The sequence below is a fragment of the Carettochelys insculpta genome, chromosome 19, assembly GCF_033958435.1.
Source record: "Carettochelys insculpta isolate YL-2023 chromosome 19, ASM3395843v1, whole genome shotgun sequence".
NCBI classification, from domain to species: domain Eukaryota; kingdom Metazoa; phylum Chordata; order Testudines; family Carettochelyidae; genus Carettochelys; species Carettochelys insculpta.
In genome coordinates, this window is record NC_134155.1 from 19,343,180 (window position 1) to 20,407,672 (window position 1,064,493).

Sequence of the window (1,064,493 nt, forward strand, 5' to 3'; positions counted from 1 at the left end):
GAGGGTTCCAGATTAGAGAGGTTCAACCGGTACATAAAGTATAGGTGCTGGATTTTGCAACAGGAATACCTGGATGCTCCCAGTGATGTTCGATCCACGTTTGCTGGACAGTGTCCCTACATGTAGTAAGAGACAGGCATCACACTAAAAAGCTTAGAATCTAAATAGACAAGAGAGCTGAAAACTGGAAGACATATTTATAGCACCGTTTGACATCGGAGGAACTGAGACAAAGAGGGATTAAGTGATTTGTCCAGGGCTGCACAAGGAATCTGTGGCAGAGCCAGTGATTGATAGACTCTCAATTTCTGTTCAGGATCAGGCCTTCTCTATTAACTAGGACCTGATCCCTAAAATCCTCTTTCAATGGATGATATGTAATTATGTGGATAATATAGCAGAAGTCACACCTGTGAATAAGGAGTACTAACAGGCAGCTTGGAGCTTTTCAATGTGTTAGATAGAAGAGATGCAATCTGGTGAGGTGCTGAGAATGCAGCACCCCTCAGAGAATGTAGGCCATTATTACTGCTTTATTATTTCTTGATATTAATCAGTTGCAAGCTTGGTAGTTACGATGATCCTAAATAATATTTGTTTGACAGATCAGACATTTCCTCCGTTGGTTTTCCCCCTTTTTCTGTCCTTCCCTTCCCTTTGCTTTTTTTTTTTTTCTTTCTTCTTTTTTAAGCAGTGGGCATTCCCCACAGAAAGTGAGAGCTGAATGAACTGATTGCTTAACCTCTCCTGACTCTACCCTGGTGGTAGATCATTAATGGTGTAGAAAATGAAGGCTAGTGCTGGCAGCACAGGGTGGGGTGTGTGTGCATCTTTAAGAGATTTATGTGGAGGTCTGAGATGAGGAGACAGCACTGTGGTACATCATCATGCAGGAGACATCAGAGACGTTCTTCTTCGCTTCGGCGCATTATCATAAAAAGTGATTTAGACTGGAGCTGATTGATGCAAATGGTCCTCTGTTCTTTCCTATCATTAGCGGCCTCTTCCAGTGGCCAGAGGCAGTGATTAAAGCTGTCATTTGGAGCTGCTCATTAAAGACAAGCGCCCAAGTAGCAGGAGGAAAAAAGGGTTGAAGAGCCATGGATTTCACCCACTCCCGCCCCCCCTTAAAACAATGCATTATCCCTTTTTCAGGTCTGGCTCCACAGAGAAAGTCTATTTTTGCAATGCAGTGCACAGACTGTTTAAAAAATAATATTAAAGCTGCATTATTGTCGCTATATAGTTAGTACAATTTTAAAAGATGCTCAACCAATGTATTGTGGGGCAAATTTTCTGGGAAATAATTTGTTGTAATTAGGGATGTTAAAAGTTAACTGGTAAGGCTCACCCTAAATGGATGATCTTACTGGTTACAGTCAACTGGTGGGGGGGGTGGGGGGGAAGGCTGGATTAGCCACCTACCTACTGTGGGCCAGGAGCTACTCCAGCCCCACAGAGCCTGCCACAGGCAGGGGGCTTCTATCCCAAATGGAACAGCCCCCATCTGCAGTGAGATAGCTGCTCCAGCCCAGTCAGGTGAACTAGTTAAACTTAATGTTTAACCGGTTAGCTAATTAAATGATTTTTTACATCCCTAGTTGGAATACCAAGCAGCCTCTGTTTACATAGGCCGTGGTTTGTGGCTTGTGTCAGAACCTCGTCAGGATGTAATGACTCATCTCTTTCAGGAAACGTGTCTGGATTCTGGTTAGAGATGAGCTTTGAGAAGCTTCATCATGCCGATTACCTGCTGCCTGTTCTTAAATTGTCAGCTCTTCTAAGCAAGGACTGTTTATTTGCTCACTGTATGTGTACAGCACCTCACAAAATGGGCCCTGGATGTTGGTGGGAGATTCTAAGTGCGGTCATAATACGATGAGAAGTAATAGCAAATGATGGTTAATGCTCCTTTCACAGTTGTATATTAGCTTAATATTAAGAGGAGTATTGCGAGCAAGACATGAAAAGTAGTTCTTCCTCTCCACTCTGCACTGATTAGGCCTCAAATGGAGTACTGTGTCCAGTTCTGGACACCGCATTTCAAGAAATATGTGGAGAAATTGGCGAAGGTCCAGGGAGGAGGAACAAGAAGGATGAAGGGTCTAGAAAGCATGATCTATGAGGGACAATTAAAAGAATTAAGTTTGTTTAGTGTGAAAAAGAGAAGGCTGAGAAGGGACACAACAGCTTTCAAGTATCTAAAACAGGGGTGAAGAACCCCTGGCCTGCGGTCTGGATTCAGACCCCAGCTTCTCTGGATCCAGACCGCAAGGCTTGGGGCTCCCCTCATAGCATTCGGCCTGTGTTGGGATGAGGGTTTGGAGCCCTGAGCCACATGGTCCAGATCAGACTGTGGAAGAAAAGCAGCACTGTTATCAGCAGAACTGCCAAGAGGCTTTGTTCTACTGCTCTGATTGGCTGGAAATGGGCAGGCGGTGCCTGGGAGCAGCGAGGAGGCGCAGAGCTATGTGTATCTGGGGGCGAGCAGGTAAGTGCACCCCCATTGCCCAGACTCTGAAATCCTCAGCTGCTCCTGAGTCCCCCTCCTATCCAGACCCCCCATTCCTACCTTCACCCTGACCCCTTCCCCACAGACCCTGAACCCCAGACACTACACCCTTCTCCTGCACCCTGCCTCCCTCCTGCACCCTGCTCCTGCCCCTTCCCTCCCAGACTGCCAAACCCCCACTATCACCCAGACCCCACACACTAAACCCTCTTGCACCTTTCCTGTCACCTAGACCCATAACCCCAGCCTGCTCCTGCACCCCCTCCTGCCCACTCCCATACCCCTCTCCTACACTTCTCTTCTGTCTAGATCCCCCAACCACAGCCTGCTCCTGCACCCCACTCCAGCCCATTTAATCCACCCCCAGCCTGCTCCTGCACTCACCCTCCATGCCGTGGAGAGGATCCACGAGCCTCGGGGTTTGGATCCTGTCAAACTGCGGTCCAGATCCGGACCATGGGCTGTGGGATCCCCACCCCTGTTAGAGGGGTATTGAAAAGCTAAGTATATTAAAGCTTGCAAGTGGCTCAGTACCACAGGACTGGAGCACATATAACTAACTAAAGAAGAAAGATGAGAAATACTGAACCCTTGTTTTAATCTAACGGCTTGCCCCCAGAAATACCTGTGGCAGTGAGTACCAGAGGTTCACTATGTGTGGCGGGTGTCATTGCTCTGGCAGGCCTGTACGCACACAGGCTGTTGCAAAAAATGAACACATTTATAAAGCGGTCACAGCCTGAAAGACTCAATAAGTGGCTATCCTGAGTCACACAGACAATCTGATCCAACTTAAAAGAGGATTCCGAAAGATGATTGAGGGGAAGTTCTGCAGCTGATGAAAGTGTAATTTAACATATTTGTGGGAAATATGTCAAACAAAGCTGATTGCTCTAAACACAATCTTTTTATTTAATAGTCTGGCTGTGACTCAAGGAATGTCCTGATGTTTCCATTGAATTATTGAGACACACAGATTACTTCTTGGTAATTTTCTCTCATACTGTAGTGCCTTCATGTTTGATCATGTGGGTCTGGTGTATAATTTGTATCTCTCTTTACATTATCTATTTTCCTTTTCCCATTAGGGACCCCATGTGAGAGAATGAGTTACTGTTGTGATTGTAAGGAATAGATGACTTTTGTAAAGAGCAAATAGTACTTCATGGAAACCACTGTTGCTCATTTAGGGCCCGTTTTTAATCCTACAGCAATCCGTTATACTTCGTTATATACTGCCCATCATAGATGATACCCAGCCATGAATTCCCTGTCATTTCAAATGCCAGGATAAAGAGGCACTTTGTGCACTTCTTGTGATTTTGGCTGCAGTGGAGTTGAACTGAGATCAAATTCCAAAGACAAAAGGTTCTGCTCTGGTAAATGCCTTCCTGTCTATGTCCTGGAGTGCAACTCAAGGGACAGACAGACATTCTAGATGCCTGGGCAAAGAAGAAGTGGTTCTTTGTAGAGCTGATAAAAGACAGCGGCAGGGTGGGTTGGGCCTATAGTAGAATTACTATGGTATTTAGCATATTTTTCTCCTCCTCCTCCTCCTCCTGCCAAGATTTTAAAATTTCTGTATATTTGGGGGGAAAAAAAGTACCAAATTCCTCTCTCTCACGTTACATGTTCACTGCATTCATCTCTTTTTGGTTGGTTGGTTGGTTCATTCCTTTTTGTGGAAGTAGCATCATTGCCAGGTAGGAGTTTAGGGGAAATGGGGTAGAAAAGAAACCCTTAAAGAATGTTGCTGTGTCATCAGAATAATCTCAAAGGAGACATTGTGAGGCATCAGTGCACTTTTTAACAGGGACACAATGAGAGCTACCTCTGTATTAGCTGCTAAACTAACAAGTGGACCATGAGGGCCCTTGAAATTGACTCAGTGAATCGTAAAAGTTAGAGGTGGAAAGGAACTATTAGATCATCCAGTCCATTTCCCTGCCATTGCAGGATATTCCCTACAGTACATTGTCTAATGCTTTGTCCAGTCTATTATTAAAGGTCCCAAGTGATGTGGCTTCCACTGGTTCCCTAGGGGAGACTGTTCCACAGGCTAACACATCTCACTGACAGAATTTTTTCTTGATAATAAGCCTAAATTGTATCACTTTTTCAGTACTTTAGAAATGCCACTAATAACAGGTTAAAATATGCATGTTTATTTGATTTTGAAAGATATGGGAATACAGGTGGATTTAATTCTTGCTTTAAATTTTGCTTCAGATTCACTGAATGTTGTATCTTGCAACATGGCATTGTAAGATACCATGAAGAGTGAAACCACTTCCGGGATGAGGTGGCTGCTCGCAATATCTTTTGTATATTTGCATGTAGCACAAGAAATGTACAGAGTGATGCCTAGAAAGTGACTGGGATTCACTGAGTCCAGTCTGCTAGGTTGGAAGAGGTAATGAAGGGGATAGGGATCCAAGGATCCCCTCCATTCCAGGTCTTGCACTCTGTGTGTCGGGTGGAGGTGAAGTAAAGGGGTGTGCCCTCATGTACAGTTTCAACAGGAGCTTACTGAGTGGTGGCAAAAGCCAGCAGGGAGCTACTTAAAGAGCTGGCAGGGATCCAGGTTGCACTAGGACAGTACCTGTAAGAAATTTGGAATCTGCTATCAGCAGCCCTATGAATGATCAGTTAACTACCTTTGGAATGGTTTCCTTGTTGCAGATCTGCCATTCAACAGCCAGAACTTGACCTGCCACACAACCTTTAGACTCTGATGAACAGGTTGTGAAATGGCCAAGAAATATGTGTAGCCAGTCTCTACATATAGGATCTGCGCAATGACCCATTTTATCAGTCTGGTCTCTGGTAATCAACAATGTATGTTGTCAAAAGGGTTACAAGACAACCAGTGTGAAAATTCAGTGTTGTTTAAAGACAAAGCATTAAAAATATCAGGACTATTGCTATAAAATCAGGACATCTGTTCAGCCTAGTTGTCAGTTGGTGTCAACCAACCAGACTTCATGGTGGACTCAGGGCCCTTGATTCTTCTGCCAAAGCAGCTGTTGGATGGCTTTGGAGACACTTCAAATGCTAAAAGAAAAATGTACATCCCACTTTGTACAAAGCATGGTCTCTGTGCTGAGGAGTTTACAATCAGCATTTAAATATAGCCACAGGTGAGCTCCACTACATTTTTTCAGTCCCCCATAGAGTTTTTCATACTGTATAAGAATTAAACGCTGCTTGCAATTTAGTATTCTCTTTCACTACTATTTTTCACCTGATCCTGCATTTGACATAGGGCAGCAAGATGGTTGCATCTGTGTGGAGCCCCTTTGAGTTGAGCAAGGGTCTGCCCACACCCTCCCGGTTGCAGGATTGCTATCTCACTTTGGATTTAGGAATAAACCATCTAAAATAGATGTTGGATTGATCATTGCTTATTAAATGCCAAGATGTTGTAAAATTTCATCTTCGTGTACAGGAGCATTGTTATCAGAAAACAGCAAACAGAATACAACTGCCATATGTGCTTGTTCACACAATTCACTACAAGTTGAATCTCTCTCATCCAGCACCCTTGGGACCTGACCACTTCTGAAAGAGAGAATTTGCTAACTGTGGGAGATCAATATTGTCTAGCAGCATTACCAACACATCCAATTCTTATTAGGCTCTTAAAAGACATTTAGGGATAAATTAGAGCTAAATAATGGTGCAGAACACAGAGCCAGAACTGGTGGCAGTAAACAAATTTTATGGGACCATGGGAAAGTTGGCCACACCCACAAATGGACATCTGGCTAGCCAAAATAATGCCAGACCATGAAGGCTGCCAGACCAGAGAGTGCTAAATCAGAGAGGTTCAACCCATAGTAACATTATTATAAAACTAGGACTATCAACCATATTCAAATGGGCCAAGTTAACACATTATGCACTTGTATCATACAGGGTGGTGTTAATACAAATATTATGTGTGTGTACATATTTTTCTACTTATATGTAATCCTGATTTCCTGTATCTAGTTATCTCTGAGTATCCATCTAGAAAATATACATATTCAAAAAACTTGGATTTCTCTAGGTCTCAGGCAATGAAATGATGATGTGTTGCTTTCAAAACATGAATTACAAATTTGATTTTCGATCATGATGTAGGGGTGTTGTAGTAATTTTTGGATACATTAAAATTACAATCCAGTAATTTTCTTGAGAAATCTGGTTCTGGCATTAGCCTTTAGTTAGGTTGCAATTCCAATTATCTCCATGGCAACTCATTGTGATGTGACAGCTGCAGTGACTATAGGTTCACAAGCTCTTGAGCTGGAGCTGAGAAAAATGTAGGTTTCTGATGCGAGACAATCCAAAGACCTTCTCTCTTCTCCCTCACACTAGTTTTGCCCTGATGCAGCTCCAGTAACTTAGTCAAGTTATTCTTTATTTACGCTGCTCCAAGTAAGAGAAGAATCAGACCCCATGCATTTAAATGATTCTTTCCAGTATATTAAGTGGCAATTGTTTCCATGATTAGTTTCTTGACTAAATAACTTTGAAAAATACTCATACATGAGAATAGGCCTTTTAGGCCTTTAGTCAAAAGAATATATGTTCAGCATAGAGTGCGCCCCTGTTAAAAGCAGAGCCAGTTCTTCAATTCAAGAGATTTTATATCTCCATGAAGCATAGGCTAACACCAACAGAGGGAGTGTTAAAGAAAAAAGAGAGGGGATCAAACAAAAACCTAGAAGTCTAAAAGAGGTGAAGAACAGAATCCATGGTGACATTCCTTTGAACCATGATTTACAGTTCTTAAATGCTGTTCAACCCTTGGATTTCATGGTGATTGTTGCTACAGAAAAATGTAAGATAGATAAAGTAGCCCTGCTCTCAAGTCAGTAACCATTTATTCAGGTTCTGATAAATCAGTGCCCATCTGAAGTAAGATTGGTTTCTGTCTTCCAGGAACGCAGCTGTGTAACTAAACTGAATCGGTAATCTGTTCTTACATCTCCACCCCCAGGGAAACAGCAAGTCCAGCTGGCCTATCAAAGTTGAACAAACTCTCCTCCACGAGCATGTTTACAGTTCTCACTTGAACCACCCATGGCCGGAGTCAAACCTGTAGCCTGTTCAATGCAGCAGTTATCTTCAGAGATGAGCTCAAGCCAGTTCATGGAATTAATACATTGCAATCCTTTGTTGGGTAAACTCTTAAATTATCCCTGGTCCCTTGCTGAAATCACAGGCTGAGTGGCAATGAAGCACATTTTGTAGATGCCGCTGCCAGCTGTAATGCTTGAGTTACGGTAGACGTAATCGTAAGCATTCAGTTAGACCAACAAGTTGAAAATACTACAGGTTTTTATAATGGCTTGGTAAACTTATCTGATATCTATAAATCAGTCTCTGCTACCACCTTTTGAAAGAAGAGCCCACTTTCTGTAGCTATCATAATGAAGATGTATATGGCCAACCTGACGTATGGGGAGTAGGGTGAATAATTCTGGCATAGGGAGATAGGGATATACGCCACAGTGTGTATTCTCATAAAGCCTTTGTAGGGGATGTGTTTGATAAGTCTTTGGTTACCCTGATGAACAGAGCAAGAGCTTTCTTGCACTATTTTTGTGCTTTATAGCCCTCCTTGTTGAAAGCTTGAAATGAGCCTCTTCAATGAACTGGCTAAAATAAAGCAGCTAAACGTAGGACTGTGTACTCCATCCATGTGTGCCAGTAGAGGTTACAAGGGTTCAAATGGACCGCAAATGTAAGTGGTTATCCAGTTAGTATTACACATGCAATCATAAAGAGGAGGAGTATGAGTGGGGCTCTCACAGAAGATTAGCACCCAATGCCTCTTCTTGGGTGGCCCACATTGATTTCCTCTATCTTCTTGGGCAACTGAAATGATCTGCCTTGCTTGGAACATACCTTGCTTGGGGATATTGTGAAAAACTACTATCTGCTTGTATAGTGGTAGATAAAGTGCAAAGTATTGTTCTATTATATTAAAATAGACTCTCCAAACAGCATCCCATTTCTATTAATAAACTATGGACTAAGGTTTGGCTTTATTTTCAGTTCCCTCTGAAAAGAATTGGAAACCTTTACTTACTGTGGCTTATTAAAAAAAAATCCAAACGCTTATGAGCTTGTGCACTGTGGGGACACTGTGATTGTAGATTTGTTGGGTCTGGATCTATCTGTGGAGATGCAAAGGTCAACACAAAGGATGGCAAGGGCGCAGTTTGTATCTCCTCTGTCCAAGGATTATAGAGGTTTCTTCAGGCGCTGGCACAGGTTAGAATGGTTCTCAGGATGCCCTAAGTTTCACCCTTGCTGGAATGGCTACAACAGGGTCACGAAATGCAGACATGTAGGTCTGCTGTGGCAAATCCCCCAATCTCTTCCTCCCTCTCTGTGCAATTCTTCTGCCCCATAGCCAGTTTGCCCTGGAATGGCCTGTGCCCACAACTCTGGTGCAAATGCTGAAGATGAGGATCAATGCCTGGTATAGGGACTCTCTATGCCAAAGTGGATTGTGACTAGACAGGGCAGAGGGACCTCCTATTAGGGCTCACAGGGGCATTATTTTCTGAATAAAAATGTTTTGCTTTATGTAGTAAGAGCTTGATCCTGTTTTGGTTGATGCTAATGACAAAGCTCCCTTTGATATGAGTGGGGATTCATGAAATGAGGCCCTCAGATTAAGTGTGCTGGGAAGTCAGCAGACCAGCTCCTGACAAGTTGCATGTGGGAAATGCACAAAAATAAGATCACATTCAGCTTGCTGGGGGTAGGGGAACGACACTAGAGAAGCTATTAAATGTTTGGAACTGATTCTGAGCTGCGTAACTCTCCAGGAGCCAATAGGGCAGATTCTGATATTCCATGGACCTTGTGTAGTCATTTACAACCACGTAAAGGATTTATAAATGCTATAATGGCAGTTTAACATTGCCACTGAGGTAAAGCTTATACGAGGTCCAGGTAACAGAGAAACAGGCCCGATGGGTCTAATAGTTGTTCCTTGAAACATTTATCAGGGTTAGGTTCTTAAGGAGTTCAACCCAAAGCTTTTGTTCTTGCACATTACAACATTTGACTCCTTTACAGTTGTTTTTCTGTGGTTTATCTTGTGGTCTCTATCTTCTGTCTTTCATCTGCACTATTGTTTTCTTCTTCTCATCCTTAAAGAAAAATAGACTTTTCTCAGCACCAATGTTTGTTTGCAAAATAACGTAATTGACTTTCCACGTAGGGCCACCAGGATGTCTATCTGCTGCAGTGAGGAGACCTAAGAAAATATGGAAAGGAATTAAAATCTCCCTATTAACAGGAAGGAGGCATCCTTTTAACCTACGTATTTAGCATCATTTTTCCAGCTGTGGGGAAAGTTTGTGGTTGTTTCCCACTTCTCATGTATTTGCACATGTGGGTCTTATGAGAAACAGCTTACGGGATTGATCCTACCACCATTTACTATCTAGAGATAGTTGTTTTGTTGGGACTGTTCACCATAATAACTACTGTGCATGGTGATATATGCTTGATCCATTGCTGCTGAAATCAATGAAAAGGCATTAATCAGACTCTCAGTGTCTGCAGGATCAGGCCTTGTAGTATCGGCAGGGCAGAAGAATGAATACAGCCATCCAGTAAGCAAGCATCTCCCCTGGTCTTTACTCATGTTAACCCTGATACAAAGAGAGCTGTTTAGGTTTGCTTAATGTTTTAGTTTCTACATGAAATCTCTCCTGACCCTCGTTAGCCAAACAGAAAAAACAATTCTGAAAGGGCTTGATTTCCTAATATCGTATCTTCCAGATCTGTAATGCCTGCTGTGGCCTATTAAGAATTAAACTGAGATCACTAAACTCATTTCATTTATGCCCTGGGCCTCGTTCAAACCCAGGTTTCCCAGCAAAGTAAGGCCAATGGATTAACATTTCACCTAGCTCCGTGGAGTGGATTTCATTTCTTTTAATGCCTTTGGCATTAAAAAAAATGCTTTGACTGCAACCCAGGATTTTGTTAGTGCATTGGCAGTGCATTTACTAGGATTATTATGTGGTGTGCCTGGTATTATCCTGTTTCCTAGGGGAGGGGCCGAGTGGAGGAAAAGCTTATTGCATCTTTAAATTGTTAAGCAGTGTGTCTGACCACAAAATATTTAAAGGGATTTGGGCCTTCCCTTTTAAAAGACCAAACAGTCTTCCCTGGTCACAACCAACAACATTAGCTGCTGTCAAACAAATTACAGTATGGATGAAGCTGTGATATTGACATGTGCTACTTGTTCTTTTTTAATGGGGGCACCACAGGGGTTTCTGACTGCCCCACTGAGCTTAATGTTCTGTAAGAAAAAACAGATACGGAACTAAAGGACGTTTCTAATGGGCTGTTAACTCTTTGCTGTCAGTGGGTTGTCTCCTGCAATGAGCCACAGTCCCCCACTCCTTGCCTTCCTTTTAGCCTTTTCATTCTTTTAGCAGTTATTTAAAGGAGCCCGTAGGGGATGACATTCTCTTCATACTTGTTATCTTGAATAAGAGGCAGCTTGCAGTTCATCAGGAAGCTCCATTTTGAAGTAGCATGAACTTCAGATGGTTCCTTCTCTTGTCCCTCCCCCACATCATCTTCTTCTTCGTACATAATTAAACCAAATGGTTGCAAACTCTCTGGGAAAAGAAGGTGCATAATTATAATCACAAAATATCATGTAAATTAGAGATTTTTAAAAAAAAAAAGAGAAACAATTTTGTGTGTGCATGTAGCCATTCCTTTTGACCTTTAAATAATAATTAGCTTCAGAAGGATGAGAATGAGACAGCCGTGAAACCAGCAATGCAGACCCATCTGGAGTGTGGGGAATTTGACAGATTCAGCTGCCTTGTGTGTGTATGTCTAGCTATCCTTTTTTTGCCTTGTTATCTAACGTTTAAATCTAAACGTGTTGTAGCAAGAACTGCTGCCATGTTTTGGTAGGACTAACTCTTGTGATATATCTTTATCATCCCCCCCCCATTGCTCCAAAATAATCTTGGGCATGGTGGATAAAAATCAATGACTTTTTAAAAAATTGATTTTTCAAATCATTAATAAAATGTTAAATTTCTCATTTAAAAATAACAGCCAAAATTAAATCTCATGCCAAACATGCTATACATGCACTTGCGGTCTCATAAAAAATGAATTAATGACTCTACTCTCTCCAACCTATCTACTAGCTCTTGCTTCTTGAAAGTTCTGGGATTTCAATTTCTGTTTCTTAGCACGCTTAAGAGTAACGTGCAAAGAAAGGCACACGCTGGATAGGATTGTTTTTGTTCTGTACTTATGTGGTGGCAGACTTTGGCAAAGCCCATCAGAAGAGTTAGCTAAGACATTGTCTTAAAGACATAATGGCGATATACAGGAAAGGGCGGAGGCAGCATAAAAAGGAACAGTGGAGTAGACCAGAATGAAGAAAGAAAGACATTATTCTTAATACACACAGCTTCTCGTATTCCCTCACACTTTTGTCACAGAAAAAGGCTACGTCTACACTAGCCAAAAACTTTGAAATGCCCATGCAAATGGCCATTTCGAAGTTTACTAACGAAGTGCTGAAATACATATTCAGCGCCTCATTAGCATGCGGGCGGCCGCGGCACTTCGAAATTGATGCGGCTCACTGCCGCGCAGCTTGTCCAGACGGGGCTCCTTTTCAAAAGGACCCCGCCTACTTCGAAGTCCCCTTATTCCTATGAGCAGATAGGAATAAGGGGACTTAGAAGTAACCGGGGTCCTTTCGAAAAGGAGCCCCGTCTGGACGAGCCACGCAGTGGCGAGCCGTGTCAATTTCGAAGTGCCACGGCCACCCGCATGCTAATGAGATGCTGAATATGTATTTCAGCGCTTCATTAGTGAACTTCGAAATGGCCATTTGCATGGCCATTTCGAAGTTTTTGGCTCGTGTAGACACGGCCAAACTGTCATGGCTTCTGGGTGTAAGAGAGACCCTGTCTGGGAATATTCTGAACAAATGCGTTCCCTCGATGAAAAAGGAAAATGCATCAGGTGTAAGCAGTGCCAGATGATGCAGGACCTAGCTGCAAGAATGAAACATCATAGCTGCGTCTACACGTGCATGCTACTTCGAAGTAGCGCCCATCGCATCTACACACGTCGGGCGCTATTTTGAAGTTAACTTCGACGTTAGGCGGCGAGACGTCAAAGTCGCTAACCTCATGAGGAGATAGGAATAGTGCCCTACTTCGACGTTCAACGTCGAAGTAGGGACCGTGTAGACGATCCGCGTCCCGCAACGTCGAAATTGCTGAGTCCTCCATGGCGGCCATCAGCTGGGGGGTTGAGAGATGCTCTCTCTCCAGCCCCTGCGGGGCTCTATGGTCACCGTGGGCAGCAGCCCTTAGCCCAGGGCTTCTGGCTGCTTCTGCGGCAGCTGGGGATCTATGCTGCAGGCACAGGGTCTGCAACCAGTTGTCAGCTCTGTGGATCTTGTGTTGTTTAGTGCAACTGTGTCTGGGAGGGGCCCTTTAAGGGAGCGGCTGGCTGTTGAGTCCGCCCTGTGACCCTGTCTGCAGCTGTGCCTGGCATCCCTATTTCGATGTGTGCTACTTTGACGTGTAGACGTTCCCTCGCTGCGCCTATTTCGATGTTGGGCTGAGCAACGTCGAAGTTGAACATCGACGTTGCCGGCCCTGGAGGACGTGTAGACGTTATTCATCGAAATAGACTATTTCGATGTTGGTTGCACGTGTAGACGTAGCCCATAAGGAAAACTACTTATCGGGAGAAAATAATGTGGATGAAGATGTGGATATGGCTGAGTGGACCAGCTGATTAGTAAATTAAGTAATTCAGTTTGCAATGCATCATTCTTCAAGATTCTCTCTCTCTCTCTCTCTCTCTCTCTGCCTTTTAGTAGAAGTGTGATTTGACAAGAAAATTCCCAAGCTGTTCTATGTGTTGGATGTTGCTAGAAAAAAAAAAAAAGGTTTAGCTGAGCTAATCCTTATGGCTCGTTTAATAAGTAGGTTTAGAATCTATCACTCAAGTATACAATACAGAAAGCTGCAGTAAGAGAAATCTAGAATTGCCAGTTGCCACTGGATATCATTTTCTTTTCTTTTTCTTTTTTATAATCTATTAAACATTCCCTTTATTTTGGAACATCGTGGCCACAAACCATAATGGTGATGCCATAAGTCTCTTCCCTATTTGACTTTAGCATACCTCCAGGTTTTCCAGGGGAACCCCTTTCTACACTTGTTTTCTCAAAAAACAGAACTGCCAGTGAGTTCCATGGGGCTTACTCCAAAATTAAACAGACTCTAAGCATAGTTGGTCTTAGCTTTTTTGGTACCTTGATTTAAATCAGTGATGCGGGGGACTGGGGGGGAGAAGGGGACTTAAATCACCTTGATTTAAATGAATCGACCTTGGAACAGGGGCACAGACAACATCCGTTTTGTGCAAACAGCACCCGTCTCCATTGCAGGAGTCGCTGATTGCCGTCTTGCCTTATTTAAGTAAGTTGAAAATGCAGCTCGAGTATTTGTTATCGCAGAAAGTCATTCATCCAGTTTCAATGGGTGGGGGCTGGGGGCAGGCTATGGTATGTCTGCAGAACTCATTCTAACCATAGTTGCACTGGTTTTACATTGGTTCAACTCCACTGACTTCAGTGAAGTTACTTCTGATTTAGACTAAGTCTACGGTAATAACATTTGCACCAGTGGAGCCGCAACTGTTTCGTTACCCCAGTGCAAATCCTGTATCTAGACAGGTGGGACAGGTGCAATGCAAGGAGTCCACTGGCTCAGTCCAACCAGTAATATATTGCACTGCAAGCCCTTCTTGATCATGGTGCAGCATATCTACCTTAAATATTTACCCCAGTATGAGTTACCTCCCTCATTGAAGACAATGTGATTCTTTGATTCTGTGAGGACTGTCATCCATTGAGTTCCTTTTCAGAATATCAGCAACACAGCTGACAGTTCTTGCTGTTACTACACTGTGCTTCTGTTTTTTTCCAGTGGTGTTGACCTAGCTCTTCTAGTGACTTAATTCTGGGAGCAGAAGTATTGCCAAATGGTTACAGCAGGACAGTGGGTCAGGAGCTTTGGGTTATATTCCAAGTTCTGCTGTTGGTAACTTTGCTCATTTAGCTCTCACAGGCTGTGTCTACACTAGCCCCACCCCCCTTTCGAAAGGGAGAGGCTAATGAGACACTTTGGGATAAGCTAAAGAGGCACTGCAATGAATATGCAATGAATATGCAGCACCTCATTAGTATAAGGGCAGCTACAGCACTTCGAAAGTGCTGCTTTCGATCGCAAACAGCTTGTCTATACAGGGTCACTTTCAAAAGTACCCCTCACCCTTCGAAATCCCCTTATTCCTATTTGGTCATAGGAATAAGGGGATTTCAAAGTGTGCGGGGTCCTTTTGAAAAGGACCCTGTGTAGACGAGCCACACACACTCGAAAGCAGCACTTCCGAAGTGCTGGGGCTGCCATTATGCTAATGAGGCTCTGCATATTCATTACCATATCCCAAAGTGTCTCATTAGCCTTCCCCTTTCAAAAGGGGTGGGGGACTGGTGTAGACACAGCCACAGTGTTGCCATTTCCCAGTCTGTAAAGCCTTCATAATAATAGTTGCCTACCTAAGAGGGTTGTAGTGAGTCTGTATTAGTGTGCAAGAAGCACTTTGCATTCCTGTGCTGTTTGTCTTTCGCTGGAGTATCTCAAACTATTAGAATTGCTATTTATTATTAATTGTTATGAGCAACAGCAGTTGAATTTCCTGAAAGCTCTTAGCATCTTGTTTATTTCATGGAACTCATATTGAGGTTGCCTTTAAGTCTTGAGATAATGGTGGCATTAGTAGTTTATTTTTAATTTCTAACTTGCAATGTTTGGCAAAGGTTCTGTTGGTGGCTGCTTGATCTCATGTGCCATTTATCTTTAGCAGTGACAGAGGTGGGAGGTTTTTTTCAGGTGGTGCATCAGTGCTACTGACTAATGCTTTCAGTTTGAGCATTGGCCTGCTAAACCCAGGGTTTTGAGCTCAATCCTTGAGGAGGCCATTTAGGGATCTGGGGCAGATAGATTTAAAAAAAAATTGTCAGGGATGGTGCTTGGTCCTGCCAAGTGGGCAGGGAAGTGGACTTGATGACCTCTCAAGGTCCCTTCCAGTTCTATGAGATGTGATATGTATCTCCAGATTGCATCTGACAGCAGAACCTGGAGCCAGAGTGCCTTTACCATGTGGAGCAATGCATGGAAGTGGGCCAGGAGAATACGTTGGGATTTCCAGTAAAGAATGCCTTCAATGGGGAAAGGAGTTGGCTGAGCTCTGTGGCCGTGGTGTGGCAATGCCACCCTGGAAAGGTTGCTTAGTCCCAGAGAAGGTTGGGACTCTCAGTGCACATAAAGGTCACACTGGAATGGTCATTCCATACCTGCCACCTAAAAGAGCTGTTGTTTCATGCCAGTTGAGACCTTTCAGTGTCTGCTATTGGTGAAAATTCTGTATGCCACAGTCTAAGCTTGATAAAGGGATTTGATTGCCAGTAGTGCTTTAGTGTTGAATTGACTGGGAGCAGAGTTGGGTTAGCACTGAGTGCTTTTGGAAATCCCAACCATTGAGAACTCTCAGAAGAGAAACAGAAGTTATTAGGAGGCTTAAGAGTGATTGGAGACCTGATCCTACCAATGCAGGTGCCAAGTGTAGGATGTATAAATACAAGGTGGTAAGTAATGAGCAGGATCTGGCGCTTAGCAAGAACCTCATTCAATATTAATGAGGGTGGTGCTGAATTGCCTTGAAATTTCTTATGAGGGGGTAGGACGAAGCTTAAAGCAATAACTGAGGAAGCCTTGTTGCCTTGCTAAAGAGCACACATATGCCTAAGACTCTTCATACCCACCTATCCATTCTTGCTCTCATTTTTTCTACCCCATGGTTTATTGAGAGCACATTTTTGGGTATGCACTGTAATTGTGTAACTGCAGAAGACTATAGCTAGGATTTCCACATTACTTGCCCCCTGTACGTGTGCCCTGTGCACACTTGTGCTGCAGTACAATACAGCAGTTCTGCACTCCCTGCTGGCTGTTTTACAAGGCATACGTTTGGATAGGATCACTCCTGGGCTACATGCACACAGCAGCATTATTCCTAAATAAACTCATCTGGAAGAAGTATCCTGGAATAGCTTGTTCTGGAATAGCACAGCTACACACACAACTACGCATTTGAAATAGCACCCAGCTATTTTGAAATAGACTCTATTGTGGGAAGATTCTCTATTTCAAACTAGAGCTTTGGGCTGCAATATGGCTTATTTTGAATTAGGCTCCATTCCCTGTCTACACACCCCATATTTTGAAACAGGCATATGACGAGGTTTACCAGTTTTGAAATAAAGCAGCCGCTATTTCGAAGTAGAGTGGCATTGTTTAGATTCTTGAACAGTTATTTCAAAATAGCAGCTGCTATTTTGAAATAATTTTGCTGTGTAGACGTACCCATGGAAAGAGGACATGAGCTACTCACATGAAGAGTATATAAACACCAAGGCAGAGAAGGTTTGTTTCTAGCGCTGAAAGGAGGACAGGGAGAAAAGGCAGAATTTTTAAACAAAGGGAAACTTGAAGCAGAGTATCAGGCGCAGCCCCTGTCTGGTGAAATCTGGGAAGACTGTGAAAAGTCTTCTGAGGGAAGGTCTCAGTGCACCAATGTATGGGACATTTAAAAACAGACCAAGAGAAAACTTCAGAATGTGCATCTCAGGACATATATCCCATGCTGGAGGGATCAGGACTAACTGACCTAAAGCTAAATAGACCTTTTATTGAGTCTCCCAGTCATTGTGAGTGTTCGCAAACAGCAGCAGTGCTCATTGCTCTCCAGAGCTCTTGCTTAGTCGCCGTTGTTCTGTAATCCTGGAACATTAGCACCCAGTGGGTGATACTGATGTAACTGTGTCAGGTTCAGACAACTGCAGCGTGGTGATTTCTTGGTTATGTAGAAGGTGATTAAGGCAATTAAGTGTGTGATTAATGCTGCTCAGTCAGAGGTGTTGACTGATGTTGCTACCTAAAAAAGTCAGCAGCGTACAGTAGCTTGTGATCTGAGGTAGCAGTATAAATAAAGATAATTACAGCCTGGGTGCCCTGGATTTATCTCCAGTTGGATTGTACACCTATATCCCGCCTTGCCTGCAAGCTGTGATTTAATAAGGAATGGTCAAAGTGAAATGAGCACATATGGCGTAAAATGCATAGTTAAATAAAATGTTTCAGTGTTCCCTTTGAAATGAGCCTTATTGGCTTTATTTAATTAAATATGGATTTACACTATAAATACAGGAGTTCATGAAGCCCATGTTTCAATTAATGGATCATTTATATGTCATGTTCACTTTGTAATTACTGGAATGTGGTAATACAGTGAATTGAAATTATTTACCTCCCCACCTCACACACACACACTCCCCTTCAAATAAATCTGAGCAAGTTGGGTCAGATCGAAACTGTTTATTACATGTTTGGGAATGCGTGTGTGCTCAGGAAAGCCAGAGAAGATATTGCCTGCATACTTCACTAGCCTGAGAGGATTTTGGATGAGATGCTCAAGTTATCATTTATTCTTGCTTTGGTCAGTTTTCCTTTTAAAGGGCATGTCAGTGTTGGGGAGCAGAGAGCAGGCCCTCAGGACAGTTTAACAAGGTGGGCTGTATATGTGCATAAACTCCAAATTTTAATCTTTGGGTGTGCCAGCCATTGCACACTGATGAAGAAACACAGTCATTGTACAGATTGAATCTCTCTTCTCCCGCACCCTCGGGACCTGACTGGTGCCAGATGACAGAATTTGCTGGACTGTGAGTGGTCAATAATTTCTAGCAGCATTACCAACACTTCCACTGCTTACTGGGCTCTTAGAAGACGTTTAGGGCTAAATTTCAGATAAATAACAGCAGAGAACACTGACAGCCAGGACTGGGGGCTGGAAAAAACATTCTGGGACCACAGAAAACTTGACTACCCTCATGATAAGTGGTCATCTTGCTAACTAAAATCTGCAGATTATGGATGTTGCCAAATGAGAGGGTTCTGGATTAGAGAGGTTCAACCTGTACTGTTTTTCATGTCATAATTGGTTGTGATTAGAATACTGATTATAACAGCCTTATTTTGAACACCAACTGCATCTACACACAGATAAAAGGCCTGCAAGCCCAGTCTCAGCTGACATGGGGCTTGGGCTGTGGGGCTAAAAATAGTTGTGTAGGCCTTTGCACTCAGGCAGAAGCCTGTGCTCTGGGATCCTCCACCCTTTCAGGGTCCCCAGAGCTCAGGCTCCATGAGCTCAGAGGTGGACATGGCAATTTTTCAGCCCCACAACCCAAACCCTGGGAGCTCGTCAGATTACCTGCACCAGCTGTTGGTTTTTCAGACATAGCCACAGTGTCCTTCACAGTGGGTTTGTATTGGTTTGCCCGGGTTGACTTTTGTTTTGCTCAGAGACCTTGGCAAAAAAATAAAGCTTTGCCTACGTCTACGCTAGCTTGGGAGATCAACTTTCTCAGGGTCAGTCGTACAGGGTTCAGTAGTGTGTCTAGTGGGGATGCACAAAATCAACCTCTCAGGGATTGCAGTTGACCCCTGTACTCCTGTCAAGACACAAAGAGTAAGGGAAGTTGATGGGAGAAATTGACCTTGCTCAGTAAGGACAGCCAAGTAACCTGAGTGCGGATAGGTCGATTCTGGCTACCCAATTCCCTTAGCTAGAATTGCATATCTGTGGTTGATTGACTTTGCCTAGTTGTAGACATAGCCTTAGAAATAGCCTCAGTTCTGGTTTCTCTAAGGAGCACCATTCTCCAAGGCCTCTCTAGCCTCATTGCACCTTCATGTCTGCATGGACCTGATGTCCATTTGCTAGACTCTATAATGTCAACTGCATTGTCGATAAATATAAAAAATATGTATCCTGGGCCAATGCAGCCCAATCATGAGTCTAATTAGCAAGGAGATGATGTCAGGAAATCAGGCCTCATTATTTTTTGCTTGAGGAACGAACCACTCCCCTAGCGAGCTGGCCCCAGGACCTACCTATTCTTCCTGGCCGCTCTCCATATGCCTCTGCATTACTGTCTCTTTTAAACGATTGATGGCAGCCAGCAGACCAGCTGCTGGAGTCTCCCTTTGCCACTGCTTCCTGACCAGAAAAAACTGGATTGAAAAGCCCGGCAATGAGCTAACATTGCATACATAATTCTATCAGAAAATATCCAAGGGTGGAAATCATTGTTCTTCGAACTAGCTGAACTGGAGCCAGAGCAGAAATGCTAAAGTCAGTTGTGCCTTTGAGCTGCCTATAACAGTGCCCTTTGGAGACCCATTTCATACAAAATTTGAAGCCTGTGTTTATTGCCCATTAAAGCAACCTTTATTTTATGGCAAATGTTGCAGTAATTGGCTTTTACGAAGAGCACTTTGTAACACACATGCACTGTTGAAAGAAAACCACTCCGGTATTGTCTATCGGGACTTAATGGCGCAATTAATTTTACTCCATCTGTTCCTGAGACTTTAAAGGAAAATGGATTTTTTTTTTGAGCGCACTTTAATGAAGAAGATAAAGCGGCCCGGCTGGTGTCCCACAGGCTCAGCGCAGTAAGTTCAGATTATTGCTCAGTCTGTCAGAATGGGCTGCTTCCCTCGGCAGCCGCCACAGCTAGCAGCCCGCTCTGGCCCCTCGCCGCGCCATTCCTGATGACAAACTGCCAGCCAGCTCCCACAAAAGCGCGATTAAAATGTCAGCACAGGATGACGAAGGGGCCAAGAGGGTCCTCGGAGACAAACTGTGTTCAGTATGAGTTAATACTTCACTGCAGTGTAGACCTGGGCTGCTATTGCTTCAGAGAAATGCAAGGCAAAGGCTTACAGGGACCCAGCTGACAAAATACATACAGCCAGGCCCAGATCGACAGCTGATGTAAACTGGCAGTGCTCCCTTGAAGTCAATGGACCTACTCCATTTTACAGCAGCTGAGAATCTGTCTATGCCACAGTACGCCAGCAGTAAGATCAGGCCCACAGAGAAATATGGATACAGTGTTTATTCATGCTCTCCTGTACTGAGACACCAAAATTGGTGGTGTTGCTGAAACAGGGTGTGATTTGTCTGTAGAAAGAATAGTTATTATTAGTGATGTATTTATCACCTGTTTAGCACAAGCAGTATGCTGTGGGGGAAGGGGTTGCAGACAAGTACTACTAAGGTTGCTTTGGAGAACAGCTGAATTTCAGGAGATATGACACAGAGGGCTAGAATCTCCATTACAATGCACTGTGTGCTAGAGGTACTGTGGGAATGACATCTTTATTTAAGCAGCTTCAATGCCACCAAAGAATTTATATTCAGGTGCTTTTTGAATGTGCCATGTGGAGATCATTCCATGGTCTTACGTTGAAGCCTTGTCTACAGTAGCATTTTCCTTAAAACCTCTCCCTGTTGTTAAAGCCCTGCATGGATATAAAATTCGTATCTGCATCTGCAAAAATGATCCATGGATATTTGAATCCACATCTACAGATGTAGGATACCTGTGGGTTCTAGATACAAAATTTGTATCCGCTTCCATGTTCACAAAAAAGAGCTGTGGATATTCACATCCGTATCTGTAGATGCAGACACCTGCAGATATAAAGCAGATATGTGCTGTTTTGCAGGTCTCTCTCCATTCAGCTCCACTCAGGCTTGATGTACACTAGGCAGGAGAGTCAACTGGAGATACACAATTCTAGCTATGGCAATTGAGTAGCTAGAATAGACTTATCTGCAATCGATTTACCTGACCATCCATACTGAAGGAGATTGACGGAAACTGTCAACCTCCCTTACTCCTCACGATACTGGGGGGGTACCGGGGGTCCACTGATGACCCCAGACAGTTTGATTTCATGTGCCTCTACCAGGCGCACAAAACTGAACTCCAGAAGATTGACCCTGACCAGGCTGATCTTTCCGGAAGTGTAGACATTGTCTCCATGGTAGAAACAGCCAATCTACATCAGCTCCAGCCCCAGTGGGAAGCTGTAAGAGAAATGTTTGTACAGATGGAATCTCAGGTGACCTCCAAGAATGCCGCAGACCCAGATCTCAGGAACAGTCTCTGGGGCTCCTGGTAGATCACACCCTATACAAGCATATATATATATTTAAGATGTGGTGTGTCAGATAACCTTGTTGGTGATACCTTGTGTATTTTAGCTTTCACATACCTTTGGGGGGTGGGGGAAAGGGATATAAATGCCTTTTAATCAGTACTGATGCTTGACAACATTGTGTAAACCCTTGCCAGTGTTTGCTAACTTGCTAGGGGGTAGGGCACACTTTGTCACTTATACTTAATTCTCTGAGAATCCCCCTGAGTAGCTTTGTGTGCCTGCATGAGTGACAAAAGCTCAGAATGAAAAGGGGAGGAGATTGTCAGCTTTTGCCTCCTGCTGGGATGTATCTGCACTCATCCTGGGCAGCAGGTGTGAGCGCTTGCCATTGTCCCTAATGGTTATTAGCCAAAGATAAGCAGGACAAATGTGAGGTCATCTCTCCTGCTGGCAGGTCAGCAGTTGCAGGATTTAAAGCCCCTAGGAGAGTAGGGAATTATATGGTTAGTGCCACAACTCCGGATGGGACCTGCACTGGTTTTTAAATGATCTGTCCTACTTTGCGTGGGGGAGCTCAGAACAGCTAGGGTAAACTGAATGCAAAATGTATTATGTCCTTGAATTAAATGCATAACAGCCCCTGAATAATCAGTGGAAGAGATATCATTGGGCTGTTGACTATTTAGAGGGAGGATCAAAGCAAGGTGGGGATTGCACTTTGGTAAGCTCTGTGTGTGTGTGTGTTTTCTCAATGCTGTGTACTGTTTCTCAACTAAGATTTAAAACAAAGGGTAAGCAAGGGCAAGGAGAAGCTCCGCTGTTTCTAATTATGTCCACTTTCCATTTACTTTTCAGCTTCAAATAAAAATACCACTTGCCCTCTGGGTTTCTAGCTCTCCTCATGGATTCGCTCCACCCCACCTCTGTGACCTCCCCACCCGCTGGTGCCCCTGCCTGCTCAAGCTGCTCCTCCAGTCTTGGCCTCCTCTTTGTCCTCTCCTCAGAACTCTCCCCAGCTGGGGGTTCCTTTTTCACTTGTGCTGGCCCATTTAAGTGGAACTCTCTCCTTCACCCCCTCCTGAGTCGCATCCTTTCTTCAGATCTTCCCTCAAAGCCTTTGGGTTTGCCATTCCCTGCAAAGCTACAAAGCTACCTGCCCTTCCCCCACGGCTCCAGCCTGCCTTCGGTTTCATGACTCGCCTGCATGAACTGGGATCTTTACTGGTGGTGGTTTAGTTGAGTGAATTTTGTTTCAATGCATTATTTACCCTGCCTGGAAGCCACCAACCCTAGCTTTGTGAGGTAAAGTGTTCTCTCTTTGTTTTAATGGCACACAGCAGCCTTTATCCAGGTATCTCAAAGCGCTTTACAAACAGGAATCTCACAACAGCTGGGGTGCAGTCTTATGTTCCAGTTGGACAAGCTGAGCTGAGGGACTTCGCATAAGTGAATTGCCCACATTATCAGAGGCAGGGTCAGAAACAGGCCAGGTTAGGTCACTGACAGGGTTAGGACAAGAACCTGGGAGTCCAAACTGCCTAATGCATCAGGCAGTGAGTAGGACAGCCACTCCATATTGCTGTAAAACATTCTGTGATATTTTCTCTGAAGGATTTAGTAGGAAACTAAATTGCGTTGTATCGGATTAGGGCTCCATAAGTTTACTGTTTGCAGCATAGCATACATCTGCTGCCATAGTAATCTCTCTTTGGATGGGAGGCATGTTTATTCTGCGAGCCGCTTCAGCAGGAATATACATGTGCTCATATCAATATGGTATTGAGGGAGTAAAGAGATGCAGCTGCTCACAGGCTGCTTCTGCCAACCTGCACAGCACAGTGACTTACAAATCTGTTCTCAGCAGCCTGTGCTGCTGTCTCTTCACGCTGCTATTAATGGAATAGTTTGGAATTGACTGTCAGAGCCAGGCCCCTGTCTAGCCCCTGGATCTTTCCAAGCCTCCTACTGAATGGAGCACTGTCAGGGATGAAAGTCACTTAAAATTTCTTACAGGTACTGTCCTATTGCAACCCATGTCCCTGCCAGCTCTTGAAATAGTTCCCTGCTGGCTTTTGCCATGACTCAGCCAGCTCTTGCAGGAGCTGCGCCGCAGGGCGCACCCGCTTGCTTTCACCTCTGAACACAGTATTTGCTTTTCAAGACAAGTGCAGGACAGAACTGAAGGGTCTGCTTTCGTAGTCTCTAGGCTTCTTCTGTTGCAGACATACAAACCACAGGAGGCTAGAGCTCATGATTTCCTAAAGCCTGACAAGTAAATACTCAAGAGCTTTGGGTGGTACTTCTACCTGGAATGTGGTTGGGTGGAGTGAAAGAAACTACCTCACTCTTATATGTGGCAGCTCTCTCTCTCTCTCTCTCTCTCTCTCTCTCTGTGTGTTTAAAGTGTAGTTTACGTGGAAATGAGATTGACTGTCCCTCAGGCACCTTAAGAACATAAGAATGGCTATACTGGGTCAGACCAAAGGTCCATCCAGCCCAGTAGCCTGTTTGCCGACAGTGGCCAGTGTCAGGTGCCCCGAGGGGTGGACCGAAGGCAATGATCAAGCGATTTGTCTCCTGCCATCCTTCTCCAGCCTCTGACAATCAGAGGCCCGGGACACCATTCCTACCCTTGGCTAATAGCCTTCTATGGACCTAACCTCCATGAATTTATCTAGCTCTTTCTTAAATTCTGTTATAGTCGTAGCCTTCACAGTCTCCTCTGCTACCCATTAATTTAATTTGGTGTCCTCTGGTACTTGTATTATGGGCACAGGTAAATAACTTCTCCTTATTCACCTTCTCCACACCTGTCATAATTTTATATACCTCTATTATGTCCCTCCTCAGTCTCCTCTTTTCTAAACGGAAAAGTCCCAATCTTTTTTGCCTCTCCTCATACAGGACCTGTTCCAAGCCCCTAATCATTTTAGTTGCCCTTTTCTGAACCTTTTCCAGTGCCAGAATATCTTTCATTAGGTGAGGAGACCACATCTGTACACAGTATTCTTCTTGGGACTTGGAGAATGTCTCCCTGACACAGTGCGCTGGGTTACGGGAATCTATAGGAGATGGTTTTTAAAGCTGCCAACAATGGAAGGATCATAATCTCCATAGTAAAACCGGTCTTGATCAACTTCACATGCAACCTGCTCCATTTCCTACCTCTCCACTTTCATCAGAAATAAAAGCAAGGAGGTTCTTTGTGGCAACTGCTCTTCAAAACAGGCTTCTTCTCCTGACATGGGTTCTGGCGAGGATGGTCAAAGATAAATCACACGGAGGAGGTTTAAGACAGCTTTCAGTAACAGAAGAAATTAGTTGAGTATTGCTAACCCATAGGAAGTCAAAAATCATGAGTCTTTATAAATAATTCCTCTTTTTGTTTCTACCTGAGTTTTGAATCTTTAGGGTGTATGTTTCAGGTTTTCCTCCTAAGGGCAGAAAATTTTGTTTACAAATTTTTTAATAGAATTTGAGATTTTCACTTAACTTTGTGAATCCAGGAGCCTGGAGATTTTAGCTGAAGAAACAAAGAAACAAACAGCAAATAATACCACGGTAAGTGGAAATGCTACACTGGTTCTACCCTGTATTCTGTTTTTCGAGTCCATTTCCACCTGATGAAGTGAGTTTTGCCGATGAAAGCTCATGATCTAGTAAATTTTTTAGTCTCTAAGGTGCCAAAGGTACAGATTGACCCTCTCTAGTCTGGCACCCTCAAGTCCTGATTGGTACTGAATGAGAGAACTTACTGAATTACAGGAGGCCGATATTGTCTAGCAGCATTACCAACAGTTCAATTTCTTACTGGGTTCTAAAAAGACATTTGAGGATAAACAGAACTAAATAACAGCACAGAACACTGAGAGCCAGGACTGGTGACTATAGACAAACTTTATGGGACCACAGAAACTTGGCCACATCCATGACAAGTGGCCATCCAGCAATCTAAAATAATGGTGGATTACGGATGTTGCCAGACTAGAGAGGTTCAGCCTGTACTCCACAGTGACATAGGCCTGGTCTACACTAGGGAAAAAGTCCATCCCAGATACACAGTTCTAGCTATTCTATTAGCATAGCTAAAATCAATGTATCAGAATCAGATCGGGGCTCTTTGGGCTCATGCTGACATCCCTTACTCCATCGCATGGAGTACCAGGGTCGACGGCCTAGCCCAGAGAGATTGATTTTGCCACATCTTCACACATGTGGCAGAACTGAACTCTGAAAGATTGATCATGGCACATCAAACACCAGGTAAGTATAGACTAGCGGCATTAGTCTAAACTTATCAGTTGGTCTGTTTTATACGCACTTGCCAAAGCATACAGGACTACATCCTGGGCAAGACAGGCCTAAAGACTCAGGACTCTTGTTAGCATCAGTTATTTGTTCAGTGCTTCCTTTGTGTTCAGTGCTATAAAACATCATTATAAAGAAATTCCTTACTCTGAAATAGGCCCTATTTACTTTTCCCTTACACCACTGCAGTGGTACAATGAGTCCACTGAAGCCAGTAGCAGGCATGACACTGGCAGCAAATGGTTGTACAATAATCTCTTTCAAATCCGGCATTCTATCATCCGGAACTCTCAATTAACTGGCATTTTAACCAGAAATAAATTTTAGTTACGTTTTCCATAAGTTCAGTACAGAGAAAATAAATAAAAATAAATACAGCAAATACAGTATAAGTTTACAATGTACAATACTACTGGTGTTGGTAAATAAAATACTCTGCATACATTTTTGTTTGCTTCTTCATATCTATTCTTGTGTTATTTTTTTTTAAATGTTATGCATTGCTAGGTATACCTCCCTATTATCCAGAATATTTGAATATCTGGCAATTCCCAGTCCTGGAGCTGCCACATCTGAAAGAGTTTACTATACATGGGAGATGAAGCAAGACCATGTGCAGTGGGAGACACAGGAGGAGAAGTTAAATTAGACTCATTCATTTTTCCCCAAGATAATGAGATAAATACAGAATCAGAACCCAATGCTGGTAATGATACACACCATGAAATCAAAAAGGAAAGTATTCAGGATTCTCTGAGCAAATGAGAGTCGGTATGCTGCAAGAAATACAGGAGATTCTGGAAAGCATTATCTTCTTTTGACTACAGTCAAAATACCACCTGGACTCTCAGAAAATACACAACAGCATTATATGGCAATTCTTTGAGAGCAAACATAGCAGCTGCCATCTTGTATTAGATCATAGAGCTAAAACCTGATGCTTCAGAAGAAGGTAGATATGTGGGAGGTGGCGGGGTGGATTTGTACTGTAGCATAGGTCTATAGGGCATGATTTCTTTCTGTCCCTGCACCAGTCATCTTATGCCCTGAAGCCTGGCACTTTTTGTTTTTTTTTTTTGCCTTTTTCATGATCTCACAATGCGTAACTACAGTACAACTGTCTGGTAATTAAAATTGTCCTAAAATTATGGAATATTTTTAAAATCCTCCCAGACTATTTGAACCTGCAAAAAAATTCTAGGTCCAAATATGATTAATGTTTGGGGGTATTCCTACACAAACCAAGATTTGGATAGGTATTTTTTTTCCAAATGGCCTCTGGAAAAAAACACTGAATCCTGAGGTGTTCAGAATCCAGATCTAATTTCGTAGCAGCACTTTACGATGACCCAACAGTTCTCATGAGTGGATTCTGCAGGTTGACTTAGCTATGCAGTGTGCAAATCAGCATTTCCATTTTTAAAATATACTTGCCATATGTCCTATTTTTTTCGGTGACCCCATTCCAACACAGATTGTAGTAACAGTGGTGCTTATCACTTACATTGCATCTTTCATCTCTAGATTCCAAAGTGTTAAATAAAGATAGACAAACAGACAGGTGATGCGACTTGCCCAGGGTTATATGGAGGATCATTAACACAGCCTGGAATAACATCCATGCTTTCTAGCACCCAGTCCTGCACTCTGACAGTGGCTCACCAGCACAGCAAGTTGTGATGGACCCAATAGCTACTTTTCAGTTGCCTGTTCTGTTTTTCTTCTGTGCATTTGACATACTAAAATAGCCTCTGAATAACATGATGAGAAGCAGGCAGACCACCTGCAAGCTATGGCATGTTGAGCCCAACTGTTGAGAGGATAATAAGGCAGAGCAGACTTACAGACTTTTAAGTACCGTACTGGCAGAACCGTCTGGTGGGGGTGGAACGTAGTTCAATAAATTCCACCATTCATACCATCTTAAAAACTTCCAGTCTTTTCAGGCTTTTGTTACAAATTCCACATCTTGATCTTCAAAAACCAAATCATGATGAAAAAGAAAAATTTGAAACCACAGACCTCTACAGAGTTTTATATGTTCTACAGTAAAATAACTTTTCGATGACTTCCAGAATTAAAAAAAAAAAGGCCTCATTTTTGAAACTGTAGTTTAGCTTTTGGCTTTAATGGGCCACAGCTGAAGGTGAGTTCAAAAGGACAGGGATTTGTAAACTTGGAGATGATGTCTCCATGCTGCCATGGAATGATTGGAGCTGTAGCAACTCTGCCTCATCAAATGGGGAGAAATTCTGTAAATGAACTTTGCAGAGAATTATGCATGGGTTGGCTTTACAGTCTTGCACCCATGTCTGTTTCCAATCACTCACTGGAACTTATTTTGTAGTTAACCTCCATAAAGGACTGTACCGCTGAGCAAAGGCCTGTCACACACACATTATTTAGAAGCCCTTATTATTATTTTATTGCCAGTCCTTGACAGCTGAGGAAAAGCCAAGCACTTTAATCTTTCTTTCCCTTTAGTTTATAGTGTAAGAGCTACATGTGAGATGGATTTGATTAATATGTAACAGAGATGCAATTCTCTGTAAAATGTGCTGTACTTTAGAACCCTGGAAAACAAACTGCATCACAATGGCTTAAATCTCAGTCCATTGTATTATATAGACATCATAAATAATAGAGAGCAGGCAGATATTGCTGCAGGCTTCATCTACATAACACATCTGAGCTCTCTGTAATGTGTTCAACTTGTCACTTTTAGTACAGAAGAGAGGCAATAAAGCTAACAGCTGACTAAACTACATCAGCCGTGTTTCCACTGCCAGGGTGGTGGATGCTCATTAAGCAATCTTAGCTGTGACTTTTAAAATCCATAACTCTTACAAATGTAAAAAAGTTGCCACAAAAGATTAAGCACATTATGTATGTCACAGCATTAATTTTCCATGCATACCCCAATCGCTGCAACCCTCCAGTATTTCTCTTTTATTTTGTGTGCTTCTGGTTGAAACAAGTCTGAATGAAAAAAAATTTGCTTTCATCTGGAGGGAAAAACAGTTGAATTTTAGTTGATGAAGAAACTTAGTAAGTTTCATACAGCTAGCACAGAAACACCCTTGCTGGGACCTGAAGACATTTTCATGTGACATGCACAAAGGAGTTCCAGTGACATCATGAGTGAAGTCTACCCTATGCCTAGAGCTGGCATAAGATCTGTGCATCCCTTGAGTACCACTTCAGACCTCAAAATATGGCTTACATGAGACTTAAGCATTAGATTTTTTATTGGCTTTCTGCACAGGGGTGAGTTTCATCCTGTGAGTGAAAAACTGTTCTGAGTTATGGCAGAGATTTTTCAGAGGCTGGTTAGACACCCACCTCCCTGTAACTTTAGGTTGGAATCCTAGCTCCCCTTTATGCAAGATTTCCTTCTTATATTTGTATCTTTCAACACAAGGCAAGATAAAGATCCAAAAGGAATAAAATGAACAACTTATTCCTATTTAAAATGCTATGGGAATTTTTTGTTTAATATGAATAACTCTAACTTCAGCTTCCTAATTTTTCATTCTATATGTGAATAATGTTCCCCAATAAATTGCTGAAGGGATAGGCAATTGGTTTGGAACTTAAGTAACTGGAACTAAAGTGAGGGCTCAATGAAAGGGAATGTTGCAATGGTATTGATCTGTGCTAATTCCACTGATATCAGGCTTGGTGTTGATTGCAGTTATGCAATTCTAGCTATGGCAGTTATGTAGCTAGAATTGACTTATCTGCAGTCAACTTATCTGGCCATCTACAGAGAGGGAGATGTATGGAAGAAACTCTCCCATCCACCTCCCTTACTCCTCGCGACATCAAGGAGTACAGGGGTTGACTGTCAACCCCAGATAGTTCAATTTGGCACATCTCTACCAGGCACATGAAATTGAACTCTGGAAGATGGACCCTGACCGGGTTGATCTTCCAAGTAGTGTAGACATACCCTCAGAAGAAATATTTGAGATTCACACCAGTAAACCTGAGAGCAAAATAGAATTTATCTAGCATGGCATGATGTGTGGATTGCAGTTTCACTTCATGTCTCTCTTTTAACACTAGCTTTTATGATTACTCAGAATCATGCAATTTGGATGACTTATCACTTAGCTCTTATGGCAAAACAGTAATACACGAGGCTAATTATTCTTGATTACTTAAAGTGCATTACAGTCCTCCTCCTCCTCTTCCTTATAATGGCACCTGAGACTTTCAATGGGAGTGATACTGTCATCCAAAATGTCTTTAAGAATCTTTTACTCAAGGCTGATTTATCCCCAAAGGATGCATTTTAGTGGTTACAGAAGCATTTTTGTCCCTCAGGGGTTATTAAGTATATATCTAGCATATGGGCCTTTATACATTCAAGTCAGATTTAAATCTGTCTGTTAAAAGTTCTTGTTAGGATGTAAGGAAAATAGGGTAGTCATGGGAGCAAAACTGGAAGTGATATGATCACTTGGAGCAGTAGGAAGAGACAGATTAAAGAGGGGAAATATTGTACTAAAGGAATTGGTAGAAAAGCCATCCTATGCGTTATGTACATTTGGCCAGAGCACTGGAGACCATGTTAAAGGGCAGGGGTCAGCAACCTTTCCAAGGTGGAGTGCCAAAATTTCACCTTTTGACCTCTCTGTATGGTCCGAGTGACGGAGATACTTTTTTAAAGTCACTAATAGTCCTACTTACAACAGCTTCATTAATAAATACATAAATGAAGATGCAAAGCTTTATCATTTAGGTGGTGGGTGGTAGTTTTGTTAACCCACAGGTGGCCTGGCTTTGAGTAAGCTCCTGGCTGCATGGAGGAGGAGAGGTGGGGTTGACCTACCCCCTCATGTGCCAATGAAAATCAGCTCTTGTGCCTCTTGGCACCTGTGCCAGTGGTTACTGACCACTGCTATAGGGAATAATCCGGTACTGGTTTTGAAGGTAGTGAAGGTATATGACCAAATAAGCCATGTTTTTCGTTCATACCTACAATTCTGTGAAATATAAAAACTGGTTTTTTTCTTTACTGGTACCATTTTCGGTAGCTCTGCTATTAAGACCAAAAAAAAAAGTTGTTATTCTTTCCTTCCATTGTACACAGATTCAATGTTAGTGCATTTAGAAGAAATTAGCTCCTGTGGTTTAAAACACCATGTAGGACTTGGAGCAATAATGTCTTTTGTGAGGGGTACATGGGTCAGTTGTGACCCCGAGAGGTCAATTTTGTGTGTTCCTACTTGACGCATGAAATCAGAAACTGGAAGATCAACCCCAGGCGGGTCAATCTTCCAGCCTAGTATTAGTGTGTTAGCATTCCCATTCCAGGGTAATTGAGGTGTTTGGTTTTCTTTGCTATCTTTTGCATCTGAAAAAAGTTTGAGGAGAAGCAGGTCAAAAGTCTGTTAGGGCTGGTCAGAAACTCTGCATTAATAATTTTCTCTCCTGGCACCTGTCTTACATTCTTCTTTAGTGCCTATTGATCTCAAAGACAAAATGTTTTAGCAATCTCCAGACAGCAAATCTGTGTCACCTGATAACAGCCTAGCCACACTGGCAGGGGCAACATGAGTAAGTTTGTCTGTGCTCTATCTTCTGGATGGGTAAATATAGTCCTTCAGCATCCACAGCTGTCAATTCAGCAGCTTTGGCTAAGTGCTGCCTTTCAGTCTGAGAGTTGGTCTACACTAGGGAGTAAATTCGGATGCGGATACACAATTCTAGCTTTGGCAATTGCATATCTAGAATCGATTTATCTGCAATCGACTTACCTGGCCATCCACAGAGTTTCTCCCATTGACCTCCCTTACTCCTTGTGATATTGAGGAGTACAGGGGTTGACTGCAGACCCCAAATAGTTTGATTTCTTGTGTTGACACTAGGTGCACGAAATCGAACTCCAGATGATTGACCCCGACTGGATCCATCTTCTTTGTAGGGTAGACATACCCTCATGTACGGCCTTGCTATTGGGAGTCACAGTAAGGTTAGCTTCCTGGCATCACATACAAGAGACTGCTGTGTCCAGACCTCCAGCAGAATTGGGTTTTGCTTGCAGGGACGAGCACAACAAACATAACACAAAATACAACCAGTGCTGAAAAAGAAATTTCAAACAACTGCATTAACATTTGCAAGTGAATAGTGTCGCTGGGGCAATTGGGATCCAAGAGGAATCTCTGCTCAGCAGCAGCTACTGTACTCTTTACAGCCCAGCCAGATGGCCTGGTGCAACAACAGCCTTTCAGAATTAATAACTGCTTCTCTGGGGGAGAGGTTCATTCAGGAACTGTTTCACATTTCAACAGAAGTACTTTTTCCTCGTGTTTTTTGGCTACTTTGCTCTGGGTGAGATGTGAACCGTGCTCCAAGAAGGTTACCGAAAAAAAACCCACCCTGCCCCCTCTTTTTTTCTCCCTGCCTGTGGCTTCTAACAGTGCAGCTTTTAATCTAGAAATTATGGTAACTTGTATGTGCATTTTGAGAGTATATCATTGCTGCAGTTAATTAACAGTTATTAGCGTTAGCGTACTGTGCTGTATTATATGTCACAAATCATCGAGTCTCCCTGTGCAGTTACAGCAATTAAGAACTCCATCACACCTTCTGTATAGTCATTTGGTTCTCTTCCAGGTCTTTTCAAAACTGGAAATTGCTAATCAAATCATTTCTGCTCTGTGCCTCGGTATCGTTTATTCCATTCCTAATGATGTGCGACTTTTTTTTCTTTGGCCGTTAACAGAGGCATCCGTGCGTCTAACCCATTTCACACCACCGTCATGCTTTAGAGAGGCGATAATGAACTTGCAGGAGGAAGTGTTGGCTTTGGTGGGTCCCTACCCACCCCCTGCTTGGAGCAGTGTCTTTCCTCGCCTGCTGTTGGGTGATAGAATTTTGAAACTGTAAAATGCATTGAGAGACTTACAAACCTGACATGCCAGAGTCATAGTCACCATAGTTTAGCTTCAATTCGGAGCTCAGTGAGATTTGTACCTGATCAATTTGTCATCTCTCTAAATGGAAACTACTTGCCAGGGAAAGATTACAAGCAAATATCACCCTTTCCATCGGCAGCCATCTGCAGTGAGGTTAAGCCAAAGTCCAAAGGGTTTTAACTAAAGTGGGACAACACAGCACCACTTGACTTGCCCGTCCTCTCTGCAGGCCTGTCGGTTAGAGTTTATTTTATTTACACTGGTTATAACATTGCCTTCACATTTGCTCAGGTCATATGTCGAAGGCAAATCTCGCTTTTCAAGTCTGCTGGATACGAATATCATAATCCTGACAAAGATGTCAGGTGTCATGCAAAGAGAAAGCGTCTCTGTTCCTCAGAAGGCTTTATGGATCTGTACAAACCAAAGCCCTGACTCCAGAAACAACAATTCAACAAAAAAACAAAGCAAAACCAACCAAACAAAAAACAGTGCCGGTTATGTCTACACTAGAAGCATCTGTTGACAGAATTTACTGCTGGAAGAGATGTTTCAACAAAATTTCTCTTGACAGATCACATCTACATGCAAAAGCAAATCCATCTTTTGATCCACTCTGTCAACAAAAGGCCCCCCACCCCACTCTGAGCTTTTACGTGGCTTTTTTGTTGACAGTTTCTGTTGACAAAACACCTTTTGTGTGTAGTTGCTCTGAATTTTGTTGACAAAAACCCCAGTGTTGTTTACAAAACTCTCTAGTGTAGATGTAGCCCTCATGTTTCCCTGATTCCGTTATCTCTCCTCACAGAATAGTCCACTAATATCCATAACTGAACTCAATGGGCTGCCCAGGTTTGCAAAGCACCAAGTGGACTCAGGAGGTGTTTCTCTAGCGATGGTGCTGGGCAGAAATAATTTTAAGGGTTATGTCCAAGAGAGAAACCCAGATTTTCTGAAACTGGAAAGTCAGGTGGCTGGTTTCGGTTCTTAGCTTTACCTTGTGATCACTTTCTCTGCTTTAACTTGCTCTTCCGTAAAATGTCTGTTATACCATTCACCTCACATCATGAGTCTTTTCTGAGACTTGAGTAACGTTTTCAAAGTGTATTGAAATGCTAGTGTGAAAGGTGCTATTATGGGATTGCAAAGTAACTTTTCATTTCCAGTGGAAAGAGACAAATGCAAATGTGAAATGCATCCTTTACAATACATTTCTGATTATTAGCCCATGAACCTGCTCTCTGCTCCTCTCCCCTCATCTTGCATTGGCCTTTTCTGATCTTTTGTGCAGTTGCACCAATAGAAGTTGTAATAGCTTCTTCTTCTGCAGCCTTTAAGTTTATCTGTCTTTCAGTTCTCCAGATATTTTTATAACTACATCAAGCAGGTCTTTCCTTCCTTGCCTAAATGTCTTAGGCCTGGTCTACGTGAGGGATCAAAGTTGATTCCAGATACACAATTCTAGCCGTGCCATTAACATAGCTACAATCGAGATATCAGGATCAACTTTGTTCCCTGATATAGATAGGGGCTCTTCAAGCTGGCGCCAATGTGCCTTACTCTACATGACAGCATGGGCCACGTGGAGTACCAGGTTTGACTGCCAAGCCCAGAGAGAATGATTTTGCTGCATCTTCACTGATGCGGCAAAATCGAACTCTGGCGGATCGATCGTGGCACTTTGAACCCGCAGTGAGTGTAGACATACCCTTAATTTCTCTCCTTCTGCTCATCTTATTTTTATTTGTAAGTGTGTGTTTGTATTGCTTAACAGTGTAAAGGATTTGGGGCAATAGTTTGTATGAGAAAATCTACTTGAAAGAAGTCTGTTAGGAGACTGTAAACATCTTAAGGGAGAGACCCACCTGTTCTGTGTTTGTATTGTGCCTGTCATGCTGGTCCATAACTGGTCCCTTAGGTACTACTATAATGCACATAAATAGTAATGTATTAATGTACCACCTCACTGGCAGAACATTCTGTCTACTGAATGTCACTTGTTGTGTAGTGTTGAGCATGTATAGCTTCACACTCAAATTCTAGGTGAAAAATCAGAGATTATGTCTGAAATTTAAGTGTGACACTACTGTTGGGACTAGGAACATGAACCTCTAAGGCAGGGGCCTGCAACCTGTGGCTCCGGAGCTGCATGTGGCTCTTTAAAGGCTTCTTTATGGCTCCCGGTGCTACAATTGCAATGTAGAAGAAAAACCCTCCTTGTAGTTTTCGATAAATGGTGAATGTCTAAAAGCCCCATAGCTCATATCTAAACAGCAAACAATATGTGATTTCAAAACGTTGGAAATCTCCCCCTTTAATATATGCCATGCATTGTAGGATATGATACTATATCTGTGTTTTGATCATGTTGCTAATAAAGTCTTGATTTTGAAAAGGAAGCTTGTGGCATTCCTGCTGTGAAGGGCAACACACATTTTAGGAAAGAAAACTTAAATTAAGCATGAAGTAAAACAGTCATAATTAAAGTGGGGTTGGGATGGCTTCAAAAAAGAGGACAATTGAAGTTGAAAACAGAATTTCAAACTGAACTGAATTCCAAACCCAAGCCTTTGCGTTTACATTGTGTTTGGCTGGGCTCCCTTTATGTCTCATTTGTAATGAGAAATTCACGAACAGCAAATAGTGCAACCTTGAGGGGCATTTCCTCAAAAAACACAGTACTTTTGCTGAATGGTGTCCTGCTGGAGTTGCCAGAAAAAAGGCTGCGGAGAAGCTGTTATGCAAAACAGAGCAAAGTAAGAACACGTTCACTAAATGGGTGAAATCACCAAGTAGCATAACTGTGGCTACTTTTGTGGCAACTCAAGAGATCGTGAAACAAGGAAAGCCATGAATGGATGACAAATGTGTAAAAGAGTGCTTTATCAAAGTATTAGAACAGCTGTGCAGTGATAGGACTATAACAGGGTTTAAAAAGAAGCTAGATGAATTCATGGAGGTCAGGTCCATTAATAGTTATTAGCCAGGATGGGTAAGGTATGGTGTCCCTAACCTCTGTTTGCCAGAAGCTGAAGATGGATGGCAGGAGAGAGATCGCTTGATTGTTTCCTATTTGGTCCACTCCCTCTGTGGCACCTGGCATTGGCCACTGTTGGCAGACAGGATACTGGACTGGATGGACTTTTATCTGAGCCAGTATGGCCGTTCTTATATTCTTATGTTCAAAAACAAAACCAAAATTGTTCAGCATCTAGTGTCCTCCAGAGAGAGGGAAGGTTCAGGAGTGAAGTCAGGAAGATCACAGTACAAACACACACATAAAGTGTGAGGAAATAGAATATGTAGAAAGTTTGTGAATGTCCTGCTATAAATATGTATCACATTACAAATCAATTTGGCTGTGTCTACACTTGCATTCCACTTTCAAAAGAGGCATTTTTCATGGGAAAGTGGCAGAACAAATTTTCTATGGGAAGAAGGGTGGTTTCGAAGATGGGGCTTACTTTTGAAAGAGCTGCGTCTACACTGCTTTTCTTCTGGCAAAAGAGATGCCAGATATGTAAATCTGCATCTTGTTTGCATTTTAATTTACCTCATTTGTATGCCTCTTTTGAAAGAAGAATGCAAATGCAGACACAGCCTGTGTGTGAGCTGTTCTTAAAATAGGGGTTACAAAAAGTATAGTTTGATGTTATTTATTAAGGACCATCTTATATTCACCTGCACTGCAGCTCTTGCATTGTTGAGTTTTTTACCAAATTCAAAAAATGGCTCTTCTCTGAACCCTCTCCACCTTGTCAACATCTTTCTTAAACTGTGGACACCAAAACTAGACTGTGATGTATGTGGCAGAGTGGGAATTTAAACCAGTTTTTGGAGTTCTGGTGCAGTGCTTTAGCCTCAAAAGACCATCTTTTCTAATGTCATTCAGCTCACTGAGGTCATTTTAATAAGCCCTGACTCACTGGAGCCTCTGTCTAAGTGGAGGACTACATTCTATAATTGAGCTGGCTTTTGCAGTGCTCAATTTTATAGTTGCTTGGAGTATTGCTCTGCTTTCTGCCCTTCAGATGTGTGTGAGGGTCTACAGAGTAGAGATTTTTCTCTTCTGTCAGTGAATGTCAGACAATGTCTGGAATTTTGAGAACTGCACCATTGTGAGCGGGAGAAGGAAACAGTTCCTTTGCCCACAGTATCATTGCTATCTGTTTTGACATCATTAACTTTTCCTTTGAAGTTAGCAGGCAAAGTTGCCAAACCCCCCCCCTTTTTTTTTTTTAACAGGGTTAGGTTTCTCTGGCCCTCCAGTCAGGAAACGAGATTAAGTTCGTTTGCTGAAAGGCCACAATGTTTATTATTTGAATACAGCAGAGCATGGCTGCTCTGACCACCTCATTAAAGGAGGTTATTATGAGCAGGCAAGTATCGTGTTTCATTTGATAAAATGTGTTGTCTGACAGCAAGCTCAGTGTACCTCTCAGGCTATCTGCTCTGGCACATATTTTCTGCCTCAGTGGCTCCTCTCAGTAGGATAGGCAGTGTCTGCCTTTTTGTTTGACATTTTTGCTAATAATTACTTGAAAAATCATCCACTTGTATTTAAAAAATTGCTACATGAAGTAGTAGTCCATCTTTGCATCCTGACAGCGAGAGGCCAACAAAGTAACGGGTGCTCAACCACATGAAGCTAACTTCGTAAAGCATTGCCCAGGGTGCACTGCAGGATGACTTGAAATAATTAGCCTCTAGAGGTTGGAAACCTATGCTGTAAATCCCAGAGCAGAGAGTAAGGATGGTTTTTATCACTGTCCTTGATGGAAAAATAGTAACATCATGGCTCTTTCTTTGGCATTATAAGCTTGTAGCAGAGCCTTTCAGGATTCTGTACTTACATCTCCACTGACATTTCCTCTATACAGACCTATTGTTCCAGAGGTTAATCACTCAGCTGTAAGTTACCCCCCCACCCCAGGCCTAAACCACAGCATAGATGTGATTTTATTTATCATAGCGTTAAGAATCAGGCTACTTTGTGTTAGGAAAATTTGCACTGATAGACAGCACTACATAGTGACATACTCCTATCATAGTTACATTGCACTCATGTAAAGATTGTCCATGCCAGCTGTGGCTTATGTGAGTAATTTACCATTACAGTGCATCTACACTGCGGCCTTGCAGTGGTGTAACTACATTTGTGTAGCTACACTGATGTAAATTTATGTAATGTTGAAAATGTCTTACTAAGAAACTATATGCTAAGATTCACAAATCCAGTTACCTGTATGTGTATACACTTATGTACCTGTGTGAAATGCCAAGCATACTAGTACAGGTTGAACCTCTCTAATCTGGAACTGTCTTGTCCGGCAATATCTATAATCCAGCATGATTTTAGTTAACCAGCCGACCACTTTCCCTTGGTCCCATAAAGTTTGTATATAGCCGCCAGTCCTGGCTCTTGGTGTGTGTTCTGTGCTGTTATTTGGATGTAATTTCCCCCTAAATGTCTTCTCAGAGCCCAGTAAGCAGTGACAGTCTTGCTAATGTGCTAGACAATGTCGACCTCCCATGGTATGGCAAATTCTCTCATTTGGCACTGGTCGAGTTCCAAGGGTGCTGGATGAGAGAGGTTCGACATGTAGTGCTGATCAGTAATAATAATGGATACATACTGCACATAAAGACTCTTTACAATCTCACCTAAGTTTTATAAACAAGTTACACAACATATTTTCTATTTTGTTATATTGCATTAGGGTCCAGTCCTTCAACCATTTATTATGAAAAACAGCCACTGTCATTTGAACCGCTCATGATCCTAAGTATTAAGGGCCTAATCCAGCGTCTATTTCAAACAGTGGGAAGTCCCCCACTGACTTCACTGGACAAGAGGGTGTGCCTAAGTCCTTTAGCCAGTGTTTACAGTTGTGGCTATCATTGCTGTGGCACCAGTTGCACCCTCAGTGCACAAATCTCATAGGTAGAGGAGATAGATTTTGTCCTTTATTATGAAAGGAGGCTTTTTTCCAAGCTGAAAGAATATTTTAGTCCATGTCTATTTTGTGCTGATTCCTGTTTAATCCAGATTTGTTTACGTGTTTCAAGTCCAAATGGCGTCGACCCTCTGGCATAAATCGACAGTATATGCAAGCAACACAGATCACCAAACCTATCTTCAGAGCTCAATTAATCACCACAAACACCACAGCAAATTTGTTATGTAAAGTCAGGCTCTCGGATACCACAGAATCTGAGCAGGAAGTCCAGAACATACATGGTATACGTAGCCTAGGGTTACCATATTTGAACTTTCCAAAAAGAGACACTCCAAAGAGGGATTGTATCTGTATCTGTATCAGTATCAGAGAATCATGGAACTGGAAGGGACTTTGAGAGGTCATCGAATCCAGTCCACTGCCCTCACAGCCAGACCAAACACCATCCAGATTATCCCCAACAGATCTGTCTAACCTGCTCTTAAATGCCTCCAGTGATGGAGATTCCACAATCTTCCTTGGCAATTTATTCTAGTGTTTAACCACCCTGACAGTCAGGAAGTTTTTCCTATCTACCAACTCACATTGTATTAATGTGTTATAGTATGTTTAGTCCATTAGTACAACGTAGATTCGTAGATACTGATACAGACATGCTCCCTCTCAGGGGTGTCCTCTTTTCTGAAAGTTCAAATATGGTAACCCTAGACCTTAACTTTCTAAACCATCATCACCAAACAAGGGCACTCCACCAGAGAACTAGATTGCATCATCCGGCAGGTCAGCCAAATAACCCAAAATAACCTTCAGTACACAAACACCCCTACAGCACACCCCTGCTTGTCACCTACAAATACACAATGGAAGCCAAATAAGTTGTCATCAAGTAGTTACAACCCAGACTCAATGAAGATCTAATTTTGAAAGCAAGCTTTCCTGAACCCCCTCTTCTAGCCTTCAGATATCCCCCCAGTCTCATCATCAGAAGCAAGCTCCTTACAGAGCAGGGCACACCAACTCAAAGCAGCACCACACCCTGTCAGAACAATAGATGCAAAACCTACAGACGTCTTTCCACTGCTGAGGTGACCAACGCAACACACCTTTCAAGATACACAGGCCCTATACATGCTTCATATGGTGGACCTGATCCAGTGCACTATATGCCCCAAGAATGACTATGTGGGTTGAGCCAGACAAACATGGTCTCCTGTGGAAGTTCTCACAAAATAACCACTCTACATCTGACTTACCAGTCTTCCTTTTCAAAAGAAGCCTGCACAACACTTGCAAAAGATGAGCCTGGGAGCTTAATTTTATAACTTTTCTAGACACTAAAAATTGTGGTCTTAATAAAGACACTGGATTTATGGCACATTACAAGTTGTAACCTACTAAATGCCCCTTTTGTCATATGATTACAGGAATGTTAACAGACCACTTCAGCTTGAATGGTCCCTCATAATATGTGCTAACTACTTACCCTTAAACTATTGGTTCCATTTGACAAAGTGGGTCTTTGCCCACAAAAGCTTATGCTCCAAAATGTCTATTAGTCTATAAGGTGCCACAGGACTTCTTGTTGTTTTTGGAAATACAGACTATCACGGCTACCTCTCTGATACTTGTTCCATCTTTGTTTTGCTGTGACACTCTTGGTAACTTTCCCAGACCTGAAGAAGAGCTCTGTGTAATGTGAAAGTTTATTTTTCTCACCAAGAAGATATTACCTCACTCACATTGTCTCATAAATCCACAAAAGCAGGGAAATTGGGAGGTAAAGTCAAAAGGTGAGATTTTCAAAAGCTCTAAGCCCTGGTCTAGCTCTGTTCTTATTGAAGTTAATGGTATAGCTCCTACCAACTTAAATGGTAGTAGATTTAGGCTATGTCTATGCTAGACATAGCAGTCGACCACTGAGACACCATTTTAGCTATTCCAATTGCATAGCTAAAGTTGACTTGTAAGCGGTTGACTGCTATGGCTGTCTACATGAAGAAGGTCGACAGGAGTGTTTCTCCCATCAACCTTCCTTAATCCTCAGTACTCGTGAGGAGTTATGGGGTCAGCTTGGACCTCAGAAAGCGCCATTTTGTACATGTGTGAAAGTAAACCATGGAAGATCGACCCTGAGCTGGTAGATCTTATGTGGTGGTGTGGCTGTAGGCTTAAGCCCGCATGGATCTCTTCTGAAAATCCACCAAAATGTGCTGTTCACTCACCTGTACCCTTAGAAGAGTTCTCCAGTCATCAGCTGAGGTTGCATCACTGCTGGAAGAAGACTAGAAGAACAGTACCAATAATCTGACTTGTTATGGTATTCTGTCAGAGGTGTAGCTGTGTTAGTCTGTATACACAAAAATAATGAGAAGTCCTGTGGCACCTTAGCTTTCATGGGCAAAGACCCACGTCATCAGGTACATGTAGATGCACACATCTGATGAAGTGGGTCTTTGCCCATGAAAGCTTATGGTCCAAAAAATCTGTTGGTCTATAAGGTACCCCAGGTCTTCTCATTGTTTTTATGGTCTTCTAGTGTTTACACCACATACTGCAAGACTAAAGTGTAACACACAGATGTCCTTTTAGATTTAACTCTCTCTTCAGGATTTGGCTGGTTTGATATAAAATACTGTATAAGAACCTGAGTTTGGGTGTTCTAACACAGGGAATGGGTACAACAATCAGCGTTTTTGCCAAGAAGCAAGGGAAGCTTTTTTCTCGACTTCCAAAATAATGGAAGTTCCACAGGGGGCAATGTACAAACTTGTATTATAAGTGAAATATTCACCTAGGAATAATTAAAGAGCCCTTTTACAACAACCTTGCTAGAAAGAGCAGAGAAAGGAAACACAAAGGAGGTAATATTACCTGATTAACCTAACGTCTGGGTGACTGATGGGGAATTGAGAAACTTGTCAAGACACCACGGTGTTCTATGTGAGTGACATTCCTCTGCAGGAATTGGCTACTGACTGCAGAATTGCTCCTGAATATTACCCTACGGATTTGTGCTTTATTAATAACCTGGCAATATCCTTGGCTATAGAGCCATGTCTACACGTGCACGCTACTTCGAAGTAGCGGCACTAACTTTGAAATAGCGCCCGTCACGGCTACACGTGTTGGGCGCTATTTTGATGTTAACATCAACGTTAGGCGGCAAGACGTCAAAGCCGCTGACCCCATGAGGGGATGGGAATAGCGCCCTACTTCGAAGTTGAACGTCGAAGTAGGGCACGCGTAGACGATCCGCGTCCCGCAACATCGAAATAGTGGGGTCCGCCATGGTGGCCATCAGCTGAGGGGTTGAGAGACGCTCTCTCTCCAGCCCCTGCGGGGCTCTATGGTCACCGTGTGCAGCAGCCCTTAGCCCAGGGCTTCTGGCTGCTGCTTCTGCAGCTGGGGATCCATGCTGCATGCACAGGGTCTGCAACCAGTTGTTGGCTCTGTGGATCTTGTGTTGTTTAGTGCAACTGTGTCTGGGAGGGGCCCTTTAAGGGAGCGGCTTGCTGTTGAGTCCGCCCTATGACCCTGTCTGCAGCTGTGCCTGGCACCCTTATTTCGATGTGTGCTACTTTGGTGTGTAGACGTTCCCTCGCAGCGCCTATTTTGATGTGGTGCTGCGCAACATTGATGTTGAACGTCGACGTTGCCAGCCCTGGAGGACGTGTAGACATTATTCATCGAAATAGCCTATTTCGATGTCGCTACATCGAAATAAGCTACTTCGATGTAGGCTTCACGTGTAGACGTAGCTTAGGTGACTAGACTTACCTGACAGCTATCATCACAGCCCTGCCAGCCAAATTCACCCAGGGAAGTTGGAGGAGTTACATGACAGATCAGTATGGCTCTCTATACGCTGTCATTCTCTAATCTTTCCCAAGGCCAAGTCCAATACGATCATGTGTATGCCACATGGTATTTTAGCACTTGGTGGATTATTCTGCATTGAGTCTTTGAAATGGAAGTCCTGGTTTTGAATAGTAGGTGAGGTGCCTTGCAGGCCTCACACTCCTGCCAGTGTAATGCCCTTGATTTCTACAGCATTGAAGGGGAGGGGTAGCTCAGTGGTTTGACCATTGGCTTGCTAAACCCAGGGTTGTGAGTTCAAGCCTTAAGGGAGACATGAGGTAAATAGACTTCTTTAAAAAAAAAAAAAAGAAGAAAGAGCTGGTGCATGCCTTTGCCAGAAGGGCAGGCAACTTGACTCTGTGGGCCCCACCAGGGTCCCTTCCAGTTCTATGAGATGTATATCTCCGTATATTTATGGAGTTGCTCCCAAATTACACTGTTTAACTGAAGGAAGAATCAGGTCTCCAATGCTTTTACTATTTTTTTTCAAGTTGTACATGAATTTAAAGTCTTCTCTTACACGGTATTGTTAGGATCTGTTAGCTGGGTGTATGTGTGCATGGGGGCAGGTCTTGGGGAGAGGTTACCATTGTGAAGCTGGACCAGTCCCTGGTGGCATAGTCTGTTGTAATGAAGTAAAAGCTGTGGCTGGAGAATAATATGTAAGGATGTCTTATTAGTTCCATTTATTACACAGCCAGATCATCATCTTTTGTAACTCTAGCTCCATTCAAGTCAACAGAGTTACACCAATGAGAAGTCCAAGGAGGTGTCTCATAAGGCATAACTGGAGTTACCATATAAAAAAAGAGGACACCCCTGAGAGGGAGTGTATCTGTATTAGTATATACCAACTCACATTGTTGTGTTAGACGCAGCGTCTACACAGGCATGTTCGGCCAGCAGAACCTGGCTTTTATCAACAAAAGTCGCAGAGCATCTACACGGTTAAAGCGCTCTGTCAAGAGTTTGTTGATAAAAACAGCTGTTCAACTAGTAGCTTTATAACTCTGCATGAGCAGATATAGTAATTCTGTTGACAGTATTCTGTCAACAAAACTACTGGGAAGATGCTGGGGGCCTATTCTGTCGACAGAACAAGTCTGCCATGGTGCCGGCACCAGGAGGCACCATCCCCCCGAGGCAGAACTCTTTAAAGGGGCTATCAGCCACAGCAGCCCCAGGCAGGAAGCTGGAGGCATGCTTCTAGCTCTGCAGCATGTGGCTGGAGGCACACCTTGCCGGCCACTCCCTGGACCCATAAAACAGGTCCCAGGCAGCTGTGGAACATCCTGGGCTCTCCCACGGCTCAGGGGAGGGATCAAAGACCTCTGGAAGGGGCTGCAGGAAGTGGGCCACCTCATGGTCTGGCCTTGAAATCAAGGATTTGCTGGCCCTCTGGGCAGAGGAGGAGGTAGTGCTGGACCTGACCACCAAGCACAGAAGTGTCCTGGACTACACTCGGATGGTCAAAGCCCTGGCAGAGCATTGGCTCTCCACCCACACCCTTGAGCAGGTGTGGGCAAAGGTTAAAGAACTCTACCAGGGCTACATGTGGGCCTGGGATGCAGGGCAGAGGTCGGGGGCAGGGGTGGCCACCTGTTCCTACAACGCAGAGCTAGACCGCCTCCTTGGGGCAAGTACAGAGCTCCAAGCACTGCTACAGTGGACACTGGGGAGGGGTCTCTGGAGGTGGCCCCCCAGGAGCCCACCAGCTCACTGCAGCTAAGCCAGGACCCACTGTCTGACCCCAAGTCAAGCCAGGCCACACTTGTCATCACCCTGGACTTGACAAGCCCAAGCACTGCCAGCTCCACCCGTGTATGCCCAGACCTTTTCACAGGACTGTCCGGTGAGTACCCTGGCAGGTGCATCCCCCTGGGCTTGAGGGTTCAGAGGTAGGCAGGGAGTGCCATGGGGCCTGCTACGATGGCTCGGTGGGCAAGCACCTGAGGGCCTGCCCCCTATGCCCACAGCCATGGCAGTGCATTTCTCCTGCACCCAGTGGGCAGCTGCCAGGCTGCTGCTAGCCTCATGAGGCCCTCCGACATCCTGGGTCCCGGGGAGGGGGCCAGGCTGTCCCTGCCAAGGCCAAATGTGGGACAGCTTGTTGGCTGAGTGCCCAACCCGAAGCCCATACCCCTGCATGGTGGGGTGAGCTGTACGTGTGTGGCAGAGTCCCAGGCAGGGCATAACAACACTGGGCCCCCAGCCACTCCCCCCAGGAACTCCACGTGCCACCCAGTGGTTGGCAGTGATCAGGCCAGTCCCCCCCCACCTTACAACATAGGCTCGCTGTGTGTCAGGGCTCACCATGAGGGGCACAGACGTGTGCACCTGCGTCAGCTACATCCCACAGCACCAGGGTGGGGGACTGTGTCTTCAGAGTGGGCTGGGGCAGGGGCCGGGGGTAGTGCTTCGAGAAGCACAAACCCTCTCCGCATCCCTCCCCACAGTTGCACTGTCTGAGGGCCAGGCCAGCCCCATCGCACACCCATGCAGCCCTGGGGAGGAAGCAGAGGTGCTGGAACAGCGAGCGGCGCCCCTGAGGGCTGGCAGTCCAGCACCACCTGAGCTTGTCCACGTCCAGAGGACATGCTGCTGGCCCAACAACAACACCCTGCAAGGCTATACAGCCTCCCTCCATCGCCAGAATGACCTGACGGAGGAGTGGATGCGCCGGGAGGATGAACGACACCAGGACCAGGCGCGGGTGTGCAAGCAGTGGCTGACCCAGGTGGACCAGCTCCTGGACATTGTGGAGGTCTGGGTAGCCTGGAACTCCTGACCCGCAAAGCCCACTGCTCCTGTCCTGTCACAGCTGTCATTCCTCTTCCAGTCCTGCTCCCCCAGACCCCACGTCCCACATGGTCCTCCATGCCCTGCGGTGGGTGGTGAACGTGGCTGGGGTCCACCTCTCCTCTGCCCCTGCTGCCCTGCCATCCCTCCCAGTCCCCTCACCCCTCTTACCCCTCCGCTGAGCCGGAGGTAGCAGCAGCTGCCTTCCTGGCCCCCTACCTTTCTGTGGCCCTGGCCCTGGCCCAGCCCCAGCCCCAGCCCCAGCCCCACTGGGGGGCTGTCCTCAGGGTGCAAGCAGCTCCCACAGCCACTGTGGGTCACAGCCCTCAATCTCTGAGTGACAAGCCTGACTGATCCCCCCACTCCCCCAGTTTGGGAAGCCCCCCTCTATCAGTTCAGTAACCCCCACCGTCTTTAAATAGAATGGCCCATTATATATACATGTTGATGTTTGTTTATTTTTCAAAATAGTTCCATAGCTATACAAAGATTTTATTTTTCAGTCTGACCCCTGCATCCCTTCTTGCAGGAAGGTGGTGTGGGGTGGGGGTTGGGGTAGGGGAAGAGTGTAACAGGACTGTAGCCTCCCAGGGGCCTCCCTGGGGTGCCCTTGGGTGAATCACAGGGGGCTGCGGCAAAGGACTCTCGCAGGACCTCCCAAATGCACACCCCATCCACATGCATCTGCCAGTTGTGGGCTGCCCCAGGCTGTTCGTAGTGGCCCCCTTCCTCTGGCACCCAGCCCTGCAAGAGCTCCTCCTCCTTTCTCTCCACAAAGTTGTGGAGGGCACAACAGGTGGCCATGACTGTGGGGATGGTCTCCTCCCACACGTCTAGGGAGGCACAGGGGGGAGGGCCTTTAAGAGTGGGCAGAGCCTGGGCTGCTGTAAGGGCTTGCCCTCCATGCAAGCTGCTCTTCTGGCATTAAGGGGCTCACTCTGTCGACAGATCTTGCCTGCCATGTAGACGGTCTCTCTAGACAGAGTGGTTCAGTATACTGAGCCACTTATACATGTGTATGCTGTCTGTCGACAGATGCTTTGCCAGCGTTATTCTGCCAACAGCGCCATCTGCCAGGAGATGCTGCCAATGTAGACATCAACATCATTTATATACCGTTCATTAATACAATGTGAGTTGGTAGATACTGATACAGATACACTCCTCACGAGTGTCCTCTTTTTTGAAAGGTCAGATATGATAACCCTACATAAGCTGTTCCCAGCCCAAACCAGAGGCAGATCTCCTGTTGATTCAAATGGGAACAGGGTGACCCATTGCTTTGTGAAAGCAGTGGACCCAATAAAACATTGCTCATGTAAAACAAAAATAGTGTTGCTCCATTTTGTTGTGTGCTCAAATACAGCTCTCCTTTGCACTCCGAGAGCCTGGTATTGGGACGTACTTTGCACAAACTCCAGTTAAAGTCAGTGGCATCATTGGTTGCTTAATAGCGCTACAAAACAAAGCAGCAGTGCTCTAGTACCTTAAAGACCAACAGTATTATTTCACTTCACTTCTTCAGATCTGGAAAATATTGCTCAGAATTCTCCAGATCTGAAGAAGTGGGTCTGTCCCATGAAAGCTCATCACTTGATAAATAATATTGTATGTGTCTAAGATGCTACATGACTACGGTTTTTGTTTTGTGAGGCTACAGACCAACCTGGCTACCTCTCTGTTAATATCTCTAGAAATCAGAATCTTCCTGTAAGATTAAGAACCCAGAACCCAATGACCTGTTTTTGCCTGAGTCAGATCATAGTCTTGCCCAATTATGTATTTTCAATTTCCAAAATCTGTTAGAAGTTTTATATGCAGGCTCCTGGGAGTTTTATACTTGCAGAAAAAGACCACCCAAGGATTTAGTTTAAAGCAGGATACAAAGTACATGAACTGTAACAAATAGGTCTCCTAACCCCAAGAGCTGGAGAAACTAGCTATAGTAGCCTACTTGTCCACCTCCCACCGAGAGAAAGTCAGAAGGAATGAAAAGTGTATGCGAAGTGTCATGTTTTTAGTTATTTTAAAAAATCGTCTTAGATAACATTGGACTTTAATGACATACTCAGAGCATAAGGCTGAGAAGTATTCCATGGCTAATGCATTGTTTAGTTTTTGTTTATTCTGCACATATGGAGGAATTCCATTTTTAGCAGAATTACTTGCACTCTTTATTATTCACAGGTTTTAAAATGCATGACAGGATGAGCTACTAAGTCCTTAGTGATTTTAATACTAGAATCTTTGTGAAGCTAAACTGGTTTTCCAGTCCACTACTTGTTGGGCCACAGAGGTTTTTACTCTCACGTTATACATATTTAAAGCTTCTTATGATTGGCTATATCTGCAAATAAGAATCAAAGGCTGAAGAGGAAATACGCTCTTATCTGGGGTTGCATGGAGTGGGAATTGTCAGAGGAGGAAACCTATATAAGAAGTGTAACAGACTAAAAGGTGCTGAATGGGCAGCATGGCAGAGGCAATTTTAAAAGGATCATGGAGGGAAGAATCCAGCTTTCACTTGTCATTACAAGCAAAAGGGCTTCCTGCTACCAGCTCACTTCCTTTTTTAAAAAAGTCATGGTAGGAAATCTGGATAGTTAAATCATTACATGTGCGTAATTCAAATGTAATGTTAGGCTATGTCTACACCACATGATAATATCGGTTTTAAGGCATTTAGCCTGATTTTACCAAGTGCCTGTCTTCCCTGTAAATTCCATTAGCTCGATTTATGGAGCACTAAAACCTACATAATATTGATATCATAATATCATCATAACCTGACAGCTGTAGCGTTCAGTTTGAATTTAAAATTCTGAATAAAGTGTAGTGAGGAAGCACCATGTCTTTAAATCAAATCCATTAGCCTCCAGACATGTCCCTTATATGTCCCACAAAACCCCACGGTTCTCTGCTCTGGTCTCTTCCATATCTACCACTCTGAGGTGTGGAGGAATTAGGCAACAGGAATACCATTTCATTTTGGCACCAGGAAGCCTGTGTCTTTAGGGTCATGCTTGTATGAGAGGCTGAAAAACCCTTCTTTCTTTCTTTGCTGTTAGCGTGGCTGTGGGGTCTGTGGTTCTGTGTCTACCTCTGCTAGCTGCCTCTTTTTTCTGCGCTGCTTGATGTTAGCCACCATCCCCCTCCCCCACCACACCATGTGGCAGCTAGGCTCTGGGTGGGGGTCATGCTTTTATGATAGGACAAGAAACTTCTTTTCAGCCATTTACATTTTGTCCTGCCCCCCACATCCCCTCCCTTCCTTCCATCAGAGGTGCCACGCAGTCTGGAACTTTCCCGTGCCCAGCTGCATCAAGTGGCTTCACCCTGAACCAATAAAAGGATATGCTGAACATGCTGCCAGTCAGCTTGCACACAGTGAGGGTCTTGGAGTTGGCAGGGGGAAGTCTCCCTCAGCGACTAAAGATACTCAGGAACTGGAAGCTATTTGGAGGCCTTGCAGCAGACCAGGGGAAGTCTACCTCAGCCACTAAGAGTACTCGAGGGCCGGCAGCTATTGGGGGAAATCTCTTTTGGCGCCTAATATTCAGGTGCTAGTTTAAGACCATGAAGTGCCCAGAAGCAGGGGCTGGGACCAGACTTACCCTCCAATGGATCCTCATTAAAGTGTACACAGTTCAATATGGCAGCCGTTTCTCAGGCTCCCTCTCTGTAATAAACTCCTGGCTCCCCGTTACCCATAGTCACATTGAAGAGCCGTTGAAAGTTGATGGGGCAGACATTCAGTGGGTACTTCTATGTACATTTCTAGATTATGGATTGGGGACAAGATTGCAAATTATTGCTCTGAGGATCTTCTTTGCCAGGAGGTCTAAATACAGAGCCAAGACTTTCCTCTGGCGTGCTGGGGCATAGGGGCAGGTGGCGGGTCCTGCCAGAGGGTTTCCTGGGCTCCCAGTGGCTTTAAGAGGGGCCAGAGGCAGGCACCATAGAGCATTGCTTACTGTGGACAGGGAGTCCCCTGGGGCACCTGAAGGTCTTTTTGGTCAACAGAAGAAAAAACTTTGTCGCTAGAGAGACTGTTCTTTGAGACCAGATTTTTGAATGGGCTTGGTCTAAAGGCCATTGAAGGCAATGTAGTAGCTCTACAATTACCACAGTTCTCCAGATAAGTCTGGGAGTGACCAACCGAACCGTAAGTGATTCAACGATAATGCACATGTCTAATTACACATACATTTCCAGATTTTAGAGCAGGTGCAAGGATGAAGATTCTTGTTCTGAGGATCTCCTTTGCCAGGAGGTCTAAACCCAGTTCCAAGCTTGGGCCCACTGGTAATAGGGGCAGGGGGTGGGTCCTGCCCTGGAGTATCAGTGAGCAACCAAAGCAGTTGTAACTGATTCAATGATCCATTGCATTTTCAGTGTAATGCACATGTCTACTTGCACATACATTTCAGGTGCAAATTTTTGTTCTGAGGATCTTCTTTGCCAGGTCTAAACCCAGATTCAGGTATTGAGTCCTGCCCCAGAGTGTTGGCCAACATCCTGGGCCCAGGTGTAGCCCTGCTGGAGCTCCTTCACCTTTGCCTGTACTTCCTCCATGCAAGTGGCCTCGTTCCTCCAGGGTGGAGGCTTGGGCATTACAGTGCTTTAGCTTGGAATCTTCAGTAGCTACTCCTCACCCCACAGGTCCAGGAGGGTCTGCACCTTGGGCTCAGTCCAGGAGGGACCCACCTTGTGGTGCCCAGTGCTGACTTCTGGAGCCCCTCCAGCTGATTCCTTGAGGGCCCAGGGAGTTGCGGGCTGCCTCCTGCTGTGCCATGTAGAATGCTGGTTGGAAAGGACTGGGTTCAAGGGTGTTTGCACAGCAGCTTGTAGCTCTGTTGTTCACGCACACTCAGAAATTTGTCACTAGAGTGGCTGGCCTTTGAGTCAGAATTCTTGATCTGAGGATCTTCTTTGCCACAAGGTCTAAATCCAGATCCAAGCCTTTCCCCTGCGCCCGCAGTGGCTTTTGGGCCTGCTGATGGTAGGAGTCCCCTCAGTTTATGTGACCCTTCCTTCCTACTTAACGTCGAGCATGCGCCTCAGTGCTTTTGCATCCTGTTTTGAAACCCTGTCAACTGGGAAGCCCGAATTCTTTTTTCTAACCTTTCCTAACTGCTTTACTACCCCTCCACTCCCCTCACTTATAAAAAGCACATCTTTTATACAGGCAAACCAGATTCCACCTTGAAAAAGGGATGTTTGGTCAATACAGCAGGGGGATGAGGGAAATGAAATGTAGGAAGATGTTGTCAGAGACTCACAGCCACTTGTGGGCATTTTTTCCCCATGCTGCACCAGAGAAAATACCCAGAATACTATGGGGCTCAGGCAACTGTGGGATAGGTTCCCATAATGTATTGCTGTAACAGTCAATTTTGGCAACTTGCGTGGCAGCAATAAGTTGATTTTGTGGGGAGCATGTGGGAAGCTGAGGATGCTCAAAATTGAATTTATAAAACCAAGCATTAAAAATCGATTTTAATAAAGTCAATTTTAGCTTGTAGTGTAGACACAGCGTTAGGGTAGATTTTGAAGGGGGTTCTGGATGCTCTTTCAGGAAATAAATATAAATCTGAGTAAAATCAGGCACTATACACCTGAGTCTGCTCTGGAGTTCTGGAAACAATTATTCTGGGGTCATCTTTAGACTTATAGACTGAGCACAGGTCTGGGAGTCAGGAGAAGAGGATTTTATTCCAGGCTTTCTTTCTCGTTCTTGTGGGGCACTTAACATTTTGGGGGTAAAGAGATGTGTTTACACTGGAATAATGAAGATCAGAATCTGACACTTGACAACATTGGTTAGGTCTACACTAGGCAGGTAAGTCGATTGCAGATACACAATTCTAGCTATGGCAGTTGCATAGCTAGAATTGACTTATCTGCAATCAACTTACCCGCCATCTTTACACAGGGAGGTCAATAGGAGAAACTCTCCCAATGACCTCTCTTACTCATGATTTTGAGGAGAACAGGGGTCAACTGCTGACCCCAAATAGTTTGATTTCATGCATCTCTGCTGGGTCGATCTTCTGCATAGTCTAGACATACCCTTACTTTTCCTATCCTGCTCATCTTTGTAAAACAATTTGGAAGATCAGAAGTCTTCTAGAAGTATTGTTATAGTTGTTGGCCCTGCACACATGCAGTGCATATTATGAGATGAGCTTCATATTTCTTATGTGCAGCGTTTATATTTCGGTCAGCTAGGATACTAAAAATGATTTACTGAAATCCTCAGCTTTGGAAAGATATTATTACCACACTAGAGTGTGTGCTTGAAACTTCCTAGGAATATTTACAAATACATTTAAATAAACACAGACTGGTAACATATGGTCTTTGCTGCTGGGTGATGTTAACACCCAGGTCTTGTTTCATTGAATGATTCAATGACTACAGCACTGGAATGTGAACACTATGAAGTTGAATTAAAGCATTGAACTTTTCACCAGTGCAGCTGAGGATTTTCAACCCTGGTTAGTACTATGAAAAGAAAGATGCGGTGAGGTTACATTGGCACTTTCTGTTTTCAGTACATAGAGTAGTCATACAGCCTGTGCTCCTTCAAAAGGCCCCTTGTTCTTGGCAGGTGAAATGCACTGAGTATGTGAGATTGTGTTTGTTCTGAAAGTTGATATGTCGATTTAAAGCTCTTAAACAATTGTTGGTACTGCCCAATGTTAAAATCTGCCATCGTATTGAATTATTATTGAAATCTTAGGCCAGTGCTAATAGTAAGGCAATATGGCTGGAGGCTGGAATAAAAACATTGTGTGAAACATCCTAGTGATTTGTTTCTCATACAAGTCTATCAATGTGCAGTGCTGGTGTGTGGGTGAGTGGTATGAGGACTCAAGACCATAGAATGACACTAGACATTTAAAAGGTGGGATGAGGGGGAAGCTGTGCCAGTTGTTAGCAACATGATATGTCAAAGCAACTTCCTGCAGACATCCTTCTTTCTGCAATCCTGGCTTAGGGAGAGATTCTGCAATTAGCTAGCTCCATGTACAAATCCCACAGGGAGAATGTTTCTTTTAATTCCACATCTGACAGGGCATTTTGCAGCCGAGAATGTGTGGCCAGCGACAGTTTCATTAACACAGTTGCAGAGTCCAGGAAAATATGGCACTATGACTAACGTAACCTTGCTGTGGGTTTGATTCCCCAGTGTCTCAGACATGTAGGGGAAGATCCTTACAGCTACTGAAACATGCTCAGTGTGATACCCAGCAGGAGGTTTGGGTAGATATTGGATGGGTGATTACTAATTAGAAAGCGCTAATGTCACACTCTCTATTGCTTCATTAAAACCCTGAGATGGAATAGAGCTTCATTATCACCGTTTATCCATGTGAAGAGGCATAGGATTGTACTTTGTTTTATCTGTTTTGCTTGGCAGTTGCTTTTGTGTTTTTAAGCATCTAAGGCCTGCTACAACAAGGGGTCTCAGTATGTCCTGTGGGGTGCTGAACAACCTGTTTTCCCACCGCTTTCGTTAGGAGTTGGAGATCAGTCAGGATCTTCCAGAATTCAGGTTGCTGATGTGCTACAAGAAGTTGCAGCTTGTGGTTTAGAACTATGTGATGTGTCCGGTTCTGTAGCCCATTTAGATGCAAGGGGCATTGAGAAACTGCAGGTTGAACCTCTCCAGTCCAGCACCCTTAAGACCTGACCAGTGCCAAGCCAGAGAGTTTGCTGAACCATAGAACTCTCTCATCCGGCAACATCTGTAGTCCAGCATGCATTTAGTTAGCTGAACGACCACTTATCATGGGTGTGGCCAAGTCTCCCTCAGTCCTATGAAGTTTGTTCGCAGCCGCCAGTCCTGGCTCTCAGTGTTCTGTGCTGTTATTTAGTTGTAATGTACCCCTAAATGTCTTTCAAGAGCCCTGTCAGCAGTGGAAGTGTTGGTAACGTGCACTGCCTCCTGAGCTCTTAGAAGACATTTAAGGGTAGATTAGAGCTAAATAACAGCAAAGAACGCTGTGATTGAGGACTGGTGGCTGGAAACAGATTTCATGGGACTGCAGGTAACTTGGCCAAACCCAAGATAAGTAAATATCTGGGTAACTAAAATCATACTGGACCATGGATGTGGCTAGACTAGAGAGGTTCTATCTGTAGTCTTTTAGATGCTTCTTATGCACTAGAACCACAGAGCTCATCGCAAATACTTATTCTTCCAAGATCTCCAAAGAGATCTGTTATAGAGGCAGGCAACTTGTACAATCATCTAGACATTCTGGTGCTTATCCACTCCCTATTACTGGATTGCTATGACATTACAGGATATCGTAGTCTAATATTATAATCTCTCTTTGCTGAAGTACTGTTGTCCTTCCATCATAGAATAGTTTTACCAGGACACTGTAGTGTTGCTATTTGCCAATATATGATGTGGCTGACCGTATATATTACTTTTTTAAGATGAAACCCCTTTTTAGCCAGCTTAAATGTTATACTTTCATTAGAGTCAGTCACAGCGCTGTAATTTCACACTGTATTATTTTGTTTTACATGTATAAGGGAAATTACTAAACCTTGTAATTTATATCTAAAAAGCTTTAGATAACATAAAGATACTGAAATAATAGAAAATGAGATGCCAAGATACATTAATGAACAGGATCTAGCCTGTAATGTACAGTGTGTCACAAAAAGACAGAAAGAGGAGTACAAATGGGTTATTTAGTTAACAGAATCCAAAAGTTAAGAACTAAATCCATCCTGTCATGCTTGAGAGAAGAACATTTCCTGAATGCAGAAGGCTTCATCCTGGCCTAACGTCAATCTCATGAAAAGTCCTATTAAAGTCAATAGGTAACTGGCATGTTTAATGTTAAGCATATGGGTAAGTGTCTTTACAAGACTGGCATCTAAGTCAAGAAGATGGAAGACATCGTACTTGCCTTTACCTAATTCTTGACTCCCCCCACCCTTTCTGCCCCTCTGCTCTCTGATTTGCTCACCTTGATAATATTTTTCTGATTTGTCAACCTTAATTACTATTTTTGGTTCTCTGTGCCTTAAATATTGAGTCTATTCTGGTATGGCTATGATCTGAAGCAGTGGGTCTTTCCCACAAAAGCTCATCACCTGATAAATTACTTTGTTAGTCTTAAAGTGGTACTGGACTGCGTTTTTGTTTTGATAGTATATAGGCTTGCATGGCTATCTCTCTGTATCTATTGACATGTTTGTCAGCATAGTGTCTGAGTGCCCTGTATCTCAGCAAATGAATCCAAACTCTTTATTGTATTGTTAACTGTATTTCCATTGCTGACAGAGGATTTATTTTTAAATCTCATATTACTGGTGCACATTGAATCTGTCTGGTCTGTAACCCTCAGGACCTGACAAGTCCCAAAGCAGTGAATTTGCTGGACCAAGGGTAGTCAATGATGGCTGCTCTGCTGCCACTGTCTGTGGGGCTCCGGGCTGGTTGGAAGAAGAGGGGCCGGCATTGCCAGGAGTGGGGCCTTGCAGCTGTTAGGCTGTGGTTCCAGGGAGGAAATGGGAAAGTAGCTGCTTGTAAGAGGACTGACGTCACGAAGTTCAACCTATGAAGTCTCTGAAAGAGTGTGTGAGTGCTGTGTGCATATATCATAATCCACAAGGCAGAGGTTGGGTGAGACTAGAGAGACACATGATATACTCGTCACGATCACTTTTACCACATGTCATATTGTTCATAGTAAAATCATAAGAACGTGGGTATCACGGGCTGATCTCTGGCACTGGGGTGATTAGTTCAGATTGTGAAAAAGGCTACGAAGCACAAATCTGAGATGAAAAAGTTCTGTGTGTGTGTGTGTGTGTGTGTGTGAGACAGATTTTAATTACACATTCCATATCATAAAAAAATTGGGGTGACAAGTTGAAAGCCAATTAGATCTATTAGCAAAAGCTGTCATTTTTCAGTGAGAAAAAAAAGCACTGTATCCAATTCTGCTGTACCTCCCTCTGCTCGTCCCCGGGAACAATACATGTTAAAACATTTTTTTCTATTTTGTCAAATGAGAAAGTTGCTTTTCTCTAAGTGTGTCTGTTTAGCTATTTTTGTCATGGCCATTATCGTATTTTCCCTTAATTGTATTTTTCCTGACATTTTCTTTATTGGCGTGCTATTTATCGGGCTATGATACAATTTTTGCATGGAGCATCTCCAGTCACACTGGTGTTTGTGTCTGAAGCTGTTTCAGTAAAGTGGCCAATTCAACAATAGAATTTTGCTACTATTCCCAAGAATTGTCCAGTGATGTCCTTATAGGGAATTGTTTCCCCTTGGTATGTTCTCACAGCTTTGTAAAAAACCAACCATAAACCCTCACCACCCAGTCTTTGTACCTCCTTGCCCCTTCACACACGCCTGCCCCGTGTACTAAATACATTTGTCAGTTATGACTTTGTGCAAACACAATGTTGTGCTGTAAGCATTAAAAGGCAATTTAGTACTCAAAGGATTAAAAGCTCATGTTAAATTGAAGACTACGCTTGGCATAAACATTAAAAATTGACAGAACACCCTGCACATTGACTGCACCAGGGCTCCATAATTAGCATTTAAAAGTAGAACATCATTTCCTTACGATTTCCCACTTACTCATTTAGAATGCATTTATTATAATATAGATGCGAGCATGAGGCTTTCTACTGCCGTCCGTGAGTGAAAAATATACTCACGTTCACTATATGGGCCTGTTTGGTGCACAGGGTGAAATGGGGGTTGGGATTTGTTAATCCAAATTACAAAATCATGATGAATCAGCAGCAATTAACTGATCTCGTTTTGGGATCGAACGCTGCTGTGGGAAATGATCCGGAGTACTGGCCTTTCATTCACTTGTGCTTGCCTGGCCACTGTGATGTAGTTGCCAGTACTTTTACTATCGTAGGCCACAGCTGGTGTGCAGCATGGGAAAATAGGTATATGTGTGTGGATCACATATCCACCTCATCCGCAAATGTAAAAAATTATGTCTGTACTCATATTTGAATGTTTGTATAGTACCACGCACAAAGGGCTGCTGGTCCATGATTAAGTTCCATAGGTACTACAGTGAAACTAATAAAAATAAAAGAAAATGTAAGCAAAGAAATCACAAAAAAAAGTTTCCTCCTGACTTTATCCTCCAATAACTCTAAATTTGCTGTGATGACAGTTCACCCATTTATATTAATATAGGCCTTTTTGTTGTTTAAAAATGAAAATGGCCAGATTAAAGCCCTCAGTCATGAGGAATATCTGTATCAGTGTTCCTTGTAAGCTGCGCACTTGGCCGGCTGCCCACGAGCAATTCAGGTGCCACCCAGCTGAGTAGCAGGGTGCCACAGCCAGCAGCATGTGTTTCTGTTGGTGGTGCGCATCCACATGTGCCTTGGTGTGCATAAAATTTATTCCATGGATGTATGGAAAAATTAGAGACCACTGATCTGTACTACCGTGGAGAGAGTCCATGTTCCATGTCACAATACTTGTACCATGGCTTGATAATTTCTGATTACCTTCTATTCCTCATCTCTTAAAGCCACTTGGCCTTTACTCCTGGTTTCTAAACAAAAATGAGCAAACACAATACCAGCAAATATTCTGATGGGCTTTAGCCAGACTTCTCCCCACCTACGCAGTTGGTGAGTTGTGTTTGGGCTACCTATATCTTGCTGGGTGTGCTTCGATTAAAGTTTGCAGTTTGCTGAGAAGAAAGCTTCAGCAGCAAAACCTGGGTCAGCGAGTAAAAGTTCCCTTTTCAAGCACAATAAACTATGTTTACTCCACCTGCCAGTGCAACTGTCTTCAGTTGCAAATACCTTTCTACTTATGCTGCAGATTGGATCAATCTCAGGTCCTCTTGTAATGAGTGGGAGATCCTATTGGGATTTTCAGAGAAATGCAGAGGATTTAGCCACTCTACTTCCATTCAAATGAACCACTGTGTACTCATACAAATCCAGAGCCACAGCCTGATTTGAGCTGCAAGAAAAACTCCACTGAAGTCAATGCAAAGGGAAAGAATCAAAGTGAGCAAGGAATTCGACCTACACACACAGAGTTCATAGAACTCTAGCAAATTCAGAGTCCAGTTTTGTCAATTTCACATTCATAGGATTTTTAAAAATTACAAATTCAATTATTTCAGTTATTTATATCTAAAATTTTTCTGTGCTGCTGCCTGCGGAGCAGAGCCCTCAACCACCCGGCTGTGAAGCCAGCAGCGTAGAAGTAAGGCTGTCATGATATGGGGCAATGCCTTCAGACCTGGGCATCTAGCCAGCAGCTGCCACGCTCCAGCTTCCCAGCTCAGAAGGCACCACAGAAGTAAGGGTGGCAATACCGTAACCCTGTGCCCCCAAAATAACCTTGCAACTGCCTTTTGGATCAGGACCACGACCCCCTTTTGAGACACAGGGATCTCCTCCATGAAATCAGTATTGATGAAAGCACAACAAAAGACCAGGTTTCATGGGCATGGATTTGGTAGGGCCCTGTGCATCTCACAGAACCGCGAGGTGTGCGCTGCAGAAATAAACATCGGTACAGACAACTTTTCTTGAGAAACATCAGGCACACATACCTATAGACACAGACTGTGAGGGCCGTGTCTACACTAGCCAAAAACTTCGAAATGGCCATGCAAATGGCCATATTCAGCACCTCATTAGCATGTGGGCGGCTGCGGCACTTCACAGTTGATGTGGCTTGCCGCCGCACGGCTCGTCCAGACGGGGCTCCTTTTTGAAAGGACCCCGCCGACTTTGATGTCCCCTTATTCCTCTTCTTATTCCCACCCCTCCACCAGGCCAGGCATCCCCAGCCTCTCCACCACTCTAACTCAATGCCGGTGACTCACTGGAGCCACCTCTGAGGCCACACACTTTTTCCACCAGGCACTGGGACGCATGTGTAGAGCAGTGGAATGTGCTCCCAGCATGCGGCTCCAAGCAGGAATGGCATTTAATTGCTCAAAGACCCTCACACAGCTCAAGAGCTGCAGGTTGGCCACCACTATAGTAGACACTACAGTGATCCAAATAAATAATAACAATACTAGTATGATCCAGAGATTCCAATCAGGGGTGAGAAGCAGTAAAAAATGCTCTCTGCCCCACAGGTTTTACATTCGGAGATTGAAATCTGCCGGCATGCAGCCAGAGAGAAGGGATAAGGAACCTCCTGATACCCTGTGTTGCCTGCATATTGTCTGGGCAAAGGGACATCAGCATGCTATGGAATGCTCCTGCTTTACTCTCCCCTAAGTATGCTGCACCATGAAGTGGGTAGAATTTTGCCTCTCTCCAGGCTATCCACAGAGCCTGACTATCTGAGGAAGTGGTGGGGAACAAGAAGAGTTGAAAATGCTTCCCCTCTTAAATGCCAGGGGGCTCTGGGAGGCTGATTTTTTTCATAAAGGTCTTCCTGAACTTAAATACATTGCCCTGTGCCTAAAGTAAAACAGTTTGTACCATTTTGAGTGTGAACACTCCTGTGGGATTTTTGGTGTAATCGTTTCTGTTTCTTGGCAGCTCTGTTGTTTTTTGAAGGTGGTGGGGAAGTTACTTAAAATGGGAAATTGGAACCGGATCCCAGTCAAGTTGATATTAAAGGAACTGCTTGTAAGAGGAAAGCTTACTTAGGTGAATAAAGGGACTAAGACTGGTGCCCATACTCTGAGTGTAGTTTACATACCTTATCTAAAGATGGATTAAAAAAAAAGCTGTGTTTAAACCAGAGCAAGCTTCCATGTCACAATACATAGGTGTCTGATACTTCTCATGCCAGGCCTCACCTAATCTCCAGAACACCTCACAACTTCCTGTGTGCGGCAGGGATTTCAGGTTTGGTCCCTCATAATTTTTAAATCCACCTTGATTTTTCAGTACTCCGTATTTTCTCTCCCCATCCCTCCCTTTTCTTGACTAGGGAGGTTTCCTGGGAACTTGAACATATAAAGGTCAATTTTACTTACCCCAGCAGAAGGTTTAACAACACTCGAAGCTTCCTTTAGTTTTTTGTTTTCTTTTGCCCAGTTGGCACCATTCTTGCATGACCCAAGAGGCTTCCTCCTTATTTTTGCATGACTTGTTGACATGATAAACTCTTTTTGTTCCCATTCTGAAGTCTCAAATCATGTCCCGTTTCCAGTAGGGTGGCTGCTGTGTAGAAGACAAGACTGCATTCTGTTCATTCTCTCTGAAATGCAAATAGAAGCCCTTCCAGAGCCAGCAGGAGCTTCAGTTCAAAGAAGAAGAAAGGACCTCCCTGCTGTCCACTAGTCTGTTGATTTTGAAGTCCCAGGCCATTTTCTTCCCTCCTAGAGGTCTGTTAATCAGGACCTTTGTCTTTGCCATTTGAAAAAAAAAAATCTGACACAACCGGTGGAGTTGTCCGTGTGTGTGCCTAGCACAAATCTTTGTCGCACATTTCCAGTGGCCTGGGTGCTTTGTTTGTCTCTACCAGACAAATTGTTTGAGTGAAAAAGGAGGAGAAGCTGGAAGACTTCTTGTGAGGCTTCCTGCCAGGCCCAAGATAGAGATAAGGTTTTTAGTTTGAAGTCTTCTTTAAAACCAACAAACAAGCATACCCTCAACAGACTTTTTCGAGCATTTAAATCTGTGCACATCTGGGGTGATATACAGAGGCTCACTGTAATACTCTTTTCAGTGAAAAGATTTCATTATATTACTATGTGGTATTTCTGTAAACAAAAAGGGACTGAACTTTCTAATTGTTAATATTTTATTTCTGTTGTTTACATGGCAGTAATCTGGAAACTTGTTAAAACTTCCTAAAAGAGTAAATAGTCATGAAAATACATTCTAAGATGTTAAATAGTATTGCAAAAAAGAGGCACAGAGGTCAGGATGACTGAGCATGGACTGAGTGCTGTGAACTGGATTTTAATACTGGCTTTGCCACTGGTGGCCTTAGTCAAGTCACTTGACTTCTCTGGTCTCGGGTTCTTCATCTGTAAACTGGGGAGGATAATGTCAGGCATGAACTGTGAAGGTTTGTGAGTTAATATTTATATGCTTACATCTTGATTTATGTTTGGAATATCTCCTGAAGTAATTTTACTGCAGAAATTTTAGAAAGGTATTTTGTTACGGGTTTTCTCTCCTTCTGAACTACATACAGTTCGACTATCTCTTCTATCCTTCATGTGGAGGAATAAAAACAGTCTCTAACTTCTTAAACACTCCCTAAAATATCCCTCCCCCCAAAATATTTGATGGGTTGATGCAGTCTAAAGGTTTTGTTGGTAAATGTTAGAAATGACCCATATAACTTAGTCATGACTTTGTCACTTATAGGTAACATGGCGAAATCAAACTCATTTAGTAAAATCCATATACCAAACATCACCATCATGTATTCTTTCTCTGGTTTAATCCAAAGCCCATGGAAGTTAGTGGACATGTTTTAGCTGATTGTTGTGAGTTTTGAATTAGACTTTGAATGCGATATGGGCTTGATCTTCCATTATTGGAGTGGAGTCCACTGACTTGAAAGGGAACAGGATCAACCCATGTAGAGAGACGTATTTTGCAGCAAAATATTATTTTAAAAACATCATCCAGCTTCCCATTTCTTGGCATGTATGTTTTGATCTGTTGTAGATCTTCCTGTCATTGGATCAGCACCCTGCTCAGAAAAGCAATTTGTTCAATCAATCAATCAATCAAAATATTGTTTTTATAAGAATAAACATAATAAAGTAACTATGGTCTGTTTTGACAATCTTTCTCAGAAGCGTATGTGGAGTAAACCACGCAGCAATGTTGTCAAAGGAGGTTACATTTTTATCATCACTCTAATATGGCATGTTAGAAACTCTATGCATACCTCCCTCAGTAGTGACCCGAATAATCCTTTATGGATATAGATTCACTGATTAACCAAATGTCAGGAACAGTAGTAGCTCATCTCTAGTGTCAGGTTTACCCTTCGTGTTTGCCCACCTTCATGGTCTTATCCTTTCAGTTTTATTTGTCTGTTTTCTCTCTCTCCCTTTCCTATTTTCCAGTGGCTATGAAGCTTTTATTGTTACAGATATTTAATGTGCTCCATTCTATTTATGAAACACTACATGAAAAAGAAAACAAATCTGCTCATTTTAAAGCATATGTTTTTGAACAGAATAGCAAAAAATATACACAAGAATGTGGTAATATTCCTGGCATATTCATTAATAATAGAAGGGACCAGCCATAGATTATCTAAAAGCTCTTCTGTGCTTTTCCTAGCTTTTCATTTGACTGTACAACATACCTTTATGCACTTCTTGCTTATTTGCTTTGTACATAACTATAAACTCAATCCTGCAAGAGGACGGGCCTCGACCTAGCAAAGCACTTAAGTACATGCTTTATTCAGGCCGTGTAAGTAGTCCCATTTAACATCAAAGAGGCAGCTTTTTGCTGAAAGGTAAGAAAATACTTAAGTGCTTTGTCTGCTTGGGGTGAGAATGCTCAACACCTCGTAACCTGTATATCTCCAGAGTGATGAGCAGTTCTAGAATGCCTTTGTGAAGCACAGGGGTGCAGCCAAATGACTTCTTACAATAGCTAAAAGCAAAAGAGATTGAGGATGCTTGAGAGACAAAGAACTAGGATTTTGTTAGAATCTGAAATGAAAGAAAAATAGACGTGAAAGCCAGCAAATATATTTCTGTTAGGGGGACTTCGTTTTCCAGAGGATGTTAGAAAGGTCCATTCATGTAAAGATTTAGACACAAGGACGAGGGTTAAAAGGGAAGATACCTGTCTTTCTGATTTCTTGTTATGACCGACCTGTATCTTTTTGACTTTCCAGTGCACCTCATAGAATCATAGAATTCACAGAATAGTAGAATACAAGGGCAGCAAGGGACCTCAGGAGGTCATTGAGTCCAGCCCCCAGCCTAAAGCAGGATCAACCCCAACTAAATCATCCCAGCCAGGATTTTGTCAAGCCGTGACTTAAATACCTCTAGGGAGGGAGATTCCACCACCTCTCTCAGTAACGCATTCCAGTGCTTCACCATTCTCCTGGTGAAGTAGTTTTTCCTAATATCCAGCCTACACCTCTCCCTCTGTAACTTCAGACCATTGCTCCTTGTTCTGAGATCTGTCACTACTGAGAACAGTCTCCATCCTCTTTAGAGCCCCCTTTCAGGAAGTTGAAGGCTGCTATCATCTCGCCCCTCGTGCTTTTCTTCTGCAAACTAAATAAGCCCAGATCCCTCAGCCTCTCTTTATAGGTCATGTGCTCCAGCTCCCTTATCATTTTTATTGCCTTCTGCTGGATCTACTCCAATGCATCCACATCCTTTCTATACTAGGGGGCCCAGAACTGGATGCAATGCTCCAGATGTGGCCTCCTCAGTGCTGAATAAAGGGGAATAATAACTTATCTAGATCGTCTGGAAATGCTTCTCCTAATGCACTCCAATATGCCATTAGCCTTCTTGGCTACAAGGGCACACTGTTGACCTATATCCAGCCTCTCGTCCACTGTAATCCCCAGGTCCTTTTCCGCTGTACTGCTGCTAACCAGTCAGTCCCCAGCCTATGACAATACACTCTGCATTTTCCCTTGTTGAACTTCATCACATTACTTTTGTCCTAATCCTCCCATTTATCTAGGGCACTCTGGACCCTATCTGTACCCTCCAGTGTATCTACCTTTCCCCCTAGCTTACTGTCATCCACAAATTTGCTCAGGGTGCAATCCATCCCCCCATCCAGGTTATAAATACAGAAGTTGAACAATACCATACCATACCATACCAGAAGTGATCCTTGGGGCACTCCACTTGAAACTGACTGCCAGCCAGACTTTGAGCCATTGATCACTACCTGTTGGGCCTGACCATCTAGCCAGCTTTCTGTCCACCTTGCAGTCTATTTATCCAATCTATACTTCCTTAAAGTATGGATTGGATAAATGACAAAATGTACTGTTTATCAGTGGAAGCAGAGGCTCTTCCATCTGACAAATAGAAGCCTAGAAGAAGGAGGCCTTAGCAAGGCTATAATTTTAACAGGTGCCTTAGAAAAATGGAGATGATTGACAGACTTAATCCTAGAGGAATTTTAAAATATCCCATTCATAGATGAAGAGGTAGACCTGAACTAACACTCCATTGAGACACTGGCCAACCTCCATGGCCTCCAAGGTCCTGATGCAGGCCAGTGTTTTGCCTCTGGAACGTTTCTGGGACAACGCTTTTTCCTGTCCGGATGCTTTAGGAATAAACCTGAATGCAACAGCAAACTATGCATGTGAGTTTTTTTGGGGTGAAAAAGAGGAATGTCACAATTGGGAGAAGATGGAACTGGAGTGCTCATCTCCTTAATAGGATGCTCCTTTCCTAAACTGGTGGTTTTCGTTCTTCCCCAAGAAGTACTGAATCCTCCTCCTTTTTATGCCTTCCAACCTGTTTGAATGGATGTGGAGTTCTGGCATGTTGCCAAGAAAGAAAATAGTCATAAGCTTGAGGAATTTCATAGGAGAGGAAGGGAGTTCTTGTTGAGGCTGGAAATTAGATCTGGGTTGAGTTCCTGACTCACAATAGGTTCCCTGTTGATGCTGGACAAGTCACTTCATCTCTGTGCCTCAGATACGTGAAAAGGGAAGTGCAACACTTTTCTCCATCTCTCCATCCTCTGTCTTGTTGATTTGACTGTAAAACATACAACAGGCCAGGCACAGTCTCTTCTTGTGTGTTTGCACAGCACCTAGCACCATGGAGCCACTAAAAACATGCCAGTAAATAACAGTAAATAATAATAGCTGTGCTGCTGAGGAAAAAGGTGCCGAGTACAAGCTACTCAGATGACATTAGGTCGCTGAAAAAATACAGCCTGGCTTTCCCCTGGAATCCTTCAGCTTGATGAGGATACAACTCCTGCATTGTGAGCTCAAACCGTCGCCCACCCCCATCCTTTGGAGAGCACTCAGGGAGGGCAGGCCTAGATTACCTTTGCTGACTTTTTACCCACAGGCAGAGACTTTCACAGATTAGATTGTTTCTCTCTGGTTTCACTCCCATCACTTAGATACAGCTAGAAAATCCCTCTTTAATAACAGGGAAGGCAAAGATATAAACTAGGTGAGTGGCAGGTTTGCATTTTTCCTTATAAGGCACATCAACAGTAAATGTGGGTTCCTGGTAGGCTTATTTATTAAAGCATTATACACTGCAAAGGAAATATAGGCAGTGTTATTTTCAAGCTCAGTGAACTCAAGAATGTATTTGTGAGCCTTGCAGTTATGATGACATCATTGTATAAATGCAAGAACAGGGACTTTGCTGTGCCAAGCAGCTTTCCTGTCAACATCAATTTATTGTCTCTCTGAGAACCAGATCCTAAACACTTGAAGTATTAACACGATTCTAGCTCTTAAGTAAAACTAAAGCAGTCTTTTCATCTTTCCATTGACTGGTGGCTACTTAAGTAGATCACAAGCTTTATGCTTCTTTGTCTGGGCTAGGAGAGAAACTTTAATTGTTCCTGTCTCCCTAGTGCAGGTATTGATTAATAAAATGTATTAGAAAAGATCTTGGCCTACTTTTTGCACCATCAAACAAGTACTTAATGACTGTATTACTCTGCAAATGGCATCACTTTAAAGCACTGGATAGAGCCCCTTTGTGCTTTCATTGAATTTTTTTTCATCCTGTTATGAACATTGAAGTTTCACCTGCACTTCAGGATTCTAGAAAGTGTGGGAAGGAAGGAACCAAATGGCTCTGGGTTTAGGAGTGCCAAATTCAGCCTGCAGTTGGCAGCAGTCATGTACAGATAGCCCTGGGCAACACTGCATGTTACAGGTTGGGTATAAATGGAGAAGCGTTAAGTGGTAAAAACTGCAGAGAGATAGCTATGTTAGTCTATATACTATCAAAACTGGACTGCTTTTTTGTTTTGGTGGTAAAAGCTGTGCAACTGGTGTTGCATTAGCATTTAGAGGTTATGCAAATGGGACTTACATGCCAAAGGGGAAAAGGAGGAAATATTAGAAAAAGTAACTAACAGGAGTGTGTATGGTAAAACATGCTTCCCTGTCACCTCATTTTATTATCTTTCCTCCTTTGAACCTCATGGCCAGAATCCTCTACTTTATTTTACATCCTTTCTTGCTACATTCTCCCTCCTCTCCCCTCTGCCATGTTCTCACACCTCACAAATAAGGTACTTTTTTTTACACACTTACAGAGTGGCAGATCAATGCTAGTTACAGTAATTTACCACTTCCTTTCAGGGCGATATGCCCTCAGTTTTTGCAGTTGGGAGTTCTGTTGAAGATCTATAGCACGCACTGTATAGTCCCAATGTGAAATTTGTACCACTCTGGCGGGGTCTACACATGCCCCTCCCTTTTGGAAGGGTCTTGTTAATGAAGCACTTTGGAACAGGTTAATGAGGCGCTGACATGCATCTTCCACGCCTCTTTAGCATAATGGCAGCCAGTTGCGCTTTGAAAGTGCTGCTTTCGAAATGCGGACTGGCTGTATAGACATGGGCGTTTCAAAATTACCCCCACACTTCAAAATTCCCTTATTCCTAGTTCATTTTGGGAATATGGGAATTTCGAAGTGTGGGATTTATTTTGAGGCACCCACGTCTATTCAGCCAGTGCGCATTTCAAAAGCAGCACTTTTGAAGTGTGACTGGCTGCCATTATGCTAATGAGGTGCTGAATATGCATGTCAGCACCTCAATAACCTGTTCCAAAGTGCCTCATTAACATGCCCCTTCTGAAAGGGAGGGGCATGTGTATACACAGCCTGTGTGTCATTGCTGAATTTGGCATGTGGGAGCATGTACATTTTGGTTATTTTTGCTTTTATGGAGACCAGCGTGGGTGTTGACCCACAGATGTTAGGGTTTGTTGATAGTTTGGTGCTTTTGTTCTAATGCCAATTCAAAAAGCATCTGCATCATTTAACTCCTCCAACTAGTCTCCATTCCCTTAGTCAGTGCTTCGCAACCTGGGGTTTGTGAGTGCCCTCGGGGTCCATGAGAGTACTGCAGGGGACCCATGAAAAAAAAAAAAGATAAATATAAGTAATCATAGAAAACTAGTTTTAAATAATGGCAAAGTTATAATCAATTATTATTTTTAAATTAAATCTCTTCCTATGATGTTATTGGGCCGTGAAAATCTCTGTTGTGGTTTCCTTTTTCATTTAATGAAGTGTACATAGTGGCAAGAACTGGTTTTGATGGGGGTCTTCAAATGGCTTGGGGGGGTGTGATTTAGGAGTCCAGGAATGGTTTGGGAGGTGATTGGGGATCCACACAAGTGAAAGGGTTGGGAACCACTGCCCTGAGCCAACATGGGCTCATCTGGCTTGAGTTTACTTCTCTGGGACAAAACACTTGCAATCTTGTAAATTTTGAATTAAGACTTTCCCTGTTTTATAATGTTAGTAATGGGACTGCCCGGTTCACAACAGAAGTGTGCGTGTCAATAAAAATAATGCTTCGCTCTCATCTAATGCATTTATCCACAGATCTCAATGAGTGGGAAACTGAGGCACAGAGCAGAAACAGGACCTGCCCAATGTCACTCCTATGGGAAAGTGATAGAGCAAGGAATGGACCTTGACTCCCATTTTAGAGCTATACCACACTGCCTCCCTGCATGGATGCATCTTTGCCAAACCCATCCCAGAGTAAATTTCAGGTGTAAAGGGTGTAAAGCATCTCGGAATAGTAAACACAGCCTTCTGCACCAAAGAAGATGCTTGAGTGAGGCTAGGGGGAGAGGAGTTGAGAAATGCATATGCAGCAGTTAAAATATCGTATTCCTAATCTCTTTCTTGTTTTATTCTCTCCACATTCACAGATGTTCATATCTCTCTCTCTCGCTCTCTCTCTCTCTCTCTCTCACTTTCTCTCTCTCTCTTTTTTCATCTTTCCTAAGGGCAATGACTGACAGACTAATATATGTCTAGCTCCGTGTCTTAGAAATCAAGAGGAAGGTGCTGTCAGAATCGCTTGTCAGAAAATGAGATTAGGCGCACTTGTCGTTTGCTGAGGATTGCAGTGTTTCAGAGATAAGGTTGCATTTAATGAGTGTAAAAAGCCTTCTTGTGAAAAAGTGGGTGGTGTAGGGGAGAGAGAATGATTACTTTTCTGGTGTCAGCTGAGTGCTTTATCATATAACTTGATACTGCGGCACCCTGGTAGGCCCTGATAATGGCTGCCGGGGCTATTGCACCTCTTCAGTTCCTCTGCAGCTTCAAAAGTGATGACTAGTTACCTGCTTTGAAACTCGTGGATGTTGAAACCCACTATCCTAAGGGAAAGGAGCAAAAACATGTACGGTATGTTTTAAAGACAGACCTGCGAAAATGCACAGCATCAAAGAAATGTGCTAAATATATAGCCACTTTCCCCAGCTCACAGTAAAGAATACTCTGTGGGTTTCAGTGAAATATGGAACTTGTCTGGCAAGTGAAGGATAACTAATGAGAAACAGAGCTGTATCCCCGTGAAACCAGTTGTGTTTTGTTATGGAAAATATTTATCACGCCTTTCTTTTTTTCATTTGTTGGTTCTTCTAACAGCGCCATAATAACTCCTCTTACATGTGGCATAATGCGACTTTGCTGAGGTGCATCTCAGTTATTTGAATTCTGCCGAAGTTAGTATGTTACCAATTGGATATGATTGCACTGTACATGAATATTTTAGATGGGTGTTTTGTTCATCAGTATAACGGTAATTCGTTTGCCAAGATGGCCGGTTTCTACACATCTGAAGAAGTGAGTTAACTCACGAAAGCTCATGCTCTAAACTTTTCTGTTAGTCTATAAGGTGCCACAGGACCCTTTGTTGCTGCTACAAATCCAGACTAACACGGCTACCCCTCTGACACTTGGTTTCTACACAGTGCCTTATGGCCTATAATGTTGGGTCAAAAGATGAAGAAAGACTCAAAGTTGACATTTATGTGATCAGTCAAAGAGATCAAACAACTGCCACATTTTTTTGGAATACTACTGCTTTATCAAGTACACCACTTTTAAAATAATCCATGCCATCTGGGATATATGGTTGATAGTCTCCTCTACAAATTAGGTATGATTTTCACTATTTTGCTCAAATATTAGAAAATGGAAGAAATGAATCAATTGGTTCTCCATGCTGATTCAGTATTCTCTTGACTAAATGATCTGATTAAAAAGCATGGGAATACAGTGTACAGTGATAGTTGCTTTATTCTCTCTTGAGAGATACTGTTACTTTGGCTATGGAGCAGACAGTGACAAACTGAATACATGAACTAAGATGTTAGCAAACATTTTTAATTGTTCTTTAACTGTTCATTTGTAACTGTTCTAAATGATAGCTGGAAAATAAGTGACAGATGATGCTCAAAGAGTAATTTTTTCTGAATGGTGCATTAATAAAACCTGCACAGATCAGCATTGGTGAGGGGAAAGATTTTAGTGGTATCTTCTTACTACAAGAGAGGATTTTACAGGTGTGTATCAGTTAAACTACACCATATATCTAGAGATTAAACATCCACTACAAATTCTCATAGCTGTGGACCTAAGTAACATAGTATTTTGTGATATATTTAGCAAATCATAATGGAAACCACAGGAAGATATGTAGAAGAGATGTGGGACTGTGTATATTCCCTTCCTGGAAAGTTGTAGCCAGGAAGGAGTTTGGCAATTTTTATTTTTCGTATTTGGAGGAAAAGGAGAAGGAGAATATGTCTGCCTTTGCTCTAGCCTAAATATATGACTATATTTGGAGATGTTTGGGAGGGAAGTGAGAAAGTGAAATGTCTCATCAATCATAGGGCAGTGAAGCTTCCTTTCCCAGACTGTTGATATTCTGGGGGAGAGAATCCGTCATCCCCAAAATCAGTGGAAAGTACTCAGTATTATAGAAAAAGGAGTTGGAGATGAGAGCTGTACTGTTCACCCGGACTTCTCTTTTATTCTTTGTTTCCATTTGAAACCCATATCATAAAACTGCCTGCAGAGTGGCTGCCTTGCTGATGCTGTTCCGATAAATGAGAATTCCAGCTTTTATGCTAATTCAGTTTCAGGTTTCTTTGAACCTGCAGTTTATGGGCCTCTGCTTAAAAGTGCAATCTGTTCTGCATAAAAGAAGGAATTACAAAGTGATTTTCCTTCTGCAAATACAGCAGAAAAATAATAAATAAATAAAAGTTGCACTGTCATTAATACTCCCCTGTGAAAGTTTTCTGCTTTGCCCAATTGAAGACTTTTCTTGAATTTAGATCTTATTCTGCAGCACTGTTGCTTTCCAGTTGCAGCTGTCAAGAGTGTGCATTTTGCATGGTGCATTCCTCCCTCTTCTCTGAGGTTACATCTACACTACAGCAATCTGTCAACAGACATTACTGTCAGAACAGATCTTCTAGCAAAACTTCTGTCAACAGATCACATCTACACGCAAAAGCAGATTGAAAGAGAGATCCACTCTGTTGATAGAGAGCAGCCAGACTGGCCGGCCACTCTCTCGACAGAACGACCAACCGGAAGCTCAGCAAACAGGGCTGCCCAGTGAACCACAAGCCCTATCTATCGACAGAGGGCCCCCTCAGAGCATTTACACAGCTTCTGTCAAAAAAGCCGTTATTCCTCATTGCAGCGAGGCAGAACGTTGTCAGCAGAAGTGCCAAGTTTTGTCAACAGACTGTCGACAAAACGCATTTTGTGTTGAGACTCTCCAACAAATGTCACAAAAATGTCTACAAATCTCTCTAATGTAGATGTAGCCCTGGTCTAAAGACCATTTTCCTCCAACTTGTGCCCTGAAGGGCAGCAAGCTTCCCTTTCCCACCTAGGGGAGGACAGTCACTTTCGTTCTAGCCTGCAAGTGTAACCATGCACAGCTGAGCAGACTCAATCCCCATGGTACAATCCAGCCTATTTTTATTGACATCTGTTGCCACCTTTTAATGGATAAAATAGCTGTAATTTTTTCCGTGATTGCATTCATCTAGATTGTTACTAGGGACAGGCTTATTTTGTAAAACATCACATTATCTCTGGGTTCTTACTCTTTGGGACATTATGCCACCAGGCTAGCTGTGTGAAGCCGTTTCTTTAAAAACACTGATAGCTCCATAAATTCTTTCCTCATAACTCCCCTCCCCCCCAGCTCATATTCTCTAACAGATAAAATTATGTATATTTTCAAAGCATTATTAAGGATTGTATAGGGTATCATCACATTCAACAGTCACTGCAATGCTTTTGAAAAGATAAGCCACTGAGAGGAACCATAAATGTTTCCAGTTTCCAATAAAATACCTACGTATTGGAATATCCAATTTTCACGTGGCCAGGAAAAAAAGCTACACTGCTTTCCAGGTGAGAGAATGCTTGCCATGAATGATTTAATAAAATATAATCAGCCATAAATTCAAAACTTATTTGCACATTGCTACAGAGACAGGTAATTCTGCTTTGGAATTACTGCACTGTTTGAAAGCAAAGTTTTCCATGTACTGCTCATCATTTAGACTGTTTCAAATCTTTTGAGCTAAGTTGCATTGGACCTAGATACCTCTAGGCATCTTTGAAACCGACCAAAATTTCTAGGGTCAGTTCTGACACAAGTTCCTTGGGTCTCATCAGATCATGGTAAGCCGCTGCTGCTGCAGAAAGAGTGATAACATTGCTAGTGGTCACAGATAGATGAAAATAGAATTTGGGCAAGGTTCTTCCTGGGCAAGGGACAAAAAGGTCTTAAAACCTAGTGAATCCAGATCTGTATTCAATGCAAAGGAATGGTATAATAAAAAAAACATATTTTTTTACATGGTAAGCCTGATTCAAAGCCCACTGAAGTCAACGGAGTTTGTTGTTTTTGTTGTTGCCTTCAGTGAACTTCTAAGATCTGACCCTTTCATTCTGAAGATTAAAGTGCATGTGCAGGGTGCAAAAGGGAAAACTAAAGCCCACTACTGATCCCTACAAAACATTCATAATGAGCACAGGCATGCCCACTGCCTTGCCAATCTGCCTCTGGGAAAGAAGAGGGCAATTCAGTCTTAGATTTTGACACATGCTAACTAACACATTTGAAAAGTTTTATGTACACAAGGCACATTGGTTAAAACAAATAAATGAATAAACAAATAAACAAAAGGATACACTGCCTTGTGCACAGTAGAACTTTCAAACGTGGTCAGATCTGTTAGCTAACTTGCTCTAATTTTCCCTTTATAATCCTAGGCCAGCTTTTATGGTCCAGCCAGTCCTCGGACACTTTGCTTATATTGCTAAAAAAAGGTCTATTTATAATATATTTGTAATGGGGACACTTGTCTACTAAAAATTAAACTCAGGCCACCAACTTCCTTCATTAGACCCACAGTGTCCAATATGCCTCCCATTCGCCACACGTGATGAACAGGACACCGTGGTGTGGCGAAATGGAATGCCCTGTGCCCGCTCCGCACATGTGCCCCACCACTTGGCGGGACAAGTGTGTGGCAGCAGCGGCAGTGGTGGCTGTGGCTTGATGGACGCATTTCCAGATGCGGGGCCTGGTGTGGCCTCAGCTGCGGGGCCCAGGGGACCTAGCATGACTTGCGTGGCCCAGAGGTTTAAGAGTGGCCGTGGCAGTTCTGGTGAGTCACCTGCAGTTGGCATGGGGGGTGCCTGGCTCTGCGGTGGGGAGGTGTGCTTGGCTGTGTGTGAGGGTGCCTGGCTGGGGGGTGGGGGACTGGCTCTGTGAGATGGAGGGGGCTGTGGCAATCCTGAAATTCCTATTGGACACCACTGATTTAGGGAATGAAAGAGCCATAAGATCGTAATGATTCTGGTTACTGTCCCGCTCAGCTGGACTTAACCAAGTAGATAGAAGTTAAATATTCTGCATCCTACTGCCAGTGCAAGATAGTTATTTACAATACATATGTATCAAGAGCCTCAGAAAGCTGTAAAATATCAAAGGCCGGCTTCTGTTCACATCTGTGGTAGAGTGACTCCCATAATACTGATCAGAATTTGACCCTGGAACACACTAATCCTATTTTGAAGAATTTCTCTCAGATTGACTAAAGAATACCCTTTGTTTAATAGCCATATAATAATCACCCCACCATATTGATTACTACTGTGTTTATATGGGGCTATTGTGGTAAAGATATTATTGTTAGCACTATCTGAATTGTTGTTGTGCACATTCCCATTTAGTTGTCCCAGCAGAAGCCACTGTAGTGGATGCAACTGTACCTGAAATACATCATCTTGGGAAATACTCAAAATGTTGCAGGGGAAACATTGTCTTTAATAGATCATACGATGGAACCCTCAGGAATTGAGTGAGATTTGCCTAAACCCCTATAATTATGGATCAGAAACTGGTAGGAGGGCTTTATCTGAGTGGTAACAGAGAGGAAGCCGTGCTAGTCTAGATACTTTTTAAATTATATATACTTTATAAATATTGAGTCTGTTCTGGTATGGCTGTGGTCTGAAGAAGTGGGTCTGTCCCATGAAAGCTCACCTAATAAATTATTTTTAGTCTTTAAAGTGCTACTTGACTGCTTTTTTGTTTTTATCTGAGTAGTTGAAGTAGCACTGATAACTTGTATGGCCTAGCCCAGGGGTGGGCAATAAGCAGCCTGTGGGCCAGATGCAGTGTGTCAGAGTTAGCCTGTGGTGGGCCCTTCGTGCTTTACTTACCAGCATGTCTTCAGGTATGGCTGCATGCAGCTCTCATTAGCCACAGACTGCAGGTCCCGACCAATGGGAGCTGCAGTCCCAGTCCACACCGGACTGCATGGGTGTACGGGGAAGGTGCAAATGTGTAACCCTCGTCCCATCCTCTTCAAGATAATTTACTTCCCAGCATCACTCGGGCTGTTTTCACTGCTGACCATCCTTAGATGGTGAAGGCATAGCCAGCGATGATAGCCGAGCAACGATTCTCAGACAGGAGTATTCATATCCTTGGGGGTACACCGAGGTCTTCCACGAGGTTCCTCAACTCCTCTTGATATTTGCTGAGTTTTATAGCAGGCTACATAAACAGTACTAGTGAAGTCAGTACAAAGTAAAATTTCATGCAATGACGTGGTTTTACTGTTCTATATTACATGCTGAAATGGAAGTACAATATTTATATTCCAATGGATTTATTTTATAAGTGTGGGGTAAAAATGAGAACATAAGTAATTTTTCATTAATGTTCTGGTTTCTTGTCTGATTTTGTAAGCAAGTTGTTTGATAAATGAGGTGAAACTTGGGGGGTATGCAAGACAAATCAGACTCCTACCGGGGGTTACAGTAGTCTGGAAAGGTTGAGAACCACTGAGTTACAGAACTCCCAAAAGTACCCATGAAACATTATGATATATTCCTCTCAGCATCTCCTCTGCTCCCTATCTTAGCTAACTTTATAGGAGGCTGAACCACACTGTGTAGTTTGAGTGAATAATTGCAGATGTAACAGTAATAATGTATTTGTTTTTATTTTTGCTGTGCATCTTCCCACGTCTCTGGGGGGGGTGTACAGTGGCTAGATTAATAAATATAGTGCCTGATGGTGCTAACAGTTGGTGTTGGAACTAAAGTAGCAGCAATCTATGCAAAACCAAAAGAATCACTGCAGTGTCTCCATTTACTCACCCAAAAATCGAGGCACTCAAAATTTATCAGGCTTTGAAAACTGAGTTTAATTTTTAAAGCCAAACGCCATAGTTTTCCCAGGGGATAAAAAAAATTTCCAGTTCTTTACACAATCATGTCTTCAGTATGTCAGTGCATGTATAACATTAGGTAATACACAGTACAATTTCTAGCATCTTGTGTGCAGATGGTCAAAAGCTTTACCGATTGACGTTTACCATCATCTGCAATCTTAGCTGTAGTGGGCATAGCCCACAAATGGGCTCACTTCACGTCCCACTAAAATGGAGCCAGCTGTGGAGTGGAATGTGGCTGCTGTTTAACAGCTGGTGGCAGCAGTACTGCACAACAGTTTAGGACTGGAAGTGTCAAATACCTTTTCCTAGTTGAAATTTATGGAGTGCTGTAGATAGTGGCAAATCTGGGATGAAGAGGTACAGGGTAGGACAGACTGGAGGCAGAGTGCAGTACAGGGTAGGACAAGCTGGAGCTGTGGGGGAGAGGTACAGGGTAGAACAAATTAGAGGGGGAAGAAGCATGGGGTAGGACAACCTGGATGGGGGGGGGGAATGGCGGAGGGTAGGCCAAGCTTGGGGTAGGGTAGGGTAGGGGAGGGGCCTGGGCTAGGACCCGTGAAAAAGGCATGGGGCAGGATGGGCTAGAGGCAGGAGTGGGAGGAGGCCTAGGGAAGGGGAGAGTGGATACAGGATTGACTGGCGGCTGGCCGAAGCAGGGTCCAGCACAGACTGGAGGGGTGATGGGAGGAGATGCTGGGGCGAGGCCGGGCTGCAGAGGGCAGGACAGATGGAGGGGGAAGAGGCTTGGGGCAGGACGGGACTGGCCGGAGGAGCGTGAGGCCGGGGGCAGGACTAGCTGCGCGGGAGGAGAGAGAGGCCCGGGCCGCGACTGGCCGGAGGCGCTGCGGGGTCAGGGGGCGCAGCGCGGGCAGGTGGAGGCGCCGCGGGCGAGCTGGGCTGTCCAGCTGGCGGCGGCGGCGGCGGCACTGTAGGGGGCGTGCCGGGACGGCGGGCGGGCGTGGCGAGGAGGCGGAGCGGCGGCCAGGCGGGGGCGGGGAAGTCCCCCTCGGAATGCGGGCGAGTCTCGGAGCGTGGAGCGCTCCGGGCTAGACGCGGCGCGGGGCGGCCGCTGCAGCGGGCTGGGGCGGCTCCTGCAGAGGCGCCTATGCGGCCAGGCGCCGGGAGCCCTTCGGAAGCAGCTCGGGCGCCTCCTTCGTTGCAGCGCAGCCGCCCCCGCCCGGGGCTCGCCGCCGCCTCGGGATTACAGGCTGCGGAGCGGTTCGGCTGGGACCCCCCCGGGCGCCGCCGGCTCCGATGGAATTCACTTGAGCCCGGCCGGCGGGGAGCGAGAGGCCGGCGCAGCGCAGGGGCAGCCGGCGGGGGAGCGAGCGATCGACTCGTGAGACACTCCGGCCAGCCGCCAGCCTTCCCGCCAGCCCCGGCGCTGCCCCCGGCCGAGGCAGCGGCGCGAGTCCGGGGGGACGCGGCGCAGCGGGGGTGAGGGCGCGGGGCGGAGAGGCGCTGCCCCGGCTGCTGCGGCCGCACATGGCGTTCTTTGTCCTGCCGCCGCTGGGTGATTAGCTCCCTGCGGCCGCCTCGCTCCCCGCCCGCCCGCTTGCCCCAGCCGCCGCTCTCCCCAGCCGGGATGGCTGCGCCGCCGGCCCGGACCCGGCCTGGGAAGGATTAGTTCGGGCGCCGCTCGGAGACTTGGCGAAGCCCCGCGGAAGCGGAGGGGGCTGGAGACCGCTACACGCGCCTTCCACGCACCCGCCATGCGCTCGGGGCTGTCGGTAGCGCCGTCCCCTGGGCCCGCAGGTAAACGCCGCTGGAGGCTGTGACCGGCCCGGGCGCGGGCAGCCCGCGGGGGGCGCCTCTGCCGGGGGAGAGTTCGGCTGGCGCCCGGCGGTGCCGAGCCGCGGGGTTGGGGAGATGCGGGACTGGCTGGGGGACAGCACTGGGCAGTCTGAGGCGGAGCAGGCGGCCTTGGCGGTCCCACTCCCAGGCCCTCTCGCGGGGCTGGGGGTCCCTCCAGCGAGCTCCGCGCGGCTCGGTGTGCTGCGCGCGGGCGCCCGCACGTGGGGGGCGGCTTGGGGGCTTGCACTTCGGGGATGGCTGCTGTCTAGGGCCGGGCCGGGCCGGGCCGGGCGGGAGAGCCGGGGACAGGTCTCGGCTCCCTGGGGGTTTCCCCAGCGTTTTCATAAAGCCTCGGGCTCTGTGTGTGTGTGAGGGAGGGAGACCGAGAACAGGGAAAGGGGATGCAAGAGCGGGCAGGAAGTGCCCCATGTCCTGGGGACCACCCCTGGAAACAGGTCGCACGGCAGGGAGGTGGAATGCGGATGCTCCCTCTGCACAGAAGAGTGAGGGTCCTCCCTGCCAAAGTTGTGCCCGCAGTTCAGTTTACCTGAACCTTGCTAATAAGGGGTGTGCAGGGACAGGGGAGAAGGGGGACGGTCTTGAAGTTACCTGATGCACAGCCTTCTATGGTGGCTCAAGGTATGGGGGCGAGAGGCACAGGTGTGCCTGATGCGAGGTTCCCAAAGTAATTTCATGCACAAGAGGGGGATTTTGCAAGTGCTTGAGCAGCCTGTGTGTGATGCTCTCTTAAATCGTTTTTTAGCCCAGAGATTGCTGATTTCTGTCGTTTCTTTTGTGAGGAATTCAGCTGCGCTTGCTAAACAAAAGTACAAAGAGAGAGAGAGAGGGAGAGCTGTTTATAATCTACTTCAGCATCCTTTCTCACCCTATCCAAGGCAGAGAGATTGATGTTCAAGGCAGGGGTAGGGGTGAAGATATTTTCTGAGGCTAGAATATATATAGAACATGCACTAATACGGTTTTCCAGAAATGCAGTGATCTCTGTACAGTGTCTTTCCATGAGCTACTCAAATAGGTCTCCAGCAGTGGATATTATTTACATGGTAGTGAACCAGCACACATTTTGTCTTATCTCAGGGATTGGAAAGGAAATCTCAAATATCCAAATCCGTTTCCATTAACTTACACAATCAAGATCTGAAAACACATTTCCTCAAATTATTAATCACTGAAATAAAAACTTTCCATTGTTGATTGATAGTAAATTTAAGCTGTAGATATTCAAGAAATTTTAAGTCAAGAATGCTTCCTGACAAACATATTTTAGTGAATTTTCTGTGTTTGTATTAAATGGGTTTTTTGAAAATGTTTTGGTTTTGTTAGATACAGGTGTGATTTGAGTGAGCTAATTAATAATTGAATAAAAATATCAAGTGTGTAGGAATAAAGTATTGCACCACGTTTGGCAGCTATGATTGTTTTTTCTTTCTTTTTTTTAAACTATTAGTTGTGTACTGTGCTGTTTTAAATATGAAGACTTCATTCAGTTTAAAAATAATTCAAGTTCAATCTAGCTGTTGGAGCAAATCAGGTGGTTGCTGATTATTTGCATCATAACTTATGTAGCATTCTTGGGTTTTTGTTCTTTTGTTTTCCTTTTATTTTTGTGTCTTGAACAATACAGTTAAAGCAAAAGAGACATTCGCTCTCCAGCATCCTCTGTCTTTGTGAAATTATTTTCTTTAATTTATTGTGTAATTGTGCTAACAATCACATTCGTGATTTGGGTTGAGGTGCAAAGGTTGTTCATGTAGAATTTATTATGGACCACATTAGGTCCAACTAACCTCACAGGCAGGCTTTGCAGTGGTGTTTCTTAGTGTTTTGCAATGGACGGGGAAAAATAACTGTCACCTGGAAATTCTGAGCTTAGGGAAAAGTACCTTCTTCCCCCACCCCCCATTAACACACCAAGCTTTTAAGAATAACCTCTTTCCCCTTTTTATCCATTTTATGTAGGGGGAAAAAAGTGTTTAGGAAACACACGTTTTCTAGGCTTTTCATGTTTAAATGCTGAATAAATGATTTCTAAAGCTATAAAAATCATTTACAATAAAATAGTTTAATTTTATTCAAAAGCAAAATGATTTGGGAAGAACTTGACTTTTAAGGAGAAGCTGAATTTAGAAAGGCATTAGCAAATGAGATCCAGCCTGAAAGGCTATTATTTTAATCAAAGAACAGGATGATTGGCACAGTTATGAAAGCATGGAGAAATCTCCTGATTTGTCAGAATAATGTCCAACTGCTTTCTAAAACACATGGCTTCCATGATGTGTTCAATTTATACTTCAGTCCCATATTTTCATTAATTTAAAGAAGGGCATCACTAAATAATAAATCCATCACTGGATAATATATTCAAAATTCACAAGGTATTTAATCAGAAAGAAGTATCCTACCTTAGCTTTTAAATAATACATACAACAGTAATCTGGCAAAATCCATTTATAATTTGAGAGGAAATAGAGCAATTTTTAGTAAATAAGAGTATAAAGAGATACTTTGATGTTCAGTTCAATGTATATATGTAGGTGTTACCACATTTTAATGCATTGCATATAAACTCATGTGGAGGTATGCATATATCAGTTTATATATGCTGTATAATATGTGTGTAATACATTTATTTTGCTAGACATAAATTCAGAAATAACTTTCTTAAAAGAGAGAGGGAAACAGACTGTGTGTGTGAGAGAGAGAGAGAGAGACACTAATTTGCTTTCCAAGTACAGGATGTTTTAAAGCTATGTTCACTGAATCCAAATAAACAATACTATATCAGAGCCAAAGACCAAGAAACTATAAAAAATATTTTACAGATTTTGCAATCCTTGTTTTATGCCCTTAATAGAATGTTTTGTTGTGTAAAATATCAAAAGCTTGATTATTACCCAAAACATTGTATCTGAACTATGGTTACACTTTAATAGCTTGTTAGGTGTATTTTTTAAATTCACATGTTATGAATTTAGGGTGTGTGTGTGTGTGTGTGTGTGTACACGTACGGGTACCCATGCATGTACACACATGCACAATAGACATGTAGACTTGAACTTTTCAGTTTTAGGGAAATAAGTTGTTGGTAAGGATAAGCAGTTTCCAGGGATATTTTCCCTTAGCTGACCAGTTAATATTTAGTCATTAGAACAGAGGCATACAGTCATTTTATATGAAACACATATGGTGTTATCAGCCTACTGCTGTGAAATTTATAGCAATAATTTAGAATGGGTATTTTAAAGGAAAAACAAAGACAAAGGTAGCATGATGGGAAAAAATACAAAATAGTGATCCGTTTGTTCAGAGAAAGTCACGTCTTGATTGTTTTGACCAAGGTGAAGTCAGAGCTGTTTCTGTTAAACATTAATAGTGCTTGTTTTAAGAAACAGCACATGAGAGCAGTTCATAGAACCATTGGCCTAAGACTGAAATGCTAAAAATGAAAAAGTGAAATACTCTGGGTCTTAACAGAAAAAATTAATAAAAACAAAGCCCATAGAACTGCAAACCATGAGATTAGAAAGGGTTATTCAAAATACTTGTTTGTCCTAGGCTGCAAAAGGATTATCGGAACAAGTTAGATTGTGTATCATTGTACAAAAATATATTTATGTATAGCTAATATATTGAATAAAGGGTCTTTGTATTTTTTTTAAATTTTTCAGTGGTTAAATAGAATATTTCAAATAAATATCTGCACTGCAGGCCAGTGAAACACAGCCAAATAGCACCATCTTATGGATGCTTTTTTTTTTTTCCTCCTGAAGCTGCAGCTGTCATCAGCTTTCTTGTTTTGTCAACCTGTTTTTTTTTCCTAAGGCATATAAATATACATATACCTCTTTTAATAATATGTGTAATATGTACCTTCTTTTTTCATTGGTGTTTCAGGCTTCTGATGCCAGCTCTGAAAAACTATTCAACACTGTTACAAATAAAGGTAAGACTGCATCTCCATCACAAGTATTTTTTTTTTTTCCTACATGCATTTCTTTTCTTGGCAATTTCAATGGGAGATAAATGTAACTTGTCTTGCAGGAATATAGCAATCAGCTTGTTAGAGCTTTTTATATTTCCCCTGGTTTCAGACGTGTTCTATATGCTTCATAATTGCTTTGCTAAAGCAGTAAAAAAATAAAGACTTTAAATAATGCATTGCCTGCCTGGTCAGAATTAATTTAAATAACAATATTAGGAAATAGTTTATTTTACAAATGGCTTTAATTTAAGCTCATTTAAATAACTGTAACAATTTTCAAAATGTTTTAGCATGATTGTTACTCATCAGCTCCATGATAGACGTGGAATTATGAATAGCCAATTTGTACTGCTGACAGTAATAACCAGCCGGCATTTACTATTCACAGGATAATAGTAATAAACCATGGCTTGCTGTGCAGTATGATTTCTGTAAAGTTAATAAACAATATAGAGGGCCACATTTAAATATGCAATATCCCATTCATTTCTCCCAAACAACAATACAAAGAGAGTGGCTAATGATTTAACAGTACATTAAAGAAATACTTGCCTTAAACCTTTGTCAGTGGGCTTCCATGCAGTGCTTATTTGAAGCAGCATTGCTGAAAATAATGTGGGGGCGCATTTCTTCTCAAGGGCAGGGTGGAGAAAAAGTCTTTAATCACTAGCTGTGCCAGCGTGTATAATTCAAAGACTTATTTGATCTTCTCCTGCCTCCATAACACCCGTTTAGTGGCAGTGCATAACCATTGCTTAGTAAGAAAGTGTGTTTTCAGGTCTAATCTCATGCTGTCATAAATTATAATTTATTGGAGCACTGGAGCAAGGTTTCAGTAGAAAATACAGGCTTGATTAATTTGAAATTTAATCCTTTTTTGTTGTCTAGGTGAATAGTTTGGATGATGACTTATACTGTGTGTTTCTCACATAGTGCTCTTTTTTTGCGGGGGAGCGGGTTGATTGGTTGTTTTGGTTTGTCTTGTTGGATCATTTTTAAATTTGAAAAATGCCACATTCTGCCAATTTCTGTCCCTTTTTGAATCCGTGGAGCTGTGGGGGTGGGGAAGGGAGAGTGGCCTACCTGAGGGCATTAAGTACTCCATTGTATTTGGGATTCCCATGATGATACACTATTTCTGAAATTACTTTGATGCACATTGAATTATATCTATTTTTAATTGCCTTATGGATCAGTATTCCTGTTTTATGTATTACTTCAAAAAGAAGTTATCTTTAAGGGTTTATTTTATTTTGAGGGGTTGAAATAAGGTACCCAACTTGGCAAACTTATATTATCTATTCTGTTTAAATTTGAATTTATAGAAATCCTTCCTGGTTCTTCCCCATGACTAGAAAAAAATGGGTCATCCACCCTCCCCCTTCCACATAAATAAATAAATAAATAAAAGGAAGGCTTGTGTGTTCGGGGACCCAAAGCCGCCAAAGTACAAGTGACTGCATCTTTATTTTGCTAATTTGCTGTAAAAAGCTTTGGAATTTGAGTAGCCCTTTCTTGGTATTGAGCTAGCATAGAATAGAAGCCAATCCGGTGAATCAACATTCCTGACTGATAGCCTGTAACTACGCTGAAGGGATCTCTTCAATTGAAGGCTGAAAAGCGATTGATGAAGACTAGGCCCCTGTTCCTCTTCCTTTCGTTTTTTCCTTCTTAGAATCAAACACATTGCCCACATTCTTATTTTTGTTTACTTACCCGGCTTGATTTGTGGCATCTATTTGGTTGTGAATAACTGTGCTTGACAGGGATCCTTTTCTGCAGAGGTACTTTTCTTTGCTGATTTAGTTCCCTTGAAAGGATTAGGGTTTCTTTGTGTAGCCTAAAATCAACATAGGCTTTTCTAAGCTTTTCTTGGGAAACCATACACAAATAAGCTTTTTAGTTGACGGGTAGATTATTCCTTTGCCCCTGATTTCCATCAAAATGGCATCTTTCTTTTCTCATCCTGAGTTTCCCCTTCAAGCCATATGCTAATTCCTGTTGGCCACATGAATGACAAGGGGGAGAATCCATACAGATACAGGTGCTGAAAAACGAAGCAAACTGGTTTTGTTTTGTTTTGTTTTTTATCCTCCCATGGGGAGAAAGAGATTAAGGAGAAGAGGGTGGAAAAAAACACGGGACAGTTTTTGTAAAAGAATTAACGTTCAAATGGCTAAATATGAGGAAAACCATCCCAGAAAGAGCCAGTATTTAAAGATAATGTCAATAATTGCTTCCAGACAGGTGCAGGGATTCTCATTATGGGCTGAAGTTTGTTGTTAGTCTGCCCTCTTGAGTGTCTGCTGGATGGATGGTTGACTAGGTTGTCAAAGAACTGTCAGTTTGATGCATTTCAAGTTCAAGTTCTCTCTGTCTAGCTCTTGCTCTCTCTTTTCTTCCCCCCACCCATCTGTTTGCAAAAGGGGCCATTTGCTTTAAAGCCAGCTCTTCCCCTGTGTTGCCCAGAGTTCCTTATGCCATAAGCAATGAAAACCAGTCTAAGAAAAGTTAAATTTGCATTCGGTAAACCACATAAAAATATTCAAAGCCCCTGGCTGACTGAGTGGTCTGACAAGGTATGGCAAACTGACAAGCATACATCCCTGGCCTGCCTCTCAAATATCCCTCATCGTTAGTGACCTGCCACATAAATGCACACCTTCGTTCGTTTAAAATGATTTGCATCAGAAACAAAAGATTGTGACAGCATAACTACAGAAGAAGTTATTTGCACAAAAGAAATGACTTTCACTGAAATTTAATTCTTCTTTTGTTGTGTCCTTCAATTTGGGTCTTTGTCTCGTATGCTATAGTCCCCTTTATTCCCATGTGATCAGTTATTGTATTACAGTTGAACCTATAGGCCCAATATACTATCAGAACCCTCTTGTGCTAGAGTCTGTGCAGCCACGAAGCAAGACACAGTTCCTGCTACAGTAAGCATAGGACAAAATTTCCAAGCCACTCAGGAGGCTAAGTTCTAAGTTCCATTGAAAAGAGACTGGGGCATAGAATAAGTGCCTTTGAAGATAGGACCTAAGCATCTAAGGTCCAGATCCTCAAAAGGTGTTTAGATACTTCATTTCCTGTGGGGAAGTTAGATGCCTAATACCTACTAAGTAGCAGGTGCTTTAGAAAATGTTACTTGCAGTCTAAATAAACAGGACTGCCAGAGGTTTCAAGAAAGGAAGTACCATTTTAGGAATAGGAAATAGGAGTACAGAAAGATTAATTGTTTTGCTCAAAGGCGTACAAGAACTCTGTGGTTGAGCTATTATTTAAACACAGATTTCCCGAGTCTCAATCCAGTGCATTAACCATGGGACCTCCTTTCTCCTTTGGGATTTGCCAGATTGAGAGAGAGATCCATGATTAGATTGTACTAGTGGTCTCTGGTAGATCTCCTACTTGTCCTTCAGCAGGCCTGAGAGTAAAAGTCAGTTCCAGGTTATGACTGTAGAGCTGTGTCTAGACTAGCCCCCAGCTTCGAAGGAGGCATGTTAATTATGGTGTTGGGAGATATGCAGCACTTCATTAGGCTAAGTCTCCCCCGCGGCAACTTCAAAGTGTGAAACTTTGCAGCGCTGGCTTGCATGTAGCCGCAGGTCAGCTGCGGGTACTTCGATGTGCCCTTGCTACTTCAGAGTCACTTTCCAGGCTGACCTGCGGCAACATGCAAGCCAGCACTTCGAAGTTGCCATGGGGGGTGGTGGAGATTTAGCCTAATGAAGTGCTGCATATGCAGCACAGCACTTGATTAGTAATCTCCCAACACCCTAATTACCATGCCCCCTTTGAAGTTGGGGGCTAGTCGAGACACAGCCTAGGTGCTTTAAAAGGATGTCAACTTTCCTTTGAGGTTTGAAAGCATCGACACAAAACTGTTTGTCTGGCCAAGCAAAACAAAAGAGCAGTCCTGTAGTACTTTAAAGACTAAGAAAATAATTTATTGTTAACCAAATTTTGTAGTTTAGTTTTCCAGAGTTATGAAGATCCATTGTATTTTGATAACAAATACTGCTCGTAGTCACAGTTTGGCAGCAGGCAAATTCCCCTACTGCCTCTGTGTTCAATGTATGTTAACCTCTTTCCACAGAGAATTGATTCCCCTGAAGGGGAAAGTATTTGTCAGCCTATTGAGGTTTTATTCTGTACACTATATTCTGAAGGCTCCTTTGATCATGAGCCCAGTTAGGCTGTTACAGTTTTTCATGTTCAAATTGTTTACAGGATGTTCATGTAAACTTTATGAATCCATCTGCCTTAGTGCCAAAGCCAGCTGTCTGGGAATTATGTAGCTTCTCAGCATGAAGTAGATAGATGAGTGTGGGTTGCCAGTTGTCCGTGATGCCTGAAATGCTCGTGGCAAGCCTTTGCTTTTTAGGTTGCTCTTGAGAGAGATTGTCCTCCAGAAAAACAGGCATATGTTCTTGATTCCTGCGTGCCTGTTGGGGCCATCATTTCCTTAAGATCCCCTGCTCCATCTGTCTTTGCAAATAGGAAGTGCAGTGAAAAAGATATATTTCTCTTCCCTAGCCCAGTTCACAAGAATTCCTTTGATGGAACAGAGGTGCTTCTCTCTCCAGGTGATCCAGCATCACCCCATATCCTGTATTGAGTGTAAGTGGCTTCACCGCTACATAAAAAACACACACACAATCTCAACATACCTAAGTTCTGCAATAAACTATCCCCAGGTCCATCCATACTCGGCAGGCAGATAACCCCCATCTTTGCCTTTTACCATCTTTGGAACCTAGAGTAACCCGTCTCAACCTACTCACTCCACTACTATCTTCTCTTTTTTCTGGCTGCCGCATTCACATTTTAGTGCTTCTCTCTCTGCATATCTAACAGTGGATGGAGTGTGCATTCCCAGTCCACTCCTACTGAGCTACTTATGTGGGGGCTCTGCTGCCCTTGGAAACTTAACCAGCTGGCTGACGAAGCCAAGAAATTATTGAACTCCGAAAGTGGCTCTGTGCTTGCAATTGATTTCTTTGTGCTTCTGAAGTCTAAATGGGACTGTGACCCAGGTATGGCCATGTCTACATTACCTGGAAGATTGACCCGCTTGGAGTCAATCTTTGGGAGTTTGATTTCACACGCCAGGTGGAGACATGTGAGATCGAGCTCTCAGGTTGGCATTCGACCCTTCTACTCCTTACTGTCACGAGGAGTAAGAAGGGTTGACAGTGAGGACGGCCAGGTAAATCAATTGCAGTCGGTCGATTCTAGCCACGCAGTTGTGGTAGCTCGAAGTGCGTATTTCCAGTCGACTTACGTGCCTAGCGTAGACCAAGCCTGTGTCTCCAAAGGAGAGATTTTAAGTTGGGTCCACGGCCTTTGGGTCACAAAGGGTCCCGATGTAGAATTAAAAGACAAATTCATCTGACAGGCAGGCCATATCCACGATATTCTGTGTTGCCATCCAGTCAATGAGAGGCTAGGCTGAAAAATCTCAAACCGTTTGGTGAGGTTGGCTTTTTTGAAGACCTCACATTTCGTACAATGAGACAGTTGGACTAGGAGAAGCACTAAAGCAAAGCCTATCTTTGGAGATTTAAAAAAGTGTGCATGGGTAGGGAGGGATTCTTGTTTTGGGGATTGCCTTTTGCTCTTTCTAGAAGAGAAAGCTTATGACATAAATTTGTCAGCCTTTAAGGTGCTACAGGACTTCTTATTTGTGAAGCTACAGACTAACACAGCTACTCCTCTAAACAAAGCAGACAGTTCTGTAGCACTTTAAAGACCAACAGTGTTATTTATTAGGTAATTAGCTGTCCTGGAAAGGACCTACTTCTTCAGATTCTGGAGCAGAACTGAGAAATCAGCTAAATATAAAAATTAAACTAATGGTAGAGTGGGAGAGGAAGAGGAATATTTAGCTAATTCTTCAGTTCTCTCTGTTCTGCTCCAGAATCTGAAGTGTCGTTCCCAGAAAAGGTCATTACCTAATAAATAATATTGTTAGTCTTTAAGGTGCTACCAGACTGCTTACTTTGTTTTGCAAAGGCACAGAGTGGCAGGGGCTACCCCTCTGACACAGCTGCTTCTCAGACTTCTGGAAGAGAGTTATTTTTATGTTCTGAAGGTTTTATCTGAACAAAAATCTAATTGTATAGGGTCACATACAGATGTTCCATATCCCTCAGCACCAATACATTTTGCACTACTGAATGCAAAATGCATTGGCACTGCCAGTTGTTTACGTGGTGGATTGTTCTGCTGCCCTTAGTGAGGGAGCATAGTTTTTCACTATACACATCTGCATGCCGTCTTCCCTCCAGTGCTCAGGTCACAGTCTCCTCCTCAGCACACTTGCACTCTATCCTTGCCTCATACACAGTTACATTGTGCCCTTTCTCCACAGCTAAAGTTGCTAGACCTGTAGTGTCCCAACATGCTAGTCACATGTGTATTTAGCCAGTTGAGTGTGGTGAATTGGCTTGTACAGTAAACATATTTTCAGAATAATGTGGGTAGTTCGCTATAGCCACACAACTGGTAGGACACCATGGCGAAGGAATGCTCAACAGCGAAGGAAAGTGAGATCAGGCTGCCAACTGTGAAAGAGAGTGTACAGGCTGAACCTCTCTAATCTGGAACTCTCATATCCAGCAACATCCATAATGTGGCATGATTTTAGTTAGCTGGATGACTGCTTATCATGAGTATGACCAAGTTTCCTGTGTTTCCAGCCACCAGTCCTGGCTCTCAGTGTTCAGTGCTATTATTTAGTTTAGTTCTAAGAGTCCAAGATACAGTGGAAGTGTTGGTAATGCAGCTAGACAATATTGACCTCCTGTGGTCTGGCAATTTCTCTCATCTAGCAGTGGTCAGGTTCCAAGTTCAACCTGTATCTATAAATAACTCTCATTTCTCGATTCAAGTATTAAAAATACAGCACAAATAGTTCTAAGCGATTATGGTTTATTGGTGTGCCTAAAATTATCATTTGGAAATATAATTTTAAGAGGCTGTGCCCATTTTCACTTACAGTTTAATATAGCTATCAGATACTCCTGTTTTCTGAATGTCTGATCTTGTCCTTTAAGAATTCATTTGAAATAGTTGATTTTAGAAAAGTCAAACTAATCCACAGTTTGCGAGCAAAAACAGCAATATTTACTAAAGCATAATTTTCTCTCTTCTGGCTCCAGTATTTATTTTGTAGATTAAGCTCTATTTGAGTTTCTCAGAGAGACTTATCAGCACTGCCCCATAAAATGCCAGTAACCACAAAAATCAAGTCAAAATAAGATTAAAAATTCTTTACAATAGACTGTTTTGATTACTAAGATTGTGACATGAACTACTTGTAGGTTAGCGGAGTCCAGCTTAGACTCTGGCATGAAATTTCATAAATGAAAAGGCCTGCCGACCTCGTCTATGTAGACTATTATTAGTCCCTCCACTGTAATAAACCGTTGTTTTCTCTGAAAATGTATGTTTATTTAACTAGGTCTCTCTTTGCTTCACAATCTGGATTCTATTCAGTCAGTTACCACTCCAATTAACTAACAATTATTTAACATTAACAGTAATTACAGACGCCAGTTAAGCGCCTACAGATGTCAACTGTTAGCTTTGTACCTAATCACTCAATGAAATGGAGAAAGTTCAACAAACATCAATTAGCCAAGCAATTAGTATGAGTTAGGAAAGAGCATGTTATCATGTGTGAGCTGATTCAATTTATTTTATTTTGTCAGTAAAACACACACACACACAGACAAGCAGCAATAAATTATCAAGATTAGATAAAGCTGTATTGTTTTGTTGCTTACACAAGCTTTTTCCTCCTCTTTTTTCCTAGTATAAGTTAAACATACCTTACCATGCATTTCTTATCTTTACAAATATATATCATTTCAGTTGGAAAAGTACAATAATGGCTCTTTTAAAACTACAGATTAGAGATTGTTGGCTCCTAACTGGTATTAAATCAGTAGAAGTTAGGCTCCTGAAGACCTGGGCATATGGACGCCTTCTCGCTTTCACCAGTTTTACACCCACATATGAAGTTATTCTCTTACTAGAGGAGAATTAGTGAACGTACACAGCTGCAATGCATATGTGATTTAAGAGAAGACTGAATACTGTTCAGTGATTCCCCCCCCATACTGCTTTTACATTTCTTTATATTTAAAAGCCTAGTGTGTGATTAAATCAGTTCATTTAGGTAAATAACTTGGGCCTAAAGTGCAGTCTTCTGTGTACATGTGATTTGTGCTTCTTTTGCCAGCTCTTGAGACCAGTCCCCCTTCACACCAGCAAAACATAGCTCTCTTTGGCAGCCCAGTCTCCTCCTGCAGATATGCAGTTGATCAGCTATTTATCTGAGGCAAGGTGGGTGAGGTAATATCATTTATTAGACCAGCTTCTGTGGCTGAAAGACAGTGACAACGAGCTCCTCATCTGCTGTATCTTTCTCGTATCCTGGGGCCAACACAGCTACAAACAGTACTGCAAAAAGCTACTGGTTACTGATTAAGGAATAACATCCCCCTTAACTGTGCCAGACCTCCATACTGCAGATTTTATAGAGCCCTATGCAAATATTTGCATCCATGTCTGTATCCACAAAAATGACTAAGTATACCATAAACCCAACTATACAAATGAATATAACCTTCTTCGTCAGTGGACTCTATGGTTTTTAATATGCCTCGTAACTATGATTTTAAGCTGATGAGTCTTTTATATTAAATGACCACCAGTTGAACAGAAAATAGATCCTTCATCATGCTGGCCTACAGCTGTGTAGCAAAGTCTCACAACTGAGAGACTTTCAGCAGATTTAGTAAGCAGATGTAAATACCTTCAGTTGTTCCAAAAACCAAACCAAATTGGCTTTTCATTTCAGTTGTCAGCTGTACACCTGAACGGAGTTGCTTTTAGCCTTGTCACAACCCCAGCATATCTGTAACATGATACAACGTGATATTACATGTAAAACAATCCTGTAGAACGTGACAGTACTTGTTCATTCAGGGTGCCCCAGGGAAGTCAGTGGAGTCATGCACGTGAGTCTTTCTCAAAGTGTGGGAAAGGAGTTAAGAGTAGTAAACACATACCCTCTGATTGTTCTCCGAGATGTATGCCTACACTAGGAATGCTATATGACTGGCATAATGCTCCCTGTATTGGTGGAATCCTTACTCCCCATTCCCATGAGCCAAACAAGCTATACCAATAAAAGCATAGTTTTGTGAGTATGACTGCATCTGCATAATGTCTGCTACTGCCAGAGCTATACTGGGCGAGGATCCAAACCCCTTCTAGGTCCTGATCAACAGAGCTGTGCTGGTAGAAGTTTGTAGGGTAGAGTAAACCTGAGATGGAGCTTGTTTGAGGTGTGGATTATGCTGCGTAAATGGTAGAAATTCTAGTGCTCACTAACTGGTCCATGTGGATCCTGCTAGCATCCCCTGAAAGTGCCTAGTGCACTTGAATATAGTACTGTTCGAAGCAGGACCAGGTTAATATTCAGTAGTGAACTTCTCGTGCATATTGGCAGGATCCTCACAGGTGAGAACTCTATAATGCACATTGAAATTCACACCTGTCTAGTGTGGGCTCATGTACGTTGTAGATAAGCCCTCAGCTTTCCTTTAAAGAGAGAGAAGAAAAAGGAGTGAGTCTCTAGATAGGAGGGGCAGAAACCCTCAAGTGTGACCCAGTGTAACCAATGTAGTAGTATTTGCTTGAATGTGTGAATAGCCTGAAACAAGGCTCTGAGGTGTGAACAGGTATTTGTTTCAGTGTGAGCTAATTCCGTTACCAGTGATGGTATCTGAAATGTTAAAGTTGTTAACTATGTCACTGCTCATCAAGGCATCTGAGAAATGAGATGTTCATATTGTGGATCTACACTTGCACGTCCTAAGTATGGAATGGATTGAAGGCTCGCATCCTTATTCAGTGTAGTTCAAGAGTGGTCCCTTGCTTTGTCCATATTTAGGCCCCAGTTCAGCGACTTCAGTACATGCGTAATTTAAGCGCTTCTTAACATTAAGACTCTACATAAGTACTTTAATGGATTAGAGCATAGTGGCAAATCTTGAGAGGTTCTAAGCACTTTCAGCATCTTGTGAATGCCTCATTATTTAGTCCATCTACTTCACTTGAGATTGCACCTATGTAACTGAAGGCAGAACTTGACCCAGGTCTTGACTACACACAAAAATTATAGCTACCTAGCAACATCACTCAACATCCCCACAGAAGCAATCAAGGCAGTTAGTGAGACATCAGTCCACATGATGTATAATCTGTTTGGGAAAATTCGGGACATTGAAGAGATCGCACAAGACTGGAAACATGGCTACCTTATCAAGCTTCCAAAGAAAAACAACCTGAAGGAATGCAAGACCTGGAGGGTCATCACGTTACTGTCTATTCCAGGAAAAGTGGTGAATAGGATTTTCTTGGAGAGAATGAAGACAGAAATCGATAACAGCTTAGGAAGAACAGGCTGGCTTCCGAAGCGAGAGTTCTTGTTTGAACAAAATAGCAACTCTGAGTGATCGTAACAGTCACTCAACTGGAACTCACCCCGTACATAACCTCCATAGACTTTGAAAAAGCCTTTGACAGGCACTGATAGAGACGCTTTGTGGAAACTGCTGCAACACCATGGCATCCTACCCAAAATTAACTTGATCCATTCAACATATGAACCCTCGACATACCAAGTTGTTCACAATGGTGTCTTGACGGAATCCTTCAGCATACTGTCAGGAGTGTGACAAAGGTGCCTATTGTCACTTTTCCTGTTCTTGATCACAGTGGATTGGATTATGAACAGGACAGCAGATGGCCATCAACGAGGCATTCAGTGGATGCTTTTCAAACAGCTAGAGGATGTTGATTTTGCTGATGTTGCCCTCCATTCACATCAACATGAAAGAAACGGTCACAACACTAGACAAAACTGCGTCAATGACTAGACTCAACATTAACAAGACCAAGACAACGCGGATCAACTAGTCCACCACCATCACACTGCAAGGGGATGACCTGGAAGATGTGGAGCAGTTTACCCGCTTGGGGTGTATTATGGGCATAGATGGAAGAACGGATAAGGGTATCACTGCAAGGACAGGGAAAGCAACAGCTGCATTCACAACTCTCCGTCCCATATGGAGTTCACAAATAATATCTGTGAAGACAGAACTGCAGATCTTCAACATAAATGTGAAGAGTGTGCTTGTATGGATGCGAGACCTGGTGTATTAAAAAGTCTTCAAATTCCAAGCTATAGACATTCATAAACAGATGCCTATGATACATAATTCACATCAAATGACAAGACTTTGTCACAAAGGAGGAGCTTTGGAACAGAGAGAGACAAAAACCAAATGACATTTGAAATCAAGAGAAGAAAATGGTGATGGCTAGGTCACGCTCACAGAAAACTGTCATCCAGCATAGTCCGTCAAGCTCTCACATGGAACCCTCAAGGAAAACGCAAAAGAGGAAGACCTCAGACAACGTGGAGAAAGTCTGCTGAGATTGAAGGACAACAACTGGGATAATCATGGAGCCAGCTAGAAGTTTTGTCCCACGATGGGGTGAAGTGGAGGAGACTTGTAGATGACCTATGCTCCATGCAGAATACAAGGATTAAATAGTAGTAGTAGTAGTAGTATCACTGAGGGCTTTGAGAAATTTCATGCTGCATGTGATATAGGCAGATCAATATAGATGTCACTATAGACATTGCTATGGTAATAGAAGACCTAGGCTGCGTGTACACTGAGAGAAATTCACATTTAAGGCAGTTAGCTCCATATTGCAACATGACTATCTTCGTTGTAAACACCATTAGTTTGATTTAGGGAGCACTAATATCAATATCATAACATCATTGAAATCGGCTGGTTGTAGCATTGTTTGAATTTAAAAGTGTGGTTAAAGGCCAGTGTGGAAGCACTGTTTCTTAAAATCAAATTTATTAACCGCCAGAGGTGTCCCATATGTACCCCATAATGCCCCACAGTGCTCTGCTCTGGCCTCTTGCATCTCCGCTGCTCTCCAGGTGGACAGGAATTAAATAACAGGATGACCATGAATTTCATTTCAGGACTAGGAAGCCCATGGCTGTGAGGTCATGTTTGTATGAAGGGCTGAGAAATCTGTTTGCCTTTGCCATTAGCACTGTGAGCTTATCTACCCGTTACAAATGGCCCCAACACAGAGTTTGTAGTTCTCTCTCTACATCTGCTAGCTGAACACTTGGTGTTTTTTTATGTGCTGCCTCATGCGAGCCGCTGTCCCACCACACCACACAGCAGCCAGGCTGTTGTGGGGGTCGTGCTTGTGTGAGAAGCCAAGAAACTTCTTACAGTTTACATTTGTGCAGCCCCCCCCCCACCCCCCCGTTGCTATGCTGTTGGGGTCTTTCCCACGCCTAGACACATCACATGGCTAGCCCCCGACCCAGTAAAAAGATGTGCCTGCCGTTTGGTTCTGACCATGCTGCCAGGCAACACCATGTCCTGACTTGCACATGGTGAGGACTCCAAGGGTGGAAAAGATTTCTGGGGGCTTCTTGCTGCCCAGGGGGAAGTTTTCCCTATAGCTAAGATTTCTGAGGGCTTGTTGCTGCCCAGGGGAACTCCTCCACTGGTGGCTAAGAGTTTTGTGGCCTTGCTGCCACCGGGGGAATGTCTTCCCCGGTGGCTAAATTTTCAGGGGCTTGCTGCCATCAGGGGAACTGCTTCACCTCACCCCCCCACCCCCAAGTCAAACTTCCGCATGCCCCACCACCACCACAAGGGCACTGGAGACTAGTTGTTGCTGGGGGGGTAGTCTCAAGCCACAGCCCCCACAGCCAAAAGTGTTTCACTGACCATGTCAACTGGCCATTCAACCTCCCAAATGTTTAACACCCCTCCCCACACAATGCCAGTGAAATTTGGCAAGTCCCAATCCCCCATGTTGGCAATGTTTGAGTAGTGAAGAGGGAAGGCAAAAATCTTTTTTCCTAGCCTTTTCTATCCTCTTTCTTCTAACTTTTGATCCCTTCACGCAGGGAAGACTGGGTGGAGGGCCAGTTGAGTAACTAGACTGTGCACAGAAACTTTATAATGAGCTGGGAAGCCAAAAACCCTCTCCTACCAAAGTCCCCCCCCCACCCCCCAAAAAAAACCTTTACAGTGTACTCTTTCTTCAAGCTTTACATTTTTTCTGTATTATTTTTCAGGGATCAGATGTAATGAGGGGAGGGGGGACAGTTGGTGGAAGACCAACTGAGAAGGCACGCACCTGCTTTTTATAAAATCTTTGATCATTCAGTTACAGCTACAATTTTAAAAAGTAATTTAGTTACAGAGGAAGGAGATTTCTGTTAAATTGGCAATCTGTGTTGATGCTCTAGTTTTTCATCCCTCCACCTGGAAAAATAGACCTTGGCTTACCACGGGAGGGCAATGCAGTGTGGGAAGATGTCAAATACCACCAACTACTTGCGGCACATTTTTTCCCATGCTGCACTAGCGAAAATACCCACAATGTTATGGGGACGAGGGAACTATGGGATAGGTTCCCACAATGCACTGCTGCAACAGTGTGTTTGCCAATGGAGCGTGGCATCAATAAGTTGACTTTGTGAGGCACATGTGGCGAGATGAGGATAGTCAAATTTGAGTTTATAAAATCCATTGTTACAAAACTGATATTAATTAATTTGACTTTCTCATAGGATAGATGTAGCCTTAGTGTCGTTTCTTGGAAAGGTAGATTACCTGTGTTGATAGACAAATGCCTTCCATCCATGTGGGAATATCTGTGAGACAGTGTGACAGCTGCAATGCTGTTTCTCTGTTGCTGTAGCCACTGTCACTTAGACATGCGCTCAGTATCAGCCTGTATGTGAAATTTATTTGCTGTAAAACTGTTTTCTAAACTTGATTTGATTAGTAACATTCTCCTTGTTTGTCTGGAGCACACTGAGGAATGCATCAAGTGGTGAGTGATTGTGTTTGGGAAAGGGTGTTTTACGGTGCTCAACAAACTGTTTAAATGGTCAATGTAAACTTATACTGAAGAGAGAACCAATAAATTGGTTTGAGGGCCCTTTGGAACAGCGTCTGACCTTGAATTGCGTGTGCTAATAGACCGATGCAAGAGGTAGATTTATTTTTTTCTTCTACGGTCACCTGAAAAAAATGTTTTCCCCAGTCATTTCTCTTTCTTAAAGATTCAGAGCTAGAATTTCAAGTGTCAGCTAGCTTTCTGGATGGCTCACTTTTTGCATTACCAACTTCAAGCTGCAAAAGGCCTCATTTCCACTAGGGCTGAGCACCCAGGACTCCCACTTGATGGCTACCAATGCATCTGATAAAGTAGGTTTTATCCCCAAACCTTATGCTTAAATAAATCTGCTAGTCTTTAAGTTGCCACAGGACTCCTTGTTGTCTTTGAAGATATAGAGTAACATGGCTACACCTCTGAGACTGATTTTTTGCAGAATTCCCATTGCAGAACTGTGGGAGGTTAGTACCTCTGCAGATGAGGCTAGATGAAAGTAATAGAGGCAATTAACATAACTGAACACCAGCATGACCTCTGTTTTTATCCATGAGGAATAAATTTTATGTGCACTAAGGCATGCGCAGATGTTCACCACCAGTAGAAAAATGTGCTACCAGCTGTGGGTGCTCCACTAATGAACTGGGTGGCATTTAACTCTCTCCTGGGTGGTCACCCAAGCATTCAGTTTATAGGGAATATTGGTAGAGGCTTCTGAAAATTTGAGTGTTATTGCTTTGTGGTGAGTGGTTCAGAATAGCAAATGCGTGTTGCAAATGTAGTTGCATTCTAATAAACACATTTGCAGAAGGCTATCTCAGATTAGTAATAGTGCAATCTTTAGTTGATTTATTACGTCAGTTATGCAAACATTTAAACGTCATGGCTTAAATTGTTATTTTTTAAAAATTATTTGGTGATTCAAAATAGTAGTTTTCCTTGCTATTTTATAATTCGCTTGTTCACACAATCAGCTTGTCCCCAGATTTCACTGGGTTTTCTACCACAAGGATGTTGTAACTGCTGGGTTTGATTTGCTCTTATTTGTAGTAAGACATCCAAGGAGTGGGCATTATTAAACAACACTATAGTGCCCTTGTATATGATCATACTTCAATAACACTGTTTTTCTTTGGGCAGTAGTCTCAGAGGGGAATGTCACCTATCTGAATTAACTTAATTTCCTTTTTCCACAGGTCCCTAATAGCAGGTGACTTTCAGTGCCAACCATCTCCTTTCTTACCCATGAAAGCTAATTACCTAATAAATAAAATTGTTAGTTTTTAAGGTGCTACAGGACTTGTTTTCTTTGGATAGCCCGCTATGGGGCAATATCAATCTTAGGTCAAGTTACTTCATGGTCTCCGTTGTTGGGAGGAATTTCCTTACACATTGCATTCTGATGGTGTATGGTCGTTGATTAGAGAGCAATTGGTGGTGAATTTATCAGATCTTTACTAGACCTGCTAAATTGACCCCTGGGGGTTTGATCACCACAGCACCTTGCGGTAAGTACAGACCTACCCTTTCTTCCTGATCTGTCATTTCATAGTTTTTGAGATGGATGATTGTGGAGCACTTCATGTTTTTGGGATTTGATAATGCGTTCTGAGGGACTGGGAGAGATACTACATTAGGAGCACAATGTGTTAATTGAAATCTTGTTTCACTCATTTGGGTCTAGCTTGACCCCTGAGAAGCAGAGCTGTCCCTCCCCAGAGGGAGCCTGTGAAAAGGGGTGTGATACGGAGAGTTGCTCTTGGGAGATAGAGCTGAAATACAGCAGTATAAATGCTGAGGCAGATGAGGGGCGACGAAGAAGAATAAGTTCCTGCAGCCTTGGAGAGCATGATGCTAACTCATCCCCATCACACCTGTTCATTGAGTAATGGAGCGTGTAGCCAGAGCCCTGCCTGCTTGTCGTCATTTCCATGTCCAGTGACTTAGGTGAGGAAATTCTACACATCTGTGTTCTATACCATACCCAAAATCTGGGCACGTGTCTCTGGCAAATTGGCTGATTGCGGGGCAGGAACCATTGTGTCTTGTGATAGTTTACAAAACACCCAGGACTGAGAGTCATCTTTATACACCCTGGCCTCCTGTGTAAGCAAGTCATCCTTGTGCTTCACTGGGTGTCAGTTCCATGACACCATCAATTTGTTAGCCACCCCAAGCTTCTTCTTTGGGTCATGTTAACCCTTACATTGCCTTGCGGGGTAACAAGTTCCGGTGAGGTGTCCTCCTGTAGTGTTAACGCTGGATCCCCTGTACATTCATAGAAATAGCAAGTCTGTTGTCCACCATGGAATAGGGTATGCACCAGTTTGTGTAACTCAACACAGGATCGGTACTTTGCTTAATACAATAGCACTGAAATTCATTTGTTGTGAAAGCAGTATGTTAATTTTCAAAGATACAAGAGTCAAGTGATAGTGAATAAGAATATTGGAAACAAATGGCTCCGTATAAAACAAATCATAGCACACTTTATAGAGACCAAACATACATAACAGGTTAACTTCTTATCTAAAGAAGTTTATTTCACCACCAAAGTCCTCTGAGGCCTTTACAACCAAAGTTGGCTGAAGTCCCATTTTCATGACTGTAAACTTCCTGTTTACTTTCTGGGGGCAGGATGGTGGGATGACTTCGTTTGCCTCCCTGGTACATTTCCCCAAAGTTTATTGCCTTTATTCAAATTCGGCACATTAACACATGGTTTAAATCGTGATGGGAACTTTCTGAGTCGCTATAGGGGCTCGTCTGCATACTTGGCTCAGTCTAATTCTTGACCTTCCCCCCCACCCCTCCACTCTCTGATTTGCTCACCTTGATTATCTTTTTCTGATTTGTCCTCCTTGCTTACTGTTTTTGGTCCTCTGTGCCTTAAATATTGAGTCTCTTCTGGTCTGGCTATGGTCTGAAGAAGTGGGTCTGTCTCACAAAAGCTCACCTAATAAACTATTTTGCTAGTCTTTAAAGTGCTACTTGACTGCTTTTTGTTTTTAAAGTCACTATTAGTCCCACTTAACGCTAAACCCTATTAGTCCGACTTAACAGAAATAAACAGAGGCAGAGCTTTACCATTTAGGTGGTGGTTGGTAGCATTAGCTGATTTTTTACTACTCCACAGGCAGCATGCTTTGAGCAAGCTCCTGGCTGCAAGTGAGGCGGGCAGAAAGCTGAGCTCCTGGCTTGCATGCCAATGAAAATTGGCTTGCGTGCTACTCTTGACACACATGCTGGGGTTTGTTGACCCGTGGCCTAGCACAGTGGGATCCTAGTCTATACTGTTAAATATGCCTGTAAAAACTCTTACAGTAGCCTGAAAAGGCTGGTGCTTGCTAGCATGGCCTTTGCCTCAGATCTCATCTGCTGCATGTACTTTTGGTGTAAATTCAAGTTTGTCCTGCATGTTATACATGAGGAGTTCGGTTTGAATACGTAGCCGCCTACTTCAGGATTTAGGCATTTTAAAAGTTAGGATGGTTTTCTTCACCTTTCCGTATTCTACCAGGTATCTTATTCTGATAACTGGACTGCTGTCCAGTCTTTAAACAGCACATAATCTTAGTTATCTGGCTGACAAGATGGGTATTCACCCAAAGGCCTCATTATGCTCTGCCAGCCCATTGGGGGCCAAAAATAACTTGACAATATCTGCTTGACACCAAGGGCTTAAAATGACAAACAAATAATTGGGTGAAACAAACCCTAAGCACAGTGCAGCTGACACAGACTGCTGTGTGCAGAGACCTCGACAGCACCAGTCACAGCTCTGACTGGTTCATGTCAGAGCAAATCTTTGAGTAGCAGATAGGGATGATTCAAGAGAGTGACAGCTTTGGAAATTGCGTGCTAGTTATTGCAGCAGGTCAGTAGGCCTCTTATGTCGACTATGACAAGTTGCTGTCATTTTCCTACAGGTGAGTGGCTGATATCCTGGGACAGAGGTGAAACAATAGCATTTAATAAATAAAATTCAGAAATATGTTGTCCTCTGGGAAGGCTTATGTCCAGCACACACAATGTCTTTCCTGCTTTTCTTTTTCATCTGGTGCTTTAATCTAAAGTTGACTGATGTAATAAGGGTTATTTTGGCTGTGGTATTTAAAGCAAAAGCAAGGAAATGTTTTGTTTCCAAGAGTGAGAGTATATGCTTGACCATGCATTTTGCCACGGAGAAAACTAAATGGCTGAAAGAAGCATTCGTGCAGTGTTAAGGTTGTGGGAATCAAACATTGTGGGAATCAAACATTTTGAAACCTCAGGAAATCCTCCAAATTAAAACTTTCTGCAGCTTAGCATTAACTCAGGCGTACAGTTGCTGTTCTTCAGGGGCCACTGAAGTCAATAGAAATACTTCTATTGACTTCGGTGGTCTATGGCTCAGGCTCCATGTTGTGCCTACATAGTTTCAGTTCCTGTTTTCTTTGTTAAAGGTCAGCCTCTGCATATCTGCGCAGGGAACCACATTGATCCCTGCTGCCTGAACCTAACAACAAAGGGTGTGTGAGTGCTACTAACAGTGTCAGGCAATCTGAATGGTCCCATATCCCCATTTGCCCCCACATGGGGAGGAAATCCACTGCAGGAGAAAGTCAGTGTGTCTGTCTGAAAGGAAGATGACGATGCCACTTAGCAGCATAGCCATGGAATCATCGCCTGGTCAGCCTTCCCTGGAGGCAGAATGCTTTTAGAAGCTGGCAGGAGTGCAAAAGCATGTCCTCGCCTATGGCAACACACCTGCGCCTAGTAAAGGCATGGTAGAAACCTTTATATCTTGCTGTTTATGGGATCAGTTTTGCCAGTCTTACTCAATAGGATTTTTTTCTGAATTTACAGGGAATTTTGATAGAGCAAAGAGTGCAAGATCTGACTCTTTGCAATTTTCTCAATGCAGTAAAGTATAATGGATGTGTAATCAGGGGTGATAACAGTAACTGATGGAATTTCCTGACCTTTGAGTGCTTGATTTCTCAACGTTAATGTTAGGTTTTGCATTTATTTGTGTGTATATAGATAGTCAAATTTTTAAACTAGAAACATACTGTTTGTACATGCATATAGACGTATCAAAGAAATGGGCTCTCAGTATTTTTGGTCCTTTTAATAGTTATCAGCGTCAAATACTGAGCATTTGGAGAGAGGCACAATGCAGTGTAGCAAATAGTTCTGAAAGATGCTAGCACAGACAGAAGTTGTTTATCCACACAAGTGTACAACAATGCATCCATGACTTCTTTTTCTGCACCATTTTGTGGTTCTCAGTAAAAGCAAGGATGTGCAAAGAGCAGTTCAAGACAGTAATTAAATGAATTTCTGGGACTAGATTAGGTGACTTTATTGAGGTCCCTTCCAGTCCTACACAAGAGCTACATGTACACTTGCCCTCTTCTTCGAAGGGGGCATGGTAGTCAGCCTGATCTGAGAATACTGAAGAAATGCTGTGATGAATATGCAGCACTTCATTGGGCTAATTCTCCCTGCAGCAACTTCAAAGTGTCGGCATGCCATGTAGCCGTGGGCACTGTGAAGTACCCATGCTGCTCGGAAGTGCCTTTACTCCCCAAACATTTTAGGAGTAAAGGCACTTCAAAGTGCCCTCAGCTACACACATGCTGGCACTTTGAAGTTGCCACGGGGAGAATTAGCCTAATGAAGTCCTGCATATTTATTGCAGCACTTCATTAGTATTCTACAATCAGTCTGATTACCATGCCCCTTTTTGAAGAAGGGGCTAGTGTAGAAATAGCCGAAGAGTCCTATGAGTCTGTGAAAGTTCAGAGAAACTTGCAGTCTAATTTTCAAGTAAAGTTTAGATTGGCAGTTAACTTGTATTCATATTAGTTTACTTTCTAATACACATGTAGAGATGAAGCATCATTAGCGCATGTCAAAAATATCTGCAGCATATTCTTGTATTAACTTATTGAGAGGAAATAGAAGTTGACAGATTTTGCCTCTCCTCTGCATGCATAGGGTTGCCAATTTTGTTTGGACTTATTCCTGGAGTTTTAATCTTATGGCATAATCTTTAATTGAATATTAATCTTTAATTCCTGAAGAATCCAGGACAATGCTAAAGGATTGGCAACCCTATGCATGCATGTACCTTTACAAAATATAAACTGTTTGGTAGAATCATGGACTAAAATCAGTTTCAATATATGTTCATTTTTCCTCTGCAACTTAAACTCTGTCTCTTGTAGACAGTGTGAGAATATATTGTGTAAGACAATTATTTTGTTGTATAATAAACATTGCTTTTCTTTGTGCCAGTACTGAGTACTGCAGCTGTGGGATTGGCTGAGGTGAGGAGCAGGGTGGTTAGCCAGCTGAGTCACAGCTCCTCTAATTTTTTACAAAAAAAAAAAAAAAGGGTAAATGATTCCACCAGATTAGACAGTTTATACTTAAAAAAGATGGAAATTGCTTAAGAATGTTTACACTTTTCTGAAAGGAATACACAAAACATGTAAGCATATAGATGTATTTTTGGCCTGTTGTGTTGGTGGGGTGTTTTTGTTTTTGTTTTAATTCATTGCAGGAACACTTGCCCAACAGGCAAATGTATCAAAAGCTACTTGAAGGTGTAACATGCCACTCCTTACCCTTTAAACAAGAACAGGACTCATTTAAGTCCTTTTACTCAGTAATGACTTTGTGCTACATTTTAGATCTTCATAACAAGCTCCATGGGGTCCTGATTCATTATTGACATACCATCAAGTCAAACTCTGCTTAGCTTTTGTTAGAAACAGCGACCATCAGCTCCTAGCTGTTTAAGCTTAGGCTTTGTCTACATTGCCAATTGACCAACAAAGCTTTTTTCAGAAGTATAGCCATGTTTCAAGCCCCTCCAGCACATTATTGACAATCTACAACCTATATAGGAACATGATGCTGCACTCTCACAGGCTCTGGGTGACAGACCTGTTCTTTTCTACAGATGGCCACCCAAACTCAGGAAAATTCTCACCAACAACCATACGCTGCCCCACAGAAATACTAATCCTAGAACCTTTCCTTGCAACAAAAGCTGTTGCTAGTTTTGTCCACGTGTTTACACTAGAGACGCCATCATTGGACCTAACCATGTCAATTACATGATTGGGGGCTAGTATTCCTGCACTTCCACCCATGTGAGATTTGCCATCATGTGCCAGCAATGCCCCTCTGCCATGAATATTGGACAAACTAGGCAATTGCTTTGCCAAAGAATGGACACAAATCAGACATTAGAAATCTGAATACACACAAACTGGTAAGGTGCACATTTTAAAACCGAGACTTAACACCAGGTTACGAAGGGAGGCATCTTAATTGGAATTTATTTTCAAGTTTGATACCTATAACCTCAGACTCAAAAGTATATCAGTTACCTTACACATTACAAGGACAGTTTCCCAACTTTGATATTCCAGTGACCATAGGCATCCCACTTAGCTTAATAAACACTTTCAGAGGCTTCCCCCTCCTTCCCCTGCCCCCTTCCTTCTGCCCTATCTAGCTGATTCGTCAGTTTTTATTCATTTTTTTTCTATCTTTCTTTTAAATTCTCTTTGTCTCAGTTATCAGGATTCTCCAGATCTGAAGAAGTGGGTCTGTCCCATGAAAGCTCATCACCTAATAAATAATATTGTTAGTCTTTAAGGTGCTACCGGATTGCTTTTTTTGTTTTGTTTTGTTAAGATAGACCAGCAGAGCTACCTCTGAGACTATTCACCATGTTAGTCTGTAACACATGACCTAATAAATTGGTTAGTCTCTAAGGTGCGACAAGACTACTTATTGCTACCCAAACTTTTGTCATTCACAGGTATTTTAAAAAAAAAAAAAAGCCCCTCCACACACACCACTGTTCTCCTCTCCTGCCCTCTCTCCCAGCAGGTGGCAGAGAATGACTCATTGTCTGCAGACCTGCTCTTCCTTTGAAAAGGAGAACTCTGCTTTTAGTGCAGGGGTCGGCAACCAAAATAACAAGAAGTCATTCTTTCCAATTTGGTAATAAACTCAAGAGCTGCGATGCATATGAGTACAAGATGGTCCTTAATAAATAACATTCAACCGTACTTTTTGTAACCCCTTGTTTTTAAGAACAGTGCACACAGTGATTTTAAATGGTGATGTGTTTACTGCAGAATTTTCACAAACTTCTCACATGCTCTGTTTCCTCACACTGTGTGTGTGTGTTTGTACCACTGTCCTCCTGACTTTAACTCCAACTCCCAAACCTTCTCTCTCTCTTTAGAGGACGCTAGGGGGAGTTATCCAGCGTTTTGAGATCACATATGATTTGCTATTTAAATGAGTTGAGCTGGAGATCAGCACTCTGCAAATTGATCTCCCTGGGTTTTGTTTAGTGGGTCTAGTTAAGACCCACTAAATCGGTTGCTGATGGTTCCCCCATGCTCAACCTGGTTACGAGGAGTGAGGAAAGTCAGCAGGAGAGTTCCTGCAGTGAGGGTGCCACAGAATTAACCTAAAGTACGTCAGCTCCAGCTGTGCTGTTCTCGTTGTTGGAGTTGCATGTCTTAAGTCGACCTCCTGCAATAGTGTAGCTCTGGCCTTAGAAGCAGACCACCGTTGGAACTGAAAGTTTGTACAAAGTTAATTTATATTAAAAAATAAATCCCATAGGCCTATTGATATGAGAGAGCTCTGTAAAATAAGATGAGACTTACGTACTAAAGCCATAATTTGGGAACACTCTAATGCTTATACCAATTATGATTTATACACAAACTTCCTCAGACCTTGCCCAAGAGAAGCTGCTACTGATTTCTGTAGGAGTTTTGCCCAAGTTACAGACTTCTTGATATGATCCTTAGAATTCCAGGGAAGCTTCATTTAATATCCAGGATTTGTCCATGCACAAACTAGTCCTTGGTCAATTAAGCTATTAGTTAAACCAAAGCAGAGCATGTGTAGACATTCTGGCATTTTATTTCCAAACTGTTCCTGATTGACTTAAATTAAACAGGCCAACTTCAATGTGATGCAAGGCTATTCATACAGCATCTCTCACCCCTTTAAAATTACTCCTTAAATTCAGTTGATTGAGCTTTTTGTAGACAAGACCCAGTGTCTGCACCAGTTGTAAAACAGATTGAAATCTTGATGAACTCTGTGTCTCTACCATTATCCAGAATAATTTGATATGAGTTCATTTGCACTGTATTTTTATTAGTGTACCTGAAATTAGAATGGGATGCATTATAGCATTACAGATCCTATTTTTTCAGGTTGAATGGAATTTAAGGCCTATTATAAGAAGTTATAACCTGGATGATGTAAATAGGTGTTCAGGACAACATGTTAGGTAATTACCTTCTGGCATGACTCCAGTTTACCTACAAAATATGCATCACTTATAGGAGTTGAGATTTTTATTCCCTTTATTACTTTTAATAAAATCTAGGTTAAGTACTATATTGGTGAGCTTGTTTGTGTGTCTTCAGTAAAACTCAGTAGTTTGACACACTGTCTTGTCAGAAAATGAACAAACTCCTTAAGGTATTTCTGTGGGTCCAACCTTGTCATTTATTGAAACCTGTAGTGCAGAATGTGTAATTTTGTTTGCTAACACAGGCAAAGCGCAGAAGATGAAGATCCTGGTCCAAAGCCCTTTGAAGTCAATGGAAGTAATGAGATCATTACCTATAATGTTCTATGCAGTGCCTTAGAGAAGTGTGTTCCCTATCTAGTCCTCATCTCCCATTTTGATGTTCTTCATACACATACGTTTTCCAGAGGCTAAAGATTTGGCCCCCTTTAATATCCACACTGACATGGAATTTAAGGAGATGCCTAAAAAATACCTCATAATTATTCCTGTTGGTTCTCTAGCTGGCACGATGTGAGAATGACACTTAGAGAATGGCAGCTGTTTCCAGATCTGAAGAAATGGGCATGCCCTACAAAAGCTCACCACCTAATAAATTATTTTGTTAGTCTTTAAAGTGCTACAAGACTGCTTTTTTGTTTTGAGTTGGTCATTAGCAGTGGAATGTTCATACGGTACTTTGAATGATATATATTGAATACTAGAAGATTTACCCACTGTTGCTCGGGTCCTTAACGCTAATAAGTTTTGTTTTTTATTTAAATCATTGTTCAGAGGTGAGCTTCTCCAGGGAGAGAGGACAAACCCAGCCCCCTCTCACTGTATAGCAGCTTCTCTGTATAGGAGCTTGGGGCCAGGTGAGAAGCACCACTCCATGGCTGCAGTGGGCACAACCAGGGGAGGAGTGCATGTCTCTGGGCTGGGGACAGATTTAAAAAAAAGGCAAATTCTCAAACATGTAGTAGATAGCTGTCCCTTTCTTCAGCTCTGCTCCCAGCTGACCTAATGGGATTATAGCAGTCCCCTCTCCATTTCTGGCCCCTTGCTTCCCCACATGATCATTCTATCGTATAACTGTCCCTCTTACCAGACTCTTTCCTTTCCATTTTATGAGAGACAATCAAATTCCAGGGATATCCCATTGTCCTACTGTAACCCATATACATGTGGTTAACTGTCCCATGTAGTGGTACCGAGACAACTTGACACAGAGAGAGAGAATGTGTCCTCTGTGGCCTAAACTGAGAGCCAGCTGGCCTTTGGCTCAAGCTGTAGAGGAGCCTGTGCTAATCTTCAGAGGTCCCAGGTTTGAGTCTGCCTGTGGGCAGTTACACTACCACAACCAAACCCTTACCTTGTTTTCAATTATGATTAGAGGCTGTTCTAGCACTGACCATTTAGGAGGAGTTCTTGAACAAACAGACCTGCAGATGGAGGAGTAGACAGACACAAAGTTTCTAAAATATGTACAGGTTGAAACCACTCTAATCCAGATCAATCTTATCTGGCAGCTTCCATAATCTAGCATGATTTTAATTAGCCTGATGACAATTTATCATGTTTGTGGCCATGTTTCCTGCAGTCCCATTAAGTTTGTTTCCAGCCACCAGTCCTGACTCTCAGTGTTCTGTGCTGTTATTTAGCTGGAATTTACCCTTACGTGTCTTCTAAGAGTCTAGTAAGCCGTGGAGTTGTTAGTAAAGCAGGTAGACAATATTGACCTCCTGTAGTCTGGCAAATTATCTTGTCCAGCACCGGTCAGGTCCTGAGGGTGCTGTACTAGCAAGGTTCAACCTGTGGTAGATTTCCACGGCCATCTTGCTGGGTATGTCCCAAAAAAAAAGACATTTTGGGGGTCTACAGATCCAATATTTTGGTTTGTGAACAGTTTTAATGAATAAGATTGTGCACATCATTATTATAGATTTGCAAACATACCCTTCTAAAGAAATTAAAAGAATCACTGGTGCCAAATGCAGCTCTTTTCCTACAGTAAGATGGCAATAGGCCCCATGTTGCAATGGGATACAAATATTAAAAAATCTGGTTAATTTTCTTGCTGAAGCAAGAGAGAAGATTTCGAGCGTGCTACTGATGTTTAGTTCTCCACAGGTATTTAATGATTTTTTGCAGTGACATGCTCCTGATTGTTAAATGGTTCTGGAACAGGCAAATTCCGCTGAAGGCGGCTTCTTTTAATTAAAAAAGGATTTAACTAATTAGACTTGGCTGTCAATTGACAGGTTAATTGATAAGGGAAGTGGGGCCCACGAACCCGGAGGTGAAATTATATTATGACTTTAAATCTTTATAGTCCCTGATAAAACTTAGCCTTTCATTGGTATATTAAACAGTCATTCTGGCTCTTTTACAAGACTTAGTCACTGGAACGATTTGCAACAAGTCCTTCATGTTTGAAAGCTGCAGTTATTTTTAGTTATTTTAAAAACCAAGGGTCATAGGATTGGACTCCAAAATACTTTAGTTTGAGCTGCCAAGTACTGTAATGCAAATATATATTATTTTAATTGTAATTTATTTTTAACTGTTTGATTAATCGAGTAGTTCAGTGGCTATAGCTGATAAAAACGCCCCTTACACACACGTACTTCTTAAAATAATAAGGTTGAAATTGGAGAAACATTTTTTTATTTGTTAGAATGAAGTCCTAGATGCAGTGATATGCAGTGCAAAGCCAGATGTGGATTTAGGCTTACAGATAGGCTTGCTCTTAGATGGACTGCACTTTCAGAATATGTATCTAGTGAACACGAATGACTTGCAGGATAGAGTGTGAACACTGCATTGCATTCAAGTGGAAACCATGATTCTTATAAGGTGGCAAGGAACTAGTGAGAAGACACAGCAAATCATATCAACACATAGCATCAGAGATTTATAGGTATCAAATAAAGTGCAAAACTGCCTTAAAAGCTTGACAAAGTGATTAAAAACAGATGAAATTGAACATTAATGTTGCTAGGCTGTCTTTAACTCACACTTCTATGGTCAAGGTTTAGGAGCAATGTTCCTGCTAATCTTTTCCATCCATGTTCAGATTTTTTCTATCCATGTGTGGAATAATTTTGTGTACTGAGGCATATGTGAATGTGCACCACCAGTAGGAAAAAAGAACTGAGCTGTGGGCACTCTGCTAATAATTTGAATCTCTTGCAAATGGCTGCACAAGCCCACAGCTTGCAGAGAACGCTGATTAGAAATGGGAATTTCATGTGTCCTGTGACCGCTAGGCACAACAAGATGAATAAAAGTATAATTTGCAGTAGGGACAGTGTTAGCTGTAGGCTAAAGAGGTGCGCAGAGAGAGTCTGTGCAGCTTTCATTGCTCTAAGATTATGAATGTTTTAATCTAACTTCATTTATAGTCTCAAAGGAAAAAAAAAACTAATGGAAAGTGATGCATTTTTCTCTCATGTACACATGCATAGCCAAGAACAGAACGTAGCACATAACATTTCAAGGATAGATGTGGCTCAGAGTGGTTTATTTAAAAAAAAAAAAACACCTATTATGGTAACAGAGAGGAAGCTGTGCTAGTCTATACACTATCAAAACAAAAAGCAGTCAAGTAGCACTTTCAAGACTAGCAAAATAGTTTATTAGGTGAGCTGTCGTGGGACAGACCCACTTCTTCAGACCAGTCTGAAATAAACTATTTTGTTTTGATAGTGTATATTAACACTGTCCCTACTGCAAGTTATACTTAAGACCAGTCTGAAGAAGTGGGTCTGTCCCACGAAAACTCACCTAATAAACTATTTTGCTAGTCTTTAAAGTGCTACTTGACTGCTTTTTGTTTCACCTGCTATGGGTTATTTTGATTGTTATCCACCTAAGGCGTCTATGTAAGTTGATGAGATGTCAGTTACAATCCCCTAGGCTTTGATAGAATTAAGTCCATGTGCCTTGGTGCATTGAGTGTGGGATTAACATCAACAATGTAACAGGGGGTGTTAAAAGATACTAGATCACATCCCACCATGAGGTCTGGAACGTCTTTCTTTTCTTTCTCTTTTCCTTTTTCTTTCACGAAATGACTGAATATCCGTTTTTCAAAAAGGGGGAAAAAAGGCCTTTAGAGTTCTGCTGTGTATGCCACGTTGGATCCTGATGTGAATTACAATGGGTGAATTACAATCTTTTGAGACAGGAAGGGGATTATGGAAACTACACCTGACCCTTCCTAGCAGGGATGGCCAAAATTAAACTGAACTTGGCAAATGATTTTCGCTTGTATCAGGCAACAGTTATTCCTCCAGGCCATCTTTGAGATACATTGAGTTAGGAATATGAGGAAGGCTTGCAGTGTGGGCTGATGGCATAAATGTTGAACAAAGGTCTGTCTCACATACTGTCAGTCTAGCATGCAGCACAAGCTATAATCATCCTCCCACATGATGATAAGAGAGAGAAATCCAAGAGTTTCCTTTTTTTTCATCCCAGTGTTATATGTGTCAGTGCTCTAAACAGCCTAGTGGGTTTAAATCAGGGGTATAACCAAAATGCTAGGATTTGCAAATTCACTTATGAAAATGTTGGTAACACTTGTATTTTTTCCCTCTTCCCTGGCATGGGAATAGCATTTTAGTGTACTCTTCTGATTTCTGAGTTAATGTAGATTTATTTCATGCCAATTCCACTTATTTAAATATGATGGGTAAGAGAGCACTGCGGTTGTACTAGAATAGTGACAGAGAGAGAGCCGTGTTAGTGTGTATTCTTGTATTCTGTCAAAACAAAAAAGCAGTCATGTAGCACTTTAAAGACTAGCTAAATAATTTATTAGATGATGAGCTCTTGTGGGGCAGACCCACTTCGTCAGTTCATAGGCTTACCAGAACAGACTAAATACATAAGCACAGACGTCCAGAAATTATCAAGTTTGGCAAATCAGAAGAGCAGAGGAAGGGTGGTTGGTGGGTGGGAGGATGGGGAAGTTAAGAGTTAGATAAAACATCAGAGTATGTAAAAGAGCCCTTATCATGGGTCAGGTAATTGCTGTCCCTGTTCAAACCACAGGTTAATATGTCAAATTTGAATATGAATGTTAGTTCTGAGCATTCCCTCTGTAGACGGTTGTAAAAGTCCCTTTTCAGTATTACACAAACTCTCAGGTCTTTAACAGAATGTCCCACTCCACTAAAGTGCTGGCTGACAGGTTTGTGTAGTTGAAGTTTTTTGATGTCTGTTCTATGTCCATTCATTCTTTGTCAAAGACTGTTTGCAGTCTGTCTTATATACATGGTGTGTGGGCATTGTTGGCACATGATGGCACATATGATGTTAGTTGAGGAACAGGAGAACGTTCCTGTGATTCTGTGATTAATGTGGTTAGGTCCAATGATGGTATCTCCAGAATAGGTATGTGGACAAAGTTGGCAATGGGACTTCTTGCAAGGAAAAGTTCCAGGATTAAGTAGTATTGTGGTATAGCTTGTGGTTGCTGGTGAGAATCCTCATCAGGTTGGGAGATTGTCTATAGGAAAGAACAGGCGTATCACCTAAAGACCTGAAAGTTTCTACTGAAAAAGGACTTTAACAACCATCTACAGAGGGAATGCTCAGAACTAACATTCATATTCAAATTTGACACATTAACCATGGTTTGAACAGGGACAGCAATTTTCTGACCCAAGATAAGGACTCTTTTTTGCATACTTTGATGTTTTATCTAACTCTTAACTTCCCCACTCCACACACACTCCCCCCACCCGCTGTCCCTTTGCTCTTCTGATTTGCCAACCTTGATAACAATTTTTGGATCTCTGTGCTTTATATATTGTCTGTTCTGGTAAGCCTATGATCTGAAGAAGTGGGTCTGTCCCACAAAAGCTCATCACCTAATACATTATTTTGTTAGTCTTTAAAGTGCTACATGACTGCTTTTTTGTTTTGTGCTAGAATAAAGTGCAGTGTTTGGGGTCCGTAGCCTTTTGCTTAAATTTACAGCAATTTTTAAGTAAATGTTTTTGACACCTGCTTAGGTATTTAACAGGTGTGTGTGTTTACGGACTTCGGTGATTATACTGGCTTTTGCTAATGCAGAGGGATATCACTAATTAGAGGCTGTTTGAGATGGCGTCTGTATTTAGGCTGCCTTCAGGGATGCTCAGTAAACTAGAGACTACGGCTGCACTGCAGAGTAATCGGGTGTTGAACCCTGGGTCATGGCTTGACTTGGGCTCTGACACTTGGTCCCGTAAGGGCTCCAAAGACTTTAGGGAGCAACTGCAGTGCCTCATGGGAGATACAGGATGTCTGGGAAACAGGGTTCATAGGGGAGAATGGAAGGTGGGGTGGACCTGAATTAAAATCCCACAAGGCACTGCTCGGGGGGTGGGGGGTGCAGCGATGAATGTCAACCTTTTCATTTTGACTTTCCCGTGTAAAACCCCTTTGAATTTAATTTTTCCTGTGGAAAATGTGACTCTCCAGGAAACCTTATTTTCTGCAAGGAAAATGTTCTGTTGAAAAATTCTCAACAAGTCCCAGATAGAGCTCTTTGGCAGTCCCAGAGTAAACACAAGATGGTCTTTGCGTTTTCCTCCTCCTCTCTCGTTATCCCTGTTGTTTGTGTATTATATCCACTGGTTACATCTTGTCTTAATTAGATAATCCCTGCCCAAAATAGCATACAGTCTTGGGTTCTGTGTTTGGAAGCTGATTTTTTTTTTTTAAAGTGGCAAATGTGTTTTGTGAAAAATGTCACCCACGTATGGCTGTTTTTGTGAAAACAGCCAACTTCTCAGAATTTTCTGTCCAGCTGTATGGTGCCTAACACAATAATGTCTTGTTCCTTTTTCCGGGGCTCTAGGCCCTACTTTAATAAATAACACCAATGTTTTTGTCGAAAAGTCAATATGTTACCCAGGGGATAGAACAGGCAGGATCTTATTTTGGTTCTATAAAGCAAACAAGTACTAAAGAGCAGTCCTAGAAAATCTAAAGTTCATATTTCTCTATTTAGTTGAAGTCAGTTGTTTTTGTGTAGATACTCCATTTGTCTTAAATTTGCATGAATTAATCGTCCAAATTTTGGACAAATGTTAAATTTGCAGGGAAATAATCCACTGACATGGGAAGAATCTTCCTCTGTAAACTCAAGTGCTGCAAAAATCCAGTCAAGAGCAGATAAAAACAGCATCGCAAAAAGCAGTGAGCTAGAGTACCTGCTCAACTCACTGCTGTTTGAGCAATCCCAAAATGCTTTAATCTCCCTGCTTAAGCATCAGCTGTCAAGTCAGAAGGATTTACTGAATACAGTAACATCAACTAGCTCTTAGCGACCTATAGACCATGGGACTTTTCTTTTGAGAGAGAGAGAGGTGCGAAGGGTAGCAGCCTGGATTACCTCTCTCGTTTTCAAACACGTAAATGCCAACATCCATCTCTTAGCTCTTATGGTTTGGCTAGGTCTAATAGTTTTTGTAATGTGGCTCAATTGACTTTTTTCTCCCTCATCCTGAACAATAATCATGATATAGGTACAACAGACTCTGAAAGAAGTGTGTTGTTACTACTTTTTATTTTATCTCAGTACATGGGATTCTGCCAAGCTCAGTACTATGTAGGTAAATTAATATTGGGCAAAAAAGATGTTGAAATTTTCAAAGCTGCTGTAGGGATATTGAGAGCCAGCTGAGAATGCTGGAAGAAAGTGGAAATAGTTTTCCCTGGGAATGCACATGCACTGGCCTTGAGAAGGATAAAGCCAATAACTGCAATTGTTTTCAGAGCAGCTTTTGTACAGTTTGTTTTTAAGCAGGGCAAGATGTGTAATTTTTTAATGTTAGCTTAGGGAGATGGTGTAGGAATGTAAACCAATTACTTGTTTGTGTATCTCCCTCCCTCCCTTCCCGCCATCCTCTCTTTTTTTTTTTTTTTTTTTTTTTAAATGTTTTGTAAACAATACAAGATATCCTTCCCAGCAGAATTTCTGAGGCACTTAGTGCCAGATTGTTATCAGGTTTGACAGTGATTATTTTCCAACCACATTTTTGTTTTTCCCTTGTAAAAGGGACAGTTTGCAGAAACTTGAGAAAAAGAAAAACAAATGGTCCAACAAGCAAGAATCTCTTATTGTTTTCCTGCCTCATTTGGAGGGAGATTTTCTAAAGGTGTCTCTGTACTTACCACGGGTTCGATGCACTGCGATCAATCCACCCAAGTTTGATTTTGCTGTGTCAGTGCCACATGGAGTAAGGGATGTCAGTGCGAGCAGAAGAGCCGCAAGCTACACCTCAGTACAAAGATAATCATGATAAGTCAATTCTAGCTACATAAATGGTGTTGCTAGAATTGTGTGTCTGGGATCAACTTTGATCCCTAAGGTAGACCAGGCTTAAGCATAGATGAGAAGTAAATGCTGAATTCCTGATGGCTTTCAGTGTCTAACATACTTCCTTGCTGGTGAAGTTGGTAGTAGTAGTAGGCATCCTTCAGTCCTTCATCCTGCATAGACTATGGATCGCGCCCTTTAAAGTTTCAATTGAGGACTTCATTTACAGCGTGTCTTGTGACTATGAAGACCCACACGAGAGTGACAGTCCTTGCGGCATCTCTTGCAGATGTGGTGGGTGTCTGGCAAGTCCTTATTGTGCTTTTTGTGCACTCGCTTCTCCTCTGCTAGCTGTCTGATCTTCATCTCGCCCTTCTGAAGGCCCTTGTGTAACCCCTGCCTCCATCTGCTGTGGTCATCTGCTAGTTCTTCCCAGTTGTCTAGCTCGATGTCTACCTCTTTGAGGTCTCTCTTGCAGACATCTTTGTAGTGCAGCTGGGGGCGTCCGGGAGGTCTTTTGCCAGAGGCTAGCTCACCATACAGGATGTCTTTTGGAATCCTTCCATCATTCATCCTGTGGATGTGGCCAAGCCAGCGGAGCCGATGCTGCTTGAGGAGGGTGTGCATGGTTGGGATTCTAGCTTGCTCGAGGACGGCGGTGTTGGTCACTCTGTCCTTCCATGATATTCCAAGGATGCGCCTGAGGCAGCGCAAGTGGAAGACGTGAAGTTGGTGTTGCCCAAGAAAACTCGTTACGTGATAGCCTTTAAGGTGCTCCAGGACTGCTTGTGTTTTGTGAAGCTACAGACTAACGCAGCTACTCTTCTGAGCCTATTTTCCTGCAGGAGAAAGTCTCTTCATGTAGGCACCCGGGTGCTATGGCTGCGCCCCTCTGGGAGGCGCAGGCCCCTACCACTTGCCCTGGGTCTAGCCGTCCCAGGGCTTTGTTCCCTTTAAGAGTAGGCGATCGGCCAGCCCACTGCTGGAGGGCCCCGCCTTAAAGGCTGGGGCAGGGCCTCGGCCAGTCCAACAGTCTGGGGTTGGCCCTTAGCTCCGGGCGGGACCATGGTCACAGCCGCTGTCCTGGGAAGCCCAGCCCTCAGTTCAGGGCGGGGCAGCAGCACAAGGGTTGAGGAACAATCCCAGCCCTCAGTTCAAGGCGGGGCAGCAGCACAAGGGTTGAGGAACAAGCCCAGCAAGGGCTTACCCCGTCAGGGAGGGGGTCTCAGGCCCTCCCACACCACTGCGACCCAACCCGGGGCCCTGTGGGTCACTTACACACGACCCCGGCGGTGGGGATCCAGGCCGCAACACACCGCCATGGGTTCTGGTGCAGCATTCCCCGGGCCACTTCCTACCTCCACCTCCGCTGGGGGAAGGTCCCAGTCTACCTGGTGCGGGGGTCCCGAGGGGTCAGCCCCCTCCAAATCATCTACTTTGGGGGCTCCGGCCAATCGGTCATCTCCACATCATTGGGGTAGTTCGGTGGCAGTAGCACGGTGGGTCCGAGGCGATCCTGGGTCTGGGGGCTGCAGGGGTCCGCTGGAACTCCTGGGGCCTTGTGGTTGTTAGCCCCCACCTGTCTGGCTGGGCCTGGGGTTTCCTCCCAGGAGGGGGTCCTCCACTGGCGCGAGGGTCCTGGCAGATCTGGGAAGTCCGGGTAGGTCCCCTGGGGCACCCGGATCCATAGCTGTCCTGGCTGGTCTGGGCCGCTGGGGGCTTGCTCCTCCCGGCCGGCCGGGCAGCGGCGGGCTCTCTGCCCTTGGCGTCCGGGAGCCCGTGAAGGCGCTCCCTCCCAGCCTGGAGGCCCAGGCTTTAATGGGTCCCGAGCTCTGCCCTTGGCCCTTCTGGATCTAGGCCCCGCCCTCTGAGGGGCGGGCTACTGGTGTTCTGGGTCCGGGCCCGCCCACCAGGGCCTCTGCGCAGCCTCTTCTGCCTCTGAGTCAGCGGGAGGCCACAGCGGCTCACTACACTTCCCTAGAGTACTGTAATTAATTAAGCTTCACTACAATCCAGCAAGTTAAATTTCGCTGTTCTACTGAGGGGAAAACAAACAGCAATACGGAGAGGGGCTGTGGCTTGTGCAAGTTCACTGGGTGTTGGGTTCTGATGCCCTTAATCACGTTAGGTAGTACCATGTTTCAACTGCTGTTGGAGTAAACCGTTACTCAGGCTGCTGACAGTATCGTAATACACAAGAAGCCTGTGGCAGAGTTGGGACTGATATCTTGATCTCCTGGCTCCCAGTCTTGTGATTAGCTACAAATCCTTAATTCCTGACTGCTTTAATCAGGGTTTATATGTATTTTCCGCTTGCAGTCATAGTCCCTCACCTGCTCAGGCTGTGTAGAGAGTGAAGAGCTGATTACCATCATCTTCAGCCATGTGTCTCTGAAAGTACAGCAGCTGTCAGATCGCTAAACCAAACCGTCAGGGTTTTTATTGTTTTTGTTTTGTTTTCCCAGACCAGCCTGTTTTCATAGCAAACGTCTCTGAATACAGACAATTTTACATTTCCCCGAGGAATGATGGCTACTCCTGTAGCTGCCATTTCCCTCTAAAAATGAACATGAAAGATAAACTAAATCTGACCCTGAGGCAGGATTAACAACCTTTGGTGTTTCATATCAGAGTGGAAGGGGCAGCTTTTAGAACCTCTATCATCTGTTGTGGCAGCAAAATGAGAAGTTGTTAAATTCCAAAATTCAATGCCTCAGAAAGGGATTAAGTGGCTGAATGCACTGTTTTGATTGAAAGCAAGGGATTAAGTGGCTGAATGCACTTTTTTGACTGAAAGCAAGAGCGTTAAATATGGCCCTTCCTGAATTACTTCTTAGTGGGGGCTGTGTTGGCATATCAGTGTCATCCATGATCAATAAGTATTCCATGATGTGAGCTCTATTAACTGTAAACAAGAAACAAACAATATAAGATGTCATGTTGTTGCTTTTATCGATCTTCATCTGAAGGTCATTGGCAAAACGACATTACAATATTCTGAAGTAGATCTTACCCATTAAAGATCATTATGTAATAAATGTTAGTCTTTAAAGTGCAACAGGGCTGCTTGTTGTTTGTAAACTCTTTTTGTGTATGCGGAGGATAATTTTTGCAGGAAGATCATTTACTGTAAGTTTTTTTTGTGCTGTGATCTGAGTCTACTAATGAAAAATAGGAAGTGGGCATTGCATTTTAATCTGGTGGACTCTATTCTGGTTTAAAATATAAAAGTCAAATTATATCCTTCAAAGACAAGAGAGATGGGGTTGCCAAATGAATTTCTTATTCAGAACTGTGTGGGTTTAGCAGAAAAAGATCATGTGTGTTACGGAAAAAGATAAACATCTTTCTGAAGCCTTAATTGTGTGTGACAGGAAGTTAATATATTGAAAGGTTGATGTCATTTTAAAGATTAATTGGTTGCATATTCAATTCCAAAATATATGAAATAATGGGGGAAATGTTAATTGACACGTGATACTTTCTCTTTCCTATAGGTGATGTGTTTTGTTGTGATTAAATCGTGGCATTTGATGACTGATAACAGATTGGTAAACTAAATTCAATTAAATTAAACAATTTCACTTGGCAGGGTTGTTTAGTCTCCCTGTAGCAGAAGGATGGGGACATGAACTTCATTGAATTGTTAGGTAGAGCTTTTCTGCTGTTCTTGTGGTTAACCAAAGGAGTGATGCTGATATAGATTTCCAAACTAAGCGTTAGGGTTGCCTCCTGGAAAGGAATGTTATAATCCTGACCTGTGATTTCCTCAAGATCATGTGTCTCCCAGGTTGTAAGCAGGTGCTTTTTGCCTTTCTGTTTCTCGTATAAAGTTTTCGTCATACTTTCAGAAAATAACCACCATTAGAAATCACTTGTATGCAAGAATACCTTTTTATAGTCAGTGTTGGTGCAGAGGACAAGGAATTTATTCCACCCTATGGAAGCATCCCTAACCAGAACAGCTTTAAGCCTCAATGTTACGGTTTTTAATTTTTTAGCACCTGCTTAGTCTTGTTGTAGCCTATTAGGGAAAGGTTTAAACTAGGGATTCCCAATCTATGGGTCAGGATCAGATTTTATAAGGGTTGCTGGCAGGGTTCTTAAAGAGTCATTTGCAGCCACTTGACTCCTCCTCTTGGGTACCCAGTCCCTGTCCTGCAGTGCTGAAATGGAACTCAGTTTAATTGGTTTAGCAACTGGGAGGAGGGATCCCACCCTGAAACCAACTAAACTGAGAGCCATTTAAGCTTGCAGTTCAGGGAACTGCCCCACTGCAGGTGTGGGAAGGGAGTGGTAGGGCTGTGGGGAGCTGGGCAGAGAAGGAGTTGGCCCAGCGAAGGAGCAGCAGGGGTCAGCAGTGGCAGCTTGGAACTCCCCTTTGAGCTGGCTGGGGGGGTTAAGACAGGTTTAAGCCTGTGGACGGGTGGGGGCAGAGGGAGCTGAGAGCTGCTCAGGGCTCTGCACCTTAGCTGGCTCCCTCTGTGCTGCTGCGGGGTCCCCTTTCCCCTGCCTGGGATTGCACGGCTGGCACTGCCAGCCAGGCCTCAGAGCCCCAGCCAGCTTCAGGCTGTGGAAGTTCCCCCCGGCCACCCCAGTCAGGGTCCCAGGCTTCAAGCTGCAGGGCTGCCAGCCCCTCTGCCCTGGTTTTTGGAAATCTTATGAGGGACAGGCAGTTTTCCAAAACTCTGGCCACCCTGGCTGAGAGGAGTTTAAGCCTGAGGGTGGTGGAGGGGGAAGGCCGAGAGGGGTTTAAGCTGGCTGGTGTGGGGGAGGGCATTTTTCTCAGGGGAGAACCTCCTCCTCCCCTCTCCCTTGATTTTTGAATTGCCTTGAGTCACAAGGTCTTTCTGAATGTCCAAATGGGTCCCCATCTCGAAAAGGTTGGGAACCGCTGGTTTAAACAAAGAATGGGCAGTAATTTCTCAGAGGGGCCACTCCATACGGTTTGGTACTGCTCCTGGGCTGGCTCTTGCACCCCCCACCCCCCAGAAGGTAGGGGTGGGGGCTGTAGGGAGCGACAAAGTGTGTGAGTGTGAAAGATAAACACTTTGTGAGGTGACTTTGTGGCACAGATTGTGCTCTGCAGTGTATAGGTGACAGTGACTAGGTGTGTGAGGCACAGATGAGATATGTGTGACAGTGACCCAGAGCGTGTGTGCTGGCTGCTGCTGGGTAAGTTTGAGAGAAACCACCCTCTGCATCTGATGAAGCAGGTCTTTGCCCACGAAAGCTTATACTCCAGAATATCTGTTAGTCTGTAAGGTGCCACAAGACTTCTTGTTGTCCCTTTAAAGGAACTCTGTCCCACTCTGTCGTCTACCCCCTCACCTGCTCTGTACTCCTGAGTGAGCCACTTACTACATGGTAGAGATTGGAGCAGCTTGGCTGTCTCTCTCCCTCTCCCTGATCCCTGCTTTGCAGAGATCAGGTTCGGGGCAGGGGAACACCCTCACTCAAGCACTATCATTTCTCTTCCACCTGCTTCACTTCTGCTCGGCTAGGAGGAGACTCCTAGGAGCAGCTCCGCTGCAGTTGGAACATGATGAGGCAGCTGAGCACACGCTGCCGGCTCTCCCTATGCATGTTCTGCTAATCAGCTGGGCAGGCTGGAGAGAAATGCTAAGTGGGCTGAATGGGGTCCCCAGGCCGATTTTGCTGAACCCTAATGTAAGCAGATACTTAAGCACTTTTCTAAATTAGACACTTATACAGTACAACAGCAATCTGACATTACTGATTTTATGTCTGTAAAAATCTCAGCTACAATTTGTTATTGTTTGCTTTCAGTTTAGTTTTCTTCTTTTTTTCTTTGTTCATAGATATATTTTTCAGTCTGTAGTGCTCCTGCTTATTTTCCCCCACTCCCAAGCGGAACAAATTTTCTTATGTGCACCAGTGTGGAGGTGATGTGCAACACAGAAGTGATGTGTGACACAACAAAATTTATGTGAGGGAAGTGAGGCCGAGGGGTTCTGAGAGTGGCAGGGGGCTCAGGGCTGGGCAGAGGGTGGTGGTATAGGAGTGTGAGGATTCTGACTGCGGGTTCGGGCACTTGGGTGGGTGCAGGGTTGAGGAGCAAAGTTCCAATCAGTTATTTTAAATGAAGTATCTTCCACTAATATTTAATTGCTGTATAAAAATCTGTGTGATTTTTCTTTTTCACTGAATGATGTATACATAGCAACTAGAATTGTCTCTGATGGGAGTCTGCTAGCAGTGTGGAGTGGTGAGTGGGGGTCAGCACTAGTGAAAAGATTGGGAGCCATGGTTGAAGATAATTATTTTAATATTAAGATTAATAACATTCTTATCTGCTATAATAAAAGTATTGCCAAGGTTGAAAACAAAACTAAAAAACCCCAAGTTATGGGTTGAACCTCTCTAATCTGGTGCACTCTTGTCTGGCAACATCTGTAATATGGTATGATTTTTAGTCTTCTGGATGACTGCTTACCATGGGTGTGACCAAGTTTCCCATGGCCACCAGTCCTGGCTCTCAGTTTTCTGTGCCGTTATTTAGCTGTAATTTACCCCTAAATGTCTTCTAAGTAAGCAGTGGAAGTATTGGTAGTGCTGCTCAACAATATTGACCCTCTTGTGGTCTGACAAATTCTCTCATCCAGCCATCAGTCACGTCGCCAGAGTGCTGGATTAGAGAGGTGCAACCTGTACAATGAAGTATCATGACCTCTTCTAAGACCGACAAAAGACTCAGTAATACCGTCTCCCATCATTTTAATGCTGGACTCATGATATTTGGTGGTTTTCTTAAAACCCTGCTCTTGAAGTCCCATGAATATTTGAAAATTGTGACTTGGGTTTTGTTTTTGTTTGTTTGTTTTAAATACAAATTTCTAGCCTTCCTGATTTTGGAGAGAAACTTGAAAATGTGAAACCTAAAGGATCAAAAACCAGAAGATACATGAAAAAGACCCCATTTTTATTTTGGCCATTTATTTATTTAGAATGCTGGAGGTTTTGGTGGGCCTGCCTCAAAATATTTCAATGCTTGAGATTGGTCTTGTATGCTGGACTAAACTTTTCCAATATTTCCAAACAAAGCATGTTATGTAGTTATATTGTAGTAACTGGGGCATACTTGTCGGGGGTTACACACAGTCCCTAGTGTACCAGGTTGCAGCGAAAAAGTCTCAAGCTGCTGGGAGTGAGCAGTGTGGGTTGGCTGAAGTTCTTCCATGCTGTTGCAACAGTTGACTGTTGTGGCTGCAGCTAGATTGCAGAGGCTGTTTCTTCTGCTCCAGTCTACCTGCTCTTAAGAGCTTCACTTGCTGATCTTCTGGTGCAGTTTTCAGTGCAATTCTGTGGGGATCAGATAACCCTGGGACAGGATATAGCTGATTCTCTCTCCCCAAACATGTCAGAGAAGAAACAGTTCTGCCCTCACCTACACTGGTGGGAAACCTGTGACCCGTGGGCCACATGTAGTCCATCAGGATTCTTTGTGTGGCCCACAAGACGTTTTATCTACTGTTGCTCACGCACAGGGTTGCTGTTGACTTTCTGTCCTCATAGTCTCTTTCCTACCACTATTACTAAAGTGACACACATGTAAAACAAGGGCACAAGAAATGAGGTGTGTGCTGATTTCATGCAGCTTCGACTAGGAGAGCTGTGAACTCCCTCTGCATCCACTCGAAAATCAAGGTACACAAGCATAGTTAGCAAAAGTATCCTATCCCAGGAGACTGTCTTGTTTATGACAATGATGTGGTCAACTGAGATGGAAGTGTCACTCATGACCACCACTCATTGGGTTGGCTTGCCTATTGCTGCTCTACTGTCATAAGAGCAATGTTCCCTCTGTTTTCTGTGCAAGTACAAATTTTTCATCCAGGTGCAGAATAATATTTTATGTGCACCTAGGCAAGTGCACCACCAGTAGGAAAAAAAATTAACTCTGAGCGCTCTGTTAATCAGGTGAGTGGCACTTGAATCTCTACTGAGCAGCCATACAAGTGCACAGTTTACAGGGAACACTGTCATCTTGTCTTGTCTTCTCACAACTTTCCCTTCTGCAAGAGAGACCCATAGCTAAGAGTGAGTAGGCAAAGCCTTTTGCAAGGGAGGGGAATGGTAGTGCATTCCTTGGCTCTGGGATAGGCATCCTTTATTTTAATTGGTTGGCACCCACTGCATTTGGAATGCCAGTACTGAGGTTATGTATATACTGATGTTCTCCCCTCCCTTTGAGTTAGGGGAGGGATAGCTCAGGGGTTAGAGCATTGACCTTGTAAAGCTAGGGTTTGGGAGCTCAGTCTTTTGGGGGTGAGGGGGAGAGGGTCTTTTCACAGGTCTGGGGAATGCTTTAAAAAAAAAAATCCATCAGGGATGGTGATAGGTCCTGCTGTGACTCCAGAGGACTGGAGTAGATGATCTTTGGAGGTCCTTTCCAGTTCTATGGCCCTCTTTATAGGGGGAGAGGGCTAACTCAGTGGTTTGTGCATTGGCCATGTAAACCCAGGGTTGTGAACTTAATCCTGGAGTAGGCCATTTAGGGGTCTGGGGCAAATAGATTTAAAAAAAAAATTCTGTCGGGGATAGTGCTTGGTCCTTGAAGAAAGTAGGGGACTGGACTCAATGACCTCTTGACTTTCTTTGCAGTTCTTTGAGATACGCATATCACCAACTTCTAACAGGTGATGCCTGATATTATTTTCCTGGATTTCCTGACAGAAGTAAAATGGTAGAAGCCAGATATTCAGCGTTATATTGTTTTTACTAACTCCATCTGGAACTGCGGAAACTCAAGATCTCTGAAAATTCTGCCCTAAATGTTTTATTTCACACTGGCAGCCGAATTAGCTAAATACGAAGATTGATTAAAACACCTCTCAGCAGCACCTACACATTAGTCAAGCCCTCTCTGTGAAATATATCCCTTTACTTAAGTAAACTTGGCTTTGAACCATAGAAGTTTTTCCATGGCATATTTAGGTGTAATTTGCAGTGCAGATGCAAACTCTGGAATGTAGTGCTAATTCATAGTGTTTTCACCAAAATGGTGACACATGATAACAGCAAAAGAGAGAGAGGCTTTCACTCCAGTGCTTTGCACAGCCTGTATACATGGTTTGTTTTTAATCTGCTGTGTGATTAAAAATAGATTAATGTTCAGCAACAAAAACATTCTGTTGTGAAGTATTCTCTAAGGTGGTTCTCTTGTCTTATAAACCTTTCCATAGGGAGATGATTTAAGGGGACTTCGGAGAAGATGGATGCAATGAGAACTGCTCATGTGAATTTCACTTTTTAGTAGCTCTTATTAAATTCACGGTAGCTAAATGCTGTTTTGTGTAAAGAGTAGAATAGTCTAGTGATGTGAGAGCAACAAGCCTTTCATTCTGTGTTCGTTCCATCTTTGGAAAAAAATTATAGAGGCTATTGATTGAAGTGGGTTGTTGAGATTACACTTAATCTTGAAAACTGGTCTTTGAATTTTCTTCAGTTTTATGTATACACCTTCACTGTGCGGAGGAGTGGATTTGACTCCGGGTTAAAGTAAATTCTTTTATATCCGACAACCCTGGGACTGGGAGGTTGCTGGATATTCAAATATTCTGGGTAAGAAGGAGGTCTACCTAGCAATGCATAACTCTAGAGAAAAACAAGATTAGGTATTAAACAAACAAAAATGTACACAGAGTACTTTATTTACCTACACCACTAGTATTGTACCCTGTAAACATATATTGCATTTGTTGTATTTATTTGTATTTACTTTCACTATTCTGTGTTTATGGAAAATGTAACTAAAATTGTCTTGCTCTTTAACTTATGCAATACTGTATATATTTTAACTTTCACTATTCATGTACTGTACTTATATGAAACTTAACTAACATTTACTTTATCTTCAGTTTAAACTCTGTTTTGATGCCGGTGAATGAAGTTGAGTGGTTCCCACCAATGGCAGGGTGGCCTAGTGGCTAAGCCTCCTTGCTGGGCCCTGGGGCTCAGGTATGAGTCTTCAGCCCACACCCAAGAAGCTTATGGATAAGTTTGGGGCATGGCCCTGAGAATCTAGTTTCCCCTCTGGCAGGTGAGGGGTTCCCTGGGAGGGGATTCTGCCTTTTGTGCCTGGGGGAGGGTCCTGAGGCTCTGCCCTCCAGAAGCCAACTGAGTGGCAGCTCTGGCTTGGGCCCTGCTTGCCTCAGAGCCAGCTCCTGCCTCTTGGCTGGTCAGCCCTGAACTGGGCTGGCTTCCCTCCATTTATGGTGCTCCAGGCCTGACACTGGCTGCAGGTGAACTGTGGTGGGGCTGATTGGGCAAATAGGCCCTGTTTACCCCCTGCCCTGCCTGGCCTTCATCTCACACTCTTACAGAAGTAATGAAATGGGATGTGTCTTATGGTTAAAATGTCAATTGCTTGGGAGTTCCAGATGATAGAATGCCAGATATGAAAGTGTTTAATGTACCTAGAAAATCCTTGTCCTTCACTGACTGTCAGCATTGTGTTTTGGAGGAGTTTGCGGAATACACAAAATCATAATAGTAATTAAATCACAAAAAATCCTGTTTAATGGAGGAATTAGGAGGAAGTGCTGAGTCAACAGTGAATTCCATTCAAGTCCTAGCCCTCTTACTGTGGTTTACCTTTGTCTCAGGTTGCAAATGGGGAGACTTGTTTTCCCATAAATTTGTTGTAGTTGCTCTTTGTGCTTTATAATTTCTGTTCTTTTTCGATTCTGAAGGTTTTTTACTCTTATTTTGTTGTTTGCCTAAGGCAAGTTCTAAACCTTGAAATGTTAGCTGTTATGAAGGATGGTTAGTCTATGCATATTATAGCCATACAAGTCCCCATGCATGCTTCATGTATATAGAATAGTGAATGACTTACTTGGTGAGGGAAATTTTAAAACCTCAAGACTTGAGATATCTATTCCCTCCGTATCTACCACTTTTAAGAATGAATTTTGGTTTGCAGCCCTCCCTGTGCAACATCCCCAGGACAGAATTGGGATTCTGAGCCAAACAAGCAATCTGGTACAGCATGTCCTAGAGGTGCAGTCACCAAAATTTTATAAGGCTGTATTTAACGTGCCATGTGCCAGCAAGTTGGAATTTAATTCATGGCTAGGATGCTCAAATTGATGGGCTGATTTGAGTATTTTGCAACTTTGTGTACACTTGTATTTGAGTGACAAAATGTTTGTCATTCGCAGGTGTTTAAGCCCTCACCCCAACCATAAATGTTTTGCACTGGTAAGTGCAAACATAAACACTGCTTTTTTGGTGCAAAGGGAAAGCTGTTCATGGGGGCTAGAAGTGTTTTGGTGGCAAAAGTGCCAACAAACCTAATTTGCACGCTAACTTTTAGAGGCAGGGCTGTGTGGTTAAAAGCTGCGTCGTGTGGACATAGCCTGAGAATATACAGTAAAGGACGTGTTTTGATGATGAATCAGTGCGTTGGTCTGATGGATTCCAAGCCTGTGACTGCTGAGATTTGGTTTTTGAGGACAATGGCCCTTGTTTGCCCCACCCCCCAGCAGCTACAGAGGTCAACAGCAGTGATTCCCTGCTGCATATATATGCCCAAATTTGTGAGATTATCTCACTCCCTCAGCCTTATCAGGGCAGTCTGGGCTGCCTTCTGTCTTCATGTGGAAGCATCGGAATGTCCTTGGGCTATTTTGTAAGATTAACAGCTTCCCTGGGCATTCTGACAAGGAGGAAATTTGAGGAACAAGAGTATTTAACAGAAAGCTAATCTGTTTTTTGTGAGAATGTGAAGATTAGACCATTAAATTCTATATGCCTGGCAGGTTTATGCCGTTAACGGGACTGATGTGCAAAACATGCTGCAGAGACAGCAAGCTGAAGATTGAGGGTGTGTTAGAGCTGGACAGATGGAACAAGAGCTTTCCTAATGCTTGGCCTTTAGGCTGATGTCAGGCAGTGTCAGGCAGTCAGTCTATGTGATTTTGAGGTAATCCTGGCCCTAAGCAAGGTTAAATATATATTACATGAGCCTGTGTTTTATAGTAACAGAGAGGTAGCTGTAGTAGCCTGTACTCCAACAAAACAAAGCAGCAGAAATGTAGCACTTGACCAAAATGATTTATTCGGTGATGAGCTTTCGTGGGACAGACCCACTTCATCAGATCTGACGAAGTGGGTCTGTCCCACAAAAGCTCATCACCGAATAAATCATTTAGTTAGTCTTTAAAATGCTACATTTCTGTATTTTATAGAACAGTGAGGGGCGGCCTAGGCTACTGAGTGGCATGAATGGCCCTCCTCCATCTCAGTTTGCTGCAAGATTGTCGTAACCAAGATGGTCTCCTGGGATAGGGTAGTGCTGGTAACTGCTGTTGTGTACCTGGAATTGGCAGGGTGTGCTGACTGAATTGTAGCAGCACTGTGATTAAATGTTGATGGCTCTCAATGTGTGCAATCACAAGCATGTCACTTTTGTAATACCAGTGGGGGGGAAAAAACTATGCCAGTGAAAACCAGTGGAATCTGCCAAACCTGTGTGTGGGCAATGGTAAACAATAATGTCTCATGGGCCCCACACAGAACTCTGTATCAGAGAGGTAGCCAAGTTAGTTTGTATCTTTAAAAGCAACAAGTGTCCTGTGGCACCTTAGAGACTAACAGATATATTAGAGCATAAGCTTCCAAGGGCAAAAAGACCCTCTTCATCAGATGCATCACAGAACTGAGACGTGTGGTCCTCAGGATGCAGGTTGTTCACTGTTGTTTTAGCGTAAGGATGTAATGCAGGGAGTAGGTTGCACCCAGCTTTGCATGGAAGAGAAGACAGGTGTGAAGTTCACCACTTGCTACACTCCGTGTCATTGGAGTGATCTCATCTATTTGAAGTTACTGTTGCAATATCAATCTACCCAGTGCAGCATCTAAACTTACAGCTAACAACTATTTACAACCTAATAAGAAATGTTTGCTTTTCATGGTTTCTTTTTGTTAAACCTGATAGCTTCATGGCAGTTGTATAGCTTAAATAGCAGGGTTTTCCTGTGTCAGAGCACATCGCTCTTGTGCTAAAATGGATGCAAATGTTCTCTTATGAGTTTTAATGGGCTCCTGCTGTTTTGCAGTGGTTCGGGCACGGTTATTTATCATTACTGTTGTGCAGTACAGCATTGTATTCTGGAAATTGACTCATAAAAAGGAGAGAAGAAAAAGTGGAAGCTGATCATAACAAACTCTGTTTACATATGAAAAATTTGTGGTGCTGATCCAGGCTTTACTCAAATTTAATGTTTGCTTGTGGTGTGTCAGTTATTCATAGATGTTCATCTTTCTTACCATGTTTAAACACAGCTGGAAATGAGAGCTGTTTGTGTTACTTTGGGGATCTGAACTGAAAATGAGCCAGCTTCTGAGCTCTTATAGGATAGGGACATTAAGGAGAAGTACCCAGCAGTCAAGCTCTACACATGGCTATTATGGGTATGCAGCATTTGTGCTTTGTGTTGGAAGTGTTGGTTTGTATTGGTTAATCCCCTCTGTGTTGAACAGACGCACAGAGGGTAGTACGTGGAACAAAAGGAGTTAAAGTCCACTTTGATATTTCAGGAGCTTCCTTTGAACATGCCTTTGTTCCATCATAAAAAAAAAAAAGTGCTGTTTAAAATGTCTGAACTCTAGCAAATTGGACAACGTGCTGGTTCTTATGCTTTCATGTAAAGTTTTATGCCTGCAGGTATGTGACAAAAGTCAATAATATGAATTGGAAGATATTGATTGTTTTGGCGCTGCTGTTGAAACATCGCATACGCTTGATTCAGTCTCCCATCATCCAGTAAACATGTGGTTTCAGTTTGGTTTCTCTCGTGGAAGGAATTTAAAACAGCGTCACATTTATAGTAATGTCTCATTTTAAAGTAGCCCTTTAGAAAATGTAGGAAATGTTATTTTTGAGATGTATTTTTCTTACTTTAGAAACTTAACTCTACATATGCATCTGTTTTTAATTGCTATGCTCCTGCATGGACCCCCATTGCCTTCAGTGTGGCTCTGCATAAGCATAGGAGGGTGTCTGCATCAAATAGTTTGCAGAATTGAGCCTTGATATAGTTTACAGCTTCTAGAAGATCATGAACGTGTGGTGTTCTCTGGTGTCTTTCTAATGCACCATTCTGCCTAGTTTACCATGCCTAAATTCTCAAGGAAATTAAAACCTCGCCTGGGGGGAAACCGTGGATCCAAACTTTTTGGATGAGGTGTGGTTGTAATCTTCCTTTTTAAAGCTCCTGATCCTGTGCCGAGGCCAGCTGTTGTGGAATCTCAGTGCAGTCTAATGCAGGATCCGGGCCTTTCACTCCTGATGAGTGTTTTTGCTTTCAATGGTGCCATTTTGGGAGGCCAGGGGGTTGGCAGACGGGCCTACCAGGACACTGCCTGTTTTAATTCCCATTCTGTTGGGAGCGAAGGGGAAAGCACACGGCTTATGCATATGCCTTTCACCTTTGGCTGGTGAGGGGCGAGGGCAGAGGAGTGAGTCATTCAACCTGTGTATTTTCTCCTTGCTTCCTGATAGGGGAACAGGAAGAAGAGCAAGCAGCATCCTGGTACACATAGCTGTTGCCCCTGTCCCCAAAAATGGTGTTCTTGTTTGCTTTCCACTGTTAAGGAGTTGCCACGTTCCATCTCAGAACCCTAGAGTTATAGAATCCTAGGGCTGGAAGAGACCTCAGGAGGTCATTGAGTCCAACCCCTGCCCAAAGCAGGATCAACCGCAACTAAATCATCCCAGCCAGGACTTTGTCAAGCTGGGACTTAAAAAGCTCTAGGGATGGAGAGTCCACTAATTCTCTAGATAAAGCAGTCCAGTGCTTTACCACCCTCCTGGTGAAATAGTTTTTCCTAATATCTGATCTAGACTTCTCCCTGTGTAACTTCAGGCCATTGTTCCTTGTTCTGCCATCCCTCACTACTGAATGCTACTTTCCATTCTCTTTAGAGCTCCATTTCAGGAAGCTGAAGGCTGCTATCAAATTGCCCTTCATTCTTCTCTCCTGCAAACTGAATATGCCCAAGTTCCTCAGCCTCTCCTCATAGGTCATATGTTCCAGTCCCCTTATCATTTTTGTTCCCTTCCACTGAACCTGCTTCAATGCATCCACATCCTTTCTGTACTGGGGGGTCCCAGAACTGGACACAATACTCCAGATGTATCCTTATCAGTACCGAATAGAAGGGAATAATAGCTTCTCTAGATCTGCTGGAAATGTTCCTCCTACTGCACTCCAAAATGCCATTAGCCTTCTTGGTCATAGGAAAATTAAGTGAGTCTTAAATAGCTGTCAAACGCTTTGGCATTGAAGGCAGTATAAGTATAAGATACAAATAAGAAGCATTGCTAATATTCAAACTGAGTATGGTCAAAAAGGCCTAAATTCCCAGTCCTACAAGTCTATTTACATAATTAACTTCATACTGTTCTATGGCTCCTTCTTCTGGAGATATAATACATCATATTCGTTTTCTTTTTTAAAGTAAAGGGACAATATGTCATCTTTGACTCATTTCATAGAGTTACCTCTTCTGATTCTTTATCTGTTACTTTTGTGTTGTCACGACTGGGGCTTGGGCTGTGGGTGGGGCAGGTAAATAAGAGTTCAGTTTATATTTTCAGGGAAAAATAAATGTATTGGAGGGAATCTAGTAGTCACGCAATATGCTGTCAGATCCTAGCTTGTTGCCCAAATTGCAGACTATTTGATGCAGGCACACTCCTATGCTCATCCAGATCCACACTGAAGTCCATGGGTTTCCACGCTGGAGCAGAGATCTCGGTGCTCAGAGTAGCTTACACATGTTTTCTTGTGTAGTATAAGAGAAGCAAGCTTAACTCCTTTCAAAATGTTAGAGCTTGGATTTGTTTTATAGTAGGGTGGCTTATTGCTGTCAGATTTCAGATGGAATTAAAACAGTATTCAGGCCTACCTGAGGATATCCCTTGGCAGTCAGTGGGACTTAAGGACATGCTTGATGTTGAGCACATGCTGAAGAGCTGCTCTGAATGAGGGTGAGCGCCAGAACTGAGGCCTTAGAGAGGAGTGATAGAAAGAATGGGCAAATAAAACCAAACGGTTTCACAACTACTGAGATGCGAGTGAAAACTGAGCTAGACAAAAATTTGTCAGTGGTTCACTGCCTTTAAATGCAACACATCCCAGTGTTAAAATCCAGATGTGTATGGCAGAAGATTGAGCTGAATAATTATCCGTGACCAGGGGGTTGGGGACGATAAGGTCAGTTGCCCCAGGTCCTGGTGATAAAAAAGGGCATGGAGCTCTCAGCACCACCACTGCTGCAGCAGCATCAGTGGCCAGAGCCCTCCAGGGCCTTTAAATCTGTGCTGGAATCCTGCGTCCTTCAAGAAGCATTGGAGGCTGTCCTCATGCCCTCCAGGTGGTGCTGAGGGCTGCCTTGCCCATGACCCTGCCCCTTCTGGGGAGCATGGACACCCGCCTCCCACCTTGCCTAGGGACCAAGCCAGGCGGTCAAACATTCTGTCTGTGACTAGACTTCTTAGTGTTCATTTCTGATGAATTCCAAAGCCAGAATTATTCAGGATTACTGGGAGAATAGTAAGCATGGCATTGCACAATTCTTTCTTCCCCACTCACCACTGGTAAATTATTATTTTGCTTGTCTATATGTGTGTACACACACACATTTCATTATTTCTATCATTGTAATACAGGGTGGGCAAGCAGATGTTCTGCATGGCCCGATTAGTTTTGCTGTGTCATGTAACCACTATGTATAATATATAAAACTGTAATTTGTTGTAGATTTTAATCCCATTGCTACACATATGTGTGTGTGTGTGTGTGTGTGTGTGTGTGTGTGTGCTAGAAAGATGTAAATGTACAGATGCACATAGGACCCATGAAATCCTCCAAATATATTTAATTGATTTCTTTCTTTTAACTGAAAATTACTAAGAAGAAATCTAAAATGTTAAAAATGGTGAGTGATGTATTTGAAATGTTGGCACAGCAGGTTAGCAATTAGTATTAAATGTTGCAAGCAAATTTCCAGTATAGAACATGCGAAAATATCCCTATTCAGCTTGAAAGCAGCAGTAAATTCCCTGGAAGTCCCATTCAGACTGCTACTGACATCTACGGTATCAGTCCCTTCATAAGATTGCCACCTCTCCCTCATTACTAGGAAGTCTGTGAAAAGACTTGTGTATGTGAGTAATTTTAGGCATATGACTAGTGCTTTTGATTTCAATAGGACTAATCATGTGAATGAAGTTAAAGGCATGCATAAGCCTTTGCAGGATTAGGGCCTATAAAGGTAGTAGGCTGTTGCGACTGTGATTATCATAAGAGAGGAAAATATGTAAGATGGGGTCAGCAGTGATGTTTCATTACCTGGCATTCTTTGTCCTTAGCAAACCACCTAGAGCAGCAGTTCTCAAACTGTGGATTGGGACCCCAGAATGGATGGTGACTGCTTTTTAATGGGTACTCCAAGACCACATCAGACTTGCTTGAGTCTGCGGGGGTCAAATCCCCACTGCCCTGGGCCAAAGATGAACCCAAGGTTTTTACCTCTGCGGGGGTGGGACTCAGGTTACCTCTGCCCAGAACAGTAGGTGCAGGCTTTGGCCCTCCCACTTGGGGCTGCAGGACTCGGGTGAGCTCAGCAGCTTTGGTGTGTGTCTCCTCCCCCCCCCCCCCCCCCGGTCTCATGTAGTAATTTTTGTTGTCAGAAGAGGGTCGTGGTACGATGACATTTGAGAACGCCCGCCTAGATTAAATATAACTGGACAAAACATTATTTCTGCATCAGCTCTGTAGGACTGAAAAACCCATAGATGGAAGTCTGGCAAACCTACTTTACAAGAACCAAGGGTACAGCCAATGAAATTTAAAGGTCACAAACTTAGAACTGACAAAAGGAAATACTTAATTACACAGTGTGTGATTGACTCATGGACCATATGACCACAAGCTATTGTTAAGGTGATGAGCTGGAGGTTTTAAAAATATTAGGCATTTGTATTAATTAAAAAGTTATCCACCGTTTCCTAAGACAGATCAGTCTCGCAGTTCATAATCTAAACCAACCACTAGTTTACAAATATAGTAAGAAACTTGTCTCATGTGCATGTTATTGCCTAATTTGTTTTGTGACTGGGATGTTTACGTCTTTATTGTTAACAGCCCTGTGTTGGAAGCAGTATACTGACTGTACTCAGTGGCACATTGGTGTGATAAATTAATGACCAATTACTACATCAGACCCTGGAATAGTTTTGTCATTCTTGTTTTCTCATCTGGCAGCTGATATATTTTATTGAGTTGACACACCTGGAATATGATGCTTTTTGAGACAGAAGCTACATTTGATACTCTGAGTTAATTCATTTAAAGAAAGGACTTGCGATTAATGGTGTGGCTTGTTTATTCATATGTTCAGCCCTGTCTGCAGTGTCAGTGAAACCAGCTGCTCCCCGCACAGAACTGCCCAGGATTAACATTAAATTTTTTCCAGTAATAGCATCATCAGGAATTAGAAACCCATTTTGCAATATATTCTCAATGACAGTTGTAGCACAAATTCATTACCACATACTGTATATCCCACATGACAGCCAAGCAAAGTTATGAAATAACCATTGAGGATGATTATATTGGTTGTGAGGATTAGCACAGCAGGCAGCCATGTTGGCACAGGGCAGGGTTTGGGCCAAAGGATAAACATACATTCTTTGATTTCTGTTATTAATGGGAGGCTGCTAGATACTGAAGCACAGAAAAAGCTCACTGGCCAGTGGCCACCTGTGAGCTAATCACATGGATTTGTCTCATTCTGTATTTCAGCTCACTTGGAACCTGTAATCTAATTTCTAAACAGAGAAGAGAAGAGTGAGCAATTCATTTTCTGCTTTACAGGGATGTGCTTTGTAAACTCTTAATCCTTTAAAAATTACAGTTCTGTGCAAAACGGAGACTGCAATGGAAAGCATAATAAGTAAGTCTCATTTTTAAGTCTGCCATTGACTGGTTACTAATTAGTTCCAATCTAGGGCTACAAAAGCTGCATCAGAGTGAGGAGCAAATGACATGTCAAATGGTGTACTAGAGCCTCTAGAGGGTAAGGATTTAAGCTAGTAAGGAAAACTGTACCCTTTCAGACTGGAGAATGGAACTACGGTAGGCAGTGTTGTCTCTGTGTTCAGGCATTCCAGTGTGTCCTTTCCAAACACTCAGGGTAATTGCTTTCCATATAAACATCAAATCCACCTTCTTGGTCCACCTCACTAAGTTTACAGTGTAAGTAAAAATCATAATTGAAGTTGGTGAGGATTACATGTCATTTACCTTGGAAGCGTACATAGGGTTTGTTTGTTTATTCTAAGCCATTAATGAGAAGATGATTGTTTCCTAAAGTAATGCATGCTGTTGGCCATTATATTTTATGAAGTCTTTGTATTTCTACTGGAATAAGGTTACTCTACCAGACATCTAAAGGCTGTCATTACAGTACTTCTCTGCTGCTTGAATTACCATCAAGCCCCTGGTTGATTAGAAACAAGCTGTGCAGTGTAGGGGTGGTTCTCTGTCATGTTATAGCCACTTTGCATAATGCTGGTACTATGCTTTAGCTGGTCTCTTCTTCCTCTGTATGGAGGCTTGGGAAGAGGAGTTTGTTAGAGCGTACCTTGGAACTACATCTCCAGTTTAAAAGTGTTATTAATCTCCACTGACCCTCCTGTCAGATCCCTCCCAAAAAATCAGATCTGTAAACTGACCCCTGACATGGTGAGTGCAGAGTTAACCTTCTTCCTCTAACAGAGGATGGGCAATAATGTTTAAGATTGTTTGTTTGTTTGTTTGGCTAGGCCCTGAGGGTTTTTTTTTATTCTTGTGTCACAAGCATTAGGTGCCTGGCCATCACTGGACTAGATGAAACAAACGTCTTTTCCCGTGTGCTAGATCACGTTCTATAATAACTGTATGCGTTTCTCCCCATCCCACCCCCCTGACGTTTCATAAGGCTAATTCAGCTGGTTCTGCTAACACTTGCTTTGTTACATAAATCTTGTTATGCGACAGTGCAGTCTTCACTATACTAGAGGGTGCTGTAATAGCAGCCTTAGTCACCTCTGAGGTCTGTGAAACGAGAGATGGTCTACAGTGTAACCTCCCTGGTTGTGATTAATGTTTATACAAATTGACAGGCACAAAATGGAATCTCTCTATGCCCTGCCAAGCTCCTGTCATCTCCCTGCCTCAATGTTTGAAAATTAATTTGGCTCAAACAAATAGTCAGTTTTCCCTCAATTTGTTTGTATGGCTCCAATGATAGCCGCAAGCCTGAATACTGCCTGTCAGTTCCAGTAATTAGAACAAACCGGTCAATGCTCAGTCGATTTACAGAACCAGGGAGGGCAAGGAAAGGAGAAGTCTAGGCAGAGCAAGTCTTTGTGTTATGATACAGGGGGCTCACTTGAGTTCGAGAATGACAATTGAAAAATCATAAAACAATACACAGCCCTCACACACAAATGCACCTCCCGTTGCTTTAGATGGAAGTGGTTTGTGTAGCGTCATGAAAAATCTTGTTGGGTTTTATAAAAAATGAGATGCTTTCAGTAAATGGTTTTGAATGGTTCTACAGAATTTCCTAGGCTCGTGGTGTCCAATGTCTTCACCACTCGCTACATGTGGCATATAGGACACTGTGTCGTGGCAAATAAGGGGATGGCCAACCCATGGTTCTCGAGCTGTGTGTGGCTCTTGGAGCCTTTAAATGTGTCTCCTGAGAGACGCACGTGGGGAGTGCCATCCTCCACTCTGCACGTGGGGAGTGCCATTTGTCGGGAGAAGTGCTTGGCGGCAGTGGTGGTGGCTCCAGTAGAGAGTCCGGTGGCTCTTGTGAGTTGCCAGTGTTGAATTAGAATGGGGGCTGGGGTGATTTCCTCTGGGGAGGGCATTTATTTAGTGAGAGGAGAGGGGAATGTGGTGAATAAGGAAGGATGACAAACACAAGTGTGGGGATCTTTGAATTCCTGTTGGACACGGCTCTGCTAGACCATTATGTCCCTGTTGTATATTCCTACTAGAAGATTGATCTGCCATTGATCAGGCCCTAGGGAGCAGGGGGCTGGGAGTGGTGGTGGGGTTTCAGGACCCAGGGCATGGGCTTGGGGATGTGGGGAAGCTCAGGGCAGGAGACTGGGGGTGTGCAGAAATCAGGATTGGGAGCTTGGGAAGGGCTCCTGGCAGGACATGTCTGGCACATATGATCTAATCAATCTGTTAGTCTTTAAGATGCCACAGGACTGCTTGTTGTTGTTCATCAGTGTAGTTTCAATGAGCAACTTAGTGTAGCTTCTTGTTTTTTTAAAAAAAAAGACTGAATTTGTGATAATTCACATTTGATATTTTACAGTTAATTTCACTACAGTGTTGGCAAGAGAAGCTAAGTAGTTTTAAAACTGTGCCTTTAAACGGTGGTCTGGAACCCTTCGCTCTAAGGCCTGGGGCGGGGGGGGGGGGGGATTCTTAGCTGTACGGAACAAATTCACAAAGGAAACAGTGTTATGTGGCTAACCAGTTGCGTATATGACACCCCTCTAGAGGAATAAATGTGTTATTCTTCTGTATAAATATATCATATAGCTCTTCTTGTCCTTCATATATTAAACTGCTCTGTATTGCTAACTTCAGTCAGATAAGTTGCCAACTCCAGATGGGCCACCAATGAATTCTGAAGTCGCTCAAGTAAAGTGTGGCTGAGGTGCTAAGAACATATGTCCACTCTTCTAAAGGAGAGGAGGTCAGGAAATATTGAACCTCCATTTAAAAAGGTGTTAAGGGTGGTCCAGGAACTTGTAGACTGATAAGCCTTCCATCAGAATGCAACAAATGGTAAAACCATATTTAAAAAGAGAATATAAAAATCTGGAAGATCATGATATGAAAGGGTCTAACCAGCCTGGTTTCTTCAAAGTAAAATTATATCTCACTGTTCTCTTGGGTGTCTGTGAACATGTCAGTACAATGGTGGATGAAGGAGAACCAGCTGATTATAATTTTCAAAAGGCCTTTGACAAGCCCCCACATAAGAGGCTTTTAAAGAAACTAATTCGACATGAGGTGTATCACAAAGTATTATCATTGATCAAAAACAGGGTAGGAGGCAGAAAACAAAGAGTAACATTAAAAGGTCAGTTTTGACCCATGTAAAAAGTTGCTGGGGTGGGGGGAGGGGAGTGCTACCAGTTTGGACTGTCCTATGTGATTGAATGTCTTTTAATTATATGGAAAGGGTCAAGTCAGTAGTGAGGCAGAAAAATTTATGGATGGTACAAATTTATGTAGGTTGGTTAGAACCATAGAGACATATGAGGAACTTCAGAGAAACCTAAAAAGATAGTATCAGAGAGGTAGCCATGTTAGTCTGTAGCTTCAAGAACAGCAAGAAGTCTTGTGGCACCTTATAGACTAACAGGTATTTTGGAGCAGATGAAGCAGGTCTTTGCCCACAAAAGCTTATGCTTCAAAATATCTGTTAGTCTATAAGGTGCCACAAGACTACTTGCTGTTCTAAAGAGATAGATGAATAAGCAACAAGATGGCAGGTTTCAGAGAAGTGCTGGTAGTCTGTAAGGTGCCACAGGACTCCTTGTTTTTGCTGAAACAGATTCACATTTATTTGGGCATAAGCTTTCATGGGCTGCAGCTCACTTCGTCAGATGCATCTGACGAAGGGAGCTGTGGCACAAGATGGCAAATAGCATTCAAGTTGATCAATGCAAAAATGTACATTTTGAAACAGAAAAATTGCTTATGGCTCTTACAGGGTTCTAAATTATAGGTATGGAGAAAAGGATCTGGATATTATAATAGATAGTTAATGAAGGCCTGTACTCAGTATGAAGCTGAAGTTTAAAAAAAAAATAGAAGTTAGGATACATAATAAATGGGATAGTGAACAATCAATATAATATTATAATACCTTTTTATAAATCGGTGCTGTAGCCTCATGTGGATAATGTGAGTAGGACTGGTCATCCCATCGCTAAAGGGTTACAGTGTTAAAGGAGAGGGAGAAGAGGTCTAGGAGAGGAACAAGAATGATCAAGGGCCTAGAAAAATCTTCATGTGAAGAGGGATTGAAAAGTTTTGGATTGCTCACCTTAAGAAAGAGATGAGTGAGTTATGGTGTAAGTATATAAAAGTTACTGGCCTAGATGTGGGAGACAGAGCCACATCTCTTTCCCCTGTCTCAAATCATAAGAAGCAGTGGACATTTAATTCAATTAAAAGGTGGAAAAATTCAACCCATGTAAAAGGAATTATCTTTTTTACACAAGGCAACAGAAAGCCAGTGAGGCTTAGAACTTACCAAGAGTGGAAGGAGGATTGGATGTTTCTATAGTTATCAAGACTATACAGTGTTTTAACTCTGACCAAAACTTTGTTGATGGATATTAAACTTTATGCTTCAGTATTTAAAACAATCTATAATGTGTGTTGGGAGGGGGGCACAGATTACCCCACATCTGTTTAGTATATTCGTGTTCTTCTGGTACTGGCTGCTTCTGAGATATGGGATACTGAACTAGATGGACATTGTGTTTGCTCCAATTTGGCAGTTCCTGACTTTCTATTTTCCTAATTTGGCTGCAAAGGGACACGTGTTTTTAACTTATATGTGAAATGAAATAAGGGGAGAAAGGAGACCTTTAGTATTCCAAACAATGAATGTTAATTGCCTTCCTTTTGATAAGAACAGCCTTACTGGGTCAGACCAAAGGCCCATCTAGCCCCAGTATCCTGTCTTCCCACAGTAGCCAATGCCAGATGTCCCAGAGGAATGAACAGAACAGGTAATCATTTAAATGATCTCTCCCTTGTCACCCATTCCCAGCTTCTGACAAACAAGAGGCTAGGGACACTATTCCTACCCATCCTCACTGATAGCCCTTGATGAACCTATACTTCGTGACAAAAAAGCAGTAAAGTAGCACTTCAAAGACTAACAAAATAATTTATTAGGTGAGCTTTGGTGGGACAGACCCACTTCTTCAGACCATAGTCATACCAGAACAAACTCAATATTTAAGGCATAGAGAACCAAAATAGTAATCAAAGTTGACAAATCAGAAGAAAAATTATCAAGGTGAGCAAATCAGAGTAGAGGGGCGGGGTGGGGGTAGTCAAGAATTAGATTAAACCAAGTTTGCAAAAGAGCCCCTGTAATGACCCCAGAAAACTCGCATCCTGGTTCAAACCACGTATTAATGTGTCGAATTTGAACATAAAAGAGGTCAGCAGCCTCTCTTTCCAAAGTAGTGTGAAAATTCCTCTTCAGTAACCTGCAAACTTAAGTCATTAACAGAATGGCCCACTCCATTAAAATGTCGGCTGACCGGTTTATGGATCAGGAGTGTTTTTATGTCTGTTTTATTCCCATTAACTCTTTGTCTAAGAGAGTTTGAAGTCTGTCCAATATACAAAGCATCTGGGTATTGTTGGCACATGATGGCATAAATGATGTTAGTTGAAGAACATGAGAATGTGCCCGTGATTCTGTGACTAACGTGGTTAGCTCCGGTGATGGTATCCCCAGAATAGATATCGGAACAAGAAAGCAGTCAAGTATTACTTTAAAGACCAACAAAATAATTTATTAGGTGAGCTTTTGTTGGACAGACCCACTTCTTCAGACCATAGCCATACCAGAACAGACTCGTGGTATGGCTATGGTCTGAAGAAGTGGGTCTGTACCACGAAAGCTCACCTAATAAATTATTTTGTTGGTCTTTAAAGTGTTACTTTACTGTTTTTTTGTTTTGATAGTATATAGACTAGCACAGCTTTCTCTCTGTTACTATACTTCATGAATTTATATTACTCTCTTTGATCCTTGCTATAGCCCTGGTCTTCACAACATCCTCTGGAAAGGAGTTCCACAGGTTGACTCTGCGTTGCATGAAGAAATAACTTCCTTTTGTTTGTTTTAAACCTGTTACCCATTAATTTCATTTGGTGACCCTCTAGTTCTTATGTCCTGGGAACAAGTGAATAACTTTTCCTCATTTATTTTCTCAACACCAATCATGATTTTGTAGACCTCTATCATATCTCCATCCCCCTTGTCTTCTCTTTTCTAAGCTGAAAGGTTCCGTTTTTCTTCCCCCGTAGCAAGTTTACCATTCCATTTGAGAAAAGTTCCTTTTAACAAATACACTCTGGCTCTTAGCTAGCTATTGTATGCTTTAGAGTTTCAAAGTTAATGACCTCATTTATAGCTTCTAAAATGGATTGGGTAGAAAGTCAAGAGGTGTGTCTGGAAACAACCTTTTTGCTGTAGTTATTTGTTTTAATAGATGGGATGGGGGGGAGCAGGACAAAGAGTTCACAGTGTAGTTCTCTTCAGACATTGCATGTATTTATTTTCCATTTAACCGGCTTTTTGAGATAGAAAACATGGATGTTATGACCGTAAGCTGAAAGAAGAGGCTCTTTAAAAGAAAAAAACATCTAAGGGCTGTCAGTATTATATTCCTAGTATATAGAGTTTAGGGGGCACATTTATGAGGTGTGTTCTGTTTCGCAGCTGAATTAAATAAATTGTTTCATGTGAAACGCTGGAGTATTCTGCATTGTGAAATCAAAGCTGGATACAGCTCCCTGACTGAAGAAGTTGCAGTATGTTGTGCAGTTCCACTGAGTGGTTCTTTTCATTGATCTTCAGCTCTGTTGTTTACAATTAAATCCATTTCACTGCAGCAAATAAAAATTTTAACAGGCGATAGCAAGGTCTTTTGTACCAAATGACATTCTACTCTGTTTTAGAATTAAGTAAAATTGTTTCCCAAGGCTTGCTATTCACTTGTGCCAAGTACACACTTAATTGGTGTCAGCAGAGGACAGAGCAGCAAATAATCATATTCTCATTCTCTAATATACAGTAAACTCTTTAATATCCAGCAGCTCTGGACCCAGGAGGCTGCCAGATATTCAAATATTCTGGATATTATAGAAGTATACCTAGCAAAGATGAGAACGAGATTAGATATTAAGAAACAACCGATCATGTATGCAGAGTACTATATTTACCAGCAACAGTACTGTAAACTTATACTATATTTATCTCTATTTACTTTCACTATACTGCACTTATGGAAAATGTAACTAAAATTGACTTATGGTTAAAATGCTGGTTTATTTGGGAGTTCCAGATGATGGACAGTGGGGTATGAAAGAGTTTACTGTATATATTTTAATTTGCGTAATCAAGAATTTTATTGCGGGCCTTGGGATTCAGAATGAAAGATCCTTATGTGCTGAAAATAGAAAAATTCTGGTTAATGTCCAGTGCACTATGAGTGACTCTGAGACTGTTACCCAAATGTTTGATTGAGCAGTGTGTAATCAGATTTTCAGTTAGAATAATTATTACAACTTACACTCACGAAACTCAAGGCTGATCCCCACAGCTAGACATAAGACCAATTTACACCAGATGTGGCGTAGTAGAGCAGCTTACATCAGATATGATAGTTTATAACAGCTGAGGATCTATCTTCAACTAGACAAGGGTGAATAAATTATTTTTTGCTTTGCTGGCAGTTCTGGGGGAGAAAAAAAACAGATCAATCTGACACCAAGCATTTTTGGCAAATCAAGGAATTATGCAAAAAATGTTAGGGGTGAAACAAAATGATTTGTTTTCTGCCCAGGGTGTTTAGAAGTAAAAAGCAGAGGAAGCTGCCAAAGAAATAACAGTTGCTGCGTCTCTTAAGACCTGTAGCCCAATGATTGAGGGACTTACCTGGGGAGGTAGGAAACCTAGTTTCAGTTCCCCCACTCTCTGATGCAAATCAGGGATTTCAACATGATGAGTGTCTCATCTTGCAAGTGAATGTCCTATCCACCAGGTTATGGGATATTCTGATGGCACTACAGGTTGAACTTCTCTAGTCTGATGCCCTAGGGACCTGACCAGTGCTGAACAAGAGAATTTGCTAGACCACGGGAGGTCAATTTTGTCTAGCGGCATTACCAAACACTGCCACTGCTTACTGGGCTCTTAAAAGACATTTGGGGTAAATTGCAGCTAAGTATCAGCACAGAACAAACACCAAGAGCCAGGACTGCTAGCTGCAAATAACTCTATGGGACCATGGGAAACTTGGTCACACCGATAAGTGGTCATTTGGCTACATGAAATCATGCCAGATTATGGCTGTTGCTGGGTGAGAGAATGCCAGATTAGAAAGTTCAATACTGCATAATTTTGTTCTTCTGAATCTGTTTCATTCTGATTAACAAATTAAATTGTCAGTGGAGTCTGGGCTTGAACTTGGGTCTCCAATCTACCCGGTGAGTCCCCACTGACAACCAAGTTATACAGTCATTCTTGCTCTTTTCCAAATGACTATTTGAGCATTTTCTACAAAATGGAACAGCCTCAACAGGAGAAATGGAGATACATCCAAACAAAACCATCCACTGGCCACCAGGCCATAGCACTCTCCTGTAGGTGAGAGATTCAAGATGAAATTTCTTCTCCACATCAGACAGAGGGGAACGGAACCCAGTTCTCTCTCAGCCCAAATCAGTGCCCTCGTTACTGTGTGAAAGGCTATATGGGAGGCAGCCTGCTCCCTCTCATCTGGCTGTTTCATGACTGGCATCTAAGGCCTTTGCAAATAAAGCCAGAAACTTGCATTGTTTTTGTCTGAACATTACGTCCATTTTGTCCATTGTTTTGAGTCAGGCAAAAACTGAAGGAGAATAGAACAATAAACACAATAGAATGAGCTTTATATTTTTGAGCATCTAGCTCTTTATCTTGTATGAGAAGATTTTACGGCGCCAAAGAAAATAGCGTATAATATCAGAGAGATAAAAGAAAATGAATACCAATTCAAAGGGGAAGAATGCTATGGAAATGCGAGTGAGGTTGCCTTGGAAGGTTTTGTGTTTGGTTCCGAAAATGGGTATTATAGTTTTACTTTCTCTGTTGCTGTGCTGTAGGATATTATTGATTTTAAGGTGTGGACCAAAGCTCTGGAATAAATGGAAAGACATTTATTTACTTTGAATCAGTCGCATAAGGAATTCTTAGCATGAAACTCAAGAGTGTAATGCAGGCAGTTGTGGATCCCTGTTTCTCAAGTGGCAGCTCTTCCAGAGCTAGCCCTTTTACAAGTTAGAGTAACCAAGGACCTGCTCCAAGTCATGCCTGCTGAGAAATGGTGGATCTTTGTCTCCTCAATGACATACACTTCACACTCTCAACATACTCCCTATGCTACCAGAGAGGTTCAGTTACCACAAATCTTACTCACAAAGAGCTTCCCACTGCACACTCCGAGCTGTCCAGATTCCAACTTCCTTGTCCTGAGTGGCACAAAGGAGCCAGATGACGGAAGAGTACCTGGTTCAGTACTTCCATGTTTTCTTCTATGGAGATTAGGAAGACTGACCAAAGTGATTTCAGGAAGATGCCACACACATATTGTATTTGTTATACAAACCCCAGTAGTTTAGTTAACGTGTTTGGGTGCACTGTGCATTTTTCCATACACATACAGTTATGTGTATTATGGATACTGACAGATATGAAAAAGTATAAATACATATGCACACACATTACTGATGCATGCATGAAAACACAAGTGTGTATATTTGGGTGTATATATAAAATCATAAATTCAGAAATACAGTGTGTTAAGTATTTCACATGCAGTCCTGTGGTTGTACTACGTCATTTGTCTAGAACAGTTCAGCGGCTTGAGTAGTAATGGTTTTCTGATAGCTGTGCCCATATCTCTAGTGTTATTAAGCCAATAGAGCAGTGGTTGGCAAACAGCAGCCCATTGGGGTTACATGTGTGGCCCCAAGGCATTTTGCTTACTGTTGTCTAAGCAGAGGCTCATTGAGATGGAAGGCCATTCGTACAGTACGGTCTCTAGCCTAGGTTGCTCATTGCTGTGACAGAATAATAATCTTGTCGACCAGTGAATCTCAGCCTAGGCTGTGCACCCCACGTACCAGACCCAACATGTGTTATATGGGCTTCATCTAATACTTTGTGTGGCCTTGAGGATTCCATGTGGGCCTCAGCTGTGTGCTGACTGGGCTGTAGGTTGAGAACCACTCGTGTAGATACAGCAAACTATTTGGTAACTTCATTTGGATGAATTTGAGATCTGTGTCCTTCCTGCATCTTGAGAAATCACAATGTTCTCTGCTTCAAGTAAAAAATGGAAAAATTAGAGAAACGAAAAGACAGCTTAAGAGGTAATAGAAGGTAGATTCCTTATGCTCACCATTTGTCGGCTGCCTTAGCAAATGATATTTTTCCAGTACTTTAAAAAAAAAAAACAAACAACTTATTTTAATAAAAATGTCATAGCTAATTGGCACAAAATCACTATAGTAGTGAAAGGAAACATAATCATGTTTCAAACTGACTTTTCCTAGACCTGCATTTTGAGGCAGCTTTAAAAAATAAGGTTCAGGGCACACCTGTTTTTTTTGCCTTTGTTTGGATTGAAAGGAACTCGTGTGTGGTCTGAAAAGAAAAGAAAAGACAGTAGTGGGTGGCTACTGTATTAAAAAAATAAATACATAAATAAAATAAAGTTCTTCCCTTCTAGTTTCCAGTGGCCAGTGAATTATATTCTCAGATATAATGGTACAAGTAAAATTTCATAGAAGATTAAGGGAAAACTTGCATCTGTGACCTTGAAATACTATTGCAGAAGATTTAAAACCTTCCACGACTCATAAAATAGTGTTCATCATTGTTCTGGGATATTAACTCCCTGAATAGGATACCGTGAACTATAGTATTCTTGCTGGACTGTATACGTTAATTATTGGTTGTGCAAAGATACATTCAGTAGGAACGTTAGGCTTTTGATACCATTGTGTGATCCTGTATAGTTATTTGAGAGAAGTAGCAGGTTCAGTGTTTGACATATCTCAAATAAAATACATTAGGAACAACTAAGCATTGCAACTTCTAAGCTGTGAACTAATGCACATGGGAATGGTATTTAAAGGGCTGCACAGTGAAGATATAAATAACAATGTGGAAAAACTGCACAGGGGACACCACAACTTATAATGTCTTTTCTCCAAGGGAGAAATAGGTGTTGTGTAAGGAATATCACTTCACGGAAGAGGGCTGTGCTGAATAAACTTTGTGAAGCTAACAGACACTTAAAAATATCAGCTAAGAAGGTTGAATGAAGGGCTCTAAGAGCGAGGTATTTCCCCTGGATTTAAAGGTGTCCCCTCTGCTGTGTTTGCAGACCACCACTATATTATCTTATAGGCAGTTTCTGATGATAACACAAACCTCTCAAAGCCATCATTAGTGTGCTGTCTCACCCAAACACAAACTAACATAAGTTAGCCTGTTGGGGATGGAGGACATGTGCCCGTGTCCTTCTGAGCAATGTGTAATTTCTTCCCCACTTTCCATGCTTGGGACATAGTGTAACAAATTGGATGATCTTGTTCTGTTGAGCTTCTAACAGCGGCTGATCAAATAAAACTGATCCAAAGAACTAATTGTTTGTTCTTCTTCGAGTGTCCCCGTGGGTGCTCCACCATAGGTGACGGCTTGGCCGGCGCCGCAGATCGGATCTTCCAAGCAGTTTCTGCCGGACCGCGCATGCGCCGGTGCGCGCCGCTCCCTGGCGCGCTCCTGGCCATGTGCGCGATCCGGTCCCCGCCAGTTCCTCTCAACCGCCGTCGGCTGCAGACGGAATCCGACTAGGCTAAAGCCACATAGCGTATTCAATGACTTTATTTGTTTTCTCTTTAAAGTTTTTCAGTTCTTTAGGATACCATAAGTAACCGGTTGTTATTTTGTATAAAAAAAAAAAACAAACAACATACAAGCTACGGAGGGACAGCTCAAGCCAGTCCCAGTAACAAGCGCCGGAGGCCGGGAGCTAGGGCCATCAGCCCTCCTGCGGAGGCAGGTCATCGGACGGGGAAACAGCACAAAGAAGTGCTAAGTACCCACAAACAAACTCAAAGACTCACCAACAATGTCCTCCTCAGGCTTTAAAAAATGTGAGTCCTGCCGAGAGGCGATGCCAGTGTCCGATGGGCACAGTCTATGCATAAGGTGCCTGGGGGAGTCCCATGTGGCACAAAAATGCGCCTTCTGTGCAAAGTTAACGACCAGAGCACGGAGAGACAGGGAGATGAGAATTAAACTGCTGCTTCTTGACAAGGCCCTCCAGCCAGACGTGCCGGAGCGCCCGCAGCAGGAGGGACCCTCCGGGGCCCTTAGAAGGAAAGCTGCCTCCCTCACTCCATCAGCGCAAAAACGGAGGAAAGTTTCTCCAACCCGATCCCTGCCGGCAGCAACAGTGAGCGGGACGGGAGGAGCGAGCAGCCCCCAGCCGCAGCAACAGCTGATCGGCGGCGGCACGGAGAGCCACGTGGAAGCGGCTCAGCCTCCGATGATCAGCCAGCCGCCCCGCACCGCAGGCAGGGCGGCGGCTAAGCAAGCGCCGGTACCAGCGGCACCGCAGGCAGCGGCACCGACCCCCGGGGAACCGGCGGTGCAGAGCGCGCAGGCACGTAGCCTGCAGGCGCAGAAGGACTCCGCACGTGCGGCACCGCCCTCGAGCGTGCCTAGCACGGTGCCGACGGGGCCGGGATCCCCCGCCCATCAGGGGGCGGAGTTACCTCCTCAAGGGAGGGGGAAGGCTGCACACAAGAGGAGGCACTGCAGCCCCTCTCCAGACAGGGCTGTGGAGCTCTTTTCTCACAGCCCTCCGCTCATGTTGCAGACTCCAACCAGAAGGCAGGGGCCCCCCCTAGCCTACCCGGAGCCCCCTTCTCCTTTCCTGCAATCAGCCTCCCCATGGCTGGCACCACCCTCGCCCTTCCTGGGATTTGAATCGCTGGACTATTATGCAAAATCGCTCTCTCCAGTGTCTCGACGATCCCCCTCTCCCAGACACACAGGGTACGTGCAAAGGGAATGGTCAAGGTCACCTTCCCAGGAACAGTGCCTATACTGCCATGGTCGTCCCTACCACGCGGGGCATGGACACCGTCGGCAATCTACCAGGGAGAGATCCCCACATATTACCTCATACCCCCGAGGGCAATCGCGATCGGGGACGGAGACTCAAGCATCCCAGGGGGGACTGGCCGTGGACCCACGAGATTTTTCCCTCGCAAACCTCCAGCGAGAGGGCGCACCATCACCATCAAGAACCGGAAGGGTCCAAAGAAATGTACCCCAGCGGTTCCTCGTTTTCCTCCCCGGATGAGGCCACGGCCTTAGGGGACGTCCATCCCAAGGACGATCTCAAACAGTTTCAGGAGCTGTTTAAGAGGGTAGCTTTCACGCAAGGCATCCAGACAGCACAAGTGCAAGAGAAACATCATAAGCTCCTTAAAAATTTGAGCTCCCCGGCCTCCTCCAGAGTAGCAATCCCGCTTGATGAAGCGATCTTGGAGTCCGCCACTACCATATGGCAGACCCCGGCAACTATTCCGCCTGTCCAAAAGAGAGCGGATAAGAAATACTTCGTGCCGGCGAAGGGCATGGAGTTCTTGTTTAGCCACCCCCAGCCAAACTCCTTGGTGGTGGAGTCCTCGCAGCAAAGATTAAAAACATCTCAATTTAAAACAGGAGGAACGGACAAAGATGCCAAGAAGCTAGAGCTGTTCGGCAGAAAGGTCTACTCCTCCTCCACTTTAACCTTGCGAATGGCAAATTATGCAGCGCACTTGGCGAACCATAATTTCGACAACTATGCCAGATTAACTTCCCTCATGGACTCGCTTCCAGAGGACAAAAAGCCGGTCCTCAAGGCCATAGTGCAAGAGGGCTACGCGGCTGCGAGGATGGAAGTTCAGATTGCTTTGGACGTTGCGGACACGGCAGCACGTTCCACAGCAACTGCAGTGGTGATGCGACGGGAGTCCTGGCTCCAGACCTCGGGCATACCGAGAGATCTGCAGGCGAAGATAATCGACCTTCCCTTCGACTTGCAGAAGCTGTTTGCTGAATCAACTGACTCGGTCCTTCATTCCAGTAAAGATTCAAGAGCCACACTCAGGACCCTGGGGATTTACACCCCTCCATACTCAAAGAAAAGGTACTACCCACAGCAAAGGTGGTACCAATACCAGCAACAGCGCCCCCAGTATCACAGGGGTTACGAGCAAGGGCGGCATCAGCAGCACCAGCAGTACAGAACCCCCAGGCGACGCTCACAACAGGGCCGTCCGTCCTCGGGGCGGGGCCAAAGGCCACAAGTTTGACATACAAATCCAGGGCTGCGCCATCACCACCATTGCACAAGATCATCCGAAACGACTTTTTCACCATCGCCTCCGACCATTCTACGACCAGTGGCAAAGGATCACCACAGACAAATGGGTGCTGGAGATCATAGCCACGGGGTACGCCATCCCCTTCCAGTCGCTCCCGCCGCCGCGACCCCCGCCCAAGCCCCACCCCCAGGAGGCCTCCCATGTAGCCAGGTTCAGGCAGGAGGTGGCCCACCTAGAGTTCATAGGGGCGGTGGAAAAGGTGCCGGAGCAACTGCAAGGGAAAGGGTTCTACTCTCGGTATTTCCTGACGGAGAAAAAGACAGGAGGCTGGAGGCCCATCTTAGACCTTCGTGGCCTCAACAGGTATCTGCGCAAGCAACGTTTTCAGATGATCACTATTGCCTCCATCCTTACAGCACTGGACGATGGAGACTGGTTCGCAGCCCTCGATCTACAAGACGCGTACTTCCACATAACCATTCATCCGGCTCACCGACGTTTTCTCCGGTTCATGGTGGGCAACGAACACTTCCAATACAAGGTCCTACCGTTTGGCCTTTCCTCGGCCCCCAGAGTCTTCACCAAGACCTTGGCAGTGGTGTCAGCCTACCTGCACAGACAGGGGGTGTTTATTTTCCCGTATCTGGACGACTGCCTGCTCAAAGGGACCTCGAAAAGGGAGGTTCTCCGCATGATACGCGTCACAGCAAACACGTTCTCCGCACTTGGCCTGGTTATCAATCTGGCAAAATCAAAGATAGACCCCTCACAGGACATAGAGTTCATAGGGGCTCGCATAAACTCGGTCTCGGCGAGAGTATACCTACCAGAGGCTCGCTTTCGAGCCATCGGTTCCCTCGTGCAGGTCATCACCTTCAGCCCTACGGTGCCGGTCTTGACGTGCTTGCAGCTGCTGGGCCACATGGCAGCGGCTACGTTTGTGGTACAGAACGCCAGGTTGCACATGCGCAGCATGCAACATTGGCTGGCAAGTGTATACAAGCCGGCAGTACACACCGTTCACAGGGTGGTGTCGCCCCCACCTGGGGTGCGCGAATCCCTGCAATGGTGGGTAAACCCCGGGAACTTGCTAACAGGGGTACCCTTCCATCAGCCGCAAATATCGGTTTTCCTCACTACGGATGCCTCCCTCATAGGGTGGGGAGCGCACATGGGCGAAGAGGTGGCTCAAGGACTGTGGTCACCCACGGAACAGTCTCTGCATATCAATGCTTTAGAGCTCAGAGCAGTGTTCAACGCCTGCAAACACTTTCGAGACCGTATACAAGGCAAAGTCGTCGGGATCAGTACAGACAATACCTCCACCATGTTTTACATAAACAGGCAAGGAGGAGCTCGATCCCGTACCTTATGCGCGGAAGCAATCCGCCTATGGAACTGGTGCATCGCCCACGATATAATCCTGAGAGCCTCCTACTTGCCGGGCACGCACAACGTGAAGGCAGACCAGTTGAGCAGACGTTTTGCGCTCACCCACGAGTGGCAGATCCGTCCCGATCTACTACGGCCGATTTTCCACGCATGGGGGTTTCCCCAAATAGATCTGTTTGCCACTCAGCACAACAAACAGTGCCCACGATTCTCCTCCAGAGCAGGGCTGGGCCGGGGGTCCCTGGGGGACGCGTTCGTGATCCCGTGGGGAGGCCCCCTGCTTTACGCGTTTCCCCCCGCAGTGCTGATCCACAAGGTTCTGCAAAAAGCCAGGAGAGACAAGGCTCGGATGATCCTGATAGTCCCAACATGGGATCACCAACCATGGTTCCCCCTACTCCTGCGCCTGTCGGACCGCCCACCGATGCCTCTTCCGGTGGCGCCGGATCTGCTCACGCAAGCCCAGGGGTCCATAGTGCATCCGCACCCCCAAAGCCTGCGACTGCAAGCGTGGCTAATCCATGGCTCAGCTCCCTAGAGAGCACATGCACAGTGGAAGTACAGCAAGTCCTAGAAAGTAGCAGGAGGACTTCCACTAGGAAAACCTACAAACAAAAATGGACTCGCTTCATGGCTTGGTGTTCTACCAAGCAGCTGGCCCCCCTTTCGGTGCCTATACCTACAATTCTAGAGTATTTACTGGACCTCAAGAGAGCAGGACTCTCGCTATCCTCGTTAAAGGTCCACCTTGCCGCCATCTCGGCGTTCAGACATGAGGAGGGAGGGCACACGGTGTTCGCCCACCCTATGGTTACCAGGTTCCTCAAAGGGTTGGTAAACCTATACCCCCCTCGGAAACCGATTCCACCTTCGTGGAGCTTGGACCTGGTGCTTACCACACTCATGGGACCACCGTTCGAGCCCTTGGCCACGGTTCCCCTTCGCCTCCTTACAGTAAAGACGACCTTTCTTCTTGCAATTACGTCAGCCCGTCGCGTGAGCGAGCTTGCGGCAGTCATGGCAACGCCACCCTGCACTGTCTTTTCCAAGGAGGCGGTAACCATACGGCTGCATCCAGCCTTTGTTCCCAAAGTTTCTTCCGAGTTTCACATCAATGAACCTATTGTTCTACCCTCGTTCTATCCAAAGCCTCATAACTCCAGCGAAGAGGCGCGCCTACACCTCCTGGATGTGAGGAGGGCGCTAGCCTTCTACGTAGACAGGACCAAGTCCTTCCGAAAAACGGATAGACTCCTGGTCTCCCTCGCTCCCAAATCTAAAGGAGAAGGTCTCTCATCGCAGAGAATCTCAAAGCACATTGTATCCTGCATAAAAATGTGCTACGAGCTCAGAAAGACTCCTTTGTCGGCCACTCCCAGGGCTCATTCCACCAGGACGGTGGCAGCATCAACAGCCTTTTTCAAGGGCATTGCATTGAAAGACATTTGCAGAGCGGCGACCTGGTCATCCTACGACACGTTCGCCAAACATTACGCCCTTCACAGGGTATTCCAAGAGGATACCCGTCTCTCTGCAGCGGTCCTCTCGGGGACCAGCTGCACATAATCCGATTACCCACCACCTATCTGGGTTACTGCTGGGTAGTCACCTATGGTGGAGCACCCACGGGGACACTTGAAGAAGAAAGAGAAGTTACTCACCGTAGTAACGGTGGTTCTTCGAGATGTGTCCCCGTGGGTGCTCCACTTCCCGCCCATCCTCCCCGCTTCGGATCTCTGTTAGTGTTTTGCAGGGGCAACCGAGGCGGTTGGTCAAGGAACTGGCGGGGACCGGATCGCGCACATGGCCAGGAGCGCGCCAGGGAGCGGCGCGCGCCGGCGCATGCGCGGTCCGGCAGAAACTGCTTGGAAGATCCGATCTGTGGCGCCGGCCAAGCCGTCACCTATGGTGGAGCACCCACGGGGACACATCTCGAAGAACCACCGTTACTACGGTGAGTAACTTCTCTTTATTGATGATTTGCAGTGTAACTACATGGAGCCTTACCATGCGCACATCTCAGCATCCCAGTACTGTTGTGTTTTTTCTCATCCAGATTCCGTAGATCTCTCATTGCAAAGTGTCCCGTTGGTCACCTCCAGGAGCAAAACTAGTTAAAATGCATCAGTTTCAACTAGAGCATCTCACAATTCCCTCTGAGACAGCTGCTTTCTCCATTTCCTCTCTCTACAGTTTCCAGTGCTTCCTGGACTCGTCTAGTGTACTCCATCAAAGTGCTTGTGACTCTGGTGAGCTAAGAAGCAGCTCAGTACCACTGAAGTACAGATTTCTTCCTGGGCCACGTTTGTCTGTGACAGTGGTTGTCCAACAGGCATTGAAAGATCGCCACACTTGTGGTGGTGGTTCTTCTCTATTCTGAGGAGAGAGGAGGACTCCAGCCCTCTCTTACCACAGTAGCTTGGGCCAGGAGAGAATTGCCTCCCATGGCTGCTGCAGCTCCAGTGGGCACGGCCAGGGGAGAGGTGTATTGTCTCTGTGTTCCCCAGCTAGAGTGAGCAAACTGTTCACTTTCTTCCTGCTCCCTGATGAAGGGGAACAGCCGGCACCCCTCTAAATGGCGTCTGCTGGGGTGGAAGACTGGGGGTGTGGGAGTGCATCCCCTAGCCAGCCCCTTTCACCTGCCTGGGGAGTCTGTCTCTTTTCTGTATGGCACACAATCTGTGTCTGTCTGTCTCAAAGTGTTGCTCTTTCATTCTCACACACTCTTTTTCTGGAGCCCCAGGCCCAACCCTTCTGCCCAAGGCTCCACCCCTTCCACGGGGCCCAGAGCCTGCCGCAACCAGTACCAAAATTCGTACGAAAATTAGTGCCCACCCCAAATTAGAAATGTAGGTGGGAACAACTTGTTCTTTAATCCATAACATTTTCTCTTTTATTATATCATTTTATTTATTGCGAAAACGTCGGTAAAAGGGCAAGAAATCATTTCCTCATTAGAGCGTATCGTGAACCTCTAGTACACTTGGAACTATATCTTCACCCTAAACTCTATGGGCTTTTCAGTATGTTTCCTAAATTTCTTTTTCACAGCATTGGTGGTTGTGGAAAACATTGAAGGTCAATTTTTTTCACAAGCTAAGCCCCAAATTCCCGCTAGGAGAGTTGTAGGGTACCCAGTGCTTCTAAACATCACACATGTGATGTGCAAGTCCAGTCATTTTCCTTTAGAATATGCCTTCAGTAATACTTCCTCCTTCCTTTTTATAATGGTTGAATTAAATGTACCTCCTTAAAACATAGCCTGATTGCTTGAGAATCGATGAGCATTGTTTCAACTCCAGTAAATGCGTAATGTGAGCACTGGTATTAACAAGAAATGACGGTGTAAAAAAATGACATTGTTGCCGCTAGTCTTCTGTCCATATTATTGTGACAGATGATATCTAAAATAACTGCAGTGGAATGGGCTGTTCTGTTAAAGACCTGAGAATTTGTGTCCTAGTGCAAAAAGAATTTAAAAACCGATCAGAGTGAGAAATTTGTTAATTGGAATTCATATTCAAATTTCACACATTACCACGTGGTATGAACAGAGGCATCAATTACCTCACGCATTACAAAAGCTGCTTCCCTTCTTTTTGATGTTTGTAATTATCTCAGGCAGGACAATTAACATGTCCTCCACCCCCACCCCACCCCTCATCTCCCTCCTCCGGTCCTGTGTATTTGATTTGTCAGATTTATTGCAATTTTAGTCCTCTGTACTTATGTCAGTCTCTATTGGAAATTAGATTGGTCTGACCAAGCGGATGTGTCGCACGAAAGCTCATCACTGCATAAATAATTCTGTTAGTCTTTAAGGTGCTACAATTCTGCTATTTTGTTTTCTTGCAATTAAAAGAGGTCACAAGCAAAAATGTTTTTCATTCCTCCACTGAGTTTACTTTGTACATTTGATGGCACACTGAAAATTCAGTTTCATTGTTTTTTTCTTCTGTGTAATCAGCTGTGATCTTGCAAACACTTCTGCACATGCTTGATTTTGTGCATAAGCCTTGTTGCCAACTTTCACATATGTATCATGACCTTTTCATAAATTGCAGTTCCTGGAGTCATGGGATGGTATGACTTTCTCGGCTTAATTTAAAAAAAAATTAGTTTCCAGTCCTTGTAACTGCAGAGAAACATTTGGAAATAGTAACAGAGAGAGAGCTGTGTTAGTCTATATACTATCAAAACAAAAAAGCAGTCCAGTAGCACTTTAAAGACTAACAAAATAATTTATTAGGTGGTGAGCTTTCCTGGGATAGAAGAAGTGGGTCTATCCCACAAAAGCTCACCACCTAAGAAATTATTTTGTTAGTCTTTAAAGTGCTTCTGGAGTGCTCTTTTTTTGACTTGGAAATAGGAATGTGAAAGATCTGAAAATAGGGCATATTTTAAAAAATTCCAAAATATACAGTTAAAAATAATGATTTTCTTTAAGATAGTTTGATTTTGGGGAGGCCGGACTCATGATTTTTGAACACTTGGTCTTAGCAGTACTACATTTGAATAGTCCTGTTCAGTTCAATGAGTCTACTTACGTGTATAGATCTAAGCCTGTGCATATGCTTCTGCTAGATCAAGGATGTGGTCTGCTTCTGCTGTTTTGTTGTTTGTATTTTCATAGCACTAGGGAGCCCTACTCTTAGTCCAGCATCCCACTGTGCAGATGTTTTCTGAAATGATGACGGCAAGGAAGGGTATATACAGCATTTTTAATGGTAAAAACAGCAGGTCTACTATGGGAAACAACTATTAAAGTGTGTTTTGGAATTGGCTAGATTTCAGTTTGACGCTATCTTTATCAAAGCCTGCTGCTACAAGGAACCTGGCAAATAGCATGAAAAGGATTCACTTGGCTTTCCTCACTTCTTTGCTCACATAGCCATTTTGTGTTTCTTCCTCTCACCATTGCAGGTCAAGACTTAGGGGTCAGTACGCTACCAGAAAATGACAACCAAGGTGCTAGGAGGCCGGCTGTCCCGAAAATATCAGGCTTAGAAAGGAGCCAAGAGAAGAGCCAGGACAGCAGTAAAGAACAAATACTCGAGCCCGTGGTGCTAAAAGACACTTGTCCTCAGGTTTCTCAGCCTTTGGCCCAACATCTTTTGGAGCCACAGTCTGAAGCGCCTTCCCCAAGCCCTGTACTGGGTCAGCGTTCGGAGGTTCCTGTTCCGCCGCCACAGTCTCAAGCCTCACAGCTGCCGCAAGGCCCAGAAGAAGCCCAGCATCCACCTGTTCCTCAGCCTCAAGTACAACGGCCGCCCAGGCCACAGTCCCCTCTGCAGGCTGTCCATCAAAACCTGCCACTGGTACAGCCTCACCCTTCCTCACAGAGTCTCTCTCAGCCTTTGTCAGCATATAACAGCAGCAGCTTAAGCCTCAACAGTTTAAGGTAGGTACACTCTTATACTATGGCACACAATAAAGGAAAGCCTATTAAAATATGGTGAATAGGCCTAAATCATTAGCTGAATATGTCCATGAAGGGACATGCCTTTTCTGCCAGGGACACACGAGACAGATCAGAGGAGTTCATAAAAGGTGCATGGTTAAGGCATATTAAGCCCTGGCTGGATACTCATTCAGAAATAAAGTGGCTTTAGTTTGCTTTGACTCAGTGGTTCTCCGAATTCACTGCACTGCAACCCCCTTCTCACAATAAAAGTTACTATGCAGTCCTGCAAGAGGGGAGTGTTGGCTTCAGTCCAGGACAATGTGGTTCGGGCAAAGGCTTCAAACCAGGGCACAGCAAGTCTAATGCCAGCTCTGCAAGCCCATTAAAATGGTGTCTCCACCCACTTTGGTTTGAGAACTACTGTTCGCTTCGTCCCTTTTGCTGCATTGGGGTGAAGACCTAATGACAAAGACAGAGTTGCTACACTGGCCCTGTATATTGATCTTACATACTATAAGACCCCAGTTTCTGTAGTAGATGATATATTTATCCTCAAAACATCCCAGTGATAAATTATTTCGTTTCTGCAGCAGATGAACTGAAGCACTGAGGGGCTAAGTGATTTGCCCTGGTCACACAGGGGCTAGGTCTACACTGCAGCGCTATTTCGAAGTAAGCTATTCTGAGATAGCAATTTTGAAGAAGTTCTGCTAAACACATGAATGTATTTTGAAATAGCTCTTATTTCAGAAGACATTGTCTGCACAGATAACGCTTATTTCAAAGTAGGTGCTGTTCCTCTTGCAATGAGGTTTACCAGTTTTGAAATAACGCACCCACTATTTTGAATTTATTTCAAAATAGCACATGCATGGTGCTGAGGACTGCAAAGTTATTTCGAAATAGCAGCTGTTATCTCGAAATAATTTGGATGTGTGGCCACAGCCAGAAAGTCCATAGTGTAGCAGTTACTTGTCCCTAGTTCTGTCCAATCCCAGATTAGTGCCCTAACTGCGGAACCTGCCTTCATCTATCCCAGCTGCAATTTCCTTGTGAAGGAGCCAGTTAAATCAGCTTTCTGGCTTTTGTTTAAGGGGACAGAATCTGACCCACAGCTGCTCAAGATCTTGATTTACTTTGGATCAAAATCAAGCTGTTTTCTTTTAGAGTCCCGTGCAGCAGACGTGTGAATGATTATTACATGAACTTCTGAAAAGTAAAATGTGACCACTATTTTTAAAACTTGAAAAAAGTCATGTAGTACAGGTTGCACCACCCGGGTCTGGCACTCTTGAGACCTGAGCAGTCCCAGAGGAGGGATTTTGTTGGACCAGGGGTGGCTAATGCCCTTGGGGCTCCCCAGCTACTTCCCCGACACCACCTGCAGCTCCCCTGTCCAGGTCCCAGCATAGCCGCACATACTGGCTCCCCAGCCCCAACTGCAGTTTCCTTGTCTTGGCGGCTGCAGCCCCCACCGCCTCCCCAGTTGTCTTCCTGGCCGTCTCCCTAGCTCCACTTATCTGCTCAGCTGACTCAAACCAGCTTCCTGCTGGCTACTGGCTCCCCAGCTCCACGATTCCCTGGATGGATTCCCACCAGCGCCCAGGTCCTGCAGCTTTCCAGCCTCGCAGCTCCCATGCTGGGTCCCCAGCCCTATGGTTCCTTGACCGGCTTCCCAGCCCCACTGCTCCCTGGCTGGCTCTCCAGCCAGAGTCCCTGCCACTACTGCTGGCTCCCCAGCCACCAGGGTACCGTCACTCAACCCTGGCTTTCCGGCCACTGGCTTCTGCTCCCTAGTGTCCCTCTTCTTCCTTCTTCAGGGGCTGAGTGAGGGGTCCAGCAGGAGTTCTAGCAGGGGGCTCTACCTCCCCACCCCCTTTGGTGCAGCAGGATCAGTGGGGGTTCCAATTCTGGCCCAGGCCAGGCTACCAGCCACTCCTCTGGCCCCAGTCCCTGCCCCACTGATGCAGGTCTGGCCCCCGACCCTGGGACTGTCTGGTCCTGCAACATCTGTGGTCATGCCAGATGAGAGCACACTGGATTTAAGAGGATTATGTAGTAGTATGTTAAACCCAGCACATATAGTAGGAGAAAAGAGGGAGACGTTAATGATATGATTGGAATGTAGACATCACCATTTTATCCAGTCCATCTCTCATCTTCTACAGTCTTTCATTTTTTTAGTGATAAAAGAAAATAAAACTGATTTATTACAGTAAAGATCACTAATTTCAGTTCCATAACCTGAAACAACAGTTCAGAAGCATTCGTGCAGAAAGGAATTGACAAGTAATAAATGTACACATTTGATTGTTCCTTTGTGTGTCATTCAGATTTTGCTTCAAGGCTGATACCATTCAGCTTTGTAGCTCAGCCTCTTGCAACCTCAATTTCTCAGACTGGAGAGTAGATTGGAAATAAAAGATGCTGCAAACAGGAAGGGGGAAGGTGTCAGTTGGGAATTTCAAAGTTACAGTTTGTTTAGTATATACCAGACGGTTGAACCTCTCTAATCCGTCATCCTTGGGACCTGACTGGTGCCAGACAAGAGAATTTGTTGGACCATGGGAGGTCAATATTGTCTAGCGCATTACCAATACTTCCACTCCTTATGGAGCTCTTAGAAGACATAGAGGGGTAGATTCCAGCTGCATGGCAGCACAGAATACTGAGACCCAGCATTGGTGGATGGAAACAAACTTTATAGGATCACAGGAAACTTGGCCACCCAACATAAGTAATTGTCCGGCTAAGTAAAATCATGCTGGATTACGGATGTTGCTAGATGAGAGAGTTCTGGATTAGAGAGGTTCACCCTGTTGTAGCATGTGTGTGGGGGGAGGATGCAGAGCATCAGGAGATGTTTCTTCTTTTAATGCATTGCTTAATTTCCCCCCCCCCACCTCTTTCATTAACAGCAGCAGCAGGAGCAGTACTCCAGCCAAGACTCAGGCCCCACCTCCACACATATCCCACCATCCTTCCGCTTCACCATTTCCCCTCTCTTTGCCAAGTCACAGTCCATTGCACACCTTTACACCCAACATCCAACCACCTGCACACCCGCATCACCCCAATATGTTTGCCCCGCCTACGGCTTTGCCTCCTCCACCCCCACTGACTTCAGGGACACTGCAAGTTCCAGGACATCCGGCTGGTAGTACTTACTCAGGTAAGAGTTGGATGGGCTACAGAAGAAAAATGTTTCCCTGGCACGGCATACACAACTAACTCCTGATTTCAAGTTCGATTATTTTGCTTGGCCAATAGAACAAGGGCTGGCTTTTTGACTGAGGATGTACCCATCACTGATGTGTTAAAAATAGAAGCCATTAGTTCAACATTTCCCAGTGATATTTTTTTCCACCCTGGAAAGAATATTTCTGGAAAGATAAATGTTGCTGCTTTGTTTTTTTCTGCATGGTAAAGTGCTTGTGTCCAGCACCTTTTGACATAAATCCTTTGGCCATCTGTCTTCACTGCAAAGTTAACTTCAGTTCCAGATATCATTCAAGTTAGCCTAGAGTGAGAGCAGCCACATTGTGATAGGGTACTTGAGCCATCCTTTCCACATCAGTGATGTATTCTACTGTGGCACTAAGACTTCCGGGGATGGATTCCTTGGTGCTGAGGGCTGTGGTAAGCTGAGTTGCTCCATCTGTCCCTTCTCTGTGAAATAATGGGAGAACTTCTCTCCTTCCTGGAACTGCAGGAGGAATTGTTGGGAGGCATTGGAGGACTAGCTGCACTCAGTGGATGTTAGCCTGGATCCATATTAGAGTGGTCGTGTTAGGCACTGACAAGCTCGGTTCAGTCAAGTCTTAGTTGGTTTAATCACGAGTCCATTGATGCAAGTTAAAAGCATCACATCTCTTGAAAGAAAGGCTTTTGTGTAGAGACCAGTGTTCCCTGTAAGCCAAGTGCTTGGGTGTCTGCCCAGGAGGGATTTGGGTACCACAATGCTGATTAATAGATCACCCACAGCCAGCAGCATGTGTTTCTTCTGGTGATGCACATCTGCACATACATGCACCATAACAAAATATATTCTGCCCATGGATGGAAAATATTAGAGGGGACATTAGTGTAAACATGTCCTGATTTAGAATCAACGCTCACATTATAACTCACATTAACTTTGCAGTGAAGACAAACCCTGGGAGAAAGGGAAAATTGAATGGTTCTCATGCCTCCAGTGCATTTTGGGAAGATCCAAGGAAGACACTCATGTTTTGTTATGTGGTGTCTGGAAGAAGGTTGATTTGTCCTAATAAGGAGACGCCTAAATTTAGTGGTGGCAGCCAAACTCAGCTGCCAACAGTAGTGACTGCCTGAGAATGCCTGAACTCACAGCTTCGTTCTTTGTTTCAGAACAAGATCTTCTTCGTCAGGAACTCAACACACGATTCTTGGCCTCCCAGAGTGCAGATCGTGGGGCCTCCCTGGGGCCACCACCCTACCTGAGGACTGAGTTCCACCAGCATCAGCACCAACACCAGCACACGCACCAACACACACACCAGCATACCTTCACACCTTTCCCCCACGCCATTCCGCCTGCGGCCATCATGCCAACGCCAGCACCGCCCATGGTGCGTACCCCCGGCAGAAATGTGAGGATAAGTAGAGCACAACTCTATTCTTTATAACCAATACAAAATTGTCAGCTTTAATGGAAAGAAAAGGCTGTTGAAGCAAAGACCCTTTGCCAGAGACAGAATGGTCTCCTTTCACGGGTAAGACTTGGTCCACACTAGACTTTACAGTCAACTGTAGATACGCAATTCTAGCTACGGCATTTCTGTACCTAGAATTGGTGAATGTGTAGTTGACCGTAAGGTCTGTCGTCGTTGAGGGAGGTTGATGGGACTGTTTCTCCCATCAACCTTCCTTACTCCTCGTGAGAGCAGGATTACAGGTGGTTGATTGCCGACCCCAGAGAGATCAATTTCGCACATCTTTACCAGGCGTGTGAAATCGAACTCTGGAAGGTCAACCCTGAATGGGTCAATCTCCCGGTAAGTATAAACATACCTTAACTACCAGTAAGTACCAAATGGCAACATTTAGGCTAATGAATAAAGCTGGTGGATCCAGCATACTATAATGCTTGGATTGTGTAATGCTTTCTGGTGCCTGTTCCTTTCTTCTGTTGTATAAAGACATTGTATTGCTCAGATAAATGCCAAATCCAAAGCACAGTCTTACACAGATTGTGCTTATTATGTATTTACCACTGTTGGTTGCTAAATATTAGAAAGTCAGTCTTTTGATATTCCCGACTGAAGCGAAGGTATGAACAAGGGAATACAAGGTAACTAGCTTGTGCTTTGATCCCTTTGCAGTTTGACAAATACCCTACAAAAGTTGACCCCTTCTACCGTCACAGTGTGAGTTTTATTACTGTGTTTAAAAACTGATTTTAATTGCTTTTTTCCATACTGGGCTAGGAATGCCACTCAGTAACTAGAAGAATGTTCAGTCTGTCCTTCATCATCACTGCAGGGATTCTCATTATCTTTCTTGGTCACTTCAGCTTTGGCTTTTAAAGACTTGCATTTGTGGTGCTTATTTCTGATAAAGATGCAGTATCATCTTTTTTTAATCAAAAGATCTTGTGCTTACAAACCATTTAAAGATTAATTTGATGGGAAGGTAAGGCCGAGAAGCTGAGTGCCAGTGATGCACTGGTAATTTCCTCCCTGCTTTCAGCTGTCATGAGCCATTAGAATGAATTTCTTCCTAAGAAATTTATAATGAAATGCCAAACTGCCGCACTTACTCTTCAGGGCTAGATAATCCAATAGTTTTACTAATATATTATATTTCACTATATAAAAACTGAAGCCTTATCTTTCGTGAGCTTCAGATTTCAACAATCATACTGTTCCACTGGGCTTGTTACATTTTGAAAGATTTGTTGCATGGCAGCAGTGAGAATCTAGCCCTGTAATTAAGAGCTACGAGATAAAAACACGGTAATCTGATAACTGGTGTTTTATAGATTAAAATGTATTGTAAATGAATAGATTGCACTTTAATTGTCAAGCTTTTTGTTTGTAGACTTCCTATCCTTGCTTTATTTGCTGTAGAAATGTAAGTTGCTTTTCCCCATTGCCAGAAGCAGCATTCTATTGGAGAAAGACAAGTACTTGATTGGCTATGGAGAGACGTACTCACTCTCTGATGATGATATTTTGGTTAGAGAAGGGGGTACTGCATTGAGTACTCAGAAATTTGCAGAGCACTTGACTTTTATGCGTTAGTGTTGTTTAGAAGTGGAACTGGGCATGAAAAATGAGATGATGGTTTACTTTTTTGTTAGTTTTGCTCACTCTGGAAGCTGTTTAGGCCCAGATGCTGAAAAAAAATTTACTCACATGCTTAACTTCGAGACTGTGAATACTCCCACTAACTTTCTGTAAGACTCTCGTCTGTAATTTTAAGCCCATCTGTAAGTGTTTCACAGGATCGAGGCTTCTGAAATGTTAGGCTCAGTCATGCAAACATGCATGAGAGCAGTTTTGCTCACATGAGATAAACATTTAAGCATAGAGTTAAAGCAGGACTTCCACCTTCAACACAGGGTTTTACGTTACCAATGTGGCATGTTGATTCATGGAAGGATGCAGAACTGAAGAAAGATATTAAGCAAAAAAAGCACAAAAACCAGTAGTGAATACAAGAAATCATTGAGTGAGTTGTCATCCGTAGAAACTTTTTCAAATTCACATTGGAAAGTTCACTTTTGAAAACTGCTGTTACGAGAAATCCTTGCAAGTAGAACATGAGATTTGCCTTCTGAATATAGTGGAGAGTGTCATGCTCTGATTTGCTAGCCTGGGGAGCAAGTTCCTTAGCAGATGTAAATTGGTGGGTCTCTGTTGAAGTTAGTGGAGCTGTATCAAATAAGAGACACTGGAGAATCTGACCCATCATGTTCAACAATGTGTCAGTGATAAAATGCAATGTTACAGAAAGGTGTAGAATATGATCATTTATTACAGGTTGCACCTTTCTAGTCTGGCATGTGAACCTTTCTAGTCTCATCCAACAACATCCATGATCTGGCATGATTTTAGTTAGCTGGACAGCGGCTTATCAGGACTGTGGCCAAATTTCCCATGGTCCTCCCATAAGGTTTGTTTCCAGCCACCAGTCCTGGCTCTCAGCTTTCTCTGCTGTTACTTGGCTGTACTTAGTGGCAGTGTTGGTAATGTGCTAGATCATGTTGACCTCTGATGGTTTGGCAAATTCTCACTAGTGAGGCCCCAAGGATACCGAACTAGAGAGATTCAAGTTTTATGTATATTATCATAGAGCCTCTGAGCCTCAGTCTTTGACCAGGATTCCATTGTTTTAGGTGCTGTACAAACACAGAATACAACAGATGGTCCCAGGTTGTGTCTCTATCAATGTTCCCACTAGTATTGTCCATCTGTGCGTGGAATAAATTTTATGTGTACCCAGGAATGTGTGAAAGTACACTACCAGTAGGAACCAAAACACCCAGTTGTGGGTGCTCTGCGAATTAGCTGAGCTGCATTTGATTCTCTACTGAGTGGCCTCCATGAGTGCCCAGTTCACAAGGAACACTGGTCATTACCACGGATCTTACAGTAACAGAGCTGTGCCATGCAGTGGTGCTGCCGTAAGCTGTGAAATGCAGTCACTTTCTTTCATCAGGAGAGAGCTCTCCTGATGGCTTAACAAAATCACCTCCAGCAAGCATCTCCCACCACTATAATGCTGCCCATGCTGCAGCTTTTGTCTGTGAAACTTACTTGGGTCAAGAGGCGATTTTTAACACCCTGACCAAAACTTTATTTTAAAGCCAAAAGTGATGATATAGACATAACTGATGTAATCTTTACCCTTTCTGATAGACTTCACAAAGCATCAGTTACATTTTGTTGTAGGGGGAGTCACGCATTTTGTCATATTGCCACTAGATTCATGTCCTTTTTTAAAATAATGCCTCATCTAGAGTAGAAAAGGTGCTTGCTAGGGCATGCTGGGCAACTCCACTGGCACAGATGTGGTTTATACTAGCAAAAAAGATATAGCATATACTTGTTCCCCAAGCAAAATAAGCTATACCACAAAAGCACTTTTATGCTTGTATAACTACATCTACACTGTGGCTTTTCGCACCACCAAAATGTCTTTTAAAAAAAAAAATCACACTTTGGTTGTACCAGCAGAAGTTTCCAGTCATTCTTCCCTGAGAATTAGATTTAGCTTGAGAGAATTTGGCAGTTGTCTAAAGCCAAATAAGATTGATTCCCATATAAATGACAGGTTGAACCTCTCTAATCTGGCATCCTTGGGACCTGACCAATGCTAGATGAGAGAATTTGCCAGACCAGAGGAGGTCAATATATTCTCACACATTACCAACACTTCCACTGTTGACTGAGCTCTTAGAAGTCATTTAGAGGTAAATTGCAGCTAAATAACTGCGTGGAACACTGGGAGCCAGGGCTGGCGGCTGGAAACAAATTTTTATGGGGCTGTGAGAAACTTGGCCACACCCATGATAAGTAGTTGTCCAGCTAACTAAAATCATTCCGGGTTATGAATAGTGTGGGACAGGAAAGTTCTGGATTAGAGAGGTTCATCCTGTATCACTGAAGGAGAACATACGTAAGGCCCTTTTTGGAATTGACTCCAATCTATAATAGAATTGAAAATACATGGGGAAGAGAGGTATGCGTGGTCTAGTGCAGAGGTTCAAATAATTGGTTGCTCTTTTCTTGACCTCTTTGGTTATATCACTCTCTGATTCAAGTTCTTAAAGCAATACAGTAAGAAATTATCTTTATGAATGGTTAATGCTGGGTCAAGAGTAGAGAAACAGCTGCTACTATTTGCATTATCATGAGGGTGCATTTTAGGAGAACTATAGTCTAACTGCACGAGTGGCCGTTACATTTTCTAATGAGGAAAACTGAAGATGAAAAGTGTGCAAATGGAGGCTATTCAGGGGCAAAAGATAACACTGAAGATGAAAAATTACTTACAAAAGCTGACCTAGTTTGACTGATGTGGAGATAATTAAAGATCATCTACATTTTATAACAACTCTGACCTTGAAGAAAGGTCACATATATTTAATTACTAAACTGTAAGGACGCCATTCCTTCTTAGTCATATTCAATAATATATTAAATAATATGTCTCTCTCGCTCCATCTTTTGGAATTAATGCATTATATAGGGAATTAAAGGCAGTAGATACTAGTGTATTTAAAATACATTTTAGGCATTAAAGGTATTGTAAAGGCACACACTTGCCTAATGAAGACTTCTCAGATGCCTTCTGTTCAGTATTAGCTAATCAGGAAATATTTTCTGCATCTTCAAAAAAAGCAGGTTCAGATAAAACAGAATTAAAAAATCACCCCCTGACTGGGAGTGTGCTGTGAAAAAGGCAACTTCATACCATATGTTTAGATAATAAACCTGTGGGACAGATACAATATTGAAATAATTTTTCAGCTCTCGTTCACTATAATATGATTAACTGGCCATGTGAGAAGAGATAATGGAGAGAAAGGGACTCAAAAAAATTTCTTTATGTACATAGGTAAAATAGATAAAATGTATCAGTCAATATGTGAAATATTTGGTTTGTATGGGAATGTGGCTAACTCAGCATATGCCCATTTTGTATGTGCAGTCTTTTACTTTGCCCAGTCCCACTTCTGTTCAATGAGCCATTAACTCATGAAACACAGCATTTATTTTGATCTTAAAAGTAGCATGTATAGAAGGGATTTGTCTTACAACACCTCTGTTTGGAGGTGGATATCTAATGCTTACAAATGGCATATATGCCCATTAGCTTGAGTTTAAAGCACCACCAGATTTGGGTGAGAGTTTTTTGGATGTGGACAGGAAAGTGTTCAGGAGCAATACCCAGGTAAGATCCCAGCTTAACTCTTCAGTGAAGATGCGTCATTAGATCACACTGTCAACCCCTGACTCACCTGGTAGTCCCGTTAACGTTAGTGAAACTGAATATGCAAGGAACTGCTTCTTGCTGTGAGTAAGGGATTCACAGTCTGGCCACAAGGGCAAGATGAAATATGGATGATGTGGTTGACTTGATTTGTTTTCCCGTTTGTGCTTATGCACTACAAAAAAAAAAAAGCTTTTGTGGCTGAGCTCATTTAAAACAAGATGTTACCTTGAGGCCATCTGGGTACACTTCAGGCATATATTCCCTAGGGATTTGTGTGCTTTAAGACTCCATAGATAGTCTAAATTTAGAATTTTTGCTGACACAACGGTTTGTTCAAATTATTGTCTCTGGTAAATCAGATTATCTCTTGTGTTCTCTAATGAAATAAGAAATGTGTATATTTTCTCATTTCTTACAGATACTGTTAAAATCTAAATTATTAATTGAGATTTAATGCTGTAAAATCCTAAAACTCCTGACTATTTTTTTTCAATTGACTATTAATTTCCTAGCAGTCTTATTTGGTTTAGTCATCTTCCTTTTTGATACAGTTTAAAATCTGTGACTTTTATCCAATTTAAAAATAAACAATTGCAAGAGATCCTTCCATATTATGATGTCCTAATCCAGCAAATAGCTTGCCTTCTGTTTGATTTCCAAACTACTTTTAAGTTTCAAAGTAAACATTCATGACATTTGTGGACATTTCATTGACTGCTTTAACTAACATGGTTGTACTGAAATCACACCTTCATTGCTTTTCCATTTTCTCCATGTTTCATTTCCTTGCCATTATACAGGAGTTCTTTCTTTTGTCTTTTTCTTTGTCTTTCTTATACAGAAAGCATCTAAACCCACTTATGTTTTTTACGTTTTGATTACAGCTGTTTCACTCCTATCCTCCAGCTGTATCAGGTATTCCTCCAATGATTCCTCCCACTGGTCCTTTTGGCTCACTCCAAGGAGCATTTCAACCGAAGGTAAAAATAAGAATTACCTATGTATTCGTTCACATTAGGATTAATGTTTAGATAAGATTGAAATATTAGTTGTACTAATATCAGATTGGTAGTTGCGTTAGTCTGTATCTTTGAGAACAACGAAAAGTCCTGTGGCAACGTATAGACTAGCATGTTTTGGAGCATAAGCTTTCGTGGGCAAAGACCCGCTTCATCAGAGGCATGCCTCTGACACAGTTGCACTAATGTAATTCAGGAGTAATTCCACTCACAGAGAGTTGGGTAACTGCAGTTCGACATGGATGTAACTGCAATGAGAAAGTAATGTAATGGAGTTGAGCTTTATACAGTGGCCTGTACTGTTCCGAATGTAGCCAAAACTAAGTGATTTGAAAAAATCAAGCAGGTTCATTTAAGAAAGTGGGTTTTTTTTTCCAATTAATTTCTTGAATTTGTTATCTGATAGTGTCATCATCACTGAAAACCGCGAGCCTGGGTCTCTCGTTATATCAGTCACAAACCAATGTAATTAATTGAACTTTAATGAAGTATTCTTGAGTAAGCAGAGAAAGAGGCTCTATAGCCCTATGGCCTAATGCTGGATCAGGGCCTAAATCTCCACAGAGAAGAGTCTTTCTCTTTCTTAAATAGGCCCATCCAGCTTATTGATTGACTATGTAGATTGCAGTTCATTAGTGGCGTTCTTCATATGTATGGTAATCAGGCTGTTAACAACACTGCTGCTTAATTGTTAGTTGTACTGCAGTTGATTTTTATTCTCTCTGTTCTTCTAATGTGGGAAGATACAATGCCTAGAGGGGTTCTTTTTCCAAAGTGATGCATTTGGCTGAATATTTAATCTAAACTTTGGGCAAGTATTTCCGTTTATTTAACGAGGTGTTGCCATTTTCTGTTAACTGTGTGTTAGCTAATCCATGTAATGGTGTTTCAATCACTCGTAACAGCTAAAAAATAATTACAGCTAAATTGTGTATTGACAATAAAGTTAGAATCCTTAGTTTGTTTCAGTGTCTTGATGCCGCTGACAGGTGTCAGTGGCTTATTTCCAGGTGATAAAATTGAAGAGCAAAACAGTAGAAGCTTGATGCTCCAAATACCACTGTGGATGTTGTATAAGTCTGCCTATTTGAGTTTGGGACTACGGACAGAATTTTCAGTTTAACTATTGCTCTAGTATAGTATGTTTCTGTGTATTCTGTTTTGAATAACCAGATGACCTCAAATAATGAAGTTTGGAAAGTTGAGGGTTTGTGATACATTTTACCAAACCATGAGGCAAACCTTCCCTTCCCCTTTGAAATGCCACCTTTATTCTTTAGAGAATACGAATGCTAAATGGAGTACTTTTACCCACAAATTTTGTCACAACTAATGACATTTTCTTGTGACATTTATAGACTTCCAATCCTATTGATGTCGCAGCCCGACCTGGAACTGTCCCACATACCCTTCTGCAGAAAGACCCAAGGGTATGTTGGAAATATTATGCCATCTGAGACCAGAATGCCACCAAAACTAAGAATCCAGATAATCATTAAGAATATAAGCGCCTCTGTCATAGAATGATAGAATTGTAGGGCAGAAAAGGACATTACAGGTCATCCGGTACTGAGGTGCCACCCATTCTTGATACTTAGATGAGTATCTTGAATTAGATCTATAGTTATAGTAGCTTATAGAGTACAGACACTGCACACCTATCTGGGACAGATTTAAATAGCAGTGTAGACAATGATGCATGACTTAAGCAAGTAGAATAGAGTGCACTACATGTTTGAACACTAGAGTATATACCAAACCTGCTCTTTACATACCCAGGCAGTGTCTCCCACTTCAACACTGTTATCTTTAGCAGCATAGTGTCCCCTGGTTTTAACTCCTGTTGGGCCTTTCCCTGTTGCAGCAAAAGGCTCTGGAAGTGGGGAGGCAGCTAGTAAAAGGATCAAGTGGCCTTCTGCTGCTTCTTCCCCTTCCTTTCATGGCTAAACACTGCAGTGACAAGCAGTTTACCTTCCCAGCAGCATGTAGTGCTGAGGCTCTGCATGCATTGTGCTGGTAGTCTGCACCTATCGTAAGTGTAGACAAGGCATTAGAAATGCTTAATCCCACACAATTAAAGTCAATGGGAATTTTACCATAAACATCATCTGTGCATGGCTGGCTCCTAACAGTTTAAAGGAATGGCCTTTAATTATTACCACAAAGTATAGCCAATGCAATAAAAGTCCCTTCCTGTGACATCCTCCAGTCTTCTGAAGTAAAAAGATAAAGTCAGTTCTGTTGTAAGGTTTATAAACATCTCCAAGATTTATGCTAATAGGCTGTAACTTTTTTCAGTGCTGGATATTGACATGTATTGCCATAGTTACTATATTATCGATTATACTGATGAAATTCTGATGCACTTGGTTGATTGTTTGGCACTCGTTGATTTAAATTCAAATTGTATAAATTATTTGTTTACTCTAGCTTTGACTGTTCACCTGTTGGCATTTTTCCATTTTACAGAACCCTAATGCTGAATATTCATAGGCAGGCTAGGATTTTATACCTATGTTTTAATTGTTGTTTACAATGAGTGATGTCATCCTGTCAATGTTTAAGCAGAACTCTCAATATGAAAGCTATGAAAAAATCCATGCTGCTGTAGATGGCCCAGCTTTACACATAGTAAAGCTATTTGCAGCTATTGATTTATGAGTTATGCTGGATCCCAGCTGAATTACGAGTTATACTGGGTCCCAACCGAGCTGTCGCTGCACTTAGGCTTTGTACCAAAAGAAATTGTGCATTTTTGTCTCTATGTAGTTGAAAATATAATGAGAGCATCTTCCATTAAGTCATTTAACTGTATACGTCCTTTCAGCTTGTAGCATAGTTTTGATTGTTCCGAGATAATATATTATATCTGTAAACCTCTCTTCCCTTTTATCGCTGCATTTCAAGAGGGACATCCAAACCTATCAGAAATAACTAATGAATTGATTTTACATTTTCATTGCTACTTATTGAAGCTAGTCAAAACATAAAACAGCTGCAGCATGCACAAAGGAGAACAGAAAATATCTGGCCAAAGCAAACAACAAAAACAACAAAAAATCCAACAAAATGGCATACTGTGTAAATATTCTTTGTCCACATTTGTTCCAGTGTGAAAATCCCTCTTATAAGTCAATGCTGATCCGTTGCAGAGATGCCATCAACAACCGGTCAATGCCAGTCTGTATTGTCTTCTTGAATTATATAAACAGAGTACCAGATGCCCTTTTTTAAAAACCATAATCACTGAATGGACACAGCTGCTGGTTTGTGGTGGCACTTTCAAAGTGTCATTCCAGCCAGTTCCAACCCAATCCTTTCCAGCAGAAAGGTGGCCAAATCCCCTCCCCAGTCAGCCCCTTTGGAAACAGATGAACAGAAATTTGCCCAAAGGCCATAGCAATGTTTGCTCCAGATTAGCAAAATTTCCATTTTTATAGTGTTAAATCAACAAATTAAATAATAGTGCCAGAGGGCAGAAGGCTCTTTGTGAGACTTGTTTGGTTACTTGTCAACACTTACCTTCAACAGTCACGGGGGAGGGGGTAGAAGATTAGCTTTAATACTGAGGAAAAGGGCTAATTATTCTCCAAAAGAACTTCATTTGAAAGTAAAATTATAACATTTTAATTTCATCTCCTAATGAAGCAATACAAATTTGTTAATTAGAGCAATTGTCTGAGTGACAGGCATGTAACCAAGTTGTCATTTTTTCTTCACAGTTGACAGATCCTTTCAGGCCCATGTTGAGGGTAAGAAACCTTCTTCCAATACGCTCTTCCCAGTGGATTAAAAATGCAGACTAATTATGAAGGAGTGCCCTGTTATAGCTGGAACATTTTGTGTCATGTTTGTTAAATAGCGTGGTAGGTCCCTCTGTACCTGTATCTTGTAGTCGCTCAAGTGAAATCTGCATGGTTTTAAAGTTGTTGTTTGTGCTTCTTACACAACCCACTAATGCAGTGAATTCTGGAGCTTAAATATGATAATCTTTCTGGCTCACAAAGTTTACTGAATGAAATCCCGCAGTACCAGCCAGAGGAAATGCTGTTGCTGATTTGCCTGGGAAAAAACTGCTGGAATTACCTTGTTATTTTGTCTTTTGCAACTGAGACTAGGGTCCTACCCCAACAAACTTAGAGTTAAATTTAGGCAGACAGACAGTCAGTCCAGTTCGGACCTGGAAATTCGGGAATTAAAAGATCATTCCAAAGCAGTACCAATGGTTTTTTATACATAGAAGGTCGGGAGGTTTTTGTTTTGTTTTTTAATAGTTACACTAGGAAAGCTCAAAAATCTCACAACAGAATATAGAGCTATTTGCCAGGATATACTGCCTGTGAAGTACAGCCTTGGAAGAATGCTACCAAATTGTACAGTCTTTTAAACCACACATCTTGAAGAATTCCCCTCATTGCTATGACCATTTCTATATGAGAACAGATATTAGATGTGGCATATATGTGCATAATAAACGGTGTTTGGGAGGTAATATCCTTGATGTCCCCTTTTAAGGGATGACGTCCTGAACTCTTAGAAGACAAGTAGCACTATTAACAGGTATTTTAGAGACTGTGTTTTTGTAAAAATCTGAAATACACTTGAGGACAGATTCAGAAGATGAGGTTAAGCAGGATTTCACCCACACAACTCTGGTGAGATGATTGGCCTGCCAACACGTCCCGCAGCTGAAAGTAAATTATGAAAGGACACAAAGGCAAAGTTGACTAAGCCTACGTTTTGACTGCATCATTGTTTCAAAATAATTTATACAACTTGCACAACACAAATCATGTAAATTATTTCAAAATACTTTATTCTGAACTTGGTGCCAAAGTTTGGAATAAGAGGCTGTTTCAAAAGTTCTGTTATCCCTCTCACAACGAGGGGTTGTTGAACCAGAATAGCGCACCAGCAATCGCACTATTTCAGGCTCTGTGAAAAGCCACAACCAAAACATTGGTATTTTGGGATACCTTTATATCCTGTATCAGAGGGGTAGCCATGTTAGTCTGGATCTGTAACAGCAACGAAGGGTCCTGTGGCACCTTATAGACTAACAGAAAAGTTTTGAGCTTGAGCTTTCGTGAGCAAAGACTCACTTCATCAGATGCTGGTCATGGAAATCTGCAGGGCCAGGTATAAATAAGCCAGAGCAAGGCTGGGGATAACAAGGTTAGCTCAGTCAGGAAGGATGAGGCTTACTACCAGCAGTTGATCTGGAGATATGAACACCAAGGGAGGGGAAGCTGCTTTTGTATTTAGCCAGCCAGTCACAGTCTTTGTTTAATCCTGAGCTGAGGGTGTCGAATTTGCAGATGAATTGTAGCTCAGCAATTTCTCTTTGGAGTCTGGTCTTGAACTTTTTTTGCTGTAGGATAAACACAGAGCTACAGCAGTGGTACCACTGACTCAGCCAGCAATATCGTCAATCTGTCCAGCTACACACTCAGCTCAGCAGAAGAGTCTTCTCTTTCTCAGGGACTCTCTCTTTGCCCTACCACCCACACAAACATAATACAGTTCTGCAGTGATCTGGAAGCCTACTTGTGCCGTCTCAGACTCAAAGAATACTTTCAACACAACAGTGACCAGCACACCTTTACACAGACACCCTCCCAGCAGCACAAGAAGAATAACTCCACGTGGACTCCTCCTGAGGGTAGAAATAACAGTCTGGACCTACACATAGAATGCTTCCGCCGACGTGCACAGGCAGAAATTGTGGAGAAACAGCATCATTTGCCTCACAACCTCAGTCGTGTGGAACGCAATGCCATCCACAGCCTCAGAAACAACTCTGACATTATAATCAAAAAGGCAGATAAATGAGGAGCTACTGTCGTCATGAACAGGTCTGACTACCAGAAGGAGGCTTCCAGACAACTCTCCAATACCAGATTTTACAGGCTACTTTCCTCAGATCCCACCGAGGAATACACTAAGAAACTACACCATCTGTTCAGGACACTCCCTACACAAACACAAGAACAGATTTATACCAACACACCTTTAGAGCCCTGTCCAGGGCTATTCTGCCTACTACCCAAGATCTACAAACCTGGAAATCCAGGACGCACCATCATCTTGGGCATTGGCACTCTCACTGAAGGACTGTCTGGTTATGTGGACTCTCTCCTCAGACCCTATGCCACCAGCACTCACAACTATCTCCAAGACACCACTGACTTCCTGAGAAAACTGCAATACATTGATGACCTACCAGAAAACACTATCCTCGCCACCATGGATGTAGAGGCTCTCTATACCAGCATCTCACACACAGATGGAATAAATGCTGTCCAGAACAGTATCCCTGATGATGCTACAGCACATCTGATGGCTGAGCTCTGTAACTTTATCCTCACACACAACTATTTCAGATTTGGCGATGATATATACCTTCAAATCAGCAGCACAGGTATGGGTACCTGCATGGCTCCTCCAATATGCCAATATTTTCATGTCTGACCTGGAACAGTGCTTCCTTAGCTCTCGTCCACTAACACCCCATCTCTACTTATGCTACGTTGATGACATCTTCATCATCTGGACCCTTGGGAAGGAGACTCTGGAGGAATTCCACCAGGACTTCAACAGCTTTCACCCCAACATCAACCTCAGCCTGGAACAGTCTACACAGGAGGTCCACTTCCTGGACACCACGGTGCTAATACACAATGGCCACATCAATACCACCCTGTACTGTAAACCCACTGACCACTATGCCTACCTTCATGCCTCCAGCTTCCATCCCAGACACACCACACAGTCCATTGTCTACAGCCAAGCACTAAGATATAACCGCATTTGCTCCAACTCTTCCGACAGAGACAAACACCTACAGGATCTCTACCAAGCATTCTTGAAACTGCAATACCCATCTGAGGAAGTGAAAAAACAGATCAACAGAGCCAGACGTGTGCCACGAAGCCTCCTACTACAGGACAAGTCCAAGAGAGAAACCAACAGAACACCACTAGCCATCACCTACAGTCCTCAGCTAAAACCTCTACAGTGCATCATCAGGGATTTACAACCCATCCTGGACAGGCCTTCGGAGGCAGACCAGTCATTGCCCACAGACAACCTGCCAACCTGAAGCAAATCCTAACCAGCAACTATACACTGCACCACAGTCACTCTAACTCAGGGACCCATCCATGCAACAAACCTTGTTGCCAGCTCTGCCCATGTACCTACACCAGCAACACCATTACAGGACTTAAGCAGATCAGCCACACCATTGTGGGTTCATTCAGCTGCACATCTAGCAAAATAATTTATGCCATCATGTGCCAGCAATGCCCCTCTGCTATATACATCGGACAAACTGGACAGTCTCTACATAAAAGAATAAACACATGCAAATCAGATATCAGAAATGGCAATATACAAAAACCCGTAGGAGAGCACTTCAGTCTCCCGGACCACACAGTAGCAGACTTAAAAGTAGCTATCCTACAGCAAAGAAATTTCAGGACCAGACTCCAAAGAGAAACTTCTGAGCTACAATTCATCTGCAAATTCGATACCCTCAGCTCAGGATTAAACAAAGACTGTGACTGGCTGGCTAAATACAAAAGCAGCTTCCCCTCCCTTGGTGTCCACATCTCCAGATCAACTGCTGATAGTAAGCCTCATCCTTCCTGGCTGAGCTAACCTTGTTATCCCCAGCCTTGCTCTGGCTTATTTATACCTGGCCCTGCAGATTTCCATGACCAGCATCTGATGAAGTGAGTCTTTGCTCACGAAAGTTCATGCTCAAAACTTTTCTGTTAGTCTATAACGTGCCACAGGACCCTTTGTTGCTTTATATCCTGAAATAGCACCCACAGCCTAAACATAGTCTAAGGGTGGAGTCAGTCATTTTAAGCACCGGGCTGATTTTAAAAAACATGGTTTCTTTTCACCTCTTTGCTGTTAAAGCTGGGAGTTTTAGAATCTTTACGCTTGAAGTATTGTGAAAGGCTCTACTTGGGCGAAACCGCGGATGTGGATTAGTATACCGCATCACTGGTTTCAGCAGAAGTAAGCTGCATTCTCCGCCACCTGAGTAGCACTAGTTAACATGAGAAGGTTGTTTGAGCTGATAAAACCAAGGATAGATTTATTTTTTTTTTTTGGAGACGTGATAACCCCTAATATTTTTGGAAGGCCAGGTGAAGCTCTAATCCAGGGGCAGAATGTCTTCTTGGCTTGGCAAAGGAAGCAGAGACTACCTGCAGCCTTTTTTTATCTTCTGTAGTCCTGTTGAGAGGGATTCCCCAATGGGCCAGACACTGGCAAGCGTACAGGGGACAGGAGTCGGGAGGGAATGCCTGGCTATCTTCAGTAGGAGATAGTCCCCTAACCGAAGTGTGTGTCCCAGCAGAGAACCTGGAAACCACAAGCAGCTCCTTATCAGCCACTCAACTTTGCATGCAGCAGAAGAGGGGTCTCCTCAATGTTTGTCCTCATTCATGACCAACATGTGGGTAGTCCTTATTATAAGCTTAAGCAAGAGGTTTCATAAGTGAAGCTTGTAGCCGATAACCATGAAAAAGTGTCACATGTTCCTGACGGTTCTTGAGTTAACATCACTGCTTTGTTTCTCCAGAAACCAGGAAAGTGGTGCGCTATGCACGTTCACATCGCCTGGCAGATATACCATCATCAACAAAAAGTCAAGGTCAGTCCTTCGAGCGATAGTAACTCTGAGAGGAGCTGCTCCGTGCAAATCTATGCTTGAAAGGATTTACCACTCTTTGGCTATGTCTACACTTGTCTACACTACGCAAATGGCCATTTTGAAGTTTACTAATGAAGAACTGAAATATATATTCAGCGCTTCATTAGCATGCGGGTGGCCGCAGCACTTCGAAATTGACGTGGCTCGCCGCTACGCGGCTTCTCCAGACGGGGCTCCTTTTTGAAAGGACCCCACCTACTTCGAAGTCCCCTTATTCCTATGAGCAGATGGGAATAAGGGGGCTTCGAAGTAGGCGGGGTCCTTTCGAAAAGGAGCCCTGTCTGGGCGAGCCATGCGGCAGCAAGCCGCATCAATTTTGAAGTGCCACAGCCGCCTGCATGCTAATGAAGTGCTGAATATGTATTTCAGCGCTTCATTAGTAAACTTCGAAATGGCCATTTGCATGGCCATTTTGAAGTTTGGGGCTAGTGTAGACACGGCCTTTGTGAGCTGTTTGGAGCCCCAAAACATTTTAGTCTTGGTTGTTTAACTGACCTGTAAGATCCTAGAAACAATCACTTGGGGAATGCCTGGGTCATTAGTGCCCAGGGACATTAGAACATGAACTTTCAGGACCAACTGGTGACTGGAAAGAGCTCAGTGTGGGACATGTATGAACTGGGAGATTTGGTCTATTTATAGGCCAGCAAGTGAAAATACAGTGGTTGAGATTTGTTTAAAAGCAATCCAGAGGCATTCAGTACATGTCTTCAGGGGATATTAATGATGTTTGAGGGTATAAGAAGGCACAAAGAACTCTCCCCTTCTCTCTTCCACATGCTTTAATTAGTGTGCATCTGTGGCACTGAAAGAGCACAGCTAGCTTGGGGCTCCATTTTGCTAGGTGTTGTACTAACATAAAATCACTCATTAATTTAATAGGATTCATTGTCTTTTGCAATATAATGGCATTTTGATTGTCAAGTGACCTGTGTGTGTGTGTGATTTTTGATACGGTTTTTTAAAAGATATTTCCATTATATGTTTCAGTTAAAAATTATAAACCTCTGAAGTTAATAGTAATTAAGCTGTAGAAATTCTCTACTTCAGTTGAGAGAGTGAGGTGCACTGATTCTGTTAGAAACTTACTCTGCAACATGTTCTGTGCTATGAGCATGATGTTCCTATTATTTTACAGACCCTGAGTATAACAAGTCAGATCTATACGATATATGGAGATGTTGAAGAGTCAGTAAAGCCTGGAGCTAATTGAGTTTAAAAACAACCCTTTTAAGTAATGTTGACAGGTTGATTTGCTTCAATAGACAGATCTTTCCTCTTAGCTTCCTTCTGTTTCCCCTGCCGGTGACTTCACTCATCTTCCCATTACCAAAAAAGATTATAGACCTAAAGAAATATGTGGGTTTTTTTTAATTTTATTGAAAGGATTTTTTTTTCTAGAAATGAAATTACCATTTCCATTTTATTCACATCCTTTGAATCCTCTGTGATTTGATGCTCCAAGAAAGGTCACGTTGGCAAATTTATATATCATACCAGGTGTTTGTTCTGCATCGGTTTATATTTTATCTAATACTTCAGTTATGCTCACATGCTTACCTATGCAGAATAGAACTATGGCAGCTTTGGCTTGTCTGCGTGAAGATGACTCTGAACTTTTCCAAGCATAGCCAGAAAATAGGTTCAATTATTTCCATTCAGTCAGAGTTATTTTTCAAACTTGTCCTCCTCCTTATACAAAAACCTTCTTGGGTGTGTCTCTTACTGATCACTCCTATAAAGCACAGTTCTCTTCCTTCACCCCGAAAAGTAAATGGAACTGTGCTTTGCAACCTCGCAACTTAATATCGAATACACCACTTGTGCTGGGATGGCTGCATAGGACTAAGCTAGACTGGACCTTGCCCATGTGTGGCTGTCAGACTGGGGCAGGATCCAAGGACTCTTTCCCCTATGCGCCGACTTGTATAAGGACTAGTTACTGTTGCGGTCCTCGGGCCATGCCTACACTATGAGATAAAATTGAATTTAAAGGAGTTAGCACAATATTAAAACGTCATTGTCTTCACTGTAAATATCATTACCTGGAATTTTGAGCCCTAATACTGATAACAAAATCTTGATAATACTGGTTGGGTGTGGTGTCAATTTCAAATTTAAAATTTCAAATAAAGGCTAATGTCGAAGCGCCATCTCTCTAATTTGAATATATTAGCCTCCAGAAGTATCCTGTATGTAGCCCACAAACTATGCGGTGACCCTCCATGTATGGCCGCTTCCTTCTCTGCTGCTCGTCATCTAGGTGTGCAGGAAGAAGGTCACAGGAAGCCTGCAAAATTTTGATTGAATTAGAATTAGAATTTGTATACTGCATGGCCCAGGCCTGCAAATGTAAAGGCCTGGCTGCGTGGCTCATGGAACCAAGCGGGGGTGGACAGGGCTGATAGCACAGCTGCCCGCCACCACGCCAACATTCGCAGAGGATGCACAGCATAGGAAACCCGAATGGTTTCAGGAGGTCTGAATTCTGGGTTGGTGCTTTGCATTCTGGGATTCTACCATGAAGAACATCCACAAGCAACCAGGGCTAAGACTGTGGGACAGGTACCCACAATGCACTGCTCATGCTGTTGAACTTGCATAGGGCAATGGAAACGTGGAAACTCAACACAGAAAAATGGTGGGTCGAATGTCAAAAAGGCTTTTGGACACTAAATTCGAATTCATAAGAACAAGGTTAAAAAATCAAATATATTAAAAAATCAAATTTATCTCATAGTATAGATATAACCTCAGTGGCTGGAGGACCATAGACATTTTTTTTTCCCCCCAATCCTTTGGGCTCCTAATCCTTTTTTCAGTCCTTAGGACCTCCACAGTCATTCTCCATAGAGCATAGAGATTGCTCCCTCCTAATGCCCCAGGTTTGAGAAGGAGGCAGCTTTCCTCTGCTTGCTAGAGGGCAGCAAACTAAATCATTCTAAAATCTTGCACACCCTCTGCATTCTTCCTGCACACCAGGGATGACCTCAGACCTAGTGAGGGCTGGTTACAAGTCTTCCTAAAGCTCCCACTGTGGTTTGCAGAGACTCTTACCCTGGTCAGTGTGTAGATGCCATAATCTGACTTGTAATTTACTACTACTACTACTACTACTAGAGAAGGTTGGACCTCTGTAGTCCAGACTTCTAATATCAGGCAGCATCTGTGGTCCAGCATCCCCATGGGTGCCCCCAGGCCCGGCTCGGCAATTCCTCCCCCAGCCACCCAGTACTTCTGTAGCATTACCAATAGCTTATCTACCATGCTCGAGATCAAGGAGACTGGGGAAGGAGTGGGAATGGGGGGGATGCTTCAGGGAAGGGGTGGGTGACTGCGGAGCCCTGCGGCTGGGGGCCAGGAGCACTGAAGGCAGAGCCCTGTATCCAGCATCAGGGGCCAGGGGATGTAGGTCCCCAGCCAGGGGCTAGAAGCGACAGCCTGCTAGCCACAGGGGGGCAGCGTGCACTCCTTGGCTGTACTCCTAGCCCCCTGCCATGGGGCTCTGAAGCTACCTCTGCTTCTTCCCCCGAGTGTCCCCACTCTCACAATGCCAGTCCCTCTGCTGCTGGTGGTGTGGAGTTCTGCATCGGTGTGGAGAGGAGCCGACATTGACTTCCTCTGGTCTCCCTGCTTCTGGGATAGTCAGGTCCCAAGGGTGCTGGACCAGGGAGCTGTACCCTGTACTATTTATTTTATTGACTTTGTTTTTTCCCGTAGCATATTGGAGCCCCAGTCAAGGACTGGGATTCCCATTGTGCTGGGTCCTCTAGGAATACAGAATGGAAAAACAATCCCATTATGGCCTAGATTCGGAGAAGCACGTGATTGTAGTGCATCTCTATTCAGAAATGCATGCACAGCTTGGCCTGACACTCACTGAAATCAATAAGAAGCTTTCCAGTGATTTCAGTGACCTTTTACCAGGCCCTGAAGTGTTAAGTTGAAATACATGCTGAAGGGCATTGCCCCACAGGAGTATTTTCCTGAATCAAGGCCTGTGTTTGGGGCACAATACAAAGTGGTATTCCCCTTATCAGTACAATTCAAGGGGTGTTATTTTTGTTGATGATTGTAGCAGTGCTGTTCATGCTGCTGCAACTGATGTACCTGCCAGCTTTTGCTATGATCAGCAGCTATCTTCAGGGGTCTGTATATTAGTAGTTGTTTTAAAAAAAATATATAGACTAAATATGTGACATGCAGGGACCTCAGCTGACAAGTGTGTAGTTCTATGACAATTTTTTAAGAATTTGAGCACTAAAATAGTACATCTTGGAGTGGAGTGCCCTTAAATTAGATATCATTTGCATTTTAATAGTTTTGACCCCATTACACCCCAGCATGTGAAGAGCTTTTATTCTTAACACATGAAAAACAGCTACTAGGCATGCACATTAACTTGGTCGTAACTTTTTAATATGCATATTTATATCATTGTAAAATCCATTTTCTCAGCTGGCGCAGTATTAGATATTGATTTATAATGTGCAACATGCTACAGTATTACTAGTAAGAGTATTGGTTCAATATTTTGTATTTTCAGGGCTGCCAGTGGTGGGGGTGGGGTAAAAAGGTCTTCTGTCCCAGGGCCTATGATTTAAAATGGCTTGGGGCTCCTGGCTGTTGCTACCTCATTAGTGGCAGCACCTGGAGCTCTGAGCCATTTAAATTGCCACCTCAGTCCTGGGTGTTGCTGAAGGGAAGGCTGGAGGAGGCTAGCCCCAGCCCTGCCCCGTTCTGCCAAGGCCTTGCCCCTTCCTTCAATGTGGAGCTGGGCCCCAGTGGACCCAGCAAAGTCTGTTCTCAGCCCTGTATATTTTAAAATTCACTCACCTGCATGTACACAATTAGTCAGCTGTCTGTGTTTAGGGACGTCTCCCAGATGTTTAGTATGTGGTGATCTGGTTGACGTTTTCCCCCCTTCTGTAAAAGTATGATCACCAAAACGATCACTAGAGCCCTGTATCTGCATCCATAGCCACAGAAATGAGCCGTGGATATCTGCATGCATAGCTGCCGATGTGGATACCTGGGGATACAAAGTGGATATTTGTGGATGTGCAGGGCTCTCATGATCACATTTTTGATTGAATTATGATTTTGAATCTTTTTGCAGAATTCACTGCTTCCAGCACTGCGATTTAGATAAAATTTCTCATTTAAAAAATATTCTACAACCATGTAAATAGAGTGGAATACAAATCCTTGCTTTGAATTCATGGTAGAGTAAAACATAAGACAAGCTTTAGGTTTTCAAACCCAGTCCACTCCTAACTGGCTTCCTTTCAGGCTAGGGCTTGGCCTACACTAGACCTCGAAGTCGATTGCAGATACGCTATTGCTGTAGCTAGTATTGTGTATCTGTAATCGACTCATCTGTCTTTCCTCACTGAGGGAGGTTGACGGGAGAGTTTCCTTTACTCCTTGTGATAGCGAGGAGTACAGGGGTTGATTGCCGACCCCAGACAGATCGACTTCCCGCGTCTCTACCAGACACACGAAATTGAACTCCGACATATGGACTGGGTTGGTCTTCCCAGAAATGTAAACATGGCCTAAGTCTATGGTACAACCTAAGGAGGTGATTTCCTGCTCACGTACACAGGCACCTCTTAGCTCATCTTGTGCTCACACAAGTATAAATAAGCTCAACTGCAGCAGCACAGAGAGTGGTAGCTCATGTGCAGCTTCACTGTGTGAAATATGTATCCGGCAGTTTGGGGGTCTTGGGGAGGAGATAGTTGGCACAGCTAAGCTGTGTGCTTCTGCTTTCCTACCATATCGACCCTCACTCTCATGAGCACTCATCAAGCCAGTGAGTGTGTGTGTACACATTTGGGAATCACACCTTTGGAAATAGCCTCAATCCCTAACTTGGCTAGTTCTGCCTGTGTTTTCAGTCTGAGGTAAAAGACTCATGTTAATCTACATAGTGACAGGGAATAGCCACCTGCGGGCTGGCCACAGCTGCTGGCAGTGAATCTGGCAAATGGGGTTGAGGGGAGTTTCAGCATTAAATGTGTAGGTTTAAGTTAAAAATTAACATTACGGCTGTGCGTTTCCTGTCGTCATGAACTCATGAGTTGACATGATGCGCTTGTGAGCTGGTGATATTTCCACTCTGCTCAGAATGCAGCACAGACGTGTAAAACACACACACAGAATATGGTCCCGACTAGGCCTTTTCCTGGGTTTTGCTTTTATTATTTAGAGAGGCCTAGTTTATTCACCAGTGAAGCAAATGCTGCTTAGTTCTTGTTGCTTTCAGTGGCTTCCAAACACTTGCTTAAGTGCCTCACTGAAGTGGAGCCTTTGAAGGCATGTCTATATTTAAAAAAAAAAAACCAAAAAAAAAAACCCTCAAACAGCAAATCTCAGAGCCTGGGTCAGCTGATATGGACGGATGCCACAGGACTAAAAATAGCAGTCAGCCATTCCAGCTGGAGCGCACATTATAGACTCCAGCCCGAGCCAGAAAACCTACAGGTCTATTTTTAGTCCTTGAGCACAAGCCCCTCAAGATCTTAAGTCAGCTGACCTGAGCTTTGAGACTTGCAGCCATGGTGATTTTTTTTTATTTGGCTGTGCAGAGGTACCCTAAGAAAACATCAACCTGAGCCTCAGATTTACGCTCTCTGCCCACTCTGCTATAGTTCTGCCTGTTGACACTATGCAGAAGAATCAAAAGCATCTCTCTGTGTTTCTGTTCAGGATCACTGTATCCGATATCCTGTTACAATACTATTCCCTAGCACGGCAGCATTCCATTTTTAGTGTAACCATGTGATTCCAAAGGCGCCTTGGCTCCTTCTTAGGAAGGTCTCTTTTTGAATCCCACTTTCCATTTCAGAAACAAATGCAGTCTGATCCACACAAGCTGGACTTCGGCCTGAAACCTGAGTTCCTGAGCCGGCCACCTGGTCCCAGCCTCTTCGGAGCCATTCACCATCCCCATGACTTGGCCCGCCCCTCAACTCTCTTCTCTGCAGCTGGTGAGTACTCAGAAAGCTCAGATGTTTCTTCTTATTGAGCATTAATTGGATGGCTGATCCTATTGGTGCTAACAGGAAACATCCAGTCAGCTTTGCTTTCAGGAGCTCAGTGCAAAATATTTTAAAGACTATTGATCAGGTGAATCTTGTACACGTTGAACCTCTCTAGTCAGGCAGTCTCTGTTCAGGCAACATCCATGGTCCAGCATGATTTTGGTTCGATGGATGTCTACTTTTCATGGGTTGTTGCCATGTTTCCTACGGCCCCATAAATTTTGTTCGAGCCACCAGTCCTGGCTCTCTGTGTTTGGTGCTGTTGTTTATCTGTAATTTACCCCTAAATATCTTCTAAGAGCTCCATAAGCAGTGGAAGAGTTGGTAATGCTGCTAAACAACATTGACCTCCTGTGGTCTGGCAAATTCTCTTGTCGGGCACTGGTTGGGTCCCAAAGGTGCTGGATGAGAGAGGTTCAATTGGTAGTTATTTTCCAAAGTTAAAACCAGGATCCTGGGGAGAAGCCAGACCTTCTCTGAATGGCGGAAAACTTCCCTGCCCCTGTAGCCTAAGTGCTGTGGAGATAGAGCATGAGAAGCATGGGAGATCAGGGTCCCTCAATGTTTTCCATGCTTCACCTTTTTGCATGGCCCTTCAGTCCAACTAGGACTCTATATTTAGCAATATGGGAATGACAATAGAGCTGCAGTCCCAGGCATCTGCTTGTGTCCTCTTCTGGAGGATCAGAACCTCCAGGTTGAGAGAACCTGCAAAACAGTGGCTCAGGCAGTCTGCGAGGATTGGGATAACCCCTTCTGTGTGGATGTGCTGATGTTTCACAACAGACAGTGTTGAATAGAGCCGAGAGCACTGTGGTTGATCTAGTGATTGGGGAAATGGTTCCCTTTGTCTTTGCTTGGTAGGTGCTGCTCATCCAGCTGGCACCCCATTTGGTCCTCCGCCCCATCATAGCAACTTTCTCAGCCCAGCTGCTCACTTAGGTAAGTGCAAGAGCTAGCTACAGATTATCAGTAAAGAACTAACCATGAAGAGAACTGGGAAATAATGTATAAGTATATTTGATGTCCTCACCAAATTCCAGCCTGGGCTGTTACGTTGCGCCTTCCTACATAATCACTGAAATGACAACTGTCTACGGGTATGTCTTCGCTAGACCTGGTCAAGGTCGTTCTTCCAAGGTTTGATTTTGAACACCTTGTAGAACCATGCAAAATCAAAGTATCTCGGGTCTGTAGTTGATCCCTGTCATCCTCAATATTACAAGGAGTAAGGGAGATCAACAGGAGAGTTTCTCCCGTCGACCTCCCTCTGTGAGGACGGCCAGGTAAGTCGATTGTAGAAAAGTTGATTCTAGGTACACAGTTTCTGTAGCTCATATTGCATATCTACAATCAACTGTAATGTCTAATGTAGACCAGGTCTTAGTTGCAGTTTACTCCCTATTCTAAACTGTTCTGTAGTGGTCACAGAGTATTGCTAAACAGCTGCCATGCTTTACTCCACTCCAGAATAAAGCCTTATTTGTTTGTTTGTTTGTTTAATGTCCTTTGGATTAAGAAGACAATAAACTACCCAAAGACTCTTTCATGCCTGCGGGTTATTCAAAAGTTACAAAACTAAATAAAAATATCAGTCAGTTCACTCATTTCTACCAAGCAGCAGCCCTAGGTACCAGTAACAGCAACCCGGAAATAACACTGGGAAATCATGCTGAAAATGAGCCCCCTGGAATTTTGAGTGAAGGCAAACAAGATTGATTAAGTTTCACTGTAGTCATGACTACAGTACACTTAAACTTCCCTGCTAAAAATATGGTAAAAGGTAGAATTGCCTGCATTGGTGAAAAACAGCAGCCATGCTTTTAAAAAAAGGGGAATAATTTAAGTCATGAAATGAAAAGCCACGTTCCATGTCGATAGAGCAGTGTTTGCAATAATGCAGCATGCCACTGCCTGGGAATTAGAGTTTGAGACTCTAAATTAGTCTTTTGTTTTTAAACAGGCAGGGTTTTGGTAGGTCATGGAGATGGTACACTGAATGCATAGAAAATGTATGTCAGTCTGCTCCAGGAGTCCTTTAACTTTCCCATTAGAAAACAGTATATCTGGTTCTCCTCTCGTTTGCACCAGTGTAAATCAGAAGTAACTTCCCTGAAGTCACAAGGTTTCTCCCACTGTAAAGTGAGAAGAGAGTCAGACCCACAAAGATAACCTTTGTTGTATGTGAGTTAGATACTTAAAAAAATAAAATAAAATAAAAAAGACCGATAACAATACTTTCCAAAGGGTCCAAACCAGAGGTCAGCAACCCCTAACATGCGTGCCAACAGTGGTGTGCAAGCCAATTTTCATCAGCACGTGAGGTGGGAGCTCAGCCTTGCCCATGTAGCTGGGGAGCTTGCTCAAAGCCATGCTGCCTGTGCGTTAATGAAAGATCAGATAAAGCTACCAAACACCACCTAAACAGTAATGCTCTGCATCTTAGTTTATTTATTAATGAAGCTGTTGTAAGTAGAATGATTAGTGACTTTAAAAAATATCACTGGCACTCACAGTGCATAGAGGTCAAGAGATCGTATTTTGGCATTCCACCTTGGAAAGGATGCTGACCCCTGGTCAAAACTACCTTTTCAGATATAATATTAACAATAAACTTTGCAGCATGGTAGAATGCTGAAGTCAATCTTGTGATTCAATAGCTTAGTAAATGTGGACCCTTCTGTTCGTTGGGCTGTTTTACTATGCCAAGTGTGGTTTAGGTGACATGACAAGCACATAGCCTAAAGATGTTCTGTAGGATCAATAGTGCCAACAATTCTTTGTTGACAAGGAAAAGATTTCACAAGTGAGCACATGGAATAGATATGGGCTCAGAGTGGAATAAAAATGGATTTTTTTTTTTTTGCCAGCCGTTAACACATTGGCAACCACTCCCTATAGTGCAAGGGCCACAAAATGGTGTGTTCTTTGAGGTCTTGCTTTGCTTATGAAGGTGGTCCCATGTGAGACACTGAAAGAAATTGTTTTTTTCCTCCGAACACTGTAGGGATGTTAATCAGTTAACCAATAACCAGTTAACTCTAGTAGAGGCCAGCAGCACCCAAACAGAGCAGCCTGAGTCACAGTGGGAGCCAGGTGGTGGGACACCACAGTATTGGTTGGGTTAGAAATCAGGACCTAGGTTAAAATGGTTTACTGGTTACTTGCTATTGTTTAACAGGTTAACCTTTGTAACATTCCTAAAACATGGCCATATTTTGGATTATGTTCAGTTAATGATAGGTGTGGTCTTTGCATTCGTGCAAACATAGTACAGTTGCATAGTTCACTAATGCTTTATCACAGTTACCAACATGTCATTGTGTTTCACCTGTTCCCATCTGATTTCAGAGCCTTTTAATAGACCAACTACGTTCACCGGTCTCACTGCAGTGGGTGGTAATGCCTTCGGGGGACTTGGGAACCCGACAGTTAGTGAGTAACCTCTGTCTCTAGAAATTAGCCTTTTGATTATTTTTGTTCATCTTTGAACTCAGGATTTGAGTGAAGGTGACTTCTACTTTGTCAACACCAATTACATAGACCACACCTTCAGAAGGGGCCTGATTTTCAGAAATGGACTGTATTTTTAAAGGGTGCATTTTTGGACTTAGAATCAAATTACTGTTCTTGATGCATTTCATAATTTGGGTTAAACATACCGCCAACTGGTGCCATTACCTTATGTACTTTAAAGCAAAGTAATGTAGAACCCAGAAATTTACGTAACTTGAGAAATTCTCAAGAGTTTCATTGTAATGGCCAAAAATAGTTAAGATGTATTTTCTTACCTAGCATTGATGGAATTTTTTTTTTTCCTTTCTGACCCCTTATCCAGAACCTGAACTTGAAAATGGTCATTGGTCCTGCGCTCATTTGCATTGAATCATCTAACTCTTTCATAGTTTTGTCCTATCGCAACAGATTCCCTAAAGATCTTTTTTTTTTCCTTTCTCATGCTTTCCCTCCCCCTGCTTCAAATCCAACATTATTTTCATCATTCCCATCTTGAATACCTGGAGCTAGAAGGGAATGAATTTATGTATGTAGGAAACTGGAGCTTTCAAACAGTAATAGTGTTAAAATACAGCTACTCACTGCCAAGATGATGTTGGAATTTAAGTAGAGAAAATGAAATCTGCAGGTTGGTAACCAGAAGGACGTGATTTTAAGATATGCTTTTGAATGACCAGAGAAGGCTAGAAGTGAATGCTTTGTATACTTTTGAAAAGTTAAGATGCCAGTTTTCCAAATTCAGTGGTATACGGCATGTGTTTTGAATCTGAAAGTTCTGCAAGATATAGGATGTTAAATATACATTTTGCACAGATCTTGGAGTGACTATAGCAAATTGTACGTCACGAATAGGTGTAATTTTCAGTCCCTCAAACCACCAATATGTTTGGAATACAAAACAGGTCAATTTTGCCTGATATGTTCTCCCCTTATACACAGGTTAAAAACAGCTGTCAGTTGCCTGTCCAGTATCAGGAATGAGACCCTCTAATGAATCTCTGTTAATCTCCTTTCCTTTTCCAGCCTCCAATAATATGTATTCATTTTAACTCTGAGTGCTGTAAAAGTTTTTTTGGTAAGTACCTTCACTAAAGCATACCTTCTTCTTAAACCTTTTTGTTTTCCACTTCACCATTTCAGCACCCAACTCAATGTTCGGCCACAAGGATGGCCCCAGTATGCAGAGCTTTAGCAACCCTCACGAACCCTGGAACCGACTGCACCGAACTCCTCCTTCGTTCCCGACCCCTCCGCCCTGGCTGAAGCCAGGAGAGCTGGAGCGCAGTTCATCTGCTGCAGCTCATGACAGAGATAGAGATGTAGATAAACGAGACTCATCTGTTAGTAAAGATGACAAAGAAAGGTACGCAAGAACGCTTCCAAGAATTGTCTAGTTCAAAGCGTGGGGCTCTGTTCAACTTTTAACCCTTCCCAGCCTGGCCCCTGGTTAAAATATAGCTTCTGTGGACTGAATCATGCAGTTAATACCTGCAGAACTAACACACAATGTGGCCAGTACTAGGCTAGGAATGTAGAACACATGCTTGGTTTTTAGGTGTTCTAGAAGGCCTAGACCCGGGGTGTCCAACATGTTAGCCATATGTGTCTGTGTGGCTGGTTGAGCATAGCTAGTTGGCTTGAACAGTACGTTTTCAGAATAACATGACCAGTTTGCTATAACAAAAATCATGGTAGTGGTTACTGCTTCAGAACTGGCTGGACGCCAAGGGTCTTGTCAGTCTGACCCCGCCCCTCTCTTTTGCACTAGTGTTAATCAAACGTAACTTCACTGAAGTCAGGAGAGTTCTGACAGCGTAAAGGGAAGATAGAATCAGACCCATAGAGTTTACCTGTGTTTCAGAGCAGATTTACAAAGGTGTTTAGTGGGCTAAATGTATACATAGCTGTCCAGTGCCAATGTGATTTACCTACTTGTTTGAAACACGTGGCAGCTATCTGCATCTTTAAGCACACATATACCTGTGTAAATCTGGGCTTACATACATTAGCAACGTTTTTCAAAGGGATTCATCTTTCTTCTATAACAGTTAAAATAAATAATTGTAACACTGGAAAATGCTCAAGTATGTCATGGTTCAATGACATAGTCTTAATTTTCATGCAGTACATTTCATTATTCGTGAGTCTTTTAAAAATACCCACATTTGACTGTTTTTTAATACATTGCAAAGCATTGTTTTAATTCAGTGCCTTATGTGACCTCAGACACTATTATACCTGTCCAAGCTGGAAAGGGTTAATGGAAATTAAAACCTGGTCAGTTATTTTCTTCAGAAATGTTCCATTATAGTGACTTCAATAACAATTCTTATTAACTGCTAAGAACCAAATTATAATATTTTGTTGGCCACCATCATGTCCTGCTTGAAAAACATGAACAACTGATTTCACCTTTTTCAACAATGAAGCTTAGCAGCTTTCCTGTTACAATGGCGTATTAGGTTTTTGGTTTTTTTTTTAAACTAAGTAATAGCTAGATATTTCTTTTTCTTTCTAGATGTCCTTTTTGGCTTTTCTATCTAATATAATGATTACATGAGCATGTTAATATTCTAAAAATAAATTCTAAGAGCTTTTTAACTAAGATAAGCTACAGAGCTTTTCAACCATATTTCCAATTTTGAATATTTTCTGGTGATAGCATAGCTCATTTTGTTCACCTCTAGTTTTAGTGCTTCGGAGGAGATTGGGGAGTCTCTCCTGCAGACACTGAGGGCTTGTCTATGATTACCGGAAGATCAACACACTGTCAGTCGATCTTTCGGAGTTCGATTTTGCACGTCTGGTGAAGATGCAGCAAAATCGACCTCTCTGGGCTCAGCTTTCGATCCCACCATGCTCTTGCGTGGAACAAGGAACCTTGATGTGAGACTATAAAGGCTCAGTCCTCACTAGGGAAGTAAGTTGATTCTGGTACATTGATTCTAGCTATGTAAATGCAGTAGCTAGAATTGCATATCTGAAATTAACTTATTTCCCTAGTATATACAAGCCCTTAACTATGTGAATAACTTTGTTTACTGTGGATTTGGGTAGTTTTAAGAATTATGTTAATATTTCATTTGGTATTTGTTGTTTTGTTACAATGTCTGTTGAAGACAAATCCTTTCAGAAATATATTCCTTGCCTGCTGCTTTTGCATCATTCTGTACTCCATGTTGTAGTTCCACGCATATTTATTTTAAATGATCTGCCTAATTTGAGAATCTGAAAAAGATTAAGCTTCATTCATGCATCATACTTTTGCACAGTTATAAGTTTTATAGAAACAGAATACTGATTTCTTTAGTTGAGTATGATAAGGTGATTCTATGATTCTATAAGGTATCAAAGACAAAAAAAAGGTGATTTTTTTTCAAGAGTTTTATTTTGGAATATAGTAACACTACTTTTTGTACTTGAAAATTCTGAAATATACTAGCTACTTAGATACTTCTGGGTCCACCAGCCACCATACTCTCTGCTCATCTCATCTACATAATTTATCCTCACAGCATCTCTCTGGGGTATTAGCTTTGTTTATGGTTGAGAACTTGAGGTCCAGAGAAATAAACCAGTTTACACACATCTCACAGGTAGTCTATGACAGAGCTGGGACTTATCTCCTGAGTTGCAGTCCAGTGCCATTAACACAAGATGAGCCTTAGTTTTATGCAGGGTTTAGATGTGCATGTGTAACTACGAAACAACGTACAATGGTTATGTTAGCCTGATTAGGCAATAGGGACTGATTCGGATGTCGCTTGCACCAGGGTAAATTACAAGTAACTCCACTAAAATTTGTTGGAGTTGCATTCATATGAAATCAGCACAGGTAAATCATAGTCAGGCCCAAAATTTGCTCTAACAATGTTATATTCTGATATAGTATGTTCTTTGTCCTTTAGTATCAGTGTCATTTTTTGAAGAAATCTACCACTGCACTACAGCATTTAGGAAGAAGACACTTGCTAGTGAGTACAAGATGGGAATCCTTGTGCTCAGCAACAATAGGTAATCTAAAAGGCATCAGAGAGCAATTTGCATTCATGCAGATGACATTCAAGTGGATGTAATCCCAGAATAGAAAACATAACAGGTCTTATTGACTCCTCGAGCAATATAATTGCAGTAAAATAATCATAGTGAGATGTCTCAGTAGGTACCTGTCAATATAGAGTTTGGCAACAGTCATTATGTGTTGTATGTAGTAATAAGAGTACTTCATGTTTTCACTTGAGGATCCCAAAGTAAGTGTTGCCAAGTCATTGTATGAGAAACTGTGTCATGTTAACAGGAGCCTGTGATAGACCTGAAAGTAGATCTGAGATCAAATGATTCCCAGTCTCCAGCTCTATCCACTAGACTGCATTTTAAGATGTTATTGTGTAACAATAGGTTCTTGATGCTTCTTGAGATAACTTCCTCATTTTTTATGCAGGTTGTTAATTGAACAGGACAGAATTGGTAGAGAAAAATGGTTATTTCAGTCATCCAAAAGCATGATAATTGGAGAAATTTATTCATTTTGGTTACAGAAAGCATTTATTTCAAACACTATTGAAAACATATAAATTACAAAACAAACTGATTTAGTATCAGCAGAGGAAGTCAATAGGTGCCCCTTAAAATAAAAATACCAAGAAGTACCTAAATCGCTTCCCCAGCCAAAAGCTGATATTAATCCATAGTCATTGCAGAGTGCAATGAAAGTCCACACACCTAGGCTCTTTTGGAGAAATGAAGGAATCATGACTCCAGTTGGAGAGGCGTTCATAAAAATGCCTTGCCTCCAGATGTTCAAGTCCACCTTGAATGCCTCAACTAATCTCAAATGTTGATACGGATCATAAGAAGAGAAACTGTCTCTAAAGTGTCCGGGTTCCCAGTATATGCATGCTGTTAGCAACACTTTGTTGAGCAGTTCCATTTTGCTGTAACCAAGGTTTCTGAGCAGCCTTCTAGTATGTTTCTGTGAAGTTAACAGTTGCACTAAACTAGCCTGGAGGTATGCAGGCATGGATGCCTTCGGGGAGATCCATATTCAAGAGGTTACCCATAGATGAAAGGATGTCATCGTCTTGGCTGATGCTGCTAAGTGACCTTCTGAAAGCAGCTGTATTCTGTAAGCAGGAGGCCTAGACAGTGTGACTTATTAACAAAAGCTAAACTAAAATGATCAGCCAATAGGACAGAGCCTCTGAAACAGCTCCTCAGGATGTGTCCTTCAACCTCCAAGGCAATAATTTCTCTTCTGTGGATTGAGCTTTAACCAATCGTCCTCAAAGTCCGAGGCATGGCTAGACACTTATGACTTAGGTATGGATGGTGATGCTGCTCAGGCAACCTTGTTTTCCTTCCTAACAGAATTTTTCAGTGCCCTATGCAAGAGAATGTTCTCAATACTACCATTTATACAGTGCAAATAATGAAGCTACTGCAGTTATCAGTGCATCAGTGTTACCTATATCATGTGTTGTAGTTCAAAGGACAGTGGATTGTGTAGATCTGTAAGGATCAGTGCAAACGTTTGGTCTTTGCCTGTCAATAGGTGGAGATCATTGTCTTATGCTGTTTCTGTACCATATATCGATCTAGTATAAAATGGGTCCAGGGAATATGGAAACCATCTGGCAATGTTGGAGGTGCATGATTGCAACCTTCTCTATAGTCTTCCCCAAAGAGACAGGCTATAAATAGGGCTTTCATTACCAAAACTATCAGGGACCAGGAAGATGGCTTCTGGAGCAGGGGCATAGCTATTCATAGAGTCAAATCTACCCATATGCAGAGAGCCTGCTCAAGACCTATGCACTGCTGATGTCCCACTTAAGCCTTGGCTTGAGGGTGTCGGTGATAGGTCCTTGTGATCTGCTGGACTGGGATTGGTTTCACCCCTAGAATGATGCTGGCACAGTTAGGAAGCTGCTAGGAGTCTCCATCAAGGAGTAATATATAGGAGGGTATACGTCATTATGTTTTCAAATTCTTCAATGAAAATGGAAAGCAAATTGTAAACCAAGAAGGATGCAGACTATACACCTAAAGAAATGAAATATGTAGGGTGTAGAGATTTTAAACAAGTCATCAATTCAGAACAAATCCCTCTTCTTGATTTTTACCTGACATTTATTAGACTATATTTGGACGGAGTCAGGTAGAAGCTATATGACTCCTGCAACTTAAATTTAATTTCTGTGCTCATTTATGGGGCTGGAGTTAGGATGTTTTTATTCATCTCTTACGTCTTTCAAATTGTTGAAATTGTTCTCTAAAACTTTTACAGCTAAAAGGGGCCAGTTTCTTTGTTGGTCTAACTCTGTGGATATGAGTGCTGAAAATTTGGTCTGATGGTTTGCACTGCTAAGGGTATTCTTTCTCCTGGGTCTAGATAAATAGAACAAACACAGTGTAGAGAAGCGTGTTGGAGCAATGAGACACATGACTCTGCCAAAGGAAATAGTACATTAAAATAGCATGTTTCTAGCTTTCGACACAATACCAAACAGGGAGTCAGGACCCTGGCACTTTGTTTTATTTTCAGAAGTTCTCAACCTCTTAAATTTTATACTTTGCTCTCTCTAGGGAGAGTATTGAGAAAAGACACTCCAGTCATCCTTCGCCAGCACCTGTCCATCCAGTGAACTCCCTCGGACATAACCGCAGCTCAGCTGAGCAGATCAGGAGCCATCTCAATCCTGAGATTCGAGAGAAAGAGAAACCCAAAGAACGAGACAGGGATCACTCTGAATCTCGTAAGGACATGAATGTTGAAGAACACAAGGTGAAGGACAACTATGCTTCAGAGAAAGAAGGTTTGAGCCATGAAAGCAGGGTGGTGGAAGAGTCTAAACAAATGTCTAGGGTGCCTTCACCCTACGTTAGGCCCCCAGTTGTGGAGAGCACCAGGCCGAATAGTACTTCCAACCGTGAGCCTGAGAGAAAGAGTGAGCCTGCATATGAGAATCAAAAGAAAAGCAGTGAAGTCAAAGTGAAGGAGGAACGGAAGGAAGACCACGATGTTACACCTGAGGGACCTCAGACTCATAGGTCATCTGACCAACCGCCACCAATATCTACATCCAACGTCCATCCAGGTCCCCTAGTGTCTATGCCCATGACTGTAGGTGTAACTGGCATACACCCCATGAACAGCATCAGTGGCCTGGACAGGACACGCATGATGACACCTTTTATGGGAATAAGCCCAATCCCAGGCGGAGAACGTTTTCCCTACCCATCTTTCCATTGGGATCCAATGAGGGATCCCTTGAGAGATCCTTATAGAGAGCTTGATATTCATCGGAGAGATCCTCTGGCCAGAGACTTTTTGCTAAGAAATGATCCTCTTCATCGTCTTTCCACACCAAGATTATATGAAGCAGATAGGTCATTCAGGGACAGGGAACCTCACGACTACAATCACCACCACCACCACCACCACCATTCTCTGTCCGTGGATCCTCGACGTGAACATGAGAGGGGCAACCACTTGGATGACAGAGAACGGTTGCATATGCTAAGAGAGGACTATGAACATGCACGCCTGCACTCGGTTCATCCTGCTGCTTTGGATGGTCATCTGCCTCACCCGAGTTTAATCACACCTGGACTCCCCAATATGCATTATCCCAGAGTCAGTCCCCCAACAGGACACCAGAATGGCATTCTCAATAAAACTCCTCCCACAGCAGCTCTCAGCGCCCCTCCTCCTCTTATTTCCACTCTGGGACCTCGGCCTGGGTCTCCCAGAAGGACTACTCCTCTGTCGACAGAGATGAGAGAGAGGCCTCCTTCTCACACTCTTAAGGACATTGAAGCTCGATAAACAGAGTAAGAAAGAGAGAGACTGACCGTGATATAAAGACCTTCTTGCTAGTCATTGATGCAGACTGTGGATGACACCTCTTTGTAAAAAATGTATAGACCCAAGCTCAAAGATTTTGAAGTGGGTTTTTTTGTATATTATATGTTGAAATTTTCCAGATCTTTTAGCCAATTCCATATGTTCCTTGTGTCTCCTACTCTTATTTTATTTCTAGTTTAAATTTTTCAATATTTGAACTGAAGAAGACATCTATCATCATAATTTGGTTAAAAACAGACCACCAACAACAACCACATGACAAAAGTTCTTTCAGACCAGAAGTGAAGACAACTGTAGATATCTCTGTAAAAAAAAATTGCTTCATGGGTTAGTGGTTCATATATGCAAAAAGGGTAAGATGAAAGCTTTACTTTGTACAAATGTAAATAGATAAAATTAAGTAACATAAAACATTAATACTTCTTAAACTGTGCTATTTGCAAACTTAATATTGATCAACACAGTTTGCTTATACTGTGTTACATATAGTTATAGACAGCTAAACCCCTTCAACTATGCAATGAATTTTAAGGCTTTTCACAAAAGCCTGTATAATTGAAAGGAGCCTTCTCAACCTACAACCTATTTAAGTCATATTTTCCCTGAAAAACCTCGTCTGTCATATAAATCTGGTTCCTTGCTTGTTTTGGTGAAGAAACAAGTGTAGTTTTCCATGGGAACCCTGGCATCAAAATTCTAATATTGCAGTAACTCGTGTTCTCAGATCTTGCACAGGTTAGCAAATTATAATAACGAACACTCTAGTGTCTAACATGATATATGGTTTTTCAGTCTTACTAACCTAGGCTAAACAGAATAACAAACCAATGAGAGATACTTCCCAAAACTTTTGTGACTTAACATGTCAAGTTTATTTTTTGAAAAGATCTGGTTATAGCTCTTTGAGTCTTGTCACTGTGTCATTTTTATCTATATGCACTTTTGGTTTAAGTGAATTTAACTACACTGAAACAAATCCCTCAAGAAAGTTAATACTTTCCTAAAGTGATGGATATGTTTTCAGTGTGGATCCATAGTTTAGTCTGAACTCCAATGCAGATTCCATAATGCAATTTATTTTGTTTCAGCTGGTAATAAAGTGTGTGAACGTCTAATAGGTCAGCTTTGTTTTTCCCTGATCACAAGAGTAATTGCCCGTTTGGGAGGGGGAAAAAAAAAGCTTCAATCTTCTGAAATTTCTGTCTTTTCATAACACATTATTTTATAATACATTGCATTTCTTGTCTAAATATTTGGAGAGAATATGACTTTATCAGAAAGAATACATCTTGTCTTCTGGACTGTAAAATATATGTATGAAATAAAATTAGTTCCATTGGTCTTCTAGTGTATTAAAGTGCTATCTGAAATTGTTATCCCATTTTGCCAAAAAAGAAAGAGAAAAAAAAGAAAAAAAAAGAAAAAGAAAAAAGAAAAGAAAAAAGTCTAACTACAGACCGTTGTTTCTAATGATCAGAGATCTATTTTAGTAGTAAACTGAAGGTTTAGTTGTGAGCTTCAGATTTTGTGAACTCCAGATGTTGTGCAGTGGTTTTTTTAAAGAACAAAAGGAAAAAATTTAAAAAATTAACAAAAAACAACAAAAATACCCAACCCAGAAGAATATGTACACTGGAACCGTAGTGGTAGCTTTCAGTATTGTAAAGAGATTGTTATATACAAACCTTTTTGCTGTTTATCCTGTATGTAATAAAAGTCCTTTCTAGATCCTATGTGAAAAGAAAAGTGAAGCGGCTCTGAATCTTCAGCATGTTTCCTCATCAGCGAAGACTTGTGTAATGTAAATTGTGCCATGTTATTAAAAAATGTGAACTAAACTGCCAGGTGCTTCTTTGTGTGGAGTGCCCCATCATTCCTCTGGGGAAGAAATCATATTTCTTCCTGGGACTGGACTTTTGTTCCTAAGAAGTAAACAGCCATGAGAAAAAAATAAAAGAAACCCTCTGTGGGCTATGGTGTAGAAATAACTTTGGCCTTATAATGATGGAGAAAGGAAGAGGAGGACAGGTCGTTGGTTCAGTCCCAGTTGTGCGAGTTATTTGAATGCCTGCCTTACCAAAGTGAAGTCAGTGCGATTAATCAAAGTTAGACATATGCTTAGGGACCTTGCTGAATGGAAGGCTTAATGCAAATTGGCACCGTTCCACTCAAGTCAGTGAAGTGGTGCCGATTTACACTACTTGAAGATAATGGCCTTAAATGTTTTCCCTCCATTAAAATCAACATTTTGTGCATGCTTGCATGAGAACCGTCAGATCGTAGGAGATTGGTTTTTTTAAATCTGTATATGAATATTTTTACAGCTTAAAGATTACTCAGCCCTACTTATCCTTGTCTTTCCTGTGGCCATTCTGCGTAGAAATATCAGCACCTATTGATGTCTGACTTCCAGTTTTTCAGTCTGCATTTGTTCCAAGCCCAGTGGAAGCTGTTAACTTTCACCAAGAGCAGTTACAATGCTGAAATTTGTCATCTTGAACAAGACCTAAGACATCTGTCCTCTGCCTCTCTAGTGTACACAGTACATTTCTCTCTGTTAGCGTAATCGCTGTATACAGTGTATACAAGCATCCATGCAAGTTGTTTTGCTTGTCAAATAATACTGTTATACCTTTACTCCCAGGAAACATTATTCTCCAAATTCTTCCGTTACACTCATGTAAATCTCATGTTTAACACACATAGCTCTGTTATCGCCTGTGTAACACAGAACAAAAAATGACGTTATCACTTATCTAAAATTCAACTTTGTATGAACTCTGCATATTCTCAGCAGCCTGTGCAGTCGTTGCAGAATGATGCAAAATTGCTTCCTTTTCTTTTTGTAAGGGAACTGTCTCAGTGTTTTGGATTCACATCATTAAATATTGTTCTGACTTTCTGAAGGAAGGCAGAGTCAGAGATAGATCTGGAAGAAGGGAAATAGTAGAGGAAGCTCGTGGAAACTAAAGTGTCTTCATTAGCAACATCTAATGACTTTACATTTATGTAGACAGAAATATCCCAGAGCACTCTTCTGGGAGTCATGGGTGCTTTCTCAAAGATTTCAATGGAATGAAGGTTGATCCCTAATTGGCTGTATAAATAATGGTCCCAGTCATGTGTGGGGCAAAATATATTCCTGCTGTTGGCCATCACTTTTCACTGAAGCCAGAATACAGGCCTTTTCAGGTATGGTACACACGTAAGAATGTGCCCTTACCTATAAACAATGAAACAAGGTTTGAATGTGTTTTTAAAATAAAAGTCTGAAATGGAGAGGTTAGCAGCTGCTGTAGATAATCATTTTAGCAGAGTTTCTCTGCTCAAGGGCTCTCTCAGTCAAATCCTATTTTTGGAATAGCTACCATTACAGCCATAAGACGCATGCAGAAACCAGTAGAAGTTACTAATACAGCAGGGGACGGACTGTCCAATAAATTCTTGGGTTGCATTGCGGACAACCTTTTATTCCAAAAGGTTGAAAAAGCTACCGGGGGGAAGCTGTTCTAGATTTAATTTTAACAAATAGGGAGGAAATTATTGAGAATTTGAAAGTGGAAGGATGCTTGGGTGAAAGTGTTCATGAAATCATAGAGTTCACAATTCTAAGGAAGGGTAGAAGGGAAAACAGTACAATAGAGATAATGGATTTCAGGAAGGCAGATTTTGGTAAACTCAGACAGCTGGTAGGTAAGGTCCCATGGGAAGCTAAACTGAGGGGAAAAACGGCTGAGGAGAGTTGGCAGTTTTTCAAAGGGACATTATTAAGGGCCCAAAAGCAAGCTATCCCGCTGCGCAGGAAAGATAGAAAACATGGCAAAAGACTGCCTTGGCTTAACCAGGAGATCTTGCATGATCTCAAACTAAAAAAGAAATGGAAACGAGGACAAATTACAAAGGATGAATATAGGCAAACAACACGAGCATGCAGGAGCAAGATTAGAAAGGCTAAGGCACAAAATGAGCTCAAACTAGCTACAAGCAGAAAGGAAAACAAGAAGGCTTTTTACAAATACATTGGTAACAAGAGGAAGACCAAGGAGAGGGTAGGACCATTGGTCAGTGAGGAGGGAGAGACAGTAACAGGGAATTTGGAAATGGCAGAGATGTTTAATGATTTCTTTGTTTTGGTCTTCACTGAGAAATCTGAAGGAATGCCTGACATAGAGAATGCTAGTGAAAAGGGGGTAGGTTTAGAAGTTGAAATATGAAAAGAACAAATTAAAATTTACTTAGAAAAATTAGATGTCTGCAAATCACCAGGGCCTGATGAAATGCATCCTAGAATCCTCAAGGAGCTGATAGAAGAGGTATCTGAGCCTTTAGCAATCATTTTTGGAAAATCATGGGAGACGGGAGAGATTCCAGAAGACTGGAAAAGGGCAAATGTAGTACCCATTTATAAAAAGGGGAACAAGAATAACCCGGGAAACTACAGGCCAGTCAGCTTAACTTCTGTGCTAGGAGAGATAATGGAGCAGGTAATTAAAGAAATCATCTGCAAGCAATTGGAAGGTGGTAAGTTGATAGGGAACAGCCAGCATGGTTTTGTTAAAAACAGATCATGTCAAACCAATCTAATAGCATTCTTTGATAGAATAATGAGCCTTGTGGATACGGGAGATATACCTAGACTTCAGTAAAGCATTTGACACGGTCTTACATAATATACTTATCAATAAACTACTCAACTACAACTTAGATGGGGCTACTATAAGGTGGGTGAACAACTGGCTGGATAACCGTACCCAGAGAGTAGTTATTAATGGTTTTCAATCCTGCTGGAAAAGTATAACTAGTGGGGTTCCGCAGGGGTCTGTTTTAGGACCGGTTCTGTTTAATATCTTCATTAAAGATTTAGATATTGGCATAGAAAGTACACTTATTAAGTTTGCAGATGATACCGAGCTGGGAAGGGTTGCAACTTCTTTGGAGGATAGGGTCATAATTCAAAAGGATCTGGATAAACTGGAGAAATGGGCTGAGGTAAACAGGATGAAGTTTAATAAGGACAAATGCAAAGTGCTCCACTTAGGAAGGAACAATCAGTGTCAGACATACAGAATGGGAAACGACTGCCTAGGAATGAGTACAGCAGAAAGGGATCTAGGGGTTATAGTGGACCACAAGCTAAATATGAGTCAGCAGTGTGATGCTGTTGCAAAAAAAAAAAAAAAGCAAACATGATTCTGGGACGCATTAACAGGTGTGTTGTGAACAAGACACGAGAAGTCATTCTCCCGCTCTACTCTGCGCTGGTTAGGCCTCAGCTGGAGTATTGTGTCCAGTTCTGGGCACCGCAGTTCAGAAAGGATGTGGAGAAACTGGAGAGGGTCCAGAGGAGAGCAACGAGAATGATCAAAGGTCTAGAGAACATGACCTATGAAGAGAGGCTGAAGGAATTGGGCTTTTTTAGTTTGGAAAAGAGAAGATTGAGGGGGGACATGATAGCAGTTTTCAGGTATCTAAAAGGGTGTCATAAGGCAGAGGGAGGGACCTTGTTCTTCCTTGCCTCTGAGGATAGAACAAGAGGCAGTGGACTTAAATTGCAGCAGGGGAGGTTCAGGTTGGACATTAGGAAAAAGTTGCTAACTGTCAGGGTGATCAAACACTGGAATGAATTACCGAGGGAGGTGGTAGAATCTCCATCACTGGAGATATTTAAGAAGAGGTTAGATAGATGGCTTTCAGGGATGGTCTAGAAAGTGGTTGGTCCTGCCATGAGCGCAGGGGGCTGGATTCGATGGCCTCTCAAGGTCCCTTCCAGTCCTACTCTTCTATGAGTCTATGAACTGTGACGATCAAATGGGTATCATGTATCATAGATCGTGAATCAGTAAGTATAGAACAGCCTTGTTTCTTTGGTTGACTAATGCCCCCAAGACAAACTGTCATGGATCCAACAAACCTCCAATTAGTGCAATATATGTAGGAAACAATTCTTTGAGAGTGGTCATCACATTTGGTCCCTGATGAAATGTTTATCTTTTTTCTCACTTAATTTTGTTTAACCTGCTAATCCTCTTCATTGTCTTTGCTTATCAGGTATCTAGTTCCAGTCTGGTTTACTGGTCTCTAAACCTTATCAATACACCAATTTCTTCTTGGCCTTTTAGTTGATGATGGTTCCTTTAATAGATCACCACAGTTAAAGCCATTCAAATACAATTAAAACTTGTGATTTTCCCCCTCCTCTCAAAAGACCATAACTCTTTGCAGTAGGTTTGTATTGTTTATTGCCTCTATCTAGATGGGACAGTGAAAACTGGACTCATGGAAAGACAAGGTTTGGTAAGATTTTTTTTGCTAGTGTTTTCATGCTCTACAAATGTGACATGTTATTTAAATATGTATTTGGATGTTGCATGGAAGCAAGCCTGTGTACTCTAACCAACTCTCTATACATGCAGGTTATCACTGTTGAATGCTGCTTGAGGTGCTGGAACAAGGTAACAGATTTTTAGTAGTGTTCCATTTAAAAATAGTTGACTTGCTTAATCACTTTATGCCCCAATTCTCCTTCTGTAATATACAGATAAGACTTATTTACTCCATGCTTTGGCTTCTCTGCTTAGCGAATTAACCCTTTAGGATAGATGCTCTCTCTTACTATGTATCTAATATTATGGAGTAATAATTTTGAATGTGTTACTGTGATATTGTTATGCTGGTAAGAAGCACACAGGATCTTCATAGTGGAAAAAGGCAGTACTCCCAATTTATTGAGAATACAGTCAAATAGCAATTAGCATATGCTTACATACCCACAGAGAGAGAGAGAGCGCGAGAGCCTGACAGTTACAGTTACCTGTCTTTTTCGCATTAGCCTGGCTGCCAAGCATGCTATAATTGTGAAGGGAGCAGTGGGTTCTCTCTGTCGAGACCGAAGCGCTCGTCTTCAGTGTCAGGATGAAACCCAACCCGTATGGGAGAGCGGTCCTCCTTTTGTAACGGTTCTTCGTCAGGATTGGTGAGTTTATAAATAATGTTAATTAGGCAGTATCAGGACTGCAGTGAAGATGGGGCGCCCCATTGTTGTAGGCATTACACAAACAGAGAGAGAGTATTGTATAATCAATCATATTCCATCTTCAGCGTGATTCGCATATAAACTGCTCTGGTTTCTTGTTCTATTGAGCCTAGCCCAATCCCTTGATACATATGGTACATTCATCAGGGCCAACAGCCACTGCAGACACCAAGACAAGGTGGGAGGGGAGCCTGGCTCTGTGCGCTGCAAGGGGCAGGTCCAAGGGTAGTCAATCCTTAGCGCTTCTGGATTGCAACGCTGTCCCTGCGCCCAGTCCCTCCGAGCTGCATGGAGTGGTGCAGTAGCATTGTCATAGCACTTCTAAAGGGTCCAGAGTGGCCACTATAGCAGCACCAGTTGGAGCTCTAGGCTCATTTGAAACACTGGGCCTAGGGCAACTGCACCCACCCCGCTTTCTCTCCCCCCAAGCTGATGGTCCTGGGTGCATTAAAATTACTACTGCACTATGTAAGACAGTTGCTTGCCAAACAGAATAAACCCTTCTGCATAGTGCAGTATGTCAGGCACCTGTATGAAAAGCATGCATATGAGTACCATAGTGGTGGACACTTAAGGAACAAACTGCAGAACATGGGACTATATAACCCCCTTATTCTCCACTCTCTGCCTTCTAACACATGCATCTGACTTCTGTCTCGTGCATCTGATGAAGTGAGTCTTTGCCCACAAAAGCTTATGCTCCAAAATGTCTGTTAGTCTGTAAGGTGCCACAGGACTTCTTGTTGGTTTTGAAGACACAGACTAACACGGCTACCTCTCTGATACCTTCTAACTGTCTGCTAGGGCTGCTCTATGCACTGTTAATTCCTGATTATCTGACAGCTGTATTTGGTGTCACTTAAACTCGTCAAGTAATGGGGATTCTACTGTCTCACCCAACTTTACAGATGGGCAAACTCAGGAAGGTATTAGCCAAGTGATTAGCCACAGAGGGGAGTTAGTGTTAGAGCCCAGTGTCAGAAATCAGGACTTCTATGTTTCTACTCCAAACTTACTGCTCCACCCTACTCTGTCTCTCCTCTGTTACCTGATCTTCAGATTGTGCATTAATTATATAAATTACTTTTGAATTTCCAGTTATCACTTTGAGGGTTGACAGGCTCTTTTCTGAGGATAAGGGCCAATATTGAAATTATTCTAGAGTTGGGAACTCTTGTATGCATAGTTAATGCTTCCTACAGTGGGAGCACTGTGTCTATGTACAAATGCTGTGGAGCCTACATCTGGCAGCTACGTGTCCAGCAGAAGGAAGGCTGTCATGGAGGTGTTTCACTGGCAGGGGTGGCTACCTGCCCTGCTGCCGCTGAAATAATTCAGTTGGTTTAATGGCCGGATCCCTCCCACCTTCTTACCAGCCATTAAGCGGATTGAATTTAGTTCTGCTGTTTCAGTGGTGGCAGGGCAGGGAGCCACAGAGAGGTCAGCTACTGTAGTGGAATTTTCTCATGGAACCCTTATTTTCACGATTCTGTGCAATACCATTTGGGAAACACTGATTTAGAGAGGTGGTAGAATCTCCATCCCTAGAGGTTTTTTAGTCTCAGCTTGACAAAGTTCTGTTGGGGATGATTTAGTTAGGCTTGATCCTGCTTTGGGCAACGGGCTGAGATCCCTTCCAGCCCTAGGATTCCATGATTGTATGATGTGCTTCTGGAAATAGTGTGATGGAGATAAAGGCAGACCGGTGATTTTTTTTTTTTTTTTTTTTTTTAAAGAGGTTAGTACAGTAGCTGGCAAGCTTAGCGTAGCATCTGTGGGAGTGGTAGAAAGGATTTACTTGTTTAACAGAAAGTTGTAATCCTGTCAGTAATTTATACAGGGCAATACAGTGTATTACAGTTCCCAGCATGGATTTGTAAGTTATTGACATGTCTGAGTGTTCAAATCCAGTCACAAATATGCGGTCTGACTCTTTAGATTTATTTTTCAAAGGGCCTACCTTAGGCTGTAGGCACTTTGGCCATAAATTTCACATACAATTTTGAGCAAGATGGCAACAATCATGTGGGCAGATGCTTTTCACTCTAGGACCAGAAAATAATTAAGCAACAGCTAAGCAGAAATTCAGAGAGAGATCAAATAGTTGCATCACAAACAAGAGCCCCCGGCTTGCTTAGTTCCTCCTTGAAGCCCTGATCCAGCTCCCATTGAAGTCCATGGGAGATTTTCTTTTCCTTCAGTGAGAGTCAAATCAAGCTCTAAAATCCTAGGATGCAGATTTCTAAAGGCATTTAGGTGGCTGAAGATATAGATGGGCATCTAATGGGATGGCCCTGGGTATGTGGAATGGCAAATCTATGGGATGTTTGAGCCTGAATTTTCAGCTGGAGTGAGTGATTGTGGGCACATCCAACCTGAGATGCCTTGAAGGGCCCTAGTTTGCAGAATGTGGGTGCTGAACGTTTTCTGCTTATTAGGTCCTTTCACAGTCTCTCACATGGAAGACCCAAAATTGAGCCATGCAAATCACTAAAGAACAGTGTGGTGGTGGCAGTGGTTTCTAAAGCTTAGGTCATTTACTGCAAACACCAGGACAGCCATACCAGTTCCTTGATGCCAGTCAGCCTCTCTCCTGCCAGTCATTCTGGTAGGGGGAGAATGCTTATTGCTGCAGGAAGGCAGTTCTAAAGTCATTCAGAGCTTTGGGGAGTGTAAGTGTTTGCTAACTTTGCCCAGGGGTAAGATAAAAGTGGCAGGGCAGCCCTGGCAGACACAGTCACTTATTGGTCCCTCAAAAGTGCTTTGTGTGTCCTGGGTGAAAGATACTATACAAATGGAAAGGATATTCGTGGTTGTGTTGAAGGACATCAGTGTACCTGAGGCAGATGCCCAGAGCTAAGGGGCTGGTCTCCCTTGGAAGGCAACGTTTTATTGGAATTTGCTACAGCAGATGGCCCAAATATGGCTGGATTTAATTTCTCCTCTTAGATTAAGGTACCTTATAGACTAACAGAAAAGTTTAGAGCATGAGCTTTCGTGAGTTAACTCACTTCTTCAGATGCTCAAAGATTGATAGATTTCCATTCCATACGGCTAAATTTCCATTCCGTACGGCTAAATGCATAAGTGAGTTAACTCACGAAAGCTCATGCTCAAAACTTTTCTGTTAGTCTATAAAGTGCCACAGGACCCTTCGTTGCTGCTACAGATCCAGACTAACACGGCTACCCCTCTGACACTTAGATTAAGGTGTCATTCTTCAGCAACACCACAAGAGGGTAGCTTGAGCGGAGATTTAATAGTCTGGATGAGGGCTGCACTGTCTACATTTAATGCAAATCCAGGTTGGGGCAGATGGGGCATGTGTGTGGCTATAAGTTACCGTTATAGTTCCCATGCTCCTGAGGGAGCCATCCCATCCCATGGCATGAAGCAGAGCAGTGGCAAGGCTGTTGTGACAGCCAGTGATTGTGCAGACTCAGGAGCAACTCACCCTATCACCTTTTATGGCAGGGACCAGGAAGGCATGAGGTAGGAGCCAACAGGAAGAGAATTCCCCTAAATGAAGGGGTTCTTCTCCTGGCCAGTCAAACCATCTTGAAAGCTGCTTTGCACCACCCCAGGGATAGGTTGTTGCAATCTACCCATAGCCTGTGGCCTTATTTTCAACAGAAAGGCTTCTCTTTCCATTCACATAGTGAATACAGTGTGATCCAGTACACTGTTGCTCCTCAAAGCCCCATCAGCATCAGTGACTTGCGAAAGAGGGAGGCCCACAGGAGCATCCACTACCTGGCTTTGGTGAGGACTGGCGGCCCAGCATGCTGAGTGGTTTAATTTGCTATGTGGATAAAGAGAAAAGGGGGATCGTAATGTCTATTTGCTTGTGCCATGCTTCCACTGACAGCAGTGGAGCTGCCTGTTGTACACCAGCAGAGGATTTGTTTCTTCGACATCAGTCCTTCACGTGTTCCACCCTGTGTCTTGTTGGCTCACCTCAGGAAAGCAGGCTCGCTGTCCTGAGCTTGTGAAGTTCCCTCTGCCTCACTGAGGAGGAGGGAGAGGACTGAGGGTCTTGGGAGAAGAATGTGTTGGAATGGGATTGAGTTCCCTCTGTAAGGCACTAAAAAAGGAGCAATCTTCAAAGGCCAAGACTGGAGAAGGTGAGATGGCACTAGGCCAAACTTTGCTAACTGTGGATTGTGTTCAGGGTGCTAGCTCTGTAGGGCATGAGGGAGGAGACAGGTGGTTTTGACCATGGGGACAAAGTGGTCCCCTGAAACATCTCTAGCTGTTTCTCTTTCTTCCCTGAGCATCTCAACAGCATTTCTAATGTGGGAGGCAGGCCAAAGGGCCAGGTGTGCCCTGGACTCTGCACCAGCAGCAGCCGCCCTTGGCTCTCCTCACAGTTGTATGGCCTGAGTGCAAATGGCTGAGTGGGGAATAAAATGAGCAGACGCCTGCATGGTGTGTGAGGGGGGGAAAAAAGCAAGGAGACAGCAGCAGGTAAGAGTGTCAGTCAGCTTCCTTGGAGACTGGAGGGTGTTTTCAGGTCTTAGAGAAGGTTGAGCCCAACAGCCCTCCATGGAGAGAGGCATTTTGTGTGTCATGTAGCTCCTCCACTGCCTCACCTGCCCACACACCAGTGGCAGACCCACAAGAGTACTGAAAAACCCCAAAGCAAGTGCTGCCTCTTCCTAGCCAGCAGCTGCAGCAGTGAATTCCATGGAGAACAGGCCCCTGGTTCTCTCTCATGCCTTGTCTACATTTACGTGGTGATTGAGCCACTGGCTGTTGCTTTATTGTGTCTGCTGTACGTGGGGTCAGTCGATCTCTAAGCTCGCTCCTGTCGATGCCAGTACTCCACCAAAACAAGAAGAGTAGCCGTCGTTAATGGGAGAGCAGCTCCCGCCAGTCTTTCTACATACAAGACGTCGTGGTAAGTACATCATCTTCAGCAACACTCAGAGGTAGCTGTTAGTCTGAGTCTTCACAAAACAAAACAAAAATGCAGTCCTGTAGCACTTTAAAAACTAATTATAATTTATTAGGTGATGAGCTTTCATGGGACAGACCCTCTTCAGCTACACTATTTACATAGCTGCAATAGGTTAACAGCACTTGTAAGTATAGGCAGGACCTCAGTTCCCTGTCACAGGAATGTGAGGATGACTTGACTTCCTTTGAGGTATGGTACAAGGAGAGCTACAGTGATGGCAGGTAGCCTGTGCTAGGAGCCTCGTTCCCTTCCAAAGTAGCTCCCTTGGGATACGTGACCAGGTACTTTGCCCTCTTCCTAATCAATCACACACAAGCCTTTTAGATAGGCCTGTGCAAATTGGCTGGCTGGATTCATGCCCTTCAAAAGCAGCATGGATGTTAACAGTTGGAAACCTCACATTCTTCCGAGTGTCCCCGTGGGTGCTCCACGATAGGTGTCAGGCTCACCCCGGCACCGCAGATCGGATCTTTCCAGCAGTTTTTGCCGGCGCGCACATGCACCAGCGTGTGCCGCTCCCCTGTGCGCTCCCGGCCACGTGCCCGATCTGGTCCCCGCCAGTTCCTCCTTAACCGCCATCGGCTGCAGACGGAATCTGCTCAGGCTGCGGCCAGAGTCAGCGTATTAGAGGTTTTTTTTTCAGAGTTCTTAGTTAAATTGTTTGTGTCTTTATTGCAAAAAAAAATATATATATATATATAAATAAAGTAGAAAGTCTTAGAAACGAGAGGAGGAGCGGAGGCACCCCGGGGACGTGAAGGCCAGTAGGCCTCCTGCTGTGGCAGGCTGGAGTCTGTGAGAGGGGAACAGGCACAGAGAAGGTGCTAAGTACCCTATTAACAGCTCAAAGACTCACCGCAATGTCCCCTTCAGGATTTAAGAAGTGAGAGTCCTGCCGCGAAGCTATGCCGGCCTCTGATGGGCACAGGCAATGTATCAGATGCCTGGGGGAATCACACATCACCCAGAAATGCTCCTTCTGTGCAAAGCTCACGGCCAGAGCCAGAAAGGACAGAGAAATGCAGCTGAAAATGCTGCTGTTTGATAAGGCCCTCCAGCCAGACGTGCCAGAGAGGCCTCAACCGGAGGGACCCACAGGGCTCCATAAAAGGAAGGCGGTGTCCCTCACCCCCTCAGTGCAAAAACGGAGGAAGCTCTCTCCAGCCCAATCCCTGCCGGCGGTCACAGCGAGCGGGACGGGCGTAGATCATAGCCCCCAGCCGCAGTCACAAGCGAGCGGCAGCGCAGCAGCGCACGTGGCAGAGGCTGAGCGTCCGATTACTAAACAGCCGGCCCGCGCATTCAGAGTGGCGGCCAGGCAAGCGCCGGAACCGGTGGCACCACCGCAAGTGGCACAGACCCCCGCGGCACCTACGGTGCAGGGCCAACAGGCACCCTGAGAGTTCAAGGGTGGTCTACCCTAGTGGTTCAAGGGAGGTCTACCCTAGTGTCCTCCCGCGACGAGGCTATGGCCCCCAGGGATGTTGCCCCCCCGGACGACCTCAAACAGTTTCAGGAACTGTTTAAAAGGATGGCTTTCACGCAAGGCATCCAAACAGCAGAGGTGCAGGAGAAGCACCACAAGCTCCTCAAAAACCTGAGGCCTCCGGCCTCATCCAAAATCGCTATCCCGCTCGACGAAGCAATCATGGAGTCTGCTACCACCATATGACAGACCCCGGCTTCCGCTCCACCTATAAACAAGAGGGCAGATAAGAAATACTTCATCCCAGTGAAGGGCATGGAGTTTCTGTTTAGTCACCCACAACCAAATTCTCCGGTGGTAGAATCGTCTCAGCAGAGATCGAAGACTTCCCAGTACAAAGCGGGGGGAACGGACAGAGATGCCAAGAAGCTAGAGCTATTTGGCAAAAAGGTATACTCCTCCTCCACCCTGCTGCTGAGAATGGCTAATTATGCAGCACATCTAGCGAACCACAGTTTCGACAATTACTCCAGGCTTACTTCTCTCATGGATTCGCTTCCAGAAGATAAGAAGCCGGTGCTGAAGGCCATCATGCAAGAGGGCTATGCAGCCTCAAGGACGGGAGTCCAGATCACCCTGGACATAGCGGACACGGCGGCACGCTCAACGGCTACGGCAGTGGTCATGCTCAGGGAATCCTGGCTCCAGACATCGGGTATCCCGAGGGATCTGCAGGCAAAAATTGTCGATCTCCCTTTCGACACGCAGAAGTTGTTTGCAGAGTCAACTGATTCGGTCCTTCATTCCAGTAAAGACTCAAGAGCCACACTCAGAACACTGGGTATTTATATCCCTCCATACAGAAAGAAAAAGTATTACCCTCAACAACGGCGATACCCGTACCAGCTTCAGTGTGCTCAGTACCAACTGGGCTACGACCAAGGGCGGCATCAACAGCAACAACAGTATAGAACTCCCAGGCGACGTTCCCAACAAGGCCGTGCATCCTCGGGGCAGGCCCAAAGGCAACAAGTTTGACGGACAGGTCGAGGGCTGCACTATTACTACCATCGTGCAAGGTCATCCACAATTAATGTTCCATCATCGCCTCCGACCGTTCCACTCACAATGGCAAAAGATCACCACAGACAAGTGGGTACTAGAGATCATAGCCACAGGTTACGTGATTCCCTTTCAGTCACTCCCACTGCCAAGACCTCCTCCCAGGCCTCATCTCAGGGATGCCTCCCACGAGGCGAAACTCAAGCACGAGGTGGACCACCTGATGCTTATAGGGGCGGTCGAAAGAGTGCCAGAGCGACTTCAAGGGAAAGGGTTTTATTCACGATACTTCCTCACAGAGAAGAAAACAAGAGACTGGAGGCCCATCTTAGATCTTCGAGGCCTCAACCGGTACTTGCGCAAACAACGCTTTCAGATGATCACAGTCGCCTCTATACTCACGGCACTGGACGATGGAGATTGGTTTGCAGCCCTCGACTTACAAGATGCGTATTTTCATATAACGATCCACCCGGCTCACAGGCGTTTTCTCTGGTTTATGGTCGGCAAAGAACATTTCCAATACAAGGTTCTGCCGTTTGGCCTCTCCTTGGCCCCCAGAGTCTTTACCAAGACCCTGGCAGTGGTGTCAGCCTACCTGCACAGACAGGGGGTATTTATATTCCCATATCTGGACGACTGCCTACTGAAAGGGGCCTCGAAAGAGGAGGTACTACGCATGATACGCGTAACAGCAAACACATTTTCTTCGCTGGGCCTGGTCATCAACCTTGCGAAATCAAAGATCGACCCCACACAGGACATAGAGTTCATAGGGGCACGCATAAATTCTATCACAGCAAGAGTTTATCTACCCGATGCTCACTTTCGCGCTATCGGTTCCCTGGTACAAGTCATTACATACAGCCCCACGGTGCCGGTTTTAACGTGCTTGCAGCTGCTCGGCCACATGGCAGTGGCAACGTTTGTGGTACAGAACGCCAGATTGCATATGCGCAACCTACAACATTGGTTGGCGAGCGTTTACAAGCCAGCATCCCATACCGTCCGCAGGGTGGTGTCGCCCATGAGAGAGGTGCGCAGATCCCTGCAATGGTGGGTAAACCCCAAGAACATGCTAACAGGGGTACCCTTTCACCAACCACAAATCTCTATTTTTCTCACCACCGACGCCTCCCACATAGGGTGGGGAGCACATATTGGCGAAAAGGTGATGCAAGGACTGTGGTCCCCTACGGAACAGTCACTGCATATAAATATTCTGGAGCTCAGAGCGGTGTTCAACACCTGCAAACACTTTCAAGACCACATACAAGGCAAGGTAGTCGGGATCAATACAGACAATATCTCCGTCATGTTTTATATAAACCGACAAGGTGGAGCTTGATCCCGTGCCTTATGTGCGGAAGCAGTCCGGCTGTGGAACTGGTGCATTGCCAACAATATAATGTTGAAAGCCTTGTACTTACTAGGCGCTCACAACGTGAAGGCAGACCAGCTGAGCAGGCACTTCGCGCACACACACGAGTGGCAGATCCGCTCCGATCTGCTACGACCGATTTTTCAGGCATGGGGATTTCCCCAGATAGACCTGTTTTCCACTCAGCACAACAAGAAGTGCCCCCAATACTGCTCCAGGGCAGGACTGGGGCGGGGGTCCCTGGGGGACGCGTTCGCAATTTCATGGAAAGGCCCACTGCTTTATGCGTTCCCCCCCCTCACAGTGCTCATCCACAAGGTCCTGCAGAAAGCCAGGAGGGAGAGAGCCCGCGTGATCCTAGTGGTCCGCACATGGGATCGACAGCAATGTTTCCCCTTGCTTCTCCGCATGTCGGATCGTCCACCACTTCCCCTTCTGGTAGCGCCGGACCTGCTCACGCAGGCCCAGGGGTCCATAGTGCATCCTTACCCCCGAGGCCTGCGCCTACAAGCATGGTTAATCCATGGCTCAGCTCCCTAGAAAGTACATGTACGGAGGGAGTGCAACAAGTCCTGGAAAGTAGCCGAAGGATCTCCACCAGGAAGACCTACAAACAGAAATGGACTCGATTCACTGCATGGTGTTCCACCAAGCAGTTAGATCCTCTTGAAGTGCCTATACCTGTCATACTAGAATACTTACTGGACCTCAAGAGAGGCGGGCTCTCCCTCTCCTCGTTGAAGGTCCATCTCGCCGCTATATCGGCTTTTCGGCATGAAGACAAAGGGCCCACGGTGTTTGCCCATCCTATTGTTACCAGGTTCCTGAAGGGGCTGGTAAACCTGTACCCCCCTCAGAAACCGCTTCCACCATTGTGGAGCTTGGACCTGGTGCTCAGCACGCTAACGGGACCACCCTTTGAACCCTTAGCCACGGTTTCCCTCCGTCTCCTTATGATAAAGACAACCTTCCTTCTTGCAATCAAGTCAGCTCGTAGGGTCAGTGAGCTCACAGCAGTTATGGCAGCGCCACCCTGCACGGTATTCTCAAAGGAGGCGGTAACCTTACGGCTGCATCCAGCCTTTGTTCCGAAAGTTTCTTCAGAGTTCCATCTTAACGAACCTATAGTTTTACCCTCGTTTTACCCGAAGCCTCATAGCTCCAACAAGGAGGCACGCCTGCACCTCCTGGACGTGAGGAGGGCGTTGGCCTTCTACATAGACAGAACTAAGTCCTTCCAGAAAACGGACAGGCTCTTTAGTCTCTCTCGCTCCCAGATCAAAAGGAGAGGGTCTCTCTTCACAGAGAATCTCGAAGCACATTGTGTCCTGCATAAAGATGTGCTACGAACTTCGAAAGACTCCTTTACTGGCCCCGCCTAGGGCTCATTCCACCTGGGCGGTGGCGGCATCAACAGCCTTTTTCAAGGGCATTGCGCTAAAAGACATTTGCAGAGCGGCGACCTGGTCATCCTATGACACCTTCGCCCAGCATTATGCCCTACACCGGGTATTCCAAGAGGATACCCGCCTCTCGACAGCTGTCCTTTCGGGGGAAGCTGCACATAACCTGATTACCCACCTCCTTTCTTGGGTTACTGCTGGGTAGTCACCTATCGTGGAGCACCCACGGGGACACTCAAGGAAGAAAGAGAAGTTACTCACCGTAGTAACGATGGTTCTTCGAGATGTGTCCCCGTGGGTGCTCCACCACCCGCCCATCCTCCCTGCTTCGGATCTCTGTTTGGTGTTTTTCAGGAGCATCCGAGGCGGTTGGTCAAGGAACTGGCGGGGACCGGATCGCGCACGTGGCTGGGAGCGCGCAGGGGAGCGGCGCGCGCTGGCGCATGCGCGGTCCGGCAGAAACTGCTGGAAAGATCCGATCTGCGGCGCCGGGGCGAGCCCGACACCTATCATGGAGCACCCACGGGGACACATCTCGAAGAACCATTGTTACTACGGTGAGTAACTTCTCTTTTTGCAGCTGAGAAGACAGATGAGGTAAAATTGCTGCCCTCTAATGCTGGGCTATAAAACTAGTAAGTGTAGGGTGAACATATCTCCCTGTCCCAAATACGGGGGAGGGGTGGCTCCTCCAAGCCCTGGGGAAGCCACAGCCGTCCATGCTCTATCTGCTTCCCCAAGGCTCAGAGAAGTAAGTGGAGCTGGGGGTGGGGAGCGGAGAATGGGCCAAATATGGGACAATTAGTCCCTTTTAAAACATAAGTAGGAACGACTTATTGGTGTCCCAAATACGGGACTGTCCCACCTAATACGGGATGAATGGTCACCTTAAGTAAGTGCATAAATGAAGGTTGTCTGATCCCCTTCCCCTTAACTCCCCTCCTAGTCAGCAGATGAAGATTCTGGAAAGTGTGTGGCATTATCAGGTGCGGGGATATACTACTACTTCTAGCTGGCTCCAGGAGTACCCCAGTTGTTGTCCTTCAATCTCAATAGACCTTCTCCACGTTGTCCAAGATCTTCCCCTTTTGTGTTTCCCTTGCGGGTTCCATGTGAAAGCTTTATGGACTCTGCTGGATGATGGTTTTCTGAGAGTGTGACCTAGCCATCCCCACTTTCTTCTCTTGATTTCAGTATCAGTTGGTTCTTGTCCTGCTCTGTTCCAAAGCTCCTCATTTGATGTGACAGATGTACCTCAGGCATCTCTTTATCAATATCTGTAGCTTGTGATTTGAAGACTTTTTAGTACATCAGGTCTCATATCCATACAAGAGCACAGTCCTCCCACTTGTGTTGAAGATCTGCAGTTTCTTCTTCGCAGATGATATTTGTGAACTTGGTGCATTTTGTTAGTCCTTCAAGTGCTACATTTCTGCTGTTTTTAGTTTTGTTGGTGCTGTATGGTAGTGTCACCATGAGATGGCGCCAAAAGAATAAAAATAAGTGGTCACTCTAGAAATCTGGCTAGAGAAAGTAAACCAGCTGGTCTCTGTCTTGAACTGTGTTGTCCACCTCCAACATGCCAGACCATTAAGGAATGTGTAGTTGGACCTTGCAGTGCCTTTAAACCAGAGGGTCTCAGAGGTTTTTGTATAAAACTTAGATCCTCACAAGAAACACCCCTGCTTCATAGCTAGGTTAACAGAGTCCCAGAAATGGGGAGTGATGCACCAAAGGTAACATCAGCTCAATAGCCGAGCTGAGAACAGAACCCAAAGTGCTGATCTGGTATTCGTTGATAGAGCCCACAGTTCAGACCGCTGGACTCTGTATAACTTATGCAGCTATTATTACTGCATCACCATATGCCACCATTACTACAAAGTAGGTAGCTGGAAACCTTCCATGGCAGCTGTCACGTCATCGTGGTATGTTCATGTACTTGTTGTCAGAGCAACATTCTGAGGGTAGTGATTTTTTTAAAATGACTCACATTCCACTTAACTATATTTTCACGGCTTATAAAGCACTGAGAGCTTTACAGTGCTGTCTGCTGAATAGGGTAGGAACATTTACTTGTATTTCTTTGGAGATTATCTTCGGTAAAACTACTGGGGAAGCAGAAATTTATGTGAGTTCATATGTAATATATACACATACACTTTTTCCATGGTGTTTCCATGTTTCCTGTAAGACTCCTTGGCTGTATCTGAGCTGAACCTCTCAAGTCTGGTACACTTGGGACTTAACCGGTGCCAAACCAGAGAATTTACCAGACCACAGGAGGTCAATATTGTCTAGCAGCATACCGACACTTCCACTGTTTACTGGGCTCTTAGAAGTCATGTAGAGGATAAATTAGAGCTAAATAACGGCACAGAACACTGAGAGCCAGGACTGGTTGCTGGAAACAAACTTTATGGGACCAGGCAAAACACGGTCACACCCATGGTAAGTGAACATCCAATTAACTAAAATCATGCCAAACCACAGATGTTGCCAGACCAGAGAATGCCAGACAGAGAGGCTCAACCTGTATTGTATCAAATAATCATCACTATTTGAGTTACAGCAGCATCCCATTTGGGATCCAGATCTCTTTGTATTGTCTGAGATGTGTACAAAAACTTCTTATGAAGTTATTTGGTTGCTCCCAGATTTTATGGGGGACCCAGGCCATCTCCTTTTTGTTGGCTATGTGTTCCATGCTCATGTTTGTTTTTTCCACGGATGTGAGAACAACAAGAAGCAGCAGGCTCCCTATTTATGACAAACCTGGAGCTGGGTTAAGGTGGCTTTAGTGCAACTACATCAGGCATTAATTTGGGCTTTTGTGACCGAAAACCTTCGCTGGAGAGAGACTCGTGTGCTTTAAGGTATAGCAGAAATTCTAGATGCCACTGGTGTTCCTGTTCTTTAACTTGGGCACTCTTAAACTCATTGCCGTTATTGTTGTACTTGCCCTTTGCCCCTGAGGATCAAAGTTTCATGGGACTGGGCCCCATATAGGGTCCAAGCCAGAGAAAATGTGTTTGCAGGATTCAGAAGGAGGACTGTTTCTTTCCATTTCAGATAGTTGCTATCCCAGATGTGTGAGGATTTCTGAGCTGTAAGAGACTGTGGTTGTGTCTACATTACAGAGCCAATGCTAGTATGCACCAACACAGGGAGGGTTTCTGCCTGTGTAGGAACTCCCTGAATGACATTAGCTGTATTGACTGCAACACGCTATTGTTGGGATAGCTAAATATATGCTGGCATAGACAAGGTCAAGGCTGTTTTTGTTTGTTTGTGTTTTGTTTTGTTTTGTTTTTTTCCCCAGACCTCGAATAACTGAACTATACTGGTAAAAAAAGAAATCTCAGAGGGGTAGTAGTTAGTCTATAGCTTCAAACGCAACTTGCAGTCCTGTGACATCTTAGAGACTAACAAATTGGGTTACTAGTAGAACTAGTTGTTAATTAAGCAAATTAAGTCAGGCTGGATGTGTCTCATTCATAGCAAGTCATGTAAAAATGTCATGTAGAAATGTGCATATCAAAGCCTGGGAGATTGCCTTTATTAATAATAGAAACTGGCCCTACTAATGATAGGTAACTCATTTTGTATTTGCTGCTACAGAAACCCTGGATTCTGTAATTTCCATTCCAACTCATCTGATGAAGTGGATTTCATCCATTAAATCTCAGGACCTAACAAATTCATTAGTCTCTAAGATGCTACAGGACTTTTTGAACTGTGCTGAGATGTATTAAGTATGAACCGAGCCTGCAACTCAGAGAAGGTCCATGTGCCATGCTAACACTACATTGAAGTGATTTTTGTTTTTTTCCTGTGAAAACTCCAAGAGAAATGGTTTGTTTTTTCCAGCGAGCCTGCAGTGAAGAATAGGCATTTTATAGTTCAAAAGGGAACATTATTTTTGCTTGGAGACCCAGAAGTTTGGAAGCCCATGTTTTTATTGAATTTATTGGCCATGCAGTACTTGATATTGTGCTGTAGAGGGCAACGTGGATGAGTTAGTGTCTATGCAGAGTATATACCAATCTCTGGGGCCCTGCAGGAAATGTTCAGACAGTAGAGGGAGTTTGCTTCCCAAACTTGTAGGCAAAGGTGCTAATTCTAGCACTGCACATAACACAGCCTGCTCAAACTGATTAGATACGATAAATGAAAAGTACAAAGTTTGAGCAGGCTGTGTTATATGTCTGAACGTTTCCTTCAGGGTCTCCGAGGCTGGGGCATGCTGTACACTTGTGATGTTGCCCTCTGCAGCACATCATCAAGTATTGCATGGCCAATAATTTCAGTAAAAACATGGGCCTCCAACCTACTGGGTCTCCAAACAAAAAATAGCACAGCCTGCTCAAAGTTTGTGCTTTTCATTTATCATATCTAATCATTTCTCCCATCTACGTAAATGGTTTTGGAGTGGAATATCTGCAACCTTTAACATGTATATGCCTTCCCCCCGCCCCAAATTTATTTTTAACCCAGGCATCTGTGCTCCTTCACGCACCTTTTTGGAACACTCCCCATCCTCAGAATCTGGGGCACATTCCATGATTGCTCCTCTGATGCTCTGTACCTGTTGTACTCTCTTAGGGTGTGAAATCATAGAACTGGAAGAAGCCTTGAAAGGTCATCATAGAATCATAAAACTGGAAAGAACCTTGAGAGGTCATTATGTCCAGTTCCTTGCTCTCATGGCAGGACTAAATGCCATCTTCACTGTCCCTGGCAGGTGTTTGTCTAACCTGCATTTGTGCTACCAGTCTGGCCCAGTAATGAATATTGAGGGTTATCTGTGCCCTGTTTAGGCAAGTCTGAGATATTCCATTCTTCTGGTCTTCATGGAATTTGAGCAGAACAGACCCTCACCAAAGTGCAGCCACTTGTTTAGGATTGGGCTCATTTGTTCCTGTATGAACAACTATCTTGGAAACATTTAATGCAGTAAATTCAGCTGCTAAAATCTTAAATTAGCCATCTCCTTGGAGGAGATAAAGCAAGAGAAGACAAGCAAGTGCCATTGGTTTTGTCAGTAAAAGAGGAACAGACAACCCCCCCTGCCCCATGATATTTTATTAAGACTTTCCCAAATGGCATGAATTGCATTTCTGGGGAGGTAAAGGCTAGTGATAAAAGCAGAGGACTGGGAGTCAGATCTCTGTTCAGTCTTGCCGTAGGCTCGTTGCGTGACTCTGTGCATATAACTCAAGAGTCACTATCTGCCCATCCCTGCCCTGTATGTTCTGGGCCAAACAGAACCTTGGCAGGGTGGGTGTGGCTCCATTAACTTCAAATTATGCCTCAGTATGCAAAGGCTGAATTTTCCTGTCGTATGGCAAGATGGAGTGTCTTTGTGCTCCATCTTACATGTGAACACCTACCTTCCCATAATTCTGTACATGCATGCATGCGGGGGGGAGGGGTGCAACTTACCAACTTGTATTGGACTGAGAAGTTTTAAATGCAAAATGAAACAAAGATCCTACATTATTGTTTAACTTGTCCTCTGCCTTCCCAATGCAGTGGTCTTGATGTTAATTGGGGTGGGGGTCAAGGAATCACAGTATTGTACTCTTGTTTTGTTCCATACATGATAGAATTACTGTGGCATCTGGCCTCGAATTAAAAGCATCTCGTTACTGAGATTGCGGTCCCAAGCCAAGCTCAACTCATCATACAAGAGCTCAGCCTGAGCAAGAAAGTTGTCATTTGTAAGCAGGCAGAGGGGGTAGCTTGAAAGGGACCATGATGGCTGTTGGTGGCAGTGATTCTCTGTGCCCCTGCTCAGGGGTGGTTTGTTTGGGGGTTTTAAGGGGAAAGCTGCCTCCTTCCCCTGGCCTCTCAGCAAATTTTCTTTCTCTTTTGAGGCACCTGGGTTTGGAGGGAGTTTTGTGACTGTAGGTGCACTGGCTTAGCTGCGAAGCAAAAAGCTGTTAACCTGGGAGTATAATAGGCAATATCGTATGCTGAGGGGAAGGGTAGCTTAGTTGTTTGTACATTGACCTGCTAAACCCAGGCTTGGGAGCTCAACCCTTGAGTGGGCCATCTAGGGCAAATAGATTAAAAAAAATCCATAAGGATGGTGAGAGGTCCTGTTGTGAGTGCAGGGGATGGGACTCCATGACTGGTGGAGGTCCCTTCCAGTCCTATGAGATAGGTATCTCTCCATATTAGTATGTTCCCTTCTGAGCTGTACTGTAATAGAAGGTAGAGGGTCAGAGGCTTCTGTTGCACTGGTTGCTAGCATTTGTTTTGGAAAATGGCAGGCATGGTAGGTGTTAGGCGGTTGGCTTTTCAGCACTAAAGCTAGTGCTTCCAGGCTTGGTCTACAGATGCACCACCCCTGCTAATCTAAGACATAAAATTTCAGCTAAGTGAATAGTGTAGCTGAAGTTCATGTACTTAGACCTATTTACCGCAGTGTCTTCCATGCATTAAGATTGGTGGCTGATTCTCTCATGTTGACTCTACTTACCCTTCTTGTCCTGGTGGAGTCAATAGGAGAGAATTCAGAGGTTGATTTATCAGGTCTAAGCAGACATGGTAAATTGGCTGACAATGGATTGATTGCTGCAGCATTGATACACTTGGTGTAGTGGAGACAAGCCCTAAGTCCTCCAGGTCTGGTAGTGTAGGATAGCAAAACCAGCTCTATTCAGAGTACTAAATCATTGAGATTCCTTAAAAGTCAACCTACAAGCAGAAGATTTTGTAACATTAACAGAGGAGGCTTCATTTCATAAGTCCATCATGGCTGCTAATTTCATGGCCAGTCTGCTTTAGCACTTGTTTAAAGGAATCGGATGCAATTTACAATTAACAGATTTAGGTAGGTGGGTGTAAATGAAAATGAGCAGCTCTGTGGGAGAAACCATTATGTGTCAAATAAGTTTTTTCTTTGCAACATGCACTTCTGAGCTGGAAGCCCCGCATGAAAGCCTGGGTTAAAAAAAAAATAGCCCTTGAGTACAAAAGTGTTCCCAACGAAGCTTGCTAAGAAATTTCCCTGTAGGCTGCGGGAGACCTGTCAAAAATAATAATAATACCTTTTGGCTATTGAATATCAGAGAAAACCGTGGAGTTTCTGATTCTGCTAAAGCTACAAAAGATCTATTGGAAAAATGTTGTTGGAAAAGTTAGGGCAAAACTGTCCTCTCTGATCCATGCTACACAGCTGCAATTTTATAGACCCCATGCAGGGAACAAAAGGAAGATGGGTGATCTGGAGGCCAACATACTGGAAAGGGAGCCAGGAGAGCTGGATTAATTTCCCCAATTGACCACAGAATTTGTGTGACCTTGGACAAGTCATTTAATTTCCCCAGGGCACAGTTTGAAGCCTTCTGTTTGTATACTCTATTCCTTTATTGGTCTTGTCTATTTAGCTCTTCAGGCCAGAACTGTCTTTGTTATGTACATGCTCAGCACCTAGTGCAATGAGAGCTCTAGATACAATTCTAATACAAATGATAATTAGGAAACGCCCCCGCTCAAGTATCTGATGAAGCGGGTCTTTGCCCATGAAAACTTGTGCTCCAAAATATTTTAGTCTAGAAGGTGCCACAGGACTTGTTGGTTTTTAATGGCAATTATGTAAAACTACTATATGTTCAAGAGAGTCTGTACATCCATCTGTCTGTTCAAGAACTCCTCCTTTGGTAAGAGCTAGGACCACTAAATTTGATATACAGCTTCCTCCTATTATAATGTAAAGTAAAGGTTTCATCGTGGCAGGAAAATATTATGTACCTGCAATGGGATTCTGTTTCCTGAGAGGCAAAGGGGGGGCTCTGCTATATGAAGACCACTTGGGGGTTGCAGGGGATATGGAATGGAAAGCACAGACAGTAATGCTGTATAAAGACCACCTTGGGGCAGAAGGGGAAGCAAGGTTAGGGTTTGATTGTGCCAGGAAAATGGGATGTGCCTGGAATAGGAGTGGAATGGGATGTGCTCCAAAATATCGGTTAGTCTATAAGGTGCCACAGGACTTCTTGTTGTTTTTGGAATAGGATTGCTTCTCATAAAACTGTACAGAAGAGAGACAGAATCATCAGCCAGGGAAAAGGAGCTGGTTAGGGGCATGAACTTCTCCAGCTGTGCCCACTGGAGCTACAATAGCTAAGGAGCGGCACTTCTTACCTGGCCCAAGCTACTGCAGTGAGAGAGGTCAACCTGCCTTTTGAACCTCCATCCCCCACCCCACTGCAGAGTAATGACTTAAATGGATTAAAAAAACCAAAAACCTTAATTAATCAAGTTAAGACCTTAGCAATGCTGGGTAAATTTCTTAGTTCCATTTAAGAAAAGACTGCTTCTTGGTGGTCACCGAATAATGGGTAGGATGTCTTCATGTCAGCATCCTATTTGCAAGTCCATTGATGGCTTATCATCCCAATTCTGTTGCTGCAGATCTTATCACAAAAGAGGAAGGTGTTAGTAACTGTTGGAGGGACATGGGGCAGTTTTTGATGCACTTTTCTTCTTCTCCACCTCTCCTCCGCGGTGGAACCTTTCAAATTGCACCACCCCCTCACGGATTACCGTTCTCCCACAGGGTTTGGTCTTAGGCAATGCTCTCATGAGTATCAAGACTAATGCTGCACTTTTTCACATGTGCCTTCAGCATGGCCTTATATCTCTTCTCCTGGCCCTCATTGCTCCTTTGTCCTTCCTCCAACATGGAAACCAAATTCTGTTTTGGGGGGAGGTGTTCAGACATCTGGCCCACCTGACTAGTCCAACAAAATTATTGATGAATGATCATGGCTTCAATCCTGGCCATGTTCGCTTCTTCCAGGACACTAGTGTTCTTGCGCCTCTCCTCCCAAGAGGTATTTAGGATTCTCTTGAGGCAGTGTTGATGATATTGTTCAAGTGCCTTCAAATGACGCTTGTATGTTGTCCAGGTGTCACATGCATATAGTAACATTGGAACAATCGCTGCACTGTACACAAGGAGCTTTGTCTGGGGATAGATGTCCTGGTTCTTGAAGACCCTTTGTCTCAGGTGGGCGAAAGCAGAGCTTGCATGGCTCAGATGATGCTAAATGTTGACTTTGGAAATATAACTTCTAAGGTATAGGAAGTGCTCCACATTTTCCAGAAGTTCTACGTTGACTTCAATAAAAAGTACATGAGACTATCCTGTCAGTAAAGGTTGGTGGAGCACTTTGGTCTTTTTGATGATCAGTGGGAGACTGAGATTCTTGTATGCTTCAGTGAAGACACTTAAGGTGGTCTAAAGGGCTCCAGGAGAAAGAGCAGCAGCCATGTTGTCATCTGCATACTGGAACTCCATGATCAAGGTCATGGAGGTATTGCTTTTATCTCTCAGTTTCCTGAGATGGAAGAGCTTTCATTGTGTAAAGAATCTTCAAGCCATCTGGAAGCTTGCCATCAATGAGATGGGGGGTCATGATGATGAAGATGTAGAACAGTGATGGGGTGATGACGCAGCCTTTTTTGGCCAACTTTTTGACCTCAAAGGGGTCGCTTTGGAATACTATAATGAACATCAATACAGATGAGAGAACCCATGGCGTAGATCATGATTTATTTTCCAGCCACTGGATGATTCATCACCCTCTTGCTCAATTGACTGTAAATATCGGGGCACCCTTGACGTGGCTGAGGCTGAACCTAGCTCAGGCATGCAGGTGAGCCTTTGGTGAGCCATGAACATTTTTCCCTGTAAGCTGAGCGCTTGGGTGGCCTCCCAGAAGAGATTCATGTGCTGTCCAGCTGATTAATAGAGCACCCAAAGTCAGCAGCATGTGTTTCTAATGGAGGTGCACCTCTGCACATGCCTTTGTGCACATAACAAAATTTATTCTGCACCTGGATGGAAAAATTAGAGGGAACATAGGCTATGACCGGGAGCTCATGTCTGTGACATGCCACTTTTGGCATTTGTAACATGAGGATGTTCAGCTGTGTGAAGGCCATAGGAGTGGGGAGGTATAAGCAAAATAGAAGAGTCTCTGACGATGCCTATCATCACTGTCCAATCAGGACTAAGTGTGCGTGAACTCATTCACGTACAGTGGATACTGTGCCTGCTCTGTGGTTAAATGAAGGAATTCATTCTCCAAGGTTAGCAGGCTGGCACTTTTCACCAACCCTAAATTCATTTAATTTTTGCTTAATTGCTCCATATTTTTAATATAGCCAACCTCTTGCTGTTTCAGCACTAATGATCAGAAGTTTAGAAGAGTTAATCTAACTGAGGAACCCCATGGCCTTATTTGGTAGTAATAAACCATAAGGCAAATGCTCTGTTGTGTTATCTCAAATGCGCAGTTAACTTAATTCCTAATCCTGTAAAGAGATGCTGCTGCTCTTAAAAACATCCTTTGGCATCTGCTTTGCTTTCAAATAGCAGGAGAAACATAAAACTAAAATGCTCAGTGTGAGGGATATATAATATATATATAAGTTAATTTTTGGTTGATTCTGCATCAACACACAAGGCGAGGAAGTTTTGCCTAATATCAGAGAGTCACATGGTAATAAAATCGGTACCGGCTGCTGCATGGAGGACTACCTATCTAGCATCGGCCAATGTAAGTAGACATTACAGGGGAGAGATGGAATAGTAATCCAGCCTTCTGTCCTAAGCATTGGAACATTGGCGAGATGTCTGGTTCCAGTCCAGCTGGTTGTATTTCTGAGCCCAGCCTCGTTGGCCAGATTTTTTTTTTTTTTTACATTTGCTTGCTAAAGCTGAGGGGATGTATTTGAGTAATTGTCAAGGATTGGTAGGCTGTGGCCCAGCAGAGCAACAGGGTGGGGGGCAACGGAGACAGTTGCACGAGGCCCTGGTGTTTCAAAGGGGCCCAGACCTGTGGTGGTGCAGCGGTTGCTGCTGCTGCTGCTTTGACAGCAGCTGGAGCGCTGGGCCCTTTTGAAGTGCAGGGGCAGTGATGCTCCACCACTCTGCGCTGCTGTGAGGGAGGGCGGGAGGTAGCGCCGTTGTCCAGGCAATGCCAAGAGCTGACTGCCCTTGACCCCGCCACTTCCACCCTTGTCCCTCCCCCTTTCGGGGGGCACAGAGTTGGCCCCACTTTTCCCCAGGGCGGCCATCAGCTCCACTGGCTGTGGTGCAACTTAGTAAAACAGGCTACCCTGGTGCCGGCGGTGTTCTTTCTTTTCAATGGATTTCAGTGCAAATCAACAGATGCGCTGCAGCCGTGAGCAGGATCTATTCAGGAGGCTTGTGAGGACAGTGTAAGGGGTCTGCTTGACAGTACTCAGAGCTGGTGTTAGGGCACATATGGATAGAGTACTTGCAGTTAGATGGGGGAAATGAGGCACGATGAGGTGACATGAATTTGGGCTGGAAGCCAGGATTCTCTCCAGTGCCAAGTAAATGTGGGTGCCTCAGCTTTAGCTCTGTAGCAGATTCCTGATTTCTTTTTGCTGTCTAATATTGGGCACTCAAAACTTTGAAATACCCACAGTCGAGAAGACTGATGAGGAGTGTTATGATGGGGAGGGCAGTGGCCGTGTGATCCCTGCAGCCCAGGGAAGGTCTGGGACAGCCCTCTCTGCTCACAGTACTGACACCACCAAGCACCAACAATGCCTGTCTCCCATGGCTGGATTGAGCTGCCATTCCTTATTCTGCTTTGTGAGCGGCCCCAGGCCAGTCTCCTGTTTCAGGGCCTGATGCAGCCTTTTAGCTGTATGGAGGCCTCTCTTCATCCCAACTCTTTGTCTCCAGACAGGCTTGCTCTGTTCAGGAGAGGAGGTCTCAGCTGAGCTGCCCACTGTGTGAGGGACCAACTCCCCGAACCCCAGCAGAGGGGCAAGTATATGGAAGTTGATGATTAGCGCCTTGAGGTGATACCACACTCCCTGTGGCACATGGGGAGTTCGCCCTGATCCTCCAAAGCCTCACTCTGTGATGTCACTCACTATTTTGATTTTTGAGTGTGGGGGGACGGGGAGCAGGGTAACATTTTCTTTCTCACAAGTTTCAGGGGGTAGCTGTGTTAACCTGTATCTGCAAAAACAGTGAGAAGTCCTGTGGCACCGTATAGACAAACAGATTTTTTGGAGCACAAGCTTTCACGGGCCACTTTGTCACATGAATGTCAACCTCATGAAGAAACTTGCATAGATACAGACAGGTGCTACAGGACTTCTCGTTATTTTCTGTCTGCAGTCTAACGGTCAGCCCAAAATATTTTGAAAGCAGAGTTTGTCCTGTGTTTTCCCTTCAGACTGCCTGTGTCTGTACAGCTGTATGGCCTGGCAGAGGTTAATGATTTCTTTATCAGGATCCACCTGAATAATAATCAATTCTGTCAGCGTAGGCCATTTCATGTTCTGCCTCATCCTGCAGTTGTCATGGAATTTTAAAGACGTATTTTTCTCTGTGTGACCAATATAAGACATTTCATCCATTTGACAGTTTTTACATAAGCATAAGGTTTTCATCACCCACATAAGTTTCTCTTTCTTTTCCAATACCAACATTTCACCTTTCTTTTTAAATCTGATGTTGCATTGCAAGATGGTAGTGGGGAGATAGACGAGAAGGAATAGGCTGTCAATAAGAGACTTTTGGGAAAGCTGAGAGAGTGAGGTAACAAAGGAAAATGAAGTGTGAGGGGAGCAGAAATGTTGTTTACTGGATATAACCATTCATCAGTTTCATGTTTATCTTATAAATTGAGTGAAAAAATATTTTATGCTAACACTTGAGGACTGTGGGATTTTTTTTTTCCACTTTACTTGGATTAGAATTGGGTCAGAACCTCAAACATTCCTTGAAACTGCCTGGAGTTTTACAATATGAATACACAGATATCACCTCAGGTCTTGGTCATCCTCTCCTGCATTTCGGGTAATTAGGAGTGTTCTGAAATTGTAGGTGTTTATATGGCCCCAATTTCAATAGTAACTAAGTTCCTTGCAATCTTTTACTATGTTATCCTCACAACACACCTGTGAGATAGGACAGGGCTATTATGCCCATTTTACAGATGGAGAACTGAGACAGTAGCTAGACACCAGATTCACAAAGAGGATTTAGACTCAGTGTTGCAACACCCTCGTATTTAAGTACCTTTGTCACTTAGTGAAATCCAAAGCCTGACTTAGGTGCCCATACAATGTACAGTGATAGGAGCTGGACAAGCTTGGTGGTTATAGGGAAAGTCTAAAAGTTAAGCACCCTTTAGAACAAAAATCTATGTGGGTCCACCCACGTACTGAAACTAAGTGGGTGAAGGGCTTTGTCCAGGGTGAACTTTGGATAAGGATAAAGGTAGGGTGGTGGGGTGGGACCAGAGGGGTCAAAGCAGAAAGCATGCCAAGAAGTCCCACTGTGGGAGCATAGTTTATGGCCCTGGAAGAGAGGTTTTGGTTGGTGATTCTGGCTGAAAGATGTCCATTTTAAGCAAGGGCATGGTTGTCAAAGCCGCACTGAATTCCCCCTCCGTGGTCCCCCCCAGGGGCACCTCTGCTCTGCTACCAGCTTCTACCTGTCCTCACCTTTATTGTGCAGAGACAGTGCTTTTTTTTGTGCCGTTACTTTCCAGTACTGAGTACCAGCACCTCAACTGCCCCCAACCGCAGGATTGGCTAGGGTTGAGAGGTGGGGAGCTGGCTGAATACCTGCTCCTCTCTTTTTTTAAATACCAAAAGGCACTGGGCAGAGATTTGGATTTCCCTCCCTCCTAGCTGGGCTTTTTCCATGCTGCCCAATTCCCTGTTAACCGTGTGTTGTTCTCAGCAAGCCAGATGGCCTAGGGAGGCCAGAATCCATGATTTGCTTTCTCCTCAGATGCTATGAACCACACAGTACTGCCCTTAGTAATCAAAACAAAAAGCACTCAAGTAGCACTTTAAAGACTAGCAAAATAGTTGATTGGGTGAGCTTTCGTGGGACAGACCCACTTCTTCAGACCACGAAAGCTCACCTAATAAACTATTTTGCTAGTCTTTAAAGTGCTACTTGACTGCTTTTTGTTTTGATAGTGTCTAGACTAGCTAGGCTTCCTCTCTGTTACTATTCAACATGCAAGGCACTACATTTAGCCTTAGTAATCAGTTACTAGACAGCTCTTTGTAAGCACAAAGTTTTTGTTCAGACCAAGCATTACGAAAAACAGCTATTGGAAAACAATACAAAGACCCTATGCACATGCTAAGAAGCTTACCATAGGTCATCCCAACAGTCTCATGGGGCCTCCATTGGGCAAAGTACTGCCTAACCTTCCCATCCAGGAATGCCAGCTTCCCCTTGGACAGGAGGTCCAGTCCAATTGATGGACCAGAAAGAAAACCCTGAGTCAGTCGATACTCAGGCTGCTTATCAAAGGGTCCTTTCTTTGACAGCAGCAAAGCATTCTGGTGACACACCCCTCACTGTTATATCTGTTAGTCTGTAAGGTGCCACAGGACTTGTTGTACCCTTCACTGGTCTGATTTGCAGTCCTGACCCCATAACACCCAGCCCCTGACATTTTTCCCCCTTGTTGCCACTATTGGGACAAGGGACTTCTCTTCACTATCTCCTTCTACTTGGAACAGCTTACCTGTTACCTCTCCATTTTTGCCTAGAAAACAAAACTTTTTTTCATCTTCTTTTCATAATTGTTCTTCCCTTAAACCATTGGCTGCTTCATTTTGTGTGAAGTGTTGTGGGATGGATTCACCTTTTACCACATACCTTGTATCATCACTTAGAGCAATGCAGCCATTCTGCTTTGGTAGCATTGTTAGGTCCAACCTGCAATTTACTGTGGAATAAATAAGCCTACCCAGTGCAGGGCCATGCCGTACTGATGTTGCCCTTCTTCTTACCAAGATCACAGCTCTAGTGTTCTTGAACTTCCCGTCATGCAATCATCATGCCCACTTCCTACAGTCCTTTTGTTGGAATCTCTTGTTGCAGATCACCATCTTGTGCTCCATAGAAAACTCTAGTAGTTTCTCACCTCGTTCATTTCTTTCTCTATGTCCAAACCTTCCCATGACTCTCTCCCAACCTTCGCTAGCTGTTCTGACCTTCGTGTTCCAATCTGCTTTGATGATCAACACATCTCTCTTCGGTATCTTCTCCAGTGTCTTTGTCAAGTCTTTATAGAATCACTCGATCTCTTCTGTGCTGTCCAACATGGGTGCATACACCTGAATGACTGAGATGTTGAATGGTTTTGCTTTGAATCTTGCTACTATAGTACCCAGAGGCACTGAGACCTCATCTGGGGTGAGTGAAGTCACTGCTCTACAGCCTCAACTGAGGACCAGCTGGCCTTTAGCTCATGTGGTAGAGTGCAGGGCTTTAGACACTATGCTCGCAGGTTCTATCCCTGAGGCCAGCAACCTGGGTCTGTCGGTGTTACACAACCATCATTCTTGTGCTCACCGGTTTGTATCCTAACAATGCTCCTGTACCCCTTTTACTAAGAAGGAATCTGATTCCTGCCTCATGCTTCATTTCGTTCCTTGACCAAGTAAACACATGACCAAGAGTAAATAATAGGCAAAGAAGAGTAAGGTGTAATTTGGTTTGAGATACTTAGGAGGCTAACAAATTCTCTGCACACACAGAAAAACCTGTGGCAGGCCCATGCGAGTCAACTCAGGTTGTTAAGTTATCTCATTGCTGGGTAGACTTTCAGGCTTGGGCTGTAACCCTAAACTTGGACCCTCACCCTGCCACTGGTTTCTAGAGCTTAGAGTCCAGCCCACGTCCAGAAGTCTACACGGCAATAGAACAGCACTGCAGCTGGTGTCAGCTTTGCAGTGTAGAGATACTCTCTAAGATCTCAATACAGGATTGTGCTTTGTAAGAGGTAGAACTAAATTTAATTAATTGAGGCCAGGTATGGATATAGAGTTCCACTGATGTGGAGTTTATTGTAGAATCGTGGCCAAAATCACGAATATAACTTACTTTAAGTTGCAATAAACAATTAATTTACACAGTAAATGAAACTCTCTTTTTAAAACTGTCTTAAGTTTCCATCCTTACATTTAACTTCATCTGAGACCTGAAATGGTTGCTCCAAATGGCAGCTGAAGAGGAACTGTCTGAACACATCCAACAGTAGAAAGTGCTACTGAAATGTTTTTGACGCTGTGTATAGAGATGTCAAGATTGTTTCTAATTCATTTCTGGTGAATTTACTTGTGACTCAGGGTTACTGTTCTACCAGCTAGTGCACCTGTTTCAAAGAACACACCAGTTCTGAATACATTCTAGAGGAGGTATGAGTTGTTTGTTTTTTTTCCGAAGCAGAGAAAAGCTAAACTGGGTGTTGGAGTAGGTACCTATCTGCGTATCTTCTGTCACTGGGTAAACTCATGTTCTTAGTAAGCAACCCAAGTAAAACTATTCCTTCAACCGTAAATATTAATGGCACAGTCTCTGGATGTGAGAGAAAACATTTGGAATAAGAATTGTATTCCTTTCAATTTTTAAAAGGCCCTGTTAAAAACTTCAAATAGTTAAAAACTTCGAATAGTTGTTTAGGAATGAAGTTGGATATGGGGCTGAATAATTATTACTATGAGTAATTGGGATGCAATTATATGATATATCAAGGAAGAGGGAATACTCTGAACCTGAACTTGTGAAGAAGACTTCAGCCTCACAATTAAATTTTTCTCCCTCAGAAGCCTCATTTGGCGGTTAGAGAGACACATTTTAGTAAAATGGAGGCCTTTAACTTACCATATTTGGGGGAGCAAAGTAAGCAAAGTGTTAAGCGTTTATATTGGGCATAAGCTAAAATCACTAAAATTGAATCTTGCATATCAAAATGTTCTCCTTTTCTCAGTGTTAATTCAGTACTTGTCCAATTCTATTTAACTTGCCCTCAGGCTGCAGTGTAAATTTCTTCTGAAATGTAATGCTATAATTGCCTTGCCAGTTTAACCACATTTTAAATAAATAAAAATGACCCATTGATAGGTAATAAACAGAGATGCCATGTAATATTTTAATTCATTATTTCAATTATTTCTGTTTGGGACTCAGCTGGATATATACATTTAAAAAAAAAAAGCAGGATTCAAAGAGCTGTCATTTCACCCACTTATTCTCAGTTAGTGTTCCACTTGATATCAACTGCTTGTGACTACTTACCTTTAGTTGAAATCAATAAGATTGCCATGGATTTTTACTTCATGCTGTAGCCTAAAAGTAATAAAATCCCTGTTTAGTCCAGAAGCTATCATTTCTTGTGGCAGGCTTCCATACATTCTTATGAGAGCATTGGAGGGCCACAGTTTTAACAATCAACATTTTTTAAAAATTACTGTACAGGGTGCAGACATAAACATCAGTAGTTTAACTCAATAGACAGCTAATGCAAATGAATAGATAACTGTGTGAGGCTTTGGTAGGTTACATTCCCCAGTGGTAATATATCTGATTCTGTTATAAATAATCAGACTCTGGCACATACAATATATACCATTTTTAATCCAAGGCTTGGGAAATTCAAAGCTGTGCAAGATAGGTATAGAAAATTATTGGCATGTTACAGCTGAATAAATTGAGTCACAGAGTTGAAGTTACTTGTACCCGAGGTCATCCCATGAGTTCAGCAGCAGCATTGAGATCACAGAACACAATGAAAGAGAAGTTCTCTGTAGTGCTGTGTTGACTTAAGGTTTTATTGGTTTTTCCATCATCAGCCTTTTGGGGTTTCATAGGTCTGCAATAAAATATCTGCCCTTCTGTGAAACTCAGCTCCTACCATTTCAAACCAGAAGATGAGCTTTGAAGTGCTGCATGACTGCTTTTTTGTTTTCCTAAAGACTGTCTGCTCCAGAACTCTGCCTGCCACAAAATGTGTAGCATTTGCTGTCCTGTGAAATGAAAGGGAATTTCCCCAGTCTGCAATGCAGAAACAAGAGTAGGATAGGTGAGGGGAGGAGAGTTATGAAGGATAATGGCATGTAGCCCAACAGCATGGACAAAGTGTCCCTTGCTGGGAAAACCTAACATAATATTTGTTTCTCAAATGTAACCTGCATATGAGGTGGCTGGCTGCTGATCAGCCGCTAGAAGATAATAGACCAAACTAGAGAACTGATCTGAGGTGAATAGGATGGAATTCAATAAAGACAAATGCCAAGTACTGCACTTAGGAAAGAGCAATCAGTTTCACACATACCAAATGGGAAATGACCACTGTCCAGGAAGGAATCTAAGGACTATGGGGGACCACAAGCCAAATATGAGTCAACACTGTGACACAGGTAAATTGTTCTGGGATGTATTAACAGGAGTGTTGTAAGCCAGACATGAGAAGTAATTCTTTTGCTCTACTCTGCACTGATTAGGCCTCAGCTGGAGTATTGTATCTGCCAGGTTTCAGGAAAGATGTGGAGAAATTGGGGAATAAAGGAATTTTGAAGCATGGGGTTTATTTAGAACCACCCACATCTCTACAGCCAGTCTGTGTTCGAAAGCAGCACTTTCGAAGCATGACTGGCCACCATCGTCCTACTGAGGCACTGAATATTCATATTAGCACCTCATTAACGTATTCCAAAGTGCCTCATTAACATGCCCCTTCCGAAAGGGGGGCATGTGAACACATGGCCCAGCTGTGTTATTTCGAAAAAAAACTATTTCCGAACAGCTATTCCAAAATGGATTATTTTGAAATAATGCTGCTGTGTAGCCGTAGCTGTGGTGATAACAAACAGGGCCTCAATTTATATAAATGCCTGTTGTATGGATAGTGATGAAGATCAGTACTTTTCACTAACTGGTCAGTGGTCACTTTGTCATTTAACAGGCTGTGCTTTGCTTAATGGGCATTATATTTCCTTGTGCTAACTGGCCACTTTCCCATTCTGCTTTCTTGCGTGGTTGGTTTACTTAGCAAATCGCTGGTAATTATGGAAGGGTTATAGCACAGAAGTAATAGGAGATAGTGATGGGGAGGAAAATGCAATGGTGTGTAGTGTGTTAAGAATGTTATGTGTCTACAATAGGCTTGGTAACAAATTCCACCTGTGTACGGTTACTCCTACTCCACCAGTTGAAGTGCACTGGGCTGTGTATTATTTTGTTCAGTTGTCTGCTCCTTCCTGCTTCCACAGAGAGTTGTTTAATAGATTAACCTACAACCTGCCTGTGTGTGTTTGCTTCCGCATGCTGCTCTGCAACAGCCTGTTATTTGTCTCGCAACATGAGGAATTATTTTGTATCTGGATTAGTTGAACACTCTAATTTGTGAAGCAGTTTCTGTGAATCCAGTCTTCACCTTCTCCTCATCCATCCTAAAATTATGAGAGGTGTAGGTGGGGGTTGTGTATTTTTATGCTTTAACTCAATTTAGCTGAGGCAGTGAGCACTGTGTCGTTCAGAGCGTGTGTGGGTACTTATGGACTGCAGAGAGTCCTCCATGGCAATATGTGACTTCACGATATTCTCCCTTGTAGCTCATTCACAAGCTCCTAGATCTTGGACATCAACCCAATGGAGATAAGAGTCCAGCATGGTCCCTGTTAACTGGATCTCTTCTTTTAAAAAATGTAGTGTTCTGTGGTAATGCTCCAAATCACTATACAGATGTCTGCATGGTGACAAGCATCAGAGAGGTAGCCAAGTTAGTCTGTGTCTTCAAAAATGACAAGAATTCCTGTGACACGTTAACTGCTGATAATGGGCCATAACCACCCTGACTGAATAGACCTTGTTAGCTCTGGTCCTTCCCTTTACTGAGACCCCCTCTTTAAATCCTACTCTGAACCCGCCCCCACTCATGCATCTGACAAACCGGGTCTTTGCTCACGAAAGCTGGTGCTCCAAAATATCTGTTAGTCTATCAGGTGCCATGGGACTTCTTGTTTATTTTACGCAGATGCTGTGTGATATTGGCCGCGTCTACACGTGCACGCTACTTCGAAGTAGCGGCGCCAATTTCGAAATAGCGCCCGTCACGGCTACACGTGTTGGGCGCTATTTCGAAGTTGAAATTGATGTTAGGCGGCGAGACATCGAAGCCACTAACCCCATGAGGGGATGGGAATTGTGCCCTACTTCGAAGTTGAACATCGAAGTAGGGCACGTGTAGCCAATCCGCGTCCCGCAACATCGAAATAGCGGGGTCCGCCATGGCGGCCATCAGCTGAGGGGTTGAGACACGCTCTCTCTCCAGCCCTTGCGGGGCTCTATGGTCACTGTGTGCAGCAGCCCTTAGCCCAGGGCTTCTGGCTGCTGCTGCTGCTGCAGCTGGGGATCCATGCTGCATGCACAGGGTCTGCAACCAGTTGTCGGCTCTGTGGATCTTGTGTTGTTTAGTGCAACTGTGTCTGGGAGGGGCCCTTTAAGGGAGCAGCTTGCTGTTGAGTCCGCCCTGTGACCCTGTCTGCAGCTGTTCCTGGCATCCTTATTTTGATGTGTGCTACTCTGGCGTGTAGACGTTCCCTCGCAGCGCCTATTTCGATGTGGTGCTGCCCAACGTCAAAGTTGAACGTCGACGTTGCCAGCCCTGGAGGACGTGTAGATGTTATTCATCGAAATAGACTATTTCGATGTTGCTACATCGAAATAAGCTATTTCGATGTAGCATGCACGTGTAGACGTAGCCATTGTCTGAAAGACTCTGCTCTGGGAGACCTGAGCATCCCTTGATGATTCCTCTGTTACAAAAACTCCAACCTACCCATTTAAAAGCCTTATCCGAGGCTTTTCCCTCACCCAAAAAGGGAAGTTCCTGTTGGTGTGGGCCAATGAGGGACCACTTTGAACTTAGCATCTGGCACAAGGGTGAGCAACATGCTATATTGGTCAAGTATGGCCCTTCAGGGTTCTGTGTGTGGCCCACAAGACACATTGTTTACTGTTGCCCCTGTGTAGGGTTGACGGATTCTGCTGGCACTCCACATGGTAATAAAAGTGACCGACAGGAAGCCCTCTTAGCTTACCTGAAGTCATCATAATCGATTGCACATAAAATTTTACCTATTGCTTAGGTCAGGAGTGGTCAAGCTGCGGCTCCTTGAACAATTAAATGCGGCTCCTGCTCCGAGCTTCACACAGGAGTGTCATCCACCACGCTGCATACGCGCCCCAGTGCTTGGTGGGAAGTGCACGATGGCAGTGGTGGCATCTCAGGTGGATCACCAGCATCACGTTTGAGCAGGGGACTGGAGGTGCCTAACTTTGGGAAAGAGGAGGGGCATCTAGGTTAGAGCAGGGAGGCTGGGGGTGCCTGGCTCTGGTGGAGGGGCGGGAGATTGGGTTAAAGTGGGGGCTGGGAGTGCCTGGCTCTGGGGGAGGGCATTGAGCCACATATTATCTATTTGTTTATCTAGAAAGATAAAAATAGATATCTGGCTCTTTGCACTCTGCCCACATTGGCTCTTAGTCCCTAACTGCTTGGCCACCCCTGACTTAGGTGACTAACAATGTGCAGTTAAATAACCTCTGTATGTACCAAATTCAAAACAGAGCTGTTCAAAAGGGCTATTTCTGATGAATATTCATGGGGCATTTGGCCTCCTCCCTTGCTTATTTTCTGCTCAGAAACCATTTGCAGTCCGCTCACAGCTCGCCATGACATTTCCTGTGCCTTCTAGCAGCGCGCTGACTGAGCAGATGTGCTTGAGCAGCACACAATGGTGGGTTTTGTAAAAGCCTATTAGCAAAAACCTTCCCATAGCCTCCCACACTCCTGCTGGGGCATCGAGCTGACCAATTTCCTGCTCGCTGGGGGGAGAATGGTGCTGAGACAGGCAGCTGCCGTGAATCCTGAGCATCTGAACAAGGCTGCAGTCAGAAGGGCCATGATGAAGAAAATGATCCAAGGACCCTCCCTGAAAGCTGCTACCAACCACAGGAATGTGGAGGAAAAGAGGAGCTGGTTCTCAACATTCCCTGTTAACCTCCCCAGAAAAGGGGAACAGAAGGAGCACAGAGCACTGGGTTTTCCATGACTGGGGCAAAGGACTTCTATACTCTTTACGGATAGTGCAATGTCCTTCCAGAGGCATAGCTAGCTAGTACGTGGGTCAGCAACCCGCCTCACAGCGCAGGTGGCAAGTGAGCCCATTTTCATTGGCTTGCGAGGCAGTAGCACAGGACTGCTCTTTCTCTCCCCATGTTGCTGGGAGCTTGCTCAAAGCCAGGCCGCCTGTGGATTAACAAAAGACCAGCTAATGCTACCAACCGCCACCTCAATAGTAAAGCTGTGCATCTTCATGTATTTATCAATGAAGCTGTTGTAAGCAGGACTATTAGCGACTTTCAAAAGTATCACCGGCACTCAGACTGTACAGAGAGGTCAAAGGGTCATATTTCAGCACTCTGCCTCTGAAAGGTTGCTGACCCCTGAGCTAGTACATTCGTACACCATTTCCAAATTGCCTTTCATCTGCAGGGAGTCATTGCAAATCTCTGTTTTCCAGCTGTTGCAGCATTGCCGGTCTCCTAGCACCATCTCAACTGCTGCAGAGTCCTGAAACTTTCTGGGGCATGCAACCAGGCAGCCATTGACTTGGGGCTTTACCTTGTCTTAGTCCTAGATCCACTTACTGCCTAAAGCCCCTTTGAAAGCCCCCTGTACTGCAGTGTGGGAAGTGAGCAGCTAAGCCGCTTCTCCTGCGATTGCTTTGGAGCACCCTGCTGGCAGAAGCTCTTGCACATCCTACAGTAACGGAAACATTCGTATAAACCCTTCATCTCAAACAGGGGAGGAGAACCTTTTCTGGGTCAAGGGCCGAACATGAGTGAAGGGGAAAAAAACCCACCTCCCTTATCTGGCCCCCATGTGAAAAGGACGGGAAACCCCCCCCGCCCATAAAGGTGGCTTCCAACTGAGAAGCAGGTAGAAAGGACATGTCCCTCAAGCTCCAGCCCCATGGAGGGGCAGGGTGAAATGATGAGGCTCAGGACCTGCTCTCATGGCTGGATTAACTCTTCTGAGGACCTAGGGCAACGAGATTTTGTGGGGACCCCCCCCCCAGCACCCTCATGTGGGGCTAAAATAAACAGTTCTGTGTGCAAGGGTGCTACTGAGGACTGAGCTGGTGGTGGGGTGGGGTCTGGGAATGAGAGAGGGTGCAGGAGTGGACTTGGCATGCGGGTGTGGGTTCTGGGCTGGAGGTAAGGCCTGGAAGCAGGGGTCTTGGTCTCGAAGGGAGGGAGGGTACAGGAGGAGAGTTGGGGATAGGGTGAGGGAGGGAGTCAGCCTGTGGCTTACCTTGATCAAACCCACGAGGCTTAGGGATCCCCTGCCCCTGCTGCAGGAGGGCTTTGTCCCAAGCCTCATAGGCTTGATCAACGCAAGCCACGGTCTGGATCCAGCCTGAGCTGTAGGTTCTCAACCCCAATCTAAAGGAACTGCTTTGTAAGAAATTAACAGCTGTGATTGATGCATAGAATTTGAGTGCAGGTAAATTTACATTGCTCTGTCTCTGATATTCTTTCTCTGTGAATGGGGCAATATTTCAGTCACCCTAATGGTAGAATCTCTGCTGGCTGCTTTTTTCCCCCATATTGAATAACAAGTGAAGAGGGAATATTTGAAGAGCGTGAAGAGACAAAACTGCAGAAATGACCTCATCACACAGTTCACTAACTCAAACTTACTGCAACTGCCGTTTCTATTTTTAATTCCCTGGCTATCACAGGGAAATGGATGGATGTAGGAAACTCTTTTCACACCTTTCTCTACTACTATTTGTCTCCTGAACAATGCAAGGCATTATATTATGTTCAGAAAATGCCTGGTATGCTGGCAAAAAAAACCCAGTGATATAACTAAAATTTATTCACACCCTTGAACAATTGTTTGATTTTTATAATATATTTGCATTTGTGCAGAGGTGTTTACATTCCTTCTGAAAGAAAATGCTGTATAAATGTGCCAAGTATTATCACAGCTTGAAGGCTAAAGGACTGTATTAGAAACCCAGGTCATCCGCTCCACTGAAGGTACATCCTAACTCTACAATCAGTAATCTTGACTTTCAAGCACCCTTCTCAGTACAGGGTTGAGAAGTGAGTTTTTCCCTTTCCCTGCAGCCTATCACTGTACTGAATTTCTAATGTAAGCACAGACTTGCATAGCTGATAACTTGGCATGTGCCTGTTCCATAAAATTCTGCGTAGAATCATAGAAATTACAACTAGAAGGAACCTTGAGAGGTCGTCAAGTCCAGTCCCTGGCTCTCATGACAGGACCAAGGACCATCTAGGCCATCCCTAACAGGTATTTGGGGATTTTTAAGAGCAGGTTTGACAATAGAAATTCCACAATATCCATAGACAGTTTATTTCAGTGCTTACCTATCCTGACAGGAAGTTTTTCCTATTGTCCAATCTAAACCTCCCTTGCTGCAATTTAAGTCCATTGCTTCATGAAGATTTCCCTCCTTTATCCAATTTGCCCATACATATAAAATGGATGATCTGTAATGCCCTCATTGTAGACTTGCAGGAGAAAAGGTGCAGATGGTGTGGGATGGGCCTGTGGTGACTTCTGTTGTTCCTGTACTCTGGTTGATGATTGGATTTCTTTCTCTCGGCTCTGTGATCAACATCAGCAATAGGTCTGTGTTGTTTGTTCTCTGCCTCTGACTCATCTGCACCAGATCTCAGTCCAAGTGGATCTTGGCTGTATCCTGACACCGGTGTCCTCCAAGATGGCTTGCAGATGACAGCCCATGTGACTTAATCGGAGTCATCAGGTACTGATTAGATCAACTTAAGCCTAGAAGGATGCCCAGCTACCATTTGTCATGATAAGTGGTTTAGCTGGAGAACATAAAAAGGCTGGGATGAACTGATAGTAATTTATTGCACCTTGCCAATATGCTTCCTTCAGGGATGTATTTCTAATGCTTTCTCTGGGCAGGTCTACACTATACTTGAAAGTCAATCTTAAATACACACTTTCAAGTGTGACAATTGCATAGCTGGAATCGACGTATCTACAGCAGATATTGGCACTAAGATTGATAGCGGAGAAAACCCGACAAAAGTATAAGAACATCTACACTTGCTTTGCTGATTTTCAGAAGGCATCTGACAGTATAAATCAGAAAGTGACTTGGGCAGTGTTGGAGTCATATGGAGTGGATAGCAGCCTGATATGGTGGTTGAAGGATATCAGTGATAATCCAGAGACAGCGCTGAGACTATGTGGAGAGTTGGGAAGTTGGTTTAGAACAAGTAGAGGTACAAGACAAGGAGATCCGATATCACTAAGTATCTTCATCACACATCCAGACAGAGTGATGGACAAGATCTAGTAAGAGGTAGAAGGGATATCTGTGCATGGGATAAGAATTAACAGCTTGAACTTTATGGATGGTATAGTTATCATTGAGGAAGATGAGGAGAAGCTAGCGAAAACAGGTGCTAAAAAGGAAGGGAAGTGGTACAGCTTGATTATGAACATTGATAAAATGAAAACAATGGTATTTGGAGATAAAGAAATAGGAAGGAAAATCAGTGTAGATGGGGTCAAACTAGAGAAAGCAGAGAAGCTCATGTATCTGGGAGCAACATAATGTATGATCTAGACTGTAAGAAGGAAATTGCGACTAGAATAGTGACAGCAAGAGTGAGTTTGAAGGCAATGGATATGATCTGGAAAAGCAAAGCTATCATCTTAGAACAAAGCTGAGCATCTTGAAAATGTGTATTCAACAGCATGTTGTACGTATGTGAGACATGGGTGATAATGAAGATTCGAAGAGAAGAATATTGGCGTTCGAGAGGAGCTGTTATAGAAAGATCCTGAGAATGGATGCAGGGGGTCACCAACGAGGAATTATATAGGAAGATACAGATGAAAGAGAACGTACTGCAGAAGGTTATACAAAGCAAGTTACAGCTATTCGGGCATATTTGCAGAATGAATGACGAACGAAAAATTCAGCGTAATTGACGGTTCAAATAGGAGAGGCAGATCCCACAGGGAATGGATAGATGATAGAGTAGATTGGTGTGGAGCTAGTCTGTGGAAATTAAGCCACTCTGCACTGGACAGGGAAAGATGGAAGGAAATAATGAGAGAGGCATCAGACACCCAATAGGCACTGAGCCCATGGTTGATGATGATGAATCAACGTATCAAAGATCGACTTATCAGGCCATCCTCACAGAAGGAGGTCGATGGGAGAAATTCTCCCATTGACTTTCCTTTCTCCTCATGAGAATGAGTACCAGAGTTGACCATCAAGCCCTGATGGTTCAGTTTGGTGTATCTCCACTAGGCAAGCGAAATTGACCCTCAGAAGATCAACCCTAACCAACTTCAATCTTCCTGTAAATATAGATGTATCTGCTAGTCCAGTATTAAATGACCCTCTTCCATGATTGTTTCCCCTGACAGCGTGGTGTTCCTGTGGGCTTTCTAGTTCCCTGAGCTCACTGCAGCATGATGCTTTTAGTATAGAAAAGTTGTATTTATCTTGTTTATTCTTCCTTTTGTTTGAGTGACAGCTGAATTAGACTGGCTGTAATGAAATGTTTTGAGCCCTCTGTCTAGTCCTGCATGAAAACTTGCTTTTTAAAAAGAATTATACATAGAAAAGTCATTATTACCTTTCACATATTACCTTTTCTACTTCTTTTGAAGCCATCATTTCTGTCCTTTGGTGGGTCAGTTGAAGCAAAAGGCTCTTATAAATGGTTTCCTGCGCTTTTGGTGGAGAAGTTACAGGACCTCAAATAATTGGAAAAAACAATGAAAAATATCGCTAATCATTTAAGAGCTCTTAATGTCTACTAATTGCATCAATGTCCAGCAAGCCTTGTAAAACAAGGAATGTCAAAACATGAATTCTGTGGAACAATATTTTCCTGGTGATTATACTTTCCGGTTACAAAAGTAGGCTCTAGAAACTGATGAAATCCAGTATTAATGTGGTTTGCAGAGTTGCTTCTGTTACAGTGTAGAGGAAGAATTCATCAATAATACTGCTACCTGTCAAGCATATTACAGCCATACCCACTCAGATGCTCTTTATCCAAGTACAGTAAGCCTCTTCTATGGGTGTATTAGCCAAACACCCTCAGCAACTGATTATGTGCAGGTTGTGATAAAGATTAAGGTTGTGGTTGCATGGAGAGGGACTCGTTAGACAAGTAATATAGGAGTTCAGGTTACACACAGAAGCTTAACTCTACCTCATTTTGTCTATGCTTTCAGAAAATATTTGTGAAACAAAATGTTATACTAATTGACAACTGTACAGTATGTCAGACAATGTAACTAATTTATATGGTACAAGCCTCTTTTAGAAAATGGTCTGATGTAGAAGAGAGAGAGCGTGATGTAAACTCTGAGAGACTTCAGGTTGCGGGCTACTGATTTGAATAAGAGCTGTGGAATTAGAAGCTTAACCTCAAATGGGAGCTGTGTTGCTTTTAAAAGTTTGCAGGATTAATCAATGAACCATAAAAATTAAGCATGGTCTAGAACAGTGTTTCTTAAAGTTGTTGAGACCATGGAACACCAACCAATAATATTTCTTCTGAAGAACAGATATGAACATTTTCTTAAAAAAAATTCAGACCAAAAAAAGAAGAAAAAAAAGCAAACAGCAACTTATAGATACAGAAAAAACAAAATGAAGTGATTTAATCATGTCTCATAGCAATGAAAAAGAAACACTGCATCTGGTTTTAATAACAGAAAATCTATATCAGTGTATTTTTCCAAATGCTCACAGCACTCCTGCAAGTTGTTCATGAAACAAACAGTATTCCATGGAACATCCAGTGTTCTGCAGAACATAGTTTAAGAAACACTGGTCTAGACACTTTGGTCACAATTCTTGAGATGATTGTGGAGTATGAGGTTAAGAGACAAAAGAAGGGCGAAATTTTACTTTCCTAACTCATGGAAGTAGTCCATTAAACATTTTTGGCTTTCTAGGTGAGATGATCAACTACTACAAAAATATTGTAGGGTGACATGTTTAGTCCCCTTAATAGTAAAAGCACATACTAATTATATTATTACATTTTTCAAGTCTCCTGAAGCCAATGACCATTTGAAATGTTGGGAGCATAGAATCCTAAAATAGTAGAACTGGAAGGGACTTTGAGAGGGTCCCTATGCACTGGTGGCTGGACCAATCACCATGTAGACCAGTGTCTTTTTAAGCTTTTTGACACCACAAAACATCAAACAATATTTTTTATGTGGAACACCTATGAAAAATTTCTTCAAAAACTGTCAGACAAAAGAAAAAAAAACAAACAGCAACACATACAACAACAACAAAAAACATGAAGTCATTTAATCAAGATTCATAGCAATGAAGAAATAACATTATATATGGTTGTAATACCAGAAAATATATACATGTGTTGCAAGTCGTTGCTAGTTGCTCTACCGCCTCATAGATAGGATAAGAAGATTAGAGGGGAAGGCAGGCTAGCATAAAGTTAATCAACCTTGCTGTGTTACCAGACTACTGCCGCGCTCACGTAACGTAGAAATAATTTTTTTTCCATCTTTGCCATTACTGTTGTCATTGTAAAATGGTTATTTATTGTACAACTGCAAATTATTTTTCCAAATGCTTGCAGCATGCCTGAGAGTTGTTCACAGAACACTAGTGCTTTGCAGAGCATAGTTTTAAGAAACCCTGATCTAGACTGTCCCCTAATGCATGCTACGGGAACACGGCCTCTGTTCACCAAAAATGTGTTAGAGCATCAACAACGCTAAGTAGGTGGCATTCTTCATCTTTGGTGCTGAAAAGAGATACCTAATGTGTATCTCTAATAAATCCATTAATAGCAGGGAAACAAGTTTTTTTGATAGCTCCTTTGTTCTAGATATAACAGTGTCCCAAGTCAGCTCTGCAAACAATGTTAAGTCACAATCCCTCCCCACTTGCTGAGAAGACCCTGCGATGAGGTCCATGCCCCACACTGGCCTTGCGAGTGCTGAATTAGGCCAAGCGGGCCCAGTCAGCTAATCAGGCGGCAAAAAGCTTTCGGCTGAAGATAGCTAATTAGAGAGAAGTTCACCTGCAGGCATGGCCTATATCAGTGGTTCTCAACTTACCCCTTTCAGGATTGTCTTGCATAACCCCAAGTTTCACCTTGTCTGCAAAATCCGACATGAAAATACAAAACCCTGGACTGAGTAGAACAACCTATCACAGGGTCCACTTCATTTGATATGTAAAAGAGTAAGTAAGTAGAAAATAAATTAATGGAAGTCTTGCAAAGCCTCTTCGTACTACAAAAAAATAGATGACAGTTAGCAAGGGGGAGAAGATGGAAAGAAATTGAAAATTATGTTCACCTTGACCTCAGAAATGTATTTTTCTTTATTCTGTTTTGCAAATAACAGTAAATAGTATTTTGCGGGAGGAGCTGACAGCCAAAATTTCTTCTTATATCCTTGAGTTTTTGTTTTCAATTTAATTTTATTTTGCGATGACAACCTGCCCTCTCCAAAACTGCCAGCTTCTGGTATTGAAAGAATAAAAGAACCCCAGAAATGAATCTTGACCATTTGACCACCCTGTATTTTTTCCTATCCCATTTTGGAATGTGATGTCAGATGTTTTACATTTGCATAACACTTTAACAGCTCCTTCATTAGTCACTGAACCCATTTCTAGTGACTACACCTATGGAGCGTAGCAGTGCTATCACTCAGTGGTACTCTCCAACCATATCAGAGATCAGAACATGAAGTGAAGAAAATTGTATCACACTGATGCTACCCATGGTGATATTAGGTATGCAGAACGCCTTTATTCATACAGGATTAGAAATTGCACCAACAGTCTTCCTTTGAAAATGTTCCCAATCATGAGAGTACACACAAGCACCTGTGGTTCTCAATGTGTTTCTTTTGTAGGACAAAAGAAATCAGTCTCTAAGCTGGAAACTAGAATAAATGGGTTGTATTGTATTTTAAGGTGTTGCTTTTAATACTGTCAACCTTGGCTTGCCGCTGACGTAAAGTTTTGTGACTTGAGCAGGTGGTGAACAAAGACAAAACCTGGTCGGGTCAGAGATAAATTTACAAAGCTCTTCATAAACCATAGAAATGAGAGAGGAATTGTTTTTTTTAACTTGAAGGGACATTGGTGTTGTCTCAAACAAATTACCATATTTAATTGACTTGAAGCAAAATGCTCTTTCTCTGTGGTTCTCTGCAGTGGTGTTGCTAGGAAATGTTGCTAGGCAACTGTTCATTGACTGAACTGACTTAAGAAAATATATTTTCCTTTGATGCAGTAAAGCATTACTCTAAGGTTTCAGTCTTACACTGGTGGTCACTGGGCAGAGGAGAATATGGGGCACTGGGTGCTAGGAAGCAATGGTCTCCTTAAAATATTTGGCAAAGCTGTTGTGCAGACATCAGCCTTTTTTGTGACACTGTCTTAATTCCTGCTAACGCCAGCTCCTCTTTGCAATACCAACAACTAATGCTAGTCAGATAATATATATTGAATAAGTCAATTAATTTTGTGATCTTTATTAAATAAATCACTGAATGAACATTTGCTATTATTCACTTGGCTGCCCTGGTGGCACTAGCAGTGCCTCTTGACAAATATGATTTTAAACAACCAAATGCTGAGTAGGCTGTCTGCTAATAGGACTGCACTGTTGGTGGAACAAGCTGTGTATAGCAGCTGTGTCATAGCACATCTAGGGATATTTCATTACACAAAAGGACTTTAAACTCTCCCTTTAAGCATGTAAGTCTCTTCGTTGTAACATTGTTCACCTGAATCACTTTTTATATTTGCTCATTCCAAGACTAGTAATCAAATACAGGTTGGACCTTCCCGGTCTGGCACCCTTGGGACTTGACTAGTCCTGAGCAAGAGAATTTACCAGACCAGGAGAATTCCCTTGCCATCAGTCCCCCATCCTGCCTCTGGCTCCACTTCCAGCCCCAGCCCTGGCTTCATCTCCGGCTCCTCTGATGGGCTGCTACAGCTTTGGCTCCTACCCCTGCTGCAGGCTGCAGCAGCCCTGGCTCCCAGCCCTGCCACGTGCTGTGGCTCCCATGGCTCTGGCATCCAGCCCAGCTGGGCTCTGAGCTGCCAGCCCCCTGCCGCCTGATTCCCAGCCACTGGGGCTCTCTGGCCTGGAAACATCTGTGGGCTTCCAGACCACGGATGTTGCCAGAGCAGAGTCCTAGTTTAGGGAATTGCAACCTGTATTTAGTTTCCCCCCAAAGGAGCATTTAAAGATTTCACTAACTGCATAATTCTAAAGTACTACTAGTACTTTCTATAGCAGAGGAACAAGAGCTTCTGCATGTGAGCAGAGCTAAGGTGTGAAAAGGACTTATGTCTGCACTCCAGATTTTTGTGCAGTCAGTTGCCTATGCTAGTGATATAATTTTACATGGACGCTTTGAACAGTTAACTGGTAAGAATACAGTAGGCATGAGGCTTAACAGTTAACCAACTATTGGCAGTGAACTCAGGTGGTGGCCAGCCATGCCAGACCAGCGCAGCCCTTGGTGCAGAGGCTAGCAGGCTGGACAGGAGACCTCATGCTCATGGCTGGGCTGGGTGGTAGGAGCTGAGTCAAAACTGGGGACACTCTCTTGTTTAACCAGTTAATCATTTTGACATCCCTAATGGATACAAAAGTGATGTGTGAATTAGGTAAGGAAACGTCTAGGCAGGTTCTGTGCCTTCAGTGATGTAACTCTGTAAAAGTGGGGTCTTTAAAGCCATGTCTTGGTCCTGTTGTTTCAGTGAGGGTTTTTTTTCATAGAATCATAATGCTGGAAGAGACCTCAGGAGAGTCCACCCCCCTGCCCAAAGTAGGATGAGCTCTAACTAAATCATCCCAACCAGGACTTAAAAACCTCTAGGGATGGAGATGCCTCCACCTCTCCAGGTAACACATTCCAGTGCTTCACCACCCACCTTGTGAAACAGTTTTTCTTAATATCCAAGCTAGATCTCCCCGTCAGTAACGTGAGATCATTGCTCCTTGTTCTGCCATCTGTCAGTGAGGAGAACAGCCTCTCTCTATCCTCTTTAGAACCCCCCTTCAGGAAGTTGAAGGCTGCTATCAAATCACCTCACTCTCAACTCATAGGTCACATGCTCCAGCCTCCTAATCATATTTTTTCCCTCTGCTGGACCCTCTCCAATGCATCCACATCCTTTCTATAATGGGGTGCTGAGAAACGGACACAATACTCCTGATGTGTCTTCACCAGTGCTGAATAAAGGGAAATAACTTCTCTAGATCTGCTGGAAATGCTCTTTCTGATGCACCTCAATAAGTCATTAGCCTCCTTGGCTACAAGGGCGCACTGTTGACTCATATCCAGCCTCTCATCCACTGTAATCCTTAGGTCCTTTTCTGCTGCACTGCTACTTAATATGTAAAAATGCTTGGTATCTTTCATCCCAAGTGCAGGACTCTTCACTTGTCGTTGTTGAACCTCATCAGAGTTCTTTTGGCCCATCCTTCTGTTTTCATCTACTTTTCTCCATGCTCCACATTTAGAATGCCTGGTATATGAAAGCAGAGCAGCAGACACATGCCTGTGAATGGATGTCAGGTAGTGTTCATGGAGATCCAATACTATATTAGTAAGGTAATTCAAAATTATGCTGAGAGCCAAGACTTGTGATTGTGTATACAGACTTCCTGGGGCCACGGGAAACTTGGCCACGCCCATGGTTAGCGATTGTCCAGATAACTAAAATCGTGCTGGATGACAGATGTTGCCAGATGAGAGGATGCCGGATTAGAGAGGTTCAACCTGTATTACAGACTGAGCTAGGCACAGTCCTGCCTAAGGATGTGGGTTTGGAGGCTGGCCTAGTGTTTGGATTGAAGGTGACTATGCCTAGTGACCAGAGCCCAAATCAGGGGCTGAGTTATCAATTGCTGGGAGTGCACTTGAGCTGAGAGCCAGAAATCAGGAACCTGAGGGTCAGAGCTGTTGTCAGAAGCAGAGAACCAAGAGCCAGGAGTGACTCTGAGCTAAGTGCCAGGAATTGATCATCAGCAGGAGCCAGGAACAAGGTGTAGGACAAGGGTCAGCAACCCCCTGCACCGGTTCCAAAAGTGGCACATGAACCAATTTTCATTGGCATGAGAGGCAGGAACTCAGCCCTGCGCCTTCTTCCCCATCTAGCCGGGAGCTTGCTCAAAGCTATGCCACCTGTGGATTAACAAAAGACCAGCTAATATTACCAACCACCACCTACGTGGTAAAGCTCTGCATCATCTTTGATTTATTAATTAAGCTGTTCTAAGTAGGACTATTAATGACTTTTAAAAGTATCACTGACACTCGGAACATATGTAGAGGTCAACAGGTCAAATTTCAGAACTTCGCCTCGACAGGCTGCTGACCCCTGGTGTAGGAGATGCAGGGATGAGGCAGGCCAGGTGCTGGGAACAGGAAGCAGGGCCAGAGAAACGGCTGAGCGAGTGGAAGACTACTGAGGAGACTGGGACCTGTAGGGCCTCAGAATGTGCCTGGTGGAGTCTTCAGCCCATCAGGCGCCCAGGCTCGTTAATCAGCTGAGGGCAGTGACCTGGGTCTGACTGAGGGCTCTGGGTCCCTGACCCCTACCATGGAATGTAACTGTCCCTATACAGCTTGAGGCAAGGGGAGTGCAGAATAAACTGGCTGTATTATTTTTTGTCTTTTTAATAATAGTAAAGCAATGCCATGTGAATTCGAAGGGGAGCTCATAAAAGCTTGGCTGTCTAGAGCCATGATTGGCTGGGGTAATGCAAATTAGCAAACAAGTTCAAATTATATACATTAGATGGAACCTGGTCTCAAAAACAAGAGACTGAGGCATGACTGCAGTCACCTGAAGAAGTGGGTCTTACAAAAGCTCGTGACCTACTTAAAAGTGTTAATCTCTAAGGTGCTATGTGACTGCTTCTTATTTGTGAGCCATACATGTGATTCAAAACTCCCTCTCATTTTTTTTTATCTCTATTGATTCCTCTGTACTACTCATGCACAAGAATTGGTATCATTTCTAAGGCTATGTTTACACTACCCCAGAGAATTGACCCCCCTCTAAGCAGGGTGAGCGTCCAGAGTGCGATTTTACATGTCTAGTATCAATGCATGCAACCCACCTCTTGGCGGTTGTGATTGACCCCTGTGATCCCTATGAGATGCAAGACGTAAGGGAGGTCGATGGGAGAAACTCACCCATCAACCTTCCCCAGTATGGACATCCAAATTAGCTGAGCACATAGCTAGAATTGGCTATCTGTGGTCGACTTACTTTGCCTAGTGTAGACAAAGCCTCAGTCTAGCTCACATGTGGAGCACCAGAATAGCCAACAAGCAGGTTTTGGAGACATTTTCAAGTCCAACTTTGCAAACGTAAATAGTTCTGTTAGCTTTGATAGAGGGCTTTCTAAATCTGAATTTGAATACTTATGTGAATTTTCATTATTCTTCATTTCTGTATAACCCCATAGGCATGAATAACACTTTACAAAGAAAAGAGACCAAAGATGCAGTAAATTCCTTTGGGTAGGGAATATTTGTGGCTCAGATCCTGCATACCTTTGTATACATGCTTAACTGAAAGCGCACGAGCAATTATATTGATGTTAAGGGGACGGTTTTTACAGATCCATGTAAACAACTGCAGGATTTGGGGCTTTGCTTACCCCTTGGACTTAGATCCTCTGCTAAGAAATAATGAAATACTGGGAGTAGTTTCTGCATTTTGGTAAAAGGAATGGAAACATCCCTATTGTCTTCCAAAATTCCTGGGTGATCGGATAGGGCTTGGACCAATTGCTAATAGATATTGTCAGGAGCAATAAAAAAATGCAATTCATCAAGGGAAAGCGTTGCAGCCAAAGTTACGTAAATTCACTTGTGCTTGAACTTATGCATTCCACAGCCTCTGGTCTGCAAAATAGTATTTGTCCTTGGGTGAGAATTTGTGGTTGATGTAAGAGAGAGGGTAAATTTCATACTTATCAAAAAAGTGTTGTGAAATAAGAATAAGAGTGAAACAGTGTATCACAAAGCCTGAGGTAGCTTTAAGAGAATAATGCACTAAGTTGGTAGCTTTCACCAATATATGCCATGGCCTAAATTGAGAATATTTCAGGATGAATAATTTACCACCTAGAGAGAATGAACCTGTCATTTTCAGCTGCAAGAATATTAGCAAAACCAGCGTTGCAGACTAGGCTTCTTTGTCATCCAAGCTGAGAATTTTCTTACACGTTGAACAACATGATCTTGGAAAAACCACTGGAGGCTGAGAAGTGAGAAATTCTACACATCAGGCAAGAAGAAAAGTGCCTTCCCCCCACCCCACAAATATGAAAGATGAGAAGGTGGTTTTTGGTTTTTCTTCATCAAAATTGGGGCCTGTGTTTCTTGGATTGGGGTTTAAATTCATACTCTACCCACTTTGTGGTGTTTTATGTCGGGGTCAGCAACTTTTTCAAGGCGGAGTGCTGAATTTTGACCTTTTGACCTCTATGTTCAGTCTGAGTGCCGGTGATGCTTTTTAAAGTCACTAGTAGTCTGTCTTACAACAGCTCCGTTAATAAATAAATGAAGATGCAGAGCTTTACCTTTGCAGTGGTGGTTGGTAGCATCAGCTGGTCTTTTGTTAATCCACAGGCAGCTTGGTTTTGAGCATGCTCCAGGCTGTATGGGGGAGGAGACGTCGGGCTGAGCCTGTGCCTTGTGTGCTGATGAAAACTGGCTCGCATGTCACTCCTGACACCTGGGCTCGAGGTTACTGACCCCTGTTCTGTTTGCTTAGGAACAGGAGAGCTATCCAGGAGAGGCAAATCACCTACATGGGAAAAGAAAACAGAATTTCCTAAAAGCACTGTGTAAATTCTATAGTTTTTGCATAAGGGTGTGTTGCTATGGTGAGGCAGCTACAGTTATGGTATCTGTGCATACTTTCAGTAGTTCAGATTAAGGACTAAACACACCCATCGCATTGAACTGGCTATTTGAGCAAGTCAAAAATGGAATTCCCATACCATGTGAAATTCTGATATTTTGAAAGTTGATGGTGTCTCAGATAGGGACGATAAGACAAGACAAAACCTCAAATTTTTAATCAAATGAATAATCTGAAATATTTTATTCTCACCTTTGAGAAATGTAACCTTTTGATAACTGCTGGCAAATTTAAATGACATTGAATGCATTCCCATGAAACATTCAAGTTTGGTGAATCAGCATTTTCTGTCTGAAAAGTTTCAACCAGCTCTGTTATCCAAATGAGCGAGTAAGTGTGTCAGCTTTTTAGTTTATTTAAAATAAGGCCTCTTTCCTCACCTCTGCCCACCCACCTTCTAGCTAAAATTTCCCCTTTCTTCTATTACGATAGAGAACAAATTGGATAGAATCAAATACAAAGCAGTAATAAGAGGTGGGATACAAATAAATACCAAATAATCCATTGTCTTTTCTGGGACTGCAGTAAGGCTACATCTACTCTGCCCCACAAGATCAACCTACTCAGGGTTGATTTGCTGGGGTTTAATATTTGCATGTCTAGTATGAAAACACAGAATCAACTTCTCAGGGGTCGCAGTTGACCCCTGTACTCCTTGCAAGGTGTCAGGAAGTCAGCGGGATAAACTCTCCCATCAGCCTTCCACAGTATAGACAGCTAAGTTAGCTGAGCACAGATATGTCAGTTTTAGGTACGCAATTACCATAGCTAGAATTGCATATCTGTGGTCGACTTATTTGCCTAGTTTAGATGTAACCCAAGTAAATACAGAAAGTCAAGGTTGGTAAATATACAGTAGCAGAATGAGTGTCACAAGGTGGCTGGTCAATGTCAGTAAAGTAGATTCTAGGACAGGTGCTCCCAGCTGGTTAATTAAGAGGGTGGGCTATAAAAGGTCATGGACAGATCTGGTGAGGACAGAGTCCAAGGGAGTCATAGCAGACTGGCTCAGTCAAGAAAGTAGATGAGAGCTCCTGGAGATGAGGGGACTGGAGGAGGTCTTAGAAGGAAGCCGCAAATGTTTCCCATGAAAAGATTGAAGAGTAGCAAGATGGGTTTGTTGAATGGCATCCCCAAACCAAGGACACAGCACTTAAAAGGACTGAAGGCAAGAACAGCAGCAACAGGAGCTGCCTGTTAGCCCTAAGCTGGAGAGCCAGGGCTAAGGGTCAGAGCGGTGTGGAGGTAGTTGGGCAGCAGAGGAACTCACCTGCTGTCATCTCCAGGGCAGCAGAGCTGGACCCACAGCAACCCTGGCGGGCTGGTGAGTGAGGGATGCTCTCCAGAAAACAGGTCGTGGAGGGGTTCCTACTGAGTTGTACTACAATTGAAAGGGCTGCTGCAGGGTGGCTGTGCTGGCTCGAAAGCAAGAGAAGACCCATGAGAGTCTAGGGCTGGGCTGGGGAGCTGGTTGCAGTGAGAGAGGCAGGGCTGCATGTTGCATGTACTGTTTGCACAGTGCTGGTTGGAGTCTGATCTGTGGCTCAAGACGTTACGATTTGCGCGTGCGGGATTTTTGTAGTAAATTAACCCCACAAGGGTTACTGGCCTGCCAAAAGACTGTGGGCTATACTGGAGGAGTCCACAGGAGGGAAGCCAGGCATGCCCTGGCCTGCAGCAGGACAGTGCTCCAGTAGAGGAGCATGACAGTCCTATTAAAACCATGACTTTTGTCATCCAAGTGCCTGTGGCTACGAGAAGCAGTGTGACCCAGGCAATAGGATGTCATGCTGAGAGTCAGAAGACCTGGGTTCTTTCCCTTGTTCTGTTGACCCTGGGCAAGTCTTTTTACTTCTCCAAGCGTCAGTGTTCCCATCTGCAAAATGGAGTAACCCACCCATCTTTATAAAATGCTTTAAGATATGGATATGCAAGACTATTTCTTAACTTTGACGTTATTTGCCAAGTGCCAAGAACTCTGAACTTATGGGCACTTAACATGTGCTTTGAAACTGCCTAATCAAAAATATGCATGAAGATTTCTGCATGCATCCCTTTGGAAAATCAGCTCACCTAGTTATAAGGACACACACAAAATGTGGATCCTGGGTTCTAAAGCTGCACTGATGCCTTGGACTGATGGAAGTTGCTGATGGAGCGAAGTCTGTGTAGTTTGGTAGCACTTTGGATCTTTGAGTGTGTGTGATTCTTTCGTTTTTTGGGCAGTCCAGTTGCCTGCTTTTCTGATAGATCCCGCAGAATAAATCCTGCCTGCCTTTATTATGTGCATGGCTTTGTCCCAAAGATAGGAGTGTGGACACAGATAACCTTTTCCATAGTCCTAATTAGCAGCATAAAAACAATTAATTAGAGGTACTCTGTCTCCCTTCAAACGGTACAGGACCGAAGAAAGGCCGCTAGGAAGATTTTTGTCTGTTACTACATCTTCTCCTTCCTGAATAACTTTTAGTGGCAGCTCAGAGGGCAGTAGCATGTGTGGTGGGGCATGCTGCTTGCTAGACAGGCCTTTTCAATTCTTTTCTATAACCGAATATTTCAGATATCTGGAGTCTGTCATTTCTAAAGTTGGACTTTTTGCCCATTTGTTTCCCAAATTCTTGCCTCCCTCTTCTTGCACCAAGACTTGTCTTGCATACAAGTCCCTCCCTTCCTCCTGGCCAAAACTCCAGCATCCTTCTTCCCTCTCCAGCAGCCCCCTCACTTAGACTCTATCAGCAGTGATTGTTGAGAAGAAAAGGGACGAGGTCATGGGGGCTTGGTGTCAGCTGCCCACCATTGTTACCCATGCAAAATAATTCTTTCACTCCTATGCTCTAGTGACATGCACCTTTACCCAGTTCCTAGGGCTCAAGGCAAAACCCTGTTAAATACCCATTCTTACCCAATTCCTATGGCTCAGGGTATAACTTCCTGCAAGTTTGCAGGACCTTTTATCTGTGAAAGAGCCTCACACAATATTATTCCTACTCTATTGATTGAAAAGTTACCAAGCAAGCAGAATACACGTGCTAAGCACACAGTGCCAAGCTCTCCAATCCTAATCAAGGCAGGCGGACTTCCCCTGTTGGCCAGGCAAGGTCAGTTCCATCTGGATTCTAACTGCTGCACATCATGGTTGGGTGGAGGATTCTTGGCAGCTCTAGTCTTAGGCTGTGTCTTGGAGGTGAATTCTTCCAGGTCTTCCTTCCTTTCCTTTCCTGCCTTTTCCCTGCCAGTCTCCTTCTTGGACCTGTTTGTATACTGAAACTTGAGTCCTGCATAGCTCCACCTTAACAAATTATTTCACTAAAATTTCACTGACCTGTCCCAATGTACTGTAACAGAACTACCTAACCCAGGGGTCTGCAACTGACACAGTGAGAAGAGCCCATTTGTTTCAAATTCAGTTACAAATCAATACTTCAAGAGCCACAATGCATGTGGATACGAGACAGTCCTTAATAAATAACGTCAAATCGTACTTTTGTCACCCTATTTTAAGAACACGCACACACAATGATTTGTACCAGTTAGAAAGTTGTTACTCCCCATCTCCAGGTTTTATCCACCTCAACCCCCAACATCTCCAGGTTTAACCCCTTCAGCCCCAAACTGCCATCCCACCCCCAGTATTTACCTGCCTCAGGCGACCAGCTCAGAGCCCTGTCGCTGCTTCCCCCGTCTCCTACTTCTCAGCGTGGCTGTGCAGCTCAGGCAGGGGCAGGCTCAGATGTCCTCCCCACAGGTCTCTTGCAGGCTGACTTCCCCCACATGAAGCACATGAGCAACTCCCTGCCCTGCCAGCTTCCCCCTTGTCGTCTCTGACTGGTCAGCAGCACCAGAGGCTGCCCCCACTTAAACAAAAACCCCTAAATTCTGTTTTAACGGCAGGTGTTGTTTAAGCAGCAGCAGCACTCAGAGCCACAAGTGGAGTCAGTGGGCCTCAGCGCTTTGAGCTGCAAATGGCTTCTTAAAGTGTCACATGTGGCTCCAGACCCTCATGTTGCCAACCTGTGACCCAACCAATCATACCCCACCACCTTAATTGATTTCTCCCTCACAAAATTAATTATACAGCAGACCGAAACAACTAAAAACCAGACGGAGATTGTACAAATAGACAATAGGAAAGTCGAGACTGTAATCAGAGAATGAGGATTACACAAGCCCAACTATTGATAAAGAAATGCTTCTGGATGAAATGCTGTCAAACTAAGTTTTTATGAACCATCGTGAGATCTCTCTCTTTAGCTGGTGATAGTGGGGGCTATTAGGGCAGGGCCTCCTTCTTTAATAGCCTGGTATTACACTACTTTAATGGAATGTGGGGATGAGACTCCCTGCTTTACAGCTAGTGGTTGCTACTCTTTCAGTCTGGCTATAGATGAAGGCCCATAAGCTTTAGGCCTTCCAGTATAGCTACAGGTTTTCCAATATGGATACAGAAGAGGCCATATCCTGTCACTATACAGCACTGTATCAGGAAATGGTTTGACTCCTCCACTTCCTTAAATTTGGATTGACCTAACCATAAAAATCTCTTCCCTAGAAGGCTGGAATAATAACAGTGCTTATACGACTATGTAGCTTTTTGCTCTGACTTAACAAAAGCAGAAGAGGATGTCTCCAAATTAAAATACGGAATGAAATGGGAATTTGATATCTGCTCATCCGGCTAATACCCATGCAACATACCAACTATGGCATGACAATAAAATAGAGAAGTTGCTATAGAATTGTAATTGGTGCAATTAGTGAGGCTTGTTAGAATTGGCTGGTCTCAGTGCAGGGGACAGTGGTACCATACTCCAGGAAAGGGCAGGGTATTGGGTGAAAGGGGCAGAGCTAAGGCTAACCTTCCCTGTTCCACATTTCTTGCCAGCCCTTCAGCTTCACCTGGAGTGTGCCACCTGGGGCTCTGACTGCTGCTGCCACCACAATAACTGCAGTGGTTGCTGGGAGTCCCAGGCCCTTTCGAATCAGTAGGGCCTGGAGCCACTGCTTCCTTGCTCAGGGTTTAGAGCACTGATCTTGTGAACCAGGGCTTGTGAATACAAATTTTGCTGGGGCATTGTGTTCTTATGTTCTGTCCCCACCCCCACTTCCCTTCATCCCCACTTAATGACCCTGGGTCCAGTTACTCAGTGGTGCTGGAACAGTTTTTTTTTAATGGGAGTGCTGAGGGAGGAAATCACATATGTGGGTTCAGGAAGAAGTCCTGTGGCACCTTATAGACTAACAGATATTAAATCTCTGTTAGTCTATAAGGTGCCACTGGTCGTCTTGTTGATCTTAAAGCTATTGAGTAATATGGCTACCTCTCTGATACATATGTGGGTTGTTATTACTACTTCAAACCTAAAGGGTGCAGTAACCGCAGCACCAGGATCCCTAGTTCCAGCATCTAGGCTGTGTTTAGTGTATGCATGAGGGTTGTAGCCATGTTGGTCTCAGGGTATTAGCGAGATGAGTTGAATGAGGTAACATCTGTTATTGGATCCACATCTGTTGGGGGGAGCGGGAGAGAGAGAGAAGTTTTTGTGCTTACACAGAATTAGTTTTCCAGACCGGGGGGGAAAAAACCCTCTGCGTCAGCTCAAAGTCTTGTCTCCTTCACTGGGAGAAAATGGTTCAATACAAGAGATTACCTCACCCAATTTGTCCCTCTAGTGTATTCAGTGATTATTTGATTGAAACAAATTACACTTCAACTCGACCCAATATTTTAAGACTAGACAATGAAAAGTATTTCCTGCCCAATTTTTTCTAAATATGGAAAAGTGGAAGATATCTGAAAGCCTAAGGATGCGTACATAGTAATTTAATGTATTCCTAAAAGTATATTGAATTGAGATGCAGTCTAGCCGCTGTTAATTTTACATTTTATTTCTTCTGTTAACGAAGTCTGTTTCTTTAGGAGACCGAGCGTAACACTTTCTAGCAACACAATTGGGCGCTTTTTTTTCCAGTCTGACTAGAGATTTTGGTTGCCTCCATTTTTAGATGTCCTTTTTTGAGACTTATTAGAAAGGGTTTGATTTCAAGTAATCAACGCCCTCTGATAATCCAAATCCTTCAAGACGGGTATCTAAAATCACTGGTCACTTTTGAAGTGGAGGCCAACATATACCAGCAACAGTATGTAAAGTAAAATCTGATGTTGGGCAAAGAAATCCATTCAGATCACTTGCAGATGGTGTCATTCACTCATGCTGCCATTTCCTAATAGGAATAATTTCTTCTTGAATAAAGAAACCACTTTTGTTTTGGGGTGACCATTGTTTCATTGTCAATGTGGCTGTATTTCAGCACTCACCACTTTCTTCTTAGTGAAGAAATGTTGTGGCAAAGCAAATGTGTATTTGGAATGCACACATACTCTGTTTTTCTTCTTTCTAGGAAGCTTCTTCACATCAGCATATTTGTGTCACTTCTGCATATGCATTTACTGTAGCCAGTAATGCATGCACGCTGTACTATCATAAAAAAGTGCTAGTTGCTAAAAGAAAAAATAGTATTAAAATTGTAAATGCCAATGACTCAGTTTTACATTCTTATGAGCATTGGTTCAGAAGTCTGTGTAAAACAAAGGAGGTCAAATGGCCATGAATAACATGATGGAAATACTGTTCTTTGTATTCCATCTTCTTATACAGTGCTCCATCAGGGTGTAATCTGAACACCTTCCAGTAGTGCATTAAGCAAAGTAACTAACATCTGTCACATGCTTGTTCTTTCATCCTATCCCTTTGGGATTTTTAGTAAACATATAGCAGAGTCTGTGTGTAGTCTGTAAATATGATCAGAAGGCAAGATTAAAGAATTGTGCATGGGAGAGGAAGGCAGAAAGGCTGGTAATGGTCTTTCGTTTCTTTGGAAGTTTCTTCCATAATCTCAGGCTGGCCAATGAGACAGTTCAGTCCTCTGCAGACTTTACTGTAGAAAGTTTTGTTGTAGAAGAGGAGCAAAGTTGATGCATACAGTGTTCAGCTCAGAGCTTTCACTGGTCTTTTATGGTGTCCTCAAAATGAGGGCTAAGACCTTGAAGTAGATTAGATGTTCTGTGGAAAGCCAGCCTCAGTGTTAACGGTGGGCAGGGTTTGATAGATTTGTGGTATCCAATGTGGCTGAAGAGACACGCTGCAGCATTCTGTACCAGATGGAATTTGCTATAGGTATGTCTACGTTACTCCAGAAGATTGACCACTGAGGGTCTGGTAGGGATGTGCAAAATTGACCTATAGTGGTTGGCATCGACCCCAGTACTCCTCTTGAGACACGAGGAGTGAGGGAGGTTGACAGGAGAATCTCTCCCATCAGCTTTCTTCAATGAGGATAGCCAGGTAATTCAATTGCCAGATATGTTGCTTATAGCTATGCAATTGCTGTAGCTAGAATTGCATATCGGCAATTGAGTTATTTTCCCTAGTGTAGATATAGCCTATGTGCTGAAGGCTTCATACACATGTATACACAGCTGCATAGCTTTAAAAATAGCCAGAGATGATGTGCTCTTACCTAGTGATTTTAGTTCTCAAAGGATCATAGAACCATGGAATCCTAGGGCTGGAAGGGACTTCAGGAGGTCATTGAGTCCAGCCCCCTGCCTAAAGGAGGATCAACCCCAACTAAATCATTCCAGCCAAGATTTTGTCAAGCTGGAACTTAAATCCTCTAGGTATGGAGATTCCACCACCTATGTGACACATTCCAGTGATTAACAACTCTCCTGGTGTGAAATAGTTTTTCCTAATATCCATCCTATACCTCTCCCTCTGTAACTTCAGACTATTGCTCCTTTTTCTGCCATCAGTCATTACCAAGAACAGATTCTCTCCATCTCTTTAGAGCCCCCCTTCAGGAAGTTGAAGGCTGCTATCAAATTGCCCCTCAGTCTTCTCATCTGCAAACTAAATAAGCCCAAATCCCTCAGTCTCTCCTCATAGGTCATGTGCTCAAGCCCCCTAATCATTTTCATTTCCCTCCACTGGACTCACTCTAATGCATCCACAGCCTTTCTATCCTGGGGGACCCAGAACTGGATGCAGTACTCCAGATATAGCCTCACCAGTGCCGAATAGAGGGGAATAATCACTTCTCTAGATCTGCTGGAAATGCTTCTCCTAAGGCACCCAATATGCCATTAGCCTTCTTGGCTACAAGGGCATGCTGCTGACTCGTATCCAACCTCTCATCCACTGTAATACCCAGGCCCTTTTCTGCTGTTCTACTACTTACCCAGTTAGTTCCCAGCCTGTAACAATGCTTGGGATTCTTCCACTGCAAGTGTAGGACCTGTCCTTGTTGAACCTCATCAGATTACTTTTGGCCCAATCCTCCAATTAATCTAGGTCACTCTGGACCCCATCCCTACCCTCCAACATATCTATCTCTCCCTGTAATTTAGTGTCATCTGTAAATTTGCTGAAGGTGGACTCCATCCCCTCATCCAAGTCATCCAGGCTGGATATACACAGTGCAGTTATTTTGGAATAACTAACCTAGTGTCTACACGACGCAACTACTATTTCAAAATAAATTCAAAATAGCAGGTGTCTTATTTTGAAATTGGTAACCCTCATTCTATGAGGATTAGCACCTATTTCAAAATAGCTATTTCCAGTGGCATTCCACCCCCCTTTTTTTTAAAAAAAAAAAAAGAAGAAGAGATGGTACTCAGACAGTTCCCTGCCACCCCCGCCCTCCGCTCCCAACCGATAAGGCAGCTGGGACTGCTGAGTTGCTGGCAAGTACGGGCACCAAAAAAAAGCTCTGGCTAGTTCAAAATAAGTGCTGTTAAGACAGGCCACGTCCACACGAGCATGTTCTTTTGAAATAGCTTTTGAAAGGAGGGCCCCCTTGGGAAGATCTCACGGAGTGTCTATACACACAATGGCTACGTCTACACGTGCAGCCAACATCAAAATAGCTTATTTCGATGTTGCGACATCGAAATAGGCTATTTCGATGAATAACGTCTACACGTCCTCCAGGGCCGGCAACGTCGATGTTCAACTTCGACGTTGCTCAGCCCAACATCGAAATAGGCGCAGTGAGGGAACGTCTACACGTCAAAGTAGCACACATCGAAATAGGGATGCCAGGCACAGCTGCAGACAGGGTCACAGGGCGGACTCAACAGCAAGCCGCTCCCTTAAAGGGCCCCTCCCAGACACAGTTGCACTAAACAACACAAGATACACAGAGCTGACAACTGGTTGCAGACCCTGTGCCTGCAGCATAGATCCCCAGCTGCCGCAGAAGGAGCCAGAAGCCCTGGGCTAAGGGCTGCTGCTGCCCACGGTGACCATAGAGCCCCGCAGGGGCTGGAGAGAGAGCATCTCTCAACCCCCCAGCTGATGGCCGCCATGGAGGACCCAGCAATTTCGACGTTGCGGGACGCGGATCGTCTACACGGTCCCTACTTCGACGTTGAACGTCGAAGTAGGGCGCTATTCCTATCTCCTCATGAGGTTAGCGACTTCGACGTCTCGCCGCCTAACGTCAAAGTTAACTTCGAAATAGCGCCCGACGCGTGTAGATGCGACGGGCGCTATTTCGAAGTTGGTGCCGCTACTTCGAAGTAGCGTGCACGTGTAGACGCAGCTAATATGTGCTTTTGAAAATAATTTAAAAAATGCGGCACTCCTTTTGAAATCTCACTTCTGTTCCTGTTTCAGGAAGAGTGCCTTCTTCTGAAATCCATTAAGGACTTTGTATGGTTGCAGTAGAAACAACAATTATTTAAAATTCATACCTTGGAAAATGAGGTATGCAACCTCAACCTATGCTGTCATTTCTTGTTGCGTTCCTGAAAATGCTAAGATATTTGCATCTAACTTCTACACACAGATGGTTTAATCACCAGTCATATGTAGCCTACACCATGGCACGTCTGCCCTACAGTAATCTGTCCACAGAGGTTACTATTGGAAGTGATCTTCCGGCAAAACTTCTGTCAACAGATCATGTCCACCCATAAGAGTGGCTCAAAAGAGCAATCCACTCTGTCAATAGAGAGTGGCCAGACTGCCCAGCTGCTCTCTTGACAGAATGGCCAACTAGAAGCTCAGCAAACAGGGCTGCCCAGTGAACTGGAAGCTTTGTCTGTTGACAGAGGCCCCAGGAGTATCTACACAGCTTTTTTTTCCTGCAGAAACTGTCAATAAAGGCATTATTCCTCATCATGGAGGGGCAGAACACTGTTGGCAGAAGTGCTGAGTTTTGTTGACAGACTGTTAACAAAACTCATTTTGCATGTAGATGCTCTGCAAGTTTTGTTGACAAAAACCTCAGTTTTGCCAACAAAACTGTCCAGTGTAGATGTAACCAAAGAGTTTTGTTAATGCAGCGGGAGCTTCTGAAAAGGTCCTGCTCTACCATATTGATGATGATGTTCGTGTTTTTTAAATATAGACTCTTGGGACCCATGGCCTTAGTACAGTATCAACACCTACGAAGCGAGGGAAACAGAATGACGCACATGCGTGCATACGTATATGTTGAACAGAGTCCTAGTAGAGTTCAGAGATGCTGACATATGTTTTTTGTTCTTTGTCTGTATGACACCTAACCCAGTGGTGTGCTTGTCCATGACTAGGGCTTCTAGGCAGCACGGTAATACTAATAATGAGAAAGAGAGTAAGTATCCCACATGAATGAGAGCTATTCTGTCTATTAATCTCAAGCGTTCATTTTTCCATTACCTTCTCTTTTGCCTCCTTGCTGTGAGGAGGGAGTTGTAGTTTAGATAATTGCTTTTAGAAATCTAGTGCAATATATAAGATTAAAAATGTACATAAATACAGCCAATCTAGTTTACTGTTTCATGTGCGCAGAACAAGCAACAGTTTTAAAATCCATCTGTTTTTGTTTTTGTTTGTGGTGGTGTTGTTTTTAGGCCACAGGGAGAAACATAAATTCTTAATTATCTGTATGCAGGATGTGTGTAATAATTTATTATAATATGTGACGTGCATATTCATCTGACTATAAAGGATAAATATTTTAGGAGCTCTAATGAAGAAAGTTATCTAAATGTCTTTCTGGCCCATAAGGGGTTCTTCTGTCTCTGCAGAGAAGGTTTCATGTGTTTAGAACATCAGGTTTCTTTTTAAAATATTTGGAAAAACATTTGTTTCATGGTGCCCTAGTGAATTTGCTTATGAATAGGCAAGAAGCTGTTAATCTATAGATCCTCTTAAATCAGCAACTAAGAAAAGCCCACAAGAGTATTGTATCCTGTTTGAGAAGGGATCAAGTGAATAGTGAATATATAACTATAGAAGCTTTAAAAATCTATTTATCATCGCTTAAAAGAATCATTATATTTAGGTTACTCTAACAGTTGGGATCACCATTTTCTGCCGTGTATAAGATAAATTATGTCAGGGGTGTTCTTAATTAGGTATGTAGCTGTGGCTTTGCTAGTTGCATTTCTGTATGAAGGTGTAGGTAATAGAGCTTGAAGAAACAGCTTGTTAATTGTGAAGCAGTTTGTGAGAAGTTGAGTGTTTTACCAATCAAGTTTGTTCTGCTAAGCTAGAACAGTTTCATGTCCTCGCTGACTCATTCTTAGGTATTACTCCTGCCTACATGCTATAACCACACAAGCAAACAATAGAGGCAATCTATTACTGGATCCATGCCCTCAGTGCTTGTATCTCTTTCCTTACTGCCAGTAAAGGGAGCATGTTGGTAGACACTGGGATTCTCTTGGCTTCACAAACCTGTCCTTTAATCTGCCCTGGGATACATATTTTCAGTTTAAAATCTGTTTATGAGCACTGAAATCATAGAAGCATGTTTTCTTTCTCTTCTTGTTTTTTGTACCATTTCTGACATAACAACAAGACAGCCAAATGAGCACATTGAGTTAAGAATGGGTAAAAATGCAAAGAATAAAAATTGGGTACTTTTTTATTTCGTTTTCTTTTTTCTTCTTCTTCTGTACCTACATATATATATTTATATGTATATAAATTAAGATCTGCAATTTTAACTGGCAATTAAAATGTTGTGTTCATAGTAATCAGATTTTGGGAAAACAACTTTTAGAATCTTCTAGGACTGGCTTTGGTTTTGAACGGAAAAAACAACTTTGATTTTTGACCTACTTAGATTCTGATTTATTTTTTTGTTACCTAAATTGTTACAGAGGCTACTAATTATAGTGTACTTAAAAATAAATTAGTAACCTATAGGTAAGAATTACACTAAAGGGCAGCCATAATTCCTGAAACACTAATAGCATTTGCTTATGATTTATTTCTGCAACAATTACTCTGAGGTTTCCTGGAAGCTGTATTTCTGTCTTATTCATATCACATACATATACACAATTTTCAGTTTTGCTGCCTATTCATAGCATCATTTTTCATCTGTACAGGGCTCTTTGTATAATTTCTTCTTGGTTTCCAGAAGAGGTAGGTATCAAAGGAAAACTGTAATGGCCCATCCTATGGGAAATACACAAAAAACAAAACAAACCAGCTCACCCAAAAACCAAATACAGGTTGGAACTTACTGGTCTGGCACCCTTGGGACCAGACTGGTCCTGAATGAGGGATTTTGCTCGACTGCGGTGGTCCCCAACTGCCAGCCCCCCACCAATGCTGCTCACCCCACTTCCAGCCCCAGGCAGCCATCCTGCCACTGGCTCCAGACTCTGTCCCTGCTGTGGCCCTGGCTCCAAGCCCTGCCACTGTGGCCCCAGCTACCAGCCTTGACAGAGCTGCCACTGCAGCAGGGCTCAGAGCCAGGGATGTGGTAGCAGCTGCAGTGGGACTGGGACCCGGGCCTTTAGCAAGGCTCAGGGCTCGGGCCACAGCAGAGCTGGGAGCCCTAAGCTGCCAGACTTCCTGCTTGCTGAGTCCCAGACAATGGGGCTTTCTGGCCTGGGAACATCCATGTACCTGCCAGACCATGGATGTTGCTGGATGAGAGAGACCCAGTTTAGGGAGTTGTAACTTGGAGGACAGAATCTAAGAAAAAAGACTAAGTTCAAGTGAACTTGCATCTTGTGTTTTTAATGGACTTCCAACACTTAAGATCTGCAGCTGTTGTTTTGTGGAAATAACTTTGCTTGTACAAGTATCAGAGGGGTAACAGAGTTAGTTTATATCTTCAAAAACAACAGGAAGTCCTGTGGCACTTTATAGACTACCTTTGCATACAAAAGTTCATGCTCCAAAATATCTGTTTGTCTATAAGGTGCCACAGGATGACTTCTTGGTTTTGCCTTTACAGTATGTGTATCTCGGAGAGAGCAGAATTCTAATTGTGAATCAGGTCCAGAAAAGAAAAGAAGTCAATTTTCTTCTGTTTATGAGACTGAGTTCAAAAGTAACGATGAGTGTTTCTAGGCATAGACTGAATTTATTTGAAACCTTAGATTTCAAGCACTCAGCCCAAGGAAGAAGTAGTTTTACAGCTTGCATCATGTGCCTGAGGCAGAGCAGTTAGATTGCTGTTGAAAACAGTTCTTTGGGAGAATGAACAAGATGACCCCATAGATTTCTTCCGTCTTTACTTGATTCTGAGCTGACTGGTGCTGTTGAAAGTCTCGTTTAAATTAAGGCTTTTGAGGTTTTGTTTTGTTTTGTTTTGATTTGATTTTGGTTTTGTTTTTTTTAAGATTGACTGACTGCTTCCCATTTTTCCTGCTTTTCTCTGTAACAACCTGATGGCTGCCGTAAACCTATGCATATCAATAATCATAGAATCATAGGGCTGGAAGGGACCTTAGGAGGTCATCTTATCTAGCCCCCTGTCTAAAGCATGATCAACCCCAACTAAATCATCCCAGACAGGACTTTGTCAAGCCAGGACTTAAAAATCTCTGGGGTGGACATTCCACCACCTCTCTCAGTAACACATTCAAGTGCTTCACCACCCTCCTGTGAAATAGTTTTTCTAATATCTGATCTAGACTTCTCCCTCTGTAGCTTCAGACCATTGCTCCTTTTTCTGCCATCTGTCACTCATGAGAACATCCTGGCTCCATCCCCTTCACAGCCCCCCTTCAGGAAGTTGCAGACTGCTATCAACTTGGCCCTCACTCTTCTCTTCTGCAAACTAAATAAGCCTGATCTCTTAGCTTTTCCTCATACTTCATGTGCTCCAGCCCCCTAATCATTTTTGTTATCCTCCACTGAACCCACTCCAATGCATCCACATTCTTTCTGTACTGGGGGCCCCAGAACTGAACACAGTACTCCAGATGTGGCCTCACCAGTGCCAAATAGAGAGGAATAGTTACTTATCTAAATCTGCTGGAAATGCTTCTCCTACTATACCCCAATAAGCCGTTAGCCTTCTTAGCTACAGGGGCGCGCTGTTGACTCATATCCAACCTCTCATCCACTGTAATCCTCAGGTCCTTTTCTGCTGCACTGCTACTTAGCCAGTTGGCACCCAGCCTGTAACAATGCTTGCAATTCTTCTGTCCAAAGTGCAGGACTGTTCACTTGTTCTTGTTGAACCTCATCAGATTTCTTTTGGCCCAGTCCTCCAATTTGTCTAGGTCATTCTGGACCCTATCCCCACCCTCCAATGTATCTACCTCTCCCCATAGCTTAGTGTCATCTCTAAATTTTATGAGGGTGCGCTCCATCCGCCCATCCAGGTCATTAATAAAGATGTTGGAAAATACTGGCCCTAGAACCAGTCCTTGGGGTACCACACTTGAAACTGACTGCCAACCAGACATTAAGCCATTGGGCCTGACCATCTAGCCAGCTTTCTGTCCATCTTATAGTCCATGTATCCAGTCCCTACTTTCTTAACTTATAGTCAAGAATGTTGTGGGAGACTGTATCAAAAACTTTACTAAAGTCAAGGTATATCCCATTCATTGACTTCTTCATGTCCACAGAGCCAGTTTCCTCATCACAGAAGCTAATCAAATTGGTCAGGCACGACTTGCCTTTGGTGAATGCATGTTGACTACTCTTGATAACTTTCCCCTCTTCCAAGTGCTCCAAAATGTATTCATTGAGAATCCCCTCCATGATTTTTCCAGGGACTGAGGTAAGCCTGACCAGTCTATAATTCCCTGGATTGTCCTATCTTCCTTTTTTAAAGATGAACTCTACTTTTGCCTTTTTCCAATCATCCGGGACCTCTCCCAATCTCCACAAGATTTCAAAGGTAATGGCCAAAGGCTCTGCAATGACATCTGCCAATTCCCTCAGTACCCCTGTATGCATTAAATCCAGACCCATGGATTTGTGCATGGGTAGCTTTTCTAAATAGCTCTTAACCTGTTCTTTTCCCACTAAGAGCTGCCCACCTCCTTCCCATGCTCCATTGCCTGATGCCATAGTCTGGGAGCTGACCTTGTCTGTGAAGACTGAGACAAAAAAAGCATTGAGTACTTTAGGCTCTCCCACTGAAGGGGAGCAAGACTAGCAACAATATGGTGCCATGTTAACAGGCCATAATGGTTTCTGTCTGCACATTCAGTAATGCTCTGACAGGGCCAGGTTCTGTTTTCACTTACAGTTAGATAAATCGCAAGTGACAGAAGAAGACTGTAACGATCTTCACAGCTCTTTGAGGTAGGTTAAATATAGTTATTAACATTAAAATGTCATCACTGGCTCAAAGTTAGCATCCTCCTCCTATACTTAGACTGGAATAACTACAGCGTCGTAGTTGCCAAGGAGTGGTAGCTGCTGGTAAATGCTACCTGAAATACAGTGATTAATTCATAGTACAAAGATAAGGGGAAATTATGGTAACCTTTTCTCCCATTTCAATGGGGGGAAACTGTAATACCTGTATTACCAGTAGTTCATGGTAGCCACTATGATGTTGTCCCCACTTTGACAGATGAGAGAACTCAGACAAAGGACTTAGGCCACATCTACATTGCCTGGTGTATTGACCCACTCAGGGTTGATCTAATGGGATTTGATTTTGCGAGCCTGATGGAGACACATGAAATTGACCTATCAGGGGTCGGCAGTCAACCCCTGTAGTCCTTGCTATTGTGAGGAGTAAGGTAGGTCAGTGGGAGAAACTCTCTCACTAGCCTTCCTTAGTGAGGATGGCCAGATAAGTTGATTTCAGATAAATTAATTTCTAGTTATGCAATTGCCATAGCTAGAATTGTCTCTGCAGTCAACTTACCTGCCTAGTGTAGACCAAGCCTTAGTCTGGGTCACCTGTGTGTGTGGGTGTGTTTGTGGGCCGGCCTGCCGATGGGGGGAGGTGGACGAAGTTGTCAGCTTCCTCTGGGCGCAGCAATTCAGATTGTCAGCAGTGGAGAAAGAAATATTTTTTTCACAAATGAGTAGCACAGACACCTAGGGGGTTTTCATTTCCACTTTTTCTGCTCTACCCAACACTCCTAGTAGAATGGTGAGGAGGAACTCAGATGTTTCATTAGACTGGAGACCCCAGATACTGATATCTCTTATGCTTCCTGTTTTCAGGTAGAATCCTTATAGAACACAGCTCTTGATTTCTGTTATCAGCTGAGCTCTGACCTTCTCCTGTGTATACTCACATCTCAGAGAGCAGGAAGGGACCTTAAGAGGTCAGCGGATCCAGTCCCCTCCACCACAGCTGGACCTATCACCATCCCTGACAGGAAATCTAACCTGCCCTTGCCCTAGATCCTTGGAAGGCGACCCCCAAGGATTAAACTCACAACACTAGGTTTATGAGGCCAGTGGTCTAACCACTGAGCTATACCTTTTTCTGTCAGGGAAGCTTAGTGTTCCCTTGCAAAGATGGCAGTTTTTTGTTGTTGTTACCCAGTCTCCCTCCTTTATGAAGTCTGCTGTAGGAAACGATAGCTATGGTCCCTCCCAGGTACAATAGTTGCATTGACTTCTGCTGGCCATGGGGTTCCCAGGGCTTTGGAGTCAATGGAAGATATTCTATGGATTTAACTTGACCTTAGGCGTGCCCTCAGGGTCATCCTGATGGGGGGAGCCTAGGGCAGCCCACTGTGCTGCTCAAGTGCAGGGCCCAGGCCAACCTTTCAACTGCATCTCAGGCCCTGCCACTCCACCTCCACCCTGTTTCCTTACCCCATCCCCAACCAACCTAGGGCAGGGTATGGCCACAGCTGCCAGGTGTTGCCTCCCCTTGTCCACCCCGCACTCATCACCCATGTGGCGTGAGCTGCAGCCTGCTCCACTTCGCCTCGTCCCCACCCCAGGCTGCTGAGTAGTGCTTCCCACTGCTGCAAACGAATGGGACGCAGTGGGCTGAGAGGGCGCAGCATGACAGAGTAGAGCAGGCTGCTGCCAGCATCATGAGTGCAGGGGGAGAGGTGAGGTGAGGTGACCCCCTGTTGCTGCTGCCACCTGTCACCGCCTCTGTTCCATGCCCCAGGTAATCCTTCCCACTCCCCGCCATAGGACTGCTGGGCCAGCCACCCCAGGGCTCCCAAAGCTCGATCCTGGGACAGCTGCCCCACCTCATCCTGTGGATGCCCTGCATGCCCTGACCAGTTCTCACTTAGGCTACGTCTACACGTGCACGCTACATCGAAATAGCTTATTTCAATGTAGCGACATCGAAATAGTCTATTTCGATGAACAACGTCTACACGTCCTCCAGGGCTGGCAACGTCGACGTTCAACTTCGACGTTGGGCAGCACCACATCGAAATAGGCGCTGCGAGGGAACGTCTACACGCCAAAGTAGCACACATCGAAATAAGGGCGCCAGGAACAGCTGCAGACAGGGTCACAGGGCGGACTCAACAGCAAGCCGGTCCCTTAAAGGGCCCCTCCCAGACACAGTTGTACTAAACAACACAAGATCCACAGAGCCGACAACTGGTTGCAGACCCTGTGCATGCAGCATGGATCCCCAGCTGCAGCAGCAGCAGCCAGAAGCCCTGGGCTAAGGGCTGCTACACACAGTGACCATAGAGCCCGGCAGGGGCTGGAGAGAGAGCGTCTCTCAACCCCTCAGCTGATGGCCGCCATGGCGGACCCCGCTATTTCGATGTTGTGGGACGCGGATTGTCTACACATGCCCTACTTCGACGTTCAACTTCAAAGTAGGGCGCTATTCCCATCCCCTCATGGGGTTAGCGACTTCAACGTCTCACCGCCTAACGTCGATTTCAATTTCGAAATAGTGCCCAACACGTGTAGCCATGACGGGCGCTATTTCAAAGTTGGCACCGCTACTTTGAAGTAGCGTGCACGTGTAGATGCGGCCTTAGAGAAGAAATGCCATGCAAAAACTGAGAGTGAGTGTAATGGGGCACCTGCCCCACTCTGGTTAGAAAGGGGTTAAAATTCAGCTGGAGGGAGCCAATGCAAATACAGCCATTCAGGGAGAAGCTCACAGGGAGCCAATCAAAGGGCGGCTTGCTTGACCAGCCCTATTATATAATGAGCTGTTCAGCTCAGCAGAGAGCAGTTGTGTCCTAACCAGTGTAGTGTCTGTAGGAGACGCACCTTGGACTGGAGCAGTGCATGGCTAGCTTGGGCAGCTGGAGAGGTGCTTCCCACTGCCACCTGCCAGGCTGATGACTTTGGTAGAATGTCCAGGAAGGTGCAAGAGTCATGGGAAAGTGGCTCAGGGAATGCTGAGGGCAGTTAAGGGAAGTGAAAGAGGGCAGGACAAGTCTGCCATCGTGGGCACCTTGTTCTGGGACCCAGAGTAGTGGGCAGGTCTGTTCCAACCCCCTTCCCTCTTGTGTCAGACTTTGCCATGCTGGAGAATGGCCTGTACAGACCATTGCTTGCCCCTGAGGCAAGTGGCTAGACTTTGGGGTTGCCATTGGCCACAGCAGCAGGTGAAGGACTGAGGACAGCTGACACCCTGGAAGGGGACAAGAACAGAGTGGTGGGCACTGCCTGACAGAGGGCAGTGTCCGGAAGAGGCTGCAGTGGGCCAGGGAGTGACCCAGGCCCTAAAACAAAGGGCGGTGACAGTGGAGCGGCAAGCAGGAGATGCCACGGCAGTGAGTGTTTCTGGCTACGGTGAGCCTTTCTTTGGTAAGTAGTTCATCGTCTTTCCTCTGCCTCCCTGATTCTTGGGGCTGGCCAAAGGCTGGTGGGGCTGGTCTTGCAGGTTTTCCTGGCCTGAATGGAAGTGGGAAACACAGGAATGGCTGTGGAAAAAGTGTCCTTACCCAGTTTTGCAAATGACAGAATGTCAGCCAATGGTGTGGTAACCTCTGCACCTTTTCCCGGCTGCCCACTGTGACAGGGTCAGGCCAGGGGGCTAGCTTACAAAGGGAGAGAGGCAGCTTTAGAAAGGAGAAACAGCCCTGGCTGATCAAGTCCATCACAGGCAGGGTCGGAGCAGCAGTGAGGAGGCTGCTAGAAATCAGTTAGGCCAGCTGGTCCCACTTGTGGCTCCCACGGGCCTTTTAAAAGCCTTCCCCCAGTAGGGAGGGGAGAGAGTAGAAGAGGAGGCTGGAGAGAAGTGAGGAGTTCAGAGCAGGTGAAGAGAGAGTCAGAGAGTAATGAAGGAGACCAACAGCCTCAGAAACAGCAGGGAAAGTGAGGAGCTCCCAGAGGGAGTGTTTGTGATTCCCTGCCCCTCATAACCTCAGGGCTCAGCTGGAGTCTGGGAGGGACTGGTTACTCAGTCCAGTCAGACCAGGGGCCGAAGCACCAAACCTCAGCAAGGGCGAAATTACTCATACTGTGGGACTGTGGAATGAACAGAGGTTTGGGGCCCAGGAGTGGTACTGACCCTGCCACACCATCAGTTGCTAAGGAGTTTGTTTGCAATTAGATTCCTCTGAAACACAGAAATGGTCACTTTTGTTGACAGTCTGGTCATTTGTCCCCCCTGCCCCTTTTGTCCCCCTACCTTTTCATATAGTCTGTTTTTACTATTTCGGTCTCTTACCTTGTGTGAGCCGCTTCCCTTAAACCTTCATTCACATCTTGCAGAGAGAAAAACCAACTACTGTAGCGAGGGGGCTGGACTGAAGTGAGTCCTGGGTAGAACGGAGTTCATATAATTCACCTCACCTCATGTATGAGGTTCATCTTTGCTGAACAGTGAGTCCGCTCATCTCATAATTTTCTTGTTTCCTTCAAGGGAGAAAGCACCGTGAAGAGAAACTCAGTTTTTGTTTCTCATCATCCCCCTTTTTATTTTCATCTAGCAAAAGGGTGTGGGGAGGTACTGTTTAGTGGCCTCACAAGGTTAAGGCCTTCCTGATTAAAAGGCTATTTGAACATAAATTATTGTCTTTTATAGCTTGCAAGGTAGGGGAAAAAAGCAACAGAGCTTTTTACATGACTGATTTGCATTGGAACATACTGTATCAAAGGGCATTCTTTATGGGCATGGGCCTTTCTGTATACATGCTCTTTGGTAAGGTTGTCATAAATATAATGAAAGCACTAAATGTCCCTGGAAGTACTGCCATTTCTAATCTAAATTAGAGAGAGAGAGAGAGAGAGAGAGAGAGTGTGTGTGTGTGAAGGAGGACGATGTGTCTCCTAGCTCTCAGGCCTGACTCAGTCCAACATTACTAGCTGCTCCTCTGCTCAGTGACTTGTGAAAGTGAGTTGTTCAGGGGTAAGTGCTTAGGTCAGAGCTGGCACACATGGAGGCTTTCTCAGTAGCAAGTCTAAGGGCAGGTCTACGCTAGACTGGAAAGTTGATCTTAGATACATATTTCCAGCTCAGACAATTGCGTAGCTGGAATCAACTTGTCTAAGATCGATTTATCAGGCTGTCCACACAGAGGGTTTGATGGGAGAAATGCCTATCGACCTCCCTTACTCCTTGTGAGAATGAAGAGTACCAGGGTTGACTGTTGAACCCCAGAAGATTGATTGGTGACCAGGTCAATCTTTTGTGTAGTGTATAGATGTACAAGCACGGATGTTGTCAGGTCCCTAGGGATCGTTCTGTGTGCTGGTATAATTGGCTGGGAGTGGGGAGTTTTCATTGCCACTGCCTGGGATGTACCTGATCTGTGGCTAGGCAGAAGGCTTTACTGTAAAGGGCAGAGTGACTGTTTTTACCAGCACTTAATTCCCTGAGAGCCATTTGATTCACAACACTAACAAACCACAAAGTTCTGGAAGTAGATTCAACTGCATGTCACCCCCGCCCCTTGAGAATTCCTTCCAAGCAATTGCATTTTTGGGACGTATATGGAGATTGAATTACTTTCGGAACAAAGCTTTTTAAGCTCTAGCCGAAGATTTAAAATGCACAGCTTTGGGCAGAGCAGTGCGCTGCAACATTGGCGGGCATCCTATGTCCCACAGGGCACATGCGTCCACAAGGGCCCCACCTGTGGTCCATGGACCCACTGGCTGTCCCCTCCCTCCTGTGCCTCTCATGCACCAGGGCACTGGAGCACCTTCCCCTTCCAAACAGCTCTTTCGAAGCAAGTAAATTACATGTTTCATACTCTGTGCCTGCTCCTCCCCATCTCTCCCAGAACTAGAACACTGCAAATCAGCTGTTCCAGGAGGGGGAAGAGTGGGGACAAAGCACAGATCAGATGAGTCACGTGCTCCAGAAGTTCTGGGAAGGTGGGAGAAGAACAGGAAGGCATAGGACTCCATAGCCTCAGTGCACAAAAGACATGATGGGGTGGCAGTCCATGGGACTACAGGTAGAACCCATTGGGCGCCGTATTGCTGGCCACGACTGCGGGTCACTAAGCATTCACAGTTGCCCATTGCTGTGTGATGGCAATTCATGGTCAGTACAGTGTGATGTTCTAAATCATTGAAAGAAATCAGATGGATTAGCTCTGTTCTTCTGTGGCGACATCAGTATTTCACATTCATAAATGTCTGCAGGACGAACCTGTTGACATGACATGCAATAGGCTGCCGTGGAGAGGAGATGGCTAGCCTGAAATGTTCGATTAGTCTGGTTTCCAGTGGACCAGTCAGATACGATATTCTTGAGAGGCTGACCTACCTGGGTTGTACCAATAGATGCAAATGTTCATTTCAGCCCACTGTCGCTTGATAGTCTCCTCAATGCTGCTCCAGTTGCCAAATCTGTCAGCCAAAGCTCCTACCAAGAGTGTTCAGTCTGTGCTGCTTCTTACCAGATCTCATCAGATTTCTCTCTTTCTTATCACTGAGTACCACTAAGCGTGCAGCAGTATTCTTCTGTTCCGCATCAGTCGCGAGCAGCGAGTATTTCTTTTAAAAATACCGCACGCCCACAGGTTCCTCCTCTCGGGAGTTAAATTACTCAAGTTTCTCCTTACTCTGGAATGCAAAGAGGTCGATTTGCTTAGAAAGCTTTCAGAGTCGGGAGGGATAGCTCAGAGTCGGGAGGGATAGCTTAGTGGTTTGAGCATTGGCCTGCTAACCCAGGGCTGTAAATTCAGTCCTCGAGGGGGTGCCATTTAGGGATATGTGGGAAATAGATTTAAAAAAATCTGTCGGAGATGGTGATAGATCCTCCTGTGAGTGTAAGGGGACTGGACTTTATGATCTATGAAGGTCCCTTCTGGTTCTATGTGATAAAAGAAAAAGTGATAGTCTTATGCTGAAAACTCTCTAAGAAAATTAACCTTGTTGCATTCTGGAGTAAGGAGAAACTTGAGTAATTTTATTCCTCAGAGGACAAACCTGTAGGCATGTGGTATTTTTAAAAGAAGGGGAAATGGTTAGGAACTACTGTACAAATTTTCAATACCTGAAAAAGCAGTAATCCCTATACTGTCTGGAATTTTTGAGTCTACAAATGTGCAAAGTGATAGATGCTTTCTCAGTACTAAATTATACTTTCCCTTATCTTGAAATGGAAACTGCACATGAGGTAAGGGGAGCAAGGATATCTATAAATAGATCAAGTGGAGAAAAAAACTCGTGAGAAAGAAGACTTAACAATAATTGAGGGATTATTGCTGTGGATTTTTTTGCTGGCTCTTAGAATTTTGAGGTATAGGTTGAACCTCTCTAATCCAGCACCCATGGGACTTGACCAGTGCTTAGTCATGGGAGTTCAGTATTGTCTAGCAGCATTACCAATGCTTCCAGTGCTTACCAGGCTCTCCGAAGGCATTTAGGGGTAAATTGCATCTAAAAAACAGCACAAAACATCACAGGAGTGGTGGCTGTAAACAAACTTTATGGGACCACTGGAAACTTAGCCCCATCCTGATAAGTGGACATCTGGCGAAGTAAAATCATGTTGAATCATGGATGTTGCCATATTAGATGGGTTTAACCTGTTTTAACAACTTGGCAAATATGACACACATTTGTTAAATGTTCTGGTTGACCTGCATATTTTGTTGTGGGGGAGGGCACAGTTTCCATCAACTTTTTATACAGCGCTAGTAAGGATGAAAATAAATAAGACTTATCTTTGAGATGATGAGCTCCCTGCAAATGATAATAAGGGGAAAAAGCAAGTTTTTAGCTCAGGCTTGAAACTTATAAAAATTAACCATTGATGCAAGCAAGTGCTTGGGGAAATGCAATAATTTGCCTTCATTGATATCCATGCTAGGGAATTAGCGAAACAAATGAAACCCTTTTAGCCATAACTTTCATCCTGATTTAGCAAGGTACTTAAAAGTTGTCTACCTTAAATGCAGATGTTATTTTCCTGTCCCTGCTCCTGACTGGACTAAACTGTTTGATGTAGAGTTGGGAGGAATTTAAAAGGTTAAATTATTTATTTATTTTTAATAATCCAAACAAAAACCCAAAGAAGTTGTTTTGTTTTAGGAAAATTGTGTTTTGTCAAGGAGAGCGTGTCTCAATTTCACTGTGTTTGTTCTATCCTTGGGTATGTGAAATTGACTTCAATGGGCGTACAGACTTCTGCAAGGTACAAGCATTCAAATATGGAGATGTTTGGTTTACTTCCCTTCATGTACACCCATCTTATTGAACAGGTTTGAATACTGTAATGTGCCCTTCCATGTCGTATGGTTGTTGGTGTTCTTTTGCAAGACTGTAGGTTCCATTGTTGATCCTTGACCAGCAGCTAGGGGTGTGTGTGACGTTACTTTGGGCGCGCACCGTTCCAGGCTGTTCGTTTTCAGAGAAGCCCTCGCTAGACAGATGAGATGTGAGTGAGACAAAGAAGTGGGACAAAAACACCTTCAAGGTGAAATCTATTTTTAATTTCTTATTTGCTGGATATTGGATCTGCCCAACTCCCTCACTGTGCATGGTACAACATCCTTGAGCTCCTCACAAGCCTGAAGCCAACCCTCCCTTCTGTTGGTCTTAAGGGTCTACCTGGAGCACGATAATGATAGTGAATTGAGTGGATTTGCTTGTAAATAGCCTGCTGTTTCCCCATCCCCTTGTCGGTTAGCTCCTAGAATCAGGAACTACCCTCCTTTGACAACACCATATAGTCTCTACAATAGATAGATCGTCATTCAGATCAGAACTGTACATTATTTCTCTGTTTACTAGATGTGTCTGGCAACGGAGCTGGCAGAATCATTTTAGCTAATTAGCTCTGTGGCCACACAGTAGCTTGAGTGCCAGACTGAGGGTTGTGTTTTAGGTTTGGTAAATTTCAGTGATGAATGGTGGACTAAGAATCATGTGGAAGAAGTGGCGGAAGAAACGATGTGCATAACCCACTCTATGGTGAGCGCCTGGAGTCCAAAGTACACGTGTAATCACTTTTACGCATCCTTCTGCACTTCATCCAATGTTACCACAGCACTTATGTTTCACATGATATTTAAAGTAAACCACGCTGTTGATTCAGCCACTGTATCATGGTTTGACCCTGCAATTTGATGAGCAATTGTGGGTGGTGGGTGACTCCTTGGCTTGGGAAGGCATGCCCCTGGCCATGCCCCCTCTGCCCAAGGCCACGCCTCCACTGTGGGCCCTGGCCTTTGCCCAACCCTGCTTCCCCACAAACACACACAGTCCAGGAGACTGTGGCTCCGGATTTCCAGGGAGCCAGCAGGCAGCGTGGCTGCAACCCCCCGCCTGCCTTCCTTAGCCTCTGCCACGCACAAGAGCAGGCTGGGGGAGGAAGCCTGGGGGCCTCCAGTACAGCCAGGGCTGTGCCAGGTGAGGCAATCTGGGAGGACATTGCTTCCCCCACCTATGATACTGCCCACATGAGCAATCTGGTCCCAGTCCCACAGAGCACCTAATGCAAGTGTTTGAGTAGTCCCATGGTCCAGGCGTAAAAGCCCCTTATTGCTTTTATCCTTTGCTCAATATGCTGTATGTACCCATTGGGTGAAGACCTTTATGCTCTGTTTTAAAGAAATTGTTTATCTTATTTTAATCAGCAACTGTCACAGGTTTCCAGAGGAAAAGGTCATAAACCTCTGGATGACTAGGGGGCTGCAGGTCAGAGATCAAATCTAAGGCTGTGTCTACGCTACATCATAAAGTCAATTTTCAGGCAGTTAGCTTGATTTTACAATGTCACTGTCTTCACTGTGAACGCCATTAGGTCAATTTTTAGGGAGCGCTAAGGTTGATATTATTACACCCTCAAAGCGAGTTGGCGTAGCACCAAGTTTGAATTTAAAAGGTTGGATTAATGCTAGTGTGGAAACGGCAATTTACATTGACTTTATTGGCCTCCAGAGGTGTCCAGTATGTATCCCACAGTGCCCGATGGTTGTCCGCTCTGGCCACTTCCATCTCTGCTGCTCTCCAGGTGTGCAGGAAGTAGGTAACAGCATGGAAGTGGGCACCTGCTGGAGAAAGCCCCTGAAGGGACTGTGTGAGCTGGTCCCTCAGCTTCCACCCCCACCCTGTTGTGTGAACCATTGTACCAAAGCAAGCTTTGGAAATTTGGCTCAGTTTCAAGGAAGCACTTTTTGTTTTCAGTGAAATGAATTGTTTCCATTATTATTTGCAAGCTGTCATACCATACACACTGTGCTTTAAAAGTGGCGGGGGAGCGGGCAGGGGGAGTAGCTGGGGACCTGGTGTGCTAGTTGGCTTATGGCATAAAAACATACCATTCTGGCCAAGCAGAGGTTGTTTCAAGGTGGGGCACAGTTGACATGACATAGTCACCTGGGTGATCCCAGGGCACAGAGTCATTCTGGCATGTGATTGCGACAGTCCCCTGCCTGGCACAGTAGTTGTCTGATCAGGCAAAAGTTGCACCTAAAGGAAATAATAATAATGCAAAGGTGTTCTTTCAATGGGGGAAAACCAGCTGAGCAACCAGTTTACATGGTTCAGTCACCTTCTGAGGCCAGCTTGTTTTCTTTCACCTGGGATTCCCAACTTTCTTTCTTTCTTTTGCATTGCCCTCATTCCCCTCCCATGGAAAGCGATGTGGGTAGATGACATCACGTACCCACAACCACTTGCTAGGGGGCTCAGGGAACTGTGGGATAGGTTCCCATAATGCACTGCTGCAACAGTCGCTGTTTGGTGATTGGGTGTGGCAGCAGTAACTCGAGTTTGTGCAGAGGTGAGGATACTCAAATTTGAATTTATAAAACCCAGCCTTATACAATCAAATCTCAGAAAACTGAATTTATATTGTTGTATGCACAGAGCCTAAGACTGGCAGAACCATATGGTTCCAGTCAGAAAGGGGTGAAGATTGCGTATTCTGTCCCTAAAGAGGTGTACTCAAGAAGGACTAAAAGGGGTCTAATATGCTGCCTCAGATTGCTACCTCTGAGATGCCAAAAAATTTAGATCATCATGATCTCCTAGTCCCTGAGGGACAACAGCACACTTTATGCTGAAAGTATCTTAGGCTGGTCTCTGGTAGAAACCCCTTCCACATTTCCTTAGACCAGGGATACTGAGACCTCAGGAATCTAATTAGCAATCAATATTACACAAGAGTCACAGTTACGTTTATTCATTGTTTGATTTACCCCATATTTTATCATCACAGCAAAATGACTGGCCCAAGTATTATTATTTTATCAATTACAATTGGTGAATGTGTTATTAACCATCATGAGGATTTTACTTAGGCTGGTTAGCAGTTAAGTCACAGTGTTTTAATATCATGTGCTGCAAAGAGTTGCAGGAGATATGTTGAAAGAGCCATTTGCAGTCTGAGAGCTTTGTACTGAGTATCGCTGCTTTAGCTGTTCGTATGATTGCTTTAGACGCTCTTCTCTAGAATTCAGATAATTTTTCTTGCCAGCACAAGGAAAGAGAGAGGTGATCTTTCAGAGAGCCACCTCAGACCAGTCATGGCTGTAGAAGTCCTAGTGGAAACCCTTGAATTACCCGGCCAAATGCATAAGCAGTGAGTGGGGACCAACCACACTACTGATGGGTTGACTCACACACTCCATTATGAATGCCTAAAAAGGAGTGATTTGTAATCTCGCCTGGAAACATATGTTGTTTTATCAGCTTGAGTCAATGAGATAATAGTCCTGATGCCCCATTCTGTCCACACTGTGAAGTGTGTGTGCCAATAACACATGATTGCCAGCCATAGCTAGTAGGTAGTTACACTTATAATTGTTAGAAGCATTCAGAATCTTGGCTTGTGCACTACACTCCTGGGGTAACTTTCAGATCTTGTGGCTCCCTTTCTCCCAGTTTACAGTGCAAAAATAGGTTTGCTAGTAATTGATGCATCGGGTGAAATAAGTTTACATCTGTATATTGCAGCCAATTACCCAATCACCCACAGTTGTGTTTTTAATCATCTGTAGTTGAAGGTGGAACACAGCTCAGGAAGTTGGTAAATAGACCACTGGCATGTTCAGACATGGGCCCAGCTTGGCAGTAAAATGTACTTGGTTTTATTAGGCCAACAGATTTGAGTAGTTAAGGCTTAAAGCTGCATGGGAGACAAAATGGCAATCAAAAATGGCACATGCAGCAGACCTGAATCCTTACACTAGAGATCAGTGTTGCCTGCAAGCTGGGTACTTATATGACCGCTCAGAGGAGATTCAAATGCTTCCCAGCTGACTAGTAGAGCATCCACAGCTAGGTTTTTGTTTCTACTGGTGGTGCACATTCAGACATGCTTTGATGCTCCTGACAAAATTTATTCTGCACACAGATGGAAAAAGTCCACCTGTGGCTAGAAAAGGTTAGCGGGAATATTGATGGAGATGATGCTTATGGTAGGTTTCCAAAAGTGAGGCTACAGCTATGCCTAATGGAAGCAGCAATGATTGTGCTGGGAGCGAGGGCAGTATGTAAAGTCTCCTCCTCTCCCCTCGAGGGCATGGTGCAGAGAGGCACATGGGGCAGCTGCAGCAGGCAGGAAGCTCCTGAGAGAGCTGACAGGGCAGGCCACAAGGTGGATCTAAAGACTTGGTGGGCTGAATGAGGCCTGTGGGCCTTATCTTGCCATTTCCTAATCCAGATACTCTGTAAGCCCCTGCCCACCCCTGGTCACAACTCCCTCACAGACCCTACACCCACTCCTAAACCCCTCCCCTGGTCAGAGTCCTCTCCTGCACCCATTCCCCTTCCAGGACCTTGCACCCCAATATCCCTCCGTAGTCACAAGCCCCTCCTTCATCCAAACTCCCTCTGACTCCACACCTGCTTCTGCACCCCAAACTACTACCTTGAGCTCTTTCAACACCCCCACCTCCATCCCACTCCCCTTCCACAGAAAAGCATGGCCCTGGGCCACTTTCCAAAATCTTGGAGTTGCCCCCCATTAGAAATTATTGCCCACCCTGTAGGAGAGGATCCACTAGTGGTGACAGCTTCTTTCTGCCTCCCTCTTCTGCAGCTGAAAGGGGGTAGACTCTGCTAAGACTGTGTTCCTTCAGTGGGGGTAAGGACAAAGGCTTACTTTTTCTTCACAGTTACACTTTATGGCCTGATCCAAAGCCCACTGAAATCCAGAGGAGACTGTCGTGGGCTTTGGATCAGGTCGTTCTTCCATTTTCCTATTAGGGCAGTCCAAAGCTTCAATCCCTTTTGCCAAGTAGTGTGCGTGCAGGTCAGCAGAACATAGCCCTGAGTTGGCAATCAACACTTCTACTAGGAAAAGCAGCATCCCATGGCTCCGCACCACATGCAGGTCAGGTCCCTATGCAGGAATTTCTGGAGGGTGTGTGCCTTTTTGTAAATGTGGACCTCAATGATTGTAAATATAAAGGAGTTCAAAATAGTTGTGGAATGAGTGTGCATAAGAAAGGTCAATGAAAAATTGGAATGGAAACAGTTGATTGCTAAAATGACTTTGTTGTGACACTAAAAATTTATATAGTAATAGAGGTTTTATAGTAATTACTTCTGGGATCTTGCCGTAATATCGTAAGTGAAAAATAATATTCCTGCATCCTCCTCCCTTTCCAGTTGCTAGCAGCCAAGGGCATGCCAGGGAATGTAGTCTCTTCCCTACTCCAGGGCCTGCTGTCTAGGCAGAAAGATGGCCAAGGAACTACAGCTCCCACGGTGCTTTGTGTTCCCCCGTCATGCCTTGCAGGGTCTCCCTGCACAATGCAGCAGGGAGGATGTGAGAGAAGCAAGACTGGGGCCGGAGGGGGGGATGTGCATCTTTTGCATACACGCTCCTTGTATGGACCTGCAGTTAAATCCTATAGTTTCTTATCTGAGCTAATCTTTAGTACATCTGTCACGTGAGGATGAGAGCTGGGCTTGCACCAAATTTAGGAAATAACTTCTTCTCCAAAGCTCCATTGGTGGTGTACAAAAGAGTACCGCTCAGATGTTTGCATGGCCCTTATTCAATAGCTGAATCACACTTGATGCTAAGAGTAGGTACTAAATTCTATGCAGGAAAGAATTTGTATTACAAGGTTGTATAACGGATTTCAAATACAGATATATAGTCAAAGGTCATCTTATTCAGAGAAGGGGTAATGTACTACTGTAAACCAGACAAAGTCTTCAAAGGTTGTGTAGACTTGGACAAAGGAGTCCTATTTTGAAGACTCTCTGCTTTAAGCACCCCCTCCTGTTTTGTGAGACCACTGACGTTATTACACGTGTAACTATGTGACTTCCACAAGGGATCATTTTAGAGATATTTTGTTGTTGGCCTTGACATTCTTCATAACAATTAACTGGTAGTGGTTTAAAAACAAAAGTGATTTCATTTCATGTCATGTGAGGAAACTTTTATAAACTGAACCTAGAAAGAGTTATTGCGGCTTGAGCTTATTTGAGGCTCCCGTTGGAGAGAATATTGCATTTATTCTGGTAAACCTCCCAAAAAACTGTCCTCCTGGTAAGGTGGAAAAAGTGATTTTGGTAAATTTAACACTCGAATGCATCTCTGATCATTAGCTGCAGCCTCAGGTGCACTAACCTTTCAAGGAGAATAAATTGAAAAATTGTGGATATACTGGCGGTGATGCCCACCCTCTGCAAAGGAAAAACATTGAAACGGAAAAGAGAGATTGGTGGTAATGAAATTTAGGAAAATGAGAAATTTGGGAGGTCATGTGGGGTCCCGTTGGCCCTCACGCAAAGCTGTTTCAAGATAGCTTAGTTCTTTAACCTTCCTTGCACATATTTGCAAGTCACAGATTTTTTTAGAACCTAAAGCAGTCTGAGGAAGATTAACCAGCTTTCTAACATCTGCTATGTTGATGGTATATGAAGAGAACTACCACTTTTGCTTGCTGTTAAGATGAATGGCAGCTACTCAAGTTACAAAAGGTATTTAAACATACTTTTTTCCTACGTTTGTGCATTCTGTCACCAGTAGCACATGCAATAACAGCAATAAAGTCAGCTTGCTTTAATACGGTTAAAGCAGAATTGTACAGGGGTCAAGTGCAGGGGTTGGGATGAATTGCTGGTATCTGTTTAACAGCAGGCAGCCACCTCTCAGAACCATATACTATATAACACACCAGCTCCAACTGAAATTTCTAAGGGAATTTACAGAATAAAAATGTAAATTAATTTTTTGAACTGGCAGGACTCTATAATTAACTTGTGTGTGCTAAGAGCGAACTCCCCTACTCAGAGCAAGTGCCGTTGCATGTTTACTAGTATTATGGAAAATGAGAGAGTTTTGTGTTTTTCACGTGTCTCCATGGACGTGTTTTGATACTATCCCGTCTGAATGCACGGAGTTAAATAGCAAAGGTGGTAGTTGGCCTGCAGTGAGGAAGAGAAAACAGGAGTCAAAACAATGCAGAGATGAGGCTCATCAAGGGATTGCGGGGTGGGGGAGGGGTTGGGGGGTAGATATTAACTGGGGAGTGCCCTGCCTGAGTTAGCAAGACTTATTCTTCCTAGAACTGATCATAGGATTAAAAGGGATATTAAAACCTTCAATTACTGACGTGAGGGAAAGACAGGGGTAGTGTAGATGTGGCCACTGGGAATAGCGCCTATTTTGAAATCGCTATTTGTAAATGACTGTGTTTACTCTACCACCCTCCTTCGAAGGGAGGATGGTAAGTTGGGTGTTGCTTCACTTCATTAGTAAACTCCCAACACCCAACTTACCATCCTCCCTTCGAAGGGAGGATGGTTAGTGTAGACAAGCCCCATTCCACATCTTAAGAGCTTGTCTTTCGAAAGAGTTGGTTTGAAATAAGCTCTCTTCTTCCTCCAATGAAGGTTATCGATTTTGAAACAATGCACCTACTATTTTGAATTTATTTCTAAATAGCAGATGCATTGCGTCGACAACAGCAAAGTTATTTCAGAATAACGGCTGTTTTCTCAAAATAACTTGGCTGTTTGGCTGTAGCCGGTTTGAACACTGATGGACACTCATAGAAGAAGGGAGAAAATGCAAGAAAGCTGTCTGCTCTCAATTCAGGGATGGAGATAACTGAGCTGAATGGGACTTACCAAAGCCCTCCAGAGAGGAGTAAGGTTTAGTTAGGGGGAAGTGTGCACTGAGGCCTTTGTTTTTAGCCTGTAGCTCTGCATGCTACATATCCTTGGGATAAATACCTAGTGGGTGGTTCTGATGTTGCTGTTTTTCCAATGACTTCAGTCAGCTGCTGCCACATCACTCTGCAGGAGGAATGCACGTCTGCCTAAAACGCAAGGGCTTTTGAAATTAACATGGCTGATTAGACAGGAGAGATCCAGTCTCAAAGTGACCAATTGATCCTTGAGAGACATGCAAAAATTCATGCCTGTCACCTATGGGGTGCACTTGAAAAGAACTAAATGGATTCTGAAATGTAGCTCACCCAGTAAACTTGACAAATCTCAAAGGGTCAGTATAATATTTATGCCACCATGAAATGTTCTGTTTCCCTGCATGTGTATAGCCCGCAGAAGGCCACTGTGCAAAAGGAAAGATTTGGGCAGAGAACCAGTGTACCTGATCCAAAGGCCTAGGACATCAGCTGGCGTCTGTGGGCTTTGGATCAAGCTGTAAGGCAGGAATAGGCTTAAAATGAATTGCAATTAAACTAACAGTGAGCGCTGGTCATAGCAATGGGCTTGTCTATAAGGGAAAAGTGCTGCATTGCAACTTTCTCTGAGACCGGCAAGGTAGGGCACTGTGAAGTGCCATTGTAAACAGGATCCCAGCACTGGCAGCTACTCCTCTTGTGCAGGTGGTTTCCGTGTTAAGGTGCTGTCACGGCAGTGCTTTGATCTTAAAAGCTGACACAAAGCCTAAGTCTATACATAACCACCCAGAGGCAGCCTCAAACCTGGGACCTCAGTGCAGGAGCCTCTACAGCAAACGAGCTGCTTCTCGTTTAAGGCTGTAGAGGAGACACCTCCTTTCTCTCTGTAAGTGGTCTAAGTGTCACTGGCTATGTCTACACAAGCCTCCCCCTTTTGAAAGGGGAATGCCAATGAGACACTTCGGGATATGCTAATGAGGTGCTGCAGTGAATATGCAGCGCCTCATTAGCATAATGGCAGCCACACCACTTTGAAAGTGCCACTTTCGATCACATGCAGCTCGTCTACCGGGGGTCCTTTTCAAAAGGACCTTGCACACTTCAGGAATAAGTTCTCTTCCTCATGGAAACAGTCTTGTGAGACCTTGAACATTGGCCTGATGGCTCACAGCAAAGGGGTAATGGTATCTTCTAGTGACTTTCTCTGTTTCATGTCTTACCTGAAACAACACTTGCAGTAGCACAGCATAGGTTGGCATTAGGAGGTGGCATTAGTTTGGCACTGATTCAAAGAGAGACACTCCACTGACTTCACTGCTATTACAGCCTTTTGCAACATTGCTTTTTCTTGGAGATCCAAATGCTATCCCAAATATGGAGCAGAACTTTGGTTAGCTTGTGAGCACTCCAGGGATTGCAGCCAAAAACAGGGTGGCTCTAGACGTTGAAAAAGAAACAGTATTATTTGTAGAATATTCAAGGAGTGCTCATTAGCACCAGTATTGTGAATGTCTAAGTCTTTGACTTTGTAAATAAATGAGAAGATAGATTTGCCCAGAATTGCTCAGGTCCATATTCAATTCATTTTTTGCATTTTTGGAAAATAAAACAAAAATGTACCTATAGGAAACCCTCAATTTTAATGGACTAATAGCGGGGAAAGGGGTGTACATTAATGCTGAAAAGTCTGTTAAATCCGAATGGTTATGCTGTATGACACAGCATTGACCTTCCCAGCACATCCCTCGTTCCTGTCCTCTTCTCCCCCTCTTCCCTTCCCCCCTCCTGCCCCATTCTTCCACTCACACCTCCCTCTCCTAGTTACCGGGAGAGGAGCTGCATGCTGGCCTGGCTCCTTTCACCTCTCACATTTCTCAGCGTGCTCAGCCTGCCAGTGGTTAGCAGCCTCTGATGCCGTGGCTCCTGCTCAGCTCCATTGCAGGCAGCAGCAGCTGGGGGCCAACACTCTCTATGCACATGGGGCTCGGGGAGCTCCTGCATCAGCTCCTCCAGACCCAGTGGCTCCAGCAGTGGCGGCAGCTCCAGCAGCTCTGAGTTGCCGGCATTCATTGGAGCAGGGCAGGGCTGGTAGACAGTGTTTCTTTCCAAAGGCTGTTAAATCAGGGTCTGTTAAATTGAGGGTTTGCTGTACATCGTTTGAATCATTGCTCTGGGGTGGCCATGAGGGGGTGTTCCGTGTGCAGGCTGCCCTGGGAGAGAGGACTATCCTAGTCCTTTCTCACCAAAGCAGCTTGGGGCCAGGTGAGAAGCATCTCTCCATGCCTGCAGCAGCTCCAGTGAACATAGCTGGGGGAGAGGTGCATGTCCCCCAGCTGGGGCAGGTCCAGGTTTGTCTGCCACATGCACGTCCCAGCTAGAGTGAGGAATGCAGCAAACTGTTCACTTTTCCCTCACTTCTTGACAAAGGGAAACAGCCAGCAATGTGCTTGTATGAATTGGCAGGGGGAAATTCAGCACTCTGCCCTCCCTAAAGGTTGCCTGAGGGGAGGGCGGTTTGGGTCTGGGGCAGTCCTGGACTAGGTTGGGGGCGAGGAGTGCACCCCCAGCCAGCCCCCTTCACCTACCTGGTGATTCCATCTCTTTTCTGTCTGGTTTTATGAGAAGTCAGCCCATTCCAGGCACAGCCCATTTTCCTGGCACAACCAAACTCTGACCTTGCTCTAAGTTACAGTAAGTGACAGCTATTTACTGAATTTGAAAACAAGAATTCCGTGGCACCTTATAGATTAACAGATATTTTGGAGCATAAGCTTTCGTGGGCAAAGACCCCCTTCATGAGACGCAGTATCTATCCGACATAGACGTTCTGATAATGGACCACATTTCTCCTCTCTTGATTTTCACAACTCCACATTAACTGCTGATAATGGGCCACATCCTCCATGACTGAACAGACCTTGTCAATTTTGGCCCACCCCTTGAGTGAGACTCCCTCTTTAAACCCTCCTTTGAAACTCCCCCACTCATGCAGCTGACAAAGCAGGTCTTTGCGCATGAAAGCTTATGCTCCAAAATATGTTAGTCTATAAAGTGCCACAGGACTTCTCGTTGTTTTTGAAGATAGAGACTAACATGGCTACCTCTCTGATATTTACTGAATTTGGTGATCCTATCTCCTACTGCTTGGGAGGAATTCTTGAACAGACAGACAAAGACTCTTTCAGATATATAGTAAATCCCTATTTGAGATTTCTGACTCCTGAGGACAAAAAGCTCCTGCCTGAAATATGTCTCACAACTTAGTGCGAATTTTTTTTGTGTGTAGAACTTGAAGAAATGATTATGGATTTCTGAATTACACACAGAATGGACCAGTCTCTTAACTCAGCAAAAACTCCCTTGGACTTAATAAGAGATTTAACCGAGTTCAGGCTTGAGGGATTTGGCCTGAGGTTTGTGAAATTCTAATTTGCTGTTGTCTGATACCCGTTGAGTTAATTAGTCTGTACTGAGGCAGAATTGTTCTTCCTGTTCACTACACACATCCCTTGCATTGAGGTTGCTTTTGCTGGGATTAAAAAATGACCCTTTGTGAGCCAGTGATAATAGGATATAAAACTGTGAAGCGGAGCAGGACTAGCTGTAAAGGAGGCAGCCTGTAAGTTTAATGAGAATTGTCCTGTGAGCTGGGATTTTACTTTATACAGTGCTCCAGTGGGGGCATGACGTAGCTGTATATTGATGCTTTTAAAGCAAATCTGTGGTCCTTAAGATGGTAGATTTTTCCATTTAGATAGAAGTGGGGTTTGGTTTGTTCTTCCTTGATTCTTGTTCTCTGGACCCAACTCCCATAGGGTTGGTTTAGCGCTCTCATTCTTCCCAGTTAGAGCAGTGAAATATGTTGGGTGTCACAGATGAGCGCCTTAAACCTGACATCCTGACTGATCTGCATGTATGTGAAGGACCTAGTGACTCTTCTTGTACAGAGATAGGGGATCACCCTGATGTCTGAAGTTAATATTTCCTCCCTTTACAGAATTCTTTGAACACACTGTGGTCACCATGTAAAATGCAATCATCTTACCATGCTGTGGTGTCTGAAATACTGGCTTTACTTCATATGCTGAGTACCCCATATATCGATAGCAAAGGCCTTGATCCTGAAAAAAACTTATGCAGGTGCTTTCCCCCGCACCCCCTCCCCAGGACTGAGACCACAGATATAACTGTAGAATTTTAGGGTACATCTCATGGCAATGAAGTACATGCAGTTGGCCCATGTCAGCTGACGTGAGCTGTGGAGTCATAAAACTGCAGTGTAGACCTTTGGGCCGAGGGTGGAGAATATGGGATGCTCCCCATTCGTGGGGTCCCAGTGCCTAGGGTCTAGCCTAAGCCCAAACTAGAATTTGACAGCCCCGCAACCTGAGTTCTGGGAGCCTGTCACACTGGCCAGCTTGTAGGTATTTCACTGCAGTGCTGACATACGCTGAATGGCGCCTACTATCCACTTGCTTAGAGACAATGAAACGTGACTATGTATCTTTTTTTAATCTTCTTAAAATTACAGTTCCTGTGATTCAAATAATTTGGGGAGTAGGAACTTCATAGACCCAAGTAGTAACTGCACAGCTTTTACCACCTTTGTCTCTTGCTTTAGTTGTTTGCTAGCATGTGTCAGCAGGCTTGTGCTGTTATGGTGACTTGGAGGGGACAGCTGGGATGCCAGATAGCTGAGTACAGCGTAGCATCATATTTGTCACACACACACTTTGAATGATGGATTCTGACTCCTCAGGTGTTGTCCTCCACAAAATAGAAAATCCTGTAGCACTGGATAGAGCCACTAAAATGATCAGGTTATTTTATGTATGGCTTTTCTTACAGGTCAAGATACAATAGCTCCCTCCAAACCGCTGTTTGCACACTGATAATGGAATAGGTCACTGGATTAGAGCTGGGTGAATAGCTGACTTCTTGGTTCACTGGCACTTCTGAAAAATATAGTTTAAAAAAAAAACAAACCCAAATCAGATCCAAACTTCTTCAGAATTTTCAGCTAATAAAAAAAAAATCCATTTGGGGATGAACTCAATGTTTCACTCCAGCTGAAGTGTTTTCTTTCTGGGCATTTTTGAAGGGTTAGATTCACAAACTGACCAGAGGAGGAAGTGTCAGGGGGCACAATAAAATACTTCTACTGTTCCTGGCCCTTTTGTGACTCTGTCCTGATTTTACTAAAACTCTTCAGCAAATTTGCAAATAGCTTCAAGTTGACTGAAACTGTGTTTTTGGGCACAGGAACCGTTTCACTGTGTCCTACACTATATACTCTTGTGTAGGATGGCATTTCACCCACCCTTTCATTCAGGGTCATATCCCACGATGTTTTCATTCTCTTCTAGCATACAACTAACCATTATTCAACAGCATCTCATACGATAGTGGCAGCTCACCTGATATTTTCCTTGAACCATGGTAGCTCCTGTGACAGTTCAAAGCTCTGTGAACCTCAAAAAATGAGGTTAAACCACCATTGGCAACTGAACCAGCTGGGATTTTGGGTCTTGTCCTATTCCACTTAAATTCAAAGGTCCGGGATCAGACCTCAATTGAAAAACTACCAGTTGGAATTATAGTAACTGTAGCGTAACATCTCTTGCATGTATCTATGTACCTCTGCTAATACAAGGCACATTCTTCACACTTAGTAGTGCCAGGATTCCATAGAGTGAGCAATTGGAGTGAAGTTTAAATGTGATTGGAATGGTCTGTAGGTCTTATGCTGGCCCTTTCATCATCATCATCATCATCATCATCATCATCAACCATGGGCTCAGCGCCCGTTGATGTCTGATGCCTCTCTTACTATTTCCTTCCATCTTTTCTTGTCCAATGCAAAGTGGCTTGGTTTCTGTAGACTGCCTCCACACCAACCTACTATATTATCTACCCATTTTCTGTGAGGTCTGCCTGTCTGATTTGAACCATTCATTATGCCAAATATCAGGGTCTTGATTTTTTGTTCGTCGTTCATTCTGCAGATATGTTGAGTAGCTGTATCTTCCATTGTATAAACTTCTGCAGCAGGTTCTCTTTTGGCTGTATCTTCCTCTATAATTCTTTCTTGAGGACCTTCTGCATCTATCCTATTCTCAGGATCTTTCTATAACAACTCCTCTCGATTGTTATAGAATCCCAATATTCTTCTCTTCGAATCTTTTGTTAACTTACATGTCTCACATCCATACATCATGCTGCTGAATACACACATTTTCAAGATGCTCAGCTTTGTTCCTAAGCCAATTGCTTTGCTTTTTCAGATCTTATCCATCACCTTTAAACTTGCTCTCGCTTTCACTATTCTAGTCACTATTTCCTTCTTACAGTCAAGATCAAACGTTATGTTGCTCTCCAGATACGTGAACTTTTCTACATTCTCTAGTTCAAGCCCATCTACACTGATCTTCCTTCCTATTTACTTATCTCCAAATACCATTGTTTTTGCTTTATCAATGTTCATAATCTGTTCGTACTGCTTCCCTTCCTCATTTAGCACCTGCACCATTTTTCGCTAGCTTCTCCTCATCTTCCTCATTGATGACTATATCATCCATGAACCTCAAGTTGTTAATTCTAATTCCATGCACAGATATCTCTTCTACCTCTTCCTTCATCTTGTCCATCACTCTGGGAAGCAAATTTCACCTTTTTTGAGCAATCCAGGGTTCAAATTGTGCCCTCAAATACCCACTGAATTATAGAGAACATTAAATCATCAATTAAAATCAGCTTGTTCACAGGCAATTCATGAACAGAAAGAGGGCTAAATCCATTCAATATTTTTTTCTTTTTGAATGATTTTCCTGTTTCCGGTAAAAGACTTAAATGGCATAGGAGATAAAAATCACAAAACTGTACTCTGCCAAACGTGCACATAATGTGAATAGAGCCATTGACTTCCCTGAGACCATTCATATGCTTCAGTTTAGGCACATGCCAAAAGGTTTGCAGGATCAGGGTCTAAATCCCCAGTTCTGCAAGTTCTCAACCACCTGACCAGGACTGTGATAGTGACATTGAAATATTAAGGGAGATTAGAGAGGCTAGCAAAATAAAAAAAACTCAGTAACAAAAAACTCAGGACAAGATACAGAGAGAAAATTTCTCAATGCCTTAAATGACTGCTTCTTGGAGCAGCTAGTAAAGGAATCCACCAGGGGAGAGGCAATTCTCAATTTAGCGTTGAGTGGAGCACAGGATCTGGTCCAGGAGGTGACTATTACAGGACCACTTGGGAATAGTGATCATAATAGAATAACATTTAACATTCCTGTAGCGGGAAGAACACCTCAGCAGTCCAACATTCTGGCATTTAATTTCAAAAAGGGGAATTACGTAAAAATGAGGAGGTTAGTTAAACAGAAATTAAAATATACAGTGACTAGAGTAAAATCTCTGCAAGCTGCTTGTAAAATTTTGTAGTACACCATAACAGAGGCCCAACTTAAATGTATACTCCAAATCAAAATAACATAGTAAGAGACCTGAAAAAGAGCCACCATAGCTTAACAACCATGTAAAAGAATCAATGAGAGATAAAAAGGCACCTTTTAAAAAGTTGAAGTCCAATCCTAGTCAGGTAAATAAGAAGGAACATAAACACTGCCAAATTAAGTGTAAAAATGGAATGAGAAAAACCAAAAAGATTTTGAGGAACAGCTAGCCAAAAACTCAAAGTAATAGCAAAATGTTTTTTTAAGTACAGTAGAAGCAAGAAGCCTGCTAAACAACCTGTGGGGCCCCTAGACGATTGAGATACAAAAGGAGCAATCGAGGATGATAAAGCCATTGCAGAGAGGCTAAATGATTTCCTTTGCTTCAGTCTTCATGGCTAAGGATGTTCCCAAACCTGCACCATCCTTCGTGGGTGAGGAATCTGAGGAACTGTTCTGGATTGAAGAGTCATTAGAGGAGGTTTTGGAAGAAATATTAAAACTTAACAGTAACAAATCACTGGGATCGGATGGCATTCACCCAAGGCTTCTGAAAGAATTCAAATGTGACATTGTGGAATTGTTAACTGTGATTTCTAACCTGTCCTTTAAATCAGAGATCTTGGGGTTATTGTGGATAGTTCTCTGAAAACATCCATGCAGTGTGCAGTGGCAGTCAAAAAAGTAAATAGGATGTTAGGAATTATTAAAAAAGGGATAGAAAATAAGACAAAATATTTCACTGCCCCTTTATAAAACTATGGTACGCCCACATCTTGAATACTGCATACAGATGTGGTCTCCTCACCTCAAAAAACATATTTTGGCATCAGAAAAGGTTCAGAAAAGGGCAACTAAAATGATTAGGAGTTTGAAACAGGCCTTATATGAGGAGGGGTTTAAGAGACTGGGACTTTTCAGTTTAGAAAAAAGGAGACTCAAGGGATATGATAGAGGTATATAAAATCATGAGTGGTGTAGAAAGGGTGAATAAAGAGAACTTGTTCCCATCATATAAGAACTAGAGGACACCAAATGAAATTAATGGGTAGCAGGTTTAAACTATTGCCCTTTTCTGAACCTTTTCTGATGCCAAAATATCTATTTGTGCACAGTCATCTTATGGAACTCCTTGCCAGAGGCTGTGAAGGCCAGAACTATGAGAGAACTCAGAGAAGAGCAAGATAAATTCACGGAGGTTAGGTCCATAAAAGGCTGTTAGCCAGGGGGTAGGAATGATTTCCCTGGCCATTGTTTGTCAGAGGCTGGAGATGGATGGCAGGAGACAAGTTGTTTGATCATTGTCTTCAGTCCACCCCCTCTGGGGAACCTGGCCGCTGTTGGCAGGTGGATTGCTGGGCTAGATGGAACTTTGGTCTGACCCAGTAATGGCCATTATGTTCTTATGTTCTTTCCCCAAATTAATGGAACGCTGTGTCCCTATATAGATTCATCCACAGGCTCTCAGAACCAAGGCATAAGAGTTCCATCGAGTAGCTGCAAACTGTAAAAGAAAATCCATGCTTGATAATTTTGCTTAAAAAAGTTTGCCAGAATTCAGAATATCTAGATTTATATAAATCCTATTAATTCCTGTGGTCCAGAATGCAACAGCTAGTGTATATCTGCGTTCTTAATAATTTGCATTCACTGAGTATTCCCCTCCTGTCTGTGGTTCGTCCTTTGTTTAATGCAATGCCCTTACAGACAGCTTAGTAGAAAAACTGAGTCAACAGAAGCTTTTATGCTTTAATTTATACACAACACAATTTCTAAAATGACTTAGTCAGTGCTTTGCTTTATCTAAATTTGACCAGCCAGAAAGAAATCAACCCACGCCATTTTTTCTTTTGGAAATTGCTAATGCACATTTTGAAACCTTATGTCTACCCATTTGTGTGTGCAAGCAGGATGTCTTAGGCATATATGCCTGCTCAGCTCTATACCCATTTTAAATCTATTGCAGGTACCTAATTCTCTGTGCTTCCATGTGAGCATGCCTTTCTCCATGGTTATATGCAGATGTTGCAAAAAGGGGTTTAAAGACTTAATCCAAAGAATTGGAGACAGAGAAGGCCACTTAGCAAAGAATCTCCCTTCTGCCTTTAAGTTGATTGTTCCACATTTGACCACTAGAAAGTAGAACTATACATCTGTTAAATTTGAAATACAGGTTGAACCTCTCTAATCCAGAATACTCTTGTTCAGCAACATCCGTAGTCTGGCGTGAGTTTAGTTAGTCGGATGACCCTTTATAATGGGTGTGACCAAGTTTCCTGTGGTCACAAGAAGTTTGTTTACAGCCACCAGTCCTGGCTCTTAGTATTGTGGGCTGTTATTTAGCTCTAATTTGCCCCGAATGTCTTCTAAGAGCCCAGTAAGTAGTGAAAGTGTTGTTATTGCTAGACAATATTGACCTCTGGGGTTCAGCAAATTGTCTCGTTTGGCACCAGTCAGGTCCCAGGGGTGCCAAACTAGAGGGGTTCAACCTGTATCAATACCAGCTTTTGGAGAACAGCAACTAACCATGCAGCATTCTGTTTTCCACAAGCACATTGGTGTATAATACAAAGAAAGCTTTAAAAAGCTTAACCTTCCAGTGTGTACGATGGAGATAGTAGAATATGTTCCAGAGATGGCAACGTGGCTGGCAAAGTTACTGTTAAGACTCTTTTTAGTCTTGCAGGCGGCTGATGTTTGGATGCTTATTTACTAGATAGCCATGGGTTGAATTAAAATTTTCTTAGAAGTTGTCTTCTCCGTAATTCAAATATCTCCTGTTCTGAAATATATATCATGCCAGGACCATTAGAATGACAGCTGTATAGCTGGACTATGTAGCCAGGTGTATATTGCTTAGGCACTGCTGAACGAAGGGCTGCTGAGGCGTAGCTTCTGTGTCACTGTAGCCTATTTCTGACTAGATCTAAATTTCCTCGGGAAACTATTGTAGTCCTTTTCCCATAGTGTACACAGGTGGTCCCCAAGTTACGAACATCTGCACATACACACAAAAGCTCCCCTGCAGATTTAGGGAAGCAAGCAAGAGGCACAGGTGGCCATGAGCGGCACAAGGAGCAGCCAACAGCTGAAGTGATGCATTAAAGTAAAAATTCCCCTTCTCTCCAGCTGCCAGCTACATATCTGCCCCTTACTCCTCCACAGTCCTCTGGTCCACGCTCACTGTCTCTTGGTGAGCAGAGGCTGGGCGCAGCCCCCAAGGGCGGGAGGGACTGGGCGCTCCCACAGCTGGTGCTGAGCCTGCAGAGAGGAGGTAGCCATTGGGGGATGCCCAGAAGTCCCCTTCAGGCTCTCTGCCTACCTCCTCATGCAATTAAACTTGCCTCTCTTCAAGCACCAGCATTCACGGTTAAATAAAAAGCTTTCTATTATTTTTTCATTGTAAATAGGCAGTATTTCCGCTACATTACAGATGTAAATGGGCTTTCGTGGGCTACCCTGGGAACCTAACTACCATTCATAACATAGTTTCTATGGAAAAATGCGTTCTGAGTTACAAACAGCTTGCTTAGGAACTTTTGGAACATAACCAGTTTGTAAGTTGGGGACTTCCTGTGCTCCCTCTAGTTCTGGTATTCTGTATTGCCTAAGCTGGTACACATACAGCAGAGCAACGCTGCACAGGGATGTGCAAAGTCTTTTGTTTGCACCAAAGGAAATCTGGAGCCACTCTAGTGAAATCAATACAGTTACTCCAGGCATACACTGGTGGGAAAGATAGCAAAATCATCCCACCATGTTCCAGGAACCTTTCTTTTGCAAATCCTGCTGCAACGTATCCTTGTTGGTCTATTTCCCATATCCCTTTATCGTTCTTCCAGCTGCAGCTCCAAGTCTCTCTCAGCCTGGATGTTGTGACGTTTCCTGGTTCATTCACTCCACACCTGCCAACTTTTGCAACAAAGAATAATAATGATAACCATACCTGGCTCTTGTATAGTGGTTTTCCTCAGATGAACTCACAATGCCATATGAAGATGATCAGGATCAAGTGAGGCCGGGGGCCTGCAGGCAGCACACAATATCACGGGCAATATATGTGGAGGGTGTTCGGGGGTCACATGCATCCCCCATGAGTGTCTTCTCCCCCCCAAACTTACCATCAGAGATACACCTCTTCAGGTGAATGTTGCCTCCTCTGTCTCAGTCTTCCTGTGTGACCTTGGGCAAATCACTTAGTCTGTGTCTTGATTTCTCCTCTGTAAAATGGGCTTGGTACCATTTCCTCCATCTCACCTGGGTGCTGTCAAGACACTTCCACTAAATATTGTGAAGTGCTTAGATAATATGCAAATAAGGATGTGATACTTGGAGAGGAAATTGCTTTCTTGCTGTGAGAATTTTTGAGATTGCAAATTCCCCACTCCTCCCATCAGGATGAAAAGTCAAAATCTTGAAAATGGTCATGAACCAATAAACCAACATATTTTTGGGGCAGGCCACCCTAAATATTTCCTTTTGTTAATTTTAAAAGATTGTATTTAGTGCCATTTCGAACTATTTTGAATGAAACTTTTTTGTGACAGGCCTGTCCTTTCCTTTAGACAACCTTCTAACCTAAGAGATTCTCAATAGCAAGCACAGTAATAATAATCCTGCAACTTTTCCTTGCAACAAACCCTGCTGCAAACTTTGTCCACATATTTATTCCGGGGATACCAGCACTGGACCTAACCATATTAGTTACAAGATCAAAGGCACATTTTTGTGCACTTCCAGCATCATTATATATGCCATTATGTACATTAGACAGACTGGGCAAAACCTTCTCCAAAGAATAAAAGGACATAGAGCAGATGTCAAGAAACTGAATACACATAAGCCAGTCAGTGAACACTTCAGTGGAGTGGGACATTCTGTTAAAGACCTGAGAATTTGTGTCCTAGAACAAAAAGAATTTAAAAACCGACTAAAGCAAGAAATTTGAGTTGGAATTCATATTCAAATTTGACACATTAACACTTGGTATGATCAGAGACATCAATTACCTCACGCATTACAAGGACTGCTTCCCTTCCTTTGATGCTCATAATTATTTCAGGCAGGACAATTAACATCCCCCCTATCCCTCATCCCCCTCCTTCAGTCCTATGTATTTGATTTGTCAGTTTTTATTGCAATTTTTATTTTTTTTTTGGTCCTCTGTACTTACAAATGTTGGTCTGTGCTGGAAATGAGGTTGATCTGATGAAGTGGGTCTGCCCCACGAAAGCTCATCACCACATAAATAATTTTGTTAGTCTTTAAAGTGCTACATTTCTGCTGTTTTGTGTTACTATTCTTTGCAGCTAAATCTTTAAGTTTTGGGGATTCATTTTGTTTTCAGTGTTACAAGCATTCAATGCACATTTTATGAAATTTTAACCAAAGTATGTGACTGTGAACTAGTCATCAAATTATAACACGTTAGTGAAATGGGGTGGAAAACGGACAACCTTTTGCATTGCGCTTTTAGCTTGTAAGAGTGGATTCATAGACTTCAAGAAAATAAAACTCAGTTTTCACCTACTTCCACTAATATCTTTAGGGATCAGCACTTCTGAGGTTTCTTGTAAAGATTCAAAGGGGTGTCAGTTTTCTTTCAGATAAGACAGGGGTGTCAGGCCCCACTTTTCATCCCTGCAATTTGCAGTGTCCCACCCACCCTTCTAATATCATCAAAACCGATGGAAATTTTGCTTATGTTCATATAAAAACTCCCACTTTTGGCATATGTAAGAAAATAAGTGGGTAGAATGTAAAAACTTTATTAATCAGTATGTAAATGTGAATACACAGACATAAAAACAGTAACATAGTTCAACATTTTTCAGGAGATGCATGAGCCTAAGGCCTATCATCCGATTATGCTGTGTCCCTGTTATGAAATTTCAAGCCCCCTGAGCGGGCCTGCCACCCACTTTGCATACCCCTGAGATAAGAGATGAAGAACTCAATTAGAAACTTTGCTGAATATTGGCCCAGAGTTTAATCTTTTGCTTTTGCTGCTCTCTACATCAGTATTCCAACTAGAATGCAAAACAGATGTTATTAGTACATAATTACAACAGGTCAAGAATTTAACATTTTTTCATAGGAAAATGCCGAAGAGCTGAAACTGTTCATCAGAGCCAATCCCGTGGGGCCTAGCTGGTGAATGGGGTTCAAGGTGGCATGCTGACAGTGGGTCCTGGCCAGTGGGCAGTGGATGCTAAGGTCAATTGGAGAGGGGAGCTCTAAAGGCTCGGGGTGCAAAGCAGCCACCTTGCTCAAAGGCCAGGCCTGCTATCCATGGGAAAGGGTCAGCTCTGATGCACTTTGTTTTTAAAAACAAATTTTGAACCTGGACTACCTGCGTGTACAACAAGATAAGTTTGATCTCCCTGCTTCCCCCAAAGCCACACTGCTGCATAACTCTAACACTCACACCGGTGGCATAATTCCTCAGGTTATAGCGGTGTTACTCTGCAAGCTATCTAGTAGCTTTGATGGAAGTTGAGCCAATTTGACATCTTGTAGAAGCATCACATTTTTAGGACTGAATCCTGAGTTAATAAATAATAAAAATTCTCCAAAGGGCAGGGGAAATTTGAATTCCCCAGAATAGATAGGGAGGAGATCCTTTCTCTGATGGTTAAATGCGCTAGGGAAGTAGAACTAAATTTAAACAATAATAAGGGATCCTGAAAAGCCTTAACAGAAATTGAGTGTGTGACAGATCCCAGGCATCAGCAGAAGCTAATGCCTGGTGAACATCAAAAAAGAAATTAATTGCATTAAAGTAATAATCCAGGCAGAACCATTACTTTTGAGTTTTGTGGAGAAAATGTAAAGACTATATTCCTGCTGAAATTTTTTTTTCTGTTATCACAGCTTTTGCAAGAGGTTTCAAAATCAAAGTTAAGCAAAGCAGGTCACGTGGATTTTTATAAAAAAGACCTGACTGTCCTTTCACTTACACAAGCTTTATGCTAATGATGTACAGTGATGTTTCCAATTTACATCTTGTGTAGCAATGTCTTCATTTATTACCTTTACATTGGATTTGAACCAGCAAGCTAGAGGCAAAAGGCCCCCTCTTTTAGTTCCTGCCTGTAAGTTTTTCTGTGAAAGGAAGCAGTCTAGAAACACATTGAAAAATGAGCATAATAATCTGAGGCTACCTCTATGCTACCTTGGAAGATTGATGTGCTTAGGGTTGATCTTCCAGGGTTCAGTTTTGCATGTCTGGTAAGGAAGTGCAAAATCAACCTCTTGGGGGCTACAGTCAACTCTTGTACTCCTCATGAGATGCAAGGAGTAAGGGAAGTTGATGGGAGAAATTCTGTTGACCTTCCCCAGCATGGACAGCCAAATAAGACAAGCACAGATATGTCAGTTTTAGCTACGCGATTGCCTTAGCTAGAATTGCATATATGTGGCTGATCTACTTTGCCTAGTAGACATAGCCTTAGAAAAACAAGTTAAAACAACTCTTGTAACGCGAAGCCAGTATTCCTTGTATTCAAGGAGCAGAATTTTTAGCAAGTCAGCTCTTCTAGCAGTAATCAAACTATTGAATATTCATGGTGTAGTAAAATTTTGTTTTCATTGAAATAACTTCTTAGTGCTTTCGAAAGCACTAACAGCATTTAGGTCCATTTATGAGTCGTGTGTCATTCTTTTTCTTTTGAATCTAAGCTTTCGTTATTGGGGCTGTATGATAAAAACTCTGCTATGCTACATATATGTAATGCAACTGTGTTTCCTTGAACAAGAGTTCTGTGCAATGAAGACCTTGTAGGATGAGCAGGGGCTTAGTTTTCCAAAGTGAATCCCATATTTCAAAAAGCAGCAGTTAAAATGTGTGGGTAAATAGGAAATATTCTCAGCTTTTAGTGATATGCTGCTTTTCTTTTTGGTAAACAGCTCTACAAGTTCAAATTATTATTAAGTACACTTAATGCTGAAGGAAGGTGCTTGGATTGAAAGCTCTGGAAATGGAAGTCTTCTGTTTCTTCACATATAAGGAAGAAAAGCGTGGATCTGATATAGACCTTCTCCTACTTTCTTGCCAACCTCCCCCAGTCCTTATCTGAGAAGGGTAGTTAGTTCACTGTTCTTGCCAAACACAGCTTGGTCTTCCTAGTGAAACTCTCCCTAACAGTGTGAACAGTGTTGGATAGTAACAGAGAGGAAGCTGTGCTAGTCTATACTTTTTGTTTTGATAGTGTGAACAGTGGAAATGGCTTTTTTATGGTGGTCACCTGAGCACTGGAAACTTGCAGTGGGACCATTTCAGGCAGGCTAGTGTAGCAGTGTTTGGTCATTTGTCATCTTTACGTTGGATTTGATCCAGCCTTCTAGCAGCAAAAAAATTGTATCCCATTATCAATCATCTGAAATGTCATGTCTCCTGATAGTGGTGGTTTGTGTATTTTTGAGGCAGGGAATATATTTAAAGCAAACCTGCTCTGCCCAGCTCTACTTTGAAATCTTGTTTCAGCCTGATGAGGAATTAATGCTGCATTTTTATACCGTGATTCCTGTGAAAATAAAGTTGAATAATTATGCATTATTAGGTAGACCAGATATTCCATTTTTAAAGGGACAGTCCTGTATTTAAGCCCACCTGTAGGATCCCCACTTTTACATAAAAATGGGCAAATTGTCCTTCATTTTCTTTCTCCCTCTTCCCCCTCCTCTCACCCCTCCTTCAGCTTCAGTACTGGCAGGTCCTGCAGCTGGCTGGACCCCTGCTCACTAGCCATCTGCCCACTAGCACTGATTGGTGGGTGCGGGGGGTTGTCCAGTGGACAGTGATGGGGATGCGCTGCTGGTGGTGTAGGAAAGCTGCAATGTGCAGGGATGTGCACAGCCCCGATGTGTCCTGCTATCAGCCAGCAGGGCACTGCCTCTCGTTCAGTGCCTGGCTGGTGCTGGTGCTGGCTGTGTGTTGCAGCAGCTGGTGAGTCTGTGCAGGTGCTGAATCTGTCTCTGCTGTCCACTCATTAACCTTCTCACTATCTTCTCCCTGCTTTGCCTCTTTGCCCCCCAACCAACCCGTCCTGCTGCTCCTCCATACACCCCTACAACTGAGTGTGTCCCACTCCCAGCACTGTGCAGAGAACCAGCCGCTGGTCGGAGTGCTCAGCTCACTAGCAGCCTTGCCCCTTTCTTCCTCCACTGTTTCTGGTTAGTCTGGCACCTCAGGAAAACCCAAGACCCTCCAGCCCTGATTGCTCTGCATGTGCCAAAGCCTACTCAGGCAAGCGCTGGAATGGGAAGGGGGAAGCAGTTTCCAGCCTGTTCCCACCCTAAACCTGCAGGATCAACAGCAGGAATTTAGCAGTCTCTTCACCCACCCTTTCCTGGGGTGCTACCCCCAGGCAGTGTGAAGATGTTCCACCCGCTAGGCACCTTCCCCTGCTGAGCCACCTCATGTAGCCCCTGCATTCAAGTTCCCTAGACCCAGGTGCACAATGTAGCCTTAGGGCTGAACTTCTTCCTGCTTGTGCTGCAACTGAAAGAGAGGAGGCAGCTGGGTTATATAGGGGTGGCCAGTAGCAGCCTGGGGGCGTTAGCTGCCTTTGGACACTGTGCAGGAAGGAAGGGGCAAGCTATTCCAGCAGTGGGTGGAAGGAGGGAAAGAGTTGAGCTCTAAGACATGGGCCAGGTCATCCTTTTCCCACTCTCTGGTGCTGGAAACAGGTCCCATCCCTTCCCTTTTGTACAGTGCTGAAAGGCTGCTAGCCACATTCTGGTGTGAATGTTGGCAGAAAGCAGGGTTGGGGGCATGGGACCCTGTTGCCTCTCCTATGGCTTTGCGAAGACGTGACCTCAGGTACCAGGAGGGGTGGCCTCTTTTGGGGGCCCAGCCAAGCCTGGAAAGCAGAAAGTGTTGGGCAGGAAGGGTTGGTTAGTCACCCTATTTGATATTAGTGTATGGAAGTGTGTGTGTTGCCTCTCCCCAGCTGAGCCTTAAGGCCTTCAGTTAAGGAAGTATTTCTTGTTTCAAGCTGAGTAATTTTACCAAGTGCCCTGTATTCAGCACAGGGAAATGTGATCACCCTACCCATTATCACTCCTGGGTCAGTAACGATGCCGGCCTGTACAGATTTGTTCTCTTAAGAGTTCATCATTGTAGGAAAAAATATGGTAGACATTAAAATATAGCTTATAGAAACTTAGGCTGGAATCTTTTATCATTCCCGTCACTTTCTGTGTCCCCTTCCGCTGTCTGCTAGGTATTTATCTCAGACCCATCCCAGTGGCCTCCATCTGAAAAGGGCTGGGTGGACAATGTGACATGCCATGTTGGTACCCAGCTAGGGACTGGTGGTCAAGTGTCCACAAAATAAATCCATTATTCCCTCTAAATTTTTTTCCATCTATGTGCAAATATTTTTCCATTTGCGTGCAGAATAAATTCTTTAGTACTGGCAGAGACCGACCCTACAGAGAGTGGGTACATGATATAGTATATTGGTGTGGAGTTAGTCCACAGAAACTAAGCCATTCCACACTGGACAGGGAAAGAGGGCAGCAAATAGTGAGGCAGGCATCAGACACTAACAGGTGCTGAGCCCACAGTGGTGGTGGTTGATGATATTAACAAAACACAGAAAGCATTTGTTTTTCTTAAAAAGTACATTTATGGTTTTCCCCTTCTGTCAATACATATCATTATATGGATATATACTGTTATGTTAATTTTAAGGTGGTTTTATTTTGTTTTCAAAGTGAGACTCATTGTTATGGGTGACTTCTAATTTGGACGGTTTAAGGAGGGAGAAGGTCTGCATCAGATGGGGAAAGTTTCTCTTTAACAAGCAATGATTTAAAAAGCAGAAACTGGAAAAAAAAAAATCTTGAGCTCTGTCATGAACACAGAGTCCTCTCTATGTCAGTTCAACTCTGTTGTTCTGAGTAAGTGGAGAGCTGTTGATTTTAATGGCGCTTCACCACTTGAGGACCTGGCCCAGATCTATTGTGAACATGAATTAATTTGGTTTGCCTGTTTTGGAACAAAAAATACTTTCAAAAACATAGTTCCAAAAGGTGGAAATCCTCCATTCAGCCATGTTGAAGTGTGTGCTCTGAGTCTGAAGGGCGTGGGGGCCCGTGTAGCTGTTTGTAATTTGAAAGCCCAGTGTAAGCTCCAGGCTGATAGCGCCGTGCAGATTATTTTTCAGAAAGGCAGGAGAGTCACCCAAACTGTGCATTAAAAGAAAACGCAAAGGGCTGAAGTGGGGGGAAGCCAGTGGGGACTGGGCAATGCTGGATCGGCCTAGCTGCAGAACTGGCGTCACTGCTGGTGCCGTGGCTCGGTGCAATTCCCCGCTTTTCAGCGTTGTGGGCGGGGGGGGAGGGCCCGGATTGTGCCTCAGTTTCCCTGACTGTGCGCGTCTCGGCTGTGCGGGAGGAGGGAACGGGCAGGCCCAGCATTTTAAGACGATCTTTGTGCTAACCCCCCAGCCCGACACCCCCCGGCCCAGCAGCCTCCTTCCACCAGGCGAGAAATCCCCCCCTCTCCGGCCCAGCTTTTCCTTCCCGCTCGGGCAGGCAGCGGGGGCTCGGCCGCAGCCCCCCGCCCTGGGCAGCCAGAGGCGAGCGCCCGCCTCGGCTCCAGCCCGCGGCCCCGCAGGTTCCCGTGGAGCTGACTAGCCGCCGGGGGGCGGGCAGGGGCGGCTGCGGCGCGGAGGGGGGGCAGCCGCGTCTGCCGCAGCGCCCCGGTCCTTGCGCTGGGGGGCGCTGCGCGGCGCCGCGCCGCAGGCGGCTTCTCGGCGGCCGTGACGGCCTCGCTCCGGATTCGCAGCCGCCGGGCGCCCCAAGCTGCTGGCAGCCGCTCCGGCCGGGCGCGGGATGGTGACGGACTCCGCCCGGCTGCCTGCTGGCGCCGGGCCGGGGGGGAGCCCGCCCCCGCCGGGCGCGCGGTGAGACGACCCCGCTGCGCCGCTGCGCAACCTCCGCCTGCCCGGGGGCGGGGATGGAGCGGTCTGCGCGCGCCCCCTGCCCGGCGTCAGCCCGCCAGTGACTGCACGGAGCGGAGAGGCGGGAACCAGCCCGGCACCCTGCCCCCCCCCCCCCGCACCTTCCTCCCGGAGTTGCCCCTGGGCATGAAGAACCCCCGGCCGGCGCCAGCCCCGCAGGGCTCCCCCGCTCCGGCCAGGCGCGGAGCCCAGCCAGTCCCCGGGATGCTCCGGCGTGCGCAGTGAGGGAGGGTGCAGCCGGCAGCCCGACCCGCCAGGCAGCTGCTCCGACGGCCTTCGGGAGGAGTGGTGCCCCCGCCCAGCGAGAGCCTACCCCGGACGGTTCTCTCCAGCTCTTCGGCACCTGCTGGCTGGGACTGGGGCTTCAGGCAACTCCAGGACAGGTGGGATGAGCTCCCCCCCGCAGCCGCCTCCCACTCCAGCCGCCTTTGCATGTCTAGCCAGGAGGCACCACGCTGCCCCCCATTTGCCAAGGCGCAGCTGAAGGAGCCACCCCCGGGAGTTTGATGGCTTCTTTGAGGCGAGTCAAAGTTCTTTTGGTCCTAAACTTGATTGCGGTGGCTGGCTTTGTCCTCTTCCTGGCCAAGTGTAGACCCATCACTGTCAAGAGTGGAGATTCCTTCCACGAAATCCATCCCCGGGCAGAAGTGGCCAACTTGACTGCCCATGGCAGCAGTCCCATCCAGGATGCAGTCCTGAAAAGGCTCTCTCTTCTCGAAGATATCGTCTACAGGCAGCTAAATGGTAGGAGCAGCTGGCTTTCTATTAATACCTTTTGGGCACAGAGTCTCAGTGGGGGTAGTAGCTGTGTTAGTCTGTAATTTCAAAAACGACAAGCAGCACTGTGAAAGTTCATGACCTAATAAATGTGTTAGTCCCCAAGGTGCCCCAGGACTGCTTGTTGCTTTTGGGCACAGGCTTTCTTGGAAAATACGTATGTATTTCCAAAGATGGCTGGAAATATATATTACACCCCCGAGATTCTTGAAGTTAGGAAAAGTAGAAAGCCACTTCCTTATCTTTTTAGTGTTCTCAGGCAAGGTGTAACTTTAGGATATCCAACTGAGTGAATCAGTTTAGTCACTAATTTCCAGGCTATGTTGGTTTCTTAAAAGATTGCATGTACTTGCACTGAAGGGGAGGAATGTGTAGCAACATAACGCTGGCCCTCAGTTGTGTTGTTCCGGTCAGGAAATTATACCATCATGATTTTTTTCCTCGGGAGATGAGAAACGAGTTCAGCTGCCAAATATAGGGCTGAAGAAGCTTGTCGTATATTGATTGAGGAAATGTTGGGGAGATTTTTTTATACCACCAGAAATTTATGTGCGGTCTTTTTAATCTCTTGGGGAGGTGGCATAGGAGGCGGGGGTCCAAAAGATTGAAGCATTCTGAATCATTTCAGTTTAGGTGGCCAGACAGTAAATGCACTTTTCTGTAATAACATAAACAATTCAACATTTTCTATGGCTCAGCCTTGACAGTTGCTAATTAAAATCTCAAGTAATGCTTCTCTTTATAGCTCAGTGCGGGGCTTTCTATTAAAATCTCACCAGGTTCACTCTTTTGGAGACATAGAAAGGGAGCTGAAAGATGTTATGTGGCATAGAGAAGCATGTTTATAGAGATGTACGAAATCTAGGTGAGAGACCTAATTAAAACACAGATTGTGAAGAGCTATTTTTTTAAATGTTCCCCAAAGATTCACTAGTAGCAATAGCAACGAAGGGTCCCATGGCACCTTATAGACTAACAGAAAAGTTTTGAGCGTGAGCTTTCGTGAGCACAGACTCACTTCATCAGATGCTGGTCTTGGAAAGCTGCAGGGCCAGGTATAAATAAGCCAGAGAGCAAGCCCTTGCTCTGGCTTATTTATACCTGGCCCTGCAGCTTTCCAAGACCAGCATCTGATGAAGTGAGTCTGTGCTCACGAAAGCTCACGCTCAGAACTTTTCTGTTAGTCTAAAAGGTGCCACAGGACCCTTCATTGCTGTTACAGATCCAGACTAACACGGCTACCCCTCCGATACTAGTAGCAATGTGATCACAATCAATTGTTCCATTTTGAGCTTCCAGTCTCCTTGGGTTTAAAGACTACAGCTTTTAGTATTGCAAAGTTTGCATAGTTAATATTTCATTATGTTTGTGGTTCTCCCTTCATCTGAGCCTTGTATACCAAGCTAAGGCATGATTCTGTGCCATTCAGCTTAACATCTTGTGCATTGCTTTTGTGTATGGACTCAGACCTGTTACGGCTGGCAATTCTTTAACGGTGGATACTAGGCATATACAGGAATGCAGCCCATATGTGGGTGTTTTGTCTTGAGTTATCATCACAATCTTGGTCAGTGTTTGGGTTTGGGATTTTATAAATTGAGATGCACTAAGCCCGTGGAGAATGGATCATTTTACATTGCTATGCCATACACACGTGAGAAGAATTTCCTGCTTGTAACGGCAGTTGACACCTCATCTAAGAGCCAGTGTTATCTGACAGAAGCAGGTGAACCAATGTTCTGTGGCAATATGAGGAGAGAAGTGTACAGATAACAGGATTCTAGAGTAATGAACCTGTGAAATGCATTGTTGCAAGACAACAGGGCAAACTATGTAATAGTTTTCAGAAAGGAAAAGGCATACCAGTACATAACAGTCTGCAGTTATCTGTTTGTTTTTAACTAATCTGCAAAATATCCCTCTTCAATCTTCAGAGCACAACCAGCAAGATATTTCCACCCACCACTATCCATACTACTTATAAAATAGGAACATTGGGGTAACACCTAGCAGCAACCTTAATGGGAGATTGTCCTAGGCACAGTTCACTCACTGGAGACTTGTACGTAAAGGAAGGCAGACAGTTGCCACCATGAGAGAGAAGATGTTCAGCTAGACACATCAATGATCAGTTTTGTTAGGGAACTGGAAGGAATTGGAAAGGAACACTGGGATATAGGGTATGTAAAGGACGGTGCTGTAAACATTTTAGTAAAAGGAAATCTGATTACATAACACTACCTGCAATACCTGGCAAGGGAACTCAAAACAAGACCTTTGTTGGCAGAGGTCTGGTGTCCCCAGAAAGGGAGTGTGAGGGTATACCAGAAGTTTCCCCTCTTTCCCCTAGGATTTAGAGCTGGAGAGCTCTCAGACTCCCTACTTCTGACCAAAACAAAAAGCAGTCAAGTAGCACTTTAAATACTAGCAAAATAGTTTATTAGGTGAGCTTTGCTGGGACAGACCCACTTCTTCTGCAAACTATAGCCATACCAGAACAGACTCAATATTTAAGGCACAAAGAACCAAAAACAGTAATCAAGGAGGAAAAATAAAAAAAAAATGGTCAAAGTGAGCAAATCAGAGAGTGGAGGGGTGGGGGGGGGGAAGGGTTAGGGTTAGGGTGCAAATTAGACCTTTTAGTGCCAATTGAAGTCCCTGATGCAGCAGTGAGTCCAAGAGGTGCCTTTCTTCCTAGGTCTGAATAGGCCATCTCTGTAATACTCTACCGGCAGGTGTGCATTTGGAATGAAGAGCAAAGAAAGCCCCATGCTGGAAAATGCTGTCATGTGCTTAAAGTCTATGAAAGGGGTTAAAATCAATATGTTTGTCCAAACCACAAATGATTTCTGGGAATGGACTGTAACCCAAGTGCATGAAGGTAGCTACTTAGCTGTATAACCACTACAAGTGCAATTTGTAGCAATATTGGTGAGTCTGGCTCAAGTTTAACTGTGGTGTAAATTAGGGGTAGAAGAATATTGGTGTTTGAAAAGAGTTGTTATAGAAAGATTCTGAGAATAGAATGGATGCAGAAGGTCACCAATGAGGAATTATATAGAAAGATGCAGCCAAAAGAGAACTTGCTGCAGAAGGTTATAAAACCGAAGATATAACTAGTTGGGCATATTTGCAGAATGGACGATGAACGAAAAATCAAGACCCTGGTATTCGGCATAATGGATGGTTGGAACAGGAGAGGCAGACCCCACAGAGAATGGGTGGATGATATAGTAGATTGGTGCAGAGCTAGTCTACAGAAACTAAGCCACTCCACACTGGACAGGGAAAGATGGAAGGACATCAGGGAGAGAGGCATCAGACGCCAATGGCCACTGAGCCCAGTTTTTGATGATGAAATTAGGGGTGTTGATCAAGTGTATTTTGGGGTTCACATAAAGTTTATTTTGGTTAGTTTTGCTTCTGCGCTGTATCTGCTGAATATTGTACGTGAACTTTGTGCTTCAGCAAGGTGTGTGATTGGACAGGAGGTGAATGAGAAAAACAAAGAAAACAGGCAACACCAGAGCTCTCTAGAACTGTTCTCTGTAACTGAAGGAAATGAGAGATGTTGACAAATGATCCTTCCAGCTGATGATCCAGCGGAAGATGGAACAACTTTCCTGTGGAGAATTTCCCCAAGTCTAAATCTGGAGTTAAAATTAATTCCATTCATGAGAGAAGGCATTACCAAAACTGAAGATCCGTAGTAGAACATCATAGTTATGAACACCTCAGGGGATGGAGATTGTTTATAACTCTGACGTGTAACTCTGAACAAAACATGTTTTTTTTTAAAGGTTCATAACTGAATGTTGACCGCACACAACTTTGAACTTTACTATGCAGAAGAAATATGCTGCTTTTAATTCTCTTAATATAAATGAAACAAGAACAGAAATGGTTTACTTACCATGTCAATTTTTAGGAGTTTACCTCTAACACAGTACTGTATAGTGCAGGGTTTTCTGGGGTATTTGGTTTTTTGGTATATGTATCTCTGCTGTCTAGTTGTGTTGTTCTGGTTCCAAATGATGTGTGCATTATCTGGTCAGTGCCTAACTCTGCTGTTCGTAATTTTGAGGTACTGCTGTAATACCAGTTTGAGATGTGCAGGTGCTTAGTACAACTTGACTTGTGCTCTTTTCTTTTATTCTTTAATATTTGCATGTTGATGGCAACTGGCTTGTGGGCCCTAATCTATGCATTGAGAATAGCACCCTGCAAAATCCATCAGCCAATGAAATTCTTCTTTCATGCTATTTTATTCTAGAATTTACCTGAGGCCTTGGTGTTCTGTTTTGTGCCAAATTTCAACCATCAGAGAATATAGCATCCTCTTACTTTAAGGGAATCCTGTGTTTTTCCTATCGCTTTGCCTAGTGGGAGGAAGTAGGTAGTGTATGAGCAAACCTGGTCCATGAGTAGGGTTTCTAGGTGCTAAGGCAATGCAGATATATTATCGTCTTACGACAATTCTTATAATATAGGTAGTAATTATTATAAGTCTGATCTGTTGTGTGCTGTTCTACTTTGTTGTACAGAACTCAGAGTTGGCTGCATTTCAGTGAGGGATGAAGTGATTCCTAAATAAGAGCACAATTTTTAAATAGAGCCTTACAAAGCTGTAGACATTCGCACATCTCCACATCCATGAATATGAATGCGGGTATCTATGCATCATTTTTGCAGATGTGGAAGCCAATTTTGTATCCTCATAGGGCTCCATTTACAAAGCTCTGTTGTGTATATATACAAATGTAGTAGCAGTAGTATGTCAGTTCCTGTGTTTGTGGTTGTTGCAGGACAGGCTGACTAACCCTGCGTACCCACAATCTCTCCTTTTAAGCTTCTTTTGTGAATCAAAACAAAAAGCAGTCAAGTAACGCTTTAAAGTCTAGCAAAATAGTTTATTAGGTGAGCTTTCGTGGGACAGACCCACTTCTTCAGACCAAGAAGTGGGTCTGTCCCACGAAAGCTCACCTAATAAACTATTTTGCTAGTCTTTAAAGTGCTACTTGACTGCTTTTTGTTTTGATAGTGTACAGACTAGCACGGCTTCCTCTCTGTTACTATTCAACATGCAAGGCACTTCTTTTGTGAATGTTAGCTTTAAAAATGGAATCAGTGGAATTCTGTGCTGATGGTCTGTTTGTTGCACTGTGCTACGTAATTAATATTCGATTACTTATGACATTTTGTAACCAACACCTCCTGTCCCCTGCCCCCAATGGACATATCTTTATGCAAGGGCTGAAGGGCCAGCCCAGACCTGCAAGCTTAGTGGGTAAGGACTCAGTAGAAATCTTTCAGTTACTTCTGCCGTAGACTTTCCTGCATCACCTTGTTCCTGTGTGACCTTGGGATTCTCTAATGTGAACCAGAACAGCTGTCTTAAGTGACTCAGCTGACTGGTAGAACAAGAGAGACCCTGCAGGTTTCTGAAAATGTAAGCTGCAGGTTAAAACTGGCGAGCAAGTTAGCACCTACTTGGCCTTGCTTTGCAGATGTTACACATGGATGAGGCTCAGTGGAAGTGAGGTCGCTTCTTATGTTTGGCGCAGCACAAACCACTGTGTAATTTAGCCCTTGGAACGCTGACCTTTTCCAGGCTGCCAGTCAGATGAATGCGACGTGTGTGTAGAGTATTGTATTACAGCTTGGTAACTATTCATAACAAAGGGTAGATTTGATTAATTCCTTCCCTTTTTTTGTTCTCCGATTATCCAGGAGCAGATTTAGATCACAAATTTGTTTGTTCAGAATTAGTCAGTGAACATATTTCAGCCCACGGCTGGCTTGTGAACTATTTGCCATAAGTATTGCTCTTTCTGATTTTCTGTTCCTGTTCTATTTCTATTTCAAAAGCCATCTGTGCTTTCCCGCCCCATGATCAGCCAATTCCTATACTATCTAAGAATTTACATAGGTGTGGCAATGGGTTCACTCCTTCCATGGCTATTTTGGGGAAATATATACATTTGTAAGAGTACTTGAGGGACTTTGAAGTTCTTCAGTCTATTTTTTTAATAAACAAACATTTTCTTTATTCTTCAGATGTACAGAAAAACCTCATGAAAGGGTTACGAATACTGCTGAGAGGAACCTGTGGCTTTTATTCCAGTTAAATGTTGGTCATTTTCTTTTTTACTCCTATTTAATCTCTTTCTTTCTCCGCTTCTACATTTACATAAAATTGATCAATCGTTGTGATCCAAGTAGACTGAAAAGATGTGAAAGCTGATACACAAATACAGAACTTTGCAGCATAAACGCACCTTTATGGGGGAGGGTGAGCTTTCGTGGGACAGACCCACTTCTTCCGACCATAGCCAGACCAGAACAGACTCAATATTTAAGGCACAGAGAACCAAAAACTTGCTTCCTTGCTTACTGTTTTTGGTTCTCTGTGCCTTAAATATTGAGTCTGTTCTGGTCTGGCTATGGTCGGAAGAAGTGGGTCTGTCCCACGAAAGCTCACCTAATAAACCATTTTGCTAGTCTTTAAAGTGCTACTTGACTGCTTTTTGTTTTGATAGTGTATAGACTAGCATGGCTTCCTCTTTATTATGGGGGAGGGGTGTATGTGTGTGTGTAAGAGAGAGAGGTTGAGGAAGATAGTCTAATGCAGTGTTTCCCAGACTTCGTATAGTTGGAACCCAGTTTTTTTTTCAGTACCCTTTTTTGTGGCCTAAAAATATAAATGAATATAAAAATGAATGAAAAATTAATACATTTGCACTGTTTAATCATACATAATATAAATCTTGATTTAAAATACTTACATGCCTAACTTATTGGTATTACCTTAATTACAGTTTAACCGGTAGAATTTTAACAGTTCTTTTAACAGTTGTTTTTTCTAAGGACCGGTATTTTTTTCCCAAGGACTGGTGCTGGGCCACGGACCGTACTTTGGGAAACGCTGCTCTAATGGATGTGGACTCACTAGATGCATTCATTTCTTTCCTTCAGCCATAGACTTCCCATGCAATCTTGGGATTCTCTGAATTCTTCTGTTGACCTAGCTACCACCTCAGCCGGAGTGGATTAACCTTGGTGATGGGAGTGTCTACACTATGGCCTTCCACTGATTTAGCTGCAGTGCCGTAGCAGAACTGCATACTATGTGCAATGTAAATACCGTCTATGTATGTTTGTGCTCTACTCCATTAAAGAGGGCTTCTCCTGCTCCTCCAGGAATTAATAACCGTTAGTAACAGCAACGAAGGTTCCTGTGGCACCTTATAGACTAACAGAAAAGTTTTGAGCATGAGCTTTCGTGAGCACAGACTCACTTCATCAGATGCTGGTCTTGGAAAGCTGCAGGGCCAGGTATAAATAAGCCAGAGCTAGGGTGGGGATAAGAAGGGTAGCTCAGTCAGCAAGGGTGAGGCTTACTACCAGCAGTTGATCTGGAGGTGTGAACACCAAGGGAGGGGAAGCTGCTTTTGTATTTTATAATATTTTGTATTTTGTAATACAAAAGCAGCTTCCCCTCCCTTGGTGTTCACACCTCCAGATCAACTGCTGGTAGTAAGCCTCACCCTTGCTGACTGAGCTACCCTTGTTATCCCCACCCTTGCTCTGGCTTATTTATACCTGGCCCTGCAGATTTCCAAGACCAGCATGTGATGAAGTGAGTCTGTGCTCACGAAAGCTCATGCTCAAAACTTTTCTGTTAGTCTATAAGGTGCCACAGGACCCTTCGTTGCTGTTACAGATCCAGACTAACACGGCTACCCCTCTGATACTTAACAGTTAGTAGTGTTTCAGTCAAAACAGCCAGCTTGTAAGTCCCTCTGAACCTGCCAGAGAGGTTCTGCTGCTGGAGTGTCTCACGTATACTGGTTTAAAATGCAAAAACGAGAAGTCCTGTGGCACCTTACGGACTATGAGATATGTTAGTCTATAAAGTGCCACTGGACTTTTCCATGTTTTTGTAGATACAGACTAACATAGTGACCTGATACTTGGTTTAAACTGGATTCTGTAGAGGCAATTTGACAACAGGATGAATACCCTGACTTGAGGCTGACTTGGAGTCTTCTTTCTGGTCCAGCAAATAGGCAGTCTAAGGGAACCCAAGCCTTGTGTGTTTGTATGTTTTCTCTGTAATGCTGTTACCTGAAAAACAAATATGTGCCCTTAGAAGGAGAGATATGGTAATTTGTCTACACAACAGCCTTTTTTCAAAATAGGCTATTCTGGAAGAGCTATTTCAAAATACAGCCTCTACACATGTAGAACCTATTTTGAAGTTGGACACACTATGGCTCATTTTGAAATAGGTTCTACTCCCTGTCTGAACAGCACCTATTTCAAAATAGGTGCTATTCCTTGTAGAATAAGATTTACCAGTTTCAAAATAAGCTAACCACCATTTAAAAAGGATCTCAAAATAACTTTCTGCTGTAGACTTACCTAGAGAGAAAGTAAAGCACTGGTGCTGGCATTTTTAGGCAGACTGGTTTGCTTGGGTATGGAGCTGTTTAGCTTTAAAAAAACCCTGCTCAGAAAGATACCCAAGATGTTGGCTGGGAGTCAAACAACTTTAAATGAAGGCTATCAAGGATTCAAAAAGTGGAAGCACAAGAATAGCTACCATGAAACTGTGACCTGAGTCTGAGGCCACTGAATTAGTACACAAACAGTTTGCTAACTATATGCCCATGAGTATTTGTGAGTAGGAATAGTAGTGTGGTAGGAAGGCCACTGAAGTAGGGCTTGGGAAGCTAGGGTCCCGTATGAACCACTTAGTTTGGCTTGTAGTAGAGTGCTCCATGTGTGAGATACTTTCCTACCTCCAGAAGGATATATCCATTAACGATTGTGAGGTGCTCAGATCCTGTAATAATCAGGGCCTTGTCAGTATGTAGATAGGCCCAGAATTATGCTCCTAATGTGAGGAGGAGGAGTCCTATGGCACGTCACAGACTCACAGATATATTTAGTGCCACAGGACTCTTTCGTTGTTTTTGAAGATGCCGACTGACATGGCTACCCCTCTGATCCTGATTTAAACATCTCTGAACTTGGGAATGTTAGGCTACGTCTACACATCAGCAGTATTTTGAAATAAGCCATTCTGGAACAGCTATTCTGGAATAGCTTATTTTAAAATAACACAGCTGTGCACGAAGATGCATTTCAAATGACACCCAGTTATTTTGAAATATGCCTGGACACACAGTGGCTATTTTGAAATAGTGCTATTGGATGACATAATGGCTTCTTTGAAATAGTGCTATTTTGTGTCTTAGCGCCTATTTCAAAATACGTATTATCCTCCTGCAGTGAGGTTTATAGCATTCGAAATAATAGGCACATTATTTCAAATTGTGAGTAGTGCAGATGCTTGCAAAGTTATTTCAAAATAACAGCTGTTATCTTGAAATAATTTTGCTGTGTAGCCATAACCTTAGAGACCATCCCTGTTGTTAGCAGGTCAGTGACTATCCATCCTGAACTAATTCTGTTTAGTGCTTTCTGTTTGATTTATGCAACTGGATTTATTCAGTAAGGTCTATAGTGCATGAAATCAATGGGAGTGAAGGTGGTCCGCAGGCACCTGAACAGAACCTTGAGCAGCAAAAGATTACTTGTTAATTTAAAAATTCTGTGCGCCAAGACAAATGTATGCAAGGATGCAGACAATGACTTTAAGGGGACCCCCCTCAACTCATTTTAAGGCCTAATATTTAAGATTTTGTACATTAAAAATAAACTGGATATTTTACAAAGTCTAATAAGAATAGAAATGATTTTAACGTTTCCTTTTAATATATGCACCTTTTGAACATCCCCCCTGCAGTATTTCAGGTGGAACCTCTCTAATCAGGAACTCTCTTGTCCAGCAAACTCTATAATTAATCATGATTTTAGTTAGCCAGATGACCACTTACCATGAGTGTGGCCAATTTTTGTTTACAGCAGCTAGTCCTGGCTCTCAGTGTTCTGTGCTATTTAGTTGTAATTTACCCCTAAATGTCTTGTGAGAGCCCAGTAAGCAGTGGAAGTGTAGGTAATGTGCTAGAAAATATTGATCTCTTGTCATCTGTAAAATTCTCTCATCTGGCATCGGTCAGGTCCCGGGGGTGCTGAAGAAGAGAGGTTCAACCTGTACAATCAAAAATTGCACCCTTGTGCCAGTGTAGGACAAGAAACTGACTAGAAAGAATGTGCGCATGACCAGTGAAGTGAGCTGCCCCCATCTGGAAGAAGTGCATAAAAAGGGCAAAGTAGTATTGTATAAATGTTACAAAGAAGATTAGAACTTTAAACTCCTTTCCAATTGAATAAGGTAGGGTCATATTTTGAAAAGAAAAATCCATTAACTTTACATCACCAAATTTTCATGTCCAATAATTTGCACACACTCTGATCCAAACCGGTAGAAGCAAACAGTATGTGTGCACACATATTTGATGGTTAGCTGTTTACACAGTTGGCACATGAAACTTGTGGGAATTGTATATGCAAAACAGAGGCACTTTTTGAAATGTGGCCTTTTAGATGATTTTGCTGAAATATATGTGTTTTTTAAAAAATGGAGCTCATTCAAAATGCTTTGAGGAAATGTGAATTTGCTCGCATATTACAGAGCATAATAACCGCTTGTCACTTATAGCACTTATCTTTAAAGTACTTTACAAACATTAGCTAACGACTGACTGCGACACAGTATGTGTAAACAAAAGCTGATTACCATCAGCTATTACTGGGATGAAGCAGTGTGGCATCTGCAGAGAGTAGTTATATTCAGATTTCCTAATGGGTAAATGATACACGATGAAAGGGCTGAAAGATTCTTTGATTTAATATCAGCAGATAAAAGTAAAGAGGGGAAGAATGTGGAAATACTATTTGTGGGGAACATGAGCCTAATCCAGAAAAGCTTTACTCATAAGTTCTATCAGAACTCCTCATAATGAGATGATCTTGCTGGGCAAGGCCCATAGGTATAGAAAATGGTGTTTTGAGTAATTAAATATAAAGATATGGTGGATGCTAAATTGTGAAATTTTACCAACAGCTGTCATCCTGTGATATATGAGATACCTTGATTTTTCCCTCACCCCCATTCTGTGCTTATAATGTGAATTGGCTGTTGTATCTCCTATAGCAGTGATTTTTAAAAAATTTTAGGGTCCAAACCCCCTATACTAATAATGTAGTCTACTGCATACTCTCACCTGAGATAGATTCATAATATGGCTGTGATCAGATGGCCAAGTCTTACTAAGAAGGAGTGTTATCTGCCATAACAGGATTTTCCTCGTGTAATAATTAAAAAAGGGATAGAAAATAAGACAAAGAATATCTTTCTTCTACTATATAAAACTGTGGTACGCCCACATCTTGAGTAGTGCGTGCAGACGTGGTCTCCTTACCTCAAAAAAAGATATATTGGCATTAGAAAAGGTTCAGAAAAGGGCAACTAAAATGATCAAGGGTCTGGAACGGGTCCCATGTGAGGAGAGGCTAGAGAGACTGGGACTTTTCAGTCGAGAAAAGAGGAGACTGAGGGACGATATGATAGAGATATATAAAATAATGAATGGTGTGGAGAAAGTGAATACAGAAAAGTTATTTACTTGTTCTCATAATATAAGAACTAGAGGACACCAAATGAAATTAATGGGTAGCAGGTTCAAAACTAATAAAAGAAAGTTTTTCTTCACACAGCGCACAGTCAACCTGTGGAACTCCTTACCAGAGGACGCTGTGAAGGCCAGGACTCTAACAGAGTTTAAAAAAGAGCTCGATAAATATTTGGAGGTTAGGTCCATAAATGGCTATTAGCAAGGGGTAAGGCATGGTGCCTAGCCTTTTGTCGAAGGTGGGAGATGGATGGCAGGAGACAAATCGCTTGATCATTGTCTTCGGTTCACCTCCTGTGGGGCACCAGGCATTGGCTACTGTTGGCAGACAGGATACTGGGCTAGATGGACCTTTGGTCTGACCCAGTATGGCCGTTCTTATGTACCCCATTTTGAAAGCTATCCTCCATATAAAGCATAATGTTGTGACTCCATAATAAACATGAAAGCTGAGTTTTGTCAAAACGTGACTAAACAGATTTGATTCCCCCCATTCAGTATGGAAATTGTTCGTCTTAATCCTAAAGGTACCTTTGGAAATCTCAGCCCAACTTTTAAACTGCAGCATAATGGATTTTATAGATTTCACTCATCCCTTGAGGCAACATGAGAGCTGTTCTCTTCAGATCAAATGTCCTTATTGGGAGCATCGAAAGGAAGACTGATATCCATCACCGAACGATAAAAATAAATACTTCTTAAAGGAATAATAGAGTTAGAAGTCTTCTGATAGTCTGTCAGCTTAGAAGTTAGTGCGACATTTGACTGACAACTTGGCTGACTAGGAATTTATAGATAATTTTTGGTTTTCAATTATTGTTTGCCATTGTTTGAATATTCTTTGATGTTGGCAATGGATGAGCAATAAAGTGGTAACACGTTCATCACACAGAGACAACACACAGATCATGAGCTGCAGCAGCAGCAACTAGGCCACAGACAGAACTCTGGTATTTTACTCTTGCATATTAATCTGAATGCACAGTTGCAAAACTTTAGGTACATGGGAACTTCCAAAAATGCCTCAGTGACTTAGGAGCCAAATCCAATTAAAAGTGAACGGGACTTTAGACTTCTACATGTCTGAGTCCCTTCTGAAAATGGGAGCAGGGCTCCAAACTCATAAAAGATTTTTTGAATATTTTACCCAAGGGAAAAAATCTTTTTAATTATTAATTGTGTTCTTTGGTCTGAACCAAGGTCAGAGTTCCATTGTGATAACTACTGACTGTACAAACACGTCTTAAGACACAGTCCCTTTTCTGAAGAGCTTACAGCCAATGAAAGAGTTGGGTGTACAATCCAAGTTTTACTGGCCCTATTGTAATGGTCTGTCTGTTGGACCTTAGCATCTCCTCTTAATACATAAGAGAAAATTGAACATGTGTAAGCATTGCTTGTCGGCACTGCTGGGCCTTAGCTTGCCTGCAGGGTCTTAGCTTATCAACAAAGATATGAATGAGAACACCAAACTCATTCCTGTTGTATTTTGAAAGCCAGAATCTGAGCAATGGTTTCTAAAGGTGAAATATCAGTATGTTACATTTTGGCCATATAAGAGGTCTTTAAAAAGGACTGTGAAGACCCCTTTGGAGTGTACCCGCATAAAACACCAGCACAAGTTGACTGTGGTGATTTAGCTTTAGTACTGTATTCTATTTTTTTGTGTTATTTTTCCTAAAGAGTTTTGTCAGTACAGGCAACCCTGTTTTATAACCCCAGCTCCCTGTTGTCAGACTTTTCTTAACAAACTGTCATACTTTCTATTTTATTGACACATCTGTTGCTAGTTCTGACAATAAATCTAATGGCCATCGACCCGTATTCTGACATTACAGTGACAATTATCTAAAAATAATGTGGTAATGAAGTGACAAGAGCCTCTACAGAGGAGGTTAAACTAAAGCAAAGTGCAAATGGGTGAAGGTTCCATGCAGAACTCAGCCAATTACACACGCAACTCCTGATGCTCTCCAATAGGTTTTACATTTCTGTCAATGGGCGACACAAGGAAAAGAGATTGTTAAAACTAGGAGTGGGATGAATTAAAAAAAGATCCTTTGCCGCCCCTCAGTTTGCAATGGCTGTTCTAAAATGTAAGGTCTGCATTTCCCTTTTACGAAATAAATAACACAGTGGCCAGTGGATCTGTCCCCATGGGACTTATCCCATGCACCATTCTGATATCTGACCCCAACAGTCAGCCAGATGTAGGGTGTCTGGTAGGCCAACTACAGATGAATACGCATAAGAAAGTTGCAGCTGCTTAGTACCTGCAGTGTGGAACAGCACATTAACTTCCTTCAGAGGGCTTTCTTTTTTTAACAGGGGATCACTCTCGTTCTGGCCTAGAGTCAGAACACTTTTTAGAGTAGAGGTTCTGAGAATGGTTGAACCTCACTCGAAACCCTGTATCTAACGGAAACCATTTCCAGCCAGGGGATATTGTGGCACCCCCAGCACCTTTAGTTGCAGCACCTATGTCTATAGTGTCATGCTGGGCAGTTGTCACAGCTGCTGATTGGGGAAAAAGGGCCTTTCCTAAACGTCAGAGCCAAGTATGTGCAGTGCTGCGATTATTGCCTGGCTTGAGTAGTTAGGCACAGTATGTGCAAGATGTGAAGATGTAGTTGCGTCTTATTGGTTAACTCTAAGGACGGCAAGGACTTGTGTTCTCAAAACCACAGATGCCCTTGCTTTTCGTAGTCTCCACCTTTCTACAATGGATCTCCCTCTCCTGGTGGGGTGTGATTATTTTCAAATCTCTCCAATTCTGGTGGTTCCCTGGTTAACAGGAAGGATGATGCTGTGGTAAAGGCACTGTACTTGAACTCAGGAGATCTGGATTTAATTCCCAGCTTTGCTACAGACTTCTGTTCTGACCTTGGGTATGTCTGCTTACTGTGGGTTCAACACGCTGCACTCAATCCACTGGAGTTCGATTTTGCCACATCAATGAAGATATGGCAGAATCGATCTCTCTGGTCTCGTCCATTGAGCCTGGTACTCCATGCTGCTGCGTATAGTAAGGGACGTTGGCATGAGCCCAAAGAGCCCTGATCTACACCAGGGAACAAAGTCAATTCTGACACATGGATTCTAGCTACAATAAAGGCATGGCTTGAATTACGTGCCTGAGATCGACTTTGATCCCTAGTGTAGATCTCTCTCTCTCTCTCCCCTATGTGTGCTCCTCAAAGTACAGAGGGGATGATAATGCTTCTTATTTCCCTATTCGATTAAGTATTTTATCAGTCTGGAGAATGGGTGGCCAGGCTTGTGAATCAAATCCAGGTCTCTTGCATGTCTGTTGGAAGAACTTATTTTATTATGGTTTTAATCTTGATGTCTTGTGCAGCCAGCCAGTCATCATAACCTCCCTACATGGGTGCTGATGTTTTCAGAGCAGGAAAGTGAAGTGAAAGGTTGGTTTAAAAATGGAACAATTAGAATTTTTTCTGGGTCTCTGCTTGTGCTGCACTTTAAATTAAATCATGAAAGCATTTATGTTTGTGCCAAATTACTGCACTATCTTCCTAAACAATTGCTCAATTGTGTTCTCAAGATAAAAACAGGGTTTAAAAAAATTGCAAAAAGCCATTTAACTATGCTGCAGGGTTGCTAATTTACCGTAATCGGTTTTCAAATAACTTTGGTCGACCTTCATATATTTCAGCTGTGCCACCTCTTTTCATACAATACACCAAGTGCTGAGACACTTCAAATAAGCTGTTCTATATAAAAAGCCAATTCTGTTAAACTTCACTTCTCTTTTTTCATGTGTGTATTGTTAGGGAAGTGGTGATGATTCATTCATCGCATAGGCCAAATATTCCAAAGGGGCCTGTTGTACCAGATGCTGTGCAAACACAGACCAAGAATGAAATTCTGGCTCTGCTGAAGCCAATAGGGGTTTTGCCACTGACTTCGATGGGGTCAGGATTTCATTCATATCTTCCACCCCTGAAGGATTAGCAGCTCAACTCCTGCACCTGCGACATACAGTGCACAGGCAAACTGCTACGCCTGCATAGAGCCTCGGTGACTCAGAAGAGGCTCCTCAGTCCTCCAGCCTAGCTGAAGGATAGTACAGTGGTTAAGGGGCTGAATTGGAAGGTTTGGATTCAGTTCTCTGCTCTATCACAGATTTCCTGTGTGACCTTGCAGCTCTGGGTGGGGCCAAAAATGAGGGGTTCAGTGTGTGGGAGGGGATTGTCAGGCAGTAAGTTAGGAATGCAGGAATTGGAAGGGAGGGAGGATGCAGGTGTGGGCTGGGGTGGGGTAGCAGGGTCTGGGTAGGTGAGGTACAGGTGTAGAGTAAGGATGGGGGTCTGAGCAGAAGGGGGAGGGTGGAAGGAGGCAGCGGCTGGAGACACCTACCTGGCACAGCTCTGAGGGGAGGGTGGGGGTGGTGCACAGTTGCTTTATGTGGCTCTGCATAGCCTCCAGGTACCACCTCTCACCGCTCCCGTTGGTTGCAATTCCTAGCCAAAGGGAGCAAAGGAGGGTGGTGTCTGCAGGGAGTGCTGCCCTGCAGCACACAGAGCTACTGCCTTACCCTGCCAGTCAGAGCCCGCAGGCTGTGGCTTGCCTTGATCAGTCCTGTGAGGCTAGGGCTGCACCCGGCAGTGGGGCCACAGCCAGTATCCCCCGAGTAGCTGGAGCACCGGAGTGGTTTGCCTCACTGCAGGGCAGCGGGGTGTGGAGAGGAATGAGCCCTGAGCCTTGCAGTCAGTCCAGCTGCCAGCTGGCACCCCTTTTCTACTAAAATGCAACAGACATAAGAGCTGGGAAGAGGACTGGAGAACTTTGTAACATCCACGCAGAACAGTCAGAGTGATGGTTGGTAAATGTCATGTGAGTTCTGTGTGAGCAGCATTGTTGCAGCCATGATGGTCCCAGGATATTAGAGAGAGAAGGTTGCTGAGGTAGTCTGGCTTGACTTAAACCCTTATATTCTGGGAGGAGCATAGGTCGTCCACGAGTTTCGTCTGCTTCACCCTGTCTTGGGACAAAACTTCTAGCTGATTCCACAAGTATTCCACCTGTCGTCCTTCAGTCTCAGTAGATCTTCTCTACATTGTCCGAGGTCATCGTTTGCATTTTTTTGTGGGTTCCATATGAGCCTTGATGGACTGGGCTGGATGATGGTTTTCTGAGTGTGAGACCTAGCCATCCCCACTTTCTTCTCTTGATTTGAACGTCAAGTAGTTCTTGTCCTCCTCTGTTCCAAAGCTCCTCATTTGTGACAAAGTCTTGCCAGTTGATGTGAAGGATGTACCTCAGGCACCTGTTTATGAATGTCTGTAGCTTGTGATCTGAAGACGTTTTAATACTCCAGGTCTCTCATCAATACAAGAGCACAGTCTTCTCATTTGTGCTGAAGATCCACAGTTTCGTCTTCACAGATATTATTTGTGACCTCCATGTGGGATGGAGAGTCTTGAATACAGCTGTTCCTTTCCCTATCCTGGCATTGATATCCTTGTGTTTTTCTCCATATATTATTAGGCCCATCTTCTCCATTGTGATTTTAGAAGGCTTTGTTGTTTGTTTTATTTTATTAAATACATTTTGCAGTTCTGCTGAGGGAAGACTGCAGAAGAAAGTGACTTAATGGAGCAGAAACACATGAATGAGAAAATAAGGGAGAAATGGAAGGACAAACCAATGGCAGGAGAAGGCAGCGTTTCCAAAGCAAATTACTTCACTAGCATGTCGAAAGGGCCGGGAAGGCATAATTCCGCAGGATAGGTCTACGCAGCTGTTATTTTGAAATAACTGTCCTCACGTCTACACAATGGAACTGCTTTTTCAAAATAATTTTGAAACAGTGGTTGGCTTATTTTGAAATTGGTAAACCTCATTTCATGGGGAATAGTGCCTATTTTGAAATAGCTATTTTGAAATAGGTGTGGGTGAGGCAGGGAATAAAGCCTATTTTGAAATAAGTACATCCAGCGGCTCTCTTTCGAAACAGAATCTATGGCTGTGGCTATGCTACCTCTCCCTTTCAAAAGGGGCATGTAAATGATGGCTGTTTGAAAATGCAAATAAGGCACTAATATGGATATTCAGTGCCTCATTTGCATAAGGGCGGCCACCTGTCCCTTCGAAAGTGCTAATTTAGAACTAAAAATAGCAGTGTAGCTGGGGTTCCTTCGAAAGGATTCCCCGATTTCAAAAGCACCCTTCTTCTCAAAAAATTTGGGGAAAAAAGGTGCTTTCAAAATCGAGGCACCGTTTCGAAGAAACCCCAGCTACACAGCTATTTTTAGTTCAAAATCACCACTTTCGACTGGCTTGGTGGCCGTCATTATGGAAGTGAGGCACTAAATATTCGTATCAGTGCCTCATTTGCATTTTCAAGCTGCTGTAATTTACATTCCCCTTCCAAAAGGGAGGGGTAGCATAACTAAGGCCTATGTATGGAGATGCTGTATTACAAAATAGCTACGTGCTATTTCAAAATGCATGTTTGTGTGGTGTTGTGCTATTTCAGAATGTGCTATTTCAGAGTAGCTCTTCTGGAGTATCTTATTTCGAAATAAGGCTGCTGTGTAGACATACCCTCACTTTTCTTCCACAAACATTATTTTCCCTGACCGACTGGTGGATAGGGGACACTTGAGGACCTGGCTTAATGATTGGAAAGTTTTATGAAGGAAATGGGATAATGGAAGCATATAGAAGGGACAAGTTGAAATGTGTCATTTAGTGGCCGTAGAGAAGGATGGAGTTGGATAAGACAGGCTTGTGTGTATACAAAGCATAGGAAGTCAGAGCTGTTTCCTAAGCCAGTCAGTAAAGGTCAGAAGAAGAACTCTGCAAACACAAAGTAATAATAAGTAGGTAATGGAACCTGAGGGTTCAGGGATAAGCTGGCTGTTTACTCAAACAAGGATGACACCATTCAAACTCATTACCGGCTGATCAGTACTCAGCATGACAGACATATTAAGGGGGATCAGACTAGTGATAGTTACAGTGATACTATGGCTCACGTCAGGAGTGACTGACTGTAGTTCTTGGCTGTGAAAGGTATTAGTGCAGCCAGGGCTTATTGACTTTAATAGTTTACGGGGTCTTTAGGCCCGGCCAGGATTCAACAAGTGACTTTTCAGGAGAATTGCGTAGCTGTTCCGCACATAACTGGATAATGGAGGTGATAAACTAATAGGAGGAACAATCAGATCAGATGAGGAGCTGGGGGAGGTACGAGGCTGGCACTGGCTGTGCAAGGAGCCAGGAAGGAGGCTGTTGTTAGGTGAACAGCTCAAGGCGGGAGACTGGAACTGAAAGCTAGTGGGTGGTGATGAGAGAGATTGGACGAGGAGCCAGAAGGGAGAACTGGGGACATCTGAATTAACGATCTGGATGAATAGATGGATTGCACCCTCAGCAAGTTCACAGAAGACTAGAAACATCCCACACAGAGGAAAAATCAAGGCAGCCCACACACCTATGGGGACATCTCTGTGGCTGCCCTAACCATCCTGTGGATAGGAAGGACTTGGGGAGCTACAGGACCTGGAATGGCGGCGGCAGGGTTCATGTACCCCCCTCCCCCCGCCCTTGCTCACCAAGTGAGCAGTGGGAGCTGGAGCAGCCCAGAAGCCTGCTCTGCTCTGCCACATCACCCTTTCCGAGCCAGCAGTGGGAAGCAGAGTGCTCCAGCTGCAGGGCGACCTGCTTCCTGTCGCTGTGGAGAAGTGAGGTGCAGAAGGCCAGAAGCGAGGCTGGGCAGAGCAGGCTTCTGGACTGCTCTGGCTTCGATTGATCTCAAAGTGAATGTGGGGGGACAACCCCTGCTTGTGCTGCGTCTGGCCCCCATAATTGTTTAGGCTGTGTTGCTCCTAGGACAGGGTAAGGGGGCAGGATGGAGTGCAGTCTGCAGCAGAGGTGGGGAAGGTTGTCACAGGTCTTGCTGGGGAGGGGACCCTTCGGGACGGCCATGCAGATGACATTAAGCTGGGGGACAGGGGATAGGTAGATATACTGGAGTGTTGAGGTAGGGTCCAGAGTGACCTAGATCAATTTGAAAATTGGGCCAAAAGAAATCTGATGAGGTTTGATACACCCAAGTGCAGAGTTCTGCACTAGGACAGAAGAATCCCAATCACTCTTCTGGGCTGGGGACCAGCTGGTTAAGCAGCAGTTCTGCAGAAGGGGACCTGGGAATTAGAGTGGATGAGAAGCTGGATATGAGTCAACAGTGTGTCCTTGTTGCCAAGAAGGCTAATGGCATATTTAGCTGTGTTGCCAGCAGATCAAGGGAAGTGATTTTTTCCCCTAAAGTTGGTACTGGTGAGGCCACATCTAGGGTTTTTTGCATCCAGTTTTGGGCTTTTACTCCAGAAGGGATGTGGAAAAATTGGAGAGAGTCCCGAGGAGAGCAGCCACAATTATTACAGGGCTGGGAATGTGACTTATGAGAGTGGGGTGAAGGAACTGGGCTTATTTACTCTGCAGAACAGAAGAGTGAGTGGGGATTGGAGAGTAACCTTCAGCTACCTGAACAGTTTGGGGGATTACAAAGAGGATGGTGAGATGCTATTCTGAGTGGTGGCAGGTAACAGAACAAAGAGGAACGGTCCCAAGTTGCAGTGGGAGAGGTCTAGGTTGTATATTAGGAAAAAACTATTTCACTAGAAGGGTTGTGAAGCCATGGAATGTGTTACCTTGGGAAGTGGTGGAACCTCCAACCTTAGAGGTTTTTAAGGCTCACCTTGCCAAAGCCCTGGCTGGGTTGATTTAGTTGGGGTTGGTCCTGTGTTGAGCAGGGCTTGGATAGGTGGCCTCCTGAGGACTTTTCCAGCCCTAATCTTCTATGATTCCATGACTCGTCGTTCAAGGAGATTGGAACTGAGTGTAGAGAGGGGTCGGGGAGGGTGAGAATTGGACAACAAACCCTGACTTAGGCAAAGAGACTGGGGTGAGAATGCAGAGGAGTAGAGACTGGGACTGAGTAGGCAACAAAAATGGGCCTGAAACAGGGAGCCAGGGTGAGAGTGGGGGAGACAAGACATGGAAAGGGCAGAGGCTTGGGGGAAGCAGACAGACAAGGGTGTGCCAGGAACAGCACACTGGCTTTGATGGCCCAGAAAGGCACCAGAATTCCTGAGGGTCACCATTCCTCAGCTGTGAAATCCCCTGACAGTCGCTCTCTCTCTTCTCCTCCTGCCAGCCCCAGCTCTGGTCCACACAGAGGATGAACACTTACACTTGCTATCAGTTACTCCAGTCACTCAAATGGCAGAGGTCTGTGTGGTGGATCTCAAGCTCCAACCCACTGATGAGCCACATGCTTTGCAATACAGCGCTGTTATGTGATGGAATTTCTGACTTTTTTTTTTTTTTTTTGCTTTTAAAAAACACCTAGGAAATTGCATACCATGTTAAAACAAAAAAGCAGTCAAGTAGCACTTCAGACACTAACAAAATAATTTATTAGGTGAGCTTTCATGGGACAGAAATAATAAATTATTGTGTTAGTGTTTGAAGTGCTACTTGACTACTTTTTTTATAGTATATAGACTAGCACGGCTTTCTCTCTGTTACCATCTTAAAAGAACATCATTAATGCTGACTTGCAACCTGAAGAATGTTCTTTCAATGTGTTTGGAAAATTCCCTGACAAATTTTAATTAACTTAAAATTAAGGTTGCTACAGTAAGTTACAACTGAGAGGTTAAAGTAATATCAATGAAACTACAAAGAGTACAACATCACACTATTCATTATATATTATTATGTACAGAAGTGCAAGTATAAATTCATATAGATAATGATTCTACAAGTTGAACCTCTCTAATTCAACAACTTCCATAGTCCAGCATGATTTTTAGTTAGCCAGATATCCACTTATCATGGGTCCAGAAAAGTTTCTTGTGGTCCCATAAAGTTTGTTTATGGCCACCAGTCCTGGCTCTCAGTGTTCTGTGAGGTTATGTACCTCTTGTTTGTCCCTAAATATCTTTGAAGAGCCCAGCAGGCTGTGGCAGTGTTGATAATGCTGCTAGGCAATTACTGACCTCCTGTGTTTTGGGAAAGTCATTTGGCATCAGTCAGGTCCTGAGGGTGCCAGACTAGAGAGGTTCAACCTGTAGTACCCATGCAGTCCATATATTCTCTAACAAAAATTTTACTATGAACTTTCATGTTAAAAATTCCAATAACCTTGATTCTGACCTCAACTTCCCTTTTAATTTTTGTAGGGGAAAGTGAAGATGTCATAATATTGTTCAGTAGTTTTTAAAGTCAGGTATAGAAGGGCATTAAATTAAAGGATTATGTGTTTATGTTTAAACATGTACTTCATATCAAAGAAACAAACTAGGAAGATCTTATTTACATTAACATCAGTTAGCAAACAGAGTTCTTGTTATGTCTACTTAATTTGTTGGTTAAAATATTTATATTCAGCACAATTCAAAAGGTGTGTACATTAGACCATGAAGGATGTATTTGTCGTGTAGTACAAGACAGTTGTGTAGAATAGCGATTTGTTTTGTATAGAAACAATTTGAAAAAACAAAACCTTTAATAATGAAGTACTTATATGACTGTACTGTCTTAGTGGTCAGAGTTAAGGTGATGAGTGGAAAGCCAGTGGTGAATTTTCATGTATCTATGAAATATTGTGATAATAGAGTCATCATCTGAATTAGCTTTTCCATGTTTTGTTATCCTTGGTTTTCATTTGTTGTAATGCCTTTGGTAGTTCTCATTTGTAATCTTTAGGATTTCCACAGTAAGTAACATAAGTTCAAGTTACAATTTAGGTTTGAGTTTTGCAGCTTAGGCTCCACTGTCCTCACGAGTCGGGCACTATGAATGCTAGATACTGTCATGATGTTCAGTGTGGCTGATTTCTTGAGGAGCCTGCGAAAAGGATGAGATACTCACAATCCTCAGTTTCTCATCTCCTGTTGAATCCATTCCCACTTACTGATGCCAATCTGAGTACCCAGAGAACGGCGTTGCAAAGAGTGTATAGACCTTTGTTCTTTTTATGTCAATTTAACATCACCGTGATAAGGGTTTATGGCTCTTTGGAATCATTGTGGCTTATTAATGATGTACGACAGGAAGAATTGCTGCTCAGCATTGTATGCTCAGGGGTGGTTTGTGCTAATAATGAGTCAAGACAGAAGCACAGCTCAGCCTTTTAATAATGAAAACTGAGAAATAAAAATACTGATGGGTACAAGCAGCACTGGGTTAACTCTTCTGGAGTCCAAGGGCTGCTAGATTTTGTGGGAACCCCTAAGCTCTAGGGAGGGTCCAAAATTAGGAGATCGGGGTAGGGGAAGGGGCTGCAGGTTGAGGCAAGAGAGCTGGTGTGGTGTGGGGATGAGAGCTCTTGAGTGGAGCTGGGGATTAGGTGTTTGTGGTGCAAGGGGCTCCAAGCTCTGGTCAAGGGATTTGGGGTGTGAGCAGGGGCTCAGGGCAGGAGGTTGGGACAGGAATGTGGAGTCTGGGCAGGAGTTTGGGTGTGAGAGGGAACCGGGACAGACAGTTGGGGTGTGGGGGGCTTACCTAAGGCAGCTCCCGTTTGGTGGTGGTAGGGAACAGGTGGTCCCATATAGCATGCACTTGCCTGCAGACACTGCCACTTTCAGCTCCCATTGGCTGGGAATCAAGACCAATAGGAGCTGCGAGGAGCAGTGCCTGCAGGCAAGGGCAGCAAGACAGAGCTTCCCAGTGCAGTGCTCATCATGGCGATACAGCTGGAGAGGTAGGAAGAACTGCAATGCACATAGCCACCTCCCTGCTACCCTGCCAAGCAGAGATGGCCCAGAACGCAGCACTCAGAGGTTTTAATGACTGCAGCCCTGGGCTATAGGGTCCCGCACACTGCAGCCCCCAAAGCTCCTTTCTAAATCCAGCCCTGGCTATAAGCAAACTGAAGCCTAAATTTCCAAGTCATGGCATTTTGAGGTGTACAGAGACTGTGTTTTTCAAGGCTCATTACGACATTAGAGGCAAATTTCAAAATTCACATCTGGAGTTTTTCAGATCTGGGGTTTGAATCTGAACCAGTTCAAAATTCGGGAGGTATTTTGTATCTAGGGTTGTTTTTGGCTCATCATTTTTTAAAAACGAATTCTTAAAGTAACTAGAAATATTACTGTAAACACCGCTATTATGATTGCACCAAAAGGAGTGAACTCTGAGGGCTTGTCTACACTTCTGTGAAGATTGACCCAGTCAGGGTTGATCTTCTGAATCCACATATCTGGTAAAGACGCGCCATCGATCTGTTTGGGGTTGGCAGTCGACCCTCCTAATCCTCCTTTTGCAAGGAGTAAGGGAGGTCAATGGGAGAAATGCTCCCATCAACTGCCCATCTTGAAGACAGTTACAAAAGTCAGTTTCCAATACGTTGGAATTGCTATATTTAAAATTGCTATAGTTAGAATTGAATATTGGAAATCGACTTTCAGGTCTAGAGTAGACCTGGAGTAAGATGGGGAAAAAATAGGCAACTCACTGTTTCCTGTTCTATGCTTTTTGGGCCAAGTAAATGCTGAAACCTTGGTCCCAAAATTGTTCATCTCACCCATTTGCTTCTGCACTCAACTTCTTTTGCATCTGCTGCATGCCTTTCAGAAGAGAGATTTGAGCCTGTTTTCAGAATGTGACCCTCAGTGGGTTAAGTTAATCATCCAGAATGCTCAAAAAATTGCCCACCCATCTGATGGCAAGTAATCGGTGTGTATTTGATGATTGAAATATATGGCTCAGTGAGGGCCTGTAAATACCTTTGTGTGAGCTAAGAGGTCATTCCCCGGTGGAATATCATGTTATATACTTAGACCGAAGTACTGAATATACTCTCACCGCATATGTCTACCCTTGCCTCTTCCCCATCACCTCCCTTGAAATGCTAATGAATTATGACTTGAGAAAGCGAGCTGTTCTCAGGCCTGGGGTGATGTGCTGCACTCTCTCTGTGAACCAGCCATAACACTGGTTTTCTTTAATTCAGTGGTGTGTTTTCGGTGGACGCTTCTTGCCTTCCCACCCACTGACATCTCTTCCATCTCCATGTATGTATAGAGCTTGATCCTGGACCCATTGAGAGATCAGGGCTTTGGTCTCTGCTTTCCAGTACATAAGTATTTTTAACCTTCCCCTGTATTTGCCTTTATCTAGTCTCTGTATTGAGCCCTAGTTCAAACCCTTCAGAGCTGAAACTCATGAAGCAGAAAACTCCCTGATGAACTGTTTTCAATCTGCTTACCAGTGGAACAAAGGAGAAGGTTTAAATTGCATAACTGAGAGATAGGAGGACTTTGCTGGAAGCCCCGTGTCCGAATCTTGCACCAGACAGAGATCTTGCGTGCCGCAAAACCCAAAGTTTTTTAATCTCTGGAAATCCCCTTGGATGCTCAGGTTTTAAGATGCTGCTGTTTATAGCCATTAGTAAGAACATGGGGCTCATAATAATAATAATGATGTATTGTTCATCTTCTTGTTATTAGATAGATTTATTCAGTGTTTGTCTCTATGGGCACTGAAGTTCCTTTGCTGCTCTTTCTGTGTAGCATGTACTGCCATTTTTGTGCTCAGCCAAATGTTGAGCTGCTCCTGAGAGGAGCCGATGCCAGCAACAGCCTTGGAAATCCGTGGGAAATGAAGGTGCTGAATGCCTCATTTGTGGCTGTGGACTTGAAAATCTAGCCCTTAATATTTGTTTTAATGAGTGACAATGAGCTCTCGTGCAGCCTTTGATATAGGAGTCTCTCTATTCTCTTTTAAATTACATGAAACAGAACTGGTATGACTGCTTCTGGATGCACAGATCAAGAAGGATGTTGGTACATTCAGGAACGTTCAGAGAGACATGAGAGTGATTAAAGGGCCTGTCCTAGCCGAGGCTTACACTACAAAAGAAACTGAACTTAAGATGCGCAACTCCAGCAATGAGAATTGCATAGTTGGAGATGACGCAACCTTAAATCACATTTCCAGTGCAGCCCAACTCTGGGAGGTCATGATTGCAAGGAGTCCCAGAGTCAATGGTGCACCCTTGGTGTTTGATTTAACTTATCCCTACGAGACAAACTACATCCAACCCTGGAAGATGGACCTCTGGAGCACAAGTATAGATGTGCCCTTAGAGTGACAGGCCCAGGAAGCTCAATCTGTTTGGCTTAACAGAGCAGTTAAAGGTTGATTTGATTATAGTCTGTAAGTTCCTACATGCTGATGGGAGATAAAGGCGGTTCTGAGGGGAGGTGCTAGCCTCCTCCCTTCCTCTTCCATACCCCCTGCATTGCCCAGGGTCCCGGCAGTTCTGTCAGCCATGCTGCTTACCTGGGGGACAAACATGGGCCCTTCAGCCTAACCGAGAGAGGTATAGAACATGGCCCAGTTGGTGGAAGTTGAAGCTGACAAATTCAGACTGGAAATAAGGCATGCACATTTAATGGTGGAAGTAATAAATCACTGGAATAATTTACCAAGGATTGTGGTAGATTCTTTATCACCAGCCTTTTAAAATCCAAGACTGTATTTTCTTCTAAAAGATCTGCTCTAAAAATTGTTCTGGGGACATTTTATGGCCTGCATTATAACTAAATTATGTTTCCTTCTGGCCTTAGAGTCTGTGACAATATGGCTTTTAGTTACTCAGAGAAGAATATAGACTTCTTGCCCGTTTCGTTTATACGGTGAACCCTTGATTTAATGGACTAATGGGGGGAAGGGGTGTCTGTCAATGCCGAAAGTCCATTAAATCTGAATCTTCAGGACTGGAGGCGGCCCTGGCCACTGTGGGGACTCTGGCAGTGCCTTTGGCCCTGGCAGCCCCAACCTCTATGGGGGCCCCAGAGACTTCTCCAACACTGGTGACTCCAGTGGTGGTGGCAACTCTGAGTTGCTGGCATTTATTCTGGGGTGGGGAGGATGCGGTAGACAGCATCTGTTATTTCTGAAGCCCATCTATTTGGGGTCTGTTAAATCGAGGGTTTACTGTATTTGATTTTTATTTTAATTCATAGCTATTAAAATATCGCACAGTCCTGCTAGCTATGTTGAGTGCTTTCATGGACAGCGTCTGCATATGTAAACATCTCTGACAGTAGTTTCCACCTCATGTCTTCCCTGGGGCAGCTGGTTAAATGGAAAGAAACATGTTTACATTCTTTTAGATCTATTAGGCAGTCCAGCAGTCTCACAAGGAATTAGCCACATTGAAAGAGGTATTGCTGTAGGGCAGAGCTAGAGATTCAGCTCTCAAACTGACCTCTTTGGAACCTTCCAGATGGGACTGAAAATTGAATGTTTTTGAGAATCGAGTGTGATGTGGCAATATCCAGCAATGCCTTTGGGTCATAAATTAAATGTATGTAACACTGTGTATCAGGGATTGTATCTAATTCCGGAGTGGAGATGACTAGGCAAATTTACTCACATTGTAAAACCTCCAGAGATGTACCACCCACCTCCTGGGGAAGCTCACATGTCCTAGTTCAGACTGGCTTCTGCAGAAGCCAACAAAAAGAAAAATACTTTTGGAATAAATAGCCTGAGTAGAAACTCACTCAGCATCTTCTTTCTGACCCAGCAAATAGACAGGAGCTTCTGCTCACAGGGAGAGCCCCAGTCTTGAAGGAGAGATGTGGGTTTCTGCCCAAGGGAGGTGATGGCTAAGGAGCCTACAGTGGATGGTGTTGCTGGACTATAAGCAGGTGTAAAGGTGTAGTTGCTCTGAACTTCGATACTTAGTAGGGAGGACTGGGCTATTGATGGATCCCTGAGTCTCTCTCTCTCTCTCTCTCATGAAAAGGTCTGCAGGCTGAATGAAATTGGAGAGGAACAGCACAACGTGCCCTAAAATATCTCTTTTAGCTCTTATTTCTGTGAACCTCTTGAAACATCTCCTAATGACTCTGTGTACTGCCTTGGTTCCCTACTCCTCACCTTCTGTAACTTTTTCCCATGTATCCTCTTCTGTTCACATGGTAACTTAGAAATCCTCTTCTTTACACCTGACCTGTTTCCTTCTCTTTAGTCCCATATTGAAGGCTCCGTCTTCTTGGATGGATTTATGACAACTAAATCATGACTTAAGTTACACATATGATTGTCTTTAACTCTTTTCTACCTTTTGCCACTTTTACATCCTCTGAGCACACCACCAGTTTCCTTGTCTTCAAGGGCATATTTACACTACACAATTATTCCAAAATAGCTTATTCTGGAATTATTATTCCAAAATAAACTCTTCTGGAATAATCCATCTACACAACAGGGAAGCCCCAAAATAAGCAAAACTTTTGTGAAATAGTGTGTCCACACACAGTAGAACTTATTTCAGATTAGAACCCCTGGAAGTGCTGCTTCTAGGGTCTCTACTTCAAAATACTATGCCTACACAGCACCTATACTTCTGAATAAGCAATTCCAGAATAGTTCATTTTGAGATAGTGGCCATTATTCTGAAATATTTTTGCTGTGTAGACACACCCTGAGGGTCCCAACATGGGCAACAATTTTGACGCCTCTCTCTTTCTCCTCTCACACTGACTCTGATTCTACTTTCCCATCACTTGTCCTCTTACTGTTCCTGTGTGAGTCATCATAGCAAGTTAAATGTCTCTTCTTTGTTCACTCACTGCTTTGTATGTAGGACACTATAAAAATAAGATTGTAGGAGGAGTGGAACATAAAGGGATGGCTGGAGTGCACCTTACATGTGACTCTTCTTGGCTAGCCCTTTATTGCTGTGGTGAGAGGACTGTAAATAAGCTGCTGCTGTAGCTTGGTTTAAAGCTGAGCAAGAATTTTAGTTCTAAGTAAGACCTCAGCTGCTCCTTGGCAGAGAAAATTGAATTCTTTTTCTCTGTGCCTGCTCATTGTCAGTCACATACCATTGTGCAAACCTATAAGCCACAAAGTCTGGATTTTAAATCCATCCTGGTGATGGGATGCTGACCTTCCAACCTGACAGTCCATTTGGAAAATTAGGTAAAACCTTCAGAATTCGAACTCACAGCTCAGAGATGCAAGCTGCATTTCATGCAACTGCTGAAAGGCCTGACCAAAGCTCAGGGAGATGAACTCCTGTTGATATCAGTGACATTAAGACCAGGCCTATGCTAAGTTCTTTATTAACCGTTCTTTCAGTTATGATAGCTGGAAAGTTTTAGGGCCTAATAGTCAGTCTTGAGCTGCAGTTTCTGAAAATCAGTCCCTGAAACTTATGCAAATTCATTCAAGTGATTATTTCGTTAGGGTCACCGAAGCCCAGAGTAGTCTGTTTGCAATTTGCTAAAAGTTGAAAGCTGGGATTTTTTAAAATCATGCATCAAATTCAGAAATAGCTGTTCTGGGAATAACCCTACAAGTTTTCACTCAATTGTCTAACAATATATTTTTCCTCACAAGTAAATCTGTTTCATATTTATAACCATGGAAGAAATAAATCAAATGAGTCTGAAGTTAGTCTGTGTTTTTTACTATGCTTTGCACATTTCTAGCATTAAGGAGATAAAGAAGGAGAGAAGCCAACCTGCTTTGAAGAGAAGCTGATTTCCATAGCTAGCAGCCTGACCTACTTAGAAGGGGAAAAAGAGTTCAAAACGAGCTATTTGTTAATGTATTTATTTTAAAGATCTGCTTCAAGGCTCCCATCACTAAGCCCTCTCCTGACATTCCTGCTGTGGAAATGTGAAGGACATTGAGACAAAAAACAAATGTGTCCTTCCAGAGCTTCCTTTGTATTACAGGGTTCTTGTTTGAATTGCTAGAATTCGTCCTGAAACAGCTTCCTCTGTATTAAGAGGTTTTTGTTTGTATTGCTGGCTGTGACAGGACCACTTAGCACAGCACCAAGGCATTTGGTAGCTTACCGAGATCCATGCTCTTGGAAATTTTAGGAGCAGATCAAAGTGACTCTTCATATTGCTAATCTGAAAAAGATCCTCTCATGCAAAAATGTAAAAAAAAAAACCAACAACGCTCCATTGAAAGCCCACAGAAATCCACTGAGCTCCATTAAGCAAACATTTTTGCATGACAGATAGGGTACACAATGTTAATCTGTGTGTCATGTATATTTCAAGCCACACCAGGCTTGTGTGTGCCAAGGCTGTGTTACATAAAGCAGTACTGTGAGGGCCACACGTGTGTGTTCTGTTGTTTTTCTCTTCACTTTAGAAGAAAGTTAATTATAATGTTGCCTGGCATTAGGGAGCTAGTGGTGTGACTCCACCTTCACCAGAAGGCTTTCCACCTAACAAACCATTTCATCTCCCATCTAATTATAGAAGGACATTGTGTACCCTTTTGTTGCTGCCAGGGAAACATGTCAGAGGGTTTCACTAGTCTAGACGAGAAGGGAAAAAGTTAAGGATATGTCTTGGGGGAATGTTAATCACAGTTTAATATTTGTAGGAAATCTGTTTAATTACTTCACTTAAATGTCTTGTTTCTCCAACTCCTGGGTATCACCTGCAAGAGTACCTACTGTTCAGTAACTAATTCTCAAAGAGTTAAGGGGGACACCTGTCAAGGGAGGCAATGGATGGTGTAGACTCTGTAATGGAGTCGAGCAGGGTTTCAGCAACAGCAAAGTCTTGACATAGATGTATCATTTTAGTTTTTGCATTAGCTGTGATCTCTTACACACACATGCACGCACGCACACACACACACACACACAGTCTCTTTGTCTGAATAAAGAGAGTAACAGCTTTGTGAAACAAAAGGAGTGCACAGTACTGAAAGCTAATGCTGTGCACAGGAATCTGGGGAAAAACTAACAGGAAAGTGTAAAGTAATTCTTGGGCCTCATTCTATATTGTTCTGTGTTATGTGCCATCATTTACACCAAGGCAAAGGGGAAATAAAATGTGACCAGATCCGATTGTCATGGGTGTACCCTGTCTTTGCACTCACATAAGTGGCTGCATAAGCTGAAAGGAAATTAATCTGGGTCAATGATTATATAGCTTATTTAAGGGGCAAGTGTTTGGTTGGTTAGTGAGAGCTGCTGATGGGCCCTGAATGGAGTTGCTGTTTGCTCTAAAGCCTCTTCACTCTACCGATCTGCTAAATTTGGTTTGATTCAGCAACCCTGATTGCCAAACTGGAAGGGATGAGCAGAGGAGGTCATTTGCAAGATGACCTTTACAATTATTCTGACTCAGGGCAGGTCTGCACTATAGCAGAGGGTCAGATTAATTACCTTAATTCAGGTGCCTTAATTTGGGTTTCTGCGTCATCTCCACTAAGGGAGGTCAAAGGCTCCTGACAACTTTCCTTACTCCGAATAAGGGGCAGGAGTACTAGCACAGATGCAGGCATCCTGTAAGTTTGATGTAGTGCATCCCTACTAAGTGCGATAAATCGAACTCTGACAGATTGACCATGGCAGGGTCGATCTTCCCTGTAGTGAAGACATACCCTCCGAACTTGGGCAGGTGCAGGACGTTCTCTGTAGGAAAGCATCCTGATCCCAGTCTTTTAGATGATCAGAAATGTGTTGATCTGCTTATGTTGCACTGAAATAGACATGTTGTTCCCTCATGTAAAATGGAAAGGGAGGCTTATCAGTCGAAGGCACAGGTGGCCAACATTTTTCATCGGCGGCACGTGGTAATTTTTTATATGTTCTGGGAGCTGAACACAAAACAGCCCCAAACCCATGCCCCTGTCCCCCAGTTTAACCCTTGTCAGCTCCAAACCCACCCACCCCCATCCCCAGGTTTAACCTCTTGCAGCTTCAAACCCAGGATTAAGTTACCTCACACAGGAGCTCCAGGTGCTGCTGCCCCCCTCTGCACCTTTGCTGGACTGCCATCTCCTCCTCAGCACACCTGCGCGGCTTCTGACAGCCCCCTTACTCCCTCCCCCATCTGCAGCACGTGTGGCTTTCTGCACTGCAGCGCTGAGATAATGGGACTCAACTGGTTTAACTGCTGGATCCTTCCTGCTGACTGTTAAACCAGTTAAATTGAGTTCTAGGCTTTCAGCGCAGCAGGGCAGGGATCTGGAGGAGGAGTGAGAGGCAGCAGCGGCAGGAGCAACAAGTGGCTCCTTAAAAAGCCACGTGTGGCTCAAAGCCGCCCAGCTGACTTTCAAGATGGTGCTGCTGCCAATTCCACAGGCTAGATGAAAAGGCTCCATGGGTTGGATTCTCGCCCAAAGGCCACATTTTAGCCACCCCGATCCAAGGGCTTGTCTTCACTTCCATGAAGTTCGACCCAGTGAGGATCGATCTTTCAGAGTTTGATTTCATGCTTCTGGTATAGACCCACAAAATTGGTCAATCTGGGGGTGGCAGTCGACCCAGGCACTCCTTGCTATTGCAAGAAGTAAGGGAGGTCAACGGGAGAAATGGTCCTGTTGACCTTCCTCATTGAAGACAGTCAAATAAGTCAATTTCTGATACGTTAATTCTGGCTATGCAATTGCCATAGCTAGAATTGTGTATCTGAAATTGACTTTCAGCGCTAGTGTAAACCTGCTCTAAGCTTCTGTTTGGGACTTTCTTGACTGAGTTTGTTTATCCCAACAAGGTGGATAAAGAGGGACTGAAATCTGTGCAGTAATTTTAGAGCGATTCCTTCAGATGAGATCTTAAAAATCCTTTTTGCTCTTTATTTAGAGTGACCTTACGACATCCTTCATAAGAGAAGTGTGATCCATTGTGATAGTGTGTGTGTTTGTGTTTTGCCAAGACTTTTAACTTTGATCATTTATGAAGATTTGCAACTCAGAGACATTTCATGAGTAGAATTTCTCATTGAAATCTAAGGGTACATCTACACTAACCAGGAGAGTAACCCAGTTAGGGTCAATCTTCCAGGGTTTGATTTCACACATCTAGTGAGGCACGTGAAATGGAGCTATCTATGGTCAACAGTTGGCCCCTGTACTGTTCGATCTTATGATGAGTAAGGGAGGTCAATGGGGGAGTTTCACCTATTGACTTTCCTCAGTGAGGATGGCGAGACAAGTCAATCATATATAAATCAGTTCCAGCTACACAATTGTGATAGCTGGAATTGCGTATCTGTGATTGCCTTTAAGGTATGGTGTAGACCATGCTTCAGTGCAGAGGAAATTTTGCAAAGATACAGCTAGGCTGTTGCCTGGAGAGGAAAAAATGCCTCTTTGCAGCAGGAACTATTGAACTGCCTGCATTGTTCCTTGCTTCTTCCTCCAGAGACTGAGATGGTTCCCCAGGGTTTGTTGGGTGCACCACTTTCTAGTGGGATGTTGCAGACTCTTTAACTACAGCTCCTGAAAATGTTTCTGTAACTTAAGATCCTACTTCACACCCACCTTGTACTTCCAGTAAAAATAGTGAACGGTGTGGCTAGATTCCATGGAAACCTCTATTGAAGCTCTGTCCCAAGTATACGAAACTGCTCAGGGCAGAGGTGTTCAGAACAAGAAGGGAGTGGAGCTGCGGGGGTGGAGAGACAGGAGAGGAAAGGAGATCTATAACTAACACACACAAGAATCACCAATAAGGGGCTCAGACCTGTGATGCCCTCAACTCTTACTGTGAAGCCTTTGGAAACGGGTTGAACAGTAAGTTCTAGGAGTGGGCTTCAAATTGTGAGGCAAGAGCTAGGATATATGTTGACAAGGTGACTAAATTTTCTAGGGAAATTAAAGGAACCCACTTAAATATATCACCGAACGTTACAGAATAAAGAAATCCAGTCCTCAGACTCTAGGCACATTGTTTCTTTCTGTATTCTCTTATAAGTCTTCTTGCTTTTGACATATTGGGTTTTCAAGCTGGAAACCCAGAAGAGGCTTTTAGAAGAAAATACCTTGCATTATTTTTTTTCCATGTTGCTTCCCAAGTCTTTGTTTCAGCCCCAGGTTTGCTTCAGAAGTGCCTATAGCGTTGGGATTGCTGACGCAGCTTGGGCTGCTGCAGCCGTATGTTGCAATCAAAAATCAAAATGACATGCAGAGCAGCCAAAGATAACGCATATTCGGCATGCGAGAGAAGGAAGAGAAAGATTAAGGGAAGGACAGCAGGAGGAAAGGCTCAGAATGACTAAAGAAAGTAATGGCATCTTCCTCTCCTTTCAATGCAAAAACTGTGACGTTTTTTCAGGCATTTGGGCCCACCTGTGTTAGGATGTGATGTGTGGTTTGGAGCAAGTGCAGTATGTGTTTCCATTGACTTCAGTGAGCACACAGTAAGGGTTTTAAATTCTGGAATAACCATATCACCGCAGGTTTTGTGACCTGCACACCTCCGTGGCTTCATGTCGTGAACAAGATGATTCTGGTATATTACAGATACAGGGTCAGAGCCCTGTTTACACGCTGACAGCTTTTCATGGGTCTAGCTGTAAATGGAGTTCCATCCAGAAATTCAAAAGGGCCCGTGATTGTCCATATCTTTGTTTTCAGGTGCTCAGTTTTATTCTCCCAGGGCTTTGTTTTCAACAACTGATGAGGTCCAGATGAAGTCAGTGAGGCACAGGTTTTTAACAGTGAGGGTAATTAGCTATTGGAACAAATTACAGCAGCGATTCCCAAACTTTCGGCATCACACCCCCCTTTGGATTTTTGAGAAAATTTCATGTCACTCATCTCTTCTTTACCATCATCCAACCCCCCCTTAACAAAAAATTCAATTTGTAATTTAAAAAAAACACAAACTTGATATAAAAATATTATTTGAAATTAAAAATAAGCAAAATTAGTTTTCCTTGACCCTTTGCGGGTGCCTGGTGCAGCCCAAGCTGGCCAGCTGCCTGAACTGTGCGCCAGCTGCTAGAGCTGCTTGCGCCAGCTGCTAGAGCTGCTTGCGCCAGCTGCTAGAGCTGCCTGCGCCAGCTGGCCCAGCCGCCTGAGACCTGCGCTGCCAGAGCCACCTGCCCAAACCCCACACCGCCAGGGCCAGCAGCTCACTCACCAATCAGCCAGCTGCCGGGGTCAGCCACCAGCCCAAGCCACCCAAGCCCCACACTACTGGAACCAGCCATCTGCCCGCCCCCCCGACCAAGCTGCCTGAGCCCTGTGATGCCAGGGCCAGCTGCCCATGCCCCGTGAATCCTGCAAGCTGGTTGGTTGCCTGAGCCCCACGAGCCACCTGCCTGAGCCATTCCCCTCCCGCAAAGCCAGGCATCGCCATTCCCCTCCCGCAAAGCCAGGCACCCCCATCCCCACATGTAACCCCATCCTCCTCCTTCTACCCCCACTCACTCACCTGTGCATATGGGTCTTTGCCGGCTGCCTGCTTTTTATAGCAGCTGCACTGGGTCACCCAAGTAAAATGGCAGGGGCTGAGAGCCAGAAGCAAAGGCCGGCTTTCTGTTTGGGTGGGGGTGAATGATGTGGAGGGCTGAGTTGCCTCGCACCCACCCTGGCATTTCTTCCTGCCCCCCCAGGGGGGCATGCCCCCCAGTTTGGGAAACCACGACTTACAGGGAAGCATGGTGGATTCTCTTCTGCTTGAAGTTGGTAAATCTTTCTCAAAGAAATGGGGGTTCTGTAGGTCAAATACGAGCCATGGACTTGATGCAGAAATCATTGGGCTAGCTTCTTCAGCCTGAGTTATTCAGAAAGTCATTCTCTTCAAGCCTCAAAATCTATGAACTTGTATAAAGAGTATTCATAGGAGCTGCAGGGTTTCAGGTATGTGACAATCCAACCTAAAATGCCTTAGGCTGGGCAATCAAAACAGAAGGCACCAAAAACCATTGGCTGCTTTTCAAAAGATTGACCTTTTTTTGTTAGAATTCTTTAAATGAAAACTTTTGGATTCTGCAGAAATTGATGCCACTGTCCAGCAAAGTGCCTTACCCATTACCGGTACGGAAGCTAATGGATTTTTTTTTTTTTTTAAACCCAGAGGCTACGTCTACACTAGAAGCATCTGTCTACAGAAGTTACTGTTGGAAGAGATGTTCTGACAAAACTTCAGTCAACAGATCCTGTGTACACATAAAAGCAGTTTGACATTTTGATCTGCTCTGATGCAACAGCCTACCCAGAGCCTCTACACAGCTTTTTTTGTTAACAAAACACATTTTGTGTGCAGACGCTCTGAGTTTTGTCAACAAAACCCCAGTTTTTGTCTACAAAACTCTCGGTGTAGACGTGCCCAGAATGTATAGAATCTGAAAACGTCTCTAATTCTCATTGGGTAGCGTCCTGCAAGTCTGGTCTTGCTCTGTTCACAACTACACAACAGTTCCCCTTACACACATCACTATGAGACTCAAAGGCTTTAAACTCATTCCTTTCAATGTCCCACAATCCAATAACTCCTCGTATAAAGTTAAAAATCAATAAGTTATTGAATTCTGTAGCAGGTGTATGTAATATTTATACTGGCATTCTGTGCATAGGCAGCAGAATATGTGCAATCCAACCCAAAACAGATAATCAGAACAAACTCTAGAACAGTGGTGTCCAATAGGAACTCAAAGATCGCCACACTTGTGGTTGTTATCCTTCCATATTTGCTGCAGCCCCACCCCCATTCTAAATAAATGCCCTCCCCTACCTCACAGCCAGATTCCCCCCACTCTAAATAAATGCCCTCCCGCTCCCCCAGAACCAGGCTCCCCTGACCCCCCGTTCTAATTTAATGCCAGTGACTTGCTGTCGGATATATGACACCCCACAGCAAATGACTGTGACAAGGGGTCTGTTTTCTAGGCAAAGAGCCAGTTCTTCACTGCCTCTGTAGAAACCCCAGGACAGGGTTGGGGGCCACACCACAGGTAAAACAGAGGATGGAAGAGTTATAGGTGAGAAGAGGCAAAGTCATGGTGGTCCTTGTCAGTCACCAGTTTTGCAGGCCCCATAGGAGCTGGGGCAGCGGGGTGTGTAGTATTGGAGATATTGTCTGAGCCTGTGCGCACCACCAATCCAGATCATGAATAGTGGAGACCCAGCTGCTTCCCAGCTCTTCCTGTAATCAAGGGATGAATTTGGATTTGAGTGTCAAAGTCAGGATTAGAACCAGTGTTCTCTCTAATTTTTTCCATCTGGGGCAGAATAATTTTTGTGTGCATTGGGGCATGTGTGGACGTGCACCACCACTAGAAACATGCTGCTGGCTGTGGGCGCTCTGCTAATCAGCTGGCTGGCACCTGAATCTTTCCTGGGTAGCCGCTGAAGCACTTAGCTTACAGGGAACACTAATTAGAATTCAGAACATCCTGGGCCTCAGGTCCAGACTCATGTTACTGTGACTTTTGCCTCCTGCCTTTCTGCTTGAGTTGACATAGTCCACGCCGTCCTTTTGCAATATCTACCTCTTCAGAAGGCTTGTCCATTTGTTTCCACATGGATTAAGTAACGAGAAATGAGTTTTGTTACTGCTAACTTTGTCTTTTCTGTTTACTGGTCAGTGGAAGTGGATTGCTGTGAGAATGGGAATTGCTTTCCTTTATAAGGGAAAGGGACCAAGGAGAGATTGCAGCTCCAGCATATAAATGAGGGGCAGAAAGTCCCCAGAAATGCTCAAGTCAACATTGCAGTGTTTTGGGGTCACGGGTGAGTTTAGAACTGAGTATTTCAGGAACGTGCTGTTGCAGTGTAGCGCAGTGGGGCACCAGTCCCGACTGGCATCGTTAACTGTAAATAACAACCATGGACAACTTTGGCTCCTGCCACAGAATTGATAGTGTACGGTTGTGCCCCAGAGAGCTCTTTTAGCTTTAGTGGAGCTCCCAGGGGCATGGCAACCTACGTCCTTCATCAGTTCCAGGACTGGCACCTTCTCACCACTGGTCCCAACAGACAGTTATCCGAAAACGCGGGTTTCCCTGATCTCCGACTAGAAAACTGATGAACTTGTTGGCCTTCATGTTGTTTTGTTTAGTTCACTTTGTGCTGGCAACTCATGTTGTGACATATGGAGTCCGGGATCAATGGTCCATACTATTCCCTATCTTTTATTCCTTTTCTAAGGCTCTGCAATTATCTTATCTCTTCAGGTAGTGAAATTACAGTGCTAGGAAATCCATATGCGTGCTCTCCAACCTCTACCACAGCTGCACGGAAAACATTTTTCTTTCTGCTCTTGTGTTAAAGAAATGCAGTGACTCTCCTTAGTGATTGCTCCAATAAATGATACATGAAATGAGATGTAAGTGAAACAGCCAGGAGGTCCCACCTTGGCTGGCAAAGTACACAGAAGGCATGTATCACCTAAAATAAAATTTGTGCTAATGAGCAACAAAACAAACCCCCTTGCTTCCTGCTTCTCTGCTTGAGACCTATTAAACTGCAAAGTTTGTGCAGGGCAGATGGGGCTGAATGTTAATTGAGACTGATCTTGTGTGTACACTGCAAAGAAAGATCTGCCATGTGGCGTCTCAGAGGCTGGGTCAGCCAGCTTGGGCTCACACTGGTGGGCTAAAAAAGCAGTGTAGACACTCGGGCAAGAGTCTGAGAGACTCCCTCCTTGTGGAGCCTTCAGCCTAGCCCAAGCATCTACACTGATATTTTTAGCCCCTTATCCTGAGCGCTGTGAACCTGAGTCAGTTGCCTCAGTTCTGTGAAGTTTTTCTTTGCAGAGTAAACTCCCCTCTTGGGGCGGGGCAGGGCAGAGATATTCAGAAAAGCTTTCAGAAGAGCCCAGTTCCTGTTTAGGTACCTAAATAAGTGTCCAGGTTTCAAAAGCACTGAGCGCTTTGGGACCTCTTTGAAAATCTGACCACAGGGTGTTACAAAGAGATGCTAGATCCTGAAGAAAAAAGGAGGGAATAGACCATCTAAGACAGCGATGTCCAATAGGAATTCAAAGCTCACCACACTTGTGGTTGTCGTCTTTCCTTACTTGCTAAATAAATGCCTTCCCCCACTGTAACTGAATGCCCTCCCAGAGAGCCACTCCACTCAAGTGGAGTGCCCCAAGAATAACAGAGGACAATTCCTGTTTTTACCTCATCTCTTGAATATGGCCAATCCATGCCCAACATCAGGGTGAGCCGAACTTCTTACATCAGGCCCTGCTTTTCACCCCTGTGGTTAGCAGGGGCCTCCCAACCTTTCTAATGTAATCCAAACCGATGGAAATTTTGGTTATGTTCATGTGGACATGTGTAATAAAATAGTGTGTAGAATGTAAAAACTTTATTAATTGGTATATAAATGCAAATGCACATCAATAAAAACAGTAACATTGCAACATTTTTAATGAGATGGATGAAACTGATATTTCAAAACAGGTGCTGTTCAGAGACAGAATAGCACTATTTTGAAGTAAGATGTAATGGGATCCAATGACACTATTATGAAATAGTGCTGTATATCCGGAAATGCTATTTCTAAACAGCGGGTGCTATTTCAAAATACATTTTGGCAACGTCTACATGTGCATTCCTCTTGCAAATGAGGAAAATCAAAAATGCAAAATCACGTGTGGGGGACCTGAGCAATGTTCCTTCAATTTTTTTTCCATCTGTGTGCAGAACAATTTTTGTTATGTGTACCAAGGTATGTGTGATTGTGCGCCACCAGCAGAAACACATGCTGCTGGCTGTGGGTGTTCTGCTAATCAGCTCGGTGGCATTTGCATCGTTCCTGGCTGGCCGTCCAAGTGCACAGCCTAGCGGAAACACTGAAAGGTACAAAGGGAACTACACTTCCATGCCTCACCGGAATGCTACACGCCTTAAAGATCATCAGGTGATCAGAGCCTGCAGTAATGTGACAAGTGCTGTGGTCAATGTATGAGTGTGTGAGAGAGAGATGGGGGAGTGGTGTATAAATACCTACACAGAAATTACATTGCTGATGTCTGAATTACGCAGGAAGGATTTGAACAGTTTAAGAGCAGGAAAATTTTGCTTGTATAAAACTAATGGTAAATAATGAAACCAGTTCAGAAAGGTTGAGAACATATTAAACTATCAAAGGAGAAGCTGCACCTACGATCTGTGCAGAGTGAGTTGCTTTATATATTGAATATCCCTAACACCTGCAAAGAATTGTTCAGTTGTTTCTTTCAATTAGTGAAATTGGCCATCCAAATGTAGCAAATGTGGGGGCTTTTGGGTCATCTCAAGCCTTTGGCAAGAGATCTCTGTGTCCCTCCTGCCCCTTTAGCTCAATGGCTTAATTTATTTTGGTTTCCCACACTTTAATTTTATTTTACCACTTGCAGCATGAGGTCCCCAAATCATTTATGCCTGTTGAGCAAACATATATTTCTGGGATGGAAGCTGGAATGGAATGGAGCTCATTCTAATTTGGGGTCAGCTGCAGCTGGGCATTTTTAATGAGCAGTTTGTCAGAAGCCATCTCCACTGGCACTGTTTAGCATGTGGCAGAGCTGCACTGCACGTTTTCCCATTCCAAGCCTGTGCAGGTGGGTGATTTGTTGTGTGAGCTTTGCGTGACTCCTTTTCCATGCGGTGGTGTTTACCTTGGATGAGTCACTCATTCCTGGGCTTTCTGAGCGTCTGCCTTTGCCGTTTCATATATTTCCTGAGTTCTGACTGTTCCCTTGGACCGAGGTGGGTGCAAAAGACGTCGATGGGAGATGCGCAGCCAGAATCTTGTGGCTGGACCAGCTCCCAGAAGGAAAGGGCAATGTACACACCAGGAAACTTCCAACAAAGAAGAGCTTAGCACTGCTTCTTCTAGTAGTTCACCCAATGAAAGCTCTTTTTTTAGCACTGTGTCAAGCATCTCCTTAGGGTGATCAAGACCAGCGGTTCTCAGCCAGGGGTACATGTACCCCCGGGGGTATGCAGAGCTCTTCCAGAGGGTTCACTAACTCAGTGTTTCTCAACCTTTTTTGTGAATAAAAATTGGACCTGTTTTATGTTCATCTAATTTTTTATTTATCCTTTTTGCACAATCATAAGTATGATGGCAAGTGTATTGCCAACGGGCAATTTCTTCCAACCAAACACTTACGATTAAATTGTTTAAACAAGGGTGTTGCAATGGTAGAAAAAAATTGTATGTCTGAAAATTGTAGGTACTGAGGGTACTTATAATTTTGTTTTTTTGAAAAAGGGGGTACTTTATTAAAAAAAAGAAAAGGTTAAGAAACACTGACCAAGGTTCAGATGATAATGAGCAGGATGTGTACTGTGTGGAGGTACCAGCTGGGGACTCTGCTAAGAGGTTTAGAATTGCCCACAATAATAATAATAATAACAACAATAATATCTTCATCATCCCACTGGCTGTTGGTAGTCACGCAACTTGAGGAGGATGAGGCACAAACAGAGGAGTCCCTGCTAAGTGGAACAGCTAGTAGACTAGCAAAGCTCTGACCAGCTTGTGGAGAGCTTTCTTTTGGCTCCTTCCATCATCTTCTCCCTACCTAATGGATAGATAATGGCTAAAATTGCAGCTTCAGCAACAAGCACAGCAAGCATATGTGACTACTAGAAGATATACCCAGCATTGCGTGAGTCCTCCACTCCATTCATTTAGATCATTTCTCGGGGGTGGGGCTGTGGAGGAAGGGTTCAGTGTGCAGACTGCCCCGGGGGGAGAGGACTACCCCAGCCCTCTCTCACTGCAGCAGCTTGGGGCCAGGTGAGAAGCACCTCTCCATGGCCTCTGCAGCTCCAGCTGGTCCCACCAGACAACAGTGGTACTGTCCAGGTGGGACATCAGGGGGTCCCATGCCTGTGCCTGTCACTTCTGGTCCTGCGCCTACCGGGTCTTGTCAGCCCTGAGCTGCTGCTCCATAAAGTCTGCGACCCACCCAAGGGTTTCCTGGTCCTCCTCGACCTGGCGATGGGCCCTCTGTCCATGGGGCTGCCAACACCACTGTGGCACTGCTCTGTGCCCTGACACCAGTGGTTCTGCGGCCATGCCCTGCTCCAGCTCTGGCTCCAGGCACAGCTTCAGCTCCAGCTTCTCCCAGGGCCTGACTGGCCCTGTTTGAAGAGGTGGGGCTGTCCTGTCCTGACGATGGTCCAGCTGGAGGTGGGACAAGGAGGCAAGTTAAATCCTTTCCTCCACATGGCCCCTGGACCCTCACACTCCCTCCGCCTCTGCATGCATGCTGCTTGAGGCACTGTCTGTGGGTGTGGGTGCTGCTTGTGTCCTGCAGGAATGCCTGCGGGCTGAGGGTCACAGTCCCCAGTAGTGTGTCTGGGGTTGGGCCCTTGCCCATGGGGCTGTCCCACCCCCAGCCAAGTCAGGGCAGGCAGCCCCCTGGGCCCTGTCAGCCTCCCCTGGGCCCTGCAGCTGCATGGTCAGACAGGGTGGACCATGGTGCCTTGAGTACATGTGCAGGTGCTGGGTTTGCAGGGTGGGATCCTGCCCGAGCTTGCCCAGTGGGAATCGTGGCATGCCCCCACCCCTGCCTGCCCCCCCAGGTCCTGGGGTGTATGCCCTATGGGGTACTCACCAGCAGGGACCTCAAAAAGGTCCAGTGAAGCCTTGGAGGTGTCCTGGCTGGAGGAGGGGCCTGACTCCAGCTTGATGATCAGGGTCCCATTGCTTACCAGGGAGGCAGTGTCACCCTTGGGCTGCTGCTCCCCTAAGTGGGAGCTGTCCAAGAAGCTTGTGGTTGGGGAGGTGTCCTTCACCCGAAGGAGCTCATGTAGCTCCCTGTAATAGGCACAGCTGGGCTGTCATGCTGCTAAATGGCAGGCATCATCCTGAGCCTGGAAATAGCCCTGCTGGGATTCTTTGAGTTTTTCCCTGGATCTGTTCAGTGGCCCTTGCAGGGTATTCCTGGTTTGCCAGGGCTGTAGTGACCCACTGTTGCCCAGAGCCTTGCGCCTCTTAGTGCTGGGTCCAGCAGCACTGTCTCCTCTGCCCAGAGGTTTGCAGAAGGAGCAGAGCATAGGGCTCTGCTTGTGGTGGACAGAGCGTCTCCCAGCCCCAGGTGGCCGATGCTATGGCGGATCCCTCTGTTGACAGAAGAGCATCTACACGCTTTTCTGTCAACAGAATCTGTCGACAGAGATGCTATGGCTCAAATTTTCAAGACAGAGCTCTGCTGGGAACACTGCTGCATTCTGTCAACAGATTCTAGACAGAATGCATTTGTCGTGTGGATGCTCCCTAGTTTTGTTGACAGAAGGCCTTTTCTGGTCAACAAAACTTTGTAGTGTAGCCACAGTTAGACAGACAAACTCTCTCAAATATGTAGTAGATTGAGGATTAGAAATTGCCCCTTCCCACAGATCCATATCTAAACTTCTTCAAAAATTGGATCTTACATTTTGGTTCAAGCCTATTTTTGGTGAGGTTTGCTGGACAATTTTTGTCTCCAAGACTAGCCTAAGATGGTAGCCAGCTTGCTGACTTTGTTTTTGTCAAGCTTTATTTCCTCTCCCATCCGTGCTAATTACTGATAATAAGTATGTTGAGAAAGAAAGCAGAGATGCATAAATGACATTGTAATGGGGCTTTTAGAGGTTGAATTCTCCTCCTCCTTTGTTTTTAATTTTTTGCCATCCTCTCATTCCCTTCTCCAAGATTTAAAACCTTTAACTATCTTCCCCCATTGCCTTTCTCCCTATTTTCTCCTTTCTCCTCCAAACCCGAAACAAAATAAAAGTACTTCTCAGAAAAGGGGATGGTGAACTCGTAAGTTTCCTGGATGGAGTCCAGTGCTGGCAAGGAATGCTTCCTTCATGTTGTTCCTTAATGCCGGAAGGAGGAGTTACCTGGGTTGAAAATGTTCCATCCAGCCTGTGTTTTGGTGGAAATTTAGTAGTAGTAAGCTTCTTCTACTCCTACATTTTGGACCATTGACCATTAATGACCATTCACCAGTGTCCCCTGTCCAGGGAGATCTTTTCCAGTTCTGACCAGGTGTATCCAGTCTTCTTAGTAGTCTGCCTTCAGGTCTCTATGCCAGCTGTTTCTTGGGTGCCCTCTCTTCCTTTTTCCTTGTGGGTTCCAGCTTAAGGTTTGCCTTGTGATTGGCGGTGTTTGGCTTTTTAAGGGTGTGTCCAGTCCATAACTATCTTCTCTTCCTGATTTCTTCTTAAGCAGGAAATTGGTCAGTTAGTTGCCACAGGTCTTGGTTGTTGATGGGGTATGGCCAGTGGATTCATAGGATTTTATGGAGGTGGTTATTGATTAAGTCTGGATTTTTTGACAGTCTCCAAAAAAACAAAAATTAATTCAAAAAGTGTTTGCTTTCTCTGGAAGATTTTGAATTTTTACTGAAAAAATAGAAGATTGTTGGATGAAAATATTTGATGAAATATTCAGAAAATTATTGGATGACAGTTTTCCATCCCTGTCCTCCCCCGATTTCCAACCAGTTTGGTCCCAGGCATCTCTGATGACATTGCAGACAAGGTTCCCTGGTCATTCCAGTGGAAGTGCTGGTTTTAAAATGGGAGCATCTGCTTACTAGGAACAGATTCACATTTCAGACAGGCTGAATTCACACTGGAATCCTAGTGGTGAATTTCTGCCTCTGATCAGTGATCTTCCCCTTGATTAAAATTTTAAATCTCTCCCTCAGACTCATCTTTCCTTTCCCTTCATTTTCTCATACTCTTTGCTATTCATTTTAAAAGAGGGTGTGAGATTGCCCCTTTCCTGGAGTTGGACCTCTGCCACAGATACACAGCCTGCCTTCTACCCTACCACCTCATCGGTTTACAAGTTTTATTACAGAGATGCTGCTTTCTGCCAATCTGTTTAATGCAGGTGGTGGGGGTGGAGCAACAGGATGAACAGGCAATTCAGATCGGCTTTAAATCCAGGAAAGAGCACTCCCATGCTGAAGCTGAACTTGCCAATGATGACAATCACTGGTTTAATTCTCTGGGAATAGAGAAAGGATGAACACTTTTTTAGATGTCAGTGGTATCTCAGGGTATGTGGATGAGACTGAATACTTAATCATACTGATTTCTGTTAACACACGAGCACCAGCTCTTCTTCAACAGATTGGGAGAGAGACTTTCAAATCAGTGTTGGGTTTTTTTTCTTTCTGCTGGAGCATTAAACTCCAGCAAGCTTGTAAGAGCAGGTACATGTAGCCTGTGCAGCCATTCTCCAATTACTGCAAGAATCTTGGTCTTTCCTATCTTTAACCTGCATTTTTTTTTCTATTAAGGGATAATGATTGCCTTTGTAGCTAGTAGTGTAGCCGTGCAGAGAAATCTCTAAGTGGTATCTCTCGTCTTTACCCTTCTCATGACAAGAATGAATTTCTCTTTGTGTGTGCCAGTTAAGGGCATGTAGTGACTTTGTGGAATCGCCTCAGGAATAAATGATGTATGAAATGAAAAATCTTTGCCCAGTGCACACAGACATAGCCACTACTGTAAAACGTTCTGCTCAGATGCCACCAGAAAAGCCCAGAGGTATCAGACAAGACACTTGCTTCCTCCTTTATGTTTTTAGTGTTGTTGAATTAAATATTTTCTCTTCTCTTGCTGCCCTCACATAATCTGACTGAGCATTAGAGTGGGAAAGGTCTGTCTCAATCTATCCAAATCACTGTTTGAAAAGGTCTTAAAATGCTTCAGAAGGACAAGATATGTGAGAGAGAGTCTTTTATTGGACCAGCTTCTGTTGGTGGAAAGGACAAGCTTTGTTGCTTCCCTGAGCTCTTTCTCAGTCTGAAAAAGGTGACCAGAGTGTCTTAGACCAGGTCTACGCTGAGCATTAAAGTCCTATTTTAGATGCACAATTCCAGCTATGGCAATTGCATAGCTAGAATTGCATTTTCTACGATCGACTTACCTAGCCATCCTCACAGAGGGAGATCAATGGGAGAAATATCCCGTTGACCTACCTTTCTCCTTGTGATATTGAGGAATACAGGGGTCAACTGCTGACCCCAGATAGTTCCAACCAGGTGCATGAAATCGAACCCCCATCAGGGTCGATCTTCCGCATAATGTAGACATAGCCTGAGCTAAATATGAGGTTGGACAGATTTTTAAGTTTAAGGGGTTCATCCCGTCTATGGGAGACCACTAACAATTAACCAAACAATTAAGGGCTGTCTAGAAGTAGGGAGTGTTGCAAATCACTGTGACAAAATATAGTGTATCTCTTGAGTCTATGGTTTTTAGTGCTTTAGCAGAGTTATGAATTTAAGTATAATGGCTCTTCTTTCAAAAGTGTTTGTATAGGTTTCCTTTGAAGATGAGGACTGACAGGGAAGAGATGGAGTGATGGTATCGTGAAAAGCGTTTGTCCATGTGTGATAGAATGTTTTTGTCTTTTGTCATTTTCCTGCCCAAGTTCATTTGAGGGAGCAGTGCTTGTCTGATTTCATCTGCCTTATTGCTGTTTAGGCCTTTGCACAGGATGAGGTACAGCACATGCTCTTATAGATATGTGTGTGTCCAATGAATCTTCAGAGATATGTTAGGAAGAGTATTGCTCATGGTAGCATTGGAGAGACGTCTGCAGGTTTTGCATCTGTTCTACTTGGTATGGTGCTGCTTTGAGCTGGTGTGTCCTGGTCTGTAGGGATTTTGCTTCTGATGGTGAGCTTGGAGAGGCTGAAGGTTGAAAGCCAGAAAAGGGGGAGATCAGGAAAGACTTATTTTGGGGTGTGGTCCCATTGAGTATGGATTGTAATCGTTTGATTAGATCCCATATGGATTCCGGTGTGGGGTGGTAGATGACAGCTAGTGGTGTTTGGTCAATGGATTTTTTTACCGTATTGAAGCAGATTCTCTTGGGACATTTGGGTGGCTTGTATGAAGCAATCTGCTTCTCTTTTGCAGTGTTCTTGTTTAGGGAAGGCAGTTTTAAATGTGTTAAGGTTCTATACTGGACTTGCTCTTCAGAGCAAGAAGAGCATAGGGGAATGGAGAGTAGTAGTATTGTCTTGCTTGTTACTCTTGGTGCCATGGAAATAGCATTCTTAATGACAGACGCTGTAGTTGGAGGAAGTCTTCTCATACGAACCTACCTGTGCATGTGCCCCAGCTTCAGAGTTCCTCCTATGCCCGTGCTGGTTCAAATGGCCGATGCAAACGATCAACAATGGCCAGTGTGGTATAGAGGTCATAATGCGAAAGGCTCATGCGATTGTTGGAAGGACTCAAGTTTTTGAGATTTATCTGCTCCTTCAAGTATTTTTGGATAAGCTTGTAAATTGATGTCAGATTTTGGAGGACAAAACAATCATCCTCCTTCGGTTTCCTCTCCTTTCCTTCTTAAAACAAAACAAAGCTAGTGTTTAAACTATAAGTAGGTCATGTTTCCCTAGGCAGTGCTGGTCTGAGCAGCTGATTACTTGTGGCTGCACAGGTGATGTTGGCTTTGTTTCTTGGCGTGGCTGATCTGAGAGAGGATGGGAGAGGCTAAGTTGTGAGAAAAAATTGTAGCAATTATTTATGTGATTTCAAAGCATATTCATAGTGATCAGCACTTCCCTAATGACACCAGCAAAGCAAATATGACTACTGGAGGGAAAAGCAATTCTGTAAGAGAATTTTAGCCACAACAACCTACCAATTGTGTCCCGAACCCCTAGGCAGTTGTTGTCTACCTCAGAGGCTCGTTGTCACCCTCTATGCTGCCTCTTAGCCACGGTCACGCCATACTAAGCTATCTTTATAACTGACAAACTCAAAGGACTGGTGTGAAACCACTCCATAATCCTGTCCTACTTGCCAGGAGCAGAATTTTTGTGGTGTTGGGGGGGCTGGGGAGAACCCAGGCCCACCCACTACTCTGGGTTTCCAGCCCAAGTACCCTAGGTAATAGCAAATGATGGGGGATTTTCTCCTGGCCCTAATACAGAAGCCTTTTCCCTGGGCCACTTCCCCAAATGGTCCCCTCATGCCTTCTCCCTGGTACCTGAGCAAATCTTCCCTCCTTCAGCACCTTTCCTCAGCTCTCCAGCAATGGACTTTCACCTCTCAGTCCTTCACTGAACTCCTTGCCTATCTCTTCCTTGAGGGAGAACCTTTAAAAGTAGCCTGATTAGCCTACTGCCTCAGGCTAACTCCTAATTAGCCTCAGGTGCCTGTCGGTCTTAAGAATGCAGCAAAAGTCTCTGGCAATTTATTCAGAATTTATTCACTCAGCTCCCAGTATCTCTGCCCTCCACCAAACAGTTGTAGCCAGCTACCCTGGGTTGGTCACACAATAAAGGGACCTCTCTGGCCTGTGCTATCGGTGCGATGTTTATTAGCTTGAGTAGTGCCAACTACTTCCCACGGCAGGAGGCATGGCCTAGTTATAAGCATTTACAGAATCCATCCTCTAGTGATAATCTTATCTTGCCAATGTTCCAGAGTCGCTATCCAAGCCAATAGAGACTTTCCAGACAAGTCCATGGAAGAAGTTTTGATGGGGTATGGCATCTTATATAACTGAAGTATTTCTCTGGCTATAGACTATACCATCGATTTAACGGACTCCAATTTAAGAGACTTCAGAAATAACGGACACTGTCCACCAGCCCCCTGCCTCCCACCCCCAATAAGTGTCAGTGACTCACCAGAGGCGCTGGGACTGCCAGAGCTGGAGGAGGTCCCTAGTGCACCTTGCAAGGTGCCTCCAGTCCTGCAGATTCAGATTTAATGGACTTTGAGCATTAATAGACATCCATCCTCCCCTATTAGTCCACTAAATCAAGGGTTTACTATATTATTGCAGCATAAATCCCTACTTTTGCGAATTTTGAGGAGGAGAACTGGTCGGGATCAGCAGAATGTGTGGCAGCAAATCTGTGCAGGAGCCTGGGAAAGAGGAGACCACATTCAGGTCCAATACCATCCTATCATAGAATTCTAGGGCTGGAAGGGACCTCAGGAAGTCATCTAGTCCAGCCCTCTGCCTAAAGCAGGATCAACCCCGGCTAAATTATCCCAGCCAGGACTTCATCAATCCAGGACTGAAAAACCTCTAGGGATGGAGATTCTACCACCTCTCTCAGTAACACACTCCAGTGCTTCACCAACCTCCTAGTGAAATAGTTTTTCCTAATATCCAACACTTCTCCCTCTGTAACTTCAGACCATTGAGCCTTGTTCTGCCATCTGTCACCACTGAAAACAGACTCTCTGCATGTTCTTTAGAGCCTTCTTTCAGGAAGTTGACAGCTGCTATCAAATTGCCCCTCAGTCTTCTCTTCTGCAAACTAAATAAGCCCAAATCTCTCAGCCTCTCCTCATAGGTCATGTGCTCCAGCCCCTCAATCATTTTTGTTGCCCTCTACTTAACCTGGTCCAGCATGTCCACATCCTTTCTATACTGGGGGGCCCAGCACTGGATGTAAAACTCCATGTGTGGCCTTACTAGTGCCAAGTAGAGGGGAATAATAACTTCTCTAGATCTGCTGGAAATGCTTCTCCTAATACACCCCAATATGCCATTAGCCTTTTTGGCTACAAAGGCCCACTCTTGACTCATGTCCAGCCTCTCATCCACTGTAATTCCCAAGTCCTTTTCTGCTGCACTGCTCCTTAGCCAGTCAGTCCCCAGCCTGTAACAGTACTTGGGATTCTTCTGTTCCACGTGCAGGGCTCTGCACTCGTACTTGTTGAATCTCGTCAGATTTCTTTTGGCCCAATCCTCCAATTTATCTAGGTTACTCTGGACCCTATCCCTACCCTCCAATGTACCTACCTGACCCCTTAGCTTAGTCTCATCTGCATATTTGTTGAGTGCGCAACCCATCCCCTCACCCAGGTCATTAATAAAGATGTTAAACAACATTGGTCCTAGAACTCATTCTTGGGGCTCTCCACTTGAAACTGACCACCATCCAGACATTGAGCCACTGACCACTACCCACTGGCCCGTCCATCAAGCCAGCTTTCTATACATCTTACAGTCCATGTATCCAATCCATACTCCTCTTCCCTTCTTTTTGAAGGATGCACACAATGACCTAAAGTAAGCCGGACAGTTCCTGTTGTACAAATATCCCACCAGCCAATACTTCCCCAGCCTCATCCATTTCAGTGTGCACCCGAAGAGGTGAACGTTCTTACTGCTGCCATTTGAATGTTCACAGTGCCATAAACAGAGTTGGAGCCAAACACTGTCCCACATAATTCTCTTTTGGGAAGGGCTCTTGGCTGGTGAAGTAGTATGACCTGACTATGAGCAGGTGGCTTAAAGTGAGGGGTAGTTGGACAGTGGGAGGAGCCTTGTGCCTCACGCATGTGTGAACTATTTCTGGCCCATTGTATCATGATGGGGAAGGGAAGGTAGTAAGAGGAAAATGGTCTTTAAACGTGAACTAATAAGAAGAACTGTGGCTGGATAGAAAATATTTTTTTTTTTCAAATTGACCTCTCTGTAACGGCATTTACAAAAGTTCATAAGGGGAAAATAGGCAAAATGTTTTCATTGAGATGTCCAAGTTTAAAATCTTTTGACCAGTTCCAAACAAACAAGGAAACTTTAATTGATTTGTGTAAGTGAAGCCATCGGAACATAGGCATCCTTGCTGTGGTAAAAACAAAAAAAGAGGTTAAAAAAATAACTTGTCCTTCGAATCTGGTTAGGTGAATTGTAAATTGGGTCTCAGTCTCTGTAAGATTTTTGAATGTCCTGAGGTTGGAGAACAGCTTGGAGTTATTGAAGGATGCCATTTTTCTTCCCTTTCTTAATGAGGATGCCATGTGAAATAAGGTTCATTCTGCTGGATCCAGACCAAGCAGATACAGCAGTGTTCCTGGGGGAAGGCCTGAAACTGGCAGATATGTATCATCTGGCTGCTCTGGCCAAGGTAGTAGAGGGCCTGTCAGTTTGATTCAGGCAAGCCATAAATTCTAGCATTAGATGTATAAGAGAGCTGAATTTCTAATTCTATTCTATTCAGATCCTGATTCTTTCCCCCACCTGCTTCATATTATATAGATACCCATTGTTCATGCTATGTCATCTCGTGTGCTAGATTGGTTAGAATCGATTACCCACATATCCTAAGTATTTCGTCTCCCTAAAACATCGCAGCGGGTGGTTACTATGTTCGCCCATCTCATTGACTGGATTGAAGCATTGCAAAAGTTTCTATTTTTGTCTAACCTTGCAAGGCTAGTATTGCTGTAGTTACAGGTTGCACGTCCCTTGTCTGGCACCCTCGGACCTGATCAGTCCTGAACGAGGGAATTTGCTGGAGGAAGGGAGGTCCCCTGCCTGAACCCCCGCACCTAGCCTGCTGCCTCTCCCTGCCACCAGCTCCCTGCCCCACTGGCTCTCTGCTACCTCATCTCAACCCCGGCAGTCTCTCTATCTGCAGCCCAGCCCCTGACCCCTACCGGGCGAATGCCAGGCCAGCCAGATGCAGCCCCAGCTACCGGCCCATGGATGCCAGCTCCAGTCCCAGTTGAGCTGCAGGCCCTAGCTCTGGCCCTGGTGACACAAGCCCCACTAGCCCCCCACTGCATAGGGCCACCAGCTTCTCTGTCACTGAGCTCCTGCAAGGCAGGACTCCGAGCCACCAGCTCTCCTTTTAGTATCCTCCCAGCCAGGACTTTCTGGTCCAGTAACATCTGTGGTCTATGAACTAGAGAACTCCCTTTTTTGGGAGGTGCAACCTGTACTTTCAAGCACAGCCTTAAGTTACCTACACTATTTATAGGGTGTAGGATGTAGCACTTCAGTAGTTGGCTTCCAATTAATTTCTCTTTGGCCCTCTTTTAACTGCCTCTTCACGTGCACTTTTGTTGTATCAGACAATACAATGCAATGCCATATTTATGCAATGACTAACTATGGACGGGATATCATGTCAGTGGGAAAATAGCTACAGCACTGGCTCCAACTAGAGATCGGCACAAATGGGATCAGCTATAAATTGCTGGGGCCAGCAGCATTGCATGATGAATTTCAGCTAGTAGCTGCTGTTCCCGTTTCTCTTCTGCTTGAAATTTGTGCTTAGATGAAGGGATGGGAGAGTCCCGTTGCAGGAGATTTTTAGAGCAGGCCTAAGGGATTTTGACATACAACTTCCCTTAAAATTCAATATTTACCATAGAATTTAACAGGAGTGAACTGATAAAATTTCTGTAGAAATTTAATATGGCTGCATAGTTATCACTCTAGAAATGTGTAGAATTTAACAGAGAATGAGATCATTTTGAACCACAGCAAGCATATCATTCTTTCTTCATTCTGCAGAGTGGCCCAGCAAATGTCATTTGACATTACAGGATGTTCCCATAAGGGAAGATTCAGTGCTAGTGACTAGAAGCACTAGTAATAATCCACAAAAGAGAGAACTCATAGTCTGCAATTGTATAAACTTCCACACACAACTCAGCTCTTCCCTTAATGCAGCGGTGAGTGAAGTGGGGAGGCAGCCCCTGCGGGGAGTGAAATTTCATAAGAGGAGTCACAGCAAGATCAGCTCCTGGGTCTCAGGCTCATCCATCTCATTAAAAATGTTGAAATCTGTTAGTGTTTTATGTATCTGTAGTTACATTTATACGCTGATTGATGAAGTCTTTACATTCTACGTACTTATTTTCTTACACATGCCTAAAGGATTTGTTTTCATATGAACATTCCTGAAATTTCCGTCTGTTTGGATCACATCAGACAGGTTGGAGGGCTGGTAAATGAAGGGATGAAATGTGGGGCACGTCATAAGAGATTTGTTCACCCTGCCTTGATGTCTGATGTACCTCAGGAGTACAGTCTGGAACTGTGGGACCACTGTATCCCCTTAACTCTTCCCTGGTTTTCTCTTACAGTTCTATGTTAGTGAAAAGCAAACCCCTGCACGTGCTGTGATCACTTAGCCAACAGCATGCAGACACCAACCCAGCTAACTTGCACAATTGCTAAGCCATTATAAAGAGACACCAGCAAATGTCCCCAGCTCCTGAGCCTTGCACCACAGAAATGTATTGTTTTATGCTGCTGAGGAGCTTCTTGTGAACCAGATGTGACTAGTGCAGGGATCCTAGGGGGTGTGCTGGCCAAATGCCCTGCCCTGCTCTACCCTTGCTCACTGCTTCTGGTGTGTGTGGGGCAGCCCCCTTCCTCCCCGGAGTGTGTGGCCTAGGATGAGCACAAGCTAGGAAGCTTGTGCTACTCTCAACCTGTTTCACTCCAGGGAAGGTCCCCACACTCCTTGGATGCTGCACAGCGCTGACGGGGAGTGACCCCGGGGGTGGTGGGGAGGGAGGCATGCGGTTCCTTCTTTGTACCCTCCAAAGCACCACCTGTGTTTTGAACAATGCAAACTCATTAATTCGTTGCCATTTTGTCAAAGGAGCATGGACATGCACCAGCCTTTGTAATCTAAGCAGATTCCCCAAGTACTTTAGATGACTTCACTTGTCCTCTCTCCCTCCCTTATTTCCACCACCCCTGCTAACTGGGGTTTGAGTTTGAGGTGCTTTACTGCAGGCACTCAAGTTTACAAGTGTCAACCTTAGTACTAAACCAGATCTTGTTTTTATTTTTGGAAAGTCTGCTACACGGTGACCAAAATATTAACCTAAAACTAACTTGGATTTTTTTTCCCCTGTAGCTCTGTTCTGTCACCACGAACAAAGCCAGAGGATGTCAGTAAGTTTCCTAAAACATTTGCTCCTGGGCAGGAACTTGTATGTCAGGTTTCAGCCTGGAGCAAATTTATAGATTCAACTTAGAACATGATTTCATGGAAAGAGTGACATCATTCTAAGTACCCAGCCCTACAGGCACCTCTGGAATAGTGTATGCTGACTTAGATCTTTTGTAGTCTTATGGAGCTGGTGACTCAATGAATCTTCTTCGGTGAGGGGAGAACGGTCTGGTGAAGGTTTCATTCTTGACGCCACCTGGATCCAGTTAAAAGTCTACCTTCTGAATTTTCCACACTGAGTTCTGCAAGGAGCTGCTTTTTAAAGAGTGTTTTCCCTCCCATTCGCTCCCTTGTCTTAGGACTAGAAGGGCAGACCAGTGGTTAGCATGAAACTTGGCCAGCTGGGATTCAGTTCCATGAGTTTCATATGTGACTTTGGCAAGACGCTTCAACTTCCTGTGCCTCAGGGCATGTCTATATTGTGCAGAAGACCAACCAGCTCAGGGTCAGTCTTCCCAGGTTCAGTTTCACACTTTTGGTAGAGACACACACAATCGAACTACCTGGGGTTGGCAGTCGATCCCTGTACTCCTCACTTTCGTGAAAAGTAAGGGAGGTTGACAGGAGAGTTTCAGTTGTACAGTAAGTCACTTCTAGCTACACAGTTGCCATAGTTAGAATTATGTATCTGCAGTCAGCTTATCTGCGTCATGTAGACCTGCCCTCTGTTCCAGAGGTAGAAGTGAGCGAGTACAGTGTACTGGGAAGAAGTGGCCACCAGTACTGGCCCACACACAGCTGACATTAAATGCTGCCATGGAAGCACTTTAACATCGCTGCCCCTCCTCCTCTGTTGGCAGCTCTTTCTGTTGGTTCCTCTTTTGCCCCCATCCACTCCAGACCGCCAAGGTGGGGTGGTGGTGAAAGGGGTGGCCATGGCAACACTGCCAGGCCCACTGGTATGGCACCTGATGAGGCTGAGAAGACAGAAGGGTCAGCTGCCACTGCTCTCATTACAGCAGCCAGCACCTGGGTCCTTTAAATCAATGCTGGAGTCCAGAGGGCGTGCACAAGGCCAGCCTGAAGGGGTGGCTGGGGGAAGCTAGTCTCCAACCCCCATTCTATCCAATGCCTCACCCCTTCAGGGGCCCAGATTCAGGACCTCAAGCTGGGAAGATTTTTAAATTACTTTTACCCTGCTCAGTTCTCCACGTGCAAAATCCCACAGGGATGTTGCAAGGTCTCAAATAGGTGGATTTCAGTTTGGCCAGAGCACAGGGGACCTTGGTGTGTAACTTTCTGTGCTACCAGACAGCAGCATTCTGTCCCTGAAGCAGATACCGTGTGAGCAGAGAGCTCTCCCCCAACACCTAACAGCTAGGCATGTATGTTCTGTGTATGAATGGACTTTATGCAGTTTGCGGTGGGGTTTGTTTAGGGGAACTGAGAGATTCTTGTTGTCTTCTGGGCCAGGAGTACCTGTCACTTTGAGGCATTAGGCTTCTGCAGAATGCCAGACTGCCCTGGCAACCTGAGCATCGTACGCAAATGCTATGTCTTCGCTACGAAATAAATTGGAACGTATTAAAATTGATTTGGTAGAAATGGGTTTTATCAATTCAAATTTGAGTATCCTCACCTCCCCACAAATGTCCCACAAAGTTGACTTATTGCTGCCACACTCAATCGCCAAACATTGACTGTTGCAGCAGTGAATTGTGGGAACCTATCCCATAGTTCCCTCATCCCTGTAGCATTCTGGGTATTTTTGCTAGTGCAGCAGAGGAAAATAAATGTCCGGCAAGTGGTTGTTGGTATGTGATGTCATCTTCCCACGTTGCATTGTTCTCATTCCTGTCCCGTAAAAAGCAAATGGTCATTCTTCCAGAAGGAAAGAGGGAAAAGTAGGGCATCAACAAAGATCACTAAATCAACTGAAATCTCTTGCTTCTAAAACTAAATTGCTTTTCATAAGCAAACATCAATGATTTTGCAAAAAGCAGCAGGGGTCTTTGTCTTCTCAGCTGGCCCTCCAGCCACTGTCCCCTCTCCCTTGATTAGAGAAACATGGTCCCTGAAATTAATAGAGGAACAATGCAAAGCTTGAAGAAAGAGTAGGATGGTAAAGGTTTGGAAAAAAGATTTTGTGCGGCAGGGTTTTTTGCTTCCTAGTTCATTACACAGAGGTGCCCAACATGGGGGATGGGGCTCACCAAATTTACACTCACATGAGTGCTTAGGAGTATAAGAACGGCCATACTGGGCCAGACCAAAGGTCCATTTATCCCAGTGTCCTGTCTGACGATGGTGGCCAGTACTGGGTGCCCCAGAGGGAGTGAACCAAACAGGTAAAGATCTCTCTACTGCCATCCATTCTCCAGCTTCCGACAAACATAGGCCAGGGACACCATTCCTTACCCATCCTGGCTAATAGTCACTAATGGACCTAACCTCCATGAGTTTATCTAGCTCTTTTTTAAACCCTGTTATGGTCCTAGCCCTGCTTCTGTGTCCTGGGATCACCCAGGAGTCTGTGTCTTCTCAACTGGCCCTCCAGCCACATTTCCCTGTGTTAAGGGGGCCAAAGTTGGAGGAAAGAGAAGGATGGGATATGAAGTAGCAAGTACCAATGATTTTACAAAAAGCGGCAGGTGTTTGCATGGGCTTAAACTGCAGCAAGGTGTCTGTGTCTTCTCAACTGGCCCTCCAGCCACTCTTTCCCCTATTAAGGGGGCCAAAGCTTGAAGGAAGGGAAGGATAGAAAAGGTTAGGAAAAAGATTTTTGGCTTTCTCCTTCGCTATACAGTTGTACAATGTCGGGGGTGGGGCTCACCAAATTTCAGCAAGCAGTGTTGCTCAGGCAGGGGGGCCAGCCCCGACTGACTGCTGGGGGTCAGAGCCCCTCATCCCATGGGGGGTTGGGTGGATCAGAGGATGAAGGGCCAGTTGACGAAGTCACTTCAGTGTTGCTCAGGTGGTGGGGCCAGCCCTGATTGACTGTGTGGGGTCTGGCCCCCTTCATTGCCATGGGGGGTGTGGGGTCCGTGGCCATAGAGCCAATTGACATGGTCCCCCCTGGCAGCAGCAAGCCCCCGAACATTTTTTGGGTGGGTGGGGGGGTATCCATGGCTCGAGGGCCAGTTGAGGTGGTCCCACCAGCAGCTGCAAGCCCCTGAAAATCTTAGCTGGCAGAGGAAACTTCCCCCGGGCGGCAGCAAGCCCCTGAAAATCTTTCCTGTCCTTGGAGCCCTCACCACACACAAGCCAGGACATTGTGCTGCCTGGCAGTATGGTCCACACTGAACAGCAGGCACCTCCTTTTATTGAGTCGGGGGCTACTCACATGATGTGTCTGGGTGTGGGAAAGACCCCGACTGCATGGCCCTGTGGGGGAAGAAGTGGGGAGGCCCTGCACAAATGTAAACCACAGAAAAGAAGCACAATCAGTCCTCCCCCCGCCCCCAACAGCCTAGCTGTCACATGGTGCTGTGCGGAAGGGGCTGGCACCAAAGCAGAAAAAAAAACCCAATTGCTCAGCTTGCAGAGGTAGAGACAGAAGCATGAGCTCTGTGTTAAGGGTATTTTTAATGGAGAGATGCACTCACAGCACTGATAGCAAAGACAGAAGTTTCTCAGCCTTTCATAGAAGCATGACCCCATGGCCACAAGCTTCCTGGGGCTAAATTCAAATTCATGGGCTTCCTGTTACCTAATTCCTGCACACCTGTAGAGCAGTGGAGATGGAAGTGCCCAGAGCAGAGGACAGTGGGACATTGTGGGATACATGCAGGACACCTCTGGAGGCTGAGGAATTTGGTTCAATGACATGGCGCTCCCTCCCTAGTCTTTATTCAAACTTTTAAATTCAAACTTGAGGCTACACCCAGCCAGTTTCAGTGATGTTTTGATATTGATATTGATGCTCCCTAAAATTGAGCTAATGGTATTTACAGTGAAGACTTTGACATTGTAAAATAGAGATAACTGCCTTAAATTCGACTTTATCGTGGAGTCTAGACATAGCCTACGACCCAGGATGAAGAAAAAACAAGTTCAGAGCTCCCTACATGGCAAATTCACTGATAGACAAAGTTTAGAAACATGCAGCTTGTGAAATGAACATGCTACAAGCCTTTGTAACAGGTTCTGATGTGCTTCTGCAGTGTAGTGTGGAGGTGACACAGGAGATAGCTTGGGAGCTATGCTACTGAAATCCACTAGTAAACATCATGAAATCTGTTTTCAAGTACCTTAAAGAGGGTCACAAGGAGGAGTGAGAAGAATTGTCTTCGGCCTCTGAGGATAGGACAGGAAGCAATGGGCCTAAACTGCTGCAAAGGAGGTTTAGGTTGGACATTAGTAAAAACTTGCTAACTGTGAGGGTGGTGAAGAAGTTACCTAGGGAGGTTGTGGAGTCTCCATCACTGGAGATATTTAAGAGCAGGTTAGATAGACACCTATCGGGGATGGTTCTAGGTGGTGCTTGGTCCTGCCAAGAGGGAGGGAACTGAACTCGATGACCTCTCGAGGTCCCTTCCAGTTCTAGCGTTCCATGAGTCAATCCCAGCTGACTTTTATATCTTCCCTTAGTTACCATAGGCATATTTTGCACCAATCTTATTTTAACTGTGTTTTAATCACGACTTTCTATTCAGTGGTATTTAAACAATGCTTTTATATTATTGGTGGTTTGTTTTAATATTCTTATGTTAACAGTTGAATGACAAGCTCCAGGGTGGATTGATTTAAATCAAGGCCATTTAAATAATGATTTCAATCACCAAAGGAAAAAAAAAATCAGTGATTTCAATCGAGTTAATAAAAAGGCTAAGACTTATTGTGCTTAGAGAGCACTTGATTTTGGAATAAACCCCACTGAACTCGCTGGTGAAGTGAGTCTGTGCTCACGAAAGCTCATGCTCAAAACTTTTCTGTTAGTCTATAAGGTGCCACAGGACCCTTCGTTGCTGTTACTGAACTCACTGGCAGTTCTGTTTTCTGAGACAAGAATATAGAATGACTTATGGTGAAGTAAAATAGGGAATAGACTTATGGCATCACCATTCTGGTCCGTGGCCAGGATGTTCCAAAATCGGGTGTGTGTTATGTAATATAGAAAAATGAACATGACAGTGTCAAATGGCAAGTCCAGATTTCTCTTACTGCAGCTTTCTATATTGTATGCTTGAGTGACATATTCTAAACCTAGTTAACAAATTAAATAAGCCATAAGGATTAGCTAAATTAAACTCACCCCATCCCCAGCAACAGCCAACACAGGAAACAGCTTGGGAATTTAGCTGTCAAATCAAACTTACGCTAAAAGACAGAGAGGGAGTCTTGAAGAATGATTTGTTACAAAGTGAATTGTTTAAGTTACTAATCCGTTGATCCATTCAGGGATATCCACATCGCCAGCCACATAATTTTCCCCAATAAGCAGTTTTCCTTACGATGTTTTGTTCTTGCAACTAGGCCGTGCATCATCCTATTGCATACATGTCACATTTTCCCTTTTTAGCCTCCGCAAACTCCCCCTCTCAAATTTCTTCAAAATATTGCCAGAAGCCATGAGAATTTTTCAGTGGCAGAATTGTGGAGAGTACAGTAAACTGTGTGTGTGCTGAATAATGTCTTCCCTTTTCTTTCCAGTCCTCTCCACTGTTCCTTCTGTGCTGCATATGTCCTTTCCTATGTATTGTATCTCTGTCTTTCGGACAATGTCTTTGCTAACTCCTCTGCTATGCTTTGCTGAGATCCACCACTACATAAGCACAGATCAAAAACAATCCTGTCCAGCTTGTGCCTTTCTTTGCATATGATACTTTTTAGTCTGCTGAGAAACAGAAGTTGAAAGCCCAGAACTTTTAAGAAGCAAGAGGGAGTTAGGCTGAGCAGACTAGAGCCATTACTTCGTTTGAGACTATATGTGGATGAGTAGCATATTTGTGATGAAATTTATTTGTAACTGTTGCTTTTAAATGAAAAATGGAATATTTAATTAATATTATAAAAAGGAATTTAAATAAAAAAATCTTACTTTTTTAATTTTCCACTTTGTTTTTCAAGGTGGTTGTTTGAAACTGACACTTAGGGTTAGGCATTGCTTCCAAAGACGAGAAAGGCCCATTCTTCTATTTTGCAGATTCTAGTAACCAAAAAGATGGTTTTGGTTTTATTTTTACCAGTCCCTCGGCCTGTCACAAGGGATCTCAAAAATAATTTGTGACTCCTGCATTGGTCCCTTTATCCCTTTATATTTCCTGCATTTACATTTGGGCAGCAATCTCTACTACTTAAATGGCAATTTTAAAACTTTTATTTTCTTTCACATGTATCCTGTTTTCTTGCTGTAAATCGTCCAGCTTTGTCCAACAATAATTTAGGGTGCATATCTTTTAACTTTTGGTGAGTGATTGTAATCAATTTGGGCAAGAATAACCTATGCAGTGCTCTTTACTGTGCTTATAGATTGACTAGTTCTTATGTTAATTTTAGTAGAATGCTACAGGAAGTTTGCCAGAGAATTTTTATTACAACAGATATTTTTAGGTGTCCATGAATTTCTGAAACATTCACTTCTCAGGGTGACATTTTCCAGACTTAGTCTATTGCAAATTGTACACCTAACGCAGGGGTGTGTGTGTGTGTGTGTGAGAGAGAGAGAGAGAGAGAGAGTGTGTGTGTGTGAGAGAGAGAGAGAGAGAGAGAGAGAGAGATGTCAATTGCAAGAATTAAGCTGCTTGGAGCTGTGGAATATTAGGTTAAGTATGTGGTGAGCGATGGTGGATTATGGGACAGAATATAGTTGAAACACGCAATTAGGCTCTCCACAGTGTGTATTTAACCACTGAAATTATACTATCAGACCATTTTTCCCTTCCAAGCATATGTAGTTAGCTTTGCTCTAGATGTGTTGGGTAATAGTAATTGGCAGTGTAGTAACTTGGTCTTCTTGTGAGCTTATTTACCTTTTTTCTTATTTTTACACATATATTAGCCTTTCCTTACTTTTCTTATTAATGTGCTTCCATTGCATCATGGACTATTAACATACCTCACAAACTCAGTAAGGCTACTGCTTGGATGAAAGACTTCTGAAGAAACCCACAGTACTGCTGGTCATGTTAATACATAACACATTAGGTGCCACTGTGCCCTCTGATCTACCACTGGGTAATAGAATCATAGAACTCTAGAACTGGAAGGGACCTCGAGGTCATCAAGTCCTGTCCTCTGCCCTCTTGGCAGGACCAAGAACTGTCTAGACCATCCCCAACAGATGTCTGTCTAATCTGCTCTTAAATATCTCTAGTGGTGGAGATTCCATGACCTCCGTAGGCTAATTATTCCAGCGTTTAACCACCCTCACAGTTAGAAAGTTTTTCCTAATGTCCAACCTAAACCTCCCTTGCTGCAATTTAAGCCCATTGCTCCTTGTCCTATCCTCAGAGGCCAAGGAGTGTCAGATTTAAGGGTGGCAATTTTGAAACAAAAAAATTTCAGAAATCAACTGGAGAGAGAAATTTCTGAGCTGCAATTTATTTGCAAATTTGACTCCATTAACCATCGATTAAACAGACTGGGAGTGGCTCACAGCTTACAAAGACGGTTTCTGTGCTCTGGGTGTTTGATAGCTCCCCATTAGATGCTGACAGTGGCTCACATCCCCTCTGTCTGATCTGACTTGTTTTTTCCTCTTTTAATAAGTACTGTTGATACTGAGCCATTTCCACCTTGCTGAATAGACCTTGTCAGCTCTGGCCCATCCTCTTACTGGGACCCCACTCTTTAAATACCCCTCTGAAACCACCCCCCCCCCAACTCATGCATCTGATGAAGCAGGTCTTTGCCCACGAAAGCTTATGTTCCAAAATATCTGTTAGTCTCTCAGGTGCCACAAGACTTTTTGTTCTCGAAGCTACAGACTAACACAGCTACCTCTCTGATACTTATCATAAAACAATGTTCTTCAGAAGGCTACTCTGTTGAACTCAAGTTAAAATTAGCTTTACAGAGCCACTGCTAATAGTCTCAGAGCCATTCAGGATTTCTGTTCAGTATGAGATTCTATTTTTTTTTGTTCAAACTTAGTGTGACAGTGGTTCATATTAATGATGTGTTTAACATAAAAGTATATCTGAGCTGTTGGATTGAAAAACTATAACTGCACTAGTCATAGCACTGAAATAGGTCAGTTGTCCAAATGCTTAGGAGGACTTTCCTGAGTTTTCACATAGTCATTACCCAGGATTAAATGAAAACTCAACAAGGATCTCAGGATTTTACTTCTTGGGAGTAGCAGCAAATGCTATATAGTGCTTTATTTAAAAAGATCTATGATTCTGTAGAGCCAGACCTTGTACTCTAGCAATGATTGGCAGCTGCATGTTACTTGGTTTGATTAATCTATAAATTAATAGCAAATTCACTGTGGCAGTTTTATCCACAATTGGAGGGTTGTTTTCCATACAATGGGTCAATTTCTGCAATCAGTTATATCCATATAACTCCCTGAACAGAAAGTGTTACAATCAGGGCTGAATTCAGATCAGTAGGGGGTATATGGCAAGCATTTATCCTACCCTGTTACGTGCACTCTTTATCCTACCCTGTTACGTGCACTCTGCTTTTCAGTATAGATGCTGAAGGGTTTGCATTGCAGTTAGGCATCCTCCATGCTACTGGCAAACATGTCTCATGCACAGAACTGCTTTGAAGTAATGTTCCATTTTGGTAAGATTTTTAGGAGAAAGGTTTTGATTGCCTTGTAAATGCTCGACGGAGCTTTTATTCAAGTAATGACTTCAAAACATTGGCTTTAAAACTTCATGGTCATAATACAAATATTTGTTTGTATTTACTAGCTTTTTTAAACAGGACGACTACTTACGCCAAGTATTCACCAACCATCTTTTCACAGAATATCAAGCTGTCTTATATGTCTCCCAAGTTATTAAGTGTATAATTCTGGTATTTCCTGGAGTCCTGGCTATTTAGCAATAGTAATGTAGGACAGAAAAAACACAGACTTGAAGATATTTTCTATTCCAAATTAGGATCAGCTGCTTTTTCCCAAACATAAGAGAAGAAACTCATTCATTTTTTATATGAGCAAGTGTTTTAAAAACAGGTCAATGGGCCTGCAGCTAGAGATGTAAATTGTGAACGCTTAAAATAGAAAAATATCGTAGAATCAGAGAGCTGGAAGGGACCTGAAGAAGTCGTCAAGTCCAGCCCCCTGCCCCAAGCAGGGTCACCCCCAACTAAGTCATCCCAGCCATGACTATGTCAAACCAGGACTTAAAAACTTCTAGGGATGGAGATTCCACCACCTCTCTAGGCAACGCATTGCAGTGCTTCACCACCCTCCTGGTGAACCAGTTTTTCCTAATATCCAACCAACTCCTTTCCTTCTGTAACTTCAGATCATTTACCCATTATTCTGTTGTCTGTCATGACTGAGAACAGTTTCTCTCCATCCCTTTTAGAGCACCCCTTCAGGAAGATGAAGGCTGGTATTCAATCACCCCTCAGTGTTCTCTTCTGCAAACTAAATAAGCCCAAATCCCTCAGCCTTGCCTCGTAGGTCATGTGCTCCAGCCCCTTAATCATTTTCTTTGCCCTCCGCTGAACCAGCTCCAGCACGTCCACATCCTTTCTATACTGGGGGGCCCAAAACTGGATGCAGTATTCCAGATGTGGCTTCTCCTGTGCTGAATAGAAGGGAACAACCACCTCTCTAGAGCTACTCAAAATGCTCTTCCTAATATATCCCAATATGCCATTGGCCTTCTTGGCTACAGTGACACACTGTTTGCTCATATCCTGCATTTCATCCACTAAAATCCGTAGGTCCCTTTCTGCTGTACTGTTGTTTAGCTAGTTGGTTCACAGCCTATAACAATGCTTGGGATTCTTCTGTCCCAAGTGCAGGACTCTACGTTTCTTGTTGAACCGCATCAGATTTCTTTTGGTCCAATCCTCCAATTTGTCCAGGTCACTCTGGATCCTATCTCTACTCTCCAACGTATCTACCTCTCCCCCTAGCTTGGTATCATCCGCAAACTTGCTGAGGTGTAATCCCAGTCCTTCATCCAGGTCATTAATAAAAATGTGGAACAACACTGGCCCCAGAACTGAGCCTTGGGGCACTCCACTTGAAACTGACTGCCATCCAGATATTGAGCCATTGACCACGACCAGTGGGGTCCAAATGTCAAGCCAGCTTTCTATCTATCTTATAGTCCATGTATCTAAGCCATACTTCCTTAATTTATGGGCGAGAATGTTGTGAGAGACTGTATCAAAAGCTTTAGTGAAGTCAAGGTGTAGCACATCCACTGACTTCCCCATGTCCTAGAGCCAGTTACCTCATTATAGAAGCTAAGCAGATTGGTCGGGCATGACTTGCCCTTGTTGTATCCATGTTGACTACTTTTGATCACTTTTTCCTCTTCCAAGTGCTCCAAAATACATTGTTTGAGAATCCGTTCCATGATTTTCCCAGGTACTGAGATATGGCTGACCGGTCTATAGTTCCTTGGATTGTCCTTCTTTTCTTTTTAAAGATGGGCACTGCAGTTGCCTTTTTCCAGTCATTTGTGATCTCTCCTGATCTCCAAGAGTCTTCGAAGATAACGGACAAAGGCTCGGCAATGAAGTCTGCCAATTCCCTCAGTACTCTTGGATGCATTAAATCCAGACCCATGGATTTGTGTACATCTAGTTTTTCTAAGTAGCTCTTAATTTGTACCCCCCCCACCGAAGGCTGCCCTCTGCCTTTCCACACTGCATTGTCTAGCACCATGGTGTGGGAGCTGTCCTTGCTGGTGAAGACTGAGGGGAAAAAAAGCATTGAGTACGTCAGCTTTTCTTACATCATCTGTCACTAGGTTATCTCTCTGACCCAGTAACCTCCCCACACCTTCCCTGATAACCCTCTTATTGTTAACATGCCTGTAGAAACCCTTCTTGTTACCCTTCGCATCCCTTGCCAGCTGCAGTTCCAGTTGTTACTTTGCTGTCCTGATTACTGCTTGGCATTTTCCAGCCCTGTATTTATACTCCTCCTTACTCATTTCTCTCTGTTTCCACTTCTTATACACATTCTTTTTGAGTTTAAGCTGACCAGGTGTTTCCCTGTTAAGCCAAGCTGGTTGCCTACCATATTTGCATTTCTTACTATGCAGTGGAATTGTTTGTCCCTGGGCCTTCAGCAAGACTTCTTTAAAATAGTGCCAGTTCTCCTGAACTCCTTTCCCCTTCATCTTCGTTTCCCATGGGATTCTGCCCATCAGTACCCTCAGTTACATTGCTGTGGTATGTTTGGAGCCAGAAATATAATCATGCCATTATCAATTTCTGTACAATTTAGAGTTTCACTCCAGTGTTCCTTATTAGCGTCATTATTTTTGTATTTGTATTGAGGTGGCACTGAGGGATCGAATCCCCACAGAGGCTACATCAACACTACGAGATAAACTCGAATTTATTAATAGAGATTTTGTAACTCTGGAATTTATAAATTAGATTTTGACTATCCTCACCTCCCCGTGTTCTCCTCAGAAAGTCGACTTATTGCTGCTGTGCTCAATTGGCAAACGTCGATAGTTGCAGTAGTGCATTGTGGGAACCGATCCCACAGTTCCCTCATCCCTGTAGTATTCTGTGTATGCTTGCTGGTCTTTGGCGTCATCTTCCCGCATTGCGTTGTCCTCATTCACCCCCCACCCCATTAAGGAAATGTCCATTTTTCCAGTCAGAAGGAAGGAAAAGTAGGGCATCCATGAAGATGGCAAGTTAACAGAAATCTTTCTTCTGCAATTTAACTATCAAGGATTTCATAAAAATCAGCAAGTGTGTGTCTTCTCAGCTGGCCTTCCACTGACACTTCCTCCCTACCCCATGAGTGCATCTGATTCCTGAAAATAATGCAGGAACAATAAAAAGCTTGAAAAAAAAGTTGATGATAACATTTTTGAAAAAAGAGAGTTGCTGAGGGGAGGGTATTTGGCTTCCCAGTTCATTATACAGCTTCTGTGCACAGTCTGCATTCTCAGCTGGCCCCCCCACCCACTCCTCACTGAGTGAAGGAGTGCAAAGTTAGAAGGAAGAGGATAGAAAAGGCTAAGAGAAGATTTTTGTCTTCCCCCTTCACTACACAGACAGTAGCAACACGAGTCATGGCAGTGAAATCTCATACATTGAACTTATATCAGAAACAGGAATCTCAACTGGCCCTCCACCCACTGCTCTCTGTGTTTTTGGGGCACCAAAGCATGAAGGAGGAGGATAGGAAAAGTTGGGGAAAAGATTTTATGAATGAAATATCAAAGATTTTGCAAAAAGCAGCAGGTGTCTGCAATGGACAGCAAGCACCCCAAAATATTTTTGGCTGAGGGGAGGGACTGTGGCCTGTGGCTGCAGAGCTGGTTGAAATGTTTCCCTGACCCTGAAAATCTTAGCCACTGGGGGAGACTTTCCTCCCCCCAGTGGCAGCAAACCCAGATCTTTGTTGGGGCTTGGAGGGTTTTCGGGGGGGGCAGTTAAAGTAGTCTCCCCAAATGTTAGTCACCAAGGGAGACTTCCCCCCCAGGGGCTGCAAGCCCCCAGTATTCTTTCCTGCTCTTGGGGCCCTAACCACACACAACCCAGGATATGTGCTGCCTCGAAGCATAGTCAATACCAAATGTCAGGGATGTCCTTTTATTGGGTCAGGGGCTACCCAAGTGAGTGCAGGAAAGACCCCAACTGTGCAGCGCCTGTGGCAGGGGAGAGCACAAATGTAAACCGCTGAGAACAAGTTTCTCGGCCTCTTGTGCAAGCATGACCCCCCTCAACAGCCTTGCTGCCACGTGGTGTGGCAAGACAGCAGCTGCGGCCAGGTAGCGCAGAAAAAAATACCAAGTGTGGAGACAGAAACATGAACTCCATGCTGCGGCTCCTGTAATGTGTAGATGCGCTCACAGTGCTGATAGCAGAGAGAGACATTTCTCAGACTCTCATACAAACATGAGCCCACAACCACAGGCTTCCAGGTCCCGAAGTGAAATTCATGGTCTTCCTGTTGCCTAATTTCTGAGCACCTGGAGAGCAGAGCAGTGAAGGCATTGTGGGTTACATATGGGACACCTCTAGAGGCTAATAAATTCGATTTTAAGATATGGCGCTTCCACACTGGCCTTTAATCGAACTTTTGAATTTGAGTTTGACGCTACGCCCAGCAGGTACCGATGAAGTTGTGATATGATATTAGTGCTTCCTAAATCAAGCTAATGGTATTTACAGTGAAGACAGTCACATGGCAATATTGACCTAACTGCCCCAAATTTGAATGTATTTCATATTGTAGACGCAGCCTCAGTGACCTTTTAGTCACAATAAAAGATGATGCCTGTGTCCCTAAGGGTCCAATTCTGATTAGTAATGTCTTCCTCCATGAATTGCCCCACTGTCTGTAAATAGTTTGGATTTATTAGTATTAGGGAAGCCCAGCTATGCACCAAGGTCCTTATGTTGTTAAAAGGATCTTACAGTCTATTTAGTTAACAAATCAAGCTAATTAAACCATCCAGAAAATGCAGAGTTTACTCTAGAACCATTAAAAACGCAATATATTAAGTCACAGAGAGGTAGCTGTATTAGTCTGTACCTTCACAAAATAAAAAAGCAGTCCTGTCACAGTTTTAAGACTAAATTTATTAGTTAACTGATTTGTCAGGCTTTCATTTCTTTTGTTTGTTTTCTATCTTTCTGTTACATATGTGTCGGTCTAGTTCACTTTCAGCACTATTTCCAGTTCTGAAGAAGTGGGTCTGCCACATGAAAGTTTATCATCTAATAAATTATGTTAGTCTTTAAAGTGCTACGTCACTGCCAATGTATTAAATCTCTCCTCTCATCACAATTCCCAAGTTGGCAGTCACATCTTTGCAGGTAGATCCTGGTGCCTGGTTGGAGCCCACTGATTTCAGTCAGACTTGTTCTGGTACAGAGTGAACCTCTCTGATCTGGCACGCTGTCATCTGGCAACATCCATAATACATCATGAATTTAGTTATGTGTGTAGCCAAGTTTCCTGCGGTTCCATGAAGTTTGTTTCCAGTCACCAGTCCTGGCTCAGTGTTCTGTGCTGTTATTTAGCTGTAGTTTACCCCTACATGTCTTCTAAAAGCCCAGTAAGCAGAGGAAGCAGTGGTAATGCTGCTAAACAACATTGACCTCCCATGGGCCAGCAAATTCCCTCGTTTGGCACCGGCCCGGGCCTGAGGGCGCCACATTGGAATGGGGAGCACGTTTCCTCCAATAATGTACAAATTCAAAACCACATTCAATGGTTTCGCCTAAATGACTTGACATCGTCCTTTTAAATTTATCCTCTTAGAAATTTGACCTTTTGAAAATGAAGTAAATATGTATTTTGGCAAAGTTTTAAATACTGAAGTGCTTCTTGATTGCCAGCATTGTAACTAGAGCCATACTAGAACGTGCTTCGAGTTTTCAAGAAGAAAACGCATTTATAATATGCACAAATATACATTTTAAATCTGTTTGCACACAATGAGCATAATCATTTTTGGTGGGGTTCACCCACTAGTACAAGAAGCTGAGTCTCTTTGGTCTGATTTGCAGCTTCAGGGTATGATAATGAGTAAAAAGAGAGAAAGTGGATTGAGTACAGAGGAGACAGGGTTCATATGTCTGAAATCAGATTGGCTTAGCTATGTTGTAATACCTACAGCCCTCCGATCAATTGAGGTAATACTGGTCATCCATAACAAAATGCCCATTGCCTTTGGGCTTGCCTGGACCAACAGTTAATGCGCGGCAAGCAAGGTGTAAGTCTAGTATACTAGCACGCCTGCCACTAACTGTCCACATGGAGCCTGGTCCCACGCCATAAAAGTTGCCTAGTGTGTGCTGATCTACTCCTATTTCAGAGCAGAGTAGATCCAAGTGCATCGAACCCTGTTGGTATGCACTGGGGCTCGCTAGCCCATGCTTCTACTCACCATTGCTTGTGCTACCGGGGTTACATCGTTATTGCTGGCACACAAGCCTGATGAGAGTGAGTGTGAGCACACCTGTTCCAGCTGCAAGTCATACCCCTAGCCCAGGGCAGACATCATTGCCTAAGTTCAGCATTTTAAGTCATCTTCTGTGTTTGAATAGGAAAGCATAGAGGCTGATGAACCGTTGGAAGGCAGTCATCGTCCTAAAAGCCATCAGTGGTTAAAGCGGAAAGACATGCTTTCCGCTGTTCGTTAGCGGGTGGGCCAACAGAATTTCTGAGCACATAGTCAAGGTGGAGGAGGCCCAACTCCATATGTTCCTGAAGGGGCGGGGCCTCAGGAAGAAGGGCGGGCGCAGAAGAAGAGGTGAGGCTGTGGGTAGCTTCCCCTCACCAGCCCTTCCATGTCATCCTGATTGCACTGTTTGGAACTCTGGTGGTGATTTAAAGGGCCCAGGACAGCTTCCCCCTTTGCCTCCCTCGTCGTTGGGCTTACCTGTCAGAATTAAAGCCCTTCCTCCCATCTTGGAAAGAATGACAGTCACAACGTCCCTCCTAGATAATCTGTTCCAGTGCTTTAGTTCTGACATTGCCCCATGCTTGGATTTCCCCAGCACTTAAAACTGTTTTGCTTTGGTTTGTACGCGCTGGCGTAAGAATATATAATAAAAACCAAAAAATGAAGTCTAAAAGATATGTTGGGAAAGCTGCTGGCTGTGCCTCCACTCTTGTTTCCTTGCTTCACTCCTAATTATTTGTAATTCCTTTTGAATTGCTGATCAGAGTTGCGGCTAGGCATTGGAGGAAGGCGGTGTATCCTTCATCAACAAGTTGTCGCCCTTTGATTTTTCTCTTGATCTACATCTGCAGAATGAATTATGTCCAAATTGGTCAATAAATCATGTACAAATAGAGAAACAATAAGTGATGATGTGTGTTTGGTCTAATATCAATTAGGAGTAAATGGAAAGCTCAGCTCTTTGAGTGAGGGTACTGATTAGGCCTTATTTAGTTGCTTTAGGTATTATTCAGTGAGTGGGCTGAAGCCATATACATTATTTACTCAAAGATGAGATATAGTCTCCATATATTTGTTTACATTCATGTAGGTCATTCCCTGCAGCATCTGCTTAGGAATATGAACTGTTTTGAATGCTGTGAAACAGCCGTTGAGTTGCAGAGGGCATGTGTTAAGATTAAGGGGGAGCTCTACATAAAGTAAACAAATTTTGCTATGTGAAATAACTATGGCTGTCAATACCCAAGGAGACTAGAATGACAACATGTTGCAGAGTAATACCTCACCTTAAAATGGACCAATTTACAAATATAACCAACGGAAGATGATGTGGGTCATGCAAATGTAGTGTACTTTGGAAGGGAGAAAATATCTTAAGTAGGAGTGTGATTACCAAAGTATAGCATTATACATTCAGGATATTTTTCATGTATGTAAGATTACATGAAGTCTAGCTGTCCATGTTTTAATTCTGAATGTAATACACTTTTTAGGTTTCATGAATTTTATGTGAAGTCTAATGTTTCAGTCAAAAGATTTGGAGACAGGTTGGTCCCTTGAGTTCTGTTTTTACGCATTGCTATTTTCTGGCTGAATGACCTAGAACAAGTTATTCAAGCTTTGTTTGACCATCTGAAAAATGGGTGTAGTTTGTTGTTTGTTTGTATTTCAGCAGCACACAACTAAGTTTCCAAACATGGGACAGAATCCCGGTATGGTGGTTGCTGCACAAATACAAAAGGAAAAAATGGTCCTTGCCTCAAAGAATTTAAAATCTAAGTAATATATTTAGCTCCCTTGCAGGGGATCTTAGAATCTTAATAATATCTTAAAGCACAAAGAATCTTTTATTAAACATAAATCTGTGACCTTCTAGAAATTCCATATTATCCTCCTGTTGAGCATTCATCATTTTGCATTGACAGTAGAGAGTAAATGCTGAACCTCTTGCTTCCAGACCTCTATCTTGAAAAGCACAGATGCACATGGTTAAATTTAAACGTGAGTTGTTCTATTGATTTCAATGCACTGGATTAAGGCTTAAAGCACTGGCGCCGGGTACCTGATAAACTTTCCCATGTAAAATGTTTACACAAAGATGGATTTATTTAGAGATTTTTGGTCCCATTTGGGGGTTGTTTTCCTGGGTGCTGTGCCCTAGAACTGCATCCTCCCAGAATTGAAGTGGGTTAGTGTCTGCATTGCTCTACTGAGGGGTGGTCACCCCAACTCTTTACCCTGTGAGGAGGACAACAGAGGATCTGGCCAATCCATACAGGGTGGTAGGGAGTCCCAGAGAGCAAGGAAGTGGGCATCAGTGGCATGATATGAACACTGGGGAAGATCGTTCTCTGGCTGCACCCTGTCATAGGGCTGATGCATAATATACCCGGATACTGTTCATAAATGTATATTTTTATTACTTACAATAGCTCGATTCATTATTAATGTGCACTTTGGGTCATATATGGTTAGTATGCCTTTCCTACCGTGTGTGTAAGAGGGAGGGAGTTAAAGGGAATCCCAGTACGAAATATTCCTCTCACATCACTGAACTGCATCTCTTGGAAGTGTCCTCAGATATTACTTATCTTGCCAAGTCACCCTTTTAACGTATTTGCAAGCACAAACGTATAAGAAAAAGTTGAAAGAGCCAAAAACAAAAACAAAAAAACCTCTCACTTGTCCTAAATATCCAAATGCTCCAAATCTCCGGTGGTAAGTCACCAATAAATTTAGTCTCCAAGTTAGAATGGTGGTCAAGCACAACCAAAGAAAACCCTATGTAAAAGATTTAATGTATTAAGCAAAACCCTGTAAAAAAAGATTTCCTTGATCATAAGTCCATAGCTCAGTCAAGGATATTTAGTTGGAAAAAGCATGTGGGTGGTTGCATATATGTCCCCAAATTTTCTGTTTTTACAGAGACATTTGGATTGAGATGCTCTTTTCTCTTTTTGGAATGGCCGATGTGGGAGACAGACTCCAAAGTAACCAATGGCAAAGAGGGTCTTTGCCCACAAAAGCTTATGCTCCAAAATATGTTAGTCTACAAGGTGCCACAGGTTGTCTTGTTGCTTTTGAAGATACAAACTAATGCGGCAACCCCTCTGATAGTTATCACTTTAAAGAGTATTTTAATGAGAAGTGTTGAACTGTAGACCTGGAACACAGATATGAAAGTTCAAGTAGAACTATATGCAGATTCCCATGTGAAACTCAATCCATCTTGGGGTCTTTGTAAGCAGATTGGATCTGCACAATGAGAGCTCCAAACAACTTTGGGGAGTTCTCTGCACTTTTTCTTCTTGTGGTTATCAAAGGCTTGTTATGGAAACATAGTGTGGCTTGGTGTGAACAAGAATGCATCGTGTACACCCATCCGCATAACAAAGAGAATGGAGTGAGCTGGATTTTTTTGTAATGCATGCACTAAAACATGGTGTTTCCTTTCTTGTCAGATTACAAATAAGTTCCCATGTAATATACGAGGTGATTCCCACTTCCAGTTGGTTCATTTGCAGGTGAAAGAAATGGTTCACTGAAAAGAGGGGGAAATAGTGCTTAAAAAACAAACAAACCAAAACAAAAACCTTCTGAGAAAATGTGACCTGAAAATAGTAATTCTGTGGGACAAAAATGTGCAAAATCATTTCCGTTAACCATTTGGACAGAAGTTCACAAACTTTTATCCTGATTTTTTTTTTTTGTATGAACGCATATTCATAGATTTTAAGTGTAGTTCTCTCTAATTTTTTCCATCCTTGTGCGGGATAAATATTATGTGCACTAAGGCATGTGCAGATGTGCACCACCAACAGAAACGCATGCTGCCAGCTGTGGGTGGCTGTGGGCATGGTGCTAATCAGATGGGTGGCACCTGAATCTCTCCTGGGTGGCTGCTCAAGTGCTCAGGTATATTATGGGGAACACTGAGTCTAAGGTCAGAAGGATCCACTATGATCATCTAATTTGAACTCACAAGTCCCCAGATAAATGCAAGTTCCCCTTGAAGGTCACATTAAGCTTTTTTTATACTATTGGTATTCTAAAGGGCCTTTGGAGGGCGTGAAAATGTAATGTAGTCTCTGCCTGTCTCGTCTGGATGGGCAGTAAGCAGGGTTGACGTGTGGTGGGAGCATGAAGGCTCATGTGTCCCCAAACTTTGTGAGGAGAAGGGGCTGGCGGCCAGGAGACTCCAAGGATCCAGGGAAGGTCCAGGACCATCTGGGGGCCTCGTGCTGCTCCCACACCCCACTCTCACTGGTGGCCGTGGGAAATGGAGCAAGCTGGCCCCAGCCCACTCTGTTCCCACAGTTCCCAGATATGCATCTCCTCTTCCTGCTGCCAGTGAGTGTGTGTGGTGGGGGGAGGGAGGGTGTTTCACCTCTTTTCCTGAGTCCCACCCTGAATGATGTGAGCTGGGGTATTAGTGGGCAGCCTGGCTCTGTCTAGTCTGGATGCATAAAATCAGGGTCTCTGGGGTTGCAGTCGACCCATGTATTCCTTGCAAGACATGGGGAGTCGGGGAGGTCGGAGGGAGAAACTCGCCCATTGACCTTTAGCTGAGTGCTGATATGGTGATTTTTACTTTCGCAATTGTCATAGCTGAAGGTGCGCATCTGTGGTCTACTCTCTTGGTCTAGTATAGATGTAGCCTAACTCTTGCTTTTATTCTGCTAATAACAAGAGAAGGTTATGAACAAAATTTCTGGGTGCTAACAGTCACAGACTTTGGAGAAGTTTGGAACTGGTCCAAATTTTGCAGCTGATCCTGATTTCTATAATTGGCTGAACTGAGCCCCAGAATTTGAGGTGGCCTGACCTTTTTAGAGGAGCTGAGTTCTTAATTTGCATCCAGCGATTATGGCTAGGGACAGTGTTTGCCAGTAAATGAGTATTTGCACCCTTAGGCCCTTTCTGTTTCCTCCTTGTCCCTCTCAGTGATGGAAGTTTACTCCCTAAATATTTATACAAGCCAGATTAATGTTTGCCTTCAGTTGTGCTGAAGTACAGTAAAATGCTTTTCCCAGTTGCGCTGTTCATGGGCTGTCTGTTTGACTGGGTACTTTGAAAATGAAGACTGTGTATCACATTATATTGTGATTTACCAAAGCCTTTCTCTTTCCAAGAAAACTACTGTCTCCTTATGATGTATACTGCTAGTTTAAAAGTAAAATAATATTGCTACTGTTACTGCATTAGTGTAGGAATAATTTTGCTACAGAAATTAAATTTTTATTGCATCATGAAGAAAACCAACACTTTAGGAGTCCTTGGAGAATATGAATTCTGCTTTCCAGCAGGAGTGGCTCAGCTGTGTAGAGCTGTAGGCATAGGTGCTTTTTACAATGGTGTTAGAGCCAGATGCTCCTTTGCCCCAAAATTCAAATGATCAGTGGGGAGCTTTGAGCAAAGTTCTCTTTCTGAGACATTTGGACAAATTTAATGATGGGTGTAGCTCTGGAATGTTCAGAGATCTGATCCAGGTTAGCAGGGTAAGAGCTATTTAGAAAAGCTAGCCATACACAAATCCATGGGCCTAAATTTAATGCATGCAAGGGTACTCAGGGAATTAACAAATATCACCGCAGAACCTTTGGCTGTTGTCTTTGAAAATTGTTTGTGTGCCCCATCCCCCCAGTTGGCAAAGTGGCTTCTCCCAGCTGAGGGAGCAGGGGGCTGGTGTGGGGAGCAGGTAGAGGAGCTGTGTTCCCGACAGCCCCTGGGAAGCCCAGGATTTCGACTCGTGTGAAGCTCAAGTCGAAATCACACATATAGAGGGTTTACTGTATTTGCCTTTCTCCAGTCATGCAGCACCTTTCCCGATCTCCACGAGTTTTCAAAGACAGTCTGATTAGTTAGCTTGTATGATGAGGTAACTGGCTTTGGGGACATAGGGAAATAAGTGGGTGTGATATACCTTGACTTTAGCAAAGCTTTTGATACAGTCTCCCACGATATTCTTGCCCATAAGTTAAGGAAGTATGGATTGGATACATAGAGTGTAAGGTGGACAGAAAGCTGGTTAGAGAGTTGAGCCCCGTGGGTAGTGATCAATGGCTTAGTGTCTGGTTGGCCGTCAGGTTCAAGTTGAGTGCCCCAAGGACTCAATAGGGCCAGTATTGTTGAACATCTTTATTAGTGACCTGGATGAGGGGATGGATTTCACCCTCAGCAAATTTGCTTATGACACTAAGCTTGGGTGACAGGTAGATACTTGGAAGAGTCCAGGGTGACCTAGATAAACTGGAGGATTGGGCCAAAAGTAATCTGATGAGGTTCAGCAACGACAAGTGCAGGGTCTTTGCTGTTGGGACAGAAGAATCCCAAGCGTTGTTACAGGCTGGGGACCGACGTGCTAAGTAGCAGTGCAGCAGACAAAGACCTGGGGATTACAGTGGAGGAGAGGGTAGATATAAGTCAACGGTGTGCCTTTGTAGCCAAGAAGGCTAATGGCATATTGGGGTGCATTAGGAGGAGAATATCCAGCAGGTCTAGATAAGTTATTATTTCCTTCTATTCGGCACTGTTGAGGCCGCATCTGGAATATAGCGTCCAGTTCTAGCCCCTCCCCCCCCGCAAGTATAGAAAGGATGTGGATGCACTGGAGAAGGTCCAGCAGAGGGCAACGAAAATGGTTAAGTGGCTGGAGCACGTGACCTATGAGGAGAGGCTGAGAGATTTGGGTTTATTTAGTTTGCAGAAGAGAAGAGTGAGGGGTGATTTAATAACAGCCTTCAACTTCCTGAAGTGGGATTCCAAAGAGGATAGAGCAAGGTTGTTCTCAGTTGTGAGGCATGGCAGAACAAGCAGCAATGGTCTGAAGTTACAGTGGAGGTGTGGGTTGCATATTAGGAAAAATTATTTCACCAGGAAAGTGGTGAAGGACCTAGGGGGCTGGTGGATTCTCCATCTCTAAAGGGTTTTTAAGTCCCATCTTGACACAGTCCTGGCTGGGATGATTTAGTTGGGGTTGATCCTGCTTTAAGCAGGGGGCTGGACTTGATGACCTCCTCAGGTCTGTTCCAGCCCTAGGATTCTAGAATTCTGTGACTCTATGAGGTCAGTGCTTGATCTTTATCCACACTGTCTCAATCTCTTGTTCATAAAATTGGGCAGAGAATCACCTAGAATCAGGCTTTTTTGGAGGTGAGATTAAGGGTGTTTGTCACTTGTAGAGAGGGTGGGACCAAAGGGTGCAAAAAATAACCCCAAAAGCCAACAAAAATTCCAACAAACACCTTTCTGCAGTTGAAAGTTGGTTTTGTGCCTGACCGTAATAATAAAGATTTGGTCTGATGTTGGGAAAAGTTCATGCCCGTTCTATTTTTGTCACAATCAATGTATTCTTCCCTGCTTCTAAAGCCCCAGAAGCATCGAATGATTCATTCTTTGTCAGCAGCGTAGAGCTGATAGGGGAGATTGTCCCCTCCCAGAGATCCAGTCTCCGGTGGCAGCAGAAGGCAGACAGAGAATTAAATATATATTTACCACCTGTAAAGGCCTTAAGCACATATTTAACTTTAAGCATGCAACTAGTGTTCAAAGTACCACTCTTGCTTAGAGTTAAAAACATGTTGTCTGTGCAGTACAGTGAGAGCTGATCTCAGCAGTGGTGCTAAAGCTGTCATCCCAATCATACCAACATGGGGGTGGTGGTGCAGGCAAAGTATTCTCTTTAATGAGCTTTGGGACTAACCCTCCCTTCTCCCCCAAAGGAGCCCAGATTGGATGATCTTTGTGCTGCAGTCATGCCTACACTGTCCTGTCACAGACCAGAATCCTGTTGTGCTTGGTGCTGTACAAAACACAGAACAAAAATTCCTCTTGGCCCTGACAGCTTATTGTCCAAGTACAACACAAGACAAAATAGGTGGGGACAGGCAGAAGCAGGTGAGGTGGGAGGGAGGTGAGGAGGGCAAGTAAGCAAGAAGCCACAATTTTTATGCTGAAATGTTGTGTGAAAGGTATGTTTGTAAGACTCATCTTTTCCCCCAGGCATTTGAAAACAGAGTGATTGTGGGGGGAGGAATTATAGCCCAGGTATACACTAGCCATAAAAGTCTGTTGTAGATATGCGGTGCTAGCTACCGCAATTGTGTGACTAGTATTGACTTATCTGCAATTGACTTATGCCTTCTCATCTGATTTTATTTAGGTAAAAAACATGCCTCTGTGTGTGTTTTGGGCATCATTGGTGTATACCACTTAGATGCAGCAGTACAATTTCACCTAAAAGCTCCGCTGAAGCTGAATAACAACTTACACTCAAATCCTCTTCAAACAATTCTCTAAGCTTATGGGTATGTCTTTACTACTACTGACTGTCCTGACAGAGAGAGGTCAGTGGGTCAGTCTCCCACCGACCTCCCTTACTCCTTATGATATTGAGGAGTACAGGGGTCAACTGTCAAATCCAGAGGGTTAAAGTTCGCACATCCCTACTAGGCATGCTTATCAAACCCCGGCAGATCGATCCTGACCGGGTCAGTCTTCCACATGGTAAAGACATACCCATAAGCTTGGCGAATTGTTTGAACAGTGTAAGTTGTTATTCGACTTCAGTGGAGTTTTTAGGTGAAATTGCACTGCTGCATCTAAGTGGTATTCTTAAGATAGACCAATGATGCCTAAAACACGCACAGGGGCATGTTTTTTACCTAAATAAAATCAGATGAGAAGGCATAAGTGATTCGCTGGATCAAGGTCTTCATCTGACTGTTTCTCTACTGCAGAAGAAATGGGACTGAAACCAACTAATTGGAAACAAATGTCTCTCTCATGTTCCTGTTGTTAGTGTTGGGCTGGCAATGTCCTTTCCAAACGTTTTTTGATCCTGAGTTCCAAGAACCTTAAAACAAAGTGACACATTAACTGCATTGGTGAACCTTTCAGGCAGCCTCCCACAGGAAAGGAGGCATATGATGGTGTTGGAATAAAATGCCTAGATCCTAGTTAAGAGATCACATCTGGGGATTTTCATTTTTTTGACTACACTTTTGAGTGTTTTTGATATACCTGATAGGACAGCATTGAAAGAGTATATGTGCTCCCTGCTGATCCCCTCCCTAGTGGTACCAGGATGATTGTGTTATGTATTTAATTTGTCAATCATTAAATGGTTTGACATAGGTTTATTAGTTTTTGATGTAATGCTGTGAGCCGATGGAAGAGTAAAGCAGAGAGATGTCTATCTGGAAATTAGCTCCAGTGACTATTCAGCTGGTTGATATGAACGAACACTGATATGTCTTTCTGCCATGAAATAAGAGTTATAGGCTTTTCATTCAAAGATAACCAGCTGGACCAGGTCAGTTCTTGCTCTGTGGAGCTTCCTCAGTTGAAAATGAGGCTTCTTGTTCATGAGGCATAGAACCTGGACTACGCTAGAGCTCATTAACAAAGCTGTCCCACCATTGTTAGCACCAACATATATTCTCTTCAGTTAGTGAGGGTAGGAATGGTAATGTGGACACCTCCTGTGGCTTTCAGATTTTGAAACACCATGTCATTTAGGCCTTGTCTACACTTACTGGGAGATTAATGCTGTGGAGATTGATCTCCCAGGGGTTCATTTTGCCAGTCTAGTAAAGATCTAGTGCTAATCATGCTCCCATCAATTCCAGTACTCCTCTGGAGTGAGAAGAATAAGGGGATTCCCTGTAGGGGGAACTCTGTGGTATCTCGACCTAAGGTACATGCTGTTAAGGTAGCTGGAGTTGTGTAGCTTAGCTTGACGTTGCACCCTTCTGTAAACCAGGCCTAATACCTTCTGTGATGTGGGTGAGACAGGAAATTTATGTTTTTGATAGCCGTTCCATGTGCACGTGAGATGTTCTGCGGCTAGCTACACTAGGGAGCTTTTGATTTAAAAAATCCCTAATGTAAAGAAGGCTCTAAACCATATCAACATGCAGATTCTGGGTCCTCTAACCCAGGTGTAAGCAAACTTTTTATGTCAGGACCCACTTTTCATCCCTGCAGGTGGCAGGGCCCCCCAACCTATCTAATGTAATCCAGACAGATAGTAATTTCGGTCATGTTCATATAAAAAAAACACCTTTCAACATGTGGAAGAAAATAAGTACTGTATGTAGAATGTAAAAACTTTATTAATCAATACGTAACTGTGAATACACAGACATAAAACCAGGAACAAATTTCAACATTTTTAATGAGATGGATGAGCCTGAGACCCAGTAGGTGATTGTGCTACTCCCCGCTTTTATGAAAAGTCATGGCCTTCATGAGGGGGCCCATCCCCCACTTTGCACATCCCTGTATAAAGAGTCTCCGAAGAGGAAGAAAAAAAGTAGCTCAGCAACTTTGCATGGAGAGCACATAATTCTATTATACACATCTGAAACCTTTAAAAAAAATGATAAATGTTACAAGGGAGGAGCACAGTTATAAATTTAAGTAAATAAATAAAACCCAGGAAGGTTAAGGGGTCAGAGCTTTAAAAGCTAACCAGTGGGAGCGTAGGGCACGTGTAATAAAATGTATCTGCAATATTTCATAACTCTATTTTTTCCAGCCAAGAAATAGCACTGGTAAAGGGTAGGGTAATTTCCTCCACATAGAGAGTTTGCAGTAGTGAGAGTTCATGAACAGGGTGAGAAAAAAATGTATTAAAATTTGGCTCTAAACTCATACCTGTTACCATCATTAAAATCCAGAGTAAATCTACCCAGGGGGGTGTTTCTCTGAATTGGCATGGGTGTAAATAAGATCGGAATACGATCCTGGCTGTCTTAAAGGCAAAGTGTGAGACATTGTTCTATAGCAGCAAGGGCAATCAGGATTAGTGAGGGGGTCACATGACTGTCTCCCCTTCATCTTAGTGGACCTCATGCATCCTGCAGACCCCCACCTGCTCCCTTCCCCATGCTCATCTTGCACACTGAGGCATCGGAGCCCCACACTTACCTGCTCCTCCTCCTCCTCCCACTCAGCATTTTCAGAGCACCATGAAGCTGCTGATTTGCTCCCCATCCCTGCTCCTCCCCCTGACTCCAAACGTGAAAGGCCATGGACAGCTGATTCATGGTGTTCCAGCTGTGAGAGGGATGGGGGAGTGGGGGTGGCACACAAATCAAGAAATTTATGGCTCTTCAAAAGTTCTGGAGAGCTCCGGCACCCCAGTGCATGAGGGGCACATGGGTGTAGGGGCAGACGGTGGTTGCACAGGCTGCAGGTAGGACCCTGGTGGGCTGCATTTGGCCCATGGGTGGCTCTGTAGTATTATTTACCCCAGGTATAACTCAACCCCCCCAAAATCTCAAGTGGCTTAAAATCATGTTTGTTTGTTTTTTAATAACAACTTTAGGATTTTTCAATTTGCTTTCTGCTTTTTGAGCTCTTTACATACTTGCCTGTCTCCAACGCTTAAATATCATGAGATTCACGATGAAATTTGGAGAGCTGGCGAGATAGAGATCCCTTGTCAGAAGTGGTGACAATAATAACACCTCCTGTCAGAGGATTTCACAGTAATTTATTCTCACAAGTGATTTTTGGTTAGCTTGGCAACAGCCCTGTAAGGCAGGGAAGTGTTAAAATCCCTATCTTGCAAACGGGAAACCTGGAGCATAAAGAGCCTAAGTCACTTGCTCAGGAACAGAGAGGTAGCCCTGTTAGTCTGTACTCCAACAAAACAAAGCAGCAGAAATGGATCACTTTAAAGACTAACAAACGATGAAAGCTGATCACCGGATAAATTATTATGTTAGTCTTTAAAGTGCTCCATTTCTGCTGCTTTGTTTCATTTCCTCAGGGTTACACATGACAAACATACCAAATTCAGTAGTAGAACTCTGATCTCTGAATTCTTTCACTACCAGACCATCTTCTCTTGTCTTTGGGGTGATGAAGAGCCCCGCTTTGCAAATCAGGGTTCTCTGAAATAAGAATGAAGCAGGTAATACCAAGGTTTTGTTGTGTTTTGTTTTTAAAAATGCATCAAATCTCTTTGCATCTGCAGAGGGAAAGGTCTGAATCTTCACTAGTGAAACAAATGTGAACATGTCAGATGCTGTGTTTCAGTAGTGAAGCAAGTTTGTTTGTTTAGTTTACAGAAGAGAAGACTTAGAGGTGATTTAATAGCAGCCTTCAACTTCCTGAAGGGGAGCTCTAAAAAGGAGGGTGAGAAACTGTTCTCAGTGGTGTCAGATGGCAGAACAAGGAGGAATGGTCAGAAGTTGAAGAGGGAAAGGTGTAGGTTAGATATTAGGAAAAACTACTTCACCAGGCGGGTGGTGAAGCATTGGAATGTGTTGCCTACAGAGGTGGTGGATTCTCCATCCCTTGAGGTTAAGTCCCGGCTGGACAAGGTCCTGGCTGGGAAGACTTAGTGGGGGTTGATCCTGCTTGAAGCAGGGGACTGGACTAGATGACCTCCAGAGGTCCCTTCCAGCCCTGTGATTCTGTGATTCAAGGCTTAACCTGGCTGTGCACAAGCTCCCCAGTCATTGAGTTCTTTGATTCATTCTTGAACTTGCTTAATTCCTACAGTTGTGCAGATAGGAATGAAAAAAATCCATTTGATAAAGGTCTTAGAAAGTTACACTTTAACAAAGCAAGGAGGAAAGAAATGTTTCTAAATCAGCAACATTTGTGTGCTATTCATCGTTCATACTAAGGAAGAAATATATTCACTTGGCAGTTACCTAGCATGTTTCTATTCTTAGTCTGTATTCAGCCTGTTCTCCTTCTGGGGACGTCTAACCTTAGATGTAATTACCCTACTGAGAAAGGGAAGTAGGTAGAAATAACCGTGGTTTGCAGTATGCACAGGTCTCCAGGAGATCCTGTTGGCAACTGACAGGGAACTTCTTTCAGGACGGCACTTTGGTGGAGTGATGGGATATATCACTGCAGATAATGAATTTCTCAACTTCCTTTCCTGCCTGGCTGGGCAACAAATGGAACAGTGATGGGCACTATAACAGGAGATACATGACTGAACAGGCTTCCCCAGAGGCAACAGGTGCAGGCATTCCAAGCTGGGTACCAGACACGTGCCCCTGCCCTAGCCCCCATCCACACCCCTCCCCCTATCATTCCTGCTCCACCCATGCCCCTCCCTGTCTCTTGCCGGTGTCTTAACGAAGAAGCTGTTTCTGGTGAGTGTGGAGCAGTCCACCCCCTACCCAGGGAGCAACACAGCCTGAGAGTAGCACTGGGAAGTTTGCACTGCACTCAGGCTGTGCCACTCCTGGGGAGGAGTGCAACTACCCCCATGCATATCGGAAGTGGCATGGCATGGACGGTGAGGGCAGGGGGTGGGGCCCCGATGTTGGGGGGGCGTGTGACCCCCTTTGCACCCTTAATGGATTGCCTGTGGACACACCAAATAGTATATCCTGTGTGAAAATATACAATCTCTCCACCCACAAATGGGGTGGTGAAGATGAGTCTGACTGCTTCTCTGAATAGCTAACTTGAATCCTCAGTTGAAGTCCCCTTCATCTGATGTGCTGGTCCATACGGGCATTCACTTACTGCTGGGAAAAATGCATAGAACTGTTTGGCTGCTGGCGATGGTGAATTGAGAGAGAAGCACTCTACAACAATTATCTTTTTTTTTTTTTCCCCTTCTGTCCCTAGGCTTGTCTAAGTCACTTGGTCTCATTGAAGGCTACGGTGGGCGTGGGAAAGGGGGGCTTCCTGCCACCCTTTCCCCAGCGGAGGAAGAGAAGGCTAAGGGGCCGCACGAGAAATATGGCTATAATTCCTACCTCAGTGAGAAGATTTCACTGGATCGCTCCATACCGGATTATCGGCCCACCAAGTAAGTAGCCTTTATTATCAACATCTTGGAACTGCTGGTGAGAGTGATAAGCCAGCTCTGTCAGTTTCCTCCAGGATCTCACTTGATGCTTTTTCCTGTCCTACTTAACTCTGTCCCAAGGCAATCTTATTGAATAGTAAACAGTTTGATTGGGATTAAGCCCATGAGACAATTTACCAGGGCAAAACTTAGTATGTTGCTAGTAAAATTGTAGTAGGTTGTGATAAAAGAGGTAAATCTCTGCTCCAGGCAGCAGAACCCTGCCCTGGATGGTAGCAGATGCAGATTTTCATGGATGACTGATGCTCTTCAGAATTGGGGAGAGAGGTCCTACTTTCTTTTCTTGCCAAATCCACAGTCGTCCTAGAGTTCTAGGAGAATGCTATTGTCCCCTGCTTTGTACCTCATCATCCTTCTAGCCAGACTGTCCCTTCAGTGCCAGTCTGCACTGTGGTTTCATCAGCCCAAAGAGTATAATGTCACGGGGAAGAGAAGCACATCTTTCCCATTACCCAGCCGATAGATGAGCAGGCTGCTTTTGCTGCACTTCTCAACATGCTAGCTTCTGGAATGGGAGTTTAGGCCAAAGAATGGACTCCAAGGTGGCTGCGTACCCCACATGAAGTTAATGAATGGGGTGACTGTCTCTTTGTTCTGTATTTGTGCAGCAGCTAGCTCAATGGATGCCTTTGTAGGTGCTACAATAATACAAACAAATAATAATACTTTGGTGGGGTTGCCCGTGACAGTGGGGGATTGGATTTGGTGACCCAAGAGGTCCCTTCCAGTCCTAAGTCCTTCCCGTTCCTATTAAGATGGTCACCAGCCAAGGCTGTGGACTGCGGGAAGGAAAGAAGGCAATTGCTCTGGGGTCTGATGATTCAAAAGAGCCTGGACCAACCGGCCACCCCTGCTGCTAGTGAATCAGTGGTAGTGGCCTGAGTTCTGGGCCCCTTTGAATTGCCACTGCAGCTTTTCTCCACATGGCTGTGAGAGCTGGGGTGGAGGACCACGCTGTGGTCTGGGCAGTGTTACAGGCTGACTGCCCTTGGTCCTGCCTCTTCTGCTTGAGGTCCCACCCCTTCCAGGTGGCATAGAGCTGCCCCTGCGCACACACCTTGCCTCAGGGCCCGAAGCAGCTGTCAGCCCTACAGTCACCAGCCATTTTTGGCTTTGCATCTCTGATTCTCATGCAGCTGTTTGATACCTCCCTTTCCAGTGCCGTGCTAGTCATTCAATCGCCCAGTTGTAATAGAAGGGAGATATGAGGAAATGCATAAAATATGGGTCCAAAGCGAGAGCTTTTCAGGTTAGAGTGATCTTGATTTTATTTTCGGGTTTGAGCTCCGTAGTTAAGATGGGATGCATTAGGAGGAGTCTTGTAAGCAAGGCATGAAAAGTTATTCTTCCATTCCACTCAGGACTGACAGTGCCTCCACTGGGGTATTTTGTCCAGTTCTGGGCACCATATTTTGGGAAGGATGAGGCACAAATTGGAGAAGGTCCAGAGGAAAGCAATAGGTCTAGAAAATGTCGTCTGCGGGAAGATTGGAAAAAAAAAAAAACCTACAGGTTTATTTAGTATGGAAAAGAGAAGAGTGAGGCAGTGGGGGAAGAGGAGCATAAGACCTGAAGTATGTAAAAGGTGGTTATGAAGCAGAGGGTGATAAATTGTTTTACTTAACCACTGAGGACAGGGCAAGAACTAATGGGCTTAAATTGCAGCAAAATAGATTTAGGTGAAGCACGAAGAAGAAGGCCCCAGCTGTCAGGCTGGTTAAGCACTGGAACAAATTGCCTAGGAAGGCTGTGCAATCTCCATTACTGGAGGTTTCTAAGAAAAGGTTAGACCAGTCCCTGTCAGAGATGGTCTCAATGAGGGGTTTTGAATTCACGCCATCCCCAGATGGAGCAGTTGTGGGGAGTACCTGTGGGCTGGGGGGTCCTGCCTTTCCTGTACCCCAAGCCCTGCCCCTTCCTACCACGGTTCCCCTCCCTCCCTGCCATGGCACCCTGTGCCACAGGGACATGGCCTTGGGGGCTGTAAGGGCATCTGGCGCAGGGCAGCTGCAATGGTTGCCCACACTCCCTGCAGCAGTGGAAGCTAGGGGGATACGGTGTGAGTACACTCACCGAGTGCAAGTGCTCAACACTTCCCTGAATCTCCTGCTGCCACAGAGAATGCAGGAATGGGGGGAGTACCGACTGCTGCTGCTGCCCTACGCCAGGATCCTGAGGCCACCGCCCTGGGGCGGGGGTGGCATGGGGGTGGGTGGAGGGATTGGGGCAGCGACATGAAGGAGTTTGGGGCATAGGAATGGACAGGCCCCTCGCCCTGGCGGGTCAGTGCTCCCAGGCCAGATAACGCAAGCTCTCCATCGGGGGGTGGCCCACTGGCTGTGCGTTTGAGGCTCCTGGCCTAGATAATATTTAGTCCTGCTTCATTGCAGGGAACTGGACTAGATCAGTGGTTCTCCATAGTGGTCTGTAGTTGCCTTGCAAGGGGGCTGCGGGCTTAGAGCTCCCCTACACCTACTGCTTGCCTTACAGCCGGGAAGCTGCCCTGGTGCTCTAGCATCAGAGAGGTAGCCGTGTTAGTCTGTGTCTTCGAGAACAACAAGAGTCCTGTGGCACCTTATAGACTAACAGGTATTTTGGAGCATCAGCTTTCGTGGGCAAAGACCCGCTTTATCAGATGGTGCTCTAGCCTCACTCTCCCCACCCCATGAGGTTGGAGCGCCAGCACCAGCTTCCTGCATGGGATGGGGGTGGGGAAGTAAGGCCCAAGCCTCACTGCCAGATGTGGGTTGTGTGGAGCGCAAGCGGCTCGGTGCACTTCTGCTGCCCCTCCCCCAGCTGGAGTCATGGGCAATGGGAGCAGCGAGAGGCCTTGTCTGGGACAGGTAAGTGCCTCTCCGTTGCCCTCAAGCCCAGAGTCCGCCCCCAACCCCCTCACACACATATAGTTCCCACCGAGAATCTGCACCCCAGCCTGCTCCTGCACCCTTCCCCAAGTCAGACCTGCTACCCCCAGACTGATCCTGCACCTGCGCTTACTCCTGCACCCTCCCTTGCAGCTATAACCCCACTTCCAGCCCACTCCAGCACCCTACCTCCCACCCACACCCTCCATTCTCACCCCTATCCCACTCTCTGGCAGACCCCTCTTGCACACTGATCCCCTCAATTTTGGCCTCACCCCAGAGCCTGGGAGGTCACAAAATCAACTAACTCCGGGACCCCAAAAGAGTCAGTCTGGCTCATGGGAAGCCCTGAAGCTTAATCTACTCTGTCTTCTCTCTCCCACTTCCCTCCCATGAGACATCTGAGTTGGGGGTCACATCAGTGAGGGTTGAGTGTTTTTTTTTTTTTTTGGGGGGGGGGAGGAGTTTGCCTCTCACTTGTGTGCTGCCAACTGATTTTTCTCTAGAGCAGTGCTCCCGAACCCACAAAAGGTTCCCCACCCCTGCCATAAATAAAGACAGCATTGAAATCTTTTGTTTTGGACATAATTAATATTTTGCTTTATTTAAAGCCAAGCTGGGTATACGAACATGATAAAGCTGAAGTGCTTCATCTATTTAATTACTTTGATTAATAATATTTCCTTTCTTATCAGTTATATATGCCCCATTATGTTATAGCTCCAGTAGCCTAATATGAATAATTTAATGTTTAAGGTATTTAGAGGTCAGCAGTAACATTTTGTTGTCATGAGTGGCTGGCCCAGGATCCATGGTAATGTTTGCATTGGGCAAGATGGGCCCTGGGCCTAAAAGTTTGGGAATCACTGGAGTAGATGAACAACTAAGGTTCCTTCTGGTCCTACATCTCTATGATTAGAGAACAGGGCCACTGATAGGAGGGGCAGGGAAGGGGGCAGCTGCCCCAGGGCCCAGCAGTTTGAAAGGACCTGGGATTCCCAGCTGCCTCTACCACAGCTATAGCATCATCAGGTGCCCGTGTCCTTTAAATTGTCACCAGAGTGTAGGATGCCATGCACCAGATGGTGCTCAAGGACCCTTTGGGAGAAGCTAGCATCCTGTACTGGCTGAAGCCCCTCCATTTCCAGGGGCCCAGAACCGGTCCCTCCCCCACCTTGCTCTGGGGCCAGTGAAGTCTGTCAGCAGCCCTGTTACAGCACATTTAGTTCATGGGAGAATGCTACTTCAGCACAGATTCTTTTAAACGAAGGTGCTGAATGGTGATGTACCTTTTTTTTTTTTCCCAGATAAACTTTAAGATTATAATGATGAGATATGACCTTTACCTGCTAAGCACATAGAGAAGTGCACACAAATGAGATGCCAAATCATTTTGTTAAGAGCCTGGGAACAGACATTAGTGCAGCTATATTTTATTAAACTTAATTGTAGATACATCTTACAGAATGGTCCCTGAAATAGGAAAGCATCAGTTTACCTATGGTGTCAGCGAAGGCTCCCACAAAATGTGTCTACAATATGTATATATATATCCATGTGCCACGGCATTAGGCCAGTGATAATGATATTACCTGGAATCTGCAAACCACTTATAATCACGCAAAAAGGAGATAAGGTTCCATATAGCACCCTGGGAAAGAGTTGAGGGCTTCATGTCATGACAAACCAAGTCCTTCACTTGCTGCAGGGTGCTTAAGTTTCAGGCAGCCAACAGTGGTTTCCAAGTCCCTTTAACAATGAAAACAGAAATGTTTGTGTGAATATTCAAAGGGAATGAAGCTTTCAGCAGGCACAATTTGCATGTGCATATTTGTATCAGCAAAATGAGTTGCAGATAGAAATGGAAGGGTTTGCACCTCTGGTTACCTGATTCACAAATCTTTACTGCATGGAAAACCCTTGGGGCGAGCCTTCTGAAAAGGAGCTCTTTACATAGACTTTCCCATCTGGAATTCTGACCTTTAGAACTGTCACAGCTAATTTGTGAGATGACTTTGTGGCCCTGGGTGTGTGTGGGTGTGTGCGAATTCATTCTTTCATTTTTAGCTTTTCACAACTCCAGCTCTTTCTTGCATAGGGACAACAGTCACATCTGGTCTGTGTTATTTTGCATTTCCCTCCCACTACGTTTGAGTTTGTTACATATATGATTGTGGGATTTGGCTAATATTGTGGGAGAGGATTAACAGAGAGGTAGCTGTGTTAGTCTGTATTCTAATAAAACAAACCAGCAGTCCTGTTGCACTTTAAAGACTTTGAAAAAGCAGACATTAGGAATCTTAATATACATAAACCTGTCAGTGAGCACTTCAGTGGGGTGGGCCATTCTGTTAAAGACCTGAGAATACGCATTTTACGACAGAGACTTTAACAGCAGATTACAAAGAGAGACGTGTGAACTGGAGTTCATGCTCAAATTCAATACATTAACACTTGGTCTCAATAGAGATAACAATTATCTCACGGATTGCAAGGACCATCAAAACAGACTAACACAGAGATCTCTCTATTTACAAGAACTGTTCCCCTTCCTTTGGTATTCGTAATGATCTCAGTCAAGATAATTAGTATGTCTCCCCCTCACCCCCCCCCTTCAGTTCCATGTATCTGATTTGTCAGTTTTTATTTCTTTTTTGGACCTCTGTGCTCTATAACTGTCAGTCTGTACTGGAAATATGGTTGATCTGAAGAAGTGGGTTTGTCCCGTGAAAGCTCTTTTGGGGGGGAAAAAAAAAACAATTCACCTAATAAATTATTTCTTTAGTCTTTAAAGTGCTGCATGACTGCTGATTTATTTTGGGAGAGGGTTGATGTGGGAGCTTTTGGGACTCAGTAATTCTGTGTTTGTCCTTGTGAAGCATTCCATAATATACTGTCACACTTGGATTTTCAGTGACTGAGTATCCTTGATATTTTAGATGGGCATTTTATAATGCTAAAGCTACAACCCAAAGTTGTAACTGAGCTCTTGGAAAATTTCATTTCTCCCCTCCCTTCTTATTGCAAGATCTGCTTCTCTATTTTTGATGCCTAGTGCTCTTTTATTGCAGATTTTTATGAAGAGTTTTGTACGAAGTATTTTAGTCAAGTACTCTGGTCTCTGATTAAAATAGATTCAAGCTGAAGGAAATTAGCCTAAATGGATTTAAAATTGCTGCATTAGTAAGGAAAACTGTTTAAAAAAGCTGTAGCTGATAAGCATTATAAAGCATGTATTAATTTTAAATATAACTGTGAAAACATACTCAGCTTTACTGGAGACTACTTGGCAATTATAATGCCCACGGACTCAAACTATTCATAGCTAGCAATTCCCGAAGACTCGTGTTCTGTCTTTTGTTATTTTAATAGAACGGTAAAAAATGATTGTCTGGCTTTCTCCTGAATGAAAGTAGCTCAGCTCCAGAATAGAACTGACCTCCATTTTAAGAGTTTGGATTCAGGCTTCAGTCCAGACCCCTTTTTGAGAACAGGGTAATAAGACTATTGGATCGTGCCAGGTACGAAACTGGTACTGAGTCCAGGCAAACTTCCTTCAGACAGTTCTGATTTTAAGTCCTCAGTCGTGATCTTTTACAACATTTATTCTTCTGACCCCAGTCACCTCTTGAGCAGAAGCTGCTGGTCATGTAAACTTAGTGTGCGATGATGCAGTGTAAATTACATCCACATACATGACAACAGCTTACTGCTTCTGTCAGCTAAAGGACAACTGAAAGTGTTAGGTTCAAAGTCTGATGCTGGTGTGTATTGTTGCATACAATAACAGCTTGTGTGGTTTGGCGTGTCATACAAACGAGTCTTGGAAAAGGTCATTCAACTCATCTACATATTTGACCTAAGACGTGTTTGGCATCCGTCCTCATCTTCTGCCTTGAAACGCATATTTACCATTACACCAGAAGTGCTCCAAGTGCTATCCAGTGGCTTGAGATGACTCTCAACCCCTGATAGGTAGGTAATGTTCTCTGTCCTTATATGTTTCAGCATGTAACTGGTGCTGAAGGAAAAAAACTGATCCTTTGTAGTGTTCGTTGCTGATGAAACTAAGCCTCGGTTTGTGCTCAGCCATGAAGATAAGAGTGCAGGAAAACAGGACATTGGGAGTTTTATTTATGATTAAACTTGATACATTTAAATCCCAATAAAATGTGGCCTGCAGGCTGCAAGTGGACAGGCACTGCAGCACATAGTTGTGTTAAACTGGTGCATCTCTGCTTTAGGCACTGGTGCTGTGCAGGGTTCCCTCTAATTTTGCCATCCATGGACAAAATAAATTTTGTTTTGAGCACCAGGATGTGTGTGGATGTACACCACCAGCTGAAACACTGGTGGCTGTGGGGAGCTGTGGGCACTCTGCTAATCAGCTGGGCAGCATCTGAATCTCTCCCAGCCAGCCAGCCAAATATTCAACATACAGGGAATACTGGTGCTGTAATGCGTGAACACTGTGATTTAATAGAATATAGCAGCCTCCTAACTATATTATGGAAGTAGGACTTGCCAGACTGGATCAGACCTATGATCTAGCCTACACCACTATCCTGTCTCAGAGTATGTCTTCACTACCAGGGTCAATCTTCTGGGGGTCAACATCACATGCCTAATGGGAAAGCACAAAATCGAATTATCAGGGTCGACAGTTGACCCCTGTACTCCTCAATCCCATGAGAAGTAAGGGAGGGTGGCCAGGTAAGTTGATTGTAGATAAGTTGATTCCGGCTATGCAATTGCTGTAGCAGGAATTGTGTATCTACAGTTGACTTTACGGTGTAGTGTAGAATTGGCCTGGTACAGTGGCCAGCGGCAGCAGCTTCACAGGAAGCTTCAAGAAACCGTATAACAGACAATTATGAAACCATGTGCCCTGAGGGTGTATTTCTTCTTCACCCCTGTTCGTGAGTGCTCGTAACCAAGGGGTTTTTATTTCTAATATGTTGGATTTTTTTTTTATCCTGCCTAACTCAACTATGGAATTCTCATTTATCTAGGTAAGTGTCTAATCCATGGGGGTTGGGTATAAGATGCAAAGGGATGCAATGCCTCCCCTTGGTCTTAGTGGTTAACCTCTTCCCTTTTCCTATCCCTATTCTGATGGTTCCTGAAGGTGCTCGCAGGTGGCCGCAGCTTGCAAAGTGGTGACACTTCTCCCTGATGCCCCCAAGTGGATCTGTTAACTTAAATGTGAAAAGCTGTCCAGCTTGCCAGACCTATTAGCATAGCACTGAACATGAGAGAGAGCCATTTAGGTAATAATGAAACCATTTACTAGGCAAGGACCTTGTTTAGTGACACAAACAAGTTCATTGTTCTTCACAGGACCTTACTTTAAAATTTGCTCTAAACATTTCATTAGTTTGTGTTTGAAGATAATAAAATCATCTCTCTAAAAAATCCTTAATAGATATTTAGATGCACCCAGTAGTCCCCCAAGATATGCAAGGTTGCATTCCATGTAAACCTCGCGCACCTCGAATTTCGCGTAAGCCGGTGTGGGGGGAGCTTGGGCGGTGGATTGGGGCATGGGAGAGGGGCAGGGGGGTTAAACCTGGGGTGGGTTAGGGCTGCGTGGGGGGTGGGGGGTTTGGAGCTGGGTCTGTAGGGGTGGTGAGTACAAGGGTAGGAGCCGAGCCACGCCATGTGCAGGGGGATGCTGGAGCCTGAGCCCTCTGCGCAGGTTGGAGCTGGAGCCTCCGGCACAGGGGGAGGGTGAGCTGGAGCGGTGGGGGTTTGAGTGTGGCAGCATGGGGGGAAGGGAGTTTTAGCTCCCCCAGCTGCCTGCAGCAGCGAGCAGCTAGGGGGTTTAAAACCCTTCTCCCTACCTTCCCAGAGTGGTGCCACTGTCAGCTTGACAGCAGTGCAGCTCTGGGAAAGGGGGTTTTAGCCCGCCTGGTTGCCTGCAGCGGCAGGCAGTTAGGGGAGCTAAAAGCCTTCCCCCTACCTTCCAAGAGTGGTGCCTAGCACTGCTCTGGAAAGGCATGGGGAAGAACTCTTAGCCTGCCTAGCTGCCTGCTACTGTGGGAAACTAGGCAAGCTGACAGCCAAGCAGCTTCATGTCATTAAAGCGAGTTTCACGCACCATGAAGATATGTAAAGCAGGGGTTTACTGTACTCAGCTTTAGCTTTAAGTGCTTGGATCTTCAAATATATTGTTTTTTCAAATAAATCCATCAAAATACCACCCTTATCTAAAATACATATTTTAATTACTATGGCTGATGGGAATAAGGGGACTTCGAAGTAGGCAGGGTCCTTTCGAAAGGGAGCCCCATTGGGACGAGCCGCATGGCAGTAAGGCGCGTCAATTTCAAAGTGCCACGGCCGCCTGCATGCTAATGAAGTGCTGAATATGCTTCATTAGTAAACTTCAAAATGGCCATTTGCATGGCCATTTCGAAGTTTGGGGCTAGTGTAGACACGGCCTATAAGACTAAAACTGGCTTCCAAAATTTTCCTGTTCTTTCTGTCCATTCCTACTCTCCTTTCACACCCTTAAAGAAACAACGTGCCTTTTCTTCCCGAATCCTAATAAAATCGGCTTCAGTGCTATTTTGGCATGGGAACAAACACTAGACTTAAGAAAACAATGCCCACAAGTGTTGTGTCTGCCCAGAACTGTGAGAAGTTGGGCAAAGGTGAAGTCCTCTTGCTGTACAGCTTCTCCGTCTGTTTGTATTTAGCCTGGCAACATTATTAAAGCCACCAGGCTATTTTGAAGTGAAGGGGGAAAATCCATAGATAAGGAAGGAGGGAAAACAATCACCTGTCTTTTTCTGATTGTTCTGAATGGATCACTCTCCTTTCACCAGCTGCCGACGTGGTGCTGCTAGTAGACAGGTAAGGAATGGTACGGATAGATTGGTGTCTTTCCCAACGTATACCTGTTAGAGGTTGTATTTGCTGGACAGCTCCTATGGTTTTGTGGAAGGAGCAGAAGTAGATCGTCACCCACAGCCATTTTCTAAGAAATGCCCAATCATAGTGATCCTATTTATTATAATCATTCTGAATAAGAGGTTCAGGGTTTGAGTCACAGCCATTGACCTCCATTCTCACCGTGACTGAGTCACCAGTACAGTTTGTTTCCAGAATTGCCTTCCCCGATAGACTGTCAAGATTGTGTTCTTTGCCAACATCTGGCCTCAGATGCTTTTGTTCCTGCAAGCTTTGGTCTGCTTCTTGGGAGCCAGGCATTTCTCCAAGTGGAAGAAGGGACAGAGTTGAAGAGATTCAGGGAAGCTTTTTTGTTCCAATGGGCATCCTTGTGGAACACATTTTGGAAGATATTTTTGCTCTGGATGCAGCTTGAGTGCAGATGTCCCAAGATGGGTTCTTTGTGCTGGGTATTCCAGGGGAGCTGTAGCCTCTTCCTTGCCTGGAGAAGTTTCAACCTCTGTATTTCATAACTGAGATCAGCTTTAAACCCGTGTCTGGGGTTAGGGAATGTGCTTTAATTGCAACAGAGCCTGTGATCTCTCAGCTTTGCCTATGGGGCAGGGAGTTCGTTTACAAACAGAGGGAGGCAGTGTGATTAAGGTAACAAAGGGCTTATCATGATCACTAGATGGTCATGTATCGGAGGGGTAGCCGTGTTAATCTGGATCTGTAACAGCAACGAAGGGTCCTGTGGCACCTTATAGACTAACAGAAAAGTTTTGAGCATGAGCTTTTGTGAGCACAGACTCACTTCATCAGATGCTGTTCTTGGAAATCTGTACCTGCAGCTTTCCTCTCAAAGATTGGCTGCCCCAAAAATTCTTTAGAATCTTGAGGCTGCTTCATGACAACATGACTGCCACAGTATTTAGCAACAACAGAGCCCAAAGTGACCCTTTTGAGGTCAAAACAGGAGTCAAACAAGGCTATGTCATTACTCCATCACTGCATCATTGCTCCTTCGTTTGCACGACCCTTCATCTCAGTGGCAACCTTCCAGATGGTGTGGTGATTGTCTGTCTGTGGAATGAACTGGAAGCTTTTCAAACTCAGGAGACTGAAGGCCAAAAGAAGGACCTCCACAATCTTGACCATGGAACTGCAGAATGTGGATGACAACATAGTTGCTGCTCTTTCTCCCGCAGCCATTCAGACCATCTTCAGTGCCTTTGCTTTAGCATATGAGAATCTTGGCCTCACACTGAACATCAAAAAGACCAAGGTGCTCAACCAATCCACGCTGATGGGACAATTTCATGTACCCACTATTGAAGTCAATGGAGAACTGCTGGAAAATGTGGAGCACTTCTCATACCTTGGAAGTCGTCTTTCTGCTAAAGTCAACATTGATGCAGGATTCAGCATCATCTGAGCCATACAAGCTCTACTTTTGCCCACCTGAGACAAAGGGTCTTTGAGAACCATGACATCTATCCCAAGACAAAGCTTCCTTCTATACCATGCTGTGGTTGTTCCAATACTACTGTATGCATGTGAAACTTGGACAACATAGAAACCTCATTTAAAGGCACTTGAACAATATCATCAACACTGCCTCAGGAGAATCCTAAATATCTCTTGGGAGGAGAGGTGCACAAACACTGGTGTCCTGGAAGAGTCGAACGTGACCAGCATTGAAGCCATTATCATTCATCAGTAACTTCATTGGACTGGGCATGTGATTCAGATGAGCACCTCCCAAAACATTCTGTTTTCCTAACTGGAGGAACGACAGGAGTGTTGGGAGCCAGCAGAAGCAATATAAGGGCATGCTGAAGGCACACATGAAAATGTGCAGCATCGGTGTAGACTCTTGGGAGAACCTTGCCCAAGACCATCCCCAGTGGAGAACAGTAATCCATGAGGAGGTGGCGCAGTTTGAGAGGCCCTGCCACAGTGCAGACGAGGAGAGGCAGAGAAGAAGAAAAGAGTATCAAAAACTGCCTCGTGTCCCTCCAACACTTGCCCCTTCTGCGATAAGATCTGCAGCTCCAGAATCAGGCTGATCAGCCATCAACAGACTCACAAATAAGAGGGTGACATGAAGATGTCCTACTCCTTATTAAATGATTGCCAAGAAGACTCCACTTAAAAGACAGGAAACAAAGGGAAAACAGTGAAGTGACAAAATTACTCAAAATAGTTAAATCCAAAGCTGACTACGAAGATTTACAAAGTGACCTCACAAAACTGGGTGATTGGGCAACACAAGGGCAGATGCAATTCATTGTTGATACACGCAAAGTAAAGCACGTGGAAAAATTATACATACAAAATGAACGGGTCTAAATTAGCTGTTACCATTCAAGAAGGAGATTTTGGAGTGACTGTGGATAGTTTCCTGAAAGCATTCTTAAGGTTCAGTGGCTATCTAAGTAGGTAACAGAATGTTTGGAATCATTAGGAAAGGAATAGATAAGAAGACAAAAAATATCATATTGCCTCTTTATAAAGTCATGCTTTGCCCACATCTTGAATACTGCAGGCAGATCTGGTCACCCCATCAAAAAGTTATACTGAATTTGGGAAAGGTACAGAGAAGGGTGAAAAATGATTAGGGTAAGAAGTAGCTTCCTTATGAGAAGATTTAAAAATACTGTGGCTTTTCAACATGGAACAGAACGATTAAAGAGTGAGGGGCATATGTTAGAGGGCTATAAGATCAGGAGTGGTGCAGAAAAATTGAATGAGGAAATGTTATTTACTCCATCATTAATATAGCACAAGAAGGTCACCCACTGCAATGTATAGGCAATTGATTTAAAACAAAAGAAACTGGTTCTTCATGATCAACCTGTGGAACTCTTTTCCAGGGTTCCAGTATGAACAAAAGAAGTTCAAGAAGGATAGGTCTATCAATGGTAATATTTGGGATGGACAGGGATGATGTTCCTGTCCTTTGTTTGCCAGAAACTGGGAATGAGCAATAGGGGATGGATCACCTGATGACTGTCTTTTCTGTTCATTTCCTCTGGGGCACCTGGCCCTGGCCACTTTTGGAAGACAAGATACCGGGCTCGATGGCTTATTGGTCTGACCCAGTATAGCCATCTTGACACACTAATATAAAACAGATGCATCTGGCCCTGGGATGTTAACCCCTACGTGTCTCCTCCTTTTCACAGTCAGTAGCAAAGTAAGAATATACATTACAATTTTGATTTTTTTTTTTTTTTAATTTCAAGCCTAACCAGTGGCCCTTAAGTGACTTCCCACAAGATGTCAGAATATGTTAGTGTTAGAGCGGAATGGCTCTAATATTTATTTAACCTTCTTTCTTGTGCATGGGAATTTGTTACATTGCTCCTGCCAGCGAATTGCTAACTTATCTGCCAAAAAAACTAGAGTTTCCAGGTGCCTTACTAGCCTCTAGAAAAAGGGATGGGGAGGGGTGTGTGTGTGTGTGTGTGTGAGAGAGAGAGAGAGAGAGAAGGGGGGTCAGTCCCTCCTCCATTTTGTCTTAAATTGTGCTGAGTATGCTCAGTAACACTGCTGAAGCTGCTGTCCTCACTTCCACTCTCTCCCTTCCTTCACTCTGCCCTTTCCCCCTTCATGGCATTCACGGGTCAGCACCTCCCTTCTAGAATTTGAAATGGTGCACCGCCACACTCATGAGGAACTTCACCTCCATTTGCCTCTTCAAGGGGCTCCTTAAATAAACTCCTCACAGGCTCTTTATCCAGTCATGCTCCTTCTCCCATGGTCTAGTTTTTTGACACAAAATAGAATTCTCCCTTCCCAGTTGTGCTCGCTGAACCCCTTCCCTGCAGCCGCAGACCACCTTCTGCTCTGTCTGGAGGGCCTTGCTCTCTTTTTCACACAGTAGAGACTAACGAAAGTCTCCAAAGTCTGTGCACTTGTCTTCTTATTGGGCTCATCCCGAGACTTTCTTCTCTGTAGTCCATTCCAAATCTTAGGACTGGCAGGCCTGGCCACAGTGGGACGGGTAAGGGGATAACTGCACCAAGACCTAGTGCTTCAAAGGGGCAGCAGCAGCAGAAATCGAGCCTCAGGTTCTTTTGAATTGCCAGCTGAGTGGCCGAGCAATGTTCCACATGTCTCTGAGACCTGGGGTGGGACCCAGTGCTCTGATCTGGGTGGTGCTGAGGGCTGATGCCCTTAGCCTTCCTCCTTCCACCCAATGCCCTGCCTCTTCCAGGGCATGGAGCCACAACCCTGCCCACAACTTGCCCCAAGGCCAGGGGTGGCTGTTGGCAGTGCTGCTGTTGAGATGTGCCTTTCTAGCAGTCAGGTGTGGCTGGTCCCAAGATCCTGAAGGCCACAGGTAGGAGCCGTCTTCTCTTAGCAATTACCTTAGTTTGATTAATGGATGGAACGCTTCTGCACGTACATAGGTGTATCTCAGTGTGAAGTGCTTAATCAAGCCCATGTGTCACAGCTCCTTGTGTTTAGCTAGCATTCATGAGAGGAGGCTAAGGGGAAAGCCAGCATCCTTTTTCACATTTTGAGCACTTCATTCACAGTTGGGAGAATGACATTTGCCAGGAGCTTCAAGACCGTTTCATTGCAATCATTGTGCATTGCAAACAGATGGAAGAACTCTCCTGACCTCTCCATTGTTCTCGTATTACATTCTGATAACAGTCATGAAGGTTTTGTGTGACTCTACATGCATATATCAGAAAGCAAAAGCATTGCAAGGCATAGTGATTTTCTCCTACTGTCAAGTACAATAATTTTCCTTTTTGCAAGGAGTGCAGGAAAACCTAATCATGGAGAAGCCATCACAGCTTTTTCAAGGATGTAAAGGCCCATTTAATTTTCATGTGAAGCTGTGCAAAAGAGGAACTCTGCATTTGCAAGCATCATAGACTGAGTCAGAGCAAAGCGAGTATAAAATCAGGTTTATAGTTCCTCCTTCCCCACCTATGCCCTGTGACAGCTGTAACGTAGGCTGATTTTTTGAAAACTGTGATGAAACTGCAAGCAGTTACGTTAAGTGCAATGGATGTCCTAGTCTTGATTGCGGGCTCGGGGTTCTTTAGAGAAGTGTGTGTTCTGGGTTTTCAGCAGCCAGCCTACAGCCAGTTAGAGTGAATGTACAACATTGCCTTGCAGAGCAGACTTGGATTTTCTCGGTGTATGCATGTTATGGTTCTGTCCAGGATGCAAACAGACTCTGCAGGCTGCTGGGCAAATTGGGAGCAAGGAGTCTCCCAAGGTGTGAAAAAGCAATGGGGCTTTGGGTAGGAAGGTGAGGCCCAGGGCAGCCACGCCTCTGCATTGCACAGAGCACAGCACACCTCTGTCAGCCCTCAGAGCTGCACAGACCTGATGGCACAGTGCTCCAGTGGTGATTTAAAGGGCTTGAGGGCTCTGAAGGGTGTCAGTGCCACTGCTGCGGTAGTAGTGTTTGCAAATTGCAGGTCCCATTGAATTGCTGAGCCTTGGGGCAACTGCTCTACCCCTCATGCACCCCCCCACACCCATCAGTAGCCCTGGGTCTGCATTCTAAGAAACAAAGTGGTGTCACGTTGTACCCCCAGAAGTAGTATTTCATGTTCTTATCTAACAACCCTATGTGTGTGCTCTCAACATACAATAGACAAGGTAGGGGGCCTTGGGAGCCTCTTCTGCCACCAGCTTTGGAAGCAGCAGTACAGAAGTAAGGGCAACATGGGTGTGATATTACCACCCTCACTTCTACATTGCTGCTGACGGGGTGCTGCTTTCAGAGCTGGGCACCTAGCCCAGCATTACAACCCCTGCTTTCCCGCTGCCCAACTCTGAAGGCAGTGCAGAAGTAAGGGTGGTAATACTGGGACCCTCCTAAAATAACCTTGTGATCCCTCACAGGTCCCTTTAAGATCAGGACCTCCAACGTGGGCAACACTGGTCTCTCCCATGAAATCTGTGTGGTACAAATTGAAACATTGAAATCTGGGATTCTCCGATCTGGCAACATCTGTGATCTGGCAGATAACCCCGGTGGCTGGGGTGGTGGGAGGAGCCGCCAGACCCGTGTCCAGAGCCTCCGCCAGGGCAGCCACAGAGGGGCTGGCAGCAAGGGGGGCCAGCAGTAACCAGGGAGCCTTGCCCCCAGAGCAGTGGCTGAAGCCAGGAATCTGTCAGCCCAGAGCGGGGAGTGGTGGCTCGTGGCTGGGGCCAGGAAGTTGTGACCTGGGAAAACTGTAGCTGGGGCCGGGTAAGCTGCAGCTGGAGCGAGCAAGAGGGCAGCCAGGGATCCACAGCTGAGAAAGCCATGCCTGGGGCTGGGGAGTAAGTGCTGGAGCAAGGGAATCAGCTGCCAGGGAGCCTCAGGCAACAGGCCGTAGGGGAGCCCAAGAGTGGAGGCTTCCCCTGATGTAGCAACATCTGTGGTCTGGGACTGCTAAGGTCCCAAGGGTTCTGGACCAGGGAGGTTCAATCTGTATAGGGTAAAAGCACACACAAGGCTAGATTTCATGGGAGGACACTAAATTTTGCAGTGTATGACACGTTTTCTATGGCTGTGAATTTGGTAGGGCCCTCATCACATTTGTTCTTAAACGTATCTGAATTTGTGTGCGTGTGGAGAAGAGGATTCAATTTTCAATAATTCCCCTGTTTGAACAATATGTCCACGCCAGCTCTCTAAAGAATTTGACACTTGTAATTAGTTTTGGTACCCCTGTTTTTCATTGGTAGCTTTGAGCTACGTGCATTTTGGGTCAGATCTAACTACATGGACTACTTTGGCACAGGGTTCTGCGACTGGAACATATGAATTTATATGTAATCCCATTTCAAATGATTAACATTTGAAGATCGTCATATAACGAGAGGTTTTTCATTTTGGCTGCTATAACACCTCGGAGATAAAAAATAAACCACAGTTTTAAAATTGGAGTACAGGGATGAGTACAGGAGCAGGTAAAAATAAAATGAGGCTTTCTTTCTGAGAGTGGGAGTTTATTGTCCAGCTTGGACCATTGTTTATCAACCAAAATTTTGTGTGTGTCCAAAGATATGGCAGTTGACAAATGTGTATGTGCCTTGCTGTTAGCTACAGAGTAGAATCAGAATTGCTTCTCCTATCCATCTTAAGCCTTCCACTTCTAACAAGTGCAGTGGGTTCTTCTTTAGTTAGGCAATGGAAGACAGTGCTGGAAATATTTTCATTGCTGTGATCAAGTTGTCTGGGCTCATGATATGCAGCACGAGTGATAACTTTGAAGTTTTGGGACAAAAAGAATTTTCATATGCTTAACATATACCCATATAAATCCTGTGCATAGTAGGCATCCCTAGTGGTCAGTTTTCTAATCAATACTGCTTATTAACAGCAACAGTTTTCTGCTTCTTAAACATTTCATGGCAGAATGCCATGAAGCTGTATATTACCCAAACAAAGTTATTTTTTACAAAACATACTATCGAATGTTTGGAGAACGTGTTGTAGAACAGAGGGCATGATCCAGTTAAATTAAGTGCTTCTGTGCATTGCTGAATGGGGATGGGATTAGTTTTGAGCAAAAGTTAATCACATGTAGATATTCTTTGCCGATTGAGAGTCATTGAACTGAAGGTACTGTGTTATCACATACAATTACAACTAAGCTATAATTGTGAAAATAAATGAGCAACATATACTTTAGTTTTGCTTTTCTTAAAATTATGGTGGTTTATTTTCCAATTCATAAAATTCAGTGACTCTGTTTTTACAGTCATTAATGCAATTTGGCAAAGCATGTGTGTGTCGGGGTGTGGGGAGGAAATTGTATTTGGCAACTGCATAATGACTGTGGTGGTTACTTTATTGTTATCTACTTGCTATGCGATAACTTAATTATGGAGACATTTTACAGAAACAGTCTTCTTTTCTACGTTTTGATTTTACATATTGCTTAGGAGATTATTGCTTGATGGAACATAACTGCTCCTGTTTAGGAAATAATATGCACTTTTAAAATGTCTCTATGTACTTACGTAGTTAAATTCGAAGGCATTTTTCAGCACCTATTTTATGCTTTGTTCTATGAAAACTTAAAGTATTACTATATGCTGGAAGTATAGAGATAATTTAAAATACAAATTTCATGAGGAAATGTTTCATATATATGTTTTTTTACATCTCTAATTGATTTACCTGAATTAATATCTTTTCCTTATAACATTTTCTAAAGATCAGAGAGACAGTGTTACCTCTGTACTTGTGTTCTTCATTCTTTAAGCATTTCGCTGTCCATGTACCATTCTATTTTAGGCCATTATAAGTGTGTTGGTGTGGAGAAAGAGGTTCTTTTTTTCCCTCTACTTCATAAATTATATAATTGATTTTCTGTTGATAACTCCTTTGACAAGATGACATGTACTACTGAATCAGCAAAATACAAACTAAAATAAGCCTCCACAGCAGAGAATGCAGTCTGATTAGGAAAGCAAATCATGAATAACAGTCTGAAGGTTTTCTTTCTTTTAAGCCTGTTCATCATCTTTGCAGATGAAAATGAGGATCAATTAATATCCTGAGTAGCTTGATATTTGTGCGGAGCAAGTGAATTGAACATTCTTCAGATCAGTAGGTTTAGTTTATGGAATTACATGTGCAACCAGTTTAGGGAGAATTGTCAGGATTTTGCTTTTCTGCCGAGATTGAGGACAGCAAATGGTAAAGATGTCAAGGTTACAGAACCGTAGAATCCTAGGGCTGGAAGGGACCTTACAGGTTCATCTAGTCCAGTCCCCTGCCTGAAGCAGGATCAACCCTAACTAAATCATCCAGCCAGGACTTTGTCAAGCTGGAACTTAAAAACCTCTAGGGATGGAGAATCAACCACTTCTCTAGGCATCGCATTCCAGTGCTTCATCACTCTCCTGGTGAAATAGTTTTTCCTAATATCCAGCCTACACCTCTCCCTGTGTAACTTCAGACCATTCCTCCTTGTTCTGCTGTCACTACTAAGAACAGCTTCTCTCCATCATCTTCAGAGCTCCCCTTCAGGAAGCTGAAGGCTGACATCAAATCACCCCTCACTCTTCTCTTCTGCAGACTAAATAAGCCCAAATCCCTCAGCCTCTCATTGAAGGTCACATGCTTCAGCCCCCTAATCATTTTCATTGCCCTCCGCTGACCCCTTTCCAATTCATCCACATCCTTTCTATGCTGGGGCCGGGGGCGGGGGGCAGAACTGGATGCAGTACTCCAAATGAGGCCTCACCAGTGCCAAATAGATGGGAACAACAACTCCTCTAGATCTGCTGGAAATGCTTCTCCTAATGCACCCCAATATGCCCTTAGCCTTCTTGGCTACAAAGGCACAATATTGACATATCCCGCTTCTCATCCCCTGTAATCCCCAGGTCCTTTTCTGCTGCGCAGCTCTGTAGCCAGTCGGTCCCCAACCTGTAACAATGCTCGGGATTCTTCTGTCCCAGGTGCAGGACTCTGCACTTGTCCTTGTTGAACCTCTTCAGATTTCTTCTGACCCCATCCTCCAATTCATCTAGGTCACTCTGGACCCTATCCCTACCCTCTAACGTATCTACCTCTCCCCCTAGCTTAGTGTCAACCATGTATTTAGAAGCGGGGGAAGTAATGACTGGATTAGAGAACATAAAAGAAGCATGGTCACACGTGCAGACATACACACAGGTATGCAATACAAGCCCAGTAAGCAGGTTAGAAGAAGAACATAGCATGATTTATAACATGTATGGTATTTTAGCTATTGTGCTTTGCATCAGATCATAACAAAAGTATTCTGCCAGTCAGCTCAGGATTGGGTTTTGCTGTATAAGAACTCATCTCACACGCTTCGTGGTGCTAATAAAACGTGCCTCTGATCTCAGTGCAAAGAAAATACAGTAAACTCTTTCATATCCAGGAGCCCTGGGACTGAGAGGGTGCCAGATATTAAAATATTCTGGATAATAGAGAGGTATACCTAGCAATGCATAACTCTAAAGAAAAAAAGAGTAGATATTAAGAAACAAACAAACGTTTATGCAGAGTACTTTATTTACCAACAAAAGTGGTATTGTACACTGTAATTTATACTGTATTTGCTGTATTTATTTGCATTTGCTTTCACTACACTGTACTTATGGAAAAAGTAACTAAAATTTACTTATGGTTAAAATGCCAGTTATTTGAAAGTTCCAGACGATAGAATGCTAGACATGAAAGGGTTTACTGCAGATGTCTTAACTGGAAAGGGTCTCTTAACAAGGAACCCACCCCCTCAAAAGCAAAAACAAACAAACAAACAAAAATCCTTAATCCAAATAACTCTGAACTCAGTGGAAGTTTTAGTCCAGATTTCAAACTCTGTGACTTGGACACTTTTGAAATATGTTGTGTCCTGGTAATATACAGGTGATTGAATACTGAAAATCTCCTTTAGTCAATAAACACCCCATTGATGTATGTGTATAAATTGCATTTTGCTTTGGTGTGCCTAGGATGTGTACCCAACTCTACGATCTATATCCAACAAGAAATAGGATTCCATGAAATATACTATTCATGTGTACTGTGTAATTATGATGCTATCATATGAAATCTAGACACTGAAGTGGACCATTTATGAAGAATCCTATATTGTTTGTGACAGCCACAGGGCCACTGGCTGCCATAGTTTGGTGGACAGCAGATGTACCAGGAGGTAGATGAATGGTTTTTTTGTTCCCTAAATAAACTGCCAGAGATTGCTGCCATGTAATCAAGGCAGGCAGGCACCTGAGACTACTTAAGACTTAGCCTGAAGCAGGAGGCTCATCAGGCATCTGCAACCAATTAAGGTCTGTGGGTTTACTTTATAAGGTTTCCCTTCAAGTAAGGAGGTGGGGAAGGAGTTGAGCGAGGGACTGAGAGGAGGAAGTGCATTGCTGGAGGGCTGAGAAAGGGGTGCTGGTGCTAGGAAGGTTTGCTCGAGTACTGGGGTGATGGTACTATGGGCACATTTGTAGAAGTGACCCAGGAAAAAGGCTGCTGTATTGTGGCTGACTTCTCATGATACTAGGTGCACAAAATCATACTGCGGATGATCAACCCTAACCAGGCTGATCTTCTGCATAGTCTAGACATATCCTAAGTGCAACGAAGGGTCCTGTGGCACCTTATAGACTAACAGAAAAGTTTTGAGCATGAGCTTTCGTGAGCAAAGACTCACTTCATCAGGTGCAGGTCCAGCATCTAATGAAGTGAGTCTTTGCTCACGAAAGCTCATGCTCAAAACTTTTCTGTTAATCTATAAGGTGCCACAGGACCCTTCATTGCTGTTACAGATCCAGACTAACACGGCTCCCCCTCTGATACTTGATACCCTAAGTGGTAGACTTACAGTACTTTTCCCCACACCCAAGCCTTGCCTCTTTCTTGGAAGGGGAAAAGTAACCAGCCAACTTCAACCCACAACTAACTTCATTAGACTGGGAAAGATACTCTGGATTTACAGCTCTGTCACTGAGAACAGGCTCTGTACCACTGGAGTTTTTTCAGAGATGGATTTTGTCTGGTAGAGAGGAAGCCTGTTGTCTGAGAATTTAGAGCAAGGGGTTCAGGAGTCAGAATTCCTGTGTTCTCTTTTTGTCAGATACATCTGATGAAGCGAGTCTTTGCCTATGAAAGCTTACGCTCCAAAATATCAGTTAGTCTATAAGGAACCACAAGACTTATTGTTGTTTTTGAAAATACAGCCTGACTCGGCTACCCCTCTGATACTTGTGTTCTCCGTTTGATTCTCCCATTGATTAAATGGTATGATCTTAGGGAAATCACTTGACTGCTGCAGGTCTCATTTTGTCCCAAATGTAAAAGGGGACAAGCAAGTATTTTTTTACTAGTGAATTGATTAATGAACTAATAAGTAACATTTGAAAAGTGCTTGGAGATCCTTGGAAGGTTTTGAAAAGAGCAAAGTGTTATCACAATTGGGTCTTACCCACGAAAGCTCATTACCTAATAAATAAAATTATTAGTCTTTAAGGTGCTACAGGACTGCCTTCTCTTTTTCTGTTCAAGCCACAGACTAATATTTCTACCCCTCTGAGACGATTTACACAGCATTTCTGTTTGCAGCCCATAGTGGGCCCTGGGACTCCATCATCCCAAAACAAGCTTTACCTTGGTAGCTTGTCATTAAACAGTGTGGTTTTATGATGTAGTATTTTAATTTGTTATGGTGACCTGATGGTGATGTGTGAGGGGGATGTAAGAAGTAGAAATATTTGTGTGGCTAATGTGAAGATGGATTTCTGTTTGCTGACCCCGTTTTTAAAGACTTTTTTGACTTCAGACTCCATTGAAAATTGAAACTTTGCCAAGCACTTCTCAGCAGCACCACAGTGGGACAAGCTCACTAGTTGCATGATAGCACTTAAATTAATTTATATGACATCTTTTACTGCACCAGCAAAAGGCAAAAAATTAATCTTGCCAGTCTTTAAACTATCTTCTAAGCAGTCAGTAATACGAACCCATTAGTAGAAAGAATTATCTATGAATTCAGTTTTCTTTTAACTTTACATTTTTTATAAGACCTATCACAGCAATGGCATTGTTCCACACACTGTTTCAGTCCTCATAGTGAAACCTGATAGTCACTTCATACATTTGTCCCTACCACATATGGGGTATGGCACAATATTGCCTGCTTCCTAGATGCAAAGTTCCTACGATAATAGTTATACAAAGCATTTCACTTTACATTTGGCAGGCCAAGATTCCAGCATTTGTCTACTGCTCTGCATGGCATGGAGGCCATGAACTACTTTTCAGTCAACTTCCATCAGTATTGCTGCTAACCTAGAGAACATGAACTAGGTGCAATGTTGCAGTTAGATTACACAGCAAACATCCGATATGCCCAACAGAGAGTGACAAAGTTTTTAAGTTTTGTTCAATTTACGCTTCCATAGATCTCAAAGCACTTTTCTGTAAAAGTCACAGAAAACCGCTTAATATTCTTCCCACTACACTAAACTGATGAGATGCAAGTCCTACAGTAAACTGAACCAGGGAGTGTGGTCAGTTGCTTAATAGCAAAGCCAGGGACAGAATTTGGAAGGACTGCCTCCCAGATTTCAGTGTTGCAGCACCATCCTTCAAGGTGCTGAACCCTCTCATCTCCCAGTCAAGTCAAATGGGAGCTGAGGGCACTTAGTTTTCTGCAGTCTCAAGACATGTTTTTGTAAAGTACCGTACATGGACCTTCATCAAAGACCTGTGACTACTTTACATGCTTGTTTTCAGTAGATCGTGTCTGTGTTCGGCTATTTTCTGACAAAGCATTTTCTATCCTTCTTAGAAACTTTCCCCTCTGTAACCCCAGTCTGAGAATTAAAAGTTTCTAGTGCTTAGAGCAGGTAGTCTGCACTCCTGGGTTCTTTTCCTCCATGCCAAAAACCTTGGGGTCAAACACTTAATTTTTATGTGCTGCAGTTTAAAAGGCTGATAATGCTAATCTCATATGGGGACTTGTGGAGCTTAAATAACGAATGCCCCAATTAAAGGGGACGAAGGCTGTGGTTGACTGAGATGCTAGACTTATCTGTACTATGGGAGCCACAATGGCACAGCTAAAGAGCTGTAGCTATGCTGCTGTAATATCAGAGTGAAGACTTTTCCTGCAGCAATGATGGTGTTTTTTTCTGTTTCATCATTGCAGGTAATTCACCTCCCTGAGTGGTGGTGCATAGGTTGATGGAAGCCTTCTTCAATCAACCTTCACGTGTCTACACTGGGGTTTAAGTTAGCATAGCTACAGGCCTTTGCGTGGCGCACAGGGGTGTGAATTTTTACATCACTGAGCAGCCTAACTATGTCCATCTGAACTTTAAGTGCAGACCTATGCTCAGAAGATGTAAGTAATTTCCAGCTCTGCCACAGGTTCCCTGTTTCACCATGGATAAGACATTTTGTCTATGTTCCTTGGTTTCCCATCTGAAGAACAGGACAGTGCATCTTTCCTACCTCATAGGGATGTAGGGAGGATAATTTAATGAATACTTGAGAGGTGCTCAGATATTTTGGTGATGGGGACTGCCTGAGGACAGAGATTGCTAGATAGTTAGAGATGCTGGCAAAAGTTCAAGGTTCAGGTTGAAGCTCTTTAATCTAGAACTCTCTCATCTGGCAACGTCCGTAATCTGACATGATTTTGGTTAGCTGGATAACCACTTGTCATTGTGTGACCAAGTTTCTTGTAGTCCCATAAAGTTTGTTTACAGCCACCAATCCTGGATCTCAGCGTTTTGTGCTGTTGTTTAGCTGTAACTTATCCCTAAATGTCTTCTAAGAGCCCAGTAAGCAGTGGAAGTGTTGGTAATGTGCTAGACAATATTGACCTCCTGTGTTTTGGCAAATTCTCTTGTTCAGCACCAGTCAGGTCCCAAAGGTGTCAGACTAGAGAAGTTCAACATCTGTAATTAATACTACATATTTTTACATACAGAATGTTCTCTTCTGTCATACATTTGTTCCTAGTCAGGTATGAATCTGTAATAAATTATGAAAATTTCTGTGAGAATTTCACCCTTAAGTCTACAAAAGTTCTGCTTATTGCACTTCACTGTACTCTTGTGTTCCAACATCAGATGTCATTGTGAGACACAGGAAGAGGAATAAAAAAGTTATGCATCTTAGTACTCTCCAATGACATTGGACTGAGTGTTCTAGCCAAAAAAAAAAAAAAGTCTACAAAAGACATACCAAAATAGTTCAGTGCCAGTGTTCCTTCTATTTTCTCCTTCCATGTATGGAATAAATTTTGTTATTTGCACCAAGAGGTGTGATGTGCACCACCGGTAAAAATACATGCTGCTGGCAGTGAGTGCTCTACTGATCAGCTGAGCCGCATTTGACTCTCTTCCAGTTGGCTGCTCAAACACTCAATTTACAGGGAACAATGTCAGCACTTTCCCAGTTTAACAATGCTCTCAGAGACAAAAAGGAGTAAATCATTTACTCCCGTAATCAAAAGAACATTTGCCCAACTATATATTCAGACTTTCAAGCCTCACATGAGAAAGGATTGTGAGATAATTTCTTTTATTGAACCATCTTCTGCTGGTGAAAGAGACAAGAGCTCAACCTTGTTTCTCACTAACAGAAGAAGGTTCAGTCATAGATATTGCCTCAGCTCACCTTGTCCCTCTAATGTCTTGGGATCAACAGAGCTATGGCAAACCTGGGTACAAGAAAGAAATGCCAGTAAATGATAAGCCCTTGGTGAGCATGTTAGCATTAATTATTTTGTATAGTGATCAGCAAAGAAATAACTTACTAGATTTCAGTGGCTAAGGTTGCTATGCCTTTTAGAAAAACACTTTAGATTTTAGCTATAGATGCTGAAATGGGTAACAAGCGCTTTGAAATTCAAGACCCAAAGGTCATATTCCTCAAAGAGAAATTAAAGACAATTCAGCGGGGGAGGGGGCGGGGGTGATGTACAAGTGGCCACGGTAGCTTTGAGCCTCCTCTGAACTGCACCGTGTCTTGGGAAAATCTTTCCATCTGCTTCGTGCTGAGGAAACAGCACAAGGAAAACGGGGGTCTGTGAGGGACAAATGTCAACAAGGAAGGATCCTATTTTTGGAAATAGCCTTTCCTCTTTAAGGACATCTGCCAGTTTTAGGGGTTTACTTTTCTGTTTCCTGCCCTGAAAACAGCTTGCTCTCTGTTGGGCAAGTCACTTAGCCTCATTATGCCTCAACTTCTTCCTTTGTAAAACAGAGGTAATAATTCATGCTTCCTTGAGCTGATGGGGGGGCGTAATGTTTGCATAGATTTATTAGATCTTTAGACTGAACATGCTAATTTGCACAAATTGTACTAAGTAGCAATTAGTCTAAGTCTTTGGCATGAATGCACACAAGTATCGTGTGAGCTATCATGTGATGGACCTTTATGAGCTGGGGTGGGAGTGGGCTGGATTCCTGTCCCCTTTTTATTTAGTGTTTCCACCAAGGTTTGGAATTTTGGAATTCAAGTTGGTTTTCTGTTAGGCACTCTCGCTAGATGCTTGTTTGCTGCTGTTCATCACCGAATGTAAAAGCTCCATGCAGGGCTCCAAGTGCTTTCGTGGGACGCCCTTTGCAGGTGGTTGCCCCTCATGTGCAGTGCTGTGTCTATTTCCCATTCATTGGGATGACTCTGAAATTTGCCTGCAGCCCCAGAGTGTCTGTGCTACTGTAAACCTTCCCAGCTCTGTTTGGCGGAGCCAGGGATGCTGTCAGTGTGCTGGGTAGCTTGCTCTTCTGCCTCTCTGTGAAGCTTGGCAGTTGAGGGACAAGTCAGGCATGTGTGTTTTTTCAGGGATTGTGCATCTATGTATTCCCACCTAAGAGGTGGGGAAATTGCCCCATGAATTTTCTAATGTTTCTCATTGCTGCCATGCATGCCAGCAAGCCCTCTGTAGGATGAACAGTCTCTTCCATGCCCTTATGCTGGGCAATTGGCTGGCTTGTGAACAATGGTTCCTCTAGCTTTTTCCATCCATGTGCGTAAGAGTTTGTATGTGCACCAAGGCCTGTGTGAATGAATATGCACCACCGATAAAAACACAAAACCTGGCTGCGGGTGCTCTACGACTCAGCTGGCTGGCACTTGAATTTCTCCTGCACGGTAGCGCGAGCGCACTGCTTACAGGGAGCCCTGCTTCCCAGCTATGGAACAGGGTGAAAAAATTACAGACCACCCTCCCCATTAATAAGATGCTTGCATTGCTTGTGCCCATATATTGTGCTCTTGGCTGGTGTGTCTTTTAATTGCCTTCCAGCCCTTGCCCATATGCACCTTAAAATCAATACAGTTAATGTTATGTGGTTTAATAAAGAAACCAGAGGTGGTCCTTTCTCCTTTCAGACTAGTTAGCCATCCACAGTTAAAAGAGTATGTTCAGACATGCCAGCTCCATTCTCTGCTTAGCCACTGAGTCTCCCTGTCGTCTGTGTCCATCTCTGTTGCAATCTTGCTTCCTTCACCTTCTTGTTGAAGAGAATCCTTAAAGGGCCAAAACACATTTTTTTTTCCAGATAGCTGGACGAATGAGTTTCTCTTTCCTTACATCTAACTATCTGAAGAACTTGTTTTAAAGAGTCCGCCGCCAAAATCAATTATTTAGTAAGACAGAAAATCTTTTGCTAGGCCTAAAGTCTTTGGAAACAAATTTTTTACACCTGGTGAAATTTTATAAACATGTATATTCTAGAGATCACACACATTAAATCAATGTTCCCTTTTTCTAAAAGCAAAGAACATTCTCATGAATACACTAAACTGCTCTGATTGATTAATTTGATATAACATCTGGGTTTCAGTGCATTAACTATGTAGTAATCTGGAATGATTACTTTGTGAAGGCTTGAGTGTATTTTAGATATAATCAGCTTGGTAATACCAGTTAAGACTATGTAAAATAGAGGAGAGCTGCAGCATGTAATATTTAATGTTGTATTCAGCAGGACAGCCAACTTGCCCTTATTACAAAGATTTTTGCAAATAAATCTCTGACAAGCTTCAGGTATATCAAAAAACCTGTGACTGACTTTTTTTATATTTTCACAGATTTAGTGCTTTTAATTAGAATCATAAAATCATAGAACATGGGACCTGGAAGGGACCTCGAGAGGTCATTGAGTCCAGTCCCCTGCCCTCAAGGCAGGAACAAGCACGGTAGACCATCTCTGGTAGGTGTCTATCTAACCTGCGCTTATATTTCTCCAGTGATGGAGATTCCACAGCCTCTTTAAGTAGTTTATTCCGGTGTTTAACCACCCTGACAGTTACTAAGTTTTTCTTTGTCTAACCTAAATCTCCCTTGCTGCAGTTTAAGCGCATTGCTCCTTGTCCTATCCTCAGAGGCCAAGGAGAACAATTTTTCTCCCTCCTTCTTGTGATACTCCTTGAGGTACTTGAAAACCGCTATCATGTCCCCTCTAAGTCTTCTCTTTTCTAAACCAAGCAGGCCCATTTCTTTCAGTCTTCCCTCATAGCTTGTGTTCTCTAGACCTTTAATCGTTATTGTTGCTCTTCTCTGAGCCTTCTCCAGTTTCATCACATCTTTCTTGAAATGTGGTGCCCAGAACTGAACACAATAGTCCAATTGAGGCCTAATGAGCACTGAGTAGAGCGGAAGAATGACTACTTTTGTCTTGCTTGCAACACTCTTGTTAATGCATCCCAGAATCATGTTTGCTTTTTTTGCAACAGCATCACACTATTGACTCATATTTAGTTTGTGATCCAGTATGACCTTTTCTGCAGTACTCCTTCCTAGACAGTTGTGCCCCATTCTATATGTATGAAGTTGATTGTTCCATCCTAAGTGGAGTACTTTGCATTTGTCCTTATCAAACTTCACCCTGTTTATTTCAGACCATTTCTTCAGTTTATCCAGATCATTTTGAATTCTGACCCTATCCTCCAAAGCAGTTGCAACCCCTCCCAGCTTGGTATCATATGCAAACTTAGTAAGCGTACTCGCTCTGTGCCAAGGTCTAAATCATTAATGAAGATATTGAATAGAACCCGTCCCAAAACACGCTCCTGCAGAACCCCACTTGCCATGCCTCTGCTTGGGGGGAGGAATGGCAGGGCTGAGCTCCCACCTCACATGCTGATGAAAATCAGCTCGCGTGCCACTCTTGGCATTGTGCTGTGGGTTGCTGACCCCTGGGCTATAGCATAGTGCGTGTTGGCCAAGCCTGTGCTCCTTGTTTGATGTCACATCACCCACCTCCATCTTAGAATAGGCCTGTACAAGGGGTAACAAGAGGTTTGGTACAGATGTTTCTGTACCCTTTAGGGCCGCCTCCATCTCCCAGAATGGTGTGAGGGGGCCTTAGTGTAATGGAGAATTGGACCCAATGATAGAGTAACACTAATTTGGAATAGCTGACAACGAGTCTTCCCTCTAATTTTTTCCATCTGAGTGGAATAATTTTTATTATGTGCACCAAAGCATGCATGGACGTGAACCACCAATAGATACACATACTGCCCACTGCGGGAAGCTGTGGGTGTTCGCTGATCAGCTGGGTGGCACCTGAATTTCTCTTGGGTGGCCGCCCAGGTGCTCACCTTACGGAGAATGCTGCTCCCAACACACATTCATCATTTAAATAAGTCCTTACCTGCATCCCCAATAAAATACTGTAAGATGTCAGGGTACGCAAACCCAGAGTACGTGACCCTGCTCTTACGTGGCTGACCCCGACTCATACAGTAAACCCTGGAAGTGTGCGATTTCCAGTTGTGCTTACCTGGCTCCACTCCCACCCTGGCTCAACCCCCACCAACTCCACACGGCCCCAGCTCAGTGCCCCCCACCAGCTCCACTGACCACCCGCGCATAGCTCCTGCTCACCCCACACCCCCGCCTCTGGCTCTAGCTCACCACCCCTCAGGCACGACTCCGGCTCAACCTCCCCAGCCCCAGTTCAACCCCTCTGCCAGCTCACCACTTGCACATGGTTCTGGCTCACCAGCCCTCACATGCAGCTCCAGCTCAAGCCCCCTCCCCGTGCTCTGGTTCAAACCCCTTGCAGCCCAGCTCACCACCTGAGCAGGGGTCCAGCTCACCACCACTGCATGCAGCTCTGGCTCAACTCCACCTCTCACCCCCCTGCAGCTCTAACCCACTCCAGGTTTAACCCCCCTCGCCTGCCTCCCATGGCCCCAACCCACCACCAGGCTTAATCCTTCTCAACTGCCCTGCCCTCCCCGCAGCTCCAGAACTTACCTTTCTGCTGCTTCCTCAGCTGCAGGATGTGTGTTCCATTGGGACAAAGCCAGACCTCAACTTACGTGAAATCTGGATTATGCGAGAGTGCGTGGAATGGAACCCTCGCGTACTCTCACACCTTAGAGCATGCGCTCAGGGCAAGGAGCATTTGCCTGAAATTGTAGCCTTTTGTCAGCCAGGATTTAATGGGCCATAGAAATGCCTTCCCTTTGAATCGCTGGGGTCCCAGAGTAAGAGGCAAAACCATGCGGCTAGCAGATGCATCTTGAGTTTCACTACCCTTACTTAAATCCTGCAAGGTGCCAGAGCCCTGCAGGGAGAAGGGAAGCAGCAGGATTGATTAGTTAAATACTACTGTGGTCCCTTTTTGTCTCAAGAGATGGTGATTAGCAGTGGTGGTGAGGATCTATGGGCAGTGTTTGAGTCTGCCGCTTCTCTCGTGGCTTATCCATCCATTATTGGATTTGCGCGGTTTAATCACAATAACCGCATGTCAGTCTCTTTCTGAATTCTTGAGTCTGAGAGTTTTTCCGTCTAAGATGGAGTTCTTTTGTGTGGCTTGCACATATGCTATCGAAGGATGATGTGCCCTGTTGTAGCAATCGTCGACAGGTATTTTGATCTGATGATGTAGATTCCCAGGATTTTGGATCAAACTTGAATTTTTTCATGTCGTTTTTGCATGTATCGTTGAATCTTAGCTTTGGTCTTCCTCTTGTTCTCAACCCCCATGACAGTTCACCAAAGAGGATTTTTTTGGGAAGAAGTTTGTCACCCATTCTTCTCACATGACCAAGCCATCAAAATACCATTGTGCAAGGTCAAAACAAAAAGCAGTCAAGTACAATCAGTCAAAAAGCAGTCAAGACCATAAGACCAGAAGTGGGTCTGTCCCACGAAAGCTCACCTAATAAACTATTTCGCTAGTCTTTAAAGTGCGACTTGACTGCTCTTTGTTTTGATAGTGTATAGACTAGCACAGCTTCCTCTCTGTTACTATTGTGTAAGGTGTATGAACAGTGTGATCTGTTTGCCACCATTAGTAAGGAGTTTTCAGATGCAAAGTGCTAATTAAGTGCTGAAGATAGAATGTGAGCAACCAGATCTTAATTGGAACTTTTCCAAAGCCTGAGGCTATTTAGGTCTGAGAAGCCAGATGTGAACTTGAATGGCTTCAATGACTTCTGGTCATGGCTGAGATGATTATTACTACCAACAAGTGCTTACATGGGAGATTTCTGGTAGTTAAGAAGATTCTGTATGTTGAAAAGGTCATCCTCCAACTTGAAACTTAGAAACAAGGTTCAAATTTTTAACTGTGAGGTTAATTAATCATTTGAACAATTTACCTAGAAATGTGCTAGACTCTTCAGCACTTGAATTCTTTAAATCAGTGTTTCCCAAGCTGTATTGTATTCCATGGAACGTGGGTGTTCTGGACAATATGAATAGGTGTTCCATAAAAAAATTTCGATGCTAGCGATAATTTTCTTTCTGAAATATTAAATAAGAAATTATGTGTGTATCGAAAATACTAAGGTATTTTAATATTATTTAGATTGTAGATATATTGAGATTTGTAACACATCATAATAGAGTCATTGTTATTAAGAGACTTGTGCCGAAACATGCAAAAACACTTTTTCCCGTTAAAAAAAAACACCAAAATCTCAGATGTTGCTTATTTTTATGTTCCAGGCATTTTCTTTAAAAATAACAAATTTACAAAAATACAAAGTTTAAAAATATTTCTCTATACCTGATTCATTTCACGTATCTTTGTCATAAAAGTGTTTTTAAAGCTTTAACGGACAGTCCTTTTTTGAACAATATTATCTTTTCTATTTTTGCATAAAAGAACCACACTAATCAGATTTCTTTTGGGCATTATATTGAAGTTTTGGTTAGTACTTGTACATAATTTTTAATGTATATATTAGTAACTTTGAAGAACCTCCAAAGATTCATTGGTTTGGTAAGAAAGCAAATGTTTTATGGTTATTGAAACCACAGCAAATTTCCAGAGTGCAATATTAAGTTAGAAATATGCAAACACTTGTTTTAATATATTTCCTCTTTCTGTTTAGGTATGAAATTACCATGCCAAGATCTTTTATCATAGTATTATACTACTTTCACTGCTGGTCCCAAAGTAAAAGTCACCTAGATAGTTTCATTCTTGAATTAGATACGACATCCAAGATCTGGATGTGCCTATAAACATTACATTCCAGATCTAGGGTATGGGTCCTGATTTCACTAATAAGCTGAAGCAGTGCCCCAGATTCAGCTCCCACCAATCTTGGAGAATCTAGATCTGGATCAGAAATTTGTGAATTTGTCTGGAAATTATCCAGCTCAAGCCATGTCCAAGGATTGTGTTTCCTGTATTAACAGAGTGGTATAAAAGAATAGTTCTCAAAGTTCTCAGTCAGCTTTGGGGGCCACAAATAAGTTTCAGGGGATCCATCAAACAGGGCTAGCATTTGTCACCAGGGCCCAATATGATTCTTCTGCTTCCTCCTGCCGATGCTGGCCCCAGCTTTTCTGTGCAGAAAACCTGTTGTTGTGACACAGATGGGCTGAAGAGTTTCTGTAAGATGATGGAGGAAGGAAAGGCTCAAAAGAAAATGGCTGAGAACCTAAACGTTCATTTTGATAGCTGATCATTGTTGAAGTGTTACACTATTCTTGAGGTCTCTCCCATCCTGGCACTATTTATTCTGCTGCCAGTGAGCTGAAAGGATGCTGATTGTTCTTTTCAGTTAAGAGGAGGAACAACATATTTTATATCACATTTCTCTGATTTTCAAAGGATCTGAATTTTCTTATAACAATATAGCCATACTAAGATGACAAAAAGTGCGTCTTGTGCCTCGGGGTGTAGTTCTATTCCAGCTTGGAGGGGAGTTCTTCACCCTATCCATTACAGACATTGCAGATTCTAGTACTCAGGTTCTGACAAACTGATGAGCTTATAGGGTGTAGCAGATCCTTTGCTCCAACACTGATATCTCAACATGTGCAAGAAATATTTCTAAGAGCGAAGCTGTCAGCTCCCCAAACCGCAGCTTGCAACTAGACTGAGCCACATGGTCTGCGTAGATGCAGCCTGGAGTTCAGATCCGACCCTTTTCACTGAAACAGCTGAGACGGGGGAAAAATAAAGATGTCTCCAATATAATATACCCTCATTATTTCTGTGGCTTTTAACAAGTTCTCTTGGCCCCCCTAATTGAGGCTGGGCTGAAGCACAGTGATTGTTTTAAAAAATCTTTTCTTTCCGTCAGCCCCGTGAGAGAACAAAAGCGCCAGGTGTTTTCTTGAATGAGCACACATGAATGTTTGTTGACATGTCAGTCTGTCAGTTACATACCATCAGGTTATATCCTACAGGAGTTGAAGAACAACAGCACATGGCTACAGGCCTAGTGTTACACTTGAAGCAGCTGCTCCTTGTGCCAGCAAGTGAAGGCAGAACACAGAAATAAGACTGATACTTAAGTTTGCTTTAGCTGTTTGGAGGTTAATTTGGGGTTTGAATTGTTGCCTTGCCGCCTATCATGGCATCCTGCCTGACTGCCTGATGAGTATTATGAACGTTAACAATCTTAGTATCTGTTGTCCCAGTCTCTCACCATTTGTGCTCCATAATCAGGGGCAGATGGAATATGACAGGAGTGGTGCAGGGAGAATGCAAATGAGCAATGGGTGAAGCTTAAATCACTTGGTTTGCAAGTTTCTCTGAGCACCCGCAAACTGAGCTAGTTATTATCACCCCAACAGCCTGTCTTGAGGAAGAACAGTGCAGAAGTATGCACCATTAAAATACCTGTCTCTATCCATTGATGCCATTTATTGTGTATTGGACTACACACAAGAACAGTCTTGTAAATCTGAAAATTGCTTTAGTGCCGTTTGATATTTTGCACAAAGACCGTTGATGCATTTTGAAAAGAAATACTTCCCAAAAAGCTGTTTTAGCATCTGTTTCTGTTAGATCATGGTATCTTTCCTTTGGAGAGGCTTCTGCAGCTAGAGTGAAGACAGTTGTTAAGGTGGAAAATTATAGATGTATATTCGTGTGAAGTACTTGTTCTGCTAAGGAAGATTCACCTATAAGCCATCTGGCAAGTGTCTTGCTGTGGAAATGTTTCTGATTGTGTCCTTCCCATTTCAGAGCATATAGATTACATGTTGTTACCTAAGAAACATCTGGCACGACGAAAAACAAAGTCATTGATCGCGAGAGTCAATGAACTTTAAACTGTGCTTCATAGAGATTGTTTTCTTTGTTTTACCTGCACAAGACTCATTTGATAAATAAATACTAAATACGTTGGCACTAACAGGACCATTCTCCTGTAGGAGGACGTGGCTCAGGACAAATCAGTCTGCCTGGCTTCCCTTAACATTTTTATGCAGGCATAATTTGGTGTGGGGAGGGGAGTGAGAGAAAAGTCACAGGGTGGCACCTGTGCTTCAGGGCAAGGGGACCCCCTGTGTTCTGGGAGGCCCAGGGTGAAGGGCAGTAGATGAGGTCAGCCTGGCACTGGTGTGTTCTGGCACCACGCACCCACCGCACCCTATCTATACACCTCTTGGGCTGGCCTAGTGCCCTCTGCGTGACACATGCACACCAAAGTGTGGGGCCTAGCTCTGTCACCCCAATTCACCATACCCAAGGGACAGTTCTGACAACTGACTTTACGGGGAGTTCTACATGTGAACTCTTGTAGATGGTATTGAGAATGACCCTTTGCACAGATAGGTGCCCTTTTCTTTTAATCTTTACCTCTTTATTATAAGGAAAGCAGGGGAGTTTGATTAAATTACCTGGCATTGTTAAATAATCATTTTATGTATTCCCAGTGGGTATAAATTCATAAAATGCTTCGGCACATGGAAATGATTGGCTGGCTAGATCTTCAGTGACTCTTAAAATACCAGCGGGTCCCATTCAGACTTTTCAGGACACATTTTTGAGAGAGCTCAGCAGCCAGCCTACTCCCAACATACTGAGTGCTGTTTAAAAACCTGGCCCGTTGTAATACAGCATTCGGGTTCCCAGTAGGAGGTTGGAGAATGATTATTTGTTAGCTGAAGTTTTTCTTTTACTCAGTAGTGTAGTTTGCTTTGAGTGGTTTTGCACAGCAGGCCAGGTCCAGGTTTCCTTTTATCCCAACAGGTTCACGTAATCCTAGTACTGAGCAGTCTTGATTAGTTCACAAGGGCAGAATTCACATCCCAAGCTCTCCTTTTTGGGCCCTCTGGTGATGGAATCCTCTGAACAGGGTTCATAAGGAAGGCAACTCTTTTCCAGGGGGTCTGCTGAAAGGCAGAGGAGAGTAGATGAATGAAATGAATGTCCAGCGCTTCCAGCTATTGGGAGGTTCTGAAAGCCTTAGAACTCTTGTTTGTGAGTGCCCTTATTGTAAGGGCTATAAAGCAATTAATTAAAATAACTGTGAAATTTAAAAAAAAAAAAAGAATTGAGTTAAAATAATAGAATACCATTTATTTAAATATTTTGGACATTTTCTGCAGTTTCAAATATATTGATTTCAGTTGCAACACAGAATACAAAGTGTACAGCACTCGCTTTTCATTTTTATTACACATATTTGCACTTTAAAAAAAAACAAACAAAATAGTATTTTTCAGTTCACCAAGACATAATGTACTACAACAGACCTATCAAGAAAGTTGAAATTTACGAAAGTAGAATTAGGTACAAATAACTTGCATTCAAAAGTAGAACAATGGAAAACTTGAGAGCCTACAAGTCCTCTTAGTCCTACTTCTTGTAGCTGCCAATTGCTCAGACAAACACATTTGTTTGCATTTGCAGGAGGCAGTGCTGCCCACTTCTTGTTCATAGAGTCACCTGAAAGTGAGAACATGCGTTAGATGGCGCTGGTGTTGTGAGGTGTTTACAGCCATGTGCGCTAAAGGTTCATATGTCCTTTCATGGTTCACCTTCATTCCGGTGAACGTGTCCCTGGTGATGACAGTGCAGTTGAGTAACAGTCCAATCCACTAGTAAATGGTTGGTTTTATTTTTTGGGGGCTTGGGTTTTGTACTTTCCTTATTGGAGTGATTCTCATTTAAGAATGAAAGCATGATCCATACTTTATCTCTCTCAGATTTTGGAAGGCACTTTAGTTTCTTAAACCGTGGGTCGAGTTCCGTTTATCTTTAGAAATCTCAGATTGGTACTTTGTTTTGTTAAATCTGCAGTGAAAGTGTTTGGAAAATGAACAGTGTATCATCACCTGAGACTGCTATAGCATGAAATATGACTGAATGAGGGTATGAGAGGGAAATAGACATACAATTCACCCCCAAAGGAATTGAGTCACAAATTTTAATTAACGAATTATTTTAATGAGTGTCATCAGCATGAAAATATATCCTCTGGAATGGTGGCTGAAGCATGAAGGGGCATATGAATGTTTAGCATGTCTTGCACATAAATACCTTGCCTTGCTCGCTGTAAAAGTGCCATGCCAGTGCCTGTTCTCACCTTCAGGTCTCACTGCGACAAAGAAGCACACTATTATCTTCCATAAATGTAAACTAACTTGTTTGAGCAATTGGCTGAACAAGAAATAGAACTGAGTGGGCTTATCTGCTCTGAAGTTTTACATTGTTTTGTTTGAGTGCAGAAATGTAACAAAAAAAATCTACATTTGTAATTTTTACTTTCACAATAAAGAGATTGCATAATAGTCTTTGTATGAGGTGGACTGAAAAATACTATGTATTTTATCATTTTTAGCATGCAAATATTTATAGTAGTACTTTAAAGTGAGCACTGTACACTTCACACTCTCTGTAATTGAAATCAATACATTTGAAAATGTAGGAAAACACAAAATAGTTAATTTAACTGGTGTTCTACTGTTAACAGTACAATTAGAATGGCAATTAATAGGGGTTTTTTTTTAATTCACAGTTAATTTTGAGTTGATCACATGAGTTAACTGTGATTAATCAACAGCGCCACTTATGTATCTCCTTGATAATCTGTAATAGTCTTGTATATGATCACCTGTTTACATTTGAGTAATAAATGTATTAAGATAGGGTAGGAACAAAGGCAGCATTAATTTTAATATCTGCTATGTAAACGGCGTTCCTTTGAAAATAAGCCCTGTTTTTGAAAGAAGCCTTCTTCCTGAAACAAAATAGGAAGAAGGGTACTTTCGAAAACAGGTTTGTTTTCGAAGGAACCCCATCTACATGGGTGCTTTTGATTCTGGAAAAGCCTCTTTTGAAAGTGCAATTGAGTTAAAATATGCAAATGAGGTGCAAGATATGTAAATCCACGCTTCATTTACATTTTCAATCTTACTCATTTGCATTCCACTTCCAAAAGCAGAATTCAGTGTAAACGTAGCCTAAAGTGCCACAGGCTCCTAAGGCTCCTTGCTGTTTTGATTATTTTTATGTCTTAGGTAGCCATATTCCCTGAGGTTCCTTACAGTGAAATTTCCCCAGTGGTGCTGGCTATATTTGGAGACAGGACAGTAGACTGGATGAACCACAGTCCATTTCAGTATGGCAGTTTCTGTGTTCTTAGAGTGGAAGAACCTGTCATGTAGAACAAAGCTGGTATGTAGAGTCTGCAAGAATATACACTTTTACATGGCTGTAAAGCTTGATGAATTGTCCTTTACAATATTTTGCATGTGCTCTCAGCATCTAAAACTGCAGCAGTCCGACGTGCACCTTGCTAACCCACTTTCTTTCTGTGTCCTTTCATGCTGCAGGTGCAAAGAGCTGAAATATGCCAAGGATCTGCCCCAGATTTCCATTATTTTCATCTTTGTGAATGAAGCATTGTCGGTGATTCTGCGCTCTGTGCACAGTGCTGTCAATCACACTCCAGCTCACCTCCTGAAAGAGATTATCCTGGTGGATGACAACAGTGATGAAGGTAAGAGCAGCTGAGCTCTTTAAGAAGCACGGAACAGTTGATCTGGAAAAGGTCCAGCTGTATGTTTGTTTCCACTTAGGGAGGAAGAGCCCATACAGAGGATCAGTGTGATAGGAGAACAGTAGCTTTGGGATGAAGAGGAGCTGCATGCAATGAAAGAACAGGTGCTATTCAGCATACAGCTCTTCCCATCCATTGATCAGCAGCAGCGTTCAGTGTAAACTGAGTGCTTGGGGAGCCACCCAGGAGAGAGTCGGGTGCTGCCCAGCTGATTAGTAGAGCATCCACAGCTGGCAGCCTGTCAGCTGGTGGTGCACATCTGCACATGCATTGATGCACATAACAAAATTTATTTCACCCCTGCATTTTAAAAAATAGAGGGAACACTGCTCAGCAGCCATTTCATCATCTGCAGTGGTTGGAAGCAGAACCCAAACTAAACCTCACATTAGATTTCTGAATGAATTTGCAAGCGGCCTGTACTTCAGGAAAGTAGAAGGAATGATCTCAGTGGCTTGGAAGAAGACCAGAGAACATTCATTTATTATTATTATTATTTATTGTTATTACAGTAGCCACTGTCAAATGCATAGTAAGAGACAGTGTCTGCCCCTGAAATCTTAAGCTCAGATTTCAAAAAGTAGTACTTGTTAATTGCAATGAGAATTAGGTTCCAAATACTTCTTAAGGATCATCAGATCCTTGCAGTCTAAATGTGGTAGCATGGTCTCATGCATTGATCACTGGTATCAGACTGGTATTCTACTCCTGGCTCTGCCACTGAGCTAGTGAGTAACCTTGGGAAAGCCATGTCCCTATCCGGTGACTCCATTTTCCCTTCCATGAATTGGAGATAATGATACCTGCTACCATTTGTAGAGCACTTGGAGAATGAAAAGTAGTGCAGAAGACCCAGTTGATGATGATGATAAATACACAGGCCAAGGGTAGAAGAGGAAGCAGAGAGAGGAAGCGACTTACCTGATGTTATGCAGCAGATCAGGGAATAGAAACCAAGTTTCTCTATGTCTCATGTATTGGACCAATCTGCTTTCAGTTTCTCAAGACACATTTTCTCTTCTTGCTTTTGAGATCCTCAGTTGGTCTGGATTTTCAGTTCTTCTGGGAGTTTAGTGGTGATATTTTCAAAACCCAAATTATTCCTCCCTGATTCTGTTTGTACAAATTATAAAAACAGAAAATAATCAGATTCTGTTCAATTTCAAAAAATTGATTTTAAAACCGTAATGAAGATCAAAAAAGGTGAAAATCATCATTACAGATCAAACCCCTATAATCTGGAACACTCTCAGATGGCAGCATCCATAATCTGACATGATTTTAGTTAGCTGGACAACCTCTTACCATGGGTGTGGCCAAATTTCCCATGGTCTTGTTTACAGCCAGCAGTCCCGGCTCTCGGTGTTCAGTGCTGTTAATTAGCTGTAATTTACTCCTACGTGTCTTTTAAGAGTCCAGTAAGCTGCGGAAGTGTTGATAATATGGTAGACAATATTGCCCTCCCATCATCTGGCAAATTCTCTCGTCCAGAAACTGATCAGGTCCCAAGGATGCTGGACGAGAGAGGTTCAAACTGTATTTCCTATTCCCATTTCTGTTGCAAGCGCTGAAACAGTAAAAATAATTATGGGCTTTATACCCTGTGGTACAGTGCAATTGGAAGTGAAGAACTCGGGGAATGATAGCTGATTTGCCCTTGCAAAGAAAGCTGGGAGGTTGCCCTTCCTATGTGACAAGATAAAACTAAAATAAAGTAAGCATCTCAAGCCTTTAAAATTAGGCACTACAGTAATAAGCACTATCAAACAATGATGAATTATAACAATTGTCCGTGTGGGGAAAAGTGAGCACAACTGGGCATTTCTCTTTTCATCTGACCAGTACAGAAAGGTGAAGGTAATTTGTGGTTGCAGTCTTTGGTGTTGTCTCTATTTTGCAGGGAAAAAAATCTTTGAAAATATCAGAATGCAATTCTGCATGCATGCCACAAAGTTACACTGCATTGAATAAGCAGAGAGTGAAGTCTGACTTAAAGGAGAACTCAAGTGTATTAATTATTTATCTTCTATAGTCCTTAGTCTGTGCAAAGGAATATGTGTCTAAACAGTCTCTGTCAGCCACTCAGTATGCAGAAGAGAAGCTAATATTGTAACAAATGTGGTTGGTAAGCTCTGGAGACACTTATGAAAGGAGTAGGACAATGAAATGAATCTTTTTAAGAAAACGTTGCTCCCTTGAACAGCAGAGACTGCAGCTGGCAACGCGAATACAAAATTAAATAACTCTCATTTTTTATCTGCTGCTGAGATTAAAAGGCGCCATCTTCAGCAGCATCTGCTCTGAAGAAGATGGAGCTAACTCAGGCCGTGCTTTCTCTGGGCAGGTTAGAGCGTTAAAAGGAACCTGAACATTGTTCAGAGTGTGGGTGTGCTGTGAGGTGGGGAGCATAGGCTGCTTGGTTAACTTTAATTCCCCTGCATGGTGACAAGTATCAGAGAGGTAGCTGTGTTAATCTGTAGCTTCGAGAGCAACAAGAAGTCTTGTGGCAGAAGGAGTCTCTTGAAGAGTTCCACTGTGATTTCAATGGTTTCCACCCCACCATCAACCTTAGCCTGGACCAGTGCACCGAAGAAATTCACTTCTTCTTCGAGTGGTCCCCGTGGGTGCTCCACAATAGGTGTCGGGCTCGCCCGGCGCCGCAGATCGGAATTCTTCCAGCAGTTTCTCCTGGATCACGCATGCGCCGGCACGCGCCACTCCCCACGCGCCCCCGGCCATGTGCGTGATCCGGTCCCCGCCAGTTCCTTCTCAGCCACCATCGGCTGCAGACAGAATCCTCTCAGGCTAAGGCCAGAGTTAGATAAGAGAGCTGTTTTTCGTGTAATTTGTTGTTTTTGTCACTAAAAAAAAAAAGAAAACAAGGACAAAGAGAATATCAGCGCAAAAAAAAAAAAAAAAACAGAGAGAGGAGCGGACAAGAAGGCCACTTAGGCCACCCGCTGCCCCGCAGGCTGGTGATCGCTATTTGGGGCGAAAAGGCACTGATTACGCGCTAAGTACCCAATTAACAGTAAAGGACTCACCGCGATGGCTGCCTCAGGTTTTAAAAAGTGTGAATCATGCCGCGAAGCTATGCCGGCCTCCGATGGGCATAGTGAATGCATCTGCTGCTTGGGGGAATCACACGTTACCCAGAAGTGTTCTCACTGTGCTAAGCTCACAGCCAGGGCCAGGAAAGACAGAGAGATGAGGCTTAAAATGCTCTTGTTTGATAAGGCTCTCCAGCCGGATTTGCTGGAGAAGCCTCACCCAGAAGGGCCCTCTGGGTTGCATAAGAGGAAGGCAGCTTTTCTCTCTGACCCCTTCGGTGCAGAAAAGGAGGAAACTCTCCCCAGCTCGATCCTTGATGGCGAGTTCAGAGAGCAGAACGAGTGGCGCGCAGAGCCCCCAGCTGCGAGCTCAGGGAAGCAGCGGCACGGCAGCGCACGTGGCAGAGGCTGAGTCTCCAATTACACAACAGCCGGCACGCAGGGAGCCGAGAGCGCCCGCGAGGCAAGCACTGGAATCGGCGGCACTGCTGCAGGCTGCACCGGACCCCGCGGCACCAACGGCGCAGGGACACCAGGCACAGAGCCTGCAGGCGCCGGAGGAAACTACCCGTGCGGCACCGCAGCTGAGTGTGCCGAGCGTGGCGCCGACAGCGGGGCCGAGATCCCCGGCATGGGACGGGGCAAGGGGAGGGGCAAGGCTAAAGCAAAAACCCGGCACCACAGCCCATCTCTGGACAGGGCTGTGCTGCCTTTAGCACCAAGCCCTCCCCCCGTGATACACATGCCGCACCGAAGGCCTGTGACTCCACCGGCTTATCCAGAACCTCCCTCTCTGTTCCTCCAACCAATGTCACCATGGCTTGGGCCACCTTCACCAATTCTGGGAATGGATCCCCTGGAGTACTATCACAAGCCAGTCGCAGACGGGAGTACAGATTGCCCTGGACGTGGCGGACACGGCGGCACGTTCAGCAGCTACAGCAGTGGTCATGCATAGAGAATCCTGGCTCCAGACGTCTGGTATCCCCAGAGACCTGCAGGCGAAGATCGTGGATCTTCCCTTTGATACACAAAAGCTGTTTGCAGACTCCACCGACTCGGTCCTCCATTCCAGTAAGGACTCGAGAGCCACACTTAGAACGTTGGGCATTTATACTCCCCCATACAGGAAGAAAAAATGTTACCCTCAGCAAAGACTCTATGCTTATCAACCACAGCGTGCTCAATATCAACGAGGCTACGACCAGGGGCGCCATCAACAGCAGCAGCAGTACAGAACTCCCAGGCGACGTTCTCAACAAAGCTGTACGCCTTCGGGGCAGGCCCAAAGGCAACAAGTTTGATGGGTATGTTGGGGGCTGCACTATCAATACCATTGCTCAATGCCACTCTCATCTCATGTTCCATCATCGCCTCAGACCGTTCCACTCCCAATGGCAAAAGATCACCACAGACAAATGGGTGCTGGAGATCATAGCCACGGGTTACACGATCCCCTTCCAGTCACTCCCACCGATGAAGCCTCCTGCCAGGCCTCACCTCAGAGACGCTGCCCACGAGGTGAGGCTCAAGCAGGAGGTGGATCACCTTATGTTCATAGGGGCGGTGGAAAGAGTGCTGGAAAAATTCCAGGGGAAAGGTTTTTATTCACGCTACTTCCTAACAGAGAAGAAAACAGGAGGCTGGAGGCCCATCTTAGATCTTCGGGGCCTCAACCGTTACTTGCGCAAGCACCGTTTTCGGATGATCAAAGTCGCCTCTATACTCATGGCACTGAACGATGGAGACTGATTTGCAGCCCTCCTCTTACAAGATACTTACTTTCATATAACAATCCACCCGGCACACAGACGCTTCCTCCGCTTCACGGTCGGCAAGGAGCACTTCCAGTACAGGGTTCTTCCGTTCGGCCTTTCTTCCGTTCGGCCTTTCTTCGGCTCCCAGAATCTTTACCAAAACCCTGGCAGTGGTGTCAGCCTACCTGCACAGACGGGGTGTTTATTTTCCCATATCTGGATGACTGCTTGCTGAAGGGGGCCTTGAAGGCAGAGGTCTTACGCATGATACACATCACAGCGGACATGTTTTCTTTGCTGGGCCTAGTTATCAACCTCGCAAAGTCAAAGACCGAACCCACACAAGATATAGAGTTCATAGGGGCACGCATAAACTCTTTCACAGCAAGAGTATACCTGCCCGACGTCCGCTTCCGCGCCATCAGTGCGCTGGTGCAGGTCATCACATACAGCCCCACGGTGCCGGTCTTAACGTGCCTACAGCTGTTGGGCCACATGGCGGCAGCGACATTTGTGGTACAGAATGCCAGGTTACACATGCGAAGCCTGCAGCATTGGCTGGCGAGCGTTTACAAACCGGTATCCCATACTGTCCACAGGGTGGTGTTGCCCACGACAGAGGTGCACAGATCCCTGGCGTGGTGGGAAAATCCCAAGAATCTGCTAGTGGGGGTGCCCTTTCACCAACCACAAATTTCTATTTTTCTTACTACCGACGCCTCCCACATAGGATGGGGAGCGCACATCGGCGACAAGGTGACGCAAGGGCTGTGGTCCCCTGCGGAACAGACACTGCACATAAACATACTGGAGCTCAGAGCAGTGTTCAATGCCTGCAAACATTTTCGAGATTACCTGCACGGCAAAGTAGTCGGGATCAATACCGACAATACCTCCACTACGTTTTACATCAATCGACCAGGAGGAGCACGATCCCGTGCGCTCTGTGCGGAAGCACTCCGATTGTGGAACTGGTGCATCGCCAACAACATAACATTGAAAGCCTCATACTTGCCGGGCGCTCACAACGTGAAAGCAGATCAGCTGAGCAGGCGCTTCGCACTCACGCACGAATGGCAGATCCGCTCCGATCTGCTACGGCGCATTTTTCGTACATGGGGGTTTCCCCAGATCAATCTGTTTGCTACCCAGTACAACAAGAAGTGTCCCCGGTACTGCTCCAGGGCAGGAGTGGGACAGGGATCCCTGGGGGATGCATTCATGATTTCATGGAGGGGCCTTCTACTTTACGCGTTTCCCCCCACAGTGCTTATCCACAAGGTTCTGCAGAAAGCCAGAAGGGAAAGAGCTCGCATGATACTCCTAGTCCCAACGTGGGATCGGCAGCAATGGTTTCCCTTGCTTCTGCGCATGTCGGACCGCCCACCGCTTCCTCTACCGGTGGCGCCGGACTTACTTACGCAGGCTCAGGGGTCCATAGTGCACCCGCACCCTCAGGGTCTGCGTCTGCAAGCATGGTTAATCCATGGCTCAGCTCCTTAGAGAACACGTGTACGGAGGGAGTACAACAAGTCCTGGAATGTAGCCGAAGGACCTCCACCAGGAGGACTTACAAGCAGAAATGGACTCGATTGACAGCCTGGTGTTCCGCCAAACAGTTAGCTCCCCTTGACGTGCCTATACCTGTAATACTAGAATACTTATTGGACCTCAAAAGAGGCGGGTTTTCTGTATCCTCGCTAAAGGTCCACCTCGCTGCTATATCAGCCTTTCGGCATACAGAGGAAGGGCCCACTGTATTCGCCCATCCTATCGTCACAAGGTTCTTGAAGGGGCTGGTAAACCTGTACCCCCCTCGGAAACCGCTTCCACCATCGTGGAGTCTGGATTTGGTGCTCAGCATGCTATCGGGTCCATCTTTTGAACCATTAGCCACAGTTCCCTTCCGTCTCCTTGCGATGAAAACAACCTTCCTCCTTGTGATTACGTCAGCCCGCAGGGTGAGCGAGCTCGCAGCAGTGATGGCAACGCCGCCCTGCACAGTATTCTCAAAGGAGGTGGTAACCTTAAGGTTGCACCCAGCCTTTGTTCCAAAAGTTTCTTCGGAGTTCCATCTTAACGAACCAATAGTTTTACCCTTGTTTTACCCGAAGCCTCACAGCTCCAGCAAGGAGGCACGCCTGCATCTCCTGGATGTGAGGAGGGCGTTGGCCTTCTACGTAGACAGAACTAAGTCCTTCCGGAAAACGGACAGGCTTCTAGTCTCTCTCGCTCCCAGGTCAAAAGGAGAAGGCCTCTCTTCACAGAGAATCTCAAAGCACATTGTGTCCTGTATAAAAATGTGCTACGAGCTTCGAAAGACTCCTTTGCTGGCTCCACCTAGGGCTCACGCTACCAGGGTGGTGGCGGCGTCAATAGCCTTCTTCAAGGGCATCGTGTTAAAAGACATCTGTAGAGCAGCGACCTGGTCATCCTACGACACCTTCGCCAAGCATTATGCCCTGCATCGGGTATTCGAAGAGGATACCCGTCTGTCGACAGCAGTCCTCTCGGGGGCAAGCTGCACATGAACTGATTACCCATCTCCTTACTTGGGTTACTGCTGGGTAGTCATCTATTGTGGAGCACCAACGGGGACCACTTGAAGAAGAAAGAGAAGTTACTCACCTGTAGTAATGATGGTTCTTCGAGATGTGTCCCCGTGGGTGCTCCACCACCCGCCCATCCTCCCCGCTTTGGATCTCTGTCTGGTGTTTTTCAGGAGCATTCGAGGCGGTTGGTCAAGGAACTGGCGGGGACCGCATCGCGCATGTGGCCAGGGGCGCACGGGGAGTGGCGCGCGCTGGCGCAATGCGCGATCCAGGAGAAACTTCTGGAAGAATTCCTATCTGCGGCGCTGGGCGAACCCGACACCTATTGTGGAGCACCCATGGGGACACATCTCGAAGAACCATCGTTACTACAGGTGAGTAACTTCTCTTTCCTGGACACTACTGTGCAGATAAGCGATGGTCACATAAATACCACCCTATACTGAAAAACCATGGACTGCTATTCTTATTTATATGCCTCCAGCTTCCATCCAGGGCATACTACACAATCCATTGTTTACAGCCAGGCACTAAGGTACAACCATATTTGCTCTGATCCATCAGACAGAGACAAACATCTACAAGACCTTTACCAAGCTTTCCTCAAACTACAATACCCACCTAAGGAAGTGAGGAAACAGATTGATAGAGCCAGATGTGTACCCAAAAGCCACTTGCTACAAGACAGGCCTTGCAAGGAAAACTAGAGAACACCACTGACCATCACATACAGCTCCCACCTAAGGCCTCTCCAGCGCATCATCAGTGATCTGCAGCCCATCCTGAACAATGATCTTTCACTCTCACAGACTTTGGGAGGCAGGCCTGTTCTTGCCTACAGACAGCCTGCCAAACTGAAGCAAATCCTCACCAGCCACTACAAATCACAAACCAGTGACTCTAGGTCTCCAGGACCCTTTCAGCTGTATCCAATGTCAAACCCAAAACTGAGGAGCCTGAAGTCATTAGCAGCCTTTGATAAATTAGGGCTCTATTTCCTGGTTTCATATTTTGGATCTTGGAGTACATGGGGGTGTATAAAATTGAAAAAAACCTATATAACTACGTTAAGGGGGAAGGAAGATCAGTGTCGATGGTATTGAACTAGAAAATGTAGAGAAGTTCACGTATCTGGAGAACAACATAACATGTAATCTAGACTGTAAGAAGGAAATAGCGAATCGAATAGTGAAAGCAAGAGCGAGTTTGAAGGCGATGAATCAGATCTGGAAAAGCAAAGCGATTAGCTTAGGAACAAAGCTGAGCATCTTGAAAACGTGTATTCAGCAGCATGTTGTACGGATGTGAGACATGGGTGATAACGAAAGATTTGAAAAAAAGAATATTGGCATTCAACAGGAGTTGTTATAGAAAGATTCTGAGAATAGGATGGATGCAGAAGGTCACCAATGAGGAACTATATAGAAAGACACAGCCGAAAGAGAACCTGCTGCAGAAAGTTATAAAACGGAAGCTACAACTATTTGGGCATATTTGCAGAATGAACGACAAATGAAAAATCAAGATCCTGGTATTCGGCATAATGGACGGTTTGAATAGGAGAGGCAGACTCCATAGAGAATGGATAGATGATATGGAGCTAGTCTGCAGAAACGAAGTCACTCCGCACTGGACAGGAAATAGTGAGAGAGGCATCAGACACCAACGGGCAGTGAGCCCACAGTTATTGATGATGATGATGATGATGAAATCATGCATAATAACCCCAGGAAATTGGGAATTAAAATTACTTTTAAAATAAATTCCAACATGCCCAGTTCAGGCACCCAAGAATCCTTATCTCTGTCTTGTGAGTACAGCAAGAAATAACCACTCAATTATTGGTTAGTGGTTCCACATTAAAATAAACTGAGTTTTGAAGGCACACTAGATTTTTCTTCCTCCTGACATCACTAAGTGGCAATAGATACAATAAAAGTGGCAAGTATCAAATTGTACAAATGCATTACAGAGATATATGAAAAGTAACCATTCTTAATGTGTATACTTGAATTGTAAAAATAGCCAAACTCAGATGCACTGCAACAAAATGTTCCTCCCCTAAAGGCAAATGTTGAGAGTTTTGGTTTTGAAACCTTTTTTCGCTGAAATTCACACTGTACTTTTTACGTAAGGACTTGCTTTGTGCTTGCCTTTGGTTTTTGTTGTTGCTAGTTTATAATTGCAAAGACACTACGGCGCTTGTGTTTTTGAATGATAACCCATTTCCTAGGTTGCTGGCAGCACACAGCAATATGCCCCAGAGACTGTGTTATCTCACCGTCACACACCTTATTTGAGACTGTTTCTTAAGCAATGCCTGCCTTTCGGTAGTCGGTCTGTAAATGCTTTTAATCTGGAATAATCTCTCTTTGAAAAGAATAGCTCGTACTCTAAAAGAAAACTTGAAGATAAAAGGCTGCTTTAAATACCTAGGTATATTCAACGATGCATGTGACTGGTTGTAATTTACTTCAGCATAACATTAGCTGTGACTGGATAGATCATTATCTTGCTTCACAACTCATTTCAGCAACAACAATGCTGCCTGTGTGTTCTCTTGGGAGTTTACTGTTGTATGGGTTTGGGAAAGGAATGCATTAAGAGGAGGAAGGTTTTAATAGACTTACATGGAGAAGAAAGCCACATTCGAAGTCTTGTTAATTGGAAGATGTGGGATACCTTGGGATTTGCACTGGCTAAGGCAACTTTGATGCCTAACAAGTTGTTTAATTACAGCTTGTATTATGCTGGTTAGTTTGTGGCTGGGTTAGAGTTTATGCAGACCTTATCAGTGTACACAATAACACGACAAACCTTTTTGTTTGATTTGGTTTGCATCCCTCTGGCCATTGCTGTGTGTTAGTGGACCTAAGGCTGGATGCATAATGCAGCCTACCAAGCCCAAGACACCAAATTTTGCTTAGTTTTATCCATCTCTTTATATTTTAGAATGCAGCTGTCTATGAGTCTGTTAGTTCATTTGTTCAAGAATGCCTCCTAATCTGTAAGAGCTAGGACCATCAAATTTCATATGCAGCTTCCTCTTACCCTAGTTTAAAGCAAGGTCAGGGTTTTGTTTTGCCAGGAAAATGGGAAGTTCTGAAATCCAGTCATGTTCCAGAACACGGGAAGAGAGGGGCACAGAGAGGAGAGATGGCATACTCAGACTCATCACGGGGGGGCAGAGGGGACGACTGAGTGCAGAGAACAATGATACAGCAGGATAACGGTGACCATCTGGGGACAGGGCTCTCAATCCTGCTAGATACTAGCTGGGGTAAGTGTCCCCTCTGCCTCAAATCCTCCTCGGCCCTCGACTGAAGCGCCAAACAGGTGGAACCCTGTTGGCCCCAGCCCCCGCACCCTCCTCTGCATATCACCCCTGTCATTACTACTGCCTCATACACCATTGTCAGGAACTCCCCCATCAGCTCCTCCCGTCACCCCCTGCAATGCTAGGCAAATCTGCTAGTATGTTACAGTTCACTCCTAGCAGCTGCTTGTTTCACCTGCAGTATTCACAACTAAACATAGAGTTTTCACCCTTTTCCAAGTCTTGTTACAAAAGCTTCCCTCTGCGCTAATGCTATTTCACCTGTAGGCCAGCCTAATTTGTTAGATGACTGTTTTCGTCCATTGTGTGTTGTGTTCCTCTGTACTACTTGAACATTATGGTGGCCAAAACATTTGATACTAGCAGGTGAGGCAGAAGTAACCCTCCCCAACAGCAATATAGCTGTCCAAGTTTTAACCTAATTGATACCTCTTGGGGGTAATGTCTGAACACCACATGGTTGCCAAAACAAATGGAAACCGTGGGATGGATGCAATGCTGAAGTGTTTCCTTGAGATGCTTGTGAAGCTTAGTGTTGTGGAGCTCATTGAAATGTTTGGTCATCAGTGGTGATATGGAATAGCAAAATATTGTTATCGCAAAGCGTACAACAGAACTGATCACTACTGCAGTCAGTTCTTCCAGCTGCAAGCTGTTTTCTCCCTCACTTTAATGAGCGCAAAGCCAAAGGCAGGGTAACCAGTCTATGTGAATGCCAACTTCATATGGGAGGCTTCCTCTCCTACTTTTATTGAAGTCATCTAATTCCTGGCATGCTATTTCCAAGTCTCCCCAAGTTATTCCATAATGTGGCTCTGGGCTATGCTACAAAGATGCAATATTTTGGCATACAGCAGCCCTTAATTTATACGACAGAGAATAAATTTGCTGCCACTGACTTAAATGCAGTAGCCGTCCGGATTCAATGGCATGTCAGCAAGCATTAAATTATTTTCCTATTACGGTGAAGTCAGTCACTAAAATGGTTGCTGAACACAAAAAAATGGAAAGTGAAATTAGGAGTTAGTTGCCATGATGTAGATGAAGATTAGATGTAAGAGTGACATAAAAACTCGAGAACCTTGGTTCCAATAAGGTGTGGATGAGCACCCAGACTTTGTGGGTGCTTCTGTAATTGAACTAACACTCCAACAATCAATGCTAGTTTCTTCTTTTTACATGCTTCCATACGCGTATGCTAGAGGTTGCCTTCATTGCATGCATTTTGTATACCATAGGCATCAGAAAGTACTAATAAGTTTGGTACCAGTACTGAGGTTTAGGTTAGACATTAGGAAGAACTTACTGTCAGGGTGGTTAAACACTAGAATAAATTGCCTAGGGAGGTTATGGAATCTCCATCACTGCAGATATTTAAGAGCAGGTTAGACAGACCTCTATCAGGGATAGTCTAGCTCACTGGTGTCCAAAAGAAACTGGATGGATCTCCGTGTGCTACACACTTCCCTCACGACTCCTCCACCAGAGATTACTCAGTGGAGTCACTGCTGCACAGGTGGAGTCGACACCACACAAGTTGCCCTGTGGCTGGAGTCACCTCCACGTGAGCCGCGTGGGGCCACTGGAGTCCATGGCTCAGAACTGCCTCCACCACTGCCACCATGCGCTTGGGATGCGTGTGCGGAGCGGCAGGAGGGGCGCTTCTGGGGTAAAACTTTCCTGAGCCGCATTTTTGCCACACCACACTACATGGGGGGAACGGGTCTAGACAGTCTTTGGTGCTGCTATGAGGGCAGGGGACTGGACTTGACCACTCGAGATCCTTTCCAATTCTAGCGTTCTATGACTCTAGAAACTTAAACCTATTATGTACTCAACAGAAGAGCTTATCCAGCCTTAGCTCACTTAATGAAATGACCAGGTGTATCCTAATAAGTAGAAGTACTTATGGTGCATGATACTTAGGCTCTGCTGACGGAAGTAGAAATCTCTCCATTGCTATAAATAAAAGTGAAGGATTTCTGGTTGTCCAAGGGCAAAGCTTGGTAATTGCATCCAGCAGACAGAGAGAGTGAGGGAGGACAAGGCTGCGCCCCAGGAATGGGGAACAATGCGGGGTTCAGTGTGTGGCAATTGAAACTCTATTGGCTGATTAAACTGGCCGACTGATCGCATTTTGTAATGCTCACAACACTCCACTCAAGACTACCATGGGCAAAATCACTAACATCAGGTGTAATGTTTCTTTGATTCTTTTAACAGTGTTGGGGACCTTTTTATTTTTATTTATTTATTTTTTTAAATGAAATGGTGCTCCAAGTACAGGAGGGAAGTTTACCTGGTCTCTTGCTACTCTGCAAAGGATTGTCCCTTCATGCTTGCTCTAAGCCTCTTGGTTTTTGCTAAGAGGACAAAGTGATAAAATGCCTGGGAATCAGAGATAGTTGAAAGAGAGAGAATAGCTGACAGGCAAAAAGGTAAAAAAAATGTTAAAACCACATTTAGGAGAACAGGGAAAGCAGATAAAGATTAAGATTAATTTTCTCAGCTTTTGGGAATCACTTGACGTATAAGAGTTTCAAAGGGAGACAGCAGAGCCAGGTTATGACTCTTTCATCCTGTTCTGATCTGCACTAAACGAGTGCCTCTGGCAGCATAAATCAGAGGAGCCTCCACACTCACCTAGGTAACTTGAACTGGCTGTGAACTCAAAGAAAATGTTTGACAGTCTCAGAGCTGTCCTTACGCATCCACAGAATATGCAGTGGCATAGCACACCCCAAAAACGGGGGGTCTCAATTTTAACGTCCACCCATCCACTTCTTCCTATCCCTGTTCCATGGCTCTGGTTTCTTTGGATTATATGTAGTAACAGAGAGGTAGCTGAAGAAGTGAGTCTGTCCCGTGAAAGCTCATCACTGAATAAATAATTTTGTTAGTCTTTAAAGTGCTACATTTCTGCTGGTTTGGATTATATCTAGTCAACTTAAAAGTGAAAAAAGCCTGTCAGACCTATTAGCAGACATTGAAACTCTGAAAGAGCCATTCAGGTGAAGATGGAGCCATTTAGCTACCATTTGTCAAATCCAGGTATATCTTGTCAGTTTCAGAATTTACAGGACAAAAATAAAAAGCAGTCCTGTGGCACTTTGAAGACTACAGGACTGCTTTTTTGTTTTGTTAAGATACAGACTAACATGGCTACCTGTCTGAATTTACTGAGTTAGTCTACAAGACTTCACTTTAATGTTTGCTTTTAAAAATATTTCATTAGTGTGTTACTGAAGATTTTTGAAATCACTTCTCTAAAAATTGTCCTCCTCCCCAGTCTGCCATTGGGCACAGCGGCACCAATTTAAATGTTGTTCCTGGGGCTCCATAAATCCTAAGGATGTCCCTGGAACACCTCTGAAAGCACTTCCTATTCAGCAGCAGCATAGGAGCCAGTTATGCTGACTTTACACATTTTGTGAGTTTACCTTCACGGCTGGAATTGTCAGCTGGCCAGTGATGGCTGTACAGCCACATTCCAGCTCATTAATGCTGCCTGAATGTCACAAAGGAACTGGTTGGGGGGGCAAAGATTCTGGTCCCAAATTCACAAAGATCAAAAAAGACAACTGTACAGGACTTTCTGAGACTTTAATGGGAGTTCAACCAATACTCCGAAATTAGGCACAAAGATACAAACATGAGCATGTGATTTCAAAAGTGCCAAAGTCTCCCTTTCAGAAGGAGTTTGACACTTTGGAGTTGAAGACACTTTAGAAAATGGTACTCAAGTGCCTTAGTCTTTTTTGACAATTTTCCTCTCGAAGTAACACAATGGCAACATCCAGGTCAAAGACTCGTCCTTTTATTCACTCAGTTCAGGATTCTAACCTTTCCCTAAAACTCCCTTTTGCAAATCAACATGGACTAGGCCTAAATCCTACTAAATCCTGCTATAGGTGGAACCTTTCTAGGTTGGCACCATTAGGACCTGAATGGTGCTGAAAAAGACAGTTTGCCAAACCACAGGAAGTCTGTGTTGTCTGGCAGGGTTTTCAAAACTTCCACTGCTTGCTGGGTTCTTGCAAGACATTTAGGGGTAAATTACAGATAAATAACAGCACAGAACACTGAGAGCCAGGTCTAGTCTCTGTTAACAAAGTTTCTGGGATCCTGGGAAACTTGCCCACACCCAAGATGAGTGGACATCCAGCTAATAAAATCATACCAGACCGTGGTTGCTACCAGACCAGAGAGTGTAGAACTGTAGAGTTTCAACTTATAGGCTCTTCTCTAAGATCTCCTGTGTCAGTGAGCTCCACCACTGTACACCAGTGACAAAAGTTTATTAATGCATTAGATTCCCTGTGGAAACTCTTGCTCCTTTTGAATTGGCTGTCTGGGTTTTCTCCTCTAGAGGAATTGAAGGAACCCCTGGAAGAGTATGTCAACAAACGATACCCGGGGCTTGTGAAGGTGGTGCGCAACCAAAAAAGAGAAGGTCTGATACGTGCTCGTATTGAAGGTTGGAAAGTTGCCACTGGCCACATCACTGGATTTTTCGATGCCCATGTGGAATTCACTGCTGGTTGGTAGGTATTATAATAATAATAATTAAAAAAAACAGGATTAATGATGAAAAGTGGTTAGAATATAAGGAAATAAATCAGGTGTGTTGCAATGTGTAAATTAGAGTGGACATTCTTGCAAATAGGGCCATTAAATTAATAAAATAGCTCCTTCCTTCTGCCCCAATGTATCCTGGATTGAGTGAGGCAGTACACTAGAGCACTGCTAATGTCCCTCGTTTTTGTACATTAGAGTCTTGACATTCCAAGTGCCACATTTGCAAATCCAATTATTCACGAGTGGCCTCGCTTCCCCGGGTTCCAGTGCTGGGAGCACCAGCAGCTGCCGCAGCTTCTCCAGGGCTCCAGGTGGGGAGTGCTGGCAGACTTCCCTGGGGCTCCAGGGCCAGGAGTGCTGGTGGCTGCCGTGGCTTCCCTGGGGCTGGGAGCGCTGGCGGCTGCCACAGTTTCCCTGGGGCTAGGAGAGCTGGAAGTTGCTGTGACTTTCACGGGGCCCTGGGCAGGAGTGCCAGCTGCTGCCACTTCCCTGGAATCCTGGGTAGGGAACGCCAACAGCTGTCATTTTCCAGGACAGGGAGTGCCCACAGCTGCTGCTTCCCAGGGCTCTGAGCCTCCCCCCTCATTTGAGAAAATCAATATTTGCGAGGGTTCTGTACTCATCCGACCTCCACTCACATTTTATGTTGTTCAGTTCACTGCCCCTTCTTGACTTGAGTGAATTCTGTGCGCTAAAAAAAGACCAGGCAGCAGGAAATTGAAAAAGAGAATGGTTGCAATATTACAGCCCTTTCTACCTTCCTCTCTCTGGGGAAGGCTTATGTTTTGTATTGGTTAATTCTTCTTAAATTGAAAATAAGTTGAAAGTGCAAGGGCAGCAGAAACTACTTCAAAGGGACTCCTTTTGAGGGATTGATGCATCTAGGACTCGGAGGAGCAGAGGAAATTCTATTACGTTTCTAAGTCTGCGCAAGAAGGTTCCATGAATGATATTTTGCAACAAATTGTGTATTTTAAAAGTAAGCTCTGGGGCTTAGAATACGAGTGACAGGAGAAGCTAATGCACATTTCATTGTATGGTATGAAGAGACGGAAAGAAGAAAAATCATCTACCAGGAAAATGTTATCACCTGGAAATAGAAAACACATTCTTGTGTAGAAATATCACATTTTTGTATGAATAAGGACATAGTCAGAGGGCTGTTTCTAATAACAGTACCTGTATTTCTATGTAAATGTTGTAATGATTAGTCCGCTAGCTTTTCAAAACTGGATTTTATGCAGATGTCTGGGAAATTATAATTAACTGAACACACTGAAGCATCTTCTTTTAGCTGTAAGGAATGAGAGCAGCAGATTGCTCCTTTGACTTCATCACGAGCTTGATCTTGGCAGACAGTGAGCACTCTCAGCTCTTTCTGAAGGAATTAAGATCGCTTAGCACATGTGCAGTAGGAGCCCTGTTTGCTCAGTGGTTCTTGTTTTGGCAGCCCAAACCCCCAACTCTGAACACTCAGCTGAAGCAGAATCCAGGGTCTAGCTCACAATTTTCTTGCTTGGGTCTGTGTCTGGGTTTTCCATGTGTACTTTACAAGGAAAATCTGTTTGGACAGGTGCTTAGCCTTGCCTGTATTTGGGGGGTTAGGGGAAGGAGGCTGGAACAGTTTGTATAGTGGGGGGTTCAGAGAGCCATTGACCCAAACCGTAAACTGTCTGTATAATGGAAACCATTTCAAGCTGTGCAAGCTGCTGCATCCTCTGCACCCTTAGTTCCAGTGCCTATGCCTGTATTTACTTTTATTTATTAGACTTAGAGCAGGGGTTCTCAACTTTTTGGCATCATGCCCCCCTTTTTGATTTTTGAGAAACCCTCATGCCCCTCATCTCTTCTTTACTATCATCCAACCTCCCTTTAAAAAAAATTAAATTTGTAATTTAAAATAAACCCAAAAACTTGATAGAAGAATATTTAAAATTAAAAATAGGCACAAATAGTTTTTCTTGGCCCCTTGCGGGTGCCTGGTGCAACCCCAGATGGCCAGCTGTCTGAGCCCCATGCCAGCTGCCAGAGTTGCCTGCACCAGCCACCTGCCCATGTGGGCCCTACACTGCCATAGCTGCCTGCCTGAGCCCCATGCTGATGGGGCCAGCCACTTGCCTGCCCACCTGCCAGCCACCCAAGCCATGGGCCAGCTGCCTGCCCACCAGTCTCCTGAGCCCTGCACTGCCAGAGCCAGCTGCCCACCCGCCTGCCAGCCACCCTAGCTGCCTGCCCAAGTCATGGGCCAGCTGCCCAAGCTGCCCACCCAAGTCCCGCACTGCCACAGCCAGTCACTCACCTGCCAGCCTGAGCTGCCCAAACCCTGCCCTGCCGGGGCCAGCCACCCGAGTCCCATGAGCTGCCTGCCCAAGCTCTATGAGCTGCAAGCTGCCCACCCGAGCCCCTCCCCTCCTCTCCCCCAAAACCAGGCACCACCAGCCCCCTGCTCTTACCCCATCTCCTGAGTCAGGCACCCCAACCCTCCATCTAACCCCATCCTCATCCTCCCCAACCCACACTCGTTCACGTTTACAGGAGGCGGCGAGCTCCACGTGGAACGTTGCCGTCTGCCCGCTTGTTATAGCGGCTGTGCCGGGTTGCCCATGTAAAAGGCAGGGGCTGAGAGCTGGAAGCAAAGGCCAGCTCTTTCTTGGGGTAGGGGGAATGATGGGGGGCTGAGTCACCTCGCGCCCCCCCCCTTGAATTTCTTCATGCCCCCCAGTTGGGGAAGCCATGACATTTTCAGAAGTGTGGAGGGGAGGGGGAATTTGGGAAGGAAGAGGCAAATTACAGCCAAAAAAATTGCCTGCACCCACTGCAAATATCCACTTTGGATGCAAGTTGAGGATTTCAAGGGAAATGTAAGCATTAATATTAGAAAATCCTCACTGCCATTCCTGTGCTCTGAGAATGGGCTTCCTAAATTTCTACAGCAAAGCGTGCATGCACAGTGTATGGACAAAGGTGCCACTAGTCTGTGTAGTCCCAAACAAACAGTAGCGTGCAATTAGCTATTCTGCATCTGCGAATATTGCTTTTACATATTCTGATTTTGTAGGCGAAAAGTCAGAAAACTGTATTGAAAAACTGGCCCTTCATTACTAGATTGCCTGGTTTTATACCTTCTTTAAAACACAGCTGAATTCATAGTTTCAGAGGGGTAGCCATACTAGTCTGTAGCTTCACAAAAAACAAGCAGTCCCGTAGCACCTTATAGACTAATGGTTTTATTTATTAGGTAATAAGCTTTCATGGTAAGATGAGGCCCAGACAAGATTCATTATTTAAACAGTAAAACTGAATTCATGTTTAACACCACTTTGTAACCATGTTAAATCCCTGCAAAATGTATCATAAAATCGTAGAAGATTAGGGCTGAAAGAGACCTCAGGAAGTTGTCCAATCCAGGCCCCCCTCTCCCACACTCAAAGCAGAACCAACCCCAGTTAAATCATTCCAGCCGGGGCTTTGTCAAGCTGAGTATTAAAACCCTCTAAGGATGGAGATTCCACCACTCTCAAGGCAACCCATTGCAGTGCTTCGCTGACTTCCTAGTGAAATATATTTTTTTCCTAATATGCATCCTCTACCTCCCACACTGCAACTTGAGACCATTGCTGCTTGTTCTGTCATCTACCATCCCTGAGAACAGCCTGGTTCCATCCTCTCTGGACCCCCTCTTCAGATAGCCGAAGACATCTATCAGATCTCCTTCACCGTTCTGCAGACTAAATAAACTCAAATCCTTCCGTGTCCCCTCCAAAGTCATGTGCTCCAGCCCTCTAATCATTTTTGTAGCCCTCTGCTGGACTCTTTCCAATTTGTCAACATCCTTTCTGTAGTGGTGGGTCCAAGATGGACCCAATGCTCTAGATGTGGCAGAACAGATGAGAATAATCACTTCTCAAGATCTGCTGGCAGTGCTCCTTCTAATCCAGCCGTTATGCCATCAGCCTTCTTGGCAACATGGGTACTGAAGGGGTCTCATAAATCCTTTATACCTTAAATTCTTCCTCATTTGTGAAGTTGCTTCTTTGTATAGTGTGGTATTCTCTACTGTGGCCATACATTTTGCTAGTAATATTCAATGGTGCAAGAAAGGGCCTAAACCCTGGCACATATGGTTATGTTGCTATTCGAGTTCCATCTGCAGCAGCTGTCCTCTGGAGCCTAATTGATAATTGATTGTCCATGCTTCTCCCAGGCAAGAAATCTCATGAAGTGGATTGCTTGGAAGCTTCCAAAGCCTCCCAGGTGGCTGACCAAGCTGCACTGCAGATCTTTAAAAAGTGTCCATTTAATCTCAGGAAAATGAAGAACCTTCCTTTGCCTCTGATATTAGTGCTCACTTCTGGTCTCCAAGAATGTGTATGAGAGTAGTTTTATGGACTGAACACAGCATTGTGAGCAAGGGATTTTCAAATTCAAATGTAGGCTCTGTCACGGAATAGCCGTTTGGCTTAGTGCAAGCCAATTAACCTCTGTTGGTTGAATTCTGCTGTCCCTTGTATCTTTGTAATTCCAACAAATCGGTGGAATTACGCCATCTCAAATGAGAATAGAAATGGGTCGGTCTTCTGCCCTGTCTGGCAGGGTTGCTCTCCAAGCTAGCAGAAGTAAGGTATTCAGTGTAGGTAAGCTGGAGGTGTGATTGCATGGGCTGGCCTTGGGAGCAGTATCAGAGAGGTAGCTGAGTTAGTCTGTATCTTCAAAAACAACAAGAAGTCCTGGGGCACCTTATAGACTAATGGATAGTTTGAAGCATAAGCTTTTTTGAGCAAAGACCATCTGATGAAGCCGGTCTTTGCCCATGAAAGCTTATGCTTCAAACTAACTGTTAGTCTATAAGGTGCCACAGGACTTCTGGTTATAGGGGGAGCAGTGTTTCCTGTTAGCTGTGCACTTGTGTACCTGTTCAGGAGAGATTCAGATGTCACCCAGCTGATTAACAGAGCACTCACAGCTGGGTTTTTGTTTCCAGGTGTGATACATATTTGCACGTGCCTGGTACATGCAGAACACTTATTCCACACATGGATGGAAAAAATCCACATGTTGATGGAAAAGATTAGAGGAAACATTGATTGCAAGTACGGATGCAGGGTCCCTGGCGGACTTTGACAGCTCACACAGAAGCCCACATGACCATGTTTTACTGTTTGTTTTTTTTAAAGGCAGGCTGGATAGGCTACAGTTAGCACAGGTATGCCAACCTGTCCTGCAGTCACACCACCAGTTAAACCATATACATAACCTAAGTGTTGTCATCAGGTAAGCGGATCGTTTAAGTGCTGCTGTGTTGTAACATCTGTTAAGCCACTTTTCTATTTCCTTCTTTTTTGCCTTCTAGGGCTGAGCCAGTTCTTTCACGAATCCAGGAAAACCGGAAGAGGGTTATTCTTCCATCAATTGATAATATCAAGCAGGACACTTTTGAGGTGCAGCGTTATGAGAACTCTGCCCACGGATACAGCTGGGAGTTATGGTGTATGTACATTAGCCCTCCCAAAGACTGGTGGGATTCTGGTGATCCTTCACTGCCGATCAGGTATGTTGTGGAGCTGAGGACAGAGAGAACCACTGAAATGGAATTACTGGTAGAATAAGGAAGATGGCCACAAGGTTGAGACTAGAGAGTAAAAGGGATTTCACTTTTATAAGCAGAGGAGTATATTATTTCATATTGCAGTCATAACTCAGGTCATCAGCAAGGGACCAGGAACAGTGTTCCCTCTAATTATGCCAGCTGCGGGTGGAATAAATTTTGTTATGTGCACCACAGCATGTGTGGGTGTGCACCACCAATAGAAACACTTGCTGCCCACCGTGGGCAGCTGTGGGTGCTCTGCTGATCAGCTGGGCAGCACCTGAATCTCTCCTGAGTAGCCTCGCAAGCATTTAGCTTACAGGGAGCACTGACCAGGACCCCATCAACTACATATCTGAGAGAGTTTGTCTGTCTGTCTGTTCAAGAACTCCACCCAAACAATAAGAGTTCGGAACACCGTATTCAGTATACAGCTTCCTCTTCTCATAACTTACAACAAGGTCAGGCTTTGGTTGTGCCAGGTCAGTGGATTCCAGGCCCTGGAATGAGATTGCTTCTCATAAAACCATATGGAAAAGAGACAGAATCGCCAAGCAGATGAAAGCGGTTGTCTGGGGCGTGCCCCTCCCCCACATCCAGGACTGTTCCCACCCCCATACCTCCCAACCCGGGGGTGGGGATGAAGCTCCCGCTCCTGATTCCTATGGGAACATTGCTGTCTGTTCCCCTTCATCAGGGAGAGAGGGGAAAGCACACAGTTCGCTGCATTCCTGGCTTGGGAGTGCAGGAAACGAACAAACCTGGACCTACCCCAGCTGGGAAACATGCAGATCTGCCCACTGGAGCTAGAGTGGCCATAGAGAGGCGCTTCACACCCAGCCCCAAGCTGCCGAGTTTGTCATCACTTCCTCGGCAGCCTGCATACTGAACCCCTCCTTCCCTCCCCCATCCCCAGAGCAGTGATTTAAGTGAAGCATGTACGTTTTCCTTTTATTTTCCAAAAAGCAAGAATCAATTGAGGATCCAATCAACACTAGGTAAATTGTGTAGTGCTAAATAATAATGTGCCACACCAATGCTCTTACAGTGTAAGCACCTTGTTACATTGTACAAGCACAGGTTTTAATTGCAGATTTTAAAAGGGTCTTTACTAGAAATTAATTCACTTTACTATATTGTTAGCTTTTTAAAATTCATGGGGAATCATGATTTTTCTCAAATAATCCAATTTGTGGGACAACGTCTAAGCAGCCACAGGAATCTATTTACCTGCTACGATATATTGCTCTTTTATAATGTGTTGCTCTGGATTTGGCTGTTAGGAAGGTTTTACCAGATAGCATAATTTGCCTACTGTTGGGAAAACTCCCATATTTTTGTCTCAGCTCCAAAAATATAGTATCTAAGCTGTGAATCCATTTTCTTTAAATATGGGTTTAAATCCCCACTGACAACACAATGAGGAGGATATCTCCTCACTAAAAAGGTGTATCCTGGAAAAATATGTTGTTTTGTTTGTTTGAACTGAGTGTGTGAATAGCCATTGTAACAAATGACTGGGCGAAATGGTGAATTGTCCATCTCTTGACATTTTCAAACCTAGATTTAGATGCCTTTCTGGAAAACATAAGTTATTGGGTGCAATATAGGGATACATTTAAAGGCTTGTGATACACAGCAGGTCAGACTAGATCAGTGTTTCTCAACCAAGGGTATTGTGTACCCTTGGGTTTCACCGAGATCTTCCAAGGGTACATCAGCTCATCTAGATACTTGCGTGGTTTTACAACAGGCTAAATAAAAAACATGAGGAAAGTCAGTACAATCTAAAAGTTCATTCACACAGTGACTTGTTTCTACTGCTTCATATGTCTTATGCTGAAGTGTAAGTACCCTATTTCTATTCCAATTCATGTATTTTTGATAAGAAGTTAGAAAGTCAGCAAGTTTCCAATAGTAGTAGTCTGCTGTGATGGTTTTGTAAGTAGCTTTTTGGTAAGTAGCTTTTAAGTGAGGTGCAACTTCGTGGTATGTGAAACAAATTTAACTCCTGAAAAGGGCACAGTAATCTGGAAAGGTTGAATGACACTTGTTTCAAGACCTCAGATTACCTTAGGACCATGTTTCTCAGCCAGTGGCATGTGTACCAATAGGGGTATGTGAGAGAAGTCTGGAGGTACTTATGAATTTGTTTTTTGAAAAAGGGGTACTTCATAAAAAAAAAAAAGGGGGGGGGGTTGAGAACCACTGGACCAGATGATGTAATGTTGCCTTCTGGCCTTCACCTCTAGGAATCTGGGTCCTAAGGATATGCTAACAGCATAGTCATTCTTACAATTTCCTATTCCACCGTAACTCTTCAGTGACCAAAGTGATGGATATGGAAGAAATAGCAACAAATGCAAGTGAGCTGCCTAGCTCCCATGGACCTACAGTAGGATCTGAGCACCAAACTCTCTTATGTACCTTTGAAGATTTTCCCTAAAGTACCTTTAAAAGTGCAGAAAAGAATGCAGTGGATGGGAGTGGAGACTTCTTCTGGTGGTTCACTTGTGAATAACATATATTATTGGTCTTATTCTGGTGCCCCGGGCCCCAACAGGCCTTCCGATAGGGTGGAGTTAAAGGGGGCAGTTTCCTCTGTGCATGGCATTTCAAAGGGGCCCAGAGCTTTGGCCGCTGCTGCTGCTACTTTGGCAGCATCAGCTGGAGCTCTGGGCCCCTTTGAGTAAGAACATAAGAAGGGCCACACTGGGTCAGACCAAAGATTCGTCCATCCCACTATCCTGTCTTCTGACAGTGGCCAATGCCAGGTGCTTGAGAGGGAGTGAACAGAGCAGGCACTCATTGAGTGTTCTGTCTCCTGTCACCCATTTCCAACCTCAGACAAACAGAGGCTAGGGACACCATTCCGACCAATCCTGGTTAGTAGCCATTGAGGGACCTGAGCACCCGGAATGTATCTAGTTCTTTTTTGAACCCACTTAAAGTCCTGGTTTCAATTGCCTCAGCAGCGTGACTGCACCGCTGCATGTGGCTGTGAGGGAAGGGGGCCCACCACGACAATCCGGGCGGCGCTGAGGGCCGAATGCCCTATCCCCCACCCCTCCTTCCTTTGGCCCCACCCCTTCTGGGGTGCAGAGCTGGTCCCCCTCCCACCTTGCCCAGGGTGCTGCTGGGCTCTAGTTTTGATGTCTCTTCGTAGCATACAGACTGGCAAGGTCCTTTCTCCTAAATGTTTACAAATAAAAAGATATGGGATGTAGAAAGAGTGAGTGAAAGGGCAACAATCTGCCTAATCTCTGCTAATGTATAAATTGACATTTTTATTATTCTCCCCTAAGCCTGGCTGACATTTGTTGATAGATTTCCTATGATTTGAAGGGTTGGATCAGAGTTGCATGAACCAAGAACTGCGTGAAAGCCCAAAGGCGTAGGTGGGAAAGTGGGCAGGAGAAGGCTGACATTGTGTGCAGCATGGATGAGCACAGGATGGATGAAATGTGAGGAAGGAGATGCTGACTGCAGAAGGGGTAGAGTCAGTGTCTGGATATGAAAAATGGAGATGATGTGTTCAGAACGATAAGGAGTCCACCTGGTCTGTTACCCTTCCCTACTTCCCTAGGTGCTGCCTTCTGCATGAGTCATGGGTCTGTTGTTCACTTGCTCCTCCTCATGCTAGGGCAGGTGATCTGCCATGTCCCTGCTAAGTAATTCTGGGCTGCTTCTAAAATAAGACCAGAACATGACTCTTTTTATTCAAGTCTGCGTTTTCCTGCCCGGGCTGCTGTTTATGACTAAACTGTAGCTCTCCCGTGTAGTGTCGGGAGCATCTGGATGGAGGCAAAGATGTTTCTCTGGTGATCAAGAGGCTGTCATTTTTTAAAGTATTTATTTTCCACACAAAAGTGAATGACCTGCACAGAGGACCATCCTTTAGTTGCCTCTTCTGTTAAGGAGCGGGAGCCCTGACTGCAGGTTTTGGGGTACGGATTCTCCAGCTATGGAACTCACCTCTATAGGAAACTGTTGAGGGCAAGAATGTAACAAGATTCAAAAAGGGTTTGGACATTTATAAGGATATGGAGATGCTGATAGTTCCATGGAGGCCATGGCTTTGTGGAGCACTGGGAGGTTTTGTGCTTTGTGTACAAGTGGTTGCAGGTTCATATGCCCTCTAACCTGTCTCAGAGCAGGTGAAAACTCTCAGCAGGGGCCAGGAGCTCAGTGCAGAAACGACTCTGACAGTGCCCGGTGGTTCCCCCCACGACGTGGTAGCCAACTGACGTGCGGGCGAGCTGGGGCCAGAACCCGGGGTCCTCAAGGGAGGGGGAATCCCACCACCCAACGGCAGGAGGAGTAACGCAGTCACCAAAGAGCAATGGAACTCCACCTAAGGTCCGCCCGCCCCCTAGCAGGCAGGCACCCAGTCAGAGAGAGAAGATGACAATACTGGTTTAAAGTATAACTAACAAGAAATTTATTAGCACAAATAACAACAGGCAAAAACACAACAGCAACAGTAAAACAAACACATAAACCAGTTCATTAAATTATTATCTCTAATCTTAACTATAATTAACTTACAAGTACGATTTTGAAGTCCATTTTGGATCCTTGTAGTATTATATTTATTGCTCCGCAAAGGAAAGTATGTGCGTTAGGAGAAGGGAAATGGAAGGAAGGAAAGGGAGTCTGGGCCGGGGCGCTACTCCCGGCCCAAGTGGCCAGTGGTGGAGGCCGCCAGCTCCTTTTGCCCTCAGCTGACCTCCTAACCCCAGCCCTTTCCCGGGGCTTTTTGCCCACTCGGGTGAAAGAGATAAGGAGGGAACAAAGGGGAAACACTTATTACTTACTTATCCTAAGCACTCTATTACTAAACAATCTATCATGACATTAACTACTACGAAACATTACCCTATTATATCTAATAAAACATTTTTTAATCAAGTGTGGCTTTTGTATGATGTAGGCTAAATAGGCCCGGCCACATGGGGTCAGGCCCCCAGGCACTACCCTCCCGCCGTCGGAGAAAGGCACAGTGAGGGCTATGCTCCCTCACTCCCCTGTAAGGGGTCCTGGTGCCTACCAAATGTCTCTAGGAAAGATAAATGTATGAGTTCTTATATAATGTATGAGGCCTGGCTGAGCCTTGGGCCTTATCAGTTTTATGTGTCCGGTGAATGCGATGTCCAGTCCGGTGTATGGGTCACAGTAGGTAAGATGTCCAGTCCGGTAGAATAGTCAGTTGACCCCAGCGCGCGTGCAGCTTGTGTGCGGTGGTGTGGCAGGAGGAGCAGCGATGATTGGATGATGTTGGTGGGCCCTCGGTTTCCCCACCAGGCATGCAGTACCCATGGCCGGAGCCACGGGCCAGTTCGCCACCCAGTGAGTACGCCGGAGGGCCCACTTGCTGCTCCTTGACGCAAGCACGGTGCTGGGGTTCGTAGGGGCGCTGGTACGGTGGCGCCGCTTCGCAGCTCCTAGCTTCCCTCGGAGGAGGCTGGGCCGCAGCGATTGGCTCTTTTAGCAGTACTGCCCAAAGGCAGATACTGAAGTGATTCGCTCAGCTCAGTAGCAGCGCCCCCTTGAAAGGGGAGGCGTCCCAGTGATTTCTCTCAGCCCTGGGCAGACCCACTCAGAGAGCGGTTGCCACTGCGATTTCTCAGCTCTGAGACAGAGCCCTCTTCAGCTCTCAGGCAGAGCCACAGTGATTTCCCAGCTCTGAGGCAGAGCCCCCCCCCCAGAGGGAGGGTTGCCACAGTGATTCAGCTCTGACAGAACCACCTAGAGGGCTGCTGTCACAGTAATTCTACCCCGCAGCTCTGGTCACAATGCTGCAGGGGTCTTGCTTGCAGTCTTCCCAGGGCGAGTGTCCAGTCCAGGAAAGTGAGGCGGAATGACTCCGAATGGGCTGCGAGCCCTAGATTTATAGGGGGTTTACATGATTATTCATAAGGTAATTTCCATATTCATGATTTGTGTTACAGTTCTCAATCAGGTCCTCTCTCTCGGCCGAAGGTTCTGGAAGCTGGCAGAAGCCCGCTCCCTTTGACCAATCAGAGGGCTCTGTTTGAGTCCTAGCTTCATGGATTCAAGTTACTGGGGGAGCTGACTGCCCCAAAATGGCCGTAGGTGGGGCCACAAAATGGCGGCCTATAAGCTTTTAGTTTATCCATGTCCCTGTATAGGTTTTACCTCAGCCAGAGGCTTGTTTCCCCTGACACATGGGAGCGATTATGTCCTAGAGGTAAAAATCCCCGACAGACTCTGTTAGCTTCTTGAGCCTGTGTTATTCAGGAGGTCAGACTAGATTGTCACCATGGTCACTTCCTGCCATAACATTTACACATGGTAAATAAAAATTATGGAAGTGATGTCAAGCCCTGTTCTTCAGGATGTAAGACAACCATGAATGACCAGAGATCAGGTTAAGCCTTAATGTGGAGGGCAGATGACCTCATAACTGCTGACTGCTGAATTCTATCATCTGCCTCTGGAAGATCTATTTCTGGCACCTTTTGGAGTCAGTACAGGCCCACCAACAGGTGGGGGCAAAAGTGGGCAACTGTCCCAGGGCCTGTCAATTCTAAGCGCCCTTTAAGTCGCTGCTAGGGTCCTTTATGACAAGTTCTGGGCAGCTGTAAAGATTGGGAGGATGGCCAGCATGGTGCTCTTGAAACAGCACCGAGGACTGGCTGTGCCTGGCCTCACCCGTTCCTTCTTAGGCCCCGTCCCTTTCAGCAGCACAGAGACAACCCCTTCCCACCTTGCCCAGGATGAGGCATGGCTGTCAGCTCCACTGAGACAGATTATTGGACTGTGTGCACTTCAGGTCTCAGACACTGAGGCAGTTCCCATGTTTCCGACTGCCACCTTAGCTCCTGTGTAAGGAGCCCAGGAAGACAAAACAGAAAAGCAGAGATCTGTGAAGACAGGTGGAGATACACTGTGGATCCAGACTAGCGGTAGCAAAGGGTGTCAGCATAATCATTTGTCTTCACTTCATTAGTGAGTCCAGTAACATGGACACTGGCCTTTCAAGATGAGAGGACTTAAATCTGTAAAGTCAGAATCAAAGGCTTAGGGAGAATATGGATTGAAAGGCACAATAGTTTCCAATAGCTACATGGCAAAGGAATGCCAAGTCAGAGACAATAGCCTCAGAGTGATGTTAAATAATTTAACAACTTGGTCTAAAAACGTTCTCAATATACAATAGGATTTCAAAGCACTTTGGAAATTTGAATTAAGTCGAAGTAGATGTGTGTATAATATACTGTCTCTTTCCATTGTAATGGGGGGACTATATGCAAACAGAAATAAACTGCTTCAGTTTTTATTGGTTTTTGCTGTATAATGCTGTGAACTCTACATTTGTCATATGTGAAAGGAAGAGCCATGTATTACTCTGGGTAATTATCAGAGGTGAAAGTAATATGGTAGGCCTAGGTAAGACATACTGGCAAGAGAGTGCCCAGCAAGGTCTGGTATGCTGTATCAGTTTTTATATCCAATAGGGCGTATTGGAGAGCTACTGTACCACCTCCCAGCCCCTCTACAGTGCTGTTTCTACTCTGACTCCCTCTGTACAGCAGCAGCCCTGCAGGAGAACAGGACTGGAGGGTTGTGGGAGGCTGGGAGAGGTACAGCAGCTGGTGCTGGCATCCTGTTCCTTTCCTGACAGGTTGCCCCTCCCGGCCAGGAAAGGAGCCCCAACCCCGCCCAATCGGCTCTGTCCGTCCACAGGACGGCTGCTGTAGAGATGTAGCTGGAGAAGAGGCAGCTCAGTGGAGGGGCACAGAATGGGGATGAGCCTTTTGCTGCTTTCCCCACTGGCAGGGGCAGAGCATGGAAAGCAGCAGCAGCACTGGGCCTTTGTTGAGTCTCAAGGAACCTTCCACGCTTTCTGAGAACTACGCTTTCCTCAAACCTCCGGGAGTGTTGCCTGTCATTTTTTTTCATAGGAATCTTTTTCAATAATTTGCAGTTTATTCAGGAGATTAATTTAAATGCTTGACACAAAGTTATTCCCCTTTTGCTAATAAAGTAATTATTTATAGATGAATTAATATGTGCAAAGTGGAAAAGTTTGGGGCTAAGCAACCATCTTCATCTCAAATACCATAAGACCCTGATAATTGATTAGGAGGGACCTGATGTAAATTTTGAATACCATGAATCATCTCCTCTTGAATTTTTCTTCCTATAATGTGAAAGGATCTGCTATATAAAGATGTCCTGTCTTTTAGCACTTTTTTCCACATGCAAACAACTTATGAATAGACCTTCCTTATCAAGCTATCTGACCTAATATTGACCAACTCTACCAAAAAGATAAAATGTTTACAATGTAAAGGATCGCACCTAAATGATAACTCCCACAATGAGAAGTCAAAAAGTAGCATTTGAAACAGCCATCTCAGATGTCCTTTGAATCGTCGCCATTGAGCTTAAGTTGCATTTCTTGATGGAATATTTGGTATGGACGTACATAGTGTCTGTGTGTCCAGTATTTTGTCATTAATGGTTATTGATCAGCATTTGTTGGGAGTTCAAAGAAATAACAGACTGGAAAGAAAGGAAAAACTCGATACCTTGTGTTCTGCAAGATGTACCAAAAGGTCACTTGGAAATGCTGTGAAATCACTGATTGATTATTGTGTCCAAAAGCAGCACATTTTAAAGCTGAAATTTACCTTCTCTCAATGCTCAAAGAATTATTAATTTCACAGCTGGCAGAGTCTGAGTTCCAAGCCTTGTACAGTGCATGGGTGGGATTCTGAGCCTCCCACAGATGTGATGCTATTTCAAAAGGAACCGTTCTCCTCTCTCCTTCTTTCAGTTCACTGAAGTCAGACTCACCGAAACAGAACCATTATAGCAGTTACCAATATTTGGAAGATTTATGGCCAGACATGCTGATCATACTATATGCACAATAGCCTTATGGTTTATTAGGATGAATCCCAGATGCCTCAGATTCCAGAGCTCCAATTCAGAAAAGAAATTAAACACACACTTAAATCGTTTCTTCTTCAGGAAAGGGGTTCAGCATATGCTTGAACTTAAGTGCCCTTCTCAACTAGAGACACATGCCTGACTTGACACTTGGCATCGTCATATTTCTCTGGGGGTGGTAGTACAATATGCTTGCCCCTGTGCAGAACAGACTATCTTGGAGCTTTGCTGTGCAGTCTGTAGGTCTGTTGACAATGTTGTGAACATAACAATCCCAAATGGTCATAATAGGATTTCCTGACATTTTCGGTGTACCTTATACACTCGACTGGACAGATCAATTCAATCTGACATGCAAACACACTGCTGCTGAATACGTTTACTTAGCAAAAGGCCCTCTTAATGTCCTGGAGCTATGGAAGCACACTTATAAGGCTGTCCTAGAGACGACATTTAAACAGCTTATTCTGACAGCTCTGAAACAGCTTAGCTGATTGAGCTGGATAACGTTATATGAGTTTGTTTTTGTTATTTGACTTAGCATTTCATTTCTTTCATAGAATCATAGAACCCTGGAATTGGAAAGAACCTCAAGAGGTCTTCATGTCCAGTGCCTTGCCCTCACAGCAGGACCAAGTACCATCCAGAGTCTCTAGACCATACCTGTTAGGTGTTTATCAAACCTGCTCTTAAGTATCTCCAGTGGTGAAGATTCTACAACTTCCTTAGGCAGTTTATTCCAGTGCTTAATCATCCTGACTGGAGGTTTTCCCTAATGTCCAACCTAACCCTTCCTTGCTGCAGTTTAAGCTCGTTGCTCCTTGTCCTGTCCTTAGAGGCCAAGGAGAACAATGTTTCTCCTCCTACTTGTAAACCACTATCATGCCTCCTCTTGGTCTTCTCTTTTCTAAACTAAACAAGCCCAGTTCTTTCAGTCTTCCCTCGTAGCCCATGTTCTCTAGACCTTTAATCATTCTTGTTCCTCTTCTCTGGCCCCTTTCCAATTTCTCCAATTCTTTCCTGAAATGTGGTGCCAGAACTGGACACAATACTCCGACTGAGGCCTAATCAGTGCAGAGTAGAATGGAAGAATGACTTCTCGTGTCTTGCTCACCACACTACTGTTAATGCATTAAGTGCCAATGGTTCGTTTAAATGCTGTGTTTATTTTTTAAAGTTCATTGCAAATATGCTAATTTTTGCAATCAGTGTCGAGAGTTACTGATTGCCAAAAACTAGGAATGCAGGAGGGATTTCTTGGGAAGAAGAACTTAGCCAAAGTACCTTCTGACTTAACTTACTGGGATATCTGAGTGCCTTGCAAACATTAGTAGTTTTATCGTCACAAGGTACCTGCAGTTATCCCTGTTATACAGATGGCACACAGGTCAAGATTTTCAAGAGATCAGTGACTTTGGATGCCTCAGTCCTTGGTTACCCAACATGAGATACCTTGTGAGTGCACAATTTTCAGAGCATGGGTGCCCAGGAATCGTGACTGGTGAGGGGACCTTTTGGGGTCGGAGGGATCGCCAGCCATCTGCCCCTGCCGTACTCTGCCTATCTCTTCACCTAGAAGTGCTGGGGCGGTTTCGGTCCTCCCCTGGAATGGCGTGACCCAAAAGCAGTGCAAAATTTCTACCTGATCTCAGGCTGCACTGCTCTGAGGGAGGGGTGGGGCTGCCCCCACACTCACTGGAAGCAGTGTGGTGTTGATGGTGAGTGTGGAGGAGAGGATACCAGGGTTACACATGACCTCTGTGTGGCCCTTCCTACACATCACTCCTGGCTGGTGCCCAGCACTTTCTGAAAATGAAGCCCCATTAAAGTGTCTCTAGTTGAACTGCTAGTTATTCCTGAAAATTTTGATCAGGGAAATTAACTAGCCCAAGATAAGGGACAGCTATTGGTAGAGCAGACAATGATGATAATACAATCTGGGTTTGTTTATTTGTTTCTATTTATTTAATACAGATGTGCACGCGCGCGCGCTCTCTTACACACGCACACACACACACACACACACACGAGTTTCATCAGTAGGTCTTTACATTTTTTCAAAGCAGGTGAGTATCTCTGTCCTCATTTTATAAGTGGGGAAAACAAGGCAAAAAGATATGAAGTCATTGCCCAAGGTCACCCAGCAGGCCAAACCTGTAGCAGAATACAGATTCTCAGATTGGGCCTGATAATCCAGCTCAGATCTCCTGAGTACCCATCTAGTGCCTAAATCACAAAACCGTCCAATATTCTATGATATTATGTACTTTTATAAAAGCCCCTCGTGGTGCCAGGGGGAAAACTCGCACTGTAAAGCACTAATGTGCATGTGTACGTCTATGTGTGTGTATATACAAATAGGGTTACATTGGGGCCCTCTGCTACAGTGAACGGGTGTTTTCTCTGCTAACACTCGATAAAATTCCACATGAGAAATCCTTCCTCCTTGACGTTATTGGAAACTGCAGCTGCTCACCATCTTGGAAAACCTTGCAGTCTCTCTTAGTACATAAGGCTAGTGCCACTTCCCAAGCCCATTGATGTCCTAATGCTTCTCCCAGTCCTAACTTGGAGGGTCAATAGGATTTGCACCTTGGGAAGGATGTATGTGAACAGATGCTGATGCAACACTGGGGTTTAAGTGTAGAAACAAATTTTATAGGACCACGGGAAACTTGGCCACAACCATGATGAGTGGTCATCCAGCTAGCTAAAATCATGCCGGGCTGTTGACAGATGAGAGAGTTCTAGATTAGAGAAGTTCAACCTGTAAATTTAGTGCCTGCTTTATCACCACTCATTGGTATGTAGCTTTTCTGCCAGGTACAGCCAGCAGTAGCTAGGGCTGGGTTCAATATCTAGAGGTTCCTCTCCTTTCATCCAACACAGAAACCAGCTCAAGGCCCCATCCAGTAATCTGGAAAATTCACACACCACCCCTGGGTGCCTCTGAGGCAATGCTTCCCCACTCGTGGAACAGAGTCTAAGCATAGAAAAGAAACTTTTAACACGAGGGAAGGAAGTAACTTGTCTTTAATTAGGAAAAACATCACAAAACAGAGTTCATAAACATAAATCATGAGTAAAAGTCCCACCCCAAGTAGGCTGGGTGATGTCCTCTACTTCTCAGGTTCTTAGTTCAGCAATCTAAATATCCCTTTCATATGCTCACTAGTTCTCTGCACTCCACTCGCAGTTGCTGCCATTGGTCAGAGCAGACTCAGAGTTCAGATCTGCTTTTGCAGAGCTCACCTCCCATCGTGGGTGGAGGGAGATGGAAAAGAATCTTACTCCGTTGATCACTTGCTAGCCACTTGCTCACTGCTGTCTGCCACCGCCCTGTTGGCCGCTTTATGCGCCTCTCTGCTGCTGCCCTACTGGCTGTTTGTTGCACCTCTCTGCTGCCATGCTGGCCACTCATCACATCTCTCCCTCACTCTGCTGACTGTCAGTAACCATTTGCTGCCATCCATTTCTTGCCTGTGATTTCTGCTCAGCAGACTCAAGTGATTTCAGCTCCTAGCAAGCAGGGTAGAAGAAACATGGCTCCAGCACAGTTAACATAAGAAAGAGGCACTTAGTGATGCCAGTTTAGCTGTTGGTGACCATTGGTGGTGGTGATGAAAACAGTCAAACCAATCCAGGCAGGGGAGTTTATTTAGCCTCCTGACCAGAATGATCTTCCCTTGCCCCATCTTCCCTCAGGGCTTCACAGTGTTTTCCTAGCTACCAGTGAGCCCTTCCCTTTGGAATAATTTAGCACAGTCCTGCTTATATATATATTCAATTACAAACATTGGTAGCTATATTTCAGCTATCCCTGCATTCATTACAAGGATTGCTAGTGTCAGATCACAAATTAAGTTGATTACAACGAGCAGTTACATCTGCTGAATATTAGTAAAACTAAGGAAAACAGAAGCAAACTGCATCTACATAGACACACCCAGGGTCTCTCCCCACGTGCAGCTAGCTGCAGGAGAAGAGCTCCTTCAGATCCTGCTTACATCTGGGTTCCTCCTTCTAGCAGGCAAGCTCTTGAGAATCCTTGCCAGCTACACTTGAAGTCCTTGTTTTGCATAGGACAAGCACATATTTTTAGATTGGCCGTACTGTCAAATACATGTCCCAGAATAACCTCTGTGGTCATGCATTCTGATGGCAAATGAGTTCTCACTCTCAGGGGAACTCACTTCCATACCACTTCCTAACCTTTTGCAGGTTAACATATTACGACAGCACATCAAAACTGCAGTAGATTGATTTGGGCAAGCCTGCTTAGCTATTTAACCATAATTCAAGTAATAGGGTGGCATTTTCTTCCGAAGACCTCTATTATCTCTGAGTTTATGCGGACAATTAATCAGGGATGACAATGGCAGGACCTCATAAGATTAGGTAGCATTACTGTGGTTATTTATTGTTTCCTTGGTGTTGATTATGCTGATAAATCCCAGAACATCTCTGGAAACTGACTTTAGACAAAATGCAGGATTACTTAATTTTTTATTTTTGGAAGGCTTGCTGCTTTTAATGAGTGTGCAAACTGTACTAAGATTTTGGTTCCTCTGTAAACATAGCGACTGGAATTTTCAAAGTGACTCAGCAATTGCTGTCAAGGAATTCAGTGGTAAAACTCTCTTTGATTTCAGCATAAGACAGTGACTGATCCACATTGAATGTTTTGAACACCAAGCATGGGCTTTCTGAATAATACTTTGTGGATGTTTGAATATAAAATGACTATGTAGCTATCATCTGAGCTGTTTAGATAGATAGGTACTGAAAGTGGAGGGTGGGCACCTATATATGCACTCCTGCTATGAATTTCTACAACAAAATCTAACTGCTCACATTCCTTCCAAATCCACTTTTTTCCCTCCAAATCCACTATTTGCTGCCATCCATTTCTTGGCTGTGATTTCTGCTCAGCAGCCTCAAGTGAATGCAGCTCCTAGCAAACAGAGTAGAAGAAACATGGCTCCAGCACAATTAACATCAGAAAGAGACACTTAGTGATGCTGGTTTAGCTGTTGGTGACCATCAGTCTTGTAATGCACCAAAGGGGTTGTATCCCCTTGTGTCACCAGGCCCAACTTGCAGCTGAGCCTTGGGTTAGTTGTTTGGGCTCAGTCTGTGGCCAGAACAAGGCTATGGAAGGGGGATGGAGCCACACGCCTGTCTGTGGTGCCTGCAGCCCCCTGAGGGGGAGAAAGGAAAACAGGCTCAGTCCCCCTCTCTGCTCACACAGGGGATGGAACTGCTGTGGGGATTTTCATAACATCAACCGGAAGCGGACAGGGAGCTGCAGACAGGGGAGTTTAAGAGGGAGGAGAGCGAGTGAGCCTGCCGCTGAAGAAGCTACCAGGTGAGAGTGCTGATCTCTGGGTGAGTGAGCGTGTACTTTAACTGTTGGCAATTGAACTGCCATTTTGATTCCAGGTGGAGGGAGTTTCAGTTTCAGTTGGAACTACCTGCCTGACCTTTATGAAAACAGCCAAACCAATCCAGGCAGGGGATTTTATTTAGCCTCCTGACCAGAATGTTCATAGTCATTTTATATTCAAACATCCTTCATGCTATAAAAGCAAAAAGAAGCCCCCCTGCAGCAGCCAGCTTGGCCTCACACCTGGCCCTGAAAGTTAATAAATCTGCTTAATTTCAGACAACAAAGAGAACCTGTTTCAGACCGGAGAGCTCTTCACTGAGAACAGGCTATTGCCATCTCCTTCTTTTAAACTGAAGCAGCGTCTAGGAGCTCTCTTTATTTAAAGAAGATGGAATACTTCTGTTGGATTGTAGGAAGTAAGGCAGTGGCTATGCCATGCGCATTGTGTGGACATTCTTTTTGTGTTTGGTCCTTCACTCACTGAAATCCAAGGCAAAATTCCCCTTGACTTCGGTGCATGGGGGGGAATCAGAGCCATAGCCTGGTCTGGGAAGCTTGCTTACAAGTCAGATTTCACTTCAATGTACTGTTGCTGGAGAGGCCTTTGGTAACAAACACCTTTGCATTTAAACTTTTAAATGAATAATCATAAGGCAGCATTATTTTATGTGATTCTAGTCTCCAAATGAGCTAATCATATGAGTAGATTGTTCTTTCTTAATGCATTTCAGAACTTTTCCTTTCAGCTCTGCCTGGAATGAAGCAGATGAGAAATGTATGATGGGTGGAGAATGAACTGATTTATTTTTTAAAGACCAAACCAGGTTTGTTTGGGGTTCAGCTTAAAGGACACAGCAGATTTGGGTTAGGATCTTACTTTATCTGAACTCTTTTTGCCCAGCCCACAATTATTACATTTTCTACCACCTTCAAAGTGCTGTATTTTACAGGAAGCTTTTACCTCTCTCACATTGGATTTATCTTTTGGTGATGTGCTTTGCCATGACAAGCCAAGCTATGTGATTTGAATTTTGAATTTTTGTATGTGAGAAAAAAGATAATGATGATATTCACTAGAGAACTCAGCCAGGCTCTCACTGGGAAGGCTGAATACCCCCCACTACTTATACAAGGTGACTTTACTCTGCAGAGGTATACTTTAAGGTCCCAAACTTTGCACAGATTTCCTGAGGCACAGGGAACTCTGTGAGAGGTTCAGATAGTTGAAGGCTATCACAGCTTTAACTGTCTGTCATGCATTTCAGAAAGAATTCTATGCCTGGTAATTTTTAATGTTGTGGCATTCAGTGCCATGTGTCGAGAAAAGGAACATCTGATAATTTTGTAACGTCTGGTTTAAATAGATTAACAGATTTGTCTCATTGCCTGAAGAGCTAAACAACCTTCATTATTGAAGGATCGCAACTGTGCTTTAGGTCTAGTAGTTCCTTTTAATTAGTAGAAGTGGAGATGTTAGAAATTGACCCATGAAAAATAATAAACCTTTCCAGGTAGGTCAGCACTATACCTTGATTCAGAGAGCCATCTTTTTCCCAAGGCTGTTGTGATGAGGAATGACAGCTACAGGTGGGTCTCCTTGTAAGCCAACAGCCTGATCCAGCACTCACTGGAACCAATGAATAGACTCCCATTTCAGTGGGCTTTAATTCAGGTTCCCATGGAAATCATCAGAAACCTTTCTTGAAGGCTTTGAAAGTGGGCCCAAAAAAAAAGAAACCTTTGGGGCTTGTGCACACATGAAAGTTTTACCTGATATGGTTAAACCAGTCCAACCCTCCAGCATGGACACAGTTATTTTACAGGTTGACCCTCTCTAGTCAAACACTCTCTGCTCTGGCAACATCTACAGTCCAGCATGATTTTAGTTAGCCAGATGTCCACTTACCATGTGTGGCCAAGTTTTCTGCAGTCCCATAAAGTTTGTTTCCAGCCCCCTAGTGCTGGCTCTTCATTCTGTGCTTTTATTCAGCTCTAATTTACCCCGGAATGACTTCTAAGAGTCCAGTAAGCAGTGGACGTATTGGTGGTGATGCTAGACAATATTGACCTCCCGTGGTTGGGCAAATTCTCTGGTTCAGCACAGGTCAGGTCCTGAGGATGCTAGTTGAGTGGTTCAACCGGTAAGGTTAAAGTGTGTATACCTGTATAACTTATTCCCATCTGGGAAGAGAAATAACTATACTAGTATAAATCACTTTTAGACCAGTATAACTATCCAGGTTAGAGTTTTACTACTGTAGTAATTTCAGTAATAAATTACCTTCCTAGCTATACTGGTAAATTTTATTAGTGTAGAGCAGGCATCAGTCACACAAGTAGCCCTACTGAAGTCAAAGTTACTTGCAGTGGACTTGACCTGTAATTTATAAAGCATTTATGGGATGAAAGTTACTAAAGGCAAATAAATATTCTCAATAAGAGTTAAAAAACCAAACACACTGAGGCAAGAAAAATTCAATGAATTTGTGTCCTGCTGGAAGAATTGCTTCTAAGTTGTCCATAGGCTGGATCTGTAAGTCAGAACCAAACTGAGCCTTTTCTGTAGTCTGTTCACATTTCTTCCCCCAGAAGAAAAGCTGTATTTGATGGATTATACTAGTGTCTTTTATTTTAAATCATAAACTGAGGAAAAATATTCTGGGGGGGAGGGGAAATTGGGTCTTTGAATGTCTTTTTTTTTTTTTTTTATTTTAACAGATGGCAGTTAAACGATTTATTGGCTAGGAATAATCCATTCTGATTAAGAAGCTAAGTATGTAATGACTTCTGCGGTGCGTGTTCAAAACAAAGAAGTGATAATAAACTCGATCGCACTTAATGACAAAATACAGCAGCCTGTCATCAAAGGGACTTAAAAGGGAACATGTGAGTGTGAATGCTGAGGGCTATGGTTTCCTTTTATGTGCACTTCCATTCACTGTCTTTCACCCAGTGATACATAATCAGGCATAGTTTAGATTAAAAGATGCTTATTGTCACATCTGTGGAAGAAGGAAGTGTTTGCTCCCTGACTGGTCTGTGCTGCCTCTTCAGGGGAATGTTGGAGTCTTTACAAACTGCATGTTTTATCTTGGGCATCTAAATTATATGAAAGAACAGTGAATAAGCTAAAAGTTTTCCCGTTGGCTAAGAAAGGGAGAAGCTCACACTGTATGGGTTAGTGTGTTTTGGCTGAGAAGCGGCGGTAGTTCACAGAAGATGACTCCACTTATGAGAGATGTTCAAGCTACAGACTTTTTGTAGAGTCAGTCGGTGTTGAGGGACGACTCAGACCTCTCTTTCCTGTTGTGTGCCATGCACTGAATCAGATCAGACTGAAAGGTTTGATTTTAAAATGAATTTAAGGCTATCAAACCTTAACAGCTATCAGAATTGCTATTACTGAGGGCAAGCAGCATCTCTTGCAAGGCCGCGTTGCTGTGCGCTTTGGGCCACATGCTAGTCCCACAGGTGAAAAAGTACAAAGCTTTGAAAGAGGATTTTCTGAACTCTGGACCACAGAGACCTTGTTGCCAGCTTTTTTGCCAGTTGGTCAGCCATTGAAACAACGCAAACTTTTAACACAATATTGCACCCACCGGAGCTATATTTTGGAAAGACCCTCGTAGAGAGTCAGCTCTTTTTATTATCATCGGGTCATCATGTTCCTCCCCAAAAGGAGAGACTGGAATCAGTTTTACTTCTCTGCAATTAGTTGTTACCCTTGAGAAAGCCTGCTTAAGCAGCATTCTTAGTGGGTCCCTTTTTTTTTTTTTTTTTTTTTTTTTTTAAAATGCCATTTTAAAAAAAAAAAAGGCTCAGGATGGTAGGGTGTTTTGCTCATGGAATCTATTCATATGTAAATGAAAACATGCTCTGGTGTTAGCTGAATTGTTGATGATCCAAAACAAATTTCTTTCCAGTAAATACCACAAAATTACCTCATCGAGAGGGACAAGCATGTGAAAAGCTTTGGCTCTCAGTGGAAAGAGCAGAGATCCAACCAGGCATTTGTGAACTCTGAATCATGCACTGCCCATTTAATACTCCAATGCCAGGGCTTGAGAGCAACACTGTCGCTTTTGATCTTATTTTACTAGGGAGTTGAGTTGTCGTCATTTTTCCATTTTTTTTCCTAAAGCACAAAAAATAGCACAATACTGAATATTTTAAAACAAGTGCTGCTTCCCCACTATGTGCAATATGAGGTTTTAGGTCCTACACTTGGTTTTAATTCCCAAGTGCCCTGTAGTTAATCCACTTTTGAACTGTACAGATTCTTCCTAATGGGTGATAGTTGTTCATATTAGTCTCCATCAAGGCTGTTCACCAACTCTGGCACTTCAAAGACAGAAGGTGGGGGCCTGCAAAAACTTGAAAGTAGCTTTCCACTACAGGTTTCTGCTTAAAAAAAAATTTCCCCAAAGTTACAGATTCCCTGACCTTTGCTGACACGCTGCCACCATCCAAGTGCAAAAAAGTCCCTTGGAGAAATCAGGAAGACACACCTGGGACTGTAGAGTACTCTCAAGCTCTTAAACTTTCCCTCTGGAGGGAGCTTGTAAGCAAACTGTAATTTCTTGATAGCTGACCTTGCTGTCTTAGGCACATGCACACAGAACATCCTGCCCTCTGGGACACAGGAATCAGATCACAGTTTTAAAAAAGTGATTTTTATCAACCAAAGAAAGAAGCCATACTTGATAAGCATACTTGGTTGCTAGGTGTTCCAGAGCAACTGAAGAAGGTAGATTAAAGCACAGAGAATTGCTTCTCTGGAATTCAGATGGAAAGGTGGTGTACAGGAGGGTATATAATACAGCACAGACAAAACCCACAAACCAAAAACATAAAGACAATAACCTGATCACATCTAACTCTAAACATTTCCTGTTCACTTACATACCTGTTTTTGCAAGGTTCAGACCTTGCCAGGTATGGATATGGGGTGAAAATTCCATGCCTGGTTAATTCACCTCTGTATCTCTGCTCTGGCCACACAAAAAGACTGCAGCAGACAGATCACTGCTTCAGTTCAGATCTCACACTCCCTTCCCATTGCTTCACCTGGCTCCCTGCCACCAGTTCCTGGAGATTTTGAGGGACCTGGGGGTCTCTGGATTTAACCCTTTACAAGTAATTTAGTTAAATAAATGGTTGGGATGTCTGGAAAATGATATCAAGTATCGGAGGGATGGATCTGTAACAGCAACGAAGGGTCCTGTGGCACCTTATAGACTAACAGAAAAGTTTTGAGCATGAGCTTTCGTGGGCACAGATAAAGTGAGTCTTTGCTCTTGAAAGCTCATGCTCAAAACTTTTCTGTTAGTCTATAAGGTGCCACAGGACCCTTCGTTGCTGTTAGAAAATGATAGAAGCCCTCCCTTCCATCAGCCCCTAAATAGCACACTCTCTGTTCTGGTTAATTTCTGAATGCATGCATTGTTTGTTTGACTAGATAACTCCTGCCTCACCATGTCAAAGCAATTAACATAGAGGGGGCCACACTACACAGAAGTCTGAGGTTCTCTCCCAGACCATAGCCTTATCAGACATCATGCATGTCCCCAGCTTTGGGTCTGTTGAGGCCCCCCATTCTGTTCTTTGATCTGCACCTTCATAATCCCCCCAGCAGTAAAGCCTGACAGAGCAAGGTATTTACCAGAAAACCGTTGCCTGGGGCCTAGAGTCCTGCAGCTGACTGGCTGGCTGATTAGACCTGTCCACTGCATTTGAGGAAAAGCTGAAACTTAATTAACTGGCCTATATAAAGCAGGACCTGGAGAACCACAAAGCAATGAGACCGAGCACCCTGCTCTGAACGGACGACTGCTGGAGCTATTGCAGAGAGGAATTGCTCCAGAAACCAAGCAGACAGAAGGGGAACGTGTGGAGTCTTTTCTTTCAGAGGATCTGAGGTAAAAGCTAGAAAATTTAGGTTACTGAAGTTACTGCTGTGAGGTTCAGATGTGGGGAAGGCATTATTTGGCCTGTATAGAGTCTGCAAAGTTTTGGTTGGTTTCTTGAGAAGGCTTAAAATAAAACAACTAACTCTGGATTCTTTGAGAAAGCTCAGACAGAACTAACCCAGCAAGGGAGCTCGTTCATCAAGAGCAAATCCTGGTCTTGTAGGAGGAGCATGCTATACGATAGGTCTCAGTCCCTTTAGACACATGCTTAAACTTATGTGTGAGGTATTGTCCCATCGAAGCCAATGGAATTAATGAGTCTATGCAGCCCATGGTCCCTTTCCCACGTCTTCCCTCAGTTACCTCAGTTTGCTAGCTCTTTCCTCAGAGCCTCCGCAAGAAGAGACTTCACACATTCCTCTTCTGTTTTCTTTATTTCTGGAATTAGCATTGTTCTGACAAAGTACGTGTTCAGTAGTGTGTTACATCTGTGCATCACTAAGGAGAGAGTTGTCCTGCTGTCACACTCAGATGAGCTTTTCCATCTGTGTTTCACTGAGGTTCATAAAGCAGTGTCTGGTACCATCGTATCTCCCTACCCGTCCATCTTTATTGCAGACAGTGCCGTCTTCTGGCAGTAGGAAAAACGTGGTTCAACTTCTGACTTTACCCAGCACAGTCCTTTTGTGATGGCATTTACCAGGCACTAATTCATGAATGAGCAATTGTAGCCTCAATTTACTACCACCTGTTTATCCTGTTTTCCCTCCAGGACAAGTAATTCAGAAAGAAATGACATAAAATAATTAAGCATGTGGTTGTCAATCTCTTGGCTTGGTGCAGCAAGCTCTGAAAGTTCTTTGTTAATTTTCAAGAAGCCAGTTCTATTGGAAAATGAGAATGAAAGTCACCGTCTATCAGTGTCTGCAGGGAGCTCTTTCTTTCTATAGCCAAATAATCTCTTCCCCCATCACTGCTGCCATCGCATCACTCTTTTTCCCCTTAAAGTAAACTTTCATATCCAGCAGCCCCAGGACTGGGAGGTTGCTGGATATTTAAATATGCTGGATAACAAAATTCAGCCCCCCAACCTGCCGCACAAGTGGTGGCTCCCACTCAACCACTGCCCTGTTACATTGTTGGTGGGGATGGCAGGGAGCACCACAAGGAGAGCTGCTTTGGGCAGCAGGCTGGGAGTTGCTCTGGGGGCAGCAGCCGCACTGCCACTCAGGGAGTCACTCTGGGCAGCAGGCACTGGGCGAGAGAGTGGAGGAATGGCTGGTGCGCGCACATTCAGAGGCTGCCAGAAGAAGAAGGAGATGGCTAGAGAAGGACGGCATACCGGTTAACTGAGAATTCCGGTTGTTTGAATACCAGGTAAAAAAGAGTTTACTTAGGTAATTAGAAAAGCGTTCAGTCACTTTTGCAAATGGGCACTGTATCAGGGCTTTGAACCTTGTTGGCTATTTAAAATAGATATTCTTGCCAGGGCCAACCTTGGAGGTTTCCAGGTGCTCTGGGGAGATTTTTCCCAAGTATGCTTTTCATACGGGATGTCTGCCTCCTGCTTTTTTAAAAAAGAGGAAGGAAGGTGGGTCTCTGTCTTCTCTTTACTTTCTAATAATAAAACCAGTTGCTTAATAACGAAGACACACATCTCCTGTGAAAAGTGTCAGGAATCCATATGCTGCCCAGGGCACCAGCTACAGCCTTTACATGGTGCTGAGTGAATGAAAAAATTGAAAGCCTCTCAGTCTATGTGAATGACATTCACTCTTTGGAATTAGAGAGTGGTCCTAGGTGCAGTGTTAGGATTTCTGTCTGAACTATTCTGTAGATCAGGAGTGTTTGGGAACAAATCCTCATGGCCTAGAAATGAGTAAAGTTCTTGGAGAGATGGGCCATTATTACATTACCAGTTCATGGAGAATTTTGTTTGGCCATGGGTCAATGGACAGCTTGCATCTGAAGACAAGAAAAGATGGAACTTGAAAGAACAAGCTTGTTGTGAGATACTAATTCACATGATACATTTAATTAATTACAAATAACCATGCATGTGTGCACACAGCATCGACTTTCCTTTTGTAGAAAGCTCAAAATAGAAGGTGCCAAATAAATTGGCACTGTTGAGCCTTGATTAAATGAGCTTGAAAAGTGTGTGTTGATTCCCTCTAAAACTGAGCCTGGGGTGACAGAGCAGTTTTTCATTTTCATTTTCTTTTTCTTCTCCCGCTCCTCATTTCCTGTGTATAGTTGCAAACAACTTTTACATTGACAGAAGAGGTCTTCCTCTATTTTTCTTTTCTCAGTGAAGGAGAGGAACACTATGAAAGAAAAGAGTAAATGATAATCTATCAGCCCAAGTTCAAGTGGATGCAATTCTTTTTGATTGATTGACATGTTTTGACACACATTCATGTCTGTGTGTGTAATCTCTTTGTGTAGGTATAAAAGTGAGGGCACACTTTTGGAGAAGCCTAGGGAAAAAGTTCTAGGTTTCCCATTGAGCTCTGAATGTGACAAGTTTCATGTTTTTCCTTCTTTCATGTGTCAGTAAATTCCACAGTCCAAGTCCAGGCCATCTCCAACCATTGCAGTTTTGTCTGCTGCAGTTGTGAAGCCCTTTCTCCCTATTGCTTGACAGCTTAATTATTCCGGTGGAATATAACTGTGCTAGGGGGCCATGATTGTGGAAAAAGTGAGAGATGCCCACAACATAAAGTATTAGTTAATGTTAGGGAATCAGGCCAGTGAAGGATGATGCAAAACTGAAGGGAGAAGTAAGTGTGCGTGAGAGATTCTCCTTGTTGTTGAAACATAAATGAGTTTGTGGGAGCAGATAGCTGGCTCACTCCAACCCAGAAGCTGCTTATTTCAGCTAATATTGGGATGAGCTAGTTCTGTCGTCTTTAAGTGAAAAAGTCACTTTAACATTCACTAGTGCAAGTGTCGTCAGAGAGCAGTGGTAACTGGATCAGTGCACCAGGAAATAACAAACAAGGATAGCACCTAACGTTCCAAAATGCACAGAGCACCAAAAGTGATCAAAGATCTTTCTTAGAACTGCACACAGTAAAGTACATATTTGTCACTATTCCTGGAAAGAGACTGGCATAAATCAAGGAGCTTTTATGCACTTATTTTTGGAGGAATCTATGATAGAAACAAATTTTCCATTTTACTGAGAGAGAGCCTATTGCAAGATGATGTTATATAGCTGCTTTTCCCTGCAAAATATTCTTTCCCCTCTTGATTAATGATTAGCTTTGTCAAGGAGCTGTAAGATGTCTAGCTGCAAAATTGTCTTTTTAGATAGCAGCTGCTTTTTTTTTATGTTAATGAAATAGACCTTAGCACAGAAATAAGCCATTGCAGCATTGCTGTGCATTTTAAAGTACAAAATAAGATTACGTTCCAAGCAAAGATCAAAATCAGGTGAGGAGATCAGATCACAAGTTCATATCAACCATACAGTTCTCTGGTGACTTTACTTTGTATTTAAATGCAGTGTTTGATCTTAATAACTATTTCGAAGATATTTATAGCTGCTTTAGTCTCTCGATCCTGATGTTCTTATTTTAGGTCACATGCATCATTGCACTAATATACCGTTACTGTACTCCTAGATGCAACAGTTTATTTGGATGTAAAAGAATTAAGCTTGCTTGCTTGGAGCAGACATTAATAGCTAATTTAGCTCTTTTTCTTTAGACAAATAAGCATTTTTGGTCTCCTCTTTTGCTTTGACTGATTCCGAATTTCATTTGCTGAACCATTTCCCCAAATTGTTGACTTTTAATGGTGTTGAGAAGTTTAGTGACAGTGTCGTGGGAAAGGTTATTTACTAATATCAACTCATAATGCATCACTTAATAGTCACCTAGGGCTTGACTGACAGAGGTATTTATTTAGATGCCTAAAGAAGCCACATATTGCCTAACGGGATTTTCAGAAGCACCTAAATATGTTAGGCACCCGCCAGCTTCATTTCACCTGTTTAAGTGCTTTTGAAAAAGTCTCTTGGTGCCTAGTACCAAAATACCTTTCTAAATCCAGGCAGGTGATATGTCTCTGACTGAAACAACTTCTGTTGGTGAAAGGGACCCGGCTTTGTGACCGGGTGCTTGCGAACAGGGTGAGTGCTAACAGGAGGGAGTTTTGAGAGGCTCTCCTGGAGGAGGAGAAGGAAGGAGCAAACTAAAGCACCTTTGGGTAAGTGGCTGCTTGTGTTTGGGGGTTCTGGGCTTGTGTGTGTGTGTGTTTGTTTGGAGTTTGGAGTGCTGAGCTGAGTGTTTGTTTGAAAGGCCGTGTGCTCAGGCAGGCAGTTGGAAGCTGTGAGTCTTGATTAGGTTTGAATTGAAACACCGTGTGCTCATTGGCTGAGCTGTAGGCAGAGGGAGGAGCTCTCAGGGAGGCCGAGCACTTAAAGCCTGCTAGTAAGTGACCAGGGATCTTTGCGTCCGGGTGCTTGCGAACAGGGTGAGTGCTAACAGGAGGGAGTTTTGAGAGGGGAGTTGAGAGGGGGAGCTTGGAGGGAGCCAGTGACTTCTATTGCCCTTAGACTTAAATCCTTTATAACAACCTTTATCTGAAACATTTAATTAAACCCTCATATATAATTAGAGTAGGAAATGGAGGCAGAAGCCCAGCAGCAGAGTGGGGGCTATCCTGTTTATTGTGTCGAGTGCAGTATGTATGCCTACCTACCCTGTGGGCGGGTGGCGTATGTGTGCGCTCGATGCAAGGAGCTCCTGGCCCTCAGAGACCGAGTGCATGCTTTGGAGGCCAGGGTGGCTGAACTGGAGGAGCTAAGGAAGGCAGAGGTGTTTGTTGATGAGACTTTCTGGGACATAGTAGGGCTGTCCCAACTTCAATCTGACAGTCCTGATGCTATTACGGAGGATGAAAGGCTCAGGGAAGGAGAGCAGTCAATAGGAGCAGAAGGAAACCATCCCATAGTTGGGACCCTCCTTCCAGAGGGTGCTATGGTATTCTCTCGCGCCGAGGATACTTCTCCGGGAGAGGGAGCACCAGCTGTTAGGAAGAAGCAGGTTTTAGTAGTGGAGGATTTGATCATTAGAAATATAGATAGTTGGGTTTGTGATGACCGGGAGAACCGTATGGTGACTTGCCTGCCTGGTGAGAAGGTTGCGGATCTCTCGAGGCATCTAGACAGACTTATGGGCAGTGCTGGGGAGGAGCCGGTGGTCGTGGTACATGTCGGTACCAATGACATAGGGAAGGGTAGAAATGTTCTGGAGGCCAAATTTAGGTTACTAGGAAAGAGACTGAAATCCAGAACATCTATGGTGGCATTCTCTGAAATGCTTCCAGTTCCACGCGCAGGGCCGGATAGACAGGCAGAACTTCAGAGTCTCAATGCGTGGATGAGACGATGGTGTAGGGAAGAGGGGTTTAGATTTATTAGGAACTGGGGACACTTTTGGGGTAGGGGGGAGCCTATACAGGAATGATGGGCTCCACCTAAATCAAGGTGGATCCAGACTGCTGGCATTAAACATTAAAAAGGTTGTAGAGCAGTTTTTAAACTAAGAGGTGGGGGAAAGCCGATTGGTGCGGGGGAGCACGTGGATCGGATGGAGACTTCTCTTACACGAGGCTCCATAGATAGGGATGCCCTAGAAGTTAGTCAGATAGGGAACGTGGGAAATAATATATGGGCAAGATCAGATGTGAAACAATCGCATATAAAAAAATCCAAGGCGTCTGTGAAAGGCGGACATATAAATAGTGGTAGTTTTTTAAAGTGCTTTTACACAAATGCTCGGAGTCTGTCTAATAGGATGGGTGAACTGGAGTACCTCATATCAAAGGAGGAAGTTGACATAATAGGCATCACAGAAACATGGTGGAACGAGGGCAATCAGTGGGACACTATCATACCAGGATATAAATTATATTGGAAAGACAGAACAGGTCGTGCGGGTGGCGGAGTGGTACTATCTGTGAAGGATAATATAGAATCAAATGAAACAAAAATCCTAAAGGAATCAAAATGTTCCATAGAATCATTATGGATAACAATTCATTCCTCTAATATGAATATGACATTAGGAATATATTACTGACCACCTAACCAGGACAGTGATAGTGATGCTGAAATGTTAAGGGAGATTACAGAGGCTATCACAATAAAAAACAAAGTAATAATAGGAGATTTCAATTATCCCCGTATTGATTGGGTACATGTCACCTCAGGACAGGATTCAGAGATTAAATTTCTTGATGCCTTAAATGACTGCTTCTTGGAGCAGCTAGTACAGGAACCCACAAGGGGAGAGTCAATTCTCAATCTAGTCCTGACTGGAACGCAGGATCTGGTCCAAGAGGTAACTGTTACTGGACCGCTTGGAAATAGTGACCACAATATAATAACTTCTAATATTCCTGTGTTGGGAAGAACACCGCAGCGGTCAAACACTCCGGTATTTAATTTCAAAAAGGGGAATTACACTAAAATGAGGAAGCTAGTTAAACAGAAACTAAAAGGTAGAGTAACTAAACTAAAATCCCTGGAAGCTGCATGGAAACTGTTTAAAGACACCATACTAGAGGCCCAACTTAAATGTATACCCCAAATAAAAAAACACAGTAAGAGACCTAACAAAGAACCACCATGGCTTAACAGCCATGTTAAAAAGGCAGTGAGAGAGAAAAGGGCAGCTTTTAAAAAGTGGAAGTCAAATCCTAGTGAGGAAAATAGAAAGGAACATAAACACTCCCAAATTAAGTGTCATAATGTAGTAAGAAAAGCCAAAAAAGATTTTGAGGAACAGCTAGCCAAAAATTCAAAAAACGATAGTAAAATGTTTTTTAAATACATTAGAAGCAGGAAGCCCGCTAAAAAAGCAGTGGGGCCCTTGAACGATAAAGATATAAAAGGAGCGATCAAGGAAGACAGTGCCATTGCGGAGCGATTAAATGATTTCTTTGCTTCAGTCTTCATGGCTGAGGATGTTACAGAGGTTCCTAAATCTGAGCCAGCCTTTTTAGGTGACAAATCTGAGCAACTCTCCCAGATTGAAGTGACGTTAGAGGAGGTTTTGGAGTTAATTGATAAGCTGAATAGTAACAAGTCTCCAGGACCAGACAGTATTCACCCAAGGGTTCTGAAAGAACTCAAATGTGAAATTGTGGAGTTATTAACAGTGGTTTGTAACCTATCCTTTAAATCCGCTTCGGTACCCAATGACTGGAAGATGGCCAATATAACGCCAATATTTAAAAAAGGCTTGAGAGGAGACCCTGGCAATTATAAACCGATAAGTCTAACATCAGCACCAGGCAAATTAGTAGAAACAATAGTAAAGAATAAAATTGCAAGGCATGTAGAAGAGCACGAATTGTTGGGCAAAAGTCAGCATGGTTTCTGCAGAGGGAAGTCGTGTCTAACTAATCTATTAGAATTCTTTGAAGGGGTTAATAAACATGCGGACAAGGGGCACCCAGTGGACATAATATACCTAGATTTCCAGAAAGCCTTTGACACGGTCCCACACCAAAGGGTTTTATGTAAATTAGGCGGTCATGGGATAGGAGGAAAGATCCTTTCATGGATCGGGAATTGGTTAAAAGACAGAAAACAAAGGGTTGGCATAAATGGTAAATTTTCACAATGGAGGGGGGTAACTAGTGGTGTTCCCCAGGGGTCAGTCCTGGGACCGATCCTGTTCAACTTGTTCATCAATGATCTAGAAAATGAGGTAAGCAGTGAGGTGGCAAAGTTTGCAGATGACACCAAGTTGTTCAGGACAGTCAAAAGCAAAAGGGATTGTGAAGAACTACAAAAAGATCTCAGCAAACTGAGTGATTGGGCAGCAAAATGGCAGATGAAATTTAATGTGGGTAAGTGTCAGGTAATGCACGTTGGAAAAAATAACCCAAATTACACATACAACATGATGGGGTCAAATTTAGCTACGACAGATCAGGAAAGGGATCTTGGAGTTATAGTGGATAGTTCTCTGAAGACATCCACGCAGTGTGCAGCGGCAGTGAGTAAAGCAAATGGGATGTTAGGAATTATTAAAAAAGGGATCGATAATAAGACAAAAGATATCATACTTCCCCTATATAAAACTATGGTACGCCCACATCTTGAGTACTGTGTGCAGATGTGGTCTCCTCACCTCAAAAAAGATATATTGGCATTAGAAAAGGTTCAGAAAAGGGCGACTAAGATGATTAGGGGTTTGGAACGGGTCCCATATGGGGAGAGGCTAGAGAGACTGGGACTTTTCAGTCTGGAAAGAGGTGATTGAGGGGCGATATGATAGAGGTATATAAAATCATGAATGGTGTGGAGAAAGTGAATATAGAAAAATTATTTACTTTTTCCCATAATACAAGAACTAGGGGACGCCAAATGAAATTGATGGGTAGTCGGTTCAAAACTAATAAAAGGAAATTTTTCTTCACACAGTACACAGTCAACCTGTGGAACTCCTTGCTGGAGGAGGCTGTGAAGGCCAGCACTCTATTAGGGTTTAAAAAAGAGCTCGATAAATTTTTGCAGGTTAGGTGCATAAATGGCTATTAGCCAGGGGTAAAGTATGATGCCCTAGCCTTCAGTACAAGGGCAGGAGATGGATGGCAGGAGATAAATCACTTGATCATTGTCTTCTGTTCTCGTTCTCTGGGGCACCTGGCATTGGCCACTGTCGGCAGACGGGATACTGGGCTGGATGGACCTTTGGTCTGACCCAGTGTGGCCATTCTTATGTTCTTATGTTCTTATGTAAGGGACACATTTTTGAACATACCAAGAACTCTTCAGGCTCTCAGAAGGGAGCTCAGAATGTCACAGATGAAGTAGATAAGGAGTTGCGAAGAGACCCTTCAAGGTGATGTGAGCGGTTGACACCTGTATGGTCATGGGACAAGGCAGGGTTAGTGGATTACAGGTTATTGTAAGAATTGTTTTAATCCAGCATCTGTGCTAAATCCATGAGTTTTGGTCCATAGCAGAATTATGAATACAAGTTGTTGGGCTCATTTGTTGAAGGTGTCTTGCAGGTTCCTTTGAGGAGAAGGACTGAAAGGCCAGGGATATGGAGTGATTATTTGTTGAAAAGTATTTGTCCGTAGGTGATACCATTTTTAAAAAATAATTTTTTCAGTTTTGCAAATCTAGTCCTTCATGCCTCAGCACTTCAGTCCTCAAAATTAGTTTGATGCTAATTTCTTTCTCATTTGCTTTAGCTTTCACTCAGCAAACTCTGTAAGTGCCTGATTAACTTGGAGTATAAGGGTAGTGTTAAGTGTGATTATCACATGCTTTAATGTGAGGCCTGTGCCAAAATATTTTGCCAAGTGAGGACCATCAGCTCATGAGGACGTGGACTGTCTTTTGTGTGTTTCGTAAAGCACTAGCACAAAGAGGCCCAGATCTCAGTCAGGTCTCTAGGTATTGTTATAATACAAATAATAAATTGTAACTATTATAGAAGCACTAATGGAAGTTATAATATCCCACAGTAGCAAGGATCATTGTAGTTGAAGAGAGGTAAACCTAGTTACATAAATCAGAAGCCAGCTAAAGCTGAGTTAGTAATTTTTTTTATTCCTGCATTTTTAAAAACGAAAACAAACTGTGGAAATTTTTATTTCAGTGTTTTCACCTGAAAGTTTTTGGTTGCCAAAAAACACAAATATATTTTTTTAAGTTTTTCAACAAAACCCCCAAAAGTCTCTCCTGTAGAAACTTCCATTTGGATGATTTTTTTCACTTAAAAAATTTCGATTGAAAATGCTAGCCATGTCTAACTACTGCTTGCCTAGACTCAAACCAAACATAGATAATGCTTCCAACACACCTCAGAAGTATTTGTATTGTGAGGTAATCCACTAGCACCACAGTGTGTGTAATTTCTTATATAAAACATTTTCAGTTTAAGGGACACCGCACTGTAATTTAATGGAAAAATGATTCATGAAAAGCAACCTTCAGAAAGCTAAAATGAAAACTGAGTTAAGTCCAGAAATATGGGATGAGTTGGATGTGATTCCACTACTTGCTTGTATCTCCTGGCACATTATCCAAAAGACTAATCAGTGATGTCACAGGAGGCTGGCTCATTAAAATGTAAATACACACCATGGGACCACACATGTTATTTTGCCCCATCTGTGTCCCCAGCAAGACTTCAAACTGAGACTGGTTCACTTGACTAAGCCTTTTGTGAGAAAATTGGGCATTGTGGTTTAATACTGGCATACGTCTAAGGTAAGGCAGCTTGTGTCCTGGTACCTGAGCATTCAGTCATACTTTCCAATGATTCAAATCATCTTGAAATGCTAAACTGAAACCAAGAATTGTCTGACCTGAGCACACATAACAAAACTTGGTTTATACGATGATGGATGCAGAAAATCTTTTTTTTTTTTTTTTCAAACTTTTAATCACACTCTTTCCAAATGGATTATGTTTGTCACTTTGGAATCCTCAGAATCCCAGTCCTGAACATCTGCCCTTTATAAAGCTTTGAAATGGAGTTGGGTGAAAAAATACATTAGAATATCTGAGTGATAGGTAACAGACCTAAAATTTAGACATGCCAATCTCAGTTTCATTCCAGTTACCTGGATGAGACTTAGTTTTGACCAAAATGAACCAAAAAGACATGACAGTGATTTATTCTGTTTTACCTTTTCTGACTTGGCCAAGAATGCAGAAATTACCATTTTCAGCGATCCAGTAAAAGAGATTATCACCAAATCATGCACATCTGTGCACACATGCAAAAGTGCCCCAAGCTGAATTTAGATCGAGGTGGATGCAATGTACAGTTCTTCTGTTTCATTTACATTTATGTTCCCATATGACAGTTTCCCATCTACTACAGTAAACACCTTCATATCCAGCAACTCCAGGACTGGGAGGTTGTCGGATATGTAAATATTCCGGTTAATGGATAGTAGCTGGGGGCAGGCACAAGCAGGGGTCAGTGCCCCCACCCCATAAGAAAGTTCAGCTCCTCCAGACCCCCAGCACCAGTTCCCCCTGAACTGCTGCCCCATTTACCTTTTGGTGGAGGCAGCGGGAGCAGCTGGTGGGGCTCACGCACAGCCACATGGCACCGGAAGCCCCTGACTGCTGCCCCTCATCCAACCCCCTGCCTGGACACACAAGATTTGTGAGTGCCCTGTCTGGCACTTGGAAGAGCAGCTGCAGTTCAGCTCTGAGTGGAGAGCTACCAATAGATCCGCGCAGCCTGTGGGGGTTTGCGTAGCACCCTGGGACTACCTGGGGAGAAAAAAAAATCAAGCTGGTCATGGCTCAGGATTTGCTGGCGTGATGCCAGTTATCTGGGAGGTCCGGTTGATCACATACCGGGTGAACAAGAGTTTATTGTATCATCCTTCATTCGTCTGTTTCACATAAATCAGGCTTTTTCAAGCAGCGCTTCTCATGCGCGGCACAAGTGTTCCAATGTTTCCCACAGAACAGTTGTTTTATCAGGGGATGTATGGGTCAGGAATTTCAGTGTTTTAGAGGATTTAAATCCAGTTCCTTCCCAAGGACTTCTTGATGACAAGCTTCGGTGTGTCTGCTTGGTGCGAGAGAAAGTGAAAAAGCATGCAGCTCTGTCATGTGCAGTCTCCCACATGGTAGTGCTAAGGGGTGGGGGAGGAGTTGGGAATTGGTAGCATTCAGTTGTTGGTGGAGGCTACTTCTGAGTGGGATTGATGTCCTACATTTGGATCCATGGGATTGGGAAGTAATTCCCTTTTCCCCTTATCTGCTCATCTTGGGTGCTCAACAGGGCTGGCAACACATGTCACTGGGCCCTGGGCTGTGTGGGGGAGGCTCATTTCTGGGGCTGCAGAAAAGGCAGAGCCTCAGGAGGAAGGAGCGGGACTAGTCTCTCCCACTCAGTCCTCAGTGCCACCCAAGCCTCACAGCATGGAGCTCCAGTGGTGATTTAAAGGTCCTGGAGCCCCAAGCCATTTTAAATCACTAGGTCCCAGAGCAAATGCCTCCTTTGCCCCCTACTACCTCTTCCTCCCCACCCCCAGTGGGCAGATGTGAAGGTTGAGATTTGGGCCTCAGAAATTCAATTTTCTTAAAATAGTGTCCAGTTTATAAATAAAAATCATCTCTCTTTCTTTCTCTTCCCCCACACCCGTATCTGAGTGATACACAGGAATAATAGGAAAAGTATAAGGACTGTCCTGAAGGGATAGTCAATTTTGTGTCTGATATTTCAGTTTGTCTCCAGAACAAATGATATTCTCACTTCCACCTGTACAACACCATTGTCTTCCGATTATGTCCTCTGTGAGCCATGCGAAGGGTAAGGGGGTTGATTAGGTATCACTGAGGTCATTGTTGGTCCCACAGAGCCTGTATTTCTGGTGATGGTCTCTGAGATGGAAAAAACACAGATAGATTCTGAGGCTATGTTTACACTGCAGAAGTAGCTGTAACCCAAAATAGCTGTTCTGCATCTATGAAACATGCCTGTTATTTCTTGAAATAACAAGTGGGCCATTTCAGAATCCCTGTACACGTTGTTGGAGGAGGCATAAGGGATGCCTTGAAACAGTGCAGTGTAGAGAGTGCCAAATTCCGAAATGGCCTATTTCAAAATTAACTCACAAATTGTGTATCTTATTTTGAGTTAAGGGCCCAGTGTAGCCATTGCCTTGGAATCCAGGATGAACTTGGCAGGCTGGTAGTTAGGAAAAGTCTTTCAACTTGCAAATTATTGGAAGGTATGAGTATTGGACCTGGCCATGCCTGTTGCCAGTTCAACCACATGTTGTTATTGAAAATGGGGGATTAAAATTAAACACAAGAATTTATTGTATATCAAAGCAGGTATTTATAACACTCCATAAATATCAATAGAGGTTGAACAATGGGCTTTGACTACTAATTAGGATAAATTGTGGAACTAAGTTCGCTTCTTTTTGGCCCCTGAATTGCACTATCAAAGCCAAAATCAAAAGGGCCATATGGAATTGACTGCAGCTGCCCAGGATGTTGTTATAACGGGAGTAGTCCAAGCCCATTCCAAACTTGAATTGTAATGTCAGTTCAAGTTAAATTGGGAGACTGAGCAGCAAATTGCTGGCTGGTGTTTTGAATGGTTTTTGCATCATTACATTATCAGATATCAGATCATTATGTATTGCTGCAAAATGCCAGCAGGTAATGGCACCACAGTGCAAGTAATGACTCTGGGACTCAAGAGAAGGAAACGGTCACTATAATTTAATTTCTTATGCAGCTTCATGAGCTAGAAGTCAACTCAGCTACACATTTGTTCAGATTAAATATAATGATCTGTATCTGCAACCTAACTCTGTGGGGAATGCATATCTATAACTAGGGAGGGAGAGAATGAGAGTGTTACCATGGAAATTTGACTGATGTCATAGTTGCAGTGCATTGCAAATGGTTCATGTGTCGTGGCTCATTTTCCAGATGGAATGAGGAGGACTGAGAATTCAAAGAAAAATGTCTCCAGATGTTTGCAGCAAGAAACATCAGCAACTGTACAGGGAAGTTTTAATAGGCAAATTTTGTGAGTCTTCAGTTCCTTGTTAGGGTGAGCCAGGTGACAATACTCCCTTAGGGAGAACAACACAGCTTTTTACACACAATGTAGTGTAATTGAAGTAACAGAATAAATTCTGTGCTGTCCTTGGAATAGCTGACATTGGGGGTCAGTTGCTCTTGGACTGGCATGGAAAGAGATCAAGTGGAGCTTCTGCACTTACCTTTTTGCACCTCAGCTGGAGATCCATCCTGAGGAAGGACCCTAACCCTAACTGTGGTGTCCTCATGCCACCAAGTTTCTAATAGGTAGAGACAGCTTTAAATTCCCTTGGGGGTTCCATCTGGAGTGATTGTGGTGCTTCCCACAGGCATCAGGATTTGGTGGCCCACCACTTTGAAGAACCCTTGTCTTTGCTTCTTGGAAGTCCACTCCCCAGCTCCACTGGCCATAGGAAACAACAGCATTTCCTCAAGGCCCATGCTGCCCAACATGCTAGCCCCTAGCTACGTGGGGGTCTTCGTCTAGTTGAGTGTGGAGAGTTGCCTTGACCAATAAAAACTAAAAAATCGTTGCATTAACAAATATTTTTACATTAAAATACAATTTGTTTCAGAGACTTAAAATGTTCAAAGGATCTTTCTGAATTCTAAAGCCACTTTCTGTTTATTTGACCCATCTGCTGGATGAAGACTTCTGCTAGTGCCTGGAATAACTTTAATATGCCATTTAAGCTGGAAATCATCGTTGTAAGCTGCGTCTTACAGTTCAAATTTTATTCCTGTTTTTGAAAATTTGCATTTTATTCACTTTTGCAGAATAATGTGGCTAGATTCAGAGCTGGTTGGATACCACAGGTCTAGAACTACACAGGCCCTGCTCTCTTACCTATAGGCTAATGATAGGTACTCTCCAACAGCCTGCCTCTGATTGTCTCTCTAGGGTGGGGGTCGGCAATCTTTAAGGAGCTACTTGCAGCTCCGAGCGCTGCCACCCTGACTCCTCTTGTGGCTCTGGAGTCTGCTGCGCTTAACCAAAATAACTAAATTCAGTTGCCTGCCATTAAACCAACTGAATTTAGTTTTTAATTTTATTTTTTTTTATTTAAGCAGAGGCAGCCTCCAGAGCCACTGTGCGCTCAGCTGCTTCAGGGTACCCCGGAAGGGAAAGCCAGCAAGGCAGGGAGCCCCCTGCGCTGCACATGGAGAAAGCACTAAGCCTGTAGGAGAGCTGGGAGCAGGGGCAGCTGAGCCTGCCCCTGCTGGAGTTACACAGCTGCACTGAGGAGGAGGAGGCATGGAAGGGGAGGCAGCTGTGGATGAGCAGCGTTGTCTGTGGCATGTTATTCCTGGGGATTTTCATTGGCACACAAGGCAGGAACCCAGCCGTGCTGCTCCTCCTTCATGCAGCTGGGAGCTTGCTCGAAGCCAAGCCTCTTGTGTATTAACAAAAGACCAGCTAATGCTACCAACCACAACTTCAACGGTAAAGCTTTGTGCCTTTATTTATTAGTGACGCTGTTTAAAGTAGGACTATCAGTGACTTTAGAAAGTATCACTGGCACTGACCTTACACAGAGGTCAAATTCGAACACTTGGTTTCCGAAAGGTTGCTGACCCCTGCTCTCGGGTGTCCAGCCTCCAGCCTCTGTCTACTGGATGCAGTGTTCCAAGATTCCCTGCTTCCATGAAGCAGGACACCCCAGCTTACCAGTTTCACCTCAGTTCCTCTTAACACACAGCACTCCAGTACGTTGATAGTAAGAACTAGTAAGAGTTTATTTAGCAAAGGTCATTGATTCAAGTGGGAACAAATAGTAGTATTGTGAACAAATGGCTGTCGATCAAATAAAATCATAATGCACATTCTGGAACCTAAACTTAACAGGCTGCTGGCATGTCTTTTACAGCAAAGTTCTCCCCAGGTCCTTCCAACATTGTACAGCCAGGCTTGGCTGGCATCCATTCAAGACAAATAACAGAGTCAGCTTTCCTCCAGGGTGAAAGAGTCTCGATGTCTGTACTCCTAGATGTATCAGAACAGTGCTTTGTTCTTTGTCACAAACAGGGCACCCCCTACCGATTACCTGTCTCTTGTGGCTTCCCTCTCTTGTTGGTTTTTGCAATGTTTTAATTAGCATCACACTCAGAACGCAAATCGACGTCAATTGAGAGACACAATAACCAGTATACATGGCCAGGCAGGGAAATAAGCATCTCTTATCTCCCGTTTGATAGGAACCTGTCTAAGACATGTCACTCACTGTCTCCTTACCTTAAGAACATAACTTTTAGTATAAACACGTAATTCCTCAAATACTATCCATCCATCCATTTCACACAATGTATGTTGACCAATGAGCTACTTGGTCTCGGTAGAGGCTTTATATGTCACCCTGGAGCGGATTATATATGTATATATCCAACTCTGTAGAGCTCTATGCATAGCCCAAGTCTTGGTCTCCACTTAAGGGAGCATGTAGAGGACAGATACTGCCTGCCTAGCTAGCCTGGATATAAATAGCAGTTTAGGCTATGTCTATGTCTACACTAACCTGGATGATTGACCTGCTGAGGGTCGATTTTTCCAGGATTTGATTTTGTGCATCTGAAAGGGACAAGTGAAATCGACTTCTCGTGAGAGATTAAGAGTAAGGGAGGTCAGTGGGAGAAACTCTCCTGTCAACCTTCTTCAGTGAGAATGTCCAGGTGAGTTGATTGCAGACACATTGATTATAGCTACACATTTGCCATAGCCAGAACTATGTATCCGCAGTCTACTTACTTTCCCTAGTGTAGACATAGAGAACAAGACTTTACTTAAGCAAGTCAAGTACAGAAATGCCAGAACTTTAGCATACGTCTCCTATGCAGCTCTCTGTTCACCCAAGCAGTTCCTCTTAAGTCTGCACTGCTCTTTTTTGTTGTGTAGTGTCCTGTTGTCTCCTCCATGCTGTAGAGAGAGGCTGCTGGCAGAGCCTTTCCACACTGCCTACTATCCTGCACCCCTATTTCCCACCAGAACCTTTCGCTTCCACTTGTAGCTACAGACCGCATGGCAAATGCAGCCTGCCTTTTACTGCAGGATGACATGAACCTTTCACCTCCCTGCAAGTGGGAACAGGGCCTCAAGTGGGTGCTCCAGTGACCTATTTGAATTGCAATGACCGTTTCCAAAAGCTCTCCATTTAGGGAATAGTCCATCAGTGGTGTCTTGTGCTTTAGTCTGTGCCGTCTTCGGGCAGTGTACACTAGCACTGCGTCTTGCCCTGTGAGCTCAAGGTGTCTCTGGCACTGTGGTTCATGGCAGTGCTCCGTAACTGGTGTGCTGTGAGGTGACACTTAGTTTGCCTCAGAGCCACAGCCCAAGAGTGCTGTTTGCCACCGTGCCCGTGTGCCCCACTGCTTGGTGGGAGAAGCATGTAGCGGTGGTAGCATTGGCTCTGGTGAGTCCCTGGCATCGAGTTAGACCAGGAGTGGGGCAGTGAGGTGGTGATGTCTGGCTCAGGGGGGCGTGGACTAGAGGGGGTGGGCTGGGGGTGCCTGGTTATGGAGGAGGGCAGGGGAATTGGGTTAGAGTGGGGAGCTGGGAGTGCCTCAGTCTGGAGGAGGGGAGAGTGATTGGGTTATAGCAGGGGCTGCGGGTGCTTGGTTATGGAAGAGGGGAGGGGGATTGGGTTAGAGAAGGGGGCTGGGGATGCCTGGCTCTGTAGGAGGAGTGGGAGGTTGGATGATATATATTGAGTGTGCCATGAAATTATAACAACTGCTGACGTGTGCCACGAGGTGATAAAGATGTCTGAGCCCTGGTTTACGGAATTGATTTAGCCAAGATGGGCTTGTGATGCTGTGTTAGAATCCACATCCATCTCTTAATTTACTTCAGTGTCAGTGCCTTCAGCTTCATTATCCTGAGCCATTTCTCTAGTTCTGATTCTTCCAAATATGAGGGCTTGGTGGGTTTGCCTATGAGACTTACTAGCTTAGCTTTGACAACGCCCACCCCCTCAGGTTTTTATCTATGGGATGGCTTGCTGTTCTTTCCCTCTGTCCCTATTATTCTCTTTCAGACTGTAATAAAACAACATGACCCTTTATGGAAATTAAGTTTATTAAAATGGTGAAATGAGCACATTTTATTTTTAAAGTTGCTTGCAGTGTGACAAATGGTCTGAACCTTTTTTGTCTGACAAATCCTCTGTCAACCCCCTAGGGCATTTCATGGCAGATTTTGGTGCCTCAGAGACTCACAGTGGCTCTTTCACTGCCTTGGGTCTTTCCAGAGGCAAGAGTCTCTGCTTACTGAGCCATTCTCATCAGAGGCACGTCACAAAGAGGGGAGCAAGCCCCTTTCAGAATTTTTCAATGCTCCTGCCCTTCCACTTGGACGGTCCTCCAGGGGAAGAGTGGGGGGATCCCAAGCCTGTCCACTACTCTAGGCTCCAGCCCAGGGACCCTAAATGGGAGGCAGCTGATGGGGCTTTTCTCCTTCCCCAAACACAGCCTCTTTTCCCTGGGCCAGTTCTCCCACCGCTTCTCTCTCTCACCTTTGCCCTGTACCTGGCAGAGCTGCTTCTCTCTTTCTGGCCACTTCTCAGCTCCTTCACCCCTCTACTTGGGGGGAAGCCTTTTATAGCAGTCCGGAAGGCCTTAACTGATCAGCCTTTTTGCTGCAGGCTGATGCTTAACAAGTCTATGGAAAAAGTTGCCGTGCACTGTACACAGCAGCAGAGGGCAACCTGGTGCCCATGGGCTGCCTGGGGTCTATTAGGATTCTACGTGTGGCCCTCAAGACATTGTGTTTACCGTTGCCAGATTCAACAGGTTTCTTTCTGCATAGGTTTTTTTCCCTACCACAATTACTAAAGGTACCCGCACGTAAAGCAAGGGCATGCAAAGTGAGGTCCTTGTTGAGTGCAGACAACATTGATCATGAGAGCCACGTGCTCCCTCTGCAGCCAGTCAAAGTGCCGCTGCGGTTCATCTGGCACACCCGACACGTTCTGTGCACGCAGACACAGTTAGCAAGACTACCCTACTCCAGGAGGCCGTCTTGGCTACAAGAATCTTGTGGCCCACAGAGATGGAGGGCCAGTCATGTGGCCCACTCACTAGCCTAGGCTGCCCTAGCCTCAAAAGTTGGTGAGAGTAGGATACATCTTCCAGGAAAGAGTCTGTTCCCTGTGCCCTCCAGCTTAATGTTAATATGCTCTAGATGAAACCAACTAGCATAGAGTCATGCTGTCGTGTGTTATTGCTAGAATAATTCAGGGCACCTGATAAATAAACACAGCTCCATTTGCTGGCATCCACTTTGACATTACTCTTCAATTAAATGCTGTATATCGTAGTATGACATGACCTACTCTTCATGCAACTGACTGACTAAAGTCATGTAATGAATTCAGAGAACTGTGGCCTGTTTGCCATGTATAATGCATGAGGCTCATTTTGTGACAGTATACAAGGCATCTTTGTCACTTCTGAATGAGGTCTCTTGGGCCCTGGTGGAGTGAGGCAGAGAGACTGTCAGGTATTCCATGTGACCAGTATAACAGGAGTCACAAATGAAACAGGCGGAACATTTTCCTTCCCTGACAGCAGATGGGTGACACAACGTGCTTTTGTAATATGTTTCTATCTTTTTGCCCTGTGGTACTAAAGGCATCCTACCTGGAAGGAGAGAGCTTTAAGAAGGATGGAAAAGCAAAGTGAGTTCTCATTTATTCCATTCAGATGACAAGCAGTGACTGCTACGAAAACTTCATTTGCTAAGAATGGAGGAAAAATCTTACACTGCAATGCCATCTCCCTATAAAACAACATTCTCCAGAGAAGCGCTGAAATGGTTCTTTCCCTTTTGTTGGCCCTGATATGCTAAGAGGTCCCATTGTGATCACAGTTCTATCAGTCTGTAGCTGGAGTAAGAAATTTTGAAATCAGTAGAGTCTGGGTGTGCACTGGTATAACTGAGATCAGAATCTGGTTGAAGGTCACTTTGTCACCCTGAAGCAGCAAAATGTTTAACTTAAAGATGCCCAGCAGCTGAGAATACTCCCAGCCTGGGGAGGTCTGGGATGGCATGTTGAGATATATTCGGGCTTGTTGTGTTTAAGGGGAGGTGGGACCAGAGCATGATACACTTCACCGATCGTTGTCAAGCATAACGAACCACTAAAGACTTTTCTGCTTCTGAGTCTGAGGAGCCATATGGCTGCTATAATTTGTTCCAGATGTCAATTCAGTTCCAGCCGCTAATAGCCAGACTAGTATCATGGAGACGCATAAAGCTGTTATCTGCTCCCAGTTTCATGGAGGAGGAAAAAAGAGGAAGAATTGCCCCTGACGAATGGTATTACCATCGCTTAGCACCCATCTGGAAAGGACTGAGATGTAGAGTGGTGAGAGCAGCATGAGAACCAGAATAGTCCAGAAGGCAGCTTACAAATAATAATAGCTAGTTCTTCTTATGCAATGCTTTTCCATCCATGCATTCAAAGAGCTTTACAAAGGAGAGTCAGTATTCCCATTTCCAAAGATAGGGAAACTGAGGCATAGGAAGGGGGTGGGCTTTGCCCAGAATCAGTGAGACTTTGGTGGCTCAATCACTTTTCCTCAATAATAAATTAAAATGTTTCTCAGAGTAAACCTGTTTTCTCTGTAAACAATGCATCGTTTTTTTTCTGTGCTTACTAGCAATTACTTTCTTTTTGCTGGAGATTTAAAAAAAAAACTTGAAAATCCAGCATCTCTATTTTCTTATCACAGACAGCATAGGCCACACAAGAGCCTACATTACACCTCTTTGGTGTACAGTGCTGGACACTCAGGTGAGCAGCCTCTAAAGCAAGAGAGGGGAAAAGAATTTAGGCAGTGGACTTGAAAACATACCTTTACAACAAGCAAGGAAAGCTCAACTCTCTCCCAGCATTCATCTGAGAACTCACTGGTGGGGGGGAAAGGTACTGAACAATCTCCTCTTATGTCTACCAGAATGGGTTTGCAGAGGCACAGTAACTCAGATGAGGTGATCAGTAACGTGCAGGCTTGGGCCCATAGGTACTGTACTTTTTCTGTTCATTACTGATGCTTTCTTTTCCCTATGAAATGCTGAGATGAATTTTAAATTATTCACCATATGCTTCCCATGTGGATGTCAAGTCTGGATTCATTTCCCCCTTGCCTTAGGGCATAGGAGAAATAGAACAAGGGCCTATCTCAAACCTCATTACCATGTTCTTCCTGTTTTTGCTCACAGTCTTTGTGTTGTGAACATACTTCCCTTTCTCCTGCTATTCTTGCCCTGGACTCCTATGTGGTCAGTACTTTCCATGGCTTTGCATGTCTGGCATGGCTTGTTCTTAGTTCAAAACTAAAAATGGGAGCTATTTAATGCTCCCAAATGGAGAAAATGTCAAATGGGGAGGACTAGTACAAGGAAGGGGATTCTGTGTAGGAAAGAAAAATTAAATTCCTGTTCAGTGTGTTTTATATTTTAATAATCACCACAAGGCTATTTTAAGAGCAAAGTTTATCCATTGCATTGCTTAATCAAAATGACATTTAAATTGCTGAATCGAGGGCAAATCTCTTGGGCTTTTGGTCATCCCAGCAATATACAGTTTGCAAATTTCTGAAGAGAACTACCAAATAGTGCAAGTGGAGGAGATGTTCAGAGATAGGGTGGCCATTCATTATTTCAGGCGCCATCTTGGTGTTCCTATTTATTTTGCCAAAGGGGCTAATTGCCCTGCATTCCACTTTTTTACTGGCTGCCCAGCTGGGGGGAGCTGGAGCCAGACCCGCACAGTGGCTCAGCTGCTGCCCGGCTTCCCCCAGCCAGACCTTCGCTGCAGCACAGCTGCTGCCTGATTTCCCCCGCTTGTGGGGAGCCAGAGCCAGACCCTCACAGCAGTGGGGCTGCTGCCTGACTTCCCCTGGCTCTGGGGAGCCAGGAGCATTGCTGGCCTAAGTCACCCCCAGCACAGGACAGCCACCGCCTGACTCCCATGTAGGTGACTATCTGTCCTGTTTTGACCGAGACGGCGTCATTCCCCCGTGTCCTGTGTTTGGCTGGGGGAGATGTGGTCACCCTTTTCAGAGACCATAGAGGTATTTTTGGGTGGTTGATTGGTTTGTTTTAGTGAAACATGGAAAAGTAATAGGGAGGTACTAAAATGAAGAAATGCCAAAATAGTAATGTGAGCTAACTGCCTTAAATTGGAACTCATCTCACAGTGTAGACACAACCTGAGTGTCAGTCTCTTAAGAAGTTTACATGAGCTGGGTGTTCTGGCAATATCTCCAATGAGGGCAGATTCACAAGTAACAATTTCAGGGTGTGAACAAAAATGACTGAAACAGAACAGTGCATTTCTATCCTGCCCACCAGTGTAAAGTTATACCAAAATAAAACCATCCTGTGTACTGCTCACATTGGAGGGGGAACCGTCTCCCTTGAAGTTCTTGCCCGAGAGTCACAGAATACTGCAGCTGGAAGGGACCTAAGGAGGTCATCAAGTCCAGACCGCAGCACTCATGGCAGAACCAAACACTATCTCTAGATCCCTGACAGGTGTCTACCTAACCTGCTCTTAAATATCCCCAATGATGGAGATTCCACAACCTTCATCTAAACTAGTATTAATGACTTGGGTTACAACTCCCAGCTCTGGGCAGGATAGGTATCCTCCTCATTCCTCCTCTTCTCCTCACCTTGAAACAACAGAGGGATACTCTGTCCATCTTGTGTCCCTTGATCCCAAACATATTCCTCTGTAACTTTTTTATCAGTTTATAAGGAGGGTCCAATGCCGTAATGAAAACTAAGAGGATCATTTGACAGCTCTGTTCCCAAATGATCAGAAAAATCATTTCCACAACAGAAGACGGAGCGACCTCCAAGTGTCTCAAGTTCCTGGCATCTCCAGTGGTTTCCCAGCAGACCATCTCCCACTTAATTGACCAGTATTACTGGAGAAGATAGTTTTTGGGGAGCAGAAAGTTGTGTTGTAAAGTTTCAAGTTTTCCTCCATAGTGCCCCAAATTAAGAAGCCTTATCAATAAATTAAATCTGAGATCATTCTGTCCTGTTATTATCATAACATTATTTCAAGGCTCTTAAGTTAACCAAGCACATTTTATGTGCTTCCAACATATGGCCTTAGCAAATAATTACCCTATTTATATCCCTGGAGTTTTGTCAAGCATCTGCTCTAGGAGGGAAGTGGAATCTTTGGTCACCCAAATGTAGTGTACTGTACATATTTGCCAAGAACACAGATGTCATTTCTAGGTCAAATGTCTAGAGCAAATGGCTTTATTTAGAGATTTTTCTAAATATTCGTGCATATATAGGTTGAAACGCCTGGATGGATGACCACTTATCATGGGTGTGACCAAGTTTCCCATGGTTCCATAAAGCTTATTTACAGCTGCCAGTCCTGTCTCTGTGTTCTGTGCTGTTGTTTAGTTGTATTTTACCCCTAAATGTCTACTAAGATCCCAGTAAGCAGTGGAAGTGTTGGTAATGCTGCTAGACAAGATTGACCTGCTGTGATTCAGCAAATTCTGTCATTCAACACCAGAGACGAGAGAGGTTTGACATGTAGTAAATACCTTTCTGCTTAAAATCTATTACATAGTTTAGAGAGTTTGTCTGTTTGATCAAGATCGCCTCAATGGTAATCTAGGACCTCAAATTTGGTATACAGTTTCCTCTTTTGATAACTTAAAGCAACATAAAGGTTTCATTGTGCCAGGAATGGGATTTCTTATAAAAACATACAGAAGAGAGAGAATTACCAAATCAAGCACAGTTCTCAAAATTGACACAACTGAGCAAATGTTGAAAGAGACTGAACCAAGGTGAACCAGAAAAATAGGATGAACCCGGAATAGGGTTGCTTCTCAATTAACCTTAGAGAAAAGAGACAAAAGAGAAATCTGGTGTAGTTCTCTGTCTTGACACAGCTAAATCAATACTTAAGGTTTGAAAACTAAACAAAAATATTATTGGAAACCAAATTGACTGTACTCCCTTTTTGTTAAAACATAACGAATGACAAGAATTTGTACAGATGAAGAAAAATATAACCTTGATGGAATTCCCATTTTTGAAAAAGATTAAAAAATTGAAGAAATGTGAAAGAAAAATTACTTATTAAAAGCACTGTATTTTTTAAAAATACATTTATTTAAATAAAGCATGTACATTTTCCTTTTATTTTCCCCCAAATTCCCTAAACCTTAATTGAATTGAGGACTCGGACAATGCCAGGTGAATCTCCTGGTAAAGACACAAACCTGATTCATTCTTGAATAAACCCAGACGTCATCTAGTACAGTCAGTGGGAATTATGGGTCAGATTTTCAGAAGATCAGAAGAAAACTGGCCATAAGCATCATTAGGCATTGAAAATATGGCCCTCGTTTAGATGCCTTGTGTGACACTGAACTCTTGGTTGGCAGGAAGAGAGATAATTAGCTGATGGTAGTAATTGTCCATAAAAATGTTCACATCATTTTACATATTTCCCAAGTATATACAGTGCAAAACAGAAAGTTAGGATGTTATTTTCTGGAGAGGCAAATTCCACTGAAGCATTTAAGTATAGCATATACATAATTTACCAGTGGAGAGCCTCTTCAGCTATATGCTAATATTATAAGTCAGACTCTTCAATCCATTTTGTCACTGTTCTTTGGTTGGTGGTAGCCTGTCATATACATTTAAGATGTTTCATTTTAAAAAACTGTCTGCCGTCACAAAGTACTATCTTATACAGATGTTTGTTTTTCAAAATAGTAAACAAATTTAAAATGAAGACTACAAACTTGTGTCAAGCTTCAGCCCTGGGTCAGTTTTTATAGCCAAGTAGTCAAGTCCTCTGAAGATTGGGGCTCATGATGAAAATTTTGATACTGTGCCTTAATAATACAGTTTGTACCTCTCTCACCTGGCACCCTCTGAACCTGAGTGTTGCCGGATGAGGGGATTCTCCAGACGAGGGGATTCCCACTCCTGCAGGGTTGCTGGGATCCCCCAACCCGCATCCAGTAGGGATTCCTGTGGCTGGGGCTGCTGGCAGAACTCCACATCCTAGCTGACTCCCAATAGCTAGGGCTGCCAGGGAGCCCCTGCTTCGCACCTGGAGATCCCACAGTTGGGGCTGCCAGCAGGGCTCCATGCCCCATCTGGCTGCCAACTGTGGGGCTGCTAGGGTTTCCCCAGCTGGGTTCTCCACTGCAGCAGGACTGCTGGAGGGCTCTACAGTTGTTCTCTGGTACAGCAACATCCGATGTCTTGCCAGATGAGGGATGCCGCCCTGCTAGAGAGTGCCACATGAGGGAGTTGGAACTTGTACATAAAATAATCATTCATTGTCTTAACAGTGCCTGTAAACTAGGCTCCTATATTATGATGATTCATATAATCAATCGCATTCTCCCTATAGGTTCTAAATTTCTGTGGAACCTAACACTGGCCTTAAAATAATCCTACTTCCAGGTCCAGCCAATAGAATATGGCAAACAGCTCGGCAAAGCACACAGAAGATACAATCAAGTAACCTAATAAGATTGATCATTTCCTTTCATCACATCAAGGAAAAGAAAAGCTCTTTTGCTGCCTTTGAATTCACCCTTAGGTTGAGAGGTTTCTAAAGCAATCACTTTAATCAGTCTTCCTTTTTTTCCCCTAACCTGACGGAAGGAATAGCTTTCCTTCACTATCAGGTTAATCTTTTTCTAAAGGGTTCACGACTGAGTGTTCTGGGGGATCTTGTTTTTTGCAAGATGTACATCTCCTGTTACCCAGCCATCCTGATCTTATTTCCTAACCTTGTAATCTTTATTTACATTTAAAGGTTCCCAGTGCTCCTTAAACATGGGGAAGCCTGTCCTGTTTGCCCTAATTATACCCAACCCCATAGCTGAAGTAGTACAAAGCTCTAGCGGAGGCAGTGTTAACCAGCTATTAGGAAGAGGTTTTCAAAAGCACAAAAGGCAGTTAGGTATCCTTCTCTCATGGAATTGCAGTGAGATTTGGTACCAGAGCATTCAACTCACCAGATTGTTCTAGTTTTGATATACGCCTGCCTGGAGGAGTCCCATGTTTCTCCTGGTGATCATGAGATCTTCAACAGATTTAGAAGAGATACTGAGTTTAATACTACACAACTGCTGAGAGCAATCTGTCTTGTGTGTATCCTGTTTCCATTTAGTGTAATCTTTCTTGTGTGTTTGTAACATGCTTGTAAGATGTGCATTGTATTTTCACCCCAAACTCATGTTGATGTCTGGTCCATATAGATAAGTCGACCACTACTGGCAGCTAATGGACTTACTCCTTTAATGTAAGTGATAGAGATCTGTGCTTTGGGACTGAAGGTCCAGGTTTCATATCCTGATGATGATCTGTCATGGCTCACCAGTCATAAAAATCAAAACAAACAGCAGCAGCTTCTTCATTCCACCAACAGTTGGGATTCATCTGAGTATCATTTGCCAAGACTGACTGCATATAGAAATGAAACTTACATCAGAACTCCAAGTCAAGTCAATAGTGTGGATATGTCCATGAATTTTGGAGCCTCTGCTATTGCTTTTGCTATTGATTTTACATGGTAGGTTGTTGGACACTATAGTGGTGGGAGATCACAGTATAAAAGTGGTAGTGAGCAGACAGATGTAATCCCACAGAGGTCTTGTTTTTGGAAGCAGGTAAAATAAAATCTTGCTGAACTGTTGTCATGAAGAAATGCAGGGAAAGGGTTAAACCTTACAGAGACAGCTGTCAGCAGGGGGTGGTCAGGTAAGCCAACGGGAGGAAGAGAAACTTTTTTGAACTGACAGTGATTGCAGTCCACTGGTTTTCATCTGTGTGACTGATACAGAGGAGACAGAGAGAGGTGATTACTCCCAAGCAGTTGGAATGAATCCAGTAAATATCCTGGCCATCTCATAGTCAGACATAGATGTGTGAGTAGAAAGGAGTGTGTAATTGGATGCAAACAGGTTATGGTTACTTTGTTTGGTGTGGACTATCTTTTTTTCAGTGGCTTTGGTTAATGATTTGATTCCTTCCTCTGTAATCTGTACTTTTAAATGCAATCCAGGGAAGTAATTCTCTGTGCTGCAACCGGCACGGATAATTTTCTCTTGTTTTGTGGCTTAATTGTTTCTTCAGTGTCTCCAAGTTTCTTTCTTTTGAATACGGTCATGTCTAATAAAAATAGATTACACCCATACAAAGCCATTGTTTTGGTGTTGCCGTCTTACTCTATAGATAGATCACGATTATTTTGCCTCATTCAAACAGCCCCTGATGAAGAAGAGATGAGCCATGGGACAGCTTGAATCAGATGTTGACATTGTGCCTGTTGGGAAAGGAAAAAAGCAAAACAAAACACCTATTGCATCTACTGCTTGTGATAGATCACCGTGGGGACCCAGAATGACAGAAGACAGAGTAAAATCCCTGTATGACAAAGCAGCTGCAGTTCAGAAACAATAGGATGAGTCAGATGTATTCCAGACCTTAACTGATTTTGTTTTGTTTTTGTTTTTTCCCCCTAATTCTTGTTCTAGGATCGTCTTTCTCTGTATGGGATGAGCAGAGTGATAGACAGAGTCAAGTGGGTGGGAGAATGTTTCAAAGCAAACTCCAAGTTCCTCTAATTCCACTCTCCCTATGTTTTTAAATAGGAATAATCCAGTGAGTGTTTTGAATGTAAATTTTCTGGGCAGCCAGGACTTAATGTAAGCCAAACCTAAACATACTAGGAATTGAAAACCAGAAGTCTGATTTTAGGTGCATCAGAAAAGAGATTTCTTCTGTGAGGGTTTATGACACTCTCAAAGGATCGGTGGAAAACTTTCAAACAGACCTAAGTGAGTTAGGAACCTGCATCCCCCGAAAGACAATATCTTACATAAGCCACAGAACATTTTCTGTGTTCCTGTGGCAGTACAGTACTGGCGATCTACATTGTTTGAGCAGGTGGCTCATAAAAGTAGAGGGAATCATACTGCAGCTGATACTTTTAATATGTTCCTCATGTTGTGGGGTAACTGCTGATCTGGTTTGTGCAAGTGGAAAATTAGAGAAACTGGTTTTCCTGTAGTGGACGTTCTCTGCATTCATGTGATTGAGACAAATGATTTGATATGATCTGTTTCTGCCTTAATGAAAGCATTATGCCACCAGTGGAGGTGGAACCATATCTGTTTCAGATATTGGAGACTCAGTTTTCAAATGCAGATACCTACATAATTATAGAACGCTATGACTGGAAGGGACCTCAAGAGGTCATTGAGTCCAGTCTCCTGCCCTCACCGCAGGACTAAGCACTGTCTAGCCATACCCAATAGATGTCTATCTAACCTGCTGTTGTATATCTCCAGCGATGGAGATTCCACAACTTCTCTAGGCAATTTATTCCAGTGTTTAACCACCCTGACAGTTAGGAAGTTTTTCCTCATGTCCAACCTAAATCTCTGTTGTTGCAGTTTAAGCCCATGGCTCCTTGTCAGATTCAAGGAGAACAAATTTTCTTCCCCATCTTTGTAACACTTTTTTAGGTCCTTGAAAACCACTATCATGTCCCCTGTAAGTCTTCTCTTTTGTAAACTAGACAGCCCCAGTTCTTTCAGTCTTCCCTCATAGCTCATGTTCTTTAGACCTTTAATCATTCTTGTTCCTCATCTGCGGCCCTTCTCCAGTTTCTCGACGTCTTTCTTGAAATGTGGTTCCCAGAACTGGACACAGTACTCCAACTGAGGCCTAATGAAGGTAGAGCAGAAGAATGACTTCTCCATCTTGCTCTCAACGCTCCTGCTAATGTATCCCAGAATCACGTTTGCTTTTTTTGCAACAGCATCACGCCATTGACTCATGTTCAGCTTGTGGTCCACTACGACCCCCTAAATCCCTTTCTGCAGTACTCTTTCCAACATAGTAACAGACAGGTAGCCATGTTAGTCTGTACCCCAACAAAACAGCAGAAATGTAGCACTTTAAAGACTAACAAAATGATTTATTCAGTGATCAGCTTTCATGGGACAGACCCACTAAAAGTGCTACATTTCTGCTGTTTTGTTGGAATACACACTAATACGGCTCAGTTACTATTCAGTTACTATTCAACATGCAATGCATTACATTTAACTGTCTGTTATGGAGATCCATCAACTATGTGAAAAAACTTGCTCAGAGGATCTGATGAAGCTGGTCTGTCCCATGAAAGCTCATCACTTAATAAATCATTTTGTTAATCTTTAAAGTGCTAATTTTCTGCTGCTTTGATTCTTTCCATAGTCATTTTTCATTCTGTATGTATTAAGCTGTTTGTTACTTCCTCAGTGGAATACTTTGCATTTATCCTTATTAAACTTTATGCTGTTTACCTCAGACCGTTTCTTCAGTTAATGTTGAAATCCCGTATTTAATAAGTGAAACCTATGGATTTCAGTGTGGCCAAGATTTTACCATTGGTATCTAAATGTACACCATCACTTAGGCACTAAAATGGGCATTCATGCTCATAAATGCTAACTTCAACAGCCAAATGCAAATTATGTTGCCTTATTTTCATGTTTGTATCTGACAACTGGGACTTCTGGATTAACTCTGTGTTGATTGGCAGAGAAATAAGCCTTTTCAAAGAAGCTAGCAAAGATAAGCTCTAGATACAAATCGATATGAGCTTCAAGTGTGGGAGCATGTGAGTTCGGGGATTTGGTTCAGCCCTTTATAAAGAGAAAAGGGTAGCCCCAAAGTTTGTGGAAAAGCCGGTATCTAGATTTAAACTTTTTAATAGTTCAGGGATGTTTGGGTCTGGGAAAGTAATTAAAATATTCTGCCCCCTCAGTGAACTACTATTGTCTGTGCAGAATATCTGCCTAGACCTATAAAACATTAGTAAGAGTAACACAAACAAGCAGAAGGATGTAAGAGCTCCTCTACAAGAATTACTGCTAAATTCACACTCACCTGGGTGTAATAAGGTCAATGTTATGAGATGCAATTTTTCCACTAAGGAACTGTTTGTCATTGCACTTTTATTTATTTTGAAGGAGCAGGATTAGAAATTGGTTTTGACTATTGGTTTGGAGGAGTCAAGAAGAGATGACTTAGAAGAGTGTGTTTGCATGGTTAGTGACCTACTGCCAGGTCCACTGTGAATGTATAATTAGGTCATCTGACAAAAATAGAAAAAATTAAAAATGTTGCCACCCTTTTTCGCATACCTAAAGGGAGAGGAATCCCAGCCAGCAAGCCAGAATCTTTAGCCAAGTTCTTTGAATAGTAAGTGCATCTTGAATAAGTAATAACTAGTGTACAATGTAGTGAGTATTGTAACTTGCAAAAGCTGTTAAATAAAAAAGCTGTTTTTACACTCAATAGGTGTAAAAACCAGCCCTGTTGTAGCATATAAGTCTCAGGAAATTTGATTGGACCAAGAAAAGCTGCTGTATAGAATAAGACAAAAGAAGTAGCTGGTTAAAACCACAGGCCTCTTATTTTGGCCTGAATTTTCATTTGCCTTTGAAATATTTCCACTGTGTCCCCACTTGTCCCCATGGGAGCCAAAAGTCTTCTTGCTATTTCTTTTCAAATTCAATTAACAGGAAAAACATTTGAGATCCTCTGAATACAAGAGGAATGCTGTGGATTTGGAATGCTAACAGCTTTTTGTTTGTTTCAGTGGTGCCATTGTGGGGTTCTTACACACAAGAAAAAGGAACGTTTGTATTGTAACTGTGAGTTATAATTTGTAGATGACCACCTTGGAGGTGTTGTGCTGTTAAGTTTGGCTGGAGATGCAGGTTCAAGTCCTGGCTGCGGGGATATTTTGCTGCTAATTAACCACCGAACTCTAAGAATACAAAGCAGCAGAAATGTAGCGCTTTAAAGACTAACAAAATGATTTATTGGGTGATGAGCTTTCGTGGGACAGACCCACTTCATCAGATCAATTTCATTTCCTATACAGGCTGACATTTATAAATACAAAGAACCAAAACCAAAAATTGCAATAAAAACTGACAAATCAAATAGGATTGAAGGAAAGGGTAAGGGGTGGGGAGATGTTAATTGTCCTGTCTGAGATAATTACAAGCATCAAAGGAAGGGAAGCAGTCCTTGTAATGTGTGAGGTAATTGATGTCTCTGTTCATGCCACATGTTAATGTATCAAATTTGAATAGGAACTCTAACTCACAAATCTCTTGCTCTAATCTGTTGTTAAATTCTTTTTGTCCCAGGACACAGATTCTCAGGTCTTTAACAGAATTGCCCACTCTATTGAAGTGTTCACTGACTGGCTTATGTGTATTGAATTTCTTGATGCCTGCTCTATGTCCATTTATTCTTTGTCGAAGATTTTGTCCAGTCTGTCCAATGTACATAGTGTCAGGGCATTGTTGGCACATAATAGCATATATAATTTTGCTGGAAGTGCACGAGAATGTGGCTTTGATCTTGTAACTAACATGGTTAGGTCCAGCGATGGTATCCCCAGAATAAATGTATGGACAAAGTTGGCAGTGGGGTTTGTTGCAAGGAAAAGTTCCAGGATTAACATTACTGAGGTGTAGCCTGTGATTGCTGGTGAGAATCTTTCTCAGATTAGGAGGTTGTCTATAGGAAAGGACAGGCCTGTCACCTAGAGCCTCTCTGTTACTATTCAACATGCAAGATATCAAACTCTAGTTAACAATGCACATAAATGTGTTATTTTCTGTGTCTTAAAAATTAGCTTTTTGTCTGGGATATTGCAGTGAGTCACTGTTCTAAGTCAGATGGAAAACTTGAAAGTATGGAAGTATAAATAATGGCACAAAGTGACAAATTCCAGCTCATATTTTTAAAAATTAGGTTATTGCTTCTCTTCAGATCTTTATCAATGATACATCTACCAGTTTTGCTTAGATCCTCTTTCAGAGTTTCTCTAATTCTGTCTCTCTACTGGAGTTATACTGCAGAAAGTTGTGGTTTTCCCATGAATGTAGCAGGAAGAACACCTGGGAAAGACCAAAGATTGGAACTCCTCTCCTTTCAAAGAGCAGTGAGCGCTTTCGAGAGCAGAGCAGAGCAGATGCTTAAACAGTTTTACTGACTGGACTAAGTTTCCAATAACATTTATCTTATCTGTTCCTATTACTGTTCACGAGTTCCCTGAGTGCTGCGAAGTGGCTCCAGATCAAATAGCTCCAATAACAGGCGTCCATTGGCACAAGCTACTGCAGTTGCATAATAAAGAAGCCTTTATTGTGTACTATGGACACAGGTGTTATTTCACACAGAAGAAATAAGTAAGGCAAAGGTCCTGATAGTTGCATTATGTCACCAAGGCTTCTGTTTCATTGCTTTCATTTGATTTTTAAGTGCAGAAATATCCTAGGGTGGCGGGGGGAATGATATATTTCTTTGCTTAGCCAAATAGTTCTTTGTTAAATAATAAATGAAGAGACTGTAATCAGAAAGAGGAGAGCATCCAGTCAGTCCTACAGGAGTGTCAGAATAATTATGTACAGATACATCCTCATGTGCTTAGATTAATATTGTAATACAAAAAATAATGGTAATGGTACACCTTCTAGATCTCTTCCTGATATAGCTACCGTCGCATCTGTCTGAGGTTTCAGTTCTCTTGTTTTAATCTTTCTTTTCCTATGTTAGCTCTGCAGGAGTCATTATCATTATTACTGTACTGGTTGGAGACGCTCAGAATCCAAATATGAGGTCTGATCCTGCTTGCTTCAATGGAACTATAAGCATGAGCAAAGTTACATGTATGAATATTTGGAGGAGTGTCTCCCCCCCAAAAGAAAACAAAAAACCCAAAAAGCTCTACAATCCTTCACTTTAATGGAAAAGGTTTTCATAATTACAGGTTCAGCCTCCCTCATTCGGCACCCTCGGGACTTGCGCTGTCCTGGACGAGGAGTTTTGCTGGACCAGGAGTGGTCAGTTCTGCCTTAGCCTCAGCCTCTACTCCTGAGTTTCCATCTCCACTGTCGCTTCAGCTTCCTGACTCCTTCCTTCCACCCTACCCCCTGCAGACTTCCCAGCCACTGGCTTTCAGCTCCACCTACCTCAGGCCACAGTTTCCTACCCAACCCCAGCGGCAGCTTCTGGGGGCCTTGGCTTTGTGCGTAGCCCCAGCTGCGGTTTCCTGCCCAGCCCTGGGCATGAGTTGCTCTGAGCTGCCGCTCCCTAGCCAGGGGCTTTGCATTCTGCCCTGGCCACGGCTTCCCACCTGGTCCCTGTGATGAGCTGCCGTGAGCCTGAGCTACTCCTCCCTGCTGCTCATGGCCCGGTATCCCTGTCTGCTGCTTGTCCCCCTTGCTACCAGACCAGCTGTGACTGCCCTGCCTTGGGCTCTTGCCACTGGTCTGGCTGGCCCCTCCTCTTCCTAGCCCTGAGACTCTCTGGTCCTGCTGGATGCTGGATGTTGCTAGATGAGAGAACGCCAGATATGGGAGCTTTAACCTGTACTGATTAATTGCAATGAACAGTTTTGTTTAATTTGAATACATCCTTACAGACTTTAAAGCCAAACTCTGCAATAACTTGCTAAGGCAGGGGTTGGCAACCAAAATAACAAGAAAAGCCATTTTTTCTGGAGTCAGTAAAAAAACTCACTAATTCAAGAGCCAAAGTGCGTGTGAATACGAGATGGTCCTTAACAAATAACCTCCAACATGCTTATTGTAATCCCTATTTTAAGAACAGTGCACACACATTGATGTGTAATGCAATAAGTGTTTACTGCTGGACATTCATAAACTTTTTACATATTCTGTTTCCTCACACTTTTCATGTGCACGTGTTAGTACCGCCGTCTTCCTAACTTTCACTCCCAAACCACTTCTCTCTCTGGAGGACGCTAGATTCTGAAAAATTTCATTTTTGTTTTTGTAATCACTGTACAGCTGCTCTGATCTTTTAAGAACATAAGAACGGCCATACCGGCTAAGTCCAAAGGTCCATCTAGCTCAGTATCCTGTCTGCTGACAGTGGCCAATGCCAGGTGCCCCAGAGGGAGTGGACCAAACAGGTAATGATCTCTCTCCTGCTGTCCATCTCCAGCTTCTGAGAAACAGAGGCCAGGGACACCATTCCTTACCTATCCTAGCTAATAGCCATTCATGGACCTAACCTCCATGAATTTATCTAGCTCTTTTTTAAACCTTGTTATAGTCCTACCCCTATGATATGTTTGCTACCAGTGAACGGCTTTCTTTGTTTCCTGATCTGTAGTTATGCTACCTGGTGATTACACCCATTTAGCAAATGTGTTCTTACTTTACTCCGCTTTGCCTAGTAGATCCTCCACGGCTTTTTTTCTGGCATTTCCAGCTGGATACTGTTCGGCAAAAGTAGTGTGCCTTTTGAGAAAATGCCTATCTCAAGGTTGCACTTTTTGTTGTTGGCAAATTTCTCATTGCAAATGAGACATAAAGGGAGCCCAGCAGAACTCAATATGAATGCGAAGAATTGGGTCATTCAGTTTAAAATTCCGTTTTCATCATCAATTTTCCTCTTTTTTTGAAGCCATTCCAACCCCCACTTTAATTGTCAGTTTTATTTCATGTTTAATTTCAATTTTATTTCTTAAAATGCATGTTGCCCTTCACATTAGGAACACCACAAGCTTCCTTTTCCTTTTAAAATTGTTTATTAACACAGTCAAAAGATAGATATGGTTTCATATCCCACAATGCACTGCACATATTAAAGGGGGAGTTATCCAATGTTTTGTGATCACGTTGTTTGCCATTTAGATATGAGTTGTTCATTGTTCGGCTTTTAAATGTTCAATGTTTATTGAAAACAATTAGGAGTTCCCCCCGCCCCACTTTGCAGTTATAGCGTTGGGAGCCAGAAAGAGGTCCTTAAAGAGCCGCATGCTACTCCAGAGCCTCACATCCTTGTGTTAACGCATGAAAATTACCAGAAACAGGACAGTGTACATTCATCATCCAACCTAAGGCTTTTTAATTCAAGAGCACATTTAACATTAAGCATGTATGTACTCCCATTTGACAGTGGTGTTATCTGTGTGCTTAATGTTACTCCTGTGCTTTGCTCAATCAGTACATGTGTAACCCTTCTGCCAAAAGCAGTTGGCAGCAAACAGGGCCAGGTTCAATATCTAGGGGTTACTTTTCATCCATCTCACATAGCACCAGCTTAAGCCCCTACGCGGTAGCCTGGGAAATGCACACACCCCGGGCGCTTCAGGGAGGCAGTGCTTCCCCACTCGCAAGCACAGAGTCTGAGTGTAGAAAAGAAACTTTTAATGGAAGAGGCAGAGAAGTCCCATGGCATTAGCTTGGGAAAATACCACACCCAGAGTTCATAACCAATCCCCAAGGAACTGTCCCAGCTCAAATGGATTGAGCAGTGTTCTTTGCCTGTCAGGCTCACCAGTACAATACTGTAATGCTATGTCTACACATGCCCCTCCCTTTTGGGGAATAAGGGAATTTTGAAGTGTGGGATTTATTTTGAAGCACTTGCATCTATACAGCCAGTCTGCATTTTGAAAGCAGCACTTTTGAAGTGCGACTGGCTGCCATTATGCTAATGAGGCACTGAATATGCATGTCAGTGCCTCTTTAACATGCCCCTTCCAAATAGGAGGGGCATGTGTAGACACAGCCTAAGGGTCCCATTCACATACCCGAACTTTCTCCATACCCCTATCAGATGCCCCACTACCCCACCATGTAGGCCCTGACACATCACCCTGATGACTTCCCTCATTGAGGCTGAAGCAATGCCACCTTTGTGCTGGTCCTGCGTTCTACTTGCTCCTGCAAGCTGTCCACCTGCCACTTCTCCAACCAGCCACCGTGCTGGCCACCTGACTGCCGCTTTGTGGATTTGTCTAGAGGCAAAACCCTGTGAGTTCAGCTCCTAGTGGCTTCAGCTGCCACCCCGTGATTTCAACTCTCAATCTCAGTATCTACCAAGGTGGACTCTCACACAACAAGAATGCTGACTCCAGCATCCAGCTTTTAGTTCTATCTTTAAACAGTGAGGGAAAGGTCTAGTCCATGGATTCCCAACCTATGGGTCAGGACCCAGACATAGATTCCCAACCTATGGGTCAGGACCCAGACGTGGGTTGCCATGAGATTTTCTAAGGATCACAGATTGGGCAGCTCTGAGCCACATGTGGCTCTTTAAGAAGCCATTTGCAGCTGCTGCTGCCACTCACTCTTCCAGCTCCCAGTCCCTGCACTGCCGCACTGAAATGGAACTCAATCAATTGATTTAATGGCTAGTAGGAGGGATCCAGCCATTAAACCAATTAAACTGAATCCCATTTCAGCAGGGGGAAGCAGTGGTGCTCATGTGAGATAGGTTGGGGGGGTGCATTTTGGAGCTGTGAAGGGTTTAAGCCTCGGGGCAGGGAAGAGGGGGGCAAATCAAGATTTACAAAAAATTATTTCTGTGCCTGGTTTTGAATTGCCTTGGGTCACAAAGTCTTAGTGACCCATTGTCACAATTCAGTGTCTCAAAAAGGTTGGGAACCGCTGTCAACTCAGGCTTATAGTCCCAGCTCAGTTTGGCCTAAGGCTTCTAGCCAACTGGTCCAACCAATAACCCCTCACCACTCTACCTCACAGTGCTCAGATGTGGGAGCCCTGTGTGATCCATATTTTACACATAGATGATTGCCGCCCTGTACCCCCCACAACAACTTGAAGCATTGGTGAAACTCCACCATTCTGACACTGGGTAATGGCATAAATTGTGACTTTATAACAACATATTGTTTACAATGGATTAAAGCTCATTGCTTCACCTGCTACCCATCAGGCTTTATTTGCAAGGCATTACATATGCACACCTTTGGAGTTTCATACAGATTATCTCTAAAGGACACATTCCTCAAATCCTTCAGCAGTATTGAGCTCCTGCTGGCATATTCCTTACACATGAATTAAGAGCAGCTGTAAGCATATATTTTTTGTCTGAATATAATGAACGGCTTTAAAACTGGCTGTTAACTAAGTCTCCATACCTCACTGGTAGTGTTTACAATATTCACAAAGCTGAGTACAGTACCACAAATTCCATCAGTGATGAAATTGTGTTAAGAGCATTGAATTATTGACTTTCAAGAGTCACACTGCACAGTTTTGTAATTTGATAATATCCTGTATTTTGTAGGCAAACTTCGAAAGACATAGATCAAACCAATCAGTGTGCTTTCTAAACTGTTACCAGAACACGTTTTCTTCTATCCATCTGGCTATTCTAATCACTAGAGTGAATTCTTTAGCCATATTGTACAATCCTGGGTTTGGCCCCTTTGGTTTTAAAAGGGCCAATTCTTGCTCTTTATTTTCAACAAATATAGTAATATTAAGAAATGAATAAAGAAGTTTCTTCAAAATAAACTTGTATATTGAAGGATTTAGATATGTTGATGTAGGCGTATAAATACACATTCAAACTCTCTAATCCAGAGCTCTCTTGGCCGGCTACTCTGTAATCCAGCATGATTTTTGTTAGCTGGATGACTGCTTCTCATGGGTGTGGCCAAGTTTTCCATAGTCCTGTAAAGTTTGTTTGCTGCCACCAGGCCTGGCTGTCAGTGCTCTGTGCTGTTATTTGACTATGATTTACCCCTAAATGTTCTCTAAGAGTTTTGTAAACAATGGAAGTGTTAGTAATGCTGCTAGACAATATGGACCTCCTGTGGTTCAGCAAATTCTCTTGTCCAGCACCGGTCAGGTCCCATGGGTGCCAGATGAGAGAGCTTCAACCTGTAACTGATTTATGTGTTGTTTGTATCATTATAGCACCTATGGGCCTTACTGCTGGGCAATAGAATTCTATTGTGCAAGCTGTAGTACAAAGAGTTTTGTGCTATTCCTATTTAAATTGCCCCTTCCATTTCAGTGGGATATGTTTTTGCTATTCACTCTCTGCCTCATGGTCTGGGGTGTTGCATGCTGTTAAACAACAGCTGCTTTCCACTCCAAGAAGATGCTGCATTTCAACAGTAGCTGAAATTATTACAAACTTTGCAACCACTGCATCAAATCTTCCCAGTTTCCTCCTCAGTCCTTACTCAGATCAAGCTTGTGTTATCGTCATCAAATGCTTTGCCTGAGTAAAGCCTGAACGGCAATGGATGCAAAGTGCTTTTGACTCAGCATGAAAGGTGCTCTATAAATTCAAAAAGAAGTCCTGTGACATGTTATAGATTAACAGATATTTTGGAGCATAAGCTTTCGTGGGCAAAGACCTGCTTCATCAGATCTGACAAAACGGGTCTTTGCCCACGAAAGCTTATGGTCCAAAATATCTGTTAATCTATAAAGTGCCAAGGACCTCTTTTTGTTTTTGAAGATACAGACTAACTTGGCTACCTCTCTGCTATATAAATTGTGGACAGAATTCTGATTCCACGCAATATCTGTCAGTGACTGGTGGTTTTCTTTTTTCTTCTTCAGCTGTTCACTTTATCCAAGCAGGAACCTGTGGCAGAAAAAAAAATTACAAGAAGGAATTTAAAGCAAATCCCGCCCCCTCTTGCTCACAGAATCAGGAGTCAGTCAGGACTAGAAATTTGGGAGTGTGTGTTAACACTGTGAATTGGAATCAAAGGCAAACCCATCATGACGAGACAGCCTGTAATTCATTTTAGGTTTGCAAAGCTTCTCAGATGATTCTCTACTAAAGGCTTCCCTTTCTAGCCAGAACAACTTCTTCTTTTGTAGGAGTTCAAACACTTACATCCCACCCCCTTCAGTTTTTTCCAGATGGTGGATTCACTCACAGTCTTTGAGTTGTTTAAAGCCTGCAGTGGGCTGGCAGGCTGCCAGGACAAACTGCAGATTCTCTGTGCCAAGGAATCTGGTATTGCTTAACTTTTAGGCAAAGGACAAATAAAAGATTCAGTCCTGTGGCCATGAATGTGTTGTAGCGCAGGACAGAGGATCTGTTAGCAAAACATAAATGTAAAGGACTTAGGGCTCCCTTTGTGAAACTTGAATCCTTCTTTTGCGGTAAGATTATATGAATCATTCCCCCTGGTCCCTTCAGTGGTTCCCTGTTCTTAACGGCAGAACAAGGAAACCACAGGATTCAAGCCAGAGACCAAGCCAACACATTCTGCACTCTTTGTATATAAACCAACCACATTGGTTCACCACCTTTCACTTTGTGTTGGCAGCCACCTGTTCCTCCCTAGAAAGAAAGACAGTGTCACATTTCAAGACAACTGCACCTGTCTGTCTTCTCAGCGATCCAACAAAGACACTCACTATCTGTCTTCCAGCTCCCTGGGAGCTGCCTCTCTTGGGTGGGGAGACCTGCATCTCACTCTCTCCTGATGGGTATTTCCCAGCTGCAAGGTTCCCTGCAGCTGGGAAATACCATCTGATGAAGCAGGTCTTTGCTGACGAAAGCTTATGCTCCAAAATATCTGTTAGTCTGTAAGGTGCCACAGGACTTCATGTTGTTCTCGAAGATACAGACTAACATGGCTACTTCTCTGATACAAGGTTCCCTATTTTATTCTGGGCAGAGAAAGGCTGCCCAAGCACATCCGCTCTCTTTCTCTTCAGAGATGGCCCAGGGTACTAAGTACACCACTCTTCTTTCTGATGTTAGCTTATCTGATTCTTGAAGTAAAAGCACTAGAGGAAAAAGATTGCTAAAAACAACAAAAGAAGCTACGTGCATGCAAATAAGTTTACCAGGCTTCACTCCTGCTCCAACATGAGCTCTGGCAGGAGTTGTCCTTCAACCCCCACTGCCTGCAAATGGGGTCTCTTCTATGGTCAGAAGTTCATTTTCTGTAGTCCCATAAAGTTTGTTTCCAGCCACAAGTCCTGACTCTGTGGTCTGTGCCATTGTTGAGCTGTAATTTACTCCAGATGTCTCTTAGGAGCCCAGTAAGCCATCAAAGTGCTGGTAATGTGCTGAAAAATACTGACCATCCATGGTCCAGAAAAGTCTCTTGTCCGGCACCAGTCAAGTCCTGAGGGTTCCGGACAAGCGAAGTTCAACCTGTAGTGTATTTGAACCCAGGAGTGATACAACTGGGGCAGAGAAGGTCACATGCCCCTGAAATCCCATAATGGGGGAGGGGATAGCAGCTGATGTCCCCTGTTCCATCCATTGGACGCTTAGGGAAACTGCTCCAGGCCCCATGCTTTGGAGGGCCCCAGGAGGCCCAGGGCAGCCTGTGAGAATAACGACGGGCCTGGTGCTGGCAGCTGGGTCTGGGCCTGTCCCCACCTTCACCAGCAGTGCTGGGAAGTGGAGCACCCCAGCCATGTCACTCGAGGAAAGGGGCTTCCAGGAAAGGATGGAACACTCCCTGGAATGACCCTCTCCCCGGCTAGAAGTGGCACAGAGAGGACTTATGTGGGGCTGGTCACATAGCCTTTGTCCCTGTGTCCCTCCCCGACAGTTGCCTCAGTTAGACCCTCAGATTGGATGTTGTTTCTCTGGAGAGGTTACCATCTGAGGGAATTTGCCTAATCCCCTTCTGCTGTGCTCCTGTTTACCTTTCCCCTGAACAGACAGACAATCCATCAATTGTACAACAATCGCATTTTCATACAACAGATTGCAAAGTTATTACCCCTCCTTCAGTAAAGCGCAACTTGATTCAGGTACATTCGGGACGTTGTGGAAGAGCGTCAGTCTGTCACAACAGCATCCTAGCCTAGCCAAGCCAGGTGTGCAAAAAAGTGGTGGGAGAGAAAGAGTAGAGGGGAATGATATCTCCCCCACCTTCCTTTGTCCATATCATTTTTCATCCAGAGAATCTTGCTGTCAAATTGGATACAAGCAGCTCAAAAGCAAGTGAACTCGGCTGGGGCTGCTCAGTCTAAATGTTGCTGATTTATGTATTTTGATTTTGTGTAGTCAATAAACAATTTGGGTATTCTGTGATAGGAACTTGAGAGGACAAAAGCGGTCCCTTTTCTCAGATTCCCCCAGTTCCAGAGACTGCTGAGAATTGACTAGCTTCCCCTACACTGAGCTATGCTTTACACCCACAAATAAAGGGATTCATTTTGCACATCTAACTGATGACACCCAATTCTTCTCCCGTTCAGATCAGTTTTGCACCTGAATCATTCCATTCCCTTCACATGAGATAGTGGACTGATTTTCAGCAGCATGAAAGCAGAATCTCACCTGCAGTGAGATTCTGGCAGACTTTCATCAGTATCACATAGTTACAAGCAGTTTTTAAATACTGAAATGAAATCCTGTCTGAACTGAACTCAATGGAAGTTTTGCCATTAACTTCTATAAAGCCAGGTTTTCACCTTCCATATATATATAATATGGTTTAGCTCTCACAGGCCACAAATCAAATATACCCTATGCAAGGGTGAGCATACTTTTTATATCAGGCCCCGCTTTTCATCCCTGCAATTAGCAGGGCCCCCCAACCTGTCTAATGAAATCCAAACCGATGAAAATTTCAGTTATGTTCATATGGAAAAAATGAAAAAACCTTTTGGTACGTGTAAGAAAATAAGTAGTTGGACTGTTTTGGGAGACCGTGGGAAACTTGGCCACACCCAGGATAACTGGACAGCTGGGTGACTAAAATCATGCCAGATCATGGATGTTGCCAGACTAGAGAGTTTCAGTCTATATGTAAAATAGTACCTCCTTACTCAACACATCTGTTGCTTGTGTGTTTTTGGAATCCTAGTCAGTGACAAAATCCTAGAGACCAATTCAACCCTAGGCTGTTTTTTTATTTCTTTTATTCCTGCAGAGCCAAAATAAAGAGAGTTGCTGAGTTTTTCTATTTAGAGGTGTGCAAACTGCCAGAAAGCAATTGGGTTTGCACAGGTATCACCAGGGACATAATTTTTTTTTCCTGCAAAGCCTTTATTATAGGTGGTAATGCATGGGCAGAGAACTCTTTTTGACTTTGAGTTCAAGGTGAGTTGGCACTGTCCTGAGTAAAGCCATCCCTTTTCACTCATAAACAGAGTAGAGTTGAAGTAGAATCACAGAGCAGATAATCTCCCATAAGTTCCCGAGGCCCCGTTGCCATTTTTTGATATCAGTTTTCAGATTAGTCCTGCACAGGGCAAATATAATGAAAGTTTTGTTTACTTTCATAGTCAATGGGGTTGCAAAATACAGTTTCCTTAATAAAATTATGTGGCAAGATATGGGTAGTGCAGATAGGATATCAAGCCATAGCTCTGTGAGACATTGATTCTGATCAGTCCTGATCATTGACTATGGAGCACCTTGGCTGAATATGTGTTTATCACTGTTCAATTCTCCATGGAAGATTTGAAAGGCAATGCAGATTTAACTCACCCTATCTATCTAAAATACTGATATGGCCCCATTCCTATAGGGCAGGGGTCAGCAACCTTTCTGAAGCAGAGTGCTGAAATTTGACCTTTTATGCACAGTCTGAGTGTCGATGATACTTTTTAATGTCACTAATACTCCTACTTAGAACACCTTCATTAAGAAATATATAAAGATGCAGAGCTTTACCATGTAGATGGTGACTGGTAGCATGAACTGGTCTTTTGTTAATCCACAGGCAGCATGGCTTTGAGCAAGCTCCCAGATGCATAGGGTGGAGGGACAGCGCTGAGCTCCTGCCTTGTGTCCCAATGAAAACTGGCGAGTGTGCCACTCTTGGCACCTGTTCTGGAGATTGCTGACTTTTGCTATAGGGTGTGAATATCTCTCAAACTTCAATGTGCTGAGCTTCACAGCACCTGTGAGATACTTCGGTTCTGTTATCCCCATTTCACAGATGGAAAACTGAGACAGTGACTGACTGACTAATGTCAGGTCACACAGAAAGTCCAAGGCCAAGCAGAGAATTGAATCAAGGTCTCCTGAGATCTATGCTACATCCTGAACCATTAGACTACCCTTTCCCCCAGTTACTGTATGGTTGCCCTTCCAGGTTACATCTGAAGCACAGAAATGGGGAAATAGAGAAATGTGCTCTGCCATTTGGGTGGATAAATACAAGCTTTCCATTTTCAAGTCTGTCATTCTGACATCTTCGACAAGAACTAAATTCACATTGAAAAGGGCAAAGTAAGTAACGCATTCCTGAAGTGTGTGTTAATTACATATAGGCTACAGTTTTTGACCCAAACTGCCATCAGCAGTATGCAAATAGGCTGTCTTGAAAATGCAAATGGATGCTCATTTGCATATTCACTTGCCAGTAGAGGCTGCTTCTGACAGAAAAAAATCAGTGTAAACGTGGTTCTGCCAGTGAGCTGCCCCACTATGTCGGCAGCCTCTTACATCTGGAAAAAAATCAGGCGTAAGAAGCTGCTGACAAAGTGGCAGGTCACCAGCAGAACCACAGTCACACTGCTTTTTTTAATGCCGCAGCAGCCTCTGCTGGGGAGTGAATATGCCAATGAGTGGCCATTTGCATTTTCAAAACCTCTCATTTGCACACTGCTGCTGGCAGTTCAGGTCAGCGTAACAGTAGCCACATTCTATTCAAAAGCAATTATCATTTCATCAGCAGTCTGGTAATAACATTAGTGCAATGAAGTGGAAGTGACATTAAGTTCAGAACCGCTACCAAATAAAAGCATATATTAATGACAAAATGATGAGAGAAGTATTTTGGATCAGATATTTCAGCTAGTATGAATCAGTGACGTTACCTGATTGTGATGGCGCTGTGCCAACTGAGGTTTTGTTTTGAGATGGTAGCAGAATTGCTGTAGTGCCAACTGGTAATTTGCTGTGTGTGAGACTATTGCTTCTGTTACAGTAAAGTGCTTCCATTTGAAAAACACACGTGTTAGGATTAGGTGATCCCTACCTCACTAATATGCCCACACACAAAGATCTCCACCCCAAACATTTCTGAGCATTAAAAAAAAACAAAAACAGATACACATGCTCTCTCTTGTTATCCATTCTCATCTTGTCATGTTCAGTCCAGAAGCAGATGTGGTAAAACACGATGACAGAAGTGGTTCTCACTCTATTTCCAATGGAAGTGGAAACAGGAAATATCAGAATTCTCACAGGAAAGACTGCTCCATTATGAGGAGCTATGCATATCAGGCATCCAAGCTTTTGGGTACTCAGACAAATCTCTGGAATTTTGGGGTTCACCCAGCATTAACTCTCATATGAGTTGAGGAAATTTGTGAAAAAAGTAGTAGTGGTAGTCCTGAGAGGTATCATGTAGTGCTGTTGTCCTTTTGTGAAATATGAAGGATTTGCTAACTCAGGACATGTACAAATAGTGCTGCCTTGGAGGTCTGTTGAAGCCTTTGTTGGAACTGCCTTAAATGATGAATTTTAGGGCTTGTTTACCTGGGGATACTCAAGATAATTAATGTGTATTAACTAAAACCTGGTCTATGCTAAAAAAAATTAGGTTTGACTTATATATGTCACTTGAGGGTGTGAAAAGCTCACATCCCTGAATACTGTAGCTAAGAATTCTTCCATCAGACTATCTGCTGGGTCTAATGGTATGTCTATACTTACAGGACCATCAGCCTGTTTTGGTAAAGACATGTGAAATTGATCTCTCTGGGGTCCATAGTCGACCCACTGTACTCCTGCTCTTGTGACTGCCTCAGGGAGGACAGACTTTACCACTGACTGCAGGTACATTGATTCTAGCTACACAATTAGCATAGCTATCATTGCGTATCTGCAGTTGACAGTAAGGACTAGTGTTGACTAAGCCTAAGGGACACAGATTACCTATGCCAATAAGAGAACCCCTCCCATCGCTGAAATGAGAGGCTACACTGAGTTGCTGCTGCAGTGTTTCAAGAGTAGACAAGCCCTATGGGTGTGAATTTAAAGTGGATTAGTTAAACTGCATTAAACCCCCATGTGGACGCTCTCATTCAGAATTACAGAAGCATCAACTTGGGTTAGCTCAATTCTCTATGTAGACGCAACTTTAGTCATTGTCACCATTATGAAATTAGCTTTTTAACCACATTTTCAAAGAGGTCTCAGCTCCTTCCCTAAACTTGTGCCCTGGAGTTCTGTTCTTCTCAAATTATATAGATTGCGTATGCCAACACACTACTACTACTACTACTGTGAATGGAAGGTTTGTAAGCACAATAGATCCCCTACTGTAGTAATCAACAGGCTTTGAAATCATGACATTCTGCATCACAGCATACATAGAATCATAGAATGCTAGGACTGGAAGGGACCTTGAGAGATCATCGAGTCCAGCCCCCTGCCCTCATGGCAGGACCAAGTACTGTCTAGACCATCCCTGATAGACATTGATCTAACCTGTTCTTAAATATCTCCAGAGATGGAGATTCCACAGCCTCCCTAGGCAATTTATTCCAGTGTTTGACCACCCTGACAGTAAGGAACTTTTTCGTAATGTCCAACCTAAACCTCCCTTGCTGCAGTTTAAGCCCATTGCTTCTTGTTCTATCCTCAGAGGCCAAGAAGAACAAGTTTTCTCCCTCCTCCTTATGACACCCTTTTAGATACTTGAAAACTACTATTGTGTCCCCCAAACCTTTTTTTCCCGTACTAAACAAGCCCAGTTCTTTCAGCCTTTCTTCACAGGTCATGTTCTATAGACCTTTGATCATTCTTGTTTCTCTTTTCTGGACCCTTTCCAATTTTTCCACATCTTTCTTGAAATGCGGCACCCAGAACTGGACATAATACTCCAACTGAGGCCCAACCAGCAGAGTGGGAGAATGACTTCTTGTGTCTTATTCACAACACGCCTGTTAATGCATCCCAAAATCGTGTTTGCTTTTTTTTGCAACATGCTGTCGACTCATATTTAACTTGTAGTCCACTGTTATAACCCCTAGATCCCTTTCTGTCATACTCCTTCCTAGACAGTCGCTTCCCATTCTGTATGTGTGAAACTGATTGTTCCTTCCTAAGTGGAGCACTTTGCATTTGTCTTTATTAAACTTCATCCTGTTCACCTCAGACCATTTCTCCCATTTGTCCAGATCATTTTGAATTTTGACCTTATCCTCCAAAGCAGTTGCAGCCCCTCCTAGCTTGGTATCATCTGCAAACTTAATAAGCATACTGTCTATGCCAATATCTAAATCGTTGATGAAGATATTGAACAGAACCGGTCCCAGTACAGACCCCTGCGGAATCCCACTTATTATACCTTTGCAGCAGGATTGAGAACCATTAATAACTACATACATGTTTACCACTTGAGCACAAGTAACTCTGTTAGCTAATGGCAGTAGTTTGTTATCCTTTAGGCCCAGAAATGCAGTGTCACTTGGAAAAAGGATGCCTTCTTACCATATTTTAAGAGGTTGACATAGCCTATGGAGGAATCAGAAGTTTAACTAACTTGTGTTAAAACTCCAAGCTGATTTGTCCTCCCTAGGATGTTATGTTGTGTTATTTTCCATGTGTTAGCTAACAAAAACATATCTTTTGCCTATCTCAATCAAGGCCTGCTGGTCTAACCACAGAAGCTGACTGTGAGACACACTTTGCTGCCAGTATGGCACACTGCTTGCAACATGCAGGAGACGTTTCACATTCTGTTTTTGAGTGTTTGATCATTTCAGTCCAATACCAGCTGACATTTGCTGGATTTTTAGGGGACAAGTGATATTGTAGGAATAAAAACAAAAAGGCAAACAGAAATACCTGTTTGCCTTTTTTGTTTATAACGTTCCACCTGTGCATGCAAGTTGTGACTTATTTGTAAGAGGGTAGTTTCCCTTTTAAGCTATCTCTTTTTCTGATTTTTGATGTTCAGTTACATCCCAGACAGAAATGTATCTTTCCTGTCATTCTCCATGTTTTTTTCAGTGGTTTTCATTATTATTTGGCACATATAAATGATGCACTACATATCTTCATCTGAAATTCCAAGACATTTGTTTAGCCTTCTCCCCTGTAGGAATATCACCAATAAATCACTGCTTATAATTGCCATATTATTTCCTGCAATTCTACCTTTGAGAAATGGGAGATTACAAGAAGAAATCTTTCTGGCACCGTGGGAAATTCTCCTGCATAACCCTATTACCCTGGCCTTCAGTGGTTGCATTATGTTGCCAGTTGTGTCAAGGAAAACACAGCCTTTCCCATTGTGGTCAGAGGCCAGAACATTGATTCCCACAACCTCAGACCAAAAGTTCTGTGTTAAACTTAAATGGATGCTGTCCGCCCTTTGCGTTTATCTTCCCATTGCCATAAGGAGTCACTTGCATTGAAATAACCCTGGAAACTGGCTTAAAAGTAGCAAATATTTAATAACATATTTTAAGTTTATCTTGAGGGATCTGGGCTTTTAAGAATCAGATAATTGCTGTAAAATTGTCTCAAGACCTTTGCCAAACAGTCTCATTTTAATGGGTAACTATCAAATGAGCCTTATCCAATGTGACTTTTTCACAGCAGGGCTGCCACATGACTTTTGATAGCCTCAAACTCATAACGACATATTTATATTAATTTGATGCAACATTGCTCCTCTCTTAGGCGCGTATTAATAAAGCATGGAACTGAAAGGGTGGGAAAGAGGTGAAATGCCTTGCTTAAGGTCACACAGCGAATCAGTAACTAAGGTTACCATATAAAAAAGAGGACACCCCTGAGAGTATCTACCAACTCATGTACTAATGTCAGGGTGATCATATTTCCCTAGGACAAATATGGGACACTCTGCGGGGAGGGGGGCTTCCCAGCTGTGGCAGTCAAGCAAATGCAGCTCCTTGTATGCCCCATGCCATGGGGCACCAGAATGGGGCTGCCACCCCATGCGGGAGCTCCCTGATTGCAGGGGCAGTTGCACCTGTAGAAGGGGTGGGGGTCACTGGATGACCCAGGCCATTGTGTGGTGGGAACAGGGCTGCCCCCCCCACCCACAGGGGAACTCCCCAGCTGCTCTGCATTTGAGGCTCCTGGCTTCTCCCCACGAGAGGAGCCCAGAGCGGGGTTGCAAACCCACTGGTAAGGCTCCTGGCTTCCCTGAGTCGCAGGGAACCTGGATCAGGGCTGTAGCCCTGCTGGTGCCAACCCCTGGTTACCCCCATGCCATGGGCAGCCGGCAATGGGGCTGCAGCCCTGCCGAGGGTGGGGCAGGTAGGGCTGCCTGGCTGGAGGGGCAGCTACCTGGGGCACCAGATCCCATTAAAATCTTAAAAAGGACTGGGAAACATGCGCTACCCCACCCTGCCACACCCAACATTCCCTGACTTACCTATGGCACAGCCCCTGCTGGCTCCCTCTCCTGCATACATGGCAGGTGAATATGTGCTACATGTGCTCTCTGGTCAGAGGCTGCATGACCTGGGGGAAGGCCAGCTTAGCAGGGAGTGTGAATACAGGGCAATCAGCCCTTTTGTTAAAATTGGTCAGGACACCTTCCTGGCACCTGAAATATGGGACTGTCCTGGGCAGAATGGGACGAATCATCACCCTAATTAATATGGTATCACATATATGGTACATTAATACAACGTGAGTTGGTAGATACTGATTCCCTCTCTGGGGTGTCCTCTCTTTTTTTGAAAGGTCAAATATGGTAACCCAATAGTAACAGATCTGGAAGTAAAATCCTAGATCCCTTTGCTCAAGCTGTATGATATACATAATGCCTATTTACGTTTTTGCTCTAATTGGCAGAAGCAGAGATTCAGAGTTAAGACCAGTACTCATTTAGTTCTTCTTTGTATGTCTTGTCTCTGCTATCCTGGTTGTGCAAGTGAGTGGAGGAAAGAGAAGAGAATGGTTCAAAGGATCAGTCAAGGGGCTATCAATAGTGACACAATTCTCCTACATTTATTTAAAAAAATATATCCTGGAAGGAGAATATTTTGGGTTGGTTATTGTAACTCTTTTTGGGAAAGGAAACCTCCAGGGAAAATGGATCTGGGATTTCATGCTCCATCAAAGGCAGAAGGCCAGCTGCCTCCTCCTCACTCCTCTGAGCTCCCTCCACTCCAGATGGTGTGCTGTGTGGATGCAAGTAAAACCTGGATTGTGGACCAGATGATCAGTTGAGCCTGTCAGATGCAGCTCCACAGTTTGTATCTGCTCAGGGTCCTATGCGTGGCCATTTTCATTCGTGGTACTAGAGATTTATTTACACCAAAATCTTCTCTCTTTATTTTTAGTTAAAGGAGTTTTGTTCAGAAGAAAGTCTTGTGCTCAGAGGTGACAGGTACACAAGAAGACAGTTGTTAGGGCTGATCTCTTTTTTTGTAGCCTTGCTTTAGGCACGCAGAAATAGGCAGCTAGAAGGTTACTGTCAGTTACTGGAGAAGCGTTTGTGGCCAAGACATTAACTTCTCTATGCATTGGAAAAGGCGTTATTCAGTACCATGTGCTGGGATTTGATTTCTGCTATACTGTGCATGTTCCCTTGAGTAAACCTCTGTGTTATGCACAGTTCTTTATCAACTCTAACGTATGTGTACTCCCCCTACATAGAAACACATATGCATGACAGTGACAAGTCATTTTGGTTTATAGAGTGGGTCTTTAATTTTGTGACTAGCCAACGTATACTGTGCATGTCTATTGAGCATCTGGAACAGTCGTGCATAGTCTCTGCAAAGCAGATCATGAAGGCTTTCAAATATAGATTACTGTGAGTCACTGACAGAACTGTTTATCCACTCTACTTTAACACTTAAAAGGAGGTTTGTGTTTTCTAGATTTGTTCATTTCTGTTCCCCGAAGTTCAGAAAGATCTAAGTTTATAAACAGAGTTTCTGTGATGTACAGGAGATTGATCAATGATGTCGTTATTTTCAGTGTTCTCTGTGAGCTGTAGCCAGGCAAGATTCAGATGCCACCCACCTGATTAGCAGGGCACCCACAGCGCCCAAAGACAGGAGTGGTGCATGTCTGTACATGCTTCAGTGCACATAAGCAAATTTATTCCTCACACGGATGGAAAAATTAGGGGGAATGTTGGTTATATATAGTGCATACAGGTGCTTTAAAAAAGAAGTCAAAATATGACAGAAAGTAAATAAAAATCGCCCCAAGACAAACTGTCTATAAAAATCTATTTTTTCTCACTTCCAACTTAGGCTTCTTTGAGAGAGAAGAAAAGTGCTGGTGGTCCACCACATGGGAGCCACTTTGTAAATATAAGCAAACTAGCTAACTTTTTAAAGTTTACTAGATACCGTGGTCCTGAGTCTGTTCTCGCCTCAATATAGAGCCAGGTGTGTTTGTGTGTGTGTGTATATATATATATACACACACACACACACACACACACACACACACACACACGCACACACACCCCTCATGGAGCTGGAAGGGTCCTCATTGAGTCCAGCCCCCTGCCCTCTTGGCTGGACCAAGCACCATCCTTTTTTTAACCCCAGATCCCTAAATGGGCCCCTCAGGGATTGCGCTCACAACCATGGATTTAGCAGACCAATGCTCAAACCACAGAGCTATCCCTCCCTTGCTGTGATAGTGAAGCAGTCAGCATAAATGCAGTTGTAATCCCAATGCACCAGTGTAATTGAGAATTGAAATGTATTTTCCCAGACTAGCTGAATCTCCTAAGTATGCAACTTTGGGCGAGAAGTTTTGTGAGAGCAGGCTTTTCAACAATTTTTCCCTGTCTTTCCTGAATCCATACAAGCCTTGCTGCACCTCCTGGTGCAACCCCAAAGAGCAGAGACTGGCAAATACGAAAAATAATAGGTGCAAATTTCCTGGGGTTTTGGAGACCCAAAATCAAAATACTTGCTTGAATTTGGTGGGGGTGGGCGAGAGTGGGAGATGAAGCAAAAGGAGGGCAAGAAGCTGAGTTTCCAGACAAGCCCTCCACGTTTATTGCAAATGGAAGGGCTATGTAATGGCCATGGGGCCTATTGTGGCCTGAGGATTACATCGCTAAACATGGAGTGATCCAAGGCTGAAGTAGCATGTTAATGGAGGCTAAGCACACCAGCTATATGCAATATACCCCCTTCACTCTGCCTGTGAGTGGATGAGTCGTCCCTGAACTAGAGCCTGATTCAACTGCCTGTGTTGAGGAGGCGTGCCTAAGCTAGGCTTCAGCCAGTCTACAAACCCAGAGCTGGTCTGGTGACTCTCAGGGGAGGTATATAAGCCTTGTGGTTAGCTATGTTTGCTCAATGTTATGTCATAGATTGGAACTTTCCCATGCACCAGTACACTCCATAGGCCTTAACTTTCTCCTGCCTTGCTCTCATTCTTGGTCCTGATCCAGCACTACTCTTGGCTCAGCTCTGCTTTAATTCAGGCCTTGTTCCAACCACAGTCTAGTCTCCTCATTCCACCTCTGACAACTTCTGACTCTGCCCACTAGATGTGACTGCCTTAACAATGACAATGCCCATCGTGATTTCTTACGCTAAAAGCCCTTTCTTGTATGGACATGACACTTTAAAGAAAAGAAAAAACAAACGAAAAACAACAAACTCACAAACCCAGCCAAAACCCCTTAGTTCCTGTATACATATTGTAACTTGTAGTTTAATTGTGTTACTAATTGTATAGGATGGGGGTCAGCCACCCCTGGCATGGGTGCCAAGAGTGGCAAACAAGCTGATTTTCATCAGCATGGGAGGCAGGAGCTCAGCCCTGCCCCTTGTTCCCAGTGCAGCCATGAGGTTGCTCAAAGCCATGCCGCCTGCGGATTAACAAAAGACCAGCTAATCCTACCAACCACCATCTACCTCCATGGTTCTTAACCCAGGTACATGTACCCCTGGGGTACATTAACTCAGTGTTTCTCAAGTTTTTTTATGAATTAAAAAATGGACTTATTTTTCTTCATCTAATTTTTTTATTTATCCTTTTTGCACAGTCGTAAGGACAATGGCAAGTTTATTGCCTATAGGCAATTTCTTCCAACTAACCAGTTACAATTAAGTTGTTTCAATAAATATGTTCCAATGGTTGAAAAAAAGGTGTGTCTGCAAAGTGTAGGTACTGGGGGTATTTATATCTTTTTAAAAGGGGTAATTTATTTAAAAAAAAAGGTGGAGAAACACTGATCATACCTGAGAGCCCTGCATCTGTATTTTTTAATGAAGCTTTTGTAAGACAGACCATTAGTGACTTAAGAAAGCATCACCAGCAATCGGATGGCACAGAGGATAAAAGATCAAATTTCGGCACACCACCTCAGAAAGGTTGCTGACTCCTGGTATTGGAGAGTGAATTAGACTGTATAGTTTCTTCAATTGACGGAAATGATTTAGAAGTCTAGAATACGACTGTGCACCAATGAAAGGAAGAATATGAAAGTCACTTAACAGACAAAGATAAATATTTGCCTCTGTGTCTTAATTATTTTTACTTAGAGATTCATGCTGAGGATAGTTCAGCCAGCTTTTTCTGACCTTTTGTCACTCGTACGTGTGTAAGAGCCAAGTGAAATAAGAGCACGAAACTAAACAAGCCCTGGAGTTCAGAATACAAGGCCAACAGTTCCACTATGTATGAATCATCTCTGTAAATATTCATTCTGCCAACTTCTACTTTTCGTATCACATTAAAGAAAAAAGTAGTTATCGAGACAAATAAAAAATGCATCGAATGTGAGTTGAGCTGTGTGTTTGCCAAACAAACCATGCTAATGCTTTAAATTAAGGGGAAGGGAAAATGAAGGCCTTTATCATTCAGTCTTTGAGGGCTATTATTTCATTGTGGATTGGTCTTCTGTTGTTCTAAATGTCCACCTTTTTGAAGGATTTGCTGTTAAATTAAATATAGTTTGTATTTAAATTCTAGCTTGCCACATAAGCCCTCATTTATTTGATAAGGAACCATTGTTACAAAGAAGAATGTAGCTTTTCATTTGTATTGCTTAACAGAGCTCAGGAATGCTCCATTTGCTCATTTTGCATGTTAACGATATCATTTGGTGTGAAATGAATATACAATGCAGTATAAATGAGCAAAATTTGGAGGTGAAACTACGAAATTTCTGGCAGATTACTCATGCAGAGCTTCTGAAAAGCCAGGTTTTCTGTGGTGTATCCAGAAGACACTCACTCAAAGCAATTCTGACAGTTTCATCACCATTTGAGTCTCAGAAGGTTTTGGAAGGAGTGGACATTAACAGCTATGGAAGCATGTTTTCATGTTCTCTAAGGTCCTGTCTACTGCTCTAAAGATCAGAGGAAACACTCCCATTGATACTTAGGTTGGACCTTTTTGGCTTGATCCAGTGAAGTCATCGGAAAGACTCCACACTAACTTCAGAAAGCATGGGAGTAGGTCCTGGGGCTTGTTACTGCAAAGATGTGTATATGTGCTTAATTTCATGCACTGTGAGTACTTCTATTGTTTTCATGGGAACTATGCACAGTACATAAAATAAAATACATGAGTAAATATTAGCAGGATGAGGGATAACACTGTCCAAAAGGATAACAATACGTGGTTTGGTTTTTCATTTTGTATTTTTGTGGGATGGACCCAGAGATGATCTGTACTTGCCAGTAGTGGAGGGGCACATACTGAAGTTATCAAGCTTCAAAGATGCTGCTGAGCATGTTCAGTACAAGCCAAGCGGCAGATAATGCGTGGCAGGTGCTTGAACACACGTCCCCACCATGCTTTGCCTTTGGTTGAGACATTGCTCACCAAGATTTGGTCTCTGGCAACTAGCTGATCTCACTGAAGCCGCTAGTGATGAGATGTTAGTGTTAGAACTGGTTAGAAAACTGGGGATTTCTTCTGGGAAAAATCCTGATTTTTTTGTTTGTTTGTTTTTTTGTTTTGTTAAAAATATCAAAATCTGAAACATTTTTGCCAGAAATAAAATAATGTGATTTTTCAAATGTTGACTTGGTGCCTTACGGGTGCTATATTCATGTGCCTCATGCCCTTGTTCTTCTCCCAAGGCTGTGCTCCTTGGTCAGACTAGGTCCCCTGTGATCTACCACGTTTTTTGACTCTATGACTACATCTATACTACCCACTAGATTGACCTGTTCATGGTTGATCTTCCGGGGTTCAATTTCATGCACTAGTGGGGAAGTGTGAAATTGAACTATCAGGGGTCAACAGCCAACCCTTGTACTCCTCAGTCTCGCAAGGTATAAGGGAGGTTGATGGTGGGAGAGTTTCTCCCGTGGACCTCCCTCAAGTGGGGATGGCCAGGTAAGTCGATCGTAGATAGGTCAGTTCCAGCTACTCAGTTGCCGTAGCTAGAATTGCATATCCACGATCAACTTTACGGTCTAGTATAGACACAGCCTTAGTGTGGGAAGGCAGTGCGTCTTGAAGTCTAGTTGGTCAGCTCTTCCATAGAGGAGAAGGGGAGTATGAGATATCTGAACTACCCCATGAGTCACAGTAGCAGCAGTCAGACTCCAGATATTTCAGGTATCCGGCATTCAATGTTTTGTCAAAAATGTAGATGACACATTTACCATCGGTGAACATTTTGGTTGGGAGATTTGTGCCCAGAACTCACCCAGTATCTTCCTGTCACTAACGTCATAAAACTAATTTTGATATAAAAGTGAGAGGCTCCAGAGCCCCCACAACTAGATGCCAAAGGGTAAGTCTGCACAACAACGAGACACCTGCAGCTGGCCCATGCCAGTCGACTCAAGCTCATGGGGCTCAGGATACGGGGCTGTTTCATTGCCATGTAGATTTCTGGGCTCAGGTTGAGGCCTGTCCTCTAGGACCCTGCAGACTGGGAGGCTCTCAGAGCTCAAACTCTAAGCTAATCCGAGAAGTCTACTCAGCAATGGAATAGTCGCATGGCATGACCCTGAGGCGACTGGCCATCTGGGGGAATCAAGCTGCTGTGCAGACCAACCCAAAGTGTCCAGGCTGGTCTCCCAGTTAAGAAATGAGTAGAGAAAAGGGCTTGTATGCCTTCTGTGACAGAAAAAGTGTGGTTTTTCTTTTTGTTTAATTCCTGATGGTAATCTATGATAATGGAGCTATTAGATACTGGCATCTTGAACATGATTATCGTTCCAGAATGAATTGTTTCTGCTAATGGCAGTAATCTTGCTCCAACTAAAGCAATGATATTGAATTCTTAAGTACTAGAATCGCACCAAATCATGAAATACTGTATTGCTTATAGAAACTGAGGCTAAAATGGCTGTCTGAAGAAGTGGATTTGCCCCGCAAAAGCTCATTGCTTAATAAATTATTTTGTTAGTCCTTAAAGAGCTATAGGACTGCTTTTTTGTTTTCTGAAGATATAGACTAACATGGCTACCTCTCTGGGACTGCCTGAAAAAGAGTCAGTTTAAGGTAACATATTGATAGTTTGCGTATTTACAAATTTAATATCCCAGTTGTTCTGGGATTCAACAGTAAATCTTATAATGACTATAAATAATAGAAATAATTTGCAAAAATTCAGGAAGCCATATACCCTCTATGAGCCATTGAGTGATGCCTTTCCTTACGTAGAGTAATCTCAAAATTCCATGGGATTACGCATGCTATAAGATGTATCCCAACCTCAGTGCCACAATCTTACATTTGGTGAGATACAGAAATAATGCAACAGCAGTTTTATAGCTTGGTAAACTGAGGCATAGCGTGGTTATGTGACTTGTCTCACTTGCAGCAGTTAAGGAGCCTAAAGCATATCCGTGGCTGAGCCAGGAATAGAAGCCAGACTTTCTAGCTATGGTTATGCTGACCCAAACTGCCAGCAGCAGTATGCAAATAGGTGGTCTTGAAAATGCAAATAGCCACTCATTTGCATATTTGATCGCTTGCAGACGCTGTCACCAGCACAAAAAAAAGCTGTGAAAACATTGTTCTGTGGGTGAAACCGCCCCCTTTGTCATCAGCCTGGAAAAAATGAGGCATAGGAGGCTGCCAGCAAGGGGGGCAGATTCTGGCAGAACCACGTTTACACAGCTTTTTTTGTGCCAGTGGCAGTGTCTGCCAATGAGTGAATTTGCAGATGAGCATTGATTTATGTTTTCGAGACCACCCATTTTCATGCTGCTGCTGGGGGTTCGGGTCAGTGTAACCATAGCCTCTGATTCCTGTTGCCTGACTTCTACCAGAAAACCCAACTGCTTTACAGGGAAAAAAAACGTATACTCATGAAGAAACATAAAGACTTTTCCAGTGATCATATATGATAGAATTTTCGTGAAGGGGTGAAATTCTTCCCTGTGCAACCCACGGCTTATATGCTTGGACATGGGGGCTCAAGTGCTGCGTAGGCTTGTGCTGTCCCTCTTCCCAAGGCTGGATTTCAGCCTAATGAGAGCAATACCATCTCTTAAATACGGGGCTTATTTCCTAACATCAAAGGATATTGGGAGCAGTACTCTATTTGTGCATGGGAATAATTTAAGACTGAGGTACTTTGGTGAGTCTACCACACCCTTGGATAACACAGGGCACATTCACCCAGTGTTGCTCAGTTCTTTAACTTAATTAAGTTTCATCTCCCCCTGCATTCCCCAGCAGGAGAGAGGAAGGAAGCGAACTGTGCACTTTCCCCTCACTCCCGGAGAAAGGGAAACAGCCGGTAACGTGCCCATATGAATCTGGCGGAGGGAAGCTTCAGCGCACCCCGCAAAAAGGGTGCCTGAGGTTGGGAGGTTCGGGGTTGAGGCACTCTTAGATGTGGATGGGGCACCTCCAGCCAGCCCTTTCACTTGCCGGGTGATTCTGTCTCTTTTCTGCGTGGTTTTATTTTCCTGGTCCAATCAAACACTTACCTTGTGTTAAGTTGTAAGAGGAAGCTGTATACTGAATTCAGTGGTCCTAGCTTTCACCATTTAGTAAGAGCTCTTGGACAATCAGACAGGCAAACTCTCTCAAACATATAGTGGATTTGACACTGGAAAATATCAGGCAATATCTACGTTGCCAAGAACTGTTGACAAAGGATACACAAATTGCACAATGTATTTGCATATCTCCTACTGACAGTTCTGTCTAGTGAGGTTTTCCCAACATTGGCCTGTCCACTGGGGGCCAAATTTCAGGAAAACCCCCTTTGCTGACACATCCCTTCTCCCTCATGGAACAAGGATGACTGGGATGTTGGCAGCATACAGCTGATCAGCAGGCTTCTGTTGGGATACCTCCAGGCTCCTGACAGAAGCCTACAGTTTAGACATAGCCTCAGAAGGAAGGGAGGGAGGCAGACCAGTAGTAAACACACCTACCTGTGAATATCCTTCATACAGTGGAGGGCAACCTGCAGGCTGCATGTGTTCCTTCAGGCTTCTACATGTGGCCTGCATGACATTTTGTTTAGGTTTCCCATGTGCAGGGTTGCCAGATTCTGCTGGTTTCTGTCCATGTAGATTTTTTCCTACTGGTATTACTAAAGTGACACACAGATCAAGTAAGGGCACGTGAAGTAAGGTACATGCTGATTTCAGACAATAGTGACAGTGAGAGCCATGTGCTCTCTCTGCATCCAATCAAAGCACTGCTATCGTTCAGTCAGCACATCCTGCAAATTCTAGGTACACAAGTGCAGTCAGCAAACCTATCCTAGCCTGGGTGACCAACTTAGTTACAACAATCTTTGGGCCAACAAGATGGAAGGAGGGCCACTAACGTGGGCCACTCAGTAGCCAAGGTTGTCCATCACTGCCTTAATATTTTATAGTTATTAGGAAACTATCCAGTGGGACTGTACTACTTCTCTGTCTTTTTGTGCATATGTTAATGAACTAGCATAATAATTTTTTCTGAACCCTTTTCTCCTTATGGATACCTTGAGCTTGGCTGGTTTTCAAGCTGATGAGAGCAATAATTTTGTTTCATCAATTAGAGCTCAAGAACTTTTTCAGGATCCGGGAGTCAAATCTTTCACTCCTATTCACTCAAGAATAACTCTCTGGCTACTGGTGGAGCTGGAAAAATCATGCAACAAACGATTGTGTGAATATTTGTCCAATGTTTTAATTAATTTGCTTCAGCCACTTGAGTGTTGTTGTTCATTACTAGGGCATAGTCTCCTTCTCTGGAATGATGTTGTTGTTATTTGTACAGATTGAACCTCTCTAGTATGACACTCTCTGGTCCAGCAACATCTGTGATCTGGCATGATTTTAGGTAGCCAGATGTCCACTTACCATGGGTGTGACCAAGTTTCCCACAGTCCCATAAAATTTGTTTAGAGCCAACAGTCCTAGCTGTTGGTGTTCTGTGTTGTTTAGCTGTAATTTACCCCTAATTGGTTTCTAAGAGCCTGGTAAGCTGGGGAAGTGTTGACAATGTGCTAGACAATATTGATCTGCCATGGTATGGCAAATTCTCTCATTTGGCACCAGTCAGGTCCCAAGAGTGCTGGATTAGAGAGGTTCAGCCTATATCACCCTGCAGATCCAACACATATTCAGGGCCTCATTTGATTAGGCATTGTGCAAATACATAGGAAGAAAACAATTGCTCTCTTGGGGAGCTTACATTCTAAACAAATGTGAGAAAAAATGAAGAGTAGAAGGTAATGATGGTATTCCTGCTTTATCAATGGGGAACTGAGGCACAGAGAGATTAAGTAATTTACCCAAAGTCACACTGGAATTCTGTGGCCAAGCCAAGAATTGAACCCAGATCTCCTAAGTTCAGTGCCTTAAACCCCTTTCTCCCAATAATAATAATAATAATAATAATTAATAATAAATAACACCAACTACTACTACTACTGCTGTAGGCAGTTGAATTTTGTGCAGTCGTACTTCAGAAGCAAAATAATATCTCCCAAACAGTACTCCAATATTATGGCTAACAGCACTTCCAACAGCAGGGCCAACTGGAGTCAGTAGGAGCTTTCCAAAATCTCCATTGGCTTCAGGATCAGGCCTGTTCTAGTTATTGGGTAACTTCCAATGATTAAGTAATCATACAGTCCTTAAAAAAAGAAAAGAAAATGACAACGAATAATTGCACATTGCTGCTAACTCTGTTCCCATTGATTTTTCTCTTCCTACAGGACACCTGCTATGATTGGCTGCTCATTTGTGGTAAACAGAAAGTTCTTTGGAGAAATAGGTCTTCTGGATCCTGGAATGGATGTGTATGGAGGAGAGAACATTGAGCTAGGAATTAAGGTTTGTGAGACTGTTACAGTTATGTGCAATTTTTCTTGAAAATGAATGTTTAAAAAATTCATGCATACGCAACTTTTTTTAAAGACTGAAATCAATTAAAATCTACCTTAGTATCGAGTGCATGATACTTTCAGTGGCACCTTAAATAAGGAATCCAGAAAACTTTTAGCTATTAATTAAGAGTATCCTTTTTCTCTTGTCCTGCAACATTTGCATATGTGGCCTACGCAAAGCATGCGAGAGCCAAATGAAGCATTTCCATTGCCTTCAGACCCGCCAATGGAGGGGGGCAAAGGGGGCGACTGCTTCTGGGGCCAGCATTTCAAAGGGGCTTGGAGCCCTGGCAGCAGTGGCAGTGGTTCTGGGGTGGGGAGCACCCTTCCTTCCCCTTTTGTCCACAGGCCTGTGGCGGCTGTCAGCACTGCTGATTGACTTCATTGGGCTTTGGATCGGGTCTATAGCATCAGTTCATAGATATGCTAAATATCAAATCCACTGTCAAAGAAAATGCAATGGTTGTGTCTCTCACAGTCTTATAGAAGGTGATGGAGCTACTCATTGTGAAATACTACAAGCATGGTTTGAATGCTAAAGCATCTTTCACAAACATTTAATTGCCACATAATAAAGTGCCATGTATACATTGGTTTAGTTATGCTATATCAATGGGCGTATTTTCAGTAACTGCCGCAATAAATGTACACTAGGGACTCCTAGTTACAATATCTATCAGTGCAGCTGCAATTCATTAACATAAAGATATTAGATGTGGTTTAAAGGCTTGATTGTTTCCATAATATATCACAAAGTGAGCATCAGACCATAAGAACAGCCATATTTAGGAATAAGGGTTCTTTCAAAGATGTGGTTTATTTTCAAAAGAGCCCTATTTACACTGCTTTTTTACTTTCAAAAGAATCTCTGCCGAAAAGAGATTATGCAAATAAGCATGAGATATGTAAATCAGTGCTTCATTTGCTTTCCTCTTTCGAAGGAGGAATGCATGTGTAGACCCAGCTCTTGCGAGCTTCTGTAGCATCTTGAGTGTCCAGCAGCTCCACTGATTGTTCAGCAGGTGTCCTGCTTCTGCTGTGCTTAATTGTTTTTCTCTATTTCTTGTTAGTCTGTGGCTAGCTGTTCTTCAAATTCTCTTTTGGCCTTTCTAATTACATTTTCATTCATTATTTGCCAGAATTAATACTCCTTTCTATTTTCCTCATTAGGATTTAGCTTCCACATGTAAAAGGATGCCCTTTTGTCTTCTCATGGTATCTTTTATTTGTTGTTTAACTGCAGTGGTGATTTTTTTGTTCACTTACTTTTTTTTTTATTTTTTTTTACTTTGGGGTATACGCTTGAATTGAATCTCTATTGCGCTATTAGTTTACATGTCAGAAAATAGATATTGGTTTTCTCTTTGGATCACTCTTCCATAAATCATCCTGCATGTTAATATACTTTAAAATTTATACTACTAAAAAGCCCATTATATGTCTCTGGGTGCATGCATACATTTGTTTTAAAGTGCAAAAATTAAAAAGTAGACCAAATGGACAAATAAACATAATGAACTCAGATGTAAAAAAAAAAAATGAGTTAAACATATTAGGGTACAATTAAATTAAGGTGATATAAAGAAAATGTCTGACAGTAAAAACGAGAGAGGAGGAAGGGGCTATATTGTCCTATATATAAAAAGAACATGTATTTTGTTAGAGTCTAATTTATAGGTATGTCCAGACATATGTACAGTATACATAACTATAAAACACAACAAAATAAATCTGTCTGTTGCACTGTTAATAACAAGTTGAAATGAGAGCACTGGCAAATTAGTTTTGTTGCACTCTGACATAACAGTTATCTGTGGCTAGGGCTCTACGGTTTGAGCTGTCCTCTGTAAGGTGGATAACATTCTCCAGCCCTGTAGTCACTCAAATAATTATAAACCCACTAAACATTTTTCTGCCTCTAATTTCTTCCTGTCCTAGGCAGTTTCTTGTTCTACTTGCAGGGTAAACCTGGCCCTGCCGTGGAGCACAGATAGTTCTTTGTATTACTGCAGTTCCTTTTCGTTCACTCCAGTCACTCCAGAAGTAGTTCACATCTTGTGCTTCGTGTCTCTCCCAGCCCCAAAAGCTGACTGCTTCCTATCTCAAGGTGTCATTTAAAAAGAAAAGAAAATTGCTGTCAGCCTGTTCTTGGCAGAGAAAATGGTGGTGTCCACTGGGCAAAGGAGTTCAGGGTAATATTTCGACTGAGATGTTTTTAACAGCATTTATATATGTATGTGTATCAAGCTACCCCTGGCCTCTGAGTTCTCCACGTGCAAGGTCTCACCTCGTTTCCTGCATACCAGGCCTGTGTATTTGAACAGAATTCCCTAGAGCTGGCAAGCAGTGCTTTCCACTGCAGACCATGTTATCAAAATTCTCCCCTTCACAGGTATTCCACAACAGCAGAGTTGGTCACAAGATCTGCCTGCTGAGGCTGGAGAACACTGAAGCCCTAGGACACCAGCTTTTGAATGCTTCAGACATTTTCACTTCACTAATAACAAGCCCATCTCAGGACTTCCCTTGACTTCACAGCTAGATTTAGGCCTTTACCAAGGTCAGGGTTATCTGTTCTGCATGCTGTTGCAACCTTGATACAGGAAAGGACTTAGATGTAACCATCAATAGGCAGACTCAAACATGGGACCTCAGTGCATCAGCCTGTATAGTTTGAGCTGAAAGCCAGATTGCTCTCAGCTAAGAGGAGACTCATTCTTTCTCTGTGATTTAGGTACCACTACATAGGACAGTCAACCACACCCAGTAGGGTGACTTAAGCACATACTTTTCGTGAAAAGTTTCATTTCAAATCCAATTTTCCAACTTAAAACAGCTTTGACAGGAACATTTTGATCAGCCATAATATTGCTTTTACGTCTGACGGTGAAAGAGACATTCAGGCTGTGTCTACACCGGCACAAATCTTCAAAATGGGCATATTTCGAAGATTACTAATGAGGAGCTGAATTGAATATTCAGCACCTCATTAGCATTAGGATGCTTCTGGCAGCAGCGCTTTGAAAGCTCACGGCTCGGTGCCGCTACACAGGGGTCCTTTTCGAAAGGACCCACGCATTTCAAAATCTCTTTATTTCACTCAGTGAGCAGGATAAGGGGATTTCGAAAGGTGTGGCGTCCTTTCAAAAAGGACCCCCGTGTAGCCACGCCAAGACGGGCACTTTTGAAAGTGGCACTTTCAAAGCGCCATGACCAGAAGCGTCCTAATGCTAAGGAGGTGCTGAATATTCAGTTCGGCACCTCATTAGTAATCTTCAAAAGGGCCATTAGCATGGCTATTTCGAAGATTTGTGCCCGTGTAGACACACCCTCACTATGGTAGCTTCTTCGCTGAGGTGGCCAGCAACATGGCAAAGTAATATGAATTTCCCATTCATTGCATAATGGAAACAGATTGGCTATGGTACACTGACCCAAACCGCCAGCAGAGTTATGTAAATGGATGGTCTCAAAAATGCAAATAGCTGCTCATTTGCATATTTGCTCACCAGCAGATGCTGCTGCTGACACACAAAAAGCTGTGTAACTGTGGTTCTGCTGTCAAAATGTGCCTTCATAACCACCCCCCGCCACTCTGCTTTGTTGGCAGTCTCTTATGCCTGATATTTTCCAGGCATAGGAGGCTGCCAACAAAGATGGGGTTTGGCTGGCAGAACCATGGTTACACAGCGTTTTTTGTGCCAGCGGCAGCATCCGCTGGTGAGTGAATATGCAAATGAGCACATATTTGCATTTTTGAGACCAACCATTTGCATACTCCTGTCAGTGTAACTGTGGCCATTTAGTCCAGTGACATGAGCCTATGCAAATCTGTAATGCATGGCCCAATTGCCTCAAATAACCAGTCTCCTCGCCATGCAGACTTTTCTCTGTGCCAGTGAGGATTTGGGAAATTGGTCTGTATAACTGATGAATTCTGTGTCTGATTATGAATTTCTTGTAGCTTTACCAAGCTGCAAACTTCATTTTGAATGTGCAGCCCCCTTGCCTTCTCCATCACTTATTTGCCTCAATGTTGAATAAAAATTCCAAAGGCTGGTGACAAATGTATAAGAAAGGAAGGTTGTTGACTTAAGTACACTCCTACTGAAATGGAAGACCACTTAATATAAGGAGGAGGATGACTGTGAATTTGCCTTAGCAAATAAGTCACCTGAGCAAGCTGAGCTGTGTCTCACCTGACTGTGGAGGTGGTGTGGGCTAAACACTAAGAAAGGGTAGGAGCTGCTTTCCTTGGGCTGGGGGAAGGGGTATGAGGGAGGTGTGGCATTTTTCCCCAGTTCAATAGAGAAGCAGCCCAGCACGTAGAAACTTGCTGAGGCAGGGAGCCCTGCCTGCTTGCTCAGTAAGGACTCCCCAGGGAATGGTGAGCTACTTATTCTTTTCTAAATGATCTGTGCTTTCTTATGCTTTAGTTCAGGCGTGTCCAACCCGCGGCCCACGGGCCGCATGCGGCCCTGGACAGCTAGTAATGCGGCCCCACAAGATCGTAAACTTTTAACATTGTTATGTGATTTATATACATTATCTATATTATATATTTTATATGTGGCCCAAGACAATTCCTCTTCACTCAATGCTGCCCAGGCAAGCCAAAAGGTTGGACACTCATGCTTTAGTTGTTAGAAGAAAGAGACAAAGATGTTCAACTTCTGTGCAAACTCTGTGTAAGATGTTAGGGGCAAAATGTGCCTTCTGAGAGACTTAACCAATCAACTCGAAGGCTTACCAACTTTGCTGGGATCCTGGTTGAGGGCATGTTTTAAGCTACAGTGAGAACAGGTAGCTGGATAACAAGTGCTGTCTCTCGCAAGGGCATGCTACACGCTTGAGTGCAGATAGTGGCTTGACTCCATCCAGCTTCCTGGAACCATAGGAAAGCCCCTTCTACATTTGCGAACTTGAGATAAAATCTGTACAGACCACTACCACTTCTGCTTTTCAAATGAAAAATGTATGTGGATACAGCTTTTATTGCGTGTTTGAATTGCAGGGAAACCATTTGCTTTTCATATGCATTGTGCTGTTATTTTGCATGTGAGGGCTGCATGGATTTTCATGGTTGATCACAGAGAGTTACTGAGACGCTCCAGGAAACTATATATGGTGTTTGTTTGGAACAAAGGTTTATTTTGTGTGTGTTGCCATCATTTCAAGCCCTGGGGATGGGTTACAAGGTTGTTTTCAGCAATGTCATGCGTTGCTAATTAAACTCACTGGAGCTGTCATTTAGAGATTAATTCGATCAATACGGATATTATTTCTTCTTTGATAGTATCATTTGTACGAATCACCACTTGATGAAGACAATTAACTCAGAATACTTATTAGCTGATCCATCCCACACCTTATTTGTATAGTGAGAATCAGTCACAGAATTAAGAAAAGTACAATCCAAGGATTTCTTTGAGGATCAGTGAATGAGTCAGTCTGTGTTTTACGTGACTGTGTATAAATTGTAGCTTGGGTTCAGTCATTTATTTTATCTTTATTTTTTTTTCCCTGAGTGGAAGAAAGTGTGTGCTTTCTTTTCAAAGGCCAGGTTTTCCAAACTAGTCACCTAAATATCTCATGTCAATCACAGATGTGCTGCCAAATCAGCTGTTGTGCATACAGAAGAGATAACATCAACATCCATGGGCTTAGTGCCTATTTGTGTCTGATGCCTCCCTCACTGTTTCCTTCCATCTTTCGTTGTCCAGTGCTGAGTGTGTTAATTTCTGCAGACTAGCTCTGCACCAATCTACTATATCACCTACCCATTCTCTGTGGAGTCTGCCTCTCCTATTTGAGCCATTCATTCTGCCAAATACCAGGGTCCTGACTTTTTGCTTGTTGTTCATTCTGCAGATAGCCCAAATAGCTGTAGCTTCTGTTGTATAATCTTCTGCAGTTTATTCTCTTCTGGCTGTATCTTCCTATCTAATTCATCATTGGTGACCTTCTGCATCCATTCTATTCTTTCTATAACTGCGCCTCTCGAATGCCAGTGTCCTCGTCTTTGAATCGTTCGTTATCACACGTTTCACATCCATACAATGTGCTGCTGAATACACACATTTTCAAGATGCTCAGCTTCGTTCCTAAACTAATCATTTTGCTTTTCCAGATTTTACCCATTGCCTCCAAATTCTCTCTTGCTTTCACTATGTTAGTCACTATTTCCTTCTTACAATCTAAATGAGACATCGTGTTGTTCCCCAGATAGGTGAACTTCTCTACATTCGATCCCGTTTACATTGATTGTCCTTCCTATTTCCTTATCTCCAAGTATCATTGTCTTTGTTTTATCAATGTTCATAATCAATCCATACCACTTCCCTTCCTCATTTAGTACTTGCACTGTTCTCGCTAGTTTCTCTTCATCTTCCTTGACGATAACTATATCATCCACAAACCTCAAGTTGTTAATTCTCATCCTGTGCACCAGTATCTCTTCTTCCTCTTCCTTGATCTTGTCCATCGCGCTCTCTCGATGAGTGATGAACATACTTCAGCAATATCTGATCTCCTTGTCTCATACCTCTACTCTTTCTAAATCATCTTCCCAGCTCTCTGCGTTTTCTCACCGCTGCCTCCGCATTGATATCCTTCAACAACTGTATCAGTTTGCTATCCACTCCATACAATTCCAACCCTGCCGAAGTCACTTTCTGATCTATACCGCTAAATGCCTTTTGAAAATCAACAAAGCAGTTGTAGATGTTCTTGGTCTTTTGTTGATCTTTCTCCGCTGTCAGTCTTAGTACCAATATCTGCTGTATGGTACTTCTGTCTTTCCTGAATCCTGCTTGCTTGTCCACTAGATGTTCTTTTATCTGCGATCACAGTCTCTCCATTGGTATCGTCATCAGCACCTTGCCTAGATGTTTTATACGGGCACTTATTCCGTAGTTCTTGCACTCCAGTGCACCTCCTTTTTTCTGGATTGTCACTAGCACAAATTTTGTCCATTCCTTAGGTTCTTTCCAGGCTATGTTACATAGTCTGTGTATTTCCTGAATCATACTTTCTCTGCCATATTTGATCATCTCTCCTGTGATCTTATCTGTTCCAGGGCTCTCGTTGTTCTTTAGTCTTTCTACTTCCTCCTTCATAATATTGGTCTTGCTGTTGATGCTTGGTGGTGATACCTCTTTCAGTTCTTCAATCAGTCTCTCTGAGACACTCAGCTCCAACTACGCTTTGTACAGATCAGTGCAATATCTCATCCATCGCTGCACAACCTTCTCCTTGTTTGTAAGCACCTCATTGTTGTCATCTTTGATCATCATCTGCTTTGGCTGCCACTTCTTATTAATATTCCTGATCATCTTATACACACTTACCTGGTCTTACACTCACCATAATACCTCTCTGTATCTTCACATTGCTCCTATAACCATTTCACCTTATTCATTTTGGCCACTTTCCTTACCTCATAGCATTTCACTCTATATTAACGTTCGGCCCTCTCATAAACATCCCTTCTGATCTTGTACATTCTCTTCTCTTGGGTCAACTTCAGCATCTTCCACATAATCCACTTCTTACTGATCTTTCTGTTCTTCTGGAACCATCTGCTCAATTGCGCCATCTACCACCATGGCTATCCCTTCCACTCTCTTATCTAGGTCTTTCGCTGGGCCCACATTCCTGATTTTCACTTGGAGCGCTGCTGTATATGCATTGTCTATTTCTTTCTCACTGTTATACCCATACAACACTCATATATGATAATGGAGGACTGGTCTCAAAATAGTGTATTTTGAAAGGTTGGTTTCAGGTAATTGTATGCAAATTAGTGGAATCAGACATTTTGGGATAGTAGTTTAGGCTCTGATGCTGTAACTGTTCATACATATTGGTAAAATTATAGAAATCACCCATGCGCAGAGGGGGTAAGAACTGTTCAGCCCCCTTAACTTCCATGTAAGCTGTAAGTAGCATTTCATTGATACATAAGACACATGTGAGCTCTGTGCCCAGGGTGAGTTTTTTCCACAAATAGTCACATTGAATTTGTACGAGTAAAATTCCTCTCATGCTTAAGTGTTTGCAGAACTAAGGCCTTAGAAACAAATATATACAGGTTGCCCCTCTTAAATTCAGTACTGTATGGTCAGGAAAGATCCATGGTCCATCAGGACCACAGATGTAACAGTACCAGAGAGGGCCAGGGCTGGACCAGCATCTACAAGTCTGGGTTGGGGCTGTAGAGGTGGCCCACAGCCTGGCCAGGACCAGACCCCACTGGCAGTGTGGGGCCAGGACCAGATTCCCGGGGGAGCAGGAGGCTGCGATTGTTTGACAGCAGAAGCCCTGGACCTACCAGCAAATTGTCTTGCACGGGACCTGTCAGGTCCCAACCACTGTGATGCAACTTGTGTGTGTGTGTGTGTGTGTGTGTGTGTGTGTGTGTGAATATATATATGTATTACACACACGCCCAACCAACCCAGGTTGTCAGCAGGAGGAATTAACCCTGCAGCCATAGGGGCTAAAGCCCTGTGCTGTACCACATGACCTAAAGGCCAGTTGGCTTTCAGCTAAGGCTGTAGAGCAGACTTTGCTCTTCCTAGTACATGGTCTTTGCTTTGGGGCTACATATATATAATAAAAATATGGTTGATTTTCTTTAAAAAAAAACAAACAAAAAACCTTATGGACTTCTGTATTGAAAATGTCAGGTCTTTTTATCCCGTGTATGTTTTATATAACATTAGTACCATCTGTCTGTCTTTACTAAGAATAAAATAAAGAACTGCATGGATTTTCGAAAGCAGCTGAATCTCTCAGCTGCCACCAAGTTGCTTCATGCTACCTGGAGAATTCATAGTAGGGATGTTAAAATGATTAACCAGTTAAATGTTAATGCTTAACCTGTTAACCGTTTTATCCCCAAAATTATTCCTAAGGAGATCTTTTAGAAAAACATGCCATGTTTTAGAATCATCAGTGATGGAGAATCCATCACAACTCTGGGTAAATGGTTCCCACATTCAATTACTCTCACTGTCAAAAATGTATGCCCTCTTTCTGGTCTGAATTTGTATAGCTTAGTCTTTCTGTGCCCTTCTGTAAAGTGGGTGAAATAGCATGGCCTATCTCACAGGGTGCACAGATAAATACATGAATATTCTGTGGTTTCCAGGTCCTACAGAAATAGTGATTTCATAAGAAGCTTAGATAAACAAGCACACAGCAGTGTTTTTAATCTTCTGAAAATAAAGTCGGAATAATTGGAACTTGTCACTAGAGCCTTAAAATACCCTACCTTTGTCTGTATGTTATTTTTATTTATCTCTGTTCTCACCAAATACGCAGACACAGAGTCTTTCAGTTGAGCAATATGCGTTGTGTGCTGTCATTCAAATGTACTTGACTTGGGTTTTTTGTTTGTTCTTTAACTCTCCAAGCCCTGAGTACAAACAGGTTTGACAATACCTGAAATTCATTGCACTAAAATAGTACATCAGCCTCCCGACAGGAATATATGATGTCAGGACTGAGCCTGGGATTCTTTAGCACCTTGTCTGTCAGCACATTGCAGTATAACTCATGAGACTTCCATGCCTGCTGATTTTACAAAATTTTTCTGTAGCATGGTGTCTACAGGCTGCAGCCCTCTCTGTGTTCCAGAGATGATTGTGGGAGATCTGTTACACTATCTTCTTTCTTTTATCACTTTGAAAAATGTGAGGCTGAAAAGCTTATCATTTATTCATATGGTTTTATTAGTGAGTGTCCATGAACAGACAATAATTAGCATGATGTGTGATATTTTTTTCACCCACCCAGCCCTATCTTTGCCAGAATGGAACTGATCTGATTGGAAAATCCATGAACAAGATCTTCAGACTTCTCTGAAAATCTGGGGGCAAATCAGACAAAACTTCTGAGAGAGACAGAGGTTCGAAACTTAAGTGGAGTTCACTCTTGGAATAGATCCTTTATTTTATTTCTTTGTTTATTTGTTTGCTTGATTGATTTTTTCATATAAGACATCTCCCAAATGGCTTGACATATAGACCCCAAATTTCATGTATTTTGTCAGATGTGGAGAGAAGATCTGCCTGAAACTGGTTTTAGGGGTTATTGAGGTTGGAATTACCTGATATTCACTATGTACATTATGACCTTTTCATGGCCTAATGAACTTGGTGTTTGTCTGCTAAACTTAGTGTTTATCTGCCTTATCAGCTGATTGATCTAGACATTGAAACTAAAGTGGATACAGGCCAGATGGCCATCGTCATGATGCAAGGAATGGCAGGGCAGGTACCACAGTGGGGAGATGAGGGCTGAGGTTATGTCTCCACTTGCACAGTTTTTGTATTGTCAGTTTCACTGGTGATAGGAATGAGTTAAAGAAAAGCGCTGGTCTGAGCTCTCACTTCATGCCACAGGCATCAGAGTGTTTACATTTGCAGCACTTGGTCACAGATGACAGCCACGCCCTGATGGCAGTGATCCCCCAGTGCAGCTCTCTCTATTTTGACTGTAGGTCTTGGGTGTGGGCAGGAGGGAGGGGTGAGCACAGGGCCTCCTGGGTCCCTGCATAGCTCTGTCTCTCCAAACACCATAGCAGCGGTGTCCAAAAATGGGCATGCTTGTGGTTGTCATCTTTCCATATTCACCACATTCACCCTTGCTCTCAGTAAATATCCTCCCCCTCCCCCAAAGACAGGAACTACCTACCCCACCCCGCCTTTAATAATTGCCCTCTCCTGGAGCCAAGCACTCCCCGTCTCCCCCCCCCGCCCCCCGCTGGCACTAAATAAATGCCTTCCCCATCCCTCAGAGCCAGGCACCCCTCCCCTCCCCGTTCTAATTCAGTGCCAGCGACTCATTGGAGCCTCCAGGGCCGCCGCCGCAGCCACCATGTACTTCTCCCACCAAGGTGGAGCGGGAGGCTGGCACTGCCTGCGTGCAGCTCTCAGGAGGAGCAGCATTTCACCACAGCGCAGTATTCTATTTGCCGCATGTGGCGAGTGGCTAATGTATTGGACACTGCAGCACTATAGTTCAGCGCTGCTGCAAGCAGGGGCTGCTTGCTTTGGGGGGCAGGCATTGTCACCTGACCAGATGAGGGAGCACTTGCCAAGAAAACATGGAGAGAAGTTTGAAAGTTCCCGGGGCTTCACAGGGTGAGGAGCAGATGTCTCGTTATGTGGCAGCAGAGCTGCTGGCCAGACTGGTCACTCGCGCACTATGGCATATTCTGCAGAGGCTAAAATCTCTCAGATGTCAAGCATGTGTCTCCACTTGTATATCACTGCAAACGTATCCCCAGTAAGTACTGAATGCCTCTGGTGGAGGTGGTTTTCTTTTTGTGGGGAAACTTCTGCATTTCACTGCAAAAAGTCATGGGCAAATGTGGATGCTGCCACAGTTTGGTGTGAAGAAGGAACTCTTCCCACTTCAAATCTGCCACAAGTCACAAAGGGAGGTAAAGGGTCTGGTTTGGCAAATGGGAAGGAGGAAGCCACATATGAAAAGTGATCCATTTTGTCCAGGCTTTCTAGGGACTAAGAAGTCTCTGTTTAATTTGCAGGATCCATAAAAGACTCTGGATGTCTCACACAATACTGCAGAATCTAGGCGCAACTTACAAAAGCTGCTGGGGCTACTGAAATTGGGGCATCTTTAAACATTTTTTTAAACTAAGGACAGGAAGGTAAAAGTAGTAGTGTTAACTCAGAGCAAAGGAAGAAGCAGTATAAGCCTGGTCTTGGAAAATGTCTCTGAAGCACAGCTGGAGAAATAAAGTACTTCACCAGTCCCCATGCTCACCTGTGCTTGGCCAAATGCTGTTTATGTCTGTGCCTATCCCCACTGTACTAAGAGGTTGATTTTTATTCTTCAGTCAGAGTTGTTATTGCGTGGTTGAGAGAAATAAGTCCACTGCTGACAAATAGCCAATCAGGAAAACCATTTATTTTTACCACAGAAATTGCTACTATTGTGAATTTAGCATGTTTATTCCACAGTGTTGTCAGCAGCATGTTTATGGTGGGGGCTTGAGGATGTTTTATGGGACATGTCAGTCTAGATTTCCAATGCCTTGAGAGCCAGACGTTTATACCATTTTCTTCTATGCTCGTCACAGTGGTGTGGGCAATTTATAGCTGTCTCTTTTAAGGAAGGGAAATTGCACGCAAGCAGTCATGTAGCTTATGCTGCTCTCTCTCTTATCCTCTCCTGGTGGAAAATGATTGATTGTCCCTGCCCATTATCTCTACTTAAATAAGGAAGGTGAAAGGAGCATTCTCATCCACTTTGAGTCTAGTATTTTTACCAGCAATATTCTTTTTGTACAAGAAAAAAAAATCATCATATCCAATGAAAAATATTAGCTCTTCCTATCCAGGAAGCAAGATATTGTGGGTGAAACTCACACCTGTGCCCTGTGTTCCTGCTCTCAGAGCTAGGTACCCTTTCATTTCCACTTGAGTCTTTGGCACTTACAAGCCCATTCTGGTCTTTGGGTGAATACTCATTGAAGAATTGCCAAAGGGCTGACTGGAAGACATACAGAACCAGACAGACACTCTTGCCTGCCACCAGTATAATTGCCTGGCTGTTCTTGGGAATGTCACAGCTGTGAACAAAAGCCAACATTTTCCCCTCTGCTAAAGGGCCTGTCGGTATATGGGTCTGCAGAGCCCATAGTGAGCTGTGCCCGCTGAGAAGGCAGTGCAGTTAGGACCCAGGGCCACCGACAGAGGGGTGAGGGGACAATGTGGGCAGTTGCCCCAGGGCCCAACAATTTAAAAGGACCCAGGGCTCTAGAGTTCAGTGCGGCACTGACCAGGTGCCCCTGAGGGTGGCGAGGTGCTATCCAGGCAGCAGTGAGCACTGGCTGCCTCTAGCCCTGCCCCTTCTTTTTGAGGCCCTGCCGCTTCTCGAGGCCTGGATCTGAGCCCCACACACATTCCCCAGGGTCCAGTGAAGACAGTGTGTTCCTCTAGCGGCATCCTCTGATACATCTCCTGTAACACTCTGGCTGGAAGACAAAGCTGCCCACTTCACAAGTAGAAAACCACAGGATGAGTGAGAGCTGCAGCAGTTTCACCTGCTTGAATTTAGGGGATGAAGTAGCTCAAATGAGGCATGATTTACACCTCTCATTACTGGCTTCTTACACTCTCGTTACTAGCCTATTGCCTGTGGTCTATGCTTTGTGGGGTGAGATATTCAAAGCCATTCAACATGGATCTGACTCTGCTCCCATGGAAGCCAATGGTGAATAATTCCCATTCATTTCAGTAGACTCAGAGTTAGGCCAACGCCAAGTGTGCATGTGTGTAAATTATGTAACTTGCCTTTGAAAATGAAGCTTTGACCCAAAAACAACCGAAAAAAGAACACTTTATTCAACAGGTCTGAGCTTTCAGTGCGTTGTGAGTTAGATCTGCTTTATATCTGAGTTGGATATGTTTGTACTATTCCTTTTAGCCCTGCTGAGTCAGTGCACTCCTGGGAGCCAGAGTCCTGTCCTCTCATCTTCTACAAAATTGTTACGTTTCCCTTGCTGAATATTTATTAATGCGGCCATGGCACATGGGCCTGAATGACCCCAACTCTGATCACCGGCTGAGATCATTGGGCTGACAGGGAGATAAAACTCACTTTACTGTCAATTACTGAGCCACCACAAAGATGGAATTGCACAATGTCATGTTTACACAATTCCTTTTCAGAGCATAACTGCCCTTTAAAATATCCCTAGAGGCCTGAAACTGTAATCAAACTTTCCTCCCCCATTCACTAGTACAGTGGGCTAGCAACTCATCTGAAGTTCCTGGAGTGCCTGGAATATAAATTGCCCTTTAATATGGAAAACAAAACATTAAAAACAAGACCAGACCAAACCACACGTGGCCTTTTTTTTTTTTTTTTGAAGCGCACGTGTTAGGACCGTGACAAGTAGTTACAGCACATGCAGTACCATTGAGACCTGACTGGTACTGAGCGAGAGAATTTGCCAAACCAGGGGAAGTCAATATTGTCTAGCACATTACCAACACTTCCACCGCTTACCGGGTTCTTAGAAGTCAGTTGGGGTAAATTAGTGCTAAATAACAGCACAGAACACTGAGAGTAATGGCTGGCGGCTGTAAACAAACTTGATGGGACCTGATGAAACTTGGCCACATCAATGAGAAGTAGACTTACAGCTAATTAAAATCATACCAGATGATGGATGTTGCCAGAGGAGAGAGTTCCAGACTAGAGAGATTCAACCTGTACTATATAACTAGTAACAGTTAAAACATAGCTGAGGGTTTGGTAGTAGGTTTGAGACAGAGGAGATGCATGCTTCTTTGCCCATGGACATGTTGACTCTGCAGTTCTAGCAGGATTAAAATGATATCTGGGTCATATCTTGGTCCTGGCTTAATTTTTTTTTCCCCTTAACGAAGCTGTGCAAGGAGACAAGTATGTTGAATAACAAAGTAACTTTGCCCTTTAATCAGCTTTCTGAAAATAATTGCATGTTATTTTTTTAAAGACTGAGTGTCAACTATGTCAAAATAGCCTCATTATGGGCTTAGAACGGTTGGCTAAATTCAGAAGAAGGCCTGAAGAAGTGGGTCTGTCCCATGACAGCTCATCACCAAATACATTTTTTGTTGGTCTTTAGAGTGCTACATTGCTGCTGCTTTGTTTTGTTGGAGTACTAACACAGCCACCTCTGTAACTATTCAGAAGAGGGGTTAGCACAGGGCTTATAGTCATAGGCACTGACTTCTGCTCTAGCTGTGGGGTGGGGGGGAGAGGAAGTGCTTGTCCTCCTCCCACTCAGCCCCAGGCCTGAAGCCCCACTCCATCCCTTCCCCAAAACCCCCACCCTGCCCCAGCCCACCTCTTCCCATGCCTGCTTCATCCCTGCCCCCACACCATCCCTTCCTCAAGCCTCCGCCCCATCCTGCCTCTTTCCACTCCCTCTCCCAAGCACACCTCATCCTCAGCCGCTGGTTGCAGCATTCAGAGGCAGCAGAAGGGAGGAGTAGATCAGTGGGGTCCCCACCAGGCAAGAGGTGCTGGAGTTGGGGGGCAGAGAGTGAAGCGTGGCTGTCAGTAGGTGCTGAGGACCCACTGATTTTTTCCCGTGGGTGTTCTGATGCCTGGGAACAGTGACTCAAACTGTAATTTCTCTCCTGCTGCCCACTTGTTCTGAAGGACCTCATCCCTTTTGGGGGGTGTTCAAATTATCTTACCTGTTATCTCTGACCCCTTTTTAGTATGTTGGCCTCTACCCTATATACTGCTGAGAATTTTACATTATAATGGTAGCATCTTAATTTGGCCTCCAAGAATTCCTTTGAACACAATAGTCCTTTTCCAGACATACACATAGTTCCCTATTGAGTGATTTGCCCCACTTACCTTCTCCTGCTTAATTTGGCAGGTTATTCCAGGCTTCCTTTGTCCAAAGAAATTTGGTCTGAAGAGTGCCTATGCCAGTATTCTTCTCTCTGACCTTTGTTTTTCATTTTGCTTCTGAGCACAGTTATCTGGTCTCCTGCACCATGCATGAGCTATCATTTATATCCATGCGTTGTGAGAGCTAAGTTAGTGTAAATCACTTAGGCTGAGATTTTAAAGGTGTTCTGCGTTACTGTGCTCAGCATTGCAATGCCTAACTGATTTAGGTTCCGAAGTCTCATTTCCAAAAGAGATTTATGTCCTTAGGAGCATAAATCCCATGGAACAATCTGGGTCACAATCACAATGGTGTACATGTCAACGGAGAACGAGGCCCACTATCTCCTGCCATTGGGTGTTGGTTCAATTAATCTTCAAGATTTCTTTTGTGAAAATTGGATTCCTTCACCCATGCACTCATGTTTAGTTTGCCTTACTGTGATACTGACATACTTTCCATATAGACCAAGCTCTTTGGGGTAGGAATTAGGTCATCCTGCGTCTCTGGAAATGCTGTAGAGAGCTTTGGGCCCCACCAATAATGACAATAAGCCTCTCCTTATTGGTCATACCTTCAGATCATTCAGTCATTTTTGTCATGGTTCTTACAGTCCCAGCAATCTTTTTAAAGGCACAAAGGGCAGGTATCAGAGAGGTAGCCGAGTTAGTCTGTATCTTCAAAAGCAACAAGAAGTCCTGTGGCACCTTACAGACTAACAGATATTTTGAAGCATAAGCTTTCGCGGGCTTTGGTTTCTTATCTCCCCAAGTCGCCTTTCAAAATCTCGTCTGTCTTTGAGATAGTAAATGACCGAACCCAGGTGTCTTATTGTCAAGTGGTATCACTTGAGACTTATTCTGTTTGTGTGCTAGAATAGAGAAGAATAATTTCTGAAGGTTTATATCCTACCTCCCTCCTCCTTTGTGTGTCCCTGTTATGCTTTGTGGAGATTGCAAGGGTATGGTTCGCAGGGACTTATTTCGAATAAGAGTCACAAGCAAAGTTGATTGTTATATGAAGATAGCAGAGTGCTACACTAGCTGGCTTCCCCTTGGTGATTTTAGTATTCAATGCAAGGCTTCTAATGTATGCAGTGCACTTGTTGCCATGATGCACGAAAGGTGGTGAACCCGCATAACTCAATGCACTGAGTTCTCATTTCTCTTTGCTGCTTCTGTCTTTGCAAAGCTGTTGAGAATGCTTACAACCAGCTACTTCATTGGCAAGAGACTCCTCAGCCTTATTCAATAACCATGTAAAGATTCAAGGCACATTTTTCACACATGTAATGGGTCACGGTCTGTGTGTGTTAGCCATAACCACCCTCTGTTCTGTACTATGATGTGTATTGTGCTCCCTTCCTTGCTTTCAGCATGACAGTTGTTGCTATTTTCCAAATGTATGGTCCATCCACCCCTCTTTTGCTAGTAGATTATAGGTCATGTTCCACCCTTAAGCTCTGTAATGACTTGACCAATGGAAGAGATGTCCTGCATTGGCTTTGTTTGAAAACTCAGACACTGCAGCGATGGGTGCATAGAAGAATCAAAAGAGAACAGAAAAAAATAAGGACCTCAGGGTCTGGCCCAACGTTATAGCCACACATTTTCTTTCAATGCTTGCAGAAGCAGAAATTGAGAAAGTGAGTTAGTTCAGAACTCTACCTTTGGCCATATAGGCCCTGATCTAGTCAAACACAACTTTTAAACACATGAGAAGTCCCACTGACTTCTTTGGAACTAGTCTGTCTGCTGTAAATTTAATCATGTGCTTAAGTGCATCACTGGGCCAGTGTCTTAAAGCAGGGGTGGCAACACTTTTTTTCGACTGGAGCAACTGACCCAGACCCAAGTGAGAAGCAAAAACACACTCAACTTGGGGTACCAAGGCTCAGAGACTTGTTGTGGGACAGATCAAAGTAAGCCAGGGCCCGCACCCCTGCCTTAAAGAGTTAAACTTGAGCCAAAGCATTTTAGGAATAGATATTTTCAGTTCTTTGTTTTGCCGGTACTTAGTAGGGCAGGGAGTCAGCTGAGTCTTAGTTCCTCTTTTTTAAAACGAAAAAAGAAGTGCTGGATATGGTGAAGCAAAATGTCAACTTTGTTTTTATTAGAAGTGAATATAAGTTGGGAAAAGTTTTAAAAAGTAGAAAACACATCTTCTGATTGATGTCCTCATTAACTGGCTCTGGCTTTAAGATATATGTGCAGCCTTCTTGGATTTGGTCACATGGTTCTGCTTTTGAGACAGTTATTGTACATCATTTTCACAGAAAATGCAGGGAAACAACACCAGAAAGGAAGGTAATGTGTATTTTCAGTAGATTTATACTTAAGACTTCAGTGCAGTAATTTTTTCATATTCAAATGAAAACCCAGAAAATGTATTAATAAAGCCTGTTGTTGATAATGGGCACCTGTAAATGAAGTAGCATAAACTAATATTTCAAGATCAGCATTTCTGTTATCTTTCTTACAGATAAAAAGGTTGCTCCCTGCTGTCTTTAGTCTGTTGGTATATCAGGTATATGCCATGCATCTCAGTGGTGGGTGGGTAGGGAGAAGAAGTGAGTTCATTGCTCTGCAGAAATTGCTGAAAACGATACAGCAGAGCAACAGGATATCCTTATATGCTCCCACTTGAGAAGTTTCTGCATGGAGTTCCTGCAGGATGAAAGCCATGTTTCCTACTGCAGTAGCTGTTTTGTTATGCCAGAACCACTGGGGGGAAGTGGGGGAAGACAGCTGAACTTAAGTTGAAATGTAAATCTGAAAAAGTGGTCAGTTAAAAGTTCAGTAAGTCTCCACCTTTCCAAGACTTGTTGGGATCACAGTATACAAACAATAGTAAATTAATGATTTCTCCAGGTTAACCTGAAATGTTTTCCGTTTATCTGGGATAATACCTTTCCACTTTGTGATCCATCCTTCCCCAGAGTGTTACTAGTGTGCTGTGATAGACCAATTTTGAAATAGCAGAAATCTTATTTTGAGTTCTGTAAACCTGATTTTATGAGGAATAGCACCCATTTTGGAATAGGAGCTCCATAGACAGAGAATAGGGGCTATTTCAAAATAGGGGGCCTCCAGCACTGGTTCCAGGTGACCTTAAATGTGATTCAGTGTCCAATCAGTGTGGATACTCTATTTCAAAATAGCTGAGCGCTATTGCAATACATATTTTGTGTGTGGATGTGCTATTTCAAAATAAGTGATTCCAAAATAACACTGCTGTGAAGAAATAGCCTTTGAGTCCCAAACACCAAATTTTAAGGCAGATTGTCTTGTCTAATCCTATCATAATTCTGCAAGAGTTATGTTGTCTGCTTGGATTACAGTTCTCATCTAGAACCACGTTTTACCTATTTTGGGGTCAAACCCACATAAAACTACAGAGTTCAGTCTCATTTCCATACAAAACCTTAAAATGGAATATTTCAGTTGAAACTGAACTAAATTGAAAGGCAATTGAACTTCAGGCCTGGTCTACATTAGAAAATCAAACTTAACTGAGGCTTTGTCTTCACTACCTTGGAAGATCGACCTGCTCAGGGTTGATCTTCTGGGGTTCGATTTTGCGAATCTAGTATGGATGTGTGAAATTGACCTCACAGGTCACAGTTGACCCTGTACTCTGCATAAGACATAAGGAGTAAGGGAGACTGACAGAAAAAACTCTCCCATCAACCTTCCCAAATACGGACAGCTAAGTTAGCGGAGCACAGATATGTTGATTTGAGCTACGCAATAGTCATAGCTAGAACTGCGTATCTGTGGTTGACTTACTTTGCCAAGTGTAGGTGTAGCCTAAGTCACATGATAAATCCACATGCCTGAGCGACATAGTTAAGCTGCCCTTACGTCCCTGTGTGCACAGGTCTAGTTTGACAACAGAATTCTTTAGTCAACCAATTCTTCAGTCACCCTAGCTGCCACCTCATGGGAACGTAGGTGGCTTACCTACTTGTTTGTACCATCCTAGTTACCAGTAACTCAGCTAAAGATTCCTAAGCATATTACTGAGGGGAACTCCTGGCAAACCTTGAATTGGGCAAGCAGCAAAGACTTCTCTTCCTGTCATCATCAGCTCACAGTCAGGCATACTGAGACCTTTGTAACCTCCTGTGGGTTCCCAGTAGAGTTGTAATGGTAATTACAAATAATTATATTACCTAAAAATTGAATTAAGTAAACTGGAATAAAAATAAGAGACTTCCTGAGCTTTTTCCTAAATCTTGAGCCTGAATCATCTTTAGAAAATATCTGCTCATGTAACACCCATTAATGGCTCAAGTGGGGCTTTGCAGTTGTGCTGCCCCAGGAGCAGCCCATAAAGCAGACTATGCCTGTGAGGCTTTCATCCTGCTTCCCATTTTCCATCTGGTTTCGGGGGGGGGGGGGGGGGCTGAAATGATTCTGTCATGTGCACTAGTATGTGGAGAGGGTGGGGGCTTTCCTGTCCCTCTTCACTAGCTCACTCCCTCCCGCTACACCCATGTAGGTGTGGGAGCAGCAGCTGGGGGAAGGCTGATTTCTCCCTTGCAATGTCTTGAGACACATGGGCTCAAACTCTAACACAGGGTGAAACCATACCCTATGTGGGTCAGTCCTGCCCCGAACAAGCCTGGTATGGGGGTGTATACTTTGGGAAAACTTGCATAGTATGTCATGCTGATAGAGGCCTTGTCTATACCTACTGGCACCATCAATCTGATTCAGCTATGCTGGGGTGGGCAATAATGTTTGATGGGGAGGCTGCACCGAGGATGTGGTATGTGTCCGAGGGTGCGCTCTTCCATGATATTGGTAGAGGAGGTGCGGGCTCTGAGGTGGGTGGTGGGGTGCAGAAGGGAGCTCAGGGTAGAAGAGTGGAGTGCCAGGAGGGTTTGGGCTCTGGGAGGAAGTTTGGGTGGGGGTGGTTGTGGTCTGGGGGTGTATGGGTGCGAGGGGGTGCAGAGGATTTGGGTTCTGGTGGGCAGGGGTGCAGGCATGAGAAAGAGGGCTTGGGGGCAGGGATGAGGTGAGTGCCAGCGACAGGCTGTGCCCAGAAGGTGCATACCTGTGTGGCTCCTGACCAGCAGCCCAGCAGGTCTCTCAGGCAGGCTCCCTGCCTAGCCTGTCCCTGCACCCTGGTCACAGCAGCCACCTGCGGGGGACATGTGCTTCTCTGCAATCTGTGTGTCTAGAGGCTGGAGGCTGGGTTTCTTCAGGTGCTGCCTGTTCGGTGAGGTTGCGCTGGGGAGGAGGCAGTGTGTGAAGCTCCTTCCATTTCCCCTGCTTGTGGCAGCACTCGGAAAAGCACACGGGCCCTACACCCAGGCCACTCTGAGCAGTGTGTGCCCATGGGGCAGGCAGGGCCACAAGTCATATCTGGTGCCTTGGCAGACCAGGTTCAGCCTGCAGACCACATTTTCCCCACACTCGAGTTAAGCAAGTAACATAGCTGAAGTTGACATACCGCAGTGTCTTGTGTATGGTGAGGCTAACGGGGGGCTGCTCTCCCATCGATACCAGATACTCTCCTCACCTTGGTGAAGTACTGCCATCAACGGGCATGAGCTTGGAGATCAGTTTATCTCATCGAAGGCAGTCATGCTAAATCAACAGCCAGTGGATTGATCTCTGCTCTGGTGGAGCCATTGCATAGTTTACACAAGGCCAAACTGAATTAAACTGAACTTGAATTGTCCACCTGGCGTGCCCCTTGAGCCCTGCCTGCTACCATTAGACAGGTCACAGTCTGGTCAAGAATTTCATTTCCACATATCTCTGCACTTCTAAGAGCAAGGAGCAAAAGATCCAAGATAATCCAATGAAAAAATCAAGCTCAGTCCTTCATTTCCTAGTAGTTTATGAATTATCCATACTTTTGAAAAGTTAATGAAAGTAAAGCAGTAGCGAATGCCCATGTCTGAGATGGGACATTGTAATGACAGTTTTGCTTGTCTGTGAAAATCTAGATACTGAGCTCTCTCACAAAGCCTTTCAAAACTGTTCATTTCTGTCATCTGCTACTTTTGCCAAATTTTAAGGCAGATTGTCTTGTCTTGTCTTGTCATATTTCTGCAAGAGTTATGTTGTCTGCTTGGCTTACAGAAGCGTAGCAAATGGCTCTTCACCAGAGATTAGCATTTGTAGGATATGAAAGCAGCATTTGCGAGCATTAAAAAGAAAACTACCTTTTAAGCTGAAGAAGTGCCCTTGAGTAATGTTTTTTTTTTCCTAATGCGTAAGCATGTTCGACAACCGCGAAAGCTGCAGAGAGCGTTAATTCTCTGCACCCGAGAGGTAGGACAATCATTTCATTGTTTTCATTTTCTCATGGCCCAAACTAATCTTCTGGGAGAGGAGGAATGGTTTCCTTTCTGTGTGTCCATTATTTGAGGGAAGGGGAACAATGAGGTACCACTCGACATTTTTTGTTTTAACTTTTGTGAATGATTTGTGTTCTTTAGTGGTGGGTGGGAAGTGCAGCCAGGTGAATGGGATGGGTGAAGAAGCTCAGAGTCTGGGAGTGCTCGCCTTGGGGGCATCCATTCAACTTCCATCCTAACATTGCAATCAACTCTAGCAGACCCTCCTGGGATCTCTCTTGGAACATCAGTGGCCTTCTCTAACTGTTTCTTCTCCTGACTTCCTTTCAGAGTATTCTGTGTCTTGACTCTCTGGCCAAGATATGTAAAAGTCTAAAGCTCTTCTGGTGACACCTGAACAAATGCAAATAAAGATTCAAACAAGTATTTACATTAAGAGGATTTCTGCCCCTCTCAGGCTTTATTATAGTCCCTGGTGTATCCTGCATGTTAACTCCGAGGTTAGTGCCCTTTTTTATCAGAGACTTGTCTCCTTGGTAACTGACCTCCCTCAACACTTGTAGACCATGAGTTACTCAGGGTTGGTCTCCACTAGGCAAAGTAAGTTGACCACGGATACACAACTGTAGCTACAGCAATTGCATAGCTAATTTTGCTGTCTCTACTGAGCAAGGTCAATGGGAGGTCGATGTTGTGCATCCATCGTAGACACACACAATTGAATCCCAGAAGATTGACCCTGAGCAATCTTCCATGGTAGTGAAGATGTAGTCTGAGTTCTTTCCCATGTCTTGCAAGCAGTGAGAAGTAAGCCATATCAGAGAGGGTTTAAAGGGTTGCTCTTCATTAGAGGAAGTAGCAGAAGGGTTTGTGTGTCTAAATCCATTGGATCCTCCAAAACTCTCCACCATAGTTAAATGTTTTTCGAAGTGTTCCACTGAAAACAAATTTATTTTCCATGCCGTAAAAGTGACATTTAATGTAAGTCCCCTTCCTACCCTCCACCACCCCTTTTTAGAATTATCAGCAACATTTATGCTCTGAGGGAAATATGAATAGTTGTAAACCTGGCATAAAAAAAAGTCTAATTAGGAACTGCCATTCAGAGTCTGATCTTTGGTTTATCTTGTTTGCCTCTTCTTAAGCCTCCGCCTCTTCCAGGCAGACACTCATATATGAGAGAATTTAAACTTAATCATCTTCATGGCCCAAGGAAATATAATACATAGCTAGTTTCTGAACCAAGGAGACAAGAGCCTGTGGTTCTATAATTTTATTAAATCAGCCCCTCACAAAATAATACATTTCCAGTTTAGGAAGATATGACGTGGATCAAAATGATGGCTTGTACAGAGTTGTGCCTGCATCTTCCTGCCCAGAACCTCCTGGCCAAGCTCAGGTTCTGAAATGTTATGAATGTCACATGCAAACAAACATGTGAATTGCAAATGTAAGCTGGTTTGATTTAATGAGAATTATGTGTTTCCTATTGTTTTCATTATAGTTGGTAAATTTATAGGGCTTGCAAAGAAGCATTTTTGTGACCTTTTGAAAGCAAAAACCAGCTTTTTTTTTGCCAGTGGAAAACTCTGAAGACTTGTAACAGTTCAGATGTTTTTAGGCCTTTTTTACAAATTCAGTATAAAGCCAGAAAACTTTTTCAGCTTTACTGAGCAGAGGAGAGTTCCATGACATGGTTGTTAGTCAAGGCCTGTAAAGCTGAATGCATAATACAATATCTACAACATGTCATCATTTTAAGTTATATTACCACAGTGGTGTTCATCTAGAACCAGTACTGAGTGGTGGGGAAAATATATATTTAAAAAGTAAAGTTCTTTAGATATTTAAACATCTTTAAGAGAAACAGGAGTAATAATGTGCTGTAAATCACATTCACTCCTTTATCCTCATAAAGCAATCTCCTTTTCCTCTGCAGCTGATCTGCTTTCCACTGCGCAGGTTGAGGAAGAAAAATGATGAACAAAGAGGCAGAGAAAGGCCCATAAAAGTGACCTATTTTATAGCAAAATTTAAAATGATGGTGACTTATATGCAGACATAGAGATTGATAGGTAAGCCTAGCAGAGTTCATAGTGAACATCTGATCTGGCCTCCTTCATACCACAGGGCATTGGACTTTGTTTTCACTAGGACAGCATTTCTCAACCAGGGGTACGTGTACGCTTGGGGGTACACCAAGATCTTCCAGGGGGTAGTTCAACTCATCTAGATATTTGCCTAGTTTTACAATAGGCTACATAATTTTAAACAAAAACCAAAACCTAGTAAAGTCAGTGCAATCTAAAAGTTCATTCAGATAATGACTTGTTGCCACTGTTTCATATGTCTAACTCGGACTGGGTCTATACTGTGCAGCTCTCCTGGCAGGTCTATGCTAATGAGCAGCCTCAAAATCGCAAATGGCAACTCATTAGCATGGTCCTGCGGCTCAATAGCATAGCCATGCTGGCGGTAAAGAGGCTGTATGAACGTGTCCCTACTGGCAGAAAGCCCCTCTGTTGCCAGACCCTTATGCCTAAGTACCCCTTTTTGCTGGCAGGGGCACGTCCACACAGCCTTTTTACTGCTGGCACCCCCTCTGCCGAGACCAAGCTCTCACACAGCTATGCTAATGAGCCGCAGGACCACGCTAATGAGCAGCCATTTGCAATTTTGAGGCTGCTCATTAGCATGGACCTGCTGGGAGAGGCACACTGTGTAGACCCCAGCCTCTGAAATGTAAGTCCAGTATTTCTATTCCAATTAATTTATTTAATAATGAGAAGGTAGAAAGTCACAAGTTTTCATTTGTTGTCTTCTGTGATGTTTTTGCATGTTTTTGTTAAGCAAGTCGTTTTTAAGTGAGGTGCAACTTGCTGGTATGCAAAAACAAATCTGACTCCTGCAAAGGGTTCAATAGTCTGGAGTTGTTGAATGGGACTTGTTTCAAGACCTCAGATTACCTCAAGACCATGTTTCTCAACCAGTGATACGCATACCCTTAGGGTTCAAGGAGAAAAGTCTGCAGGTACCTATAATTTCTTTTACAAAATGGGGTACTTTATTTAGAAGAAACAAAACGAAAAAGAAAAAAGGTTCAGAAACACTGCACTAGGGCACATTGTTTAGCAAAACCATCCAATCTTCCTTTAAAAATTGACAGTGATGGAGACTGCACCACAATTGCAGGTAAGACATTCTAATGATTAATCATCCTCAAAGTAAATCACATGAAATTCACAGTGCTTTATATATCATGTCAATACACAAACACGCGTACACAATTACATCATGTTTATGTAGAACACTGATATTTATGTTTGTTTATAGGGTCTGATTCTCAGCTGAGATGAACCTGTGTAGCTCCATTGAAGTAGAAGGAGCTATGCTGATTTCCAGCAGCTGAACGTCTTGGCATGTGGCTGAAGAGCTCTAGAATAGCGGAACCTTTATGGAACTTGTCTTTTGAGTCTGATCCAAAGCGCATTTAAATACGTGGAAAAGTTCTTGATTTAGGCCCTTAGGTGTATAAATGAGGCATTCCTAGACTGCATTCCCCACCAGGAGTAATTTTTTAACAAGCAGTTCTATGAGAGCCGTGGGTACTACAGCAGTTCAAATTCTCACTTAAGAGAGCCCCAAATCCTTCAGAAAAAATATCCTTAACTGGTGAGACCCATAGGTCCTGCAAAGATTCCAGACTCCCTGTCTTTAGTATTGCAAACTATGTAAAGAAATTGAGGCGAGAGGTCTCTTTCCAATCAGTGGCATGTAATACAGAGCTTCCCAGATGGGGTCTTTCAGAGCCCTGGGGTTCCGAGAAGTGAATATAAGGGATCCACAAGAAATTTCCTCAGTGGCTCCGGGCCCTGCCACCACTGAAACAGTAGAGCTAAATTTAACTGATTTAACATCCAGCAGGGCGGCGGGAGGGATCTGGCCATTAAACCAACTGAATTTAGTTCATGATTACATCTCTCTCTCTCTAGCATCCAAGTTTGTTTTCACAGTGTCCCAGATTTCAGATGTTTGCTGAATTCACAGAATAACTGTGCAATCTAGGAAACCCATAAAGTGCAGAAAAATGCACAAAATTTGTGCTCTTTCTGCTGTGCCACCAGCTCAGTCTTAATAGGGATGGTAAGGTGCACACCAGAAAGGATTTCTTCTGACAAATCAAATCATCTCAAAATTCCTTTGCAAGAGAGGTTAAGCACTCTGGATCCAAATCTATCAAAGCTAAACTCTTTTAATCATCGAGGCAGAAATAGTTCTCTCATCTGCAGTGGGAATTGTGATTTTTTTTTTGTTAACCCTTCACCCACATCCTTCCTGCAGCTCTGCCCTTCAGTAACCTGCTAATCAGATTAGAGTGCTTGGCTGCACAAGACAGGTGCCCCTCTGCTCAGCCACTGCACCACCTGTCTGTCTGAACTTATAATACATAGGTATTGGCAAACATTGTGGACTTTTTGCTTGACTTTGGTGCTGCTGCTCATCTCACCTTTCCTCACAAGCAATTCCCTCACAAGCAATTCTTTTGTGTGTGTGTGTGTGTGTGTGTGTGTGTGTGTGTGTGTGTGTGTGTGAGGAGAGAGAGAGAGAGATACAGTTTATAGGAGTAATGCATTTGGGAGTCATGTTCTGCAGCGGGATAGTGTCAGCATTTTCATTTTAAACCTCTTCAGAGGGTATTAACTGTGCCATAAAAACAAGAGCTAATCTGAAACTACAAGACATGTAAACACAGAGCGATGTATCCTGGAGAAATTGCCAGGAAAGAGGTCAAAAAGGAAACTTCTTCTGGGATGTCATGAGGTCCAAACTTTCACTTTGTCACGTACCCAATAGATGTTAAAAAATACCTTCAATGTGCAATTGAAGAAAACTCCAGCCACCAGCCCTTCCTCCTTGCAAGCCCATGAAATTTAAATCCCATTTCCTGCTGCATGAGCATCTGAGCCTGCCACTACCCCTTTGGGCTGACTCAGCATGTAGTGGTCTTATGGCATCTTCCCAGATGCTCCTGCCTAGCCATCACATCAAACACTATCTGACTTGGACTACTGACCAGGTACCAAATGTGACCTGTAGGGACTGGGCTGCAAATGGGCACATTTCTCAATGTGTATGTGAAAAAGGCTGAGCGTGGGACATGCGACAGTGTAGACCCATGATTAGAAAATTCAGCCAAGTCTATCATAAGGCCCGAGAAGCAAACTGGCGCTCTGGTGCACCACCAAAGACTTGCTGTTTCTATACGGAGTTGGAAGCTGTCCTCAGGGGTGACACCAGCTCTACTGCCAAGACCTGTGTGGTATTTCAGAGGACATGAAGGCAATACACAGATGACCTAACATGGAGGATGAAATTGTAGATTAAGAGTGGAGGTAGTCGAGGACTTGGAGTTGCTGAGTGCATCTGGCAGACAGGAACTGTTGTCCACTCCCAACGGACGTAGCCAGTTTCTGGGGGACCAGGAAGCCGGGGATGAGACAGTGTAGATGACTGTGGCTTGTGGAGTGCAGGGATGAGGACATGGAGCACCAGGAGGCTGCCTGGACTCTGTTGACATGCCGTAAGGGCAAGGCCAAAGAGAACACTGGGTGATATGTAGATGTATAATCTTCTGATCCTCCTTTTATTGTTTGGCCAGTAAACTCAACAGAGATGGTTTCATTGGCAAAATGGGTCTGGGCTCTAATTGTGAAAACACAAGTATTACAAATAACAGTAAGGTGCTGGTATTAGAGCATTCCATTCTCAAGGTCTCAGTCAGAGCCATGAGCGTGCCTGCCTGCCTGCGACAATGACAGTAATCCCCTTGGGTTGCAGTGATTTAATCAGGTGTCTGAAGCTGTATTTTCCCTGAGTGTTGAGCCATCTTTAGACCTCTCTTTTCATATTGGCTAGTTCTGTTGATTAATTTTCATGAGCGGTGATTTAAATAAGTCATCAGTCCAGGAGGAATTGGATGCTCCTTTTTGGTCTTGAGGTTGATGACAATGATGATAGGTTGCATTTCTATAGGTAGGGCTTTGCATCAGATAGTATTCTTGCTCTTTCAGAAGCTAAGAAGTAGCTGCAGTAAAGGAGATATGGAGTCTAGTCTAGCTTCCATGGAAGTGAATGGGAATCTTTCCCTTGGCCTCTGTGGTGATGAGATTTTACAATTGTGGAGTCTGAGATATGCAACAATTAAATTATGTCCTCTAGTTCACGTGCTTAGCCAGGATTTGGCAAAACCCAAGATGCTAAACATTAGACAGGGCTGCGCTTCCGTGCACCTCCCGCCCCCTGCTACCTCCACATGTATCTTGAGATCTTTCCCTGTTTTATGACAGTGTTAGCTATTCAAGCACAGGTGTGTGGGTTTGCGTGCGGGATTTCACATGAATAAGAGGGGAGCTGGGTTGAAGAAGGAGTTTTCCCTGAAAGCAATTCACTGTATCCAGCTGTGTTGCTCTTTGTTCTTGTGGCCTGTGGTGGCTGGTCAGGGGAACTCTGGGAGGGGTGCACTGGCCATGTGCCCCACCCCACACCTGCCCCCTCAGTGTTGTGATGCTTCCATTGAGTACAGGGGTGATCTTGTCACTCCCCTGGAGCAGCACAGAGGAGGGCTGCAACTGTCCCCATGCTCACCAGAAGCAGTGTGGTGCTGTGCTACACTGCACTGATGGTAAGTGTGGAGTGAGGGGGCTGCTGGGAGGGGTGCCTGTGACCCCCCATGCACTCCCACATATACACATACACACATCACTGCAGTGAGGCTGGCCACAAGAATGGGTGATCTTTTCAGCCATACTTCCATTGGGTTCACTGCTTTGACAAGTGGACATTGCCTTGTTGTGGTTAGCCAGCTCATGACTCGGAGCAGACTTAGGCTATGTCTACACTTACCATGGAAGATCAACTGCTCTGTGTCTATCTTCAGGGGTACCATTTCGCACATGTATGAAACGGCGTGTTCCAGGGTCCATGTCGACCCTGGAACTTCTTTTGAGTTGTATGGTATTAGGGCAGGTCGAGGGGAGAAGTGCTCCCATTAACCTTCTGCCATGAAGACAGGCACAGAAGTCGACAGCTGCAAAGTTGATTTTTGGTACGCAATTGTAAGTGTAGATGCAGCTTTAATCAATTATTGAAACCTCCCCAGTTGGAGATCTGGGCTTTCTGGACCAGACCAGCTGGATTAAAAGTTTAAGGATGGATAAAAGCTCCATATCCAGCCAGAGGAAGATTTCCCTGGTGCAAGCCTAGTAGAAGACAGCCTCTTCCAGCCAGTCACTTCCATTCTCTTGGGGCTCTGAGCTTCATCTTGTGCCTCTGGCTGTGCTTCCCACACATTAGCCTAAAGATAAAGACTTCCACCAGGACTTTCTTTATCTTTCCACCAGGTTTGTCAGCTGAGGCAAATGCCGGTTGGAATTATGCTAATCTTTTGCTAACTGGACATATCTTGTCACTTCTTTCAGAAAATGTGCAAAGCCCATACAACCGATCTCTTCTCCCATCCAGTCATGGGCCTGTTGTCAGTGGACTGTGCAATTTTGATAGATTGCAAATGTCTATGATTGTAAGGTCTCACAGAAAAGTAACAAAGCACTTGACTCTGAAAGCCTGGTCATATCCTGTGCTTCAGGAGTATTCAAATTTCCACAGCATATTTGGATACTCTCTTCCGACTAGTGAGGCAGCCAGCAATGCTTTCTATTGTGAACACCTTGGCCTGACCTATGGGAAAGCAAGAGAGCTGGTTGTAGCAGCATGTTCCTACATGTTTACCCAGTGCTCTGATCTATACAGTGAGATGCTGGGCAAATACCTTCTTGAATTGATTTGTGTATAATGTTTAATAAATATTATTGTGAAAAAAAAAGCTCTGGTCAACTGAATTAAAGAAACAATTTTGCCGAAAAGGACACATGTCTACTAAATCCATTACCTTCCTGAAGAAGCTGTAGTGGAACCCTAGGTGAGAAACTCATTTAAATATTATCACACTAGCAAGAGAATGGTGATATTATATAGTTAGTTCCATTTACAAATGATGTATGAAGGAATAAGACATGCTTAAGAGATCTCTTAATCAGTGAATGATATATATATATAACGTCAACAAGTAGCTTCTACAAAGGTTCTCGTACCTTAGAATCATAGGGTTGTAAGAGAGCTCAGGCTTCACTGTGTCTAACACCCTACTAAAAGCAGGAGCAATCCCAACTAAATCATCCCAGCTAGGGCTTTGTCAAGCTTCCTGGGCTATAAGGGCACTCTGTTGACTGCCATCCATCTTTTCATCCACCATAATCCCCAGGTCCTTTTCTTCTGAACTACCGCTCAGCCAGGCAGTCCCCACCCTGTAGCAGTCTAACTTCCTGATAGTAAAAGTCAGGACTAGGCATAAGCAGACTAAGCAGTAGCTTACGGGCCCCAGGCAGCTCAAGGGATCCATCAATTAGTTATTAGTATGTGTTGTGTTCAGTGTGGGAGGAAAATACGCCTGCTTTGGACCCCATAGTATTAGAACTGACACATGCTCCTTGGCTGTTCACACTAGAAGCATCTGTTGACAAAAGTGTCTGGCAGAAGAGATGTTTTGACAAACATTCTGTCGACAGATCACAAAAGAGGATCCATCTTTTGATCTGTTCTGTTGACAGAAGGGCCCCCAGAGCATCCATACAGCTTTTTTATTGATGGCTTCTGTCGACAAAACTCATTTTTTGTATAGATGCTCCACAAGTTTTGTCGACAAAATCCTAGTGTAGACGAAGTCCTTGTGTTTGTAACATGCTTATAACATTTATTAAGCCTTTATGCATAAGAACCTAAAACCAAATGTGACCAGGAGAACTGTAGAAGATTGTCTCAAATACAGTCTACTGTACCACAATGCCTCATTACACATTTGCTTCCAATTTTATGTAATTTGCACTCACTCCGTGTGATACTTCATCACCCTCTAATGATGGGAGATTTTCATATAGAGTTGATTGAGCCTACCACAGCCTTGGCTAACTGAACATTTAGAACCAGAGATCGCAGATTCAATTCCAGATGGTGATGAGGATGCAAATGCAACTTTACATTTCCTATTACTGTTAATAAACTATCAGTGTATAATTGAATTCCTTTATAAAATGACTGTGTGTATGCAAATTGATCTAGAACTCAATGAATACCACAAAAGAATGTTCAATATTAAGATACTCATGCTGTTTTTTTAAAAGTTTCCTGAAGAGTTTGGCTTCCCAATTCCCTTTAACATTGAAAGATATCATGCATCCAAATCCCTTTAGGCAGTGTTTGAAAATCTTTTCCTTGAATTACAAATAGCTGTTTAGATTATGGTTGTTTTTCCACTTGTGCTCCCAGGCTCTCATTCAGATGAGTGACACAGTCCTTTTCATGAAAATACTATTATTTGCACCCAACAATGTTCATTCCCATTTTTATGTAGTTTGAGTCGTCAGATCAAAGAGCTGAAACGATACTATATAATTAAAGCAACCAACCCCAGATCGCAAATAAGAAGCTCTTGAATACATAGATTAAATGTATAGTTCAATAACACCCTACTGTTAACTACTACTAATACTTAGCTTGTGAAGTGTATGGAAGACCTGGTCAAAAGTGGGGCCTCGTGGCTCCAGTCAGAATCTCTGCCCAGGCTGCTAAAAGGCTGCTTGGCCACGGTGGCCAGCTCCATGCGGCTCCTGGAAGCAGTCAGCATGTCCCTCTGGCTACTAAATGCAAGGACAGATGGTTGGATCCATGCACTGCCCCTGCCAGCAGTTCAGATGCCACCCTGAGCAGTGGCTCCACAGTTCCCATTGGTCAGCAACTGCAACCAAACATCTGTGGGTTCTATGAAGAATTCCACAAAGATTTTAATAACCTTCACCCCACTATCAATCTCAGTCTTGACCATTCCACATGAGAGATCCATTTCCTGGACCCCACAGTGCAAATCACTGATGGCCAAATAAATACCACTCTCTACTGGAAACCCACTGACCACTACACTTACCTACATGTCTACAACTTCTATCCAGGACACATCACATGTTCCATTATTTATAATCAGCTGCTTAGATACAGCTGCATCTGCTCCAGTCCTACTGACAGAGACCGAAATCTTGAAGATCTCTACCAGGCATTTGTAAAACTTATTTAAACATCGGAAGTTTAAAAAAAACAAACAAAAAAAAAAACAGATTGAGAGGGCCAAACAAATACCTGGAAACCAGCTACTTCTAGATAGGCCCAAGAAGGTCAATAGTAGAGCACCACTTGTCATCACCTATAGCCTCCAACTCAAACCCCTCCAAGGTATTATCAGCAACCTACAGCCTATACTGGAACGTGATGCTACACTCCGAGAGGCCTGGGCTGTCCCACAGACAACCACGTAACCTCAGGAAAACTCTCACTAGCAACTACAGCCATACCACAGAAATACTAATCCTGGAACTTCTCCTTGCAATAAACCCCGTTGCCAACTTTGTCTGCGTGTTTACTCTGGAGACACCATCACTGGACCTAATCACATCAGTTACACAATCAAGGGCTCACATTCTTGTACCTCCACCAATACGATAATTGCATCTTGTGCCAGCAATGCTCCTCTGCTGTGTATATTGGACAGACTGGGCGATCACTTCACCAAAGAAGGAATGAATACAAATCAGATTATAGGACTCTGAATACACATAAACCTGCCAAAGAGTGTTTCAGTGGAGTAGCCTATAGTACTGAAGACTTGAGAATCTGCACCCCACAGCAAAGAGACTTTAACACCAGATTACAAAGGAAAACCTCTGAACTGGAATTTATTCTCAGATTCAACACTTCACGACATGGTCTAAATAGAGACAGCAATTACCTTACACATTACAAAGATGGCTTCCCCATCTTTGATATTCAGTGTTCTCAGGCAAGTCAGTAGACACTCACAGTAAGTAATTTTCTTCCCCCTCCTCCCCACCCTTCACCCATCCCAGCTGATTTGTCAGTTTTTATTCCATTTTCTTGTTGTTGTTTTCTGTCTCTGGTATATACTGGTAATGCCAGTTCACTTTGAGCACTCTTTCCAGCTCTGAAGAAGTGGGTGTGCCCCGTGGAAGCTCATCACCTAATAAATTATTTTGTTAGTCTTTTAAATGCTGTGTGACTGCTTTTTTGATCTGTGAATGAAGTCAGCAGTTGGAACCCACTGACTTCCCTTGCATAGCACCACCAAGAGCTGCCATGGGCCCTGGGACAAGGTGCAGGGGGGTGACTCTGTGCCCTGCAAGGGGGATGACCCATGGCAGGAGGGGTGGAGCCTAGGGCATTCAGCCCTCAGCATTGCTGGGACTATGGGGCTGGCCCCTGGCCCCCGCTGTGTCTCTGCTGCGCAGAGCTGGAACTGCACTGCTGCAGCAATTCAAAGGGCCTGGAGCTCCAACCACCAATGCTGCTACTTTGGCAGTGGTGGCAGCTGGAACTCTGGGCCTCCTTGAAAGGCGGGACCCACAGGCAACTGCCCTCTTTGCACACACACCCCTGCCCCGATTGGCCACGCTGCCCCTGCACCAAGAGTGACATATCACTGTTCCCTGGAAGCTGCGTGAGGGAAGTGCCACCTGGAGCCTGCATCCCAACCTGCTGCCCAGTCTTGAGCCCCCTCCCGCTCTCCTACCCATCACAGCCCAGAGCCCCCTCCTGCACCCCTCATTTCTGGTGCCAGCCCAGAGCCTGCAACCCTAGCCCAGAGCCTGCACCCTTTCCCACAATACAAATCCAGCCTGGAGCCCCCTCCCACACTTTGAACCCATCAGTCCCAGCTAGACTTCTCCTGTGCTCCACACCCCTCACCCCTGCTCCAGCATGGTGAAAATGAGTGAGTCAACAAGGGTGGGGGAGAGTGAACAATGGAGAGAAGGCAGATGGAGTGAGTGGGGGCATGACCTCAGAGAAGGGGCAAGGCAGAGTTATGGCCTCGGGGTAGGAGATATGGCAAGTGTGTTTTGGTTTTCTTCAATCAGAAAGTTGGCAATCATAGGAGTAAGGATCATCTTATTGTTCTGAGTACGTACAGTGTCTAGCATAGTGGAATCCTGGTCCGTGAGTGGGGTTCCTAGGTACAAGTGCAATACAACAAACAACACCCTGGGGTTACAATATGCTGATACAAAACACTCATCACAGAGTTATACATGTGCACTTTCAAGGTAAAATTGAGTGTGTTCATTGACAATTGATAAGTAGAAAAATGGATCTAAATACATTGGATAAATGAATCCCTCTAAATGGCTAGTTGTAGAGCTAGTTAACGTAATATGACATTTCAGATTAGTTAATGTGTTTTGCATTAACTTGAACTACCTGCATATGAACAAAGGACCATCCTAAGCTTGTTGAAATCAGTTCAATCAAAAGAGAGAGAAGTTGCCATTGTTCAGCAAGCCATGGTGCTGATTTTCTGATTAAATGTATGCTTTTTAACATACGATGTTGATGAGATGAGCTGTCAAATTAATAAACTGTGACCTCTAAATAATTACTTGAAAGAATGAGGAGTTTGGAATGATGGATTACTTACTAGAAGATGGATTATTTCCAGAATGGAAGGCAGGCTCTTGTTTTTAACTATATTATTTGTCCTTGAAAGAAAAGATTTTTTTAAGATTGTCTATTGACTGCACACAGAAGTGCAGGTTCAGTCATTTATATTTTTAAGTATTTGTTTAAACTATTCTAAACAAAATTGTGTAGCCTGTAGAAGGAAGGTTAAATTATTGAGCACATTTTTCTCCCTGTTTGCTTATATGCCATAGTGATGGAACAATTTTTATAGTAAGAGTGCTGAAAGTAAAACCCATATATTTGCATTCTTATTACTAGCTCAAGCCAAGCAATATGCTAGCACCCCTAATTTCAGCACCTGTGGTTACCTTTATTTGCTCTGCAGAGCACCTCATCTAACTTAGAATCACAGGGGTGAAAGAGACCACAGGTGGTCATCAAGGCCAAACCCCTGCTCAAAGCAAGACAAATCCCAGCTAAATCATCCCAGACAGTGCTTTGTCAAGCCAGAACTTTAAAACCTCTGGAGATGGCAATTATACTACCTATTTTGGTAACACTCTAGTGAAAGTTTTTTCCTACTGTCCAACCTAGAACTCCCCCACCACAACTTGAGACTATTGCTCCTCATTCTGCCATCTGTCATCACTAAAAACAGCTCTCTCCATCTTCTTTGTAACCCCCCTTCACACTGAAGGCTGATATCAAATCCCCACTCGCTCTTCTCTTCTGTAGACTAATAAACCCAAATACCTCAGTCTCTCCTCGTAGTCATGTGCTCCAGCCCCTTAATCATTTTTGTTGCCTTCCACTGGACTTTCTCCAATGCATCTACATCCTTTTTGTAATAGGGGACCCCATAATTGGACACAATATTCTAGATGTGGCCTCACCAGTGCCGAATAAAAGGGAATAATCACTTCCTGAGATTGGCTGGCAATGCTCCTACTAATGCAGCCCAATATGCCATTTGCTTTCTTGGCTACAAGAGCACATTGTTGACTCGTGTACAGCTTCTCATCCACTGTACTGCCCAGGTTCTTTTCTGTAGAACCTACTGCTTAACCAGTCAGTCCCAACGTTTAGCAGTGTTTTGTGTTCTTAGTGTCTAAGTGCAGGACTCTGCCCTTCTTCTTGTTAAACCTCATCAGATTTCTTTTGGGACAGTTTTCCAATTTGTATAGGTCACTCTGGACCCTGTCCCTACCCTCCAGCATTTCTATCTCTCTCCTTAGCTTAGTGTCATCTGGGAACTTGCTGAGGGTGCAATCCATCAGCTTGTCCAGGTCACTAATGAAGGTATTGAACAAAACTGGCCCCATGACTGACCCTTAGGTACTACACTTGATACCAGTCACCAACCAGATGTCGGGCCAATCATCACAACCCCTTGAGTCTGACCATCTAACCACCTTTCTATGCAGCTTATAGTCCATTTATCTAATCCATGCTACTTTTACGTACTGGCAAGAATTCTGCGAGAGACCATATCAAAAACTTTGCTTAAGTCCAAGTATATCATATGCACTGCCTTCTCTATATCCCTAGAGCCAGTTACTTCATCATAGAAGGCAATCAGGTTGGTCTTACCTTTGGTGAATCCATGTTGACTGTTCCTGATCACTTTCCTCTCTTCCAAGTGCTTCAAAGTGGATTCCTTGAGGATCCGTTCCATGCTTTTCTGGGACTGAAGGGAGGTTGACAGAGCTGTAGTTCCCCTTTTTTAAAGATGGGCACTACATTTGCCTTTTTCCAATCATCTGGGACCTCCCCCATGTGCCAGGAGTTTTCAAAGGTAATGGCCAATGGCTCTGCAGTCAGATCAGTCAACTTCCTCGGCACCCTCAGATGAATTTGATCCAGCCCCAGGGATTTGTGTATATCCAGCTTTTTCTAAAAATTTCTTAACCCATTCTTTCTCCACTGAGGGTTGCTCACTTCTTCCACATACTGTACTACCCAGTGCAGCAGTCTGGGAGCTGCCCTTGTCTGTGAAGACAGAAGCAAAAAAAATTGAGTACTTCACTTTCGTCCACATCACCTGTTATTAGGTTCCCTTCCCCGTTCAGTAATGGCCCCACACCTTCCCTGACCACCTGCGTGTCGCTGACATGCCTGTAGAAACCTTTCTTTTTACCTTTCACATCCCTTGCTAGCTGCAACTCCAAATGAGTTTTGGCATCCCTGATTACAACTTAACCAATGCTGAGCAGAGAAATCAGATTCTGAGCCACCTCATCAGAACAAAGAAATCTCCCAAATATCACATCTCTTGTGGATTATCTTGTTAGATTAACCCTGATTTCAGATCAGAAGTGGACATATTTTCTGCCATGTGTTTACAATAAAATAGACATTAACAACCCAGAGCCAACACTATCTGTTTTATCCAATTTTGCGCAAATGCATTACCAGAGATTGAATTCTCTGCCAAAATAATTGTGTTTTGATATATAGGAAATCGTATCAAGTGGTAATCGCTGTGTAACAGACCAGATGCAGTGAGTGTTCATTAATAGCAAGAATTAGCATACTGAAATTAGTAGAAAGCCAAAGAAGAATCCCTCAAAGTAGGATCTTCCTTTGGAGATTGCTTTGCAGTAGAACTGTTTTACATATCACAGTACAAGCATATTAAGAGAAGAGAATAAACTGATTTTCTTTCTGACTTCTCCAAACCTATCTGTAATATGAAAACCAGGAAAGAAAATATCAAACAGTAAAAACTAATGCAAGTACAAGCACGATGGAGAAATGCCATTTGGAAAAGTTCCAGTTCGGGGAATAAGCATGTCTGTTTAAGAACCATATTCTGGTCTCAGTTAAATAGGTGTGTAATGTAGATCACAGTGGTCTGTGAAAATGGGAATAGCCTAGTCAATAGGCCAAAATAGATGAGATCATAATCTGTCCATAAAATTCTGTTTTCAGACACTTGGAACAAAGCAAGGAAAATTGGGCTATTGAAGTCTCTGAGAGAATTTTGTTCACTTCAGCAGGTTTGGAACTGGAGCACTCTGAGCAGCTTCAGCTAAAAGGCATTTTATTCTTGGGCAGTAGTAGGAACCAGAGGGGGAGAAAGCCACATTCTTCTAACCCTGCATGGTATTTTCCTCATAATTACTGTTTACCTCTGCCTTGTTCACTGGACAGCTTTTGCTAGCAACCTTTTTCAGACCCAGCCTCTAAAGATATAATGAAAGGACATCCTTATTGGTTCATAAAAGCTTTTGGTTTTAGTGGGCTTATACCCAAAACCCTCAAGCAAAGTTCAAATACCTGAAGTTTGATCTGACTTCAGTTTTCACTCCTGAATTTCATGTGCTTTCCTACATAAAGCAAAAGGTCCAGGTTTCACCTCTCTAGTCCAGCACCTTAAGGGCCTGACCAGAGCTGAAACAGAGAACTTGCCAAACCATCGGAAGTCAATATTGTCTAGCACATTACCAAAACATCCACTGCTTACTGGGCTCTTAGAAGATATTTAGGGATAATTACAGCTAAATAACAGCACAGAACACAGAGCCAAGGCTGGTGGTTGTAAACACACCTTTTTGGGACCATGTGAAACTTGGCCACATCTGTGACAAGTGGACATCCAGTTAACTAAAATCACGTCAGACCACAGATATTGAACCAGAGATTGCCAGACTAGAGAGGTTCAACGCTGTTAGTTTTCCTTGAGTGTTTTCTGTCTTGTTTGTGTAGTATTGGAGATAGGTTGATTTCAGTCGAGCTATGTAACTTCTTACTGCCAGAAGAGGTAGCATTCAGGTCCTCCAATTCAGAGAGCTCTCATGAAGATTCTTCAGAAGTCAAAAACACATTGCAACCCTCTAACCCCATTTTAAATCACGTGGCTTGCCTGTACTACGCAGTCCGCTTGGCAAAGTCAGATACGACATTCCTGAAAGGAAGTTAGAGGCAGAACTCTTAGAAACGTGTGACATCTTTGCAGTGAAAACAGAAGATACTTGGGATTTGATTTTACTTATTTGAATGTTGTTGTGCACTAGGAAATGGAACCTGTTTTTACCCAAAAGTAAGCCATGATCTGAGAATTGTTCACTTGGGGGACAAAAAAATCTTCTCTTTCTGAGTGAAAGTGAGCGCATTCCAATTTTTCCATGTTTCCTGGCTGCAAAATTGCCTAAAGTAACACAATGAAACTATTTTTTTAATGTGGAAACCTTTTTATGAGTTTCACATAGTGCTTTAGGAGATGGGAAAAACTGTGTCAATAGCAGACTCCTTCCCATGTCAAAAGAAAATCCAGTGCAGACTTTGTGTAAAACTTTTCAGCTTTTTATTGCAATCAGGCCCTCTGTCCCAACAAGCAATTCCTCTACCATTTGAAGTAGGGAAGAATTTCCTGCAGCTCTAGGCTCTATGAGACACACGTGATAAAATCTAATTCTACCCAATAGAGGAAGGGCAGTGGTGGATGAATACAGGCACACACGAAATGTTGGTTGTTTTTTGTTTTTGTTTGTTTGTTTATTGCACTATCACCTAGGGACTGCAGTCATGGAGTGATTGTGCTAGGTACTGTACATATACATAACATAAAAATGATCCATACTCCAAAGTGATATTCAAATACAAAACAAGAACAATGGGTGGATACAGACAGAAGTGGAGCAGAGCATAATGAAACTATGAGACAATGCAGGTCAGCAAATATGAAATATTTCTCTCTTGACCTCTTCCACTATATGCTCACCAAATGAAAATCTCAAATATGGCAACTATCTCATCTTTTCTTCTCTGCACAAGTTAATCCGGCAGCAGCTTTTCATAATCAATCTGAAAAAAAATCACCCCCAAATTTAATGGAAAAAGCACAACTTTGGAGAAAGTTTTGCACACACGCACATAAGAAAAAGTCCCAACTTGGCACAGCTCTAGTTAAAAGAAAAAATTACTAGACTGTAACTAAAGTATAGAACAGGGATTGGAAATGAAGTTTGATTTTTAAATTCAGCTCTTAGCCCAATTATTTTAATATGAATGTGCTAATAGACTGGGCAGGTGACTAATGTGCAAGTTAAGGTGAGAATGAAATGTTTTCTAATTTTACCTTGGAAAACAGCTTAATGAGTATAGCAGGTCATCTGGTGTAATATTAATCACTGGCAAGGTTTCTTTGCTACCCTGCCAGTCGTGCTTTTGGGGCATTTGAACAGCTACCAACTCCATCAGGGAAAACAACACATGCCACTGTTCCAGGCGTTTTGCCTAGGAAAAACAAAAGATGTAATTAAATGGAACCTTGTCTGTATTTTCTCAAAGTTTTTTTTCTTACGATACTTTTTATGGAGACTTTTATATATGTTTAAAATACCTAGGCTACGTCTAGATTTCAGGCTTCTGTTGGGAGAATGTTCTGCCAACATCCCGATCATCTTCATTCAATAAAGAAAAAGGGATGTGTTGGCAAAAGGGGTTTTACTGACATTTGAACTTGTGGGTGGGCTAAATGTCAGGAAAGCCTCTCCCAACAGAGCACTTGGCAGGAGATGTGCAAATGCATTGTGCAATTCGCCTATCTTTTGCCGACAGTTCTTGGCAATCTAGACATAGCCCTAGAGGACAGTACTCACATGTTTGCAGTTTGATTATTCCTTGTAATCTTTATGAAACTCAAGTTGAGATAGTAAAGAGTTGGATATTTTTCTAACTTAAGCCATTTTCCCCCATTACTGTAGCAGGGGAAAGTTAGCTCCTTGGGTGTGTGACACAGTATCTCTGTTGCTTCTGCAGCACAGTTTGAACTCCAGTTGACTCTCCAACTTTATTTTTGCTAGCAGAAGTTGAGAGGTTCATTCTGAGTTCTGCATGCAACTGATCTTTTACAGAGAGTGGTTGGTAGCAACACCTGGCTTCAACTCTGGATTTGTTGCATATAAACATGTTGTCTTTGTACAGCAGGATGGTTGGATGGCTGATTTAATAAATTAAAGAACTTACTTTGCAGAGTGGGGTGGGGCCTGCTGCCCCACACCACCTCCAAGGGGTCATACCCTGTAGAAGCCCTCCCACGGCCCACTCACTTCTGGTCAGCCCTCAGCTTCCCAGTTGCAGTCCTGCTCCCCAGTTGGGGCAGCGGTTTCTTCTTTTCTCCCCTGCTGGTAAGCTCCCACTGACCGGCTTCTCTGGCCTTTATACTAGGGCTGCAGCTGGAGCATGCCCAGCAGGGATCTGGGCTGGGGCCTTCTCCACCTAATAAGCTCAGCCCTGACCTTCCTAACCAGTGTGGGGTGGGTACACCCCCTCACACAGAGGTAAAAGCAATCTGAGGTATTTTTAAAAAGTAATCTTCCATATAGGATGGCGTGACTGGACCTAGAAACTCCAATGAATGAGTTCAACACCAGGCATCTTTGGAAACGTGTTCCAGGGCTTGCGTGTTAACTGTCTGCTCATCCAGAGACAGTGAATGGGGTACTGGACTGTGAGTCAGGTGGCTGGCTGACACTGTGATAAGTCAGCTTCTCTCTGTGTGTTTCAAGCTTACCATCTGTAAAATGAAGGTAATATGATCTTTGTTGATTGTTTTGAAAGCTATGGGTGAGAGAGGCTAGTGCAGAAAAACTGTCCACTGGCTAGGACATTCGTTTTGGATTTAGGGGACCCAAGTTTATTCTCTGCTCCGCCAAAGACTTTGTGACTGAGTGCAAGTCATTTAGTGTCCCTGTACCTTGGTTCCCCCCCACACCCACATGGATATAAGTTTATATCTGTGGCAGCTTCTCCAGCGTGGCTGTACTGCCCCAGCCCTTTCACGCATGCTAATGGGCCTGGTGCCCATCCCAGGGGTGGGTATGGGAGCAGTACAGCTGCATTGGAGGAACTGCCGGCATGTGGCATGTACTCCTGAGAGCAGTGGTCACACATCCTGCTCCTTTTACTGCTGCAGTTCCCAGGACAATCCTGCAGTTCCACAGGTACTGAATTGTATCTGTGGCTGTCCATAGTGGTGGATATAAATTTGTCTCTGCACGGGGCTCTACTTACCTCCCTAATGAGTGTGTTGTGAGGATAAATACATTGAAGATAGGGTGCTCACGTGCTGTGGTAAGGATGACTGAATACCTTAGATATAAAAACTACATATGCTAATACCACTTTTCCCCTGCTCTTTGCACAGAGGAGAGATGATTCTCCACTGTGGCTTCTCCTTTTCCAAAGCATCCCTTCTTTTTTCATATCCATCACAATGGAGTTAAAGCAGTCAGAGGGCACAAGGTATATGGCATAGTCCTGTCCATTTTTAAACTCCTGCAGTGTTACAGCAGAGGAGCTGATGTCTCCATATATGTGGTTTCCATTACATATCTGAGAACTGCTTGGAGCTGGTGGATTGCCGGAGGGGAAAAGTCATCTAACTTTAGGACTTGTTTAAAGCTCTGCATAAAATAAGCTTCATGGCAGCAGTTAAATCTTCAATGAACAAATGTCAACCGCTTCACATAAAAAGTCACCACACATCTGAAAGGACATTTTGATTAGCAATCTCAGCTCTGGAGAGGTCTCAGAAGTGAAAAACAAAGAAGAATAAATGAACCCTGCCACCTGGCTTCACCTTTCTCTTAAAATTGAGCTTGAAGCTTGAAGTGTTAGGAGGCTTTTTTTAAAGCATTTGTCAGAGAAGACTTTACTTTATGGAAAACTGCAAGGGCTTCACGCTCATTAGCAGGCTGATCATCATTAACATGTTCCAAAAATCTCCATTACTATAAGGATTGCTCATTAAAAGGGTTTTCTAAATAAATGGAGTGAAAAATAATTGAAAAGAGCTGAAAATGCAGGAAAGCAAATCCAAGCAAGAGCATATATCAAAGACAATCGCTTGGCTTCAAGGTTATTTATATGGCTGTTCCAGTGCAGCTCCATAAACCACCCATTGTTACATGGATCTTTGCTCTTCTTTCCCTGCCCCATCTCTCCTGCACCTTCCTTCTCTTGTCATTTTCAAGTTTTCACCAGGTTCACCATCTTTTATGTTAAACAGTTGTTCAGGTTGGTATGGCCAACACTGATAGACTGGCTGAATGTCTGGCAGCAGCCTTTGTCTGGAAACCAAATATGAATTTTGGTCGATAGAGAATGAAGTTTTCTTTCAAGAATCTCAATTTCCGTTTTTCCCACTCAGCTAATTGTGGGCAGAAATGGATGTACCTGTTTTCATGCTATAGGAAGCATTCCAGTGCTCTAATTGAATTCTTACACCCAAAAGAACCTTTTAGTCTGTTACAAAAAGTCTGCTTGAATCACATGCCAAGGACTGAACCTCCTTCACAGTCCTTGATAGCCAATGGAGGTGATAGTGCTCAGCATGAGATGCTCACCACCTTGCAGGATTGGTCTCCGAATGATACAGAGCCAGAGCTTTGAACATCTGTCTCTGTCTGGCTCCATTGCTTTCCTAATCCTGCTTTCTGGTGCGTGCAAAAATCATTAACAAATACCACAAAAGCCACATATGTTTTGAGGGTGTGTGAAGGTGGGTAGGGGCAGGATGATTGAGGACTTGGCAATTAATATATACGGAGAAAGCAAATGTTATGTGATTATGCTCCCCTGGCCGGATCGATGGAGCTGCACTAATTTACACCAGTTGAGGATCTGTCCCCTGTGTGTGTGTGCTGAAAAGTGGCAAAGCTTATCTAAGCTGTAAATACAGAACCAGCATGACAAATCACTTTCCCTGCCTTCTTCCCCCATCCCACCCATCAGAGCTTTAACAGCTTGGGAGTGTAAATATTATTTTTTTCCCTAATCCATTGAACAAATTTGAAGGGACTTCAGCCCTCCCTCCTCACTGGCAATATTCAACACAATGTAACTTCTTGGCCACGTGCAAGTCTACGTCCCATTCCAGGGGCACCATAAATTTTGCCTCAAATTTGCTGAAACAAAACAGGCACATCACTGTTCTGCACCTGGCCAAACTGGACATCAGCAGAAAGCTCAAAGATGGAAAAGGCTGTTTTTCAGATGGAGACAGGAACAGGAAAAGGAATCCTCCCAAGCTTTCTCCATCCTTCCCTTCTTCGACCCCACGACAGACCCCTTGTAGTCCATCCCTCTGTTGGGGAGGCCTGGCTGGCTCTTGCTGGGACCCACCGATGGTCAGACTCACCCCTTCCTTTACTTTACAGATGAAGGATGGAGGAAAGTAATATAAGGCTTGTGCCATCTCCCCTCCAACTGAGGGATCAAATGCACCACTTCCTGCTGCTGATCTGCATTGCGATTAAAACTATGCCTTTCTTGAAAAGTACAATAGATTAACCATGTTTTGGACGAGTGGTGGTGTAGCCCTGTGGTCAGGGTACTGAACTGACACTCAAGCTCTGGATACAGTTGCTGGCTTTGTGCAGGACTTCTTTTGTGACTCCAGGCAAATCACTTCTGTCTGTGCCTCATTTTCCCCACCTCCTTTGTCAAATGGGGATGTCACTGCTTCTTTTCCCCACTATGTGTGTGTTGTGTCTTTCTCAAGGATTAGCACCTTGGGGTTTTCAGGTTGAATGAGGAGTATATGCAAGACAAAGAAAGGGCTTTTGGTTTAAAAAAAAAAAAAAGGAGAGGGCTGTATTGAAACTGGCACAGCAGGGCTCTCTTTTGATGCAGCAAAAGGACAAGTCCATCTGTGCAAGAGGAGCCCCAGCCGTTTAGAAGGGATGAAAAAAATGTAGTTTATGAGAATCTACTCAGACTAATTAAGAATCTCTGGTAAACTTTGAGCATGGGTGTAGGAATATTTATAGCTTTTTTATCGTTTGTCTCTGAGACGTTTATTCTTAGAGTAAAAGCATTTTGTTTTGTGAAGGCTGGTTGGTAACTTTTTTTTTCATGGCGGTCACTTGATAACAAGTAGGACGCTTTCATGTCACCCTCCTATTTGTGAGTCTGTTGGTGGCTGATTAGCCTGATTCTGGAGCTGCAGGTGTTATCACAAAAGGGACAGGTGTTAGTAGCTGTTGGAGGGGCTGGGGCAGTTTTTGACACTCTTTTCTTTTTCTCTACCTCTCCTGGTCTGCACTGCGGTGGGACCTCTCAAATCGCGCCACCTCCTCACTAATTACCATTCTCCACTGGGGACGCGGTCATGGGCAAGATTCTCCCAAGTGTCAACGCCAGTGCTGCACTTTTTCATGTGTACCTTCAGCATGTCACCTCCTCTGCCCCCAATGCTCCTTTGTCCTTAAAGGTAACTGTTATATGAAGTTGTAGCCCTTGGAGAAAGGTTACTTCAGAAACTGGGTACTGCTCAGACTTGCTGGGGAAGTCATTGAGATGCAGAGAGACTGCAAGCCTACATGTCAGTCTGGAGAGAGAGAGAGAGGGGCATAGATCTCTGCCTAAGGGTACGTCTACACTATGCCGGGGACTGACGCTGCAGCAATTGAGCCACTGGCCCTTGATTTGTTGCGTCTGCTTAGACATGATGAATCAATCTCCAAGCTCGCTCTCATCAATGCTGGTACTCCACCAAAATAAAAAGAGTATCCAGAGTTGACTGGAGAGCAGTGTCCCACCCACCTTACCATATGCAAGTATGGAAGATGCAGAGGGACTGCAAGCCAACATGCCACATCACTGCATATGTCAAATTCAGCCACACAAGTAGATCGACAGTGCCACGTTGTCTAGACCGGGCATGACGTGAAGCTTGGGAGTCTGAAAGTGCGTGCCCCCAAGGAACACTGGAACAGGGTGAGGTCAGAGGTGCCATTGACCATGAAACCAGGACAGCCACATTTTCAGAAGTAGTTCTGCACCCAACACGAGGCACTTTTTGGAAAATCCAGCCACTTATTTGAATGTCTTGTCTAGGAGCTGAGTTCTTTAAACTTTGGATCCCAGTTGGGGCTTCTGAGCTTTTCTGAAAACTCTGGTCTTGCTTCCCAACCTCTTAAATTCCCGGAGTCACAAGCTGTTTCTGCATCTTTGCAGGTCAGTGTGGTTCTAACCCTGTGATGGTTAACAGCCATTAAGGAGAATCAGTGAATTTATACTCCTTTCCTCAGTGCAGCTCCCGATGGTCAAAGAAAATGAATGAGGTGCTATTGTAGTTCCCATGAAAAACAACAATTAAGCACACAATTTGAGTGGGACCTAGGTACCTGACTCCTTGAAGAGCTATATTGCCACATATCTTGCTTAGTAGGAAAACAGCTATGTAGAAGGCAGAACTCCTTTTTGTGTTGCTTAGAATGCCTGTTCTTTCAGGCAGATCCATCTCTTTAATCTGTTCAAAACAAAAAAGCAGTCAAGTAGCACTGTAAAGACTAACAAAATAATTTATTAGGTAATGAGCTTTCATGGGACAGACCCACTTCTTCAGATCATAGCCATACTGGAACAGAGTCAATATATAAAGCACAGAGATCCAAAAATTGTTATCAAGGTTGGCAAATCAGAAAAATTGTTATCAAGGTTGGCAAATCAGAAGAGCAGAGGGGTGTCAGGAGAGGGGTGTGGAGTGGGGAAGTTAAGAGTTAGATAAAAAAATATGTAAAAGTGTCCTTATAAGGCCCATTGTAAGGACTCTCTTACATTCTTTTCTATCTAACTCTTAACTTCCCCACCCTTTATGATCTGAAGAAGTGGGTCTGTCCCACAAAAGCTCATCACCTAATAAATTATTTTGTTAGTCTTTAAAGTGCTACTGGACTGCTTTTTTGTTTTGATGGACTATAGACTAACACGACTATCTCTCTGTCACTCTTTAATCTGTTCAGGATGTATTCTTCAGGTTATGTTCATATGGTGCCTGGCTAAGTGAGGAGAATTATCTGCTAAGGAGTAGGGGGGCTGTGTAAAAAATCAAACACATGAATGCCTTTCAGCTCATTCCAATTGGGGGAATGTGCTCCTCACACAGCCCCTTCAACTGTTAAATTAAGCCAATTAAGCTGCAAGTAGGGGAGGGTTCAGCTAATTAGAGGAACTACTTAGAAGGAAGCGGACCTCTTAGGGGGTAGGAAGGGCTTCTGTAAAGCCAGGAGGACAATAAGTGGGGAGGAAACCAAATCTGAAGCCTTTGGTCCTCCTCCCTGAGATAAGGGGAGGAGAATCATTACTGAGGGAATCAGATAACAATCAGTTCTACCTATGAAAGCCTGATGACCTAATAAATTTGTTAGTCTTTAAGGCACTACAGAGTGCTTGTTACTTGTCAGTCTGTAGCGTAAGATGGCTACCCCTCTGAGACTCATTCCTGAGGGAATTATTCTTGGGGTCAGAACAGGACTATTTTGATTCTGGGAAGTAGGCAGACCTAAGCCTGTCCAGTGTTTAAGGCTCCTCCCCCAGCCTAGCAGGAGAGGCTACTGGACACAGGATCCATCTGGTTGCTTGGGACAACTAAGAAGAAAACAAGGGTGGGAGTGCAGGTCACAAGTTTGAAATGAGGGACTCAGAAGGGGACACCAGAGACCCCCAGACAGTGCCCTCTGCTCCTTGAAGCCATCTAGATGCTTCCTGAATAACTCTGCCCAGATCCGATAGGCAGGGGAGGAGCGGAAATAGGCTCCGCTGTTGCAGAGCACCAGAGCAGTAAGGCTGGTAGAGACACAGACCTTATGTGCATGGCAGAGCTGTGCACTGGAACCTAGAGTAGAACATGGGCCTGGGTTCTTCCACCATCCCTGAACCCTTCCCACCCCCGCACATACAGTGTGGAAGTGCTAAGGGGAGCAGGCGTGAGAGGCTTATTGAAGGAGACTTTCAAACGCCCCGATGAAGGGAAAACCACTTATAGACCTGGTTGAAAGGTAGAGCTAGGAAGAAGAGGCTGCAGCTCCTTGAAAGAGAGAAGATGCAGAGAGAAACGGGGGACAGGGAAGGGCAACTGTGGGAAGGGGCACTGGCCTGGCTGGGCTAACCCTCAGCACTGCAAAGCTGAGGTGCCATCCAGCAGTGAGTAGATGCTCCCCTGTGACGCATCTCATTTTTGGATTGCTTTTAATTCAAGCCTTGTTTTTTTTAAAGTCTGTTTGCAGAACCAGACAGCAGTAGAATGCTTAATTACAGGCTATCTCATCTCCGTGGCTTAGCTTATTAATGTTTGCAAGCACTCATCAAGGGCTAATTAAGCAATTCACTTTATAAAGGAGGCAAGAGGGAATTGGGGCAACCAGGCACTTGTTTAACCAGTACAAAGCAATGCTTTGTTTTAGCTGACCAACTATTATGATTTCCTTTGTACTGTTAGCACAAGCAGAAGGGCTAAGAAATCTGTGGGTTGGCAATGTGGATGCTCTGGCTATAATTGAGTTTCAGATAACAAATGCTTCTGAATGATTGCTTGTAGCTTTGATAAATGTAGGAATTTGTTTTTCAAAATGATAGGGAGATAACGATCACTTAAATTTATACAGTGCCTTTCATCCTGAAGGATACCAGTATTGAAGGGATGTGTAGGGATCGTTTCACCCGCCATGAAAATGCAGCCTCTTCTGCTTTGAATCTAGTAACTATTGAGCAGCCTACAGCAACACTGCACATCAGTTTAGGAGAGGAAGTTAAGAACAATGAACTGAATTCAGGCAAGGTTGACTAGTCATAGATTTCATGTTTGGCTAACGTCCATTTTCTTATTAAAATAATAGCAGCAGTATCAGTGATCATAAAGGGTCAGAATGTCACTTTTCAATCTCAAGAAACACAGGTCCAAATATTCAGCTGGCATAAATCAGGGCTTAATGCTCGTGAGCTGAGGATCTGGCCCAGTATTTATGTAAAACTTCCATTTACGTTTGGGGGCTTCCAGCTGTCTGTCTGACAGTAGGTGAGAAAAGAATGGAAGGGAAGGGAGTTGAATCCAGTCTTTCAGGGGTGGATGACATGGATATGAGGCCTCTTTGTAACCTCTCCTCCACCCCAAACTATGCCATGGCCCTGTGAAAACTGCCAAGACACACAGATGAGTGGCACTCAAATCCAGCTATGCTGGAGATACTTGTGCAACAAGAGGCACCTCTTAAGATTAGCCAAAGCCAAATGTCAGGATTATGTGGCAGAAATCTAGCCATACTTATTCCCAGGTGGATTACCCTACTCCCCTACTGCCTGGTGCAATATTTAGAAACTACCGTAGATGGACTACATATTCTAAGTCCATCTAGTAGCTTCTTTAAAAGCAACCAGATTCATCTGGTATGTGGTCTCTCACATGCATTGTGTGGGCGTTCTGTAGGAAATACATTTTGTTTACCCGACTGTAATAGACAATTAGAATCAAGTGTTTCCACCCGCTGAATAAAGGAGTGTTTTTAGCAGGTAAAAATGTGAGATTTCACTTACTAGCGAAGACATCTGGAATAACTGGCAATCCTAAATGTATGCTCGCACAGAACATGTAAAATATTTTGAGTGCTCAAATTTGGAAAACATGCCAGATTTTTTTAATGACTTAATAAGAATCATGATGGCGGGGGAGATGGTTTTGATGTTCTAATGAACTCCAGAGCACTCAAATAGGTTCCAGCTCTTGATTAAAAAATAAAATAGCCTCTAGAAATATAGTCTTAAGCTCAAGAAAAACAAATAAAGAATCTGTCTACGTATTTAATCTACTGATTTCTAGTATGCCCATCACTGGTGGCATCTAAGGCTACATCTACAGTAGCCCCAAACTTCGAAATGGCCACGCAAATGGCCATTTTGAAGTTTACTAATGAAGCGCTGAAATGCATATTCAGCGCTTCATTAGCATGCGGGTGGCCGCGGCACTTTGAAATTGATGCGGCTCGCGGCTGCGTGGCTCATCCCGACGGGTCTCCTTTTCGAAAGGACCCCGCCTACTTCGAAGTCCCCTTATTCCCATGAGCTGATGGGAATAAGGGGACTTCGAAGTAGGTGGGGTCCTTTAGAAAAGGAGCCCTGTCGGGATGAGCTGCGCAGCGGTGAGGCGTGTCAATTTCGAAGTGCCGCGGCCTCCCGCATGCTAATGAAGCACTGAATATGCATTTCAGCACTTCATTAGTAAACTTCGAAATGGCCATTTGCGTGGCCATTTCGAAGTTTGGAGCTAGTGTAGACATGGCCTAAGTGTGATGGAATTGGTAATCCTGTAGACACTATGGCTACACCTGTATTGAGTTTTCATTGGAAAAAAACATTTTCAAGAAATTTTGAACATTTCCCGTGGAAAGTAATTGGCATTTTTTAAGCCATTCTAGAAGCAGTGACCAAAAGCTGGTGTCTATTTTCATATGTCCACTCCTCAGATAGCAGTGGCCTTTATATGAAATACTCTTGTGATTCTGTCTACCTACTTGGCTGCTGCTTCTGTGGATCCTCTTCCCTCTTTTTTTGATCTGTCTTCCTGTCTCCTCCTCTACTCACTACTTTCTGGTCTCGTAACTTGGACAAGCACTGGAAATAAAGTTACATGTTTTGAGAGGCAGAAGCCATGCCTCTATTTCTGCAGACACATGGGCATATGTGAGTAATTGCTGAACTATGTAGAATGAATTTTTGGTCTCATTCAAATTGCTAGTGGACAAAATGCATGTCACAGGAAACCTTGTCATCATTGCTTTATACCTTGTTACCAACCTCAAGGAGGACCAAGAACTGAATGATCATGGAAGCCTGAGATGATCGCTCTGCTGGAGTTTGGTACATGTTCTCAGTGTGTGTGTTATCGGTAGGGTGACCAGAAAGCAATAACGAAAAAATGGGATGAGGTGGAGGGATAATAGGAACCTTTATATGCACCCTGACTATCATAGAATCACAGGATCGTAGAATACAAGGACTGGAAGGGACCTCGAGAAGCCATTGAGTCCAGCCCCCTGCCCTCATGGCAGGACCAAGTACTGTCTAAACCATCCCTGATAGACATCTGTCTAACCTGTTCTTAAATATCTCCAGCGATGGAGATTCTACAACCTCTCTTGGCCATACCATTAAAATCAGAACCATACCATTAAACTCAGGACGTTTGATCACCCCAGGTATGGGAAAGATTGCACTGTCTTTGCCTGTTATAGGTCTGTGTTATAGAACATTTCTGCTCAACTGTGACTTTCAGGATCACTATGTAAATGTCTTGTTTGTCTTAAGGGAAAAAAATTGTTCCTTCTCTCAAATGGACAAATTGAAGCAATAGAAAACTTCATTAGACTAATGTATTTAAATGTCATTGCCTTTGAATAAATTAGTGTAGCACTAAGAATCAAGCTTCAAAATACTCCATTTACTTCCTTTAAACATTGCAGCTGATGCAGTTCTATATGACTTTCAGCAAAAAGCATTGTTCCCTCAAACTGCAGAAAGCCTTCATCAAATTGAACGACAAAAGTTAATCTTTCTCTTTTCATCTCCGTTACTGCTTTGCTTCTAAGCAATAGTTTTGCGGGCCACCACCCATTTTAGCATGCCAGGCATTCTCCCCATCTCTTTATCTTCCTTTTTTCCTTTACAGCCTTATTCTTCTTCTTTAGACAAACTCATTTAGGGAGACCAATGTTCAGGGGATGCAGAGCAGCCAGACTGGGGATTTTTAAGAAAATAGTTGCCTGATGTTTAAGCAGGGATGGTGGATCGCGTGCCTTGGTCTTATCTGCTTTGCTCCCTGTTAATCACCATTCCAGAGGGAAGGGGGCTTTGTTTCCAGGGATGGAGTGCTGATAACTTGCTTTATCCTACCATCTTACTTATTCCAGTCTCATGATTCGCACTTTCCAATGTGAAGGTTGTACAAAAGATCGCACTAGATACCAGCCTAGCAAACACTTTTGCTAGGCTAATCCCACTTCTTACAAAATCGAGGAAAAGAAATAAGCCACCCTTTGAAATGCCAGGCCCCTTCTTCCCTCCCACACCCATTGACAGGCCTGTACACCAGCTGGTAGTTTACACAGATCTCATGCTGCCTTCTAAAAGGGGAAATATTCGGGGTATGTATCACAAACGGTACTGCGAATCCTGTTGTGTGCACTCAGGAGATGTTCTGAGGTGAAAGTGCCGTTCAGTAGACACATATGGGTAATTGTTATACCTGGGATCTTTTCCTTTCACTTAGGCCTCTAATAAGTCCCATTCAAAGGCTTTATGTGAACTGTTTTGCCCCCTATAACTGCTGTTGGCATTTAATTATTTTTTAATCGCTAAGTAATTATTTTCAGATAGGTCTGTCCATTGCCTCCAGGAATATCTTTCATGCCTCTTTGGTATGGGCCTCTGACCCATAGATTTAAGAGTTGGAATGAAATCAGCAGGAACTGAGCTAAGACCACAAAACTCATTACACTTTGACCCAGATTGTTTCCTTGGTGGGCAGTTAGTCATATGAGCAGCACCACTCTGTACCAGTTTACTAGAGGGTGTGCAGTCTGGTTCCAAACGGGTCAGTCTCTGCTCAAGGCTATAAAACTGCACCGCTCTTTTCAGTGGAATAGCTCTTGTGTATCTGCTCACTGGTGTGAGTAGAGAGTTGACAAATTTAGCCCTTATTTCAAGCTAAATCTGAAAGATTTATTCACTGTATCTCAGTTCCCACATTTTCTGCCCTCTGCAAACTGACGTTAGCTTGGTTATAAGTTTTCAGGCAAGTTTCCCTCTGCACTGTGTCTTATCTGTTACTTTGTTATATATGCTGAATATAAGTGACTGCATACCTCAGGCCAGAAATGCTGTAATCATCTGGATAGCCAAAGTTGTGACTGATTCTAATTATGAATTTGTTTGTATGGTATTTTTTGTTTTGTTTGTGTTGTCACAGCAGATGCGGGGGGGCTGTGTGAAATTGTAAGTGCCTTAAAATGAATATTTTTTAGTGGCTGAGGGGAGCAGTGACAAACTTTTTTCTCCTCTCTTCACAAAGGCTGAGTGGGTTTTGCCTAAGTGAATCAGAACTGTTGAGTACTATAAGGTGGGATTATTATACTATATCTTTCTGTTACTTAAATGAGCACAAAGAACAAAATTTAAAATGTGGAATGTTAAAAGTATGCATCAGATGATAAGTATGTACAAAACAGGGGTCATTATTTTGCTGACATCTGAAATACAGATCTGTGTTAATTATCTGTCAATGAAAGACCATCTCTTTTTCTTTGAATTATTTCCTGTTTACACTATTATCCATGTCTTCAAAGATCTAATTATATGAAGGCCTTGTCTACATGTGAGAGTCATTGGAGATTAAGGGCTAAAAAACTAGGGAGATTTAACTGTTTTGCGTAGGGCTGTGAAAAATTCCACACAGTGTGATGTAATTAAGCCATTGAGTACACACAACGAGGTGGGTGTAAGAATTCTTCCATCTGACGTCACTCTGCGATCTCAAACTCAAGGCCCACCAAATGAACGCTGCTTCCCCGCAGCTCCGATGGCCACAGGGAGTGCGGGAGGGGCCATGACCACTGCTGCCATCCCACATCACACACCCAACCACCAGTAATGGGATGGGGTATCGTGTGGGTCAGAGGGTGGCGCAGTGGCAGGAAGATATGCGGCCTGGATGGTAGGAAGCGACAAGATCCCCCTCACTCCCCCTTGGCCCCCTGAAACCCCAGCCTGCCAGTTCTGCCAGGCCGGATTGCACAACTGCTTCAGCCAGGGGTGGCCCAAAGGCTGGGAGTTTAAGACCCCACCTAGCACTTGGTGGGCTGCAAGTGAGAAATCCCTGAGTTAGGTTGAAGGAAGAATTCTGACATTGGCCTACTGCTGTGTACTCAATGGCTTAAGTTGTCTTAATTACATCACAAGGCACAGTGTTTTTCACAGGCTTGAGTGAAACCGCTGACCTAGCTGATGCCTCTTAGAGGAGGATTTACTACAATGACAGAACCACCCCTTTTATTGTAGTAATAAGCATATAGACTACAGTGGAGCAGGTGCACCTATGCTGCTGGAGTGTTTCTTTTGTAGACAACCCATAAGATAAGGGATAAATTTAAGGCAGAGTAGCCAGTTCTCAATAACTCCATGTGTGGTCATGCTTCTTCAGGAATAAAAGTGCCGCCTTAGAGTCTAATCTGTTTAGAAACTGATGCCCTGAATTTAGTTTAATCCAGCACTGATTCAGGAATAAGTCAGTGGGCAGACACCAGAAATGCAGGCAAAGGTAGAGGGAGTTGGGTTACAACGTACAAGTGGAGTGGCCAGGTTGATGTGAACACACACATTGCAACGCTGTTACTCTCACGTGTGAGGCTGTAGATGGATTTTTTCGTTAAGTACCAACAAACACAGTACAATATCTTCAAAGGCATCAGTTGAAAAATGCTACCTTTCCTCTGGAAAATGTCAAACTAGAACAAAAGTGTGTTCAGTACTTGTCAGTTTTTTGACAACATGGAAATAAAACCTTCAGTTTCTTTTGCTTTTCTCCTTTGAGTACAGAGAGAGAGAGAGAGGGAGAAGGAAAGTGAAGAACAATTAAAACTACCAAAACCTTAAGACTCTAGCTTCTGTTTGTCAGAGGCTGAACATGGATGATGGGAGAGGGATCATTTGGTGGTTACATGCTCTGTTCACTTTTTCCGGGGTATCTCACATTGGCCACTGCTGGAAGACAGGATGCTGAGCTATATGGACCTTTGGTTTCACTCAGTGTGGCTGCTCTTACGTTATTCTGAAAGAAGCATTTTTCTTCTGCATGCTGAAGTTCAAACCCATATCAAGTCAACGATCACTTGTAAACTTCCAGAAGGACTAGGTTTTGCTCAGCATTGATGAACAACTTATCCTACTGATGTGTAAACTACTGTATTCAAGTTTAAACAGCATGACAGGAAATATTTAGCATGGGTGCATGGGGTGCCCAGGGAGGGGTAGGGGGATTTGTCGTGTCATTTTGGGGGCAGTTCGTGCACCTTTGTTTCTCTCCTGGCACTCAGCTGTTGCCTGTGGCTCCAAGAAGCTGTAGCATGTGCAGCAGCCACACCCTGATAAACTGCTTCGACCGGCAGGCTAAACCAGGTGAGGGCAGCCAACAGGTCTGAAACCTTTGGTGAGATAGGGACTTCCCTATCCCAGCATGCGAAGCTGGCTCCAGTGAACTGGGTAGATGGGATCAACAGCAAGATCCAACGATGATGAAGGTGGCTCTGCAACACTGTGGAGAGCGAAGGGCATGACAAGGGCACCAAAGACGGCGTGGCCATCCACTGCAGCCTAGGACATCTCCAGCGGTGATGACTTTTTGTACCACTGGAATCAGGCTTTTGAGGCCGAGGGAGTGGAACTGCCCCTGTGCAACGGCTTTTCCATTTTATATGTTATCCTGCACAGGTCCTTTGCACATTCTCATCTCTGAAATCAGTCTGAAATCTCTGAAATTGGTCGACATCTTCTGTTTACTTCAAAGTCCTGCAGTGATGCAGGGAGGGGCGAAGCGACGGGTGGAGGTGACCACTGGGAGTCGTAGTTCCAAAACTACAAGTAGGCAGCCTGTGGACTTTGGTCACTCGATTCTGACCCTGGGACAACAGAGATGTTCGGCAACATCTCAGGCAACTGAGCAGGCCTTTTTAGGAGCAGCACTGCTCAACCTCAAATGAGGGAGGGGGCTAGAAAACGTGTCCCAAAAATTGCTTGTCCTAACCAAACTGGCCAGCATGCCGCAGCTGGCAGTTCTACCCTCACAGCATTCGAAAACCAGTGAAAAGAGAGATATTTGGAGCATGAAAGGTTCTCACCCTCTTGGACAGGGAGAACACAGAGAAGAATGGCCCTAATAGCAAGAGAAATAGCATGCTATAACATTGACATAGCTGCACCAAGTGAGACCAGACTTGCAGAGGAAGGTTCCATCTACGAACCAAAAGTAGGTTACACTTTCTTCTGGAAATGCCGGCCAGAAAACAAAGACAGAATCCAAGGAGTGGGACTTACCATCAAGACATTACTTCTGTGCTAGATTCCTGAGCTGCTAACTTGCATCAGTGAGCATTTGATCAAGCTCCGCTTCCCCCTGAACCCCTCTCGCCACGTTACAGTCATCAGCGCTTACGTCCCCACTCTGATCAGCAGCGATGAAGCAAAAGAGAGTTTCTATGCGGCCCTTGACTGTCTTGTGAAAGCAACTCCCCCTAGTGGCAAGCTTCTCCTGTGGGGTGACTTCAGTGCCAGAGTTCGCAAGGATTGTAGGAACTGGAGAGGGTGCTGTGGTGTCATGGCTTTGGTAACATGAATGATAAAGGCCTTCTTCTGCTGAGCTCGTGTGCAGAAAATGACCTGACAATAACCAACACTCTTCAGGCAGGCTGATAAATACAAGACCACATGGGTGCACCCAGGATCAGAACAGTGGCACCTGATTGACTATGTCATCAGTCTCAGGAGGGACATTCGTGATGCTAAAATCACCAGGGCCATGCAGGGAGCTGAATGCTGGATTGATCATAGACTCGTCAGATCTGTCCTTATGCTGCACATCACACTACTGCACCACAAGAAGCCCAAGGTTGTCAGACCCTCCTTCAACATTGAAAAGCTGTAACGTACTGGTCATCATGAGCAATTCACAGCCCTCCTTGATGACATGCTGACGTCCCATGGACCTCTGACTGGAGATCCAACACAAAAGTGGGACGACTTTAAAACATCGGTGATGGAGTCAGCCAAGTTGACACTAGGACTAAAAAAGAGAGTTCACCAAGACTGGTTTGACGGAAATGATGAGACCAACATGAAGATCTTAGAGGAAGAACATAATGCATTTCTGTTATGGCAAAATGTTCAATCCTCAATCTCCAAACCTGACTGGTTCAAGCACCTTCAGAGTCAAGAACAGACTTCACTTCGCAAAATGCAAGATGAGTGGCAGGAGAGAAAAGCTGATGAAGTCTAATACTACACTGACAACAAGAACTGCAAGACATTCTTCAGTGCTATCAAAGCTGCATATGGACCTTCAAAGCCAAGTACTACACCTCTGCTGTCTGCAGATGGCATGACCCTCCTGAGTGAGAAGAGCAGTATCAACGATAGGTGGAGAGAGCACTTCAGCAACCTTCTCAACAGGTCCTCCATTGTTGACCCTGTGGCCCTAGACCAAATCCCTCAGAAACCCACGACAGACAGTCTTGACCTGTCCCCTACAATGGATGAGGTCAAAAAGGCAATCAGCCAGACCAGCTCTGGCAAAGCCCCTGGGATGGACGGTATCCCTGCTGAAATTTTCAAGGCAGCAGGACCAGTGTCACTTGAAGCCTTTCACAGCATTTTGACCAGCATCTGAGAAGAAGACAACATGCCCAAAGACTTTAAGGTTGCCACAGTCATCTCACTCTTCAAGAACAAGAGCAACAAAGCTGACTGTGGAAATTACCGGGGCATCTCCCTTCTCTCTACAGCTGGGAAGATCATGGCTTGAGTCATCCTCAGCCATCTAATCACCAGCATCTCAGAGGAGAAGCTACCAGAGGCACATTGTTATTTCCACCCAGGCCACAGCACCATTGACATGACCTTTGTTGTTTGTCAGGTCCAGAAAAAGTGCACAGAGCAGAACTTGGATCTATATGCCATCTTTATAGACCTGACCCAGGTGTTTGACACTGTCAACAGAGAAGCCCTGTGGATTATCCTGTCAAAATTTAGCTGCCCGAGAAGACTCGTTAACCTCATACTCCTGTTCCACGATGACATGACTGGCTTTGCTCTTTTGAATGACGAGTCCTCAGATCCATTTGAGCTATCCAATGGCGTGAAGCAAGGGTGCATGCTGGCCCCAGTGTTATTCAGCCTCTTTTTCATGTGCGTCCTCAGCCCCACAGTTAGGGACCGGGACCATGGAGTCTACATAAAGTACAGGCTTGATGGGTCACTTTTCGACCTTCATCGTTTGCATGCTAAAACCAAGATGCTTGAGAGGCTCATCCTTGAAGCCCTTTTTGCTGATGACTGTGCACTTATGGCACACAAGGAATCTGGTCTCCAGCTTATTGTCAACAAGTTTGCTGAAGCCACTTGTCTCTCTGGTTTGACCGTCAGTCTAGGAAAGACCGAGGTACTGTTTCAGCCTGCTCTAGGATCAGCGGCTCTCCCAACTTCAATCTCTATTCAAGGAGCAGAGTTAAAAACAGTAGATGAATTCAAGTAGCTTGGCAACGTGTTAACTAATGATGGCTCCCTTGACAAAGAAATCAATGCCAGGATCTGCCAGGCCAACCAGGCACTAGGATGTCTGAGAGTGTTGAATCAGCAAAATATCCAACAGTCCACTAAACTTAAAATGTACAAGGCTGTAGTCCTGACCAGTCACCTGTATGGATGTGAAACCTAGACCTTGTACAGAAAACATGTAAAACTGCTGGAGCGCTTCCACACATGCAGCCTGAGATCAATACTGCGCATTCGATGGCAGGACAGAGTCACAAACCTGGAAGTCCTTGACACAGCAGGAGCCACCATCATTAAAGCCACGATTCTGAAAGCCCAGCTTCGTTGGACAGGGCACGTCATAGAAATGGAGGAGTCAAGAATCCCTAAGCAACTCCTCTGCGGTGAACTCTCCCAGGGCAAAAGGAATCAAGGTAGGCCTCGCAAGAGGTATAAAGACTGCGTGAAGGCCAACATTGTTCATGATGGATTAAAGCCAAAGCAGCTAGAGCAGCATGCAGAAGACCGAACAGGCCAGCATGCTCTTGAACGACATGCGTATGACAACTTCAAAGAGCAGTGATGCATACACCTGATTGATGCTCGTGAGAGGAGGAAAGCAACAGCAGCAGTCTCACAGACAAAGCCAGGACAATTCCATTGCCCCTACTGTGAATGTCCATGCCATTCAAGGCTTGGATTCCTCAGCGACATGCGAGTCCACAACCAATGAGCCTGCACAAGCTCAAGACGTCATCGTCAGACATGATGGACTACCGAGGGAAAGAGATTCTCACTGCAAACATATGACTAACTTAATTGGATAATAACAATATAAAAGCATTGTAACTGGTTAATAATCAAATGACAGACTTTTAATATCCACTGCTGGAAAGATCTGTGGGAGATACGTGAGAGCTGTGCTTCTTAAACTTTTTGAGACCATGGATACCTATCAAACAAAAGGAAGTAATTTACAGGTATCATAGCAATGAAAAAGTAACATTGTATCTGGTTTTAATAACAGAAAATATACACCATCAGTGTATGGTATCAAAAAAAGGCCAGACGCTCATGGCACACCTGTGAGTTGTTCACAGAATACCAGTGTTCCATGGAAGGTAGTTTGAGAAATTCTGCACTAGAGAACCATTTACTGATCACTAGCAGGCCCACTGGTCAGGGAAAGGGGCAACTGCTCTGAGGCCTGGCGATTCAAAGGGCTCCTAGTTGCCATCCCAGGCCCATTAAATCCTGGCCTGAGGCCCTGCCCCTTCAATATGTGCAAAGCTGCCTCCCTACCCACTTCCCAACCTTGCCCTGGGACCCAGATGAGTCTGTCAGTCCCCCTACCCACTAGCTACAGATTGGGTATCCTTGTCATAATCAGTAACAATGGTTCTGGCCCCAAAGAGCTCTTAGTTCTCCAAGCAAGGTTGCTTGTGCACATCAGTGTGTGTTACCGGCATTTAAAGAGCATTAATCTTTGGAAGCTGTGTCATCTTTCTGCGTGAAGGGTATCTATCTCAGAATAATTATACAGAAATCAACAGCGTCAGTGACAACCAGCGTGCTAGCAATTTGGAGTTCACCTTCTCATTTCATGGTAGCATGGGGATGAGTAATTCTAAATAGCTCTAAAAACGTTGAAAAGCACCCACACTGTGACAGACCAAAGGAGAGCAAGGCAAGTCATTATGTGCTTTGTGAAGATGTACAAAACCTGTTCTCCTTGGTACAAGGTGTCACATTAATAACGGCAAATTCTGTGTGGGCACACACACTTGTAATGCACTGCTCTGCCTCAGACTTCTGCTTGGGGTTGACAAGCCTGATATTTTCTTTTCCTTGAAATGTTAAAGGCTCAGGCTGTCGTATCAGGAGATGGGCCAGCTCAGCACTGAGGAAAACAGACATATGACGCACAGTGACTTGTTTGTTTCCTCAGAGAATTAGACATTCAAAAGCAGGGGAGCAGACAGCCTTGCCAGCCTCTTTGGGGTGCTGATTCTGTGTCTGGGATAGAAGGGAGTCCTGGATAGAAGGGGTGGGGGCAAGGCCGCCAGCCTACAGTGCTGCCTGAATTGTGTCGCCCCCCTGCCACCTCGCAGCTCTCAGGACTGCCTGGAGCCCCCTGTGCAGTACTCCAGCAGTGATTTAAAGGGCCCAGCACTCCAATCTGCCACTGCTGACGCAATAGTGGTGGCCAGGAGCTCCAGGCCCTTTTGAATCACCAGGCCCTGGGGCACTTGCCTCCATTGGCAGGCGTGTTTGAAAGTGTTTTTTCACCACTGTGTTTATGGAGAGGAGATCCCTTGCCAGCTCTCAAAGGTGCTTTATCACATTCAGGGCGCTGCTTTCCAATGAATACAGGCACACTTTTGTAATGATTCTGTGCTTTTAGTTACTCTCAAACAATTTTACCCACTAGCCATTGTGATCCGAGTTGCAGGCTTTAAAGGCATATTTCTGGCTAAGTGTTGCATCGGGAAGGGAGTGCATTCTGGAAGCAAATGTAACCGAGGGTTATTTCAGTGCCCCTCATTTTCAAAGTACACCCTCAAACTTCTGCAACGTTAGCAGCAGCCCTTTGAGTGCCTATGACAGTTCTAGTGTCTGGCTGCTCAGCCTCTGCAGCCAACACTGACTCGGTGCTCCACCCCTGAGCAAGCAGTTCCCCCATAGAGACTACGTCTACACTAGCCCAGAACTTCTAAATGTCCATGCCATTTCGAAGTTTACTAAAGAAGTGCTGAAATACATATTCAGCACCTAATTAGAAGGCCAGCAGCCGTGGCACTTTGAAATTGATGTGGCTTGCCATCGTGCAGCTCGTCCAGATGGGGCTCCTTTTCAAAAGGACCCTGGCAACTTCGAAATCCCCTTATTCATAATAATCATGTCGTCTGGAAAGAAAGTCCCCACCAGCAGCTTTCTGTATAGGCCAGTGATCCTGAAGGTGTATGCATCATCCACCTTTCCAGTTTACCCTGCCCTGATGTCTGTGAAATCGTGAGGGTGAATCACAAGTACCTGCATCATCACAACAAGTATCACCCCCTGTTGATGTACTGGTTGTTGCTAAAATCAGAATGCGTGTGCCATCTACTGCCCTTTCTCCCGACAGCTGGGAAATCCCATGTCCACAAAGCCAGCAACTATGTCAGGCACATTTCTCAGAGTCACGGTCTCTGTAGCAGAAAGTAGTTTATTGCCCTAAACACTTGCAGCAGTAGCACTCCAACAGTAGATTTTCCCACTCCAAACTGATTTGCAACTGACCAATAGCAATGGGGTGTCACCTGCATCCACACAGCAATTGCTGCTTACTTCTCAGCCAAGAGAGCAGCTCTCATTCTGATGTCCTAGTGCTGCAGTTTGGGGGGCCAGCTCAGCCCACAGCTCCAGGAACATTGCTTGATGCATCCTGAAGTTCTGTAGCCACTGGTTTTCATCCCACACCTGCATGACCATGCGATCCCACCACCCAGTGCTGGTTCACTAATCCAAAATGCCACGCTGCATTGTACATCTGCTCTGTGACTGCCAAATGCAATGACAGGTTGCAGCTGTCCATATCGTGCACGCTCCCCAGTTTCTCCAAGTCTTCTTCCTCTGTCAGTAATTTCAGAATGATTCCACTGCCATGTGCAAGCTCCGAACAACAGCTAACAGAGCATGCAAGAGAAGTGCAGGATCTGCTCTTTCTCATTGCAGATGCGGGATTGCACAGCAGAAAATGGCAGTTGGAAAAAAAGGCACAAAAAGACTCTGGAAGCCCCTGAGCAAAGCGATGCTCATTGTGACGTTTTGCACCTTTCCAAGATGGCTCTTACTCTGTTCTGTGGTTCCACAACACGTCACTGTGGGATACATACCCACAATGCATTGTTCCCGCTATCAACAGGAGGGCTAAAGATGTGGACGCAATCTGTCAACAGAGGACACAAGTGTAAAAGCACTTAGGCGACTTTTTTTAGTGACTTCTGTGTGTTGATATTAGTTTCCTCAAAAAACCTTGGTAGTGTAGACGAAGCCTCAGTTTTAATCTGGATTCCCCATGTTTTTGGGCTGTCTCTGAGGGCAAGAGACATGGAACTGATCAGGCTTATGGGCCAAGGCACAAGCAGGAGCAGGCCCTGCCTCAAGAGCGCAAAAGGAACCACACCATACTCAGGTGTAAAGAGCTGCCCATGGGTTGGTGGCTTTTGCAGCTTCTTGTAGTAGGTGGTGAACCTTGGACAATGGCAAGGTGGTTGCAAGTGGTCTGGAAAGAACAGCCTAAAAACACTCTTGAGCATCAGGCATAGCATGGCCTTCACAGGGGTTCAGCAGTGGAGCCCAAGGGAGTGAGAGGCCCTGGACTCCTCTCCTACTTCATGTTGAAGGGCCCAAGACCAAAGAGGACATGCAATTCTATACTTGCATGCAAAATCTCACACATACAGCATGTGTGCAGCCCTGCTGTACGGAGGATGCCATAATGCACTTGGGGGTTTGGTCTGTCATCCCATGAGCACTGCTGAGCCTGGGGTATTCAGTGCATGCTATCTATGGATCACTGCTTCATCTTCTCCAGCAGCTGCTCACTGGTCTCCAAGTGCAATGTAAGGTGGTGTCTGATCTACAGACCTCTGAATGGCCTAGGACTATCTAAAATCAGATACTATTATCACCTTCTGCAATGCCACTGCAGCAGAGTTCAGTTGAAGTAGTGGAGTTGGAGAATTCTTGTTACAGAAGAGTGGATGATGCTCTGCTTGGGAACTTTCCATGAGCACTTCTGAGTTTAGGAATTGACTCTGTAACAGCTCTAGGCCTGGTTTCAAGTCCATCTTTTCAACGAGGGGGCTTTCCAGTGGCATTTGAGAGAGGAAATATTTTGATTTGTTTTCCTTCCTCTGATGGCTGTATGGATTTGCAGGGGTGGGGAGAGAAAGTGTGCTAGTGTTTTGGATCACAGGGACCGAGTAGTGAATGGCAAATGTGCTAAGAGCCTGGAATAGCCATGAATTGAGGGTTACCTAAATCTGGACAAACAAACACATCACCACCTCCTAAAAAAGGATTCAGATGATCACGTCATAATAGCTGGAGATAATGGGCTTTACTTTTTCACAGCTTTTCTCCTAAAAGGATTTACAACCCATGTTCAGGTTTCCAAGTAGACATGGTCAAACCTCAGAGTTGCCAATTCCATTTCAAACTGGAACAAAACCAGAACAATTTCTAAATTTGAAAGTACATGAAAAAATTCATTTATGGCCTCATTCTTACAATTTGAATAAAATTGAATGCAATGATGAGATACATTTTCAAAGTGACTTTGAAAATGAAAATCGAAGTACAACATTCAACCTTATCTAAACACTTAATTTCAAATGTAGTGAAAGTGAAAATTCATAAATATCAACACAGTCCTGCAGGAAGGTTGTTTCGATACAGTAACTTTTTTTCTGTTATCCAAAATCTTCCAACCAGCTTAAATTTCTCCCTCCTTCTCCAGCCAAGTGCATGACACATATCTAAAAGCCCAGAAAGGATGCTCTCCATTTGTATTGCTTGTATTCTTTGTGTTGCAGAGTCTCCTAGTGGGAAAATGAACACTGACACGGCTGCATTGAAACCGTTCTTAAAAACTGTGTGTTAACCAGTGCCTCCATTGTTCAGCACTATTGGAACTGCATTTAAAAGAAGTTGTCATGTTAGCATGTAAGCAGAATTTTGAGTTAGCACTGCTCGGCACAGGAGGAGAGAATGTAATATTGAGAGACAAGAAGGTTGAAATGAGGATTCTTCACTTTGCAATTTTGGCTCAGGAGAATTTTCTTTTGTTCTTTAATTAACTACAGATAGTTCATGAATTTGGAGCTGGCAGTCAGTGCTTGGAAGAGTCAGAAATAAAACTTGAACTGGATTCAAAAGCTAGAAGCAGCTTCTGTTTGGGCACTGACAGAAGTTGGAAAGGAGCTGGGAAAACCACACCAGCTTTGCTTATTCTAGCTAAATTGTATCTATAAGGCACTACTTCCATTAAAAATATCTGATATTTCATTCACAATAAAATATAACTTGGAAGATATTCTGTACACACTAAATAAAAAGCTGTGGACTAATCCTATTAGAGTTTGTTGACGTTTTTATGGAAGAATTGGCAGATGGCTCTCTTTATCTAAATGAGAGTTGTTCCTTTGGAAGTGACTTTTCTGTGAAAGTTTTTGGGTTTTCATTGAATAAATAGCACACCAACTCATTACCTGAAAGCTGCCATTTCCCATGCAAATTTCCATTAAGATATAATAGCCATTTTTAAACATTATGTTTTTTAACATTTAGTCACTTGAAAATTGAACAAACTGTTTGAAGCGAGGGCAAAGAAAGGTTACTTTTAAAAAGCCCGAGATTTTCTTTTAAAGAAACAGTGATGAAAAACAAACCTTTCCCCTTTCAAAATCAAGGGAGAATACTTCTTTCCTGACCAACTCTATTTGCTATTGGCTAGTCTCCATGGAATCAGTATCGTGCTGTTGGTACAGAGGCAAAACCACCACTGCAACAGGTATTAATTGTCAGGTATAACGGGGAAGCTGACAAATGACTGGATGTATACCAGCTTCACTCTTAAAACAATCTCTCAACAGGCCTATAAAAAGACCCCAGCTTTGTTGCAAACATGCAATGAACTGGGAACTTCATTTTTCAGAGTTGTGGGTTGTTTATGAGCAGTATACTTGCTAATGATTGAAACAAATGCAATGTTAAAAAAAAAAAAAAAAAGAATTTAAATGCCGGTGTATTTTCGGTAATAACTATGCATCTGAGGACTTGGAGGAGATTTGAAAAATCTATAAAGTGCCTCCTGGGACCTTTGAGTAATGTTGCAATGGAAAGTGCATGGTTCTGATGGAGCAGAATGCTATTAAGGGAGTAAACAATGCATTCATACCTTCAAAAATGTGAAGGCTTTTAACAGGTCATTTGGCTGCTGCTTCTCTGAATATTTCATGCAAGGAAAATAAAGTTAGCCCCCAAAAGCCTTACAAATGAGCTTATTCTTGTCGTGGAAAGAGGCCAACTGAGTCAAATAAAACATCTGAATCTAGAAGCCCTGGAAATCATTTACAAAAAGACTGTTCTCAGACTTCTAACCCAGGTTCACCCAAGAGATTTGAATAGCTCAGACAAACACCGATATGGCGTTGGTGCTGATCTAACTTTTTGTTTAAGATTGGTCCATTGCTTTGAGACATGGGCATGTCTCTTCATTCTCCCTGAAAAGTACTAGATGCAAATTCTCTATCAGTGTAACGTCCATTGAAAGTCTGGGTTCAAGTGAAACATGGGAGAGATTTGTGTAGCTTTTAAAAGAGAGCCTTTCCTTCCATATTCCTTCCTTTCCTCCTCTGAATAGATGTACTGTACCTATAGACCCCACTCATAGATCCAACCCTCTTCTGCCAAGCACAGTATAAACCTAGGCTATGTCTACATGGTGCACTGCTGTCAGCAGGGTCATGCAAATGAGGACACTTGTTAATGCAAATGAGGCTTTCATTTTCAAATTGCATGCCTCATTTGCATATTCTCACGATTGCTGTCTCAGCAGAGGCTTCTGTCGCCACAAAACAAGCCGTGTAGATGGGGTTCTGTCGACCAAAACCCTCTTTGTCAAAAGCCCCTTATCGCTCAGTTTTGTCAGGCTGTCAGCAGCGGGGGTTTTGGTTGACAGAACCTCATCTACACGGCTTGTTTTGTGGCAAGAGAAGCCTCTGCCAGGACAACGATTGTGCAAGAGAATGCAAATGAGATGTGCAGTTTGTAAATCAGCACCTTATTTGCATTGTTGAGTGCCCTCATTTGCATGACTCTGCCAGTAGCAGCGTGCCATGTATATGTAGCCATAATGAAAATAATACAATAGCATTTTGAGACCATGGCAAAATCAGAGGTCCATGGTTCTGGGCACTATTTGCATCTGTAATAAGAAATTGTTATAATAATAAAAAATGGAGATACATATCTTGTAGAGCTGAAAGGAACCTTGGGAGGTCATTGAGTCCAGTTCCCTGCCTTTGTGGTGGGACCAAGCACCATCCCTGACAGATTTATTTTTTTAAAGCTATTTGCCCCAGACCCCTAAATGGCCTCCTCAAGGATTGAGCTCGCAACCCTGGGTTTGGCAGACAAGTGCTCCAACCATGGAGCTATCCCTCCTCTGTGAAGAGCTTAGATGCCTTATTAGACAAGTTGGCGGGGAAACAGATACGTGATACTGAAGTGACCTGTGCAAGGGGGCACAGCTGGCTACTGGCAGAGCTGAGATCTTTACGGTCTCAGTCCAGTACAGGACCCCACTGCATCTCACTTATACTCTGTGTACACCTGACCTAGCAACATCAATACAGTAGTCAGTCTTCATTGTCCTCCAATCCCACTGTTTTGTGCTTAGTGGGGGCAGTTTAAAGAGCAAAATGCTGGGCATGTCCCATATCAAGAAGAGTAGTACCTTGCTAATCTGTAGGAGGTGTGTTACATGTATATATGAAAAGGTTTTCGTAGCTATATTAGTATGATTGTTGAGAATGGATAAAAAAATTTTAAAAAGCAATTATCTACATGGCGACTCCATATGTTTGTACTTTTATTATATAGCTAATCAGTATGGATCCATGACGTGTAGGAAAGTACTAAAATAGCGATTCTCAATATTACCTGCTGTAAATTAGTTCCTGTTCTAGCTTTACCTGCAACCAGCTATCAGGACAGCATGGGGACCACTCTAGAATCTCTTGTGGACAGATGAGTACAAGCAGCATCCTAACATGGCAGACAGTGCTATCTAATGTATAAACAGGTCTGCTGAAGGGGCAGGATGAGGGGGACAAATGCATGGGCCCAGCTTTTCAAAGGGGCCTGGGCCTTCCAGACCACTGTCCTGAGCCCCTTTGAAATGCCAAGGAAGTGCCACTTTGCCACTCTGAGCATCTCTGAGAGCTGGGAAGGAGGATCCAAAGCCCTGCTCTGGGCAGCGCTAAGGGTTGAATGCCTTTGGTCCCACGCCTTCTGCCTGAGGCTCCGCCCCTTCCGGGGGCACAGGAGGCCCCCACATACACCTTGCCTCCAGGCCCACAGTGGTAGGGTTACCATATAAGAAAAGAGGACACCCCATGAGAGCGAATGTATCTGTATCAGTATCTACCAACTCACATTGTATTAGTGTGTTAGGCTGTGTCTACACTGGAGAGTTCTGTTGACAGAAGGGGCCTTCTGTCTCGACAGAACTCTGCTTTTGCCTCAACAGTGTTATCCCTTGAAAATTTGAGGCATAACACTCTGTCGACAGCGTTCTGTCAACAGAGAGGGTCCTCCATGGCGTTGGCCAGCTAGGGCCCAGGAGGTGATATGTCCAGCAGAGTCAGGGCTCTATAATTTGGTCCTCCAGCAGCCCTTAAAGGCACAGAGGACCCAGGAAGCCCCAATCCTGGAAGTAGATAATGTGGAAGCAGCCCAGTCTTCATGCTGTCTGCAGCCACACACATGAGGGTCTGAGCGGGCTGGCCCATGGCCCCCTCACCCCCTGTGACCCTCCTGCCCCTCAGGGGCCACCCCCATGACAGGAATATGCTAGGATGAGACAGCGCATTCCCTCAGGTATGGGGCTCCCCTCCTGGTCCCCCACCCTTTTCCCCAACCACCTCCTGGGGGTCCCCCCATGGCAAGCCACACTTCTGCCCCCCTGAGCATTGCTGGGTGACCCGTGATGCCTTACCTGCATGACCACAGCCCCGATGGTGGACCCTGCCCACCCTGACCTGATGCCTGATTGAGCAGTAAGTGTCCAGAGTGGCAAGCTTCCACAGGGCCATGGCCACATGTTTCTCAATGAGGATGGGACATTGCAGCTGTGTGTCCTCCCAGTGTAAGGTGGAGGCAAGCCAGGTGCAGAGATCGAGGAATGTGGCTTTGCTCATCCGAAAATTCTCGACCCATCCCATTTTCCCAGCACGACCCAGTCCCGCCAGTCGCCGCTCATTGGGTACTGCCATACCTGCCTGGGGAACAGGGCAGGGAGACTGGGGGGAGGGAACACCAGTGCTCCGGGGTCAGGGCCCCTGGTGGAGGGGGTGCACTGGCCTCCAGAGCAGGAGTGTAACTGCGGCAACCAGGATGAACAGGAGCCACTGCAGGTCCTCCCGGGTCCCGGGCATTTCTGGGATCTGGTCCTGGTCCACGGCTTGGTGCTCAGAGCTGGGGACTGCCTTGGAAGTGTTTCTTTTGCAGCTGGTGCCTGTGTTGTCCCTCCTGGGGCTACACAGGCTCTGGGCTACAGAGAGGGGCCATTGGGGGGACCCCTTTAAGGGCTTGCTGACCATGCGACCCAGCTGCCAGATCCCCCTCTGTTGACAGAAAGACCCTGGCAGTGTGGACACACACTGTCTACAGAGTGGCTCACTTAACGGAGCTGCTTGTAGGTGTAGATGCACCCTGTCCACAGACGTTACTGTTGACAGACTTCTGTCAGCAGACGTTGCTGTTGACAGAGTGCTGTAGTGTAGACACAGCTTTATAGTTTATATAGTAGTACATTAGTGCAGGGTGCAGTTGGCAGATACTGACACAGATACACTTTCTCTCAGGGGCATCCTCTTTTTGTGAAAGGTCAAATATGGTAACCCTACACAGTGGCAGTTGGCCCCTCTGAGTTTAACTGGGAAGACTAACAACAAAAGTCATCTAGGGACACCAAGAGAACATTGCCTTTGGATCTCAGTGTTATTAAATTCCACCAGAAAGATCTGGCATAATGAGCACAACAGGGCCCTGCATTTGCTACACAAAAAATCACTAGTGGTGATGCTCAACAAAGTAGTAACCATGCTGTGACCATACCCCAAGGTAAATGGAATAATATTCCATCAGCCCCTTGGGCTGAGGTTTCCAGAGCAAGTTAGCAAGCAAACAGCTTTCAGACATATTTTGAGGAGTAGGGTGCCAGCTGCAAAAAGCTAATGAAGTCAGCTGGTGGGAAAGATAACATTTAAAAATCATTTTGATCTCTGCCTTGGCAATTTGATCCCTGAGATCAAAGGAACAATTTGCAATGTAGGTTATTGCAGGGCGTAGCAAAGCAGCATGATTTTTCTATGCACCCATGAAAGCAATTTTGTACAAGAAGCAGTCTGCCCCACCTCCTCGATCTCAGGCAGTGTAATGGGCTCTCAAGCAGTAAGTGAGGTGGAAGAAGTCACTGGCCACTAGCAGACAATCATAGTATCTAAAATATCAGATCTGTAGAAGGTCAGACTTTGCAGCAAAAAAGCTATCAACAAACAGAGCCCCTGGCCCTAATTCAGGAACATGTCCCTTTTTAGGAAAAACTACTTCACCAGGAGGGTGGTGAAGCACTGCAATGCGTTGCCTAGAGAGGTGGTGGACTCTCCATTCCTAGAGGTTTTTAGGTCCCGGCTTGACATAATCATGGCTGGGATGACTTAGATGGGGTTGATCCTGCTTGAAGCAGGGGTCTGGACTCGATGACCTCTGAGGTCCCTTCCAGCCCTATAATTCTATGACATTATGATGCATGCATAATTTTAAGCGTATCATCAAGTGTCGTTGAAGTCAGGTTCTGTTTTCAGCACTGTTTTACTGAAAACCCAAAAAAGTATTGGGGAGGCTAGTGGAAAGAAACACACATGATTGTGGGAAATAAATGACATTTCCTGTAACAAATAATTGGCATTTTCCAGCCAGCTATAATTACTATAAGTTATTACAAATAGGTAAGTTCACCAGGGTTAGACACATAAGATGTTCTTGGAGTAGAACAGGGATCAGCAACCTTTCCAAAGCAGAGTGCCGAAATTTGACCTTTTGACCTCTGTGTACTGTCCAAGTGCCCACGATAATTTTTAAAGTCACAAATAGTCCTATTTACAACACATTCTTTAATAAATAGATGAAGATTTAGAGCTTTATTGTTTAGGTGGTGGCTGGTGGCATTAGCTGTTCTTTTGTTAATCCTCAGGCGATATGGCTTTGGGCGAGCTCCCAACAGTATGGGGGAGGAGGGGCAGGGCTGAGCTCCCACCTCTCATGCTGATGAAAATCGGCTGGCATACCACTCACTCTTGGTATGTGTGCTGGGGAGTTACTGACTCCTGCTCTAGACTTATGCATGTGTAAAAGGAGAGTTAATAGATATGGTGCCAGTAGGCAGAGTTCATGAATATGTAGGATGGTTTCTGGGTTTTCAACAGTCAATAAAACTTATGTCCTACCAATTGCTTCCTCAAGCAATTATTTGCATCAGCACTTAATTCTTCTTAGGGTTTGGCTTTATTGACAGACATTAACAATAACACGATGCAAAGTTCAGATCTAAGCATTCTTCCAAGGTGCTTCAGTACCTGTTGTTGTTACTTCAGGTTGCTCAACTTGTACTCCAGATCCTCTTTACTCTGGAGAAACATTTTCTCTCCTCCCTTATTTCTGAGAGGTGTAACAGACTATACGTGTCAGTAAGTAGGCAGAACCCACATAAACCTTTGTAAGCAAGGTAGGTTGTTCCAGGGAAACCTGCTTGTTAGCTTCAGCAAGGGTTTACCGTATTGTTAACAAGGAGGGAGATTTTAGCAAGACCTTCCAAGCCTATGAAGTATTAATGTTACTTGTGCTTTGGAGTGTTCAGAGGCCTTAAATATATGTACCTGCTACATGTGAGGTTTCAATCTCTTTATCTAATATTCATGGTGAGTTACCTGAGCCATTTTTCTGTTTTGGTTTTCACTTAGAATAGATTTGAATCACTTGCATGAAACGGGAAAGCTTGTGAGATCCTTCAGTAACTTCTGTTCGGTGTGTTCAGCTCAGATTATAGGCTAGCTATAATTAAAACTAACAAAAGGCACTTTAATGATGCGCTGGAGATGAGAGGAATAATAAGACTGAAGGAAGTGGGCAGTCTGTCAGCATGGAAGCAACTATATCACACTTGGTGCCTGTCTCTGCATCAATAATTCTGTTTCAGAACTGCTGCTTGTGATTAAAACTTAATATGACATACACACAAACAATGTTGAGCCCTGCTACCCTAAATAACAGATTAGGGCTAATTTTCTCTGAAGACTCTTTGCATCAAAAATAAATTAAAATTCTGTTTAACATCTTCCACCATTTTTACTTGTACCATACTTTGACTAGCTACAGTAATCCCATTTTCCCATTATGTATGTTCTGTTGTGTGAGCTGCAGTAAAAGAGCTGAGTAGATTACCGTCAATTTCTGGAGACTCTTTTCTATACTGATAGCAGAAAGGACTTAGTTTTTTTTTGTTTGTTCCATAGGGGGTAGCAATTGTGGGTCATAGTGTTTTTTTTTAAGTACAGGTTGAATCTCTCTAGTTCAGCATCCTGGGGATTTGGTCAATGCTGAACCAGGGAATTTGCTGAACCACGGGAGGTCAGTATTGTCTAGCAGCATTACCAACACTTCCACTACTTGCTGGGCTCTTAGAAGACAAGTAGAGGTAAATTAGGGCTAAATACAGCACAGAACACTGAGAGCCAGAACTGGTGGCTCTCAATATGCTTTATGAGCCCATGGGAAACTTGGCCACGCACATGCTAAGTGGAAATCCAGCTAACTAAAATCATGCTGGATGATGGATGTTGCTGGATGAGAGTGTCGAACTAGAGAGATTCAGCCTGTACTTGTATTTTTATAAGCCTATAATATACTGTTAAAATATAACAACATCCTTGTTATGCTGACAAGACTGGTCATGTCAATGTGTTTGTGCAATTTAAATACTGCGCATATTCGTCCCACAGTTTACATGCACAAATATCATTTTGCTCTTTCAAGGACTAAAGAACTTGACCACATTTTAGTGAGCTTGTCTAACTAGGCAGGCAGTGCACAGCGAGCCAGGATGTAAATCTACAGCATGCTAGTGTGCCACACACAAAGTGGCCATGTTGACCCTGCTACCAAAGAGTAAAATTTCCATAGTGTACTTTAATATAGTGCAGTTCAGAGGTCTCAGTGAGCTATCATGCATATGCAGACTCAAGCTTGGGAGTCATACCACCATCTCAGTCATAGTTTAGACATAGCCTTAGTTTTTAGCAGGCTAGCATGTTGCACATTCAGGCTTGGTCTGTACTAGACCTTACAGCTGACTGCAGATACACAATTCTGGCTACAGCAATTGCGTAGTTAGAACTGATGTATCTGCTGCTGACTGTAAGGTCTGTCCTCACTGAGTGAAGTTGAAGGCACCATTTCTCCTGTCGACCTCCCTTACTCCTCGCAAGAGGAGGAGTGTATGGGGTCAGCTGCAGACTCCAGAAAGATTGATTTTGCACATTTTGATCAGACAACCGGAATTGAACTCAATGGGTCAATCTCCCTGTGAGTGTAGACTTACCCTCATACCCTAGCATGCTTCACGCTAAGCAGTATGGACAAGGCCGGAGATGGACTGAGAAGGTGTTTGTTTTTGGATACAGTGTAGGTTTGAGAGAGGATTTGGGAGTCAGGTTCCAGGGTGAATTTAGAGTTTATTTTAAGATTAAATGCCTGCTTAAAATGTGCTTAATGTAAAAGCAAGGTAGACTATGTACAGGGTTAAGATTATAAAATCATGGTCTGATCATGCAGCTATTCTAGATGTCAGCAGCTTAACTGTGTAACTATTAAGTATCAACCCCAAAGGAATAAAAAGTGGTATATTCTTTTTCTATTGTTTTTCAGGGCTGAGAATGCAAAAATTCATCATAGCAACTAGTGTGGGGCATTTTGCAATCATGCAATTAAGCGTCTCTTAAATATCATCTTCCACCAAAGGTCATTCTTTAATATTTTCTGTCTTGCTGATATTATCAAATCAATGCCTGTTGTACTTGGTCACGGTGCACTATTTAAAACAGTTAGCTTTTGGGATCGCTGGGGAAATGCAGTATGAATTCTTAATTTGTGGCATACACAGTTATCAAGTTTCCGTATTATTCAGGTTGGACTGGCTGTGGTACTGAACAATAACTGCTTCAGCTCCACCAACTGTAGAATGCACAGACATGAAATGTTGTGTTCTAATATTCCAGGGTGCATTAAATATTAAGCTGGTTATATTCCTTGCGCATTTGCAGAGATCAAATATACTTTATATTACAAGACTCTGGGCTTTGTATAGTGAATTGCTAGTTTCAGTCCAGTTCAGTTTGATCCAGTGGCCACCACAGATGGCTTTAATTGGGTAGTTCCATCACTAAGGCCAAGAATTAGATAGGCATTCCTGTTGTTTATTTGGTACAAAAAGAGACCCATAATCATTCTCCTGCTTCACAGAGCTTGCAGTTAAGGAAGAGGGGAGCATAAGCAGGAAAGTATCACAATAATTTATTTATTTGTTTGTTTGTTTGTTTATTTAATTTAGTATATTGCTTCCTGTTTTCCTTTCCCTACTGCCAGCCCTATAAATGGTCCTTTCTAGTGAGGATTTGAGGCAAACTGGTCTGGCAAGAGTGGGTTGAATTTGACACTGCCATAGTCCATCCTGTACTTGTTTAAAATAAACAAACTAAAACCCTTATTCATCTAGGTGTTCAATCTGGTACCTTTCCGGAACATGAAATAAAAATAAGAATAATAAATCCCGGTTACAACTCGCATCTTTGTTTTGGGCTTTGTGCTTCACCCTGAGCATGTGTCTGGCAGAGCCTTTGCATCATATCTCATTTGGTGAGGAACACTCTTTCGACTGAGAACAGACTTAGAGTCGACGTGGGCAAATACCGCCCTGCAACCCAGACCCGATCCACCAGAGCTAGTCCTTGGCAGACCCTGACCTCTTCATTTATTTTTGCCTCCTCAGGCATGGGGAGATTGCACCTCTCATTGGCTGCAGATTGCCATTCTTGGCCAATGGGAGTGGTGGGAAGTGGTGTCCAGTCTGTGCTGATTCCACCTCTCCCATTGGCTACAAAAGCTGATTTGCAGCCAATGAGAGTTGTATTCACCTAATACCTTCAGAGGCATGGGTAAATACAACAGCAGTGGTCCACCAAAGACTAACCATAGCAGGTCACCGCATTTTTATTGCTAACCCCTGGCCTAAAGGCTCAGGCCTTAGACCCCATCTTCTTTTTTCCTATTTATTCCTTGAAAGTCAAAGGATTGTCCATCTTTGAGGAAAGCTTGTGTGAAATACCATCTCACTAGCGTTCTTCTTAAAAGAACCCATGGGATTTGTTTAAAAATTGAGAAAATCTAAAAGAAATGGTTTACATATCAAGTCCTATCAGTATATTTGACTGATACCCTGTGACGCAGGCTTTCCATAGCTTAATTACATCAAGAAGAAGAAAACCTACATCTCCAGAAAGAAGTACGTTATCCAGACGGCATTTGTCTTCCACATCCAACCTACTTCCCCTCTGTTTAACAATCATGACTGAGCACATAATGATTTTTTTTTTTTTATTTAGGAGCCAAACCGAAAGTGACTTTTTGAAAAAAAAAGAAAATCTTTCAATTCAAATCAAAACCACCATTTCCAAAAATCTCCACTGAATTAAAAAACTCAAATGTTCATTTAGAATCAAACAAAACATTTCAGTTGACTTGGAAATAAGAAACATTCTTTGACTTTTTTATTTTGGTTCATGAGGTTATTTTCAATATTGGCCAAATTTTAAAAAAGAAATGCTATTTCTAAGCAAAGTGAAGATGAAAAGTTTTGACTTTTAGAAACAAACCACTTGCAGGTATTTATGACATCTGTTCTTAATTTACAAATAGTGTCAGAAACCCTCAAAAATGTTTTTGGCAACATTTCTGTTTGTCAAAAACAATTGCCCAGCTCATTTCAAGTGCAGATGTTAGAGATCAGGGCAAAGTTCCATCAACATTTGCACAAAGAGTGTGTTTTTATCAGGAGTGTCATCTGCAGAAAATGGAAACGTTTTTTTATCCCATTTTTCACTCCCACTCCAACATACTATCCCTTGTTCATCTCTGAGACGTTCCCTCAATTTCTTGTTTCCAATGCCAACATTCTCTTGTCCAGCACTCTCAGGAGCTGACTGGTGCCAAACCAGAGAATGCCAACATTCTAAAAGTTATGTTGATTTGCAGTTTTGTAGAAACTTCTACTTAGCAAAGGAATTGACTTTTGATATGTCTGTCTGATGTTCTTGGCAATAGGCATTTGATTACTGCTGTACTGGTTGTACCCAATTTCTATCAAGCTGGTCTCGGAGATAGCATGTTTTCTTTGCCTCAATTTAAATTCCTTGTATCAGTTTTTCCTTGCTGTGAATCATGAATTACAAGCACACCTCAAGCCTTATATCACATCATTCATAGGGGTCTACTTGGATGAATTATAGATGCCCACCTGTGGGATATTGCACTCTTGTACCATGAATATGGAAGATATACAAGTTGAAGCTGTCTAATCCAGCACTTTCAGGACCTGACTGGTGTTAAACCAGAGAATTTGCTTATTTAACTTTGAAGTAGAGTGTGTGTCAATGCTCTACTTCGAAATTGCTTACTTTGAAGTTGTACTTCAAAGTAAACTACTTTGATGTTATTTTTGTAGTGTAGACACAGCCATTTAGGGATAAATAACATCTAAATAACAGCACAGAACCTTGAGAGCCAAGACTTGTGGCTGTAAACAAACTTAGTGGGATCAGGGGAAACTTGGCCACACCCATGATAAGTGGACATCTGGCTAACTAAAATCATGCCAAATAACTGATGTAGCCAGCCCAGAGAGTTCTAGACTAGAGGGCTGTGTCTACACGTGCCCCAAACTTCGAAATGGCCATGCAAATGGCCATTTCAACGTTTACTAATGAATTGCTGAAATGCATATTCAGCGCTTCATCAGCATGTGGGCGGCAGCAGCGCTTCGAAATTGACGCGCCTTGCCGCCGCGCAGCGCATCCAGACGGGGCTCCTTTTCGAAAGCACGCCACCTACTTCGAAGTCCCCTTATTCCCGTGAGCTCATGGGAATAAGGGGACTTCGAAGTAGGTGGGGCCCTTTCGAAAAGGAGCCCCGTCTGGACGCGCCACGCGGCGGCAACGCGTGTCAATTTCGAAGCGTCGCTGCCGCCCGCATGCTGATGAAGCGCTGAATGTGCATTTCAGCGCTTCATTAGTAAACGTCGAAATGGCCATTTGCATGGCCATTTCGAAGTTTGGGGCACGTGTAGACGTAGCCGAGAGGTGCTACCTGAAAATGAAATGGAAACTTTTTACTTGATTTCCTAACTCTCAGTATTGCAATTTTATTTTTCAACTAAGACATGATCTGTAATCTCTCCTGGCTTCAGTGAGATAAGGGGATTGCTCCTTGACAGCACTCAAAAAATGAAGATAATATTATCAGGAACTTTAGCCCAGTACTTATCAGAGTTCTGGTGGTTGCTCATAAACATGGCAATATGCAGTAGAGTGATGGATTTCTAATGGTTAGATTTAGCAACCAGGCAGAGGTCTCTGACTGATAGTTGTTCAGGGCCTTTTAGACAGACCCATACAATTAGTAGTAATTAAAATAAATTGCAGAACTGTGGTAGCTTCTGGCCTATAGAGTTCCATAGCTCCCTCTGGAGATACAAAGCACTTGCAGAAGGCTTTTGAGGACTTTAGTAGGAGGAAAGGAATTGACAGCTGTTGAGCTGCACTGCTCTGCATGCCTTGAAGACATGTCTGTGTCTTCCTCTGCCTGGATGCCCACAAAAAACTCCATAACCAGGGTTGTCCCTAGACATAGACAGAGTACACAGCTGTGTGGAGCAGCACTGAATCTGGGGGACCACTGTGTGTATACTGAGTGATGGCCCCTGAAGCAGCCCCAACCTCTCACCCTCCCCATCCCTACTCTGCCTCCCAACTCCAGCAACCATATCCTCTCACTTCTGTGCCCCCTGCTCCACCTCCTGGCCCCAGCAGCCCAATCCCCTACCCCTTCCTCCCCGTTCCACCTCCTGGCGCTGCGGCCAAATCCCTCAGCTTCACCCCCTAGTCCCCTCCATGTTCCAGCCCCCTCCCCAATCCCATGTCCAGCCCCAGCAGCTCGAATCCCCCCACCCTTCCTCACCTCCCAAATCCAGTTGAATCCCCTGACTTCCATCTGCCCTCCCATTCTCTACCCCTGGCTCTGCCACTGTCCTCAGTGACTCCAGTCCACCAGCTTTCCCACTCTGCCTCCTGGCCGCAGTGGTCCCAATCCCCCGACCTGCAGCACTTGTGGGCTGTACCACTCCCCCTTCCACCTGTTCTCCCCCCAGCCTCCCTGCCCTGGTCCTCCTTTCACATCGCTCCCTCCCACCCCCACAGGGTTGCTCCTTGGTGGAACATGGGGGGTGCAGCGGCTTGAGCTGCGCAGGGCACCAGAAGTCATAAGGGGTGTACTGTTTAGCACTGGAGCACACACCTGTTGTGGGGAGGCAATATGGTGGGGCAGAAGAAAGTTCTTCCCAGCCTCCCATGGAAAAGGACGCCTAGCTAGTCGAGAAGGATCCTGGTGTTTTGGCCAACTTTGTGTGCTGCCACCCGATCCCAGTTAAGACTGCCTCACTGGGACTGCATGAGAGAGAAATATTTCCCCCTCCTTCCAACACACGTTCTTCCAGTCAACAGGAAGAAAGCAGCTTCTTTCTGCAAGCATTCCCCCAATTTGCATCCTGTTGCAAGGGCACTCTTAAGGGGCAAATTTCTTCACAGCAAGCTGGAGAAAGCCCCCAACTCACCACACATTGATTACGGAGGGCATGTTTCCAAGGATATTAAAAAAAAAAAAGTGCCTTAATTAATAGTAGGCCCCATTCAGCAGCTCTACTGTGTCTTTTCTTTCACAGCCTCTCAATGGGGAGGGAAAATACAATTATCCCAGGCAACAAAAACAAGAGAAGTGATTCGGAGCAAAGGCCTTGAGATGGAAAATTAAGGACTATTTGAAAGCTGACAGCATAATCAACTTCTCTTATGCTCCCCATTACAATTTGGAGATGTGATTTCTTTTCAGAGGATTCCTCTTATGAAAAGAAACAAATTTGTATTATGCATGTTTGTCGCTATTTCTTTATCCTGCACTTTTAATCTGTGTCTTGCGTACTTTGGCTGTATCATCATGGCAAAAAAGGTGCATGCTCTTAATATTCAGATATCTGTTAGGTGTTAGGATCTCCATGGCAAACCTTAATGGAGAAAAGGCACCAGTAGCTACTACCTGGATGTTGCTAGCTGAGGTCAGTCCTCATCCTAGAGTTTACCTTGAGTGTAACCACTGACATTCTGCTTGGTTTTCCAATGGATTTTCGATTGATATAGCCCAGGGTGAGCAAATTTTTCACGTTGGGTCCCACTTTTCGTCCCTGCAATTATCAGTCCTGTCCCCCCTCATCCAACCTCTCTAACGTAATTCAAACCGACGGAAATTTTGGTTATGTTCATATGAAAAAACTAACTTTGTGGCATGTGTAAGTAAATCAGTCTGTAGAATGCAAAAACTTTATTAATGGGTAATATAAATGTCAATACGCAGACATAAAAACAGTAACAGATTTCAACATTTTTAATGAGATGGGTGAGACTGAGACCCAGCAGCTGTTCATGCTGTGCCCCACCGTAGGAAGTTTCCACTTTGTGCACCCCGATATAGCCAATGCAACTTAGCAAGCTTCCAGTTACTATGGGTAATTTGTATTACTGTAGCATACCAGAGTCTAAATCATGAACCAAGATCTAATTGCTCCAAGTGCTGCACAAACAGACCCAAGAGTGTCCCTGCCCAGAAGAGGAGGATAAAACAAATGACAATGATCCTACTGATAGATGAATGAGTACAAGGCAACAGTGAGGCCATCCTCGACATGCTGAGAGGCAGTGATATCAGCACAATACACCACACAGTACGTCTGTTTTGGGTACTGAGCATGGAAGGTATCTTGTACAGCAGGGATCTGATCCCTCCCTTTTTTTTTTTTTAACCCCGCTTCCCCAGAGCTGAGAATGAAGTTTTGGCAATGCATGTCTGGAACAGTGGGGAGTCTATTCCCCTTGTTCTATAGCCACCTCTCAAAGAGTGAAACAGCTGGGACCTGGTTGGGGATTATTAGTACAGGCTCCACCTCCCTGGTCCAGCAACCTCAGGACTTCAGTGATCTAAACAAAAGATTTTGCTGGACCAGCATGAGGTTAATGCCCACCCCCAGTTCATGGCTGCCCCAGCTGGCTTGGCACAGCTTGCTGCTGCAGTGGGCCCTCCTCCCCAGCCCAGGCTCCTTGCAGGGCAGCCAGTGGACATCGGCTCCCAGACTCTGGCTCCACATGGGGTAGCCACAGGATGCCAGCTCCCTGGCCCCATGCAGGGCAGCTAGGGGATGCCAGGTTCCTGGTCCTCACCCACAGCAGGGCTGCCAGGACATGCCGGCCCCGCTGCCCCCCGCGAGACTGGCAGGAGGCCAACTTAGGTTGGATGAGGTATGTTGCCAGACCAGGGAATGCTGGTTTTCAGAGGTACAACCTGGTAAGGTTTAAGGATGATGACCTGCACTGTTTTTGTCAGGTATCCCCAGATTATTTAAGTGAAAAAGCTGTGCCCTACTTAAATCACATCTGTTGCCTCCTGTCTGCCCTGCGGTGTGGGAAGCTAAAAAAGGCTGGAAGCTGCTGAATAAAAGATGGGAGGATTCCACTCCGCCTTCCCATTTTGTGCAGGGTTTATTTTACAAATTCTCAGCTAAAACAGCCAACACAGCCTCACTCTGAAGGCAGCACTGAAATAAGTACCGCAGCCCTTTTCCACACTAACTTTGTCACCTCCTGCAACTCCCTATTGGAACAGAACCTCACATTTGAAAAACACTGCCTCCCCCATGAATCTGTGTGGTAGAAGCTAAAAGCACACTAAACCAGATGCCAGAGTCCTAGAAGTGTTTTTCAGGGCTGTGAATTTGGTAGGGTCTTATTCATGCTCCCAAAGGTTGGACTCAGCTATTAAATCAAGTGCATAGTTTTGGTCCCATTTTGCAGAATGAGGAAATCAATGCACAGTGAGGGCAGTGATTCAGCCGGGGTGAATCAGTAACAGGGATGAGTTGTAGTCCACCGAGTATTCTGCTACATATTGTGAGTACTGAATAGGTGAACAGTCCCCATACTTCCCTGCTGGCCCAGGGGTATGCTTCCACAGAACGCAGTATTTGCTTGGGAGTTCTGCCTCCTTCACCAGGGTAGGATCAGCTCCTGTCACCAGAGCTGAGTTGTGCTTTTTGCTTGACAGTCGTTTTAAAGTGAGACTGATGGCAAAGGGTCGGTTAGTTTAAAGACCATTCCTTTAGGGTGATTGCTGCTGCTGTCAGACAGTAGAAAAGCAAATTGATGGTTACAACATTTATCTGAGGGTGAAGGGAAGAGGAAGGGTAATAGTCCTCAGCTGCTTAACACGGAAAATATTTCTGGGGCTGTAGTGATAAACTGATCCAGTTAACCAGGCATCTCGTGTGTGTGTGTGTGTGTGTGTGTGTGTGAGAGAGAGAGAAAGAGACACACGCTCTCCGTCACATCAATGCATTTTCTATAGTACTCAGCCATTGTCTTTCTATTAAAATGAGTTCAGTAATCCTAGCAGATCGCAATCCATATGGCGTGGAGCCTTTTTCCCCTCCGGCAGACTGCAGGGTGATTCATCTCCTGACCCCTTCTCAGCCGTGAGGCACTGACCCTACACTCATGCCAGATCTCTGTTTTTCAGCATATTCACAAGCACAGCCTGATTCCTAGCTGCTGTTTGAGAGACATAAATGCAAATGGCTTCCCCCAGGGGTGAAAGTAACTTAAACTGCTTTCTCGGGCTGGTGTATTACAGGTACTGTTGGCAGCTCAGGGCAGGGGATGAGGGGTGTGCAGGGAGTGTGGGAGGGCAAAGGCACCTTTTAAGGAAGGGGTGGGCAGAAGCCCTCCCCCAGTTCCCACCAGCGCTGCTTGTTGCATGCTCCTCCCGTGACTCAGGGAGCCAGAGAGAAGTTCACAGTGCAGGTCACTCACTCCCACACCATCCAGGAGGGAGAGGAACTCAGGGAGACTGTGCATGGTCCTTTCTCTCCCTGACCGCAGTGGAAGGGGACCAGAAGGTGACACCTAGTGTCAATGGGGTTGGGGGAGGGGAAGGCAGCCCTCCCTAAATGGAGACCGGGTGGTGCTCGGGGAGGCTCAGCATTGGGGCAGTCCCAGCCCTCACCCAGTGCCTTTCACCTGCCTGCTGTGTCGCAGAAAAGCCTGCAGGAGAGCCCTGGGAAGCTGGCTTGGAGAGCGCTGCACCCCCTCCTGCGGCAAAGCTCCCTAGCCAGCTCTTACCAATGCACCACTCTGGTGTGCTCTACCTTTTCTCCCCCTCTCCAGGAGAAGCAGTGTGAAAAGTCTGCTCCTCTTGGGTGACTGCAAACTGGAATGATAGCGTGGAGCCTACCCAGGTGCACACTGCTTCATCGTTAGGATGAATTCCGCTGAATAATGCTGGAGACACAAAAAACCACACCGTGACCGGTCATGCAAGCACACCTACATGCTGTACTGGGCCCTCTGCTACAGTTACATGTGACAGAACCCTGCCCAAAATGTCCCATGCAGTGATTCTTCCAGGACTGTGGACCGTTTTCTCGGTTGCCACATCCTTGCTCGTGCTGCTGGCATTATATTTTGTACACAGCTCCACTGTCCAAAATAGCTCACGCTCTTCTTCTGGGGCCTGATCCCAACATGTGGGAATTGAAGCAGACCCGTGATTCCTGGTACCACAGGCTTACAGAGTAAGGGAAGTTACTTGATCATAATGTGGCATCCATACATGTGGAGACCCTAACTCTGTGTGTCATTGTCCAGAATCAGTTCTCCTTCCACGTTTAGCTCTCCACAATGGCCTGCCGATGTCCTCAAGAAACCTAAGATGCCGAAAAGCTCATGCATTTATTGCCACACCAGTGAAGCTTCTCTGCTGGAAAAGGCTGATTGGAAGGGCAAATTGAATAGACCCTGGAGTCCAGTGGAATTACATCAGACTTGCTTCATCCTGTATCTGCCATTTGTTTTCCGTCCCACATACAAAAATATCTGGAAAAGAGAACACTGATTCCCTTTCAACATGACTAGCAAATGTCACTGCACAAGAGAAGCTATTATATATTCTTTCCACGTTAATTCCTAAGGCACTAAATTTTTGGAAGATAATTGGAAATGCTTCACCCACCACACTTTTGTTGTGTATTTCAAAAGTCTGTGAAAATTTGTTTCTCTGAGATTTTCTCTGTAGAGTTCCATTTGAACAAATTATTTCTGTGTTCTAGTATCCCCATGAGCTGGCTTTGTATATTTGATTACTACTGGGTTTAAAATGATGGAGGAGAAGCTACATAGTTCCCATTATCAACTACTGGAAAGAGTTGTACCCAGTTTTGATTCTTTCTGGATGGATGAATATATGGCTAATAGCTATATTACATATTTGAATCTTGTTCTGAAAAGAATGAAGACTTCCTTGTTTGTTTTTCCCACCAGAAAATATACCCTAGTAAACTTCTGAAACATGCATTGTATCAGAAGAATGCTTATTTTTAAAAAATAATTTCCTCCTTTTGTAGCTATATGTATATTGGACACTGCTTAGTTAAATAGGCCAAACATGAGTTTAAAGTGGAAACTAGGTAGTTAAAGGATTGTGACATTTCAAGCACTTAAGTCATTTGAAGACCCTCATTGAGCCATTGCCAATGGCTCTTCAGATAAATGGCAAGATGCCTTAATGAAAGGTTAGTCATATACTTCGTTTCTTATTGGAGCAAAGAAAACAATATGTGGACATCTTTCTGCTAAAACCTATATGGAAACTTAGGCTGTGTCTACACTAGCAATTTATTTTGAAAATATCTGTGAACTAAGGTCTCCTTTTGAAGAGCCCCATGGAGTGTCTACATACATTAAATGCTACTTTGTAATTGTGATCGAAATAACGGGGCCACATTTTGAAGTCATTTTTCCATTGCTGTATTGGGAACAGCACCTAAATTATAGCACGAATAGCACGAAGTTACATTTCGAAATAGTACATGTGTAGATGCTCCACATGCCACTCTTCCAAAATAGGGGGTCCACCCTGATGGCAGCCCACAGGAGCACAGAGACACTCTAGCCCACCCCAGGCAGGGCTCTATGGTCATTGCTGGCCGTGTTTAAGGAAACACGCCCCCAGCAACCTGTGGCAGGAAGCTGAGCGTGTGCAAGCACCAGAGAGAGCATGAGCTCTAGCTTCATGCCTCCTCCCGACAACGGTGCAGAGATCGCCATGCCCCCTCCCCCACCAGTGGTAAGTAGCCAGGAGCCCCGTGCCCTTCAGGGTTCCCCTGGTGAGTTCTCCCACAACTCCCAGGAGCCGAGCAAGCGGTAAGCCAGAAGGGGACTCTCCTGGTCCAAGAAGGAGCTTAAGGACCTCCTCAGCCTGTGGGGGGAAGAGGAGGTCCTCCTGCAGACTGGTATGCATCGCCGTAACGCAGACACATTTGACCAGCTCTCCGTGGGCCTCACCGCAGCCGCACCGGGGACCAGGTGCAGATCAAGGTCAAAGAGCTCAGGTAGGCATACTGCTGCAGCCGAGATGCTGCCAGACGCTCAAGGGTATCTCCCACCTGGTGCCCACACTGTGAAGATCTGGACTGCCTCCTAGGGCCCAAGCAGGTGCCCCCCCTTGAGCATGTCCTGGACATGGCTGCCCCCCACACTGAGACCAAGACTGAGGCAGCCACAGGAGGAGGAGCCAGGACCCCTAGATGGCACCACCCCCTGCCTGAGGGACCAGGAACAAGAGGCCTGCAGTGATGACAACGGTTCCAGAAATGGGACCCTCGTCATCATGATCCCTCTGAATCATCCAGACGGGGCCCTTCCAGACGGGCATCTCCAGCCTTCATGGAGGGAGCAGCGGGTAGGTACTGGGCAGTCGGGATGCCTTGGGGACTGGGGAGGTGGCCCTGTCCCTGACAGAGCTGGCAGGCAGGCACTCACCTACAGGACACTCAGCACATGCCCCCCCGCACAGCCCCATGTTCTGCATGGCTGGGGAAGGAAGGGGTGGGTGGTGGGCCCCCCCACATCAAGTATCCTGTGGCCTCCCAGGCCATCAGGGAGTGGGGGAGCGGGTGCCCAAACCCCCATCCCCGGGGTCAGGATGCAGAGCTGATGGGCCTTCACTCTGTCCTCTTCTATCCCCACAGGTCCAGTGCCCCCAGCAGCCGAGGGACAGGAGGCCAGTGCCCCACCCCATCCCGAGGCAGTGCATCGTCACCACTGAGCCGGCTGCCATTGCCAACAGGGATGAGGAGATGGCAGTGAGCCCAGCCATTATGTGGGACATGACAGACGTGCTCTGGGACTGGCTGGGGGCAAAGCGGGAGGTGTGGGTGCAGGTGGCCGATTGCCTGGAAACCCTCACACAGGCTGTGGCCACCAGCCTCAACCAACCTCCGCCTCCCTGGCCAGCCAGCCTCACAGCGCCCCCTGCAGCCCCCCGCCTCCCCCCCGAACCCCCGGTTCTCCCTCCAGTGCTGCCCTAATCGCACCGGACCTCTCCCCAGAGAAACGGCTGGAACTGATGTGGTGAGTGGTGGCTAGTGCAGGACCCCCAGCACTAACCTGTTTAGGGCCTCATGAGCCATGGGTGTAGGGAATATGCAGCGTTGGCCACGATGCAGGGGACATTGGTGGTATCTCCCACCGGGAGCTCCCGCGGGGAGAGGTAGGTGCCCTTCTGCATCCAGCGCCCCAGCCACGAGTGACTAAACACCTGGGTGTCATGGGCCCTGCCCAACCACCCCACATACACATATCCATGAACCGGCTCCGAGCGTCAACAAGGGCTGGGATGACCACGAAGTGGTACCCCTTTCTGTCCACAAAAGCACCCACAATGTGGTCCAGGGCACGGATGGCTGTGTGCATCCCATCCAGCGTGCTGGAGCAGTTTGGGAGACCCAGCTCTGCAAAGTCAGTGAGGGTGACATCCAGGTCCCCGACAGCAATGACCGGCACAGGAGGACGGTGTTTATTGCCCCGACAACCTGCAGAGGGTGCAAGGCAGACAGGTCCGCGAGTGCATGGGCATGTGCTCCCTGGCCCCCTGCCTGGGTGTGTGGCCCGAGCCAGGCTTACTGCAAGCAGGACTGCCCCGATGGTGGCCTTGCCAACCCCAGGCTGATGGCCGACTGGCAGCTGTCTGGGGTGGCCAGCTTCCATATTGCGATTGCTACCCTCTTCTGCAAAGGAAGGGTGGGCCGCATCCTCGTGTCATGGTGCTGGAGGGCTGGGGCAAGCCAGTGGCACATCTACTCGAAGGTCTCCCTGGTCATTTGAAAGTTTTGCAGCCACTGATTGTTTCTCCCAGCACGAAGCAATCCCACCACTTGGTGCTGGTGGGGTACACCCAGTGTCGCCGAATCAGCAGGATTGGGGGTGCTGAAGTGGCCCCTAGCAGATGGCCCACAGGAGGGTACCTATGTGACTGGCTCTCTAGTGCTACTGTAGGAGAGCCACAAGTAGCACAGCCACTGGGGTGTCCACGGCCCGGATGAACTCCTCTTGGGGAGCTGCTGTGGGGGCATGGAGTCCCTGGTGCAGCTGTGATCCCAGCACAGGGTCTGTAGTGCTGTGGCAAGTCTTGCAGCCTGGAGCACGTGCAGGGTGTATGTTAGGAGAGGCCCTTCAAGGGAGCGTCTGGCTGCAGGCCCTGGAAAGGCTTGGCAGCCATGCAGCTCGTCCACGGCATTTCCTGGCCCATTATTTCGAAGTAGTGTTTGTGGCTGTGCAGATGCTCCCTTTTGAAATGCTGGGCCTCTCTTTTGAAAGAAGGAATTGTGGCTTTGTGCATGTGGATGCACCATTTCGAAGGTCGTTCTTTCAAAAAGTGCATTTTGAAAGAGGTCCTTTTGAAATTGCAGTGTAGTGTAAACGTAGCCTTGGTGTTCAAAGTATGTTATGGTCAGTCCTATTTAAACAGGGTATAGATATGCATATAATAGATCACTCTGAACTTATTTAAAGAAGTCTGTCTAGGTTGAGGGCCTAGTTAACGGAAAAAGAAGCCGAGATTCTTGGATTCTGTTACCTGTCTAGTGGCTCTGGGACATTTCAGTGCAACTATTATAAATGCCCACCAGTGTTGCTAAGGGAAACCCAATCTGGCTGGGTGCGAACAAGTCCAAGTGAGAAATAGAGAGGTAGCAGTGCTAGCCTGTATGTTAACAAAACAAAGCAGCAGTCATGTAGCACTTTAACAACTGAAAAAATAATTTCCAGTACAGCACTGTCTCCAGATCTGAAGAAGTGGGTCAACCCCCCAAAAGGCCATCACCTAATAAATTATTTTGTTAGTCTTTAAGGTGCTACATGACTGTTTTTTTGTTTTGTTAAGTATAAGTGAGAGCCTGTCTGTGCCTCACGTCATTGTGCCGCTGGAAATGCTCATAGCCTTTGCCTACTTCACAGGTGTTTGGTAAGATTTAATAGCTATAAATGTTCTTTGTGTGAAAGGGTGTATAAAAATACAAAGTAGTTAAACACATTTGGTTTTAAACCATCTTGGAACTGTTTCTCTCTGCTACAGTTCTTGCCAGGTAGGAACTGTAACAAATATCTGATGGTTGCAGAGGTATCTGATAGAGATGTGTCAATTTTTATTGACGTTATTATGACAGTTTGAGGTGATCAGGGAGTAGAGCATGGCCATTCCTCTCATAATAGCCTTTTAACATTTAACTCTTATTGGGCTTACTGTAACAGACTTGCCACTGAATATAAATCGGTGCCTTTGAATAACACCTGAGGCACTTTCACTGAGTTCATCACCATATAGTAAACCTCCGACTCACACAAATTTTCCCTGTACGTTTCTTGGGTTAACGTGAGTCATAGTTGTTGCTGGGAGTCAGTAGGAGCTACACCAGCAGCACCAGCCCTGGAGGGTCCCAGCATCCCTGGAGCTGGGCGCTGGCCTGGTGCGGTGCTGTGCAGCTCCAGCCCCAGGGAACCACTGGCTGAGGTAATCGTCAGCTGTCTCTCAGCCCCTTTGCTGACAGGGATTCCCTTGGCCCCAGCAGTTTCCTGGGGGCTGGAGCCGGCGCCCAGCTGAAGGAGGTGAGGGGGGCAGACCCGCCCGGTGGCGTGGGTGCTCCCCAGCTTTGCCCCCTGCTTGGGGAGCCAGAGGCCAGAACTTATAGTGGAGTGCTGCACCACCTGGCCTGCTCACAGCTGCTTTGCTGCAGGGGATTCCCTTGGCCCCAGCAGCTCCCTGGGGGTGGACATGGCAGCCCCGCCCCCATCTCAACTTACACAAAATCTGAATTACTCCTGGTTCCCCAGGAAAGTAATTCACATGCATGTCAGGGATCTATTGTACAGGTGTTCAGAGATTTTCTTTATACCTCTTTTCCTGAAACACAAATTTTTGTCCCATATGAAGAGCTTTGTGAGGGTGAGTGTAACACAAGACCATAATAGTCTTGTCCCAAGCCTACTTACTAGTAGCGTTGAGGAAAAGAATTTTAGTGCTATGAAAATTTCCATGTTGTGAGAATTAGTCTTGGTCCTGAATTGGGATGAAAAGCCAAAATCTGAACATTTTTCTTGGAAATAGAAATCCCATCGTATTTCATTTTGGAACCACTGAGATGTGGTGCTGAGTCAGAAAGGTCAAGCCTCTGGAACAGATGTGATTTTTTTTCTTTTGTACAGTACCTAGCACAGTGAGATCCTGATATGTGATCTGGGCTCCTAAGAGCTTCTGGAATACCATGTGTATGCGCTTTTGAAAGCAAGGAAGGTAATTGTCCCAGGATGTTCCTGGAAGATGCATTCTTGCTCATTGTCATTCCGCATGAAAACTGATATTTATGCCTATCCAGTTAAATAAACAGTGCAGTCTTAAAAACTTGGTAATTACTATACATAACTAAATATTTATTTTCACTTTTGGCATTCTTAACATGGAAAAGTGTGAAAAATAACTCAGAGATGCTTATTTTAGTATCTCTTAGATACAAGTGGTAAGCTCTTAAAGGGTCACCGCTCTAATATGGGACGTTATGAATGGGTACGCATAGATGCTTTTTTTGATGTGTACCTTGGATTTTTGCATCTGTTGAGCCAATGCCAGGTTTTGGTTTAGTGCAGAGTAATGGAGATCAGAATCTGAGCTAGCAGCCTGGCAAACCTGGCTCTATATAACTCTGGTTTACCAGGCTAAAAGAGACCGATGTAACCTGGGGAAACCAATGTGATTAAAAAGTGGTGTACCCAGAAATGAGCTCAAACTCTAGGTGTTACAATAATTATGCAAAACGTTAGTAAATAACAGACCACAAAATAAACTCCACCATGATCATTAGGCATAGCTGGTGCATTTGTGACATAGCTGCCAAGTGCATGGAGCCCTAGATATGATCCTTTATCGATTTAAAATGGATAAAGACAATGAGAAATACCTGGGATTATAGAATACAGGTATGTGAACATATCATATAAAAGTTTCTGGCAATAATATATTGTTGGGCATGTAGCTCTGTCCACTTCAGTATGAGAGAAAGAAGGCTTGAAATTATTATAATAAAATGTAAACTGTGATTAAGGAAGTTTAAACCATTGTGGGGGAGAGAAAAACATGAGCAAATGTTTCCTAGAAAAATCTGTCTCTGCAATCTGTTATACTGAGTCACCTTTCTTGTAGATTGCAACTTTGCCAGTGTTCCACTGATTACTCAGAACCTCCCGGGCATTTACATCTGTGGAAAAGGCTTAGGGCTTTGCATCCTTCTGAACAGATTCCCAGGACTGGACATGGCCAAGAATTGACTTCAAGGCGTGTTCCAAGCCAATAGAAAGTCTTCAGTTGAAGTCAGTGAGCTTGTGTTGGCCTCTTTTCCTGTTTCCACTGTCGGCACCTATAATACTGATATATTGCTATGACTTGAGTAAAGGAAGCATTTTGCACGCTCACAAAATATTTTACTTACTCTATGCAGTAAGAATAAAAGCAATGTAACATAAGGGCCCGATCCTCAGACGCTTACCAAATGGAGGGCAAAATCTTGCCCTCCCTCCACTGACATCCAATGGGAGCTTTGCCATTGATTTAACTAGGGTCCAGATTTCTCCCTACATCATTCTTACTACCATGAATACTCTCACTGGAATTATTTACAGTAGTGAGCACTATGCTAACAGTGTTTGCAGGATTGGTCTCTAAGGTATTACAGAGCCTTTCCGGTTTTATCACACTCTGCTGACGGTAGTGTGGATGACACCAAACGGTGGTAGTACATGGTTGTGGAAAGGAGAGAAACAGCCCTTTCTCTTTCTGCTCCATTTTTGTACCCTGAGAGCAGCAGAGATGAACGTACTTGGTTCAGAGTTGAAAGCTCAGCCCTTCCTCACCTGACATGTTGCTTGTCTTTATGCTGGTATGTTTCAGGTATGGCTGTGTGGTGGCAGCATGGAAGTCCTGCCATGCTCCAGAGTCGCACACATCGAACGCAAGAAGAAGCCCTACAACAATAACATTGGTTTCTACACCAAGCGAAATGCTTTAAGAGTGGCTGAAGTGTGGATGGACAATTACAAGTCTCACGTTTACATTGCGTGGAACTTGCCACTGGAGGTACAGCCTGGTAGTCTTACCTCTTGTTTCGTTTAAGTTGAACAATACAGCGTATCATGATTCAAAAGAAAGCTGATGCTATAAATAAGCATAGGTCCATTGACTTGGATGAAAAGTATTCCTAGAGGGCATTGAAGTGTGTGTAGCCATACCAGCTAACACCAACTGAGAGGCTGGCTTGTTATTTCTGAAGCTTAAGCACATTTATTGTGAATTCTGTCACTGATGATATACCTCAAATTTAGTCTTTCTGTAGGATTAATGGAGGGATGAGCAAACTCTTTATGTCGGGTTCCACTTTTCATCCCTGCAAATTAGCAGCCCCCGCAAAAAAACTGTCTAATGTCATCCATACCAACGGACATCTCAGTTATGTTCATATGCGGCGTAAACCCTTTTGGCTTACGTAAGAAAAGAAGTCTAATTGGCATATATATATGTGAATACACAGACATAAAAACAGTAATGTAGTTCAACATTTTTAATGAGATGGATGAGCCTGAGACCTAGTCGCCAATTGTGCTGGGCCCCCCTTACGAAATTTCACACCACCCATGAGGAGGCACAACCCCCACTTTGCACACAGCTGGATTAATATACAGAAAATGGTCAACTCTTTCTGCAGAAATGTCTTTTTTCACAAGCTGTGTCTACACTTGCATTCCTCTTTTGAGAGAGGCATGCAAATGAAGGAAATTGAAAATGCAAATGAGGCTCTGATTTACAGATCTGACACCTCATTTGCATAGTCTTTCTAGGGAAAAAAAGCAGTGTAGATGGGGCTCTTTCGAAAATAAACCCTATCTTCGAAAAAAACCTTCTTCCTAAAACTAAATAGGAAGAAGGGTTCTTTCAAAGATCGGGTTTATTTTCAAAAGAGCCCCATCTACACTGTGTTTTTCTTTTGAAAGGAGAATATGCAAATGAGATGCCCGATATGTAAATCAGTGCCTCATTTGCATTTTCAATTTCCTTCATTTGCGTGCCTCTTTCAAAAGAGGAATGCAAGTATAGACACAGCTATGGTGAATGTATTTTACATCCCACACTGCACAGCCCCTAGTAACAGGAAACCACCATTTCCATAATAACATCATCCATCATTATAAATTTTCCAACTCTAACCAATGCTCATTCCCTTGAGGTTGTATTCCACAAAAAGGTTCGAAAAACAGTTTGACTCTAGTCTTGTACGCAATGTTTTACAAATGTAGTCTGAGCTGGGGCCCTGCCCTGAAAACATTACAGCTTACAGACAGGGTTTCCAAGTGCTACGTTTAGGGCAGGTCTACACTAGGCAGGTAAGTCGAGTGAAACAGGTTTTTTTGGCACTTACAGGGAGAGTAGAAAACTAGATCCCAGTCTAGGGCCAGTGGAATTCTGTGCTTAAGAGCCAGAGGGAATTACACTAGAAAAGGTCTTAATAGAACAAATGAATCTCTCTGAAATGGTTCAGGAGTTTTCTATGGGCATTATTAACTGCCCTGGGAGGGTTTAATTTTAAAGTACACTTGTTCGGAACCATTCTAAAATATCCCTGGTGCAAACATTTATTGACATCTATATTCAAAATAACTAGGAACATGTTTCATCCTGATGTAAAGCACCATGCTCTGACCATTTCAGGATTTGTGGTCCTGCTTAGCACATCATCCCATCTTACATCATCCAGATTTGACATCATGTCTAAGTTGAACCATATTTATTTTTATTGGCTCCCAGTAGCACGTTTTAAAATGCTGTCTTCTGAAAAGCAGAGTGAAGAATTCATTAGAAAATCATTACCAGTGATGTCATGGAAAATTGCTTTCCTAACTGCATGCTTTGAAAAGACATCAGGGTAAAAGAAAAAATACACCACTTTAAAAATATAAGGATGGTTGCAGCAAACCTCTGATTTCCCACACTGAACTCTAGTTCCTGCAATTAGATAAGAGGAGTTCAAAATGGGAATGATCTGCTCAGTCATTTTTCTTGGCCGCTGTAGGATTGTTAATATTGGGATATATACACAATAGCTTTGCCCACTTTCAAATCAAGCAAGCAATGGGGCTTCCGCTGTTTCTTTTGGAAGGTTATTTCAGGTATAATAATTGAAATTGTCAGGAGGTTTTCCCAAAGTTCAGTCTAAATGTAATAGTCTCTATAATTGTATTCTATTACTCTTAATAGAATCACAGAATGCTAGGGCTGGAAGGGACCTCAGGAAGTCATCTTGGTTACGTTGCCCTGAGTTTTTCTTTTATACCTTCCTAACCACACGTGTTCTTCCGTCATCTCTTAGCCATGTTTCACATAGTTAGTTCTTTTGGGGGGGGCAGATTTTTAACCAGTACTCTCAATTGCGTCCAGATTTTCACAAGAGTTCAGCACTCCATCCCTACCACTTTTATGACCTGTGGCTGGCACGTTCAGCACACAGACCTATTTTGAAAATATGGACTCTTACTTTGTTGCCTAAATGGGAGGTGAGTTTTTCTGGACATTTCTGATCCCTTCAGAAAATTCTCTGGTTTCAGGGACTGACCAAAAGCTGACTGATTTATAGTCTTTTAATCTTTCCTCAAAAGTCAGTTCTTCCAGCTTTCTAAATCTTACTTGTCAAAGTTCATGTCCTCTTGGCCTACATCTGTTGAGTACTGAGATGCTAGCAATTGAAAGAATCATTTTAAAACATTTTGAAAATGTTTATTTCTTCCTGTTTATGGTGGCTGCGAGATACTTGTCTTTCTAGTGAGCTGCTCGGACAGTGTTTTTTCGAGAGTTGGACATGCATGTGTAGGTTTTTAAAATAGCATACCTTGACCATCATCTCTCTGTAGAGTTGCTCAGCTTTTGGAAATCATCAAGCTGTCTGGAAACGCTACCGAAAGTCAAGGAAACCCAGTCGCAGCCTTTGTTAAATAAAATGTCAAGTTACCCTCTACACTTTAAGTAAGGGTTTGTCTTTCTTTTTCAGAACCCAGGCATTGACATTGGGGATGTCTCGGAGAGAAAAGCATTAAGAAAAAGCTTGAAGTGTAAGAATTTCCAGTGGTACCTGGACCATGTTTACCCAGAAATGAGGAGATATAATAATACTATTGCCTATGGTGAGGTAATTAAGACAAAATATTTTCTTCACTTAGATTAAGAAGTATCATCTATTATATATTTGAGAGAGTTTCTTTGTTTGTCTGTTTGTTGAAGAACTCTTCTCAGACAGTAAGAGCCAGGACCACCAAATTCAGTATGCAACTTCCTCTTATCTTAACTTACAGCAAAGTAAGGGTTTGGTTTTGCCAGCAAAATGTGATGTGGCTGGAATGGGATTACTTCTCATGAAAACAGACCGATGAGACAATCCCCAGGCATGTGAAAGGGAGTGGCAGGTCCCCACACCCCCCTGCATTTGGGACTGCCCCAACCCTGAGCCTTCCACCCCATGGGTGCCCTTTATGGAGGGTGAGGGGAGGCTGAAGCTCTATCCCCAGAATTCATATGGGAACATTGCTGGCTGTTCCCCTTTGTTAGAAGCGAGGGGAAAGTGCACAGTTTGCTGCATTCCTCATTCTGGCTGGGGAATGCAGGGGGCAGATGAACCTGGACCTGCTCCAGGAGGGGGACATGCACCCCTTCCCTGGCTGTGCCCACTGGAGCTGCAGTGTTCATAGGCAGGTGCTTTTCACCTGTCCCACCCTCTCTCCCTAGGATACCCTGCATACTGATCCGCTCCTCCCCTGAACAATGATTTATGCAAAGCATGTACTTTTTTTTTCTCCAAAAAACCCAAAATATAACTGACTTAAGGACACAAGCAACACTTTGTAAATCTTCTAGTAGTGCATAAGGGAATGGCACTTGTGCGTGGTGGTGTGTAGATAATCAGAAACACAGTTCAAGATGAACCTGAATACTTGCATGTTTAGAACCCATTCGCCATACCCTCTAATGTTTCTATATTTAGGTTCATTCCCAAGTTTGGGGTCCCCTATACACCCTAAAATTTAAGTAGTTCACGTCACATTCTGCTGGCTCCATTGGACAAGTAGCTTAATATATTTTTCTGTAATGCTGTCCTACTGTAGTAACTTCTTAGCTTGCACTTGACTTAACTTTTGCCTGTGTGCAGGGGCCCAGATGATATGTAGTGGTTTGTATATATGTGCTCTGCACGGTGTCATACCAATGTCCCATTGTGCCATAGAAAGAGACTGAATTGACTATTGACAGGCATTGGCGCCACAGGAGTATTATAAAATCAGCTCTTTGCAGTGATTCAGTAATGATCCATTGCCAGAGGCAACCGGTGCAGGGTTTCTAGTGGGGGCATTGCCATGTGCCCAGCCCCACCCGTGCCCCACCCCTTCCCTGCCCATGCCCCTCCCCTCCCACGCCCCCACACTTATTGGAAGTGGCCCAGCACCGACGGTGAGTGCAGAGAGAGGAGTGACTCAGGGAGTACATGTGACCCCCTGTACATTCCCTGCACGTTGTCCATGTCCATTGCAATGCATGTCCTATGGAACAGTAACCACCTGTGGGGGAGGTGCTGAAATAGCCCCGTGATCCCAGCTGGGCACAGGTCCTGGGAAAGTGTCCCACAACAGAGTTATTGATGCCTTTTAAGCTGAAAAAAAGAGGCAGGACTTTGTAATGTGTGAGAACTTCAGCTGGTCTGTATGGAGAGATCTGCAGGCCAAATGCCTGTACATTAGCAAATCTTATTGCCTGGTTCCTATCTTAACATTTCAATGTAATACCATGTTGGTATTAATATGAGCAAGATTCTCCTAGGGCCTGAAGATCTGTTTTGGTTCCCTCAATTTGCAGGGCCTGTAATGTGTGTGTACATCATTTTCCTGTGCTCAGTTATCATCCTTCTCCTAAGTTCCTTAAAAGTGACTGATGGATAGCAACGCTGCACCAGTGTCACTTTGACAGCTACAGCTTGGACCTGTATTGTGATCTGGATGATTTCAGAGCAAGAAATGCTCACAGAAGGCATAGGGGTCAATGCAGTGCCCCATATCACTCTAGGGAAAAGGGGACACCCCCAGTGTTTGCTGTCAACTGCAACATGGGCACAAGAACCTCGCATCTGGGTCTCTGAACAAATGAATTCGGACCTTTGCCTAGTCTCTAGGTCTGTGGTCCCTTCCTGCTCCTGTATGGCAGCAAGAAAAGGGTTCCTGGTGCCCTCTTTCCCACACAGTCCACCATTTGCATCCACATAAACCCTCTTAATCTTATTTCAAGGGTTCTAGAGCACTTCAGGATAAGGCGTAAGAAGTGCAACATTGACCCAGTGGAAGACTTGGAAACATCACCCCACATGTCTCCTATCCTAAATACAGGGAACTCTGAAGTCATTGCAGTTATTAGTAAATAGCTTTTCATGGTGGCTCTTGTACAAATGCGAGTCTTTCTGTAACACTTAGGTATTAAAAATATCAGACATGCAGCACAAAAAGCTATTTGCAGATGCTCACGTGTAAAGATGTGATAACACACCATCTCCTTTCCGTAACACTAAAGGGCAGGGGTCATGTAATCACGGGTTATATTCAATTACCCACAAGGGAAGGACATGTAAATATGCCACGTTTTGTTTCTACAGCTTCGCAACAACAAAGCGAAAGATGTATGCTTGGACCAGGGTCCACAGGAGAACCACACAGCAATACTGTATCCATGCCATGGCTGGGGACCTCAGGTTAGGACTTATTTTCGTTACACGGTATAAAATGGAAGAGAAAATAGCCCAACATTGCTGCAGAGCAGGATGAAGACGTGCAGTAGGTTCTGGTCATTTAGACTTCCAAGTGATAAGGTTGGTCTTCCCATTTAAGAATAAAGGAAGGGGTATGTTTTTCTGTTCCCTCTTAGAGCAATTTCCTGAATTAAATTACTATAATCTTGAGAGAGCTGTCCGTACAATTTCAATTTAAAAAAGACTTATGTAACCCCAGAGGCATTGAGACCACGGCTGGGGAGAGTGACATCTCTGCTCAACAGCTGTGGCCAAGTGTCAGCTGGCTGTTAGCTCATGTAGAGCACATGGCGTTAGCCCCTATCATCACAGGTTCAGTCCCTTCTGCCAATGACCCAGGTCTGTCAGCATTGCACGTGGATAAATAATGCTGAAAGCAACTAGCCAATGGGCAGAATAGAAGATAAACAAGTAGCATGTTTTAAGGAATTTTCTTTTTCTGTTCATATGCCAGCAAGATGAAGAGAGATGCATGGGAAAACAAAGCAAATGGTGGTGGGTTTTTGGTGGCATAACTGGAATGTTCTTAACTGGAGCCTTACTGGACCTTACCCTCGTATTTGTAGGAGGATTCTTAAGTATGCAGGAAAATATGGACCAACCAAAAGGCTCTTTAGACCATTGTAAAACATGAGATACATTAACACATGACCTTCTTATCAGTAAACTAGGAGAAGTCAGATGAGGCTACCATCAAGTGGGTGCATAACTGGGTGGATAACCATTCACTGAGAGTAGTTATTAAAGATTCACAATCATGCTGGAAGGGCATAACAAGTGGGGTTCCGTAGGGGTCAGTTTTGAGGCCACTCCTGTTCAATATCTTTGTCAATGGTTGAGATAATGGCCTAGAGAATATGCTTATCAAGTTTGCAGATGATACCAAGCTGATAGGGGTTGCAAGTGCCCTGGAGGGTAGGGTCAGAATTCACAATGATCTGGATACACTGGAGAAATGGTCTGAGGCAAATAGGATGAAGCTCAATAGGAACAAATGCAAAAATCAGTTTCACACATATAAGACGGGAAGGGACTCCCTAGGAAGGAGTCCTGCAGAAAGGGATCTAGGAGTCATAGGGGACCACAGGCTGAGTATGAGTGAACTGTGTGACACTGTTGCAAAAAAAAAAAAAAAAAAAAAAAAGCAAACGCGATTGTGTGATGCATTAACAGGAGTGTTGTGAGCAAGGCATGAAAAGTAATTCTTCCACACTACTGTGCAGTGATTAGGCCTCAGTTGGAGTACTGTGTCCAGTTCTGGGCACCACATTTCAGGAAAGATGCAGAGAAACTGAAGAGGGTCCAGAGTAGAGTAACTAAAATGATTAAAGTTTTAGAAAATATCATCCATGAGAGAAGATTAAAAGAATTGGGTTTGTTTAGCTAGGAAAAGAGAAGGCTGAGATGGGGCATGATAGCAGTTTTCACATACCTAAAAGGATGTTACAAGGAGAAGGGGAAAAATTATTCTCCTTAGCCTCTGATGATAGGACAAGAAGCAATGGGCTGAAGCAAGGGAGATTTAAATTGATTCCCTTCCCAAAGGAAAGCCGCTGTGTAGACAGGGTTCCTTCAGAAGGACATGGGGATCCTTCCAAAGGAAATACCCATTCCAGAAGAAGGACTATGCCCTTTCCGGAAGGAGGGGGTGAGTGTAGCTGCAGCTTAAGGGTATGTCTGCAGGGCAGACTTATTTCAAAATGGCAGCCACTATTTCCAAATAACTATATGAACGTCTACACAAGGCAACCACTATTTCAAAATAATTTTGAACTAATGGCTGCCTTATTTCAAAATAGGTAAACTTCATTCCATGAGGAATAGTGCCTATTTCAAAACAGGTATTTTGAAATAGGGGCTGTGTATACAGGGAATAGTGCTTATTTCAAAATATGCTATAGCACACCCAATGTCTCTATTTCGATATAGGCTCTATCGTGCGTGGACACTCTATTTCAAAATAGCTGAGCACTATTTCAAAATGCATTTTGTGTGTAGCTGCACTACTTTGGAATAAGGTATTCCAGAATACCTCTTCCGGAATAGCTTATTCAGAAATAACGCTGCTGTGTAGACATAGCCCAAGTGTGCCAAGATCAATTCTAGGCATATGTAACTTCCACGTAGTGTTTTATTTGTAAGGCAGGTCATCCACCTGCGGGATTTTTATTTGTTTGTTTTGGGGATTTTTTGGCAGGAGAGGTGGTAGGGGACTACCTGTCATTCTAAAGACTCTTGAAAATTCATTACGTGTCATGTTTATTCTTTGCGTTGCTTTAGTTTATTAGGTTTGGTTTCTCTCTGTCTTCCATCTGTACAGTACTGTGCATCTCCTCCTCTACCCAAAACTGTCTTCTAATAGTTTTTAAATCTACCATCTGAAACGATCTCTACCCAGTCAAAGCACAACATTGCTACACAGCTCTCACCCTGGGCAGATGATGAGACAAAACTAGTCACACATGACACATTGATTAATGCACTACAGAAAAGCATTCAGATAGGTCAGTAGTGAGGGGGGTAATACAAAGCTCTAAACAATACAATCTGAGATCCAGGATGCCTTAATAAACTGCCACTGTTTGACAAGTTCACTTTCCCCCCAAAGTAAGGTCCAGGCAAGCCTTCATCTGAAAAGAAAAGGCCATAATTTTCCCAGGACTTAGTGTGACATTTTAGTTGCTTGTCCCAGTTCTATAAGTCAACATCTCCTCTATGTTCTTGAGTCAATGAGGTTCTCCTTAGAAATGATGAGAAGGTTTATTCTTCTGTTTCTTCCTTATGTGTTACATGGGAGAGCTCATGTAAGATCAAAACTGAAATAACACAATAAAGACCATTGCAGGGTTCACTAGATATTTGCATTATAAAAACTTGTCTAAGGAAGTCAGTTTCTCCCATGTATCAGAAAGGGATGCAGGGATAAAAAGGTCTCCTGCAAGACAGTCTGGTTCCTAAATTTGCTTGAGGTAATTAAGTCATTGAAATGAATTGAAGCTAAAGCATTACAAAAGACTGTTCCAGGACATTTAACTGATCCCAGCCATGCTGCTCCACTCACTAGCTTTAGTGGTGTTGGGATAAACTGCCCAGATGTTTGTCAAACTGATGTTTGAAAATGGTCTCTCTTTTCTTTCTTTTTGGAACACTTGCATACAACAATAATCAAGCTCTTATAAAGGTATTTTCTTCTGCCTACCCTAAAATTTGGATCAAAGGAGATAATGTTATTCCCCCTTTATGAAAGGGGAAATTATTAGGGTGGACTTAAAGTTTACAGCCAGGGCATGGTGTCACGTAGATTTGATCTAGTGGTCGGTAACTTGCCCAAAATCGGGGCCTGATATTGGCCCCCAAGGAGGGGAAGATGAGTGACTGGCAGTGGACTTAGCTTTCACATCTTTCAGGAAACATGGTTCACTTGCACTCTTACCACGGAGAAGGCATTTTAGTCAGGCTACTAACCTCAGACGTGGGAAGACTGAGGTTCAAGTTCCAGCTCCAGCACAGATTTAGTTTGTGATCATGAGCAAATCGCGTAGTCTTTCTGGCCACCTCTACAATACAGAGATCATTCAAAAGATGATCTTCTGGAAGATCTTATTTCAAAAGATCATGTCCACACACAAAAAAGCAGATCAAAAGATCGATTTGCTCTTTCGATAGTGTCCACGCAACCTCTGCTCTTTTAAAAGAGCAGGCCAGGGATTGAAAAATCTGGCACCATGAGGACAACTCTTTCAAACAAAGGGCCCATGGAGCATCTACACACTTTTTTTTCGAAAGAACCTTTCAAAAGGAGGTGTTTTTCCTGATCTGGGAACAGAAAAGGGCTTCCAGAAGAAGGGCTGTGTTCTTTCGATTTCAGATTGAAAGAGTGCATGTTGTGTGTGAACGCTCTGCGTGTTCTTTCAAAAAAGGGCCTGATTTTCTGAGAGAACTTGCTAGTGTAGATATGGCTTCTAGGTTTCATGCAGTGCTGAGCTACCTCACGGGGATGCTGGGAGGGTAAATATATTCAAGGTTATGAGGTGAATGAACAGTAGAGGCCATATAAATATGCAAAAAAATGAATGAAGAAAAGGCTTCCCTTACTGTAAAGACCATGGTGAATTTTGAGGGCTCTGACAGGTTCAGATACAAATAGTCTTCTCTTCTGGAAAATTGAATGTCCATGTGCCAGAAATACCCCAAAAGAGAACAATCCTTGAGCTATTTCTACCCTGACCTTTCAAGATTCAACAGAGTAGCATAATTCCAGTCAACATCGTGGTGATGGGAGACTTGCTCACACTGAAGCTGAACTGAAAACTTTTATAGGGCTGTCTGTACTTCGTGTGAGATCAGATCACATTCATAGTTAAGCCTTAAGATGAAATGAAAATCCTATTCTTCTCACAAAGGGAAGGATAAACTTGATCAGCCAATAAAACAAAATATATTCTCATTACTAAATGCAGCCTAGCCACTTGTTGTGAATGTGCCATTTTATCATGCATTATACCCAAAGTTCACTTCGTAGATGTAAACTTACATCTTTAAGGCTGTGGCCACACTAGCCCCTCCTTTTGGAAGGGCTATGGTAATGTGGCAGTTCAGAATGTGCTAATGAGGCACTACCATGAATATGCGGCACCTCATTAGTATAATGGCAGCTGCACAAGCTTTGAAACTGCCACTTTCTAAATGCATGCTACCCGTGTAGATGGAGTCCTTTTGAAAGGAACCCCCAGACTTTGAAAGCTCCTTCTTCCTAAAACCAAATTGGAAGAAGGGGCTTTCAAGACTGGGGGTGGTCCTTTCGAAAGGCCCCCATCTACATGGGTGGTGCGTGATTCGAAAGCAGTAGTTTCAAATCGTGCGTGACTGCCGTTATGCTAATGAGGCACTGCATATTCATGAGTGCCTCATTAGCATCTCCCCAACTCGCTCATTACCATGCCCCTTCCGAAAAGAAGCAGCTAGTGTAGACGTAGACGTAGTGTGAAGGAAGAAATTGGATTTTCATCACTATTTGTTTTTATGGCTTATATAGAATTTAATATTAGAAATTGAGTTAGAACTGAACATAAGATTAACTGCCTTGTTGTATGTATTTAGCAACAAATATCAACTGTTTCTAATGGCTAATCTGGCATCCGAGAGCATGCTGGAAGGCACCTTTTGACTTTTCATTATAAACTCCCATTAGGAGTGGGGAGCATTTAGCAAGTGTTTGAACTAATATCAGGCTAAGAGTTTGCCTTTTCTCGCTGGTTTTACAAACATTCCCATTCACACACATCTGTTTAGTATTAAAACTGTGCTTATCAGACCAGCTTCTCTCCAGGCCACGGCTCCAGCTTCCGTGGAAGCACAAAGAACAGTTATGCACCAAACTCTGTGACTTTCAAGGGCGATGGAGCACACAGTTCATCTTTGTCCTGAAACGTTCCCCCCTTTGGATGCATGAGATGCTGGAATGAAAGGCACTGTGTTCTCAAACAGCAATTCCCACATCATCCCCCAGAGTTTGGTAATTTAACTTGTTTAGTCTGGTAGTGCCGAAGGGTCAAACAAGAGCAGAGCCCCGTTGTACTAGGACTTCCAGTCTAAATGAAATCGACACGGCAGCTCTGTGGGAGACAACTTGTGGCCGGCCGGCTGCATGCAGCACATGAGGGTTCTATGTGTGGCCCACAAGACATTTTGTTCACTGTTGACCACATGCAGGGTTGGCAGATTCCACGGGTTTCTGACAGCATAGGGTTTTGTTTTGTTTTTTTTCCCCTTCCTCACTGGCATTATGGCAGTGACGTGTATGACTGTGAGAGCTGTGTGCTCCCTCTGCATCCAATCAGAGCACTGCTGTGCTTCAGTTAGCCACCCTGCAAATTCTAGGTATGCAAGCGCAGTTACCAAAACTACTGTAGTCCAGGGAATTGCCTTGGTTATGCCGGTCTTGCAGCCCACTGAGATGAGGGAGGGCTGCTTCTGCAGTCCACTCACTAGGCTGGGTCCACTCACTAGCCATTACTAAGGCAGATGCAGGATGTATGTGTGCAGGGGGCAGGGTGGGATTCTATCACAGTCCACTGTTGTTACAGGAAACCCCTGGTTATGTGACCCCCCCCCCCAATTATCCAACGTTCTGTTTTATCTCACATTGCCTGGGGCAGTGTGAGATAAAATGAAATGTTAGATAATGGGGGTCAGATAATTTCCTCCCAACCCTGCAACCAGGAAGAGGCTCCCGGCAGCCGGCATCACACCCTGGCCGCCTCCCACCTGAGGCTGGCCGGGGCGCCAGCACTGGAGCAGGTGACCTCCTGCTCCACAGACGGGGCCTTGCAGCTAGCAGCCCTACCTGCCTCCTGTGTCTCCCCGCCCCCGATTATCCAACTTATTCCTGATTATGTCAGATAACCTGGGTTTTCCTGTAGTCCTAATTTATAGTCATAATTAGAAGCCTAGATGGGATATATACATTTTTCAAACTATAGATAAGTCAGAGATGGAGCCAGGCTGCAACCCAAGCATCCAAACCATGAACAAAACACTGATTGCCTGTATAATGTGGGTAATTAATGGTATGTCCAGCTGCTCAAAAAAAGAAAATGGCGTTTGGGCACATCAAGTAAACATTTACAAGCTAAAGCACTAGTTTGAGCAGATAAACCTGTGATTTTGATGTTCTGGTAAAATTCAATCTGGTTTAAGAGCTTTGCAGTCAGAGTCATCGTGCAGCTTACAGTCTTGATTGTAGATTTATTTTTGATTTTGCTCAAAGTATCTCCATGGCCACATTTGTCTCCTGGCCTTTTTTGAAACAAAATTGGTTGGTTGGTTGGTTTCCTCTGTTTATCTTCCCTTTAGCTTTTCTTCCTCCCTTCTTTTATATAAGACTTTCATTCATTTCTGAGATAATTCATCACCCAGAGTGAATGATGAAGAATGCCTTTATCCTGTAATTAAATTGAATCTGCTCTTGCACTCACTTTTTTGGATAGCTTCATCTTTTAAGTGATCTATCATTACAGCAAAGTGTTTTGATGATGTATTACAGTAATGTGTCACTGCGGTGACAGGACTGCAGTGATATTAGCATAATAGAAGGCACTATAAAACATAAGAACGTCCATCCAGGGATGTATTCCATTTAATCATAGGATAAAATATGCTTTCTTCAAACTAATTTATTGTGAATCAAGATGCTGGGACAAAGCCACTAATAGCAAGATAATCCGAAAGAATGGTTTAACATGGAGGATAAGTAGCATTTAGACTGAATTGCATTTAAAAAAGAAAATAGTGTACTGTGCAGATAAGAAGCAATACATCCTTAATTTATTTTTCGGTAACGTCAAGGAAGGTCATCAAGACTTATTTCCCAAGTCCCAAGAAGTCTAATTAACTTTCTTCCATCACAGGGGAGCAACCAGCCAGAACTAGTAATCAAAAAGCGAATATTGTTAATGTCAGGTTTACAAATGAGGAGATCAGACTGAGTGACTTGTAGAGGGAGAGGCTTACCTATCCCTGCTTAAATTTGCAGAAGCTGCAGATGAGCTAAATAAATTATGTAATCTTTACCCTCTATACCTTTTACGAACATAGGCAGCTGCCATCTCCTTTGAACAGAAGCAAGGTTACACCATGCTCTGCTGGATAAGAAAGATATTTAGAATTGTGGTCAGTGGAGGTTATACGGCCTGACACTTAGCATGTATTGATTTGGGGCTTAGATTGTGCAATCCATATATCGGTGAGCATCACTCAGAGGCAGAATCCCGTGGGGATATTTGTGAATGTGTCCAACCTTGCCCAAAGTCAGCAGTATCTGAAGCACGTATCAGAGAGGTAGCCGTGTTAGTCTGTATCTTAGAGAACAACAGGAAGTCCTTTGGCACCTTATAGACTAATGGATCTTTTGGAGCATAAGTTTTCATGGGCAAAGACCCGCTTCATCAGATGTATCGGTGTGGAGGCCAGATGTATCTGATGAAGTGGGTCTTTGCCCACAAAAGCTTATGCTCCAAAATATCTGATAGTCTATAAGGTCCCGCAGGGCTTCTATCTGAGGCAGTGTAACTCCTATTAATTTCCTTAAATGGTTTGGTCACTAAATTCGCAGGTTTGGTGGCGGGGGGGGTTGTTTTTAGGGTTCCTTGTGGATTCCCTCCCTTCCTCCTGTTTTGAACTTTTACTTCTCCCTTCCCTCGTCTTTGGACTTTTTCCACTCTGTTCACATGTTTCCTGAAATGTGGTGCTCAGAACTGGACATAATACTCAAACTGAGGCCCTATCATCACTGAGTAAGTGGAAGAATTACTTCTTGTTTCTTACTTATAATGTTCCTGCTACTACATCACAGGGGACTTGCTGCCCTGGCTGTGTGGCAAGCTGCATGATCAAAGGCCTTTCCCTTTCCATTTCTGCTGGTGAATGGGGTCTGGGAAAAGCACAAGGCTGCAACAAGGGAGCCCTGGTGCTTCCAGCCCTGCAGTCTCCAGTGGTCTGGCCTCCACACCCTGATTGGGGGATTGGAGGAAGAGGTAGAGTATCCAACACTTGGTACAGGGCAAAGAATCCTGTTGCCAACTTGTCATCTAGGTATTTACACCCCCTCCCCCACTCCACTAAACGGTCACCACTTTCATTCATCCTTCATTCACACAGAGGACTTGTTCTCCAAAATCCCTGGCACTTATTTGAAAATCCCACCTTAAATAAGTTTAACTCATCAATGCACATGCACAGTGTTACTGTCCAAAACAGCCTTTTTCTGCTGTGATGTTTCCCAGAAATAACAGAGTAAAAAGACTGTAGAGTAAAGCAAAGCAATTGCAAGCTCTGTTTTGGTTGCAGAGCGCTAGATCAAATAGTATGCAGTACACTGAACTCAATTCAGAAGTGCATTTTGGGCTTTATTTATCTGGCTACTATACCAACTAGGTTGCATATCTAATATATCCACTGTGATAGAGTTCTCATTATGTCTGTGTTTGTTCTTTAGCTTATTTCATTTTCCCATTGCCCTTTCCCCTCAGGACTTGATTTGATTTTTGCTCTAGTTACTTTTCCCACCACATTAGAAGATATCATCTAAGCGCAGAAATTTTATTGCCTTGTGGGCACTAGGCCAACAGGCTAAAGACAAGCTGCCAAACATAATGAAAAGAAAGTGCCTAATACAATAATTATATACATGGTCACCAAGGCTTTAAAAGTGGCATAGAGAAAATTATTTGTACTTCATGCTTATGCTTGCACATGGTTTTCTTAAAGTCGCAGTTTTAAAGGAAGGAGTTTGATTTTTTTTCCTAAGTCCTTGAAAGTTTGTGAGCTGTTGTTCAAATACTAATTCCATTTTGTTGCTTGTCACATGCTGTCAATCCAGAAGTGTTTCACTGCTTAGGATTTGACTCATAAGAATGTCATCACCAATAAAAACAGATAATCCAGAATGCCACCATTCTGCAGTACTTGATTTGCTCTCACAATAATTCATATGGCAGCCCTCTTGCCAGGGAGTCACAGCACACTTTTCACCATAGAAGTTATTAAGCACCTGTGATGCAGGTGAGCATTATTCCAATTTACAAATGAATAATCTGAGCCACAGAGCAGTTAAACGTCTTGCCCAGGGCCATTCAATGAGTCGGTGACAGAGCTGGGAATTGTCCCCCAAAAGACCTGAGTTATATTATGCTGCATTAACCTCTAGAGAGCACTCCTTCCTGTTCTGCAGACCCCTCTATCACAACTGCAGGCGCTGGGTTAAAACCATGTAGGAAAAAGAGCTTGTTAATGAGAAATCAGAGGAAGTTTGATCATGAAGTTACAGCTAAAGGGATTCTTCAGTGAAAGGAGAGCATGGTAGGCAGAATGGCTGGGGAAAATGGACCTCATTGTGAGTTACATAGTCACTTAGGTCTTGCTCACATTTATAGCACAGGTACAATGTTCTTAAAGAACCACACAGCAGTGGTGGCTTGTCATGGCATAGCCCTCTCCTGTCCTCAGACATCCCAGCTGCTTCTCAGCAGAGTTCAGCCCCCTTTGTCACAACTGGAGAGAGCAAAGCTGAGAACTTGAAAACTCAGTGCACCAAATGAGCAGGAGGAGTCAATGAGCTGTCAATAAATAGCTTGCCATTCCATTCACTAGCCGCTTGAGAGGGATACAATCATGCACACCAACCAGAGCCATGCGCTTGTGTGCCTGAACCCAATATATAAAGTAAAGATGAAATTAGAAACACATACCTTAATTATCCACATCAGCTTTTGTTAGTTCAAGTTAGACCCCTTTAGTTTGTTTTTAACTTATTTGATATTTAATTATTCTAACAAAGATAACCATAAGTCCCAGTGTGATTTACTACCTCTCTTTAGGCATCTGGGTCACAATACATTCCCTTAATTAATGTGCTGAATACTTCTCATTTGTCTGCTGGATAATAGATTGATTCAGAATTTAAATAAGCAGCTGTGCATATATTTCCCTGGAATGATAAAAGTGAATTTAAATACATTTAGGGAAATAGTTTTTTAAACATTACAGATACATCGGCCCTTTGTCTTAAACAACCATGCTAGCTGGACAACCAGCAACAAGAAGCGGCATGAAGGAGGGATGTGAGGAGAAACCTTTTTCTATAGTTAATTTCCGCTCAGTAGCAACACTTCACCTCTTTCCACAGCTGAGGACAGATCTGGTACCATTCCCCATTTCCTCCAGAACAAACAGAATTTTTAGGGAGTGTGGGAGAAGTGAGACATCCAGTTATGTGTTAGCGAGATAGTGATGGATACTGCAGTGTTTGGACATAGCCACACAAAGCCAAGAGGCTTTTATATCAGCTATAGCAAGGGTGGGCAATAATTTTTGATGCAGGGAGGGGGTGGGGCAAGATGTTGGTAACCGGTCAAGGGCTGCACTTTTCTGTGGAGAAGGTACAGGGTCAGGGATGGAGGCTTGGTGCAGAAGGGAGCTCAGGGTAGGGGTGGATATGGAGTCTGAGAGGCAGTTTGGGTGAAAGACGACAGGGCTGTGACTGGGGCAGGGTACTGGGGTGCAGGCTCTGGGAGGGGTAAGGGTACAGGAGAGGATTCTGGCCTGGGGGATGGATGTAGGAGGTGATGCAAAGTCTGGGAAGGACCTGGGGTGCAGGAAGGGGTGAGGTGCCAGAAGCAGGATCTGGCTGGGAGGTGCTTACATAAGCAGCTCCTCGCCAGCAGCACTCTGAGGCAGACTTTCTTGCCCGTCAGCAGCCCCAGACTACTCAAAGCAATTGGCTGTTCCAAGTGACTGGCTGTCCTGCAGTGGGAAGGGAAGAAAGGCTTTGCGTGCTGTCCCAATCCCCAGCAAAATCTCTGAGCTCCTATTGGCCAGAAAGCAGCCAATGTGATCTGAGAAATTGTCCTGCATTGGCCCTGCCTTCAGCACAATTTATCAGCTGCTATTGGACAGTTTCCAGCCAATAGGCACTAAGAGATTTTGCTGGAGGTAGGGGCACCATGCAAAGTACTCTCTCCCCATCCCTGAAGGGAAGAGAGCCACAGGGAGCAGCCAGCCATTTTGAATGGTGCTGCTGCATGCCACGGGGGCAGGCCATGGGCCAGATTAAAAGGCTTGGCAGGCTGTCCCTGGGGCTGTAGCTTGTCCCGTCCCCCCGCCCCCACCGCCTTGATCTATAGCTTTAAACACATATGTGGAAAAATAAGGAGGATTTAAGATTGGATCGCTTCTTGAGGGATGTGATCATAAATCACATCCCTCAGTGGGCTATCCTTACCTATTGGCTTATATTTTCTACCAATGTCTAGAATTGCTAGAGGGCTGCTCTAGACACACCAAAGGCATTCAGTTCTCAGAAGAGGAACCCACCACTACGCCTATCAGAGGCAATAAAATGGTCCAGCACAACCAAGATAGCCAGTTGGCTGTAACCTAAAGCCAATCTTGGACTCTGAAAGCTCATTAACCACCAGGGTCAACATAGTATTAACACCAAATAAAGGGCAAAGGATCACACCTCATGGCTCTGTTAGTAGTTTAAATTAAAGCCCACATCCATAAAAGTGTCAAGCTTCTTTCCCTCCCCTGACCCCCGCACCCGCCACCTGCATGTGTCTCTAAAACCAAGCTGGGAATCTCCTGAAGATGGGCCTTCATGTTCATTTCCATCTCTTGTGCTTGTCCTTACAGACCATTCCCCCATCTCACCAGCTCAGACTCCTTTGCATCACTTCTCTAACCACACGCCAGAGGCACTAACAGTCTTTTTCCCCTCACACCTCTCAGCTTGCCCGCTACACCAAGGAGGGGTTCCTTCACTTAGGGGCCCTGGGGACCACAACTCTCTTGCCTGATACCCGCTGCCTGGTGGATAACGTGAAAAGCCGGCTCCCTCAGCTGTTTGATTGTGAAAAGGTCAAGAGCAGCCTACATAAGCGCTGGAATTTCATACAGGTTGGTGATGATGGGGCTTTCACCTCCTTTTTTAACTCCCTTTCACTGTGTCCCATAGTCTCTTCTTTATGGCATGAGAGAAGGCCGTTTCTTCACAGGCAGGGCCTACAACCCAATGTGTTGAGAGAGGAGGTATTTTTGTTCCCCGTTTGCTACTTTTACTCTGCAGAAATTGCTTGGCCTAAGAACAACTTAACATGTGTATGATTACAGGAGTTTCTTCTTTTTCCCGAGTCTTGAACCGCTGATACTTAAGGTCCTGATTTCGGCACCTGTGTATCACTGCCTGTCTACCCATGTAACCACAGATTCATTACAAAATGGCATCCCAGATGGATCAAGCTGACCTCAGATACTGAAAACTGCCTTTGCCTAAGATGGGAGTAGATGCCATATTGGCTCAGTATGGGTATGTCTACACAGCAAAGTTATTCTGGAGTTATCATTCCAAAATTAGCTATTCCAGAATAACACATCTACACTACAGGGAAGCCCTGGAATAATAAAAAAAAAATGTCCAACATAGTGTCTACACACAATAGAGCCTATTTCAGAGTAGCACTACTTCCAGGGGCTCTAAATACTACGTCTACATAGCAGAATGATTTCAGAATAAAATATTCTGGAATAGTTTATTTCAAAATAGCCCCTATTTCCTGCCTACACAGCCTCTATTCTGAAATATCTCTTTTGGAATAGGCGCTATTCTTCATAGAATGAGATTAACCAAATTCAAATTACGCCATCCACTGTTTCAAAATTATTTCAAAATAGTGGTTGCGTTGTGTAGACGCAAAGTTATTTCTAATAGCAGCTGTTATTCCAAAATACCTTTGCTGTGTAGACACACCCCACGTGTGATCATGTCTCCCTCAGGCAGAGGATAAGACTCTGCTCAGGCCTGCCGACAGGAAGAGTGCAAAGGGGGCAGCTGCCCCGCGGCCCAGCGTTTCAAAGGAGCCTGGCATTCCAGCGGCCGCCGCTGATACATTGGCGGCCCTGGCTGCAGCTCTGCACCCTCTTGGAGTGCCACAGCAGCCCCACATTGCACAAATGAGGATGTGGGAGGGGACCCAGTGCCACAGTCCAGGCAATGCTAAGGGCTGACTGTCCTAAGCCCCACCCCTTCCGTCCTTGGCACCGCCCCTTCTGGGGGTGCAGAGAATCTCCCACCTCGCCCCAGGTCTCACAGTGGCTGTCAGCCCCACTGATCCTGTTACCTTGCAGGTTACAGATTTTCTCAGTTAGCTGAAGTGGCAGATTTCATGGATTATTTTAAAGGATATTCTATCTTAGTTTGCACTATGTGCTGCACACTTACTGAGTCTAGTGGAGGACACGTTCTTTGTCCCAGCGATTGCATAGTGACCTGGTGGCTACACAGAGAAGATATTTACCCGTATCTTTGATTTTAGAATGGTGCAATCCTGAATAAGGGGACTGGACGCTGCTTGGAAGTAGAGAGCAAAGGCATGTCCAGCATCGATCTCATTCTTCGCAGCTGCACAGGACAAAGGTGGACAATTAAAAACTTGATCAAGTAAAGGTGCAAAGGCCAGCACAGCCTGAAGAGCTTCACTTCAGTGGCACTTGGCACACGTGACTTGGACCAATCGGATTAGGAACCTTTTTCCCAGCGTTGGACAGAAAGAAATACAAAAACAGAGCTTTATTCGCAGTATCAGGACTGGACCTTGGGGAATGTGGGTATCCATGCCTTTTTTTATTGTGTATTAATCTTTCACAGCTGATTCAAACTGGGTGAAATTAGGTCAGAACAGCTTCTAGTGAGAACTCTCAAGGTATCACTGATTCCTGCTGGAATGAAGCCTGTGCAGTCTTTTAGAAGTTTATGGGCAGGGGTATGCTGCTTTCACAAATGACTTGAAGCTCTTTGCAAGGGCCTTCTTTATCCCAGGATCAGAGCCAAGAGACTGTGGACAAACCCACCTGGCAAGCAAGAGCACTTGTCTGTATTAAAGAGAAAAAGATTGACAAGTTTGCAAGCCTAAAATGAGCTGAATTAGTCACCAGGTGTTTTAAAATGTCTCCTCTCTCACCCATCTTCTCCAGTCTGGGACAGGGGTGCTTTAAAGTGCCAGGTCTCAGAGATATCCCCAAATAGCTAATTAGGTTCCCTCTCCCAATTTTGGACTTAATTAGCCATTAGAACTCAATAAAGATTTTTGGAGTCATTGTAGCTAGTTTTTCTGAAAATGTCTTTGCAACATAGTGGGGCAGTGAAAACAGCTATCGGGTAGGACCCATAGGATAGGGATAGCTAATAATGCCAATATAGAAATCCGTGGTACATCTACTTCATGAATACTGTGTCAGTTGTTGTTGCCCCTCCCCAAAAAATGAGAACTGGAAATGTTGCCTGAGGACCATAAAATATAAGAGGTGTGGAACAGTTTGCATATAAGGAGAGATGGAAAAGACTGCTCAGCTTAGAAAATAGATGACTAAGGAGGACATGATAGAGGTCTATAAAATCATAAATGATGTGGAGAAAGTGAATAAGGAAGCTGTATTTACTTGTCTACATAACACAAGTACCAAGGGTCACCCAGTGGAATTAATAGACAGTAGGTTTAGAGCAAACAAAAGGAAGTACTTTGTCAGACAATGTACAATGCACCTCTGGGATTCATTGCTGCAGTATGTTATGAAGGCCAAAAAGGGGGTTCAAAAAAAGATCAGAGCAGTCCAACGTCTATTAGCCAAGAGGCTCAGAGATGCAACCCCATGCTCTGAGTGTGCCGGGACCTCTGTCTGCCAGAAGCTTTGGATGAGTGGCAGGGGGTACATCATTTGATAATTGCCCTGTTCTGCTCCTTCCAACTGAAGCATCTGGCACTAGCCACTGCTGGAAGATGGAATACTGGGCTAGATGGACCACTGGTCTGACCCAGTGTGGTTGTTCTTATGTTCTTATCTCATCCCAATTCCTTTGTTAAACTCAGTCAACTGAAAAAAATATGATCTCCTGTTGCTTCCCCCTCCACTTAATATTCACGTAACAGCATAACTCAGCTTCAGTCCCTAAGTCTGTTTAAAGTAGTTCTTTCTATCTTCTGCCTCCTAACAATTGCACGAAACAGCCCCAAGTGGAACGGACTTTCTCTTTCCTCAGGCTTTTGTTAAACTGCAACCAAATCCCACCACCTCCACGAATGGATTTTTCTCTGCAAACTTTCCAGTTCTTTCCCCACAGTGACTGCTGCTCCTTCACACTGATTTCAAATGAGCATCCCATTACAGGACCAGCTCAGCATGCTTTAGTGAGGAGGACCAATGAACGTGCCCTTGCCCAATGGGCAGCTGATCCACAGAACAGCAAGATGCTGATCAGCCAATAGTATGACGAGCAGCTGACTTGCTTTGCTTCCGCATCGAAGTGACTGCATCAGAATGGACTCTCCTGGAACTCTTTGTTGTCCTGTTGCTGTTCTGTTCTTTTAAAGGTGAGGATAATTATGCTAGTTTGCAGGCCAGGCCAAGAATAAGTAACAGGAGAGAAGATCCTAGCAAGGCAATCTTCTGACCAAAGCAGTGGGATTAATTTTAAAAAATACACTCATGACAAGTGGAGACAAAATAATAATAAAAACTCAACTTTGTAAGGTTTATAGTCTTACTCCCCATAGTGGGTGCTTGAGCACATGCCTTGTACCGTGTCTGATGAATCTGTCATTATGGCCTGCTTATCACAATCCTGGTTTCTGCGATTCTTTCTGAGCTTTGACTGAGGCAGGGGGGACAGAGGGAGGTAAACAGAGAAATGAATACAGTTTGGGTCAGTTCTGATTTGCCACAGGTTCTTGCCCTGGCAACCATCATGGCTAATTACAACACCACAATGAAGTAAGCATCATCAATTTTGAACACAGAAGAGTATTCACGACCCAATTTTCAGCTATCATAGGTGTCCCCAGATATTGAGTCTGGGTCCCAGTGTCAGGGACATAACAATTTACTAGTGTGTTACCTGGATGTTAAAAGAATTTATTTTGGATCAAGCTGTATCTATTGCCAGGGGTGGAGGAGCGTCTTTTTCTTGTCTTTCTCATGGAATAATAATTTTTCAGGTTGCCCTCTGGTCAGGGTGAGCTAAAATATATTAATATATGAGCTGCACGTGTAAATACAATTCCCAAAGACGAGATGTACGCAGAGCTGTTTGCCGCAGAGCATGCATTCCTGTCTTCCATTTGGGTCAGGATAAAGCTACCTTGATGTTCAACGAGTTTCATTTTCAGTGCCATGCATTAGGTTGATAGCTGATGTTTCCGTACTTTATTGAACAGAAGCAGATGTATTACATTGTTCCTTCTACAGCAAAGAACATCATTGTTCAGTCATGCCTGACAAGACTCATTCATTGGCATTACTTGGATTTTTTCACCCTGGCTGTCCTTAATGAAGTGAAATCTTTAGTTGCCCTGAATTGCACAGTTAAGGAGTCAATGTAGAACTTTGCTCTCTTATTAGCAGTTGCATCATCTCGTGTAATAAATTTTAGCACTTACAGAAACAGCATGTGGTGTATGTTTTAAAATATATGTTACTTTTCCCCTTTATTCATTGCCATTTGTACCAAAAATAATATTCCAAGACACGTTTCACTGAATATGCTTGCGGGGTTGGGGCATGCATCAAAGTTAATGATAAGTGCAATAAAATTACCTCTAAATGAGTAATTCATTTGCTAAAGGTCAGCAGCGTAAATAATGTATTGCTTAATGTTGGGAAAACTCAGAAGGTTTCAGGAAAACCACCCCAACGGCTCTAATGGTCATCTAAAATATTTGTGCTTATTTCTACCCCAGAGGCCAGTCCTGCAAAACTTAGGCATGTAGGGGTCTCTACTCACACATACAAAGTTATATACGGAGTTGAGTCAGTTTTCACAGGACTGGGTTCCCAATGAGTCTTAACACTTGGGCCACTGATCTCATGTTGAACAGAGTTCTCTATAAAACAACAAGGAACTCTTTAGCAACTTAGAGACTAATGGCTTTATTAGGGCATAAGCTTTCGTGCAATGCCTTTTTATTTCCTCTTCATTCCATCATGTAAAGTGGGCTTTACCCACGAAAATCTAAGCCCTAATAAGTCCATTAGTCGCTAAGATACTACAGGACTCTTCATTGTTTTTATAGATACGGACTAATAGCTACCTCTCTGAGAGTGTTCTGAGAGTTCTGGCCCTTCTCGTTTCCATGTGCACTAGCAATAGCTTGAGAAGAGCTGTTGTTTTATCCTTTCTGCTTCCAATCTGACTAGAACCAAGAAGTAATTTTGTCAGCCAGTAAGAACCATTTCTTTGCATCTGAAAGAGATGGCAGAAACCGGACTTGTTTTGAAATCAGATTCCATTTAATGAGAGATTGTCAGTGAGAGTTTTATATTTTTGAAGCTACTTGATCAGCTCTTTTTATCAATCCTAAGTAAGAGCAAGAAAATGAAAAGTGAAGAGGATTTTGGCTGTAAGCGAAGGATTTTGGACCGTTCTGATTTGGTGCTCAAATGGATAGAGGATTGGGGAAAAGAGAGAAATTCACCTAAGTTGGTTTCCGATCAACATACATGAAAGTCTTTAAAAAGATCAAGGATCAAAATTCAGTGGACAAGCTCCTGGATGAAATTCTGGCTCTGTCGAAGTCAACAGGAGTTTTAAGTGGAGCCAGGAGTATACCTCTTCTAGGCTACGTCTACACTTGCAATTCTCTTTCGAAGGAGGAGTGCAAATGAGGGAAATTGAAAATGCAAATGAGGCACTGATTTACATAGCTTTACTGATTTACATATCTTGAATGTCATTTGCATAATCTCTTTTTGGAAGAGATTCTTTCAAAAGAAAGAAGGCAGTGTAGATGAGTCTCTTTTGAAAATAAACCCCGTCTTCAAAAGAACCGTTCTTCCTATTTTGTTTCAGGAAGAAGGAATCTTTCGAAGATGGGATTTATTTTCGAAAGAGCCCTGTCTACACTGCGCTCTTTCTTTTGAAAGAATCTCTTCTGAAAAGAGATTTTGCAAATGAAGTGCAAGATATGTAAATCAGTGCCTCATTTACATTTTCAGTTTCCCTCATTTGCATTTCTCTTTTGAAAGAGGGATGCAAGTGTAGGCATAGCCCTATTGACTTAGTTAAAGTTCTTACATTTAGGATTGTAAAATGCAGAGCGAGACCAAAATCAAAACCTGAGACCCAGACTTTGGCACGCAGAGCTGTCCTTGCAATTTATGGAGCCCTACGTAAGTGACCTAAGGCTGCTCCCACCCAAGTGACCTCTGCCAGGTCTCAGAGCTTCCCTCGTGCCCCTGACCCCACGGCACAACTTCTGTCGGGTCTCATGACTTCTCTCCCACCCGGCTTCTGCAGGGGCATAGGGCTTCCCTCACACCCACTCTGTGGCTTCCCTCCTGTGCCCTCCCACTATGCACTGCTTCTGCTGGGGCTTGAGGCTTCCCTGGAGCTGGCGTGGAGCTGTAGAGGTAGAGGGCTCTGTAGAGTCAGAGGCAGTGTGGCAGGATGGAGACCTCAGCTCAGTGGCCCGCTGGCCAGTCGGCACACATGGGTGGAGGGCAGGGAAGGGAATGCAAGTGGCCAAGAAAGCAGCTGGGGGGAAGGGGCTGGGCTAGCGGGGAACCAGCAGAAAGCACTCAGGGCCTTTCATAGGCACGCCACACAGCTGTGCCCTACACAGTTGTCCTACGCAGCTGCATCCTCTGTGCATGCCTAAGGGTGGCCCTGTTGGAGCGCTAACAGATTTGCATCTAAATGTTGCATCTTGCATCTCTCTCTCTCTAGTAACTTGTAAATTACTTGCACAAGCAATGTCTAGGTGGTTTTCCTCCCCACTAATTTAAGAAGGATATAATGCCCCTGAAATGTGGCAGGACTCCTTCTCCTCTGCTCCCTATTTAACCGAAAGACTTTTTTTTAGAAAAAATGGAACTTAGAAAAAGCCAAATGAAAGGGAGATTGGCTATGCAGATTAATTTGCTGTTCCATGTGATCTGTCAGTCACAAAAATAATAAAACTATATGCTGAGAAGATGAGAAATCACCTGGTTAGAGGTATTGTTTGTGAGTAAGTCATTATGCACAGGAGATGGGCTTTTGGGAGTCATGATAAAAGCTCTTTTTAAAGGGGTATTACAAGACTAATGGAAGAACACCTGCATTGTCCCTGCTATATAATTATGTAAGTTTCTGATTTTATAACTGATCAGACCAGGTCAGAGGGAACTATACAATATAACCTGTGCTATGGAACGTCAAGGTCAAAAATGAGTTTGTATCCCTACAGTCAATACTCTTTAGCAATATTTTTTGCTACTGCCCTGGGCAGGGAGCCAAGCTTTTAAAAGCTTCACTTTCAACCCTTAAATGAAATTAGACTGCTTTCATTTTAAAGTCATAGGTTAAACTCATTAAATCCCAATAGAAGAGCCTCTCTCCTTGCCCACAAAGTAATATGGGCACTCTTTCACTGCTGATGTGTATGTGGTTAAGCACACTGTCATGCACCGTGAAAATAAGCATTGTGAAATCCCTGTACCCAGAGGTCTGAAGCAATTAAGAAACAACAGACGAGAGTTCTGTCTCCTTTTGTATGCAACTTGCAGAATGGTTGTGTGATCATTAGGAACCTCAGCTGCAATTTCAAGACCATCAGAATAATTCACTGAGGGCCAGACCTCCTTAATATGAACCCCAGTGTCTAATAAACTTACATAAACTATCAGGTTACATTTTTGTTATTTTCAGTTATCTGAATTTCTCCTCATTGTAGCCCTGACCATGGAAGACTGAGTGAGGAAGAAAGGTAAGATTTAAGATAACCTCCAGTTTTGCAGAATTTACAGCTTTGGTAGAGAGCTCTGGAGATATTTGTTTGAGTAAAATGGTTGCCAAAATCATCCTATAGGACTATGGGTTGAACCTCTCTCATCCAGCACCCTTGGGACCTGACGGGTGCTGAACAAGAGAATTTGCCAGATCACGGGAGGTCAATATTGTCTGACATGTTACCAGCACTACCCCTACTTAGGTGGCCCTTAGAAGATGTGTAAGGGTACATTACAGCTAAATAACAGCACAGAACACTGAGAGCCAGAACTGGTGGCTGGAAACTAACTTTATGAGACTTCTGGAAATTTGGCCACACCCATGATAAGTGGTCATTCAGCTAACTAAAATCATTCCAGATTATGGACATTGCTGTACAACAGAGTGCCAGATTATAGTGGTTCAACTGGAACAGGTTAGACGTACACACCACTATAACATAATGGAATTGCTTGTGTGCAAATTGGATGGAGGTCGCAATGGAAGTCAAATAAACATCTTGTGTCAGAAACAGAATGACTTAACATCTAAAAAAAAAAAAAGTAGAAAAGTTGTTCTATTTGTCTTCTTTGAAGATCCCCTGGTTCTTTTTCAAGAGCACAGGTGGTAACAGCAGTGCTCCAGATAGATTCCTTCACAAATTCCTATTATGGTTTCAACTGGATGAAGGTCCCTGTGCTATGTGTGAATTATGGTATGCCGTTGCTCAGCATTGTTAAATTCTGCTTTTGACCTCGTGGTGAGCACATTCTTTTACACAAAGGTGGGTGCACTCATAAAAGTTTCTCTCCAAAAGGGGGTTGCACTTCCGTGATGGTTAAAGTGACTTCTACTTAGATTGGGACCATCTGTTCAGTCCAAAAGAGGCAAACTCCTATTAACCCCAGTGGGAGTTTTGTCTCACCCCTCAGACCTAGCCTACACTAACCCGCCACCATTGGTCTAATCTACGTCACTCCAGCTATCTAAAATTGATGTACTTATCGTGCCATCTTGCATGCGGTAAAGTTGATGGGCACTGCTCTCCTGTTGACACCGACTACTCTTCTCATCGCATTGATAGGCAAGTGCTCGGAGATTGATTTAGTGCATTTGAGCAGATGCGATAAATTGACGGCTGGTGGATTGATCGCTACAGTATCATTCCCCAATGAAATGGAGACAGATCCTAAAATCTGGACTGTTTGATCTATTCATTCCAAGCATGAATGGGTGTGATTCACATTTACCCTCTGGCTGCTTTCCGCACATATAAAGCCCCTTTACAATCCAAGATTGGTGTAAATTTGCATGACAGTCAGACCCTGCAAATGCAACATAGCTGCACTCACTTATGCCAGCTGTCGATCTGGGCCATCTTCTCCAATGAGATCTTTGATTAGATCATTGTCTGCTGTATACTGTATGTCAACAAATTAATAGTCTGGGCCCTAGCTCTAATATCTCTTAATATGCTAAATGTTTGGTTGAGAAAGAATTGTTATCCCAGAAAAGATTAACCGTCCTACTTCACTGTGATGTCTTTGGCAGAGACCTATATCAGATGTTCAGAGAAAAGCAAGAGCATAATAATAAATGTACTGTAATACAGATGAGCGACTACCTAGAGATTTCCTTTTTTAATCTCACTTGGTGATCATCTCATGTTCTGAGGCATGAGGGATAATAGCCTTCAACATTTTGTTGTCTAGCTATTTTAAGTAGGTTTTATTGTTGTTTTTAAGTGTCTCATAGGCAGCCGAGAAACTCTGCGGGAACTAATTCCTTTTTATGCTTTTCAGACAATATGAACAACCAACATGTTTTGCAATACTAAAATTCAGCTATGTGGATTTGCAGTAGGGAGATTTAGAAACAGAACCCTGCAATAAACCTCAAACAACTCTGCATTTGGAGAGGCAGCTTCTGAGAGGAAGGCAGCTAAACCAAGACTTTCGAAACTTGAGGCTCAACAGGTAGTAACCAGTGGCTCTGTGTCTGATTGGCAGGCGGTATCAAGCAGAGTGCCCCAAGAGTCAGCTCCGGGGGTGGTTTTGTTCGACATATTTATTAATTACCTGGACAAGTGGATTGCAACCACAGTAAATTTACAGAAAATAATAAACTAGGAGTAGAGGCTGATACACTGGAGGGTGGGGATAGAGTCCAGAGAGATATAGACCAATTGGAGAATTGGGCCAAAAGAAATCTGATTAGGTTCAAGGGCAAGTGCAGTGTCCTGAACTTAGGATGGAGGGATTTCAAGCACTGCCACAGGTTGAGAACCAACTGGCTAAGCAGCAGTTCTGCAGAAAAGTACCTGGGGATTACAATGGATGAGAAGCTAGATATGAGCCAACAATGTGCCTTTGTGGCCAAGAAGGCTAATGGCATTTTGGGCTGCGTTAGTAGGAGCATTGCTATCAGATCTAGGGAAGTGATTATTCCCCTTTATTCAGCACTGGTGAGGCCACATCTGGAGTATTACATCTAGTTCCGCTCCCCCTCCCATTACAGAAAGGATATGGACTCATTGGAGACAGTCCAGCAGAGGATGACAAATTATTAGGGGGCAGGAGTATGTGACATATGAGGGGAGGATTTAGGCTTATTTAGTGTACAAAAGAGAAGCGCAAGGGGGGTAGCCTCCCGCTACCTGAAGGTTGGAGGCGGGGAGGGCAGGGTTTACAAAGAGCTAGAGCAAGTGTGGCTCTGACTCCAACCCTGCTCCTTGCAGTTAGTGGGGATATGAGTGCAGCTGGCAGAGGGCCTCTTCATGACCTGAAGAGTCCTAGGAGCCATAACAGGCCCCTTTAGAGGATCTTCCATTGACTGAACACAGGATTGGACCTCAGGAGAAGACCGTCTGAAACCTTGCCTGGCATGCTGGCTGGGTCAACATGTGTGTGATTGATAAGCGACTGTATTACCTAAGAGAAGTGAATTATGGGGGCTGGGACAAGTGGGAAATTATTTATTATGCGATCGTGATTTATTTTTCTTAACTGTGGCTGGCAACAGAGGATTCTCTTTGTCACTCCATTACTTTATCATCCTACTGGTTTTCTTTTTGAATGGGACGAGGGAGGCAAAAGATACATAAAGTAACGAGTGGAAGTCCTTATCTGCTGACATGAAAATGCTTCTTAATTCAGGTCAGAAATTAGTCCTCTCCTTTGATGACGGAAAAATGCACCACTCACAAGAAAGCTCCTGGATGTACCTTTTGCTGCCCTGTTTATGGGATAGATCTTTCTCTCTCACTGCAACTTAGGGATCACAGACCCAGTTAGAGCTAATAACTGTATTTTGGCAGAGCCCACCTCCACTCCTAGAGGCCGCAGAGCTTTCCCTTAACTCTCGGTGATAAAAAGTGAGAGCACGTGGAGAACAAGCAATGCATTGTATTGGGAGCTGGGGCGGTTACGTGTATTGGGTCTGATCCTGAGCTGGCAGAAATCCACACACTGGATTTCCAGCTTCACTGGAACCACATCAAATCAGAGCATCAGAGGATTTTGTTTATACTCACAGGGAAGGCGCTTTATTCTGCTGTTTGAGTTTTGCTGGGGGGAAGGAATCCCCCTCCCTTGTCGTTAAGGCTGTGTCATTTTTACCTTACCTCCCATCATGTCTTCAGCTTTGGTGCTATTTTTGTCCTCCTGGCCTTTTGTCTGTAGCTGTCTTGTTTTATTTTTAGTGACTCCGGCTCTCTTAGAGTCAGCTCTTTGTTCTCAACATGGATTTGTTCCTTCTCCATCCCCATCAGTCTCTTTCTTCTCTGTGCAGCTTTCTTTGTTCAGCCTCTTTTTCTCTTGCCATTTCTTTTGATTGCTTATTTCCACTTCTCCCCTTCTGCTTATTTTATTCCTCTATGTCTCGTCTCCTCTTTTATTTTTCTGTGGCTTTATTTTCTTTGTAGTTAGCGTCTCTATTCTCGTTGCTTTGTTCTTTATACATGATCGTTTTGTTGTTTTGGATTTCTCCTCACAGCCCCTCAATGACTGTGCCTCTGTTTTTCCTCTTAAGTTTCCCTTTTGAGGTTTGCCTCCAACCCAGATGATATGGTGAAATATTTTTCTCGCCTTAAATTTTAATCATTAGCGTCTGTGTTCCAAACGCATTGACTTTCTAATGTTGATAAATGAGCCTGCACACAGCCACTGGTGCTCTGAGTTACACAAAACCTGTCTTTCATCAGTGCTTTATTGTTCTCATGCTGTATGCATTGAGGTTTTTAAGCTGTTATTTCAGTACTCCTTCCCAAGTTGGTTTTGTCTAGAATGCTGATGACTATAGTAGAAGCTCTAAGACAGGGGAGGGGAAACGCCTGGTCTGCAGGCTGGATCTGGCCTATGTCTTGCCTGGATCCAAACCCTGAGGCTTGGGGCTCCCCTCCCCAGCAGGTAGCCTGCGGCGGGGTGGGGGATGTGGAGCTGTGAGCACTACTACTGCCACTGCTGCCCCTACTCCACCATGCTGATTGGTCATAATTATGGCCACTCAGAGCAGTGGGGCACAGAGCCTGGGAGCGGCGGAGGAGCTGTCCCAGGTAAGTACCCCCCAGCACACAGACCCTGCACCCCAGCCTGCTTTTGTACCACCTCTGCCCAGAGCACCCACTCCATGTCTTCTCTGAACTTAAAAAACATCAGTATTGGTCATCCACAGAGGAAATATCACGCACCTGATTTCCAGATGTATTGAGAGCTCATAGTTGTGATTGTTGATAACAGAGCTGCAGTAAAACCAGGCTCCCGTCACTTCCTAGAACAACAGTTCGCAAACTTCATTGCGCCCTGACTCCCTTGTGACAATAAAAATTACAGCATCAGCACAGGAGGAGCAACCACAGCTTGAACCCCACTGCCTTGGACAGGAGGGAGCCGAAGCTGAAGCCTATATGTATGTGTGTGAGGTGGATGTACCCTTAGTCCTGGGTGTTGGGCCCTGGACCCCACATATCTAACACCAGCCTTTGCAGCTCCCTTGAAATAGTGTCACGACCAGTGTTCCCTGTAAACTGAGTGCTTAGGTGGTCACCCAGCTGATTAGCTGAGCACCCACAGCCAGCAATGTGTGTTTCTACTGGTGGTGAACATCCGCACATACCTCAGTGCACATAAAAATTTATTCCACATGTGGCTTGAAAAAATTAGAGGGAACATTGGTCTTGACCTACTTTGGGTCCTAACCCACCATCTGAGACTCTGTCCTGCAGGACGCTTGTGGGAAAAGGATGCAGATGCACACAGGGCCTTCAGAAAAGGTAAAACTAAGAATGTGGAATTGACACCAATGTTGAAGAAGAGGGGAACTGATAGGCTGAATGAAATGTTTGTTGTGGTGTGAGGATCACTTCTGACAAGGCAGAAGGGGGAGTTCTGGTTGTTTCTGTAAACACTCTGGGGAGCAAATTCACACAGAGAAGGGCCCTGCAATAGGGTACGCAGAGCAAATTTGCCCCAGACCAGGCTGACAGCAACATGCCCTGAGGCAAGAGATGGAGAAAGAGGCAGTGCTCCCGTTTGCTCTACTGTGCCCCGTTAGGGCCCCTCGTCTGGCCCCCTCAGCAAGAAAGGAGTGACTAATATGAGAGCCAAAGTAGGTGGCTAGGGGGTGTGGGACAGAGCTGCCAGAGACTCTGCTGAGAGAGTCAAGAATTCGGCCCCAATTCTCCAAAGTGGGTCAGATGAAGATGGCACAGCTAAAGGGGGGCAGGGGAAATTTAGGCCTCCTGGATTCTGAGAGTGATTGGCAGCTGGAATAGCATAAGTCTGAGCCTGTTCACAATCTTCTTCTTCTTGGCCATCACTTGATAACAAGCAGGACGTTTTTGTTTCGCCCTCCTCTTTGTGACTCCATTGATGGCTGACCAGCCTGATTCTGGAGGCACAGGTTGGATTACAGAAGGGGCAGGTGCAGGTAGCAGCTGTTCTGCTCCTCTCCTTCTCTGCGCTGTGGCAGAACCTCTCAGTTTACACCACGCCCTCCCAGATTACCGCTTTCTACTGGGGACGGACCTGGGCCAGAGTCTCCCAAGTTCAGAATAACTTTAGGCAAGAACATAACAGACACGCTTTATTCCCCAGCCAAACCTGCTGGAGGAGGGAGGGTGGCAAAAGGGACAACTGCCCTGAGCTCCAGTGACTCAAAAAGGCCTGGGGCCCTTCATATCACCATCAGAGCATTGCACACTACAGCTGAGGGCTGGTGGGGGGCACGCCACGCTCTGGGAAGCACTGAGGGCTGGCTGCCCCTAACCCCACCCCTTCACCCAAAGCCCCTCCCCTTCTCTGAGCCCAGATCTGCCTTCCCCCACCTTGTGCAGAGAACCAGCAAGGCTGTTCGCTCCTCTGTCCTTAACTGTCTCCCCTTTGCTAGGGATAGGGGGACAAGCGGAAGTATGATGTAGAGCTGGTCACCAGCCCGCCTGCCAGCCCCGGAGAGGCCCTTCACAGGAGTAGCCTGTAAAACCAAATGAGACCCTATGTGTTTTTAGGAACCAATCTAATGTCAGATCATTAGTGCCTTGGGCCAGGCATCCTTAGGGGGCAGTAATGAATAGAGGGAATAAATGATGGGAGTGATGGGGAGTGATGATCTCTTTCCACTACAAGTTGTCTGGGTTTCTTCAGGAGTCTAACACAACAGCGGTGGAGGTCTGTGACTCCTAGGCAGGAGCACAGCAGAGGTAATAACAATAATGGAGGATGCTGGGCTCTGAGCCTTGCCTTAGTCTCACAAGTATATTTCCTGCTAGTATGGTTTGCATGACTTCTCCGGTGGAAGTGCAGCAGCTCACGCTGAGCAGCTTTGTTGCAGTTGATAGGGAAATAATTATAAGGGAAACTGTTTCAGTAGGCAAGCGAGAATTTCTCCCTGGCTCTGATGGCTATCTAACAGCTCCTAGAGACCTGAAATTAATCAGCTGCTATCTCGTGACTGCAGCAAGGCTAGCAATCACTAACAGCAGCAATTGAAGGAAAACAATTTTTTTAAGGCTCATGCTTTTTTGTAAAAAATCCTTGAGAAACACACCTGTTTTCAGGCTCATTTCTGAAGCTAATTATTAACCATTCTCTAGGCCTCGGTGTGCTGGGAAGAAAAAAGGTGGCCTTGACACCTCCTCTGGTGATGATATTTAGCACTAATTTTATTTTAGCAATGATCAGGCCTACAGTGAATGGATGTGAATTACAGTTGTGGCCCATCCTCATCAGAAGAGCAGGGTTTTTATATTTAACCTCACCTGAATTATTTAACTGCTGGAATTGCAAGCTGATGAGTGGAAAGTGTCTGCTAAAATGTTACTTAATATTTAATTACGTACAAAGTCAAGGTTAGTATTTGATTTCTTCCTTGATCTGTGGCAGGTAAAATGCATTCATTCTTCACCTCCTGTCTGTCATCCTGAAGATCAAACAAGCTTCCCTCTGCATTTTAAAGAATCATTTCTTCCACACTGCAAAGTTGTCTGTAAAAATTAATGAAAACGGTAAGTTTAGCCACTTCCTTTCAGATAGGCCATGAAACTGCAATAAGACAACACGCTAGTAAATAATGCAGATAGTCATTGCCCGAGAAATTTGCAATGAGGAGTGAGTGAGGCTATTTCTGGTATCCTTTATGTAGTAATTGGATAGAGTTCCTGACAGAATAGTTTAGCTGCCAAACGACATAATATCCCGTTACACTCACATCTCATTAAAATGTTGGCTTCTCATGAGGCCTGGGATAGATGGACTATAAAAAGTGTGTTTATATTTGGGGAGTGAGTTACTTTGCTAAGATATGTGGGGAAGGGAGTGTTTGTTTAATCTGTTGTGAAGGTTTATGGGATCTGTAGTTGATAGGTCTGGCTAAACAGAACACTTATTAGAATGTAGGATGCCTGCTGATGAATGTATCTCCTACTGCAGGGTTTAACGTTACATGACTTTTGCCTTCAAGAGTGAAGATTCACAGTAGCCTGAGACTTACTGTTATTACAGTAGCATCTACAGGCTCCAAATAGAATTGTGCAAGGTGCTGTACAAATACAAAGACGGAGCTTGTCCTTGCCTAGCAGAGCTTATACCCTAGATAAATGAGACAAAGAAGAACCAGAGATAAAACCACTTAAGTGTGGTCATAGCACAGGTCAGTGGCAGAGCCAGTCTTTCTCAATCCCAGACTAGTGACCCAGGAAATGACACAAGCAGCACAGGGGTGCCCGAGACCAGGATGAGAACATAGTGCATGGCCTGGGTTAGGTTGTAAGATGTTATTTCTTGTTCGCTCTGCAATGCTAAGTCTGTGAGCCACAGGGCTCTCCCTTCCCCCAACCAATATGGCAGCTGGTCTGAGCCTTCTTCTCAGCTGCTCCTCTCCCTCCTGTCAGAACTGTCACAGGGTGACTCAGTGTCATTGCCTGATACTGCTCTCTGAGCTTGCTGCAGGGAAGATTCTCTGCGTATCTTCCTGGTCGGTCTCTCTTCTTCCAAGGGAAAGGGACTGTGCTGAGAGAGAGTTAGTCTTCATCTTCACGAAACAAAACAGCGGTCCTGTACCACTTCAAAGACTAACAAAATGATGTATTAGGTGATGAGCTTCTGTGGGACAGACCCACTTCTTCAGATCTCTTTTCTCAGCCTCCTCAGTGAATAACTGTTGTCCCCTCCATGAGGGTCCCAGGTGCTCTGCAGACGCTGCTGAGTGTCCCTTGTGAGTGATGGAGGATTAACATACGGGCCAAAGGGGCAGTTGCCCCAGGGTCCCTGGGCACAGGAGGCCCAATGGCTCCATAACTGCATTTTGTTTAACCCATTCGCTTTAATGGAACAAAAGACACACGTCATGTCATTCTCATTTTAAAATTAATTTAAGTGGGTTAATTTTAATTATGCATCATGAGTAATAAGAAGCATGAATAGATTTTGAAGTGTATATAATGATGTTACATTAATATTTTAATATGTGAGAGGAGGGTTTGTGGCTGTGTTGCTCCAGGGCCCCACCTGTTCTTAATCTGCCCCTGCTTGTGAGGATGTTGGCTTTTGACATGGATCCCTAGCAAGTGAGATTTGGGACCAACAGCTCCTTTTGCTCCAGCCTGTAAATGGCCAGAGGGCAGCAGCGTTTCAGCTGGGGGAATGAAAGTCATGCCAGTGAGGAGGCTGCCTGAGTGTCTGCCTTTCCTAAATGTTGCATTGTGTCTCTCGCATTAGCTGAGGAGGTAACCTCATATGAGGGGAGATGGGAATGGGAACGGGAACATCTAGATTCTAATCCAGGTCCTGGCAGTGTAGGGTTATGGTTAGGCCATTGGTGCTAACTGCCAGATCTCCTATGTTTTAATTCTGGCTCTGGGTGTTGGTGGGCTGCTGGAGTCAGGACTTCTCAATTAGTCCAGCTCTTGGAGGGAGTGTTGTGTAGTGGTTGCACATGGGAGGGTCGTTAGCATCAGAACATCTGGAGTCTATTCCTGGCTCTGCGGCTGACTTGCTGTGTGGCTGTCAGCCAGTGACACTACAACAACAGCTGTGGAGGAGATGACAGCTGTGGGGATTGAATGCTGGATCTAAAAGCTCCTAATGATTTAATAATAGGGTGGGCGTTCTGATGAAAGACAGCTAGCAATTCTTGATTAGGATTCTTTTAGATGACTGAGGGAAACTCACCCACACGAGATGGCCCCATAGAACTATGCCATGAAATCTGTTTGAGACCAACTCTGTTTCAATTAGAGCTTAACTTACAGCAGGAATGGAGCGATGAGATATTTGCAGTGAAGTTGGGGCAGAGAGGGAGACTACTGCAGGTGAGAGAAGCCACACAGGAGGAGGATCTTCTGCCCACAGTGGAGAAAGCAAGGACAGAAGGGTCCAGTGACAAGCCCCAACTCACTCTGAGAAGACCCATTCGGGTGGTGGTGCTAGCCTCCTGCTGTCCTATCACAGAAGAGCAACTGTGTCCTTCTTCTCTTTTGTCTTTAGAGATTGATCAGTGTTTCCTCCCAGCCCTGAGACATGGAGTCCCCTCTTCTCTAGAATTTGCCCTCTGTAGTAAATCTCACCTGGAGCTACCTACTGGTGCTTGTGCAACAACCAAGCCATGGAGCCCATGTTCACCCTCTGCCTTCTCCCTCCTTCCCACTTTGCTCCTTGGATTTCTCACACTCACTTATTGAACTCTTTGGCAATTCTGGCTCCAATGCTGCAAGCTGTCCCTTGTGGGAAGATATGCACCACTATCTGGGGCTTTCAGAGCATGCAAAAGTCTCCTTGCATGCATCCTACTTCAGGATTGGCCCTTAGATTATTAACTCTTACAGGCAGGGGCTGTGGAAATGCCCCAAAAGACCCAGGCCCTGCCCAGAAGAATCAATAATCTTTATTCCATGTGGTGAAGAATGCCACAAGGGCTGTTCTAGATTTCATTTTGACAAGTAAGGTGGAACTGTTTCAGAATTTGAAAGCAGAAGGCAGCTTGGGAGAAAGTGACCATAAAATAACAGCATCTGTGATTCTAAGAAATGGTAGGAGGGAAAGCAGCACAATAAAGATTATGATTTTCAAGAAAGCAGACTTTAGCAAACGCAAAGAGTTGGTAGGCAAAATCTCATGGGAAGCAAGTCTAAGAGGAAAAAGGAAGGCAGCTGGCAAGTCTTCAAAAAAGACATTATTCAGGACACACAAGCAAATTATTCCACTGTGTAGGAAAGATAGGCAGTATGGCAAGAGACCACCCTGGCTTACCCAGGAGATCTTCAATGATTGAAACATAAAAAGAGAGTCCTACCAAAACTGGAAACTAGGTCAAATTACAAACAATTATTATAAACAAATGACATAAATATGCAAGGGCACAATTAGGCTGTGGCTATACACTATCCCTCCCTTTCAGAATGGGCATATTAATGAGGCAGTTCAGTAGATGCTAAGGAGGCGCTGACATGACTATGCAGAGCCTCATTAGCATAATGGTAGCCGTACATGTTCTAAAGTGTGACTTTTGGAACTCATGCCACACATGTGGATGTGGGCCTGTCAAAAGGAACCCCCTGACTTTGAAAAACTGTTCTTCCTATTTTGTTTTAGGAAGAAGGGGCTTTCAAAGGCAGGGATCCTTTCAAAAGTCCCCCAGTTACACGGACGGCGTGCTTTTCAAAACCGGCACTTTCGAAGACTGCATGGTTGCCATCATGCTAATGAGGTGCTGCATGTTCATGTCAGCACCTCATCAGCATCTTCCAAATTGCCTCATTAGCATGTCCCTTCCAAAAGGGAGGGGTAGCATGGCCACAGCCTTAGAAAGACAAAGGCACAAAGCGAGCCCAGTCTAGCTAAAGAGGACTAAAGGGTAACAAGAAAACATTCTACAAATACATTAGAAGTGAGAGAAAGGCCAAAGACTGGGTAGGCCATGTCCACACAGCAGTCTAAACTCAAAATAAGATAAGCAAATTGTGTAGCTTATTTCGAGTGTAGTTCAAAATTGGCTATAGTGACATTTGGTATTGTCTAAACAGCACCAAATGCCGAACTACTGTGCTATTTCAAGGCATCCCTTACTCCTCCTGCAATGAAGAATACAAGGACGCCAAAATAGCATGCCCATTCTTTCAAAAACTGTTTCAAAATTATGGGCATCTGTTAAAGACACAGAGTAGACATTTTGAGGTATCTCCAGTATCCCAAAATGGCTCTGCCATGCAGACATAGTTTAAGTGAAGAGGGAGAAAACATACTGTGGAAATGGCAGAGATGTTTACTGACTTCTTTGTTTCAGTTCTCATCAAGAAAGTTGGTGGTACAGGTTGAAACGCTGTAATCCAGAACTCTTTAGTCCAATAACATCCGTAATCTGTCGTGATTTTAGTTTACTGGATGACCACTTGTCATGGGTGTGGCCAAATTTCCTGTGGTCCTGTAAAGTTTGTTTCCAGTCACCAGTCCTGGCTTTCAGTGTTCTGTGGTGTTACTTGGCTCTAATTTACCCCCAAATGTCTTCTAAGAGTCCAGTAAACATTGGAAGTGTTGGTAATGCTGCTAGACAATATTGACCTCTCATGGTCCAGCAAATTCTCTTATCCAGTTCCAAGTGTGCTGGATTAGAGAGGTTTAACCTGTAATTAGACACCTACATAGTGAATGCCAGTGAAAATGGGATAGGTTCAGAGGCTAAAATAGGGAAAGAACAAGGGAAAAATTACTTAGACAAGTTAGATGTCTTCAAGTCACCAGGGTCTGCTGAAGTGCATCCTGGAATACTCAAGAAGCTGAATGCCTGGGAAAGGGCAAAGATTGTGCCCGTGTATGTAAAGGGAAATAAGGGCAACCCAGGAAATTACAGACCAGTCAACTTAACTTCTGGGCCAGGAAAGATAATAGAGCAAATGATTAATTTGGAAGATAATGCGATAAGTAAGAGCCAGAATCAATTTGTTAAGAACAAATTTTGTCAAACCAACTTGACAACTTTTTTGATAGCGTAACAAGCCTTTTAGGTAGGGGAAAGCGAAAGATTTGGTATTCCTAGGCTTTAGTAAAGCTTTTTATATAGTTTCACATGACCTCCTCTTTTAGAGACTGGGAAGATATGACCTAGATGGAGCTACTACTGTACAGGTACATAACTGGCTGGGTAACCATTCCCAGAGAGTAGTTATCAATGGTTCACTGTCATTCTGGAAGGGCATAAAAAGTGGGGTTCTGCAGGGATCAGTTCTGGGACCATTTAGGTTCAATATCTTCATCAATGATTTTTAAATAATGGCAGAGAGAGTACACTTATAAAGTCCGACAAGACAAGCCAGTAGTCATGTAGCACTTTACAGACTAACAAAATAATTTATTGGGTGATGACCTTTCGTGGGGCAGACCCACTTCTTCAGATCTGAAGATAGTCTATCAGATCTGAAGAAGTGGGTCTGCCCCACAAAAACTCATTACCTAATATTTTATTAGTCTTTAAAGTGCTACATGACTGCTGATTTGTTTTGTTAGGCTACAGACTAGCACAGCTACCTCTCTGCATATAGAGTCTCTGGGAGCTGGGAGGGGCTGCAAGTGCTTTGGAGGAGAGGGTTATCACTCAAAATGATCTGTTCAAACGGGAAACATGGCCGGCTGTAAATAGGGTGAAATTCAATACAGACAAATGCAAAGTGCTCCGCTTAGGAAGGAACAGTCAGTATCACTCATAGAAAATGGGAAATGACTGCCTAGGAAGGAATATTGTGGAAATAGATCTATGTGTCATAGTGGACCACAAGCTAAATGAAACGCTGTTGCAAAAAAAGCAAACACCGTTCTGGGGTGGTGTGAGGAAAATACAAAAGTAATTCTTCTGCTCTACTGGCAACTCATCAGGCCTCAGCTGGAATATTATGTGCAGTTCTGGGCCCCACATTTTAGGAAATGTGTTGTCAGGGATCCTCCCACACTCTGACACGCTGAGTGCAGAAAGTGGGGTCCCGCAGAGACTTAAAAACACTTTGCCTATACACAGGCTTGACTTTAAAACTTTTCCAGGGTCACAGATCTGCTTGGCCTTTGAAGGTAGCTACCGCTACCCCAGTCCTTGGAGACCCCTTTAACCCAGGGAGGCACACTGGGGGATGTCCCCTGTGGTTAAGATTCCAACCCCATCGCCCCCTCCACAGAGGGCTTGGGATCAGCAAGCTGTAACTTGATAGCTATGTGGGCGAAGGCACATACACAGACCCTTCTCAGGCACAGGCCCATCAGATTGTTTGCTTTAAAAAAAGTGATTTATTCACAAAACAAGAGAGAGAAAATCATGAGTTGGACACAGAGAAAAATATTTCCCTGGGATTCAGCTTAAAAGTTACAGGGATAAAACACATCAAGTCAAACAACAACACAAAGAGAAAAACAGAGCAGCCAATCCAACCAAATTCAAAATAACCATAACCTGATTGCTTCTAACTATACATTTCCCTTTTACTTACACCTCTATGGATGATTTTGCAACAGTCAGTATGTTTCTGAATGCCTGGGAGACATCTCCCCCGGTCTTCCTCTCTGCTCGTCTGCAGAAAAGAAAGCCCTGAAAGCTGCAATTATTCTCAATTTAAACAAAGCTACCTCACTCCCATTGGCTCACCTGGGATTCAGGTTACCTCAGGAGATTAACCTCTTCCCTGCACTCGGTCATGACAGGTGTGGACAGGGCTGTCCCTGGGATGCAGGGGGGTGGGGGCTGCAGGGCCTGAGGCAAGACCCCTTCCCCACCACAGGCCCATCCCTGCCCTCTCTCAGCTCCACACTTGCCCCACCTCTGCCCCTGCTCAGCCCATTCCCACCCCTTCCTTGCCCTATTCCCCAAGCAACGCGAGCCAGGGGATTACCAGGGGGAGGTTTAGAATGGAGATTAGGAAATGGTTATGCACTGGAATAAATTGCGTAGGGCAATTTTGGAATCTCTATCCTTGGAGATTTTTAAGAGCGGGTTAGACAGGCGCCTGTCAGGAATGGGCTAAATGGTGCGTGGCCCTGCTGTGAGTGCAAGAAACTGGACTTGATGACCACTTGCAGTTCCTTCCAGCTCTAGGTGTCTATATTTGGTTTCTTTGGCTGTGCAACAGCCTGGCAGCTTCGGAGAGAGTTGTTCATCCCAGATTTCCCAGGAAACTTCTCTCCAGCTGTGCAGGCCCAGGCCCTGCCATAGGTGAGATCTTTTACTCCCACCTGGGTGTTTACCAGAGACTCGTTCAAAAGGATTTCATTTAAATGTTTCCTTTACCCAGGCACCCCTCTAAACGTGCAGTGTCACTCTCCTCCCTCCCAAGCTGTGATGGCAACAGGTAGCCACTGGAGTCCGATTACCAATATGCTAATGCTAGATTTCTTGGCTCCTTAAATCTGAACAGCTGAAAACATCCTCAGTGGGGGTTGTCCTTTGATTCTCATGTTTCCTTTTATGTTTGAGGCTCTTCCTTGTCTCGTCAATGACGGGACAGCGGCCAGTGGTATGAGTTTGTGGTAAGTGGCCGTGTGAGGAGCTGCAATTCCTCAGAGAGGCCAGTGGCTTCCCTACAGCACCATGCACCTGCCTGCAGAGAGCAGGTAACTTTTCTTTTGGGGCCGCTTCAACTGTTTGTTTGGGTTTTTTTTTTCCTTTTTCTTTAATGTGAATGGTTTGTCTGAAGTCACCAGGGGAGTACAGCTTCTGGCATTGTTTTCTTGGCACTCTTGCTTTGTCAGCCTCAATAGCTGACTCAAGGCCATTTTCATAGTGCCACCATGTGGCCAAAAATCAAATCATTACAGATGGGTCTGAAAGCTTAAAAAGAAGAAAGTCGAGCTTAAGACGTCAGCTTTTGTACATCCTCCAAAGGAGGGCTGCACGTCGAGTCAGCGCAGAAACTGAGCTGCTTTGGAAAGCATGTCTAATGGTCTAACCGTATTAAACAGGGCATTTAAAACTTGCCCAGAGACTGCATGCGTGCACACACAGTCATTGGGTCACTAGCTTGGCACTTGGGAGACCCATATTCATTCCCTGCCCTGCCACAGGCTTCCCGAGTGATGTTGGGCAAGTCACTTTAGCCTCTCTTTGTCTTTGTGAAAAATGTCAGACTTTTACCCCTCACACAGAGACACTAGTGGGGATCATTACATCAAAGATTGCGAGGTGCTCAAATGCTGTGGTAATGCGGGGGGGGGGGGGGTCATTATCATAGCTAGGAGAGAGGAGGTTGAGGGATTTCCTCCCCACACCCCAAAGTAACCTGTGAAACAACACACCAGAAGTGCAGAAGTGTGTTTTTCACCGTGATTATTTTTGGGGCAGGGAAATGGAAGGCGGAAGTGTGTTGTGAACAAGACACGAGAAGTCATTCTTCCACTCTACTCTGCACTGGTTAGGCCTTAGCTGGAGTGTTGTGTCCAGTTCTGGGTACCGCAGTTCAAAAAAGATGTGGAGAAACTAGAGAGGGTCCAGAAAAGAGCGACAAGAATGATTAAAGGTCTAGAGAATGTGACCTATGAAAAAAGGTTGAAAGAATTGGGCTTGTTTAGTTTGGAAAAGAGAAGATTGAAGGGAGACATGATAGCGGGTTTCAGGTATCTAAAAGGGAGTCATAAGGAGGAAGGAGAAAACTTGTTCTTCTTGGCCTCTGAGGATAGAACAAGCGGCAACAGGCTTAAACTGCCACAAGGGAGGTTTAGGTTGGACATTAGGAAAAAGTTCCTACCTGTCAGGGCGCTCAGACAGTGGAATAAATTGCCAAGGGAGGTTGTGGAATCTCCATCGCTGGAGATATTTAAGAACAGGTTAGATAGATGTCTATCAGGGATGGTTTAGGTAGTACTTGGTCCTGCCAATGTGGCAGGGGGCTGGACTCGATGGCCTCTCGAGGTCCCTTCCAGTCCTAGTGTTCTATGATTCTAAGTGCTGCCCATGGGACAGCTCACCCCACAGTTGGACTTAAGTCCATATGCTAGAACAGGTGTTTCTCAGCCTCGGGTTGCAATGCTGGGATTTAGATATGGCAATGGGGAGGATTCCCAAGGTTCTAAATCCTTATTCTGATCTAAAGCAAAGAACATCTCGTTTCCCCGCTCTTCTCTCACTCTTCTCCTTCGTGGTCAAGCACTCTGCTCACCTCTCCACACAGGTGCTCCGATTCTATAGGTTCATTGCTGTAATGCATATTTTTACTCTCTTATATTAAATGTAAGTGGGTTGTGAAAAACTGTTTTCCAATAAAAGCTGGCCGAGCTGAAAAGGGCGAGGAATGCTGCGCAGACAAAGCTGTCGCTTGTGTGTTGCCAGTGGCTTGCTTGATTTTTTAATTTACCCTTTGCCAGAAGGAGCAATTCCAAGTTCTGAGCAAAAGCAGCAGCCCCAGGGAGGAATCATCTGCCCTTGTGAAACATGACTGTGTGGAACAAGAAAAGGATGACTCGGAAGCCTTGGTATCGCCTTTCTGTAAGAGGTGACAATCCTACTCATTGACTGGTTAATTACCCACGCAAACGCTTTCTGGCTGGCTGCAAACATGAAGCTAACTTGAAAGTTTCATGACAGTTAATCTCTTGGAGGGTGCTAAAGTGACACCTGAGTGACGTGGTGTATAAAATGGGGAGGACAGCCAATCACTGTTAATTGTTTCAGCTTGCTGAAGCCTACACCCTGTAGACCATGGTTCTCACGTTCACTTTGCCTTAAGCCCAATGCCAGTCTTCAAATTCTCCTCTGGCAGGGCTTGTGGGAGAGATACAGGGCTCCCTGTGCCCTCCCTACCTGTGAATCTCCCATCCCTTCCTTCTGACCCCTTCCCACATCTCCCAGCCTCACCTGCTGCTTCCAGGCAATGTGAAAACATCCCAGGGACCCCCACCATCACCACCAGTAGTGCAGCCAAACCAGAGTGACTTCTTGCTGCTAGAGCCATCCTGCTGCCAGCATGTCCCTGTGGCCCAGGGGAGGTGTGCACAGAGCCATAGGTGTAAGCTGTGAAAATATTAACTCACAGGAAACTGACTAGAAGGTGGTGATGCGAATTCACCTGATTTGATCACAAGACTCCTGATAATTGGGGTCTTTTTTTTTTCCTGGAAAGTCCCAGCCACGTTATTAAAATTAAGCCAAATCTGGGAACTTTGTTACGTGATGCCTCATGTATCAACTGCTGTGCTGGCTCTGAGGATGCTTGTTTGCTGGTGCATGGCGTGAGGAGAGAATCCCAGCCTGCTTTTCTCTTTCCTTTCTGTTAAGGAAAGCTGTAGGTCTCCTGGGTTCTGGAGAAAATCTAGAAAACCTGTCCTGAGTTCAGCTGACCACCTCAGGCAGCAGATGCCAAATAAAAGGTCCCAGCTGTATTTTTATGTGTGATTTCAAGAAGCCCTTCTCTGTTTGGGAGGTGGGGAAGGGCTCATTGGTGTGCTTTGAATTCTTGGCGCTGGCAATACAGCGCACGCAAGTGGAGGGTGTCAACCCCCTCCCCCATCTCCAGGAGCCCAGATAGAGCCCAGGTGTCTGCAAAAGACATGAAACAGTCTTTACCTGGACACCCCTACGTCCTTGTGCTGGGATGCCCCCCACTCCCCGCAGACATCTGTGCCCTTGCACTGGAATTGTGCCTCCCCCCCCCCCACTAACATCCATGTCCTCGTGCTAGGATCCCCCATTCAGGATAACCAAAAGCGATACCCACCCAGCCCCACCCCCACCTAGCAGAAGCACATCAGCATGGGTGGCTTTCTGGTCAGTGCAGTGGTGGTAGCCAGTGCAACTACCTGGACTGAGCAGCACCCTCTGCAGCCAGGACTCTGGCAGGGGCTGGGTGCTGCTGGGATCTGTGCATGGGGGTGAGTCCCTGGGTGCTGCCCGCCCCTTCCAGATAGGCCTGATTAAATAACTTTTTCCAACCATTTTGTGGGCTGCCCTGGGGACATGCTTGGGTCGCAGCTGGTCCCCCAGCCCAGACTTTGAGTCCCCTGCCGTGGAGTCCCTAGTTTGTTAATTCCAGCAAACATTCCCAAATGTGGCACCAGCCTCTTGCACCAAGTTTGTGTTGGGGCACTAACGATGCTTATTGCAGCGCTTCGTTATCGTCAAAGCATGTCTCCAGTCGGTGCTCATCCCCCAGGGCAACCTGAGTGGCAGGGAGGTGACAAGGAAGGAGAGCCAGCAGAGGGAAGCCAGCAGAGCAGGGAACCACCCGCATGCCCCACATGAGGGAAGTCAGCCTGCGGCAGAGCTGGGGTGGCCAAGCCTGCCCCTGCCAGTGCTGTGCTGACAAGGAGGCGGCGGGGGGGAGCAGTGGCAACAGGCAGAGCTTGTTGGCTGAGGGAGATAAATCCTGTGGGGGCGGATTTGGGGCTTTGAGGGGTTAAGCCTGGGGATAGGGGCATGGATTTGGGGACTGAGGTGGGTAAAGCCTGGAGATGGGGGTAAGTTAACTTTCTAACTGGTACAAATCATTGTGTGTGCACTCTTCTTAAAACAGGGTGACAAAAAGCACAGTTTGACGTTATTTATTAAGGACTCTGTTGTGTTCACAGGCACTGGGGCTCTTGAAGGATTGATTTTTATATCTGAATTTGAAAAAATTGGCTCTTCTCGTTGTGTCGGTTGCAGACCCCTGAGCACGGGTGTTCATGTGCACTTTTTGTTTTGAAGGGGAAAGAGAAAACATTTTGCAAAGTACTGAATTTTTATTTCACTTGTAACATAGACAGGAATACATACAGGGTCTGGGAGAGGTGGAGAGGGTGCAGGAGTGGGTGAGGGGTGGGATATGGGTGGGAAGGGTATGGTGCAGGAGCGGGCTGGGGTGAGGGGGTGGGTAGGAAGGGAGGGTTCAGGAGCACAGTGACGGTGCAGGAGCTGGTAGGGTGCTTGGGGGGGGCTGGAGATGCAGATGGGGGGCATGGGGCATGTACCTGGCACCCCACTCCAGAAGGCTATGGGGAAAAGCCTCTGGAGAAGTACTTTGCTGCACTGCCTCTCCCGCAGCTGGAGGGTAATGACGTATTATCTTTATTGCATGAGTAAAGGGCAGCTAAACTTTACTTAGCCTGGCCTGGGGCATCCATCAGTGCTTAATTTGTGCCAGGGTGGAGCCCCGAGACATGATGGCTTGATACCTAAGGGCATGCCCCATTAATTTTGAAGGTAAAGAACATGCTTGAGCCCTGGCACCTGTGATTACAAATTGAGCACTGGTCACCAATGTTCTCGCCGATCTTTTCCATCCATGGGTTGATTTTTTTCCCTCTGGGGTGGAATAATTTTATGTGCACCAAGGCATGGGCAGATGTGCACCACCAGTAGAATTAAAGCCTAGCTGAGGGCGCTCTCCTTGTTGGCTGGGCGGCATTTGACTCTCTCCTGAGTAGCTGCACAACTGCCTTGCTTACAGAGAACACCGCTGGTCACCCTCAGCTGAACTGACCAAGCTAAGCGAGGGGTTTGCATGCCACAGCCTGGTGGAAGGAGGGAGACCTGTTGCTTACTGTTGTGGGTGCTGCCTAAGAATCACAGGCAATATTTCTCCTGCCCCTCTCTGCTAGAGCTGCTGCAGCTCCAAGGAGAGTCTCTTCGGTAACTGACCACGAGAGTGAGGGCTTAGACCTCCTGTGAGACGGCAGCTCAGAGGTGTCAGCGGCAGGTGGCAGCAGATGGTGGTGGCACAGGGCCCGCGGCAATGGCGCTGTGGAGTGAACAGCAGCAGGTTGAACAGCAGCAGCCGGAGCCAGCTGCTAAAGGCACTGGTGAGCGACTGGAGAGCAGCTGAATCCTGGGGCTCCGGTGGCTGAACACGAGAGCCGAGCGCGGGGAGGGGTGGAAGGAATAGGAAGGAGCACGGCACAGGCTGGCTTGTGTGTTGGATACGTTGTAGTCACTTTGCGCCGGATTGCTGGATTTGTGCCATAAATAGACATTTCTTCCTAGGCCAAGATTTGTAAAATGCGTGATTTGCTGAGGTGGTTGTCCCACATGGGCCCTATCTTGAGAGGCTGTTTTCTGAACAGTTTAGTACATTCTAATTAAATTTTACATAAGAAGGGACACACAGGGTCAGACCAGGGCTCCAGCTAGCCGCTATCCTGTCTTCTGACAGGGGCCAAAGACAGATGCCCCAGAGGGAGTGAACAGAGCAGGCGCTCATCAAGTGAGCCACCCCCGGCTGGTGCTGGGGCGGGAGGGGGTAAAGGCGGCTGCTGCTATGTGGGGGCATATGGGAGAGGGGCCATGCGGTTGTGGTTGTTCATATGGGGTGGCTGTTGTCTGCATATGCATCCTTGGCGGGGGGAGGCTGCAGCTTTGTTCAAGGGGCAACTAGAGTCTGCACTGGGGGGGTGGCTGCAAAGGTGGGGGACTGGTGTTTGGAAGACAGCTGCATTCAGGGGTGGCTGGGGCTGCATTCAGGGGGCTTAGTTTCCGAGAGGACTGGGACTTGCATGGAGGGGTTGGGGCTTTGTTGGGAGGGGCTGGTGTCTACAGGGAGGGGTTGTGTCACGGCAGGGGTGCTGGTGACTTCATTGGGGGGGGCTGGGGGGACTGGTGTCTGTGTTCACTCAGGCTGTGTGTGCAGGCCTGGCCTTCGGGCAAGGCAAGCATGGCAGTTCTCTGCGCCTTCAGAGCCCCGGCTCCAACTGAAAAGGAGATCCACCTCCCAGTGATGGGGCCTTGCAGTCAACGTGCGGCTTTGGGCCAGGCTGGCTCTGTGCTTGTGTTTCCTGGGGGGCTGTTGTCTGTAGGGGAGGGTCTGCAGCCGTGCATGTGAGAGTTGCAATGTTGAAGGGCAGGGCTGGGCTGGGCTCTGCATGGGAGGCTGTGGCTGTGTTCCAGGTGTGGCAGATGACAGTCCCCAGCTGCCAGGTGCATAGGGGAGGGGGAACATTTTGGTCACTGGAGGAACCCCTTTGTGTTCCCCTTGTAAGCTCCGGGAGACCACAATCCTGCAGGCTGCACAGACAGGTGCGGCCCAGCCGGGGTCAGCCAGCATCCAGCTGTCATTGAAGCACCTGGGACCAATAAAGGCCTTCAGGCTTTTCTGTAACAGGCTTTCTCCAGGCAGCAGGAGGGAAGGCGCGTGGTGCCCGGAGAGAACGAGGCTGGTGGTGTGGAGAGTGGAGCCCAGGCCAGGCCAGGCCACGGCACAGCACAGTACTGGGGGGGAAAGATCCTAGAAGGTAGTGGTGGGTGAAGGGCTCAGGGAAAGAGAACTGTCATGGGGGAGGGGCAGAAGGCTCCACTGGCTCCCTCCCTGTGTAGGGTCCCTGGGCCAGAGTCCAGGGCAGTGGGTGGGACTGGACTCCCCCCTCCCTCCACTCTCCCTGGTAGCCCTGACCAACTGGGGTAGGGCTGGAGCAGCTCGAGGCAGGAGGAGAAGGGAACCTCCTCCACTCCAAATTCAGACTGGCCCGTGATGAACATGGCTCAGTAGAGGGAGACCCTCGCCTTCGGGAAGTCCCAGGGCAAGGAGGGGGGCGTCCCTGAGTCTCTGAGGTCCACAAGGCGCTGCCTGGAAGCGCTGGACCCTTTAGGGACGATGGAGGGGTCTGTCACACAGGGTACTGGACACTGCAAGGGGGGGGTGCTGTGGCCATGTCCCTGGGGGATCTGTATGGGAAGCTGGGGGTGTGTCCTGGGGGTCTGGGCTCTGTATGGGGGATGTGGCCGTGTCCCATGGGGGATTGGTAGGAGGAGCTGGGGGGGTGTCCTGGGGGGCTGAGCCCTCCATGAGCGGCTATGACTGTGTTTTGGGTCACTGGGCTCTACCCAGTGGACTGCGGTGTCCTGGGGGACTGGACTGTACATGTCGGTGGCTGAGACATGCCTAGGACAGCTGCATTGTGGGGAGGGCAGCTGATGTTTGCACGTGCTTCAGTGAAGAGTGGCAGGTGTTTCTGCAGGCGGCTGTGGAAAGGGTGGCTCTGTACACATTGGCTAGCTGATCTCTGCTGATACCTCTTGGAGTGGTATCTGAGCAGATGGCTTGAGGGCTGCTTTCGGTGCATGCATCCGTTGGGGGGCTGTTCGTAAGGGGGGGAGGCTGTGTTTGTGGTAGAGAGCCTTGCCTGCATGAGTCATTGCAGGAGAGGGGGTTGCCTATTCACATTGCCTGGGCTGATCTGTGTGTTTCTCAATTGATCATTGCAATTCTGTGCCACAAGAGGGGGCAGACTCTGATCGTGTCTGGCAGCTGCTGTGTCTGTGCTGGCTGGCAGCAGTCTGCATGTGTTTCTTCTTCTCCCTGAAGGCTGTGAGCAGGAGCTGCTGTGCAGAAGGGTATTAGCAAGCAGCCTGTGGTGCTGTAGTTAGCCACGGACAGAGGTGGCCTGACAGGGGATGTTCTGTTGTCTGTGATTGACACTATGGAGCTGGGAATGTTGCCTGTTCCACTCACCGCAAGGTAGCGAGGTGACACTGGAAGAGGCAGACTGAGTGGTGGACGAGGTGTAGAAATTCACCCTCATTGAAAGAGACCCAAATGTTGAAGTCCTTTAGGCCTGTTTCAAATCTTGGTCCCTGACGGGCTGTTTGTGGGAGATATTGGTGCTCCCATGGACGCCCAGTCTAAGCATAGTGCAGACTGCGGTTGTGCTCCTGGACAGCTGCCTGCCTTACGGCTTGCATTCAATTTTTGTGCCTCTCGGGAAACCAGCATAATGTGGTACAACTGCCCAGAGTGGATGCAGCTTTCTGGTGGTTTATTATTTGCAGTGTGGTAGCTACCAGAACCCCTGTGTGCTGGGCACTGTACAAACACAGGACAAAATGGCTGTCCTTAGCCAACCCTATTATGATGAGAGATAATAGACATCCGGTAAAAAGTACTTCTTCTTCCCTTAACAGAGTAAACAATAGCCGCTGAACTTCTCTAGGCCATCACTCTCTGGTTCAGCAATCTCCATGGGCCAGCATAACTTTAGTTAGCCGGGTGTCCAATTATCATGGGTGTGGCCAAGTTTCCTGTGATCCCGCAAAGCTTGTTTACAGCCACCAGTCCTGGCTGTCAGTGTTCTGTGCTGTTATTTAGCTTGAATTTACCCCTAAATGTCTTCTAAATGCGCAGCAAGCAGAGGAAGTGTTGGTAATGCTGTTGGATAATACTGACCTCCAATGGCTCAGCAAATTCTCTGGTTTGGTACTGGTTAATCCTGAGGGTGCTGGACTAGAGAGGTTCAACCTGTAGCAACTTGCTAGTAGAGCTGCACTCACATTAGGCAATTACACCTGCTTTCTAAACTCACACAACAGTACAGAAATTGTGTGTAGGCCCAAACAACTTCATTCTGGCTCCATCTCGAATTATGCTGCTGTCTCACAGTCTGTACTCAAGTATTCAGCCAGATGACGAACTGCAGTGTGCTAAATAGAATCAAACTTCATGTCATGCTTCAAATATAGCCTGGTCTTTCATCATCATCGCCACGATCGTGCTCATCATCAAGAAGAGACATGCCTGTAATAACTCACTGCAAAGGATTCGTCTGAAGACATTCTTCAAAGTGGTAACGTTAATAACCAAAGGCAAGTTAATTGTTTAAGCACCAAAAGACAAAAAGCAAAGGTAGGTAAGCTTAATATTTCAACCAAGAGTGATAAGTTGTTTGACTTCCCTTGAACGGGGTATTGTTAGGTAATTATCACTGCTTAATTGTAGCTGTAAATAAAAACCTCACTCATGGGGTTTTAAAGAATTGCTTTGAGGAGAGGTGATTTTGCTGTGAATCAAAAAGCTGATTCTAAAGAATAAGCGAATGACTTTCGTTTGGAAGATGTTTCTGCACTAGAAAGACAACCATCGGAACAGAATCAAGTGCAAATTTCTTGTGCACAGGACTTGTGTCCTGTTATTTCTCACATTTATTCCATGTGCTGCACAGCGTGCGTATGCTGTTACAAGGACAGCGCCAAGGATAGCATGATGCTACTTCTACAAATCAGCTGTATGCATAAGTTTTATAGAAATAGGACCCGCTATTTCCTCGTGCATAGGTGGATGTCATTTTCCTGTTTGTGAAGGCAGGCTGTCTTCCATCCTTTTGCAATCAGAGCAATAGTATTTCAGAAAGTCCAGAGTGAGAACTAGGAAAAATCACTTGTAGTGTTACTTGTGTTGCTGTTATTGTCTAAGAACTGCAGGCAGCATTTGCACTAGACATTGACCTCAGGGGCGTTGAGGATTTTCAGCACCTTACAGGATTGGGCCCCATTGTAACGCTTTGGTCCCGATCCGTGCCACTCCAGAGTTTGTGGGGAGCAGTGGGGGCATCCGTTGTGAGATTTTGGTTCCAGCCTCTCTCTCTATGCCACAAATCTATAAGACTCATAACCACAGTGAAAATGACCATCACGGTTACAGGGTTAGCTGTACTTCTGTCTTCTTCTTGGTCTCGGTGAGTACAGCCTTCCGGTGCCAGGCCTCAGGCCTTCACTTCTCCTGGGCTGAATGCCACAGACCTCTCTGCCACTTGCAAGGGGTGCGGTGGTTCAGGCCCCAGTTATCAACCATGCTTTGGCTGCAGGTTTCCCTGAGTGCAGACATCTGCCGTGTTTCTCGTTCAGCATCTGTGACCCTGGGTATCCACTGACAAACCAGTCCTTACAACCAAGCTATTGTTTGTTCTAAAATCCTCTTTAAAGGCTTTGTTTCTATTGTGATAACGAAACAATCTAGACACATGGATGTCTTGCCTACTGGCTTACCATTCCCCGATGGAAGCCTAACCAGGCCTAACTTCTTCAGATAGTCCAACAGTGCTCTCATCTTAGTCCTCCTCTTGAGAGAGACCCCCTCTAAAGGGCTAGAGTCCTTTTTGGTCTCCTGTGTTCCTGAGCTTTGGCCCTTCTGAGTAAAACTAACATAGCAGGTCTGGCTGGGAAGTTGGAAATATCATCAAAGCTAAAAGTGATAGTGCCCCAGGCCATCTTTCTGCAAACACCTCAGGGTTGCCATCTTGAGCTTGCCCTGACCCTTGCCGCTTGTGTTTCCTTACTACCCCCTATTAAAATAAAATAATAGAATCCCCAAGAAACATCCCTATAAACAAGCCAGCCTAAAGCCGTCAGCTCCACGCTTAGCAACCTGTGGTGGAACACCACTGCTTTATCGATATCCCTGTTCTCTAGACCTGAATATAACCTAGCTGGGGCTAGAGCAGATTTGAAGGGGCACAGCCTGAGGCAGAAGGGGCGGGACATGCAGAATGCAGTGCAAGGCTCTGACCACCACCACTCCTGTGATAGCCAGCAGCTCTGGGCCTTTTAGAATGGCTGGGCCCTGGGGCACCTGGCCCCTTTGCCACCCTTGTCAGCAGGCCTGAGCCTATTGGTTTGCCGACCAAAGGCCACCCTCGTCTACAGCACACTTTCCCCTGTCAGTTCTTACAAAGCTTCACTTGGTTAATATACTTCAGTAGTGATGCCCAAACTAAATCTTGGTATAGGAAGGATGAGTGACCGTGACTTACTGGTGCACATAGGGTTAGGGCCGTTCTACATGCTGCTTTTAATAGCCTTCTAAGAACTTTTTTAATGATCCAAAGAAGGCAGGAAAAGCAAACAAGTCAAGCAGCGCAGGCTTCTGACTGCAACGTGTAGGATAGTATCATAGCAACGGCATGTACTGCTTTTGATATACACCTACCGTGCAACCCTTACTCTGGCTGCACCTTCCCTGGTCTGTGTGAGTGAGAGGTTATGCTATAGCCAACCCACTCATTAGTAACTCAGTCTGCTCTGTGCATGGAGACAAGTGAAAGATTATGATTATTACCAACCTGAGTGTTATAGAGCTACAATCAGTTTGGCTAATTTGCCCTGTAGAGTAAGACAGCATCTTATTCACTGGGGCCTGGATTTTTAAGGCATTTAGATGTTGCTGTGCTCTATATTCAGGAGCCTAAATCTGATAATTCAAAAGGGATTTAAGCCCTTTGCTTACATTCATTTGCAATGGCAAAAGGTTCTTTAAAAATCTGACCTTTCTGGTTTTTATCTCTTTCTCAAACAACATTTTTAAAACCACCAGTCTGTTCTGTGTATCCATTCATTTGGACTTAGGAGGAGAGGTTTTGGTGTTTGAAAGGCAAAGCTAATAAAAAATGTCATTTTTTCACCACAAGAGGTCCCCCCATTCCTAACCAGATGAGTAAGTCGAATATGCCTGGCCCGATCATTTGAGGACTCTTGTGAAAATCAGTATTGGCAAATGCAGAAGTTCAAACAAACAAACAAAACCCAAAACCACGAGCCAGGTTGATAAAAATAAGTCTTTAAAAAGGTACTTTTGTGGCTTTCTGTTTTTTGAGGCTTTCATCATATCAACAACAACCATGGGCTCAGCGCCTGTTGGTGTCCGATGCCTCCCTCACTGTTTCCTTCCAGCTTTCGCTGTCCAATGTGGAGTGGCTTAGTTTCTGTAGACTAGCTCCACAACTATCTACTATATCATCTACACATTCTCTGTGGGGTCTGCCTCTCCTATTCAAACAGTCCGTTATGCCAAATAACAGGGTCTTGATTTTTTGTTCCTTCTGCAGATGTGCCCAAATAGCTCAAACTTTAGGCAATTTTTTAAAGCAATCACAAGGGATATTTTTTAAAACGGAAAACTAAGATTTTTTTCATAATCCCATGACTCCAGGAACTAGGGTGTTTAATAGATGCACCACCTACTGCAAGCCTCAGGATAATATCATGAAAGTTTGCAACACTGGGAAAACATTATGTGGAAATCCAGTCCATAGCAATAAACTCTTATTAATGAAAAATGGAGGACAATTTTTTTCTTTTTGCAGTTGCCCTTAATTAGGGAGTGAAGGTCAGTAGCTATGGTTTAATTTACCTGATTATGTTAACAGCCATGTAGAGCAGATCTCTTTTCACACACCTCATTAACATTTGCATATCTATGAACCTCTTCTTTGTTGCTCTGACTCTGGGGTCTACTGAAGGTTCATGGCTAAAGGTTCTTATAGTAGATTGATTTGTAGTAGGGAAAAAGTTGGAAGAGGGGTATGGGTAGAGTGAAGGCAGGGCAGGGCAATTGGGGGTCAAGTACCCCAGAGAACAGAGGGTGTATTAGAAATAGGGAGCTATGCAGCTCATAGAGCTGGAAGGGAACTTAGGAGGTCAGTAAGTCCACTCTCTGCCCTTTTGGCAGGTCCAAGCAGCATCCCTTTGTTAATCTTTTTGCCTCAGATCCCTAAATGGCCTCTTCAAGGACTGAGCTCACAACCTAGGGTTTAGCAGCACAATGCGCAAACCACTGAGCTATCTTTAAAGGTAAGGTGGTATGCATTTCATAGAACTGGAAGGGACCTTGGGAGGTCACCAAGTCCCTACCCTTTTAGTGGGACAAAGCACTATCTCACCCTCCTTTAAAAAGAAAGGAAAGCTATTTGACCAGATCCCTAAATGGCCCTCAAGGGCTGGGCTCACAACCCTGGGTTTAGCTGGCCAATGCTCAAACCACTGAGCTAGTCCCCTCCCCTTGCTCCAAAATTGATTCCTATGTCTCTATGACCTTAGGTGGGTTACTGAGACTGGGATATTTTTCAAGGAACCAAAGGGAGCTGGCTGCTCTGACTGTAGAAATGGAACCAGCAGAACTTTGTAAAAACTGTCCGATGGGCTCTGCTACCATTTTCTGTGTCATCATAGTTCTGACAACTCAGAGGTAGCAGCTATAGAAGGGGGCAGGGTTCACTGTTCACCTGGAACTGTCTGCTCTTCCCTTATGGCCAAGTAGGAGCTAAGACTCAAGGGAAGGTCTGTGGTGAACATGAATGTGCAATGTCCCTCTTGGAGAGCTCCGTTTACAGAGGAGGGACCTTCATTTCTCCTTCAAATGGCAGCAGCACATTTCTAGCTGGGAATTTTTCTAAAGGAGACCTTAACAGAGGGCTAGATAGCTGAGTGTGGGGCAGACATGGAAAATTATAATGGATCATGCAAAGGCACAATACAGGGGCATCATGGCAGGAATTTGCTCAATGTGTTAGAGAGCTGTATATCAAAAGAAGGAGTATGGGGAAGGAACAGGGAGAACTGGACATACTAATACATAAGCTAAATTACAATTTAACTGGTGTCACAGAAACTTTGTGGGATAAGCCTCATGACTGGACTACAGGTATGGAGTTATATTTTGCTTAGAAGGGACTGGGTGGATAGAAACGGAGGAGGTATTACACTATTCACTAAAATATATACACTTGGTCTGGGGTCCAGAAGGATGTGGGAGGCAGTTGAAAGTCATTGGATAAAGCTAAAAGGGGTTCAAATATCAGGAAAAGAAGGTACAGGAAGCATTTCTAAAAGTTGCTGGGTGAGATAGCTTCATGGTTTGAGTATTGCTTTACTAAATGCAGGTTTGTGAGTTCAAGCTTCAATGGGCCCATTTAGAGAGCTGAGGCAAATAGATTAATTTCTTTCTTTGGGGGGGAGAAGGGATAGCTCAGTGGTTTGAGCATTAGCCTGCTAAACCTGCAGTAGTGAGTTCAATTCTTGAGGGGGCTATTTAGCAATTAGAGGGAAGTAAAAAATAGATGGTGCTTGGTGCTGACCAAAGGTAGAGGACTGGACTCAATGACCTCTCAAGGTCCCTTCCAGCTCTGTGAGATGTGTGTCTATATATATTATAATTAATAACAAAAATATCCAAACACCAAGACTTGGTAGCAATGAGGGACCGCCAGCTACCTCAACATCTGTTGGAAAATAAAATGGGAAAGCACAAATATCTTACAAGTTCTTGGAAAGTATTGGAGACACCTTTTTGTTCCAGAAAGCAGAGATATAAACAGGAGTGATGTACATAAGAAAGAGATAATTATCCCATTCTAGTTGGCTCTGTTAAGACCTCTGCAGGAGAGCTGTGTCCAATTAAGGAAGACAAATTGGAGCATGTCTAGAGGAAAGCGACAACAATGATCAAAGTTGTAGATCTATGAAGAGAAGTTAAAGAGACTAAGCATGTTTAGTCTTAAAAAAGAGAGAGACTCTGAAAGGATCTGGTAACAGTTTTCAGATATTTTAAGGGCTGTTATGAAACGGGTGGCAATCAACTGTTTACCATGTCCACTGAAAGTAGAATTAGAAGTAACGCGCTTCACCTGCAGCAAGGGAGATTTACATTAGATATTAGGAAAAAAGTTCTAATTAACAGGGTAATTAAGATCTGAAACAGGCTTTCTGATGGGAGTTTGCAGAATCCCTGTCATTGGAGGTTTATATAACAGTTTGGACAAACACCTGTCATGGATGATCTCGGTTTACTTGGTCCTGCCTCATCATCAGGGGCTGGACTTAATGCTCTCAAAGTTCCTTCCAGCCTGGCAAGTTTTATGGATCATACTCTTGGCATATGCTGGCATACAGCTTGGAGTGATGTTGAAATCCCAGCACCCTCACTCCAATCCCCCACCTAGTTATACCCATCTGCAAAATTGAGCTAATTCTTCCCTAGTCTAGTGTTATTGAGAGGTAAACACATTGCGGTCTACAGATGCTTAGGGACTGTCATAGAAGCAGCGCTACTGAATTATGGAGGAGTAAGGCTTCCAGGCTTCCTTAGAGGCATAGGCATGTGATTTGATTGCAGGACCAGCTGGAGTTCAGTTCCAAATATTTTTCAGTGCTGAAGTGCATGACTGTGACCTACATAACCAATGAGATTGGAGTGGAAGGTGTCACTGGGCTAGATTTAAAACTGGCCACAAGAGAAGGCATCATATGTATTTAACTAGAAACAGTGGACGGAGGCCCAGTGGCCCTGGGGAGTGCTTTCATTTCCCCTGGGTAATCACAGGGAGTTGGTAGCGAAGACGGAGCCAGCTAATTTGCAGTGCATTTCATGGAGTTGGTTTGCTGGCTCATACAATTTAATGACATAAAGTAACGAGGTGGAGACTGGATTAAAAGAGATCTTAATACAATAATAATAATCCTGTGGATACCACATCAGCTGCAAGAAAAGGGCAAGCAAGGGCTGTGAGGGTACTGTAGAAACTTCTTTCTGGAACATCACCAAGTGAGCAATTCTGGGTTCTGGGAATAAGAGACAGCATATGTGCTCTGTTCTTGGTGAACGGAGCAATTCCCTGAGAACAGCTGTTCTGCTCGGTGGCTGCATGAGCGTGATTAGAGCTGAGTTTTAAACCTGCTGCCTCTTACAAATGCATTAACTACCACAAAAGGCCCCAGAAGTAGACGTGTGTGTGAGTTTCAGCTCTGCTGTACTTAGCTCTTCATCCGCCTCTCACTGAAAACTCTGCTTTTTTGCATCCCCTTTCAAAAGGTCCCATTTTCAATCCTATTCATTTTAATCTTCAGCTCCTACTGGAAGTTGCCTCGACGTGTGGATCCATTTTGCCTAGGAATGGGCACTATCGGCCACTGCTTCCTTGTCCTCAGCCTTTTGCCTTTGTGTCCCAAAAGCGCCCAAATCCCTTTGCAAACAGGGACAGAGGCTCAGAAGAGGCTTGCTTATCGAACTTCAAATATCAGATTTCTTAAAGGGGGCTCTTTGGTCATCTTGACTTCAGGGAGAGGAATTCCCATTAGCAAAGCCAAATATCAATCCCTTTTTCCATGTTACTTTGGAAAGCTTCATCTCTTGCTTGTGTAAATCCTATCATCCACTCACAGAGCCTGCTCAGTGCAGCAAATCTATAACACAAGACGTACCTATGAGCTCATGCTGCACCTGTTAAAATCAGTGGCAACTACTGTTCTCTGTAATCTGAACATTTCAGTGGCTGCCCAGGAGAGATTCACATGCCCCACAACTGATCAGCAAAGCGCCCACAGCTGGAAGCATGTGTTCATACTGGTGGTGTACATCTATACATGCCTTGATGCACATAACAAAATTTATTTTGCACATGAATGGAAAACATTAGAAGGACCGTTGGTGGTAAAGTGAGTCAAGCTGTCAGTGAGAAAAAAATAAGTAGTAATAAATTAATTTAGGATCAGATGGTATTCACTCAAGAGCACTGAAGGAATGCAGATATGAAGTGGCAGAACTGTTAAGTGGTGTATGTAACCTATCAGTTAATTCCGCCTCTGTGGCCAATGACCAGAGGATAGCTACCACCTGGGCCTGCCATCAAGGCAGGGGGCTGGCCTTAATAACCTCCTGATACCCCTCCTAGTTCCATGAGTCTAATGTGATGCCAATTTTTTAAAAAAGGGTCCAGAGGCAATCCTTGAATTACTTGTTAGTAAGCCTAACTTCAGTACCAGGACAACTGGTTCCAACACTATGTAAAAACAGAATTATCAGTGATGTAGATGAATATGTGTTGCCTCTTCACCAACAAGTCAACTTTTTTAAAAGACCAGTCATGTCTTGCCAGTTTAGTAGCATTCTTTGTGGGGGGAGAAGTCAAAAAATGTGGTTGAGGGTGATCTACTGCCAATAGAGTGCTTGGCCTTGCAGAAACCCTTTGACACTATCCTCCTTCAGGCAGAGGACTAGACTAGATGACCTCCTAAGATCCCTTCCAGCCCTAGAATTCTATGATTCTGAGTTCTCTCACCTTAAGCAAAGTAAGCAGTCATGGGATTAAAAGGGAAGGTCCTCTCAAGGGTCAGAACAGGTTAAAAGACAGGAAATGAGGAGTAAGCAAGAGCAGTCAGTTTTCAAAATTGAGAGAGATACAGTGGTGTCCCCACCAGGCTCTGTACTGAGACCATCTTTTTCATAAAAGCCTTTCAGAAAATGAGCAAACTAGGAAGTGGCAAAGTTTGGAATTTGGAGAAAGTGGTAAATTGTGGCGTGGGACGGTTCAACAGCTGACGCATGATTACGCAAGATCATTAAATATAAATCTGACTGCAAAGAGTTATTAAGTGATATAAGAAAAACTGTGTGACTGGGCAACAGGCTGCCATCTGAAATGTAATGTTAATAAATGCAAAGGACCCTGTATTGGAAAACGTAATTCCAGCTATATCAAAGGCCCCTTAATTATGTGAGGGTTGTGCTCCTGTGAACCCTTGCATAACTCGAATTTTGCGCAAGTCAGAGCAGTGGGAAGCTGGGAACCAGGCAGCAGCCTTGCTCCAGGCTCCCCTGGGCTTGTGGGAGCTGGGGCGAAACCATGATACAGCAGCTGTCTGCCCTCCTGGCTCCCCCAGCTGGGGTACCTGGGCAGGCAGACAGCTGCTGCAGCGTGGCTTCTCCCAGCTGTGGGGAGAGCTAGGGAGAAGCCACCAGGTGGGCAGACAGCCACTGCGGCATGGCTTCTCCCCTGCTTCCCCCAACGGGGGAAGCCAGGGACTGGAGTGAAGTGCCAGGGGCTAGTGCGGGCCGCTGTGCTCCTTTCAGTTTCCACTTAGCACGTGTTAACCTTAGTTAAGCGCAAATTGTTATCGGGGTTTTACTGTACTGACAGAATTCTGGGATCTAAAATAGCTGGTAGTCAGGAAAGAGCTCTTGGAGCTGTCCTGGGTAGTGCTCTGAAAATATCCACTCAATGTGCAGCAGCCTGGCTTTGAGCAAGTGCTCAGTTGCCTGGGGGAGGAGGGACAGGGCTGAACTCTTGCCTTGCATGCCGATGAAAATTGGCTCATGGCCCAGTCCTGGCATGCATGCCAGGGGTTGCTGACCCCTGAGATAGAGACTAAGACAATAAATATCAAAATGCTACTATATAAATCCGCATTTGCCCACACCTTGAATACTGTGTGCAGTTCTGGTCATCCAATCTCTAAATAAATAAGATGGATGCAATGGAGGAGAGATACAGACAGAGAGTTTGGAAAGTGAATGGCTAAGGGGGATTTGGTAGAGGTTTATAATGATCACTGCTTTGCAGAAAGTGAATAAGGAAGTGTTATTTATCTACATAATGCAAAAGCCAGGGGTCACCGCCTGAAATTAATAGGCAGGCGGTTTAAAACAAAAAGAAGTATTACTTCACTACAATCAGTTCTGCGAGTTGACTGTTCATTGCCAGGCAATATCGTGAAAGCCAAAAGCATAATCTGTTCAGAAGATGCATTCACTAATAGCTAGTTCCTGAAGGGTGGGTGTGACGTGGTCAGGGACCAGCGTTCCCTCTAATTCTTTTCCATCCAAGTGCAGAATAAACTGTGTAATGTGCACTGAGGCATGGCAGATGTGCGCCACCAATAGAAAGCCATGCCGCTGGCTGTGGCAGGCTGTGGATGCTCTCATAATTAACTGAGCAGCATTTGAGTCTCCCGCGGGAGGCTGCGCAAGAGCTCAGTTTACAGGGAACCCTGTCAGGGACACAACCCATGTCCTGGGCTATCCTAGTTCCTTACTGTGAGAAGCAGGTAGTGAACAACTGGAGAAAAGTCATTTGACCCTATTGTGTTCATTGGCCATTGTCCGAAGACAGGGTGTTGGGCTAGATGGCCCATTGGTCTGACCCAGTATGCTGTTCTTGTATTTGTGTGATCTTAAGTGGCCCTAGGTCAGATAATCCAAAAAAACCCAACTGTAAAGCCTACCTTTCTGCTCTCCAGTTCTCCTTTGTAAAGGAGTATCCACACTAATCTTTCCCTGGTGAGTACCTAGAATTCATGCCTAGTCGATTGATTAGCAGGTAAACTCTTTCTAGTGTAGGCAAACCCTGTTATTACTATTGGCTCGTATTACCAGAGCACTTAGGCATACAGATGTGTAAGGGTTATATTTCCAGTTAAAGTAAATTACCGTTCAACAGATTTATGTTGAATTTGGTGAATTGTTTCAGCCCGAAAACGTGAGAAAAGCACAGAAATGTCGAACAGTTTGGTATTTTGCTTTGTCTCACATTGACTTCAGAAGCACCAGTTTGAAACGACACTTGTTTTGGAAATGTCCATTTGAATCTATGTCCATAATTTTTTTTCAGCTGTTTTTTTTTTATTAGTAGCTTGGTTGGGAATAAGGGAATGTTAAAGTTGGGTGCTTATTTCGAAGCTGCCCCTATCTACACCACCAGTCTGCATTTCAAAGTGTGCACTTGTAAATTTGTGTGGCCACTATAGTGCTAATGAGGTGCTGAATAAGCATATCAGCACCTCATTAGCTGGCTTTGAACTGCCTCATTACCAAGCCCCTCTCTGACAGGAGGGGGTGAGTGTAGAAGCAACCTCTCTAAATCTCTGGTTTGTATTGGATGCTGCCATTGATTTTCATGGCTTTGAGGGGATGATTTGGGGACCAAGATAAATGCATCTCAGAGGACTGATAACAAGTGGAGATCTTGCCTATTTACCCTACAGACCATTCAGATTGTTTGACTGTCTTCCTCAGGCATTTGTTCACATTTTAAACTCTTAAGGGATTTGAATGTTTAAAAGGGTCCGTGACTAGAATTGGAATTGGAAATTTTCATTTCATGATCTCTTCTGTGCTAACATTCAAAGTTTAACAACTATGTCATTTGCCGTGTAAGTAGTATCACGACAGAAATCTCAGATGGGTACCTATACTAGTTTGTAACTTTAAAATCACCAAGCTGTCCTCTAGCTATGTCTACACTAGAGAGTTTTGTTGATGAAACCTGGAGAGCGTTCACATTCCCGAGGCATTCTGTTGACAGTAAATCGAGAGAACATATCTCTTTTGTTGATAGTGTTCTGCTGCTCCCCCCATGAGGCAGAACGCCTCTGTCAACAGAGATTTGTTGACAGAAAGGCAGTCTGGACATTCCAGGGGTGCCTTCCGATGACATACTGGGCTTCCAGGACACCAGGCAGTCCTGCCTACTAAGCTTCTGGTTGACCGTTTTGTCAAGAGAGCGGCTGGGCCTTCTGGCCACTCTCTGACAACAGAGGGGTTTGCTCTTTCAATCTACTTTGCAGTCTGGCCACACTCTGTCGACAGAAGTTTTGTCTTCTGACAGTAACTTCTGTCAATAGATCGCTCATAGCCTTTGAGCCTAACCAGTTTGTTAACTCATGAGCTTGTGTGGGTGAAACCCACTTCATCCACTGACATGTAACTTTTTACATTTTGCTTCTATATATACTCTGGATTCTGTAATTTCCACTCCAGTTCATCTCATGAAGTGGATTTTACCCATGAAAGCTCATAACCTAATCAATGGTTAATCTCTATGATGCCACAGGACTGCATGATAGGAGAGTTATTTCCACAAGCATTGTTAATTACCAAAAGAGTACATTTTTGCTTCTATTTTCCAAATAGCTCCATGCATTATCAAGGCACTATCTTATTTGTGATGACATCATTTCTCCCCCCACCCCCACCAACCTGTGGCTACACCCAATTGCCCTTTTGCCAGGTGACATGTCAATAAACAAGCGTCAGTGCCATGCTGTATGTTCCATGCATCAAAGGGTGTGGCTACGCTTGCATTCCTCTTTCGAAAGAGGTATGCAAATGAGGTAAATGAAAAGGCAAATAAGGGATGAATTTGCATATTTGATGCCTTATTTGCATATTCTGATTTCGAAAGAGCTTCTTTTGAAAGAAGAAAGCCAGTCTAGATGCTGCTCTTTCGAAAGTAAATCCATCTTCAAAAGAATCCTTCTTCCCTTTATTTAATGGGAAGAAGGATTCTTTCGAAGATGGGGTTTACTTGCGAAAGAGCAGCATCTACACTGGCTTTCTTCTTTTGAAAGAAGCTCTTATGACATTGGAATATGCAAATAAGGTGCCAAATATGCACATTTATACCTTATTTGCATTTTCATTTACTTCATTTGCATACCTCTTTCAAAAGAGGAATGCAAGTGTAGATGCACCCAAAGTGATATAGGCAGAAGTAGTGCTAATTTACATTAAACTCCCATGCAATGCTACCGTGGAAGTCTGGAATAATATGACTGCAGGGAGCATACCCACCTGGAATTTCACCTTGAATAAAATATGGGGTGTTTTAAAATTCATCACCAGCATACAAACATGGATGTCATTCTGCCTGTGTCTGGTTTCACCTCATCAGTGGGCAGGACTGAAATGACTTTCCCTTTTAAATGTTAGTAAGGGTTCCTTTGAGTTTTAATCGTGGAGGCAAACTGAGTGATGTGTAGTTTTATTCCCTTTAACCCTTGCTTTTTTCCAGTCTGAATACAGTAGACCCCCAAGTTATGTGATGTTGCACTCCTGCACACCCTCACGTAACTCAAATTTTGCACACGTCAGGGGGCGGGAGCCAGGAACCAGGCTGCCACCTGGTTCCCGGCTCCTGTGGGCTTGCAGGAGGCAGGCAATTCCAGAGTATCACTGCTGCCCAGAACTGTATGGGTCTGGGAGTACTGGGGCTTGTGACCTTGCATGGGGAATAAGGAGGGAGGCTGTTGGCTGGTTCAGACAGGGGAAAAGGGTAGTTGTGGCTTTGCAGAGAGTAGCAGAAGGACTTGGTGGGGAAAAATTACTGGTGCCAGAGATGTCCAAGAGCACCCAAGACTCACCACTGGACTGGAGCTTTGCCCACAGCTCCTGAACTCTGTGTGAAAGCACATTGCTCTGTGGCTGCCCTTGCAGACTGTGGTGCTACTGGGCCTGGGGCCTGTTTCATTGTTCCCCCTGTATTTCACCCTTGTGGTTTTCTCCTCTTATCCCCTCTGTAAAAATATTTCCCTTTCTTATATTCTTAGGGGGGGGGGGTGTGCGCGTGTGCACTGTTGAGGTCTAGCTCGGGGTCCCTGAGGTAGAAGGGACTTTTCCTGCTGCAGTCCTCCACATGCCTGCTAAGCAGAGGGCATTAAAGCTCCAGCAGATAAAAGCATCATTGCCAGGCTAGGCCAAAGAGCACACAGCTCTTGGAAGGGAAAATGTGTTTGGAAACCCGATGCAAAATTGTCCTTGAGAAATAACTGTTATATGTTTACCTTTTAAAAGGCCTTAGTTTAGGTGGTACAAAGAGACCTCCAATCTTGTAGGTGCTTCATGGTGGATAAGCCTGGCTGGAACACGGGAGAAGAAATTCTAGTCCCAGCTGATCAGACAAGCAATAACACTTGAACAGAGATGGTTCCATTTGCTATTCAGATAAAACACAAGAGAGAGGAAATAGCCCCTGTAATCTAGACCTACCTGTGTTACAGAATGGGTTCTGAAGAGTATTAAGAGACACTAAGAGATCACAGGCTGTAAAGGACTGGGATCCCAGAAAGCGGCCAGGGAGCGACGAGAGGGTAGCTTTCAGAGAGACTAGCTATTCTACACAGGCGCTTTTCCTTTGGCTAATTCCTCCCAGACCGTCACAATTGTATTTTAATTCAAATTTGATTTTTGCATTGTTATGAGACAGTTGCTGAAGAGGGAGAAATAATCTTCTAACCTTTGGAAGTGACCAGAGAGGAAATGGTTGTTACCCCCTGGAGAACTTGCCAGAGGCAGCACCCTGTGAAGTGCCATCTGGAAACAGCTGGGCTTGTCTACATTGGTGGTGGTGGTTGTTTTGGTTTGTTTTTTTTTTTCCTGGCAAAACCCCTTGTGTCCACACTGCAAAGCTTGTTTTTTTACAATACTAAGGCATTTAATTCGTAATAGTAACTCCACCTAAACAAATGACTGTCACTGATCCCTGCCCCTTCAATTTTGAGATTGACTCAGTGTGTACTAAGCAGAGGTAATGATGATTTCACTGACCTTCAGGGAGGCATCCCATCATTGCTCTTCTTTTGAAATTGGGCTCTCTGGTGTGAATGCTCAATCTTAAAATGCTCTTGCAGTGCAAATGCTCTACATCCAACGTCAAAATGTGTCATTTCTGAAAAACCTTGAGGTGAAGACTTAGCCCTTAAGTAGTGGTTAATAGCAACCAGGCTTGCTAACAGCAATGATGAGGTGATGTGGACAACGAGGGTCGCATGCATGATCATTATGTGCCACGACCAGATGGTGGGGGACTCATTCACTACTCATTGCATTTCCTTGTGCTGGGCTCATGTCTTGTTGATTTCCAGCTGTGCTGGTCATGATGCCAAACCTATATTTTTATGTGCACGTGGGTTAGGAGAGACTAGCTCTGCTACAGCAGGAAAAAAAAAACAAAAAAACATAGCTTCATCAGGAGGCTTCGGCCCCTGAACCTGCCACTCATCACATGCTCAGATACTTCATGGCATAACAGAAAGCTGTGCTTGACTGCATGGATAAGTACAGAAAATTAGGGCTGATACCATCCTGACCTCTGCTCATGGGACTCTGCCACAGCTCAGCTACTCTACTATCTCTGCTTTTTCTTCTTCAAGCAGTTAGTTTTATACATCAGTTGAACCACAAGGGTAGGATAAAGGGAAGTAAAACTCTTCTGAAGGAGAAAGAGCTTTAGGTTCCTCTTTTTTTTTTCTCTCCTGACCCTCTTCCTCATTTTACCTCTACCAAAACTACTTTTCAATCTCATACATCTTTGTGCATCCAGTTTGTGCTGAGAAGGGATGTTATTTTGGTTTTTCTCCTGGAAGTCTGACACTGCCATACTTCTTGTGTGTGTGCGCACTTCCTTTTTTACTCCACTTGATGGGGTAGGTGATTTTTCAGCATGATGTCATTCAGCGTATTGTATAACATGGGGGGTAGGGAATATCTTTGGTCTTATTGTATTATCTTAGGGCAGGTCTACATTCGACCTGAAAGCTGTTTTCAGAGACTCAATTCTAGCTACAGCAATTGAGTAGCTAGAATTGATGTACTGGACATCAACTTGTTTGACTGTGTTCACTAAGGAAGGTAGATGGTAGTGTTTCTCCTGTTGACCTCCCTTATTCCTCATGATAGTGAGGAGTATGGGCTTGACTGCCAGCCCACAGAGATCAGTTTTGTGTGTCTTTTCTAGACATGCAAAATCAAACTTTGGAAGAGTGACCCTCACCAAAGTGTAGACAAGTCCTCAATGTTTCTTTTCCGCTGTCGTCTTCTGTAGGAGGGTCGCTGCATAACAGTATTGAAAATAAAGAGTGATACATTGTCTGGAGATTTCCTATGGATTTCCTAGGCTTTTCTCCAACTAACAGCCATTTCTTCTTGGTACAAAAAAGGTCTTGTATTGAAAAGTTACTGTGTAGTACCATTAGAGTTGTTAGCAAACATAAAATCCCTGCTTTCTCTAGGTAAATTGTGAGATGGAAGGTTTTTAGAGTGGGGGTGGATGAACCAGCCTCATCCAGCTATGCTACGCACGTACTGTTTAAAGCAGTATATAGTAGTTAATTTATTCTGTTCTTTTGGATTCCCATCTCAAAGACTCCAAAATTATTTCACCTGAGATGTGCTGGTTCCTATACTATATAAAAACAACCACTGTGAAAGAGCAAAAAAACCCTGCAAATAAAATTTCAAGTGGGAAATGAAATCGATCATTCTATTAAGACAGCATTTCTACTGAGCCCTTCAAGTTAAACTTCTGATTTGTTTAATCAATAGGCCTAACTTTCAGCTTACTAGCAAAATATTCAGTTATGTAGAAAAAGAGAGATTATTTCACTTAAAGTGAGCCGTTCAGAGACTAAAAAATAAAATAGGTAAGCCATTACTTGCAATTTCAAAATGAAATCTGATGCTAACAGCTTCCTAAAATTCTCAGCTGACATTTAGCAGAATATCAATGTATGCCTTTTTGTCTTGCAAATTACACGTCTTTTCAACATCTTTGTTCCAGGAAGGACCAAAGAGAACTTATCCAATAATAATACTGAAGGCTTTGGAGCTATTGTGTTCCTATTATATAATGGGAAAATACTTGTCTAAACAATTACCCATAATGTGAGCGTTATTTATGATACCTCCTTTAGTACACAGTCTCAGAAAGCAAAGGGATGTCTTTTTCACTGTTAGATTCCTGTTTATCTGCTAACAAGCGAGGCACACACTGTTCACTACAGTGTGCTATTTCTGGAACACATGGGCAAGGTTGCTAAGCATTTGATGGGTCTAATTAGAAGAACTTGGCTTGCTCTTTCCATCAGCAAAGGACTCGCTTGCTCCTTTTTGACAGAGCCCAGAGCATTGGAATGCTTTATTCACAAGGGGTGAGCAGTGGGCCTTCCGCAATCCCTAAGCACCATGTAAACCTTTTTGAGCCCTGTTTTTGGAGGGCTTACTCATAGAATACTAGAACTAGAAGGCACCTCAAGAGGTCATCGAGTCCAGTCTCATGCACTCACAGCTGGACCAAGCACCATCTAGATTATCCCTGATAGATGTTTATCTAACCTTTTCTTAAATACCTCCAATGATGGGGATTACATGCTCTCTCTAGGCATTTATTCCAGTGACAGCTAGGAAGTTTTTCCTAATGTCCAACCTAAACCGCTCTTGCTGCAATTTAAGCCCATTGCTTCTTGGCCGACCCTCTGAGATTAAGGAGAATAATTTTTCTCCCTCCTCTTTGTCACACACTTTTAGGTACTCAAAAGCTGTTATCATGTCCCCACTCAGTCTTCTCTGTTCCATTCTGAACAAATCTAATTCTTTCAGTCGCCCCCTCATAGGTCATGTTTTCTAGACCTTTAATAATTTTTGGTGCTTTTCTCTGGACCTTTTTTAATTCCTCCATATCTTTCTTTAAGTGGACACAATACTCCATTTGAGGCCTAATCAGTGCAGAGCTCAGCTGAAGAATTACTTCTTGTGACTTTAAAGACTAGCAAAATGGTTTATTAGGTGAGCTTTCGTGGGACAGACCCACTTCTTCAGACCGGTCTGAAGAAGTGGGTCTGTCCCACGAAAGCTCACCTAATAAACCATTTTGCTAGTCTTTAAAGTGCTACTTGACTGCTTTTTGTTTTGATGGTGTATAGACTAGCACGGCTTCCTCTTTGTTACTATTCTTGTGACTTGCTTATGAGACTCTTATTCATACTTTCCAGAATGATGTTTGCTTTTCTTTGCAACAGTACCAGGCTGTTGGCTCATATGTATCTTGTTCTTCACCCTGACCCCTAGACGCCTTTCTGCAGTTCTCCTTCCTGGACAGTTACTTCCTATTTGGTATGTGTGAAACTGATTGTTCCTCCCTAGGTGGAGTATTTTGCATTTCTCCTTATTGATCATCATCCCATTTACCTCAGATAATTTCTCCAGTTTGTCCAGATCTTTCTGAATTATAACTCTCTCCAAAGCACTTGCAAGCCCTCCAATCTTAATATTATCCACAAACGTTACAAGCATACTCTCTGTGCCAGTATCTAAATCATCAGCGAAGCTAATGAACAGAAGTAGTCCCAAAACTGTTCCCCACAGAGCCCCATTTCTTCCAGTCTTCCAGCATGACTGTGAAGAATTGTTAACTACTCTTTGAGAACAGTTACCCAACCAGTTATGAACCCACCTTATAGTAGTCCCATCTACATTGTATTCCATAGTTTACTGATAAGAAGGTCATGGGAGACTGTGTCAGATGCTTTACTAAAGTCTAGATGCACCACATCTACCACTGCCTCCTTATCCACAAGGTTCATTATCCAATCAAAGAAAGCTATGTGTTGGTTTGACATGATCTGTCCCTGAGATATCCAGGCTGGCTGTTACTCACCACCTTGTTATCTTCCAGATGTTTGCAGGTGGATCCCTTAATTATTTGCTCCGTTATCTTTCCTGGGACAGAAGTTAACTGAGTGGTCTGTAGTTTCCTAGGATGTCCTTATTTTCCTTTTTATAGATGGGCACTATATTTGCTCTTTGCTAGTCTTCTGGAATCTCTCCTATCTTCCATGACTTTTCGGAGATGATGGCTAGTGGCTCAGATACTTCCCCAATTAGTTGGGTGTAGATTTGGTGTGGCAATGAACTTCATGGAAGGACCCATCCTGTGGGAGACTGAGCAACTTCAATCCCTATTGATTTCATCTGTGCTGCTCCATTGGCCTCGTAGAGGCAGGTTCATAGGCCTGGATTCTTACAGTGTTGAGCACTTGCTGCTTCTGTGGCAATCAAGATGGCACCTCTAGTGATCTGTCTTGAAGCCTCCTAGTCATTCAAAACTCCCTTTAAAATGAAGACGTAGTTGTGACTAATGACTTTGGCTCAGCACTGGTGTTATGCTGCCCAAATCCTGCAGTGTGTCAAGGTTCCCTCAGCTAGAAGCATGTGGGCACAAAAGCCAGTGTAAATGGAAAGCATTTGTCCATGATGGAGAATCTCTCTTTGCCTCACCTAAATTAGTCTTGTCACCCTTTCCACAAGGTTCTCTCACAGTGTGCCAATGGTTTTCAGACTGTTGTACCCCTCTCCCAGGGGGTACAAGAGATCTCATCAGGAGGCACATGATGAAAATTGTGCGTAATATCATTTTATTTTATAAAATGTATTGTCATAACATACATATGATTAAAGTAAGCCTGCCATCAGGTCGGGAGAGGTTACAGTTGCTCTGGAGCCCAGCAATTCAAAAGGGCCTGGAAGTCCAAGCTACTGCCATTGCTACTACTGCAGGCAGAGCTACAGCTGCAGCCCTAGGCCCAAAAAATGGCCACCAGCATGCCAAGTGGCACCCGGAAGGTGCCTTAAGGGGCACCTGGGGACGGGAGAACAGCCCACTCTAGGCAGTACTGAGGGCTGGCTGTCCCAGCCCTGCCTCTTCCACCTGAGGCCTGGCCCCACCTGGGAGTGCAGAGCTGCCCCCATCTTGCCCAAGGGCCCGATAAGTCTGTTGGTGCCCCGGATTAGAGTGTTATCTCAGATATGTGATGTTTTTACAGGGATATGCAGCCTCCAAAGTTTGAAAACCACTGTGCTAAAGCTCAGCCTTACATGAACTGATGGGCCTCAGCAGGATCATTGAGACGGGTTTTATCACGGACGTTCCAAGGGCCATGGAACAAAACTGTAAACTTTGTCTATTATGGACACCATGTAATCAACATTTAATTTGGGCAGGGGCTGCACCTCTGGGCTCATCCTTTCATTGTCCCAGCACCTCTGGGCTTGCTCCAACCATGATTAAAGTCCAAATATTGCTGGAGGCTCAGCAACTCTTTCACTCCCTAATAAACACTGTCTGTGGTGACCACTTCAAGCCAGGGGGTGCTGCTACAGCCCCCGCACCCTTCTTTCAGCACCCCTGGGCGCCAGTCTCTTCTTCCATTGAAGTCAATAGGTTTTTATCACTGCCTACATTGAGATGCGGATCCGGCACCAATATTTTAGCAGCATGTGACTCCTTCTGTCTCATTTACACTACAGCAAAGCATTCTTCTCAGCACCTATACAGCCTATAGGGAAGTTGAGTAATACATACCTCCATTGCTTCTAACATACTCACTGTAGCCACCACCTGAGCACAGTCACTACAGGTTAAGCCTCTCTTGTCCAGCACCCTCGGGACCTGACCAGTGCCAAAATAAAGAATCTCCTGGACCATGGGTGGTCAATATTGACTAGCAGCATTACCCACACTTCCGCTGCTTACGGGGCTCTTAGAAGTAATTTAGGGGTAAATCAGAGCCAAATACCAGCACAGAACACCAAGAGCCAGGACTCATGGCTGCAAACAAACTTTATGGGACTCTGAGGTTAGAACTGAACCTTTTCATGCCCCAGAAGTGGGCCTCAAGACTCAACTGCCTCCCCACCCAAGGGGTTTCTGCTCCCTATAATAAAGGTGCAACTACTTCAAAGGCCTTGACAGTTATGAAAACAGGAACAGGCGTGGCCTGATAATAGGTTTTTTGTTAATGAAACTTCTTTTCTGTTCTCCCATACTGGCCACAGCTCTCTCTTTACAAGCTCTGTCTTGTTACACAAATACAACCTGATAAGCCACGCTAGTTTTAACTGATATAACAAGTGCCTTCTTTTACAGAAAAGAGGAATTGGTACTTAGCAGGCTCCCTGCCCCATCCTCCCAGCCAATCCCATGACTTGTGCTTCTGAGGTGCTGGTACTCAGTACTGGCAAGTACCAGCACAAAAAAAGTACTGGCTATAAAAATGTGCTAATGGTATGCATGATGGAGTATAATGACATGCATAGCTACATATCAGAGAAATAGCCATGTTAGTCCGTATCTGCATAAACAACAAGAAGTCCTGTGGCACCTTATAGACTAACAGATATTTTGGAGCATACGCCTTTGTGGGCAAAGACTCACTTCGTCAGATGAATGAGTAGGGTGTTTCAGAGAAGGGTTTAAATATATGGGGTCAGGAAAAGAAGGGAGTCCCAATGAAGAGGAAGGCCAGAGTTGACAAGGTAAAGGCAGTCAGGGAGGATGTGGCCCTTGTCACCTCTGGCCCTCCTCTTGATTGGGACTCCCTTCTTTTCCTGAGCCCATACATTTAAACCCTTCTCTGGAACACCCTACTCATGCTTCTGATGAAGCAGGTCTTTGCCCAGGTAAGCTTGTGCTCCAAAATATCTATTAGTCTGTAAGGTGCCACAGGACTTCTTGTTGTTATAGCTACATATGTAACCTCTGTGTCTGTGTAGGATCACATGCTAATTACCCTTCGGAGAGGGGCTGCTTGTTGAGCCTTTTCACTGGTGCACTGTAATATAACTGCTGAGTATTATCTGTGTGACTAGATTCCTGGGGAAAGACTCTCTTTGCTTAACAGAGGCCACACTCAGGATGAGAGGGCATCTGGCTAACTAAAATCATGCCAGAACAAGGATGTTGCTGGACCAGGGAGTGCTAGCCTGAAGAGGCTCAACCAGTATTAAAGATCCAGAGTAATTAAAAAACAAAAACAAAAACCACCTTCAAATAATCCTTTCTAGAAATCACTGGAGCAACCAGTACTCCTTGGAGTAATATATAGGAAAGAGCAAATGAAGGTTACATTGTGTTTTCAAAGAAGGTGCGGAAATGTATTTCTTAGTTAACTCTGATAAGAAGTATTTAGTCACTATTATGGCAACAGAAACTGCAGAGTATGTGTCTGTTGGTGTGTTTTAAAGATTGTAATTTTAGTTCTGTTTACAGATGAGGGATGGTACTGGGGTCTTGCAGATAGATTCACTTGGAGGCTTCCTCTTGCAACACCTAATACACAGGAACTAGGTGCCATGTTATTTCAGCAACAGTTGATGGCAGTCACTGATGGCACATGAAGCTATAGAGTTGCCAGTGGAGCCATCATGAAGTTAGAGAGCTGATGCTCCTTGGAGAGCTGTTCTCTTATTGTCTTGTGTATGATAGAAGGCAGTATAAGGAGTCTGGGTTTTTTCCCAGCTGGGAAACAAGGAATTAGGGGATGAATGAATGGGCTGCAGAGTTAGCTCCAATGATCAAGCCCATCAGTCTTTGGGGAAGTTAATGACTCTGAACTCCTTGGCTCAGGTCCAGCACGACAGGGAATTTTTCTGTATGCCGTTCCAAGAGCAGGTACTGGAACACTTCAGAGGCGAAAGTGACACTGCCCCTCCCAAAAACATGTGCCTCTCTGCAACTGCGTGCTATACCAGTACAGGAGCTGTTTACAGCTCCAAGGTAACGTGTAACTTATTGCAGAGTAGAAATAAGCTGCATTTTTCTTGCAGTCCTGGAAAGAGGTCTCATGATGTTGAGTACAGACAGTGACTGATTACTCCAAGTGTTGTGTTCATCTGCCAGACATGTTTTATTTAATCTAAATGCATTATCCTGTTTGCTGCACAGCTGCATTTGAGACAGTTTGATTCTCAGAGCTAAAGTATTTATTATCATTTACATTATTTTATATGTACAGTGTAGCTGGGGAGGAGCAACTAGAATTATGGACTGAAACTGGCACATCCAGCACACTGGGTGCATCTAAACTAGGAACTAACCTTGAAGTTAATTTCAAAGTTAGGCACTACATCAAAGTAGCCAGAAGAGGGTCTACACATATTTTCCCTTACTTTGACATTAACTTCTAAGCAGAGAGCCCACCTTCAAAGTCCTTTCTCCAGTCCCGGGAATGGAGTAGTGCCCTACTTCGAAGTAGGGTGTGTGTAGACATTCAACTTCGAAGTTGTACTTCAAAGTAAACAACTTCAAAGTTGTACTTCGATGTAAACAACTTCAAAGTTATTTTTGTAGGGTAGACACAGCCTCTGAGTAGTGGCCTTGGTTGCATCTTTTGCCCACTGACGGTTGCCTTTAGCTATTTGGAGAAGCATTTCTTTAGCCCCGAGTTCAAAGAGAGTTGAATGGGGCTCAGTTATCAGTGCACCTTGTAAGCAGTTGCTTTGGGGAAGTGCTAGGATATGATGGCCATGCTGCTGTGCCCAACCACCCATAGTAACAGAAATTGGCCTTGATTTGTGTTTGGGCTGTTCACTAACCATTCATTGCAATTTGTACATGTGTTCAGTGCTGGAGGTCTCTGCAAAATTATCTGTTCCATCAAGTTAGCTGAACTCAGAATCCCTACCCAGTGCAATGCAAGTTGGGATCTGCCTGAGGACTGTTATTGGAAGCAGTGATCCAGCTCAGAAATGCTTTCCAGCTGCCTTCTGATGGTTTAGTTGAAAAAAAGGAAGGGGATGAGGAAAAGCCTCCAACAGTTGCTCTTGTGCCTTTCTGACTATTTCAAGCATTGCTAATGAGTAAATAATTGGTCATTCCTCACAGATTCCCAATGGGGTTTGGGAGGGAAGAAATCCATGTTCCCTATTTGTTCATAGCCTAGAGAATTTTGTACTGCGTAACTGACAGTAAATTTTCCCATTATTGGACTGTCCCATCTTTATTTTTCTATATTAGCATTTTAAGTAATTTCTGTGGTTTCTAACGTAGTAGTGCTTCCCCCTCCAATCTGATTTAGATGGTTGTATCACTGCCAATCCCTAGTCTAAGGGTAGTCAGTTATATTTTGTCAAGGTCAATACTCCAGAGATGATGATGATAATTTTGTATTAAGTAAATTACTGTCACGGTCTGTTCCAAAGCATCTGGTGGTCTGGATTTGGCCGTGGATCGGCCTGTGACTATCCCTGCCCTAGTCACACTTCTTGAGAATTTCCCCAGGTCCATTCACAAAAATGTGAACCAGAATATTTTCTCTGCTCTGGCCAGAAGGGAACCCAAATTCCTGTAAACTTCAAGTCCTGTGAAGCCATGAGAAGTGCAGGAGGAAATGCCTGGAACCCCCTTTAAGCCACCGTTGGAAGAGTTTGTGCAACTCACTCTTGTTAGTGTGGAGATGGAAACTAGGGCCAATTTTGCTGACATTGTCAAGCTAAATTGGGGAAACCTAATGATATATATTCTCTCACTTTCCCAGTTCTGTGTTACCAGTGAGCACTCAGAATAATTCTAGAGTGAGATTCGGCATTACAGCTCCCCAGTGTGAAGTCAGGGACTGCTGCTCTTGCACAAGAAGATAGAGGTCATGGCTGCTTGTATTCATGTATAAAACCTTGGTGCTCTGTGCAAGAGGAGAGTCATTAGTTCAGGTGCCATGACCAGATCCTTGCTTGGGAACTAGTACTCTGAATACACAGGCTTCCCCATTTGACAGGTGACAGTATATGTCTTTTGCTCCTAGTACTAAAACGCATGCTAAAAGCTGCCCAACTCGGATTTCATTTGCATTTGCTCTTTAAAATCCCATGGTGTCTTCTGCAGTGCAGACCTCTAACACAACAGTGTTTACACCAAAGCAGATGGATTGGAGTCTGTGAAGATTTACGAGTTCTTTTCTGCAAGCTGCATTCTGCTGGGTCAGTGGTGTCAATGTTAGCTGCATGGAGGCAACTCTCCCTCTCCATAAGCAAAATCCCTGTTTGGACTAAGGTCTAAGGCTATGTCTACACTAGACAAAGTAAGTCAACTGCAGATATGCAATTCTAGCTACCACAATTGAGTAGCTAGAATCAGCGTATCTGTGCTCGGCTTACTTGGTAGTCGCTACTGAAGAAAGTCAATGAGAGCATTTCTCCTGTCAACCTCCCTTGCTCCTTGTATCTCATGAGGAGTACAAAGGTTGACTGAAACCTTGAGACGTCGATTTTGCATGTCCCTACTAAACACACAAAATTGAACCCCAGAAGATTGATCCTGAGTGTGTCAACCTTCCAGGCTACTGTAGACGTAGCCTTAATGATGGCTGCATCGCAGTGGTGAGTTCAGCAACTTGTATGTGTAATTGTGTAAAACCTGCAAGTACCTGTGGTTACGGTGGGAGTCACCAGGTGGCACTGTTGCAATGTAGAAGGTTTTTTTGGTTGGTGCACATGCGGCATAGTGTCTTTGAAGAAATGCTTCATTGTTGTTTCTATGATGTAGGTTCGTTTGGGACCATTGTAACAAACAACAGACTCTCTCCATTAATCTCTCTAACTAGAGTCAATTCTTGCTTTGCATTGCTCCTGGAAACCAGGCACAAGTATTTGGGCTGAGATCTCTGAAAGCGGGGGTTGCCTGTGTGCTGCACGGGACCACCTCTGCTTTTTTTTTGTAGTTCCACATGTGTATTTTAGAGTATATAAAGGCAGGTCTCTGTCACTGATTGCTCCTCCAACAGGAAGCCATTCTGCAAAACCTCAACGTCCTCTAGCTTAACAGAGGAACGAAAGTATTTGTATTCATGTGAATTAATTTTTGCTATACAGTTAAAAAATACAGAGCAAAGGTTTTCTTTATTTTCTCTTTCAGTTCTGCTCAGAACACTATGTCTGTACTCAAGGTGGTTAAATGATAATGATATATTAAAATCAATAGTGTTTTAGGACCCGTTTAATAAAATTATTTACATTCAGTTAGACAATATTCAGGCCACAGTATACGTTGCCATAATTTCAAATCGGCCATTGTATTTGTTTGTGTATTTTGAAAAAACAAGCAGTACATGCCTGGTGCTGAAGTTTTTTAATGTCAAACCATTGAATTGGTAGAAATCATTTACTAAGTACCTACAACAGAGTTTGTTCCCATACTAAAACCAGCTTTCGACAGCAGTAGCCTCTTCTGCAGGTGCAGCAGTACAGAATTTTCTTCATTTCAAGCTTTTTCAACTAGTTCAGTACAATGACTAGTTCAGTCAGAAGTGAAAAGCTCTGGAAGGCTTGTTTTCTTCTCGATAAATAAAATCAGGCACCAGAGGATGAGATTTAGTAGTTCTAAAATCTTGAAGGAATGCAGTTTGAGGACCACAATCGATTCAGCTCAGTAACTACAGCCTGCAATTCCTTTGTTTAATAAAGGCCACTTAAAAAGCAAAATTTGTGCTATATTTCCTTCTTCTGTTTATTTTTCTTGTATATACACTACATTTAAACTAGGTTCTTTGAGAACAGCAACAAAGGGTCCTGTGGCACCTTATAGACTAACAGAAAAGTTTTGAGCATGAGCTTTCGTGAGCACAGACTCACTTCATCAGATGCTGGTCTTGGAAATCTTCAGGGCCAGGTATAAATAAGCCAGAGCAAGGGTGGGGATAACAAGGTTAGCTCAGTCAGCAAGGGTGAGGCTTACTACCAGCAGTTGATCTGGAGGTGTGAACACAAAGGGTGGGGAAGCTGCTTTTGTATTTAGCCAGCCATTCACAGTTTGAAATGTGAATGGCTGGCTAAATACAAAAGCAGCTTCCCCACCCTTTGTGTTCACACCTCCAGATCAACTGCTGGTAGTAAGCCTCACCCTTGCTGACTGAGCTAACCTTGTTATCCCCACCCTTGCTCTGGCTTATTTATACCTGGCCCTGAAGATTTCCAGGACCAGCATCTGATGAAGTGAGTCTTTGCTCACGAAAGCTCATGCTCAAAACTTTTCTGTTAGTCTATAAGGTGCCACAGGACCCTTCGTTGCTGTTACAGATCCAGACTAACATGGCTACCCCTCCGATACTTTCTTTGAGAAGAAACTTGTGTCGAGATGAATTGGGAGATAAATTGGGATTCAATTAAAATACATAAAACCAACATTTAAAAATCTTTTATTTTACAACCCTGGTAATCGGAATCTGTCGAAGTATCTACAGGTTGAACCTCTCTAGTCCAGCACCATCAGGACCTGGCTGGTGCCGGACAAGAAAATTTGCTTGACGACGGGAGGTCAATATTGTCTAGCACATTACCAACACTTCCACTGCTGACTGGGCTGTAAGAAGAGAGTTGGGGTAAATTAGGGCTAAATAACAGCACAGAACACTGAAAGCCAGGACTGGTGGCTGTAAACAAACTTTGTGGGATCATGGGAAACTTAGCCATTCACAGTGCTTTTTTTCTAGAAAAAAGGTGCCGTAATGCAAGTCTAATGATTCCTCATAGGGGTTAGGGTGTTCAGTTTTAATGCCCTGGTCCCCACACTGTTGTGGGCCTCCAGCACCAGTGCTGCTGTGGGACCGACAGGGGCTCCTGCCCTGGGCCCTGCAGAGCTGTAGGGTGGCAGAGGCTCCTGCTCTGGTCCCCAAGCTGCTGCAGTGTGGCGGAGGCTCCTGCCTGGTTCCCCTGCTGCTGTGGGACTGGCAGTGAAAATTTTTCTGGTTTTCTAATGGAAAAAGGTCCCAGAACTCCGTTTCGGTTTGTTCCGCCGGAAGAAAAAGCCTGGCCACACCGCTGGTAGGTGGTCATCTGGCTAACTAACATCATGCCGGATTGCAGAGTTTGCCGGACAAGAGAGTTCCTGATTAGAAATGTTCAACCTGTCCTTGCTTAGATGTCCATCTAGATACATGGGCAAAAAAGTAGCAAATTTGCGTAAAGACTTGTTGCAAAGCAACATATTTTAATAATTACCAGCTGGTGAGACTCACCCTTGCTTTAGCAAAATAACAAAAAAGAATGAGTGCAAAACAAGTTTGAACTAAATGATTTAAATCAAGGGTTCTTGCTTGCTAATTGAAACCATGATTAAATTTGATGATTTAAATCACTTTGTTCCTCATCAAGGATCTCAACATTATTTGGCAAGGGCAGATGTGTGGTTTGATTTAAAGTAATGTTATAAATGTATCCGGTGGCGATTGCATGTTATAAATTTTCTGCATGGCATAAGCTCAGGATCATGTCAAGTTCTTTCAACTGTACTGTGGGCTGAGAAGAAAAAAATCTTGATGTTACATTAAGGCACCAATTGTAGCTCTTTGCTGAGCACTTAATATAGCAGATGGGCTTCCCAGAGAAAAATGTATATAAAAAAGGCAATAAAAATGCAGGTGTTTAGTGGGTTTTAATAGTACTTCTATAGCACAACGGATGGTTTAAAAAGCACTCAGGGACCTAGATTAATCTATGCAAACATTAGTATCCTTCTAAAGTGCTCCCAGGTAAGTCACTGTGGATGAGTCTTAATTCAGTGTTATTTATTTGTTCAGCATTATTGTGGGGGGGGGAGGGGTAGCACAGTGTTCTGAGCATTGGCACACTAAACCCAAGGTTATGAGCTCTAACTCTTGAGGAGGCCATTTAGGGATTGGACTAAATAGACATGAGGGATGGTGCTTGGCCCAGGCAGGGGGCTGGACTAGGTGACCTCCCAAGGTCTATTCCAGTTCTAGGAGATGCATACCTTTAATTATTTCTTTCTTTCTTCCATTTTCAAATGCATACCTTCTCCTTGCTTCTGTCTTGTGGCCACTTTCTGTATGTATAGTCCAGCTGTGGGCCAGGTTTGTACCATGCCTGAAGGGCACAAATTGCATCAGCTCTTTGAAACATATAACGTTTCTGAGGCACTCTCTGTGGTATCATTCTGTTATTACGAGTGCTAACATCTGCAGCAGTCCTTAACCAAAGCCTCTGATAATGAACAATCCTGTGTTTGTACTGAAACATGTATTACACTCCTGTACTGAATACAGTGAGCTGTGGATGTGTGTCAAAGACCATATATTGCTAGGCATACTGGAGATTCTCTCTTGGCTAAGTTGGGTAGACTGAATGCTAGCTTCTCTGCTACCTTAAAGTTCAAATTGGCCAGCAGCATGGAGATATTCGTGCAGACCTAGCTGGCCAGTGGTTTAGTATGCAGGGCTTTGTCTACAACTAAAACTTGGGAATAAAACGATCTGTAATAATTGGCACATCATGGGCATGCACAGGGCTGTAGAAATTCAGAAGTCAACGTTCCTACCCTCAGTAGTCTGACATCTGAAGGAGAGAAAAGGTGGAAAAAAAACATAGTTTTCTGATAGGCTGGGCTGCAGAATGGATGAATACCATTGAATAGAATTCAAGAAGTGTCGTTCTTGCATAAATAAATAAGGAAGATTCAAGCCAGAAGATTGTGTCAAGCCTAGATTTATGGGCAGTAGTATAGTTAATGCCTTACAGCCTCAACCAAGATCAGGGTCACGTTGTGCTAGGTGCTGTACAAACAAAAAGTATGCCCCAAAAATTTTAGGTTGGAATTGTCCAAAGACCTAAACACAAAGGTCCATGTACATCGTGTGAGAGTAGGATGCCATCCTCTTTGAGGCATGCTTTGAAAAGCCCCACCTAAACAACGGAGACAGAAAGGATGGGAGAAAAATTACATGGTCAAGTGAGAGAAAGAAGACAAGGTTATCAGGTGTATTTTTTTCTAAATTTAATCTGTATTTTAGGCCTCTGTACATGCTAAGCACCTCTGATGGGGTAGATCACAGAAATCCCCTAGTGGTAGTCCCTCTCAGACCCACCTTCTTGCCCTGTGGCCAAGGCACAGCCTTGGGGTTATGGCCCCCTTACTGACCTGGGCTCTGTTTCTGTGTTGGTCTGCAGGGAGGCGGTAACCCCAACTCTGTTCTTTGGCTGGGGGCAGCCAGCGCCGCTGGCTCACTAGGACAGGGAGGTGGGCAGCCGCAGAGGGCAGGCATCCGTGGTTTGAGCAGCACACCAGGGGACAATCCCAAAAGGGATTTCTGTGATCCAGCCCATCCCAGCACCAACCTGTTCCATTGGTTTCCCAGCAGCCTGAACTGAGTTGAACTGAGCACTTTATGAAATGAGCTGTGGCTTCTATCCAGCCGATCTGGCTCCTGATATATTACTGCTCACATTCCTCAAAGCATTTGAAGGCTTTGGCGTCCACCCCTGGCCGCATTCGGGAACTAGAAAAATGAGCAAACCAGAGAATATGGAGAAGTGGTGGGAAGCTAAAACCTAGAAGTACCAGAGCCTCATTGGTTGCTTTTGAGCAAAGGTTCTGATTGGTGGGCATCTAGGGAGCAATTCAGCCCTGCTGCAAAAGAAAGACCTATTGCGCCCGCCCAGTGAGGCCTTGGGGAGGTCTGGCCTGCAGTGAATAGCCCCAGGGCTGGCTTTGTTGAAGTGGGGAGGGGTGAGTGTCACCACCTGTTAGAATCACAGAATTCTAGGGCTGGAAGGGACCTAAATCTTCCCTTCCACCACTAGATGTCACACAACTGATTTTCATTCTCTTGGCTTTTTTTGTTTTTAAGGTGGGTTCTGTTCTGATATTACTTTGTCAGCCTCTGCAATTGTTCAGAGAAAACCTCACTGGAGGACAATACTAAGGTAAGTCTGATCAGCCAATACTGATGGGTAGATATGTTTAAATTTTTGAGTGGGCTGCCTAAAAATAAAATTGGTCATTTTACACCACATGCGTAATTCAAATGCTCTCTAAGTTATGATACAGAGCAGCAAAATGTGTTTTGAAATGGGGGGACTGGAAAAAAGGCCCATTTCAGTTTCAGGAATCATTTTTCTATCGTTGCCAGACTAGTTCACTCTTTTCCTTAAATACGGTTATGTCTGCACTACAGAGTTAATAGTTTATTCTGGAGGTGTTATTGCAAAATAAGCTATTCTGGAATAACACATGTACCTTACAGGGGAAGTCACAAAATAAGCAAAACTTATCCCGAATAGTGTGTCCACACACAATAGCACCTATTTCAAATTACAGCCTCTGGACGCACCAGGGGCTCTAATCCAAAACATTCTGTCTACACAGCAGCATTATTTTGGAACTAACTGTTCTGGACCAGCTTAGTTCGAAATAGCCCACATTCCCTGGCTACACAGCCCTTATTCCGAAATATCGATTTTGGACTAGCACTATTCCTTGTGGAATGAGGTTTACCAAATTCAAAATAAGGCATCCACTATTTCAACGTTATTTTGAAATCGTGGTTTTGCTATGTAGACCTTAGTAAAGTCATTTGGGAGTAGCATTCCTTATCTTGAATAACTTTGCAGTGTCGACATACCCTAGGAGGGCTAAAAGCAATAGCTACTGAAGAGCTCACACACCAGCAGGTATCTGACTCCTTAGGTCCCCTTGACAGCATCAACTTTACACCTCAAAGAGAATGGATTGCTTTATCAGCCCTTCTGGCGGGAGGCTTTGCAGGAAGGTCAGGATGTGCCCAACCAGGCTACTGCATTTCCCTGTTTTTGACATGTCCCCTTGTACACAGCGTTAGTGTACGTTAACAAAACAACCTCTGGGAAGCTTCACTGTGCTGCTGTGCCTATGGAGAGAGGGTTTACACACAACATCAGTGTAATGTTTGTGCAATGGTGAGTTCTATAAAGCAATACACAGGTGTGACTGCATTTGTACTTATGCAAATCTGTGTTCTTCCCAAGTACCGGCAGATACCATACTTTACACAGGCCCATTAACAGAAGAGACTAACTGTTAAGGACTGTTGCAGTTAGGGCTGGCCTTAGGCTCAGCCTGGGACAAACCCCAACCCAAAGTCCCTCAAGGGTGAGGAGCAGGGCAATCCCCCCACTGTAGGCTTTACACCCAGCCCTTCCCTCAAGTTCCACCGAACTCCACCAAGGCCAGCCTCTGCTCTGCCCTTTCTGCCACTGCTTTGCCTCTATTGCACCCTGAAGTCCGCTCTCCTGAGCAATGTGAGCTAGGGGACTAGCATGGGGCAGCTGGCTGGGAGGTGGACAGCAAGGCACAGTGGAGCAGACTGCCTGGTCCTTCCAGCTCTTGCTGGAATAGTAAATGCAGTGGAGAGTACAACCCATGCTGCTGCTCCACACCAATGTAACTGCCCATAGGTAGGCTTGAACCTAGGACCTCTGAACTTTGGTACAGCTGCCTCTATAGCTTGAGCTAAAGGCCAGGTACCTTTCAGCTTAGGCTGTAGAGGACACATTTTTTCTCTGTGAAGTGGGCTCGGTACCATGGCATGGGACAGTGAACCACAGTGTGTGGGTTACACCAGGACCCTGAGGTAGTCCCCTGGCCTGCCCTGGACCCCCTGGCTCCTGTCCATAGGACAGTGGAGAGGTCTGGTGCAACTGCCCCAAGCTCTGCATTGAATTATTATTTCCTGGGAAAATATGTTTGCAGTGTTACAGCTGATTTTAGAAGGGGGTTGCGTAGTCCATACGTGTGCAGAAAGAGAGAGAGACACACACACACACCCTTGGCAGGGATCAGAGACATTTCTGCAGAACCAATTGAGATACCCATGCAAAGCCTGAAAGAAGAAGGGTGGCACTTTCTGCGGGTGTCCCAGCTGCATCATTTTTATCTTCTGTGCAGTGTGTGAATGTTGTGTGACTCCTGGTAGAAGGAAGTTGAGTACATCAGAAAAAGCGATGCAGCAAGGGGAAGATGCCATTGTGCTATGTCGAGGTATTTCCACTGAAATGCAACCCTAATCCTCTTTCCCACTGGATGGGGTGACCATCTGTCCCGTTTTGGGTGAGATGGTCCCATATGTGGGACACCAAAAAGGTGTCCCTATTGATTTTCAAAAAGGGACTAATGCTCCCCTATTTTCCGCCAGCAACTGCTGGCTGGAGAGCAGGGAGCGCACAGGTTAGCCTACTTTCCCCTTCCCCAGGGCTCGGGGAAGCGGAGGGAGTATGGGCTGCTGCACCATCCCTGCTGCTTCCCTGGGGCTCAGGGAAGGCAGGGGGGTGGGGGAAGGGAGGAAGCGCCGTGACTGCCATGTACCTGCTGCTTCCTCGGGGCTCAGGGAAGTGGTGCAGCTGCCCCATCCCTGCCACTTCCTTGGGGCCCCTGGGAGCTGCTGCGGCCTGAGGCTTAGGGATGGCGGGCAGCTGCCTCCTCCTTTTCGGCTCCCCGGGGTTGGAGGAGCTCCCCCTCCTCCCGTATCTCCCTGTCCCGAATTTGGGACAGGGAGATACGGTCGCCCTGCCACTGGAGTAAACACATACCTGACTTGGCCTGTATTGAAAACACCTGAGAAACTCCTTGGCAGTGTCACAGATGTGCTCGCTTCTTTCCTTGGCTGCAGAGGACAAAGCTACTCAGCCTTACTGATCTTCCCAGAGTGACTGGAGAGTGGGGTGCACCCAGAAGTGATTGGATTGAGGCAGAGCTGGCCCAACGGGGCCTGGCTGGTGGGGACTGAGGCCCAAGGCAGCATGCTGACAGCAGGACCTGGCCAGTGGGCAGTGCATGTTGTAATCAATTGGAGCAGGGCCCAGGGCAACCTTGTGTAGGAACAGGCCTGCTGACAGCAAGGGGAAAATGGGGCACTTGCCCCCCAAGCCTCTTTGAAACACTGCGGCAGTGTAGCTCCGCCTGCACGTGGGCTGCGGCGGGGGGGAAGCAGTGCTGTGGTCTGGGCAGTTCTACAGGCTGGCTACCTTTGGCCCTGCCCCTTCCACTCTTGGCCCCTCCCCTTCTGGGTGCACGGGGTTGGTGGCACCGCTGTATAGGAAGGGTTGCTTCAGCCCCTTTCCCAAGGCAGTGGCATCAGCATGCCCTGCTACAAGTAAATGAAAATACTGTAACCAGCAAAAAGCTAGACGGATAAAGCACTAGGACCCATCTCAGTGATATGCTGTACAGCAGAAAAAAAACTTACCTGCTAACATATAATACTACTTGGCATTATTTTGTCTGCTCTGCCAGGGCTCAGATGACTAGCTGGGCAGAGCACTTGTGTGCACAGCTAAATTTTATTTTGTTTGGTTTGGTGAACTGAAGTTGGATTGGACAGATGGAGTTTACTCCTGCTTCAGCCCAAGCTGTATTTCACCAGTGCAAGTCACGACGTTGCCTGTCTATACTATGGCTAATTGCCATTCATTTCCCTTGATCTCTGGCCAGTGATGGCTCCAAATAGGGATAATTTTTCTGTCTTGACAAATCCAATTTATGTATGTTTATGTAAATTTATGCAACTTGATTTGCTCTTTTCGGTGGAGGGAAAATGTTGAACCAAAACCATTCGTTACTAACTCCCTTACTTTTAATAGTTTTTGTGGCAGAGAGCAGAAATAAACTGCTTTTGTAGCTGTAAAAGATTCTTTTAAATATAAGTTCCAAAGAAAGTTAACAGAAACATCATTTTATGGTAAATTACATTAATTATTGATCCCAGAGAAACACATTCAGTGTTGGACCACTATATCAAAATGTTAAGGTATAGCAAACGAGACGGCTGATTGGCAACAAAGAAAAAAAAAACTAGTATAATTTTGTCCCACGAGATGCGTATTGGAAAATGAAGCCAATACAACTGAGCTCTTAAATGTTGACTGAATTGTAATATTAATCAAGAAGTATTAATTAGATTAAGCCCCCTTTTTAAAGACAGATTTAGTTGGTTTGTTTATTGCCCTTTTGATCAAGGTTTTAATCATGTGTGGTGCTCTAATTTAGTAATAAGCTTGTATTAATTTAGGTTGATCTGGCATATACAGAAAGCAACTGGAAAAGCAAAACAATTCTTCATAAAAGATGTGGGCATATCCAAAAAAAAAAAAAGCATTATTTATTCTAGTTAGCAAACGATTAAAAACCAAAACCAAAATACAGCCTATAGAAGGCCTCTGTAATCGTCAAAGAAACCAATCTTGATTTCTTCATTCATCCCTTCAATCAACTCACCCACTGACATTGGGGGAAGTTTTGGATCAACAGTATGTTTAAATCTCAGCCATGAGCCTTTGAAACAAAAGTGACCTGAAAACAATGGAAGATAATTAGTTGTCAGAGAGAACCAAGATGCCCAGCACTTTAAAGAAGTGGAATCCAAATGCTTGTGTAGAACCTCTTGGTTCTGTTCTCAAGCAGCCTTTGAGAACTTGTTTATGGGCATGCCACCCTAAATCAACATCCCAAGCCACATGTGGGGGCAAAATTTGCATGGATCTGGGCACATGGAATCTTGAGCTCTTGTTTCTTTAAGAGATTTCCCTAAGCACACTTGCTTTCCTACAGTTGCTGTGTGGCCAGCACCCTTAGAAATAAGTTAATTCGAAGTAAATTATGCACTTGGTGTTGTGTAAATTGTTTGTTATTTTGAGGTACAGCTACAGCATCTTAACAGCACCTATTTTGAAATAAGCACTCTGTATGCAGTCTATGTAATTCAAAATAGCTAAGTGCTATTTCTAAATAAATTTTGTATGCTACAGACCTATTTTGAAATATCTATTTCAGAATAGCTCTTCCAGGGTAGCTTATATCGAAATGTGGCTGCTGTGTAGACATAGCGTGAGTGTGCTCATTTACTAGATGTTCTTTTGGATCTTGCCTTGTCTATTTATTGATGCTGTAGTCAAGTGCTTATTTCAAGTTTTATATTTTTTTCAATGTCATTGATTATATTAATCGCAAATTAAAAGAAACCTTGCTGTTTTTAATTTCTTTAGCTTGCAGGAGGGAGTTTTTTTAATAGCTGTCAATCGTACAGTAATTTCTAATATTGACTTGCAGTCGTGGGGTATGCTCCTGTTGGGGTTGTGATACTACCCCTTTTACAGTCTGCATGACTGTCCTTAGCCTGAGCGCAGTACAACCCAATGGCTGGAGCCTGGATGGGAATCAAGGCTGTGCAACTTCATGGGCAAAGTCAATATGTTTGCCTATGGCTTGCTAGCTATAGACTCATTACAGTTGCCCTTGGGCTCAGGGCAGTGTAGCCCAGTGAGTGGGCTAACAGCCAGTGTAGGGGTACTCAGATCCACCCTTCTTCACCAGCTCCTGGCCAAGGGCTGTGTTAAGTGTGGTCACTACCCCACCCCCATGGGGATCGTACCACAACACGGTGACTTTCCTTGGGCAGGAGAGTCTACTCACAACGCCTCCCTGGCCATTTCCTATAGTCTCTCTCAAAGCCGCAGTCCATATGTTGTCAGGGTCTTTGAGCCCCCTTGGTGTAGACAGCTCCCTGGGCGTCTGGATCTGGTTGGCTGGCTCTAAGCAACGTCTCTGGTTCTGTCTTTGGGCTCTCAGGCTCCCAGAGTTCAGTGGTGAAGCAGCTCCAGCCTCCACCAAGCATCTGCCCTTCTTGGTGGTCAGCCGAGAATGATCCGGGCTGCTGCTTTTTACTTTGAGGCAGCAGCTGGCGCATGCCCAGCACAGTATTACAGCAGGACTTCCAGCACCTGCGGTATTAGGATAACCCTCACTTGTCTACTCTGAGATATGCACATCCCATTGCCCTAGCCTATATGACTCGTATGACAAGGGGAATAGCACTTATTTCAAAATAGCTGTATCCCACATCTTGGCTGTGGCTATACTGCTTCCCCCCTTTTTTTTTTTTTTTTTTTTTTTTGTGAAAAGGGTGTGTTTGAAATTGGGGTACCCTTTTAAAGGAACCCCAGCTACACAGCTGTTTTTATTTAAAAATCAGCCCTTTCGACAGCCCAGGTGGCTGCCATTATGCAAGCTAGATGCTGAATATTCATATCAGCACCTCATTTGCCTTTTCAAGTGGCTGTAATTTACATGCCCCTTCCAAAAGGGAGGGGGTAGTGTAGCCACAGCCCTTTACCGCACCTCTCAAAATAGTTATTGTGAAACAGGAGCTAGTCCTCTTGCAATGAGGGTTACGGCTTTTGAAATAACACACCTGCTAGTTTGAACTTATTTCAAAATAGCATGTGCGTCATCTACATGACAGCAAAGTTATTTTGAAATAAATTGGCTGTGTGGTCATAGTTTCACAGTATGTCTTTTTAGGTGCTTTTGATCAAAGTCTGGCATGGTGTAGTGGTGCTAACCAAAGCCTATCCAAGGACTGGCACAAGATGGGTTAAATTTTTGGAACTTCTTAATTCTTGAAACGTTTCCAGATTCGCTCTCCAAAATTGTTGTGCTTTTGGTTTTTGTGGTTTGTTGCAACACTGTGAATTTTCTCTTTTAGAGATTATGAATCTTACCTGGACATGGTAGACACTATGATTAGAACAGCGTTTCTCAACGTTTTTTTTTTTTGGTAGAAAGTACCATTTTAAAGAACAAATTAAAAGTACCAGAAACGTCTCTCCTTCTCCTTAGGGTACACATACCACTGGTTAAGTAACATGGGCCTAAGGTAATCTGAGGTCTGGAAACAAGTGTCATTCAACCTTTCCAGATTACTGTACTTGTTGCAGAAGTGAGATTTGTTTTGTATACCACAAAGGTACACCTAATTTAAAAGCTACTTACTTACAAAAACATGCAAAAATATCACCAAAGACGACCACTGAAATGCTGCTGACTTTCTCCCTTCTTATTATCAACTAAATGAATTGGAATAGAAATATTGTACAGTAAAATTCCTTTAATCTGGCATGTCTGGGACCAGACTTGTGATGGATTTCCAAATTTTCCAGTCTATTGGACATCACCATAACGATGCCCTATGCCATTCTGATTTCACTAAGGTACTTGTGGTACACTATTTTGATACTGTATTATTTACTACACTACATCACATTTATTACCTTATAAATACCACTGTACTGTACTCACCCCTGCAAGTCCCCAGCTTCTTCTCTACCCTGCGCTCCTCCTGCTTCTTCACCTCCATGCTTCTCCAGCTTCACCACACCACGCTTCGCGCCTTCTTCACCCAGCACTTTGCAGCTTCATCACCCCATGCTCCGCCGGCTTCTTCACCTCCCCATGTCTCCAGAGTCGTCACCCATGCGCCACCTCCACCCCATGCACCCCGGTTCAAACCCCACGCCCTAGTTCAATCACACACACGCCATTACTGCTCACCACACCCGCATGCCCCCCCAGGTTCTTCTGTACCCTGCGATCCTGCAGTTTCTCCACCCCTGCGCCTCTCAGCTTCATCACTCCCGCATGCCCCAACCCCTACATGCCCTGGCTCAACTCCATCCCTGCCCTGCCCCCTCCCGCAGCCCTAGCCCACCCCAGGCTTAGCGCCCGCTGCCCCCCACTTCCATGGCCCCCAATACACACCCCAAGTGTATGTCTGGGGACTTCTGTATACTGGACCATCAAATTTTGCTGGATTATCTTCATAAATTGACTATTTTTGCAAGATTCCGGACCATCAGAGTCCAGATTAAAGGAATTGTACTGAATTTACACTTCAGAGTAAGGCATATGAAGGAGTAGAAACAAGTTATTGTCTGAATTAACTTTTAGATTGTACTGACTTTACTAGTGTTTTTTGTGTAGGCTGTTGTAAAACTAGGCAAATACTTAGATGAGGTGGTATATCTCTTGGAAGACCTTGGTGTACCCCCAAGAGTACCCATACCTCTGGTTGAGAAACAGCAGATTAGAAGATTGCAGTGGGCAAAATCTTTCTCTCATTTAAATCCCCTGGAGGTAGAAGGCAGCCATATTTGATTAATGCCAAAAGGAAAGATAATAAATAATCTAACAAGTGTTTTAATTAAGTGGGTAGAACGTCACAGACTGACAATTGACTAGTAGAAGCTCTTCTTTAGGCCAGTCACTCAGTAACCAGTCCATTTCTCTAGCATTTAAATGTTACTGTAGTGCTTAGTTACCAATGTGATGGATGCCTTCTGTTTATCCCCTTGCATTTACAGCTTTTCACCTTTTGACGTAGGCTTGTCCTGCTCTTTTCTGAGCCTGTGAGACTACCAAATATCTCTTAAGCTTTTGAGGTGTTATAACCAATGAATCACTTTAATTTTCAATGCCCTTTTTCTACAATATTACTTCATGCACAGCGTGGAGACCAACGGAGCTGTGGAACTTAACGATGGTTCTTAAACACATTGAAGAAATCCTGACCAACACTGTGAGTTGCAATTATAAACTTAAATGCAGCAAATTATAATTGCTATTGACAAAGCATCATGTGTATGCAGGTGTTACATCCGACATGTCTAATGAACACATTCTGCACCAGGCATGCAAAGGCGTCCGTCAACGTTACAAAAAATGATTTATGTTGCTTGCCAGCTGCAATATACATTGGCCAAACTGGACAGTCTCTACGTAAAAGAATAAATGGACATAAATCAGACATCAGGAATGGTAACATACAAAAACTTGTAGGAGAGCCCTTCAACCTTTCTGGATATTCAGTAACAGGTTTAAAAGTAGCAGTCATACAACAAAAATATTTCAAAAATTCAATGGAGGAAAAAAATCTCTGAGCTGCAATTCATTTGCAAATTTGACTCCATCAACCAAGGATTGAACAGAGACTGGGAGTGGTTCGCCCATTACAAAAGCAGTTTCTCTGCTCTTGATGTTCATACCTCCACAATGGGCCACATCCCCCCTGATTGAACTGACTTGTTTTCTCCTCTCTTGATGTTCACTACTCCACATTAACTACCGATAATGGGCCATTTCCACCCTGACTGAATAGACCTTGTCAGATCTGGCCCGCCCCTTTATTGCGACCCCCCCCCCCTTTAAATCCTCCTCTGAAACACCCCCCCCCCACCCCCCACCCCCCACTCATGCGTCTGATGAAGCGGGTCTTTGCTGACGAAAGCTTATGCTCCAAAATATCTGTTAGTCTGTAAGGTGCCACAGCACTTCTGGTTGTTCCTTAACTTTGATGTTCTACTAAGCTAAAAGAGACTTTGGGAATGGGGACTGAGCATAACACTGAACAAAACACTATGGGTGTTCTTTCAAAACGTTATAACTGAACATTAGCTTAATGCAGCTCTGAAATTTTACAATATTGACCAATGCTGCTTTTAGCCATCGCGGTTTAAATGAAAGAAGCGGAGAAACAGGTTCCTTCCCTGCTCAGATCTTTTTTTTTTAACTTAAAGTTTTTATTTTTGATTTTGGTTTGGTTTTGTTTGCTAAACATAGTACTGTACTGTATTCGGTGATTTGGCATGCAGGCGGCTCGCTTTTTTCCAGTTTGTAACGCCAGGGTTCGCCTAAATCCAATTTTATGTGCCCATGGAATCCTTTTAAAGTCGAAAGAATTTTGTGGAACCCCTAATAACATTCTTATATATAGAGCTGAAAAAGTAGCCCACACGTAATTACGGCTACTGAGCAACAGAACAGGGGCATAAGAGCAACATTTGGTTTAATTGCACATATTTAAAAACAAAAAAAAAATCATGTTTAATGGGTACAAAAATAAAGCTCAAAAACTAATAGGCATTATATTAGCAGTTTTCAATGCCAAGAGTGGAGTTTAGTCTTTTCTTGGCAAATTTTTTTTATATTTGTTTTAATACTGGAAAGTTAGATTTGCATATCTGGTGCAGCATTCAGTCGATTTCTGAATTTTGTTTTTGTTTCTGTGTGATTCAAGAATCCAGGTTCACACAAAGATGTGCTAGCAAAGGGTAACAGCTGACAAATTGCACATTTTGATAAAGCTGAATATTCTTGACATAAGCCACCCCCAAAATGCTCCACACTCCCTGAAAATGAGTATGGGGCTTTAAGGTGACATCATCTGCCCCATTCTCTGGCTAAGCTGGTATTACACAGGGACACTTATCGTGGCAAACACAAATGAAAATTGCTTTTAATAAAATCATAAATGTGTAAATAGTAATTTCTATTTTTTAAAAATCATAAAATGTTATTGTAATGGAATTTGCTCATGGAACCCTTTTTTTTCCACATCACAGACTCCCCCTGGGGAAACACGGTTCTAAACTAATAATCTGCCCCGCTTTACAAATCTGAACGCTTGCAAAGGAAGATATGGTGTGCTTTTGTAGCCAACAGGCACTCCAAAGCTGGGGTCTACACGTGCCCCTTCCTTTCAAAAGGGACGTGTTAATGAGCAGGTTTGAAAGATGCTAATAAGGCACTGCAAGGAATGTGCAGCACCTCATTAGCATAACGGTGGCCGCAGCGATTCAAAAGTGAGGCTTTTCAAATCGCATGCGGCCTGTGGCAACGGAACCTTCCGAAAGGAACCCCGCCCCTCCCCCGGTGTTTTCAAAGGCCCTTCTTCCTAACACCAGACAGGAAGAAGGGCTTTTGAAAACTGTAGGGCGGGGGGGGGGGGGTGGCATTTCGGAAGGTCCCATCTCCTCAGGCTGCGCTCAATTCGAAAAGCCGCACTTTCGAATCGCCGCATCCGCCATCATGCTAATGAGATGCTGCATAGTCTTTGCAATGCCTCATTAGCATCTTTCGAACCTGGTCATTAACATGCCCCTTTCGAAAGGAAGGGGACTTGTAGACACAGGGCAAAGGTTTACTGCGTTCTTCAGCAGTAAGACCTTGCAGTCCTCTCTGCCTTTATTCACTTGGGGTGATGCCATGGTGGGGACAGACTATGCCGAGTTTTTTTTCACTTACAAAATAAGAATGTAATGCTTTATGGTGTGTGGCTTAGATTTTAACTGGTGCTTCCACAGACAGCCACTGACATGCAGCTCCAGTCTATCCATTAATCTCAAAAAAACCATCTACATCTTTTAGTCTATAAGGTGCCACAGGACATCTTGCTCTCAAAGATACAGGCTAACACAGCTACCTCTCTGATAGTTGCCAAAAAAGTCATGGCATTCAGTCATCTAAACTCTTCACACAGACCATTGAGTTTAGAGCAAGTGGGTGGGTGCAGTCTATAAACGTTGCGTGGATTTGGAATAGACAAAAAAATCCTTCTCCCTGCCCCCATGCAGACCCCAAAGTAACTAGCTTGACAGCCACAGAACAGATCAAACTTGGATGTCGAGGTTACGTCTACACTACCAGATAAATTTGATTTTATTAAATTGGAGTTTATAACTCTGCGTTTTATAAATTTGGAGTCGCCTCACCTCCCACAAAGCCGAGTTAGTGCTGCCACACTAGAATGGCCAAACATTGACCGTTGCAGCAGTGCATTGTGGGAACCTATCTCACATTTCCCTCAGCCCTGCATTCTGTGCCCTCCGGCCCCTTGCTGCATCCCCAGTTTTGGCAGCACTTACCCTGCTGCCTGGCTCCTGGGTCCCCACAGCTTGGGGGACCTGGGAAACTGACCAGTGTTGCTGTGCCTGGCTCATGGGCACAAGGAGCCAGGTGCTGTGCTGGTCAGTTCCCCAGCTCCCAAGAGTGGCAGGGAGCCAAGAGCAGCAGTGCCACTCAGCCTCTGGAGGCTAATGAATGCAATTCAAAGACATGGCACTTCCACACTAGCCTTCATTTGAACAGTTAAATTAGAACATGACGTCACCCAGTTCTGCCACTATTATGCCATCAATATTAGTGCTCCCTAAACTGAGCTAAAGGTGTTTAAAGTGAAGACAGTCACGTGGTACAAGCGAGCTAACTACCATAAATTCCAATTTATCGTGTAGTGTGGACATAGCCAGCGAGGCTTGTTAAACTGCCTCTGTGGCAATGAGGGTTGCTGAAGCCCTCGTACCAGGACCTTACAAAGCGGGAGCTACACCACACGTATGCCTCAATAAAATTGGTTCAGTTCCCAAAATACCAGCATTTTCCTGTGCTCATTCATGCATCATATGCACTCATCCTTGGATGGCCAGCCTAAGGGGTGTGGGCAGCCTGGCGCTCCGGTGGTGCACATGCTGCCTCGAGTGATGTTTGCTGGTTCGTCTCCCCCCAGTGTCCCTGGTGCTGGGGCCTGTGCTCTGTGACTAGTCACTTACACAAATTCTGAATTAGCTCATCCTTGCTAACGCAGCATCAGACTGCACCATGTTCCTCCAGCTAATGCAACACTGACCTGGACCTTTTTCCGCCAGCCATGTAGGCACCTTGCACAATTGGCTCCACCCTCTAGCGTTGGCAGCATTTGCTGCTATCAAGTGTCCATTTTCATTGCTTGTTCAACCACATCAGCCAGTTGCAGGTTGCCCTTTCTATGGGTCAGTAGTTTGCCATTCTCGTCTCCACTCGCATTCTCATTCCCTTAGCGCAATGATACGCTTTTGTTCTAACGGAGCCAATGCAGGTCCCTGACACGTCTATAATTGCATGTAAATCATGCTTCTGTATCGCACATCTGTACTTACATTGACACTCAGACTAGTTCATGCATCATAAGGTAGCTGCTAGCTCGCTGTTATTGTTGACTGGGGTACACTTAAGCTAGGGCCTGCCACATATATTAGGGCCAAACCTTAATGGAATCGTATATGGCTATTATCCATGATGTATTAAAAGAATCAGGCTGAGATGATAGACTAGTATTATACACCTATCATCATGTTCTTCTGTAGTGACGTCCCACTTCAGATGCCTAAACATTTGAATTAGTTCTCACAACAAAGCTATGAGGCTTGTAAGAACTGGTCTAGTTTTCAAAGTGCTAAACTTACACTGAGCAGTTAATAGCTGGTTATTTTAGGATTTTTATACTGCTACCCAGCAAATTGCTATAGTATGTCCTCATGGATTGCATACAATCTCTGGCACAGCTTCCACAAACTGTGCTGAGGGTGGGGAGTTCTCAGTTTTTAATTTAATTTACATTTATTATTAACCGTGCTGTTTCATGTTTCGGTTTATTTCGCATTTTTGCGGTATGGTGTTGCCAAGGACAATGATTACATATAGACTGTCGTTGGGTGAGACTCTCCCAAATGTAGCCTATCTCCTGGTGCTTTTTATTATGTCTGCCCCGTTAATGCAAAGCAGTGTTTCCCAACCTGGGGTGGGGGGGGTGAGGTGCCAGGGGTGGGGGGAGGTCAGCGAAAAAAATTAATAAAAATAAATAAAACTAGCATAGACACTGAACTTTAAATAAATTGCAAAAGTACAGGCAATTATAATATTTAAATTAAATAGTTTCCAATAATTAATAGCTGGCCAAAAAGCAATGTTGTGCATTCCATTTTCATTTACTGACATATATGTAGTGGCTAGAACTAGCCTTGAGGAGGTCTAGGAATGAGTTGAGGGGTGGTAGGTTGGGGGCAGCACTCGTTGGGCCCAACTGGTGTATTGAATTTGTAAATGTCAGGGTCACGGACATCAACTTATAGCCGTTAAAATATTTGGGCTTAGTGTCTCGCGAGCCTTTGATGTAGGAGCTCAGCTTTTTGGAGCTGTTGCTGTCAGAATTAACCGGCTTGGCAAGAAAGCTTTGTTACTAATCGTTCTGCTGAAGGAGACTGCTGCTTCCCTGCAACTGTCCCCATTACGGATTGTGTCATCACCATTCTCTTACTAAATGGTGCTCTAGCCTTGGAAATGGCTATTTTTCATCCAGCTCAAAAAACTGTGAGTGAGTGCTGCTTGGTTCCTAAATGTGGCTAGACCATTTGGGAACGCACATCTAGGAAACTATAGTTTTTGGGTCTCTGAGCAGTAATTGTCAAGCTGTTTGCCTTATGGCCAGGGTGTACCAATGCTTTGATCTGAATCCATAGTGCAAGACTTGGGGCATCACAAATACATGAAGCAAGCAAAAGTAGATGGTGATGCAGCAGAGGCAATACAAAAATGTTACCATCTTACCACCATGAACAATATGGGACTAATTAGAAACAAATCATTTGTGCATATGCCCTCTAAAAACCGTATCTGTGTATATGTGCCCTAGCTGCTAACATCACTCCCGCGTTCCTGCAACAGCTGCCCTCTGTCCTGAAATGCCAGGCCAGTTCCATGAGCTTCACCAACATTCAGCAGTACTGCATGGTGCTGGCACCGTTGCTATGCCATTCACATCTCTTGCTGAGCATGCAGATGCGTTTAATTTATATTTAATCAGCCTCTGCAAACAGCAATCACTTGAGAGCCTTTCCACGTAATGTGCAGTGATTACCCTTATTATAGTAGTACAGTTTGTACCGCTATAGATAAGGGTCTCTCAGCATTGCCATTATAAATCCTTGTTTTCAAAAAATTTTGCAGCCTGACTGTAAAAATACTTTAGTAGGCTGGAGCTGGACATAGTGCATACAATGGGCACAAGCTTTTTTAGACTCACCTGGCGTGCCTTGTTCGCAGTATTAAGGACCTAGTTTCATGTAGGATAATGTATAGTTTATTTCTGCATGCCCCACCTCGGACAGTAATCTGTAGGATTTTTGCCCGTGGTGTGAAATCTCAATTAGACTAGGCCTTAGGAATTTTTCAAGGATTACATTTCTGAGGCAGTGTTTACGTGACCTGCCCTGCTACAGAGCCAGAGCCAGGCTTGATAACTTGGAGATGAGGTTACTATCTGCAGGCTGTTTGGCAGTAGCAGGTGCCAGCCATATAATTACAAAATACATGTTGGTTTGTTTTTTTAAGGCTGCACAATATTTTGTAAATATTTGGGCTACTAAAGATTTTTTTTTCCAATTAACTGTTTGTTAATCTGTAACGCGCCCATTTTATTAACCAGCTTCTGGATTTTAAAAAAGCAAATAATATGTGCTGCAGGTAGCTGACAGCTTAAATTTGCCAACCTTTCTTAGCCTGTGCACTTAGTGAGATACTGTAGCATCTTCATTGGACTATGAATAATTGTTTTACCAGAGCACGTCAGCAAGTTAGATGCAGAGGTTATTAATTGTGCAATCAGTGTTCCTTCCATTTTTTTTTCTGTCACTGGGCAGAATAAATTTTGTTATGTGCACCAAGGCATGTGTGGAAGTGCACCAGCAATAGAAACACAAATAGGTCGGTGTGTCACAAATAGATTGATCTATCAACTGTTCAGTTTAAATGGCAAACAAACCCAGGAGCAGATCCCTTAGAAGTTGCCTTTTTAATTCCAGATTTCAAACTTTTAGTTATATAGGTTGTACCTCTCAAATCTAGTTTGCTCATCCAGGAACATCCTTGGTCTGGGCTGTGGCCAGTGCAGGAGCCCCCTCCTGCCCTGCAGGGCCAGGGAGCAAAGCCAGAGTCCCCTGGCTGCCCCCATGTCAGCCAGGGGCAGGGCTGGACTCCTGTGGAACCAGGCAGGAGCTGGAATGCCAGGGGAGGGAAGCTGGAGGTTCGGCCACAGCAAAACCCCTAGCCTCCCGCCCCCCCCCGCCCCAATGGTCCAGCAACTTTGCTCCTTCAGGACCTGTCAGGTCCCAACCATGCCCAGTAAAGAAGATGGAAATTGTAGCTTCTTTAAACAACTGATTGTATATCCCCCGCCACCACACACACACACACACACTAATATTAACTATCTGGATGGAATTGGGTCAGCTTCCTGCCCACACCAAAAAAAAAATCACACTTGGCAAAATGTGGAAACTTCCAGTCCAAAGGGGAAATACTTCAACGTGTTCTGAGCAAGTGAAAATAAGCAGACTAACAAAAGCTGTTTAGAAACAGTAATTTATAGGAACTGTGCTCAACATCTCCTGTAATTACGTTCTTAGAAAATTACAATTGTTTTAATAATGTCTGTGGGTGGACGAATAAACAGAGTAAGATCTGGCAGATAAATCAAAACCATTCTTAATTAAAAATCTTATCAACAGTACGAAACAATTAATGTGCCAGTTTAAAATGGAACTGAAACTGCACTTAATACATGAAAGAAACATTTCTGAATATTAACTACTCTTTTTAAAGAAAACAAAAAACAAAAAAAACTGCATCTGGATTAAAATTGGCATATAACTGCTAGAGAGGTCACAAAGCTGGAGGAAGAGAAGGGGCCTGGGCAGAGAGAGAGAGTGACTCTCTCTCTCTCTCTCTCTCTCTCTCATATTGGCTAGTTTTGTAGTGTTCCCAAATCATAGTTCAATGGTAAGGGATGAGTGAATCGTTAGCCATCCACAATTCATTATTTACAGCCCTTTATGGTTAAAATTAATGACCCTTCTGCGATTCAGGCACATCATGTGAAACACCGGACTTTTGTCCACATATTTGTGTAAGGAATATGTGAACCAATGAGCCAGAGCCAGCGAACTGCTGTGTTTCATAACTGATTGGCAAACAAAAAAAGTTGCCATTTCTGTGAATTTTAAAAAAGGAACAAAAATTTTTTTTTTTCACTACACGCTTGTCCTTGAATAACAGCACTAGGCCGGCTATAGATAAAGCTTTCATGGGTCAATTGTTGGGGGCAAACTAGCTGTGGCAACCAGTGAAACAAAAAAAATTGTCAGAAGGCATTGGGTGAGCAACTTCAACAAACGTGTACAACTCTAAGCTTGACCCCCCCACACCATAAATCATACACGGGCGCCACTCCACATGGCTGTAATCTCACTTCAGACTTTTTGTCAAAGCCAGGTCAGAGAGTTCACTTGGAGCTTGAACAAAATAACTCTGGCTTCAGGGACACCCTTGCTGGATGAAGGTCGTTATTAGAAGTGTTTAATATTAGCCCCCAAAGAGCTCAAAGCACATTTTTAGATGCGAGTTGAGCGGTAGAAGAAAAGTTAGCTGTAAAACTGAAGGTAGGTGACTTCAGACACCAAAGCTCCATTCCTAGACATTGCTCAATGGTTGCTCAGCATTTTGCTGGAGTGAAAGGGACACCTCAAGAATATACAGGGGGTTTTCCTGGCCTTTCCTAGGAGTGTCTTACAGTACTGGAGCCTATGTAGCAGCAAAGTCAGGAAGCAAACTGAGGTCTCCCACAATGTTCCTGCTAAGCTGAGTGCTTGAGTTGCTGCCCAGGAGAGATTCAGGTGCTGCCCAGCTGATTGCCAGAATGCCCACAGCTGCGCACAACCAGCAGTGTGTTTCTATAATGGTGCACCTCTGTTCCTACCTTACTGCGAATAACAACATTTTTTCCACAAATGTACAGAAATAAAATGAGAGGGACCCACTGGTCTCAGCTAACGTCTCAGTCTAGCGTTCCTATACAGGACCGAGCTGAGCAGGCTGTCCAGTGAATTCAGTGGTAGGCATTCCACTGGTTTTGGTATGTGTCAGATGAGGCCATTAGTGGAGAAATCAAGGCCATGGGCCTCGTTGCCGATTGGCATGCACCACTCAACAGCTGTGGAGTTAGTTCTGCCCTTTACAAAGGGAACTGAGCCACCTCTTAAGAGTACACTACTAATCACTCTGTAACACTGCATACTTATCTCCATCCTAGCATCAAACTGTCAGTGCCTGTATTCAGCCACAGGCACTTTTTGTAATAACAAGCTTTATAATATGTAAATTTTGTTTTTCGCTTTGGAACCAATCTTTTTGAATCTGGTGTACGCGGCGGAAGAAATAAAGGGTCTCATTTCTTATATGTTATGCAAATCCAGCCTGCTTTGTTGTTCTTGGGCATGAATGACTAGCCTCTGCCTCTAAATGAGAACAAAAAAGAAATTTCATCCCTCATCAAAAGAAAAGAAAACTTTATTTCTATTGCATAAATAATGGTAAAATTAAAATCTTTTTATACAGATTATATATTTACAGTGGTGTTTGGTTAGAGGAAACAGACAGTACATTATGGCAATCTGTTTTCCTTTATATACTTTATACACTCAGATAACATTGTAATAACATAGACTTTATTTTGGATGCATGCCAAGGTCATTTATATTAATATTTACATTAGTTTGTACAAAGTTTTTTTTTTAATTTATTTTATCCATTATGCTTTTGACTCTGTGGTTGGTGATTGTTCTTAATTAAAATGTCATGTCTTCAGGTAATCAGTAAAAATGATTGATTTTTTAACCCTGAATGAGAAATGGAGCAGAAATGATGATGGATGCACAGTTGAGGTATATAAATTAAATGTGTAATGTTGGATTTCTTATGGCTGAGCCAGTAGGCATCAATTAGTTGGGTCCTACAATGCACTGCAGAGTAGCATGCTATGCCGGATTCTGATCTCACTCCAGTTTAAAGCCAATGGACTTCAATGAAGTTACTCCTGATTTCCTTAGTATATGTGAGAGAAGACTCAGACCCCAAACATTTACTGTAGTTGATGGGACTGGAGAGAAGAGGCGTTACTGAAGAAAGCAGGATGAGTTTGGCGTGTCTAGAATAGGAGAGCAGGAATGCTAATACTGTTTGAGTTTGGAAGAATAGGAAAATAGAAGCTCTTGGTTTACAGTTAAGAGCAAAACAGACGTGCAGGATGAGGGTGTGGATTCTGATCTCATTCTCTCCAGTTCTGCAAACATGGGCATGCTGAATTTTGATATCAATGCAGCTATTCACAGCAGTGAAGTGAAGCTGTTTGCAAGTTCAAAGATTAAGTCACAGGAGTTTTGTGAGGAAGGGTTTGCTGGTTTAGACACCGGCCTAGCAGAGGTAAGAAATCTGAATGCAGGTTAAAAGAAGCGATAGAAGAGGGTTGGCTATGTGTGACGATAACAAAGCAGACAGATTTCTCTTTACCTTCCTGTTAATAATCACTCTTGAATACCATTGGACACAAAACACTGTCAGCTTGTAAAAATGTCAAGGCTTCTAAAGCTGCTTTTTGTTCTGCATTAGAACTAACCTAAAATGTTTTCGAAGTTTCTTGGTGAAACAGAATTGTTGCAATGTCTGTTCTCAGCTTGAAAAGGTCAGGTTGCACACTTGTGTCCACTCTGTATTGAAAATGTGCTCAAGAATCTATGCATCTTCCTGAAACATTTCAACAATGGCAGTTTTGATGGTTCGAAAATTTTCTGACTGGCTCTGCTCATGCAGGAAAAAAGAATGTGGAGATAATAAAATGATTTCTAATTTGCTGTTGCTGCTGCAGCTTTTTTGAAGGACCTGGGTGTTTCTAATCTCTTTTTGGAGTGGTGATCATTTCTTCTGAGCCATCCAATGCTTCACATGTTCTCTCCTGGCATGCCCCTCAATCGCAAGTGTTACTTTCCTATAAAAGGGAATTCTGTTCAACCTCAAGCAAAGATCTCATGGATTTTCACTGAATACTTAACTTGCCCCACTTCCTTTGACATGACAATCCATTAGAATTTACAGACTTAAATTGGGATGTTCAGAGGTGCTGAATAGTCCTGAGATTTATAGGAAATTTGGCAGAAATGTGAGTGTTCCCATTGACTCATTAAGTTAAAAGAGAATCAGCAATGGTCCTTGTGAAAGCGGTGGCCGAAACAGAGAGATAAAAGTGAGTGTTCTGTATTAAATTCTTAGTTTCTAGGAATCTAATGGGCTTTATTCTGACAACTTTGCAATTAGATTTCCTGACCTCAGTTATATAGTTTATTATATAAGGCATAGCTTAGCAAAATAAGACTTCTTATTCCTGTATTTGAGCATGAATTTTATATTTAGAGAGAGAGAGAGACACTTGGTCAGATTCAAGAATTAGTTATGATTATGACAATTTTTTTAAAAGAATTTGTGATTTTTAGGCTCGTTGCCACCAGACATAAGAGCTTTCAGTCTTCTTAACCTTAAATCCCAAAATACCATTTCTTCTGTAGCAGCTCTTACTTGGAATTGGGACTGTTAATTGTTTGCTTCTGAGGGACATCTGTGTTTGACAGCTCTATCTGCACGTGCCTAAAAGTTGCAGTTGAGCAGCAAATCTTGAATGGAGAGGGAATGGCATAAGGCTCCTTGTATTCTGTGAGCACTTCAAAATGGAATTTCATTAGAATTAGTATTGGAACTGTGGAGAGGGGATCATTGAATTCGTCATTGGAAGCCAGAAACTCACATCACATTGTAGTGGGGGACAGAATCTTCCTATGCTTAAATGTAACACTTACTGACCTTTAGGCTTGGTGCTGGGCTCTCTGCATTCATCCAGATCAATAATGTAGCTGTGAACTGATGATTTCGAGATGTCATTCATCTTCCTAAAGTTTATGTAAACGCCTGGGGTTGCGGTGTTTCCCCCCCCCATGAGTTCGCATCATCTCTCTCTCTCTCTCTCTCTCACACACACACACGGAGCAATTGGAGGGTCTTGCAGAGCTTTTCTGGGGTGCAGGGCTGATAAGGTAGGCTAGATAGCAAGGTCATGGAGGGAACTTTAGAGAACAGAGCTATTTAACAGGTTCTGACATAATTCTCAGTTTTCTTGCTGGGGCTATAATTTGTGGTGCTGCACTCTCTGCATTAGCCTAGAGCCTAATGTTTCTCAACCAGGGGTACGTGTATCTTTGCGGGGTGCACTGAGGTCTTCCAGTGGGTATATCAATTTATCTAGATATTTGCCCAGTTTTACAACGGGCTACATGAAAACACTAGTAAAGTCAGTACAATCTAAAAGTTCATTTAGCCAGTGACTTGTTTCTGCTGCTTCGTACCCCTTACACTGAAGCGTAAGTACAATATTGCTATTCCAATTCATTTATTTGATAAGGTAGAAAGGCAGCAAGTTTTCAGTACTGGTCTTCTGTGAAATTTTTTACACGTTTTTCTAAGTAAGTATTTTTTAAGTGAGGTGTAACTTGGTGGTATATAAAACAAATGTGACTCCTGGAGAGGGCACAGTAATCTGGAAAGGTTGAATGGCACTTGTTTCAAGACCTCCGATTACCTGAGGACCATGTTTCTCAATGTATGGGATGTGTATCCTTACAGGTATGCAAGCGGCATCTGGGGTTACTTACAATTTTTTTTTAAAAGGGGGGGGTTTATTAAAAAAAAAGGGGGGTTGAGAAGCATTGGCCTAGATAACTTATCCTCAGAAATGTAAAACTTTCAGTGTGTGTTGGGGTTATGGACTGGAATTTTCTTTGACCCTTGGATTGTGTAGCTACAGTGAAGTAAAAAGAAAAGCCAGACACCAGTGGCTCATTTTCATAACAAGATGACTCTATAACAGTTAATAAGCATTTTGCTCCGACACATCTTCGAAAAGTCACTTATCTCCTGACTGGTAATTGAATTCATACCTAAATTTGCTGCAACCATTCTTATGTGGAAAATCTTGCTGTAACCGTAACAATGGTGTGAATATCAAACTGGCAGCAGAGGTTCCTGGTTATGCTGCATGGTAGCATTTTGTAACTTTAATCTCAGGCAGCATAAATACTGGATCAAACTTTAAAATCTCCTTTTGCAGCAGTTAAGGTTTAAGTTTAAGTCAATGGTGGTGTTCTTGTACCTTTGCTAGTTGCATGGTGGGAGCCTAACATGTTGCAATTGCTCAGCTGATGATTATATAAATTGGCACAGCTAATGATATTTTTGACAGCTCATTTATTCCCTAGTTTCATCTTCATTCAGCCACTACTTCAGCCTGAGGATTCCCAGGCCAGCTAAAGATTGTCTGATGCAGCAGAGCAAAAGGTTAAAGCAACAGAAGGAGTTGTCTTGTTGCTGAGCCCAGGCTGTACCATATATAAGTCCCCTACAAAAGCCTCAAAACATTTTCGGAGGTGCCATGTGCCTGGAATTCCAACTGAAGTTACTAGTTGCTCAGAAACTTTTGAACACCAGTATCAAGATGAAAAATATTTCTGAATTAGCCTAAAATTTCATCTTGGGTCATCTAAGACTGAGCCAGAATCCTCCTTACATGGATGCACTGCCAGCTTGTCAAAACTTTATAGAGCTGGTGAACAAAAAACATACAAACAACTGCCTCTCCAAAACCAACCACTTCATATCCAGCATTCTGTGAGAACTATATGCTTGACTGTCCAGAATTTCCAGCTTCATTCCATATTCACGGTAATATTGGCAAATCCCAAATGTCGCTCCAGTTAGCAGATAAGCTTTTTCTTGTTGTTCAGTAGTCCTGTTTATAAAAAGTTTGTCCTTCAAATAGGAAGGAGTACATCCACGTGAGCAATCCCATACCACAAACTGCAGATGGCCGTAGGTGTCCCTTTAGAAACAGCATAATTCATAAATCTGTCCAAACAATGATAAAACTTAGGGTTTGTCTACACACAGACTTACACTAGTTTGAGCAAACTGAAGTAGTCCAAATATGTGGACATACTCTCATACTGGTTTAACGAAACATAAGACTATGCATACACTGACAGAAGTGTGTCCACCCTAGGGTTCTCCACCAGTCTGTGAAATGAATCTCTTTACTTTAATTAGATAAGCCAGTGCAACCCTCCACACAGACAAGCCCTTGGCTCCAAGTATATTTGCAGAATCTGGGCATGTTTCATGAACCAAAAGATAGGCTTAGCTCCTCAGGTCTTGGCTTGAATACTGGTTGACCAACACTACTGAAGGTGGGGTGCACGTGCTTTAAGAAACTGCTGCTTGTGCACGTCGTATCTCACTTGCCATAATGACTGGCATTCTGTAAGAAAAAGCTGTGGCACAGCCACTGAAATGCCCATTTAACTTGTTGTGTCATTGCAGAGTGAGTTACTGATGTGCAAGACGTACCCACATGCTGTGGTTAATATTACTCAACATGCAGGCCTGTGTGCCTGTACTGTGCGGGTGGGGGACAGACTTTATCCCACCCCTGATGCATGCAGCAGAAGTTGTGTGTGTAGGACACGATCGGCGAGCCTGAGCTGGTTGTTGTGTGTTTCCAAATCACCATCTGATACTCAACCATAGTCACAAGTCTAACGCCTGTGTATACATTAAGGAGTATGCAGAATAAGAGAAATCCAAAACCATATAACTGAGCAATAATGGGAACATAGCTTTGAGTTCTTTTCCGTAACCTAATAAAAAAACAGTATAGTCGTAACACTTTCATGTGTATGCTGAACATATTAAATCACACCCCTCTTTCCTATGTTTTAATTTACATAAGAAACAGCTACTTAAATCCTAGCATTGTACATTGTTTTCAGGGGATAGAAATGCTTAAAATAATTGAGATTTGCCAAATGATGTGACTCTCCATTTACTATTTTGTCCCCACTTCTTTGACAGCATTCACTACTTATCAACACCTGTGTTGATCTGTTAATGTAAGTGGAGCCACGTTTTCTCAGGCAAAACTCTCTCACTGATGGCACTGGGTGAGAGTTGGATTTGACCCCAGTGATCTGATCCAGGTCACCATGAAGTGACCAGGGTAGGAAGGAGAGGGGCTGGTCAGGCCACACCTGAATGCTTATATCTGGCTTCAGCTGCTCTCCATGTAGTGGCATGTTGGCGTCCAGCTTTCAAAAGGCACCAGTTTGCCCCATCAACCATGCAACTGGGAACATTAAGGAGTGTGAGGCCTTCATGCAATAACTGCACTTTGTTAATAAACATCATCGTTATGCTGTGTCCTGGTGATGTCACCTTCATTCTGCCTTTGAGCCATGAAAATGTCATCCACATTTACAGCATCAAGATCTCAATGCTCATTAGTCAGCTAGACCGGCAAGGTCCCTCGCAGAATGCATTTAATGGTCTCTGTTCTCTGGGGACGAGATGTCTGTTTAGAGCACTCCCAGGATTTGGTTTTGTTTTGAAGTCAGCTCCTCTCCTATAACATCTGTGAATCCCCCCCTTGTGGGAGATGGCACAATTCTCAGAGAATATTCTACCATTGGTCATGTTCTGGTCACAGCGAGACAGATATGAAGAAATGTGTTTGTGTGTGCGTGGGCTAGGGGACAGGGTGCGACTAAGCAAGCAATGACCTCAAAGCTAAGCAGAAAAATTACATGGTTGGTTTTGGAAAAGAAAGATGCCTTGGTCAGAAACAGGGAGCAGATGGATCAAAAGATTGTGGAATTAAGCCTTAGTGGGGTAAAAATCCAGGATGGGTGGATGTGTTTAGTACCTCTCATGAGTTGTGAATGGCTAAAGTGTCTTTAGATGAGTCAAGAGAGGGAAGAAAAAGAGAATAAGAAGTGATCACAATCGGAACCATTCTTTTCTCTTAATCAGGCCTATTAAAAATATGCCTCATGTCACGGACCAATTTGATACCGAAAGAAAAAGACATGACATTATTTTTGGGACAGATGTGGGTGTCCAATGCTGGCTGTATTGTAGGGGAGAGAGAAGGCATGGGGCAATGGGCCTTTCTGCAGTGAATCTAGCTGGCACATCCAAAGCGCCACTCGTGATTCTGGGGAAGTGCATGTGGAAGACAAAGCTCCCTTTGAAAAAGTGAAGCATAAGCTCCCTGGCCCCATTTTCACAGTGATGCTTTCAACCCTCTTGGAGGCATCCAAGGTAGCTGCCAGCCCTAGACTCCTGCAGCTCATATGGCTGTATCCCTACACTCAGGTACACAAAGAAACACACCCTGTGCCTTCTCTCCTCCCGAGATACAGACTATCCCTTAGACCAGTGTTTCTTAAACTGTGTTCCACAACAGACTAGTGTTCCATGAACAACTCGCAAGCGTGCCATGAGCATTTGGACAAATACATGGATGGTATATAATTTCTGTTAATAAACCAAATACAGTGTTACTACTTCATTGCTATGAGATGTGATTCAATTACTTCATTTAGTTTCTGCTGTAGATGTGGCTGTTTTTTTGTTTTGGTCTGACAACAAAGTATTATTTTCATAGGTATTCTGCATAAAAAATATTGTTTGGTGTTCTGTGGTCTCAAAAAGTTTAAGAAACACTGCCTTAGACAACAGTGGGTGAAAACAGGCCACTTTCCCCAATGACGCAAGAATCGTTTAAAGCAAAATGCAAGGATCATGCCTTGTTTTAAAAAAATAAATATTCCATACTTGATCCTGGCATCAAGCATGCATCGTCCTTGCGCGCTTCACAGTACGTGTTGTGCCTTTTAGCTACATAACTCCCTGATCTTGTTTGTGCCACCCGTGCAAATCTCTTCCAGGAAAAATGAGTAACTCTCAGGATCTGAGTGTTTGACATGGTAGGTAACATATGGCAGTATTTTCTAGTTTGATCTCTTCCACTGCTGGTTGCGTTCTGCTTTTCAGTCTTCTCTCTCATGAGCCTATGCACTAAGGGGAAAACTGCCCTTGATCACAGACAGAACAGTTGAATGATCAAAACCCGACAACACCAAAAGTCAAAGGTGTAAGCGACTATTTTTTTTAACAGAAGGTGCCTGGCATACAGACTTCTGACACCTCATTTCCATAACATAGCATGTAGTTGGAGCCAGGGCTCAAAAAATATTGTATTTCTTGGAAAAGTTCTCCTGTGAGTTTGGTGTCTGACAAGCTTTTGCAAGACCCATTTAGAGCACAGGCAAAAGCAAGTTCAATGAAAATGAGCGACGCTTGATGCACATCGATAGCGCTGGTTGCAGACTCAGTAGGAAGACTGTGCACAGACTTTTTTTTAAAATGCCCGTGTGCTAAAGCAAGCTTTTTTCTAAAAGTCCTGACAGAAACAGAAAACGTTGCTCAGAGTGCTTCCCCACAATCTCGTGTCAAAGGTGGGTTTAAAAAAAATAGAAATTGCACAATACTAGCAAATTCTCTTCTTTAAAATTTGAAAACACTATACAAGGACTCTCTCGCTCTCCTCCAATGTCATGGACTCGAGGGTGTGGTCATAAGGAGAAGCAACAGCAAAGTAGGTGAAGAAAATCAAACTGGATTTGCCTGTGGTTATGCTATGTTATGATCGACTTCCTGGGAAGGCAGGACCACTGGAAAGCTACCGGAAATAGTCTTTTGTCCCCTAAGTTAAAAGACAGCCCCCACAAAAAGGCTCATGAGGCTGTGCTTCTTCAGAATCACAAAATAGAACTCTGGATGAAGAAAGGGAGTCCTCCTTCAGGTTACCACCGCCATTCTGAAGCAATACTTCAGGACTCCTGCATTTTTATTGCATTAGAAAACAAAACCATTAAAGCATTAAGACAGCCCTTTTATGTCCCTGCCAAGAGAATGTGGTTGATTCACATGACATAGTACACTGCTGGCCTCGGGTCCCATGTTGACTGATTCTGTATCCGCCTGCCTCTTTATTTCCCTTTTCAAAGTTGAGTGAGGAAAAAGCTCACCCGTTGGCATGCGCATGCATGGTTAGTTTGGTTCACAGTGTTATGGTGAAAGGCTATTCCATGCCGCTCCGGAGGATCTGATTGGCTGCGATCAACATCACACTTATAATAAAGGCCATGGCAAATGCACATATAAGGCTCTTCCGTACACAGGTCTGTCTGTTCTGTTTCTGGGAATGAACTAAAGTGGAAGGGAAAAAAATAGAGAAAATAAAAGAGGAGACACTCACACAACTGGAAATATTTAGTCTGATGCCAGTTTTTCTTTGTATCATAATAAGCATTGAACAGCTCTTGCAACAGTAGCCCCCTTTGCACAACATCAATATCAACAGAATTGCTGCCCCTCCCCACCCCGACTAAAATGTCATCTTTTTAACTAGTCTGACATTTGAATGGCTAAGCCTCTGTGGGACTCTCAAAGGCACAGACTAGACCAACCTAAATTATCTGACTGCTGATTAAGAAAAAGTTGTATTTCTATAAAGAGTTCCACCCCCATCCCCCAACATGTCCATATCAATAATTTTAATATCTTTACTGTGCACTTCAAAGGGAGACCAAGCCAATTGTAGTCCAATTCTAGCACATGCTAAATTCAAGTTCTCTTATGGACCCCAGATCACAGTTTATTTCCCGCAGAGTCCCCAGAGCAGCACTGGAAAGTTCATTTTTGATTCCAGATTGATGACAAATATTTATTATGGCACCTAGTCCATTTCTCTGCCAATGCTGGGTTTGCTCTGTTGCAGTATATTTTTCTAGTGTTTTGTCTTGTAAATCAATCAAATCTCATCATATTCACTCCACTAACGATTTCAACCCACTGCACCTACTTAAAAATCATTTCTATCACCCTAAGCTATGCCTTTCACCTCTGGGCCCTGAAACACTGTTTACAAGTATTAAAAAGGTTTAAATTTACTTCTGTGTAACTGAGTTATGTCTGTTCAGTTCTTTCACAAGGAAAGAGTAAATCTCCTCAGCCCTTTACGTAATCATTTGTGTTGGTCTTCCTTCCAATTTGTGTACACTGGCAATTCTCAATGAGAGTCTTGCGGTGGGGCGGGGGGGGTCCGTGAAAAAAAAAAGATAAATAAAAATGACCATAGAATTGTCTTTGATGGAGGTCTGTGAATGGAGCTGATTGCGCTAGTGAAAAGATTGGGAACCACGAGTCTATTCCTTTTCAGTACTGAGGTGCTGAGCACTGAACAGAGAATTCCAGATGCGATCTCATCAGACACCTCTCTCCAAATATGGTGGCCAATTTCTATGGCTAACTATGATCTGTAGTCACACCCTGACAGTGCGATCAAAGTTTTCAGTGTACCTTCTAGAAATGGTAACCGAGAGAAAGCTGTGCTAGTCTATATGCTATGAAAACAAAAAAGCAGTCAAGCAGCACTTTAAAGACTAAAAAAATAATTTATTAGGTGCTGAGCTTTTGTGGGACAGACCCACTTCTGAATGGCTTTTAGTAGCAGATTTATGGACCATTGGGCAAACATCTATAAATATCCTGTAGAAAAGCAGAGGTGGCGGGGGAGAGGGGGGAACATCCTCTACTATTCAAAGTGCAATATTGGATATCAGGAGTTATGGATTGTTTAAAAAAACATCTTCTACCACTAGCTCATCACACTGTGACCTTGCACAAGCCAATTTACCTCTCAAAGTTTCGGTCATCTCCTATTTAGAATAGGTACTATTGCCTGTCTTACAGTGTTAACATAATGATTAACATTTGGCAAGTGCTGAGTTAAGATATAAGACAAGTTTTGTTTTGTTTTTCCTCTGCTTCTGAAAGTTTGCTCTGAAGAAAGCACAAAGTGCAAAAATTCATTGATCTAAAACTGCTCCTGCTCAAGAGGTGCATACACTATTGCCAGTGACACAGTCAGAGTTTGTGGAGCCTGCGTCCTGGAGAACTCATCCCTGGGGCCTGCATCACACTTTTGTGACAATGCTGCTTTCTCATGTGGCAAGGTGGCAAGGAAGAGAGAAATCAGAGGGAAGTTAGGGCAGAACACCTGCGTTTTTCTACCTCTGCTAACACAGACTCACTAGGAGGCCCTGGGCATTGGGCAGACACTTTTACACAGTGGTCTCCAGTTTCCAAGAGCATGGACACATCTCTGAAGTGCTGAAGCAGAGCTGTGGCACTGTCTGCTGATTTCCTTTGGAGCTGCAGGTGCTCCTGGCCTGTGGGAAAATAGCCAGTTGAGATCAATGGTGCCCCAAAGTTAGAGGCATCCTTTTTTAATGTGGACTTTAGCTTCTCAGGCCTGGTTTAACTCCTCTATAAAAGGATGATAATTATTTGCCTAAAGGGTGGAGTTATACTGTTTCTATAAATGCTAAGAACGTGCTTTGGTTTTGACGTGGCTCATATTAAAAAAAGGGAACTGGTGCGATATATGGGTACACCTACCCAGCGAAGAAAAACCTGCGACTGACCTGCGCCAGCTGACTCAAGCTCACAGGGATTGGATGGAGGGGCTGTTTCAGTGCTGCACAGCCTGGCAACCCCAGAAATCTGCACAGCAATGGCACAGCTCTGCAGCCTCAGTCAGCTGGCATGGATCAATTACATGTCTGTTTGCCATGTAGACATACCCTATGTGCTTTAAATTGTAGGCCAGGTCTACACTAGACTTTAGAGTCGATTGTAGATATGCAATTCCAGCTCCGGCTAATGCACAGCTGGAATTGAACCCTGATAGTTTGATTTTGCACATCCCCACTAGACACGAGAAATTGAACTCCAGGAGATTGACCCTGAATGGGTTGATCTTCCGGGTAGTGAAGACACAGCCATAGACAGGGTCCTGCTTTCTCTTACTCTATGGGGATGTTTGGATGTCAACTTTTTTCTAAGTATACATAAGCATGCTTCTGTCTGTCCCATTTTGAAGTTGGATACTTGGTCCCAGGACACTCACAGCAGCTAGGTGTCTAGCTCCTGCTGACTGAATGAAAGTTGCCTTTTGTGCCTTTAGGTTAGACTGAATGATGGTGGAGATATTCGAAAACAACCCTGGATGTTTGAATCAAGTCTAGAATCCCATTAACAGCCCTGTTTAGGGAAGATCTCAGCAGCAATGTAGTACAAAAAGTATCTCTCAAGGAGGAAAGTTTTCCCAGTTAATTTTAACAGATGAGAAAGAAAGGAGCCTCACTTAGGCCATGTCTACACTTGCCAAAAACTTCAAAATGGCCATTTCGAAGTTTACTAATGAAGCGCTGAAATACATATTCAGTGCCTCATTAGCATGCAGGCGGCTGCGGCACTTCGAAATTGATGCGGCTCGCTGCCGCACGGCTCGTCCAGACAGGGCTCTTTTTCGAAAGGACCCCGGCTACTTCGAAGTCTCCTTATTCCTATCTGCTCATAGGAATAAGGGGACTTAGAAGTAGCTGGGGTCCTTTCCACAAGGAGCCCCATCTGGACGAGCGGCGTCAATTTCGAAGTGCCGCGGCCGCCCACATGCTCATGAGGCACTGAATATGTATTTCAGCGTGTCATTAGTAAACTTCAAAATGGCCATTTGCATGGCCATTTCGAAGTTTTTGGCTAGTGTAGACGTAGCCTTAAAGTCTTTATGAAAATTTGTGAGTGACAAATAAACCACAACCCCTCTGGGAGTTTGTTGAATGCACAGTGCAAAATGCATACGCTCTCTAGCACGGTCATACGTTTTGTGAAGACAGTGGGAGGTCTGTTTTGAGGAATGACTGTAGAATCAGACTGAATGACATCATCACCAGAGGAGATTTAACTGTGCATCTCGTGATAATGGCATTGGAAATGCTATACTTAGTAATCCACATCTACACTCCGTGTATAATAGTTACAAATGGAGGCACGTGAGTCTAATATTGCTTACCACGGTATATTTCAGAAACAAACCCATTGAAGTTACATGGAAAAAAAAACTTAGATCAGAATCATACCTAAGATAGTGAGTAGTCTCTGATATTTTTCCTGTCTGGCTTCGTCTCTTGTCTTGCACATGACCTGTTTCAGGCCCTAGTTCAGTAAATCATAGTCTTCTATTTCATGCTTCTTACTAGTAAAATGAGGCAGTAGTTGGATGGTCACAAATAAGAAAGCCTGTGCATCCTAGCATGCTCTCACCTCATCCATTTCTCTTTAGAAAGGGAGATATTCAACAAGAGTAACAAGAAGTCCTGTGGCACTTTATAGACTAACAAATATTTGGAGCACACATTTTCATGGGCAAAGACCCACTTCGTCCAAAACATCTGTTAGTCTACAAGGTGCCACTGGACTTCTTGTTGCTTCTGAAGATACAGACTAACTCAGCTACCCCTCTGATACTATTTAACAGGATTGTGTGTCTTCTACAGCAGTGGCAAGTGAAACAATTGGTTCACCAATAACTTTGCAAAAATGCTTAAAATCTATGGAGCATTTTATGGCATACACGAGTAGCGGGAACTTACGCATCTTTGATTTGAACTTATTAGCACACAAACATATCTTCCATTTCCATCTCCAAAGAGTAAATCATTGGTGATTCACTATGGGCCTAAATTGTTCCTGCCAGTCTTATTCTGCACTGCGTACTGTACATGGTGCTGGTGGCAGCGGAAGGGGGGAAGGAAGAACAACATAGTTTTTGTGCATGATTCATACGAGTCCTTTCACCAATCACAAGGGACTGGATCTTGAGGTGTCTGAGTAAATAGAACTGTGTGCACTCAAATGCTTCATCTGGTATGGGCCAGAGCCTGAATTCACCTGGGAGGAGGAACCTGGCAGTCCCTGTTTTCCTTATGGCCAACTCCTCAGTGCTCATGGTTTGAATTCCCACCCTGCCCACCAAAAGGAAAGCATCCATCTTGAAAAAATTTGCTCTCCAAGACAACCAATTGGAATATAATCTTCCTCCAGCCCTGACCTGTCTACTTGTGAAAGCAGCATAACCTCCACATCAAGGTACAGTTGTCCAAACAGATGGCATCTACAGCTGGAGCAAGGGTTTTGAATGAGGCTGTAGTAACCACAGTCCATTGGTAGATGGCTATAGGCAGATGACTTTTGCTTGGAGAAAGGTGCATCTATAAATACCACCACATGGTATTTGATTTGAGTGAAATAGACCAATGCAGTGGTCCTAGAGCGTCACACCCTTAGGGGCATTGGCTTCCCAGCATCCAGCTCTCTGCAGCTGTATTAAAAATACTTTGGTTTTGCCTTTAATGCAGTGGGAAAGGTGATCACTGGTCTGAGAAGAGATTGCTACTGTGAAGATCTATGTGCATGGCACAGGATGCTAGCTAGAGCCAGGACAGCTTCAGCTAATAGAAGTCATAGCTAGCCAAGCTCTACTTCCAACCTTCAGTGGAGCAACCCAATAAGAGAGAGGTGGGTTTTTTTGGAGAGTCAGCATTTTACAGCAGAGCATTTTCTGTGTACTCGCATGGCTGTAGCTTGTGTTTTCCTCTTTGTTCGTAAGCCTCCCACACCCGTGAAACCCTTTATCAATAATACTCGGGATCATCTTCTAGGCTTTTAGAGTGGAATTTTACCAAAACCTTGTCATTTTATTCTCCAGCCTCATCTCCCCTGCTTGTAACACTTTGCCTCAAATCTCAACTGTGGGCAGGTGCTTTTTGGCAATAAGCAGAGTAATCACGTGTGAGTTTTCTTCTCAGATTGGCCAGGATCAGGAATCTCACTGGCATGTGGCAGGTGGAATGACAAGTGGATGGTCTACTCAAAGCAGTATGGGCTTGATCTACAAACAGGAAGCAAGATTGCCATGTCATCAATGCAGGCTGCACTTAAGGGGGAGGGGATTATTGGCAGGTGTAGCAGCTCAATGAATGGGGAATTTTTTCACATATGATAACCAGGACAAGGGGCTGGTCCCAGTGGGCTCAGCAGGGAGCAAGCACAGCAAAGGTGATGAGTTATGCACCAACATCAGGAATGGAAGAACATAGCCATAAAGTAAGGCTGTAGGCAGGGTGACCACTAACGAAGGTGCATGCATGCATAACAAGTGCCAGGTAGGACATGGCGCAGGGTCTACACTGGACCTCAAAGGAGGATAAGCTCTTGAAGGAGGTTGGAGGGATGGCGGGTAACTGCAGTGTTTTGGCTGTTGGGTTGGAGATGAGGCCACAAAGGGCTAATAGCGTCTGAGGGCTGGCTAATGGCAGCACCACCGCACAAGCCACTGTGTCCGATCTGGCTGGTAGTATCATGGGTAATCTATGGCTATAAGTAAAGGATGATCCTTCTTCCCACCCAGATGCTACAGGATCCAGCATACAGCCAAGCTAGAAAAGGGCTACAAAATATTTACAGTGAACACTGTCATAATTCCAGCACACGGCATGCGACAAGTTAGAATGTAAAGCTACAGTGTGCTAACTGTGCATGTGGCCCCCTGCTACCATACACTAAGGCCTGGCTTAGGCTGAGAGCACCATGCAGCCACAGGCAACAGTAAAAAAAATGGGCCACATCCACAGTGCGGTGTATAGCTGCATCTGCCAATGAAGGCTCTGGTAGGGAGGAGCAGCAGGAAAAGTAGCCTGCAGTAGTGAGGTTGTAGGATGCTGCACCCTAAAAGCAGAAGTGAGCTGCAGGCAACACTGCTTGTGTGTGTGTGTGTGTGTGTGTGTGTGCGCGCGCGCGCGCACGCACACGCACACGCGCGGCTTATATATCCATACTAGTTGGCCGTACAACATGTACTCTGTATGATGTCAGAAGTGTAGACATTGCACTGCATAGAGTAGATGAAAGCATGCTAGGAACTGTTAAGTGTGTGGTAGCAGAGTGCACAGGGACTGTTAGTGTGCAGCAATCTTGTGTGCTGTAAATTTTCACATTTTCCTGGCTTGCCACATACTACAAGCTGCATAGACAAGTCTTGGGAAGAAGAGTTATTTTCCTAAAAGGAAGCAGTCAGTCTCAGCTCCTTGCCCACAGTTTCAAAATGAGACACTCACAGCCTTTGGTTGAAGCTGCTCAATTGTACCCTGTTAATTTCAGTGTCACCTCTGAGGATGAAATAGTTGTGGGGTGTAGCACACCGTCGTCAGCAGACAGACATGCTAGTTTGTTTCCTGGGATGTGTTTATCATAATGTCATGAGCAGTTTCATTAAAGATGCTGTTAGCCAAGAGAGTTTAACGTAATTGCAAAATGCTCTCCTTTTTGCTGACTACTCGTTTCTTTGATATACATTACAGATGATGATTCCAGGTTCTTGCCTCCGTTCCACTGCCTTGCTCTTTAATAAAAGAAGCATGTCAATGGGCAGAAAATATTAGTGAGTATCCTTCTGTTTGTTAGCCTAAGTACTGAGAGCTCTGTAGAAATACCAGGTGGAAGGCTCGGGAGGTGGTCCTTTGTCATTCAGATTTTTCCCCCAATATACAACTTGGGGGTTGGGGGGGGCTGACTCAGTTTTTTTCTCTACCAAAGCACAGACTTTGTTTTTTGGATAGGTGGCAATTAAAATATAGAAGCAGTTACAAAATGAAGATTTGGGTTGCAAATGAACAGAGTGAAACTTTGGACTCAAACAGTTCAGGCTGTAGGGGTTGGACAGCTGGATTTGCAATTTGTGTTTTAGTGAAAATTATATAAAGTGTAATCCTAAAGGCCGTTATTTTGTGGGCTGAGAGTCCCTTGTTTGTGTAGAGAAAATGATTAGCTAAGACTTGGCATGGACAGTGGTTTTGAATCAAAATAACTATTTGGTTTAGAGGGGTGAAAAACATGCAGGTCTAACTCCTTGAGAAGATGCAGTTGAACAGATGCAACTTTTTAATAATTGGTGTGCTTCTGACTAACTTTTTTTACGGCACTTTCTTTACAAGAATACGCTATAGTGGTACTGGTTGAACTTCTCTAACCTGTGGTCCAGCATCATCAGCAAATCCACAGAAGCACTCGGGACAAGTCAGCGTGCCGGGGGGAGGAGAGGGCAGGAGTTCTGCCAGACTTGGGAAGTAGAGAGAAAGTGTAGCCCCCAGCAGCAGCAGCAGCAGAGCCCCTGGCAGCCAGGGGAAGCAGAACGCTGGGCTGGCCTTGACCTTTCCTCGTCCAGCAAATTCCCTTCTGTAAGTTCATCCACGTTATCGGTACAATTATTATCACCGAATACCTCCTCTGACCTGCCCTGTGGCTGCAGCACAAGAAAGAGTATGCAGCTTTCTTTTATTTCAATGGTATTAGTGAGCACTAACTCTTCCTCTAAATCAGACTAGTTTTGGGATGGGGTGTGTAATGGGCAGCAGAGTCTACTGTTAACATCTATGCATGGGGGAAAGATGCCCAATAATTGCAGGCCAAAAGACATTTTCAGAAGTGCCGTTGGCACAGCTGAACTTTATTAACCGAATGGTTCAAAGCTGGATAAAAGCTTTTCAGTTCAAAAATATTTTTCCCTGATTTTTTTAAATGGGTCCATATGCTTCTTGGTTCTGTCTGGCACCAGCAGTGCCAACAGCCCAAGAGGAAAAGCTGTTCCTGATGTACTTTCAGAAGCAGGAAGTACCAACATGCCGACAGACTGAGCATGACACAATCAGCCTAATTTTAGCAGACCCAGGCTGCTGAGATAGTTAGCCTAAGTACTGGGCCCAGCTGACTGCTGAACTTGGAACTCGTGAACCTCTCCCACTGAGTCACATTAGGGGGGTTACCAACACATAATGGCAAATTGACATAAAGCAAAGCCATTAAAATTGTGATTTTAACTGTATCAAGCCGGACTTTGCATTTGTGCTTTTTATTGTTCCTAAAGACAGGTAGATTGTCATTGCTTGGTACAATTTGATGGTGCCTTTAGCTAAGTAGAAGGATGCACTAGATCTACCTAGAAATGTATTTTTTTAGAAAATGGTGACTGGGATAACTTTTACGCTAACTTAAATAGATTAATCTAAAAAAGTAGCTCATTGAACATAAAATTTACGTGCTGTGTGTCTCAGACTTCATTTGGACACGAAAATGAAATTAATTCAAAATGCACAAAAACTGCTTTGTTTCTATTCAATGAAACCACCTCAAATATGCTGCATGCAGAAGTGTTTCGACAAACTCGTTCTTCCCTTAAAACTGAGTTAGTAAATACATGCAGTATTAACTGCAGTTTGTAATACTAATGTCAATTTGTGAATGAAACTACAGGTTGAACCTCTCTAATTCAGAATTCTCTAGTCTGGCAACGTGTGCAAGCTGGCATGATTTTAGGTTGCCAGATGACCACTTATCATGGATGTGGCCAAGTTTTCCGTGGTTCCATAAACTTTGTTTCCAGCCACAAGTTCTGGCTTTCAGTGTTATGTGCTGTTATTTAGCTCTGATTTACGCCTACATGTCTTGTAAGTGCTCAGGAAGCAGTGGAAGTGTTGCTAATGCTGCTAGATAATATTGACCTCCCATTTGGCATGAGTCAGGTCCCAAGTATGCTGGGTTAGAAGGCTCGACTTGTATCTTGAAGGACATCGTGACATCTACAGTGGCCCAGATGTATGTTGGTGCAGTAGAGCAGGCATTTCTTACGTTGACAGGACTGTTTCTTCCATCAGAAGAATTCTTCTGCTGATCTATCTGTATCTGCAGCAGTTGGTTAGGTCAACCTGACTAGATCGCACAGCGCAGGAGTTTTTCAAAACCACGAGCAACGTGACTAGAGGTTGTTTGTATCTCAGGCCTAGTTTATACCTAAAAAGAAGTACAAGAGTTTCTCTGACTCTGAATTTATTATGGAAAACTAAAGGGGACTATTTATACTTAATGAATCATTCTTAAACTTGAAATGAAAGATTAGCCAACATAAGATTCCAATCAGAAAAGTGATTCAACATTTAAAGTGGGATTACTTTAAAGTATAAAATTGGGTACAAATATTAAAACCAAAATTACATGAGACACCTTCTGCAAAGGACTTCAGTAAAAATTCCTTGTGGAATGACTGAAATATTTTAGTAAATTTTTTTTTTTATTTTTCTTGTTTAAAAACAAAACCCCAAAAAGCTAGCCATTCTCAGGAGGGCCTGATAAAGGATAGCACACATGGGTTTAGAGAGACAGGATGGATAATGGATAATGTGAGTCTTTGGATGATTTTAATGGGAATAGTTCCAGAATACCTGTGTCAATCTGCAGAATTGGGACCTTCATGGGACAAAGATTAAGTAGATTGGGTTAAATTTTTGTTTGTGATACTGATATAACTGAGCAGAATTTCACTCATCTAGCTTGGCAGGGAGCTCTACCTCAGTGGTTTCAGCATTGGCCTGCTAAATCCAGGGTTGTGAATTCCTTGAGAAGACCATTTAGGGATCTGGGACAAATATATTTAAAAAAAAAATGTCAGGGATGGTGATAGGTCCTGCCATGAGGGCAGGGGACTGGACTCATGACCTCTGGAGATCCCTTCCAGTTCTACAAGATAGGTATACTTCCATATTAGGAATAAGTAGGTAACATTAAACCTGGCAAGATTCTCTTTTCTCTGCAAAAGACAGGATTTAATTTTGTATTAAAGTGAATTCAGGATGAGCAATAGAAATTAACCAGCATTGGAGAGATGAGTGCAACATTCCAGAACAATTCATTGTGCTAACTCCATTGCAATGATGAAACGTTGCCTCTCGTAAGAATATGAGGCAGCAAACAAGATCCCTGTCTCCTTGAGAAGCTCTCTGGAATCATTTTATGTCAACAATTGTGAAGTCCCCAAAAATGTCATCAGAGAGAAGTAGCTGCTCTTGAGAGAACTACCATTTCTCACTGAGCCTAAAAGAAGTGAACCTGAATTAATTTGATAAAGAAAATCCATCGTCCTGTTCCAAAGAGCCTTTCATCAGAGACTCTCAAGACACTCCATAAGCTAGAAACTTCTGCAATAACCTTCTAACAAGTTTAGAAGTGACTCAATTTGAAGAACCCCTGTTTTATTCCTTCATGTTTTTCACTGAGATCTATTTGCATGTGTTGGTTTGTGCAAACCCAAATCATCTTATTTTCATGCATCTGCAGGGAATGAAGCAGTTTACAGGAGAGCATGAAAACTCAAGTATCAATTCACCCAGAGGCTCTCACTCATGGATGTCAAAAAAGCAGAGTTAGCATGAAGAACAGATTGGGTGGCACCGCCATAGCCTGATGGGGTAGTAGATGAAACAGTGAGCTGAAAGGCAAGAGGAGCTCAGTACTATTCCTACTTCTGCCCCATCAGCCCCTCATCTAGCAATAGATATGTTACTTACAGAGTAGTGGAAGGAAAGAGCTGTGGAACAAAACCAAAGAAGGGTATTTGGTTTAAAGCAGTGTTTCTTAAACTTTTTGAGACCACAGAACACCAAACAATACTACTTTTAATGTGGAACACAGATGAAAATTTTCTTCAAAAAAATTGTTTTCAGAAAGAAAACAAAACAAAAAAACAAAAACCAAACAAAACCACATTCCAAACAGCAATATATACAGCAAACCCAAAATGAGTAATTTAATCAGGTCTCCTTGCAATGAAGAAGTAACACTGCAGCTGATTTTAATAACAGAAAATATACACCATCTGTGAACTCTTCCCAATGCTCGTGGCACACCTGTGAGTTGTTCATAGAACACCAGTGTTCCATGGAACACAATTTAAGAAACACTGGTTTAAAGTGTGCTACCACTACAGCCCCTTCCCAAATTGTCTACTAATCAAGGGGAAGAAGAATTGCTGTGTACTTGTCTATTGTGGCAACGAAGTGTGGCTAAGTTTAAATGTAGGTTTGCTACTGTGTTATGACTGATGAAAAAGGAAGAGCGTGTAAGGGAAACTGGGGTTGGGGGTGGGTGGGGGAGTCTTACATTGGTATCCTTCCACAATCAAGAAGTTGACCCCAGAATAGCTCACGGTTCTGGTAACGAGCTTGAAAATTTGTTACAAGATATATCTTCTATGAAAATGGGGGTTAGTCATACAGGCTCCGTCTACACTAGAGAGTTTTCTAGACAAAACTCAGGTTTTGTAGACAAAACTCATGGAACATTTACACACAAAATGCATTTTGTCAACGGGGGCCCCTTTCATTGACAGAGCAGATGTAAAGATCAATCTGCTTTTAGGTGTAGACACACTCTGTCGACAGAAGATTTGCAGGAGCATCTCTTCCAACAGTAACTTCTGTAGACAGATGCTTCTAGTGTAGACGTAGCCATAGCGTAAGGGATCCCTAGGACTTTTACATTCTCTTCTTGGTCAGAGGCTCTTAGATAACCTTCTCTATGATTGTAAAGTACTAACTGAATGTACTGCAAACCATATCAGATATCAGTTAAACACTTCACCCACCCACACACACAGAATTTTCCAGGATCTAGAGTAAAGAGAGATCACATTCTGAGGTCCATATTCAGTTTCGCTAAGCTTTTAAGCAGACCAGTGCTCACTGATGATAACGGGAACTGACCAGACTATAACCTTAGGAAAGGACCTCATGAGTCAGCTAGACTTTCATAACAGACAAAGAAAGAAAACCTTAGAGAGAAGGCACAAGAACTTTTCACCACCTTCAAACTCTGTTTGGCAGTTGCCAGAGTTTTCATTTAAACTCTCCTCTTCATTGATGATGATGTTTTCAATGTCCTTCATTGTTAAATGGTCCCGAAATGCATGATACAGAATATGTTTGAGCTCTTCCAGCGTTATCCTTTGCATGTCAAACTGTGGGAATGGGAGAAAGGACTTTGATTAGTTTGAATCACTGGTAACAAACTTTCAATGCTTTTACGATCCTCTCTCCACATTTAAGCAAATCCCAATTTACTACTGCATGCTCATTACCTCAGTATAAAGCTGAAGAACCCAGGTCATCGGCAGGAGGGAATGAACCTGTGACCTTAGGGGCTAAAGCCCTGTGCTCTACCATATGAGCTAAAAGCTACCTGGCTCTCAGACAAGTCTGTAGAGCAGACACATCACATTCCCTTGTCTCCGTGCCTTTGGGGTTATAGAAGCGTGGGGGCAAAGGCTCCAGAGATTCTTATGCACAAGCTTCTATGCTATTCTTCAGAAGTGATATAGGAAATTATACTTGTGATATATGTACATCACTTCTCCTGTCATTTCTGTGCTGCCTATGGGCCTTTAAATACACATGTGCACCAGCCAAGCCAAGTGCAGGATGGACCCTCCGAGAAAACAGCCAAAGCTCCTTTTTGGTAGGATCTTTCTACACTGTGCAGGCTAGCGGCATTTTGCAGTGCAGTGGCCTCTTCCCTCAACCCTTTCCTTCCATTTGTCGTGACTTCTTTTTCTTTCTTGAATACCTAATACAGGGAGATGGCATGTTCATCCTGAAGTACCCTTGAGTATCTCATAGAATCATAGGGTTGGAAGAGACCTTAGGAGATCATTGAGTCCAACCCCCTGCTAAAACCAGGACCAATCCCAACTAAATCATCCCAAGCCAGGATTTAAAAACCTCTAGGGATGGAGATTCCACCACCTACCCTAGGCAACCCATTCCAGTGCTTCACCACCCTCAGAGAGAAATAGTTTTGTTTTGGTTTTTTTAACTTAGACATCCTGCTCTGCATCTTGAAACCATTGCTCCTTGTTCTGTCATCTGTCACCACTGAGAACAGCCTCTTTCTGTCCTCTCTGGAATCCCCCTTCACTATCAGATAGATAGATAGGTAGAGGATCTACATCTATCTCTATATCTAGATAGATAGATAGATATTTGCTATCAAATCCCCCCTCACTCTTCTCTTCTATAGACTAAATAAGACCAAATCCCTCAACCTCTCTTTGTAGGTCATATGCTCCAGCCCCTTAATCATTGTGTTGCCCTCCACCAGACTCTCTCTATAGCATCCATCCTGTCTGTAGTGGGGGGCGGGGGCTAGAACTGGATGCAATACTCCAGATGTGACCTCACCAGCGCCAAATAAAGGGGAAAAATCCACTTCCCTGGATCTGCTGGCAATGCTTCTACTAAGGCACCTCGATATACCATTAACCTTCTTGAGAAGGACACTGTTGACTCATATCTAGCTTCGCATCCACTGTGGTCCCTGAGTGCTGGTCCCACACAATGTCAGTGCCCATTCTGAAAATGTTTCACTGCTGCAAAACATATGCTGACCCCATTCTTCTCTTTGGAATGCAATCCCTGTCCCATCTCCACAAAGTGCATCTTTATTTTTGGATAACTGGCTGGGAAATTAAATTATGCATTACATGCATTATAATCATGGAAAACAACTGTGAATAAAGCATATCTAATTGGGTGTGTGTGTGTGTGTGTGTGTGTGTGTGTGTGTGTGTGTGTGTGTGTGTAAAATCATAATGGTACGTGTGTGTGTGTATATATATAACACTGGGCATTTAAATGCAACCCTTGGAGTTTTCTCAAACTTTCCAAAGACATGCTCACCTCTTGAAAAGGGAAATAAAAAGAATCCAAACTACATCTCTGGCTTAATGCAGTGATTGAAAAAAATAAATTACCACTTGTGTCTGCTTCTTCCATTAAACACACACTGGCAGCAAGAAATTAGATTTCTTATCCAACAATTTCATAAACCATAGAAGCAAAAGAGAACCGTTCCCCCACCCAAGCAATTAGATAAATTTAACATGGAAAACAGCTAAGAAATTACATCCCTTAGTCTTCCTGGTTAGTAACAAAGAGGAAGCCGTGCTAGTCTATACACTATCAAAACAAAAAGCAGTCAAGTAGCACTTTAAAGACTAGCAAAATGGTTTATTAGGTGAGCTTTCGTGGGACAGACCCACAAAAGCTCACCTAATAAACCATTTTGCTAGTCTTTAAAGTGCTGCTTGACTGCTTTTTCTTCCTGGTTAGCTTAAGTAAGGGTCTTCTTCCCAACCCCTTCTCCTCCACTGATGAAAAATCCTTTGCCTATGTGAGAAAATAAGAACAGCTTCTAAAAGCCTGATACCTTTATTTATATGCGAAAATATTTTGAGATACGGATTCATTGATCTATAAAATTCTAATTAAAACAATTTCTTTTTCATGTGACCTGTAAAATCTGATGCCAACAATGTTATCGTGCAGTGAGCAGGCAACCACATGGGCAATGGTGAACACTGCAACCTCCTCAAACAGTTCCTGTCTACTGGGATTGGTTGCTTTTCTGCTGGCTACTTCAGGGACAATGCTGCCCTGCTAAAAATATCACCAAAAGCACAGTTGGCACCAGACTCCATAGACTTTGCTTGCGCTAGAAGAAACACACACATTGGTATAGAGTGACAAATTTCCCACTCATTTCTGTTTCCTATTCATACCAGATCTGAAAGAAAGCAGAAGAGAGTATACAAATTTCCTTGCTTACAACACAATGTTTCTCACTTGGCTATCTCACAAGGGCGTTGGATTCATTAATTAGTTGATGTTTGTAAAGTGCTTTGAAAATGCAAAGCATTATATAAACGTGAAATGTCATTTGATCATTTTCACTCCCTTCTGAGGCAGTGTTTTCAGGCTGACATAGTGATGAGGTGAATGGAGTTGCATGTCTGGTGTAAATCCAGAACATCTATAGTATCTCTGCTGCAAAATAAGGTGTAAATTTAGCTTTGTTAAAGTGCAAGCACTTACTGTGGTGCTGTGAAACACTCAGAGCCCAAAAGTGTCTATCCCCACATATTGTGAGGATGCTTTCTAATCTTATCTGCTCTGTAGTTTTGCTTTCCTTTTGGCTCTTTAGGTGTGGACAGGGCTCAAGTTAGGACTTACTGGCCAATGGTCATCCTTGTGCTGAAGAACTGTTTGGTCAGTCAACACAATAACTGCTTTTTTGAGATCTTTTTTGAAGCCAGCATGAGAGATTTTGCACAGGAATTTCATAGCTCTCCCCTACAGAGATTTTCTCTTTTTTGATTCTCTGTCCCAAAACTAGCTTTACCAGTAACTGGGGATGCTTGGCTAATGCCAGAAAACACAGCTTGCGAACTCATGGCAGACATATTTCTAAGCACAGGTCATGGTCTTTGTGCTCTTTATGCTTAATCACACATGGAATTTGCACATATATGTTGGAGAACTTCCAAATAGACCATCTTCTCGGCAGTCCACGATGTTCTGACTCCTCAGGTGTTTCTGTCACTACTGGCGGATCATGCTTTTGATATTCCACCCTTTTCCCAAAGGGTCTTTTACAATGAGTATATTGTCCATTTGCCTTTTGGGGCATTCTAAGGAGAAGACATCAGGATGTGGTAATTTCAAAGACAGTGCATATCAACTTCAAGGGCACTAAGTATCAAATGTAGTAGTGTAAGGCTGTGGGACTCCCCTTAGTCCATCGCAGAAATACTGAATCATCAGAATAGCACAGGTGGATCTGACCTGTGGTCCATCTAGCCCTGGGTGTCACCTTACACAGTGGTCAGCATCAGAGGCTTCGTGGAGAGGTTCAGCAAATCGCCCGAGAGGCAGCGAAGTGCATTTGAATTGCAAGGAACTTCAGCTGCAGTTTGACTGTCCACGGGCAATTGGCAAAGGACTCTCTTTTGAGGTTCACTGGAAGGAATCCTTGGTGGAAAAAATCCACATTGGCCGTTTACTTTTGCGGACAGAATACTGTTCCTTGGCAGCAGTTGTGCTGCCTCACAATCATGTGGCACAGGTGCTCCCTCTCATATGCCCTTCTGCACCACACAGCATCATCCCATGTCATACCAGTCCCAGCTGCAGGCTCCTTTTGTGTTCGTGGTCATGGGAACATCCAGACTTGTTTTCACTGACAGTACAAAATGGGGTTTGCAATTTGGCACAGATGTATCCTGTCCTGTGTCAGGCACCCTGCCTCAATTACTCTTCAGACTTGGGGTCAGGGGTGTACAAGTAGGCAACCTACCCACGAAGCATTTGCCTACGCCATCCCTGAGCCTGTGTGATACTTCCCTCTGCACAGGTGTTTCTCTTCCCAGAAGGGCACTCTGTGTCGAAGTGAAAGGCTGTTAAGTTGGCCATATCTTGGCAGGCTGCTTCTGAGTACTCAGTTCAGAGGGATCTGGGACCCTTTTGAGAGGAGACCTTAAAATCTGAGATTCTGACTGCTCAGCATGAATGCTAAAAGGACTCCTGTTGCTTTTCTCAAAAACAAGGATTTGACTCTGTGCCTTTACCACAGTTTCTCCTTCTCCAGATGTAGTTCAGAGCATTGTTTCCTCTGCTTGTGTTGAGACGATATCTCTACAATACCTCTCTCTAGGCCTGTCCCTAGAAAGGTATGGGACCCAGGATGAAAGTGACGAATCTGCCACTTCTAGGACCAACCACACTGGTCTGTGGGGCCCAGAGAGGCACCTCCATCTGATGAACCCTAGGGATGGCTCTGCCTCTATCCACTTATCAAGATCCTCTTTTTCCACAGGTCATAGAACAATAGCACCAGCAAGCATATTTTCTTTGTGAGGGTATCCAGGCAGAGGATAAAGCAGATTGGCTCAGTGCCAATCCTTGACTCAGCCCCTCTTTTATCTATAGTCCATCTGTAACTAGAACAATACGAGATAATAAAGTGTTTGCCGGATCAGGCCTACGGTTTGTGAAGTGTTTTGTAATCTTTGGGATGAAAACTATTAACAGAGCTGGAAAATATCTCAGGCTGTTCATAGCTCTGAGAGCCCACACCTTCTGGTCCAATCAGTCTTAGTAATACAATGGCAGAAGGACATTTCTGACGAGCAAACTTAATCATCACTCTCCACTATTCATCAAAACTAATTCTATGAATCCTTATTTACAGCCTGAAAATGAAAAATAAAGATGGCAACTTTCCTGAAATAAATCTATGCTGTTTTTGTTTTTTTTTTTTATTTAAAGGAATTAATTTCTCTAGGGACGGTCTCTCAGTGAATCCCAGCACAATCAAACTAAAAAAACCCTGGACGTTGCTGAAGCACAACATGGAAGAGCATTCACAGACAGGAAATTGCTTGATATCAGAGATTCTTTTTACAGATTCTCTCCCACTGACAGGGCTAACTCGCTTGCCTTCTACAACGTAACAAACTGTCTGTTCATATCGCTCTGTTTCTCAACTTTCTTCACAAGTGACTGTACAACACTTGTACAGTCTTGTAGAGTTCTGACTATACTTCCCGAAGAGTTCTGCCTATTGGGGATGCACAAAAGAGATTCTTATGATTCCAAGGCAGGGTCGTACTTCTATAAGCTTAATTTCTGTGTTGATGATTTCCAGGAACTGTACTTCCCCTTCCCCCTTCGACCTTTACCATTCCTCAATATTAACATATTTTTTCCAGGATTTTGGTCTTGATAGCAGTAAATTATCTCTTTTACTAGCTCTGGATTTTAGGACTAGATGTCAGCTTCTTTAACCAACAATTCTCTTAGTGTGTACTCAGAATGGTGACCTTGCTATATGAAAATCTGTCATTAACTAAATGCAGAACATATTATTAGACTGACCCAGTTACCCCTGAAATATAAGGGAAAAGCAATCTCATATGACCACCTATACATGCAGGTCTTTAATAGGCAGAGCTTTAAGATGATCTAATAATCTTTTAATCTACAAGGGGCGAAACAGAAATTTTACAGCAATCTTGTACTTGTTGATGGCTCTCAGCCATGAAGAGGACTTCTGACCTTACCCAAAAACATATGGAAGAATTCGAGCTTGGCTTTTCATGGAGGTTGGAGTTGGATTCAAATTTCCTAGAGACAGAGGGTGCTGGGAACCTGAGGTTCTGTAAAGTAAGTTTTTACGTAGAGCAGTTTTTAAACTAAGAGGTGGGGGAAAGCCGATTGGTGCGGGGGAGCACCTGGATCGGACGGAGACTTCTCTTACACGAGGCTCCATAGATAGGGATTCCCTAGAAGTTAGTCAGATAGGGAACGTGGGAAATAATATATGGGCAAGATCAGATGTGAAACAATCTCATATAAAAAAATCCAACGCATCTGTGAAAGGCGGACATATAAATAGTGGTAGTTTTTTAACGTGCTTTTACACTAATGCTAGGAGTCTGTCTAATAAGATGGGTGAACTGGAGTACCTCATATCAAAGGAGGAAGTTGACATAATAGGCATCTCAGAAACATGGTGGAATGAGGACAATCAGTGGGACACTATCATACCGGGATATAAATTATATCGGAAAGACAGAACAGGTCGTGCGGGTGGCGGAGTGGTACTATATGTGAAGGATAATATAGAATCAAATGAAGTAAAAATCCTAAAGGAATCAAAACGTTCCATAGAATCATTATGGATAACAATTCATTCCTCTAATATGAATATGGCATTAGGAATATATTACCGACCACCTAACCAGGACAGTGATAGTGATGCTGAAATGTTAAGGGAGATTAGAGAGGCTATCAAAATAAAAAACACAGTAATAATAGGAGATTTCAATTATCCCCATATTGATTGGGTGCATGTCACCTCAGGACGGGATTCAGAGATTAAATTTCTTGATGCCTTAAATGACTGCTTCTTGGAGCAGCTAGTACAGGAACCCACAAGGGGAGAGTCAATTCTCGATCTAGTCCTGACTGGAACGCAGGATCTGGTCCAAGAGGTAACTGTTACTGGACCGCTTGGAAATAGTGACCACAATATAATAACTTTTAATATTCCTGTGTTGGGAAGAACACCGCAGCGGTCAAACACTCTGGCATTTAATTTCAAAAAGGAGAATTACACTAAAATGAGGAAGCTAGTTAAACAGAAACTAAAAGGTAGAGTAATTAAACTAAAATCCCTGGAAGCTGCATGGAAACTGTTTAAAGACACCATACTAGAGGCCCAACTTAAATGTATACCCCAAATAAAAAAACACAGTCAGAGACCTAACAAAGAACCACCATGGCTAAACAGCCATGTTAAAAAGGCAGTGAGAGAGAAAAGGGCAGCTTTTAAAAAGTGGAAGTCAAATCCTAGTGAGGAAAATAGAAAGGAACATAAACACTCCCAAATTAAGTGTCATAATGTAGTAAGAAAAGCCAAAAAAGATTTTGAGGAACAGCTAGCCAAAAATTCAAAAAACGATAGTAAAATGTTTTTTAAATACATTAGAAGCAGGAAGCCCGCTAAAAAAGCAGTGGGGCCCTTGGACGATAAAGATATAAAAGGAGCGATCAAGGAAGACAGGGCCATTGCGGAGCGATTAAATGATTTCTTTGCTTCAGTCTTCACGGCTGAGGATGTTACAGAGGTTCCTAAATTTGAGCCAGCCTTTTTAGGTGACAAATCTGAGGAACTCACTCAGATTGAAGTGACATTAGAGGAGGTTTTGGAGTTAATTGATAAGCTGAATAGTAACAAGTCTCCAGGACCAGACGGCATTCACCCAAGGGTTCTGAAAGAACTCAAATGTGAAATTGTGGAGTTATTAACAGTGGTTTGTAACCTATCCTTTAAATCCACTTTGGTACCAAATGACTGGAAGACGGCCAATATAACACCAATATTTAAAAAAGGCTCTAGAGGAGACCCTGGCAATTATAGACCGATAAGTTTAACATCAGTACCAGGCAAATTAGTAGAAACACTAGTAAAGAATAAAATTGCAAGGCATGTAGAAGAGCACGAATTGTTGGGCAAAAGTCAGCATGGTTTCTGCAGAGGGAAGTCGTGTCTAACTAATCTATTAGAATTCTTTGAAGGGGTTAATAAACATGCGGACAAGGGGCACCCAGTGGACATAATATACCTAGATTTCCAGAAAGCCTTTGACACGGTCCCACACCAAAGGCTTTTATGTAAATTAGGTGGTCATGGGATAGGAGGAAAGATCCTTTCATGGATCGGGAATTGGTTAAAAGACAGAAAACAAAGGGTGGGAATAAATGGTAAATTTTCACAATGGAGGAGGGTAACTAGTGGTGTTCCCCAGGGGTCAGTCCTGGGACCGATCCTGTTCAACTTGTTCATCAATGATCTAGAAAATGAGGTAAGCAGTGAGGTGGCCAAGTTTGCAGATGACACCAAGTTGTTCAGGACAGTCAAAACCAAAAGGGATTGTGAAGAACTACAAAAAGATCTCAGCAAACTGAGTGATTGGGCAGCAAAATGGCAAATGAAATTTAATGTGGGTAAGTGTAAGGTAATGCATGTTGGAAAAAATAACCCAAATTACACGTACTACATGATGGGGTCAAATTTAGCTACGACAGATCAGGAAAGGGATCTTGGAGTTATAGTGGATAGTTCTCTGAAGACATCCACGCAGTGTGCAGCGGCAGTTAGTAAGGCAAATAGGATGTTAGGAATTATTAAAAAAGGGATCGATAATAAGACAAAAGATATCATACTTCCCCTATATAAAACTATGGTACGCCCACATCTTGAGTAATACGTGCAGATGTGGTCTCCTCACCTCAAAAAAGATATATTGGCATTAGAAAAGGTTCAGAAAAGGGCAACTAAGATGATTAGGGGCTTGGAACGGGTCCCATATGGGGAGAGGCTAGAGAGACTGGGACTTTTCAGTTTGGAAAAGAGGCGATTGAGGGGCGATATGATAGAGGTATATAAAATCATGAATGGTGTGGAGAAAGTGAACATAGAAAAATTATTTACCTTTTCCCATAATATAAGAACTAGGGGACACCAAATGAAATTGATGGGTAGTAGGTTCAAAACTAATAAAAGGAAATTTTTCTTCACACAGCGCACAGTCAGCCTGTGGAACTCCTTGCCCGAGGAGGCTGTGAAGGCCAGGACTCTATTAGGGTTTAAAAAAGAGCTTGATAAATTTTTGCAGGTTAGGTCCATAAATGGCTATTAGCCAGGGATAAAGTATGGTGCCCCTAGCCTTCAGAACAAGGGCAAGAGATGGATGGCAGGAGATAAATCACTTGATCTGTTCTCCTTCTCTGGGGCACCTGGCATTGGCCACCGTTGGCAGATGGGATGCTGGGCTGGATGGACCTTTGGTCTGACCCAGTATGGCCATTCTTATGTTCTTATGTTATGTTCTTAAGTCTAGCAGATTATTGCAGAGAAAGTTGTGCTGAACCAGCACAATGGCAGTAACAAAATTGAGCAGTTGAGAGTTTCTGCTTATCAAGATGACAGTGGGCTGTGCGCTGGCTCAAGGGTCTGGCCATGTGAATCTGCGTCTTGAGCAATTTTTCTTCACCCTTGTAAGCGATTGTTAAGAAAAACGGGAAGTGGACAAACCATTGTGAAAATGCATTTGGGTAGGGAAAAAACCTGAATAAGTAGATTTCAGGTTTTGTTAATAATACATTATAATACATTAATCAATCAATCAATTAATTAATTAATAATACATTAAGTATGCTCTCTTTTCAGCATCGAATGGCTTTTGCAACAGGAACCCTCATTTAAGCAAGTACAAAGTATATCACAACTCCAGTTTCAAAAAACAGTGCACCTGTTGTCAAAAATACAATATATATAAATACACACACACACACCTCTTAGGCACCTTGAGCTATTAGTCATACTTTTTAGCCCACAGAGAACTAACTATCCTGATCTTAGTTTTGGGCCAATTATAGCTCAGCAAAGAGCTCAGAACTACACAGTGCTAGATAAATGGTAATCGAGACAGATTGTCATCATTTGCATGATTCATTGTATCTCTCTGAGTGTGGCAGAGCGCAAGATCAGATGAAGTATTCAATCTATCACCAGCAGGCACAATTGGTGCTGGGGGGAGAGAATGAAGGACAAAGTAATAACTGAAATGTAATAAAAAGTTGAAACCAAATACTTGGGCTCTTTGCCAAACTGAGAAATTGGCACTGCTTTAGGTGCAGACAAAAACCAAGTTTGACAACTATGAACCTCCCTTAGATTTTTTTTTAATATTAGCAATTTATATACTCACCCATAAAGACCATCATCTAAAATAAATGACCAAAACACCCAACCATATATGCCTTTTCCCAAACATGATCAGTAATGACCTGCTAATCTTTTCTACCTCCGACTTTTGACAAGCCTAATGAAATCATGTGTTGAGTTCTGTCTAAGAATTGCCAGCCAAGGACTGGATGTGAGAGGGATCAGTGCAGGAAGCTAAGGGTAACATCTACACTATGCCAGGGATCGACCCAGCAGGGATCGATCCAGTGGGCATCGACTTACTGTGTCACTGAACACACAATAAATCAATCTCTGAACACGCTTCCATCAACACCGCTTAACTCACGCCAAACAAGGAGCGTAGCTGGCATCAACAGGAAAGCAGCCTCTGCCGACCTCACCACCTGGAAGACACCGCAGGAGGTATCTCGACTTCAGCCAGGCAATTTGCATAGAGGAAGTAGACTGATGGTACAGGTAAGTGTAGACAAGGCCTTAGTCACTCCTCCACATGCTTCTGCCCCCACAGCAGCTCCTTTCCAGTCCCTTGTCTACTTAGAACTAGCAAATAAATTCACTGGACACACTGGGACAGATCCTGACGTACTGCATGCCACATACAGGCTGTTACCCCTGTGCTTCACTGGCTCACAGTGATTTGATTGGCTGCAGCGGGAGCACACAGCTCTCACAGTCAAGGTTGTGTTTAATCAGCATGCTCCTCACTTCACATACCCTTGCTTTAAGTGTGTGTCACTTAAGTAACACTGGGAGAGGGAGAGAACTATATAGATGGAAACCAGCAGATTTTGGTAACTTTGCACATGGACAACAGTAAACAAAATGTCTCACAGGCCACACACAGAACCCCGATGGGCTTCATGCAGCCGTTGGGCCACAAGTTGCCCATCAATGATATACAGTCACAGCTATGAGGGTAATCGGAGCAGCCTGGGACAAAGTATCTTCCAGAACCAAGTTATTAGTATTTTCACTTGTGAGTTCACGTAACAAGGAATCTTCCAGTAAAATGTGAGCACCTGCATATGTTGCAAGAGAAACAGACTCCGACTAGGGATGTTTTTGTTTGTGTCTCACTTTTTTTGTTCTTAAAAAGGGGAACCAAGGGGAAGAAACATGAAGGAGCATCTCTCGTAGCACCTGTGCTCAAACACATCACTGCTTGTCAACCACAGTTCACCCTAGGCCTTGGCAAGCAGGTTTCCATCCTTGCTCCTGGCGTGAACAAAGGCTTGAAAATGTTAGGCTGGTTTGTAATTCCTAGCTCACTGTATACACTGGGTACCAGCCTTATGCTTCTGGATCTCCAGTTAATATACACTAGTAAATAGAAAACATTCATTACTGAGGCTGAATGAAACTCTAACCCTGCTGCAGTTATTTCACTGAGAGCCAATTTTCTTATCATCCTGGGGTCTGAGAATATCCTGAAATCAAACAGAGGGCCTGACGAAGGGAAATGTGAAACAGGATTTACACAGCCATCGCTACGCTGAAGCCAGCAAGTCTCTGCTGACTTACACCAATGCACATGAGACGGAAATCAGGACTAGCATGTACAAAAACTCTCTACAACTTCAAAAATGATCTGCAGAAATTGATTATTCGGACTGATCCTCATTATGCAATCACATTTGTGTCTGGTGTTGTAATCCAGTATACACTGTGACTCATGTAGAGCAGGAGCAGGCAAAATAAGGCCCACAGGCCAGATCCAGCCTGCAAAGCCTTTTTATGTGCCCTGCGGTCCCTCCTTGGCCAGGACCCTCAGCCACAGAGCAGCTCCACGCTAAAGAGGCTGACTGCTCAACATGGCCCTCTGTACTACATGCTGGGGAAGCGGGGGAAGATTTCATGGGCTGCTTCCACCCCCAGCACACAGTCTCAGCTCCCATGGGTCAGAAACTGGTGAATGGGAGCTGAGAAATTGTGCTACCGCTGGGGCAGCACACAATGCCTTCACCCCTCCCCCGCCCTTGGCATGCAATTAGCCACATGGAACAGCCGGTCACTTTGAGTGGTCTGGGGTTTCTGGTAGGCAGGAAACCTGCCAGAGGGTCCTGCTGGGATGCTGGCTGGGGGGATAAGCACCTGCCAGCCACAGCCTGCCTCTGGCACCCAGCCCCTCCCGCATCCCAACTCTCTGCCCCAGGTCACCACTCAAACGCTGTGGACCATTCCACCCCAAGTCACAACCCTCCCCAGGGCCAGAACTCCTTCCTGTACCTTTGCCCCCACAGGCCAGCATCCTCCCCTGCAGCCACACCCCTTGCCAGACCCTGCACCCCAGATCACAGCCCCTGCCTTCACGCAAACCCCACATGCCATCTTGAACCCCAGTCCCCCATCCCAAACTCCCTTCTGCACCAAACCTCTGCTCCACGCGCTCACCATAGAAAAGTGGTGCCCTGGACCACTTACCAAGATATTGAATTACTGCTCACCCCTGACATAGAGTATCCCCATTTCACAGAAATAGAGGTGATGGGAACTGCCCAAAGTCACTCAGCCAGCCAGTCACAGGGCCAGGCCTTCCTCTAGGCCGCACTGCTTCCACTGCATTTCCATTTGTAGTACAGTGGAGTACAACTGCTTCACCGAACTTCTTCCCCAGAAAGCTTAAGCCTATTTATCATGGACTGTCATTCCACTGCACCTGAGCGTTCCACCAGGGGTTGTGCAATGGAACAAATGGATCACCTTCCAGAGCAGCACGAGTGATGTGTTTCAGTGCTGCTCTGACAGTTACTGAGAATTTCCTGCCCACAGCTGATCCAAGGAAGAGAAAAGAAACTGGGGAGGAGGGAGAACAAATCAATGAGGAATGAATTCCAGATTACTGATCTTGATTCATATGTTCCCCATTGGGTGTGACGAAATGGCTCTATGTCTAGACAGTGCCCTAATCTCGAAATAAGATACGCAACTAGTGCTATGAAATTTGCATAGTTTATTTTCATTAGATTTCAAAATAGGCTATTTCAGCATGTAGTACTGCTGTCTAAATGGCACCACATGCCAAAATAAAGCCCTATGTTGAGGCATCCCTATCGTCCTCATGCGATGAGGTTTACAAGGATGCTGGAATAGCATGCCCATTATCTCAAAAACTGTTTCAAGACAACAGGCACATTGTGTAGACATGGGCAGGTATTTCAGGATACCTTTGCATCCCAAAATAGCACCCGCTATATAACCCAGAAGTCCCCTAGATACTAGTCAGTCTAAAGCCAGGTCTAACTGTGGAGGAAAAATCAATTTAAGATATGCAGCTCCAGCAATGTGAATTGCATAGCTGGAGTTGACACATCCTAAATCAATTTTTCCTGTCACCCCCACAGTGGGAGGTCAAAGGGAGAAACGCTTCCGCTGACTTCCCTTATTCCTCATGACTGCCAGGAGTACCAGGATCTATGGTGGAGCTCTGATCATTTGATTTAGCATGGCCCCACTAGGCACACTAAATCGAACCTGGAAGATTGACTGCATTGATCTTCCAGGAAGTATAAATGTACCCTTAGTAAACAGGTGATCATTGTGGTTATCAGTACCATTGGTACATGTTTTTGTGCCCTACATGGGTTCCTTACTTTCAACTGCTCTACCCATGTAGATGATTGCATATGAGAAGTGAATTACACATACACAATTATTATTTGTTACTTTCCTCAAATGTCATCCTTTCACAATCAAGTGGGAGGCCATTTTATATGAATCACAAATTGGCTTGACTGTATTAGAAATTAGGAAATGGCAAAATGACAGCCACGATGGCTCTGCAAAAGCTAATGAATGCTGAGAATATCTTGCATACATTTCAGAGCACTAAATATGAATGAATTAAAACTGAATTTAAAATGAATTAAAAGTTCCATCCATTTACACTAACTCCATTCATCAGCTCTCCCGTATCTGGATATCAGTTCTGTGGCAAGTCACGAGGTCCTCTTTTTGAGAGTTATGCTACTGACCAATAACTAAAGGTAAAACAAAATTTGAAGGGTGCAAAGGAAGAAAGACAGGTGGCTCAGGTCACAGAGAGGTAGCCATGTTAGTCTGTGTCTTCACAAATCAAAAAAGCAGTCGTGTAGCACTTTAAAGACTGACAAAATAATGTATTAGCTGATGAGCTTTCATTGGACAGAACCACTTCTTCAGATCAGAATTTTCAGATCAGAAAGTGCAACACCTAATAAATTATTTTGTTAGTCTTTAAAATGCTACAGGACTGCTTTTTTGTTTTAGGTGGCTCCAGGGTAGCCACCAGGCTTAGAAATCTGTTACTCCTCTTAATTCCACCAGTTGCTCGAAGACAACTAGGAAGTAGACAACAGCAATTGGGGTACTGATGGTCATAAAATGTCTGTCATCAAGCATGCAGGATTACATAGTTGAAGTTTTTACAACAAACTGTGAGATCATGGCCAAAATGAGGAAGTGCTTGTTTCTGTAACAATCAGCAATAGTGAATGCAAGCCCAAGACACAGTACCAGAGGGAAGGACTGAAGGCTGTTGAGGAGCTAAAATTTAATCTCATGAATTTAAGAGGAAAATAGTTCTGGTGCAAAACAGTCTGTATCCAGGTAAAACATAAGAGCTATGTCTACAGTTATGAAAAACTTCGAAATGGCCATGCTAATGGCCAAATCGAAGAATACTAATGAGGCACTGAAATAAATATTTAGCGCCTCATTAGCATGCTGCTGGCCCTGGCACTTCGGAAGTGCCGCAGTTCGCTTGCCTGCAGCTCATCGACACAGGGTCCTGTTCAAAAGGACCCTGACACCATCGGAATCCCCTTATTCCTATCAGGGGATTTCAATGTTGGCAGGGTCCTTTCGAAAAGTACCCCTTGTAGACGAGCCGCGGGCGAGCGAACCACAGCACTTTTGAAGTGCCATGGCCAGCGGCATACTAATGAGGCACTGAATATTCATTTCAGCACCTTAATAGTATTCTTCAATTTGGCCATTAATTTTTTGTAAGTGTAGACACAGCCAAGGATGCAGTCCAAACAGCGGACATGCAAGCAGATGGAAAATGAGCTTGAAAGAAGCCATGGTACTCAGCAGAAGGGCTGCACTCATGTCTTGAGAAAAAGGATGTGGTGGACATTGAATAGGTGTAACAAGCATGATGTGCTCAACAAGAATTATTCCAGACCAGCCCTGATCCATGCAGGGAATACTGGATTGTTACTAAGGTCAGGTATACACTAGCCCTGAAAGTTGGTCATTATATTTTCTTTGTTTGCTCCTAAACTGGAACGGCACCACATTTCTTAATGGGATGGCAACAACTCCCTCTGATCTAGGATCCAGGGTAGCAACTTCCTGCCAATTAGCAGAACTGACCTAGTCTGTTTCAGTGGCAGCATGACTGATTTAAAGGGGAAGGAAAAATTGCAATCCTATTAGATTTCACTCTCCTAACTACTAAGGCTTGGTCCTTAATACTTACACTCTCAAAACAAATTCAGGTACAGCACTACAAATTAAGGTATTAAATTAAAACCAAGTCAAGAAGTGTGATAAAAATCCACACCAGCAAGAGGTATAGGCCAAGAGAGAAACAGTGCTCTGGGGATAAATCACTCCACTGTGCCCTAGATATTCACAAACACATCTACTATCCTGATATATGAGAGCACAAGAGCTGGTAGGGTGATGTAGTTATGTGGTTCAAAGGTTCTTGCCTTGGAAATGTAATCAGACCCCCTTAGGGCCTAATTCTGCTCCCTGCAAAGTCTTAGGCAGAACTCACATGGAGTTAATTCCACTTCTCTTCAACTCAGCCCAACTTTCAACACAAAGACAACAACAATTTCATACCCACCCTCCACCATGCCCCATGGCATCCACTGGATTTGATTCTGGGGGATGACAGTGGCCTGTCAGCCCTAGAGAACGTACTTATAAGGATCCAAGGAACGTGAGTGCAAGACCCTGCATGTCAACTTGCAAATATGCATCAAACTGGACTTAGATAGACCTCTCCTCCCCTCTTCCACCAAAAAGGGCCTTAAAATTCATGGGGCTAATTATGTCATATTTATACTCCCCACTCCCCCATTACTGTGCCATGCCATCAGTAGAATGCTTTTGGTATAGGCAAGACATGCTCCAGAACCAGCTGTTCCCATGGGACAATTCTGCTGGTCCCTCTACGTGTGAACAAGAAGGTACCCTCCCCGCAGCCCAACCTCAGACCTATGGTGCCATTTTGCACACTTGACTAAAATGGACTATCGTGCGACTCGATGCTCAACCCATATGAGCGCTTCCTTCATCCTCACGGTTTCAAGCTGTAGCGTGCTGCACACTAACAGCTCTGTCAGAACCCGTCTGCTTCCCTGGAGCTGAATAACTTGGGATGTAAAAGTTCTTCCAGTCTGCCAGACTCATGAGCTTACAAACCTCCATTAAACTCAGTATAGCACTTCAGCATGTTCCAGCTGGGATGTCCACAAAAGTGAACATTTCATATTTAGATTCATTCAATTGTTTGGTTGTGGGATTTCATTCATGAACATGCATTCAGCGCTCCTTTCCTTCCAAAACAAGAGAAATCAGGAACAGGATTTGAGCAGAGCGCTCTTCTGGGATTCATCCTCTTTCTGCTCCTTGGGAGCTCATAGCTGGGAAATTTTTCAAGAGATGAATTGAGGAGTCACTGAACCATGGGGAACTGCAGCAGAAACACACCACTGGCAAGAAAACTGTAATGTTTGTTACCGGAAACATCTGGTATTGCCATAGGACAGTATTCTGCACTGAGCAGGTAGAATGTGCCATACATAACAAATGACAAATGGGCATCAGTGTAAGGCAAATTGGCACCATCCATGATGGGCTAAAGTAGCTGATCCTTCTGCAAAATTAAACCAGCACGTAGACATGGAGGCTTATCATCTAGACCTTTCCTGTCATGTCCACAGGAAAACACAACACTCCCTTCAAAGCTACCATATTGCCAGCCTCAGGTATGCCTGCTCTTAAGGAACACACACCTATAGGAACATTCTCATGTTCCTCAACTAACATAATATATGCCATCATGTGCAAGTAATGCCCAGATGCTTTGTATATTGGACAGACTTCAACCTCTCTTAGACAAAGAATTAATGGGCATAAAACAGACATAAAAACACTCCTGATTCACAAACCTATCAGTCAGCACTTTACTGGAGTGGGCCATTCTGTTAATGACCTGAAAGTTTGCATTTTACTGAAGAGGAATTTTCACAGCAGTCTGGAAAGAGAGGCTGCTGAACTCTCTTTTATATTCAAATTCAACACATTAACACATGGTTCGTACCGGGATGGGAATTTTCTAGGTCATTATCGGGGCTCTTACAAACACTTGGCTTTATCTAATTCTTGGCCCCCTTCCCCTTCTGCCCCTCTGCTCTGTGATTTGCTCACCTTGATAATATTTTTCTGATTTGTCAACCTTGATTACTATTTTTGGTTCTCTGTGCCTTAAATATTGAGTCTGTTCTAGTATGGCTGTGCTCTGAAGAAGTGGGTCTGTTCCACGAAAGCTCACCTAATAAATTATTTTATTAGTCTTTAAAGTGCTACTGGACTACTTTTTTGTTTTGATAGTATATGGACTAGCACGGCTATCTCCCTGTTTCTATAGGTGAGACTTAAGAACAGGCATTGTGTATTTGGCTAGATACCTACTTCTGGGCATATATTCCTATATACTCTTCTGCATAGGTACAGGCATACAGCACTGGAAGAAAAACAACGATCTCTGCTCATGTTTGCAAAAGACACAAAAATTAGTGATGTGGCTTCCTTACCCACTCCTCTGACTCAGAGTGATCCAGATCACTCAGTAAACAGTCTGGAAGCAAATGCTATAGGCCTAAATTTAAATGTGCACACCTAGGAACACAGAATGAAGGCCACAGAAACTTACAGGAGTGGGCACGTTGTCCTAAAAAACAGAATTATCCATCATGATCATATTCATCTGAATATACCCTCCTGGTGTGACCTTGTGGCCCACAGAGCTAATGTGATAAAACTCTCAAGTAGCAGCAGAGAGGTCCTTTGGCACTGGGGTGACTGCTGCTGGAATAGTCTGTCCAGTTTTGGAGCCCACAATTCAGAAAAACAACGAAGGGTCCTGTGGCACCTTATAGACCAACAGACTCTTCTGTTAGTCTGTAAGGTGCCACAGGACCCTTCGTTGCTGTTACAGATCCAGACTAACACGGCTACCCCTCCGATACTTGAATTCAGAAAAGGAGGTTGATAAATTGGAGAGCTTAAGAGGAGAGCCAAAAGAATGATTACAAAAAGATGCTTCAGAGCAATAACCTCTCATTGTTAAGTTTCTTGAGTCTATGGGGTACCTTGATTATGATCTATGTACCAAGGTGGGGAACTAACAAAAAATTTAGCCTATATGATTCTGTGGCTGGAAGCTGAAAGCTAGACTAAAGCAGACTGGAAATAAGGCACTTAACAGTGAGAGTAACAGACCACTGGAACAATTTATAGAGGGTAAACTGCAATGGATTCTCCATCATTGTCAATCTGTAAACCAAGATCTGCTCTAGAAATTATTTTGGAGACATTTTATGGCCTGTGTTATACAGGAAGTAAGACCAGATGATCATAATAGTCCCTTCTGGCCTTTAAATCTACTGAAGGATGCCCATATTTATGTATAGGCATCCATCTGTTCCAAGGCAGAGATATCTGTGTATTTCATTCTCCCTAATGAAGAAGTGCTTCTCTATATAGAGAGTGTGTGTGTACATTTTTAAGGCCTGGTCAAAACTTTCTATGAAATTATGTCAAAAACAATGAAAATTTTCCCCAAAGTGACCTCTCTGGGCAAAATTGCAGCTTTCTGGAAAAAAAACAACTCAAATTTCAGGTGGTCAAAAACAATAGGAAAAAAAGTCTAAATTTTTAAACCACTTCTAATAGGTGTATGTGTGCATGTAATGGGGGGAAGGGAGACTGAAAAATACCATCTAGAGCACTTCTGCCAAACTCTGAATGCCCTGTTAGTTCCATAAAGACAGATGGTGTCTTAAGTTTCCATGTTTGCTGAAGAATGGTTCAAAGATCTTGTTCCGTTGAAGAATAAAACTGCTCAGTTTTCAAATCCTCCTTCTTTATATTGGAATGTTTATCCTAAACAATTGTTTAACATGTGCTGCCATTTATGTGCCGCAAGTGAAAAATATTTCCTGTATGCCAAATACAGAAAAGATGAACCTGTGCTCCACTATTCCTGTGCATGGAAATAGAACGCAGCATAAATCCAGTCCTTGCCATGGCTCTCAGCCAGTTTAAACCTTCCTTCAAGGGGTGCCCCAGGAATGAATCAATGTATGAGGATTGAGTTCACCTGAGCCCTTTCCACAGACAACCACTGCTTAGGTCTGGCTTTTATTTTAGATCATGACTTTACTGAACCCAGACCATCTCCTTTTTCCTACCACCAGTCAGAATCTAGCTCTCATCCCTGCATTGTTTTCATAGGCTTTGTTTTCTTTTGTTTTAATCACACAGAGTGATGCAGCATGATTTTGCTGCTGGTATTCCTAAGCAAGGTCTCTTATGCACTAGTGCAGTGTAAATTGTCTAATTTATTATTTCGACTAAAACACACTCCAGTGAATTTTTTGTTCTGATGAAGTCGTACATTTGGGAGACTAGTCTAGGAAGATGGTGTAATATGAATCTTCTCATTTTATTTGTAAAAAGAAAGTAAAAAAGCCATCTTTAAATCAGGTAGATATTTTAACAGGGTTATCTGGGCATGATTCAATAGCTACCGCCAAGGAAATTTTTTTTCATGAACTTTTATAGAGCATACCATGTGCGTGAAGCTAAAGTTATAGCACCCAAAATTTATACTAGAGATGAGCAGGAACCAGATATTCTATTTCATGGGAAATTCCAAACAATTTTCTGTCTGAAATGAAAGGAGATAGAATAAAATTTCCCAGGAACTAGAGAAATTCTTCCCAAAATTCTTTTCAATTGATTTGATTTTTAATTTAGAAATAAGCATTTATTTAAAATACTAGACATTTTCTGAAAGATATTTTTACATATCAGGCATTTCTGCAACAAGCAGTACACTACTTTATCAAAATATGTCCACTTTGGACGAATGTTTGTATTCTTTGCAGGGGGCAAGGAGGAAAAAAAGCTCTATGCTATCATTCCTTTTACTAAGGCTACAAAACGATACCGATCCATTCTCTGCCACGTCATAACTATGGACTGAGTATGATTATGGTATTTAATTATCCAGCATATCACCAGTATCAGCACTACCGGCTCTCATCATTACCAGTAAAAGAAGAAATAGTCCAACCTTTTAATTATGATGTCTGCACCAAGTACTATACAATCATGTAGTTGCCCCAAATTGCTGTAGGTTGGCAGAGTGCTTCCTCTCAGTAAACCAATTTTTTTGGTGGTAGGCTTAAAGGCTATGGGCACTACAGAAGCTATTAAGAGTTTCTTGAACCACCTGAAGAATGAGCAATATTACTCCACTGATCACATACTCGCCACCCACCTGTGTTGTGCCTGTAGGAAGTACATGAAATTTGCTTCACGGGATAAAGCAAGGTGTTGTGTTTATACAAAGTATAAATTAAGTATTGAAATTGTCTATTTATATACACACATGCATATACTAAAGGTTTTGTAGCTAGATTTTATATTTTAGTTTTTAGTGTCGTTTACTTAGTTTGAGTGGTAAGTTGAAACTATATATGAGGGAGGGAGGGGGAGCTGGGCTTTTGCTGAATGTCATTGAAGCTTTCGCACTGATGCAGAATGAACTCAGAGTAATGGTAATACGCTTTTTATAGCCCAGGTTGAACCTCTCTAATCAGAGACTCTCTCATGGAGCAGCATCCTTAATCTGTCATGATTTTACTTAGCTGGATAACCGCTTAATGTGAGTGAGGCCATGTTTTGCATGGTCCCATAAAGCTTGTTTCCAGTCACCAGTCCTGGCTCTCAGTGTTCTGTGCTGTTATTGAGCTCTGATTTACTCCTAAATATCTTCTAAGAGCCCCATAAGCAGTGGACGTGTTGGTCATGTGCTAGACAATATTGACCTCCTGTGGTCTGGCAAATTCTGTCGTCTGGCACTGGCTGGATCCTGAAGGTGCTGGACAAGAATGGTTCAACCTGGGTTTTGTTGTATTATACTGAAAGGGATAATTATGAAGTTGTTGGGTAGGCTTTTGGGCCTACACCTACGTGTAACTGTTAAAAATGTGAAAGAAAAGAGTTTGGCAATATGCTTCAAAGACTCTGGGCCTGATTCTCCATTAACCTTTCCTCTGACCTCAAAATGACTAGTATGATACTCCAATTTACCTCCCTGTGTAAATGACTATAAATTAAAATTAATGCATGCCTATCTATTAATCTATGTTAGGACTCACATCTCTTTGGCATCTCTTTCAACTCACATCTCTTTGGTGCGTTAGAAGATTGCACACATCTAATTTTTGGTCACTTTACAGAGCGAGACTAAGGTAGGCTCATCCTTGCTGAGCTGTGCGTCTTTAAGTACTTCATCTCTGAGGAACCCACTGATTCATCCATCTGTGGCTCACACAGCATCTTCTAATTTGCCAGGCAGACTTTCTGCTGTGCCAAGGAGACCTTCATTTTACATTACCCAAGACGCCTCTCCTTCAGGGACTCCACTGTCAGTGTTTCAGATCCTTGTATGGTGTCACATGTACTGCAAAATTGTAGTGAAACAGCCCATTACCACCACACGTAAGGCAAGGGGGATTATTCAGAAATTATTAAAGAAATGGAAATACTGATGAGCATTCTGACAACAGATATCTCATGTATATCCACTCCAAAATATTACTAACAACAACAGTGACAGAGAGGTAGCCGTGTTAGTCTATATTCTATCAAAAAGCAGTCCAGTAGCACTTTAAAGACTAACAAAATAATTTATTAGGTGATGAGCTTTCGTGGGACAGACCCTCTTCTTCAGATCATAGCCATATCAGAACAGCCTGAAGCTGTGGGTCTGTCCCATGAAAGTTCATCACCTAATAAATTATTTTGTTAGTCTTTAAAGTGCTACATGACTGCTTTTTTGTTTTACTAATAACAAATAATTATTCCTGTGCGGTTTACTTGAATTCAGGAACTGCCTAGGCCTGAACTGAGAGATCCATGCATCAAAATAACACTGACACAAAACCCTACATCTGTCGGGAACGCACAGACATTGACATACTGGACAGACTGATCTTCTCAGGCCTGGCCTTAGGGCAAGGCAAGCAAGGGAGTTACATATTAAAAGATGAGATCGAACTTAGCTGTTAGCACTCAAGAAAGAGCTTGGTATCATTGTGGATAGTTCTCTGAAAACATCCACTTGTGTGCAACAGCAGTCAAAAAAGCTAAGAAAACATTGAGAAAGATAGATAAGACAGAAAATATATGATCTCTATATAAAGCCACAGTACAGCCATATCTTGAATAGGGAGTGCAGATCTGATCACCCACCTCAAAACAATTGGAATCAGAAAAGAGTAACAAAAATGCTTAGGTTCAATGAACAACTTCAGTTTGAAGAGTGATTTCTAAGAATGGGGATATTCAACTTGAAAAAGAGACAACTGGGAGGCAGAAATATCACACTGGTCTATAAAAGTCATGATGGTTGTGGACAAAGCAAATTAGGAAGTGACATTCACTCCTTCCCATAATACAAGAACTAAGGGTCACCACATGAAATGGTTGCCTTGGGTACTATGTGTTTAGGGGCCCCATGCTCCAGTTGACTACAGCATCTAGTGCCCAACTGCTGGGCTCCACTGGGCCAGCTCTGGATCTTCTGATTCGTATTTTAAAACTAATATTGATTACATGCTCAAGCTCTCCTCCTGCCATCTGATCCAGGCAGAATGACTTCACTGATGCTAGTTGGGTTCCAGCTGGCTGCCCAGAGCCTGTCCATATGGACTTAAGTGGGATGTAAAAAGCAAACCCAGGGGAATAAAGCAAAGCCCATTTGAAAAGGCTGTCCACTGTACAAGCAACTTAGAGCCTTCCCCCTTAATTACTCTGGCTCATTAGCATAAGCAGGCTGAGACAACAGAAGTGTGAAATTACCTTGCTGTATTAAAATCAATGAGAGGAACACTAAAATCTGAAATTATTCCCTACAAGCTGCAGTCTGGAATTCACACTGATTGCCAGGATAAATTTAATGGTTACAAGGAATTCTTAAGGGGCATGGCCATGCAGGTTTTTCTGTCCACGAAGTGCCATGGAATTAACCAAATTTTACAAGATTAACCAAAATAAGATTCCTCCTAGTAGATGGGACCAACTGGACTGCTGTTCAGCTGAGAATGGCTGCCTCTCTGTTGGAGTATGTCAGCACAGTAGTCATTACAAAATAATCCATTCTGAACAGCTGTTCCGGAACATCTTATTTCAAAGTAACACAGCTGTGCACAAGTATGCATTTTAAAACAGCACGTCCAAACACATAGTGCCTATTTCAAAATAGTACATTGGTCAACATTATGGCTTATTTCAAAATAGCAGTATTCCATGTCTCTCAGTGCCTATTTCAAAACAGGTAATATTTGCGTTATTCCTCCTGCAATGAGGTTTACAAAGGCAGAGTCTACAATACGAGATAAATTCAAATTTATTTATACCAGATTTCTAATTCTAGAATTTTATAAGTTCGAATTTGACCACCCTCACTTCCCACACGCTCCCCATGAAGTCACGTCATTGCTGCCACACATAAATTGGCTAATGTTGAGTGTTGCAGCAGTGCATTGTGGGACGCCATCCCACAGTTCCATCATCACTGTAGCATTCTGGTTATACTCGCTGGTCTTGATGTCATCATCCCACATTGCATTTTCCTCATTCCCCTCCCAAGCCCTGAAAACATGCTGGGCCCTGGAAATAACGCAGGGAGCCTCAAAGTTAGAAGAAAGAAGATAGAAAAGTCTGGGAAGAAAGAATTTTTGTTTTCTCCCCACAATACATTGGCAACACAGGTACAGCGACTGTATTCTCAACTGGCCATCCACTGAGTATCCCGCCTCCCATCATTGCATGCCTGTCATCCTGAAAGTAATACAGGGGCCTGGACAGTATTTGAAAGTGGGAAGGAAGAGGATAGAAAAGTGTAGGAAAAAATAATTTTTGGCTTCCTGCCACAGTGTACGGGTATTGCCAATACAGGTGCAATGACTTGTGTTTTCATCTGGTCACCCACTGAGTATCCCACCTCCCATCATTGCATGCATGTGATCCCTGAAAGTAATACAGGGGCCAGGACTGTATTTGAAAGTGAGGAGAAAGAGGATAGAAAAGAGTAGGAAGGAAGAATTTTTGGTTTCCCTGTTCATTATGCTGGTATCAGAAAGGGTATTTGGCTTTCTAGTGTGCTATAAGGCTTCTGTGTAGTGACTGTGTTCTCAACTGGCCGTCCACTGAGTATCCCACCTCCCATCAGTGCATGTGATAATGCAGGGTCCCAGACTGTTTTTTTAAAGCAAGAAGAAAGAGGATAGAAAAGTGCAGATAAAAAGAATTTTGGGTCCCCCCCTGGCATCAGCAGGCCCTGGTATGGGCGAAGGGGGAGGGGGTGCAGTGAGGGGCCAGCTGAAGGTGTCCTTCCCTGGCTGCACCAAGCCCCAGTATGGGCCAAGGGGGGTGGTGGTTCAGTGGAGGACCAGTTGAAGTGGTCCTTTCCCAGCGGCAGCAAGCCCTGGTATGGACCAAGGTGGGGTGTCAATAGTTGGTGGGGACCAGTTGAGGTGGTCCTTCCCCTTGGTGGCAACATAGCCCACAGTATCTTAACCGCCAGGGGAGACTTCCTCATGGCAGCAGCAAAGCCCAGAATATCTTTCCTGTCCTTGAAGCTCTAAACATACAACTGACAGCATGGTCAACACTGAATGGCAGGCACATCCTTTTATTGGTTTGGGTTAGGGGCTACCCATGAGATGTGGCTGAGCACGGGAAAGACTCAGACTGCGTGGTGCCTGTGAGGTAGGGAAGGGGGTTTGCACACAAATGTAAACCACTGAAAAGTTTCTCAGTGTGTTATGCAAGCATGACCCCCACCATAGCCTTGTTGACATGTGGTACAGCGGGGTAGGGGCTGGCACCAGGCAGCGCAGAAAAATATAGCAAGTGTACAGAGAGAGCTGTGAACTCCCTGCAGGGGCTATTTGAATGGGTAGATGCACTCACAGTGCTAATAGCGTACAAAGAAAGAAGCCTTTTCTCAGGCTGTCATACTAACATGAGACCACAGCTAAAGGCTTGCTGCTCCAGCTTGGAAATTCACAGTCTTCCTGTTACTGGAGAGCAGCGGCCAGAGCAGAGCGGTGAGGGGCATTGTGCGTTATATATGGGACACCTCTGCAGGCTAATAAATTCGTTTTTGAGACATGGTGTTTACACACTTGCCTTTAATTGAACTTCTGAATTCGAGCTTGATACTATACCAGGTAACTGTACACCAGGTAACTGTGAATTTGTAATCTAGAGATTAGTGCACCCAAAATCGAGCTAATGTTTTTTTCAGTGAAGACAGTGACGTGGTAAAATCGAGCTAACTGAATTAAATTTGAATTCATCTTGTAGTATAGACACAGCCAAAATTTGAAATAACATGCCAGCTATTTTGAATGTACTTCAAAATAGTGTGTGAAGACTATAGATGCTCTCAAAGTTATTTTGAAACAACAGCTGTTATTTAAAAATAACTGTGCTGTGTAGACATAGACTTAGTAGGCTTTTAGCTCAGACTTCCCTTCACCATGAGCACAGGCCCCTACACATCATCTGAGCCAAAACCACCACCCCCTTGGTACACCATGACCACTTCTGATATTAAAGAATAAATCTAGACCCAGCTAGCCATTGGTTACCATACTGTAATATTTTGAGCCAGGAATAATTCCTATGTTTTCCTCTTCCATAAGATCATAAGAACAGCCATCCTGGGCCAGACTAATGGTCCATCCAGCCCAGTATCCTGTTTTCCAACAGTGGCCAATCCCACATGTCCCAGAGGAAGTAAACAGATCAGGTACTCATGGGGTGATCCCTCTTCTGTTATCCATTTCCAGTCTCTGACAGAGACTAGGGACACCATTCCTACTCATCTTGGCTAATAGCCATTGATGGGCCTAACCTCCATGAATTTATCTTTCTGTTTTCACTGATTAAAGTCTCAGCATCATTACACTGTGTTTAGTTGAGCATTCTTTGGAATCATCAGAAAGGGACCTTGGCAATTACACATGTGCAAAGATTTCTCTCTTGCAACTTTTTAGGTTATTCTCTCTCCACTACCAAATAAGCATAATTCATGAACAGCTTTTCTGAAATGGAAAAGCAGCTCAGAAATCAGTCAGGAGCCAGCAAAGAGTAATGATCTCATTTCCATAGTAACAGACTCATTACTATGCTGCCGGCTGCTGCTAATACAAGATAGCTTGAGTCGTTTCAGCACACTTGTCTGCAGGAAATGGTACACACTTAAATAATTAGATGAATACAGGTACCGTGCCTGTCTTAACCTTAAGCACACTATCAAGCATTTCATAAAACACACAGCATTCAAAATAAAAATAGGCCCACCAAGTCAAAACTAATTGATCATAAAGGAAGAAAAAACTTCAAGTTACAGTTTTCCAGCCATTCAGAGTATTACCCAAATCAGCCAACTTTCTCCTTACTAGGGAAAGCATTGCCCTGTTAGAATGCATTGACAATCACAAAAATCCAGGATCCACTGGAAACCATATATAACAATTGCTATCCTAACAGAGGGGTGAGGAAAGTGGGTAGTGGGCCCTCTCGGGGGCAGGGAGGCATGAAATTTCATAAGTGGGGGTGCACCAGGTTCAACTTCTGGGTTTCAGGCTCATCCATCTCATTGAAAATGTTGAAGTATGTGATTGTTTTTATGTCTGTGTATTCACCTTTATGTACCAATTAATAAGGTTTTTACATTTTACATACTTATTTCCTTACATGTGTCAAAAGAGCTTTTTCCATAAAAACACAACCAAAATTCCCATCGGTTTGGATTACATTAGACAGGGGTGCTGCTAATTGCTGGGATGAAAAGCGGGGCCCGATGTAAAAAATTTGCTCACTCTGCCCTAGCCCAACAACTTTCCTGAACTCTAAACAGCAGCTGGACCATCAATGGTAGTTTTGATGATGAGAAGCGTAATAGACTAGCAGGCTGCTGACTGCAGGGACGAAAAGGGGGGCCAATGTAAAAGGCTTGTTCATCCCCGGCTTAGGAATTCTATTCAGGCCCCAACCATTTTCTGTCCTGATTCCCACAGCTAATTCTTCAGCCCTGACTGCTGCTTTGCTGCTCCAGTGTGGCCCCCCAGGACACCGCAGTATGTTCGCTGCTCACTCACTGAGCTAGACAATGACCTTCATCCCACCCTATTTTCTTCCCTTCCTGGCCCACCATCCCTTCCCAGATGGGCCCAGCCTGGTTCCTCCTCCCTGCTTGCCTGAAGTCCTGTGCTCAGCTCTAGTCCCTGAGCTCAGCTCCCCTCCTCTCATCCCAGCCTCCAGGTCTCCCTCCTGCTCTGTTTCCTGCCTTCCTTGGTCCCAGCCTGTGCAGCTCCCCCTGCTCACACATTCTGCAAACTTTCACTCCCGGTCTCTGCCAAAGACTAGGCAGTGCTGGCAGAGAGGAACATGGTTCATGCAGCTCTGGGCTCCACAATCAGGAGCTGGGGGGAGCTGGAACCCTCAGCCAGATGATGAGCAAGTGGGTGGAGAGGAGGGGTGAGGCGAAGCCGGCTGGCCCAGCTCAGAGAAGGAGCCAGAGAGGACTCTGTGCCACAGCCAACAAGGGGAATCCTGAGCCCTTAGTGGCACCCCCTAGCTACAGTGCCCTGGGTACACACCCGATCTGCCTAGCCAAACGTGTGCCCAGTGCTGGATCTGTTCTTGTTATTTCAGACACATTCTGCTATTATGCATAATGTTTTAAATCTGTAAGACAATATATGAAGCACCTCACTGGGTCAAGAACCTTTACTCCCCACTGAATTCTCCAATCCTTGGCCAGGGCATAACCACTCTTCAACCAGATTAAAAGAAACAGGCCCCTTGACATGGGATTAAAATTTATACTATATTCACTTTAAAAGAAGGAGAAGAAAGCATACAGTTTAACAGCACTATTGAGTTTTAATATGCCACAACATTGATTTTTGGACAGCAATTAATGATTAGCTTGAATTACCACTCTCATCTCTCTATCCCCATTAGCAATACAAATGTGTCTCAGTCAGCAAAGTTGGGGCTCGGGGAAGAATGACAGATAACACTGTCAGAATTTGGCTAACTGTCTTTCTGTAGTGATCTCAAAGCATCTGCATACCTTGAAAAGGAAAAAAAAAGCCAAGTGTGTTGAAGGTGTGGTTTGAGTTTATGAGTCTAGCAAATTCTTTGCGTCATGTCTATATGAACAAGGAAGCTAGCCAAGGATTCACTGCACCTGCAGACTGCTGGGTGTCCGTCAAAGAATGTTAACCTCTGTTTCCTTCTGTTTTCTTTCAATGAACAAAACATAGAATCACAAGTAGCCTTGTCAATAACATGTGGATAAAGAAAGATGAAGAAGTCCCTAAGAGGGACTGAACCATCCATCTATCAACCAGACGTGGAATCTCATGAGGTGTGCTGTTTACCGGGAGCTCGAATTCAGGATGTGACGGAGAGCCTTACAAAATTGCTCAAGCCTTTGGAATACGACCCCTTCCTACTTCTGCATGTGGGAACTAACAATATGGCCAAGAATGACCTTGAGCGGGTTACTGCGGATTATGTGGCGCTGGGAAGAAGGGTCAAAGAATTTGGAACACAAGTGGTGTTTTCGTCCATCCTTCCCGTCAAAGAGGAAGGGCTAGTTAGGGACCATCGAACTGAGGAAGTAAATGCATGGTTATGCAGGTGGTGTTGGAGAGAGGGCTTTGGATTCTTCGATTATGTGATGCTGTTCTGGGCACAAAGATTATTGGAAAGAGATGGGGTCCACCTAACCAAGAGAAGAAGGAGCATTTACGCAAGTAGGCTTGCAAACTTAGGGAGGAGGGCTTTAAACTAGGTTCGCTGGGGGACAGTGACCAAAAACCCTGTGGGTAGAAAGGAACTTGGAGGTCGGGAAGAAATGCAAAGAGGAATGTACAACAAAAGTGGACCCCTGGTTCGGGGAGTGGGGGCGGGGAGATCAACTGGTTATCTAAGGTGTTTGTACACCAATGCCAGAAGCCTGGGTAACAAGCAGGAGGAATTAGAAGCCTTGGCCCAGTCCAAGAACTATAACTTGTTTTGGATAACAGAGACTTGGTGGGATAACTCGCATGACTGGAGCGCTGTCCTGAAAGGGTATAAACTATTCAGGAAGAACAGGCAAGGGAGAAAAGGAGGAGGAGTTGCACTGTATATAAGAGAGCACTATGATTGCTTGGAACTCCAGTACATAGAGGGAGAAAAGCCTGTTGAGAATCTATGGGTCAAGCTCAGTGGTGTAGGCAGCACTGGAGATGTGGTGGTTGGTGTCTGCTACAGGCCGCCAAATCAGAATGATGAGGTAGATGAGGCTTTTTTTGGATAACTGAGAGAAGTTTCCAGATCGCAGGCTCTTGTTATCATGGGGGACTTTAATTACCCTGACATCTGATGGGAGACCAATACAGTGGTACACAAGCAGTCCAGGAAATTTCTGGAGACTGTTGGGGATCACTTCTTGGCACAAGTGCTGAAGGACCCGACCAGAGGTCACTCACAGCTCGACCTAATGCTTACAAACAGGGAGGAACTAATAGGGAAGGTAGAGGTGGGTGACAACCTGGGAAGCAGTGCGCATGAGATGGTAGACTGCAAGATCCTGACCAAAGGAAGGAAAGAGAACAGCAAATTACACACCTTGGACTACAGAAAAGCAGACTTTGACTCCTTCAGGAATCACAGAATCACAGAATCATAGAACACTAGGACCGGAAGGGGCCTCGAGAGGCCATCGAGTCCAGTCCCCTGCCCCGACGGCAGGACTGACCACTATCTACACCATCCCTGATAGACATCTATCTAATCTGTTCTTAAATATCTCCAGCGAGGGAGATTCCACAACCTCCCTTGGCAACTTATTCCAGTACTTGACCACCCTGACAGTTAGGAACTTTTTCCTAATGTCCAACCTAAACTTCCCTTGCGGCAGCTTAAGTCCATTGCCTCTTGTTCTCTCCTCAGAGGCCAAGAAGAACAAGTTTTGTCCCTCCTCCTTATGACACCCTTTAAGATATCTGAAAACTGCTATCATGTCCCCCCTCAATCTTCTCTTTTCCAAGCTAAACAAGCCCAATTCTTTCAGCCTTTCTTCATAAGTCATGTTCTCCAGACCTTTTATCATTCTAGTTGCTCTTCTCTGGACCTTCTCTAATTTCTCCACATCTTTCTTGAATTGGGGCGCCCAGAACTGGACACAATATTCCAGCTGAGGCCTAACCAGCGCAGAGTAGAGCAGAAGAATGATTTCTCGTGTCTTGTTCACCACACACCTGCTAATGCATCCCAGAATCATGTTTGCTTTTTTTGCAACAGCATCACACTGTTGACTCATATTTAACTTGTGATCTACTAGAACCCCTAGATCCCTCTCTGCTGTACTCCTTCCTAGACAGTCTTTTCCCATTCTGTATGTGTGAAACAGATTATTCCTTCCTAAGTGCAACACCTTACATTTATCTTTATTAAACTTCATCCTGTTTACTTCAGACCATTTTTCCAATTAATCTAGATCATTCTGAATTATGACCCTATCCCTCCAAGGTAGTTGCAACCCCTCCCAGCTTGGTATCATCTGCAAACTTAATAAGCATACTTTCTATGCCAATATCCAAATCATTAATGAAGATATTGAACAGAACTGGTCCCAAAACAGACCCCTGCGGAACCCCACTTGTTATACTTTTCCAGCAGGATTGAGCACCATTAACAACTACTCTCTGGGTACGATTAGCCAGCCAGTTATGCACCCAACTTATTGCAGCCCCATTTAAGTTGGACTTGCCTAGTTTGTCGATAAGAATATTATGCGAGACCGTATCAAATGCTTTACTAAAGTCTAGGTATACCACATCCACTGCTTCTCCCTTATCTACGAGTCTCGTTATCATGTCAAAAAAAGCTATCAGGTTGGTTTGACATGATTTGTTTTTTTACAAAACTATGCTGGCTGTTCCCTATCACTTTACTACCTTCCAAGTGCTTGCAGATGACTTCCTTAACTACCTGCTCCATTACCTTTCCTGGCACAGAAGTTAAGCTGACTGGCCTGTAATTTCCTGGGTTGTTCTTGTTCCCCTTTTTGTAGATGGGCACTATATTTGCCCTCTTCCAGTCTTCTAGAATCTCTCCTGTCTCCCATGACTTTCCAAAAATGAGAGCTAACGGCTCAGCTACCTCTTCTATCAGCTCCTTGAGGATTCTAGGATGCATTTCATCAGGCCCTGGTGACTTGCAGACATCTAATTTTTCCAAATGGTTTTTAACTTGTTCTTTTTTTATTTCAAAAACTAACTCTACCCCTTTTCCGCCAGCATTCACTATGTCAGGCATTCCTTCAGACTTCTCTGTGAAGACCGAAACAAAGAAGTCATTAAGCATCTCTGCCATTTCCAAGTTCCCCGTTACTGTTTCTCCCTCCTCACTGACCAATGGCCCTACCCTGTCCTTGGTCTTCCTCTTGTTTCTAATATATTTGTAAAAGGCCTTCTTGTTACCCTTTATACCTGTAGCTAGTTGGAGCTCATTTTGTGCCTTAGCCTTTCTAATTTTACTCCTGCATTCCTGTGTTATTTGCCTATGTTCATTCTTTGTAATTTGTCCTAGTTTCCATTTTTTATAGGATTCCTTTTTTAGTTTGAGATCATGCAGGATCTCCTTGTTAAGCCAAGGCGGTCTTTGCCCATATTTACTATCTTTCCTACATAGGGGAATAGCTTGTTTTTGGGCCCTTAATAATGTCTCTTTGAAAAACTGCCAACTCTCCTCAGTTGTTTTTCCCCTCAGTTTTTCCTCCCATGGGATCTTACCTACCAGCTCTCTGAGTTTACCAGCTCTCTGAGTTTAGGGGTTCCTACTTGGAAGGAACTGATGGGCAGAATCCCCTGGGATGCTACCGTGAAGGGAAAAGGAGTCCAGGAAAACTGGTAGTATTTTAAGGAAGCCCTATTCTGCTCTGCTCCCCTAAGTGATGGGGCTGGGCACTGGGCTCAGGGGAGCAAAGTGGGCTGGGGTTGGGTCACTCCATTTTCTACTGCTGTGGTGAGAATGAGGGGGGCTCCAATCCCTGCTGCCTGCCCAAGGTAACCTCCTGCATCTCATTGCTGAGGGAGAAGGCTTAGGGGAAAGGTGGGGGGCTTGGGGGGCAGAGCAGGGGTCGGATGAGGGTGGGGCCTGTGGCAGAGGGGTGTTGTCCCAGGCTCTGCATCCCCCTAGGGAATGGCCCTGCTCTTACTATTATATAAATAGGTCCCTGTGAGATTCCTCAGATTACGTGAATGGGCAACACAACGGCAAATGGATATAGAGACTGAATTAAGTTATCTTGCTTCTTCAAAATAGCCATGTACCACACAGCACTCCAGTGCTTACTGCTAATTAAAAAAAAAAACCCTTAGTAGCATCTTAATGACTTCCAAATCGTTGTCTTCAGTGACAACATAGCTCAATAAGACACTTTTATATCATCTTTGCTGCCACTGAATAAACTATTTTTTCACACTTTCAATTTAGTCAGATGTTTACTGAAAATAGGGATTGGTATCATTTGTTTGCTTATAAAAAGACTAACTTTATTCACAGGATTATAACCACTCACTATAATCAATTGCTTTATAAAGCACATGTATAACGGCATGGTACCAGTGTGAGAAATACAATCCATGTCTGCAAAACTATTAGCTAGAACACTGTATTCATCATTTACTAGGTGTGTTATAAAAGTGACTAACAATTGCCATGGGAACATTGAGTTCAGTTCTGATTTTCCTAGTCCAAAAGGTTACCAGAGAAATTTAAGAAGTACAGCGGTGGACAATAAAAAGCATTAGAGGTATGGAAGACTATTTTTCCTCATATTAAAACAGTCCCATTTTATGCCATTTTGTACCTCTGTAGCGGATGAGTGAATACGGAAGATAGATCAGGTACTCTTACGAGGAGGGGAATTTGATAAAAGAACAAAGAATTATTCAATATAATTAAGAGACTGAAAATATGAAACTGAGAAAAACGCTAATGATATTGCAATGCAACCTATGGAACTTGGTGCCACTAGACACAGTCCCACTGAAGCAAACAGCTGAAACTTGTTTAATCTTCCATAGTTATTGCTTGAATTAATGGTGAGCTTATGCCAGGAACTATTTGCTCCTAAGTAGCTGGGTGGGATAAGAGGAATTTCTCACCATTACATTGTATAGTTAGATAACAAGATTAAGTACTTTGTTAGCTGGAACTCCAGAGCCTTGGGGACATGTGACACAATGCTCATTATTCTTTTCTAGCAGTTTCTAACTAAGGCCTCACAATCTCATGTAGTTAAACTGCTTTCAGTAGATTAATATTAGGTATAGTATTACCCATACACACATCTTGTAATGATTATGAAAATTGGCAAGTTACAAACTATTCCTTAAGCAGTTAGGTCCAGTGATGATGTCTACAAATTCCTGGTAGAGATCTTGAAGTTTTTGGTCCCTCTCAGTAGGACTGGAGCAGATGAGGCTGTATCTAAGCGGTTGATTACAAATGATGGATCGTGTGATGTGTCCTGGATGGAAGCGGGAGGCATGTAGGTAAGAGGAGCGGTCAGCAGGTTTCCAGGAGAGAGTGGTGTTGATTTGGCCATCAGTGATTTGTACTGTGGTGTCAAGGAAATGGATCTCTCGTGTGGAATCCTCGAGGCTGAGATTGATGGTGGGGTGCAGGTTGTTGAAATCCCTGTGGTATTCTTCAAGATCTCTTTACCATGGGTCCAAATGACAAAGATACATCTACGCAGCATAAGTAAAGGAGGGATAATAGGGGACGGGAGCTGAGGAAACGTTGTCCGAAGCCAGTCATACAAATGTCAGTATACTGTGCGGTCGTGCAGGTCTCCACAGCAGTGCTGCTGATCTGGAGGTATAAATTGTCCCCAAATCAGAAATAATTGTGAGTAAGGACAAAGTTAGACAGCTCACCCATCAGATTTGCTGTGGTAACATCTGGGATAGCGGTCCTCATTGCTTGTAGTCCATCTTCATGTGGAATATTGGTGTAGAGAGCTTCTACGTCCATGGTGGCAAGGGTGGTATTTTCAGGAAGATTTTGGATGTTCTGTAATTTACTCAGGAAGTCAGTGGTGTCTCGGGGATAGCTAGGACTGCTGGTAGCATAGGGTTCGAGGAGGGAGTCTACGTAGCTGGATAGTCCTGTAGTAAGGGTGCCAATACTTGAAATGATAGGCCATTCAGCATTTCCAGGTTTATGGATGTTGGGAAGCAAATAGAATAATCCTGCCCAAGGCTCTGAAGGCGTGTCTGTATGAATATGGTCCCAAGTAGAGGTAGGGAGCTCCTTAAGAAGATGAGATAGTTCCTTTTGACACTCTTCAGTAGGATCAGAGGAAAGAGGTCTGTAAAATGTGGTGCTGGGAGAGTGGTTTAGCCACCTCCTGTGCATAGTCTGACATTCATTATGACAACAGCACCGCCTTTGTCAGTCAGCTAGGTTATAATGTCAGAGTTATTTTTGAGACCAATACGTGCAGGCCCTAGTTCATGTTAAATGGTTATGTTCAAAACAGAAGCAAGTGGGAGTGGTGGAAACTGACAGTTCTGTTTGGTTCTTGTCTTTCTCAACCAAGTGTCTTTTACATTGCAGTGGTTGCACTCAGTGTGTGTGGTACAGGCATGAAGGGCTAAAGTAAAAATGGTACACTGGGGTAAGCTGTTCCTTTGCAAGCAGATGATCTAGAATTTCTGTGAGTATCCAGCAATAAGGTGCTAGACACCAAAGGAGGACACTTAGATGGACCCCAGCCCAAGACCCTTCAGCTGTCAACCTGCAAAGCAAAGGCAGGGTTACTGTAGCTAAGAAGCAGAAAGACTGGTTGTAGCTGGCTCCTTCAGATTGGAAGCAGGCAGCAATAAGGTAACTCGTAGGCCTGTGTGACTCAAGAAGCACTACAGGAATGAATTTTAATTCAGCATCTTTCCTGTGACACAAAGAAAGAGAAAGTTCTTGTGGTTTAGGCCTAGACCTGGGAGAAATCCTGGAGCTTTGCCCTGGATTTCAGTAGGGCCAGAACTTCACCTATACTTCATCATCAAGCTTGAATGAGGATGATAAAAATAATATTAGCCGTGTGAGTTAGAGAAGGTTAGCAGGTAATGGATAGAAAATGCTTTGACGTATTTGGGAAACGAGAACCCGTCCACAGTCATTGAAAATAGCTGGTGTATTTTTAAAAATAAAGTATACAGGCACTAATGATGGTGACTGTACTGAGCGGTGCGTTACTTGGGCACTGTCTTATGGGACTGCTGCCAGAACAGAGATGATAATCACCAGTTGTATTTTCCATTGACAGAAACAGAAGAAAGAGAGAGTGAATATGGCCTAGTTGCTTAGGCAGTGATGCTCGTTTATTGGTCAATGAGATGCTTTGCTTCTCCAGCTATCACCACTATTGGCATGCTCCTGGAAAATGCATCCATAAAGCTCTACATCCTCCTAGCATGGAGAAATGAATTTTCTGAAAGTGAATAGAGGGAAAACACCAAGGATTGACTTCAGTGACTCTTTTGGATGGTGGCTTCTTTACCCTTCCGAGACTTTCTTACCACATCTCTACCTAGAGCATAAAACTTCATATTTCCTGAAGTGTTTGGGAAAAAAACAAATCTGATTTAATTAAATGATCTATCTAATCAATTTCTCACTGAGTCTTTTCTGAACTCATTTGGCAACAACAAAGCCATTTTTTACAAGAACTTAAGGATGATGAGATAACTAAATAAAACAGTGGTGAGTGCTACAGGAATGCATGAAAAACTAATAATGAAAGAAACTTTATAACAGTTCAGAAGCTCAGATCTTTTAGGGAGTCAAAAGGTTGGTGGATTCACTGAACCTCCAAGACTGCCACTACAAGAACAGTTTATCTTGCAGGCTCTGACACTGCCCTCACTAAGTTCCACCAGAAGCTGGAAGAGCACACAATTTCAGAGCTCGTGGTTTTGAATACAATATCTAAAGATTCATTTTCAAAGGCTTGGTTCAAATAAAAAGTGACTGAAAATTGCCCTCATCAGTTATAATTCTTTTAAGGAATGGTTTGAGTCTATCAAAATGTGTTTCCAAGTTGTAAATAATTTAGTCTTGGGGGAACTTCAAGAAATTGTATGTGTATGCTCAATAATATATCTAGTGTGGAAAAACATTGATACTAGCTTTTTGAGATGCTGTATTAAGGAAACACCATGGAGGAGAATATTTGTATTATGGTTCTCCTGAGTTACCACAAAGAAATAGTGTTTGGGTTAAAACAAATTATAGAGAAAAGGATCTAATGAAAAAAGTCAAGTTTCTGAGTGAAGCGATAGAAGCCTTGTACAAAAACAAAAACAAAAAAAAACAATCAAATGGAAACGTGGCTCTAAAATACTACACTAAGCTACTACCCTCATTTCTTGTTTGTTGTGTGTAACCCACTTTCTTAATAGTTATGAACCTAATCACCAGTCACCTAATCATCACATTCTTAATTGGAAAAAGGCCATTAGTCAATTTTTGGCCTATCTCCTGTAAATCCCAATAAAACGTTCCAATGGTGTTGGTGATTTTTAGAATTCAGGACAGCCTTTAAAAACATGCTTTTAAAAAATCCAACCCTATTCAGCAAAGCACTTTTCAAGGGGGAACTGACCTGGCTATTACCTAATTACACTAAGAACAATAAACAACCAACAATTTGAGCCCATTCCCAATCTTACATAAGGAAGAGTCATTAATCTAGTGGAGAAAGTACTCTCTACCCTACTATCCCACACAGTCCAAACCCTCCTTCCTAATCCCCCATATACTTTGATGAGAGAAAACACAGGATCGCTTGTGTTAGAAAAAATAAACACAGGTGCACCGCTACCTTATTACAAAAAAAAAACAAAAAACAAACAACGCAGCCTTATGACACGTTATGAGGAATTTTTTTGCAGGTTCCAAATAAATTTAAGGAGATTTTCAAAGCAATGTGAGGTGTTTTTGAAAAATCTCATGCCTTAGCTACAAGATCTGCTGTGATAGCACATCAGAAAGGCAATGAGTCAGAACCATATAAACATAATGGCTACGTCTACACTAGCTAAAAACTTCAAAATGGCCATGCAAATGGCCATTTCAAAGTTTACTAATGAAGCGCTGAAATACATATTCAGTGCCTCATTAGCATACGGGCGGCCGCGGCACTTCGAAATTGACACAGCTCGCTGCCGCGTGGCTCGTCCAGATGGGGCTCCTTTTCGAAAGGACCCCGGATACTTCAAAGTCCCCTTATTCCCATCTGCTCATAGGAATAAGGGGATTTCAAAGTAGCCAGGGTCCTTTCGAAAAGGAGCCCCATCTGGATGAGCCACGCGGTGGTGAACCGCATCAATTTCGAAGTGCCGTGGCCGCCCGCATGCTAATGAGGCACTGAATATGTATTTCAGCGCTTCATCAGTAAACTTCAAAATGGCCATTTGCATGGCCATTTCGAAGTTTTTGGCTAGTGTAGACATGGCCAATATGATAGAACTTAGATGGGAAACACAAGGAAAGAGTGAAACCACACTAGGAAGTGATCTTACTGTATCTGTTCTGGAGTCTCTTGTCTGTAACGCAAAGACTGTCTTATGGATTGATGCTCTGTACTATGCGAGGTGCTATATAGACACAGAACTGTCTTAGGAGCATCGCTCATGGATCAAGTGCTACCACAATACAATGCAACACAAAATCTCATACATCAAAGATTCTTCCTTAATATCCCTATCTGTTTTGGGAAGGAATATAATGGAAATGAGAATATTCAAAGTACCTTTGTAAAGAATGACCCATCAGCACTGGAACTGAGGTGAATTTATCAACAAGCTCAGTGTTCTGCATCTCCATTACCATGGATGAGATGTTAAAAATAAAAAACCTGCTTTCCTCTGGTGAAACTTTAGGGTATGTGGGCGCATGTGTGCATGCCTCTGTCCGTCAGCATTGTACACAGGTTGTATATATGAGGTAATTGTAATATTTATACATTTATCTCCATTGGGCAAGTCCATCAGCTGTTCTTGATGGACTTTCTAGGGTCTGCTCGGGCAATAAAAATCTTTTAAAGCTGCTGACCATTTCAAACTAAAAGGTTATGATTCACGTTTTATGATGTATTGTTCAGATCCCAGCTTTACAGAAGGGATGCTGTACCCCAAATATTTTTTTTCCAAACTGTGAAGTCCCAGTGTTGCAGAGTGGTCTGTTCACAAACTACACTAACACTCTGTTCATGGAGATTCACCTTAGCTGGTGTGCAGTTATGTACACTAGCTGTTATTCATATGCAGATGACAAATCCCTTTTACTCCACAGGCTATAACTGAAAGCGATATAATTTATAGCCACTTGAGACTATCAGGATTAAATATGGCTCTTTGATAATACATCCAGATGAAGGACAAAAACCTTTGTTGGGCATTCCTAGTATTATTTCGATTGATTTATACGGCACTGTAAAGGGGTGCACCCACCTCTTCTGAGTGCCCCTTGGCTGAGTGTGTGCTCTTCTCAGTCCCAGGGCATGCACAGTCAGAGGGAGAGAGAGCAGCGCCCCAGGGGCTTTCCTCTGGTGACAATGTCTTCCTCCCCTCGAGCTTTTCCTCCCTTGGTTGCTTCATTGTCCAGACCACTTTCCCATTGGCTAACGGCAGGTCAGGGGAACCTGTGCCTATCCACTAGTTCAGCTCCCAGCCCGGTATCCTGTAGATAATTAAAGGGACACAGCAGATGGCTGCTATGTTACAAAGCTTCTTGAATTCCCTCGGCCACTTCCCTGTACCGTCTTCACTCTTATCTGACATCTTTGTCCCAATGGAGTCCCAGCAACCAGCTCAGGGCCCTTTTTGCAGTCCTACCTTCTGGCAATACTGACCTCTCTGGGGTTCTGTAACTATATCAGCCAGCCACACACCACCCACACTCTTAAAACTCCAGCGTGGAACTGAACTCCCAGGCCCTGAAATCTATTTTTATACTAGGCTGCTGGGCCCTGATTGGCTGTGTCCCAAACAGTTGCGCTAGGCAACTTGAAGGGCTCTCTCCCACTGCTCTTTTTGGGGTGGGGCTTGGTGGCAGGGCCCGGAGGAGTCCAGCATACGGCCTCAGAGTGGCTGGTGTACCTGTCACAAGTGCTCTTCACAAAAAATCAGGATGCTACACTTCCAGTAGAAAAACACAATCCACCATCCAACATAACATCAGAACTCTGGAGAAAAGGAATGAGCTTGACCTGATGAAAGCAAAGAAAAGCATGGAAACAATGGCCAACTGATAGACATGCCAGCAGCATGGGTTCACGTAACTAATTTATTTATAGAAAAGGAAAGTTCCTGCCTCCCAATTTTGTATATGACCTAGCATAACAGTACCATTAACTGGCTGAAACTTGTGCTTGCTACCACAATAAATGTTAGTATTAAAAATATTTGAATGTAGAGAACCTTGCATGTAAAAATTCAACCACAGAGAGATGGAATAGAAAGTAGAATATATACTCTTGATCCCAAAACACAGGCATACCATAAATCTAAAGCAAACAACATTGCTACAGTGAACAAGAACTGATGATGGGAAATGGATTCACACCAATAAATTTAGTTTCAGGTTTCAGACTTGGGAATCCAAACACTTTAGAATAGGACAAATCAACATAAAACCCAAAGGGAATTCAATTCTCCCTTCTTGATTCCCCCTAAAGAAAGACAATATTTAATAAGATATACTAATAGAAGTATCTGTATCTGCCGACAAGATATAATGTAAGGGAATCTGTAGAGAAAGCAACATTAAGGGCTTGCTTACATACTGCTTTCAGGAGGTGGCAGGAATGAACGTGGTGTAGCAAAGAGCCTTCCACACAATGACTCCACATTCCCTATAAAGCCCTGTCCTGGATAGGAGAACCTCTGTGACAGAGTATGCCCAAGATAGCACTGCTGTCCCCAAGCAGGATTTGTCCTTCAATATACGCAATGCTCCTCCAAAACCTGGTTGATGTTCCATTTATGCTGAGGGTATGGTAGGGACACGGGTCACCTTTTTATTTCCTTAATTCTTGCTTACTACATATAGTTTAACACTTCCTCAAGCAACCTCTCACCTAATTACACACTATCTTGGGAGTACAGATATTGGAACTTCAGAAATCAATCTTATACAGGCATAGTGTGCAATTGTTGTTAACAAAAGACCTTTCATCATAATCTCAAAGACCTTATCAAAATGTTTAATTAAAACTGAACTGAAGTTTAATTCTATTAGGAATTATATGAACTGCACAGAGGAAGTAGTAGGTATGGTGCCCTCCATACAGAAATTTGCTCTGCTTAGTAGATTTCTATTTCTCCCAGCCCTCTCTTGGCAAACTGGAATGTACCAGAGGTGTCAAATTGAATCCAAAGTGATAACTTTATGTGTGCAGGAATTTGTGTGTACATAGCTTTTACCCGTCACTTATCAGCAGGGGTGAAAGTAGCTTAAATTTCTTACAGGTATCAAACCCAATGTGAATAATTGTCACCACGGGAGGGGGCCAACAGCTGTGCATATTTCCCCTTCACTGATAAAGGAAGCAAAGTTTATGAGTTTTCCCTGAGTAAAACTTTTATACAAAACAAGATGGATTGATATGAGGTTTTGCTCCTGGCAGGGCTGTGCCCATAGGTGCTGTCTAGTCCCTGTGACTGAACCTTCTCAGAGACTGTGTTACTCTGCTGTGGACTGTAATCCCAATTCTGTGCCTTGGGGGGTGACCAGAGCTTCTAGCTCAGCAGCACAGGGTGGTGGGAAGCATTAGAGAACAGATACGCAGGCTTAGTGGTATGCTCAGACCATCAAATGACAGACTCAGGGGGATCTATGTAACCCAACTCATCACAAGAGCTTGTTGCTGGGCTGACTGATGTCAATGACAAAACAGCAGTTAAAACAGGAGCATCTTCATGCTTTGAAATTAGCAAGTTCAGATTTCATAAGAAATTTTAACATTAATTTACTGTAGTTTTCTTATACATTTTTGATAATTCTGGTAATAAGCATAAGTTGGTTGACAACACCCATAACAGCAGAGCTATTTTCCCTCTCCAATACTTGGTAGACACTTTGGTCTATAATTAAGTGAACTATCATACAGCAGGCACAGCAGGACTAAAATGCAATTGCACTTGAAGCTTACAAAATCCAAGATCACCTAGTCAAAGTGCTTATTCCGTTAAGAATATCTTACACTGTAATGCAATGTGACATGCTGAAAATTTCAGGTCAATGAGTTATATTATCCATTCACACAGGAGGCAACTAATCCCAATTCCAGTGGATAATTAACGGGAAGGGAAGCAGGTGGTGTGGTGAGGAATGTTACTTGTCAGCAATATAAATAATTTTCTCTGAGCATTTAAGATGTGTTTTCATTCCACTGAGCATAAAAAGGGCAGAAAGTTCTCAAAAATCTAAACTTAGACACCAAACTTTCAGATTCAAGATAAAATTAAACCCATAGTTTTCCTCTGACTCACACCATTCATATTTTGTTTTACTTACACAGAACTGAGCTAACTTGAAACCTGAAGCCTGGCTTCTAGGTCTGTTGGCCTGGCAGCTTTCTGGACTCTGTTAATATGTAATGATCTTTATGTAAAAGGATGCTCATCGTTTGCATCTGATGTAATCAGTTTCCATGTAGTCATGGTGTCGCGAGTGACAACATAACCCATGGGAAGCAGTAATGTACACAGCCAGGTAAGCTATACATTTAGTATGAAACAGGCAAATGGATCTTGTAAATAGCTCTGGGTGCAAGTAGGAAGGCCTGGATTCTATTAGTGATTCTGATGCTTGCCAACTGGAGAATTCTGAGGCTCTCTCTTGGGCCAACATTTTCCAAAATGGACTCTGATTTTGGGTGCTGAACATGAGACATCATAGGCTGATTTTCAAAGCATCCAATGTTCCTTCTGATGCCAATCAGACCCAATGTGTATCAAACAGGGCACCCTACAGTCAGTGACCACTTTTGGAATGTTTTCTTAGAACCCACTGCTGCTCTTTGTTAACACCAATGGCAAAACACTCATTGATTTAAACAGACCCACGTTCACCATCTGTTTCAATGCCAAAAACAGGTGGTAACTATCCCCATCTTAGTGAAATATTTTGTTCTTGCCTTGCACTTTATATTCAATTATCCCAGTGTATACTCTGTAAGACCTTCTTGTGCCTCGTATAAATCCTTAAACACACATTCACTGTACCAACAAGACAAAGCCTATGTGAAGCCTGCATTCTAATGTATTATTTAAGCTGGATCACGTTTGCAAAAAAACATTCTTGTGCTACTCTACACCAATCGCGAACGCAGTACTGAGCAGGTTCTTTAGACATACCTCCTGTATTAGTGCTCCCAGTGGCACTTAGATGATGAATCATATCAACGCTGACTAATCCATTATTCAGCAGTGTGCCAGTCTATTGATTTCATATTTACATTAAGCTTTTATCTTTATTAAGCAAAGGGCATAGAGGGCACCGCCGTACTTCTCATTTCAGAATCCTTGAGAATCAGTGTTCAAATGTTATAACACTTATACTAACGTTTCAATAGCCTGTGCCGTTATTGAGTACTTGTTTACTTTGTACAGCAGACTAGTGAACTTCAGATGGTATAGAGCTTTGACTCAGTACCCAAAGCTTCTGATGTTTATCGAAAGTCTGAACCCATTGGGCCAAATTCTGCTCTCAATTGCACCAAGCAAAACCTGCATTTGTGACCCTCTTCTCCCAACTCCACCCCTCTGTGTTGTTATCCACCCGATTGAGAAGCCCTACTCTGAGCAAAACTTTGCAACCTAGGAGAGTAAAAGAAACCACAATGTCATCTTCACTTTGAATACTGGAAAGCAGTGCTGATTGAAGATCATATCTAGAGACCGGACGTCAGGAACCCTGCATTGTGTTCTCAAGTGCACAGTGAACCACCTTACTTCGTTCACTTAACCTCTCTACCTTTCCTGTATGCTCTGATATCTTTGGATCAGAGATGTGATGAGAAGCAGGCCTGGTTCTCAGCTGTACTGGGAATGACAGCTCCCACTGTCGTCTTCTACGGCTCTGGCTGCTCAGCATCACCGAAAGTCAGATTCTCGCTATTTTAGTAACAACTAATTTCATATAAACCTCCCAAAAAAGCCATCAGACTATGACAATTTCAGGTCACCCTGACCTTGACACTGTAGGGCTATGTCTAGATTAGAGCGACCTGTCAACAGAAGCTTTTGTCAGAAGATATCTTCTGACATAATTTCTGTCAACAGATCGCAGCCAGGTGGCAAAGCAGATCACATTATCAATCTGCTTTGTTGACAGAGAGCAGCCAGTCTGCCCAGCTCCTCTATCAACAGAACGGCCCCTGGACCACTGTCAGACAGGGTCATATGGCCAGCAATCCTTTCCAGGAGCCCTGTCAAGACAGGCCCTTAAAGCCCTACCCCCCACCCCTCCCGACGCCTGTTGCCTGCCCATGCCAAGCTGTGCCTACCTTCACGAGGGACAGCACATCTGCTAGAACTGGGCTTCAACACTTGCTGAGAGGCACAATGCTTTCCAGCTAGCCATGCTGTCAGAGCAACCCCTCATGCTTACACTGGCCCTATCCAGAGGTGCTTTAGCACCTGCTGCACCGCCTCACATCTGCTCTCCTCTTCCTCTGGGAGGGCCAGCCTGGCACCAGCTTTGAGGAGCTCTCTGTTGCTGCTGCATGGTCCTGCCCACCCCCACCCCACTGGGACACCCAGGATGATCATGAGGGTGCTGCTGCTGGCCTCTGACTCTATCTCTGGCTCTGGCAGGGGTTGTATCTCAGAGTGTTCTCCTCCTCCTCCGGGGGCTCCAGCTGTGGGCGGGGACCTCCAGTGCCATGTCAACAGGGCTCGGAGGAGGGGATGTATTGTCATCCCCAGGATCTGGTGCAGCTCCCTGTAGTAAGGGTAGGACCAGCACCTGCCCTGGAGAGCTGGCTGGCATGCAGAGCTCCTTAACTTTTTCCCATACCTGTTCCATGCTCCAGGTTGGGTGGCCCCATCTATCTGTAGCTCTGCGGTTTCCACTCTCTCAGCTTCCTGCCACCAGGTTTCCCGGGTTTCCTATGGCTTGAAGAGTGGCCGGTGGCAGGAACCAGAGAGTGCTGATTGTTGTGGACAGGGAGGCCCGCAGGGCACCTGCACAATAGTGATGAGTATTTTCTTAAATTAGAACCAGCAACATGCCTGTTTATACAGATGTGTCCTCTACTGCTATTAACAGGCTTGTTAGATGCTGTGCATTAAATAGCACCACATAGAACCATAGGGTTGTAAGACCCCTCAGGAGGTCATCAAGTCGAGCTCCCTGCTCAAAGTAGGACCAATTCCAACTAAATCATCTGAGACAGAGCTTTGTCAAGTGCTTTCTTTAAGGTGAGTTTCAACTTTTAAATGATTTCTTTAGTGGAGAAAAATGACTTATTTTTGTTTTCAAGAGAGCAAAACTACTTAAAGGTCTTGCTGTATATGTTTTCAGTAGACAAGAGTCTGTGTTACTATGTTCAAATCCGTATCTGTAGGTGATTCAGGAGCACTTGAATCAAAGCTCTGATCTGGCCCATTAGACAAATTGGATGCATATCTACATTTAATCTAACTATAGAAATAAGGTCTTGACCTAACACCAAAACAAACACAAACTGCAGGCTGCTAGAGTGACTTTTTTCTATCCTCCTGCTCCTCCATGGATTTCATCCTTTAGAAATCAGATCAGGACAGCTACCTTTGGAAGCACCATAGTTTCCAGGTGCAAAAGGGCTTTTGACTGGTCTCTAAACTGATCTATGGCATTTTACTGCGTTTAGGCTTGAAGGCACAACAAGAATACATCAAGTCAAAAAGAGCAGGAGATCACATAAATGAACCCCAGAGTTAGAAAGAAACTGTGTTACTTTATATCTCAGCTCCTGAAGCCAAACATCCAGGGGATGACAAAATGTAAGCAAAGACTTCTTTGTAGATATTGTCTGCTTCACAGGATGACTGTTTGAAGACAACTATTTGAAGACCAGCAAGCATTTAAGATTAAGAGCAGAATGAACCAGTACTAGATTTTGGCACTGTCAATCTTTTCTCCTTTCTTTCTACCTTTAAGACAACCTCTGTAGCTCACAAGAGCCGTGTCTACACGTGCACGCTACTTCGAAGTAGCGGCACTAACTTCGAAATAGCGCCCGTCACGGCTACACGCATCGGGCGCTATTTCGAAGTTAACTTCGACGTTAGGCGGCGAGACGTCGAAGTCGCTATCCTCATCAGGAGATGGGGACAGCGCCCTACTTCGACGTTCAACATCGAAGTAGGGACCGTGTAGTCATTGCGCGTCCCGCAACTTCGAAATAGTGGGGTTCGCCATGGCGGCCATCAGCTGAGGGGTTGAGAGACGCTCTCTCTCCAGCCCCTGCGGGGCTCTATGGTCACCGTGGGCAGCAGCCCTTAGCCCAGGGCTTCTGGCTGCTGCTGCTGCAGCTGGGGATCCATGCTGCAGGCACAGGGTCTGCAACCAGTTGTCGGCTCTGTGGATCTTGTGTTGTTTAGTGCAACTGTGTCTGGGAGGGGCCCTTTAAGGGAGCGTCTTGCTCTTGAGTCCACCCTGTGAGCCTGTCTGCAGCTGTGCCTGGCACCCTTATTTCGATGTGTGCTACTTTGGCATGTAGACGTTCCCTCACAGCGCCTATTTCGATGTGGTGCTGCGCAACGTGGAAGTTGAACATCGATGTTGCCAGCCCTGGAGGACATGTAGACGTTATTCATCGAAATAGCCTATTTCGATGTTGCTACATCGAAATAAGCTACTTCGATGTAGGCTTCACGTGTAGACGTAGCCAAGAAGACAAAAAGCATTACAGATCTGTGTGCCTCTATGAAGGAATGCTAACAGCCTTCCCTTCCAATGAAAGACTGCAGTTGATCTTTAGAAATGTTAATAATACATACAACAGCTATTTTAACACATATTATACATACACATACATTAAGTATAAGAGATATAGTATATATATGCACATATTAAGTACAAGAGATGTAAGATGAGCACTTCACCTGGTTCATACGAGATGCCATCAATGGCGTTGACATTGCTGTGATCTGAGTGACAGACAGTTTTGCAGGATGAGTATGATTTAAAGAAAACCCCCCATGAAATTGTCAGGGCAGGGGTGCTTGATGTGCTGGCAAACAGTGTTACCAGATGTCACCCACTGTACTCCTAGAGGGCTGAGGAAGAAAGAAGTTCATGGTATAAATGCATTCACAGCAAATGCGAAGTCTCAGGAAGTGTGGGGTCTGCTGCAGGGAGTGGGGGTGATGGAGGGGGGCACTCACTTTGAAATCATATACCTGTAGTGTCTGGAGCACATCAGACATATTCACACACATTCTATTCTATTTCAAATAGCTGGTTTAATGTTTGCCTTCCAGTGTGTTGCAGGAAGAGGAAGTCTGCCTCTTTGATCATAGGGATTTGATCACAGTCAAGCTGCAGAACAGCCTGATGGTCAGGAATGCATTATAACCAATGGTAAGCTAGAAGTGCACAGACAACAGGCTGATGGGTACCAGTCTTAAAACCCAGACAAAGCAAATACAGTAGAGTAGAGAGTATAGCTGAATTGAAATTTGCTTTCAAATTCTAATGCCTTGTGTTTTTGCCTGCCTGAATTTTTGATCCTTTAAGCTACATTAGCACTTCTGAAAGCCTAATTGTGAGCTTGAATGTAATATTTTCTTGGACAGCAAATTTAAATTTTTGTGTTCACAGTTGCCAATCTGCGTTGGTTTGGTTATCTACAGGTGTTGTTCAATTAAAGATCTGAAAGAACAGTTTGACTTTAGTAACTAAGCAACATAGTACAAATCGCAAATTGTGAATATTCACAATTTGAGAAAATATTTTATTTGTTGCATGTTTATTTGATTTTTTAATGTCATTAGCAAATTGTCCCATGAAGTAGTAGTAAAAATAGGACATTTTTTTTCTGAAATAAATTATGTATGGACAAATTTTGTGCTTACCTATAATTACAACACTTTGGTTGACCTTTGACATTAATGGAACCATGATTTTCCAAGTGTTGTGTAGTTGTAGTGATAAAACAGCATGTAGCTCAAGCTAATGACTACTGCTAATGTAAACAAGAGGGACACTGATTCAGTGGCATTCACTTCTCTTCCATTCCTGGTGAATTTCTCCTTTGTAGAATTAACAAGCACAAAGAATTGATTAAAACCAGAACAAAGTGTACATTAATATGGGAAGTTTTTTGCTATAAACTTATGCAGTATATTTTTCAACTTTAATTTGTATGTTTATGCAATTAAAAAAAACAGAAAATAAAGAATACTGTTCATAAAAAGTTCATTCCGAAACATAACCTCATTGTTCTAGCCATAAACGGGATTCGTTTAGCTAAACAATTTAGTGATCACATTTCCACCCATGCGCATTGAAGAGGACAGAGTATATGTCTGAAAATGAATAATTACACTAACTCATTGTTTTTCCTGAACATAGAAAATACTGGTAACTGTGGGTTTTTTCCTGGCACTAATTACCAATGAATAGAAAATCAAGGAGGAGATGTGCAATGTGTATTCATATTCTACTCCTGCACCCAATGAAGATTCCAAACATATGTGACAAAGCAAGAAATGGCAGGTAGCAGTGTGTGAATTCATGTCATTATGTTGCCACCTAGGTAACTGATGTAAAGGAAATAGACTAATAAGAGGCAGACCCAGTCCAAACATTTGGATTCCAACAAGCATAAACACTGCAGCTCAGATCATACTCTGATTATAATCAAACTTTGCCTTCAAGGCACTACCTGAAAACTCCTACCACTTTAACTCACTGAATAACTCATTGTGACCTTAGTCTAAATAGCTTAAAGCGTGGGCCAGCAACCTGCAGCTCTTTAAGGAGCCACCAGCGGCTCTTTAAGGAGCCACCAGCGGCTCCGAGCTCTGCTCCCACTGACTCCTCTTGTTGCTCTGGTGGTTGCTGCCACTTAAACAAGGCCCACTGTTAAAATGAAATTTAGATGTTTTGTTTAATTGGAAGCAGCCTCCAGAGTCACTGAGCAGTCAGCTGCAGCAGAGAGGAAGCTGGCAGGGCAGGAAGCCCTGGAAAAGGAAGCTGGCAGGGCAGAGAGTCGCCCATGTGCTCCACATGAGGGAAGTCAGCCTGCAGGATAGCTGGGGGAAGGAGTATCTGAGCCTGCCCCTGCCAGTGCTGTGCAGCTGTGCTCAGAAGGAGGCCGCAGTGGGGAGCAGCAGCAGCACATGGAGCTCATCGGCTGAGGCAGATAAATTCTGGGGTGGGTCTGGAGCTGAGAGGGGTTAAGCCTGGGGATGGGAGAGGGAGGTTTAGGGCTGAAGGAGTTAAACTTGGATATGGGGGGCATGCGTTTGGGGGCTGAGGTGGGTCACCATCAGAGCCATCCTCTGGCACCAATTTTCAGTTGCCATTGGTAGAAAGATAACACCATTGCAATTCCTCTGTGGGGCCTGACACGTGCACAACCTAACCTGCAAATTACACCAAGGAAGTTACGACAGTTTGCATTTCCTCACTCAAAGCAATCTCGTTGCATACAGTGACTAAGTCCTTAACAAATATATATATATATTTTGTCTTTCATTCAGAAAACTGGGGGAGGTATGAAAAAATATCCATGAAATGCAGCACTACTTGATATTTAAGGAGATGTTTGCATTTCCTTAAAAGCCTTTGCACTGTAAATTTCACATTTTTGGGTAGGGAGAAAACAACTAGCAAACAACTTAAGCCTGTGTTTAAGACACTGACATCAGTCGGACGTCTCACACACTTGCCTGCTTTGCTGAGTAGAGATGGATTTAATCATGTGATTATCAATTTTGCTGAATCAGGACCAAAACAGAACTGGGTTCAGACGACTATAGAAGTCTTCAAACTGAGTTTGTGGTCTTGATGCACTAAAGCAGGGGTAGGAAATCTTTTTCAGGTTGGGTGTAACTGACCCACAGAAAAATCACTTGGGAGCCACACACAAAAAAAACCAACCCTCACAACGTGGTGCCAAAGTGACAAAGAGGGATGGGAAGCCTATGATCTGGCCCGTGAGTCCCAGGACTCCCCTTCCCTCTCACAGATGTGGCCCCAACTGAGCAGCCAGAAGAAGACACTTCCTTCACTCCTCTCAAGCTCCAGCCCTGGAGGGAGGGAGAGAGGCTCAGGGCTTACCTACATGCCAGACTAATTCTTCTGTGGGCCAAGGGCTAGTAGGCTTTGTGTTCCCAACCAGGCTCTAGGATGGGCTAAAAATGAAGGGTTAAGTATGAGGCAGGGACTCCAGGGGAGCAGCCTGAGGTTGGGGGTGTGGGGCCTGGGTGGGAGGTAGGATGCAGGAGCAGGCTGGGCGTTCAGGGTCTAGGTGGGGTCTGGGCAGGAAGTACATGGTCTGGAGATGCAGGTGTGAAGTCTGGGAGTATGAGGGAATGTAGGTGGGGAGGAGGGGCTGCAGGGCCTGGGCAGGAGGAAAGGTGCCAAAGCAGAGTAGGTGGTGGTGCGGGGTCTGGGTGGGAGGATGTGTAGGAGTAAAACTGGGGGGCTGAGGTGCAGGCGTGGGGTGGGTGTGGGGGTAAGGTCTGGGGAAGAAGAGGGGAGCAGCGGGAGGCGCTGCTGCCAGGAGCATGTCCCTGCAGTGCACAGAGATGCTTCCTCCCCTCTTCCCAGCAGAGCCTGCAGGCCAAATTCGGCCACAGCTTGCACTGCTCAGGCCTCCAAGGCTCGGGACTCCCTCACCCCTGCAGCAAGGAGACAGCACTAGTGCTCCAGCCACAGCATCTCCAGAGCTGGCTCACCACTGCAGGAGGGGAGAGGAGCTGAATTCGGGCTGAATTCGGCCAGTGGGCCACAGGTTCACCACCCCTGCTAAAAGGAACAACAGCCAAGAGGTAGCCGTGTTAGTCTGTATCTTCGAGAACAACAAGAAGTCCTGTGGCACCTTATAGATGAACACATGTTTTGGAGCATAAGCTTTCGTGGGCAAAGATCCACTTCAAGAGTGTGACTAGGCACAAAACAAAGGAAAAACTAACTCTACTGATTTATACACCAATATAATTCAATCAATGCAATCCCTAGTCAGGGGAGTTGTGTGGAGCAGAGGGGTCTAGTCTACCCTCTGAATTTTGTACCGGGATCTATTTACTGTAGGCCGAGACAGAGCTCTGAACTGCAACACAGTTTGAGTTTGATATGTGATGAATTTGGAAGGTGGGAGCAGCCCAGCCTTTGCAGCAGGGTGTATGTTTTTCACAAAAGGCTGGGTGCAAAATATAACAGCAAGCTTGGTATGACAGTAAAGTAAAGATCACTGGATGATCCCGAAAGCATTGTCAGGTACTCCAGTTAAGGACAGGACTGGAGAGTGGGAATAACTTGGTGAGAATAGAGAGAAGTAACTAGTGGTGTCCACTAGAGGTTGGTACTAGAACCAGTACTCTTTGATACCTTTATAAACAGGAAACAAGCGAACAGCGAGCTGGCAAGATTTGCAGGTGACAACAAAACTTATTCAAGATAGTTAAGTCCCGAGCTGACTGCAGAGTTACAAAGGGATTTCGCAAAACTGGGTGACTGGGCAACACATTGGCATATGAAATTCAATACTGGTAAATGCAAAGTAATGTGCAAGGCAAAATATAATCCCAAATATACATACAAAATGATGGGATCTAAATTAATTAGACTCTTCAACAAAGGGATCTTGGAGTTAGTGTGGATAGAATACTGGGACTTGTTGGGAAAATGATAGATAATAGGACAGGAAATACCATATTGCTTCTATGTAAATCCATGGAACACCCACCTATTGAACACTGCATTCAGATTTGATAATTCCATCTGAAAAAGATATATTGGATTTGGAAAATGTACAGAGAAAACAATAAAAATTATTAGGAATATTGAACACATTCCATATCAGCAGAGATTAAAAAGCCTAGGACTTTTCAGATTGTAAAAGAGAAGATTTAGGGGAAGATACAACAGAGATCTATAAAGTCTTGAATGATGGAGGCAAAATTGAATATGGAAGGTTATTTACTCCTTCAAAAACACAAGAACTAGGAGTAACTCAATGCAGCAGCAGATTTAAAACAAACAAGAGGAAGTATTCCTCCACAGACAACCTGTAGAACTTTTTTGCCAGGAGATATGAGAGACACAGCTATTACGGGCTTCAAAACAGAACTGCACAGCCCTCACCTCTGTTTGCCAGAGCTGGGAATGGGTAACAGGATGAATCACTCACTGATTGTCTGATGTGTTCATTCCCTCAGAAGCACCTGCTGTCAGAAGATGGTATACAGAGCTAGGAGGGCCTTGGTCTGACCCACTGTGACCACTGTGATGTTCTTACACAGAATTCAAAGCATCTGCCCCTACGGTAGGCAGTGTGATGGAGTAGGGGGAGTGCATGTGAGACTCAGGCTGAACATGTGTGTGACAGGCAGAGCAGTTTGCAGCAGCTAAGGATGACCCCCTGGGGCTGTAACCTAAGCTGGCAGGTAACACCTGTGACCTGAACAAAGAGCCGGGAGGAGCCGAGCTGGGTTTGACTCGGAGGGGCAGTTAGGAGCTAGAGAGAGGGAGAGCTGGAAGGCAGCCAGCCTGGCTAGGGGATGGGTTGGAATGACTCTCTGGCAGCTGTACTGACGCTTCTGTGCTGAGCTGTGCCTCTGTCGACTAATAAACTTCTCGTTCTACCTACTGAGTGAGAGTCACTCCTGCCTGCGGACGGGTTGCAGTGCTTGGGGACCCCAAACCCCATCACAGCCAGCTAGACCCCACTCCCCTCCCAGAACTGAGTTAGAACTCAGGAGTTCTGATAGGATCTTTTTCTGTCTCTGCAGCATTAGTAACTAAGTATATATATTAAAATTCTAAACCTAACATGGTCTCTTGAGTGACTTGCCACAAGATGTCGGGACATGTTATTATTAGAGCTGAGTGGATCTAACATTTATTTGTTTTTCTTTTATGTAGGAATTAGATCCTGGGCTCCTGACAGCTCACTGCTAAATCATCTGCCAGAAAATTAGCGTTCAAGTATGTACATAGCCCTTGGAATCCTGCTTAAAATTGCCCCTCCCCAACGAAAATCTCAAATGGCGCCCTGCCCAATTACAGATGCAGTGACACCAGCATAAACTAGTGTAATTATCCAAATAAAAGCACTTCTTTTTCTATAACACGATACCAACACTTGGATAACATAATTGTGTTCACATCAGGGAGTTTCATTAACTGTATCTAGATCTGTTTTTAAATTGATCCAGTTTTTAAAATGATTTAACTATGTGTAGACCAGTCCTAACAGGAACATCTAGCAGCAGCTACTTTCAACCTGAAAATATGATTGTTTTGATTAACAACAATCCAGCATGGCTTTAATGGAAGCATTTGAATACCATGTGGAAATGCTGTAAAGGCAAAGGGGAAATAAGGTACTTACAATCCCCAAATGCTCTCATCTCTTTTCATCTCTCCTTCCACTAGGGAGCAATGATTCAGTTAAGGAAACAGTTCTCTCTTTTGTGTGTGAGTGCGTGTAGCTCAGAGGCATAATTAAGCCTGCGCTCTGAAGCAGTACATACAGCCCTGCTCGGAGAGACTGTTTCCCCAGTTGATTAGAAGTCCAAGTGAACTGCTCTGACAGCAGCTCTGAGTCATAAAAAATGTTCCCTCCAGGCATGCTGGATAGACAGACGTCTAGAGGTTCCAAAATATGCTCTGCATAAGCATGCTAAAGATTAAACCCATATACACTTTCCTCCCACAATTACACTTACTTCAGTAAGCAGATAGCCACTCTCTCCTGCCTTATCGTCTCCAATTACATCATTTAGTATAGGGACCTGAAAGGCTCCACCTGCGCCTTAAGACTGTGTCAGGATCCTTTACACGTGTCTTGATTCAGAATCTCTCTCTACATTCAGGAGCACTTGGGGTTTCTCCAAGACTTAGAGCTAATACAGTGGCTGCAATCTTGCTACAGGTGAGGTTTTCAAAAGCTCCAGCATTTCAGAAGCCCCAGAGAACAGATGAATGCAGAAAACAGGGCAGCAGCAGCAGCAGCAGAATACAGCAAAAGTGAGTGCTGAGTTCACGCAGCAGCCAGAGAAGAAAAGGGGTCTCCAAGCTACCCAACTAGCCAGGACCTTAACCGAAAGACCACATGGAAGCCCAGGGCCTTCCCAAAACAAGTCCCACAGGAAGAAGTATGGAAACAGGGGAAATCATCTGGTCTCTTCTAAATAAGCAATCAACTCCTCTCCAATGTACGTAAGTGGGAATTGTTATCACAAAGTGGGGCACAACCCACCAGCAAAAGCTGCAGGTAACTCTTAGTGGACGGCTCTAATACAGAGCTCACAGAAGTCCAGCATTTTGATTTATGCACCAATCAGCAAAATGATCAGTCTCATTTTGACTGCAAGCATCTTATTTATAGCTAATAAAAGACTGCTTGATTTTACAATCCAAGATGGAAATTGCAAAGATGGTGGTTAGAAAAGTCAACTGCTGATCTATATTCAATAAAAAATATTACTGTGTGAGGACAGAACTATGTAAAGACACTACGTGCAAGTCATATTTGCCCTCGACTGTTAATGTAAATCTGCTTGCACATTGGATGTACTTGAAGTGACTTACTTGCTGGGTTGCTACTCAGCATGAAATTAAATCAATAAACAAATCCCAGTCTATATTTCCTATTAAATGCACTTTTCCCTGCAGTTTCTCACTGCAGAATCCCTGTGGCCAATGAAACATTCTAACCTCAATAAGCAAAACTCCTGTGTTGGAATGAACAGGATCCATCTAGTATGAATGCCAACATGAGTCGGGAAACCATCTCTGAGCAAAGTCTTAAGGTGTGCCACTCTACTGCAGTCATTCTTATAGTCTTTCTTATAACTATGTGGACTTGAGACAGAGATCTACACTAGCACACAACAACTGATCATATCACCATTGCTCTTCAGGTTTCTTATAAATAATTTTCTTAATTGTCTATATGCCTTAGATTCATTCAGTCAATGGATCTATTAACAGTATCACTAAATTGCTGGCCCCCTCTGGGAATGTGGTCACACTGTATCTCAGATTCCCCAGGATTGTGACTCTGCTTCTCTCTCATCCAGCTATAGGTGTTTGGTTTCCCCATGGACTCCAGATCTATTAATCAACTGCCACACCAATTGCTGAGACAACAAACACTGGGGAACTGGCTGGCTGGATACACAGTAAGATCAGCAGTGTGTACCCATTGGGCAGATTAGTGAACTGATCTGTCGTGCAACACTGTTTTTAAGCTCATGAGAATTCACAAGCAACAGGGAGCTGTGTTATGTCGGTAAAGAATGTAGAACATAACAGCACTAGGATTCTAACACTGAACTCAATGAGTTCCATTAAGACACCCAGTGATTTGATGTTAATTGATTTCAGCGGGCGGGCGCTTTGCCTAAGGTTTGCAAGATCAGGCATCGCCATTCTATGGAGCTACAGCCATGCTTTCGGCACCTCTCCTGAAAACAGGAGCGCTCAAGCTGTTTTCTTCACTGAATCCCGGGACCGCTGGCAAGAACTGTTTTCCATATCAATTTTAGCAATTTGTTTTGTGTGCCAAAATAAATGCACCACATCACTGCACAGAGACTGAAACAAGCACAGATCATGAGCTTAACATGACAGTATTCAAAACACCCGATTCTGCTCTCAGATACACCTGTGCAACCCCACTCACTTCAATGACTCGCAACTAAAGAAGAACAAGCCCTGATGTGTCCTAATGGCATAGTTACAGTGGCGCATGGCACAGACAAATCCAAATATTAAGCAGTTTTAACACTTAATTTAAAAATGTAAATATGACCAACTGAGTTCCACATGTTCTACAAACTCAGGATGGATGTTCTCTTCCATTTGAGGGAAGAATTAGATTTGGCCTTGGGCCCTTGAATGTACAGCAGTGTTCCTGGTAAGATAAGCACTTGCATGCCCACCCTGGAAAGATTTCATTACTCCTCACTAATAAGCAGATTGCCCATGGCTGGCAACATGTGTTTCTATGGTGGTGCACATGCCTCAGTGCACATTACAAAATTTATTCTATAAATGGACAGAAAAAAATTAGAGGGAACATTGGTGTACTAAGTACAAGAAAATCAGTTGGACCTTCTCTGGGGTTCTCTGTGGTTATGTTTCCAAGGTCCCACTGGGGATGAAAAGTGTAAGAATTTTGATAAGGGGCATATAAAACTTCCATCATCAGAATCAGGCACAACTCAGATTAGCCTCAACCCTGAGTTTACTGTGGCATGTGTGTCTCTGATTCTATTTCCCCCAAGCAATTGTGTGCCTCTTCTTGTGCCATGGTGTGTTTTATAGGCAACGTACTGCAGTCATCTTAGGAATCTAACCTGATGTATATTCACAGCATTGAAACAGGACTGTTTTCTGCACTATGATATTAGATAACAGGAAAGAACCTCTTTTCCCTTAGGCAGACAGGGAGATTTTGCATGTTAGGTCTGTTTTTCATAGGCTGACGTATCCAACACTTGCATTAAAATTACTTCCCTGACTCTCTTTTTTTGTTTCTGTGACAGCTGATATGTGTTTCCCTCCTTCTCTACTCTAGATTATTGATAGCTGGCAAGGAACCAGCGAATGCTAAATGAACTGCTGGAGGGGACTTTAGAACTGATTGTCTTGTTTTTATGGAGGCAAAAAAATTGCTCATAGCAACAGAGTAACCAGCAGTTTCTCTAGGTGTTACTACTGAGGAGACAGAAAATTCATTTAAAGAGCTTTTGGAGATGACTATGGTCTAACATAGTATATTGTCTTTCTTCCAGAAATATACTTTACATTATTTTGGTAACATTTCCTTTACCTAATAACAGAGCATGAAGCGAGACACAAATCACAAACAACAAAATTATAGGTACCGTTCATAGTAGAAATATGACAGATCAGAGCATTTAAGAAACAAATTGACTAAACCTTAAATTCACTGCATCTTCTTCTGATGTCTCTGACACATGAATGTCACTGTTTTCCATACAATGTTCTCTTTAAGGTGACCACAACAATGGGGGAGAGGAGTTAAGTTACACTTTTCTTGTGGTCAGCTGAAGGGAGGGATCCATCTCTTCTTCACACATAAGATTCTTCCCGAAAATAGCATAAGCAATCACGAATGGAAGTTAGCAGAACTATAGTGGAATTAATCCAGGTCCTTCCATTGCAGAATAAAACAATGATGAGCACATCATGATGATGTTCTTAGCTAAGTACTAAAGGCCAATGTTTTCAAAAGTCGTTTTGCGGGTGCAGTAACTACAGGCCCCTTTAAAGAAGCCTGGTTTTCTGAGGACTGGTGACTCAGCACTTTCTGAAAAGCAGACTCCTTTACGCTGTGTCAAGTTGTGTACCCAAAAGAAAGCGCCCCCATAATCATGTTATCGTTAGAGCTGATGAGGAATTTTCAATAAAACTTTTTTCTGTTAAAAATACTGAGTTGTAAAACCTGAAACTGTTCATAGGAAAAAGTGGTTTTGATAAATTTCCCATTTTGAAAAAAAAAATGGAAAAAAGTTTCAAAATTGTCAAAACAACTTGGGTCAATATTTTCAAATTAAAACATCCTGGATATTTTGTCACTTAATGCACAGTCAACCTGTCATAGGATGTTGTGAAGGCCATGTCTTTAACAGGGTTCAAAAAAGAACTAGATAAATTCAAGGAGGATAGATAGGTCCATCAATGGCTGTTAGCCAGGATGGGTAGGAATGGTGTCCCTAGCCCAGGGGTCTGCAACCTAAGGCTCCAGAGCTGCATGCCACTCTTTATGGACTTCTTTGTGGCTCCCAGCCATATAATTGCAAAGTAAAAAGAAACCCTCCTGATTATTTTTGAGAAATGATGAATGTCTAAGAGACCAACAATGAACAACTCATTTCTAAGTGGCAAACTCCCTCTTTAATATGTGCAGTGCAGTGTGGGATATGATAGTGTATCTGTGTTTTGATCTTGTTGCTAATAAAGTCTTGATTTTGAAATGAAAAGGAAGCTCGTGGCATACCTGCTGTTAAGGGCAACATGCATTTTAAGAAAGAAAACTGAAATTAAATGTAAAGGAAAACTGGCATAATTAAAGTGGGGCTTAAAAAAAAAGAGGAAAATTGAAGATGGAGACCGACAATTTCAAACTGCATGGACGCAATCTTTTGCATTGCTATTGAGTTCAGCTGAGCTCCCTTTATGTCTCATTTGCAATGAGAAATTCAACAAAACAAAAAATGCAACCTTGAGATGCATATTCTCAACAACATACTTTTTGCTGAACTGTGTCCAGCTGGAGATACTAGAAAAAAAGACAAAGTAGCTGCTACGCAAAGCAGAGCAAAGTAAGAACACGTTCACTAAATGGGTGAAATTACCAAGTAGTATAACTGTGGCTAGTTTTGTGTCAACTCAGGAGATCGCAAAACGAGGAAAGCCATTCACAAATGGAGAATTTATAAAAGAATGATTTATCAAAGTATCAGAGCCGGTGTATGGTGATTTAAAAAACAAAAATAAAATTGTTCAGAAAATTAGAGCTCTGCCATTGTTTGCAGAGATGGTGAGGGACAGAACTCTAAAAATGGCCACAGATATTGCTAGCCAGCAGATTAAGGAGATTAATACAGCCCCAGACTTCTCTCTTCATTGTGATGAGTCGAGTAGTGTCGATGACACTGCGCAAGTTGCCCTTCTCAGTGGGTATGTGAATTTTGAAGGACCCCAAGAGGAGCTTAATAAGTTGCTGCTGCTCAAAGGCCAAACAAGGGGAGAAGATATTTTCTCAGCTGTCATCAACTGTCTCAAAATGAAAGAAACAAACACCAGCCACATTATCTCAGTCAGGACTAATGGGGCACCAAGTATGAAAGGGACACAGCAGGGGTTTGTCTCCCTGTTGCACAAAACACTGGATAATAATGTGATAGAGTTTCACTGCATAATTCAACAAGAAGCACTCTGTGCATAAATGTTTCCATCTGAGATCACAGAAGTGATGACCTTTCAGGTTGGAATGTTATTACCCATTTCATACTTTATCATTTGTCTATTAGCATATTTCTTAACCCACCTGTTCGTGGCCTTCATTCAGGCCTGCTGACAGGGGAATTGAGGCAAATGAAGCCCAGCGATTCAAAAGGACTCGGGGCTCCCAGCCACTGTGGCGGCTGGAGTCCCAGGTCCTTTAAACCACTGCCGGAGCCTCCAGCAGCAGTGTCAGGTGGCACTAAGGGCTGGTTGGGGGGGGCTGGCTGCTAGCCCCACCCTTTCCACCCAAGGCCCTGCTCCTTCCACGAGAGTGGAGCCAGAGACCCTACATACACACCTTGCCCAGAAGCCCAGCAAGACTGTCGGCCTCCCTGCCTTCCTTTATCCCATTAATACCCCATTGGGGGGCATACTCCAGTGAGCCTTTATTCACATAAATTGTCCTCACTTATACCCTAATTTCATTAAGTTAATGGGACCACAGCAAGAACGAGCCCACTAATGTGATCTGCTACAAACGATCATTAAATGACCGGTAAAGATGAGTACGTGAAAGCAGCTATGGATTTAGTGCCTTGCAAAAGACCAGTGGAGTCACAGGTAGGAGTTCTATCAGAACAAGTGTCAGATCATGCAATCTGAGATGGTATCATATCGCATATGCACAAGGCGGCTGAACTAAGGGCAGCTTTGATTCAGTACTTCATAACTTTTGAGTGCTTCACTTTGCAGTCTTAATAATGTTCTTTTCACATCCTTTTTTGTGTAATTTGTATAGGTGTACATACATCCATAGATGCCTGTGTGTGTTCTCTGTCACCCGAAGAAATTAGGCATGCAGGCAATTTATGTGCTCAAGATTTGAACTTACAAAAACACTGACAGTCTATGGAGTGGGCAGCCGCTGATCAAAGACATCAGAAAAAGGTGGCTGAAGCCTTGCTAAAAACAAGCACCAAACTGAAGGTGAATTTCACAACTGCAGACTGATATCCACATGTGAATTGATCAGATACTTGTTAAGTGCATATAGGGTGAGGCACCTGCTGAATAGAAACAAGCAGCAAACCACAAAAGAGTCACAACTTGATTGCATAAGAAGTGCTACAAGAACTTGCCTGAAAGATACAATTAAGAAGATCAAACCAGCAGGAAAAAGACATGCAGCATTAAACTCAACAGCAACAGAGAGGCAAACTGATAATACTCTGTCCGCTTCTGTATCAACTTCAAGGCCATGGATGACAAATCACTGACAGGACTACCAAGAAAGACAACCTAGAATTACAACAGGACACTTAATTCCCAATGGCTTAATTAGAATCCAAGTATCTATACAGATTTTTAACAATCACCCTGAAAACCGAGCTCAACATTTTAAAAATCTGAAAGCTGGAAAAGAATGCACTCTTGATGGCATTACATACAACAGGCCTGTTTCTCTCAAGTTCACAGAGCCTGCAACTCTCACTGGTTATGGTTCCACTAGCGAGTTTTGCCGACAAAACCCCGGTTTGGTTGACAAAACTGGTGGAAGGTCCACACACAAAATGTGTTCTGTCAACAGTCTGTGGAAAAAACTCAGCACTTTTGCCAGTAGCGTTCTTCCCCTCGGCCATGAGGCGTAATGCTACTGTCGACAGATGCTGTTGACAAGAAAGCTGGGTGGACACTCTGGGGGAAGCCTTGTCTCGACAGACAGGGCATCCATAACAACGGGCAGCCCTATCTGCTGTGTTTCCTTCTGGGAGCCTGTTTTGTTGAGAGAGCAGCCAGGCAGTTCAGCTGCTCAGTCGACAGCAGAGCACTCTTCCGATTGGCTTTCGTGTGTGGCTGCACTCTATCAACAGAATTTTGTCGGGAAATCTCTTCCAACAGTGACTTCTGTTGACAGAGTGATGTAGTGTAACCATAGCTGCTGATGCTTATCAGAGCTACAGGGGTTCTGACATCAATAAAAAAATCAGGCATTAAAGTGCATGTCAAAACATAGTGCTGAATCCTTCTGACCCTGATTTTGGGAAAAGGCCTCAAACCAGCTTTTGATTTTCCAAGCACCGATAAATGGCCTTGATTTAATTATGGATGTAATTCACCTGATTTAGACATCTAACTCTTGGATTGCACACGCAGCTCAGGCAGATAAGCTTTGAAGGTTGTATGAACCACAGCCCCGCCTAATAATTATGCATGTAATTATTTGACAGTGCAATTGAGACATTTTCTCATCATATCAAAGTATCAACAATGGCGTGTGTCACTTCCACCTTCTATGGAGATGCCTTGCATGCCATGCTTAATCACTGGAAAAAGACAATCCCAGAGGAGGATCTTCTTGGCTTAAATTTAGAACAGGCACATACAAGGTAAGATGACAGGCGTTTTAGAAATAACACAGATTAGTCACGCAGCATTTCTGACACTACAGAGCTTCACATACAGTTAGGTCTCAAAAAATTAACATGATGGTTAAAGTTTTATGGTCTATACTGGAAAACATGAAACCCTTTCTGACCTACTGAAGGTCCGTTCCAACTGACTCCAAGGTTTGTACACTTTAAATCAAAACATTCCCACTTTCACTTTACTGCTGCCTCTAGGACTGGTTATATCCCCAGCTTGTATGTGTGTATTCTGACCTTTCCGATGTCTTCAGTAGCAATTTGCCACAGATAATAAACAAAGCCAGGTGTTGTTTGTCAAAAAGACAAGACTGATAACCAGCAGTCCTGCGGCACCTTAGAGACTAACAAATTTATTAGGTCATGAGCTTTTATGGGTACAAACCACTTCCTCAGATGAAAGCTCATGACCTAATAAATTTGTTAGTCTCTGAGGTGCCACAGGACTGCTGGTTATTTGTGAAGCTACAGAATAACATGGCTACCCCTCTGCGACAGGACTGAGGTGGTGTTCAAGTAGAGAGAGGGGACTGAATTTTTCAAGTTGACAATTTGAATGGACTTTAATTGGGGCCAAAGGGGCCCACAGCTCTGGCCACCACTAGTTATTTCGGCAGTGGCTGGAGTTCCAGCTGCCTCTGAAATGTCGCAGCAGCATTGCCCCACTGCTCTGTGCAGCTGTGAGACTGGGTGACGGAGGGGGGGAGTCTAAGCAGTGCTAAGGCCTGCCTGCCCGAGCCCTGCCTCTTCCACCCTGGGCTCCACCCCTTGCAGAAGCACCAAGCCAGGCCCTTCTCCCACCTTGCACCTAGGCCCATGGGGGCTGTAAGCCCCACTGGTCTCTTATGATCTTTCCCCATCATGACTTTTCTAAGGGCAAACAGAAGAGGACCTTGAAGCACTGGGGGGTGGGAGTGCGGGTCTGCGAGAGGGAGTGCATGATGGGGTTGGGGGTAGGACACTGACCAGGCACCCACGTTCCAGGGACACGCATGGCTCTGCCTCCACCCCTTCCGCTGCCGTTAAGGGAGTGGCAGAGGGAAAAGCCTCCAGACAAGCTCTTTGCTGCACTGCTCTTCCCACAACTGGGCGGCGAGGGAAAGGGGAAATGGCAACATGCAGAGCCACTTCCTCCCACTGTCAGGTGCAAATCATGGTGTTCCCAGATCAGAGACATCCGGATCAAGGAGGGCAACGTGTATTATTTACTCTCTACGGGACCCTCCAGAGGCCCTCAGTGTGATGGGGTCTCTACAAAGGTGTGAAAAGAGAAAAGTTCAGGCCCACGGAGCTTACATTTAAGGCACTGATACTACACAGCCATAGGGACATGCTTGCTTCATGCATTGCAAGGAGACCAGTTAGCTTACATGAAACAACTGGCAGTGCACAAAGTTAACTATGTTACAGAACTGGGACCTAAATTAAAACAAGGTCCAGCTAGTGTTCCAACCCAGCAGAGAAAAAAAGCAGCCATGTAGCACTTTAAAGACCCACAAAATAATTTATTAGGTGATGAGCTTTTGTGGGACAGACCCACTTCAGATCTATAGTCTTACTGGAACAGAGTCAATATATAAAGCACAAAGGTCCAAAAATTGTTATCAGGGTTGACAAATCAGAAAAATAGTTATCTTAGTTGGCAAAGATACCCAGCACAGGTAATGGAGAGAAGATGAAGGTAATGAAAGCTTTAAACATATATTTTGAGTCAGTGACAGATAAGAACCTAAGAATGGCCATACTGGGTCAGACCAAAGGTCCATTTAACCCACTACTCTGTCTTCCAACAGTGATCAATGCCAGATGCCCCAGAGTGAATGAACAGAACAGTAATCATCAAGTGATCCCTCCCGTTACCCATTCCCAGCTTCTGACAAACAGAGGCTAGGGCACCACTCCTATACTCCTATCTACCCTGGCTAATAAGTATCAATGGACCTCGGCTCTATGTATTTATGTGGTTCTTTTTTGAACTCTGTTAAAGGCCTGGTTTTCACAATATCCTCTTGCGAGGATTTCCACAGATTGACTGTGTGTTGCATGAAGAAACACTTCCTTCTGTTTGTTTTAAGCCTGCTATCTATTAATTTCATTTGATGACCCCTAGTTCTTATGTTATGGAAACAAGTAAATAACTTTTTCTTATTCACTTTCTCCATAGCAGTCATGATTTTATAGACCTCTATTATATCCCCCCTTGGTCTCCTCTTTTCTAAGCTGAAAGTTCCCAGTCTTTTTCATCTTTCCCCATATGGAATCCATTTCAATCCCCTAATCATTTTTGTTGCCCTTTTCTGAACCTTTTCCAAAGCCAAGATATCTTTTTGGAGATAAGGTAAACCACTTCTGTACACAGTATTCCAGATTTGGGCATACAGTGGATTTATAGAGACAGTAAGATATTCTTTGTTATTCTCTACCCCTTTTTAAAAGATTCCTAATAGGTAAAGAAGAAACATAAGCTACTGAAAGAGTTGCTCCCACTCTCTACTAACTCAACCCAGAAATGAGCCTGCCACCTAGAGAAAAATTTTAATATGCTCAGTATATACATTATAAAAATAAATACAAAATCCTTCAAGAGCAGTGTACTTATTTGGGCATACTAGTCTGCAGACAAGACAATAGTGCTTCCTTCAGGACTTGGTCTGCCTGGATTTTCCAGATATCTTATCACAGCTGGCATTCAGCAAAGCCTTGAAAAATACCCTTCTCTATGGACCAGATTCTCAACTAGTGTAAAGTGGCAAAACTCCATTGAAGTCAATGAAGCAGTGCTGATTTATACCATCTGAAGATCTGCGACCCCAATTTATAAAACAGATTTTGTCTTGCCCCCTCTACCTGCATCTCTGGAACATGGTGATAAATTTGTTTGTTAAACGTTACAACATTTTAGGAAGAATTTTCTTCCCCACCAGATGCAAGAGCATGTGTGTTTCTTTCATATATAATGCAGGCTGAGATCAATGGCTGGATTTAAGCATCACACACAACAGTGATGGCCAATGGGCTGTGTTGACTGGCCAAGTTACATATGCACATAATCTGTGCAGGTGGCACATTCCAATAGGAAGGTACCAATTGAATGGTTAACACTGGCGAAGCAATTTGTAAAAGAAACGTTTACGAGACACAGTATGGCTGTTAGGAGCAAATCCCCTTCGTACTGCCAAACTTGAGTTCAGAAAACCAGATGTTTCAATGGATTATTCGTTTTAAACATGTAAGAATTGTGTAGCTCAGCTGCATTCATTCCCTACACAACAAGGCAGCAGTGTGAAAGATTAGAGGTGAGTCCAAACCAGAACAGAACAACTCCCAAATTTCCACTACCTACTCAGATGATTTTAAACCTGTGCTGAAAACATGGTAAGCTCCTAGAACACACTTCATCTAAGCCAGTGGTCTCCAACCTTTTAAAGCACGAGATCACATTCTAAATATAAGTCATAGAATCATAAAATTCTAGGGCTGGAAGGGACCTCAGGAGGTCATCTAGTCCACCCCCCTGTCTAGTGCAGGATCAACCCCAACTAAATTGTCCCAGCCATGATTATGTCCAGCTGGGACTTACAAACCTCCACAGAAGGAGATTCCACCACCTGTCTTGGTAACACATTCCAGTGCTTCAGTACCCTCCTGGTGAAATAGTTTTTCCTAACAGCCAACCTACACCTCTCACTCTGTAACTTCAGACCATTGCTCCTTGTTCTGCAATTTGTCACCACTGAGAACAGTCTCTCTTCATCCTCTTTAGAGCTCCCTTTCAGGAAGTTGAAGGCTGCTATCAAATCATCCCTCACTCTTCTGCAACCTAACAACCCCAAATCTCTCAGTCTCTCTTCATAGGTCATGTGCTCCAGCCCCTTAATCATTTTCATTGCCCTCCGCTAAACCCGCTTCAATGTGTCCACATCCTTTCCATACTAGGAGACCCAGAACTGGGTGCAATATTCAAGACAGTCCATTTTGAGGATTAAAGAACTTCGAAGCTGCCCAGGCATTTTGAAGTAGAGGTGGGTTAGCCATGGCTACACATGAGCCAGCACTTTGAGGTTTAACACTTCGAAGTTGCTGCAGGGGGAAATTTGCTTAATGAAGTGTTGCATATGCAGCGCAGCACTTCATTAATAAACTCCCAACCCCTACTTACCATCCTCCCTTTGAAGTAGGAAGGTAGTGCAGACACAGTCTAGGTTACGCCAATTTTATTTATTTATTTTAATTTCTAATCTTCCAGTATGAAACATTTCCTTTTTAAAAAAGTTATTCACAAATTGAAGACTTGGAGGTAAAAATTCCACCTTTCCCCATGTCTTTTTACTTCATACTTTTGTGTTTTACAAAGTTAAAAAACTTAAGGAAAATAAACTCTTTTTCTGCAGATTTCCAGTACCTGTGAATGTATTTTCACCGGAAGATTATATCATAATTTGATTCTAGGATCATTATATGTTCTACCCTTAGACTTAAATCTGCCCTTGGGATTCAAGCATTTTTCAGTGTCAGAATAAAGTACCTAGTTTGGTGAAAGCTATCTGAATAACTGCAAGAGCACTTCAAAGCCAGAAGTTCATAGCTTCTGCAGTCATAAAGAGGCAGTGTTATGACAAAACACAAACATGTTTGGTCTGAAGCAGTAGGTGGAACAATTTCTCATATGGTGGGAAGGGATACATTGTAACACACTGGCTAAACACTTGATATTATGTCACTTCCCCACCCCTACTTTCTGATTAGCTCACAGAGAATATATGTAAACATTAATAACAACAAAGCTTTTCTCCTTTTAGCTCAAGCGGTAGAGATCTGTTATGAGACCTAAGATTCCTGTGTTTTACCTTTACTGAGTCCCACAGTTTCTGTAACTATACACACGGCCGCCAATCAAAGGAGAAGGAGGAAGGAGGCAGTTGACCCGGGGCCCAGCGATTCAAAGGGCCAGGGGCTCTGAGCTGCTCCAGTGGCGGTAGCAGCACCTGGAACCCCAGGCCCTCTAAATCATGCCAGAGCCCTGGTTGGCATGGTCCATGCGGCAGTGAGGGCTGCCTGGGGGAGGCTAGTCCCAACCCCACCCCCACGTTCCACCTGAGGCCTCTCCCTTCTGGGAGGCTTAGAGCCGAGACCACCCCAGACCACACTCGTACATTTTACCCAGGGCCTGGTGAAGTCTGTCACCAGCCCTAAGTACACAGCACATGCTTCATTGAAGAGTGGCTGTACCTAAGACCAGTGCTCCCTTTAAGCTGAGTGCTGGGTGGGCACCCAAGAGAGACTGAGGCACCGCCCAGCTGGCAGCATGTGCTTCTACTGGTGGTCCACATGTGCACATGCCTCAGTGCACATAACAAAATTTATTCCACCCATCGGTGGAAAAAAATGATAGGGAACACTGCCTAAGGCATATCACGGAGTTTCTTTTCCATCCACTTCAACTATGGAGAGAGATCAATGACAAGAAAAGAATTCTAGAGCCAGTGAAAGATGCAATACTGATAACTCTGGAGACAGCTGATGGATTGATGCCCTCTGTATCTTACTTGCAATTCCCCGAGCTATCCAGTGCCACAGGGAAAGGCAGCTAGAACACACCTAACAAGGATTGCAAGAGATCAGAAATGCAGATCATCTTTGTGAGATTTCTTTTTTGATTCTCAGTTGAGGTGACGACAGCTCCGTATTCTACATTACAGCAACTGCTGGGTTCATGACATCAGAGTTTATCAATCTGTACAGTCTGATAGGGAATTTTATAAATTAGCACACCATGTACAAAACCTTGAAAAATGTACATGCGATGTGACAGAACTCTTGATATGCAGTGTAAGGCCTCCATTGAAACACTGGACAGATGTCTTGCTCTTTTCGCTACAGGAAAACTTACATGTTAACATTTAAGGTTCCTTCTACAGGTAAAAAGGGAGATCGGGAATGGTTTTGATAATCTGGTATCATAAAACTGGAGGGGAAAAAAAAGTCATCTATTCCAGTTCCCTGCACTCATGGCAAAACTAAGCATTATCTTCTAGACCAGGGGTGTGGAAAGTTGGGGGCGGGCCACCTCGAGGAGGGGTGTTGAATTTCATAAGGGAAGTGCAGCAAGATCAACTGCTGGGTCTCAGGCTCATCCATCTCATTAAAAATGTTGAAATATTGTTTTATGTATGTGTCTTCCTATTTCTATACTGATTAATACAGTTTTTACATTCTACCTATTTTCTTACATATGTTGAAAGTTTTTTTTTTTCATATGAACATAACCAAAATTTCCATCAGTTTGGATTATATTAGACAGGTTGGTGGGCAGACCTGCTAAGTGCAGGGACAAAAAGTGGGGCCCAATATAAAAAGTTTGCTCACTCCTGTCCTAGACCATCCATCACAGTCATTTATCTAACCTGTTCTCAAAATCTCCAGCGATGGAGATTCCACAACTTTTCTCTGCAGTTTATTCCAGTATTTTGACCACCCTGACCATTAGGAATTTTTTCTTATTGTCCAACCTAAACTACCTTGGCTGCAAGTTAAGCTCATTGCTTCTTGTCCTATCCTCCAGGTTAAGGAGACTATCTAATTCACAGCTATATCCTTGTATAGTTCTAGTATTTCCATTGACTTCAACTGTGTTATTCTGGATTTCTGCTGTAGTAAGTGGTGCGAGAATACGCTCCAAGATTTATCTCCACTCCAACATGTGAGTTATAAAGTGGTGATTTTTTAAAAAAGAAGTATATTTAGTACTGTGTAGAATTCAATTATATACAGTAGTAAATCTTTCCCAGCCACTGAAAATGGATAAAGACAATCAGTCTAAGAGAATCCTGTGCATTTCAAGGCATAAAGTATTTCTTCCCTTGTGGGCACAGAAATATATCTATAATGTCACATACAGTAAAATGGGGGTGGGAGAGGCTGGTCTTCGTCTGGATAAGAGTGGATTTATTTAAAAAGACCTCTGGCATTTCATCAGTTTTCTCCTTAAGTTCAGGATCTTCCCTTCCACTCAGAAATAATAAACCATCTCTCTGCTAAAAAAAACAAAAAATTATTTAGCCAAACCCCACCAGTTTTTCTGAAGGAGAGAAGACTAAACCTGTTCTGCTTTGCCTGTGCAGAGTTTGCAGAGGAGGAGGCAAAGTTCACAGCACAATGGGCATAATTTTTGTTCCAACACACCAGACACTAGTCTATTCTGCTCCTTCCAGACAATCAATTTCAAAACTCTGTGGCTCCTATTTGCAATATTCATCTCAGAAACACTTGAAAAAGGAAAACAAAACAAAACAAAACCACCTGCTTTTCAAGTACCAGCTCAACCAGAAAGGATAAGCTAAAAATCTGGGCTAGTGATGTGTGGACTATCATACAACAGAAGGTATTCTCCACTGGGGAGGTGTGTGATGGGAGAACTGGTCTGTACTATGGCTTACCCTGCAAGAGACTGGTAAGCAGGGATGGACTAAGAAAGGGGTTTTAGGGGCTGGAGGCCACAAGGGCTCTTTGGGCGTAAACCAGAAGGGTGCTGGACATCAGTAAGTCCTATCTATTTAAATAAGTTTGGGGTGTAGTCTATGCATAGTCTGTTCTATGTGGAAAACTCTGTTCAATGCCTGCTTGTGCTTTGCGCAGGATGGAAGGAGAGTGTCCTACATGTGTTCCGCTATTGCCTTTGTTGTGGTGGTGCTTAAAACTGAACAAAAGGAATATAAAGAAGAGACACTTCTCCCAATAAATCCGGCACAGCAACATCAATATGAATTAAAGACTTGCTATCCCTGAACCTATCCAATGCAGATTCCATAGGGAACAATGAAAACCCAGAACGGTTCAAATTCCAGACACACATCAACACAGAGACCTACAGCTTATGTGCATTTACTTTAAGCACTTACAGGTCCATTCATTTTTAACTGGATCACTAAGACACTCAGAGCACAGCTGCTATTTTATATATCAGGAGGAAAGGAAAAAAACGACAGACACAGAGCAAAGCTATGTCTCTCTGTGTATATATATCCGAGGGAAGAAAAAAATAACCTCTATGAATTGAGAAATATCATGCGTGTGTTTCCAAGAATGTGACGCTGAATACCAAAATCACCACCTGCCAAGCTGATAAAGCAACATGACCCAGCATGCAGGATGCCTCTTTATATAAACTGTTAGCTTTAAAAATACCTCAGACAAAGGCTTTGGTGTCTTTTAAGAAGGCTAATGGTATAAATAGGCCTGTTCAAGATATTCAACACAATAGGACTAGGAAGTTTTCTTTTCTCCCTATTGTAGTCTACAGGAGAGGACTACTCCCTTGATTTTGATTACAGCATTTTGGACTTAACTTTCAAAAAGTGGTTTTGGATACCCAAATTGAGATGGTTTAAATGGACCTGGTTTTCACACAGAGGCAGTCTAACACAATCTAAAAATAAGGCCCCATTTGGTCTCTCAAGTTGGACACACAAAAACAGAGACATCCCAAGTGCTCAAGGCATTCTTGGAATCTTGGACTTTACATTTGTTCTGTGGTGCTGAAAAGCGCTAAAAGATAAGAACATAAGAACAGCCATACTGGGTCAGACCATAGGTCCATCAAGTCCAGTGTCCTGTCTTCCGACAGTGGCCAATGCCAGGCGCCCCAGAGGTAATGAACAGAACAGGTAATCATCAAGTGATCAATTCCCTGTCATCCATTTCCAGCCTCTTGCAAACAGAGGCTAGGGACACCGTCCATGCCCATCCTGGCTAATAGCCATTGATGGACCTACTCCCCATGAATTTATCTAGCTCTTTTTTAAACTCTTCCATAGTCTTGGTCTTCACAACGTTCTGCAGAAAGGACTTCCACAGGTTAACTGTGCGTTGTGTGAAAAAAATATTTCCTATTGTTTGTTTTAAATCTGCTGCCTATTAATTTCATTTGGTGAACCCTAGTTCTTGTGTTGTGAGAAGAAGTAAATAACAATTCCTTATTTATTTTCTCCACCAGTCATGATTGTATATACCTCTATCATATCCCCCCTTAATCATCTTTTTTCCAAGCTAAAAAGTCCCAGTCTTATTAATCTCTCCTCATGTGGCAGATGTTCCATACCCTTAATCATTTTTGTTGTTCTTTTCTGAACCTTTTCCAATTCCAATATATCTTTTTTGAGATGGGGCAACCACATTTGTACACAGTATTACAGATGTGGATGTACCATGGATTTATATAAAGGTAATATGACATTTTCTGTCTTATTATCTATTCCTTTCTTAATGATTCCCAACATTTTGTTAGCTTTTTTGACTGCCGCTGCACACTGAGTGGATGTTTTCAGAGAACTATTCACCATGACTCCACGATCTCTTTCTTGAGTGGTAACAGCTAAGTCAGACCCCATCATTTTATATGTATAGTTGGGATTATATTTTCCAATGTGTATTACTTTGCATTTATCAACACTGAATTTCATCTGCCATTCTGTTGCCCAATCACCCAATTTATTAAGATCCTTCACAGTCTGCTTGGGACTTAACTATTTGGAGTAGTTTTGTGTCATCTGCAAATTTTGCCACCTCACTGTTTACCCCTTTTTCCAGATCATTTATAAATATGTTGAACAGGACTGGTTCCAGTGCAGACCCTGGGGGGCACCACTGTTTACCTCTCTCCATTCTGAAAACTGACCATTTATTCCTACCCTTTGTTTCTGTTCTTTTAACCAGTTACCAATCCAAGAGAGGACCTCCCCTCTGATACCATTACTGGACCTAACCAGGTTAGTCACAGAATCACAGGCACATTCTCATGTTCCTCAACTAACATCATATATGCCATCATGTGCCAACAATGCCCAGATGCTTTGTATATTGGACAGACTTCAAACTCTCTCAGACAAAGAGTTAATGGGCACAAAACAGACATCAAAACACTCCTGATCCACAAACCATTTAGTTCACATTTTAACGGAGTAGGCCATTCTGTTAATGACTTAAGAGTTTGCTTCTTATTGAAGAAGAATTTTCACACTGCTTTGGAAAGAGAGACTGCTGAACTTTCTTTCATATTCAAATTCGACACATTAACACGTGGTTTGAACCCGGATGCAATTTTTCTGGGATACTATAGGGGCTCTTTTGCATACTTGGCTTAATCTAATTCTTGACTCCCCCACCCTGCCCCTCTACTCTCTGATTTACTCACCTTGATCATTTTTTTTCTGATTTGTCAACCTCGATTACTATTTTTGGTTCTCTATGCCTTAAATATTGAGTCTGTTCTGGTATGGCTATGGTCTGAAGAAGTGGGTCTGTCCCACGAAAGCTCACCTAATAAATTATTTTGTTAGTCTTTAAAGTGCTACTACACTGCTTTTTTGTTCTTATCCCATCACAGTTAACTTTGCTTAAGTGCCTTTGGTGAGAGACCTTGGCAAAGGCTTTCTGAAAATCTAAGTACACTGTATCCACAAGATCTCCCTTGTCCATATGCTTGTTGATCCTTTCAAAAAATTCTAGTAGACTGGTGAGGCACAACTTCCCTTTACAAAAGCCATGATGACTTTTCCCCAACAACTTATTATTCATCAAGGTGTCTGACAATTCTGTTCTTTACTAGAGTTTCAACTAGTTTGCCTGGTACTGAAGTCAGACTGACTGGCCTGTAGCTGCCAGGATCACCTCTGGAGCCCTTTTTAAAGATTGGCATCGCATTAGCTATCCTCCAATCACCTGGAACAGAAGCTGATTTAAATGAAGACACTCTTCAAGAGACAAAAAGAAACTTCATATATGGTCTGTAACTAAGGAACTTAGCAAATTCACAACTTCACGTATAATCCAGTGAGGTGGGCTGGACATGTGACAAGAACAGGAAAAGAACAACCCACAAAGAAGGCATGGGTGGAAAAGGGCAGCAAGAAGCACTGAGGATGTGATGGAAAGAGAAGTCAGATGGGAGGAGGATTAGCAATCCAAGACTTATGATCTTCTATGTCATGGATCAAAAGGAATGGCAAGGAATCAGGGGCACCACAAACCTTATGTAAATGTGAGAAGGAGGTGAGAAATGCAGTAAAGTCATATCACACAAGCCTGTAGTACTGTCTGCTAATCAATGGTGGACACTAAGGCTATGTCTACACTAGACAGAGTAGGTTGACGGTGTCTTGCGAGGAGTACCGGGTTTGAGTGAAACCCTGAGAGGTCGATTTTGCACGTCCCTACCACATGTGACATTGAACCTTGGAAGATTGACCCTGAGCAGGTCGATCTCCTGGGCTAGTGTAGACAGAGCCTAAGGCCAACATTTTCAAAAGTGACCAGAGATGCTAGATGTTCCAGTAGACACACTATAAAAAGACCTGATTTTCAGTAACCTGAGCACCTGCCCCCTGAACATGATCCCATTTTCTAGGTATCTCAATTTGGGCACCTGAAAATGGAAGCACCCAAAATGGCAGATCGCTTTGGAAATCACTGGCTTGTCTGGGTAATCCGCTGGTGAGTGTACGTCACAGGTGCACCTTTGTGCTTGATCTGCAAGAGACATGAGTGGGACAGCCTCAGCAAAATACTCCTTTGATTAAGCTGTGGAAACTCACGCTTTTAGCTCTGGAGGTTGCTGGTTTGCACCCTGGAGAATGCACCAATGTGGTGGCCATCACATGTGCACTAGATATACAAACATTAGTAGACTTCTCCTCCACACACCACAGCTTATACAGTGGTCTATGAAATGACCATCTCATACAGCTCATTGTTTCATTGAGTATTCACTGGCAAATATGATTCCAACAGCTGAATCAACCTCCAAACGTTGTGCATGGAGTTTTGACCTACAGATTTAGAGTTACAGTTTCAAGCAACTTCCATTAAGAGCCATAGCATATGTTGGCTGGAGTTCTCAGTAAAAACCATGAATGAGCAGGGCTGCTCCCATACCTGCAATGCCGAAACACTACCAATTACAGTCCATGGGCCTGTCTATACTTGGAAACTTTGTGTCAACGTAAACACAGCAGTGCAAAATCCCAGTGTAGATGATTTGGACAGAATTAAAATGGAGTTTACTCTGGTTTCACTGCATATTACAACAGTGGGCTGCATCTGTGCCAAGGGCTTGCAATGGGGTAACTGCATTGGTATAAACAGTCCCAGTACACACAGGGCTTCACCTCTTTTAGATCTGAATGTGTTTGATTGAGATCAAACTACTCGGTTTAACAGTTGTTTGCAGAAGTGAGGGGAGCTGCTATAAACAATTAATGAAGCACTGGTTCGAAGGTAGACCAGATCCCAAGCAGGAAAATCAGCATTAGAATGGAACAAAATAAAGGGTGTATGGACGCCATATCCCTCCAGGCCAGCCCAGGTCAGGAGAAGGAAATTCACTATTTAGATATACACTTTTCCACTGCTGGTGAAGAAACACAGGGTTTATTACCTATTAAACTACATGCTATTTTCAGAAGTACAAAACACATCCTATAACATAGGTGACTCACTGTGACAATGCTAAAAAATGTGCAGGCTTCAAATTAGTTCTTCCTCTAGTCCCTGTAGGGGAATTAACTGTTCCTCAGTTCTTCAGCAAAAGAACTATCTACTGTACTTCAGAAAAAGTCCAAAGCCAAAGCCCTTCCTCAGCTTCCTTTTATTTATCAGAGTCTTTTCCCCTCAGCTTACAGTGGTGTTTGTTTATGCTGACAAGATTTCCAAACATTTCCTTCCTCATTTCATTCTATTAAACCACTAATTGATTGAATGTTTTAATACAGCATAGGACTATCCCAAGGGAGAGTCATTTCATTTGCAATGACAACTGCAAACAGGTAATGAACAAGCAGCTCCTCATATACATTCACTAAAGCATCAGCATCAGAAGCCAAGACATGGATATGCAATTGTTCTATCCCCTCCCTCACGGTTTCCTTAGTGGCTACTGCACAGAAACAGAACAGGCCCTAAGTAAACTAAATTTACACATATGTCTTCTGCAGCAGCCAGCAAGAGTTGGAGTTCCACCCTCCCCAGGCATTATAAACATCAGCATCTCCCTCTAATGCCATTCTTAGAAGCTGTTGGAGCAGAATCAGTCCCTGTATACAGTCATGAATAGAGCTGAGCAAATAATAGATTTTTCTGCTAAGTGGTTGAACTGAAAAAATCCAGAAAAATAGTTTTGGACCACTTATTTTCAAGAAGACAAAGAGATGATGATGTAGAAGAAGAAATTTTGTTCGGTTTACAAAAATTGGTATTTTCAAAACGAAATGTCAAAATGGTTCATTTCACTTTGTCCCCTCTCTTTTTTATTCAACCAAAACTATTCACCTAACCTGATCCAAATTTGCAAAGTTTTGTTCTCCCCCCAAAATTAATTTTTTGGCAAATTTACTATTGGTCAAAGTAAATTCACCCAGAGTACCTCACCCTGTCCTCAGCACATCCAAAACTCATTATCTTCTATGTGGCTGGAACCATCCTTCCTCCCGCCCTGCATCACACAAAAGCTTTCATGTTAAGAATCACAGAATGCTAGAACTGGAAGGGACCTTGAGAGTTCATCAAATCCAACCACCTGCCCTCATGGCAGGACCAGACACCATCTAGAGCATCCCTGATGGAGGTGTGTCTAACCTGCTCTTAAACACCTCCAGTGGTGGAGATTCCACAACCTCTTGAGGCAATTTATTCCAGTGTTTAACCACCATACAAGTTAGGAAGTTTCTCCTAATGTCCAACCTAAACCTCCCTTCCTGCAGTTTAAGCCCATTGCTCTTGTCCAATTATGAGAACTCAAGCAGAACAATTTTTCCCTCTCTTCCTTGTAACACACTTTTAGGTACTTGAAAACTGCTATCGTGTCCCCTCTTAGTTTTCTCTTTTCCAAACTTAGCAAACCCAATTCTTTCATTCTACCCTCATAGGTCATGTTCATTTTAGAACTTTAATAATTTTTGTTGCTCTTCTCCGGACCCTCTCCAATTTTTCCACATCTTTCTTGAATTGTGGCATCTTGAACTAGACACAATACTCTAATTGAGGAGTAATCAGTGCAGGGTAGAGCAGAAAAAAATACTTCCTTTCTAAGTGGAGTACTTTGCATTTGTCCTTTTTAAACTTTATCCTGTTTACCTAAGACCATTCTTCCAGTTTGTCCAGACCTTTTTACATTATGGGTGTGTCCACCCGGGCACAAATCTTCGAAATGGCCATGCTAATGGCCATTTCAAAGATTACTAATGAGGCACTGAATTGAATATTCAGTGCCTCATTAGCATTAGGACACTTCCAGCTGTGGCGCTTCGAAAGCGCTGCTTTCGAAAGCGCGTGGCTCGGCGCAGCTACACGGGTGCCCTTTTCTAAAGGACCCACACCTTTCAAAATCCCCTTCTTCTGATCAGTGCGTGGTATAAGGAGATTTCGAAAGGTGCGGGTCCTTTCGAAAAGGACCCCCGTGTAGCCGTGCCGAGCCGCGCACTTTCGAAAGCGGTGCTTTCAAAGTGCCTCGGCTGGAAGTGTCCTAATGCTAATGAGGTACTGAATATTCAATTCAGCGCCTCATTAGTAATCTTCGAAATATGGCTATTTTGAAGATCTGTGCCTGTGTAGACACAGCCTATGACTCTATCCCCCAAATCACTTGTAACATCTCCCATCTGGTATCATCTGCAAAGTTTATAAGCATACTCTCTATGCCAGCCTCTAAATCGTTAATGAAGTTATTGAACAAAACCAGTCCCAAAACTAACCTCTGCAGAAATTCACTTGTTATGCCCTTACAGCATGACTGTGAACCATTAATAAAAACTCTGAGAATGGTTATCAGACAGTTATGCACCCACTTTATAGTAGTCCCATCTGTGTTGTATTTCCCTACCTTATAGATAATAAGATCATGTAGGACTGAAGTCTAACTATACCTCATTTACTGCTTCCCCTTTATCCACAAGTCTTGTTATCCTATTAAATAAAGCTATCAGATTGGTTTGATCAAATTTGTTCAGCATGATTTCTTCTTTACACATCTATGTTGGCTATTATGCATAATTTTATTATCTTCCCGATGTTTACAGATGAACACCTTAATTATTTGCTCCATTATATTTCCTAGCACAGAATTTAAGCTGACTGATTTGTCATTTCCAGGGTTGTTCTTATTTCCCTTTTTATAGATGGGCACTACATTTGCCCTTTTTCAGTCTTCTGGAATCTTTTCTGACTTCCATTACTTTTCAAAGCTAATGGTAAGGAACATTCCTAAATGGTCTGATGGCCCAGTGGCTGCAGAATGCAGGTGATCAGTATGCTTTGCTAAGTTTGTTGTGATGCTGCAGAGCATCTAGAGAAGGCACTTTACACTGACATCAGACAGTTCTCCCATTGGCAAAATAAAATGACCATTAAGAGTAGGGGTAGCTATGCTGGTGGAAAAAGCCCCCCTTCGACTCCCATGGGTGAGGTTTATTTGCAAGCCAAAGTGACAAATTACGCTGACATAGGCTATAGCATAGATAAAGCCTGAGGCTAGGTCTACACTAGGCAAAATAAGTCGACAACAAATATGCAATTCTAGATACAGCAATTATATGGCTAAAATTGACATATCTGCACTCAGCTAACCTGTCTGTCTATACTGGGGAAGGTCTATGGGAGAGTTTCTCCCATTGACCTTCCTTCCTCCTCAATTCTCGTGAAGAGTACAGGGTTCAACTGCAACCCGAGAGGTCAATTTCACACATCCATACCAGACGCACAAAATTGAATCCCAGAAGGTGGACCCTGAGTGGGTCGATCTTCTGGGGTAGTGAAGACATAGCCAGGGATATGTCTCAAATTTTTACAAAAACAACAAGAAGTCCTGTGGCACCTTATAGACTAACAGTGTGGGGTTGCAGCAGAGGGTTTAATTATACAGGCTCATGAAAAGGAAGGAGTCCAGTCAAGTGGAAGACCAGAGCTGACAAGGTCAGTTCAGTGACAGAGGATGTGGCCCATTATCAGCGGCTAATGTGGAGCTGTGAACTTCAAGAGCAGAGAAACCAGGTCAATTCAGTCAGGGAGTATGTGGCTGACTGAATTGACCTGGTTTCTCCTCTCTTGATGCTCACATCTCCACTTTAACTGCTGATGATGGGCCACATCCCCCGTGACTGAAATGACCCGGTCACCTCTGTCCCTCCGCTGGAGTGGGACTCCCTCCTTTTCACGAGCCAATATATTTAAACCCTCCTCTGGAACCACCACTCACGCATCTGATGAAGTGGGTCTTTGCCCACAAAAGCTTATGTTTCAAAATATCTGTTAGTCTATACAGTGCTACAGGACTTCTTGTTGTTTTTGAAGATACAGACTAACTCAGCTACCCCTCTGATACCTGTCAATTTTTTACACTTACTTTTATTTTTTAAAAATAAAAGCTGGTGTCTGGTGATTAATTAAATGGTCTCTTTGCATCACTCCAGCTAATCCCTCGTCCCGCAAGTGTCACAACCCCACAATGGAAAACACTGCATTAAAAATTCTTTCATCCTTCAAACCTTGCACCACAACAGCCCCCCAGAAGTGCTCACATAAGAAACTTGTGGTGTCAGATAACTTTGTTTTTATTTTACAACGTCAGGGAAAGTTTAAGACATCTATGCAAGGTTAAATTTTATAGTTACTTGTAAACAGCAAGCAGCAGTAAAAAAAAAAACCCCTTCTGAACAAACGATACTGGAGATAGAGCACTAGGGATTGAAACACTAACAACATTCTCTCCAAACCTGTACTCAAGATCTAGCTAGAAATTCTACAGAGACTGAGGGATACAGAGGTAGAAACTGACATTCCCTCAGAGCTATTGATACTATTGTCCGACACTGAGTTGATCTGAAATACTCTTTACAGTGTTACACCCCTTTCCCGCCCCCCATTCCCACCCTCCTCCATCCTCTTGAACCATAAGGCAAGAATAGGGAAAGCCTGTTTTTCCTGAGTGGAGCTGTTCTAAGCTACCACAGAAAGAGAACAAGTGAGCTGCCCTGACAGGAACAGACAAAATGCAATTTAAAGCTTATATGGGAGGGAAAATAAGAAACAGACATATGAAAAAGCCTTTATACCCCTGATCTCTTCCACTGCACAGACCTCAGCAGGGATTAATTACTTTCTGAACATCTATTACTCTTTATCAAATATTTGCAACACAAATAGTATTCCAGTTTTATATTACACTCTGACTCTTACACACTGTTCCCATCTTTGCTCTCTACTCTTCTACCATTGGCATCCTTTCTGTGTCCTCTCATAGTATTGCTGCTGTTGTTGCAAGATCCTTCCCCTCTGCAGCTCATGCCATCTGGAACAGCCTTCCTGTATCACACCAACTCACTCCCAATTTCATTTGTACACGCGTCTCTAATCCCTCGCCTGTTCCTTTGAATTTCTCTCTCCTTCTGTTGCTGTTTATTATTTAATTCTGTGATTATATTATTCAAACGGCGCAGGGAACAGAATCTGCATGAAAGCGCCATTAATATAGGAAGCTGGGCCCTCCGCAAATACATCACACAAGCCAAAATCGTGACAGTTGGAGAAGGCATAATTGGATGGATGGTGGCAAAGCAGTTTCTGGAAACCAGAAATGTATTTTCTGCCTCTGCACCTGATAAGAGAAAACATCTCTGAGGTGTCTCTTGCCATGTTCATTCCATGCTGTGGTGCCACAGAGCTGCACTTTCCAGAGATTAGGTTAACGCCTTCAACTGTCTGGGCCCACTTATAACGTTGCAATGAATATGACAGGGCTGCAGCCACTCTCAATTTTCTTTGGATACTTCAGGAGATTTTCCGACAAATAAAAATGTGCCTTTGCCAGCATGCAAAACTTGCTACTCATTTCCAAGCCTTTGCCTTTTATGAGAAAGTTAAAAGTGTGCAATAGTGGGGTTTCAAGGGTGCATTCAGACCTCAATTCACCATGCCACTTCAGCGTGTGCATTACTTTAAGCATCTTCTTAAGACTCACTGACTTTAAGCATGTACTTAAATATTTTGTTATACAGGGATGGGACTTAAATACTGCTTAAATATTGTAATAAATCAAGGCTCTGATGTCTGAGCAGGTATGATACACACAGGAAATGTGCCACAATGCGGCCCTGAGTTGTCCATTCCTATATTTTTATGCTGGGTTGTTCTTCTGATGATAAACAGGCAAATTGCAGAGGCACGTTTTAGACAACTTTTACCTCCTCATTTTCATATGCAGAATGAAAATGTGTGTACACCAAACTCCAATATGGTCTCATGGATACGTGAAAGAATGCAGACTAGGGAGAAAGGGGTTCAGTTTGTGGGTCTGCCATTGCTTTTTTGGGTGAGTCACATCTCTTCCCTGGGTCTGTTTGCCCATCTAATACAAGATATTTACCCCTTTTGAAAAGTGCTTGTAGAGTTGTGAATGAAAAGCCCTATGTCAGAACCAGGAATTAGTACAGGTTGAACCTGGCTAGTCTGGCACCCTCAGGACATGACTGGTGCTGGATGAGAGAATTTGCCAGCCCATAGGAGGTCAATATTGTCTAGCAGCACTGCCAACACTTCCACTGCATGCTGGGCTCTTAGAAGACATTTTGGGGTAAATGACTGCTAAATTACAGCACAGAACACTGAAAGCCAGGACTGGCAGCTATTAACAAACTTTATCGGACTGTAGGAAACTTGGCCACACCCATGATAAGTGGTTGTCCAGCTAACTAATATCATGCTGGATTACAGATGTTGCCAGACCAGAGAGTTCCAGATTAGAGAGGTTCAACTTGAATTATCCTTTTTAGAACATGTACAATTGTACGTGATCTGACGCACACATGCAATTCACTTAAATTTTTGTTACATACAGATAACTACCCAGACTTTCTCGAACAGCATGTAGTACATCTGTCACCAGAGAATCACAAAACTCTACTAATGAATTCTCCCAATAGTCCTTTGTGGAAAAGACGCATTATTGTTTTCCTCATTGTCATTGTAGTCACAAAACAAACAACAGCACAAAAGAGTTAAAGCTCAGTGGTATATGAAGTGCCCACAGCAGTGCCAGACATGGAATTCAGTTCTGTTGCTTTAACCAATAGGTCACACTCATCTTTTCCCCTCTTTAAAACTCTGCACATCCGGTCCAAGCCCTTACCATCCTCTAAAACATGTAGAAGGCTTTCTAATGTAATTTCTAACTGGAGAGCTGAATTGAAGGGTAGTGATTTAATTGTCCCTGTTTCATCATCAAACAGCCCTATTCATGAACAAGACTGGTTCAAAAAGCTGATATGCCCCAAAAGAAAACTCTTCTGAGGAAAAGAGAGGTTAACCACAGGCACATATTGTTTGGAAAGAAGAGTGAGGGCTTTTTCCCCTTTGCATTAGTCAAGCTCTTTTGATATGTGACTCACCTGTGGGGCGCAATGGAGTGTGTTGAAGAACAATAATGATTTTCTGCAATATCCCAGTACTTCTTCATGTTTCTTCAAACAAGAATTCCTGTCAGATATGTTCTAATTCATTGCTAGTTCATCAACACTCAGTACGTACTCTGATGAGCCAACAGAGCTAGCACTTTCAGTCTTGTTTATGATGCATGCTGGGATGATAGGAACAAGTTTTAATGGAGTTTTTTGAAGCATTCAAATGTGGCAGAGTGAATGTCTGCATGAATTAGTAACAGAAGATGGAGCCTTTTATAGTTAGGCTGTCAATTCCCATAAGTGACCGAAAGCTGCCAGACCAGCCCAAGGTTCTGGCTCAGTTGCTAAGTGAAATCTCTGGTCATCTCATAGAAGCAGAGAAACCCTGGCTACAGTGGTTCATCTAGTCCACTATGCCTGTCTCAAACAGCAGGCAACACCAGAGGCCTGAGGAAGGTACAAGAAACCCTGCAGGAGGCAGTTAGGACATAATATGTCTACAGGAAATGTTTTTAATCTAACCTTCAAGAGTTAGTGCTTCAGGACATAAGCAACCCTCTTCTAACCTTTATATCCCTTCCAAAATTTGGGGTGGGTAACCCTTAGTCCCTCACCATGGTTATGCTGTCACACCAGAGTCCAATCCTTTCTGGAATCTTGCACAGATCAGTAAAGCATCTACATGGCAGAAACTGCCATGACATTTGCCACAGGTTGTCTCTGTCCCAGCACCAATGACTGAAATCACATGGGAGCATGAACTATCATCTTAGCCCACTACAGGAAGGGGGAGGCACATGGATGCAGCTTGCAATCAGTGCTGCCATCTACTTGTTCTGTCTTAAATAGACTATTTCATTAATTCCCCCAGATCTGGATTCCAAATTGTTTGACTGACATTAATCTCACAGATAAGCACCAATACAATATAGTCAGCGTTCTGTACATTTGACTAACTTCAGCTCAGTTGAGTCCACTTGCAATACACACTGATACCCCCTGGATGGTGAAGAACAAAATATGATAATTAATGGGAGATTACCTAATAAGCAAACATATAGAATATATCTCTATTTCTTCCCGGGTTAGATTAACTGATCTTTCCCCTCTAAAACAGTGTTTCTTTGCTTTGCAATCAATATTCCTTGCTACATCGAGCTCTAAAATTCCCAGCAAAGCACTGAAAAAATACCAACATCTCTTCAAATACACAGTTCTATGCAGCCACAAATGATCATATTCTCTCTCTTCCTCACTTGTCAAATGCAGCGAATGACAAGGAGAAAGCTATTCCACCAATACAATCTTATGCTATCTGGATCATAATAGAACTGAATAACCTTTATACTGTCGTTCAGTCTGAGCCAATATTTCATGCTTCAAACCATTTAATTGTTTCTTGAGATAGTGATATTTGCTTATTGATATTGCTTTCGAAAGAGGCTCACTTACCTGCCAGAATATGCTGTCTATTGTATTTCCAAGAAAACCATCTCTCCCTTCCGAAGACACCAGTTTTGGTCCAAGAATAGTCATAAACTCATCAAAATCAACCTGGCCATCACCTGAAAGGGGAGAGAAAGCATTAATGAACCTTGGTTGATCTGAGCACCTTTGAGATACCAAATCCATGTACAGCAAACACTTTCATATCTGGCATTTATTATGCAGAACACTCAACTAACCAGCATTTTAACCATAAGGAAATTTTAGTTATGTTTTCCATAAGTACAGTAGAGTGAAAGTAAATACAAATAAATACAGCAAATACAGTATAAGTTTACAGTGTACAGTACTATTATTGTTGGTAAAGTACACTGCATACATTTCTTTGTTTCTTAATATCTAGTCTTGTTTTTCTTCAGTGTTAGGTAGACCTCTCTATTATCCAGAATACAGTAAACTCTGTTTTAACCAGTATTCAATCAACCACTACTCTCAAATGACTGGCACTGCCACTTGCCACTATCCCGGTGACAGGTTTCTCTTCCAGGCGGCTGTGCTGCTCGCAGGCGGTGAAGAGATCCCGTCCTGTCCTGAGCCATTGATAGCGCTTCCTCTTTTTTAAGGGACGGGTGCTGGGACATGGGTGGGGAGCCAAGATGAGGCTGCTGCATCCGCCGTTCCCCATCCCTCCCTGGGCCTGGGCTGCGGAGGCTCCAGCTCAGCAAGGGGAAGCGCAACCCTCCGCCACGGGCCGGGGTCTCAGCAGCCGGGGCTGCTGAACCCCTGCGAGAGGGAGGCGGGATGGGTGGCCAGAGTACGGGGAGCCAGACGCCCCACCCTCCCCTCTGCCCTTGTCAGCAGCATGGGCCAGGGCCTGAGCTGCTGAACCCTGGCGGGGAGTGCAGAGCAGGCTGTGTGAGCAGTGGCAGCGATCCAGGGACCGGGCTGCCGAGGGCTTCAGGAGGGGAATGCTGCTGAGAACTAGTGGCAAAGGGATCCCTCTGGATCTCTCTCTATTATCCATAATATTTTCATACCCGGCAACCTCCCGGTTCTGGGGCTGCCGGATATGAAAGAGATTACTGTACCATCCTGGATAGCTCTGCCCCCTAGAAAGAGAATATGTTATGAACCTGGGATGCAGACAGCCACACACCATGATCACCAGCCAAATCACAGCTAGGGTTCATGGAGAAGAGCTCTCATTTCTATGCTTACTAGTGGTTGATATTATCCAAAGGCCTGTCAAGATCCTGTGCTAGGTGCTGTACAAAAAAAGAATGAAAAAGCTGACCTCATGCCTGCTGAGATTAATAGCAAATCACCTCCAAAACCCAAAGGTTCTCAAGTATTTCAGCAAGATGGCAACTTCACCAAGCTGAACGCCAGCAGCCCTTGCGCTCAGAGCTGCTCCAGCAGCTCCTGCCTCAGAGACTCAGTTTGGGGGGGGGCAAGGTTCCCCCTGCAGCGGGGAGCTGGCAAAGGTGCGGAGCCCTGCTGACTGTCCCAGCTGCAGGAACCCTGACTGTGGGGGAGGGGACGGGGAGCCAGCTGAGTACCAGCTCCTCCTTCTTTACAAAAAGAGGTCTCTCTCTCTACACTGGCGGTCATTAACCCATTTGTAAACCAGCCTGTCAAGAGTGAAAGAGTTCCCAGACTCTTATGCCGGTCCCATTCCATCCTGCAGGGAAGCTTAGCAAAAGCCCAGCCAGGCAGTAATGTAACTGCGAGGCGATTCAAACCAGTTTTCATCAGTGTGTATCTCCTAAAAGTCCTGTGCACCCTGTATACAGAGGAGACAGTGCAGACTCAGATCGAGTTGTTAGCAGAAAGAGGAGACTGCTCATGCCACTAATGGACCCAGCCTGTGCGATCCCCTGACCCGGCAATCTATTGTCTGTTATGTAAATGAGCCCTGCTGCTGTTTGTAGCACATCCGTGTGTTAATTATCACCTCAGAGGACTTCACAGAAGGATTAATAGAAGTGCCAAGAAAGAAACAGCGTTTCTGCAGTGCTTAAGGAATCTTTCAAATACTTCACCCTTCCAGGTTTTAATAAGGTGAGTACAACGCAATCCTGTCTGTCCTATTTATCTGATCCCCATCATCCCAGGACCTCACAATCTTTTCATGAGTTGATTCTCACAATGCCTCTCCAAGGCAGGGAAGTGCTGCTTGCCTCATTTGGCAGTTCGGCAATGGAGGCTGAGAAAGATTTAGAGACTTGTCTAGGGTCACGTAGTGAGACCAGTTCCACATCAGATACATGTGGATACAGCAATGCAGTGTAAAGGGCATCACTTTATCACAGGTCCTAATGCAGATGCAGATACTCCAGCAAGAAACCACTTTTGCCTGTGTTGCTGGTGCTGTCCAGGGAGCTGGTCCCAGTGCTCAACTAGTAAGAAAGCACAATTTTTCCAGTATAAACCACTGGCTACATCTGAAAGGTTTTCAAGCATAGACTTGGCATTCACTGAGCCCAGGTCTCCCATCTCTCAGGTTAGCACCCTGACGACTGGGACTTTCCCTTGTATCTCTACCCACTCCCAGTTAACCCAACAGGAACAGATGGGTACCAGAGGGCTGCTATCTGAACAGCCTGCATGGGTGGTGGTCTTAAATTATCAAGAAATACTCACTACTAAAAGACCAGACTAGATGGCTCTAAACAATGGTCATTTTGAAAAAGCCAGTGTTAACCAGGTTTCTGATCTACTGAACAGTGCGGTTACTCTGAGTAAATCCTGATTAATGGCCACAGCTCCATTTGCACGTATGCGTGTGAAAAGTAGGATGTAGGTATTTGCCCTTTTCAGTGTCACTAAGATAATTGTTTGCTGTTCGCTATTTGTAAATACTGCTCATTTGTTGGAAGCTTTCTAAACTAAGTTCTTACCGGAGCTGAAACACAACATCAAATAAGCAGAGCAGAGATTATTCCCTTTCCAGAACGACGATCTTTGCCCACTCAAGAGTGCAGTCAATAATTTCAGGAAGACAAGCAGAGATGAAAGGAACATTCTGAGGGGGAAGCAACAAGCGTTGCTTGGAAGAACATAGCGGGGATCCATAACAGGTTCAATCCTGCCAGCTGCCTCTCAACCCAACCAGCCGGGCACTTACGATTCCGTGTAGCTTCATTCAGATCACTGTGAATGATTCCCACACACTTGCAGCTTGGCAAATGCATAATGCTTTGCTGGGTCAAGACCAGAGCATTCAGCACCTTGTAGGATTCAGCCCAATGATAGAAGAGTCAATGCATACACTCATGTCATGGATAGTCTGTTAAGGGCAAGTCACAGCAAGGGGAGTCTGGGGATCCCGCCTTTTTAAGAGCAGGCTTTTTCAAATGTTCTTAGGCAGAGACACAGCACTGTCTTTGCTTCCTTGTGGGAGATGTAACTTTGTGACAACAAGTCAGACTGTATCAGTCACATCACGCTGGATCATGTTATGGAATGAAATGCAAGGTGACAGCAAGTTCCAATAATGTGCACAGGAGTGCCTTGCTTAGAAGGAAATGCAGTAACTGAAATACACACTGCTCTATAAACTGGGTTAATGATATTGGTCAGCTTATCAAGAAAACAATTTGCATTCTAAATAGCTACTAAGCACTGGACCATTTCCGCATTTCTGGCCCCAAAATATTGAATTATCCATATGGCATTTTCTACTAGAGACAGAGACAGTGTAGTTTTTTTTTTACTTAGGGGACAAGCAGGGAGGTTTTACACAGAATAAGTGGCCAGCTTTCAGTACTCCAGAGCTTGCTTTCCAGCTTACTAGAACATTGGCTGAGCCTCTGTTTACATATGTAAACATAACTACTACTTCAAGAAAGTTGTTCTGAGAATGAATTGTAGAGTGTTGGGAACAGCAATGTTAGCGGTTAACTGGTTAACCAAGAAGCCACACTCTAAATAGATGAGGCTTGCCAGTTACAGTTAACTGGTAGGGGCTGGAGCAGAGGGCTGCTCCAGCCCTGTGGGGCCTGCCACAGGCAGAGGACTCTCCAGCACAGCTGGAGCAGCCCTGGTCTGCAGTGGGCCTGTCCCAGGAGCACAGCTGGCAGGGGATATCCAGCCCAACCAGAGGAACCCTGGTTTGCAGACCTAAGCAAAACCAAGACTACCCAACAGAGAAAAGGTCCCGTTAACATTTTTAAGCACTTTCTTCCAACGGGCTCCCAAGAGATCCTGTATCAAGACAGATGCATCTGACAAAGTGAGTTTTTGCCCACCAAAGCTAATGCTCCAATATATCTGTTAGTCTGTAAGGCGCCACATGACTTCTCATTGTTTTTGCAGATACAGACTAACACGGCTACCCCTTTGATACATGCATCAAAGACAGAATTCACATTTCAAACTGAGAACCCATTTTACCATGTTCAATGGTCAAAGGAAAAATCCTTAAATACCAGTGTACAGCTCATGGGAAAACTAACATAAAGGGCTACTTTCTGTCCTCAGGTATATCCCATGCACTACTGCTGTAATCAGTAGGGTTTCTCTCACTCATAAAGTGCTGTAAGGGGATGATGCTGAATGAATTTAGCTCCCCTTCAGCTCACACACCAGCTTGAGAGGACTGCTCACCATCTTAAAGGTTCAGGCCTTGACTGCAGGCAGAATTTGATCCACAATTGCTCTTTCCCTCTCTCCTTTAATAATCACAGACAGACATGTATTACTGGATTATAATCTGTGAAGCATTTCATCACATTCAGTACCTAGACCACACCTATAGAAATCCTCACTGGCAGAGATGATTAGATATTCAATGCAATGCAATACAGGTTTATTCAGAAATTTTAGAGTGTAGCAGAAATGGGGCCAAGATACAAGTCTGGATCCAAACGTGAATACCCCAGGCATTTGGGGGCATTTGGATTTGACAGCATTCTTCAGTCATTAGACAGGTAGACCTCATTCACAACAATACGAAGCCAAACTTATCAAAGAATCATAGGGTTGGAAAGCACCCCCAGAGGCCATCGAGTTCAGCCTCTAGGGATGGGGGTCCACCACCTCTCTAAGTAACATGTTCCAGTGCTTCACCACCTGCCTGGTGAAATAGTTCTTCCTAATATCCAACCTAGAGCTCCCTCATTGTAACTTGAGACCATTGCTCCTTCCTTGTTCTGTCACTGCCGAGAACAGCCTTTCTCGCCTTCCTCTTTGGAACCCCCTTCAGGAAGTTGAAGGCTGCTATCAAATTGCCCCTCACTCTTCTCTTCTGCAAACCAAAAAGCCCAAACCCCTCAGCCGCTCATTTTAGGTCATGTGCTCCAGCCCCCTAATCATTATGGTTGCCCTCCACTGGACCCACCTACTTTCTATACTGGGGGGCCCAGAACTGGACACAATACTCCAGATGTGGCCTCACCAGTGACGAGTAGAGGGGAATAATCACTTCTCTAGCTCTGCTGGAAATGCTCCTCCGAATGCACCCCCATATGCCATTAGCTTTCTTGGCTACAAGGGCACGCTGTTGATTCCTTCTCTGAGGTTCAGGGTCTGGGTGCACTTGAGTCCCATGTTCTGCTCTGAGCCCACCTCCATTTTTATTAGCACAGATTGTTTGCGTCACGCCCAATTCCTGCCGTCCTCTCTGTGCCAAGATATTTGTAATGTGTACACTGTCCACATTCTACACCCACTTCCCTTTCTGTCAACCTGCAATTTTACATTAATTACCTTATTGCAAATCCTCTTTGCACTCCAGGAACTACGGTCAAGGGAACTTTGACCAGTAGGGGAATTTAACACAAATTAAACAGCAGGCTTATGGTGTGCAAAGATGCAAATCTGTTGCCACTTTAGTTCAGATCTTCGGCTTCGCTTTTAGTGATGTACAGCACGTATTCCCTTTCCCCTGGCCTCATCTGTCATAAACGCAGAATATTTATGTACACTGCATATATGTATCAGAAGGGTAGCTGAGATAGTCTGTATCTTCAAAAACAACAAGAAGTCCTGTGGCACCTTATAGACTAACAGATATTTTGGAGCATAAGCTTTTGTGGGCAAAGACCCTCTTCGTCAGATGACTACATGGGTTTTGCCCACGAAAGCTTATGCTCCAAAATATCTATTAATCTGTGAGGTGCCACAGGACTTCCTGCTGTATATATGTATTCAAGTACAAATGCAGGTTTATAAACCTGAACCATTCTACTCCAATAGGCCTGAGTGACTATGACAATCAAACACTACCATAACCTACGTATAAACCTAAGATGCATAAAAACTCTGCTGGCATGGCAAAGCCTAAATATACGTTATCAACCGCATTTCAAAGCTTCCCAGCTGCATGGAAAATAGAGTACCTAGACCACATTTTCAATAGTAGCCAAGTTATAACCAGTCAGAGGTAGTAGATCAGACTGCAGGATTACAACCAGTGTAATGTGCGAAATGGAGTTGAAATAAGATAATGCACAACATATGCACTGCACTGCATGGAATCAAAACTGGTATCGGCATCCTCATCTGCACCTGCAAAAATGAGCCACAGACACACCCCCGCCATCCACATCTATAAAGCAGATAGCTGTGGCTTTGCAGGGCTGTCCTGGTTTGATCCCATTTCCTGGTGTGAGACCAAGAATGGGAGATCAATTCTCCAGCGGTGAGAAATAGCTCAAGGACAGTGGACTTTGCCAATTTAATACATTTTCTGGCAACGACTTTGATGCTAAATTAGCACCCTTGGAGAACACATCCGACAACTCCCTGACCGTGGCACAAAGAACTAGGCACGTATTTAAATGTAGATAAGAAATCTGGCATGTGCGGATGGAGATGTACCCAGTTTATTTTGTGTTTACCTCCAGAAATGCAGCGAGGTGGATATATTTGAATTCGTGAGGTGGTCACGTGCAGCTTGGGTCACAAGCATGCATGGTCCTTCCCTTAGTTTTTGTTCTCTTAATAGCTGATGGCAGTGATTCTCTATCTTACTCTGTGTCACTCTTTTTAGCCATAAAGTAACTGTGTAATTTTGGGATACCCACACTCTTAGGCTCTAAAATTATGCAGCTACAGCCACTGAGATCTCTCTTTTAGATACAGTCCATCACTTGCTATCTTTAAGTCAAGATTGGACAATCTGTTACCTCCCTAGATAAATTATTTCATAATTAATTACCTTCATTATATGCTAATAATATGGCACCACTTTTATACACGTCTCTGAGCATTTGCCTTCAAAGTGTGGATTTTCTAAATTATGGGTGGGGAGTCCATTTTACAAGTAAACTAATTATACTTGGAGTGGAAAGGTTTGTTTTGGAGGATTTGGAAGGGACATTGGAGGATGGAAAAAACAGCAAAGTTGCCAGCTACATTAAAAATAACAACCATATTTTAAACTTGTTGTATAAAGTTGTTCTAAGATCTCAAAGCACTGCACAAAGATTAAAGAAACACCTCACAGTACCCCAGTGAGGGAGAGAAATAATAATATCCACTTTTCACAGCTGGGAAATCGAGGCACAGAAAGTCATAAAGTCACTTGTCTAAGGGAAAACACAAGAAGAAAGTGGCAGAGTCAAGAAGAGAACCTAGCTCTCTGTCCTATCAGAGTTTATGCCAATATACACCTGAAGTCCCACCGGACAAGAATATATGAAGATTGTAGCATGACCTAAATAATTCACATTTTCCTTTACAAAAAGCTCTGAGTGGCCTTATCTTTGTGAAGCTCTTATGTCTCAGTTGTTTGCTGCAGACCTCTGACAGTGAGCACTGGGAAACACCATCAGGCTACGTAAGTGCCTTTCCTTTGTCCCATGACATTCAGTTCTGATTTTGCTCAAAAATCACCATGCCCTTTCTCAGTAGCACCTCCTGAAAAATCACAAAAGCTTATTATTATTGAATGTACATGTGCTCTCTACAGCTCACTGTAGGATTAAAGATACTTTTCTACAAGTGGAAAACAAACAGAAATGCCCTTCAAGGGATTCCCTTCTAAATCGTTTGGCTGTGAGGCGCTGTATATTACCCCAAACTTAAGTGGGCCTCAGAAAGGTAGATAAATGACATCATGAGCAGCCCATCTTTTTGGGCTGCTGGTGTGGGTTGGCAGCGGAGGACTGAAGATGGGTAAACATAAAGCCCTATGATTTGGTTGGACTGGGGTTCCTAGATGAGGGAAGCATTAAATTTGCAGGACACCTCGCGAAAGCTGGGGACCAAAGACCAGGAGCTAGTGGTCTGTCTGTCTCTTCTACGCACAAGAGAAAGAACCTCAGAATTAGGCTACAATGACACTGGGCAAAGTGCATCAACCACAGTTACACAACTCTAGCTACGGCAATCACAAAGCTAGAATCGATGTATCTGTGCTCAGCTAAGTTTCTCCCATTGATCTCCCTTACTCCTTGCATCTCTTGAGGAATACAGGGGTCAACTGAGACCCCTGAGAGGTCAGTTTTGTGCATCCATACTAAACATGCAAAATGGAACCCTGGAAGATTGACCCTGAGCAGGTCGATCTTCCAGGACAGCGTAGACACAGACTTAACTCAGTTTCATCCAGGCCAGGCCTGTGAGAACCAAAGAGCTGAACTGACCATGAGGTCTTTGCGTCCAATGATTCTATTCTCCACCTACCTTTCAAGAGGAGTAAGCTTAGAACTTTTCATTTGCAGTTTGTTTCAACGCATTTGTTCACTGCTCTTGTAAAGAAAGGGAGTTCAGAACTGTGCCAAATGCACGGCTATCGAGGACTGAATGACTGTATCCCCACTGGAAAAGACTCTTGGACTACTCATCTGAGCCAACTGGACCCTCTCTAGCTGCTGACCCAGGAAGACAGTGATCGAAGACTAGGATTAAATACTAGCTCAGACCTAGGAATAAGTGAAAGAAGCTTATTCTCCAACACCAGAAATCATCTGAGCTTCCATTTAAACCTCAGCCTGGCAACTGGACCTTGGAGATGCAGATGTGAGAGCAGCCATTGTGGCTCACGCACCAAGGACTAAATAGAGAACTTCTGAGCAGTGTTCCTTGCAAGCAGCGTTCCTTGCATCTGCTCAAGAGAAAGTCAAATGCCGCCCAGCTGATTCTCAGCATGCCCACAGCTAGGTTTTGTGTTTCTCTTGATGGTGCACATTTGCACATGCCTCAGTACACGCAAAAAATTATTCTGCACACGGATGAAAAAGGGTATCGGGAACATTGCTTCTGAGCTAAAACCATGAGCTGTGGCTACATCTGGAACTAAACAGCAGATGCTCGGGAACTGGGGGCTGTAACAATTCATAGCCTCTGTGGAGTCCTGTAACATACACGCACTAGTATGTTAAACAAACACAGGGACTGGTGCTTGCTCTCCACGGCATCTATTACCAGTCAAAAAGGAGAAAGCTGCTTTTTTAATAATGGGGCAGAGGAGAGCAGTCCAATAATAGCAACTTACATGGCAATTTACATTGCAGGAAAAATTCACCAGGCATCTGTTGAGCGATATGTCAGTTCCACACAGCCCCTTAGAAAACATATAACCTCATTATTACCTCCCTTCCTGAATGACTGTAAATATACTCCAGGACCTACTGTCCCTGGCTTACCTCCATCTCCTTTGGCTGTGCCACTAGGCCAGCAAGCCAACCTGCTGCAAGCTAGCCATGCCTTTTCTGCAGAAACAGCCTGAAGTGAGGGCTATCATTAGCAGACCAGAGAGCAGTGGCTATCAGGCAATGTGTCAAAATGAAAGGATTAGGCTGCAGATCCTTTAAAATTTCAGAAAGTCTTACGCTTTGCAATAGATTGAAGAGTTTGCCAGCTGATTAGCTAAAGGAACAATAGCTCCAGCTGGATAAGGCCCTAATCGGTTTTGCTTAAAAGGCTCCCAGAATGGCAGGAAGCTGTAATGTTTTTAACAATTGGGAAGCTGATGTGACAGCTGCCATCTTGGCCCACAAACCAGGGACTGAACAGAGACCTTCTGTGCTAAAACCATGAGCTGCTGCTACTGCTGGAGCTAAAGACCCTGGCTGTAGCAATTTTTCCCATGTAAATGAGCAGTAGAATCCTACTCATTTTCAGTGCCCAACTGGCAACTCTAACAGAGGGATGGGCAACCCCAAATAGTGGGTGGGCCACATGAGTGGCCCTCCTTCACTTCAGTGGGTCACAACAGCAGCCCCGCAGACTGCTGTCCATGCACATCTCGTGCCCCAGGGCACCGGAGCCAGGCACTCAACTCTCCTTTTCCTCCCCCTCCCTCCCAGTACTTTCAGAGAGCAGGAATCATTTAGTTCGTGCTCTGTCCCCGCTCATCTACCTTCCTCTCAGAGCCAGAACACAGCAAAGAGCTGATATGCAGCATCACAGACCTGGGAAGGAGGAGCAGGAGCAGGGACGGAGCGCCAGTCAGGTAATTTGTGGCTCTGACACCCTTGGTAGGGAGGTAGAGGCATAGGAAGTGCAGAGTTCCAGTGCGCGAGAGGCATGTTGGGCGGGGGCAGTGGGTGCAGCAATGGGAGCTGCGTGGCCACAGGTGGAGCCCCAGTAGGTTGCTGCAGGTTGCCCAACAGTGCTCTAACAGGACTGATATTTCAGGGGTAATGAGCAACTACAGCTCTCAACGGGACTTGTGAATGCTCACCACTCAGATTCCAGAAATGGGGCAAAAATCAACAATTACTGATGTGTTGCACTAAGTGACTTCTCCAGCAGGGGAGCTGTCCAGCATGAGCAATGCTTTTCTAAAGTCCTAACTGAAATGCAATGGTCATATCCCATCTTCCCCTCTCATATAAGGAGGGAGAAAAAATATGCTCCGTAGTCTTTGAGGGTAGAACGAGACGCAATGGGATTAAACTGCAGCAAGGGAGATTTCAAATGGACATTAAGAAAAGCCTTCTAACTGTCATGGTGGTTAAATACTGGAATAAATTGCCTAGGGAGGTTGTGGAATTGGAGATAGTTAAGAGCAGATTAGATAATTATCTGTCAGGGATGATCTAGATAGTGATAAGTCCTGCTGTGAGGGCTGGGGACTGGACTTGATGACCTCTCAAGGTCCCTTACAGTCCTAGCATTCTATGATTCTATTTGGTTTAAAGCATGGGAGTGAAACTCATCCCACCAGATACTATGAATATGCAGGTTGCGAAAATTATATGCTACCTATAAAGTCAAAAAAGACTGGCAGAAGCACCTAATCTAACCAGCAAATCACTCACCCAGTAATAATTTAATCAGTCCAGCTATACTTATTTAGATTAGGTGATCAGAATAAATTAAAACATCAATGGTAAGATGGTTTAGTCTTCAAAGCACTGCGTAAAAGAAAGCAATAGCCTATGATACTTTTCCACAGCTCGTACCCAAGATGTTACAGGCCTCTCCTGTTCCACAAAGACAGGATAAAAGGAGGTGAGCTCTAAAACACTGGTCGTCAGTGAAAGGAGAACCAAGATCCACCCCTGGAACCCATTTTCTGTTGCACAGAAAAGCACATTACAAAATCTATTATTGTGCAGAAGAGAGATCTTTTGCCCCCCACTCTCGGAACAAAGAGGAGCAGCTTTAAGTGGTTTTTACTAAAATCAAAGATAGCTGGACTTGATAAAATTGTTTAGCTGGAATGAAAGGTTTGTCATATGTCTGGAAGGAGGGAGAGAGTTCCTTAGGGTCCTCAAAGTCAGTGCCCTATAAATAAAGGCTAGTTCAATTAAACCAGTTCTGTACTTGAGCGATTCCATTTAGTCTGTCGGATAAGTCTCCCCAGTGAGCAATGTGGTTTGAACTAGCTTAACTTTGTATCTGAGCAAAGTCATTTGTCATGTACAAGGAACAAGTGAATGTTTGTATCAAGCAGTGCATTCTCTTGCTGTTGACTTCTTAGGGCAGATAGAACTATACTCAACATATTGCATCGGTGCGCCTGCACCACTTTAATGAAGCTGATCTATCCTGACAAAAAAGAGAGCTCTCCTGGCAACATAGTTAAAAGAAAAGATCTCAGCAAACTGAGTGATTGGGCAGCAAAATGGCAAATGAAATTTAATGTGGGTAAGTGTAAGGTAATGCACATTGGGAAAAATAACCCCAATTATACATACAATGTGATGGGGGCAAATTTAGATACAACAGATCAGGAAAGGGATCTTGGAATTATAGTGGATAGTTCTCTGAAAAATTCCACGCAGTGTGCAGTGGCAGTCAGTAAAGCAAATAGGATGTTAGGAATTATTAAAAAAGGGATAGAGAATAAGACGAAGAATATCTTACTTCCCCTATATAAAACTATGGTACGCCCACATGTTGAGTACTGCGTGCAGATGTGGTCTCCTCACCTCTAAAAAGATATACTGGCATTAGAAAAAGTTCAGAAAAGGGCAACTAAAATGATTAAGGGTTTGGAAAAGAGAAGTTACTCACCGTAGTAACGGTGGTTCTTAGAGATGTGTCCCCGTGGGTGCTCCACAATAGGTGTTGGGCTTGCCCAGCGCCGCAGATCGGATCTTCCAAGCAGTTTCTGCCGGACCGCGCATGCGCCGGTGCGCGCCGCTCCCTTGCGCGCTCCTGGCCACGTGCGCGATCCGGTCCCCGCCAGTTCCTCGACCAACCGCCTCGGGTGCCCCTGCAAAACACTGACAGAGATCCGAAGCGGGGAGGATGGGCAGGTAGTGGAGCACCCACGGGGACACATCTCGAAGAACCACCGTTACTACGGTGAGTAACTTCTCTTTCTTCTTCGAGTGTCCCCGTGGGTGCTCCACAATAGGTGACTACCCAGCAGTAACCCAAGATAGGAGATGGGTAATCGGATTATGTGCAGCTTGTCCCCGAGAGGACCGCTGCAGAGAGATGGGTATCCTCTTGGAATACCCTGTGAAGGGCGTAATGTTTGGCGAAGGTGTCATAGGATGACCAGGTCGCCGCTCTGCAAATGTCTTTTAACGCAACGCCCTTGAAAAAGGCTGTTGATGCCGCCACCGCCCTAGTGGAATGAGCCCTGGGAGTGGCCGATAAAGGAGTCTTTTTGAGCTCGTAGCACATTTTTATGCAGGATACAATGTGCTTTGAGATTCTCTGCGAGGAGAGACCTTCTCCTTTCGATTTGGGAGCGAGGGAGACTAGGAGTCTATCCGTTTTCCGGAAGGACTTGGTCCTGTCTACGTAGAAGGCTAGCGCCCTTCTCACGTCCAGGAGGTGTAGGCGCGCCTCTTCGTTGCAGTTATGAGGCTTTGGATAAAACGAGGGTAGAACAATAGGTTCGTTAATGTGAAACTCAGAAGAAACTTTGGGAACAAAGGCTGGATGCAGCCGTATGGTTACCGCCTCCTTGGAAAAAACAGTGCAGGGTGGCGTTGCCATGACTGCCGCGAGCTCGCTCACCCTACGAGCTGACGTAATTGCAAGAAGAAAGGTCGTCTTTATTGTAAGGAGGCGGAGGGGAACCGTGGCCAAGGGCTCGAACGGTGGTCCCATTAGCGTGGTAAGCACCAGGTCCAAGTTCCACGAAGGTGGAATCGGTTTCCGAGGGGGGTATAGGTTTACCAACCCTTTGAGGAACCTGGTAACCATAGGGTGGGCGAACACCGTGTGCCCTTCCTCCTCATGTCTGAACGCCGAGATGGCGGCAAGGTGGACCTTCAACGAGGATAGCGAGAGTCCTCCTCTCTTGAGGTCCAGTAAATACTCTAGTATTGTAGGTATAGGCACCAAAAGGGGGGCCAGCTGTTTGGTAGAACACCAAGCCGTGAAGCGAGTCCATTTTTGCTTGTAGGTCTTCCTGGTGGAAGTCCTCCTGCTACTTTCTAGGACTTGCTGTACTTCCACTGTGCATGTGCTCTCTAGGGAGCTGAGCCATGGATTAACCACGCTTGCAGTCGCAGGCTTTGGGGGTGCGGGTGCACTATGGACCCCTGGGCTTGCGTGAGCAGATCCGGCGCCACCGGAAGAGGCATCGGAGGACGGTCCGACATGCGCAGGAGTAGGGGGAACCATTGTTGTCGATCCCACGTTGGGACTATTAGGATCATCCGGGCCCTTTCCCTCCTGGCTTTGTGCAAGACTTTGTGGATCAGCACTGTGGGAGGAAACGCATAAAGCAGGGGGCCCCTCCACGGGATCGCGAACGCGTCCCCCAGGGACCCCCATCCCAGTCCTGCCCTGGAGCAGAATCGTGGGCACTTCTTGTTGTGCTGAGTGGCAAACAGGTCTATTTGGGGAAAACCCCATGCGTGGAAAATCGTCCGTAGCAGATCGGGACGGATCTGCCACTCGTTTGTGAGTGCAAAACGCCTGCTCAGCTGGTCTGCCTTCACATTGTGCGCACCCGGCAAGTATGAGGCTTTCAAGATTATGTTGTTGGCGATGCACCAGTTCCATAAGCGGATTGCTTCCGCGCATAAGGCATGGGATCGAGCTCCTCCTTGCCTGTTTATATAAAACATGGTGGAGGTATTGTCTGTACTGATCCCGACGACTTTGCCTTGTATGTGGTCTCGAAAGTGTCTGCAGGCGTTGAACATTGCTCTGAGCTCCAGTATATTTATGTGTAGTGACTGTTCCGTGGGTGACCACAGTCCTTGAGTCACCTCTTCGCCCATGTGCGCTCCCCACCCTATGAGGGAGGCATCTGTAGTGAGAAAAACCGATATTTGCGGCTGGTGGAAGGGTACCCCTGTTAGCAGGTTCCTGGGGTTTACCCACCATTGTAGGGATTTGCGCACCCCGGCTGTGGGCGACACCACCCTGTGAACGGTGTGTACTGCCGGTTTGTATACACTCGCCAGCCAGTGCTGCATGCTGCGCATGTGTAACCTGGCGTTCTGTACTACGAACGTCGCCGCTGCCATGTGGCCCAGCAGCTGCAAGCACGTCAAGACCGGCACCGTAGGGCTGAAGGTGATGACCTGCACGAGGGAACCGATGGCCCGAAAGCGAGCCTCTGGTAGATATACTCTCGCTGTAACCGAGTTTATGCGAGCCCCTATGAACTCTATGTCCTGTGTGGGGTCTATTTTCGATTTTGCCAGATTGATAACCAGGCCGAGTGAAGAGAACGTGTTTGCTGTGACGCGTATCATGCGCAGAACCTCCCCCTTCGAGGCCCCTTTGAGCAGGCGGTCGTCCAGATACGGGAAAATAAATACCCCCTGTCTGTGCAGGTAGGCTGACACCACTGCCAAGGTCTTGGTGAAGACTCTGGGGGCCGAGGAGAGGCCAAACGGTAGGACCTTGTATTGGAAGTGTTCGTTGCCTACCATGAACTGGAGGAATCGCCGGTGAGCCGGATGGATAGTTATGTGGAAGTACGCGTCTTGTAAATCGAGGGCTGCGAACCAGTCTCCATCGTCCAGTGCTGTAAGGATGGAGGCGATTGTGGTCATCCGAAAACGTTGCTTGCGCAGGTACCTGTTGAGGCTGCGAAGGTCTAAGATGGGCCTCCAGCCTCCTGTCTTTTTCTCCGTGAGGAAGTATCTGGAGTAGAACCCTTTCCCTTGCAGTTGCTCCGGCACTCTTTCCACTGCCCCTATGAGCATGAGATGGTCCACCTCCTGCCTGAGCCTCGCTACATGGGAGGCCTCCTGGAGGTGGGGCTTGGGTGGAGGTCGTGATGGTGGGAGCGACTGGAAGGGGATGGCGTACCCCATGGCTATGATCACCAGCACCCATTTGTCTGTGGTGATCCTTTGCCACTGGTCGTAGAATGGTCGGAGGCGATGGTGGAATAGTCGCTTCGGATGACCTTGTGCGATGGTAGTGATGGCGCAGCCCTGGATCTGTATGTCAAACTTGTGGCCTTTGGCCCCGCCCCGAGGACACACGGCTCTGTTGTGAACGTCGCCTGGGAGTTCTGTACTGCTGGTGCTGTTGATGTCGCCCTTGCTCGTAACCCCTGTGGTACTGGGGGCGCTGTTGCTGGTACTGGTACCGTCTTTGTTGAGGGTAGTACCTTTTCTTTGTGTATGGAGGGGTGTAAATCCCCAGGGTCCTGAGTGTGGCTCTTGAATCTTTACTGGAATGAAGGACCGAGTCAGTTGATTCAGCAAACAGCTTCTGCAAGTCGAAGGGAAGGTCAACTATCTTCGCCTGCAGATCCCTCGGTATACCCGAAGTCTGGAGCCAGGACTCTCTTCGCATCACCACTGCCATTGCTGTGGAACGTGCTGCTGTGTCCGCAACATCCAGGGTGATCTGAACTCCCGTCCTCGAGGCCACGTAGCCTTCTTGCACTATGGCCTTGAGCACCGGCTTTTTGTCCTCTGGAAGCGAGTCCATGAGGGAGGTTAACCTGGAATAGTTGTCGAAATTATGGTTCGCTAAGTGCGCTGCGTAATTTGCCATTCGCAACGTTAAAGTGGAGGAGGAGTAGACCTTTCTGCCGAACAGCTCTAGCTTCTTGGCATCTTTGTCTGTTCCCCCTGTCCTGAATTGAGATGTCTTTGACCTTTGTTGCGATGACTCCACCACCAAGGAATTTGGCTGTGGGTGGCTGAACAGGAACTCCATGCCCTTCGCCGGCACAAAGTATTTCTTATCCGCTCTCTTTTGGACAGGCGGAATAGTCGCAGGGGTCTGCCATATCGTAGTGGCGGACTCTAAGATCGCTTCATCAAGCGGTATTGCTACTCTGGAGGAGGCCGGAGGTCTCAAATTTTTGAGGAGGTTATGGTGTTTCTCTTGCACCTCTGCTGTCTGGATGCCTTGCGTGAAGGCCACCCTCTTAAACAGCTCTTGAAACTGTTTGAGATCGTCCGGAGGATGGACGTCCCCCAGGGCCGTAGCCTCGTCCGGGGAGGAGAGCGAGGAACCGCTGGGGTACGTCTCTCTGGACCCTTCCGGTTCCTGCTGGTGATGGTACACCCTCTCGCTAGAGGTTTGCGAGGGAAAATCTCGGGGTTCCATAACCAGTCCCCCCTGAGATGCTTGAGTCTCTGTCCCCGGTCGCAATTGCCCTCGGGGGTACGAGATTGTCTGTGGGGATCTTTCCCTAGTAGATTGCCGATGGTGTCTATGCCCCGCGTGGTAGGGGCGACCATGGCAGTATAGGCACTGTTCTTGGGAAGGTGACCTAGACCACTCCCTTGGTGCATACCCTCTGCGTCTGGGGGAGGGAGATCGTCGAGACACTTGAGAGAGCGATTTTGCATAATAGTCCAGCGGTTCAAACCCCAGGAAGGGTGAAGGTGGTCCCAGCCAGGGTGAGGCTGGTTGCAAAAATGGAGAAGGGGGCTCCGGGTAGGCTGGGGGGACCCCTGCCTTCTGGTTGGAGTCTGCAACGTAAGCGGAGGGCTGTGAGAAAGCAACTCCACAGCCCTGTCCGGAGAGGGGCTGCAATGCCTCCTCTTATGTGCAGCCTTCCCCCTCCCTGGAGGAGGTAACTCCGCCCCCTGACGCACAGGGGATCCCGGCCCCGTCCGCACCGTGCTCGGCACGCTCGAAGGCGGTGCCACACGTGCGGTGTCCTTCGGTGCCTGCAGGCTGCGTGCCTGCGCGCTCTGCACCGCCGGTTCCCTGGGGGTCGGTGCTGCTGCCTGCGGTGCCGCCGGTACCAGCGCTTGTTTAGCCGCCGACCTGCCTGCGGTGCGGGGCGGCTGGCTGATTATCGGAGGCTGAGCCGCTTCCACGTGGCTTTCCGTGCCGCCGCCGATCAGCTGTTGCTGCGGCTGGGAGCTGCTCGCTCCTCCCGTCCCGCTTGCTGTTGCTGCCGGCAGGGATCGGGCTGGGGAGGCTTTCCTCCGTTTTTGCGCTGATGGAGTGAGGGAGGCAGCTTTCCTTTTATGGGCCCCGGAGGGTCCCTCCTGCTGCGGCCGCTCCGGCACGTCTGGCTGGAGGGCCTTATCAAAAAGCAGCATTTTAAGCCGCATCTCCCTGTCTCTCCTTGCTCTGGCTGTTAATTTAGCACAGAAGGAGCATTTCTGTGCAACGTGGGACTCCCCAAGGCACCTTATGCATAGACTGTGCCCATCGGACGCTGGCATCGCCTCTCAGCAGGACTCACATTTTTTAAATCCTGAAGAGGACATTGTTGGTGAGTCTTTCAGTTGTTAAACGGGTACTTAGCACCTTCTCTGTGCTGTTTTCCCCTTCCGATGGCCTGCCGCAGCAGGAGGGCTGATGGCCCTATGCTCCTGGCCTCCGGCGCTTGTTACTGGGACTGGATTGAAGCTGTCCCACTTGTAGTTTGTTTCTTGCTTTTGTTTTGTTTTTTTTTTTGCAAAAATAACAACCGGCTAACTTGCAGTAGCCTAAGTACTTGAAAAACTTTAAAGAAAAACAGTTAAAGTCATTGAATACGCTACTTGGCCTTAGCCTAGTTCGGATTCCGTCTGCAGCCGACGGCGGTTAAGAGGAACTGGCGGGGACCGGATCGCGCACATGGCCAGGAGCGCGCAAGGGAGCGGCACGCGCCGGCGCATGCGCGGTCCGGCAGAAACTGCTTGGAAGATCCGATCTGCGGCGCCGGGCAAGCCCGACATCTATTGTGGAGCACCCACGGGGACACTCGAAGAAGAAGGGTCCCATATGTGGAGAGGCTAGAGAGACTGGGACTTTTCAGTCTAGAAAAGAGGAGATTGAGGGGCGATATGATAGAGGTATATAAAATCATGAATGGTGTGGAGAAAGTGAACACAGAAAAGTTGTTCACTTGTTCCCATAATATAAGAACTAGAGGACACCAAATTAAATTAATGGGTAGTAGGTTCAAAACTAATAAAAGAAAATTTTTCTTCACACAGCACACAGTCAACCTGTGGAACTTCTTGCTGGAGGAGGCTGTGAAGGCCAGCACTCTAACAGAGTTTAAAAAAGAGCTTGATAAATTTTTGGAGGTTAGGTCCATATATGGCTATTAGCCAAGGGTAAAGTATGGTGCCCCTAGCCTTTAGTCAAAGGCTGGAGACAGATGGCAGGAGACAAATCGCTTGATCATTGTCTTCGGTTCACCTCCTCTGGGGCACCTGGCACTGGCCACTGTCGGCAGACAGGATACTGGGCTGGCTGGACCTTTGGTCTGACCCAGTATGGCCGTTCTTATGTTCATGGTAGCAAGAGGTGTTCCGTGTTGGTGGGTGAAGCTTTCCTGCCAACACAGAGCTGTCTATACTGTAGTTAGGTCAGTTGGTACAACTATGTCACTCAGTGGCAGGAATTATACAAAGTAATATGTCCAAATTAAACCAAAGTAATTCTGTAGTGCATTCAAGACTCTCCACGCCATATGGCGTTCACAAATAATATCTGTGAAGATGAAATTGTGGATCTTCAACACAAATGAGAAGACTGTGCTCTTGTCTGGATACGAGGCCTGGAGTACTAAAAAGTCTTCAGCTCACAAGCTACAGACATTCATAAACAGACGCCTGAGGTACATCCTTCACATCAAATGGCAAGGCTTTGTCACAAATGAGGAGCTTTGAAACAGAGCAGGACAAGAACCACTTGATGTTCAAATCAAGAGAAGAAAGTGGGGATGCCTAGGCCACACTCTCAGAAAACCATCATCCAGCAGAGTCTGTGAAGCTCTCAAAAGGAACCCGCAAGGAAAACACAAAAGAGGAAGACCTCAGACAACATGGAGATGATCTGCTCAGGCTGAAGGACCACAACTGCAATACTCCTGGACAGAGCCAGAAGTTTTGTCATAGAATCATAGAATCATAGAAGAGTAGGACTGGAAGGGACCTCGAGAGGACATCGAGTCCAGCCCCCTGCCCTCATGGCAGGACCAAGCACTTTCTAGACCATCCTTGAAAGCCATCTATCTAACCTCTTCTTAAATATCTCCAGTGATGGAGATTCTACCACCTCCCTTGGCAATTCATTCCAGTGTTTGATCACCCTGACAGTTAGGAACTTTTTCGTGATGTCCAACCTGAACCTCCCTGCTGCAATTTAAGTCCATTGCCTCTTGTTCTATCCTCAGAGGCAAGGAAGAACAAGTTCCCTCCCTCTGACTTATGACACCCTTTTAGATACCTGAAGACTGCTATCATGTCCCCCCTCAATCTTCTCTTTTCCAAACTAAACAAGCCCAATTCTTCAGCTTTTCTTCATAGGTCATGTTCTCCAGACCTTTGATCATTCTCGTTGCTCTCCTCTGGACCCTCTCCAATTTCTCCACATCCTTCCTGAACTGCGGTGCCCAGAACTGGACACAATACACCAGCTGAGGCCTAACCAGTGCAGAGTAGAGAGGGAGAATGACTTCTCGTGTCTTGTTCACAACACGCCTGTTAATGCATCCTAGAATCATGTTTGCTTTTTTTGCAACAGCATCACACTGTTGACTCATATTTAGCTTGTGGTCCACTATAACCCCTAGATCCCTTTCTGCTGTACTCATTCCTAGGCAGTCCTTTCCCATTCTGTATGTGTGACACTGATTGTTCCTTCCTAAGTGGAGCACTTTGCACTTGTCCTTATTAAACTTCATCCTGTTCGCCTCAGCCCATTTCTCCAGTTTTTCCAGATCCTTTTGAATTATGACCCTATACTCCAAAGAAGTTGCAACCCCTCCCAGCTTGCTATCATCTGCAAACTTAATAAGTGTACTTTCTATGTCAATATCTAAATCTTTAATGAAGATATTGAACAGAACCGGTCCTAAAACAGACCCCTGCGGAACCCCACTAGTTATACTTTTCCAGCAGGATTGAAAACCATTAATAACTACTCTCTGGGTACGGTTATCCAGCCAGTTGTTCACCCACCTTATAGTAGCCCCATCTAAGTTGTATTTGCATAGTTTATTGATAAGTATATTATGTGAGACCGTGTCAAATGCTTTACTGAATTCTAGGTATACCACATCCACCGCTTCTCCCTTATCCACAAGGCTCGTTATCCTATCAAAGAAAGCTATCAGATTAGTTTGACATGATTTGTTCTTTACAAATCCTTGCTGGCTGTTCCCTATCACCTTACCACCTTCCAAATGCTTGCAGATGATTTCTTTAATTACCTGCTCCATTATCTTTCCTGGCACAGAAGTTAAGCTGACTGGCCTGTAGTTTCCTGGGTTATTCTTGTTGCCCTTTTTATAAACGGGTACTATATTTGCCCTTTTCCAGTCTTCTGGAATCTCTCCCATCTCCCACGATTTTCCAAAAATGATTGCTAAAGGCTCAGCTACCTCTTCTATCAGCTCCTTGAGGATTCTAGGATGCATTTCATCAGGCCCTGGTGATTTGCAGACATCTAATTTTTCTAAGTAAATTTTAATTTGTTCTTTTCTTATTTCAACTTCTAAACCTACCCCTTTTTCACTACCATTCTCTATGTCAGGCATTCCTTCAGATTTCTCTGTGAAGACCGAAACAAAGAAATCATTAAACATCTCTGCCATTTCCAAATTCCGTTACTGTTTCTCCCTCCTCACTGACCAATGGTCCTACCCTCTCCTTGGTCTTCCTCTTGTTACCAATGTATTTGTAAAAAGCCTTCTTGTTTCCCTTTCTGCTTGTAGCTAGTTTGAGCTCATTTTGTGCCTTAGCCTTTCTAATCTTGCTCCTGCATGCTCGTGTTGTTTGCCTATATTCATCCTTTGTAATTTGTCCTAGTTTCCATTTCTTATACGATTCCTTTTTTAGTTTGAGATCATGAAAGATCTCCTGGTTAAGCCAAGGCAGTCTTTTGCCATGTTTTCTATCTTTCCTATGCAGCAGGATAGGTTGCTTTTGGGCCCTTAATAATGTCCCTTTGAAAAACTGTCAACTCTCCTCAGCCGTTTTTCCCCTCAGTTTAGCTTCTGATGGGACCTTACCTACCAGCTGTCTGAGTTTACCAAAATCTGCCTTCCTGAAATCCATTAACTCTATTGTACTCTTTTCCCTTCTACCCTTCCTTAGAATTGTGAACTCTATGAGTTCATGATCACTTTCACCCAAGCATCCTTCCACTTTCAAATTCTCAATAATTTCCTCCTTATTTGTTAAAATAAATCTAGAACAGCTTCCCGCTGGTAGCTTTTTCAACCTTTTGGAATAAAAAGTTGTCTGCAATGCAATCCAAGAATTTATTGGACAGTCTGTCCCCTGCTGTATTAGTTTCCCAACATATACCTGGATAGTTGAAGTCCCCCATCAACACCAAATTCTGGGCCCTGGATGATTTTGTTAGCTGTTTAAAGAAAGCCTCATCCACCTCTTCCACCTGGCTAGGGGGCCTGTAGTAGACTCCTAGTAGGACCTCATCCTTGTTTTTTACTCCTCTGAGTCTAACCCAGAGACTTTCAACCCGTCCATCTCCTACGTCCATCTCCACCTCTGTCCAAGTGTGTACATTTTTAATATAGAAGGCAACACCTACTCCCTTCTTTCCCTGTCTGTCCTTCCTAAGCAGGCTGTACCCTTCAATACCAACATTCCAATCATGAGTATTATCCCACCAAGTTTCTGTGATGCCAACAATATCATAGTTGTATTCATTTATTAGTACTTCCAATTCTTCTTGTTTATTTCCCATACTTCTTGCATTTGTATATAGGCATCTCAGACATTGATTTGGTCTTGCCTCCCAGTTTTGCCCTGGCCCTCTTTTTACTCTCCCAGTGTAGCCCATACTCCCTCCCATTTCAAGTTCATCTCCCAGGTATCCATGCTCTCCACTTACCTGCAGGCTTTGCTCCCCTGCCCTCATCGAACCTAGTGTAAAACCCTCCTCACTGGGTTAGCCAGCCTGTGTCCGAATATGGTCTTCCCCCTCCTGGAAAGGTGAACGCCATCTCTGCCTAGCCATCCTTCCCGGAAAAGGATCCCGTGGTCAAAGAAACCAAAGCCTTCCTGGCGACACCATCTACGCAACCAAGCATTCACCTCTAGGATACACCTGTCTCTGCCTGGGCCCCTACCTCTGACAGGCAGGACTGAAGAGAATACCACCTGTCATGAGACAGAGTGAAGTGGAGGAGACTTTTAGAAGACGTAAGTTCCACTCAGCATGCATGGGTTTACGTCAAGTAAGTCAGACCAGGAAAAGGCAGCTCTAAAAGAATCACTAACTATGGGGGAAGTTTATAAAATAGGGGCCAGCTTCTCTGCATTATGTGTGCATAGTTCTATTGATTTCAACGGAGATTTATATCAGTGGATCAGTATAGTCCTAACAGTTAAATTCAAGCACAGTCAGGGTACATCTACACTTACTGGGAGATCTTCCAGGGTCTGATTTCATGTGTCTAGAGGGGAGGCATGAAATTGAACTATTAGGGCTCAAGAGCTGACCCCTGTACATCTCAGTATCACAAGCAGTAAGGGAGGTACGTCCCTCGGGGAGGACGGCCAGTTAAGTCGATCCAAGATAAGTTGATTTCAGCTATGCAATTGCTATAGCTGGAACTGCGAAGCTAGGATTGACTTTCAGGTCTATAGTGTAGAACTGCCGTAAGTCACAGACACATCTGTCTCATTTCTGGAGGCCAGTTTAAATGGTGAGCTCACTACATAGGACAATGAGATAGGTAATATGCTGCTTTTCCATATCTTTATTAGTTTTCCCGCTAATTGCTACATTGCACAAACCATTCCTTTCTCTCAAACAGAAACTACATTTTAAAACTTTCCTTCCCAAAGCTATGCTGACAGACCATCCTGGCTTGCTAACAAACCAGCAGAAAGATAAGTATGTATTCAACACTATAGCGACATGCAAGGGATTTGGAAGATGGTGCCTGGCTGCAGAAGGAAAGAGTCTGGAGAAGGCACAACCAAGTCAGTCTGTGCACACACCGCTAGGATGCTCGCTGCCATCACAGGGTCTCTATAAATAGTTCTCTTAACAGAGAGCTTGTTTATGTTATAAGCGTATTGTTAGTTCAGATTATTACTCGTTACATGGTACATGATCTGTAGCATTCACATTAGCGTTATGCAGTTCAGCATATAGGTAAGAACACAAGGCCTAATTTACCGCAATTGCACCCCAGACAATGGAAAAGTGGATATGTTTCTCTCCCACAATGACACCAGTGGCTCCTGGGGTGTAAGTCCGGAAGAATATAGTCCATGGTGTCAGCACACATGTCTAAGGAATAACAGCCAGCATGTTCAAATACCACCATCGTGCCTCCGGTGAACGTTCAAGTGTACTCAACAACCCTCTGCTGTCTTAGTGCAAAATTCATCCCAGTGCAGACAGACAACTCCTAACCACTGTGTGTATCCTCAAAACAGGGTGTAAGCACTGCTCAGGCCTTGTGCGGATCCCTGCTGCAGGATGCCCCTCATCCTCACAGAGATGGAAGCACTGGCTTCCCCCGACGCATACAGAGTAATGAGAAACACTTTTGCACACTCTTCCATCCGGCCTCCTGCGCCGCCTTTATCACAGAAACATCTCAGCCCCAGGGGAGCCAAGAGCCACGCTGGGCCTTTGGACAAGGTTTGCTCCATGCTCGTGGCAGGGCAGCCTTAGTGCCTTCTGGACTGTACCCTCCCCTCCCCCTGTCCCTGCAGCGCTGCACTGCAGTGGCACTCCAGCAGTGATTTAAAGGGCTTGGGGTGCTGCTGACGCCCCTTTAAATCATGGGGCCCTGCAGCAATTGTCCCCTATGCCCGCCATTTGGTGAGCCTGTCCAGTCCCTTTCAGCAGTGAGTAAAATAAGGTGACTGTGATCATTTATTAGGTGTCCTTAGTGATATGAAATATTCCAGTTTATTCTTTTCCCCCACTTTATTTATTATAGTTATAAAAAAAAAAGATGACTAAAATATTTCCCTCTGTGGCATCCTTGCCTGAAATACCCCTCAGAAAATGGTAAGGAAACTGAACACTGAAAATAAGCCACAGAAGCCCTTTTAGGAAATCCAGTAATTGCTCTGACCTCCAGCACCTGCCTCCAGCGAGAGCTGCTGAGTTTGATACGCAGGGGAAATGTTTTGCATTCAGCCAGGCTGTGCTACAGAGAAGATAGCCGGATGCTTCGTCCTTCACAAAGATACGAGAGGAAACACACAGGGCCGGGAAAGAGCTGGCAAGGTAATATGCTAAATGGTGCTGTCTTCTACCTGACCTGTATCAGGAGGGGAGGGAGGGCAGCCGAGTGTCAGGTTCCTTTAGCCGTTCTGTCTGCATAAGGCAGGCAGGACGACAACTGCCCAGGGGGAAGCAAATGCACCAATGCTCCTGATGGCTGATGCAGACACTAGCAGGCTTGTATACCTCCAACATCTGCTTCCTGATGCTGCCAGATGGTGCACAGCAGGGGAGGCCCCTTACAGGGGCACTCCCAGGTCACCTGGGGCAGAGAAACACCATCACTTGGTGTGTAGGCAGCTTTCCTCTCTGCCCTCTGGCTCAGGGGTTCTCAAACATCATTGCACTTAGGTCCCCTTCTGAAAACAAAATTTACTGTATGATCCCAGGAGGCAGGACCAATGCCTGAACCCATCCGAGCCCCCTGCCTCGGGCAGGATGGGGGCCCAAGATCTGATGCCCCAGGTGGAGGGCCGATAGCCGGAGCCTCACCACTCAGGGCTGAAGCCTGCAGGCTCTGGATCTGGACAGTGAGCCTCAGACTTTGGCCCCAGGCTCCAGCAAGTCTAACACAAGCCCTGGTGACCCCATTACAATGGGGGCCCGACCCACAGTTAGAGAACTGCTCCTCTAACCCTCACTGTGCTGCCTGACCCCTGCTGAGAGGCATTGATACAGCTATAATCAAGGACACCAGTTCTTAAGGCCAGGGACAGATGGTGCCAAGCAAACTCCCGAAGGCATAACCTTTGGCTAACATGAAAAACCAAAAATTGTACTGGAAGCCTCCTAGGACAAGTCGCTAAGGTGGAGAGACCTGTTGTTCCTTAGCGCAGATTTCCCCCACAAGCTTGCACATCCCTAGCTGCAGACACCTTGTTTCATTTGCTAGAACAGTGTTTCACAATTTTATTTGGCTGTGGAACCCTTCTAAACTCAAAAGAATTTTGCAGAACCCCATCTCCAGGCTTTACCCCTCTCATCCCCCAAATCCACCCCCCATCTCCAAGCTTTACCCCCATCCTGCAAACCTGGCTCTGCGCCCCCAGGTTTGGCCCCTCTCAGACCCAAACTGGCCCCTGGGACTAACCCATCCATGGTGCTGGCTGGGGAGCCCACGCCGGGTGCACACATGCACTCAGCAGAGGTAAGTCTGGCATGGAGATGTTCTGCTGGCAGCGGTGAGCTAAGCCACACGCACTAGAGGGGTGTGGCCACTCAGATCGCGGGGCGAGTGAGAGGCTTTCTGCAGCTCCCTGCCCTGCCACCACTGAAATAATGCAACTAAAGTCAGTTGATTTAACAGCTGGATCCCTCCTACTGCCCTGCTGGCTGTTAAACCAATTAAATTTAGTTCTACTGTTTTGGCAGGGGCTGCAAGTGCCATCTTAAACAGCTGCATGCCAGAGCTGCAGGTGACTCCTTAAATAGCCGCATGTGGCTCCGGAGCCACGGGCTCCCAATCCCTGATCATTGTCTTGCGAAACCCTTATTTTCACTTCTGCAGAACACCATTTGGGAAACATTGTGCTAGACTGAGAGGCAGCCATGGCACGAGGAGCACGATTCTAACCCACTTGCTTCCCAGCTCAGGCCAGTCTTCTAGCCCATTTCCCCTTTTCCAAGTGAACTTTAATTTGTCTGGTCCTTAAAAAAGAACAGACCTCGCAGCATGAGAGGCAGAACTACAGGAAGTAAATACTAACCATATCATGACAATAAGTGTGTGGCCACTTAGAAGTTCCTGGGTGTCACCATAGCACAAACTATGACAAGTCAAATCTTTGTCATTCCAGCAGGGCCAGAACTCAGATCTCACTGCTCTGAACACACATGTCCATGCCACTTGAGAACGCCTCTGTTGGCACTACAGCATTTATAACACTCAAATGTGCAATTCCAATGTCAGCCATAAGAAGGCAGTTGCACAGGTACATATAATCCAGTTTCAAAACAAAAAGCAGTCAAGTAGCACTTTAAAGACTAGCAAAATAGTTTATTAGGTGAGCTTTCGTGGGACAGACCCACTTCTTCAGACCATAGCCAGACCAGAACAGACTCAATATTTAAGGCACAGAGAACCGAAAACAGTAATCAAGGAGGACAAATCAGAAAAAAAGGACCAAGGTGAGCAAATCAGAGAGTGGATGGGTGGGAGGGGGGGAAGGTCAAGAATTAGATTAAGCCAAGTACGCAGATGAGCCCCTATAGTGACTCAGAAAGTTCCCATCCCGGTTCAAACCACGTGTTAATGTGCCGAATTTGGACATAAAAGACAGCTCGGCTGTTTCCCTTTGAATAGCGGTGAGAAATCTTTTTTTCATTTATAATCCAGTTTGTTTCACTATAATAAAATACAAGTCCATTCCAAATAACATTCATTCAGAAGCATCAGCCTATAGGAGGTCAAAGGGCACCAACCCTTCACCTCCAATTGCTTTCATTGAGATTATGGGTTTGTGAATCGATTCAAGTTTTGTACTTTGCCAATCATCCTCCCTTTATCTTAATCTCATCCCATCCTGGCAACTGGGCCTGCTGCTCTGGTAAATTATTCCTGTTACATTAAGATGACCATACAGTAAACCCTTGAAACGCACAATTTCGAGTTGTGCTCACCTTGCATTAATGCGAGTTAAACGCAACTGAAAATCCCACTCCCCCGCTCCCCTTCCTGGCCCTGGTTCAAAATCTGCGCCCCCAGCCCTGCTCACCACCCACACACAGTTCCACCACCTCACCTCCCACCCCTGCATCTGGCTCTGACTCACCGCCCCACTGCGCAGCTCCATCTCAACCCCTCTGCCCCAGTTCAAATTCCCTGTTTGTGGCTCTAGCTCGACCCCGCCGCCCTGCATCCCTAACCCACCCCATACTTAACCCCCCTCCCACGGCCCCAACCCGCCACCAGGCTTAACCCTCCCCAACTCCCCCATGCCCAATCCCAGCACTTACCTTCCAAACGGAGCTCCAGGTGCTCCTGCTGCTTCCCCGGCTGCAGAACGTGCGTTCTGCTGGGGAAAAGAGCTGCCCCTCGACTTACGCGGGAAATTCATGTTATGCAAGGGTGTGTGGGAACGGAACCCTCCTGCAAGTCAAGGCACTACTGTATTTCCCTACCCTGCACACAGGACACGTGGCAAAATTACTTGTATTCCAGTGAGTTCAATGGCAAGCAAGCAGCACTATGCAGGGCAAATGTTCAGACTAACATCAAGTTGACTGAACCTTTGTTAAAAAGAAATACTGAGTAGCTGGAGTCTTTTATCTTCTTATCATTAAGGTTTGCTTGGGGAGACAGACGTGGCCAGCTGACCTAACCCAGCCCTCCCAGCACTGTGCTCTCCTCCCTTCATGCCTGGCTTGACCGCCGGGACAGACTGGCCTATTCTAGTACCTGACACTACATCTTCCTGAGGTCACATACCCCACACAGGGTCCAGTGGGGCCAACAGCCACCGTGGGCCCAGAGGTAAGGTGGGAGGTGTGCCTGGCTCCTCCCCAGGAAGGGGTGGGGCCAAGGGAGAAAGAGGTGGTTAGTCAACCCTGGTGACCCCCCCATGCTCCCTCAGAATCGAACGTGGATCGGTGGCACAGCACCCCCAACATCTCTGTCAGCAGTGGTGGCCAGAGCTCTGGGCCCCTTTGAAACGTTGGGCCTTGGGGGGTAACTGGTCTCTTTGTCCCCTCCCTGCTGCCAGCAGGCCTGACAGGGTCACAGGCCCCTCTCCCCAGACTTCTGTGAGGGTTCACCCCCAGGACATGGCCAGCAGCAACCTTTGAGCATGGTGCAGAAGGGAAAGGACAGGAGCTGCTTCCAGTCACAGGGGATGGATGACTTGGCTTGTTTCTTTGCAGAGATCGTCTCTTCCCTTCTTCCCCCTTGTGGCCAGAAGTAGCTTGTCCCTCCCCGCCCAAAGAAAAGCAGCTAACACCTCTAGTCTGAGCTGGCCACTGACATAACCCAGCCACCTCCTGTCCCCTGGCTACAGCATGGGCAGAAGGGCTCAAGGCCTAAGGATGCACAGCACACCAGAGCCCAGGGAACCCAAGTGCAGTGGCTTCAGAGAACCCTGCCAGTGGGGAGGGGGCCTAGAGGACAGAGCAGCCAGTCCTGCATAAGGGCAGGACCTAGGGGAGGGACAACATTTGAAGAGGTTTCTAAGCCCCTGCCTGGGGCGCCGTTGCAGAGCCTGGCAGGTCGGGGTGCAAACAGTTTGGAAACAGCTTCGTTCCCACCACTCCAGAGATCAACCGAGGGGCAGAGAAGCTTCCCTGTGCCAGCATCGTGCAGGGCTTTGGCACATGCAGGGTTTGGCTTTTCCTGGCCAGTGGGTCTTGAGCTTTCCACGGCTATCAGCCCAGCCAGGGGAGGAAGGATGGAAGGAGCCTGCCAGCCAGATGGTGAGCTGAATGATCTGACTAAAGGCTGGTTCTCCATACAGTGCAGGAAGCCCCCTGTCAGGTGGCAGGGTATATGGAAGAGCTGCAGAGCTGAGGGGGACACAGAAGGGAGAGAACCCTGAGAAGGGGAACGTGTGTTATGCTGACAGACCCGGGTCATCAGCAAAAGGGATTGAACCTGTGCCCAGAGGCGCTAAAGCCCTGAGCTCTACCACAGGAGCTAACAGCAACCTGGCATTGAGATCACCTGGTAGAGCGCAGGGCTTTAGCCTCTACGGTCACAGGTTCAATCCATTCTGCTGACATCCTGGTGTGTTGGCATCACACATGTACTGGGCAGGCAGCAGAGGCAACACATAACCTGCATTCACCAGCCCCTGCAGTGTGCAGCCTGGAAATGGGCCAGTGGCTGAAGGGAGCCAGCTGACCAAGAAGTAGCACGCAGCAGGGACTGCCCTGATCAACCAGCCGGGGGGGGGCGTGCTCCAGGGGTGTCCAACCCCCCTCATCAGCTACTGGACCCCACCCCACAACCACTGCTGGTGCATGGGTGGCTGCTGAGCAAGGATGCTTCCAGCAGTAGGACCCCCAGAACTGATGAGGGTGGAGAGACTGAAAATGCAGAACAATTTGCCCATTTTTAAGAAAAAGTAGGAACACCTGCAGGAAGGCTTAAATATAGGACTGTGCCTTTAAAAACAGAACAGCTGGTCACCTAATTCATGTCTGTTCCTGGCTTGCCATCACCACGTCTGTAGCGCCCAAGTCTCCATAGTTACACTCTTTGTATTTGAAAAGAGTTCCACCGTGAGGTTTTTATGTCATTATGTTTTCAATGAATTAACTAGGTGCTTACACTTTCCTACAGTGCAGTCATTCTGTGAGATAGCATGCTTAGAAGAACCAGAAGGAAAAGAAAAAGCTTTTCCTCTTACAATGCCCCCCGCCCCCACCGAGAAAGTGTCAAGAACACCCAGGATAGAATCAATCCCAATAAAGCAAACTGCAATTCACAACAAATCATTACACAGGGGGCCAAATTGAAGGATTCACAACTGAAAGTCAATTTCAAGGGAGATAAAGCAGATATTTGAGAAACTTCTCTCTCTGTTCTAAATGTCATAAGAAGCCTTCTGAGAGAGAGAAATACAATACAGGCTTTGATGCAAACCTGCAGATGATTCTAACTGCAGGTGAACTGAAAGGTAAATCATACAAGCGGAAGAGTCAGCACTGGTCAGCACTTAGATGGGAACCGCCAGAGAAAAGCTTAGGCCACTGGCAGAAGCTCTTTCGGTGGCTCTCTTTTATCTCACTCGTGATCTAATGCCCCAGCATGGTGATCCGGGACACTGAACTGAAGGCTTTACCATTTTTCAGAAGAAAAAGACTGCATGGCACTTTCACGGAGGTCCTGGTCAAATTCCAGTTTGGGCAATTATCACTCCTACTTCAAACCCAACCAGCATTTTCCACCTCCCCTAAATTCAGCCTGCTTTTTCAATGGGCTATAAAATTCTCCTTTATTTCTGTACTTGCCTGTTATGTAATTACACTTTGTATTGTTAAATAACTGCCATGTTACAACCTCAGAAGTAGCTGCTTTTTGGTGGGATAAGTGGTGATTCCTGCATAGGTTGAACCTCTCTAATCCAGCGCCTTCGGGACCGGACTCATGCCAGATGAGAGAATTCGCTGGACCATGGAAAGTCAATATTGTTTAGTAGCATTACGAATACTTCCTCTGCTTACTGGGCTCTTAAAAGACATTTAGGGTTAAATTACTTCTAAATAACCGCACAGAATGCTGAAAGCCAGAACTGGTGGCTGTAAACAAACTTTATAGGACAATGGGAAACCTGGCCTCTCCCATGACAAGTGGGCTATCCAGCTAACTCAAATCTAGCCAGATTATGGATGTTGCTGGACAATAGAGTTCCAGATTAGAGAGGTTCAACCTGTATAATCTGTCAATAGGTCAACCAGATAGCAAGTCTGAAAAATCAGGACACTTCCTTTTTTGTACAGTTGTGAACAGAAGAAAAAACCCTAATATTAGGATGGTACCCTGTAAACTGAGCGCTTAGGCAGCCACCCAGGAGAGATTCAGGTGCTGCCCAGCTGATTAGCAGAGTGCCCACAGCTAGCACCATATGTTTCCACTGGTCGTGCACATCCCCATATTCTTTGGTGCACATAAAATTTATTCTGCCCATTGATGGAAAAAGAGAGAACCCTGGTGCTGATAATATCAGGATACCTGGTCACTCTGTCTGTCAAACACTATGAAACCCTTCAGGCCAATGGCCAGTATGCAGGTATAACATGCAGTTATTACTTTAAGAGGAGTGTCAAGCCATCCAAAACTGTCTGCATTATTCATGCTGGTGCTCTACTTCATAAACACAAATGCCTCCAGTCAGGTTAAGACATACTGGCTCCCGGACCTAAGGTATCCATTCATTTTCAACCTAAACAGATTTTTAATAGATGAGTTTTCACTCTCAACCCTTTGCAAAATGCAGTTAGCTCAGGAATGGAAATGTCAACTGAGTCTGGTTGTGTTATTATAACCGGTTTGGCACCTAAGGCACATACAGTTACTCTAACATCTTGCAATACAAATATACTCCCAAAGTATTAGCTGATAAAAACCTTATGTTTGTACTAGGGCTGCTCAGACTGCTTCAAACCTCACATAAACTGCCGCCTGTTTTATCACCTCACTATCAGCAGGCAATGTCATCAGCTACTGAGGGTTAGCGGATGGAGCACACATTTGGCTCACATCCATTATATGTTCCCAAATGCGCAGAGGATTTATTTTCTCTTCCATAGCTGTCACATAAAGGGGTGGTCTTATGACTGCACAAGATTTATCACATGACCTGGTATCCCAACTGAGATAAATGCAGGCAAAGCACTGCCAAGCACATCCGTTTTCTGGCTTTATCCTGACGTGTCACAGACCTCATCAGGAATATGCCACAGAAAGAAACTTGCAGAGTTAGATCTGTGTCTGCAAGTATAGGGCCAAATCCAAAGCCCAGAGAAGTCAATTTCCATAAATTTCATTGGACTTTGGATGAAGCCCTGAGGAACGAACAATGCCCATTTTCATGGCGAGAAAAAGGGAAGCTAGTTAGACAATTTAAGGTTCTCATTACATATTTCAAAATAAGCTGCAGAAAAGAGCAATCCCTTAAAGAAAACCTTGAGCTGCACTGCATTCACTCAGTTTGCAGCCTGAAGAATTTTCCCTATTGGTCTTTCTGCTTTGCTTTTGTTTTTTAAAACTCTGGGTCCATTCATCCTCCGTATCACATGCATGTCTGCTCTATTCCAGAAAGCTTTCGGTCAAAATACTATGAAAATAGGCACCTTTGAAACATGAATAATTAATACTAAAGCAACACAGCTAGAAAAGCTAGCTAGGGATGGGGGAACTGGCTCAGATACCAGACTCCCGTACCAATCTTTATGCAAAACACACACTGAAACTATGTCAAAGGTCTCAGAAGTTCATTTAATTTATTCCCCTCTCCCCACTATTTTACATTTTTCATGCCACCTGGGCACTTTCAGGTCCCACCTGGAGTAGAAGTAGAAATGACAGAATACCAGAGATCTCCACAGCTTCCTGAAACCAGGAATGAGAGAATAGCTGGAGATGGGCCAGACTTTGGAGTCACTATTCAAATCAGTCTTTGTACTAAAAACTTAGAGTTCTGCTAAAAGTGTATGAATCTTTACCACACTGTTTTGGGGGTTTGTAAAAGCTAATGCAAAATCACCCATATGGAAAAATCTTGTACAGTTTAATAGGGTGAACACAATAGTTCTCTATAGAAATGTTCTTCAGAATCTACAGAATTGTTTTTAAAGCAAGTGCCTTGCACATTGGACACTACAGTACAAATCAAGGATAGCCTAATCGGTACTACACTGTACCAGAAACCCAGTGATCGCTATACTTAACTACATGCTTCTAGCTTCTATCCTGCACACATAACTAGATACATTGTTTAAGTCAAGCCCTTAAGTACAATCGCATTTGCTCTGATCCTACTGACAGAGACAAAAAACTGTAAGATCTTTACCAAATATTCATAAACCTGAATTACCCACCAGGAGAAATAAAAAAAAACAACTTGATAGGGCCAGACGAATACCCAGAGACCAGCTACTCCAAGACAGGACCAAAAAAGCCAAGAACAGAACACCACTGGTCATTACCTACAGCCCTCAACTCAAACCACTGCAGCACATTATTAAAGACCTGCAACCTATCCTTAATTAGGATGCCACACTCCAGAAGGCTCTAGATGACAGGCCTGTTGTCTCCTACAGATAGACAACCACCCAACCTTATGAGGATTCTCACCCACAGCCACAGTCTATACCGCAGCACCACCAGTCCTGGGACTTTTCCTTGCAACAAAGCCCGCTGTCAGCTGTGTCCACATATCTATTCTGGCAATACCATCACTGGACCTAACCAGGTTAGTCACAGAATCACAGGCACATTCTTATGTTCCTCAACTAACATCATGTATGCCATCGTGCGCCAACAATGCCCAGATGCTTTGTATATGGGACAGACTTCAGTCTCTCAGACAAAGAGTTAATGGGCACAAAACAGACATCAAAACATTCCTGGTCCACAAACCAGTTAGTCTTCATTTTAATGGAGTGGGCCATTTTGTTAATGACTTAGAGTTTGTGTCTTATTGAAGAAGAATTTTCAGTCTGCTTTGGAAAGAGAAACTGCTGAACTCTCTTTCATATTCAAATTCAACTCATTAACACGTGGTTTGAACCGGGATGCAAATTTTTTGGGACACTATAGGGGCTCTTTTGCATAGTTGGCTTAATCTAATTCTTGACTCCCCCCACACCGCCCCTCTACTCTCTGATGTGCTCACCTTGATAATTTTTTTTCTGATTTGTCAACCTTGATTACTGTTTTTGGTTCTCTATGCCTTAAATATTGAGTCTGTTCTGGTCTGGCTATGGTCTGAAGAAGTGGGTCTGTCTCATGAAAGGTCACCTAATAAATTATTTTGTTAGTCTTTAAAGTGCTACTTGACTGCTTTTTTTTTTTTTTTTAAAAAGAAAGAGATCCTTTCCAACAATTTTTAAATCTACCCTATGGAATTTATTTTCCATTGATTTCTGTCCCAGCTCTAGAATTCTATGGGGTAATTTGAACATTCTATAGAAATGTTATAATTCTCTTTCACATTCCATAGAGGTGTTTTTTCTCCCCTTTAATCACAAGAGAATGAGAAAGTCTGTTATCACGATGTAGCTGTCTGGAAACACAAAGTTCCAGAAATCCCGTCCCTAATAGATAATCTAATAGATTCCAAGCCCAATTTCAAAACCAAAGCAGCTTATGAACTAAACCTACAAAACATCTGAGTTTTGTACATCACTCACATACTTGTAACAAAGAGCAAAGTTTATTTAAAAGTGGTGTGTATTAGCTACACTTCATAGTGCAGCTGCTGCCCACTGAGGATAATGCTCTTGACTTAACATTTCCGGATTGATAATGTTCTTCCTTTGTAAAACTTCTTTAGATGACCCAAAAGACTTAACAATAGAAAAACAAACAGTAAAACCAAAAACCCACACAAATTTTCTGCAGCATAACATGATAGATTTGTACTGCATACATAATAATGTTTTCCATTTGGCTTTGAACTATTTTGTATAATTGCTCAATGCAGTATGTGTCAGTGCAAAAACAGGAGAGAAGAGCTGATCATTAGTCCAGCATCTATGCACATTTTAGGCATTAGGAAAGCATTCAGATTTCCGACTTACAACTCTAAAAACATTTTAAAGATAGATCCTTATTCCGAATTGGCACAATTGCAGATGTACATCAGCTAAAAGAGGTCCCCCACCCAAGGTTTCAAAGCATTGATGTCCTATTCCTCTGTTCACTTTAATAATGGGTTCCTTTTCTTTTATTATATGTTAGGAAGTATTTGAAGGAGATCACTCCACAGGGCTTTGTTCCATCCTTTTCAAAGCCTTGCCCATCAAAATTTCCCAAGCTTCCACATTTCAGACACAGCATGAGAAAGCCTCCACCAATTGCAACTTTCACTTGCAAGCGATGGGTACGCAGCAGAATTACATCACAGCTTACAAAGGACTGGATTGCTCAGAAGAGTGGACCATTCAAGACATGGGCAATGAGTTACAATGCTTCTAAGGCAAAGTGATTGCTTCAAAGACAGCCCAGAAATAACGAAAAAGTCCTCACTACTGATATCTGTTCAGAGACAATCAAATAAGTGCAGCAGTTTCAGTCTAACTGAGGAGTGAGCAAAGGAGCGGAGTGAAATGTCACAAAGAGCAGCACAGCACAATTGGTTGCTGGGTCTCAGGCTCATCCATCTTACTAAAAATGCTGAAATTAAGGTTACTGTGTTTATGTCTGTCATCACATTTACATACCGATTAATAAAGTTTTTACATTCTACAGACTTCTTTTCTTAGACATGCCGAAAGGATTTTTTTTTCATGTGAACAAACGAAATTTCCTTTGGTTTGGATGACATGAGAGAGGTTGGGGGCTCCTACTCATTGCGGGGATGAAAAGTGGGGCCTGACAGAAGGAGTCAAACTCACAGTGTGGCTGAACTCACAGTGAACAAGCATCCACAAAACCACTACAGGTTGAACCTCTCTAAACCGGAACTCTCTCACCCAGCAAACTCCATAATCCATCATGATGTTATTTAGCTGGATGACCACTTACCATGGGTATGGCCATGTTTCCCATGGGCCCATAAAGTTTGTTTCCAGCCACCAGTCCTAGCTCTCAGTTTTCTGCGCTGTTATTTAGAGGTAATTTACCCCTAAATGCCTTCTAAGAGCCCAATAAGCAGTGAAAATGTTGTTAATGCTGCTAGACAATATTGACCTTTGGTGGTCTGGTAAATTCTCTAGTCCAGCACCAATTAGGTCCTGAGGATGCCAGATTAGAGAGGTTCTACCTGTACTACCACAGTCTCTAACTAACACAGCAGAGAAGCCAAGTATTTGGAAACTGAGCTACTTTCTCATTCCTAGAGGCAGTGAGGATAGAGTCATGTACAAGGGACAGAGCAGGGATGCTCACAATGAACTAAGGACTTCACTCAGTCTCCTGGGTTGTCATCTGACACCGTTCAGGAGCACCCTATTCAAAATGTATATCTGAAAACAAACTAAAGAGGAAATGGGTTAGTGGGATATGCTATTTTGCTACTTCCCCTCAGTGTGCTGCTTGGAAATTATAGGGCAGTCCTATCCGCAAGCGAAAAATTGGTTGGTAAAGATTTCCTCTCGGAAATTTCATAAGGTGAAACAGCATGAACTAACAGGCAAAGCTTAGGACAGGGCGTGAGGAGTCCTGGGTTCTATTCCTGTCTATGCTATTAACCAGCCTTGCCCCTCACCAATTTTCTGTAACTCGGTTTCCCTCCAGATCTTTGTCTCTCCTGTCTGTTTAGACTCACAGGGGCAGTTATGTTAGTCTGTAGCTTCACAAAAAAAAAAACAAGCATGTGCCACAGAACTGCTTGTTATCTGTTTAGACTGTAAATTCTTTGAGCCTGCATCTGCCTCTCACTATGTATTTCTACAGAGCCCAGCACTATGATAATACAACGACTTACCATCCATATCAAGGCGCTGCATGATAATTGCCAGTTCCACCTCACTAGGCATGTATCCCAAAGAGCGCATAGCCATGCCGAGCTCCTGCTTGGAGATAAAGCCATTCCCATCCCTGTCCAGCACCCGAAAGGCTTCACGGATTTCTGTAATAATGAAAAAAGAAAGATGAAATAACATCGGGGTGCATTAGTCCCTCCACACAAAGAACATAGATCTCTTAATAATATTAACAAGATGTTAATGGTCCAGTAGCCATAACCAGGATATATATAGATATGAAACGCAAAAGTAAGTCCAGACAAATTATTCCAGAAATGTTCCCTTGAGTGGGAGGGAGTGGGTCTGAATCTCTTTGACCCTGAGCTTTGTTTGAAATGGGATACTGCTCTGGGTGGACTGTTCTGATCAGGTACAGTTATTCCTCTGTGTCTAGCTTTACAATCCTCACACCAACACTGGGATACAAAAGATCATTCACTAAATAGGCTCAGAGTGCTTTTCCAAAAAAAAGTTATGAATTAAGGCTGTCAGCACATTTGTACAGCAGATAAATGTTGTCCATCATACAAGCAGGGTAATAAAACCATGACCTTGTTGCAGGGTAAGAGAACCTACACACCCTCCCCTGCTACACAGACTCATATAACCTAAGTGAGAGCCTTTAATGAGGTCACCCACTTCACTGCTTTGTAGGAGGAATCAGGACAACATCACTCCACTATGAAACAAAGTCATACTAACCTAAATAGGAGATTTCGCCTACAGCCAGTAACGGGTTTGGCCCACATTACTGCTTTGCAAGCTGACTACCTCTCAGAGAAGACTCATATCTCCCAAACACAGCCGTAGATACTCATTTTCTTTCCTGTCTGATCAATCATGATGTATGCCTCTTAAGCCATCTCCAGACAATTTCCACACACACCCCAGTATTCCTCTAAGTTATAACTGCTTTACTGCAATAAACAGCATCCAATCAATTAAAAATGTTGTGGGGACCTGAGAAATCATCCTTCATTCCTCCCAACCCTGGCTCAGCATTTGATATCTGATACTGTTTTTGTTTTAAATCTGACAGTCCCACCCTCAAATTTTCATTGGCAGTTTAAATGCCACACAGTACAACCCCAGTCTGCTATCCTGGAAAGTCCATGTTTTGTCACTACCTTTGAGAGTGCTGAGGTTTCACATATTTCTGGGCTTTCTTAACATTGAGGTTCCATTACCAAATTCCCCTGGTGAAGCAATCAAAGCTGCTTAAAATGCAGGACACTTCGGTTTGTGTCAATTGTGGAGTCTCAGCCAGCTGGGAAACCTTACTACTTCCTATTGGGGTTGAGTGGTTAGCTTTGCTTTGTTAAATAGGTTTTATTTTAACATGCATTTGGAAAAGAAACAAAGGATGTTTTATTGAACACCTTTCAGGGAGATAACTGTCTATTAATAGGTTCTATAATCTCACGTCAGTCAGCTCTTTACGATCTCTGGTAGGATACATACACATTCCTTATTTCACAAGTCATCAGTTAGGTTTATCGTATGCATTGTGTGCAGGGACGATCATTTTCGGTCTGCCCGAGGCCATAATCCATCTTTCAGTGATAAAATCTACAAGAAGGCAGAGGACTCCAGGAAACTCGCCCAGGTGAACCAGAGACTTTCCGATGTTCTCCTGAAGGAGAATGATTCAGGGAATCCCAGAGGAGCTCAAAGTGCATTCCCATAAGAGGTATGGAGAACAAGTCAGTGTTCTTAGTACAGGTTGCACCCCTCTGGTCCTGCCACATCCGGCAGGACCACAGATGTTCCTGGACCTGAGAGCCCAGTGGCAGGAGGGCTGCTGTCAGGCAACAGCAGGGCTGGAGCTGGAGCCAGTACGTGGCAGTGGGGACAGAGCTAGAGCCAGGGCCAGGATCTGGGCCAGAGCCCAGCAGCGGGGCTGGGCCAGAGGATGGCAGCCCAGCCAGGGCCAGCAGCAGCCAGGTTGGGACTGTGGATGGCATGCAAAAGTGGGACCAGCAGCCTGGCCAGGGCCAGGAGCTGGTGGGGCCACAAATGGAGCCAGTGGCAAGGAGAGGTGATGCACTTGGGGGGCTGGTGGCAGGGGAGCCAGCTGGGGCAAGAATCCAAAATGGCAGCGGGCAGAGAGTTTGGTGCCAGCGAACCTTCCCTGGTCCAGCAAATGCTCTCGTTCAGGACCGGTCAGGTCCCATGGATGGGGGACCATGGAGATCCAACCTAAACCCATATTGCATTCACCCACATGGGTTCCTCCTCACCAAGATGCTGCCTCCTCTCTTCGAGGGCCACTCTTGCACAACGGGGGATTCTGGGGATTACTAGGAAAGCAGGAACATGACAGAGAAGAGTTCCCTTCATCTGCTTTCACTGCCTTATCTCCACCCACTTTGCTCCCCTTCGCCCAAGTGGGGCTGTGCAATGAGTTCGTGCAGTTATCTGCAGAGACATTTCTTTGTATTATAACTGTCTCCTGCAGAACTTATTGTCTGTGTTGCATGGCTGGTAACTCTGCAGCCTTTGTTTTACAAAGTTAATAAAATGTATATACTTAAACAGATGAAAAAGTGGGAAGTGGCTGGTTGGAATGTGGCGCTTACGTCCCAGCAGAAAATGTTGTCTTCATCAAAAAACTAAAAACCCACATATTTTTCAAATACTATTGCAGTGCCTCTTGGGAGTTGTAGTTCAAGAGTCTCCTGCTTCCATTCTCGCATAGACTGTGCTCCCTGATCAGACTACATTTCCCATGATCAGTCATGATTCCCCCACACGGGAGGGCAGGTTACATACCCTGTGTGGTCCATGGCCCCAGTGCATCATAGCAGATGAAAACTAGTTGGGAAACCCAGCTCACAGAGGACAATGAGGACACAAGGGCATCAAACAACTCCTATGAAATATCACAGCAGCTTACAGGATTCAAGATATATTGATTTCAGCTGAAAATGTAAATTTTCATATTCAAGTGTTTGGTTTTCAATTTAAAAAAATCAATTTTCTATCCTAAAACAGTTTCATCAGACAGTTTTCATGGGTGGTTGGGGCACTAGTTTAGGACTCGGGAGATCAATATTCAATTCCTTCCTTCACTGCAGACTCCTGAATGACAATAAGCAAGTGTCTTACTTTCTTGTGCCTCAGTTCCCCATCCGAACAACAGAAACAGTCATGCCCTACAGGAAATCCATTACAATAATAATGGATCTTCCATCCAAGGGAGAGCTAATGATATAGCTAACTGTGGTAGGCTGCAGTGACTTAATTATTTTCTAATAATTCTTTTAAAGCCCAAAGGCAGCACCACAATAAATCAAAGTTCATACATACACACCGCAGCCTTTTTAACAAAATCTATTGGGCATTTGTTATTTCACTATAAATAGGATACCTTATACTGCAGAATAATTCCCTGTTTGCTTGGTTCATTTTAAAATCAGATTTTAAATGTCAGCCATATAAGGCCTGATTCAAAAAAACGCACTGAAGTAAAAAAGAAAGATTCTCATTACTTTTGGTGGGCACTGGATCAGAGCCCGAATTGCTACATTTGCAGTTCCTATAGGAATTAACTATGGCCACTTGATACACAAGTGAAAGATGAATGCTACCTTGTACCCACCTTTATTCCTGCACTGGAATCACAATAATGTAAAGTGATGACAAGTCTGTTCACATCAAGCACAGTTGGAAGTTTCAGTACATAATGCCTTTGGAGGAGCAATGAATCCCATTAGACACTGCCAGCTCCAGTGATATCTATTTTTGTATGTGGGACTGAAACTAGAAGCACAGTAAATATTACAGCGGAATCTATCCATTTTAAAAATAATGATGACCTCCTAAGGTCCCTTCCAGCCCCAGGATACTGTGATCTTTTCACAGCTTAAACAGAAGCAATCGGAACTAAAAATCGGACAAGGAAGTAGGAATTTTTTAAAGGAAAATGTCAAGTGTTAATTTCAGAAAACTTTACAGACTGCAGTGTGAAAGCCCATGTAAGAGTCTACATTCATATGTTAACAGGAGACTTCATTGATTCCATTGGGACGATTCACATGGTTAAGTGCTTTGCTGGGTCAGGGCCTGGATCAGATTCGTTATATAAACAACAGGTCAAGTCCTCCACAGCTTCCAGAAAAATTAACTTTTTTAATCAACTCTAAAACATCAACTTCTGATCCCAAATGTACTCATTTTCACTCATGGCTATTCATAGCACTTCCTAGTGTAAATATGTTTGGGGGGTTATGAATAGGTTGCATTTCAAGTACAAAAAGCAGCTACATTCTCACTATGTAGAGGCTGCTCCTCCCCAGTCTGGCACCCTCTGAATGTCAATAGTCCTGAACAAGGAACATAATGCCCCTTCACCTCCACTGACCAACCACAGCTCCCTGTCCCACTTTGTTCCAGAACCTCCTCTGATAACACCTCACTCAATCTTTGACTATTCCTCAGATGTGTCACCTAAAAAGAATGGCTCAGGTTTGGGAATCTCCCTAACATCCTCAGCAGTGAAGACTGAAGGAAAGAATTCACTTAGTTTCTCTGCAATGACTTTATCATCTTTGTATCTCCATCATCCAGGGACCCCAATGGTTGTTTAGCAGGCTTCCTGCTTCAGATGTACTTAAAAAAACATTTTGTTATTACCTTTTGGGTGCGTCTATACTAGGAACTAACTTTGAGGTTAACATCAAAGTTAGGCACTATTTTGAAGTAGCCAGAAGAGAGTCTACACACATTTTCCCTTACTTTGAAGTAGGGAGCTCAACTTTGAAGTCCTTTCTCCGTTTCATTAACTTTGAAGTAGGGTGTGTGTAGATGCTCAACTTCAAAGTTGTACTTTGAAATAAGCAACTTTGAAGTTATTTTTGTAGTGTAGACACGGCCTTTAAGTTTTTGGCTAGCTGTTCTTCAAATTCCTTTTTGGCTTTTCTTATTAAATTTTTACACCAAATTTGGCAGTGTTTATGCTCCTATTTTCCTCACTGGTATTTGATTTCCACTTTTTCAAAGATGCCTTGTTATCTCTCACCTCTTCTTTTACATGGTTGTTAAACCACGGTGGCTCTTTTTTGGGTCTCTTACTATGTTTTTTAATTTGGTGTATCCATTTAAGTTGGGCCTCTAATATGGTGTCTTTGAAAAGTTTTGATGCAGCTTGCAGAAATTTTACTTTAGTCACTGTATCTTTTAATTTCTGTTTAACTAACCTCTAATTTTTGCACAGTTCCCCTTTCTGCATTTAAATGCCACAGTGTTGGACTGCTGAGGTGTTCTTTCTATGTCAGGAATGTTAAAGGTTATTATTTTATGGTCACTATTTCGAAGTAGTCCTGTTTTAGACACCTTTTGAATCAGATCCTGCAATCCACTCAGAACTAAACTGAGAATTGACTCTCCCCTTGTGGGTTCCTGTACCAGCTGCTCCAAGAAGCAATCATTTAAGGTACTGAGAAATTTTATCTCTGCATCTTGTCCTGGGGTGACATGTACCAGTCAATATGGGAATAATTCAAATCCTCTACTACTATTGAGTTTTTTTATTTTGATAGCCTCTCTCATCTCTCTCAGCATTTCAGCATCACTATCACTGTGCTGGTCAGGTCGTCGATGGTACATCCCTACTGCTATATTCTTATTAGAGCATGGAATTACTATCCATAGAGATTCTATGGAACAGTTTGATTCATTTAAGATTTTTACTTCATTTTCTTCAACATTTTCTTTCACATATAGTGGCATTCTCCCAACTGCATGACATGTTCTGTCCCTCCAATATATTTTGTACCTCAGTATGATTGCGCCCTATTTATTGTCTTCATTCCATCAGGTTTCTGTGATGCCTATTATATTAATACCCTCCTTTAATTCAAGGCACTTTAGTTCACCCATTTTAATTTTTAGACTTCCTGCTTTTGTTTATAAGCACTTTAAAAACTTGTTACTCTTTGTCTGCCCTTTCCTGATGTGTTAGATTCATTTTCATGTGGTTGTTTCTTGCCTGATCTGGCCCATATTTTATCCTCGTCTACCATCTCCTAACTAAAATCTAGAGAATCTCTACAAATAGACCCTCCTGTAAGAGAAATCTGTTCAATCAATGTACTCCTTTGCACCAATCATCTTTCCACGCTCCAAAACTCTCTGCAAATTTGGGTCCCATTCAATGAAAAATTTCCACGCAAAACAACAGGCAACAAAATTTCAAAGAAGTCGTAACATTTTGTTTCAACCACATCAAAATGTTTTGTTTTGACTTCTGCATTTTTCAAAATTGTGGTTTGAAAATTTCAAAACGTGGACTTCAGATCTGGCAAATTAAAAAGGAAACACAAAAATAATGAATAAATAAATAAATGAAACCCAAACACACACTGATAAATTATGACCAAAAAAAAAAATTCCAAGTAAATCAAAACATTTAATTAACACTAAATAAATTTGTAAAAGCTCAAAATCTTTGTTTCAAATCAGCCTAAAATGTTTCCATTGATTCAAGATAAGATCTTTATTTGTTTCAACCAAAATTTTCAAAAAATTATTCAACTGCTTTTATAAAATGTTTTTTATTCTATTGGAACCAGATTCTTTTTTCAGAGGTTTTTTTAATTCCGTCCACAACCTGAAAGTTCAATTATTTGTTCAAGCTCTACTCTCTACTACTCTGAATTTGTAGTGTCCCTACCACCACAGTGTAGTCCCAATTTTGACTAGTTCCTAGGCACTATCATAATAAACATAGTCATAGCAGTATAGAAGAATAAGGACCAGGTGGTGACTGGGAGGCGGGGGAAAGGGGTATGCAGAGGGACACTGACCCAGAATTTGAAGCCTCTTACCCCGCATACCTTCTGGAGAAGCCACCAGTAGGGGTGTGCTAGTACCAAGCAGTCCTGAACAGGGAAAGTCCGTAATGCAGCAAGCAAGAGGTATATTAATTGCACTGGTTTCCACTAGGGATTTCAGTATATTCCCATGTACATTACTTGGCACCCTCCTGTCCATCATACATACTCTACTCCCAAGCCCAGAAAATACAACTGGAACTACCCATGGAGAAGGTAATAGATTCAGTATATGAGGATTTTAATATGTGGGTGACAGTGCATGAGATGTGAAACCTTAGAAACACGGACACTTCAAAAAACTATTATATTGAGATGGGCCAGATGCTATAGGCCTGGGGGTCTGGTTTGCCTTTATAAGAGATGTGTTTTTTATAACTGAGGGGAAGGGAGGAATAGCAGGGTTTGGGGAGGGGTAACAAATCTGTCCCAACCAACAGGTTTTTGAAAACAAGATGCCAAAGCACTGAACCTTTGCAGGCTCGGATCTGGATTTAGACCTCCTGTCAAAGAAGACCCTCAGAAGAAGAAGCTGGCTCAAAGACCCCTGAAAATTGTGACCACCCAAGGAGACCCACCACCAGCTCCTATTAACAGTGTGCCTAAGCTTGGATCTAGGTTTGGACCTGAATCTGGATTTAGACCTCCTGGCAAAGAAGACCCTTAAAAGATGAATATGCTTAAGTAGACACAGGTGCTACACTGGAACTGCAATGAATCACTGAAACAGGTATGGCTCGGGGTGGCTAAAAGACCCCCAGCTACAGCCAGCACCCAAAAATAGTGACTGCCAAGGGAGACTTCCCCCAGGCAGCTGAAAGACCCCCTACTGCAGCCAGCCATCAAAATTGTGACCACTGAGGGAAACTTCCCCCCGGTGGCTAAAAGACCCCTGGCTCCAGCCAGCCCCTTTGCCTTTGGCTAAAGCCTATCCAAAAATTTTCTCTCAGAGGACAGCCATGCTAGTAACAAAGTATTCTCCTCAGTTGCCCAAAAATTGTGACTTACCCTGGAGACTTCCCCTGGCTGGCTACAGGACCCTCACTGCATGCAAGCTGCCTGGCACATTGTGCAGCCTGTCCTTTTATTGGTTTGGAATCAAGCCATGCGATGCGGCTGGGCACGGGAAAGTTCCCGACTGCGTGACAACTCCAGGGGCAGGGAAGGGAGGGGATGTGGGGGTCAGGACAAAATGGAAATGGCTGAAAAGAAGTTTCTTGTCTAAGCACAACCCCAACCCACAGACTAGCTGCCATGTGATGTGGGCGAGGAAAAGTTTCAAACTGCACGGCGCCTCTCAGGGAGGGAAGGGGGAGGATGTGGGCGACAGGACAACATGTAAAGGGCTGAAAACAAGTTTTTTGTCCTATCAGACAAGCACAACCCCCACCTACCGCCTGGCTGGCACATGGTGCGAGGTGGCAGCAGCTGGCGAAAGGCAGCGCAGGAAAAAAATGGCAGCTAGCAGAGGTATATACAGAACCACAGACCCCACAGCTGCGCTACTAGCAAAGAAAAAGAAAGAAGATTTTTCAGCCTTTCATGACCCTACAGCCACAGGTTTCCAGGTGCCAAACTGAAATGGTCTTCCTATTGCCTAATTCCTCCACAGCAGATGGAAGAGGCCAGAGCGGAAAACTCTGGGGCATTACGGGGCACAAACGGGACATCTCTGGAGGCTAATGAATTTGATTTAAAGACATGGTACTTTGTCACTACCCTTCATTCAGAATTTTAAATTCGAACTGAATGCTACACCCGTCAGGTAACAAAGATATTGTGATATTGATTTTATGTCAATTTTAGTGCTCCATAAATCAAGTTACTGGAATTTACAGTGAAGACAGGCACTTGGTAAAACTGGGCTAAATGACTTAAAATCGTTATTATCTCATAGTGTAGACACAGCCTTGGTAAGTTTCTTATACCTTTAGACTGTCCATTGTCTTAAATGTCCTTTCTGCAATGTTTTTGCCATAGAACAAGCGTGCTGTGCTTAAGAGACAAGAAGAAACCTTCTGGCATCAGCACAGTGGATTGCATGGGGACTGAAAGCTTAAATCTCTCACCTGAAAGCTGAGATGTGTGTCCTTGCCCACAGAGCAATGATGGCAGAAAAACAAAAATGTGATTCAGCTGGAAAAATGCAAAATCACAGAAATAAGGAGTCAACAATATGAAATAGCTAATTCAGGAGAGGGAAGGACTAGAGAAATACTAATGCAGAAGGAAATCTAGGGTGGTATTCATTATTTATATTTTACTGACTGATTTCAATGTGCAATTCTATATTCATTTCCAGATGCGGGTTCCGTAGTGACTTAACCAAGAAGCTTCTTCATTTCAGAAGAAAACCAGTGATTTGTCTCAAAGAGCAAATCAAACAGAAAATCAAAAATGTTCAATCTTCTTTACCATCGAAAAGTTACAGGTTTTGTGGCTGGTTGCTTCACTTCCTCTTTGGTTTGTTTTTAAAACATGTCTCCCATTATTGTTTGGCCTGTGGTTTTGTCGGGTTTTTTTTTCCTGATGCTGATTTATGTTCTACAGGTGTTAAAGGGTACAGTACTTATTTCTCAGAGTTATTTAAGCATGCAAGGGTTTTGTTTTTAATTAATTTCCACACACTGATTGCATTTAACATCTGCACCTCTATTAAATCCCAAATTCCTCTGGGATGAAGGAAAGAATGATCAGGTGAAATAAGCATCTTTTTATTCTCTTTGTGAGGGGCATGAAAATAGACAGTTATCATAGTCCTGACTTGATATCCAATCTAGCAAGTCATTAATTCTCTTCATCCATATCTAAATTGATCAAGATTCTAAAAAGCTGCTTCCCTATTTACATGAGTTACTTTAAATGGGTTTCTTTCAATGCATTTCATTTCAGAAAAGCCTTTGCAGAAGACATTGTTTTGGTGATGCTAGATACCACTTTTCCTTTAGACCTTCCTGAACTTACTTTCTTACAGCTAAGCAGTAAATTTATTTGACAACAATTCCCTCTATGATTGATAACTAGAGGCAATCCTCATTATTACTTGTCGTATACAGTGATCCAGAACATATCACAATTCTGAGAAACAAATTTTACTTGGGCAAACACTGCCTGCTAGCTACCCTCAGGCATCACAGATGGTTGCAATACATTTCATAGGTTACAAATATCCATATAATAAATCTGTAATTACATTGCAACTACTGACCACATTAAATGCAATGTAATTACTATTCGTCATTGTAATATGGGTTGCGATCCTACATCCTTCACACTTGCCACTACCCAGTTTCCTTGGCTTCAGTGCAGGTTTGGGTTTGAAATTTTAAGAAGTGCCAGATGAGAAACTGCTGGATTAGAAAGGTTCAACCTGTATTAAACACAGTGTAAATAATTGTTACCAGGGTTGGGAAGGAAAAGATAGCAACACTGCATACCTTTCTTTTATTGAGAAAGGGGATCTCTGTGACCAAACCTATCACAGGGTGATTTTAAAGGGTGCACATTTCCCCCTGTGTTAGCAGCTAGTCATGAATAACTTGCTTTAGAGCTCTGCATCTGAACTAAGCTTAAAAAATAGTACACCACACTGATGACCTGCCAAAAATATGTCTGATTCCCAAAGGACACAGAGCAAACGCATACTGGTTCTAGTCCTGATTGCTTTGTAGACCACTGCACGCAGGTCACAGGACTATTGATGGTGCAATCAATTGAAGCTGGTGTGAGGGAAATGTTGGCTAGTCTACCTCAACGTGTTGTTTTTATACCTCCAGAGACCAAACATACAAATCTGTACTGAGAAAAATAGCAAGCAAGGATGGGTATGTCAACAAAGAAGTAAAAAGAGAGAACTGTAAATCTACATTTGGTCCCAGCATACCAATACTCACTGAAAGCATCAATAGAGAGATGATGCAATGTTACTCAGGTGAAAAACATTCCAGGTAATGAAGTTTTCTACTAAGAGAGGAACATTTTTCCTAGCCAATTTAGAGCCCAATATGCATCAGAGTTACCATATGGCTCCTGAAGGACCTGCACTTTGAACTTTACTTCTGCATCCTCTGCCACTCCCAGTTCTCCTCGGCCTCATCAGTTTCTCCCTAGAACTCAGCTGCTATTCCCAGTCTGACGTTCTTTGCCCAGCTGTTCCATCTACTGCTCCTCGCTGCTCCAACAGTGCATTCCATCTGTGATCGTTCAGGGCTGATCCTACCTCCGGTCAGTCACTAATGATTTCTTCTCCTTCTTTGCTTGACAACTTAGTCCAAAGAGCTTCACAAGGGTGACAGATTGTCTCATTCCCTGCTTAAATGTCAGAAATGCTCAGCGTGGCATTCCCGTTCTCCCAGACACATGGCTCATAAAACGGATCTCTTCTCAGGCACCCACAATAAAACACATCATTAACAAATATCACTATTTGTGATGGATGTTGGGTACGGCATTCCCCCTCATTTTTTCCATCCATGTGCAGAATAAATTTTGTTATGTGCATCGCGGTGCATGCAGACACACACCACCAATAGAATCTCACACGGCCGCCTGCGGGCAGCGGTGGGAGCTCTGCTAACCAGTTGGGTGGCATTTTAATTTCTCCTGGTAGCTGCCCAAGCGCTCTGCTTACAGGGAACACTGGTTGGCTGCATGAGCAACTGCCTCATTTTTATGCATGGAGCAAAGGCCTTATTGCCACAGGTCTCACGGTTAGACACAAGACCCTCTGGTACACCACAGTGCTGCAGGTAATGCTATTTGCAGAATGGGTCTGCAGTCACACCATACAGACCAGGAGCCCTCCTGACACACGTGTAGTGGCTTGTGTATTCGTGTTTGACTGGTGGATAATCCCACAAGCAGCTCTGAACAGAAAATGAGAAATACCTGTTGACATCTAAACCTGCAGAGGGATCTCAAATAGAGAAAGCCAGAGTGTTCACAAAGATCTGCAGCAAGCATGACAGTTTCACGTGGTTTCTTTCTTTGTGTGTGTGTGAATTATTGTGCTACTGAAAGGTGGCACATCGCCAGAAGTCCTAGTCCTATTTATCCACATCAGTGGTGCTGACAGCCATAGTGGGCTCCAGGACAAGGTGGCAGGATGGCTCAGCTCCATGCCCTGGAAAGGGCGGGGCCAAAGGTGAAGGGGCGGGGCCAGGGCAGACAGCCCTTTGTGCTGCTTGAATTGCAGTACTGGGTCCCCCACTCTCTCTCTCTCTCTCACACACACACACACACACACTACTTCAGAGCTGTGTGGAGCGACACAGCAGCAGTGACACAGCATTTCAAAGGGGCCCAGAGCTCGTGCCACTGCCTTTGAAATGCCAGGCCTGGGGGCAACTTCCCCTTTTGCCCCTCTGCCCCCTTCCATTAGTGGACCCGATCCACACAACTGGGAAAAAAAAGCCTGTGTATCAGGAGCCAAATGTGCATTAATTCTTAACTGGAGGGACCACCAGAGTAGGTCACAGCCCCCATGGCTCATTCAGTCATGTCTGATGAGACTGCCAAGACGTAGGAAAGTTGTGCTGGGGGCCTTTTGTGATATTCACCTGGAAGTGGACTGGACTGCAAGGGTGAGATTTTCAAACCACAATTGGCAAAGGAATTCCCACCATGACTTATTATTGATCAAGAAAAAGAATTCATAGCCCTGGAAATACATAGCCCTTCCTCCACTCCATGTGACATGCCACTCCCCTCCTACAGACATCCGCCCAACCTCACGACTACACCCCCCAGCAGCCACAGACCACACCACACCAACACTAACACTAACCCAGGAACCTATCCCTGCAACAAACTTCATTGCCAATTCTGTCCATATAGCTATATAAGTAACACCATCATTGGACCTAACCACATCAGCCACATCATCAGGGCTCATACAACTGCACATCCACTAATGTGATATATACCACCATGTGCCAGTGATGCCCCAGCCTTTACCACGTACTTTGGACAAATCAGACAGCCTCTTTGTCAAAAGGACATGAATCCGACATCAGGAAAGGGAACACCTGATCTCCCTGGACATTCAATAATGGAATTAAAAATAGCGTTCTTCTAGGACAGGATTTCACCACAACATTACAGAGGGAGACATCTGACTTATAATTCATTTGCAAATTTGACACATTTAACCTAGGCCTGAACAAATCTCAACTATCTTAGGCATTACAAGGGCAATTTCCCCACCGTTGATATTCACAAGACTGGGACTTCTCTTCCTTAATTTGCTTCAACTGATGCTACCGGTGACAGGTAATCCCTCCCCCTTTTTTTTCTCCCCACCCACTGCTATTTAAACCATGGATTCTATTTGTCTACTCCAATCATCTGAAGAAGTGGGGGCTTAAATACAATTGTTAGTTTCTAAGACTGTGTCTAGTGAAATTAAAGGCCCATAATTTTTCCAATACAGTTTTAAAAAATGCTGTTCAGAAAACTGAATAAGAAGACATCTGTTCTTCACTCTTTCCCAAAGAAATGCCTCTTTCCTTTCCTCCATCCTTCTATTTCCATCCCTTTTGTGTAAATCGGTGATGGAAACCTGACCCCCTATTTTACAAACTAAATGAGTATCGAAGGGTCTAAAAATCAGAACATCTCATATTAGAGTAGCTGACCAACAGAAATGCAAATCTACAGAACGGTCATTCACCAAAACAGAATTCCACTTTATCACCACTTATAGACAATAAGCCTGTGTCTACACGATGAGATAAAATCAAATTTATTAATATCAATATTCACAGAATCAGAATACTAGGACTGGAAGGGACCTCAAAAGGCCATCGAGTCCAGTCCCTACCCCAATGGCAGGACCCAGTACTATCTAAACCATCCCTGACAGACATCTTCTAACCTGTTCTTAAATATCTCCAGCGATGGAGATTCCACAACCTCCCTTGGCAATTTATTCCACTGTTTGACCGCCCTGACAGTTAGGAACTTTTTCCTAATGTCCAACCTAAACCTCCCTTGCTGCAGTTTAAGTCCATTGCCTCTTGTTCTATCCTCAGAGGCCAAAAAGAACAAGTTTTCTCCCTCCTCCTTATGACTCCCTTTTAGATACCTGAAAACTGCTATCATGTCTCTCCTCAATCTTCTCTTTTCCAAACTAAACAAGCCCAATCCTTTCAGCCTTTCTTCATAGGTCACATTTTCTACACCTTTAATCATTTTTGTCGCTCTTTTCTGGACCCTCTCTAATTTCTCCACATCTTTCTTGAACTGCAGTGCCCAGAACTGGACACAATACTCCAGCTGAGGCCTAACCAGCGCAGAGTAGAGCGGAAGAATGACTTCTCGTGTCTTGTTCACAACCCACCTGTTAATGCATCCGAGAATCATGTCTGCTTTTTTTTGCAACAGCATCATACTGTTGACTCATATTTAGCTTGTGATCCACTATAACCCCTAGATCCCTTTGTGCTGTAGTCATTCCTAGACAGTCTCTCCCCATTCTGTATGTATGAAACTGACTGTTCCTTCCCAAATGGAGCATTTGTCCTTATTAAACTTCATCCTGTTTACCTCAAAACATTTCCCCAATTTATCCAGATCATTTTGAATTATGACCCTATCCTCCAAAGCAGTTGCAACCTCTCCCAGCTTTGTATCATCTGCAAACTTAATAAGCATACTTTCTATGCCAATATCTAAATTGTTTATGAAGATATTGAACAGAACCAGTCTTAACACAGACCCCTGCAGAACCCCACTTGTTATACTTTTCCAGCGGGATTAAGACCCATTAAGAACTACTCTCTGAGTACAGTTATCCAGCCAGTTATGTACCACCTTATAGTAGCCTCATCTAAATTGTATTTGCCTAGTTTTTTTGTAAGAATATCATGTGAGACTGTATCAAATGCTTTACTAAAGTCTAGGTATACCACATCTACCGCTTCTCCCCTATCCACAAGGCTCGTTATCCTGTCAAAGAAAGCTATCAGATTAGTTTGACATGATTTATTCTTTACAAATCCATGCTGGCTGTTCCCTATCACCTTACCACCTTCCAAGTGCTTGCAGATGATTTCTTTAATTACCTGCTCCATTATCTTTCCTGGCACTGAAGTTAAACTGACTGGCCTGTAGTTTCCTGGGTTATTCTTATTCCCCCTTTTATAGATGGGCACTATATTTGCCCTTTTCCAGTCTTCCGGAATCTCTCCTGTCTCCCATGATTTTCCAAAGATGATAGATAAAGGCTCAGATATCTCCTCTATCAGCTCCTTGAGTATTCTAGGATGCATTTCATCAGGCCCTGGTGACTTGCAGACATCTAATTTTTCTAAGTGATTTTTAACTTGTTCTTTTTTTATTTCAACTTCTAACCCTACACCTTTCCCAGTAGCGTTCGCTATGTTGGGCATTCCTTCATCAGACTTCTCAGTGAAGACCGAAACAAACAAGTCATTAAGCATCTCTGCCATTTCCAAGTTCCCTGTTACTGTTTCTCCCTCCTCACTGAGCAATGGCCCTACCCTGTCTCTGGTCTTCCTCTTGTTTCTAATGCATTGATAAAAAGCCTTCTTGTTTCCCTTTATGCCTGTAGCTAGTTTGAGCTCATTTTGTGCCTTAGCCTTTCTAAACTTGCTCCTGCATTCTTGTGTTGTTTGCCTATATTCATCCTTTGTAATTTGTCCTTGTTTCCATTTTTATATGATTCCTTTTTTATTTTGAGATCATGCAAGATCTCCTGGTTAAGCCAAGGCAGTCTTTTGCCATATTTTCTATCTTTCCTACATAGTGGGATAGCTTGCTTTTGGGCCCTTAATAATGTCCCTTTGAAAAACTGCCAACTCTCCTCAGCTGTTTTTCCCCTCAGTTTTGCTTCCCATGGGCACTTACCTATCAGCTCTCTGAGTTTACCAAAATCTGCCCTCCTGAAATCCATTTCCTCTGTTTTGCTGTTTTCCCTTATTTTGTAGCTCTGGAATTTATAAATTCGATTTTGACTAACCTCACCTCCCCATGTGCTCCTCACAAAGTCGACTTATTGTTACCACACTCAACTGGTAAACATCAATTGTTGCAGTAGTGCATTTGGGAACCTATCCCACAGTTCCCTCATCCCCACAGCATTCCGGGTATGCTCACTGCTCTTTGACATCATCTTCCCACATTACATTTTCCTCATTTCCCTCCCATGTTAAGCAAACGTCCATTTTTCCCGTTGGAAGGAAGGAAAAGTACGGCATCCACAGAGATGGTAAAATAGTGAACAGAAATCTCTTTCTTCTGTAACTGAATTCTCAACCAGCCATCAGCTGACTGTTACCTGCCCCTGTGACTGCATCCGATCCTTGGGAATAATACTGAGACCCTGAAAAGTTGACGGAAGAGAAGATAGAAAAGTTTTTGAAAAAAGAGAGCTGCTGATGGGAGGGTCTTAGGCTTTCCAGTGCACTATCAGGCTTCTATGCACAGGCTGAGTTCTCAACTGGCCATCCACTGACTGTCCCTACTCCTGTGACTGCACCCAATCCCTGAAAATAACACAGAGACAGACTGTATTCTGAAAGTTAGAAGAAACAGGATAGAAAAGTCTAGGAAAAAAGATCTTTGCCTTCCCTCTTCACTACACAGCCATTGCCAACACAGGGGATTGCAGTGAATTATCGTACGCTAAGCATACAACAGAAACCTCAACTGGCCCTCTACCCTGTGTTTTTAGGGGGGTCAAAGCATGAAGAAAGATAAGAAATGTTAGTAAAAAGATTTTATAACAGAAATATTAAAGCAGCAGGTGTCTGCAATGGACAGCAAGCTCCCAAAAATATTTTTGCTAGGGGAGAAGAGAGGGGGGCTGGCTGTAGTCTGCGGCTGCAGAGATGGTTGAAATGTTGAAGTAGATGAAATAGGCTCCCCGAACATCTTAGCCACTAGGGGAGACTCTCCCCCAGCAGCAGCAAGCCCCATGGGTCCCTTGCTGGGGCGTGGGGGTGTTTCATTGGGGGGCAAGTTGAATTATTCCCACTGAATATCTTAGCCACTAGGGAAGACTTCTCCCTGGCGGTAGTAAGCCCCTGAAAATCTTTCCCATCCTTGGAGCCCTACCCGTGTGCAAGCCAGGACATGGTGCTGCCTGGCAGCATGGTCAGCACCAAATGGCAGGCATGTCCTTTTCTTGGGTTGATAGCTAACCACGTGATGTAGCTGAGTGTGGGAAAGACCCTGACTATGCGGTGTCTGTGGGGGAGCGAGGGGGGTTCACGCACAAATGTAAACTGCTGAGAAGAAGTTTTTCAGCTTCTTATGCAAGCACGATGCCCACACCAGCCTTGCTGCCACGTGGTGTGTCAGGGTAGCGGCTGGTGCCAGACAGCACCAAAAAAATACCAAGTGCAGAGGCAGAACCATGAACTCTGTGCTGGGGCTGTTCGTAATGGGTACATGCACTCACAGGGCTAATAGCAAAGAAAGACCTTTCTCCGGCTCTCATACAAACGTGACCCCACAGCCACAGGCTTCCTGGTTGCAGCTGGAAATTCATGCTCTTCCTGTTACCTAATTCCTGTGCACCTGGAGAGCAGTGGCCAGAGTGGAGTGCTGTGGGGCCCTGTGGGTTACGTACAGGACACCTCAGGAGGCTAATGAATTAAACTTTAAGACGTGATGCTTCCATGCTGGCCTTTAATCAAACTTTTGAATTTGAACTTGATGCTACACCCAGCAGATGATATTGTGATATGATATTAGTGCCCCCTAAATCGAGCTAATGGTATTTACAGTGAAGACAGTCACGTGGTAATACTGAGCTAACTGCCTTAAATTTGAATTTATCTTGCAGCCTAAGTAAAGGCCTATTTTTCCTCCTGTGACACACTTCCAGATTTTTGCCTCCAGTATTCAATTCATGCTCGAAAAAAAATGAAAATGTTTGCTTGATATAATAAAAATTTAAGATGCTGCTCACAGGCATTTCAAAGATTGATGGTAATTTGATTCAAAATTATTTATGCATGACTCATATTAATGTCAAAGAGATAATGGCTGGCCATCATTCATTAATTTGTATCCTCTTCTGATCTACCACTGCAACTGTTTTGGTGCAGTTCTTAGTAAAATGGCAGCTGCATTTTGCAATCTTCTAGACAATAATTGTTTGGAAAACATGACCTTGGTCTTCATTTATAGCTATTTTCCTTCCCTTCACAAAAAAGATATTATTTAGGTACTGAAAACTTTCTTTTTATGAATTTACTTCCAATTTTTAAATTTGGGTGCCTAACTTAGGGCATTAAGGCCCATATTTTTAACACATTTAGGGCAACAGATCTAAAAAAACTAAGCAGAGATCCATTTGCTGGAGGAACAATGTCACCAGGATTTGGTTCTGGTAAGCAGAAGAACTTATGGGCAAAAACGATTTACATTAGACTGCCTTTTCACACAAGCACCTCAGCGCATTTCAGTAAATTTCCACATGGATTTCCACTGGCTCAGTAAATATGTCAGTCCCCGCCTTAAGGACCCTACCATGGAAGCTGCTGAGAGCACATTCAGCACCTTGCATGATGGGGCCCTAAACTGATCAACTACATTTACACTTTGCACATTATTATTCTATATAATAATATATAGAATTATTGTCTGTCTCTGTCATAAGCTGCCCACTTCAAAGGCCAATTTCAAACCTCCCACTGTTTCCTTTTCCATCAGCAATTTTTACTTCTTGGGCCCTAGATTCGTTTCCACTAACTCTGGTCCAAGGCAACAGACTTTCTATAAGGACCATCAAACGCTTTTGATTTAAGGTATTTTCATTATTAAGTTACTTTTCCCCAAGGCATTTTCTATTCCCCAACCCTCAAGCAGCCATGAATTCCCCTCTTTTCAAAACAATATTCATTATAACATGTAAATTGTTCTACTGACAGCGTATATTGTGAAAAGGAGCTTAGAGAGTATGTTGACAAAGCCCAATTTAACATCAATGTGCCCTTTCCAGCTCTCACTCATTACTATCTTACTGTGTTAGCGTGAAAGGAAATGAGCTTCTCTTCTCTCTTCCTCCCTAGTGCCATCTTTAACAGGACTATTCAGAACCAAGTATACTGAATCTAAACTCCCAACATAGGCTACACCTATCCCGTTCACAAAGACTCCAGAAACTCCCCCACTGCCAGAGCCTTTTACTGATACACGTGGCTACACTCTGCAGTGTGGACACACCTTGCTTTTTATATAAGAACACAGCATAAGAACGGCCATACTGGGTCAGACCAAAGGTCCATCTAGCCCAGTATCCTGTGTTCTGACAGTGGCCAATGCCAGGTGCCCCAGAGGGAAAGAACAGAAAAGGTAATCATCAAGTGATCCATCTCCCAACCTCCATTTCCAGCTTCTGACAAACACAGGCTCGGAACATCTTTCCTGCCCATCCAGGCTGATGGCCTATCCTCCATGAATTTATCCAGCTCTTTTTTGAACTCTGTTATAGTCTTGGTCTTCACAACCTCCTCTGGAAAGTAGCTCCACAGGCTGACTGAGTGTTGTCTAAAGAAGTACTTCCTTTAATTGTTTTAAACCTGCTACCTATTCATTTCATTTGGTGACCACTGCTTCTTGTGTTATGGGAAGGAGTAAATAACTCTTTCTGATTCACTTTCGCCATGCAAGCCATCATTTTATAGAACTCTATCAGATCCCTGCTTAGAGTTGTCTCTTTTCCAAACTGGGAAGTCCCATGTTTCCCCACGTAACCCCAGAGGCACTGAAACCACTCACAAGGGATAGTGAGGTTTCTGCTCTATAGCCTTGGCAGACATCCATCTGGCTCTTAGCTCATGTGGCAGAACATCGCATTTTAGCCCCTCAAGTCATAAGTTCGTTCCCTCCAGCTGATGGCTTGAGTGCATCAGCCTTATACTCATACCACAGACATTCCACACCCCTATTCGTTTTTGTTGCCCTTCTCCACATGGGAGAAGGTGATAGTCGAAAGTTTTCCTCCCCTACAGTTCACCCTCTCTATGCCAATACAGTAGAGCTGAGCCACTGTACAGTGAGAAATAAACTTCACCATGTATAGGTTTGCCCTATGTTACAGTTCAGTGCCTGGCCTTCTTCTGGAGCAATGGCATTCCTTAATTCAGGGTTTGTGGTAAGTCCATGATCTAGCCTCATAATTCTTCTGTTCAACCTGTAAGAAGGAGCGAATTTTAACTATTTCAGTTGGAGGCAGGCTAGGGAGACCATTGTACAGTTATTTATGATAGGGTTTGTTTTGTTTTCTGCTAAATCCTTCAAGCTGACACAATCAGACCAAACATATCATTCTTTTCCAGAAGTAATTTCAGGTTCGAAGTAAAATGGAAGTTTTCTAATAAATTTTTGTACCTGGAGACATTTACAAAAAAGTAAAATTCTCTCCACAGAAAATGCACAAAAAGTCTAGTCTGGGACTTTTAATAATATATTTTATTTATAATATTTTAATGGACACCTGTCTCCCACTTTCTGTGGATGCTGGTAATTTCATAGTAAAAAGTAAGTAAGGTGTTACACATGAGGGTATCCAGATTCTTCCCACAGTCTACTAACAATGAATGAGAATGGGAACTAAAACAACAACCACTGACCTACACATAAAGTCTCTTTCCCCAAGAGCAGATTGGAACTCGGCATTCTCATTCCATGGGAAATCCCCTTTTTTTTTTTTTACAAACCAAATATACACAATAAAATTCAAAAAAATTCAAAATTTAATTTAAAAAAAAACCACACCTTTTTATGTTGACTTTTCCAAAAGCCTTTTAATAAGGCCAAAATGTTTAATTTCACCTTATCAGTTCAATTACCGTATCATCAAAATGATGCATTTTGATAATTTTCTACTGAAAATGTCAAGTTCCTGCAGAATGTTTTTGTTTTACCCAATCAACATTTTCCAAAAGATGACCAGTCTGTTGCAAAAATTATAGCGCTCTAGTCTCTCCTACTTCTTCCATGTGCCTTTGATCTGGATTAAGTTATGGCTTTACATAATGTAAGATAACTTGAGGAGACTTTACATATTTCTAATGGTGAAGAAGCACTCAGCAGTCCATTCAACAGGATATACAAGTTCAGAGATGCTCATAACTCAATGCACCCAAAGCAGCAAAGCTAATACAATATTCTCTACTGCCTTGTCTTGTGTCATAATTTGTGCCAGTATAAAGCAAGTGCAAAACTCTACCCAATTAATTATGTACCCACTTAACACCATCATAAAGGACGCAATGCCACTGAAGATCATACCCACTGTTCTTAACATGTCCTCCACTACTGCAGTATATTCAATATCAGTTGCAGAAAGAATATATTATATAAAATGAATTGAGCTTTATCAAGTTTTTGATCACTCATCCCATCCATACTTTTACCTACTTAGAGAAGGTTTTTACCTACTTAGAGAAGTGCCAACAGCGGGCATTCTATGCAGCCAATATCTTCAGAGGTTCTTCTCTCTTTCAGACTCCATTGCAACAAATTTGTCTGTGGCTGGTCAGTGCTGATGGGAAAGGAAGTGCTCTGTTTATGATTGGAGGCCCAACGTTCAATGACCAATTTTGAAAACACAGATCTCTCTGTACTGCCGTAGGAGTAGCAATGCACAGCCTCTTGTATTCTATGCATTGACTGGTGGAATAGTATCAGATAAAACCGGGAAAGTTAAGAAACAAAATTTATTTTTCATCTCACACACTAAGCTTCGTATTGTCCTTTGGAATCCAAGAACAGTCACACTGACCTCTGACAACGTTATTATTCTTGGCCCCCAAACACATTTTAATGTGTGCACTGACTACTAAATCGAACCTCTGAGGTTGCCTCTGGATATTTGGAGAATATCTAGGAGTATCTGCCTCCTCTGACTAGCCCGTCGTTAAAATAGTTTCAGAAGACACAGGTCACATTGCATGATTTTTTTTTGAAGTAAAATACTAACTACAGAACTGGGACTAGGCCTGCCAAAGGGGGAGGGTGGGTGAGCTTGCAAAAGGGGCAGTTGCCTCAGGGCCCAGCATTTCAAAGCACTTTGGCAGCATCGGTGGCGAGAGCTTCAGGCCCCTTTCAAGTTGCATGGTGGCAATCCTCAATTGTTTTGCATGGCTGTGAGGGAGAGAGGTGCAGCACTGCAACCTGGATGTCACTAAGGGCTGACTGCCCTTGGCCCCGTCCCTTACGGTGTGCAGAGCCAGGCCCCCCTCCCACCTTGCCCCAGGGCTCACAGTGGCTGTTGGCCCTGCTGATGGGGACAAAGAATTCACACCGGAGAGGATGGGGGAGACATTTTAATCCATTTCCAATTCTTGACTTCGGCCTTGGTTAGAAAGGTTACGTCTGTAACTCGATACAAAATATGCTCTGAGCAGAACACACCTTAACATATTCAAAACCACCTTTTCCATGCTATGGCACAATACAACATGGAACAAGCCCAGCTGATACCCCCGCAGAAACCGCTTCAATACAGGCTGGGCTTTTCTTCTGCTGGAATGCGGTGGAACAGCATTCAGGCACCTGTTGTCCCTAGATGGAGCGGGGCACCACGCCAGCAGCTGCTCTGGGCGGGAGAGCGGACGAGCCATAGGCTGCTCCTGTGGGAGGTAGGTTGGAGGGGCCCTTTGGAGCTGTTGGGGGGAGGGTTTTAAACCTGGGGGCAGGAGGGTGGTTTGAGGCTGCAGGGGCAGGGTTAAGCCTGGAGGCAGTTTGGGGCTGGGGGAACTGGGGGAGGTTAAGCCTGGTGGTGGGTTGGGACCACGGGGAGGTCGGCGCGGGTTAAGGCTGTGGCGGGTTGGGACCGTGCGGGGAAGAGGGTAAAGTGGTGGGTGAGAGCTGTGGGGTGCCCCAGGGGCTGCGGCAGGAGCCAGGGAGCAGCAGGAAGGGCACAGCAGCCCCTCGGTAAGGCTGGCGATTGCCATCTGCACCCTGCGCCTGTGGAGTAGCTATGCCTAGGAGGAGGATGTGTGGCTGTGTCCCCTTCACACCCTGCGGAGCCCAGACCACCCACAGACTCTGGCCACAGCTCCCTACCTGGCCCCAGTCCTGCCTGTCTCCAGCCCCCTGCCCAGTGCCTTCCACCCTGTTCTCCCAACCCACAGACCACCCTGCCCCTGCCCACTGCCCTATGCCCAGCTCTCCCAGCCCACAGCCTGTCCTGCCCCATGCCTGGTGCCCTTTGTCCAGTTCTCCCTGTCCACAGCCCACCCTGTGCTCCCCACCCCATGCCCTACCCCCTGCCGCTCCACCCACTTCCCTGCCCCGGCCTCCACATTTGGTGCCTACAGCCCACCCTGCCCCTTGCCCTCCACCCAGTTCTCCCTGGTCACAGCCCACCCTGTCCCCCCCACCCCACGTCCTACCCACACAGCCCGCCCCGCCTGATCCTCTATGCCAGATTCTCCCTGTTTACAGACCACCCTGTCCCCCATGCCCCATCCTCAGCCCATCCACCTGCTTCCCTGCCCCAGCCCCCTGAAATTGATGCCCACCACCCACCCTGCCCTCTCATCCCATGCCCACTCCCTGCCCGTCTCTTCCATGCCTGGTGCCCCCATACTTCTGCTGCAGCTCCCGGGGCTCACCTCCCGCTTCCTGGGAGCAGGTTCACGACTGGGCAGTCACCGTTCTCCAGTGCATCTGGCTGCTGCAGGGAGTTGCTGTCCAGATGCCCCACGGGGCTGAAGACAGCGGAAACCTGACACGGTGTTGCACGAGGTGTGGGGCAGGGACACCAATCTGGGGCTGTGGGTTTGTGCCCTGCTGTTTGAGGGGGTGGGGACATGTGTTCGTGTTCCAGAGCGTATTTGGGGCTGTGCTGTGTGCAGCTGGGTTGGAGGAGTGTGCATTTTTGTAAGGCTTGTAGGTATTTTGTGTCGAGGGATTGTGTGTGTGTTTTGTATCTGGCATTATGGATCTTTTGGGAGTTGGGGCTCTGTCTGCGTGTGTTGGGTTAGGTTGTGCTCTCTCACTGCCTCTGTACATATAGCCTGGAGGCTGTTTGGGGATGCAGGGTGGGACGGGGGACTGGAGTTCCTACACCTTTTTTCCTAGGAAAAAAAGCAGTGGACACAGGTAGGGAGGAAGACTGACTGCATACCTCTTGATGTTTCCTACCACCTCCTCCCCGCCTGCCAGACACACACACTAAAATCCATCCAGGGTGCCTCTAAACAGTTACAATCCATACTTGATGCATACCACATCACGGAAGAAATCCAAGACCCACTCTTCTGGCCTTCAAACAACCTTCCAGTTTCATCAAGTTCATCATCAGAAGCTAGCTCCCCAAAGACTAGGTCACAACAGCTCAAACCAGCACTGGTGCCTGTCATAAAAACAGACATCAAACGTGGAGATGTATCTCCATGGCTAAAATGAACAATACCCCCCACAACAGACCTTTCCAGATCCATAGGTCCTATGCATGTCTGTCACAAGATGTGGTGCACCTCATCCTGGGCACTACATGCCCCCAATAACAACTCTGGGTGTGAAACCAGACAATGGCTGACCTCTTGAATGAACTCTCACAGAAAAATGATAAAAGACAAAAGTACCCTAACACCCACCGGCTGAACTCTTTTCACAAAATGATCACTCTGTATTTGGCCTTTCAGTTCTTGTCCTCAAAGGAAACCTGCACAAAACCTTCAAAAGATGAGCCTGGGAGCTTAAAGTCATAACTTTGTTAGTCACTAAAAATAATGGATTTAATAAAGACACAGCATCATGGCTCATTACAACAATCCATAATCCACTGTACCTCCTTTGTCCTATGACAGCAAAGACATTAACTGCCCAAATCACCTTGAATGCTCTCTCACACTGTGTTAACTCCTTAGGCTAAACAATCCTTCCTACCCTGGATTTCGCTGTGACAATGCTGCTCCCGTAAAAGATATTACCCCACTTATCTTGTCTCTCTAATACAGCTAACCTTCATCCAATTATATATGCAATCCCCATGATGAAGTTTCAAGGATATGACAAGAAAATATCCAAGAAGATTATTCAGAAACAATACAGCTGCATGCCTACTAAACGAATTAATGAAAATCTTTATGGAATGGAGCCAAGAAACACAAAGGGATGGTGCAAGAAAATGCCACAGGGCTCAAGCCTTCTCTCCTGGGGACCACTCTTATTCTAGAGCAGCCTCTCTGGTTTCAGTGGATTTGTGAGCATTTCCCATATGCCCGTTCAAATTTAAATTGCACACCAGGATCATAGCTGACCAACACCTTCAGTCCTACAGAATAAAACAAAATCGTAACAGAGAAAGATGAAAGTAAGGCTCTTTAAAATTGAATGGTTTATTTAGTGCATGTATCAAAGCTGAACCATGTCTGAGGTGCATTTAACACGATTTCTAAATTTGAACTTTAGTAACTTGCCTCTGGGGGGACACGACAGATTTGCCAGGCCCCTGGGCAAGGTGGGGAGGCCTGCCTCATGCTCCCAGAAGGGGCAGAGCCATGGGTGGAAGGGGTAAGGATGGGGGCAGCTGGCCCTCAGTGTGCCCAGAGCACGCTGAGCCAGGTGCCCCCTCCGCTGCCTGCAAAGCCACCCAGAGTGCACTGCATGGTGCTCCAGTAGGGATTTAAAGGGACCAGAGCTCAGCCCACCACCACTGCTATTGTAGCAGCGATGGTGGTCAGAAGCCCCAGGCTATTTTGAAGCACTGGACCCTGAGCCTGTTTATCCTTTTACAGCCATGTGCTCTTGATAGGTTTTATCCATGCACACATAGCATGTTGCTCAATGACTATTCCAGTGGCCCTTTGTACTGAAATCCAGACACATTTTACACCACACAATTAGCAAGTTTCTTTCAATAAATAGTTGCACCTCTACAATCCATCCCTAGGGCAGCTCCCAAAATAATGGTCCTCCCTCACAAACAACAAGCAGTCCTGTAGCGCCTTGAAGACTAACACATTTATTAGGCCATGAGCTTTCGTGGGTAAAACCCACTCCCTCAGATTTTACTCCTCCAGGGGAGGGGACAGCCCCCTTCAAACCCTCTCCAGAGGTCCCTTGTCTTCAAATTTAAAACTCTCTTGTCTTCAAGTCTTTCTGCAGTTCTGCCCCAGCATCCCTCCTGCTCTCGTTGTGCTCTCCTTTTCTGTTCTTCCCCTCTACCAGAGACATCAACCACACTGTTCCCTTCACTTCCCTCTCTCTCTCCTGTCTTCTTACCTTCTCCTACATTGCCCCTACACGCCCACCATCACCAGCACCTCAGGCCCAGAAGCTTCCCACCCTCCTCTCTCATTTGAAGTTTCCGCCCACCTCTTTTACGGGGTCCACAAACACCAATGTGTATCAGCAAAGTAACTTCTCTATCCCAGCATTGCTTGAGAGCAGATGAAAGAAGAAGAAAAGTTAGCCAGGCCTCCTTTTCCCCGTCGATAAATATGTAGAAAATTCAGAGTCTCTCCTCCAGGGCCATTCATTCCCATACAGAGGAAAATGGATCACAATAATACAGTAACATAGTTTATAGCCCCACTACCTTGTAGTATGATCCCAAGTTGGGCAGGCCCCAGACTTGGATGGGAGAGCTGAAAGGAATACCTAGGAAGTGGTATTACAAGTTGAACCTCCCTAGTTCAGCACCCTGAGGACCTGACCGGTGCTGAACCAGAGAATTTGTCGGACACAGGAGATCAATATTGTCTAGCACATTGCCAACACTTCCACTCCTTACTGGGCTCTTAGGAGACATTTAGGGGTATATGACAACTAAATAACAGCACAGAACACTGAGAGCCAGGACTGGTGACTGTAAACAAACTTTATGGGACCACAGGAAACGTGGCCACACCCATGATAAGCAGTAGTCCAGCTAGCTAAAATCATGCTGGATTATGGATGTTGCCAAATGAGAGAGTGCCAGGCTAGGGAGTTTCAACCTCTAACCATTTGACAAGTGGCATTTTATTCTCCGAGCCATTAGAGAGCCAGTACCCTCATGCAGTTGCTCTCAATGGCCGTGTCTACACTAGCCCCAAACTTTGAAATGGCCACGCAAATGGCCATTTCGAAGTTTACTAATGAAGCGCTGAAATGCATATTCAGTGCTTCATTAGCATGCGGGCAGCTGCGGCACTTCGAAATTGACGCACCTCACCGCCGCGCGGCTCGTCTTGACGGGGCTCCTTTTTGAAAGGACCCCGCCTACTTCGAAGTCCCCTTATTCCCATCAGCTCACGGGAATAAGGAGACTTCGAAGTAGGCGGGGTCCTTTCAAAAAGGAGCCCCGTCGGGACAAGCCAGGTGGCCGCGACCCGCATCAATTTCGAAGTGCCGCGGCCGCCCGCATGCTAATGAAGCGCTGAATATGCATTTCAGCGCTTCATTAGTAAACTTCGAAATGGCCATTTGCGTGGCCATTTCGAAGTTTGGGGCTAGTGCGGACGTAGCCAATGAGGGGTATCTAGAGGTTTTTCAGTGGGTACATCAACTCATCTACATACCTCCCTAGTTTTACAACAGACTATATGAAAAGCACTAGCGAAGTCAGTACAAACTACAATTTCATACTATGACTTGTTTATACTACTCTACATACTCTACTCAGACATGTAAGTACAATATTTATATTCTAATTGATTTATTTTATAATTATTTAGTAAAAATGAGAATTTGGCAATTTTCCAGTGATAGCGTGCTGTGGCACATCTATATTTTTATGTCTGATTTTGTAAGCAAATAAATTTTAAGTGAGGTGTAACTTGGGGCACACAAGACAGAGCAGACTTCAGAAAGGGTGAGACCCTCTATCGTAGTGAGTGGCAGGGGTATTATGTGGCTGGGGCTTTTGTTTTAAATAAGACAAAAGGCTGAAATGCTCTGAGATTCATGGGCATGTCAGATTCTATCTGCTATAAACATAACACTTTTTAATTGAGAAAATTATCTGGCTAAATGATTCCAAGCATAAAGCAAATTAATAAATCAACATCACATGGAGACACAGATAAAATTTGCACTGTGTGCATCTGATCTCTTATATATTAGCAAAATAGATCAGTTTCATATTTCTAGATAAGGATGCCAGATGTCTTTGACGTCATCTAAATTATTTCTATTTTTAAAAGTTGCTCTTTTCCATTTGCTGCCAACTCCAAAAGTCCGATTTGCCAAGATAACATATCCAGTGTGGATGAAGATTTCCAAAACTGAGGTATCAGTTTCTTAGCAACCATAGTACCCTTTGTATTAAAATGGAGCACAGTGAAAATGTCATCTTCTGCAGATCTTTTTGCACCTAATCAGCGAATTCCCATTAAAGACAGGCAGGCGGGAGAAAATAGTACTTTGAAAATCTCTCCCCCCCAAACCCACCCTTCTGCCCCATGAAACAAGCAGCTGATCATAATGAAAGGTGTAGCAAGCCTGGATCAAGAAGCTGGTATATTTATGGGAAGATTAAGTCCCTTTCCTTTCCCTTGCCCAACAATTCTAAGTTTAGTGGCAGTCTGTGGGCACAAGCAGGACCAATAAGGCTATGCTCAGTATTGTGCACATCTATAGAACAACCAGTTGATAATTCCTTCTCTCCAAACCTACATGAGTTCTTACAAGGGTTTTCAACTCCCACATTCACATCTGTTGCCTCCATTCCAGTCCTTCAGAGAAGCTCACACTCCTGAAAAGCTGTCTTTTGTAAAATAACATTCTGGGATCCCCATGGAGGTTTCTTTCCATTTTGGGTACCTCAGGAATTCAGGGTGCTCTATAAATGCACAACAATATTGCACACATACAGAAGGCTGTAAGAAGCTTTATAATTTTCAAGGTCGCGTCAACTCTCTGAGCTCAGATGTGTCCACCTCCACTTTCAATTCATTTTATACCGCAAAACATAGGAAACACACGGCAGCTAAAGCTGAAACCCACGTCCTCTGGTTTCTCTCTGCTTGCCAAACATGAGGAGTACAATTTACAGAGGCGTGTAACTCGTTCGGCTTCCCAGGGTAGCAGGCGGACACTCTGCCCCACCACAAGGGTCTCACCTTCTCTTTGTCTTCTAGTCTCTCGAGTGATTTCTGACCTCAGTGGAATTACTGTCCTGATGGACACCAGTAGGGGATCAGTCTTGCTTGTCTAGGCATCATATGGAGGGACAGCTCACCGCTGTCATCTCCTCGCGGCCAGGTGTGACACAGCAGCTCTCTGCCCCCTGGCCGAACCATGCTCTGCCCCTTCCTGGGATGTAACCTTCTGGACAGATCACTTTAAAGCCCTTCCCCTTCTGAAGTAGCCCGTGAACAAACCGCAGGGGGAAATAATCAGAGTTAGTGTGCAGGAGGGACTTCCTGTTGGGGTGTGATGGAGAGAGTATGAACTCCTAAAACATGAGTCTCTCTCGCTGTCTGACCCAGAAGCATGGAGCATTTGAGTACTTTTTTTTTGAGCAAAAGGAGACTTTGCTTCCAGCTGGGATTGTCTTTGCTCTCAAAGCTGTAATTTTCAGAGTCCAACAAGACTGTACAATCCGCAGTTTATTTCCTGCCAAGCAAACAGTTGCCTCGGAGGGGACAAGATCAACAGCCCACTCTTGAAGGCCTACGACTCCTCTATCACACAGACAAGAACAATCCTTGAATTTTTTTCAAGCATTGTTGGGCCTATTTTCATTTACCTGCATCCCTGATGCATAAAAAAATAACCAATCCAAACTCAAATCTACCTTAGCTCTGACCTTAGCTCCTCCATGGATTTCCTAGGTTATTTCTGTAAGTTACTAAAATGAACCATTATAATAACAACAACAGCATGGTGATTCTGTGGAACACCAAGAAAGGAGGCAGAGGACGTCAAACTAATTTAGATTTAAGAGGGAGTAGTCTCGCCATTTAGAATCAGATATATCCAGCCTGCCATGTTTTTTACTGCTGCAAGGTGATCAACGGTTCTGAAACTACACAAAACTTAATGAACAGTATTTGGCTTCAAATACTCTTTAAAATAATCAATTTGATGCTAGCTATTGGAACTTTCAAACCAAATTCATTACACATATGCTTTATTTGTTGTCTGAAGGCAGAGGGAAATGCACCTTTTGTAATTCTTTCTGTTTGTGAAATAAATTAAACGAAGTTCTTCCTAATTAAAGACTCAGTAATGTGTATATATTTTACGTTAGAGCTAATACAAAGCATAATCAAACATAGTTTGACACTTTATAGACTTGCTCTTTTATCTTATTATATCACTTGCCAGATTTTGAGAGCAGTTATTTTGCATCTTTTGCAGGGAATAGATGATTTTACTCACATTATTATAACTATTTATTAAACACGTTCAGTGTATTCAGTGCCCGATGTAATATGCACAGAATCATTGTATACACAGAGAAAATATACAGTCATGGTATTTATACAGATAACATACACTAACATAATAAACAGTCTGCAAACAGTCACAGTATATGCACAATGTACACAGTCAAAGTGCATGCATAGGCATGATAAACAGGCACATTACAGAGGTAGATAATAAAGACACAGTTACAGTACACAGAGAGACACAACATACATACAGACCCTGCCTCCCAAGCTCTTACAGCCTGGATAATGACCATATTAGGTAGAATTACCCCCAAATTAAACCATACTGAAACAGCTATTAAGGATATTGTTTGATAAATCTACTATGGCATCTCTCCTGGCAGATATTAATGCATTAAGATGCATAAGAAATATACTAACAAAAAAGATGCTAAAAATCCCTTGGCACCTTTACTACAATTAAAGATGCCATCATCAAGTGGGAAGGAAAGCCAGCAGCTACTCCATTTGCACAAACAAAAATCAACCAACACTGTACAAAGCAAGGGTACTTTTTGGCAGTCGCTCATAACAAGTAGGATGTCTTCATGTCACCCTCCTATTTGTGAGTCCATTGATGGCTGATCAGCCTAATTCTGGAGCCACAGACCTTATCACAGAAGGGGCAGGTGTTAGTAGCTGTTGGAGGGGCACGGGGCAGTTTTTGATGCTCTTTTCTTCTTCCCCGCCTCTCCTCATCAGCACTGCGGTGGGACCACTCAACTTGCGCCACTCCTTCACGGAGGACAGTCTTGAGCAAAGTTCTCCCAAGTGTCAACACTGATGCTGCATATTTTCATGTGTGCCTTCAGCATGTCCTTTTATCGCTTACTCTGGCCCCAAATGCTCCTCTGTCTTTCCTCCAATTTGAAAAACAGAATCTGTTTTGGGAGGTGCTGATCAGACATATGAACCATGTGCCCAGTCCATCCAAGATGTTGAATAATAAAGGCTTCAATGCTGGCCATGTTCGCTTATTCCAAGATGGTAGTATTCGTGTGTCTATCCTCCTAAGAGATATTTAGGATTATCCTGAGGCAGCATTGATGACGCTTGTATGTAGTCCAGGTTTCATATGTGAATAATAGCATTGGAACAACCACTGCACGGTATACAAGGAGCTTTGTCTTGGGATAGATGTCCTGGTTCTCAAAGACCCTTTGTCTCAGGCGGGCGAAAGCAGAGCTTGCACAGTGCAGATGATGCTGGATTTCCACATCAATGTAGACTTTAGCAAAAAGATGACTTCCAAAGTATGGAAAGTGCTCCACATTTTCCAGCAGTTCTCCACTGACTTCAATAGAAGGTTCATGAGATTGTCCTGTCAATAAAGTTTGGTGGAGCACCTTGATCTTTTTGATGTTCAGTTCGACGCCGAGATTCTCATATGCTTCAGTGAAGGCACTTAAGATGGTCTGAAGGGCTGTGGGAGAAAGAGCAACAACCACATGGTCATCAGCATACTGGAGCTCTATGATCCAGGGTGTGGAGGTCTTTCTTTTACCCTGAGATTGGAAAGCTTCCCGTTCATTCTATAGACAATCTTCACACCATCTGGAAGCTTTCCATCTTTGCAAGGTGAAGGTTCATGGTGATGAAGATGCAGAATAGTGATGAGGCAATGATCCCGCCTTGCTTCCCCACTTTTGACCTCAAAGGGGTCACTTTGGGACCCACTGTTGCTCAATACTGTGGCAGTCATGCTGTTGTGAAGCAGCCTTAAAATGCAAATTAATTTTTTGGGGCAGACAATCTTTGAGAGGCTTTGGTCAGGTCGATGAAATTCATACATGAGGCTTGGTTGTGTTCACGACAGGTTTCTTGCAGTTGCTGGGCAGTGCAGATCATGTCCACTGTTCCTCGAAATGGTCGGAAGCCACACTGGTATTCTGGGAGAACTTCTTCTGAGAGTGGCAGGAGTCAGTTTGCAAGGATTTGAGCTAAGATTTTCCCTGCTGTTGCCTGGAAGGAGATGCCACGATAGTTTCCACAGTCCGATTCGTTGCCTCTCTTGAAAAGACTGAAGATCAGTGTGTCTCTGAAATCTTGTGGCATCTGTTCCCTATCCCAGATCTTGAGAATGAGGAGGTGGAGCTGTTTGGGAAGCTCTGGCCCACCTTCTTTGAAGACTTCGGTGTGGATTCCATTTAGTCCAATTGCCTTGTTGCACTTCATCGCTTTGATGGCAGATTGGACTTCACTCAGGGTACGAAGTATTGCAAGATCATCTTTAGGCAGTTGGTGAGGGATTTGGTCAAGAGATTCTAGGACCAACGGTACAATAATCCCTCTGCTAACACAAATATCAGCCACCCATCATGTTGCTCCCTCTCGACAAGTTTGGGTAATCAGACAGGTTTGCAGTGTGCACGAACATCACCAGATGTCTGGGGAGGTGGAGAGAGTAGGTTCAAAACTTAAGCAACCCTCTCATCAGAAAGAGCACCCGGCTGTCAGCGCTCACTGTTTTACCTCACTGCACAGTACCACTCCCCTGCTTCAAGTTAAACACTTGTTTGAATCAGGGCCATAGTCTTCTATAAAGCATTTTTAACATAAAACCTATGAAGGTAGGTAAATGCTGGTCGAGTACAGCTGAACTTTATTCAGAGAATGAGACAGAAAATATATCTTGCTGTATTCTGTGCGATATTTGACACTTCTTCATAAGCCAGTGTTTCTCAACCTGGGGTACGTGCACCTTTTGGGGTACACCAAGGTCTTCCTGGGGTATATCAGCTCATCTGGATATTTGCCTAGCTTTACAACAGGCTACACAAAAACCCTAGTAAAGTCAGTACAACCTAACAGCTCATTCAGACAATGACTTGTTTCTACAGCTTCATATGCCCTACGCTGAAATGTAAGTACAATATTTCTATTCCAATTCATTTATTTGACAGTAAGATGGCAGAAAGTCACAAGTTTTCAGTAGTCGTCTGCTGTGACAGTTTTGCACATTTTTGCAAGGACAGTAGACCCCTGACTTACGCGGGGGTTGCAGTCTCAAGTCAAATTTTGGGCGCAACTTTGGGGAGTCAGGGTAGCAGCCTGGTCAGTTTCCTGGCTCCAGCGAGTAGAGGACAGCCAAGGACCAAGAGGCAGCAACCCCTCCCTGCTTGGTATCATCCACAAACATGGTGGTGTGCAAACCAAATCTGACTCCTGAAAAGGGTGCAGTAATCTGGAAAGGTTGAATGGCACTTGTTTCAAGACCTCAGATTACCTTAGGGCCATGTTTCTCAACTGGTGGTAGGCAAAGCCTTAAGGCTATGTGAGCGAAGTCTGGAGGTATTTTATTAAAAAAAAAAAACGTTGAGAAACATTGGCCTAGGACAACTTGGGCTAAGAATATAGAGCTTTAGCAAAACTCTAAAATCAGACAAATTAGAAGTTTTCTGGGAAGCCACCTTAGGAGCAGCAAGAGCAGATAAGCATCTTTCTCAGTAAGCCGTGGAGAAGATAAGGGAGCAAAACCGCTTGTACAACATACACAAAATTAATTTTTTTTTAAAAATCATAAAACTCTCAGAGAGAAACAGAAAGAAGAAAAAACTCACAACAGGGGAGAGGCAACATCTGTGATATTCACCATTCAAATTAAGCTACATGGGAAAGGAGGGCAGGCTCACTGATGGGAGAACAAAGAAGGTAATTGTACAGGGGCCTGGAGACTCAAAGAGGCCCAGAACTCCTGGACACTAAAGTCTTTGGGTGGCGCAGTGGGGTACATCGTGGTCTGGGTGGCGCTAAGTGCTGACTGCTCTCAGTCCCACCCCTTTCCCCCCAAGGCGCTGCCCCTTCCAGGGGCACAGAGCCCCTGCCCCCCAGCCACACCTTGTCCTAGGGCCCACAGTAAGTGTCAGCCATGCTGAGGGAAAGGTCCACTCACTGCCTTGTGCAGCCACTTACATCTGCCATGGCATATAGTACTCACTGTGCACAGGTGTAAATAACTTCAGAGGGGAAAAGGCAGTAGAAAATCATGTCCTATTCCCACCACCCTTTTTTATGGAAGGCAGCAAAGGGCAACCTAGGTTAGTGAGTGGGCCGCATAAGCGGCTCTCCATCTCCATGGGCCACAAGACTATCACCAAGACAGTCTCCTGGGATAGGGTAGTTTTCCTAACTGCACTTGCAAACCTAGAATAAGTGGAGTGTGCAGATTGGACCATAGTAGTGCTTTGATTGTCTGCAGAAGGAGCATACAGCTCTCACCACCAATGTTTTGTACAACCAGCATGCACCTCACTTCTCCTGCCCTTGCTTAACATGTATGGCACTTTAGTACTACTGGTAGGAAAAAAACGTATGCACCTGGAAATCACCAGAATCTGGCAACCCTGAGCCTGGCTAACAGTAAACAAAATGTCTTGAGGGCCACACACAGAACCTCAGTGGGCCACAAATTGCCCACCTGACATAAGAGCTGGTCTCCATACAGTTTTGGTAGCACTATACCTTATAAGCCGACATAAGATAGGACAAAGAGCAATGGGCTTAAACTGCAGCAACAGAGGTTTAGATTACACATTAGGAAAAGCTTCCTAACTATCAGGGTGGTTAAACACTGGAATAAGTTACCTAGGGAGGTTGTGGAATCTCCATCACTGGAGACATTTAAGAGCAGGTTAGACAGACACCTATCGGAGATGATCTAGATGGCATTTGGTCCTGCCAAGAGGGCAGGGAAGTGGACTTGATGACCTCTTGAGGTCCCTTCCAGTTCTAGTGTTCTATGATTCTATAGCTGAATACAATTTCCTCACTTTGGCGCAATTATACTGGTGTGAAGGTGCATAGCTTTTTGCAGCCACACTAAGGGGCTACTAAACTGATACAGTTGTAACAGTATAAAAACTGAGGCTACGTCTACACGTGCCCCTTCCTTTAGGAATGAAATGGGTCAAAAATGCTAATGAGGTGTTGATATGAATATTCAATGCCTCATTTGCATAATGACAGCCCCCTGGAGCATCAAAAGCACTGCTTTTGAATTCCAAACTAGCCATATAGACAGGGTTTCTTTGAAAGGAACCCCCCCGCATTTTGAAAGCACCCTTCTTCCTGAAACAAAATAGGAAGAAGAGTGCTTTTGAAAGGAGGGTTCCCTGTTGAAGGAACCCCACCCACACAGCTGCTTTGGCTTCCCTAAATGGCTCTTTTGTAAGCCATATTATGTGGGAATATGCAAATGAGGCATGAGATATTTAAATTTGCACCTCATTTGTATTTCTGATCTCACTCATTTGCATACCCCTTCAAAAAGGAGGGGCCATGTAGATGCAGCTAGTAAGAAGAAACAGAAATCCCAAAAGCCTAGGTTTAGTTCACCTAAGTCTCAGTTATGGTCTTTGATCATCAAATCTGCACAATTTGCTGAGTTTGAAACATCTTCCCTCCATTTGCTTGTAGGAATCCTCAGTGGGAATCCAGGCAGATTTCTCTCTCCTGTGGATCACTGCTAGACAGACAGGCTATGGCTACACTACGTTCCTCTTTCAGAGGAGGAATACCTAGGAGGGAGATCAAAAATACAAGTGAAATGCTGATTTACAAATCTTGTTGCTCATTTGCATAATCTCTCATGATCACGTTTCCAAAAGAGACTTTTCTGAAACCAGAAAGAGTCGTGTAGATGGGGTTCCTTCGGGGAAAAAAAACGTTTTAGAAAGAACCCTCCTTCCTACTTTGTTTCAGGAAGAAGGGTTCTTTCAAAAATGTTTCTTTTTCAGAAGGAAGCCCATCTACACGGCTGTTTATGCTTTCAGAAAAGTCTCTTCTGGAAATGCAATCGTGAGATTATGCAAATGAGTCACAAGATTTGTAAATCAGCACTTCATTTGCATTTTTGATCCCCCTCATTTGCATTCCTCCTCTGAAAGGGGAATGTAGTGTAGTTGTAGCCCCAGATAACAGTTAATTGAGTGACAGGTTGGTCACAAGTATACAGATATAAAGGAAACTCTGTTACAAGAAAATACAAGAACTCGGACTAACAAACTAGAAGTGACTCCTCCTTCCCCATTACAACATTAACGACACCCAAGTTCCCTGCTAGAGGTTCAACATCATCACCACCTGCTGTAAAGTGCTTCAGAATGAGGAACACCAGCCGGCTGTCTGCTCCTCAGCTCAGCTTCTCCCAGCTTACACAGGACGCATGGCATAGAACAGCAGTCGTCCTACCAGCTTTTCCTCGTGGGCTATGTCTACACCACAGCAACCTGTCGACAGACGTTACTGTCGGAAGACAGGCTGACAAAACTTCTGTGGGCAGATTGCAGCCACACACGAAAGCGGTCGCTCTGTCGACAGACTAGCCAGATGGCCCAGCCGCGCTCTCAACAGAATGGCCAACCGGAAGCACAGCAGACAAGGCTGCCCAGTGACCTGGAAGCCCTGTGTGTTGACAGAAGACCACCTGGAGCATCCACATGGCTTTTTTTATCGACAGACTCTGTGGAGAAAGGCTTTCTGCCTCATCGGGGAGAGGCAGAAGGCTTTCGACAAATGCCGAGTTCTGTCAACCGTATGTCGATAGAACGCATTTTTAGTGCAGGAGCTCTGTGAGTTTTGTTGATCAAACCCCAGTTTTGTTGGCAATACTCTCTAGACGTAGCTATGGTGTCTGATCCCCACCAACAGACACAGAGCCCAGGGGAGCAGACCCCACAACTACTACACCCAATTCCGGAAGCTTCTGAGTATGGAGTGCTAAATCTGCCTAGCAACAACAAACCAGACAAAACTCACTCCTATGCCCCTCCAGAGGTCTCTGAAAGAAATATCTCCCTATTAGGTATATGCATTACACAAGCTCAGGCCCAATGCTACAACCCAAATTCTAACCGGAGAGACTCAGTGATTTCCACACGATCTTGGCACAGGCAAAGGACAAAATGGGAGCCAGTTCATTCACTTGGAAGAAGAATCGTATTAAAATAGTAACTAAAGGTATTGAATGATGCCAGTTGCCAGTAGCCCGCTCTTCAGCACATGAGATTCCCCTTACACCTGAAGGATCCTTGGCTGTCCAGCTTTAGGCCAGCTGTGAGCTGGCAGCAAAGCGTACACGGTCCCCTGACAGGGAAGAAGAATCAAACCAAATACTGTTGCTGTATTGTGTTCCACTCCCTCTCTTCCCAAAATACTTACACTCACACAAAACACAGAATAAGAGAAGAGAGAGATGAGAAATGCCAGGTGGGTCACCTTATTCCCTCCCCTCTTGAGGAAGGACTCCTCCCTTTATGTGTTTTGCCCAGCCAGGTGTTACATATCTCAAACAATGGGGTTTCCTTCACTTCCCTGGACAGATTATTGTTAAATTCAATCAATGCCCAGGAAATCTCCGCCCCCCCCCCGTAATTTAGATACAATTTTGTTCTCCATCTCCTTCAAGAGGCTCCACACTGAATTCTAAGGCTTTGAGTGGTTCCAAACAAAAGTCACTTTCTCTGCCAGGGACATACAGCCTTGTAGGAGGCAGGAGTGCTGTATACTGGAACCCTATGATAAATATATAGCCCTTATTGCAGTCATATCTGAGTGCCTGACAGTCTTTAATGTATTTATCCTCACAACACCTACACGAGACAGAGAAGTGTTCATATGTCCCTCATACAGAGAGGGAACTGAGACACAGAGAAATTCATGCTCAAGAGAGAGTGTTTGGCAGAACATGACCTTGATCCCAGGTTTGTGAAGTCCTAGTCCCAAACCAGCCAATGGTGGAGGGATAAGGGGTGGGGGGGGGCAGTTGTCTCAGGGCCTGGTGAGTAGCAGCAGCGGCAACCAGAGTCCTGGGACCCACACCTTCTGCCTTCAGTCCCGACCCTTCCTCATCTTGCCCAAGGGCCCACAGAAGCTGCTGGGTCCCTTGCCTAGGCCTCAACAAAGAGGGAGTAAAGCCAACAGTCCCTAATGCCTGCAACAATTTCCAATGGCTAAGCAGACCCTATGCCTCTGGCATGAAGCTTCTAGGGTTCTACAATGTCACTTGCCTTCCTCCATAGCTTCCCATGACAGCAGTTTGCAAAAGCCCAACTAAAGAAGGGTCTCACAGCATGGGGAGCGGGCGCACAAGAGTTACCATTGCCCTACGTTCATTATCTACACTTCAGCATGCTCCTAAATGTATAGCACGCTTGGACCTACCCTGGGTCCATTTCCTCTTCTCATGGAGATCCCATTCATCACAGAGCGCTTTCTCCAAGGCTCAGGAGGGTGGAATTATGAGGACAACAATCTCCCCTATTTCTACACACACACCCCAGCTGGAAACGCACCAGGCTTCTGTCCTGAACCTCCCACAGAGGTGGATGCAATAATTTGGCCTCCAGTATGTTGTTCATTTATTTTAGATTCTCAAACTGACCAAGAATGTCTCGAATTTGCCTTTTGGCTCATAGCACAAAAGTGCAATGAGTATTGTTGAAGAAGCAAGAGCTGTCAATAATTGGCAGCGTCTTGTCTTTCTTCGCCTCACCGCCTCTGTTTGAATAGAAGAACTGCAGGACTACTCATGGTTATTTATATATATGCTGCACACTGCCCCAGCTGCAGACCTTCGCCAATCTACATCATTTTGGAAAAGCAGCATTGCATATTTTCTGTCAAGCAATTAACGCACACCGTAGCACACCCAGCAGAGAGTTTTCATAGGACTAAACAAGGTTAACAGATTTGTAAACAGCTTGCCTTGGTGTAATATTTTTCACTGCTCATATGGTCTAAATATATCTCAGGAGGATTTGCTCCTGTATAAATTGCTCTGCTTGAAGGAATTTTTTAAAACAACAACAACAACAAAGCTGAAGATAATTTTTCTGCTGTTTGACTAGCAAAAACAACGAGAAGTCCTGCAGCACCTTACAGACTAACAGACTGTTTGGAGCATAAGCCTTCACAGGCAAAGACCCATGTCGGCAGATGCATGACGAAGTGGCCTTTGCCCAAGAAAGCTTATGCTCCAGACAATCTGTTAGTCTATAAGGTTCCACAGGAATTCTCATTGTTTTTGCAGATACAGACTAACATGGCTACCCCTCTGATGTTTGCCCAGTGTTCTCTCTGTCCCTAGTCTATTTTGGGTCCCTCCCCCGCCCATTGGTCAAATTAGCAATTGAAGGGCAAGCTCCACCAATCATCCAAGTGAGAACTTGGGTTTAATGGAGCATCCAGTTGAAACAGAGATGAGGTAGAATACACACACAAGCCACCTGAGCTTTAAGTGCCACAGACTTTCCACATGACCTGGCAGTGTCCTCTGTAAGCCAAACGCTTGGGCACCCACACAGCAAAGATTCAGGCACCGTCTAGCTGATCAGCAGAGCACCCACAGCCACCCATAGAGGGCCACATGTGTTTCTATGGGTGGTGAACATCTGCATATGCCTTGGTGCACATAACAAAATTTATTCTGCCCACAGATGGAAAAAAATAGAGGGAACATTCCTGGCAAGACTGGTAGGACAAATCTCATCTATGTAGAGATGGACTACACAATGCACAAGTCCACGAGACCTGATGCCTCATCTTGGCACTAGCACCCCTTAACGCCTGAATTTGACTCCAAAAGTATTTCTCCATAAAGGGCACTGTAGAAATGCAGGCTTATCATTCCCTAGTATCTTTCAGATAAAATGTGATCAGTTTAGAAGAAAAACTATGTTATTTCATAACACTCCAGACTCACCCTGGGTTCTAGGAATCAGCCTGAGTTCTCATCTCCAGTCTTCCCTCTAATTTTTTCCATCCATGCACAGAATAAATTTTGTTATGTGCACCAAAGCACTGGTGGAGGTGCACAAGCTGCTGGCTGTGGACACTGTGCTAATTAGGTGGGTGGCATTTAAGTCTTTTCTGGACGGCCACCCAAGCACTCAGCTTGCAGTACTTGTCTCCTCCATGCGTTGCCTTCAATAATAACAAGAGAAGCTCTGCAGAGACAAGGTGAGTGAGGCAATAATATCTTTTATTATTTTATTTTCTTCTCGTGAGATGAACAAGCTTTCAAGTTCACACAGAGTTCTCCAGGTCTGGGAAACTAACTCCAAGTATCACTGCTACATAAAATATATAAAACAGTGCATAAAAGCTCTGCAGTGTGTTTTATGACATCTGTGACTCTCAGGCCAGCCCAACTCTGTGAATGGCCTGCACAAGTGATACTGACTGGAATTCAAGTAAGAAATTTGAGCAACGGTGCATAAAGAGGAGTGGAATCCAGCCACTTCTTTGTAGCAGAGCTAGCTGTTTGGGTTAAAAAAATATTTTTGTCCCTGAAGTCAGTGCATAGGATTCTGGATGTGCAAAGTGGACAGATCTGTTAAGAAAAAGGTGCCATTTAAGATAATCACAGTTCAGAGCAGTGCCAAGTGTTAATCTCTCCGCTTTTCAGTTCATTTATCTTTACAGTTGGAGGAATGGTACTATTACCCTACCTCACACGGCCTTTGCAAGGCTGAATATATATTTTATATAGGGCTTTAGGATCTGGGAGAAAAATGTGCTATAGTAGCACTAAGTATTTTTATTGCTCCCTTGTGACTACAGTAATCTCTCAAAATGCGCACTTTCGAGTTGCACTTCACTCACATTAACGCGAGTTAAGTGCAACTCAATATCCTGCTCCCCACGGCCCTGGCTCAACACCTCCCATCCCGGTTCAACCGTCCTCCTCCCCCCGCCCCTCCCGGCTCCAGTTCAAAACCCCCAGTGTGCAGCCCCAGCTCCCCTCACCCTCCCGCGACTCTGGCTCAACCCCCCAACAGGGCTGCATGGCCCCAGCTCAACTCCACCTCCCTGCACCCCTGTAGCCCTAACCCACCCCAAGCTTAACCCCTCAAGCCCCCTCCCATGGCCCAACCTACTGCCAGGCTTAACCCGCCATAAACTCTTCTATGGCCCCAACCTACCGCCAGGCTTAAACCTCCCCTACTGCTCCCCTTAACCCCAGGACTTACCTTTCAAAAGGAGCTCCAGGTGCTCCTGCTGCTCGTCCGGCTGCACAAAGTGCGTTCTGCCATGGAAAAAAGCCACCCCTGACTTACGCAAAATTCAAGTTATGGGACGGACGGTGCATGGGAACGGAACCCTCCCGTAAGTCAAGGCACTACTGTACATAATACCAGCTCAAGAGACTGTGTTGCCGAAGGAGAGGGCCCTAGACTGAGATTCATAAGATGAGGCTTCTGCTCTTGGCTGTGCCACCCACTTGCAATGCGATCTTGGGTAAATCAATTAACCTCTCTGTTTCTCCTTCCCTCCTTCGACCATCTTATCTACTTAGGCTACCAGCTCTTACTCTCTTTTTCATACATCCCCTGTTATTACCACTGGCTATTTGCATTACAGTAGCAGGGACTAAGATCTTGTTGCGATAGGTGTTGTACAAACACAAAACACTCAGGCCAGGTCTACACTAGATCGTAATGTCGACTGCAGATATGCAATTCAAGCTATGTCAATTGCGTAGCTGGAATCGACTAATCTACAGTCAGCTTAACTGGCTGTTCTCACTGGGGGAGGAGCAACTCTCTCATAGACCTCCCTTACTCCTCATGAGACTGAGGCATACAGGGATCGACTGTTCACCCCTGGTAGTTCTATTCCACGCATCCCCACTAGGCACATAAAATTGAACCCTGGAAGACATACCCTAGGATGTGACAATGAGGCCCCCATCCTTCTAGTGGCTTTTCAGTGTATTGGTAACACCAATATCACTTATTAATTTTATATGTTTAAGAGCATCTAACTTGCTGCTAAATCCGCAGCACAATCTTGTCTTTTAAATAGTTCACTCCATTAGCGTCTTTGATGGACTACTGTCCTGTTTGATATTCCATCCATGTTTGCTGTGAGAATGCTGTTAATGAAATGGTAAAGACTGCCTGATCCTTGCATATGTCAAAAAGTTGTCTACAAAGCATCACTTTTTTTTTTACACTTCAATTAAAGCTGTATAAACTAGTTGGAGTATGAAGTCTGATCTAATTGATATTTACATTAATTGAACTGTTCCAAGCCTGAATTTTGGTTGTAAACCTCACTTTACAATAAAGCCATTCATAATTAAGACAGGATCTGTATTTAATTGTTTTTGTAGTCATAACAAAATTCTTCCCTCGTCAATCTAAATTAAACTCTGCATCAAAGTTAGTGCAAATGAAGTGAGTGAAAAATTTGCTCTCTGCAAAGCTTGCACTATTTTTATCATCAAAAACTAACTTCTAAACTTAGACAATTGTTGAAGGTTTGTTTTAATAAACATGCTTTATCAGAGATGGAATGTCCTTATTTCTCAATGTTTGGGGCAGAGCTGTATGGATCAATCAACTGCTTTATGTCTTTTGTTGTAAATTGTATAAAATAGTCACTGTACTATAACACCAGGCTGCTTTTAAAAATATCTTGGCCCCATATTTTATAAATAGATTATACAGTGGCTAAGTAGTTTATGATGTTGTGAAGCTAAGCATTAAAGTATTTACCCTTTCTTACTACATATCAATCTGTGTTCAGACAAATGAATTACACAGGGTCCTCAATATACTTTGGGGGTAGGGGCCATAAAATTGTGACTTAAAGTGAAATGACACATAATGAGGAATTTGCCCCCATAAGAAATTATGTAAATAGAGGGAGATAAGGACTTTAAGACTATGACTACATGATAGCCTACACTCAAAATAAGATACACAATTTGTGTAGTTTGTTTTGAGCGTAGTTCAAAATAGGCTATTCCAGCATTTGGCGCTGTCTAAACAGTGCCAAATATCAAAATACTGCATTATTTCCAGGCATCCCTTACTCCTCCTGCAAGCAGGTATACAGGGATGCCAAAATAGTGCACCCGTTATTTCAAAAACTGTTTTGAAATGACAGGAGCATGTCAAAGACACGGAGTAGCTATTTCAGAATACTAGAGGTATCCCAAAATAGCTCTGCTGTACAGATGTAGCCCAAAAGAATAAATTTTGCCTATGTAACAATTTAAACCCTAATATATCACTCACTCACTGCACCATACAGTTGAAGCATTTTAAGCACCATTTAAAGAAATGATCCTAACCCAAAGTACATTTTAAACCATTTTTATCCGATGTGCAGGATTTTTTTTTAATTGTCATTACCTTATATATATTTAAAGCATTTTAAGCAACATTTAAAGAACTGGTCCTAAACCATAATACATGTTAAACACTTTTTATCCTCAGAGTGCTTTAAATAAAATTTTGCTCTTTTTTCAATGTCTTCAGCACTCTTCACAATTATACACACAGTTGTTGGCCAAAGTCCCATGTGATGTCCAATACCAACAGCCTGTTCAACACTTTTGCTACACCTTATTACTTCAAGTTTAATACCTAGAGTAATGCTCCTCCACCTCTTATGTTCACCTCCTGCTCTATCAATGGAGCTTCACTTTGAACTCACTGTTGCACAGATGCAAAGGATATAAAGTGCTCTGATATAAAATGATGAAGTCATTGATGTGCACGCTAAGCACCAGCTATACACAACACCAGATCAATAAATGAGGTAGAGGAGAGTCACAGAGGATGCTGGAAGGGTAAACTAATTTTCCATTTTCTAAACCATTTAACACGTTAATTTTTACATCGTGTTTCTCAAAGTTTCAATGGTATAAGTGTGAAACAACACATATTGAAGCAAGGTATATTGAGGATGACTGTATTACATTCCTATTTCCACCCTGTCTCATTGCCTATTCAATTAGCTGGTGAAATTCTTGGACTTCTGAAACTTCAGATGACCCTACAATTCTTCCCAGACTCATCTGATGGGAAAGCTTTACAGCCTTTGCCCAGGCAGTGTACAGAGAACAGGTTGTTTCAGGTTCATGGCCAAAAAAACAAAACAAAAATGTGTCTTGGAGTTTGTCTACACAGGAGAGTAAGTTGCTCCATGGGGGTGTGACTTCAAAAGCACACTAAGGAGCTTTGGAATAATTTCTGTACTCCCTACTGGTGTACTTTAATGTAGTATTGTTTGAAACAATACTACATTAAAGTGCTCTGGAGATTCTTTAGTGATCACCAGCAGCTCTACATAGACCAATTAAAACAAAAAAGCAGTCAAGTAGCACTTTAAAGACTAACAAAATAATTTATTAGGTGAGGTTTCATGGGACAGACCCACGAAAAGCTAACAAGCTATCAGGAATACCATCCCTCACACCACCACAGCCAATCTGGTGTCTGACCTCTGTAACTTTGTTCTCACCCACAATTATTTCTGATTTGGAGACAATTTATACCTCCAGATCAGTGGAACTGCTATGGGCACCCACATGGCCCCACAATATGCTAATATATTTATGGTTGACCTGGAACAACGATTCCTCAGCTCTCGTCCCCTATTACCTCTCCTTTACTTAACGTACATTGATGACATCTTTATGATTTGGACCCACGGTACAGAGACTCTAGAAGAATTCCACAGAGACTTTAACAATCTGCACCCCACCATCAACTCATGCCTCGATTACTCCATGCAAGAGATGCATTTCCTGGACACTACAGTACAAATCAAGGATGGCCTGATCAGTACCACAATATACCAGAAACCCACTGATCCCTATACTTACCTACACCCTTCCAGCTTCCATCTTGTATACATAACTAGATCCATTGTTTACAGTCAAGCCCTTAGGTACAGTCATATTTGCTCTGATCCTACTGACAGACAGAGACCAAAAACTACAAGATCTTTATCAAATATTCATAAACCTGAATTACCCACCAGAAGAAATAAAAAAATAAATCGACAGGGCCAGATGAATACCCAGAGACCAGCTACTCCAAGATCGGCCCAAAAAAGCCAAGAACAGAACACCACTGGTCATCACCTACAGCCCCAACTCAGACCACTGCAACGAATTATTAAAGACCTACAACCTGTCCTTAATCAGGATGCCACACTCCAGAAGGCCCTAGGTGACAGGCCTGTTCTCTCCTACAGACAACCTCCCAACCTCATGAGGATCCTCACTAACAGCCACAGTCTATACTGCAGGAACACCAGTCCTGGGACTTTTCCTTGCAACAAAGCCCGCTGCCAGCTTTGTCCACATATCTTTTCTGGACGTACCATTACTGGACCTAACCAGGTTATTCACAGAATCACAGGCACATTCTCATGTTCCTCAACTAACATCATATATGCCATCGTGTGCCAGCAATGCCCAGATGCTTTGTATATTGGACAGACTTCAAACTCTCTTAGACAAAGCATTAATGAGCACAAAACAGACATAAAAACACTTCTGATCCACAAACCTGTTAGTCGGCATTTTAATGGAGTGGGCCATTCTGTTACCGACTTAAGAGTTTGCGTGTTACTGAAGGGAAATTTTCACAACACCCTTCAAAGAGAGGCTGCTGAACTCTCTTTCATATTCAAATTTGACACGTTAACACGTCGTTTGAACCAAGATTGGAATTTTCTGGATCACTATAGGGGCTCGTTTGCATGCTTGGCTTAATCTAATTCTTGACTCCCCTCCCCCTTCTGCCCCTGTACTCTCTGATTTGCTCCCCTTCATATTTTTTTTTTCTGATTTGTCCACCTAGATTACTGTTTTTGGTTCTCTGTGCCTTAAATATTGAGTCTGTTCTGGTATGGCTATGGTCTGAAGAAGTGGATCTGTCCCACAAAAGCTCACCTAATAAATTATTTTGTTAGTCTTTAAAGTGCTACTTGACAGTCTTTTTGTTTTGATAGTATATAGACTAGCACGGCTCCCTCTCTGTTACTATAGACCAATTAATGTGTTACATGTTTGTGTGCTCTAGGAAACACACTGTAACCATGAGAAGGTAGAGTAAACACTAACACCAGCTTCTGTTATAGGAGAGCAGAAAGACACAAGGCCAGCTTTGAACATGGGAGTTGTATGTAAGTGCTTCCTTCCCACAAGAAATATCATTAACTGGTCTCATAGTTCTCTGCTTCTACTGGTTGGTTGGTTTGTATCTATTCTTCCCAAAGGTGGAGATAGGTGCACAAGGCACACAGAACCGACTACAAAATAAAAACCACAAAGAGACAATAAAGGTTATGAAGATACTGTCCTGTTCCACAGATTACCAGCACTACAGTTTCAATCCAGATCTCACTTAAGAACAGGCACAAACATCTTCCTGAATCAGGTCTAGAAGCATAGACTGACATACAAACTAAATGAGTCATTTCATCAGCTAGAAGCAGTAACAGGCTCCTGTCTTCTGATCCTGGACAAACCACAAAAAGGGAACATGCACCATAAACTCAACCAGTGGATTACGATACTGAGAAGAGTTATTAGGCAGATGTTTTCTACGCTGATACTATACATGCAGAAACAATGGGCTATCCTGATTTATACTACTGAAGTAATCAGTAATACACAGGCTAGCGGACAGAGTTTTGCCCAATCTGACTGCTTTCTATCTTACCCCAAAGCCCACTGAAATCAGTAGGAAGATGCCAATTGATTACCATGGGCTTTTAATCAGACCCGCTGTGCATATACTATAGTCAGTAGTTATGTACTCCCCTTCTCCATAAAGATGAATAGACAGACTAAAGTAATTCAGGCAGATTGGTCTTTTAGTTTTACGACTAATTAGCTGTTGGGATGCCATTAAACTGTGCCCCTCGAGTATAAGTTAAATGGAATCCAATGAAGCAAAAAACCAACTCAAATAAATACTCCCATGTGGCAGCTATGTGCCCAGGAAGCAATATAGTTTAGTGGCTGGAGCACAGATTGCCAGGAACTAGTGAGTTGTACCACCAGATCTGCCGACCACTTTCGGGGTTGCCCAGGCTGTCATTTTAAAAGCCATCCTGAGGCAACACTGACTACATTGGAAGCGAGAAGCATGAAGGTGAGGATTAAAGTGCAGGTTCAATCTCTCTATTCTAGCACCTTCAGGCCCTGACTGGTGCTGAACAAGAAAATTTGCCAGACCACAGGAGGTCAGTGTTGTCTAGCAGTATTACCAACATTTCCACTGCTTACTGGGCTCTTAGAAGACATTTGGGGTAAATTAGAGCTAAATAACAGCATAGAACACTGAGAGCCAGGAATGGTGGCTGCAAACAAACTTTGTTGGGCTGTGGGAAACTTGGCGACACCCAAGTTAAGTGGACATCCAGCTAACTAGACTCATGCCAGACTACAGGTGTTGCTGGATTAGAGAGGTTCAACCCATCATGTGTGTAAACTTCTCAGTATAGGTACTAATGCCAACATAAGACACATGAAAATTTCATTGCAGGAGCTGTAAATAAGTCTTTGCATCTGGTTTACGCATTATGGAGAAAATGACTTTCATTCTGGAAACTTTAGAAAGATTTAAACAGGTGACTATCTAAGCCTATAGAGTCATACACTGGAAAGAGGCTACCTGCTAAATCAATCAGGGTAAAGCATCTCCATTATTATTGCTGTTCTTCATAAAGAGTACATGCTGTAAATGGAATTTGTCTGCAGACAACTATTTCTTTTCTGTAACCCACGAGAACCATACTGTGGCAGTTACATACCCTCTAGTCAGTGGTAGGACTACATAAAAAGGTTTATGAGACGAGCTAGCCAAAATGTAAGATCTCTGCAGGAAATTTTGCTTTTCCTGAATTTTTTAAAAAATCATTTAAAAAAACACACCCTTTTGGAAATACCAATAAATGGTGTTTCCTTAAGAAAATCTGCTCCCCAGGAACCTAATCCTGCTGAATAAAACTGACTTTCTTCTCACAGTCATCAGCTGGCGCTGGAGCTTGGCAGACCTAGGATTGCCAGCCCAGGGCACTCAATTTGCGGAGGGCCTGCACCAGGCCTTGGAGCCTAGCTGCGTGGCAAGGCTTCTAGGTTCCCTGCTGCTGTGGAGGCAGGAGCCAAACCCCAGTGAGAGGTCGCACTCCCAAGCAATGTTTCCTCCCATTTTTTCCATCCACGTGTGGAATAAATTTTCGGGCATGCTGAGGCACATGTGAATGTGCACCACCAAGAGAAACAATAACCAATCCTTCCCAGCTTATTAGCAGAGTGCCCACAGCTAGGGTTATTGCTTCTCCTGGTGGGGCAAAAGAGGCAGTTGCCACAGGACCCTTTGAAGTGCTTGCAGCAATGCTGCTCCACCATACGCACAGCTCTGAAGGTGGTGGGGGGAGGCCCACCACTGTGATCTGAGCGGTGCCAACGACTAACTGCCCTAGGCCCCGCCCCTTTCATCCTTGGCCCCACCCCTACTGGGGCCATGGATGCAGGCCCCCCTCCCACCTTGCCTGAGGGCCGGCAGTGGCTGTCAGCCCCCTGGTGACCACGCACGTTAACAGCTTACCAGGAAACTGCTCTCAGGACTTTCAGGCTCCCAGCAATATATCTGGGAGTTTGGAAGCCCTGGTGTGGCTGCCTGCTCCAGCTCAGCAGACCCTGAAAACCTGGTCTCCTCACTAGACCAAGAGCTGGTGGGTTTCCTATGCAAACATGCCTTTCATCCTCCATAAACCAGAGATGTTTTTGCTCAACATTTTGGGTTTGACAAATCAATGTTTTCCTCAAGCAATTACCAGCCAGCTCTTCTTATGAGCCTGCTAGTGCCCCAAAGTCAAAGCATTTGTTTCTTTAGCACAGATAACAGGGAGCCAGAGGTACCAGTTTCAGTATCTGTCAACTACCGAACCAGTGGTGTCATTACATCTGTTATTAATAAAGCAATACGTAAGGCAATCAGTGTTTGTGGAAAGGGAAAAATCAAATTTGCAGAAAGCTACCATCCCAGGAAGCCAGGTAATGAAAGATTAATTTGCTGCTGACTCTTTCAGCAATCTCTCTCTATTTTTCCATCTCTCCTACTGCAATATTGAACTAAAAGCTTACTTTCCTCCACAGCTGTCAGTGATAAAATTTAAGCCCTTGTGACAGGCATGGTACCCATCACATGCTTTTAGAAAAGTAGGTTCACCTTTCAAAAGGCAGACGCTCAGCTGTGCTTGCAAAACACAGTGGATGCCACTTCCACATTAAGAACTGTTGATGAAAAAAGTACACCCAACTGATTCAACATTGGGGGGAAATACTAATTACTAGCAAGTTAAAACAGTGACAATTTTCCCACTCTCCTTTCAAACCTATTCAAGAATCCCCCCGCCTCCTACGCATTAGATTTCAATGACAGAAAAATAAAATTTGTATTTCCCAATCAACTTCTGTAAACAATTGCCCAAATTAATAATCTCATTAGTTGCTATAAATGCCCATTCCAAATGTTACTACCATATTTGCATCTGACGAAGTGACTTTTACCCAGGAAAGCTGATGCCCAAATAATTCTGTTATTCTTTAAGGTGTCACAGGACTCCTTGTTGTTTTTGCAGTTACAAACTAACATGGGTACCCTTCTGAGATTTAACATACTGGTGTTATCGCAAAGAGGCGCTACTTCTCTCAAGTGACATTACAAAGATGAGAATTTGAGAAATTACCCTCGGGTGCCATTTTTGGACTGAGGGGTTATTTTAGTTTTCATGTGTTTCTCAGCAAAGGGTGAAACATTAAGATGGGTCATAGCACTGTAGTTGTGAAAACTGGAAAGCATACAGTGATAAAATATCTGCTTTTATTATTCTATTGTTTCTTCTCACAACACACCAGGGGGCTGTTTACACCTACAGGAAGACACAGATACTTCATACTTTAGACCAAGTGTCAGCAACCACTGGCACAGGTGCCAAGAGTGGCAAGTGAGCCGATTTTCTTTGGCACGCGAAGCGGGAGTTCAGTCCCGCTCCTCCTACACGCAGCTGCGTGCTTGCTCAAAGTCATGTTCCCTGTGGATTAACAGAAGACCAGCTAATGCTACCAACACCACCTAAGCAGTAAAGCTCCGCATCTTTATTTATGTATTAATGAAGCTATTATAAGTAGTACTATTAGCAACTTTTAAAAGTATCACTGGCATTCAGACCATATATAGAGGTCAAAGGGTCAAATTTCGGCACTCTACCTCAGAAAGGGTGCTGACCCCTGCTTTAGACCCAAGTAAGTACTGCAGTACCAACATATGTCAACAACCATTCCAATCTAATCAGCCTTTTGGGTTCTATTTATAGTCACCCTTCAGCTCACTAGCTGCAGATGCCAGTGGCCTAACAGGTCAAGTTCCCTCATGGAAGAGAAATCAGTGACCTGGAGTCTGGTTATATTATGAGTATAGCTTGCTTTATTTACCTCCACACACCAGCCTTAGAAAAAAGGTGGTCACATATGGCACACAGGCAATTCCTTCCTTCAGGAATCTCTGCCCAAAATCAATGAGTGGTTCCCAGGAAACATTTAAAAAAAAACCTTGGAAGATGTTGTGTAACGGCAACACCTATATGTATCACAAACACCTGCACCCATCCTGATCTACAGACTCAAAAAAAGGAAGTTATTTTCTAAGGCTAGAGCCACATTACCGCAGATCGACCTGCTCAGGGTCAATCTTCCGTGGTTTCTTTTCGTGCATGTGTAAAACACCGCTTTCCAGGGTCTACGAAACGCTAGACTGCTAATATATAATTTTAGCTGTGTCAATTGCATAGCTAACATCAACTTATCAGCAGTTGACTTCATTGCCTGTCTATACAGAGGAAGGTTAACAGGAGTATTTCTCCCTTATTCCTCACTTCTCACAAAGAGTTCTGGGGTCAGCTTTGACCACCGAAAGCACCGTTTCATACATGTATGAAATGAAACCCTGCAAGATCACCCCTGAGTGGGTCGATCTTCCATGGTAGTGCAGCTCTAGAGAGAAACTGCATATCAACTGTTGACTTGTATATCTAGTACGGACATAGCCTAACACTTTAATTTTATTCAGAGGCAGATTCCACTAATAACCCTGAGCCAAATTCTTCCCTGGCATCATCCCACTAACTTCAGCAAATTTGTTCTAATTAGCCTATAATTTAATAGCATTACAAATGGAAAACAATCACTAAGCACTTTACATACAACTGAGATGATTCTCCTTTTGATCGGCACTACAGATCTCTACAGCAGACCCTGCACCTATTCCACTTCTAGACAGGGTCATCCTTACCCATACAAAGAACACATAGTTGCATAGGGCACCTGAAATTTGGGGTACCATGGGGCTTTAATGTCCATTCATTGCCTCTTCCTAACCCTATTCTGTGGCTGCTGAAACCTAGTGAGTCTCCACAGGGGATTTACCGAACTTGGAGTGAAAAAGCCTGCCAGAGTTAGTAGCATAACTTCAAACCTGAGAAAAGGCCATTCAAGTGGTAATGAAGGCATTTAAGAGGCATTTGCAGACCACAGGCATAGACTGTCAGTTTCCAAATTTACTGTGTTAGTCAACATGGCCTTAGTTTAAAATTTGCTTTTAAAATATTTTGGTAGAGTGTTGCTGAAGACTATAAAATCACACCTCTAAAAACATCTTCATTCTTCCTCCCTCCCAAGATGCCATTGGACAGAGGGGCACCAATTTAACAGCACTGAGTAGATCCCCATACAGCCTAAGAACGCCCTGCTTCCAAACTCCCTTTGACATCAATAGAACTGGAGTAGAAAATTCACACACACACAGAGAAAGAGAGAAAAATATGGTTCACCCAGTGCCACCTGAATGTGTCACACGATTGGACTAGCGCAGAAATGACAAATACTTACCCTAGACATGGATACTAAAACCTGTTATAAGTAAAATAGAAATTCTGGGTTCTACTCCCAACTCTGCATCTCCTGTGCTGTGTGACTCTGGGCAAGGTGCTCAAACTCTCTGGGAAATTATAAAGAAGATACATAATAGCATAAGGTGGGAAGGTCAGACCAAAGGTCCATCTAGGCCAGGCGTGTCCAACCTGTGGCCCACGGGCTGCATGCAGCCCTGGACAGCTAGTAATGCGGCCCCACAAGATTGTAAACTTTTAACATTATTATGTGATTTATATACATTAACTATATTATATATTTTGTACGCAGCCCAAGACTATCTTCACTCAATGCGGCCCAGGCAAGCCAAAAGGTTGGACACCCATGATCTAGGCCAATATTCTGTCTTCTGACAATGTCAAATGCCCCAGAGGAAATAAACAGAACAGGCAATCATCAAGGCTGCATCTAGATTCAGTCCAGCTGCCGGCATCATGATACAAATGATGGCTCACAAAATTGCAAATGGATACTCATTTACATATTTGTGTGGCTCATTTGCATATTAATGTAAATCAATTGCATATTTGCAGCAGAAAACAAGCAGCATAGATGTGGTTGTGCTGGCAAAAACCCCCTCTATCACCAGCCCCTTAACCCCTTTCCTTTTAAACAACACAAAGACGTTTCCTGCTTTTTTCCTCTGGCCATTCACACCCGTTTTGTGATGAGCTACCATATGTTCTTCTATTTCCCTTTCCTTTGCCTTCAATTCAGCATTATTCTCACTGACATGACCTAGCAAGGTAAACTGGGATACAGAGCTTTTACAAGAGCTGGCCTCATGCTTCCAACAGCTTTGTGATTGCAGGGAGAATGGAATGATGGCTCCGAACAATATCACACTAAAATGCAGTTCATTAGTTTTACTCTTCTGAGCAAACTGGTGAGGGGGGACGGAATAGCTCAGTGGTTAGAGCATTGGTCTTGTAAACCCAGGGTTGTGAGCTTAATCCTTGAGGGGACCTTTCAAGGAGTCTAGGGCAGGTTAGATTCAAATCAAAAACAAACAACTGCCAGGCATGGTGACAGGTCCTCCTATGAGTGCAGGGGTCTGGACTCAAGGTCCCTTCCAGGTCTAGTATAAAAGTAAAAAAAAAAAAAAAAATGCACTTAGCTTCTTTCCTCCGGATCTACACCTCGCTAAGGGACCTTGTAACTCTTAACTGCCATCTCAGGAAGACGTGTATTTTAATATGAGTAGGGAGAATAATATTGAAGGGGTGAGATCATAATCATTACACACTTATGGACACAGTTGCCTGCAATGGCTTCTAACCAACAACACAGCAGGTTTTGAGATAACTTTACGATGCCACATAACAGATGTCCTGAAAGTCAAAGCAAAGCTATTACATTAACCTTGATATTTTATCTTACTTTTTAAAACAAATCTTTAGAAAGAATCATATGTGGAAGATCCAGGAAGGGCTTTGCCTGGTGGTCTGGAGACTTCCCCATCTCCTCCATTCATACGATAACTGCAAAGCAGAGGCTCACCGTGTGCCATTCATTTAGACTCCAGTTCAGCAGAGGACTTAAGCATGCATTTAAGCATGTGAGCATTTCCACTAAAAACATGTGGTGAAGTAGTTTGCCAAAAATGGGCTTGCCTCCAAATATTACATCTGGGAAATCTTATATCCGGATGAGGATATAAATACTATTCTGCCCTTCTTACATACACTCCAATGAGGTAAACTGGGGCATGGAGCGATTAACGACTCTTGCAAGGTCTCAAGTACAGAACTAGAAACCAGAAGTCCTGGCTCTCAGTCTGTTACTTTGCAACGGCCAAATCTCGTTATTATGGAGGTAAAATCTGCTCTTTACACTGGTTTTATGAAATGCCCTTAAACATCATATCAAACAGCTGTCTCATCGCAGGCATCGCTGAGTTTGGCAGGGTGACTTCTGGACTTAAGGACATTAACTTGAGTTTTGCTGTAACTTGATTAAATCTGACCTGCTGTAAAAAAAAAAAAAAACAAAAACAAAAAAAAAACCAGACTAAAACATTGAACAGTCTATCTCAAAGGGACCCCTGATGGCAAACAACCTAGCAAACAGCCTGAGACTGAGCTAGTTCTCAGCGTTAGCTGAAGTGTATCATTTACTTTCCAAGTATTAATTATTTAAAATAATGCTAATTGAAGGGGAAACAGGCAAAGTGCACTGGCAAATTGATACTTTACTATGCACGCCATTCTGAGAAAGAACCCTGCTAGAACAGAAAGCCCACAGACAGGGATACAGCTAACTGAACAGAAGCCATTTCCCATGCAACATGAAATATACTTCCTAACCACTGCTGCACCCTCAGAACCTGTCCCGCATTTCATACAATCCCATTCTGCCCCAGAATCTTGCAACTCTGAGGTCCCGTGTGCTCCAGTTTGGCTCCGGCTTAGATCCCCCAGAGCGCTGTCGTACCATTTGTCCTTCTTCTGGCTCTTTGTTAACTGTATCTTGTCTGAACTGCCTGAGTGCACTCTGAAGCATTCCAGGACTTCAGTTGAGATATGAAAGCCCTAAGCCAGAGGTCAGCAACCCCCAGCACGGGTGGCAAGAGTGGCATGTGAGCCAATTTTCACCAGCAAGAGAGGTGGGAACTAAGCCCCACTCTGCCTCGCCCCTTCTCCCCCAGGCAGCCGGGAGCTTGCTCAAAGCCGTGCCACCTGTGGACTAACAAAAAACCAGCTAATGCTAATGCTAACCACCACCTAAACATCTTTATTTATTAACAAAGCTGTTGTAAGTAGGACTATTAGTGACTTTCAAAACCATCATCAGCGCTCGGACCGTACACAGAAGTCAAAAAGTTAAATTGTGGTACCCTGCCTTGGAAAGGTTGCTGACCCCTGCCCTAAGCAATCAGAGAGACAATATTTGGCATGAAAACTCACGCAGCTTAGAACTGTAAGGAGAGCATTTGACTAAGCACTTCTATAGGATATCAGAGGCCTGCATCTCCTGTACACACTTCATGGGCATGTCACTAGTCTAGCATCATTGACTTCAGTGGAGTTACTCCCAATTTCAACTGGCGTACTTTAGAGGTGAGCAGTGTTCCCTGTAAGCTGAGTACTTGGGCAGCCACCAGAGTTCCCTCTAACTTTTTCCATCCTTGGGCAGAATAAATGTTGTTATGAGCACCAAGGTATGTGTGAATGTGCACCACCATAGAAACACACGCTGCTAGCTGTGAGCAGCTGCGGGTGCTATGCTAATCAATTGTTGGCATCAATCTCTCTTTGGAAGCCACCAAAACACTCAGCTTATAGAGAACGCTGGCAGCCACCCAGGGGAGATTCAAATGCCACCCAGATGATTAGATGAGCACCCACAATACCCACATGACAGCATGTTTCTACTGGTGGTGCACATCAGCACATGACTTGATGCACAGAACAAAACTTATTCTACACAAGCGTGGGAAAAAAATTGAGGGAACACTGTAGGAGTGTTTCCCAAAATTAACCAATCCTGATTGACAAATGGGGAAGGTGGACAGAGAAATTAAGAGTCTTGCCCAAGGCAACTTAGCAACACAGTCTCCTGTTTCTAAGATAGCAAGTGAAAATGGGAATCTTCAGTCAGCTGGTCTGAATACGTCAGTTCAGTAGCCTTCCTGTTGTTCCCACCAGCCTGCCCATGCTCCTCCATTGTCTCTGCAGCTCATGACGGAGACAGTCCCTTGTGCCCATAGTTGGCTTCAGCAGGGCTATCTTGGCATGAAGCCCACCAAAAGTAGTCAGAGAGGGACAAAGAAGGCTCCAAAAGCGTAGGATTCTTAAAGGTCAGTGGTACGGTGTGTGCCATAAGAATGGGGGGAAAATCTTCTCTGGGATATTCAGAGGTGCCTTCAGTCTGAAATGTGTGCCCATGCAGCACTCCTAGTCCTTATCTGCTCAGGGAGCAAAGGAGCAGAAGGATCACACCTCACAGCTCCCTCAAACAGCAACAACCAGCACTGACCTCAAATTGTTTACGCAGTGTTTGAAACATACAGGAGAGATGCTAGAAGATGTTCACTCTGATGACAGCATCTGGATATAGACTCCTGGATCACAGCTTGGGAGAGGAACAGTGGAAGGCCGGCAAAGGTACCTTAAAGCCACCCTGGATTCTGCATATTCTGGGGCCAGTCTGGGAAGCAGAGAATAGCGGCAGAGCAATGTCCTTTCCCTGTCCCCTCTCCATTTCATGAGCTCCACAGCAGCTGAAAGGCTGGCTGTGAAGAGGGTATTCTCCAGACTGCTGCGCAGGGGCTTTGCTGTTATGTGAGGATTAGGCCCACTGGGTTTTCCAAGCAACGGGCACTCAGAATCATGCTCCCTGTAGAGGAGCTGTCAGGCGAATGCTGGCTTTAAGACACGGGACTGGATGGAACCAGGAAAATTAATGGTCTCAACTAAAAATGCATATAAAAAGGTCCGTGTTCCATACTGAAATGGTATAAACACATCTGTCTGTTCTAAGGGACTTCTAAAACATGTTTAGAGCTTGGTCTGAGCTTGACAGGCAGCAGCTCGACACACAAGTCCTTGGAGTAGGTTACAATACCACTCCAAAGGAAATAAAGCGGCAGAAGCTGCAGTACAGACTAACCAGGCTACCTCTCTGTTACACTCTAAAGGGAAGGCAGTCTTAAAAATGAACTCGGTTTATCTGCAATAACTAGGAACATCCCCCATCTATGGGGGAGTTCTCGGTGGGGGGGGGCATGCCTGCAGATCTTCATATCATAAGAGGGAACATTTAAGATAACAACGATGCATTTCGAGAAGGAGACGCACATGCCTATCTCGGCAGTGCTCTTTTCTCCTCTGAAGAAAGAGATTCAATAAATGCAGTAATGAGGAGTGAGGGGAAAGTGATTTAATGCAAACTGCAGATCTTTTCTTAAAACCTGTACCTGTTCTTGTACACAGAGGTTTAACAATGTCCACCCTACATCATGGGAAGAGTCCTTCCTTGCTGTCTACAGTAAACTGGCCACCTTTTTTTAATTCATCCTCATTTAAAGTCACTCCCAGGACTCCCAACAGTGTTTCCTCTAAGCTGAGCACTTGGGGGGGCCACCCAGGAGAGATTCAAATGCTGCCCAGATGATCAGCAGAGCACCCAGAGGCAGCAGCATGTGTTTCTAATGGTGGTGCACATCGATATATACCTTGGTGCACATAACAAAATTTATTCCATGCACAGATGGAAGAAAATTAGAGGGAACACTGATTCCCAACCCTAGTAACACTCAAATACTTGTCCACTGACCAGCCAATACCAATAATTTCGGCAATGTAGCAAGAGCTCAAACATAAACTCTTTAATTGTCTTCCAGATGATGTCCCTACAAATTCCAATCTGTTGGCAGCTGATCGTCAGATTATTAATTCGCTGTCAGAACTCTCTCTCCCAGGAGAGTCAGCAGTGATGTGTGGTACAGTATTTTTCCTTTATAACAGACCGCAGGGCAGTAAGCCAAGGTGAATGAACTTTACAGTAAAGGATTCTGGCGTTGTGAGGGAAGGGTCATTCCAGGAAAAGGAACAAGCATTTCTTCCTTTTAACACAAGGCACCTGCCACACCTTTCCTCAGAACATACCCCAGCCCAACGAGGTTTGTCCTTATACTTTTGACATCCCATGAAGCTGGACAAATATTGAACTGCCCTCCAGAGTCCAAGCAGTAAAACATCTGAGAATGGAACCTTCGCTGTTTTGTGCCACTCCACAGTATCTGTGCTGCAGCTTTTTACCACCTGCCTGCTGGAGGGGCCTTTGCTTAGCATCTAGGCCCAGTGCTCCCTGAGCTGTTACAGCACTTGCATCCTAGAAGATACAAAGCCACAATTCCTTCCAATGCCCAGAGTCACTGTTGTGTCATGCAAAAAAGTGAAACTGCCTGTAGCTCAGAAAAGCTAGGACTGTTCCTGGAACAGAATCACAGCCCCTGTGTGAGTGAATGAGTGTGTGTGTTTATGTGTGTGCATATGTAGGAGATTTGTCTAGTTATCGTCTCCGTCTGCATTTCTGTGCAACATGAGCGTAAAATGGTACCAGATCAAAATGGTACATCTTATCACTTCCTGTCTGCTGGTGTAAATGGCTACCCAAAGTGCGGCTCAGTAGCGAATTAGGCCGAATGTTTATGAGCCAGTATACAAATATTAAAGCACACGCAAACAACACTGGAATCTATAGACTCTGTATTAATTTTCTAGAGGTTAAAACAATTGGATGGCAAGGCACTGCCATGTTCCCCCTCTGTCTGATTTAAACGAACACACCCTAAGCTGGGGTGGACAAAAATCACACTCAGGGGCCAGATCCTGCCCCCAGGCATTGCTTTCCAGCCTGCCCAGCTGATTAGCAGACCATGCATACTTAACAGCCAGCAGCAAGTGTTCAGCTACATCTCCCTTTTGTTCCATCTGCAGCGCAGCTGCTCCTAGGATTGTTCTGCTAGCTGTGCGGAGGGGGTGCAGAAGGAGGGGAGAGAAGGTAGCGCTGAAGTCAGGGCTTCCCCTGCCCCAGTACCGAATCTCAGCAGAGCAGGGAGTGAGGAGATGGAGACAAGCAGCAGAGTTGCTCCAGTCTGAAGCATGGATGGTCAGTGACTCAGGAGTGCAGAGCAGAGAAGGGAGCAGACAACAGAGCAGGAGAGACTTCCCTTAAAGAGACAGAGGTTGGCTTCTCTCCGAAACCCAGCAGCAGCCAGCACACACACTTTGGCCGTGTCTACACTAGTCCCAAACTTCGAAATGGTCATTTCGAAGTTTACTAATGAAGCGCTGAAATACATATTCAGCGCCTCATTAGCATGCAGGCAGCCGCGGCACTTCGAAATTGACGCGGCTCGCCGCCGTGCAGCTCGTCCCCACAGGGCTCCTTTTCGAAAGGACCCCGCCTACTTCGAAGTCCCCTTATTCCTATGAGCAGATGGGAATAAGGGGACTTCGAAGTAGGCGGGGTCCTTTCGAAAAGGAGCCCCCTCTGGGCGAGCCGCGTCAATTTCGAAGTGCCGCGGCTGCCTGCATGCTAATGAGGCGCTGAATATGTATTTCAGCGCTTCATTAGTAAACTTCGAAATGGCCATTTGCATGGCCATTTTGAAGTTTGGGGCTACTGTAGACATAGCCTTTCTGTCACTGTCACGCATACCCATTCTGTGCCACACACACCCAGTCACTGTCACATGTACACTGCAGCACACACTCAACCTGCGTCACAAAGCGGTTCTCCTTCACACTCACACACACTCTCTTTCCCTGTAGCCCCCTACCCCAACCCTTCTGCCCAAGGCTCTGCCCCTTCCAGGGAGCACAGAGCAGGCCCATGACCAAAACCAAAATTCATGGAGTGGCCCCTCTGTGTAAATTATTGCCCACCTTTGCCCCAACCTGAGTGCATAGTAAATCAGAACACAGGCCAGAATGGGTAGCCACAATCTCTCTCTGTGCACGTAGGCTTTTCCTGTGAGTACTTGTTCCAGTGGCTTTTTCATGTGCAAACGCACGTCTCAGAATATAACAATACATGCCACACAAAAGTGATTAGCATTGTGTTGGCCTTTATGATTTGTACATGGAGGCAATTTCAAACCTGAAGCAACTGGGCACTGAAGAAACACACACTTATTTAACATACATTCATATTTGGGAAACAGGAAAGAAAAGCCTCACTGACGTCAGACATACCCGAGGTCCAGCCAGGGGAGTATCTAGGTCATGACACTACGAAAAACGAAACAGTATTTAAACACAATTTAAAACAAATTATTCTATTGTCAGCGTCAATTGCATGGCTCATAACTGCTGACCTGAGCACCTGCCTTTAAGGTCACTTGAGCATGGCTAGCATTTCAGCTCAGTTCCTTCTCCATGGCATGCTTGGCCATTTCGGAAGAGGTCTTGGGAATCCCAAACAATCCTTATCTTTCCTTTTTATCCCCTCTCCTCCTCCGAGTGGGTTTTTCCATGGCCAAAAGGCTAAGAAAGGCAGACTCACTCCATGCTCCTCCTGGTGTCAACCAAACAACTAACTACATGTCCCCTTCGACTTTTCCTCCCTCGGAGTGCTGGTGAATTACTTCTTCAAAGTACTGCAGTTCAACTCACCCTGGGGACACCAAGGCAGCACACTCTGCAACAACACAGGATACAAAATCCAATTTAATTAGTTTATGGGTTAAATGTTAAGTTTAACCTGTTAACTAATTAAACGGGAAGGTGGGCACTCCAGCCCCGCGGGAGCACCATTTCCATTCCCTCTCCCACTGTAGATTGGGGCTGTTCCAGCTGGGCTGGAGTGCAGCTGCCCACAGAGCTTCGGGCCAGGCCCACTGCAGACAAGGGTTACTCCAGCCATGCTGAAGCACCACCACCTCCACCCACAGGGCTGGAGTAGCCCTCCACCAGTTACCCGTAACCAGTAAGCTTCATTCATTGAGGGTAAGGCTTACTGGTAAATCATTAACATCTCCAGCAACAATAAGTCTCTTCTGCAGATGTAATGTCCACTGGTGTAAGTGGCTGAGGAAGTGAGGAAAAAGATTGACAGAGCCAGACGTGTATCCAGAAGCCACCTGCCGCAAGACAGGCCCCACAAGGAAAATAACAGAACAGCACTGGCCATCACATACAGCCCCCAGCTAAAACTGCTCCAGTGCAACATCAGTGATCTACAATCCCTCAGTCTCACAGACCTTGGGAGGCAGCCCAGTCCTCACCTACAGGCAGCCCGTCAACCTGAAACAAATCCTCACTATCAATTATACACCACACCACAGTAAGTCCAACTCAGGAATCAATCCCTGCAACAAACCTCGGTGCTAACTCTGCCCACCTATCTACACCAGTGACACTATCACAGGACCTAACCACATCAATCACACCCTCAGGGGCTCATTCATCTGCACATCCACTAATGTAATATATGCCATCATGTGTCAGCAGTACCGCTCTGCCAGATACATTGGCCAAACTGGACAGTCTCTATGTAAAAGAATAAATGGACACAAATCAGATATCAGGAATGATAACATACAAAAAACAGTAGAAGAACACTTCATTCTCCCTGAACACTCAGTAGCAGATCTAAAAGTAGACATCCTGCAATAAAAAAAACTTTAAAAAGAGACTCCAAAGAGAAATTGCAGAGCTGCAATTCATTTGCAAATCTGACACCATCAATCAAGGATTGAACAAAGACTGGAATGGCTGGACAACTACAAAAGCAGTTTCTCCTCTCTTGGTGCTCACACCTCCACATCCTCCCTGACTGAATTGACCTCATCAACTCTGGCCTTCCTCTTGATCTCTATTCCCTTCTTCTCACGAGCCTGTATAATAAGACCTGCCTCTGGAATCTCCATTTCAATGCATCTGACAAAGTGGGTCTTTGACCACAAAAGTTTATGCTCCAAAAAATCTGTTAGTCTAGAAGGTGCCACAGGATTTCTCATTTTTGTAGATACAGGCTAACAAGGCTACCCCTCCGATACAAATATAAAGTGCAATCAGCTTGATTTTAAGATGGTCAAAATAGCCACAAATCCAAAGGACCCACAAAATGGCACATTCTAAAAGAATAATTTTCAGGGAGAACTTCTGGATTCCCCATCAGTGGCAACAGCCTTTTTATCAAGTCCTCTTAGTTGCCACTAGCAACTCAGGTCCAAGGGCAGCAAAATGCTCAAGCGGTTGAGCAGGACTCAAGAGCCTGTTTATGTACTTTTGTGAATAGATATAGGATTAGGCTCACGTCCGTGCTTAAGTGCTTTGCAGAATCAGAGCCTTAGTGCTTTGCAGGTCATCAAGTATATCTAAAATGCATTCAAGACTGACCTTGTCAAGGCCACCCCATTATTCACTAAGCAATCATGACTTCTGCCTTAATTTTAACAGCCATGGACAACATTTGCAGACATGCACATCTGATGATTAGGTGCCTCAGTTTGAGAATGGGGGTCCACAGATTTCGTTCCTGCTTCCCAAGATAATCTGTTTAGTGGTATTATTGCCTTCATCTGAATGCCTTATTGCCCTGCTGCAACTTTGACTCTTCTTAAGTGATTATAACCTCCATCTAGTCTCATCCAGTTTTTCACTGCCTGGATTATTGACATATGGGAGCCAACAACTAAGCTGAAAGTCCATACGGACATCATTTAAACATGCCCTTTAATTTTTGCATGAGCTGTTTTCCACTGTACTCTAAAGCCGCTGGCTTTTGTATCACATGCAGCAGCCCAGCAAACAAGTGACTTGGTTAAAGTCACTTCTGCAGGTATTCCTTCCACTCCACAATGGCAGAGAGTTGGCAATGAAAAAAGTTGGAAGTCTAGTAATGAAGATGATACAGTGCAGTGATTCTCAAACTTTCTAGATGACTGTACCTCTTTCAAAAGGAGTCTGACTTGTCTTACACACCCCCAAGTAACATTGCATTTAAAAACTACTTGCTTACAAAATCAGACCTAAAAATACAGGAGCGTAATAGCACGCTGTTACTGAAAAATTGCTGACTTTCTCATTTTTACTATATAATTATAAAATAAATCAACTGGAAAATAAATACTGTATTTACATCACAGTGAGCAGTATATAAATGTAACTTATATTATTATATAAATATATAACTTACAACTTATATTGTTTACAGCAATATAAACAAGTCATTGTCTCTATCAGAGGGGTAGCTGTGTTAGTCTATATTTGCAAAAACAATGAGAATTCCTGTGGCACCTTGTAGACTAACAGATTTTTTGGAGCATAAGCTTTCATGGGCAAAGTTCTGACAAAGCAGAAATAGGTGCTCATACAATGAGGATTGTCAATTTTGAAATAAGGCATCTACTATTACAAAATTATTTCAAAATAGCAGTTGCATTGTGTAGACACACATAGTTATTTCGAAATAGCAGCTGTGTAGACATATCCTGAGGCTAAGGCTACACTGAGGTTTCTATTTCGGGATACATTTGTATCCCGAAATAGAAACCCCGACGCTAAACATCACACTAGCAATATCAGGGCTATTTCAAGCACGATACTTGATTCCCTACCCCTCGTCATGAGAGGAGAAGTGGGAAGTGCACAATAGGTACTTATTTTGAACTTCAGTGCCATTAGGCTGGCAAGGAGCTGGAAATAAGTTACCTCAAAATAACACAAATTGCATAAGTTATTTCGGGTTATGGCTACAGTGTAACCCTACTCTCAGTTTCTCCTGATTTCACTAATGCTTTTCCAGTAGCCTCGGCAAATCCCTAGCAGAACTGATGTACCCCCAGAAGATCTCCTTTTAAGAACCACTGCTGTAGTGCATGCAAACATGTGAGCATATGTATCTTCCACTCAAGAATAATAATCCTTGATGGAGACCTCCCATTCATGGAAAGCCCTTGAGCACTTGAAAGCCACTTGACCTAAAGCTACCCTAGACTGGAGAGTATCCCCAGTTACAGCCCTGGCTACAACTCTACTGCTGCAAGCCTAGTTTGGACAGGCCAAGCCATGATTTGTAGTGATGGAGTTTCTCTGGACTTCACTATACTGGAACATGCACCAGGGCAGCCAGGTTGTTGCATCTAATGGGGGAAAAGCCCCAGTTTAGACAAGGTCATACGAGCATGCCTAGGTTTTGTGGCAGGGGCCATATGATCTAAATCTGCTGATGAAAAACCTTGTTGCTTCAAGTTGCTTTAAATACAACAGAGAGTAAATCTTGGGGGAGGCGGAGTGGTAAAGAGCTATTTAAGCTGAAGGACAATGCTGGCAGCAGAACAAATGAGTATAAAATGAAGATGACTAAAATGAGCCTCACCCATACGCAGAATATGGAGTTGCGTAGGGAACCTGAAAATTTGGGCCACCACTGGGGCTTAACGCTCACCCACCTGCTCTTTCTATTCCTGTGTTATAGATCTGCTTCCTTCAGAAAGTATTTAGTTACAAGTGAAAAGGCTGGCCAGAGCGATCAGCCGAACATCAAACCTGTGAAAAAGCCATTCAAGTGCTAAGGTAGCCATTTAAGAGGCATTTGCCAGCCCCAGGTGTAGACTGTCGGTTTCTGAATGTACTGGGTTAGTCGACCGGACTGTGGTTTAAAATTCGCTTTAAAACTATTTCATTGTTTTGCTGCAGATCACAAAACCAAATCTCTACAAAATCATCCTTTCCTCCCTCCCTAGGATGTCATCGGGTATTGGGGCACCAATTTAATAGCACTACCTAGAGCCTCATAAATCCTAAGGTTGTCTCTGAAAATGAGGCTGCAAATCAGAGAAAGTTTTCAAGATAACTAAACAGTGAGGCTCTGGAACAGCCTCGCAGAGGGTCCAATAAGGAACCTAGCTGGTGTTAAGGTGGTGCTTGGAAAATTTAGGAAAGGATTCAGTGTGGCAGTTGTCTGTGATAGCAGGGGACCGGACTTGATGACCCTGATCAGTCAGACGCTTCCATGCTATACAGTGACAGTGGGTCCAACTCCTATTGGCTCTCCTGTGATCTGGGCTAGGCTCTGAGTTATCATGACATCCTTCCACCCTAATGGCTGCTCTTATGGTTCTGGGTTGTGTGTGAGAGAGAGATACAGACTTTTACAAAGTTTACCTAAAATGCATGCGTCTTCCCTTCGGGGATATTTGTCAGACTCTTACAATGGGAACATTCTGCCTCCTGACGATACCCTTTAGATAGTGCCTGTGTGGGTGGATGACTCAAACTTGCAATGATGACTCCATCCCCTGATTTTTTATTAAAACATGTGCGTGTGTATTCTTTGCCATTTGTAATGTTAAGGCAGCAGTCGATTTTAAAAGGAAATATGTGAAAATAGTGCTACAATTCTGAAATGAATCAACTACAGCTAGGAAACTCACAGATAAAGCAGTTGCTCTAGCCCTAATTTATACTCTCATGCGTAGCGATGGCTGAACACACAGCAGCTAACATTCACCTGAGCCCTGCCCCATACTTTATTGGTGACACGTCAGTTTCAACGTTGTGTTACAAATTGTCACATCACCTAATGTAGCTTTCAATACATTAATTTCCTTTTGAACGGTAAGAGTTTCTTAAAACCTTCATTGTCTTATGAGACTGCGAATAGCAAACACTATGAAGAACAGACAGAGAATCTAAAGAGTAACCAACTATTGTTTCAGCCTTTTTTTTTTTTATTGCCACAATAGAATTTACAGCAGAAAGGGGGGAAAAAGAACATATTTGAAACAGACAGATGGCTCACAAGCATCTTAGAAGTTCTCAAGGGAAGAGAATGACTAGCCAGAAAAGAGGTGGAAGAATTCCCTGGATATGCAGCGAGACTACTGTAAAATCTGCTTATTCACCCTATAACCCAGACTCTCTACACACCCTTACCCCATATTAAAATTGTGTGTAAACTAGTCTGACGTTCATGCCACACTGCACTGTAGGACCCCGTGGATCCCATAACAACAATGCAAGGCTGACCTAATTATATTAACCCACAACAAAAATAATATTTAAATCGCTTCAGTTCTGCTCAGACTCTTACAATATTGTGGTCGTCACTGGAGTAACTGATCACATGTACTTTTAAAAATCCTTCACAGAGGTGAAACATCTTAACCACATATATACCCAGAACATGGGCTCTTTGGGGAAGAGATGGTCTGTGTCTGTGAAGCACTTAGCACAGTGGCCATGTCTACGTGAGCCAAAAACTTCGAAATGGCCATGCAAATTTGCATGGCCATTTCGAAGTTTACTAATGAAGTGCTGAAATACATATTCAGCACCTCATTAGCATGCGGGCGGCCGCGGCACTTCGAAATTGATGGAGCTCGCCGTCATGCGGCTCATCCAGACCAGGCTCCTTTTTGAAAGGACCCCAGCAACTTCGAAGTCCCCTTAGTCCTACATGCAGATGGGAATAAGGGGACTTCGAAGTAGGTGGGGTCCTTTCGAAAAGGAGCCCCGTCTGGACGAGCCATGTGGCAGTGAGCCCCATCAATTTCAAAGTGCCACGGCCGCCCCCATGTTAATGAGGCGCTGAATATGTATTTCAGCGCTTCATTAGTAAACTTTGAAATGGTCAATTGCATGGCCATTTCGAAGTTTTTGGCTAGTGTAGACATAGCCAGTGAGTCCTGGTCTCTTGCTGGAACTCCTATTTGCTAAATAAGATAACACAAATAAATAATAAAATAATACTAACTGCTGGCAAAAAAAAAATGCCAATGGTCAAAAGGAATTCCATGTTTTGTTTTTTTTTGTAAATTTTTAGTGACTAAGCTATATTTTAGTACACAGTGCACAGGAAAGAATTTCCACCTACGATATCCTTCTGTGCTGCTACGGCTTAACAAGAACTGAATTAATTTAGCACTAATTTTGCATTTAAGAAAAAAAAAGATACCCAGGCTTGAGATCTCTTCTACTAGGCTAAATATTGGGGCATATCTTCCTGGCAAATTTACAGAGCCTTTGAAATAAAGTGTTTGCAAAGCAAAATGCTGTCAAAAAATTCTAAATACTTTCTAACAAGCAGTCCAACAGCCAAAGAATAAGCAGGTGATTAGCAAAAGAGCTCAGACTCCTGTATTTGGAAGAATGAGCAGGATATCCTTTGTGAACAGAGATGAATGAAATATGCTGCTCTGTGGTGGAACAGCACACTGACAATAAGGCACAAACCACATAGAACTGACATAGTATTAACTTGCACAGCGACCAGTGTTCCCTGTAAACTGAGTGCTTGTGCAGCCACTCAGGAGAGAGTCAAGTGCTGCCCAGCTGCTTAGCAGAGCGCTCACAGCTGAGTTTTTGGTTTCTCTGGGTGGTGAACATTTGTACAAGCTTCTGTGCACATAAAAATTACTCCAGACATGGATGGAAAAAATTTGCACAGGGATGGAAAAGATTAGAGGGATTTTTGACAGTGACTGCCACTGGCTGGGTATAAGATAGCTACTCAGCCCCTATTCATAACATTTCACGTTAATTACCAGGGTAAATAACTCCGTTGTTCATATTCTGATTGACTCTGTTTAGGCCAGGCATCTTCTTCCATTAAGGCTGAATTCTCTATTTAGACCACTAGCCAGTGATATCAGAATGGAGTTCATCCACTTATAACACCTACGATTTTTACCTGATCGGGGAGTGGCCACATTGCAAAATAGGGTGAGGGTGGTAAAGGTGGCCTAAAGTCCTACTCTGTCATTGTTTTGGTCTCCCTGTGCCATATTAGAGCAGCTGGAACACCAGCTGCAAACAGCCTGAGAAGAGTGAAAATACAACGGAGAATCAACACATCCCAGCTGCATTCTGCCTATTCTCCCTTCATCCAGCCCAGCCCTCTATTTCCCTGCAGTGCTAGCAGCAGGTAGGATGAAGGGAGCAATGATGATTCTTCTACAGGTTCAGTGGTGTCATCCCTGCCTCAGCTCTCCAGGACAGTTAGAACAGCTTCCCTGCCTGACTGCTCCAGTTCAATGGCACAAAGAGGTCACACTGCACTGGCAAAGCTTGCCTCCGTGTGTGAAACTGACGGGAATGCGTCAGTTTGTTAACATTATAGCGCAGAGACGGGGCTTTTTAGTTGCTGCTAAGTGCAAATCTTCCAAATGAATAAATTGCAATTCCTTCTTCGGTCACTAGAAGGCAAGTTGTCTGTAAGAAGTTACAACGAGAACACTCTGGTTCGTGCGTTAACAGCGAAGTCTCCCAGAGCTACATTTAAACAAGACTTAATCCACTTCCATCTTCTTTGCATTGTGCTAACCTGCTTGATCACCAACAGTAAGAGCATCTAAACTTCACACACTGTTATTCCTTATTGCAGCCCACAATGGGCAAGCTAGGTCAGTGGTATTATCAAGCAATCCAAACTCTCATCCTAACTTCCATTGCACCTGATAAGAAAAATATTGAGCATGGCTAAAAGACCTGCACACTTCCCTTAAGAATGCACCTTGAGTGACCTTTTTTGTTAACCTGTTTAAAGTGTTTTATATTAGCTCCTGCATATTTCATACCTTTACTGAGTATACCAAATTCTCACCAGGGAAAAAATCATTTAAAGAAATATATTTGGGGAATTGTATTTTTTTTTCTTTTCAGCAAAAATTAATGCACGGCTTGCAAAAATGGACTGACACAGGGTAGAGATGAAATAGACCTGTCACGTTTGTAAATTATGTCTGATTTAGCCTCAGATCACATATAATACAGGCAAAAGACTGGGCATGCTTACATGTTGTCCCACTAATATGTGTAAACCCTGTTCTAGAGGGAAGGTTTCTATCTAGGTCCATTTCCATGCTATCTGAGTCACTCAGCAATGTGCAGAGACCCTCCATTACAATTCTGGCTTGTACAAAATGTCCACTGGGAAGCAGACCAAGAACTTCACGTCTTCAGTCTGTTCTCCAAACAATGATCAAACAGAAATTATCAGGGCAAGAACAGAGGAATCAGACCCCAGATCCAGTGTCCTGTCTCTGACAGCAACCAGCACCTGAGGCAGCAACGTACAAAAACACTACAGTAGGTAGTTATGGGTTAATCCACCCACAAGGAAAGTTGCTTTTTTATCCCTCATTCATTAAAGATTGGCTTATGCCCTCAATCATCGACCTCTAGCAGTCAATTCTAAAGCGCTTTTCTAGCCCCCTGTGCCACATTCAGCTTCCAAATCTCTCTCAAGATAAAGACTGACAGACAGAAACCTCCCTGCTTAATGGCCATATTGCAGATGTGATGACACAGCCCTGGAGACAGATGCTGACCCTGCCACTTCCTGTGTAAGAACAAGGCATCTTCAACCAAAAAAGTTAGTCTAACATTCTCCTGCAAAATTTTGCCCATACAGAACATTCTTGTCCTTTTTAGAAGTTCTTAATTTACAGATGGAAGGACAGAGCCTGGAGCTGGAAGCAAACCTGGGATCTGAATATAACTTTGGACTGTGGTTTTCCCCTCATTTTAGATCTGGTGAGCTGTCTGATATCAAACAAGGTTTTTAGTTTCTGTTTCAAACTTAGATCAACATTCAAGTTATTTGAAGATTATGCAATTAACACAAATAAAGGCCAGCCGACAGCCTCTCTCTACTCTCTAAGCACCCCTCCCCGTGGGGCCAACAGAATTGCTGGGCCTCTGGGCAAGGGGGATGTGGCTCCATGTTCCCAGAAGGGGTGGGGCCTTGGGTTTAAGCAGCAGCACTGGGCAACCTTCCCCGGCCAGCCCTTCAGCACCACCTGGAGCACACAGCCCAGCTCTTTGGAAGTGATTTAAAGGGCATAGGAGTCTGTGCATCGTGGCTGCAGCAGCCAGGAGCCCTCAGCCATTTTGAACCACCAGGTCCTGGAGCATTTGTTTCCTATGCCCCCGCATCCCCTACCAACGTTCCCTCTAATATTTTTCCACCCTTGTGTTGAATAAATTATGTTATATGCAATAAGGCATGTGCACATGTGCACTGCCAACAGAAACAGTGCAGCTGCCGATCAGCTGGGTGGTACCTGAATCTCCCCTGGGTGGATACCCAAGCACTCAGCTGACAGGGAACACTGCCTCCCCATTCCACCTCCAATCAACATTGCGGTCCTTACCATCCAATTCCTCCACAGAGATATTGGCGAGCTGCTCACTGTCACTGCCAGCAGAGAGCGATCGATTCAGGTAGTTCCCCTTGTACAACAAGCCAGCCGTTACATGGTGGAATGGCATCTTCTCCCTGCACACAAAAACCAAGCAGAAGGACTCATTGTCTGTTCTTTGTTTTCTGAGAGCAATCAGCTGCCTTTGAAAGAGCAATAGAATGTTAAATGCTCCTAGAAGCCAAGTTCATGATGGATGGATTGCAAGTTCAATTTTTATGGTTACAACGAGTTAAACGAAAGTGTCTTCTTCATTAAGGGGGAGAGTTAGCATAGGCAGAATGCACATGTTTTAGTAAAATAATCCTTTGCATTTACATAGCAATGTTCAGCCCGGAGAAGATAATAGAGCTCAAAGCGCACTCTTACATCACAGGGGGTCAGAAATGAGATTTTTCAAAGCTGTGCAAGGGTCTGAATGCCCAGTTTCCATTAATTTAAATTGAACATCCAAATCTCTTAAGCAGTTGGGACATCCCAGCCAGGAAATGTGTCTCACCTGTACTTAAACACCTGTCAGGGATGACCTAGTTGGTGCTTGGTCCTGCTTTGAGTGCAGGGGACTGGAATTGATGACCTCTTAAGGTCCCTTCCAGGTCTAGTATTCTGCGAAATACTAGAGTACCAGCCCTAACAGAAATCTATCTCCATGCCAAAGTTTCCGATTCTCTAATTGCAGTTGTCCTTGCTGAAGGAAGGCATTTCCCCTTCAAGCAGGAACTGCAGATGAACATTTTTGTCCCACTGCATGAATGTTACAGAAGAGTATTACTAGGAAAGCATCGGAGGAGACTCGTTACAATTAATTACAGCATAAGCAGTGCCTACCCTAAGCTAGGGTAGGGATTGCTTCTCTCTATTGAAGGCTAGCCCTTCACCCAGTCAAAAATGGCAGTTACATGGCAATAATATACCATGATTTAGGATGGACAGATTTCCCATAATCAACTGAAACAATAAGGGAAATGTCCGTAAGCCAGATCCACAGCTGGCATAAATCAGACTCCTTCGCAGCCATGCCATGTAGCAGAAAAGACACATCTTCAGTGGCGGTGACAGCAGGGCCAAGGGAGCTATGATGATTTATACCAGCCGGGGGTCTGGCCCAACAATTTCACTTGGATTAGAATTTGGCTAGGATACAGAGACCAAAATACCGGGGGTCAGATCCAGAGCTGGTGTAATTCAGTGTAGCTACTCTAACTGTGCTGATTTATAGCAGAGGAGGAACTGGACCCTTGACTGTATGCTACAAATGTATTATACAGTCTCTCCAGTGCCTCTCAACGCACATCACCTCCAAAATCATGCTGAGAAATTGCCTCTGGAAGACAAGTGCCACCTACTGAATTGTGTCCTCAGCTTCCAGTCACATTTGGGTGATAATCACAATGATGATTTAGCTCCTGCATCACCCTATGTGCTTAGTATAGTCAATAAAACAGATGTGCACACACACAAACACATCTTAATCCTCTAACGAATTACCTTCTGCCTCATTCAGTTCATGAAAGCTTAAAAAGCCTGAAAGAGCAAACCGATCTGATACACGGGAAACAGAGAACGAGAAAGAAACAAAGTTTGTTTTCCCATCGTTAATATTTTGTACATACAGAGCTGTTCTCTTGTGATTATGCAAACAAATCCTAATCCTTCTTTTAAATATATTTATTTGGGAACTAGTTTCTTCCGCAGCACATTAAAAACATAAACAGGTTTTCTTTTCCATTAAGCATAGAAAATTTCCCAGCACTTACTCAATTAAAGTATTCCATTCAGACACATTAGTGTGTGTTGCCGAGGCACTAACTTTTTATACATGGGTGAAGGAATAGAGTGAATACCATTTCAGTGCCAGTTTAGTGCTGACCCGTCGGACAGTTCCAGCAAGCTGTGCGTTCATGCCGGCTCTCATGTGACACAATGAAATATTTAAGCATAAATTGATCCGCATTTTTCCTCCATCATCGTATTTCAACAGAAAAGCAACTACACTGACTTCTGAAATCACATTTCATTAGAGAGAGGCTTGAACCAATTAAACGTACAAAACAAAGCAGAAGAAAGGTAGCACTTTAAAGACTAACAAAATGATTTATTTGGTGATGAGCTTTTGTGGGACAGACCCACTTCATCAGATCAATTTCATTTAAAATACAGACTGACATTTATAAGTACAGAGGACAAAAAAAATTGCAATAATAACTGACAAATCAAATAGGATTGAAGGAAGGGGGTGAAAGTGCTAGACAGTCACATATTTGGGGTTAGTTTGAGAGCTGGATTTTGGCTAGCAATGTCTCACACAGGACCCAAGGTTTAAATTGGCTACATGCATGCACAAATCAGGTAGCCACAACAGCGGTGGGCAACCTGCAGGGGCTCCATCTGCGGCCCACAGACTCCTGGCTGCCCCTCTCCCCCACGTCGTTCCAGCTCTGGGAGGAAAGTGGGAGGCCCGGGGGCAGAGCTTGATTCAGGTGATTTACTTGCTCCGAAAGTGCTGGGAAGGAGTGGGAGGAGCAGGTGAGTGTAGGACTCTGGTGTGCGAGCGACCTGGGGTATGGGAGCACAGAGCATAGCTGGGAAGCCCCAGTGCACAAGAGCCAGGAGTGGGGGTGGAGGGAGACTATGGGCCACAGGTCGAACCCAAGTGGGCCGTGGGCTGCTGTGGCCCACTGCAGTGAAGGAGAGCCACTCTTGCAGCCCACTCACTGTTGCAGTTGCCTGTCCCTGAGCTAAGGCTGCACAGCAGGCCAGAACCGGCACCCAGGGTTACCCAGTTTGTGCCCAGCTGCAACAACGGCACCTGCCAAAGCTGTGGATTTCAGTTTGTGGCTGCATATCCAAACATTTCAAAAATCCCTTCCATTTATAATAACTTTTAAAATAGCAGCACTAACCATCCCCTGAACATCCAGATTGTTTGAAATTAACACCCAACCATCAACAAAGGGAAGCTTGAAGCATCCTGAGTGGAATCCTCCCTAGAGAGAGATGAAGTGGAACACCTGGATTGCAACACCTGGATTGTGGAGGGGAGCCACACAAAAAGAAAATATTTTGAACCAAGCAAAGGCTTTATGGGACAGTAGGCAGATATCACCCCATCTGGTAACCAGCAATGTACTCTACCAGAGACAGCAGGCTGCTCTTTATCATGTCTGCAGGCAAATTTTTGCATGATCAGCCTGAGCAAAACCACCTATTGCAGGCAGGGGCACAGAGGACCCCAGTGCAGTAGAAGAGGATGACTCTGCTATGTGAGGTAAGAATGATACTGCACACAGCACTAGGAAGTGCATGAGACACAGCTGGACTGTGTGTACAAAAGAGAGGTGTTTAAAAAGCCTACAGGGCTATGATTACACTAATTCAAGCAGCCACAACCCCCAGCAATGGGTATGTGTGGCTCACTTTATTAACTATGGGCGGTTTGCAGGGTTGGCTACCTTTGCAAATTGGGGAAAGGTGGGTACTCCTTTCTCCTGGCCTTAAGATAGCCTCCACCTGTAAAGATGATTTACTCCAGCTTTGTCTGAAGCACATGGATCTCACACCCTACACACCTCTTTGTCCGGACTGTACAGAAGTTGCAACAGTAAGAAAACACTTTGGGGGCACCATATGTTGAGGGACAAAATACCTGCATAGGCCTGCCCCTGTCAGACCTCAACTTACACAGTACTTCAATGGGAGGGTCTGCCTGAGCCAGACCTGTGATACAAGGCCCTCTCTCATTCATATTCACGCTGCTATTCAGGCTGCTGTACAGAATGATTGATGTCTTTTTGAGGAAGGCCCTTTGTGGCACAAACACCGACCTTTCCCTCTTCATCTGCAATAAAGAGAATGAGACTACCTTAATGAGTCTGAGCACTTAATTAAAGGCTCAATGTTGGTTTAAAGACACAGCCTTGGCAGTTCACTGCTCAGTCACGAACTCTTGAAAAGGAACAGAGAGGCAGCCATGCTAGTCTATACACTATCAAAACAAAAAGCAGTCAAGTAGCACTGTAACGACTAGCAAAATAGTTTATTAGGTGAGCTTTCGTGGGACAGACCCACTTCTTCAGACCATAGCCAGACCAGTTAGAGAGGATAATATGGCTATGGTCTGAAGAAGTGGGTCTGTCCCATGAAAGCTCACCTAATAAACTATTTTGCTAGTCTTTACAGTGCTACTCGACTGCTTTTTGTCTTGAAAAGGATTGTGCCTTAAAGGAAAAGCAACTACAAGTCGTTATGAAACCCTTTCACTGAGGGAAGCAACCAGGTGTCATAAGAGGCTGAAACTGCCTGGCACTCATCAGAGAGGCTAGTCTAGAGACATTTCTTCCCTCACGAGACCTCAGAGCACCACCATTACTAACTCTTGCTCACCTGACAGAAAATGCCATCCAGCATGCTCTCTAACAAGGCATGTGACCGGAGTTCCCATTGCTGAATAGCCAGTGGTGCAAACATGTTTCTCATTAACTCATTCAGTGTGAAATAGGACACCTCACTTTCTTCTGCCCTTTCACAGAGATGGCATGAGGACGAATCCGGAGCTCCATCCTGCAGGATGCAGCCTCTGTAGCTGAGGAGACAGGGCATTCTTGTGAAGGATCCCCCTTCCCACCTCATACAGCTACTGGGAGAAAGTGTTTCACACACACACATGCACACCTGACCTCTGACGCTGGAGCCCACTGTGATGCTTTTCGGGGCACCAAGGCCTGCAAATCATCTCCTAGCTACAGGCCTCCATTGTGAGGGAGTCTTATTCATGCTTATTAATGCAGGGGGGGATAAAGAGGGCAAGCAAAGGGAGCAGTTGCCATGGGGCCCAGTGATACCAAAAGCACCCAGCCTGTAACACTGTTGGAGTCCCAGGCCCTCTAAATTGATGCTGGCACATCTCGTCACGTGCTCCAGGCTCCACTCAAAAGAAAGACCAGAATAAAACACAGACGGGTCATTGTGCGCCACTGGGAGATGTCCTGAGTAGCTTCGCCCTCCCTCTTCTGAGCACATTAGCCAGGTATGTTTCCAAAAAATTCCTCATTGTTGCTGTGGTGAAGTCTGCCCCAGTTCCTGCAGGTTTAACAGACAGACCACCTGGGAAGAAGCAGTAACCAGAGAGCCATCTTTAGCCACACTCTCCCTCATGTGAGCAATGGTTCTGGAGTTAATCTGCATGTCTCCCACTGTAAACAATATATTCAGTGGGAGTCAGCATCCTGTTGCATGCATGCGCTTTTGGCAAGATGCCTCTAGCACTAAGAGTATTAATTCACCTTACACGTCAGTACTTGGATGTGCTACTGCTGACAGTGCATTTTTCCTTCCTGCAGACCTTCGATGGGGCACTGAGTTGGCTCTCCATACACTTCAGTACTAGATCCAGCACCACCAACTTGAACAGACCCAAAAAGTCTCAGTGCAGCAATGGAAAGAAGTCAGGAGTACCTGATGGACTCTTCTAACCATGTGCTAGATTCTGTGACCCTGCATAGGAACCAGAGGTCTTTTCTTTAACCATGTGACCCTCCAGTGCATAAATATATGCAAGAATTATAGCTCAGTCATGCTGGCTGGTGGATCTTATTACAGTTCCAGACAGGATATGAGAGAACCGGAAGTCTTACATGGAAAGCTGTAAGAATAAACTATCTTCGGGAGAAAACCTTAGGATGAAGAAGTTTATATTTTGATGCTATATAAGTTAAGAAAGCCAAGATGCCAGGAAGATGTGGAGGGGTAATACAGGCCCAGTGAGAGGGGCTTAAGGGGGCCAACTAGAGAAGGGCCCAGCATTTCAAACGGGCCCAGCGCTCCCCACCACTGCCTCTGCCACAATAGCAGTGGCTGCAGCCAGAGCCTCAAGTCCTTTGAAATGTTACAGGAGCATCATTCCACCATTCTGTGCAACTCCTGAGGGCTGGGAGTGGGCCCAGCGCCATGCTCTGGACCACACTAAGGGCTGTCTGCCCTTGGCTCTGCCCCTTCCCACCCAAGGCTCCACCCCACACAGCCTGCTCCCAGGCTTGCAGTGGCTGTCAGCTGTACTACATGCATATGTGTTGTGATCAGCACAGGGCGGAAATTTCCCCTGCTTATGGTCCTTCTTAACAGCTCCTGGATCACAAGTCAACCCAGTGGAAAAGACAATACTGAAATAACGAGACAAGCTTATTACACTGTGTTGTGTCTGCATCATATATATATTAAGAGAGGCTGCTACACACTCATCACTTTTGTAACAAGTAGCAAGGCAAATTCTGAGAAGGCTACCTATAGTGAGCTCGCACTCACAACAGCAAAGAGGTTACATCTCTTAGAACCATAGGCTGCACAAACTGGTCTCCCTGCTACACTGGTGCATGCAACACTATCTGTTCAAGTCTATCATTTTTATGAAGAGCTAAATTTCCACAGACTCCAGTGCAAGCTCATCTGGCATAGTGTGAAAACAAAACAATCCGTGTTTTCTCTGACCGAACACTTTTTCCCTACTTGTGAACATGGAAAATACAAGTCTGAATCTTGAAGAATGAGTTAATAGCTGTTATGCCTTGGACCAAAGGTGTATGATTTAACCCCTGCCTCCTGCCCCCGCACATATTTGCAATGTGCTGGCTAAACATTATGGCCCCTTCTAATGGCTGAGCTGGCTAAAGAAGAAGAGACTGTTAGAGCTCTCAGGTAAGACTCTAGTCCTATAACTACAGGGGTTTCTGCTGATTTCACTGAGACTCCTCATTGGAGTAAAGCTAAGTGTTACAGCTCAGTCCTGCAAACACTTAAGTGAGTAAATCCTTTAGCTCATAGACTCTAAGGTCAGAAGGGACCATAACGGCCATTTATTCTGACCTCTCCTCCTTCAGGCACCATCTCATCCACCCACTCCTGTAATAGACCCATAAATTTTGTCTTAGTTACGTAAATCTTCCAATCATTTATCACAAAGCAATTTAATTAGCTAGGAGCTTCCAAGTTGTTGACAGGTATTAGGCAGTGGCAACTTCAAATGTGGTTGCAAGTAGTGTCTTTTTTCTTTTTTCTTTTTTTTTTTTTAATCTCCCACCCCAGAAAACCCCACAATGAAAAAGCCAGTGAAGGTCACTTTAAAAGGCATCATACTGATAAACACAGAAGTTTCCAAAAGGCCAAGAGTCTTTGGAGCTCTGAATAAGGGAAAGGAAAACTGAGTCTGTCAGCTTGAGTATAATATACAGTATTATAAACTCCTTTCCAACCACTGGAAACATGGAAATAGGGGGTGAAAATTTAAAGACATACTAAGTTTCAGAACAACAAAAAAGCAGGGAAAGGAACTAGCCTTATCCTCCCCTTAAATCTAAATAATCTTTAAGGCTCAGAACCATCCTACCTTCCTCTGAGTTCCCAGTGGCCCAACTATATTGAATCCTTTCTCTGTAAGTCCTTCCACATTTTCGTCCCCTCCTGTAGGCATCCAGAAATTCCCTAACTCCCTCACCCTCCCACCACCCTGTATTAGTTCCTTCACTACCTTTTCACAGTCCCTACATCATTTTTCACTCGCTTCACGTTCACATGCTTCAATTCACGTGGTCACAAACTCCCACCAGAATGTTTTGTCAGTTATACAACCTCTTTTGCAAAAATTATCTGCTTTCTTGGGAAATTTTTGACTTTTAATCAAAAATTCAAATGCCTGAAAATCCAAAACATTAGCTGGGAAATATAGCTGTATTACCTCACGAGCATTGTCATTTCCATGCCTCACGAGCCCACTCCCTTCTATGGGCTGGTTCCCCCGTGATACAATGTGATGGCTCAGCAAGAAGGGAGACCTGGGAGTGTCATGGGAGATGTAATCTGGCCGGGAGGGTGGGGAGGGCTCAGCTCATATAGGCGAATGGAAGCAAGAACTATCTGAATGACAACTCCCATAAGGGGTGACAGCAGCATACCCAAATTGAACTTATCTTCAAAATCAAGTTTTGAGCAGAAAAATTTGGGGGTGGAGATTGCTGAAAATATTTAGACTTTCACCAAAGAAAGCTGAAATTCTCTATGTAAAACAAACAAAAACGTATTGTGTGTTTAAGGCGGGGGTGGTATTTTTGTAAAAACTCTGCCTGCCTGCCTCTGCTTCCTCCCAGTCTGGCTTCCAGGGCACTCTGGGATACTTCAATCCCAGTAAGCTTTGGAGCACAGGGAGACAAACTACCGCCCCCTGGGCTACATCTGGCCTTTCAGCCCAGCCCCCAAGCTCCTGCTGACTAGCAGGGATGGACCAGCCTTGCCCAGGAGCCAGTTTAACTCCTGGAAAGTACGGCAAGCTGGCACAACCAAAGCTCCAACTGTACAAGGAGGCTAGTTTCCTTCTTCTGTCCCTCTCCCACAGCCTCAGCTCCCTCGGGTAGCCCCCTAACCACCAGCCCCAATGCTCTGAAGTGGTGGGGCTGCAGGACAACCAGCCCTGGCATTCCAGGAGATGCATTTGGGGGCACAGGCTTGGATACAGGGCGCTATCCTCTTTGTCTGTATGACTCCTTATGCCAGCAAACACTCCAAGGATATTCTCTGTTTAACTTCAGAAAAACCTGAGCACTGTCTCCTTCTGGAGTATTTTATCCAGTTCGTCGAAGGGTCTGGGCCTAGAACGTTAACACAGTAAGATGATACAGACCTAAATGATAACACTGAATAATATCATTAGCAGCAAGAAAAAACAACCATATTTCCACGCTTTTGCTAAGTGAATATCAAAGTAGCAAGGACAAGTCACTTGTGCATGTTTAAGTCTCCTTGTTATACATTTCTACATCTTCTCTTAAGCGGTTTGAAGGCCTTATCTTCCACTGATAACAGAAGATCTGGTAGCTGTGGGTTTGTTTATCACATGTGTCACATGGACTCTTTTCCTTGGCATATTTCAGCTCAGGTTTCCATGTGCCACTGCCTTCATTTCAAACAGCTGTAGCAGATTAAATGAATTCAAAGCCTTCCCCACTTGTTCCCCACTAGTTCACTAACATGACCATGTATCAGAGGGGTAGCCGTGTTAGTCTGGATCTGTAGCAGCAACAAAGGGTCCTGTGGCACCTTATAGACTAACAGAAAAGTTTAGAGCATGAGCTTTCGTGAGTTAACTCACTTCACTTTTCAGCGGGACAGCCCTGTATTTCGGGCACTGTTCTGGCGTCCCAATTTATCATGCAAAAGGGGCAAATTGCCCCATATTTCACAGGGTTCACTGTCTTCCCCCACCTGCGAGAGCCAGGAGCTGGGAGCCAGACCATGCCATGGCTCAGCTGCTGCCTGGCTTCCCACAGTGGGGGCTGGAGCTGAGCCAGGGCTGTGGGGGTTGTAGCAGGAGCTGTAGGAGATGAACCAGGGCTTCTGTGGGGTTGGATCCAGGGCCTAGGCGGTGAGGCTTGGAGCTAGGATTGGAGCTGGAGCCGCAGGAGGTTGAGCGGGGCCACTGGAGCTGGGGAGGCTGGAGCCAAAGCCACAGATGCGGCGGGGGGTGAACTGTGGCCATGGTGTGGTTGGAGCTGGAGCCCTCCAGCTTCCCCCTCCTGGGGCAGCCAGGAGCTGGACTGTGAGGCAGTGCTGGCTGCCACCCACAGCTTAGGGAAGCCAGGAGCATCACCTGACAGCCCTGTTCCCAGTGCCCCAGATAGGGTAGCCATCCATCCCATTTTGGCCAAGACAGGGGTCATTCACCATGTCCCATATTTGGCCAGGCGAGACAGGGTCACCCTATAGCACACCAAACAGAAAGCCTCCCTTTTTGACATATAACACGTTATGATTCCCTAATAGACTGAGCATATTGGAGCTAAATGTGAAATACATCAATAATGCATAATTTGTATAACAAATTTAACAAAATGACATGGCATGACAAATAGCCCCAGGGCTGATTGTGTGTTATTAACAGAGTGCCAAAACATGTAATTTTAATGATGGGACAATTAATTGCTCCTAGGGAATGTGATATTTGCCAGTCCCCTTCCTGAAAGGAAGCTATTGAACAGCTTGCATGGTTTCAGTTCTAAAAGCAAGAGCAGGTAAATCTGATTGAAGCTGCCCAGATGCTATAGTGATTGGGGACCATGTAAATCTAAATGAGCTAGAAAGCAGTAACCCAGGGAAGGAAAATTGTAAGATGGAATAACTAGAGATAAAATGTAATACAAAATTGAAATGCAGACCTGACTTTCAGACTCATGAGATCTTTTGGCTGAGTACCTTGTAGAAAAAATGGTCAGTCCTTAAATTAGGATGTCGACATAGACTCCCCAAATCCCAGATTGTTCAGACCAGAACATTGCTATAGGTTTATCTTCAATAACAACATGTTTCCAAACTTGCAAGGCTACTTATTACAGGGGACCTGTCAGGATGGATTAGTAGAATGCTTTAAGACTGTGAAAGGGCTTCCAAAGCATTAATGTTATGTTTTTATACCACTACTTAAGGTTGTCATAATGTCCACTCAAAGCAGAAGAACTAAGTGCGGCCTGTCCATCTGTGGAATTTATATATAGATCCAGTTACCACAGCATCTAACCTGCAAAGTGCCTAAGAGGAAGAATATATATTTAGGTTTTGGTCTTACAATGAACGCTACATGGGTACCAGGGTCAACTGGCATGGGGAAAATTGGTCCATGTTCAGCAAAGCACTTAAGCAAGTGCTACAGCTCCACTGAAGTCCATATAATTTATGCATTTAGTACCCAGTTCAACAATGTACTTAAGTACATGCTTAAGTCCTACTGATTTCAATCAGACTCCACCACTTGCCTAAGTGCTTTGTTGAATAAGGGCCTAAAAGCATAAGTGATAATTATGGGATAATCGGACTGCATAGTAAAGGGCTGAAATTCTTTAGAAATTATGCAATTCTTTCCTCTCAGGGTATTGATCTTTGCAAGGTTGTCACAAAGCTGCCCCAAGATTCTGAAATGATAATTTCCTGCTGAAGCATAGTGTTTAGCTCTTTGGGTGGTCAAATTAGAGGATTCTTATTCTTATGCAGTATTTATCTGAAGGAAATGTACAAGCGAGAAGTCGGATGCTGGCAGTGCTTTAAACCTGCTGGTGCTCTGTAAACAAGTTGGCTCCAGAGAGATTTTCACATTGCTTCTTGAAATATAAAAAGGATCACTGAGATTGAATAACTGAAAACAGTTATGTAGATTTCAGTTTGTTGTTTCCCCATGCTTAACTCTGTGCTTTCCTGCTCTCAGTTGTAAGACCTGGAGGGGTCAACAAACTATTTGGAATCTCATTTATATAACAAATGATGTGTTGACAATGCTTCAGGATAGATTATTGCCCAGGAGGATGTCATACTATGCAAAAAAAATAACTAATATGAAAAGAGACATTTCTCTTAAACTAGTTTTTAGAAGGAGACAAAATAGAACATATAAGAAAAGTGAAATCTATAAAACAGGGGCAGATTCCTGTGTTGCATTGACATTCCTAAGCACAGACAGCTCAGAGAGCTACTTATGATGCAGCTCCCAGCAACTGAGGCGGCTGTGGGAGAACTCAAAGGGAATCACAAGACGTGAAGGGATCAACTCTTCCTTCCCATAACACTGCACCGTGGGACAGAGCACATTGCTCACAATGTGGTGCTCCCAATGTGGACGTGATTTGTCGACAGAGGGGGCAAGTCTGAACACCCTCTGGAGATTTTTGTTTTGTCAACTTTTGGGTGTCAACATAAGTTTTGTCAACAAAATGTGGTAGAGCAGTCATACCCTGAAAGTGCCCATCAGGTCTACATGACAGTTTAAAACTCCCAGTCCCACTAACAAAAATGGCAAAAGCTCACTGATTTGAAGAGATCTCAGTACGGGCCTAAAGGTTCAATTTCACAGAATCCTACTGACTTCAAGTCCCATTGACATCAACGAGATTCTGGCCTCAGTGATCCCTTTGCACAGGAAGTAAAGACAAACACACCATACCACTGTTGCCAGATGCAGGTGGAATTTAGGTAGAAATATCATAACCTGAACTGGATTTTGGCCAGGAAACCAAGGGCATATCACATTACTCAACTGTCCCTTGTTTCAAGGAACATCATTCATCTTAGCCCCAACATTACACCTCCATTCCACACAGACCTATTATCTCTCTCACGCTCATTGCTGGAAGCCCCTGATGTCAGAAGCTAAGGATCAGTAAGTGAGGTGACAAAGCTGTGTACTCCAGAGAAGTGGATCCCACAGTATTTGGAGGGGATTGTAATAATACTTTTTGTGTGTACGTGCTCATACACCATTCTTAGTGTTGCCACACATTTGTCCCCCACATTTCTTGACGTTGAGGGGACCATCCTGACTTACTCTTGTGAAAAATATCATGAGGTTCTTACCATAAGTGATCACATCTTCTGTTTCTGACTGATCTGAAAGAGGGAAAGCCAGATTACCTTAATTACATCTGTTGAAAACTTGGAGCCACTCCACTGTATGAATGCCCTCAGATACCAAGGTGAAAGCACTCAGGCTATGTCTACACAGCAGTATTATTTTGAAATAAGCTATTCCAAAAGAGATTTTCCAGAATTGCTCATTTCGAAATACCACAGTCACACACAAATTCATTTCAAAATAGCACTCAGCTATTTTAAAATGGAGCATCCACACACAATGGAGCCTATTTCAAAACCAGAGCCATTGGACACGCTACAGCTTATTTCGAAATAGGTGATCTTCCTCATACAGGCTACGTCTACACGTGCCCCAAACTTCAAAATGGCCACGCAAATGGCCATTTTGAAGTTTACTAATGAAGCGCTGAAATGCATATTCAGCACTTCATTAGCATGCGGGCAGCCGCGGCGCTTCGAAATTGATGCGCCTTGCCGCCGCGCGTCTCGTCCAGACGGGGCTCCTTTTCGAAAGGACCCCACCTACTTCAAAGTTCCCTTATTCCCATGAGCTCATAGGAATAAGGGGACTTCAGAGCAGCCGGAGTCCTTTGAAAAAGGAGCCCCGTCTGGACGAGACGCGCGGCGGCGAGACGCGTCAATTTCGAAGCGCCGCGGCTGCCCGCATGCTAATGAAGCACTGAATATGCATTTCAGCGCTTCATTAGTAAACTTCAAAATGGCCATTTGCGTGGCCATTTCGAAGTTTGGGGCACATGTAGCCACGGCCACAATGAGGTTTGCCAATTTCAAAACAAGCCATCCACTATTTTGAAATTATTTCAAAATAGCAGTTGCATTGTGCAGATGGTTGCAAAGTCATTTTGGAATAGCAGCCATTATTCTGAAATAAATTCGCTTTGTAGTTATACCCTTAGAGAGATGGTGAGCTTAAACCACAGCATGGCCCAGCTCCACCACTAACACAATACTCCTTAACATCACACTGGGGTATTGGTTAACTCCTTCTTCGGGAGCAGTGTTCCCTCGAGGCTGAGCACTTAGGTAGACACCCAGGAGAAATAAAAATGCCACCCACCTGATCTGACCAGCCCAGAGCACCCACAGCCGCCAGCTTGTGTTTCTATTAGTGGTGCATACCTGCACATGCCTCACTGCACATAACAAAATTTATTCTGCATACGAATGGAAAAAACTAGAGGGAATACTGTTCGGGAGAGAAGCATGACAACTACTAAATCACTAACACTATGCCCCAGAATATCTTCAGCGCTTCTTGGAGGTTTCCCATTTATGCCAATAGGAGCGCAGCACAAAATGATAGGACTGCAGGCAATGAATGACATGAACCCTAAAGTCTCAGATCTGAACTGAATAGTACTGTCACTTATTATGAAAAGGGGAGGTGTACTGTGTTTGTGTGTGCTACAGCTAGGAGACGAGTCAATGACTGCACGCAGTGCAGATGTTTAAGGTTTTCTTTTATTATGTTGTAAAAAGGCACGTGCAATTATGTCCACAAAAAGGGCATAAATAGAAATTAAGTCCAGTGAACAAAAGGGCAATTTTAAAACCACTACTTCTATTCATTTTTCATGCCATATCCATTCACTTTGTATTCCAAAGACTAAATCCACAGTGTGATTTTGATTACTTTTGTTTAGCATCTTTTTTCTAAACCACATTTTAATCCTTTAAGCCTTTTAGCAAAGCAGGATGCATTTGCTAGGAAGAGACGGGATCCACCTAATGAAGAGAGGATAGAGCATCTTTGCGGGCAGGCTTGCAAACTTAGTGAGGAGGGCTTTAAACTAGTTTTGTTGGGTGGGGGAAGGTGACACAAGCTCTGAGGTAAGTGGGGAAGGAGTAGGGTACAACAAAGAAGGACTCCTGGGTGAAGAGGAGAAAGTGAGCCAATCAGCCCTCCTCTAAGGTGCTTGTACAAAAATGCAAGAAGCCTGGGAAACAAACAGGAGGAACTAGAGGCCCTGGCATGGTCCAAGAAGTATGAAGCAGTTGCAACAACGGAGACTTGGTGGGATGATCTGCATAACTGCAGCACAGTCATGGAAGGGTACAAGCTGTTTAGGAAGGACAGGTGGGGAGAAAAGGATGAGGAGTCCCTCTATGTGAGGGAGCAGTACAATTGTTCAGAGCTCCAGTATAAGGAGGGAGAAAAGCCAATTGAGTGTCTTTGGGTTAAGCTTAGAGGTGGAAGCAATAGAGGTGATGTAGTTGATGCCTGCTGTAGACTGCCACATCAGGGAGATGAGGTAGATGAGGATTTCTTCAGACAGCAAAGAGAAGCTTCCAAATCACAGGCTCTGGTTCTCATGGGAAACTTTAATTATCCAGACATTTGTTCAGAGACCAATAGAGCAGCACACAGACAATCCAGGAAGTTTTTGGAGAATGCTGGAGATAACATTCTGGTACCAGTGCTGATGGAACCAACCAGGGGCCATGCACACCGTGACTTGCTGCTCGCAAACAAGGAAGAACTAGTAGGAGAAATAGAAGTGTGTGGCAACCTGGGCTGCAGAGATCATGAGATGGTAGACTTCAGGCTCCTTACAAAAGGAAGAAAGGTAAGCAGTAATATACAGATCCTTGATTCAAAAGAGCCGACTTTGACTCCCTGAGAGAACTAATGGGCAGGACCCCCTGAGAAATGAAGATGAAAGGGAACAGAGTTCAGGAGAACTCACAATATTTTAAAGAAGCCTTGCTGAAGGCACAGGAGCACACCCTCAGCAAGTGTGCAGATGACACCAAGCTAGGGGCAGAGGTAGATACGTTGGAGGGTAGAGAGAGGATCCAGGGTGACCTAGATAAATTGGAGGATTAGGCCAAAAGAAACCTGATGTGGTTCAACAAGAAGTGTAGAGTCCTGCACTTGGGATGGAAGAATCCCACGCATTGTTATAGGCTGGGGACCAACTGGCTAAGCAGCAATACAGTGGAAAGGGACATAGGTATTATAGTGAATGAAAAGCTGGATATGAGTAAAGTGTGTGCCATTATAGTCAAGAAGGCCAATGGCATATTGGGGCGCATTAGGAGGAGCATTTCAAGCGAATCTAGAGAGGTTGCTGTTCCCCTCTATTCAGCACTGGTGAGGCCACATCTGGAGTACTGTGTCCAGTTTAGGGACCCCCAGTATAGAAAGGATGTGGATATGCTGGAGCAGCTTCAGCAGAGGTCAACAAAAATGATTAAGGGGCTGGAGCACATGACCTACGAGGAGAGGCTGAGGGATTTGAGCTTATTTAGTTTGCAGAAGAGAAGACGGAGGGGTGATTTAACAGCAGCCTTCAACTTCCTGAAGGGGAGCTCTAAAGAGGATGGAGACAAACCGTTCCCAGTGGTGACAGCAGAACAAGGAGTAATGGTCTGAAGTTGCAGAAGGAGAGGAGTACGGTGGATATTAGGAAAAACTAGTTCACCAGGAGGGCACTGAAGCACTAGAATGTGTTGCCTAGGGAAATGGTGGAATCTCCATCCCTAGAAGTTTTTAAATCCCGGCGTGACATAGTCATGGCTGGGATGACTTATTTGGGGATGATCCTGCTTGGGGCAGGGGGCTGGACTCGAAGACTTCTTGGGGTCCCTTCCAGCTCTGTGATTCTATGATTCTATAGTTACAAGTAGTAATGTAGTAACGTAAACTGAAGTGCTTCTATTGCATTGCATTATGCCCTGTTATGTAATAGCCTATGTTTCCTGCAGTTTCTTGATTATTCTTGCTTTGCGTACAAAGTCAAATTCACAGTCAGGAGGAGTCTACCTTCAGAAGCTCTGTCTTTAGATATCAGTTCCTCCAGTTAATATCCCAACTATGTATATTTTATTGTACTGTTTACCACATAAAATACCCTTGATATTCTTTATCACTTCCATACAACAATTGCTTTAGTTACCATGACCAAATGCCACTATATAAAACAAACATTCTAAAACACATTCCATACCTCCATGATATATTTTAAAAGTTTCTATTTTCTTTTATATCAATTAACAGATTTCATGCAGGTTCAGTAATATTGTATGGGCAGAAACACACACAGTCATGTTGTATGTGCAGATGCACTCTAGAATCGCTAACACATACAGTTTTTACGTGGGCGCTATTTTTTCAATTTACAAACCGCTGTTGAAGATTAAATCTGAATACTAATTAGGTACTATTGTCTTGCCACTCATTAAGCAATATTTTCACCCACCTTAACAATTAGATCATTTGAGGGTAGGGGAAGGAAGGATTTTGCCTTTCCTTACAATACAAAAGGGAAGGTTTTCTGGAGACTGAATCAGAAGCAGAGGACCAGTCATTCAAACGTATAGAGACTGGGTTTGCTGTGGTTCTCTTGAGGCTGGAACATGTGACTACAGGAATGGATGTGTGTGTGCACACATGTTCATGTATGTGTGTGAGTGAGAGAGGAGAGAAATATGGTATGCCATAAATATACTGCAACAGCATAAACCTGAACCACATTATGACTGGACAGAAATGTTGACGTAATGAAGAGGGAGAGACAAAGAGATTAGAACTTTGCCTCATGTGAAACGAGAAGAAAGTGAGATAACCGAATTCTGTAATAAGATTTGCATGTGCAACTAGTATCTTTAACCACAATACAGTTTTTTGCAGTATAAGGGCACATCTATACTTAGCAGAAGATCAATGCCCTGGCAGTTATCTTCCAGGGTTCAATTTAACATGCCTAGTGGGAACACACAAATTGAATGACCAGGGCACTGGTGTCAACCCCAGTATTCCTTACAGTTGTGAGTACAGGTTGAAGCACTCTAATCCAGCACCCTTGGGAACTGACCAGTGCTGAACAAGAGAATTGCTGGACCACGGGAGGTCAGTATTGTCTAGCAGCATTGCAAACACTTCCACTGCTTACTGAGCGCTAAGATGACTTTTAGAGGTAAGTTACAGCTAAACAACAGAACAGCACACTGAGAGCCAGGGCTCGTGGCTAGAAACAAACTTTATGGGACCACTTGGCCACACCCAGGGTAAATGGCTGTCCAGCTAAGTAAAATAATGTCAGATTACAGATGTTGCCAGATGAGAGAGCTCTGGATTAGAGAGGTTCAACCTGTCGTAAGGGAAGTCGACAGGAGAGTTTCTCCCGTCAACCTCCTGCTGTGGGGACAGTGGCAAAAACTGATTTAAGGCACATCAACTCCAGCTTTGGAATTCTCACAGCTAGAGTTGCGTATTTTACACCATTTTTTCCCCCTAGCGTAGACCTGGTCTAAATGTAGGCCAGAGATTCTATCATATATGTAGTTTCTATAAAGTCCTGCACTACAATGTAGTTCATCAAGATGAAGAAGCATACATTATTAAAAACCTACTTTCACACTACTGAAGTTAATGGGAGGCAGTGACAACGAGACTGCTTCCCCTATAAAGTCAAATGCATACCCAGCACCTCGCAAGACAGCATACCCTTGAAGACCTGATCCTGCTATCCTTATTGCAAGTGGATATTTTGCATGAGGAAAATCTGGCCCATAGGTACCCCCATTAAGAACCAGGTACAGTGTGGTTTGAATTTTGCCTTGACTTCTGCCCTGACATCAGTGAGGTTGCATAGGGTAAGACTGGGCTCTCTAGGTGCAGTGCCTGTGCCAAGCAAAGAGTACATAGTCTAGAATGAGTTCAAAAACTTGACTGGGGTAAATCTGCCACACTCATGAGGTAATAAAAAATTCCCTGCAATTAATAAAAACTTTCACAGAAAAATCAAAAAGTAAAACATCTGGGCCAATCTTTTTCACCTGAAAGCTGTCAGGGTGCTTGCCTGCTGGCCCTTATATCCCAGGTGGCCAGTACATCTAAAATGCAGGACTTCCACTGGTTACTGTATGAGACTGGAAAAGTAAATTATTTCAAGTCAAGGAAGCTTATGTCAGTATTAACTCAAAGTAAACAAATAGCCAATGTAACCTAAAAGTTATCCCTGCGAAGGAAGGCTTGTTACAAAGCAGTATGAAGGGAAGGAAACAGAGAAACCATATTGCACCCTCAGCAAATTTGCAGAAGACATTCAGCTAGAGGGTCAGTTAGATACGTTGGAGGGTAGGGATAGGGTCCAGAGTGACCTAGACTAACTGAAGGGTTGGGCCAAAAGAAATTTGATGAGGTTCAACAAGGAAAAGTGAAGAGTCCTGCACTTGGGACAGAAGAATCCCAAGTATTGTTACAGGCTGGGGACCGACTGGCTAAGGAGCACTGCAGCAGAAAGGACCTGGGCCTTACAGTGGATGAGAGGCTGGGTACGAGTCAATATTGTGCCCTTGTAGCCAAGAAGGCTAATGGCATATTGGGGTGCATTAGGAGGAGCATTTCCAGCAGATCTAGAGAAGTTATTATTCCCTTCTACTCAGCCCTGGTGAGGCCACATCTGGACTACTGTGCCCAGTTCTGGGCCCCCCAGTACAGAAGAGATCTGGATGCATTGGAAAGGGTTCAGCAGAGGGCAACAAAATGATTAAGGGGTTGGAGCACATGACCTATGAGGAGAGCCTAAGAGATTTGAGCTTATTTAGTTTGCAGAAGAGAAGAGAGAGGGGCAATTTGATAGCAGCCTTCAACTTCCTGAAAGGGGGCTCTAAAGAGGATGGAGACTGTTCTCAGTAGTGACAGATGGCAGAACAAGGAGCAATGGTCTGAAGTTACAGAGCAAGAGGTGTAGGCTGGATATAAGGAAAAAATTATTTCACCAGGAGAGTGGTGAAGCACTGGAATGCGTTACCGAGAGATGTGGTGGAATCTCCATCCCTAGAGCTTTTTAAGTCCCGTCTTGACATAGTCCTGGCTGGGATGATTTAGTTGGGCTTGATCCTGCTTTAGGCAGCAGGCTGGACTAGATGACCTCCTGAGGTCCTTTCCAGCCCTAGAATTCTGTGATTCTATATGTGGTCTAATTGCAGATAATTGCTTATATGGTTCTTTTGTCAATCTGATGTCAGCCGCCTACATGATGTAAGCAATCTAGTCTAATCCATAACCAATCACATCCAGTGCATCTGTTTTACAGCAAGAAAGAAACCTCATGTCCAATTACATCAGGAGATTTTTTAATTGCCTGATAAGCATCATAAATATAATGTGGTGTTTTCCTTCTTTTTAAATGTAGATATAGATTATATTGATGAAGATAGCAATAAATTGGACGGCTTTTTCCACAATGGATCAGATTCCACCATAGTTTTCTCACTGAGGCAGTCAGGATCACTATGAATTTCAAAACCCAAATGACCACCACCACACTAAAATTGTGCAATCCTACACTGTGCACAATTAAGAATTGACACACTGAGCTAATACTAAGAAAGACGGAAAATGCAAGCAGAAACTTCTTCCAACAGAAGTGGTATAAGTTTTTTATCAGCATCAGTGGAAATTTTACCACCTTAAGACCTGAAAAAGCAAGAAAGCTCAGATGGGGGCTTTCTTAAATGTATTCCTTTGTGTGTTCAGTAGACAAATCAGGATACAATCACTACAAATCATCTTTTCAATTCGGTGACTGAAATGATATGTCAAATAAAATGAACTAACATATGTTTAAATACATAAAAGCTCTTAACCTCTGTGTGCACGTGGCAAATATGATCATCTTTTGATGACTTCCATTAAGATTAATAGACATTATGAGCCACACTCATCCACCGTGTGAATTCACTAACTTCCCTGACTTCAGTGGACTAATTTGAGCCTGGGTGTTCAAACAAGGGGAAATCAAACTTCTTAATATTCCGATTCACTGCATAAACCTATGTATACCCACACGAGTTGTGCGTTACACAGTTAACAAACAATGATGTATCTTCTCTCTTGGCACTAGGGGATGTTCAGAAATACAATAAAACACTAGTGGGACACTGTTAAATGAGAATGTGTGTCAACCAATGCGTATATCTCACAGTCACTACATACATGTACTGTAGCTATGCAGAGAATCTCTCTGTCTACACCTTTTCCTTCCTCCTGTGACACACCCTTTAGCTGTGTTAAATTCACTGCAGCCTCCTCACACCCATAGGCACTTCCTGCCTGTATCCACCTCTCCTGCCCCAGGGCCATGGAACCTGTTGCTTGGCAGCTAAATTAAATTGCCAGGGGAAATCACAACTTCTAATTGCACCAGCATGCTCCAAAGCCCAGCCCAGCCCAGAGCTGTCTGCTCCCCACCCCCAGCAGCTTAAGATGCTGGGGGTCTTTGTGCACAAGGTCTCCCCCTGCTCCCGTCCCCAAGACACACTGCATATTCAAAGCATCGCCTCCCCCAGAGTCTGGCGTGCCTGCACCTCCTGCAAGGCAGGTCACCGCACTGGCCCCTGCTCATCAGCCCTGTCCCACTTGCCTAGGTGGAGAAAAATTGTGAGCTGTGGGGGGGAGGGGCAGAGACCATCCAATATTAGCTGAAAAAGCCCTCTCCCCTCCCTCCCCAGCCAGGGCTGAATGCCCCACACCCCCATCCCCCACCCCAGAAACCAGGCAATGCAAAATCCTCCAGCCGGTGACCGCTCTGTGCCTAACTCCCCTCCCCGCCTGCTGAGCGCGATGGTCACGGTCGGAGGCCACTTCCCAGCAGGTGAGGGGATGCTTCAGAGCAGCCGATGGGGAGATGTGCATGCCCTGAGCGCACACAGACAGCATTGTGTGGACACGCACAAACACACACAGGACCGTTGTATGTACACCTCTATGGCATTGCATACACACACAGGGCATTGTGTACACACACAATCACACACAGAGCATTGTGTGTACAGACACACACAGGCACACACACACAGGGCATTGTGTGTACACACACAAACACACAGGGCCACTGTATGTACACACACGGGGCATTGTGAACACATGCAAGCACACACAGGGCCACTGTATGTACACACACAGGGCATTGTGAACACATGCAAGCACACACAGGGCCACTGTATGACACAGACAACCACACACACAAGCACACACAGGGCCACTGTGAACACACACAATCACACAGGGCCACTGTATGTACACACACACGGCATTGTACACACACACACACACACACACACACACACACACACACACACACACACACACACACACACACAGAGGTTACTCTCCCCTTCGGAAACAGGTCTCCGCCGGGCCCCCGCCAACCATCCCCCGCACCGAGGCACAAGCCGCTCACCAGCCACCCCGCGGGCGACACACGCTCAGCGCCGCCGCCGCGGCTCCCCCCGCCGGACTCACCTCCCCGGCAGGCGGCTCTGCGGCTACAGGTTCGCTGCCCAGGCGCGCTCGGCCCCGCCAGCCCCCAGCCGCCAGGGGCTCGGGTCCGCCCCCGACGCGAGATCTCCGGCCGCGCCGCGCGCGGGCTGCGACCATGCGGCGCGCAGGGGCTCGGCGGGGGCTCCGGCTGCGGGCCGAGCCTGCGGGGCCGGCTCCGCCTCAGTCCCCCGGAGCGGGGCGCGTCTCCGCGCGCTCAGTCCAGCAGCGCCCCGGGGCGCTCCGCGCTGCGCTGCCCCGGGCCCGGCTCCCGGGCCACTCCATCCATCCGCGCCGCGCAGCGCCCTCCGCCGCCCCCTCCCCGGCTCCGCAGCCTGCCCCCGGCTCGCCGCCCAGCTCCGCTCCGCTGCCAGGCAGCTAGGAAGTGGCGCTCGCACGCCGAGCCAGGCGGCAGCTCGCTCCCCTCCCAGCGAGCCGCTGCCCACGTAAAACTCCTGCACGCTGGAGCCGTTGCATATTGGACACCTTGCACCAGGGCCCCGAGTAACTCTTTCCTCCCCGCCGGGGACAGCCTCGGGCGCCTGGAGCCTGCAGCGGCAGGAGACTCAGAGAGGCTGGGGAGGGGTCAGAGGAGGACAGGCAGGGCCCTGGGAGCAGAGCCACAGCCATGGAGAAGAAAGGGGAGAGCAGGGCTGAGAAATTGGGGTGGGGGGGAATGGAGAGCTGGCAGGAGCGGGGGAGTGGGGGGGAGATGGGGATTAAGGGTGTGCCCACAGCTGGGTTTGTGTTTCTACCGGTGCTGCGCACTCACACGTGGTGCCCCTACAAATTATTCCACATACGGACGGGAAAAAAATTGAGGGAACTTTAGTCCCGACCAGCGTTCCTTGTAATTTTTTTCCATCCATGGGTGGAATAAATTTTGTGATGTGCACCAAGGGACGTGTGACTGTGCACCACCAATAGAAACACACGCCGCCCACTGGAGACTCACTGCAGCCTGGGGCCCCACCTCACTCAGAGTGGCAGCTTTTCCCCTCTAGCTCTTCCCCCCGACCCCCACCTCCGACCAAAGTCATATAGTAACTTTTGTTGTCAGAAGGGAGAGAGTCCAGGGGAATAGAGCACGAAGAAGAAGAGACACAATAGGGGGGAACTTTAGCATGGGCAGAAAGAGTTACAGACAGGGAAGAAAGTAACTCGGAATGAGACAGCTGGAGGAAAAAATGTAGAGCCAATCTTCAGTTATAACTTTTCACTGGCTAGCAGAACAATTCACCAAATACGGCTTAAAGCCCATATTTAAAGAACTCTTTCAAAGACCCTCCTGCTTCATCCAAAGCCACTGGAATTCTACACAGCAATGAAATAGCCTCACAGCTTGAGCTCCGCAAGCCCAAGTCACAGGTACGTGGTATGTAGATATACCATGTGGGAGCTCAAGGTTCTACATGCTGTATTTTCACTACAGAATATTAGCTATAAATTATCTTAGGTATCTATATGGCCCATTTGACCATAGTATTTGAGTAACTCAATCTTAAATCAATGTATACTCACAGAATTCATGTGAGGTAGCATTATCTCCATTTTACCGATTAGGAACAGAAGCACAGAAATTTAAGTGACTTGGCTGAGGTCACACAGGAAGTCTGTGGAAGAGCAGGAACTGAATCCAGGTATTCTGCCTCCCAGATTATTACTCAAACCACTAAATCATCTTTGCTGTCTTTAGACCAAGGACTAAGTCAACACAGGACACAAAGCCCAATGCTGCATATCACAAATTTTTCATCATTCTAGACACATAAATGCTAAATAATTTTGTGTCTGACCTACTGTGAAAACCCACAAAGCTTCACAATAGCTCACAGAATACATGTTTGATGGGCTGACGTAAGTGAGTGTAGAATCAGACACAGGCAATTTTATTAACAAAAGGGGAAAAAGGTGTATCTAAACACCTCCATGAGATTCCTGAATAAGCAGTGTATGTGTCTGTTTCAACACAGACCTACCAGTTGCACCCTCCCTTATTGACAACATACAGTGGCCTCTCTGTGTATACATAGGAGATATTGATAAAGGCAAAGGAGGAAAGGGGTTGCCAAATGATCACAAATCACTGTTCCAATCAGGCACTCGGCACTTTGAAATTGTTCCTAAATCCCTAAAGTTCTACAGCACGCTTTTTGCAGGAACAGTCTATCAAGCTACCTTTCCTGCATCTCAAGGATGATTAAGCATTACCCAGTACATTAAACTGAAGCATTATGGCTTCCCAGGCACCAGCCAGAAGACATCACTGATATTTAACCACCTACAATCTCTGGGATAAGCAGGGTTTCTTTTTCCCTGTCTCTCCTTTCTGTACTCACCCAGACTGGGAACGGTGCTCTCTCTGTGACTGAAGAGCATTGACAGGGCCACTCTAATGGGACTAAGCAGCTGTTTCTCCTTCATTTAGCACTTTTGTTGCCCACAAAAGGTGTTCAGTAAGGAGCAGCATCCTCATGGGAATATATATGTATGTGACTTGTTTGGCAAAGCATGGGGCCTGACCCTGCACCACAGTCACTCAGAACTCCCCTCGAGTAAGCAGTAAGCAAGGAACAAAGGATCAGGGTGCCACAGTGTGAGGAAATTAAATAAACAACCAGTGAACCTGATATCAGGAGAATTGTTCTCACCAGCAGAAGAAGGGCATGATCTCCAATGGGAGCCCACTGTCTGAGCCAATGAGAACTGTGTGCATGGTATTCACTTTGACAATGATGTGAATATTAAGCAAAGACCGTGTGACCTTATGGATCACATGTCATCTTTACATTTCAAAGGTATTTAATTCATAGGTTGCTAGTGTTGTATATTTTCACTGTAAAATCTTGCCCATCCACTGCCTCCCTCTCCAAACTAGTGAATCACCATGTTACCAACACTTAGGGGTAGTTGAAACCTTTAAAGCATAGTGAATAAGAGTTAACATGGACCAGCAATGTTCCCTTCATTTTTTCCATCCACGCACTGAGCAATACATTGGAGAAGTGGAGCCAAAGCTCTTTGTGCTCTGCCCATTCCTCACCCCCAGAGGGCACGGAGATTAGGTGCACATTACTTATATGCACCTGGACCCCTGGTCTGGGGAGGCCATACGGGCACATGGGGATGCTCTTACGCTTCATACATTGCCGGAAGGGTTTAAAGGCCAGACTTAATCCAGCACTGAATTATTTAGTACACAACTTCATTCCAACAAAGACACTTCTCCTATTGATCCATGAAAGTAACTATCCCTAAAGTAAATGAGAACGGAGCTGATACACCATGGGCCAGCTGCATTATTGTTACATTAAGTGTGGAACTGGGATTCATTGCGCTTTCATTCTTTTACTTTTACTTTTTTTTTTTGGTTCACCCCAAAAGGATCAAGACTGCTTTGCTCACGTTACCCCATCAATTTGAATAGAACTACCGGGAGCAGGGCTTGGCCCATTATTCTAATTGATTTATAGCACTTAATTCTCTCTTTAGGCTTATTTTCCCCCATAAGTTTCTAAAGATAGTAACTACATCCCTGCCATTCAGTAGCAAATGCATTGGCCTTGAAGCATGAACATAGCAATCTGAAAATCAGTGGAGTTCTTTATTTGTTTTTTAAATTGTTCACAGGCCACATTCCCATCTCTGCTACACTTGCATAACTCCAAAGTAACTCCACAACAGATTGAACCTCTCTAATCCAGCACTCTCAGAACCTGACTGGCACTGAATGAGAGAATTTGCTGAACCACCGGAGGTCAATATTGTCTAGCAGCATTAGCAACACTTCCACTGCTTGCTGGGCTCTTAGATGGCATTTAGGCGTAAAATAGACTAAACAGCAGCACAGAACACCAAGAGCCATGACTAGTGGCTGTAAGCAAACTTCATGGAACTGCAGGAAACTTGGCCACACCCACGGTGAGTGGACATCCATCTAACTAAAATCATGCTGGACAACGATGTTGTCAGACCAGAGAGTGCTGGACTAGAGTGGTTCAACCTGTGTCTCTGGATGTACAACCACAACACTGAAATTTAAATCCAGTCCTCCCTCTCTGTTCTTCCACGTCCTCTAAAACATAATGCTGGCTTTGTCAAACATTCTGTTTTATAAGCATAAATGTTAATTACTAATTTTGTTCCTACAGATGCACACCCACAAAAGCTCTTTGGTGTACAAAATATGCAACCATGTGTGTTTCATTAAGGGATAAAAGTTTCAGAAGTCACAAGTCTGTCATGGGCCTTATGTTTCTGCAAATAATACAGATAGCGACAATATAATACCAATGTGACAAAGCAATACAGTGAAAAATGATTAAAGACAGAGAAAGTTGTTGTCACAGACAGGCCTAACTGCCTGCTGGTAATGGGTGATCGTTGTCACTGTCAGCACTGAGCCATCATTCTACTAACAAGTGCATTATGGTGTGATGTAATTTGTCATAAACATGCTGCAGAGCAGCCAGAATGATTAATCAACCATTGGGTATCACCCAGATCAGGGGCAGTGGCTCAGTAAGCCCATGACCAGAGTGGTGTCAAAGTTTCCCCCCGATATCTGTGCACCAGCTTTTGAGCTGCTCTTTCAATGGTGAACACAGACCAAGCAACACTAGGGATGCATAGCTATGTATCATGTAGCAAGTGATCACCAGTCCTAAGAACATTCCAGCAGTGTTTGCCACGGCAGATTAGGTCACTAGTCAACCTGCAGCTGTACTAGGAAGAGGTCAAGAGACAATCAAATCAAGTCAATATAAAATTGCAGAAAGAGCTGAATTTTAAAAAATATCTCCCCTTTATGAGCCATGTAATGACTTTCCAGACTCATCTGATCAAACTGTAGAGGTCTTTAAATGGCCAATCTTCCACTGAAATCAGTAGGAGTTTTGCTCAACTGGGGAAACTAAAGCCAAGAAAGGTCTATTAGCTCCATCTAGATCATCAATCTTCCAGTGCAGAATTGTTCCCTATAATATATAGTAAACCCTTGATTTAACAGACTAATGGGGGGAAGGTGTGTCCATTAGTGCCAAAAGTCTGTTATATCCAAACGGCTGTTCTGTTTGATGATGCGCTGACCTTCCCAGCCTGTCACTCACTCCTGTCCTCTGCCCCCTCTTCCCTTCTCCTCTTCTGCCCCATTTCTTCCCCTCACACCTCCAGCTCCCTCTCCCCATTACCAGGAGAGGAGCTAAATGCTGGCCTGGCTCCTTCCACCTCCCGCAGTTCTCAGCACTGCGGCTCCTCCAGCCCCCAGCTCCGAGCCACCCGTGTGAAGGTAGAGTGTGGCTGCCCTCAGCCTGCCAGAGGGCAGCAGCCTCCGACACCATGGCTGCTGCTCAGAGCCATTGCAAGCAGCAGCAGCCAGGTGCCGATATCCTCCACACACACAGGGCTGGGGGAGGAGAGCTCCTGCTCCCTGCCGCAGCCCCCCCGCCCCTGCCGGCTCCTCTGGCCATGGCAGCCCCAGCCACTCCAGCAGTTCCTCCAACCCCAGTAGTGGCTCTGGTAAGTCTCCAGCATTTATTTGCGGAGGGAGAGCAGTGGGGCTGGCAGACAGCATCTGTTATTTCCAAAGTCCATTGTAGCGGCGTCCGTTAAATGAAGGCTTCACTGTACTCTGTCCACTCTAGTATTCAACTTCCCAACAGAGATAAAATTATTCTGAAAGCATTCACTAATACTTCATACCCTAACAGGTCTCACAATAAGGACACATCCTCTCACTTTTCACCTACATTTTCATTTTGCTAAATTTCATCCTCTGATTCCTAATTAAACCCCTGTGAGCCATCCCAAACAATTGCTACCTAGCCTGGATATTTATACTCTTCTAAAATGGTTAATTATTCCAGAGAAAAATTGTTCTTAAACTTTCTCTTTTGCCACTTCTCCATGGGATGATTAATTTTGAAGTTTAATCAGCAAATTTTAGAGCTAAATAGCTAGCTTTAATATTTAGTGAGAGAGTTCTGCTGGAGGATTTATGATCCTTCTGTGCAGTACTTATTGTGTGTGTCAGCTGATGTTGATTGATAAGGTATTTGCAATGGGGCAGAAGAGGAACTACATTAAAGTTCATAGTTAGTTTAGGAAACAGTTAACAGAGATCTTTTTGATGGAAGAGAAGTAAGACAGACCTGGACTAGCTTTTTAATAACCCAGAGCTGTTGCCTTTGCTCACTGTGAATAGTACGCTTTCCTCTGCAAAGGGGATTGATTTTGATTACTCACAGAATAAGGTACTACTCAGCATAAGTAAGAATTGCAATGTCAGGCCTAAATTATCCAACTGCCGCACTGCTTAGAGCAGTGTTTCTTCAACTTTTTGAGATCACAGAATGCCAAACAACAACACGTTGTGCAAAATACCTACAAAAAACAGCAACATATACAGCAAAAACAAAATGAAGTAACAGAAAATATACACCATCTGTGTATTTTTCCCAACACTCATGGCACACCTGAGAGTTGTTCCTGGAACACCAGTGTTGCCTGGAACACAGTTTAAGAAACACTGACTTAAAGTATTTGTAGATTGCAAAGGGGACACTTACTAAAAGTGGTCCTGAGCTACAATACTTTTAACAGATCCACATCCAGTCATCCATCAGGATAGTAGGGGTGTAATCAAGTGGTGGGCAACCTGCGGCCCATGGGGGTTTTGTGTGCGGCCCACAAGACATTCAGTTGACAGTTGCCCGTGTGCAGGGTTTTCTGAATCTGCTGGTTTCCAGCCACGTGATTGTTTTCTTACTGGCATTACTAAAGTGACACACATGTAAAGCAATGGCATGTGAAGTGAGGTGCATGCTGATTGCATACATTGGCTGTGAGAGCTGTGCATTCCTTCTGCAGCCAATCAAAGTGCTGTTACAGTTCGATCGGCACACCCTGCAAATTCCAGGTACCCAAGCGCAGTTAGCAGAACTACCTTGTCGCAGGAGATGATCTTGGTTACAACAATCTTGTGGCCCACTGACATGGTGGAAGGCCACTCATGTGGCGCAAACACTGGCCTAAGTTGCTTATCACTGGTATCATCTTACTTAATGAATTTCCTCAATATCGCTTATCCTTTGCCAGGGGAAACACAATAGTTTAGTCTCCTGCTGGCTGCAGTACTTCAGTCGAATTTCAGTTGTTGGGTTTGGTGTGCGAATGCTGGGTGGTATTGCTGGCCTGTGATGCCCTGGAGATCGGACTTCATCAGTGGTTCCCAACCTTTTCACTAATGTGCATCCCAATCACCCCCTTCCCAAACCATTCGCGGACTCTCATCAAAGCCAATTCTGTTTTCTATGATCATTTTTATTTATCTTATTTTTTTTCACAGACCCTCTGCAATACCCTCACAGACCTCCAGAGGTCCACGGACCTCAGGTTGGGACCACTGGACTAGACAATCAGGGTTCCTTCTGGCCTTGAATTCTGTGACTGATTCCATCTCCATCCTCCCCATGTACTTGGTTCCAAAGTTTCAATTCAGCCCATTAGAGAGAATGGGATGGCTATAAAACCCAGAGCTAGGCTCAGCTTCAACACCTGAGCATCCCTTCCCACCAGTGTTCCCTGTAAACTGAGTTCTTGGACAGTCACGCAGGGTAGAATCAAATGCAGCCCAGCCAATTAGCAGAGTGCCCACAGTCAGCAGCATGTGTATCTACTTGTCGTGCACATATACGCCTACCTCGGTGCACATAACAAAATTTATTCTGCATATGAATGGAAAAATTTAGAGGGAAAATTGCTTCCCACTGTCTCAAAGTCCAGGGTGTGAGTCAAATTTACTTCCTGGGCAACTTTGAGGAGCAGTAGGCTCTGTCTGGAGCTCTCTGTTCAGTGTCCCCTGCACTCCCACTCATATTTTCTCATGAGTGGTCCGAAGCAATCAGTTGGATCTTGGGTCCAGTAGCCCCTCCCATTTGGCTTAGGCCCACCCACTTCCCAGCATCCACACAGTACTAGTGCTAGCTCAGGTCTTGGTCTTCTAATAGAGTCCCACCCGGAGGGAGGTTCATTGTAGGATGGAGGCCTTAAAAATCAGTTTGATTTTGCAGGTCCCATTAGTAAACTCTTTCAAGCTGGACAATAAAGCAAGACCTCCTTTTAATTACAAACTAAAGCTCTAGCTAGCTGTGACCACCCCCACAAAAATCTGCTTGCTACCAATTGCAACTCTGAATGCTTGTGACTCAGAGAAGGTGAGGAAAATATATCGTGAGAACAATATACATTTATATCTTTCATGTCAAGAAGTAGCCTCAACTTCCAAAGATATCTCACAAGATCATGTGTTGTGACAGAACCCCCAGTAAGCTTGTGAAAAAAGTACCTGATGTGAATGCCTTTGAACTGGGGTTTTAAGTTCACGTTTAGATCAAGCCAGTGCCCTGGGAAACTACATACAGTACTAGAAAATGGAAGAGCAGCGCTGTTCCACAGCATCCCAGGAAACGAAACCACTTCTAGCTGAACATGTCATTAGTTGTATGTCCACACTGCAGCTAAACACCCACAGCTGGCCACTGTCAACTGACTCGCACTAACCGGGCTCAGGTGTGCAGGTCTGTTTAAGGGCAGGGTAAACATTTAGGACCTGGGACCCTGAGGGTGGAGGTAGTTGGAGAGGGAGGTCCAGACCAAGCCTGAATATTTACATTCAGTTAAGCAGCTTGAGTCAGCAGATGCAGGCCAGCCACAAGCTAGTTTGCAATGTAGACATACCCAATAAGGTGAGATATACGACACACAGGAATCCCTCGAGTTACGTGAGGGTTGCGTTCCCACACACCCTCGCACAACCCAACCTTTGCGTAAGTTGGAGGGTGTTTCCCAGCAAAAGGCACGTTCTGCAACCAGAGAAGCAGCAGGAGCACCTGGAGCTCCTTTTGAAAGGTAAGTCCTGGGGTTGGGGGGGCAGTTGGGGAGGGTTAAGCCTGACAGTGGGTTTGGGCCATGGGAGGTGGGCAGGGGGTTAGGGCTGTTGGGGGGTGCTGTGTAGACTCATCCTTAGAAGGATTTGACTGGTGTTGGAGGGTGGAGTTAAGCCAGGGCCATGCAGCCTGCAGGGGGTTGAGCCAGAGCCACTCGTGGGGGGAAGGGGAGAGCCAGAGCCACACACTGGTGGGGGAAGAGTGAGCCTGGCTGCAGGGGGTTTGAACCAGGGCCGTGCAGGGTGAGGAGGGGATGAACCGGGGCCGTGCAGGGCCAGGGGGCTGAGCCAAGGCTGGGGAAGTGGAATTTTGAGCTGTGCTTAACTCTCATTAATGCGAGTTAAGCACAACTCGAAATCACGCGTTCCAAGGGATTACTGTATTTACAAGGGAGTTTCAGTGGAGAAGCGTTTCTGTTATCGAATATAGCCCTGTAATTTAAAGAGTCACATGCTGTAAATCTTGTGTTACTTCTCATTTTAAACATCTTTTAATGTTTGGCTGAGGATGTGCTGATTTTTAGACTTCCCGGCGGCAAGAGATATTTTGTGGACGAGTGAAGCTCCTTTCAGACTTCATATTAACAGGAAGTTTTAGTGTAGTGGGACAGCACTTTTTTCTTTGACACCTAACTCCCAAAGCACATCATGATCCCTAAGGGTATGTCTACACTTCCAGGAAGATCTACCCAATCAGGGTCAATCTTCTGGAGTTCAATTTCACTTGTCTATTAGCGACACGCAAAATCAAACTGGGGGGGTTTGGCAGCAGCTCTGTGCACCCATCTTTCAAAAAAGGGAGTTTAAAGTAGTCTTCCTCCCCTCTTGGCAGTCAAGTTGTGTGGTTTTACAACTATTCTTGGCCTATTACAATGTGCTACCAAATTATCAAAATAAACTAATTCAACAGATCAAAGTAAAATTCTAATATTTGTCAGTTGTACTGATTTTAGATGCTCCTTTGTAATACTATTAGAAAACAATTTTTAAAACAGATGTGGCAAACAGACAACACCCCTGCCAGAAAACTAACCTTCCCCTGCTATCACAGACTTGTAGATACCAGCACACGGAGACCCAGATTTCAGTATATGGTACTGCTCACATGCGTAAAACTAAGAATGAATGTAAGTGTTGCTACTGGCCATGGTAAGACAGATTTGTCATAATTATTGTGACATGCCCTGTCACAAACTGAAATTTCAATTGTGAACATCCATCAAGGAATTAGCTAATTTCTGAGTAGACTAATTGGAGAAAAAGGGCCGATACAATCTAAGTGCCTTAGTAATCAACTCCTGTAATTTAATGGCAGGCAGGCAGAAGGAGAGAGAGAGAGAGAGAAAGAAAGAAAGATCCTGATGCAGTTAAATCCTTCTAAGGATATGTCTACACAGCACAATTATTTTGAAATAACAGCCATTATTTCAGAATAACTATCCTAGTGTCTACACAATACAACTGTCATTTCAAAATAATTCCAAAATAGCAGTTGGCTTATTTCAAAATAGGTAAACCTCATTGTATGAGGAATAACACATATTTCTAAGTAAGCCATAGTGCGTCCAACAGCTATATTTCAAAATAGGCTCTGTGTGTGTCTATTTCAAAATAGCTAAGTCAGTGTTTCCCAAATGGTGTTCTGTGGGACCCCAGGGTTCCATTACATGAAAATAAGGGTTCTGTGAGAAAATTCCATTGTGGCTCTGGACCTGCATGTGGCTCTTTCAGGAGTCATTTGTGGTTCCGGATGCTGCCACCACTGACTCCTCTGCGGCTCCCTGCCTTGGTGCCACTGAAACAGTAGAACTAATTTTAATTGGTTTAATGGCTGGCAGGGTGGCGGAATCCAGCCTGTAAACCAATTAAATTTAGTTCCATTATTTTGCGGCAGCAGGGAAGGGAGCCACAGAGAACCCTTCACTCGCCATTCTGGTGGATGTGGCTTGGCTCACCCCTGCCAGTGGAACACTTCCACACCAGCCTTCCTTCTGCAGTGTGCACATGGTTGCCTAGGATAGGGTCCCCAGTCAGCACACAGATGGATTAGTCCCAGGGCCAGTTTGGGGCTGAGATGGATTATTTCTGGGGATGGACAGGTAGGTTTGCAGGATGGGGGTAAAGCTTGGGGACAGGGGTAGATTTGGGGACTGAGGCAGGTAAAGTCTGGTGATGGGGGGGTTGGGGGCCGAGGGAATAGATCCTGGGAATGGGGTTCCGTAAAATTCTTACAAGCTTAAATGGGTTCCATGGCCAAATAAAATTGGGAAACACTGAGCTAAGTGCTATTTTGAAATGCATTTTGTGTGTAGCTGTGTTATGTTGAAATAGGCTATTTTGGAATCTATCTTTCTGAATAGCTTATTTTGAAATAAGGCTGCTGTGCAGACATACCCTCACACCACAGCAAAGCCAGCAAAAATTCTTCCTAAGTACATTGTGCCAGAACTTAGTGGAATATGTATCACGATTTCTTGGGGAAGAGGAAATATATAGTACACAGTGTCCTTCATCCTGTCTGCCACCAGAGACAAAATCTATCTAGAAAATCCAATAAAATACATATTTCTTTTTAACAACTGTATCAACTCTGTACTCCTCTAAAAAAATGGAAGCAGCTCTGAAGTCATCCAATAAAATACTTTTTTTTCCAAAGTGGCAAAAATAAATAAAAATTATTGCCTGCAAACAGCTGAAACAGATGGTGTGTTGTGAATCCTCCCAAGCCTCATGCAAATAACGTGAGTCAAACCATTTCAAAAAAATAACGAAGAACCCATTTGCAGATTTTCAGCCTTCCAAAAATCCCTTTGGATTTCCCAGGTTCTGCTCAACACAAAGGCTGTTCCAGGCTTGCTATTAAACTCACAGCTAAATAAGCTTCCCTAGTACGATTAAAGACAACAGCTATATGGTGGTATACAAGGATCCTGGGAAAACATGCAACATTCCAGCAAAGAACAGAGCTGCACAAAATGAGAGAAAATACTACTCCACCTGCAAAGCATCATTACAGAAAATACTGAAGTTAGCCTCAGAGTAGCAAGCACACAACAGATGTGATGAGAAGGGAGGTACTCAAAAGACTACATTCAGTTATTCAAAACTTACGTATGGTCTGTGTTAAATTACGGCTGTGAAATAGGGGCTTTCAAACAATTGATAATTATAATCATTCAGATTATGGTGTTACAGAATAAGTCTGAAAATCTCATGGATAGACTGTGTAATCAGTGGAAAATTACTGGAGAGGACTGGAATTCAGCGACCTCTAGTCTGGGATTTAACAAATGGAAAGATTCAATTTGCAGGGTGCATTTTAAGAGGTTCAGCAGGTAAAGCATATTTATGGGCAGTGGAAGGAAAAGTGGATGACAAAAGAACACAAGGCAGAAAAAGAAAAGCTTGGTGTACTGAATGGATCAAAAGGACTATTCATCCACAAAGAGATTAACAGGGGATCATACAGAACCGGCTACCATAGCTACAAACATCCACTAATGGAAGAAGAAGAATCTGATTCTGGCCGGTCAGTATCAGTTTTACTATAATATTACAGTAGGGAAGGAAATCTCTGCTGCCATGGACATAATACCGTGTTTTGTGTTAATAAAAAGTGTATCTGATCACCAGTTGCTTCCCAATCAAGTCCCTGGCACCATCCCCTACAATTTCTGCCCAATCAAATCTTCTGTGCCATCTCCTACCATCTCACCCTTACACACACACACACACACACACTCTCTCTCTCTCTCTCTCTCCAGAAGATACCCAACTTTCAGACTTATCTGCTGTTATCTTCCTAACCAATCCTCAGCATTATTCTCAGCCACTCTCCTAACTGATGATCAGGTTAAACCCCTATTATAGTGTATAATGAGTGTAGCAGAAGCAATGCTTGAGGAGATAAAAGCAACAACCCAGGGCTAGAGGGATTTTGTTCAACCACCATCCAAGAGTAGAGAATTCAGTCCTGGCAAATGGGCTGATGGCATCACCCAGTGCATTACTTCATAGAAGATACGTCAGCCCTCCCCATCTGGGAGGCTAGCCACGTGGCCCTGCCTCTGTTCCCCCATTGTCACTGGACATCCCCCCCACCCTCTCTGCGCCCACACTCCTTCTGTGTGGCCAGAGGTGTCCCCTCCATCAAAGTGCCAGACCACCCCCAGATCCAAACCCAGCTACCTGCTTCCAGTCAGAGATCAGCTCCCACCAGCTTGCAGGGGAGGGTAGAGCATCAGAAGGGAAAGAGCCTGGACTGGCTGAGGCTTTAGTGTCCTCTGGCCTATTATACATACTGCCCATGCATGGAATAGCTTGTGATTAGAGACTTGCCAGACAGGGAATTCTGATTGCCCGCTTCTCTGCAGAGGTTGCAAGATCCTCTCTTTTTCTCTGGGAGATTCTCCCTTTTGATCATCTTCACACCGGGTCTGCCTCTCCCCGTGTTCTTCTATCAGCCCCATCGGGCAGACGAGACAGCGGTGTCCGGAAGACGGGTGACCATATCAGGTGGACATCAAAGCCAGCAACATGACTCTGCAAGGAGTTGACAGAAACTTACTGCACAGGCTGTACTAGCTTATAATTTATTTGAAGTAGACCTTTCAATAATGCATGCCGCCCTTTCTTTCAGTGGGAGTGGGACAGCCATGACTGAACCACAGTGACACAAACAGTGAGTAGTTGCAGCAAGAACAGAGGTTTAGTTATTAAAAAAGGTTGATATGACCACAGAATATTGGAACACGAGTTAAATGACCTGCATTCACAGACAGCCCTGCTCCGTACAGGTATGCAGGGACCTGGCCTGGTTGTTTTCATTGCAAACAATAGGCTGTTCTCAGTAGCCCTGGTTAAACAGAGGCTCAATGGATGTGAACTCACTCAGACCGATGTAATTGGGACTTACTCCCCTGGAACTAATAAGCATGATTCTTAAGGCACTGGCACTCATGTAAACCAGGAGCAACTCTGGAACCAGGGTAGAAACCAGGGAGAGACTGGAGTCAGTTGAGTTTGCAGGGCACTACTGGGCCCAGCGTGCATGACTCCTCCAGCTCTCTTCCCTGTTGTGCTCTGAGGCCAGCATGAAGGAGGGGCAAGTTCATCATGGAAGGAAGTCAAAGCTTTGACTGGCATTAGGCCAGAGCAGCCTGTGAGCTCCCACCCTTCTGACAGAGGCACAAAGAGAGGAAGTCTCCCTGTTGCCAGACCCAAACCCCCAACCTGTAGGACCTACAGGGAGTCCAGTTCCTCCCTTAGGGCTTGCCCTGAGGCCACTGAACTCAGGCGGAGTCCTTCAGTGAACATAGGACTGGGTCTTTTGATTCCTTATTGATGGATGAACTGAACTCCGAGAGTTGAGGAGGTTTAGATTGTTCCTGATACTGAATCCAAACCCTTTCCAGAACTCTGAAGCCAGAACATTGGAGCAGGGGCAGAAGCGCTCTTGGGAAATCCCTTATAACCCCTGCTTTTGGTCTGGCCTAGGAGTACCACAAGAGAGAGATTTCCTGTGGCATCTGATGCATCTGACCCAGTCCCCTGCCCACTTCCCAGATTGTCCCAGTGGACAGCTTACTGCCTTCTTACCCCAGCTCATGGGGGGTGGGAATTCATGCGTGCTGTGCAGCAGAGGTCCTGCCACTAGAACTACCACCAGAGCATTTTTTAGCTATCATAAGAATGGTCACACTGGGTCAGACCTAAGGTCCATCCAGCCCAGTATCCTTTCCTGTGACAGAGGCCAATGCCTGAGGCCCCAGAGGGAGTGAACAGAACAGATAATCACCAATATGATCACTCTCCTATCATCCATTTCTAGCCTCTGACAAACAGAGGCTAGGGCACCATTCCTACATACTCTGGCTAACAGCCAGTGATGGACCGAACCTCCATGAATTTATCTAGTTCTTTTTTGAACCCTGATAAAGTCTAGGTCTTCACAAATTCCTCCGGCAAGGAGTTCCACACAGGCCGACTATGAGCTGTGTGAAGGAAGAAAACCTTCCTTTTGTTAGTTTTAAACCTGCTACCCATTAATTTCATTTGGCAACCCCATAGCTCTTTGTTATGGGAACAAGCAAATAACTTATTAACTCTTCCCACACCTGTCATGATTTCACAGATCTCTATCATACCACTTTAGTTGCCTTTTTTCAAAGCTGAAAAATCCCGCTCTTTTTCCCTTCATACAATGCCCATTCCCACCCCCTCCATCCTATGTCTAAGTCTCATCAGTTTTGTCTGTGTGGCATCACTAATATAAGGTTTTTTTCTCATCTATCCACCTGGATAAAATTCTCATCCCAGTTTCATCATCTCATCTTTTCCTCTGGCTTTAACAAATGCCACCTTGTCCCACTTACATCCATTCAGAAGGCTGCGGCAAAGGTCATTTATCTAGCCCCCTCATTCTGATCGTGCCTAGCCTTCACAGACTCCCTCTCTCCTACACCATAGTATCAGACTTAAGTCATATGTCTTCACCTCCAAGTTCCATCACAGCCCATCACCATCTTCTCTGTCCTTCCTCATTCACTAACGAGATACCGACTCCTACCTCTGATTGGCCCATGACGCCTACCTCCAGCACCTATTTGTTAAACATTCAAACATTCACCTTTGTACTTTCTCCCATGCTGCCCCTCATGCTCTCTGGAAACCTCTGCAAAGCTACCTCATTGTTCTCCTTCAAATCCCTCCTGTTCTGGTATGCCTACCAAAAAACTTTAAAACAGACCACTGGTGTGGACAGATTATGGCCCATCATACTAACCCAGTGTTTCTCAACCTTTTTATTTTTTTGAAGTTACTCCCTTTTTAAAAAAAAATATAAGTACCCCCAGTAGCTACAATTTTCACACACACCATTTTTCCTACCATTGCAACACATTTGTTTAAACATCTTTAATCATAAGAGTTTGGTTGGAAGACATTGCTCGTTGGCAATAAACTTGCCATTGTACTTATGACTGTGCATAAAGGATAAATAAAAAAATTAGATGAACGTAAAATAAATCCAATTTTTATTAATTAAAAAAGGTTGAGAAGCACTGAGTTAATGTACTGTCTGGAAAAGCTCTGAGTATCCCAGGACACACACATACCCCTGGCTGAAAACCACTGTGCTAACCCATATCTCACTGTTGCCTTGCACTGCTGCATCCAGAGCCATCTCATCCCAAGGATGGTTCAGAGCAACCACCCCAGACCCTGCTGTTTGGGGGGAACCCACAGCAGCCACCTCACTATCCTATGGATGGGACTGGAGAAGTCCAGGTGGCCCAGTGGGAATTACCTGGGGGAGGGCCTGAGAAAGGGCACCGGCAGGTGTCAGCCTCCCTCATTCAGTGTGGTGGCAGGAGCCAGAGTGACCCAGCTGCTTGCTCCACTCTGCTCCGTCACTCTCTCCCAGCCCACAGCGCTCCGCTTAACTGCAGCGTCAGGAAACAGAGTGTCCCAGGGCTGGGAGAGCGTAGCGGGCTCAGAGAGGGCAGTGGGCAGGGCAGAGAGGAATGGAGCAGGATGCTGGGTCACTCTGGTTCCCACCACCATGGGGAGTTGAAGACCAACTCCTGCTCCAGCCCTGCACCAGGCCCACTGGTAATCCCACAGTTTACATCAGTGGGGAGCTGGTGCTTCGTGAATGGGGCAGAGCAGAGATGGGAAATGTCAGCAAGGGTGGGGCTTGTGGAAGAGATGGAGCAAGGCTGGGAGTGGGCAGAGCAGAGGTGGGGTAGGGAGGGGGCCTGTACCTGAAGCACCAAAGGGTGGTTGCCCCAAGCCCTGCCTCCCCACGAGGGGCTGCCCTGTCTATATCCATCCATCATCTCTCATCTTATTCTTAGATTGTAAGCTCTTTGGGGCAGGGACCATCTCTTGCTTGTGTTTGTACAGCACCAGGCACATCGGGTTCCTGGTCTGTGACTATTGCCTTGGCCATGGTGTTATTAAATTATTAATAATGATAATGATGGACTCTGCAAAGGTTTCTTCTGAGCTGGAATCTTCCTTCTCTCTACCAGTCATCCTATTTGCACAGATATAGCACTGATGAAGGAATTTTCTTACTAATGTCTGAGTCTCAGTTAAAAAAAAAAAAAAAGAGAGTTTCATTCTGCTAGCCAAACACTTAACGCCAGCCAGAAACTGCGTTTTTATAGATAGCCTCTGATCTTCAGAATCAGTTAGCTAATCAAAATCACATTAGGAACCCATCAATCAATAGGGAGCACCGAATTACAGAGTGGGTAAGACTGTCAATGGCTTTTCGAGGCTGACTTAAGGAGAACCACAGAGAGGTCCTGTGGGCTGTAAAGGTGTGGACAGTCCCTGTATGCCTCCCTGTGGTCAGGTGTGACACTGCAGGTGAGATCCACTTTCCATTCCTCAACAGGCATCAATAAGTTTACTTCAGCTGATGGGGCCAAGGAGAAGGAGGCACATACTATCAAAGTAGCAAAACTCTTCAATAAGGTTTCAGGAGAGGAGTGATTACAGCAGCTAGTTCCTAAAGTTCTCGCCTGGCCCCTGCTCAGTTTGCCAATAAAAAGTTTTCAAACGAGCTCTGTGAATTTGGTCAGGCTCGTCACCTCTTGTAGCCTGAGGAAGAAACCACCACCCACTGTATTCCTCAGCGCGTCTCTCCTCTCTCCCTCGACAACTTCCTGTTTCTGTTTAAATGCCCCAGCCTGTCCCTTCAAGGAGTAGTTCACTCTCTCCCTGCTACAAGACAGGCCTCACAAGGAAAACAAGAGACCACCACTGATCATCACATGCAGCCCCCACCTAAGGCCTCTCCAGCGCATCATCAATGATCTGCAACCCATCCTAAACAATGATCCTTCACTCTCACAGACCTCGGGAGGCAGGCCTGTTCTCGCCTTCAGACAGCCTGCCAACCTGAAACAATTCCTCACCAGCCACTACAAATCACAAACCAGTGACTCTAGGCCTGGAACCAGCCCCTGTAACAGTCATCGCTGCCAACTCTGCTCACATATCTACACCAGTGACATCATCACAGGACCTAACATCAACTATACCATCAGGGGCTCCTTTACCTGCACATCTACTAACATAATATATGCCATCATGTGCCAGCAATGCCCCACTGCAATTTACACTGGCCAAACTAGACAGTCTCTCCGTAAAAGAATAAATGGACATAAATCAGACACCAGGAACAGTAATATACAGAAGCCTGTGGGAGAACATTTCAATCTCTCTGGACACTCAGTGGCAGATTTAAGGGTGACAGTTCTGAAACAAAAAAATTTCAAGAACAACAAAAAGTCTTGTGGCACCGTATAGACTAACAAATATCTTGGAGCATAAGCTTTCGTGGGCAAAGACCCGCTTCATCAGATGCATGACTGGGGGGGGTGGTTTCAGAGGGGTATTTGAAGATTGGGGTCCCAGGAAGAGGGAGGGCCAGAGCTGACAAGGTCTATTCAGCAAGGTGGAAATGGCCCAGTATCAACAGTACTTATCAAAAGAGGAAAAAACAAGTCAGATCAGATGGGGGATGTGAGCCATTGTCAGCATCTAATGAAGATTTCTAAATTTCAGAAATCAAATGGAGAGAGAAATCTCTGAGCTGCAATTTATTTGCAAATTTGACTCCACTAACCATGGATTAAACAGAGACTGGGAATGGCTCACAGCTTACAAAAACAAAACAAAAAGCAGTCAAGTAGCACTTTAAAGACTAGCAAAATGGTTTATTAGGTGAGCTTTTGTGGGACTGTCTGTCCCACAAAAGCTCACCTAATAAACCATTTTGCTAGTCTTTAAAGTGCTACTTGACTGCTTTTTGTTTTGATAGTGTATAGACTAGCACGGCTTCCTCTTTGTTACTACTTACAAAAACAGTTTCTCTGCTTTGGGTGTTGATAGCTCCCCATTAGACACTGACAAAGGCTCACATCCCCCTGTTTGATCTGACTTGTTTTTTCCTCTTTTGATAAATACTGTTGATACTGGGCCATTTCCACCTTGTTGAATAGACCTTGTCAGCTCTGGCTCTCCCCCTTTACTGGGACCCCACTCTTTAAATACCCCTGTGAAGCCACCCTGGGCCCCATGCATCTGATGAAGCAGGTCTTTGCCCACGAAAGCTTATGCTCCAAAATATCTGTTAATCTATAAGGTGCCACAAGACTTTTTGTTGTTCTCTCTCCCATAGTCATTTAAAGCTATCCATCTGTTCTACACCTCATGCCCCAAGTTTTAATTTTTGGTTAAAAAGTCCAACAGTCAGCTGTAGCAGAATTCCTTCTATGAAGTTTCTGGACATGTGCCACTTAGGAGAGCATCCAGATTAAACCCTACTTACTGAAGAAGATTTAATTCCATCCAAAATTCTTTTGAATTTCACATATTATGAAAAATCAACTTGTAGTGATTTCCCAACTCTCTGGTAAAGTGTGTGAAAATTAAGAATGGAATCCAAAGTGTTCAAAGGACTTCTCTTGACAAACATTTCTATCAGTGCCATGTGATAGAGACAAAACTGTCAGGTTATAGGAACAAAACAACTGAATATTTGCACTGAGAGTTGTCTTTTATAAGCCTGTCCAAGCTTGAGTCATGTTTTCTCAGAAGCATTATTGTGAGAAAGGGATATGCTTTTGTATTAAGGGGCGTTTCAAGTTGCCATGACAGTATGTGTATCAGAATAGATGTCAAAGCAGATTTCTGCCAAAAACACTTAGCATTGCATCCAAATGAAACCACCATTCACAGAGCAAAGCTATCTCTAATACAAGAATGTAATGGCTTCTTTATAGTATATGCTCTGCTAATCTGGATGTTGGACCAATAATCCTAGGGAATTTGCAGTCACACAAAATGGGACTCTCTCTGGAAACTCTTTCATGAACTTACTGACACCTGCAAGACAAACTCTACTTACAACCTCCTGTCTCAACAGGACTGTCAAAAGTACCCTATAATATACTGATTACTGTTCTGCTTCCCCTTTCTCAAAAGCGCAGCTCCTGCATATTAAGTTTATGCTCCTCCAATATATTCAGAAAAAATCTTGCTTCTACCTTTAATATTCAAAATTCAGGTCTTGCCTACAACATTTTTTCTTGAAAGATGGATGGATGACTGGAGAAGTAGAAATAATAGTATTACAAGTAACAAAGCAAGGTAACCTGATGGAGAAGAAAAATACATCTTCAGAGAGTTAACAGAATTTTTTATTTTGGTTTAATCATCATTAAACCTATTTTTATTCAAACAACTAACAACTGACCTCCTGAAAATGATAGTTTGTTAAAGATTCAACATTGTCTTCCAGACAAGTGCTGAGAAAGCTTCTCTGAATCTGCCAAGACATCATCCAACAGACAGAGCGAAAACAAGATTTGACATTTCTGGTATGTTTCTGTGAGGTTTAAAAAAAAGAAAAAATGCCAGAGAAGGAAACTTATGAAGATATAAAAAGACTTCAGACCTTTCCAGACTCATAATTAATAAAACCTCCACGTGGCAAAATCCTTTCTATCTCTCTGAATAGGTCCAATTTTTGTCTGGCCCATTGAAAGCTTGCTTTAGGTTTCATTGTAGTTGAACTGAGCTCATTTGTAGCTGCAAAAAACCAGCTCAGAGCTGGTCAGGTTTTTGGGTGATAACATCATCCTTCAATCTGCTGAGAAGGAATGTAATCACTAACCAAGTTCGGGTGACTCCCAGAGCACAGTACAGTAGTGCTTCTTATCTAAAGTTCTGTTTTCTTTGTCTTTTCTCTTTTTAGTTTGCCACTCCAAATGTAAAAACCCCAGACTGGTTTTACAACACAACATGCCAATGCAAGCTCAACCACTCATTCAGCATTTCTTCATCCCACTGTGTTCTTTCAACAGAGTTTCATTTTAGTTGGCACTGCCTTAAAATTATCATACTGAGAAAAGACAAGAAACACCTAAACATACAGCATGTCTGGTTTTAAGCAGATTAAAGGAGAGCATCTTAATTAGTTCCAAGAGAGATATTACATTTAGATGAAACAACAATGACTCTCTTTCTTCTCATGACAGCAAAGAGGCCACTGCAAAATGTTGACAAAGGAAAGCCACTTCAAAGATCTTAAGATCACAGCTTCTATGGGATGGACAAATCTAAACAGTGGAGATTTTAACATCTGTTCTGTGATTCAAATAAATTGTGGCAATTTCCAGACTTATTAATAGCTCAAAACCTCATACTATTAGCATGGAAATTGACAGCTGTTCCAGACATGCTTGCTTTGGAAAGCAGATTATGTCCGAACTCAGCCTGTTTAGAAACCTTCGGTTAATTCTTTCATTAAATCAGGAGTTCTTTATTAAAATGTTGTAGGAAAAGAACCCCATTTTGTATTCTCTCTGTGCAATATTGAAGCTGCTGGATTTCTACCCCAACATGGGCATTTCTCTTCATTTTGCTGTTCTCTTCTACTCATGTGCTTTATGTCACCCTTATGACTGTAGTATCTGAATGGTTTCCAGTAGCACACCGAGCCCCTTCCAGTGGCACGTGCTTTGTTTTGGGAGAAGTTTACATGCTGCTCTGGGTGCATGCCAGGTCGGAGCAGCACCTGTTGCAGTTAACATAACAATGGGCACACTGGGTCAGACATAAGTCCATCTAGACCAGTATCCTCCTTCCAACAGGGGCAAATACATGATGCTCCAGAGGGAGTGAGCAGAGCAGGTAATCACTGAAGCCATCCTTCTCCTGACATCCATTTCCAACCTCTGACAAACAGAGGCTAGGGACACCATTCCTACCAACCTTGGCTAATAGCCATTGATGGACCGAACCTCCATGAATTTACCTAGTTCTTTTCTGAAGCCTGTTAAAATCTTGGTCTTCACAACCTCCTCTGGCAAAGCGTTCCACAGGCCGACTATACACTGTGTGAAGAAAAACTTCCTTTTCTTAGTTTTAAACTTGCTGCTCATTAATCTCATTTGGTGACTCAGTTGGAGCACTGGTGGTGAGTGGAAGGTGAAGAGGTTTGTAATGGTCCTGTAGGAATTCATTCATTCATGAATAGGGAGTCTTTAGCACAAACCATGGCCTGCCTGATGAATTTTCACCCTACACATTCAAAGTCTAGGAGTAGCTCCCACTGGGAGCTTTTAGGGTCAGCTGGATGCTATGCAGTGTCTTGAGATAAATCTGGAACCACAGTATGTTACAAAGAGATGCTGCTGAATATCTGTGAAGCTCCTAAAGAACTGAGCAGTTTGGCAAGCATCTAAGAATAATTGTTCCCCGACAAGGAGATCTGATATTATGCATGGTCCTTTGAAAAAAGCAACTGGCAATGTCAGGACAATTATGAAACAAGGGTTTAGGTCAAAAGACCTACTGTTCTCATAGTGCAATTGCAACATAACGAAAGAAAAACACATGAGAAACTTGCCAAACTGCATGAAAAAAAGAAATAACCAACAGGAATGAAAGAAATTTTGTTGGCAGCACTGACTAAATGACTTGCAAATCATTCCTGCCCCCTTTCACCCACCTTCTGTAAAGTAATTGCTGTGTGCTGAAGCGAACTCACCAGAGATGCTGCTGCTAACACGGAACCGACAATTAATTATCCGCCCATAGAGCCAGACAGTTCCAATCTCTGAAGGACTGGAGCAAGATTCTGAGGGTAGGAAAGGACCCAAAAAGTCCAGTATTAAAGAAAGGCTGGAATTGGTCAATATTTGACAGTACTGAATCTGTGTTTAGATTAAGTGTTTGATGATGAAAGGAGCAGGCTGAAAGTTCAATGAATTTTTGTGCTATCTTATAAATTAACTTAAGGTGCAAATACCTAATTCTGAATTCAGAGCCACAAATGCCAACAGCCAAAGACTGCACCATGGCCCTTCCCATAGATTACAGCCCTATACAAATATTGGTTGAGCTTCATTGGATCATGTTAGCATTCACTAGCTCATACGTATATCTAATACATTCCTCTTGCCTTGCCCCTCGTTTTTTATAGCAGCGTGTAGAGTTACACAATTACCTGAATGCAGCTGTTAGGAGTTGCAGGAGTACGTGCAAATCTGTTGTTTGTTTATTTTTGGGTGGTGTGTACGTGACTTCACCTTCCTTCCCCTTAGATTTACACCCTAAAGGGGCACAAAAATGACAAGTTAAACTCAGTCCAAACCACCATCTCACCCTGGATGTGGAGGAAAATCAGAGGTTGGCCAAAGAGATAAAGCTCAAGTCTGGATTTGATTTAAGCTGGAGTTTAGAGTTTTCAATCTGGGTGCAACCAGGGCCCAGGTATTAATGTAACACCACCAAAATCTTGTGAAGAGTTCTGACAACGTTCTGGCCAACGATCATTAAAACATCTTGAATCTGGTGCCACAGCCTTCTGCCTATGTTCTTCTCTTGGGTACTCATTTGGCCTCTTTACCAGAGCAGCTAAGTGTCTCCTGGTATCTAATGTATTTGTCCTTACACAACTCCTGTGTGGTAGGGAAGTGCTGTTATCCCCATTCCATAGATGGGAAACCAAGTCACAGCAAGACTAATTAGCCCAAGGTCATACAAACAGTCTGCAGAGTAGCCATGAATTGAGCCAAGGTTCTCTCGAGTGCCAGACAAGTGCCCAAAGCCCGGGGTGCACAAAGTGGGGGGCGGATCCCTGAGGGGGGGGCACAGCTCGATTGACTGCTGGGTCTGAGGCTCATCCATCTCATTAAAAACGTTGAAATCTGTTACTGTTCTTATGTCTGTGTATTCACATTTATATACCCATTAATAAATGCTTTACATTCTACCTACTCATTTTCTTACTTGAGCCAAAAGGTTTTTTGTTTTCTTTTTACATGAAGATAACCAAACTTTCCATCGGTTCTGATTACATTAGACAGTTGGGGTCAGAGGCTGCTAATTTCAGAGACAAAAAGTGGAGCCTGATGTAAAATGTTTGCTCACCCCTTTCTAAGGGATCACCCTTTCTCCTCTGTTGGGCTAGAAGTGGGGCAAGCCAAGCCAAAGCAGAACAATAAAAATCAAGCCTCTCTCGATTTGGCTCAGAGTTTTGCCATTCCCCTGGGGAGAGGTCAGATGCCAATGGAATTCAAAGAGGCTAGGACTACGATGGGCAAATGAACTGTTTCCCATGCTTTCCACTCAATTCCACAAATTACTCCCCTCTTGCTTAAACCCAACACACAATGTCCCATAATTCAGCACATCATCCTCTGAATCTTTGTTCAGGTTTGCTCTCCATTCCGCAGAGCTTGTTCTAACCAACAGTGCCTAGATATTGCAGGTTGAACCTCTCTTCTCTGGCACCCTGAGGACCTGACTGGTGCCAGATGAGAGAATTTGCCAAACTATGGGAGGTCAATATAGTCTAGCAAATTACCAACACTGCCACTACTTACAAGGCTCTGAGAAGATGCTTGGGGCAAATTACAGCTACATAACAGCAGAACTGGTGACTGTAAACAAACTTTATGGACTCACAGGAAACTTGGCCACTTCCATGATAAGTGGTTGTCCAGCTAACTAATATCATGCTGGATTACGGATGTTGCCAGATGAGAGTGTGCCAGATTACAGAGGTTCAACCTGTAGAGCTAGATAAATTCATGGAAGATAGGTCCATCAATGGCTATCAGCCAGGACGGGCAGAGATGGTGTCTCGAGCCTCCTTCTGCCAGAAGCTGGGAATGGGTGACACGGGAGGGCTCACTTGGTGGTTACTTGTTCTGTTCATTCCCTCTGGTGCACCTGGCATTGGCCACCGTTGCAGAACACTGGGCTAGATGGACCTTTGCTCTCATCCCACATGGCTGTTCTGATGTACCTCATGGCCCCTCAAGGAGCCAAAATACAGAATTTGGACAAAACGATATTCCACAGGACAGGTGGACTAGCTCTGTTAGTACTTACAGTCTTCACGCTACCCCACGATCCTCAGGACCAGCCCTGGGCTAATGAGACTAGTGTGATTAATACTCTACCCTAATGCTACCCCAGCACCGAAGAAAAGAGATCAGCTGAAGCTGGTATGGGTCATAACATCGGTCTAACGCTGCTGCTGTTCAAGTCAGTAGCAAAACAACCCCTGATTTCAGAGAGTTCTGGTGGTGGAACAGTATGTGCAAAAGGCTGATCTTCGTTCAGGAAAGCACAAGTGTGTGCTTAAATCCATCCCTATTCAGGGAAACACAAGCCTTTGCTTATCTTTAAACCTGCGTTTAAGTCCAATTGACTTCAGTTCCTTCAGTGGAAGTTAGGCACATGTTTTGGCTGGTGATTCTCATTTCTGCAAGATGTATTAATCAGACTCTGCCTCGGTAGCAGCTTAAGTCTCTGGGGCCCTATTGGGCTAGCTGCTGGCACACACATATAAAACAAATATTCCAGGCTGCAAAGTACTTCCAAGAGCAAGTCAGCTCCTTTCACAAATGCTCCATTTTCTGGAAAACCCAAACAAGGGCTGTGCTAAAGTGCTGGCATTCTACCACAGGCAATATGAACTGTGCTAAGCTTTTATTGCTTTGGTTCCATATCTTGCATAATTGCACGCGTCTTCTCTCTCTCTCGGCCGCTCTCATTATTTAATTAATGATTTGTTTAAATTAAGCATCAGAGTCACCATCCATTGATGGCTGTAATTTTCCTCCAATACTTCTTCTGCTGGCTACCAGGGAAGCCTGTTTAAGGCTGATCCTATCAACCTGTTTTCATTTTCTTTCAAGCATTTCCATTTTTATACACTTGAGCTACGTCTACACGTGAAGCCTACATCGAAATAGCCTATTTCGATGTGGAGACATCGAAATACGCTATTTCGATGAATAACATCTACACGTCCTCCAGGGCTGGCAACATCAATGTTCAACATCGACGTTGCGCAGCACCACATTGAAATAGGCACTGCGAGGGAACGTCTATACGCCCAAGTAGCACACATCGAAATAGGAGTGCCAGGCACAGCTGCAGACAGGGTCACAGGGCAGGCTAGCGCTTCCGGGGCAACAGCTAGCCACTCCCTTAAAGGGCCCCTCCCAGACACACTCAGCCTGCACAGCACACGGTCTGCAGAGCCATAGGCACGCAGACCTCGGGCGACACAGTCATGGACCCCCAGCAGCAGCAGCAGCAGCAGCAGCAGCAGCAGCCAGAGGTCCACCCAGCCCTCCTGGCAGGAGCAGGGCTCGCCCTGCTCCATGCCATGCGGGAAGCAGCTGAGCACCTCCTTGCCACACAGGAGAAGGAGCGGCCCGCAGGGGAGGAGGACTCAACCCCCAACCCTGCAGCACTCTGACCCCCCCCCGCCTCACACGCCGGCGGCTGTGGAGCTACCCCACCAGCACCAACTGGTGGGAGCGGCTGGTGCTTGGGGAGTGGGACGATGACCGCTGGCTCAGGAACTTTAGAATGAACCGGCAGACATTTATGGAGATATGCCAGTGGCTCACCCCCGCACTCAGGCACCAGGACACCGCCATGCGGCGTGCCCTCCCAGTGGAGAAACGGGTCGGCATCGCTGTCTGGAAGCTGGCCACTCCAGACAGCTACCGATCCATGGGACAGCAGTTTGGCGTCAGCAAGGCCACCGTCGGGGCTGTCCTCATGGAGGTAAGAGGACCCATGGGAGGAAGTGGGGGAGGCAGCCCTGGCAGGGCAGGGGGGCCCTGGCAGGGGAGGGCCACGTACACCCTGCTCACCCCTCATTGGTGCTCTCCCATGTGCTTCCCCTGCAGGTCATGCGCGCCATCAACGCCATGCTCCTCCACAGGCTCGTGAGGCTGGGGGACCCAGATGCCACCATCACGGGCTTTGCCACCCTGGGCTTCCCCAGTTGCTTCAGGGCTCTGGATGGGACTCACATCCCCATCCGCGCCCCAGTGCACAGTGGAGGATGCTACATAAACTGGAAGGGCTACCACTCAGTGGTCCTCCAGGCCTTGGTGGACAGCCAGGGCCGTTTCCAGGACATTTATGTGGGCTGGCCTGGCAGCACCCACGACACCCGGGTTTTCCAGAACTCGGGCCTGTGCCGCCGGCTGGAGGCAGGGACCTACATCCCCCAGCGGGAGATCCCTGTGGGGGACACCACCATGCCCCTCTGCCTCATCGCAGATGCGGCATACCCCCTCCGGCCCTGGCTCATGCACCCGTACATGGGCCATCTCTCTGCCAGCCAGGAGCGCTTCAGCCAGCGCCTGAACCACGCGCGCCAGGTGGTGGAGCGCTCATTTGGCCACCTCAAAGGGCGCTGGAGATGTCTCCTCACCCGCCTGGATGCGGGCCCCACCAACATCCCCCAGATTGTGGGTGCCTGCTGCGCCCTACACAATCTGGTGGAGAGCAAGGGGGAGGCCTTCTTTCAGGGCTGGGCTGTGGAGGCTGGCAGGGCTGATGTGCAGCCACCCGCTGCCCCCAGTCGCCAGGTGGAGCCCGAAGGGACCCAGGTCCGGGAGGCCCTGCGGGCCCACTTCGATGAGGCCACGGGGTGAAAGCTGGCAGGCCCCCCACTGGCCCCCCCCAATCCTCCACAAAACTCTCTGCCCCTACGCCCACACCACGGAGCACCCAACAGCACCCCCCTGACACTTTTCCTGGACAAATAAAAGCAGACACTTGTTTGTGAAATCAAACTTGTTTACTTTGAACGCTGTTCTAACTAATACTAACTATATACAGGAACTATATACAGGAACTTCTAACTAACTTAAATATGAAAAGTGTATGTATATATTAACAAAAAAACAGGGATAACAAGGAAGGGGACAACTATTTACATGGGGGGAAGGATCAGACTGGGCAAACGGGGGGCACAAATAAATAAATACAAACTATATACAACGCAAAGAACAAAACAGTGGGGGGAATATATACAAGGCGGGGGACACGTCCTGGGCCCCACGCCCCTATAGTCCAGCACTTGGGGGTGGGCGGCCGGGAGCCCCACCTCGGCCGCAGCCCTGTCCAGGGCTTGCTGGGGGCCGGGTGGACCGGCAGATATGACCGGTGAGTGTCAGCTGGCCCCAGGTCTCCCTCGGCTGAACGGCCGTCGGTGGCAGGTGGCGGGGTGACGGCGGACGGTGCGGCGACGACAGGAGCAGCGGGTGGCGCGGCGGGTGGAGCAGTCAGGGCAGGCGCAGCGGCGGCCGGCGCAGCATGGGGGGCCAGGTAGTCCACTATGCGATTAAAGGTCTCCATGTAGGCCCCCCATGCCTCTTGGCGCCAGGCCAGCGCCCGCTCCTGGAGGTGGAGGTGGCGTTGCTCCACCCGCAGGCGCTGCTCCGCGACCTCCACCTGCCGGCGGTGGAGGGCCAGCAACTGGGGGTCCGCCGCCGTCGGGTGGTGGTGCTGGGTCCGCCGTCTTGCCCACCGTGGGGCCGGTCGGTCCTCCACCGAGGGGCTGGCCTGGAGCGATGGCCCCGGAGGGGATTCCGGGACCACTGACGCCTCACCGGCGCTCTCCGGTCCTTCCGATGGTGCAGCTGCGGAACACAGGAGGCGGGGAAGAAGAGTGGAGACAGGCGTTAGTGTGGACCCCGAGCCGTGGCCCTTGTCCCCCCACCCGTGCTGCAGGTTCCCCATCCCCGTCCCCGGGAGATGCTGCTGTGATGGGGTTCAAGGGTCCCCCTGCACTGCACCCCGTCCCCCGGTGGGAGTGACTCTCACTTCACTCAGCAGGGTCTGACAGGAGAGGTTTCTTAGGCAACAGATGCCCAGTTTCTCCCAGAAGTGACAGTACAGCAGTCAGAGACAGTCCTTCCAACCCGTCCTGGGGAGAAGACCCCAAGGGGTGCCCCTCTGGGGTGTAGCTTTCTCCCTCCTCAGGCTGGCTGCCTTCCAGCTCTCCCTTCCCCTAGCCTCTACCTGCGGCCCCCGAGTCAAACCCAGCTCGGCTCCTCCCTCCTCTTTGTTCAGGGCAGAGGTGTAACCTGCCAGTTGTAGCCCCAGGATCATCCTTAGCCACTGGGAGCTATTCAGCTTGTTGCTCATATCTAGCCTGAGTCTCACATTTGCACTCCCCCCACTCCATCACATGCTGCTGCTGCTGCTGGGTGTCCCACCTCTTCCCCCCGGGGGACCCTAGAGGTTCCGCTCCCCCCAGCCCCAGGGATGGGGCATGGCACTGTCGTGCTGGGGGGGGCAGGGGCTGATGCACTCCTGTGAGGGACATGCCACTGCTGTCCTTGGGGCCATGGTCATCTGGGCATGTGGAGGGCCCTGGCCATATCTATTACCCCTGCCCCTCAACCCCGGGGGTGTGCACCAGGGGGGGTACATACCTGACGGTCCACTCCCACGGTCGGGGGACACCCGGGGGGCGGACGCCCGGCTGCTGCTCCGGGATGGCAGGAGGAGGATCTGGAGGCCGGTGTCGGTGGAGGAGGAGTCCCCCTCCTCCTCCTCCTCCTGCTCCGGTGCCCCAGGGGTGGGCTCCTGGGGGGGCCCCTGGGGTGCGGGGCTTGCCTCTGGGGCGGACTCTGCCTCTAGGGCCTGCTGGGGCTCCTCAGCCGAGGTGTCAAGCGTGGCTGGAGGGGAGCAGGTGTGCCGGGGGCCCAGGATGTCCCTGAGCTCCCTGTAAAAGGGGCAAGTGACAGGGGCGGCCCCAGATCGGCCGGCTGCATCCCGGGCCCGAGCGTAACCCTGCCGCAGCTCCTTCACTTTACTCCGGACATGGTCCGGAGTGCGGGCAGGGTGACCCCGGGCGGCCAGGCCCTCGGCCAGCCGAGCGAACGCATCCGTGTTCCGCTTCTTGCTCCCCATTACCTGGAGCACCTCCTCCTCGCTCCAGAGCCCCAGCAGGTCCCGAAGCTCGGCCACCGTCCAGGAGGGGCCCCGCTGCCGCTTCCCGGCCTGGCTCCTGCCCTGGGAACCCTGGCTCCCCTTCGGGAGGGTTCCCTGAGGGTGCTGGGGGGGCTGCCGGGAGGCCATCAGGTCGGTTGGGGGTGTGGGTGGCTGAAGAAGAGCGTGCAGGCGAGCCGCGTGTTATTGCTGCTGCCTGCACGCTCCCTCAGCTTCCTGCACAGAAAGGGAGGGGGTGGGGACCTTTAAGGGGCCGCTCCACACAGCCACCATTGAGCTGAGGGGCTGGAGAGAGCGTCTCTCAACCCCTCAGCTGATGGCCGCCATGGAGGACCCCACAATTTCGAAGTTGCGGGACGTGCAACGACTACACGGTCCCTACTTCGACGTTGAACGTCGAAGTAGGGCGCTATTCCCATCCCCTCATGGGGTTAGCGGCTTCGATGTCTCGCCGCCTAACGTCGATGTTAACATCGAAATAGCGCCCAACACGTGTAGCCGTGACGGGCGCTATTTCGAAGTTAGTGCCGCTACTTCGAAGTAGCATGCACGTGTAGACACGGCTTTGAGCAGTTGTCATGTCTAACATGAAAACAGCTGAAATAGTGTTTCTCTCAACTGAGTTGTGGGATCGCCCCTCCAAGGCACATGGATAACACTACTTAGCTCTAACACAGCCATTTCATTATACCTATTGTACAGATGGGAACACTGAGGTACAGAGGTCAGAGTCACACAGCATGGCAGTAATGGCATGGGAAATAGAAGACGAAGTCTCATGAGTCCAAGTCCTGTGTTCTCAATAGATTGCACTGTTGCTTCTGCAAAAATAAAATGCGTGTAGCTTAAGAGGCACTGCGATCGGCAGTTCCCTGACTGACCTCTGGGGTTAGCTGGAAAATGTTAACCAGTCCTGCCATGCACTCTGAATAGATAGAAAAGGTTGTACTCCTGGTTAACATAGCAGCGAGTCAAGATCCAATGCAAGTGAAAAGGGCAACACATAACACTGTTGCAGAGAATGTGTGAAATCAACAAAGCTGACAATTACTCAATGGATGTTCACCGAGAGAAAGTCATTGTCTCTCCATCCCCCACAAACATACTGCCATCCCGAGGGGAATCTGTACTGGAGGTAATACAGGCTTGTTACAGGAGAGTTCCTGAAACAGTCACCCATACAGGATGCCCTGTAGCCCAGAACAATTTGTATTGTGGGAGTTCTGACAGCCACTGAACTGAACCATACTGTAAACCTTGCATATGCTAGAAACAAGCACAAGCCAGGGGTTGCAGCATACCTCCAGGCCCCTAGTTCCAGCATTCTTGAAAGGGGTCAGAGGTGACGGTAAGCTGATCTGCTCATCTGGGGCACTCGGCTGCAAAAGGAGCCCCTCCACATCTCCAACCCTGACTCCTTTACTCCCACACCCCCAGCCTCCCATCTTGAGTCCCTCATACCCCAACGCTCTCCAACTCCCTGCCTTGAGCCCCCCTCCCTACCCCAGCTCACACTTAAATTCTTACAGGTACTGTTCATCACAATCCACCCACACAACCTCCTGCCCCTGGGGCCCTCCTCCAAGGAGGTTGTGATATGACAGGACTTGTAAGAAATGTCAGTAACTTTCACCCCAAGGGGGGTTTGGATGAGGCTTCCGTTGCAGAGGCGTGGGGTGTCCTGAGATATGCACAGGCTTTCCTGCTGCGGGAGGCTGGGAGAAAATCATTTCTTCCCTTTATCTCATCTTTGGATAGTTAGAACTTGGAAGATATTCTCCATCTAGCCCCAGAAGTTTTAAGGTAGGTCAGATTTTAGGTATAAATTATTAATCCAACAGTAAGGGAAAGAACCAGTGGATCAACTAATTTCTTTCTCTCACACACACATACATGCTTTGCACAGAGCAATTTCGTTATGTAATTCACACTTTCCATCTCAGCTAATCTGTTCTTGACTACCTCCCATGGTGGTGCTATGTCCAGCGCATGACCACAGAAAGAGAAATAACTTTCTCCCATGCCTGCCACGGGCAGGCCTCCCAGCAGCTGTGGAACAACAATAGCTGCTCTCAGACATCATTCCATAAGGGGGTAACACTGCTGCTATTGGTACAGGTTGTACCTCTCTAGTCTGGAACGCTCTCAACTGGCAACATCCAAAATCTGGCATGATTTAGGTTAGCGGGATGACCACTTATCACGGGTGTGACCAAGATTCCTGTGGTCCCATAAAGTTTGTTTACAGACACCAGGCCTGGCTCTCAGTGTTCTGTGTTGCCATTTAGCTGTAATCTTTCCCAAGTGTCTTCTAAGAGCCCAGTAAGTAATGGAAGTGTTGGTAACGTGCTAGACAATATTGACCTCCCATGGTTAGGGAAATTCTCTCGTCCAGCACCAGTCAGGTCCCAAAGGTGCCAGATTACAGAGGTTCAAACTGTATTAGGAGCTTTAATCATGCGCCAGAACTTTTTTGTACTAGATGCCATACTAGCACACAAAGAGATGCTCCCCTATATTTCATAGTAAAATATACTATTTCCACCCCAATCTGGGGAGATTTCTCCCTGAACCAATGGCACACTTCATACCTTTTACTACCTTTCTTATCTCCTCTTGCATGTACCGGCACAGATTCTTGTTAAGTCTCATTATGATCATTATAACTAGTATATGGTACTATGGGTAAACAAGGCTAGTTTAGGTATTATATGTCTCACTTACTGCAGTGTAAATCAGGAATGTGCAGTTACACCAGTTTAAGTAACAAAAAAATTAGGCACTATGCTGAAAGCCAGCTAGTATCATAAATTACATATACGTAACCCACAGACCCAACATATCCTTGAGGCAGAAGAGAAGCCTGCAGTGCACCCACCTCAGGTAGAACACAGCAGGGCAGGTTTCTTATTCTCAAAAGTAGGCAGTCCTCCTGCCCTTTTGATGCTAAACCTTTCCTCTTTGTAGGCTGCTTCAACAAGCCTTACTTCCCAGGGAAAGACAAGATCATAAAAATCTCTCCGTGTTTTTCTGAGATTCTCATGTATTCCAAAACAAAGCTGCTTCATCTTTGCTCCCATACCAGGAGGGGCACAACAGGACCAAGGGTACCACTTTAAAGAAGCATCTGTCTGACTTTGGAGCCTGACTCCCTTAGATTTTCAATGAGACACAGGCTCCCCTAAATCCCCCTTGAAAATGGCTTTTTCTTAAGTCACTTAGGTGCCAGTGACAATATTTCCCCAAATATGGAACCTGTTTTGTGGCTGAGGCCTGAATGCAGTTGCTTATATCAGGCCCCAGCACAAAAGGAAGAATCAGACTGGTAGGCCTCTATCAAATTAAGCTCCCCCTACCGTACACGCTTTCCTGGAACAGCTACTGTGAAGCTGCCCCAAAACCTCCATTACAATTTTGTCTTATTTAAAGACAAGCCCCAATGAGGCACTTTACTTTTGCTGGTCTCCTGAGCAATCACCAGGGACAAGGTTTTCAATGTCCCCTAAAGCTTTTTTCTTTCTTCTCTCCAAATCACTTTTCAGATAGTTCACTTCAAGTAGTTTTACATTTAAAGTGGGGGAACATACCAATCTCTGTATAAAACAATCCAGAAATAAAATACCTCAGCTGTTGAAGGATGAGCCCATATTGAAAGGGAATCTGAATCCAGCAAACACCGTCAGATTATCAGTGAAGACTGTTCCACATCTGGATCCTTTAGTTTTCTCCTGGGAGGTTTTCCCACTTCTCCCCATTGCAGGTCTATTCTAATGTTTCTAGTTGAAACACACTGGTTAATAACTGTGGGATTTATAGGTTAGGTCTAGGTTGGATATTAGAAAAGAAAAAAACTATTTCACCAGGAGGGTGGTGAAGCACTGGAATGCGTTACCTAGAGAGGTGGTAAAATCTCCATCCCTAGAGGTTTTTAAGTCCCAGCTTGACAAAGTCCTGGCTGGGATGATTTAGTTGGGGTTGATGCTGCTTTGGGCAGGGGGCTGGACTCAATGACCTCCTGAGGTCCCTTGCAGCCCTAGAATTCTATGAATCTATTTTAACAACTTAAGACTGACATACAATTTTACAACTATTTTTAATGTATTCTACTAACTCAAACTGTAATAATATGTCAGAAATATAGAGTGGGTTTGACATGTCCCTCACTCTGAGAAACAGTAAACAGTCCTCTGGCACCTTAGGGACTAAGACATTTATCAGCTCATGGTAAAAAACCATGAAAGCTCATGAGCTGATAAATGTCTTAGTCCCTTTGGTACCACAAGAGTGTTTTGTTTTTTTTTTTTAAGTTACAGACTAGCATGGGTAGCCCTCTGAAAAACAGAACAGACTCGTGCAGTGTCTCTCCGTGAATAGTCTGTGAACCAGCTTGTTGTTTATCACATGGCTGATCCAATTTATTTCGTGCTTAAGTAACATACTAATAGACACACCTGAATAAATGAAATACAGTTGTTACCATTTTTGAACTACTTATGTGTGTGCAGCCCAGGCCAAACTGCACATTTAGGGTCCTCCCTGCAATCAGGGAGTTGCATGGGTGCCAATTAGTGCTGAATTTGGCCTTGTGTGTTTGTGTAGCATACACTAACCCACAACATGCCAGGGGCCCCTGTGGTGTCTCGTGTTATGGGCTTGATGCAAAAGTCACTTTAGGATGCTCTCTGTCCTGTGTTAAGTCAGAGGTCAGACTACATGATCACAATGGTCCCTTCTGGTTAAAAAAAAAAATCTGGTCTAGTGAACATGCTTGATAAAACCTACTAGCTAATGGAATTATTCCTTTAACACAGTGGTAGAGATCAGCACTATGGGTCTGAATTTAATAGGGTCAAACTCTGATAACTACTAAGAGAAGAGAGGGGGCTGCACAAGAAGCAAGCCAACCTGAAAAGCTGCCAGCTTCATTTTTTTATAACTATAGAAGTAAATGACACTTTAAGGTTTCCTTGTCAGGTTATTTCTCTGCAAACTGAAAACAACTGATCTATCACTGGGACCAAGCTCCTTTATATCTTACCAGCATGAACAAACATTGAACACTTTACAATTAAGCAAGTCATGGAAGTTGGAGTAAATAAAGAACACCAAGACTGTGGAAACCCGTTGAGTGCATATGACCCAGAAGATGTACCTCTTTCACAGGCCTGGTTCCCTCATAGTCAATAACAGAGTCTGCAGTGCAGATTTCGCTGTACTCTGACATCTCTGGCTTTGGTTTGCAGGGAGTGCATCCCCTCACTGCATTTACTCCTGTACCTAGTCAAACCATGGCACCTGAAGCTGACCCTAGGAAAGAAGATATATGGCACTTTGGGCGGTACCTGTACTCTTTGTGTAACAGCTATTGGTAAATTACCCTATATGGAATGAACCTCTCTAGTCTTGAGTGGTGCTGAACAAGAAAATTTTCTGGACCACGGGAGGTCAATATTGTCTAGCACATTACTAATAAGTCCACTGCTTACTGGGCTCTGAGAAGTGAGTAATAAAGTTTGTTGTCCCTTCTTCCTCCAAAGCATCTGGTATCCAACACACAGAGCCCACGGTCCGACCCTGCATGGAAGTCCTTATGTTCCTATGTACTTAGATATATGCTGAATTTACCGGCTTTCTGAAATGGGGGTACTGTTAAGCAAATCGGTATGGCCACCCTAAAGTATGGTGCTCTGCCTGTGAATTAATGGCAGAGTTATTGCTGTGCCAGCATCCCATCTATAAACAAACAGCCCGTGTCATTAGATACTGAAACACAGTTAAAATTCTAGCCTATTCCTGGAAGATTGGTGGCTGCTTTTTCAGTCCTACTTCAAGACAGTCTGTTATTTGTCAAAACTGTTATTAACCTAAGATTGGCATCAGTGAAAATGCTTTTCTTTCTAAGCCGCTGTTCCCCTTCAGGGAACACAACTGAAGGGCTTCACAAGACCTGCAGTTCACCTGGGATCTGACTGCAAAGATAAAGAGAATTGCTCATTAAGATTAAAGAATCTTAACGGTGCTCATAATCGGACTCTCTGAGATAGTAACGAAGAACGTCAGTGCATAAATTTAAAGAAAGAGCTCTGCTGTTGGATCCTAGGAATTAAGACATCACTCGGGATGAAACAGTGGGGGAAAAGAAAAATCAATTGGTGATTGTGATGGGTCACAGTTAACTGTTCTCCATGCACACTGTTCTCACAAAAAAAAACAATTTCTAAGGCTAGATAAATCCACTACAGTTATGCTCCTGAGTACATCAAACTCCAATACAAACACAACACAGTCCTTAATAGACCTAACATTCAGCTGTTAGGCTCTCCAGAAATGCTCTGCATTAAGAGTGCAATGCGCATGAAAGAATATGGTACAACTATCTTGCCCTGGTATTCTTAAAAAGGAAAGTAATGATAGAGGAAAAAACCCACTGTAGTCTGGCTGGGGCAATTTACAAAGTAAATGACTGGGAATGAGTTCTCCAGTAATTTATGAAAGAGGTAGCTCAACTTATCTTCTACTGAATGGCAGGTCGTTGATTGAAGGGGCAATAAAAACTATAGGTCGTGCAGTTCATTATTTTTCAAGCAAGGGTGAGGGGATTTCAAGGCACACAACTACACCTGAAAGGAAGACAACTCAGTCTCTCCTCTTGTGATCTGATTGTAATCAGAACAAGGCAAGGAGCCAAAAGAAATCAGTTATGTTTATGCCCAGAAATCAGAAACAGATGAAAAATGGAGAGCCTTTCAACCTGGCCCTTAGAAGAGGAAGAAAGCATGAAATCAACCCACTTCCAGTATAAAAGCCCGCCCCCCTCCCCTTGAAGGCCATCAGAAAACAGCATACCTCCTACCTTTGCTCCCAGGGGAACAGCTTCCCAAATCCATGCTGTGGGGCCAGTGAGTTGCTAAACTGTTCGGAAGAACCTAGAGAAACTGCAGCTCCTTGGGAAAGACAGAATAGAACACAGGCTGTAATTAAAAGAGTCCAAAGGCTCTTTTTTAAAAGTGATTTAAAGGGCTAGAATCCCAATTTGGTTTTGTGGCTTCCTTAGGCATGATCCTCTCTCTCTTCAGCCCATCAGCTGCAGCAGTACACCAGAGCCTGCAGATAACTTGCTGGCAGTGCAGTAACTGTGGAGTAAGCAGCAACAACAGTTACCTGGTGGCAGCAACAACAAACTGTAAATCACAACTACGAGGCCTCAGCATGAAGGGTGGCAAACCATGAAGTGCGAGTGGTGATGCTGGCAGCTCTGCTTACGAGGTGCCCTGAAGCATGTTAGGAGCAGGAGCAAAAGAACATTAGCCATCCACTAATGCTTTCCAGCTTTTTTAGTTCACGATAAAACTCGGCCAGCTCTGTCCCACGTATTAAAGTGCTCACATCTCTGCTAATATCAATAGACCTGACCCAGAGAACGGGGACAAATCCCTCATTGAAATCAGTTGGGGTTTTCGCCGAATAAGGAGTTCAGTAAGTGGTCCAAACAGAGTGGGGGGAAAAGGACCCTGCAGTTGAAACTGACGCACAGATCTGCTGCAGGTAGGGGTGTGTGGACAGGGCTGCTAACCCCCCTGGCTTGAAGTGGCTTCCATTATACGCAGAGTTGACAGATTGGTTTAATGGCTCTCTGAACTCCCACTTTAAAAATTGTTCCAGCCCCCATGCTGAAGCACGTCCCATGCTTCTGGCCTGGCCATCATGTAGACTAGATGTAGTTTATCACTGCTGTGCCGCTTGTTATTTCCACCTATGCACAATGAACTAGAAAAGCTTCCACTCTGATCTGCAAGCACTGTTTCTGCCCAAGGCATTAAGGAATTAGCTCCAGCACACACACACCAGCTTTCCCAGTGCCCGTCATGCAAAAAGACTTGTTCTTCCTTGGATCAACCATGCTACTGCAACAGCAAGTACAGTCTTCCAGCTGTTTGCACCTGGAGTATCAGAGTTACAATGTGCAACTTCCCTTAAAGCTACAGTTCATCCATTTTCTTAGGTATGGCTGTTACAATAGATGCACGCTTCCTAACTTTACTGGGTCGTTTTCTCACTTTTGCCTGAGCAAATAGTTACTGAAGATTTACTATAAAGTTGAGAACACTGATTCAACACACCTTTGTCCTGGTTTTGCCAAATCTTGAGTTTTAAAAAGGCTTTCTTGAGATTGAAGCACAATCGCAAAAAGAGTTTAGTTGAATTTGACTTTGTAAACCAGTTCCAAGCTGTTGAGATAATTGGCAAGTTACAAATGAACGAAGAAAACCAGCAGAATGAAGGAAGTAAGAGATGGGGAGACAGGGTCACAAGACACTTGTGATGGGGAGAAAGAGTCACAAGTCACATTCCAAAGCAAATGCATCAAAGTTAGAGATGGGCCCAAGCTACAATGTTGAGATTGAGGGGCAAAGTTCTCCCTTTGTGACCCATCTTCTGGCTTCCTGTTGCTTGCTGAGTGGAATGGTCATTCACACCAATAGACACATGCAGCAGCATCTTATAACTCTGCATTGTAAGTGAGTGGGTTCTGCATAATGGAGAATTTAGACCCAGATTTGGAGTCTTTCCATTTGGTTTGGATGGAAATGGCTTCCATGAATTTACAATAGCTTCTTCACACCCATCTGGCTCAGAGAACTGGAAGAAAGCCAGTTTGGAGCCTGATTTTCAGAGGAGTCAAGTCGCACCAGCTTCCATTTGCATCACCTACTGACCCTCCCATAAATCAGGTTCTCTAAAATACCTGGGGCCTGATCCAAAGTCCAGTAACTCCTCTTGACTCCAACTGGGCTTCAATTTAAAATTTTCACAGAGCTCTGCCATATCAGTGGCCTGCATGACTGCCTCCGATCCTTCTTTCCAACTCCACTCATTAAAGAGCACAAGGTATTTTCCTGAGCGAGCTAGCACTCTTCCTCTGGTTGAGGTTAACAGTCAGCTGTAAGTTGCTAGTTATATACTTTCCTTGGAAAAGCATGCTACAGAAGCACTGTGCTAAGCACAGGGGAAATGCCAGCAGAGAAAGTCTGTCTCTGGAGATCCAGGCCTGAGATTGAAACAGGGAGGTGTTGCCTTCCCAGATTGACACGCTGGCGGTTGATCTTCCAGAATGTGATTTAGCTCACCTAGTGGGGACACCCTAAGTTGAACTGTCATGGCACCATTGTCAACTCTGCTACTCCAGGCAGTCTCAAAGAGTAAAGGAAGTTGACTGGAGAGCTTTTCCCATTGTCCTCCCATTGTGTGGATGGTGGCAAAAATCGATTTTAGGTAAATCGACATCAGCTGGATTTGCATACCTAAAATAAATTTTACCTCCTAGTGTAGACATGGTGTAAGTCTCAGAGACATTCAGTAGCTGTTCCTTACATTATAAGTCTGTATACTGATGTATGTGAATTTGCATGGGCTTCTAAAGGATGCTAACCAAATAAAGAAAAAAAAATCCACATGATTTGACTTGTCTTCATCTTTGCAGCCTAAGATTAAACACACCATGGAATACTAAGTATTTAAATTAAAGTACTCATCCACAAAGTTAAAAACTGCATCACATGCTGCAGTGGGATACAAATGAAAAATTCCAGTTTGATGGAAGTGCATCAGGCCTTCATGTGTGGAATATAATTTCCTGATAAGATCCTTTTGCTGACAATGTTATCACAGGATTCATTGCAGCCACCATGCTAGTGGTTTGATCTGATAGTCAGGAATGCATTATCAGTTACATGCTCTTAGAGGGCCATTCAGCATTGCTTTCGTTTCCAAGCTTTGACTCCAGCCTAAATGATTTTTTAAAAAATGGGTCATTCATTAAATTCTCATTTAGACCGGACGAAAAATTAAAGACACCACCCTCCCAGACAACTAGTTTAAACCTTTGGTAAATCTCAAAGAACATCCCTGAGAACTATGGGGATGTCTGAAATCCAGAACTGAATTCTACATGTGACTTTATATCGGGCTGAACCAAAACCACTGCAGTGTTTCAGAACTGAGATCTAGAACTCACCCGCTGGAGCTCACCATTAGTTAAATCTGTATGACAAACAGTTATCATTTAAGATGTATTTTAAGCATCTTGATATTATTTCTACTCATGCAGGTTTTGAAAAACTATTTTTTTTAAACAATACCTAAATATTGTGTTCAGTTCACACGGTGTTGTCTCTCTAAGCACTTAAGGCTGCTGGGATGCTTTCAAAAATAAGAGATGTTTGTTTTAATATACAGGCAAGCCCTGCTAGTACGTCTACACAGCAGCCTTATTTTGACATAAGCAATTCTGGAAGAGCTATTCTGGAATACACTCACCCCTCATTAAACGAGTACTTTATTTACGAGTACTTGCTTAAACGAGGGACACACATACCTCCCCTAGTTCACTCAACAAGTGAACTCCCCCGCCTGCTAATATAAGACTTACTCCCCCCCCACTTCTCCAACCCACTGCAGCCTTCCCCCCCCGCTGGCCCTGCAGACACCAAACTGCTGAAACCTAAACCCCCTGCCACCCCCCTGTACCCAAACCACTGAAACTTAAACCCCCCGCTGGCCCCGCACACCCGAACCAGTGAAACCTAACCCCACATTGGCCCCATGCACCCGAACCACTGAAATTTAATCCCCCTGCCGGCCCCGTGCACTCAAACCACTGAAACTTAAACCCCCTGCTGGCCGTGCACACCTGAACCGAAATTTAACCCCCCTCCCACCGCCCCCACACACTTGAACCACCAACATTTAAAGACCCTGCCACCCACTCAGTGCTGAAACTTAAACCCCCCACTGCTCCCATGCACCCAAACCACTGCAGCCTTAACCCCCCCACTGGCCCCACAGATCCAACCTGCAGCAGCCTGAACCCCCCTCCGTGCCCACCATGGACCCAACCCTCCACCATGTTTTAACCCTCCCTCCCACTCATGTCCCCAAACTGCCCCCAGCCTTTAACCCCCCACAATCCCAGGCTCACTTACCTTTCAAAAGCAGCACCATCTGCTGCCACTCCGAGCACTGGGAACCAATCAGTCTTTTACAAGCATTTTAGTAGGAATTTAGTGTCCCTCTTATGAGTTTTCACCTACAAGCAAAAAGTTAGGAACCAATTGCGCTCGTATAGTGAGGGATGAGTGTAGATGACTTCCAAATAATGCTGCTATACACAGAAATGCATTTCAAAATAGCTAAATGCTATCTACACAATGTGCATCTACACAAATACAGCCTATTTCAAATCAAAGCCATTGGATGCACTATGGCTTATTTCAAAATAAGCACTATTCCCTGTCTTAACATCAACTGTTGTCAAATAGCTATTTCAAAATAGGCACTATTCCTCATGGCATGGGGTTTACCAATTTCTAAATAAGCTAACTGCTGTTTCAAAATGATTTCAAAATAGCAGTTGCACCGCGTAGATGCTAGAATAGTTATTTCAAAAAGAACTTTGCTGTGTAGACCTACCCTGACAGCGCACACATTCACTCGGCAATTCTTGTGCTTCCAAGAATTATTTCATAATTTTGGTGTGCATCACTCTCCACATTAAGGCCACATCTATGTGACAGCAATCTTCTGGAAGATCTTCTTTTGAAAGAGAGCATCCACACACAGGAAGGCAGATCAAAAGAGAGCATCCACACAGCCCTCACTCTTTCAAAAGAATAAGCCAAGGATCAAAAAATCTGGAACCATAAGGATTGCTCTTTTGAAAAAAGAAGCTTTTGAAAACAGGCGCTCTTCCTGATCCAGGAGCAGAAGAGGGCTTCCAAAACAACAGAAGCATTCTATCGATTTCCGATCAAAAGAGCGTATTTTGTGTGTGAACGCTCTACATGTTCTTTTGAAAAGGGCCGGATTTTCTGAAAGAACTTGGTAGTGTAAATGCAGCCTAAGAGAAAGCAGACATTACTAGTAAATAATTCGGCTGACGGGCAGTTAATACATGTTCTGTTTACTGTGCTTTAGTAGCTGAAATGAGCTAGTGACATTGATATTTCATTATAAGTACAATAGATGTTACACAAAGATAAAAGTCATGTGGATCAAATCCGATCCCACAGACTTCAGAGTTGTCTGGATTGCATTCATAGATCCTCCCCACACAAGAATATATTCTCACTGATTGTGACAAGGGATTATAAGAGGAAAGCACAATAAGATGTAGAAAATCACAGTTGTTTGATACAGTAACAGTTAGCACCAGGGTTTTGGTTTTGGTTTTTTGTCATGTCATGCATTTGACGAAGTGGGCCTTTGCCCATGAAAGCTTATGCTCCAAAAAATCTGTTTGTCTATGAAGGTGCCCCAGGTGGTCTTGTTGTTTTTATTGATTTGATTTGATTACAATAGAGGATCATGAATTAAGAGCTTGTGGAGAAAGTGAGTCTGAGGTAAAATTTGAAAGCGCAGATGGGGGTTACACATTGTACAGAGTCAGGCATCACATGGAAACTACCAGAAAACTAGCTTCTTCCTAACTGCCATGAACTAGACACTAGTTTATATAATGATAGAATCATAGGACTGGACAAGAACTTGAGATGTCATGTAGTCCCGTCCCACACACTCATGGCAGGACTAAGTATTATCTAGACTATCCCTGATGCGTGTTTGCCTCACCTGCTCTTAAAAATTTCCAGTGATGGAGATTACGCAGTCTCCCTAAGCAATTTATTCCAATGGTTAACAACCTTGGCAGTTAAGAACCTAAACCTCCCTTGCTGTAGCATAAGCCCATTGCATTTTGGCCTATCCACAGAGGTTAAAAAGAACATTTTTTTTACTCTCCTCCCTATTATGTACTTTAAAATGGCTCTCATGTCCCCTCAGTCTTCTCTTATCCAGACTAAACAAACCTTATGGCTGTATTTTAAAGAAGTCTTATTGAAGGCACAGGAACAAACCAGCTGGATGTGCAGTAAGAAAAGCAAACATGGTAGGCAACCAGCTTGGCTTAACAAGGAAATCCTTGGCGAGCTCAAACTCAAAAGGGATGCATATAAGAAGTGGAAACTTAGACAGATGACTAAGGAGGAACATAAATATATGGCTGGAGAATGCCAGGGAGTAACCAGGGAAGCAAAAGCACAATTGGAATTACAGCTAGCAAGGAATGGGAAAGGTAACAAGAAGGGTTTTTACAGGCATGATAACAATAGGAGGGTGATCAGAGAGTGTGTGGGACGATTACTGGATGAGAGAGGTAACCTAGTGACAGATAATGCAGGAAAAGCTGAAGTACTCAATGCTTTGTTGCTTCAGTTTTCACGGAAAAGATCGGTTCCCAACCTACGGCACTAGGCGATGCAGTATGGGAAGGAGATGGGCAGCACTCAGTGGGGAAAGAATAGGTTAACAGCTACTTAGAAAAGCTAGTGGTACACAAATCCATGGCTCCAAATTTAATGCATCCAAGGGTGCGGAGGAAATTGGCAGATGTCATTGCCGAGCCTTTGGCCATTATCTTTGAAAACTTGTGAAGATCAGGAGAGGTCCTGGATGACTGGAAAAAAGGCAAATGTAGTGCCCATCTTTAAAACACAAAAGGAGGACAATCCAGTGAATTATAGACCAGTCAGTCTGACCTCAGTCCCTGGAAAAATAATGGAGGGGATCCGCCAGTACTTGAAAGAGGGCAAAGTGATCAAGAGTAGTCAACATGGCTTCACCAAGGGCAAGTCGTGCCTGACCAATCTGATTCACTTCCACAATGAGGTAACTGGCTCTGGGGACATGGGGAAGCAAAGGATGTTATATACCTTGACTCTAGCAAAGCTTTTGATGCATCTCCAACAACATTCTTGCCCATAAATTAAGGAAGTATGGATTGAATACATGGACCATAAGATGGATAGAAAGCTGGCTTGGTGGACAAGCCCAGTGGGTAGTGGTCAATGGCTCAATATCTCGTTGGCAGTTGGTTTCAAGTGGAGTGCCCCAAGGATCTGTTCTACAGCCAGTACTCTTCAATGTCTTTATTAATGACCTGGATGAGGGGATGGCTAGCATCCTCAGCAACTTTGCAGATGACACTAAGCTAGGGAGTCACGTAGATACATTGGAGGATAGGGATAGGGTCCAGAGTGAGCTAGACAAATTGGAGGATGGGGGAAGAAGAAATTTGATGAGGTTCAACAAGGAGAAAAGCAGAGTTCTGCACTTGGGGCAGAAGAATCCCAGGCACTGTTACAGGCTGGGGACCAACTGGCTAAGGAGCAATGCAGCAGAAAAGGACCTGGGGATTATAGTGGATAAGAGGCTTGATATGAGTCAACAGTGTGCCCTTATAGCCCAAAAGGCTAACGGTGTATTGGGGTGCATTAGGAGAAGCATTTTCAGCTGATCTAGAGAGGTTGTTGTTCCCCTCTCTTCAGCACTGGTGAGGCCACATCTGGAGTATTGTATCCAGTTCTGGGCCTCCAACTCAAGTAAGGGTGTGAATGCATTGGAGAGGGTTCAGAAGAGGGCAATGAAATGATTAAGGGGCTTGAGCACATGACCTATAAGGACAGGATGAGAGATTTGGGCTTATTGAGTTTGCAGAAGAGAAGAGTGAAGGTCAATTTGACAGCAGCCTTCAACTTCCTGAAAGGGGGCTCTAAAGAGGATGGAGAGAGACTGTTCTCAATGGTGACAGATGGCAGAACAAGGTGCAATGGTCTCAAGTTACAGAGGGAGAGGTGTAGGTTGGATATTAGGAAAAACCTTTTCACTAGGAGGGTGGTAAAGCATTGGTAGGTGTTACCGAGAGAGGTCGTGGAATCTCCATCCCCAGAGTTTTTAAGTCCCGGCTTGACATAGTCCTGGCTGGGATGATTTAGTTGGTTTGATCCTGCGTTAGGCAGGGGGCTGGACTATAAGACCTCCTGAGGTCCCTTCCAGCCCTAGGATTCTATGATTCTATAAAAATTTCTGGGGTTTTTATTCCATATTATTGTGACTCTGGATGGGAAAGAAGCAAAGCTGGGCATTCAGACAGGTCTGACAGAGCACAGGGGCCAAGCAAAGAGGTGACAAGCGAGGTTGTAGGCAGGAAGAGAACTGCACATCTTATCATCTTTTAAGTCTCTCTTTAAATCTGACCTGCCGTGCTGCCTGCAAATCAACCACTTCACATCAGCTAGGAGAATGGTGGACTCAGACTTCTGCTCTTACATTCATTTTATGTTGTTAAATCTTCTTTCCTGTCGCAGCTTGTCTGCCAACTAAAATGTGAGCTCTCCAGGGCAAAGAGTGTCCCCATTCTCAGGTCAGAAGACCCCATTACGATCACCTAGTTTCCTGCATGAAGAAGATGGAAAGAAATAGTGAAGGAGGCATCAGACACCAACAGGTGCTGAGCCCATGGCTATTGAAGATGATGAGTTTTGCTGCATAACACAGGCAAAAGGAATGTACCAATGTTACTTGTCGATACAGTGCCTAATGAAATGGGACCTAATCTCTGACTCGTAACCCCAAGTGCTACCATAATATAAATAATAAATAGAGACAACAACAATAAAAGAGATTAGAGTTTGTTTTTGTCTTTACAGGTTATGCTGGTTTCCTCCCAAACAGGAGAAGGACCAAACCCTTCTGTTCTTGACAGGAGTGAAAGCTGAATGCAGGATAAGACTCAAGCAACAAAAATGAGAATAAAGTGTCCATGAGGTAATTGTGTTAGTCTGTATTTTCAAACACAACAACTAGTCCTGTAGCACCTTACTTTCAAAACCAAGTGTACACATTCCCCATTTACATTTATTACACAAGTTTTATTCTGCTTGTGAAAAAGAGCAAAGGCTACACCTACATGAGAGGGTTTTTTCAGCAAAGCTGGCATTTTGTTGGAAAAACCCATAGCGCATCTACATGCAATACGTGCTTTGTTGACAGACTGTTGACAAAACCCAGCACATCCGCTGGCAGCATTGTGCCTCTCTGCGGTCAAATATAACACCTTTGTCCAAAGTTTTCTGTGGACAAAACAGCTGTGTAGAGGCTCCAGAGGCCCTTTTGTTGACAGACAGGGCTTTTATTTCCCCAGGCAGCCCTGTTTGCTGAGCTTCCAGTTGGCCCTTCTGTTGAAAGAGCAGCTGGGCATTCTGACTGCTGTCTGTCAACAGAGCAGATTGCTCTTTTGATCCACTTTTGTGTGTGGACATGATCTGTCGACAGAAGTTTTGAGGGAAGACCTCTTCCAACATAACTTCGGTCGACAGATCACTGTAGTGGGGACATGGCCAAAGATAATAAAACACATCTGAAGACACATCCAGTTTGGCTTTCCTGGTTTCCAGCAGGAAGATTAGAACATCTTGGTTGCTTTAGCAAAGTATCACACAGGTAGAGCTTTAAAAGACGTTTGGAAACAAGATATAATTAAGCCTAGAGAGAAGCCAATTCTTAACACACTTTTGTACATTTGCCACCTACTCTGCAACTTTCTGGCCTAGCAAATCATTCTGTCACATCGCAATCAATGTCCTTGTGGAATCTAGTTACGTTACGAGCACTTTTCCATCTATCTGGGTGAGTCGGTATTTAACCAATTTCCCTAACAGATGATTATTTTCAAAGTGCCGGTTACAATGATAAATGCCCAGAAAAATTGGAGATGAGAAAAGAAAACAAACAAAAAAAAAAAAAGCAATTAAGTCTGCTGGGATGCTTGTAAAGGTGAGTGATGTTTGGATTTGATTTTCCACCAAGTGATATTGGAGTCACTGACCAAGAAGAAAAACACCAGGAACTATTGTTTATATAAAATACAGTCTCACCTGGGATATTGCTCAGTTCCAGTCACCCTATCTCAGTACTGGATTTCATAAGTAGAAATAGAGGAAGTCCACAGACAGGTAACATGAATGATTAGAAACCTGGAAAACCATCCATACAATGAGAGGTTGAAAAGGCTGGGACCATTCACCTTTTAAGGTGAGAGGAGTAAAAAGGGACATAATAAAGATACACAAAATAATGAGTGATATAGAGAAGCTAGGCTGAATGTTGTCACTCATTCTCAAGTGCACATACAATTAAACTGAATTTGACAGAGCAATTTTTGGTACATTTATCCTTTGGAAACTCAGTGCTACAGGATATCAATGAGGTCAAGAATCTAGGATGACTGAAAGGATTAGCCATGTACATGGATAACAAGAATACCTAGTTATAACACAGGCCATTTTTTAAAAAAAAGGAAGAGGAGGGTTTTGGGAAGAATATGAACATGCTTGCTCAGAGCAGACATCAGACTCTAATAGGGATTTAGGTAGGAATGTTATTCATAGGAAGAGTAATCCATAGTTGCCTCGTAAAGGATAGATTTGGGCAAAAACTTTAATAACTCAAAAAAAAATCAGGAAAGGTTTAATACCATTTTCGTTAAAAATTTCTCCCTGCTTTAATCAGCTAGGGAGATGGTTGGAAGTTTCTGAAATTTCAACACTTTTCCAACAATATCAAGGACATTTTCAATTACTAAATTAGGGTTTTTCTCCAAATCAGATCTGGTGCTGAGCTGAACCTTTCTTTCCTGCCTCTGTTGCTAGCAACTGGTGAATACAAGACAGAGAGCTAGATGGATCTCAGAACTAATTCATTACAGCAATTCCTATGTGTCTCAGTACATTGTCAGAGGCTCACTGCTGCTTTCTTGCCTGCCCAGGGCCATGAGTCACCAGCGCTACAACGACAAAACCCCTAAAAATATGGTTTATAGAACAACTCCCTCTACTATCCCAAAAGGAAGTCTGTCAGCTCTCTTTCTGGAACTTTTGATGGCTTTTCCAGGCACCTTGCTGCCCCACATTTTAATGATTCTTTATTATTTTCTGCTCTATTTCAGCATGGCTTTGAGCAGCCTCTTTCAACAGAGGTCTCATTCTAGAGTAAACCAAGCAGAGGGCTGTATTATAACAGCAAGACAGCTGTCAACACACACACTGTATGCTCAGCAGTGATCAATGCCAGATACCCCACAGGAGTGAACAGAACAGTTAATCATCTAAGCTACGTCTACACTGGGATGCTACATCGAAATAAGCTATTTCGATGAATAGCATCTACACATCCTCTAGGGCTGATGCCGTCGACGTTCAATTTCGACGTTGGACAGCACTACATCGAAATAGGCACTGCAGGGGAGCGTCTACACACAAAAGTGGCCCACATCGAAATAAGGGTGCCAGGAACAGCTGCAGACAGGGTCACAGGATGGACTAGCACTTCTGGGGCAACAGCATGCTGCTCCCTTAAAGGGCCCCTCCCAGACACACACAGCCTGCACAGCGCGCGGTCTGCAGAGCCACAAGCACGCACCCCGTGGAAGCAGCATGGACCTCCAGCAGCAACAGCAGCAGCAGCAGCAGCAGCCAGAGGCTCACACACCTGCCCCAGGAGGACCAGTGGCTGCCCTGCTCAGTGCCATGCAGGAGGCAGGTGACCATCTTTTATTTCAGGAAGATGAGCTGTCCTTGGGGGAGAAGAAGAAGCAGCCCCAGACCTTGCTGCCCTCCCAGCCCCCCCCCACCCCCGCCGCACACGCCGCCAGCTGTGGAGATACTCCATGAGCACAGACTGGTGGGAGCAGCTGGTGCTCGGCGAGTGGGACAACGACCGCTGGCTCCGGAACTTCCAGATGAGCCGGCAGACATTCCTGGAGCTCTGCCAGTGGCTCACCCCTGCCTTACGGCACCAGGACACCCCATGCAACGTGCCCTCACTGTAGAGAAATGGGTCGGCATCACTGTCTGGAAGCTGGCCACTTCAGACAGCTACCGATCCGTAGGGCAGTGGTTCGGCGTGGGCAAGGCCACTGTTGGGGCTGTCCTCATGGAGGTCAGAGGACGCAGGGGGACGGGGGGGGAACTCTGTGGAGGGGGAGGGCCAGACACACCCTGCACACCCCTCACCTGTGCTCTCTCATGTCCTTCTCCTGCAGGTCGTCCGCGCAATCAATGCCCTGCTCCTCCACAGCCTCGTGCGGCTTGGGGACCCGGATGCCGCCATCGCGGGGTTTGCCAGCCTGGGCTTCCCAAATTGCTTTGGGGCCCTAGATGGGACCCATATCCCCATCCGTGCCCCAGAGCACAGCAGAGGACGCTTCCTGAATAGGAAGGGCTACCATTCCGTGGTCCTCCAGGCCTTGGTGGACAGCCGGGGCCACCTCTTGGACATTTATGTTGGCTGGCCTGGCAGCACCCACGAAGCCCGGGTGTTCAGAAATTCGGGCCTGTGCTGCTGGCTGGAGGCGGGGACCTACATCCCCCAGCGGGAGATCCCTCTAGGGGACACCACCATGCCCCTCTGCCTCATCGCAGATGCAGCGTACCCCCTCCGGCCCTGGCTCATGCACCCCTACACGGGCCATGTCACAGCCAGCCAGAAGCGGTTCAACATGCGCTTGAACCATGCGTGCCAGGTGGTCGAGCGCACTTTCGGCCACCTCAAAGGGCGCTGGAGGTGTCTCCTCACCCCGCTGGATGCAGGGCTCACCAACATCCCCCAGGTTGTGGGTGCGTGCAGCGCACTCCACAACCTGGTCGAGAGCAAGGGAGAGGCCTTTTTCCAGGGCTGGGCTGTGGAGGCTGGCAGGGCCGACGTCCAGCCAACCGCTGCCCCCAGTCGCCAGGTCGACCCTGAGGGGATCCAGGTCTGGGAGGCCCTGCGGGCCCATTTTGACCAGGCTGCGGGGTGAACGCTGGCAGGGCCAGCTGCTGGTGAGCCACCCACTGCACCCCCCCATCCTCCACAACACTCCCTGCCCCCACGCCCACACCGCAGAGCACCCGAGAGCACACACACCCACACTTTTCTTTGAAATAAATGGAAATTTTTTTTAAACAAAACAGTGCAACCTTATTATTAAAAGAAGAAGGGGGGAACTATGTACATGGGGGGGCAGCTACTAAACAGGGGTAGAATAAAAACTATTTACAAAGATGGGGGGAATATGTACAAAGGAGGGGGGCTTTGGGGTGCAACTTCCTCTGGCCCGCACCCCCTACTGTCCAGCGCTTTGTGGGGGGGGGGGGCACGACCCACGTCTGGGCCGGAGGCCCCGTCGAGGCTGGGTGGGGGCCAGGAGAACTGGCAGATAGGGCCGGGTGGTGTCCAGAGGCCCATGGTCCCCCTCGGCGGCAAGCCCCAGGATGGCTGATGGTGGAGGGACGGCAGGCAGAGCGGCGGGGGGCCAAGTGCCGTGTGATGTCCTGGAATGTGCTCATGAAGACCCCCCAAGCCTCCTGGCGCCAGGCCAGCGCTCGCTTCTGGAGATGGAGCTGCCGCTCTGCTCGGACACCTCCAGCTGATGCCAGAGGGTGGCAAGCAGCTGGGGGTCCATGGACACCCGCGGATGGCTCCGCCGCTGTCGGGCTCATCCTGGGGCTGGTCCATGCTCCGCCGAGGGGCTGGCCTGCTGCGATGGCCCCGGTGGGCTGTCCGGGACCACAGACGCCACGCCTGTGCTCTCCGGGCCCTCCGTTGGTGCAGCTGCGGAACAGAGGGGGGAAGAAGAGTGGAGACAGCCATTAGTGTGGGCCCTGACCCGTGGCCCTTGTCCCCCCACCCCTCTGCTGCTGGTTCCCCATCCCCGTACCCCAGAGATGATGATGATGGTGATGGGTGTCCAATCCACACCCCATGGGGGACCCTAGGTTCCGCTCGCCCCATCCCCAGGGATGGGGCATGGCGCTGTCCTGCTGGGGGGCAGGGGCTGATGGACTCTTCTGAGGGACATGCCATTGCTGTCCTCGGTGCCATGGTCATCTGGGTGTGTGGAGGGCCCTGGTCATGTCTCTTGTCCCCGCCCCTTAACCGGGGGTGTGCACCGGGGGTGTACATACCTGACGGTCCGCTCCCACGGTCGGGGGACACCCATCGGGTGGATGCCCTGTTGGAGCTGCGGGAGGGGAGGTCTATCAGCAACCCACCGTCGCTGGAGTCCTCCTCCTCCTCCTCCGGTGTCCCGGGGTGGGCTCCTGGGGTGCCGGGCTGGCTTCCAGGGCGGACTCAGTCTCCAGGACCTGCTGGGGCTCATCGGCCGAGTTGTCAAGGGTGGCTGGGGGGGGAGGAGGTGCACCGGGGACCCAGGATTTCCCTGAGCTCCCTGTAAAAGGGGCAAGCGGCGGGGGTGGCCCCAGATCGGCTGGCCGTGTCCCGGGCCCAGGAGTAACCCTGCCGCAGCTCCTTTACCTTACTCCTGACATGGTCAGGAGTGCGGGCAGGGTGACCCCGGGCAGCCAGGCCCTCGGCCAGCCAAGTGAATGCATCTGCGTTCTGCCTCTTGCTCCCCATTACCTGGAGCACCTCCTCCTCACCCCAGAGCCCTAGCAGGTCCTGAATCTCGGCCTCCGTCCAGGAGGGGCCCCGCTGCCTCTTCCGCCACTGGCTGGCAGGCAGGCTGGGAGCCCTGGGTCCCCTTGGGGGAGGTGCCCTGTGGGCGCTTGGGGGGCTGGCTAGCTGCCATGGGTGCAGGGTGGTGGGTTGGGGCTCTGGGAGGATGTGCAGGCTGGGCACATGTCTGTGCTGCTGCCTGCATGCGCTCTCAGCTTCCTGCACAGGAAATAAGGGGGCAGGGAGTTTTAAGGGGCTGCTGCACATGGCGACCATAGAGTTCAGGGGCTGGAGAGAGCATCTCTCAACCCCTCAGCTGATGGCCGGCATGGAGGACCCCGCTATTTCGATGTTGCAGGACACGGATTGTCTACACACACCCTAATTCAACGTTCAATGTTGAAGTAGGGCGCTATTCCCATCTCCTGAGGAGGATAGCGACTTCGACGTCTCGCTGCCTTACATCCATTTCAACTTCAAAATAGCGCTCGGCACATGTAGATGCAGCAGGTGCTATTTCGAAGTTGGCACGGCTATTTCGAAATAGCCGGCTAGTGTAGACGCAGCTCTAGTGATCGCTGTCCTGTCATCCATTTCCAGCCTCTGACAAAGAGAAGGTAGGGACACCATTCCTACCTATCCTGGCTAACAGCCATTGATGGGCCTAACCTCCATGAATTTATCTAGTTCTTTTTTTAACCCTAATAAAGTCATTATCTTCAGAACACCCTCTGGTTCCATGGGTGGACTGCGTGCTGGGTGAAGAAAAGCTCCCTTTTGCTTGTTCTATATCTGCTACCTATTAATTTCATTTGGTGACTCCTAGGTCTTAGGAACAAGTAAATAACTTTTCCTTACTTACTTTCTCCACACCTGTCATGATTTTATAAACCTCTATTATATTCCCCTGAGTCTCCTATTTTCTAAGATGAAAAGTTCCGATCTTTTTAATCTCTCCACATAGGTTAGTGTAATTTTCAGTCCCTGCTCATTTAGGAAGAAGAAAGAGGTTTTGGAGGATAAGGGGGCCACTAAAATAATTTTCCAGCCCTTTTGTTTGAGAAATCCCAATCCCAGGATTTGGAGCTACTGTCACATTTCTGGCTTGGACTACTTTTGCAGTAAGGCACTCTTAGACTTGTGGGCACCTTGACAACATTCATGCAATCGCAATTGCAAATAGCCAATAGTCTAATGGAGGCATGACTGCAGACTGCCACTGGTCAGGACAAAATCCTGTCCTTGACTTCAGCATCTAAAGAGACTTTGCATTCTTCAGTTGGGTTTTGTAAACTTTGATATCTCTCTGAGTGACTTTGAGGACTGGGGATAGAGTTGGGTAAATTATTAAGCACCGTTTTGAAGTGAGCTGTTGTCATCTAAACATTCAGCAAGATTTAATGCTAAGAAATTGCATAGCTTGTGCTCAGCCACAAATAATATAAATCAAATTGTATTCTCTTATACATATATCTAGCATATGATTGTGAACAAGAGACAGAGTAGGAAAGATTGCAATGCATACATGATTTAACATTTCAGATGGATCCAAGGTATTTGCCTAAAATAAAAGTGACAAGTGAATCAGGCAGCAAAGACTAATTGCATGTTTATAACTGTATGAAGCCTTTCTGTGCCGATATTTTTCAGTGCACGCTGTGGATATAGTAGTACAGTGAATGAAATCCGTTACCCACAGGATGTTGCCAAGAACAGCATGGCCTCTACCTTCACTTTCTGTTGCCATAGCAAGCAGGATTGCATCATCTTCTCTCAACGGAAACCCAAAACTATGTAAGATCTGGTGCAGTTTGGGATTCCGATATGGAAAAGAATCTCACAACCTTCCCTGTGAAATTGTTTGGGGCCCACAGCAATTTTCCCTCAATTTTTTCCCATCCAGATGCAGAATAAACGTATGCCCACCGAGGCATGTGTGGAGGTGCTCCTCAAGTAGAAACACATGCTGGTGGGTGTGGGTGCTCTGCTAATCAATTGGGCAGCCCCTGACTCTCTCTTGAGTGGCCGCCCAAGTGCTCAGCTTATGGGGAACATTAGCCCACAGACACTGAGCTAAATGCAGAGAGCTTTGTCCTTGTGGTGCGGTTTCATGAGGATAGGTTGGACGGTTATCCAGTGCTGGGACAGGCAGTCACAGAAGGTGTGCTGAGCTGAGCAAGCTCTTGAGGAATGGCACACAGATACCTTGGTGACACTGAGCATCACAGACAAAATGCGCCAGACCCACAGCCGCACCAAGTTTATACTCTGCACAGCTGAGGGAGCAGAGGGAGAGCCAGGAATTTCTGAGGCTGTAACCACGCCACAGGGACTGCCCTGTCCCTGGAAATTCCCACTCTCCCTGTCCCACCCTGAAGGCTGTCAGGAGAGGAGGGCTAGGACAACCTCTCTGCCCCCCAGCCCCAGGTAACACCCTCATGCTGCAGGTCCTGCCCCTCCTTCACGCCATTCCCACCCACCTCGCTTACCCCCTTCCCCTGGGCAACAGGCCTAAGGATTATCCAGGGCAGAGCCGCGTCCCCTCCGCCCCGCCATGCACTCACTACATGGCACCAGCAGCAACCTGCTCTGCTCCACCACACAGTAGCATCCTGGCCCACTGAGTCCCACTTCTCCACAGGTGGCAGGGATTGGAGGCCCCTTCCCACAGCCATGGAGAACTGGGGCTCAGCTGACAGGGAGGCCGGGGCATGGCCGAGTAGAGCGAGGCAGGCTGCCACTCGTGCCATGTAGTGAGTGAGGGGTGATGGGGATCAGGGAGGAGACCCCTCTGCTGCTGGCACTGTCCCAGGTAATCTGCAGAGCCCCTAAAAGCTTGTGGTCTGGGGTGGTCACCCTGCCTCAATCTACAGTCAGGACAGCTCTGCCCACCCCCAGAACTGTCCTCTCCCTGGCTGGAAGGAGAACAAGTGGCCTCCTCAGCCAGGAGACTCCAGAGCCGATACTTACAGTATCATGCTAGTTTCTCTATGTGGCATAAATCAGCTAGAACCAAAGATCTGGCCTTGCCATGGGCCTGCTTAAAAATGTTCACCAGTTTCAGCTGGCCTCCATATTGGCTTCAAACAAAACCCACTACCAGTACACAACTCACGCACTCTCCCACCCCAAGACCCGTGCTGCAGCTCATGCAAACTGAAGCCAATGGTTCACGAGGGAGGTGAAATCCCATCAATGTCATCCCAGCAAAAACTACAGCATATAGACCACACTGTCCTTTGCATACTTCACAGGCAAAGGCGAATGGCAGTTAGGTGCCTAAGTATCACAAGCTTAGACGAGTATCTTCTTAGGGACAGAAAGAACAAATTTGCCATGATTTAGTATCAATGAGTAGCTGTGGAGAAAGTAGGCAACAAGAACCCAGGACAGTGCTTTCTTGCAAGACTGATACGTTGGAGGCCCTTCTCTGGTGCTCTGGTATCGTGAACGCCAGGCAGACAGAGCCTGTCTCACTCTCATTGCTTTGCTCTTCATCGGGGAGGATTTAGAAAGTGCACAGTGACAGGCATGATAATTCTCTCTCATTTTGCACCTGTTGTGCAGAAAGACGCAGCATCCACGTTAATCTATCTCAATTCATATGCTAATGTAGTCCCTGGGAAGTAAATTGTGAAAGAAGGTGCGTGCGTGCAGGCAAGAAAAGGTGATTGTCATGGGTAAATCAAGGTAGAGTCATTGAGTCCCCTACAACAGGATAGGAATCTAAAGAGGCCAGCGATGCAGTGAATAACCAAAAATCTATTGTGGGAGGCAGGAGAGGGGATTAACTGGAAGTGACAGGAGAAAGGGTGAGTGAGTCCCAGTCTAGGGTGATTGAGACAGGGAGAAAGAGCCAAATTGTGGGAGCTTTGGAAGCAAAGAGAAGAGACTTGGAGTTGACTGATGCTCTTAGGTGAACCTAAGTGGCCATTATTGTTACTGACCCAGGCCCTACGCAGCGTCAATCCACTGTGGTGGTTTTGTTCAGAAGTCAGAGGAGTGGAGTGCAATGGCTGCCTGAAGCGCTGTGTCTCTGTCAGTTTTCTTCTGCTGCTGCAGTGTACTCTTGCCTCCCTTCGTAAACTACTTCAAGACACAATGAGACTATGAACTAAATGGGAGAAAAAGTTTCCCTCTTAGAGGCTTACTCCTGTATTTATATATTACGTGGGAGGAAATCACATAACGGTAGGACTAGGATGTGATGACCATTAATATCTTCCTGCAGCGCTTCCCATTAACATACATGGGATTGCATCAGTTCAGTTCAAGTACGGAAGAACAAAGATCGATGTGACCCTTCTGCTTAATCAGGATCACTTCAAAAACTTGTTATTTGAGTTCTCCTCACTTTGCCCTAGTGCAGTGGTATGGGCACTGGGTGAAACTGTGGTTTGGGGAGGCAAGTTCCCCCCACCTATGGCCCCTACCCCTACACAAGCCCCTGCTCTGCCAGAGTCCGGCTCCCTCCCCCACTCTGCCCAGGCCACACCCCCTTCCCGCTGTTTTCCCCTTCTTTTCCCTCTCACTTCCTGCTTACTCCTTCCAGCCAAATCCCTGAAACAAATGTAGCAAATGACATTTGAAAACACACACACACTTCTAAAATTCCTTTCTAAAGAAAATGGAGCATGTTTCTCGCGGCACGCCAGATGGCAAAGACTGGACATGCAGAAGGTACCTAATTAAAACCACGAAATTTGGGAATAAAAAATGTCAGTCACAGGTTTTTTGATTCACTCTGAAGTTTGTCAGAGATTTGTTTGCAAAAACTCTCTAATAGTGGCAAGTTGTCTGCCCTGCTGGATACAACATTTAATGGAAAACATGATGTAGCTCTTCTCTATTTTACATTTTCTTAATCATTATTTCTAAGCTGATTTTACATTTTAAATGTACTCTTAAGATTCACAAAATAATCATTCCAGATTACTACATATTTAACACATTGAAAAAAGACATTATTTTAAATTAAGCCATCAGAGCAGTTTATTCATAATAATATGAATTGCTTTCAGAAAAAGGGAACACTCGTTTATTTAGTGTGATCACCATAAAAATAAACACACATGAAATTTCACCATACATTTATGTTAAAAATATATTTCCAAAGATTTTAGGCATAACAAAGGATTTTATATCTTCCTAAAGTACTGATTTTAGTAGGGGGAGGTCTCTTAAAACTAGTTCATCAACAGTCAGCAGTAAAGAAAGGGAAACTCATTTCTCCAGCTACCTAAAAGAAAAGGGATGTTGCTCCTTTCAGGGCTCTTTTCAACAGTAGCATGAAAGGAGAAAGATTATGTCAGGGATGCACAGAAAGGACAGGAAGACTTTGGAAACAAGTTTTTGTACTATGGAAATTAAAATTAAAATGTGTATTTTAAATAAAAGTGGTCTTTTGAAGAACTTATTTTAGAAGTTCTTTCTAAAGAGCCAAGCATTTAAGGCTAAAACTGAAAACTCAGACTGTGCATCCAAATATCTACACAAGGATTTTTAGAGATGTGATTTTATAAACTTCAGCCAACAAACTAATAAAATATTTAAAGCAAATTTTAAACTAAGGTCCTGTAGACACATGACAGTAATGAACAACTATTTTTGTTGGTAAATTCAGAAATGGAAAATATATACCTCCAGGTTGGAACTTACCTGTTAAGTAGCTTCATTAGCACTTAAGGGCTCTTTCACAGGTTCAGCGTTGTGCTACTTGGTCTGACAAGCTGGAAGGCTTTTCATATTAATGTTTCTAGATCCACTCTGGGGGAAGACTAACCACACTGCAACAGCCTGCTGTGGGAACCTGCAGGAAGTCACAGCATAGGCATAGAAAGGGAAGAGAAGTTGAGTGCCAAGACCCAGTGATGGCGTTACCTTCCCTTGCTTCTTATGTCTGCTGTCCATGCCCAATGGGCTAGTTGTGTGTTTTAAATAGAAAGATCAAAGAAAATATCTTAGTGATAACATGGAAGGAGAAGCAACCATTATGCTGATAAAAATTAGAGAGGTGTGTTGTCTTTCTAAACAGCTACAATCATCTGTGTGAACAGGACAGGTGCTGTGGATATGTCTGAGGTTGCAGGGATGCCAGAAGGAACAGAGAATGGTACCTGACCAGTCGGGAACTTAGCGTGGGGGGAAGAGTAGGGACGCAGCGAAGATTTCTCCATCAACATGTCTGCACCTCTTGCAAGGGCCAGAGACAGTCACACTCCCCGAGCTGCAGGGAGAACAGACAAAGCTCCCTTCTGGGGACACAAATGACCTTGAAGAAAGTACAAATTTCCCCCCGAGGTTGGCGAGAAGGCAGGATCCTGGGCTCTTTCCCTGCTTCACACACCTTCCTCTGCAACCCCTAAAGCAGGGTCCCAGTCGGTGGCCCTTATGTAATGTTTACTGAACCAGTGAAAGAGCCATTAAGTGCTAATGAAGCCACTTAACTCACAAGTGCCAACCTGAAGGTAGGTCTGCTCCCTTTAACCTCTCAGGGGAGACTGCCAGAGAGAGCAGAGTGAAGTTTTCAGGGTTTGGACCTTGCAAAAAAACATTTGGCACAAACAGAGACAGAAGGACAAGACAGAGCTAACACAGTGACAAGCCACAAACCATGTTCATTCATTCCTCTATGTTTTTATATGGAAGGTACTATTTCTTCCCAGGTATTTTCCCCCAGCCTACATTTCTGACGTCCCCTGAGCATCTATGAATCTGGGGAAAGCTTCCTGGCCTGTTTCCAGGGAAGAAGAAAGATTAAACCATGCCCAGCCTAAAGAGAAATACATAGGGGAGATGTCTGTGGGATGCTCCTTGCCAAGACATCCTCCTTCCATCCTTTCCTCTGGTGGGTCTGAACCTAATGAAATTCAGGACTTTGCTCCCAGAGGATATGAAACTGGTGCAAGAGGAGGAGACGTTTGCCAGCTCCAGTTACTCTTTTAGCTTCTGGCAGCTCGAGCAGTGCTTGTCTGACTTCCCACCCAGCTACAGTATGCGAAAAATGCAAATACAAGCCTCTGTGTTTTATTCAGATTGCTGGAATTATTCAGTTCAAAGGAAGATCAGTAACAGCCACCTCTATGGAGGTTACCTGAGAGCTGTCTGTTCCATCAGCAGAACTGTGTCCTGGAAAACCCTTACTTTTACAATAGTCACTCAACCTACAGAAAAAATACTGAATTAATGATGGACATTTCAGTGCAGCAGCTCTGTTCCACAATAGGAAGTTTCTGATGAGCATTTTTGCTTCTGTTGTTGCATTAGTGCTTTCCATCGCTTATTAACCTGCTATTCACATTGCAGGCACCCAATGGTAATTTTATCAGTTCAACATCTCATGCAGAGGGACACAGGATACTATCCATCAGCAAAATGCACGTCAATAGGTTCCAAGGTCAGCAGGGGCTTTTATGATCATCTACTCTGACCTCCAGTACAGTACAGGACAGAGAAGTTCATTCAAGCCCAATTTGAGCCCAACAATTTATGTCTCACCCAGATCATCTGTTACAGAAAGACCACCTATCTTGATTTAAACTACAGGGTGAACCTCTCTTGTCTGATACCCTCGGGACCAGACCAGTGCTGGATGAGAGAATTTGCCAGACAAGGGGAGGTCAATATTTTCTAGTACATTACCAACACTTTCACTGCTTACTGGACTCTTAGAAGACATTTAGGGGTAAATTAGAGCTAAAGGACAGCACAGAACACTGACAGCCAGAACTGGTGGCTGTAAACAAACTTTAAGGAACCATGGGAAACTTGGCCATACCCATGATGAATGGTCATCCTGCTAACTAAAATCATACCGGATTACAGAGTTTGTCAGATGAGAGAGTTCTGGACTAGAGCAGTTCAACCTGTACATAGAAACATGACAAAATTTAAAGCTGCCATCTAAGATATATAAATAATAAAACGGATCTATAAATATACTTAAATATAAATGAATAAACCTGATTTTCAAAGGAAATAGAAAAGAAAGTTTGGGGGCTAAGAAAATATAAGATGAAGAGGGAACGTTTTAAATAAGGAATATTTGGCAGGGGGAATGAGTTATAAATCCAGCCAAGAGTTTGCCATTGTTCTTACCTTTGAAAACAACGTAGATCAGCCTCTGTAGCAGGGGACAGGGGCATAACTAATATACAGTAAAAGCTTGGTTGTCTGGCACCCAGATAAGTGGCATGATGAGTTAATCAGTATGCTGTGGCTGGCTGACCAGCTGGGACCAGCTGCCACGGAACTGACTTTCCAGCTGGGGGCTGGTTACTTGGCTGGGGCCAGCTGATGCAGGGCCAGCTGACCCACCTTTGGAGTGGGGCCAGTGGCTCCCTTTCCAATATTCAGCACATTTGATTATCCAGCACCCCCAACTCCTGGGGCTGCTGGATAATAGAACTTCTACTGTAATGTTACTTTTTTATAAAGGCCTCAAGGACCATCCTAAAATTAAAGGCTAGAAAGCCTCACTTTAGTACCAGGCCAATTGGTTGAAAAAACTAGAGTGAAAACAGAATTATCAGATACATAGATGATCATAATATACCGGGGAAAGAGTCAACACAGCTTTTGAAAAGGGAAACTATGCCTCACCAATCTGTTAGAAATCTTTGACGCTGTCAACAATCAAGACAGTGACAGTGGAGAGAGGTGAACAGCAGCATCCCCCAAGGATCGGTGCTGAAACCAGCACTGTTCTGCAGATTCATAAATAATCTGGAAAAGTGGGCAAATAGTAAGGTGCCAACATTTCCAAAAAATAGGGTTACTCAAGACAGATAAGCCCAAAGCCAACTGCAAAGAGTTACAAAGGGATCTCACAGAACTAGGCAACAAAATAGCAGATGAAATTCAACATTATTAAGTGCAAAAATGCATACTGAAAAAATGTCAGCTCAAGTATACTTACAAAATAATAGAGTCTAAATTAGCCATTCGCACTTAGGAAAGAGATCTTGGACTCATTGTGGCCAGCTCTCTGAAAACATCTGCTCAATGTGCATCAGCAGTCAAACAAGGTAACAGACTGTTAGAAACCATTAGGCAAGGGACAGAAAAAAGAGAAGACATCATAATGCCACTATGTGAATCCACAGTACACCCACGTAAGTAAGGTCTTCTTTACACAACACAGTCATTATGTAGAACTCATTGCTTGGTAAGTTATGAAGGTCAAAAGTACGACTGGATTAAAAAGAGCATTAGATAAGCTCCTGGCAGATAGGTTAATCAATGGCTATGATTCAAGAATCGGAGGGGTAGCCGTGTTAGTCTGGATCTGTAACAGCAACGAAGGGTCCTGTGGCACCTTATAGACTAACAGAAAAGTTTTGAGCATGAGCTTTCATGAGCACAGACTCACTTCATCAGATGCATCTGATGAAGTGAGTCTGTGCTTACGAAAGCTCATGCTCAAAACTTTTCTGTTAGTCTATAAGGTGCCACAGGACCCTTCATTGCTGTTATGATTCAAGAGGATCCCATGCTCTGGCTGTCCCTAAATCTCTGATGCCAGATACTGGGGTCTAGAAGAGATGATCGCTCAATAATTGCCCTGTTTTGCTCATTCCTCCTTGAACATCTGGCATTGGCCACTACCGGAAGACAGGAGACTGGACTGGATGGACCGTTGGTCTGACCCACTATTGTAGTTCTTATGTTCTTAACATACAGGCATCTAGGTGATATAGTAGGAGCGCCATAAATTAGATAAATAAGTATAATGATGGGATCTCTGAGCAGTGACCCATGTCCGAATACAGATACCCATCAGCATAAGGCACTAGGAGATCTCAAGCATAGCTTGGGCCTACTGGCCCTCTGTCTGCTTAATACATTCAGCTTTTGGCCACAAGGCAGACACAGTGATTAGACCCAGCTACAAACAGGCATACGCTGCTGGACCCTGGTGAGGGAGAGAGATTCAGATATCTAGACCTGGGCCTCTGCCACATCTCTGCTGTTGCCCCGCCATCAGCAGGGAAGTTTACAGAATACCCAGAGATTAAATAGGGATGCTGCAAGCCAAGTGAACAGCTGCAGCTTGATTTTCAGCTTGGCCTTCAGTCATTTGTACTCACCATACTTTAAATCAGTTTACAAGATCATTCTTCCAGTGAGACAACATTAACGCCATCTCTCTAATTTACAACAGCCCCCTCTCCCTGACACCAGCTGACTGGAACATAGATTGCCCAACCCAGTTGATGAGACAATCTCACATTTGCTTCAGCTAAACATGAAATCATTTCCATGCTCACATTGCTCTCCCTACTGCACTAGACCTGGTCCTTTTGCTTCATACGGGGGATACCAGTTTTAACCAGAGGCAGGGTCAAGGTTCAGAGTTCAAATCTGAAACCAAACTCTGCCCAAAGATCACCGCCCTACAGAGCAGTGTGTTCCATTTTAGGCCCAGGATAGAGGCAGATTTGAACTTTTAAGTTCAGATCAAGAGCTGAACACAGAGCAGAACTCCTCTAAAGTTCAGATGCGGTGGGACTGGGTCCTTCATTCACTGGCACTGGGGTAGAATCATACAACACTAGGACTGGAAGGGACCTCGAGAAGCCATCAAGTCCAGCCCCCTGTCCCAATGGCAGGACCAAGTACTGTCTAAACCATCCCTGATAGACATCTATCTAACCTGTTCTTAAATATCTCCAGCAACGGAGATTCCACAACCTCCCTTGGCAATTTATTCCACTGTCTGATGGCCCTGACAGTTAGGAACTTTTTCCTAATGTCCAACCTGAACCTCCCTTGCTGCAGTTTAAGCCTGTTGCCTCTTGTTCTATCCTCAGAGGCCAAGAAGAACAAGTTTTCTCCTTCCTCCTTATGACTCCCTTTTAGATACCTGAAAACCGCTATCATGTCTCCCCTCAATCTTCTCTTTTCCAAACTAAACAAGCCCAATTCTTTCAACCTTTTTTCATAGGTCACATTCTCTAGACCTTTAATCATTCTTGTAGCTCTTCTCTGGACCCTTTCTAGTTTCTCCACATCTTTTGTGAACTGAGGTGCCCAGAACTGGACACAATACTCCAGCTGAGGCCTAACCAGCGCAGAGTAGAGAGGAAGAATGACTTCTCGTGTCTTGTGCACAACACACCTGTTAATGCGTCCCAGAATCATGTCTGCTTTTTTGCAACAGCATCACACTGTTGACTCATAGGTCAGGAGTCGTACGTTGGATGTCAGTTAAAGAGGAGAAACAGAGCCATTTGTAGTCTAGATAGCTCAGTACATATTCTATTACCACACCATCTAAGTACCTTAAAAACATGCAAGTTTTTAGCCTCACAAAACCCTGGTGAGGTAGGACAAAACCCATTTTACAGAGGGGACAACTGAGGCTCATGGTACATTAAATGATTTTCCCAAGGTCACACATGAAGTCTGTGTTTCAGCCACAAACTGAATCAAGATGTTCTAAATCCAAATCAAGTGCCCTAGACTCCTCATCTTCCCTTCTATTCTACCCATGTCTCCCGAGAGGACAAGAACAGTACCTCTGTGAACGGAGTCTGACTATACATACTCCCAAGCACCCATGCTCGCATATGCTCTGCTTAAGCATGTACAGCACAAACAAAGCTTAATGAGGGGTGCCCTAGGGATCAACTCAAGGAGAAATATCTAAAAATGAACACATCCCTCCTATTCCTTCCATCTTACCCAAGACAGAGGTGGTGACATAGTTTGTGTTCAGGCCAGACACCATCTGTCATGAAAAGCTTCTGTGCATCTCACAGCAATTTCGCCTAACTGTATGGCACATCCATAGGAGCAGGGTTCCCTGTAACCGCAATGCTTAGGCAACCACTACAGAAAGCTTCAAATGCCACCCAGCTGATTAGCAGAGCGCCCACAGCCAGCAGCGTGTGCTTCTATTGATGGTGCACATCGGCACAAGCCTTGGTGCACATAACAAAATGTATTCTGGACACGGCTTCAAAAAGTTAGAGGGAATGCTGCATAGTAGGGTCAAAATACCTGAAAGGAAGCTATGAGGCTTGATCCAATACCATTGCTATGTCCCAGTGCATCCTTAATATTCCAAACTGAGAACATCTGATCCCTGCATGAAATGTTAATCATGTTTAGAAACCTCTTAATTGATGCACAACTGTTCCAGAAACAAAGACACAAGGAAGCTGCCAGTATGCATCTGCTAATGCAGATATGACCCATCATATATCAGTACTCCCTAGATTATCGTGTTAATAATATAGGTTGAACCTCTCTTTTCCAGCACCATCAGGACCTGACCGGTGCTGAATGAGAGAATTTGCTGGACCACAGGAGATCAATATTGTCTAGCATATTACCAACACTGCCACTGCTTACTGGGCTCTTAGAAGAAGTTGGGGTAAATTAGAGCTAAATAACACAGAACTGGGGTGGCTGTAAACAAAATTTATGGGACCGTGGGAAACTTAGCCACACCCATGGTAAGTGATCATCCAGCTAACTAAAATCATGCCAGATTACAGATGCTGCCAAATGAGAGATGCTGAACTAGAGAGGTTCAACCTGTACAACACCCATGGAGAATTCTTGCCTCAGTTGCCCCCATCATTTACATGATGAACAATTTCAAACCAGGAGCTGTCTTCTGTATTTAGCCTATAGCATGCTTCAGGTGTAAAAGCTGCCTTTTGCATGTAGCACATTGCGGCTGTAGTGGGGTTTGGAGGATACGTATATTGAAGATGTCTTTGTTTTCCATTTTACATATGTAGCCACTAACATCAGAATGCTGGTTCGGAGACAAACGGTGACTGTAACTGTGGTAACACACTGTAACAATTCTCCCACCACTGCTTTTGCATGAGTCACTTCACTTGAGTACTTTCTACATTATGGGAAAACAATTCAGATGAGAGTTCTGTGCATTTTCCAGCACATCACAGTGCCCTCTGGTGCATGCTTATGTGAGAAAAGTTTAGGTTTTGCAAAAAGGCCTTGAGAATTAAATAGAAAACAAACATTCGCTTTAATTAAAAAAATGGCTGATCAAAACATTTTGTGTGAATACTGGATTAATTTAAGATGGGATCATTTTAGAAGCTACCAAGCATTAAAAAAAACTTTCATACCATTTCTCTTCTGCCCAATGACGTTGCAGAACATGATGGAACTCTGGTCAGGCTGTCTGGAAAACAAGATAACTGTTTCACAAAAAAATCTGAAGTTTTGGCATTTGCCTGCATTCCCTGTTGGAGCAGAACCAGACTGTTTCAAATGTGTCAGGACAAGACAAATGAGCTCATCCCAAAGTAGGCAGTGGCCTTGTGCTTAGAGCATCACCTGGCATGTGGGCAAGCCAGCTTCAAGACCCTTCCCCAAATTAGACAGAGCAGGGACTTGCCTAAAGTCATATCACATCCCAGCGGAGTGCCCCGACTACAAGGCTCTTGAATAATAAGATGTGGTGCCCTCTCTCTCCTTCCTTCCCTCCTGTCAAAATTCCACCCTGAACCAGAGACACAGCCCAGATCATTAAAACCAGTCAGTTCCTGTAGAAAGATTTATTTTTGACAAATCAGCATTTCCCCATAAAAAGGCACCAGAAAACTTCCAACACCTCTAGCTATTAGCTACAACATCACAGATTTCCATTATTGAAATGGCTGCTGCTAAATGGAAAACCAATGAACCTGCTTTCACATGGCACAAGTCTGGAGTTACTCTGAAACTGCATAAGTTTAACGATACCTTTAAACTAAATACATTACATTTCTTTTTTGTATGTTAGCAGCAGCGAGAGACCTGAAAGTCAAAATCTGGGTCTGGTTTTGTACTTAGAAGATGGGAGGTGACTGGCAGATGAGCTGTCAGCATCTGCCTGTGAGTTGTCAGGAAAAAAACAACACAAGCAGTCATGTAGCACCTTAAATACCAACAAAATAATTTGTTTGGTGATGAACCTTTGTGGGGCAGATTCACTTTTTCAGATCTGCAGATATGCCATTTCCAGTACAGCACTGATGGTTCAGGAAAAATTTCCTAGCATGATGAAGTAGAGTGGCATGGGAGTCCTTCCAGATAACAGTTGGATTGCCCTACTTAGCTGCCAGAAAATAACCCAGGACTAAAGCCCACACCCAACCCACAGGCATTTAAACACCCACTATCGGAATAACTTCTGGGTGAAAGCTTTTCCATATTATAAAGGTCAAGATGGCTGCCCAACCTGCTGGTGAGATTGGTTGAAGAGCTAACATTAATATACTTTTCTTTTTAACCTACCACAAATACTTAAAGTGACACACAAAAATAAAATGGAGAGATGACTTGAGGAAAGCAGCAGTCTTGTTAGTGTTTTTATGGCAGAAATTTTGAACTAGATCGTCTCCAAAGTTCAAACACAGAGTTTTCATGAGAGTGGACTTCATGCTGACAGCCAGAAATGACTACTATTCACCTAGCCTCAACAATGTTCAGGCTTAGAAATCTCCTTCCCTCACCAGCTAAAATAAAGACACTTCAGAACTACTGACTGACTCTTCCTCAATTCCATTTTAGAAAAGGGAAAAACTGTCCAATACAGATGTGATGTGGATAATTACCAAAAGAGTTTCTACAATTAGAAAAGAGAACTAGCCTCATAAAGGATTTGATTGCTATACTGAACAGAAACTGAGAAGAGTTCTACTCTCTGGAGAGAAAGTCACAATCAAAATTGGGTTTTTGGAATTAACTCTGAAGCGCACAAAAGAGACAGATATGCAAAAGTGAAATGGACTTTTTAGTGCACTATTAATTAGCTATGTGGGAAACACAAACCAAGTAGCAAAGGCTAGTAGAAATATTTGTTTGAAGGAAAGGAGGAATAACTCGGTTTTGTAGACCCCTAAAGCACTCATTGTTCTGAGATCACTAATGAAAAGAAAAGAAAATTGAAAAGAGTTTGGTGCAGTAAAAAGGCCCAGAACAACAAAAATAATACAGGCAGAGGACAAGAGTGACATTTTCAAATGTGCATAAGTGACTTGGGAGTCTAAGTCTGTTTCCCACATAAATTTCTCTACCCCTTCCACACTCAAGGACACACACACACCTTTACCCAACCTGTAGGGCTCAAAGCATGACCCTGTTAATTTAAATTTCCATCCTCGCCCAATTCCTAGGGCTCAGGGCATAATTCCCTGTGGGTATGCAGGATATGAGCCAGTGAAAAAGCCTTACACAGTAGTATTCTTATTCTCTATTTATTTACAATGACCAAGAAAGCAGCATGTTACTGTGTAAGGCTTTTTCAGTGGCACAGATCCTGCATATCCACAGGGAATTATGCCCTGAGCCTAGGAAATAGGTAAGGATGGGAGTTTAAATTAACAGGGCTACACCTTGAGCCTTATGGATTGGGTTAAGGCCTGTGTGTGTCCCTGAGTGTGGAAGGGATAAAGAAATTTGTGCAGGTAATAAATTTGGTGGAGAATGTGGGCAGCCTAAGGTTGTTTGGACCAAATTGATCTAGTCTAACACAGCAATAAGCGGAAGCAGAATACTAGTGGCATTGTGACATATGGTAAAAAGTTCACCCTGAAACAAAAGGAAGGGAAGGAAAGAACATCAAGCAGGAAAGATGGAAGAAGAAACACCTTAAGGAGGACTCACCCCTCCAAAGACCAGCACTGCCAGACCCTGAGGTGCAGCAACCAGCATCCAGAGAGTGACTTTGTCCCAACAGAGGAAGTCTGCCTGCCTTATCAGGATTGGTGAGCACGATACTGCGTGCTTAGCATGTATTCTGCCTTCTTGGTAATTGTAAATAAATAAAGACAGGAGCTCCAGTCATGGACCAGAAGCCGTTGTACGAGGCATGAAACACACACACACACACACACACACACACACACACACACACACACACACACACACACACACACAACAAAAGACAAATAGCTTACATCTAACAAATTTTCAGCCTACTTTTTTGCAGAGCTAAAAGGTTTGGATAACATGGTTTAAGCACATAACAGAATAATGTATTTCATGTTCTAACCACAGTGTCAACACTGGATACCTCCAAATACAGTTGGGAAAATTTTTCAGTTAAAATATATATTTTTAGTAAAAAATGTAAGTTCAGTGATACCAAAACATTTTAATTTTTCATTTCAAAACCACTTTTCATTTCAAAAGTTCCTTTAATTTTTTTAAATGTAAAACATTTTGAGTGACCTAAAACTTCTTTTTTACTCAGATTTGCCAACAATTTTGAAAAAATCATTTTGTCTTTGCTCCAAATTTTTTCCCCTGAATTGTCAATGAATCAAAAACATCTGTTCATCACACAGCCCTACTGCCAAGGCCTGGAAAAGCTCTTGCAACATCTCTGCCTCTATTTCCTAATCCAGAAGCTTAACATAGCAATATTTACCAACCTCAGAATGAGGATGGAGGAGCTAATGTTTATAAATCTTGTCAGAAAGGAAGGATCGCTTGGTTAAGACACTGTTACTCAGGAGATCTGGATTCCTGGCTCAGTCACAAATTACCTGTCTGACCTTGGATAAAGCATTTGAACTCCCAGCACCTCAATTTGCTCCCTATAAAATGGGAACAGGCATATTCCTTTTTCCAATTCTCTGTATGTCTTGTCTATTTAGACTGCAAGATCTTTGGGGCAGGGACTATCTCTTATTATGAGTCTGTACAGTGACTACCATCAGAGGGCCTTGATCTCACATTGGGACCTCTAGGCTCTACCATCATACCAATAGATAACACTGTAATCAAACTGTAATGCTAACAAAGTAAAGCTCATGACCTAAAAAATTTGTTACAGACGAAACATGGCCGTTCCTCCAAGACAGTAAACAACTATGTATTTTAGAGTGTCTCTGTCTGTTTGTCTGCCTGTCAGTACTACATTTGTTCAAGAACTTCCCTTAAACTGTAAGAGCTACGACTGTGATATCTGGCATGCAGCTTCCTCCTACCCTAACTTAAACCAGTCAGGGTTTGGTTGTGCCTGGAAAGTGGGAAGTGCCCAAAATCCCAGGGCTTCCCACAATGTGGAAAGGGAGGGGCACTGATAGGAGGGATGATATACTTCAGACTCACAACTGGGACCAGCCAGTGCATGCAACAGCAATACAGCAGAGTGACCACTGGCGGCAGCCCCAACAGGAAAACACTGGCCACATGGAGACAGGGCTCTCCACCCTTCTGGGAGAGGTAAGTGCCCCTCTACCCCAACCCCCACCACTGCTACTTGGTCACAGTGCCATGCAGAGGGAGCCCTGCTGCCTCCCCGCAACTACCCCACACAATTAGCCCCCAACTGTTTGTAGAGATCATTGTACAGATCCTGTCCTTTTTCCTTTTATATCTATATCTATATCTATATCTATATCTATATATCTATAGATATAGATATATCTATATATATATATATAGATATATAGATATTCCACTTCAATACCAAGCAACACTGGCTCAATTTGCTAGTAAACAATAAAAAACAATAATTGTTATTATTGCTATTTTAAACTAAAGTAGTGTTAAGATTGGAGTACTTCTGTGTATTCATCTGCTCAAAACCTTTTGGAGGCAACCAATTTCAACACAGAGGATGCTTGGATTGTCAAGCAGCATCCACATCAACTTGTGAACATCCTAGTTCACCTTCAGTGAGCGATTCCATTACCCTGTTGCTGTATCACTCAGGCTGATGGAGATAATAGTGGCAATTCTTCTTTGGTAGGTAAAAGAAAAAGATGTCAAAACACACTCCATGATCCCCCGTAACTCTGTTATTAGGAATGCAGAGGAAATGATCATATGCATGCAAGTAGCACCAAGAGTATGTTTTTTATCATCATCCTAAGAGATGAAAAGATCTGTGGGAACAGTGAACCTATTACAGAATAAAATATGAAAGCAAATTGTAGAGGAAGACAAAATAATTGAAGTAATAAGTGAAAACATGAACCCAGAAGAAGAAACACTATCATCTAATATTGGCTTTCAGTGCAATAAGCTGGAAGGTGTCCATCGCAGTAAGAGTGAGGTTTATCCATTTAGAACCTGCTAAATGACACACTAGGGGGTATATTCTCTGAGCTTTAAAGCACATCATGGAAAAATTATCTTATGGGCCAAGAAGAATTAGAATAAAAAGTATAACAGAGGAGCAAAACTAGCTGAGGAAATGACAGCCCTACATGTGGATGCAAATAATAAAAAGAAGCCATGTAAGAGGGTAAGTTAGGGGAGCACAATCCATGCACCTGCTTGTCACCTTAAGCCAGATTCATCACTGATGCTGATCCATTTGTTTCATTACAGCTGAACCAGTGATCAATGAGGCTCTTTGAATCTATACAGCATTAGAGCATCTTTCATCCTAACAGCTCCCAAAGGGCTTTAAGAGTATGATACCTGCTTCCTTTAATGTCCCCCTGCCCCTGCCAAAAAATCTGGATTTCAATGGGAGCTAGACTAGGCCCTAATTACATGAAGGTGTGTAGTGTATAGACACCTCTTCTCTCACTATGGGGTGAACAGTAGCAACAGTTTACCAATGAAAGCTCACCAATTGTTCAGAACCAGGAGTAGTGGGTTTGTACAATTTTTGGCAGTGCCCAGAATGATTCCACCCCCCCACCCACACCCAGTAAGTTGTGCCTCAAATATTGAGTCTGTTCTGGTATGGCTATGATCTGAAGAAGTGAGTCTGTCCCACAAAGCTCATCACCTAATAAGTTATATTGTTAGTCTTTAAAGTGCTACTGGACTGCTTTTTTTGTTTTGAACAAATGATGCACTGTAGAAACAGAAGGAGGTTTTGACTACTATATCTGGATCTGAACTTTCCCTTGTTCAGGGAACTTAGTGTTGTTCAAATTCAGACTTTTCATTTGGACTCCTCTCACTGTCATGCCTCATTACAACGATTCCTTTACTTTGGAGAAGGTTACAAAAGCCCTAAATGCTGAGCTTTGGATTGTTATATCATAAACTCCAGCTAACTGCCCCCAGTTCCCATCACTGGAGTACTGCAGCATGACACTAACTCTTCCCTGGCTTCTCTCAAGATTTGGGCAGTCATTCAAGGGTGTCTGCTCCAGGGTGGTGGAAACATTATTGAACTTCCCTGAAACGTCTGCTGACATCGAGGCAGAAAGTAACGGGCTACGTCTACACTATGAGATAGTATCGATTTTAAGCCATTTAACCCAATTTTTCCCAGTGCCTGTCTTCTCTGTAAATTCCATTAACTCAATTTATGGAGCACTAATATAGACATAATATTGATATCATAGTAACCTGATGGGTGTTGCATTCAGTTTACATTTGAAATTCCAAATGAAGGGTAGTGAGGAAGCACCATGTCTTTAAATAGAATCCATTAGCCTCCAGACATGCCCCATATGTGCACCACAATGCCCCACTGTTCTCCACTCTGGCCTCTTCCATCTCCACCGCTCTCAGGTGCGGAGGAATTAGGCAACAGGAAGACCGTTCAATTCAGCACCTGGAAGCCTGTGGTTGTAGGGTCATGAGAGGCTAAAAAAATCTTCTTTCCTTTTGTTTGCTATGAGCATGGCTGTGGGGTCTGTGGTTCTCTGTATACCCCTGCTAGCTGCTTCTTTTTTCTGCACTGCCCGATGCCAGCCGCTGTCCCCACACCCCTATACACCACGTGGCAGCCAGGCTGTGGGTGGGGGCTGTGCTTGCCTGATAGGACAAGAAACTTCTTCTCAGCCGTTTACATGTTGTCCCACCCCTCCACATCCTCTCTATTCCCTCCCCCAGCGGCACCACACAGTCTGCAACTATCTCTCGCCCACACCACGTGGCAGCTAGGCTGTGGGTGGGGGTCGTGCTTGGGCAAGAAACTTCTTTTCACCCGTTTACATTTTGTCCTGACCCTCACATCCCCTCCCCCAGAAGGCGCCACGCAGTCTGGAACTTTCCTGTGCCCAGCCACATCACGTGGCTTGACCCCAAACCAATAAAAGGACAGGCTGCACAAGGTGCCGGGCAGCTTGCACACGGTGAGAGTCCTGTAGCCAGCCAGGGAAAGAGTCCCTGGTCAGTCATGAATAATGGTCAACAGGGGGAAATACTTTGTCACTAGCGTGGCTGTCCTCTCAGAGGAAATTTTTGGATGCACTTTAGCAAAGGACAAGGGGCTGGCTGTAGTCGGGGGTCTTTTAGCCACCCAGGGAAGTCTACCTCAGCGGTCATGATTTTCCAGTGATGGCCGTAGTCTGGCGTCTTTTAGCTACCCGGGGGAAGTCTCCCATGGCGGACACAATTTTCAAGGCTGGCTGTAGTCTGGGATCTTTTAGACATCCTGACCCATAACTGTGTCAATGATTCACTGCAGTTTCAGTGTAGCTTGTCTACTTAAACATATTGTTCTTCTAAGGATCTTCTTTGTTTGGAGGTCTAAATCCAGATGCGGGCCAAACCAAGATCCAAACGAAGGCATGCTGTGAATAGGAGCAGGTGGTGTGTCTCCCTGGACTGTCACAATTTTTGGGGCTGGCTGTAGCCAGGGATCTTTTAGCCACCCCACACCATAACTGTTTCAATGATTCGTTGCAGTTTCAGTGTAGCACCTGTGTCTGCTTAAGCATAATCTTCTTCTAAGGGTCTTCTTTTCCAGGAGGTCTAAATCCAGATCCAAGCCTGCAAAGATCCAGTGCTTTTGCATGCTGTTTTCAAAAACCTGTCTTGGGAAAACCCAAAATCTTTTTTCTAACCATTCCTATGTGCTTTACTACCCCTCCCCACCCCTCCCCTCTCCTCCCCTCGATTATAAAAAGCACGTCTCTTATGCAAGCAAGCCAGACCTCGTCTGGAAAAAGGGACATTTGTTTAACAATGCAGGTGAAAGAGGGGAATGAAATTGGGAAGATGTTATCAGATACACACTTCTACTTGCGGGGCATTCTTTTCCCATGCTGCACCAGTGAAAAAAGCCAGAATGCTACGGGGCTCAGCAAACTGTGGGATGGGTTCCCACAACACATTGCTGTAGCACTCGATTTAAGCTACTTGTGTGTGGCAGCAGTAAGTCAATTTTTTGGGGAGCATGTGGGAATGTGAGGATGCTCAAAATTGAATTGATAAAACCCAGCATTAATAAATCAATGTTAACAAAATTGATTTTATTTCATAGCATAGAAGCAGCCACAGGGTATGCCTACACTACAGAGTTTCAGTACAGCACCCGTGCCTTAAACATATTCTTCTTCCAGAATGGCTTATTCCAGAGTTCCAGACCTAACATCAACCACACCATCAGGGGCTCTTCACCTGCACATCTACTAATATAATAACATGCCATCATGTGCCAGCAATGCCTCCCTGCAATTTACATTGGCCAAACTGGACAATCTATATGTAAAAGAATAAATGGACATAAATCAGACATCAAGAATGGAACATACTAAAATCTGTAGGGGAGCATTTCAATCTCCCTGGACACTCAGTAACGGATTTAAAAGTAGCAGTCCTACAATAACAAAAATCTAAAACAAACTGCAAAGAGAAATTTCAGACCTGCAAGTCACTTGCAAATTTGACTCCATCAACCAAGGATTGAACAGAGACTGGGTGTGGTTGGCCTGTTAAAACGTAGTTTCTCTGCTCTTGATGTTCACACCTCCACATTAGCTACTGATAATGGAACACATCCCCCCTGACTGAACTGACTTGATTTCTCCTCTCGAAGTTCACAACTCCACATTAACTGCCAATAATGGGCCACATCCTCCCTGACTGAACACCCCTTGTCAGATCTAGAGCTCCCCTTGACTGAGACTCCCTCTTCAAATCCTCCTGTGAATCCCCCCGCTCATGTATCTGATGTAGCAGGTCTTTGACCACAAAAGCTTATGCTCCAAAACATCTGTTAATCTATAAGGTGCCACAGGACTTCTTGTTGTGTTTGACGATACAGACTAACTCAGCTACACCTCTGGTACTATTCCAGAGTTATTATTCCAAAATAAGCTACTCCACAATAATGCATCGACACTACAGGGAAGCCCCAAAATAAGCACCTTTTCTAAAATAGTGTGTCTACACACAACAGAGCCTATTTTAGATTACAGCACTGAAATACTATGTCTGCACAGCAGCTTCATTTCTAAATAAGCTATTCTGGAACAGTTTACTTTGAAATAGCCCCTATTCCTTGTCTACACAGCTCCTATTTCGAAATACTTACATCAAAATAGGTGCTCTTCCTTGTGGAATGTGATTCATCAATTTCAAAATAAACCAACTGCTATTTCGAAAATTATTTCGAAATAGCAGTTGTGCTGTTTAGACACTCAAAGTTATTTTGAAATAGTGGCCATTATTTTGAAATAACTTTGCTGTATAGACATTCCCTTGGAGTTTAAGGCCAGAAAGGACCAGAACATCTAGTCTGACTTCCTGTATCTCACAGGGCACCCACACTACCTCAACACTCGGTGACTGAACCCAGCAATCAAGTTTAGACCAAAGAATTACACCCCACAGGCGACCAGACAGTTGTGTGTCAAAGGGGAGAACAGGAGAGATTGAGGTGCACCTGTGCCTGATGCCCTTACAATGGCAAGAAAATGATTAAGTGAGATACACCCAGATAATCCTGACAAGTGATCTGCATTCACAAGAACAAAGGACATCCAGGTGATCTTAGCATACTTTGCACATCTGCAGAAGACTTGTATGTCATGATAGGTGGTCACAGTGCTGGTGACACTCACACAGAGGAAGTTTTAAAGCAGAACTCCTTGCTTACCTTTAGTTTCCTGCTGCTTTGCATTCCATGGACTGCAAATGCTACTGACAGGCCAAGTGACTGCAGCACACACTAGTACAATTTTCTGATGACACAGTATCAGGGATAAAATGAAGAGAGTGCAACTGTAGCAAAAGCAGGGGATGCTAAAGAATTTGGTTTTACAATCAGGCAGGTAGCAGATGGAATATGAGAACGAAAATGACGTAAATTTAGACTAAATAAATGTAGATTGACCTACAGATAATCCAAAAGAGAATGAAAAGAAGCTAGTCAAAAAAGGTCCTCGGGGTTCCCGAGTAGCTTTTTAAATTTCACTTCCACCCTGCATAGCCATTGACAGAAAACTCATGTCCGAGAGTAGAACATGAAGGATGAGAGCTAGGTCTCAAAAAGGCTTGAGGTACATACACACACTTTTTCTTCTGGGCTTCTCAGGTCTTCCAAGTTGGGCTGGAGAGGATCTCTTGAGGAAAGCTCTGACCTTCTTGTGCCTGTCACAAACCAGCTTCTCCCATGAGACTCTGGCACCATCTCCTTGAGCACACAAGTGTAGAGACATTCAAAACCTGGAGAATTGAGGAGAAAGAGCAGGGGGGGCTAATTTCTTCACAAGCTGCTCTTGCCACAGTAGGATTTATGAAGGGACTAGAAAACATTTTCCGATTCCCCAGATCATGGAGCTGTAATTGATCTGCTTCAGGGATGCTACTGCAGCTTTACATTTACAGGTACGCCATTGCTCTGTGAGTAGCTGGCCCTGGCCTTGCCTTATCCTCTCTCTCCCAGTTGCATAGGACATGGCGCAATTTGGGCTCTACCATATAAGGGCTATGCACCCCATATGTGAACTAACCAAATCCTGACTGTACCCACTCATCAGTTCCACTGCAGGCAGGATTCTCTTGATTAAGTGACAAGGGCAGGGATGGAATTTGCTACTTATTCAGCTAGACTGACTGTGGGAATAGGTTTGGTTGGAGTTCTGATGAATGCCAAGGGGGATTTCCAAGTCTCACTAAACCAGTGAGATAGTCGTGTGCTGCATCTGCAAAATGTACTACTAGCCACAGCCAAAATCTCACAGAGGAGTTATTTTCCATTCCCAGTAGGCTGGGAATAGTGGCAGATTTCAAAGAGATGGGTGAATATTGCTAAGTGTTAGTATTATAAGGGCTTGTGAATACACAGAAGTTTCTTGTTTTCCAGCAAAATTCATATTGCATTTTTGTCTCTCATTTTCTTTAGCTTTTAAGGAACAACAATCACCATTGTACATAAACATAGGCAATTCCCAAAGGTTTAACAATTGAAAAATCACTGAAAGATTTGCACATGAAAGGCAAGATTTTCTTACATCACTAATGATGTGGGGTGCCTAAAATGTTGGCAACTGAAAGCAGCTTGGATTTCAGAAAGCACTGAGAAACCCTGGAAATCAGGACCCCTGAATAGTGTCAGGTATCCAAAATCAAATGTCACCCGTGAAACTGAAAATCTTTCCCATTGATCCCAGTATTTCAAACTATGTGGAGTCCAATGTTCAGGATCTCACAATGGGAGACAAATGTTGATGGATGTATTTGGTGGACTTGGTTTGGAAGTGTGTTCTTTAGAAACATTGCTGACCCTTCTACAAGGTTACAGAAGACACCCTTTTATCTTCAGAATAGAACTCACTGAGCAGCCAGGCGGTTCAACACGCTGTTGGGAAGCCTAGATCAGCTCATCCCCATGCCACAGAGTAACTACCTGACAGCCTTCAAACCCACTGATCAGCATGTGCTACACATGGATGCCCAACCCTCAGAAGACACCAGTCTGTGACAGCTTCGCTGCTTGACAGCCTGGCTCTGTATATGTAGCACAATGGTCAGCATGTGTTATGTTTTCCTGCTATGAGACTGCTTACTGCTCTCTGATTAAGCTAAAACCGTAATTCTCCACAGTTCAAGCTACAAAGCAGGACAAGTCCTTTGTGACCCCCCCTAGGAGTTGTGCTTCTTGGCAGATTTTAGTGCCTCAGAGACTCATGACAACCCTTCCACTGCCATGGGTCATAAGGGTCTCCCTTTACAGAGCCATTATCATCATAGGCAAGTCCTAAGAGGGGGAGCAAGCCCCCTTCAGAAAGTTCCAACGCTCCTGCCTGCCCACATGGGTGTCCCTCCAGGGAAAGGGTTGAGGGGAACCCAGACCCACCCAATACTCTGGGCTCCAGCCCAGGGTCCCTAGATGTGAGGCGGCTGAAGGGGCTTTTCCCCTGCTTCAAACACAGTGGACTTTCCCAGGGCCATTTCTCCCACCACTTCCCATTAGCATGGGGAGACCATATTTCCCAATGCTAAATATGGGACACCTGGGGACGAGGGGTCTCCTTGGCTGCAGCTGCCAAGCAATTGCAGCTCCCGGGCTGCTCCATGCCATGGGGTGCCGGAACAGAGTTCCTGCCAGGAGAGCATGCCAGTTGCAGGGGCGGGTGCCCTGAGGAAGGAGGGGGTGTTTCACCAGCTGACCCATGCCACCATGCTCCAAGAATGTTGCAAGGATGCTTCCTGGCTTCAGCAGTGGCTGCTCTGCAGGGGGGAGGGGTGGGGGGTGAGAGAAGTTGATGCATTACCTGGCTGCAGCTCCAGGCACTGGAAATGGGGCTGCTGCCTGTGGGGGAATTCCCCAGTTGCCCCATTGCATGGGGTGCCGGGAGCAAAGCTGCAGCCCTGAGAGTGAGGATCTCATCTTCTCCCCACACTGCAGGGAGCCAGGAGCAAGGCAAGAGCCCGGCTGGTGCAGCTCCCAGCTCCCCCAAATCACAGGGAGCAGGGAACAAGGCTGGTGTGGCTCCCAGCTTCCCCATGCCATGGGGAGCCAGGAACAGGGCGGCAACTCTGCCCTGGCGGGAGTGTCTCCCAGGCTGGAAGGGTGGCTGCTGGGGGAACCAGGACCCATTAAAATCTTTAAAAGGTGACACACAATCCCCCTCCCACCCCCAGGCCCCACATACACTATATCACGGCCCCTGCTGGCTCCCTCACCTGACTGTACACATGGCTGTTGAGTGCATGTTCTCTGGACAGCAGCTGCAGCTAGGCTGACTGGGGAAAGGGCAGCTCAGCAGGGGGCATGAGTAAGGGGCAATTAGCCCTTTTGTTAAAATAAGTCAGGACGCCTTCCTGGTGCCTGAAATATGGGAATGTCCCAGCCAAAACGGGACGGATGGTTGCCCTGCTTTAGCACCTTGCTCCTGTACCTGGCAGAGCCACTTCTCTCTCTCAAAACCTTAGTCCTCCAGCCTCAGTTCCTGGTCTGCTCCTTATCTCCTTCTCCCTTCCTTCACCTGGGAAGAAGCCCTTTGTAGAGAGCCAGGAGGCCTTAACTGGCAGTGCGTGTCTGATTAGCCTTTCTGCTGCAGATGTATTCTTAACGAACCCCAGCTGCCTGCCTTGGCTGCTGGGCCACACTCTATGAGGCTAGGTGGGGAATAAAAAGGCACGGATGCAGCTCCCAGTATACTTGCCTTCCACCAGGCTCTTGTAGCACACTGCCTGTGGTCTGCCACAAGAGACAAACTTTCTACCTTCAGGCTCTACATGACCTTTTTCCAACCCGGAATCTAGCACTAGAGGGAACACAAAACATTTTCTGACCAGCTTGCTACGTACACGTGCTCCCACAGTACAAAATCCAAGGCATTCTTGAGAATCAAGATGGACCACTGAGACAGAGCTATCCTCTCATCCCTAGAAACAGTTCCTCCGTGAACACTGATAAGGCACTAAAAGGGAAATCAGACCGCCCACTGAGCCAGTGTTCCCTCTAATTTTTTTCACCCATGGGCAGTGTAAATTCTGTTGTGTGTATGAAGGCACAAGCAAATGTGCACCATCAGTAGAAACACATGCTGCTCACACAGGCTACGTCTACACGTGCACGCTACATCGAAATAGCTTATTTCGATGTCGTGACATTGAAATAGGCTATTTCGATGAATAACGTCTACACGTCCTCCAGCGCTGGCAATGTCGATGTTCAACTTCGACGTTGGGCAGCACCACATCGAAATAGGCGCTGCGAGGGAGCGTCTACACACCAAAGTAGCACTCATCGAAATAAGGGTGCCAGGAACAGCTGCAGACAGGGTCACAGGGCGGACTCAACAGCAAGCCGCTCCCTTAAAGGGCCCCACCCAGACACAGTTGCACTAAACAACACAAGATCCACAGAACCGACAACTAGTTGCAGACCCTGTGCACGCAGCATGGATCCCCAGCTGCCGCAGCAGCAGCCAGAAGCCCTGGGCTAAGGGCTGCTGCACACGGTGACCATAGAGCCCCACAGGGGCTGGAGAGAGAGCATCTCTCAACCCCTCAGCTGATGGCTTCCATGGTGGACCCCGCTATTTCGATGTGGCGGGACGCGGATTGGCTACACGGTCCCTACTTCGACGTTGAACGTCGAAGTAGGGCGCTATTCCCATCCCCTCATGGGGTTAGCAGCTTTGACGTCTCGCCGCTTAACATCAATGTTAACATGGAAATAGCGCCCAACACGTGTAGCCGTGACGGGCGCTATTTCGAAGTTAGTGCCGCTACTTCGAAGTAGCATGCACGTGTAGACACGGCTACAGTGGGTGGTTCTGGTCACTCTGCTAATCACGTGGGCAGCCACCCAAGCGCCCAGCTTACAGGGAAGACTTCCTGCAGCACGTGTCATTCTGTGCAGCAAGAGAGAGAAGCCGCTTCTGGGATTGTATCTCATATTGGCCAGGATCAGCACGTTTGTTTCTAAAGTTAGTTTTCAGAAAAAAGGAGAAGGTTCTCATTCTTTTCCTAACTAAGGATTGGAGCTGCGGGGAGAAGAGCACTGTGGAATTAAATATTCCCATCAGGCATACTGCAGCTCTGGATTATCATGCCATGGGGACCTAGCACAGGAACTGATGCAATGGGAATTCCAAAGAACAAGCCTGTCACCACCTACAGGTGAACTCCTCACTTACAGTTGCTAAGGTTGGTAGGTCTGAGGTCCATAACTGTCTTGCAACCTATCCAGAGCAGCAGCACCCGGGAACTGTAGCAGGATTTGCTGGCACTAGTTCACTTGCAGACATTCTAGGAGCACCAGATGGGGACTGTGCTCCTTTGGAGAGGGATCATTAAATTAAAGTGTCCATCAAAATCAAGGTGATGCTATTCCAAGTGAACATTTCTTTATTAAACATTGTTGTAAAAGTCCCCTGGCTCATGCTGTGATTCAATGCCACCATCAAATTTATTCCTCGGTGCGTTTACTTGAGAATGTAGAAACATTACTAGTGATTGGAATGCTTCTGGATTTTAATTAAAAAAATGCCTTCATCCTAGCAGACTAGTTGATCCCGATACATTGATTCCAGCTCTGGACTCTGAAATGTTTCCTACGGTGCACATTTGGGTATGCCTCTTCATGGTCTACCCTACTGTTTAGAAGCCCAACAAAGGTCTGACTGAGAAACATTAAACAATTAAGTGTGAGAAGGTAGAGTTCCCACCCTGCTCTCAACTGAGCACAAGCAGAGGGCATAAATTGGTTCCAATTCACCCCTTTCCTGGCATTTGGAATGATAATGCAATATAAATTCATACATTTTAAAGGTCATAATGGGCAGTCGATCATTAAGTGTGACCTCCTGTAATAACAGAAGCCATACAATTTCACCCAGTTACCCCTGTGATGAATCCGCAGATCTTAGCCTACATGGGGTTATGTAGGATTGTAGTGCAAGTCTACAAAGGGTGAGAAAGGAAGCTGCTACTCTACACGCAGTAAGTCAAAAACTAATCAAGTGTGGCCACAGCAAGAGCGAAACACCAATGCGGATTGTAACTCCCTGAGAAGAAGAGGCTTCAGTGTAAGGCCTGGTCTACAACAGGGAACAAAGTCAATGCCAGGTGCACAATACTAGTTACACCATTAGCGTAGCTGGAATCAATGTATCGGGATCAACTTTGTTCCCTGGTGTACATCGGGGCTCTTTGGGCTCGCACAAACATGCTAGGGTCAACTGAGACCAGAGAGATCGATTTTGCTGCGTCTTCACAGCAAACGCACAGTAAGTATAGACATATCCTAAGGTATGTCTCAGTGCACCACAATTGATCCTCTGGAGTTTGATATTGCCACGCCTGTGAAGACACAGCAAAATCGATCTCTTTAGGCTTTGCCACCGACCCTGGTACTCCATGCTATCACATAGAATAAGGGACGTCGGCGCAAGCCCAAAGGCCCCTGATCTTCAACAGGGAACAAAGTGAATCCTGATACATTCAGTCTAGCTACACTAATGGCATAGCTAGGATTGCATATCTGGGATCAACTTTGTTCCCTGGTGTACACCAGGCCTTAGATACTGCTCCCAGAAGTCTTACACCTTCCAGAATCATGCTGAACAGCCAGCCAGTTCTATTACACCCTCTGTTCCAGCCAATCAGTCTCCCCTGCCTCTCGTGGATGAGCTGCTTGAACCAGCATTTAGTTATAGGCTTGAAAAACTCCAAAAAGCTAAAGTAAAAGGAGTCTCTGCAATAGGAGAGGTGTGCACATAGGTATTTGTAAGTAAAGTGAGTTTAAAAAAAACAAATTTTTTCACAAACATGTTTAAAAATATTCTTTCAGCATTATCCAGAATTTTCATTTTTGACTGAAAACTGAAAATATTTCAGTTTTGTTAAAACCGCTATAAGTAACAAAGAAAAAAAATCAGGTTTTGAATCAAAGCTGAGAAACTTTTTACAGAAAATTGTTATCCCAGGACCAGTGTTAATGAAGCTAGTTCAGTCAGGGTGGATAACAAGGCTGATTCCCCCTGACTGAATTGGCCTCATTAATACTGATCCTATACTTGAAAAATAATTCCTTCCTTTTGATAAGATAGAGTGGGGGGAAAGTGGGTGGATAGGTGGAGGGTTGGATGGATGGATATCCCTACTACTATGATTTCCACTCCATACATCTGACTAAGTGTTTTTTTACCCTAGAAAGTTTATGGCCAAATAAATCTGCGAGTCTATAAGGTGCCACAGGGCTCGTCATTGTTTTTCCAAAACAAGTGAAATTTCTCAAATCGTTGTAGGAAATACAGAGCTCTGGGGTGACTCCTTCCAATGGCATGGATTTTTTATTTGTTCTTATTTCAATTTAAAAAGAAGCACACTTGTTTTCTCGCTGTTCTGTCTCCTAATTTTATTTTTTCCTTAAAAAAATTTTTTTTTTGCTACATTAAATAAAGTGAAGCTTAAATAAGCTGGTACACCGCTCTGAACCACAGTGCAAAGGTTGAGCTTGGAGAATGTCATAAAATCGATTCCAAATTAAATCTGAGTGTTATCCCTAAGGAGTCTGAACATTTTAATCAAGGAATGAGGTGTGCATTTGACTCAGAGAGCAACCAATGACAGCTCTCTTTCCATAAGAGACGAGCCTAGCCTATGTGCGTCTGCAGGATATGTCCTAAAGATTACCTCCATTCTCTGTCACTTTTTCATCACTTCCTATAAACCGCATGTCATCAGAGTGATGTTTTGGGGTTCATCTTGACCAGTAAGGGGTCCAGCATGTCTTGTAACCCTGGCTGTCTTGTGGCTGTGCAGCATGAGAGCAGAGTTCTGCCAGTAGCCCATCAATTTCACCCTAGCTTTGTCCAAATTGTTTACTCTTGGCAGGTTGACCCAAGGCCCCTTCCAGCCTCAAAGTTGCCCCAAAATCATCTTAATGCAGCAATCTGTCCCTCTCGCAGCAAACGCTCATTTGCTACCTTTTTGGCAACAGTAAAACACTCAGACCTGCTCTTTCCAGAAGCACACACTTTCCTGAATGTCTCCAGCACTGATGATTTATAATGAAAGCAAATCAAGTTTATTAACAAAAAAATTGTGGATTATGTAATGCCAAGTGAGGGAAAGGTAAAAACAGTTACAAGCAAATGAAAGGAAAACAGACACCTAAAAGTCTAACAGTCTTTCATTAACGTGGATTTTCTCACTCCCAGTCTCCTCTACTGATCAGGAACAATCACAGAACCTGAATCATAGAACACTAGAACTGGAAGAGACCTCAAGAGGTCATCGAGTTCTAGGCCCCTGCCCTCATGGCAGGACCAAGCAATGTTTGTAGTTCCTAGACCCTCACTGACAGGTGTCTACCTAACCTGGTCTTAAATATCTCCAATGATGGAGATTCCACAACCTCCCTAGGCAATTTATTCCACTGTTTAACCACCATGACAGGAAGTTTTTCCTAACATCTAACCTCAACCTCCCTTGCTGCAGTTTAAGCCCATTGCTTCTTGTCCTATCCTCAGAGGCTGAGGAGAACAATTTTTTCCTCTCCTCTTTGAAACACTCTTTTCAGTACAGTTAACCCTAGATTTAGCAGACCCAGAAATACCAGACTTCAGATATAATGGATGTGGTCTGCCAGGCCCCCACCCACCCGGACCTCCCCGCAGAAATGCCACAGGTTCACCAGAGACACTGCTGGGGCTGAAGGAGCTGCCGGAGAGGCTGGAAGGGCTGCTGGGGCCAGAGAAGCTGGGCGGGGGGCCTGCAGCGAGCCACAAGAGCTGTTCTCCCCTAGCCCTGCGTGCATGGAGCATGTCAGCAAACCCTTTATCTCAGACAGATCTGTTCATCACCTTTACTCAGGTGAGGGATTCTAGTTTTACGTATATTCTACTAACATCCTACAGAAGCAATTTGTAACATCATATGTACAGTTAACATGCATCTAACAGTCACAGGTAGGTAGCCACTTCAGTCTGTATCTTCACAGAACATAAAAGCAGTCAGGTAGCACTTTAACAAAATAATTTATTAGGTGATGAGCCTTCATGGGGCAGACCCACTTCCTCAGACCTGGAAATAGTGCTGATAAGGAACTGGCACGACGAATATATAACAGAGAGATAGAAAAAAATGAAATGAAAACTGACAAATCCATTAAGTAGGACAGAAGGGAGGGTGACAGATGGGGTGGAGTGAGAAGAAAATTACTGGCTGAGGGTGTCTATTAGGTTAAGTGATTTGCCTGAGATCATTATGAACATCAAAGATGGGGAAGCCATCTTTGTAATGCGTAAGGTAATTGCTGTCTCTATTAAGACCAAGCCACAAAGTGTTAAATTTGAGAATCAATTCCAGTTCAGATGTCTTCCTTTGGATTCTGGTGTTAAAGTCTCTTTGTTGTAGGACGCAGATTCTCAGATCTTCAATACTATGGCCTACTCCATTGAATTACTCACTGACAAGTTCATGTGTATTCAGATTTCTAATGTCTGATTTGTGTCCATTCATTTTTTGGTGAAGTGATTGCCCAATCTGTCCAACATACATAGCAGAGGGGCATTGCTGGCACATAATGGCATATATTACATTGGTGGGCGTACAGGAATATGAACCTCTGATCATGTAACTGATGTGGTTAGGTCCAGTGTTGGTATCTCCAGAGTAAATATGTGGACAAAGTTGGCAATGGTGTTTGTTGCAAGGAAAAGTTCCAGGATTAGTATTTCTGTGGTATGGCTGAGTTTGCTAGTGAGAATTTTCCCAAAGCTACATGGTTGTCTGTAGGACAGCCCAGGCCTCTCACCTAGAGCCTCTCAGAGTGTAGCATCACGTTCCAGTATAAACTGTAGGTTGTTGATAATGCACTGGAGGGGTTTGAGTTGGGGACTATAGGTGTTCTGTTATTGACCTTCTTGGGCCTATCTAGAAGTAGCTCATTTCTGGGTATTTGTTTGGCCCTGTCAACCTGTTTTTTTGCTTCTCCCAGTGGGTAATTAAGTTTTACGAATGCCTGCTAGAGATTTTAAAGTTTTTGGTCTCTGTCAGTAGGATTGGAGCAGATGTGGTTGTATCTAATGGCTTGACTATAAATGATGGATCGTGTGATGTGTCCTGGCTGGAAGCTGGAGGCATGTAGGTACAAGGAGTGGTCGGTGGGTTTCTGGTAGAGAGTGGTACTGATTTGGCCATCAGTGATTTGTATTGTGGTGTCCAGGAAATGGATCTCTCTTGTAGAATGGTCAAGGATGATCAATCTCAGTCATAACATTAAAACTTTTTAAGTGCCGGTTGCAGTGTGTGTGTGAAAAACAACACCTTTGCCAAACACTTCAGAAACTTGCAAAAGGTTCATTCTCAGCTTCTCCAGAGAAGAGTTACGAGGGAAGCATGAAGAATATTAATTTTTCTTTCAGGGGTATCACACAATTGATTGCAAAAGCTTGGATCCATATCCAAAGCTCAGGGCATCTTTAGATTGAGACGAAAGGTCCCAACCTTTCAACTCTAGGGTCTGCTATGGTTCTGATGGAAAAGACTGAAGGCACTGCACTTGGTGGGAGGATTTTAACAGCCACCGGCAAAGAGAATTCGATATTGCAGCAGGAAGTTAAATGACTTCTCAGCCTCAAAAGAGGAGGGAGAAAACAGGTATCTGCAGACATTAATTATAGATATTTTTCCACCACCTTTTTAAATTAGTGCCACTGGGAATCAAAGACCTTCCTCCTAAAACATGGTTTTAATGTTAAAGGTTTCACATAAACAGAATAATTTAATGATCATTAGAATATGAGACAAGACAAAGATATCTGAATCAACCCAATGAGTCTGTGCAGTCTGGGGTGCTTAAAATTCCATAGACCACATTTTGCAGCCCTTATGCCTGGCTTTTTGCAAATCTGTGACATAAATTATAGTACAGAAGAATGTAAACAAGGTGAATAGCTCTTATTATGTGCTATGTCTTATACTTCATGTATGACCAAAGGGGCAATGGACAGGAGAAACTATTAAGGAAACCACCAGTATCAATGGGTTGACACTGTAGCAGAATATTAAATTGTCCAGTTCCAATAAGGCATTTGATTAACCCTTTGGAAGCTGCAGATACAACTTCCCAAATACACAACTGTGGTGGTTTGTGTTGATACATCAGATACTAAACCACATAAAAAAAAAATCAAAGATACCAGGATGTAGTCATTCAAATCAATCAAATTATTTGAGTCAATTATATTCCTGTAAGTTAAGCAACATATATACCAGGGAAAGGAGGAAAATCAAAATACAACAGCCTGATGAGAAACCCTAGTGGTGGCTTTTTAATAGCTTCTTCTGGCCATTGCCCATTTGGTCTTACATGAAGTATAAAATAAATATAGCACATAGTAAGTGCCTCCCTGTTAAAAATATCTCTAACTGGCTGAGATTAAGTAAAACCTAATTCTGCTTCTATTAAAGTCATCAGACACATGAAGTCTAGGAAAACAGACCACGACTATCGGACACATTGTAACTAACATGTTTTACACTATTGTCCTAGTGCAAGAAGAGCAGGTTTGCAATTACGGAAGTGAGCCCTTGGGGACCACCAGAGAATAGGGTGAGACAATTAAACTTCTATAGCTTGAACCTCTCAAGTCCAGTACCTTCAGGACCTGACCAGTGATGAAACTGGGAATATACTGAAACGTGGGAGGTCAATACTGTCTAGCACCATTATCAATATTTCCATTGCTCACTGGGCTCTTAGAAGACATTTAGGGGTAAATTAGATCTGAATAACAGCACAGAACACTGAGAGCCAGGACTGGTGGCTGTAAACAAAATTTTATGGGACCATGGAAAATTTAGTAACACCCATGATAAGACAGGCAAGATGGCAGAGCCCCAACCCTGCTGGCCTCTCTCTTGCTGCTGAAGCTGTCCCCAGTGGCTACTCTCAGTATCGTGTCCCTCCTGTCCGTGTCCCTCTCCTTCTGTGTTCTGGGAAATCCTGGGATTTCAGGCATTTCCCACTTTCCAGGAACAACCAAATCCTGACCTTGATTTAACTTAGGGTAAGAAAAAGCTGCACACCAAATTTGGTGGTCTTAACTCTTATGGTTTAAGAGGAGTTCTTGAACAAATGTAGCACCAACAGACAGACTCATTCATATATGTAGAGACGGAGGGAGAGAGAGAGAGAGTTCCTGTCGGCAGCTCTCTCTTCCTTTTTCATTCTAGCCTGATAATCCCACTTCTGCTTGTTGTCATGGCTAGAGATGTCAGTCTGAATCCAGCTCCTTGTCTTCTTTTAAAGAGACAGTGCTCTGTATTAATATCTTGCTCTCTCCGATCTGTTTTTTCCCCTTCTGTTCTTTTTTTTTAACCTCTTTAACATTTGATGAGCTCAGACTGGGTTTTATCTCAGCTATACTCTTGAGAGCCTCTAAACTCTCACTGAATCTCTCTCTTCTACACTCTGCCCCAGATTACAAGCCTCATTGAAATTACATTTTCACAGTGCAGCTGCAGTAGGGTTGAGTTGACTTGCCCTATGTACACCTTAAAACCCCAGGAGGGGTTCACGCCAGCATACCGAGATGCTGTTTAGTGACTATTTTCTTTAATACTGGAACTTAATACACTTGTGTGCACAGTACAACTAAAATAATACTAAGAAGCAGTCCAACATCTCCCTGGGGGTTTGCTTTAACTTTCACCATCAGGTCTTCGGGGAGCAGGGGGTTCTTGCAAGCATCAAATCTGCCATTAAATAACATCACTGCTATAGTGTCTCTTCTGCATTTTTCTCTTCTCTGCTTCCCCAACAAATCTTCTTTCATCTCTCACACACTACTTATCATCAGTCCCTTGGATTTTTTTTTTTTTTTAAATTTTGCCCATCATTCTGCCAAGCTTAACGTCTTCCTCCAGCACAGGCTTCTGGGAGATGCATGGTCTTTTCAAATTCCTTACTCTCACTTTGCTCTGCACACACATGCACACTCACTCTTTCTCATGGTTAAAACTACTTGCATGAAAAAGCAGAGAAACGGGGCACTTCTGACATGCGTTCCTTTGAGCCCTACAAACAATTCAGAACAGTGGAGGGAACCTGTTTTATCTGGTGTTAAGAGAAATAAAATGTTAGCCAGCCTCAAATGGAATTGGACTATGGTCAAGTGGTCATAGTAGGGGACAATTATAGTTCATGTCTTCATGGGGTAGTTCACATGTTTCAGCGATATTTGTAGCCTAGAGGCCTGGACAGATGAAATGGTGTGTGGCAAGGTTTATTTTATGGATCCTCAAGGTTGAGGCTTTTGTAGAGGGGTCAGCAAACCCCAGCATGGGTGCCAGGAGTGGCATGCAAGCCGATTTTCATTGGCACTTGAGGCGAGAGCTCAGCACTGGCCCTACTCTGCCGTGCAGCTGGGAGCTTGCTCAAAGCCATGCCACCATGCCACAAAAGACCAGCTAATGCTACCGACCACCACCTAATCGGAAAAGCTCTGCATCTTCATCTATTTATTAAAGAAGTTGTTGTAAGTAGGACTACTAGGCTATTTATTTCTAGATGGTGCCCTAACCTTGGAATAAGCATATTTAGAGTAGATTTCAAAATGGGCTCTTTTGGCATGTGGCACTGTCTAGACATGCAATGAGGTTTACAGGGATGCTGGATGACTGCGCCTATTATCTCGAAAAACTGTTTTGAGGCAATGAGTGCATTACATGCCGGTTCTAGACATAGCCTCAGTGACTTTAGAAAGTTATCACTGGCACTTGGACTGTACATAGAGGTCAAAAGGTCAAATTTTGGCACTCTGCTGATCCCTTCTCTAATACATCCTGGACTGTTCCAGTCCTGGTGAGGGTCAACCCCACAATCCCAGGCACTACCCCTGCAAAGTCTCATCTGCAAAGTTCACTCTACGCATTGGGATATTTCAGGAGGGTTACTCAAGGGGGAATAAACTTAAGCACATGTTTAAGCCTCAGAAGAAGAATCGGAACCTTTCATCATTAACAGAGTCCATCAATCAACAGAAACAACATGCTGCCCTCACACTGCTGAAGTCAAAATGGGAATTCTGCCCCCTTTACTAAGAAATGGCTGATTCTGAGGTTCAAAGAGGGCCAGTGGCTCTCAACTGTTCAGAGTATGCCAAATATTTCAGTCCTGTAAATTGCAGCCCCAAAAGGCACTAGACTGGGACTCTCCAGAAGCAACACAGGTAGGACCAGTACCAGCACAGAGGCTTCCATAGATGGCCTAGAGTATGTGAAAGTGACCCAGGATCTGTGGGGCACAACCCTTAGCTATTTCTCCTCCACTGCAGCAGAGTCACATGGGAGAAAATCTTTCCCCTGGCTCCTTCTCATGAGATTCCCTGCAGGAAGGGCTTTGCTAGTCCCTGGTGAATTTTCCTGAGAACTCAAGTTTTATTAAAACCTCTTTTCCCCTCACTTCTGTGCCAGAATTTTTGGCAGGTTTAAGCTACAAAAACTGTAGCATTTGATGCTCGGAAATGATATTTCAGCCACAGTGTCCTCTTCCCTCAATTCTGCTCCTCTGACCTCTCTGTACCAATCTAGCAACAAACATGTCAGTGGTTCATCTACTTTTCACACCACAATTTGTCTTCGGCACTGAACTAGTCTGCCACATGGCCAAGGAAAGGAAAATAATTTGGAGAAAGGGATATTAACTGTATCGTGAGAGCCCTGAAAGAACTGTTGTATTCCATTAAAGTAACAATGACAGAGGTTTGTTTTGAGGACAGCACTAAACAGTTCGTGTGTGTGAATGCTGAAATTAAAGCATCTCACCATTTTGGCCTTCCAGACACTCCAAAGCCATAAATGCAATCAATACAGAAAAAGCAGGAGAGGGTTTATCTAACCCATGCCCAGCAACCAGACTGTGCTGCCTAGAGGCAAACAGCCATCAGAACATCCATTTCTGAAGGAGGCCATCAGCCCAGAGATGCTCTGCCTCAGTTCAGTTCCTACTGAACCTGTCACCTGAAATATCAAGCCTAATTTGCTCTCTACTTTGTATTAGAAGGGTTTGGTTTTGGGTCAGCACACTCTAATTTTCTCTTCCTCTGGCTCTCAGCTTTCACTAATTCCCCTAGAGCACCCCAAAAGATGCAGCTGGCATATGTTTGTGACCATAAGTGGAGGATGATTCAGATCACGTAAGCAGGGAAGCATTCTGCTGGAAAGTCCATGTCAGCTGGCTTATGTGGTGCCATGCATCTCAAGCTGCTCTGAAACCTAGTGTCCTCAAGTAGCTAGTTCAGAACCCTTTACTTTGCAGCTACCTGTGGATGGATACACTGATGACCACCAATATGGTCATTTACATCAACCACGGTCAGAGTAGTATCAGGAAGAGCCAGCAGGAAAACTCCAGTCATTGGTTATTCTCTGGGAAAACAAGTAGCTTGTGTATTACAACAGACTTTTTGAGGTCAATATTTTTCCTGAGCTACTTGCTTTTTAGCCAGCCTGTGGGCATTCTCTGATGCAACACTAGTGTTACAGCGAAGTACTGCCAAATGGCCGGGTTCTGAGGACAACGGTATTCCCTACTGGCTAACACATATCTCCACCAACCTCATCTGTTGCAAACCACACTTTGTTTTTCATAGTCAGATGGCACCATCAGATCTGGCTGGTGCCTTTATCCCCATCACAATCCGGTGGCCGTGGCTATATAGCGATGCTTCCCCACAGGTTGGCATCTGTTTACATCAGACATTGGTTTGCAGACATCAGACAAACCACTCACACTGAAAGCTTGCAGGGGATACAAGGTGCCACCATATGAAAATCCCAGTTAAAGGAGGAGAGCCACCCTGCCTTCCTAAAGTCCCTGATACAAAAATATTAGGAGCAGAAGCAGGTAACCGCACCTGTCCCTGTATCCCACCCTCTTTGACAGGCTTGTGGGTCACAGTTTTCTGCCAATTATGACCATCATGATCAGGAACCACTAGGTTATTGTGGGGCAGAACAGAGGCAAGTGGTGCATGTGGAGGGAGGGGTGCAGGGAGAGTCACCTATAGGGACTGGAAGAAGGTATGAGCAGTTACAATTATGGCAGTGGTGCAGCAGGGGAGGAGGGGGAAATACCACAAATCACCTATGGAACAGAGCTCAGATCTTGCTAGTTCTTTAATCTGTTATCCACCATGAGCACCAAGAAGGAAGACGGGTCAAAGACACATGAGCCCCTTAAAGTTGTGTGTAAGGAGAGAAATGGTGCAATGGGACCCAGGAGTGAGTCAACCCTGGGTTTCAGCTGGGAGAACAAGATTGTGGCCAATAGGGCTCTGCACAACCAGAGCCACCACCTAATGTATCCTTCTTTGCCCAAAGCAATTTCCCAGAGCTGAGCAAGGTGTGCTGTGAGGACATCGACTCAGACCCTGGAGGGAGGGAAAATTTAGTCCAGTGGTGTCCAAAAGAAAGTGAACCGACTGCCACAGGTGACGCCTGCTGCCCCCAGCACCACACCCCACCAAGATAACTCACCTGAGCTGTGTGAGCTGTCCTGGGCTGAAGCCACTCCACACTAGCTGCCCAGCAGCTGCAGCCCACTGGGGCCAGAGAAGCCGCCTTTGGCACTGCAGCCACGTGTTTCTCCCACCATGCAGTGGGGCGCGTGCACAGAGTGGCCGGAGGGGTGCCCCACGTGCAGCTCTGCTGAACCACATTTCACCATACTCCACTGCCCTGTTTGCCACATGACGAACGGGGAACATATTGGACACAGCGGATTTAGTGCCATGCTCTGAGGTAACGGTGTTCACGCCACACCCTGAGAGGCAGTCAGACACTCCAAGGGGTGCTCTTCCATTTGCCACAAGGACAGCCACCACTGGGGCTAACATTTTCAGATGAACTTACCGTTTTTTTCCCTGTGAAAAGTGCAGGTTCGGTGACACCACATCGTTTTGCAAATCTGGTTCAGTTTCACCAGATTTAGCGGAAAGAACAAACCTCCAGAAAAACCTGAGGGGGAAAAAATTGGAAAGATTTTGTTTTCAATGTCCTTGATCAAAATAATGTTTTGTTTCAGTTTCCCTTAGGTCTAATCTCTGAAACCTTCAAACCCATTCTGAAATGTTCAGCATATATATATACTCAGTAGCGAAAGAGGTGGGAGAGGACCTCTCAGAGGGAACTCAGGTTTCCAAGTCACACAGACACTTCTGAAGAACTATTCCCTCAGCATGTGTATACGCCGCCTCTGGCAATGACCTTCCCAGCCTGGGGCAGCACACTCCCGGTATCTCACATTAGTGCGAGAACATACTTACGCAGTCATCGCTTTGAACTCGTGTCCCAGGCTGCAGCTCAGGCTCAGAAGCTAAGAGAGGGCAGGAGGTTGCAGAGCCCAAGCTGTAACTTCATTCTGTCTACACTGCTATTTTTTGAGCTCTAGCTCCACTAGCTCCACTAGCCCAAACTGAGACACCAACTGAGTGGGAGGGACATAAGGGGGAGTTGCTCTAGGGTCCAGCAATATAAAAGGTCCTGGGGCTCCAGGCTGTTACCATGACAGCAGTGTTGGCTGGAGCCCTGAGCCCTTTAAATAGCCCATATGCAGTGCAGTCTTGATAGTGCGGGGGAGGCATGGTGCAGTCCAGACAGTTCTGAGGGCTGCCTGAAGCCCTGCCCTTTTGGGGGAGGGGGCAGAGCCAAGCACCCCCACCCCTCATTGCCCAGGGGCTGGTGCCTGAGCCCATGTGTATGTATCTGGACTGGGAAGCACACTGCTGCAGGCAGGCAGACACAGGCTGAGTAGGCCATTCCTTAAGGAACTCACCTAAGGTCCCAATTTAAGTCTGTGGAAGAATCAGGAACTGAACCCACATGTTCTGACTCCCAGTCCCGTGTCCCCAGTGCAAAGCTCCTCCAAAGCACAGAACAATGGTACAATAAAAGCACCAGGAAAAAATATTGAAACACTCCAGGAAATTCAGATCTGAATGCAGCACAAGTTGCTCAAGTGAAAGAATAGCCAGCAAGTTTCTCGGAGTTACAAGTCTTCCCCTGTGGCAGGAAGCAATCCAGAGACCTCTCTCCCAGCACTGCCTTGCCGCTGTTAATTAAGGTTCTGCAGATTTAAGCTACGTCTACACGTGCACCCAACTTCGAAATAGCTTATTTCGATGTTGCGACATCGAAATAGGCTATTTCGATGAATAACGTCTACACGTCCTCCAGGGCTGGCAACGTCGATGTTCAACTTCGACGTTGCTCAGCCCAACATCGAAATAGGCACAGCGAGGGAACGTCTACACGCCAAAGTAGCACACATCGAAATAAGGGAGCCAGGCACAGCTGCAGACAGGGTCACGGGGCGGACTCAACAGCAAGTCGCTCCCTTAAAGGGCCCCTCCCAGACACACTTTCATTAAACAGTGCAAGATACACAGAGCCAACAACTAGTTGCAGACCCTGTATATGCAGCACGGACCCCCAGCTGCAGCAGCAGCAGCCAGAAGCCCTGGGCTAAGGGCTGCTGCCCACGGTGACCACAGAGCCCCGCAAGGGCTGGAGAGAGAGTATCTCTCAACCCCCCAGCTGATGGCCGCCATGGAGGACCCCGCTATTTCGATGTTGCGGGACGCGGATCGTCTACACGTCCCTACTTCGATGTTGAACGTCGAAGTAGGGCGCTATTCCCATCCGCTCATGGGGTTAGCGACTTCGACGTCTCGCCGCCTAACGTCGATTTCAACTTCGAAATAGCGCCCAACACGTGTAGACGTGACGGGCGCTATTTCGAAGTTACTGCCGCTACTTCGAAGTAGCGTGCACGTGTAGACGCAGCCTTAGTGGAGCTAAAAATGTTGCAAGTCCCAGAGTGGCAACTCCTGCACTGCTCCATCTGGTCGCTCCCAACTGTGAATCTCCAGCTACTGCTGTGGCTGTGGAATTCATACCAGGCTAATGGCAGCTGAATCCATCTTGGTACTTCAAAAGCAGAGCAGGATCACCTCCCCGTAGGCTAAAAATAGTAAATTAGCCATATACTCCCATGAATCTGTTTTCTCCCTCTCCCTTTAATCACTGACTTTTTTTTTCGCAGCATGTAACGATCAATAACGTTAGCAACAGGACAGCAAGATAGTCAGATCAGGGAGAGAGGCTTAAAAAAGCCACTTTGTTGTCTGCATAAGATAAGAACAGCCCTGAAAGTAAGTTATTAATGATGTTGAAGGGAACTAGAAGATTATAATAGAGCTCAGGGTTAAGGAAGGGCACAGGAGAGAGGCAAGCGGCATGATCCTGTAGTTAGAATTTGAAAAAGGATGTCTGGTCTCCTGGGTTCCATTCCCAGATGCGTCTCTGAGGAGCACAGAACTTTGCACATCATTCATTGCCTCAGTTTCACCATCAGCAAAATGAAAATATTTTCTTTGTGATGGCATGAATTTATAAATAGATTAGTAACAACAGGTGTTTCACACGTGCGTCAAGAGGCTTTGTAACATGCCCAGAGATTTGAATGAAAATAACGTGAGCAGACCCAGAATCCAATCATTATAATGAGCGCAATCTATGTATTGTACTTCTATGACCCCCATTACCATAGTACCTGAGTACCCTGCTGTGCCCATCTATCTTCATGATACTCTTGTGAGGCAAGACAGTGCTATTATTCTCCTTTTATACAGAGGAAACTGAAGCACAGAGAGACTAAGTGAATCGCCCAAGGTCTTGAAGTCTGTGGCAGAACACAGAATTGAACCCCAGTGTTCCCAGCCAGAGGCTAGCACCTCAGTCACTAGAACATGTTTCCTTGCTCAGCTCAGCCCCACTAAAAGCACAAGTCCATCCTACAAACATACAGCAAGGATTCAAATCCATCCAGCAGGAGAGAGGTTGCTGAGACACCCATTGAGCCAATGGCTCAGGAAGAAACCATTAATCCATAAAGCTGATACAAAAATATTATCGAAGGCCCCTGTTCTGCAATGACCTCACCATGAGCAGATGCCTGTACCCATATGGGGTTAGGACTCCAAAAAACAAAATTACCAAGTCAACCTACTCCCCTGGAACAGAGATGCAGTCAGGAGACAGAGACATGATCACAGCTTTCAAGTACCTAAAAGGTTATTACAAGGAGGAGGAATTAAAAATCATCCTCTATAACCTCTGATGACAGGACAAGAAGCAGTGCTCTTAAATTGAAGCAAGAGATGTTAAAGCACTGGATTAAATTGCCTAGGGAGGTTGTGGGATCTCCACCGTTGAGGAGTTTTTAAGAGTAGGTTAGACAAACCCCTGTCAGTGATTGTCTAACAGGGGTCAGCCACCCACAGCATGTAAGCCAATTTTCTTAAGCACAAGAGGTGGGAGCTCAGCCTTGCCCCTCCTTGCCCATGCAGCCGGGAGCTTGCTCAAAGCCATGCTGCCTGTGCATTAACAAAAGACCAGCTAACGCCACCAACCCCCACCTAAACGGTAAAGCTCTACATCTTAATTTACTTAATAATGAAGCTGTTGTAAGTAGGACTATCAGTGACTTTAAAAAGTATCACCAGCACTTGGACAGTATAAAGAGGTAAAAAGGTCAAATTTCAGCACTCCGCCTTGGAAAGGTTGCAGACCCCTGGTCTAGATGATACTTTGTCCTGCCAGCAGCACGGGGGACTGGACTTGATGACCACTCTAGGTTCCATGCAGATCTAGTAGTCTATGATTGCTCACCCCTTTCTCAGCATTTTAAGTACAGTTTTCTTAGAGGACTTCAGTAACTATTTCATGACCAGTTTAAAGAAGATTCCTAGTTTATGTCTTTGTTTAATCACGTACTACTGAGAAATACCCGGCTAAGGGTGAAGGTGGAGCACTGATTGCTTTCTCCTCACATGAGTGGATCAAATTTACTAATCTAAAATTGTCGTCTGGAAAAGTTTACAATTTATAGTGACACGATTAAGGCGATGATTGCAATAAAAGAAAGCTAACCATGTGCCCTGGAAGATACTGATCCCATCTGGGGGGCTTTTGATGCAGGGGAAACAGCAGAGTGTATACAACAAACATAGCTACAAAGAGGGATGCTTTGAAAGTCAGCACTGCAGTGTGGAAGGACTGTCTGAGCCATTACCTCAAAAATAGAAGGAGAGAGTCACTCCCCAAGTCAATGGAGGGAAGCCTGAAGAATACAGATTCTGAGACTAGAAGGGGTGTGTGTGTGAGAGAGAGATAATTCCAATATCATGTCCCATCTAACAAGATGCAGGACCTCAAATCTCCACAGGCACCAGGGAGCATTAAAGGTGTTTAGCACATGGGAAAACCAAGTGTCTAGGCTTTGTACGCTCAGGCGTTGTGTCTCAGATTCATCTTTAACAGGAGAGTAGGGCTAGAGCGGACCCTGATACCTTCTCCTGCAGTAGTCTCTCTCCAGCAAGATGGCTCAGAAAAATACCAATTCTAACAGTGTCCCTGTCCCTCTTCGTACAAAATAAGAAGTTCCTTCCTGACACCTGGAGGCGGTTGAACGACATGCTGAAGCTATCTCAGCAATTTCTGCTATCTAAAAAAAAAGAATGGGATAGAAGGCAGTGTTTCTGTGATTGATCCTTGGTTCATCCACAGTTTCTATGTGGTTCTGAGCACGTCACCTAGGGCAGGGCTCAGGTGAGGAACCTTTTTCGGGCTGTGGGCCACTGATCCACATAAACACCAGTCAGGGGCCACACAAAAGTGAGAAACAACCCCCCCCAGTCCTCACTGATGAGGCCCCCAACTGAGACACCTCACTCCCCTTGTGCTCCAGCCTCACCAGGTAAGAGGGGAAGGAGGACCAATGTTCAGGACTTTCCCCAGGCTAGGCTAAGTCTTCTGGGGGACCTGGATTCGTGATTTGTAGGGCCCTCCTATCTCTGGAACAGGGGGGCAAAAAAGAGGGGCTTAGTGTGTAATAGGAGGCTGCTGGGGAACAGGTTGGGGATGGAGAAGTCTGGGTGAGAGGAAGGGTGGAGGAGTAAGCTTGAGTTGGGGGTTTTGGCAGGAGAGAAGGTGCAGAAGTGAACTGGAGATGCATGGTCTGGGCAGGAGGGGAGTGTGGGAGGGGACGGAGAGCATGGGGTCTGGATGGGAGGTGTTGGTTCAGGATCTGGGCAGCATGGAGGGTGCAGGAGCAGGCTGGGGGTGCAGGGTCTGGGTGAGGGGTGTGGACAGGAGAAGGAGTCTGAGGGAAATGGGTTGGCTCTTATCTGTGCAACTTCCTGGGGGCACGTGTGGCTCCACACACCCCCCACCACTCCCAAGTACTGTTCCTCCCATTGTCTATGACTCTGGTCAACAGGAGGGAAAAAGCCTCCAGGCCAACGGTTCCCTCCGCTGTCATCTCTCAGCCCAAGACTTGTTATGTGATAGGAGTCACTCATCAGTACAAAGGTTTGAGAACCACTGTCCTAAAACCTGTGCCTCATCTTCCCCAGCTGTACAATGAAGGCTGCAGTTCTTCCAATCTCTTTCTCTCCTTTTTTTTCCTTTTTGCTGTCTAAGCAAAACTAATTTCTTTGGAACTGGGGCTGTATCTTTCTCTAGGTGTACACAATGAAGCCCCAATCTCAGCTGAGCCATGTAGGCACCACTGGAATACAAACAGCAATAATAATACCACTTACTGCACAGCAGTATTGGGAAGTTAGTTCATTAATGTTAGCAGGTAGAAGGTATGAAAGAAGGGCAAAGCATTCGTATGTCACTTGGCAAAACTGTACAGAAACTAAAAATGTTTTTGAAAAAGAAGGCCCAGGAGGTGAATTCTTATCAAATCAGATCTCCAGCCCTGAGATGACATGTTTTCCATCATGAAAGTTGAAAAGCTCCATTTAAATTTAGCAAAGCATAATTCACATTTAATGCAATGTCAGTCTGAATGTTTTTACACAAAGGAAGAAAAATTGATATACATTTACAATGACAAGTAATTCATTACTGCCTGCACCCTTACATAAATAATTTTCAATTAAAATTTAGAACCTCATTAAGGAATTCTTCAGAGAGCGAGAAAGTGTCCTACGCCACAGTTGCTCCTTTATTTATAGAAAGTGGAGACCATAAGCAGCATTATAAATATATAAATAGCTCTATTTGCATGCACATCACTTCAGGTTATTTCTTTTATGATAATGAAAATATTGAGTTAATGGACCATTATATAAGGAAATAGAAAAATAAACATGCTGATATATTTCATTCCAATTTCTATTCTGTGTTAAAATACTGGTATTTAAACTGTGACATGGAAAATGTATTGTCAGGAGCACTGGGTAAATGCTTCATGCAGAAGAAATAGTTACTCACCTTGCGCACTAATGATGGTTCTTCAAGATGTGTTCCCCCGCTCATGGCTGCTCCATTCTGGATGTCAGAGTGTCCTCGCACTAGCACTCGGAGATTCCTCCATAGTCATGGTTTCCCACACTGCCCATGCACAGAGGCACCTCCTCGTGCTATCTGGCATGCGTGTGGTGCAGACTTCTCCATTTCTTCTCTACCTGATAATTAAAGCAAAGTGGTCTAAAGAAGAGGAAGGAGGGAGGGAAGCGGAGCACCCATGGGGACACACAACTCGAAGAACCATTGTTACTGCACAAGGTAACTTCCTCCTGTTCTTCCAGTGGTGTCCCCATGGGTGCTCCACTCTGGGTGACTATAAACAGTAGTCACAGAATGGAGGTGGGTTTGGAGCTCAGTCGCTACCACAAGAGACAATACAGCTTGGCCCACTTGGAGAGAAGATGCAATGATAGATGACAGAGCATAGCGCCAAGCAAATGTATTACTGGAAGAGCACGTAGCCACCTTACAAATGTCTGTGACAGGTACGTTCGTGAGAAATGTGGTAGTGGAATACAACAGCCTGGGTTGAGTGGGCCATGACAACACCTGTCAGCTCTCTAAGATGAAGTGCATAACAAATGTAGATACAGAAGGAAACACACTTTGAAAGTCTTTTGGATGAGACAGGCAGGCCTTTGGGCCATTCTGTGAAGGACAGAAAAAGCTGGAGAGACTTGTGCCACGGTTTCATACAGCCAATGTGGAAGGCTAACACCCAACAGACTTCCAACATATGCCATGCCACAAGTGTCAGGGCAGCATGCAGCTTCGGGAAAAACGCAGGTAAGTGGATCAGCTCGTTAATGTAAAACAGCGAATGGAACTTGGGTAGAAACTTGGGATGAGGCTGCAAAGTAACTATCTTTGGTAAAGAACAACAAGAAGTCTTGTGGCACCTTATAGACTTACAGATATTTTGGAGCATAAGCTTTCGTAGGCAAAGACCCACTTCATCAGATGCATATGATGAAGCGGGTCTTTGCCCATGAAAGCTTATGCTCCAAAATATCTGTTAGTCTATAAGGTGCCACAAGACTTCTTGTTGTTCTCGAAGATACAGACTAACACGACTACCCCTCTGATACTGACCTTTGGTAAAGACAGGGTAAGGAGGCTCTGCCAGTAGGACAGTCAGCTCCCTGACACACCTGGCCAACATGATTGCCACAAGGAATAAGACCTTCATAGACAGGTGAAGCCAGGAGTATGTTGCCTAGGGCTCCCACTTCTCTATGCTTCCTCATCCCACACCTCTGCCCATTCTTCTGGATTACCTTCTGCATCTGTGTGAGTCAGGCCGTAGCCTCAAAACTGTTTGGGTGCACGCCGTTGCTATAACGGCTTTTCACCAAGCCGACAAGGGCCTTCGTTTCTGGCCCATCCTATCACCAAGGGCGTTTAATAGGCCTTCAGAACACCTTCCCATCAGTCCACCTCCTGGTTCCCCTATGGAACCTTAATCACGTGCTTCACTGCCTCATGAAGCTGCCCATCCAGTGAGAAAACTGCCGCCACTTACAAAGGTATGACTTGCATGTCAATTCCCGTCTGCTGCTGTTGATGAGAATTCTCCTTACTTCCTCAGAGCAAGCAGTTTTGGCATTGTGGAGCCATGAAGGAGCCACACTTGGAGGTGAAGCTTGAGGGATCAGGATGCAGAATGTGACCAAAGTCCCAAGACAGAAGGTCGCAGCAAGGAGGAAAAGGATAGGGAGCCGCTACTGACATCCAAAAGAGGTGAGAGTACCAAATCTGCCTGGGCCAAACTGGGGCTACTAGAATGATGAGGGCTTGGTTTTGCCTGATCTTGAGTAGCACCTTGTAATGAAGTGGAAAGGGAGGAAACATGTACAGAAGAGGTGCATTCCATATGATGGTAAAGGCATCCCCAGGGGAGTACCTCCCAAGCCTGGACCTGGAAGGGTACGAGTGACATTTTCTGTTGTCTCTGTTGGTGAACGGCTCTATGTGAGGATAACTCCACAGTTGAAACACCCGGTTGAGGGCCACTGTATCGATTTTCCATTTGTGATCATCCATGAACGCGTGACTGAGGGCATCAGCCGTGACTGAGTACTCCAGGGAGATATGTAGCCATGGGATTGATTTGGTGTCAGATGCACCACATCCACAATCTTATGGCCCGTGCACTAAGAGAAAGTGATGTACTCCCCCTTGACAGCTGAGGTAATACATGAAGGTGGTAGTGTTGGTATGAATATTGACCAATTTGCCGGCTAGGAAGTGCTGGAAATGTTTGCAGGCGAGTGGACCACTTGCAGATCCATCAGATTGATGTGAAACATCTGTTTGGTGAATGACCACATGCCCTGTACCATGTGACGACCAAGGTGCACTCCCCAGCCAAGGAGAGAGGTGTTTGTGGTGAGACTGACCGACAGTAGCGGCTGGTGACACACTGGTGAGAACGTTTCCCAGACACGTCCACCATTGAAGAGATGCAAGTCACTGGCCTGGGTCTAGTATGGCCTGGGTCTAGTATGAGTCCAGCCATGTCTGCAGGCAATACATATGAAGCCTGCCTAGCAGCTATATGGCCTAGTAATGCTAGGCAGGCATGTACTGTAGTGGTAGGAGACAGATGCGCTGCCTGAATGAGGTTGCACAAAGTGCAAAATCTTTGAACAGGCAGGGAAACCATGGCCACGATGGTGTCTACGTGTGCTCCTATGAACTCCAGAGCTTGAGCAGGAAGGATCGTAGATTTTGCCTAGTTGATATGGAAGCCCAAAATGAGTAGGAGGTTTGTGGTGACGTGCACTATGTGTTATGCCTTGAATTCATGGTCCCTTTATAAGGCAGGCATCCAGGAAAGGGAACAGATGACTCCTTGATGATGAAAATGAGTGGCCTCCACTGCCAAGGTTTTGGAAAACACCCACGGTGCTGTGGAAAAGCCAAACGGGAGGAACCAATATTGATAGTGGGAGTGCCCCGCTGTGAAATGAAGGAAATGTCTGTAAGCCGGATGGACAGTGATATGGAAGGTCAACAGCTGAGAGCCAACCATTCTTGTCCAGGGCCAGGATAATGCTAGCAAGAGTCACCATCCTGTAACATCTGTTAAGGACGTACTGTTGAGTTGTCTGAGATCCAAAATCAGTCTCCATCCCCCACTCTTCTTCTGAGTGAGGAAGTAGGTAGAATAGAACCCCCACAATACCACAATATACCCACAACACCAAATATGCAAAATCACTTGTTTCTTATCAGCAGCCAACATACTATTTGCAAATCAGCCACCACTAGTACATAGCAACGAAGGGTCCTGTGGCACCTTATAGACTAACAGAAAAGTTTTGAGCATGAGCATGAGCTTGAGCTTTCGTGAGCACAGACTCACTTCTTCAGATGCATCTGAAGAAGTGAGTCTGTGCTCACGAAAGCTCATGCTCAAAACTTTTCTGTTAGTCTATAAGGTGCCACAGGACCCTTCATTGCTGTTACAGATCCAGACTAACACGGCTACCCCTCCGATACTTGACACTAGTACATAGTGTCAGATCATATAATTATTACCAGAGTAGAAAGCAGGACAGTAAATCTACAATACGAAAATCAACAGAACAGTCACCAGGCAAGGGCAGTGGCCTCATTTTACCAGATGAAGTACAAGGAGTGGCATGTGAACTTGTGGTGCAGAAAGTTTACTTTGCAGATAAGCATGGGATGGTTCATAAGACCAATCCATTAGGAAATGGAGTCTTGCCTCTCTGTGCACTAGTTCACATATGACAGTGGGTAAGGACAATGTTGACCATGTAGTAATCACATCGCTCCCTTTTCACTGAGAAGTATCATCACTCTGGACCACTGTAACTCAGCTTTCCAGAGCATCATTAGTGAAGCTACCCAGAGATCACAGACAATGGGGTTACTTCCTGTGCTCATTGGCGTTGTGCTACCCTGAATCCTCCTCTCACTTGCTATGCTGCTCCACCATCTTGGTGCTGGTGTCAGAGCTCTGGAAACAAACCAAATGTTTACATCTCCATTGTGGTGGAGGCAAGATGCTCCCTTCTGATGTGAGGCTGGAGCAATGGGTGCAGGACTGAGTCTGGTGGCCCTCACCTGAACACTTAATGCAGGAAGTATGGCCATTGGAGACCAGCATGGCTTCCCTGCATGTCACGCATTGCCTGAAGCCCAGGGAACCCAGCATGGCAATGACGCAGCAACAAATCGTAACACTAACTTAAACCTTTTTTTTTTAAATTTTCCAAACTTTTTTAAACTCTAGGGCTACATCTACACTAGAAGCATCTGTCAACAGAAACTCTGTCGACCAAGTGCATCTACACACAAAAGCAGATTGACAGAGCAATCCACTCTGTCAAGAGACAGCAGCCAGACTGCCCTGCCCTCTCTCAACAAAAGGGCTGAGTGGAAGCTCTGCTTGGTAAACCAGAAGCCCTCTCTGCCGACAGAAGGGGCTACACTGCACTCTCTCTCAACAGAGGGTTATTCCTCAAATTTCAAAGGATAACACTGTTGAGACAAACACAAAATTCTGTCGAGACTATTGACAGAACACTTTATGTTTGTAGAGGCCCCTTCTGGTGACAAAATTCTCTAGTGTAGACACAGCCTAACTGGGAGATAAACTTGGATACGGAAGGCTGCAAGAAAAACTATCAGAGAGAGAACAAAGCTCCGTCTACAGCCAAGGATGGTAGAGAAGGAACTGAGGGGTCCCGCACCACACCCATGCCAGATAGCACAAAGAGGTGTTGCTGTGCATGAGTGCTGTGGGAAACCCCAGTTATAGAAGAATCTCTGACCACCGGGGCGAGGATGCACTGACACAGAGAGTGAAGCACCCAGGGGGACACTACCCGAAGAAGAGCCTGTCATCTTTCAGGAGTTTTATGTAATACAAACAAAAAATGAAGCACCCAAAATGACCACCATGTTCAAAATTCTTGAGCAAGAATGCACCCACTGTCAGATGTCTCTTACTCAGGCAGAGCTCTTGCTGAAGGCAAAAGCCCTTAGAAGCCATCTCATCCACATGAGAAGACAACGGATGTTTTAAAACCCCACAAGAACATGCTTCACTGTGACTCAAGTCAAGTTCTGGGAAATACCTCTCACTTAGGGGGCATGCTCAGAAATTTGACACAGACATTTATAAAGTTGCTCCCTTGCTACATACTTGATGTTCATTAAAGACAGGTCCTGCCAGCAGGACTGGAACCTTTAGGGATGATGCAAATAACAAACTCAAAAGTGACCATCCCCCATAAAAGAGCCTAGGAAATCTGTTCTGTTCTGTTGATTTTCATCTCACAGAGCCTGGCAATCTACAAACATGATGTGACTTTCCTGGCTTTACCTCACCCCAACCACACATTTTCAACCTACCTGTCCATGCAAAACACACTGCCTTCATCTTTAACTGTGCTTAGCGGTTGCAAACTAACAGACCAGTATTTTGTTGCAGATTTAACAGGTCATCTTCCACCCTCTTTTGTGGTCCTGTTTGGGTATGCCTACACAGAAAAGTTATTCCAGAATAGTTTATTCAGGAGTTATCATCCCAAAATAAACTGGTCCAGAATAGTGCATCTACTCTACAGGGAACCCCTAGAATAAACAAACCATGTTCTGAAATAGCGTGTCTACGCACAACAGAGCCTACCGTGAAATAGTGCCATTGGATGCTCTATGGCTTATTTTGAAATAGGCTCTATTCCTTGTCCCCACAGCTCCTATTTCAAAACAGGCACTATTCCTTACAAGATAAGGTGCATCTATTTCAAAAAAAGACATCTGTTATTTCACAATTTCAAAATAGCACTTGTAGCATGTAGATGTTAGCAGAGTTATTTCAAAATCACTTTGCTCATAGACCTACATGTTGGGACTTACATGCGCTTGAGAAACCCAAGCTGTTTTTAAAGAAGAATTTTGTTTGGTGGAATACATAACAGTCTCTCTCTGTTCCATTCTCATTCATTCTCCTCAATGCAGCTATGTTTGCTACACAGCACAATCTTCCCATTATTATACAGTTTATATATTGCTGGCTCTGCTGTAATACGGTGAACATTGCTGCAGTTTCTGGCCCTGCTCCATTCAACTGAGGTGCTGAAATTTGCACATATATTGTAGGAACGAGCCCACAAAAGGAACAAACAAAAATCTAAATGAATTGTCAGGGCTGCAGTCTTCAGTTCTGATCTTCATTAGCAGACTTATGAGAAACCCCAGCAGCTAAAAACTGCAGAAAAGAGCACAAGACGTTTAGCAGGAAGCTCCAGAACAGACAGGACCATTAATGTGATTGAGGAGTGTAGTGCGGAAAAAATGCTGACTTTAAAAAAATATGTTTTGCCAAATCTTTGGGGAGCCAAAGTACACATCTGACAGCTTTTATTGGAGCTGCACCTTGAACACTAGCTTCATCTTTGAAAAAACAAGCTGTCCTTCCTCAAACAGGGAATCCCCAATGGTGCCAAATCTTAATGGAAACAAAGAATTAAAGTAAAAAAGTGGTGATAAATTATTAATTCCTCTTAAAGACCCACTTCCATTGCCCTGCTTACACTGAACTCAGCTCACGTCTATAGATATTGCTATTCCCATCTGGTGTTCCCCTTCCCCTAACCTTTGTCTCCTTATTTACCTTTCTTAGAATGCAGGTTCCATATAGTGGGCGGTCGTTGTCTTGGCTGTTTGAAAACTATCTCACACACAGGGTGTGTCTACACAGCGAAGTTATTTCAAAATAACTTTGTGAGAGTCTACACAATGCAACCACTATTTCAAAGTAATTTTGAAATACTGGATGCCTTCTTTTGAAATTGGTAAACCTCACTACATGAGAAATAGTACCTATTTTGAAATAGGCACTGTGTAGACAGGGAATAGGGGCCATTTTGAAATAAACTAGTTTGGAATAGCTTATTTTGAAATAAAAATGCTATGTAGATATAGTGCATCTACATTACATTCCCCTTTCAAAAGGGGAATGCAAATTAGGGAGATGGAAAATGCAGATGAAGCACTGATTTACAAACCTTATGCTTCATTTGCATAATCTCACAGAATCGCATTTTCAGAAGAAACCTTTTTGAAAGCAAAAACAGCCTTGTAGAAGGTGTGCCCTCAAAAATAAACCCTGTTTTCAAAAGAACCCCTCTTCTTATTTTGTTTCTGGAATAAGGGATTTTTTGGAAAACGGGGTTGATTTTCGAAGGAACTCCATCTACATGGCTGCTTTTGCTTTCAAAAAAGTCTCTTCCAATAATACGATTCTGTGAGATTATGCAAATGAATGCAATATTTGTAAATCAGAGCTTCATTTGCACTTTCAATCTCCCTCATTTGCACTCCCCTTTCGAAAGGGGAATGTAATGTAGATGGAGCCAGTACTTTGGGTCAAATGCCCTAGGAGCAGTGCTCTGAAAAAGGCTCTATTGTGTGTGGACACACTATTTCAGAATAAGCTTTACTTATTTTGTGCTTCCCTGTAGTGTAGATGCATTATTCTGGAATATCTTATTCTGGAATAACTCTAAATGCAGACATACCCATACCCACAAAGGGCACTAGATGTGAGTGAATTATGTTTTTTTTTCCTTTGCCAATTCAGAAGAAAATAGTTTCAGCTCAATCAAAATTCAGAATATTTTCAAATATTTCACAAATCGAAAAGGAAAAAAATATATATTTTGATTCCAAGCACTGTTGAACTATAGATGAACCTCTCAACTGTGGGGCTGCACTGACCAAAGGCAACTGTGAGTGGGGTATAGCGAAAGGATGGGAATGTTACAAGGATTTATGGGTTCTGGACTTAAGACCCTGAAGGAAAAGGACACCGCCCATTTTACCTGCAGATGAGTCTTTTCTTCATGGTTTGTGTTTATGAGCCCTACTTGTGATGTTTTCCCAAATTAATTCTGAGTTACTTTCCTTCTTTTGTTAAAGATTTTTGCTGCATTCAGACTTTGAGCTTGTGAGACAGCAGGTTGTCTCTTAGAGGCAACAAGGAGGTGGTGTGCAATTGTACCAGGTGACTGGGAGGAGGCTCGAAGCAGTTTTGTATTGTATGGTTGAAAAGGAACCCCGAGATAAATGACGGGCAACATGAGGCCCATCAGGCTTCTATGGGTGACCTGAAAGATACCGTGTTTACCTTTGCCCCAGGTTTGCTAGAATCTGTTGGTTTCTGTCTGCATAGTTTTTTTTTCCTGCCAGCATTACTTAAGTGGTATGGCCATAAAGCAAGGGCACGTGAAGTGAGGTGCATGCTGATTGCACACAACAGTGACCGTGAGAGCCGTGTGCTCAGTCTGCAGCCAATCAAAGTGCTGCTATAGTTCAATCAGGACAACCCACAAATTCTACGTACACTAGCGCAATTAGCAAAACTACCCTATCCTGGGTGACCACCTTGGTTACGCCAATCTTGTGGTCCATTGAGAGGAAGGAGGGCCACTCACGTGGCACTCACTCTAGGTCATAGAATCATAGAACACTAGGACCGGACGGGGCCTCCAGGGGCCATCGAGTCCAGTCCCCTGCTCCGACGGCAGGACCGATCACTATCTACACCATCCCTGATAGACATCTATCTAATCTGTTCTTAAATATCTCCAGCGAGGGAGATTCCACAACCTCCCTTGGCAACTTATTCCAGTACTTGACCACCCTGACAGTTAGGAACTTTTTCCTAATGTCCAACCTAAACTTCCCTTGCTGCAGCTTAAGTCCATTGCCTCTTGTTCTCTCCTCAGAGGCCAAGAGGAACAAGTTTTCTCCCTCCTCCTTATGACACCCTTTAAGATATCTGAAAACTGCTAACATGTCCCCCCTCAATCTTCTCTTTTCCAAGCTAAACAAGCCCAATTCTTTCAGCCTTTCTTCACAAGTCATGTTCTCCAGACCTTTTATCATTCTAGTTGCTCTTCTCTGGACCTTCTCTAATTTCTCCACATCTTTCTTGAATTGGGGTGCCCAGAACTGGACACAATATTCCAGCTGAGGCCTAACCAGCGCAGAGTAGAGCGGAAGAATGATTTCTCGTATCTTGTTCATAACACACCTGCTAATGCATCCCAGAATCATGTTTGCTTTTTTTGCAACAGCATCACACTGTTGACTCATATTTAACGTGTGATCTACTAGAACCCCTAGATCCCTTTCTGCTGTACTCCTTCCTAGACACTCTTTTCCCATTCTGTATGTGTGAAACAGATTATTCCTTCCTAAGTGCAGCACCTTACATTTATCTTTATTAAACTTCATCCTGTTTACTTCAGACCATTTCTCCAATTTATCTAGATCATTCTGAATTATGACCCTATCCTCCAAGGTAGTTGCAACCCCTCCCAGCTTGGTATCATCTGCAAACTTAATAAGTGTACTTTCTATGCCAATATCCAAATCATTAATGAAGATATTGAACAGAACTGGTCCCAAAACAGACCCCTGTGGAACCCCACTTGTTATGCTTTTCCAGCAGGATTGAGCACCATTAACAACTACTCTCTGGGTACGATTTGCCAGCCAGTTATGCACCCACCTTATTGCAGCCCCATTTAAGTTGGACTTGCCTAGTTTGTCGATAAGAATATTACGCGAGACCGTTTCAAATGCTTTACTAAAGTCTAGGTATACCACATCCACTGCTTCTCCCTTATCCACGAGTCTCGTTATCGTGTCAAAAAAAGCTATCAGGTTGGTTTGACATGATTTGTTTTTTACAAAACCATGCTGGCTGTTCCCTATCACTTTACTACCTTCCAAGTGCTTGCACATGACTTCCCTAACTACCCATTACTGTCCTAGATACTGAACCCGGCAGCCAACTCTGACTGGCAGAAGGGTTATTTATGTAAAAGATAAGTAATAAAAAGAGAGCTACAAGAAATTAAGATCCTGGGACCAATGACAACTGCTTGTGTCTTGTCCTAATGCTCCCCAGCATAAACACATAAATGAGCTGTTTACAGTTTAAACTAAGTGAGCAAAGCTACATTATTATCGAACTTGATATGAAATACAGCTTAGCCCGGGGTGGCTCTTAAGGAAATGTTCCAGTCTGCTGGGGAAGCATTAAACATCTTAAAACTGCATGTAAATGCATCTGCCTCCCACAGACCAGCCATTCCAGGCTATCACGTGAGTACGCGTTCATGGACAGAGTGTCAGGTTGCACCCAATGGACACACAGACTCCCAGAGCATCTAGAGAAAGCAGATATATTCCTGGTCAGGGTGTTCTTCTAATTCTAAGGAAGATGGAAAGAATGAAGTTGCAATGGTAGCCAAGTCTTAAAATATAGTATTACACACTTACTATTATTACTTATTGGTGTTATCATGACACCAAACAGCCCAAATCAGACTCCGCCAGTGCTAGACAGACACAAAGCAAAAAGAGTCACTGTCTCAATGGCCTTAGAATCATAGAAGGCTAGAACTGGAAGGGACCTCAAGAGGTCATAGAGCCCAGTCCCCTGCCCGTACAGCAGGACCAAGCACTGTCTAGACCATCCCCGATAGACGTCTGTCTAACCTGCTCTAACCAGTGATGGAGATTCCACAACCTCCCAAGGCAATTTATTCCAGTGTTTAACCACCCTGACAGTTAGGAATTTTTTCCTAATATTCAACCTTGTTGCAGTTTAAGCCCATTGCTGCTTGTCCTATCCTCAGAAGCAGAAGAGAACAATTTTTCTCCCTCTTCCTTCTAACACTATTATAGGTACTTAAAAACTGCTATCATGCCCCCTCTTGGTCTTCTCTTTTCTAAACTAAGCAAATCCAACTCTTCCCGACTTCCCTCATAGCTCACCTTCTCTAGCCATTTAATCATTCTTGTTGCTCTTTTCTGGACCTTCTCCAATTCTTTCTCACAGTTGTACGAATATCCTGGACCCTGCGGTTTTGACTCTGCTTTCATAAATTAGCCCCATTGGGGTGAACAAGAAAGCCCTGATAAGGAAGGCTTCTGAGATAGGTCTTTTAATACCTATTTTTATTTTCACTTTTTTAAAATGGAATTTTGCCTGCTCTTTCTCCCCTTGAAAACAAAGGGCTCAGAAGCAGAATCTATACACCAGATCCTATTATGGGCTAGTAAGGCCAACAGGTCTCATTAAAGCCAATGAGATCTACAGGTACTCTGAGGCTTTGAAGCGCAGGCGAGAACCACTTACAAATGTGCCTTATTTGACGAATGAAAGACTTTTTTTGCTTATGTTTGTTTTTCACTAGGGCAGGGGTCTGCAATCTGTGGCTATGGAACCTCATTTGGCTCTTGAAGGACTTCTTTGTGGCTCCAACATTAAATTGCAAAGTTTAAAAAAAAAACCTCCCACTTGATTATTTTTAATGTTTCGGTGAACACCTAAAAGCCCAACAATGAACAACTCATATCTAAGTAGCAAAAGATATGTGATCTTGAAACGTTGGATAACTCTCCCTTTAATATGTGCAGTGCATTGTGGGATACGTGCATGCACTGTTCTTAGAACAGGGGTTACAAAAAGTATGGTTTGATGTTATTTATTAAGGACCATGTCGTATTCACATACATTATGGCTTTTGAAGTATTGATTTTTTTTTTACCGAAAGTGAAAAAAAAATGCCTCTTCTTGCTCTTTTGCTTGCCAGACTCTGCTCTAGGGAATGAGAGGTTACTTTAAATATATTTTTTTAAATAATATCTAAAATGCTGGCTTTTCCTCCTTCTGCAGAAAGGCCACACCCACAAGCTGAAGCCTTACAAAACAATTCTGAGCTCACCACAAACATTTTTCAGCTAAGCCACACAGCAGCAAGCACAGGGACTTATCACAAAAAACACTGACAGATGCTTAACTGGAATGTCACGAGCAGGTAAACATCAAAGATCACACAAAAACATCTCCTTCCTCAGTCGTTGTGAGAAACAGTAAATCTGGCCTCCTGTTCAAAAAGCTAAGAGTAGATTTGAGGCAGGTTTATTGGCTTGGCTCTTGATCCTGTGGTATCCAGGAAAGCAATAACTATTGATGATGGAGTGCTTGGGCTTGAAGCACTGACTAGAATGAGTGTCTGAATTTATAGCGCTAGTAACTGAAAAGCCTGCCCCTGCTCCCACTGAAGACAACAGGAAGCTTTGGCTTCAATTAGGGCAAAAGCTCGTTTTTAAAGGAAACCTGGCTCAGTGGAAACATGCTGTGTTCACGTTCACTCAGCAGCCTTGCAGGGCTTAACTTTAGTTCTGGCACTGATCCCAAAGGCCTTGACCACACTCTGAACAAACTGGACTCACCATTTGCAAGCTGTGGGTGACAGACATCTACAATAGTAATCCTACTTGGAGCACCTCCATACCAAGTCTGAGATGAGAGGAGGTCAGAGTTCCTAGAGCAGGGGTGGGCAATAATTTCTGATGGGGCAAGAATTTGGAAAGGGGTCAAGGGCCACATTCTTCCCTGATATTAATGGAGTAGGTACGGGGTCTGGGACAAAGGTTGGGTGCAGAAAGGGAGTTCGGGGTAAAGAATTGAGGAGATGGTGAGATATGGGATCTGGGAGGCAGTTTGGGTGCAGGAGGCAGTTGAGACCTGGGGCAGGGGCTCGGGTTGTGACCTAGGGAAGGAAGGGGTTATGACCTGGGCCAGGGGACTGGGCTCTGACCTATGGCCAGGAACTCAGTTGTAGGAGGGTACAGGGATTTGGCTTGTGATTAGAGTAGTAGGGGTCTGTGACCTGGGGCAGAGGATTGGGGTGCAGGGTCTGGGAGCAGGTAGGGGTGCAGGAGGAGGGCAGATGGTATGGGTTATGTGGGTAGGGGTCCAGGAGCAGGGGCAGATTGGGAGGAAGGAGGGGCTGGGGGCCCAGAGGCAGGTTGGCTGGATCTGGCTCATGGGCTGCATTTTGCCTGGCCCTGCCCTCGGACGTCCATTTACACTGATATAACATTTAGTTTCACAAATAACAAGCAGTCCTCTGGCACCTTAGAGCAGTGGTTTTCAAGCGGTGTGCCGGGAGAGCTGTCCAAGTACGCTGTGAAATTTCATCAAGTTTTCCTTGCTTTGCAGAGCCACTGCGGAGGCAAATTGATGACCCTGTGCCAGCTGGGGCTCAAACAGCAAGGCTGCCTGAGTCCCAGCTGGGACGGGGCTTGTCAATTTCCACCCACAGTGGCTCTTTGCGGATAATTCTGAGAGGAAATGCCGACCCCACAGCTGCCTCCCAGCCTGGACGAGCTGGTGGGACGGCCACCTCCTCTCTCTGCTGTGGCAGCGGGGAGGGAGGGAGCATGGGAGCCTGTGAGGCTGGGACTCACTTTAAATGCCACTTCCTAGATCCAACAGGCTGGCTAGCAGGGGAATCTGGTGCTGAGTAGATTTTAAAATGGTGTCTGTGCTTGCTGTCCAAGACAGGGTATTCTGTGGTGGATTTGAAACATTAATGCATTTGATCTTTGTTTAACTTGTTGTATGCACTGCTGTGTTGCAAATCTCTCTAATAAGACTGTGACCATAGTAAATCTAAGTAAATGTGACTTTTATGAGCAATCGATTCAGCTGAAAAATGTGGGTGTTCTGTGGAACTGTCTCATTGAAGTTTCCGGTGTTATTGCAAAGGCTGCAAACCACTGGCTTAGAGACCAACAAATGTACCAGGGCATGAGTTTTCATGGACAAACCTACTTCTTCGGATGAAAATGGAGTGGAAAAACAGAATCCAGAGTTTCTATTATTATTTGTGAAGTTACAGATTAACACGGTTACCGCTCTGAAGCTTTTTGTCTGTCAAGGGAGATACAGATGGAGTCCTCTCTCAATAGTTTTATAGCAGTGTGCTGGCTTATATGTGCAGCTATTCCTGATTTACATCAGAGAAATTGAAATTAGAATCAAGTTTTAAGGCTTCTGAGATTTCCGTGCTCAGGCATGGATGGCTGTGCAGTTGGTAAAACCAGCTTCTGCATCTCCATACTTTTTCTTTCCTCTTGAACTGCCACTGTATGCACACTTGCTATATTTATGGGTGACCTGTAGGATGGTGCCTGTCATTACAAGGAACTAAACAATGCCTCAAGTGGGAATAGCGACGTGTGTAATAAGCTGTGGTATTAAGGGTTGCCTCTTGTAATTGAGTGCCATTGATTTAAATGAGTTTACATTACTGTAGATGAAGCAAAGTGATTACACCAGCCCTTGCTATTAGCAAGGCTTAAGAAATAGAAGAGGGATTAGCCGCAAACCCGTTATCAGCTTAGAAAGGAAAGGAAAGCACAGAATGATGGTTTAAAGAGGTACTGTGGGACAGTCTTGTGGTGGAACTCATGCACTCTGGGCAGTTCTTAGCTCTGCAACACAGACTTCCAGCATGATCATGGGCAAGTTACTGAAGGTAATATTTTCAAAAGCACCTAAGTGATTGAGGAGCCTATGCAAAGTTGACCCACACACTTAGCAGCCCTACATTCTGTCGACTTTCCATTAGACTTGGGCTCTGAAATTCCTTTGGAAAATGGAATTTAGGTTGTTTTGAAAATTTTACCCTTAATCTGTCTGCAGCTCTGTTCTTCATCTATTAGGTGGAGATGACACCAGCTACTTATTGTTTCAGTCTCATCAAAAATGTATGGTTTGGCCCAGTCTTTGCCCAATACCTAGGACAATGGGGCTCATATCTTGTCTGGGACCTGTAGTCACTACAAATAGTAAATATAATCACAGTTTCAAGTTGCTTAAGCTGTTGGCACAAGCTGTAGACAAAACACCATCATCAAATTTTATAGAGAATTAACATTGGCACACAGAGATTCTTTAAGACCTAGCCACTTCCAGGGGTAATTAAGTGGCATTTAAATAGTTAAGTTAGGGTGCAAACTAGTTGTAAGTGGCTGGTAGAGTGTAATGTAAGCCAGAGTCTTGACAGCTCGGTGCAGTCTGATAGGGTGAAGGGTGCTGTGCATTCAGCCAGACTCCCTCCTTAATCTTAAGGGGATAACGTTCCTTACGAAACTCAAAGCACAAGGGGCTTCTGTGCTTTCCATCTCAACAATAAGACACGACCCTGCTCACTGCCCTTTGGAACACATATTGGCCTTGCTACTGTGCTGAGAGGAGAGTGAGTGCAGAGGTGCCCGGACTGACATTAACATTAAGCTGTGCCCTGTCTCCCTTAAATAACGGCTTATTGTTAAATGAGACACACACACCCCGCACTCCAGCTGCGCACTTGATCTGCTTGGGCAGCTCATCCTGCACTGACACAGAACAGATTGCAATGGGACTGGCCTTGTCTTACATGCAACTTTTTTAAGGGAAATTTAAGCAATAAATCTTTACACAAGTCATTTTAAGGGAAGCCAACAGTACATGTGAATGAATACCCAGATTTTCCAATCTCACTCCTTGGGGTGCTGTATGGTGCCTAATGGATGGTAAATAACTATTGACTTTACCTTGATATCTTCATACCATACATCACATGACCAAATGGAGACGTAAGCACCACATATTGGGCACTTTCTGCTGTCTAGCATAAAAATGCTCCTTTTCGGGCGTTGAAGCTGCATGTGGCCTTTATGTGCTTCCATTTGCCTTTGAGAATAACTCTCCCATCCATAAACAATGCAGTGCGGGAGTGAGAGCCAACAGCACATTCTAAAAGCCAGGCATGAAAGAAAGGGCAGGGCATGAGGTACGAGCTGCTTTCATGTGACTTCTTGTTCTTAAATTACCTGTGCTCTGTGTGTGTGTGTGTGTCACATTGATACAACGTGAGTTGATAGATATTGATGCAGATACACTGCCTCTCAGGAGTGTCCTCTTTTTTGAAAATTCAGATATGGTAACCCTACCTTAATGAGTATGGCTGTATCAGCGCCATGCACTGTCATTACATCAGCTTTTACAATCTAGCCCCAGCAAGCTGGGGGGAGAGACGTCTTTAGAAAAGCCATGAAGCCAAAGGAGGTAATGTTAACAAATAACACTGCTTACCTCAGAGTCAGGATCAAACATCCCAGTGTTACAAGCAGCACACTCTTATAAATGGTTCCAACTTCCTGCTGCTGGAAGCAGTGTTCCCTGTATTTTTTCTCATCCAAGAGTGGAATAAATTTTGTGGTGTGCACCAAGGCATGTATGGCTGTGCACCCCCAATAGAAACACAGGCTACTGGCTGTGGGCATGCTGCTAATCAGCTGGGTGGCACCTGAATCGCTCCTGGGCAGCCACCCAAGTGCTCAGCTTATAGGGAACGCTGGGTGGGAGTAAAATCACCAAGGCCTTTAAGTGTGAGTAAATGTGGCAGAAAAAATTTGGCGCCCTCCTGAGAGACAAGCAGAGACCATCCAGAAAACCAAAAGGAATTAAATTGCACATTCTTCTAAAGCAGTGACAGTGTGCAGAACACTATAGCGATAGGAGTGCATATGCTTGACCTGCATTACCCATCACAGGAACTGTCACAATAAGAGGCACTCGCTGTAATTACCTGCCTGGCTACCATTACTGCTTTACCAGTTGATGGTTTGCAGGTGGGTTGCTTTAGCACTGTGTACTTTTCTATTACCTACACTACAGGCCAATAGTGGAACTCTCTCTAGGCCAGCGTTTCCCAATTTTTTTTGGCCACGGAACCCTTTTAAACTCAAAAGAATTTTGTGGAAGCCCAAACAACAGTCTTATATGTGGAGCTGGAAAAGTAGACCACAAATAAGGAAGGATAATAATAAACAAATGCTAAGCCCCAAACCTGTTCTCCCATCCCCAGGATTAACCTGCCTCAGCCCCAAACCGGCCCCTGAGACTAACACATCCACCCAAAGAGGCCCCTGCCTGAACAAACTCTGCCCAAGTTAGATTCTCCCATTCCCTCACATGGCGGATGAACCTACCTTAGCCAGCGCTGCTCCTCCAGCTCTAGTCCTGAGGACACGATTTCATTGGCCACCCTACGGCAACATGAGAGGCCAGTCGCAGCCAATGAAAGGTGTGGACAATGCAGGACTGACAGCACTTGTCTGGCTCCCTTTCCAGATAGCTATTAGCTCCTCTTACCCCACCACCAATGCACATGCACTGGCTACTTTGCAAGTGAGGGGCCCACTGCAGTTCCTTCCTCTGTTCCTGCTGAAATAATGGCACTAAATTTTGTTGGTTTAATGGCTGGATCCCTCCCGCTGCCCTGCGGCGAGTAAACGAATCAAATTTAGTTCTACTGTTTCAGTGGCGGCAGGTCAGGGAGCTACAGAGAAGTCAGCGGTGATAGCATCCAGAGCCGCAAATGACTCCTTATAGAGCTGCATGCGGAGCCACATGTTGCCGACCCCGAGTATAGTCATTTTATATTTGCCACAGTTACATTTTTAAATACAAGAAATCACGTGACTATACTATATTCATACTCAGTCCCCACCATGATCCACACTCCCTGAGAGTGAGTACAGGGATTTATAGCGGCATATAGCAGGCGACAGCACCACTGAATGCCTGCACGCAGCACTGAGTAGGGACCTCATCGCCCCCACTCTCTGGCTAAGCTGGCATTACACAGGGACACTTGTCGTGGCAAACAGAAATGAAAATTGTTTTTAATAAAATTCATAAATGCTTAAATATTATGTTTTAAATTATAAAATGTTATTGTAACAGAATTTTCTCACAGAACCCTTGTCTTCACTTTGAAGAGCCTCGGGGTTCCACAGAACACCATTTGGGAAACACTGGTCTAGGGCACCTGGTAGTGAATGTCCCCTAACGGGCTCAATGTTCTAACACCGTGCGAGGAACATGCCTAGAGCAAGGAGGGCTTTTTGGGACTCCAGAATCTCAGCAAGAAGAGTGTGCTGGAAACAAAATTGCAGGAGGTTTTTTTGCCTGACTTCCTCGTGCAGTTTTCCAGCTGGAAATGAACTTGGTTTTATGTGGCTGTATTTTCTCATTACTATTTCTCAGGACTTTTAATGTCTCTGGTAGATTATTTGCTTAAAGAAGATGAAATGTTTCATTCCAAGAAGATTTTAGCAGCTGAAATGAGAGGTGAACAAGGGATTAGGCTATTGCAGGTCTATCTAAACAAGACTAAATATTGAACCAGAGCAGCTTTAGTTATAATGCCATAAGCCTGTTACCAAAAAACAATATTTTATTATTAACTTACCGGTTTTCAGATCCATAGCAATCCTCTTGGATTCATTACTTAGCCTTCTGTATGGAAACTCTACTGATACATATATTTTAGCAGAATTAATTGGGAGAGTTTATTTCTAGAATATGTGGATGATGTATTGAATCGTTCACAACACAGCCAATTGGGTAGGACCGAATCACACTAGAATTCCCTCATTGTCTCTAGCACTGGGTTTAAATATGCAAAGTAGCATCACTCCAACATGATGATTCTGAAGCAGATTTTTATTTATTAGCCATTTTGTAAGTGTCATGCATGCAAAATACACCAGTCCCAGTGCAAGGAAAAGTATTGTCAAGTATGCAGTGCTGGAAATGACAGCTCTATTATAATGTAAATCAGTCCAACATACTCAAACAAGCATGCTTTTGAAAAGCCACTCATTTCTAGATAAGGTTTGACGACAGTGACCCAGCTGGGAATTCAGATTCAGCCTCTGCATACAATAGTTTAGAGCAATAAAGCGAATGGTAATCATTAAAATAAAAACTGGGCCAAAGACCCACATGCCCTTTGTCCAGTCTGTCCAGTGCTGAGCATTCTCAGAGCACTGCCTCCACTGCCTTATAGGTCCCACGTAGGGGAGAGAGAGAGAGAGAGAAGTTTCAGATCTTTCAAAAACAAAACCTGTAGCCTCCATGCCCTTTGCTGTCACATGGAGTAGGTCATCTGCCTGTGCCCATGTGCCTATTGAGCAAACTGCATTAGGGACAAGGGAAAGCAGGAACACCTGGCCCCAAGAGCACGGTAGAACCAGATACAGTACAGAGCAATAAAGCAGACAGTGCCCACTTCTCTTTGGAATCATGTCTGTGCAGGAAGTTGAATCCAGGTCTCCAACCTTCCAAGTAAGTGTCCTATCAACTGGGCTACTGGCATCTCTCTCTCGTTACACCAGCACCCCCTTCTGCCATGTACATTGGCCAAACCGGACTGGCTATAAGCAAAAGAACAAACAGACACAAATCAGACATCAAAAACCAGGAGGAGAACACTTCAGTCTCCCTGGATATTCAGTAACAGGCTTGGTCTACACTAGGCAGGTAAGTTGTTGGCAGCAACACAATTCTAGCTACTGCAATTGGATAGCTAGAGTTGATTTATCTGCAATTGACTCACCTGGCCATCCTGAAGGAGGTCAGCCAGGTAAGTCAATTGCAGATAAGATTCTCCCATCAACCTCCCTTTCTCCTCGCAATAGTGAGGAATACAGAGTTTGACTGTCGACCCCAGAGAGTTTGATTTCGTGCATCTCTACCAAACGAGCAAAATCAAATCCCGGACGATTGACTCTGAACAGGTCAATCTTCCCCATAGTACAGACAAGCCCACAGACGTAAAAGATGGCATACCTGAGCAAAAAACTTCAAAACCAGACAGTGGCGTGATACTGCAGAGCTGGAATTCAGGAGCAAATTTGATGCTATCAGACTGAGTCTGAATAGAAACGGGGAGTGGCTATCTCACTACAGAAAGTAATTCTCCCCCTTTCAGTATTCATATTCTCTTATCAGCTGTTGGAAATGGGACACATCCACTCTAACTGAATTGACCTCGTTGGCACTGGTGCACTGCATTGTCATGTTACACTCCCATCTTCGCACATATGTATAGATCCCTGTCATACTGAGATTTCCACTTCATGCATATGACGAAGTGGGCTCCTGGCCATGAAAGCTTATGCCTGAATAAATCTTTTAGTCTTTACGGTGTGATGGGACTCCTCATTGTTTCTCTCATTGTGTCTGCACAATGGCAAAATCACCCTTTCTATAACCATGGGAAAAGCAAGATTTGAGGCCAGGCATAGGATCCAAAATAGCAAAGAAGAATTACAAGTTGAGTCTAAACTCTTTATAGAGGGGAATATATTTAAATACTGAAAAAGCGGAGGGTGTCTGCTTTAGAGGGATGTTCCCCAAGAAGAACAGGGAATAGTCAAACCACAACATTTTGTGACTTAAAGTATTTTAAACTTCTTTTCTTTTGCTTACAACTGCCAATAGAAAGTGGTGTTCACCGGAACCGTCTCATGGCTGTGTTTTATATAACAGGCTATTCAGTCTGACCTTCACATCAGTAAGGTGATGGAGTAACAATCAACTGAACAAATGCAAATTACATCACATGGAATCACTATCCAATTAGCTTCTACACTATGGAAATTGAGTTTCCTACATACCCTCACTGTACAGAGATGGACTAAAAGCCACATGGTCTCCCTAGAGATCTCTGTCTAGTACAAGGGAATGGAAATAAGGTCCATTTTGGGGGTCATGGAGGGGAAAGGAAGACTAATGTCTACCTTTCATTTACATATAATGAGAACTGCAATGCAAAGTTTCTCTTTAGCTACTTAAAGTCTTTCAAGCAGCAATTTAAAATAAATATAAGCAAACCATGTTCATGATCAAATGTAACTTGCGAATGCTTCTGTCAAAGGGGAAGGATTATGAAATGTATATTAGGGCGTGGTTTATTTGAAAGCAATCAGCCAATTGGTAAATATTGCCATTTCTTGATTTGAATCATGTTAATCATAAACATGATGGGAGGAATGCAATAAACATGGAATTCTCTATATCATCTTCATCCCTACTAAATATAAGTATTTCAATCAAATCAGGTACCTACCTTTTTGAACCCCATATTTTACAGATATGTCTGATGGTATCTCTTTCCTATTTTAAAAAAATCTGAGCTCCTACACCTGACAACAGAAAAGAGATCTGTCGTTCTAGAATGGTGCAGAGTAGATTAGAGAGAACTCATGTAAAGGATCAGATTTTTTTCACTAGTGACCAAGAAGGAATATTAATCCAGCAATCCACGAACTACAGGTTGAACCTTTGTAGTCTGGCACATTCCAGTCCAGTAACATCCACAGTCCAGTATGATTTTAGTTAGCCAGACGTCAACTTATCAGGGTGTGGCCAAGTTTCCCGTGGTCCCATGAAATTTGTTTATAGCCACTAGTCCTGGCTCCCAGTGTTCTGTGCTATTATTTAGCTGGAGTCAGGATTTGACCTCAAATTAATTTACTCCTAAATGTCTTCTAAGAGCCCAGTAAGCAGCGGAAGTGTTGATAATGCTGCTAGACAATATTGACCTCCTGTGGTTCGGCAAGTTCTCTGGTTCGGTATTGGTCAGGTCTCGAGGGTGCCGGACTTGAGATGTTCAACCTGTAGAATGCAGAAAGTTGTGCTAAAAGATGTCATGAATCTTACTGCCCACAAGCAGAGAACTTTGTTGACCAGTAATGTTCTTTGTTAGCCACATGCTAACTGACAAAGACATGTAACAGAGAGGTAGCCGCGGTAGTATGTATTCGACAACATAAAACAAAGACACGGGCAGAGTGGAAAGTTGAATGGAGTCCATTGTTTCAGCGGGGGATGTGGGGAGAGTTGCTTGTTTAAGAATCCAGACCGCAGTCCTTCAGGTAGCTGAGTGCCTATGGACCCCTTTGGTCACGAAAAGCTCCTCACTAGATCAGAGCATGTAGTTGTAATAGAAAATATTCAATAAAGTACCAAAATATCTGACCCTACAAAGTGCTAAGAACCTCTGCAACAGGCCCAAGGTCCTCTAGTCTCAAAAATCTAAATGAGGGTTTGGGATACTCTGCACCTCTCAAGGTGGAATCTCACACAATCAGAGCCACAGATGCAGAACAAATTAAAAAATGAGGGTGAGAAATATTGCAGATGCAGTTTTGAGACATATGCATGTTATATAGCTAACCAAGTCATTCATCTTTGGGATTCTATATTTCCTTGTCCAGCTATAAAAAATAAGACACTGATAAAAAATACAGAGAAGATAAAAAAAATAATCTCTGCAAGGCGAGAAATATCTGTTTAGCCTTGCTGGATTTTGTAGATCAGGTTCATCTCTAGCAAATCAAAGCCAACTGCAGCCCTCATGGGAACAGGTGCATTCTCTTGACTTCAGCAAATCAACTCTCTAGAACAAACAACTTGTTTTCATACCAGCAGTGAACATGAAGGGCCATAAAGTAGAAAACTTAATAAACACCCTAGTCTACTTGCAGCTTAGCAAAGCTTCTGCATGAGGCATTCAGGTCTGTCAAGTACCTAACAAACCTGTGTTTTTACATTGACCTCCCATGGCTCAGCAAATTTTTTCACTGGGACCAGTCATGTCCCGAAGGTTTTGGACAAGAGAAGTTCAGCCAGTAGCTTCTACCAGTGCCAACCACAACTGAAGCAGTATAACAAGTCACACTTAGAAACCAGAGAAATGGCTTTATACCCAGTGTTGGAACCAGAAAGAGCAAAAATTTGCACGATATAATTTCAAAATTGCCCCAGCAGCTGAGTGAGACCATGCTCTGAATCTACACTGTAAAGGAACGCCACACTTTATGTCCAGCTAGGTGCAATAGAGACATTTTCTGTCATTATGCTTTGTTAAAGACTTTCCACCACCTCTGCAGCCAATAGATTTTGGGTGAGACACAAAATAACGTGGAGGAACAGAGGAAGCTGCCAGCGCTGACTGAGAAGTGGAAGTGAGTCAGTGCAATGTCTCTGCAAACAGCGCAAGGTTTCTGCGGGATAATGTAGACCTGATAAATGTGATACCTAATTGCATCATTTCCTCCCTTGTCAATATAATACATAAGGCAGGGGTCAGCAGCCAAATAGCAAGAAGAGCCTTTTTTTCCAAATTCGGGAAAAAACAATAATTCAAGAGCTGCAATGCATATGAATAAGACTTAATGAGCAACCCAATCAAAACACAAATACAGTAGCATCTCCCACAATGCACTGCACATATTGAAGGGGGAGTTATCCAACATTTGGAGATCACATATAATTTACTGTTTAGATACGAGTTGTTCATTGTTTTGTCTTTTAGATGTTCACTGTTTATTGAAAATAATCAAGAGGTTTTTTGTTTTGTTTTGTTTTGTTTGTTTACTTTGCAATTATAGCATCACAAACTACAAAGAAGTCCTTAAGGAGATGCATGCAGCTCCAGAGATGCAGGTTGCAAACCGCTGGTGTAGGGGAACTTAAGGATAACAAACTTTGTCAGGCTGTACACCCAAGTATAGAGTAGTGCAGGACTGTTCCCTGAAAAATATTTCAAAGTCAAATTTCATATTCTCAGTGTAATTAGCCAGAGAAATATAGAAAAAAAATCATCCAGCCAAAGTTCAGCCCTTGTGTACTCTAGAGATAACCACAGATTTTGGCCACAATGCTGCACCATAGAAAATCCTTTGTGCAGAGAGAGTAAAATGCTGACAGTTAGAATTGAGCCAGTAAAGCTTGGCCTGGTTTCAAGCACTGTACATAGTAGCTTTACCTGGCTACACAAGGGGTTTTGTACTACAGGCAGCAACACCACCCACTGGTCTCCCACAGGGCGGAAACTGAAGCAAAGGCACCATGTAAACAATACCTTAGTTCCACCTAGTTTCCCTAGAGCAACTCCATTCAGCAGGAGAAATTACAAGTTGCTGACAATAGGGCAACCACTTGGGGATTGTGTAAGTGCCAATAAATTTAACGAGCATCTTCTCATTTCTTGGGGCAATCCATTGAATGGGAATGGAGCATTTAGTGGCTAATTTTTCAAGCCTGATGCTTTCACACTGTTTTCTAAATAACATGTATTTAGCGCTAAGATGATTTAAGCAGCTGATCCAACCTGAGCCCCTGGCAAAGAGGGTGATATTTAGCACAGTGATGGCAGTTTAAACTCCCAGATGGCTCCCCCAGAGGTGAAGATTATTCTGTTATCACATGCATAAAAATTCCTGGAAATGAAAAAACATGTATGGTAAGTTCATTAGCAAAGGAGAGAGAGAAATTAACGAAGAACAGCATCATGGAGAGAACATCAACTAATCTAGTTTCTGCCAAATTCCTGCCTTTCCCATCAGTTCGTTGATTTTGTTCATAGGAGCAAGATCATCACAGACCTGATCCTGGAAACATGCACCTGTTTTAGCCTGAATAAAAGGGACTATACCTACTGAGGCCAATGAAGTCAAGCATGTGCATAAGTCTTTGCAGACTGGGGCCCATAGCAAAAACGTTATAACTAGCCAACAACTCTTCATGCCAACCTGTAACCAGTCATTTCAACTCTTACTGGAGACAAGCCAAATATAATAGGTTCATACACAAGATTCTCCAGGATAAGAGCCCAATCCAATTTAATCACACGCATGGAAGAAGTTCCTGAAGTTGTAGTGTCCAACACATTAGCCACATGTGGCTACTTGGCCTGGTGAGTGTGGCAAGTTGGCTTGAACAATAAATATATTCTCAGAATAACGTGGCTACTTCACTATAGCAGCTACTGCTTCAGAACTGGTTGCACACCATGACTCTACTGCAAGTTCTACTTAGGCCAGTGATTTGAGGTGGGGGGGAACAATCAAGTATCTCCTAAGTACTGCAGGAGGCATTGCTGGTTGGCTATTCAGCAGGGAGCAAGTCTCACCCATAAGTAGCATCCTTCTGCCTAACTCCTTTTGAACTACATCACGCAGTATACTCTTCATTTCCCGTACAGTTAAACAGCTGCCACATTCCCCATTTGAGATGGCCACATTGCAGAGGCAAGAGAAGTGATGTCTGTTCACAATCTGTCACGGAGTGTAGAAAGCTGCTGTATAAATTTAAGTGATACCTATCTATGTACTGGAAACACGCACAGTGTGAATTCTTTTCCTCCCTGGCATCAGTTGCTCCAATTATACTTTCAAGAAAAGACATAGAAGCAAATGAGATAGAGGGTTCAGTTTACTGTTCATATTCACAGAAGTAGCCTTAGTAACCTCACTCTGATTTCTTGAGTCAGGATTTGACCCCACATTAATAATATTCTGATCAGCCACCCATAAAGAACTAGTCTTCTACAGATAGAGAGCATGTGTTTAAATATATATCAGTCAGTACTGCACACATTAATATTCCTTAGCTGTAAAATGGGTTAGCCCTGATTGCTCTTGGATTGGAAGAGAAATGTTTTCATTTGCTTAAAGAACACTGAGCTGAGACTAAGGACATGTCTTCACTATCCTGCCAGATCGACAGGCAGCAATCGATCTAGCAGAGGTTGATTTATTGCATCTATTAGAGACCTAACAAGTCAACCGCTGAGCGCTTTCCTGTCAACCCTGTTACTCCACCTGAATGCGAAGTGTAGGTAGAGTTGACAAGACAGCATCATCTGCCAAGCTACTGCAGTGACAATAACATGGTAAGTAGATCTCTGTACATCAACTTCAGCTACGTTATTCACTTAGCTGAAGATGCTTAACTTAGATCGATGGCCCATGGTAGTGAGGACTATGCCTAAATCTGTATGAGATTTGGCTTCAAATACCCCAACATTAATGACAAGAGATGTGAAAAACAACAACAAGCCCTGTGGCACCTTATAGACTAACAGATATTTTGGAGCATTAGCTTTCATGGGTAAAGTCCTGCTTTGTCAGACGTAACCTTTCCCACCTACGCCCAGCCTGTCAGGAGGAGGCAGACAGCATCCAAAAATCTGCACTCTCAGCCTGCAGAGGAGATGAGAAGGGGGCCGCACAGCAGCCTATAAACCACACACACTGTGCATTACCACAGCAATAATAACCACTCACCTCGCAGCCAGGAAATCACATACACACAGACAGGTCCCACAAGCCCTTCAGATAACAGGGAAATTTGGGACAAGGTTGACAGGGAGACATGTCTCCTAGTACACCACATTCTGAGAGCACCACGGCGTGTCTGGGTCCAGCAAGCAGTGAATGGAGTGAAACCTGGATGGATCCTCCTCAATGGAGAAAGTTCCCTTCAGGTGGATGGAACTCCTCTGATTTTCATACATGCCATAGCTCAACGTCACCTGTTTGTGAATCTCCATCTTGGGTACTTGATGCAGGTTCTCCAGGTGGGAGTGGAGCAGATTACTCTGGATCAGCTTCACTCCTAGCATGGACTCTATGATGTATCCGATGGTGCAGTCATCAGGCAGGTGAACCTTCTTGGCAGTGCTCATGAAGTGTCCCCCACTCATCAGGGGCTCATCTTCAGTGCCAACCCATGACTAATAGAGAAACCTACTCCCACAGTGCAAACCAGAAGTGAACAGGAGGCATCTTGATCTCACTGATCCTCTCTGTGGCTTGAATGGGTCAGTCCAGACTAGGTTGTGAAGAGATGTGAAGGCTCTGGTGAGAAGGGAGTCTGGCAGTAATGAAGTGGGAGAAAGAGAAGCACAGGTGATGACACAAGACTTCAGCCTCCTGGCCTCTGTTTCCACAATGGTGAAAGGGTTTGTGAAGGACTGATATTGAAGCGCATGGAAAGCTAGCTTATGACTGGTCTACATAGCTGCTCAGTATAAGGGGCAAATGAGAATTCACATTACATGCCTGCAGAGAGCTCAGAGACCCAGGGAATAAGGAGACAGGCTCCCCAGAGTGGCTGGGCTGGGGAATGGATGTACCTTTTGCTCTGCCCCCAATGCATCCAACCAGAGCAGGGGAGCCAACTGGAAGGTGCCACAATTTACCCACTGATATAAGCTAGTAACAAACAACTATCTCACCAGAGTGAAAAAAGAGCAGTGTTGTTATGTATTTGTATTACAGTAGTGTCCAGAGACCTCAGTAGAGGTTGGAGTGATGCCATGGAGTGCAGGGGTCACCAGGCCCTGCACCCCACCTGCAGTCAGATGTGACTCTCATTCACAAGGTAGAACAAAAGGTTTATTAGTCAACAGGGACACACCATAGAACAGACTTGTCAGCACAGAAACCAGAAGCTGTCACTACAAACCATCTTGGGGGGAGGGGGGTCCCCGAGCTGGGGCCCTGGCCCTCCTTTCTTCCTCTCAAGTCAGCAAATTCTGCCCTCAGTCAGCTTTCCAGTCCCAATTCAAACCAGCCAGACCTCCCCCACCCTTTATCCTGTTTCTGGGGGAAGAAAGGTATCACCTGATTGCCTAGGTTACAAAGGGTATGGAGGCCCATTGCATATGTGCAAGAAGTCATCACACTGAAATTTCCCACTCACTATGCATTGATGCTGTGCCCAGAGAAACTGAGGCACGCACCTGGCTTTGTCACAGGACAGTAGGAAACACATGTTACCTAACCAGGGGAAATAAATCCTAACAAACCCACTTTGTTATAAGCTGCAACGTACTAGACGCTGTCAGCAAACACAGTAAATGACAGTGTAAACATCTAACAAACAAAACATAGGGATGAAGTGACTTGCCCAAGTTCTCAAAGACAGTTATTGGCAGAGGCAAGACTAGAAGCTAAGTCTCCTGATTCCCAGTCTGGTGCTTTACCCACTAGTTCATACTGCCTCACAGGATAGTGAGGCTTATGAAACATACCATGCAGAGGGCTGTAAGTGAAGGCACAATATTTAGCTTGCAGTTTTCAGTGCAAGATGCCAGTGCATAGTCACACAGAGCAGCAACTACACCAACAGGAATTTCAGATCTGGACTCTCTCCACCTTTCTCCAGCACTTGCATCATATTGCAGGATATCATTACAGATGGCAAAATGGAAAAGTCTTAGGGCTAGGTTCTATAATACTCCAGCTGGCATCCATGCTACAAAAGCCCCCCTCCTCTCTAAAATGCCAGGCTCATGCAGCACGTATGGAGGATGGAGATGTTATTAAACCAGGCCCAAGAGCAAAGAAAAAAATTAAAATTACTCCATAGTTAAGGTGTAAATATAATACAGGAAAGGTGGCTAATCCATCCATCATATAATCATCCCACAACCATAATTAGCACTGCCCCTGTAATGAGATGTACCAGTTCTCAAATATATTCCTCTTCATTTTGTGTCTAATCAGAGTACCAAATTGGAACAAGCATCTAAGTAAACACATTATCAAAGTGCAAACAATTGTGTGAGTAACCCACAAACCTTCTGGGTGTGTTGTACTGTCCCATCTACCTAGACCACTTACAGAGAGAATAATGAGCCTGCTCTAGAACCTTAACTACCAGCCAGCTGGCTTTTGGCTCATGAGGTCAAGGCTCACGTACTAGCTCCAGATGTCCAAGGTTTGATTCTGCCTGTCAGTGTTACACATGCACTGACCCTTTAGGATAGAAGTGTATTCCCCTTTTATACCTAGGAGACTCTTGGATAAAAACTGAGGGTCTGATTTTCAAAAATACTGAGCACTTCTCATTCTCACCAAAGTCAGTAGGTGCTCACTACCACTGAACAGACTCTAAATGACTTACCCAGGGCCATGCAGCAAGTTGGCGTAGTTTGAACCACAGTCACAAATAGGGCTCCGGAGCCCTGAAACCGCATAACTGCTGCATTTGCTGTCACTTCAAATTATTCGCAGCCTGACGTCAGCAATTGCTTCTCAATGAAATATTTTAAAACCACAGGACTAAATATAACCACTCTCTATGTCTGCTTCTCTGCATCTACAGGTCCCTGTGGCATCTCAACCTTCTTCATAATTAAAGACTTAAACAGTTCTAAAATAAAAATTCTTTCCCTTTGAGCATCAAAGATCTCTCACAACCTTCCCCCTGCCCTGTTGCCTGCAAGCTGCCAATTTGCTACTTGCGTGTGTCCGGCTACACATTCACAGAAACACTTCATCTTAATAGACCACCTTCTTCTAAGCAGATTGCTGTTCCTTTCAGCTCACCAGGACCTACTGCTTCAGAACAGGGCCAGATCAAACACTGTGTGTGCCTCAGACCCTGATGTAGCAATCCCATAACTCAGATTGCAGAAGCCAGGCAGTCAGATGAAAGGTGTCTGACCAGCGCCAGGGGAACCCATTGGGTCTCATGGTAATCCACAAGCGGAGCCCAAATCTCTAAAGAAAAATAAAATGGTTGGGCCACAGCTCCACTAGCAACACGCCTGACCCAGCTCCAGTTCTCATTATAGGCTAGGGCTGTCACCTCCTTGTTAGTGCGAGGGGATTGATCCTGCTTGAAGCAGGGGGCTGGACTAGATGACCTCCTGAGGTCCCTTCCAGCCCTGTGATTCTGTGCTTTCCAGCGCCTTTGACAAATACTGCAGTATTCCTCTCCCAAGAGTGCTATAGCAGCAGCTTGAGCCAAAGCATTTATGGTAGTACTGTTGGATTGCCTATTGGTTATAGTGCTATCCTGGCATGTGGGCAATGTGACTTTAGCGCTCTGCTCTGCCACAGACTTCCTAGGAAACTTTGGCAAGTCACGTAAGCCTTTCTGTGCTTCAGTTCCTAGCTGTGAAAAATCGGGATGATAACAATTCCCTACTTCACAGAAGGGTTGTATTTACCCTCACATCAGAGACTGTGCAGCGTTCACACACTACATCCAGAGTGGCCCTCATAGAATACTCAGACTGGAAGAGACCTTGAGAAGTCATCAAGTCCAGTCCCCTGCCCTCATGTCAGAACCAAGTACTGTCCAGAGTCAAAAGACCATCCCTGACAGGTGCCTATCTAACCTGCTCTTAAATGTCTCGAGTGATAGAGATTCCACAACCTCCCTAGGCACCTATATATAAGTACCTAAGACATTGTGTTGTGTGCATAGCATCCTCCTGTTTTCCTAAAAGAGGACATGACATCCAACAGACAACCAAGGATGCAGCAATCCTGTAGCACTGGCATTTTAATTAGGAATCTGTGAACATCAAGCAGCTAAAACTTAAGGCAAAGTCATTTGCGCTGGCACAGCTACAATTTAAACAGCAATGGGCAACCTAAGCTAGCGAGTGGGCCGCGTGAGTGGCCCTTTGTCATCTCAGTGGGCTGCAAGATTGTCAGACCCAAGATGGTCTTCCAAGGTAAGAGTAGTTTTGCTAACTGCATTTGCACATCTAGAATTCATGGGGTGTTCTAAATGAACTGAGCAATGCGTTGATTGGATACAGAGGGAACACATGGCTATCAGTAAATCAACACATGCCTCACTTCACATGCATGTTACTTTAATATCAACAGGAAAAAAAACTACACAGATTGAAACCAGCAGAATCTGGCAGCCCTGCTCAAGGGCAACAGTAAAGAAAATGTCTCGTGGGCCGCACATAGAACTCCGATGGGCTGCAAGTCGCCCACCACTGAGTTCACTAATTTTATTATTAATAAAATGAATTAAAATTAATTTAGCCTCCTCCAATTTCAGGCATAAAACAGAGCAATACCCACATACTGACAAAGCGATACATTCTCTGAGTATATTTCTGCTGGGCATACAAACAGCAATGATGACACAAAAACATGAAGGTTATTAACAAACAATTACACTACCTTTAAACATGAGTGTCTGCCTGAAAAAGCCATTGAAAAAGGTGTCAAGTCTCACAGTGCACTAAAAAGAGAATGCTTTTGAAATGTGCACTTGCTGGAACAAGGACCTGTCATAGCATCTTGAGAGTCTTTTTTCTTAGCATTAGCAGAATGCAGGTGAAGTCAGCTCTGGTTTAGCAGAAGACTGGATGTAATTTTAGAGCTAGAGATTGCAATGCTTTCTGCAGAAGAGCCCTAGATCCTTAAGAAACTCATATATAAAGCCTGCTTGACTTACAAGTTCTCCTTAGAAAAAAGTTACCAAACAAGCATGCACTTTTCTATGTTTGAACAATTCCAAATGATACTTCAGCCAGAAGCTTAAACCAGTTCCAGAACAACATAATGCTAAAGGAGGTAATACTAGATGGGAGAAATTAATTCACTTGTTTTAGAGTTGATTTGCCACATCTGAATTTAAACAAAGCAATTCAAACCATTCTGCATATCCCAGCATTGCTCTGATGCCCCCAAAACACAGGGAACAGTGGGTGGAGGGGCAGTTGAGATTCCTGTTTCCATTATAAGTTCAGACTATGAGATTTCACTGCCATCCCCCATGTTGGCCATGTCTGTGTAGTGAAGAGGGAAGACAAAAACCTTTTCTCTTCCACTTTTCTATCCTCTTTCTTCTAACTTTGCACCCCTTCACACAGGGAAGAGTGGGTGGAGGACCAGTTGAGAATACAGACCATCCCTGTGTCATTTTCAGGGATCGAAAGCAATCAAGGGAGGGGGAAAAGTCAGTGGATGGCACAGAAGCTGAATAGTGCACTGGAAAGCCAAATACCCTCCTCTCAGCAACTCTTTCAATCTTTCCAGGGTCCCTGTGTGATTTTCAGAGATCAGACGCAACCACAGGACAGGGGACAGTCAGTGGAACGCCAGCTGAGAAGACACACACTTGCTGATTTTTATGAAATCCTTGATAATTAAGTTGCAGAAGAAAGATTTGTCAACTTTGCCATCTCTGTGGATGCCCTACTTTTCCTTCCATCCGAAGGGAAAAGCAGACATTTGCTTACCACGAGAAGGGAATGAGGAAAATGCAATGTGGGAAGATGATGTCAAAGACCAGCGAGCATACCCAGAATGCTACGGGGATGAGGGAAATGCAGGATAGGTTACCACAATGCACTACTACAACAGTCGAAGTTTGCCAATTGAGTGTGGCAGCAATAAGTCAACTTTTTGAGGAGCACATGGGGAGATGATGTTAGCCGGTGGCCGGGTAATGTACGGTGAGGTACCAACTATGCCCTTGTTATCATCCGAGTTTAAAACTGCAAGAGCAGGGAGCTCCTTGCTGCAAGCAGCCAAGACAGGCTGACGGATTCCCCTGGGTCCTAAGTAACCCAGTTTTTTTTACTGTTAGAGCAGGGAGCTGCTAGCACTCTTACCCACGGCCAGGCTGTAGTAACCAAACGGTTACAGTTCTTTTGTTGTGCCGGCAGTGTGGTAGTGACAAAAGGATAACCGGGTCAGGCTTGTATCTTAACTAGTTACAAGTTTATTTAAGCTACAGTTATAAGCGTGCGGTTACAAAAGGCTATTGTTTACTTCTTGTATGCTAGCAAAGTACAGGTGTTAACAAGTTACGTTACAATCTAATACAAAGATATCTGTTACCATCTAACACAATGATATCTTGATACAACGACATCTAGTTACAGAGCTCTAATTCTTTAGCTGTGCACAAAAAAAAAAAAATGGAGACCTAGCATGGGTATATCTTACCCTCTCTGCGTCTCTCGATACCAGCGTAGCCAAGCCGGATTGGTCACTCAGTTCCGCGGAAAGACGAATACGAGGTTGGGCGTCCCCAGTTGTGGACCTCAGGAGGCAATCACCTGACCCGACCAGCAGGTAGTTGGTGGAATGCACTCAGAGTTAGAGTTCTGCTGGACCCATCTTTTATACCCCTTTTTGGGTTACGTATTCTCTTTCTTATCTATGGTGCCAGATCGTACTGGTCTGTCTTGTGTGACGCCAGTTTGTTACAAGGGCATTTCTTACTTAACTTGCACTTGTAAGACAGGAGATAAGCAATTTGGGAGAACAGGACATTCTTTTTGCAGGGGCGGAGATTTCCTCTTCTGGGATGGTATGTGTGCGTGCATCAAACCCATCAATGCCAGCTGGGGTGATTTCTTGAGGGCCCCCCCCCTCTTGTTGACAGTTTGGCCTGTTAGCCTTCTATCTGTACTTTCTGTTTCTCAGGGTCACAATAAGCTAGCACATCTGGGCCTCAATGAGGGCATCAAAGACTGTGCTGTCAGCAGCCATTTCCATGCCCTGTGTGCTTCTCAGTGGGGGTGGGGGGCAGCGAGCAAGCTGGCTTGTAAGGGGGAGATTTTGTCTGGCTACAGATGAGGATAGTCAAAATCGAATTATAAATTCCAAAGTTACAAAATCAATATTAATAATTTCAATTTTATCTCTTATTGTAGACACAGCCTGAGACAGACTTTTAAAAGGCATGCAACAATTGCTACTGATAACACGCAGCAGATTGAAACAAACATAAGCAAGTACTTCCTTCACAGAACACACAGTCAATTTGTGGAACCTGTTACAAGGGCATGTTGTGAAAGCCAACAATATAAGTGGATGAAAAAAAAATTGGCTTGAGTTTAAGGTTTAAGTTTAAGGTCTGTCAATGGCTATTAGGCAAGCTGTCAGGGATGCAACCCAATGCTCTGGGTTTTCCTAAACCTGTGACTTGCAGAAGCTGGGACTACACAATAGAGGATGGATCATTTGATTAATTCCCCTGCTCTTTTCATTCCCCCTGAAGTGTCTGGTATCAGTCACTATCAAAAGACAAAATATTGGGCTAGACGAGGGTCAGCAACCAAAACAGCAAGAAGAGCTATTTTTTTTTTCCTAATTGGGTAAAATCTCTGTAATTCAAGAGCTCAATGCATGTGAATATGAGATGGTCCTTAATAAAGAACATCGAACCATACTTCTTGTAAGGCCTATCTCAAGAACAGCGCACACATAATGATTTGTAATGTGATAGATGTCTACTGCTGGACTTTTGCAAACTTTTTACATATTTTGTTTTCTCACACTTTACATGTGTGTGTTTGTACCAATGTCTTCCTGACTTTCACTCCCGAATCTATTTTAAATATGCCAACTTCACTTCACACTTCATTTCAGGTTTCTTTCTTAAAATGTGTGTTGCCCTTCACTGCAGGAATCCCACAAGCTTCCTTTTCCTTTTCAAAATCAGGACTTTATTAGCAACAGGATCAAAACACAGATACAGTATCATATCCCCCAATGCACTGCACGTATTAATGGAGGAGTTATCCAACGTTTCAACATCACATATTATTTGCTATTTAGATATGACGTTCACCATTTATCAAAAATAATCAAGAGAGTTTTTTTTTTACCATGCAGGTTGCAGACCACTGGGCTAGACAGAACTTGTTCCGACCAAGTATGGACATTATGCTCTTGACGTCTGTGAGGGTGGAAGTTTACTGCAGAGTATCTATATTTAATTAGCATAAAGGCACATGATTGCTGAGACAGTAGGCTCTGCTGCAAATCGATACATCTGGAAAAGTTTGACTTTCCCTGACTAGCAGATTCTTCCATAAAATTTACAGAACGTTGACATCAAAATCTCCAAAGAGGGTGGACCCGCGCCTGAGCACAGAGCCTTATCAGGGTTCTCCAGCAACCAGGACCTTTTATATTACTTTGCCAAAAGGAAAGGGATTGAGTTTGGCATCCTGAACACCACACTCTTTTCTTCGTTGGGCTGGATGAATATTGTTGCAATACAGTGATACCATAGAAAAAGATGTAAATCACAGTTGAAGTAGACCACAGAACTGGAAGAGACCTTGCAGGGTCATCAAGTCCAGTGTCCTGCACTTGTGGCAGGTAATTACTAGCTAGATGATTTCTGACAGGGGTACCGTAGAGAGACAATGTATTTTCAATCTACCTTAAAATAAGCAGTTTCTGTGAAAGCGTCAGACATTATTGATTGTTGAGAACCAAAGGACTTGTCTCATCTTAAAAAAATAAGTTCAGCAAAACTGACAAACTTCACACTACTCACTATCTGAATCCAAACACAGTAAGTAACCAACTTTTTCAGATATATTAACTGAGGGCAGCAATGCATTATGGTTACATGGGTCTTAGTTTTAGCATGGACAGCAATTTATATCCAGCTAGGCTTACTCACTTGAACAGAAGTGAATGGAACTATTCAAGTGAACAAGATTTGGCCCTTAGCCTGCTGTATATGTTCCTAATTTTCACTCAGCTCTGTAATCCCAAAGCATGGCTCCCTAAGGCAAGTAAAATATTATACATGGATCATGTCATTCACTGTTGCCATGCTGA

At 44.2% G+C, this 1,064,493-nt stretch overlaps 3 protein-coding genes and 1 pseudogene across 15 annotated transcripts in view; 2 read left to right on the top strand and 2 right to left on the bottom strand.

Annotated features, from left to right (window-relative positions):
- Positions 1-192,222, top strand: part of AUTS2 (activator of transcription and developmental regulator AUTS2) — a 1,222,405-nt gene extending 1,030,183 nt beyond the window's left edge. The window contains exons 6-19 of one of the 9 annotated variants that reach the window (XM_075013769.1): positions 79,971-80,019; positions 151,373-151,850; positions 154,772-155,025; positions 156,225-156,466; positions 157,199-157,243; positions 162,704-162,799; positions 164,197-164,268; positions 166,561-166,590; positions 171,438-171,509; positions 178,423-178,564; positions 179,483-179,560; positions 181,970-182,053; positions 183,275-183,497; positions 188,720-192,222. In XM_075013769.1, the coding sequence (XP_074869870.1) occupies positions 79,971-80,019; positions 151,373-151,850; positions 154,772-155,025; positions 156,225-156,466; positions 157,199-157,243; positions 162,704-162,799; positions 164,197-164,268; positions 166,561-166,590; positions 171,438-171,509; positions 178,423-178,564; positions 179,483-179,560; positions 181,970-182,053; positions 183,275-183,497; positions 188,720-189,962 (3,108 nt within the window). In that variant the 3' untranslated portion in view covers positions 189,963-192,222. The remainder of the gene's footprint in view (positions 1-79,970; positions 80,020-151,372; positions 151,851-154,771; positions 155,026-156,224; positions 156,467-157,198; positions 157,244-162,703; positions 162,800-164,196; positions 164,269-166,560; positions 166,591-171,437; positions 171,510-178,422; positions 178,565-179,482; positions 179,561-181,969; positions 182,054-183,274; positions 183,498-188,719) is intronic. The other 8 variants (XM_075013771.1, XM_075013770.1, XM_075013774.1 and 5 more) reach the window with 8 other exon arrangements.
- Positions 192,223-292,995: 100,773 nt separating this feature from the next.
- GALNT17 (polypeptide N-acetylgalactosaminyltransferase 17) lies at positions 292,996-793,939 on the top strand. 5 transcript variants are annotated; one of them, XR_012648116.1, is made up of 13 exons: positions 292,996-295,018; positions 376,699-376,882; positions 414,228-414,394; positions 429,520-429,694; positions 435,079-435,276; positions 513,988-514,105; positions 603,090-603,275; positions 606,235-606,372; positions 608,875-608,970; positions 683,027-683,102; positions 691,491-691,561; positions 774,123-774,229; positions 774,829-774,919. XR_012648116.1 is itself a non-coding variant. In XM_075013719.1 (11 exons), exons 1-11 carry the CDS (start codon positions 294,781-294,783, stop codon positions 623,025-623,027), a joined length of 1,797 nt encoding a protein of 598 aa, XP_074869820.1. In that variant the 5' UTR covers positions 292,996-294,780; the 3' UTR covers positions 623,028-626,179. The 5 variants fall into 5 exon arrangements, 2 of the variants coding, with proteins under 2 accessions (XP_074869820.1, XP_074869821.1); XR_012648117.1 differs by lacking the exons at positions 691,491-691,561; positions 774,123-774,229; positions 774,829-774,919 and adding exons at positions 793,023-793,075; positions 793,915-793,939; XR_012648115.1 differs by lacking the exon at positions 691,491-691,561.
- On the bottom strand, positions 709,056-932,673 carry CALN1 (calneuron 1). Its single transcript, XM_075013721.1, has 6 exons — positions 932,541-932,673; positions 910,823-910,947; positions 841,243-841,386; positions 804,203-804,315; positions 721,996-722,149; positions 709,056-709,611 (listed from the first exon to the last, which is right to left on the bottom strand). Exons 2-6 carry the CDS (start codon positions 910,938-910,940, stop codon positions 709,484-709,486), a joined length of 657 nt encoding a protein of 218 aa, XP_074869822.1. The 5' UTR covers positions 910,941-910,947; positions 932,541-932,673; the 3' UTR covers positions 709,056-709,483.
- Positions 932,674-1,055,516: 122,843 nt separating this feature from the next.
- Positions 1,055,517-1,056,913, bottom strand: LOC142023312 (beta-1,3-N-acetylglucosaminyltransferase lunatic fringe pseudogene; annotated as a pseudogene).
- Between the last annotated feature and the right edge of the window lie 7,580 nt (positions 1,056,914-1,064,493).

Excerpts from the sequence above, each read along its gene's own strand:
- CALN1 (XM_075013721.1), bottom strand. The coding sequence starts at position 910,940 with ATGCCATTCCACCATGTAACGGCTGGCTTGTTGTACAAGGGGAACTAC. Across the intron at positions 841,387-910,822 it reads CTCTGTGGAGGAATTGGATG|AAATCCGTGAAGCCTTTCGG; the intron begins GTAAGGACCGCA and ends TCATTATTACAG. Across the intron at positions 709,612-721,995 it reads CTGCCAAACAGAGTTTGAAG|TTCATTCCCAGAAACAGAAC; the intron begins GTGGTGAAAAGT and ends CTTCCACTTTAG.
- GALNT17 (XM_075013719.1), top strand. The coding sequence starts at position 294,781 with ATGGCTTCTTTGAGGCGAGTCAAAGTTCTTTTGGTCCTAAACTTGATT. Across the intron at positions 414,395-429,519 it reads GGATGACAACAGTGATGAAG|AGGAATTGAAGGAACCCCTG; the intron begins GTAAGAGCAGCT and ends TTTCTCCTCTAG. Across the intron at positions 429,695-435,078 it reads GTGGAATTCACTGCTGGTTG|GGCTGAGCCAGTTCTTTCAC; the intron begins GTAGGTATTATA and ends TTTGCCTTCTAG.